The sequence below is a fragment of the Pleurodeles waltl genome, chromosome 9 (genome assembly GCF_031143425.1).
Source record: "Pleurodeles waltl isolate 20211129_DDA chromosome 9, aPleWal1.hap1.20221129, whole genome shotgun sequence".
NCBI lineage: Eukaryota > Metazoa > Chordata > Amphibia > Caudata > Salamandridae > Pleurodeles > Pleurodeles waltl.
In genome coordinates, this window is record NC_090448.1 from 514,550,314 (window position 1) to 515,703,746 (window position 1,153,433).

At 44.5% G+C, this 1,153,433-nt stretch overlaps 2 protein-coding genes across 2 annotated transcripts; one reads left to right on the plus strand and one right to left on the minus strand.

Moving 5' to 3' along the window:
* Window positions 1–294,002: 294,002 nt before the first annotated feature.
* PRKCH (protein kinase C eta) lies at window positions 294,003–950,857 on the minus strand. The gene is made up of 14 exons (XM_069207402.1): window positions 950,028–950,857; window positions 736,214–736,277; window positions 634,617–634,770; window positions 609,122–609,156; window positions 600,997–601,082; window positions 579,131–579,260; window positions 552,957–553,084; window positions 533,724–533,849; window positions 502,141–502,314; window positions 430,475–430,629; window positions 343,858–343,996; window positions 340,544–340,732; window positions 299,908–300,051; window positions 294,003–295,486 (listed from the first exon to the last, which is right to left on the minus strand). The coding sequence occupies exons 1-14, from the start codon at window positions 950,385–950,387 to the stop codon at window positions 295,349–295,351; spliced, it is 2,022 nt and encodes a 673-aa protein (XP_069063503.1). The 5' UTR covers window positions 950,388–950,857; the 3' UTR covers window positions 294,003–295,348.
* A 78,378-nt stretch (window positions 950,858–1,029,235) lies between these two features.
* Window positions 1,029,236–1,040,268, plus strand: LOC138258659 (putative nuclease HARBI1). The gene is made up of 3 exons (XM_069205975.1): window positions 1,029,236–1,029,431; window positions 1,038,775–1,039,154; window positions 1,039,915–1,040,268. The coding sequence occupies exons 1-3, from the start codon at window positions 1,029,356–1,029,358 to the stop codon at window positions 1,039,957–1,039,959; spliced, it is 501 nt and encodes a 166-aa protein (XP_069062076.1). The 5' UTR covers window positions 1,029,236–1,029,355; the 3' UTR covers window positions 1,039,960–1,040,268.
* The last annotated feature ends 113,165 nt before the right edge of the window (window positions 1,040,269–1,153,433 follow it).

Genomic DNA, 1,153,433 nt, shown 5'->3' on the forward strand with positions numbered 1-1,153,433 from the left:
ATCAGTTAGTGGCAACATGTAATTAAAAGAAAAATCAAGAGAGGTTGCTGGCATGTAAGAATCCATCATTGGACAAGGTTATAGGTATAGCCAAGAGCATAGATAAGATTCTAAACAACTTGAAAATTGTTTACAACATGTAGCCATGATAAAAGTTAACAGGCTGCCAGCAGTCAACTTTATCACACACACCTTGTGCATAAGGAAACACCAAACCAGTAGGTTTCAGGTGTGGTTCCTTTTCTCATGTATCAGACTTCAATATTATTCTGCAAGGCATAATAAATGTTGTTGTTTTCAAGACGATTCTTTTTATATTTGCCAAACCACGAATGAACAGAATATTAAATTACATCTTGTGTTTTGAGTGATCATGGTGTCACATTAAGATAAGACAAGTGTGTTTTTGAAGTTAATGGAGTGGAATATTTAAGTTACATTTTGTCATCTGAAGGTGTGAAGCCTAAACCAGGTTTGGTAGATGGAGCTTTCAAGGCTCCTCATCCTAAGAACAAAGACTAACTTAGATCTTTTTTTAGGTCTATGCGAATTTTACTCTAAATTGATGCACAATTTTTCAGACATGACTGAATGTTTTAGAAACTTATTAGAAAAGAATTCAGACTTTGTTTGAATGTGTGTCAATAACATTTTGAGCTTATAAAGAAAAGCATTGTGTCAGCTCCAGCGTTACCAGTATACATGGAAGGACACAGAACATATATCACTGTGGACACCATAGCTTGAGTCATGTTGTTAGGGTTTGTACACGGCAAAGAGCATGTCCCCTCTCACTGCACTAGTGGGTTCTGTAATAGCTCCCTTTTAAACTTACTATTGAAAGCCTTTCTTGTTATCTCACCTCCCCCCCCCCCTAGGCTTCTGTGTATGTTGTTTAATGTGCTGTTTTGTTTACACATTGGGCCTTGCTTTTACCAAGGCTTCTTTAAAATACTCCTCCCTAGGCCATGTGTTAATCCAACTCATTTGCATAATAACTGAAACTCTGCACACCTTTCAAGAACATGTGCAGCATGTGAGGACCACACCCAGCTCTTCAAACCACACCCAGCTCTGCACACCTTCCAAGAACATGTGCAGCATATGAGGACCACACCCAGCCCTGTCTATAAAAGGCATCCCCCGAGCGTCACCCAGTGCTTGTGCTCGTCTACCTCCCACTTACCTGAGAACAGATCCCTCGGCGCTGGCACTCCTGCTCTTTACAGACTTTCATTGACTTCAATGGGCGCAGCTTCTGGCTCTTCCTTCTTCCGGTTTCCGGTTCCTCCTTGCTTCAGCCTCTCTCCTATGAGTAACCTGCAAAAGAGAAAGAAGACAAGGTTAGACTGATCAGTATCTCTTGCCAGCAACAAGTAAGTGCAAAACCTTTTATTACCTGAAAGAACTTTGACAACAATTTCTGGATTCCTGTATAGACAATTTGAAACGAAATACCTTCCACGAACATTGTGATTCAAACTCTTTGTTACAAGAATATTTTGCAGAACTTTGTGAAGCCAACATTGTTTTTTCTCATGGAACTTTTAAGAATCGAACAGTGGAAACTATTAACAGCAAGGCAAACAGTAAATCAAGGACTTGCACAAATTACATGCTGTATTTTGATGTAAAAGTACAGTATTTGTTTTATAAAAGATTCTGGAAATATGGGAAAAGTGAGTCTGCTATTGGGAATTTAGGTTTAGTTATATTATGATGAATGTTTGATATTGGTAATTCTGATAACAGTATTTGTTTAATGTTTTAGAAGCTTTACAGTAATAGAAAACACATCCCAGAGCAGTAACACATTCCAAACCTGGAAACTAGAGACCAGGATCCAAGAGGTACTTTTAGAAGAGAATTTCTAATAAATAAAGGGATAGTCAGGAACCCATTTAGAAATAGGTTGCACTTATCTGTTCTTTGTTTATGTTTCATTAGGCACCAGTTTCTACAGAAGTCAGAAAGGGCCGCAGATTTGTGCAGCACTTCAACACTGGAAACGCAAGAACGGTGTTGTCTCTCTTTTTTATTTTATCCACTTCCCCCCTTCCCTTCTTCTGTTCTTAGTGCACTGTTTTAAAAACTAGTGTGCTGGAACAAGCAGTTTCAGGGTGGGGTCGGATTGTCTTCAACCTCCATCAGAACTGAACAAGAACTCAGGTGAGCTGGGCTTTGACAGAAGCACAAGCCTTAAAAAATTTCAGTTCTGGTGGACGATGAATACCGGGGAAGAAATAGAGGGCATTGACGTCACGGATATGGCGCAGGCCCTAAATGAGGACTTGGCTCATAATGAATCAGTGTCTGGCATCTTGCAACATATGCAAGAGGAAATAGAGAGATTAAAGATGGAGAATACCTCTTTAAAACAGGATTTAAGCAGGTATAAATTTAGGGGATCTCAGTGGAACACAGCTTCTACGCCTTTGTTTAAAACCTCCTCAGAGACAGGGGCGCCATCAAAACATACAACTTTGCCTTCCCCATTTGAGGTTACTGTTAATGTTCCTAATGTTGTGCCCTTAGCAGCACCTGAACGTTTTCATGGAGATAGTAACAAATTCCATGTTTTTATCAATCAATGTCAATTACACTTCATTTGTAAGCCACAACAGTTCCCTACTGATGATACGAAAGTGGCATTCGTCTTGTCTTATTTGGGTGGCACAGCAGCCAATTGGTCAATTCCTTTCGTGGATAGAGATGATCCCATCCTCCATAATTGGAATCAATTTAAACGTACCATGACCAGCCTTTTTGCAAAACACACTTTCATGCAGGCAAGTGATAATGAGCTTTTAAATCTTAAACAAGGTAACAAGGATTTATTGACCTATCTCACTAGTTTTAATCGTTTACTCACCGAGACACAGTGGCCAGAAGAAAAGCGTGTCTCCCTTTTTTATAAAGGTTTGAGAGACGAGTTAAAAGACGCGCTGGCTCATATCGTTGATTTGCCAAAAGACTATTCGGACTTTGTAGATTTAGTTGTGAAATTAGAACATAGACTAGGAGAAAGAAAGGGAGATAAATACAAACTGGAATCACGGTTAACTTTTATTAGACACGAGAAGAAAGACACAGATAATAAACTCCCTGAACCAGAGCCTATGCAAATAGGGACACTCAGAGGTCCACTCACATCAGAGGAAAAAGAAAGAAGGAGAAAATGTCAATTATGTTTATATTGTGGCAGGGCAGGTCACTTTGCCAGAGAATGTCCAGTAAAGCCTAAAACTCCACAAAAGGGTGCTGTTTCCTCCACCTCCTCAACTGAATCGGGAAACGATTAAGCTCGACAAGGGGAGAGGTTACTTGTTCGAGAAAACATCTTAATCAAACCTCTAATGCTGCAGCCTTCAGGGTACCGCACATACCTAGACATTTCATAATTCAGGTCGTTTTAATTGTTACTACCCAAGTGAGGCATTCTCTCCCTGTCCTACTGGACTCAGGCGCGACAGGAAATTTTGTAGATAATAAGTTAGCTGAAATCTTAGGACTTCCTATGTGCCTAAAGCCTTGTCCAGAAGCAGTATGTGCAGTGGATGGGTCAGAATTGACCTCTGGATTAATCACAAAACAAACAAGTCCACTTGTTATGGTCTGTCAGAACGGGCACACAGAGGTGATTAGCTTTGATCTGATAGATACTCCTAATTTTGGTTTGATTCTCGGGGTACCCTGGTTAACAACTCATAACCCAAAAATTGATTGGGTGAATAGAACTGTTACTTTGGATTCCTCTTTCTGTAGAACCAATTGCTATCAAGAAGCAGGTACAGAACAGAGCACAGTATTACACTGTGCTAGTGTTACACAAGATGAATCAAGTCTCCCTCCTGAATATTCTGACTTTAAAGACGTCTTTGATCCAGTAAAGGCTAGTGTGCTGCCCCCACATCGGTCTTATGACTGCCGTATAGATCTTATCCCAGGGGCCCCTTTACCTAATAACAGAGTATATGCTTTGACTGACGAAGAAACCAAATACTTAAGAACCTACCTAGATGACCTACTACAGTCTGGGTTCATCCGTCATTCCACATCTCCGGTGTCATCTCCACTCTTTTTTATCCCGAAGCCGGATAAATCCCTGCGCGCGTGTATCGATTATAGAGGACTAAATAAGGCTACAATAAAGAATAAATATCCTCTTCCTCTAATACCTGTGTTGTTGGATCAATTAAGACATTCTACTGTATACACTAAACTAGATCTGCGGGGAGCTTACCACCTGGTCCGAGTAAAAGAGGGGGATGAGTGGAAGACAGCTTTCAAGACAAAGTTTGGTTTATTTGAGTACACAGTAATGCCCTTTGGGTTATGTAATGCCCCTGCGGCCTTTCAGTTCTTTATAAATGAGGTCCTACACTAATTCCTGGACGTTTGTGTCATAGTATACATAGACGACATCCTCATTTACTCTAAGAACTCAGAAGAACATACCCAACATGTTCGTGCAGTATTATCAAAGTTAAAAGAAAATCATCTTTTTGCTAAGTTAGAAAAGTGTACTTTTAATGTCAACAAGGTGGACTTTTTAGGATACTGCCTGTCACCTCAAGGAATAACTATGGATGTAAAGAAAATCAGTGCTATTGCTGATTGGCCAGAACCATCCTATGTAAAAGATATTCAGAAATTTCTGGGTTTCGCCAATTTTTATCGGAGGTTTATTGCACATTTTGCAGACATTGCGGCCCCAATAACTACCTTGTTGCGGAAAGGGCAACGATTTCTTTGGACTGATGAGGCGGCACACGCCTTTCAACTCCTAAAACAAAACTTCACTTCAGCCCCAATTCTGAAACATCCTGATCCTGACTTGCCCTTTTTTGTTGAAGCGGATGCTTCACAAGTAGCTTTAGGAGGAGTTCTCTCTCAACGAGATGCAGTAGATGGCCAGTTACATCCTATAGCCTTCTATTCCAAAAAGTTATTGCCAGCTGAACAAAATTACACTGTGGCTGAAAGGGAACTACTAGCTATCAAAGTAGCCTTTTCAGAATGGAGGCACCATTTAATGGGAGCCAAGTACCCAGTTACAATCTTTTCTGACCATAAGAACCTACAGTTTTTTGGATCACTTAAAGCAATAACACCACGTCAGATGCGCTGGTTAATTTTTTTTAGCACATTTGACTTTGTTATAACCTATAGACCAGGTGCACAACAAATTCAATCTGATGTGTTATCTAGATACGGACATACCTCAGACATGAAACAAGATAAAATAGGAGAACCCATTATTCCTCCCCAAAAGTTGTTGGCACCAGTACAACAGAAGGATTTCATCACAGATCTATATAATGCACACATGCAAATAGCACCTCAGGATTGGTTAAAGGATTCCCATAACACAATACAATGAGGTTTATTGTATCACGACAACATGCTGTTAGTGCCCACCTCTGAATTACAAACACAGGTGATAATTTGGCATCACGCCTCACCGTTGGCAGGTCATCCTGGTTGGGTAAAAACCCTGGAAAATGTGCAAAAACACTTTTGGTGGGACACTATAAGAAAGGACATTAAGCAATTTGTCACTACCTGTCCAATTTGTGCAAGACATAAATCTTCTCATAAGGCTCCTGACGGCTTGTTAATACCAATGCCAACACCCAAACAACCTTGGCACACTGTGAGCGTAGACTTTATTGTAGGTTTACCACCTGTAAAATCCTTCACAACAGTGTTGGTTATAGTGGATTTTTTTATCTAAAATGGCACATTTTGTACCATTACGGAAATTACCCACGGCGGCAGAATTTGCTGATATTTTTATAAGGGAAATTGTGCGTTTACATGGTTTGCCAAGCAAAGTGGTGTCAGACCGAGGGAGCCAGTTCAACTCCAGATTTTGGAAAAAATTATGTTAAAAACTGAAAATAGATGTGGCCTTATCCACTGCTTTCCACCCAGAGACAGATGGACAGACTGAACGACTGAACCAAACCTTACTTCAAACGCTACGTTGTTTATTGGCTGATTATTCTAGTGAATGGTTGGAAGCTCTCCCTGTAGCAGAGTTTGTTTATAATAATACTGAGCATTCAGCTCTACTTTGCTCACCATTCTATTTCTTGCAGGGGTATCATCCAAGAGCTATACCCATTTTGTTAGAATATTCCCTGTTGCCTACAGTAACGGATAGACTAACGAGGTTAGGTGACATACAAGACAAAGCCAGGAAACATTTATTAAAGTACAAGGAAAGCATGAAAAGACAAGCAGACAAACACAGGTCTGAGGCCCCAATGTATAAAATTGGTGACAAGGTATGGCTCTCCACAAAGAACCTAAACATAGAGGGATCCCGAAAGCTGCAACCACGTTTCATTGGACCCTTTAGTATAACTGCCATAGTAAACCCGGGTAACAGTAAAATTAGATTTACCAAAAGAATATCCAGTACATACTACATTCCATGTGTCCTTGCTTAAGCCGTACAACTCAAAAACCCGACCTGAACCACCACCTCCACCCATACCAATTAAGGGAAATCTGGAATATGAAGTGAAAAGCATAAAATACTCAAAAAGAATTAGTGGACGTTTGTTTTATTTAGTAGAATGGAAAGGATATGATGAATCTGAGAATTCATGGGAACCAGCATCATATGTACATGCCCCACAGCTGATTAGACGGTTTTATTTAAAAAATCCAGGAAAACCCAGTCCTGTAGGAGGGCCTTTGAGGGGGGCAACTGTTAGGGTTTGTACACGGCAAAGAGCATGTCCCCTCTCACTGCACTAGTGGGTTCTGTAATAGCTCCCTTTTAAACTTACTATTGAAAGCCTTTCTTGTTATCTCACCTTCCCCCCCCCAGGCTTCTGTGTATGTTGTTTAATGTGCTGTTTTGTTTACACATTGGGCCTTGCTTTTACCAAGGCTTCTTTAAAATACTCCTCCCTAGGCCATGTGTTAATCCAACTCATTTGCATAATAACTGAAACTCTGCACACCTTTCAAGAACATGTGCAGCATGTGAGGACCACACCCAGCTCTTCAAACCACACCCAGCTCTGCACACCTTCCAAGAACATGTGCAGCATGTGAGGACCACACCCAGCCCTGTCTATAAAAGGCATCCCCCGAGCCTCACCCAGTGCTTGTGCTCGTCTACCTCCCGCTTACCTGAGAACAGATCCCTCGGCGCTGGCACTCCTGCTCTTTACAGACTTTCATTGACTTCAATGGGCGCAGCTTCTGGCTCTTCCTTCTTCCGGTTTCCGGTTCCTCCTTGCTTCAGCCTCTCTCCTATGAGTAACCTGCAAAAGAGAAAGAAGACAAGGTTAGACTGATCAGTATCTCTTGCCAGCAACAAGTAAGTGCAAAACCTTTTATTACCTGAAAGAACTTTGACAACAATTTTTGGATTCCTGTATAGACAATTTTAAACGAAATACCTTCCACGAACATTGTGATTCAAACTCTTTGTTACAAGAATATTTTGCAGAACTTTGTGAAGCCAACATTGTTTTTTCTCATGGAACTTTTAAGAATCGAACAGTGGAAACTATTAACAGCAAGGCAAACAGTAAATCAAGGACTTGCACAAATTACATGCTGTATTTTGATGTAAAAGTACAGTATTTGTTTTATAAAAGATTCTGGAAATATGGGAAAAGTGAGTCTGCTATTGGGAATTTAGGCTTTAGTTATATTATGATGAATGTTTGATATTGGTAATTCTGATAACGGTATTTGTTTAATGTTTTAGAAGCTTTACAGTAATAGAAAACACATCCCAGAGCAGTAACACATTCCAAACCTGGAAACTAGAGACCAGGATCCAAGAGGTACTTTTAGAAGAGAATTTCTAATAAATAAAGGGATAGTCAGGAACCCATTTAGAAATAGGTTGCACTTATCTGTTCTTTGTTTATGTTTCATTAGGCACCAGTTTCTACAGAAGTCAGAAAGGGCCGCAGATTTGTGCAGCACTTCAACACTGGAAATGCAAGAACAGTGTTGTCTCTCTTTTTTATTTTATCCACTTCCCCCTTCCCTTGAGCTTCTGTTCTTAGTGCACTGTTTTAAAAACTAGTGTGCTGGAACAAGCAGTTTCAGGGTGGGGTCGGATTGTCTTCAACCTCCATCAGAACTGAACAAGAACTCAGGTGAGCTGGGCTTTGACACATGTTCTATCTGAATGAGAGGCAGGCGAGGAAACAACTTTTGGATTTACCTCTAGAAGGTTGACTGCATTTAAATCAAGATACTTTGTAATTGAGAAAGAATTGCTGGTGTGTAGTTGGGCTGTTGTGAAATTTAAGCCTTATGTCTGGGGAAGTTAATTTTGTTTGCAAACAGACCACAGACCGTTAGTGGATATTCTCAAGGGTAATAGAGTTCAGAAATCAACAGCAAGGTTGGCAAGACTGTCTGTCAAACTGTTAGAATTCAATTTCGATGTTGTTTTCATCCCGGGATGGAGGGGGAATTGTAAAGTGAATTGCTCATCAAGACTACCAATATGTGATTATTTAGAAGTCCCAGATGAAGAAGATATTGAAGAGTGCATGATTGCAAAGGTTGAAGGTTTGGTTGTGTTCAGAAATCTAGATGATTGGCGCAATTCTCTTGGTGAGGATGGTGAGTTGCAAAAAGTGGCGGAATTTCATTTAAAGTGTTTGCTGAAAGAAAAAAGTATGGAGGTCAGTTTGCAGTTTTGCGGATGAGTTATCTGTTGGAAGCTGCATTATGGTTAGAGGAGATAAGCTGATTCCACCAAAGTGCTATAGAAAAATAATTATTGAAACAGCTCATGCAGGACATTTCGGAATGACAGCTACCTAAAGGAGAGTAAGGACCATGTATTGGTGGCCATCTATGGATTGTGAAGCCGAAGAAATTGTTTGTGGGTGTAACCAGTGTTGTTTGAGCGATAAGCATCTTGTTACATTGGTCCCGGAAACCAGAGTAGCTTTAAGTCTGAGCAAAGTATGGGAAAGAGTATCTATTGTTTTTTTGGGCCCATTTCATGTATGAAATGTGCCCATGAAACACAGGATTGTGATAATTGACCATCTGTTAAAATAGATGGGAGTGTAGGGGGTTGCAGAACCTAACAAGACAAGTGTGATTACGTTTTTCAAAGAAGTTTTTCTAGAGAGAAGGCACTCCCACTGAGGTTTTGTCTGACCATGCAGTTCAGTTCGCCTCTACAATGATGCAAGATTTTTTAAGAAGAACAGGATCAAACATGCTCGTACTCCATTGTATAGTCCACACTTTAATGGGAAAGTGTAAAGGTTTAATAAAGTGTTCTTTGAGAGCATTTAAAGTTCATTAGAACATTGGAATGCTGGGGGCTCCATTGAAAACAATGGAGTGCTGCGGGCTTTTACTGGCCGGTAAAAGCCCGCAGCGCCAACATTCCAAAGTTCGCTTTGTTCACAGCTACAGCTGTGAACAAAGCCTCACGGAGCCCAAGGGGATTTAAATCCCCTCGGGCTCCGTGAACATTTTTTTTTTTAATTGAACATTCTGCCCTGAGTGGCAGAATGTTCGAATAGCCTTAGAACCCGCCGTAGCGGGCTCTACCGGCTATTAAAGTCCCTCTCCCTTGTTAAATGCCCTTGCCGATAGCCGGTAGAGCCCGCTACGGCGGGTTCTAAGGCTATATTGAAATCTGGTGTTAATTGTGTTAAAGCTATTAGAGAAAGCATATGGGCATTCTGCACTACGCCGTCACTGGTCTGGTTCCTTTTGAAATTATGAGAGGAAGGAGTGCAAGGTCATGTTTATCTATTGGAAGATGAGTGATAAGCAAGAAGCAAGAGTTGATGTACAGGAGCTGTCTGAAAGAGTGAAATCGGCAAGTGATAACATGGGCAGGATGAGAGTCAGAGTGAACTGTGTGGGAAGGAAAGGCAGAAAAATGCTATGATGGAACAAGTAGGAAACTGGGTTCGTATTAAAGATCCTTTGTTGATAAGAAGAGGATTGTAAAAATTCAGAGAACCAGTTCAAGTGAAGAGAGTTTGTGGTAATGGTGTTCAGATTCCAAATTGCCAATGGTGGAATCGTTCCTGAGTAGCAAAAGTGAATAAAGACAAAAGGGTGTTCCAAAGGTGCTGAAGATGTTGTGATTGGTTCTTCTGTTGGACCACCAGTGGAAAATCCTGGCAGTATGCTAAGGAGGAGTAGGTGTGGAAAGAGATTGCCTCAAACATCTGTCGATTTGTTTTTTATGTCTGTAAATGTTGTTTTGTCTTTTTATGTCTAGTGGGGTAGTCATGTGAATAAAATAAGGGGGGAGATGTGTGCTGTTGTCTGCTATAAAGTACATGTCTATTTATTGGCTGGTTGGTAGTGTGGTTGAGGGCACAGGTAGGTTCTACAGTGACACATTATGGTTCCATGCTGGAACACTCAGAGACACTGGGAGAAGCGGTTAGGGACTGCATGTGTCTTCTGGGCTCTGTATACTTAATTCTTGTGTTGCGTTATGCCAATTTAGTACACATTGGTTTTACTTCCTGTGGCTGTAAATCATCTATATTTCACTTCCATCTCTGTATTCACTTTAACAAAGCGTTAAGATTACAACACTTATAAGGGGCAGGGACAGCAATAACAAAAAATATGCACACCACAAAAGGGAACTTGGCAGGGGCATGCATGCAGAAGTCCCAGTCATTTCTGATGTTTAACCTGTTACACATTGGAAGCTATCTCTGTGTGCATTCTGTTATCTTTCAATGCTTCGACCGGCAGCACAAATGCAAAAAATTCATGTCCGATTGTAAGGAAGAGTGAAATGCATCTTTCCTATGTACCTTTCCTTGTGATTCTCATGAACCCTCAGTGTTTGCATTTTGAGTTCCAAAAACAACTTCTGCATTCAGTGCATTGAGTGAGAGACATTCATGAAAGTCACGGATGGTGAGAGTACTACAATGAAGACTATAGAAAGTTAATAGAAAATTAAAGAGACACAGGCAAGCAAAGCAAGATGGGAACGTGTTAGAAAAAAGACAGAAAGGTGATTTTGGATTGGATGGGGCCTTTAAGTAAGAAAGATATTACAAAGATAGAACAAAAGCACACTGATGAAGCCCCTACAAGAAGTAAAATGGTTAAACTATGCTCAATTACACAGTGCCACTAGCCTGAGTTGTGTTACATAGAGCCCTTAGCTAGTGTGGTATTGCCAGTATATGCAATGGGTTTCTAGGTCAGATGCCTTTTTGGGAAACTTTTGTTCATCACTAAATCTTACAAGTAAGCCACAACCATAGTTTCCCATCCTGCACTGGTCTAGACTCATTCTATCAAACAAAATATGTGCTGATCTAATGTGCTTAGAGCAAAGGTGTGTTTCTGGGAGATGCTGCACTGCTTTAGACTCACTCTGACAAAACATTTACTGTCCTAATGTACTAAGAGCAAATGAGTTGTTCTGAGAGACATTGGTAGCATTGCAACAATTGCTACTATCATGCCTGTGCTAAGCATTTCCAAATTTCCGTGGGGCTTGTACTTAGATGAGACAAAAGTATCTTCTAGATGACTTTTCAGTTTGTTTAAGCCAGTTTAACAATTGGTTTTGAAACTGAGTCCCACCCTTTTAAATTTTTTGAAAGTGAGTTGCAAACTGTCAGTTTGATACAGCATGGTACATTCTACCAAGAGAGGAATATATTTTAAAAAAACTCTCAACAAAAAGTGTATTCTTCTCAGTGGACATAATGCCACAATCTCTTCTTTGGGTAGCTCATTTCACATAGAGAAACACTAAGGTTACTTAAGTAACTAAGACCACTAAGCGATCTTCATAATAAAGTGGATTACTATATAAATATCCATTAATTGAAAACACTCCTTATACATGTAAACATTTCTCTTGTACACAGTAAATAAGTTTTTCTTACTGGCTCTTGATCCATCTTCATTCAGAAGCTTCAAGGAGCAGACCTTGGCAAATTCATAACTGCTTGGGCAGCAAATGTGAATAGTTCTCAGAATAATTTGTTCAAAAAGATCAGCACGCAAAAGAGCTATCCTATGCGATCCTTACTTAAGGAAAAGATGGAGTAATGAAAATGACATCACAGATATTCTGACTAACTTCTCATGTGAGGTTTTCCTGGGACAGTCCCTACCTGCTACCATGGAAACAGAGCTAGGCTGCATAATTCTGAGACAGAACCTTTGGTATCTAGTACAAGTGTATATTAAAGCTTAGAACTGTAATTGTTCATATGAGCTCTGTAGCTAGGGATTGCTGATCTGATAATATGTTATTTTCATTTCCTCTTCTGTTTACCTGCTGTCACCTCTGATAAAAGAAGTAACATAGTTTATTTCAGAAAACCCAGAAAGAAAATGTGTGCGTCATGACAAGTTTCATCATACTGTTCCATATTTACTTAGATTTATTAGCATTAAGGATCAGACAGGTACAGCGAGTCCAGCTTCCACAAAATCCCCACAGTGTCTCTCCCAACTGTCCTTCTTTGAAGTTCCAAAGTCTACCCTTCCACCACACATTCCATCATCCATCATCACACATGCATTCCACATTGCACTTGAGAGAGCGTAGTTTAAACGTACCGATTATAGATGTGAAATGCTTATGTTTAACAATGCTGCATTCATAATATTATTCATTGAAACGTATTTTAAACGTGGAGAATTTTTCATATGCGTAAACTAATGTCGACTGTAAGAAGTAATCGATTATATTATGCTTAACTGAAAACCTTAACACGTATAAAACTGCATTTGTTAGAATTCATACATCTTAAGTTAGCGTGAGTCGAAAACTAGCTGTGTAACTCTTATATTAAAGCGTATTTTTCTGTTTCTCCAGTGTGCTGACTTGCAAAAGGCCATGACCCAGCAATTGTTCTTTTCTTCACTTATTTGCAACAATGCTAGATTTTCTCATCCGCATGCTAGTAGCTTTAATATAAAAATTATGGACTTCGAAACAAACATGGACACTTTCAAGGACATTAAAGCGCGGAGAAGAGAACTCTAGACCTGATGTGTGTGCCAAGGAAATGAAGTAACCCCGGATATGACACCTACGAAAAACGTCAATTATGAAGACCAATTAGAAACTAAAGAAATATCGTGAAATGACAAATGCATTACTTAATGTATAATTTGATAGGTTACAGATAGTGGGGTGTAGTGACTGTCCAATCAAATCTTGTGGGAATGTATTACGAAAAAGGGATAAAAACTCATGACACAAGGAATAAAGGGCATTAGGTAGGGAATGATATCGATTGCATCCAGAAACTCTGTCACTCTATTTGGTGATTTGAGACTTGGACGAAATATCCTCACCCATTAGACTGCCCCCTTACACTTTCCTCCTTATGAGGGAAGTGTCCCTTGTCCATAGTTTAGGTAGACTGACGGCGATATAACTGATGTCCTGAAGACGAAGACTGATCCTGGATGCTGACCTATTCTGAGGAGGGTAATTATGTAATTGCTAATGGAAAAATTCATTTATTTTGCCTATTCTTTCTAGGTACCAACTGCTGTGTGTTTTTGAATAGAGACCTTAGTTAGATGTTTTCCAAATTAATGTTCTAAATTGTTTTGCATGAGACCCAACATGCTAATGCTAATCAGTGGTTAGATGAGGTGTTCTTTTAACAGACGTAACTGACGTGACTGACATGATGCTATGCTGAACTAATACCTCTATGAGTTCTACATCTTTTGATTTGTGTATTTTCGTACGATTATCCTATGTTCGTGATCCTTGCATTATTGAAAACTTATCATAGTTGCCGCCTTGTGATTATGTTCATTTGTTTTCTGGTTTTGAGATTAATACATTTGCTATTAGATTGTAATCAATAGGGAATAAAATTCACAAAACTTCATTAAGGTGTGGTTATTCATGACTGAAAGGTCATGGTTGCGTCAAAGGTTTATTGATGTCTAAAGTGAAATATATTGTGGTTATATATGTTGACAATGTTATTGACATATTGATTGATATATTGATCAGTTATCTCGTCTTACGGTGTCTCACCACTGGGTCCAAAGATTCATCGGCCTAAAACGAGTCCTGATGTGTATAAATTAACATAGTCGGACGCGTTAACACACTCATACAAGAGATTACTGATAACTTCTTGAAATAACATATCTCCCTCTTTTTTTACACAGACAAGAGGGCGAGAAATAAAAACTAAACAATAAATACAAAACAATACCCAAACTCATTTGAACACTCAGATAATAAGCAGTATCATTTAAAAAAAATGCAAATAATGTTACATTTGTTACATCACTTATATAAATATATACTCTTAAAATATTATAAATTAACTTTTTCAGATATATAATCCTTTAACCACATCAGTGGTGTTTTTTCCTTTTTAGAGTCTTTGACACCTCCAGCCCGTCTTTAGAAGGATTAGATTATTGTGATTCCTTGTTATTCATTGTCTGTAACTGTACCCTCATACTCAGGTTCAGTATTTTCCACACCATTTTTTCTTTTTATGTTTCCATCAAATACGCCATCTGTTATAAAATACTTATCAGGAAATTGATTGTTTGTGGAGGAGGAACAGAACATTTGGCTATTCTTTTTAAGTTCCACAGCTTTCAATCAGTTAACCTTTGTTGGAGCGTAAATTTTAGTAATGATTTTAGTGCACCAGAAGTCAGCGTTTGCTATCATTTACATCCACGTTTAAACATCTAACATATAGCAAAAGTTGTACTGACACGAATTTTAAAAGTATACGCGTTTATATATTTATGGGGGACATTGTGCCTACCAGCAGTGATAATGTGCTAACATGATTTAAAGCGATGCTGGAATATATTTTAATCATTAGAATGAATTAGTATTAGTAGAAATTAATATGATTTATGATTTTAATAATTTATTACTATAGAGTTAAATGTGTGCAGAAAAATAAATGCACGTTTCTTTCATACTTAATATAATGCCTTAATAAAGACTGTAATTTTTAAAGGAAATGTTTTTTCATATTCTGATGATATGTTATTAAAATTGAATTCATATGTTTGCATACCAAGGCCCTCATTTGGACTTTGGAGGTCAATTTCACTGGCCTCCAAAGTCCATCCTGCCAGACAACCGCCAGTGCTGCCCATTTTTGAGGCGGAAAGCAACCAGCAGTCGTGCTGGCAGTCAGCAGTTGGCGCTGCAGAGGTGGTTCTCTTGCTGGTACCACCACGCCAGCAGGACTCAGCCTGCCGTATTACAAGCCATAATACTGCTTGGCGGAGTCCTGCTGTCATGGTGGTGAAGGTGAGGGAAGACCTCCAGGACCCATCCCCTCCCGGACATCCCCCTCAACTGAGAAGGTAAGTGGGCATCCGAAAGAGGGGAAGGGTGTCTGTGTGTTTGGGTGCATGTATGCATGTTTGCTGAGGGGAATGCTGAATGCATGCGTGCCTGCAAGTGAATTTGAATGTGTATGTGCGTGAATGTGCACATGTTTGGGGGTGTCTGTGTGGATGAATGCCAGGCGGGGTTGTCGAGGCATGGCATCTGCCAAGCCTCACTACTCTTCATGTGGCAGTCCTTACCGCCAGATCTGCGGTGGAAGTGCGGCCATGGTGAGGCTGCCGGTCTCATGACAGCCAGCCTCGTAATGAGGGCTTATGTGTGTTTTATCAATGGTGATATTAATGCATTACATTTCTTGTGCTAGCATAACTCGCCCTGAAGCTTTCAGATCGCAGTCACGTAGATTTGTCCAATCATTTCTTTTCTCTAACATTAATTTTTTCACTAGGTTGTTTCACATGGTTAGTAAAGGGCCCCATTGAATTATGTGCAAGTTTTACATTCCAGTATCTTTGGATGTTTCAACATTGGAACATGATGACTGATAGGAGAGTGTACTATTGTTTAACCGATTTGTTCTCATAAGAAACAAGTCAATTGTCTTATGCCATGGTGAAGGAACATGGATTGCAATAAGTGATGTACAAATTGTTAAATTTACTGGATTCACACAGAAACAGACGATGACACCAGACCAAAAATACGAAACTGCTGTGATATTGCAAACTTAATTTCTGTTATAACTCTGATTGAATATTGCGCCTTCTGCGTAATGTGGACTCATCAAACTGACCAATAGAACTGTTTTGAGTATTCCCAATTAGGGAAGGACTTACCAAGTTTGAGTCAATCCCCTTTGGAATCTTGTTCTGTTAACTTGTTTCTATTTTCCATGTGCAGGTAAAATTCTGCATTTTCCATGATCGCGATTCTAATGAACTTTGCTGATGATCTACATGCTTTACTGACAAAACTGAATTGAATGCTGATCATAGGAGAGGTATACTCTAATGCAAATGTTATTTTCCCTTGACCTGCTTTTCTGAGTAGAAGTTAGCATGCTGCCACCTTTATTTTATTTTTCGTAGTTAGCTTAACTTAGCCCAAGATAGATGATTTTTCAAATTATTTTTTGTCTTTTCTTTTTGACTTTTGCCCTCATGCGTAGCCCACTCCCGCACATGCTTGTCATGATTCGCTTATAAGTAGGGAGAACATAGGTCCCAATCCCTGAATTCTGATTCTGTGCATTTGACTAATGTCTTTAAAGACTGAATTGAAACAAGTTTCAGTCTCACAAGTAATTGCTTTAATAATATATCCATTATGCTCCTTGAATGTCTAATGGTGTTGATGTTGAGTTGATTAAACTTGTTTCATAGATTTGGTCAACTTATGGTGTTCATTTATCTTTACAACTTGATTCTGCACACTATTTACGTGACTTTGGCATTGTGGTTATAAATAAAGCTTTGAAACGTTTATTCTGATTAGAGTATTCTTCCGTGACCACATGGGTCATGGTGCTTAAATCTGTTGTCTGGGTTTGAATTGATTGTGCATGGTTACCACACTCTTCATTGAGTAAAAAGATACCATCAACCACAGGAGAAAAGAAGAAAGCATTTTTTGAATCCTGCAAAGGGTGAGGAAAACGTGTTAAAAAATCCGGTACCTGAGTGGCGGTTAGTCCCATGAGGAGGGGAACTCCTATTTGATGAGAGTTAAGGATTACAAATTTGGTAGTAAAGTTGTTCTATGGTTAGTTTGAGAGGTTGATGAAATTTCAGCGTTGTGTTACGAGTGTACGCTGGGTGTGTAAGTAGGGATTTGTGCTTGCTGTGCTTTTTGCTATCAATTGCAGTGAAGTGTGATGTTGTGAGGTGTTTGTGGAGTCATCGTACTCGAAGTGATTGTGGCACTTTGTGCTAAAAAATGTCCATAGTGATTGTAGCTGTTGACGGGTCCGTCATGGCCTAAGACTGTGGAGTAACGCACAAGTGTATGGAGACACTTGGTTAATTTATTGTCCACAGTGAGGTATTGGTCATGAGGTGCCATGGCAATTTGAGCAGTTTCCTTGAGTGAGTGGGAGTTGTTGGTTGGCATTACATGAATCCTGAGTTCACGTGACGGACCTGTATCAACCTGGGTGAGATTTGCTGGCCAAGTCTTACTTGTGTAATTTAAAAAGCCACAGTGGGATGTGTAAGCCATACAGCTTTCAAAGCGTTTGAGTCCTACTCGTAGTGAGCAGATAGGTTTGGGGTTTTTCTAGTGGTCACAATATTTTGCATTTAGTATATGCATGAACTGTGTCAGAGACAGTTGCAAAGCAACTTGCAGCTGCTGAGTGAAGTGAATGTGATGTCAGTTGTGCTGCGCTGTGATAGGTCGGTTAGTGAGAAAGCCGCACACATATTGGTCCACAGTCCTGCATTGCCATTGGTTGAGAACAGCTTGTGAAAGTAATTGTGAGATTGATTTTACTTCCTGGGTTTGTTGAAATTCACATTAATGATTGAAATTTAGTGCAGAAATGAAATATGCACTGAGAGGAGATGTGTTTATTCCAGAAAGGGAGGGTGAACAGACAGCATCCTAAGGAACACCAGAATATGAAGTAGCAGAGACAAGGGGAATTTCAGCATGCATTTGGGTTAAACAGTGGTGTATGATCACAGAGAGAGAGGGTTCTTTGGCCTTCGTATGTTACAGAACCTTTAATTTTAGAATTTTAGAAAATTTGTGGACAGTATTACCCTCACAATTTGAAGCTCTAGCTGTTTGGGAACTTGTTGCTAGACAGAAAGAAATACAATAATTCCAGAACAGAATGAGGAGAGCAGAGAAGACATTAACGGAAGCTAGATGGGATGAGAAACAGCAAATTTGGAGAAAAGAGACGTTAGATGAAGTGAGAATGTTTCTAGCTATTACAGAAGAAGGGGATGGGAGTACAAACCCTAAAATGAAAAAGAAGCAGTCAGGAAAGATAGAGCAGACAGCAGATGAGAATAAAAAGGCAGATACACATAACAGTGACTCAGAAGTGAGTTTATAAATCAGCTTTTAAGGAATTGTCTCTCGCCATATCATGCTGTTGAGAGAGCAGTTCAGAATGTTGTTCTGAGTGTACCAACAGCTCCAGTTTCACAAAGCCCTAAGTGTACCTGTCAGTTCAGTGACACAGATGCCCACAATTTTTCTACCAGTTCCTGTTGTTAGTACAGCACAGCACATCACAAGCCCAGTTATTAGTCAGATAGTGTAAACCAAAAAATGTTTTAGATGGAATCTACACCTAATGTGACAGCACCCGCACACAAATGGAATCAGAGACAGATAATGCCTATGTATTCTCCAGTAGTGACAACCTCAAATAGTGCCCCAGATCAATCAGGTCACACTTTCAGTACAGTATTAACAGGTCAAAGTGCGGGGATGATGATTCTGCAAAAATAAGCCAAATCTGAGAGGCCCAAAGCATTGACAGTCCCCAAAACCATAAGTCCAGTTGTCCCACTGTATGCCACAGGTAATACTGGGAGTAGCCTACAGACTCCAAATCCAGTATCTACAGGAGTTTCAATGTGCAATACACAGAGATCAGTGTATTCAACTAATTTGGAAATGGAAAGGTTAATTATGTCTGTTCCAGCTTTGACCCCCATGCGAATTACAGACAACAACCAGATGTTAAATCAGGCAGGTCCAACAACAGATGTGAGTAGTTACACCACATGTCCTCACCCGAACAAATTATGACAGTAATATGCAATACCCTACAGAAAATGACACAGGGAAACTACATCAGTTTGCAAGGATTTTCGGCACAGCAATTCACTGAATGGTTAGACAGGTTGAGTGGAGCAAAAGGTGTAACTTACAACAGTGCTAGAACAGAAGGGACCCCAGAGAGAGACAAGGCAGTCAATGTGTTCAGGGTAAAAATAGAATTAAATGACTTAATTGAGGGACGACTTAAGTTGGGAAGTTTGGTCACTTGCAATAAAGAAGAATTGTGCTTCATGTGCAAAGATGTCACAATCCGTGCAGGACTGACTTTTTAGAAATTAGTAAAATCGGCTGAGACATATGATGTGGATGAAGCGAAATCAAAGCCCGTAAGAAGGAATTACAGATTACAATTTAATTCAAAAGTCATTGCAAACATGATATCACCAGGCATGAGAATGCACATTAAAGAATTGATTTTGAACATTTGGACATGGGAGGCATTAGATACACAGGAAGGCAGATAGGCAAAGATAAGAGATCAGAAGAAAGAAAAGCAGAATTTGCCTCTGGCTGGAGCAATTCAAGCTAACAAGAGTGTAAAAATGATGCCCATGAGAGCGATACCAGGTGGAGGTTAAATACATGTTCTGTGGAGCAGAAGTGACATATTGTCATTTACAAATGATTACCTGAGATTGATGGAGAAACCAGTAGAATGGTACATCCAAACAGAAAGGTTTGAGAAAATGTCAGTGGGAAGACGTGAATACTTTATTTGACATTGTGGTTCCAATCGATTTGTAGGTTGAGTGCATACTTTATTTGACATTGTGGTTCCAGTCGATTTGTAGGTTGAGTGCAAGTGGAGTGTGGATTGGCCAACTTGTGTACTCCCGAGAGATAAAAAAAAAAAACAGGTGCACTGTCTGAGGAGGGGATTATTAAGTGATAGAGTTTCTGAAGAAAAAAGCTTCCCCCAAGGATGTTAAACGGCAAAGGATTGATAGGACAGCACAGGAAACAAAGGAATCGAATCATGCTTATAATGCAAGAATGCTGAAAGCATTCAAACAGCATAGTGGGTCAGACGTTTTTGAGCTGAAAGACATGAGTCATTTTGTATTTAGATTTGTGCAAGGATTGAAGCCAGAAATGAGTAGCATGATTCAGAATCATTTGATTTGCTGGCAAAATAAACTGATTGATGAAGTGCTGCAACATGCTAGATACTGTAGTGGTGAAACTAAATTAAAGCAGAAAAGGTTGAAGGAGAAAGTGATGGTGATTTAACAAGGTTAACAACGTACCTCAGTTCAACAGTAGAGGAAGTGGTGTTCACATAGATCAGAGTGGTAATGTGATTGATGTTCAATCAATGAAGAAACTGAGCCCATGTCATGCTTGTGGTAGTTTCAGGCACTGGAAGCAGGAGTGTCCCTACAGTTATGTGAATAATTTGGGGCAGAATGGTGGTATTGCTCAGACTGTGGATAATCGTCAATTTCAAATGCAGAGACCCTGAATTCAAAATGTGACTGTTCCTACTCAATTACAACAGATGCAGGGCCCAAAAAGATCCATGTCCCTCAGCAAATTCAGGTTCCTCAAGCCCCAGTGCAACAGCAGCAAGTGATGGTTACTCAGGAAATGTCAACATCAGGGCAGTGCGCGTTCTACGGGCGACTGGAATGCAAAAACCCAGCACTTCCAAGATAGCGTAATTCATGCATTATGCTGATGTGCTGTTGTTTAACCTTTTGCATTGCAGAGTTTAATCCTGAAGACTCATATTCAAGGTGCTTATAAATACTGTTCATTTGCAATGTATTGCTGCAGGCTTTCAGAGTGTGTCAGGGTGTGGTCCCTTTCTAGGGCCTTCTAGAAGCTTCCTCTGCAGCATGACTGGGTGTGGTTTGTGGGCTGGGCCAAGACTCTATATAAGGGAGCCAGCCCAGCTCCACGTGCTCACTATTCAGAGGTCCCGGTGCAGAGCAGCAGCCACTTCCTGAGCTCCTGTTCCGGAGGCCTACTTTGATCTTCCAGGCCTTGCCCTTCATTGTGTTGGTGATCCTTGATCAGGACGGTAAGACGGAGGACGGGCTGGGCCCCCGATCCCGTTCTCGAAGACTTTCGAGTTCTTGGGCCTAACTTTCATGATGAAAGATTTTATCTTGTGTGTGTGAATGTGCGCTTGTTTTTGTCTGACATTTGCATGTTGACACTCGAATTGACAAGACGCGCGATTCATTTCTTGTGTGTAATTTTTGATAATCATTGTGCGCTACCATTTCTTGGCATTCACATGGTGGCATTCGAATCGGTAAGACGCGCAATTCATTTCTTGTGTGTAACTCTTGACATTCATTGTGCGCTACCATTTCTTGGCATTCACATGGCGGCATTCGAATCGGCAAGACGTGCAATTCATTTCTTGTGTTTAACTCGTGGTATTCAGTGTGCGCTACCATTTCATGGCATTTGTATGGTGGTTTTTGAATCGGCAAGACGCGCAATTAATTTCTTGTGTTGAACTTGTGATATTCATTGTACGCTACCATTTCATGGAATTTAAATGGTGGCATTCGAATCAGCAAGACGCACAATTCATTTCTTGTGCTTAATTCATGATATTCATTGTACGCTACCATTTCATGGCATTTACATGGTGGCATTCGAATCGGCAAGATGCGCGATTCATTTCTTGTGCTTAACTCATGATATTCATTGTGCGCTACCATTTCATGGCATTTACATGGTGGCATTTGAATCGGCAAGATGCGCAATTCATTTCTTGTGCTGAACTCTTGATATTCATTGTGCGCTACCATTTCATGGCATTTACATTGTGGCATTCGAATCAGCAAGATGTGCGATTCATTCCTTGTGTGTAACTCTTGATGCTCATCGTGCGCAACCATTTCTTGGCACTTACAAGGTGACGCTCGAATCAGCAAAATGCGCGATTCATTTCCCGCAGTTAAACTTGATGTTTCAGATCGCTTGCTGTGTGCGCGACAATTTCATGGCATTTGCATATTCTTGTTGAATTCAGCAATGTGCGCAATTCATGTTTCTGCATTTAAAAACGAAGTGTCGAATTCTAGATGTTACATTATATGTGCGTAATAAGCCCCTTTCCAGAAAACGTTCAGATTATTTCCTTGTCCTTATGCAAAATGACTATGTTTGATTCTGAAGACATAATTCTAGAGGGTGCTTATGTTTCTAGTCAATGTGTAACATTTCATTAAGAGATTCATTGAGAAGTTGTATTAATCATTCTTAATTTCTTCCCAGGTAACCAGACGTCTTGAGGCCTAGTTATTTAGTCCATGCTTAAGTTATCAATGGTTACATTATGATAATTCTTAGAATCATAGGGCCAGATGTAGCAAAGGTTTTTCCCCATTCTATGTCTATGGGAAAAAGTGTTCGTACATATGGCCCATAGTCTAGTAAAAGTTTAATGAGACATAATCTTGATACTGTGTGTGTTTAACCTTTTGTTTCCTATAGGTCTCCTTCCCAGCTGTTCCCTACCTAATCCCCTTTTCCCCACTTGGACTCTCTTAGACTCTGTGACATTTAATCAGAGTATTGGAGCTGTCTTGTGGTGGACATGCTGGGAACGTGCGCAGACCCTGAGGATCTGGTGACTCTGACAGAATAGTGAGCCCACAAATTAATTATCCTCCTGGTTTGCGTGTGTTCTCAGCATGGCCACCCTCGACGAGCTAGCCAAGGCTATCATGCAGCTCTAAGCAGAGGTGGTGTCCTCAAAAGATATAGCAGCTCGCCTAGCTGAGAGAGTGAGTCAGTTGCAGGAAAAGGTAGAGAAAAGGACTTGGCCTGATCCTTCTTCTCAGGCTTCTGGAGGTAATCCTCCTACGAACATTTCCCTCAACGTTCCTTCAGCCATTCCCGTAGCTCCTCCAGAACGTTTCTCATCCGACCCCTTGAAAGCGCAATCTTTCCTGGTTCAAGTGGAACTGCATTTTACCTGTCGACCACACACTTTCCCTGATGCCCAAGCCAGAGTAGCTTTCCTGTTATCATACCTGTCTGGGGATGCAGCTACCTGGGGTATTCCTCTTGTGCGTAAAGATAGTCCCCTGCTTTACAATTGGAAATTTTTTGTTCGGGAGTTTGAAAGAGTATTTGATCGTAGAACTGTGACATTGTCGGCAGATCGTGAATAATTAGACTTGCGACAAGGTAACCAGGATCTAGTGTCATATTTAGCTAACTTTAATCAGCTGGTAGCCGAGACATCCTGGCCTGAAGAAAAGCAAGCTGCCTTGTTCTACAAGGGACTCAAGGAGGAGCTAAAAGATATTCTAGCTCAAATAGACCCGCAGTCTACAGACTGTCAAGACCTGATAAACCTCGTTTTAAGATTGGATCATCGTTTAGCGGAACGAAGGGGAACACACGAAAAGACTGAGAAATATTCTTGGCGTGTTCACGATAATAGAGAATCAAGAACCCAGAAAGAAAGAATGCCAGAAACTATGAAAATCGGAACAATCAGGAGGTCTCTGACCCAAGACGAAAAGGACCTAGGTAGAAAAAATGGACAATGTCTTTATTGCGGGTGCAAGGGTCATTTTGCAAAAGAATGTCCAATCAAAACAAAGAGCAAACAAGGTCCTGTCAAGAAACTTGCAGCCAATGCACAAGTCGAGCCGGAAAACTAAATCACCCAAGATGTAAAGAAGGGTTGCTCTTGGGTGTCACCGTGGACCCTTCACAATCTAGACATCTGAAGCTGGGCATAAAAGTTTAAGTAAAGAAAAAGAACTATTTCAAGAAGGCCCTCGTGGATTCTGGGGCTACCGGGAACTTTGTTGACGCCCAATTGGTCCGCGCATGGGGGATCCCATGCATCAAGAAAAAGACTCTTGAAATATTACAAGCAGTAGATGGAAAACTCTTGACAGGAGGCCCAGTAACTCTTCAGACTGTCCCCTTGTCAGTGATCTGTGAAGGGAAGAACCAAAGAAACAAACATAAAGAGAAACTCATCCATGATGTGATCCATGCTCCTCAGTATGGAATTATCCTTGGCTTACCCTGCTTAACTCATCACAATCCTGAGATGAATTGGGCAGAAAGAAAGGTCATATTCTCCTCAGCTCTATGTAAAGAAAAATGCTTCCAAAAGTCTCAAGTAACCAAAGTTGGCAAATCTTACATAGTCACTGCAGCGGAGAAAGAAGTTAAGTTTCCCAAGCAGTATTCATCCTATGAAGATGTATTCGATGAAAAGGAAGCAGAAAACTTGCCTCCTCATAGACCTTATGACTGTCAAATTGATCTAATCCCAGGGACGATACTTCCCAGCTGTCATGTATACGCCCTGTCAGAACATGAAAACAAACATTTACAAAAGTATCTAGATCAATTCTTGGAAAATGGTTTCATCCGCCCTTCTAAGTCTCCTGCAGCCTCTCCTTTGTTTTTTGTCCCTAAAGCAAATGGAGATCTTTGAGCTAAGGTTACCATCAAGAATAAATACCCCTTTCCCCTGATTCCGGTCTTGCTGGAACAAGTAAAGATAGCTAAAATCTACACTAAGCTCGATCTACGAGGTGCTTATCATTTAGTCAGAATGAGAGAGGGTGATGAATGGAAAACAGCGTTCAAGACAAGATATGGCCTCTTTGAATACACCGTCATGCCTTTTGGTCTGTGCAATGCTCCAGCAACATTTAAATTTTTCCTGAATGACGTTCTTAGAGAGTATCTCGACATATTTGCAATAGTCTACATCGATAACATTTTGATCTACTCTGACAATGAAAACGAACATGTACAACATGTTGCAGCTTTTCGAAAGCACCGTTTATATTGCAAACTAACCAAGTGTGAGTTTCATGTTACTACAGTTGAGTTTTTAGGGGTTATCCTTACCCTCAAGGTATGGTTATGGCAGAAAAGAAAGTACAAGCAGTATCTGATTGGCCCACTACAAAGACTGTTCGAGATGTACAATGTTTCCTGGGGTTTGCAAACTTTTACCGCAGGTTTATAAACCATTTCCCTCAAACAGTGGCCCCAATCACTAAGTTATTGAGAAAGAAAGAAAAATGTGTATGGTCCCCAGAAGCTGACCAAGCCTTCTCAACTTTGAAGGAAGCTTTTCCACTGCCCCAGTCTTGACTCACCCTGATGTGGATTGTCCCTTCATAGTGGAAGCCGATGCCTCAGTTGTGGCAATTGGTGCAGTCTTGTCACAACAAAGCAAAGACACTGGTCAACTTCATCCTGTAGCTTACATGTTTTGTAAGCTGAACGAAGCCGAAAAGAACTATGGTGGTCATTGCAACATTGGCGGTAAAAGCCGCTTACCGCCGTGCAGAAGACCGCCAATACACCGCCGCGGAATTCTGCCACAGCTATTATGACCCACATCTCGGAATCCGACAAAATTCAGACACCCACACAAGTCCGCCACACCAAAGGTCAGTGATAAACTGGCGAAAACAAAACCTCCACCGTCACGCCAACAGAAACACGCCTATGCTATCACGACCCACTAATGCACGCGGCGGTCTTTCAACCGTGGTATTCCATTGGCGGTACACACCGCAGCGCTCAAAATACACACACATCTCCAAAACACCGCCACATTGGACAATTCGAAATACACACACCTGATACACATACACACACCACTCCCACACAATCAATACTATATAAAACACACACCCACATCACCCACAAATCCCTACGACCAAAAATTTTGACGAAGGCCAGAGAGACAGCACAGCATAGACAACCCCACCACACAGAGGCACACAACACCATCACCCACACTACATTCACGCACAAAACACCACACACCACCACATATCACCACACTCATCACCACATACACCACCCCACACATCACCGACACCACCCCATGGCACGGCAAAGACACCCCAGGTTCTCGGAGGAGGAGCTCAGGGTCATGGTGGAGGAAATCGTACGAGTAGAGCCACAGCTATTTGGATCACAGGTGCAGCACACCTCAATAGCTAGGAAGATGGAGCTATGGCGACGATTAGTCGACAGGGTCAACTCAGTGGGACAGCACCCAAGAAATCAGGACGACATCAGGAAGAGGTGGAACGACCTACGGGGAAGGTGCGTTTCGTGGTCTCCAGGCACAACATCGCAGTACAGCGGACTGGCGGCGGACCCACACCTCCTTCCCCACAACTAACAACATGGGAGGAGCAGGTCTTGACCATTATGCATCTTGAGGGCCTCGGAGGAGTCAGTGGAGGAATGGACTCTGGTAAGTCAAATCTTAACTATCATATCCCCCACCCTACCTGCATGCTATCACAGACCCCCACCCTCACCCCCTCCCCATCACTCCAACTCCTCACATATGTACTACTAACACAAACCACCCATCCCAACACCAAGCCCTGCATGACACAACAATGCATGGACACCCCTCACTAAAGCATGCCCACTGCACATACCCATAACACCACCCCAACCATCATCACTCAAGCCCCCACACAGGAATGCTAGCACTGGGGTACACGCTCACCCATCCATTGCACACCATGACACACACAGATGCAATAATCATGCTTTTCCACCCCTGCAAGACCACTACCCAATGTCACCAGATAGGAGGGTCCAGACATCTCTACCCCACCCACAGAAGAGGTCCACAATGATGACTGCAGCTCTGTCCAAACTGGATCCAGATGACCAGCCCGGACCATCGTGGGCCTCGGAACAGTCGGTTCCCCACACCAAGTCACAGGCCACCACAGACCTTCCACCCTCTGGAAACACCAGCACAGCACCCACCCAGTGGGCCCATACCTCTGTCCCCAGGACACGTCAATCAGCAGTGTGTCCACCACTACAGGGAACCCAGGATATCCCACCACCCCAACAACGACAGGGACCTGGGGGCAGTGGTAGTGGGCACACGGTCCAGGGGACGGAGGCCCAGGAACACAGGGGAACTGGGAGGGCTGCTGTGCGACAGGGGGCAGACAGGCCAAGGGAACCCACTCTCCACGAGGCCCTCTCCTCCATCATGGGAGCCTACCACCACTCCCAGGAGACGATGGCAACGGTACTGGCCAAGTTTCAGGAGACCCAGCGCCTGCAGGAGGAACAGTATTTGGGCTTCAGGGAGGAACTCAGAACCATCAGAAACGCCCTGGGCACCATCGTAGGGGTGCTGAAGGAGATACTGAACACCAGGAGGAACACCGTGGCACTCCAAGGGGCCCCTGACACTAGCATGGACGAGGAACTGGCCCACCACCTCCGCCGGCGCTACTGGACAGGAAGCACCGCAACAGGACCACCACACCAGCACCCCACCCCCTGCAGACGGAGAACCACCCCGCAAGCAGTCCCTGAGATCCAGGAACAGGACAGAGCACGATGCCAAGACCCCCGCCAAGAAATGAGACCACCCTGATTGTTATCCCACTGTCCCACTTTGTAACCCTGTCCATATTGGAACTGCCCCAGCTCTACTTCCTATGCCCATGTGGGCAGTGCACCTGTGAGACTAATAGACTGGACTCTGCCATGGACATTCCTCCACCATCACCCCTCACCATTTTACCACTCCCCTCCAATATTGAGCACTTCAATAAACACCCTTGAAGCACAAAACAATCTGGAGGCAGTGTGTGATTTTGAAAATGTGTATTAGCAATGACAGTGACAAAATCTGTTCTCAAATGTAATGTCAACATACCTATGTCACACATCTCAAGTCCATGAGGAATGTAAGCAGATGACACACGTTGGTAACCACACCTGTGAAACCGTAATGGAAATGTACAACTCAGTTACCATATACTGGTCGAAATTGACAGACAGGATAGAGGTAGAAGTGGGAAAGTACTTGTAGTAGGTAGGAATGTGTACTCACCTGTGTGTCACTGGAAATATTGCTGGATAACTGAGTCCCTGTTGTCAATGTCTTCTTCCTCTGCTTCCTCCTCATCATTGTCCACAGGCTCCACAGCTGCCACAACACCGTCATCTGGACCATCCTCCTGCAGAAAAGGCACCTGGCATCGCAAAGCCAGATTGTGAAGCATACAGCAGGCGATGATGATCTGGCACACCTTCCTTGGTGAGTAGAATAGGGAACCACCTGTCATATGGAGGCACCTGAACCTGGCCTTCAGGAGGCCGAAGGTGCGTTCGATAACCCTCCTAGTCCGCCCATGGGCCTCATTGTAGCGTTCCTCTGCCCTGGTCCTGGGATTCCTCACTGGGGTCAGTAGCCATGGCAGGTTGGGGTAACCAGGGTCCCCTAATAGCCACACACGGTGCCTCTGGAGTTGACCCTTCACATAAGGGATGCTACTATTCCGCAGGATGTAGGCGTCATGCAAAGAGCCTGGGAACATAGCATTTACCTGGGAGATGTACTGGTCTGCCAAACATACCATCTGTACATTCATGGAATGATAACTCTTCCGGTTCCTGTACACCTGTTCACTCCTGTGGGGGGGGACCAGAGCTACATGGGTCCCATCAATGGCACCTATGATGTTAGGGATATGTCCAAGGGCATAGAAGTCACCTTTAACTGTAGCCAAATCCTCCACCTGAGGGAAAACGATGTAGCTCTGCATGTGTTTCAGCAGGGCAGACAACACTCTGGACAACACGTTCGAAAACATAGGCTGGGACATCCCTGATGCCATGGCCACTGTTGTTTGAAATGACCCACTTGCAAGGAAATGGAGCACTGATAGCACCTGCACTTGAGGGGGGATCCCTGTGGGATGGTGGATTGCTGACATCAGGTCAGGCTCCAACTGGGTACACAGTTCCTGGATTGTGGCACCGTCAAACCTGTAGGTGATGATTAAATGTCGCTCCTCCATTGTCAACAGGTCCACCAGCGGTCAGTACACCGGAGGATTCCGCCATCTCCTCACATGTCCCAGCGGACGGTGCCTAGGAAGGACTACAGCGACCACAGAGTCCAACAACTCAGAGGTATGTACCCACAGTCTACACAGAACACGAAACATAATCCCAAAAGTTGTCTGTATGTGTGTTGAGTCTAGGCCTAGGTATGTGTGACGCAGTTGAAAATTAAGCCATGTGGGCCCCTGAAATGGCGGCTGCCTGACCTCTAAACTGGGACAACGGGATGTGAGGTAACTGCTCTGGCGTTGTACACCGTCTCGGTAGGCGGACGAAGACCGCAGCGCAAAGCTGCATTGGTTAACATTGGACCCTATGGGTCCCAGGAGCCAATGACGAAGTGCGCCGGCGGTTATGATACGCACTGCCAAGGACGTCACCGCCGCAGACGTGACCGCCATTTTCTATCTGTTCAATCACTCGATACCTGATCTTCGACAGGAGAGGACCTACACTGCAAGTGCTGCTGTGACCTCGGTCTGGAAGAGACAATGGCTCGTGCATCTAGGGAAAAGGCCCCTGCCTTCACTGCACAGGAGTTGGAGAAGCTCGTGGACGGGGTCCTCCCCCAGTACAATCTACTCTACGGTATCCAGACCAACAGGTAAGTACATAGGGAGTAAGTTGTATGGGATATGCCTCTGTGGAGAGGGCTGGTTGTAAGAATGAAGGGGCCACAGTTCTGCGTGCATGAAGGACTGTGAATGCATGTGCCACATGGCAAGGGTAGGGATGTGGGCCACTCACTTTGACGGTGCAGTTGGTAATGACTTCTCTTCTTCCCCTGCACATGTCATGTAGGTCAGCGCCCACCAGAAGAAGGATATTTGGCGTGCCATCGCCAAGGACATCCGGACCCTGAGGGTCCAACACAGACGGAGCACCCACTGGCATAAAAGATGGGAGGACATTCGCCGCTGGAGCAAGAAGACGGTGGAGGCTCAGCTGGGGATGGCCTCCCAATGTGGGAGGGGTGCCCGTCGCACCATGACCCCAATGATGTTCCGGGTCCTGGCGGTGGCCTACCCTGAGTTGAATGGGCGCTTGAGGGCATCACAGCAGACACAAGGGAGTGAGTACAACATCATTCTGCGGACTTTGCGCACAGTGAAGCTGTCTGGGTGGGGGAGGAGGGCTGTGCGTTTCCCTAGGCCAGGGCGAGTTCCGTAGGCTAGGCCCCTCCGTAATGCAGGCCATGTGGCACTCCACCCCACCTCTGTAGAGTGGCAAGTACAGGTATACATGCCCCAGTGTCATCTATGTGTGCTGATGTCCACCATAGCTGTGTAGGCCATATCCCAGGAACTGCATCTGTAGAGCCCAACAGCGCGGCGTAGTGCAGGGGGCTGCTGTGTCTGTATTGTCTGCCAACGGTAGCGGTAAGCCATGCACTCAACCTGTCGTTCTTCTGTCTCCCCCCCCCCCTTTTTGTGGTCTCCCTGTTCTTGTGTGCATCAGCATCATCAGGCGGAGGTACAGTGGCACCGGAGCACGAGGGAGCTGCATCCCACATGGCCATGGAGGGCCACACCACGGACTCGGAATACACCAGTGGGACGGAGGGCGAGGGGAGCTTCACGGCGGTCACAGGATCAGCAACCAGCGACACGGACTCGTCCTCCGATGGGAGCTCCCTTGTGGTGGCGGCAAAATCTGTGCCCCCCACTTCTACAGGTACAGCCGCCACCCCCCCTACCAGCACCGCACTCCCAGCAGCCCCTCAGCCTTCGCCCCGTGCCCGCTCACCCAGGAGGGTGGGAATCACCTTCGCCCCAGGCACCTCAGCCCCTGCCCCTGTCACCTCTGCTGCCCTCAGTGAGGAGGCCATTGACCTCCTCAGGTCCCTCACTGTTGGGCAGTCTACCATTTTGAATGCCATCCAGGGTGTAGAAAGGGAATTGCAACACACAAATGCATTCCTGGAGGGCATTCATTCTGGTCAGGCTGCCCTTCATTGAACCCTGCAAACTCTGGCCTCAGCACTGATGGCAGCCATTGTCCCTGTGTCTAGCCTCCCCCTCCAACTTCCTCCACCCAGACCCAATCCCCTGTACCCCAGCCTATCCCAAGCACACCATCAGACCAGCCTGCACACACCTCAACACACAAGGGAAGCTCAGGCAAACATAAGCACCACACATCCCACAGGCACTCACGCAAGCATCACCCACATGCAGACACACCAACATCCACTGCCTCCACTGTGTCCCCCTCCTCGTCATCTCCCTCCTCCCTCCCAGTGTCGTCTACACTCTCACCTGCATGCACTACCACTACAGCCACTAGATCCTGCACCAGCACACCCACCAGCACACCCCGCTCACCTGCACTCACCACCCCCACTACCATTTACACGTCCCCTGTGTCCTCCCCCAGTGTGTCTGTGACGCCCCCTCCCAAAGTACACAAACGCAGGCACACACCCACCCAACAGACATCCACCTCACGACAGCCTCCAGGGCATGCACCTGCACCCAAAGCCACAAAAGTTACACCTCCTACAACCACCTCCTCTTCCTCCACTCCCAGACCCCCTCCAGCTACCCGTCCCAGTGTTCCTACAAAACTTTTCCTGACCAAGCTTGACCTCTTTCCCACCCCCCCTCCAATTCATAGGTCATGTACTAGCACCTCAGCCAAAAAATCGCCGGTACCAGTGGTGCCTGTTAGTGGTATGTGGAGTGCACCGGGCACCAGGGCAGCCAGTGTGACACGGAGCCACAGCACAGTCAGCCCCCCCCTGCGAAGCACCAGAAGTTGGACAGTGCCTGGCGGGAGTGGGGGAAGGCTCCAGCCAGCAAAGCCGCTCACAAGGGTCCCGGGGGGAGTGTCCACTCAGCTGTGACTCCTCCCAAGGTGGGGAAGGGGCAGAAGAAATCGCCAAAGTCTGGGAAGAGCAGCACGGCGGAGAAGACCGCCATCATCCCCGCTGCCCAGGAGGCCACCGCCAGCCCCATCGTCACTGGACAGGAGACCACCGCCAGAGTCAGTGCTCAGGAGGGCAGCCCCATGGTCACTGGCCAGGAGGCCACCGCCAGAGTCAGTGCCCAGGAGGGCAGCCCCATGGTCACTGGCCAGGAGGCCACCGCCAGAGTCAGTGCCCAGGAGGACAGCCCCATCGTCACTGGCCAGGAGGCCACTGCCAGAGTCAGTGCTCAGGAGGGCAGCCCCATCTTCACTGGCCAGGAGGCCACCGCCAGAGTCAGTGCCCAGGAGGCCACCGCCAGCCACAGCCCAGCTGCCCAGGAGGGCCCCGGCAGACACAGCCCAGCTGCCCAATGAAGGACCGCCAGCCCCAGCCCAGCTGGGCAATGAAGGACCGCCATGGCAAGCACCGCTGAACAGGGCAAGCACCGCTGAACAGGGCAAAGACCGCCATGGCAAGCACCACTGAACAGGTCAGAAACTGCAAAGTCAAGCACCGCTGAACAGGGCAAGCACCGCTGAACATGGCAAAGACCGCCATGGCAAGCACCGCTGAACAGGTCAGAATATGCAAAGTCAAGCACCGCTGAACAGGGCAAGCACCGCTGAACAGGGGAAAGACCGCCATGGCAAGCACTGCTGAACATGGCAAAGACCGCCATGGCAAGCACCGCTGAACAGGTCAGAATATGCAAAGTCAAGCACCGCTGAACAGGGCAAGCACCGCTGAACAGGGGAAAGACCGCCATGGCAAGCACCGCTGAACAGGGAAAAGACCGCTGAACAGGGCGAGCACCGCTGAACAGGGCAAAGGCCGCCATGGCAAGCACCGCTGAACAGGGCAAAGACCGCTGAACAGGGCAAAGACCTCTGAACAGGGCAAGCACCACTGAACAGGTCAAAAACTGCAAAGTCAAGCACCGCTGAACAGGGCAAAGACCGCCATGGCAAGCACCGCTGAACAGGTCAGAAACTGCAAAGTCAAGCACCGCTGAACAGGGCAAAGACCGCTGAATAGGGCAAGCACCGCTGAACAGGGCAAAGACCGCTGAACAGGGCAAGCACCGCTGAACAGGGCAAAGACCGCCATGTCAAGCACCGCTGAACAGGGCAAAGACCGCTGAACAGGGCAAGCACCACTGAACAGGGCAAAGACCGCCATGGCAAGCACCGCTGAACAGGGCAAAGAGCGCTGAACAGGGCAAAGACCGCTTAACAGGGCAAGCACCGCTGAACAGGTCAAAAACTGCAAAGTCAAGCACCGCTGAACAGGGCAAAGACCGCCATGGCAAGCACTGCTGAACAGGGCAAAGACCGCTGAACAGGGCAAGGACCACCAACTCAAGCACCGCTAGACAATGTGCGGCAGGGGCAGTGACGGAACTGGGACCATCACGGGGAGAGTGATGCACTCTGTGCACCAGTCCCCCTCCAGAACCAGTGGAGACATGCCTCCACTCCGTCTGTCCTTAACAGGATGAAGTACTCTGGGCACCAGTCCCCCTCCAGAACCAGTGGAGACATGCATCCACTCCGTCTGTCCTTAACAGGATGAAGCACTCTGGGCACCAGTCCTCCTCCAGAACCAGTGGAGACATGCATCCACTCCGTCTGTCCTTCACAGGATGAAGCACTCTGGGCACTAGTCCCCCTCCAGAACCAGTGGAGACATGCATCCACTTTGTCTGTCCTTCACAGGATGAAGCACTCTGTGCACCAGTCCCCCTCCAGAACCAGTGGAGACTGTTATCCACTTGAGAGTGTGTGGCTTTGCACTCCCCAGCATGGTACAGTGGGCAAACCACCCACTGTAGAGACTTGAGAGACTGTGGCTTTGCACTCCCCAGGATGGTACAGTGGGCAAACCACCCACTGTAGAGACTCGAGAGACTGTGGCTTTGCACTCCCCAGGATGGTACAGTGGGCAACCCACCCACTGTAGAGACTCGAGAGACTGTGGCTTTGCACACCCCAGGATGGTACAGTGGGCAACCCACCCACTGTAGAGACTCGAGAGACTGTGGCTTTGCACTCCCCAGGATGGTACAGTGGGCAACCCACCCACTGTAGAGACTCAAGAGACTGTGGCTTTGCACTCCCCAGGATGGAACAGTGGGCAACCCACCCACTGTAGAGACTCGAGAGACTGTGGCTTTGCACTCCCCAGGATACATCAATGGGCATGGAGCCCCCTCGTGGATCTGGCGTGGTGCACTCATCTGGCTGAGGTGCCCCCCCTTCCCTTCCCCCTGAGGTGCCTGTTGTATTTCTATCTGATGCCCCGGCAGTGTTCTCTCCATTTTGATCAGGTATCTGATGTGGGCCTCGCCCATGCATTTTGGGCCCAGTGGTCCACGGACAATGAATGGCGCATTACTTGCACTACTAATCGTGATGTATATTTTGTTGAATCTGTATATATATCTGTATATATTTGGTTACTGTATTTTGATATATTACAATGGTTGAACATATTTCCTTTTGTCTTTGCATTCTTCCGGGGGGGTTGGGGGTTGTTACTGTACTGTTTGGATATGCATTGGTGTGTGTGTTGTAGTGGGTGAGGGTCGGGGTGGGGGTGTTGCGTGTGTGTGTCCCTGACTTTTGCCTCACCCCCCCCATGTCGTAGCAGTACTCACTGTTGTCTTCGGCGCCGGCGTTGATGATGGTCGTATAGGAGCAGGAAGACTATCGCAGGGAGAATTTGGAGTTCCGGTTCCATGGTGTCCTCCTTCCTCGTGGAGTGTGTTGAGGTAAGCGTTTTCCCTTTGAAATGGCTGTTTCCGCCGTATTTTTATCCACGGTGAATCTGCCCCGGAAAAGGTGACGGATTGGTAGGTTGTGAAACTGTTGGCGGTACATTGTCTTCCGCCTGTCTGTTGGCGGTGACCGCCAAGCTCTTTACTGTACTGCCGTGGCGGTCGGAGTGTTCAAGTGGCTGTCTTTGTTGGCGGTTTCCGCCACGGTCATAATTCCCATTTTTTTACCGCCGGCCTGTTTGCGGTCTTACCGCCGCTTTAACACCGTCCGCCAGGGTTGAAATGACCCCCTATGTCATTGCGGAGAAAGAGCTTCTGGTGATTCGTGACGCCTTTAAAGAATGGAGACATAGGGGGTCATTACAACCCTGGCGGACGGTGTTAAAGCAGCGGAAATACCGCAAACAGGCCGGCGGACAAAAAAAGGGAATTACGACCCTGGCGGAAACCGCCAACAAAGACAGCCACTTTAACACATCGCCCGCCACGGCGGTACAGACAAACAGCGTGGCGGGCACCGCCAACAGACAGGCGGGAGACAATGTACCGCCCACACTATTATGACAGGCCAATCCGCCACCTTTTCTGGGGCGGATTCACTGTGGATAAAAACACGGCAGAAACAGCTTTTGCTATGGGAAAACGCTCACCTTAACACACTCCACGAGGAACGACGACTCCATGGAGCCGGAACTCCAAATCCTACCTGCCTTTGTCTTTCTGCTCCTCTATGACCAACAGCGACGTAGGCACAGAAGATACCGGTGAGTACTGCATCTACGACACGGGGAGGCAAAAGTTAGGGGGACACCCACCAAACACCCCCACCCCCACCCTCGCATATTACAACATACACACCAATGCATTTACAAAAATCACATGAACAACCCACAATCCCCCCAGAAGAATGCAAAGACAAAGCGAATTTCGGTCAAACATTGTAATGTGCCAATATACATGTCATACAAAAAAATACTGATATATATCTCGAAATCTGTCATAATTATATATACAATACAAGAAGTAGTGCAGATATGTGCACAACAATGTCCGTGCACCAGCTGCTGGCTCTTCCTTCCTCCGGTTTCCGGTTCTTCCTTGCCTCAGCCTCTCTCCTACAAGCAACTTGCAAAAGAGAAAGAAGACAAGGTTAGACTGATCAGTATCTCTTGCCAGCAACAAGTAAGTGCAAAACTTTTTATTACCTGAAAGAACTTTGACAACAATTTCTGGATTCGTGTATAGACAATTTGAAACAAGATACCTTCCACGAACATTGTGATTCAAACTGTTTGTTACAAGAATACTTTGCGGAACTTTGTGAAGCAAACATTTTTTTAATGGAACTTTTAAGAATTGAACAGTGGAAACCATTAACAGCAAGACAAACAGTAAATCAAGGACTTGCACAAATTACATGCTGTATTTTGATGTAAAAGCACAGTATTTGTTTTATAAAAGATTCTGGAAATATGGGAAAAGTGAGTCTGCTATTGGGAGTTTAGGCTTTAGTTATATTAAGATGAATGTTAGATATTGGTAATTCTGATAACGGTATTTGTTTAATGTTTTAGAAGCTTTACAGCAATAGAAAGCACATCCCAGAGCAGTAACACATTCCAAACCTGGAAACTAGAGACCAGGATCCGAGAGGTACTTTTAGAAGAGAATTTCTAATAAATAAAGGGATAGTCAGGAACCCATTTAGGAATAGGTTGTACTTATCTGTTCTTTGTTTATGTTTCATTAGGCACCAGTTTCTACAGAAGTCAGAAAGGGCCGCAGATTTGTGCAGCACTTCAACAGTGGAAACCCAAGAACGGTGTTGTCTCTCTATTTTATTTTATCCACTTCCCCCCTTCCCTTGAGCTTCTGTTCTTAGTGCACTGTTTTAAAAACTAGTGTGCTGGAACAAGCAGTTTCAGGGTGGGGTCGGATTGTCTTCAACCTCCATCAGAACTGAACAAGGACTCAGGTGAGCTGGGCTTTGTCACTTTGCCCTGTTCAGCGGTGCTTAGCCATGGCAGTCTTTGCCCTGTTCAGCGGTCTTCACCATGGCGGTCTTTGCCCTGTTCAGCGGTGCTTAGCCATGGCAGTCTTTACCCTGTTCAGCGACCTTCACCATGGCGGTCTTTGCCCTGTTCAGCGGTGCTTAGCCATGGCAGTCTTTGCCCTGTTCAGCGGTCTTCACCATGGCGGTCTTTGCCCTGTTCAGCGGTGCTTAGCCATGGCAGTCTTTGCCCTGTTCAGCGGTCTTCACCATGGCGGTCTTTGCCCTGTTCAGCGGTGCTTAGCCATGGCAGTCTTTGCCCTGTTCAGCGGTCTTCACCATGTCGGTCTTTGCCCTGTTCAGCGGTGCTTAGCCATTGCAGTCTTTGCCCTCTTCAGCAGTCTTCACCATGGCGTTCTTTGCCCTGTTCAGCGGTCTTCACCATGGCGGTCTATGGACTGTTCAGCGGTCTTCACCATGGCGGTCTTTGCCCTGTTCAGCAGTGCTTAGCCATGGCAGTCTTTGCCCTGTTCAGCGGTGCTTAGCCATGGCAGTCTTTGCCCTGTTCAGCGGTGCTCTGACATTGCGGTTCGGATACTGACATTGGTGTGTGGCATGACGATCTCCACACTGGACTTTGGTGTGTGGCATGACGATCACCACACTGGACATTGGTGTGTGGCTTGACGTTCCATCATTGCCCAGCGGGGCTGTGGGATCCTGGTCCCTCCTGGGCTGTGACTCCGGCGGTGGTCTCCTGACCAGTAACGATACTTGGGCCCTCCTGGGCTGTGATTCTGGCGGTGGTCTCCTGACCAGTAACGATACTTGGGCCCTCCTGGGCTGTGACTCTGGCGGTGGTCTCCTGACCAGTAACGATACTTGGGCCCTCCTGGGCTGTGACTCTGGCGGTGGTCTCCTGACCAGTAACGATACTTGGGCCCTCCTGGGCTGTGACTCTGGCGGTGGTCTCCTGACCAGTAACGAGACTTGGGCCCTCCTGGGCTGTGACTCCGGCGGTGGTCTCCTGACCAGTAACGAGACTTGTGCCCTCCTGGGCTGTGACTCCGGCGGTGGTCTCCTGACCAGTAACGAGACTTGTGCCCTCCTGGGCTGTGACTCTGGCGGTGGTCTCCTGACCAGTAACGAGACTTGTGCCCTCCTGGGCTGTGAATCCGGCGGTGGTCTCCTGACCAGTAACGATACTTGGGCCCTCCTGGGCTGTGACTCTGGCGGTGGTCTCCTGACCAGTAACGACGGTGCTGGCGGTTGTGTCTCGACCGCCGGAAATGATGGCACACTTCTCTGCCGTGACACTCACAACAGGCTGGGCAGACTTCCTCGGGACCTTCCCCACCTTCTTTGGAGTTACAGCTGACTCACCAATCGCCTTCGATCCCATTTCAGTTGTTGTCCCACCACGAGTCTTGACACGGTCCCGTCGTCCACTCTCCAATTTCAGAGCCTTTACAGGGGGTGGGCTGCCAGTGCCTTGGCTCCGGGTCCTACTGCCTGCCCTGGTGGACGGTGCACTCCAAAAACCTGGAACACGCACCACTGGCACTGGAGGCTTTTTGGCTGAGGCGCTATGACGGGACTGATGAACTGGAGGGGGGTGGGGGCAAACAGGTCAATTTGACATAGGGACAGTTTCTGACGGACACTGGGATGGGTAGCTGGAGGGGGTCTGGGAGTGGAGGTAGAGGAGGTGGTTGTAGGAGGTGTCACTTTAGGTGTTTTGGGTGCAGGTACTGGAGGCTGTCGTGAGGTGGATGGATGTTGGGTGAGTGATTGCCGGCGTTTGGGTACTTTGGGAGGGGGCGTCACAGACACACTGGGAGAGGACACAGGGGACGTGTAAATGGCAGTGGAGGTGGTGAGTGCAGGTGAGCGGCTTGTAGTGCTGGGTGTCCTGGTGCGAGTCCTAGTGCCTGTAGATGTGGTGCATGCAGGTGTGTGTGTAGACGACACTGGGAGGGAGGAGGGAGAAGAGGAGGAGGGGGACACAGTGGAGACAGTGGATGTTGCTGTGTCTGTATGGGTGTGATGCTTGTGTGAGTGCCTGTGGTGTGTGTGGTGCCTATGTTTGCTTGAGCTACTTTTGGTTGTTCACTTATGTGCCTGCTGGTCTGTAGGTGTGCTTGGGATGGGCTGGGGTACAGGGGATTGGGTCTGGGTGGAGGAAGTTGGAGGGGGGAGGCTGGACATAGGGACAATGGCTGCCATCAGTGCTGAGGCCAGAGATTGCAGGGTTCGCTGAAGTACTGCCTGACCAGAATGAATGCCTTCCAGGAATGCATTACCGTGTTGCAACTCTCGTTCTACACCCTGGATGGCATTCACAATGGTAGACTGCCCAACAGTGAGTGAGCTGAGGAGGTCAATGGCCTCCTCACTGAGGGCAGCAGGGGTGACTGGGGCAGGGCCTGAGGTGCCTGGGGCGAAGGTGATGCACACCCTCCTGGGTGAGCGGGCACGGGGCGAACGCTGAGGGGCTGCTGGGAGGGCGAGGCTGGTAGGGGAGGTGGCGGCTGTACCTGTAGAAGTGGGGCGCACAGATGGTGCCGCCACCACAGGGGAGCTCACATTGGCGGACGAGTCCGTGTCACTGGTTGGTGATCCTGTGGCCGACGTGAAGCTCCCCTCGCCCTCCGTCCCACTGGTGCATTCAGAGTCTGTGGTGTGGCCCTCCATGGCCATGTGGGATGCAGCTCCCTCGTGCTCCGGTGCCACTGTACCTCCGCCTGATGATGCTGATGTACAAAAGGACAGGGGGAGCAGGAAAAGGGGGGGAGACAGAAGAAAGAGAGTTTTAGTGCATGGCATACCGCTACCGTTGGCGGACAAGACAGATGCAGCAGCCCCATGCATTACGCCGTGCTCCTGCCCTCTGCACATGCAATTTCTGGGATATGGCCTACATGGTAATGGTAGAAATCTGCGCACATGGATGGCAAAGGGGCAACTATACATCAACTTGCCTCTGTTATGAGCTGGGGTAGAGTCCCACATGGCCTACATTACGGAGGGGCCTTGCCTACCTAACTCGCCCTGGCCTAGGGACACCCACAGCCCACCTCCCCCACCCAGACACCTCCACTGCACGCAAAGTCCACAGAATGAGGTTGTACTCACCTCCTTGTGTCTGCTGTGATGTCCTTAAGTGCCCATCCAACTCCGGGTAGGCCACCGCCAGGATCCGGAACATCAGGGGGGTCATGGTGCGATGGGCACCCCTCCCACGTTGGGAGGCCATCCCCAGCTGAGCCTCCGCCGTCTTCTTGCTGCAGCGGCGAATGTCCTCCCATCTCTTCCGGCAGTGGGTGCCCCGTCTCTGGTGGGCCCCCAGGGTCCGGACTTCCTTGGCGACGGCACGCCAAATGTCCCTCTTCTGGTGGGCGATGACCTACATGACATGCACAAGGAAAGAGGAACAGTCATTACCTACTGCACCGTCAATGTGAGTGGCCCCCTCCCAACTCTGTCCATGTGGCCCATTCATCCCCATGCATTTCTGTGGTAAGAACTCTGCCCCCTTCCCTCTCCCACCCAGCCCTGTCCACCCAGGCCTAGCCCATCCAACGTGCTCCCTGTGTACTAACCTGTTGGTCTGGAGGACCGTAGAGTAGCATGTACTGGGGGAGGACCCCAACCACAAGTTGCTCCAACTCCTGTGCAGTGAAGGCAGGGGCCCTTTCCCCAGACGCAGCAGCCATCGTCGCTTCCAGACCGAGGTCACAGCAGCACAAGCAGTGTAGGTCCTCTCCTGTCGAAGGTCAGGTATCTAGTGATTGAAGGGACAGAAAATGGTTGTGACGTCCGTGGAGGTGACGTCCACGGCGGGGCGCATCATCACCGCCAGCGCACCTGTTCATTGGCTCCTGGGACCCATAGGGTCCAATGTTAACCAATGCAGCATTGCTCCGCGCTCTACGACCGCCTACCGCGACGGTGTCCAACGCCAGCGCAGTTACCCCACAATTCCATTGTCCCAGTTTAGAGGTCAGGCAGCCGCCATTTCAAGGGCCCACATGGCTTCATTTACTACTGCGTCACACATACCGAGGCCTACACTCAAAACATTTCCCGGATGGGTTAATTGTCTGTTGTAGTCTTGTGTGTGACTGTGGGTACATACCTGGAGGAATGGTGACAGTTTCTTCGCTGTTGTCCTTCTTAGGCACCGTCAGTTGGGACATATTGGAAGATGGCGGAATCCGCCGGTGTACCGACCGCTGGTGGACCTGTTGACAATGGAAGAGAGACATTTGATCGTGACCTACCGGTTCGACCGTGCCACAATCCAGGAACTATGTACCCAGTTAGAGCCAGACCTGATGTCACCAATCCGCCATCCGACTGGAATCCCCCCTGACGTTAAGGTGCTGTCAGTGCTCGATTTCCTTTCAAGTGGGTCATTTCAGACTACTGTAGCCATGGCATCAGGGATGTCCCAGCCTATGTTTTCCAACGTGTTGTCCAGAGTGTTGTCTGCCCTGCTGAAACACGTAAGGAGATACATCATTTTCCCTGAGGTGGAGGATTTGCCTACAGTGAAAGGTGACTTCTATGCCCTTGGACATATCCCGAACGTCATAGGTGCCATTGATGGGACCCATGTAGCTCTGGTCCCCCCCGCAGGAGTGAACAGGTGTACAGAAACAGGAAGAGTTATCATTCCATGAATGTCCAGATGGTCTGTTTGGCAGACCAGTACATCTCGCAGGTAAATGCTATGTTCCCTGGCTCAGTGCATGACGCCTACATCCTGTGGAATAGCAGCATCCCTGATATGATGGGTCAACTCCAGAGGCACTGTGTATGGCTATTGGGGGACTCTGGTTACCCCAACCTGTCCTGGCTATTGACCCCAGTGAGGAATCCCAGGACCAGGGCAGAGGAACGGTACAATGAGCCCCATGGGCGGACTAGGAGGGTGATCTAACGCACCTTCGGCCTCCTGAAGGCGAGGTTCAGGTGCCTCCATATGACAGGTGGGTCCCTATTCTACTCACCGAAGAAGGTGTGCGACATCATCATCGCCTGCTCCATGCTCCATAACTTGGCATTGCGTCGCCAGGTGCCTTTTCTGCAGGAGGATGATCCAGATGACGGTGTTGTAGCAGCGGTGGAGCCTGTGGAGCCTGTGGACAGTGATGAGGATGAAGCTGATGAAGAAGAAAACGACAACAGGGAGTCAGTCATACAGCAATATTTCCAGTGAGACACAGGTGAGTACATTTTCAGGTTTAACATAACTAACTTTCACACGTCTACCTCTATCCTGTACCTACATTTCACTCACTATTTGTTAACTGAGTTGTCCCCTTCCATTTCAGTTCCACAAATGTGGTAACCTCCTGTCAACAGATTGCACCCTTGAAAGGCTTGTGATGTGTGACATTGGTATGTTGGCCTTCCAATGGGTAACCATTTTTGACACTGTAATTGACAATACAAAGTTCAAAATCATTGACTGACTCCAGTTTTATTAGTGTTTCAAGGGTGTTTATTTAAGTGCATAACAATGAAGGGGGGTTGTGAAATGGGGATGGGTTATGGTGGAAGAATGTCCATGGCAGAGTCCAGTCGATTAGTCTCACAGGTACATTGCACATCTGGCCATTGGAAGTGGAGCTGGGGCAGTTCCGATTTGGACAGGGTAACAAAGTGGTACAGTGGGGGGACAATCAGGGTGGTCTTATTTCCTGGCGGGGGTCTTGCCATCTTGCTCTGTCCTGTTCCTGGATCTCAGGGACCGCTTTCGTGGTGGTTGTCCGTCTGCAGGGGGTGGGGTGCTGGTGTGTTGGTCCTGTGGCGGGGCGTCCTGTCCACTAGCGCCGGTGGAGGTGGTGGGCATTTCATCGTCCTGGCTAGTGTCAGGTGCCCCTTGGAGTGCCACAGTGTCCCTCAAGGTCTTTTGAATGTCCGTCAGCACCCCTACAATGGTGCCCAGGGTGGAGCCGATGGTCCTGAGCTCCTCCCTGAACCCCAAATACTGCTCCTCCTGCAGACGCAGGGTCTCCTGCAACTTGTCCAGGACCGTTGCCATCGTCTCCTGGGAGTGGTGGTATGCTCCCATGATGGAGGAGAGGGCCTTCGTGAGAGTAGGTTCCCTTGGCCTGTCCTCCCTCTGTCGCACAGCAGCCCTCCCAGTTCCACTGTGTTCCTGTGCCTCCGTCCCCTGGACCGTGTGCCCACTACCACTGCCCCCAGGTCCCTGTTGTTGTTGGAGTGTTGGGTTAGCCTGGGTGCCCTGTAGTGGTGGACACACCGCTGATTGACCTGTCCTGGGTAGGGAGGTATGGGCCCGCTGGGTGGGTGCTGTGCTGGTGTTACCAGAGGGTGGAAGTTCGGTGTTGGGCTGTGGCTGGGCAAGGGGAACCGACTGTCCTGAGGCCCACGATGGTCCGGGCTGGTCATCAAGATCCAGTAGGGCAGAGCTGCTCTCGTCACTGTGGGCCTCTTCTGGGGGTGGAGTTGTGTTGTCTGGACCCTCTGGTGTGGTGACGTTACTTCGGGTTCCTGCGGGGGTATAAGTACATGATTATTGCATGTGTGTGTTTCATGGTGTGTAATGGTTGGGTGTGCGTGTACACCAGTGCGGGCATTCCTGTGTGGGGGCTTGTGTGCTGATGGCTGGGGGGTGTTCTGGGTATGTGCAGTGGGCATGCTTTAGTGATGGGTATCCATGCTTAGTTGTGTCATGCAGGTCTTGGTGTTGGGATGGGTGGTTGGTGTTATGGGTACATTAGTGAGGAGTTAGGGTGATAGGGGAAGGTGTGAGGGTGGGGGTGTGTGATAGCATGCAGGTAAGGTGGGGGATATGATAGTTAAGATTTGACTTACCAGTGTCCGTTCCTCCAACGACTCCTGCGAGGCCCTCAGGATGCAAGATGGACAAGACTTGCTACTCCCATGTTGTTAGTTGTGGGGGAGGAGGTGGGGGTCCGCCTGGATACTGTGGAACGCACCTTCCCCCGTAGGTCGTTCCACCTCTTCCTGATGTCCTCCCTATTTCTTGGATGCTGTCCCACAGCGTTGACCCTGTCGACTATTCTTTGCCATAGCTCCATCTTCCTGGCTATGGATGTGTGCTGTACCTGTGAGACAAATAGCTGTGGCTCTACCCGTACGATTTCCTCCACCATGAGCCTGAGCTCCTCTTCGGAAAAGCGGGGGTGTCTTTGGTGTGCCATGGGGTGGTGTGTGTGATGTGTGAGGTGGTGTATGTGGTGATGAGTGTGGTGAGTGTAGTGGTATGTGGTGTTTTGTGCGTGGATGTTGTGTGGGTGATGGTGTAGTGTGCCTCTGTGTGAAGGGGTTCTCTATTCTGTGCTGTCTCTCTCTGGCCTTCTCTCTAATTTTGGGTCGTAGGGGTTTGTGGGTGATGTGGGTGTGTGTTTTATATTGTGTTGGGTGTGTGGGAGTGTTGTGTGTATGTGTAACAGGTGTGTGTATTTGGAATTGTCCAATGTGGCGGTGTTTTGGAGATGTGTGTGTATTTTGAGCGCAGCGGTGTGTACCGCCAATGGAATACCGCCGCGTGGATTCGTGGGTCGTAATGGCATGGGCTTGTTTCTGTTGGCGTGGAGGTGGAGGATTTGTTTCCGCATGTTTATCGCTGACCTTTGGTGTGGCAGTATTGTGTGGGTGTCTGAATTTCGGCGGATTCCATGATGTGTGTCATAATAGCTGTGGCGGTCTACCGCGGCCGCGACGGTGTATTGGCGGTCTTCTGCACGGCGGTAAGCGCCTTTTACCGCCAGTGTTGTAATGACGGCCATAATTTGTTGGGTGCCAAGTACACTGTCACAGTATATACTGATATTTGCAATCTCCAATTCATGAGTTCAGCCAGACTTTTGACTCCTCAGCAATTACACTGGATGTTGTTTTTTGCCAAATTTGATTTTGTGGTAACTTTCCGTCCTGGTAAAGACAATTGCAAAGCTGACGCATGTCCCGCCAAGAGTCTATGGTGCCTGCAGTGCAGCCGCCCAGAGCTATCATTGCTCCAGGCAAAAGTCCTATGCATCATAAAAACTGAAGATTTCTTTGAAGATATCTGTACTTCCTTCACCATTGAGAAATGGCAGACATGGGCTCAAGCAGACCCCAAAAGGTCAATCAAGCAAGGACTACCTTTCCATGATGCTCGCTTGTTCATGCCCACTACCAAGCTTCGCAAGTTAGTATTTCATTGGTTGCATGTTATACCTACAGCAGGTCATTCAGGAACTCCTAAAACTCTTCAATTAATCCAATTCTACTTGTGGTGGCCTACTCTGAAAAAAGACATCAAAACAATGGTAAACGACTGCTAAGTCTGTGCTCGCATCAAGACAAGTCATTCAAAACCGAAAGGGTTGTTGCATCCACTCCCAACTCCATGTCGACCTTGGGAACACATCTCTTTAGACTTCATTACAGGACTACCAGTGGTCCAACAACATTCAGTAATCCTTGTGGTAGTAGATAGTCTCACAAAATATGGACATTTCATTGCCTGTAAGAAATTGCCCACCTCCAGCGAACTGTCGACCATTTTACTAAATAAAATAGTCCGTTATCATGGCCTGCCAAAAATGATTCTCTCCGATCGAGGATCACAATTTGCCTCCAATTTCTGGAAAACATGGTACTCCAAGTCACGACCACACTATCTACTAGCCATCATCCTCAAACAGATGGTCAAACGGAGAGACTAAATCAGACTTTGAAGCAATACCTGCGTGCTTACGCTAAAAAAGCACTTCATTCTTGGACACCAATGCTCTGGTTAGCTGAGTTAGCCTACAATAACTCATTTCACACTTCCACTGGTGTTACACCCTTTTTTGGCTTGTTTGTCTTGTTTGGCTATCATCCTGACACCTTGCCCATCACGATCCCTCAAGAAAGTTATCTTACACCAGCTGTGTCGGAAACCATTCAACACCTTCACCAAACCCAGAAATTGATTCAACTACATTTAGAAAAGGCCAAACAAAAATACAAAAAGCATTAGGACAAGAAACATTGTGAGGGACCTCAGTATCAACCAGGTGATAAAGTGTGGCTTTCTACAAGACATATAGGGGGTCATTCCGACCCCGGCGGGCGGCGGGCGCCGCCTGCCTGGCGGAGACCGCCAGAAGACCGCACCGCGGTCAAATGACCGCGGCGGTCATTCTGACTTTCCCGCTGGGCGGGCGGGCGACCGCCAAAAGGCCGCCCGCCAGCCCAGCGGGAAAGCCCCAGCAACGATGAAGCCGGCTCCGAATGGAGCCGGCGGAGTTGCTGGTGTGCGACGGGTGCAGTGGCACCCGTCGCGATTTTCAGTATGTGCTTTGCAGATTCTGAAAATCTGAATGGGGCCCTGTTAGGGGGCCCCTGCAGTGCCCATGCCATTGGCATGGGCACTGCAGGGGCCCCCAGGGGCTCCACGACACCCGTTCCCGCCAGCCTTACACCGCCAGGAACAGGCTGGCGGGAAGGGGGTTGGAATCCCCATGGCGGCGCTGCTTGCAGCGCCGCCGTGGAGGATTCCCTGGGGCAGGGGAAAACCGGCGGGAAACCGCTGGTTCCCCTTTTCTGACCGCGGCTTTACCGCCGCGGTCAGAATTGCCCCAGAAGCACCGCCAGCTTGTTGGCGGTGCTTCCTCCGTCCCCTGCCCTGGCGGTCCATGACCGCCAGGGTCGGAATGACCCCCATAGACTTCAAGAAAAAGCACATGTTTAATCCCAAATTCATAGGTCCCTACACTGTCCTTCAGCAAATCAATCCTGTGACCTATAAACTGCAATTACCAAGGTCACTACGTACTCATCCAGTATTCCACACTTCCCTCCTGAAAAAAGCAATCCAGAAGGTCCGCCCTCATCCAGCTCCAGTTTTATACTGGGGGAAGTGGAATACGAAGTCAAGATGGTGTTGGATTCCAAACTGAGAGGGCGTAACCTATGGTACTTGATCTCGTGGAAAGGTTACGCCCTGAAAGTAACTCATGGGTTTCCGCATCTGATGATCATGCTCCACTAACTGTGAGGCGTTTTCATCATCTCAATCCTGTCAAGCCAGGCCCTAGAGCTCATCTGGGAGAGGGGAGTACTGTCAACATCAGGGCAGTGCGCGCTCTACGGGCGACTGGAATGCAAAAACCCAGCACTTCTAAGATAACGTAATTCATGCATTATGCTGATGTGCTGTTTTTTAACCTTTTGCATTGCAGAGTTTAATCCTGAAGACTTATATTCAAGGTGCTTATAAATACTGTTCATTTGCAATGTACTGCTGCAGGCTTTCAGAGTGTGTCAGGGTGTGGTCCCTTTCTAGGGCCTTCTAGAAGCTTCCTCTGCAGCATGACTGGGTGTGGTTTGTGGGCTGGGCCAAGACTCTATATAAGGGAGCCAGCCCAGCTCCACATGCTCACTTTTCAGAGGTCCTGGTGCAGAGCCTCAACAACTTCCTGAGCTCCTGTTCCGGAGGCTTACTTTGATCTTCCAGACCTTACCCTTCATTGTGTTGGTGATCCTTGATCAGGGCGGTAAGACGGAGGTCGGGCTGGGACCCTGATGCCGTTCCTCGAGGACTTTCGAGTTCTTGGGCCTAATTTTCATGATGAAAGATTTTATCTTGTGCGTGTGAATGTGCGCTTGTTTTCTTCTGGCATTTGCATGTTGATACTCGAATCGGTAAGACGGGCAATTCATTTCTTGTGTGTAATTCTTGATATTCATTGTGCGCTACCATTTCTTGGCATTCACATGGTGGCATTCGAATCGTCAAGACGTGCGATTCATTTCTTGAGTGTAGCTCTTGATATTCATTGTGCGCTACCATTTCTTGGCATTCACATGGTGGCATTTGAATCAGCAAGACGCGTGATTCATTTCTTGTGTGTAACTCTTGATATACATTGTGCGCTACCATTTCTTGGCATTCACATGGTGGCATTTGAATCGGCAAGACGCGCAATCCATTTCTTGTGTTTAACTCATGGTATTCAGTGTGCGCTACCATTCATGGCATTTATATGGTGGTTTTCGAATCGGCAAGACGCGCGATTCATTTCTTGTGTAGAACTCGTGATATTCAGTGTGCGCTACCATTTCATGGTATTTACGTGGTGGCTTTCGAATCAGCAAGACGCGCGATTCATTTCTTGTGGTTAACTCATGATATTCATTGTACGCTACCATTTCATGGCATTTAAATGGTGCCATTCGAATCGGCAAGACGCACAATTCATTTCTTGTGCTTAACTCATGATATTCATTGTACGCTACCATTTCATGGCATTTACATGGTGACATTCGAATCGGCACGATGTGCGATTCATTTCTTGTGCTTAACTCATGATATTCATTGTGCGCAACCATTTCACGGCATTTACGTGGTGGCATTTGGATCGTCAAGACGTGCAATTCATTTCTTGTGCTGAACTCATAATATTCATTGTGCGCTACTATTTCGTGGCATTTACACTGTGGCATTCGAATCGGCAAGACGCGCAATTCATTCCTTGTGTGTAACTCTTGATGCTCATTGTGCACAACCATTTCTTGGCACTTACAAGGTGACGTTCGAAACGGCAAAACGTGCAATTCATTTCCCGCAATTAAACTTGATGTTTCAGATCGCTTGCAGTGTGCGCGATCATTTCATGGCATTTGCATATTCAGCAATGTGCGCAATTCATGTTTTGGCATTTAAAAACTAAGACCCTCATTACAACCCTGGCACTCGGTGTTAAAGCGGCGGTAAAACCGCCAACAGGCCGGCGGTAAAAAAAAATTCATCACGACTGTGGCGGAAACCGCCAACATAGACAGCCACTTTAACACTCCGACCACCACGTCGGTACAAACAACAGCGCGGCGGTCACCGCCAACAGACATGCCGAAGACAATGTACCGCCCACAGTACCATGAGAGGCCAATCTGCCACCTTTTCCGGGGCGGATTCACTGCGAACAAAAACACGACAGAAACAGGACTTGGAAGGGAAAACGCTCACCTCTATACACCCCACGAGGAACCAGGACACCATGTAGCCGGAACTCCAAATTCTACCTGCCATTCTCTTCCTGCTCCTCTACCAGGAGCACGAACGCTGGCGGCGATGACCACGGTGAGACCTGCACCTACGACACAGGGGAGGGGGGAGGGAAAAGAGAGTGACACACACATGCAACAAGCAACACCCCCACCCCCACCCACTACAACACACACAAAAATACATGTTGATACATTACATTTACACCCCCCAACCTTCCCTGGAAGAACGCAATGACAAAAGGAAATGAGTTGAACGAATGTAATCAATAAAAATCCATCACTCAAAAATATATATACACTATTAACAAATATATACACCAAGAATTCAAGTCCATGTACTGCACCTACATTGTCCGTGGACCACTGGGGCCAAAATGCATGGGCGAGGCCCACACAAGATACCCAATCAAAACGGAGAGAACACTGCAGGGGCATCAGATCGAAATAAAACAGGCACCTCAGGGGGAACGGAAGGGGGGGGCACCTCAGCTGGATGAGTGCACGACGCCAGCTCCACTAGGGGGCTCCATGCCCATTGATGCATCCTGGGGAGTGCAAAGCCACAGTCTAACAAGTCTCTCCAGTGGGTGGTTTGCCCACTGCTTTATCCTGGGAGTGCAAAGCCACAGTCTCACAAGTCTCTCCAGTAGGTGGTTTGCCCACTGCTTTATCCTGGGGACTGCAAAGCCACAGTCTCACAAGTCTCTCCAGTGGGTGGTTTGCCCACTGCTTTATCCTGGGGACTGCGAAGCCACAGTCTCTCAAGTGGATAACAGTTCTCCACTGGTTCTGGAGGGGGCTTTGTGCCCAGAGTGCTTCATCCTACCAAGGATTGGGTGAGTGGATGCCTTTCTCCACTGGTTCTGGAAGGGGCTTTGTGCCTTGAGCGCTTCATCCTTCCAAGGATTGGGTGGGTGGATGCCTTTCTCCACTGGTTCTGGGTGTGACTGCGTTTGTGTAGTTTGGGAGGTGGGCTCCCAGACACACAGGTAGAGGACAGAGGGGATGTGTGAATGGTAGTGGGGGTGGTGAGTGCACGTGAGCGGTGTGTGGTGATGGGCGTGCTGGTGATGGACATAGTGGCTGAAGATGTAGTGCATGCAGGTGTGAGTGGAGACGTGACAGGGAGGGAGGAGGGAGACAAGGAGGAGGGGGACACAGTGGAGGCAGTGGATGTTGGTATGTCTGCATAGGTATGATGCTTGTGTGAGTGCCTGTGGGATGTGTGGTGCTTATGTTTACCAGAGCTACCCTTGTGTGTTGAGTTATGTGCATGCTGGTCTGATGGTGTGCTTGGGATAGGCTGAGGTACTGGGGACTGGGGCTGGGTGGAGGAAGATGGAGGGGGAGGCTGGACACAGGGACAATGGCAGCCATCAGTGCTGAGGCCAGAGTCTGAATGCTCGCTGTTGGGCTGCCTGACCAGAATGAATGCCCTCCAGGTATGCATTCGTCTGTTGCAACTGCCTCTCTACACCCTGGATGGCATTCAGAATGGTAGACTGCCCAACAGTGAGGGATCTGAGGAGGTCAATGGCCTCCTCACTGAGGGCAGCAGGGCTGACAGGGGCAGGGGTTGAGGTGCCTGGGGCGAAGGAGATGCCCACCCTCTTGGGTGAGCGGCCACAAGGCACACGCTGAGGGGCTGCTGGGAGGGCGGTTCTGGTAGGGGGGGTGGCGGCTGTACCTGTAGATGTGCTGGGCACAGAGGAGCTCCCATCAGAGGAGGAGTCAGAGTCGCTGGTCTCAGCTCCTGTCCCCGCTGTGGAGCTCCCCTCGCCCTCCGTCCCACTGTTGAATTCGGAATCCGTAGTCTCTCCCTCCAGGGCCATGTGGGATGCAGCTCCCTCCTGCTCCGGTGATGATGCTAATGGACACAAGAACAGGGAGACCACAAAAAGGGGGGGAAAGAAAGTAGAAAGACATGTTCAGTGCATGCAATACTGCTACCGTTGGCGGACACTACAGACACAGCAGCCCTCTGCACTACGCCATGCACTTAGAGTTCCCTAATTAATCACAGGGCCATGGGGTACAAGGCCTATGTCCGATTGCTGAACACATAGAAGTCACAGGAGCCTGACTAGGGGTAGATGGCTCTTAACACTGGTGGGGTGGGGTGCCACATGGCCTGCCTTACGAAGGGACCTTGCCTACAAAACTCGCCCTGGCCTAGGGGTACCCACAGCCCACCTCCCCCACCCAGACACCTCCAATGCGTGCTGAATCAGATGAATGTGACTGTACTCACCCCCTTGTGGCTGCTGTGATGCCCTCAAGCGCCCATCCAACTCCGGATACGCCACCACCAGGATCCAGAACATCGGGGGGGTCATGGTGCGACGGGCACTCCTCCCACGTTGGGAGGCCATCCCAAGCTGGGCCTCCACCGTCTTCTTGCTCCAGCGGCGAATGTCCTTCCATCTTTTCCGGCAGTGGGTGCTCCGTATGTGGTGGACCTCCAGGGTCCGGACTTCCTTGGCGATGGCACGCCAAATATCCTTCTTCAGGTGGGCGCTGACCTACAGGAATAGTACAGGGGAAAAAGAGAAGATATAACCGCCCGGACTGTCACAGTCATTGGCCCACGTTCCTACCCTTGCCATGACGCACATACACTCACCGTCGTTTCATGCAAGCCTCATTCCCCCCCCCCAATCTCCCATCCACACCACTCCAAACAGGCATTGCCCATACACCATGCTCACAGTGTACTCACCTGTTTGTCTGGAGGACCGTAGAATAGCGTGTACTGGGGGAGGATCCCATCCACTAGTTTGTCCAACTCCTCCGATGTGAAGGCAGGGGCCCTTTCCCCAAACTCTTGAGCCATTGTCGCTTCCAGACTGAGGTCACAGCAGCACTTGCAGTGTAGGTCCTCTCCTGTCAAAGATCAGGTATCAAGTGAGTGAACAGTGAGAAAATGGCGGTCATGTCCGCGGCGGTGCGTACCGTCACCGCCAGTGTACATCGTCATTGGCTCCTGGGACCCATAGGGTCCAATGTTAACCAATGCAGGATTGCGCCGCGGTCTTCGACCGCCTACCGCAACGGTGTACAACGCCAGCGATGTTACCTCATATCCCCTTGTCCCATCTTACAGGTCAGGCAGCCGCCATTTCAGGGGGCCACATGGCATTAATTGTAAATGCGTCACACATATCTAGGCCTTGCATACAGACTAAGAAAGGCACATAGCGGATTGACAGATGTGTGCAATAAATATTCTATTTAATACCTCAGTGTTGGGTGACTCTCTGCTCGCTGTTCTCGTCCATCGGGCACATCCACTGGGGCAGGTGAGGAGATGGCGGCATCCTCCGGTGTACAGACCGCTGGGGGACCTGTCGACAATGGAAGAGCGACATGTAATTGTCACCTACAGACTTGATCGTGCAACAATCCATGAACTGTGTGCCCAGTTGGAGCCAGACCTGATGTCAGCAATCCGCCATCCCACAGGGATCCCCCCTCTAGTACAGGTCCTGTCAGTACTCTATTTTCTGGCAAGTGGGTCTTTTCAAACTACAGTGGGCAAAGCATCAGGGATGTCCTAGCCTATGTTCTCCAACGTGTTGTCCAGAGTGTTGTCTGCCCTGCTGAAACACATGCGCAGCTACATCGTTTTCCCTCAGGTGGAGGATTTGCCTACAGTGAAAAGTGACTTCTATGCCCTGGGACGTATCCCCAACTTCAAAGGTGCCATTGATGGGACACATGTGGCCTTGGTACCCCCCGCAGGAGTGAACAGGTGTACAGAAACTGGAAGAGTTACCATTCCATGAATGTGTGATTGGCCGACCAGTACATCTCCCATGTGAACTCCAAGTTTCCTGGCTCAGTGCATGACGGTTACATTCTAAGGAATAGCAGCATCCCTTATGTGATGGGCCAACTCCAGAGGGACCGTGTGTGGCTATTAGGTGAGGACAAGGACCCTATACCATGTGAATAGTTGTCTGGGTCTGGGGTTGTCCCTGAGGGTTAGTGTGTGTCTAACAGTTGTCCCTCAACATTTGCAGGTGACTCTGGGTACCCCAACCTGTCATGGGTACTGACCCCAGTGAGGAATCCCAGGTCAAGGGCAGAGGAACGCTACAATGAGGCACATGGGCGAACTAGGAGGGTTATGGAGAGGACCTTTGGCCTCCTGACGGCCAGGTTCCGGTGCCTCCACATGACAGGTGGTTCCCTCTACTACTCACCAAAGAAGGTGTGCCAGATCATCGTGGCCTGCTATATGCTGCACAACTTGGCTTTGCGACGACAGGTGCCTTTTCTGCAGGAGGATGGTCCAGAAGGAGGTGTTGTGGCAGCTGTGGAGCCTGTGGACAGTGAAGAAGAGGAGGCAGCAGAAGAGGACATAGAAAACAGAAACACTGTGATCCATCAATACTTCCACTGAGACACAGGTAAGAAGACCTCACTGCCTCCTACATCTGATACAATTGTTCTACCTCTCATCTGTCTGTCACTTTCACCCAGTGAATGGACCCTGATTTGTCACTTTCCCTTTCGATTACACAGATGTGGGTCCCACTGTGTGACCTCTGCTACATAACCTCATGGACTAGAGCTGTGTGACATGGGTATGTTGACAATAGAATAGAAATTGCTATTTCCCTCAGTTATTGCAAATACACATTTGTGAAAGCACAGACTTACTCCAGATAGTTTTGTGATTCAAGGGTGTTTATTTAAGTGCTAAACATTGGAGGGGGTTGTAAAATGGTCAGGGGTGATGGTGGAGGAATGTCCATGGAAGAGTCCAGTCTATTAGTCTCACAAGTGCATTGTCCAAAGGGGCATAGGAAGTGGAGCTGGGGCAGTTTAAGGATGGATAGGGTGACAAAGTGGGACAGAAGGATGACAATCAGGGTGGTCTCATTTCTTGGTGGGGGTCTTGGCATTGTTCTCTGTCTTTGTCCTGGATCGCAGGGACCGCTTGCGGGGTGGTTCTCCAACTGCAGGGGGTGGAGTGCTGGTGTTGTGTTCCTGTGGTGGTGTCTCTTGTCCACTAGAGCCGGCGGAGGTGGAGGGCAGTTCATCGTCCAGGCTGGTGTCAGGGGCCACTTGTTGTGCGACAGTGTCCCTCCTGGTATTGACGAGTTCCTTCAGCACTCCTACAATAGTGCCCAGGGTGGTATTGATGGATTTGAGTTCCTCCCTGAACCCCAAATACTGTTCCTCCTGCAGCCGCTGGGTCTCCTGAAACTTGGCCAGTAACGTTGCCATTGTCTCCTGGGAAGGATGGTAGGCTCCCATGATGTTGGAGAGGGCCTCGTGGAGAATGGGTTCCCTGGGCCTGTAATCCCCTTGTTGCACAGCAGCCCTCCCAGTCCCCCTTTGTTCGTGGGCCTCTGTCCCCTGAACCGTGTGCCCACTACCACTGCCCCCAGGTCCCTGCTGTTGTTGGGGTGGTGGGTTAGCCTGGGTTCCCTGTAGTGGTGGACACACTGCTGCTTGATGTGTCCTGGGGACAGAGGTATGGGCCCGCTGGGTGGGTGCTGTGCTGGTGTTTTCAGAGGGGGGAGGCTCTGTTGTGGCTTATGCGAGTGTGAGGGGAACCGACTTCCCGAGGTCCCAGATGGGCCGGGCTGGTCATCTAGATCCGGTTTGACAGAGCTGCTGTCATCACTGTGGGCCTCTTCTGTGGGTGGAGTGGACATGTCTGGAACCTCCTGTCTAGTGACGTAGGGTAGGGGTCCTGAAGGGGTAAAGGCATGATTATTGCATCTGTGTGTGCCATGGTGTGCAACGGGTGGTTGACCCTGTACCCCAGTGCTTGCATTCCTGTGTAGGAGCTTGTGTGCTAATTGTTTAGGGGTCTGTGTAGGTATGTGTAGTGGCCTTGCATTGGTGATGGATGTCCATGCTTTGTTGTTGCATGCTTGGTGTTGGGATGTGTGGTTTGTGATAGGGGCTCATATGTGAGGAGTTCGAGTGATGGGGGTGAGGGTGAGGGTGGGGGTATGTGATAGCATGCAGGTAGGGTGGGGGATGTAATAGTTAAGATTTGACTTACCAGAGTCCATTCCTCCTGCTACTCATGTGAGGCCCTCAGGCTGCAGTATAGCCAAGACCTGCTCCTCCCACGTTGTTAGTTGCGGGGGAGGAGGTGGGGGTCCACCGCCAGTCCTCTGAACCACGATTTGGTGTCTAGAGACCACGGAATGCTACTTCCCCCATAGGTCGTTCCACCTTTTCCTAATGTCATCCCGTGTTCTTGGGTGCTGTCCCACTGAGTTGACCCTGTCCACGATTCTGTGCCCTAGCTCCATCTTCCAAGCTATGGTGGTGTGCTGCACCTGTGATCCGAATAACTGTGGCTCTACCCGGATGATTTCCTCCACCATGACCCTGAGCTCCTCCTCAGAAACCCTGGGGTGTATTTGCGGTGCCATGGGTTGGTTTGGGTGATGTGTGAGGTGGTGTGTGTTGTGATGTGTGGGGTGATGTTTTGGGGTGTGTGGTATTTTGTGCGTGGATGTGTATGTGTGATGGTGTTGTATGCCTCTGTATGCTGGTGTTGTTTTTGCTGTGCTGTCTCTCTGGCCTTCATCTAAATTGTTGGGTAGTAAGGGTTTGTGGGTGATGTGGGCGGGTGTTTTATATTGTATTGGGTATGTGGGAGTGGTGTGTGTATGTGTATGTGCATCAGGTGTGTGTATTTGGAATTATCCAATGTGGTTGTGTTTTGTAAATGTGTGTGTATTTTGAGCGCGGCGGTGTGTACCGCCAATGGAATACAGAGGTTGCAAGACTGCTGCATGGAATCGTGGGTCGTAATAGTGTGGGCATATTCCTGCAGAAGACGGCTGCGTCTGTCTTGTCCGCCAACGGTAGCGGAATGCCATGCACTAAAACTCTCTTTCTTCTGTCTCCCCCCCTTTTCCTGCTCTCCCTGTCCTTTTGTACATCAGCATCATCAGGCGGAGGTACAGTGGCACCGGAGCACGAGGGAGCTGCATCCCACATGGCCATGGAGGGCCACACCACAGACTCTGAATGCACCAGTGGGACGGAGGGCGAGGGGAGCTTCACGTCGGGCACCGGATCACCAACCAGCGACACTGACTCGTTCGCCGATGGGAGCTCCCCTGTGGTGGCGGCACCATCTGTGCGCCCCACTTCTACAGGTACAGCCGCCACCTCCCCTACCAGCACCGGCCTTCCAGCAGCCCCTCAGCGTTCGCCCCGTGCCCGCTCACCCAGGAGGGTGGGCATCACCTTTGCCCCAGGCACCTCAGGCCCTGCCCCAGTCACCCCTGCTGCCCTCAGTGAGGAGGCCATTGACCTCCTCAGGTCACTCACTGTTGGGCAGTCTACCATTGTGAATGCCATCCAGGGTGTAGAACGAGAGTTGCAACACAGTAATGCATTCCTGGAGGGCATTCATTCTGGTCAGGCAGTCCTTCAGCGAACCCTGCAATCTCTGGCCTCAGCACTGATGGCAGCCATTGTCCCTGTGTCCAGCCTCCCCCTCCAACTTCCTCCACCCAGACCCAATCTCCTGTACCCCAGCCCATCCCAAGCACACCTACAGACCAGAATGCACACAAGTCAACACACACAAGTAGCTCAAGCAAACATAGGCACCACACACACCACAGGCACTCACGCAAGCCTCACCCACATACAGACACAGCAACATCCACTGTCTCCACTGTGTCCCCCTCCTCCTCTTCTCCCTCCTTCCTCCCAGTCTCGTCTACACACACACCTGCATGCACCACATCTACAGTCACTAGGACTCGCACCAGGACACCCAGCACCACAAGCCGCTCACCTGCACTCACCACATCCACTGCCATTTACACGTCCCCTGTGTCCTCTCCCAGTGTGTCTGTGACGCCCCCTCCCAAAGTACACAAACGCCGGCAATCACTCACCCAACATCCATCCACCTCATGACAGCCTCCAGTACCTGCACCTGCACCCAAAACACCTAAAGTGACACCTCCTACAACCACCTCCTCTTCCTCCACTCCCTGACCCCCTCTAGCTACCCATCCCAGTGTTCGTCAGAAACTGTCCCTATGTCAAATTGACCTTTTTGCCCCCCCTCCAATTCATCAGTCCCGTCGTAGCACCTCAGCCAAAAAGCCTCCAATACCAGTGGTGCCTGTTCAAGGTTTGTGGAGTGCACCGGCCACCAGGGCAGGCAGTAGGACCCGGAGCCAAGGCACTGGCAGCCCACCCCCTGTAAAGGCTCTAAAATTGGAGAGTGGATGACGGGACCGTGTTAAGACTCCTGGTGGGACAACAAGTGACATGGGATCGAAGGGGATTGGTGAGTCAGCTGTAACTCCAACAAAGGTGGGGAAGGTCCAGAGGAAGTCTGCCCAGCCTGTTGTGAGTGTCACGGCGGAGAAGTGCGCCATCATTTCCGGCGGTTCAGACACAACCGCCAGCACCGTCGTCACTGGTCCAGAGACCACCGCCAGAGTCACAGCCCAGGAGGGCCCAAGTATCGTCACTGGTCCAGAGACCACCGCCAGAGTCACAGCCCAGGAGGGCCCAAGTATCGTCACTGGTCAGGAGGCCACCGCCGGAGTCACAGCCCAGGAGGGCCCAAGTATGGTCACTGGTCCAGAGATCACCGCCAGAGTCAGAGCCCAGGAGGGCCCAAGTATGGTCACTGGTCCAGAGACCACTGCCAGGGTCACAGCCCAGGAGGGCCCAAGTATGTCACTGGTCAGGAGACCACCGCCACCGCCGGAGTCACAGCCCAGGAGGGCCCAAGTATTGTCACTGGTCAGGAGACCACCGCCGGAGTCACAGCCCAGGAGGGCCCAAGTATCGTCACTGGTCCAGAGATCACCGCCAGAGTCAGAGCCCAGGAGGGCCCAAGTATCGTCACTGGTCCAGAGACCACCGCCAGGGTCACAGCCCAAGAGGGCCCAAGTATCGTCACTGGTCAGGAGACCACCACCACCGCCGGAGTCACAGCCCAGGAGGGCCCAAGTATCGTCACTGGTCAGGAGGCCACCGCCGGAGTCACAGCCCAGGAGGGCCCAGTATCGTCACTGGTCCAGAGACCACCGACAGAGTCACAGCCCAGGAGGGCCCAAGTATCGTCACTGGTCAGGAGACCACCGCCGGAGTCACAGCCCAGGAGGGCCCAAGTATCGTCACTGGTCAGGACACCACCGCCACTGCCGGAGTCACAGCCCAGGAGGGCCCAAGTATCGTCACTGGTCCAGAAACCACCGCCGGAGTCACAGCCCAGGAGGGGCCCGGATGCCACAGCCCCGCTGGGCAATGATGGAACGTCATGCCACCCACCAATGCTCATTGTAGAGAACGTCATGCCACCCACCAATGCCCATTGGAGAGAACGTCATGTCACACACCAATGCCCAGTGTAGAGATCGTCATGCCACACACCAATGTCCGTATCAGAACCGCCATGGCAAAGCACCGCTGAACAGTCCAGAACCGCCATGGCAAAGCACCGCTGAACAGGGCAAAGACCGCCATGGCAAAGCACCGCTGAACAGGGCAAAGACCGCCATGGCAAAGCACCGCTGAACAGTCCAGAACCGCCATGGCAAAGCACCGCTGAACAGGGCAAAGACCGCCATGGCAAAGCACCGCTGAACAGGGCAAAGACCGCCATGGCAAAGCACCGCTGAACAGTCCATAGACCGCCATGGCAAAGCACCGCTGAACAGTCCATAGACCGCCATGGCAAAGCACCGCTGAACAGGGCAAAGACCGCCATGGCAAAGCACCGCTGAACAGTCCAGAACCGCCATGGCAAAGCACCGCTCAACAGGGCATGTACCGTGTAGGAATGAAAAGGCCGCTACATCAGGCATCCTTCTCCCATGTGCAGCTGGGACAGTGACCGGACATGAACTTTCACGGGGAGACTCATCCAGTCTGGGCACCAGTCCCCCCCAGTACCAGTAGAGAACTGCATCTACTTGAGAGACTGTGGCTTTGCACTCCCCAGGATGGCACAGTGGGCAAGCCACCCACTGTAGAGACTTGAGAGACTGTGGCCTTGCACTCCCCAGGATGGCACAGTGGGCAAACCACCCACTGTAGAGACTTGAGAGACTGTGGCTTTGCACTCCCCAGGATACATCAGTGGGCATGGAGCCCCGTCGTGGATCTGGCTTCGCATTCATCTGGCTGAGGTGCCCCCCCCTTCCCTTCCCCCTGAGGTGCCTGTAGTGTTTCTATCTGATGCCCCGGCAGTGTTCTCTCCGATTTTGGTCAGGTATAGTTTGTGGGCCTCGCCCATGCATTTTTGGACTGTTGGTGCACGGACATTGTTGTGCACATATCTGCACTACTTCTCGGATTGCATGTGTAAATAAGAGTGATTTTGAGATATATATATCTGTATATTTTTGTATGACATGTATATTGGCACATTACAATGTTTGACCGAATTTCACATTGTCTTTTCATTCTTTCGGGGGGATTGTGGGTTGTTCCTGTGATTTTTGTGAATGCATTGGTGTGTATGTTGTAATATGCGAGGGTGGGGGTGGGGGTGTTTGGTGGGTGTCCCCCTAACTTTTGCCTCCCCCCTCCCCGTGTCATAGATGCAGTACTCACCGGTGTCTTCGGCACCTACGTAGCTGTTGGTCGTAGAGGAGCAGAAAGACAAGGGCAGGTAGGATTTGTAATTCGGCCTCCATGGTGTCCTCCTTCCTCGTGGAGTATGTTGAGGTGAGCGTTTTCCAATAGCAAAAGCTGTTTCCGCCCTGTTTTTATCCACGGTGAATCCGCCCCGGAAAAGGTGGTGGATTGGCGGGTTGTAATAGTGTGGGCGGTACATTGTCTCCCGCCTGTCTGTTGGCGATGACCGCCGCGCTGCTTGTCTGTACCGCCGTGGCGGGCGGTGTGTTAAAGTGTCTGTCTTTGTTGGCGGTTACCGCCAGGGTCATAATTCCCTTTTTTTGTCCGCCGCCCTGTTTGCGGTATTTCCGCTGCTTTAACACCGTCCGCCAGGGTTGTAATGACCACCTATGTTTGATTCTGAACACATAATTCTAGATGGTGCTTATGTTTCTAGTCAATGTGTAACAATTCATTAACAAATTCATTGAGAAGTTGTATTAATCATTCTTAATTCCTTCCCAGGTAACCAGACATCTTGAGTCCTAGTTATTTAGTCCATGCTTAAGTTATCCATGGTTACAGTATGACAATGCTTAGAATCATAGTCTAGTAAAAGTTTAATGAGACATAGGCGGTGATTCTGACCGCGGCGGTCGGCGGTCGCAGCCCGCCAAGCGGTTCCCGCCGAAAGACCGCTCTGCGGTCAAAAGACCGCGGCGGCCATTCTGGCTTTCCCGCTGGGCCGGCGGGCGACCGCCAGAAGACCGCCGGCCGGCCCAGCGGGAAAGCCCCTTCAACAATGAAGCCGGCTCGGAATGGAGCCGGCGGAGTTGCAGGGGTGCGACGGGTGCAGTGGCACCCGTCGCGATTTTCACTGTCTGCACAGCAGACAGTGAAAATCTTTGTGGGGCCCTGTTAGGGGGCCCCTGCACTGCCCATGCCAGTGGCATGGGCAGTGCAGGTGCCCCCAGGGGCCCCACGGCACCCGTTCCCGCCATCCTGGTTCTGGCGGTGGACACCGCCAGAAACAGGCTGGCGGGAAGGCGGTCGGAATCCCCATGGCGGTGCTGCAAGCAGCGCCACCATGGCGGATTCCCTGGGCCAGCGGGAAACCGGTGGGAAACCGCCGGCTCCCCTTTTCTGACCGCGGCTTTACCGCCGCGGTCAGAATCGCCCAGGAAGCACCGCCAGCCTGTTGGCGGTGCTTCCGCCGCCCTCCGCCATGGCGGTCATGGACCGCCAAGGTCAGAATGACCCCCATAATCTTGATACTGTGTTCGTTTAACCTTTTGTTTCCTACAGGTCTCCTTCCCAGCTGTTCCCTAACTAATCCCCTTTTCCCCACTTCGACTCTCTTAGACTCTGTGACATTCTAATCAGAGTATTGGAGCTGTCTTGTGGTGGACATGTTGGGAACGTGCGCAGACCCCGAGGATCTGGTGACTCTGACAGGAAACATGAATCAGAGAGCAAATGCAAATGTGAATCAGTTAATCACACAATACCCATTGATTGATTTCAGTGATGATGAAGTTTCTGAAACATATAACAGTGACGGTTCTGAAGAGGAAGAATGAATTCTGGTTGCATCCTTAGAGGTGGATCATCGTGGCCCCTATGTAAATGCCAGTGTTATGAGACACAATGTTTCATTTCTGGTCGACACTGGAGCAACGCATTCCACAGTCAGAATCACAGAAGTGCCAAATGTGCCCCTGTTGGGAAAAAGAGTTCAGGTGGTGGGAGTAGAAAATCAGCAGTTATCCAACCCAATTACAGAGCATATTCCAGTTAAAATAGAGTCATTTTAGGATTTGCACCAATTGGTAGTTTGTGATTCAAGTCCTGTGAGTTTCTTAGGACGTGATGTGTTGTGCTTAATAAATTGTTCCATTAACTTCTGCCAAAAAGGAATAGTAATCCAGACAAATAGTGATGAGGAAACGTCCAGCACAATTGAAGAATTGTACCCTCTCATTTAATTGTTTCCAATGATGACAACGTTTTGCCTGGAGACAATTATGGATAGAGTTTGGGATTTTTCAGGAAAGGATATTGGACTCATGAGAGGAGCTGGGCCAGTTAAAATCACAGTGAAGCCAAAGGCAGTGTTTTTAGGATACCACCTTATGATATGGCCCCAGAAGTAATTGCTGGAATTACTCCTGTAACTGAGAATTTTGTGGAGCAAAGCGTCCTGAACTAGATCCTGGGAAGTCCCTGTATTCCCCTATTTTAGGACTGCAGAAGCCCAATGGAAAATACAGCATAGACCAGGATTTGAGAAAGGTGAACAAAATTGTTGTTCCATGTTGTCTAGTACTACCGAATTCTGCAGTGATTTTGTTCCAGATTCCTTATGAAGCGGAATGGTTCTCTGTCATTGATGTGTGTCAGCCATTCTTTTTCATTCCGCTTTATGAGGGCAGCCAGTATTTATTTGCATTTAAATTTAGAAGCTGTGCATATTCCTGTTGCTGCACTCTGTAGAGGAATACAGAGTCACTATCCATTTTTAATCAGATCCTGAAAAATAATTTAGAGTCCCTGAACATGCCATTTCATTCAGTACAACGTCAGTACATTCATGACTTGATGGTTACGTCAAACACACAAGAAGCCTGTAGGAGAGATAACAGTGCCCTGCTGAATCCTCTTGGTGAGAATGGCCATAAAATCTCCCCCTCAAAATTACAATATTGTCAAAGAAAAGTAAATTACTTAGGTCACCATTTAGAAAAAGGTGCAAGTAAGGTGCCCCAAGAGAAAATCTCATCCATCATACAAGTGAATCCCTCTGTAACACAAAGAGAAGTCTGAATGTTTTTGGGAATGATCGGTTACTGCAGCCAGTGGGTCCCGAATTTTTCATTAATGCCCAAGCCATTGTTGAAACTGACACACAAGGAGGTGTCTGATCTGGTACCATTTGATGTCTCGTTCATGATAGCCTTATCCGAGCTGAGAGAAACCCTGTGCCGAGCCACAGGTATGCGAATGCCTGATTACAACAAATGTTTTCTTTGTTTTGTTGTGAACTAGATGGTTGTGCACTTTCTGTTTGGATGCAGTTACATGGAGGGGTCAAAAGACCGGTGGTTTATTTTTCTGCCACACTAAAACCAGTAAATGCTGTTTTGCCCAGCTGTTTAATAGTTGTGGCAGCTGAAGGTGTCAGTATATCCCAGTGTTTAAAGCATTGTTATGAGCCACCCTCTGAACGTCTACGTTATCTACTCAGTTGAGGTCATTTTGACTCGAACTAAGATGCAGCACCTAACTAATGCACGTCTGACCTGTTATGAGCAGCTGATTCTTGGATCAGCTAATGTTAACATTAAGCAATGCACAGTGTTGAATACTGCAATGCTTATGCCCAGTAATGTTGAAAATGTTGATGATCAGGATGAAGTGGAACATGACTGTCTCAATGTGACTGAACTATGCACCAAATCAAGACCTGATATTCAAGATACTCCCTTAGAAGAAAATGACTATGTCATGTTCGTTGATGGCTCCTGTGTAAGAGATAATGTTGGAACTCTGAGAGCTGGTTATGTAGTTTGCACAATCTCAGGCGTGATTGAAGCTTCATTGCTTCACGTAGTCTTTTCAGCCGAAGTAACTGAATTGGCAGCTGTTACTGGAACATGCTGTGTTTCTGAACAGCTTAAAGTGACCATTTTCATGGATAGTCATTATGTTTTTGGTGTTGTTCATGACTTCAGACAGTTATGTTCCCAGCAAAGTTTTCTGACCTTTTCTGGATCACCTATCACAAATGGGTACAGGGTCTAGCGATTGTTGAAAGCAATAAAGTTGCCTATGAAAATTGCCGTTGTGAAATGTGCAGCCCACCAAACGTCAAGTGGTTACATCTCATTGGGCAATGCCTATGCTGACCAAGCAGCCATATATTTTGCACTCCACAGCACATCCTTTAATGAGGAATTGAGCGATGGAAGTAGCACCAGTGAGACAAACCAAAGTTGCTTGATGACAGCAATTGATACCTGTGAGGTAAAGAGATGGCAGGAAGAAGTGCCTGAAGAAGAGCACAGAGGTTGGAGTGCAGCAGGCTGTGTTCAAACAGATGAAGATGGTGTTTGGGTTTCCAGTGAAGGAAAAGCAGTGTTTGCAAATAGTCTGTTATCATTAATGGCAAGGTATTACCATGGTGAGACATATATTGGCAGAGATGCCATGATCAGAACTTTCAGGCAAACGTGGTACAATCCCAGATTCAGGTTGGTTGCAGAAGCTTTGTGTTACATGTCAACAAATGAACAAAGGGAAATGATCTATGGTCAATCGGAGCCACACAGATAGATCAGGAGGTCCTTTCAACAGAATACAACTTGATATTCTAGAAAGTTAATCAAGATCTGTGATTGAGGTATGTGTTGGTGGTGGTGTGTGTCTTTTCACACTGGGTAGAAGTCTACCCAACCCACAGGAATGATGACATCACTGTAGCAAATCTGCTTTTAAGGGAGTTGGTGCAGAAACATGTAAGAAAAGTCATGCTTAGAGCTACATGGGAAATGGCCATTGGAGGTTGTCTTGGTGACTACAACAGCTGTGAAGTGTGCTGGTCTTCCAAACTGAGTTCATGCGAGCCATACATGCAAAGTTGCAAGTACTCTTGAAAATACAGTCCCTGTTCCTCTAGAGCCGGCATTGGTGAGTGAAGGGGTCCAGGATAGCCAAACTGTAAGGACTGGACAAGTGGATGTCGCAGAGCCTACACAAGCGGGTGAAAATCTGAGCATGTCAAAAGCAATCAAATGTGAAGGAGGGTCAAGTCAGAGTGAGTCGACTCCTGCTAGCTCAGTGAACATAAAAAATCCAGTTGTGCCAGAAACGAAAACTCTTAGAGGAGACCAGTGGCCCGCAAAAGGTCCAGAGCCAATAGCAGATGTGTTTCATACTATAACTGAAGTAGCTAAAGAGTTGGATCAAAGTGACAGTGAAAATTGTGCAACAAGAAAATCAAAAAGAAAAAGAGTGCCAAGTCGCAGGTACTCAGCACCTGAATAGACATACTTTGCTCCTAATGAATGGGAGAGGGAGTTCATTGCCTTTTGTCTTGCCAATTCGAATTCAAATTGCAGTTGAACTTAACTTTGAAATGTCATTGCCACTTGATGAGCAGAATCATTATATGTTGGAAGTGCTGATCAATGGTTACCAGATGGTGTTTTACTAGAGACATTTGAACATTTCAAAGTGTTGTTGAACAATTGCAAGTATAGAGATCTTGATTAACTTTCTAGAAGACCAAGAACCATGGTAAATAAGTGGAAACAGACTCAATGAACAGATAGTTTTGATTTAGTTTTTGCTTTGCTCATGAAGAGAGAAAAAAACATTTTAAAAGCCACTTTACATGTTTTAATTTTGCTTTTGCTTTTTTATTTTGAATTTGATATCTTGGCATGACTCTAGATAAACCATGAGTCTGGATCAGGGGAAACAGAGCAAATGTAAGTATGTGTGGTTAGGTTTGGCAATAGTATTTGTGTGATTGTGAGCATTTTATTGATTGCTGGTTTGAGTGTGTCTGTGAAAGGCAAAGTTGAGAGATCAACTACAACAGTGCATGACGAGTCACAGACAAAACGAGATTCCCAGTATGATGATGAGAGATTGCTTTATCTTGACAACTCAAAGGGGGATTTGTCTTCAAATTAATACTACAAGTTACTATATGAATACATTGAAACAATGGAGGTGTGTGATTGTTATGTGTGCACTCAGATTCCTTCATCTGTACGGGAAGGAATCACACACCATAGTCTAATTTTGACTTATGGTATTTCTTGCAGTATCTTACTAACCCAATGGTATAACGAAGAGTATATACATTATTTTTATTCTAATTTTGATTTATTCTCTTCCTTCATTACTGTTAACCAGCATTTCAGAGGTATTGTTAAAGTTAAAAATATTGACATAGTGGGAGGCTTTTTTGAACCAACACTAACATTTGGAACTGCTTACGCACACAAGAATAAATTAACCTGCATTCTCACACAAGTTGAGAAAGAATTGATTAACCAAGTGGATAACAGGAGAAAGGCAATGAAAACAAAAATAGATAAAGGAATAGTTTTACAGAATTGGCAGAAAGATGTTGCCCATATTGCAGGTGGTGATGCACAAGGATGCTTAGCTTTAGATTGGCAACATGTGGGGAAGCTATGTATATACAGGGTACAGTGAAAGACTGACAAATAACTTGTAGAGACTAGTGAATGAAGACGTGTTTTTGTTAAAGAGTGTTTGGGATTTTATGGACAGGATCCTGCTGAACAAGGTGTTTATTTTATATGTGGAAAAAATGCCTATACAAGCTGCCAAGTGGCTGGTATGGTACATGCTATTTAGGGGTAGTTTTTACAGAAATCTACCATGTGGACAATTTTCACAATCTAGTTTGGAAGGTGAGACCTAAACCTAGGACAAGAAGTGGAGCTAGATTACAGGTGATACCTTTGGTGCATGTAGTCCGTCAGTTGGTGTGATCTTGAATGGGATCAAGATTAGAAAGTTGTCAACGATTGTGGATAAGATGTCTACTGATTATGATGAAGCAATGTTGCTCTCTGATACGGAAATGGTTGCTATGTGGTCAATGGTTTTGCAAACTCATCTTGCCTTAGTCATTTTATTAGCAAAGGAAGGCGGACTGTGCAAAGTTTTACAGGCACAACATTGTTGTACATTTATTCCAGATAACAGTAAGGAGATAAGGCAATTTATACCAAACATGACAAACCTAAAAAAAGATCTGAAAGATCTAGAGGAGACAAGTATCTGGTAGACAATAGTTATAGGATTTTCAGATGCTGGATCATGGTTTGCAGATTTGGGAAAGAGAAATATAATAACAATCCTGAGACCTTTGTTGATTGTGACATTGTGTGCTACAGTCACACTTTGAGTTTACAAACTATACAGATTTTGGAAAGTACAAAGAGCTAAGAGTAAACAGAGGAGGGAAGAGATTGAAATGGAGAAAACGAGGAGTAGTTATTTCAAGCACCTGAAAAGAAATGAGAATTTCTGTAGCCCAAGGCCATTACATTGTCAGACCACAAGGCTTTGAGTTGTCTCATTGGAATGAGAGTGTCCTTTTTATGACAGCATAGTTTGTCATTGGAGAAGGGATTGTTGAAGTGTAACTTTTAGTAATGCTTTTAGTGCACCAGAATTCAGCATTTGTTATCATTCATATCCATGTTTAAAAGCCTAATACAGAGCAAAAGCTGCACTGAAACATATTTGCACACGTTTATATTTTATGATGGACATTGTGCCTGCCAGAACAGAGAATGTGCTAACATGTTTTAAAGCAATGCTGAAATATATTTTAATCATTGGAATGAATTATTATTAGTAGAAATGAATGTGATTTATGATGTTTAATGAGTTATTAGTATAGAGTTACATGTGTGCAGAAAAATAATGTACGTTTCCGCCATACTTAATATAATGCCTTAAAAAAGATTGCAATTATGAAATGAAATGTTTTTTCATATTCTGATGATATATTGTAAATATTGTATTCATATGTTTGCATATTATGGCCCTCATTACGAGGCTGGCGGTTATGAGACTGCCAGCTGACGGTAACGACTGCCACAATAAGACTAGTGAGGCTTGTCAGATGCCCGCCGTTGATGCCGCAATGCCGTGGCTGGTGGGGAGCACCTCCAACCAACCTAGCCTGCTGCCCGGATAACAAGGTTGCACACCGCCAGGCTTTCCGTGGTGGCCACACCGCCACGAAAACCCTGGCGGTCACGCTCCCGGCGACAGGAATCTTCATTCCTTTCACCGGCACACACATACACATATGTCCCCACACATCCCCTCTACCCGTCCACACACTCAAAACCTCCCTTCACGCTCACATTCATTAACATACACACATACAGCACACACATACATGTACTCAGACACCCCCACTCACTCACATTCATCCACACAGACACCCCCATACACGTGCATTCATCCACACAGACACCCCTATACACGTGCACGCACACACACACACACACATTCACATTCACTCGCAGACACGCACGCAATCAGTACCCTCCTCCCCCTCAGCAAACACGCACACACGCACCCAAACACACAGACCCCCCTTTTGGATTCCCGCTTTCCTTTTCAGTCGAGGGGGACATCTGGGAGTGGATGAGTCCTGGCGGTCTTCCCTTGCCATCACCACCATGCCAGCAGGTCTCCACCAAGCCGTAATACAGCTTGTAATACGGCAAACAGAATCCTGCAGGCATGGCAGTACCGACGAGGGAACCGCCTCTGCAGCGCTGACCGCCAGCACGATTGCTGGCTGCTTTCCATGTCAATAATGGCAGAAAGCAGCCAGCACTTGTAATAAGCCGGTCTGCTGACCGCCAGCTCTGGCGGTTGTTTGAAAGCTTGTGCTTTGGCGCTCAGTGAAATTGACCGCCAAAGTCCAAATGAGGGCCTATGTGTGTTTTATTAAAGGCAATATTAAGGCAACATATTTCTTGTGTTAGCATAACTAAGCCTGAAGCTTTCAGAATGCAGTCACGTAGATTTGTTGAATCATTTATTTTTCTCTAACATGAATTTTTCCGCTAAGTTGTTTCACATGATTAGTAAAGAGCCCCATTGTATTATGTGCAAGTTTTACATTGCAGTGTCCTTGTAAGTTACAATGTTGGAACATGATGACTGAAAGGAGAGTAGTACTGTTGTTTGACCAATTTGTTATCATGAGAAAGGAGAAAATCGTCTCTGCCATGTGAGGGAACACGGATTGCAAACAAGTGATGTACAAATTGTTAAATTTACTGGAATCACAGGGAAACGGGAGATTACACCAGACTAAACGTGTGAAACTGCAGTGATGTTGCAAATTTGATTTCTGTCATATTGCCCCTTTTACATAATATGAACTCATCAAACTGACCAACATAACTGTTTTGAGTATTTCTAACTAAGGAAGGACTTACTAAGTTTGAGGCATTCCCGTTTTGAATCTTGTTCTGTAAACTTGCTCCCTTAAGTGTTCCTATTTTCCATATGTAGCCCGTGTTCTGTATTTTCCCTAATGGTGCACCTAACGGACTTTGCTGATGAAACTGAATTGAATGCTGATCCTAGGAAAGGTATACTCTAATGCAAATGTTATTTTCCCCTGACCTGCTTTTCTGAGTAGAAGTTAGGATGCTGACCACTGCTTTTTATTTTTCATAGCTAGCTTAACTTAGCCTGAGATAGATGCTTTTCATAATTATTTTTGCCTTTTCTTTTTGACTTTTGCCTGCATTGTAGCCTGCTCCCACACATCTTTGGCCTGATGTAGTTAGTAGCAGGGAGAACATAGGTCCCAGTCCCTGAATTCTGAATCTGTGCATTTGATTTGACTAACGTCTTTAAAGACCGAATTTAAACAAGTTTAGGTCTCACAAGTGATTCCTTTATTAATATGTATTATTCTCCTTGAATATCTAATGGTGTTGATGCTGAGTAGATTAAACTTGTTTCGTAGATTTGGGCAGCCTATGGTGTTCATTTATCTTTACAACTTGATTCTGTACACTGCTTACGTGACTTTGGCATCCTTGTTATAAATAAAGCTTTGAAACTTTTATTTTGATTGGAGTATTTGTCTGTGGTCACATGGGTCATGGTGTTTAAATTTGTTGTTTGGGTTTGAATTGATTGTGGATGGTTACTACAGTCTTCACTGGGTCAAAAGATCCCATCGACCTCAAGAGAAAAGAAGAAAGCGTTTTTTGAATCCTGCGAAGGATGAGGAAAACATCAATATTCAGTAACTCCACTACCTCTATAGCTTCATAGAACTTTACTTTTTTCTTTAGGCACCTTACCAGGTATTTTTTTACTCTCACCCACTGTCCTACTACTACTTCCCTTTTTTTGTTTCATATTTGTTGTCATACCAATTTTTCCCTTTGCATTGCACGGATTCCAACTTCTATTTCACAGATTCCTCTGACCATTGTACTATACTAGATTTGAATAGCCACCCCAGTGTGTTCTTGGTCCTGGAATTTCTTCCTCATAAAACTAAAGGAGAATAGTCAGTTGCTTCCTACACAGTAACTTTGTATGATCAAAACCTTTTTCCAACTGAATCTCCTATCCAACTTGACTATGGACAGCACACTGAATGTTGTTCTTTATTACCTGGTTGAAGCATTCAACCCTGCCATTACTGGTTTGATTGTACAATGCAGTGGTTCTGTATTAAATACCAAGAGGCATATTTATACTCTGTTTGCGCCGTTTTAGTGTCATTTTGTTTAACGCTAAAACGGCACAAACTTAACTCCATGGTTATATTTTGACGCTAGAATTTTTTTTGGAGTTAGCGACATTCTTTGGTTGCGGGAACCCTCCTAGCGTCAATGAGATGCAAGGTGGGAGTTCCTGTCCAAAAAATGACTCTAAGCCTGTAGCGCCATATTTATCCCCCGTGCAAAAATGGTGCATGGGTGGGAGGCAAGCCTAAATAGTGGCGCTAAGCCTGCTTAGCACCATTATTTAATGCCTGGGTCAGACCAGGAGTTAGGGGACCTGTGGACCTATTTCCATGGCCAAGCACCATGGAGTGGGCTCACAGGTGCCATTTTATTAAAGTGCCATTGGGGGCCCTTACATGGGGCCCCCTGCCTGGCACTGGGTGTAATGGCCATGCCCAGGGGACAGTAGTACCCTGTGCCTGCCATTGAGGTGGTGGGAATGACTCCTGTCTTCACTAAAACAGGAGACATTTTGTGGTGGTTGTGCGTCAGGAAATGACAGTAGGCTGGTTACTGTCATTTTCTGTCGCACAACCTCCTTTTCCCATACTGCCACCACCACCTGGCTAGCATCTTTCTTTGTGGCGCTAATCCAAGCTTAGCGCCGGCTTGCACCATTCCTTAAATATGGCACCCGGCTGGCGCTGTACTTTTTGACTCAAAACTGCTTTATTGCAGTTTTGAGTCAAAAAGTGTAAATTTGGGCCCAAGTCTTTCAAAGTACTCTTTGCCTCTATTGGATGTAATTTGCACCCTGATCTAAGAACAACAAAACCTCATTAGTGTTCTCTTTTCCACAACTTTCTAAGGATGGGGCATCTTGAAAACATATCTGTGGGTACTGTGATATACGTGTGCTCCCTACCTATTGGTCGGTTGATGTTGATTGCTACACTCTCATATGGTGAATTTGGTACCTTACTAATCCCCAGGGGTGGTTTTAAAGTTATTAAGGACTTGTCAGCAGTTTTACACACTTCACACTCACAAACATGTTTTTCCATCTCCATGTCCATACCAAAGTGATCCTTTAACAACCTGCTTGGTTCTGATGATTCAAAAATGTGCCTCATGACATAATATCATTACAGATTTCATCAAACTTTTGGGAGGAATTACACTTTCATCTCTAAATACTAACTCTCCCTGTATACCCAGTTAATATCTAACTTCCCCAAAAGGTGTCATTAAATGTCCTACTTTTACTTTATTTGGCCATCCCTTGTTCAGATGATCTTTCACCTTGACTAGCACCTTATCTTTAGTGTACTCTGCTACTCTGCTAGCCAGACGTCCCTTGTTATGCAAGTGTTTCCTTGTTCATGTACATACACAGTTTTGTCTGAAATCCACATTTCATCTTCAAATATTTACAGCTGTTTTGGCATTTTGGATATGAAATCTGCAAACACATTTGTTTCCCCAAACATACTCTACTTTATCATTGTAAACCTGTAGTTTGACAACTAATCTTGCTACCCCAGCTGATGTATTTATGATTCCTTAAGTTGTTAGCACTTTTATTAAGGGCTGGTGATTCCACCTTAATGTAAAGTTTTTCCCCCACACATGCTCTGAAATGATTACTCACACAAACATAAGCTAAAGTTTCCTTTTTTATCACAGAATATTTTTCTTCCATAGGTGACAAAGACCTATATGCATAAGCAATTACATACTCTTTTCAGTCTTTCTTCACTTCGGTTAGGACAGCCCCAACCCTTTGTTACTTGCATCTGTGGTAATTATACTGTGTTCATCTAGGTCAAAGCTTTTCAAGGAAGCCACATTTGCAATTCAATCTTTCACATTACAAAAATCTACTTCACAATCAGATGACCACTCAAACTTGTTTTTGCTTTTTAACAACTGTCTTATGTTGTGCGTTCTTGTAGGAAAATTTGCAATGTATTTTGACCAGAATTCTGCCAACCCAATAAATGATTTGACTTCGTCTTTGTAGGTACAAGCGGGTGCTTTCTGAATGGCATTGATGAGAGTGTGTTTGGGTTTAATGCCATCGCTGCTAATCACATGTCCCAAATATGTGACAGTGCTCTCTGCATATGTACATTTAGTATGTTCTTTGGTTAAACCCTGTGAACCCCAAATTCTCAATATTTCCTCTAAAGTTTTATCATGTTGTCCTCTGTTTTTCCCATAAACTAGTATGTTGTCTTGAAAGAATTTGGTACCCTTGATTTTTCTAAATATTTGGTTCATTAATCATTGGAAAACGGCAGTCGCCAATGCCAACACAAATGGCATCCTCCTAAATTGATAGCACTCTTGTAGTTTGATGAATGCAGTATAATTTTTCTTTCGCTTGACAAAGGTATCTGGTAATATGCTGCGGATAGATCAGTTGTCGAGAACCACTTGAGCCCTTTTAACAATGACAGCATCTTGTCCATCTGTGGTAGTGGCAGTTGGGCTACAGCAATATTGATGTTCACATGGTGCAACTCAATACATAATCTTGTTTTACCATTGCTCTTACATGCCACTACTAGCGGTGAAACCCATTCAGAAGCTTCTACTGGTTCTACTATTCCAACAGCTGCAATTTTGATTAATTCTGCTGTTACTCCTCCTCTTAATGTTCATGTTAATGCTACATTTATAATCTTATAGAGTTTTGGTATTGCACCAACTTTGAGCCTAATCTTGTGTTTAAATCCACTTAATTTACCGATTTCCTTTTTAAATACCAAGGGAAATGTCTTTAACATTTCATCAGCCAATTTCACACCTTGTTCCATAACTAATACTTATTCTTTACCGTTTGGATCAAGTATATGTGTAATTCTCTTTGGTTCTTCTATCCAAGTACTGATGGGCCTTTCTTAGGCACATACAACTTTCCATATGCACAATGATTTTTAAATTCAATTTTGAACCAACAACATCCTGTTATCTCTATTGGTTTCTTCTCCATAACCTTCTAGTTTGATATTGGGAGGAAACATATTGAACCCACTTTGTCCTCAAAATGTTTCTTCCATACTTCCTCATTAATAATGGTGTAGAGTGAACCTGAATCTACATACATTTTTAAACCAACAGCCCTAATCTTCATCCAACACGCAGGCTTAATGTGCACCACCAAACGTCCATATTCAACCTTCAGAACAATTTTTGTTCTTAAATCAGAACAGCATTTCCAGCTACTTTTTCTCCCCAGTACATGTGTCACTGTTAGATTCTCCCTCACATAATTAACAGATTGCATCATTTTACTGCATACTATTGCATAATGTCCTATCACTCCACACATGCTACATTTCACCATTCCTGTAGGACAAGTTTTTGCAAATGCCAAATGCTCAGCACTTCCACACCTATAGCACTTGGGCAGTTCTTTATAAACATTTCAACTCTTAGCAGTTGTTCCTGCATACTTATGCTTCACTTTTGCTTTTATCTTCGCTGCTGTCTCTAACAATTTCTTTAGTTCTGTCTTTAATGCACTTGCACATCTGCTAGATGTTTCTGTTTTACACACTATTGCACGGACCTCATCCAAACATGCATCCTCGTTCATCTATAATTGTTCTTGAATTCCTGGATTTGAGGCATGCATTACCACTTGATCCCGAATTAAATCCTCCAAACAAACTACAAAATGCATAATCTATTCCTATTTTACGTAGTTAGCTGACATAATGGTAAATTGACTCAGATTTCTGTTGTTCCCTCTGAAAAAACTAAAATCTTGTCATGTCAATGTAAACCTTTGGGATGAAGTGCTTATCCATGTTAGCTAAAGCAATTGTGAAAGCATTCCTGTATCCATCATCTATAACTGTTTTGTTCATCTGGTTATATGTTTTGAGTCCCTGCGACCAAACAAAGGTAGTAGTATTCATGTCTTATGTTTTGGAGACATTCTCTTCTCTGAATCCACTGTTTCTATGTAACTCAAGAAGTACTCTTTCCATTCGATTCACCTCATAACTGATTCAGGTCCTGCAGCCCAAAAAACCTATGGAGGGCACATGGGAAATACCTGTTGACTCATATTGACAGGAAATAATTTCCCACAAATAATTTAACAATATATTTTATGTGGAATTGTTCAGTGTACTTCAATCTCCAATGAACCACTGTCCAGTCCCCACCACATAAAGTTTTTTATTTAAAATATTTTTTTCCCTTCTCCTCACTGTAAGTATGTACAACTGACACCATGCACTAGTTAATTTTTTATTTATTCACAAACGTGATGAAAATCCAAATGAACGCTCCTTCTAAAATGCTGCACTGAAGATACGATGTGAACGTGCTGTATTTAAGTGTCGTCGAGTTAGAAGGCAAATCTACTTCAAGATGGCCCCCCGATGACGTCACCGTGCTGCGTTTCAGCATAATTTGTAACCCAACTTAATATGGCCTCTCAAATTAAAACGGGTGTATCATTTTAATGCCTGATGTGGCACAGGTATAATGTAGTGCAGGGGGTTACAAAGTGGTGCAATGCTAGCATTCCACCAGTTTGTAAATATGGCATGGGGAAATGGCCTCCTTAATGCCACATTAGTCTAAAAAAACAATGCTAGTGTGACGCAAGGAGGCTCAAGGGCCTTGTAAATCTGGCCCCTTAAGGTCTGGGAAACACACCTATCCTTCTAACCCCATAAATATGCTCTGAATCCCTCAGAGATAGCAATGGAGTCACATTCCAACCTTCTAAGAGGTGGCTCATCAAAAAAAGCTGCCTTTTAAGGCCTGTTGGTGCTTTGCACTACCAAAGGGCCAATTCAATTGACCGGGTCATGTGAGTATCACAGGACAAGGGCCCTAGGCAAAGAAAGAAAACCCACACAAGACAGGATTCTAAGACCAAACCATGAAGGTTTATTTGGAATCAAGAATCATTACAGGAAGCAAAACTATCAGTTGGTCAATCAAATGCAAACCAGATTTATACAGAGAACAGTTCACTGATAAGAACATGCTCAATAAAGTCTCAAAACATTCTAAGCATGGGATCAATAACATGACTGACATTGAGTCTACCTCCAAAAAATACGAAAAAGCCTCTGGTACACATCTGAAAAACAGCACATTATATAATTCCAGAGGAGTACAAACTCGTGCCCTTTGCATTGTATGAAGTGAGCCCAGGGGTTATGCTAATAAATGTTACATGACGGAAACCAATCACTATCACAACAAGCATTTACAATGCAATTTGTCTCCCATTTGCTCCAGTTAGAGCTATTGGTGTTGTAAATTCCAACTGAACTTTTCTTGCCTTATAAATTGAAAAGTAAAAGTAAAACATTAGTTGAAATAAGTAAGCTGATTCAAAGCGCCATGGTCATCATGAGCATGAAAGCGAAGGAGAGACACAAAAGGAAAAATAAGTTTGCTCACCATCAAACACCTCGCAATCATGCAATCATGAATTTAACAGAGTCAGTTTGCAAGGCGGTAACAAAACCTCCCCAAGGAGGAACAAACGTAAAGCATTTATCAATGATAGCAAAGGATTTTTGAAAAGCAAGCCCACGAACAAGTGAAAGTGATGGGTGTGAGGTGGGAATGGTTAAAAGCCCACAATACTTACAAGAGGTCAAAGCGCTTGCGCGCTCGGCCTAAAAACTGTGTATACAATGATGCCAGGGAATCGTCATTACCCCAGTATCAAAGGGGTTAACAAGTTTCAGTAGTATGGCCCAGAGGGTCCGCAGCTTTCCTCAGGTACCAACAATCCCATATTCCTTAGATTCTGCGTATCACTCATGCAGTCCATGCAAACACACATACAACCCATACTGACTGGTATAGGTTGTTAAATTGTCCAACTAAATGGGGATTCTTTTAATCAGTGTGTTGTTGATGAGGTCCCTGTGCTAAGCTATGTAGCACCCCATGGAGGAGATAGATGAGGGTGGCCCTGTAGTCACACATTCTTCAAAGGTTACACCCTGCCGGTACACCTATTATTGACCTCTGGTCTCCTCCGAACAAGGAGCTCAAGCCTGACCTAGTTCTGTTGCAACACCAGGCACTAAAAAGCGGTGAGGAGCTAAGAGAAACTAGGACAGAGTCTGTGAACCATAAGTTTCTGCACTTATTTATCTGCACTCAGTTATACAAAGCAGCAATTCATCACAAGTCAGTGTTTTACAAAACTCCAAAGTTAAATAAATAAATATTCCAGCTATATTTTTAGAGGAGGCATCAGAGGGGAGTGCAGTCACTCCAAGGGCTTTTCCACAGGACTTCACTTCTATGGTCCAGGGCATCCCATGGACCACAAGCTCCATGGACTTCCTCGTATAACCTTCAATGGGTTGATCACTGCTTAATTTGTTCTGGTGGTTGCAGGTGGTGGACACTGGCTTTTGGCTACCGAAAGTTTTTTTTAAACTTTGATCCAGAGCCAAAGACAGAAAAGCAGCAAAGCGAGAAATACAAACGTTGAAGGACAATCAAAAACGGAGAAAGGAGGGATGAAAATAATCCATAAGTGTAAGATATAGAGACAGAAGTACAGGGTGGTGGAATAAGAGGTATGCAGTGTAAATCAAGACTAGACAGCTTAGATATCCTTTACTCCAGCATTTGGCAGAGAGATCCTAAGAAACACTTTGGGCCCTGGAACTCACTGTTTAGGGTGAAGGCCCGCACTCGCAGGGGAATTGAGGGGCTAAAGTGGAAACCTTGTCAAGTCCAGGGAAAATGTGTGCCTAAAGGAAGAAAGGGAACAAAAAAAGGTCAACAGGCAATGACACACCTGCCCCATTTTTTACTGTGATCTAGAGGGGTGCGGGAAAGAGCACCAAATGGGCAAGAAAGGGCACGAATCAAGTGGCCAATGGAAGTCTGTGTTGGTATTTAAAATTACCCTTGACAAGGTTTTGGGGGCAATTAAGCGGGTAGCTGTGGCCTGGACCCCTACATTCAGCAGGGCGGACTGGCAGTGAATTTCAAGAAACTAAGGCCAATGTTTTCCAAAATACCTCAAGATTTATGTGTATCATTGGTTGGTGTAGGCCGTGTGCAGGGGTTTACAATGTAAGCACTGAGTCCCAACAGTAATTTCCTGAAAATGGCTGCCATGAAGATGGCAGGTCACCAAGGAAGCTCTCTGGCCCCCACACTGCAGACTTGTTTGCAGAGATGGGCTCCTTGCCCGCGCCTCAGCACTTTCAGAGAAGCCTTCATTATAGTATCCCCGAGCCTGGGAAGTGGAGGTTCCTTGTAGGGGGTCCAGAGAGCTGACTCATTCAATGCAGAGCCGATGAGGCGGCCTGCGGGGGTGGGGTGGGGGAAGAAGGGCCGGCAGCGAGACCACTGTCACATGCAGCCTTTCTATTACAAAGATATTTGGCATACACCGACAATTAATGCCAACATGGCAGACAGTGAATGGAAACCACACACAGACTCACAGTGCTGATGCACCGTCTCAGATGAGTCAGGAGAGAAACAAAAGAGAGAAGAGAGAAAATGGGTGAGAGAGGAGGGTAGATGGTGAGGTGAGATAGTGTGAAGAGAGCATCAAAGGAAAGACTGGAAAATAATGAGGCACAGAGGAAAGAGAAAAAGAAACAAGAGACAGAAAAAAATGACACTAAACTGTTTTAATGAGTGAATCGAAAAAGCTTTCGTAAATCAGTATTTGGAGTCCCGTCAACTAGGTAAACAGGGAAGGATGAAGAGAGCCAAAGGAGCAGGAGAAGGAAAGAGAAGAAAGATACAGAGTGGACCTGAAAGAAGAAAGGGAGATATGGTGGAAGTGAGAATGATAGAGGGGCTGGAGAGAGGGAGGAAAGATAGGGAGAGGGAAAAATGAAGGTGATGACGCAGAAATGAAGGTTTTACATTTATTAGCGCATAAAACGTAGTGCTGCAATAATCAAGTGTGACTTTAACCGAACTAATAAAGATTGTACGGGGACAAATGTGCCCTCAGAGTAGTTCGCCAACATTTATAAGCGTGCTTTATATAACGTGATGTATTAGAATTGTACTAATCTGACATAACCGTAAACGTGTGCCATGATTTGCTTGTTTGAAATGTTTTAACTTAGCATAACTTTAGTGGAGGCTTCGGCCTAGTTGCCTTGTCTCACGGTTTAGATGCTCGTGTTTTTCTAATGTGCTAATAAAACGTGTATTCTTGCTTGAAGCTGTACTTTTCCAGTGAGATCGGTTCACATGCTTATCTTTAAGGTTTCGTGCCAGCCTGGCATCTTCTTCTTTGCTCCAAGGTCAATCTGCAGGTGCAGACAATGGAAGCTCTGAAAGTGAGTTAATTGGTAAAATATGTTGCAACTTACGTTCCCGACTCCAAGGATAATGTATGCCTAGGTAGAAGCTTGTGAATTGTTGTTTTTGATTGGACAATTTGAAGCCAACCTATGAACCCTCCAATGGAAGACCCTACTGGATTTGAACTGTTGATTATTTAAACCTGGTGCACAAGAAGAAAACAGCCATTAGCCATTACCCATTGCACCCATTGAGGACATTGGACATTATTGCCCATTGCAGCCATTATGGCCCATCTTGCCGACCTCGTCATTTTGCCATCTTCTACGATGCCAATTGATGTTCGACGCCATTTTGAATGAGACTTTGATGCTTTCTCTAATCGAGAGAAAGAGACTTTAAGTAATTCTCACCCTAGAGACTTTAACTTTGATTTGCCCCTTTGCATAAAGTAGTAGTTTTGTCCTTTTATCTTGCCGCTGTGAGGCAATTGCCCCGTCCACCCTGCCCCCTTTGCCCCCGTCCCATGCTGATCGAAACCGGTACCTGTGAGACAAAGACTTCCTTGAATGCTGATTGAATTTGGTAAATATGAAAGGAAAATGTACAATTGCATTGTGTTTCTTTTTAGGTAACCAACTGCTGATTTTTGATAAGAGCCTTAGTTAGGAGTTTTTCCAAATCAATGCTGCTAAATTGTTTTTTTTGCATGAAATCCCACATGCAGATGCTAATTTGAGGTTAGATGAGGATTCATTTGTTGCACGATGCAATTTGAGACCTTGTTATGCTGACTAATGTATGCAATTAGCCCATTACAGATTATAGTTTTAGTGGTTTGCGTTGCTATTATCGAATGCATTGTTATTCAAATGCTGCATAGATTGCATCTTTTTCGCCGTTATGGACAGCTATTAATGTTCATTTACATATATCATTTGGTGTTGAGACACATTTATATCGTGCTAGCTTTGTTAATATAGGGAAATAAATTCATTAACTTTGAATGAACTGGTGTGGTTATTCATGGCCGAAAGGTCATGGTTCGCCGAAATGTTTTCTGGATTAATTGTGAAGTGTTATGTTGATCAGGGCATTGCTTATGTTCGTTATTGATTATTGATTTGATTAAATTGACTAATCTCGGGTGAAGAGAGCCCCACTTGGTCAAAAGATTCATCGACCCAAGAGCGTCCAAATACAGGTAATTTATTAGGACGGAACGCTCTACCAGTAGATGGTAGCAGAGGACGGTTTCGCCCTTTGGGACCCCACTCGAGAAGTATATGGTGTTGAATTAGATTTTTCTTGGGTAAAACAGATTGAGAGAATGATGATGCCCTAAGTCCCCCGTGACTTTCCCGGGATCTCGGAGCTTGCGAATGGAAAGAATGGAGGTGTGAAATCGGCGTTGGCGGTACTAGTGACGGTATGAGTGAAGTCAGGATTTTGCGCTTGCACAGCTTATTGCCGCAGATTGTTTGAAAAGGTTGCGAGGATTTTAGAGAATAGCGGAGGTGCGACTCCGAGTGTGAGAGTAGGGAAGTCGTCGAACTTCATGTGCATGTGGCGCTTTGTGCAGAAAAAGGTCCACGTGGTTGTTGTTGTTGAGACGGGCCCTGCGAGGTCAAGAGACTGCGGAGTATGTTGAAAAGTGTATGAGACACTTGTTTTATGTTGTGGTCTGGTCGGTTTAATAGGTTGACCGGGCGTGGTCAACGAGTCGGTACGTGTGTTAAGGGAGTGGAAGAAAACTTCGACTTTGGGCTTTGACAAATTCTAAGTGCACTAGAATAGATCACTGACAAGTTGAGAGCAGAGTCTGTGGGTCAGAATTTGCTTGCGAAAGTGGGGACCGAGAAAGATGGAATAACTGCCGAGGCTAGTGAAAAATCCCTAAGGTCCTGAAGCGATTGTGTTACCCTTCCTGTAGTAAACCGACAGATCTGTTTTATTATTATTTGGTTGCTCGCGATACATGCCAGAAGTTGTTACGAGAGGAGCTGAGTGAAGGAGGACAAGCCGCGAGGCTTTGTCAGCCGCAGAGTGTGTGAGTGTGACGTCACTAGGAGCCGCGCTGGGATAGGTTGGTTGCAGAGAAGGGTCGCGCACGGATTGGACGCAGTCCGTGGGGCTCGATTGGAAGGGGAAAGGCAAGCGAAGAGTATTCCGGGAATTAAAGTCACTTATTGATTACAAACTTTGTGAAATAAAAGATGAGAAAATGAAATTTTTTAAAGCATTAAAGAGTGCGATGAAGGGGGAGTCTTACATTAAAGCGAGCGTGGGAGAGGAGACGCCACCCGAAGGTACACCAGCTTACATTGTAATGGAGGAAAGGGGGGTAGCTCCGTGCCTTTGGCTAAAGCAATGGCACAAGCTGACAGAGAGACATGGGAGCGTAGCGTTCCCGATCCATGGGACATTCAATATAAGGATCCTAGAGAATTTGAGATTCGCGATGTACGACATGAAGGTACCTCCAAGGCCAGCACAGTTTGAGGCTCTAGCGATTTGGGAACTAATGGCTAGACAGCAACAGCAAAAGAAGTTCGAGACCAGGATAAGAAAGGTAGAAAAGACACTAGCGGACGCTAGGTGGGATAATGCACAGAAGGTGTGGAGGTCAGATATATTGCAGGGGATAAAATTGTTTCCCGCAATTGCTAAGGAAGAAGAGGCGACAGGCAAGAAAGCTACCTGTAAGACAAACAGGAGGTGTTCCAAAGATAGAGAGGACGAGGAAAAGTTAAGGAGAGAAGACGAGTCAGAGGATGAGGAGTTCATCATGCAATTGCTGAACGACCGTCCACCACCTTATGCAGAGAGTGAACAAGGTCCAAGTACCAGTTCTGCCCCTCCGGCACCGGTACAGAATAATGAAACTCCGAATTCAGAAACGCCATCGGGATCTAAGGACCCGAGTTTACTGTTCACCCCGCAGATACCGCAGGTTAGGAGAATATATCCAGATGTGCCTATATTGAAAACAGCAGAAAATTATCAGCCGCAGGTCCCAAGGTACTACAGCAGTGACAACAGTACGGGAATGATTCTAGATCCAACCGTAAGGGGAGTACAGAATGGTCGCAACCCAACATTGGCACAAGCTGAATCAACCCAGCTTTTGATGCCTCAAAAGTAGATGCAGGGGGGGACCGCACATGCTCAGATGACGGGGAGTCAGACGGGCATGCCGGCAATGATGACCCATAGTGTGGGAATGAACATGCTTCAGAACCTGGGGAATGGACAGAACCCAGATGCGATATCCCTACCCATTACTGTAGGTCCACCGGTACCTTTGTACATTCAGCCTAACTCAGGAATGAGCGGCCAAGGATCAGTGGTGCAGAATGGGACGGAAAGGAGGTGCATAGAAAACACTCCAGAGACAACTCCGATAGCGGCTCAGCCAACTGGATCTGGGTCCTTGATGGAGTTTAGTCCCATATGTGCTCAGTCAACAGTGGTGAGGTCGAGTCCCCCACTGATGATACCGCTATCATCGAACACTGAAAAGTTGCCGCAACCATCAATGGCAGTCGATGTGAATGCTACACTGATGGGGTTGAATGCGCAACAGCTGACACAGTGGTTCAACAGTCTGAATTCCACACAAAGCTCAGCCAGTGGGAAGGGAGAGGACTATCTGAATAGGGTCAGGTTGAACATGGAAGCAGAAGAATTGGTGGAAGGGACTATGGGTTTGAATAGGTTAGAGTCCTACTCGGAAGAAGAGCTGAGGTATCTATGTCCCAGGATTACGAGAGAAGTGAACAAGGTACATAGAAGGTTGCAAGAAATAGCTGACAAAAACGGGGTTGAGATAGACAAGACAAAACACTTGAGCAGGAGCTATAGATTGGGTTTCGGGACCACAGACTTTGAACACATGAGGTCAGCAGGTATGAAAACGCACCTTAGAGAATTGCTGCAGAGTGCACAAGTGTGGAGGTGCTTAGACAAATGGGAAAGTAGATGGGCAAAGAAAAAGGAAAAGAAGAAAGATAGTGTCCCAGAGCATAAGGAGAAAAGACCACAGAGTAGTGATGCAATAACCATGTTACCAATGAGGGAGACAGCAGGGGGAAAATTAATACATGTACCGTGGCACAGGAGCGACATTCAGTCTTTTACGGATGATTTTCCCAAGCTGAGAGAGAAACCGATTGAATGGTATCAACAGACTGATAGGTTTGTGAAGCTTGCAAAATGTCTTTGGGAAGACCTGAACACCCTCTTTGAGATTGTAGTTCCGGCAGATTTGTGGGAAGACTGCAAAAGGGCTGTAGGTTGGCCGACAAGTGAACCAGAGAGGGACAGGGATACGGGTGCACCATCACCATGGTAATGAGCTTGTACTATAAGGTGATTGAGCATTTGAAGACGAAGGTTGCCGCGAAAAATGTGGATTGGCAGAAGATTGATCGAACTGCCCAAGAGGCTAAAGAGTCGATTCATGGTTACTATGAGAGGTTGTTGAAGGCGTTCAAGAACTATAGTGGCACGGAAACAATAGAGGCGAAGGACATGCTTCATTTTGTGTTTAGATTTGTGGAAGGGCTGAGACCAGAGATAAGTCAGATGATAAAGACGCATTTGATTTGTTGGCAGTCGAAACCGATTGATGAGGTGTTGAATTATGCGAAATACTGTAGCGACGAAATTGAAGTGAAACAGAAAAGGTGGAAAGAGAAAGTGATGGTGATGCAACTTAAAGCAGCTCAGACAGGTTTGCAAGGGTTGCAAGGGTTCCAACAGCAGATGCCGCAGCCGCAGCCGCAGGGAAACATGGTGTTTCAGCCACAGGCGAGAGGCAGAGGCAGAGGAGGCTTTGGGAGTAATGGTCCGGATTTGAACACTGTTGCGATTCCGAATGGTGTGCAGGCAATGAATAGGGTGATGCCGTGTCACGTGTGCGGAATCGTCGGGCATTGGAAACGCGAGTGCCCGATGGTGGTGCAGGAAGGTGCAGGTGTTGGTCAGCAAAACAATGATGTCAATGCATTCCAGACAATGAGGGGACCGAAAATGAGAGGTCTAAACCCAAATTTTCAGACCATAAATCAGCTGCAGGGATTACAGCCCATGCAGCCGCAGCAGATGCAGATGCCCCGTATGCAGATGACGCAAATGCAGCCAATGCAACAGCAGTTTCCCATGGTACCTAATCAGCAAATGCAAATACCTTTGGCACCAGTGAGTCAGCAGCAAGTGATGGTTCCTCCACAGGTCTCGGGTCAGGTGATGAATACAAATGGCACAGTACAACAGTTCCCATTACACAGTGAGAATGGAATAAACAATGTATGGGAGAGTGAAAGTTCAGATGAGGAGGGAAATTGTGTGCTTGCAGCATCCTTGGAAGTTGATCAAAAGGGTCCATATGTGGAGGGAAGAGTTATGGGTCATCGTGTTTCATTCTTGGTTGACACAGGAGCCACACGTTCAACTGTTAGGAGCATTGAAGTACAAAATTTGCCACTCTCAGGGAGAACAGTTCAAGTAGTGGGAGTAGCAAACAGGCACCTGACGAACCCAATCACAGATCCAGTACAAGTCAGAATTGGTAACTATCAAGGGTCACATAATTTTGTGGTATGTGACTCAAGCCCGATAGCACTGTTAGAGAGAGACCTATTGTGCAAATTGAGATGTTCGATTATGTGTTCGAACGATGGAATTAGAATTCAGACGAGCAGTGATGGGGAAGAAGAGGACAGTGTAGAAGGGGATGAGATGGAAACTGTCGATGAAGAATATCCTCTGATTAACCTTTTTCCAATGATAACTGAAGAAGATATTCCAGCTGAATTACGGGAAACAGTCGGAAAGGAAGTGTGGGATATGACAGGAAAAGAGGTGGGATTGGTGAAAGGAGTGGAACCAGTGAAAGTGACTGTAAAACCCAATGTAACCTTTCCCCAGACCCCACAATACCACATGGCACAAGACACCCTCATGAAAGTCGCCCAACTCATTGACGAGTTTGTAAAACAAGGAGTATTGAAAGAAGTGTTAAGCAGTCCATGTAATTCACCAATCATGGGACTAATAAAGCCGAGTGGAAAGGTCCGAATCGTGCAGGACTTGAGGAAAATAAATGACATCATAATTAAATGCTGCCCTGTAGTACCGAATCCAGCTGTGATAATGTTTCAAGTCCCTTGCGATGCCGAGTGGTTCTCAGTCATCGACTTGTCACAAGCATTCTTTTCGGTGCCTCTTCATGAGGACAGCCAATTTCTCTTTTGTTTCAAATTCTTAGACAGAGTTTACAGTTGGTGTCGAATTCCTCAAGGGTTTTCTGAGTCACCGTCAATTTTCAATCAGATTCTAAAGAAAGACTTAGAAGCGTTAGAATTGCCATTCGAGTCAACCCTAGTACAGTACATTGATGACTTACTGATTGCATCTAAGACAGAAAGTGGCTGCACAGCCGACACCATTGCTCTACTGAACCATTTGGGAAGGAATGGACACAAGGTGTCTCCTTCAAAGTTGCAGTTCTGTCAGAAGAAAGTAAAATACTTGGGTCATCAAATAGAGAAAGGGTCACAGAGAATAATGAAGGAAAGAATAACAAGTGTACTTCAAATGAGTCCACCAAAGACGAGGAGGGAGGTGAGGAAGTTTTTGGGGATGGTGAGCTACTGTCGCCAGTGGATTCCCAACTTCTCAACTCTAGCAAAGCCTTTACTGAAACTGACCCAGAAGGATGCCTTGGATGAAATTGAGCTGAAAGGAGATGAGATGGATGCTTTTATTGAATTGAAAGAATGCATGTGCAGGGCTCCAGCTTTAGGTATGCCTGATTACACAAAGCCTTTCACATTGTTTTGTCATGAACGTGATGCATGTTCTTTGTCTGTCTTGACCCAAGCCCATGGTGGCATAAACAGACCAGTAGCGTATTTTTCAGCTACTTTGGATCCGGTCGCAGCAGCACTGCCAGGGTGTTTGCGCGCCGTAGCAGCAGTTGGTATCAGCCTCACTCAGAGTGAAGGAATAGTGATGGGACACCCATTAACAGTCATGGTCCCTCACTCAGTTGAGATACTTTTGACCCGCTCCCGAACACAACACATGACTGGAGCAAGACTCACAAGGTATGAAACAATAATTCTGGGCTCACCGAATGTGCAGCTGAAAAGGTGCACTACGTTGAATCCAGCAACCTTGCTTCCCGGTGAAAATGCTGAAATTGAGAACGCTGAAGACGTCGAGCACGACTGCCTTCAGGTGACTGAATTTTGCACAAAACCCCGACCTGATATTAGGGATACTAAGCTTGATGAAAATGACCATATTATTTTTGTTGATGGTTCATGTCTAAGAGATGGGTTGGGAATTTTGAAAGCAGGATATGCTGTATGTACTGTAACAGGTGTCTTGGAAGCATCCTGGCTTCAAGGAGTCTATTCCGCACAAGTAGCAGAGCTTGTAGCCCTTACAAGAGCATGCCAACTGTCTACATTGATGAAGGTTACCATTTACACTGACAGTCAGTACGGGTTTGGAATTGTGCACGACTTTGGGCAACTATGGTCACAGAGAGGTTTCCTGACCTCTTCAGGGTCCCCAGTGAAAAACGGGGAGAGAATAAGGGAATTGTTACACGCCATTCAGATGCCAGCCGAAATTGCAGTGGTAAAGTGTAGTGCTCATACAAAAGGACAGGACTATGGTGGTCATTCTGACCCTGGCGGTCTTTGACCGCCAGGGCGGAGGACCGCGGGAGCACCGCCGACAGGCCGGCGGTGCTCCAATGGGGATTCCGACCGCGGCGGTAAAGCCGCGGTCGGACCGGCACCACTGGCGGGCTCCCGCCAGTGTACCGCCGCCCCATTGAATCCTCCACGGCGGCGCAGCTTGCTGCACCGCCGCGGGGATTCCGACCCCCCCTACCGCCATCCAGATCCCGGCGGTCGGACCGCCGGGATCCGGATGGCGGTAGGGGGGGTCGCGGGGCCCCTGGGGGCCCCTGCAGTGCCCATGCCACTGGCATGGGCATTGCAGGGGCCCCCGTAAGAGGGCCCCTACATGTATTTCACTGTCTGCTGTGCAGACAGTGAAATACGCGACGGGTGCAACTGCACCCGTCGCACAGCTTCCACTCCGCCGGCTCGATTCCGAGCCGGCTTCATCGTGGAAGCCTCTTTCCCGCTGGGCTGGCGGGCGGTCTGAAGGCGACCGCCCGCCAGCCCAGCGGGAAAGTCAGAATGACCGCCGCGGTCTTTCGACCGCGGAACGGTAATCTGACGGCGGGACTTTGGCGGGCGGCCTCCGCCGCCCGCCAAGGTCAGAATGAGGGCCTATGTTTCCCTGGGAAATGCATATGCGGATCAAGTCGCAAGATTTTGTGCCTTGAACTGTATATTGCTCAGGGATGAATGGAATTTGATAAGTGAGCCAGAGCTCGAACCAGCTGAAGCATTTGCCTTGAAGGTCGTGGATACAATGGATGAACTAAAAACATTACAGAATAGCGTCAGGGAGGATGAAAGAGTTTCCTGGATTAAGTCACAATGTACAAGGAGACCAGATGAGTTATGGGTTTCAAATGAAGGAAAATTGGTTTTACCAAATAGTCTCTTATCGCAGCTAGCGCGGTTCTATCATGGGCAGGCTCACCTAGGGAGAGATGCCATGATAAGATTGTTCAAAACTGATTGGTTTAACCCCAGATTCCGTCAAGTTGCAGAAGCAGTTTGCCATTGTTGTGTCATTTGTCAGCAGATGAACCCAGGAAAGGGAACGGTTGTGAAAATGAGCCACATTGGCAGGGCGAGTGGCCCGTTCAGCAGAATGCAGATGGACTTTATTGAGATGCCTGTGCATGGAGGTCTGAAGTATGTGTTGGTGATTGTGTGCATTTTTAGTGACTGGATTGAAGCATACCCCACACGTAGAAATGACAGCCTTACAGTTGCAAAACTATTGTTGAGGGAGTTGATACCACGTTTCGGATTCCCGATCTCTTTAGAATCAGATAGAGGAAGTCACTTCAATAACGAGGTGATAAAGTTACTTTGCGCAGCGCTGAACATTGAGCAAAAACTGCATTGTAGCTATCGCCCTGAAGCCTCAGGACTGGTGGAACAAATGAATGGTACACTGAAATCAAGAATGGCGAAAATATGTGCATCGACAAATTTGAAATGGCCTGACGCATTGCCTTTGCTGTTAATGTCAATGAGAAACACCCCTGACAGAAAGACTGGATTGTCCCCGCACGAAATTCTCATGGGCAGGGCCATGAGACTTCCTGCAGTTCCCGCAAACGCGCTTTTGAATATTACAGATGATATGGTGTTAGACTACTGCAAAGGTCTGGCTGACGTGGTTCGCTCTTTCTCTCACCAGGTGGAAGCAACCACCTTGCCACCGATCCAAGGTCCAGGACACACACTGAAAGCAGGTGACTGGGTCGTGATAAAGAAGCACGTGAGGAAGTCGTGTCTGGAACCCCGTTGGAAAGGCCCTTTCCAAGTGATCCTGACGACCACTACCGCTGTGAAGTGTGCGGGAGTTCCCAACTGGATCCACGCCAGTCATACAAAGAAAGTGTTGTGTCCCACAGATGAGGAAGTTGAAGCGCTGAAACTGCCAGTACCTGATAACAAAGTGCCGAGCGCTGAGACAGAGCAAAACAGAACTAGAAGCGAACAGGCAGAAATAGAGGAGAGAGAAATATTCTCTGAGGACGAAACAACCGATTCACTTGGGGAAGACCAAGGAGAAACCTCAGACGGCGACGAAGCAGCTGAAAGTGACAAAGAGCCTGAAGAAAGTAACGGTGACAAAGGGCTCGAAAAAGGTGAAGAAGCAGGAGAGCCTGATCAGAGGAGGGCTTTCCCAGAAGCAGACGGTACAGAAAAAGAAAAGGAAAACCTGATTGACTCCCCAGAAGGAGGGGACAAGGCAGAACAGAACGAAACTGTTCAAACTTCCTCAGAAGAGATCGCAGGTCCATCAAGTGGACACAGTGCAAAGAGAAGACCAAGTATATCACCAGTAAAACTAAGAACTAGAGAAACGTTGAACGACAGTGAAGGGCCAAGAGTGAAAGAGAAAAGAAAGGAAGTGTCTGTCGTGGTACCAACATCAAGTGAAGAAAAAGACTTGGCCAAAGAGGAAAGTACCAGTGAGGCAGAATCAAAGAGAGATGCAAAATTGAAAAGGAAAAGGATACCAAACAGGAGATATTCCGGTCCAGAATGGGCATATGTAGTCAATGACGATTGGACCGACGAATTTGTATCTCTTAGCCTCGAGAACGAAGAAGAAGAGATACCAATAGAAAAGAAAAGTTTTATGGACACTATTGACTGAAAAACTGATAAATGACATTGCTTGCTATAATCTAACGTGATACAACCAGCTGATACATTGCTAAACCGGATGAGACATTTGCTAACTTGATAAGACTTTGATAACCTGATTGACTCTTAAACCCGATTTGAGACAACGTTGCTAACTGATAAAAGACTGAGTTATTGCCGAATTGAGACGAATGCTGCTAACCGATAAGTGACTGGGCTCCTGAAGAAAACTGTCTGAACATTGCGCTCGATCAGCTTTGTAACAAATTGCTAAATCGTTTCTTTATAGGTGCTTCTAGCTCTCTGATTCTATACAGATCATGACTAAGTACGCTACACAAAACAGTAGAGTGAAATATTGTAAATATGCGTGTATAGGCTTGATAACTGCATGTGTACTAATAATAATGGCAATAGTGCTTGCAACGCGTGGTAAGGGTGAGAATGAGAAAATTGATGCTTCTACTTCTGCTCCTGTTACTGTCACTGAACTAACCGCATTGAAAAGACTAGAATTAGATGAGAGACACTTGCATGATAAGAAGGAACTTTCGTACAATGTTTTCTATCGCCTACTAACAGAATATGTTGAGACTATGGATGCGAAAGATTGTTATGTGTGTACACAGATACCAACATCGGTAACGGAAGGGGTGACTTATCACCACATGCCTCTTACATATGGGATTACATGTAGTTTAGTAACTTCTAGATTTTATGGTCAAACTAACATACAGTATTTTTATTCAAATTATGATGTTACCTTTGCATATGTTCCTATAATAACGCAACTAAGCCAGATTGCTAAAGATTGGGATGCTAAAATAATGAGGGAATTTTTCGAGCCAATGCAACCTTTTGAAACAGCTCACGCTCATAGGGAAAACCTTACCTGCTCGCTCTCTGCAGTAGAAATAAGCTTTTTAGATCGCACAGATGATAGAAGGGCACAAATGAATGCGAAATTAGAAAAGGAGCTAAGTAAGAGGACTTCAGTAGATAATTATGCTATTGCCGCAATAAAAACACAAGGAAAAATAGCTTTAGACGCTTGGCATGTAGGGAAATTTTTTATATATCGTGGTGAATCTTATTATGATAACATTTTCGTGGGAGCGAGTGAATGTAAACATACGTTTATCTTTAAGGCCAAATGGACATTCATGCTGAACGGACTTGACCCTGTCATACCTGGTGTATATTACATTTGTGGGCATAATGCCTATTATCGTCTTCCAAAGGGATGGTGGGGGAGATGTTATTTGGGTATAGTGTTCCCAAAGGTTTATCAACTGGATGACCTCTTGGTGATTCCAAAGACGCCTGGATCTCATCGTATCCAGAAAAGAGAGACCGCAGCTGCTGTGGTAGGAGATATATTTGGAGCCATGATTCCTTCATTGGGAGTTGTGTTGAATTCCATCAAAATAAGAAAGTTGTCTACTATAGTGGATAACATGTTGACAAAGTTTTCAGGTGCTATAATCCTGATGGATGCTGAACTTGCAGCAGAAAGAGCTATGACTCTTCAAAACAGGCTTGCCCTAGACATTCTTTTAGCAAAGGATGGCGGCGTTTGCAAAATGCTTGGTGCGCGTCACTGTTGCACGTATATAGCAGACAACAGTGTGAAGATTAAAACAATGCTTGCAAATCTAACAAAAGAGAGTGCAGACTTGAAGGAATTGAAAGAATCAGGAGTTTGGGAGAAGGTTGGAAAGGGAGTTGCTTCAGTGGGAAATTGGCTTGGTGGCATTTGGAATGGAATATTACTAAAAATAATACAGGTAATACTAATAGTACTAATTTGCATCTTTGGGATTTGGGGAATAAAGAGGGGAATACTAATGATAATGGCAAGAATTAAGAGAAGGAAGGAAGAGAAAATGATGAAAAGAATGGAAGAAGAATACAAGGCAAGAACAAGGGGAACTAAAAGGCAAAGAGAACTGACAGAATTTTATTGGAATAAAATTTGTGGGAATAGTTTTGTGTGATGACAAATAGTCATCAGAGGAGGGATTGATGACGCAGAAATGAAGGTTTTACATTTATTAGCGCATAAAACGTAGTGCTGCAATAATCAAGTGTGACTTTAACCGAACTAATAAAGATTGTACGGGGACAAATGTGCCCTCAGAGTAGTTCGCCAACATTTATAAGCGTGCTTTATATAACGTGATGTATTAGAATTGTACTAATCTGACATAACCGTAAACGTGTGCCATGATTTGCTTGTTTGAAATGTTTTAACTTAGCATAACTTTAGTGGAGGCTTCGGCCTAGTTGCCTTGTCTCACGGTTTAGATGCTCGTGTTTTTCTAATGTGCTAATAAAACGTGTATTCTTGCTTGAAGCTGTACTTTTCCAGTGAGATCGGTTCACATGCTTATCTTTAAGGTTTCGTGCCAGCCTGGCATCTTCTTCTTTGCTCCAAGGTCAATCTGCAGGTGCAGACAATGGAAGCTCTGAAAGTGAGTTAATTGGTAAAATATGTTGCAACTTACGTTCCCGACTCCAAGGATAATGTATGCCTAGGTAGAAGCTTGTGAATTGTTGTTTTTGATTGGACAATTTGAAGCCAACCTATGAACCCTCCAATGGAAGACCCTACTGGATTTGAACTGTTGATTATTTAAACCTGGTGCACAAGAAGAAAGCAGCCATTAGCCATTACCCATTGCACCCATTGAGGACATTGGACATTATTGCCCATTGCAGCCATTATGGCCCATCTTGCCGACCTCGTCATTTTGCCATCTTCTACGATGCCAATTGATGTTCGACGCCATTTTGAATGAGACTTTGATGCTTTCTCTAATCGAGAGAAAGAGACTTTAAGTAATTCTCACCCTAGAGACTTTAACTTTGATTTGCCCCTTTGCATAAAGTAGTAGTTTTGTCCTTTTATCTTGCCGCTGTGAGGCAATTGCCCCGTCCACCCTGCCCCCTTTGCCCCCGTCCCATGCTGATCGAAACCGGTACCTGTGAGACGAAGACTTCCTTGAATGCTGATTGAATTTGGTAAATATGAAAGGAAAATGTACAATTGCATTGTGTTTCTTTTTAGGTAACCAACTGCTGATTTTTGATAAGAGCCCTAGTTAGGAGTTTTTCCAAATCAATGCTGCTAAATTGTTTTTTTTGCATGAAATCCCACATGCAGATGCTAAATTGAGGTTAGATGAGGATTCATTTGTTGCACGATGCAATTTGAGACCTTGTTATGCTGACTAATGTATGCAATTAGCCCATTACAGATTATAGTTTTAGTGGTTTGCGTTGCTATTATCAAATGCATTGTTATTCAAATGCTGCATAGATTGCATCTTTTTCGCCGTTATGGACAGCTATTAATGTTCATTTACATATATCATTTGGTGTTGAGACACATTTATATCGTGCTAGCTTTGTTAATATAGGGAAATAAATTCATTAACTTTGAATGAACTGGTGTGGTTATTCATGGCCGAAAGGTCATGGTTCGCCGAAATGTTTTCTGGATTAATTGTGAAGTGTTATGTTGATCAGGGCATTGCTTATGTTCGTTATTGATTATTGATTTGATTAAATTGACTAATCTCGGGTGAAGAGAGCCCCACTTGATCAAAAGATTCATCGACCCAAGAGCGTCCAAATACAGGTAATTTATTAGGACGGAACGCTCTATCAAAGGCCAAAAGAAGTGGGGGATGACGAGCCTAGGGAGAGATAACAAAAAAGAGGGTCAATGGGAGAAAGTTGAATGCAGAATAAAGAGATACGGAGGAGAGGAGTGGACAGAGACTGGGACAGAAGGTAAGCAAAGGGAAGAGAGGCAGGGATAAGGGACGGTGAAAGGTAGGAAAGAGTCACAAAGTGAGGGGCTAGAGAAAGATGAGAAAAAGAACAGAGCGACAGTCATTATGGAGAAGAAGACCAGGAGACAAGTGTAAAAGATGCTAGGGAGAGGAGAAAAGGGGAGGGAAGAAATGGGCAGAGTGAGGGGTCAGAAAAGAGAAGAGCGAACAGGTTAATAGGGGCATTAGGGAGCCAAGATAGACAGAGAAAACAGAATGAAAGTTGTCAGGTCTGTTTCCACAGGGAGATAAGAACGAGAGAAGAAATGGGGATAAATGGAGGACAGCAAAAAGAGATGTGGCATAAAGGACACGGCATCAGCAGGTCAACATCGCGTGATTCGGGGCAAATCACTTACTCTCCCCTTGCCTACCGAAAAATGAATCTATCCTTGTGTAACATAACTAGTGGCGAATACCGGTGGGCGAGTTTGCGCAATATTTCAAACTGAAAAAAAAAAACACGTTCATTGCCATCTTTTGACAACAGCGACCACAAGCAAAAACAAAAAAACAACATGAGTGGAAACTGAGAAAAGACGACTTAGCAAATTAAATAAAGTTAGATTTAAAAAATAAAACTTTGCAATTTTGTTTGTCCTGCTGGGCAGGTTTTTGCCAGTCACAACCCTTCTGTTTGCAGGGCACTAGAAGTTAGAACTAAATAGTACCTCAATCAGGTGTGGAGCAGTGGACGGGCACTAATTAAGTTGAAATCAATTAGTGCTTGATCCCTGCTCCACAACCAGGAATGGAAATAATGCCAGAGTGCCACGCAAGCCAACAAATGGTGGACAGGCGGGCTCCAAGCCTTTTACTGAACACAGCAGTATTTTGCATGCAAGACGCATGTGCTCGCGCATGCATGTTACCGCTCGTCCCTAAACATGTGTTACATAAAACAGGCTCATTAAAAGAACACATCCAAACATTAATATTCCTATAGCTCCTTTAACCTATATACAAGGGAAAACAACATTGCACTAAGAAACGATGAACAATTTTAAAATGAATAGCAGCACTGTTGAACTAATGGACAGCATCAGCCTTGAACTTTTGCAACATTACGTGAATGTCTCTGGCAGGCTTCCTTCAAAACATATTATTTGATAGAGTGCAAAATTAACAGCACCACGGAAAAGAGCACATTTTGTCTATTTTATTAAAAAGAAAACAGAATGAGAGAGATCACGAATACATTGCAACTTTTAAAAGCCATGTTTCTTTAGTTGTCAGTGCAACTAGCCAAGCGGTATACTAAATTAGTTTTGTTGCCTAATTATGCTAATTTAAAGACATGAAAATTAACATTATTAATTATTAGTAAATCTGCACTCACAAGTCTGAAGAAGCAAGAGAGCTGATCCACATGTGAATAATTCTGTCAGACTGGCCTTACATACCAGTCGGCCCCATCATTGCAGCCAGGAAGCTGTTGTGTTCCACCACAAACGTATCCTGGGAAAGCTTCCAGAAGCACTGCATAATGTCTGCTGCTGTTTCAATGTGCCTTGAAAATATGTACAGCATACAGGTAATCTAGCAATTCTAGGAGACAAATTCAACCTCCCATACTTATATAGTGTATAAATGTCAGTGAGAGAGCTCACACCTTTGTCTTCCTAAACTAGTGAAAGTAGCCCTTGCCCCCGGGCATTTGTTAAATGCTGGGTTTTGACTGGTAAAGTCTTCCTGTGGTGGTGCTTTGCAGAGGGCATGTGTCACTAAATTGTGCATAGACTGATGGTGTCATATGTGGCAATTTGGCAAAGAGCTAGACGTGCGCTGTCAGGATATTACAGCATACTAAGGCCCATATGTATACTTCTTTAGCGCCCCATTTGCGTCATTTTCTGATGCAAAAGTGGCACAAACTGTCAAAATATAATTGTATTTTGTAAATTTGCACCTGTTTTGCAAATGCAGCGCTAAAAAGTATGAATATGGGCCTAAATACCGTGACAAGGCATTCATGGGCAGCACAAATGTGAACTTGGTGCATGTTACATGGATTTCATGCAGACTTTGGTATTGTTGTATACCCCTGCATTTGATAATTGTAACATAATACCTCTGTGACATCTCAGAGACATATTTGGGTAAACTAATGGTAGATCAGAAGCTGCAACACAATGGTCCTTACAAGATTAATAAATAGGTGAAAGACATGGAAACAGATGATAGTTACAAACACATGATAAATCCTCTCAGGGGATCCTAATGTGTTGCTCTGGGGCGTGGATGGGTGTAGCTGGTATGACGAGGCAAAAAGAAAAGTAAAAATATAATGAAGGAGAAAGACAATAGAAGTAGGAAGTGGGATGGCTTGTAGATGGAACAGGAGAGAAGAAAAAGAGGAAAGAGAAGGGTAATAGTAATGAAAACAGGGCCTGTAAAATGGGGCCAGAAGAGGAAAAGGGGAAACGTCAAAAAGAGAGGATCAAACATTGATGAGAGTAAGAAAGAAATGGAGTGGGTTGGAATGGTGTAATGATAGGGCTAACAAGCTGCACGCTGTTGGGTATTCTAGTAGAGGCTGGCTTAGCACTGGTGGCACCCCGTGCGATAATCCTTTTTAGCGACCCCACCCCCCCATGACAATCTCTTCAAACTCCTGCACTATCAACTGGCAAAAGTGTCCCTCATCTCCCCGTAGCCCCTCTCTCACATATATTTCATTTGTTTTAAAGCTCTAGTATAGGCTATCTTTACTAGACTGCTCAACAATCCACATAAAATACATCTCTGATCTTTGCAGCAGCCATATTAACCCTCTGCACTAATTTATGGCAGTCAAAACTGCCACTGGACAAAACTCGGATCTCTCTGTCAGGAACATTAATCACAAGTGTTATCTTGATATTTTTTTATTGTTGCCAGACAGCTAAATGCACATGGAACTCTGATGCATTTAAATTATATGTTATTGCTCAACACAGCACACCTTCCTCTGAGGTCAGCACCCCCTTAAAGCTGGTCCTGATTCTAGTACAAAGTCATGGTCTCTTAGTTCCATCACATAGGTACCTTGTCTTTGCTGTGAGCATTCCGGTTATGATAACGCGTCCAAACCTTTTTACTTTAACTTACAAGGGGACTCGTTTTAGGCCAATGAATCTTTTGACCACGTTTGGGGACTTCCCAGAACAAGATATCCGCTTAGCAATTCAATCAATAGCTCAATAAACCTAATCAATATTCACCATAACTAATCAATTCAACTAATCAATGACATGTAATAATAATCACACACCATGACCTTTCAGCCATGAATAACCACACAAGTCTAGTAAGAGTTAGGGTATTTATTCCCTGTTAGTTACAATCTACTAGCATATTTATTAGTCTCAATATCAGTAAGCACATCAACAAAACTACGATATGGCAACTCGAATAAGACTTTATCAAAGCATAGATCATGAACATTAGAACCAAGCACGATGTCAACATGAATCAACTTTAGCAGAGTATCATTAGTACTTTATTCAACAAAGCAAAGATTCAGTCATTTGTCTATTTGCACCCATATTAGTGAACTCCTTAACTAACCTCTAATTAGCTTCAGCATGTTGGGCTTCATGCAAAACAATTTAGCAACGTGAATTTGGAAAACATCTAACTATGGTCTCTATCAAAAGAGCAGTTGGTACCTAGAAAGAAAAGGCAAACAGACAATTACAATTCATTAGATAGTTACCCATCCAAATGGGGCAGCATGCAGGATCAGTCTTCATCCTCAGGACATCAGTCGGTTCGCCATCAGACAGGATAAGCAGGTAAGACTCAGCAAGGTATAGCAAAAGGCTGTTCCCTCATAAGGAGGAGAAGTGCATCAGACAAAGGGGTAAGGTGAGGATGATTTAAGTAAAAGACAAAGGGGTCATTACAACATTGGCGGTAAAAGCCACTTCCCGCCGTGAAGAAGACCGCCAACACCCCCCGTGGCTGTGGAATTCTGCCACAGCCATTATGACCCACAGCTCGAATCCGCCAAAATCTAGACACCCACACAAGTCCGCCACACCAAAGGTCAGTGATAAACTGGCGATAACAAAACCTCCACTGTCACGCCAACAGGAATATGCCCACACTATCACGACCCACGAATCCACGCGGCGGTCTTTCAACCGCGGTATTCCATCGGCGGTACACACCGCCGTGCTCAAAATACACACACATATACAAAACACTACCACATTGGACAAATCGAAATACACACACCTGATACACATACACACACCACTCACACACACCCAATACACTATAAAACACACACCCACATCACCAACAAACCCCTACGACAACAATTGCGACAGAAGACCAGAGAGAGACACCACCAGAAAGAACAATACCATCCACAGGCACTCAACACCATAACTCACACAACATCCACGCACCTCACCAAACACACCTATAAATATCACCCCACACATCACAGCACACACCACCCCACACATCACCAACACCACCCCATGGCACCGCAAAGACACCCCAGGTTTTCTGAGGAGGAGCTCAGAGTCATGGTGGAGGAAATCATCCGGGTAGAGTCACAGCTATTCGGATCACAGGTGCAGCACACCACCATAGCTAGGAAGATGGAGCTATGGTGCAAAATCGTTGACAGGGTCAGCGCAGTGGGACAGCACCCAAGAACACGGGATGACATCAGGAAGAGGTGGAACGACCTACGGCGGAAGGTGCGTTCCGTGGTTTCAAGACACCAGATTGCGGTTCAGAGGACTGGCGTCGGACCCCCACTTCCTCCCCCAGAACTCACAACATGGGAGGAGCAGGTCCTGGCTATACTGCATCCTGAGGGCCTCACAGGAGTAGCTGGAGGAATGGACTCTGGTAAGTCAAACCTTTAACTACTTCATCCCCCACCCTACCTGCATGCTATCACTCACCCCCACCTTCGCCCTCACCCCCATCACTCCAACTCCTCACACGTGTCCCACTATCACAAACCACACTTCCCAAACCCAAGCCCTGCATGTAACACCAAAGGATGGACACCCATCACCAAAGCATGGCCACTGCACATACCCATTCACCCCCCTAAACCATTATCACAGAAGGTCCCACACAAGAATGGAAGCACTGGGGTACAGGGTCACCCACCCATTGCACACCATGGCACACACAGATGCAATAATCATGTCTTTACACCCCTGCAGGACCCCTACCCAATGTCACCGGACAGGAGGGTCCAGACATGTCCACTCCACCCACAGAAGAGGCCCACAGTGATGACAGCAGCTCTGTCCAACTGGATCTAGATGACCAGCCCAGCCCATCTGGGACCTCGGGACAGTTGGTTCCCCTCACACTGGCACAGGCCACTACAGAGCTTCCCCCTCTGGAAACACCAGCACAGCACCCCCCCAGCGGGCCCGTACCTCTGTCCCCAGGACACGTCAAGCAGCAGTGTGTCCACCACTACAGGGAACCCAGGCTAACCCACCAACCCAACAACACCAGGGACCTGGGGGCAGTGGTAGTGGGCACACAGTTCAGGGGACAGAGGCACAGGGAAACAAGGGGAACTGGGAGGGCAGCTGTGCGACAGGGGGAGGACAGGCCCAGGGAACCCACTCTCCACGAGGCCCTCTCCAACATCATGGGAGCCTACCACCATTCCCAGGAGACAATGGCAACGGTACTGGCCAAGTTTCAGGAGACCCAGCGGCTGCAGGAGGAGCAGTATTTGGGGTTCAGGGAGGAACTCAAATCCATCAATTCCACCCTGGGCACCATTGTAGGGGTGCTGAAGGAACTTGTGAACACCAGGAGGGACACTGTGGCACAACAAGGGGCACCTGACACTAGCCTGGATGATGAACTGCCCACCACCTCCGCCGGCACTAGTGGACAGGAGGCACCGCCACAGGACCACGACACCAGCACCCCACCCCCTGCAGAGGGAGAACCACCCCGCAAGCGGTCCCTGAGATCCAGGACAAAGACAGAGAACAATGCCAAGACCCCCGCCAAGAAATGAGACCACCGTGATTGTCATCCTTCTGTCCCACTTTGTCACCCTGTCCATACTTAAACTGCCCTAGCTCCACTTCCTATGCCCACTTTGAACAATGCACCTGTGAGACTAATAGACTGGACTCTGCCATTAACATTCCTCCACCATCACCCCTGACCATTTTACAACCACCTCCACTACCACCTCCACTATTTAGCACTTAAATAAACACCCTTAAATCACAAAACAATCTAGAGTCAGTCTGTGCTTTCGAAAATGTGTATTAGCAATAACTGTGGCAAAATGCTATATCCAATGTAATGTCAACATACCTATGTCATACAGCTCTAGTCCATGCGGAAACAAAGCAGAGGTCACACAGTGGGACCCACATCTGTGAATTCGAAAGGGAAAGTGACAACTGAGTGTCCATACACTGGGTGAAAATGACAGCCAGATGAGAGGTAGAAGAATTAAATCAGATGTAGCAGGCAGTGTTGTCTTCTTACCTGTGTCTCACTGGAAGTATTGCTGGATCACCGTGTTCCTGTTGTCTATGTCCTCTTCTTCTGCTTCCTCGTCTTCACTGTCCACAGGCTCCACAGCTGCCACAACACCTCCATCTGGACCATCCTCCTGCACAAAAGGCACCTGTCATCGCAAAGCCACGTTGTGAAGCATACAGCAGGCCACGATGATCTGGCACGTCTTCTTTGCTGAGTAGAATAGGGAACCACCTGTCATAGGGAGGCACCGGAACCTGGCCTTCAGGAGGCCGAAGGTCCTCTCTATAATCCTCCTAGTCTGCCCATGGGCCTCATTGTAGCATTCCTCTGCCCTTATCCTGGGATTCCTCATTGGGGTCAGTAGCCATGACAGGTTGGGGTAACCAGAGTCACCTGCAAATGGTGAGGGACAACTGTTAGACACACACTAATTCTTAGGGACATCCCCATACCCAGACACCTAGTCACACTGTATAGGGTCCATGTCCTCACCTAATAGCCACAAACGCTGCCTCTGAAGTTGCCCCATCACATAAGGGATGCTACTATTCCGCAGAATGTAAGCGTCATGCACAGAGACAGGAAATTTGCCATTTACATGGGAGATGTACTGGACAGCCAAACACACCATCTGCACATTCATAGAATGGTAACTCTTCTGGTTTCTGTACACCTGTTCACTCCTGCGTGGGGGTACCAAGGCCATCAATAGCACCTATGATGTTGGGGATATGTCCCAGGGCATAGAAGTCACCTTTCACTGTAGGCAAATCCTCCACCTGAGGGAAAACGATATAGCTGCGCATGTGTTTCAGCAGGGCAGACAACACTCTGGACAACACGTTGAAGAACATAGGCTGGGACATCCCTGATGCTATGGCCACTGTTATTTGAAAAGACCCATTTGCTAGGAAATGGAGCAGTGACAGCACCTGCACTAGAGGGGGATTCCTGTGGGATGGCAGATAGCTGACTTCAGGTCTGGCTCCAACTGGGCACACAGTTCCAGGATTGTGGTACGATCAAGTCTGTAGGTGATAATTACATGTCGCTTCTCCATTGTCTACAGGTCCACCAGCGGTCTGTACACTGGAGGATGCCGCCATCTCCTCACCTGCCCCAGCGGATGTGCTCTATGGAGGAGAACAGCGAGCAGACAGTCAACCAACACTGAGGTAGGGAAACACAACTTTATCGAAAAATGTTTGAAAATCGACATGTGGCTGTATTAGTGTTTAAGCAAGGCCTAGATATGTGTGACGCAGTCAAAATTAATGCCATGTGGCCCCCTGAAATGGCGGCTGTCTGACCTGTAATGTGGGACAAGGGGATATGAGGTAACTGCGCTGGCGTTGTACACTGTCGCGGTAGGCGGTCGAAGATCGCGGCGCAATCCTGCATTGGTTAACATTGGGCCCTATGGGTCCCAGGAGCCAATGACGATGTACGCCGGCGGTGACAGTACGCACCGCCGTGGACGTCACTGCCATTTTCTCTCTGTTCAATCACTTGATACCTGATCTTCGACAGGTGAGGACCTACACTGCAAGTGCTGCTGTGACCTCAGTCTGGAAGAGACAATGGCTTGTGTGTCTGGGGAAAGGGCCCCTGCCTTCAGCACGGAGGAGTTGGAGAAACTAGTGGATGGGGTCCTCCCCCTGTACACGCTACTCTACGGTCCTCCAGACAAACAGGTGAGTACACTGTGAGCATGCTGTATGGGCAATGCCTGTTTGGAGTGGTGTTAATGAAAGATAGGGGGGGGAGAATGAGGCGTGCATGATACAACGGTGAGTGCATGTGCGTCATGTCAAGGGTAGGGATGCGGGCCAATGACTGTGACGTTGCGGATGGTTATATCTTCTCCTTTTCCCCTGTACTATTCCTGTAGGTCAGCGCCCACCAGAAGAAGGATATTTGGCATGCCATCACCAAGGAAGTCCGGACCCTGGGGGTCCACCACAGGCGGAGCACCCACTGCCGGAAAAGATGGGAGGACATTCACCGCTGGAGCAAGAAGATGGCGGAGGCCCAGCTGGGGATGGCCTCCCAACGTGGGAGGGGTGCCTGTCGCACCATGACCCCCCTTGATGTTCCGGATCCCGGTGGTGGCGTATCCGGAGTTGGATGGGCGCTTGAGGGCATCACAGCAGCCACAAGGGGGTGAGTACACTCTCATTCTGCTGATTCAGCGCGCATTATAGGTGTCTGGGTGGGGGAGGTGGGCTGTGGGTTCCCCTAGGCCAGGGCAAGTTTAGTAGGCAAGGTCCCTTCTTAAGGCAGGCCCTGTGGCACCCCAACCCACCTGTGTTCAGAGCCAACTACACCTAGTCAGGCTCCTGTGACTTCCATGTGTGCATCAATTGGGCATTGGCCTTGTAACCCCATGTCCCTGTGATTAATTAGGGAACTCTAAGTGTACTGCGTAGTGCAGGGGGCTTCTGTGTCTGTAGTGTCCACCAACGGTGGCGGTATTGGATGCACTCAACATGTCTTTCTTCTGTTTTTCCCCCCCTTTTTGTCGTCTCCCTGTTCTTGTGTGCATTAGCATCATCAGGTGGAGGAGTAGTGCCACCGGAGCAGGAGGGAGCTGCATCGGCATTGCCCTGGAGGGTGACACAACGGAGTCAGAAGCCACCAGTGGGACAGAGGGCGAGGGGAGCTCCACGGCAGGGACAGGAGCTGAGACCAGCGACACCGACTCTTCCTCTGATGGGAGCTCCCTTGCGGTGGCGGGCCCCTCTGTGCCCCCCGCATCTACAGTTACAGCCGCCACCCCTCCTACCAGGACCGCCCTCCCAGCAGCCCCTCAGCGTGTGCCCCGTGGCTGCTCACCCAGGAGGGTGGGCATCTCCTTCGCCCCAGGCACCTCAGCCCCTGCCCCAGTCAGCCCTGCTGCCCTCAGTGAGGAGGCCATTGACCTCCTCAGGTCCCTCACTGTTGGGCAGTCTACCATTTTGAATGCCATCCAGGGTGTAGAGAGGCAGTTGCAACAGACCAATGCATACCTGGAGGGCATTCATTCTGGTCAGGCAGCCCAACAGCGAGATTTTCAGTCTCTAGTCTCCCCCCTCCAACTTCCTCCACCCAGACCCAAACCCCTGTACCTCAGCCTATCCCAAGCACACCATCAGACCAGCATGCACACACCTCAACACACAAGGGTAGCTCAGGCAAACATAAGCACCACATATCCCACAGGCACTCACGCAAGCATCATACACATGCAGACATACCAACAGGCACTGCCTCCACTGTGTCCCCCTCCTCCTTGTCTCCCTCCTCCCTCCGAGTCTCTTCTCCACTCACACCTGCATGCACTACATCGTTAGCCACTACCTCCATCACCAGCACACCTACCACCACACCCCGCTCACGTGCACTCACCACCCCCACTACCATTCACACATCCCCTGTGTCCTCTCCCAGTGTATCTGTGAGCCCACCTCCCAAGGTACACAAACGCAGCCACACAGCCACCCAACAGCCATCCACCTCACGACAGCCTCCAGCCCATGCACCTTCACCCAAAGTCACCAAACGTACACCTCCTACAACCACTACCTCTTCCTCCACTCCCAAACCCCCTCCATCTACCCATCCCAGTGTGTCCAAAAAACATTTCCTGTCCAACCGTGACCACTTCCCCTCACCTCCCCCACCCCTTCAGTCTCCTAGGGCCCGCCTTTCCAGGTCCCAACCCAGCGCCTCAGCCACAACATCTGCGGGAACAGTGGTGCCAGTAGTAACCGGCTTCTGGAGTGCGCCAGACAGCAGGGCAGCCAGTGTGCCAAGGAGCCAGACCACGGACAGTCCCCCACCTCAAAACCACTCAAAGTTGGCCAGTGCCCGGCGGAAGAGAGGCTAAACATCTTCCACCAAAGCCTCTCCCAGGGGTACAGTTGGGAGTGTGAAGACAGCTGCGCCACCATCCAAGGTGGGGAAGGGGCACAGTAAAACAAGCAAGTCTGCGAAAACCTGCACGGCGGACAAGACTGCCACCAGCACCGCAGAACAGGACACCGCTGCAACAAGCACCACTGCCAAGGACACCGCCACCACCAGCACCACTGAACAGGACACCGCCGCAAAAAGCACCGCTGCCAAGGACACCGCCGCCACCAGCACCGCTGAACAGGACACCGCCGCAACAAGCACCGCTGAACAGGACACCGCCGCCACAAGCACCGCTGAACAGGACACCGCCGCAACAAGCACCGCTGCCAAGGACACCGCCGCCACCAGCACCGCTGAACAGGACACAGCCGCAACAAGCACCGCAGGCCAGTGAGCGCCACAGCTTCCGACGCTACTGAGGCCGCCACGAGCAGGAGGAAGCACTCTGGGCACAAAGCCCCCTCCAGAAACAGTGGAGTATCACATACACTACCTCTGTCCTTGGCAGGATGAAACACTCTGGGCACAAAGCCCCCTCCAGAATCAGTGGAGTATCACATCCACTACCACTGTCCTTGGCAGGATGAAGCACTCTGGGCACAAAGCCCCCTCCAGAACCAGTGGAGTATCACATCCAGTACCTCTGTCCTTGGCAGGATGAAGCACTCTGGGCACAAGGCCCCTCCAGAACCAGTGGAGATTTACATCCACTGCCTCTGTCCTTGGCAGTATGAAGCACTCTGGGCACAAGACCCCCTCCAGAACCAGTGGAGATTGACATCCACTTGAGAGACTGTGGCTTTGCACTCCCCACGATAATGCAGTGGGCAAACCACCCACTGGAGAGACTTGAGAAACTGTGGCTTTGCACTCCCAGGATAAAGCAGTGGGAAAACCACCCACTGGAGAGACTTCAGAGACTGTGGCTTTGCACTCCCCAGGATAAAGCAGTGGGCAAACCACCCACTGGAAAGACTTGAGAGACTGTGGCTTTGCACTCCCCAGGATACAGCAGTGGGCAAACCACCCACTGGAGAGACTTGAGAGACTGTGGCTTTGCACTCCCCAGGATAAAGCAGTTGGCAAACCACCCAGTGGAGAGACGTGAGAGACTGTGGCTTTGCACTCCCCAGGATACAGCAGTGGGCAACCCACCCACTGGAGAGACTTGAGAGACTGTGGCGTTGCACTCTGCAGGATAAAGCAGTGGGCAACCCACCCAATTGAGAGACTTGTGAGACTGTGGCTTTGCACTTCCCAGGATACAGCAGTGGGCATGGAGCCCCCTCGTGGATCTGGTGTCGTGCACTCATCCGGCTGAGGTGCCCGCTCTTCCCTTCCCCCTGAGGTGCCTGTTGTATTTCTATCTGATACCCCAGCAGTGTTCTCTCCGTTTTGATCGAGTATTGAGTGTGGGCCTCGCCCATGCATTTTGTGCCCAGTGGTCCACGGACTATGATGGTGGAATACCTTGGACTTGTATTCTTGGTGTATATATTTGTTTCTAGTGTAAATATATATATATATATATGTATATATTTCTGATTACTGTATTTGAATTGATTACAAACGTTCAAATCATTTCCTTTTGTCCTTGCATTCTTCCAGGAGGGGTTGGGGGTTGTTAATGTAATGTATCAACATGTACTTGTGTGAGTGTTGTAGTGGGTGGGGGTGGGAGTGTTGCGTGTGTGTGTCACTCTTTTTTCCCTCCCCCCTCCCCTGTGTCGTAGGTGCAGTACTCACCGTGGTCTTTGCTGCCGTCTTTGTTGTTCCTGGTAGAGAAGCAGGAAGATAAAGGCTGTGAGTATCTGGAGCTCGGGTTCCATGGCGTCCTGATTCCTCGTGGGGTGTGTAGAGGTGAGCGTTTTCCCTTCCAAGTCCTGTTTCCGCCGTGTTTTTGTTCACGGTGAATCCGCCCTGGAAAAGGTGGTGGATTGGACTGTTGTAATACAGTGGGCGGAACCTTGTCTTCCGCCTGTCTGTTGGCGGTTACCGCTGCGCTGTTTGTTTGTACCGCCTTGGCGGTCGGAGTGTTAAAGTGGCTGTCTATGTTGGCGGTTTCTGCCACGGTCGTGTTTCCAATTTTTTTACAGCCGGCCTGTTGTCGGTTTTACCGTCGCTTTAACACCGACCACCAGGGTTGTAATGACCACCAAAGCCTTTCAGAAGGGCAAGGGATGGCAAGGTAATGGGTTGGTGGAATGTCCAGTAATGGCTCGATAATGGCAGAGTAAAAATGGCTGATTTCTCCTTGTGTCACGTTGTTATATCAAAGTTGTTGAACAAGTCTCTAATTTCCCATTGGGCAATATTTGGTGCATCGTTATTTCTGTCCAATAATCCATCGCACACCTTACTAGAATTTTCACCTAAGACAGTTCTCATGAAGTTAATTGGCTCCTGTGATGGACGTCTTCACCGGGTAGAATGTCAGGTAAGAAAAGTTACACTTGTCGCTTCCAGTCAGTAGTTCCATTGTCTTCTCCTAGTTTAGGCGACCTTGCACCTGTTGCGAATTACACTGTTGCATTCGGCAAGAATGTCTCCTTGAGCAAGTCGGGTCCCATGAGAAAGAATTTACTACAGTTACACACATATCTCTAGCTTCTGGAAAAGTACAGCGTTGTGTCCTTCAGGGAAGCAGCACATTGCACGTTAGAAAACACAGTTAATATGAGACCAGGCAGCTAGGCCCAGATGCTTGCTAACTAAGGCCTAGTGAGTAATTTAGCAAATCCTTAGTACATAACGCATAGTGCCAATACAAAATCCTACATGAGTACATCATTAATTCATTATTAGTCAGTTTCATTAGTCATCGTATACATTGGTGACCACTCCCCGTGGGCACATTTCAAACGCATGCATTAGTACTACATTTATGCGGTTTCATTAGACATTACATTGCAAGCTTTTCATGTTAACATTGATTATAAAAGTCACACTCCAACAGTTATATATAAGGAATCTAGGATTCTAGGGTAAAGTGCCATGGTGCCACTTAATCCCTCTCTTTGCTATAACAGAACATAGCCACTTCAAGGAATCTCGACAGGTATGAATATCATCTCTGGCAGACCGTCCACAACCACTGCATGCAAAGTAAATAGCTGTTCTGTTCTAGACCTTATCAGTTCTGGGTATGGGATATATGGACATTTAATATGGACATTTAATGAGACTGGTGGTGATCAAGGTGGCATATTGAGGATAAGGAATCAAGAATATTGGTCCCTGGGGCTTCACAAGGAGTAACAGATTGACAAGTGTAGACATAACAGGGACTCACTATTTAACTTTGGCAACCTTAAACAGTGGAAGCTCCTTTGGAAAGATGAAAATAGCCACCAAATCATGAGTGAGTGTTCTGCCAAGCCCAGTACAGGTTGCCAACATGGCCATGATTTGGATGTCAGGGTCATATGACCCAGTTGCCCAACTAATAGTCCCGGAAATTACAAACTGCATTGTTGGAGAACAGTGGGATGAAGACGGGGTGGATTTGATGAGTGGGTACTTCGAAGTTGCCTATTTGAAAGGTAGAGCAGACAAATATAAGAAAAATTAAAGCATTTTCACAACAGTAATGCTTAGATATGCACTCACATTCAAATATAAAATCAGGTCTGCATTTACATTTTAATCTTTCAAAATAATTAAAATGCTTCTTGTAGGCCACACCGCTAAATAGAACCAGACTGAGGACTTTCACAGCACGAATGCATAATGCCACTGAAGTTTGAGAATTATGTCAAAACAAATACCAATCTGGTTCCCATTTACACTGTCAACTTTAATAGAAATGCATTCTCGAGGCTACACAGCTTCAGATGGCTACTTTGGAGGTGCTTAGTCCATTTTGCCCTGTTTTTTAGGATGCACTAGCCATTTAAACAATATCCATCTGTCAGAAACAGAACTTTATTCTAGTAAGACTCCTCCCAAATGCTAACGTCAAGTTATGTTTTCTTGTTTTCTGGCCAAAAGCCAAAATGTCGTCTTGGAAAAATGCTACATTTTGTAACCCCTTAAAAGTTTGCAACATCACTCTTTGAAAAACACTTGCAGCCGAGGCAGTCCAAAGTGCATCCTTGTGAAATGGAATATGCCCTCCATTGTTATAAATGCAGTGAGTGCACAAGACTCATCATGTAGTTTTATCTGATGGTACGTGCTCTTCAAATCTAGTTTGGAGAAATATTTGCCCCCTTTGAGTAGCGACAGCAACTTGTTAATGTTAGGAAGAGGAAAAGAGTCTGTCACAATATGTTGGTTTAGACTACGCAAGTCCACACAAAACCAAAGTTTTCCATCATTTTTTTAGTAATAACCACCGGAGAAACACATGCAGAGGCTTCAACAGGTTAAATAATACCCTCTTTTAACATATCATCCAACATCTTCCTCACCTCCTCTCTCACCAGGACTGGAACCCTCCTCACTTTATGTTTCACTAGAACGACATCCTCTTTCAATACTATTTTATGTACATAACCTTTCAACACCCCCAATTTTTTATGAAAAACTTCTTTCGGTCCTGTCACAATCTCTTCCACACTCACATCCTCAACTATCAACACTTGGTCTTTGGAATGTAGATCAATTACATTATGTAATTCATATTGATGCACCCAACCAAGAATGGGTGGTTTGTCCTCCACCAAATACACGTTTCCTTCAATGCAGCGAGACTTGAATTGAATACTTGCTTCAAAATAGCCCCAAACTTTTATGGTTGAACCTTGATAACCTTGTGGGTTAATATCTTTTGGCAACAAAACTTTTTGTGGCCACTCTTTTTCCCACAATGCATTTGAAATTACATTATAGAGTGATCCAGAGTCAACCATAAGTTCCACCTCTTTACTCGCAATGACAAAAGATGCTTTTGGTCTAACGCCTCTTCCCTTTTCATCTGTATCATATTGTACCATTAGTACTCGATCTTCACTGTAGCTTTCCTCTACACCATCATATGTGAATGCCACATGTGTTTTGTAGCCATCCTTTCACATACGAACGTAGTGCACCTTGCGGCCACATTTCTTGCACTCTTTATTCACTGCAAAACACCATTTGGCCTCACTGGAATGTGCATAGCTTCCGCACCTGGAGCATGATTTAGGTTTAGATGGTCTTTGAGTTCTTTTAAACTGTGTAGTGGTAGATACCGGTGCATCAATTTTCTTGGTAGCAACAGCAATTTCACTATCACTACCCATATTCTTTTTTTTATTAATTCCTTTCATACATTGTTCAGACTCTTCAACCATTTTAGCAATAGTTATCGCATCCTTGAGTGATGGATTTTTAGCAGTCCATAACCGTTCTTGAGTTTTTTTGCTTCTACACTGTACTATAAGTTGGCGTCTAATTAATTCTTCAGACATAGGACCAAACTTACACTTTACTGATAGCTCCTGTAAACTTGAAATGAAATCTTCCAACAACTCTCCTATTTTCTGAAGTCTAGTGTAGAATTTATATTGTGACAACACAATATTTTCCACCTTAGCAAATATTTTCTCCAAACGCCATTTTGCTTCCTCATATTCATCTTCTATTGGTGGATCTTTTTCACCTCGGATAACAGGTAAATATGATGAGCCTGTTTGCCAATAGTACTCAATAGCAAAGCTTTTTTCCTTTGAGAGGGAAAGGATTGACCATCTAATGCCACTAGATAATTTTCAAAAATATCTATCCGTTCCTCCCATTGAACAGATAATTGTGCTATGCTGGTCTAAAAATGCAGCAGAAAAGTTAATGGCAGATGCCACATTGTACACAAACCACAAAAAATGTACAATAAATATTTCCCCTCAAAAAAACACTTAATTGCAGTATTCAACGTTCCAGTCCTAAGTGCTTAACAAGAGTTATTGGGCCAGTCCTGTTTCTCATTCCATCAAGAACACTGTTAATATCCCAGTCCTATTTCATTTTCCATGCCTTTTACTATGTGTGGGTTTGTTCCTCTAATTTTATGACAAGACCGGAGGCTCTATTATGCATTCTTTTCTCACTTTAATTCAAACAGCAGCAGTCAAGAAACTACAACTCCCAGAAAGGTTAGGTAACAACTAACCAATGGGAGCAAAAACCATAACTTGAACTGGACCAATAGGAAGGTACCATAGACCATAGAGAGCACCCTTGACTGCAAGCAGCCCTCTTTTCTTGCTGCTCGCAGTCAAGATAAGTACTCTCCTTTTTTGTCTTATACGTATTTCTTGTTTTCTATATTTAAGGCATTTAAGGTTTTTTACTATACTGTTACTATTAAATACTGTTACTGTTAAACATTGTTTATTCGTTACTCTTTCCGTTCGCTGCTTCGCGGCGGTTTATCCCGTTTCCACCCCCCCCACCTCCTTCCAGTTGCAGCGCGCTCCGTCGAGCGCTCTAATTGCGCAGTTCGTAGAATTTTGCCAGCGCGCGTCTCGACTGAACGCGCGTCTCTCAGAAAAACCAGTTTACCGGTTCGGCTTTCAGACCGACGAGGCGCGTCTTCCTCGTTCGGCTTCTCAGCCGCGCCTGCTTTCACCGGCGGTTCCAGAGAACAGCATTCGCTCCGCTGTCTACTCGGGGCTGACGCGTGCGTCTTCTGCATTCCTTCCCCTTCAGGTTTCCGCTCTGGGGAGGGGCCAACATAGTTTCGGAGCGTGTTGCTCCTGTTAACCCTTTATTAGCCCTGCATTCTCTCACTCTTTGCTGGAGCTTTGTTTTTCCTGCTATTTTTATTTCGTTTTTTTGTCATGGAATCAGGGAGTTCTCCCTCAAGGTCTTCCTCTCAGGAGGATGAGGAATCTTTTCAAGATTTGAATAAATTTATCCAGTCCTCAGTAAAACACGCTATGAAAGCGTCTATGCAAAAAATGTCAAAAAATATTGAAAATTCTGTATTGTCCATGATGTCCAAATCTATGGCCTATTCTGCGGGGGAAAGCAAAAACGGAAACTATCCTCTTCCAAATCACGCAAAGGTGCACAGACAGGAAGTGAGCTTGACTCACACCAGACTGAGGACTTGATTCCTCCCAGGCCTCCTTCAAAGGAGGGGATTTCAGCCAAAAACACGGCGACTCATTCTAAATGCAAATCTAAATTGAAGCATGTCTCTGTGCCCAAAAAGATCGTGATATCAAAGATTTTGGACTCGGACGATGAGGACTTGGATGACTTATCCCACTCGGATAATCTGAATGATACGTTTTCCCCCCCTTCCCCCAAACGTATCAAAACTGCGGCAAGTGGTCCTTCTACCAGTGTAGTTGACTCCGAGGGTGTGCCCATGTTCGATCCCTCCCTCATCCAACACCCTAATTCAACAGAATGGTTGCCTCTAGATCATGTTGGTGATTACATCTCTTCCCGTCTGCGTCTTCCCCTAGACAAGCAAATTAGATCTAAACTAAAATCAGAATGTCCTAGGCCATCTTTAGAATCCAACATTACGGCAACCCCAACTATTGATGATTCTCTCATCACCTTCTTTTCCAAATTCGGTAAGGATCCCCGTAAGGGAGTGGACAAGGCCTGGACCACTTGTCAGGACAAGCTTTTAGATGTAGTGGGCCCTCTTGCAAGAATCTTCGACTTAGCCGAATCAGCCAGACTTGAAGATTCTCCTATCGATCCCTTGGATCTTTCCCTTTGGACTCAGCGGGCATTTTGTTTTTTGGGCAATGCGAATTCGGCTATTATACACGAAAGACGCAAGGGTCTTTTACTCAAAATGGATCCCAAGTTGGCTAACTTGGCCACTCGAGACCCCGGCATTCAGGCCGACGGGAAACTCTTTGGAGATAATTGTATAAAGGATGTTAGCCGTTTTGTCTCCACTTTTTCATCCCTGGTCAAAGCACAACAAAACCTCAAAAAAGTTTTTAACCAACGGGTTTTTGCCCGGGCCGGTAGAGGCAGGAGCCGATTTACCGGCCGTACGTACAGGAACCAAGGCTCAAGAGGTTATGCCGGTTCTTTCAATTCCTACTCCCACGAGTTCAAACCTCAGTTCTATCCCCAAAGATCTAGGGGATTCCGCAACCGTGGCCAGCGCTCCTCCAGACCGCCCATCAATCAAGGTAAGCCAACCTTCTGGCCCTCCCGTAGGAGGTCGCCTACGTTTTTTCCTTCAAAAGTGGAAATCAATCACTACAGATCCGTGGGTACTCTCAACCGTTAAGGGATATCAAATCGAATTTTTTTCCCCTCCTCTCCAATCTTATCCCCCTCCTCTTCCAAAATTTTCTCTGGAAATGTCCTCTCTAATCTCTTTAGAAATACAATCTCTTCTAGAAAAAGACGCCATCCATTCTTGCACTCCAGACCCATCCGGGTTCACCAGTTCCATATTCCTTGTTCACAAAAATAACAAAAATCTAAGAGCAGTAATCAACTTGAAATTTTTCAACCAGTTTGTCATTTACCGGCACTTCAAAATGGAGACTATTATCCATCTCAGGGATATTTTGCTCCAGTCCGACTGGTTAGTCAGACTAGACCTTCAGGATGCATACCTGACGGTTCCTATTCATCCCTCTCACAGGAAGTTTTTACAATTTCTTTGGAATTCAGAAAGTTATCACTTTTCCTCTCTTCCTTTCGGCCTCTCTTCCGCCCCCTGGTGCTTCACAAAACTTTTGAAACCGGTTGTAACCTTCCTTCGATCCCTAGGTATCAGACTAATTATTTATCTCGACGACATTTTGATCATGCACCAAAACAAATCATCCTTACTATCTCACCTGCAGATTACATCCACCCTCCTCTCAGATCTCGGTTTCATTATAAATCTCGAAAAGTCAGTGCTTCTGCCTTGTCAACAAATAGAGTTCCTCGGTTTTCAAATAGATTCGGTTTCAGCGGCTCTGTTCCTTCCCCGATCCAAAGTCTCCGCAATAAAAAAAGAGCTAATCTTAACCCTTCAAAAAGATGTTATCTCTCTCAGAACCCTCGCGTGGATCGTCGGCCTTCTCTCGTCCTCCATCCAGGCCATCTTTCCCGGACCCCTCCACTACCGCGCCCTCCAGCGCCTCAAAATCCTTCATCTTCGTCGAGGCCTCGCTTATTCCGATCTCGTTTCATTAGATCGGGAGTCCCGGATGGAAATCCAATGGTGGATATCCCATTTAGAAGCCTGGAACGGCAGGTCCATCTTTCCCTCTGTGCCCGATCTTGTGTTAGAATCAGATGCAAGTCTCACGGGTTGGGGCGCCCGTTGTGGTTCGATCTCGACTGGCGGTATATGGTCCACAGAGGAGTCCAGATTGCACATAAATTGTTTAGAGCTTCTTGCAGGCTCCTTTGCGATCAAAAGTTTCACAAAAAACAGAGCACGATGCTCCATTCTGCTCCGTATGGACAACATATCGGCAGTGCGTTACATAAACCGTCTAGGGGGCACCAGGTCCAGACCGCTGGCTCTTCTAGCCAAGAGTATCTGGGATTTTTTGTTTGTCCCACAATATTTCCCTCTTAGCAGAATACCTTCCGGGCTCTTTGAATTCCAATGCAGATTGGCACTCTCGCCATCTCACAGACTCCAGCGACTGGAAATTACACCAGTCAGTCTTTCACCAGATAGAAAGGAAATGGGGCCCTTTCCACATAGATCTCTTTGCGTCCAGACTCAACACCCAGCTTCCTAATTTTTTCAGCTGGCGTCCCGATCCTCTGGCTCTGGCTACGGACGCCTTCCTACAAGATTGGTCCGGTTCCCTCAACTACGCCTTCCCTCCTTTTATCCTGATCAACAGGGTCCTGAACCAGGTCAGACGCCAGAGAGCATCCATTGTCCTGTTAGTCCCCTTTTGGCAATCCCAGGTTTGGTTTCCTCCCCTTCTCGAACTGACGGTAGATTTTCCTATTCTCCTCCCGACATTTCCATCCCTCATTCTCGATCCTTTCGATCAACCTCACAATTTCATCCTCGACCAAACTTTAACACTCTCAGCCTGGCTCATTTCCGGTCTACCCAACAGTCCCATGCTATTTCGTCAGAGGCTACTGAGTTCATCAATAACGCATGGGCTCCCGGCACGAGAAGAGCCTATAAATCAGCTTGGGCTCTTTGGTCAAGCTGGTGTCTGGGAAAGTGTTCCAATCCCTTTTCAGCGGATTTGAGTCTTATTATTAATTTCCTAGCCGCCCAAGCGGGTCTAGGTAAGTCATACCGTACAATCAATCTTTACAGATCGGCTATTCCCATGAACCACTCATATATCGATGGAAACCCTATTGGGTCTCACCCCTTAATCTGCCGTCTCCTAAAAGGAGTCAAACTCTCTAGGCCCCCTGCTGCGAAGTACTCTTACCTCTGGGATGTTTCCCTAGTCTTGAATCTCTTCCTCTCCTGGCCAGATAATACAAACCTTTCCCTCAAGATGCTCTCCGCTAAACTTACCATGTTGTTATGCTTAATTTCTATAAAAAGGACTTCAGACGTCAAGTCCTTAGATGTCTCTGCCCGTCAATTCTTACCTTCAGGGGTTCTATTTCACATTTCCAAACGCACCAAAACTAATTTACACTCAGTTTTCTACCCTTTCTTTCCGGACAAGCAGTGCTTTAAATGGGCCGGTACTCTCCGGTACTGAGTACCAGCACTTTTTTATTTTGAGAGGGAGGGTACCGGCATATCTCAAGAAAATCGTAATACTTTTAATTGGAGAGTACCGGCACCTCTCAGAAACAAGCAGGTACTCTATTACAGAGTACCTGCACTTCTATTTTTCCATTTAAAGCACTGCGGACAAGCCTAAGTTATGTGTTGGTCTTTGTTTAAAAGAATACGAAAAAAGAAGCGTTAACCTGAGAACGTCCTCTTCCAACCAGTTGTTAATTTCTTTTCGAAAACCTCACAATCCAGTGTCTTCGGCAACTTTAGCCCGCTGGATCAAACTGATTATGTCCCTAGCAGGAATAGATATTTCTGTTTTTGGAGCCCATTCCTCCAGGGGAGCTATGGCCTCAAAAGCGTTTGCTATTGGGTCCACTTTAGAGGACATTCTCAGGTCGGCTGACTGGTCAAATGATAATGTTTTCAAAACTTTCTATTGCAAACCTGTTAGAACTGCTTCTTCTTTAGTTATTGATCAGCTTTAAACGCGCATAATAGAGCCTCCGGTCTTGTCATAAAATGTAGATTTTCCTAGTAATTTATGATGGAAAGTCTTAATTTTATTAAAGACACGGAGGCGAATATTATCCCACCACAGTACTTCTATTAATGTGTACTCTTTATTTCCCTCCCAGCGACTCCTGCACTACCTCCAGCTTCCGGGTAACTCTTCTCCTTCAATCAGCTCCATCATCAAGAAGAGACTTCTGGGGACGTCATCACAACCTATCCGGAATCAACTTCCTCAAGCATCGTCTTTTCGGCTCATCGCCCTGGTTCAAGACTTGTGCTCCATCATTTTATCCCTAACAATTGTTGGTCTCATTTATCCTTTGTTTCATGACTCTATCTGACTTGCTCGTTCAAGAAAAGAGGGCTGCTTGCAGTCAAGGGTGCTCTCTATGGTCTATGGTACCTTCCTATTGGTCCAGTTCAAGTTATGGTTTTTGCTCCCATTGGTTAGTTGTTACCTAACCTTTCTGGGAGTTGTAGTTTCTTGACTGCTGCTGTTTGAATTAAAGTGAGAAAAGAACGCATAATATTCGCCTCTGTGTCTTTAATAAAATTAAGACTTTCCGTCATAAATTACTAGGAAAATCTACATTGTGACAACACACAGTGTTTTCCGACTGAAAGACAGGCTGAGCGTACCCGCCATGCCGCAATCAACTTTTTACACGTACAGTGGCTCATGTGCGTATGCAGAGCGCAAGCTTTTCCTCGACGACCACACTGCAACCATAAAAGCGTGCACAATATTACAGTGGCTGACGTGCGTATGCAGAGCGCAAGCTTTTCCTCGAGGACTGCACTATATAAGCTGCGCACAGTGGGGTATTAAAAAACGCACATGCTCGTACACGCTCCTATCCTCGTCGCCAAAATGAAGTAGCTGCTCTGCACATCAACATCAGTTATATAAAATTGAAGTTTATTTGAACTGAGACCACTGTGAACCTTCCCTCAGCCAGCCTCTGAAAAACTGACTCCGGGAAGAATCATCACCCATTAACATTCCAATTCTAAACTAAGCACAATAGACAGACATACACTTCCCCTATTACACATATACCCCACATAGGAGAATATCACAAAACGCAATTAAATGTCACATGCAGTTGAACGTGATGAACATCAAAAAGTGTCACAAGTAAAGCATTTATTTTCCCTACAATATTGATATTGATCACAACAGCATGTGTTTTAAAAGGATTGTACTTTTTTGTGGAGCAGTTGCCATCCATAATCCCAGGGACTCTCTCAAAGTTTGGCTCTCAAATCTATTTATTTTTTATTTTTTAAGACAATGCAGAAGAGGACAGGCCTCTGGCCCAACCCTCAGTCCACTGCCAATAGTATATAGATAGCATGTAGACATACTTTTTTTATGCTGGCATATACAATGAAATATGATCTATACATAATCGAGATTTACAAGATATATCCAAGGTGCTGCTGCTAGGAAACACTTCTGCCATCTCCCTCTATTCAGTGGCAAAGCACTGCCCGTGCCTATAGAAGAACATGTGCTCGCGGACAATCACAGATTCAATAAGTCAAGAACAATTACCAGAAGCTTACTAAAAAATATTATCCAGTGAATATAAATGAATTATTATCCACCAAATACAAATTTACTAACAACAATGTCCCGTGCATGAAATTTCTGTAGGAAGTTTGTCCAGCCAATGGCTTAGCCTTCTAGGAGAGAAAGCCTCAGGCCAGCACTGGATTGCAGGTTGAGGGATAAATACCGATCTCTGTTCTAACTGGAGTTTGGGTGCTGTGCCATGATTTTTGTATCACTTCTATTTTTCCCTTAAAGATTACATTAGGTCGAACTGCTGAAACTTATCAGGCACAAGACCTGGAAAAAAGCAAAACGTGGTATTTGGTAATTTACATACAGATTCCACTTGTTATGCATTGTTCTCAAACGCAAAACTTTGAAAAGGGTGTACTTAACTGCCCATGTAACTGCCTTACTCAAGGCTATTGGTATTTACCAAATGCCTACGTAACTGAAGCTAGAGTGAGATCTTAGGCACTGGATGCCTAGTAAGCTCCAGACTCTGTCTAAAAATTGGTGGGACGAGACCAGAGTCACTGCGAGAAACATTAAAAAAACTTCCTTTCCAAGGGGCTGTCTTGACCTCTCTCACGGGTACTCTCTTTTTGCTTCGGCAGCTGGCACAGAGGGCTGGGAATTGTGCTACAGTTCCTTTATGCAGGAGATGTTTTGTTGGGGTCTTGTATTCTGCAAGGATGTACACAGAGAGAGGGTGGTGGAATGACAGGAATAGGGAACTTCGTGTCATACTCTTTAGTCTACAGTAAATCATTTCTTCTCCATCACAATTCCTCACTTGAGAAATGGGTTCTCACCATGGGGACAGCCACAAAGCTACACCATAAAACACCCTATCCTACTTCATACTTCATACCGATCTTTACTATTAACCTAGTATTGAAAACTGTATGCATTTAGATGTTGCTTAAACTGACATATCTCCTCAGACCTACATGCCAACATCACAATCACCGTCAAACAAAATTAAATGTCACTAAAAGATTTGAGGTTGATAACATGCAATGACAGTCTCAGCACTATAATGATGGCAAACTGCTTTTGCACAGTACTGACAAAGTCACGTTTCTATTACAAATATCGTTATGATAAATGTCCTCTCTGGGGCCTTCAATCATTGGCAAAGAAAAAAAACACTTGGTGACCAATGGGCCACAATCAGTCCTCTTCCTCTTGGTTTACCCGTGTTTCGGGATCACCAATGGGGAGAACTTTCAGACTGAAAATTAAAACACAGTCGTCAGACTTGTGGAACTAGAACTGCCATTAAATTCAATTTTATCTCCTTTTGCTTACTCATTCTACAAGTTGATTAAAATATTCATTGTCAGGTAATATGAGCACCTGTTTTGATTGGTCTGGTAGTCTAGTGTAATTTCATATACTCTTAAACGGAGAATATGTGATCCACATATTTATTAGTTTGTCTGCTTAAATGTATTTATAACCTTGGAATAGCCCAGGAAGAATTAACTCAGGATGTAGACCTATTTTACTGTCTATTTCCACATGTAGTATGGCTCATAAAGAATCTGTAGAGGCACGTACCCAGATTCTTATAATCTGTGCATAGCCTTTCAGAATTTTCAGAATTATACTCAACAATCTTATCCCAAACTGGATAGCTTCCATTGAAAGGCTAGCACTAACTGTTCACATATGACACATTACTCTTCATACAACTGTATCTAGTTGGAGACTCAGAGGGTAGTTATTCACAGGCATATCGGAGAACTGACAGAACCAAGATGATTTTTTGATTCATATGTCAATGTTAGGACGAGGATATTTTATTTTTTTGATTCTTATATCAATGTTAGGACAAGGACGTTTTGTTTTACCAAGGTAGCTACAAAATTGAGTAATTACATTTCAGTCTAAAAAGCGCTCCAGTCTTTCTTTGTTGGGGCTAGGATTGGGAATGGGAAAGGATTATGTCACACTAGTGGCAGTCTTTAAATACTTCTAGAGGGTTACCTCTACGGTTCAGTTTTCTCTCACCTCACTTTGGTTCCTCAGTTAAAATATTTATGTTGCTCTTGCCAATGTTGCTCTTTAAATTATTGTTCTGCACTAAATCTTCTAATTGTAATTTTCTGACCAGGATTACTCGTGAACATAAATAAAGATAGTTCTTGATGGAATAATATTTGGGAAAATGATAAATTTGTATAAATAATATTCAGGAAGTCCTCAGCATACAGCAGCTTTAAGTGTAAGGGGCATATCTAAAAGAAAGTGGCACATCGATCCCGATGCGCCACTTTTCTTGCATCACCCCTTACACCATGGTTAAAATGGAGGAAGCAATAGCCATAAGAGTTTGAATATTATGCTCCACTGAGAGTAACTTAAGAACATAACCAGAAAGGTAACAGTTAACGTGAAGATTTCCTATCAGCAAAGCAATCTCTTGTAGGATTGCACCCATCCATATGAGCAATAACAGTACAAGAAAATTGGCAGTGTTTCACGAACAAAAGAGAGTAGTTGCTAAGCTAAAACCTAGTAAGAGGTACAGACTTAGGGCTACACTCACAACTTGCACTTTATAGTAGTACGTTTTGTACTACAAATACAAAATGTGCAAGTTGCAATTCACAAACTACGTGCAGAGCTTTACCCCTCCACACTACCTATACTTATGTATACGGAGGTTTCTGTACTGATTATGGAGTTACCACACTAAGTAAGTATGTTCTTTAGTAGTAAATGTGGGACTGACTGGAGAGAGTGGATAGGAAAGAGGCAGAACTTCTACAAAAGAGGATGGGTTTAGTGAGCTACATTATTCAACTGCACAAGAGTAAGCTAATTGCTTTACTCGCGGTGAGGCAATGTAAATTACAATTTTGTAGTAAATTTACACTCGGAGTTCGTGAATACCAAAAACCGTAAACTTATTAAAAATATACACTATCTTCATGAATCAGGCCCATAATATTCTAATTTAGGAGTAGATGGTAATGTTAAATAATCTAACCTTTGGAGGAAGTACTCAATTTAGTGGATAATCAAACAGGTTGAAAGGTGAGTTTATTGTTATTTCTTAACAACAACCAAAATACAATAGGTTTGAGCATACAGTATAATACAACGTAAAATAGGCACAGAGTTTACACATTTAAACACATCATAGTATAAAAGAACAAATTCAACAATAAGGTTGTATTACTTCAAATAGTCTCAAGCGCATCTAATCTTAAGGTACCTGCTACACTTTGTTTTATATATGTTCAAGTTCGCGACATTAATGAGAAACTGAATGCTCCTGTCTCCTTGCCTACCTCAAACCAATCACTCAATCCAGAGAGAGTGCAAACGTTTTCTCCCATGTTTGTGCAAGTTATTTCTTGGTGTAAGAGAGGGACGGGAAAGGCACAGTGGTGCTTTGTGCAAATATTGCTGAGACAAGATTTTGCCCAACCTCTGATTTAAGCAAGCATAATCGTCAATGGCTAAAGTGCCTTGTGTGACTGCCCTAAAGTAAATCATATTCTAACATATATTATGACATCTCAAACGTTTCAGATGCCTTAGAGGCATTCTTTGTTAAATAAATTTGGGGATAGGTGTGAACCGGTTATGGGAGCTGTATAGGGAGTGTTAACTCCATGAGATAGCTGAGAAGTTGGTCATTTTTATCACACTTTGCTAGCTGTGGTTAGTTATACTCATTAATTACCATGGGCACCCCCTCAGGACCCCTCTGCGTAGGACAAACCCCCTACCAGACCTTGTGAACCCCTTCAGATCTAGTGAACATAATAATCAATTATCAATTTTTGCACCATTCTGGGAGCTTGTGCATTGATCACTTGCAAGCTCAACAAGGCTCTGAGTTCATCTATTCATTTTCCATACCTAACTAGGACACACAGACTGGCTTGAGAAAAGCAGAGCACTGATGCTTCCTGGCAGGTATGAATGCCTTCCGCTAGTAGGCTTAGTTTCAGTAGTCTCCTCCTGGATTGATCTAACATGGGGCAAAAACACAGAAGGTGCAGCCATGACTCGTGTTTGTAATCTCAGAGTCTACATTCTCTGCCCCACCGTGATGGGCCCAAGCTGGATTAAATTCTGTGACTGGTAAGCCTAATAGTCTCATATACTGAATCGTTTTGCGGGCCCTTTCATTTATTGATTCCAGAAGGTATGTTTGAGGTTTCCCCTCCAAGTAGGACTTATTTAAAGGGAGTCAGATAGTTGAGTTCTTTATTGAAGTTAATTCCTGAACTCTGTTGTTTGCACCTGCTTGTTTATAGCCTTTTTCCAGGCTATGTAGGAGAGTTCCCCATTTTTTTAAGCCAATTGTTCTATTTGGAAGGACATAATGGAATCATACAGGCACCAGTGCCAGGCATTGCCTTCGGTCTCAAAGATGGCTTTCAGGTGGGCTCTTAGGGCCATATTTATACTTTTCGACGCACAACTGCGCCAACGCAGTTGTGCATCAAAAAATGTAACGCCGGCTAACGCCATTCTGAAGCGCCATGCGGGCGCCGTATTTATTCAATGACGTTAGCCGGCGTTAGCCGGCGCTGCGGAGTGGTGTGCGTCAAAAAAAATGACACACACCAGGCAGCGCCGGCGTAGGGGAAAATGGAGCTTGGGCGTAAAAAAATGGGGCAAGTCAGGCTGAGGCAAAATTTTCGCCTCAACCCGATTTGCGCCATTTTTTTTGACTCCCAACCCCCATTGAAATGACTCCTGTCTTAGCAAAGACAGGAGTCATGCCCCCTTGCCCAATGGCCATGCCCAGGGGACTTATGTCCCCTGGGCATGGCCATTGGGCATAGTGGCATGTAGGGGGGCACAAATCAGGCCCCCCTATGCCACCCAAAAAAAAAAAAAAAATACTTACCTGAACTTACCTTAAGTTCCCTGGGATGGATCCCTCCATCCTTGGGCGTCCTCCTGGGGTGGGCAAGGGTGGCAGGGGGTGTCCCTGGGGGCATGGGAGGGCACCTCTGGGCTCCTTCCGAGCCCACAGGTCCCTTAACGCCTGCCCTGACCAGGCGTTAAAAAATGACGCTAAAGCGGCTGGACGTCATTTTTTTTACCCGCCCACTCCCGGGCTTCATTTTTGCCCGGGAGTGTAAATACGGCGCACATGCCTCAGAGTCATTTTTTAGAAGGGAACGCCTAACTTGCATATCATTAACGCAAGGAAGGTGTCCACGCAAAAAAATGACGCAAACTCCAAGATCTTTGGCGCTAGACGGGTCTAACGCCAAAGTATAAATATGGAGTTAGTTTTGCGTCGGATTTGCGTAAAAAAAAAAACGACGCAAACAGAGTATAAATATGCCCCTAAGTGAGTTGGCAGGTGCTTTCAGGGCTCTGATATACTATTTCAATTTGTCTGATCTGCAGACTAATACTTGTTTGACTGCCCCAAATTCCAATCTGAGTTTTGCTCATGAAATGTAATGCCGTTGCTGGTATATTTAAGGTCCTATCTACAATTGTGAAATGGACAGCTAAAATAATAGAGCAAAAAGTACTAAGTGCCAATTGTGGATATCTGGTCGTGCCAGATCTGGACAAAGTCACAGCTTTGTGCCAACCACGATGGAGCACAGGCTGCTAGCGGAGCCCAGTCAGGCCTACCCAACACAGTAGCTTAAATCCTGGTTTGCATTGTGAGGCTCTGCGTCCAAGATGCGTGACACAGCCAAAGCGAGGCATCGGGTCTGAGCTGTGTCAAAGCTGTGATGCAAGGGCCTGCATTGTTGTCGGGATCTCGTCCACAGGGCTTGTGATATGAAGTACGGCGTAGAGGATGCGGTGCATAGTCAGGGTGATGCGTCAGTTCCAAGGAGCTGTAAGGCTGGGATGCGGAGTCTGTCATGTACCATCAAGGAGGGATGCGAGGACCTGGGTCAAGGATGTTTTGTGCAGTAGCCATGCCCAATCCACGCAGCAGCAGTGAAGCATTTGTTCTGCCTGGGTTTGCTCCACGAAGCAGAGGAGATGTGTCTGTTATGCTGAATCCACAGGTTGTCAGAGCACCTTATCCCACTTTCCAGGGTACAGGACTGGCAAAGCACCATTTGGCAGGGTAAACTCACAGATGGCAGTGTCCAGATGCTGGTGTAAGGTTATTGGAAGCCATGTATTTTACTGAGGATTGAGATCAGGAGGCCAATCAACTAGCCCTTGGAGCCACTCTAGGTTCTGGGTTTAAGAGATGCAGGTCCAGTCCTTCTCACGTAGGCAAGAGGGAAGCAGGCAGGGCTGGACACAGCTTCTCCCTTCCATCCTGCCAGTGATGGCCCATCCATCTGCGTTTCCCCACGTCCCCTTTGTAATGTAGCTGGGCCTGAGGGATGGGTTCCCCCGGATCACATACAGACGGGGCTGCGTGTCCCCCAGAAATATAGTGGTGGGCCCCAAGGATTGGGGTTCCTGGAGCCAAAAACAGCTCAGGGAGGGGGGCCATGTATACCTCCCACTACAAAAAAGCCCAGGGGATTGGGGTCCCTGGGGCCAAAAGCAGACCGGGAAGGGGGCCTGCGGATTGGCTGCTTTTGGGGAGTTGGCTGTATGTGGGGGGTTGGCCACAGAGCCTGGCCACAGACCAGGCCCTATTGCCAACACCCCACCACACCAGGCTCTGTGGTCAACCCCCCACCAAAGGCTGTGTGCAGCAGGGGATTGACTTTACGCATGGCAATAAAATATTACTTTACATTAAAAAACCCTGGAAATTCACTGAAAAAAACAAAGGTTAAAGTAACTCTAACCTTTCTTTGACTATTAATGTCACTCCTAAGATAGACGTTAGTGTCAATAAAGATAGGGTGCATGGTATTTAAAAGTAGGGCATGTGACAGTTTAATGTTTAACATGTCTTCACAGGGAAAAAAGCTTAAAAGCTATTTTCGCTGTGGCAAGCCGTGCTGCTGCCACAGAAAAACACTGGTTTACATTATTACACTTTGTAATGTTAATTTTGATTTGGTGATAAAATATTACTTTATGTTAAAAAACACTAGAAATTCACTGAAAAATAGATTAAAGTAACATTATAGTTAATGTGAATTATGTCAGAAACAAAATTAACATTCTGAACTCAAAACTCATGGAAATTCAACATTTATAGTTAGTACAGCTAACCATTACGTGCACCTGTGCCATGCACTGCTTATGACCTCACATATGATATCACTCATAACATGTTCTATGACATCATTGACATCACTGATGACATCTCAAATGATTTCATTGATGACATCACAACTCTAACCTTTCTTTGAATATGAATGTTGCTTCTAAGGTAGGCTTTAGTGCCAATAAAGGTAGGGTGTATGGTATTTACAAATATGGCATGTAAGAGTTTAGTGTTTAACATGTCCTCACAGGGAAAAAGCCTAAAAGCTATTTTCACTGTGGCAAGCCTTGCTACTGCCATAGAAAACACTGGCTTACAGTATTACACCTTATAATGTTAATTTCAAATTGGTAATAGATAGAAAAATATTTCAGTGACTCAGTTTGATAGTTATATAAAATCCAATGTAATGGTAAAGTCGATTTTATCTAACTATTATGGAAAAGTTATTTTAGAAAAGGATCCTAAGGCCTCTAAGACCCTTCTGTAAGTATTCCAACTGTCACCTGGCAGCTGATAGCTTCCATGCAGTGATGTATACATTGCTCCCAGGACAGGAACAAAGGGGCTTGTGTGTGGGGAAATGTTGTCCTTCCCTTGACTTGAATGGCTTGCGGGCTGTGCCCAGGCACTTGCTTAACTTCCAAAAAGGCCCACCCTGTCCCAGGCAGATGTAGCTTACCTGGACCTGCCCACTTTATTGTCCTCCTAGTCAGACTGGCACCAGTCCCTGCAGGAGGGGGAGTGGCCCCAGAACTGCTTTACAGTGCCTACAGGGAAGGGGTAGCCCATGCTGTGACACGATTCATTGGTACTTTCTAATCCTATGTCTGACATGTGTTGGTACCACATGTCATCTTACAACCTAGTGTGAATACTATGAGACACATTGGACAGTTCTCGGCGCAGATGTGCGATATTAGGACTATGATATATGCTACTTTAAAGAAATAACACTAGAAATGATAGTGTCAAAAGACAAAAAAGGAAAAAGAAAACAAAAATACATAACTTTCATTTTGTTGTTCAAAATATTTTCCATAGGCAGAGGTGGAGGTGTGTGTCTTTACAGTTACAACCTTCTTCCTCCCTCTTGTTCATTTACATTGCTGGCGATGCTTGGCGTGATGCGGGGTTCATCTGAACATTGGATGGATGTATCCATGGTTTCCTGCCATCTACCTTGAGGGCAGTGGGAGTGACCATCATTATGGTAAAAGGATTGTCGAGTTTTGGATCTTTCCATTTCAGGACAAAGTTCCTCGCATACACCTTGTTACCTATTACCAAAATTTGAAAAGATTTTCACAGAGGTTGACGGAATCTGCAAAATTTATTTCACAAATTTGTGCCACTTTGTAACCCTTTGTGCCACATTATGCCTGCACAAGGCATAATGTATGCAAAGAGGGCATTCCCCCATTGGGGAGGGGTGTGTGAAAAATGGTGCATAAAAATCTAAGAGATGTCTTTGCATCATTTTTGGCACTTTTAACACCTGTTCACAGCAGGCATTAAAAGGGGGCACATCATTGTTTACAACGGGCTTCTATGTACTGTTTAGGGTTAGTGTCAAAAGTTTGGCGGTATCCCTGAACAGTACATCAATAGTGTCAAAAATGTTGATGCTATTGCTCCCTACCCTGTGCCATGGTGTGCCGTATTTTAGATTCCACACACACATGGTGGCGGTAGGGGGGCGCTAATGGGTGCAAGGAAAGTGGTGCTTCACTGGGTGTAGCGCCACTTTCTTTAAATCTGCCCCTTAATCTACTCAGTATCAATACCATTAGACATTTCAAAGGAATTAATACACTAGGAAAGATATAATTTGGGCAACAGAAACAGATATCAAATCATTTGATGATGACATTAGTTCAATTCAGATTCACAGATGAATACTTCAAATTTCATGGGCAAGGTTATCCCTACTACTATTGCAAATTAAGACTAGCATGTGTGGGAACAAACTAAAACATGGGGCAAAACAAAGAAAAAGAAGACAAAAATAATTTGGAAAAGTCATCTATATCTGGTAAGATTAATTTAACAAAAAAAATAAATAAACAGGTGACAGCAAGCAAAACTAATTAAGAACAGAACAAAGGGACAATTAGCATTGCAATTGATTATATCTCTTCTGGGATCAGCATACAATTTAGGATTCTCAGCAGAACTTCGCATCACCAGCAGTTCATTAGAAACACCATCGGGGAAAGTGCAGAACACAAGTTGCACATCAGGGATATCCAGGGGACAAGTTAACAGTTCACAAATATAGAAGGGGCTTAACAGTACGAGCATCAAGTGGGGACTGACTAAATGCTGCAAAGGTCTCTGCCTAACTAGGAATGTCAAAAACATTTCGATTGGTGAGCTGAACGGGTACATATCATGCAAAAAGGACAATATCCAATGAAATTAAAACACCCATTAGATTTGCAACATCTCCAAATTCTCTCGGGGTAGGTGTGAAGTATTCTCTTCTTCCGTCTGACACCAGCAATAACTATCAACGCTGTACATTACTTTATACATTCCAACATCTTCCCATGGCTCACAACAGTTCTAGTGGTTTACATGAGACTAAATGATTGAACAATGAGGTCTGTTCTAATGTACAAATCTGCAGCTCTCAAAGTACCCGATTCAAGGGAAATTAAAGATCTTTACTATTCATATGAAACATCCTAATGGAAACATCCTGGTTAAAGGGAAACAAATGATTCAGCATTTCACTGCTGCTGGACCTTGCTGGTGGCGGCTGGGGGCGGGACCAAGCCCCTTTAAATCTATCTTCGCACTCCCGCCTCGTGGGAAGCGCAGGACCTTGCTGGCAGCGGCTGGGGGCGGGATCAAGCCCCTTTAAATCAATGTTCGCGCTCCCGCTTTGCGGGATGCGCAGGACCTTGCTGGTGGCTGCTGTGGGCGGGACCAAGCCCCTTTAAATCTATCTTCGTGCTCCCACCTAGCGGGACGCGCCTGGGCAAAGCCTGGGCCAAGGGCGGGCCCGTCCTTTGCCCGTCATTGACAGGAAGAGACAGGGCAGGGCCTATTCTCTTGGTTTTCTTTCCCCCCCATATTCATTTCTGAGAAATCTTAATTAAGTCAACTAGGATGGGGAAAAGGAAAGCTAGTGGCAATCCCATTGGGCAGGGAGGGGCGAAGAAACTACCCTGACATGCTGCTGAAAACTGCACACTGACCCAAATTGACGATCTAATAGAGGAAGTAGAGAGTTTGTTAGCCCCTAAACCCTGCAAGTCCTCCAAGAGAGGGAATGATGTTGCAACCAAAGATATAAAGTCTTTCTTTACCCCTGAAAATAGAGAGCTGCTGTTAAAATCCATATGGGGGACTCATTTGGAGTCTACTATATCAGAAACCCTTGTTTACCCAATAGAGTGCCCTAAGCTGAGTGTGCCTAATCAGCAGGACAGCGCGTCACCCCCTACAAACTGTTTTAATCATTTCTTACCCCTTGTCTCCCTGGCAACTTATAGTATAGAGGAGAGTGCACCAAGGGAAGCTGAGGAGGTATTAACACACTTAGAGGCATATTTATACTCTGCTTGTGCCGAATGTGCGTCAAAAATTTTGGCGCACATTCAGTGCAAACCCTGTCCCGTATTTATACTTTGACGCCCGACCCCACGGATGTCAAAATCCCACCATGTGCGTCCTTTTTTGGAAGGGGGAACCTGCCTTGCGTTAATTATATGCAAGGTAGGCGTTCCCTTCCAAAAAATGACTTTAAGGCCTGTGCACCTTATTTATACTCTGGCGTCATTTTGACGCACAGGAGGGGGTGGGCCTTAAAAAATGGCGCACAGCCTGATGGGCGAAGTTTTTTTAACTTCTGGGTCAGGGCAGGCTTTAAGGGACCTGTGGGCTTGGAAGGAACCCAGAGGTGCCCTCCCCGGCCCCTAGGGACAACCCCTGCCACCCTTGGCCTCCCCAGGAGGACACCCAAGGATGGAGGGACCCATCCCAGGGAAGGAAAGGTAAGTTCTGGTAAGTATTTTTATTTATTTATTTAAGTGGCATAGGGGGACCTGATTTGGGTCCCCCTACATGCCACTATGCCCAATGACCATGCCCAGGGGACATAAGTCCCCTGGGCATGGTCATTGGGCAAGGGGGCATGACTCCTGTCTTTGCTATGACAGGAGTCATGTCAATGGAGGTTGGGCGTAAAAAAAAATGGCGCAAGTCTGATTTGAGACCGGATTTTTGCCTCAGACCTGACTTGCACCATTTTTTGAAGCACAACCCCCATTTTCCCATATGCCGGCGCTGCCTGGTGTGAGTCATTTTTTGTTATGCGTACCAGGCCCCCGGCCCCCAGGGACACCCCCTGCCACCCTTGGCCACCCCAGGAGGACACCCAAGGATGGAGGGATCCATCCCAGGGAAGGAAAGGTAAGTTCTGGTAAGTATTTTTTTAAATTTATTTAAGTGGCATAGGGGGACCTGATTTGGGCCCCCCTACATGCCACTATGCCCAATGACCATGCCCAGGGGACATAAGTCCCCTGGGCCTGTCACTTATAAAAAAAAATGGCCCAAGTCCGATTTGAGGCCGTATTTTTGCCTCAGACCTGACTTGCACCATTTTTTGAAGCACAACCCCCATTTTCCCATACGCCGGCGCTGCCTGGTGTGAGTAATTTTTTTTTACGCGTACCAGTCCGCAGCGCCGGCTAACGCCATTCCATAAATAAGGCGCCCGCATGGCACGGTGGAATGGCGTTAGCCGGCGGTAAACTTTTTGAGCACAACTAGGTTGGCGCAGTTGTGCGTCAAAAAGTATAAATATGGCCCTTAGTCACCCAGGGGGAATGCCCTGTTGAGGTACAGCTAACACAAATAAGAGCAGAGATAGTGAACCTAAGAGAATATCTCACATCCTTGAGTCATATGATACCTGAGAAGCTGGACAGTATAACTGCCGTAATTGGGGACATAAGGAGATCCTCTTTCAAACCTGAGCCTAACTCTCTACGCAAACTCAGCAAATTGAAACACCAGCGGCAGGAAAACATAAGGGAAAGAGGGCTGAAGTGGCAACGCAAAATTGCCAATCGGAAGACTGTGTAGCCCCCGAAGGGGCTAACTCAAACAAACGTGACATCAACTTGATAAGAGGGGCAAACCACGAGGTGCACAGAAATAAGCCTTTAGACAGTAGTAATAAAGACCCCATACGGAGCACTCTGTTAAGCCAGATCAAGCATAGCCAGAATTACATATATATGATGAACATTCCAAAGTTAAACCATGGTCTTAAGGAACAAGGGGATTCACTCAAAAATAAAGTAATCCACTGGATAAGGGGAGTAAAGAAATGTAGGTCCGTTATACGGGATGACATCGTTTATGTCCAGAGATATTCAAGTGATAGCTTAGAAACGGACCTCATAGGGTTGAAATTGAACAGCCAGAGGCGAGTAAAGGGTCTTCTAGCGCTTGAGCAAAGACTGAGACCTGGTACCCTATCCCAAGTAACTCTTACCCATACTATTCCGCCATTAATGGCTAATTTGTTTTTTAGAGGTAGCCCTAACAACCTATTGCTTCCCAGTAGATGTACCTCAAGGCAGGGCCTTAGGATTAGTCCAACTTTAACCATGGATTGACGCAAAGCTCCCATAGTGAAGGCAGGGAGGGATGAGGTATTTACTAAAAGGGTAATGGAACCCTGTGCTCTAAGCAATCTGTCATTGGGCATTGTGGGAACAGAGGTAGGAACATATTGTAATGACCAAGTAGAAGGGAGGGACTGCGAAGTAGCTTCATCTATAAAAAAGACTAATGAGAGATTTCTATATATAGGGGATGGTAATGATTCCCTAATCAAACTTTTATACTGGAATGTGGCAGATGTGCTATCAAAAACAACCAATCCAGAGTGGTGCAATTTTATAGATCAACACCATATCATTCTTTTACAGGAGACATGGGCCCCTTCAATGATCCATAGAGCAGGATACTGGACCTTCCAGAAGGCTGCGCTCCCATCGCCATCTGGGAGGGCATCAGGGGGATTGATAAATTGGCTAAAGCATGATCTGTTCCCCAAGGCGAAGGAGCTATTTAGCCCCACTAGGGATATATTAGCTGTGGAAGTGGAATTTAGCAGTCCAAGGGGGCCTACTCGTATAGTATTTGTAAATATATTCATTAGACCTGGCCCACAAAGCATACAGATTGCTTTGCTGAATTCGCTTACAGATCTCTTGAACCATCTACCAGGGGGGCAGGGCTTAATCGTTGCAGGGGATTGCAATATGCAACTGAGTTATAAGTATGATTACCAACAAGAAGGAACCCAATTTGTAGACCCCTGGGATAAATCAGGCCCCGTCCAGGTCACAACAAAGAAAACAGGGGGAGCATTAGATCTACTCGAGAACCTAATAAAAAGTATGGGGCTAAGAGTAGTAAATGGGAGTACGAAGTCGAATACTCCGTCGTTGCCCACATATAAAAAAGGACTATCTTCGAGCCACGTAGACTATATTTTAGTAGATGATATACTCTGGAACTCTCTCATTGATATGGTTGTCTCCCCACGAGACGATAGCGACCACCAAGCTCTCTGCACATCCTTCTTAACCTCCACATTTAATTGTAGCAAACTGACCAAATGGGTGAAGGGTAATATTTTAACAGCAACAAACGATTACAAAAACGTGAGATGGGAAATGGTGGCAGAAGATGCGAAGTTCCAGATATCAATATACAAAGTAGTTATATCGACTCTTCTTCCCCTGAAGCACACTGATTTTGTACTGGTTGACCTGATTAATTTGCATGGTACCTTGGTCAACCAGTTAAGACCATTTTTTCAGGTAGCAAGGAGGCGGGTAGAAACCATGGATAGATCACTGAGATGGTTCTCTAGTTCTTGCCGACAGGCCAAACTACAGCTGTTGGGAGCATTGCAGGCAGGGAGTCGCCGGGAGATAAGAGCAACTAGGACTGCATATAAAACAACACTGAAAAATGCCAAAAAAGAGTGGAAAACCAAAAATTGGAACACTTTGGTAGATGCTCTCCATGAGAAGGATATAAAACTGTTTTGGAAATTGATGGCAGAAAAAGGACATTCCCAAAACGTGGAGAGCTATACAGCAATCCTACCAGAAACCTGGGTGTCACACTTTGGAAATCTGTACAGTGCGGTTCAGATTAGCTGCATCAACTTCCTCCACCAATACTAGAGGGGCCTTCTACTTCTTGTATACCAACTTCCGGGGTAGTTGTTTCATCTAACTATGATTTGGACCCTTTTTCTCTAAAAGAAACTACTCTATTGATTTAAAGGCCGCCTTTGATATGGTCCCACGGGACTTTTTGTGGAATGTCTTGGAGTCCTATCAACTTGACAAAGAACTGCTGAGACTGATAAAACATCTCCATGAGGGAACTTATGCTTAGGTACGTTGGTCTCAAGGTGGAGACCTGACAGAAGCCATACCCGTTGATAGGGGGGTTAGACATGGGTGTGTCTTAGCTCCCACACTGTTCAACCTCTTTATCAACGGTGTGGTAGATCAGCTGATGCATTGTAACCATGATGCCCCGAAGTTAGTAGGTGTCCCGGTCCCAATTCTAATGTTTGCGGATGACACTCTATTGAATTCAAGAACCCCAATGAGCCTCCAAAATGAACTTGATGCTTTTTCTATCTTTTGTGCCAAGAGGGGCCTTGAAATAAATCCAACTAAGACCAAGTTTATGGCTTTTAATCCGCATAAGTCATTCAGGGGAAAAATGACTATTGCTGGACAATTGGTAGAGAAAGGTACCCAATTTGATTATTTGGGGATCAGACTAGCGGATGACCAGCAATGGTCGGCACAGATTGGAAAGAGTCTGGCTGTCCTCCGGCAGAGGTCAGCAGTGATAGGGAGGAAAATTGCAAACATCTTGGAAGGGGAAATCTCACCTGCCATTACAGTATATAAAACAGGGGCAGTGGCTGCTTCAATTTATGGTGCCGAGTTATGGGGACACTGCAACTCCAGAAGCTTGACAACTGTAGAAAATCGCTTTATGGGTAACTTTTTGCATTTGCCGATGAGTACTCCTCTCACACCACTCAGATTTGACTTAGCTTTAAATGAGATCCATATTGAAATTGCCCTGAGACCTCTTATGTATTGGGTTTGTCTTTGGACATCTGAACATCTGTCCACCTATCAAGCAGCATCAGCTGAGTTGCTTACGGATGGTGGTGCATTGAAAATTCCTTGGTTCAAATACATTAAAGATATGAGCCAATTCATTCAAATTGAGGAGGTGTGGAGAGATCCTTGTAATTTAACCATGGAAGCAAAAGTACGCATAAGGCGGTGCTACTGGGAGATGATTCTGGTGCAGACTTGGACCAAAAAGGACCAAGGTAGCAGGACATTACAGTTTTTAGACCATAAATGCAGTCCCAAGTTTGAAGCCTACATGGATAATATAAACCCTCCTTACATTAAAAGCCTTTTTATTAAATTTAGGCTAGGGATCTTGCCACTCAAGACATTCACCGCAAGGTGGAGCAAGGAGGAAAATAACTCGAGCTTCTGCCATTTTTGCCACGAGCAACCAGAGACACTTGCACACTTTATATTCTTCTGTCCTAGATATTTGGTCCCTAGGGAGAAGTGGATCATTTCTTTATGTAGATCACTGGGGATAAGGAAATACAATACATCCCTACGAATTTTGGCAAGTGATACAAGTGACAAGGTAGTTTTTGCAGTCGCAAAATATCTCCAAAGTACATGGGCTATAAGATCTAGAAAAAACCTTGCTTACTGATTGTCAAAGCCAAAAGAACACTTCTAGCAGAAGCAGATAATTAAGTGGAACTAAGTTAGAATGGTTTTTAGCTCTATAATATTTAATGCTTGTCTTACACTGTTTTTATATTTGTGTGCTCTTACAAACTATTTTAGAAGAATTTGATAGGGCCTCTTATTGTATTATATGGCACCCTTCTCTTTTTATCCTTTTTCTATTTTATTGTGTGAATATGGTATGTTGTTTTATTGGATACTTTTATGGCTTTAGCTGAAATAAAGTTATATATACACTGCTGCTGCAAATATGCAAATGCAGACCTAGTTATGCTAATAAAAGAAATTCAAAGCATTAATATTGTCATTAGTAAAATACACACAATTATGCAATTTATACATTCATCTCATCAATAATACATCATAAAATATGCAAGATATTTCAATATGAATTGCAAACTTTGTTAACCCATTACATTAGATATAACTGAGATGTGCACTTATTTTTCTGCACGTATGTAACTTTAAACTAATAGCTCATATAAATCAACATAAATCATATTTACATTTTAATGATTAATATTTTCCAACATTATTAAATCAGGTTAGCATTATATCAAACACAGATGGGCACAATGTTTGCCATGGTAGGCACAATGTGCACCATCCAGCAAATTGTGTACACTTTTAAGATATGTCACTGCAGCTTAGTTGAGCTCTTAAGTGTGAATATAGAGTCACCCAGTGCTGACTTCTGTGCCACTAAAGCATTACTAAAATTTAGCTTCAACGCCTATGTGCAAAACTGGGAGATGGACCTCAGTGGTGCTGCACTTTTCCTTTCCTTTCCTGTGGCTACCTGACTGGAAATTAACTTTTCAGTTTACATTAGCTCTGTGACATAAACAAGCATTTCACTTTTAAACATTTTAGCTTTACTTTCTCCCTGCATCTTACTTCTAGTGGCAGGTATTGGCATTTTCATAACTCTTCCTGTTGCTAGCTGATGGGGTGTCAGATGATGATCAGAACTAGGTGTGTTCCTAAGGGAGAATAGTGCTAATGGTAGGCAATACAACCATTTTTAATGCAATGCTGTGCATTGCTTACTGATCTTATTCTTCAGTAACACGTTTAGGCACTCGGCAATGCCATTGCTCTGGGGATGATAAACAGAAGACAGCTTATGCTTTATCCCTAAATTTGTTGTGGGATGTGGGAAAATCACATTAACAAAGTTTGTGCCATTATCAGATTTTATCCCTTCTAGAGTTCCCCTGCAGCGATCACCTCCCAAATCAGAAACATGGCAGCTGACTTAGCATCACCTAGGATGCAAGGTCCTGCTTTGATCCATTGAGAAAAAGGACAAACTTCAACTATGAGATACCAATAATTGTTGCACTTATCTATCATGTCTACAAATTTGAGATGGAGAGCATTAAAGGGACCTTGTGGTTGTGGCATGGTAGAAATAATCACCCTCAATTTGCGATTTGGAGAGAATTGTTGACAAACAGTACAGATATGAATGTGCATGGTAAGCATGTCATACAAGTTGGGAAAGCACCAATCTTATTGTACTTGCATAGAAAAATGATCGCCTGAGATATGGACTGGTAAGTGCAATTGATCAAGAGCTATAATAAGTAAAGCCTGAGGCATCACTGGTTTACTTGTAGATTTTTGTCTATAGATTAGATTGTCCCCTGATTGGGAGCATATTGTAGTCTCCCATAACTGTTTCTCATGCAATGGAGCAGGTTCCTGTAACTGTCAAAGATGTAAACATGCTTTCTCAGCATAATGAGGTGTAACATTATCTGTAGTAGCGTTTGATTTAGATTCTAACGGGAAGGCAGTCTGGGCCACTTAAATAGGTACATGTTGTGCATCTGATGGCACAGGTGGGGGTGTAGTCCTAGCTGTATCTTTAGCTGGCCACTCTGCTACTGCATTTCTCCATGACACAAAATCCTGTCCTTTTGTATGTGCCACACATTTCACAACTGCCTGTGGAAAAGCCTCTAAGAGATCCCTATGCATAACAGGACTCCCGTCTGACTTCAGGAAGCCTCTCCTGCTCCATCTCATAATGCTGGAATGTACAGTGTAATTACTTAAGCCGAATCTAAATTACTTTTCCCATTCCTTGCTTAAGGGCTGCTATCAAGGCTATCAATTCTGCTGCTTGTGGGAATAATGTGCTGGTAGTGTTAACTGCTACACTATATGGAGTCTGTCTGAAGAATCATGCTGTTGGACCCTGACTACTGTTGCACCTGTGTGTCTGAGTCCTGTATCCTGATCAATAGTTGATGAACCATCAACAAAATAGACAATATTGCTGGGAATGGGATTGCCTGTTGCTTGATGAGATTCATTAGGAATATACATTGCTCAGTCATGCGCATCACCCTCAGAATCTAATTTAGGTTGAGCAAAAATATTTGCAGGAGTCACTGTATGATACTTCACAACTTTCAAAGATGGTTGTGACAGTATCACTTCATATTCTGATACTCTCTATGTAGTTAAAGTAGTCTTCAGCTTTCAAATAATAGCAAACACTGCATGTTCTGCAGAAAGTGTCAAAGGTGCTCCCATGACAATCAGGGTACTCTTCTGTACTGCAAATGCTGCAGTGGTGAGAGCATTCTCACAGGGATAATGTCCTCTCATCCCTGAGTGTCCACTAAAGTATGCAACGGGTTTATGTCCTAGGAGATGTTTTTGCGTAACTGCCATCACTTGACCATTGCAATGACAAAAGAGATAGAACTCCTTAGTGTAATCAGGAGTCCCTAAAACTGAGGCATTCGTTATCTCAATTTTTAATTTTTTAAACATCTCCCTCATGTTTGGTGCCCATGTTATCCTATCATTCTTGGCTTTCGCTTGTTTAATAGAAGTCAAAAAGGGTGGTATTAAAGTGCTGTAATCAAAGACCTATTGTCTCACATAATTACAGAGGCAAAGAAACGTCTGCATTCCCTTAACAGTGACTGGCTCAGTCATTTGACGTATAGAGGCTGCTCTCTCAGGAGTTACTCTCCGATCAGAAAGTGGCAATAACTGTCACTAAGTACTGGACCTCCTCTAGACAATAAAGAACTTTGGCCCAGATTTATACTTGCTTTGTGCTCAATTAGCAACATTTTTTTATGCTAATTCAGCGCAGACAACTCCATATTTATATTTTGGAGCTAGACAGGTCTAGCGCCAAAATATTGGAGTCATATTGAAGTCAATGAATGTAGTCATTTTTTGGATGCGTGAACTACCTTGCGCCAATGAGATGCAAGGTAGGCGTTCCCGTCCAAAAATGACTCTAAGGCCCTAGCGCTTTATTTATCCTCCCGTGCCAAAATGGTGCACGGGAGGGAGGTAGGCCTAAATAATGGCGGTAAGCCTGCTTAGCGCCATTATACCATTATATAATGCCTGGGTGAAACCCCATGGAAAGAGCCCACAGGTGCCCTCCCCAAGCCCCAGGAACAACCCCACGCCAGACGGACACCACTGGATGGGGGACCCCATCCCAGGTAAGTATAGGTAATTAGAGGTAAGTATTTTACTTTTTTCTTAAGTGCCATTGGGGGCCCATACATGGCACTGGGTGCAGTGGCCATGCCCAGGGGACCCTTGCCCCCTGTGCTGGCCATTGGGGTGGTGGGCATGACTCCTATCTTTTATAAGACAGGAGTCATATGGTATGGATGGTTTTGCATCAAGAAATGACGCTAGCCTGGGTAGAGTCATCAGTTTTTATTCTAACCAGCCTAATGTCATTTTTTGGTGCAAAACACCCTTCTCCCATACTGCCACCCCCACCCAGCTAACGTCATTTTCCATGACGTTAGCTCACCCTTTGTGCCGGATTCCCACGAATCCAAAAATGAGGTGCCCGGCTAGCATCCTGGAATGGCGCAAGCCAGCAATATTATTTTTGAAGCAAAACTGCTTTTGTGCAGTTTTGCATCAAAAAGTATAAACCTGGGCCCTTGTCTTTCTCAACCTTGTAGCCTCTCTGTGCGAGAGCAGCCAAACAAGATATAATATCTTTCCCACACTGCTGTTCTGTAGGCCTGCCAAATAATATGGCATCAACATACTGCAACAACATACTGTCACAGTGAAAGTTTGACAGATAATTTTTCACCAGCCTGTTGAAAATGCTTGGGGGTTCACAATACCCTTCAGGAAAATGAGAATAGAAATGCTGAGCCCGTGATAGGGGAACGCTGTCAAAATATGACTGTTTGGATGGAGAGGTATGCTAAAAAAAACGCATTCTTGAGATCTATGACAGAAAAATTTAGCATCCTGAAGAATATTAGTCTAAAAATGAAAGGGTTGGGAACAATTGGAAATTCTGGTATCGCTACATCATTCAGGGGATGCAGGTCTTGAACCGTACGCCAAGTATTACCCTTAGATTTCTTGACCGGATAAATAGGGTGTTACAAGGAGACACTCCAGGGTAAATTACTCCTGCTCTAAAAATGCCTGTATAGTAGGGGCGATGCCTTCATCTACTTCTTTAGAAAGAGGATACTGACTCACCCTAGGTAGTATAGCACCTTCCTTTAATGTGATTCTGAATGGAGTAGCAGTGCGAATAAGGCCTATATCATGGGGACCCTTAGTCATAAGGTGCCTGGTACTTGGAAAAGATCTGCATCCCTAACATAATCAAGGGCTCTACCTTGGGTGGGTGTCCTTACTTCTAAAATTGTCCTCAACAGTATGTCTGTAACTTGTTTCTTAGAATCATCATCAAACAGCTGATCTTCCAGTATTTCCTTAACTATTTTACCTGGCTCAATGACATGGTTGTGATGACAGGTTATTAGAGTGTCATAGGTCGGTGTTATTTCTAAGGTCTTTCTTTGCAGTATCAAATCATTGTCAAATATCTAAGAATCTTGTCCTTGTCGTCGGAAGAGGAATTCCTTGGGTAACTGAACCTACCCCTTCGCAATAACCCTGGCATTTCTGCTAATATTGTGTATACTGCTGTGGAAAAGTCTTTTACATCAATGGGTCGAGCTCTAATTTGATCTCCAGTACAAGAATCTACTGTTACAGCCATGATCCTGGAAGGAGGAACTCTAGGAGTAGAACAAATCATAGTACCACCAGGCACAAAATGAAATGTTATGTTTAGTTTATCCATAAGATATGTCCCCAATAAATTAGCTGGGAGCCAGAGGGAATAGTAAACAGCCGTCAATGTACCTCCCTTCTATTTACATTTCCACTTGTTTAGTAAACGGAACTCTCCTTACCACCCCAGAGAATTCTTGTGTGTCATCAATCTATTAGAAATTGGAAGGTCTCCTTTTCTAATATAAGATCGGGTTGTTCTTGTGTCTATGAGGAATTTATACTTCTTATTGATAGCTACCTTCACAGTGGGTTCCTCATCTAGCCTGTGCGTCACTGACAAAACTTGACATATGGGACTACTCTGTGGGTCCCTCCACTGTGTATATCCTGTCATGTAATTTGATTGGAAGGGGTTTCCTCCCATTATAATCACACTATCCTGTCAATTTTGAGACGGAGATGCCATTGGGGGTGCTTGGTAACTTTGCTGTGATGGCATTTGTGATACTTGAGGCATTACTGGTTGCTGCACATTTTGTGGTAGCATTTAAGGCACATATATTATTTGCAGGTTTGACTGTGGCTGTACTACCATAGTTTCTGTCCTCCATTTTGTTCATCCCATCTCTTAGTCCTCAAATCTTCAATGAAATGTCCATATTTTTGACAATAATTACGTGTTTGATCCATCCTCTAGGGATCTATCCTACCTATTCCTACACCTCCTTGTCCTCCTTTGTTACTTTCTTGTGCCCTTACACAATCCTGATTGTTAGACTTTTCATCCTTGGCGTGGTTTCCTCTAACTTTTTACCTCTGTTTACGAGGTTGCTGACGTGTGCTTCACTCTGTTTTTGCTGTTTTTGTTACTCTGAGCACTTTACAACTGCTATCCAGTGCTAAAGTGCAAGTGCTCCTGTATAAAATGTGTATGTAATTGGCTTTCCATGATTGCCATATTTGATTTACTGGTAAGTCCCTAGTACAGTGCACTAGAGGTTTCCGGGGCCTGTAAATCAAATGCTACTAGTGGGCTTGCAGCACTGGTTGTTCCACCCACATTATTAGCTCTGTAAACATGGCTCAGACCTGCCACTGCAGTGCCTGTGTGTGCAGTTTTAAATTGCCAATTCGACTTGACAAGTGTACCCACTTGCCAGGCCTAAACCTTCGCTTTTCTTACATGTAAGACATCCCTAAGGTTGGCCCTAGGTAGCCCCATGGGCAGGGTGCAGTGTATGTTTAAGGTAGGACATATACTAATGTGTTTTATATGTCCTTTGAAATACTGCCAAATTAGTTTTTCACTGTTGCAAGGCGTATCTCTCTCATAGGTTAACATGGGGCTGCCTTTAAAAATGATTAAAACGTAGATTCTCTTTGGAAGCAGAGAGACATGTGCAGTGTGGGGTCTCTGAGCTCACAATTTTGAAATACATATTTTAGTAAAGTGGGTTTTAAGATTGTGTGTTTGAAAATGCCACTTTTAGAAAGTGGGCATTTTCTTGCTTAAACCATTTCTGTGACTCTGCCTGGTTGTGGATTCCCTGTCTGGGTCAGTTTGACAGTTGGGCTGTTTACACCTCTCTCTAGACAGTGACACAAAGGGAGCTGGGGTGTAGTGTGCATTTCCTGATGAGCCATCTGTGCTAGGAGGGAGGGGAGGAGTGGTCACTTACATTTGAAAGGGCTGTGCCTGCCCTCACACAATGCAGTCTCCAATCCCCTGGTGTGTGTCAAGGGCCTGGCCTGTGCAAGGCAGGATTTCACAAACAAGAGATACTTTTCTTTGAAGTAAGCCTACTTTAAAGGGCAAAATAGGTATAAGAAGGGAACCCAAAACCCCAGACTTTAGATCACTTCTGGACATCAAGACGGAACCTCTGCCTGGAGAAGAGCTTAAGAGCTGAGGAGGAGTGCTGCCCTGCCAGAGACTGTGCTTTGCAGAGCTATCTTGCAGTTGCTGCTTCTGCTCGGGCCAGGGGACAAAGACTGGACTTTCTGTGCCTTCCTGCTTGTGAAAAAATCCCCAAGGGTTTGTCCTGACCTTGCCTCCTGTTGTGGAAGTCTCAGGGCCATCAAAGACTTCTCCTGCCAGCACCTGGACTCTCTGCTGAGAGCCCTGCCCTGCCCAGAGATGCCCTATCCAGTTCCTGGGGCCTTGGAAGGTGAAGCTGGCAAACCAAGACTGAAAATTCGACGCACCTTCCGAGATGCGACTGAAAAACCACGCGCCACTGGCTTCACGGCAGAAATCGATGCTCCATCGGCATCGCGGGTGAAAAATCGATGCACGGAGCTGGAAGAACAATGCTCACACCCGGTGACAGAGGCTGTTAACGTCGCAACCCACATTGCGCGGTTTTGCTGAGATTGTGCAGCAAGATTTTCAGCGCAAACCTTGCTGGGCACGGAAAAATGACGCCACACCTGCCCGGACCCGAGTGCTGCCCAGATCGACGCATTGCTCCCCTGCGGGGAGGAAAAACAACGCACGCCGAGGGTGAGAAATCAACGCACCACTTACCTTTTTCAACGCACGCTCGCCTGTGCATGTTATTTTGATGCTACCTAGATACTTTTCATTGCTAACAGTGTTTTACCTGTTTTCTCAAGGATTTAAGACTCTTTTTGCTTTTTAATCACTAACTTGACGTGTATGTTGGATTTTTGATGTTTTAGTCTTGTTTTGTTTAGATAAATATTTTCTATTTTTCTGAACCTGTGTTGTGTCATTTTGTAGTGTTTGCATTGAGTTACTGTGTGTGTGTTGGTACAATTACTTTACACCTAGCACTCTGAAGTTAAGCCTGCCTGCTTGTGCCAAGCTACCAAGGGGGTAAGCAGCAGTTAGCTGAGGGTGATTCTCCTTTATCCTGACTAGAGTGAGGGTCCTTGCTTGGAAAGGGGGTAACCTGACTGCCAACCAAAGACCCCATTTCTAACATTGGTGGCAGCGGTGGGATTGGACTTGTATTTGAACTTGACATATAGTGATTAATTGTACCCTACTGTTTTCAGTGCAGACCACTACGTGACCACATACTATTTGTCTTGTGATTTTGGTTTTTCTCTTTTTTGGGGATTTTTCCATACTACCATTTTGTGATTATCCTTGATTGACTTTCCAACTTCATTGGGAACTTGTTTTCTGTCTTTGGAACTTTGCATTCCTGTGAACTCTCCATCATGTCTAAGTCTGGAGATGCATCAGCTGGAGCTGCTTTTGATTTAGGGAAACTGGAGAGTTACACAGTGGCCCAATTGAAACAATTCTGTAAGGATCTTGACTGCCTCATTAAGAGCTCCACCATGAAGGAGGAGCTGCAAAAGGCACCGAGGGCCTGGGTGGCAGCCAAGGAGGCTGAAGGGCACACAGAAAATGAGGGTAAGGAGGAAGAGGTGCAGAATTTTCACAATGGTATGGTGGGTGGGCCTGTTCTGTCTGGGGGGAGTATCTCCAGGGCAGGTAGCAGTATCTCATCTAAGGGTCTGACTCCTGAAGAGTTGAAGGACGGACAGGCATTGACGGCTCACCAGTTGGAGTTGGAGAAAATGAGGATGGCCATAGAGGAGAAAAAGTTGTTGCTGGCTCATGAGCTCAGCTTGAGGGAGCTCGATCAGAGGAGCCAGTCTAGTAGGGATGGTGGCAGCAACATCCCAGTGCAGCGGGAGCGGACGGTGCACATTCCTAAGGACCTTGTGAAAGATTACAAAAGGGAGGATGTCATACTGCTGTAGTTTAAGGGCTATGAGTCTGCTCTCCATATGAATCTGGTCCCTGAAGCTCAGTGGGGGTGGGGGGGAGGTGGTCTGTGAAAGCACTTTCAGGTAGGAGGAACTGATACTTTGACATCCTTAGGGGATCCCCAGGGGCTCACTTACCCTATCATGAAGGATGCCCTGATCACTAGGTATGGTTTCACCCCTGATTAGTATAAGGATATGTTTAGGTCTTATAAAACGTTAGGGGAAACCACGCCAAGGATAAAAAGTCCAACACTGATGTTGGGGGTACTATTTCTGGGCAGTTCCTAAGACAATCTCGAAGACATTGCAGTCATCTGAGCGGTGGCTGCTCCTACAGCCCCTTCCAATGCTCTCTTCTTTGACAACTTTTGCTGAAACCATGCGTTTCATAGACCACAGAATGACTTCTGGACATTAGGTCCATGACGGAGATTTGAGTATTCAGATCGTATTTGGAGGTAACTTTTAGCAACATAAGCCTTTCAGCCATTCTTTAATGTCAAAATATCGGAACACCTATTCGACTCCCAACTTCGAATCACCCACATTGACCACTTCCAATTAACATTGGGATAAACACTGTACTGACTATGCAGCACCTTAACTTATTATTAAGTATCTCTTGTACTCAATCTTGCATGCAATAACTTTATTTACATTATTCCTATGTTTACCATTGCCAAACATACAAGTAACATAATACAGAAAACATGGAACAGAGTCTGCATTATCCTAGCCTTAAGGACAGCAAGTCTGGGTTCTACCAGCCCTCATGCATAGGTAGAACTTTAGGTAACATGGTGTCTGTTTACCTCATCAAAGATGAACAATAATCTATGCAGCAGGAGTTGTCAGTATTCCAGTAGCAGCAGTAGGTTGAAGTTAATTAAAACTCCCATCTGGCTCGCCAACTGCAATATAGAAGAACAGGACTCCTCTTAGCAAGGCAAAAGCAGGTTTATTGTCACGGCAGGGAGATTAGCTATCCCCACACAGGTAAACAGCAGGTCTCAAATGGCTGTTCACAGACAGCCCCTCATATAATTACATGAGCAATGCTTTTTTAACAAAAGATCAAATAACAGGTTACTCAACAAGTACATATTTGTTACTAGAAAATCACATTACCTATGTCCTCAAACTCCTAAACTTTCTCTACACATTCTTTATTGTAATTCTAATAATGCTTCACAAACCCTTTTTTTGCTTCTCTTGTATGTGCATCCATATGTTATTTCTCTGATCCCAAGACGTCTTATCAGAGTCTGTGTACACTTGGCTAATCCTATCACCTGCTCACATTTTTTCAGTTACATTTTCAATTTACGAACAACATAAAATACATGCTTGTGTGCTGTGACCATAAATTCCTCTAAGCATGCAAACACAGAGTTTCCTTTAACTAAGTCTATGCTAATCATGCACTCTATTTTCTAGTGAACTCCTCATCTGTCTTCCATAATTGTGGAACTTAGACCTACACTGTTCATTCACCGTGTATAACTCTGTAACACTCTCTATTAATGTCTGTTAAGCAACTTCTTCCCATTTTGTTTCCTCTTTAACACCCATTTCCATAGCCACACACTTTGTGGGCACGAGGACCTCTGACTAGGGGAAGAAAGGTGCTGCCATGTCTAATTTAGAGAGAGAAGGGCACTTTGGCAGAGCTCATAGTACAACACACAGGAAGTGTTGTAAAAGTGGGCAGGGTCAAACCTTGGAAATTTTGCCACATTTTTTAGGAAGTGCCATCCCCAATACCCTTCTCAAAATACTGCTCGAATGGTGGGAGATTCAAAACAAGGACTGCTCTACTGTTTGAAGACCTGAAGAAGACTGAGAAGACTGGACTTGTTATCCATGTACTCAGGACCCCAAAGGTGATTCCAAGGGTCAATTGGCTGACTTCTTGTTTGAGCTGCTGTGCAGCAACAAGCTTCAAGATGCTTTTCCTGCTTTTTATGTGGAACAGTTTGAACTGGACCTGACCTGGTGCCTTCTGCTTGCCTCTGCTGAAGTGAGTCCTGACCCCCATGTGCTGTCCCCAAGGACTTGGCACTTTAACTGGTGTCAGAGTGAACTATTCCATGGTTAAACCTAAAACATGGGAATTAGAAACTTTTAGTCAACTTTGTGCCTGGTGAACTGGCTTGGGCTGGGACCAACATGCCAAGCCAATCCACCAAGGGTGTATCGCCAGAGGGATTGAGTTATTTTTCGAACCCTCTATGAATGCAGTCAGGAGCCTTGCTCCAATGAGGAAATTCAACTTCCAGAATAGCTTTTAAGTCTGAAGGTAGGGGGCTCCACCAGTCTGCATCTGATCAATGTTGAAGAAGGTTTGAATGTGAAATGTGAGCTTTTCCCACACAGAGATTTTAGCACCCGTGTCAACTGTTCCACTGAGAGCTCAACCTGTGGTTCCCTGACACCCAACAAGTCCATCTTTGTCACAGCCTGCAGTCTGGATCCACTGAAGACTTTCAGCTTCTTTAAAATTTCTTAAGTCCAAAAGTAACTTCTTGACCAAAAGGAACTTGGCCCCTGTATCTGACCTGCACTCTTTTGTTGTCGGCCTTAGCTTCTATTTCAGTGCTGGTGGAGTACAACAAGATGACTGCGGTTGGCGCTTTTTGGCTCTTTTTCCAATTCAGACTTTAGCATTTCAATACTCTGGTTCCCTTTATTGGATTTTGTTGTTTATTTAATAAAATATTCTAATTTTTACTGAATTGGTTTGGGACTTTTATTGTGTTATGTTCTGACTTTATTATTGTTTGAATACCACATAAGTACTACACACATTGCCTCTTCAGCTAAGCTTATATTCTCTGTGCCATAACTACCAGGAAGTTGAGCTCAATTTTATTTAGTCACTACTGTGGTTCACCCGGAAAAGGATTGTGACTATTACTTGAATTAGCTTTTCATCCCTCTAAACTAATAACCCAATCTCCTGCACCCGCAAAAAGAGCTTTATAGCTTCCCGATCAATTCACCATCTAAGGCTTTGATGATGAAAACCTCCATGTTAGTACAATATTTATCAATCCTGATACTCTAGGAATCATTAATTAGCTGATGTGATAAATATCTGAAATTGCAAATGTATAAATTAAAATAGGGAATAACATGCAGATTATGATAAAAATGTGCATGCAACTGTATTTATTAGTTCTATTTAACTCAGCCTGCTATTGTTTTATCCAGTGTTTTTTTCTGATCGCACACAAGCACATGCATTAAAAAGCATGGCCATGTTTGACAAGCAATCTTGAAATAGGTTTAACATGAAACAAAACCCATTCCAAGAGCGATGCGGATATGCACATATGCATCATAATCCTAGTGGCCATTTTTAATTTACAGTTCAAATATGACAGAAAACCATGTTATAATGTTAAAATTAACAAAATTAAAAATTAGTGCACCCAATATGTTTTAGCTTCTGGCCCTTTCTAAAAAATTAAATTGAAGCAAGAGCAAGATGGTGGCTAGGCAGAAGTAAAGTGGAGAAGATTGAGGAGATGAGAGGGGGGAATGAAGAGAGCCTGCAGGAGGGATAGGATACATAAAGCGAGAGAGCAAGGTAAAACATGTACTCCAATGTAGTGGCAAAATAAAGTATAACAAAGATTTTCCATGAGTAAGCAATGAAACTATACAAATAAGTATTCAGTGAGAACGAAATGCTCCTTGGCAAGACAAAAACAAGAATAGGGGAAAGCAAATAAATCAAGAACAGACCATAGAAATAAACAACAAAGCCATCCAAAACAAGAGTATGGCTCAAAGCTCATAAAGTATACATGTAGGTATTTGTGAGAAGCTGGATCTCTATCAAGAGCACTAAAATGAATTACCTGTGCATATACTCCAGTGGATCCCCAAAGGTTTGCAGAGGCACAAATGGATAGGTCAAGTGCCCTTTTTGTGGTATGTGGGTTAGCAGCACTTAGGCTTATCAAGGAGTCATGTTAAGCATTTGTTGTACTCACAAAGGCAATAAATGAGACACACGCTCAAAGAAAAACTCCAAGACCAATTTAGAAAAATAAAAGTTGCTTTATATATGCTTTGAACCAAAGACCTTTGTTATACAGTAAGCAGTTTTTAAATTAAAAATACTTTGCTGTTTCAAAAAGTGGAAGTGCAATTTTCAGAGTCTTTAATGTTAGCCTATGGAAGGAAAACAAGAATGCAGTTTTTCAGGTAAATACACAACTTACAACCCCAGTCTTCAGGGTTTCAGGCTAGCACTGGGCAAGGTTCAGGTTCGTACTAAGTGGCAGTGGCTGGGTGCCAAGGCCGAAGTCAGAGTTGGTGCCCAATGTTAGTCAATGGAGACTCGGGGGCCACAGAAGACGCACTGTTCCCAGGTAAGCACAAGCGGTGTCAGAGGTGGGTCTCTGGGGGTTGAGGTAAGCACTGGGGGCCAAAATGCAGTACCAAACTTACACAGTGACACGGGGCGGCTGGGTGCAGTGTGCTGACAAAGAGTCAGGTGCCTAATGCTATCCAATGGGAACAGGGAGTAAAGGAGTATCTGCTGCAGTGCTGCTTATAGGTGAGTAGAGCACGGTCAGGGGTGGATCTCCTGATGTTGAAGCAAGGACAAGGGGGCCACAAGGCAGCACTAAACTTACACCCTCAGCGGCACAGGGGCAGCCGGTTGCAGAGTGCCAATGCAGCATCAGGCTCCCAATGATAGACAATGCAGGAGTTCACTTTCAGAAACGGGCTTTAGACTCGGTCAGGAGGTTGGGAGAGGGCAACCCTCAGCTGTCCAGGTAAGTTAAGATGCCATAGACTATAAGGACACTAACGGTCTAGCTCCCCAAGGCCCAGGGGCTCCGGGTCAAAGGTGTCTGTTAGCATCAGAAACAGCTTATCAGGTAGGTAGCGGTCAGGGGGAGTCCTCGGATCTAGGCTGAAGGCATTGCTGTGAGTTCAGCAGGGGCCAGCCCAGAATGGACTCTGGGTCAGAAGTGCTGGGGAACCTTCACTGGACTGGTTAGTTACTTGAACTTGGGCTGTGGGCGTCGGGTGCAGAGGTGGTTCCAGGCGGTGGTTTTGTGGTTCCTCAATCTGACTTCTTACTTCTTTGGAGATGTTTCTTTTGGACAGGTCCACTATCCACTGAAGTTCTTATCTTTATTAAAGGCATGTAGTCCTCCCAAGGCTTTGAGGTCACTGGGCTGCAGGAGAGTTGTCTTTTGGACGCAGGTTTCTTTGAAGGCCGCAGACAGTCTGGTAGGGCTGGGGCCAAGTCAGTTGGCGTCTTCAGTCTTCTCTGCTGGGCAACTTCTGTTTTGTGTGACTCTTCTTAGTGAGACATGAATCTGAATCTAGGGTTCAGGGGTGCCACCTAAATATTGAATTTAGTGGCATTACAGGGTGGTGGCCAGGTGGTGGCCAATGGGCTTCTTACCTTTAGGGTGGCTACATCCTTCCTATGACCACTTCCTTTGGGAAGTGGCAAATACCTAACCCTATTGGCCTAATTCTTTCCTTGCAAGATGGAGGAATTTAAAAAGTAGTGTCCACTTCAGTTCTTCTACCCTAGGGGTGGGACTGGCATGAAGTGGGCACTCCACCTAATTTCCTTAATTTTCCTGCCAGTCCTGCCGCCAAAGGTGATGTCAGGAACTGGGGGTCCGCCTCCTCCAACATTTGGAGAGGCCTGGGTAGCATTTCAAGGGTGGCAAGGCCTTTGATGTCCCGCACCCTGGAATTTTCATTCTGCCTGTGAGAGGAGGTCACATTTCTGTCCAGAGCAGGCATTTGCTCTGAGCCCTCGAGAGCACTGGGTCTCACCTCAGGGGGCCAGATCTCTGTCTAAAGTGGCTGCACTGGTTCTGACCAGTCAGTGCCCACTCTAGGAGTTGGTAGGTTTCAAGGGGGCACCTCTAAGGTGACCTCTGAGTGCATGTATTAATAAATTCATCAGTGGATTGAGTGAGGATTTATTAATACAAGATGTTTGACACCAAACACCCCTATTGTCAGTGAAGCCATCATGTAGCTGGGGAACTCATAATGACCAGTGTCCAGCACATGTACTTAAAATGGCTGCACTGTTCACTTACTATGTCTGAGAATCGACAAAGACATAGCATGGGCATATCTGCTCATGCAGGTATGCCCTCACATGTAATATAATGCCCCCTGCCTTTAGGGCTGGAATGCCTGCCAGAGGGGGGACTTACATATATTGCATGCAGTGTGCAGGGGACAGGGCACATCGGCTGTGTGCCATGTCGTGTTTTCATTTTACGTCTGCGTCAAGACACGCAGCCTGCAAAGGCAGCACTGTGTGCACTGAGGTGAGAGGGTCCCTGACGGTGGCACAATCTGTGCTGCAGCACTCAGGGGCCTTCCTTTAGTACCCCATGACCTAGGTACCAGGGGTACCATTTACCAAGGTCTTAAAGTGTCAAGTAAAGGTTTTCCATTTGGAAAAACAACTGTGCAGTTTTAGGGAAAGAGATCTGACACTGGTGACCTATTTAGCAGGTACCAACCGCACCTTCAATCGAAGTTGCACCAGAAACCAGGCAAAAAGTGGGTGGTGGGGTGACCATGTCAAAAAAGGCACTTTCCTACAGTATTGGAAAGAATACATCTTTCTAACCTGCAGCTAGAGCTGTCTGCAACTGAAACCTATAGATGAGAAGTGGTAGGTGAAACTACACACCACATTAATTCTGCACTAAAATTGTTTAACAGGTTCCTGCAGCAATGATCTATGTGTATAGCTCCTGTACAGGTAGCCTATTTTCTGACTGCCAGCTGTCATAGACGTTTGGCTATGGTGGTGACGGTGTAATCACCACTGTGGCAAAATCTATAGTCTGACCATCTTTAAATCAGACGGGCACCCAACTGTGTAGGTGGGGAAGGTTCTTTGTCGCCATTACAATGGAGTTCCCTCTCCCCCAGCATCTAAATCAGAACCTTAATCTACTTCTTAAACCTGTGATGGCTCACAGGTTGGGGTACATTCCTCTACATTTTAGGAAAATACACCTTACATTTTTATCACATTTTGATTGACAAAATGTCCCCAGACATTTGATTGACTCTTTCCTTGCCCTGCTGACCATCCAAAGCACTGACCTTCCATAAAACCTACAGATTTTCTGACAGGCTAACACTCAATAACATATAAGCAGTGTTGGGGAAGAGTAAAAAATATATCTCTCACAAGCAATCATTGCATAAGAGCTAGTGAGTGTGTGATGGTGACTGCTGCAGAATGGAACCTGAAGGTCAAAGATTAAAATGCCAGCAGAGCTAATTCAACCCATTGTTTCCCCAGGATAATAAAATAAAAAATAGAACCTACTAATAAAGACCAAGGAGAAATTTAGAACAGAAGGCCACCACTGTGGACCATTACTAGACATCCTTGTTTAAAAGTCAAACAATGAATACTATTGAGTTTTGCAAAAATAAAAACTATTATTAAAACCACACAAAAGCAGAAAGAGGGAAATAATTTGATCTAGGAAGTCCTCAAATGGCACGTCAGGTCCCCTCTAAATGGGGACATAATCATCCCCTGACCAGTTTTGACCCTTGTTGACCTCATCATTGAGGTTCAGCTATACCACTATGGCACAGCAAATGTGGGCATATGCCTTGACATACCTGTTCCAGTTACGGTATAACATCGAAATACAGAGATGATGAGTGGAATACTTGCAAAAATCTTAGCCACAGGCAATTGCCTGGAGTGCTTTCTAGTCCATTGATATTTCTGTAAACTGTGCTACTCCTCTCCTAGGGATCAGTTTTTATGCTCTTCTTATGCAACATGACCAGGTGCCACTTGTTCTTCACTTATAGCACATGTATGTATGCACATGCACTGTATAGGAAACAGGGCAATTTTGTAGTCTCATCTGTAAATCTTTTCTGCTTCATGACAGGGGTAGATGTAAGGGACCTTACAGACATGGTTGGCATGTGATGCTTGGAGTGGACAGGGTGTGGAATAGGAGGGAAGTGGCTCAGATTGGCCATAGCCTAAGGTAGTCTTTGGTGAAACATTAAAAAAATTTAGGAGCAAATGCTTCAATTTCCTAGGCTTGTATAGTTCTCCCATTGGGACAGCAATGTCCTTTGCATTGTGTATTGGAGTGCCCATCTGCATGGGAAACTGGTATCTTGAGTTTCTTTTGGCCCTGGCGCCGAACTAATATAGAGTGAGCTTAAGCCTCTCCCTAATAATATGAGGTCTATGACTTGTCCGTTGACCTAGAATGGACACTAAGGGCCACATGTTCGAACGTTTTGTGAGTCGCAAATCGGTCGCAACGCTATTTGCGACCTTGCAAAAAGCGAAATGGTGTGTTCCAATGCCATTTCGGAGTCCCAAATAGTGATGCGACCAATTACTGACTAGCAAAAATTGTGACTTGAAATTGCGACTCGCAATTAAGAAATCACAAATTGCGAGTTGCAAACCGAATGTACAAGGCATGCGCAAATTGCGAGTAGTCGCAAAAAGCCCGTTGTGCACACCCAGATTAGCACTGATTCCAAACAAGTGGTAACCAGAACCAAAGTTGAAAAGCAGACCCAGAAGGCATCAGGGTTTCTCAGCATGGCTGCACTATACGTGATTGCATGGAGGAGGAGAGTCCAGACTGCCCAGCAGAGGAGGAGGAGGCAGAGACAGGAGAGGATATACCGAACCAGGCAGACCCTATTTCAACAAACTGAGGACGAGATGTATGATAAATACAGACTGAGCAGCGCAGTTATCTTAGAGATTATTGAACTGCTGGAACCTCAGATAGAACGCCAGACAATGCGCGGCTGCTCTATCCCCACACATGTGCAAATGCTCTGCTCACTGCACTTCTTGGCCTCGGGTAGCTACCAGGGGGTGATTGCTGTTGCTGGTGGGGTGTCCCAAAGTGCCCTGTCACGATTCTTTAGACGGTTCTTAGATGCCATACTCGCACCCATGTCCACATACATATACCGTCCCAGGAATGAGGCGGAAATTAACAGCACCAAGTTGGACTTCTACAGAATTGCCAACTTCCCCCATGTAATAGGGTGTGTGGACGGGACACATATACCAATTTGCCCACCAGCAGATCTGGAATATGTGTTCCGCAATAGGAAATGTACCCACTCACTAAACATCCAGGTGGTATGTGATGCCCATAATGCCATTACTGACATAGTGGCTAAATTTCCAGGGAGTACTATTGAAGCATACATATTCAGGACCACGGGGATACACCGACGCCTAGAATGTGGGGAGTTTGGCGAAGGATATTTATTAGGTACTGTGTAGTACACTCCAATGTCTTAAATACATAATACTGCATAACCATGTGAAGCCATGCTTATATCTGCTCTTTTGTCACGCAGGTGACAGTGCATATGCTCTGAGACCATGGATACTCACCCCATACCTAACACCTGCCAATCAGAATGAGAGGCGCTACAACATAAGACATCGGCGAACCAGAACTATCATTGAGAGGACCTTTGGCTTGTTGAAGTCACGTTTCCGATGCCTGCACAAAAGTGGAGGGGCACTCCAGTATGCCCCAGAGACTGCATGCAAGATCATGGCAACATGTGCCATCCTCCACAACATCGCCACCAGACGTGGGCTACATCTCACCCTTGACAACACAGATTCGGAGGATGAGGAGCAAGAGCTACCACACCAACAGCCTGGGGATGGTAGCATCGCATTGGAGGGCCGACAGAGACAGGACCACATTACAACTCACTACTTTGGCAGGTACTTGGCAACGGGACAACACTCACAAATGTAAGACACACATAGTCAGGTTGTGCAGAACAAAAGATAATCCCTTTAATGTCAGGAGTGTAATAATGAACTGTTGATGTCTAAACAGCAAGAAATAGTAAAATGTAATGTCTGACACATTTACATCATGTGCCTCAGGCAAATCCCAGATTAGCGAAATCACACCCTCCTGCGACTACAGCCACCCTGGCCCGATTGTGGTTGGTCCCCTGATCCTTGGCGGGCACTGCTAGTCCGCAGGATGTGTGCATCTGAGGCAGAAACGCTGCTCACACTGGAGATGTCCTCACTATCCTGAGGGGTATCGCCAATGCCCCTTGCTGCCTGGGTGGTCTTTATTAAGTCCACTGCATGACTGATGTGCCCTAGTCCCCTTGCTGCATCACCGGCAAAATGCCCAAGTTTCACCTGTAGCTTTACGGTGTGCCTTGACAGGCAGGTAGTAGGGGTTGCAGGGCGGCCAATCGACTGACTCAGCCAGTCCAAACAGGCAGCAGTGTTGCGCTCTCTGCGCCTTGCATGGGCCCTGTCTGCCACCATTTCCCTGACCAGGTCATTGATGGTGGTTGTGAGGTTAGCCATGTTGTTGTTCATGGTAGTGAACTGTGTCTCAACATTGGCAAAACCCTGTGAGAGGGTCTGTTGCAGTCTGTGCAGGTTCCTGTTCATTACCTGCATATGTTTATTTTGCAGGCGGTGACTACTCAGTAAGGATGCCTCCGGTCCTAGAAATGATTCACCTGACATCCTCCTCACCTGCTGACTGTGTTTGACGTTGCAGTGTCCGCCCAGACCCAGCTGACCTATGTGGTCGACTAACACTCATCTGTGGCCCCGGTGTTAGGTTGCCTGTCTCAGTGTCAATATCTGTCTCTTCGGTGGTCTCACGTGCATGGTAGACAAGTGGCGTGGTCATGCACTCCCCTGCTGTCTCATCTGCTGTGATGGTGGCAGATTCTTCTCCCTGCACAGTAGGGTCATTGGTGAGTACTTGTCGGAGACCTGTGGGGCATAGGGGATACACTGTCAGTGCCTCTCATATGTGTGGTGTATTAAAATAAATATTCATCAAAAGTTGGACTACTGTACTACATTGCTCATAATGCATTGTTCTGTAGGTTGCAATATAGGCATGGAGCAAATCTGGAGGATGCATGCTTTTGTATACTGTGGTTGTGCATGGTGCATTGAGTGGTGTAAATAAGTGATTTTTGCTACTTACTTTTGGGTGTTCCTGGTGCAGAACTGTTCAGGTCTCCAATTCCTACCACAGCCTCCGGCTCCAGAGTGGTCTCCACCATGCTTTCAATGGCTGTAGGAGGTGGTACTGTGGGTGGTCCTCCTCCAGTGCCATGCACCCCCCTCATCCACTCTGCCACCCTTTCTTTGGTCCTGGACCTGAGGTCGTACCACCTGTTGCGGACCGCATCTATGGTGCGATGGCTGACTCCAATTGCATTGATTTTACTCAGGATGTCCTGCCAGATCTTCTTTTGTGTGTCAGGGACACTCATTGACGCCTTGCCGAACAAGACATCATGGTGCAGGCAGCACTCCTCAGACAGGACCTCCAGCTCCTTTTCTGAAAACTTTAGTTTCCTCTTCCTCCCTGCTGTGGGTGTCTCCTTGTCCTGAGCTGACATAGCTGTAGTTGCTCCTCTCAGCTGGGTGTGCCTCTGCTGTCTGTGCTCGGTAGACTCCTCCCTGTTCCATGGGGGTACTTCCTGGTTCTGATGTCATCACTCAGAGCCAGGAAGTGTGTTTTCTCGTATTTTATTTGCACCCGCTCACAATTTGCGAGCCAGTCGCAATTTGCGACTCCGGACCACACCCTTGTGCAATTTGTGATATCGCAATTTGCGATTTCGCAAATTGCGGTGCAACTCTGCACCGAATCGCAAAATGGTACTGTGATTTCTACCTACATCCCATTTTGCGAGTCGGAAATAGCGATTCCCAATGAGTCGCTATTTCCGACTCGCAATTCTTTAGCTGACATGTGGCCCGAAGGCCCATATTTATACTTTTTTAGCACTGCATTTGCGGCATTTTTTGCCGCAAAAGCGGCGCAAACTTACAAAATACAATTGTAATACAAAAAATTACGCAAATGCGCATACATCATGTAATACAGCCCTGGTAGCATGCCACGTTTTATGATTATAGTGTGTCCAGAAATGTTTATCTGTGTTAGAGAAAATATGGTCAACTAAACTCTCTTGTGTAAAGTCCCACTGTTATGTGAGCCCCATAGAATGCAGTGTACATGCCAAGCTTGAGTTATTGTACAGTGATCTTGTGACAGATGAATATTAGTAACACTTTGTGTGTGTCTGAGTACGGAAGCCAGCGGGATCCATCCTGGATGCCCCTGCTTGGTGCATGCCGCAAGATGAGGGTGACCATACTTTTCGCCAGGCAGTGTCAGTGTACGATGTGCATTGCTATGGCAGTAGAGTGTAGACCTAAATACTGAAATGAGGAGGATCAGGACAAGGCTACCTTTGCAAATTCCATGAAAACTGTGTTAGCAAATAGTTGTTAATTACTTCTACTGATTACTGCTATTTGGTAGATGGTAGGATGTGGGAGATGGGCTTGAAGTTCCTGTTGTTCAAAGTAAGGAAGTTTCTAGACTTGGCTGCCCTTTTGATTGTCTCTGATTATGCTTCATGAAGGCTAATGATAGCCAAATTCAGAGAACTCACACTTTATTGTGCCCCTGTTGTGAGTTCACCTGCTTGGAGCCAGTCCCAGTGCAGCCTGCTGTGAGAAGCATCAGTTTACACAAAGGCAGTAGAGAACAGCCTGAGAATGACACTTAAAAAAGTACTAATCCAAACCAGTTCTGAAACATGAGTGAAACTACATCCCTGTATGGAAAACGTACACAAAGGTGGGATCCAAACCACTTTACTTGATACCAACTCCGATTTCTCCTTGACCAAGGCAGGGATGTTCCGTAGAGTACTCAAAGAGCTGCTGCATAGCCAGGGCTGGTGTTTGCCTGACAGCCAGTCTTCTAGAGGTAAAAGGGCATCACTCAAGTCAACACTTTCTTCTGGAAGAGCTAAAGATCTTCCAGCAACCTCTACACACCTGTCTGTTTGCTTGCTGAGATAGAGAAGGTTTATGGCCCTGCATAAAGAGAGTCTGTCCAGCAGGATGAGCCCAGTGTGTTCCCAGGTGTGGGAACACCCAGCAGAAGTATCCACCCCAACAGAGTGATCCAGGAATGACCTGTGCTGTGAAGGGGCCCCCCTGGTCAGTTCTTGAGGAGTTGTGAGTAAAACTTTGCCAATGTGAGGGACTCCATGGCACCTGGCAGCCTACTGTGAGCCGAGTGACTGGTGCTACTGCCAATAACCAGGAAAAGGAGTTCAAATTGTCATCACTGCAAAAAGCCTGAATTGTCCAAAAGACACGACTGCCTCTGTATGTCAAGAGAGCACTTAGCCTGGAGGCCACCAGCAAGGTGGGATGAATAAAAGGCTGTAGACAGACTCCAAAGTACCTGTGCTGCCGAAGACTCAAGTTTTAGCATTCGCCTGGTTGCCAGAACCAAGCCTGCGAAAATCATCCTGCATGCAGCAACTACTGTATTCTGTTATTGTGCAAGAGGGCATTCCATCACATGAGGGTGGCAACGTCAATGTGCCCTCCATGCAGCCCAGGTGACTGCCAAGCACCAAAAGGTTACAGCAGGGCTTAGCTGCACCTGGGGAAGTGAAAGACTTAGGTCCATGGATTTGACACTTTAAGCATGTTAGCGCGTCAGTCCTTATTTGGTCTTTAATAATAATAGATAAGGGGATGCGTTATAGGTCGATGAAAATTTCGATGCTTGGAGTGATTCCATCATAACACCTCAGTTCAATGCAAATACAACATCACATTTCAATAAACATCAGCCAATTATTTCTCCGGACTCAATAATTCTTCACACACCCTGACCTATTGAGTCATAAATAACCACATCTTTAGTAAAAGTTACTGAATTTATTTCCCTATCTCAATAATGCTAATATCACATAGATTAGCAAACCACACAGTTGGCCAAATCTTCTAAAGAATCTCAATTTAGCTAGTGCATTTGCTATCAAACATTCTAGTATCACAGTACAAATCAATAACATGAAAAATGTGCATATTAGAGATGACATACATCAGTTCAGGAAATGAACAACATGAATCCTTTAAAAAATAGGAGATATGCATTTCATGTCTCCCCCTACTTAACCTTCAGATTCGAATAGCATATTTGGGCTTCATGCAAAACAATTTTTGTCAAAAGTTAATTTGGAGAACATCTAGCTATGGCTCCAACAAACAGCAGTTAGTACCTAGAAACAAAGGACAATATTACAAGACAATAGCATTAGTTATACCTCTCCTCAATATGGATCAGAAAGCAGCGATTCTCTTCTTCAGTTGGACATCAGTCTGGTCTTCTTCAGCGAAAGACAAAGATAGGGAATGGCTCAGAAACAGGGGTCTCTATGCAATCTGAACCCTTTAACAAGCAATCTCTAAGGGCAACATCTAATTCATCTAGCCATCAAGCTTCAAAGTTAAAGTTAAGCATAGAGTCATCAGTAGCTGCTCAGCTCTTAATACAGAATGGGATAAGCGCACAAATGAACATGAAAAATGAGAAAGAGAATGAGGCACTCTCCTCTGAGCAATTAGCCTAAGTCAAAACCACCTAAGGAACTTCCCACATTGCAATTGGTCAGAAAATCGTATGTTTACAGTCAATCCAATTAACATAAAACTTCAGATCTAAGATATAACTAAACTGTCTTCCACACGTCAATGATTGGCTCTTCTTCTCCCGTTTCCATCATCTGACTTGTCAGGTAACAATTTTGTAACACTCTGTATTCCAGTCAGTGCATCCATTGTTAGTTCCTGGGAACATCGCTGTCTCACGCATCAAGTTAAGAAAGTAACAATATACTAGTACAGAACACTATTGCAAGCAGTTCTCATGAGAAAGTTAAAGACTCCTAAATGTTCAGCCAACTCGGCGTGAACAAGGCATCTTTATTTTCTAAACATAAATTCACGATTTATTCAGAGAGTGCAGTTTAACATGAGGCTCTGCAAACTTAGGCCCAAACCTTTCTAACTTAAGGCCTACGATTAATAAGCAAATACATTTCATTTAATCATTAATATAACATAGTACTGCAAGTTCTCTACGCATATACGTCATATAATGATTAATACACATTTACTAAAGGCATTACTTATTTATGACGGCCACTCTAGTTGGCACATTTTCCATGTCACAAATTATTTTCTATATTAACTAAGTGCTATGCAAGTTCATAACCCGAAATACATAAAATTCATTATTAGTAAATTCAGTGCTCACAGTCCCTCTTCTGATGACTAAATATGTCATCACACCTTTCATCACCCCAAATTTTGTTCACCTAAAATTTGTCCTCCCTAAAATTCTTATTTCTTCTATCCTTTTTCGAATTTTCCCTAAACAATCCTTCCATTTTAATTTCTTCCCTCCCCTGATCATTCTTCAGCTTCTTCACATGATACAATTTATAAATTCCCCAAGTTACAAATAGCCAAATCACAATAATCAATACTAGTATTATTTTCAAAACTATGCCTTTTCCAATGTTGCCAAGCCAATTTTCCACAGAAGCAAAACCTTTGCCAACTTTTTCCCGAACTTCAGGTTCTTTCAGCTATTTAAGTCAGTGATCTCATTACTTAGATTGTTAGTTAAGTCTCTAATTTCTTTACTATTATTAGGTATAATGAGTAACAATGTTGCAAGTTCAGCATTTTACCAACTCCGCCCTCCTTTGCTAAAAGGATGTCTAAAGCAAGGCGGTTCTGAAGAGTCATAGATCTTACTGAAGCCATTTCTGTATCAATTAGGATCATGGCTCCCGACAACTTTATCAACATGTTATCCACAATAGTAGACAACTTTCAAATCTTCTCTGAATTTAAAATAACTCCTACTGAAGGAATTATTGCTCCAAAAATATCTCCTACTATACTATAAGAAGATCCTCTCTTTTGTCTGACATGATGTAATTCAGTCATCTTAGGTAATTTGCTCAGGTTCTCAAGTTGATAAATCTTTGGGAAAACTATTCCCAAGTAACACGTGCCATCCCATCATCTAGGAAGACGGTAATACACATTTGGTCCAGAGATGTAATAAACACCTGGAATTGCTGGATCATGTCCATTTAACATAAGTGTCCATTTACTCTGAAACAGAAACACATGTCTACATTCACTCGTTCCCACAAACAATGTATCAGTTCTAGACATAGGCCTATGTACGCAAAGGCGCATATTTATACTTTTATTGCACCACATTTGCTCCCTTTTTTGATGCAAAAAACGGTGCAAACGTACAAAATTGCATTTTGTGAATTTGCGCAGCTTTTGTGTAAAAAAAACGGTGCAATTGCAGCGCTAAAAAGTATCAATATGGGCCAAAGTTTCCCTACGTGCTGTGCATCTAAAGCTAATTTTCCTTGTGTCTTTGTTTCACTAAATGCATGATCATTACTCGTGTCCTTTTCTCTAAACCTTTCTCTATTTTCTCTTTTAGTGGAATCTCTTTTCTACTGGTGTCAGCAAGCATGTCAGGGTATTCCTGTGAGCATAAGCCATGCCAAATGTTAATGTAGGCTCAAATAATTCTCTCACTATTTCTATATTATTGTCTTTAGCTACTTTACTCTTATACTTAATTATAGAGATAAACGAAAACACATCTTGAATGGAAAAGAAGTACTGAATATACTCCTTGTTATAGAATCTAGTTAATAATAGATTACAACTTATCCCATAAGTAAGAGGCAAACTGTGGTAAGTAGCTCCTTGCTCTACTCATGAAGGAATCTGGGTGCACACATAACATTCTCTCGCATCCATCGTCTCAACATACTCACGCAATAGGATATAGAAAATATTAGAAGAAAGATCTCCTTGGTTGTGGTCTCCATGTAAATACTTCTATCCTAAGCTTCTCTAGTTCTGTAAGTGTAGTCGTTGTCTCCAAAGCAGTAGTACGGTTGGCCACAATTTTGTCAAGAAGAGCCATACTCACACTCAATATCAGACACACTGTTAAACATACAGGGCCGTATTTATACTCTGGTTGCGCCGAATTTGCGTCGTTTTTTTCGACGCAAATTCGACGCTAAACTAACGCCAACTAACGCCATATTTATACTATGGCGTTAGACGCTTCGGGCGCCAAAGTGCCCGGAGTGAGCGTCATTTTTTAGCGTGAACCCCTTCCTTGCGTTAATGAGATGCAAGGGAGGCATTCCCGTCTAAAAAAATGACTCCCAGGCCTTTACGTGGTATTTATACTCCCGGGCAAAAATGACGCCCGGGAGTGGGCGTGGCCAAAAACGGCGCATTTGCGCCGCTTTTTAACGCCTGAGTCTGGGATGGCGTTAAGGGACAAGTGGGCTCAAAATGAGCCCACAGTGCCCTCCCCTGCCCCCAGGGACCCCCCCTGCCACCCCTGCCCACCCCAGGAGGACACCCAAGGATGGAGGGACCCATCCCAGTGAAGTACAGGTAAGTTCAGGTAAGTATAATTTTTGTTATTTTTCTATTTTTTTTTGTGGCATAGGGGGGCCTTATTTGTGCCCCCCTACATGCCACTATGCCCAATGACCATGCCCAGGGGACATAAGTCCCCTGGGCATGGCCATTGGGCAAGGGGGCATGACTCCTATCTTTACAATGATAGGAGTCATGTTGATGGGGGATGGGCGTCGAAAAAAAATGGCGCAAGTCGAGTTACGACGATTTTTTCGACGTAACCTGACTTGCCCCATTTTAAGACGCCCATGCGCCATTTTCCCCCTACGCCGGCGCTGCCTGGTGTACGTGGTTTTTCTCGCGCACACCAGGCAGCGCCGGTCTGCTTGCGCCGGCTAACGCCATTCAATAAATACGGCGCCCGCATGGCGCTTCAGAATGGCGTTAGCTGGCGCAAAACTTTTTGACGCTAAACTGCGTTAGCGCAGTTTAGCGTCAAAAAGTATAAATATGGGCCACAGTCACCAAACCAATACCTATGTTTTTACAGCATCCATCCTTCATAACCTGTTGGCTTTGGTTACTCACGATCTGTAAAGAATCAGAAAGTAGAAGAGGGAAAATTTATAGCTATACAGCAAAAATCAAAAACAACACAAACACAGTTTTTCATTCTTCTTTAGCAGTTATTCACAGCTTTCAATCTTTCCTCCAGGACCCTTTTTGTCAAAAAATAGGTAGCTTTTCAAATCAAGTTATTTCAAAAGTCTCTTCGATTATTTTCAATCATCGCTTTTCTTTTCTCAGTTTACAACTTTACACAGTTCAGTTCATTGACCTTCTTCACGTGCCAAAATTTTGACCTGGTACTTCTCGATCAAAATAAAAAGACAAAAATTCACTCTGCCATTCATTTGTTGTTGCATATGCCTATGCAGGACCTGCATACCTTCTATTTGCAATTCTCTTTCTTTTCAATCTTCGATCTCCAGTTAATTCACTATCACTCAAGTCTTCTTTTCTCATAGTGGGTACTTCTTCAATTGTTGTTACTGTAATTGTTTCTTTCCTCTTAGGCTGTGAGTTCGGCCACTCATCACCTTTCAGTGGACCTCTTGTCAATGCTCTTTTCAGTGTTGGATTAGTGATTTCTTTTGGTTCTGCAGGATTTTCTCTTGACGTACCTGCAACAGGTTCCTGAAGAGACAGATCGTTTTGACTTTGATGCACCTCAACTCCTTCCCCCTAGGGGTCTGTAGTTTGCTCTGTTTGTCTTTCAAGACTGTCTGCTCTGGGAGAGCCCTCCTCTGACTAGACTTTCCTGCTACCTCAGTCGAGGTCGGTTCACTGTTGCTCTCCTGTATGCCTTCCTCGTCTCTCACAGAGTGTTTGAACCACTTTCAGTTGGCTGAGATTCAGTCTCTGTTTCTCCTTCTCCCCTCTTCAGTTACGGAGCTGGTCTGGAAGTTGTTGGAACTCTCAAAAACCCTTGTTCATTGTCCAAAGGACATGGTACTTTTTCGTGTATGGCTTGTGTGGATCCAATTCGGAACTCCAGTGCACTTCACAGCTCTAGTAGTAACCAGTACTACTTGGTAGGGGCCTCTCCACCGAGGCTCCAAGCATTTTCTGATCACAACCCAATCTCCTGCTCTTAGGTTGTAGCTTTGATCTTGTGATGGCTGCAGTGTGGTGGCTTCCACCTGATGAGAGAAAGAGCAAACAACTTCAGCCAGGCCTCTGAAGTAGTCCAAAAGGATATCATCTGTTATGTTCACAAGAGCATTCACAGGAACCTCTGGCAACCTCATTGCTCTGCCTGTGAGGATCTCATGCAGTTACAATCTAGTTTTCCTGTTGGGTGTATTTCTCATACTCATCAGAACTAACCGTAGTGCGTATGTCCATTTCAGATTCGTGGACACACACATTTTCACCATCCTTGATTTCAAGGTGCCATTCATCTGCTCAACAAGTCCTGATGCTTCAGAGCGGTAGTTACAATGCAACTTCTGCTCAATGTTTAAAGCTGAACATAGCATTTTAATTACTTCATTGTTGAAGTGACTTCCCCAATCTGATTCTAAAGAGATCGGAAAACCAAAATGTGGTATCAGTTCCCTAAGAGGTAATTTTGCTACTGTGAGGCTGTCATTTGTACGTGTTGGGTAAGCTTAAATCTAGTGACTAAAGATGCAAACAATCACCAACTCAATCCTCCACATACTGGCATTTTAATGAAATCCATCTGCATTCTGCTAAATGCACCTCCCACTCTTCCAATGTAGCTCATACTGACCACAGTCCCTTTACCAATTTTCTGCTGTTGACAGATGATGCATCGATGGCAAACTGCTTCAGCAACTTGTCTAAATTTTGGATTAAATCAGAAATGTTTGAAGGTTCGAATCATCGCATCCCTTCCAACATGTGCTTGACCATGATAATATCTCACCTTCTGAGTCAGCAAACTATTAGGCAAGACCACTTGTCCTTCTCCTGAATCCCACACAGTGTCTTCACGTTAAACACATTTTAACTTCACCCAATTCGTTCTTTCCTCCCTGTCAACATTTTCTTGAAGTGCTTTCAGTTCTTCCAATGTGTCAATTACATGTAATGCATAACTAGTACAGTTCTCCTCCTCGTCAGGTAGCAATTCCCATTTGTCTTTGAATGATAAACAGTCCAATGTGCAAAACCTTGCGACTTGATCCGCATAGCCATTCCCATTGACACAAAATCTTGTATTTTCAGGTGTGCACTGTATTTTACCACAACAATCTTTTCTGGTAGCTGTTAGCTTGTAACAAATCATGGATTTGTTCACCATTTCTAACTGGCGAACCAGAAGGGGTCAGGAAACCTCTCTGTGACCATAGCTGACTAAAGTTGTGGACTATTCCAAATCCATACTGACTATTGGTATAGATGGTAACTTTAAGCTATGCAGAAACATGGCATGCTCTAGTAAGAGCCACCAATTCAGCCACATGTGCGGAATACACTCCTTGAAGCCAGGACACTTCAAGTATACCAGAAATTGTGCACACAGCATATCCTGCTCTCAATGTTTTAAATGATTGAAAAGTTGGGAATTCACTGATGACAATAGCTCACCATTCCAAAGAACATCCTGTGTGGCTGGGGGATTCATCTGCAGTATGGCTGTAACCCTTTCTCTGGAAATCCTTCTAGCTCCCTCCTCAATTTGGTGCCTCAAGTATTTCACTTCTTTCTGACAGTATTATAATTTGTCTGGAGATGCTTTGGCCCTCATTACGAGTTTGGCGGGTGGCAGAGTCCGCCCACCAAACTCTTTCTGCCTACAGGCCGCCGATGCTGCCTGAACCCCGCCAGCCCTATTAGGAGTTCACCGCAGGGCCAGTGGGCGGAAACAGTGTTTCTGCCCACCGGCCCTGCGGTGAACAGAGCCTTAACATTGACGTCGACTCCTAATGGAGCAGGCGTCAGTGTGGCAGTGCAGCAGGTACAGCAGCACCTGTCGTGCATTCCACTGCCTGTAATTTGGGAAGTGGAATGCACGACGGGGCTGGGCATGGGGCCCCCTCAACACCCCCATTCAGCCAGCCTTCTCATGCCGGTGTAAATTGCCATATAAAGGCTGGTAGAATGGGGACTTGTAATCCCCAGGACAGTGCTGCAAACAGTGCTGCCCTGGTGGATTAAAACCACCGGGACCGCCACGCTGCAGCCTAGCAGAGTCGGTGGTCCTACCGTGGTGGCTCCGCCACGGTCATAATGTGGCAGTCACATCACCAGCCTGTTGGCAGTGGGTCTGCACCCACGAGTATGGCAGTCATGAGACCGCCAGACTCATAATGAGCGCCTTTATGTCCATTATTTACTAAGTGATTTAATAAGGCAATAGTACTGTACACACATGCCTCTTTTGTCTTGGACGCAACCAATAAATCATCAATGTACTGGACTAATGTTGATTGGAAAGGCATTTTCAATGACTCCAGATTCTTTTTCAGGATCTGGTTGAATATGGATGGTGACTCTGAACACCCTTGAGGAATTCTGCACCAACAGTAGACTCGATCCAAAAGTTTGAAACAGAAAAGAAATTGGCTATCCTCATGAAGAGGTACAGAAAAGAATGCTTGTGATAGGTCAATTACAGTGGACCATTCAGCATCGCATGGGAACTTAGGGCCAGATGTAGGAAAAATAAAAATTGCGAGTCGCATTTTGCGAGTCAATGCGACTCGCAAAATGCGACTCGCAATTTGGTATGCCAGGAAATAAACCGGTCCGATTTAGCGACTCGCATCCGGACTCGCAACGCTGTGTGCGAGTCCGCAGATTGCGAGGTCGCTGTTTGCGAGTGTGCAAAAAACGAACTCGCAATTAGCGAGTTGGTGTCGCAAATTGCGAGTTCCCTCAAAATTGCTTGCAGGTGCAGCAGAACACTCCAGAAAGCACACCAAAACACTCTGGAAACACTTCCTGGCACATGATGATGACATCACAGCCAGGAAGTTAACAAATACACCTGGGAGGAGGCTGGACCACACCCTTTTACAACTGCCAGTCTGCACACTGAGCTTGCTGCAGCAGCCATGGAGGGAACCCCCCGAAAAAGGAAAATTAAATTCTCTGAGAGGGAGCTTGAGGTGCTGACTGAAGAATGTTGTCAGCACCATGATGAGCTCTTTGGGAGAGCTGCCCTCACTGTTCCAGAGGCCACCAAAAAGAAAATCTGGCAGGAAATGCAAGAGAAAATCAATGCCCTGGGGGTGAGCCACAGGACAATTGAGGACATAAGGAAGAGGTGGTATGACCTCCGCTCCCGGACCAAGGAGAGGGTGGCATAAAGGCTCCAGGAGATGAGAGGCACTGGAGGGGGACCATCATCTGTGCCACCACCCACACCCCTTGAAGACAGGATTGAGCAAACCTTTGAGCCGGAGGCAGTGTGTGGATTTGGGGACCTGGACACTTCAGAGCCCAGCACATCAACCGGTGAGTACCATGTGATAAGCCTGTACCCCTATCAATGTCATACCCCACCCACCATGTACACATCTGCATGCACAACCAAATTAGCTCCATTTCAGGGTAGAAAAAGCCAGAATGATGCATTATGGGAAATGTAGTCCAATAGGCAGTGCATAGGCAAATGTTTATTAGGAATTGTGCAAAAGATACTAGACACTGACAGTGTGTTCCCCATGTCCCACAGGTCTCCAGCAAGACACCCCCTACACCCCAAGCACCCAGGCCCAGGAGGACACCCCAGGACCCTCCAGCACCCCCACATGCACAGTCAGCAGCATTCCTGCAGTTGTAACGCCTGCTGCAACAGCAACGCCAGGAGCTGCCCCAGCAACAGCCAGGGAGGATACAGGTGCGAGGACAGGGCAGCCACCACTGCGCAGGCGTCGCAGGGCAAGGGCGTCTGATTTCCGGATTCATCCTCCAACCAGCAGTGAGGCACATCTGCTGCGGGGTCAGCACCTGCAGAACACAATATTGGGCAGGATCAGTGGGGTGCTGCACCGCATTGAAAGACAAAACCATGCAAGCATGCGGCACCTCAACAGGCGGATGGACCTGATGTGCCAGAACACTGGGGACATTGCCTCTGCCATCAGGGAACTGGCGGCCGGACTGCTGGGTCAGGCAGAGGCTGGGCGGCGCAGGGATCGGCAGATTATGTTAAGACTGGACAGGATGGCCACATCAATCGGCAGGCTAGCCATCAACACAACAGGCCTGTCGAGGAGGACAGTTGGCCTGCAAATTGAGATGGGCCATTTTGCTGGGGATGTTGCCAGGGGCCTGGGACGTCTCACACATATCATAGAACTAATGGAGACACGTGAGATGTCGAGGGCCACCGGGGAAACACCCCAAGATAGTGAAGAGGGCTCCATAGTGAGCAGTGTATCTGCCACTGACAGTAGGGTGCTAAGGAGTGGGAGGCAGAGCACCATAGATGCGGCTGGGACCAGCCAGGCTGGCAGGAGGGGCAGGAGAAGTTAGCCAACAGCCCGGACAAACAAATGTGGCACATGGCTTTAATGTGCCACATGAGTGGTTGGCATTTCCCTGCCTATGGACAATTTCATCTTGTATATAGTTCATGCATTACATTATTAAAACAGTTATTTTTCTTCCACTTAACAAAAGGAGTGTTTGGTTAATGGGTGAGTATGGTGGGAGTTTACACGTACCTTCCAAAATATTGCGTTGCAATGTGTTCCCGTCTCAGTCTGCCTTGATTAGCTAGACTCCTATCCCCATGATGGCGGTGTGGTTGTTCTTGCTCTTCCTCATCAGGATCTGGGTCTGCAGGGGTGAGAGGTAGCCCACGTCTGGTGGCTATGTTGTGGAGGATGGCGCATGCGACCACAATTTTGAAGGCGGTAATGGGGGTGTATTGGAGGGCGCCTCCGCTGCGGTGGAGGCATCGGAATCTTGCCTTCAGGAGTCCGAAGGTGCGCTCTATGAGGTTCCTGGTCCTCTTATGCACACTGTTGTATTGCCTCTCTGAATCATTGCTGGGTGTTAAAAATGGAGTCATGATCCATGGCCTTAGAGCATATGCACTGTCACCTGTTGGGCACAAAAGTACACTGTTAGTAAGTCCAGATAGTCGTGCACAGTGACCTGTGTGTATGTCTGCAAGGTGTATGCAGCTCTACCTAGGAGGTATCCGTCTCCAAACTCCCCACGTTCCAGGCGTTGATGTATCCCACTATGTCTAAAAATGTATGAGTCATGGGTACTGCCTGGAAACTTAGCTACGATGTCTGTGATGACGTAATGGGCATCACAAACAACCTGTATGTTGAGTGAGTGGGTACACTTTCTATTGCGGAAAATATGTTCCAGATTAGCGGGGGGCATATTTGAATGTGTGTCCCATCTACACATCCAATGACATGGGGGAAGTGGGCAATACGGTAAAAGTCCAGCTTCGTGCTGTTAATTTCTGCCTCATTCCTTGGTAAGTATATGAACTGAGACCTGTGCGCTACTAAGGCATCTAGGAATACCCTGAGGAACCTTGACACTGCACTTTGGGATACCCCACCTGCCACGGCAATGACCCCCTGATAGCTCCCTGAGGCCAAGAGGTGCAGTGCGCATAGTACTTGCACATGCGTAGGGATGGCGCAGCCACGCAGAGTCTTGTGTTCTAGCTGTGGTTTTAGTAAATCTATTAATTCTAGAATGGCAGCGCTGCTAAGGCGGTATTTATCATAGATCTCCTCTTCAGTTTGCTGGAAAAGGGTCTGCCTTGTTCTATATATCTTCTCCTGTCTGTGGCCCCTCCTCCTCCTCTGCTGGGCTGCTTAGACTCTCCTCCTCACTGCTATCAGGTATATGTCCGCCATCTTGAGTGACCCAGATGCCTTCTGGGTCTCCTTTTATACTTTGGTAATGGTTACCACCTGCTCTGAGTTAGTGGTAAATGCGACTTGCAAACTGGGTTTTTTGCGACTAGTCGCAATTTGCGAGTTGCAATTGCATATGGGTTGCGACTCGCAAATTGTGACTCGCACATTGCGGGTCGCAAAAGGGGGTCGCAACGGGTGCGACTCGCAAACGGGGCACATCGCTTTTTGCGAGTCGGAAATGGGCTTTTTGCATCCCATTTCCGATTTTGCACTGTCGCAAATTGCGATTCGGCCCGTTTGCGAGTCGCAAACGTTTGCTACATCTGGCCCAAAATCACTACTGGATTTGACACCAGGGGACACCATTTAATCACAATTTTATTTACCTTCCTCAAATCATCAACAATTCATACCTTCCCACATGGCTTCTGCATTCCCATTATTGGAGAGTTACATGGGCTACTCAGCACTTCTTTTGAGACACGTTGGTTGAAAAAAAATTCTGCAATTATAGGAGCAATCCCCTCAATTGAATCCTGTGTCATGTTATATTGGGGTATCTGAGGAAATAGCACATTTGGCTTGACTGGAACTTTAACTGGCGCAACTCCTTGGATTAGACCAATGTTGTTTCCTGTAAAATCCCACACTTTCATCCTTAATGTTCCCTGTAAATCAGAAGGAAGATCTCTCAATGTGAAAACTTGAAAGAAGCTAATCAAGGGGTACTCTTTATTCACGGTGTCACAATCTCTTTCTACCGGACAGTCTTCTTCATCATCATCACTGTTTGTCTGAATGGCAATTCCATCATTTGAGCTAGCAATTGAACATCTTGTTTTGCATAGCAAGTCCCTTCCCAATAAGGATACCGGACTCGAGTTACACACTACGAATTTGTGTAAGTTTTTCAAATTTCAGTTTTAACCTGGACTGGTTCTGTAATCTGATTTGCAACTCGTACAATCTGCACTGTTTTTCCTGAAAGGGGCAAGTTTGGAACTTCTGCAGTCCTTACTGTTGAACGTGTATTTTCAGTGTCAACTAAAAATGAGACTGTGTGACCCATCACCTTTCCTTTCACATAGGGACCCTTCTGATATACTTCCAATGAAGCTGCTAACACACATTCCTCTGCATTTGAACTCTTGCTCACCCAATCATCATTCGCTTCATCCCCACTGTTTAGTGGTAATTGGTGTACTGTGTGGTTCTTTTGGTTAAACCTTTGACTAGTGGCCTACTGAGGAAGCATCACCTGCTGCTGTTCCATTGGGGCTTGAGGTATTTGAATTTGTTGCCTAGATATCATTTGCACTTGAGGCTGCATGTGCTGTGACTGGGGCATCTGCAAACGTGGCATTTGTATTTGTTGCATGCGCTGAAAATTTTGCATCGGGTTCACATTATTTTGAAAATTTGGATTTTGTCCTTTCATTCACGTTCCTCTCATATTTGGGAAAAATGTATTTCCTTCTTTTGCTGAACAACACCTTCCTGACCCAACATCGGACACTCCTGTTTCCAATGTCTGAGGCCTCCTCAAGTGTGACACAGTAACAATCTCTTCATTCCTTGTAAATCACTTTGAACGACCACCATATTCAAATCAGGACCACGATTCGCATTTCACATTCCACCTCTGCCTCTACCTTTCACCTGGTTCTGCAATCACAAATTCCGTTTCTGCTGTGGAAAATTTCCCTGTATCCTTGTTTGGGCCACTTTAATCTGTATCACCATTGCCTTCTCCTTCAACTTCTGCTGCTTCAACTCAATCTCATCACTACAGTACTTTGCATACTGCAATACTTCATCAATCGGCTTCGCTGGCCAACAAATCAAATGACTCTTAATCATCTAGTTAATTTCAGGTCTCAATCCTTCAACAAATCTTAACACAAAATGAATCATGTCATTCAGCTCAATTGTTTCTGGCCCACTGTAATGTTTAAGAGCCTGATTACGACTTTGGCGGAGAGGGTTAATCCGTCCCAAATGTGATGGATATCCCGCCCCCCATTACAAGTTCCATAGGATATAATGGACTCGTAATTCGGCAGACAGAATATCTGCCACATTTGCGACGGATTAACCCTCTCCGCTGAAGTCGTAATCAGGCCATAAATGCATGCAACAGTCTCTCTTAGTATGCATGTATTAACTCTTTTCCTTCCTGAGCTGTCCTGTCATTCCTCTGCCAATCAACATTCTTGGGTGAAATTCTAATTTTCAAATAATTCAATCACCTTATAGTAATATTTCATTACATCAGGAGATGGTGCACCTGTTTCTGGATCTCTCTGAGGTTCTCTTATTTCTAATAGGGTGTTCAAATCCTCCCACAAACACTTTGCAGGTTTCACACACCTATCTGTTTGCTGGTATCACTCCACTGGCTTCTCTCTCAACCTTGGATTATCGTTTGTAAATTACAATATGCCACTCCTGCTCCAAGTTCCCTCCTGGAATTTCTCTCATTGGTAATATTTTCAATGGGTCTTTATCTTATTGAACGTTTACAGTAAGATTCACAGAATCTCTTTTCCTTTTGTCTCTTTTCTTCACCCATCTGCCCTCACACTTGTCTTGGGCTCCCCATGTTTGAATGCTCTGAACTAATTCCCTAATGTGAATTTTTATTCCTGGTACTCTCATGTTCTCGAAGTCTTTTGAGTCAAATTCTAGCTTGTAACTCCTCTTTAGGTGCTTTGCTTTCTCGATTTCTACGTCAAATTTCTCTGCCAAGTCTGCTAATTTCTGATGCACTATTCCTGTTTTGCTGGTAATCACTTTGCACAAATAATGCGGCTCATCTTCACTGTATGAGTCAATTTTTCCTAACCCCTTTGCTCCTTCAATCAAGTCTTCTGCTTCTAATATAAGCCTATTCAAATTCAGGGTATTTCTCCCACTGAAATCACCTTGAGTGCTGTTCAACTTTTCTAACCATTCAGTCAGTTGTTGGGCGGTCAAGCCTTGTAATGTAATGTTATTATTACTTACACCTGCCACTTGCTGTAATGTTAGGCTCGGGGTCTCTGTGTCACCATGCTTAGATCGGGCAAGTCTCAAATCTTCCCTGACTATTTGGAGGAGTTCTAAAAGAACTCAGATCAATTAATGGACCTGTTCCATCAAATGTCAGTCTCATAGGAGTCATTACTCTTGCATTTTCGTTAAACCTTTCCCTTTCTACACTCGGATTCAGACTTTTCTGCTAATTGTTTACGTTACTTTCCTCAGCAAACAACAGTATGACTGGACCTATGGTAACTGGTACTGACACTGCATCAGGACTAGATCGGATATTTGAATCTCTCGGGTATGTTACTCCTGTATTCAGACTCATCAATGCAGACATTTCTGTTTGGGATCCTGTCATAGGAGTGTATCTTGGGATTGTCTGTGCTTACATTGGGGGCATCAAATTCAGTGTGGACTCCCTCTGAATCAGGATTGGCTTCTGATAAACCTGTTCTGTTGGCACTACTAAGTTTTTTGCAGTATCTACAATTGGCACATCTGGGTAAATTCTCTGTATGTCAATTTGTAGCATAGGCCTTTGAACCGCAGAAGTATTTGGACCACTATGGCTAACCTGTATCTGACTCTGTGTGAATTCAACTGGTGTCAGGATCTACACTAGTACGTGGACCCTTCTCATGTGTTGCATATGGTGGGGGACGATTTCTTAGTTACTGTAAAATGAACTCATCATCATCTGAGTCTTCTTCTCGAGTCAATGACTTTCTAGACCATGTCGATCTCTGCTCTTTGCCATCCGAAAGATAAGAATCCCTCTTTCTAGTGCCCTTTCTAGTCTTGTTCCTGCCCTCTTGGGTAATTGCAGGAAACAATTTGATTCCCTGTAAAGTCTTAGTTCTCCAAAATTTCTGATCACTATCCTATCTTGCCTCAGCTAAAGTCTTCTCAGCTTTCCCCAATCTCCTTTCAAACTTTAGCTGTTGCTGTCTGGCTACTAATTCGCAAATGGCTAAAGCTTCAAACTGTGCTAGTCTCCGAGGAGGTTTCAAATCATACAGTACCCTCCTCAAATTCTCCATAATCCTCAAATTAAATGGTCCATGGACAGGGAAGGCTAAACTCCTGTCTCTCTCTGTTTCTTTGCACCATAGTTTTAACCAAAGACATGGTGCAGCATCCTGTTCTTCAAATATGACATAGGCGGGTGTATCTTCTGGCGGTGTGACTTCTCCTATTCTAGCTGGTATAAACGTATTACCCCTTAAGGCACTCTTTAAAGCTTTGAAAAATGTCATCCTCAGTAATATACGCTACTTTCAATCAAATCAGGAAGTAACTTTCAATCCCAAAATCCTTTTTGCCTACCTTCTCAACCAATGGCACTTCATGGTTGTCCACCAAACCGTTCGTGACCCTTCTCACTAACCAACCTATGCAAGCGCGGCCCTCAAACGTACAGTGCCTGACAAAGTCTTTCGACTTGTCCTCCTCAACTCAGATTTACGTGACACTAATGCAAATATTGTGAGTACTAAGTAAAATCAATACACACATTTGTCTGCTTACTACAGGTAGGTAACACACTCGCATCAGAAACCTTGCTGATTTTTCTCTGTGGCCTTTCACTCCTAACAGATTCTCCTTCTATCTCAGTTTCCCTGACTTGCAAGCACAATTTGACCCGCAAAGTTTGCTCTAAACTGACCAATGGGTCTGTCCTGGTGCACATAGGAGTCGCCAAATCACCGCTGAAAATCTTTCACTCACTGTAACACACACTTTTGAATTTGTCAATCACACCCGATTGACCTATTAAACAGACAGATTACAACATATACCAAGTGTCTCATTCACGTATTCAATACTCTGGAGTCTTAGACCTTGCAGGGTCCATATACCAACAACCATGTGACAATGTTTGAGCAGAAAGCGCCACAGACATGTGAAGATTGATTGATGACTTCTCTACTCTCACACTTCGGAGTACGCAAACTCGTTCAACAACTTCATTTGGAATACGCAAACTCCCTAAACCCTCCAAAACATCACAATTCACCTGCGTTTTGCTTAAGCTGTGCAAGCGCAAAACCTATTACATTCACTCTGTCACTAGAACACCGAGAACATCTTCAAACAAGCATTGGCAAACTCCAATGATTTGGGAACGTCATGGTGGGTTCTTAGGGATACATTTTCTTTCCACTTTGTATCATCAAATCTGAAAATCTTAATGATAGACCTGACACTCTTAGGGTGGTCACCCCTAACTTTTAGCCTGTCTCTCTCCACTTTTTGGACACTGTTTTTGCTGGTTTTAGGACTCTGCACATTTAATCCACCGCTAACCAGTGCTAAAGTGCACTCTCCCTGAAAACATGGTGACATTGGTTTCTACCCAATTGGCTTATTTAATCTACTTGTAAGTCCCCAGTAAAGTGAACTACATGTGACCAGTGTCTGTAGATTAAATGCTACCAGTGTGCCTGCAGCACTGATTGTGCCACCCACATAAAGCCCCCTTAACCATGCCTCAGGCCTACCATTGCAAGGCCTGTCTGTGCAGTTTCACTGCCAATTCGACTTGCCATTTAAAAGTACTTGCCAAGCCTTAAACCCCCCCTTTATCTACATATAAATCATCCTAAGGTATGCCTTAGGTAACCCATAGGGCAGGGTGCTATGTAGATTAAAGGCAGGACAATTACCTGTGTGGTTTATATGTCCTGGTAGTGTAGAACTTCTAAATTAGTTTTACACTGCTGTGAGGCCTGCTCCTTTCATCGGCTAACATTAGGGCTACCCTCATATACTGTTTGAGTGTAGATTCTGATCTGAAAGGAGTAACAATGTCATATTTAGTATGTCCAGAATGGTAAAACATAATCCTGCTGTCTGGTGAAGTTGGATTTAATATCACTATTTTAGGAATGTCACTTTTAGAAAGTGAGCATTTCTCTGTACCTGAATCCTTCTGTGCCTTACAATCCACGTCTGGTTAGGTTACTTGACAGCTCACTTGTGCATTTCACTCAGACAACCCCAAACACAGGATACTCAGTCACACCTGCACATCTGCATATTGAATGGGTCTTTCTGGGCTGGGAGGGTGGAGGGCCTGACACTTACATTTGAAAGAACAGTGGTCTGTCCTCACAGAATGGACTGCCAAACTCCCTACTGGGACCCTGGCAGATAGGATGGAACTGAAAGGGGACCTGGTTCACTTCTAAGCCACTCTTTGAAGTCTCCCCCACTTGAAAGGCACATTTGGGTATTTAAACAGGGCCTCTGACCCTACCAACTCAGACACTTCTGGGCAAGATACCACTGGTGAAGAAACCCCGAACCAGAACCTGCAACCTGCCAAGAGGAACTAACTGGCTCCCCAAAGGACTCACCTGACTGCTTTTCTGCGAAGGACTGCTGCCCTGCTGTTGCCCTGCTGCCTTGCTGCCCTCTGGCTCTGATGAGAAGTGCTCTCCAAGGGCTTGGATAGAGCTTGCCTCCTGTTTCTTGAAGTCTCAGGGCCAAAATTATTTCATCCTGCAAAGAACTCCTTGTGCAGGGAAAATTCAACACACAGCCTGCTAGAAACGATGCACATTTGCATCGCGGCGAGAATATCACTGCACGTCGAACCGGAACGATGCAGCATGGCTCCCTGAGAGGAGATTGACGCAGCGGCAGTGTTGCGACTGAAACTTTGACGCACGGCCCACTGGATCGAAGCATAGCTGAGCCTGAACGACGCAGCCTGTCTTCCTGCAAGAAGAATCAACGCAGTGCCTGCTGTGCGACAGAAAATTCCCCCCATCGTCCATTGGATCGATGCAGCTCCTGTGACTTCGTCCTGCACTCGCAGGATTTCTCTGCATCGTCCCCGGGGTGTCCAAATATCTAGCAACCCGAAGAGGATCCAAGTCTTCACGCCGGAAATCGACGCAAGGCTCTGAATGTGTGGAAAAATATCGACGCATCGCCTTTGTGGGCCCGGAGAAACTGAGCACACCTCCCCGTTTTTCACACATCTCCTCCTCTGCAGCCCCTTGCGGATAATTTAGACGCAAACCAGGTACTTTGTGCTTTTAAGAGACACTTATTGCTTTTTGAAGGCTAAAAACGTTTTTTATCATTCTCTAAAGTGATATTTCAACATGTACTTTGACCTGCATTTAACCAGATAAATATATACTTTTCTAAATACTGTTTGGTGTATTTTTGTGGTGTTATTATTCTGTTATTGCATGATTCATTGTACAAATACTTTACACATTGCCTTCTAAGCTAAGCCTGACTGCTCAGTTCCAAGCTACCAGAGGGTGGGCACAGGATAATTTAGATTGTGTGTGACTTACCCTGACTAGAGTGAGGGTCCTTGCTTGGACGGGGGTAACCTTACTGCCAACCAAAAACCCAATTTCTAACACTTAACCTTTACCAAATCTGCTAATTATATTAACGTCTTAAAGAGACTACCCATCCAACTCTTCTGCTACCATTCTCTCTTAGGGAGGCTAACCATCATACCCCACCACCATTTCTGGGACGACAACAGACCTTATGATGTTATGATGGCTTCTCAAGGAGACTAACCATCAAACCCCACTATCATTTCTAGGGAAAGAAAAAAGGGATCTTGTGATGTTAAGATGGCCTCTCAAGACCAACCATTCTACTCTGCTACCATCTCTGTTAGCGCGTCAGGCCTTATTTGGTCTTTAATGTTAGTTGATAAGGTGACGCGCTATAGGTTGATGACTCCTTTGACTACGCTTGGAGTGATTCCATCATAACACCTCAGTTCAATGCAAATACAACATCACATTTCTAAAACCATCATTTCCCCGGACTCGATAATTCTTCACACACCCTGACCTATTGAGTCATAAATAACCACACCTTTAGTAAAAGTTAATGAATTTATTTCCCTATATTAAAAATGCTAATATCATGTAAATTAGTCTGAAAACCAAAGGGTATGCATACATAAACAACACTGGTTGGCCAAATGTTCTGAAGAATCTAAATTTAGCTAGTGCATTTGCTATCAAACATTCTAGAATCACAGTACAAATCAATAACAAGAAAAGCTGCATATTAGAGATGACATACATCAGTTCAGCAAATGAACAACATGAATCCTTTTAATAACAGGATATACGCATTTTGTGTCTCCTTCCTACCTAACCTTCAGATTCGAATAGCATGTTTTGGCTTCATGCAAAACAATTATTGTCCAAAGTTTATTTGGAAAACATCTAACTAGGGCTCTACCAAACTGCGGTTGGTACCTAGAAACAAACTGACAATATTACAACAAGACAATAGCATTTGTTGTACCTCTCCTCAATATGGATTGGCAAGCTGCGATTCTCTTCGTCAGTTGGACATCAGTCTGGTCTTCTTCAGTACAAGACAATAAAAGAGAATGGCTCAGGCACAGGGGTCTCGATGCAATCTGAACCCTTTAAGAAGCAATCTCTAAGGGCATCATTTAATTCTTTTAGGCATCAAGCTTCAAAGTTCAAGTTAAGAACTTGCCCCTCTCCTCAGTGCAGTCAGGCTAAGTCAAAACCACCTAAGGAACTTCCCACATTGTAATTGGTCATAAAATCGTATTTTTAAAGTCAATCCAACTAAAATAAAACTTAAGATCTAAGATAACTAAACTGTCTTTCGCATGTCAATGATTGGCTCTTCTTCTCCCGTTCCCATCGTCCGACTTGCCAGGTAACAATTTTGTAACACTCCACACTCCAGACAGTGCATCCTTTGTTGGTTCCTGGGAAGATCGCTGCCTCAAGCATCAAGTTAACAAACTAACAATATACTAGTACAGAACACTCTAGCAAGCAGTTCTCATGAGAAAGTTAAAAACTCCTGCTAAATGTTTGGCCAACTCGGCGTGAATAAGGCATCTTTATTTTCTAAACACGAATTCATGATTTATTCAGACATTGCAGTTTAACATGAGGCTGTGCAAACTTAGGCCCAAACCTGACTAACTTGGGGCCCACGATTAATAAGCAAATACATTTCATTAAATCATTAATATAACATACTACTGCAAGTTCTCTACGCATCCACTTTGTATAATGATTAACACTTGTTTACTAAAGGCATTATGTATTTCATTGCGGCCACTCAAGTGGGCACCTTTTCCATGTCACACATTATTTTCTATGTTAACTAAGTTCTATGCAAGTTCATAACTCAAAATACATAAAATTCATTAGTACTAAATTCAGCGTTCACAAGCACAAATGCCACTAGAAGAGACATTGAATTGAGTTGCCTAAATTAATGTGTGAAAACGTTTAAGGCGTCAGCACCTGATCCAAATCTTGCTTACATCCATAATATAAAGTGGGACGTGATTGAGGGATCTCTGCCCCAAGGAAGAGAGAATGTTTATCAAGAAGGAAAAGGGATTACAGTGCCACACTGTTAGTGCAGTTTTTGACAACCGTGTATGATAAGCTGGGTTTTATGTCACGACCGGAGGCTCCGTGTCTTAAATAAAATTAAGACTTTCCTTCACAAAATACTAGGAAAATCTACATTGTGCAGAATATCATTTTAGTGTAAAATGAACAGTACTTTTCTGTTCATAAAGATAGGCAATGGGCTGGATATCACTTTATAATGTGTGTTGTTTGACTGTTTAGAGATCTTGTTTCCCTATGATACCTCCCAGCAACCAAGACCACAGTGTAAAAATACAAAAGAAAACAATTCTGATAGGCCAGGTATCTCCCATCACCCTGCACCTCGGAATGTAGGGCCACTCAATGGAGACCTTAGTCGGATTTGAAATGTGTATCTGTTGGAGTTTTATACACGACTAATACTTTTGAACTTTATCGTGGAATGTTTTTTTGGGCCTGTGCAGTTTAAGCTACTGTTCTTCCAGCAGTTCAAATGTCTGACACAGATCCATTATGAAAAAACAGTTCGCAGAGTTCATTCAACTGTGTTAAATTTATGATAAAGATGTTGCTTAAGAGCTTCCTGGAAGTAACATGAGAAGTTTATTTTGATGAAATTACAGATATGCTTGTTTGATAGTGTGATGCAAGAGCGTGTAACGAGGCCTAACAACGCCAATTAAAGTACTTAGATTTGCTGATGGAAAGAATATTGCACGCTAGAGTTCTGCATATTGGTTTTGGCAGACACACAGTGAGAGTCGCAGGGGTTCAGAAGAGTAGATGCAAAAAGGATATATTTTTTCAGACTACACTGTGCAGCACTGAATGCCATCTACATCACTGAAACTACTCTCTCCGGTTCAAACCAAAGCATTACAAAAAACTCCTGTAAGCAGAGCAATCCTACCATATAGTCTCTACACATAGCCACACAAAGAATCACATACTAGTGAAGCCACAACACATCTTTCCCCTTTAACAACAGAAGAAAAAGCAACACAGAAAAGAAAAGAACTTCACAAAAACACTGCATGCAACCATAACGCCAGACAAAGCCATGCTAGCAACACAACAAAACAAGATAACGCAAAGCACCAGTTAAAGATTTCATAACACAATCCCTAATCTTTAACACAAAAAAACACTAAGGCCCATACTTACAAGGACCTTGTGCCACCGATGCGTCAAATTTTGTGACGCAACAGAGGCGCAAACCACTAAATTATATTTATGAAGCCACATGGCCTCATATGGAGTAAGGCAAGGCAGAACTAATTGCTGTGTTGCCTTACTCTGTGGAAGGGAGGTGTTCCATGGGCATTGTGATGGGTGTCCGCATGCAAAACCCGTAGATTTTGAGGCATCCCCAGATTTTCAAGACCTTTTTGAACCTGGGGATGTGCCAAAACCTTACTCCTCCCTAGGAAAGGTGCAATGAGGAGAAATGTCTTTATTTCTCCTAATCTTTTCCTCTTTTTGGTTGCAGCACATCTAGAAAGAAGATGAAGCCTCCCAGGATTGTTTTGGTGCAGGAAGGTGCCCCTATTGCACCACATTATGCCTCTGCCGGGCATAATATATGCAAGGGGGGCATTCCCCCATTAAGAGACCCAGAACAATGGTGCAGTGATTTCACTACAGTATTTTTCCCATCATTTTCAACACCTGCCCACGGCAGGCGTTAAAGTGATGCCCCCATTGTTTCCGAAGTGCCTTCCCACGCATTGCTGAACTAGTGCCATAATTTATGGCGCTAGTCGACCAACGCGACACAATATCTTAAAAAATGTTGATGCTATTGTGCTAACATGCGTCATGGTGCACCATATTGTAAATACGGTGCTACCATGGTGAGGTTAGTGAGTGCAGGGGGGCGCAAAGAAAGTGGGGTATCATAGCTGATGCACTACTTTCTTGTAAATATGCCCCAAAGTATCTTATCTATGTTGGCAAGAAGAACGAAGTAGCTGGGGGAAATGGGTTCCCTCCTTAAATAAACAGATTAATCTGTAAAAGGCCAAACATGGAATGTATGGGAATCCTTTGCTATCAAAACGGTTTTAAAAACTCAGTTACTATTTTATCACTGAATGTTGATGCTAAGTATCTGACAATGAAGCCATCAATTGGTTTAACGCTAGGATCGTTGGAAACTGAAGAAGTGTTTATATATATATATATATATATATATATTTATATGCACACACACACATATATATATATATATTTATTTATATTATTTATATGCACACACACATATATATATAGAGCTAGGTATACATATATATATATATATATATATATGTACACCTAGCTCTCTCTCTCTCTCTATATATATATATATATATATATATATATATATATATATATATATATAAAAACTCATATATTATAATTTATGTCTAAGAGTTTTAAAATTTAGACTAGACTGTAACCCAATTTTCTGTATGCCAGAGCTTCAAAAAAGAATACAAATGCTGTTACTAGATGGATTAATACACAGTACAATCTTATAGTGTGTGGAGTATTTAAATGTATTTGAAGCAAATGCTAATGTATTTCTGGTTGTTTTTGTTTGGTTTGATAGACGTATTTGACTCAATAAATAAATGTATATTTACTTTTTATCAGTTGTGACACCACTGGAGTTGATTGTTGACATTCGTTCATTTGTTGCAATAACCCTGGAAATGGTGACCTTTCCCACTCCCTTACTTTTATCACTATCTCAAAATGTCACCTCTGTCCATGTTTCGGCCTCAATGCTTTGCCTCTCACATCTTCCACCTCCACAGGGTCTCCAAAACTCAACTTTACTTTTTCACCCTGTTCTTGGGCAGCGTCACATGAACCAAAGAAACCATACAACACTCCCTGTGTCCACCTCCTTTACAATCTTTCCCCATTTTGACACATGATCCGACAACATAATGACAAACGTCTGTGCAAAACATGAAATGGATCTAATAAATCAAATTCAGGTCTTTTCCTCACATGACTCATAAGTCCAACTCTTTCATAGGTGGAATCTGCATTCCAACTCTTTATCACGTTGCTTTCACATTGGGCACTTTTATGTCTTTATCCTCTTGTCCCTATCCATCTGTTGCCACCAAAAATGTTCCCACGTACTCTTTTCCTATTTAATGATGTTTCTTAAATGACCCTTGTGAACGTTCTCTAGCAACATCTGTCTAACAGTAACAGGTGGAATCAATTTCTCCACGCAAAAAATAGCCTACGTTCAATCAACAAATCAGACTTTACCTTCCTGTGTTTGGAGATTCAACAGCAATCTTTTTCTTTTTGCCACTCTCTATCAGTTACCTTGCCTTCTTATACTTTTCAAGTGTTACCCTCAATTCAACTTCCATAACCAAGCAAGAGCATATCCCCAACAACCTATGTTCACAACTAAACATGCTGCATCATCTTCCAAAACATTTCCAGTCTCTACAACATCCCTCTTCACTGTAGGCAGATGGGAAAAAAAGCTGCTTTCTTATTCTTTGCTCCGGGGATGTTCCCTGCATGAAGAAAAACGATGCTCGTGCAACATCTGTCGAAATAACCCAGAGTTTCACACTTATCATGCTCCTTGTGTGAAACAGGACATAACTTTTGGGAAGTAACATGACATTTTAACCCACATTTCAAACATAAATTCGGGCCAGAAGCATGCCTCATCACATTGCTTCTGTTAGTGAACGCAGAATTTTACCATTTATTGTGTGTCACCACAAATACTCTACCATAATTTTTCATACTTAGGGCCTGATTTGTACTTTTTTAGCACCGCATTTGCGTCATTTTTTGACGCAAAAGCGTCAAAAACTTACAAAATTCAATTATATTTTGTAAGTTTGCGCCACTTTTGCGTCACAAAATGACGCAAATGCGGCTCTAAAAAATATAAATCAGGCCCTTAGTTCTGTAGCAGTTTCACTCAAATGATCAATACTATTTGCAAATGTATTGGCTTCACCGAACATAGATCTTTTGCACACCAGCAGCATTTCTTACTGGAGCATATAGCAATAAAAAAATAGTAAACTAATTGGATGTGGATAGTTTGTTCTGTAAAGTCACGAAATTCACGTTCAACATCTAAAAACCTCAACGGAACGACAAATGTTTATTCTCCCAAGAGAAAAAATATGCCATTCGACAATCAAGTTTTGGGACTCACTTACTTCTACAGGTTGACATCGTTCTCATATTAATCCAAATGTTCCTCATCCTCAGGCTCAAAAATCTTCTGCCCTTCTTTCCCCAAAGAATGTTCCAGCAACCACCATTTCCTGTCAAGTTTGAATTTAAACCCACCAATAACCAAAGTAAACATTAAAGGTTATATTCACTTCTTCCATCTGATAGGTAGGAAGTGCTAAAATGGAGGAGAAATAACTGAATTTTGTGGTCCATTGCCGTTTTAAGACATATTCCAAATTCAGGTATGACATTGCCCTGGATCTGATGAAGTGATACACCACAATTATAAACATGGGAAAAAAGCAATGTCTCAAACATCCATATTCGTGGGAGAGGACTGGTGTCCAAAATGCACAGCATTGTCACAAGTTGAAAATTGTGAAAACAAATGTATTGTCCAAATGTTGTTGCAAGTAGAAGCCTGGAAAATAAATGTATTGCCCAAACACCTATGTAAATATTCTCCCACTACAACCATGTTTAATCAAAGGTTGGCAGAGATGCATGGTTCTCAATCTAAATAACCAAACAGCTGTCACGTCTAATTTTAATGTGATAACCTGATAACAAAACACTGACACAGTCACATGATAGCTCAGTCACACCCTCCCTGATGTTCAGCATCCACACATCTGTCCACAAATGCACTGTAATTCAGACTGAATGTGCCAGTGGAGTCTAAGCAGACCAAACAGACAAACGGAAACCACTGTTCCTGATATGATGAATTTTCTCTTGCCGCTCCACAGTCAGACCACTTCAGGATGCCTACATCAACACTCAAAAGAAAACAGCTATTGCTGCTGCTGTTCCTAGGCCCTTGACGGATATCCTCACAGGATATACATGAGAGGGTAAAGTAGGTTTCTGCTTCTGCCAGTAAAACTGCACATGAGGTTCAATAAAGGTGATCTTATCACCATTGTCAATATTACTTCTGCAGGCAGAGAGTCCAGAAGAGTAAATGCAAAACATTCTTGCTACTCTGCCTGCACTGGACAGCACAAACAGCCGGCGCATCACAGAGCAAACTGAAACTGTTCCTTCCAGTTGAAACCAAAACATTCTAAAGTGTGCTACGACATAACCCATACACAAAGCCACCACAAGGAACCACGTACATATATAAAGACATAACAGTGTTCCTTAAGGCTTAAAAAAAGTTCAAGATAATGTGTTCCTGTGATCGAAAGACAAATTATTACCTTGGTATTCATTAACACCGAGATCTTTAGTGGCAGCAATGTTAGGTACTTATAAGTGACCCAGGTTTTACCCTGTTAACTCTGTCCCCCTCAAAAGTGATTACAGGTGGAACCCTGAGGAATGATGGGCTAATGGGGAATTCTGTATATCATGCCAGATTTCTTGGCTTAATCCCGAAGGAGCAATTTTGATTTGATTTGAATTTATTTTATACATAAGGAGCTGATAACGCGTCCAGCCCTTATAAATTACCTGTACCTGGACACGTTGGAGGTCGGTGAATCTTTTAACCGAGTCGGGCTCTCCTCATCCTCAATAGTCGAGTCACTCAGATCAATAATCAATAACTGTTGTAATCGGTAATCAGTACTCAATTAATAGATCAATACAACACATCAGAAATCAATAATAGTTGGTATTTCGGTGCACCATGACCTTTCAGTCATGAATAACCACACCAGTTTATTAAAAGTTAGTGAATTTATTTCCCTATATTGACAAAGCTAGCACGATGTATATATGTCTCAAAACCAATTGATATATGTTTATGAACATTACTAGCTGTCCATAACGGCGGAAGAAACGCAATCTACGCAAAATCTGAATGATGATACACTCTGTTATAGCAATGCAAATCACCAATGTGACTAACTGTATTTGACTAATTGCATACATTCGGTCAGCATAACAAGATTTCAATTCTTCATGATACATTGAACGAATACCTCGACTAACCTCTAATTAGCATTGGCATGTGGGACTTCATGCAAAACGAATTTAGTCAACACAAATTTGCAAAACCTCTAGCTAGGACTCTATCAAAATTAGCAGTTGGTACCTAAAAGGAAAAACACAATGCATAATAAATTTATCCTTTCATATTTACCAAATACAATCAGCATTCAAGAAAAGTCTTCGTCCTTCAGGTACCGGTTGATCAGCATGGGGCAAATTTCAAAGGGGCAAAGTTAAGGGCAAGCTTCCTTGCAACGGCAAGGAGAATAGGGCAAAGTTACTGCATGGGCAAGACGGGGGCAAATCAAAGTTAAAGTCTCTAGGGTGAGAATTCTTAAAGTCTCTTTCTCTCAGATAGAGAAAAGGGCATCAGGGTGTCGTCCAAAATGGAGTCTGGCATCAGGCTTCAAACTGGCATCGAGGAAAATGGCTGACTTCTCTTTGTCCGGTGGGTTTAAGTAAGAAACATTCCAAATTCTGCAGGGTCTTCCATTGGAGGGTTCATAGGTTGGCTTCAAATTGTCCAATCAAAAATTGTCTTTTACTAGCGCCCATTTATGCATACACTGTCCTTGGAGCCTTGGAACACAAATTGTATCATGGTTTGCCAATTATTTTACTATCTGTACCTTCATTGTCCGCACCTGCAGAGACTGACCTTGTATCAAAGGGGATGTAACCGGCCTAGCACGAAACCTTGGAGATAAGTGTACCAGCCAGTTTCTACTGGAAAAATACAACTTCAAGCAAGAATATATGTTTCATTAGTTCAAGGAAAAATCATGCAGTTAGAATTTGAAACCAGGCAACTAGGCCAAAGCCTGTACTAAATTTAAGCTAAGCAAAACAGTTTTCAAACAAGAAATCATGGCATACATTTGCGATTATGACGGATTACTACATTTCCAATACTTCATGATTAATAAAGCTTGTTTACAAATGATTGCGAACTACCCCGAGGGCACAATTTCCCTCGTACATTACTTTTTATTAAAATCACACTTCATTATATGTATTGATTACACGGTATACATGAATATATGTCGGACCTTCTTTTTCTGCGTCATCAATCCCTCCTCTGATGACTAATTATGTCATCACATCAAATCTACCCACAAATTTTATTCCATTAAAATTCTGTATAGTAATTTGGCACTTCAGTCAATTCCCTTTTTCTTTGAGTCCCTTTTGACTTCTCCCTATATATTTCCACCATTTTGTTCTCTATTTTCTCTTCTCTTTTTCTTTTGTTCCTTGCTTTTAACATTTTAAAAGCTTTCCATATTCCCCAAGAGCCTAATAAACAAATCAATATTATTAATATTCCCTTTACTATTTTTAGTAACAATCCGTTCCAAACGTTGCTGAGCCAATTTCCCACAGAAGCAAATCCTTTTCCAACTTTCTCCCAAACTCCTGGTTCTTTCAATTCCTTTAAATCTACACTTTCTTTAGTTAAATTTGTAAGCATCGTTCTAATTTTTCCACTGTTGTCTGGTATATATGTACAACAGTGACTTGTACCAAGCATTTTGCAAACGCCGCCATCCTTTGCTAAAAGAATGTCTAAGGCAAGCCGATTTTGAAGAGTCATAGCTCTTTCTGCAGCGAGTTCAGCATCCATCAGGATTATAGCTCCTGAAAACTTTGTCAGCATGTTATCCACAATAGTAGACAACTTTCGTTTTTTGATTGAATTCAATATGACTCCTACTGAAGGAATCAATGCTCCAAATATATCTCCTACCACACCAGAAGCTGTCTCCCTTTTCTGAACACGCTGTGATTCAGACAGCCTTGGAAATTTCTTTAAGTCGTCTAGTTGGTAAACCTTTGGGAACACTATTCCCAAATAACACCTCCCATACCATCCTTTAGGAAGACGATAATAGGCGTTGAGTCCACAAATATAATATACTCCAGGAATAACTGGGTCTTGTCCATTCAGCATGAACGTCCACTTAGATTGAAATGCATACGTATGTTTACATTCACTCGTTCCCACAAAAACTGTGTCATAATATGATGGAAATCTATGTATACAAAATCTTCCTACATGCAATGTATCTAAAGCTATTTTCCCTTGTGTCTTTATTGCAGCAAAAGCATAATTATCTACAGACGTCCTTTCGTGTAATTCCCTCTCTAATTTCTCCTTCATTTCATTCTTCCTATCATCAGTGCGGTCTAAAAATTCTATTTCTACTGGTGAAAGCAAGCATGTAAGGTTCTCTCTATGTGCGTGAGCTGTGTGAAAAGGTGACATCGGTTCGAAGAATTCCCTCATTAATTTGGCATAATAATCTCGAGCTATCTTACTTAGGTGCTCTATTATGGGGACATATGCAAAAGTAACATCGTAATTAGTATAGAAATAATGAATGTCTTTTTGAGCATAAAATCTGGAAGCTACTATACTACATGTAATTCCATATGTAAGAGGCATGCTGTGATACGTTACCCCTTCCACTACTGAGGTAGGTATTTGTGTACACACATAACAATCTTTCGCATCCATGGTCTCAACATACTCACTCAGTAAGCGATAGAAAACGTTAGATGAAAGTTCCTTCTTATCATGCAAGTGTCTCTCGTCTTGCTCAAGTCTCTTCAGAGCTGTTAGTTCAGTAACGATAATAGGTTTAGAAGTTGAAGCATCATTCGTCTCACTCTCACTTTTACCATGCATTCCAAGAATTATTGCTACAATTATTAGTACGCATGCGGTTATTAAGCCTATACACATGTATTTACAATACTTCATTTTACGCCCCTGTGTAGTGAAGCTAGTCATGATCTGTATAGAATCAAAAAGTCGAAGACACTTTATCAAAGCGTATTTGCAGGTATTTACAAAGCTGAACAAATTCAATGTTCACACAGTTTTCTTTAGCAGCTTAGTCTCTTATCGGTTAGCAGCGTTGTCTCAAAATCGGTTTCAAAGTCAATCAAGTTAGCAATATCTTAGCCGGTTGAAAAGTCAATCAGGTGATCAATGGTTTCAATCAACAGAGTCCATAAAGTTTTTATTTCCAAAATGAAGTTCTGCCTCTTCGTTCTCAAGACTGAGGGATACGAATTCGTCTGACCAATCGTTATTGGCTACGTACGCCCACTCCGGACCGAAATACCTCCTGCTCGGTATCCTTTTTCTTTTCAATTTTGCATCTCTCTTTGATTCTTTCTCACTGGTACTTTCCTCTTTGGCCAAGTCCTTTTCTTCACTTGGTGTTGGTACTACGACAGACACTTCCTTTCTTTTCTCTTTCACTCTTGGCCCTTCACTGTCGTTCAACGTTTCTCTAGTTCTTAATTTTACTGGCGATATGCTTGGTCTTCTTTTTGCACTGTGTCCCATTGATGGACCTGCAATCTCTTCTGAAGGAGTTTGAGCAGTTTCGTTCTGTTCTGCCTTGTCCCCTCCTTCTGGGGAGTCAATCAGGTTTTCCTTTTCTTTTTCTGTATCGTCTGCTTCTGGGAAAGCCCTCCTCTGATCAGGCTCTCCTGCTTCTTCACCTCTTTCGAGCCCTTTGTCACTGTTACTTTCTTCAGGCTCTTTGTCACTTTCAGCTGCTTCAGGCTCTTTGTTACCTTCAGCTGCTTCGTCGCTGTCTGAGGCTCCTCCTTGGCCTTCCCCAAGTGAATCAGTTGCTTCGTCCTCAGAGAATATTTCTCCCTCCTCTATTTCTGCCTGTTCGCTTCTAGTTCTGTTTTGCTCTGCCTCAGCGCTTGGTACTTTGTTATCAGGTACTGGTAACTTCAGCGCTTCAACTTCCTCATCTGTGGGACACAACACCCTCTTTGTGTGACTGGCGTGAATCCAGTTGGGAACTCCCGCACACTTCACAGCAGTGGTAGTCGTCAAAATCACTTGAAAAGGTCCTTTCCATCGGGGTTCCAAACACGACTTCCTCACGTGCTTCTTTATCACGACCCAGTCACCTGCTTTCAGGGCGTGTCCTGGACCTTGGATCGGTGGCAAGGTGGTTGCCTCCACCTGGTGAGAGAAAGATCGAACCACATCAGCTAGACCTTTGCAGTAGTCTAACACCATATCATCTGTAATATTCAAAAGCGCATTTGCAGGAACTGCTGGAAGTCTCATAGCTCTGCCCATGAGAATCTCGTGTGGGGACAGTCCAGTCTTTCTGTCAGGGGTGTTTCTCATTGACATTAGTACCAAAGGCAATGCGTCAGGCCATTTCAAGTTTGTTGATGCACATATTTTCGCCATTCTTGATTTCAATGTGCCATTCATTTGCTCCACTAGACCTGATGCTTCAGGGCGGTAGCTACAATGCAGCTTTTGCTCAATGTTCAGTGCTGCACAAAGCAATTTTATTACTTCATTATTGAAGTGACTTCCCCTATCTGATTCTAAAGAGATCGGGAATCCAAAACGTGGTATTAACTCTCTCAAGAGTAGTTTTGCAACCGTGAGACTATCATTTCTGCGTGTAGGGTATGCTTCAATCCAGTGACTAAAAATGCACACAACCACCAACACATACTTCAAGCCTCCATGCACAGGCATCTCAATGAAGTCCATTTGCATCCTGCTGAATGGACCCCCTGCTCTTCCAATGTGGCTCAAATTTACTACGGTTCCCTTCCCTGTGTTCATCTGTTGGCAAATGACGCAACGGTGGCAAACTGCTTCAGCAACTTGACGGAATTTAGGGTTAAACCAATCAGTTTTAAACAACGTAATCATGGCATCCCTCCCAAGATGAGCTTGTTCATGGTAAAATCTGGCTATCTGTGTCAAAAGGCTATTTGGAAGAACGAATTTCCCTTCACTTGAAACCCATAATTCATCTAGTCTCTTTACACATTGTGATTTGGTCCACGAGAGTTTCTCATCCTCACTGACATCGTTCTGTAGGGATTTCAATTCGTCCATCGTATCTATCACCTTTAGAGCAACTATTTCGCTTGGTTCGAGTTCTGGTTCACTTATCAAATTCCATTCATCCCTAAGCAATATACAGTTCAATGCGCAAAACCTTGCGACTTGATCCGCATATCCATTTCCCAGAGAAACATAATCTTGTCCCTTCGAGTGTGCACTGCATTTTACCACTGCTACTTCTCCTGGTAGTTGGATGGCATGTAACAATTCTTTTATTCTTTCGCCATTTTTCACTGGCGATCCTGAAGAGGTCATGAAGCCTCTCTGTGACCACAACTGTCCGAAATCATGCACTATTCCAAACCCTTACTGGCTGTCAGTGTAAATAGTAACTTTCATCAATGCAGAAAGTTGGCAAGCTCTAGTAAGGGCTACCAATTCTGCTACCTGTGCAGAGTAAACTCCTTGAAGCCAAGATGCTTCCAAAACACCTGTTACTGTGCATACAGCGTACCCTGCTTTCAATACACCCAGTGCATCTTTTAAACATGAACCATCGACAAAAATAATTTGATCATTTTCTTCCAATCGGGTATCTTTGATATCAGGTCTTGGTTTGGTGCAAAATTCAGTCACCTGAAGACAGTCGTGCTCGATGTCTTCAGCGTTCTCAATTTCAGCATTTTCACTGGGAAACAAGGTTGCTGGATTCAACGTAGTGCACCTTTTCAGCTGCACATTAGGTGATCCCAGAATTATTGTTTCGTACCTTGTGAGTCTAGCACCAGTCATGTGTTGTGTTCGGGAACGTGTCAAAAGTATCTCGACTGAGTGAGGGACCATGACTGTTAAAGGGTGTCCCATCACTATTCCTTCACTCTGAGTGAGGCTGATACCAACTGCGGCTACGGCACGCAAGCACCCTGGCAGTGCTGCTGCGACCGGATCCAAAGTAGCTGAAAAATATGCTACTGGTCTGTTTACGCCACCATGGGCTTGGGTCAAGACAGACAAGGAACATGCATCACGTTCATGACAAAACAATGTGAAAGGCTTTGTGTAGTCAGGCATACCTAAAGCTGGAGCCCTGCACATGCATTCTTTCAATTCAATAAAAGCATCCATCTCTTCTCCTTTCAGTTCAATTTCATCCAATGCATCCTTCTGGGTCAGTTTCAGTAAAAGTTTTGCTAGGGTTGAGAAGTTGGGAATCCATTGGCGACAGTAGCTTACCATTCCCAAAAACTTCCTCACCTCCCTCCTCGTCTTTGGGGGACTCATTTGAAGTACACTTGTTATTCTTTCCTTCATAATTTTTCGTGACCCTTTCTCTATTTGGTGACCCAAATATTTCACTTTCTTCTGTCAGAATTGTAATTTCGAAGGAGACACCTTGTGTCCATTCCTTCCCAAATGGTTCAATAGGGCAATGGTGTCGGCTGTGCAGTCACTTTCTGTCTTGGATGCAATCAGTAAGTCATCAATGTACTGTACTAGGGTTGACTCGAATGGCAATTCTAACGCTTCCAAGTCTTTCTTTAGAATCTGATTGAAAATTGACGGTGACTCCGAAAACCCTTGAGGAATTCGACACCAACTGTAGACTCTGGGCCTCATTATGACCCTGGCGGGCGGCGGAGGCCGCCCGCCAGGATCCCGCCCTCCAAATTACCGCGCCGCGGTCAAAAGACCGCGGCGGGTATTACGAGTTTTCCCCTGGGCTGGCGGGCGGTTCCAGTTAAACCGCCCGCCAGCCCAGGGGAAAACGACCTTCCCACGAGGATGCCGGCTCGTAATCGAGCCGGCGGAGTGGGAAGGTGCGACGGGTGCTACTGCACCCGTCGCGTATTTCACTGTCTGCAAGGCAGACAGTGAAATACATTTTGGGGCCCTCTTACGGGGGCCCCTGCCGTGCCCATGCCATTGGCATGGGCACGGCAGGGGCCCCCAGGGGCCCCGCGACCCCCCCTACCGCCATCCTGTTCATGGCGGCTTTCCCGCCATGAACTGGATGGCGGTAGGGGGGGTCAGAATCCTCATGGCTGCGGAGCGCGCTCCGCAGCCATGGAGGATTCCAATGAGCAGCGGAAAGTCAGCGGGAGACCGCTGACTTTCCGCTTCTGACCGCGGCTGAACCGCCGTGGTCAGAATGCTCATTGGAGCACCGCCAGCCTGTCGGCGGTGCTCCCGTGGTCGGTGGCCCTGGCGGCCACCGGCCGCCAGGGTCAGAATGACCCTCTCTGTCTAAAAATTTGAAACAAAAGAGAAATTGTCTGTCCTCATGAAGAGGCACCGAAAAGAATGCTTGTGACAAGTCGATGACTGAGAACCACTCGGCATCGCAAGGGACTTGAAACATTATCACAGCTGGATTTGGTACTACAGGGCAGCATTTAATTATTATGTGATTTATTTTCCTTAAGTCCTGCACAATTCGGACCTTTCCACTTGGCTTTATTAGTCCCATAATTGGTGAATTACATGGACTGCTTAACACTTCTTTCAGTACTCCCTGTTTTACAAACTCATCAATGAGTTGGGCGACTTTTATGAGGGTGTCTTGTGCCATATGGTACTGTGGGGTCTGGGGAAAGGTTACATTGGGTTTTACAGTCACTTTCACTGGTTCCACTCCTTTCACCAATCCCACCTCTTTTCCTGTCATATCCCACACTTCTTTTCCGACTGTTTCTTGTAACTCAGCAGGAATATCTGCTTCAGTAATCATTGGGTAAAGGGTAATCAGGGGATATTCTTCATCGACAGTTTCTACTTCGTCCCCTTCTACACTATCTTCTTCTTCCCCATCACTGCTCGTCTGAATTTTAATTCCATCGTTTGAACACATAATCGAACATCCCAATTTGCACAATAGGTCTCTCCCTAACAGTGATATCGGGCTTGAGTCACATACCACAAAATTATGTGTCCCTTGATAGTTACCAATTCTGACTTGTACTGGATCTGTGATTGGGTTCGTCAGGTACCTATTTGCTACTCCCACTACTTGAACCGTTCTCCCTGAAAGTGGCAAATTTGGCACTTCAATGCTCCTAACAGTGGAACGTGTAGCTCCTGTGTCAACCAAGAATGAAACGCGATGACCCATAACTCTTCCCTCCACATACGGACCCTTTTGATCAACTTCCAAGGATGCTGCAAGCACACAATTTCCCTCCTCATCTGAACTTTCACTCTCCCATGCATCGTTTATTCCATTCTCGCTGAGTAGTGGGAATTGGTGTACTGTGTCATTTTGACTCCCTGTTCTTTTATAACTTTATTTCGGCTATAAGCCATAAAAGTTGACAATACAAGACATAACATGATTAGGAAACATAACACTTTAAAAATTATAAGAATATGAACAGCATTGTTTTTAAACATTTTTTGTTTTTACGAAATCTCACGGCATATAAAAATATTAGATCGTTAAAATTTGGCTTCAATCAATAAAAATTTATCAAACTAAATAAATATAATCTTAAAACCAAGTTATTAAGACCACGCGATTATAAGAATTCTAGTTCATGTCTCCTATGTATTTTACAAGAACCTCACCACTGGGGAACCAATTTTGTCATTTATCTCAATTATCTGGTATAAAAAAGAGAAAATTACATAATTTACTTTTTAAGAACCCTAGATAAATAGTGAGGTCACAGGATTATAAAAACATACAGTTCATCATGATTCTTTAAATCTACAAATCCAGACCCTTGAGGCTTTAACTTCATCCGGTTAAAAACTGATATATTAAATAAATATAGTCTAAAAACAATGTGTTGGGATTACACGTTTATGATAATTCTTTTGTTCTTATTGTCCATGCACTTCGCAGGTATCCCACAACAGAAAAAACTATTTTATCATTTGTGTCAGTTGTTAAGAGTCGTAATGCCGTATTCCATTCCCTTATCCCGATTGCCCTACATAGTGGAGCAATCCACTTTTTCCTAGGTACCAGATATCTAGGGCAGAAAAACATAAAGTGCGCGAGTGACTCTTTTGTCTTTTGACAATGATGGCAATATGTTGAATTACAGTCCTCCGGTCTCCATTGTGCTGTAAATGTCTTGAGCGGAAGGGTCCCTAGTCTGAACTTAATAAATAGTGTTTTAATGTAGGGAGGATTAACATTATCCATGTAGGTCTCAAACTTGGGGCTACATTTGTGGTCTAAGAACTGCAAAGTCAGACTACCATGATTTTTTAACCAAATTTGAGTCAGAATGATCTCCCAGTAGCGCCTTTTTACACGTTCCTTTATTTCCTTTGCCAAATTATGGGGAGCACTCCACACCTCCTCCATTTTGAGAAGTTTGCACGTGTCTCTGATGTGTCTAAACCAAGGGATCTTTAGTACGATGTCATTTGCGAGAAATTCATCTAGTGCTGTATGAAGAGTGGACCGGTCCTCTGAGGTCCAAAGATGAATCCAATACATTATAGGTCTTAATGCAATTTCATTGTGTATTTCGTTTAGGGCTAAGTCAAATCTGAGCGGAGTGAGAGGGGTGCTCATCGGCAACTTCAGGAAGTTCCAAATAAACCGGTTTTCTACCGTAGTCAGACACCTAGAGTTGGTGTGTCCCCAAAGCTCAGCACCATAAATTGAGGCCGTTACTGCCACTGCTTTGTAGACGGTGATTTCAGGTGGTATCTCCCCTTCACAAGTATTAGCTATTTTTCTAGCTATCACTATAGACCTGTACCTAAGTGCTGTCAGACTCTTCTTAATCTGTGCCGACCAGCGTTGGTCGTCACTTAGCCTAATCCCCAAATAATCAAATTGTCTGACTCTCTCCACTGGTTGGCCTGCTATCGTCATTTTTCCCCTGAATAGTTTATGTGAGTTAAAAGCCATGAACTTAGATTTTGTTGGATTAATTTCAAGGCCTCTGTTGGAGCAAAAATGATAAAAAGTGTCCAATTAATTTTGCAAGCCCATAGGTGTTCTTGAGATTAGTAAAGTGTCATCGGCAAACATTAAAATAGGGATCGGGGTTCCAGCTAATCTTGGGGCATCATGATTACAGTGTAACAATTGGTCCGCAGCACCGTTTATGTAGAGATTAAACAATGTTGGTGCCAAGATTAAACCCTGCCTAACCCCTCTATTGACGGGTATGGCTTCCGTTAGGTCGCCACTATCTGACCAACGTACGTGAGCATAAGTCCCTTCATGTAGATATCTAATCAGTCTTAGTAGTTCGCTATTGGGATGATAACTCTCCATAACTTCCCATAATGTATCCCGAGGTACCATGTCAAAGGCAGCTTTTAAATCGATAAAAGCTACATACAATTGGTTTTTATTGAGTGACAGGTATTTCCAACAAAGGAGGTTAAATCTAAATGCCTGGTCTATTGTGCTCACTCCTCTTCTAAAGCCTCCCTGAAATTCTGAGAGAATTTGGGAATCCTCTATCCATGTCTGTAGTCTGTTCAGCACTTGCTTAGTAAAGATCTTTTGGCTAACATCAATAAGACTGATAGGCCTATAGTTGTTGGGTTGTTCCCTTCGCCCTTTCTTGTAGATAGGGACTATGACTGCTCCTTGCCATCTAGTAGGGAGTCCTCCCCCCCTCAGCATCTCATTACTAAGTGCATTTAGATACAATGACCACGTTGTTGGATGGGAGCGATATAGATCTCCTGGGATGCCATCAAGACCAGGGGCCTTTCCCTTGCGTATAGATTGGAGAGCCTCTGTTGTTTCTTTTAGGGAGAAGAGGTCCAGATCAAATTTGGGTGGTGTTATACTCTCCCACGTTAAGGTATTGCCAACCGGCTCGTTAGGTTTTAGTAGGGGTGTACTAGTACTATTGGTATGTGGTTTTCTATATATATTTGAAAAGTGCGTCATCCACGTTTCTGGTTGGATAACAGGGTAGCTTTCCATTTCTTGGGGGCTACTTTTGTCTGACACTAATTTCCAGAATAGATTAAAATCCTTCTCCTGGAGCGCCACAACCATCCTATTCCAATTCCTATTCGCCCATTCTTTTTTTGCGTTTTTAAGTACATCTTTATTTACAGTCCTGCTCTTCCTTATCTCTCTATAATTCCCTTCTTTAAGTGCTCCCAGTAACTGTACCTTAGCTTGACGGCAGGAGTTGGAGTACCACCTTGGGATTTTAATCACAGTCTCTATCCGCTTCCTTATCGTCTGGAAATGAGGTTTTAATCGGGTGATCAAGGTATTGTGGAGATAGACCAAGTCTACCGATTTGATATTTATGTGTTTCAGGGGAGAAAGTGTTATTGCAACTGATCTATAGATCACTAGCTGGAAATTTACATCACTTTCAACCCGATCCCATTTCACATTTTTACGATCATTGGTCCTAGCGAGGGCACTATTTGAAGTCCACGTTGACAGTGTCTTAGAACTGAATAAGATAGTGGAGAAGGAGGTGCTTAAGGCTAGATGGTCACTATCAGTACGAGGGAGAACTATCATGTCAGTTAGGGATTTCCAGAGGGCGTCATTTACTAAAACATAGTCCAGGTGGCTAGTGTATATGCCTCTCCTATATGTAGGTGACGCCGGGTTATCTGATCTGGTATTCCCATTTACTATTCTTAATCCCTTAATTTTTATTAGGTCTTCTAGTAGTTCTGAGGCTCCTCCTTCTTTCTTGGATGTAATTTGTACCGGCCCTGATCTATCCCATGAGTCTGTGAGTTGAGTACCCTCTTGCTGATTGCCATCTCTGTGATTCAATTTCATATTGAAGTCGCCCGCAACAATTAGGCCCCGTCCATTAGGTAGGCAGTTAAAAAAGTCTACTAATGAGCTCATCTGGACGGTCTGGGTCCTTTGGGTGCCAGGTCTAATATATAAGTTTACAATTATTATGTTAACAAGACCTTTAACGGTACTGATTTCAACTGCAACAGCTAGTAAATCCCTTGTAGGGGATACTATCTCTTTTACTTTTGGGAACAGATCGTGTTTTAACCAAATTATCAGACCTCCTGAAGCCCTACCTGATGGTGATGGAAGTGCAGCCTTCTGGAAGGTCCAATAGCCTTCTCTATTTATTACAGATGGCGCCCATGTCTCCTGTAATAAAATGATGTGGTGTTGGTCTATAAGTTTACACCAGTCAGGATTAGCTGTTTTCTGAGTCAAGCCTGCCACATTCCAAGATAAGATCTTAATCGGTAAGTCATGGTCATACCCATTTTCTGGTAGATTTTCCCTAATCTCATATAAACGAAATATTTCTTGCTGGGACTTCTCCTTTGGCGAGCCACTACAATATGTTTTAGGCTCTGCTCCCAGGATATTAAATAAGTCATTTTTTATGTTATAAGGGTCGGCGTTGGGTATGCCATCGCTCCCAACTTCAACGGCGGGAGCTTCAACGGCAGGGGCTTCACGTCAATCTATGTCTGAAGTATGGCTATGCTTTCGATCCCTTCTCTGCGGGCAAGGATACTGGGCCATTACAGTGTTGATTCTCTCTTGTGGGAACCGATTTGTCAATGATTGAGGAATTCTATGAACGAGTGTCATTTGGGAAGAGGTACCCGGTCTCATTCTTTCCTCAAGTGCCAAAAGGCCCTTGACTAAATTCTGACTGGTCAATTTTATCCCTATGAGATCTGATGTTGGACCTGTTTTTGTGAATCTCTGCGCCATGACTATATCGTCCCTTATAATGGATCTACACTTCTTTGTCCTTCTTATCCAATGTATAACTTTATTTTCAAGAGATTCCCCTTGCTCAAATTGGTCTTTGCTTAACTTGGGAACGTTTGTTATGTAAATATCATAATCATTATGTCTAATCTGATTTTGGAGGTTATTTCCCAAGAAGCGTTTGGAGCTTTTATCTAAGTGTCCTTCTCTGTGCATCGTCCAATTAGTCCCTGTGTCCAAAGGTGGATTGTAATTATTATGAACACACGCTACAGGAAGTGCATTATTGCCCCCTTGAGTAATCTGTGTTACCATTTCGACCCATTGACCCTTACACCTCTGTGGGATGGGTGGTTCCGATATTACAACTGACTTTGGCAAGGAGTTAGGGTCTACTTTTTGTGATGTCTTCCTTATGTCCCCAATTACTGCAGATATACCGTCCAGCTTCTCATATATCATGTGGGTGAATGATGTTAAATGTTCTCTAAGACTTAAGATTTCATCTCTTATCTGTGCTAACTGGAAGTCGGCTAGATGTTCTTTCTGAGTAGGTATGACTGGAACTGGCTCCTCAGTTCCTCTTAGGGTGGTTCTCTCTGATTCAGCTGGCGATGGTAGAACAAGGGGTAAGAAGCGATTATTGCAGTTTGGCAGGGGGGATACACCATCTTGCTGGTTAGGCAACTTCGCGAGTTTCACAAATCTATCCGTTTGTTGATACCACTCAATCGGCTTCTCTCTTAATTTGGGAAAGTCATCCGTAAAGGATTGAATATCGCACCTGTGCCATGGTACATGCACAAGTTTTCCCCCTGCTGTCTCTCTCATTGGTAACATGGTTATCAGATCGTCATTCTGTTGTTTTTTCTCACTTCGTTCTGCAGTATTTTCCTTCTTTTTATCCTTTTTCTTGACCCACCTGCTTTCCCACTTGTCTAAACATCTCCAAACCTGTGCACTCTGCAGTATCTCTTTAAGGTGTGTTTTCATCCCTGCGGATCTCATGTGCTCAAAATCTTTTGTCTCAAAGTCTAACCTGTAACTTCTGCTCAGGTGTTTGGTCTTACCTATATCGATCTCGTTTCTGTCTGCAATTTCTTGTAACTTCTTATGTATGTTGCTCACTTCTCTTGTAATCCTAGGGCACATGTATCTTAGTTCTTCCTCTGTGTATGATTCTAATCTGTTCAAACCCATTGTTCCCTCTACCAGTTCATCTGCCTCCATGCCCAACCTTATTTTATTCAGGTATTCTTCTCCCTTCCCGCTTGATGTACTCTGCGGGGAGTTCAGGCTGTTGAACCATTGTGTTAACTGTTGCGCGTTCAGTCCCATCAATGTAGCAGTTACATCAACTGCCATTGACGGTTTCTGTAATGTTTCAGTCTGTGAGGTTAACGGTACTAATAATGGTGGATGTGACCTTACCACGGTTGACGGAGCACAAATTGGAATTGGACTAAATTCCGACAAGGACCCAGATCCATTTGGCAGTGCCGCTATCGGAGTTGTCTCTGGAGTGGTTTCTATGCATCTTCTCCCTGTCCCATTCTGTATCATTAACCCTTGGTCGCTGGTGCTTGAATTTGCCTGTATGTACAGTGGTACTGGTGGACCTACAGTGATAGGTAGAGATATCGCGTCTGGATTCTGTCTGTTCCCCGAATTCTGTGGCATGTTAATCCCCACATTGTGGTTCATCATTGCTGGCATACCTAACTGGCTTTCTACTACTCGCACTTCTTGTGTCTGTTTTTGGGGCATCGAGAACTGTGTTGATTCAGCTTGAATCAATGTCGGTCTCTGATAGTTTTGTCCTCCCTGCGCCATTGAATCGGAAGTCATTCCCACATTATGCTCATCGCAACAGTGCCTTTGAACCTGTGGCTGATAGTTATCAGCAGGTTTCAATGTTGGCACGTCTGGGTACATTCTCTGAATCCGTGGTATTCGTGGTGAGAAAGGCATGTCAGAGCTGCTCGGCCTCTGAGATATTCTAAAATTTGGTGTTACATTACCCTTTATTGGTTCTGGAGGGGCAGTACTAATGCTTGAGCCTTTTTCGCTTTCCACGTATGGTGGTGGGCGATCATTCAGCAATTGTATAATGAACTCCTCATCATCTGACTCGTCTCCCCTTTTCGAGTTTCTATTGCTCTCTCCCTCTCTGGACTGACTCCTGTTTGTCTTACAGGTGGCTTTCCTTCCTTCCGTCTCCGCTTCCTCGGTAATCGCTGGAAACAATTTAATCCCCTCCAATATGTCTGATCTCCAAACCTTTTGTGTGCTGTCCCATCTAGCATCCGCTAGTGTCTTTTCTACTTTTCTTATTCTTGTCTCAAATTTCTTTTGTTGTTGGTTTCTAGCTATTAGCTCCCAAATTGCTAATGCCTCAAACTGTGCTGGCCTTGGAGGTACTTTCATGTCGTATAGCGCAAATCTCAGATTTTCTAAAACCCTTAAATTAAACGACCCGTGGATAGGGAACGCTACACTTCCATGTTTCTCTGTTAATTTGCACCATTGTTTTAACCATAGACATGGCGCTACACCCTTTTCTTCAATGACGATGTAAGCTGGTGTACCCTCAGGTGGTGTTTCTTCTCCTACATTTGCTTTAATATAAACATCTCCCCTCATGGCACTCTTAAATGCTTTGAAAAATTTCATCTTTCCGTCTTTTGTTTTTCTAAAATATGTAATCAATAAGTGACTTTAATTCCCGGAATACTCTTCGCTTGCCTTTCCCCTTCCAATTGCGCTTCACGGACTGCGTCCAATCTGTGCGCGACCCTTCTCACCAACCGACCTATCCCAGCGCGGCTCCTAGTGATGTCACACTCACACACTGCGGCTGACAAAGTCCTGCGGCTTGTCCTCTTTTCATTCGGCTTCACTCATAAACTAATTTCTGCAATATAACGCAAGCACTTAACCAAAAGAATAAAACAGATCTGTCGGTCTACTACAGGAAAGGTAATACAATCGCTTCAGAAACCTTAGGGATTTTTCACTAGCCTCGGCAGTTATTCCATCTTTCTCGGTTTCCCACTTTCGCAAGCAAAATTTGACCCGCAAACTTTACTCTCAACTGATCAATGAACTATTCTAGTGCACTTTAGAATTCGTCAAATCTCAAAGTCGAAGTTTTCTTTCACTCTGCAACATTCATACCGACTTGTTGACCACGCCCGATCAACCTATTAAACCTGACCAGATCACAACATCAAACAAGTGTCACATACACTTTTCAACATACTCCGGAGTCTCTTGACCTCGCAGGGCCCGTCTCAACATCAACAACCACGTGGACAATTTTTTTCTGCTCAAAAGCGCTATACACACGTGAAGTTCGACGACTTCCCTACTCTCACACCTTTGGAGGAACACTCCTCTAATATCGTTTATCCCCTTAAATCCTCACAAACTTCTCAATTAATCTGCGGCGATAAGCTGTGCAAGCGCAAAACCCTAACTTCACTCATACCGTCACTAGAAACGCTGAGACCATTCTCATACCTCCATGTTCCTCATTCGCAAGCTCCGAGATCCCGGGAAAGTCATTGGGGACTTAGGGCATCATCATCTCTCCAACTTGTTTTATCAAAGAAAATTCTAACCTGACTCTGTCTATTGTTCGGATGGGGTCCCAAAGGGCTAAACCATCAATCTCTGCTACCATCTACTGATAACGCGTCCTGCCCTTATAAATTACCTGTACCTGGACACGTTGGAGGTCGGTGAATCTTTTAACCGAGTCGGGCTCTCCTCATCCTCAATAGTTGAGTCACTCAGATCAATAATCAATAACTAATAGATCAATACAACACATCAGAAATCAATAACAGTTGGTATTTCGGCGCACCATGACCTTTCAGTCATGAATAACCACACCAGTTTATTAAAAGTTAGTGAATTTATTTCCCTATATTAACAAAGCTAGCACGATGTATATATGTCTCAAAACCAATTGATATATGTATATGAACTTTACTAGCTGTCCATAACGGCGGAAGAAACGCAATCTACGCAAAATCTGAATGATGATACACTCTGTTATAGCAATGCAAATCACCAATGTGACTAACTGTATTTGACTAATTGCATACATTCGGTCAACATAACAAGATTTCAATTCTTCATGATACATTGAACGAATACCTCGACTAACCTCTAATTAGCATTGGCATGTGGGACTTCATGCAAAACGAATTTAGTCAACACAAATTTGGAAAACTTCTAGCTAGGACTCTATCAAAATTAGCAGTTGGTACCTAAAAGGAAAAACACAATGCATAATACATTTATCCTTTCATATTTACCAAATACAATCAGCATTCAAGAAAAGTCTTCGTCCTTCAGGTACCGGTTGATCAGCATGGGGCAAATTTCAAAGGGGCAAAGTTAAGGGCAAGCTTCCTTGCAACGGCAAGGAGAATAGGGCAAAGTTACTGCATGGGCAAGACGGGGGCAAATCAAAGTTAAAGTCTCTAGGGTGAGAATTCTTAAAGTCTCTTTCTCTCAGATAGAGAAAAGGGCATCAGGGTGTTGTCCAAAATGGAGTCTGGCATCAGGCTTCAAACTGGCATCGAGGAAAATGGCTGACTTCTCTTTGTCCGGTGGGTTTAAGTAAGAAGCATTCCAAATTCTGCAGGGTCTTCCATTGGAGGGTTCATAGGTTGGCTTCAAATTGTCCAATCAAAAATTGTCTTTTACTAGCGCCCATTTATGCATACACTGTCCTTGGAGCCTTGGAACACAAATTGTATCATGGTTTGCCAATTATTTTACTATCTGAACCTTCGTTGTCCGCACCTGTAGAGACTGACCTTGTATCAAAGGGGATGTAACCGGCCTAGCACGAAACCTTGGAGATAAGTGTACCAGCCAGTTTCTACTGGAAAAATACAACTTCAAGCAAGAATATATGTTTCATTAGTTCAAGGAAAAATCATGCAGTTAGAATTTGAAACCAGGCAACTAGGCCAAAGCCTGTACTAAATTTAAGCTAAGCAAAACAGTTTTCAAACAAGAAATCATGGCATACATTTGCGATTATGACGGATTACTACATTTCCAATACTTCATGATTAATAAAGCTCGTTTACAAATGATGGCGAACTACCCCGAGGGCACAATTTCCCTCGTACATTATTTTTTATTAAAATCACACTTCATTATATGTATTGATTACACGCAGTGCTTTAAATGGAAAAATAGAAGTGCAGGTACTCTGTGATAGAGTACCTGCTTGTTTCTGAGAAGTGCCGGTACTCTCCAATTAAAAGTATTACGTTTATCTTGAGATATGCCGGTACCCTCCCTCTCAAAATAAAAAAGTGCCGGTACTCAGTACCGGAGAGTACCGGCCCATTTAAAGCACTGATTACACGGTATACATGAATATATGTCGGACCTTCTTTTTCTGCGTCATCAGAGCCCACAATCAGTTCTGCTCAGCTGCTTTAACTGATTTTAGAAACTGCCACATCCCTGCTGCACCGACATGCTGACTGATTTCGGAGCTGCATTTTGGATTTCACTTGTTCCAGATTCTCTTCGTATCGGTGGATCTGTGTGTTGGCCCGAGACGGCATGCGCATGCTCGAGGTACAGCATCATGAGAGTTGCCTAGCTACAGGTAACAACTTTATGTCATTATGTACTGACACGGTGGCCAGTTTGGATGCCGGACCTTCAGAGGTATGCTTACATACTAAAAACACACCCTTTTGGTGTCTTTTCAGCTATGCTGCCTGTGTAAGCGCAAAAATTTACTCATGAATATTTCATGTATTCTGTAAATTGTATTAGCATAGAAAATGAATTAACAATGAAAATAACATGCAACTCGAAAATGTGCCTACTTGAATGGCCATCATATATTATGGAAAAAGTATACTAAACAGCTTATTAATGTTTATTCAGAACTTATAATAATGAATAAATGCAGTAATGGGTTATACTTACGATTAAATGCTATGTATTTGCTTAAGTTAACTGTAGGCCTCAAAGTTACTGAGGTCTGAGCCTTATTATTACACTGCCAATTATTAGAAAAATGCTATGTCAGAATAAAATGTGATCTCATGCTTTGTGCAATAAAAGTGTATTGTTTTAACTGAAGGCTGACCCAAATCATAGCAGTAGCAAAAACTGTTTTCCTGTCTTTACTAGAAACGATGTATTAGGTAACATGGGTAGAAACCTGAATGTACCGAACTTGTTACAAGTGTTAATATTAAGCGTATGAGAAAGCGATGTTCCCAGGAACTAACAATGAATGAACTGACGGAAGGACAGAGAAATATAAAAGTTGCTTCTTGACGAGTCGATCAATGTGCATAAGGAGAGAAAGCCAATCATCAACGTGTGAAAGACTGTTTAGTATCTTAGATTTGAAATATCAATTTTATTGGACTAATGGTTATCGCCTGATTCCTCAACCATTGACAACGTGGGACAATTTTATCTTAACCGCACTGCACTGAGTTTCATTCAGAATTCCCACTTTTTAGCCAGATCCAGAGCCAGATTCCCGTTCTTCACTCTCAGCCAGATTTCCAGATTTTTAGATTCTGAGATTCCTACTTTTCACTAGATTTTATTCTATGCTTGTGCTCCATGTGTAATGCTAGTGCTTACTTTTGCGCTCAAAGCTTAGACCTTGGAGCACCTTTGCTGCCTTCCCTAGATATTGGTTTCTAATGGGTCTGAGAGCCCAGATTCTGAACCATTTCCCTTGCCATGCCTGATACTGATGCTGCTTGAACTGATGTCTGCCTGACGAAGACTGTTCACTGCTTGTTGATTCATAAGGACAGCTATATCAAGCGCAAAATTCTTTATTGTTGATTTGTCTTTTGTTTCTAAGTACCAACTGCTGCATTTTGATAGAGTCATAGTTACATGTTTTCTAAAATTGTGTTGACTAAATTCTTTTGCATGAAGTCCAAACTTGTTGATACTATTCTGACGTTAGTGAGTTTTGCCTTCATTCAACTAATTGCTATTAGATGTTACTCAGTTGCTGACATTCAAATGTATGTTATTACCATTGCGCAATTGCTCTTATTGTTGATTTGTACCTTTAAACTAGAAAGTTTGGTTATTAACGCATTAGTTACATTGAGATTCATTAGGAGATTTGGTCAACCAGTATTATTCTTCTACTTATATCATGTGGTGCTGAGACTAATTTACGTGATACTACCGGTGTTAATTTAGGGAAATACATTTTCTAATTGATACCAAAGGTGTGGTTATTCATGGCCTATTGGGTCATGGTGCGTGAGAATTAATGTCTCTAAAGAATTTCCTACTGTGCTGTTTGATGATATTATTAATGTGGATTGCTTGAGGGTGTGAACATCCTAAACGAGTCAAAAGGTCCATCGGCCTAAGAACGCGTCCCCTTATCAATTAACATATAAAGGGTCAATAAGGTAATATGCGCTCACACCTGCACATCAGTGACAGACAAATTATTTCAATATTTATATGGCAGTTAGAGGTACTATTATACATTAAGGCCCAGATGTATGTTTAAAAGTGGTTTGTGATTCCCCAATAGAGAATCTTTGCGATTGTTGCAGGAGACCAGCTTCATTAATATTTATGAGACAGGTCTCAATTTCCGACACATTTGGGAATGGGCACATTCTCAGGGATGGTGGCCTGCTGAGGGCAGCAGACCATCATGTCTGTGATTGCTTTTAAATAAAGCAGTTGTTTTTGCATTGCAGCCTGTTTTCCTTAAACATTACAAAAAGAAAACTGAGAAAAAATATTTTAATTTTTCAAGAGTGGGCAGTGGTCCATGGGGCCACTTCCTGCTCTTCAAAAATGCTTGCACCCCCATTCGCAAAGAGGAAGGGTTCCCTTGGGGACCCCATTCCTTTTGCGAATGTGTTGTCACCAACTAGAAGTTGGTGGTAACTGAGAATGTTTTGCGACTGCAATCTTATATAGCCCTGCAACTCGCTTTTAGGAAGGGACGCCCTTTGCACACTCCTTCCTAATAGGGATTCACAATCCATATTTTGCGAGTTGGTTACCGACTCACAAAATAGCGATGGTACATGGCCAGAGGCCTTTTACTGGTCACAAACTTCCAGATGAGCCACTAGTAACCGGCAAAACTGCCTCATTCAACTGGCCCTAACTTCACAAAGCTACATTAATATTTGATTTAAACCTTTCTATTGTACTTTTATTGACTGCTGGGCCACTATTTAGAAAGTGTTGGCTCATAGTCTCTTACCTGTAGTTATTTCATAATTAGTGCTAGTTTCAAAAAATATTTCAAGTAAATTCTGACCCTGGCCTCAGTATCTGCAACACATTTGGCGCAAATTACTCCAGTTCTTAAGCACCCATGCAGCAGTTAAATGGTGCATATGACTGGATTCTGATTTTGCGAGGCAGCCTGTGCACTAACGGATTACGTCACAAAATCACAATTTTAAGGGGCTCGCAGATCGAGCTGCCTGATGAATATTAGATTAGGGATCCCAATTTGCAACCCACTGTGTACAAACTCAGTGATACTGGCCTGTAAGGGAAAGCAGACCACCATCCCTGTGTTTGTATTTGCAAATGGAAACCTTTGTTTTTAGGAAATCAGTGATGCTTTAGTGTTACCCTTTCGGGGTTAACTCAAGAAAGTATGTTTTTCCTACTCTATAGATTATTATCAGAAATGGGGTCTCTAGTTGTCAGTCAGTTTGCACCGTCTTTAAGTAGGGATCCTCACTCCAGTCAGGGTAAGGGAGATACTCAGTTCAGATAACCACTGCTCACCCCCTTGGTAGCTTGCACAAGCAGTCAGGCTTATCTCAGAGGAAATGTCTAAAGTATTTGTACACACACACACAGTAACACTGTGAAAATAACACAAAGGGATTCCACACAAGTTTAAAAAAAAAAAACCAATGTTTATCTAAATCAAACAAGATTAAATCATACATAAGCAAAGATATGAGTTTTTAAAGTAAAAAGAGTCTTAACCAATAGAAATCAATGGATGCGTTGTTTTAGCACCAAGCACCTGGTACACGTCAAAAATAAAGCCGCATGGGTGAGCGTGCATTGAAAAAGCATGTGATGCGTTGATTCCTTACTCATAAGGGAGGCAGTGCGTCTATTCTTTCTCCGCCGGATAAGCAATGCGTTGATTCTTTCCTCGCAGGGAAGGGATGCATCGATTTCCGGGCAAGCAGCCTCAGATCAGTGAGATGATGTTGAAGATTTTGAAGCCCAGGGTCAATACGTGGAAAAGTCTGAAGCACTGTAAGAAGGGTCTGTGTTGGGACCAGGAGCTACCTCAATTCTCCGCTGTGAGGCATGTGCTGTGTCCAATTTTCAGCTGTGGAAGAGGCACTGCGTTGATTTTTCTGACGCGCACACAGCGGTGTATGAATTTTCCCCTGCAGATTACCAGCTTCCACTTCTAAGGACCCAGTGATTGGGTTTTGCACCACCGAGCAAGTCAGGACTCTCAGCAGAATAGCCCAGGCACTGGCATGTGAAGTGTTTGATTTCCCTGAGACTTCAGAACAGGGGCAAGCTAAGTCCAAACCCTTGGAGAAACTTCACAAGCAGGATTGCAGAAAGCAAAGTCTAGTCCTTTACCTCTTCAGGCAGAAGCAGCAGCAGGCCAGCACTGCAAAGCAACAAGGAGAGTGGCAGGTCCTCCTCAAGCATCAAGCTGTTCTCCTTGGCAGCGGTTCCTCTTGACCCAGAAGTAGTCTAAAGTTGTGGGGTTTTTGGTCCAGTACTTATACTAATTTCTGCCTTTGAAGTGGGCAAACTTCAAAGAAAAGTCTTTGTAGTGAACAGGACCCTGCCTCTTCCTAGCCCTGCACTAGGGGTTAGAGTCGATATTATGAGAGGACAGGCACAGCCCTTTCAAGTTCCGATGATAGCTCCTCGCTCCCACTCCAGGAAGACTCATCAGGATGTTGTGTAGCCATTTTAGTTATAGCTTGATACATGTCAGCTTAGTGAACTAGGCCTGCAGCTGTGCACTTTAACCTAGATATATTTTATTCAGCTTCCTTTATTATTTTAACAATAGCCCCATTTGTGGTCTTGTTTTATTGTTCTCTCTCTAGCTGTTCTTTGCCTAGGTCAACACTGTGTTCTTAAACAAGTCATTTCTTTCACTCTGTGCTTTTCTCAAGGCTGCAGTAAGATAGGTTGCTGATAAACATGGTAACTCTTTGTCTCTAGTGTTCATAGAAACATACACATCTTTATGTAGGGACATTTTCTCAGAACATCAGCTGTTTTATTATAAAAACACTTCTCTGTCCCATACATGTTAGAGGGAGATTCCAGCCAGATGACCACGACTGTATGCTGACTGCTGACTGCTGAATGCTTTCCTACAGCTGCTTATGTAGATTACAGGCCTCCTGCTCAGGTATGAGGGATGATGTCTTCCCAGGAGAACCTGAAGGGCAGAACTAGAGCTTAACATGCTGTGCTCTAACGCAGCCTAGGTAGGAATTATTTTAATGATTCTAGTGACAATATGGTAGCGTTATTTTATGCTTTACTCTCCTTGTCACAATTTTAATCCTGTCATGCTTCATCGTCCTAGTTATTGCAGTACGTGCTTTATTATCTAAGATGCAGTTGCTTCATTAAAACCTTATTGAAACATATACTGCCTCTAATTGTCCTTGTATATGTGAGACTAATATTACTGAGAGAAACCGATGCGATCTGAGTGACCAAGATTTCCCTGAGGAGTCAATTGTGTCATGCGCTTGGCTGCCCGATCATCTCTGCTCTTTGGTAGAGATGAGGCACTGCTAGTTAGCCGGAGCAAAACCTGGATCAGGTTGACAGGTGTCACCTGTAGTGGGTTCAAACTCAGTCCCCCACAGCGCAAGTGATTCTGCAGCCCAAATCCAGTAGTCTCATTACAATAATGAGAGCCTATGCGACATGGCGCCGCCAACGTTTGGTCAGGCTCTAATTTTCAGATCCTCCTGAGTATCTCTGGCTCACTATATACAAAGACACCTCAGTACTATATATAGAGACGTCCGTGGTATTGAGGATTTTCCTTCTCAGCTAAGTAGGGAGTACCTAACTAACGCTGTAGATTGTTCAAGCTTGAACCATTAAAAGGATAATCCCCATTTGGTATGCTTATCTCTGAACAGAATTTATCATTCGATATGGCGAATCCGCAACAGGTAGCAATTGCAGTTAATATGCGACCACCCCTTACTGCACATCTATTGGCACATGGCCTAATGGCCCAGGGGGTCCAGTCACATTTGTTGTTGAGGCTCATCCAGCCTATAGAGCAGATTTTTTTTATTCTTGGGTCACATTTCCAGCAGCTGATGGGAACACAAATACATTTCATCACTATACACCTGCAAATATACATGCACAATGCAGAGCACATGTATATCTAGAAATACCTTCATCTTATCAAGAACATAATAATTGGCTTGATGGTGCCCTACCCCATACAATTTTACATGTTAGGTTAGGTCCTCTAAGTAATGATGGTCCTACCTGGCGTTTATTGGCCACTTCTACATTTCACCCTGCCGCAGAGAACCTAACGGCAGCTGAAGTCTGAAGCTTACATGCTGAGCTGACGGCAATATACAGACGATTAGTACAGTTTGTAATGCAAACATTAAATACAAACCCAGCATGTGCTGCCCCAGCACAACCACATGCAGTAACGCCAGGCATTAATCATGCGACTGTACATTCTATCATGTAAAGTACCCACCAAACGAGAAGAGAATCCGTTTTGGTTAGCTCAAAAAATAAATGCACTGGAAGCAGTTTTAACCCCCAAACGGAACCTCAGGATAAGCATAGAATATTAACTATGTTTTTTCCATTTGGGATGGTTCCTACAATAGACAATCGTAATGCTTGGGGCACGGTATTTGCCACGCTCTGTAATACAGCACACAGTACACTGACACGTGCCAATTTAACGGAAGTGTTGAAACAAATGCAAGATGAATACGGAGCTGCCCCGGCCCTGGACTGGGGATGCAACTTATGGGCAATTTTCCCACGGTATCCTCAATGATATTAAGTAACCTTAAATAGGAAAGCAGGTGCACTAGCAGTGCACATGTGGCTCCGGGATGTTCCTCCACAGGATCTATAATGTGAGCTGCCAAACATTATTGCGGAGACCTACTCTAGTATTGGTCAAGATAGTCTTGTGACCAGACCTACAAAACCACAATTTCAGGAGAAATCTAATAAAGATTCTACCAAGCAAGCTCCTGAGGGTACTGAGAAACACTGGGATAAAAAACAACAAACACCTAAAAAAGAAAGGGAAGAATCTGTGCATAAAGAGACCCCACAGAACAGATCTAGGGAGTAATTATGAATACGGCGGTAACAACCGGCGTGTTCATGCTGGCGGTCAAAACACTGACCGCCAGCGACCCTGGAACACCGCCGGCCACATTATGAACATTTCTGTGGCCCGGTTTCCGCCCGCCGGCTCACAGAAAGGCCCAGTCGGGACATTGACAGCGGCTCCACATGGAGCCGCCATCAATGCCTCTGTGCGGCAGGTGCAGTTGCACCCGTCACGCAGATCACTGCCCGAAAATCGGGCAGTGACCTGCGCGACGGGGCTCTGCACCGGGGCCCCTGCACTGCCCATGCATAGTGCATGGGCAGTGCAGGGGCACCCCCTCTGCCAGTCTTTCCCTGGCGGGATTACCCGCCAGGAAAAGGCTGGCGAAAAATGAAACATTATCAGCAAGGTAGCGCCGCTACCCTGGCGGATAGTGTTTCCACTCATGGCCAGGATGCCTGATGGCGGGAGCCTGGCGGTGGGTGAGGGCTGCCGATGGTGGCCCTCACCATGTTCAGAATATGGCGGTTTGGCCCGCCATGCCGGCTGGCGGCTTCATGTTCGTAATGAGGGCCATAATCTCAGAAATAGAGATAATATAAAAACACCGGACAGATATCAATATACTGATACACGCCCATCTCATCCCTTTCAGGACTCACTGGAAAAAATGCAGTGAGAGAGGTGGGCGGTCAGAGTGAAGAATTGAGTATGTGAAACCGAGACAGGAATCACAACACTCTACAGAAGTTTCTGTTAAAAAAGAAGAGAAATTTCCCCAACAAAAACCCCAATTTAAAAAGAAAAAAGTGGCAGCAGTTGTAGTTCGTCATGCCACTCAAGAAGAGGGATCTATTGAAGAACAAGAAGTGGGCATTAGCGCTATTAGACAGCGCGGCAGAGGTCACAATAGTTTGCCGGAATCTTCTAGAGCATATGAAGGTGAAAGCAACTGATGACTTCCTACAAGTTGAAACTGCGGACATGCGTGTCTCCACGCCTTATAGGGTGAACAAAGTAATGTCACAGTTAGAAGGAGACATTGAGTGCACAATTGACACAATCTTTTGGGACCACGTCATAAACATATATGATATTCTTTTTGCTGAAAGGAATTGGCCACCTGAATTTGTCTGTACTTGCCCATATGGGGAAGAGGTCATCAAACCTTCTTTCTCAACCCTTGTTCCAGATGAGCTAGCAGAATCCTACGCCATCGATTGGGCATTGGCGCAGGCACCTGCTTTATATCGCAACCATGTAGGATGGGCTAAAGACTCCCCATATTATGTAATTCCTATTAAAAACCAAACCCAACCACAACCCCAGTATTCAATATAACATGATGCAGAAGCACCTGTGAGGGAAATCCTCGCTCAATTAGACTACCAGGGCGTAATCGAACCAATGAATAATCCTTTATTCCCAGTAGCTAAACTGGACCATTCAGAAATAATAGTCTTAGACTACAGACATTTAAACAGTCATACACACACATACGCTATACAAAACTCAGATAGCACATCACTCATGAACAACATAGTGTGCAAAAAATACAAAACAACACTGGACATTCCAATGGTTTCTTCTGCCAAAACATAGCACCTCAGAGTAGAGACTTAACAAGCTTCAGCGTGCTAGGCTCCCAGAAACATTCTGTTGTTTACCCCAGAGGTACAAGAACAGTCCAGGGCTGTTCACAGCTCATATGACTTCACTGTTGCACGACATTGACCCTGAAGCATTGTCTTATGTAGATGATATCTATCTCACGGATGATGAATTACTGCAACATCTAAGACGGGTAGCCTGCATTGTTGTAGGATTTGCTGAATTTGTCTATAAATTAAATTTTAAAAAAACAATAATGGCCTTCCTTAGCATCCTGTTTTTGGTATATGAGCTATCCAGCGAAGAAAAGAGCCTAGCTCTACAATTCTTGGAAAAATGTGCGCAGTTACAACATCCAAATACAATTAAAAACTCCAATCCCTATTGGGTTTCCTAAAGTTTGGCAGAATTTACATTCCAGATTACACATCACGCATAAAACCTTTATATGACTTAATACGTACTGACTTTTCAAGTAAATTGTGGACAGTCGAACACACACGAATTCTCAGAGCTTTGCAAACAGACATGCTTCCAGCACAACACTTACACACAAAGGACAACAAAAAATCATCTGGTCATCAGAGTAATTGCTGGTACCATTGGTTTCACCTATGTAACTTTCAATGAGGGTGAGACAGTTCCAATAGCATACAAATCACATTTGTATTCAGAAGCAGAACAACGCTTTTCTCCCACTGAGAAAATTCTCACTGTTGTTCACATGACTGTCATTAAAGAAAGATGACTAGCCCAGGGTAAAGTCATTATTGTTGTATCTCCAATCCCAGAACTTGAGGCTGTTACAAAAGCCAGCGTTCCGAATGCTAAAGCATTACATCCACGTTGGATCCATTTTTGACCCAAAATTACAAAATCAAGAATTTTTGCAATATGAACTAGGATATCCAGTTCCGGCAAATACACTGCCTATTGATCATTATCAAAGCGTCATGTACACTGATGATTCAGCACAACCTGCAATTGGCACAAAGCATCAATACTCCGCTGCTTGCGCGGTCGTAAGTGGCTACGTGGAGGATAATAAATTTTGTCTCCAGTATACATTCACACAAACCCTAGGGGATTGCACAGCACAACTACCAGAGCTAAGGGCTCTGGTGATGGCACTGGAACACATGAATCCTGCATAGCTAACACTGATTGTCCGTGATTCGTATTACTGCGTCCAGTCCTTCAATGAATACCTGCATTACTGGTGCCAGAATGGGTTCAGAGATTCTAAAGGCAACACCATCAAACACAGACTTCTGTGAGGGAAAGTAGCGGATCTGAAGGAATTGCTACCAAACATCCATGTTGTACTTACACTTGGACACCACCATGTTGGAATACACGTTCCTGGAAATAGACTGGCTGATGACGCAGCCAAATCAGCAGTAGCTACGGCTGCTGTTGCTGCAGTAACTCATTCTGGAACAAAACTGGAAGATGACGTCTGGGCTGCCGTGAAAGCTACGGCTGAAGGTACGCCCTATCCAAAAGAATTCCCTGCCAAATATTCGTACCGAAAGGGAGGCTTCCTAGATGCCAAAATAAAAATACCAGGCATGGGAATTCAAGTAATTCCCAATGAAGACATAAGACCAGAGTTGATTAAAGCAGCACATGTGGGGGTTGCATCTGCCTATGCTAGTGTCACGGCTACAATATCATTATTGCAACCACATTATTGATGGCCAGGTCTGTACAAACAGACCAAGCAGTATGTCCTTTGTTGTGACATCTGCCAACAAATTAAGGGTTCCACTGTCAAACGCCCACCGCAGACACCTCTCTTAATTTCCAACAAACCATTACAATGTGTGTACTTGGACCATTGTGGCCCTCTAACACCGAACAGTGCATATAAATACATCTTAGTCGCTGTCAACTCTCACACCAGATTTCTATGGGTGTGCCCACAACTCTCAAATGATGCTCGGACTGTTATTAAAGATGTGCAAGTCTTTATCAACACATATGCAGTTGCAGCTTTCCACTCGGACCAGGGCCCTCCTTTTGCCTCAAGGGCATTCAGGGATGCCATGGCTTTGCTAGGGGTCCAACTCCATTACTCATCTCGATTTCATCACAAGGGAAATAGTGTTGTGGAGCGATGATATGTGATTTAAAGCAGTCCTTAACAGCCAGAGTATAAGGTACGGGTCATAGTTATCTTAATCATCTGTATGGAGTCCAGAGAGCACTTAACAATCTGCCTAGAAGGTCCCTGGGGGTTGTACTTCATACGAGTGCCTGTTTGGAACTCAAATGTATGTTCCAGATCTTAATGGTCCTGGCGTGGAGGTGGCAGAAACACCTTTTGACATAAATGAAAGTGTCACTGTCTTGCAGAAATTACAACAGTTCCGTGATGACAACACTTCTGCCAGTGCTGCCTCCGCAGGAATTAAGGATATAATACAACATCCATTGGCTGGATTCCAAAGGTTGGGGCTCTAGTATGTGAAAATGTTGCTATGAAAAAGGAGTTCATCCTTCTTATCGTGCATCGGTCCCAGTCTTGGGAATACACGGTACCAAAACTGTCATTCTACTATCTTTGGCTGCTGCTAAAGAAAATCGCTTTGTATCTCTCGACAATGTCAAGTTACACCCTGTGGCCGATCCTGCTCAGCAGACCGAGAGAAGCAGCCTGTAGTTCCTGAATCCCTCTCACTCCTGGTCAAGACATCCCTCTACAAGTTTTGAGCAGCAACGCTGACACTTCTCCGAGCTTGGGGAGGGTGGAAAATGATCTTGCATTAGTTCCACTAACATCTGTTACAAGAAACAATACAGAAATTACTGATCGGTTTGACACAACTTAAACACAGACAGATGGCATCATTTACTGTGAACCAGCACAGTAAGACCCCTACCAGTTCTCCTCCTACAAATACGGCTGCAGTTTTTGCACAAACTGCTGCTGGATACTTTCCTGACATCAAAGACACGTTTTCGGACTCATTTGCCCCTTCCACATCTGAACTGCCAAAAACACGTTATCTAATGAACTGGCTTCAAACAAATTACTTTATCTTCCCATGGAACTATCTGTGGCTTTCTGTGACTGTGTTAGCTCTCCTCCTTTGGATTGGCTTTGTCATAACATTCTTTCTATTAATACATGGTCTTTTTGGGCCAGATGTAGGAAAATCCTGAATTGCGACTGGCAATTTGCGAGTCGCAATTCAGGATGCAGGATGGTGTCCCTGACACCATCTGCGACTCGCAAGGGGGTCGCAAAGGCCCACCTCATTAATATTAATGAGGTGGGTCGCAATTTGCAACCCCCTTGCGACTCGCAGCACTCACAGGGATGGTGGCCTGCTGGAGACAGCAGACCACCATGTCTGTGACTGCTTTTAAATAAAGCAGTTTTTTTTTTTTGGGAATGCAGCCCGTTTTCCTTAAAGGAAAACGAGATGCATTACAAAATGAAAAAATGAAATGTTTCAGTTTCATTTTTTCAGAGCAGGCAGTGGTCCATAGTTCTATGGGGACCCCTTCCATTTTGCGAATGGGTTACCACCAGTGTGACACTGGTGGTAACTGCGATTGCTTTGCAACCGCGTTCGCGGTCACAAAGCAATCCTGCATCACGCTGCGACTCACAAATAGGAAGGGGAACACCCCTTCCTATTTGCGACTCGCAGTCCCGTTTTGCGAGTCAGTAACCAGGTTACTGACTCCAAAAACGGGAATAGGGCATCGCAATGTGGGGTTTGCGCGTCGCAAACAGTGAAAATCGCTGTTTGCGACGCGTAAAACCGTTGCTACATCTGGCCCTTTCTACCTTAAAGATCAACAGTTGAACTGGTGGATGAGGTCCTAAAACTCAATTTTTCTTCTTACAAGGTCCACAGAGACTTGTCTTTCGTGAATTGAATGCACCCAGTATTCCTGTCCCTGCAAAATTTTACAAATGACAAAAGTATGTAAATGCAATTGAAGATCAGCTCGATGAATGGGTCCAGAATGGCACGTTTAATGCTTCACTGTCACATCCTGGCGGGTGGTTATTGTGGCCAATAGATACCAATGGGTGTCATAAACGTTTTATAAACTTGACAGGGGGTAACAACATACAGTTTAGGGAAACTATGCCAACAATGATTGAAGAGTTCCTCACTAGATGCTGTTAGAGAACACCTCAGTCTCCCGACTAATAACACTGACTTACAGGATTTCATGTTTGGCCCCAGAAAACAATGCAGAAATTGCTTCTTATATGCGATTCATAATGAAATTTGGAAGCTTTCTCAACAAGAAGCTGCTGCCCGGTTAAGGCAAATAGATCAGAAAAACTTACAGAAGGTATTAGCAGTTGTAGATAAAGGGATTAATACCCTGTCTGACCGGATATAAACCTTAAACAATATTGTTTCTTCTGCAACAGACATAATACAAAGTGATATGTCTTCTTTATACCATGGACAGAGTCAACTAAGGTCCATTATCCATTTGGGTTGGACACTTCAAACATTGAAGGCGGTCACGTTGTCTGACAACACGCTAGGGCAAGGGACATATTCTCCACATTTAATTTAATGCGACACAACAACTAATGGCTAAGAAAGAAGCAACTTATGTCATGTTAAATATTGAAAAATTAGAAAAGTTGCCTTTTACTGTGGCCGAAATACCATCTGCTGAGCAGTTAATACACAGGATAATTAATCTGCCTATTTCAACACTTCAATTCACATCCTGCTTAAAACACATTCAAGTAGGCAGATATGAAAGGCTAGGAGATAGTTACAGCCATGAGGTGTGGGAGCTACCTATCTCGTACAAATGTCTAAGTGGCATGAAATAGGTCTTTCTTAGAAGTAGTGAATGCAAAACTTCTGTCAGCCATTTGATGGTTTGTAAACAGCTGGCCTTGCACGGGGTGTGTAACGCTTCGACAGAGAACTTGGCTTGTTATCTGAAGGGAGTTCCAGTCTCCTTGATTAGACCTGCATTCCAGGTGCTCTCAAATGACAGCTATGTCCTCCTCAATAGTGAAAACTGTTGTGGGATGCAAGCCCGAATAGTTTACGTTGTTTCGCTCTCTACGATTGTTACATGCTGCGGAAACGTACTTTTCCCTTCTACACGACAGAGGGAAGTAGCTGAGATTTGGCCCGATATCGCTACTTCAAATGTGAATTTTGACAAGCTGAGCAGACTCAAGGCTTTATTGTTTCAAAAACATTTGGCGCTCACATCTGCACGTGAGACCTATGCGCTACAGATGGCATGGTCATCAGCAGAGATACAGTCCCTTTTAAGTACTAACTTTCCAAGGCACTTTGGTGAGCTTGTGGGACGAATATTTAATGCGTCCAGTACTACTGGAATCGCAAATTTCTTTAAGGCTGTTGGTTCTGGTTTTATTCATACCTTCTCCTCTAGGTACGGTTCAATACGATCAGCCATCCACTCAATATTCTCCAGTATTTTGGGGGGATTTCCGATAACTTTGGCTATAATAGGTGGCATCTTGCTATTGCTACTTTTTCTGCGCAATGGATGTCCCGCCGCAACTAGGGGGACTGAAAGGTGCTCCCACCAGTGCAGCTGTGTTGTGAACGCATGATGCAGTACTTTGGAGCAACACTCCTGGAGCAATTGGAGCAATTGGAGTGTGACTGGTCTCTGTCATTCAGACCGGTTTTGCATTGTGTGGAGCCCGTGTTTCGGTGCCTTTGGTGCTCGTTCGAGAATGCACTGCAAGTTTGTCTTTCTATGCAGTGCTTGCTTTCATTGGACGCTGATCTGTTGATGTTCTCGCTGAGGTCTCATTACCAGAGATTGCACGTTGAGGGTGCGTTTGCTACGGGAAGTTACTTATGAGTTGACCTTCATGGAGGATATAGTTTGGAATGCTACTACCTTGGCTGGAGCTCAGTCCTTGGTTTTCCTTGGTGATGAACTTCCTACTTTACCACCTGCCGAAGTGGAAGATTTCCTGTCTTCAATTATCCCGGATTCGATTGCCAACTTCCAAAATGACCCTGACTCTTGAAATTCAGCTTTTTTTACACAACAGTTACAACAATAGCCACAAATGCAGTCTTGTTTTATCTACCTGCTTCGGTCAGCACTGCGTTCTTAAACAAGACATTTCTTTCACTCTGTGCTTTTCTCAAGGCTGCAGTAAGACAGGTTGCCGGTAAACGTGGTAACGCTTTGTCTCTAGTGTTCATAGAAACATACACATCCTTACGTAGGGACATTTTCTCAGAACATCAGCTGTTTTATTATAAAAACACTTCTGTGTCCCATACATGTTAGAGAGAGATTCCAGCCAGATGGCCACAACTGTATGCTGACTGCTGAATGCTTCATTACAGCTGATTATGTAGACTACAGGCCTCTTGCTCAGGTATGAGGGATGATGTCTCCCCAGGGGAACCTGAAGAGCAGAACTAGAGCGTAACATGCTGTGCTCTAACGTAGACTAGGCAGGAATTATTTTAATGATTCTAGTGACAATATTGTAGCGTTATTTTTATGCTTTACTCTCCTTGTCACAATTTTAATCCTGTCATGCTTCAACGTCCTAGTTATTGCAGTACATGCTTTGTTATCTAAGATGCAGTTGCTTCATTAAAACCTTCTTGAAACATATACTGCCTCTGATTGTCCTTGTATATGTGAGACTAATGTGAGACTAATATAACTGAGAGAAACGGATGTGATCTGAGTGACCACGATTTCCCTGAGGAGTCAACTGTGTCATGCGCATGGATGCCCAATCATCCACACTCTTGGGTAGAGATGAGGCACTGCTTATTAGCTGGAGCAAAACCCGGATTAGGCCGACAGGTGTCACATGTAGTGGGTTCAGACTCAGTCCCCCACAGTGCAAGTGTTCTGCCACTCAAATCCAATAGTGTCATTAGAATAATGAGAGCCTACGCGACAAGGATATGCAGGACACACCTCAGCTCCTGTTGTGTCACAGTCTAGAGTGAATTCACAAATAGCCTGTCAGTCTGACCCCAACGTGTATTCAGTAGCCAAGCGGAGGCACAGAATGGTTAAGGAAAAAAATGCCTACTTTCTAAAAGTGGAATTTTCAAACAGACAATCTGAAAACCATATTTACCAAAAGATGTATTTGTAAATTGTGAGTTCAGAGATCCCAAACTCCAGATATCTGTCTGCTGCCAATAGGAAACTGCACTTAATAGAGACTTAAAAGCAATCCTCATGTTAACCAATGGGATAGATAGGCCAAGCAAAAGTGAAACCAGAATTTGGCAGTATTTCACTATCAAGACATGTAAAACACACCAGTACATTTCATACCTTTTAAATATACTGCACTGTGCCCACGGGGATGCCATGGGCCTACCTTAAGGGTGACTTACATGTAGTATAAGGAAAGGTTTGGGCCTGGCAAGTGAGTGCACTTGCCAGGTCTAATTGGCAGTTCCAAACTGCCCACACAGACACTGCAGCAGCAGGTCTGTTCATAGGACTACTTGTTTGAATGGCATAACCAGTGCTGCAGGCCCACTAATAACATTTTCAAGCCCTGCGCACACATAGTGCATTTTACTAGGGACTTACTAGTAAATCAAATATGCCAATCATGGATAAACCAATCACTATTATAAATTAGAAAGAGAGCATATGCACTTCTGGACTGGTTAGAAGTGGTAAAGTGCCCAGACTCTTAAAGCCAACAAAAAAAGTGAACAAATGTAGGAGGAAGGAGGCAGAAGTTTTGGGGATGACCCTGCAGAAGGGGTCAGGTCCAGCAATTATATTAGCAACCCTGTGGCTCTCTGAAAGATTTATTTTGAGTAATATGAGTGAAGACGTCACAAGTTAGTTGGCTGAGGCATTCCTTAACACCTGGAGTTTTGCACCCCATCTTAAATGCCAAGCTTTTTGGAAACCTGGTGAAGTGTAATAAGAAAACTTTGATGTCAAGACAAATTCTCAGACATTACTAGCTACCAGGCACCAGAGCGGGGTCCACCTCCCCATGGCCTTCAGACATCTCTGTGCAAGGCATTTGAAGCAAATAAATTAAGTGTGCTATGCTATTTTTGTGCAGCCGCTTCTCTGCATGTAGCCTACCTTTTGAGAAATCCAGTATCTTGTTTATGGCTTAAGGAAGCAGGGTGAGGATTATTTCAAGTAGCACTGTTTTTAATCCAGTGGGTGTGAGAACTGGGTTTCCATTTTGGATCTGTTGTTGGTCAATGCTTGAGCTGAGAGCAGCCATGTCTGATGAAGCATAATGTGCTATTTTCAGAACACATAAACAGGTATTGCATCAATTCAAAATCACAACAATATTGCACATTTCAATATATCACATAACAATCAGATATATATTCCTCCCAGAGTAGGGACTTTCCTCATAATAGAAACTAAAAAGGAGAAATGGGAGTCAAATATCTAGATTTGATTTCTTCTCCCATAGTGTTATTATAGTATATCATCTAATTGGTCCTTGTTATTAATATTATTAATTACATTTGTAAAGCGCATCTTTCAACTCAGAAATAACCTGGCACTAAAAAAAACACACCAAAAACAGATTGTGCAACAGAGAAAGTTTAAGTCTGTATCTGCCCTTTCTTAGTGAGAACCGTCTACCTGGGGAAAAGACAGGTCTTAAGATCTTTCCTAAACTGAATACGGTTACTACTAGCTCTTAGAGGGGCTGGCAGCTTATTTCATAATTTAGCTGCCCTCACTGAGAAGGCCTGGCCTACATATCTCCCTTTTTTTAAATTCTGGAATACATAAGAGGTTTGCTTAAGAGGATTGTAGGTTCCTTGGTTGTATGTGGCACTTAAAGTTTCTTTATAATAGCCTGGGCCCTGTTTCCTTTATTGCCTTGTACACAATACATAATGATTTGAATGTGATCCTTTATTTCACTGGAAGTACATCTGCTAATCTAGATAGTAGTATTTGATGGTTGACAGTGTCTAATGTGGCTGACAAGTCAAGTAATATCACAACGGCTGTTTGACTTCTATCCACTGTCATCTGAAGCTCATCCGTGGCTAGGATCAGTGCTAACTCAGTGCCATGCACAGATCTAAAACCAGATTGTTCATTTTCTTAGAGGTTATGATCTTTCAGATAGTTTCATAATTTCTTACCAACATATTGTTCTATGATTATTACTGGGTAAGGGAGTTGTAAAGTTGTTAGTGCTTTCTTTCAGACCAGTGGATCTGTGTCTGTATTCAAGGATTGATTGCATATTTTTAACAGACCCGGAAATAGGTAATCTGTCCATTTTATACCCCTAATCCAATATTGATTCCGATGAGATAGTCATTGCTAAAGCTCTAAAATCTTCCTCCTTCATTGGTTCTATGCTTTCAAATCAAATCAAATCATTAACATTTATAAAGCGCGCTACTCACCCGTGCGGGTCTCAAGGCGCTAGGGGGGAAAGGGGGGGTTATCGCTGCTCGAACAGCCAAGTCTTTAGGAGTCTCCGGAAAGCGGAGTGGTCCTGGGTGGTCCTGAGGCTGGTGGGGAGGGAGTTCCAGGTCTTGGCCGCCAGGAAGGAGAAAGATCTCCCACCCGCCGTGGAGCGGCGGGTGCGAGGGACGGCAGCAAGTGCGAGGCCAGCGGAGCGGAGGGGGCGGGTGGGGACGTAGAAGCTGAGGCGTCTGTTGAGGTATTCCGGTCCCTTGTTGTGGAGGGCTTTGTGTGCGTGGGTGAGAAGACGGAAGGTGATCCTTTTGCTGACTGGGAGCCAATGCAGGTGTCTCAGGTGTGCGGAGATGTGGCTGTTGCGGGGTACGTCGAGGATGAGGCGGGCCGAGGCGTTTTGGATGCGTTGCAGGCGGTTTTGGAGTTTGGCGGTGGTCCCGGCGTAGAGGGTGTTGCCGTAGTCCAGGCGACTCGTGACAAGGGCGTGGGTCACGGTTTTTCTGGTGTCGGCGGGGATCCAGCAGAAGATCTTGCGGAGCATGCGGAGAGTGAGGAAGCAGGCGGAGGACACGGCGTTGACTTGCTTGGTCATGGTGAGAAGAGGGTCCAAGATGAAGCCGAGGTTGCGGGCGTGGTCTGCGGGGGTCGGTGCGGTGCCGAGGGCCGTGGGCCACCAGGAGTCGTCCCAGGCGGACGGGGTGTTGCCGAGGATGAGGACTTCCGTTTTTTCAGAGTTCAGCTTTAGGCGGCTGAGCCTCATCCAATCTGCAACGTCCTTCATACCCTCTTGTAGGTTGGTCTTGGCGCTGGCGGGGTCCTTGGTGAGGGAGAGTACAAGTTGGGTGTCGTCGGCGTAGGAGGTGATGATGATGTCGTGCTTGCGTACGATGTCGGCGAGGGGGCTCATGTAGACATTGAAGAGTGTCGGGCTGAGCGATGAGCCTTGAGGTACGCCGCAGATGATCTTGGTGGGTTCTGAGCGAAACGGAGGGAGGTAAACTCTTTGGGAGCGGTTAGCGAGGAAGGAGGCGATCCAGTCCAGGGCCTGGCCTTGGATCCCGGTGGAGCGTAGGCGGGTGATTAGGGTGCGGTGACAGACGGTGTCAAAGGCAGCCGAGAGGTCGAGGAGAATGAGGGCGACTGTTTCACCGTTGTCCATCAGGGTTCTGATGTCGTCTGTGACTGAGATGAGGGCGGTTTCCGTGCTGTGGTTGGTTCGGAATCCGGTTTGTGAAGGGTCGAGCAGGTTGTTGTCTTCCAGGAAGGTGGTCAGCTGTTTGTTGACGGTCTTTTCTATTACCTTGGCTGGGAAAGGTAGAAGAGAGATGGGGCGGAAGTTTTTCAGGTCGCTTGGGTCAGCCGTAGGTTTCTTTAGTAGGGCGTTGACTTCAGCGTGCTTCCAGCATTCGGGGAAGGTAGCAGAAGAAAAAGAAGAGTTGATGACGGTCTGGAGGTGCGGGGCGATGATGTCGTCGGCTTTGTTAAAGATGAAGTGCGGGCAGGGGTCCGAAGGGGCGCCGGAGTGGATAGAGTTCATGATGGATTTGGTTTCTTCCGTGTTGATGTGGGTCCAGTTGTTGAGGGTGATGTCCGGGGAAGCGGGTTCAGTGGTGTATGGTTGGGTCTGGTGTCCGAAGCTGTCGTGGAGGTCGCTGATCTTGCGATGGAAGAAAGTGGCGAGGGATTCGCACAAATCCTGTGAGGGCGTGACGGCGTTGGCGCTGGCGCTGGGGTTGGAGAACTCTTTGACGATGCTAAAGAGTTCTCTGCTGTTGTGGCTGTTTTTGTCTAGTCTGTCGGTGAAAAAGTTCCTTTTGGCAGTGCGGATCAGGTGGTGGTGTTCGCGTGTAGCGTTCTTGAGGGCGGTCATGTTGTCAGCGGTGTGGTCCTTGCGCCAGGCCTTCTCAAGGGCACGACAAGTTTTCTTTGATTCTTTGAGGGTGTCAGAGAACCAGAGAGGTTTTTTGGTGTTGGTCTGTCGATGCGTGCGTTTGAGGGGAGCAAGGTTGTCAGCGCAGTTGGAGATCCAGTTTGTGAGGTTGAGAGCTGCGTCGTTGGGGTCGGTAGTGAGGGTGGGTTGGTTGGCGGCGAGAGCGGAGAAGAGTTGCTCTTCAGGGATCTTGTTCCACTGTCGACGAGGGATGGGTTGAGTGCGGAGGTGGGAGGTCTCGCGTCGGAATGTGAAGTGGACGCAGCTGTGGTCGGTTTCTAGTTTTCTAGCTTTCTAGTTTAGTAGCACCTTGGTCTATTATCTCGACTATACAAGTTCTGTCTCTTGGGTTCTGATCTCTCCTGGATGGGACTTAATTTATATCAGCTATAATCATCTCACTTTTATTATTAAAATAACTAGATAGATCATCTCAAGTGCTTGAGAGTGCTTTATTGTGATACCTTTTTGAGTTAAAACAAGGTTTAAATACAAATATGGGGGTTCCCTCATTAATACAGAACCCACAAAAGCATACTAGTCAAGCCCCTAGATTTGGTCTTTTTTTGTACAGCATTATTGCAAGATATCCTCTGCTTGGCTTATAAAAATGAAGATGATATCTATAATAGTTAGCAAAATAAACTTCAGGAGGATCCTGTAGACATTGAATCAAACTTTGCATAAATATGTGTATTGCAACAAAGTCCATCAAGGAATAACTTTCTAGAATTTTAGCAGGTAAATTTGATATAATTAATACATTGTAAGTCAATGACTGATAAATAGTGATCACAGAAAATCATGTAACAATATTTATATCAAAGTTTGTTTAGAACACATAGAAATATATAGAATAATCGTGAAATTAACATGTTCTTAAAAGTGTTCAGTGTGAAGGAGCTGGTGGTAATAGAAAATACAGCTCTAATGTGATAAAAACAAAGGCAATGCTGAAAGACAATATATACAAAGTAACTGCAGAGTGTTCAGTTTCCCAATAGTCCAATTGATTCAGATTTTGCACCCTTTTTCCCCTAATATCTGTTTGTTGCCGTAATTTACAATGGCATTTCAACCCAGACATTAGTGAAGGGTCATCATCAGGACGAGGTTGTCTATGACATTCGTGCTCCAAATGACAGGTAGCTCGTACAAAAAAATGTAACATAACACCGAGTTTACATGAAACCAGTGGTTTGATGAAATCAAATTGGACACCTAAAATGGGTAGAGACAGCAATATTGAAGTTTTTCACAAACTAGTGAGTGATGATTTAGACAAACAGATATCTAAAAGAGGGATTAGAAATGTCATGAGTAACTTAAGCCATGGTGATTGGCAAGCACCTTATTAATGACACCAGATTTGTAGAACAATTCGAAGAATCCGTATGTTTAAACACTGTCCCACATTATATTTCAATAGAGAGAGAGGATGGCGAAATGAGCCTGAGATGTAGTCCATCTTCCATCTCTATGGACCAGACTAGGGCAATAACACAAAGTATTCATAATTACGAACACAGTCCTACTTTAGTGTTTGATAGAGAGTGAGGCTGGCAGAATGAGCTGGAGGTGTAGTCTGTTTTCCTTTTCTATGTAGCGAAAGTTATAAAGGAGAGAGAGGGCAGACGACTACTACGTAAATGGAAGAAAGTGAACTCGCTACGAAGACGGAGAAGAAATACAGGCAAGTGGGCAAACAAGGGTATAAATGTGGGTAAGAGCGGAAGTTTCACTTGTAGCGAAAGAATGATTAGCAGATAGCAGAAACACGAGTAGAAATTACTAAAGGGACAACACACGCAGAGTTTGGAACGTAACATAAGAATGATTTACAGGTAATGGAGTACCGGGGTAGGGGTTATGTATATAGTGAAGTTTGTGTAGAGGAGCGGCAGGGAAAAGAGATGAGATTTGTATAGAGGGATGGAGAAAGGAGGTACTACTTTGAAGATTTATACACGAGTAGGACGCAAGTAAGACTAATATTTGCGAGGGAAGGGACAAGTTGGAGATGTAGATGAACACAAGTAAAGCTGATTCTATCAATGGATTATTTTCATAGAACACGGATTTGAGGGGAGAATATGCATAAACTATATGAAGACTTAATGAGAATCTGAAAAGCAACATAATAATTTGCCTAAGAAAAAGGAAATAAGTATGAATATGGAACAACAACTCGATATGTAAAGAACAATCAATCTGAAGGTACCTCCTATGGGAGATGATCTTAGCGTATTCAGTCTGTCACAATACGGGGTAATATGGTAGGGTTTCACATGTTTATGTACGCACAAGATTGAATATTTTAAATACCATTCATAAGATTGAGATAAGTAGAATTTAAAGATATTTGGCTATAAATGTATATCCATCACTTTTTGAGATTCAGCATGTGGTTTCTACTGTACTTAGTACACGGACTGGTAGAAGGGAATAACATGGTGTTATTTTATTAAGGTTCCCATGAGTTCACAAAGGAATGAAGAAATAACAAAAAAAAGTATTTTTGACAAGAAATAGAATGTATACTCTACCATATACATATGGAATTGCAGCCCTGATGAAGCCACTGGGTGATATCCCAGACGAAACACGTGTTGGCAGGAATCTGAATTGAAGTGGTTACTTTGATGTAGGCTGGAATACAAACTGGACCTGTTAATCTGATCTGAACTATTGAAACCTTGGAGTGAAGAGGAATTTGGAAATAAATCGTAAGGACTACGTATAAATAATCGGACAATGGTGGGATGTGTGCCTTCATGTGTACAAAAAAACTTCATGCTGTTTAAAAGTCAGTGAATTGATGATCCTAGGGAACTGCCCGCAATGCACAATGTGGTGTACTTCTTCAATAGGAGACACTCAGTAGATCCTTCCATAATCCTTTTTGCAAAAAGGAGGAAGGTTCAACGTCCGGACAAAAGTAGCTGCGCAAGGGTGAAAGCAAATTGTATGAAGCAAAGGGGCTGGTGAATTATCTGGTTCAGACACTGGTGTGTGTCCACTGCTCCAGTGCTGGGCACAATCCAAGCATGTAGACTGATCATAGGGGATTAGGACCTGTGAATCATCTGGTTCAAACACTGGTGTGTGTTAAGTGTCGGGTTTGATTGAAGCACACAAGTGTTTGAACTAGACAATGCCAGAAGAAAGCCCAGGGAAGAAGATATCTGGAGCAACAGTAAAGATAATAAAGAGGAAGAAATAGTCAAGACAACAACTTCCCAAAGTGAGAGTTATCCCATGGCCTGTGTTTGCATTGCATGGTGCAATCCATTTTGCATGCCTTTTAGCTTTCACCTCTGAATGACCATATCTTCTTTAAAGGAAATGGCACAAGGAAAACCACTTGAGTAAACAAAAGAGCATCAGATCATTAGTCTAGAATTAAAAACCCTGCTAAGACATCACTCAACAAAACTTGCTAGTACTGTATTCAATTATATGATTTCTGTGTACTGGTTACAAATGTGTGCCCCTCTGTTATACAACCTATGTTTGCAATTGTATATAGCAGTCTAATATCAATTCTTCATTAGAGAACGAGAAGATAAACATGTAGTAGCTTACTTTTATAGCATTTAGTAGAGAATCTACTGTGATTGACCCAAAAAGAAGATTGAAAGGAAATCAGTGATCTTGGTGTTGTTTGCATGGGCGATAGACTCCACAATTCATCATCTATTATGATGTCATTCCTCCATAGAGTGGAAAGCATAAAAGTTCAAGAGGGAACATTTAAAGAGAATAAGATACTTTCAAAGCCTTAGTTTGCGCAACAGCAGAGTTGCTGAGGAAGAAGCCTACACATATGCCTGTGTCAGGGAACAACTGATCACTCATGGTCTGACATCTCACCCAAGTTACCTTGGTAAGATAGGCTTTATTGTATGTAAAGAGAGTGCTTGGTGCAAGAAATTTACGAATGCAACAATTTCGTTTTCAAAGCTACAAAAAGCCTATAGAAGGCCCTTAAATCTACTGAAGAGTATCTTTCTTTCCACCCACGAGACTACTGTGGGGGCTCTATCTGGAGAGAGTCCGGACTGGAGCAGAAGAACACTGAGACAGCAGCTGGCAACGGCAGGTAGGTACATTTTTATTCAAATTCTTTTGCAATTTACCCCCAGGGGCCCTATACCAAATCCCCCCATCTATTCCCTCCCACTTGTCATTAATAGCAGCCACCACTGGTTAAAGGCAAAATGGTGTTCGGTTCTTTATAGTTTTGGCTTAATTAAATAACTTTGTGACATTCATCGATCCCCTTCACTTGGGAATATAGGTATAATTGACAACTGTTTGGAAGTGAAGCCAAAAGAGATGTATGACAGTGTCAGACAAGCCAAAACAGAGATATGAAAGTGTCATAAATGACACGGAATTCATATAAAGCAGCATACTATTATGACATCTGTTGTTTTCATTAATGTCACTGTAAAAACTACTCGTCAAAGAAACTATTTTGTAGGGAGGCGTTTACCGTAACACGTTCTCACATTCCACTATAACAGTTTATTTATGGAGCGCCTGTGAGATTGTGGCACCTCTGTCTCCTGCATATCACAAGCAATTCTGTGAAGCCACTGGCGAATTAACTCCTGATCCAGGGAGTTTGATTCATGAAATTCCGTTAGAGCCAGTTCAGCTTAGTATTTCAATGAAACCTACCCAACTCAACATGGCTATGATTTACTTTCTGTTATATCTCTTCCCATGAATTTCCTTTTCAGGTTTTACCAAACTTGTTAGAGCCAGTTTAGCTTAGTATTTCATTGAAACCTACCCAACTCAACATGGCTATGATTAACTTTCTGTGATATCTCTTCCTATATTCCATACTCTTCCTAATGAAGCAGCTCTGTGTTGCAATGTCACTCCATGTTGGTTGATTGCTCTAGATCCTCCAGTGCTTCCAGATCCTACTTCATCTGCATTTGCTATTACTTGTTTTAGTCTGATTGTCTGAGCTTCCAGCGGTTTTTGTCTGCACTGTGTTCCTTAGAAACTGGAGTATTCCGTAGCCTGAATTTATTTTGTTCTCTTCTTTAATATTAACATATTATACTTAAGAAAGGAACAAATAAAAAGAGCATCAGGCTATTTCTTTCAACCAAGAGAAGCAATACAACTTGAAATTCACAAAGAGTAGGCTTTGACAGGCCGTTCAACATCATTTTGTATGATCTGTTCACCAGTTCTGTGCACAACACAGTCCACCAAAAATTACACTCAAATGCATGGAATGAAAGACTGAAGTGCTTTCTTTGCCTTCTAGTATGTTCTCAAATTTCTATCAAGTAAATAAGTGGCTTATCCACTCTTTGGTTTGGTTTGTATTCATGTACGTACATCCCAGCAACCTAGCCTGCAAATTAGCTCATAAACGGTCATGGTTTTGGATCTATAGAGATATGGGTTATTTACAAGGGTGATGTAAGTTTTACAGACCAGGAGATAAGAAACCGAGTGCATTACCTCTTCACATATGTCAAGCACCCAATTTGCAGTGTTCATATGTTTACTGAAGCAGTGGCTGTCTCTAACCACTCTGGGCTCCAGAGGACAGCCGTAAACACAGAGACTAGTTAATTCTCGATTTTCCACTCCTTGCTTTTCTCTGAGTGTCTCGGCTGCAAAATAGAAGGTAGATGAGAGACTGAGGGTTGATTTGAAGAGCAAAAGAGAGATCTATGTCAATGATAATTTCCAGTCAGGTTGTTAACGTTATGAGATATTGCTAGTGCAGCTCCCATCTGGAGGTTAGCTGACAAGAAAGTTTGATGAGTTTGCTTTTACCAGAATTAGCGTTTCAAATTTGTCACAGATAAGGAAAATAAGGCTTAATTTGATCCATAGAAGGGCGCAACTTGATATTTAATAATATTTGCCTAGCTCTCTGTACACAAATAGCCTTTCAAACCTGTCTCAGTGCTGCAATTGCAGAGCCTGTGCGTGCAGTTTCACTGACACTTCGACTTGGCATTTAAAACTTCTTGCCACACCTTACACTCCCTTTTTATTACATATGTCACTCCTATGGTAAGCCCCAAGGGACCAATAGTAAAAGGCAGGACATGTATGTTTAAGTTTTACATGTCCTGGTAGTGAAAAACTACCAAAGTAGTTTTCATTACTGCGAAGCCTACTCCTCTCATAGACTAGCATTGTGAATATCTTAAGATACATTTAAGCTGTAATTCCTGATCAGAAATCATGTTTCATTGGAATGGTAATGATAAATCCTCTTTACTGGTAAAGTCAGATTTAATATTACTATTTTAGAAGTGTCACTTTTAGAAAATGGGCATTTCTCTGCTCTTACTTCTCTGTGTGCCTTGTAGCCTGTCTCCAATGCTCCAATGATTGGGCTAGGTGACAGCTACCATTTGTGCATTCTTTCTAGACAACCACAAACACAGAAATGGTGGGTGGGGTAATGGACTCATCTGCATTCATCTGCCTTGTAATGGGCCTTCCTGGGCAGGAAGGGTGGAGAGGATCTTATACTTACACTTCAATAGGGCAGTCCCTGTCCCAACACAAACAGCTGATTACACGCTACTGGTAGAATGGAGCAAGGGCTAGTAAGAAAGGATCTCTGTGCACTTCAAGGAGCTGATTTGAAGTCACCCCCACTTTCAAGGCAAATTTAGGTATAAGTATTGGGTCGCTCACCCTACCAATTCAGTGCACATGGAAAAACTCGGCTGGAGTAAAGACTGCTGTGCTGTAAGGATTGCCACTTTGCCTGGACCGACTGTTCCAAGGATTTGCTCCTCTGTTTTGCTGAGCTGCCCTGCTGCCTGCTGAGTTCTGCCTTGCTGAGGACAAGCACTTGACCTATTCTGCTGAACCCAGAGTGGCTCCAAGGGCTTGCTGCCTTGCCCCCTGTTCTTCTGCAGTCTCAAGGTCATCAAAGACTGCCTGCAACTCTCCTAGTGCAGCCAGACTCTGCCATCTGTGTGTCCTACCCTTGCCAGAGGTGAACTCTCCAGTCCTGGGCCTCAGAGGTGGGTTCTGCAGCTGACTTTTACAAAAACAAGAAGAGGGGCGGTCCCTGTAACCCGACTGGATTGGGGACAAAAGTAAAGCAGAAAAACAAAGTATCCAGCAAGGATAGATCTATATTAATTATCTAAGCAAAAACCTTAATTTTTTACTGAGAAATAATTTATTTATTCCAAATAAATAGGTTAAGTCCTAAAGTCCAAATATCGCCTGTACATAACCATAACCATCCCGACAATGCATTTGCTTCACTTTAAATAGCAGCAGTACATGTATTGTAGCAGGAGCATCTGGAGCATGAGGTGCTTTTAATACAACAACATAGAGTATGGAGCCCGATGGTGATCAGAGAACAGGAAACAGGAAACAGGATATGTAACTGGGACATTATATTATACATGTGTGCTACTGAGGGTACAGTGAATTGCCCAGAATCACACACAATTTAGGTTAAATGCCTGAACCAGAATGAGAACCATGGTTTCATGGTCTTTATAGTAGCCGCTGAACCAGAGTTCCTCCGTTATCTGCTCTTTGTAGCTATCATTAGGATGACTTGTCTGAATTTTATATATAAACTTTAAACAGTGTGGTAGCCATATTTAGAGTGCACCTATTTACCCTTAGTGTACCTTGTCACTATTGACAGAAAATATATGCTTATTGTTACCTCACCGTGCTCATTTTGTTGACCTCAGGAGGATGAAAGGCTGAGTGGGTCAGCCAGAATGTAGGAACCTGTCTGCGTGGTCTAAAACTGATTCCTACAATGGTCACCAGGCAGGTCACTCCCCCCATCTGCCACGCAGCCCCCTGTGGGTTGAACCTCTGTTGCCGCTTTTGCCGCCTGACTACTCGCTCCCTTTTTTCTGTACCCCTGCGCTTGGCTTCTGTGCCACTTCGTTTTTTCATTCTGTGCCCCTGTGTTTTGCTTTCTGTTCCCCTGTGCTCTGTTGTCCCTCTCCCGCCGTCTTTTCCCGCTGTTTTTTCCCTGGGTTTTTCCCTCGCCGCTGAGCCCCCGCTGCCCCGCCCCTTCACTTCCATTGGCCGCCCCGCTCCCACCTCCCAGCTGCTCCTCCCTCCCTCTGCCCTCATATGGAGGCCGTGAAGCGGGCGTGCAGCGGACGCGTGCAGCGGGCGCCCCGCTGGCGCGCCTAAGGCAAGCCTGTCTGCGCCCATCCGCGCCTGGACCGCACCCAGCACCAGAACCCCTGGAACCCGCACCCCCCGCAACGCCAGACTGCAAGCACCCTCCACGCACTCAACACCAGACGAGACCACCCCTGCTACCGGGCCACCCCGAAACGCACCCAGGGGCCTTTCACCTGCCGGAACTGCAGATTCACCAGCACCCAACCCTCCACACCACCAGCCAGAGAACCCAACCACCTCCGCTGCATCCTCCTCAACACCCGCTCCGCTCGCAAGCACGCCATCAAACTTTGGGACCTCCTAGACTCCACCGCCCACGACGCCGCCTTCCTGACAGAGACCTGGCTGAACGCCACCTCAGCACCAGACATCGCCATAGCCCTCCCACAGGGCTACAAGATCTCCCGCAGAGACCGCATCAACGGAGTGGGAGGAGGAATCGCCATCATCCACAAAGACTCCATCAAAATCTCAACGAACACCGATGACACCCTCACCACCGAGCACATGCACTTCCAGATCCACACCGACCCCAAACACCACCCTCAGAGGAACTCTCATCTACAGGCCTCCCGGACCCCACCCACAGTTCAGTGACACCATCGCCGACCTCATCAGCACCCACGCCCTCGCTTCCACGGACTACATCCTCCTCGGGGACCTGAACAACAACGACGCCAACTCCACCGCCCTGATCAACAACCTCGCCAACCTTGGATTCAAACAGCTTGTAATGACACCCACTCACGCCGCTGGACATACGCTCGACCCCATCTTCTCCGCAACCCCCCACGTCTCCTTCAACCACACCACCGAACCACACTGGACCGATCACAGATGCGTCCACTTCACCTTCAGAAAACCCACCACACACCACCGCACCACCGCACCCAACAGCTACCACGCCGCTGCTGGGGCAAGGTCTCCGAGGACCAACTGACTACCGCCCTCGCCCTGAGACCACCCACCGACCCCACCGACCCAGACACCGCCGCGACCAACCTCACACAGTGGATCAACGACTGCGCCAACACCCTCGCCCCTCTCAAGACTTCTACAACCAACCACACCAACAAGAAAGCCGCCTGGTTCACCGAGGACCTCCGGATCTCCAAGCACACCTGTCGGAAGCTGGAGAAGAAATGGCTCCACGACCGAACACCAGACAACTACACAGCCCTCAAGAGTGCCACCCGCAGACATCACCAACTCATCAGGACCGCCAAGAAGACCGCCTTCAAGGACCGCCTAGACAACAACGCACACAACACCAAAGAGCTCTTCAGCATCATGAAAGAACTCTCCAACCCCAGCTCCATCACCAACGACATCCCTCCATCTCAAGACCTGTGCAACTCCCTGGCCACCTTCTTCCACCGCAAGATCACCGACATCCACAACAGCTTCAACCCCGACCCCCCCGCACCCACCACCGAGTCCACCACCCCTGCGACTACCATTCGCAGCAGTCGCCTGACCGTCTGGTCCAGCGTCAGCGACGAAGACACCATCAAAACCATGAACTCCATCCACTCCGGATCCCCGTTGGACCCCTGCCCTCACCACGTCTTCAACAAAGCCAGCGCAGCCACCGCGCCCCACCTCCGGAAAACAATCAACAGAAAGCTGGAAGCACGCCGAGATCAACGCCCTTCTGAAAAAGACCAAGGCGGACCCCAAGGACCTCAAGAACTTCCGGCCCATCTCCCTGCTCCCTTTCCCGGCAAAAGTGACCGAGAAGATTGTCAACAAACAGCTGACCCGCTACCTCGAAGTCAACAACATCGTGGACCCTTCCCAATCCGGTTTTCGCAGTAACCACAGCACCGAGACCGCTCTCATCGCCGCCACTGACGACATCCGGACCCTGATGGACAAAGGATAAACAGCCGCCCTCATCCTCCTGGACCTATCAGCAGCCTTTGACACGGTCTGCCACCGCACCCTATCAGCACGCCTCCATGACGCCGGTATCCAAGAGAAGGCCCTGGCCTGGACCACATCCTTCCTCTCCAGCAGAACCCAGAGCGTCCGCCTCCCACCCTTCCGCTCCAAAATCACCGAGATCATCTGTGGCGTCCCACAGGGATCCTCCCTCAGCCCGACACTGTTCAATATCTACATGGCCCCCCTCGCCCATGTCGCACGACAACACAACCTCAACATCATCTCCAACGCCGACTACACCCAGCTGATCATATCCCTCACTGAAAGATCCCCACACCGCCAAAGCTAACCTCCACCGAGGAATGAAGGCCGTAGCCGACTGGATGAAGGACAGCAGACTGAAGCTGAACTCAGACAAGACGGAGGTCCTCATTCTCGGACCCAACCCATCAGCCTGGGACGACTCTTGGTGGCCCACGTCACTAGGCACAGCCCCGGAACCCACGGACCACGCACGCAACCTGGGGGGTCATCCTCGACTCCACTCTCTCCATGACCAGGCAAGTCAACGCCGTCTCCGCGTCCTGCTTCATCACCCTCCGTATGCTCAGCAGGATCTTCAAATGGATCCCCCTTGACACGAGAAAAACCGTTACCAAGGCCCTCATCACCAACAGACTCGACTATGGGAACGCCCTCTACTCAGGAACTACAAACAAGCTCCTGAGACGACTCCAACGCATCCAGAACCCCTCGGCCCAACTCATCCTCGATGTCCCCCGCTGCAGCCACATCACACTCCACCTGAGAGGGCTGCACTGGCTCCCCGTCAACAAAAGGATCACCTTCAAGCTCCTGATCCATGCACACAAAGCACTGCACAACACCGGAGCCACCTGCCTCAACAACCGACTCAGCTTCCACACCCCCACCCGAAGCCTCCGCTCAGCCAACCTCGCCCTCGCCACAGTCCCCCGCATCCGAAAAACCACTGCCGGCGGCAGATCCTTCTCCTACCTCGCCACCAAGACCTGGAACACTCTCCCCACCATCCTACGACAGACCCAGGACTTGCTGGTCTTCAGAAGACTCCTCAAGACCTGGCTCTTCGACCAGTAGCACACCCACTCCCCAGCGCCTTGAGATCCTCGTGGGTATGTAGCGCGCTTTACAAATGCAGTGATTGATTGATTGATTGATTGATTGACGACTACTGAGCACCAGACAGGCCTATCTTGAAGTGCATTTGGCCAGCTGCAAGCATGTATGACTCCACACCTCAGAACACTTTAAGCTCAAAATACTAGGGCCCATATTTATACTTTTTTTAGTGCTGCATTTGTGTCATTTGTATAAATATGGGCCTAGGCCTCTAATGTTCATCTGATGTTCATTTATATAGTGCTCCTTTTCGTTTGGCTAAATAGGAGGCCGGACATGCAATTGATAACATATGTGATCTTGCTGGGTTGTCAAAGTTAGAAGCTGTGCTCCCTGGCTCGCAATTACCCAAGGTCTCAGTGTCTTCAAGCATCCCCAGGAACAGAAAGCAAATAGGCCCCTAAGAGCCCTCTTTACTTTTGTTATCAGCCTTAGTGGTCTCATGTCTGAATACTATCGACATAAATATTACACTTTATCATGGTTTATAAAAACATACCGTCCCACTGCGAGTAGATTCTCTATTAATAACTCCCAAGGGGCAATGTTTTTGCATACAATCTTTAAAGCATGATATTTACGTTATAGAATGTTCTGACCACAATATTCTGGCACCACACCCCATCCTTCAAATAGCTCCTCAGCACCAAATAGGAGGCCGATGAAGGCAATGAGGTGCATGATGCCACTTACACTACAGCTTGGCTCAATGTCCATTTCTGCTGCCACAGTTGTCTAGCTTCTACTTCCTGACCCTCCAGCTCTCTGTGTCAGGTACAGAATGATACCACACCTGTCTACTGCTTTTAGGGGCATGTGTACGAATATTAGGGTTTGCGACTCGCAAATTGAAAGTCTTAGAGACTTGCAATTTGCGAGTCGCAAAACCTGATGTACAACAGTGTCAATGACACTGTTTACGATTCCCAATAGGGTTGCAAATGACCTACCTCATAAATATTCATGAGGTAGGTTGTAATTTGCAACCCTATTGGCTGTGGCCACCCTCACAGGGATGGTGGCCTCCTAGGGACAGCAGACAACCATGTCTGTGACTGCTTTGTTTTTTAAATGCAGCCCTTTTTCCTTAAAACAAAAATGAAAAGTTTCTTTTAATTTTTTTAGAGTAGGCAGTGTCCGCACTACCTGCTCTGAAAAATATTTTCGCTACCATTCACAAAGGGAAAGGGGTACCCTGGGGACCTCTTCTCGTTTGCGAATTGGTTAGAACCAATTTAAAATTGGTGATAACTGCGATTGTTTTGTGACCGCATTCACGGTCACATGACAATCCTACATCGCAGTGCGACTCGCAATCAGGAAGAGAAGGGAACGCCCCTTCCTAATTGCGAAACTCGCAAACCCTTTTTGTGATTCGGTAAATGCATTACCGAATCGCAAAAACGAGCTGTACATCGCAAAATGTTTTTTTCTCGTCGCAAACGGGCCAATTCATCTGACCGTTTGCTCCGAGTAAAAATATTTATTTATACATGTGGCCCTTAGTCAGGACGCTTTAAATCATCAGAAACAGGAGCCCGTGCATGCAGCGTTTAGATAAAAGAAATGATTTTCGGGGAAGTACGTCTAAACTGCTTGGTAGTGAAATAAGTGTGTGAGAGTGCAGGGAACCGGTCCAAGTGCGTCTGACTCGACGTGGGCTGGCAGACAGACCTCCTCTCCAGCTCCAGTTCTCACACAGTGCTGTGTACATGGTGGACCGTGCAAACGATGAAGCAATCTACTGACGTCAAATGAAGAGGAAAAGGAAATTCCCTTTCATCGTGAAACAGCCAGGTGTGTTTTCTTACTGTAGAGCGCCAACATGCTTGAGTCACCGGAAGAACATTCGTTGCCTCAGTCCGGCCCACCACTGCCGTGATGGCTTGGGGAGGTTATAGAGGGAGATTACTGCCAAATGGTTAATATGTTAGTGACAGACTTGAGGTTTGCAAAAATCTAATAGCAGTAAATCTCAAATAGGAAGATTCAGGGTTTACTCACGTTTTGCCTTCTAATGTTCTTTTTAAAAATAATTTTTGGTACAGATCTTGTGTATTTATCTAATTCCTGTCAAGCTGTAAGTTTCCAGTGTGTTATTTTTCACAAGTCTCAAAAACGAAGATATGCTCTTTACTCTTTCAGCAATGATGTGTTATGGTTACATGTAGCATGAGGAATTCAATTTTAGGCAAAACACTGCCATTTGATACACTGTGCTGCACGCAATAAAAATGATGATCCAGAGGGGTACTGAGACATAATGAAAAAAACTGATGGCTTTCTATTGTTTTTTGACATGTTTTGTGTATATGTATATTTGTGTATGTGCAAAATAAGTTTTTCTTTGTTTTGTATTAAAATTTCTATTGGTATGGACATATTTTGGAATAGTTTGTTTACATTTTTCAGGAAAGGAAGATAATTTATTAAGTATTTTAGTTAGATTTCTTTTTTGATTTTCCCATGTCTTCTCTTTAAGATATCAAATTATCTTCAAATGTAGACTTTGTCGTGTTGATGTGCCCCACTGAGTTGTTTTTTTCATTATTAGAACCGGTCTACTCTTAGCAGATCTGGCTTTACGCATCAAGGCAACGATGTGTGTCAGTGTATGAGCACTTATAATTTTTTGCTTATATATTTAGAATGTGCATTTATTTCAAGTAATGAGTTGCCATGTGTTGTTGAGGGTACTGAGACATAGAACAAGAGTTTTCAGAATTGTGGATCCCATTAAATGTCTATGGAATACTATGCGGTATAATAAAGTTGTCGTTATAGTTATGTATTGGGAGTTTTAAAGACTGCCATTTCCACATTAGTTTCAAATAGCCTGCACAGTAATAGTTAACTCTTTGGTTTACTATGAAGATGTTCATCAGAGTGTTTTTACATTTGTCCTGTTTGTTCTTTGTTGACTGAGAAAACATGGTCACTTGTTAAGATTCTGCAATATCAGCTGTCGATGGATGATGTGCACATCTTCTTCTTTATAGTATACACTAACAATTTCCTTAGTCCCAGTATACTTTTAGTCACATGTTGGTCTGCTAAAATCCGGGCACACCCAAAGATCTGCTCAGATGCAGAAATGTTTTGAAATCTCTGCAGAGACAAAACCAAAAACCATTATGAACAATGCTGTTTATAATGCCAAGAAAGACTCACGTATACCTCTGCTCGTGCTAATCCTGTGACTGACTAATTCAGACTATATTATTGGTAATTATAAAAACCCAGTCAGAATGCTTTATAAATTTCACTGTGGGGACTGGCGGAGAAGGCAATGCACGATGCAAGGTTGGCTGCTTATAGGGCATTAGCCTCAGAGCCAGGCCGGATGCTTAGATTCATGTATAGCAATTAAAATTACTATACGTTAAAAAAACATAGAAATTCAATGAAAAAAAGAAAGATTACAGGGACGTTATATTTAGAGACATGCTCTACTTTAATGTTTAAAGACTTTGGGGCATATTTATACTCTGTCTGCGCCGAATGTGCGTCACATATCTTGACGCACATTCAGCACAAACCTTGCCCCATATTTAAACTTTGACGCCCGAGCCCGCAGACGTCAAAATCCCACCGCGTGCGTAATTTTTTGGATGCGGCAACCCGCCTTGCGTTAATCATATACAAGGTAGGCGTTCCCGCCCAAAAAATGACGTAAATGCCCGTGCGTCGTATTTATGCTTTTGGGCAAAAATGCCGGATGGCCGGAAGGCGGAGCTGGAAAATGACGCACAGCCCGATTTGCGTCAAAAATTAATGCCTGGGTCAGGGCAGGTGTTAAAATGGGGCAAACACACCTGTATTTAATCAGAACACACAGAAGCAACAGAAGAGCAGCAGAGCAGCAAAAGGGAGACATGGAGGTGCTTCTCATCCAGGGTGCACACAGAGTCCAGCAACAACAACAGCAGCTACCACAACACCAGCAGGGACCCCAAAGGCAGCGCAGAAGGCAGGAGAGGATATTCCGCACCAGAACAACCCTTCATGGCCTCAGGGAACATGACATCATCCAGAGGTACAGGTTGAACTGGCAGGCCATTCAGCAGCTGCTGTGAAACATAGAGCCACAGTTGGCACCCACCTTGCTGACACCCCACACCATCCCAACAGAAACCAAGCTGCTAGCTGTACTTCACATGCTGGCAAGTGGCTCTTTTCAAACAACTGGTGCCCTGGTTGCCGGAATATCACAGCCATAATTTTCTGCCGTTTTGCCCAAAGTACTGGATGCCATCATTGGACTCACACCCTGCCACATCAGCTTCCCTAACACACTGCAGAAGCAGCAGGAAACAAAACAGGGGTTTTACCTCATTAGTGGCTTCCCACACGTCCTTGGTGCAATCGACTGCACACATGTACGCCATGGAACTATCATCTCACCCCCAGTGAAGACACAGGGACACCTGTATCACAAGTCACAATGCTAGGGAGTGCACACTGTACTGCAAATCCCAAAACATACTGCTGACAACCGGTCAGCAGCCAAACACTTGTTCAGCCAAGGAAACAACACAATGCAGATGGTACATCCTACAAGCCTAGCAATCAACACAACAACACAAAAGGGTCACAGACAACACAAGACAACTACTGCCATGCAAGGCGATATAAATGGGGTAAACTACATCAACATGATCCCAATCATTTTCTCTTTCAGCTGATCAGGGGTATGGGATCCAGCCATGGATCATGACACCATTTGGCAACCCAAGCACTGCAGCAGAGCGTGCCTACAATGACGCACATAGGAGGACACGCAGCATAGTCAAGAGGACCTTCGGCATCCTCAAGTCTAGATTCAGGTGCCTCGACATCACTGGTGGTAGCCTCCTATGTTCCCCTGAAATGGTCTGTAAGATCATTCCAACATGTGCCATCCTGTACAACATTTGCATAAGAAGGAACATTCCCCTCTTGGAACCAGAGCCACACATGCCTGAAGAGGAGGAAGAGGAGGATGGTGGCCTGCAACATGAGGGGGAACAACAAAACAAGGCTGCTGGATTGCGTAGGGGCCAACATATTGTGAACAATTTATTTTAAAAATAATCACCATCACCACTGTCAGGCGAAGAAGGTGGCGGATGCCAGAGAGTGCTTGCACATCTGCAAAGCGTATGTCAATAGTGAAATCCGAGCGAAGTCATAAAATTTAAACAATATGGTGTTGGGTGCCAGGCTAGCCCTAACACCTGCCACCACAGGTGTCGGAGGACCACACACTGAAGAGTGGGTGTTTGCCTAAATATTGAAAGAAGAGTGACCAGGGCACACCAATAGCATGAATCCTGATCCTGATAATGTTCAGGAATAAATAGAAAGTTTGTTCTTGGAAGATGATGTGTAGATATTTATTATAAGTGCAGGTAGAAAGTAGAAATCTCAATCAAAAGACTGCGTTGTACAAAATGACCATGTGTCCAGAGCAGCCAGATGGTGATAAATGGTCAGAGTTACAATAGGATGTTCGAATGTAACAATAAGTCCATACAGCAAAACAGCCAACACGTGTTTCGTCTTCAAGACTTTGTCAAGGCTTCAGATGTATATAAAACATTATATGTAAACACGAAAGGTACATAGATCAAGCTGCTGGTAGTCATGAGTCCTTGGGAGAAATCAAATAGTATAGGCAAATGATGGCCATGATAAGCCTCAAGTATTTGTGGAGCGAATAAACCTGTGCCGTGCGCGTCGGGATTTTGGCAGAGTGTCAAAACCCCGACGCGCACGGCACGGGTCATGTTTAATAAATATATAGTGAACCCTTTACAGTATGTGTTAAATGCTTGTTAAATGCTTGTTGATCATGGCCTTGGCATACGTGTACATGAATTTTGTTCTATTACATCTGTGTCCTATGCTACAAACAAATCCCAACTGAGCTGTAAGATTGGCATCTACCCCAGAGCTACCTTGCAAAGATTCCACCATTCATTGCAACCACCAATCACAGTTAATATGGATCCAACGTGTGTTTTTGTCAATAAGTATGTTTTTCAAAGTCACAAACAGTGCTTCCAGATTTGGTATTGGGGGAACTGTTTTGGGTCTGACTGCAGTGTGATGTGCAAGGACACCCTTATAAGGTGAGTGGTCGTAAGCACTCTTGTAGTATCGTCTTCATGACTCATGGACATCATTTGTGACACTGTTCAGCGTGATTACTTATTTGGATGGAAACTCAGACACCTTCATTCATGCATTTTTTGGAGTGTTTGCTTAGATTTGTGGGCACTGTTATATGTGTTAGTATTGCATGGTGACAACATTTAGCTGCCACTATTTGATGACTTAGATATCCCTTGAGGAAGCATTATTCTGCCCAACACAGCATGATGGTGTATGTTTTCTCTCTTCATCAGATATTACCCTCAGGAAGGGCAGAGTATGATGCAATCCTGGCCACTGTGCAAAGTTATCTGACTACATAATTTCAGGACAGTTGTATTGATAAGCTACGTAATTTGACAGGAGGCACATTTCAGTTATCTACTGCACAGTTGATGTGTCACATTACACAGAGACAAATTTGTTGTGTAAGTGCTATTTATTGAAAAGTGCTGTAGTGCTATATGTACATTGTCCATGATTGTGAGTCCATTATAGTGACATCTTCCATTGTGATCCTACACGTGGTAAAGGAAAATGCTTTTGACATGCTGGGGTGATGTGTCAGACAGTGCAGAGGGACAGGATTTGCCAATGAGTAAGTGAGAGACAATCACTGGGCAGGATGACAAGATTAACAGTGGTTAGCAGAACAGTCATTGAGTACAGTTGTTGTAAGACTGGCATGTTACAAAGCGCTGGACCTGGGTAATAGTTGGCCATGTGGCAGGGACTAGTGCTTCCGGGTACTTTTCCGTGTGAATGAGATCTGTTCCATGTCTTCTTCTGATGTGTGTGTTGCCTCCTCTGTCCTTGTTGGTGGTGGTTGTGAAGGGGCAACACACACCTCAGTGTTAGAAGACGTGGAGTCAGACATCCCGGTCACTGCTACCTGTGAAGGTCTTAAGGGCAGTACTGCTGCAAGGAGGATCTGCTGATTCTTAAGAATAGCAGCCACATCACGATGGTAGGCAGCCAGGTCGGCCCTGAGAGGTTCAATGTTGCATTCGTGCACGCGTTGACAGGAATGCTGTTGTAGGTGTAGAGTCAACTGTATTACAGCTGTGCTGATTTCCTTCAGCCTTTTTTCTACTTCCTGCAAGACAGTTGTTCGCCCTTGCATAGCTGCTGCCTGATCTGCAGATGACATCATGCACAAACGCACCCCCTCTGGGCTGGCTGCTATAGTTTGCATCCCCACCCGCACCTCATTGGCCAGCTCCCGCTGTACTCCAACTACAGTTCTCTCAAAGCTGGTGCCTGTGTCGTCTGAGTCCTCAGCTGTATTGGAGCTTGCAGGTCTTACAATTGGGGTGGTGGGTGGATCCTCTGCTATGGCTGCTTGTTCTGTAATCCTCCTTGTGACTGAAGATGGGGTCTGGAGGGTTCCAAGGACATCTTGGATGGTCTGCTGGGGGATGTTTGTCAGCTCGTCATCCATGTCATCAGGGTATTCCTGGACAGGCATATCCGCAGGAGATCCATCGTCCTCTGCAATGAAATAGGGTAGAATTAGTGTGTCTGTGTTGTGGCATTGGTGATGTGACATGCCTGCCTTGTGATGAATTCACATTGTGATATTGTTTCCTGTTCATTGCTCCAGTCTTTCAGATGGGCATTCTCCCAGGCCTATGGCCCACCTGCATGTCACATGTATTGTATTAAGTTATTAGACTTGTCAGCATCATCTCCTCTAGTGTTGTTTTAGGACAAATAATAAATTGCCACCTTTTTGTCCTACTCAAGCCTCCGTCTACATCCATTCTCATGGTGAGACCTTTCACTGGCTGTGGGTGCTCTGATGGCACTAGAAGCACACTTAACAATCTGGACCTGCCTCAGTCTCTGATCTTTCACATCCACTTATATGTAGTTGACATGTAGCGTATCCTAGGCATAGCATTGTTATGGCACGATATGGATGTTAGCATTGGTAAGGTGTACAGCTGATGTTAGGGAATGTGTGGAGATTGGATTGCCCTGATAGTCGTAGCAGTGTCCTATTTCCTCCTCTGACTGTGCTGGTGTATGTCAGTGACCAGTTACATGTGTCCTTCCCCTCAATGCTGTTGCCTGAGCAGTATGACATTTGGAATGTTGCATTGTGACCCAGGCACAGGATGGACCCTGACATTTGCAGCATGGGTGTGTCCTTAGTGCTGTTTAGCTCCTAATGTTGATGACATTGGCTGATGTTTGCGGCAACTATGGGCATTCACAATTGACAGGACTAGAACATTTGTCTTGTTTTAGGGGATTGTTGAAGTTGTCATCCTCAACCCTCTAATTTAGGTATGTATTATACATGGAGACGTTACTGCCATTGGCTACTTGAGCTGCACACAGAGCGGAGGTGGTAGTGACAACTGTTGTCACTGTTACATTCCAGTTGTCAGTATGGCTAGAGGTTATTAATTGGGCCCTAGTTATTGTAGGGGGTATAGTGGCTGACGTGTGCCGGGATGTCAGTTTGACGTTGTGCCCTTCCCTCCTGGCGAGGCTTTACCTTTGCTCCATCGTTGGCATGGCAGCATGCCCCCATGGGACTGTTGTTGGTGTAGTGTAATGGTGTGCCCCAGCTTCTCTCTGTGCAGCCCATGCCCCCATGCCATACCCCTTTACCCATGCCACTCCATGTATATGATGACTTCCATGCATTTTGTGGTCCGTATCTCTCCCCCTGCTTACCGTTGTAATTTGTGCATTTTAATTCCCCATGCGACTTACCCTGCATCTGTGTTGTCTCCTGGTAGTCTGCCCTGTCCTGTCCTTGAATCCCTGTGACGATCTCCTCAGGGATGACGGCTGCGACCATCTCCTCCATGTGGTCCAGGGGCTCCTGGTGTGCTGGACTCCAACCTCCAGTCTGCAGTGCTGCCTTCCTGTTCCTGGCCATCTTTTCCTTGGTCCTGCGCTTGCAGTCATGCCAGCTTTTCTTGCACTCGATGACTGTTCTGCGTACTTCAGCCACACTGTCAATCTTGTCAACAATTTGTTGCCATATTGCCTCTCTTCTACTGATTGGCAACTTTGAGGTGACAAACAGTTGGTGCTGGTGTTCCGTCACCTCTTTAACCAGAATTTCCTGCTCCTCTGCACTGAAGCAACACTTTCTTTTCTTCTTCAAACTGTCCTGGGTCTTGTGTGGGTCCTCCTGACTGGTTCCTGGTCTGTTGTCATCTTCCTGGGGTCTGTACAGGCGTCTGGGATCTATTTTGGCTCTCCATTGCTGAAATGGCTGTGTTCGTGAGGAATTTGGATGCTATTGCGTCAAAAAACACTGCATATCCGGTGTGCAGTGTAGTAAATCGACCCACAGTCATTTCCGCCGCGTTAACGTCATTTTGCTTTATGACTTGTCGCTGCGGTGTGCGTAAAAAAATGACTTACACCTGTGGTTTGCGCCACCATGCGTCAAAGTATAAATTTGACGCCCGCACGGCGCACAGAAATGGCGTTAGCTGGCGGTAATATTTTTGACGCAAATCTGCACCGGCGCAGTTTTGCGTCAAAAAGTATAAATATGGGCCTTTGCGTTTTCCTGAACTTTGATGCTGAATCCTGATGCCTTGATGACAAAGACTTTCTTAGCTTGCCGATCCACTTGAGGAGAAGTATACTGTTATGCATGTGTTTTGTTATGCCTATTTGCTTTTTCTTTCTAGGTACCAACCGCACTATTTTGATAGAGCCATAGTTAGATGTTTTTTAAATTTTTGTTGACTAAAATGTTTTTCATGAAACTCAACCTGCTAATGCTAATCTGGTGTTAGATAAGGATCCTCGTTAATGAAAGTTCACTAAATGGAGTAATGTTGGAGTGTAGCTTTTATAATCAAAAATTAACATGAACTGCTTGCAAAGTGATGTGTAATGAAGCTGCATAGAAAACGTGACAGACTAGTTTGAAATGTGCCCACGGGGAGTGGCCAGCAATGTATACAATGATAAATGGAATTGATTAATAATGAATTATAAATTTACTAATGTATGATTCTGTTTTAGCATTAAGAGTTAAATGTTAAGGTTTTCTCGAATTAATCATTAGGCCTTAGTTAGCAAGGGTCTGGGCCTAGATGCCTGGGCTCATATTAAATGTGTTTTCCTAACATGTAATGTGCTGTCTTCCTAAAGGACGTGTAGCAGTACTTTTCCAGAAGCTGGAGATGTGTGTGTAACCGTAGTAAATTCTTTCTCATGAGACCCGACTTGCTCAAGGAGACATTCTTGCTGAATGCAATAGTGTAATTCGCAACAGGTACAAGGTCGCTCAAACTGGTAAAGACAATGGAGCTACTGACTAAAGCAAGGAGTGTTACTTTTTCTACCTGACATCCTACCCGTTGAAGACGTAAATCACAGGAGCCAATAAGCTGCATGAGAGTTGTTTTAAGTGAAAATTCCAGTAAGGTGACCAACAGACTATTGGATAGAGATAATGGTGCACCAAATACGGACCAATTGGAAATTAGAGACTTGTCTGGCGAATTCAATTTAACAACGTATCACAAGGAGAAATCACCCTTTTGCGTGCCTTTATCCTGCTACTTTTACTCAGCCATTTTCGTGTCTCTTACTGAGACATTAGAGGTACACTCTTAGTGTTGCTCTGACATTCTGATTTAGTCCTTGCTACTGATACTTTAAACGATCCTCACCCTTTTTGCCTTACCTGATACTTGCTTCTCCTCCTTATGAGTGAAGTATTTCCTACTTACTCTATTTTGCTGAGACTTTGCTGTCCTGTCTGGGCTGATGGTGAATCGACTGCTGTCTTGAGGACGAAGACTGATTCTGTATGCTGACCCATTACAGAGGGTAACTATATGATAATTAAATTGTAATTGTCTGTTTGCCTTTTCTATCTAGGTACCAACTGCTTTTTGATAGAGGCCATAGCTAGATGTTTTCCAAATATGTGTTACCAAATTGTTTTGCATGAAGCCCAACATGCTGATGCTAAGTTGAGGTTAGTTAAGGTGTTCACTGACAATTGGGTGCAAATAGACAAATGACTGGATCTTTGCTTAGTTGAATAACGTATTAATGCTACTCTGCTAAAGTTAATTCATTTTGACGTTGTGCTTTGTTCTAATGTTCATGATCTTTGCTTTGCTCAAGTCATATTCAAGTTGCCACATTGTGACGTTATTGATGTGTTTTCTGGTATTGAGACTAATAAACTTGCTAGTAGATTGTAACTAATTGGGAATAAATCTCATAAATTTTACTAAATTGAGTGTGGTTATTCATGGCTGAAAGGTCATATTGTGTTTAAATTCTTATTTATGCAATTAACAAATTTGGTTGATTCGTCATTTCAAATATTGATGAGGTTATTGATCTAGTGATTGAAATGCGGAATAGATATCTCGTCATGAGGTGCCCCCAATCAGGGTCAAAAGGTTCATCGGCCTAAAACGGGTCCCCGTGCAAGTAAAGTACCTAGGTCAGGACGCGTTATCAGTTCCAATCAATGTCTTTCCTTTGCTGAATCTAAATGTATGTGATATCGTTTGTGCAATTGTTCTCGTTATTATTTTGCACCATAACCTTAGAATGTGTAATTCTTCAAGCTTTGATTAGATTACATTTCTTTCGCAGATTTGGACAGCCAGTGATGCTTTTGTATGTTTATCATTTGATTTTGAGAATGTCTTACGTAACATTAGCATTGTTAATATTGGGAAATAAATAATTCTAACTTTTACTAGAAGGTGTTGTTAGTCATGACTGAAAGGTCCTGGTGTGTGATAATTACTGACTCCAATTGATGACTAATGTTATTGATTATCATTGATTATTGATTTTAGTGATTGGTTATTTATTATTGATCTGCCCGTACTGGATCCATGGTGGGAACATCTTAAATGTGAGTCAAAAGGTTAATCGACCTATTCGCGTCCCCTAGTAAGTTTACTTATTAAGGTCTGATGCGCTAACAGACGTGGTAGCATACTGATGGTTCGGCTCCTTAAGAGCCTATCATAGATGCCCGGTATAGGTTCTGGATTTATTTTTTCAATGGTACAAATTGGAGAGAAAATATTCCCTTAAGTCCTGAAATGGCCTTCCCAGAATCTTGGAGCCCGCAAATGGTTGTTTGAGGATGTTCTCAGCGTTATAGTGATAGTGTGAATAGAGTAGGTTTTGCGCTTGCACAGCTTATGCAAAACGCAGGTGAATTTTGAGGTTTGTGAGGGTTTAGGGAGTTTATGTACTCCAAATGAAGTTCTAGAAGGAGTGTGCGTACTCTGCAGTGTGAGAGTAGGGAAGTCGTTGAACTTCACATGTGTGTGGCACTTTGTGCTCAAAAACTGTCCACATGGTTGTTGATGTACGGACCCTGCATGGTCTAAGACTCCGGAGTGTATTGAAAAGTGCATGAGACACTTGGTTTTATGTTGTAATTTGTCTGGCTAATAGGTCGATCGGGCGTGGTCGACAAGTCAAAGTGTGAGTCCAAGTGAGTGAAAGAGAATTATGACTGAGTTCTATATGCACTAGGACAGTTGAGAGTAACATTTGCTGGTCAAATTTTGCTTGTGAATCAGGGAAGCTGAGAAAGAAGGTGTACCTGTAGAAGCGGGAAGAGCTGTCAGCGAAAAATCTGTAAAGTTTCTGAAGCGATTGTGTTACCTTTCCCATAGTAAACCAGCAGATTTGTTTTTTGATTTGGGGTCAGTGCTCGCAATTTTTGCATTAGTTTCGTGTGAATCAAAGTTTGGGAGGACAAGCCGCGTGAGACTTTGTCAGCCGCAGTACGCGTGAGTGTGACATCATTGGAGCCCCATGGGATAGGTCGGTTAGTGAGAAGGGCCGCGCACGGATTGGCAGCCGCCCGTGAGGCGCAGTTGGTTGAGAAGGTGGGTGAACAGAATTGTGGGATTAAAAGTCACTTCCTGATTTGATTTTGAATAACAAAGGTCAAAAAGATGAAATTTTTCAAAGCTTTAAAGAGTGCTTTAAGGGGAGATTCGTACATTACAACGAGTATGTGTGAGGCTACACTGCCAGAAGGTACACCAGCTTACATTGTAATGGAAGAGAAGGGTGTCGAGACATGTCTTTGGCTAAAGCAATGGTGCAAAGTGACAGAGAAAGATGGAAACTTAGCATTTCCTACAAATGGATCATTCAATTTGAGGGTTTTACATCATTTAACGATAGTGCTATATGAATCGAAGCCCCTTCCGAGACCAGCACAGTTTGAGGCATTAGCAATTTGAGAGCTAGTAGCCAGACAGCAACAACAACAGAAGTTCGAAAGGAGAATGAGAAAAGCAGAAAAAACATTAACAAAGGCTAGGTGGGACAGCGCTTAGAGAATATGGAGAAATTAAACTTTGCATGGAATTAAGCTAGTTCCAAAATTACACAAGAGACTTAGAATGAAGGAAGGAAAGCTACTAGAAAGACTAATAGAAGCTCTCCAGAGAACAGGGAGGCTAGAAAGTCTTCAATGGTGGAGGAAGAATCAGATGATGATGAATATATTTTACAGTTATTGGGAAATCGTCCACCACTATATACAGCATATGAGAGTTGTCCGAGCACCAGTGCTGATCCTTCAGTTCCGATACAGGTTAAGGGGACAGTAAGTCGGGTGCAGGTTAATACTAGCCTGACACTGAGTCTGATACAGAGTAGTCTTAACGCGCCTGCTATTCCAGTGGAACAAAATCAGATGCAACCGCCACAGGTTCAGAGAATCTACCCTGACATGCCCATTATGGAAACAACTACAAACTTAGTGGTGCCTACGGAACAAGTTTTTTAAGAGACCGATGTTGGATCACACAGAACCAACTCCACTTTTACTGCCCCAAGTGCAGCCACAAGTCCTGCCGAAATTCACTCCAGTAACAGGGACACAGTCAGATACGTCTTCAATGATGAATCAGAACATAGGAGTTAGTCTCCCACAGAACTTAAGTACCGGACCAACCCCAGATGCTATATCTCTATCTATTATAGTTGGTCCAGCTGTACCCTTATTTACACAAAAGAAACCTAGTGTAGGTGAATAGTGTGTCAGGACACAGAATGCAATGGGGGGAGGACATAAAGAAAACACTTGAGTAGTTTATCCTGTGGGACAGACTTTTGGCAGATCGAGATCGCTGTTAGACCCTAGTCCATTCAGAGTTCTTCCAGATACTATGATAGGGTCAAACATTAGTCAGAGCTTGAAATTACTTACAACGCAGCCCCCAAATGCAGTTGCGCAGCAGGTGCCACCGGTTCAGGCTAGCAACATCTTGTTACACGGTTTGACAGCTCAGCAGTTGACTGAATGGTTAGACAAGCTGTATACCCCACAGAGTGCTCCTAAGGGAGAGGAGTATTTGAAGAACACTAGGCTAAGCATGGAAGCGGGTGAGCTCATTGAGGGAACTATGGGTGTGAAGAGCTTAGACTCCCACACAGAAGCAGAGTTGAGATATCTGTGGCCGAAGATTACAAGGGAAGTGAACAATGTGCATCAGAAGCTAGCAGACCTGGCAGAGAAGTACGGCATAGAAATAGAGAAGACAAAGCTTATGAAAAGGAGTTACAGATTAGACTTTGAGACTAAAGATTTTGAACACATAAGATCTGCTGGAATGAAGGTACACCTTAGGGAATTACTTCAAAGTGCCCAGACTTGGGGAGCATTAGACAAATGGGAAGGCAGATGGGTAAATAAAAGAGACAAAAGGAAAAGGGACTCTGTGAAGCTGACTGCAAGTGTGCTGCAATGCCAGGATCCAGTGAAGATTTTACCAATGCGAGAGATTCCAGGAGGGAATTTTGTTGAAGTCCCTTGGAGCAGAAGTGATATTCTGTCATTTACAAATGAAAATCCTAAATTGAGAGAGAAGCCAGTAGAATGGTACCAGCAAACAGGTAGGTTTGTAAAACTTGCAAAGTGCCTGTGGGAGGATTTGAACACCTTATTGGAGATAATAGTACCAGCTGATCTGTGGATAGAGTGTAAGAGGAGTATAGATTGGCCAACAAGAGAACCAGAGAGAGATAAAGTTACAGGTGCACCGTCTCCCTAGGTAATGAAATATTACTATAAGGTGTTTGAATTTTTTAAAGCAAGAATTTCGCCCAAGAACATTGATTGGCAGAGAATTGACAGGACAGCTCAGGAAGCAAAGGAATTGTTACATGCGTTTTATGAAAGATTGTTACAGGCACGCAACCATTACAGTGGTACAGAGACAATTGAGGTGAAATACGTGATTCATTTTATCCTCAGATTTGTGGAAGGATTGAAACCTGAAATTAGCCAGATAATTAAGAGTCATTTGATTTGCTGGCAAGCAACACCGATTGGTGAGGTGTTGCAGTATGCAAAATACTGTAGTGATGAAATTGAGTTGAAGCAGAAAAAGCTGAAAAAGAAGGCGGTGGTGATGCAGATTAAAGCTCCTCAGACAGGCATGCAAGGACATTTTCCACAACAGCTACCACAGCAGCAGCAAGGAAACATGGTCTTTTAGCCCCAGATGAGAGGTAGAGGTCACAGAGGTAATATGAGCAGCGGTCCAGACTTGGGTACTGTAGTAGTTCAGAAAGATGAGCAGAGGATGAAGAAATGATTGCCCTGTCACTCTTGCGGAGCCTTAGGACATTGGAAACGGGAATGTCTGATGTTGGTGCAGGAAGGTGTTGTTCAGCAAACTAATGATGTCAATTCATTCCAGAACATGAGAGGACCGAGAGTGAGAATGATTGGGTGATCAAAAGTTCAGATGAGGAGCCATGAGTGCTTGCAACCTCCTTAGAAGTAGATCAGAGAGGTCCCTATGTGAAGAGAAAAGTCATGGGTCAAAGAGTTTCATTTGTGGTTGACACAGGAGCTACAGGCTCTACAGTAAGATCAGTTGAGGTTCCAAATTTGCCCCTTTCAGGTAAAACAGTTCAGATTGTAGGGGTAGCAAATCAGTATCTGACCAACCCGATTACAGAACCAGTTCAGGTAAAAATTGGCAACTTCCAGGGATTGCACAAGTTTGTAGTCTGTGATTCAAGTCCAGTATCCCTACTGGGAAGAGACTTGCTGTGTAAAACAAGTTGCTCAATTACTTGTTCAAATGATGGAATTGAGATTCAGACGAATAGCGATGATGAAGATGACCAAGCTCCAGAGACAGAATGTGAGATAATAAATGAAGAATACCCTCTGATTGAATTTTTTCCAGAATTTACAGTAAGTGAGCTTCATCCTGATTTACAGGGAATGGTTAAGGAGAAAGTGTGGGATCTGACAGGAAAAGACATGGGGGGTCATTCTAACTCTGGCGGGCGGCGGAGGCCGCCCGCCAGAGTTCCCCCCTCCAGAATACCGCACCACGGTCGTAAGACCGCTGCGGTGATTCTGGGTTTTCCACTGGGCTGGCGGGCGACCGCCAAAAGGCCGCCCGCCAGCCCAGTGGAAAACAACCTTCCCACGAGGACGCCGGCTCTGAATGGAGCCGGCGGAGTGGGAAGGTGCGACGGGTGCAGTTGCACCCGTCGCAAATTTCACTGTCTGCAATGCAGACAGTGAAATTCAAAGTGGGGCCCTCTTACGGGGGACCCTGCAGTGCCCATGCCATTGGCATGGGCACTGCAGGGGCCCCACGACACCCCATACCGCCATCCTGTTCCTGGCGGCAGAGCCGCCAGGAACAGGATGGCGGTATGGGGTGTCAGAATCCCCATGGCGGCGCAGCGAGCTGCGCCGCCATGGAGGATTCTTGTGGGCAGCGGAAAACCGGCGGGAGACCGCCGGTTTTCCTCTTCTGACCGCGGCCAGACCGCCGCGGTCAGAATGCCCTGCGGGGCACCGCCAGCCTGTTGGCGGTGCTCCCGCCAACCCTGGCCCCGGCGGTCCATGACCACCGGGGTCAGAATGACCCCCATAGGGCTGATAAAAGGAGTTGAGCCAGTTAAAGTTACTGTACAGCCGAATGCTATTTTTCCTCAAAATCCCTAGTACCACATGCCACAAGCTGTCCTTATGAAGGTCACCCAAATAATTGCTGACTTTGTAAAACAAGGGGCTCTGAAGAAGTATTGAGCAGCCCATGTAATTCACTGATAATGGGTCTGGAAAAGCCCTGTGGGAAAGTTCGAATTGTCCAGGATCTGAGAAAAGTAAATGATATTGTGGTCAAATGTTGTCCCGTGGAGCCAAATCCAGCTGTGATAATGTTTCAAATTCCAAGTGATGCTGAGTGGTTCATTGTCATTGATTAGTCGCAAGCTTTCTTTTCTGTGCCTTATCATGAGGACAGCCAATTTCTCTTTTGTTTCAAATTGTTAGATCGAGTTTACTGCTGGTGTCGAATTCCTCAAGGGTGTCCAGAGTCACCTTCCATATTCAATCAAGTCTTGAAAAATATTTTGAAGTCATTGGAATTGCCTTTCCAATCGACTTTATTACAGTACATTGATGACTTGCTGATTGCGTCCAAAACAAGGGACGAGTGCAAGTATGACATGATTGCTTTGCTGAACCATTTGGGAAACATTGGTCACGAAATGTCCCCACTTACAATACTGTCAGAAAGAAGTGAAATACTTTGGTCATCAGATTGAGAAGGGGTCAAGAAAAATATAAAGAGAAAGTGTTATAACCCTATTGCAAATAAATCCCCCGACTACACAGAGAGGTGTCAGAATGTTTCTAGGGATGGTAGGCTACTGCCACCAATGGATTCCCAGTTTTTCTGTCATTTCAAGACAATTGCAGAAGCTGACTCATAAGGAAGTCACCAATCCCTTAGTGTTAGACCAGGCTGGAATGAATGCTTTTACTGAACTGAGAGAGAGTCTGTGCAAGGCTACAGCTTTGGGTATGCCTGACTACACAAAACCTTTCACATTGTTTTGTCATGAGCATTATGCATGTTCTTTGTCTGCCTTGACGAAGGTCCATGGAGGTATAAACCTCCCAGTCGCATATTTTTCAGCTACTTTAGACCCAGTTGCAGCAGCCTTACCAGGTACACGAAGAAATGACAATCCCACAGTAGTAAAACTACTGCATAGGGAACTGATACCACGTTTTGGGTTTCCGATCTCTTTAGAATCAGATAGGGGAAGTGACTTCAACAATGAAGTAATTAAATTACTGTGTTCAGTATTGAACATTGAGCATTGTAGTTACTGCCATGAAGCATCAGGACTAGTGGAACAAATGAATGGTACCTTGAAGTCAAGAGTTGCAAAAATGTGTGCATCCACAAATCTGAAATGGTCTGACTCATTGCCTTTAGTTCTGATGACAATGAGAAACACACCAGATAGGAAGACAGGATTGTCGCCGCATGAGATCCTTACAGGCCGAGCCATGAGGTTGCCAGCAGTGTCTGCGAATGCACTTGTCAACAAAACAGATGATATGGTGTTGGACTACTGCAAAGGTCAGGCTGATGTGGTTCGCTCCTTCCACACTGCCACTGATCCATGACCCAGGGCGCAATCTGAAGTCGGGTGACTGGGTTGTGGTCCGGAAACACGTGAGGAAGACATGTTTGGAGGCTCGTTGAAAGGGTCCTTTCCAGGTAGTTCTGACAATTCCCACAGCTGTGAAGTGCCCTGGAGTTCCAAACTGGATCCATGCCAGTCACACGAAGAAAGTTATATGTCTGAATGATGAAGAAGCAGAGTTGTTGAAAATCCCAACAACAGCAAAACAAGTCTCAGGGTCAGAAGGAGAACAAAGGGGAACTGAGACCTGATCTGAGCCCGTTGATGACGGTTCAGTCACTCCTGTGAGAGACAAGGGAGGAGACCTCCAGGAGGGTGATGGTGAGCCTATCTCAATTGAGGCAGCAGGAGAGCCTCGTCAAAGGAGGGCTTTCCCAGAAGGAGATGATTTTGAGAGACAAACAGAGCAATTGTCTGGACCCGAGTGGGAAGGAGTTGAGGTGGATCAAAGTCACTGTGATCTGAGTCCTCCTGAACCAGTTGCAGGTCTGTCAAGAGAACACACCATAGAGCAAGGAGAAGTTACAAGTTCAACACTGAAAATAACATTGACCAAGGGTCCACTGAAAGGAGATAAGTGGCCAGAGTCACAAGCAAAGAGAAAGGAAGTAGGTGTTGAAACAACAATCGAAGAAGAGAAAGATAAAACAAGGAGAGAAGATCTAAATGAAGGAGAATTGAATGAAGGTAGCAATTTGAAAAGAAAGAGAATAGCAAGTCGAAGATACGCAGGTCATGAATAGGTATATGCAACTACAAGTGAATGGCAGAAATCATTTTTGTCTTTTTGTTTTGATAGAGACATTCCAGGTCAATATTTTGGCACTTGAACGAAGCTGATGAACTGAACTGTTGAAACAATCTGAGAAATTTTTTGAGAAAAAGACTGTTGAAAGTAACCGGAGAAGACTTTGATAACCTGATTTGACTTTTTGAAACCTGATTTTGACAAGCTGCTTACCAATTTTGACAAGAGATCCTGGAAGAAAGACTGAAAGCTGTAAATAACTGCTGAAAGAAGAATTTGTTTTGTTTTGATTTTTTCTGCCTTTTTCTAAATTTTCTCTTCTGCTTTCTGATTCTTTACAGATCATGAGTAACATTAGCCAGCAGGGCAGGCAAAATAGGTGCTGTAGATATGAGTACTGGTTTGACAATTGTATGTGGTATTGATTGTGGGAATGACGGTTCTTGAAAAGAGCAAAGCCAACCATACTTCTGCTTTTGAAGCTACTACTGCACCAACAGCAATAGAGATGTTTAGGTTAGATGAGAAGTATTTGCATGAGGGTACTCATGCCCAAGGGGAACTTTCTTAGAATGTCTTCTATCGCTTGCTGAGTGAGTATGTTGAGACAATGGAATTGAGAAATTGTTATGTGTGTATGCAGATTCCTTTTTCAGTCGACAAAGGAGTTACTTATCATAAGATAAGTTGTAGTCTGTTGCGAACGAGATTCCATAACCAACAGTACATCCAGTACTTTTACTCTAACCACGATGTGGTGATTTCATTAGTCCCTATAATTAAGTATTTGAGTAAAGTAGTTAAAGAAAATGACATAGTATTAGTTAGAGGTTTCTTTGAGTTTACATTAACATTTGACACAGCTTATGCACACTGCAACAACCTGACATGCTTGCTTACACCTATAGAGCAGAGCTTCTTAGATCACACAGATGACAGGAGAAATGCATTGAAGAAGAATTTAGAAAAAGGCTTAGAGAAAAGGACTTACAAGAATGATTATGCTTATAGTGCAATTAAAACACAAGGGAAATTAGCTCTAGATGCACAACACATAGGGAAACTTTGTATATATAGGCCTAAATAACGCACTGAAACTTTATTTGTGGGAGCGAGTGAATGTAGACATGTGTTTTTGTTCAGAGTAAATGGACATTTATATTGAATGGACAGGATCCAGCGATTCCTGGGATATATTGCATCTGTACTCCTAATGCTTATTACCGTCTTCCTAGAGGATGATATGGGACATGTTATTTGGGAATAGTTTTCCCAAAGATTTTTTAAATGGATGATTTCAAGAAGTTTCCAAAACTGACTGAATTACATCATATGAGACAGGGGAGACGGTCTCCTTCTGGTATGTTGGAAGATATATTTGGAGCACTAATTCCTTCAGTGGGAGTTGTTCTGATTTCAATAAAGATTCAAAAGTTGTCTTCTATTGTGGATAACTTGCTGACAAACTTTTCGGGAGCTATACTCCTAATAGATACTGAATTAGCTGCTGTAAAAGCTATGACTCTTCACAATCGTCTTGCTTTAGACATTCTTTTAGCGAAGGATGGCGGAGTTTATAAAATGCTTAATTCTAGGCATTGTTGTTCATTCATTTCTGATAATAGTGTAGAAATTAGAAGCTTACTTACTAACCTGACTAATGAAAGTACTGATTTGAAAGAATTGAAAAAAACAGGTGTTTGGGAGAAAGTTGGTAAAGGTTTTGCTTTAGTGGGAGATTGGCTCAGCAACATTGGGAAAGGGATCTTACAGGGGGTGTTAATTATCATGGTTTGCCTTATTGGAATATGGGGAATAAGCAAATTGTATAAAAGAATACAATTGAAAAGGTCAAAGAATAATCAGAGGAGAGAAGAAAAGAAAAGGGAAAAATTGTTTAGGGAAAATTCAAAAAGGGAACAAAGATTTGAAGGGATCGAAATGACAGAATTTTAGCTGATGCAAACATTTGTGAGTGATAGTTTAGTGTGATGACACATTTAGGCCCATATTTAGACTTTTTGACGCAAAACTGCGCCAACGCAGTTTTGCGCCAAAAAAATTAGCGCCGGCTAACGCCATTCTGAAGCGCCATGCGGGCGCCGTATTTATTGAATGACGTTAGCCGGCGTTAGCCGCCGGCGCTGTCTGGTGTGCGTTAAAAAAAACAACGTACACAAGGCAGCGCCGGCGTAGGGGGAAAATGGCGTATGGGCGTCCAGAAATGGTGCAAGTCAGGCTGAGGCAAAAAAATCGCCTCAACCCGATTTGCGCCATTTTTTTACGAAGCCCATCCCCCATTGAAATGACTCCTGTCTTAGCAAAGACAGGAGTCATGCCCCCTTGCCCAATGGCCATGCCCAGGGGACTTCTGTCCCCTGGGCATGGTCATTGGGCATAGTGGCATGTAGGGGGGCACAAATCAGGCCCCCCTATGCCACAAAAATTTTTTAAAAAAAATACTTACCTGGGCTTACCTTAATGTCCCTGGGGTGGGTCCCTCCAGCCTTGGGTGTCCTCCTGGGGTGGGCAAGGGTGGCAGGGGGTGTCCCTGGGGGCAGGGGAGGGCACCTCTGGGCTCATTCTGAGCCCACAGGTCCCTTAACGCCTGCCCTGACCCAGGCGCTAAAATCCGGCGCTAATGCGGGTTTTTTAGACCCGCCCACTCCCGGGCGTCATTTTTGCCCGGGAGTATAAATCCGACGCAATAGCATCGGAGTAATTTTTTAAGACGGGAACGCCTACCTTGCATATCATTAACGCAAGGAAGGTGTTCACGCAAAAAAATTGACGCTAACTCCATGAACTTTGGCGCTAGACCCGTCTAACGCCAAAGTATAAATATGGAGTTAGTTTTGCGTCGAATTTGCGTCGAAAAAAACAACGTAAATTCGGCGCAAACAGAGTATAAATATGCCCCTTAGTCATCACAGAAGGGATTGTTAGAGCAGGTGTTTTAATAAAAGTATGAATGAATATTCATGTATTCTGAGTAATGGATTTGCGTAGAAAATGTATTAATATGGAGAAAAATAATGCACGCATTTGAAAATGTCTCCACGTGAGTGACCGCCAATGTTCACGAAGTGTACTTATTAATGACTTATTAATATGAAACATGGAGCTTATATTTGATTCATGTAGTACTATGTCATATTTACGGTTATGCATTATGAATTAGCTTTATTAATTGTAGGCGTTAACTTAGTGAAGGTCTTGGCCTAGTTGCACGGCTTCATGTCAAACTGTATTTCTGAACCGATTAATAAAATGTCTGCTTAGAGAATTAAATTGCAATTTTCCACTGTGCTGACAAAATGTGCTCATAGCTAAAAGTCTTTCTCATGAGAACCGCTTGCTAGAAGATGCTGTTCTTGCTAAATGTAACAATATAAGTGTAATGTGTGTAAGACAGACTTTCTCAGGAGGAGAACAATAGAGACACTGACTGGAGTACAAGCTGCAACAATATTATTACCTGATGAGCCGGACGATGAGGACATTACAAGAGAAGCCAATCAGCAACATGTGAACCGAGTACTAGTAGAAATCATAGGTTTGATATTTTTGTTTTATTGGATGAAGTGTGAACATGCGATGCCTTGACCAATAGGGACTTGGTAAGTAATTTTAGGAAATCTAACTTAGCTGGACAGCGCTGAGAAGAAGTTGCCATTGTGCATTTGCCTTTCGCCATTGTGAATTTGCCCATTTTCTTTCTTGCCGAAAGGCCATTACTCTACTGAGCATCTAGAGACGTGCTCTACTTTAATGCTTAACCCCTTCGCTGCCAGGCCTTTTCCCCCTCCTGTGCCGGGCCTTTTTTTGGCTATTTTTGGCAGTTCGCGCTTAGGCCCTCATAACCTTTTGTTCATATAAGCTACCCACGCCAAATTTGCGTCCTTTTTTTCCAACATCATAGGAATTCTAGCGGTGCCCAGACTTTGTGGGTTCCCCTGAAGGAGACCAGGAAATTAGCCAAAATACAGTTAAATTTTTTTTTTTTTCAACAAAATTGGAAAAAGGGCTGCAGAAGGCAGCTCGTGGCTTTTTCCCTGAAAATGGCACCAACAAAGGGTTTGTGGTGGCACGATCACCATCTTCCCAGCTTTCAGGAACAGGCAGACTTGAATTGGAAAACCCAATTTTTCAATACAATTTTGACATTTTACTGGGACATCCCCCATTTTTACTATTTTTTGTGCTTTCAGCCTCCTTCCAGTTAGTGACCAAAATGGGTGAGAAACCAATGCTGGATCCCAGACAGCTAAACATTTCGGAAAAGTAGACACAATTCTGAATTCAGCAAGGGGTCATTTGTGTAGATCCTACAAGTGTTTCCTACAGAAAATAACATCTGAAATAAAAAAATATTGAAATTGAGGTAAAGAAAAACAGCCATTTTGCTCCACGTTTTACTCTGTAACTTTTTCCTGCAATGTCAGATTTTTGAAAGCAATATACCGTTATGTCAGCTGGACTCTTATGGTTCCGGGGATATATAGGGCTTGTAGGTTTATCAAGAACTCTAGGTACCCAAAGCCAATAAATGAGCTGCACCTTGCAATGGGTTTTTATTCTATACCGGGTATACAGCAATACATTTGCTGAAATATAAAAAGTGAAAAATAGGTATCAAGAAAACCTTTGTATTTCCAAAATGGCCACAAGATAAGGCGTTGAGAAGCAGTGGTTATTCGCACATCTCTGAATTCCGGGGTGCCCATACTAGCATGTGAATTACAGGGCATTTCTCAAATAGACGTCTTTTTAACACACTGTCTTACATTTGGAAGGAAAAAATGTAGAGAAAGACAAGGGGCAATAACACTTGTTTTGCTATTGTGTGTTACCCCAAGTCTCCCGATAAAAATGGTACCTCACATGTGTGGGTAGGCCTAGCGCCCACAAAAGGAAATGGCTCAAAACACAACGTGGACACATCACATTTTTTCACAGAAAACAGAGGTTTTTTTTGCAAAGTGCCTACCTGTGGATTTTGGCCTCTAGCTCAGTCGGCACCTGGGGAAACCTAGCAAACCAGCGCATTTTTGAAAACTAGACAGGAGCACTGTGCCTCAGGACGTAACCATTACGTCCTGGGCACAGAAGGGGTTAAAGACTTTGGCCCTCATTATGACATTGGCAGTAAATCCCACTAAACCGCCACGCTGACTGCCACCAACATACTTCCGGCGCGGTGGATATCCGTTCACCATATTATAACACACACACACCAATCCGTCACTATTCAGCCACATACACATTTCCGCCACACCAAAGTTCAGTGATAAACTGGCGATATAAAAAACCACACCGTTACGCCAACAGAACAACGCCCATCACATTCAGACCCACGAATCACCACAGCGGACATTCAATGACGATAAACCATTGGTGATACACCATACCAACCCACTCATACCACTATAAAACACACACCCACATTACCCACAACCCTTTACGACTACAAACAATTGCCACCAGATAGTCAGCAAGACCACTGACACAACCAGAGCCACACACTACTCACACCTATACACCACTCACATACCCCACATCACACACCCCAACACATTACAGTACACAACCTCACCTACACACCTCACATAACACCCATGGCACCACAAAAACACCCCCGATTCTCAGAGAAGGAGCTAAGGTTCATGGTGGAGGAAATCATCAGGGTAGAGCCTCAGCTACTTGGTGCACAGATGCAGCAGATATCGATAGCTAGGAAGATGGAGCTATGGCAGAGAATCGTGGACAGGGTCAATGCCATTGGACAGCACCCAAGAACTAGGGTTGACATCAGGCAGAGGTGGAACGACCTACGGGGGAAGGTACGTTCCATTGCAGCAAGACACCATCTCGCTGTACAGAGGACTGGCGGTGGACCCCCACCTACTCCTCCACAACTAACAGCATGGGAGGAGCAAGTCTTGGTAATCATGCATCCTGAGGGCCTGGCCGGAGTAGGAAGAGGACTGGACTCTTGTAAGTCAACTCTCTACTACTACCACCCCCCTACCTGCATGCCATCACATACCCTCCCTCCCATCACTCCACCATTTCCCACACACCCCACCATCACATTTCACTCATCCCAATGCTGCCTTGCATGCTCTAATAATGCATGGACACCACTCACAGCCCTGCATGGACACCTATCACTAAAGAATGCACACTAGAGAGAATCAGCTAGCCCACCACATACCAACTTACACAAGTGAAAGCTGCCAGGGCAAATCCAACCAAAGAGGGCAAGCCACGGGTGCACAATATGTCAGGCACAGAAACAATAACACATCATTTACATCCCCACAGGTATCCCAGCCAATGTCACCGAAGAGGAGGTGCCAGCAATATCCAGTCCCCTAACTGAAGAGGCCCACAGTGATGACAGCAACTCTCGTCGCCTGGATCTGGATGACCAACCTGGCCCATCAGGGACCTCTGGACAGTCGGTTATCCAGGCCCAGTCACACACCACCACAGGGCCTCCCCCATAAGGAAACACCACTACAGAACCCACACAGCATACCCACACCTCTGTCCCCAGGACGCATCAATCAGCAGTGTATGCACCTCTACAGGGACCCCAGGACACACCTCATACCCAAGACAATCAGGGACCTGGGGTCAGTGGCAGTGGGCACACAGTTCAGGGGACAGAGGCACAGGCCAACAGGGAAACTGGGAGGACTGCTGTGCACCATGGGGAGGACAGGCCCAGAGAATCGACTCTCCAGGCGGCACTTGCAGAGATCCTGGGAGCATACCAACATTCCCAGGACACGATGGGCCAGATCCTGGACAATGTGCAGAACAGGCGGCTGCAGGAGGGACAGTACCAGGGGATCAGGGAGGACTTGCAGGCCATTAACACCACCCTGGTCTCCATAGCAGGGGTGCTGGCAGACATGGCCAATATTATGAGGGAGGCAGTCACACAACAGCGGGTCCCTGCCACTAGCCAGACATCTGAACAGCCTTCCACCTCTGCTGCCGGTAGTGGCCAGGAGGCCCTGCCACAGGACTTATAGGCCACCAGCACCCCTCCCCATGCAGAAGGAGAACCACCCCGCAAATGTTCTCTGCAATCCATGCAGAAGCCAGAGACTATTGCCAAGACCCCGCCAGGAAATGAGACTCTCCTGATTGTCACCCTTGTGTCCCACTATGTCACCCTGTCCACCTTGAAATGTCATTGCTCCCCTTCCTATGTCACCATGGACAATGCACCTGTGCTACAGACTGGAACTATACCCTGGACTTTCCTCCATCATCACCCCGTCCCATTGCACTTGCCCCTCAATATCCTAGCACTTCAATAAACACCCTTGGAAAAAATAGAAGTATGGAGTATGTCACATTTTTTAAGTATGTTTATGTTTAACCAGGTACAAACATTGCAATTCAACTGTACAGTAAAGGAGCACCTATGAAAGACTTGTAGTTGGCTGCAGTGATCACACCAGGAGCTATTGTGAGGCACCAACATCTGTAAAATGTATTGCCAAAGGGTACATTGAGTGGGCATAGAAGTGGGAAATAACAGCATGCCAGTGCCACAGAAATTCAAAATAATGACAATGAAATGTGAAATTACTCTGTCTTACCTGTTTGTCATTGGAAATATTGTCTGATCGCTGCTGTTCTATTTTCCTCATCCTCATCCTCTGCCTCCTCATCCTTACTGTCCACAGGGTCCACTGCTGTCACACGGGCATCTCCAGCCTCCTCCTCCTGCAGAAAAGGTACATGGCGTCTCAGGGAAAGGTTGTGCAACATGCAGCATGCCACTATTATCTGGCAGACCTTCTTGGGTGAGTAGCACAGGGATCCACCTGTTAGATGGAGGCAACGAAACCTGGCCTTCAGGAGGCCAAAGGTTCTTTCAATTATCCTTCTGGTTCTCCCATTGTGTCTCACTGTAACGTTCTTCTGCCCTTGTCCCTGCATTCCTCACAGGGGTCAGCAGCCATGATAGGTTGGGGTAACCAGAGTCACCTGCAAATTTTAAGGGACAACATTTAGTCACACACCATCCCATATGGCCCACACCATACCCATACACCAACATATACTGGGTGGGGACCAGGGCTCACCTATTAGCCATACACTGTGCCTCTGTAGTTGTACCATCAAATTTGGGATGCTGCTATTCCCCAGGGCAAAGGCATCATGCACCGACCCAAGATACTTAGCATTGACATGGGAGATGTACTGGTCTGCCAAGCACACCATCTGTACATTCATTGAGTGGAAACTGTTACGATTTCTGAACAACTGTTCATTTTGATGGGGGAACAAATGCAATATGTGTTCCATCAATCGCACCAATTATGTTGGGGATATGTCCGATTGCATAGAAGTCAGCCTTCACTGTGGCCAAATCTTCCACCTGGGGAAATACAATGTAGATGCACATGTTTAATCAGGGCAGACAGCACTCTGATCAGCACTATTGAGAACATTGGCTGTGACATTCCTGCTGCCAAGCCCACTATCACTTGGAAAAAAAGAGTTGCCAGGAAATGGAGCACTGATACAACTTACACAAGAGGGGGGATCCCAGTGGGATGACAGATAGCAGATAGCAGGTCAGGCTCCAGTTGGGCACACAGCTCTGTGATTGTGGCCCTGTCCAGTCTATAGGTGAGGATGACGTGCCTGTCCTCCATTGTTGCCAAGTCCACCAGGGGTCTTTACACGGGGTATGTCTCCATCTCCTATTCATCCACAGCGGGAGCAATCTATGGGGCAAAAGAGTGAGGAGCCGGTCACAAACTGAACAATGGATGCTGTCAAATTGTAATGGGTCAGTGAGAATTGTCCTGTATATCCAAATTTAAATAGTGACGCAGTAATTATCCCGGGCCTGCCACCCCCCCTGAAATGGCGTCTGGCTGTCCTGTGTGGAGGGACAGGTGGAAGTGAGGTAATTCCGCTGACGTTGTGCGCCGTTGCGGGAGGTAGTCGGGAACCGCCGTGCAACACAGCGTTAATTGGTTAACATTGGGCCCTATGGGTTACAGTGGCCAATGGTGATGTACGCCGGCGGTGACGGTATGCACGGCTGCGCATGTAACCGCCATTTTCTATCTGATCGCTCACATGCTACCTAACCTTCAACAGGAGAAGACCTACACTGCATGTGCTGCTGTGACCTGTGTCTGGAACCTACCACGGCCTGTGGGACTGGGGAAGGGGCCCCTACCTTCACTTCAGCGGAGCTGGAGAGATTGGTGGATGGGGTCTCACCCCAGTACGGACTGCTTTATGGGCCTCCAGGTGAGTACACTGTGGGCACGATGCATGTGGCATGAATGCGTGGAGTGGTGTGTGAAGGCCTCATGTAAGGGGGGTGGGTGGATGTTCCCTGGGCGGCATACAGGTTGTGTGCTGGGCCATGTGTGTGGAAAAGGTGATGTGAAGGGGTATGGTGGGCCATAAGTGTAACAGACAGGACTGTCTGACTAATACTATTTTCCTGTGTGTATTTCCTTTGCAGGTCAGCACCCATCAAAAGAAGGGTATATGGCGTGCCATCGCAAGGGACGTGCGGACCCTGGGGGTCTATGGCAGGCAGAGCACACAGTGTCGCAAGCGGTGGGAGGACCTGAGATGCTGGGCACGGAAGACTGCGAAGGCCCAGCTGGGGATGGCCTCCCAAAGAGGAAAGAGTGTCTGTCGAACCCTGACCCCCCCTGATGGCCTGCATGCTGGCGGTGGCCTACCCTGAGCTGGATGGGCCATGAGGGCATCACAGCAGCCACAAGGGGGTGACTACAGTGTCCATCATTACAACTTACGCATGGTAGGGTGGTATCTGGGTGGGGGAAGTATTGTCAGTGGGTGCCCCTAGGCCAGGCCTGACATTGCAGCATAGGTCCCCTGGTGGCAAGGGTTCTGATGGGATAATCCTGCTACCTAGCTCGTAGGCATCCACTACTGGTCAAGGCTGTGTGGGTCCTAGGTGTGCTGGATTTGTCGGTATGTGCCCCTCCCCATGCCTTGGTGGCCAGCAATATCACTGGTAGTGCAATGCATAGTGCGTAGGCCTGTACCCTGTGTGTGAGTGCTGTGTACGCCAACGGTGGTGTTAGTGCCGCCACTGACCAAGTGTATCCTTTGTCTCATCACCTTTTTGTTTTGTCACCCTGTCCTTAGGTGCATTAGCATCATCCGGCAGAGGAGCAGAGGCACCAGCGACGGAGGGAGCTGCATCCCACAGGACCCAGGAGGCGGAGTCCACAGACAGTGAGGGCACCAGTGGGATGGAGGGCAAGGGGGGCACCACGGCGGAGACTGGAGGGGACAGTTCAGACACAGATACCTCCTCCAATGGAAGCTCCCTGGTGGTGGAGGACACCTCTGTGACCTCCCCAGCTACAGGTACAGCCGCCACCCCGTACCAGCACCGCTCTCCCAGCAGCCCCTCATCGAGTTGCCCGTGCCCGCTCACCCAGGAGGGTGGGCCTCTCCTTAGCTCCAGGCACCTCAGACCCTCCCCCAGTGAGCCCTGCTGCCCTCAGTGAGAAGGGTATTGACCTCCTGAGATCCATCTCTGTAGGGCAGTCAACCACTGGCAGCCCAGATGCAACAGACTAATGCATTTCTGGAGGGCATTCACACCGGTTTGATGGTCCAGCAGAGATCTATCCAGGCTGTGGCCTCCTCTCTGATGGCAGCCATTCTCCCTGTTTCCACCCTCCCCCTTCCAGCTTCGTCTTCCCAATCCCGTTCCCCTCATCCCCAACCTATCCCAAGCACACAGGCAGACAAGCATGCACACAAGACAACACACAAGAGTGGCACAGGCAAAAACAAGCACCACACTTCATCCTACAGGCACTCACAAAAACAACATCCAGATGTAGACATACCAACATCTACTATTTCCAGAGTCTCCTCCTCCTCCTTCTCCTCCTCCCTCCCAGTTCCATCTACACTCACACCTGCCTGCACTACCCGCCTCACCACCACACCTAGCAGAACACACACCTCACTGGTAGACACCTCCACAACAGCCAAGCACGCGTCCCCTATGTCCTCTGCCACTGTGTCTGCCCCCTCCTAAAGTACACAAGCACTCAGACACCCAACAGCCATCCACCTCACAACAGCATCCAGCCCATGCACTGGCACCCAAAATCAGCAGACACCTCTTACAACCACTCCCTCTTCCTCCACTCCCAAACCTTCTCCCTCTTCCTGCCCCAATGTCCCTAAAAAACGTTTCCTATCCACCATTGACCTCTTCCCTCCTCCCCCCCCCCACATCCTGCATGTCTGGCCAGGGTTGCAAAAACCCAGCCAAGCACCTCAGCCACCCAGTCCACGGGCCAGTAGTCACCACACCCACATGTGGTGGGAAAGGATCCAGGGCACATGTCCTATGGGTGAAGGAGCCTGCACCAGGCAGCCTCAAGGGTAAGGAGCCTGCCCCAGCTGCTGCCAGGCAGACCAAGGAGCCTGCCCAAGCTGCTGCCAGGAAAACCAAGGAGCCTGCCCCAGCTGCTGCCAGGAAGACCAAGGAGCCAGCACAAGCAGGCAGGAAGGGCAACGGGCCTGGGGCAGGAACTCTGACGGAGCCCCCACCACCAGCCATGGTTTTGCAGCCATCAGAGGCTGCAGGCGTTGGTCTGGAGCCTCCCCCACCAGCAGCAGCAGTACCACCACCACCAGTGGGCAGCCATCCGAGGCTGCAGGGAATGGCCTGGGGCCTCCCCCCAGGAGCAGCAGCAGCAGCAGCACCACCACCACCACCAGTAGGCAGCTATCCGAGGCTGCAGGGGATGGGCTGGAGCCTCCCCCCACCAGCAGCACCACCACTGTGCAGCCATCACCGCTGGAAGACAGTATGTAATCCTGTGTCCATGGGCTGCTGTGCGTCCTGCCCCTTGCAAATCCAGTGGGTATGACACCCACCTGAGAGACTGTGAACTTGCACGCCCCAGGATCAAGAGCACACAACACAATGCCCTCTCCAGAACCAGTGGGTAAGACACCCACCTACCCCAGCCTCCCCAGCATCAAGAGCACAGGGCACGAGGCCCCCTCCAGAACCAGTGGTTAAGACACCCACCCACCCTATCCTTCCCAGGATCAAGAGCACAGGGCGCAATGCCCCCTCCAGAACCAGTGGGTAAGACACTCACATACCCGAGCCTTTCCAGGATCAAGAGCACAGGGCACGATGCCCCCTCCAGAACCAGTTGGTAAGACACCCACCTACCCGAGCCTCCCCAAGATCAAGAGCACAGTGCCCCTTCCAGAACCGGTGGGTAAGACACCAACCTACCCCAGCCTCCCCAATATCAAGAGCACAATGCCCCCTCCAGAACCAGTGGGTAAGACACCCACCTACCCCAGCCTCCCCAGGATCAAGAGCACAGGACACAATGCCCCCTCCAGAGCATGTGGGCAAGTCACCCACTCGAGAGACTGTGGCCTTGCACTCCCCAAGACCAAGCACAGGGCATGTTGCCCCCTCCAGAGCATGTGGGCAAGTCACCCACTTGAGAGACTGTGGCCTTGCACTCCTCAGGACCAAGCACAGGGCATGTTGACCCCTCCAGAGCATGTGGGCAAGTCATCCACTTGAGAGACTGTGGCCTTGCACTCCTCAGGACCAAGCACAGGGCATGTTGACCCCTCCAGAGCATGTGGGCAAGTCATCCACTTGAGAGACTGTGGCCTTGCACTCCCCAGGACCAAGCACAGAGCATGTTACACCCTCCAGAACCAGTGGTCTTGTTTCATCTCCCGGCTAAGGTGCCCCCCCACACCCCTGAGGTGCCTGCCTATTTACCAACTGATGCCCCTGCACTGTTCTCTCCGTGTTGATACAGGTGACAAGTGAGGCCTTGGACTTTGGCCTGTGGCCATGTGGCCCACGCAAACTGAGGACTGGGCAGTGTCCCTTCAACTGTGCAATTGTAAATATCTGTTACATTGGCTACATTTTTATTTATACTGTGTTTATCTTATTACACTCACTTTAGTAAATTATTTTTGCCCTTGCATTATTCAATGGATTTAGGGAGAATAACTTGTTTTCTTGTGCATCTGGTTGGGTGTATGGGGTGTGTATGTCAGGTCTGTGTTGTGCGTGTGTGTGTCACTCTCTTTTTCTTCCCCCGCCCTTGTGTGCTAGGCGGCTGTACTCACCGTCGTCGTCTTCGCCAGTGTTGGTATTCGTGGTGGAGCAGCACGTAGAAGACCATGGGGAAGACATGCAGCTCGGGCTCCATGGTGGGGTGGCTGTTCCCTGTGTCTCCAATGGTGAGTCCTTTCACTTCTGAGGTCTGTTCCCGCCAGGCTTTTGATGTCATTGGTACCGCCCCAGAAAAGGTGGCGGATTGGCATGTCTTAATACAGTGAGTGGAACATTGACTGCTGTCTGGCTGTAGGCACCTACCGCTGTGGTGCCTGTTGTTTCCGCCATGGTGGTCGGTGTGGTAAAGTGGGTGTCTATCAGAGATCTATCTGCCATGGTCATAATTTGGCGGTAATTACCCCCAGCCTGTTGGCTGTTTCACTGCCACTTTTACACCAACCGCCAAGGTTGTAACAAGGGCCTTTATGTTTTTCTGAACTTTGATGCTGAATCCTGATGCCTTGCTGACCAAAGTGATGTCCTGATGACGAAGAATATCTAAGTTTGCCGATCCGCTTGAGGAGACGTACACTGTTACACATGTGTTTTGTTATGCCTATTTGCTTTTTCTTTCTAGGTACCAACCGCACTATTTTGATAGAGCCACAGTCAGATGTTTTCTACATTTTTGTTGACTAAAATGTTTTGCATGAAGCCCAACATGCTAATGCTAATCTGGTGTTAGATAAGGATCCTCATTAATGTTGTCTTTTTTTTGCTGAATCTAAATGTATGTGATATCGTTTGTGCAATTGTTCTTGTTATTAATTTGCACCGTAACCTTAGAATGTGTAATTCTTCAAGCTTTGATTAGATTATGTTTCTTTCGCAGAATTCAACAGCCAGTGATGTTTCTGTATGTTTATCATTTGATTTTGAGATTATTTTACATCACATTAGAATTCTTCATAGGGACAAAAATAATTCTAACTTTTACTAAAAGGTGTGGTTATTCATGACTGCAAGGTTATGGTGTGTGATAATTACAGTCTCCAATTGATTACTAATGTTATTGATTATTAATGTTACTGATTGGTTATTGATTATTGATCTGCCTGTACTGGATCTATGGTGGGAACATCTTAAATGGGAGTACAAGGTTGTAAGATTACTTATTAAGGTCTGACGTGCTAACAGAATCCTGACTGCTTGAAAGCTGGCTGACTGCCCTGAACTGCCTACCTCCTATAAACAACTAACTCGACAAACGGACCTGCCGTTACTGAGCACACAAGGTGTTTGACCTGAATTTGATTGTATTTGGGGAGTGTTCCGTCCCATTCACTACCCTGTAGATACGCCCTTGTAACTTGATCCTTTGTTAAGAGACACAGGCAATTCCCACCCATTGTCAGATATTGTGCTCTGTACACCTGCTGCATTAGGTAGCTATTAGGACATAGTTACTGTGGCAGGTAGTAAATATCTCAAAAAGTAACAATATCCTAGAAGCAATGTTGTTTAGGATGCATGCTCTAAAACACTAGAGGAGCTTCAGGACACAAACATGGGTATTTCAAATTGCCCATTTCCCCCAAGTTTTATTGATGGGACATACATAGCAAAATGTCCACTCTGTAGAACAGAATTCCTTTACAGAAACTGGAAAAATATAATGTAGTAAATATACAGGTGGTATAACAGCCAGTGTGGCATTATAGACTTTGTTTGCCGTTATTTAAGCAGAACCCTTAATTCACTAATGTCTGGCACTATGCGCTTTATAACCGAGCAACCAGTTAGAAAGAGAAGATCTTGGAGATAGATGCTGGTGGGGTTTGGAAAATATATTTAGAAATTCCATACCAATTATGATATTTACAAACACAGAGCAACTTAACATTACTGGGGTGGGTGCCAGTACATACTCAGTGCATCGTCACTTTTCTTGCTCCTCTTAGCACCCCGTAACCCCACCACGTGTGCGCCATACCTATGATGTGGCGCACCATGGTGGTAGTTAGGGAACTAGCATCAGAACATTTTTGAAGCTAATCAGCAGGTGTTAAAAGTGCCGAAAAAAATGATGCAGAGAATTCTCTTAGATTTCTTTGTGCCAATTGTTCGGCCCCCCTAATGGGTCAATGCCCTCTTTACATACATTATGCCTGGCACAGGCATAATGAAGAGCAAGTGGTTACAAAGTGGAGCAATGCATGCATTGTGCCACTTTGTAAATTTGGCCCGGTGATTTTGGCCTCATTGGGTCACAATAGCATTAAAAAATGATGCTATGTGGCGCAAGGAGGTCCAAGGGCCTCTTTAATCTACCCCTATGCTTCATCTTTCTCTGCATCTTTAACTCTTGCAGGGCATTTTAATTACCTCTGTCCTGCCTTTGTCCTTGTCTTCATATCTTTCTCTTCCACCTTCTTTCTCTCTTATCTGTCTTTGGCTCTCATACTCTGGCTCTGTGAGCTCAGAATTCATGGCATTAGGTGAATGGTTTGAGACGATTCAGATCAAGAAAACCAGAGAGTAGTGGAGCGATGACCCTTTGCTAAGGATGTGAGTGATGCAAACTAGTGGTTTATAATGAGACATTTTCGATTTCAGCATTCCTCACTAGTAACTAGTGGCCTAGTTAAACCTAGCCGCCAGCCTGTAGCATAGCATTGACAAAATGTGTTTGTTATTAAGCCTATGAAGAATCCACGGTACTGTGGTGCAGGATGCGTCAGTGACAATAGGTAAAGCTTCAATATAGGTGAAGGCAGCTGAAGAAACACTAAAGAAACACTAAAGACAGTTGTCACAGCTTGAAAAGCATAACTCTGCATGCTATTATACATATTATGTGAGCAGGCCTGGGGAATGGGAATTTATTAAGGCATATTTTGATTCTCATATAATGGAGGTTCATGTAATGGGATCCCAGACGTAGGGCCTCATTTCGAGTTTGGCAGGTGGCGGAGGCTGCCCGCAAAACTGTTTAGGACAGAAAAGTTCCACTCTGCTTTTCCAGTCGTTGACCCTATAACGAGTTTCCAGCTGGACCAGTGGACAGAAACAGCATTTCCGCCTGGTAGCCCAGCGGGAAACAGGCCACAACATTGACGCCGGCTCGTAATCGACCCACCGGCAATGTTGCAGTGCTTTGGGTGCGACAGCACGAATCGCGCTTTTCACTGCCTGTAATTCAGGCAGTGGAAAGTGCAACGGGGCTTTCCCATGGGGCCCCCGTCACCCATCTTCACCAGCCTTTGCATAGCGGTGGAACTGCCATGCAAAAGCTGTCCGAGAGGGGACTCGTAATCTCCAGGACAGCGCTGGTGGATTAAGACCGCGGGCACTGCCAGGCTGTCGACTGACAGCAACCTGGTGGTGCCAGCGGTCAGACCGTGGCGGCTCTGCCACGGTCAAAATGTGGAGGCCGGACCACTGCTTTGGCAGCGGTCTGACCGCCACCGCGATTCTGTCAGTCCTGTAATGAGCACCTAAATGTAGAGATTATTCAGCTATTAGTAAACAGATACAGTTATATAATTCAGTAGAAAACTTGAGCAGCAGCAATATTTTGAACGTTTATGTGTCCTAGGACCACCATAGTTAATGTTCATTTGAATAATGTTTGGAATCTGTGTGAAAAGAAATATTTTAAAATATCATATGGCTAAATTCACAGTTGGAACTGCAAAATGCAAAAAACATGCTTTTTTGTCCTTTTATATTGTATTGTAATAGTATTTATGTAGCGCTTACTACTCCTGACAAGGCATCAAAGTGCTTTTTGGCGAGGAGCACGCTTTTCCGGAACCAAAGAGGAATTAGTGGTGAATTAGTATAGGGAAATATGAGTTTGTTTTTAGAATTCTTATGAGTTAATATGAGCAGATGATATGTGAGTTTATTATTTGGATTGCCTAGAGATATGGAGGGGGGAAGGATCCAGAAGTGTTAATTGGAAGTTTAAAGTAATAGGATGAGGCATGGGATGAGTAAATGAGAGATGAAGGAGGGAAGAGTCTGTGGAAAGGGTTAGGGAGATCATAGTAGCAGGAGGGGTTTTGGATGAGTCAAGGTGAGATAAATGAGGGAGAATTTATTAGCAGTGGCGGCCTGCAGCTTTAGGAGGGAGAGGTGCGGGCGGGAAGCACACACACACTCATTCTTTCACATACACATGCACGCACATCCATTAACAACACTCATAACATTCAAACATGCACGCACGCACCAAACATTCATTTTAAAAGATCACACACACACACTCATTCTTTCACACACACATGCACGCAAGCATGCACATCCATTAACAACACTCATAACATTCAAACATGTACACACGCACCAAACATTCATTTTAAAAGATCACACACACACCCACACCCACGCACGCACACACACACACACACACACACACTTACCTTCAGCCTCGGAGGTCGTAGGAGGGTTGGGACTGCTGCCTTTCCTCATTGGCTGACCCTTGGTCAGCCAATAAGGGAAGGCAGCTGTCCTAGCCTCGTCACAGAGAGTGATGGGGTCAGTGAGACTGATTGACACTCGCCCTGGGCGCTTCAGGGCTTAAACCGGAAGCGCCCAGGTCGAAGTCAATGGGTGACGCTTTCCTCGTCACCCAGGGGAGGGCTCCGAGGCACCTTTGCTGAGCCGAGGAGGTCACGCCCATAGGAACTGTGACCTCCTCAGCCCAGCAAAGTTCAGCTCAGGCAGCCAGGAGTCTGCGCAAATTGTGCATGTCTGCTCCTGGCCACCTGACGTGAACATGAAGAGTGAACCTTTGTTCAGCCTGAGAGACACTCTTCATGAGGGGCAATAGCTGGGGGGGCGTGGCCCCTCCGCCCTTAAGGACGGGCCGCACCTGTTTATTATTGTTGTTTGGGAGATCATGGTAGTAAAGTGAGGTTTGGGTGAGCTAGATGTGGAAGAGGAGGGAAGAGCTTAGGCAGGGTTATTTTTATACATATTTAATCGTGAGTAAATATACATTTGTTAAACAGATTTAAAAAGTGTGTAATTTATTGGTATGACATAGTAGCAATACATATTTCCTAACGAACTATGCATATCTAGAATGGGATGTAGATGTTGAAAAATGATGCTTCCTAACAGGTGTTTATAGCAGTGTACTCAAAAGGTGAACTTCTTATTTGACCAACCATTTTCAGCAGTTTAAAACTGAGAAGTCCATCTCAAGTGCAGTTAATTTTACAGAGGAGGGTCGCCAAGGCTTGATAATGGCTCCATCTCTTTTCAGTATCTACATAGCACCTCTTGGTGTTCTACTCACAAACTTAAGAATCACCTGCAGATGATAAACAGGTCTGTTCTAAGATCACCTCTCTCATTGAGGCCTTACTTCTTCTCAAAGCTCTGCAAGAGCAAGATTGGAGAATGGCATGCCACTCGAAGCTCAATCCTTTAAAAATTCAACTTCTCCTCATTCTGTTTTACCAATTAACATTATCAGTTTAATCTTGACTTGACTTCTGTGAGGTTCTGAACAGGGCTGGACTGGAAACCCAAAGCAGCCCTGACAATTTTGTGAAGCACAGATGAAGCACTGCAGCTTTTGTTCTTTTGTTACTGGGGGTCGATATTGCAGCATTGCTGCAAAACCAGTCCCCAGTAACAAAACCGCCTCCCTCCGATGAAAAACCAGCGCCCACCCTTCCAGCCTACCTGGAAAATGCTTGATGCCCAATGCGGTCAGTCTGGCCACGGTTCTGAATTGTAAACCCACAATCATTGACAATGCTAAACCTTAAGGTTTCTTCTCAGATAAAAAATGTACAGCCAGATTTAGAGGTTGGTAGACAAGGTACTTTCTCGCAAATGCAGCAGTGTATCCTTTCTGCCAAACTCTTTCTTCGCAAGCCTCATAGAGACTGGCAGAACATAAGCTTTCTGTCAGCTGACCCCTATTGGTTCTGTTGATGTAAAGTTTACCCCGATGGCCCAATGGAGTTGCATCCTTCAGAATAAAGCTGTCACATCACTCGCTCTGTTTAGAGCAAAAATTGTGGAAAGCCTGGATGTGCGGTACAGAAAAATATGAGAGACCTTCCAGGGTGTGGGGGTCTTTAGTTTTTTGTTTTTTGCTTTAAGAGATCAGCAGTAACAGCAGTTATTTTATAGGTACCGAGATGACCACTGGGCCAGCGGTCCTCTCCGAACTTGATGGATGGAGTGCTAGCAGGATAGTGGAGCTAATACCCTCTGTAATCCCAATGCTCGGTGCTCCGTCTATCTAATAATAAATTAGGCCCTTACTCTACAATATCAAATCAATGCAAAGACTAAAGGTCAGATTTAAGAGCTCCTAGCGCCTCCAAGTGTCACATTAGTGTAATTTGTTTTTACGTTAATGTGGCCAAATGAGGCCAAAATCGCCGCACCAAATTTACAAAGTGGCGCAATGCATGCAGTGCGCCACTTTGTAACCCCTTGCGCTACATTATGCCTGCGCCAGGTATAATGTATGCAAAGGGGATGCTCCCCCTTTAGGGGGCGCCGAAAACATGGCGCAAAGAAATCAAAGAGACTTATTTGCATCATTTCTTTCTGCACTTTTAACGCTTGCTCAGAGCAGGCGTTAAAAGGAGGCACACCATTGTTTTCAAAGGGCCTCAACGGGCTTTTCAGGATTAATGTCAATTTTTTTTACGCTAATCCTGCAAAGCTCCTAATTAGCGTAAAAAATTCTGACACTAGTTCCCTAACTACCGCCATGATGTGCCGTATCTTAGATACCGCGCACACATGGTGGCGTTAGTGGGGCTCTAAGGGATGCTAAATAAGTGGTGTTACAGTATGTGCAGCACCACTTTTCATAAATCTGCTCCTAAAAGTGTACACATTGAACTAAGACTTCTTTGGAGGTTTTGTCAGTATGTTTCAGAACACAATCTGAATACCATTTTCTGCAGTCAAGGATTGACTATGTGAACTCCCTTCTGACCAGTCTTACCAAATTACACCTGGACCCCATCGAAGTCAGACTTCATGCGGGGACTTTCTTTGTAATGGGTACTAAAAAGTGATAATACTTCTGTTCTTTAACCAGTTCAGTGGATTCTCTTGGAAGGCAGAAAACTTTACAACACAGCCTTTATTACTTGTAAGACCTGCACACCTTCAGGGTTATAAACTAAAAACTCAAAGAATCCGGTCGACTTTGATCTCTACGTAGTACAGAAAATCTTCCCTTAGAAGACCTCCCACTCCCGCTTTAAGAAAGTTACGACAGCACTGTCCTTTTCTGGCAGTGCTAGAAGAATATGGGACTCTCTCCCTCCAAATCTTTGTACCTCCACCTCAATTTCTACCTTCGAGTATGAGCTAAAACATCATCTCTTCCAAAGACACACCTAGGCAAGTTTATGATAAATCTTTTATGAGAGTCCGCCCTGCTCTTTTCTCAGTTCCTTTCATTCTGAACCCTCTTCTAGTCACTGCTACTTTCATCCTGACCTTTTCCTGTGCAAGCATTCTCTTTTGACCACCTCTATTAGATTCCTCCCTTTCTCTAGTCATTATGATCTGAATGCTACATAGCAAATCTCCGATATTTGTACCTCTCCTGTCTTCTGCAGACCCCTTTCCAATAATTAAGTTTACTGTGGCTATGATATTTTAATTTATTGTTATTATTGTGGTTAATTTACTTCATCTTCTAACCTCTGTCTAATTCATCACAATTGTTTTCAATTTGATTATTGTAACTAGGATTTGCTTATTTAACCTAGCAATGTTTGCCCTCTTCATTGTAAGGCACTCCAGTATCCAAAAGCCTTGTTTACTATAAAACCCCATAAATAATAAATTGTAAATAAAATGAAATACTATCTTATAGTCAATGAACTTAAAAACAAAAACATGCATTGAGGTTATTTCTGTTCCCAATTAACAGAATGAGCATGCTATCTGTGGGTGGAGGAATGTGCTAAGCCTAAATGTGGCTGACTTCTTGCTCTTCAATCACAAGCAACTTCACTGGGGTCCACAGACACAAATACACTACCTGAAGGTCCCATGATAAGGCTCACTTGAGAGCTTCGACACCTCATTCATCAAAACATTGAATACCTCACTGAACATGTGATTCCAGGTGGAAGTGTAACACTGACTTTGCTGGTTTCATTAGTAGCATATTCTGATGCTGCCATGACTGTCCCAATGTCTGATCAATGGTAGAAATAACAAGTTCCCCTGAATCTTTTGCATATCTAGGACCCATGTCTTTAACACTGTCTTGCGCTGCTGATTATATGCAGTGAGGTACCATTATTTCACTGCCTACCTTTGTTACATAAACAGTTTGTGGTGTAGCATAGCTTTGTAGTTTAAATGGTTAGGCCAGACTTTAAATACACAGAAAATACAGAGAAGACGGAAGGCCTTTCTGTTCTTTGTTCTGGGCCATCCTCTGCCCAAGCAATATGGTCTTTGAAATGCTGTGCTACAGTTTGGCACTGAATTAAGTCAAGACCTCTAGTTAGATGCCAAAAAGCAGTACAAACACACAAGCAGGGCCACCAGGTCATAGACTCCGACACACTTGTTTTAGTGTAAAAGGCCTTATATTAGAACAGGCTTGCTCATTATAATAACACATCAATGTAACCGAAACTTAAATGACAACTTTTTATCTTTAACCTTGTAACTCCCCTTCTTCTATCCTCAATTCAGTCCACCACTTATCCTTCGCTCACCCAATTTCCACTTCCATTCCCACAAATCCCCTGTTTCTTTCTATCCCCTGCCTGACTCGGGCCTCCCCATTCTGTCATCCTTCACCTGCTTCTTTTTCCTCCTGGAAGGGTGGACAAGCCCGCATCTGACTCTCCACCCTCCCCCATCTACTGCCACTCAGCACAAACCCACTTGCGTTTTGCTGCCCCAACAGCAAACCCACTGCAACACTTCATACTTGTCCATCAACCTCACTCCGCCAAAGTTTTTCTCCCCATAAGTTAGTCAGCAATAAATGCAACTCCATCATGTAATGTGCATTCCCCATCTCCGCGAGATGCACACTGTGATCCCTGAAAACCACCTGTTCATCTTCTTTTATCCCCTCGTGTGTCAGTACTTTAATGTCATGAGCCCAGCAGAAAACCTGCATAACCCTATTGAGCTTCCTCCGATCCCTCTCAATAGCCCCATGTTTTTGTGCTCCACGCCATTTCCTCCGTGGCACAAATTCTGTCCACAATAAGCAAGTCCCATACATGTTGCGCCTCAGCAGTACCAGAACGCGTTGCCATGACAAATGGTGTATCAGCCTAAAATCCCCTCTGCTCTTTTTTGGTACCACTCCCAAAGATGACATCATCAAATCCTCCATGGGCCATTCGTAAAAGGGGCCCAAAACCCTGCCTTCTGCCACCTCCTTGCTCAATTTCACCACCACCACATCTGGCATGGCCTTAGCTGACTGCAAATTATCCACCCATCTCCTTCTTCATGGCCCCCACTATCCCACCCAGAAACCATATCTGAAACCCCATCCCACTTTGAGCTCCATGTCCGTATCTGGGTACACATGCAAACAATACAGTAACCTCTCCAACCTAATTGGAGTAGGCGTCCTTTGGCCCAGTAACGCCTTGGCCCCCTCTGCCCCTGGTAGATCTCCACTGCGCAGCCGGACTGGCGAGTGAAAAACTTCGCATGACTGGGTGTTTACCCCCACATTTGGAACACTCATGTTTAAATTTACAGAGGTGCCTGGAGCAAAACCCCTTGTTGAAGTTCCAACATGCTCCTAAGTTAGGTACCTGGACCCTCTGAGGCATACTCGCCCCTCCCTGAGCGGGACGCTGCTGAAAGGGCTTGTAAACTACAGGGAGACAACTAGCTGTGTGGGTGGATGCCGCAGAAAGCGTAGATGCCATTCATTGCATCCATAATTCTGAATCCACATCCCACTATGGCTTCTCAGGGTTAATGCTAACTCTGAACTCCTCATCATAGTTCAGCCATGCAAAGCCCTCGAAATGCATTTGGGCTTTCCGAATAATGTCCATGTACTTAAACATGGCAATGTCCCTGTCTAGGTATTTCTCACAGAATATACTGGCGTAAATCAAAAAGGCAGAGGTCCAGTTGTCCATAGTTATTGGCACTCGAGGCCTCCTTGCCAATTCCCACCCCTCTTCCTTAGAACCCTCCTTCGCCTGAATATCCCTGTGCAAAAGTTTGAAAACATCAACATACTCATACCTCCATATCCTCGCTTTTGTCTTGTATGCTACATGTGACCCCAACGGCATAGCGTAGACCAATGTATGGGAGTCTCTTCTTGTGTCCCACCCCCCTTGTCCTCATCCTCCTTCTCCCCGCCTACTACTGTATCTCCGTCTCCGCTTTGCGCCAGTAGCGCCTTGTCTCCATCTTTATCGTTACCGCATGCAACTACCGCACCTGTATCAGGCTGTAAGTGTATTGAATCCTTCCCCACACCAATAGATTTGATTTGTGCCTTGCCAGCCTTTCCCCTCTTCTCATCCCATGGAACCCACCGATATCCTTCACCTTGGACACCACAACCATTTGTTCCAGCATCCAGCAATGACTTGCTCCTGCCTCCATCCTTGCGGGAGACCCCATGTCCATGTGCAGTAGAGGTTGACGCCTGCAAAACAAAAGCAGAAAAGGGGGTTGTGCCACTCCTGCGCCCCTGCCCCTTACCTTGTACCCTGCTCACCTCTTTTTCTTGAATCTCCCCCTCTTCCCAGTTGTCAAGCTCCTCCTCATAATCCAATTCAATCACCTCTTCTTCATCCACACCCATTCCTTCATCAGCGCCAGTTGCATCCACCATATTGTATTCATCATTCAACCTGAAACCCCTGTGGTGTCAGCCAGGAATGTTCCTTGTGCGTTCCCACAGTGTAGAGAAGCCCACCGAAGAGCTCTCTAATGCTTCCAACTAACGTTCTGGGGCTATGTTGCGCCCCATTAGCTTCACCACCTTTCTGCCATCCTCTGACGCTGGCATTGACTCTCCTCGCAGCACCTTGCTGGGTGCGCCAGGTGCTACCGTCACTGTGCCAGTCCCACCAGCCGCACCGGCCTCCTGAGCTATCCCCTGCTCCTCATGTGGAATCCACACCCAACTACCCTTCTCGGATCTGTGCCCTTCATGCTGGCCCCCAACACCCACAGACTTCCTCTTCACCTTACTTGACCTCTCCTCTGCCTCCCCCCTCTCCTTGCATAATTTCCCCACCTGAGCTCTGTCTCCGCCACCAGTTTCCTCTGTTCATGAATCCTGGCCTATATATCCACTGCCGAGCAGTCAGTGGAAATGTGGTATTGTGTTTCCACTGCCTCCTGCACTTGGCTGCCCTCAGCTGCCTGCCTCCCAGCCCCTTTACCAGCTGTCACGCCATTGGTGTCACCCAATGCACTCCCGAGCTCCCTGCAGCAGAACTGCCTGTCTTTGCCTTTCTTTTGGTGCCCCCCAGCCCCTGCCCAGTGCCTGCTCCAGGGTCTCAGAATGTGGACCCGGTCAATGTGAGGTCTAAGGGCTGCTCTGCCCCTACTGGCTCCCCGAGATCCTGAAATGCCTGCTGACGTGCCACGCCCAGCCCCACAGGGCCAGCCGAGTCCTCATATGCCTCCCCACTCCCCAGTTCCTCCCCACCTGCCCTGCTTCCTTCTGAGGCTCCCCCTGTGTACCATCTGCAATGTCAGTGGGGGGGTGGACGTGCTATGCCCGCCCCTTTTTGGGCTTTTTCTTAGGTCCCTTAACTGGGGTGCGGCAAGTGCCAGTCGCCGCTGCCACCCCCTGCACTGAGGCGCGTGGCACAGGCAACATGCCTACCCAGGCCTGGTCGAGAACACCAGGCCTGAGCAGCTCTCCGCAGCCCGCTCTGCCCAGCACGTGAAGCGCGGCCCACATAGCATTATTATCATGGCACGCGGCCATGCTTCCTTTGTTTTCTTGCCTTGTGGTTAATTAATGACTAGCGTAAATACTGCCCAATCGATTCCATACACTAACTACCAAAACCCACCTCTTTACTCCTACCTAAATCGGCCAACCTCTGTGCAGCGTGACTTGCTGGGGCTGAAGAGGCCGATTCTCCAGCCCTCACTGCCCTTTGTACCCTCCCCAAAAATCCTCCCACTCCCCAGCCTATCCTCACCCTGGACGTCTACATCTGGCCCAAGAGTTCCCATGAAGAGACTGGACTGCGTCCTGCTCTTCACGGGGCCCTACTGTAATCTTGCGACAGGGTTCACTAAATTATGCTGCAACAAAAGGCAAATTAGACAACGTGATGAGGCTCATTTCATAGCAGTATTTCACTATTTTCACATTTTTACACCTGTTAACAATGCCTGAGTAACGGTTTCACCTGCGTAGTATCACTAACTCCTAAATACAACATTCAGCAACTGAAAGCTGAATAATCAACCTTTGCAACGGGCATGGCGCTGTGCGACATCTCGCGTGACAGTGTTTGTAGTAACTTTCGGTAAGCTTGCGCTGGATATAATGTTTTTGTTATAGTCTATCGATAATGCAGTAGATAAATGATTATGCGGCAAGTGTAGCAAATCCAAAGCTATGCAAACACTGGGCCAGCAAAGAATCATATAATTTAGTGGCCTTGAGTATAAGTATGTTAATTTCATAAATGTCATAATTATAGATAGCCAGGGTGACCTTAGGTAATGGTGCCTATCTTAAAAGGCAACGTTGGATCACAAACATTCACAAATACTGATGCACACTCCATAGCGACAGCTAAGGTGAACACTGATAAGTTTGGCACTTCCAAGTTCATAGGTACCTTTGATTTGACTTCAGGGTACTGGAAGTTCACCCTAACAGAAGCTGCAAAGGAGAGGTCTGCATTTCTTACTCCGGAGCAACATTTACAATTCATAGAGAATACATTTTAGTTGGAAAAAAACACATATGTCACCTTCCAAACAAGGGTGAAGTGGGTCCTGTCTAGGCCATATGGCTTCAGTTCCACCACCGTGGATGACATTGTGGCCTAAAGTTCCAGATGGAAAGACCACCTAGCACACCTAAAGAAACTGATTCAGAGTTTGCTGTAGCAGGCCAGAATAAAAAGACCGAATAAATACCAGATAGGAAAGGATCTGTGGTGTACTTTGGTCACCAGGTGAGCAGAAGACACATGGAGTCTCCCCAACTGCAGACACCAGCCAACATGGCATGACTATAGAGAAAATCTTCTTCGGTCGAACTGGGTCTGCAGAAGATTTGCCAAGAAGTATTGGTGTGCTGTTGCACCTTTAACAACACTGACCTCAAAGTAAAAGTCAAAGAAAGAAAACTAGCCAGCAAGGGGTACATTTACTAAAATTTAGTGCCGTGAAATCAATGTAAAATCTTTTTTCACCTATTTACTGTCCATGACAAAACTTGTTTTGTGCTGGAAAGTACCCTAAAAGTAACTCAAAGCAGCGTGAAGCACTGCTTTGTGTTCCTTAGCACCAAGGAGGTGTTACATGGGTGGTACATGGTCGTTCCCATGCAACCACATATGGTTTTTGACGCTAAACCATATCTACTAACATTAGTGCACAGGGTTTAGCACCAAAAATTAATGCCACTGAAAAGTAGGCATTAAGCTGAGAAATATTTTCATTTCTCCTTTCTTTTCTGACTTTGCATGTGTGCTGCACTGTGCAGCACACTTACAATGTAGGAAAGGTTTTAAGGTGTCTGCTTCCAGTATTTTGTACAGTAGGGTACCCTTGCAGTACAAAACCTATGCTAGAATCACGCACACACCCTAGCACTATGGCACTAAGGTGTGTGTGTGGCGCTCAGCAGCTAAAATCAGTGTTGCCACTAGGGAGAGGGGAGAAGAGATCCATATTTCCTGTAAATATGGTGCTCTCCTACTCCCTCCTTCTCACACAGTGCAGAGTTTTTGGCTGCTGCACGGCGTGGGAATCTGTTTAACCTGGGCCCACCATGAAAGAGGCAATGTGTACTATATCAGAGCTCAAGGAATCAGACTTCACCAGGGAGTTTGTGAGGAGAAATATGCTTCACTGGAGCAGTGGTATCAAACTTAATTATGAAGGGTTTGACCAACCCACAACATTCATTGGCAGACACCTACTGCCCAGCAAACAGCAGTGGAGTTCCATTGAGTGTGAGGCCTTGGTGACGGCATGATCCCTGAATAAATTGAGACTATAACTGTTCTAAGTTAAGACAGACAGATACCATTTAGATGGCAAATGCAGATGTGGGGGAGAATCCAAAATGGTTCAGAAGCCCCATCTGCCTACAGGGAATGGACTTTAAAGTGGAACACATGTCCAGGTAAGGTATACTACCTATAGATCCTTCTGCATATATTCACATTCTAGAAAGTGAACAACATTAAAAGTCTCCTTTTATACTTTTAGGTGAAAGGAATTGATATCTAGGGGTAACACTGAGGCATCTCGTCCATTTTGAGCAGTAAGTAATCATGACACAGTCTGTTCTTTCTCTCTTTTTCTCTCATCTAATTTCTATTTCCCCCACTGGCGTGATCACAGCCATCTGTGCATACTAAGGAAGTGTGGCCAGACAGTGTGGGCAAAATGGTAATTTGCTGTGTTTGCATCCGTGTTGCCCATAATATGTTTTTGACACAGTCACAGCTCTTTCTTTGAAGAGACATACCAAGCGGGACTGTCCAGAGTAGAAACCATTCATGTATATTCTCTTTCGGCTTTCTCTCTGTGCACCCACAAGGTAGGAGACTAGTTCTAGCACTGGCATAGGGAAGGCAACATCATCTCTATAGGGCAGTGACTAAAAGGAGGGCGAAGCCTCATGCATCTGGCAGAAAGCTAAAGTAATTTGGATGATGGACTAAGGGAACGTTTGCAGTAAATTGAGAAGGAAGTGCTGCAAAATAAGGTTGAGGGGTTTCCAAGTAGGTTGGGCAACTTTGCTGTTGGCAATTCTCTAATAAATTTCAAGTTCACAGGATAAGACTGGCGTGCCACCACCACATATTTAAAACATTTTTGGACCAGGGAAGGAAATATGTAAAGAGAAGTGTCTGAAAGCTATAAAGAAGAATCAAGGGCATCTGGCTTGTGCTGACATTCATAGAGTATACCTTTTCTTCAAGGGTCAAAGAGGTTGGCTTCCTGTTGTTGCTAATGGCAAACAACAGCAGAAGGACTTGACTCCCAAGATGGCCGAGCTGACCTCTGTTGGTTGTACCCAGCAGGCGGCTTGAATAGGCTGCGGTCTGATGCCCAGAAGCCTGCAATAAGGACCTTGGGGCTGCAAGAGTGACCAGGAGCAAATTCTCCAGCAATTCAATAATTTTGAAACTTAGGGCCTTATTACAACCTTGATGGGGGGGTTTCCTCCATCACAAATGTGGCGGATATCCCGTCCGCCGTATTATGATCCCATTACATTCAATGGAGTTCATAATAGCGCAGGTGGGATATCCCTCGCATTTGTTATGGGGGAAACTCCTCCATCAAGGTCGTAATAAGGTCCTTATTTATTTTTAAAACCACCTGAAGCCTCAGACAGGGTGCTGAGGCTTACCAATGGATGCCATACTGGCCTTGCCTCAGTGGATGCATGGTAACTCTTCTATGTCAGAAGGCAAAACTTTTGACTGGCGTGTCCTGCATGCCATATGTAGCTCTGCACCATCACACTTGAAATTGTGCCTAGGTTTTCTTGGGGCTTTTTACCTGAAAACAGCAAACAAGCATTGGCAAAGACAATAAATCTTGGCTTTGCCAATGCTATGCAGCATTAGCAAAAATGTATTTTGCTGGTGGTATGCAGCATTAACCAAAAGGACCCCAAACAAACAAAAACAGTAAGTGACACATCATGGAGTTCATGACAGCTACATCATTCTGTGTGTGCATGCATGACATATGCATGCTTAATGGCATAGTTTGTACATGCATGGTAACTAGTTTTCCATTTTTACAGATTTTTGCAGATAAAAACAGACGGAAAACAAGGTGTCTCTTGTCTGTATTTTCTTTCTGAAAGCAGAAAAATACTGAAAATGTTGCTTTTTGTGAGACTCTCCATGCTGTATGTCATGAATTCCAGGCAAAAGCTGAGCAGATAGACAGCTTGGGGAGTTAAAAAACAGGAAGCAACTTCCTTAAGTACAGGCATATGCTAACTATATTTGTAGTATAATTCTAATATGCACCTGGAGGTGTAGTATTTTGTTTTATGTGGCTGCTTCATTTGCTAAATTGCGACAGGCATTCACACATGAATACACATCTAAGATTTAAACAAATGTAGAAATTTACTATTTTACGACTCCATTTATCCTCAAAATACAAAATAAATACGGATAAATACTAATAATATCACCAAAAAATAAATATGGATATATATAGATAGAAATGTTAAAAAAAGAAATAACATAAAACCGGAAGCCCTAATGATAACATATGTGTCTGCATCCATCAGCATGCATGACTGTGCCTAAGGAAAGATGCAGGTGTCATTATACTTCATTTTTTATTTAGTGTTCAAAGATGATGGGTACGACTTTGTAGGAAGTTGGCTCTGTATGTGCTATTTCAAAGTAAGGAATAGCATGCACAGAGTCCAAGGGTTCCCCTTAGAGGTAAAATAGTGGTAAAAAGAGATAATACTAATGCTCTATTTTGTGGTAGTGTGGTCGAGCAGTAGGCTTATCCAAGGAGTAGTGTTAAGCATTTGTTGTACATACACATAGACAATAAATGAGGTACACACACTCAGAGACAAATCCAGCCAATAGGTTTTTATATAGAAAAATATCTTTTCTTAGTTTATTTTAAGAACCACAGGTTCAAATTCTACATGTAATAGCTCATTCGAAAGGTATTGCAGGTAAGTACTTTAGGAACTTCAAATCATCAAAATTGCATGTATACTTTTCAAGTTATTCACAAATAGCTGTTTTAAAAGTGGACACAGTGCAATTTTCACAGTTCCTAGGGGAGGTAAGTATTTGTTAGTTTTACCAGGTAAGTAAGACACTTACAGGGTTCAGTTCTTGGTCCAAGGTAGCCCACCGTTGGGGGTTCAGAGCAACCCCAAAGTCACCACACCAGCAGCTCAGGGCCGGTCAGGTGCAGAGTTCAAAGTGGTGCCCAAAACACATAGGCTAGAATGGAGAGAAGGGGGTGCCCCGGTTCCGGTCTGCTTGCAGGTAAGTACCCGCGTCTTCGGAGGGCAGACCAGGGGGGTTTTGTAGGGCACCGGGGGGGACACAAGTCCACACAGAAATTTCACCCTCAGCAGCGCGGGGGCGGCCGGGTGCAGTGTAGAAACAAGCGTCGGGTTTGTAATGGAAGTCAATGGGAGATCTAGGGATCTCTTCAGCGCTGCAGGCAGGCAAGGGGGGGGTTCCTCGGGGAAACCTCCACTTGGGCAAGGGAGAGGGACTCCTGGGGGTCACTCCTCCAGTGAAAGTCCGGTCCTTCAGGTCCTGGGGGCTGCGGGTGCAGGGTCTCTCCCAGGTGTCGGGACTTAGGATTCAAAGAGTCGCGGTCAGGGGAAGCCTCGGGATTCCCTCTGCAGGTGGCGCTGTGGGGGCTCAGGGGGGACAGGTTTTTGTACTCACAGTCTTAGAGTAGTCCTGGGGTCCCTCCTGAGGTGTTGGATCGCCACCAGCCGGGTCGGGGTCGCCGGGTGCAGTGTTGCAAGTCTCACGCCTTTTGCGGGGAGCTTGCAGGGTTCTTTAAAGCTGCTGGAAACAAAGTTGCAGCCTTTCTTGGAGCAGGTCCGCTGTCCTCGGGAGTTTCTTGTCTTTTCGAAGCAGGGGCAGTCCTCAGAGGATGTCGAGGTCGCTGGTCCCTTTGGAAGGCGTCGCTGGAGCAGGATCTTTGGAAGGCAGGAGACAGGCCGGTGAGTTTCTGGAGCCAAGGCAGTAGTCGTCTTCTGGTCTTCCTCTGCAGGGGTTTTCAGCTAGGCAGTCCTTCTTCTTGTAGTTGCAGGAATCTAATTTTCTAGGGTTCAGGGTAGCCCTTAAATACTAAATTTAAGGGCGTGTTTAGGTCTGGGGGGTTAGTAGCCAATGGCTACTAGCCCTGAGGGTGGGTACACCCTCTTTGTGCCCCCTCCCAAGGGGAGGGGGTCACAATCCTAACCCTATTGGGGGAATCCTCCATCTGCAAGATGGAGGATTTCTAAAAGTTAGAGTCACCTCAGCTCAGGACACCTTAGGGGCTGTCCTGACTGGCCAGTGACTCCTCCTTGTTTTTCTCATTATTTTCTCCGGCCTTGCCGCCAAAAGTGGGGGCCTGGCCGGAGGGGGCGGGCAACTCCACTAGCTGGAGTGTCCTGCTGGGTTGGCACAAAGGAGGTGAGCCTTTGAGGCTCACCGCCAGGTGTGACAATTCCTGCCTGGGGGAGGTGTTAGCATCTCCACCCAGTGCAGGCTTTGTTACTGGCCTCAGAGTGACAAAGGCACTCTCCCCATGGGGCCAGCAACATGTCTCGGTTTGTGGCAGGCTGCTAGAACTAGTCAGCCTACACAGACAGTCGGTTAAGTTTCAGGGGGCACCTCTAAGGTGCCCTCTGTGGTGTATTTTACAATAAAATGTACACTGCCATCAGTGTGCATTTATTGTGCTGAGAAGTTTGATACCAAACTTCCCAGTTTTCAGTGTAGCCATTATGGTGCTGTGGAGTTCGTGTTTGACAGACTCCCAGACCATATACTCTTATGGCTACCCTGCACTTACAATGTCTAAGGTTTTGTTTAGACACTGTAGGGGTACCATGCTCATGCACTGGTACCCTCACCTATGGTATAGTGCACCCTGCCTTAGGGCTGTAAGGCCTGCTAGAGGGGTGTCTTACCTATACTGCATAGGCAGTGAGAGGCTGGCATGGCACCCTGAGGGGAGTGCCATGTCGACTTACTCGTTTTGTCCTCACTAGCACACACAAGCTGGCAAGCAGTGTGTCTGTGCTGAGTGAGAGGTCTCCAGGGTGGCATAAGACATGCTGCAGCCCTTAGAGACCTTCCTTGGCATCAGGGCCCTTGGTACTAGAAGTACCAGTTACAAGGGACTTATCTGGATGCCAGGGTCTGCCAATTGTGGATACAAAAGTACAGGTTAGGGAAAGAACACTGGTGCTGGGGCCTGGTTAGCAGGCCTCAGCACACTTTCAATTGTAAACATAGCATCAGCAAAGGCAAAAAGTCAGGGGGCAACCATGCCAAGGAGGCATTTCCTTACACAACCCCCCCCCAAACGAAAGAGGATGAGACTAACCTTTCCCAAGAGAGTCTTCATTTTCTAAGTGGAAGAACCTGGAAAGGCCATCTGCATTGGCATGGGCAGTCCCAGGTCTGTGTTCCACTATGAAGTCCATTCCCTGTAGGGAGATGGACCACCTCAACAGTTTAGGATTTTCACCTTTCATTTGCATCAGCCATTTGAGAGGTCTGTGGTCAGTTTGAACTAGGAAGTGAGTCCCAAAGAGGTATGGTCTCAGCTTCTTCAGGGACCAAACCACAGCAAAGGCCTCCCTCTCAATGGCACTCCAACGCTGCTCCCTGGGGAGTAACCTCCTGCTAATGAAAGCAACAGGCTGGTCAAGGCCATCATCATTTGTTTGGGACAAAACTGCCCCTATCCCATGTTCAGAGGCATCAGTCTGCACAATGAACTGCTTAGAATAATCTGGAGCTTTGAGAACTGGTGCTGAGCACATTGCCTGTTTCAGGGTGTCAAAGGCCTGTTGGCAGTCCACAGTCCAGTTTACTTTCTTGGGCATTTTCTTGGAGGTGAGTTCAGTGAGGGCTGTCACAATGGATCCATATCCCTTCACAAACCTCCTGTAATACCCAGTCAAGCCAAGGAATGCCCTGACTTGAGTCTGGGTTTTTGGAGCTACCCAGTCCAGAATAGTCTGGATCTTGGGTTGGAGTGGCTGAACTTGGCCTCCACCTACAAGGTGTCCCAAGTAAACCACAGTTCCCTGCCCTATCTGGCATTTGGATGCCTTGATAGAGAGGCCTGCAGATTGCAGAGCCTTCAAAACCTTCCTCAGGTGGACCAGGTGATCCTGCCAGGTGGAGCTAAAGACAGCAATATCATCAAGATAAGCTGTGCTAAAGGACTCCAAGCCAGCAAGGACTTGATTCACCAACCTTTGGAAGGTGGCAGGGGCATTCTTTAAACCAAAGGGCATAACAGTAAACTGATAATGCCCATCAGGTGTGGAGAATGCTGTCTTTTCTTTTGCTCCAGGTGCCATTTTTATTTGCCAGTACCCTGCTGTCAAGTCAAAGGTACTTAGAAATTTGGCAGCACCTAATTTATCAATGAGCTCATCAGCTCTTGGAATTGGATGGGCATCTGTCTTGGTGACAGAATTGAGCCCTCTGTAGTCCACACAAAACCTCATCTCTTTCTTTCCATCTTTGGTGTGAGGTTTGGGGACTAAGACCACTGGGCTAGCCCAGGGGCTGTCAGAGCGCTCAATCACTCCCAATTCCAGCATCTTGTGGACTTCCACCTTGATGCTTTCCTTAACCTGGTCAGACTGTCTGAAGATTTTGTTCTTGACAGGCATGCTGTCTCCTGTGTCCACATCATGGGTACACAGGTGTGTCTGACCAGGGGTTAGGGAGAAAAGCTCAGGAAACTGTTGTAGGACTCTCCTACAATCAGCCTGCTGTTGGCCAGAGAGGGTGTCTGAGTAGATCACTCCATCTACTGTGCCATCTTTTGGGTCTGATGACAGAAGATCAGGGAGAGGTTCACTCTCTGCCTCCTGATCCTCATCTGTTACCATCAACAGATTCACATCAGCCCTGTCATGGAAGAGCTTAAGGCGGTTCACATGGATCACCCTCTTGGGGCTCCTGCTTGTGCCCAGGTCCACCAGGTAGGTGACCTGACTCTTCCTTTCTAGTACTGGGTAAGGGCCACTCCATTTGTCCTGGAGTGCCCTGGGAGCCACAGGCTCCAGAACCCAGACTTTCTGCCCTGGTTGGAACTCAACCAGTGCAGCCTTTTGGTCATACCAAAACTTCTGGAGTTGTTGGCTGGCCTCAAGGTTTTTGGTTGCCTTTTCCATGTACTCTGCCATTCTAGAGCGAAGGCCAAGTACATAGTCCACTATGTCCTGTTTAGGCTCATGGAGAGGTCTCTCCCAGCCTTCTTTAACAAGGGCAAGTGGTCCCCTTACAGGATGACCAAACAGAAGTTCAAAGGGTGAGAACCCTACTCCCTTCTGTGGTACCTCCCTGTAAGCGAAAAGCAGACATGGCAGGAGGACATCCCATCTCCTTTTGAGTTTTTCTGGGAGCCCCATGATCATGCCCTTTAATGTCTTGTTGAATCTCTCAACTAAGCCATTAGTTTGTGGATGGTAAGGTGTAGTGAATTTATAAGTCACTCCACACTCATTCCACATGTGCTTTAGGTATGCTGACATGAAGTTGGTACCTCTGTCAGACACCACCTCCTTAGGGAAACCCACTCTGGTAAAGATACCAATGAGGGCCTTGGCTACTGCAGGGGCAGTAGTCGACCTAAGGGGAATAGCTTCAGGATACCTGGTAGCATGATCCACTACTACCAGGATATACATATTTCCTGAGGCTGTGGGAGGTTCCAGTGGACCAACTATGTCCACACCCACTCTTTCAAAGGGCACCCCCACCACAGGAAGTGGAATGAGGGGGGCCTTTGGATGCCCACCTGTCTTACCACTGGCTTGACAGGTGGGGCAGGAGAGGCAAAACTCCTTAACCATGTTGGACATATTGGGCCAGTAGAAGTGGTTGACTAACCTCTCCCACGTCTTGGTTTGTCCCAAATGTCCAGCAAGGGGAATGTCATGGGCCAATGTTAGGATGAACTCTCTGAACAGCTGAGGCACTACCACTCTCCTAGTGGCACCAGGTTTGGGGTCTCTGGCCTCAGTGTACAGGAGCCCATCTTCCCAATAGACCCTATGTGTTCCATTTTTCTTGCCTTTGGACTCTTCAGCAGCTTGCTGCCTAAGGCCTTCAAGAGAGGGACAGGTTTCTTGTCCCTTACACAGCTCCCCCCTTGAGGGTCCCCCTGGGCCTAAGAGCTCAACCTGATAAGGTTCAAGCTCCAAAGGCTCAGTTCCCTCAGAGGGCAGAACTTCTTCCTGAGAAGAGAGGTTCCCTTTCTTTTGCTGTGTTGCAGTTGGTTTCCCAACTGACTTTCTTGTTCTCTTGGTAGGCTGGGCCATCTTTCCAGACTCCAGCTCTACTTTTTCACCCTGTGCCTTGCATTGTGCTCTTGTTTTCACACACACCAGTTCAGGGATACCCAGCATTGCTGCATGGGTTTTTAGTTCTACCTCAGCCCATGCTGAGGACTCCAGGTCATTTCCAAGCAGACAGTCCACTGGGATATTTGAGGAGACCACCACCTGTTTCAGGCCATTGACCCCTCCCCATTCTAAAGTAACCATTGCCATGGGATGTACTTTTCTCTGATTGTCAGCGTTGGTGACTGTGTAAGTTTTTCCAGTCAGGTATTGGCCAGGGGAAACCAGTTTCTCTGTCACCATGGTGACACTGGCACCTGTATCCCCCAGGCCCTCTATTCTAGTCCCATTAATTAAGAGTTGCTGTCTGTATTTTTGCATGTTAGGCGGCCAGACAGCTAGTGTGGCTAAATCCACCCCACCCTCAGAAACTAGAGTAGCTTCAGTGTGGACCCTGATTTGCTCTGGGCACACTGTTGATCCCACTTGGAGACTAGCCATACCAGTGTTACCTGGATGGGAGTTTGGAGTGGAACCTTTCTTGGGACAGGCCTTGTCTCCAGTTTGGTGTCCATGCTGTTTACAGCTATGACACCAGGCCTTTTTGGGATCAAAGTTTTTACCCTTGTACCCATTGTTTTGTGAAGAGGCTCTGGGCCCACCCTCCTGTGCAGGTTTTTGGGGGCCTGTAGAAGACTCTTTACTATTTTTAGTTTTGGTTGTCTCATCACCCTTCCCCTGGGGAGTCTTTGTGACCCCTTTCTTTTGGTCACCCCCTGTTGAAGTCTTGGACACCCTTGTCTTGACCCAATGGTCCGCCTTCTTTCCCAATTCTTGGGGAGAAATTGGTCCTAGGTCTACCAGATGCTGATGCAGTTTATCATTGAAACAATTACTTAAAAGGTGTTCTTTCACAAATAAATTGTACAGCCCATCATAATTACTTACACCACTGCCTTGAATCCAACCATCTAGTGTTTTCACTGAGTAGTCTACAAAGTCAACCCAGGTCTGGCTCGAGGATTTTTGAGCCCCCCTGAATCTAATCCTATACTCCTCAGTGGAGAATCCAAAGCCCTCAATCAGGGTACCCTTCATGAGGTCATAAGATTCTGCATCTTGTCCAGAGAGTGTGAGGAGTCTATCCCTACACTTTCCTGTGAACATTTCCCAAAGGAGAGCACCCCAGTGAGATCTGTTCACTTTTCTGGTTACACAAGCCCTCTCAAAAGCTGTGAACCATTTGGTGATGTCATCACCATCTTCATATTTAGTTACAATCCCTTTGGGGATTTTCAACATGTCAGGAGAATCTCTGACCCTATTTATGTTGCTGCCACCATTGATGGGTCCTAGGCCCATCTCTTGTCTTTCCCTCTCTATGGCTAGGATCTGTCTTTCCAAAGCCAATCTTTTGGCCATCCTGGCTAACTGGATGTCCTCTTCACTGGGGCTATCCTCAGTGATTTCAGAGGTGTTGGTCTCTCCTGTGAGGGAACCAGCATCTCTGACTATTATTTTTGGAGTCAGGGTTTGAGGGACCCTGTTCTCCCTAGATAGGATTGGTAGGGGGGAATTGTCCTCCAAGTCACTATCCTCTTCCTCTGAGTTGCCACCCTCAGAGGGGTTGGCCTTTTCAAACTCTGCCAAAAGCTCCTGGAGCTGTACTTTGGTAGGTTTGGGGCCCATTGCTATTTTCTTTAGTTTACAGAGTGACCTTAGCTCTCTCATCTGTAGATGGAGGTAAGGTGTGGTGTCGAGTTCCACCACATTCACATCTGTGCTAGACATTATGCTTCTAAAAGTTGGAATACTTTTTAAGAAACTAAAACTGGTTCTAGAATCTAATTCAAACTTTTACAAACTTTTAAACTCTAAAAGAAATGCTAAACAGGATCTAACACAAGGCCCTAGCAGGTCTTTTAAGAATTTAGAAAACTTTTCAAATTGCAAAAATCAATTTCTAATGACAATTTTGGAATTTGTCGTGTGATCAGGTATTGGCTGAGTAGTCCAGCAAATGCAAAGTCTTGTACCCCACCGCTGATCCACCAATGTAGGAAGTTGGCTCTGTATGTGCTATTTCAAAGTAAGGAATAGCATGCACAGAGTCCAAGGGTTCCCCTTAGAGGTAAAATAGTGGTAAAAAGAGATAATACTAATGCTCTATTTTGTGGTAGTGTGGTCGAGCAGTAGGCTTATCCAAGGAGTAGTGTTAAGCATTTGTTGTACATACACATAGACAATAAATGAGGTACACACACTCAGAGACAAATCCAGCCAATAGGTTTTTATATAGAAAAATATCTTTTCTTAGTTTATTTTAAGAACCACAGGTTCAAATTCTACATGTAATAGCTCATTCGAAAGGTATTGCAGGTAAGTACTTTAGGAACTTCAAATCATCAAAATTGCATGTATACTTTTCAAGTTATTCACAAATAGCTGTTTTAAAAGTGGACACTTAGTGCAATTTTCACAGTTCCTAGGGGAGGTAAGTATTTGTTAGTTTTACCAGGTAAGTAAGACACTTACAGGGTTCAGTTCTTGGTCCAAGGTAGCCCACCGTTGGGGGTTCAGAGCAACCCCAAAGTCACCACACCAGCAGCTCAGGGCCGGTCAGGTGCAGAGTTCAAAGTGGTGCCCAAAACACATAGGCTAGAATGGAGAGAAGGGGGTGCCCCGGTTCCGGTCTGCTTGCAGGTAAGTACCCGCGTCTTCGGAGGGCAGACCAGGGGGGTTTTGTAGGGCACCGGGGGGGACACAAGTCCACACAGAAATTTCACCCTCAGCAGCGCGGGGGCGGCCGGGTGCAGTGTAGAAACAAGCGTCGGGTTTGTAATGGAAGTCAATGGGAGATCTAGGGATCTCTTCAGCGCTGCAGGCAGGCAAGGGGGGGGTTCCTCGGGGAAACCTCCACTTGGGCAAGGGAGAGGGACTCCTGGGGGTCACTCCTCCAGTGAAAGTCCGGTCCTTCAGGTCCTGGGGGCTGCGGGTGCAGGGTCTCTCCCAGGTGTCGGGACTTAGGATTCAAAGAGTCGCGGTCAGGGGAAGCCTCGGGATTCCCTCTGCAGGTGGCGCTGTGGGGGCTCAGGGGGGACAGGTTTTTGTACTCACAGTCTTAGAGTAGTCCTGGGGTCCCTCCTGAGGTGTTGGATCGCCACCAGCCGGGTCGGGGTCGCCGGGTGCAGTGTTGCAAGTCTCACGCCTTTTGCGGGGAGCTTGCAGGGTTCTTTAAAGCTGCTGGAAACAAAGTTGCAGCCTTTCTTGGAGCAGGTCCGCTGTCCTCGGGAGTTTCTTGTCTTTTCGAAGCAGGGGCAGTCCTCAGAGGATGTCGAGGTCGCTGGTCCCTTTGGAAGGCGTCGCTGGAGCAGGATCTTTGGAAGGCAGGAGACAGGCCGGTGAGTTTCTGGAGCCAAGGCAGTAGTCGTCTTCTGGTCTTCCTCTGCAGGGGTTTTCAGCTAGGCAGTCCTTCTTCTTGTAGTTGCAGGAATCTAATTTTCTAGGGTTCAGGGTAGCCCTTAAATACTAAATTTAAGGGCGTGTTTAGGTCTGGGGGGTTAGTAGCCAATGGCTACTAGCCCTGAGGGTGGGTACACCCTCTTTGTGCCCCCTCCCAAGGGGAGGGGGTCACAATCCTAACCCTATTGGGGGAATCCTCCATCTGCAAGATGGAGGATTTCTAAAAGTTAGAGTCACCTCAGCTCAGGACACCTTAGGGGCTGTCCTGACTGGCCAGTGACTCCTCCTTGTTTTTCTCATTATTTTCTCCGGCCTTGCCGCCAAAAGTGGGGGCCTGGCCGGAGGGGGCGGGCAACTCCACTAGCTGGAGTGTCCTGCTGGGTTGGCACAAAGGAGGTGAGCCTTTGAGGCTCACCGCCAGGTGTGACAATTCCTGCCTGGGGGAGGTGTTAGCATCTCCACCCAGTGCAGGCTTTGTTACTGGCCTCAGAGTGACAAAGGCACTCTCCCCATGGGGCCAGCAACATGTCTCGGTTTGTGGCAGGCTGCTAGAACTAGTCAGCCTACACAGACAGTCGGTTAAGTTTCAGGGGGCACCTCTAAGGTGCCCTCTGTGGTGTATTTTACAATAAAATGTACACTGCCATCAGTGTGCATTTATTGTGCTGAGAAGTTTGATACCAAACTTCCCAGTTTTCAGTGTAGCCATTATGGTGCTGTGGAGTTCGTGTTTGACAGACTCCCAGACCATATACTCTTATGGCTACCCTGCACTTACAATGTCTAAGGTTTTGTTTAGACACTGTAGGGGTACCATGCTCATGCACTGGTACCCTCACCTATGGTATAGTGCACCCTGCCTTAGGGCTGTAAGGCCTGCTAGAGGGGTGTCTTACCTATACTGCATAGGCAGTGAGAGGCTGGCATGGCACCCTGAGGGGAGTGCCATGTCGACTTACTCGTTTTGTCCTCACTAGCACACACAAGCTGGCAAGCAGTGTGTCTGTGCTGAGTGAGAGGTCTCCACGGTGGCATAAGACATGCTGCAGCCCTTAGAGACCTTCCTTGGCATCAGGGCCCTTGGTACTAGAAGTACCAGTTACAAGGGACTTATCTGGATGCCAGGGTCTGCCAATTGTGGATACAAAAGTACAGGTTAGGGAAAGAACACTGGTGCTGGGGCCTGGTTAGCAGGCCTCAGCACACTTTCAATTGTAAACATAGCATCAGCAAAGGCAAAAAGTCAGGGGGCAACCATGCCAAGGAGGCATTTCCTTACAGACTTGAAGAGGGAAAAACATTTTTTTGCAAAAAAAATTTTACCCCTCAGGTGCCAAGACTTTTTTTGGGGCTATTTGGGGCAGTTCGCGCTTAGGCCCGCTTATCCTTTTGTCCACATAAGCTAACCATGCTAAATATACGTCCTTTTTTTCCAACATCCTAGGGATTCTAGAGGTACCCAGACTTTGTAGGTTCCCCTGAAGGAGACCAAGAAATTGGCCAAAATACAGAGAACATTTTGTTTTTAGTTCTAAAAAAAATTGGGAAAAACGGCTGCAGAAGAAGGCTTGTGTTTTTTCCCCTGAAAATGGCATCAACAAAGGGTTTGTGGTGCTAAAATCACCATCGTCCCAGCTTTCAGGAAAAGGCAGACTTGAATCAGAAAAACCCATTTTTCAACACAATTTTGGTATTTTACTGGGACATACCCCATTTTTACCATTTTTTGTGCTTTCAGCCTCCTTCCAGTTAGTGACAGAAATGGGTGTGAAACCAATGCTGGATCCTAGAAAGCTAAACATTTCTGAAAAGCAGACATAATTCTGAATGTAGCAAGGGGTAATATGTGTAGATCAAGGGTTTCCTACAGAAAATAACAGCTGTCTAACAAAATATTGAAATTGAGGTGAAAAAACTGCCATTTTTCTTCACGTTTTACTCTGTAACGTTTTCCTGCGATGTCAGATTTTTTAAAGGAATATACCGTTACATCTGCTGACTCTTCTGGTTGCGGGCATATATATGGCTTGTAGGTTCATCAAGAACCCTAGGTACCCAGAGCTAATAAATGAGCTGCACCTTGCAATGGGTTTTCATTCTTTACTGGATATACAGCAATTAATTTGCTGAAATATAAAGAGTGAAAAATAACTATCAAGAAAAACTTTGTATTTCCAAAATGGGCACAAGATAAGGTGTTGAGAAGCAGTGGTTATTTGCACATCTCTGAATTTCGGGGTGCCAACACTAGCATGTGAATTACAGGGCATTTATCAAATAGACGTCTTTTTTACACACTGTCTTACATTTGGAAGGCGAAAATGTAGAGAAAGACAAGGGGCAATAACACTTGTTTTGCTATTCTGTATTCCCCCAAGTCTCCCGATAAAAATGGTACCTCACTTGCGTGGGGAGGCCTAATGCCCGCAATAGGAAACGCAACACGGACACATCACATTTTTACATTGAAAACTGACGTGTTTTTTTGCAAAGTGCCTAGCTGTAGGTTTTGGCCTCTAGCTCAGCCGGCACCTAGGAAAAGCTCCAAAACTTGTGCATTTTTGAAAACTAGACACCTAGGGGAATCCAGGATGTGGTGACTTGTGGGGCTCTCATCAGGTTCTGGTACCCAGAATCCTATGCAAACCTCAAAATGTGGCCAAAAAAAACCTTTATCCTCACATTTCGGTGACAGAAAGTTCTGGAATCTTAGAGGAGCCACATTTTTTCTTACATCATTTGTGTGGGTAGGCCTAGTGCCCACGACAGGAAATGCCCCAAAACACAAAGTGGACACATCACATTTTCCCGAAGAAAACAACTGTTTTTTACAAAGTGCCTAGCTGTAGATTTTGGTCTCTAGCTCAGCCGGCACCTGGGAAAACATACTAAACCTGCGCATTTTTGAAAACTAGACACTCGGGGAATCCAAGAGGGTGTGACTTGTGGGGCTCTCACCAGGTTCTGTTACCCAGAATCCTTTGCAAACCTCACAATATGGCAGAAAAAACACTTTTTCATCATATTTCAGTGGCAGAAAGTTCTGGAATCTGAGAGGAGCCACAAATTTCCTTCCACCCAGCGTTCCCTCAAGTCTCCCGATAAAAATTATACCTCACTTGTGAGGGTAGGCCTAGTGCCCGTGACAGGAAATGCCCCAAAACACAATGTGGACACATCACATTTTCCCACAGAAAACAGAGATGTTTTTTGCAAAGTGCCAAGCCGTGGATTTAGGCCTCTAGCTCAGCCGGCGCCTAGGGAAACCTACCAAACCTGCGCATTTTTGAAAACTATACACCTAGGGGAATCCAAGATGGAGTGACTTGTGGGGCTCTCACCAGGTTCTGTTACTCATAATCCTTTGCAAACCTCAAAATATGGCCGAAAAAACACTTTTTCCTCAAATTTCAGTAAGAGAACGTCATGGAATCTAACAGGAGCCCCTAATTACCTTCTACCCAGTGTTCCACCAAGTCTCCCGATAAAAATAGTACCTCACTTGTGTGGGTAGACCTAGCGCCTGAGAAAGGAAATGTCCCAAAACACTACGTGGACACATCAAAGTTATCAAATACTAAACTATCCGTTTTTGCGGGGGGAACCTGCGTTTTTGGTCCTGGGCTCAGCAGCCATATAGGGAAAACTATCAAACCCAAACATTTCTGAAAACTAGACACCCAAGGGAATCCAGGGAGGTGTGACTTGCGTGGATCATCCAATGTTTTCTCACACTGAATCTTCAGCAAACCACACATTTAGCTAAAAAAATCAAATTTTTCCCACATTTCTGTGTGGATCACCGCACCGGGACAAATTTCCTACCACTCAACGTTCCCCTCAGTCTCCCAGTAAAAATCATACCTCACTTATGTAGGTGGGCCAAGTGCCTGTGACCGGGAAGAGCCAAAAACATGTTGAAATTGAAGGGGGAACCAAAGTGGGTCCAAAAGGGCAGATTGGAAAAAAAACATTTTTAGGTTGACAAGTTGGGCAGAATTTTATTGGTATAGATGGGACAATGCTGGGTGGTAGGAATTTTGTGGATTCATGCAGATTCCGGAAGGTTCCACCACAAAAATGTGGAAAAAATGTGTGATTTCCAGCAAAGTTGGAGGTTTACAGGACATTGTGGGTAAGACAATGGTGCGGGTGCATGTGAAGCACACCAGCCTGGACTCACCCAGATGTTTAGTTTTCAGTTGTGTCTAGGTCGTGTGGATTTTTCTACGTGGCAGTGTCCCAAAGTCCAAAAAGTGCAGCCCACTCCATTCCAAGTGGGACGATTTTGAGAGTTAGCCAAGCTCTCATGGCAATGGTAAAACCAAAACCCAAAATAATCAAATGTCCTCTTGCTTGACGTGGAATAAGATGTTTTAGTGTGCGGGGGGAGAGGTGAAAGACTGTTACCACCTTCCGTTGGGGTGGGGGCATAACCATGCCGATACTGGTTGGTAGCCACCACCACACTATTTTTTTTGTTTAATTCCCGGGCATCTAGTAGACTTTCTGCCCCCCCCCCCGGGTGTGGATCGGGGGTAATTGCCCCATCTGCCCACTGGTGGGCAGAACAACTTTGGCCCCAAAGGTATGGCCATACCCCCATCCTCTTATTATGAAAAAAAAATCTTGCTTGGTCTCTGGTGGACTTTCTGCCCCCCTTGGGGGCAGATGAGCCTTCCAAAAATAGGCTGATCTGCCCCCAAGCGGGGCAGATACGGCCAACAGTAATGTGCCCCCATGGGGAGCGGCCCTTGCCCAACGGGCTGCCTTAAACAAAACACACACATACACACACACACCAATCCCTGGTGTCTAGTGGCTTTCTGCCTCCCCTGGGAGCAGATCGGCCTGATTAATATAGGCTGATCTGCCCCCGGAGGGGGGCAGAAAAGGCCTAATAAAAAAATTACCCCCTTGGAGCGACCTTTGCCTAAGGGGTCGCTTTCCTTATCAATATAAATAAAAATAAAAAATCCCTGGTGTCTAGTGGCTTATCGGCCTAATTAAAATAGGCCAATCAGCCCCCAGATGGGACAGAAAAGGCCTAATAAAAAAATTACCCCCCTGGGAGCGACCCTTGCTTAAGGGGTCACTCCCCTTCTTTGTTTACCTAAAGTAAACAAAGTCCCTGGTGTCCAGTGGGCATTCTTGCAGCACGATTGCAATGCAATCGTGCTGCAGGAATGCACAGAGAGACATGAAAAGGGAAGGAAAAACCTTTCCTTCCCTTTTCATGCCTTTCTCCCTCCCCGTCCCACGTACCGAGGAGAAACTGATTAGCATTGCGTTGGCGTGCTGATGTCATCAGACGTCACTAGGGAGGTGGAGGGGGGTCGGGTGGACGGGGAAGCGATTCCCCTTCGAGTCGTGCCGTGGGGGGTGGTGGAAGGCCCTCGGGGGGAGTGCCAGCACTTCCCCCGAGGGCCTATACCAGGATGTAATGGTTACGTTCGTGGCGCCTCAGCGCCGTGCCACCGGACATAACCACTACGTCCTTGGCAGGGAAGGGGTTAAACAGAGTGGCCCCGCACCAAATGACAGCTGCCGCCCCTCTAAAAAAATGAAACACAATATTTTATGGACCACGAAGAAAAGTAGGGGAGGAATGGGTGGGAAAGCAACAGGGAATTGGTAGGGCAGCAACAGATCATTTGAGGCAGAAAGAAATAAATACAATTAAAGGAGCAAGGGTGGCGGAATAAATGGGTGGGATTGGGGGATAAGGGATCATCACAGAGCTTGTGGGGCTATGGGCAGATATATGAGGGGGCTGTGCAATGCAAAAAGAAAACACATGGCGCGTACAGAAATTAAGCACATGCATTCACGTAGAATGGCAAGTACAAAAGGAAAAAGTAGTTCCTTGAATGTGAGCAGTGGATCGATACAAGTCAACCAATCATTAGGATGGCATAGTTACGCTTCGGGGATGGGCAAACAGAAGAAGTGGAAGGAAAGCAATTGAATAAGAAGCAGACAATTACAGTAACAAGCAAATAAATGGATCGCAAAGGTCTGGTCCAGAATCCACTTTAACGTTTTTGTATGGTCCACAACAGGCCTTTTGCAAACAGACAACTAAAAGCTGTAGGCAAGACCTAAAACATATCTCAAGTTTCTTTTATCCGCTATTAACTTCTGACATCTTTTGCTCATAAAATTTTTCCTAATTTTCCCACATTGGTTTCAGATTTTTATTGTTTTGTGTTTGTTTGCCTCTGCTTGAACTTAACACCCATTTCTCTGGGGACTTGGCCTCTGCTTTCCCAATAATTGTCAGGGGTTAAGCAGAGTTTCTCTTAGAACTGTGGTCTGACCTAATTAGATGGTGTTTATTATGCAGGTAAGATTGCCCTCTCCCAAAAGAATAACTCAATTTCTGGCTCAAAGGGACAACAGTCACAAAATGTGCTTTTTTTGCAAAAAGATAATTGAATCTTTACATTTGGGCAGCAAAGCATATGTGGGTCTTAGATTTGAAACAACATTTCATAGAAATTCCATTTTCTGTCTTTGCAAGGGTGACTTCAGACAATGAGTAGAAAAACAGCATATAAAAACAAATAACTTTATAGGAATTAAAATATGACAAATACACACACAGGAACGCATGAGTAAGAACATTTTGTAAGATGAGCTAGGAGAAAATGTATCTATGTCTCTGTATAGTAGAAGTAAATAGAAGGAACTATATAAAAAGTTTTTACTACTCCTAACATTGCGAATACCACATTCCAATATATGGTATTTAATTTATGTGCATATCATATACAGTAAATATAAATTACATCATTGTTTTCAAATATCTATGGGCCAGATCTTTGGCAATGCTTCTTTTACTTTACATCACTGTATGGTACAGTTGTTCAGTTCAGTTATGCTGTACTTGATAAGTGCACACAGGAAGAATCACCAGTGTGATGTAACTTAAAATTCATCTGGTGAATGGCACCATTTTGCCAAATAGACCAACTGGGGTTAAAGGAAAGAAAGACTAACTATACACACATGTGTGCATTTCATAGAATGCAAATATAAAAACTGGTTCTTGTGTTCAAATTTAAACGATAATAAAATACTGCTTTTCCACTGCATGCGTAAAGTCCACACTACTTGGCTTTTCTATGCCACTAGAAACATTGTGACAAAGGTCTGACAGTTAAACGAGGAGATTGAGTTGCTACGATACAACTGAGCTGTGTCTACTGATTTCCCTGATTTATATGGTGAATGTGGGTTTTATTTATTAAAAAAAGAGTAATTTAAATTCTGCAAACATGCAGACATTAGGATACAATATTGCTGTAAGGCTTACTGCACAATAGGAACACTGCAATTCCAACGGACGGATAATATTTGAACAATCCTTCTCCTTGCAAATTTCTGGATGATCTATTCCTAATTCATCCGTCCAATACCTGATCCATTTTTGAGTCACCACAAAATCACACAAATTGAAAACAGTATACGCATAAAAGTGCATTGAACATTGAAAACTGTTTTTGACAATGTCCCTGCTTATTGTTTTCCTACAGACTAGAGTTTGTAAGGCAAAGTTTGCAAAACAAGTTTTTTATAAGGCTGTTTCCATTTATGAGCATAACCTTCTTTTCCGCTGTCTGTGGAGGCTTTCACCAAGCATGAGAAGACAAAGAGCTCATGTTGTCCCTCCTGTATGCAAATACTATTCACATTCCGACTGAAATTTCAACAGCATAAATATTTGATGGCTTAAATCTCATGTTTCACAAGTTCCTCAAAAAGGCTGCCTTCGAATTCCTGCAGCATTGTTCTGTTGACAAAAAGTCAGTTTGTCATGATGTACTCCTCGAGAATGAATTGTCCAAGTGCAACTGCCTTGCACTTCCCAGACTGTCCTTTTCCGTTGAGGTAAAAGTTTTTACCCTGAAGCAGTGTATGAAAAGTTTTCAAATTCACTCTGGTTAATCATTGGAAGAAGACTTTCATCAATTGGAGTTAAAACTGGATCTTCTTTGATGAAATCTTGATCAAAATTATTTACATCTTCTTTGGATTTCTGCAAGGAGAAAAAAGCAGTTATTCACTGAATTTTTTTTCTTACATCAACATGTTTTGATTTGTCTGAAGGTCATTTTGAAGCGTTTCTTGTGGCTTTCTCTTGCTTTCACCACACACATTCCTTTACTAAATTAAAATGTAAATAAATTCCCACCCAACCAACACATCCCTCATTTAAAACACACGTTTTCCAGTAGCCCTTTGTCCTCAATGTTGCTACTAGAGAGAACTGTATCGAAATTAAGTACTTGAGATGCATTTAGTTTTGATAATCTTATTCAGCAGTAGTACATACATGGCACACATTGGTTTCTTTAGCTTGTGCCATAATCGTAAACCCCCTATTAATTTACTGAAAATGTTTTTAAATGTGCGGTGGGCCTCTCTAAGCCCCCTGGTGAAGTTAAGAGGTATCCATACTGGAGCAAGGCTCTGGCAATAAAACGGAGTAAAACTTTTTCAGTTACATCCAAAGTGTTTCTGAAAACCAATGATATTTTAAAGGGGAGAATGAACATCATTGTAATTGTTTACAGGTTAAAGGATTTGATGTATGAAAATAAAAATTACAAATTAAATTTTTGTAAAAATGTATTTAATGAATTCCCATGCCCTCACTGCCTTCTGAATTTGTGGTCCCCTTGCTAACATTTTATTTTTAATTCATATGCTGGATTTATTGAAAGAAAAAAGCTGTTCTTTCAACAACTTCCTCCATTAGCCTCATCTGAATTGTTTGGCTTGCCTACAATATTTTCCATGACCCATACTTTGTGTGATAATTTTAAAAGCACTACTGGAACTCTGTGTTTCTAAAGTAGGATCCACTGTTTGTTGAATTGGATTGTAATATTTCCCATTGTAAATATTAACCATGAGAATAAAAAAATGTTATTTCTAGAGGAGTAAAACTCAATCACTTTACTCAAATGCTGCCCGACACAAAAAAGGTTTTCATCACAGAACAAAGCTAGTTACATTTCAATCAACCAAGCCCTACCCGTTTTAATTATCTATACCCTTCAAACTTCAGTCAACCAAATGATTCACATTTCTTTTTTAATTTCTTTTTATTGTTTTCCAACAACATAATAAGAAATAAAAAATAATATCTAGGCAAAGGCATACATTATTCAACTGTTTAGAGTGCATAAAGGCCACATTGTGAAATGCTCATTGGGTCTGTATTCAAGTGTCAACAGTATAATGCTGCATTAATCCCATAAATTCATACATATTATGAACATGAATCACCCGGATAGAGGCAAAAGGCATTTACCCTTTGAAATCATATATGACACTTTATAAGGCATATGCTTACCAACTCTTTGATTGTTCCTTTGCATTATTTCATCATTCACATATCAAACACATCAACACTTCTAATTTCCATCAGAAAACCCTTCACATTTCATATCAACCAAACTGTTCCCATCCCACTCAACCAAACCATTGACATTCTGATCAACTGAACAATTCACATTTTGATTAATAGAGTGCCTAACAGTTCAGTCACACAACCATTCACATTTGAATAAACCAAATCCTTCACATTTCAAGCAATCAAACCCTATACATTTCAATCACCCAAACTAGTTAACCAAACCATTCACATTCCAAATAACCAAACAATTCACCTTTCAATCAACACAACACTCCACATTATACTCAACCAAACTATTCACATTCTGATCAATCAAACCATTCACATTACAAGCAATCAAATGATTAACAGATCAGGTTGTTGGGTAACAAAATCCTCATCCTTAGCAGGGTGCTTTACTAATTCCATACTTTCAGTGGTAAGGTTAGTGTTTAGTGGCAAGCATTAAAATAATGTATTAGCTATGTAGGAAGCTTAATGGGAAGCAGAGGGACATCCACTGGTTTTCTATGATATAGCAAACAACACCCAACTTGTCTTCACTTTCTAATGCGTTAACAATATTGATTGGTTTGGATCACTGCCTAGTGGAATTTGCTCCTCAACTCAATGGAAGATTACAAAATATAAAAGCAGTAAAACTGCAGATGAGAAACAATCCATATATTTTTGAGCCATAATTCAGAAAAGTGAATCTATATCAGATGTCATTTGAGCCATCATGTTTGCCTTTATCCATGATACTGCTGCAAAAAATACACCTTCCCTTTTTTCTTACTTTTGGTCAACTCTATCAACCTTTATCCTGCCCCAGATGTCGTTTTTCCAAATTCTTTTTGTACTTTATTTTCTTTTTTACTTTTTGTCCCCATGCCTTGTAGCCCATTACTAAGAGATATTGGTCTTGGTACATTTAAGGGATCCCCACCTGTTTAGAGACTTATTGGGAAAATTGAGATGTATTGCAAATACTTAGAAAATACTGTATTTATTCACAGAACACCGGGTTCTGGCTCTCATGTTTTGTATCACTTTGATACAACTTTTAGTTTGTCTTGAGAACTGTCTATATTAACTTGAGTCTGAGTTTGTAATAAAACCCTTTACCTTTATTTTGACTTGAGTTTTCCTTGTGTATACAAATTGGTCATACTGTAAATGTAAATGTTTGATTTGATTGTGCATGTTGACTTTGTCTCTACCTCTTCTGCTAGGATGAAAAGATCCATTGACCTTGTTTAGAGCGCACCTAGATGCTCCACCAGGTGGAATGCTTGAAATAATCTCAGCAAGTGGTGAATACACGGGGTAGCAACCCAGTCCATGGTTTTTCTGCACAGCATGACAGCTCATTTTGGACCTAGACACATGCAAAAATAAGTCTTGATCCTGCTCCCCCCTGAGCCATCATTTTTATAATTAACCATGGCACTGCTGCATATAGTGAAGTATACAAACAAATGATGCTTGGAACCAAGCTATACCTGAGTGAAAAGACACCCTTACTGAGAAGCCCCTGTCAGTGTGAAATTTGTCTTGGGTTGCATGTGTTGGGTTCACGGAGGACCTGGCCTGGCAATTCAGGCTGTTTTTTTTCCTACCGGAGCAAGAGTGATTTGCATATGGCTGGGTCCAAATGGAGGTGACAGGGCGGGCAAAAAATGATCGACTGAGATACGGCCCTGCAAATTACCAGTGGCTGAGATTAATTATATGTGGAATGCTTGATTTAGCCACTGGTAATTGCTGCTGCAGACACTACAGGGGCAATCAATTGGTTGGTTGAAAAGATTTGTGGTACTCAACTTTGATTCTCAGGTTCTTAATTAGATGTCTTAGCAAAATGAACAGTTTCAAAAACAATTCTGTTCTTTTGTTTCTAATTTAATTTTTTGGGAAATATTGTAGCTCCATGAAATTCACTGAAAAGTGCCTAAATGGAAATATTTATTAAATAAACATGCCTTAACAAAGGCACCTACAAAATAGTTTTCCCTATAAAGCACACTCTTAAAGTTTTAAATTAGGGGACCCCATCATATCAATCTTCAATGAAGCCAGTATTATTCACCCATCCCTAGTTCCCTTTCAAGCCAATAAAAATACTATACCTTAAGTGTGCTTTTTATTAACACTTGAATTGAAGAAACCTCTCCTTCCGGTCTCCCATTCCCATCCTACACAATAACAACCAAACCCTTTTTACACGTTTTGGCTGTCTGTAATAAAATTAATGTGTTCTACCTAAATTGGTTGAATTTACCTTTTTTAGTGACAGTCATCATGGGAATAGTTAATTTCGTAAAACGTAATGTAGAGCAAAACAGTATGTTAAACGTAATCAACTGAGGCAATACCGAGCAACTCAAGTCTTTCACCCTTTCACAGCAGACGATACCTTAATCAGTGGGGACTGAAACCTGTGCACAAGTATTCTTTTAAATTCCTTCTGGAATCACCAGCAATGAGTACTCCAGTAAATAATTTTAGTTTGAACACACAATAGTGTGTTCAAACTCAAATAATAGATCAGATTTTTAGAGAAATGCACACTTCCGTAGGTTAGTCGGCACTGTTCCAAATTCAACTTCAGCCCACAGATTTGCGAAATAGGACTTTCTTCATTGCATGCAGCTCATGTAAACATCTTTTAGTCAGGGTGGGGTAGCGCTCTGCAGTGCATTAGACAGTGTTAAAAGGAAAGGCACACGTTTTGCTATTCTAAAATTGTGTTGAAGAAAGAGCTGTCAAAGTCGACAAGTCTAATTTAAATGACAGTCAAGAACTTAGCGGCTCCTATTACACTTTGACTGAGAGCAGCCATGTTGCTTGCGGTCATGGTTTATGCCCGGTCAGAGCTGTCAAACAAAAGCTACAGCTGTCCTTAGCTCATGAATTTAGGAACACCCGAGTATCTGTCATCCAGCATTGGGCACAGTGGTTGAATAAGGCATCAGTCACAGGCATAGGGGCAGACAGAAAAGCAAGAAGACACAAACTCACTTAAATGGTAAAACTTATCAACATCGACTTACAATTCTAGGCTTAAAAGGTGGCTCGATTTTCCGCTGTCTCAGAAGATCCCAGTCGATCTCTTGAAAGAACTGATGCTGCTGGATTGCTCGTTCCCCACCTTGAGATTGACTTCCTAGACGCTTGCTGGGGTTCTTGTGCATGAACTGCAAAATATAAGAGGATATTATCCTTTGGGTGAAGCCAGAGAGTTCAGCTGTTCTTTAGTCATTCTGGTTTCACTCCTGGCTGAGAAAAAAAACTAAACTGATCAGGCCTTGGATGGTTGTGGACAACAGTGGAGGAAATGGATGTTTTATTCAGGTGAAAAGAAGTGATTTTTATGAGTGGTGAAAGATGAACATCTGGATGGATGGTCACATTTTGTTTAACTATGGTAAAAATCTATCTTTTTATGTAGTCTAGTAGGAGTTAAAACATGTTTTTCTTTTTGTTTATACTGCTACAGAGCACCGCAAAGGTCAAATCTTGATTTCAGTTCCACGTGGAAATGACGAATGTTAAGCTTTTTTCAAATAGTCAAATTCAGCCAAACTTCCTTCCAGCCTGTGGCAGTACTGTGATCAAGTACCACAGTAATATCAGTTTTAAAATATTTGGAGTTTTAATTGTGCTTGAAATTGTGTTTATTTGCAAGTTAAAATGTTTGTTGCTGGGTAGGTATGTAAGACAGGCAACATATGTTTTAGGCCTATTGTTGTGAGGTCTGTTCTCACATGATATCAGGGTGTTCTCTAATGCTGTCATGCATAATCACTGCACCTGATATTGATTGGGGTCATCCTTGTGTACCTGTTTTATATGATATGCAGGTAGGGATTCAATTCTGCTTTGTGATATTAAAGAAACGGTGACTATTGTTAGCTAACGTGGAGCCTTATTAGGTACCTGGGTATTGTTACCTAGGGAGGAACCTTGTTAGGTATATATGTTGTCTTAGTATCCCAACTTTTGATAATATGCACACATTGTAATTACATTTTTCTTACAAAGTGGTCTGTCATATATGTCAATCTGGTAGAATGGAAATGAGAGAATCATTTAGAGAGAATACAAGGTCTGGCCTAGGCAGGCAGCCTATGCAGCATAACCTCCACCAAGCAGCAGAGTGTTTCTCTTTCTTAACAAACTTTTATCAGTATATCATTCCACTGGCCAAAAAATTGCTGGCGGAGCACACATGTATCACAATTCCTAAACTTCACCAAAATCACAATATAAATGTTAAAGTGTGTGTCAATACAGGCATGTTATCTAATTACAAAATATTTTATACAAAAAAGTGAAAATGGATATGTGGTGAATTAATTCAAATCAATCATTTTATTATACACAAAAAAACAGATGAATATCAAGATAACACAAAAACCTAACAAACCCAAAATAATATTATAAATTTCATAAATGATAACCAAATTCTGAAGTATAGTCCGAAGTTTTGGCTTCTCGAAGGACACGACGTACTTAGGAGGTTTGAGCATAACCTTGCGGAGCATAGAGCCATTGAGGGATATTCATGTGTTGCTCTAAAATGAGAAGTGGCCAAAACTTAAATGGAAATGCCTTGTTGAAATGATGTACTTGGATCAATCTGACTAAAAAATCAGACTATACTTGCTTACTAAACAACAATCTATAAGTATTAGTGACATTACAGAAGAAAATGGATTATATTTCATTTTAAGAGCCTTGAAAAAGTCCTCTAACAGGACGAAACACGTGTCGGCTGAATACTGTCAACTTCAACTACTGGCTGAATCCTGCTAACATCAGCAAAGACTGCTCTTAGTTGGACCTCTTATGAATTGGTCACAGACGTGACTTAATATCAGAATTTGGTTATCATTTATGAAATTTATAATATTATTTTGGGTTTGTTAGGTTTTTGTCTTGTCTTGATATTCATCTGTTTTTTTGGTGTATAATAAAATGATTGATTTGAATTAATTCACCACATACCCATTTTCACTTTTTTGTATAAAATATTTTGTAATTAGATAACATGCCTATATTGACACATACTTTAACATTGATATTATGATTTTGGTGAAGTTTAGGAATTATGATATATGTGTGCTCCGCCAGCTATTTTTTGGTCTGTGAACAACTGGTTGAAATTTATTTTTTACCAGTATATGTACTTTGGCAGCAGGTACGCGTGTGGTGCTTGAGCACCATTTGTTTATCTAGTTGAACTGATAGGAATGTGCAGCTAAAAAATCAGTCATTGTTGCCAAAATTTTCAGTTATCATTCCACTGGTCCTAGATGTTTGTCCTCTCCCCTAGGTACTGCTGTAACCTCTAGGTACTTTCATATAGAACGGCTGCTCCATCAGATTTTAACCGTATTGTATATGCATGCAATCAGCTAATTCTAACAGTACAATAATCCCATGTCATGCACTCATACATATTATTTCCCTAAAACTAAAACTGGACATGGATCATTTCAGGCCTGTGTTCTGTTCAGTGCTTGCTAAGGAAGGCACACATGCCCCGATTCAGAATTTGGCAGGATCCATTTGCTTTTTAGCGTACCAGAAATAAACAATGCCATGGGGAATGACATTTAGTGCTTGTGATAAATAGCACCTTTTAAAGCGTTTCAGAGGAAAACATGCATACTTTAGTGCGGCAAGGACCAAAATCAGTATGGTACAGTACATACCATACACTTTTCCTCACTTAAATTCGAGCAGATATGACCTGCCAAAATTTAACAAAGGATGAGATATTTAACGCACCCAGCATTTACTGGATGTGGTGAATATCAATCGACTTGTAATTCTGAAGCCTGTGCAAACATAGGTTCATGCAGGGCTCACAAAACACCAGACAACTTGTAATCAGGGCCATAGAGTGAGTGCTTAGGGTAGTAAAATCATTTTTTATTGCATGCCATGTAGGTCTGGATGACCTTTGTTCTTAATATTGATGCAAACCTTGACCAGCAGGATGAGCTGACACAGAAAGAGTGGCATGATATGCTCCTACTGAACTGCAGCCAACTTCACTATCAAGTATAGAGTATCTGCCAAGTTCTTGAACAAACGAAGCCTTTTGGGGCTACTATGTCGGAAACCGAGGCAGAAAGGGTTAAATGTATTAACCACCTCATGAATCCTGATTTGCACTACTTTTTAAAGCAGTATTAATATGCAGGAGGCTGTTTTTGCATGGCCCCTCTTGATACCAGTGTCAAATTGAAGCTGTACTAGCTGAGCATGCACAGCCAGGTGTACGTATCATTCACTAGAGGCATTTACTGGGGCCGGGGGGGGGGGGGGTGGGGGGGAGGGAGGGGGGGCGTGAAACAGCAAAGCGGCACAGACATTCGTTAGATTACAAACTACTTCACGCTTTCTCTTCTTCAAAGCCTGCGCACTAAAATGCTGTCCTTACAAATGCAGCGGCACAATACATGATCCATACTGCATTCAGGGAAAATGCTATTCCTTTTTCTTGCAGTTCAAATGTTTATATCCTGTTATTTAAGAACCCTCTAAATACGCAAACAACTATGGAATTTCGATGGAATACAGCATCAACCCTATATAAGTTAAGTAACTTTAGTAACCGATTTAAGCTACAATTTCCTGATAGAATTTGAGAAATGAATATAAGTTATGCGGCCATTATTGTTTATTTCTCAATTACAATCAAACAACAACAAACATTTTAAAAGGAGGGGTTTACAGAAGCCCTTCAAGCCTATGTTACTTACCTAACAGTGTTCTAAACATAAGCTTCTTTGCATTTGCAAAGCAGTTCTTTACTACTTATGTACTCTGGCAACGTGAGTGAACCCAGGCTGTTCCTTGCCGAGAAGCAGTGTCCATCAAAATGTTGTCTTCTGCATTTTTTGTTTATTGTTTCATGCGCCCATGAAACAACATTTTTACAACACTCCGAAACACTTTTCCCACTGATTTCTCCTAAATATCCTCCAGATGCTGCCTCCATACAGGTCCTCGGAAAAGTACGAATGCAGAGTAGCCATGTGTCAACTTTCATAATGATATGTGCGTGAGATATCTAACATGATAACTTTCTACTGTGAGTTAATTATTAAAAGACCGTGTATCTGGTTTATAGGTGATATTTGTGAAAACATATTTTAGAAAAAATACTGGTGCTACCCTAATGAGGAGGAAACTTCACCTCTGAAACTGATTGGGAATTAGATTTGTTGGCACTCATATGATTTTGGATATTTAAGTTGAAAGAGTGAAATACAAATATGAATTTTGGATTGCAGTTGTGGGGCTATTTCAATGTCCATCGCAGTTACATATGACACTGAGAACATGCTATATATTTAAAAAATAATAATAATCTCTAATTTCTACATGCAGGAAAACAATCAATTCCTTAACCAAATGGTTCTCACCAGCACCTTCCGCAGAAGCCCAGAAGCCCAACCTAAACAGATAACATACATTGGCAGCCTTTGGAGAAAACTGATTGACAAGCAGTTGACTTCATGGTGACTCAAGCATGTGCAATCGGAATTACATCCTCTGGGCAGTTAGCAATTGGATCAACGTTCGCGAGATTATCCCAAGGGCGAAGAATAAAATGGGTCAGTTTACATTTTGCATTACCAACCCCCTGCCCCTCATTCCACCGGACATGACTCACACTAGGAACCCAGTTGCACCTCTGTTTAAAATCATGGCTTGCGATATAAAGGAATTCTGATATGCAATGAAGTATTGATACCTTTTTTCTATATTTATCCTTTACCACAGTTAAGGATGAGTATCATTTATTTCGCTTACTAGATTGCCTCTTGATGGTTGTGCTTTTCCCACTCTCACGAATAATGAAGAACAGACAAACACATCAGAAGACAAACCTAGGATGTACTTTAGAAGGCAATTTATGAACTTACTCCAAGGCTCAGCTCGGGAGTCAACAGATGCAAAACCTTTGCACGTGAAGGTCGCACAGGCTATTTCAAGCTTCAAAGGGCTGACTCAGATTTCATCTTTCGGACATGAGACAGGACGAGGACAACAACCTATAATTATATTACAGTATACATGTGGCACTTTGTACAAACATAATTGAATCCAATTTGGTTCTCACAATAATTGCTTACTAATTCTCATAACTTCTGGCTTGCTTTAAAATATTCAGTTCGATTTACACTCTCCAGAAAGAATGTTACTTGAGTCTTATTGGATTTGTGTGTGTCTGGATTTCAGTTTTAGTGAATAATCCACATTTAGTAACATATCCTCTCTAAGCATTTCTAGAATGAGTGGGATTGAGTGTTTTTATTTTATGTCTAACAACACTGGAGTTGAAACAATTAGCAGAAAAGAGAACTGAGGTACAGAAAGATTGATCTGCTCAGGATAACATCATACTGGCCAAGAACAGAAAACGTTATTCGCACAAGATTAAATCATGCTGGTCAAGTGGGGAAGCAGACTGACAGCCGGGACTGACCAGGATTCACAACGAGGACAACAAAAACACTAGACTAATCATCTTAACCCCTTCACTGCCAGGCCTTTTCCCCCTCAGGTGCCAGGCCTTTTTTTTAGCTATTTGGGGCAGTTCGCGCTTAGGCCCTCATAACTTTTTGTCCACATAAGCTACACATGCCAAATGTGTGTTCTCTTTTTGCCAACATCCTAGGGATTCTAGAGGTACCCAGAGTTTGTGGGTTACCCTGAAGGAGACCAAGAAATTAGCCAAAATACTGCAAAAAATTCACAAAAATAAAAAAGGGAAAATATGGCTGCAGAAGAAGGTATGTGTTTTTGTCCCTGAAAATGGCATCAACAAAGCGTTTGTGGTGCTAAAATCACCATCTTCCCAGCTTTCAGGAACAAGCAGACTTGAATCAGAACACCATATTTTTCAATACAATTTAGCCATTTTACTGGGACATACCACATTTTTACTTTATTTTGTGCTTTTAGCCTCCTTCCAGTTAGTGACAGAAATGGATGTGAAACCTATGCTAGATCCCAGAAAGAAAAACATTTCTGAAAAATAGACAAAATTCTGAATTCAGCAAGGGGTCATTTGTGTAGATCCTACAAGGTACAGAAAATAAAAGTTGAAATACAAAAATTTTGAAATTGAGATAAAAAAAGATTCTCCACGTTTTACTTTGTAACTTTTTCCTGCAAGTCAGATTTTTGAAAGTAATATACCGTTGCATTTGCTCGACACTTTTGGTTGTGGGGATATATAGGGCTTGTAGTTTCATCAAGAACCGTAGGTCCCCATAGCCAATAAATGAGCTGCACCTTGCAATGGGTTTTCATTGTGTACTGGGTATACAGCAAATCATTTCCTGAAATATAAAGAGTGAAAAATAGGTATCAAGGAAACAGTTGTATTTCCTAAATGGGAGACAAGATAAGGTCTTGAGAAGCAGTGGTTATTTGCACATCTCTGAATTCCGGGTTGCCTATACTAGCATGTGTATTACAGGGCATTTCACATATAGAGGTCTTTTTAACACACTGTCTTACATTTGGAAGGAAATAATGTAGAGAAAGACAAGGGGCAGTAACACTTGTTTTTGCTATTCTGTGTTCTCCCAAGTCTCCCGATAAAAATGGTACCTCACTTGCGTGGGTAGGCCTAATGCTTGCGATAGGAAACGCAACATGGACACATCACATTTTTATATTGAAAACTGACATGTTTTTTGGAAGGTGACTAGCTGTGGATTTTGATCTCTAGCTTAGAGATCCGGCACCTAGGGAAACCTACCAAACTTGTGCTTTTTTTAAAACTAGCCACCTAGGGGAATCCAGGACTGTGGGGCTTTCATCAGGTTCTGTTACCCATAATCCTTTGCAAACCACAAAGTTTGGCCAAAAATAACACTTTTTCCTTACATTTTGGTGACAGAAAGTTCTGGAATATGAGAGAAGCCACAAATTTCCATCCACTCAGTGTTCCCTCATGTCTCCCAATAAAAATGCTACTTCACTTGTGTGGATAGGCCTAGTGCCCGTGAAGGGAAATGTCCCAAAACACTATCTGGACACATCAAAATGATCAAATACAAAACTACCTGTTTTTGTGGGGGGGGGGGCACCTTCGTTTTTGGTCCTGGGCTCAGCAGCCATATAGGGAAACATACCAAACACAAACATTTCTGAAAACTAGACACCTGAGGGAGTCCATGGAGGTGTGATTTACGTGGATCCCCCAGTGTTTTTTTATCCAGAATCCTCAGAAAAGTTCAAATTTAGCAACAAAAATTAACATTTTCCCACATTTCTGTGTAGGATCACCACACTGGGACAAATTTCCTACCACCCAACGTTGCCCTCTGTCTCCCGATAAAAATGATACCTCACTTATGTAGGTGGGCCAAGTGCCTGTGACAGGGAAGAGCCAAAAACATGTTGAAATTGAGGGGGAACCAAAGCGGATCTAAAAGGGAAGTTTGAAAAAAAATATTTTTAGGCTGACAAGTGGGGCAGACTTTTTATTGGTATAGATGCAACAATGCTAAGTGGTAGGAATTTTGTGGATTCCTGCAGATTCCGGAAGGTTTCATCACAAAAATGTGGGAAAAATTTGTGATTTCCAGCAAAATTGGAGGTTTACAGGTCATTGTGAGTAAGAAAATGGCACAGGGTGCATGTGAAGCACACCACCCTGTACTCACCCAGATGTTTAGTATTCAGATGTGTCTAGGTCTTGTGGATTTTTCTACATGGCAGCGTCCCAAAGACCAAAAAGTGAAGCCCTCTCCATTCAAAGTGGAATGATTTTGAGAGTTAGCCAAGCTCTCATGGCCCAAATGTAAAACCAAAACCCAAAATAGCCAAATGTCCTCTTGCTTGCCGTCGGATAGGATGTTTTAGTGTCGGGGGAGAACTGAAAGATGGTTACCCCCTTCAGTTGGGATGGGGGCATAACCATGCCCATACTGGCTGGTAGCCACCACCACACTACTTTTTTTTTTTTTAATTCTCTGGAATCTAGTAGACTTTCTGCCCCCCCCTGGGTGTGGATTGGGGGTAACTGCCCACCGGTGGGCAGAACAAATTTGTCTCCATTTATGTGTGTCCATTCCCCCACCCTCTTTCTTTGAACAAAATCCTTCCCTGGTGTCTGGTGGAGCTTCTGCCCCCCGGAGGGCAGATGAGCCTTACAGAAATAGGCCAATCTGCACCTAAGGGGGGGGCAGAAATGGCCTAAAATAAATTTGCTTCCCAAGGGAGAGACCATTGCCTAAGGGGTCGCTCCCCTTGTGTGAAATTGGCGCAAAAAAATAATCCCTGGTGTCTAGTCATTTCTGCTCCCCTTGGGGGCAGATTGACCTAATAAAAATAGCCCGATCTGCCCCTAAGGGGGGCAGAAATGGCCTACAAACAATTTGCCCCCTCAGGGGAGCGATCCTTGCCTAAGGGGTCGCTCCCCTTATCAATGTAAACATATAAAAAGAAAAATCTCTGGTGTCTAGTGGCTTCTGCGGCCTAATCAATATAGGACGATCTGCCCCCGGGGGGGGCAGAATAGGCCTAATAAAATTACTGCCCCCTGGGAAAAGACACTTGCCTAAGGGTCTGCTCCCCTTATGCCAATTTCATTAAAATATTTAAAAACATTCCTGGTGTCTTGTGGCTTCTGCTCCCCCCAACGGGGCGGATCGGCCTAATTAATACAGGCTGATCTGCCACCAGGGGGGCAGAAAAGGCCTAGTAAAAACATTTCCCTCTGGGGAGCAACTCTTGCCAAAGGGGTTGCCCCCCTTATTCCAGTTTCATAAAAGAAAAATCCCTTGTGTCTAGTGGCTTCTCCCCACGCGGGGGCAGATCATCCTAATCAATATAGGCAGGTCTGCCCAGGGGGGTGGACAGAAAAGGCCTAATAATAAAATGCCCCCCAGGGGAGCGACCAATGCCCAAGGAGTCGCTCCCCTTCATTTGTAAATAAAAAAATAAAAACTCTCTGGTGTCTACTGGGAATTTCTGCTGCACAGAAATGCTCAGAATTACATCAAAAGCAAGAAAAAGCCTTTCCTTTCTTTCGATGTCTCTGTCTGTCCCCTCCTCCCGAGCGGAAGAGAAATGCTTAGCAGCACGCTTCCAGCGCGATGGGAGGTGACCTCTGATGAGTTCAGCACGCGAACATGTTTTGATGTCATCAGACGTCACTGGGGAGGGATCGGGGGTTCCTCTTCCATCCCTGACGGGGGTATGTGTAGGAGGCCCACCGGGGGAGCGTTGGTGCTCCCCATGAGGGCCCAGTGCAGGACAAGCTGGTCTAGTCCCCAGCACACGGGAACCGTGGAAGAGGGCGAGACCAGGTCTTCCAAGGCACCGTAGGGTATAATGGGAGAGGACCTTAAGGGTGGTTACTTACTCTGACAAGCAGACTGGATTTATCCTAATACATGCCACAAGAACATATACAAAGAGGGAGAACTTTTAATGTCCTAGAATGGATGCTGTAGATATATGTTGCTGATGTATACAAAAAGTGATGGCAGGAATTAATACCAGCCACTGTTAATTATTTGAGCCGCATAACAGTCCATTAGCCCATGCCACCTTAGTCTGGACCTAGACATATGCCATCAGTCTTGACCCTGCTCCAATGGGAACAGTTTAGCCTGAACTGCCATAACAAGTCCTCCCTGAACCTGGACAAAAGCAACCTAGGACCGGTTTTGCCCTATTTAGAGCTCATCAGCCAGTTATAGCTTGGTGCCAGTGTGTGCACAGGACCCTCATCTGGGCATACCAGTTCCACCTAATGCATGACTCTGAAGTATATACAAAAGTGATGGATGCATGCCTCAAGTAATCTCAGTGACTGGCAATCACTCGGGCTGCATCCCAGTCCATCGTTATTTTGGACACTATGCCATCTCAGTTTGAACCCAGCCATATACAAATCAGTCTTGACCCTGCAGAATGAGAATAGTCCCACCCGAACTGTTAGGTCAGGTCCTCGCGGAACCAAAACACAAGCAACTTTGGACCGGTTGCACCCTGGTTAGGACTCATCTGCTAGGTATAGATTAGTTCCAGTGGCACAGTGTGCACTGACCCAGGACTGGACATACCCTTCCCAGACCCTCCCACTCAGGACAACACACTATAGTATACAAAAAAGTGATAGATGGGAATGCTTGAGTTATTCCCATCCACTGGTAATTAATCGGGCTGCATCCCAGTCCATCATTATTTTGCAGTCAATAACATCTCAGTTTGGACCCAGCCATACTCTGTGTGGCTATATGTGTTTAGTCACTCTGCAGTTATAGTTAGGATTCTAATAGGAATTCCTCTGATTTTTTGATAGGTAATGACTTTGTCACCATTTGATGAATCATAACAAAACAATGCAGACCACATTGGTTGATCATGCAAACCTTTGTGGTGATTAGTTAATGGGGAACAAAGAAAATAACAGGGTCTCATAACACGTTTTTCCACCAATACATTCTCCAAAGACATTTTAGATGATGTAGCAGCAAAACAGCTGAACAGATTGTCATGAACTTTGGTAGGAACACAGATTATGGTATGGAAAAGATCCTTTTTGCTATTTCTTGAAAATCGGTTCAGTATTTTTTTAGTAACAAGGGACAAAAATGTATGATATATTAGGGCCATGGTATACAGTAGTATTTCACTGTATACTGCAGTACAACACAATGACAAAAATGACAAAATACCATACTATTGGTTAAAGCAAACCCTTGCAAAATTAAAAGGGAGCCATACTGTTTAGAACACGCTTTGTCTGTGTTCTGCATTTCTAAGGCAGATACAGGTTATTAGGATGTATTCAACCTATAAAAGGACATGAGGCACTTTATCAAAGTCTCAATTTTTAGGGAAAAATATTTTTATTGTTCTATATATTACAGAGAACTGTGGTACTACCTAGGACGCACCGCTGTACCTAAGGAGATTTTAAAAAATTAGGACAACAGACACTCAACAATACACCACTTTACTCTACAACATGCCACTCCACTCAATACCATGCCAGTCCACACAACAACATACCACTCCACTCTGTGACATGCCACTCTACTGTACGCCACTGAACTCTATGCACCTCCAATCTAAGGCACTGTACAACACGCCACACTGCAGTGGAGAGGTATGTCATAAAGGTGAGTTGTGTGACGTAGAGTAACTTATACTTAACCTTTGTTTTTTCACTGAAAAATATATATCATGCATATATATAAATGCCTATATATAGTTACAGTTAGGACCTAGTTTTCATAAAAAAACATTTTTTGTTTTGCCAATAACGTTTGGTGCCGATGGAAGAATCCAGGGGACCACCACCTCACAGGGGCTGGCCTTTTGCTAAATGAAGGAAGGAGTCATGCTGGCCCTCTGGTGGAGCCATTAATGGCCCCCAACAGGACCGGCTCCCAATCTCGAGAGGTGCCAATCTTGGGAAACAGCAGTTTTCTTTCGCGTGGCAGGAGCTTTGACAGCTCCCTCCAAGTGTGAACAAACTGTAAGTCCTGTTGTGCACTGCTGTGCGTGTAAAATCTGAACCTAACTATAACGTCCCTGTAACCTTTGTTTTTTAGTGACTTTCTAAGTTTTTTAAAATTGTATTTCCTAATTATAATGTCCATATAACAATTGTTTTTCTAGTGAATTTCTAGTTTTTTTTTAACGTTAAGCAAGATGCCCATAGCAATGCACGGTGGGGGAGAGGGTTGGACTCAGGGCCTGGCCTGACACTGTGCTGCCCCCACCCAAGCTTGCTGCTCCTGCCCCCCCACCTCCTTGCCATCTATTGTCTGTGCTCCCTCATTACAACCTTATGTGGCCCACGTTCTGCCACTGCCCTTCCCACCTGCCCTGAACAGTTAGCTTGCTGCCCCAGCCACCTCATCCTTACCCTTTGTTATCCGAGTCCATGCACAACTCCCTTCTGCCTTCCATGCTCTGTTGTGCTGCAACTACTCCTCCTGCCTACCCTGTGGTGTCCCTTGTGAAGCCCCTTCCTCTGCCCTCTGTTGTCTGTGTCTGGGACCTACCCATCCCTTGTGTCGTCTATGGTCCTTTGTGCATGCCCTTCCTTCTCCTCCATCATGGCCGTTGTGCTGCCACTAACCCTCCTGCTTGCCAAGCATGGTCTTTTGTTATGCCACAGCCCCTTCTACCAGCACCGTGTGGTCAGCTTGCTGCCCCTGGCCCCCTTCCACCTTCCCTCCATTGTCTGTGTATATGCCATTTTAGTTGCCCTCCTTGGTATGTTGTGCTTCCAGTGCCCATCCCACCTGTCCTGCATGGTCAGTGTCAGGAAAACTATTGCCAGCGTTGTAAGGTTATTCCCTCAGCAAAAGCGATTCCCCTTTTCTCTGTACTCACATTGGTTGCAGCGGTGTCCTCACTCGCAGTGGCTCTTGCGGAGGCTGTTCCTAGAACTAGCCTTCTCAGGTATAATTGCCACTCAAGGTGGTGGCTGCAGATCTTTGTGAGGTCAGCACTCTAGTGTTTCTACCTTACTCTTGTGCTGAAGCTTCCCTCCAGCTGTTTCTTTCTGGGAGCCGTGCACTTCAATTGTCATCTTGAGGAGAAGGGGCAATGTTCTTGTGGCACTTTGCTTCATAGAGAATTCTTCCAGTATTGAGTAGTTAATCCTTTTTTCTTGCTATAGTGTGTGCACCAGGGATTTTTTTTCCCTTTTGAAGAAGCTGAAATATTTCCTTCTTCCAGCAACTGCCTATCGGCTTTCTGAGGAGAATTCATTTTGGCTCAACTGAACATCAAGCAAATGCAGTAAGGAATCCTTCCGTGTAATCTCCAGACTTATATATATATATATATATATATTTTCATATACATAGTTACATTCATATATATATATACATATATATATATATAAATATATATATATAAAACTCTTCGCCTTGCAGACTCATCAGTCTTAGGGGCAAACCTCAGAACTCAGACTGACGCCTTAGGACTGTGATAGAGAAATCCGAACTCTGAGTAGGAGGTTTCTATTTCTATAAAAGACAATAGAAGATTGTACATTTGTGAACTTTTGGACTGTTCTACAGAGAACCTTGGATTTAACGTAACCTCTGACTTCTGGAGAAAAGAAGATTCTGAGATAACATTGTTCTTTTAGAGAGAGGCTAGTCTCTCAAAAGATCCAGGTCAGGAGAGCGATTGAATTGGGTGAATGTGAATGACTGAACAGTTGAATGCACAGTAGGAATTTACTCATTTATACTCTTATCATCCCACTGCAGGTCCTTTCCTTAAAGAAATCCGGAAAAGAAGAAAGGTGCTAGTTTACAGAAGCACACACAGAATATCCTATTTTCAAGTGGGAAACACAGGCAGGAACTGGATCTGGAGGCGGTCTCTCTTTTTCTATTCCTATTCCCCTTTCCCCCTACCGCATACAGGGTTTAGGTAATCAGTTAAGGTCTGAGCACACATCTGTTGGAGGGAGTTGGGTAAAAGGCATCTGCTCCTGTGGAAGATTGATTAAATTGGTAACCTTCTGACAGTCAGTTTGCTGGCAACTCCTGCCCTCCCTCCTTACCCTCACTTTTCCATGTGCAGGACCCTGTTCTGTTAGTAAAACAGACATTTGAGGTGAGCAAATCTAGAGTGTCGCTGGAGTTGCAAGGTGCTCTTTACTGGAGTTGCTCTTGACCTAAACTTGGGAACTACCCAGAGTTCTCTCTTCTTTTTTGCATAATTTACACATCACTCTGATCCTGAAAGGGTTTTGTTTTGTCTTATACTGGAGGCTCCCTTGTGCCTGGACAAAGCTAAACCTCTTTGAAGAGCTATAGCAATAGAGAAACACATATCAGAGGTTGCTCTTGCTCACTCAAGGTTGGCTTGGATTTATTTTTACGAATACAGAGCTGTAATACTGTTCCTGGAGTGGTAAAATGCTTTTGACATTTTACAGCTCGGCAAGGATGGCACTCTGACAATCTCATGCTTAAAGATTTTGCTGTACAAATGGCAGAAGTCTTTGGGGGTCATTACAACATTGGCGGTAAAAGCTGCTTACCGCCGTGCAGAAGACCGCCACGGCCGCGGAATTCCGCCACAGCTATTATGACACACATCTCAGAAACCGCCGAAATTCAGACACCCACACAAGTCCGCCACACCAAAGGTCAGTGTTAAACTGGTGAAAACAAATCCTCCACCTCCACAGAAACACGCCCATGCTATTACGACCCACGAATCCACGAGGCGGTCTTTCAACCTCGGTATTCCATTGGCGGTACACACCGCCGCGCTCAGAATACACACACATCTCCAAAACACCGCCACATTGGACAATTCCAAATACACACACCTGATACACATACAAACACCACTCCCACACACACAACAATATAAAACACCCACCCACATCACCCACAAACCCCTACGACCAGAAATTTGATGAAGGCCAGAGAGACAGCACAGCATAGACAACCCCACCACAGAGAGGCACACAACACCATCACCCACACAAATCCACGCACAAAACACCACACACCACTACACATCACCACACACATCAGCACTCACACCACCCCACACATCACACACACCACCCCATGTCACGCCAAAGACACCCCTGGATTCCGAGGAGGAGCTCAGGGTCATGGTGGAGGAAATCGTCCGGATAGAGCCACAGCTATTTGGCTCACAGGTGCAGCACACATCCATAGCCAGGAAGATGGAGCTATGGCGCAGAATCGTGGACAGGGTCAACGCTGTGGGACAGCACCCAAGAAATCGGGAGGACATCAGGGAGAGGTGGAACGACCTACGGGGGAAGGTGCGTTCAACGGTCTCCAGGCACAACATCGCAGTACAGCGGACTGGCGGCGGACCCCCACCTCCTCCCCCACAACTAACAACATGGGAGGAGCAAGTCTTGACCATCATGCATCCAGAGGGCCTCGGAGGAGTCGGTGGAGGAATGGACACTGGTAAGTCAAATCTTAACTATCATATCCCCCACCCTACCTGCATGCTATCACACACACCCACCCTCACCCCCTCCCCTATCTCTCAAACTCCTCACTAATGTACTTATAACACAAACCACCCATCCCAACACCAAGCCCTGCATGACACAACTAAGCATGGTCACCCATTACTAAAGCATGCTCACTGCACATACCCAGAACACCCCCCCAACCATCATCACACAAGCACCCACACAGGAATGCTTGCACTGGTGTACACGGTGAGCCACCCATTGCACACCATGACACACACACATGCAATAATCATGCACTTATGCCCCTGCAGGATCACGAAGGACCGTCACCACACCGGAGGGTCCAGACATCTCCACTCCACCCACAGAAGAGGCCCACAGTGACGATAGCAGCTCTGCCCTACTGAAGCCTGATGACCAGCCCGGACCATCGTGGGCCTCAGGACAGTCGGTTCCCCTTGGACAGGCACAGACCAACACTGACCTTCCACCCTCTGGTAACACCAGTACAGCACCCACCCAGCGCGCCCAAACCTCCGTACCCAGGACAAGTCAATCAGCTGTGTGTCCACCACTACAGGGAACCCAGGAGAACCCACCACCCCAACAGCAACAGGGACCTGGGGGCAGTGGTAGTGGGCACACGGTCCAGGGGACGGAGGCACAGGAACACAGGGGAACTGGGAGGGCTGCTGTGCGACAGGGGGCGGACAGGCCAAGGGAACCCACTCTCCACGAGGCCCTCTCCTCCATCATGGGAGCATACCACACTCCCAGGAGACAATGGCAACGGTCCTGGTCAAGTTTCAGGAGACCCAGCGCCTGCAGGAAGACCAGTATTTGGGGTTCAGGGAGGAGCTCAGGACCATCAGCTCCGCCTTGGGCACCATCGTAGGGGTGCTGAAGGACATACAGCAGACCTTGAGGGACACCATGGCACTCCAAGGGGCCCCTGACACTAGCATGGACGATGAACTGCCCACCACCTCCGCCGGCGCTAGTGGACAGGACGCCCCGCCACAGGACCACCACACCAGCACCCCACCCCCTGCAGACGGAGAACCACCCCGCAAGCGGTCCCTGAGATCCAGGAACAGGACAGAGCAAGAGAAGACCCCCGCCAGGAAATGAGACCACCCTGATTGTTTACCCACTGTCCCACTTTGTTACCCTGTCCATACTTAAACTGCCCCAGCTCCACCTCCTATGCCCATATGTGCAGTGCACCTGTGAGACTAATAGACTGGACTCTGCCATGGACATTCCTCCTCCATCACCCATCACCATTTTACAACCCCCCTCCATTTTTGAGCACTTAAATAAACACCCTTGAACCACAAAACAATCTGGAGTCAGTCCATGATTTGGTAAAATGTATTATCAATGACAGTGTCAAAAAGCATTTCTAGTTGTAAAGGCAACATACCAATGTCACACATCACAAGTCCTTGAAGGATGCTTGCAGATGACACGTTGGTAACCACACCTGTGAAACCGTAATGGAAAGAAACAACTCAGTTACCAAATAATCCCATGAAATTACACACAGGATAGAGGAAGACGTGTGACAGTGAATGTAATGGTCAAAATGAAAATGTTCTCACCTGTGTGTCACTGGAAATATTGCTGTATGACTGACTCCCTGTTGTCGTTGTCTTCTTCCTCAGCTTCCTCCTCATCACTGTCCACAGGCTCCACAGCTGCCACAACACCGTCATCTGGACCAGCCTCCTGCAGAAAAGGCACCTGGCGTCGCAAAGCAAGATTATGAAGCATCGAGCAGGCGATGATGATCTGGCACACCTTCTTCGGTGAGTAGAATAGGGAACCACCTGTCATATGGAGGCACCTGAACCTGGCCTTAAGGAGGCCGAAGATGCGTTCGATCACCCTCCTAGTCCGCCCATGGGCCTCATTGTAGCGTTCCTCTGCCCTGGTCCTGGGATTCCTCCCTGGGGTCAATAGCCAGGACAGGTTGGGGTAACCAGAGTCCCCTAATATCCACACACGGTGCCTTTGGAGTTGACCCATCATATCAGGGATGCTGCTATTCCGCAGGATGTAGGCATCATGCACTGAGCCAGGGAACATAGCATTAACCTGGGAGATGTACTGGTCGGCCAAACATACCATCTGTACATTCATAGAATGATAACTCTTCCTGTTCCTGTACACCTGTTCACTCCGGTGGGGGGGGGACCAGAGCTACATGGGTCCCATCAATAGCACCTATGATGTTGGGGATATGTCCAAGGGCATAGAAGTCACCTTTCACTGTAGCCTAATCTTCCACCTCAGGGAAAATGATGTATCTCCTTACGTGTTTCAGCAGGGCAGACAACACTCTGGACAGCACGTTGGATATCTGAAAAGAGCCACTTGCAAAGAAATGGAGCACTGACAGCACCTGCACATCAGGGGGGATTCCAGTGGGATGGCGGATTGGTGACATCAGGTCTGGCTCCAACTGGGTACATAGTTCCTGGATAGTGGCACGGTCAAACCTGTAGGTGACGATTAAATGTCGCTCCTCCATTGTCAACAGGTCAACCAGCGATCGGTACACCGGAGGATTCCGCCATCTCCTCACATGTCCCAGCTGACGGTGCCTAGGAAGGACAACAGCGTCGATCGAGTCAATTTTTTTCAAGGTATGTACCCACAGTTACACAGCAGACGACACCAAACACAAAACCCTTCCTGTATGTGTTTTGAGTGTAGGCCTAGCTATGTGTGACGCAGAAGTAAATTAAGCCATGTGGGCCCCTGAAATGGCGGCTGCCTGACCTCTAAACTGGGACAATGGGATTGTGGTGTAACTGCGTTGCCGTTGCACACCGTCGCGGTAGGCGGTCGTAGACCGCGGCGCAATGCTGCATTGGTTAACATTGGACCCTATGGGTCCCAGGAGCCAATGAACAAGTGCGCCGCCGGTGATGATACGCACCGCCGCAGACATCACCACCGCGGACGTCACCGCCATTTTCTATCTGTTCCATCACTAGATACCTGATCTTCGACAGGAGAGGACCTACACTGCAAGTGCTGCTGTGACCTCGGTCTGGAAGCGACGATGGCTGCTGCGTCTGGGGAAAGGGCGCCTGCCTTCACTGCTCAGGAGTTGGAGAAACTGGTAGACGGCGTCCTCCCCCAGTACACGCTACTCTACAGTCCTCCAGGCCAACAGGTTAGTACACAGGTAGCACGTTGTATGGACTAGGCCTGGGTGGAGAGGGCTGGTTGTAAGAGGGAAGGGGGCAGAGTTCAGGGAACATGAATGCATGTGAATGAATGTGCCACATGGCTAGGGTAGGGAGGGGGGCCACTCACATCGACGGTGCAGTTGGTAATGACTTCGCTTCTTCCCTTGTGCATGTCATGTAGGTCAGCGCCCACCAGAAGAAGGACATTTGGCGTGCCATCGCCAAGGACGTCCGGACCCTGGGGGTCCACCAGAGATGGGGCACCCACTGCCGGAAAAGATGGGAGGACATTCGCCGCTGGAGCAAGAAGACGGCAGAGGCTCAGCTGGGGATGGCCTCCCAACGTTGGAGGGGTGCCCATCGCCCCATGACCCCCCTGATGTTCAGGATCCTGGCGGTGGCCTACCCTGAGTTGGATGGGCACTTGAGGGCATCACAGCAGACACAAGGGGGTGAGTACAGCCTCATTCTGCGGACTTTGTGCGCAGTGGAGGGGTCTGGGTGGGGGAGGAGGCCTGTGGGTGTACCTAGGCCAGGGCGAGTTCCGTAGGCTAGGCCCCTCCGTAATGCAGGCCATGTGGCACATTACCCCACCGCAGTAGAGTGCCAAGTACAGGTATAGATGCCCCTGTGGCATCCATGTGTGCAGATGTCCACCATAGCCATGTAGGCCAGATCCCAGAAATTGCATCCGCAGAGGACAGGAGCACGGCATAGTGCAGGGGGCTGCTGTGTCTGTATTGTTCGCCAACGGTAGCGGTATGCCATGCACTCAACCTGTCTTTCTTCTGTCCCCCCCCCCCTCTTTTCGTGCTCTCCCTGTTCTTTTGTGCATCAGCATCAACAGGTGGAGGTACAGTGGCACCAGGGCACGAGGGAGCTGCATCCCACATGGCCATGGAGGGCCACACCATGGACTCAGAATGCACCAGTGGGACGGAGGGCGAGGGGAGCTTCACGTCGGCCACCGGATCACCAAGCAGCGACACGGACTCGTCCACCGATGGGAGATCCCTTGTGGTGGTGGCACCATCTGTGTGCCCCACTTCTACAGGTACAGCCGCCACCTCCCTTACCAGCACCGCCCTCCCAGCAGCCCCTCAGCATTCGCCCCGTGCCCGCTCACCCAGGAGGGTGGGCATCACCTTTGCCCCAGGCACCTCAGGCCCTGCCCCAGTCACCCCTGCTGCCCTCAGTGAGGAGGCCATTGACCTCCTCAGGTCACTCACTGTTGGGCAGTCTACCATTGTGAATGCCATCCAGGGTGTAGAAAGGGAGTTGCAACACGGTAATGGATTCCTGGAGGGCATTCATTCTGGTCAGGCTGTCCTTCAGCGAACCCTGCAATCTCTGGCCTCAGCACTGATGGCAGCCATTGTCCCTGTGTCTAGCCTCCCCCTCCAACCTCCTCCACCCAGACCCAATCCCCTGTACCCCAGCCCATCCCAAGCACACCTACAGACCAGCATGCACACAAGTCAACACACAAGGGAAGCTCAGGCAAACATAGGCACCACACAATCCACAGGCACACACACAAGCATCACACACATGCAGACACAGAAACACCCACTGCCTCCACTGTGTCCCCCTCGTCGTCGTCTGCCTCCTCCCACCCAGTCTCGTCTACACTCTCACCTGCATGCACTACATCTACAGGCACCAGGAGTCGCAACAGAACACCCTGCACCACACCCCGCTCACCTGCAATCACCACCTCCACTCCCATTTACACGTCCCCTGTGTTCTCTCCCAGTGTGTCTGTGACGCCCCCTCCCAAAGTACACAAACGCTGGCACCCACACACCCAACATCCATCCACCTCACAACAGCCTCCAGTACCTGCACCTGCACCCAAAACACCTAAAGTGACACCTCCTACAACCACCTCCTCTTCCTCCACTCCCAGACCCCCTCCAACTACTCATCCCAGTGTTCGTCAGAAACTGTCCCTCTGTAAAATAGACCTTTTTTGCCCCCACCCCCCCCTCCAATTCATCAGTCCCGTCTTAGCGCCTCAGCCAAAAAGCCTTCAATACCAGTGGTGCCTGTTCAAGGTGTGTGGAGTGCACCGGCCACCAGGGCAGGCAGTGTGACCCAGAGCCAAGGCACTGGCAGCCCACCCCCTGTAAAGGCTCTGAAATTGGAAAGTGGCCGACGGGACCCTGTGAAGACTCCTGGAGGCAAAACAACTCACAGGGGTCCCAGGGGGATTGCAAAGTCAGTTGTGACTCCTCCAAAGGTGGGGAAGGGCCAGAGGAAGTCTGCACAGCCTGGTGTGAGCATCACGGCGGAGAAGGGCGGCATCCTTCACGGCGGTCGGGACGCCACCGCCAGCACCGTTGTCACTGGTCCGGAAACCACCGCCAGAGTCATTGCCCAGGAGGGCCCAAGTATTGTCACTGGTCAGGAGACCACCGCCACCACCGGAGTCAGTGCCCAGGAGGGCCCAAGTATCGTCACTGGTCAGGAGACCACCGCTGGAGTCATTGCCCAGGAGGGCCCAAGTATCGTCACTGGTCAGGAGACCCCTGCCACTGCCGGAGTCAGTGCCCAGGAGGGCTCAAGTATCGTCACTGGTCAGGAGACCACCGCCACCGCCGGAGTCAGTGCCCAGGAGGGCCCAAGTATCGTCACTGGTCAGGAGACCACCGCCGGAGTCATTGCCCAGGAGGGCCCAAGTATCGTCACTGGTCAGGAGACCCCTGCCACCGCCGGAGTCAGTGCCCAGGAGGGCCCAAGTATCGTCACTGGTCAGGAGACCACCGTCGGAGTCAGTGCCCAGGAGGGCCCAAGTATCGTCACTGGTCATTAGACCACCGCCGGAGTCATTGCCCAGGAGAGCCCAAGTATCGTCACTGGTCAGGAGACCCCTGCCACCGCAAGAGTCAGTGCCCAGGAGGGCCGAAGTATCGTCACTGGTCAGGAGACCACCGCCACCGCCGGAGTCAGTGCCCAGTAGGGCCCAAGTATCGTCACTGGTCAGGAGACCACCGCCGGAGTCATTGCCCAGGAGGGCCCAAGTATCGTCACTGGTCAGGAGACCCCTGCCACCGCAAGCGTCAGTGCCCAGGAGGGCCCAGGTATCGTCACTGGTCAGGAGACCATCGCCACCGCCGGAGTCAGTGCCCAGGAGGGCCCAAGTATCGTCACTGGACAGGAGACCACCGCCGGAGTAATTGCCCAGGAGGGCCCAAGTATCATCACTGGTCAGGAGACCCCTGCCACCGCCGGAGTCAGTGCCCAGGAGGGCCCAAGTATCGTCACTGGTCAGGAGACCACCGCCGGAGTCTTTGCCCAGGAGGGCCCGAGTATCGTCACTGGTCAGGAGACCCCTGCCACCGCCAGAGTCAGTGCCCAGGAGGGCCCCGGCTGCCACAGCCCCGCTGGGCAATGAGGGAACGTCATGCCAGACACCAATGCCCAATCCAGAGAATGTCATGCCACACACCAATGCCCAGTCCAGAAAACGTCATGCCACACACCAATGCCCAGCCCAGAACCTCCATGGCAAAGCACTGCTGAACAGGGCAAGCACCGCTGAACAGTCCAGAACTGCCATGGCAAAGCACCGCTGAACAGGGCAAGCACCGCTGAACAGTCCAGAACCGCCATGGCAAAGCACCGCTGAACAGGGCAAGCACCGCTGAACAGTCCAGAACTGCCATGGCAAAGCACCGCTGAACAGGGCAAGCACCGCTGAACAGTCCAGAACCGCCATGGCAAAGCACCGCTGAACAGGACAAAGACCGCCATGGCAAGCACCGCTAGCCCATGAGCGGCAGGGGCAGTGACGCAACTGGGACCGTCACGGGGAGAGTTATGCACTCTGGGCACCAGTCCCCCTCCAGAACCAGTGGAGACTTGCATCCACTCAGTCTGTCCTGCACAGGATGAAGCACTCTGGGCACCAGTCCCCCTCCAGAACCAGTGGAGAAAGGCATCCACTCAGTCTGTCCTGCACAGGATGAAGCACTCTGGGCACCAGTTCCCCTCCAGAACCAGTGGAGACTGTTATCCACTTGAGAGACTGTGGCTTTGCACTCCCCAGGATGGTACAGTGGGCAACCCACCCACTGTAGAGACTTGAGAGACTGTGGCTTTGCACTTTCCAGGATGGTACAGTGGGAAACCCACCCACTGTAGAGACTTGAGAGACTGTGGCTTTGCACTCCCCAGGATGGTACAGTGGGCAACCCACCCACTGTAGAGACTTGAGAGACTGTGGCTTTGCACTCCCCAGGATGGAACAGTGGGCAACCCACCCACTGTAGAGAGTTGAGAGACTGTGGCTTTGCACTCCCCAGGATACATCAATGGGCATGGAGCCCCGCCGTGGATCTGGCAATGCACTCATCCGGCTGAGGTGCCCCCCCTTCCCTTCCCCCTGAGGTGCCTGTAGTATTTCTATCTGATGCCCCGGCAGTGTTCTCTCCGTTTGTGGACAGGTATCTTTTGTGGGCCTCGCCCATGCATTTTTGGACTAGTGGTGCACGGACATTGATATGTGCATATCTGCACTACTTCTCATGCTGTATATACTTTTGAATGATTTTATAATATATCTGTATATTTTCGAGACATGTATATTGCTACATTACAATGTTTGAACTGATTTTGTTTTGTCTTCGCATTCTTCCGGGCGGGGGTTGTGGGTTGTTACTGTGATTTTTGTGAATGCATTGGTGTGTGTGTTGTAATATGCGAGGGTGGAGGTGGGGGTGGGGGTGTTTCGTGTGTGTCCCCCTAACTTTTGCCTCCCCCCTTCCACTATGTCGTAGGTGCAGTACTCACTGTTGTCTTCGGCGGCGCCGGCGTTGCTCTTCGTAGATGAGTAGGAATACAAGGGCCGGTAGGATTTGTAATTCTGGCTCCATGGAGCCCTCCTTCCTCGTGGGATGTGTTCAGGTGAGCGTTTTCCCATTGCAGTAACTGTTTCCGCTGTGTTTTTATCCACAGTGAATCCGCCCCGGAAAAGGTGGCGGATTGGTAGGTTGTGATACTATGGGCGGTACATTGTCTTCCGCCTGTCTGTTGGCGGTGACCGTCGCGCTGCTTATCTGTACCGCCGTGGCGGGTGGAGTGTTAAAGTGGCTGTCTTTGTTGGCGGTTTCCGCCAGGGTCATGATTCCCTTTTTTTGTCCACCGGCCTGTTTGCGGTATTACCGCACCTTTAACACGGTCCGCCAGGGTTGTAATGACCACCTTTGTCTCTTTCTAGCTTTACATGTAGGCCCTGTACTAATACTATGCTTAAAAACTTTGCTAGAAACACAGACATTTGAGTTGAGCCTATTTAGAGTATCACAGATGTTGCAGGGTGCTTCATACTAGAGCAGCTCTCCACCTAAACGTTCTTTATTGCACATAATATATATATACATATATATAACCAAAGGTTACATGGACATAGTTTTAGTTATGGTTAACTCAAGTAACTATAACTTGCACCCTAAGGTAACTATAACTCATGCCCCGCCATGCACAGTTTTCTCATTAATAATTTTATTGCAAATTTTGCAGTAATAATATAACTATAACTGCTGAATTTCTATGGTTTTGTGTGATGAAATTCAGAACCTAACTATAATGTCCCTGTAACCTATTTTTTTTTTTGCAGTTTTATATAGCGCAAATTCGACCCAAGGGTATTGGAGCACTTTACATGAGCACCAGTTACGTTACACAAGGACACATTAATTTTTGGTAGGCATGGGAAGATTAAAGGGGTCATTACAACCCTGGCGGACGGTGTTAAAGCGGCGGTAAGACCGTCAACAGGCTGGCGGTCTTTTTTTGAGGATTATGACCATGGCGGTTACCGCCATGGTCATCCGCCGCTTCTCCGTTCCCGCCCGCTGGGTTGGAGACCCGGGTCTCCAGCCCGGCGGCCCTGACAATACCGCTGCCGGTATTTTTACCCAGCTTACCACCGTGGATTTCCAGCGGTAGGAACCGCCATGAAATCCATGGCGGTAAGCACTATCAGTGCCAGGGAATTCCTTCCCTGGCACTGATAGGGGTCCCCCCACTAATCCCCCCCACCGACTCCCTCCCCTACCCCCCCAACACCCCTGCCACCCCCCAAAGGTGGCAGGGCCCCCCTCCCCACCCCGACCCCCAACATCACATCACCCATACCCACACGACACGCACGCAGGCACCACCTACACACTTACACGCACACACACCGACATACATGCCTACATCCACACACACAGTCAGATACGCACACCCACATTCAAACATACATGCACACATCCATACAGACATACACACACTCATTCCCAATCACACAACACTCCCGCAAGCATACACAAACTCACACACCCCCTCCACATACACCCACGTACACCCCCATGCATCCACACAACATCCCCCCACCCCCCTCCCCTAACGGACGATCAACTTACCTGTTCCGTCGATCCTCCGGGAGGGGACGGGAGCCATGGGGGCAGCTCCGCCGACACCACACCGCTAACAGAACACTGCTGCGGCGAATCACAGGACGTGATTCGCTGGGTGGTGTTCTGTTGGCGTGGCGATGGAGGTGGAGCAACCTCCACATCCCCGCCGCCCGTCACTGTGGCTGTTGGCGGCTCTCCATCAGAAAGACGATATAGAGCTGCCAACAGTCATAATACGCCGAGCAGAAAACCGCCACCACTGGCGGTCTTCAGCACGGCGGTCCCTCGGCGGTCTTGTGAAAAGACCACCGAGGTTGTAATGACCCCCTAAGTAATTTGCCCAGAATCACAGAATGTTGAGGCCAATTGGGCATTTTGTTGTCCAAAAGGGGTCCCTGACCCCTATATGTGTCTTATGGGGTCAGGGTACACCTATTCTGACCTCTTATGTCTTTTTCCACTCTTCTTTTCCCACCACTGAGCCGATCTGACAAACAAAATGGCAGGTGCACATTTTCTGTCAGGTTGTGGCCAGCTAATCAGGTCCTTGCCTGGAACCGAGGGTTGAGATCCATGGAGGATCTGGGTCCCTTTATATCTATATTTCTTAAACTCTAATATCTCAGAAACTACTGAAGAGATTTACATCAAATCACAAAAAGTGTGCTTTCTGGACTAAGATCTACCTTCCTGCCAAATGTGTTGTAATTCCGTTCCGTGCTTCGGGCTGTAGTCGTGTTCCAAAATTTGAAAAATCCCATTGATATAGAATGGGGAAAAAGTGTTTTGGGACCCTCGCCTCACTTTTTTTGGCTCCCGCTTGATGGACCACCTCAAAACTTTCAAAAGAGCAGTTGAACTGATCAAAGTATAAGTTTGGAAACTTTTGTGAAGATTCATTAAACGGCACCACAATTTTTTGCAAGACAAAAAAGCTCAGTCTGTGGAAAAAAGTTCATAACTATAACTACCTAGTGGGGACTGCCACTAGATAATATCAATTTATATATAAATATATATATATATATATATATACATTGATATTATCTATATATATATATATATATATATATATATATATATATAAATAAATAAATACATATATATTTACACACACACACACACACACACACATATATATATTTATAGATATGAAATACACAGTGGCAGTCACAATTATGTAGTTATAGTAGGTATGGCTTGGTCTGAGTTTCCTTCAGAAGAGCGTTGTTCGCTTATAACTTTGGATAGAGTTTAAGGAATCCCTTTAAAAAAAAGGGCATTCAGACCAACTATACCTACATTCCAAAATAAGGCCTTTCAGACCTTTGTGTAATGTAAACCAAATAATATACATATATTCACTGAATAAACTAAAGGTTAAAGTGGAGACATACCGAAGTGTGGTGGTAAGATTTTAACTTTAAATAAAAACCTCAGAAACTCACTGGAAAAGCCAAATGTTATACTTGAGTTATAAGTAAGTGTTCTAATAATACAAATCTGCCCTTTTATCATTTATTAGTCACAATCAACAGTTTTAGAGGGCATGGCCAACTGGCCCACATCTTTATGTCCCTTGTCCGTCGGAGCACTCTGATTTACCTGTAGGTTTCTGCTGGAAGTTCTGTGTGGGTGATGAAAGAGGCCTCACACTACTTCTCCACATCAAAGACGCGTTGCAGCAAAGCCATGATACCCGCCTCTGCAATCAGCATAGAGCTATTCTTCCATCTCTCAGTATGCAAGCAGGTTTCAGCTAGATACTCACCTTTTCCAGCAGAAAGTGTTCACTTACGTTTTGACCCCTTACCTCTGGGACACTAGCCACCAGGCAGGCATTACCTGCTTACACATCAGCTCGTTGAGTACTCTGTGGGACATTCCTTTTCTTGGTCAAGTGCAACTTGCGACTAGAACAAAGTGTGGTTTGAATCACACTTTTATGAATATTTTCCAAATGGGATGTGGATCCACTGTCTCAAACTTCCAAACCAGTTTGGTTGGTTCTCTTTTGAGAATCTTTCTCAGACTGCTCTCCAGACACATATTTTGAGTAAAGAGATGATCCTCAAAGCAGGTAGCATTGGGATTGCTTCTTTGCAGGAGTGTCCACAACATGGGTACAATGACTTTTTAGTGTTTTTGTACCTGGCTGTCAACAAACTTTCTTATGCAGTAATGGGGCATAGCAAAAAGGACAGACCTGGTCAAGAAATATCCTCACCTTGAAAAACATAAACTGCAGTCCCACTTTTCATCACTTCCATCAACCAAATGGCAGTGCTCAAATAAATTAATCACTGGGCCCTTGGTAAAAAAAAGTGTTAATGGAATTTCTAAATGTAGCCCTCTTACCTTCCTCCTCTCTTCAGTGTCTGGGGCTCTACCATCCAGTTAAAGGAATGCAGGAAGCATACTTCCACTGTCTGGGAGAGATATCTTCACCCTGTCTCTTGTTGCATACTATAACCAGGATGTAGCAAATGTGCCTTCTCTTTATGGTCGCGCCAGCATTTTCAACCCTTTCCTGGCTTCAGAAATCAGTATAATTTACCACTGCTAAACAGTAGTAAAGCGCCTCTCCTCTAAATCATGAACTACACACTGCGACATCCCTATTTGGTCTATTTCACTTCCCTATGTGCCTGCTGCATATTGAGCCTTATCTGCACCTATGGAAAATTAAATGTCAGATTTTGGCTGCATTGTGCATTTACACCACAAATGAATTAAAACTTATATTTCTGAAAGGAGCCCAACTGTGCACTTTCAAGGGTGCGGTTTACACTGTTTAAATACACTGCTCTGACACATAACAAGGAAAAATGACTTTTGACATGCAGGAAAAGTGTATTTTATATATTAATAAGTCACGCCTAAAAATGTATTGTAAGCCCAGAAACAGGGTGCTGATATATAAACTTAGGGCACACTACATATTGAGGTTAGCCTTCTCTCACAGTGAACTAAATATCAAAAAGTAGTTCACTATGGAGGCCAAGCTAGACTTTTTTTAGACCTAAGTGTGGGTTAAAATCTTTTATTTTCTACCTCTGCTCATAAAAGGGCTAGACAAATGCTTCAAAGTTAATTCCTTCTTAGGTTTTAAAGTCTAACTCAATGTTGAAGTCAGATTTTTGGTAACGTAAGCAGAAACGTTACTTTTTTAGAATATACTTCAGGCTGCTTGAGCCAGAACTGGCTTAAAATCAGTTCTGTCACCCATCACACTTCCAGAACCAGAAAACAAATCCTTGGCTGGGAGTATTATTCATAACTCTGACTTAAAGGACTAGTGTGTGCCTTTAGGCCCAGGAAAGGCAAATGGGTGCTAACTGCTAAACAATTAGCACAGATTAGATACTTGGGTGTGAACAGGAAAAATTGACACTACAAAGTGCAGCTTTATAATGTCTTCTTTTGATTTGGAGATTCCAGAGAGGGCTTCTCCTTTCCATTCCCAGAATCTTCCCAGACACCCCATTCCCAGTTACAGAAGGTGGGAAAACCAGCTCTGTCACCTATGACATCCACAAAGTTGTAACACATATCTTTACCTAGCAGAGTAAACAGCTATGGTTCAGAGGTCAATGATTTGTTTCTGGGCACAGGAAAGGCCAATGACGGTTAACTACCGACCTCTTACCAGTTATTATCTATCTGGGAGTGGACAGGAACAATTGGCAAAACAAAGGGCAGCTTTAGCACTACCTCTTTTCACTTGGGGAAGGCAAGGAGGGTTTCTCTATTCATCTCCAGGAGCCTTCTAGACAGTTAGACCTAGCCACATTAGGAGGAAAAACCTGTTTTCTTCCTGTCAAGCAGGGGAGTTGCCAAGCAGCTAAAGACAGAACTGTCTGGTGGCAGCTGGGTCCTGCCATCTTGAAACAGGGGCTCCTGGACAATTTTGCAGCATGACAAAGGGGATGGGAAGTGCTGCAGCAAGAGGTGGGGGGACTGTGAGAAAACTGTTAAGATTGGGTTGAGGAATTCCTCCAAACACTGGCTAGTGCACCAGCTAAATATGGCACCTTCATCACCACTTCCTCAATATATTCCTAGATCTGGGAAGACTGCACTGAAGAAGACCCTGCTGGAAAAAGAATCCTGACTTCTCACTCCTGGCTCCTGCTGGAAAAAGGACTCACACATGGCTCAAGAACCTCTGAATCCCACTGGCACACAGGGCATGGTACCTCTCACTAAGGGTCAAGTGTTTGACCTCTGTATAACTGCTCCTGGGGCACAAAAAGGAGGACTCCTGACATCAACAGGGCCAAGCTTACTTAAACGTACTAGACCGTGCAGTAGACCTGGGTCTTAGAGGTCTGCACTGAGGTGCTAGGGGCTGTAGGACTCATCAGAATAAGCTTTGTTTTTTCCCATCAGTTGAACACTAAGGGGGTCATTCCGACCCTGGCGGTCATGGACCGCCAGGGCCGGGGACGGAGGAAGCACCGTCAACAGGTGCTTCAGGGGCAATTCTGACCGCGGCGGTAAAGCCGCGGTCAGAAAAGGGAAACCAGCGGTTTCCCGCCGGTTTTCCCCTGCCCCAGGGAATCCTCCACGGCTGGGATTCCGACCCCCTTCCCGCCAGCCTGGGTGTCGTGGGGACTCTGGGGGCCCCTGCAGTGCCCATGCCACTGGCATGGGCACTGCAGGGGCCCCCTAACAGGGCCCCATTAAGATTTTCAGTGTCTGCAAAGCAGACACTGAAAATCGCGACGGGTGCCACTGCACCCGTCGCACACCAGCAACTCCGCCGGCTCCATTCGGAGCCGGCTTCATCGTTGCTGGGGCTTTCCCGCTGGGCGGGCGGGCGGCCTTTTGGCGGTCGCCCGCCTGCCCAGCGGGAAAGTCAAAATGACCGCAGCGGTCATTTGACCGCGGTACGGTTTTTTGGCGGTCTCCGCCCGGCGGGCGGCGCCCACCGCCCGCTGGGGTTGGAATGACCCCCTAAGTGTGAAGGAAAACCTTTCACTGGGACAGCCCACTTGGTGTATCTGACCCGCATCTCCATCGACATGGCCTGAAATTGTGCTGTGTTCTTTAATTTAAAACTATTAATACTGCTTGAAATTATAATGAACTTCTTTGGGGATTGCCTACTGCTTGTGCCAAAGCTTCTAGGGATTGGGCAGAGATTGTCTCAGAACTGTGTTTTAACCTAACTGGGGGGGGGGTTTATTGAGTTAAAAGCTCTGCCCTCTTTCAAATTAATAAACCTGTTACTAACACAGTCCATAATGGGCCCCACTGGCTTCAGTGTTGAGACTCACTCACACACAGACTCATATTACCATACAAGAATTACCTGCATACTATTGATGCACATGCTCATATAAATACACATTGGATGTCAGTGCAGGGTTCTGGGTTTCAAATAACAGCTGAAATTTACACAAGAGGTTGCACTCTCACTGACATAGATAAAAATACTTTGTCACACAAGAATTCACAAAACATGGTACGCTACCATCACCAATTTATGGGCTACATTCAGGGTAGGGACATATTCTACTGTCTACCATGAAGGTATGCTTGGTGCGCCCCTTTGAGACTCACAACAAAGTCCTGAATCGTGCATTGTCAAGAGCAATTGTAGACCACTGCACACAAGCTTTGACACCAGGGCCAAACTAGAAGTCAGCATACAGTTTCATATGCAGGCAGACACTGAGGGCAACAGTACATATCAGTTCACCAATCAGGGGAAATTCACAATACTTATTTTGAGCCAGCAGTTGCCAGTGATGGCAACCAGTATTCGTTTTTGGGGACTCACATTTATTTTTTGTGATCAAACATTTTCCGAGTGCAAGGCAGGGAAAAACACACGAAGAGCAAGTAAGGATGAAGATTAAGACAGAAAAAACATCACAAATTGAGAAAGGAGGGTCCTGCAAGAGTGAGATAAAGGGGAAATGGGTTTCTGGTAGTGTGTTAAAGAGGCCCGAGGTGGACTGAAGACTATGCAGCCTTGATAGTCAGCACGCAAAGATTTAATAGGGCCAGCCCTGGGCTTCTGAGCATTTGGGAACTGACACTCATTATTTTACAAATTAAGCACTGGACATTCAAGTCCAACACAAATGCATTCACAGATGGCCGTTGTGGACGTGCATGCTCCATCGTGGCCGTATTTGAGTTATAACAAATGCAAAGATGGCCACCGTGAATGCATGGGCATCTGTTATGTTTAGAGGGCTCTGCCATCGAGGAATAAAGGAAGGGGAATGGTGTTAATTCCCCCTCCCGATGGTTGAGTCCGTGACGGAGGTAATTAGTGTCCTAATTGTTTAATTGGTTACCTAATAAATATCCTGGGGAGGTTTTCCCCGGTGTGTGGAGCAACTAACCTTTTGGAGTGTGTTTAGTTTATTGCTGCCGTTCCATGCGGATACACCACAGTTTGGCGACGAGGCGGTCGGACCTGTTGGCTTTCTCCTTGTGGCTCTCCTGCTTTGTGCTGGAGGAGCCGTACGGAGGAGTGCGTGCTGAAGCGCTCCCGTGTTTCTTCTTTGACGCTGCCCGGCCCCCCCGGGGGAAGCTGCTGCCTGGGTTGCTGGGGAACCTCCGGCGCTGCGTGTGGGTTTCCCTGTTGCCTGGAAACCGCTTGGGACGCGTCTGGCAGTGCCTGGAGGCTGCTGCTTGGTTCCCGTGTGGCATTTTTTTGCTGATGCCTGTTTCCTCACGGATTCTGCCCGTATTTGGTGTGCATCCTGTGTTCCAGGTTGCTGTTTTTGCCCGGTGACGGTTTTTGGTGTTCTTTTTTCCCCTCTTTCCGGGTGGTGCGTCCTGCCCTCCATTTTCTGGTGTCCTGGGAGGTGTTTTTTTTTTCTTTTTCTTCCCATGGATGTGTTTTAGGAGTTTGGTGGGGCAGTGTGATTGCTACTTTATTTAGTGTTTTTTAGGGTGGTGTCGTTATGGCATCTATCCCTGCATTGGAGCCTTTTGTCATTGATGGCCCTCCGTCTGCTCTCGCTGCCCGGTGGAAGAAATGGGTGGATCGTTTGGAGACGTATTTTGCTGCAGCGGCTGTGGAGAATGATCGGCGCCGTCCCATGTTGTTACATCTTGGGGGTGCTGCGGTTCATAAGTTGGGCCGCTCCGTAGAGGTGGAGGGTCCGCCATACACTTATCAATCATTGAAACAGGCACTGACTGCGTATTTTGAACCTTTTGCTAATCCTGATTATGAACGGTTTCTTCTTCGATCAGTGGATGCCTTTTACTCTAGACTTAAGGATTTGGCTCATACTTGCACTTTGGTGGATGTTGAGGATGAAGTGCGTGAGCAGTTTATACAGGGGTGTACCTCTGTGAAGTAAAGGGAACATATACTTCAAGTGCCTGGTATGTCAATGGTTAATATCCTCACATTGGGACGATCTAAAGAACTTTCTAAAGAGCGGGCAGCTCACATGGAAACAGCATTGCAGACTCAGGTGAAAGTGGAGCCGGTGAATGTTGTCACTACTACACCAGGGGAGAGAAGGAAGTATAAACCTCAGACTTCTACATTGCCCCGTTTTTGTTATTCTTGCGGGGGTCCTTTCCCTCATCAAGGGGTGTGTCCAGCGCAAGGCAAGACATGTTCTAATTGCCAGAAACTCAATCATTTTGCTAAAGTCTGCAAATCCATGTCCCGTTCTCGACCACAGAAATTCAAGGCTGTTCATTCGGTGCAGCCGGGCGTTGTCATGGATGATGACGATCTGGATGATGATGAGAATGGTGAGGGTGCCGTTCATATGATCCATGCATTGCAGCCTGGTGGTCATCCTAGGAAGCGAGTGCCACGATGTTCAGTTTTGTTGGCTGGTTATAAAGTTGATGCGCTAATTGATACTGGTGCTTCCATCAATGTTATAGCAACTTCAGTTTTGCAGCGCAGTCCTTTTCAGCCTCCTTTACGGCCTACAACAACTCAGGTCTATACATTTGGATCTTCAAAGCCATTGCCGTTGGCGGGGGTGGTTACTACGGTACTGTCTCATGAAGAACAGTCAATACCAGAAAAAGTGTTTGTTACCACCATGGGGTCAGACATGTTATTATGTTGCCGGACTGCAGAACAACTTAATCTTATATCCTTTGCCTTCAGTGTTCAACTTATTGACTGAGTTTCAATCTCTGTTTGAAGGCATTGGTTGTCTGAAGGATCGTATGGTGCGTTTAAATATTGATAAATCTATACAACCCGTGGCTTTGAAGCATCGGAGGGTTCCATTCCATCTGAGGCCTAAGGTGAAGGATGAATTAAAAAAACTGGAACTTGCTGATATTATTGAAAGAGTTGATGGACCTACGCCTTGGGTGTCACCCATTGTGGTTGCGAGAAAGCCCCGTCAGCCAGGGGAGGTGAGGATTTGTGTTGACATGCGCCTGCCCAATGTCGCTATTAAGCGTGTACGGCATTTGACACCTACTGCGGATGATCTTGTTGCTGAGGTGTCAGGATCAAAATGTTTTTCAAAGATGGATCTAAGGGCAGGATACCATCAGTTGCTATTGCATCCAGATTCCAGGGACATTACGACATTTTCAACTCACATGGGTCTTAGGCGCTATAAACGGTTAAGTTTTGGGATTTCTAGTGCCGCCGAAGTTTTTCAGGATACTATCCGTGGAGTGCCTTCTGGTCTGACAGGGGTCCTCAATGTCAGTGATGATATCTTGGTGCATGGGCCAAGTAAAGAAGAACATTTAGTACGATTGAGGGCCACATTTCAGAGACTACATGAAAATGGTTTGACACTTCAAAAAGATAAGTGTTTGTTCTTGCAATCAGAAGTGGCTTTCTTTGGATATAGGTTTTCAGGAGATGGAGTGCTACCTGATCCTGATAAAGTTAAGGACATTCAAGCTGCTCTGGCTCCCATCAATGTGTCATCACAGTTATTTGGGTATGCTGAATTACTGTGGGCGCTTTATTAAAAATTTGACAGCTTTAACGGCACCTTTGAGAGATCTGATCAAAGCTGATGCTGTTTGGGAGTGGGGGCCTGATCAGGAAGCTGCTTTTCAGGCTACTAAATTGGCGCTCTTGGAACACACCACCTTGGTTTACTTTGATCCTATTAAAAAGTCTGAACTGTCGGTTGATGCTAGTCCTACTGGTTTAGGAGCTGTTTTGGACCAAAAACAAGCAGATGGGGAATGGGCTCCTGTGGCATATGCCAGTAGAGCTTTGACAGATACTGAGCAAAGTTATTCACAGATCGAAAAAGAGGCCATTGCTGTCCATTGGGGCTGTAGACATTTTCATCTATATTTGTATGGCCAGCCATTTGTTATGTATATTGATCATAAACCTTTGATTCCGTTGTTTAATGGATCTTCCTCTAAGCCACCACCACGTATTGAAAAGTGGATTTTGCAACTACAAGACTATCATTTTTGGGTGGTATTTCGTCCTGGTAGTTTGAATCCTGCTGACTATCTGTCACGACATGCTAGACCTGCTACATCTCGTGAGGTGGCAGATGCCGAGGATGTTGAGGAATATGTACGTTTGCTTGTGGAACGGTCTCGTCCGTTGCCGATGTCTCTTGAAGATATTCGATTAGCCACGAAGGAGGATGAGTGCTTACAGGTGGTGATATCAGCTGTGGCATCTGGAAAGTGGCATTCCCTTTTGAGGAATTTGGCTCTTCGAACAGCTGCAGCACATACCATGTTGTCCTCCTTATATAAAGTTTGACATGAACTGGTTATGTCATCTGATGGATGTTTGTTGAGAGGGCACAGGCTTGTCATATCTATGGCATTTCAACGGTCAGTTGTGGACCTTGCCCATGCCTCCCATCAAGGCATGGTAAAAACTAAGACCAGATTGAGAAGTAAGGTGTGGTTCCCGGAACAGGATGATCAAGTGGAGCGGGTGGTACGGCAGTGTATGATGTATCAAGCTGGTGGTCCTGGTGAACGGCCTCCACCGATTATTACTGAGCCTATTCCTCCTGTTCCTTGTTTTAGAGCTAGTGCTGATTTTGGCAGTTTGCCAGATGGTCGTCACACCTTTGTGGTGATAGTTGATTTTTCGAAATATCTAGAGGTGGAAATTATTGATTCTGTCACTTCAGCCCAAGTAATTCCACGGCTGGAGAAAATCATGGCCACTCACGGTCTGTTGCAGGAGATCCGTACTGATAATGGTCCTCCATTTTCCAGTCAGGACTTCGCTGATTATTTATCATCTAGGGGAATTGTGCATAGGAAAACTATTCCTCGGTGGCCTCAAGCAAATGGAGAGGTGGAGAGATTTATGAGGACTTTGAATAAAGTACTGCGTATAGCCGTTTCTGAAGGCCAGAATGTGGAGTGTGCTGTGTATTCGTTTTTAAGAGAATATCGTCTGACCCCTCATATTGTTACTGGAGAAGCGCCAGTTACTATTTGTATCAATAGACCAGTGCGGGATACCATTCCTACTATTTTGGAACACACCAACAGGTGGGGAAAGCATTATCCCGGAGGAAAGACAGTAATGATAAGATGTCCCGGAAGAGGGGGGCTAAGGAATGTGACATATGTGTTGGTGATATGGTGTTGGTGAAATGTAGAAAAGGGGGAAGTAAGTTTTTATTGCCCTTTGAGAAGGATCCTTGGGTGGTGAGTGACGTCAAGGGGACTATGATTACTGCTAAAAGGGGTCCGGAGTCAATTACCCGGAACATTTCTTTTTACAAAAAGGTCTATGCTTCGAACTTTCCAGTGCCAATAGATGTGTCATCTGGGGATCAGGATTATGATGATGTTATGTTGCAAAGTTCAGGTTTTGAATCCAATGGTGCTTTTATTGCTGGTGATGTACAAAACCCTGGTGGTATTATGGAGTTGGATCATGGCTCAGGTGATCAGTTGGTTAAGGAATCTATTGCATCTGGATCCGGAGAGGTTGGTCCGATTACCTCAACCCGTGGGGATGGTCCATACAATCTACGTCCTCGTCCACAATGTTCTACCAGGTTTCGTGATTTTGTAGTGAATTGATTTTATGTTTTTTTGGTGTTTTGTGTCTTTTTGTATGGTATATGATTTGGTGATGTTTAAATTTTTTGGTAAGGGAGGAATGTTATGTTTAGAGGGCTCTGCCATCGAGGAATAAAGGAAGGGGAATGGTGTTAATTCCCCCTCCCGATGGTTGAGTCCGTGACGGAGGTAATTAGTGTCCTAATTGTTTAATTGGTTACCTAATAAATATCCTGGGGAGGTTTTCCCTGGTGTGTTGAGCAACTAACCTTTTGGAGTGCGTTTAGTTTATTGCTGCCGTTCCATGCGAATACACCACAGGCATCCATGGTGGTCAACTTTAAATGAATTTGTAATGTTTTTTTACAAAACAATTTAAAGAGGGTTAGGGTGACTGCACGCACATCCACGGTGGCTGTCGAACACAAAAAAGCACTGGCAAAGCCATTACGTTTTACTGCTGAGGTCTATTATATTTTCCAATGCTTGTTTGTTATTTGGTGCCATCAGAAGTGGCACATCCTATGGCTGCTACCCTATCTTGCCTTATGGAAGTGCTGGTCCTGGACATCGAGAAAACTGTTAGCCATAAAATAAATTGGTAACAGAGTAAGTAGAAATAATTTAATCTCACTAAATAGTTGTCCTGTGAGTTATAAAATAATTATTAATTAAAAGCAAAGCAAAGTGATCCGTCTGTCATGAAAGTTGAATAATAATTCATGTTGTTATCCTAATTAAGGTAGGGACTTGTTGCTTTCCTCGGAAAAATGATATTATATTTTTTGATTAAAGGCTACAGGTAGAGTTACATTTGGTGTCTTTTTTCACAAAGCTCTGTGTTATGATCTTCTGAAAATAGTCCAAGTGATCTCTTCTCAAAGGGAGTCGCGGATCGTTAGAAGACAGGGAAACGTACTTACAGTTGCGATTCCAGCCAACCCATTAAATATGCAGAGCCTAAGAGTGGACTTGAATTTTAGAAAACCTCCTTCGGCCTCAGCTCAGGCCATTGACGCTGGAATGAGGGTGACATCAGCCTTCTTTTCTGTCCATGGTCCAAAAAGTAGAGAATTGGAAAGTTGTTTTTAAACAGGTAATCTTCAGGCTTCCAGTAAAAAGGGAATATTTACATTTGCTCCTTTGCCAAAAGCAAAATAAATACTGTGCATCTGAGCCTGGCAGAGCAACGGTGCAGCGCCACGGCAGCCCAGCAAAGCACAAGGTGGTTGCAAAGAACCTTGGGTTGTGCGTTCTAGTTTCGAGTGAGCCAGCTTCACCGTGTGTACGTGAAAGCAGTCTCTATTAGTGAACAGTGGCAGTGTATGGCTTTGTGAATAAGGGATAGGCTACCATAGTGATGTTTTCTGAAACGTATACACGTTGTCTCAGTTTGCACCTTAGCTTAATATAAATAACAAGCATCGTCAAAGCCAATACGTCGTACAGATTTTGATGTGGGTGAATGGATGAAAGCAAAAATATAAGTCACTGTTGGATCAGTGAGTGACTGAATTGGTTAGTGACAGTGCATGGATAAATGAAGGTGTATCTGTTTAGATTAAAGACCTTATGGCTGGGTAAGGGAGTGCATAATTGAACGCTGGATGAATGGGTGACTACTTGGATGGATAACTGATTTAGTTGTGTGAGTGTGTGGGGATGGGAGGATGAATGGGTGACAATCCATTCATACTTATGCATTTATATCCCAATCTGTCTAGCCACCCACTCCTCACACATACCTAACTCTCCACCAAGCTACAATCACATCTATTCTTCAATGTATACTCCAACGCTTTTCATCTAATCATCCATCTATCCATGCACGCATCTACTTACAAATGCAACCGCGCACAGAAATGCTTCTATTATTATCCATGTGTATCTGTGTCTATTGCATGAATGTAAATGTATGTCGGTTTTTGTGTTGTCTGTGTGTGAGGAGTACTTATTTATGGGGGTGTATTTATGCTCCCATTAGTGCCTGCAGGTGCACACGTGCTTATATATGTATATTTCAGTATGTATATCTTTGTACATGTATGTATGGCTGACTGTGTACACGTGTTTGCCTTTAAGGTTTGGTTCTGCTTCCGCATGTGGACATAGATAAAATATATTTGTATATGCGTATGCAAACGTGTATCTGTATGTTTATCTGTATGCAAGAATTCTTGGAGGTGTGTTTTTGTGAGCATGGTTGCCTGCATGTTTGTGTATTTGTACCTGTGTGTATGTTGATTTGTTCATTTTATGGAATCCTGTAGGTGTTTTGTTGGTGTTTTGGTTTGCATTGTGCATTTGCAGATATGTATTGTGTATGCTTAGGGGCCTGCAAAGCTGTAGCATGTTACTCTTATATATTTACTTTAGTACATGTATATTTGTTCGTTGCTGTGGTGTAAATATGCAGATACATAGAAGCCTGCAAAGGGCACTTGGCCAGAGTATTATGCACTTGTTCAAATATCCCCACAATGTATTCATCCATTAGCACCTATCTATGTTGTAAAACAGGTATTTGTGGCTAAGCTGTTTGTTTATTAGGGCAGACTCAGAAGGAACCTTGTGAAGTGAACACAGGAAGCGCGGAATCGTCCCTGCCACAGTTTTGGGTTGACTGGTAAGTTACGTGATTGAGAAACAGGAGCAACTCAATTTTACCTCGTTAGGCAATGGTAGACGGTTGCTTGCCATAGGAACGTTCAAGGCAGGTGCTGCCTTTGGCTGGAAATATAGCAACATTTGGTAAAATATCAAAAGTAAACAACTTGAACATAACAAAAAACATAGAAATAGCAACATAAAACCACTATTAAAACATAACATGGTATATTACAACAAAGCAGAACACAGCGCGACCACTGCAGTAAATCAAATCAATCAATCAATCAGGGATTTGTAAAGCGTGGCTACTCACCCGTGAGGGTCTCAGGGGCCAATGTGGGAGGGCGGGAGTAGGGGGAGGGTCACCACACTGCTTTAATGCAGTACTACAGCAAAATGTCATACTCAAAATATGACCAAACTTTCTTGTCACACACTATAACCTTCAGAATGCGGTTTTCTTTAGATGGTGGTAAAATGTGTTTGAAACAAGCACTGCCTTAACTTAGCACCAAGGACATGAAACACAACCAAAAAGAAATGTTTCGTGATCCAGCCCCTTACCTTCATTTGGTGAAGGAATTGTTTTAATTAGGAGACCTGATGTTTTAGAATCTGTTTCCAAGAACAAGGTTGGCTATTTTCCTACTTCTGCACTATGCTTTTAGAAATTATGCATTATTAATGATTATTTTCGAGTCAACAATGCATTATTAATGTACAAGGGATAACATTTCTGTTGATGAAAATTTAATTATAAAAAGTAGCCTTTTCCAAAGATAGTGTTGGGTTATAGCTTTGTTATTCTTCTGATTAGCACGGTTTTGGACTCATAGAACTGCCACCAAAGTCCAGTAATAAGCATTTAAACTATTTTGATGGAATGAGCTATCAGAGAAATATATTTACAATGAAAATATGACAGTAACATAGAGGAATTGCATGTGTATAAATAACAATGTTGCAATTGTAGTACAATATATATTAAACATGTAAAAAAAACACCACTACTCTCACGCTTAATTTTTGCTCTTTTTAATTTACCTTTTTCGAAGTCTCAGTTCACGTTAATGTAGTGCACTACATACTAGAAACGCAATGTACAAATACACTTGTTTGCCAATTGGCTTGTTTTGGAATCTTTCTGCAAGTATAGGAAGTCCTCATTGTTATGCCACTGGAGAAGGAATACGTTTCCTACAGATATCTATTAAACCATTTCACATTTAGGACAGCCATAAAGACTTAAGTATGTATTGAAATACTATTGTATGAGCTAGTTGCCTTCAATTACATTTCCCTTCTCTATTGAGAAGCTTCCTTTGACTATCAAAGCCTAGGTGATGTTGTTACACTTTGAACAATTGCAACCCTTGAAGTTGGCAATGTTTGAGACATTAAAAATATGGCAAAATAAACAAGCCCTGGCAAATGCCTAAAAGCAAAAATTTTCTTGTTGGGCCAGATGTAGGAAAATAGCAAATTGCGACTCGCTATGGGGTCGCAAAGACCCACCTCATTAATATTAATGAGGTGGGTCACAATTTGCGCCCCCATAGCGACTCTGGGCACTCACGGGGATGGAGGCCTGCTGGGAACAGCAGACCTCCATGTCCGTGACTGCTTTTAAATAAAGCAGTTTTTTTTTTCCAAGTGTAGCCCGTTTTCCTTAAAGGAAAACGAGCTGCACTTAGAAAAAAAAAACGAAACCTTTAGTTTCGGATTTTTTCAGGGCAGGTAGTGGTCCCTTGGACAACTGCCTGCCCTGAAAAAATAATTTTGGGTCAAGTCACAAAGGGGAAGGGGTCCCATTGGGACCCCTTCCCGTTTGCGAGTGGGTTACCATCCACTTCAAGTGGATGGTAACTGCAACTCCATTTGCGACCGCGTACGCGGTCGCAAATGGAATTGCATACAACTGCGACTCGCAAATAGGAAAGGTACACCCCTTCCTATTTGCGGCTCGGAAATGCATTTTGCGATTCGGTTCCGACTCGCAAAATGCATTTCATCATAGCAAACACGCATTTGCCCTCAGTCATAAAAACACTGCGATAGTAGCCACCGGCATAAAGGAACTACTTTGTGTGTGGGTATCCTGCTTGTTATAGAGTAGCATGCCGTCTCTTACAGGAAGTTAGCCTAGGGCTGAAGTGGGCTAGCCCACTGTCCCGTTCTACAGGCTGCAGTAGAAAGAATTAAAATATGAATGTAATAATAACATATCAATGGAGGAAGAGGGATGGTTGAAAGCTCCCATAAGTATATATTATAGATGATTTTAGTATAATCAAAAGGTTTTGTCTAACCCAAGACCTAAAAAGTGAGGCAGTTCGAAAAACACAAACATTCCTCATCCCTTTCCATTCTAACAATTGCTATTTCACCTTTCCCATCTGTCATGCAATGATGGATCTAATAGTTTCCATTCACACTATATTTTTTGTGGTTTTACATCAGTAGCAAGGAAAATACACTGACTTACAGCTTTTAAGATCCCAGTTGCATCTTGAGGGAGCCAAGCAGGATAGACAACTTCATCGTTGAGAATTGCCTCAAAGAGATCATCTTCATTCTCAGCCTCAAAGGGCGCATGGCCACACAGCATTTCGAAGAGCAGCACTCCCATGGCCCACCAGTCCACTGTTGCACCATAATGCATCTCCTTCAGAATCTGTATATAGAGAAATTCAGCTTCACTATTTTGAATAAAGTAACATTCAGACTAGTAAAACGCTGTGATCATCATCAGATGAAGCAAAGTATCTGGGTAAAATATATTTACCTCTTAGGTATGCTTTTTTTGATTTTCTCTCTATAATGCTCTCTCATTTAGTGACATATATGTGTTTGTATGTATAAATATATATATATATATATATATAAAAAACAATAAAAAAACAAATGTTACAGGGGCGTTATAGTTAGGAAATACAACTAAAATAAAACTTAGAAATTCACTAAAAACCTAAAGGTTAGAGGGACGCTATAGCTAAGTTCAGATTTTACACATACAAAACCATAGAAATTAAATAGTTATAATTATACTTGTCTCAAGTAACTAGAACTTGTGCTGTAATGTAACTATAACTCACGCCGCCACCATGCAGTTTTCTCATCAATAATTTCTCTGTAAATTTGTAGTGATATTATCAATGATGTAATAGAAAATGTAATTACTGATGTAATATGTGGGGTAGGTAGCAGTGCATGGCAATAGCACACCCTGTATCCAACCCCGCGCCACACATGGCCTTTGGCCATATGCAGTGGGGGTTGGCGGTAGGACCCAGCAGCAGCCAACAACCCATAGGCGTCCAAACCCGCACCACGCACAGCCTTTGGCTGTGCATGGCAGGGGTTGACCTCATGGCCTGGCTCGTGGCTAGGCCCCACAGCTAACTCCCCCAGCACCCAACCCCAGTCCACGCGTGGCAGAGGTTGGCTGCAGGGCCTGGCCACTCTACCTCTGTGTAATAACTCCAGTGGCCATAAAGTAGGTGTTTCTTTGTTTGGTGGACAGACCCTCATATTCCTCGGCATCAGGAAAGCTTGGGGGGACTTTTTAGTAAGCTGCCCATCATATATAATATAATGTGTACATATATCTATATCTATATCTATATATATATATATATGTATATATATATATATATATATATTAGCTACTGGCAAAAGTTAGTTACCTTAGGGCATGATTTATAGTTTCTTGAGATAACTCTAACTGCTGAATTTCTATGGTTTTATGTGTGTAAAATCTTAACCTAACTATAACGTCCCTGTAACCTTTGGTTTTTCAGTGAACTTTAACGTCCCTGAAATTATTATTCACTGAAAAATCAAAGGAGCGTTATAGTTACGTTAACGTTTTACCCACACAAAACCATAGAGATTCAGCAGTTATACTTATAATTATACTTTTGCTAAGAAACTATAATTCATAGTCTAACGTTACTTTCCGGCATGAGTTCTATTTTCCTCAGATACACATAGCTAGAAGTGTGGCAGAGTGAAGGCAGCCATCAGTGTGTCAGTCCCTTTCCTGCTATGAGTGAGGGGTGAGGCTACTCAGTATATGCTCAGAGTGGGTATACCAACCTCTCCACTCGGTGAAACAATGCAGATGGACTAGAGGGTTGAGATAAACTCCCTGCTGCCTCAAGGGAATACCTGGGGACAGCTCTAGGGCCTCATCATACCCACAGCACTATATCACCAAGTTTAGGGAAAAGTAGTTTAACAGTATCTGCCCAGTCCAGATCATAGGGTTCTCTAAATGCCTGGCCCCAAGAAAGTGCTGAAGATCATATGTTGTGGAAGGGCCCGGAAGGAGGCGGTTGTCTAGTTGAGCATCCACAGCTCATGCACAAAGCCAAACAGGTAGGCTTGCACCCCCCTCAGTGAAGAGCATTTTTAAGTGTTGTACGTAGCAGGTCTTACTATTACTTGATGGTGCTCAATTATCCACCCTCAGATACATGGAAGACTGTTTCTGCCTCGCTGGAATTAAAACACGAAGGACCTTAAGATAAATGCAGATGTACTTTTGCTAAAGGGATTCTCCTTAGTCCTCACTCTTTCATAGTGCTCTTTTCAGTTTATTAATACAGGCCATATCAGCATGCTACATTTTACTATTTTACTATTGTTTTTATTCCATGCTTTGTACGGTTGCTTTTTTCTAATTGCTTTGAATTTACCTCTGCTCCCCAGGCTTATTTGATGGCTGGGGAGCATTCACAAAAGCAGCTACTTCGATTGTGTCTGAGCCTGTTTGCTCCTCCTACCCTTCCTTTTCTGGTTGGCTGAATACTTCATGAGGGAAGGGACAAGCTTCGGGCCTCAGCAGAAGGCCTGTTTCAGCAAGGGGATGACACGACTCCTATGGAGATTACATGTCTCCTCTTTTACCTCACACTGCTTCACTCTAGGATGATGAAGTTAAATTTTTTTGCCTAGCCACTGGATGAGAATCAGGTGGAGTCCTCTTTCTCTGCAGTCTGAGACACCACTGTATTGTAGTTTAGTTCTAAAGGTGCTACTTATTGGACAATTTATTGACCAGGTCAACACTAGCAAGCTTGTTGTTTTCTATCCCCTGCTTAGGCCCTTCCCTTTTTTTTAAATTATCATGTGGAGAGGAGCGTGGACAAAACAGCCTGGAGGATGGTTGAGTGTTTTAAGGCTAGCTGGAGCTAGGACCAGCCTGGACCTGGGTGTCTTCTCATTTATCTGGAAGCATTTGCTGAATCTTGGGTAGCTGATAATTTAGTGCCATTGTTTGCCATTATCCACTTACTTTTTCTTCGAACACCGGTAGGTGTTAGAACATGGTGTTCCTTTTCTCCCTGGTGGTGGTTGTTACATCTTCTTCCTTCCCAGGGAGTTTAAAGTTTTTTTACTAAAGTGACTTAGTTTCATAAGGCAGGGATTCTTGAAGTATTGGAATGATATAACTGTCCCATTGAGAGTCATGGATGTAGTGGTGGTCCCTTTGACTCCAGTATATTGAAGTTGACATTATCAACACATTTCTTACCCATTCTTATAGAGGGTAGATGTAAGATCTTTAGTATTTAAAGCATATCTTTTAAAGTTGTTGTAATATTTGCCACTTGGTTTTAATATTATTTTATTTGCCTGTTTTCTTATATGTGCTGCACTTTTGTAAACTCTGTACAATCTTTTGTACCATCTCAATATGTTTGCACAGCAATTTGGATTACAACAGCACCATACATTTAGTGAATAAAAAACATTTTAAATATGTTAATTAATTAGACATTACTTTTACTGTACCTCAGGTGCAATATAGTCAGGTGTGCCGCAGAATGTTGTGGTTGTCTTTCCATCAGTGATACCCTCTTTACACATTCCAAAATCTGCTAACTTGCAATGCCCTTCATTATCCAGCAACACATTATCAAGCTTTAAATCCCTGGAAAAAATTAACATATTCCTAAGTAACTATGAAGTCAATATTATGCACTGAAATATATTGTATAACACTGTTAAAAAAATAAATCTGTCAAATTACATTCAGTAGGAGAGCTTTCATTGCTGGATTCAGGTTAACTGTCGTGGGAAAGGAATGTAGGTATTTATTTGTGCCTGCTCTTTCTGCACCTAGAATGATACTCTTTCATTGCACCCCAGCAAATTCTATTCTCCATCTATTGAACATTAGGCTGGTTCAATTTTTGGAAATTTTCACTCTAAAAACCACAGCCTCTCGAAATAACCAACTCAGAGGGAGGGCTGAAAAGATAGCGAAATCCCTATAACCCGCATTGAGCATCTTAAAGAAGGGAAGGCTCCTAGGTAGTCCATTGGGTTGTTTAGCTTATGTCATAATAAAGTCTGGTACCAAAAACCAGACTTAAGTAGGGGTAAATAAAATCGATAGAAGGTCTCTTCCCACTTTGCACTATTTTTACCAATACCTCATTGGGTTACTGTTTATATTTCTTTGTGGAAGGAAAACTTCATATATCATTTCATTTTAATCACAAGATTTTATTTTGCGCTGTATTTTTTCTTACCTTCAATAAGATTATTCTGTTGCCCTATTATCAATACCTTATAGCACTAGTATGTCTTTTCTAAAAAAAATTATGTGGAACGAAATCTTACTTACCATTTCACCCTAAGCCAAAGAACTGTAATTGTCTTTTTGAACTAAAATTGTTCTGTTATTGTTTACGTGGAAGGAAAAGTTTTATGGTTTTAATTAACTGATAAACTTGTTATTATCTCTCTCTCTATTCTCCATCTAATTTTGTGCTCACTTTTTTGATCCAGCTAGTTTTTCATATCACTCACTTAAAAGGCTAGAGAATAAGCGTGAATCTTAAGACAAAATTGGAACATCCATTCCAAGATAGGAACCAAAGCTGTAGCGTAGGATTGTGTTGGTGATGACCATCCTTTGCATGGTACAATGCTAGATTTTTACCTTGTCTGCTTTTGCTGACTATAAAGCTCTGTGCTCTTTGCCCCTGCTAAACAGGGGTAAAGTGCATGCGCTCCTCATTTCAACATGATGAAATTGGCACCTCCTCTGTTGGATATTTAACTTACCTATCAGTCCTTAGTATATAGTGCCACAGTTTGCCCATGTTCTCTAAGCTAAATTTCACTCATTTTACTATAGCAGCAATGTAACCATGACTGCAGGCCAATATTTCATTTAATATTGGGTATCTCTCTTTAGTAAACAGCTACAGAGTTCATGTTCGGACTTTTAAAAATATTTGTTGCAATCCCAATTCATTGGCAAAGTTGGATTTCTAATAAATATTTTAAAAGGAGTACTTTAGAAAGATTACCTGTTGCCTGCCTAAAGCCTCTAGAAGCCCGTTTGCATGCACTTCCACTGGCACCTAGGAGCTGTATAGCTCCTTGATGAGGTGTGAACTTGCTCCCAAAGCTGAGGCAATGGCCTTGGGTGAGGAGAGGCACTTTGTTTCTCTGGCAGGATGACAATTTGAGCTGTGCCAAAGGAACTTAATTGACTTCAAAAGTACATACCCTATCACATGCAGATGTAGGTAACACAGGCCTTGCCCATTTCCTTTGTTCAGCTATCCGGAAAGGCACCAAACACCAGTGGGAGAGACACTGCTTCCAGAATCAGGTTTTGAGTGGCCACAAGCGAAGGATTGCTCATTTCCTAGAACACACATATGGTGTAGGGAAGAAGGATTTTACCTTGTTGGTTTAAGGCAGCGAAGGGCACAGTGGGATTGACTACAGTAAAACACACTGGATGTACTGCAAAAGTGGGTAGGGGCACCAATAGGGGCCAGTGGTGCAACAAAACTGGAACATGTTTTGTGTGGGACCCCCGACACAGATCATAGAGGGGCCCTAGGTGCTGTGCTGAGGTGAAGGGGCACTTTGAAGCTTAGGGGTCCCCCCGCTTCACAGGACCTGCAGGGGCCTTTTTTACGACCCTATTGGGGACTGTAATCTCATTGGTTAGGGAGTGACCATGAATTTCCCCCAACCACAGGCTCACACTGGCCATAAATACTGGCCACAGTACCCTCCTGAGATCATTTCTGGATCTATGGAGGAGCAGAAGAGGACTGAAACTGCTGCCTATGACCCGAGAAGAGTCTTGAAGACTGGACCTGCTCTGCCTCTTCTACAAAAGACAAACAAGTGGCCTACATGGGTTATAAGGCTGATATCTTATTTGGGCTACAGGGACACAACAAACTTCAATTGTCCTTTTTCTTTTCCTGCATTCCCAACTTATCAGTTCTATTTGGACCTGCCCTGTACCCTGCTGCTGGCCTCTACTGGAGTGAGTCTTGATCGTCAAGTGCTGTCCCCGAGGCCCTGGACCCTTGGCTGTTGTCAGATTGTACTCCTCCTAACGTTTCCTCAAACCTGGGACTTAAAAACTTTTTGCCTACTTTTTGCTCTCAGAACCAGTAGGGGACCGGCTTCAACCTAACTAGTTGATCCGACAAAGATACCCTGCTGCTGGGCCATAGATTCAGGTGCCTCCTGCTACATTCTTTTCCGCAGCAGCAAATCTGATTTCGCAGGACCTCACAAAGAAAGTATCTGACTCAGTGGAGCCCTTTATTGCTACAGCGTGCAGCCTTCCCCCTGCTGAAAGAATTTGAGTTCCAAAAAAGTGACTAAATCTGAAGATAGAAATTTTCACCAAGAGAAGGAGCCAAAAGTATCCAACTGGGGAGGGATCTTCCTTGGGTATGAAATTCAATTTTTTCCCCCTTGGAGCTTTCTTTCAGAAGTCCACAGCTTCATCTTGATCTCGTCCAGCTCCTATCCGACGACAAGGAGTCGTCTACTGCCGCAGCCTGCTGCCTTGCCCTGCTGAGGATGTTTGACTTCCATTGTTGAGACTAAGGACCTTATTTAGATATTGGCAGATGGGTTACTCCGTAACAACAGTGACGGATATCTTGTCCGTCGAAATCTAAATCCCGTTGAAAATAATGGGATTTAGAATTCAGCAGAAGGGATACCCCTCACAATTGTGATGGAGTAACCCACGTGCCAAAGTCTGAATCAGGTCACAAGTCCAAAGGTAAAACTTTCCACTGGGTTGAACCTCGTATTTGTACTTGACTCATGTTCCATTTCGATCAGCCTTAAACCTTACTCTTGTCCAAGTCAACCACAACCAGATAACCACAGTTGGTGTTTGAAAGTTTTTGGCTCTATTTTCAATCTTAATCTTGAAAAAAATCATAAATCCAGTACAACTAATTGGATTTTTGTTGTTTTCGTGTCATTCTATTTAATAAACGTACTCTATTTTTCAAAATTGTTTTGGATTTTTATTTTGTTCTGTTTTAACTTTATTACTGTTTGAGTACTGCATAAATACTTTACACATTGCCTCTAAATTGAGCATGTTCTAGCTACAAGGGGTTTGAGCTCAGGTTAATTTAGCGACATCGGTGGTTCACCTTAACAAGGATTGTGGTTATTATGTGTGTACTCACATCCCTCAACTAATACCCCAATTGCTCAAAGAATTGATATTGGAAAACAAAACAGTAATGAGTGTATTGTTGAAGTAATCTCAGTCACTGGTAATTACTCTGGGACACAATCCAGTCCATTGTATTTCTGCCCACGTTGCCACCTCAGAGAGAAACCAACCATATGCAAATCAGTCCTGGTTCTTCTGAGAAGCAACACAAGAAACCCCAGATCAGTTTCGGACTATTAAAGCAATGTCCATCTTCAAAGGTATGGTGCAGCTGGAGTCCTGTGGCACGTTGAGCCTGGGACTCATGTCTATGCGTACTCGTCATACTTGGGGTATCTCACTGAGAATAACAAAAAAGTCACCAGTGGATTGCTTCAATTGCTCAGCCACTGTTAATTTATCTGGACCACAATCTAATGCATTGATTATTCCGATAATAGAAAGCTATAGTAAGTGTGTGCCTTTTCTCCTACATTGCATATTTAAATCTAGACACAATAAAGCATGCATTAAACATTTGAAGTTAACCTTCATTAACAAATCACAACAGGCAGGTTAAGGGTTCTAGGGCCAGATGTAGGAAACTGTTTGCGACTCGTTGCCTCGTTTCCTATGCAGAAATGCATTTTGCGAGTCGTTACCGACTCGCAAAATGCATTTCAGACTCGCAAATAGGAAGGGGTGTTCCCTTCCTATTTGCGAGTCGCATTGGGATGCAATACCATTTGCGACCGCATATGCGGTCGCAAATGGCATCGCAGTTACCATCCACTTCAAGTGGATGGTAACCCAATCGCAAATTGGAAGGGGTCCCCATGGGACCCCTTCCAGTTTGTGTCTGGAGCCCAAAATATTTTTTCAGGGCAGGGAGTGGTCCAAGGGACCACTCCCTGCCCTGAAAAAACCCGAAACTAAAGGTTTCGTTTTTTTTTGAAGTGCAGCTCGTTTTCCTGTTAGGAAAACGGGCTACACTTCCAAAAAAAAAAAACTGCTTTATTTAAAAGCAGGTCGCTAACATGGAGGTCTGCTGACGTCAGCAGGCCTCCATGTTAGCGAGTGCCTATACTCGCAATAGGGCCGCAATTTGCGACCCACCTCATGAATATTCATGAGGTGGGTCATTGCGACCCCATTGCGAGTTGCAGTCGGTGTCTGAGACACCGTACTGCATAGCAATTTGCGACTTGCAAATTGCGAGTCGCAGGGACTCGCAATTTGCAAGTCGCAAATTGCTATTTTGCTACATCTGGCCCCTAGTCTTTAGTCTTAGTGCAGGCATGAAGTTTTAATTTGATACTTCTCAGACTCGCCAGCTGATGCCTCACAAATGTATTCTCAGGAAATAACAGAATTGCCAAAGCTAGTGATGGTCCAATGGTTTTCTTCTCTTCAATTCTCTTATTAATAAGCTTATTGAATGTCTTCTTGAGCTCCTTCCTCTACTAGAAGGTGAGAGGAGAAGGGGTTAGCAATCAAGGTCCCCTATGCGGTTTATCCAGACGTTGATTCCTTTAACTCAGTGTTCCCCAACCCCCGGGCCGCGGACCGGTGCCGGTCCGTGGATCAATCGGCACCGGGCCGCCCCACTGTGGCGGGCGGTAAATGTTTGATAATTTTTCCGTGGCCCGCTTGTCACACAATGGGACAAGCGGGCCACGGAAAAATTATCAAACATTTACCGGTCCGCGGCGATAAGAAGGTTGGACAACACTGCTTTAACTAATTCATTTTGACCTTTTATATTCGTTTTTCTTGCTGTTGAACCTCTTGTTCCCATCCTGCATGGCCAGGAAGGGGGACCCTGATTTTTCAGTTCTATCTTTATTTTGCATGTCTCCACTTCACCACCAAATACCCCTGCTTTATGTGGTGCCGAGCAGCTTCTCTCAAGTGGAAAAACTAAAAGGGCCCTCTGCAGATTGTGGTGAGGGCCCCTGAAACACCCATATATCACAGATAGTCATAGGCCTTGAACTGACAAAGGGCCCCCTGATGGGACTGCAGGAGCCTTTGTTAGGCCACTGCCTCTCAATTTTCCCCATAGCCCCTCCCCTCTGGGTGTTAAGGAGGTACTCTAAACCATCTACTAATATTCTGTATGTATTCCAGATTCCATCATCTGCCCTACACCAAGAGAACCCCTTGAAGAAATGAAAATCTGGTGTACTTGAGACACGACCTCCAGACTGCTTTTTCCTTTGTCTCTGCTCCCTCCATCGTGGTTATTGAATGTTGTCCTTGCCACATATCATAAGTATGTGAACTGCGCCCAGGGGCCTCTAACTTTAGCAGTACAACAATCCCTGACTGCTGTGCGATGGTGTCACTGCTACACTGCTCTTCTACAAAATATATGCCGATGCTACAGAGGCCAGGTTGCAGTCAGTAGCCCCCGATGTTTACCTTAGCCTGGCCTTGGGATGTCAAAGACATCTAGGGCAATTAGACCTAAGAGAAAAGTGAGAACCTTCTGCCCGCCACGAACTTGGGGGCATGCTGTGGAATCAGCTGACAGTATTTCTTCCCTCTAAATTGGGACACTAGGCCCGAGTCAAACAAAAAGGTAAAATTTCACGGGAAGATTTGCTTCATTTTTTTCCCCGAATTCTCAGACATCCCTTGTATTAACCTGGAAAGCTGGCCCAGACACGGGTTTCCAGGCGTAAAGTCACATGACTTGGTCAAATGACTCCTATTACCCCCTGTGCAGAAACCTACATAGCATAGGCTTAAGCAGAGTGGGAGTGTCGCCTGCTATATTAATGCATTTGTTTTATTTATTTTGTCTTTGCGAGGAAAGCATTTTCCCTGGGGAGAATTATCTTCTATTTGCCCTAAAGCAAATCTAGGGCATTGCCCTAAAGCAAATCTAGGGCTAATCTGGTCCCCTGCATGTCCTGGACGGTGAGTTACTCCCGAACTTAAATGGAGTAAATCCCTAACCTGCTCCTGGGTGGGAAAGTGTCAGGATGTATGTTTACAGGCATTCACGAACTTACAAAGCTAACCATGTGTTTGAATGCCCACTTCTGACCTCTTGTTGGCATATACTACAGTGATTTTGGGTCGAACGAAATCGACAGTAGCAAATCAACCCAATTGTGAATTCCTGGCAAGCTTAAATGGGGGTACTTTTTCCCCCAAAAAATGTACATTGGCGAATCGTGCCCGCTTACTTAACCAGGAGTGATTTTTGTGAAAACTTGGTTTTTACTTCCAAGGTGTTGCCAGGTGGTATTTTCATATTGATTATGGTTGGAGTATATTGACTCATTGATTTAATATTGTTTTGAGTGCGTGACAGGCACCCAGAAGCTAGGTTAAGCCCTAGCATTTGGTCCCTTGAAAGAAATAAACGAAACTAATTATCTTATGTAAATGTTCTTTTCGTTTCACTAAGGGAATAGAACAGTAAAACTGTGTAAAGTGAAATCATCCACCCCGGGGGAAGCGGGGGGAGGGGTGTAAGCGGATAGAGCTTTTCAAAGAACCATCTGTCACTGCTTCTTAACATTTGCAATGTTTTTTTATGTGAACTTTAATGTTCTTCTGTACCCTGGCTGTGATACAATGGCGTGAGTCCAAGCTGAGTGTTCCTGGAATCCGACTGCACAGCCTGCATCTGCTGCTTGTCCTTGGCTTGAAGGTAAGGTTAGCACAAGGTAGTATTATTTTCAGTTCCAAAACTGCACTCAAGGAATGCTTTGTCGACTCTTCCTCCAGCCCCATCTACTGTCATCAGTCCTGCCCTCGCCTGTAAAATGCAAAATTAAGTTTCGTGATTTCGGATATACGTGGTAATAATTTACTGGATAATTTCCTGGATATCTTCTATAGTCAGAAGAGTTCTCCTGCTTAGACCCTATGCCAAAAAAGTGCTCAAACAACAGCTCTTTATGAAACGTACATGACAAATTAATTGTGTTTAACCACTTTAACAGCATGCTATTATTGCAAACCATGTGATATTCAGTTTATCGACACCAGAGTGTTAAAATACGGAATCAGCCCAGTAATTTAAATCTGAGACCTCAAGAATTCTGATTGAGTGCTCGCCCCGCTGAGCTTTCTTACTTACCAGTGGGAACAGTTTAAACATTGTGAAAACCTATGTTTTCTTTTCTCACTTGGGTCCACAAGGTCGGCATTGTTTAGTAACCCGTATAAGCAGACGCAATGTTATATAACATCCATGTTCTGTCTGCTACACTTCATGTAGGAAGTAACCTCCTTTGGTTTTCAGCCCAGCTTCTGTTTTTTCTGGACATCTCAATGGAATTGAAATTGGAAATCACCATAATGGATATTCTCTCGTGCAGCCGGCAAAGTGGGGTTTTGGCTCAGTGACTTCTCTCTGATGGGCCCACTTTAATCAACGTCATAATGAGCGGTTAGGCCCTCTCAGACACGTTTCCTGCGACCAATCTCAGATGTGCAGCCATCTAAAGTTAGATTTGTGTGAACTTTGCTCATCAGACGCTGCCACTGTGCCCTCTCAGGCTCATCAACCAATATGGCATGGTCAGGTCTGTTAGATACGGGTTTCTTGGTGCCCACCATTTTCTGAAATCTGCTCCCGAAAGCTGGCATCTCTTTTCTATTGGCTGTGTTGGGTGCTGCCAGATGCCCTCTCCTTCAGCGCACCGCCCTGGGCGCAGAACAAAGAAAGACACAACAGTTAACACCTAAAGGAACACCGTCTTCTTCACTGCTGGACAGCTTAGATGGTGAGATCAGAAAAATATGTGCTTCTATATGAAGCTGTACGGCCCTGTTACATTTTTTGAAATTTAGATAGTGCCTAAGTAAATACACTGCTCTTAATGCTAAAAATATTGCTTTGCACAATAGCTGTTTGATTAACGATGCTGCTAAGATCTTTAAAGGAGTTTGATTTATCAATCTGGCGCCTTGGAAAGAAGGCAATTTTTAAATCTAAAATGTGATTTGAAAAAAATCGGATAAATAAAATGGCAAACTTTATTACAAAAAATCTTATAAAGCCTGCTCAGGGCAATCTTGCCTAGCAGCCAAGTCTTGAGACTTACGGGTCCTTATGTATACATGTCCAGTCATTAAACATGATGGCTTTAGGGTGAAATAAATTTGAGATCATGTCCTACTACAGGATAGGACTTTTATGCAAATTAGGAAGAAAAAGTTGAATGCAGTTTTAAATAAGAAAATATAAACAAGAATGCCACAAAGCTTTTCGTGAAGGTGGAAACAGTGACCAAAATGAGCCACAGTTGCAAAAAGACTGCCCGAAGAGCAATGTGTTGCACTATACGGCAAGCATTCTCAGCTTTTACTCAGTGAAGAATTTACATCTGGTTTGCTAAGAACTAAACGCACAACATCCACCTCTTTAACGTTGATGAGGATGAATGAGTGGTGCGCCTCACTGTGCACGCTAGCGAATGATTGGGGAGATGCCTACATGTGACAACACCACCACGTCTGAGCATTTGAATCCACAATGTGCAGCCTTTGCAACGTGTTCCTAAAGGGAGAGGGGTCACCAAAACACACAAAGTGAATGGTCCTTCATTTATCATGCAGTGGTCCGTGGGACCCTGTTTGTTTCTCCAAATGCTTGTAGCCTGCTGTAGTAATGAGTTACACTGTAGTAGTGAGTTTCAGTCCTTCTTCCTGGGAGATAGGGCATGCGTATGAAACACTTTGAATAGTTTTCTCTATATGTTCTCCTTCTGCTGCCAATTCTTCTCTTGTCTCATAGTTGTTATTGATTCCATGTGTAATGTATCATATTCCAAAAAGGACAGTTAAGTGGATTATCTTTGAAGGTTCAACTTGACCAGTCAATGTCAATTTATTGATCAGTTAATTAAAACCATTACAAATACAAGTATGAAAAACCCCACATGTGATTCAAATTCTTTTTAAAACAAACAAAATTAAAACGGTAAAATAGTCTCATTTGCGACAAGAGTAATGCTTACAAGCGGTTAGCTCCCTTGTGAGCTCTGCTATCTATTCGGCTGCCTGAGATAACAGCCTCCTAAGAGCTGTCACATACTTTGCACATCTTGCCAGAGCCCAGGGCGTGGATTGTAAAAAGCACATTTTAGATACCTCCATACAGGTCCGTGCAGCCTATGCCAGCGCCAGCACCAGAAGAATTATTAGATGTCTTCTTTCATGTGCTAATTTGGGACAGCAGCACAGAAGGTGTAGCCAGGTTTCTCGGTGGTAAGAGCAGAGCCTACAGGCACTTTTATGCCTATGTGCAGACCAAGAAGGATTAAAGTCCTTAATTGGGAGGACTAATATTCGCATGTAAAGGATTTGATGCCGGGTGACTGCGTTTATTGCTGCTAGGAGGTATGGCTGAGGAGCTCCAACCAGACAGGAATCATCTAACGCGGGCACTATTGTGGGTGATTTAGTTAACAACAAATCAGACTCTCGTGAAAATTCCTTTGCTCTTTTGCCAATCGATGTTTTACAAACACTGTAGATCACTGTGTCTGATAGCTGGATGTAATCGCCCATTTCGAAAGTCTTCTGTGCCTTTCTTAAATCGTGTCCCATGGGTTGCCAGGAGTCTCAAATAATGTTCTCAGGTGATGTTTTAACGTAAGCGAGTTTGCCTTCCTGAGACTGATTGTAAAGAAATGGCTCCCTGTTGCAGTTACCCCCCACTTTTTGCCTGATACTGATGCTGACTTGACTGAGAAGTGTGCTGGGACCCTGCTAACCAGGCCCCAGCACCAGTGTTCTTTCACCTAAAATGTACCATTGTCTCCACAATTGGCACAACCCTGGCACCCAGGTAAGTCCCTTGTAACTGGCACCCCTGGTACCAAGGGCCCTGATGCCAGGGAAGGTCTCTAAGGGCTGCAGCATGACTTATGCCACCCTAGGGACCCCTCACTCAGCACAGACACACTGCTTGCCAGCTTGTGTGTGCTGGTGGGGAGAAAATGACTAAATCGACATGGCACTCCCCTCAGGGTGCCATGCCAACCTCCCACTGCCTGTGGCATAGGTAAGTCACCCCTCTAGTAGGCCTTACAGCCCTAAGGCAGGGTGCACTATACCACAGGTGAGGGCATGGGTGCATGAGCACTATGCCCCTACAGTGTCTAAGCAAAACCTTAAACATTGTAAGTGCAGGGTAGCCATAAGAGTATATGGGCTGGGAGTCTGTCAAAAACGAACTCCACAGCTCCATAATGGCTACACTGAATACTGGGAAGTTTGGTATCAAACTTCTCAGAATAATAAACCCACACTGATGCCAGTGTTGGATTTATTAAAAAATGCACACAGAGGGCATCTTAGAGATACCCCCTGTATTTTACCCACTTGTTCAGTGCAGGACTGACTGGTCTCTGCCAGCCTGCTGCTGAGAGACGAGTTTCTGACCTCATGCGGTGAGAGCCTTTGTGCTCTCTGAGGACAGAAACAAAGCCTGCTCTGGGTGGAGGTGCTTCACACCTCCCCCCTGCAGGAATTGTAACACCTAGCAGTGAGCCTCAAAGGCTCAAGCTTCGTGTTACAATGCCCCAGGGCACTCCAGCTAGTGGAGATGCCCGCCCCCTGGACCCAGCCCCCACTTTTGGCGGCAAGTCCAGGAGAGATAATGAGAAAAACAAGGAGGAGTCACTGGCCAGTCAGGACAGCCCCTAAGGTGTCCTGAGCTGAGGTGACTCTGACTTTTAGAAATCCTCCATCTTGTAGAAGGAGGATTCACCCAATAGGGATAGGAATGTGCCCCCCCCCCTTGGGAGGAGGCACAAAGAGGGTGTACCCACCCTCAGGGCTAGTAGCCATTGGCTACTAACCCCCCAGACCTAAACACGCCCTTAAATTTAGTATTTAAGGGCTCCCCTGAACCTAAGAATTTAGATTCCTGAAACCTACAAGAAGAAGAAGACTGCTGAGCTGAAAAACCCCTGCAGAGGAAGAACAGAAGACACCAACTGCTTTGGCCCCAGTCCTACCGGCCTGTCTCCTGACTTCCAAAGAAACCTGCTCCAGCGACGCTTTCCAAAGGACCAGCGACCTCTGAATCCTCAGAGGACTGCCCTGCTTCAAGAAAAATAAGGAACTCCCGAGGACAGCGGCCCTGCTCCAAAAGACTGCAACTTTGTTTCAAAGGAGCAGATTTAAAGACCCCTGCAACTCCCCGCAAGAAGCGTGAGACTTGCAACACGGCACCCGGCGACCCCGACTCGACTGGTGGAGAACCAACACCTCAGGGAGGACCCTCCGGCGACTCAGAGACCGTGAGTAACCAAAGTTGTCCCCCCTGAGCCCCCACAGCGACGCCTGCAGAGGGAATCCCCAGGCTCCCCCTGACCACGACTGCCTGAACCTAAAGTCCCGACGGCTGGAAAAGACCCTGTACCCGCAGCCCCCAGCACCTGAAGGAACGGAACTTCTGTGCAGGAGTGACCCCCAGGAGCCCCCCCCTTGCCTGCCTGCACCGCTGAAGAGACCCCTTGGTCTCCCATTGAAACCTACAGAAAACCCGACGCTTGTTTACACACTGCACCCGGCTGCCCCCGCGCTGCTGAGGGTGTACTTTTTGTGTGGACTTGTGTCCCCCCCGGTGCCCTACAAAATCCCCCTGGTCTGCCCTCCGAAGACGCGGGTACTTACCTGCTGGCAGACCGGAACCGGGGCACACCCTTCTCTCCATTGAAGCCTATGCGTTTTGGGCACCTCTTTGACCTCTGCACCTGACCGGCCCTGAGCTGCTGGTGTGGTAACTTTGGGGTTGCTCTGAACCCCCAACGGTGGGCTACCTTGGACCCAAACCTGTGACTTGTAAGTGATTTACTTACCTGCTAAAACTAACAATAACTTACCTCCCCCAGGAACTGTGAAAATTGCAGTGTCCACTTTTAAAACAGCTATTTGTGTTTTATGTGAAAAGTATATATGCTACTGTAATTATTCAAAGTTCCTAAAGTACTTACCTGCAATACCTTTCAAATGAGATATTACATGTAGAATTTGAACCTGTGGTTCTTAAAATAAACTAAGAAAATATATTTTTCTATAACAAAACCTATTGGCTGGATTTGTCTCTGAGTGTGTGTTCCTCATTTATTGCCTGTGTGTATGTACAACAAATGCTTAACACTACTCCTTTGATAAGCCTACTGCTCGACCACACTACCACAAAATAGAGCATTAGTATTATCTCTTTTTGCCACTATCTTACCTCTAAGGGGAACCCTTGGACTCTGTGCATACTATTCCTTACTTTGAAATAGTGCATACAGAGCCAACTTCCTACATTGGTGGATCAGCGGTGGGGTACAAGACTTTGCATTTGCTGGACTACTCAGCCAATACCTGATCACAAGACAAATTCCAAAAATTGTCATTAGAAATTGTTTTTGCAATTTGAACTATTTTTTCTAAATTCTTAAAAGACCTGCTAGGGCCTTGTGTTAGATCCTGTTTAGCATTTCTTTTAGAGTTTAAAAGTTTGGTAAAAGTTTGAATTAGATTCTAGAAATAGTTTTTAGATTCCTAAAAAGTATTCCAACTTTTAGAAGCATAATGTCTAGTGCAGAGATGAATGTGGTGGAACTCGACACCACACCTTACCTCCATTTTAAGATGAGGGAGCTAAGGTCACTCTGTAAAATAAAGAAAATAGTAATGGGCCCCAGACCTTCCAAACTACAGCTCCAGGAGCTGTTGGCAGAGTTTGAAAAGGCCAACCCCTCTGAGGATGGCAACTCAGAGGATGATGATAGTGACTTGGAGGGTGATTTCCCCCTACCAGTCCTATCTAGGGAAGACAGGGCCTCTCAAGCCCTGACTCCAAGCATAATAGTCAGAGATGCTGGCTCCCTCACAGGAGGGACCAACCTCTCTGAAATCACTGAGGATAACTCCAGTGAAGAGGACATCCAGTTAGCCAGGATGGCCAAAAGATTGGCTTTGGAAAGACAGATCCTAGCCATAGAAAGGGAAAGACAAGAGATGGGCCTAGGACCCATCAATGGTGGCATCAACATAAATAGGGTCAGAGATTCTCCTGGCATGTTGAAAATCCCTAAAGGGATTGTGACTAAATATGAAGATGGTGATGACATCACCAAATGGTTCACAGCTTTTGAGAGGGCTTGTGCAACCAGAAAAGTAAACAGATCTCACTGGGGTGCTCTCCTTTGGGAAATGTTCACTGGAAAGTGTAGGGATAGACTCCTCACACTCTCTGGAAAAGATGCAGAATCTTATGACCTCATGAAGGGAACCCTGATTGAGGGCTTTGGATTCTCCACTGAGGAGTATAGAATTAGATTCAGGGGGGCTCAAAAATCCTCGAGCCAGACCTGGGTCGATTTTGTTGACTACTCAGTGAAAACACTGGATGGTTGGGTAACTGGAAATGAAGTGCATGACTATGTTGGGCTTTATAATTTGTTTATGAAAGAACACATTTTAAGTAACTGCTTCAATGAAAAGTTGCATCAGTATCTGGTAGACCTAGGTCCAATTTCTCCCCAAGAATTGGGAAAGAAGGCAGACCACTGGGTCAATACTAGGGTAACCAAAACTTCCACTGGGGGTGACCAAAAGAAAGGGGTTAGAGAACCTCCTCAGGAGAAAGTGGGTGACACTAGAAACAAAGAAAAAGAGTCCTCTGTAGGCCCCCAAAAACCAGACCAGGAGGGTGGGCCCCGAGACACAACCCAAAACAAAGGTGGGTACCAGGGTAAGAACTGGGATGCCCCTAAGGCATGGTGCCATAACTGTAGACAGACAGGGCACCACACCAAGGACACTTCTTGTCCCAAAAACAAACCCCCTAGCAAAATCCCAGGGGTGACCAGTGTAGCCATTGGGGATGACTCCGCAGATGAGGAGGTCTTCATAGCCTTCAACTGGAAAAAGGGCCCAACAGGTGAGTTGGAGATTCCAGAGGGAAGTAGACACTTCCACCACCTACTGGTGAATGGAATCCCAGCCACTGCCCTGAGAGACACTTGTGCCAGTCACACTATTGTGCATGACAGGCTGGTGTTCTCAAACCAGTACATCCCAGGTGAGACTGCCAGAGTAAGAGTTAGCCCAGACAGGGTCACTGATAGGCCTGTGGCTTTTGTGCCCATAGAAGTGGGTGGGACTTTTAGCTGGAGAAGGGTGGTAGTCAGTAAAGACCTCCCCCTTGATTGTCTCCTTGGAAATGACTACCCAGAGGTTAGTCAGAGCCCAAGAGAGGAACTGGTCCAGTGCTTGTCCTCTCCCAAGGATTCTGGAGGTGCTACCCCTGCAGTAACTGCAAGTAGGCCCCAGAAGAAAAAGAAAAGAAAACAGAGTAGGAAAGTTGGACAACCTTTAGCCAAGGTTCCAGCAAGCCAGGGAGATTCTGCTCCAGTAGAGGAGAACTCCAAAAGTGGCTCTGATAAAGTCCAACCTGACCCACAAGAAGTCCTGGCTAGTCAGGCAACTGTTAAACCTGAGTGGGTGGCTCCTCAGCTAACAGAAGAAAGAGTGGAAGAAGGGTGTTTACTACCAGATGTGGTAACCCCCCACTCTAATACAGCAGACAGGCACCCTGAACCCAAAGAAGCCTGTAACTTAGCCCCTTCCCTTGTAGGTGAAGAGCTAAAGGTGTGGTTCTGGGCACTGACAGCTGTCAGTGGCCTCTGCTGGGTGTTAGCCTTTATGGCTGCACTATCCTTGGCATGGTGGTCTGACCCCATGCCAAATAGCATGTTAGGCCCCCTGACCCTGTTGGTCATGGTGGGGTTTTTCCAGCTCTGGGTAACCTCTTTGGGTAAGCTAGGGGTGACCCTGGCTAAGATAAGATTAGCAGAGGTGGATACCTCTAACCCCAAAATAGAGAGAATGGGTGGAGACATTAAAGACACAGACAAGAGGCAATTCAGACTAGGTCCTATTACTGTGGAAGTGGGTCAGTTCCCCGGAGGGAATGACGTGAACAAGAGGATGTAAGGCAGAGTAGGCCCTGCAACAAACCAGCCTATTTCCTCTACTCTTCCTCGCCTGACAGACTAGGAAGACTCTCCCAGCTTTGGCTGAGTCTCCTGGCCTGTGGGCTGGGGGGGCTTGTGTAAAGAAATGGCTCCCTGTTGCAGTTACCCCCCACTTTTTGCCTGATACTGATGCTGACTTGACTGAGAAGTGTGCTGGGACCCTGCTAACCAGGCCCCAGCACCAGTGTTCTTTCACCTAAAATGTACCATTGTCTCCACAATTGGCACAACCCTGGCACCCAGGTAAGTCCCTTGTAACTGGTACCCCTGGTACCAAGGGCCCTGATGCCAGGGAAGGTCTCTAAGGGCTGCAGCATGACTTATGCCACCCTAGGGACCCCTCACTCAGCACAGACACACTGCTTGCCAGCTTGTGTTTGCTGGTGGGGAGAAAATGACTAAATCGACATGGCACTCCCCTCAGGGTGCCATGCCAACCTCCCACTGCCTGTGGCATAGGTAAGTCACCCCTCTAGTAGGCCTTACAGCCCTAAGGCAGGGTGCACTATACCACAGGTGAGGGCATGGGTGCATGAGCACTATGCCCCTACAGTGTCTAAGCAAAACCTTAAACATTGTAAGTGCAGGGTAGCCATAAGAGTATATGGGCTGGGAGTCTGTCAAAAACGAACTCCACAGCTCCATAATGGCTACACTGAATACTGGGAAGTTTGGTATCAAACTTCTCAGAATAATAAACCCGCACTGATGCCACTGTTGGATTTATTAAAAAATGCACACAGAGGGCATCTTAGAGATACCCCCTGTATTTTACCCAATTGTTTAGTGCAGGACTGACTGGTATCTGCCAGCCTGCTGCTGAGAGACGAGTTTCTGACCTCATGCGGTGAGAGCCTTTGTGCTCTCTGAGGACAGAAACAAAGCCTGCTCTGGGTGGAGGTGCTTCACACCTCCCCCCTGCAGGAATTGTAACACCTAGCAGTGAGCCTCAAAGGCTCAAGCTTCGTGTTACAATGCCCCAGGGCACTCCAGCTAGTGGAGATGCCCGCCCCCTGGACCCAGCCCTCCCTTTTGGCGGCAAGTCCAGGAGAGATAATGAGAAAAACAAGGAGGAGTCACTGGCCAGTCAGGACAGCCCCTAAGGTGTCCTGAGCTGAGGTGACTCTGACTTTTAGAAATCCTCCATCTTGTAGAAGGAGGATTCACCCAATAGGGATAGGAATGTGCCCCCCTCCCCTTGGGAGGAGGCACAAAGAGGGTGTACCCACCCTCAGGGCTAGTAGCCATTGGCTACTAACCCCCCAGACCTAAACACGCCCTTAAATTTAGTATTTAAGGGCTCCCCTGAACCTAAGAATTTAGATTCCTGAAACCTACAAGAAGAAGAAGACTGCTGAGCTGAAAAACCCCTGCAGAGGAAGAACAGAAGACACCAACTGCTTTGGCCCCAGTCCTACCGGCCTGTCTCCTGCCTTCCAAAGAAACCTGCTCCAGCGACGCTTTCCAAAGGACCAGCGACCTCTGAATCCTCAGAGGACTGCCCTGCTTCAAGAAAAACAAGGAACTCCAGAGGACAGCGGCCCTGCTCCAAAAGACTGCAACTTTGTTTCAAAGGAGCAGATTTAAAGACCCCTGCAACTCCCCGCAAGAAGCGTGAGACTTGCAACACGGCACTCGGCGACCCCGACTCGACTGGTGGAGAACCAACACCTCAGGGAGGACCCTCCGGCGACTCCGAGACCGTGAGTAACCAAAGTTGTCCCCCCTGAGCCCCCACAGCGACGCCTGCAGAGGGAATCCCCAGGCTCCCCCTGACCACGACTGCCTGAACCTAAACTTCCGACGGCTGGAAAAGACCCTGCACCCGCAGCCCCCAGCACCTGAAGGAACTGAACTTCTGTGCAGGAGTGACCCCCAGGAGGCCCTCTCCCTTGCCCAGGTGGTGGCTACCCCGAGGAGCCCCCCCCTTGCCTGCCTGCACCGCTGAAGAGACCCCTTGGTCTCCCATTGAAACCTACAGAAAACCTGACGCTTGTTTACACACTGCACCCGGCTGCCCCCGCGCTGCTGAGGGTGTACTTTTTGTGTGGACTTGTGTCCCCCCCGGTGCCCTACAAAACCCCCCTGGTCTGCCCTCCGAAGACGTGGGTACTTACCTGCTGGCAGACCGGAACCGGGGCACCCCCTTCTCTCCATTGAAGCCTATGCGTTTTGGGCACCTCTTTGATCTCTGCACCTGACCGGCCCTGAGCTGCTGGTGTGGTAACTTTGGGGTTGCTCTGAACCCCCAACGGTGGGCTACCTTGGACCCAAACCTGAGACTTGTAAGTGATTTACTTACCTGCTAAAACTAACAATAACTTACCTCCCCCAGGAACTGTGAAAATTGCACTAAGTCCACTTTTAAAACAGCTATTTGTGTTTTATGTGAAAAGTATATATGCTACTGTAATTATTCAAAGTCCCTAAAGTACTTACCTGCAATACCTTTCAAATGAGATATTACATGTAGAATTTGAACCTGTGGTTCTTAAAATAAACTAAGAAAATATATTTTTCTATAACAAAACCTATTGGCTGGATTTGTCTCTGAGTGTGTGTTCCTCATTTATTGCCTGTGTGTATGTACAACAAATGCTTAACACTACTCCTTTGATAAGCCTACTGCTCGACCACACTACCACAAAATAGAGCATTAGTATTATCTCTTTTTGCCACTATCTTACCTCTAAGGGGAACCCTTGGACTCTGTGCATACTATTCCTTACTTTGAAATAGTGCATACAGAGCCAACTTCCTACACTGATATAATATTTCAAGGTTGCAGCTTGGCAGTCTATCTGTTGTGAGTTTAAGCCCATTTCTAATCTGAGCCTGATGTGACGGGTATACTTTGGTTGTTGTAGAATTTTTAAATATGCTCTGCAGTGGGCCTGTTCTATAGTGGATTCCAAGGACCCCGGATAAGCCAGGTAACCATAATGCAGAGCGGGGAGTAATGGCGCCTTTATTAGTCTCAATATTGGTGCAGCAGAGGCGCTTCTGAGTTAATTGTTCAATTTAGCAAGCTTGTATGTGATGACAGAAGCCTTGTGTCTAATTGCATTTTTCTGAGCCCCTACCGTGTTGTTTTCTGTGAACTACACCCCCAAGTAGTTGTATCTCCTGGCTATATGAATGATCTGACTTCCCAATTACCAGGGTGTGAATTACTTATTCTTTAACTTTCCAAAAATAAGGACTTTAGTCTTTTCATGATTAACCTGCAACTGATTGGCATTATTAAAAATATTCAGGGCATTTAAAGCTTGCTGTAGTCCAATTTTCATACAGTCCATTATCACAATATCGTCCGCATACTGAATGATTTGGAGTCTTGTGGAGCCCAACTTTGGTAAAACGAAACTACTAGCTTTCAAATATTTCTCCAAATCTGCAATGTACAAGTTTAACAGTAGCAGAGCCAAAACACATCCCTGCTTTAGGCCTCTGTTTGTTGCTATTTTCTGTAATAGTGACCTGGGCCCGGTAAGGACCCGGAACCAAGTACTGGAGTAGAGTGAAATAATAGCTTTTAAGAGGTGTGTAGGAATGCCCCATGATGACAGCTTCTTCAACAGGGTTTCGCGGTCAACCCTGTCGAAGGCAGCACTATAATCGACAAAACAGCAGCAGCTGATGGTTGAGGTTGGCTGCCTGATGCTGTAAGTATGTCAGTGCCACAATATTATCCACTGTTGAGACCCCCGCTCTGAAGCCTGATTGAAAAAATGGCTTGGTTTGGCATTCTTCTACCCAGGCTTCCAGTTGATCCAGCAGCATTCGTGAATACATTTTTGCCTCCACGTCTAGGAGGGCAATTAATCGATAATTTTCAGCCAGTGAGCGATCCCCCTTTTTATAAATTGGACACAGTATAGAACCTCTCCAGGACTCTGGAACTGTGGTGAGTGGTACGCGTTACTGAAAAAGTGTGTCAGCTTTTCTGCCCAGTCTGATGGAGCACATTTGAACAGTGTAGCTGGCAGACCGTTGGGTCCTGGCGCTCCATCATTCTTAGTCCTTTTTATGAAGTTCTATGTCATACTCATGGAAAAGGTAGTCAAGACCGTGGGAGAAAGATTATCACTTTGAGGGGTCACAGGGCACTGGGTGCTATCCTGATTGTTGCTGGCAAAACCTGATGCTGGGTCAATGATTGTGTACAAAGTTATAACATACGAGACTCATGCAGACTCTGATACTCTGTTCTCTCTTGACTTATGGCCGTTCTTTAACTTATTTACATAGTACCAGAAACGGGCATGATTTGGGTCTTTTAGAAGCTGGAAGAAGATGCTCCTTTCCTTCCTATCTTTTTCCCCTTTGAGCTCCCATATCAGTTTCTTATGGGAATCTCTGCTGTTTGATACATGCACCGCTGTGTCCGGTGTGGGCTTTTGCTTATGCCTACGTAGGGCACTGCAAAGTGCCCGCCTTGTTTTAAGCAAGTTTTTGTCCATTTGCATTGTTATACTTCTTCGGAACGAGTGAGTTACTTGTGCACACCACAAGTTACCCAACAACAGCGAATGTAGATCACCCACGACTTCATCCACCATTTTAGGATCGCATTTGGTACCCAGGGCATGGCTCTTAGCCATAAGATTATTTTAGAAGAATCTTCTGGTCTCCATTTGATTCTTTCCACCTGGTGAACTTGCTCTGTGCCTATTGAATCCCCAACCACTACATGCTGCTTGCGATTGTAAATCAATTATGCATTTCAGGAGATTGCGGTCACTCTCCACCCTCTCAGTGATTTCAAAGTGGCTAAGTCTCTGCTTAAGCTTTTCTGATAAATACATATAATCAATGGTTGAGCCTCCCTTGAATGGCGAGGGAAGGAGGCTCCCATTCCGATTGTCCCTTTGCTCCTATCAGGCTGAGGATAAACTAAAAGTTGTAAAGAAGTTTTGAAATAGTTGACGGCTTCTGTCCAAATGGAGGTCCTCTGAATTAATATCAAGCCTGTGTACATTGAAATCACCCATCATAATTTGTTTGTGGCCGGGGTGGCTGAAGATGACTGTTTCCAAGTTTTTCAGGAGTTTGAGGATTGTTACTACTTTGGATTTCCTTGGAGCATTTATGTAGCAGCTGATTAGTATAAGATCCACATTTTGTTGGACGATGTTCCCACTGCTAAATGTAATTACTTGGGCCATTTTACTAGTAATGGTGAGTTCAGTGGTTACCAAGCGGACCGCTTGTTTAATGAAGATGGATAATCCACTGGATGGTTGGCCAAAAATACTGGGACGTGTGGCTGACTGGAAGATTTAATAAAAGCCATTCAGTAGAGAAGGAACACATTCCCAGGTTTCTTGCATGCAAATATTGTCATTAGCGTTTAGGTAGGACGTGGCCTTGGCGGATCTACTGATACTCCCGAGGCCTGCCACGTTCCATGACAAAAATCTCAATGTTTTCCGTGATCGTGAGGGGTGGTACTCTGTGGACCCATTGATGCTAGGACCGATATCTTGGGTCTTCCCGATCCTTCCGGTTGCTTTGCGGGTACGTTTGTGTGACCGTATGAACTTCTCTTCTATTTTGTGCGCAGACTATGGTTATGGTCTGTGGGGCAACATGAGTGTTGATCCCATGATTCTGCCCCCCACCTAAACCTCTTAATACCGAGTTCCGCTTTTGAGAGGTAGCAGTGTTTAGGAGGATGAATGAATATTTATCAAGCGGGATATATAGTTTGATGCCCCAGTCTGCAATAGACTCCCTTGCATCCCAGAATGCGGACCTCTGTGCTACCGTTTTCCAAGATGTTATTGTGATTTTGTTTGTTGCATTCAGTGCCGGGGGCTCAAACCTTTCCCATTCCATATCTTTAGAGTTGATATGCCTGAGAGATGGAATTTGAGTAAGTAGTCGCAATAAGTTCCCTCTATTTAGGGTGTCTATATAACCTTTTGAGGTATAACGAGGGATGAACATCAGGTCCAGAGAATCCTGCTCAATTGGGTCTGGTATAGCCTGACCCACGGACAGTGCTTCCAAACTAACTCAGTGAGTGGGATCTCTGCCATTGGAGACGTGATGAATTGCGTTTGCCATTGGATGGAGGGCCTGCTCTTTGTCATCCACCAAGGCAGTGGTGCGAGCTGTCTCTACGAGCTGGATTGGTTGAGCCCTCCTTAGGGCCAATTGCCGGTCTTGGTAGTTGTTCTGTATGCTATGTGGCATGACGTACTCCCTTTCCCCTTCTGTGCGGGTACAATCTGTTAAAGTTCTTACCGGTAGCGCTTGCGTGCAGGGCCTATTATGTTAAATCCTAAGGCCCTTAGAGGGGTTCTGAGCCCCTGGACTAATTGATGTAGTGATTGGGCTCCTTTTTTAACTAGCTGAAGTCGCGCCCGACCTGATGGTTTCTCCTGGATCGTGGTCCCTAGGGTTCAGCGTTGTTGGGCTACTGTCTGATCTTTTGATTGAGCACGGGGTGATGACCGCAGTGAGGTGAGTGCCGACGTTTGTGCCCAAACTGGTGCTATCTCCACCCTACATTGTGGAGCCGGTGTCAGTTCCGCCACATGTCCGTCTGGCTGGGCTATTGATAGTGTGCATGCCTGAAACATTGGGAAGTACTTCACAGTGCCACTGACTTCTGTTGCTTCTGAGATGTTATTTATTTTGTGTCCTTTGACTGATCTTATTTGGCACCTGTGTTTCCTAGCTTGTTTTTTCAGTTTCTTTCCTACTCTCCTTGTAAGGGCTGTGAGCGGCTCTTGGATGGGATTAACGGGGAAAGTGTGTGATATCGTAGTTTCACCTAGAATTGTAATCGCGCCTTCGGCTTAGTTTCTAATTTTTCGTATGTGCCAGACGTCGTGTCTCTGTCTGGGCTACAAACGGTGATCGGGGTTAGGTCGTCCGCCCCAGGACCTAAACGTGGTGAGCTGCTTGAGTTCGCTCTTTCTATAACGATGTATTGGCCTTGAGTGAGGGCTGTTTGAGTGAAAAGGACAGTTAAATGGATTATCTTTGAAGCTTCAACCTGACCAGTCACCTGGTGTGTGAGCTGCATGTGTTAAATAGTTACTCATCTTTGCAAGACTTCTTCAGAATAATCAGACAACACATTTTGGTGACATGCTTTGGAATAACAAGCATCTAACTAGACTTCTGCATCTCCATTGACAATACTGTACCATCTAGTCACACTTGGCTAAGCAATTCGGAGCAAGGTAATAATACCTGATGAATGAGTGCCATTTAGTGGTCAGCTTACCAATATCATCAATTTACAGAAACTTTTTTGCAGCCAATTGAATCTTTCTGCAAGTTTGGAAATTTAATGAGAGACAAGGTTGACAGTGACGTCACCAGCTCCTGGTTGCTTGGATCACACCAAGAGCCACTGTTGTGAGCGCCTTAAGGTATATGTATCTTTGTAACTGCTGGCACCTGAATAATGGCCTAAACGTACTGTGAGCTCTCTGACACATGTGTTTCAGCCATTTCTGAATACTGAGATAAACTAGGGCTGACAGTGTTTTCGACCTGACAGAGGAAACATCAACATTGCATTTTCCTTTTTCAGGTTCTTATGGGATAAAAACTATCACCACAGCTGTAAATCATTTGAACTCAGATTGCCGCTTTGTTGTTTATGCATAAGTTTGTTCCCTTGTTAATAAAGAAAAAAATTTGACTTCTCCCTGCTTGAAGTAGATTTTCAAAGTAAGCTTAGTTTGGTTTTAGCACATTCCTTATCAAAACAATGAATTGACTGGTTAGAATAAGTTTTATCTTCTATATTTCAGCAACAGCCTCTAAACACACAACAAGTCTTTGCAGTGTGGAAACCCACCACCTCCATTTTAAATGCACCAGGTAAACTCTCCATGAAGTGAAACAAACCGCTCAGATTATTTAAACAATTATATATTGGCAATTGATGGATTTTCAGTTGACTCATAGTAAAAAATAATTTTTATTACATCCGCTGGGAATGAAAGCCAAGGACGTTTTTGAACCTTTACCAGTTTGATCACCACCTTCAGGAGTTGATGCTAAGGATCATGACTATTTCACTGAGGCTATAGCTAGACGTAAATAAACATTTTGCAGAAAAACCACACATAGTTATCGAAAGATTCAATTTGTAGGGTCAAGACTGCGATAGAATGTGTGGTAATGCATGGGGCTCACTTGCAAGACTATTGTTACTTAAAAAGGGCTTGGAGCCCGTCTGTTCTTTACTATTTGTTGACTTGCTTGGCACTATTCCTTAAAGCCTCATAATTCGTCACTGCGGGTGTAGTGTTATTTGGGTTCTTGCCTGAGGAGCAGGGACCAAGCACTAATTGATTCAGCCTAATCAGTGCCCAATTGCTGCTTCTGACATGATTGAGGTACTTCTTTCTAACTTGTAGGGCACTGCAAACAGAAGGCGTGTGACTGGCAAAAAAGTGCCCAGCAGGACAAAAAGAAAACAGGGATTTCCATAGCCAACTGTTTTCTTTTATTTTGCCAAGTCTTCTTTTCTCACCTTGCACTCATGTTTTGTTTCATTTTTGCTCCCATTTGCTGTTCTCAAGAGACAACATTGCAACATTGTTTATTTCTTATTTGTAGTTTCCAAAATTATGCTCTAACACATAATCATGTAGTAAACCACAATTCACCCCACTATAGTCCAATCTGCCACACTCCAATCCCTGACAATCCACTCACCTCATCCCACACCAGTCGACTTCACTCACTCCCTCTAACCCTAGAACAATCCAATCCATCCCACCCTACTCCAAACCAGACCACTCACCACACTCCAGTCCTCCCAACCCACCCCACTCCAGCCTGCACAATCGGCACCACTCCTATCTAAAACAATCTGCCCATCTCAAATAAAAACAATCTGCCCCACTTCAGTCCAAACCATTCTACCCCACTCCAATCCCAAACAATCTGCCCCTCTCTAATAAACCCCATGCCGATCCAAAACAATCTGCCCCACTCCAATCTAAAAAAAACGGCTCCACTCCAATCTAAAACAATATGCCGCACTCCAATCCAAAACAATCTGCCCCACCCCATTCCAAAAGAATCTGCCCCACTCCAATCCACAACAATCTACCCTGCTCCAATCTGTCCCAATGCAATCCAAAACAGTCTTCCTCACTCCATTCTGCCTCATGCCAGTCCAAAACCATCAGTCGCACTCCAATCTAAACCAAACTGCCCCACTGCAACCTGCCCCACTCTAATCCAATACAATGTGACCTACTGCAATGTGCCCCACTCCATTCCACAAATATCTGCCACACTGCAATCTGCCCCACTTCAATTTGTCCCACTCCAGTCCAAAACAACCTGCCCCACTCCAATCAGCCTCAGTTCAATCTAAAACACTTTGGCCCACTCCAATCTGCCCTACTCGAATCCAAAGCAATCTGCCCCACTCCGATCTGCTCCACTCCAATCTAAAGCAATCTGCTACTCCAATCAAAACAATATTCCCCACTCCAATCCAAAACAGTCTGCCATTCCCCAATCTTTCACACTCCTATCCAAAACAATTTGTCCCACTCAAATCTGCCCCACTCCAATCCAAAACAATCTGCCTCACTAAAATCTGACCCACTTTAATCATCCCAAACTATCTGCCCACTCCAATCTGACCCATCACAATCCAAAACAATCTGTCACACTCCAATCTAAACCAAATTCCCCCACTGCAATCTGCCCTACTCCAATCCAAAACAGTCTGCCCTACTCCAATCTGCCCCACTCCAATCCAAACAATTTTGCCACAGTCTAAGCTGCACCACTCCAATCTGTCCCTTTCCAATCCAATACAATCCACCCCCTCCAAACTGCTCTACTCCAATCTGCCACACTCCAATGTAAAATAATCTGCCCTACGTCAATTTGCCCCACTCCAATCAAAAACAATCTGCGTCAATCCAAAACAATTTGGCTCACTCCAATCTGGCCCACTCCAAACCAAAACAATCTGCCCGACTCCAGTCCACCCTACTCCAATCCAAATCAAGCTGTCATGCTCCAATCCAAAACAATCTGCCCAAATCCAATCCAAAACAATCTACCCCACTACATTCCAAAACAATCTGCCCGAGTACAATCTGTCCCACTCCAATCCAAAATAAATGTGCCCCACTACGATCTGCCCCACTCCAATTCCAAACAGTCTTTTCCACTTCAATCTGACCCATGCCAATCCAAAACTATCTGCCCCCTCTCCAATCCAAAACAATCTGCCCCATTCCAATCTAAGAAAATCTGTCCCACTCCAATCTGCCCACTCCAGTGTGCCCCTTACAATCTACAAAAGTGTCCCACTCCAATTTGAAACAATCTGCCCCACTCCCATTCAAAACAATCTGCCGCGCTCCAATCCAAAAACATCTGCCCTACTCCATTCCAAAACAACCTGCACCACTCCAATCCAAAGCAATCTGCACCACTCCAATCCAAAAACATCTGCTCTAATCCATTCCAAAACAATCAGTACCACTCCAATCCAAAGCAATCTGCACCACTCCAATCTGCCGTACTCCAATCCAAAACAGTCTGCCCCACTCCAATCTGCCTCAATCAAATCCAAAACAACCTGTTCCACTCCAAGCTACCCACTCTAATCCAATTAGTATCACACCACTCCAATACACCCCACTGCATCCCATTTCATCCTACTCCAATATACCACAATCCACCACACACCTCCCCAATACAGGCCAATCCATTGTACCCCACTTTAATCCAATCCACCTCACACCAGTCCAATCCACCCTATCCACATCCACTCCAATCCATCCCACTCCAATCCAGTCCACCACAATCCTTCCCACTCCAGCCCAATGTACCACACACCAGCCCAATCCAGTCCACCCCACTCCAGTCCAACCTACCCCACACTAATCCAACCCACTCCAATACAGTACATCCCAATCCACCCACTCCATTTCATTCCAATCCACTCAACACCAGTCCAATCCACTGCAACCCAATCCACCCCAATCCAGTTCACCCCACTCCACTCCAGTCCATCTCATCCCATCCCACTCCAATCCAGTCCACCTCATCCCATCCCACTCCAATCCAGTCCACCTTAATCCACCCCACCCCACTCCAATCCAATCCACTCCAAACTACCTTAATCTACCCTACTCCAGCCCAATTCACACCACTCCAAACCAATTCACCCACACCAATCCAATTCACCCGACACCACTCCAATTCATCCCACTCCACTTCACCCCACTCCCACTCTAACTCACCCCACTCCAAGAATTCACCCGACTCCAAAACGTCCACCCCACCCCAATCCATCCCAATCCAATTCACCCCACTCCAGTCCAATCTACCCCACTCAAATTCAGTTCACCCCACCCACCTACCCCAATCCAGTCTGCCCACTCCAGCCCACCCGACTACAATCCACCCCACTGCAATCCACTCCACAGCACTCGACTCCAATCCATCCCACTCCACCCCACTTCAATCCAATCCACCCAACCCCAATTCACCCCAATTTAAACAAGTCTAACCAATCCAATCCATCACTATCCAAACCTACCAACTCAGTCCAACCAGCTCACTCCAATCCAATCCACCTCACTCCAATCCAATCTACCCCACTGCAGTCCAATCTAGTCCACCCACTCCAATCTACCCCAACCCAATCCAATCCACCACACTCCATTCAACCTCACTCCAGACCACCCAACTTCAGGCCACCCCACAACCCATCGAATCCACCACACTCAATCCAATTCACACCACTCCAATCAATCAACACCTTAATGCAATCTACCTAAATCAAATCCACCCTACTCCATTCACCCCACTCCAGTCCACCCCACCCCAATCCACCCCAGTCAAACACATCCCAATCCAATCCACCCCACCGCAATCTACCCTACTCCACCCTACCCCACCCCACCCCCATATCCAATCATCCCACCCCAGTTCAATCTATCCCACTCCAATCCAATCCACCCCATCCAGTCCACCCCAATTCAGTCCATCCCACTTCAGTCCACCCCACAAACCCTCAAATCCACCCCACTCAATCCAATTCACACCACTCCAATCAACACCTCAATGCAATCTACCTAAATCAAATCCATCCTACTCCATTCACCCCACCCCACCCCAATCCAATCCACCCCAGTAAAACACATCCCAATCCAATCCACCCAACCTCAATCCACCCTACTCCATCCTACTTCACCCCAATTCAACCCACCCCACCCGTATCTAATCATCACACCCCAGTTCAATCTACCCCACTCCAATACACTCCATCCAGTCCACCCCAATCCAGTCCACCTCACTTCAGTTCACCCCACAAACCATTGAATCCACCCCACTCAATCCAATTCACCCCACTCCAATCAATCAACACCTCAATGCAATCCACCTAAATCAAATCCATCCTACTTCATTTACCCCACTCCAGTCCACCCCACCCCACCCCAATCCAATCCACCCCAGGCAAACACTTCCCAATCCAATCCACCCCACCTCAATCCACCCTACTCCACCCCAATCCAACCCACCCTACCCCATCAAATCATCCCACTCCATTTCAATCGACCTCACTCCAATCCACCCCATTCCAATCCAAACTACACCAATCTACCCAACTCTACCCCAATCCAATCCACCCCACTCCAATCCAATCCAATCCATCAAGCCTAGCCCACTCCAATCCAATCCAATCCAAACCACTCCAATCCAATCCACCCCACTCTAATCCACCCCACTTCAGCCCATTGCACTCCACTCTAGTCCAATCCACTCACTACAATCCAACAAATCCAATCCACTCTTCTTCAATCTACCCCACTCCAATCCACCCTACTCCAGTCCAACCCAATCTTCCTCACTCCAGTTCAATCTAATCCATCCCACTGCAGTCCAATCTAATCCACCCCACTTCACTCCATCCCACCCCAAATGACCCAATTTCAATCCAATCTTCCCCACCCTAATACAATCCACCCCAGTCTTATCACACCTATTTAATCCACATACCCTAATCCAATCCAGTCTAATCTACCTCACTACAATCCACCCCAATCCAATCCACCTCACTGCATTTCAATGCACCTCACTTCAATCCACCCCATTCAGTCCACCCGCTCCAATCCACCCCACTCCACCCAGTTCACTCCATTCCACCCCAATCCAATTCACCCCAATGTACTGTAATCCAATACACCAGACTACCTCAATACACTCCAACCCACTCGACTCTATTCCACCCCACTCCACATCACTGCACTCTATGACTCTGAACGCTACAACTCTCTTTGCCACTCAACCACTGAACATTACTCCCCTCTACTCAACTCTATGACATTCTACTCCCCTACTCCGCTCTATGACACTCTACTCCAACAAATCCACTCTACAACACTACACCCCCACTCCACTCTATGACACTACAAGCCACTAACTTTTAGCCATGCTGAATAGCAGCCACACTGGTGTACAACATTGCAAAAACACACTGCTAAGCCAATAGCTCTTGTATAGGCGAGACCTATTGGCTTTACCAATGCTTGTTATACTTGCCATCAACATGCCACTGGGTCCATTGATTACTATATTGCTCAATAATTTTAGCTACACATTGTGATTTTGGAGCCAACATTGATGCGCATATTAGAGTTCAGATTATCATCTGTTGTTTAAAGATGAAAAAACAAGAACAACTTTTGAGATCATGTAACCTCATGTCAAGTGAAAATATAGACACTGCAAAGTTTCAAAATGTTGAAAATTGATTCTGTGTCATCAAATGTTGCAACAGTTTCAAACTATGTGTTGGATAAAACCTGAGAAGATAGAACCTGAGATAAAAGCAACTGGGGATGAAACACTAAAGATAAAAACAATTGTACACGTTGTGGGTCAAGGTTCCCTGTATACACAGGCAAATCTTGTCTCGCTATTGCTAAAGAGTGATTTCAGTGTGGCAAAATCTGTCACTTTTCAAAATTTTGCATGAAAACATTTCCCAATGTTTTAGAGAGATTTTGAGTGAGGAAAAGTAAAATATGGAGGAAGACAAGAAAAATACGCTATTAATGGTTTAACGGGAAGCAGTTGGTGAACCTGATGACTGTTGTATTACAGACATATATTGTCAATAATTCTCTACCCACTCTATCAAAAACAAAATGAATCTGAGCATACGTTATGTCACTGTGTCGCTGAAATAGTGAGTTTAAAAACATCAAGGGCCATATATATACTTTTTTGCGCCACATTTGCGTCATTTTTTTATGCAAAAGCGGCTGAAACTTAGAAAATACAATTATATTTTGTACGTTTGCATTGCTTTTGCGTCAAAAAATGACACAAATGCAGCGCAAAAAAAGTATAAATATGGGTCCAAGTGTCGTCAATTAATCCGTTCATAGTATATTTATAAGCTGCATAGGCATGGGGGTTTGGTTGTGATTGGAGATAAGGGAAAGAAGGCTTTTTCTGAGACGGTATTGAATATGGATACCTTTCACGCATTTAATTCTCAAAACATTATTTTAGCAAGAGATAGTGAAACATTTAGCAACCTACCTTTCTTATAGACAACAATTCAGTGAAGGTTATGGCTGATTCAGGATCACGATTCACAATATTAGCTGATGGTTTTTCCTAAGGTGAGTGGAAAGCAAGCATCTATATCCATGTAACATCAAGGTATATGGGTACAGTAAAAGAACATTGAATTATTATGCTATTCTATCAGAATAGTTTCATTTCAAGATCACACCATTTTGGGAAAAGTCTACTTTACAGTTGATAGGCAACATTTTTTAGGATGGCATAATTAGGGAGGTTTGGAATTTTCCGTAATTCCAATGCAAAAATTCAGTATTTTGTGAGAATAATTTTGATCGTACAGAATAATGCTTTGCTAATCCCAAGGAATGTATTGAATTATTACTAGTGTTTTAAGCAAATAACTGGGACATTGCAGTGGATTTTCCCACAATATTGAATCATAATACAGTGTGGTGCCTTTCAAACACAAAGTGAAGAATCTCCCTATAAGTGTCAGGAGTGAATTAACAGAGATGTTAAATGTAACGTGTTCATCTGCTGTGATACCAATGAAAGCTCTAATTGGGTTATTCAGAGAGTTTTGAAAAGAAGGAAAGCAGGAAAATTATTGTTGTGTGTCGATGTAACCTGTTAATTAACATATTGGGATTTATTGACATCTTTTCCACATATACAGGATTGTTTAGCAAAATTGGATGGTGTTATGTTTTAGCACATTGGTCCTTAAATTGGAAGATTATCAAATTGATATTCCGAAACAATATCGAGAAATCGTCAGGTTCATAACATCTGATAGGGCATATAGACATCCCAAGATGCTTTTTGGTTTGCCCTCCGATGCTTCAGTTTTCCACAAATGAATACTTTATTTGGGAAGACTGAAGGTGTAGTGCCATTCCAGGATGATATTCTTGCTGTTGCAGATTGTGTTGTAAAGGATAATGCCATTTTAAAGTACATTCTTTTAACACTTTTAGAATAAAGGCATGACAGTTCAGTTAGAGAAGTGTGCATTTTCTTCTAATGAGATAGAATATTTGGGTCACAAGATTACGGGAAATAGTATTTTCTCTGAAGATATCTTGTTAAAGGCCATTCCCGAAGTGAGCGTATAAAAGAACAAGATCAGTTAAGATCATTCTTGGGGTTGTGCGATTTTTGATCACATTTTGTGCATACTTTTTCAGAAACAGCTGAACCATTAAGAATTATTCTTAGAAAAAGAGCTACATTTGAATGTGACAAGGAAAAAGATGAGGCATTTATTAATCATAAACAGAAAATACTTGATGCTGCTCGTTTGAGTATGTTTTCAGTAAATAATTAGTGTAATTAAGGTAGATGCCAGAGTCAGCAGGTCTGGTGCTGTTGTTAGTCAAATTAAACCTGGAGGTTACTATAGCCTTCACCTTACGATCTTTACCCCCAGGTAAAATTAAGTACATTGCCACTGAGAGAGACACTCTGGCAGGTGCTGGAGTATTTAGCGCTTTAAAATGTGTATATTAAGTAAAACATTTATTATCAGAATAGATCACAAAACGTTGTTATCACTATTGAAAGCAGTGAGCCCTTTGTAATGAGTATTTACTTACCCCTGCAAGAGTCCTCCAGAGTATTCATGCAACATCTGCACACACACAGTGTAAGCCAGCAAAAACTGATGTATTGCACTTTGTGAATGTTTTGCTCCTGCCCCTGCAACTGCTAAGCATCCCATTCTCTGCGACCACACTCATGGTCGCACAGGATTTGTATATAGCTGGGGTTCACTATTAGTAGACTGAATGCAGTTATCAAAAGCAATGTACATTTGTTCACTGCAAATTGGCACTCTACAATCATGAGGTCAGCTTCACTGGCTTTTTGAAATTAAGATTCTTTGTGAATCTGGACCATAATGCTTTGGTGTTAGTGGATTTCTATTAGGCCTTGAGATTAAATTTGAGCATGGGATTGCACGTTTTATGTATAATGTTGCATTCAATGTGTTTATGATTTTTCTCAAACCAAAATTAGACATTTTGTACAATGTAAAGAAAAATCTTGTTGCATTAATTTTTGGGGTCTAAGATATATAGTTTTGATATAAGGCAATATATAGCTAGTGAAAAAAGCGCAATGGTATGTTATGTCATATAAGCTTTGATATAGAGCACAACTCATCCCTGTGGGACGCTGTAAACAGCAGGTAAGTGAATTTACAGGTAGCATTAAAACAACCAGGTTTTTAGGTGTTTCTTGAAGCCAGATAAACTAGTACATGCACGGATGTACAAAGGAACCTATTTCCAAGAATATGGTCCAAGGTAGGAAAAAGCTCAGCCCCCACATTCGGCTGTACGGATACGCTGAGGGCATAAAAGCAATTGATTGCTGGATCTTAAATTCCTATTGGGATGGTACCAGGTAAGTCTGTCCTGAAGGTAACTTGGGCCAGAGCCTTCCAGAGCTTTGTAGGTCAAGCAAAGCAGTTTAAATATTGGTCTCTTGCGCATAGGGAGCCAGTGTAGGGCTCTGAGCGTAGGAGCTGATGGTGTCTTTGGAGGTAGGTTGTTTACCATATGGGTGGCGGTGTTTTGGAAACCTGCAGTTTTGATAGAAGGGATTCATTTGAAGCAAGGATTAGGGCATTGCCAAAGTCCAAACGACTGAATATTAATGCCTGGGTAAGTGTCTTCTGGGAGCTCAACGATAGCTACCGAAAGATTTTCCTGAATGGCGCATAATGTCAAAGCAGGTACCACAGACCGAGGTAATCTGGTGCTCAGAGACAGTATATCATCTAGGAGTATGCACAAATTCCTGGCCTTGCTACTGGGCAAAAGGGCAGGATTGAGTTCTGCAGGCCACTTATCTTCTGCACAGTAGAGAAGGGCTTTTCTGAACAACAGAATCTCTGTTTTTCCTCCGTTGAGTTGAAGACAATTGAGGGACATCCAAATAGCAATTTGTCTCATGCAGGCTACAAATCGCTGTTTAACATTCTCAGAGTTGTGCCCAAACGAGATGACTAAGTGAGTGTACTCTGCATAAGAAAAAGTTTCAAACCCATAGGGACTTAACTAAGCGGGCTAAGGTGGCTGCATAGATGTTAAAGAGTGTAGGGTACAAGGAGGCCCTGGGGAAACCCCTTATCCAAGCTGATGGTGTTGGAATGGAACATGCCCATAGAAATTTTTGGACCCTGTCCTTGAGGAAATTTATCAGCAAGTCATGGGTGGATCCCTGGATGTGTATCTGTTGAAGACACTTCACTAAGGTGGAATGGGAAATGGTGTCAAACTTCTCTGATAGGTCAGGCAAGACCAGCATGGCTGGATTTCCTGCATCCAAGGATAACTTTATAGTATCTACCACTGTAAGCAGTGATGTACGGGTGCTATGGGATGGTCTAAAGCTTGATTGGGAAGCGTCCAACAGACTATTGCTCTCCAGGTAAGAGGGATTGTTTGTTGAAGTGGGTCTCCATTAGACCTTGTCTAGTAGTGGAAGGGGAGACATGGGACAGTATTTACTTTGATCTTTAGGGTTTGAATTAGGTGTTTTCAGAATAGGTACTATATGGGCTGCTTTCCAGAGCCATGGGACAGAGGCCTGAGTCAGCTACTGGTTACACAGTGCTGTAATCGCTGGCCGAAAAGAGGGGAAAGAGTTGCTATGATCTGTGGAGGATAGAGGGGTTGTTTACTGGGGAAGGATTTATGGGGAGCCATAGTATTGAGTGCCAGAGAGAGGGAGTTACTAAATAGTGCTAGGGCTGCATTTATATCAAGTGATTCATCAAATGTAGGGATAGAAATGACCGATTGAAACAACTCCTAAGTGATCTGTTTCCATCACCTAAAGATGGATCGCTTTTTGGCCATTGGTGAGGTGGGAAAGGTAGTAATAGGAATTTGGAAACTTATCAAAAAATTATCAGTCCAGGATAGGGGTAATGAAGTATCCATTTGAGGTAATATGACAGTGGAAAAGTTGATATCTAGGATATAGCCTGCCAAATGTGTGGGGCCAGTTGTATTCAAGTGAAGATCGAACATTTCAAGATTAGATAAAAGAATGGAGACATTGGGATCACTAGCTATGTCCACGTGGTAGCCGAAGTCTCCAAACAACACAAACTTTTGTGTAACTAGTACATAGGGAGCTAGCCGATCAACTAAATTATATCTGAACTCTTTTTTTTTTACCTTGGGGGCCACAGACTAGAGTGCCTTTCCAAATGTTACGGTTGGGGGGATCCATTTTGAATATTATCATCTCCACCTAGTCCGTAAGTAGAGAGTCAAGAATTTCAACTCTAAGGGAATCCCGGAAGGCTACAGCTATTCCACCTCCTTTTTTTGATTCCCTGCCCCGGGTAACCAATTTATAATTTTCTGGAAATGTGATGGGGGTGAAAGGTAGCACTGAAAAGTGGAACCATGTTTCAGAGTAATAAAATACAGATCAGGCTGCCTTGATGAAAGAAGGTCCAACATTTCCACTAAATACTAAGGGATAGATCTAGCGTTAAAATATAGGCACTTAAGAGCAGAGGAAAAAGACTGTAGTTTAATGGAAGGAATGCATGTGGTAGGATGGAGATTTGTGGAGTCTTTGGGCAGATTTATGTGGCGGGGAAAGCTTTCCTCTAAACCCACTTAGAAGATAGAGTTCTTCTTAGAACATGAGAACCCACATGCATAGCAACAGAAAGTCCCTCTAGGGAGACTGGGAAATGGGGACCACATTGAAGACAACTGGGTCAAAGTTTTGGAAGCTCGTTGCTAGTATAATAATTAAAAGCACCAGCCAGAGGCAAAAATTCAGGGTTTGAGGCAGCAGGCGATGGTTAGGTGCAGACAGGCTTGTCTTTGGTGTACCCGTGGCACACGTCTGCTGCGTCATGCTTGGAATTTAGGACAAAAAGCAGTGAGTCGCTAGACCGCTGCCATCCAATAACTGGTGATCGTTGCGGTGTAGCTACGTCACTAACAATCAATGAATCTACCCCGAGGTCCCTCCGCTCAATTGGCAAAGCTGTGTCACACCAAGAAGCTCTGTTGGGGTTCCTAATGCAGGAAGTATGTAAACGAGCACACCTCAACGAATGCTTAAAAACAGTAATTTCGGGGCAACTGGCATTTACCAAACAACGCAAAATGTTAACAAAAGTCAGATTACAGTCCGGTCAGCAAAAGTGCCATAAAATTTGAAAATAATAAGTGACTAAAACCAGTAGTGTGCAATTAAAATAGCTGCTCAGAGACCTGCCAGCTCTCTAACTGTGTCTGAAATCTTTCTAAATATTTAGGTCATATATTAAGCACACCCTAATTGCAGGTTGCTACATCTAAGGTACTGTGTGATGTTTTCTTAGTGAAAGAAACACAGAACTACGCATCTGATCGTTCAGATTTTTAAATATAGACATATAATAATGTTATGATTGTTTTGATTTGCCTTTCAGATACATTTTTGTACTTCAGAAGCTGCATAGACTCTAACATAGCAAATGTAGGTTTCTTGTCAAACAAGTATAACATGGATGGCTCTAAAAAAACGATCCATGGAGTTGTACACAATCAGGGCAATCACACTTGTTCTGGCACAGTCCATGATGGAGATGCAGGATGGCTCACTGAGTTAACTGTGTACCCTCTGAACTGTGCAGTGATCCACATATCACAATAGTGAATCTAGGCAAAGGAGACTTAAACATTGGGCCTAATTTAGTGTTTGCTGGATAGATTACCCTTTCACAAACATGACAGACACCGCTTTCCCCTTATTACAAGTGTACTATGTCCTATGGCACTTGCAATAAGGCGGATGGGATATCTGTCACGTGTGTTACAAAGCAACCTGACTACCAAATTCTACATCAGGGACTTGCAGCATCCTGCAGTTGGTTTAATGTGGGTAATACTTTATAGCACTTAGAAACGGCAGAGATGAAACATGAAAACAAATTAATATTATTATTATTACCATGATGATTGTTATTATTATTGGTAGTAGTGATATGTGTTATTATTATTTCTTGCCTGCAGAGTCTTGATGAGGAACAAGAGATCAGTCATATACATTTGAGCAGCTGACTGTACCTCGTGGTTACTTTGCAGTTGTCTCTCTGAATCAGGATTGACTGAGATGCCACAGCCTGTGTGAGAAAGTAGCCTCTTTCTAGAATGGTTACCCCAATTTGTGGCCTGTTTGTCAGTGTTTGTCATTGTGTTTTACTGTCTCACTGGGATCTTGCTAGTCAGGACCCCAGTGCTCATAGTTTGTGGCCTATATGTCAGTGTGTTTTACTGTGTTGTCAGTATGCTTGACTGTGTCACTGGAGCCCTGCTAACCAGAACTCCAGTGCTCATGCTCTCTCTGTGTTCCAAATTTGTCACTATACTCTAGTGACTCCATATTCCAAACCAGATTGACACACTGGACCCCCCTTATAAGTCCCTAGTATAAGGTACCTAGGTACCAAGGGCATTGGGGTTCCAGGAGACCCTTATGGGCTGCAGCATTTCTTTTGCCACCCATAAGGAGCTCATACAAAACTCCTTCAGGACTGTCACTGTAGCCTGAGTGAAATAGTGCACACACTATTTCATAGCCATTTTTACTGCACCAGGTAACTTATAAGTCACCTATATGTCTAACCGTCAGTTACTGAAGGCTGGGTGCAAAATTACTGTGTGGGAGGGCACCCTTGCACTAGCAAAGGTGCCCCCATGTTGTCCAGGACCAATTTCCCGGACTTCATGAATGCGGGGACACCATTATAAGCGTGCACTACATATATGCCAATACATATACGTAGCTTCACAATAGTAACCCCGAATATGGCCATGTGAGGTGTCTAAGACTGAGAGATTGTACCCCCAATCTGATTATGGTATTAGGGGGCCAATTCCATGTACCGTGGTGGCTCCACCATGGACCCCCACTACTGCCAAACCAGCTCTCTGAGGTTTCCACTGCAGCCCCAGCTGCTGCCACCTCACAGACAGGTTTCTGCCCTCCTGGGGATTGAGCAGCTCAATCCCAGGAAGGCAGAACAATGCATTTCCTTTAGGAGAGGGGTGTTACACCCTCTCCCATTGGAAATAGGTGTTTCAGGCATGGGAGGGGTATCCTCCCAGAGCCTCTGGAAATGCTTTGAAGGGCACAAACGGTGCCCTCCTTGCATAATCCAGTCTACACCGGTTCAGGGTCCCCCAGTCCCTGCTCTGGCGTGAAACTGGACAAAGGAAAGGGGAGTGACCACTCCCCTGTCCATCACCACCCAGGGGTGGTGCCCAGAGCTCCTCCAGAGTGTCCCTGGAGTTAGCGATCTTGGATTCCAATGTGTGGGGGCCCTCTGGGAGCATCTGAGTGGCCAGTGCCAGCAGATGACATCAGAGACCCTTCCTGATAGGTGCATACCTGGGAAGGTAGCCAATCCCCCTCTCAGGGCTATTTAGGGTCTCTCCTCTGGGTGTTTCCTCAGATTCGGTTTGCAAGACTCCACCAGGACTCCTCTGCATCCTCTGCTTCAGCTTCTGACCATTGGATCAACTGCAGACTGCTCCAGGAACCTCTGCAACTGCAACAAAGTATCCAGGAAGGCTACTGTGACCTGCAACTTCAGTTCCAGCCAGCAACTGCAACAGTTTCCAGGTCCCAAGCATGCTGTCCTACGGCGCTCAGCTCCCTGAGTTGTTCTCTGGCGGCGTGGGATCCCTTTGTGTAGTGCTGCGATGACCGCACTTTGCAACTCCTTTGTCCCCTTGTCCTGGGACTCCTGTGGGTGCTGCCTGGTCTTCTCAGGGCTCTCTGAAGTGCTGAGATCCCCCTCTGTCTCCTCATGCCAAGTTGAGACCCCCAGGTCCCTCCTGGGTCTGGGCAGCTCCTCTTTGATGCAAAATTCATTCTTGCGTTTCCCGAGGCTTGTTGGCGGAATCCAGCAATGCAAACAGCCCGCATCCAACGATCCGATGTGGGACACCTCTTGCACCAAGCAGGAACCTGCAGCTATCTTCTTTCGTGCATTTCTGTACTTTTCTTCCAACTGGAGAATCCACTTTTGCACCTTCATCCAGGTTGGCTGGGTTACCTGTTCTTCCTGGACTCTTCATCGACTTCTGGACTTGGTCTCCTCTCTCCACAGGTCTTCAGGTCCAGGAATCCATCGTTGGTTTGTTGCAGTCTTGCTTGGTTCTTTCAGAATCCTTCACCACGACTCCTAGTGTGTTCTGAGGAAACTTGCTGTATTTTACTCCTGTTTTCCTGGCTCTGGGGTGGGGTACTTTGCTTACCTTGGGTGTTTTCTTACACTCACACCACCCCTCTACACACTACACCTGCCTAGGAGGGAATCCAAGGTTCGCGTTCCACTATTTTAGTATATGGTTTGTGTTGTCCCTAGGCCCATTGCAATCTATTGGGTTTTTCACTGTTTGCGCTATTCTATGACTGTTTACTTACCTGATTTTGGTTACTAGTGTATATATTGTGTATAATACTTACCTCTAGAAGGAGTATTGCCTCTAAGATATGTTTTGGCCTTGTGTCACTAAAATAAAGTACCTTTATTTTTGGTAACACTAAGTATTGTCTTTTATGGTGTATAAGTACTGTGTGACTATAGTGGTATTGCAAGGGCTTTGCATGTCTTGGCTGCTCTGCTACAGCTACCCATAGACAGCCTAAGATGCTGGACACTGCCTACATTTCAATAAGGTGGATCACTGGACCTGGTATAAGGTGTAAGTACCTGTGGTACCCACTACTAACCAGGCCAGCTTCTCACAGTCTGGAAGATGGAACCTTCAGATGATCTTACAAGATGATGGGATATGCAGCATCACAGTTGTATGAACCTGATACATTCACACAGGTGGGAGTGAGTTGCAGAACTGAACTTGGTTGCAATGGCGGTCCTCTTTAAAGAATCATGATTGAGAACATTTCTGAAAGCAGGCAAGCTCGGTAGAGTCATTGCATTGCAAAGGTTTGATTTATTGTTGACTGGAGAGGGATTAGTGGAGGGTAATGAGGTCTAAGGGACAGATGTACGAACCAACAGGTCACAAATAGTGGGAGGAAAGTGCACACTGACTTTTTGCGACTTGCCTGTCATTTCACAAAATGACTAAGGTAGCTCTAGTATGCAAATTGCCCATTCACATGGGGTTACAAAACGACCTGTCTAATGAATTTTAATTAGGCAGTCGCTATTTATAACTCTTGGTGATAGGCACATTGTGCAGGGATAGGGATCTACAGGGGATCGCAGACCCCCATTGCTGCGTTCACATTCCCAAACAGGAAACTTTTAAAAGCAATTTGAGACCCGCTTTTGCCTAATGGAACAGCTCATTCTTTGTGAATCTTTACCATCCCTCTGAGCTGCGAGTGCTTTTTCAATGGTTTGCAAGCACAATTACGGTCCAAACTATTGATATACTTACCTCTCCGAATTGCCATTAGGAGGAAACGCCTCGTACACACCTCCTCCTCATTGCAAATCACAATGAGCTATTTGATTTTGTGCATCTGGCCCTGAGTTGAGTATATACTATTGACAGAATCATGCTTTGACTTCTATTTGAAGTGCTTCTGGTCTAGCGTCAGTCCCAGTGCTGCCAACAGAAAGTACCACAGGCATTTTGTGGGTGCAGGGGCACTCTTAAGGGAGCAGGTAACAACTTTTTATCTAGCATTTCATACTACAGTTGTTGTCATCTTTATCATTCTGAAATAACAGGTGTCACTGTTTCCGATTTAATGGTACAGATCGATGACAGACGGGTGAAAAGCTTTTTTTTTTGCACTATATTGATTTGAATTTGTAACATCCAAATCACACCAGATGTCAGCAGCAAGTGCTTATTCTGCCGAGACAACCTGCCAGTTCAGTCACGTAGCCGGAGTGTCTGTGTTTTCTGCTGCAGGGTGGTCTTAGTCCACAGGGTGAAGGTTTCTTTTGTAGGTAACTCGAAGACATGAATGGCCTTGTAGTTGAAGCAGACAATTGTAACTCAAAGTCTATAGAAAACGAATGCAATATTGCTAGAACATTTTACATGACAATAACTATACTTTTACACACATGCCAACATTAGGAAATAGGGAAGAGGGCGATTTCAAAAAAATAATCGGAGGAAATTATTTTCCATCCTGACTTGCATGAAAGTGGAGATGATTTTTAGAAAAACGACAGCTAAAATAAGGCCAATCCAGTCTGTTGGCATGTAGTCGCTGCAGATCTGTACTTCAATTTTTCAGCAAGGGTGTCTTCACTTTCTGACTGGATCTTCGTCTGCCTAGCAACGTCTGCTGAAAGGTCTCGTTCTAGTTTATTGTAAACATTTCGGCCACAAAATTCTCTCTGGCAGAAATAGGACGTGGAGCCCGGCCAAGGGGAAGGAATGCAAGAGATTGGAAAGCATTACACTGTTATGTAACAGCGCCGAGAATAGCTTGCAGCAAGCCTGGGATTGTTGAAACCGAGATAATACCTAGTGTATTTCATCGTTTAGAGCAGTGCCTGGAAATTATGCCTACGATTTGGAATTTACAAAAAACAAATCGATCAACCCGTGTATGTGAAAACAAGGTATTATTTCATAAAGCTCCTCTAGAAAAAAACAGCAAAAATGCACGCATGTTTAATGTATAGACTGTGATGTAGAATGAAAAAGTCGTGTACATGTCCAAATGGAGACGGATATATAACAACACGTATGCACTTGTGTCTGTAACACAGTACTTCTAATCACATTCTTTCTAAGGAGTAGTGTAAATCATAGGTGTTATTATTATCCACCAAGGTAGTACCCATTTAATCAACCTTAGAAGGACAAAAAACCATGTTGCATCAATGAAATTTAACCCAAGACTTTCAATCTGCCTACACATTTCCACAAGAGCAGCATTAGGAATGCGTTATCTTAAGGGTTATATCTATAGGAAAGTTATATGAACTAATAGAATAGCTCACTGAGGTACAGCGACTGCTGCAGAAAAGGGCATGCGCAGCAGGTTTCCACTTCTAACAGAAGAAAACAGGCCAGGTGGATAATTTGCATGCTGCAGTCTACTGGGTTTAATGTCCAGGTCAAAGGTTTGAATTTTAGGGTATTTTTGTTGCTGAGATAGCAAGGTGAAATAGAGAGTACGATAGGGACTAGTCTTAAAACCCATCTTCAGCCTTGAAGTAGTAGTGCCTGTTAGGTAAGAGGTGATGGTGATTGTGCCATTCTAGGCAAGCTATTGCATGCATTATACTGTACAGAGAAGGACTGGGCTGCTTTTTGCAACAAATATATTGATTGCAATGCAGCAGTTTTCCCCATGTTCATCTTTTATGGAGAGCCCTGTGTTTAATTATTCCAAAATAACCATACCTTGTATCCTGCGGCCTCCAACCCTCCCTAAAAGTCTCATCCATCCGGCATCCTAAACATCCTCCTGCCTTGTAAATAGATTGTTCACTCATAAAGGTCTCCGCACAGCTTGGGAAAGCTATATCTTATCAGTTTTTTTCTCGCTAGCTCACTGTATTTTCCTTCATGGTATTTAACAATCATGCAAGCACAGTGGAAAACACAATTCCACGGAGTACCCTCACTTGAGAGCTACTGCCACATAACCCACGTTAGGGTACGTGGTGGTAGATAATATGAAATCCACGGGTGTAAGTCTATTTATCTGTACTTCCTTAGTGAGTCTGCTAAATTGCTTTCCATGGTGAAAAAATCTCTTCAGTATCCGTAGCTAGAGTCCTTTGCCTTCATCATGTCTGCAGTATATGTGGTGGTTCTGTGTGTCGGTCTGATCTGCGTGGTATATGTAAGACAGTGGCTGGTGAGTTCAGTCGGGCTTTGTGTTTAACACATTGGTTAATATATACTAAGATTAGTTTTGTCTAGGATGCACGCCAACCTGCACAAATTTGTTCTCCCCCTCTAACTTTAAACCGGTTCCACTTAGTGGTTTTGGAGGGAGGCCAGTAGCCCATTACTTTGTTCAGAATAGCCTTTGCATTGCCAGAGTGAAACCCACCTCCATACCTTGTTCCTGTATTGTCAGGAAACACAAGCAGACTCAGTGCTCTACCTGGAACAAACCACCGGGGTTAACAAACCACCTAGGTTAGTTCAACTGGTCTAACCTAGGACTCTTGCCCTCAGAATCTTGGCCAACAAAACAATTTATAATGCTTAGAGAGTGAAGGAGTAAATAAACTGTAAGATAAAAAACGTTTGGTTGGGTCTTTCTTCCTGCCTTGGCCATCAAAGGAGGATAACTACTGGCTCCCTTGAGTGTAGTAGATCATGCAGACATTGAGAAGGCCTGTATACCATGGTAGGAAATTGTAAGAAGGCCTGCATACTGTGGTAGGCTGTTGTAAAGAATGGGACACAGGTAGTTTGCTCCTCTCCCACAAAACTACATCCTGACCTATGAATCCTGTGTGAAGCCATGCACCTGTGACCTGAAGCGAGACAAACATCCTGATATGAGGAGCTAGAACTGCAGGAGAAGACAACCTAATCCCAGGAGCACTGGGACCCCTAATACTCAGAGGGAGATTAGGTGACGCACAGGGACTGGTTATTTTTATGAAAAAGACGAATGACTTCATTTACCAAAGTGATATACTTCATCATTGGTCCTCTCCTCACCGTGGTGAAATATAGCTGTCTGTGTTCAGGCCCTGCTGGAGCTCTTTAGTTGCAGAAGTAAGCATTATGCCTTAAAGCTATGCACTGTCCTAGGGACCCAAGAAATAAGGGCTTAGAATTGTGCAGTATGTCTTAGGAACTGTATAATGCAGGATCCCAATGTGAGGAAACAGCAGGTATCCCTCTCCTCTTTATGGGAGAATCGCTTATAGACGAGTGGTCCCAGTACTTTATTTCTACTCTTGTGTTAGGTAGTTTGATGATTAAACCTATTCCTCCTCTTTTTTGGTACGTAAAGAATTTCTTGCAAGAAACAAATTAACAATGAGACCTGAAGAAGTATGAGTCAAGTCAAGTGCAGCCCCACAGGCCAATGTTACAGAGAAACTAGTGCCTAGATTGAAAGAGCTATGACAATAGTTGCTGTTGGTTGGTCTTGGCCTGAGAACATGCCAGCACCTTTTAGCTTTCTCTGTTGAACTTAATTTTAACTGTTTCTTTTATCTGCCTGTGAATAAAATTAATTTTCTACTTCGAAGTTAAAGAACTAAGTGGACACTAGTGTTACTGTTCTATACTGCGTCAAAGTGTATAGGAATTACTAATTCCTAACATTTTGACTGTTCACTCTTGCTATGTAGGAAATGCTGAAGGGAGTAATTTGATAAATCAGTGGGAATGCACTAGTGTTGTGGCTCATGGACAGTAGTGGTAAGCAGCAGTTCTTCATTAACCGATGACTGGTTCAGTACCCAAGAAAATGGCTCACAAAAGGACCGGATGAAGTATTGAGTCTGTCATAGCACAACATTTGATTTGGAATTGTGCACATTGCTTTCAAACTCCACCATCTGAAGTAAAAAATACAATGAAAGGTACACGTGTTATGATCTGCATTTGTTTTCACCAAGAGTTTGGTATATTACCTGTAACATTGTCACCTACGTGACAACTGAACCTAAGCTGCCAGTGATGTCATGGAGCAGGAGGCTCTGGTGAGAGTTAAGCTTTCAATTTTGACAGTTCTCCAGGTTATGCCTTGAGGGTTGGAGGTCTGAAACTTATAAGAAATAAAACTTTGAAGCATCTCACCAAAAGGTGTGGTGTATCATTGAACATAAAACTGGTGACAAGCGCCTGCTAGGGGACAGGCTTGTGAACACGCACTTCCCCATGAACATACGCTTTCAGCTGATGAAAACATGAATATACTAGAAGTTGGAGACCAGGACATTGAATCACCACTGTATACTGTTGTAGGTGACCGTGCATACTGACATCAATATAACTGTGGGAGGAAACTTCAGTTAAGCTGATAAACCGTATTGAATAGCAAGTAAGCAGCTGGTAATTTTTGGGCGTGCCACGCATGTACTTGAAAAGGAAATGGCAGGATCTGAGTAACACAGTATTGTACCATGCAACCTTAAACTTTACTCTGCCGTTGCTAATGACTTACATTGGATGCAAGACATGGGGCGCGTCTATTGAGGTTTTCGTTAGGGCCTGCATGCCAATCCCTGGAGTGCATGTGTACTACAGGCGCCCGGAGGATTGCAGATGTAACTGCGGTGACGCGTACACCCTTTTGTGTCAGAAGACTTTCCTCAGGGCATAGCAGAGCACATATGCTTCTGCGCAGTGATGCGCACACCTTCTCTTAAAGGCGGAGTCCTTAAAGGTACTTCCATGTTAAAAGACTTCCTCAATACAGAAGGGGGCCATTTGCTTCTGCGCGGTGACATGCACACCTTGTTTTAAAGGCAAAATCTTAATGGTACAAGCAAAGGGTGAGGTGGTATGAAGCACGCATGCTTCAGTGCAGGGACATGCACACTTCTGTGTAAGGCCAAAAGTACAGTGCGAAGTGTGTGCTTTGGGATCGGTAATGCGCACACCATAAGCAACAAACAGTGCACCACTTGAAGGGGGAAATAAACTATGAAAGACATGATGAGGTTCACACCATACTTTTAACTTTTGAAAGAAAAAGGATAAAACAAAAAGAACTTGTAAATCAGAGTGCTGCATTTTCATATTAGTTATTTGTTAAGTACAATTTTTATTTTTCTCAGTTGTTAATTTTTTCTCTATATTTTCTCCCTCTCAGTCGGCACAATACAATCTTAATGTATAGTAAAGATTGCAGCAACAAATATGTCTCAGCCACCACAATTTTTAACTGATAAAGGTGATCCAATTCTACCTTGGAAGATGTGGAAATTACTATTTGACTTACATTTGGTTGCAATAGGAGGGGAAAATGTCTCAGCTGTAAGGAAACAAGCCATGATATTGCATAATCTAGGTATTGAGGGAAGAAATGTGTATGACAGTTTGGACGAGATTGTGATTGGGCAAAGTCAAGGAGAACAAGATAACATACATATATATGTCATGTCTGTCATGATGCTGGTGATTCATTTTAGCTCTCAAATAAATGTAGTATTGGAACATCAGACGTATATTACATGGGTGCAGGGCAAACAAGGTAATATTTGAAGCTATGTTACATCATTGAAAACACTAGCACATACTTGCAAATTTAGTCAACTCACAGATTCTTTGGTGAGAGATCAAGCTGTAAGGTGTACTGACAATGCAAGGCTCAAGAAAAGCTGTTGGCATAGAATCCTGATTTGAAAGAGACAACTGCCATTGTAGAGAGGATAGAAAACACCAGTATGTGGGTGTGTGTGATGAGAGATGACAATAGTAAGGACATTCATGTGGAGGAAAGTACTGTGAATGAAGTAAAGAATGAAAATGACTAGAGTGGGGATGTGAAAAGAAATAAAAATAGCGGAAAAGTCAAGAAATTTCCTAATAGTGAAAATAACAAAAATCCTGGCATGAAATGTTTTAGATGTGGCAGCAAAGCACATCTTTCGAACAGTCCAGGATGTTTTTCAAAATTTGCCATGTGGTAAAAATGTGAAAAAAGGGACATTCTGCGTGAGTGAATCGTGGGACTAAAATATAAGGAGTACATTGTGTAGAGGAAAAAGAGAAGTTTCTATTAAGTGTGAAAGAAAAAGGATTGGTGGATGGTGATTCTTTGGAGATACCTGATTGTGAGATCACAGTAGGAGGGAAAATGCTGTCAGTGTTGGCTCACTCAGGGTCACCTTAAATTATGGTAGGTGACAAAAATTGTGAAATGGTGTTTGGCAAAGATAAAATTGAGCTGTCACCACCTGACATAAAGCCGGTGGGTTATGGTGGTGTAAAAACAGAAAGTACAATTTTCGGATTGTGAGACAGAAGGCAAGGTGTATGTGGCTAAAAGAGGTGACAACCTGTTGAGATGGAGAAACCAGAGAGATATGGGAATTATCCTTAATCCCAGTGCTCCACAGAAAGTGTTATTACTCTCATTGGCAGGATAACTGGAAGATGTGTGTTCCAAGTTTCCCAAGGTGTTTGGTGAAAACTTAGAGTTGCTGAAGAGTTTTGAATACAAGATTGTTCTAAAGAATGAGGCGACACCCATCATAAGTAGAGTAAGGAAATTCCTCATTTAATGATGGAACCCCTAAAAGAAGAAATAAATAAGTTGCTGGATGCTGGAATAATTGAGGAGATTTAATGCCCGCAATGGGTGTCTCCAGTGGTTTTGGCATCAAAGGATGGTGGAAAAGTGATTAGAATTGTGTGGACTTGCGGGGATTGAATAGGCATACTTGGGTAGACAAACAACCTCTACTCAATATTCAGAAACTGTAGCTTGATTAAATGAGCCACATTTTTAGTGTAGTGGATTTATCCTCTGATTACCACCAAGTATTACTCCACCCTGAATCCAGACATCTAACATCATTTGTAATTCCTTTGGAGGCCTATAGGTTTATCCATATGCCTTTTGGGCTGGGCTCTGCTGCTGCCTGTTTCCAGAGAGTAATGAAAAAGGTGCTAGAGGGGTTACATAAAGTTCATTTTTTTCAAGACGACATATTGGTTTATGGCAAGAATCAGCAGGAGCATGATGTGCAGTTGTGACAAATATTAGGTCACTTACAGGAAGCTTGTTTAGTGATAAAGAGAGAAAAGTGGAAGTTTCGTGTGACCACTGTAACCTATTTGGGGCACACGATCTCTGGTGAAGGAATAAGTCCAAAGCTGGATCTTGCAAATAGTATTGTTCAGGCACCTAGACCGGAAAACAAAGACCAAGTGCATTCATTTTTTGGGGTTAGTGGAATTCTGTTATAAATTTATCCTGAACTTTGCTAGTCTGTCACTACCTATAAGGTTTTTGCTAAAAAAAGAACTCCAAATTTAAGTGAACAAAGGAATGTGCATTGGCCTTTAGAGACATTAAAGGAAAAAGTAGAAAACTGCCTACACTGGGACGTTTTGTTGCTTGTAGAAAAACTATGTTGACAACAGCTGCCGGTGTTCGGGGCTTCAGAGCAGGTGTCCCAGGTGGTGGATGGTAAAGTCAGAATGGTGACCTTTGCTTCATGTGCATTGAAGTGTACAGAGGAAAGATATTTCAGTAATTGAATGGGAAGCATTGGCTGTAACTTGGGCAGTTCCTCATTTTAAAGTCTATTTGTGGGGAATACCATTTTTGGTTAAATCGGATCATCATTCAGGTTTTTTCATGTAGAGAAGCGGGCAGTCAATCTCCCAGGATTAAAAGATGGATGTAAGGCTAAACAGAATTCAACATGGTTGTGGAATATGTTCCATGGCAAAATAATAAAGTTGCCGACCGTCTATCAAGTCTACCAATTGATCAAAAAGAGAATATTAGTGATGATACCACATTGATACAATGGGTATAGAAGCCTGCAATTGATGGCAAAGGATGGTAACCTTAGAGATGTAGATTTTGAAATCCCGAAGGAGTATGCAGTGAATGGATGGCTAGACAACAAGGATGTTCCAAGCGTATTATCTGTTTTTCTGAATGTTAAGGATCAACTTTGCATAGTGGAAAGGATGATCCTTGAGATGTGATTGACTGATACCACCTTGCAGTCTCACATACAAACATATAGATTTGGCACATGAGGGCACCTTGAGAGGAGCGTAACCAAAGCAAGTTTGCGTGAATGGTATTGGTGGCCAGGCATGGTTCATCAGAAAGAAGCGGTTGTGTAAGACTGTTGGCAATTTACAAACAATGATAAATGCAAGAAAACACATATGGCCCTATTATCTCCAGATGAGATTTCCACACAACCTTGGATCAAGCTAGGACTGGATAGTGCAGGGCCTTTTGACCTTCTGTCGTGAGATGTGCAATATGTTTTATTATTGGTTGATTATACTTATAAATTAGTGAGCACCAAATGCGTACCATCTGTAAACACACAAACAGTCATTGAGTTTCTTACTGAAGTTTTTTTCGGGAAGGTGTACCTGAGTGTCTGATTACAGACAATCAAGTCCAGTTTGTTTCACAGGAGATTTGTATGTTTCCTAAAGATTTGTTGATTGTTCACTACAAAACAGCTTTGTACTCACCACAAGCAAATGGTCTGGCGGAAAGCATGAATCAATTAGTCAAGACTTGTGCTCACAGAGCATTACAAACTAAAAGTCCTTTAAAAAATGTGCTAAGAGAAACATGGTGAGCTCATTGAAACACCTCTAATAGTATGACTTCAGTTTCTCCATTTGCTGCATTGAGAGGTGGGAGATCATACCATAAGCTCAATCCAGTATGGTTAAATATTTGAGTTTCACAAGAAAAATGTAAATCAATCTGAAGATGATCTGAAATTCTGTTGCACATCATATCACGAAAGGTATAAAGCTAGATTTGATGAGAAAACTTCAGCATATAAAAATCAATTGAAAGTTGGAGTTAAGGTGTTGATCAGTAACCCAGGTTTATTAAAGAAAGGTCGTTCTAAGTTCATGGGACCTTCATTATTTCTCAAATGAAGACAAATTTAGTGGTTCTGGATTCAGGTGATGTGTGGAATATGTCAAGATTGACAGAGAGAAGTATTGATAAATTACCTGGTGGTGATTTGGCGAATGAGAATTTAGTTGTTCTAAATATTTGCAATGTTACAGGCAAGGGAACATGGGATATGGCAAGATAGCCAACCACGTAACATGAATTAAACACAAGCATGACACAAAAACTGTATTACAGACCACATTTCGAGCGTTGTGCTAGGCAGAATTGAACTTTGTCACCATCATGACTGATCAGAGAAAGGCTTAGGGGCATATTTATACTCCGTTTGCGCCAAATTTGCGTCGTTTTTTTCGACGCAAATTCGGTGCAAAACTAACGCCATATTTATACTTTGGCGTTAGACGCGTCTTCGCCAAAGTATGAGGAAAGAGCGTCATTTTTTTGCGTGAACGCCTTCCTTGCGTTAATGAGATGCAAGGTAGGCGTTCCCGTCCAAAAAAATGACTGCGACACAAATGCGTCGTATTTATACTCCCGGGCAAAAATCACGCCCGGGAGTGGGCGGGGCAAAAAACCCCGCATTTGCACCTCTTTTTAACGCCTGGGTCAGGGCAGGCGTTAAGGGACCTGTGGGCTCAAAATGAGCCCACAGCTGCCTTCCCATGCCCCCAGGGACCCCCCCTGCCACCCTTGCCCACTCCAGGAGGACACCCAAGGATGGAGGGACCCATCCCAGGGACATTCAGGTAAGTTCAGGTAAGTATAATTTTTTTTTATTTATTTTTTTGGCATAGGGGGGCCTGATTTGTGCCCCCCTACATGCCTCAATGCCCAATGACCATGCCCAGGGGACATAAGTCCCCTGGGCATGGCCATTGGGCAAGGGGGCATGACTCCTGTCTTTACTAAGACAGGAGTCATGTAAATGGCGTCTGGGCGTCGTTAAAAATGGCGCAAATCGGGTGGAGGCGATTTTTTTGCGTCAACCTGACTTGCACCATTTTAAGACGCCCTAACGCCATTTTCCCCAACGCCGGCGCTGCCTGGTGTACGTGGTTTTTTTCCACGCACACCAGGCAGCGCCGGTCTGCTAGCGCCGGCTAACGCCATTCAATAAATACGGCGCCCGCATGGCGTTAGCCGGCGCTAAACTTTTTGACGCTAAACTGCGTTTGCGCAGTTTAGCGTCAAAAAGTATAAATACGGGCCTTAGTGTCACAAGAGTATGAAATTAGACCATAGAGGTTGGACTTGAAGTGCAGGGCTCATAGAAAACAGACCTGGAGCGACATCTAAGCAAAGACTTCCACTAGTCTGAATGGGTATTTCACAAGGTTTGAATGCCTAGAGGCATGGACCTGAACACCATATCTGGTGAAATTAGCAAGAACAGATTCAAAAATCTGATATGAGAATAATAAGTCTGAATTCATAAACAGTTCTGAGGAAAATAAAGACACTGAAAGATATTAGAGGCCATGATCAGGGCAAAAATGAAAGGGGCAGGAGACAGGAGTGATCCATGGGAGTGACTTTAGCAGGTGTGGATACAACGTGGTAAAAGAGGGTCTGATATTTTCAGACCTGGTACTTTGAGCCCTTGACACCCCAGATCACTCATAGTAATGCAGACTCCCTTTGGGAATATCTCCAATGAGCACATACATGCTTAACACCAAACATCAAAATTATGGTAGCAAGTCCCTCAATGCTGTAGGGGACACTCACTGCACTTGTGGTAAACAATAACATATTTTTGACTTGGTCTTAGACACAAGTAAAGTTTTCAAAATTGATAACAAAATGAAATCTTGTGAGACAAAATGCTCAAGGTTTGTGGGAAAACCTGCACACTTAAGTGATATTTAGGCCACTGAACTCAGCCCTTGTTCTGAGCCACCTTCAGTCACTGTGTGTGAGTGAGTGGTTCCCTCACTTTGGGTGCACACTACTTCAGGGTTCCATTGAATGACAGATTTGTTAATCCACCAGCACACCAAAATGCCACAGAAAATGATCTTTCTCAGACAATGAGAGTAGGCCTCCATCAGAAAGGAGACTAGACTTCTTCAGATCCTAATTTCTTTTCTGCAAAGTAGGTTTGGTTTCTGAAACCACCTCTACTCGAAACCCCAAATGAACTTGATTCATTTTCAGCTTCTTAAATGCAAATCGTACATTTTGTAGGCTGTGAGGTTTGAAATATGATGAATTATTTGAAGGAAGTATTTTGCTGTATTTTAAAGTCTCTGGGTCGGATTACATACACCCTCTGGTTTATACATTGCCTGAAACCCACAAGCAGTGCATCAATTGTGCCCACATAGGCCAAACCACATTCCACACTTTTTTTCACCAAACACTCGAAGCACACCCAGAAAAACAATAACATTATCTGACATGTATAGGCTATGAAGTTTTATATGAATGATACACCTTGAGTAGCCATTTACTCAACAATCTAGAAAGCTCTTGAGGACTCGCGGGGGGTGGTAAATCAATATATAAATAACAATACAGTAACAATAACAAAAGTGTAATGAACAATTCAAGAGGATCCTGTTTGTTAGCTGGCTGTAAATATGAGCTGGATACATTGGTCTTTGGCAAGCACTGGTCTGTGCTAATACATGACAAGATTGTGTAACAGAAGTTCAAATTGTGTAACTAATGTCTCATGACAAGATTGTGTAACAGAAGTTCAAATTGTGTAACTAATGTCTCGATTTTGGGGAGCCATTTCAAATGGTGACATCTTGAATACATAAATAAATTAACACTATGATTATGACATTGGCTGTAAATGCCGCCTACCGCCACAGTGTAGGAGGCTGGACTGGCATGTAGTGAGTACCAAGGGGTACTTGCACCTTGCACCAGGCCCAGTTATCCCTTATTAGTGTATAGGGTGTCTAGCAGCTTAGGCTGATAGATAATGGTAGCTTAGCAGAGCAGCTTAGGCTGAACTAGGAGACGTGTGAAGCTACTACAGTACCACTTAGTGTCATATGCACAATATCATAAGAAAACACAATACACAGTTATACTAAAAATAAAGGTACTTTATTTTTATGACAATATGCCAAAGTATCTTAGAGTGTACCCTCAGTGAGAGGATAGGAAATATACACAAGATATATATACACAATAGCAAAAATATGCAGTATAGTCTTAGAAAACAGTGCAAACAATGTATAGTTACAATAGGATGCAATGGGGAAACATAGGGATAGGGGCAACACAAACCATATACTCCAAAAGTGGAATGCGAACCACGAATGGACCCCAAACCTATGTGACCTTGTAGAGGGTCGCTGGGACTATTAGAAAATAGTGAGAGTTGGAAAAATAACCCTCCCCAAGACCCTGAAAAGTGAGTGCAAAGTGCACTAAAGTTCCCCTAAGGACAAAGAAGTCGTGTTAGAGGAATAATGCAGGAAAGACACAAACCAACAATGCAACAACTGTGGATTTCCAATCTAGGGTACCTGTGGAACAAGGGGACCAAGTCCAAAAGTCACAAGCAAGTCGGAGATGGGCAAATGCCCAGGAAATGCCAGCTGCGGGTGCAAAGAAGCTTCTACTGGACAGAAGAAGCTGAGGTTTCTGCAGGAATGAAAAGGGTTAGAGACTTCCCCTTTGGTGGACGGATCCCTCTCGCCGTGGAGAGTCGTGCAAAAGTGTTTTTCCGCCGAAAGAACGCCAACAAGCCTTGCTAGCTGCAAATTGTGCGGTTAACGTTTTTGGACGCTGCTGTGGCCCTGGAGGGACCAGGAGGTCGCAAATTGGACCAGGAGAGAGAGGGGACGTCGAGCAAGACAAGGAGCCCTCTCAGCAGCAGGTAGCACCCGGAGAAGTGCCAGAAACAGGCACTACAAGGATGCGTGAAACGGTGCTCACCCGAAGTCGCACAAAGGAGTCCCACGTCGCCGGAGACCAACTTAGAAAGTCGTGCAATGCAGGTTAGAGTGCCGTGGACCCAGGCTTGGCTGTGCACAAAGGATTTCCGCCGGAAGTACACAGGGGCCGGAGTAGCTGCAAAAGTCGCGGTTCCCAGCAATGCAGCCCAGCGAGGTGAGGCAAGGACTTACCTCCACCAAACTTGGACTGAAGAGTCACTGGACTGTGGGGGTCACTTGGACAGAGTCGCTGGATTCGAGGGACCTCGCTCGTCGTGCTGAGAGGAGACCCAAGGGACAGGTAATGCAGCTTTTTGGTGCCTGTGGTTGCAGGGGGAAGATTCCGTCGACCCACGGGAGATTTCTTCGGAGCTTCTGGTGCAGAGAGGAGGCAGACTACCCCCACAGCATGCACAAGCAGGAAAACAGTCGAGAAGGCAGCAGGATCAGCGTTACAGAGTTGCAGTAGTCGTCTTTGCTACTATGTTGCAGGTTTGCAGGCTTCCAGTGCGGTCAGCAGTCGATTCCTTGGCAGAAGGTGAAGAGAGAGATGCAGAGGAACTCGGATGAGCTCTTGCATTCGTTATCTAAACTTTCCCCAGAGACAGAGACCCTAAATAGCCAGAAAAGAGGGTTTGGCTACCTAGGAGAGAGGATAGGCTAGCAACACCTGAAGGAGCCTATCAGAAGGAGTCTCTGACGTCACCTGGTGGCACTGGCCACTCAGAGCAGTCCAGTGTGCCAGCAGCACCTCTGTTTCCAAGATGGCAGAGGTCTGGAGCACACTGGAGGAGCTCTGGACACCTCCCAGGGGAGGTGCAGGTCAGGGGAGTGGTCACTCCCCTTTCCTTTGTCCAGTTTCGCGCCAGAGCAGGGCTAAGGGGTCCCCTGAACCGGTGTAGACTGGCTTATGCAGAATTGGGCACATCTGTGCCCAAGAAAGCATTTCCAGAGGCTTGGGGAGGCTACTCCTCCCCTGCCTTCACACCATTTTCCAAAGGGAGAGGGTGTAACACCCTCTCTCAGAGGAAGTTCTTTGTTCTGCCATCCTGGGCCAGGCCTGGCTGGACCCCAGGAGGGCAGATGCCTGTCTGAGGGGTTGGCAGCAGCAACAGCTGCAGTGAAACCCCAGGAAGGGCAGTTTGGCAGTACCAGGGTCTGTGCTACAGACCACTGGGATCATGGGATTGTGCCAACTATGCCAGGATGGCATAGAGGGGGCAATTCCATGATCATAGACATGTTACATGGCCATATTCGGAGTTACCATTGTGAAGCTACATATAGGTAGTGACCTATATGTAGTGCACGCGTGTAATGGTGTCCCCGCACTCACAAAGTTCAGGGAATTGGCTCTGAACAATGTGGGGGCACCTTGGCTAGGGCCAGGGTGCCCTCACACTAAGTAACTTTGCACCTAACCTTTACCAGGTAAAGGTTAGCCATATAGGTGACTTATAAGTTACTTAAGTGCAGTGAAAAATGGCTGTGAAATAACGTGGACGTTATTTCACTCAGGCTGCAGTGGCAGGCCTGTGTAAGAATTGTCAGAGCTCCCTATGGGTGGCAAAAGAAATGCTGCAGCCCATAGGGATCTCCTGGAACCCCAATACCCTGGGTACCTTAGTACAATATACTAGGGAATTATAAGGGTGTTCCAGTAAGCCAATGTAAATTGGTAAAAATGGTCACTAGCCTGTTAGTGACAATTTGGAAAGAAATGAGAGAGCATAACCACTGAGGTTCTGATTAGCAGAGCCTCAGTGAGACAGTTAGTCACAACACAGGTAACACATTCAGGCACACTTATGAGCACTGGGGCCCTGGGTTACCAGGGTCCCAGTGACACATACAACTAAAACAACATATATACAGTGAAAAATGGGGGTAACATGCCAGGCAAGATGGTACTTTCCTACACACAGCGGCGGCCGCCAACATACCATCGCCACCAGGCACCGACCCCATTATGACCGTCGACGGAATTCCACCAGAAGGCTGGCGGAATTCCGTTGACGGTCATGGCGGTGGACAGCAGTAAGGTGGGGCTGCTGCCAGCAGCAGCGCCACGCCACCAAACACCACCTACCACATCATGTTCCATGTTACAGCCTGGTGGCGTTTTGCTGGTGGACGCTGCTGCTAGCAGCAGCGCTGCATCCCGTCTCCTGCCGGAGGACCCCCTGCAAGCAGGTAAGCCAAGTTCTCTGACATGGGAGGGAGGAGAGGGGGGTGGTATGTGCATGTGGGGGGTGTTGTGTGGGGGGTTTCTGTTTCTGTATGCGTGCATGCGGGTGTGAGTCACGTGGAATGCGTGCGTGAATGACTGAATGTGAGTGTACGTGTATGTTGTGTGTTGTGATTGCGTGTGTGTGACAATATATATTAGTGTGTGTTGCGATGTGTAGGTATGTATGTGTGCATGCGTGGGTGGATGTGTGTATGATTGTGCATGTGGGCGCGTGTGGGTGTGTAAATGAGCGGAGGCGGGAGAGGGAAGAGGAGGGTGGGGGAGCACGGATGAGGGTGTGGGTGAGACCCATATCAGTGCCAGGGAAGGAATTTCGATTGCCACGAAAACCATGGCGGTAGGTGGGGTCTGGGGATTGTGACGCCCACCTGGCTGGAGACCGAAGACTCCAGCCCAGCGGCTGTTACCAACCTTGCGGATGGAGTGGCACATTGAGCCAAACCACCAATGTCATAATTTGGGAAAATGTACCGCCAGCCTGTTGGCAGTACCTTTCCCTAAATTACCACCATCCGCCAGGGTCGTAATGACCCCCTATATGTCAATTACACAATCCCAATATGGCTAAATGCACAATATCTAATTTTGAAACTTTAGCATATAAATTGATATGTGAAGTCAGTTATTTCGATATAAACACTTGAACCTTCGTTAAATCACTAAAAAAGACCAATTTTCTGAATAGCAGTCATTTATAGCTATTGTATTATTTTCACCTAATGCAGAAATGACCTATTACTATTCCTATCTGGTTACCATACATGTTGCTGTTACAGATATATAAATAGTGAAATTCATCTCCGTGGTACTTAATTGCTGCTATCAATGACTTCTATAACATTATACAAGTTAGACTAGTCTATTGTTTTGTTATATTCTACCCCGGAACTGCGTATAACTGATGGATCCAAAGTAGAAAATTAAGGTTTTCATTATGTGCATTGAAAGCTTGCAGATCAAAGCCCCTGCCCTAAATGTAACACAGACTTTACCTTGACATCTTCTAAGCCTCTGAAACAATTAAGCCACCATTTGGTGTTACTTTAGCTCCTTGCACATGCAGTTATTTTCTGTTGAATGTTAAAAAAATGTGCACTAAAATTAAGGCACTAAAATTTAGGTGTTATCATATTACAGCACTAAAATTAAGGTTACCATATACAGCACCAAAATTAAGGTGTTACCAGATTACAGCACTAAAGTTAAGGTGTTACCACATTAGAGCACAGAAGAGCTGTGCAAAGTTAAATGTGGGAAAACTTGTATAAACACTGCTTAGTGCCTTTTAATCAACATCTGTGGTAAAACAACAATTACCAATCATTTTCCGGGCCACTCGTAATAAGGGCCTCGGTGTTGATTAACAGTTTAATCTTGCATAATTTCACAAATTTAGCATTAAGCTTGTTACATGAAGTTCCTGAGATGATGCCATTGCACCACATGGCATAATCTTAAAAAGATTAGCATGGGAGCACAGGAACAATGCAAAGTACTAGAATGCGAGCGGCTGTTGTTGGTAGGAACAACGTGTCCGGAACAATGCCTGTGTTGCTCACGCAAGCGGAACGACGCTTGCCTGAACAACGCAGGCCTTTTTCTCTGCTTTAACCACGCATGTGCTGAACAACGCACATGCATGGTTAAGGCAAAGAAAAAAAAAGATCCATCGGGAGAGGACGCAGTAAGTTAAGTGGGGCTAGGACAGGGTTGGGGGTCGTTTTTAGGGGAGGGGGCAGGAGGTGAAGGGATTGGGGTGGTTAGTTTTTTTTTTTTAAGGGGCGTGGTGGGGGTCAGTACTATGGTTTTTAGGGCGGGGTGGGGGGGTCAGGGTTATTTTGTTTTTAGGGATGGGTTGGGGTAATTTTGTATTCAGGGCAGGTGGAGGGGGTCCGGTTTTTAGTGGCAGGGCTAGGGGGTTGGGGTAGTTTTGTATTTAGGGTGGGGGAGGTGGGTGAGGGGTGGGTTATTAGGAGTGGGGCTGGGGGGGTCAGGGTAATTTTGTATTTACGGCATAGGTGGGTTTTTAGGGGTGGGGATCAGAGTACTTTTGTATTTAGGGCCGGTGGGGGGGGGGTTGGATTTTTAGGGACAGGGGTGGGGGTTGGGGTAATTTTGTATTCAAGGCAGGCAGGGGGTCAGGTTTTTAGGGGTGGGTTGCGGGGGTCTGGGGAATTTTTTTTTTAGGGGTTGGGTGGTTATATTTTTGGGGGTGGGGGCGGTTTTAGGGCACTGGGTTGGTGGGGGTATTGAGATCGTTTTTAAAGGTGGGGATTGGGGCACTTCTGTTATCAGGGGCAGGTGGGGGGTCGGGGTAATTTTGTGTTTAGGGTTTGGGTTTTATTTTTGGGGGTGAGGGTTGGTTTTAGGGCTCAGGGTGGGTGGGAGGTATCGGGTAGTTTTTAAAGGTGGGGGGTCGGGGTACTTCTGTTTTTAGGGTGGGGGGTGGCATGCTACAACCACTCATGCCATTTCCACACATGCCTTTATGACGAAAAATCACTGTAATGACATGTGTGTTAAAGGCATGCGTGGAAACAACGCAGTCGTTGTTCCGACTGCGTTGTACAGGCATGGGTGGTTGTCGCATGCGTAGTCCCTTTATACACCCCACATGGAAAAGATCCGGAACAACGCATCCGGAGCCATGCCTGCGTTGTTCACGCAAGCGGAACAGCGCTTGCCTGAACAACGCAGGCCTTTTTCTCTGCCTTAACCATGCATGTGCTGAACAATGCACCAGTGTGGTTAAGGCAGAAAAAAAGGAAGATCCATCAGGAGAGGACGGGGTCATGTAAGTGGGGCTGGGCCAGGGTTGGGGGTAGTTTTCAGGGATGGGGTTGGGGTAAAAGGATTGGGGTGGTTAGGTTATTTTATTTTTTTAAGGGGTGTGGGTATGGGGGGTTGGTACTATGGTTTTTAGGGCGGGGTGGGGGATTGGGGTTATTTTGTTTTTAGGGGCGGAGGGAGGTCGGGGTAATTTTGTATTGGGGGGTTGGGTTTTTAGGCCCATGGGGTCAGGGTAATTCTGTATTTAGGGTGGTGGGGGGTTGGGTTTTTAGAGGTGGGGTGGGGATCAGGGTAATTTTCTATTTAGGGCGGGTGGGGGGCTTGGGTTTTTAGGGGCAGGGGTGGGGGATTGGGATAATTTTGTATTCAGGCCAGGTGGGGGGGTTGGGTTTTTAGGGGGGTGGGGGCTCTGGGGTAATTTTGTATTTAGGGCAGGCAAGGGTCAGGTTTTTAGGGGAGGGAGCAGGGGGGTCGGTTTTAAAGGTGGGGGGTTGGGGTACTTCTGTTTTTGGGGTGGGGGTAATTTTGTTTTTAGGGATTGGGTTGTTTTATTTTTGGGGGTGGGGGTCGGTTTTAGGGCTCAGGATGGGTGGGGGGATCAGGGTAGTTTTTAAGGGTGGGGTTAGTGTGGGAGGTGGCATGAAACAAAAACTTGAAAATCGTTGTAAAGGCATGCGTGGTTGCTGCATGAGTGGAAACAATGCAGTCATTATTCCGACCGTGTTGTTCAGGCATGCGTGGTTGCTGCATGCGTGGTTCCATCATACAACCATTGGTGGTGCCACTTGTCTTTTTTGGGGAGGGGGTCCTTTTTTAGTGCAAAATGCTCCTCACATTTATACGAGGACAACTTTCAAGCTAAAATCAAGTGCTAAATATCAGCTTTGCATTTCATGTAATTTGCGAAGTTTGGGGATAATTTCATGTAGTTAAGGGAAAACAAACTCCACGAATTTTACACTCCTGTAATTGTGGCCCAGGGCAACCTTTGGTGCCCAACCTAGGGACAGGGCAGCTACACACAAGCCTTTCCATGCTGAAATCACTGCAAAGGAAAGCAAGGCCTTGGATCTTGATTTATGTTTCGACAGTGCCCGCTTTTACTCAAAGCATTTTTTTTCACTTTCAAGTATATTTAAAAAAGAGCAACAATTGAACCTATCCACGAATGTTGCAAAGTCTTTGGACAATGACTGCGACCTGCTCCCTCTAAAAATAATTTTTCTACTCAAAGAAATCACATGAAGCATCAACCTAAAGGCCATACATCTTGCTTTGGTCTTTAACAGGCCATGCTTTTCATAAATCATAATAGTTTTGGAATTCCTTTTATCTGGACACCTAATACCATCCTTTTCCTCTAGGACATGTATATATTTGATGAAAAAGACAGATGTACAGACATTCTATGGTGATTCTCTCCCTTTCTTTATTGCCCTCAACACATTTGAACCAAACAGATTCTGCATCTGCGGACCAAAGCAGACACGTCCTGTGTCGCATTTATGCTCTCGAAGGACTCAGAAGATCAGAGACATCTAAAGCCAGTGGACACATTGAGACCAAGGCACGGATGTTAAGACTGAGACGTACATGGCAAAGAAGAAATGTATGGCCGCAACCAAAGAAAAATATAGATGTCCCACAGCAGTAAATATAACAAAGCAAACAGTGATATAATCAGATGAGAACACAATTAAAAAAAAAATATATATTCAGAACATATGAGCTGGGACAGACTGGGACAGAAAATAAGCCATGGCCACAGAATGTGCCTTTATTAGTGAATCATATAGCCCACATTTGCAAGTTTTGCACTTGTAAAAACATGCTGTATACGTTTCTTTGCACGGTATGGGAGATTGCATGCATTTGTGCTTGCTGCAAGCAATGTTTTTGGTAAGTTCAGGGAAATCAACAGTAAAAACCGGCCCTCCAGACCATAAAAGAGTCCCATAAAGGGCTAAAAAAAACACACACACACAATCTAATCCCACCACGTTTCCCAAGTCCAGTGTGCAGCTCAAATCTAGGTTATTTTCTCTGATTTCTGGGACTTCTAGTCTTGTTTATTCCATTATCAAACAAGACTACGAGTTCCAGAATTCAAAGGAAAAAACGTGCACTGGAGCAGCACATCACGCATGGACATTAGAAACCTGGCAGCTCTGACAATGACCTGCCAGACCAGCCCTTCTGACACTGCCAGGTTGCCCTGTAGGCTAATCCAACCCTTTATATATGGTGACAAATTATGGGATAGGCATTCTCCGTTAAGGGAAGAATTACTACACAATAAGGGAAAAATGAAAACAGAACCCAAGTCCTGTTGACTGCCCTATGCAAACATACAAAACCTGAAGTGCCCAACTTGTCACTGTGACAACGAAAAGAGGAAGAGGCCAGAATATTGTATCTAAAGATATTGCTAATGCCATACTTTTGCCAAAATACTCACACTTTTCACCTCTCTGTCCACCCCACAGCAAAGACAAGGCCAGCTCATTGAGCACAGGCTAAAAGCAAAGAGTGATACAAAATCTAATGTGCCGCTGATGGGTGTACCTGGGTCTGAATTTTAGAACCAATACACTCAAGATATGGCTGTAATTGACCAAGGGCTAGTGTCAACAAATTACAGGAATATTATCTTTGTTATTATTTTCACGATGCACACACATAAACTGATGCATTATGGTTTCTTCGAATATATTTTGCAACATCACACAAGGTGGCTCAACAAATCTAGCCCTATTCTGATGAATCTTGAGGAATGTTTACTTTGCAAGATACCATAATACATTCAAGCAATATGTGAATATCCAACTATTGCCTTATTTGGGGTAATAAACACTAGGCAATATAGATTTAGGGTACACATTGACTGAAATTTAGATTTCTACCACATATACCTGTATCTAAATCTGACTACAGTTATTGACCCTGGAATTTGGAATAACAGTGGAAAAGTATTCAATGGGTCCTTTTCCACATGCCAAGAGCTCACTTCAGGACACTTCTCCGACCATTTGACATCTGCGGCTAAGGCACAGGTGGTAAGGGGGAGCAGTAGGACCTATGTCAGGCTGCGGGAAGGGTGAAGGGAGGATAGTTTGGGTAGGGAGGGCTGTGGACTGCCAGGGGCATTACTTTAGTCCTCATATAAAGGACTTTTGTTACTCATTATGTGGTAACAAACGCGGTTTCCAGAAACTGATTCTTCTTAAGTTTAAAAGCAACTGTTCTCCGCACATGGGAAACTATGTGAAGGGTCTCTTAATTTACACTATGATATTATTTGCTTTACAAAACTAAATTACACTTTTGTTGCTGTCTCCTAAATTATTTTGAATTGTGCCACCCACTTGAATACCTGTTTAGTCATCCTCATGTGGCAGAGTATATTATATTTTTCAAAATGTTTGGTTATTTGCCTTCCATTACCTTGCATTAGGTGTATCACATGGCATTCTGCGCTCTTCAACTGGAGTAAATAGCCTTAAGATCTCGCTCAACATTTCCATGGCTCAGCTTCAATGCTTGACTATCATCTGTCCCCTTCAATCTAACCCCGCTTTTGGGGCTCCATCGATGCCTTATATTACCAAAGTCTACTCATTGTCCTCAGAATCATGTGGGTGGCTACTGTAGCAAACAATAGCGTGTCCACTATTCCTGGCAAAACATTTTTCACAACTGGATGCTGTGTTGTTGGGAGAAAGTTCAGAATGACAATGATTGTTGGGGTAAAGACGATTGGGTCTTGAGCCTGGAAGAAGTTTGGGTTCTGTCTCCTTGATGATGAGAAAGCCCAAATAGCCACATAAAAGTTTAAAAAAACACATACTGTCATGTGTTTCTTTTTCCCTGTCCTGTGGCGTTTGGGATCACATTCCCCCTCAGAGGCAATGGGAGGAGACGCCAGACTCTGGGATGTGTGTTGCACTAAAAGGAGCACCGTAGAACACCATTGCAGATATTGGCAGAAGAGTGAGGCAGGGATGAGTGTTTGTCAAGACTGCCTGGTGAGTTAAAATCCCTGCGCTGTGCTCCATTGTTGAGGCAGAAAGTGCTAATAGCCTTAGTGCCCTTTTCTGCTTGGCAAGAACTCCTGTTAATTACCCTTCCTCATTTTGTGGTCTCGCCTTCGGCTTGAGCTCCTAATTGCGACAAGGATAATTAACAGGGAGCAGGCATGGTCAACAATGGTTAGTTTGAATGTTCAGTGCTCTTCTGAACACAATCCAGTGGCATAGAGCCAATGATGGCTGGCACAGAACCTCTAACATTCTGTTGTTTGTCTTTCTGTCTCTCTCTGTTTAATTCAGAACAATCTACCCTCAGTGGATTGAATGTTCTGATAGCATTATAGCCTTTCTGTCTCGGGCTATATGGATTCTTATAAGGTTTCTCCCTCGCTGTAGGCCCATGCCCACTGCTCAACCCTATAATAAAAGGCCATTAATAACTGGCACAGCCATCTACAGTGCTATATTACTCACCCACTATCAACATCCTCCTCTGATATCGATTCTCCGTTATTTTAAAATTATTCTGGTAAGGAAATGTGGACATTAATTGCAGTATGAGTTTGCTTATATTTAGATAGTTAATGGTAGGACTCATCGGAGGTTAAACTGGGCATCTACTACGAAGCCACCTTTAATACCCTAGGGATGCCACGACGACCATATATAGGATACGCAAGTGGCATGAAGATCAAGATGAAATTAAAAAAGTAAGTTGTATCCTCACAAAAAGTGGATAGGAAATGTTTTTGTGATCATGTGGTAGAATTATTTCTTGGATTATTGGAATTCCTCCACCAATCACTGAATTGGATTAAAAAATAAAAGTTATGTCACTAGTCATCAATTGTAACTAAATACATCCACATCAAGTTAGCTTTTGAATAAGCGGTTCAATGGTGGGTAGATGGCAATGGTGAGATCTAGCAGTTAGGGATGGTGGCAGGAGTCGCTCCAAGAAAGAGGTCAATTCACATTGGGTCAAAGAGCAAAATAGCTTGAACTATAGGGCAAGTGAAAATGAATGAGAGAGACACAGAGGGTGAGAGTACTGGAAGAGGGATAGAATGACCCAAGCCCACCACCGGTAGCAAAGGAAAGTTGTTAGTCACTGTACAGGGTCAAGGGCCATTCCATTTGGCATGGGCTTGGTCTACTGCCCCTTCACATGTGTTATTTTCCACATCCTTTGGATGCAACTGACAGGTAAGGGTCAAAAAAGTGCAACAGTGGAGGCAGCGATTTAAAAGACTGAGCTGCCCTAGGGTACCCTCTTTAACCTCTGAAAGCCTTGCACAGATCACTGAAATACCACCCACCCACTACCAAGGTTCATTTTGAATGAAAAACGACAAAGAATTGTACTCGAATGCTACTGTGCTCTTGAATTTTTGATTAAAACGCTCTTTAAGAGAAGGTCTTTGTGTATAGGGCTGCTTAGAGGGGGACTGATCTGCTGGTGGTGCTTGACTTCTAGCCCTTCCTTTGGTACCAATGGTATTTCTTGGGGTGTGATTAAATCGTCACAGCAGCCCCAGCAGAGGCAATTTGCTAAGTGATTTCCTTATAATGACTGAATGTGTAATCCCTGTTAATAGTGCCTTAATATTTAATAACCTTTCTTTATATTTTGAGTAATTCACGTTGCCCGGGGCCTTGGGTCTTGCCTGCCCCAAGGGGGATCTAAATAAAAAATGTGGGTACATTTAATTTTCAATGCTAATATCTGACTTTGGATATTCATATTGTTCATGCATCAATGGATATGTTATTGTGTTAACCAGTTTTGCAATACGTTCTCCTGAAGAACACTTTGATGTGTCCTACACTAATTGAAGTGCCTGTGACTGTCATTTTGGTGGCCGTATGTGCTGGGTGAAAGAAAGCCACTGCATGAAAGCATTGAAAAAGCCCAAATCTCTAGCTTTCCTCTGCTGCCTGCACAGATAGTCAACACATAAAAACACAAGCATGTAGGATGTATCTTCACAGGCAGGATAGATGACAACAGTGCACACACTGTACAGTGCTGTATATGCCTGCAGTGCAAGAGCTGCATGGGCAAAGAGTTGCTCATGTGATAGCTGTGTTTAAAGGGGGGCTTTATTTTCTAACCTGTTAGTCTCCTGAGGGCTTCCTTCACAGAAAAGAATACTGTCAACCCCTGCCTTTGTGCATTCATTGATGGCTTCTAAAAATCTGACCATTGTGCAATTGACACAGAATGCTTGTGTTACAGGATATCTTTTATAAACATGAGAACCGAATTCTAAACAGTTTGTGCCTCAAACTTCAGGGTTCTTGATATGTTACAAATGCATAGTGAATGAGCTGATAAGAACTTGGCTTGTGTTCAATAGTGCTTTTCCTTTGCAAGGGTGTGACTGCTTTTCCTTACAACTGCTAAGCGTGCATAGGCGTAAAGGCGTGATCTCTTTTTCCACGTACTCTCCAGTAATTAGTAACAGGTGTGTACAAAGACCTTAGAGAGCAAAATATATCCTCTGATGATGCGAAGAGAAATACATGTGGGTGTGATTCTCTCTCAGGTGACTTTGCCACACAGGAGATAAGATGCAACCCGCCTCTGCTTTCGAAATAGTAGGTGTCATGCCATTCAAGTTCCTTCAGTCTTGTTTAATTACCTCTGATGCTGTTGCTTTCACAGAGATCTCGGTGACAGCATTCAACCCTGATCAGCTCTCAGTCTCTATGCCCCTGTGGAGTCTAAGTATATGAAGGGAAGCAAGTCCTATGTGCTGTGGCATTCATTCTCCTGTGTTGGAGTCACATACAGTAAAATTGTATATATTGATCCTGTTATTAAATGTGTTTAGCCATTTGTTTCTGCAATCCTATTTGTAAATTGGTGTGATAAGCAAAATAATGTTTGTGATGTTGTGTTTATGGTCCGATAAACATGACCTGTTACCCAAGTTGTTTTCAGTGCTCACAGAAGCCCCTTGAGCTGAGCCCTTTCTCCTACACCTTCATTCCTCAGTGAAGCCCATGGGTAGATTTTTGCCCTGTAGTAAAACAGGCCACACGAAAGCCCTAAGTCTAAATTGCACTGTATTTGGACAATTTCACAATTTCCGTGGGACATTGTCTCCCTGTTATCATGTAGTTACAAGTAAAACCCCATGAAATGGGGAAGTGCCACGTAGGGCCAATTTTTATGGCTAGGAAATCACATGGAATCACCCCATTCCATGAGTTTTTTTTCCACATAAATTTACCAACTGCTCTGAACAGGTGGTAAATGTATGTGAATGTCACTGCATGGGGTAGATGGTGATCAAGATCGGGTGGGGAAGTAGTGGAGAGAAGGAGAAGTTGGAAAAAAATGAAAACATAAAATTAAATAAGACTTGACTGCTGTTGCAGCAAAAGCCTCAAGGGATTTCTTTGCCCATTTTTCCCTAGGGGAAAAATTGGGCTAGATTCTTCCACAGCCGGTAAATCTGGGGGCAGAAAAACCTAACATGTAATGCAGGCATACACTCATTTCGTTCTGTCTGACTTGTAATCAGGCCCACAGCAGTAACAAACTGGTAGAGCCAAGTAACCAGTGCCATCCACATTTGCAGAATCTGTTCTCACTAGGTTGTTGAGAGCACTTTAACCAATCACCTACTGGGGCCCATCACGTCCCTGTTTACATTGTTCGAGCTACCCCTAGTGTACAATATAAACGGGGCGTTTAAAACATGCTAGGTAACGCTTACTGACATACTCGTAGAAAATACTCCGGTTGGTTCGGTCACGATGCTCATTTTACAGAAACTAAACCTCAACAGGAAGCACTTACCAATATAAACGTAGCAGGTGCCCCAGTTGAAGCTCAGCTTCTGGAAAGGACAAGCCACCCTAACTCTCGGGCTTGGCAAAGATAAAGCAAGGCTGTGCGCTCAGAGATCCCATAGCAGAAAAAGATCCAGAATCCTTCCTGGAGGTGAACTGATGATGTACTGGAGCGTAATCTGTATCTGACTGTGACGCGCGGGTTCTATCTTCCTCTCCTGGAGGCACAGAGTAGAAGGTTCTCCCTTTATGAAGCACCTGTAAGCTCTGCCCGCTGAGCCACGCCCCGTCCACCCTCGAAGTAGGTAAAGGAATTCCCGCCTTTTACCAGGATGATGGACAGCTTTCCAAAACGACCCCAATGCGTTTACCGCCGACTCCGGTGGTGCGTTGTTGATGCTCAGAAGCACGAGGACATCTCCACAAAGACGCACTAGTAACAATAACATTGCCAAAGGCACACAAGGTTGCTGGAGACGTTTACCCCGTGGCCCATCACGTACCCCTAGTGTACAATATAAACAGGGTGTATAAAACATGCTAGGTAACGCTTACTGACATACTCGTAGAAAATACTCCGGTTGTGTAGGCCACGATGCTCATTTTACAGAAACTAAACCTCAAAGGAAGCACTTACCAATATAAACGTAGCAGGTGCCGCAGTCGAAGCTCAGCTTCTGGAAAGGACAAGCCACCCTGGCTCTTGGGCTTGGCAAGGATGAAGCACGGCTGTGCGCTCAGAGATCCCATAGCAGAGGAAGATCTGGAGTCCTTCCTGGAGGTGAACTGATGGTGTGCTGGAGCGTGGTCTGTGTCTGACTGTGACGCGCGGGTTCTATCTTCCTCTCCTGGAGACACAGAGTAGAAGGTTCTCCCTTCGTGGAGCACCTGTAAGCTCCGCCCGCTGAACCACGCCCGTCCACCCTCGAAGTAGGTAGGGGAATTCCCGCCTCTTGCCAGGATGATGGACAGCTTTCCAAGGCGACCCCACTGCGTTTGCCGCCGACTCGCGTGGTGCGTTGTTGATGCGCAGGGGCGCGAGGACATCTCCGCGGGGACGCACTAGTGGCAATGACATTGCCGGGGGCACACAAGGTTGCTGAAGACGTTTTGCCCCCGTGGCCCATCACGTACCCTAGTGTACAATATGGACGCGGCAGATGCCGCGGTTGAAGCTCACCTTCTGGAAAGGACGGCCCACCCTGGCTCTTGGGCTTAGCAGGGGCGGGGCGGGGCTGTGCGCTCAGAGATCCCATGGCGGAGGAGATCTGGAATCCTTCCTGGAGGTGAGCTGATGATGTGCTGGAGCGTGGTCTGTGTCTGACTGGGACGCGCGGGTTCTGTCTTCCTCTGCTGGAGACACAGAGTGGAGGGTTTCTCCCTTTGTGGAGCACCTGTGGGCTCCGCCCGCTGGGCCACGCCCCGTCCACCCTCGAGGTAGGTGGGGGAGTTCCCGCCTTTTACCAGGATGATGGATGGACGACTAAGTATTTTTTACCCATGATTCTAATTATGTATTGTATGTGCAGATGTGTGTGTATAGTCATGTGTCTGTGTGTATAAATATATATATATATGTGTATGTATGTGTATATGTTGTTTCTGTGCCTGGCATGTTTCTATGAATTTCTGCTCTCTTTTTATCACACTTATCTACTCATCACTCTTATGTCATGTCTCTATCAAACTATCCTCCATTCTCACTCGGACTCATCCCAAATCCCTTCGACCACTTTCATCTCCTAAATATCTCTGCCTAAGCTCATCCCTCCACCCCCACATCTAACTCACCAAACCTCACTCTACCTCTGTGACCTCCCACACAACCCTACTAAATTCTCCTGCATTCATCTCACCCTGCTACTATGCTCTCCCTAACCCTTCCACATCCTCTTTCCCCTCCGCCCCCCTTTTATTCATCTCAAGCCTTTGGATTGAGTAAATGAAGGATAAACTCCCAATTAACACTTCTGGATTTCTTTCCTCCTCCACCCCTCCATTACTCCAGTCAATCTAACTAACAAACTCTCATATCCGCAACTCAAATTAACTCATAATAATACTAAAACTGTACTCCTTATTAAATTATACTAATCCATCACTAATTCTTGTTTGGGTACCGGAGTAGCGTGCTACTCATCGAAAAGCGCTTCGACGCCTCGTCAGGGGTAGTAAGCGCTATATAAATACGATTACAATTACAATTACAATTACCTGTACTCGTAAAGTGCAAAGTTGTGCGAAGTGGCGGGCTTTAAAGGCGCCCTTCCTAACTGCCCAGATTTCAGGAGTAAAAGGCTATGAGTAGAAAAGAGAAAGTGAATTAGGCCAAAGGGCTGGGTCGAGCAAATGTATATTTCTTTGCAGGAGGGAGGGCAGGTGAGTGGAGCCGGCTCTGCAAGCATTACTGTGATTGGCAGGCTAGAAGGCAGAAGTTCCGGTCGAATGACTAAAAGTCGAGTCTTGGCCACACTGGTCACAAAAGGGTTTGCAATACGCGACTGATCTTTTTGCAACCAGTATATAATTTTGCAAACAAACCTATATACCAAAAGGATAGTTCAAAAAATTCAGATCTGGAGTGGGTCGCTGTCTGACCAGCTTAATGAATATTCATTAGGCAGGTTGGAAATTCGGACTCACTCTGTGTGGCTGCAGTCACAAGTATGGTGACCTATAAGCTTCAGTAGACCAAAGTGAAAAGATTTTTTTTTAAAGGAGTCTTATTTACTTAAAGGAAATGGGCTGCTTTTGTTTTTTTAAATCATTTTTTAAACGTTTCAGTGAGAGTTGGCAGGGGTGCCATGGACCACTACCTTCTCCCCTGAAACTTGCACCCCAAATCACAGTGGGGAACAGTCCTTTCTCTTTTGCGAATAAATTACCACCCCAACTTGGGAGTTTGAATGTTTTCAGTGGATTGAAACCAGAATTTCGGTTCCAAGCCACTGATACTTCTACTGAGTTACAGTTTGGATGCCCACAAAACCTACAGATTCGTCAAATAGGTTTCTACATGGGAAATAACTTTCTTTTTGGGGTTCTAAACTCTAAGGTGGTGTATTTGAGACCGCAAAAAGGTTTTTTATACCTGGCTCCTTGCTCCTTAGCGAGAGGACAGAGGAACAGAGGTGCAAAGGAAAATTGCTTGTGGTTTGACCAGCTGTTACTGTTCTGTGGCAGGAAGAGGAAAGAGATGAATGTAAGCATCAGATCTTTCTTTTATTTGTAGATGACAGGCAAGAGAAAAGGACAGCCGCGGCCAGTCCTTTAGGGCGGAGGGGAACCCCCTCCCACCTTTTGCCCCTCATGAAGAGTGGCTGTCAGGCTAAGCAACGGTCAGCCTGGCAGACACTCTTCATGTTCAGCTCAGGCAGCCAGGAGCGAGACATGCACGATTTGTGCAGACTCCTGGCTGCCTGAGCTGAACTTTGCTGGGTTGAAGAGGTCATAGCTCCTATGGGGGTGACCTCCTCAGCTCAGCAAAGGTGCCTCAAGCCCTCCCCCTCAGTGACGAGTGGAAGCGTCACTCATTGGCTCTGACCTGGGCACTTCAGGTTTAAGCCCTGCCACCTCGTCACAGAGTGGGGAGGGGACAGAAGTCTCACTGACCCCATCCTTCTCTGTGACGAAGTTGGGACTGCTGCAGTCCCAACCCTTCTGGGACCGCCGAGCTGAAGGTGTGTGTGTTTTTTAAATGATTGGTTGGTGCGTGCAAGTATGCTTGAATGTTGATGAGTGTTGTGAATAGATGTGCGTGCATGCATGTGTGAATGAATGAGTGTGAGTGTGCTTACCGCCCGCCCCCTCCCATTAAAATTACTAGCCGCCACTGGAAAAGGAAGAGGTAGACTTTCCCTTAAGAGAGCTAAAGAATGGGCAGGTCAAGAGCAACAAACTGCTAAGCTCATTTTTTAGGGCAAGCCTGCGAATGTATGCACTAGCACATGCGCCTCACTAGTGAAACTCTGTTGTGTACAGTAAAGGGCTTGGAGCCTGTCTGTTGCTCACCATTTGATGGTTTGCATGGCACTTTTGTCTACACCCTATAATTTATCAAGGTAGGCCGGACATAATTTTCGTTCCTATGTGGGGGAAAGGGACCAAGCACTGATTGATTCAACTTAATTCGTGCTTGTCTGCTGCTCCTGATGTGATTGAGTTACTGTTTTGGTCTTTCTATCTCCTAGTGCACTGCAAACAGAAGGCTTGTGACTGGCAAAAATGTGCCCAGTAGGACAAAAAAAATTCAAAGTTTTATATTTTATAGGTAACTTTTTTTTATTTTGCCAAGTCATCTTTTCTCACTTTCCACTCACATTTTCTTTTGTTTTTGCTCATGCGCGGTCCTCTCAAAAGATGGCATGTAACTTGTCCGAAATATTGCAAAGCGACATTATTTCTTTATTATTTGTAACTTCTAAAATTATGTTTAATCGTGCAGTATACCTTAATCCACCCACTCCATTCTGCCCTACTCCCATCCACTCCAATCCTCCCCACCTCAATCCAAACCACTAATCCCAATCCATTCCAACCCACCCAACTCCAATTCTACCAACCCACCCAATCTAATCTGTCCCACTCCAGTTCACCCCACTCTTCTGCACCACTCCAAAACAATCTGCCCAATCCCATCCAAAACAATGTGCCGCACTACAATCTGCCACAATCCAAAGCAGTCTGCCCCACTGCAATCAGCTGCATTCCAATCCAAAATATTATGTCCCCTCCAATCAGCCCCAATGCAATCCAATCCACCACACCCCACCTCAGTTCAGTCCACTCCGATCCAATCCATCCACCCCACCGCACACTCCAATCCACCCCATCTTGATGCACTCCAATCCACTCCAATCCCACCACACCCCAATCCAATCCCCCTCACCACATTTCTATCCACCCCAATCCAATCCACCTGCTGCAATCCACCCCACTTACTCCATTCCACCCCACTCTACTCCAATCCACCCACTCTATTCCACTCCAATCAAACAAAGTCCATCCCAATTCACCCCACTTTAATCTATCCAGCCTGCCCCACTTCAATCAATCCAGCTCACCCCAATCCAATCTGCCCCACCCCACTCCAGTCCAATTCACCACACTCAAAACCAGTCCACTGCACTCCAATCTGATCCACCCCACTCTAGTTTAATCAAATCCACCCCACTCCAGTCTGCTCTAATCCACCTCACTCCACCCACTGTGATCCAATTCACCCCACCACAATCCAGTCCAGTCTGGTCCACATCACCCACCCCACCATACCCTACCCCAGCCCCATCACTCTAATTCAAACCACTCTCCCCAATCCAATCTAATCCACCCCCTCAAACCCACATCAATCCCATTCACCTCACCCCATTTCAATCCATTACACGCCAATCCACGCAGCTCTGCTCAAGCCACCCAACACTACCTCAATTTAATCCACCCCACTCTAGGCCAATCTAATCCACTCCACCATCTCAATTCCCTCTAACCCACTGCTTCAAGCCATTCCAGGCTACTCCACTCTATTCCACCCCAATACACTCTAAGACACTCTCTGCCACTGAACCACTGAACTCTACTCAACTTTATGATGCTCTTCTCCTCCTCCACTTTACGACATTCCCAGAAATATACTCTATGGTAGTCTACTCTTCCACCTCATTCTAGCACCACTAATTTTTAGCCATGCTGAACAGCAGCCACACTCGTGTATAATATGGCAAAACAAATTGCCAAAGCCAACAGCTCTTGTATAGGCAAGATCTATTGGCTTTGACAATGCTTGTTCTTATTGGAAGCGGGTCCAGAGGAGGCCAGAGGGGTGTTTTAGGTATAGCCTTGGTATTATTGCTTTTTAAACTACGCAGCACCGTGAAGGACACCTGGATATAGAAGGGCTGTGTTTGGCACATAAAGCAGACAACACACTTAATTTCAAAGCTACCTCAATGACATGAGGTAATGCTGCATGGTAGTACTGCAACAATGCAGACCCACATATAATGCATGACACTTACATTCCTCTGGAAGTCTTCAAACATTGTAATCCCTTTTCTCGTATCAATGTCAATTGTCTGTAGATATTACAAGAGGGATGAGAGAGAGCTAATGCTTTCTCTAGTCAGACCCAATAGGAAGATTAAGGAGCGGAGACTAAGTGAAGGTAAAAGTGAGGAAGGAAGTGTAATATAAAACAGGAAATAAAAAGAGAGAGCAAGAGAGAGGGAGAAGAAATGGATGATTGAAGGAGCAAAGAGCGTCTGCGCACGGACGTCTACGGAACAAGTAAAGAGGAAAACTGGAAAGGATGGGCAATTGTAAAAAAGAAATAAAAGGGATACATTGCTGAAAGGGCTCTCAATGAGAAAAAGCGAAATTTTAGAACCACATATTTCAGATTTTGGAGATAAACAAGCCTAGGGATGAATGTGGCTCAGGAACGGATTCCGACATTTTCCTTGCGCTGTGAAAAGTGCTCCGGAGGACAAACAGGATTTCTGTTTGTGGACTGTGTTTGCAGTTTCCATTCACAGTAGAACTGTTAAATCCTCTCTGATAATGAGGCTAAATAAACAGAAGAACTCCTTTTTAGGATGCTCACAGGAAAACTTGTTGGTTCCCTAAAGCAGTATTTGGAAGAATTGATTACATACCCATAATAGGAGTGGAGGTTTATGTCTCGGCTCTAAGTGGCGCACATGGGCTGCCTTGAACCGAGACATGCTGTGTTTACATCGTGGGCTTCAGCCCCGCCCAGAGGTTTGCCATAGGCTTGCTCCCTTATGGCTCCATTATGCATTCTCCCCGTTTATCCAGAATGTGCATATGTCATGGGTCTTCGATATTTAGCCTTTCCCAAGAGCACCGCCCAAAAACTCATAAACCTACGCAGTGGCCTTTCATGAGCGCGCTTGTTTTTGCTCGAACCGTGCCTAGTATGGGGACTTTGTTACGCTGCGCAACTGTTTTATTCCCTCTGTAGTCTTAAGAGCCTTAAAATGGCACAGATGTGTCAATGCTTGATTTAAGGGTTGGGAGGGTGGCTGTCACAAACATTTGGTGGCAAGCAGTGCACCAGGACATTAGTGTACATTAGTATACATCTGGGTGACATCAGGTACTGTAAGGTTCCAAACCTTTTTTAAACCGTTTGTTCCCTGTTTTCCTGGTGGTAATAGGTAGTTTTATATTTGTTAACCAGAACTTACATCCTGCTGTCTTGCAAAGCGCTCTTATGTCTTTGAGCCAAGTCCGTGCTATATGAAAACCCAAAATAAATAAAAATGAAATAAAATCTGTATACAAGTTTTGGCATGGTAAGAATTCTTTGTTTTACCTCCAGAGTTTATACATTACGTGTGTGCTCACGTGAAACGGGTTCCTAAAGGGGCAAAGGTCTCAATGTAAAAGTGGCAAACAGGACAGCAGCACCATGCTACATGGGCCTGCTACGTGCCTGGAGGGGTGACAAGTCTGTGCAGAATAACCGCAGAAACAATGAGATTCCAAACCTGCTGACTTGTGAGTTTTCCCGCATTGCTGAATAATCCAGTCCGTCTGGTTTCTTTTATCTGAATCTGAGCTCCTTGGAAGAGTCCAGGAGGAGGGGGTGGGGGGTGGGGGGGAGGGGGCTCTGGCCTGAGCACTGACTGACCCTTAACCTCTTGTTTTTAACATTCCTCAACCACTCCATCCCCCAAAGCGCTAGGTGGAGGGGCCCACTGAATAACAGAGATGCAAGCTCCTGTGCCCCACCCGCACTCTCAAGCATCTCTTAATCTGATTCCCTCTCTTCATTGTCTCTATCTCTCTCTTTTCTATAGCCACTGTTGTTGTGTAGTGAACTTACACGTGCATCCCAGTGTGAGTAGCGCCTGGGTGTCACCCTCACATGCGTGAGCGCTGAACCCCTGGACCAGACCTTTTTTTTTAAATGTATTTTATTATTTCACTCTAATAGAACAAAATGCAGTTCATACAACAAATGCGAGACACTCAGAAGTCATGTAGACATTGATGTTGGAAGAACCAGTGAACACATAAACAGATGTGCCATAAAACTGATGTGAATTGCTTACACTGCTGTGTAACATGACTACTATCCGGTATTACCAACAGCCTTTATGAGCAAGAGAACAAGAGACCAGTGCAAAATACAATAGTCAGATAAACATGGAAAAAGCACTGTTGCTGCATGTATTCGTGCAGCTCTATTAGGGATTAACAGCTATAGCTAGTTAAGTTATCATCATTGCTCAGTCCAGAAATTGACAAATTACAAATCATTCTGACACACTTAGGTTGCAGCATTAAGCCTAGAAGACAGATCTTAGGGTCTAAGAATTGTTTTTTTACCTGCCCAGGATGAGAGCAGATCTCCCAATAATTTCTAATGTTCACACAGGACCGTGCCATATATGTGAACGTGGCATCTGGACCTTCCCATCTAGGGCACATCAGGTATAGCAGGAACTAGCAGTCTGGCTGGGGTAAATATGTATGATGAAGGTAATTAAATTGTAAAATGTTTTAGACAAGCATCTGTCGATGCTCACCCTACATATTTAAGTGCATTAGCACATGCCACATCACTGAAGGTTGTTGACCCAGATACTTACCAGTAATCTTCATGTTAGAGCTGCACGCATTAGAAATTGACCAGCTAGTTGCAGTTCTATGAAGGTCATGAGGTAGGGAGAGGATGTGGTTAGAGCTGCTAAGTTTGGACCTGGAGTACCAGGTTTGAGTCTTGGCATCAGCTCAACATCTTTTGATTCTGGGCAAATCACTTAATCTCCCCATGCCTGCATAAATGAATGTGCAATGTAACTGGTGCTCATGTAAAATGCTTCAACACCTTCAGGTTGTGTTTGCGCAATATAAAACTGTGGGGAAAAAACAAGCATTGGCAACGCCAATAGGTATCAGCACTCCGAGAGCTATATGTGTTGACAGTGTAAATGTATTTGTGTACAGCTCTGGGGCCATTTTTGCTGATATACACAAATGCATTAACATTACCTTCGCTATCTACTGCGAGTATGCACAGGACATCGGGAAGGAGGAGCTGTCTGGAATGGTGATGCCCCATTCCACAGCTCCTCTTGGATGTTTAAAGATCGAGAAGAATCAGTGGTAGATGGGGAGAGGTGGCAGAGTGCTGCACACCACTTTTCCTCAGCCTCTGGAGATCTGGGGAAGGTGGGAGGACAAGAAGACATTGCCCCGCTTTCCTACCATGTGACATCAAAGCAGTGAACAATGAGTGTTTCACTGCTCTGATATCACAACAGAGAATATATAAGCGGTCATATGTGATGTTCCACGCTAATTACTTCCTATAGAAACCACACACAATAAAGGGATAATTCACATTGTATTGTGATTTTAATCTGTTAGGCGTGCAGAATGGCAAGCTTATGGGTGGCCGTATGTGCTGGCACCCTCACTGCCTTGGAAGAAGTATTCCAGTCAGTGGCTGGCTGAGAATTAGGATATATAGCATATGAAAATAGTCTGTTTGTCTCTCAATACCAGAAACCGCTCTGTGACAGCAATTCTACTATGCCAAGGCAGGATGCTGTCACAGCATTTGGTTCCAAGAAACATTCCCCCAAAATTGCATGATTTACTGAATCCACATGCCAAGCGCTCATATGTGCTGCACATTTTCTCCTAACAACGTCAGAGACATCTGTCTGCAGTTCTGTGTGAGCCTCGGCCTTGCACTAAGGAGGCACTTAAAAAATGTTGGTGGGCCACAAAGCATTAGTTGCCCACCCTTTTCGCCACTATTTGTGGCAAAGTCCAGACTACAGGCATATTGTTCATGGTGGCAGCGCTGGTAGTGATGCTGACATTTGAAAGGCTGCCCTTATCTCTCAGCACAGGGCCGCGTTCCGAGTAGGCCAGCTGTAAGGTGGGGATATACTGGGCCAGAATCGTCCACCTAAAGCCTGTGTTCTCTTCCACAGGTTACGTCCAATTACAGGTACATTCCAGCTCAGATTTACCATACGCTCCACACTGGTGGTAAAGGTGAGTGGTGGGTTTGACAACTTGTCACTGCATGGGTGATTAGGATGGGGTACAGTATCCTGGCAGACTTTGTGCTGCTATGGCAGCACTGCATGCTCCCCCTTCATGCTGTTAGAGGGGGTCAAACAGTGGCCGGCACTATCCAAGTTCGGTGTGCTGATTATCATGTCTGTGTAGTCTTGATTCTACCTCATGTCTCTTTTATCCACCACCAGATACTCACTCTTTAGCTCGTTCTTGCAGGTCATATTTCATCCCTGGTTTCTACATCTGTCATTGTCTTCCTAGCTTTATCTAGCTTCATTTTCCCTGCCTTTGGGTTTTTCTCTCCCTTATGGTGGTCTGTTAGGAAACAATAAGTTTCAGTTTCCCAAAACGAATGCAGGTGAGCCCCCCCTTCAACCACTGGTTTAACCGAGCACTGCCTGACGTGTGTTTTGGAATAAGAAAATATAAATATTTCACTTTTCTCCACTGAATTTTTGAGACGGATAGGATTTCTCGCAACACACAAACTTTGTTTGTAGAAAAGATACATGCACTGTAGGAAACTGCACAGACCTTTGGTCTCTCAACTCCTCTTCATTGGTCTGATACATACAGCATGCACTTCATTGATCTATTGGTATGACCCAAAATAAAATAATATGTTGCTTTAATACAGTGCCTCATACCCCAGACTTACTGTTTCTAACACAGACATCCAGAAGTGATACTGTTACCAAAGTCAATAGTATTATTTTTTCCAGCATCAGAAGGAGGAAAGCTTGGCTTTGGATGATTTAAACTTGTGCCGTCAAGGTCAGTGGTTTAATAAGAGTACCATGGCTTCGAACGGCGGCAGGAAAATGGGCCCTCCTGCCCCACACTGAGCAGTTAAAGAAAGCCACAAATGAGGTGCACTGGGCTCCTCACTCTGGACCCAGGGATCCCGATGCATTAAGGATAGCAGAGAGCATTACATTTATTAAGCCATCTTGTGGAATGGATACAGTTTCTCATTCTCGACTCGTAGGTAATAGAAATTGGCTGGTGGGCTACGTTGCTGCTGTTGAGGGTGAAAGTATGACTAGATTGTTGGACACCGGAATATTTGGACAGCTGTGTGATGCAGTGGCTGGTGTTTACAGACTGATTTTCAGACTGGCCGGATTTATTGCGTGTGCACACAAAAGCTTCCAGAAAGCAGGAACAAGCCTCAAGTGAACAGTGACTGGGCCAGAATGGCCAGTCTGGCTCTCCGGCATTCCCTTAGGGCTCCAGAGTAGTTCTGCTTCCGGGTCAAGTGCATGCAACCACAGGCTATTAATGGCTTATGCTTGTTAGCAGTCAAGGCTACTTTGAAAAGGATGGCTGGGGGCGAAGGGAAGGAAGGGCATATTGGATTCGGGGGATGTAGCACGCTGGCAATGATATTTACAATGAAACATGCCATTACATATAGGGGCAAATTAGTTCAGGGCACAACAACGTTGCTGCACATGGTTTGGAGATGTGGATTCTGGAATGGCAATGGTGCTCTACATAGCAATGTAGGCTTTTGCATGGGTGACAGCGGTAATCTGCAAAATACAGCCAAGTGGAAAATTGAATTGCAGTGATGCTTTACATTAAGAAGTTTAGTATCTGCCATGACAATGCTGCTTTCCATACCAGTTCAATGTGGTTTCCTCATGACAGAGTTGCCTTTCATTCTGTCACAATTTAATGTTACCATATATTAAATCGTGGACCAGGTGAAAAATACAGTGGTAATATATGTTTTTCTACTAGGGACACGCATCATTGCACTTCCTATAACCTGATAAACGTCACTAAGGTAAAGCCTGAGTCCATACAATAAGTGATGTGCACATTGGATGCACCCAGAGAACCCCCTTAGCAGTTCACAACATTGTGAACTTCCTCCTGTCACAATGAGTGAGGGTGAGCTTTATGAGCATCGGTGATCACTGCTGACAGGCTGGCATTGTGAGGGACTATGAGGGTCCATAGCAGATTAGCATAGTTTCTACAGCAGTTAGTTTAACATTATAAGCAGCAGAAAGTTTTTTATGGACTCAACTAAAAAGTGATGATCATGGCTGACCAGATGACGAAATTTCAAGCCCGTGTTATTTAACTCCCCAATGCATTATCTGCCACATATATTCTGTGGAGAGCACTGTTACAGACAGGCACCACATATCCTATGTCAAAAGACCTTTCCTACAGTGAATCTAGTTTTTTTTCTCGTATCTGCCAATAATTAATACATTTACTGGTATGTTCATGATTTTATTCTTGGAGAAATATTGCCCGGGACCGGTCTCGGAACCCAAAGCAGCTCTGGCAATTTTGACGGACCAGACCCCAGGTTGGATTGGGCGGAATGCAAAGCACTGCTGATTTTGTTTCTGGGGGCCGATAGTGCAATACGCCGCAAAACCGGCCCCCAGTAACAAAAGCGTCCCCACCCTTCCAGCTTCCTTGGGAAATGTCCGATGCCCGCTACGGCCAGTCCGGCCCTGAGAATCTGCAGTACTGAAATAAAACTGTAGTCCCACCTAAACTAGAGTGAAAGTACATCCTATGGCTTTTTAGACAGTACACTTCAAAAACTGTACTGTATAATGTACAGTTTAGGCCTATTTTCCTCTAGTAAATTATTAATTCAATCCATTTACGGCCAAAGGATCATTTGTAGAGTTCATATGGGATAACATTTCACAAAAATAAAAACGAACAAAAAAAGGAACAACCATGCCGCTACATAAATACGACTGCCAAATACTTTACTTAAATAATATTTTAAATTAAAAGAGAATACTTAACTGTTGTATTTAACTTTAATCGAATGGTATGTCCGTTCCTTGAAAGCAGGTTACTTACAACAGGATTTTAAAAACTTTTTACTTTTAGTTTTAACGCACACCAAAGGAAAATATGTTCTTTTTGGCACAAAGAACCCAAACTGTACACCAAAAATATAGTTTAATTACACCAGAAGGATGACATTATAAAAAAAGGATAACAAATGGAAAGAAAAAACACTTCTCAATTTAACATACTGGCTCATATTACTTTTTATGCAGAGTATGTACATGTGACCGGACAAAGTGCCATCACTCGCAAGGCTAGAGAGCCAGTGGTTGAGTGGGTGACCCACTGCCCCATGCTCTCTGTGCTTTGGTGTACAGTATGCTGTGGTTTGACTCAGACAAAAGCCAGACTTAGAGCTGGATCACAGTAGCACACCCACCCCTGAAAGCAGCCCCCAAATCTGCAGCCTTTCAGGGAAATGCAGAGTTCACATTTTGAAAAGGCCAACTCAAAAGTGCACCTAATTTGTATGGACTAACGGACCAACAATTTCTGTGAAATGATACAATGAAAGGTTATTCACTCTAGAAGAATATGTAATTTTGACCCATTCTTTATGTATCCACATTATATTTTTCCTAGTATGCCTGCTACCCTTACTTGCGAAGTACTTTTTTCTTGTCATGTACTTTTTCTGGCGCCCCTTTTGTCCATAACTGTGCTCATTCTCATGTAGGTCTATGGCTGCGTAAAAACCTCCCAGGGAAACACCAATACTGCATAGTTCGTTATTCTCCTTGTGGGATTTTAGATCTGGTTTCGAGTTTCCGGCTTCTTGTGTTGGGCTGGGAAATAGTTGTGATACTGCATGCTTTTGTCACTGTCGTATCTCTATTATAAAACTAATACAATTGTTCCCCATGAAAAGTTTGCCAGGTAATACATGACAACATCTGAGCAAGAAACAAATGCAGGGTTAATGTAAATTGTGTGCAAACATCAATTCTGATTTGAGTACAAATACCCATTTGTCCCTGGTATGGAATTATCACAGCTGTCAAAATGAAGGGCAGTGATTTTTAATTTATTTTGCTATTGCCAGACCTTTGTGGCTCCATCTGCTGTCCTTTTGGGATCCATGCTCCAGAGAGTTTGAGATGTTAGTCCCAGTGTCTCCAGCAGTAATTCCGGATTGGGGTGGTGGACAGTGCTGGACAATCTCTCCTGGGGCGTTTCTTTGAAGTCGGATCCTCCGCTGGCCCTGATGACAGATACCAGCATCTTTGAGTGGGGAGGACCCAGGGAGGGAGGTCTTTGAAGGCTTGGTGGTCTCTGGTCATGGTTTCGGAATGTTCTGGTGGGGCAACAACCGGGGGGAACTCACTCCAAGTCCCTCAATGCTGTGGCTTTGCCCTTATTCAAATGAGGGACGATGCATTTTCAATCTTTTGTGGCAGTTCATGTGAGAGGGGTGGACAATGGGGTGGCAGATGCTCGCTGTTGCCTCTTTCCTCCCTCTCAGGAACTCTCTCTCTCATGACAAGTGTTTCTTCAGGTGTGCAGGAAGTTTCCTTTCCTCGACCTCTTTGCTTCCTGGCTCAATGCACAGGTTTCCAGGTTTTGTGCTCGCAGTCAACAAGAAGGGGTCTGGGATGCTCTTATGGGTCCTTGGCCGGACGGTCTGTTGCATGCATTGCCACCAATTGCTCTCATTCCCAGGTTTCTGGCTCAGTTGATGGTGCCATCGTGGCCTCAGAGGTCTTGGTTTCCCAATCTCAGGTTAATGGCTGTTCGGGGTCCGTGGCTGATTTCTTGCTCCTCGTCTCCTCTGTGGTCAGTGCCATCTCTGGATCTCATGTGGCTTCAGCTGACAGTCTGGAAGTTGAGAGGAGGGGGTTGCAACGTAAGCGACTTCCGTGTCATTTAGCAGTGGCCATTCAGAAGTTCTGGAAGCCAGCAACGCTGAAGTGTTATGGCAGGCATTGGGTAACTATCAGCACCAATGTGAGCCTTCTCTGTGTTGTCTCCCTTGGAGTGTTCCCTGTCAGATGTGATGCAGTTCTTGCGAGATGTCTTTGAGAAGCATTTATCAGTGACTATCTTGCGGACCTAGTGTGCAGCTATTAAGACATTCCACTCCCCTTAGGGGAAGCTGGAGGATGATGATGATGTGGATGATGATCGTTTGTTATGTAGTGTCTCTCTTACCTGCCCTGTGGGGAATCCTCTTTACCCTTTTTGAGATTTGCCATTGGTTTTGAAGGCTCTGTTGTCTGCCCCTTTTGAGCCCATGGAATTATGGAATTGTTGGACATTAGGTTTGTCACATTCAAGGTGGTTTTCTTAGTTGTTGTCACTTCTGCCAGAGCATTGGTGAGCTAGGGGTGCTTATGGCTTGAGAACTTTTCCTGTCCTTTTCAGAAGATGGGGTGGTGTTGCATCATGAATCTGCTTTTTCTCAAGGTGGCTTCCCAGTTTCATCGTTCCCAGGAGGTGGTTTTGTCTGCTTTGGTGGAATCTACAGGGGACAGTGACTTGGATTGGTATTTGCTGGATGTGAAGCGGATTTTGCAGCTTTATTTACATTGGACAAAGCCTTTACGGAAGTCTGATTCTTTGCTTGCGTCTTTTGGGGACTCATCTAAAGGGGACAAAGCATCCTCTTTATTTATCAGCAGGTGGCTCATGCAAGAGATTGAGTTTGCCTGTTCTTTGTCGGGGGTTCTTCCTCCGGTGGGGCTGTCAAGGCCATCAACCAGGGAGGTGGCTGCTTCCTGGGCTGAAGTGAGGGGGGTGTCCATTTCTGAAATTTGCCAGGGGGCTACATGGGCAACTTCCAACACTTTTGTTCAGCATTATCATCTCCAGAATATCTTGGAGGATGCTACAAGGTTTGGGTTGGGAGTTCTGCAAGTTGTTTGCTCCTAATCTGTCTGTGTTGTGCCTTTTTTTCTGTTATTAAATCACTTTTGGGTGCTGCTTTCTTGTGTTTGGGTCCTTTTGAAATTTCCTATTTCTTGTTTGTGAAAGCCAAGTTCCTAGCTTTGGTATTCTCCACTAGTAATGAATGGGAAAAGGACTGGAGGGACCTGGGGGAATTGTCCTATTACTTACTGGTAATCTTCATTACTCCTGGTCCTGTAGTCCTCGTCCTATTCATTACGCTCCACTGTACCTCCTGGACTTCCAGCCTTCATTTTTTGGGGCTTGGTAGTTCAGAAGAAATGCTAGGTAAGTACACATTATGTCCTTCCGGTTGGGGGGGGGGGATGTGGTAGGGGAGCCAGAATTTCTTGTGCTCTTTTTTCTGTCAGAGAGACAGGGTTATCTCCAATCATAAAGAACAGGACGAGGACTACAGGACAAGGAGTAATGAAAATTACCAGTAAGTAATAGGACATTACTTTTTCCTGCCTATTGCCAATCTTGCTTGCCATTAGGTGTTTTTTTGTCCGTTACTTTTCTTTTCCAGTATATTTCTATTGCACTTTATCTATTTTCTTGCAAATACTTTTTCGTCTCAAGTGATGTTTTGTCCATTATGCTTTTTCTTTTCTGCTTGTCCATTGATTTATGTTGCCCAGTCACTTTTGCTTGCCCTTTACTTTTTTTCTGTCAATCAATTGTATAATTGCTGTTACTTTTTTTGTCTCCGACTTGCAGCTTGTTTACCATATTTATTGTTATCTGTCACTCTTATTTCTTGCCTGTTAGTTTTGTTCCCATGCTTTTCTTGCCCATCATTAAGACGTATAATTTGCTGTCCATTCTTCTTTTTCTTAAATGCCACTTTTTAATGTACCCTTAACATATGTTTTTTTCCAGTGAACCATTTTTCTTTCCCATGCTTTCCCATTACAATGCAATTCCCAGCTACAAAACAGTGGATCAATGTACAATTGTAGGTGTAGCTTGAAGAGTAAATGTATGACAATTCTTCGAAGCAGTAACAGTGTTCTGCTTAGAATGGAACCATACACCTGTGATGCTATACCTTTGTTTTTGTTCCTTCCACCTTCCACCTCTCATTTCACCTCTACGAATGTGTATGCATCTACAGATGGTTTAGATGGCCATTGTCACCATTTATATAGCCACGCTCGTGTTTGCCTTATTGATTATTTCTGGTTTAGCCTTGAATGCGTACTTTCCATTAATCTATTTTTGTCGACCTGACTGCGAATCAATTTACAGCAAGGAAAACAGTCCACTTATGAAGAGGCGCCTTGATACATGAAAATGTCTGTGATGATCTGTAAAGAAATGGCTCCCTGTTGCAGTTACCCCCCACTTTTTGCCTGATACTGATGCTGACTTGACTGAGAAGTGTGCTGGGACAATGCTAACCAGGCCCCAGCACCAGTGTTCTTCACCTAAAATGTACCATTGTCTCCACAATTGGCACAACCCTGGCACCCAGGTAAGTCCCTTGTAACTGGTACCCCTGGTACCATGGGCCCTGATGCCAGGGAAGGTCTCCAAGGGCTGCAGCATGTCTTATGCCACCCTAGGGACCCCTCACTCAGCACAGACACACTGCTTGCCAGCTTGTGTGTACTGGTGGGGAGAAAATGACTAAGTCGACATGGCACTCCCCTCAGGGTGCCATGCCAACCTCACACTGCCTGTGGCATAGGTAAGTCCTCCCTCTAGCAGGCCTTACAGCCCTAAGGCAGGGTGCACTATACCACAGGTGAGGGCATATGTGCATGAGCACTATGCCCCTACAGTGTCTAATCAAAACCTTAGACATTGTAAGTGCAGGGTAGCCATAAGAGTTTATGGTCTGGGAGTCTGTCAAAAACGAACTCCACAGCTCCATAATGGCTACACTGAATACTGGGAAGTTTGGTATCAAACTTCTCAGAATAATAAACCCACACAGATGCCAGTGTTGGATTTATTAAAAAATGCACACAGAGGGCATCTTAGAGATGCCCCATGTATTTTACCCAATTGTTCAGTGCAGGACTGGCTGGTCTGTGCCAGCCTGCTGCTGAGAGACGAGTTTCTGACCCCATGTGGTGAGGGCCTTTGTGCTCTCTGAGGACAGAAACAAAAGCCTGCTCTGGGTGGAGGTGCTTCACACCTCCCCCCTGCAGGAACTGTAACACCTAGCAGTGAGCCTCAAAGGCTCAGGCTTCGTGTTACAATGCCCCAGGGCACTCCAGCTAGTGGAGATGCCCACCCCCTGGACACAGCCCCCACTTTTGGCGGCAAGTCCAGGAGAGATAATGAGAAAAACAAGGAGGAGTCACTGGCCAGTAAGGACAACCCCTAAGGTGTCCTGAGCTGAGGTGACTCTGACTTTTAGACATCCTCCATCTTGCAGATGGAGGATTCCCCCAATAGGGATAGGAATGTGCCCCTCTCCCCTCAGGGAGGAGGCACAAAGAGGGTGTAGCCACCCTCAAGGACAGTAGCCATTGGCTACTGCCCCCCCAGACCTAAACACACCCCTAAATTCAGTATTTAGGGGCTACCCAGAACCTAGGAAATTAGATTCCTGCAACCTAAGAAGAAGAGGACTGCTAAGCTGAAAAACCCTGCAGAGAAGACAGAGACACCAACTGCTTTGGCCCCAGCTCTACCGGCCTGTCTCCCCACTTCTAAAGACACTGCTCCAGTGACGCTTTCCACAGGGACCAGCGACCTCTGAAGCCTCAGAGGACTGCCCTGCATCTAGAAGGACCAAGAACTCCCGAGGACAGCGGCTCTGTTCACCAAAGACTGCAACTTTGCAACAAAGAAGCAACTTTGAAACAACTCGCGTTTCCCGCCGGAAGCGTGAGACTTGAGACTCTGCACCCGACGCCCCCAGCTCGACTTGTGGAGAACAATCACTTCAGGGAGGACTCCCCGGCGACTGCGAGACCGTGAGTAGCCAGAGTTGACCCCCCTGAGCCTCCACAGAGACGCCTGCAGAGGGAATCCCGAGGCTCCCCCTGACCGCGACTGCCTGCTTCAAAGACCCGACATATGGTAAAGGCACTGCATCCGCAGCCCCCAGGACCTGAAGGATCTGACCTCCAGTGCAGGAGCGACCCCCAGGTGGCCCTCTCTCTTGCCCAGGTGGTGGCTACCCCGAGGAGCCCCTCCCTTGCCTGCCTGCATCGCTGAAGAGACCCCTTGGTCTCCCATTGCTTTCTATTGAAAACCCGACGCTTGTTTGCACACTGCACCCGACCGCCCCGTGCCGCTGAGGGTGTACTTTCTGTGTGGACTTGTGTCCCCCCCGGTGCCCTACAAACCCCCCCTGGTCTTCCCTCCGATGACGCGGGTACTTACCTGCTGGCAGACTGGAACCGGGGCACCCCCTTCTCCATTGAAGCCTATGCGTTTTGGGCACCACTTTGACCTCTGCACCTGACCGGCCCTGAGCTGCTGGTGTTGTAACTTTGGGGTTGCTCTGAACCCCCAACGGTGGGCTACCTTGGACCCAAACCTGAACCCCGTAGGTGGTTTACTTACCTGCAAAAACTAACAAACTCTTACCTCCCCAGGAACTGTTGAAAATTGCAGTGTCTAGTTTTAAAATAGCTATATGTGATTTATGTGAAAACTGTATATGCTATTTTGCTAATTCAAAGTTCCTAACGTACCTACCTGCAATACCTTTCATTTGAAGTATTACATGTAAATCTTGAACCTGCGGTTCTTAAAATAAACTAAGAAAATATATTTTTCTATACAAAAACCTATTGGCCTGGAATTGTCTCTGAGTGTGTGTTCCTCATTTATTGCCTGTGTGTGTACAACAAATGCTTAACACTACTCCTTTGATAAGCCTAATGCTCGACCACACTACCACAAAATAGAGCATTAGTATTATCTCTTTTTGCCACTATCTTACCTCTAAGGGGAACCCTTGGACTCCGTGCATACTATTCCTTACTTTGAAATAGGGCATACAGAGCCAACTTCCTACATGATCCATGTTCGTTCTTCAGCAGATATTCACTGCCAACGCAAAGCGAGGGAATACTACATGAATATGCAAAGCTAAGACATATGGACCCTGGGGCATTTAAGAAACTTTTCATAAATAGTGCAAGCTAAGATTGTAATTTTACCATTCTGACAAATGGTTCCATGTTGGATGGTTACACCAGGTGACAAAACACCATGGTACAAAAACCATTTGTGCATGTGTCTTGTATCTTGTGTAGTAAACAATGAGTAATAATATGCACAAATAGTATTGCACCCAATTTTGTACACAGTATTAAACGTCTTGCACAGTTCTGCATGCACAATTTACCTTAAGGTGCTCAGAAAAATCTGTTGAAAAAATCATTTGCGCTCAAATTTTCACTTTGCACCACACTCAGAATGGAGCGAATACTTATGACTTGGCATCCTTGTCAGATGGTGACATGACTTCTGTTTATGATATCTTGTACAACTGCAACATAACACAGCTAAATTTCATTGCTGCTGTTGAGGCACTTTTATTGCTACTCTGAAGACCTCTCTTTGAGTGCCGTAGTACAGAGAGGGCACTAATTCTGCACCCCCTGGCGTGAATGGTACTGTGGGTCCTGTTAACTGCAGAGGTGAAAAATCTACAGGATTCTGGTGTGAACCCTGAGAATTCTTTGAGCAATTCCTCACTCTACCTGCAGCTGTTCTGGAGACCTTGTAATTGCCAATAGGCCCAGTAAACAGGTAACTGGTAGGCCTGCATGGAACTTGCATAATCCCGCAGTTACCTAAATATTCCGCAGAGTTTTGTGAGCGGAAAAATTCAGGTATGTTGCACTGCTTGCACAGATTTTTTGTGCTGGGGGCTTGTGGCATGCTGTAAAATCAGCACATAAGGCACTATGCAGAGTCCCAGAGGGCGCTACTTCTTGCTGCCACTCGAGTAGATTTGCCCCTTGAACTGCAGTTTTCTCAACATGAATGGCAGCTTTCTCAATGTGAGCAATAGTGACCTGACGCGGCCCCCGCATTGAGAAATCTCACCAGGAGGCAGTCTAGCGCCAACTTAAGGTAGGCGAGACAAGCATAAGAAAAAACTCCGCCACTGGGCAATTGTCAGAGTTTTTCTAGAACTCCCTGCTCCAAGGGGAGCACTGAGTGGAAAAAACTCAGTGAACTCCGCTGCAGCTGCGGAGTTTACCTCCTACCCCTACTAATTGGGCACTAGCAATGACACCCTAAAAATATTCACGCGTTTGAGTCCAAAACCTTGCTTTGCATTACTAGATAAATGCTACATATAAGAATCTTACCTGTAGATGACTCCCTTTTCATGAAGAAACATGAGAGCTAAGGTAATTTCTGCAGAGTAAAACCGCGCTCGAGCTTCATCAAATCGTCGGGACTTCTGAATGTGGAACATGAGATCGCCGCCGTTCACAAACTCCATGACAAAGAAGAGGCGATCCTTAAAAGACAGGGAAATTAATAGGGATCATTAGCGGAAATCAATTTGTTGCGTAATAAACACTACTTACAGGAGCAACGAGGAGTATAAGCCTTTCTAGCACGGTGATTCAAATGTGATCAACTCAAAACGTTGTGACACGTGGAATATTAAAGGGAAGAAATACATTTTATAATCTATAGAGCTTAAAGTGGGGTCTATGATCAGGCATACATTCATATATACATGTAGGACTTTACAACCTATGTATATTTACAACTGGCTAGATTATTTTCTACATTTCGATGTGGGTGTTTCTGTAAAAATAGGTGTCATTTTTACACGAATTGATTGGTGACCATGATTGCATATAAATGAATAAAAAAAATAAGGTATCACTCTCCCTTTTATAGTCAGTATATTTCAGCCTTCGTGGGCTACTCGTAATTTCCGTTTATGCACTGTCTTGGCTACTATGAATGTAAAAATATATTACAGAAAGTCTTCTCCCTGAAATCTCATGATGGCAAACAGGAGCCAGAAGGCAAATGTCATAAAACTAGAGTGTTTTGTACTTTCGTCTGTTACTAAGTAACCAAAACGCAGCCGCTTATAGAGGCAGAACGACTGAGTTATGTGAAGACAGAACACCCATGCATTCAAAGATTTCTTTTCAGAGAGTTCAGACATTTCATTGAGCGTAAAGGATCAAAATGCACAGATAATCCCTTTGTAAGGGTGATATATTTTGATTGCTACTCGTCAGTACCACATATGGGGCTTGCTCAGGCTTTTCTATAACTGTATTCACAAAAGGGTGATGAAGTAACGCTTGAAAATTGTCTAAACTACTGGCAATCACTAACAAAGCTGAATTAACTGGCCTAGGGTTGATGGTGTTCCCTTCTAGACTCCAGTCTACACCACTTCACAGCACTGAACGTTACTCCACTCTATGCCACTCCATTCTATGCTAGTTCACTGGGCGACACTCCACTATATGCTTTTTCACACTACCCCACTCCACTGTACACTACTCCAGTCTACACCACTATACAGTACATCACTCCACTCCACTTTACGCTATTCAACGTTATCCTACTCTGTACCTCTCCACTGTACTCCACTCTACGCTATTCCACTCTACACCACTCCATTCTACGCTATCACACTGTATGAAACTTCAATCTTTGCTCCTCTGCTGTGTGGTATTCCACTGTACCCCACATTACTCTACTGTATGCTATTACACTCTACCCCATTCCACAATTCACTACTCTAATCCAAACTACTTCACTGTACACCACTCAACTGTACTGTACTGCACTATACACCATTACACTTTACGCTACTCCACTGTACGCTACTACACTATACACTACTAAACTCTAAACCACGCCACTGTATGCCACTTCAGTGTATGCTATTCCATTCTGTGCTATTCCAATTTGCGCCACTCCATTATACCCTCCAGCTTATGCTCCGCCACTATATACAACTACACTCTACAAAACTCTACTGCACTCAATGCCACTCTACTAGATTGTACTCCACTCTAACCGAGTACACTCCAATGCACAAATTTGAACTCAACTCTATGCCCGTACTCCCTATTACACAAAACTTTACTCCACTCGATGAAAATTTCCAAAATTGCATGACACAGCACTCTACTCTACTGTATGAGACGTCACTGTAGTTTATAACAGTTTCCTTGACTCTACGCTAAACCACTTCAGTGTATGCCACCCCACTCTATGCTAATCCATTATGTCCTACTCCACTGTACACTTCAAACTACGCTATTCCACTTTATGCCACTCCACTCTTCTACACTCCACTGTACAGTATTCCACTGTACTCTATTCCACTGTACACTACTTCACTTTACGGTAATCCACTCTACAAACACTACCATGTATGCCGCTCCACTATATGACACCCTCTTCCACTCTCTTCCACTCTTTATACCTCCACTCAATAAAAGTCTCCCACACTTCATGGCACTCTACGATATTCTACTGTACTCTATTGCATTTTATTCCAAACTGTTACACCACTCCAATGGACTATACTCCGCTGCATGAAACTTTATCTCAATCTACAATAATCCACTCTATGCAGCTCCACTCCTTCACACAGTACTGTGGTCTATACAAGTCCACTTTACAACAGTCTACTCACTGTATGTCACTGTCCGGCACTTCTGTCTATACCCCTTCACTCACCTGTACAACACTGTACTATACTGTATGCCACTGTACCCAACTTTACTCCTTTCTACTCTGACACTGTACTCCACTCTACTCCACTAATCCACTATACGCCAGTCCACTCAACAGCACTCAGTGGCATTGCACTCCATACCACTGTATGCAATCCACTCTACCACACTCTACAACACTGGCTGTACTGCACAACACTCCACTCTACAAAAATCAACTAGACTATATGCTACTATACTGTAGTCTACATCACATTCCAAAACTGTATGATACACCGCTACATTCTATCATACAACACAGTACTCCAATTTGAGACACTTTACTCGACTGTATGCTATGCAACGCTACTTTAGTGCACTCCACGCACTATAATCTGACACAACGCTCCACTCTATGACAGTTTACTCCACTATACACTACCCTCTCCAGTGCACTCCATGACACTTTATCCCACTCTAGCTCACTGTACTATAGGATGCTTATTGTATGACACTCTACTCTAAGGCATGCAGCTCCACTTTGCAACCGTATACTACACTCTATGCCACTATACTCTATGCCTAGACACTCTACGCCACTGTACTACACTGTATGACTCTTCACGACACATCACTCAACTTCTCTCTATGATATGCCACTCCACTTTATGACATTCTCCTCCAATTTACTCTATGGCACTCCACATAATGATACATCACTCTATGACAATCTATTAAAACCTACTCCATTCTAAAACACTCTACTCTGTTCTATGACAGTTTATAACACTCTACTCTACTGTTCGACACGCCATTCTACCATACAACTTGCTGCTCCACTCCGTGATACACAACTTCACTCTGAGACACCATGCCACTACACTATATAGCAATCTACTACACTGTATAATACACTGCAATACTCTACTCTACTTCACTTGATTCCAATCTACAATACTAGAGTCTATGACAATAGACTGTATAAAACTCTCCTCCACTTTAAGACACACCGCATAACAGCTCCTCACTTGTGACACTGGACTATACACTTGCAAATATGTTTATGTACAATTTAAAAAAAATGAAATTCAATAAAAAAAAATCAAAGGCTAAAGCTTAGTATAGTTAAAAACATAATTTTATAAAACTGTGTTTCAAAACGCAGTGTGGAGGGTCATTGATTGGAGTGTTGTAAAGTGGAGTGTAGTACAGTACAGTGAAGGATTGTTGTAGAGTCTAATGTCAGAGAGTGAAATAGAGTGGAGTTGAGTGGAGTGACGTAGTGTACAGTGGAGTAAAGTGTTATTCAGTGTCATATTGTGGAGTATCGTAGAGTGGAGCATTTGTGGCATGTCGAACAGTAGAGCTGAGTGTTGTACGGTGGAGTGTCATGAAATGGAGTGGGGTGGAGTGTCATCGAGTAGAGTGTCGTAGAGTGGCACAGAGTGTAGCTGAATGTTGAAAAGTGTAGTGGCACAGAGTGGAGTTCAGTGGAGTAGAGTGTGGTGTCATGCAGCAGAGTGGCAGAGAGTCTCGTACACTGTAGTGTTGTACAGTAGAGCATCATTACTTATGAGAAAAACCTGCATGGCAGAGTGGCGAGATATAGTTAGTAATGTCTAGTTAGTGACCCGAAAAGAGTGTGCAACAAGGTCCGCTACTTATAATAATTTGAAGGTGATGGATACATTGAAAATGAAAGTTACACCTATCCTGTTGGAATTTTTTAAGTTTCTTTAGTTTATACTTGGTTTGTATAAGGAAATATGATTTCCTAACTATAACTAAGCTACTAAGCTTTAGAAATATAAATATATATATATATTTATATATACAGACACACACATGCATAGTTTTTTTAACTATACCAAAAAAAAAGGGAAAGTGCAGTATTCTTTAGGTATTTTTAATCTAAATGTTTAAACCCTGTTAGGAATAATAGCCAAAGACCTCCCTGAAATATGATGACAGGGGTATATCACAATATTGTTGCCTTAATGTTATCTAACAAAAATAAAGTGAACTCGTTATTTTTTACCAAAGTATTGTCCCATTGAGTGTACATTTACTTTTATCACATCAGATGGGGTAATATTTATGCAAACAATACTTAGGGTACAGTATTTGTGTCAGACAGTATTTATGTAACAATATTCTGGTACCAAACCCGTCCACAATATACACCAAATTCTGTATCAGGTCAGATTAGACACAGAGGAATTAAGAACCCTTGTCTTATCTACAAAAGTCTGTCACAGTTAATATGGGTTCCACGGACAAAAAACAATTGGCCAGGCTCCATTTCGAAAGTACCAACCCTGTGTCCATTAAGTGTGCTGCATACATCTTCGCACACTTTTAAAAAAAACTTTAATCTTTGCAAAACTGATACAAGTACATTTGAATTAGGTCGTCTTTGTCTGTGCTACTTATTAAAAGCCATTATATAATTCTGCTGCAAGTCCTCGTTGGATGATTTTTTTGTAAAGAAATTTTAAGTTTGAAATGTTTTCCATAATATAGCTGCAAAGTGGATATTTAATTGACATTACAGAGTCAAAAAGGAGATACAGAGTTTGATTGACTACATGCTACATTATTGACCTTAGAAAGGGTTCACAAGCTGTGCTTTGGGGTTTGTGGGCCTGATTTCTATTTCAACAGATGGGATTCTCTGTCACAAATGTGTTGGATTTCACAACCCCTGTATTACAAGTGCTGCAGCATATAATGCACTTGTAATACGGATGATGGGATATCTGTCACATTTGCGACAGAGTATTCCATCTGCAGAAATCAAAATCAGGCCCTGTGTCAGCAGGTAACATTTACACAAAGGTGCAGATTTCACAGTTACCCTTGCCTACAGCTATAAAAATAAAATAAAATAAAATCTGGATAACTCTTTTTGTTTGCATTAGGGTTAGTTGGTATTCTAAAAGAAGACTGGTCATTAAATTGCTTCACTCAACATAGTCTTCATGTGCAGGTGTGAATGATGGAATTAGGTTATATTCTATTTTGAAAGAAGGCTCTCTGTTCTTCTTTGTTTAAAATTTTCAACAAAAAGAATCAAAATATTTATCAGTGCCATCAGAGTTAACTCCAGGCCGAGTTTAGCACAAGGCATTTATATATGATTCTTATAGAAACAATGGAATTGATACATCCTGTAGCCATTTATCGTGTTGTCCTCATCCCAGTAGCCAACATAAAGTCTCACTTTAGACTTCACCTTTAAATTTGTCAGTGGCTATCCTGCCTGATGTTTAAACCAGCAATGTGAGATAGTGTGGAGGCTAGCCTATTGCCAGAGGAAACTAATTGGATAGATGGTCTATATACCTAGAACCCGCAACATTTTTCAAGCAATGGCCTAACTCAGAGGTGGCTGATAACAGAGCATTCTCCATAGTATAGTCCAACTAATTTTGCTGGCACATTCTTGAAAAGGGGAAGATCCCTCCAACTGAGGATTTTGAATTTCTTCCTGAAATAGGAGGATGATTGGTTACCATCCAACTTTAAATCATGCTCTTAATGGGTCTTTTAAACCAAGGTGTGTGGCCTGCCAGCTCATCAGGTCAATGGAGACCGTTTCCTCAGCTCTCTTGCAAGAGGCCTGTCCTCCCGATTTAAGGATTGCTATTAAGAAGGCCAGGATAGCTTAAACATGTAGTGTTATCTTATACATACTTGTAGAGCACTTGAATACCTGTAGGTGTCTAGGCGCTACCTTCACTCCTCCAGTGATTAAGTTAAGTCATATTTTATTTATTAAGAAGGCAGGTTTTTAAGGCCTTGAGAAAGGCAAGGAGATTTGGCAAGCATTTAACACTGAGAGGTAGGGAGTTCCACGCTTTGGTAGCTTCTTGTATGAAGTTTTCTTAAATCTGGGGATGACAAGGTTTTTTAATGAAGCTGAGCATTAGGTCCTTGCAAGAGTGTGCCAATTAAGGAGATTCTTCAAATAGGCAGGGCCCGTGCCATGCAGAGCTTTGTATGTTGTACATAGGGCTTTAAAGACAATTCTATGTTTAACTGGAAGCCAGTTCAGGTTTCTAAGGACCTTGGAGGCTGACTGAAACTTAGGAATTTTATAAACCAACTGTGCCATGGCATTCTGCACCATTAGTAAACTGTTCACCAATCGTTGCTGCATATTGAGATATAGGCCATTGCAATAGTCAAGTTTAGCCAAAACCAGTGAACTAACAACAATTTTCTGATGATCAGTATGAATAAAGGAAATCGTTTTCTTTATTATTTGTTTGCACATAAAAAGCAGAGGAGACCACTGCATTTATTTGAACTGTGTATTTCAATTTATTGTAAACTAAAACCCCTAGGTTCCTGGTTTTACTGACTGCAGACAGAAGTGGGCCCAATTTGTCTGGCCACCAAGCTGCAAATCAAAAGGGGGTTTGGTTACCAAACAGGAGAACCTCAGTTTTTCCTGAATTTAGGGTGTTGTTATGAGGCTGGTGGTCCAAGGACCGCCAGCCTTGTGGTGGCGGTCAGACCACCGCAATTGTGGAGGTCCAACAGCCACATTACAACTCTGGTGGGAGGACCCCTCAGGGGACCACCATCTCTGCCTGGAACATGGTTCCTGATCGGGTGACGGTGGTCTAAGTTGTACTCAGCCAGGGCAGTGTTGAACTCAGCACCGCTTGGCTGATTACAACTCAGCTTTCCACCAGCCTTTCCATGGCGGGGTTCCAGGCATCACAGGGGGGCACCTGCCCAGCACCATCCGAATGTGCACTGTCTGTGCTGCAGACAGTGCGCATTTGGATGGTCCTGTTGTGCCGCAATATTGACTTTGGCTCCCTTAAGGGAGCAGAGACAAATAATGTAGAACTGTTCCTGCCGGTCAGCCAGATGGCCACGCATAATACAATGTTCCTGATGGTCAGCACGGGCAGGAACATTGTAATATGCCTGGGGGGATGCCCATGGTATGAAGGTGACATCATCCCCACACCTTGGCGGTCCCGTGGTGGGACTGCCAAAGTCGTCATGAAGTCCTTAGTTTCAAGCAGTTTTTATTCATCCAGTCACTAACCACTGACATGCAGTCATAGAATCTCGACTAGTCTTTGTATCATTATTGCCCACACAGACTACGGATTGGGTATCGTCAGCGTAGGACGTGAGGGAGAAGCCGAAAGATCTAATTAGATCAGCCAGGGAGGTTACATAGATATTGAAAGTGTTGGGCTCAGTGAGGACCGTGGGGAACCCCACAGAGCAGAAAAAAGCAAGAGGAAGTAAATTCACCTAGTGCTACTGACTGTTCTCATCCCATGAAGAAGAAGCCTAGGAGATCCCAGGCTAACCCTTAGATCCCAGTCTGGGAGAGACGAAGCATCAGCCTGTGATCGACCGTATCAAATGCTGCCAATAGGTCTAAAAGGATCAATGCTGCTCTTGATCAAGTGCAATCCTTTCTTCTTCTGTGGCTTTCCTAAGCACTGCCTCAGTGCTATGTCCTGATCTAAATCTGAATAGTGTGGGAACTAGTATATGATTATTTTCAATATGGTTAGTTAACTACTTATTCATGATTTTTAAATTATTTTCTCAGGAAACTGTAATCTATATATTGGCCTGTAACTGTTGAGGTCCAAAGCATTAAGGTTCGGTATTTTATTAGCAGGAGCAAAGATGCTCACTTCCAATTGGAGAGGAAAAACCCTTCCTGAAAATTAGAGTGACCAGTTCTGTAAGTTTGGCTGCATAGTTTCTGGGGCCAATGTTACCACCAGGGGTGGTGGGGGACAAGGTTTGTAGGGAGATCCTGACTTCATAGACTGGATTAATTTCAGTACTTCCTCTATAGACAGTGGGACAAATTCTGCAAAGGGGTCATCTCTTGACTGATTGCCAATACCTATGTCACTTGTCGATGATTACACAATGGTTTTGGCAAACTGCTTGTAAACGTCTTCCACTTTACTTTGAAAAAAATTGGCTATAGTTTTGCAAAAATGTTGTGTTTTGCCTAAGTAATCATTTGTCTGAACTGTGAACAGCATAATTACAGCTTGGTAGAATTCTTTAGTGAAGTTTTTGTGGATTGAATCTTGTGTGTAAAAAATTGGGTTTTAGTTTTTTGTATCATCGCCTTATATTCAGCCAAAGATTTTGTATATTTATTATATCTAGTTCATTATAGTCCTTTCTCCAGTGTAGCCGCCAATGCGGCAAAGCACTTTGTTCAGCAAAAGCCATGTTTGTTTCACCAAGTTTCTTTGTGTTTCAATAATAATCTAGCAAAGCAGGAGTTTTTTTTATTAAAAAAATAAATAATCAATTGTCTTCCTGTGCAAAATGTTCTGTCACTGCGTTCTGGGTCAACTAATTGATTTCCTTGCATAGGAGGCGCCAGCTGAGGCTGAGGCTGAGGTATCAGAAACACTGGGGTTCTCACCTCTAAAAGGGGGTGAGACACAGCGAGTCTTGAGGATGACCTGTATTTGACCGACTCTAAATGATCCCTACATTCTAGTCAAGAATCATCCCTAGATTCTAGTGCAGAATCATGAATATCATTTATCACTAAATTTCTGCTACAAATACTAAACTTTTAGCATTCCAGAATTACACAAACAAAGCCCTCTGTTTCATATTACTTATTGTGAAATGAAGGAAAAGCTCTACAAAACAACATTATGGTTTACCCAAAATGTACATATTTTCTTGGATTCCTTCGGAGGGCCTGAATTTATGTTTTCATGTTGTGATTGGGAGGGATCGTTACTTCTCTCTGTTACTTCGCAGCCTCTGCTGAAAGAACGTTCTTTATTTGTGTATGAACTGCTAGCTCTGTCATCTGAGACAGAGGGGTATGGGGGGGGGGTCAAAATAGAGCTATGGAAACTCGAAGCCTCTATAAGAAAACACACACTACCAGTCACGTGAAGGGCTATTTATACCGCTTCACGTGATTGTAATAGTAGCCTCCTAAGCAAGCTGGTTTGGAATATTGATGCAAAAACTTCTCTGTTCGACGCCTGTAGTGGGTTCACAAGCCCTTCCTTCCTCCGATCTTACTCTTTGGTGTATCCTGTTTGTCTTTGTTACTAGTGCACTCTGCTGGGAGTGGGTAGCAACCTAAATGTACCAACTGAGACGCTTAAATATTATAGTCTCAACACAGACGAAATGAAACAATGCATGAGGTATTTCAGAAAGAATAAACTACGAATATTAATTATGGATGTGGAAAAACCAGTCTAAGGCTTAAGATTATTATAGAGTGCTTTATAAAGACAGAGGAGTAGATCGAGCTAACTAGTGCTTTGTAGGGCTACACACACATTCAACAGCCATGTGAAATTCACTGAAAGTTTTTATACAGGAGTAAACAGGCTTGAGCCAAAAAAGCTGAAATCTGTGCATTCTTCAAGTGAGTATAATCCACACAAAAAACATCACGAACAGCTTTTTACAAGTGCGTACTTTGCATCACTCATTAAATGTATTGTAACCCGGATGAGAAAGTGGTTGCACACAAAGAAGTGCAAAGTTTTGGCCAAAGAATTGAAAAACAAATTTTGTCTACACTCACATAGCACTAAAACTTGGGGCATTTACAAAAAGATGAGAATAGAATTTCCAAAACATCTAATTAATATGGGAAAGGATCCTTTGGCGCTAGTGAAAGGAAGTTCAAGAATCATTAATGTATTATTAGAACATTGGAATGCTGGGGGCTCCATTGCAGACAATGGAATCCTCCGGGCTTTTACTGGCTGGTAAAAGCCCAGCATCAACATTCCAATGTTCTTTGTTCACAGCACAAGCTGTGAACAAAGCCTCACTGAGCCCGAGGGGATTTTAATCTCCTCGGGCTTCGTGAGAAATTTGTTTTATTTGATAGAACATTCTGCCCTCTAGTGGCAGAACATTCTAATAGCCTTAGAACCCGGCATATCAGGCTCTACCGGCCATTAAAGGCCCTCTCCCTTGTTATAGGCCCTCGCCTTCGGCTTGGGCCTTTAACGAGGGAGCGGGCATTTAATGGCAGGTAGAGCCCACTACGGCGGGTTCTAAGTCAATAAGATAATACGAGAAAAAGTAGTTCTTTTCTGACAGTGGCACACTAAATTTTACCCCATCATGCTGATCAAAGATTTTTTTTTTTTTTAAATAACGTATTCGTCTAAATTTGGTGAAGTGATGAAACGTCGGTCTTCTCAAATGCAGGTAAAGTGTTCCAACTTCACAGTAGGAGAAGATAGATTCTGGCGAGCTTTGCACGTCCCCACTCAGGAGAATGGGATATTTAACATCCGGGAATGGCAGTCAGTATGAGAGGGGATTTGGCAGGGGGGTTTACCTAATGCCGCTCACACACCCTTCAGCCCTGGGCCGTGGTTATCACCTTGAAAACTTGACATATTTTTGTTTTTAATTAGGCAAAGTTCTAAATATGTAAATTTATTTTCGGAAAAAAGGTACCCACTTTTCTTAGATAAAAATAACAGCCATTTGTTTTCATTTTGCTGTTCTGGAGCAGCTAAGAGATAGATGGTAGAAGAAAAATAATTTGTGCAAAATTATCAATATTTTTTTTAAAGCTAGGCAATTATCCCTCAGTTTGCTCTACAATCACAGTACTGCCAACTTGTGCACAAAATCTACCGAGTGAGGAGGGGCATTGACTTGGAAGGGGTGGGGCTTTGGCCCAGAATGTCCCAAGAGGGCCTTCTGCCCAGTCCCTTGCCCCCATCGCCCTCATCCTTCCACCCCAAAAAAATACAGAACAAAAGGTTTTGGAGGCTGTTGCTGATGTCCTGGGGTGTTTTTACACCCCTTAATGGACATCAGCTGATTGAAGCCTCAGACGACGAACTGGAAATACATTATCTGCAATGTCAGACTCTCTGCAACGCCAATCTGTCCCTGCCACCATGTGATTTTGGCTCCTCACTGGGTGTAAAGGGAGACGAGATTGTGTGACATACAGTGAACCCATATGAGTTGGCAGGTCTGAAAATCATTCTGAAATATTTTAGGAAACGACATTCTTTATATGTTTGCAGTTTTACATGTATGCTTCTGATGTGATAAATACCGAATTTCACTGCTTTTCTCAATAATGTTACGAGCCTAGAAACAAAAATATAAAAAATACAGTCTAGGCCAGTAAAAACAGACTGCTGTCAACCATTGCTTGGAAGTGCATTGCTTGTTGTGCTAACTATCCCATTTACCTTGTGCTTATTCAAACGTTTTCTTAGCAAGGGTGACTGAAGTATAGCTGTATCCCCATTATTCTTTAAGTGCTGCATTGACTTCCCTTCCAGTTCGTCATGAGTTTAAGGTTTGCTATGTTGTCTGCAAAGTTGTTACCTTTCTACTTTAGCAATAAATGTAAATGCAAGTAGGTAATAGTACGCGTGTGGTGAGGCTGGGCCTGAGTACAGGAGGTCTCGATGGTCCCACAAGAAGATTAAGTGAAAAGTCGGTCTTTGCATTCTTGCGGAATTCCGGAAGGCCCTGATGTGTTGGAAGAGGCCATTCCAGGGTTTGGTGGCTTGGTAGTGTAACAATAGACCTCCGTTCTGCTTCTGTGGACATGGAGAGGCTGTCAGGGGGCAACTGACAAATCAAAAAGCGATGTCATGATGATGGCGAACCTACTATCTAAACACAAAGGCCTGATTTAGAGTTTGACAAATATCATGTCTACCATATTACAAGTGACATATTGTATAATACACTTGTAATAATGCAGAAGGGATATCCATAACATTTGTCATGCAGTACCACGGCTGCTAAACTCTAAATTGTCCCCTAAATCTTATCAACCTTCTTTTTCTTCCGCTCTAAGTTATGAAATATTTTCAGGACCGTGCTGTGATTAGATCAGTCACCAATAATCCTTGGAAAAAATGGAATGTCAGTTTTTGAAAAAACAATCTTAACAGCAGGTGCCCTAGTTCCACCATGTTGTGGATCACATGCATGCTGTTTTAGACTAGCAGCTGCACCAATTGTGGGATAGTTTCGAGAGAGCACTATTACCACTGTGGGAAATGTGACTGGGAGCAAAGTCAAAACTTTATTACAGCTCTTCCATTCTTTTTAATCAAGGTGCCTGTGGACATGGAGAAATATAAATTCAATTATGTAAAGTTCCCTAATAGTAAAGAGTAAGTCAGTTAAAAAGTACAGCTACAGATGGAGCTTGATCGGTTGCACACATTGCATTTCGTTGAACCCAAGTGCTCACCTATAGTTCCTATTAGCATTTCAAAACGAAGGGGCTGATTTACAATTTGTTGTGCATCCTGCCAGATCTGAAGTGTCTTTAACTTCATCCCCACAAGGGAAAGACCACACTCATATGTAGCCTTAGCAATCCCTGCCTCTCTGGCAGGGATCTCTGTTCCTACAGTGCACCTACAAGCATGTCATCTACTTAGCCTTTAAGTAGCAAAGCTGAGACCATGAGTGCCCCAGATACAGAGAAAGGGTCACCTAAGCAATGTCATTGGGTCTCAAAGGATGTGTGATGCCACTTCTATCAATGGCATTTGGTGGTTCAACATCCATGACCTTTTATAAGAGTACATTTAAATGTTCTGAGAAAATTACTGGGTCACCTAATATTTGTTACAAACAACTGTTTGGGCAATTTTAAATGACACACACTTTTGGTATCTCTAGAAATTATCCTCTCCCTAGTCTGAGGCTAGCTCCAGTAGTAAATGTGGCTGGGTGCATGGGGGCTTCTGGGCTTGCGCATGCTGATAATGATTGTTCACTCTCAAACACCACTCTGACGTGCCCGGAGGCCGTGAGGCAAACATTTACTCAGGAACGTTTTCAGTGTTGCCTAGAGGTAGCTATTGGATGTTTTGATATGGAAATACTCTATAATTACACAATTAGCACTGCTTAAATAATATGTTAATAAACACTTATGTACATCTCACTCTTCTTAATGGGAAGAATTATGTACGCAACCACACTATAAATGTGTTGCCATAATTAATATGCATAATAGAAAGGGGATCAATTCATGTTCTCATCATCTAGCAAGGAAAGCCTGAAGAACACATTCCAACACAGTTCCCTCACCTCCCTGCCTAATTCCCCAGTACTCAAACCTCTCTCTACAGCAGTCCAGAGTCACCCCATGTCAAGGATATGCACGGACGTAGATGTTTGAACCTCATTACAATTTGACTGCAGCAGGTAAAGGATTATAGTGTGGATCTAATACATCTTCTGGCTGTTCAGTTCTTCAGACAAGGGAAGAGGTCTGCTAAAATAAGATTTTCTAATTAGTACATGCTATACATTGTGGGGTGCTCAATTATGGAAGGAAAAATTAATACTCAGTGGAAATTAATAACTGCCTAATTGCTGACATTCATAATGCACAATTGGTAATGCAATTATTTCGGTAATCAGTGGTTTTAAAAGTGGTGCTTGCATAAATTACTTATGTATTGAGTAGAGGTTTTATGTAAGGTGGCCCAGGCCCAGTTAAGAAGTATAATGCCTAACATAGGTAGAAGTAAACACAAATTGCAAGTATTGTCTCACATCATAAAAATAGAATGTATGGTTTTTTAAATGTAGCAAGGGAGATATAATAAGGATCAACAGTAATCAGTATATAAATTATCAGCATACAAGAATTAAAGGATTTAAACATCTGCCCAATTGTAGAGATTTTTTAGGCTCCATGAAGCTTCTTCGCTCTGTGAAAATTATCATTACTAAGTTTCCGGTTTAAGGGTGTTATTACCACCGTGGTGGTCATGAGACTGCCAGGGCTGCGATGGAGGTCGGACCATCGCCAGTGCGGTGGTCCATCCTCCACATTTTGACCGCGCGAAAGCGGCACAGTCCGACTTCCAGCACAACCGTCAGGTTGCCGCCGGTCGACAGCCTGGCTGTGCCGCTAGTCGACAACCTGGCTGTGCCAGCGCTCTTAATCCACAAAAGCAGCGCTGCCCTGAGGATTATGACCCCCGTATTCACCAGCCTTTGCATGGCGGTTCCAAAGACATGCAAAGGCTGGTGGAGATGGGGTGCCTGTGCACTTGGCATGGGCAGTGCAGAGGCCCCCATGGGCAGTCCGTCATGTTGCACCCGACGCACCACAACATTGCCGCCGGCTCAATTACGAGCTGGCGTCAATGTTGTGGTGAGTTTCCCGCTGGACCAGCAGGTGGAAACACTGTTTATGCCTGCTGACCCAGCGGGAAATTTTTAATAGGGCCAGTGGGCGGAAGACCAGACCTGCGGTCTTCTGACCTAAAGAGTTTGGCGGGCTGCCTCCGCTGCCCGCCAAACTCTTATTGAGGCCATTAGTGTTGGCAATCTGCAGGGAACAAGAGCTTCCCAAGATTACCAATTTTGGGGAAGGAAGAATGCAGCCCTTTGTGAAGGATTTTATGAACAATGCAAGCTAGCAAAATGGACTTGTAACTTCTGTAGGTAGCCAAAAGAGAGTGACCATGATTAGTTTAATGTGTTCGGCTCCTTTTATTCCTCTTACTAGATAGCAGCAGGATGTAGGGCTGCCTTCAGAGGGACTAAACTGATTTTGGGAAAGTCAGTAAATAAACATTGCCTTAAACAAGCCACAATCTGACCAGAGGTCGATCTGCTAATGTGAAGTCCTCTACCGCAATAAGAGATTCTTTTTTGTATAAATTGAAGCCAAGAAATTTAGAGTCTTCAAAGCGTGATAGTTTGCAGATAAGCATATTTAATTAAAGAATTCAAGCTTATTTACCCTGAAAAAAACTGATCTGTTAGAGGGAGGAAAACATTTGATAATTTAGGGAAGGTTGTTCATGTTCTTGAAAGTCACAAACATAGGGAGAAGGCAGTGCAGATTTTGCTGAATGCAAAAAGTCATTCGAAAGATATCTCTCTGAGGTGGGCACTATTGAGGTTTGGCTTTGGGGATGCTTTTAATGCGCTGATCATGGCTGAATATGTAATGTTGTCTGCTATGGTTGCAGTCACCTCAGTGGTTGGTCTCTAATTTCTTCAAGTTGAGTAGGGGTATGAGAAAGGGGCACCGCTTTCTCCAATGATGTTGTCATTGCCCTTTGAGCATCTGGCAGAGCTGACAAGGGACCTTGACATGATTAACAGCATTAAACATGGGGACATGACTTACAATTTCCTCTTGTTTGTGGATGATGATATGCTCTCCTTCACAGTCTTGGATTCATCTTTCTAGGCATTGGTGGATGTGCTTCAGGCCAAAGGTGCAGTATCATTTTTGAGGGTCAATGGGAATAAAATAAACCACAAAATGTATTCAAAGGGTGGGCGCGGCCCTTAAGTCAGTGTGGCAGGAGAAACCAACATGGTTGTTTGATTTCCTATTAAAGACAGCAAAAGATAAAGGGGCATAGGTTTCCCGAGTATAACGACAGATCGATTGTGTGTCCTTGGTCATTTTGTATTAGGTTAACTGAGTAAATAGTGGGTCTACATTGGCCAGGAAGTGGTGGGTATATGGGATGTCATTTAGGAGCTGGGTTAGGAAATACCTGTTACAATCTGTGATAGTCAAGTTACAAGAACAAAGCAGGTGTGAGATGTATTTGAAGTATGCTAAATGAATGAGGTGTGATTGCAGAGTTGTTGCAGATTTGCTTTAAGCAGCAATTGTGGCTGGTAGGGGAACAGAGATTCTATTACTGACAAACAAAACACCAACTCTTGCATCTTACAACCATTCACCTATCAGATAGGTACAAGAGAGAATTCATCATTTTGGGTTTTTGTAATTGAATTTAAGGGTTCTAGTGGTGCAGTGTTGGCGGTATATAAAATCTTTTCTACTTCAGGGACAGGCCCATGCTGGAAGTGTATGCAGAGCCTGGAGAGAATGCTGGGCAGGGAAATCTAGTTAAGTATGTAGAAGAGGGTACAGGAAGGCAAGGGATAAATAGCCTTACAGTCCTACACAGAGAAACACATTAACAGTTATTCTTAGGTGACATTTAATCAGGATAGACTGATGCTTCTCAATGGAAGCAGCCAATGTTGAAAACAATCTGGGGGAAGAAGGTACTCTCATAAATGTGTTCAGGAAGTGCTCTAGGTTATTTATTCTTATGAATGTAGGTATTGGCAACGGCCAGGGGAATAATGGGGTATCCTGTCTATGTATAACAAAGGGTGGTGAGGTCAGAGCTCAGACTTTCACAATGGGAGAAAAGTGATTGCGATAAATGGAAGATTATGGGGGTCATTCTAACCCTGGCGGTCCAAGACCGCCAGGGCTAAAATGACGGGGGCACCGCCAACAGGCTGGCGGTGCCCCGCTGGGCATTCTGACCGCGGCGGTTTGGCCGCGGTCAGAAGTGGAAAACCGGCGGTCTCCCGCCGTTTTTCCGCTGCCCAAATGAATCCTCCATGGCGGCGCAGCAAGCTGCGCCGCCATGGAGGATTCTGACACCCCATACCGCCATCCTGTTCCTGGCGGTTCTCCCGCCAGGAACAGGATGGCGGTATGGGGTGTCGCGGGGCCCTGGGGGCCCCTGCAGTGCCCATGCCAGTGGCATGGGCACTGCAGGGGCCCCCGTAAGAGGGCCCCAAAAAGAATTTCAGTGTCTGCTTTGCAGACACTGAAATTCGCGACGGGTGCAACTGCACCCGTCGCACCTTCCCACTCTGCCGGCTCAATTCTGAGCCGGCGTCCTCGTGGGAAGGTAGTTTTACACTGGGCTGGCGGGCGGCCTTTTGGCGGTCGCCCGCCAGCCCAGTGTAAAACACAGAATACCCGCAGCGGTCTAATGACCGCGGTGCGGTATTCTGGAGGGGGGAACTCTGGCGGGCGGCCTCCGCCGCCCGCCAGGGTGAGAATCACCCCCTATATGTCAAACTCTTGCTTGCCGGTTGTAGGCCAGACATTAGAAAAGGGTGGAGGCTCCAGCACTGGAGTCATAGCTTTTAAAAGCATGAGAAGTTATGGCAGTGGAAATGCTCTAGAGTAGCCTCAGTGTTAGCCAGTACATGTTCTTGCTGATTTACCTCCTAGTGAGTGTGATGTGTATAATTAGAGTCTAAAGGAATGGCGTGCTCACACTAAATTTTAAAGTCTAAAAATATCTATTAACAAAAGTAAAAATAATCTGTGTAACCTATGAGCATAAAGGTAAAAGCACACAAGTACAAGAAACAAATTAATATGTTTTCATACAAAGGGTTCCAATGAGGATTGAATAAAAAAGAAAAAAAGGTGAAGACCTTGAAGATAGTGGGATAGTACGCACTGGACCTTCAGACTAATGCAAGAATATGAATTTGCAGTGGAGGTGTGCCAAGCTGTCCGGATAGTAGCTAGTAGTGTGTGGTTTAAACTTATACAATACAGTTACAAATTACATCCACATGACATACCTTACCTTGCTGAAAATACACAATATATAACCTTCATCTTTGGACCTTTTTGTGTGGAAGATGTGGGCAGTCAGAGGCAGACTTCCTGCACATCATATGAGGGATTCACATGTTTTGGAAGGAGGTGGCACTTACAATTGGTAAGCACGTACCGGGGGGACCACACCTACAATACATATACATTTACAGTCCTTCTGAAAGGAATAAACAAAAGCATATAAAGGCCCTATTTTTCAAATTAGTTGGGCTTCTGGCCACGAGAAGCACAGTCACATTGGGCTGGCCCTGGGGCACCTACAACTTACACCTGGAGGGGGGACTTGGTAGAGTGGGTAAAGGCAGAAGAAGCACATATGCGAATAGTGCAACTTGATGAAAACCTCATAGGTGACCGGGAAACCTGTGGCAAGATGATACAGGCAATTTCAGAGCAGCCAGAGACCAGGCTTCCTTGAACTGCTCTACGCCACTCAAGGCAGCTCTAGCAATAGCGTGAACCCTACATGACCAAACTCACAAAAACATGTTAGAGAGTCGGTGCGGAGAGGGGGGAGCAGTGGATGGGTCAAAGCGAGGTATATTGCAAATACAATGCCTAGGTGGCTGAGGCGGAGGGGCTTGGAGGGGCAGTGGAACCCTGGAGGGAAAACTGAGTGAACATAGAAGGTAGTACGTCTCATTGTGTTGCTGACATTACTTTAGCAATGACTCAATATATGTGGACTGCATCACTTTGCAGGGTGCGGTTGGCATCAAAGACACTACAATGTATGTATGAGTGAGCAGGTTAATTCTATGGATCCTGTGATTTGATATAAGTCGATGTATTTCTCCTGTGTTGATTATGATGTTAGAAAATCAATAAAAGCATTAAAAAAAGAACATAAACTTTCATTGCTAAGCAAGCTCTTTTACAATTCTTGCCTTTGATGCCAGACACAAGAGTGAGGTTTTACATATCAAAGACTGACACGACTTGGTAGCATTGGTTTAACACTGGAGCAAGAACATGGCTGCTGCAACTAAAGTTACACCAAAGCAATATTTCTAAATTCCACAAGAGAATATAGGGATATCATGTGAATACTGGAAGTGCGATCCCTGGGTCTCTTTGACTGTCACTTGATAAAATATAATGTTTATGTAGCACTGGGGACTGAGGTGAAATGGACAGGGTAGACGGACTCACCCTGTAAAAATGGACAGGCTTTCACTCTCTGTTTTTTATTTTCTCATTCAACGTGCTCTCCTCCAAATTCAACATGTCATCATTCTTGTTTGAGTAGATTTAATTTCTTTACTATGAATTTGATTGCCCATGTTATTAATTCATGTTTTTATTTTAAAAACTACAATGGCTGATATCAAAGACAGCCAAGTTCCTGCTTTCAAAACCACCGCGCTTTACATGAAAAATAGCCTTGTTCATTCGGATCTGTGCCCCACCTGAAGCCGCACTGAAGCCTGGGTAGGTGCGGGTTTGAAGTTAAAACGGAATCTAGATCTTGCTTTTTGATGATTATTGTGTGGAAGCATACTCTTGCCGTCTGCTACTTGTTTGTTGTTTTATATTTCATTTTATCCTCTATCCAATTAAAAATATGTCAAAAAGTGAACCCACCAAATTAATTCATAGATCCAGAATTAAAAAAAATCTGACTTTTGCCTTACGCACCTCTACGCACATTATCTGACCTTGAAAACTGTGTAAGCTGCTTGGTTCTTTCACTTGATGAGTCGCTGTTCAGGCTTAAGCATGTGCAATGACGCACGGAGCACAAGACGTTGTGACAAGTCTGAACAGGTCATGTTCAGTGAGAAAAATAGAAACTGGCAAGAGAACAGAGAGCGGTGACAGGGTAAGGAACGAATAACTCCAGAGGGGATACAGTAAGGAGTACAATGTGTGAACACGCCATAAGATAAAGTGCATAAAAATAGATGTCATACTTGGAGTGCTAGATTTTTTATCAGGCGCACTAGAACATAAAAAAGGGATTTTTATCTTGTTGGATTTGGAGCATCCAACCAAAAAACTGCAGTCCCATTCCCTATTTAAATATGGTGGAACCGCAGGATTTCCGGTTGCATCTCCTAGGAAAAAATGACTAAATAGTCCCAATCTCGCAAATGGGGCACCTATTGTACATGTTAAGTCAGAGTAAGGAAATAAAACGTTCCCCTTACAAGCAGCATTAAAAAAAGGGAAGTTCAGATTATCACTATCAACCTTTCGGGCCCATTTGAAATGGTGTGCAAAGTGAAAATTTGGTTGCAAACTTTGTTGTGCCTTGTTTTTCACTGTGCTTACACTACAGCATTAGCTGGTGTAGCCGAGTCCCACAAAAAGGTACAAAAAAAAAAGGGCCCAGTTAGAAACACCCTGGCCCATTAGCTCTTGGGGGTGGAGTTCTAGAGGGAACCCCCCAAGAGGTAAAAAACATTTATTTTACATTTTTGTCACAATTAGCAGTGGATTCGTGAATTAGGGGACTTTTGTTGTTTTTTAAAAAGCGCGGGCTCCTGCGTTTCTTTTCTGAAGAGCCCTCAGAAGGGCCAGGTCCTGAGGAATTTTTTTTATATGCAGGGGGAGGGGACCACCACCTCACCCGGTCACATTTGAAAGCAAATAGAGGGGCTCTTTAGGGCAACGATTACTTTGTGTGTTGCGGGACCATGGGGCTCCACCCACAGCACCAGGGACTACCACCTCCTGGGGCACAAATTACAATGTGTGTGGGTGGGCCATGCAGCCCTGGGGCCACACCCTCCCTGGGGCAGATTTTTTAAAAAGAGATCATGGTCTGTTTTCGCACCCCCTGCATGCCTGGGGACTACCACCTCCCCAGGCCTATGTATGTTGAAGGGGTGGGGGTGTCGCACGGCCTCCCTCAAGGAGCCAATGATGGCCCTTGGGACCGTCACCCCGCCATGGCCGGCTCCTGCTATGTCCCAGGGTACACCACCTTTGGGACATAGCTGTTTGCTGTGGCTTGGCGGCAGCTTTGAAGCTCCAGTCCGATGAAGGGAGATCTGTCAAACAGCTACCCCTTCATCGGAGCGGAGTTTCCTTTGTTTGCCTGCCTGTGGAGATATAGACAGGCAAACAGAGGAAACTGCTTTCCCAGAGAGGAAGCTGCTTTATCAGCTCCCTCTCTGTGACAGCAATGCTGGCTCCCACATGAGGTGGGGAGTCCGCTGGGACCGTGAAGGGGGCCTAGAGGTTCCCCAAACCATCCCCAAAATTGTGACTTGGTGCCCTGGGGGGCATCCAGGTCACTAGGCCGGGCTCCAGGGATGTGGTCCCCGGGACCGGGATCGGCTGCGCAGCCCTCTCTGACCCCAATAAATAAATGATTAGGCTGCACCCCGGGGGATGGGGTCCCTGGGGCTAAGTTCAGCCTGGAGGGGCCGTGTGGCCCCCTCCCCCCAAAAAATTAAATGTTTAGGCTGCGCCATTGAGGATGGGATCCCTGGATCTGAGATCAGCCTGGTGGAAAGGGCTCTGTGGCCCCCACCCCCGAAATAATTGGGCCCTGGGAGACGGAGTCCTTGGGGCTGAGATCGGCCTGGGGAGGTGGACTGTGCAGCCTCCCTCCCCAAAAAAATAAATGTATAAGCTGGGCCCCGGGGGATGGGATCCCTAGGGCCAAGATCGGCCTTGGGAGGGGGACTGTGCGGCCCTCTCCCCTCAAATAAACTAAATATTTAGGCTGGACCCTGTGGGATGAGGGCCACAGTACTGAGATCAGACAGGGGTGGGCACCCCCCCAAAAAATATTTAGGCTGGGCCTGGGGGAAGAGATCATGTGGGGTTAGGTTGTTTACCCCACTGCACACTGTCACACTAAAAAAACACAAAGGTTAAAGGTACGTTAAGTTCTGAATTTACTCGTACAAAACCATAAAAATTCAGCAGTTATAGTTGGAGTTCTTTCAAGTAACTATAACTCACGCCCTAAGGTAACTATAGTTTGTGCCCTCGCCATGCATTGCTAATTACCCAAGATATGTCTGCACTCATGACAACTTCTATAACACCATTAAAAATATAAATGAAACATTAGCAGTCAAATTATTCAATATAAAAACTGTGTATAGCGGGGGAGTGAGATATAGTAACCTTAGAGCACAAGTAATAGTTACTTGAAAGAACTCTATAACTGCTGAATTTCTATGGTTTTGTACGAGTAAATTCAGAAACTAACAATAAGGTCCTCAACCTTATTTCTAAGGATATATAAATATATATACATCCTGGGCAAGGTGTTCCCGACCATTACAGGGCTAGCACAGGGCTAGCACTGGTGAAGTGGATACATGGATTCCACTTAAAATTCATAACCAGGAGACCGCAAATGAAGCTCGGGCACCAGTGTTTTGGGCTACTATCCAAATTTTATTCAGACGGAACATGCTGGTAAGAGTTGATGCTTTTCATCTACACGGGACAAAAGAAAGCAACCCCACTCCCTTCTCAGACCAGTACAATGACATAGTATAAATGTGCTGGTTTGTGAGCAAAATAGTATTTTGTTTATTGGCTGCATTGTACATTTTCAATTTCAGTGACAATTTCACACTCTTTTTTGTTTGTCAATTGAACGTCTGTGGTGAGCAAATTTGATATGGGTTGAATGCGTCTACAATTGCTATCTTGAACTTTTCAATAGCCATATGCAGTACTGAAATAATAAGGATGCTATAATTAGATATAGACACATACAGTACTCCTAATAAAAAAAATGGGAGCCCAGTAAATCTCTACACTACATAACATATCACAAATGTATAACAACACATTATTTCAAACTAGACTACACTAAATCACCCTCCATCATCTAATACCGTACTAAAATATACATCATGCTATTGTTCAATAAACTACACCACACAACACAATACCACACAAATACACACCTTCACATATTAAAAAATAGCCATGCCATCAAGCAATGCCATGCAATGCCTAAAACAACTGCAGCATGTCACACCAATCTACCCACCATCTCCCCTTACATCACATCATACTACATTATTATGTCACCTTCAGCACATCATGTTATGTCACATTACATCACAGAATGACATTGCACCATATCAAATCATACTACATTGCTCCACACTGTACCAAGCCACAGCTACTACATACCTACCATGTATCATAATACCACATCATACACTTTGACACATCACTCTTCCCACAGTACATCATCACATCCATATCTTACAGCAACTCTCCCCTCTCAAAAACACTATTTAACGCCACATCGAGTGTTTTATCACCACACCTCACCACACTGTAATATACCATAGAACACCAAGCCATACCACACCACTTCACTGTATCACACCACATAATCTAACACCACATCATACCACAATAAACTGTTATAAACCACAAATTACAACATACTAGACCAGCCTTTGCCATACAAACCAACACTGTCCAGAACCACGCTACACCATCCAGAAATACATCACGATATATCACCTACACTATACAACTCAACACCACACCATACCAAATCACAACATACTGCTTCATATCACTCTAAACCACACCATATGAAATGCAAAGGCACCACACAATCCCACAAAAAAACACAGCATGGTACACTAGACCTCATCATAGACAAAACCTCCCCAGAGTGTACAATAATGTAAAATATCAAAACTACATAACTCATTAGCATATCACACCATCCAACATCACATCACACCAAACCACAATGTGCATTCATCACATCATAACACCCCATACTAACTCATTCTGTACCACATTACATCATGTAGCACCACACTGAACTTACAACAAATAATTTACCACAAGGCATCACACTATCAAACATATCTACCCATAATGTGAAAGCACTTGTCATAACACCACATTGTGGCATTAAACATTGTTCTATACTGCATCAATGCACGCTACTGTTCACTGTACCACGCCACAGAAATCACCATATAAAATAACTCCATACCACACCACAACATATTCATTATACTTAAACACAACATATAAATAACAACACAATATACCATAGCAGGTGAAGACACTCCTTATCACGCTATAACCTACTGCACAACACCATACCACTAACCAGTAAACCACATCGCAACTTCAATTTCTTAAAACCCAGAAAGATTCTGGGCAGAAGCAAAGGCTACAAAAAACTGAAATCTATGTTTTCAGAAATATCTTTTGACAATTTCATCAGGTGAGAAACATATGTTAGTTCTGGTGGGGAATATATAGCATTTTAATAGGAAACACTTTCGATTGCTATTAAAAAGGTACATAAGATGCACTGCTTCAGGTAAAGAATAGGTGTAGGCAAAATGGAAACTAGTAGATTATACGTGTGACAGATGTAGAACTATGTGGCTAAAGATTCCCACACCTAAATCCAGCTGCTTATAGCAGTTGCTAAATGGAAGCAGGGGGTCAGTGCTGAGAAGGGGGAGAAGCGTGGGGAGAGGTGAGGGGGATAGTGCAGGCTGTGGACCAGCAGAGGTGTGCCATGCAGGAACCGCTCATTTATTATTCGCAGCTTCAGGCAAGGAGCACCCCATAATGTCCTACAAGGGCTTTATTTTATATGTTTTGACCCTAGTGGTGCCCCTTGAAGGGGAAGAGACACAACCAAATGTTTCCTAATGCTCTGGAGGATTGAGAGGGGCACAACATCCCCCAGGAACATTAAAAAAAACATCACAGTAAGTTTCCTGGGTCTTTGAATCCACAACCCCAGAACAGTTTATTATTATTTTTTAAGCATTCCAACCTGGAGCTGTATGTTCTTCAGCTGCCCTGCAGGGCATTCTTGTGCTTGTTTCCATGGCTACATTTTATGACGTGAAACATTTTGAAAAAGGTTCAAAGGCATGTTTATGGGTGTTTAAAAAAGCTTAATCTAAAATCCCTTATGATATGATTATTAAACATTGCCTGTGTGTACTTATAAAATAATTGGTGACTTTTTGATAAAGTCAGTAGGTCTGCTTTAGGGGTTGATGTGCTCACCTCCTGATAAAGCCAACATACCTGCCCAAAACTACGCAGCCCACAGGGGCCAGCCTCTGCATACAAACCCACATTATGCTTGTCTGAAGACCTTGCACGTGGGGAGTTGGATGCCTGTGTGTGGGGGGGGGGGGTGTGAAAAGTGTGTTCAGGACCTGGCTCCAGTGGGGAATTAAGCACCTGCAGGGAGTGGTTTGCACAATGACGGCCATATGACTTTATGTTAAAAAAATAGAGATTCACTAAAAAAAGGTTACTAGGATGCTATAGTTAGAAATTGAAATAATGTCTTGCTTTACAGTAAAAAAACCTTAGAATTCATGGAAACAAACACAGGTTAAAAGGTCATTATAGTTAGGTGAAAATGTCAGTTAAGAAAAATAAACAAACAAAACTACTGAAATTCACCAGTTACAGTAACCGTAATTTGTGCCCTAAAGTAACTATAACTTGCACCCTTGCCATCCACTGCTAATTACCTCACACATTACATCACTCCTGACATGTTTAGTAACATAATTGATAATATCTGAAATTATTTTATTGATAACTACATTGTGCATGGCGAGAGTGCAAGTTATAGCTACTTTAGGGCACAAATTATAGTTACTTAAGATATCTAAAAATTGTGAATTTCAGTTTGGTTTTGTTTGTTCAAAACCTCATATTTTAACTGACATTTTCACCTAAATATATCGTTCTTTTAACTTTTGTTTTTTTTCAGTGTGTGTGTGTGTGTATATATATATGTGAATATGTATACATATATATAAAAATATTTAAATACATATTTAGAAATATATATATATATATATATAGATATATATATATATTACCTAATGGCGCTCGCCACTAGGTGGTCATAGTTAAGACCATGTTTCCATAGAAAAAGTGTTTTTTGCCTTGCCTATATCTTTGGCACCGTTTGACGAATCTTCACAAATTCTCCAAAACAAGTGCTCCTGTGATTCTTATTGCACTTGGAAAGTTTTGGGGTGATCCGTCAAGCAGGGGCCAAGCAAAAGGTGGGGTGGGAGTCAAAAATATTGAATTTCCCATGTTGGCTCCTGTAGCACCTTAAGCCACAACTACAGCCTGAACCACTGGATGGAATTACACCAAATTTGGCAGAAAGCTAGCTTTCTGTATGCAGATTACGCTTCTGCCTATTTGGTGTAAATGCGTTCAGTAGTTTTTAAGACATTTAAGGAAATTCAAATTTGTATATCTCTGGCTGCGACAACCTCACAAATAATGATGAGCTCGTGCATGGAAATGCCCAGCTCTGATTGGCTGCCAACACTTCAAGCAGGAACTGTTGACAGCCATCTTGGGACTCAGCTTCAGCCGAATCCCTAAAAACAAATGTGAAAAAAGAAAAGGGGCCAGGGTAGAAACACTCTGACCCCTGAGCTCTGGCAGGGCAAAAAAAGGATTTAAAAAAATCATTTCTGCAAATTTGCGACAAACAAAAAAATGAAATATGAATGGGCTCCCGTGCTTGTTTTCTTTAAAGCCCCTGGCTGGGCCAGGCAAAGTAAAAAAGAAGCAGGGAGGTGCAAGGGGCCCATCTCCTGGGGTTTTAAGTGCTGCGGGGACCACCACATTCCAGGGCTTGATTGTACTTGGACGTTGGGGGCTGCGCACCTTTGAAGGCAGGAGGACGCACAGCCACCCCACAGCCACAGGGGCCAGCACCTCCCTGGGGCAAACATGAAAAAAAAAAGAAAGAGGTCCATTTCGGACCCTCACAGCCCTGGGGACTACCACCTCCCCACAGCTAAATTCACAGTTGGAGGGGGCCACGAGGACCACCTCGAGGAGCTAATGATGACCCTTGGGATCACCACCCCCCAGGGCCAGCTCCTGCTATGTCCCGGGGTGCCCATCCCTGTGACATAGCTGTTTGCTTTTGCTTGGTGGGAGCTGACAGCTGTCAAACAGCTCTCACTTGCAGAAAGTGTAGGTTTCATCTGTCTTCCCTGCACCCAAATATGCGTGCAGGGAAGACAGATGAAAAGATTGCTCCCGCAGGCAGGGAGCTTTTATTAAAAGCAGCTGCCTGCTTGGGGGAACAATGCTGGCTCCCACATGGGCCCTGAGGCTCCACCAGCAGTCCTGTCACTCTCTCTCTCTTCTATCCCAGAATGGAAGAGAGAGAGGGAGAGATTTTCATTGCACAGATCTCCCCAAGCAATGACTTGAAAGCATCAAGCTAGCAGATTTTTGGGACGAATGTTATAGTTACGTGTGGATGCAGAGCGGAACTGAGTCACTTCTGGCCTAATTGTCAAGGTCTTATGCTGTCACTCAGTAGGCTGAAGGTTCAAATCCTAGTATTGCTTGGCAGTGTGTTTGTTTATTCACTAGTGTTAGAATTGGGGTTTCTGGTTGGCTATGGTATGCTCCTCGGCCAGGAAGAACCCACCACTCAAGTCACTGTGAGGGAGTTACACACCCAAGATAACCCCTGCTCAGCCCCTTGGTAGCATTGCACGAGCAGTCAGGTCTATCCCAGAGGCAATGTGTAAAGCAATTGCACAACACACACAACACACGTGACACAATAAATACACCAAGGAAACACAACAACAAGTTATGTGAAAAGAAACTGTATTGCATCAAACATCATTAGACCAAACACAACATGTATCAGTAATACCCTGCTACACAAGCAGTTGTCAGGACAGGACATCACACAAGTTACTAGTACTTTGCAAAGGCAAGCAGCAGTCGTATAAAACATATAGATTAGTGGTTATTCTGCAATGCAAGCAGTAGTCAGGTCATCAGTATTACCAGGAATGCACACAACACAATAAACACATTATCAGAGGTGCCCAGACACTATTCTGAATGCACATAGTAATAAAGCATTTGCATCTGGTACACATCCTAAGAAACACATTATCATGAATGCTAAGATATCATTATGAATGCACACAAAATGAAACATTCCCATTGGCAAGTCAAAAATCCACTCTACAATGTCCTTGTATGGCACACCCTGAGGATATATATATGGATCCCAAAAACTGGCAAGAATGACATGTCACATAAATCAGGTCATGAGTAACCCTGAAGACAAAGGAGAATGATGAGAACGAGGGCAGCACCCAGGCACGGGCTGCAAGTCACAGACTGTCTCCCTTTTCAAAAACGGGGTCACCGCACCACGTATAGGAGCTTCCACGCTCCTCTAGCCACATCCACGGTGACCCACAAGAAGACTGGGCAGGCACGGGACCTCCGTCGAGGTTCTCTTCGCCATCCTGCCAGCCGAAGTAGACTGCCAAAATGAGACCTGGACCTCGCTAACACGGGCCCTTCACTGTGAGATGCCCCCATTCCTCACACGGGGGCGGACTCGAAACTGAGCAACCGGGGTGGGGGGCCTCCTTCGGCTCCTGTCTGCAGAGATCTCCAGCTGGCTTTGCCTCTCCTTCAGACACTGTACCTCAGCTGAGCGGGTCTACCAGCTCGGGGAGCACGATTCGGTCTCCCCGCCTGATCAGTAGGGAGCTCTTCTTGGCTCTGGCATGGGTGGCAGGCATCAGTAATCTCTTTCTGAGCCTGACGCTTTCTGGCAGCAGCACAGCAGCTCCTCTAGGCCTGCCCGGGTCGCAGCAGTGTTTCTTCCCAAGGGAGTTACTTTTGGTGCCCCTGGGGCACGAAACAGTGCGCTCGACCATGCTAGCTCCATGGCTTCTTGTAGGGGAGGGGGCAGCTACTAGGACAGGGGGTATTTTTCCTCCACCCGGGGACAGACGCCCATAAAGCGCTTCTCACGTGCTGGGGCCAAAAATCATACTAAAGCACTCTGGCACAGAGCCCACAGTGAATTCCCCATGCTGGAGAGAATAAATGGCCAAGTGCTGTTCAGATTTGACAATTTAAAGCAGGAGTGAAGGGGACCCACCACCCAGCCCTTGGAGACAGCAATAGGGGCACATGGCCACTGACCCCAGCAAGCAGGCCAGCTCAAGGATTCACAGGAAGTGGCAGTCCCTCTCAGTGACCTAGCAGGTCACAGGTCAGCAGAACAACACAAGTTCCAAGGCGTTCCTGGGGAGTCCTTCCAGCAGCATCCAGTTCAGTATTCTATTAGTGTCTAAAAAATATGGGTGAGAACAGACTGTACTTATACTCATTTTGCTCAGCCTCCACAAAAAGGGGGAGAAGGGGTTTCAACCAGTACTGGCTGTTCCAGGAGCATCCCCTTTTTCCTCCAGCACTGGCTCCATCCATCAGTGGGGGCTAAACGAGCCCTTTGTGTGAGGCCAGGGCACATCCTTTACAAATGCAGGTGTGTCCAACTCTCCCCCTTCCAGTCCAGGAAGACCATTCAATATGCAGATGCACTGTTATGACACTTCCAACCTCCCTGTCACCCTGCCCCAGACGTGATTTGGAGTCAAGCTGCAAAACACTAGAGTCATAGGCACAGATAAATGCCCACTTTCTATACTACAATTCGTGCCCTCACCATGCACTGCAAATTACCCCACAAATTACGTAACTCATGACATCTTTGATAACATCATTGATAATATCAATGTGACATTTGCAGTCACATTTTTGATGAAAAAACTGTGCATGGAGGGCGTGCAGGTTATAGTAACCTTAGGGCACAAGTCACAGTTACCTGCGATAACTATAACTATATATGGTGAATTTCGATGATTTTGTACGAGGAAATTCAGAACCAAACTATAACGTCCCTGTAGCCTTTGTTTTTTAAGTGAATATATATATATATATATATATATATATATATATATATATATATATATAGGAATTCACTGAAAAAAACAAAGGTTACAGGGATGTTATAGTTAGGAAACAGAATTTAAAAAACCATAGGAATTCACTTAAAAGACCAAGGTTACAGGGACGTTAGAGTCAGGCCCAGATTTTAACTGTACTAAACCATAGAAATTCACCAGTTATAGTTAGTTACATCAAGTCACTATAACTCGTGCTCTAAGGTAACTATAACTCTCGCCATGCACATTTTTTTCATCAAACATTTTACAGTAAATATTACATTGATATTATCAATGATGTTATGAAAGATGGCATGATTGCTGTAATTTGTGGGGTCATTGGCAGTGCATGGTGAGGGTGCGAGTTACAGTTACCTTAGGGCACGGCCCCCTTTCTTTTTTTGAAGATTTGCCCCGTGGGGTGGTGGTCCCCCGGGCAGCCGGGTTGGGGGGCCACGCAGCCCCCCTGCTCCAAGTACAGTGTTACCTTGGGGGGGGTGGTGGTCCCTAGGGCAGCGGGGGGCCACGCGCCCCCCCTACAAATACAAAGCATTTTGCCCCGGGGGATGGTGACCACAGGGCCCCCCAAATTAATTAGTAGTTTGCCCTGCGGAAGCGGCGGAAGGGGGCCAGAAAACCCCCTCCTACATAGTAAAGCAGCCCTGGGGACAGTGGAGGGGGGGCACAGGACCCCTGCATACACATAAGAAGCCACGGGGAGGTGGTGGTCCCCAGGGCATCAGGCAGTGGCCAAGTGGCCCCCGGCTTTTTTTTTTTTTTAAAGCCCCTGGGACTTGACCCACCTCTGGTCATTAGGCTAACGAAGCGCTGGAGACTGCGCTTCATTTAAAAAAAAAACATTTACAAGTATATCCGCTGATCCACTATGTCTCGGCTTGCAAAGTAATTTCAAAATATGCTTTTTAGCCCTGGAGGGTCCCTTTGAGACCCCACCTCCAGAGGCGTCCGGGTGTTCGTACTCTGGACCCTTTTCTTTCTTTTTTACTTTTTTTTGGGACTCGGCTTAAGGGGACTTGAGGAAAGGAGAAAGTTAAAAAAATATATTTACAACTACTTTTGAGTTTGGATGTGTTGAGTAAACCGCATTTAATACTGAGTCTCAAGTAGCTTTGTAATTCCGTCACGCCAGAAACATTGAGAGGGTTGCATAGCAGTGATGGAAAACGCTCATTGCCTTTAATTATTTTAGGAATTACACACAAGCACTATCTTCATCTTCGGTATGGGAAAAACGACTTAAGGCCACCATAACACCTAACAGGCACATCTGAAAGTTTTAGAAAGGCAGAGAGCTTTATACTATTGACCCTTGGTTTCACTGCTGGAAGCTGGCTAGCGTGCCTCTTGAGCTTTATGAAGCATGATTCTGTTTTAGTGGAAACTGAGCTGATCCTGCCACCTACTGGTCACTGAAATATATACACAAACTATCCGCAACGTCGTAATTCATTAAGCGTTTTTCATAAGGAAACTAATACTCGTGCAACTCAGTTCGTTCACTAGTTTATAAAGTCTTCATATCACCTGTACCGTGATTCATTTATTTAATTGACAAGGTCAGTCGCAAATGCGTGTTCGAGGTGGGATTTGAGAAAGTGGAGGGACCCTACCCCAAAATTGGTGGCATGCAGGGGAATGGGATAAAAACTATGGGGCATATTTACAAGCCTCTTGGGCCCCTTAGCGTCGCCGTAGCATCATTTTTTTGACGCTATGGCTGCGCTAAACAGGCCCTCATCCTGCGCCATATTTACAAAGTGGCGCAATGCACGCATTGGGCCACTTTGTAACCCCTTGCGCCACATTATACCAGTGGCAGGTAAAATGTATGCAAGGGAGGGGAGGGGGGGGGGGGATTTCACTGCACCATTCTAAAGTCATTTCTCAACGCCTGCTCAGGGCTACTGGACAATCGCCAACAAAAAGTGACTTTTTTTGTATTTTCCAAGGTAAAATCAAATATGGGCATATTCACAAGGCTTCGATGCACCCAATTTCCTTGCGTCACCCTGTGCCCCCCCTAACGACACCATGGTAGCGCTGTATGTACAATACAGCGCACCATGGTGCACGATAGGATAATAGCGTCAGAGAGCCACAATGGCGTGAAAAAAAGTTCATCACCCAAATTTCTTTCAAACTCCAATATCTCCTCAAAACAATATTTTCCAAATACGCCATCCTATTTTTTTTATAACTCCTGACACAGCCTTGATGTTGAAGTAAAGAGCACTATTACCATTGTGGCAGTTCATGGTCCATGCTTACTGCCAGAGGTATTGGTGAGGGTGACCATTTAGACATACTCATATCATAGACAGGGATGGGTAGAATTCTGAGACATGACAAGTGAAGTACACCTTCCAATCATGTTAGTGGCCTTAGCACTCTGACAATAGCTGAGGATGATCAATATGAAAGCTACGAAGTGGGTGCAGATTGCATACCTGTAATCTTTTGGTCCATGTCGTTAGATTAGGCCTCACTGTTTGCTTGACCTGATCAAGCACTTTGACACAGCGCAATGTAGCCCTAAACCGCTTCCGGGATGGCACAAGCGGGGCCTGTCATACAGCCACAAGAGAACCTCTCTGCAAAAAATAGTCAGTATTATGGTGGTGGAGGATAATGTGTGGTTCAAACACATTCGGATATCTGTTCCAGTGGCATTTGTTTCCGGATCGTCATCCAAAAAACGGTGTATATTCAATGCCACTGTTTACATTCATTGGCTTTGCTCTGGAACCACTTCAACTTTTCTGACTGATGGCTGGAGTTGCTGCAGGACATCTATTGGACCAGTTACGGAATATAGGGACACATGGTGGGATGAAGCATGACTTCTGGCTTGGCCTGATGGTTTGGTTAATAGCTGCTCTGCTACCTGACTCACGGATGGTCTCTCTTCATAGGTACTGTAATCTAGCTCTATGACATGGTGTCAGTCATGACATTAATGTAGTGATTAGTGTGTCTTTAGTGTATGCACACAAGGCATTTATATATTTATAGATGTGTTCATGCTGCTCTCACAGTTATGTGCTAGTGATCTGAAAATCCAAATACCACCCCCAACCACTGCCACATCATCCAGGCCTCTAAAGGCCAGACAGGACTCCCTTGCAGGTCTGAGGCTTAAGCTGGTGGCCCCCCTTCAGTGACAAGGTAGAAGTGTTCTTGCTTTTTTACCACCCAAAAGATGTGGCGACAGAAGTCTGACCTCCATTTTCTCATATAGTCGACAGACCAGTAACATAGAAACAAAAACATAGCACTATATTTTGTCTATTATGTTTCTCCAGTTCTTAGGTCTGGTTCGGGAGACATCTTTTTGGCAGACGTGCCAGAGAGACATCAGTGTTTTTCAATTTCGTCTTTTTCTAATAATGTGAGTTAATCGCTAAAAAATGTGTACTTCCTCACTCTTCCTTGGAGTGTGTTTGGCATAGCCAGTACTGGTCTGCAGGCACAAGGTGTCTGACGGTGCACAGATAGGAAGGATGGCAATGGTTATTCCTCTATATTCCAAGATGATGGGACTGGTCAAGGATTCTCAACAGTTTTAGCAGTACCAGATTTAACTTGGATGCCAATTACATAATATTTGTTTTTTGGTGCATGAGGACTTCTCTTGAGTTGCATCGCTTGCATACATGCTGACACACTTTTGATTTTTTTCTGCTCATGCGCAGTTTAGACATGTGCTATAATTGAACAAACTGAACATGTGCTAATGATAAATAAGCAAGAGCCCATAAAACTAAGCCCTGGTGCTACTGGAAGTAGATCATTGTATAAATGATCAGGATAATTCAGTCAGACACTAAATGAAGCAATATAAAATGATATACATGCTCAAAACGGTTTTATGGTAACCAGTTCGTTATCCCAAAGACTACATATACAAGTGAAAAGGATGGCGAGAGAATCTTGACGGATACCTAACGGAGTGATGCTGGCCATCAGTGACAATTTCCCTCAATGCACAAAGGAATAAATATCGCTGATGAAGGTGAAAAACTAATTATGGGGCAAGGGAGGACCATGTTAAGCAACAGGGTTGACTCTTATGCAGCAAGAAAAGGTAAATTAGGCAGTGTAATGCGGCACATTTAATGATAGTATTACTTCATTATTTTGTTGTTTTTACTCATGTTAGCACTACATGGGCAAAGGTTTCACCTCATTAGTACCAGTTTAACATCCAAACGAATCAATAGGCATCCGAAACCATTTGAGCTAGAAGGTATTTTTTTGGTTACAAATTGCAAATTATGCAGCAGAGGACAAATTATGTAGCACGTTCAGCAAAGCCATAATCATGCAGAAAATGCTGTGGCCACAAAATAGCATAATTCCAGTGGTCTTGCCTATTACTCTCTTGTGCCAGTGCATTAACGTTTGCTTGCTCCCCCACGTGAGCTTTAATGGGTTTCTACCACTATGAGCGTGAAATGGTACCCAACATTCTCATCATGCTACTTATGCCAGCTACTCACACTGTCTGCCGATTTTAGATCCCCACATCTTCAGCTAGTGCTAGATCCTCAAAATTCCACTAACCATGCAAGCTTCAGACATTGCAACCACTGTTGTTTCCTTGTGCTACCAATCTCTGCCAGCTATTCACACTGACCACCAGTGTCTGTTTATTCAGCAAACTTTTGTTAGGTGTTTTCAAGCCTCACCAGTGTCAACTTCTCAAAAGTAACTCCGGACAAGACTATATAGAATATAGAACGCCGTGGCCAGTCTCTTCCTTGACCATCATTGAGGTCAAATAGTGATCTTTTTCTACTGGCAGAATCTTTGTAACTCACGATCCTGAAACCCGGACTGAGGGGAAACAATTGATTGCTATTTCTCACAAAGGAATTTTGTTTTTAAACTTTATTTATAAATTTTCTGAACAGTAAGAACATGATACATGAGACAGATGCAGCTTTCTTTACATGATGAGGTATCAAGCCTACAAGGGAGGATGGACAATGAAATCAGTAGGCAACACAGGTGCAACACAGGGGGAGGGGCATGCACCTTGCTACGAGTTCCTAAACAAAGATCATACAAAAAAGCATCATAATAACAGTCAGACATCAGTCTGGCACAACAGCGCGGCCCAGCTCCACTTGCCGCCCATCGTCCTCCCGCCCCCAGTGCCCAGGATACCCCACAAGATAATCTCGCAAATGTTGCCAAATGTTTTTGGGACTGAAAGTAGGGGGCTGGAGGGAGGGATATAGTTCACTACTTGTGTCACAGCATATGAGACTACGGATCCAAGCCGCCACTGCAGGTGAGGTGTTGGTCTCCCAATGTATAGCTATCATTCGTTTAGCAAGTAGAGGTGCCAGGACAGTGAACCATCTGGTCGATTTTGGGGTATCTGCCACATATCCCAGTAGGGCGGAAGGGGATTGGGTTCCAGACGCCACCCCACCATGAGAGAGAGACAGGAAAACACCTCCCCGAGTAATGTGTGATGGTGGGGCAAGTCCACGTCATATGCGCAAAGTCCGCCCTGTGCACCTGACATGTGAGGCATGAATGCTAACATGTGCTGTCCATTTTAGAAAGCGCCACAGGGGTGGGATAAACTCATCGGAGAAATTTATAATGAAGTAGTGTATGGTGGCTATTTAGGGATATAAGGTGTGTTTGTGTGCAGCAAACCCTCCAGATTTTATCAGAGAGGGGCTGTCCTAGGTCAGCCTCCCAAAGACTGCGGAGCTTGAAATCATGTGTCGGGAGAAGGTCGAGGCACGCTGTATGTAGCCTGGAGATCAGTCCGGTGCCGTCCGTGTTAACAATAAACAGCGTATGAGGGGAAGCCATCTGGTGCGAGCGGATATGTGGGAAGCAGTGCGCACAGGGGCTCTACAACCTGCTAAGAAAAAAGTGATCCATATGGGTTGCTGCCGCAAACCATGCATCCTCCGTTCTAGAGAAGATGTGCCCATCTGGGAACAGATTTCCCATGGTATGCAATGAAAGGGTGTTAGAATATGCTTACCTAATGCCTAACAAGTGAGTGGAAGACATGGGTTATCGGCCAAGGACAGTTCGGGTGAGTACAGACATCCTCTATGGAGCATGTGGACCAGCCTACAACAGGCCCGACAGACGGTGGAGACCGTCTATATATCAGTGGGGGCCAGAGGGTATCCGTGTGGGAGCAATGTGCTTAGAAGCATGAGAAATACAAGCTCCATCTCAGGGACATTATATTGAAGGCGCGCATCAGGATAATAACAGTGGAAGGAAAAACTACATTGAGCAACAAAATAATACAAATGAAAATGAGGCAATCTGAAGCCACCCTTCTTGTAGGAAAACACCAGCATGTCCCAGTGAATCCCCATGCGTTTATCCACCCAGATAAGGTGAGTCAATAGTTGCCGAAGATTAGCAAAGAAGGAGTTCATCAATGGGATGGGGATGTTCACAATGAGATACAAACATCAAGGGAGCACAATAATTTTGATTACAGAAAAGCGGCCCGCTAGGGAAATCAACAGCTTAATCCAGCAATCAATTTGCACTGCAAGTCTCCCCATTGCTGGCCAATAGTTAAGGCGGAGAATCTGATCCTTATCACGGTGGACTTATATGCCCAGATACTTAACTGTGTCTTCACACCATTTCAGCGGATGTTGCGAACGGAATGGGACTGTCCCACCCATGAGTGGGAAGAGTTCTGATTTCGTACAATTCATCTACAATCCTGATAGGGCACCAAAATGGATAACTTCCTGCAGGACGGGATCTAGGTTTATCTCAGGGTGCCGGATGAACAGTAGGATGTCATCTGCATAAAATGAGACAAGTAGCAGCCCGCTTTGAAATTGTAGTCCTTTTGAATTAAGATTTCTCTGCAATTGTGAAACTAGAGGATCCATTTCCATTATAAAAAGCAGAGGGGCAGCCCTGCAGAGTCTCACTGGAGATGCATAAAGGGGAGGTTATGGTAATGTTTAACTGTATTCTAGCGGTGGTGCAGTATATAGCAGTTTGATCAGGGCTGTAAAGCCCAGAGGAAGTCCCAGTTTGCTTAAAGTGGCGAAAAGAAAGGGTCATTCGAGAGAGTTGAATGACTTTTCGGCATCCAGCAGGGCGACTGATGCAGGGGTGGAGGCGGAAGTCCTATGCAGCACGGTGAATAACGTATGAAGATTTATTTTCTTACAGCGATGAGAAACAAACCCCGACTGCACCAGAGAAATTATGCTGTTCATCAGCAGGGAGAGGTGAGTAGCTAGAAGCTTAGCTAGGATCTTGGTATCAAAGTTCAACAGTGAAATTGATCAGTAGGCACTACAATATTGAGGATCTTGGTCAGGTTTGGGCAAAAGTGTTATTACTGCTTCCCGCAGTGTCGGGGGCAATACGCCCCATGTGAGAGCCTGAGTGAACACTTCTAAGAGATGCGGGGCAAGAATCTGCTTATATGTTTTATAAAATTTGCCGGTGAAGCCATCTAGCCCTGGAGCCTTAAAGGCGTTGAGGGCATCTATGGCCTGTATATTTTCCTCGCAAATAAACGGTTCACTGAGAAATTGTTGTTGTACCGAAGTAAGCCAAACCATGGCCACCTCTTCTAAATATTGTGACGGGAATGGTACGTCTCCGCAGTGCCGACTATCATATAATGTAATATAATAAAATAGAAGCCCCGATGTACCTCCCCGGTGCCCACCCTCTGCACCCCAACCAGCCGTGCACCGCTCAGGTATATATGTCGCCGAGCAAGGGGGTTGTCAGAGGCGCACCAGCGTGCGCCCTAGACGGTCTCCAACTCCATAATGGTGGGCAGTGAAATACCTCCCAAGATAGAGAATCTCACGGTCTATGAGGTCCTGGTACTCCTGCACAAGGGGGGGAGCACTTTCCCAAATCTGGACTGGCACCACAGTGCGCGTCAGTCTGGTCCACAGCAAGGAGAGCAGTCTCAACTCATGTTATGCTATTACTTATGTCTCTCAGTACGCCATTGTGTTTAGCTATGCATATGCCCCATGCGTACACCTTAAAAGCTTCCCTGGGTGTAGCGTGTGTGGAAACTGTTCCTGCATGTAAAGCAAAGTACTCCGTAATTGCCATCTGCAAGTCGGAGCGAAACACAGCATCTTGGAGAGCGAGGGAGGGGAACCGCCAAAAGTGCTCCCTCACCCCTGGATGAGGAATAAAACAGGTCATGGTCACTGGGGTGTGATCCGACAATGTGCGAGTTAGGTGCATAGTAGTTGTCAACCATGTGGACACCGGTGGAGAGACCAGCCAGAAATCAATACGTGTCCAGTTGTCGATTGGGGCTGAGCAAAGGATTTAGGCTAGTGTCTCCTGCGGTCACAGATGCCAAGGGTCACGCAGCTGGTAGGTGTCACAGAGATGTCGCAGGATGCGTTGCAATTTGGGTTTTAACATTGGAGACTTGACAATAGTGTCACACAATCGACCCCAGATCATGTTGAAGTCCCCACCTAAAATAATGCAGTCTGAGTCCATGCCGGCCAGCTGGGTCAATAATGTATGAAAAGAATCGGGGTGGTCTGTATTCGTAGCATAGACATTGGCCAGAAAATTCCTGTGTCCCGCTAATGTACCTTCTACAACAATGTATCCACCAACAATGTATCCACCATCTTTGTCAGCAACAGCAGAGATGAGGTGGAAATGGATCCTTTTGTGTATCAATATACAGAACCCACAGGAGTAGGAGCTGTAACTAGGAAAAAAACGATAAGGACCCCAGTAAGCCGCAAAGGCATAAGTGGGCCAAGGAGCGAGGTGAGTCTCCTGTAGGAAAGCAATCGTAGCACCGTGTCTACTTAAATAGTGCAATACCTGCTTGCCCTTACGGGGGTTGTTAAGTCCCCTGATATTCCAGGACATGAATACGGTGGTTTTGGGGGGAAGTCCCAGGTGCAACGTGCAGTATTGGGATATCAGTGGACAATTAAGTAAGGAGTGGTGTGTTCGGTCATGATGTGTCAAAAAAACAACAAGAAACCAAGTAACGAACTTATTAACAGAGTCCTGAGCCCCCACCCACCTCCCACACTCATCAAGACCACATTGGGAGAAATCCCAAAGAACCCATAGGGACATACAAAAAAATCCAAATGGAAACTTGGTCTCAACCATGGGTAAAGAGCAACACCACGACAGAGAACTCCCCAAGCACAAAGAAGGTCCTACAAAAAGAGATGAGGAAGAGCAAGTAGAAGCATGGTGGCAAAAAAGTTAGTGATAATGAGGGGCTACAACAGAGCGTGCACCGCTGTGAGTCAATGACAATAGGGGGACATCAGTCAGGTGGAAAAAGGTCGAGCTGCATGGCCGGCGGAAAGTGGTCCAGGGATCGTTGAGCCAACGGAGCATGCTCCTTTGCGTACTTCTTGCAGAACTCTGAGGCCTCAGTTGGGGTACCAAAAAAATGTGGCTTGCCATCAACATCAATCCTGAGCCTGGCAGGGTACAACATACCGTATCACAGCCCCAGCTTGCGTATCGCTGCCTTGGGTGTCCGTGAACTTGTGCCAGGCTTCCTGAACCGCCATGGTGAAATACGGAACAATTGACAATGACATCCCTTGATACTGCAATGGGCCCTTTTCTCTCGCAGAGTGCAGCGTAGTGTCACGATCCCTGAAGTTCAACAGCCTGGCAATAATAGGACGCAGCTGTGAACAAGAGACAAGGTGAGGGCTAAAGGAGCGATGGGCTTGTTCCACAACAAAAGTGGCAGTAAAGTTTTGGCATCCTAACATTTTGCATAGTAATGTCTCCACAAAGGTATCCAGACGCCCAATGGCAGTGGTCTCTGGAATCCCTGGGATTCTAATGTTGTTACAGTGACCGCCAGCCTTGATGTCCTCAGTTTTTGCAGCAATGATGCGCAGTCTGGACTCCAGTCTGTCCAAACATTTATCCCATTGTGCACGGGAGTCCTCCAGCGATGAGACACATTCTTCAACCGCCTGGAGTCGAGTGCTTGATGGTCTAGGCAGTCCCCCATCTTATCCAGGTGAGTCATGATAGTATCAAACCATGCACCAATGCTCTGGAATCCAGAGTGCAGTTCTACCAAAATGGACCACAGGTCTGCCTGGTACTCTATAGCCTGGCCTCCAGCTGTTCCCTCTGCCATATTCATGTCGGTGTCAGCCAGTGGGAGGGCGCACGATTTTTCAAAGAGCAATTTGCATTGTTCGGGGTCCCCGTGAATCCTGGCAGCTGCCACCCGGCACCTTAGAAGGGGCGCGCCCGGACACCCCAGTGGAAGACCCCTATAAGCGGCAAACAGCAGGTACTATGGTGGATCAAATCACCTATGCCATTTGGTAGGAGAGGCTCCAAGGAGGGGAGCCCACCGTGGGCATGCAGCAATAGGTAGGCCTGCCGGCAGGACCCCCACCCCAGAGGGCGTGCAGCAGCAGGAGGGTGTAGGCACGGTGCCCCAGGAAGCAGGCAACAAAGGTCACGCAGCACATATGCACTGCCATGCGGCCAAGGATTTACATCACCAAGCCCGGGGCCAGTCAGAATGTTGCAGTGCCCCCATGCAAGGACCAGCACCCAAGAAAACAGAGCAGTGCAGGTGGGGGCAGCAGGCTGTGAAGTGTGGCTCTCTGAACACAGGCCTCAGGCTCGCCCACAGCCCCTATCACCACAGGGCCTTTGAGGCCCACGCCGGGAGCTGAGGCGGCAAAGTAATACCTATACTTTCTCCCAAGCCACAATGGCTCTGCAGTGCCCTCCCCCCGCTGCCCTCACCTACCTCGGATGGTCGCTCCGCATCGGGGAAATCAAGAGGAGACGCTCTTCGGACAGGCGCGGCGAGTTCGTCTGCCCATGTTATTCACCGGCTTGGCTTCACCCCTCTTCTCATAAAGGAATTTAATAAGGAGTAGGAACAAGTGCTCAAACATTATGATGTATTATTTGGCTCTCTTCTACACTGTGGCAAATTATTTTATTATCGCGGTTGCTCTAGAGCAGATCTATCCTTAGAGAGCAGAAGACACTTTACATAGCAAGGGGGGTGACATTTTGTTGGTGGTAGAACAGACCATTTACCTAAATAATTTCTTCTTAATTTATAAGCATTGTAAGTTGGATCATAATTACTGTAAGTTGGGGGTGGAGCTCTAATTATGGGACTTCCACCAGCAGTATGCGTTAACGTAGCCATATTACATGCTATGCAAGTTCTTCCACGCTATTTATAGTTTAGTCAACAATGGAATGTCATTTAAATTCAAGTGAGCAAAACTACCACGTTTACAATCAATCTAGGGCTTAACCTAGACAGGCATTTGTAAAGCCTACAGGTCTTGCCTTTATTATGCGAGTGTTGAGCTGTTGGCTTTGCCAATGTTTGTCTGTAAAGTATTGTTTAAAACATGTCAAATTCGAAATACTGAAGAAAGGCAAAACATATCCTATGACATCTGAAAACTACACATTGAATTCAGTGTTTCCAGTCTTTGTAAATGTTATGTTTTATTCTTCGAATAATTTTCACTCACTAAACTCTGAACAGAATTTAAAAGGAATAAGAGAGTGTCAGAATGTAAAGCAAAATGCTTGCCAAGGCCTAAGTTAATTTCCACAGTAATCAGTCATTTGGACCCCTGTACATTGGCAGGGAGCATATTTATGTGCCTCCGGAGAAGTGTCATGCTAAGTGCACCTTCTGCTTCAGACGCCACTAAGTGTATAAAATGGCTTTTACACAGAGCCATAACAACCTTTGTGTGCCAAATCTTGTACTTTCATACAATGTGTGGAATCAAGAAGATGAAACAAAATAGCCTTTCAAGTGTGTTCTTAAGCCATACACTAGCAAAATTATTTTATGTTGCTGTGCTTTTGCAGTTAATGTGGGAGGATTTGGAAGCAACATAGCACAGGGAGGGATATTTGAACCGTTAGAAGCAACACACAAAAGAGGGAGCGGGAAAACACATACAATCTAATGAAGTGCTGAAAGAAAAAAGAGTGGTGATCATAAAGAGGCTATGCTCCAAGGGAGGGACAAACACATGAAGAGGAAGGCAAGCCATCATACAAAAAGTAAGCAAATGAGAATGGCAACATAGCCATCCAATGGTAGGCAATGGTGGGTTGTAAGCCCACTGTAAGTTCACAATAGGTCTTTTGCAACAAAACAACTTGCGCTTTCTGGGAGACGAGCCCTTACCAGCAATGTGTAATGTCCCCTACATTATTTAACATTTATCAGGTGGCTTTGTCTTATGAATGTGAACTTTTAAGAACTGATTGCTCAGGTTGGGTATTGTTGTCTCAATATTGTTAAGGTCTGCTGATTATGTTGCACTAAAGCTAAGTCAACAAAAGCTTTGCAACAAGAATCAGTAAAACGATCATTTAACTGTAATTCTGCACTTTTATAAAGCAAGCACCTCTAGATGTCCAGTTTTTAATAGTTTTAAATCCATTGTGATGTAGCTCTTCACAGGGCCTTGAATCTTATACCTCTGTCAAGTTTGAGAATATTAGATTTTCTTTGAGAATTATGTGAAATGTTCAATATGTAGTGATTAACAATGCCAGAGAGGAGTGCTTTTAATGATTATTTGAGTATTTGGATTAAGTTTGTTCAATCCAGCCTCGGCCCGTCAATTGGGGCGGAGGGGCCACGCCCCCCACCTTTTGTCCCTCAATAAGAGTGTCTGTCAGGCTCCGCAAAGTTCAGCCTGACAGACACTCTTCATTTTCAGATCAGGCAGCCAGGAGCTAGACATGCACCTATTTGCGCTGGCTCCTTTCTGCCTGAGCTGAACTTTGCTGGGTTGAAGAGGTCACAGCTCCTATGGACGTGAACTTCTCAGCTCAGCAAAGGTGCCTCAAGGCCCTCCCCCTCTGTGACGAGGGGAAGCGTCACCCATTGACTCCCACCTGGGCGTTTCAGGTTTAAGCCCTGAAGTGCCCAGGGCGAGTGCCAATTAGTGACACCTTGTCACAGATTTGGGTGGGATGGAGTCAGAAGTCTCACTGACCCCATCCCACTCAGTGATGAAGTTGGGTCAGCCAATGAGGGAAGGCAGCAGTCCCAGCCCTTCAGGGACCTCCGAGGCAGAGCTGAAGGTAAGTGTGTGTGTTTTTTAAAATGAATTTTTGGTGCATGCGTGTATGTTTGCAATATTTGATAATGAGTGCTGTGAATGGATGTGTGTGCGCACATGTGTGTGTGAATGAATGAATGAGTGAGTGAGTGTGAGTGTGCATGTGTGTCCCGCCCTCCTCCCTCCTAAATGTACCATCCGCCACTGGTTCGATCCCCAAACAACATTAGTTTATTGGTTTAAATGAGGTGGAAAAGTTTGGCAAACACACACTCCTATGTTTATAGGGGATAGTTTAATGTTTATCTGAGGGGCAATGGAAAAACGAACAAAATGACCTGCCTATTTCATGTTAGATTTAAGAATACAATCTTTTTTAAATCTTTTTTTAAAGTTGCAGGAGTTATGTGTGACTGATTGCAATGTGAATTGATTCCTTTCAATTATAACAATTTTACAAAATGCAGTAACCAAGCGATTCAGATATATCTATATCTGCTAATGGAAAGGAACCCATTAAATTGCTAAGATTAGGACAACGACATACTCATGACATAAAAGTCATATACCAAGAGCAACAACACGATTTATAGTAAAAATGAACTGTTTGGTGTGAGAAAGGCCATTAATTTTAGCCAGGATTAGAAGCAAATACGTTTCTCGTATTTTGCTTAAATGATCCATTAACGTAAGTACAGAAAATGTCGTACTTCGATTAATTTCATTTAGACAATGGCCAATGGTCGCATGTTTATGTATTGGGTTGGAAAGATAACTGTGTATGGGAGTATCCCTCCATGTTGAAGAGTCAAATGTCCTTCATATGTTCTCAAGCTCCTTCCTCTCCAAACAATGTACAACGTTCTGCTGAAAAGATAACAGACTATACGGAATCTAATGGTTTGTCTAAGAAAGTATGAGTATGTGAGTTCCAATAATCAGAACTTTGCAGAGTGACTGTTGTTTTATAATATAGTTACACCTGATAAAAATTGATCTGAGGAAAATTCTTACGTCAGAGTTACAGTGGTATTCAGCATATCCCATTTTCGTTCTAGCCTGAGCAGGCTGTTTCTTCATGCAGCCTCTGATATTATTATGAATACATGGTTAATATAAAGTGAGTGTGTGTTGTGTATGTGCATTTATGTGTTTTGAAGCTTCCTCTTACAGTTGTCTTTTGTGATGTCATGCAACACCCTGATAGTGTGTGATTCTATCGGTCTGTTTACACAGGTAACTTACAACTGTGAGGTATTTACTCTTATACCTTTGAGTACATTTACTGTTTTCACTATTCACAAAATTTGAATGGAAATGTATTCAATAGTATAAAACTTATATGACTCCACCCCTTGAATATTGGGGTGGGGTGGGGGAGAAAGAGCCCAACTTACAAGCGTAAGTGATAACTAAAACAATGTGGTACCTCAAAATGCAATTTGTGAATAGTCCTCAGTGTTTTTTTTCATGTAACATAAGCATCAGAAAGCAAAACTATTCCCCAGCTCACCTAAACTGCACAGGCTCACGTCTCTGGAAATAAAGGTACCCACATGTTATAAAGTTTTACAGGCTCAGACACAACCTATAATTTAGGTTACATAAACTTACCAGCTAAGGCATCAAACAGAAGTACATCATGTTTAGCAGATGTTATAGTCTAGTCTCAGGCTTCATATAGCAAGGTATACATCTGGGTACAAGTCTCACAGGCTACAGTCTCAAATTGAGACACCACAACCATTCTGCACAGATATACATGCTCATGTGATAGACAGGTCTTTTAAACATCTATGAACCCATCCTAAGTACTAAAATGAGAAAACAGCTAATCAGCATGGAGGTAATTGGTCTGACTTGTATGCAGCACTCTGAGGACAGGATTATAGCATGCTATTGTGTACGTCAGACTTTCAAAGCCATCAAAAATGTTTCACAATGCAACTGATCAATTTCCATTATACCCAAAATAAATGAAAGAAAAAAAATCAGTGGCTGGTATGTTTTAGGAGGTGTACACATCAGGCATTGAGATGTTTTAGCATTGGTGGCCTGCTTAACAATATGCTTTTGAGAAAGGAACACAGTATGGCACAAATAGTACACGCCTTGCTTAGAAACAAAACAGGCACTGTGGAGGTAACAGCAGAGCAAGCATACGTTGCACAGCCCAGACAACTGTAATGCAGTTGTCATTTATAAATACAACAGGCAACAACAATGTGAGTTTCCTTCAGGCACAAAACAGGCATCACCAGTGAAAGCTTCTCTCAGAGTTGGAACTGGCAAAGCAGAGGAACGATTGCGTATGCAAGGTCCCTTCTCTTGCATAACAGGCCAATGTGGACAGTAGCTATGCAAAGTATCAATGACAGAAGTGGCCAAGAGTTCAAGCATCCCTCGTACAGAACAGGCAGAAGCAGGTGCACACTTTAATTTCACATAGAGAAGGCACAACCAACGCATCAGCAAAACTGTCACTGCCTTCATTTGTACCGCTGGCTAAGCACATTGCAGACACCTAGCAAGCTTCCCTTACACAAACCACTGAGCAAATGGAGCAAGCACTGATTTGCTCTAAAAGAACCTAAAACAATGCCACAAGCAACCAAAACAAGCATTGGCAAAGCCAAAAGGTTTGACTCTGCGAAATGTATTGATTTTGTGAGAGTTTTTTAGATCTTACACAACAACGCATGGTGCTGCGCAGCATGTCCTACAGTTAAAAAAAGCGATATGACGTGCCCAGCACTAATCACATCATAGCGTCTTTTTTTACTTTAAGATATAGTGCACAGCAGCTCACGCTGTTGTGTAACATATCTACAAAAACATTGACAAAACCAATAGATTTCACAGAGGCGAAACCTACTGGCTTTGGCAATGCTTGCTTTTTTAATACAAGTGATCTTGCGGGTTTTGTCAAATTATTTTTAGACTACACAATGCTACATGTCTTAAAGTAAAAAAAGCGCTATGACGTGATCAACACTGTGTGCGTCAGAGCGCTTTTTAAACTTTAAGAAATGCTGCACAGCAGTCTGCGCTGCTGTGTAACATGCCTAAAAGCATTAACAAAACCAATAGATTTTGCAGAGACGAAACCTGTTGGCTTTGCAAATGCTCGATTTCGTAGGAGGTTAGCAGGAACCCATGCCTCCTTGTCAAGACAGCAATTGCCAGGACGGTCTTGTGTGAAATGTTATTTGTAGCTGTGAAGCGTGTCCAGTTCCATTAGGAATACAAGCTCACTCGTGAATGGGGGCTTAAAGATTGGGGAGTGTTTGGTAAATGGGATGATTTTCCAGTGACCTCGGCTCTGCTCAGTACAGCCACAGCACCCGTTGATGTGATGTAACCAGGAATGTTTCCGAGTCTTTGTACCGAGATGCGCAGCTGGGATGTGCCTGGGTCTTGTGGTTGAGAAAGGGAAGTGTTCATTGTGTTCAGTTGCCCCAGTTTATACAAATTAAGATGAATACTGACTGCACACAGCATATTGCAGGAAAGGAATTAGCGTACCTCATGCGTATGTATGTATCTCTCAAAAATGTTCTGCTAATCTGAAATAGTCAATCATCTTGTTAGATATGTAAATGCGAAATCCAGCTGTTCTCGGTCTTTTGTTGCTCCGATTATAATTACCATGCTTTTGAAATTCCTTGGTCTGAAATTACTAAGGCTTTGAAAACAATATTCTGGATAACAAATGTTTCCTTCCAGGAAAGGCTGAGGGTGGTGGGGCGGAACTCATGTTTCCGAAAGTAGCTACAGCAGAGGAAATTCTTCCAGAAAAAAACACATACTTTCACACACAGTGTAACTTGCGAATGGAGAGAAAACAACTCAGGCACAACAGCAACAACATAGCCTCCAGCTCAAAAAGTGCTCGTGCTGAACCCAATGGCTTAGTTAAAATCAAAGACACTAGGAAAAAAGAGGGAGATGATTTCTGGGCTGATCGAAGAATGAAAGCTAAAAGCAGCCAGCCACCCTGAGTGCCATGGAGGAAACAAGATGGTCTGTAGATGCACTTGAGTGGAGTGCTAGCAGTGGCATAACAAAGGCCCCTGCAACCCCCGTGCTGCGGGGAGCCCAAGCTCTGGGAGGGGGTGCCTTGTTCTTTGCAGGGGGCCCCACTCCAGTTCCGTTACACAACTGAGTGCTAGGTATCTAATACAATTTAAAAAATGAGAGGGTGAGAGCAATTTAAAAAAAAAAGTACCATCAAAAGCATCCAGCTTCCGCAAGTGGAAGGAGACGGGTACTGTAAGCAGTACTCGGGCCTGTTGCCAGTCTCCACGGCATGACAACGACAGAGGCGAGGAGGAGGCATTGACCAGCGAAGAGTCATGTGGGAACCAGCAAATGGTAAGTAGAGTGATGTGGAACCACGTGGCAACCAGTTATTGGTAAGTAATATGATGTAGAAGTCACATTGGAGCCAGTCAATGGTAAGTCAAAGTAAGAAATGGGTGGACTCTATGACCCTTTTAAGATTTTTTTTTAATGTACACAAGATTTCGCAAGCACAGCACAAGCACTGTGCAGGTGAAACCTAAAAACCTAAAAGCGGCCCACACACGGTCCTGTCAGACCAGTCTTTCTGGCACTGCCAGATTGCCCCCAGTTCGAATCAGTGCCCTGGGCCACACCAACATCGTTTAAGTGTTGCCAGATGTCACAGCTGCAACCCTGGCTGTCATTTTGCGAACATCGTCCACTGCCCTTCACAGCCCTGGTTTCAGGGTTTCCAAAGGTACATTTATTTCATGGATTTCTTTTTAAAATAGCAGCAGCTTCAAACTGAGCTCGTTGTACATGGTAAGCAAAACCCATTTTTTTGCAGGAAGACATGTCGCCTTAGCTACAGGACCAGGCCTCAGACACCATGAAGCACGAGGGCAGGAACGAGCCACTCCACAATGTTAAATAGTGCTCAGCAGGCTAGTGGTGTTTGGGCCTGAGGATATGTGAGTGTGCCTTGTTCATGCTGTGTTGGGCAGCATACCTCTGCTGTGAGTACTCTGCGTTTGCAAAGGCATGACTACTACAACATTGTACAGGCTACACCCTCACAGTTAGAGGCAGAGCTGAAATGACATATATGAGAATGCAAACAGGAAGGCCAAGTGGTATCTTTCAGTGTTTGAAATGAAAGTCCATCAGAAGAAAGATGAGGTGGATACCAAGCAGCGGTAGTAGGAGTAAACTTCTGAAATCTATGTGTTGGTCAGTTAGACAGCGGGGGATTTTCACTTGTTTTGAATCCAGACTAAGCCATTATTTCACTTTATTTATGCTTACAAATAGCTTGCAAGAGGATCTGCCGTGTGTGACTTCAACCATTTCTGGCCTTTTAAACAATCATTCTATGTGTTGGCAGGCTTCACAAACATATGCCTAGTGCTAAAATTACCTGCAATAATGCCTGCCAGCAATTCACAAAAGGATTCCTTGCTGGTATTAATAGATTTACTATAGCAGATTTTTTGCCACACGAGTGAGGGGTAATCTATAGTAGTGAATCCCAAGCACGGGGTGGGTGTTACATGGCGTGGTTAGCTTTGCCAATTTATGAATGTCCACCGACATGTATGTGTCAGGACATTCACAAACTTTCATCTGACCCCTTTCCACACTGGAAAGTCAGAAATTTACTTAAGCCGTGACTCCACTTCTTGGATGGGAAGGAAAATGGACCACCTTTAAATTTTTGACGGGTGCATAGGAGAAGTTCTTCCATCACTATAAAAATGTTTTTGCTGCAAGACAAAAACATGTTCATTGCCCGGCAGGCTTCAATCTCCCGATGATTAATCTATGCAAGGAGGATTTCTTCAAAGGGCAAATAATAACCTATCCGCAAGTCTGAAAACCTGGTGCAGCTTTCAGGTGTACTTTTGAGAATGTTCTGAATTCCATAAAAATGTAAAAGTACATTCAGCACTGTATGTAAATCTCCAGCTGTATTTTTATGCGTGGCTTAGACCCATAATGTTCAAATCAAAACTACAAGAATGCAACCTGCTGTTTACTAAAAATCCAAAGTCGTGTCAAAGTGTCACACACATCGTTGGGTTGTTTGGCAGGTATCCTTCGATGTAACCTTACAGGCATTAGGAAGAGGAGCTGTGTTGTGTTAAAAAAGGAAGAAAAGTTCAATTTCCACTTCATTGACCTTCACTAATTAGGACAAATATTCCCCGAACAGACAAAGGAAGGTCTCAATATATTGAAACAAGACCCCCGAAGTCTACATACACACCAAGTGACCTTTTACATCTTCCTCCGGAGGCAACTCCATATGTTGTGGTCCTGGTAAATGTCCCCCCTATAGGTGATCAACACCGGGAAACGTGTCCGGCATTGAGGAATAAGGCCCTGTACTGGATAGGAACACGTTTGGGTCCTGGGGGGGTGGGGGTCCTCTTCAATGATATAAAAATGGCAAGAAGAGTCAAGTGGATAGGAAACAGGGAAAAAGTAGTGGAAGGAGACTGTGTGGTTCTTTCATTTAAGACCCCAGATTTGGTGCATAGTATCATGCACAAATTAGGTGCTAGACAAGCCACTTGCCAAGGAATTTCACTGCTACCCTTGGGTTTCTTTTATCCAAGATCTTCGGGGCGTAAGGTTAGGAATCTACAATCCGTAAATGAACAAGTACTAAATACCCCGGACTTCAATCCTCTTAGCAATAGATTTCAACCTCTTACAATGCTAGAAGATTTGGATTGACTAACCAGGAACAAGATAGATTTTCCTTATGAATTGGCCCTGGATGTAAATATAGAAAGGCCTACCAAGAACAGGGGAGATGTATCCCACGAGATGGTACCTGATAGGAACATCATAGACATCCATCTGAATCAGGGAAACCGACCCCCTCCAATAACTTATACTCCAGATGACGTACCACCCTTACCATCTATAGAGGAGGCGCACCCCCAACCCCATCAATATATGGAAACAACAATACTCTACTGGAATGTGGCAGGCCTAACTAATAAGATTAATAACGAGCTTTGGGTGAATTTCATTAACGATTTTCCTTGTATCTGTCTTCAGGAGACCTGGACATTAAATTCAGTCCATATAAATGGGTACAAGACATTTCATACACCAGCTATACAGACTAATCACGGCAGGCCAAAGGGAGGCCTATGCACATATATCTCAAATAAGGCGTGGCTACACAACCCAAAAATGCAAATCACGAAAACCTATTATCAAATGATTGAGTGCAATTTGGATCAGAACACGCACCTAGTACTTATCAACTTCTATAATAATGCAACGCCTAGAGAAGTCCCCAAAATGTTAACAGAGATGGGTGAGGACCTAGAGAAAATATGTGCGAGTAATAGACGTGAGACTTTTATTATATGAGGGGGCGACTTTAATGTACATCTTTGCAAGGAACCCACAGGAAATGTGTGCGGTTGGGATACCGAAGACATCGGCATAGGGCCGCACTTTTCACATACCATCCAAGGAGAGGCAATGAACTCAGTGGCCCAAAAACACAATCTGTCTCTTGTAAATGAATTATTTTTCAAATAACTACATTTTAAACCAACCTTTAATGGAAGGGGTGCCAACACAGTTATCGATTATATTTTAATGTCAACACATTTTGCACACTATTTTACTAACTACATAATCCACGACATCGCAATAAGCGACCATTTCCCTCAAAGCCTGGAACTTTCACTAACTCCTGCCACACAGGCTAAAGCCGGAGAGGTAATGATGGCAAACGATATTGTACTAGCCCCGGGTAATGGCTACATACTGAGATGGACTCAGACCGACCCACAGGTATTATTAAAAGATATATTACGTGAACATACCCAAGTGTTCCTTGATTGCCTCAGTGATGATACTGCCCCAGGAGAATGTTTAAGTGCTTTCCAACAGATAACCTATGCCGTAAAAGAAGCCCTCACGACTAGGACGGGAGGGGCAGGGGGTAAGAAAAGGGAAACCGGCTGGTTTGACCACGATTGTACGAAAGCGCACACAAGATTAAAAAAAAGCCCTAAGTGCCCCCATAAGATGTCCGACTGAAATACGTACCTGTAGACTGGCATACAAGACAGCCATAAAAAAGAGGAAACTCGCCTTGAGAGGAAATTCATGGGACAACTTACGCAGAGCTAGTCTGATGAAAGACAATGCCCTCTTCTGGAAAATAATAAATACTCCTGTTATAGGTGACAATGATACCCCTAGAATGGAAATTGCAATTTCGGAAGAGGACTGGATCATGTACTTTTCTAAGATATATTGCCAACCTAATGACAGAGTTCCTCTGGACCCTTTACAGGTTCCAGACCTTGAGGAAGATCCACACCTGGCAGTATCACCTCAGTTTACCTTAGAGGAGGTAGTGGAAGCTATAAACACAAGCAAAGCTGGGAAAGCGCCAGGGCCCGATGGTGTTCCAATCTACCTATATAAAGCCAACACCCACTTATGGGGCCCTTTATTGATGCAGGTACTGAGGGCCATTTGCACACAAGGCCCACCATCAACATGGCATCATTCTATCATTATACCCATATACAAAAAGGGCGATCGCCTTAACCCAGCTTGTTATAGGCCAATTTCTCTCCTCGATACATCAGCCAAATCAGCGGGGAGAATAATTTTAAATAGACTCCAAACATGGGCGGAAGGAAATAACATCCTATCCCCAGTGCAGTATGGCTTCCGCACAGGACTAGGTACAGTGGAACAGGCTCTGAATTTAACTATCCTAGTGGGGAAGTATACGAAGACCAGAGAGGGTAATTTGCACCTGGCCTTTATAGATTTATCCTCAGCATTTGACTGCGTTTTGCATGAGAAGTTATGGGATATTCTAACAAGTATGGGGGTCGAACTAACAATAGTCCATTTCATAAGGGATTTGTATGCTGGGTGCAGAGCAAGAGTAAGGTATGGGATGAGAGGGGAATTCACTAAGTATTTTGGCATATACAGAGGGGTGCGTCAAGGCTGCGTTCTCGCACCACTTCTATTTTCATTATACATAAACAACCTAGAAAGTGAATTGATAAGCAAATGTAAAGACCTTCCACAAATAGGCAAGCGCCCCGTTCCTGCACTCCTTTACGCAGATGATGCAGTACTCATGGCCAGGACACCGCTAGCCCTCCAGAAACTCCTAACCACTTGTATAAACTACATGACAGTCCTGGGCCTCACAGTCAATCGCTCGAAAACGTTCATAATGAACTGTGGCAGGAAACTGAGCAAGTCCTATAATATCACTATTCACGAGGATAAGGTGAAGATAGCTCCCACCTTCTCATACTTGGGCATAATGTTCGACAAACAGGCCACTTGGGCACACTGCGTGAAAACAAAAAAAGATCAGATCATTAAAACAACGGCGGCCTTGAAGATCTTTTCCAAAAACCTAGGCGGGATTTCCCAGTCAAACATGGTAAAAATCTACAAAGCCAAATGTATCCCGGCGGCCACTTATGGATCATGTATCTGGGGGTATACCAACTGCCATGCGATTCAGTTAGTGGAAAATGACTTCCTCAGATACCTGCTAATGGCACCAAATAGCACGTCATCATATATTAGCCACGCGGAACTAGGGGTCCACTTTGTAATTGATTTGATTAAGATACAGCCTCTATTATTATGGCATAAAGTGTGGACCTCTGAGTACACCGGATTAAACAAGGCCATACTATCCGACTGCATGAGCCTAACACACTCGCTTAGAGTTTCCTGGCTGAGATATATTATGAACTTTTTTAAAAATATGGGTTGCAAAGACTATTACCAAAACCCACAATCACTGGAAAAAAAAACCAGGACAGAATTGAGGGCTCTGACACTGAAGCACTTGGATGAACAGAGATGGGAAGTGGAATCAAAAAAATCTACAGTAATGTCTAACCAACTAATTCTGTCGACGAATGCCGTCCAGCCTTACCTAGTAAGCGTGGTAAATCCCCGACATCGATTTGTTCTTACAAGATTCCGCTTAAATATCTTCCATCGGCTAGTAACCTTTCCGATCATGAGTGACTGGAGTACAGTTTTAAGAGCATGTCCATGTGATGCGAAAGCTCCCCAATCCACAATGCATGTGGTCCTCTTTTGTAAATTTTATGATATACCAAGAAAACGTTTTTTATTGCCTTTTTTAAGATCGATTAATTTGCGTCAGTGCCGCAACGCGTATTTTAGCTTACAGATTTTATCCTCTATTGAAATGTGTGGAATTTTAGCAAACTTTTTATGTACAGTACTCTCTGTAAGGAAGTCTATGGGTGTACTGGATTAATTTTATTTGAACATTTGGAATCTCTGGCAAACTCCTTACTCTCTAGAAAATACTGTAATAGAACTCAATTTTGCACTGATGTAAATTTACCAAGTTTTATATACCTGTCCTTGAATGTATTAAGGATGTGCTTTATTACCTTCCCTATTTATCTATAATTTTTCTTATACATATTTATTACTAAATGTGTTACTATTTGATACTTTTATGTCTTGTTGAAAGTCGAATAAAGTCTGTTTGATGATGATGATGACCATTTGGAAATTTAAACTAATACTACAAATGAAAACAGTGTTATTAGTGGGAAAAAGAGGAGTCGTGTATGCACATCTTGGCCACTTGAGCTGACTGGACATGATTCAGATATTTTTCAGTGAGTACATGTGACTTACTCCAGATTTACTTCTGTATTTTCAGACTTTGTTAATTAGGTATTACGAATCTTGGTGAAGGCCCTGTAGGTGTTAGATGTGTGTACTGCTGTACTTTAAAATGCACCACTTGATATCATATTTCCTTGTTTGATTGGCCCAAAGTGCTATACAATTTAACATTTGCTGTAAAATTCTCTATAAATTCATTACATTATTGGGGATTCCTATCGGCTGTGTCAACTGGCAGATAGGGAGTGCCCAAAGAACTGGTCAGGGAAGTCAGTGCGTGGGTCGTGCTTTTTTGGATATTTTTGGACCTGTTTTTTTGGCTGTTTGTGGGCCTGTTTTATTGTCTGCTGGGCTGGACTTTACTGTTCTGTTGATATGCCTTATATTAAACAAACATTGCCTGCAGCATGCTCAAATCCATGCAGTCTTCTATACCCTGAAAAACACTTACGCAACATGTCTTTACGAGTTCAGAACTGCCCCAATTTACAAACACTGGCCACTTTTTAGCTAATTCACTAATGGGGCCACTTTTATTTTGGTGCCTGGGCCTGTTTTCTGTCCTCATCCGACAATGCCTATTGGCATTAGAAGCTAAGTTGCACATTTAGCACTTGAAACTAGACCTGCACTGTGGGCTTGGGGATACGCCTGTACACGATAAGGCTGTGGTGGTCATATACTGAATATATGTCGGAACCACGAATGCTGGAACAACGCATGCCCAACCAATGCAGTAGGAACAACGACCGCTTTGTTACCATAAATGCCTTTACCACAAATGCTTTAACAACGATTTTTCATCGTAAAGTCATTCCTGGTAAAGGCATGAATGAAACAGCATGCGTGGTTCCAGCATGTGACTCCCCCACTCCTAAAACAATCGTACCCCAACTCCCCACCCCACCCCTAAAAACAATTCTACCACTACCCCGACCCCCACCCCTAAAACTTAAACTACCACACCCTAAAACTACTGTGACCCTCCACCCCCATAAAACCTAAAAATACCCCCATCCCCCACCCCGCCCCTAAAACGTCTGTGGCCCCCCACCTCCTAAAACCTAAACTACCCGACCCCCAACCCGCCCCTAAAAACTAAAAATACCTCAACCCCCCCACTCCACCCCTAAAAGACCAGCGACCCCCAAGCCCCAATAAAACCTAAACTACCCTGACGCCCCACCCCTGTCCCTAAAAACAAAAAATACCCCGATCCCCCACCCCGCCCCTAAAACTACAGCGACCCCCCCTAAAACCTTAACTGCCCTGACCCCCCACCCCACCCCTGAAAGCTAAAAATACCCGACCCATCACCCGCCCCTAAAACTACCGTAACCCCCAACCCCCCTAAAATCTAAACTACTCCGACCCCCTACCCTAAAAACAAAAAATACCCTGACCCCGCCCCTAAAAACTAAAAATACCTGACCCATCACCTCCCCCCACCCCTAAAACTACTGTGACCCCCCAACCACTAAAACATAAACTACCCTGACCCCCTACCCCTGCCCCTAAAAACAAAAAATACCCCAACCCTACCACCTCGCCCCTATAACTACAGCGACCCCACCCCCTAAAACCTAAACTACCCGACCCCCCACCCTCGTCCCTAAAACTACCACAACCCCCCAACCTCCTAAAGCCTAAAGTACCCCCACCCCCCACCCCACCCCTAAAAACTAAAAATACCCCAACCCCTCACCCCCGCCCCTAAAACTACTACAACCCCCACCCCGCCCCTAAAACTACCTCGACACCCCCGAAACCTAAACTACTCCGACACCCCACCCTGACCCTAAAAACTAAAAATACCCTGACCCCCCACCCCACCCCTAAAACGGCCCCAGCCCCACTTACCTAACTGCATCCTCCTCAGAAGCCGACTCCCTTCTTCTGTGCCTTAACCACGCATGTGCGTTGGTCAGCCCATGCATGGTTAAGGCACAGAGGAATGAAGTTGTGGTTAACGAAAGTGTTGTTCCGCTTTCGTTGGTCATGACTTCGTTCTTCTGGATTCGTGGTTCGGGATGTTTCCTCATATATGGTCGTGCTGGAGCAACAAAGGCTGTACCCGTGCTTTCAAGGCAACAATGAGCATATGTGGTATAGTATTTGTAAAACTTTAAATATGTTGCTTATTTTAACACTGTTAAGCATAATCAAACCACCAGAATTCCTTCAATTGCAAACCAGAAATATCTATTTTTAATCCTTTACGCACCTCTGTGAGTATTATGTCAATTGTTCATTAACAAGTACGTCCTTATATTGTCAGAGCATCTTTTTTTTTTTTTTTTTTGCAACTGCATAGGTCTTTTAGATATTATACCTTGTTGAGTCCCTCCATTCCAGTCTGTAGAAACTTTGTTAGGGTCCCCAGATTTTCTTACATTTCTGAGGGCATCGCCTACTCCGTACAAAATTATTTTTGACATTTGTGGTGTACTAAAGCATATGACTCATCCCTGTTAATTATACATTAGCATATGATGGCTAGATGGCTAGACCTCGATATTTGTAGGTCAACCTGTGCATATGATACCGTTTTGGAAATCTGAAACTCCGTTTAGGTATCTGAGAATGCGTTTCGGCAAACAATGACTGTCCTTGGCCTTTTAGTTTATTATTGCACAATATTACAAATTACTATGGGGGTCATTACAACATTGGCGGTAAAAGCCGCTTACTGCCGTGTCGAAGACCGCCAATACACCGCCGCGGCCGCGGAATTCCGCCACAGCTATTATGACCCACATCTCGGAATCCGCCGAAATTCAGACACCCAAACAAGTCCGCCACACCAAAGGCCAGTGATAAACTGGCAAAAACAAATCCTCCACCATCACGCCAACAGAAACACGCCCATGCTATTACGACTCACGAATCCACGCGGTGGTCTTTCAACTGCTGTATTCCATTGGCGGTACACACCGCCGCGCTCAAAATACACACACATCTCCAAAACACCGCCACATTGGACAATTCAAAATACACACATGTGATACACATACAAACACCACTCCCACACACCCAACACAATATAAAACACACACCCACATCACCCACAAACCCCTACGAACCAAAATTATAGACGAAGGCGAGAGAGAGAGCACAGCAATAGACAACCCCACCACACAGAGGCACACAACACCATCACCCACACAACATCCACGCACAAAACACCCCACACCACTACACATCACCACACTCATCACCACATACACCACCCCACACATCACCTACACCACCCCATGGCACGCCAAAGACACCCCAGGTTTTCGGAGGAGGAGCTCAGGGTCATGGTGGAGGAAATCGTACGGGTAGAGCCACAGCTATTTGGATCACAGGTGCAGCACACCTCTATAGCTAGGAAGATGGAGCTATGGCGAAGAATCGTGGACAGGGTCAACGCAGTGGGACAGCACCCAAGAAATCGGGACAACATCAGGAAGAGGTGGAACGACCTACGGGAGAAGGTGCGTTCCGTGGTCTCCAGGCACAACATCGCGGTTCAGCGGACTGGCGGCGGACCCCCACCTCCTCCCCAACAACTAACAACATGGGAGGAGCAGTTCTTGACCATTATGCATCCTGAGGGCCTCAGAGGAGTCCGTGGAGGAATGGACACTGGTAAGTCAAATCTTAACTATCATATCCCCAACCCTACCTGCATGCTATCACACACCCCCACCCTCACTCCCTCCCCTATCACTCCAACTCCTCACTAATGTACTAATCACACAAACCACCCATCCCAACACCAAGCCCTGCATGACACAACAAAGCATGGACACCCATCACTAAAGCATGCCCACTGCACATACCCATAACAACCCCTAACCAACATCACACAAGCCCCCACACAGGAATGCTAGCACTGGGGTACACGCTCACCCACCCATTGCACACCATGACACACACAGATGCAATAATCATGCTTTTACACCCCTGCAGGACCACTACCTAACGTCACCAGACAGGAGGGTCCAGACATCTCTACCCCACCCACAGAAGAGGCCCACAGTGATGACAGCAGCTCTGGCCAACTGGATCCAGATGAACAGCCCGCACCATCGTGGGCCTCGGGACAGTCGGTTCCCCTCGCACAGGCACAGCCCAACACTGACCTTCCACCCTCTGGAAACACCAGTACAGCACCCACCCAGCGGGCCCATACCTCCGTCCCCAGGACACGTCAATCAGCTGTGTGTCCACCACTACAGGGAACCAAGGATAACCCACCACCCCAACAACAACAGGGACCTGGGGGCAGTGGTAGTGGGCACACGGTCCAGGGGACGGAGGCCCAGGAACACAGGGAACTGGAGGGCTGCTGTGCGACAGGGGGCGGACAGGCCAAGGGAACCCACTCTCCACGAGGCCCTCTCCTCCATCATGGGAGCATACCACCACTCCCAGGAGACGATGGCTACGGTCCTGGCCAATTTTCAGGAGACCCAGCGCCTGCAGGAGGAACAGTATTTGGGGTTGAGGGAGGAACTCAGAACCATCAGCTCCGCCCTGAGCACCATCGTAGGGGTGCTGAAGGACATACAGAACACCATGAGGGACACCATGGCACTCCAAGGGGCCCCTGACACTAGCCTGGACGATGAACTGCCCACCACCTCCGCCGGTGCTAGTGGACAGGATGCCCCGCCACAGGACCACCACACCAGCACCCCACCCCCTGCAGACGGAGAACCACCCCGCAAGCGGTCCCTGAGATCCAGAAACAGGACAGAGCACGATGGCAAGACCCCCGCCAAGAAATGAGACCACCCTGATTGTCATCCCACTGTCTCACTTTGTAACCCTGTCCATATTGGAACTGCCCCAGCTCCACTTCCTATGCCCATATGGGCAGTGCACCTGTGAGACTAATAGACTGTACTCTGCCATGGACATTCCTCCACCATCACCCATCACCATTTTACCACCCCCTCCAATAATTAGCACTTCAATAAACACCCTTAAACCACAAAACAATCTGGAGTCAGTCTGTGATTTTGAAAATGTGTATTAGCTATGACAATGACAAAATACGTTAAAAAATGTAATGTCAACATACCTATGTCACACATCACAAGTCCATGAAGGATGCAAGCAGATGACACACGTTGGCAACCACACCTGTGAAACCGTAATGGAAATGTACAACTCAGTTACCAAATACTGCTTGAAATTGACAGACAGGATAGATGTAGAAGTGTGAAAGTAAATGTATTAGTAAAGAAAGTGTTCTCACCTGTGTGTCACTGGAAATATTGCTGTATGACTGAGTCTCTGTTGTCAATGTCTTCTTCTTCTGCTTCCTCCTCATCACTGTCCACAGGCTCCACAGCTGCCACAACACAGTCATCTGGACATCCTCCTGCAGAAAAGGCACCTGCCTTCGCAAAGCAAGATTGTGAAGCATAGAGCAGGCGATGATGATCTGGCACACCTTCCTTGGTGAGTAGAATAGGGAACCACCTGTCATATGGAGGCACCTGAACCTTGCCTTCTAGTCTGCCCATGGGCCTCATTGTAGCGTTCCTCTGCCCTGGTCCTGGGATTCCTCACTGGGGTCAATAGCCATGACAGGTTGGGGTAACCAGAGTCCCCTAATAGCCACACCCGGTGCCTCTGGTGTTGACCACACTCTGGACAACACGTTGGAAAACATAGGCTTGGACATCCCTGATGCCATGGCCACTGTTGTTTGAAATGACCCACTTGCTAGGAAATGGAGCACAGATAGCACCTGCACTTGAGGGGGATTCCAGTGGGATGGCGGATTGGTGACATAAGGTCTGGCTCCAACTGGGTACACAGTTCCTGGATTGTGGCACAGTCAAACCTGTAGGTGATGAATAAATGTCGCTCCTCCATTGTCAACAGGTCCACCAGCGGTCAGTACACCGGAGGATTCCGCCATCTCCTCACATGTCCCAGCTGACGGTGCCTAGGAAGGACAACAGCGACGCAGAGTCAAGCAATTCAGAGGTATGTAACCACAGCTACACAGAACACAAAACAAATTCCAAAAAGTTGTCTGTATGTGTGTTGAGTCCAGGCCTAGGTATGTGTGACGCAGTTGAAAATGAAGCCATGTGGGCCCCTGAAATGGCGGATGCCTGACCTCTAAAGTGGGACAATGGGATGTGAGGTAACTGCGCTGGCGTTGTACACCGTCACGGTAGGCGGTCGTACACCGCGGCACAATGCTGCATTGGTTAACATTGGACCTATGGGTCCCAGGAGCCAATGACGAAGTGCGCCGGCGGTGATGATACGCACCGCCGCAGATGTCACCGCCGCGGACGTGACCGCCATTTTCTATCTGTTCAATCACTCGATACCTGATCTTCGACAGGAGAGGACCTACACTGCAAGTGCTGCTGTGACCTCGGTCTGGAAGAGACAATGGCACGTGCGTCTGGGGAAAGGGCCCCTGTCTTCACTGCACAGGAGTTGGAGAAACTCGTGGACGGGGTCCTCCCCCAGTAAACGCTACTCTACGGTCCTCCAGACCAACAGGTGAGTACATAGGGTGCAAGTTGTATGGGCTATGCCTGGGTGGAGAGGGCTGGATGTAAGAAGGAAGGGGGCAGAGTTCTGCGAGCATGAAGGGCTGTGAATGCATGTGCCACATGGCAAGGGCAGGGATGAGGGCCAATCACTTCGACGGTGCAGTTGGTAATGACTTCTCTTCTTCCCCTGTACATGTCATGTAGGTCAGCTCCCACCAGAAGAAGGATATTTGGCGTGCCATCGCCAAGGACGTCCAGACCCTGGGGGTCCACCAGAGACGGAGCACCCACTGCCGTAAAAGATGGGAGGACATTCGCCGCTGGAGCAAGAAGACGGCGGAGGCTCAGCTGGGGATGGCCTCCCAACGTGGGAGGGGTGCCCGTCGCACCATGACCCTCCTGATGTTCCGGATCCTGGCGGTGGCCTACCCTGAGTTGGATGGGCGCATGAGGGCATCACAGCAGACACAAGGGGGTGAGTACACTCTCATTCTGCTGACTTTGCGCGCAGTGGAGGGGTCTGGGAGGGGGAGGAGGGCTGTGGGTTTCCCTAGGCCAGGGCGAGTTCCGTAGGCTAGGCCCCTCCGTAATGCAGGCCATGTGCCACTCCACCCCACCTCTGTAGAGTGCCAAGTACAGGTATACATGCCCCTGTGTCATCTATGTGTGCAGATGTCCACCATAGCCATGTAGGCCATATCCCAGGAACTACATCTGTAGAGCCCAAGAGCGCGGCGCAGTGCAGGGGGCTGCTGTGTCTGTATTGTCCGCCAACGGTAACGGTAAGCCATGCACTCAACCTGTCTTTCTTCTGTTTCCCCACCCCTTTTTGTGCTCTCCCTGTTCTTTTGTGCACCAGCATCATCAGGCGGAGGTACAGTGGCACCGGAGCATGAGGGGGCTGCATCCCACATGGTCATGGAGGGCCACACCACGGACTCAGAATACACCAGTGGGACGGAGTGCGAGGGGAGCTTCACGGCAGTCACCGGATCAGCAACCATCGACACGGACTCGTCCTCCGATGGGAGCTCCCTTGTGGTGGCGGCACCATCTGTGCCCCCCACTTCTACAGGTACAGCCGCCACCCCCCCTACCAGCACCGCCCTCCCAGCAGCCCCTCAGCCTTCGCCCCGTGCCCGCTCACCCAGGAGGGTGGGCATCACCTTCGCCCCAGGCACCTCAGCCCCTGCCCCTGTCACCCCTGCTGCCCTCAGTGCGGAGGCCATTGACCTCCTCAGGTCACTCACTGTTGGGCAGTCTACCATTGTGAATGCCATCCAGGGTGTAGAAATGGAGTTGCAACACACTAATGCATTCCTGGAGGGCATTCATTCTGGTCAGGCTGCCCATCATCGAACCCTGCAATCTCTGGCCTCAGCACTGATGGTAGCCATTGTCCCTGTGTCTAGCCTCCCCCCTCCAACTTCCTCCACCCAGACCCAATCCCCTGTACCTCAGCCTATCCCAAGCACACCATCAGACCAGCCTGCACACACCTCAACACACAAGGGCAGCTCAGGCAAACATAGGCACCACACATCCCACAGGCACTCACACAAGCATCACCCACATACAGACACAGCAACATCCACTGCCTCCACTGTGTCCCCCTCCTCGTCGTCTCCCTCCTCCCTCCCAGTGTCGTCTACACTCTCACCTGCATGCACTACCACTACAGCCACTAGGACTCGCACCAGAACACCCAGCACCACACCCCGCTCACCTGCACTCACCACCCCCACTACCATTTACACGTCACGTGTCCTCTCCCAGTGTGTCTGTGACGCCCCCTCCCAAAGTACACAAACGCGGGCACACACACACCCAACATCCATCCACCTCACGACAGCCTCCAGAACATGCACCTTCACCCAAATCATCTAAAGTTACACCTCCTACAACCACCTCCTCTTCCTCCACTCCCGACCCCCTCCAGCTACCCGTCCCAGTGTTCGTCAGAAACTTTTCCTGAGCAACGTTGACCTCTTTCCCACCACCCCCCCTCCAATTCATAGGTCCCGTAGTAGCACCTCAGCCCAAAAATCTCCGGTACCAGTGGTGCCTGTTGGAGGTATGTGAGTGCACCGGGCACCAGGGCAGCCAGTGTGACACGGAGCCAAAGCACAGCCAGTCCCCCCGTGAAGCACCAGAAGTTGGACAGTGCCCGATGGGAGAGGCTGAAGACTCCTGCCGGCAAAGCCGCTCACAAGGGTCCCTGGGGGAGTGTCGAGTCAGCTGTGACTCCTCCCAAGGTGGGGAAGGGGCAGAAGAAATCGCCAAAGTCTGAGAAGAACAGCACGGCGGAGAAGGCCGCCATCATCCCCGCTGCCCAGGACGCCACCGCCAGCCCCATCGTCTCTGGTCAGGAGACCACCGCAAGAGTCAGTGCCCAGGAGGGCAGCACATTCGTCACTGGTCAGGAGACCACCGCCAGAGTCAGTGCCCAGGAGGGCAGCACAATCGTCAGTGGTCAGGAGACCACCGCCAGAGTCAGTGCCCAGGAGGGCCCCGGCAGCCACAGCCCCGCTGGGCAATGAGGGACCGCCATGGCACACACCGCTGAACAGGGCAAGCACCTCTGAACAGGGCAAAGACCGCCATGGCAAGCACTGCTAAACATTACAAGCACCGCTGAACAGGGCAAAGACCGCCATGGCACACACCGCTAAACAGGGCAAGCACCGCTGAACAGGGCAAAGACCGCCATGCCAAGCACCTCTGAACAGGGCAAACACCGCTGAACAGGGCAAAGTACGCCATGGCAAGCACCGCTGAACAGAGCAAGCACCGCCAACTCAAGCACCGCTAGCCCATGTGCAGCAGGGGCAGTGACGGAACTGGGACCGTCACGGGGAAAGTGATGCACTCTGGGCACCAGTCCCCCTCCAGAACCAATGGAGAACAGCATCCACTACCTCAGTCCTTAACAGGATGAAGCACTCTAGGCACCAGTCCCCCTCCAGAACCAGTGGAGAACAGGGGGAACCAGTGGAGAACAGAATACACTACCTCAGTCTTTAACAGGATGAAGCACTCTGGGCACCAGTCCCCCTCCAGAACCAGTGGAGAACAGCATCCACTACCTCAGTCCTTAACAGGATGAAGCACTCTGGGCACAAGTCCCCCTCCAGAACCAGTGGAGACTGTTATCCACTTGAGAGACTGTGGCTTTGCACTCCCCAGGATGGTACAGTGGGCAAACCACCCACTGCAAAGACTTGTGAGACTGTGGCTTTGCACTCCCCAGGATGGTACAGTGGGCAAACCACCCATTGCAAAGACTTGTGAGACTGTGGCTTTGCACTCCCCAGGATGGTACAGTGGGCAAACCACCCACTGCAAAGACTTGTGAGACTGTGGGGGTCATTCTGACCCCGGCGGGCGGCGGGAGCCGCCCGCCTGGAGGGAACCGCCGAATTACCGCACCGCGGTCAAAAGACCGCGGCGGCCATTCTGGCTTTCCCGCTGGGCCGGCGGGCGACCGCCAGAAGGCTGCCCGCCGGCCCAGCGGGAAACCCCCCTCAACAATGAAGCCGGCTCCGAATGGAGCCGGCAGAGTTGTAGGGGTGCGACGGGTGCAGTGGCACCCGTCGCGATTTTCAGTGTCTGCAAAGCAGACACTGAAAATCATTATGGGGCCCCGTTAGGGGGCCCCTGCACTGCCCATGCCAGGGGCCCCACGACACCCGTTCCCGCCGCCAGGAACAGGATGGCGGGAAGGGGGTCGGAATCCCCATGGCGGCGCTGCAAGCAGCGCCGCCATGGAGGATTCCCTGGGCCAGGGGTAAACCGGTGGGAAACCGCCGGTTGCCCTTTTCTGACCGCGGCTTTACCGCCGCGGTCAGAATGGCCCAGGAAGCACCGCCAGCCAGTTGGCGGTGCTTCTGCGGTCCCCGGCCATGGCAGTCATGGACCGCCAGGGTCGGAATGACCCCCTGTGGCTTTTCACTCCCCGGGACGGTACAGTGCGCAAACCACCCACTGCAAAGACTTGTGAGACCGTGGCTTTGCACTCCCAGGATACATCAATGGGCCTGGAGCCCCGTCGTGGATCTGGCGTGGTGCTGTCATCCGGCTGAGGTGTCCCCCCTTTCCATGCCCCTGAGGTGCCTGTTGTATTTCTATCTGATGCCCCAGCAGTGTTCTCTCCGTTTCTGGACAGGTATCGTGTGTGGGCATCACCCATGCAATATGGGCCCAGTGGTCCACGGACATTGAATGGTGCATACCTGCACTACTAATCGTGATGTATATTTTTGGAATGTGTATATATTTCTGTATATATTAGCTTACTGTATTTTGATACATTACAATGGTTGTACTCATTTCCTTTTGTCTTTGCATTCTTCCAGGGGGGTTGGGGGTTGTTACTGTGATGTTTGGAAATGCATTGGTGTGTGTGCTGTAGTGTGCGAGGGTCGGGGTGGGGGTGTTGCGTGTGTGTGTCCCTGACTTTTGCCTCCCCTATGTCGTAGGTGTAGTACTCACCATTGTCTTCGGCGCCGGCGTTGCTGATGTTCGTAGAGGAGTAGGAACACTATCGCAGGGAGTATTTGGAGTTCCGGCTCCATGGTGCCCTCCTTCCTCGTGGAGTGTGTTAAGGTGAGCGTTTTCCAATTGAAATGCCTTTTTCCGCCGTGTTTTTATCCACGGTGAATCCGCCCCGGAAAAGGTGGCGGATTGGCCTGTTGTAATACTGTGGGCGGTACTTTGTCTTCCGCCTGTCTGTTGGCGGTGACCGCCGAGCTGCTTGTCTGTGCCGCCGTGGTGGTCGGAGTGTTAAAGTGGCTGTCCTTGTTGGCGGTTTCCGCCACGGTCATAATTCCCTTTTTTTTCCCGCCGGCCTGTTTGCGGTATTACCGCCGCTTTAACCCCGTCCGCCAGGGTTGTAATGACCCCCTATATTTGGTATACCTGTATATGGTTAGGTGATGACGAACATTGACAAACCATTGGTGCTCCTATAGTGTATCACAGTAGCACTGTAATGAATACATTGTATGGTAACAAACATAGACATCTGTTTGCTTTATTGAGGTCAAAGGTCGTGCTATGGCACATCCTTTGCTTATGGGTCAAGGGCACGTGATATCACTTCTGTGTCACCTGGCATCAATATCCATGCTAAAACAGCATGCCCTATGGTGATATACATTTTATTTGCATATATTTCTGATTGACATACGATTTTCATTACTGAGTCAAAAATGACTACTTAGGGATTCATATGAGATTTGGACAGGTGAACATATTATTTGACTAAAAAATTGTAACTCCAAAGCGAAACGTCCACAAAAAGTATTCTTTGCATAATAAAGTATTTTCAAAGTTTTGAATGCTTTAATGACCAACATTAATTCAAGGCCATGGGGTATAGCAGTTTAGTGCAATCGAGCTAGTGTGTCAATGAGTGTGGATAAGGAAAAGCTCTCCTTCTGTGAGTTCATTCATAATTTATACATGTCTATCAGACACTGATCAACATTACATTTTTCATTATGCTTTTTTCATTTCCCAACCGCACACTGGCACTAGTGCACAATTTGTGAGTCATTGGCAGGTAGACAAATTAAACAGATTCAATAGAAGATCAAACACTCAACACACTAATGTTTAGATTGAATTTAGTATTCTGTGGTTCTGCATCCAGCATTGGTTAAATGGTGTACCTTGGATCGTACAGCTCTACTGAACTCCAGACTAATATTCAATATTATATTTATGGACAAGGTCCTCGAGAGAGGAGAGAACCAGACACTCTTGAATTATTGAAGGTCTTGCACTTAAAGGGATAGTCTGGATATTGCTGCAGGGTCCTGATGATCTCTTGAGGGTTTATGTTTAGGTACACTGTGTAGGCTTCTCCTTTGCCTAAGGGAATGTTTCTTTATGAACTCATGCTTTCGACCGCTTGGAATACCATTCAAATTCCTGTTTGCATTGTAATGCATGAGGACTATTACACAAGCAAAAAGCATACTCAAAATCACACTTTTTGTCAAAAAAATTTTTTAATCTCATGTATGCAGTACCACTACCACCATCAACACAACCAACAGCAATACCACCACCAACAAAAGCTCCACAAATACCATACTACTACCAATACCATATCATCACCAGTAGTACCAACTCCTTGCTATCACTTATCGGACGCAACTACTAATACCAAACATCATTATGACCAACATCACCTCATACCACTTATACCATTCAAACCACCACCAGTACCATCAGTAATGCCTTTGGCACCACAGACACCTCCACCAATAAAGCCACCAACACCAATAACATCACTATGCCTAATCTACACCATTACCAATATTACAACTAATAGCATAATAGCACACAACCAATACCACTGATGCCACCACTTGCAATATCACCACCAATATCACCAAAGTCACCACTACTAATACCACAACCACAAATACTACCACTTCCACCAATGTCCCACCACCACCACTTCAAATACTTCCTCCACTATCAATACTATCACTGAAATACCAATACCACCACCATTGGCAATATCACACCAACAGCACTTATATTACTAGTACTGGTACTACGAAAATCACCACCACTAATATCGTCTTCACCGATACCACAATTATCATCACCATTGCTACCAAGCATTGGCAGATCCAATAGGCCTAACTTAACTGTAATATCATAGGGAAATACGTTTCTGCATGCTTATGTTTGCATGTGTTGTCACATTAAATTCAGACATATTTGCTTTGCCATTGTTTGTTATATTTCAAGTTATCCCTGAAGTGATGTCTCTTCTTGCATCCCTGCTACATTATATGATGGTAGAGATCATCTGCTGACACCAGCCTCAACACCATACCTGTGTAGATGATACAGAGATGTAACTAAAAGTAAAACAAAGCCGTCAGGAACATTTTATACATACACATTACCTGCCTGAGATCAGATCATGTATAATACCTATATGTTCAAGGTAAAATGTTCATAGTTATATTGTACTAATAATTGCAGTACTCAATCTTGATTCTAGATGAAGAAACACAAGAACTGTGTTTTCTTGCATTTAAGGCTAGTGCTTCTAGAAAATACATACAACCATTATTTATGTATCATTTCAATAAAAGAGTAGAATTACAGTTTTCTAAGAACCATATGGTCTCTGCCTGTTGTGGGATAAAAAAAATAAATTAATTTATTCTGTTGTAACCAGCAGAAGAAAATAGTGTAAGGATTTACATAGGCACACTCATACCTAAGCTCCTGAACACTGGCTTCATGCAGCAACTTTGATTTCAACTGGTCCACAAGATCAGACCAAGAAACACTACAAAAGATGCAGCCATGCCCTACAATAGCACGCTTCCTAAATCACAAGCAAGTGTGACAGTTGGCAAGACTAAACCCTTCACACTAGATGGACACCCTATAGCTACATCAGCAGATTATTTCTTCAGAACCAACATGAAAAGGAAGACTTTCCATGGCCTCAGAACATCATTTTGCAAAATGGGACATAACATCTAGTCTTCTAGAACCCTTTACAATGTGGAGTGCCACAAATGACAAATCGTCTGAATACACTGAATTGGGGGATCTAGAGACCTTCTTAGCCTGGAATAAACAGAAATGGAAATCTCCACCGAAGTGCATGCATAGAAAAAGAGTGCCACCCAGAATGGAAATGCAGTCTGCAGCATCATTAAGATCACCGAAAGTTCCAAGGGCACTCAATCACAGAGTGTGTGAACCAATTTGTAGAGGCTCTCAAAAAGGACAAAGATAAAGCTCAACACCTGAATGAGGTCTCCGTTCCATTTCTTCTTTATCATCTCAAAGATTTGGACACTCATAATTCCCCCGGTCCCTACAATGACAAAACAATGTGTACATATAATCCTTACTTCCCTTTGGAATCCTTACCCTATTTGAATTTTGTTGCTCTCCCTTCCTTTTACCTGGGCACTATACTACAGACATCGCTCCATACACAGCCCAGTTTCACATTTGCATAAACTCTTAAGTAGGTCACTACAGACTATAGACATTATACAACCGTTCCCCAACACAACCCTATCAGAAATGGTAAGCACGACTGCTATAAACACAATACCTAAATCCCTTAAAAGTCTCTTGCTCAATGGCTCAATGTCAATGGATGTCCACATTGTATTAAAAGTAAGAACATCCTATTGAACCTCACCTCCAAAGAAACAGACTGATGTAGGTCTTTTGCAAGAGACTCGTCTGTCAACTAAAGACAAAAACAAAAAGAGACTGAGTTGACAGGGCCATGATTAGAAGTAAAGCGGCAATTGCTACCACTGCCAATACCCCTCGCCTTAGTTGCAAGGATTGTAGAGATGCAAAATTCCTTGAAAAAACATTATCATACAGATACAGATTACACACAGAAGGAAGATACATGTTCGCAAAGCTCTCATTAACTGACAAATCTGTCATAGTAGGCTAAATATACAACCCAATCAGTCTAAAACAGCCTTGGTTTTAACCATATTCTGAACCCTTACAGAATTTGTCCCCTTACAAACACTGATATGAGCATTGACCCAATCATGGACTCAGTCTGGCCAATTTGATTACAACAATGGACATGACAGAGCAATCCTTTGCAATTTGATTGATGATCATGGCCTAACGTATTGAGTATGCTGAATTAGATAGTCAAAAACTACATCTTCATCTCAGGCTCACTTCTGTCAAAAGGCTGTGGGATACTAGAAGCTGATGTATGAGACCATTCCTCATTGTTTCTGACTCTACATTTGACCTTACATTTTCAATGGCTAACCTGTGGAGAGTGAATGTTTCTTAATATTAGATGCCAGCAGAAAAACATACACTGCAAGATCACTTCTGGATGTACCTCACAGATACTAAAAGCTCAGTTACATCAGTAGAAATTCTCCGGGTGGCCTGGAACTCCCCAGTGAGTGCCATGATGATGAAAGACATAGCCACAGCTAACACAAATTTGGGCCTCACATGAGGCTGGCAGTCCTAGGACCGACAGCCTTGCGGTGATGGTCGGTCCGTTGCAACTGTGATGGTCCGACCGCCATTTAAAAAAACCTGGTGGGCGGACCCACCAGGAGACTGCAGTCCCTGCCGGGAACATGGTTCCTGACATGGTGACAGCAGCTGGAGTTGTAACCAGCCAGGGCGGTGCTGGATGTAGCGCCGCCTGGCTGATTACAGCCCTACTTTCCGCCAGCCATTCATGGCAGGGACTCCGCTATGAAAAGGCTGGCGGAAAGCCAGTGCTGGGGGACACGGGGGTCTCTGCCCAGCACCAGCGGAATGCGCAGACAGTGCGCATTCTGAGGGTGCTGGAGTGCTAAGGTATTGGCCTCGGGTCCCTCACAGGAGCCGAGGCCAATATAGTAGCACTCCGGGGAACAAATACCTCAAACACACTACTCAGCTGAACAAATAAGCTCTGGAAAAGGCAACATTGTTTTTGAATTCCCTCTTCATTTTGACTACATCATTCTGAACAAGTTGAAAAAGCAGAGAGACTCTTGACAGTACAACTTAAAGAAAAGGAATCTCAATCGAAAGTACTAGCCACCTGGGAACTAGACCACAGGACACTGTAGAGGCTTCTACCACCTTCTCTAAAGATCTTCACAAATACAGGGTTGCTGATGAGACAGATAAAGAATCTACCATTTCAGCCTTTGTAAATTTGCCTAGTCTATCAGATGATAGAAAATTCTGCTCAGTTGGGAATGTACTAAAATAACAAATAGCTGAAGCTATAACTGATCTACCATATAAGTCTGCAGCTGACGTTTCCCTGGAGAATTCTTCAAAGTGTACAATGCATAGTTTGTGGGGGTACTCTAGGAGGTTTATAGGGAGGCAGAAGTCACTACTCAATATCATTTACCTCCAATAGGGCAATGAGCATGGTTTCACCAACAACTTGAAAAGGATCACTTCAGCTACAGCAGCTACTGCCCAGCCTCACTCATTAATGTTAACATGGAAATTGTGGCAAAGATACTGGTGAACAGGCTCAAGAAGTTGATCAATCTTGTCATTCTTCATTGACTGGTGGGTTCTGTCTCATCTGTTCTGGTGTACCAAGGGCTAGCCTGAGGATGTTATCACCCTGTATGTTGTTGCTAAAAAGGCATTTAGCAGGTTTGAGTGGAGGTATCTTTTTCAAACTCATGTGAGGGCATGCTGGCAAATACATTGAGATCCAAAGTGTGCTGGTCAAATAACAATCGTACAATGCAGATAAACTACACAGGTGTTTTCTCATCTATTTCTGCTTTTCGTAGAGGTGGAAGACACTGATCTCTCTGCCCCATCATTGTTGATACAGGCTCTTGTACCTCTAGGTGCAGCAATCAGACAGTCAGCTCACATTAATGAGCAGAAAGGAAATTTCATTCAGAATTTTAGTGTCTCAACCACAAATGTGTGTAGGTAGGACACCAGGTTAAAGTTATGCAGGTCGTCCGGGGCATATCTGCTGTCCTTTAGTAAAGATGTGATCTGGCCAATTTTTAGCTTCTTAGGTACTGTTCCTTAGATCAGGGAAACATTTGTTCGGCTGGTCTATGTTGCAAGGTTTCTGCATTGGTGCATGGCTGGCAAAAGTGTGCCAGGTCAAGGAGCAAAGAGAACAGCACCACATTTTACAACGCTGTACATCAACTTTAGTTGCTGTGCTGTGTTGCATGACTTCTTAATAAATCTGGCCTCAAAAAACAACCAAGTTTATGTTCATAATAATCTTAACACCGTCATTTAACCCCCATTTAACTATACACCATCAAAATCCAGTACACATTTGACTCTCTTTTGAGGACCGCCGTGCCGCTCTGATTATATTGGATTCTGAAAAAGTGAAGCCTGTTAAAACATCCAGAAGGTTACAATTTTGCCTCTTCTCTTTTGTGCTTAAACCTTGCTCTGGACTCACCTGCAATGCACTTATATAATGACTGTTTTATAGTATGTTTCACTTATTTTAAAGTATGTTTTACTGTTGATCTCTGAGTCAATCTAAATCAATAAACTGAAAATGAATTGAGCTCAACTGCAAAAAATCATTTTGCTGCACCATTATTTAACAGTTTAAAATGCCTCCAGGGGACAATTCATAATTTTTTATATCCAGAGACATCTTTTTTTTAAAATAAACTCAAGCTTCTAAAAATACTGCCCAATAATCTTGAATAAACAAGATATATATATATATATATATATATATATATATATACATATATATATATATATATATATATATATACATATATATATATATATATATATATATATATATATATATATATATGCATCCAATTATAAATGGAATCTCTTATTCTTAAATTCTAGGATTTTCCTTTTTTTTTTTTTTTCAAGTAGCATAAGCAGTTTTGGATGGAAGGATTTTTAGAGAAAAGTATTGTCATCTGTGTTTAAACTGAAATCCATTTTTGGTCAGTGGACCACCAACAAGTTAAACCACTATCTCGTCTGTTTCGGAAATTAACTCCACAACGTAAGGCACTTCCCAGTCATTTCTTTGTAAAAAGTGTGTTAGGGCATAGTATATCTATCTATCTACCTATCTATAAAAAAACAATATATATATATATACACACACACACACACAAAAGGCAATATAATATTTCTTACAGAAAGGATTTAGCAAGTACTTATAAAAGCATTCATTTTTAGTGTTGGAAAATAGAAATGGCTATTGACGGATGCACACCAGTGTTATATGGATGTAAATGTGATATGAGGAAACGTCATCAGTACTTACTGGCGTATGGAAGCAGCAACACAGCTGAGTGAGGAATGGGTGATTCTTTGCAAGTGCCAGGATTTGTTTCTCAGTCATGGTGCATTCTACATCATCATCTTGCAGAATTACATCTTTTTTTAACACTTTCACAGCGTATAAGTCTCCTGTGTTTTTTGATTTAGCGAGCATCACCTAAATCAAAGATGAAACAAGAAGTCACTAAGAAACAAAAAATAATCAGAGAGTATGCAACTATGATATTCAGAAAGGTCTATTGCATTTTGTTGCAATTCATATTATGTTATGACATAAGTAAATTTCATATGTGCTTAATAGCCTCATTAAAAGTCACAACAATCCTTAAAGAAAACTTTTGTCACATAGAATCATACCCTCACTCCACTCCTTCTTGAGACCATTTGTCAGTTTCTTGAGGTTTACACAAGTAGATATGTGTTATAGAAAAACAGATAATTCTAGTTGCCACAGGGACCATTCAGACTCTACCCTAGGCCATTTACAGTCACATTGAAGCAGTCAAGTGGCACTTGTCTAACAAGATGAAACAGTATCATTAGAATATCACTGCAAGCAGTGTTGATAAGAACCAGAGTGACTTGCATGGGGTCAGATGGCTATGGTTTTCCGTGAATGTTGACGAACGGCTCTATTCATAAACTGCATTTTGTAGAACACGGAGTAGTACCACAATAGGACTATTCATGTACCACAAAATTCTATTCACTAACCTACAGGCGGAGGCCTCCTGCTCCACCTTGTCCATGGTTTTTGTGCCTACGGTTCATTTATAAATGTGCGAGAGACAAGGGGGAGTACCTGGAAAATGGAGACTACTTGCTATAAAAAAGAAGGGGGCTTAGAGAAAACTACGGAAGGGTTTAGGAAGTGACAGGCTACTACACCCACCCACAGCAGAGTGACCCCAATGCTATTCACAAATTACACTGCTAAAGTTACTACAGCTCTAAAAGTGATAAAACTGTAGTAAACATACACCAACCTGTCATTGGAGCATGTCCAGCACCACACAAGGCTACGCAGGTACTGCAACACATTTCCATAGAACAGTGGTTCCTATCCATTTCACTCCTGAGGACCCCGCCTTGAATCATTACTGGAACTTGCGACACCCAAACAATTTGTATGATTTAAATTTCAAACATCTAAACAGTAATTCACAAACAACACACAAACAAGTACACACCAAACAAATCCTCCAATTACTAAAGATAAAATTATTTTATATTGAAAAAATATGCAAAAATCAAAAAATGTTAACGGGAAGGTTGGCGTTGCATCTCGGTGACTAACTTTTCCATGTTTGGTTTCCTCAGGTTAGATTCTACATTTCCCAAAAGATTTCTGTTTTTACTTTTTAGGTACATAAGATCTGAGAAAGCTTTTTCACATAAATATGTGGTGGGGAAAGGAAGTAAAACCATAAGAGTATCTCATCTCCCCATAGCCTTTCTGCCACATGCAATTCATTTGTTTTATAGCACCCGTCTTACCAGAGTAGGTTGTTGGAGCACCTTGCAGGGATTAAAATGTCATCCACACTGGTTGGCATTTTCTAAGACTTGACAAGCACAAACACAGGATTCAGAACACAACACAGTGGTTAAGGTTGACTTTAATAAGGAGAATGTATTTCTACACAAGCAAACCTTTTTTTACCAGTATAAGGTAAATGAAAGACTGGAGAAAAAATTACTTTCTATTTTGTGCCCTGCAGTTTACATACAGCTATGCTAGATTATGATTGTAACTTATGAATTGCACAGTGACAAAACAATCTCTGTTACAAAAGCAGTAACCCGCTGTGAAATGCTCATAAAATACTGTTCTTCGCACTATAAACATTCTTTGCAGCAGGCATATTAGCCATCTGTGCTACCTTTGAGTCAAAACTGCCACTAGACAAAACTCCCATCTCTCTCCAGCAGGTACATTAATCGCTAGGGCTATATTGACACCTTCATTTTTGCCTTAAAGCTGCTGGATGTGCAAGGAACTTTGCAGTACTTTTAAAACTGCTGCACAAAGGAGGTAATAAATAAAATACAGACACATTTGTCAGAGGCCACAGGTGAAGAAATACCTATCTCCCGGCCCAGGCCTGTGAACCCCCTGCGAATGTGTCACAGAACCTGGGAGTCCACGGACACAAGGTTGGGAATCCACTGCCATAGAAAATAATGGCGGCATGGACTACAATAACACCCCAAAAAAATTGCTGCTAAATAAATGCAATAATTTTGATTCTTAAAATACATCCACAGACATATATATATATATATATTCTGTTCTTTAATGTAAAAAATGTAAATATTTAATAATTCTTTGATTAGTTTAAATGTTAATAATAAACTTAATTAAAAAAGAAAACTTTTGTTAAAAAATAAAAATTAAATGATTTATACACATAAAGTTAAATAAAATATAATAAACAATAAATAATTAAAAGTGTAACTATGGGAGGGAATTTGGATGAGCTATTATTTAAGAAATTGTATTTTTAAATAAATCGAATTAATTAGTTTATGCACATTATATGCTATGTCATTTTATTTATATAGTTCTAGGTTTTATATGTGCCCTTTATATTTTATATTAAAATATTTAAAATAGTCTCTAAATTGTAATATTTTCCCCATTTTTCCCCAAAAGGAGTTCTCTACCATGGTAGCGTAGATCTCCACCTGTATGTGTAAAGTTACTAGCAGTAACTTTACACTTGTAAACTTTGTTGCAGGAGGCTCCACCTGGGTGTTTTTAAGACATGCAAGTGTACACTTAGGTGTACTTCTTAACTCAGAAATGGTGCAAAAAAGTGTAGATTTACACTTAGGTACAGTAGTAGATATATATATGTACATATATCTTTGTGAATCAGACCGAGAACTATTGAGATGCTGTGGCAAACAGCATAACAAGTACATGATATTTACAAAATTTACAAGCTATTGCCATGCAACATGAAAATCAGTTGATCAGGTAAACAGAAAGGTCAAACGAGCATTGGCAAAGCCAAAAGGTATCATAACTGGAACTTATTGGCTTTGCCAATTTTATCTTTGGTTTAATTAGCTGCCACCAATATGCACACATTCATAGTAGACCTCTTGGTTTGTATTTTACAACCTTATAAATGCATTAAGAGATATTCACCATCAATGCAAGTGCGTTACTGGTGGTCATATATGAATGCATTTGTAATAGTTTAACTAATGCTGTACCAAGGTGGCAGTTGTTGATGCATGTTTAGGAATGCTGGACATCTTTGAATGTATTTGTAATATGTTAATAATATTTTAACACATTACATTCAGAGGCAGACACTGTGGAAGTGTCATATCTGCAGCAGCCATCTTTGCATTGGGTATGTTAAATTGAAACAAACACATTCAAAGCTGTCTACCTCATGCACAGGTGTCCCTCTTGTAATGTCAAAAATATTTCAAGATGGCTGCTCATCGGAGGAAGAAAAAATAATCCTTCCCATCTACTGGAAGGCAAAGTCTGACGTGAGAGGCTAGTGAATGTTGGGAGAAGGGGAAGGATTCATCATCCAATCAGAGAAATGGGAGACAAAATGCTCCTGGGTAGGATAAACACAAGCACAAGGAAGGAAGCCATCAAATCAGTATCAAGGAACTAAGATAGACAATAACGCCAAATGATCAGAGCAAGAAGAACCTTCAAATTACAAGTTGTTATGTTACTCAGATTTGTAGAATGCACTATCAACCGAGGGTATCCTGGCATTGAGCAGGTTAAAATCTAGCCACACCTAGGGCCTAATGGAACTAATTTGAAAAGTCAGGTCTTCAGCTTTTCTGTGATATTCTAGGTGTGAGGAGGAGGCTCTTAAGTGAAGAGGTTGGTCCTTTCACACTTTAGAAGCAAGGTAGGAGAAGGCTCAACAACTGGAACTGGTTTTCCCTATGCGTTGGATGTGTACAAGTAGGAGTCCAGACGCTCGAAGGTGTCTCTAAGGTTTGTGACAGCAGATGTGATTGTTCAGGTATGCTGTGTCAGTGCTATGTAATGCCTTGAAAGTGATGGTGAGGAGTTTATATTCCACCTATCTGTGAACTAGGAGGCAGTGGAGCTACTTCATGTGTGGTATGACATAAGTAGCATAGGACGTTGAGGGTGTTTCTAGCTGCCAAATTATGAATTGTCTGCAGCCTTCTGTGAATTTGTTTTGATCCTGTTAAAGATGGTGTTCCTGTAGGCCAGAATGTTTGGGATAAGGGTGTGCATATGATGGTTTTTCGGGTGCTGACTGGTAGCCATTCGAAAATCTTCCACAGCATTTTCAGGGTATGGAAGCATGAGGCGTAGACAGTATTGACTTGGGCTTTCATGTTGAGTTTGGTGTCAGTGATGATCCTGAGGTTGTTAGAATTGTCGGTCCTAGCTCTGTTGGACACCAGGTGGAGCCCCACGGTGATGTGCTGTCCTTGAAGATCACAATTCCGCTTGCCAGCATTCAGTTTTAGATAGCTGGACTTCATCCAGTGGGCGATTTCAGTCATCAGGCATTGAAATTGATCCAGGTAGTCAACATCTTGTCCATGAGGGAGACAATGAGTTGCATGTCCTCAGCATAGGAAAGGACATTAATTTAAGAGAGGGTGATGCTGGCTAGAGAGATCATGTACGCGTTAAAGAGAATTGGGCTAACAGAAGATACTTGTAGAACTCCTCTGATTAGGTCACAGGTCTCAGAAATATATGTTTCCAGGCTGACTGACTGAGTCAGGAAAGAGCAGATCCACTGGGGTGCACATTCTTGGATTCAGATGTCATGTAGGCACTGAATGAGGATTAGGGGAGAGTGTGTCAAACGCTGCAGTGAGGTCAAGGAAGATGAGGGCTTCTGTGTCTGTGTTCATCCACAGTCATGCAGGTGTCTTCTGTGGCGGCGCTAAGGGCAGTTTTTGTGCTATGGTTGGGTGTGAAACTAGACTGAGTGGTGTAAAGGAGTTGGTGCTCATTGAGGATTTGGTGAGGTGACCTTTGATGATTTTCTCTAATACCTTGGCAGGGAATGGTAGCAGGGAGATTGGCAGTGGTTTCTTCTTGGGTGATGACTGATCATATGGTTAGCACTGGTTCTGAGGATATGATCGGGAGGCATTTGGCGATGTCTGTCGGCTCCAGATGCGGGTCTGAAGTTGCTGTAAATGGCAGTGATTTTGTTGCTGAAGAATTGAGAAAAATAGTTGCAGAGGACCAGCTAGGGGGTGATCGAGTAAGAGGTCAAGCTCCTGCTCCATTTGTGCTTCAGTTCCTCCGTGCATCAGCTGGCCTGGGGTATGGATCCTGTTGTATTGCTGTGTTTGCTGGGTCGGGAGGGGTGGGACAGAGAGTCAGTGCAGGAGGTGATTTAACTGTTGAAATTGTTAATGGCTTTGGGGAGGATGTTCATGTGTACGGGTTGGTGGGTGTTGAAAGTGGTGTCACAGTCCTTGTCAGTGATGCTGTTCCAGATTGGGCATGCTGGTCTGCTGTATGAGTGTGTGCTGGACAGAGATGGGGATTCTGTGCTTCATAAGGGTGTAGTATGTCCAGGGGACTGGTGTGGGCTTGTCGACTTGGATGTTGTGTAAGGTGATGAAAATAGGATATAGGTGGTGTCGGCCATGTGGGTAGGTCCCTTTACTCGTTGGGTGAAGCCCTAGCTTCCAAGGTCTTCAATTAGTGGTTTTGAGTTAGAATTGGCGTAGTCTTCCAGGTGGAAATTTAGGTCTTCAAGTAGGATGTAATTGTTGCATAGAAAGTGTGTGGTGTAGCGAAGTATGTGAAAGTGTTGGTGAAGTTGGTGCACACCCCCAATGGTCAGTAGATGAGAATTCTGCTTAGGGTGAAGTTGGCTGTGCTGTGGAGCTTGAAAGAGAGATGTGCCATGTTGGAGGATGATGTGTCCATGGATATGGTGCATCTGATGGTGTTCTTGTGGATAATGGCAATACCGCCTCTGGGGTTGTGAAGTCTGTCTTGCCTGGCATTTTTGTAGCTAATGTCGATGTCAGGTGCTGATCCAGGGGTCAGCCAAGTTTCTTTGATGAAAAGTAGGTCAGGGCCATTATTGTGCAGCAGGTCCCAATCTCTGTGGTCTATTTGTTGAGTGAGTGTTGAGGAACATGCATGGAAGTGTTAAGCATTGTGTGGGTGTTTACAGGACTTTGTGAGTGTAAGATAGAGGGATTGGGTGCTGTGAGTGTTCGGGGTGGATAAGTGCACAAAAAAATTGCAGGAAGGGCAGGAGAATGCTCCTTCAGTGTTGTGCGGTTAGGCCCCAGCGTGTGGAGTTTTCAGCTGGCGTTGAGGGCATGGAGGGTCTCTGTGTGAAGCAGCAGGAGTTTTAGGACTAGAATTTCTGGTATTGGGCATGGTCCTTGTGCAGGGGAGCTTGCCTTTGGTGATACTTCTGCACACCAGTGGCACGGCTGCTGGGCATCCATGCTGTGGCAGCCATTAAGTATGTCCCGGGGGGAGGTAGGAGTGATGTCACTTCCTATGCAGATGGATGATGGAAATGAGTCCTCTTCCTAGGCTTCTTCTTTTAAAGGCAATTTTTTGGGGGGTACACCAGCAATGTCACTTTCTGTGCAGATGGATGATGGGAAATCCAATGATGTCGTCTCCTATACAGATGGATGATCAGAAATTCAGTGATGTCACTTCCTGTGCGGATAAATGATGAAAATAAGTCCACTTGCTTGGCTTCTTTTAAAAGCAGCTTTAACAAGAAACCAGTGATGTTACTTCCTGTGCAGACGGATGATGGAAAATCCAGAGATGTCACTTCCTGTGCAGAAGGGTGATAGAAATAAGCTCTCTTGGTTGGCTTCTTCTTGTAAAGGCACTTTTGGTTTGAAACCAAGCAATTTCTATTTGGCCTAGTTTTTACCTGCAAACTAGCAATATTTCATCAGGAGTGCAAGTTGGTGCTAAAATATATGCGCCAACTTCATGCAATTTAACATTAAAACTGTTTTCCTCACAACTGGAAGGATATTGCAATCTTTTATTTTCTTAAAATAACTTTAACGGGGTATGACAGATACCTATTTTAAACCTAAAAATATGATATTTGAATTGTTTAATAAAAGGTTTCACATGCTTGAATCTAGGGGAAGACTGTGAGGGTAGGATAATAAACAGAAAACTTCGAAGTCTGATCCCTATGCAAATTCCTGTATTAGAATTTACTGTGACTTGTAATAAAGGAATGTCAGGGAAAACTGCAAGGGTGTGATAATTTTCAAACAACTTGCACTTCCAGGTCCCTATGCAAACATAGAAGATTAGCTCTTACCTTGGAATGAGGCCTCATTATGAATGGCCCGCTAATTGATGTGATATTTATAGCCCATGGTAAAATCAGACTCCCCTGAGGTGGAATTTATTGAATGTAATAAATGCCAACTATTGGAAAATGTCCCTCTTTGAAGGGTCACCCCAAACATTTTGCTTTCCTCATCCACTTTTTCTGAACTAGTTTTTGCTGGCTTTAGGACTCTGTGCACTTTACCACTACTAACCAGTGCTAAAGTGCATGTGCTCTTTCCTTTAGTATATGATAACATACAACTGGCATATTTAATTTATTTATGAGTCCTTAATAAAGTGCACTACATGTGCCCAGGGCCTCTATGTTACATGCTACTAGTGTGTCTGCAGCACTGATTGTGCCATCCACCTAAGTAGTCCCAGTGTCTCAGGCCTGCCATTGAAGAGCCTGTGTGTGCAGTTTTAAAATGCCATGTTGACCTGGCAAGTTAAATCTCTTGCCAAGCCTAAACCTTCCCTTTTTATACATATAAATCACCCCTATGGTAGGCCCTACGTTTCCCACAGGGCAGGGTGCAATGTATTTAAAAGGTAGGACATGTAACTTTAAGTTATACATGCCCTGGTAGTTAAACCAAAAATCTCAAATTAATTTTTCACTACTGCAAGGCCTATTTCTCCCATAGGAAAACATTGGGATTACCTTGTTACATCTTATGAGTGTAATTCCCAATCTGCAAGAGATAAGGTGGCCAGGTTTGGTGTCTCTGATGACTGCGGGCGCATCCTACATGATCTGCGGTTGAGCACTTGCGGCCCCTCCCTCCTGCTACACTGGTTCTTCTGCCGACGTGACGCTGGGGTAAGATGGAGAGATTTGAACACTGCACAAGTGTGGCAGTTCCATGGCGGTGTTTGTTTTTGTTTGGAGCTGACTCATGGCTGTTTCTGTGGCCTTTGCAATGGAGCTGCTCTGAGCTCTGTGATGCTGCTTTTCGGTTGGGCGGGTGTGGATGGCTAAGAAAGTGGTGAAGTCCTACAGCTGTGTGGAGCTCTGGGTTCACACTCTAATGGTGCCTGCAATTGTGACTATTCTGCAGCTGGGAAGCTGCTCTCACAATTGGCTGCCCTGAGGTGGTGGAGACTGCTGGAAACAACACAGCTGTTGTTGCACCTCTACTTTGTTGAGCCAGTGGTGAGCAGGTTTGTGCCTGGGTGGATGTTGGTGGTGCAATTGCGCATTAATTGGAGAGCTAAGGTGATGTTGCTGTTTTCTGCCCTGGTGGGGATGACTCTGACTTCCTTCTGGCTTTCTTCTGGACTGGTTGTGAGTGCTCTGTGTGCACTGCGCATAATTTACCAGGCACAATTCAACTACCCAGCTGGGGCTCACTGGCTAGCTTGTTGCAAATTATTTCCTCAGCAAAACATTTTCTCTAGTCCCATTAGAGCCAGCCACCATTAACGCCCGGTGCTTGAGAGGCAAAGTTAAGAGGCACGTTAAAGCATTCCAGCGACTGTAAACTATGAGAAAGCATTGTAAGCCAGCTGGTGCTGCCAATATCAAAGCATCAGCCTTGGCGCAGAGAGCAAAAAAACGAACAGGGCAGTCAGTGGCATGGCCAATCGCAGCTCACAGCAGTGACAGAAGTTAAGGATGGCTACAATTTCTGTGAGTTCAGAGGACAATCTTGCTGTCTAGGACACGATCAAGACCGATGGTCTCAGTAGAGGCAGAAGGATGTACTTTGGCTTCAATGACAATCGTAGCAGTGGAATCTCCAGATCAGACTGCTGGCGGTCAAGGAATAGCCCTTGTTCTCTTAGAGTAAAGGAGTCACAGGTGCATCGGAGGCTTTCTGACCTCAGCCCTACATTCCTTTTCTGCAACACCTCCAACACCAGCTCCGCCCCCAATCTTATGGCAGATGTTGATTGTTTGCAGGTGTCTGTTCCTGTTGTTCAGACAGTAGTGACAGCATTTCCGTGTGCTTCAGAGCCTACTAGTAATGCCAAGGGGAAGAGATGGGTTGGTTCTGCAATGCCCTCTTGTCCTCTGGGAGGGGTGCAGCAGGAGACTCAAAAGCAATATCTGTGCCCTAAGTCAATTACTATGCAATGGGATGCTAAAATTATGCTTCACCTGGTCTTAGTAGAGATCAGAGAACTTAAGGCTTCACAATCGTCGGACATCGTTTCACTCCATGCTAGACTCTCAAAAATCGAAGCAACAATGGCCCAGCTTTCAGAGAGATTGAAGGTGACAGAGTCCGGAATTTTAGATTTGGAAGATCAAGTCACTGCTATGCAGAAACAAGTTAGTCGGTTCCATGCACTAAAATCTTCACTTGAGTATAAAATATAGGAACTTGAAAATCATTCACAACATCGCAATCTTCGTATAGATGGGTTACTGAAGGATGCAAAGGCCAACAGGTTCGCCAATGGCTCAACACATTTATCAAAATCATGTTCTTCCGGAGCATTTGGGTGATTTAACAATCACAGGGCCACATGGGGTTCTAGTGACACGTTCCTCTCGCTCAAAATTTCCACATACCATCTTAGTCAATTTCTTGGACGATTGAATTAAGGAACTGGTCTTAGCTAAGGCAATTAAACAGAAAGGGGCATATTTATACTCCGTCTGCGCCTATTGTGCGTCAAAAATTTTGACGCACAATCAGCGCAAACGTTGCCCCGTATTTAAACTTTGATGCCCGAGCCCGTGGACGACAAAATTCCGCTGTGTGCGTAATTTTTTGGATGCGGCAACCCGCCTTGCGTTAATTATATGCAAGGTAGGCGTTCCCGTCCAAAAAATGGCTTAAAGGGCCGTGCGTCGTATTTATGCTTTCGGGCAAAAATGAGGCACGGCCGGGAGGCGGAGCCAGAAAATGACGCACAGCCTGATTTGCATCAAAAATTAACGCCTGGGTCAGGGCAGGCGTTAAAATGGGGCAAACATACCTGTATTTAATCAGAACACACAGAACAAACAGCAGAGCAGCAGAGCAGCAACAGGGAGCCATGGAGATGATTCTAATCCAGTGTGCACGCAGACGCAGAGCCCAGCAGCAACAACAGCAGCTACAACAACACCAGCAGGGACCCCAAAGGCAGCGCAGAAGGCAGGAGAGGATATTCCGCCCAAGAACAACCCTTCAGGGTCTCAGGGAACACAACATCATACAGAGGTACCAGTTGAACTGGCAGGCCATTCAGCAGCTGCTGCGCAACATTGAACAGCAGTTGGCCCCCACTTTGCTGACACTCCGCACCATCCCAACAGAAACAAAGCTGCTTGCCGTACTTCATATGATGGCAAGTGGCTCTTTCCAAACAACTGGTGCCCTGGTTGGCGGAATATCACAACCATCATTCTCCGCCTTTTTGGCCAAAGTACTGGATGCCATCATTCGACTGACACCCGCCACATCTGCTTCCCTAACACCCTGCAGAAGCAGCAGGAAACAAAACAGGGGTTCTACGCAATCAGTGGCTTCCCACACATCCTTGGTGCAATCGACTGCACACATGTACGCCTTGTGCCACCTGCTGCAACTGAACACCTCTACCGCAACAGGAAGCACACACATTCCATCAACGTGCAGGCCATAGTCGATCACCAGGGATTGATCACCAACATCGTGGCTAAATATCCTGGGAGTGTACATGACTCATACATCTTCCGTCACTGCACCATCAATCAACACTTCCAGGATGGACGGTATGGCAATGGACTACTTGTTGGTAAGTACAAAAGCCTACTTATATACTCACTGCACAGCAACCCTCTAGGTCACACAACACATACACCACAACAGCAACATGTCAACAGGAACACACTGAGGTCGTGACATCACTAGCCATGTTTCTTAAGTCACCATTGAACCTGTCACACACCGGAAATTACTGTACAGCCTAATGTGAAGACGTCAATGAGTGTGGTTGCCTAAATGTCACCTTGCAAATTGTAAGTGTCCCAATGACCTTTACATTAATACATTGCATAAGTTTCAAGGTATGGGATGTCCAGGGTACTTTGATATGAACGTGTTAACAACACTTTCAATTTTAACTCTGCATGGAGCTATCATCTCACCCCTAGTGAAGACACACGGACACCTGTATCACAAGTCACAATGCTAGGGAGGGCACACTGTACTGCAAATCCCAAAACATACTGCTGACAAACAGTTAGCAGACAAACACTCGTTCAGCCAAGGAAACAACACAATGCAGATGGTACAGCCTACAAGCAAAGGATGCCACATTAGTACACAAAAGAGTCACAGACAACACAAGACAACTACTGCCATGAAAGGTCTTTTCAATAGTGCCTGCTACATCAACATGATTTCATTCATTTTCATTTGCAGCTGATCAGGGGTATGGCATCCAGCCATGGATTATGACACCATTTGGCAACCCAAGTACTGCTGCAGAGCATGCATACAACGAGGCCCATAGGAGGACACGCAGCATTGTCGAGCGGACCTTCGGCATCCTCAAGTCAAGGTTCCGCTGCCTCGTCATCATTGGTGGTAGCCTCCTATATTCCCCCGAGATGGTCTGTAGGATCATCCTCACATGCGCAATATTGCACAACATTTGTATCAAAAGAAACATTCCCCTCCTGGAACCAGAGCCACAAATGCCTGAAGAGGAGGAAGAGGAGGATGCTGGCCTGCAACAGGAGGGGGAACTACAGAACACGGCCGCTGGTATACGCAGGCGGCAACAGATCGTAAATAATTTCTTTTTAATATGATCACCTTCACCACTTTAGTTAACTAATTTAAATAAACACCTATTATAATCACCATATCATGGTCTGGCTATTCCTTTTTGCACACCTTCATCTCTACTTATCAGAATAAGAGTGTTGCCTCATGGAGCATTGCTGAGATACTGAGTAGGACACAGAACATCCCAGAGCTAATGTAATGCCTAACATACAATGGTCACATACACACACAATCTTAGGGCCAGATGTAGCAAAAATCCAAATTGCGAAAAAGGAAAACGAGCTGCACTTTGAAAAAAAAAAACGAAACCTTTAGTTTCGGATTTTTTCAGGGCAGGTAGTGGTCCATTGGACCACTGCCTGCTCTGAAAAAATATTTTTTTGTCCAGTCACAAAGGGGAAGGGGTCCCATGGGGACCCCTTCCCGTTTGCGACTGGGTTACCATCCACTTCAAGTGGATGGTAACTGCGATTCCATTTGCGACCGCGAATGGAATTGAATTGCATTGCGAGTCGCAAATAGGAAGGGAATACCCCTTCCTATTTGCGAGTCGGAAATGCATTTTGCGAGTCAGATCCGACTCGCAAAATGCATTTCTGCATACCGGAGAGGCTTTTGCGCCTCGCAAATGGCGTTTTTCGCTGTTTGCGAGGCGCAAAACCCTTTCTACATCTGGCCCTTAATGACATATATCATGTACATATCTCCTTTGAAGGCAATAGCAGAGGACCACAACTATTTCACACATACATGTTGAAAGCAAGGTCCAACGCAGCATATGGCACACAACTATGACACCATCACTCAATAAGGGGAAAACAAGCCTCATACATGAGGCAGTCAATGTGCTTTGGCATCACTAACAGGAACGCCTGACCAGACCCTTGACAGCAGTTAGTCCAACTGCATCCAATATTTGCAAGGAATATCTGTGACTAGAGTTCCATATAAGCAGAACATAGACAGCACAAGTGCCACACATATGTCATGCATTGCGCACATGACATTCCATGTACATGTCAGCCCATTTCCTAACTCCTGACACACCCATGCACCTGGTCACAACCCACCTGTCGGAAGAGGTCCCTGGAATACTAAGATGTGTACCCTGATAATACCTCCTCTACACACACAGACCAACATTAGCAAACCAGTGTGCTACACCCTTTCCTAAGGTATGCCATTGTCATATAACATCTGACTGCAAGGACGTCAGGTCAATTTATACACTGTCTTCTAGTTTCAAAGCCCTGTTAGCACATGTAGATTGCTACCCCTTGTGAAAATGTCTGTTGGCCCTTAGAATGCAAGTCTCACCTACAGGACTGGTGAGAAACAGATGCAGCCCACACCTGTGATCACCTCCATGCACACCACCCATTTCAAAAAGCACTGCCCCTGATGATGCCTGGAACAGCATAGCAGTTGCCATTATGTCAAATACACCGTCAACCATTGATACTAATTAAGCTGTGCAACACAGCCCTTGGGTTCATTTGTCACCTTCAAAAACACAGGACGTACACAGTTTGACATGTCAACTGTCAACTTTGTCCTCAATACAGTCTCAGTCAGACCACTGATTACGTAACTTGTCAAGTAACTGGATCCTGAATCACCTTGCATTCTGTCAGCCTGACTGGCAACTGTCTGTGCGTCACACTAAAGTATCCCTGTGTCTACATATGTGCCACACGTGCGTAAGCAAACCTCCCATTCATTAGGGGGCATTGGGCATGGGCTTCTTCCATGCATACCCAAATACATTGTATAGCATCATCTGGCTTTTAACTGTACCATTTGAGTTACATCCTCTTGGAAAAGCAAAATTCATGGCCCATCCCTTGTCTGGGTTGCATTTATGCATGAATGACAAAGTGTGACAGTGTCCCAGGATCATAGGCAGGGATTGGGTACGGGGCTTTCAGCACAACCAGCAACCTCTGATAATGTCCATGAATAATACACAAATGTCAGGACCATGACAGTTCACACACAGCATCACAGTGCGCACAACATAGTGATGGGCCGTGTGTGGTGAATAGCTGCGAGAATAATCAGCACAGAGGCTATGATGTTCCCAGATGCAGTGGGAAGTGCAGAGGCCAACCTGTGTACAAATGTTGTAATGACACCTCCCGGAACATGACAATTGAGACATTATCTCACTCAGCACACCAAGGTTGCCCTGTTGACTGTCTCATTACACGTCTTTAGTGACAGGGTGGGACCATCCACATGTTGGTTCACATGTCCACATCTACTTTACTCACATTGATCAACAAAGGATTCTCAGTAGTAACAGGAATAGCTGCCACTGACACATGATGAGTCCTGGTCCGAACTGTGACAAATTACACCCCAAACAATCTACAGGATCATCATTGGACCACACACATGAACAAGACACCTATGAGCAATTGATCACTGGAAATATGTGGACATGTGCTGTCTTGTATGCTGGTCCACCACAGCCACTTGATAGTTGGGGCTCACTTCTATGGCCTCAACTGTGGTGTCATCATACATATGAGATTGACCCTTGTCTGTCTGTGCAAACAAAATGGTACCCACTTCCTCAATGCATGTGTATGACTCTCTGTGGGATTCACCAACTAGTGCCTAGGAAGCTCTTACCAATACTCTAGGACATAGGATGTAGAAAATGTGGACCATTGACATGAACATGCGTCTGCCATCCATCTGGTGCATGCTATGTCACATGTGGTGTCTACGTGACCCTAAAACTTGGAAGTCTACTTTACGGGTGTTGTTACATGTATGACTAACACATGCCCTTGCTCATTTTCAATTTGACTTGCATCTTAGGATTGGACACATGGACGTCACATTCATACAACCATATGTACAATTATGCTTCATGTGATACACACACACTTGGTCAACCAACACATTAGTTGTCAAAGCACACACTTTGAGCCAAAGGAATTTAGGTATTGTACATATGTGCGTCACAATGCTATCCTCTCCTTATGAAAAACATGCACAATTTGTGCCATACATATATGTAGGCCACACTTATGACCATCTATTGCGTCAGCCAACTGTAAAAATACTGTGAAGGGTGTAGTGGATGATGTTCCGCTGCAGTATGATGTCACACATGTGAACATACACCATCAACACCATACTGTCTTCAATTAGCCAATCTCTGATGTGTTCCAAATGTAAAATAACCAAAAAACAAGTAAAAATGCCCCAAACCAGTTAATGCACTGTAAATTTGACGTCCCTCGCGCTGTGCGTCATTTTTTGTTTACCAAAACTGTATTTGCGTAAATTTTTTTGACGCACAGGAGTGAAATTGAACCCGCATCCAGATATTTGTACAGTCCATGTATCATTATATGGATGCGGGTTAATATTCACGTCTGTGCGTCAAAAAAAATGAAGCAAATACAATTTTGTGCAACAAAAAATGACGCATAACGCGAAAAAGGCGGGACTTTTCATACAGGAAGTGATGTAATAGGATATCCTGTTTACAGATCATGTACAGTGGGTGTACTTTCAATTCACTTTGCAGTCTATGATCCTTCTCGCCTGTGTGGCTGTGTAGAGAGTGTTTTCCAGAGATTTTGTGCTGTTTTTGTCCTGTGTGCTATCTGTAAAGTCCTTTTGTGAAATAAATATTGTTTGTGTATACTGTAGTACTGTGTTTTGTCTACATTTGTCCATTTATCTTATGTATTTCTTGTTTGTGGGAGTCTGTTGTGGGTAGTGTTAGTTTGGGGATAGTTGGGCTCTTTTAGGGTTTAGGTTTACTTTTTTTCTGTCTTTTTACTCCTACTTTCACCCTTTTCCCCTTTCTAATTCTTTTACCCCTATTCCTTATCGTCATATATAAGTATGTCTGGTAGGCCACGTCTTGGCAGGATGGGGGAAGAGGAGTTGGGGGGCTTCATCTGGCTGGTGACACATTTCTTGCCGCTCATGATCCAGGCAGGGGACAGGGTCATACAGGGGTATCCGACAGAGGAGCGCAGAATCCGGTGGGGAAAGGTGCTGCATCACCTGCAGCGTGTGTATGCCAGCCAGAGGAGTGACCACCAGCTGAAGCACCGGTGGGCTGACCTCATCACCAGGGAGCAGGATCTCTTGGACCACCTGGGAATCATGATTGGTGGCACTGTTGGTGAGTATGACTTTTGTTAATGTGCACGATTAAATGCTCTGTAGTGAAATCAGGGGATTAGTGCAATGTCTGCCAGCTAACTTGATGACTGTGTGTAATGCTGGGGAAATATAAGGGGATCATTGATGCACTATGGCAAGGATCACAGTTGCTAGCTGTCAGGTAGCACGTGCTCAGCATACTTACAGGTTACTTTACCATGAAGGAAATTGGTGCAGCCTTTTTGTCAGCACAGCTAACAAAATAGGAGCCAATCATGTCTATATAGGGTACTATTGACAGAGAAGTACAGATGTACCAACATTTAGGCCAACTATGTTGACGCAATTTGCTAGACTGACTTTAGAATCAGTACATGATGCAAAAAATGAGTGCTGCCTTCACGTCAATTGATAATAGCAAAGTGGCTCAGACATTGGTCTCATGTTAGTCTGGTGAGTGTGGAAGGAAAGCGTTCACAGAAGTACTATGAATGTGTGGGATTATTGTGTTTCTTGATCTTTTTGGATACATGTTAGTTCATGATTTGAAAACATCGTGAAAAGGTGTAAGGTGCCCTCAGCTAACATCTAAGATGTTTGTTGGAATTAGTTGAGCCACAATCCAAATATGGGTGGCAGTCCAAGTGTATGCACATGGCTTCACATCTCCATGGTTGGTGCAAATCACCATAGCTGGGCCACATCAATTGACTATACTGTAACAACAGGATGGCTTACAGGAGTCCCTGCTTCTCCCTCTGTACATTGGGCCTATGTGCAATAAATGTGTCATGGCCACAAGGCATGTTTGACTGGTAATGCAGTCCTCAAGTAACCAGGCGTTGGATGTTTCTCTTGGATGCACATGTTGAGACGATTACACTCCATATTTTTTAGTGCCCACCAATTATGGGGCATGTTTGCAACCACATGATAGTTAGGGCCTATGTATGTGTGCAGATATGTGTGTAACTGTCACAGGAGACCCATGCTATGTACAAGTTGGCCGTGAAATATCAGATGCAGTACCATCATTTCTGAATGGCTGCCATTTCCTTATTCAGCCTACACATTGTATATGTTTATGAAATTGTTGCACTGTGCACAGATTTTGAGCACATTTCTTCCTTTCATACCTTACAGGTGGACCTGCACCCTACACTGTGGGAGAGGTGGCGACATTTGAGGACCCCGACCACTCCAGTAAGTGTTGATATGTCTGTTATGTGTTGTGTTTGCTGGTTATGGACTTGTGTGAGTTGGACGCATAGCAAGGTGTGATGCGTTGGGCAAGCTTTTCACTTGTTCCATGAGTGGGAATGCAGTTCTCACATGTTTTGAGTTTGCCAATGCGTATCCAATGGTATCATGTAGGGATTGTAGGACATCCCTGTAGGCCCCACTGTGAGTACAGGGGATAGTCATGTGTATGACACTTGTATCACCAAGAGTTGCAATGGAAGTCAGCCCCTATTTAGTTAGCCTGTCAGACCCACATTCTCTAAGATTGGTAGAGCTAATAGCTTTCCAATAGACATCTGCTTCCCTATTTAGCTACGTAAGTTTGAAACAGTAGGTAGAACCTCCAAGCAGCATGTACTTCCACATGTAGTGCATCAAGTCTGTGGAACCTGAGTGTAATGGCCTAGGTGTGCATGCAATTCATGATCATTGGTGTTCTAGCAACTCTGTGTCTGATGTAAGTCAGGCCTCACTGGAAGTATATGTTGTGTACTAAGTTCTGCATTTCCTGACATGTCTGACCCTATGAGTGCTCTAGGGTTTGCTGACTCCTAATTGTAGATAGACCTTACCTGTGGTGTGTCTGTAGAGACAAACATGTGTGGAGTTGCCTATACACTCCTCGGTGTACATGTTGTTGGCAAATTATAGTTGTGTATCCACCGCCCCCCCTCAAACACGGCCATGGGTTTGTGAATGGGGTACCTAGTATTGATGCTACCAGTATGTTACACATACCTGTGAATAAATGACAGTTTGGTTGCATACTAGTATACACACTCAGGTTTGGCACTTGGTACCATACTGGAAAGTCCAGTTACAACTTGCAGACCATGTGGCTTTAGTTTTGCTTTCCGTACACTGACATTTGTAGCCCAGCTCTTGGCGGAGGATATGCAGCATGATTCTTAGATGATAACTGTCAGAAGTCAGATAGCAAGTCAAAGCCAGTTGTTACCCATCTTGTAGGTTATGGATGTGCTTTGTGTGATGTGACATTTGTTGTCTGGCCTGCCATATACTTCCTCAGGGACATTCAATGCTGTGTATCGTGATATGAGTTGTTACAAGTACAGTAGATGTAATGTCTGATTAAATTGCTGTGCCGTTTCACACAATGCAGTTACTAACGTAGCATATCTGCATTTGTCTTCACAGCAGCTAACATGACTCTAGACCAGGTCCGTGAATTTCAGCGCCGGGCCATTCGATACCAGCACATCCTGCTTGTGGAGTCGGGGTTCCGGAGGATGGCCCGGTGATATCGCCATGAAAGTGCCTCGGGGCATGGCGAGCCTTCCCACAGGGTGGCCCTACTTTGCCCACCACAGCCACCACAGAAACAACCACCAATCAGAGCCAGGTGGCCCCACCCACAGCTGCCACTGTTGATCCAACATCTGCAGGACTTACTGGCCCCAGCATTGCCACCGGTGCAAGACAGCCCACACAGACCTCCTCCACCGGTACCCAGACTGCCACTGCTCCATCTGTTGACCCTGCAGCCTTCAACAGACTTGAACATAAGATGGACAAAGTGCTGCGCAAGGTGAGCCACCTGATCCGGGACGTGCGGCACATTAAACGGCGGGTCAAGGATATTAAGAGGGCCCTCCGGAGGGCCAACCTCTAGACACTTGATTTGATGGACATGATACCCTCCCCTCCCTCCTCTTTCCTTGTTCTTATAGTTAGTGGGCTTAGGGGGCTTAGTGTTAGGTTAGTATAGGCTGTTAGTTTAGTTAGACTTAGTGGGTGTGGGGTGGGGGGTCCTGCTTGTTTTTTTTTTTTTTCTTATTACATGTGTGGGTGGGTGGGTGGATGGCTATGTTGGGGTTCTTCTGTGTAAAAAAAAAAAAAAAAAAAAAAAATTATTACAAAAAAATATATATTTGTTTAGGATAGTATTGTATGTGATTAGGTTAGTATATGTTGTCCTCAATGTGTCCCGTCTCATAAGGGGGGTGGGGGGTAGATGTTTAGAACGTTTCGTTACATGTGATAAGTAAGTGTAGCTTAGGTTAGTTAGGGACAGTTGTGGGTAATGAGTAGTCAGGGTAGATTAGGGTAGGTATGATTTTTCCTTCAGTTTCCTCATCTATGGTTATCTTTTAATAAATATTTGGTTACCCCTTAATAGTATGTGTTGAATGGTACTTAATCGTGGGTTTGGATTCAGTGTACATCAATTTTGTACTATAACATCTGTGTCCTATGCTACAAACAAATCCCAACTGAGCTGTACAATTGGCAGCTAGCCCAGAGCTACCTTACAAAGTGTCTACCCTTTGTTGCAACCACCAATCACAGTTAATATGGATCCCAATGGGTTTTTGTTGATAAGTGTGTTTTCAAAGTCACTAACAGTGCTTCCAGACTTGATATTGGGGAAACAGTTTTAGGTCTGACTGCAGTGTGATGATCATGCATACCCTTATAAGATGAGTTCTCATTGGCAATCTTGTATTCTTGTCTTCATGACCCTCATACATCATTTGTGACACAGTTCGGCATGACTACCTATTTGTATGTTAACTCAGACACCTTCATTTGTGCAGTTTTTTTAGTATTTACTTAGATTAGTGTGGCATGTTTATTGTGTTATTTTTGCATGGTGAAAACATTTTGCGGCCACTATTTGATGACTTAGTTAGCCCCTGAGGAAGCATTCTTCTGTCCTACACAGCATGGTGGTGTATGGTTTCTCACTTCATCAGATTTGTCCCTCAGGATGGGCAGAGTATGATGCAATCATGGGCATTGTGCAGATTTCTCTAACTACATATTATCAGGACAGTTGTATTGACAAGCTACTTAATTTGACAGTAGGCACATTTCAGTTATCTACTGCACAGTTGATATGTCACATTACCCAGAGACAGATTTGTTGTGTAAGTGCTATTTATTGAAAAGTGCTGTAGTGCTATCTGTACATTGTCCATGATTGTGAGTCCATTATAGTGATATCTTCCATTGTGATCCAACACAATGGTTTACCAAAATGCTTTTGTCATGCCGGGGTTGCTGTTTCAGACAGTGCAGAGGGACAGACTTAGCCAATGAGTAGGAGAGAGACAATCACTGGGCTGGGTGACAAGATATACAGTGGTTTGCAGAACAGTGCTTGAGTACAGTTGTTGCAAGACTGGCAAGTTACAAAGCGCAGGACCTTGGTAATAGTTGGCCATGTGGCAGGGACTAATGCTTCCGGGTACTTTTCCTTGTGAATGTGATCTGTTCCATGTCTTCTTCTTTTGATGTGTGTGTTGCCTGCTTTTTCCTTGTTGTTGGTTGTGAAGGGGCAACACACACCTCAGTGTTAGAAGACGTGGAGTCAGACATCCCGGTCGCTGCTCCCTGTGAAGGTCTTAAGGGCAGTACTGCTGCAAGGAGGGCCTGCTGGTTCTTGAGAATAGCAGCCACCTCACGATGGTAGGCAGCCAGGTCGGCCCTGAGGGGTTCAATGTTGCATTTGTGCACGCGTTGACAGGATTGCTGTTGTAGGTGTTGGGTCAACTGTATTACAGCTGTGCTGATTTCCTTCTGGGTTTTCTGCAGTTCCTGCAAGATAGATGTTAGGGCTTGCATAGCTGCTGCCTGATCTGCAGATGACATCATGCACGAACGCACCCCCTCTAGACTGGCTGCCATATTTTGCATCCCCACCCGCACCTCCTTGGCCAGCTCCCGCTGTACTCCCACTACAGTTCTCTCAAAGCTGGTGCCAGTGTCGTCTGAGTCCTCAGCTGTATTGGAGCTGGCAGGTCTTACAGTTGGGGTGGTGGGTGGTTCCTCTGCGATGGCTGCTTGTTCTGTGCTCCTCCTTGTGACAGAAGGCGGGGTCTGGAGGGTTTCAAGGACCTTTTGGATAGTCTCCTGGGGAATGTTTATTGGCTCGTCATCCATGTCATCAGGGAAATCTGGGACAGGCATATCGGCAGGAGATCCATCTTCCTCTGCAATGAAACAGGGTACAATTAGTGTGTCTGTGTTGTGGCAATTTTGATGTGACGTGCCTGCCTTTTGATGAATTCACTTTGTGATCTTGTTTTGTGTTAATTTCTCCAGTCCTTCAGATGGGCATTGTTTCAGGCCTATGGCCCACCTGTGTGTCACATGTATGTTATTGAGTTATCAGACTTGTCAGCCTCATCGCCTCTAGGTGTTGGTTTCAGCCAAATAGAGAATTGCCACCTTCTTTTCCTACTCGACCCTCCGTGTACATCCATTCTCATGGTGAGACCTTTCACTGGCTGTGGGTGTTCTGATGGCCCTGGCAGCACACTTAACAATCTGGACCTGCCCCAATCCCTGATCGTTCACATCCACTTAAATGTAATTGACATGTGGCATATCCTATGCATGGCAATGTTATGATCCGATATGGATGTTAACATTGTTAATGGGTCCTGCTGATGTTGGGTAATGTGTGTTACATTGTATTGCCCTGATAGTCGTATCAGTGTCCTATTTCGTCCTCTGACTGTGCAGGTGTATTTCAGTGACCAGTTACATGTGTCCCCTCCTCAATGCTGTTGTCTGAGCAGTATGACATTTGGGATGTTGCCTTGTTACCCGGGCACAGGATGGACCCTGACATATGCAGCATGGGTGTGTCCTTAGTGCTGTGTCGCTCCTATTGTTGTTTACTCTGGCTGATGTTTGTGACAACTATGGGCATTGACATTTGAGAGTACTGGGGCCTTTGTCTGGTTTCTGGGGATTGTTGCAGTTGTCATCCTCACACCCTAATTTAGGTGTGTATGATCCATGGGGAGGTTACTGCCATTGGCTACTTGAGCTGCACACAGAGCAGAGGTGGTAGTGGCAACTGTTGTCACAGTTACATTGCAGTTGTCGGTTTGGCTAGAGGATTGCTAATAGGGCCCTAGTTAATGTAGGGGGTATGTTGGCTGACGAGTGCCAGGATGTCAGTTTGACGTAGTGGCCTTCCCTCCTGGCTTGGCTTTCCCTTTGCTCCATCCTTGGCATGACAGCATGCCCCCATGGGACTGTTGTTGGTGTAGTGTAATGGTGTGTCCCAGCTTCTGTCTGTGCAAGCCATGCCCCCATGCCGTGCCCCTTTACCCATGCCACTCCATGTATATGATGACTTCCATGCATTTTGTGGTCGGTATCCCCCCCGCTTGCAGTTAACATTTGTGCATTTTAATTCCCCATGCAACTTACCCTGCATGTGCGTTGTCTCCTGGTAGTCTGCGCTGTCCTATCCTTGAATCCCTGTGACGATCTCCTCAGGGATGACGGCTGCGACCATCTCCTCCATGTGGTCCAGGGCCTCCTGGTGTGCTGGACTCCCACCTCCAGTCTCAAGTGCTGCCTTCCTGTTCCTGGCCATCTTTTCCTTGTTCCTGCGTTTGCAGTCATGCCAGCGTTTCTTGCACTCGATGACTGTTCTGCGTACTTCAGCCACACTGTTAATCTTGTCGACAATTTGTTGCCATATAGCCTCTCTCCTACTGATTGGCAACTTTGATGTGACAAAGTGTTGGTGCTGGTGTTCCGTCACCTCTTTAACCAGAATTTCCTGCTCCTCTGCACTAAAGCAACACTTTCTTTTCTTCTTAAAAGTGTCCTGGTTCTTGTGTGGGTCCTCCTGGCTGGTTCCTGGTCTGCTGTCATCTTCCTGGGGTCTGTAGTGGCATCTGGGATCCATTTTGGCTCTCCTCTGGTGAAATGGCTGTGTTCGCTGTGTTTTTTTAAGCTATTGCATAAAAAAAAAACGGCGCATATCCGGTTTGCGGTGTCGTAAATCGAACCACAGTCATTTCCGCCGCGTTAACGTCATTTTCCTTTACGACTTGACGCCGCGGTGTGTGTCAAAAATAATGACTCCCACCTGTTGTTTGCGCTGCCGTGCGTCAAAGTATAAATATGACGCCTGCACGGCGCACCAAAATGGCGTTAGCCGGCGGTAATATTTTTGACGCAAAACTGTGCCGGCGCAGTTTTGCTTCAAAAAGTATAAATATGGGCCAAACTGTTTACTATGCCCAAAGTACCTCAATATCATATCTTCTCTGACATGTATGTATCAACAGTGAGACGTCGAAATAAGTTTGTAAGCATGGTGCATCTGTTTAAAGCGCAGGATTTACAAGTGTCTATTGTCCAACAATCCAAGTTGAAAGTGTTGGTTCAGGGTCAGTTTCATTTAATTGCACATGCCTCTGAGGCACAGGAGCTTCTACATCAGATTTCTAACCATTCCAAAGGGTAACACGGCATAATGTGGATTTATTCCTGCAGGGCACTTGTATGGGGCTGGGGTATTGTCTGGATCGATGGGAGACCAATGGATTTGGATTGAGGTCATATATTTCTTTACATTTTTGAGTCCTTGGCCTAATACCTAGTGATCAGCGGAAACCTATTTCCATGGATTGCAACTGTGATGTTGGGGGGGCACGTGTGTGACGGGGTGCATTGTCATGGCACCTAGTGTAGCTAGTGACATGCGATATGGTAGGTGATTCATCTCTTGCTTGGTTGGAGGATGTGGGGTTGGGATGGGGTGGGGTGAAGGTGCTGGAGGGGAGCAAGTATAGTGAAAATTAGCAGACTCATGTATGATCATCTATTTTTCAGCAAAATGTGTGGAGCAATGCTTCTATTCATGAAGGGACTATTGCAGCGATGGGGTCTGAAGCAAAATCCATCTCGTACAATGTTAATGGCATCTTAAATGAGCAGCAGTATCGATGGTTGACTTCTTTTTCACCAGAAGAGCTATTTTTGCAGGTGACCCATCTGAAAAGTAATTTTTCAGAATTGTTTATCCCGAAGCATTATTCTAAAGCTTACTTTGCATAAGACGGTCTGGGGATGAAGGGAGAAGGTGTCTACTTGGGTAGGGTTTTGAATGGCAGGTTTCCCATGTGACTAGGGTCCCCCAGGGAAGAGGGATCTGGTTGGAAGCCCGCATGAATGGCAATCCATTAAATTTGGTCAATAATTATGCTTCAGTTGTTAATGACCCTGATCCATTAGGGCAGATATATAATCTTGCTTTAGGTGCGGTGGGCCCCATAATTCAGGGGGTGACTTTAACTTCATCCAGGATCTGGTATGGGACACATCTAAAAAGCTAACAAACAATTGAAGCTTCAGACGAAAAATGTGCTTGGTGCTCTGAATCAAAAGGCTCAGCTATTTGATTCTTGGCGTATTGATCATCCTGCCTGGTCACAATATACTTGTTTTTCACGCCTGCTTCACACAGCTTCTCGTATTGATTATTGTTTAATTCCTCATTCGCTTAAATGGGTCAGCTCAGATATCTGGATAAACCCCTTTTGCTGGTCATTCTCTTTCCATTGTTAGTCTTTGGTTGGAAACTGTAAGAAGGGAAAGGCCCAGTTGTCAGCTAGATCAGAACCTTCACACAAAACAAGAATGGCTGGAAGATACGAGAACGTTTATCTGAGATTCTTTTTTCTGGAATAAGGGAACAGCAACACTTTTTTCGGTTTGGGAAGTAAGTCAGTCAATAATATTTTATTTGATTTGTTAAAATCATAAACAGATACAATACTCACTTAATTTATAGTCAATAATCAACCGATTGAAATTAAATTTCCTCATAACAAACATTGGTAACATTCTAAATAAAATAGAATAAATCATTTAAACCACATACCAAATACAAACTGCAAGAAACAATACAATAAAATAGACCTCAGGACCTCGATTAACCACAGTGTTTCCCTATTAAAAGTGACCCCTAATAAAGGTTAAAACTGCAATGCAGACCCCCGGTGATTCAGGTGAAAGCAAAAATCTAAAGCTATCACAATACAAAATTGGCCAAAGCAGTCTCAATTGAGGAAGAAAAAAAGCCTTTATTACAGAGTGATAAAGTTTGCAAAATAATAAAAAGTGGACAGTAGGTTGACATGATATACTATCACAAGGACAAAGCGGAAGATTGTGCGCCCATCCACATTGTAGGGGGAAGGCTATCAAGTAATGCACAATACCAAAATGCAATCTAGACAAAATCGGTGCTGAGTATTTAAAATAAATAACAAATAAAATTGCAAAACTGGAGTAGGCGTGTGTTCAGCAATACAACGCTGACAAGAAATTCATCTGTGCTAGTTGTCCCTTACTTTACCCCAGAAAACCTCCTTAATTTGACCATTCACTGATGGTAAAATATAATTATTAAAAAGGGTAATCATGCCCAGATCATTAAAAGCTTGCTTAACGTATCTAATCCACAAAAATTTCTTCTTTTGTCAATTTAACATGTAGATTAACAGTCCCTAATATTTGTCTGGAGAAGTCAAGTTCAGCAGTGCACCACACTTTAACCCATAAAAAGAAAGGGGCTAGGGCTATCTGATCCTCAAGATAATGCAATCTTTCCTCTGAATGACAAAAAGAGGTTGACGAACCTCTAGGAACCATCAAAAGTCTCCTAAGGAAAGCATTCTCGATAGTTTGTAACTCCGAATGGTCAGTAGATCCCCAAACGCCTGCCCCATATGTTGCAGCCGAGACATATTAGGCTCTGTTTAGTGTCATAATCTCCCTGACCGTTTTCTGGCCATGTTTGACTGCAAATCAAAAGAGGCCTTTGATCACCATGTTAACTTACTGAGCCTTTAGGGATAAGAGGGATTTCCACTTCAGCTGGTTGCTAAAGAGAATGCCGAAATATAAAAAATGTGTAACTTTTTCCACCAAATTTCCTTGAATATAAAAAGATTTAGTTTTCACTGATTTTGGGCCACAAACCATTACGTAAGATTTTTTAAGATTCATTTTCAATTCCAGCATGGTCATGAAATCAACAAAAGCATCAAGGACCTTCTATAGATTATTTGCTGTCCTCGCCAGTAGGATAGCGTCATCAGCGAAGAGAAGCGAGGAAATCGGAAAATTGCCCACCCTGGTGTAATCTAAATTATTTTGCTATAAGGAGGCTTCTAGTCCATTTAAATATATGAGGAATAAAAAGGGTTGAGGATACAACCCTGGCGCACCCCCTGACTTGAAATTGTGTTATCAGTACAATCACCATTAGAACCATACCGACTCTTCACAGTGGTATTCACGTGTAATCTCTGGAGTAAATTAATTAGGGGCTCCTCTAACCCTATGCCCTCCATGAAGTTACAAAACTTGTCCCAGTTTACAGTATCAAAAGCAGACAACAAGTACCTGAAGGCCAAATGCTCTGAACACTTAGTGGACTTGGTGTACTTGCTGAGGATTAAAGATAGGTTCAGAATTTGTTCCACTGTTCCACGACCTTGCCTAAAGCCTTATTGTATCCTTGATAATGTGTGATTTTCACTGGCCCACACCTCCAAACGAGCTAAGAAGACTCTTTGTGCTACCAAAACCATAAGGCTTCAAATGTTTTAAAGGACCCCCTTCAACTCAAAATCACCTATCCTTTACAAACACAGTGGACGGCCCAAACTGTGAAAAGCATTAATTTCATACAATTAAAGAAAATGTTTGTGCAAAGTATCACTGCTTTCCACTGACTTTTAGTGGCCAACCAGTCATTCTGTCCCAACAAAATGTTTAGTAGACAAAAATGCATTAGTAGAGCAATTTATGGTGTTTATAATGAATATTAATAGAGTGGTATGATTTTCCCAATGTTCAAGGGCATAAGAGCACTTCTTTATCTTTATCTGACTACAGATAAGCAGTCAGGATCTACACAACTAGGTTTTTTATTTGTCTCAATAGTCCCTTTTCTTTCTTTCTATAGTTAACATCATTCAGCAAATAGACAACAGAACTCTTTTGGGATATAGGCCACTCTTATCAGTCACAATATATTAGGGAAGACTTCTATGATAAAGAACTTCTCAGTCTTCATATTTTAAGAGTCTGGCTCCTAATGAAGCAGTACAGATCACATTAGTCTGAAGGATGCAGTGTCATAAGATCCTATAATTCAGGACACGGTCACACTTTCAGAATGTTCAAGATGACAATACAGGGCTTGTAACCACTTTCAAATTACAGTGAAAATAACTTCTTAAAACCCAACAATCTTGAAGGAAGCTTGTTTATGAGAGCATTGCCTTTCCCTTTGTGAATATCGCCATACAGGACTGCGATCTCTGCCCACAGAGTGTTCCCTGCTGATCACAGGTTTGTGTCCTTACCCATGGAGAGACAACATTTGTTGTGTACAGCACAATTGTGCATGTTCCATGGTGCACAAATGAGCATTCCCGCAACTTGCTAACACGATTCTTGTTAAGTTTCATAAGTTGAAAACATGTGGGCACATAGCTCAAGGTTTGCACCTAAAATAGAAGTAGCCCAAAAGGTGCACTCAAGGCCATAGTCTAAGAGTCAAGACTGAGTTAGAGATTAATAACCCTATCCTCCTCAGTGCGCCCATAAGTGTCAATTCCCTCGAGTCAAATACCTTCTCTAGATCAAACATGCCCAGCAGTTTCCTAGTTTGAGGTGTATTTGATGCATACAAGTAAACACTCTCCACATGTTATGGTTAAGAACCATTTCATGGATCAAATCTTCCTGGTCTAGTAAAATCAGTAGTGGCAAAAGGGGGAGTAACCTCTTTTTAGCAATTTTGCTGGGATCTTGCACTTTAAGTTGATACAGGATAGGGGCCTTGATAAGTCACAACTGTCTGAGTGATACCTAGGCTTCAGGACTAAAAAGCGCTTTCGTTATAGTGTAAGGTAAGGTTGCTTTCCTTAAGACCTCCTAGTGCACCAGCAGAAGTTAAGGGGATACTTTTTACCTGAGTATCTTGTAGAATCCACAGGTAAATCCTTCGAGACAAGTTGTTTTGCTACAGATACAGTCCATTATGGTTTCTCTATTTTGTCAGCAGGCAATATGGAGTAAAGAAAATCCCTCTATTCCCCTTCAGTCCATCTGATTTAAGTACTGCCTAAGCTGTTCATGTGGATTTATTTCACTTTGAATGCATCACATTTTTACAGCTAGTAGCTACTAAGTTAATTTCCCTTTTACTAGTGAACATCTCATATCTTATTTGCATTTTCTCTAATTCGTAGGATGTCTAAGAGTGTTAGTGGGACTGACAAGCCAGGTTAAAATCCTGTCAGGAACTTCACCATCTCCATATCTCCTAACTGCAATGTTGTGATACATCACATCATAGGTACCTCCTCTCTACCACCATTTTAAATAACTCAAGGCATTTCCCAATCTCCACCAGTATGTCTCTGTCTTGTTAAATTTATACTGCAGTTTTATTGCCTTTCTTTTAGCGTCATGCCTATTTAATCTCCATTTTAGTGCATTCAGTACCCCATTTTCTTCAGAGATACAAACACCTCTATGATTTAAAGGCCTCCTAGAAAGTACTAAGACCATCACCTTCAACCCTTCAAACTGCATTGTGCTTTTCTCCATTGCAAGTCTGGGTATGTATTCTTTATCTCTGAAGTTGAGAAGCTTCAAAGACCTTGGGCCATCCTGCAAGGGTTACACTGGCAGTCATTTATGTGACCTCTCAACAACAAACAAAGAAACTATCTTCAAATAGCTCTTGCAGCAGGTGCTTAACATATTCTTGCATTATCCCTGTTTGCTTTTTGTAGTCAATCCCGAGGATCCAGATGTTATGACTTCTTGATTGCCCCTCCAAAAGGTCCACTTTCTGCTCAATTTACAGCCCTTATGACTTTAAGTTGCAAACATCTGTCCTAGTTGTGCCACCCTGCCTCTTCAAGACCAGCGAATCTCAGCTCCAACTGGTACCCATGTCACCCTGTTTATTGGGGCTACCCTTAATGTGCTCACTTTTGCATGTTAGCACAACAAACTCTGTGACAATACCCTCAATAGCCAACTAACTCAGAAAACATGGTTTTAATATCAACATCTTCTTGCTGCATGGGTGACACCCAGAATCAGAGGCTGCCACCTGCTCCCTTCTGGTAAGCAAACTTTGTTTTTTATTGCCATGAAAGTTTAGTCTAGATTAGTGTGTGTCAGTATTTTCCAACTGACAAGAGGTTCACATTAGTGCAGAACTGTGGTATCCCAGACGTGCTTGCAGCAGTTAAGAACACTGTGCTGCTTAGAGCTAGAAGCACATCACAGCTTTCCAATGGCCAGGAATGTTCAAAGTTCCATTGGAGAAAATAGAGAGACTTAGAGCCAATAATGTCTGACTTCTGATCCAACGTTCCAATAGTTGTGTTTTTGTTCCTGCCTTTTAAATTTACTATATTACACCTCCAGTGGGTGAAATGTGTAGCGCCCCCCCCCCAGCCCTGGGGAGCATATAAATGACCACGCCACACACGGAGCTCGTTAGCAGATGCCTTTATTCCTCAGAACACAACCACACACTGTCAGATCACGTCATAACCATTAATAACCGCACCCTAACACTTTCCAACAGTTACGCACTTCCTTTATTGAGTCTGCCTAGAACCGTGAGGGTTCTAGCGCACATAATCTCAAGACACTACAAAATGTTCCAATGGTACCATAACGTTTCTGCCTCAGGCTATCCCAGTTGTTGAACTCGCTCTCCCCTAACTCAGGAAGAGAACCTTTACTAATACTTAAATCTCTCAGCAGTGGACTGTAATGCTACATTAGAGCGCGGGAATGCTGAGAGTTTCATTGAAGACAATGAAAAGGTTAAGAACTAATATTTGCCGGTATAGACACTGCTCCAACATTCCACTACTTCATCTTATATTTCTCCATGTTTATTTGAGAAAATACCACCCTCGCTGGGGTAAAGACCCTCTGCTTGCTATAGGCCCTCGCCTGGGGTCAGGTATTTAACTCAGGAAGTGGGGCTTTAACAACTGTTTTAGAACTTGGCAGTAGGCTATAATGCTACATTCACTTATTCACTTTAGAGAGCAGGTACTGGGGGAAGGTAACATTTTGTGAAGAAATTGAATAACATGTTGGGTTAAAAAACAAAATGTATCATAGGGTAGCAGCAATTTAACAATGCATTTAGAGAAGAAAGGTAAGGCTGGAAGCTAAGTAACCTATGAGGTTTTAAGAGGGGAAACAAGAACATCAGTAACACCCGAGGCCAAGTTATTGTGTGGGCGCACTGCACTGTGTGTGCACACATAGTGGGTGCATCCACTGCAGACTGGGGCAGTATGCCAATTATTATTAAAAACCTATGTCTGCACTTTGTGTATTCATTTTGTGAAGACATAACAGCATGCAAAACGAAAATTCGATTAACCCACCCCTTCATGTTTCATGTCCCACAGCAGTTGGAGGGGGGGGGGGGGGGTTCCTCTAATACCTCATAAGATGGTGGGATCAGTCAAATGTGGTACAAATCATGGTGGGGGCATTCAGGGCCCGACTGTGGTGCTGAGTGCATCTACATAGGGATTAACAGCGTTGACACTACAATGTCAGTATCAGAAGGAGCACACCCAACCTGTATTCTGCAGGGGCAGAAAACCTCCATGGGTGACTTCTGACACTATCTGTCCCGATTAGGCACCCGGGGGTTGAGTGGAGGTGGCCTGCACTAAGTTTACACTCTCTCTGTCGTGGCATGCAGTGTCCACTTTCTTCTTGGATCTTTTGCCAGTACTGATCTTTCTTATTATGGTGCAAGTGCAGCCTCATGGGCAAACGCCTTTCCTCATTTGTAAAGGGTCAAGGCCTCTTGCAAATTAAAGAGCCACACTTAAGCTGCACAGGCTTCCTTTGTGCTGCGTAATAGGTGTGACAGAAGAACCTTCACAGGCGGCTGCATTACCTTCTGTAATACTGAAGTACCTCTAAACTCCTAGGCCCATATTTATACTTTTTTAGCGCCGCATTTGCGCCGCATTTTGACGCAAAAACGGCGCAAACTTGCAAAATACAATTGTATTTTGCAAGTTTGCGCAGCTTTTGCGTCAAAATATTACGCAAATGCAGCGCTAAAAAAGTATAAATATGGGCCCTATTGTGTTTATAAGGTCCTTTTCACTCATAAGGCCATGGATAGTGATTTTCTTAAGATACATTCAGAGTTTCAGTGGTCCTCATACAATGCTCCAATAGTGATCTACTATAAACACAGAGGGAGAAGATAGATTGATCATAAATAAAATGCAAATTGAAGCCTGAAGTGCTAGAAAAAAGGAGCGTCCAACACACCTTTCCAAAGCTGCCTTTCCCCAGAACTCGAATAAAGAGGAAGTCGTCAATGCCAAGTTTTGAGTGGGAGCCAGTTTTACTAGATCCATTTTCTCGACTGTGGTCACGAGGACGATCTCTCTGGTACTGAAATTGAAAAACATGATTTAAAATCCGATCACAGCATTTGGCAATAAAAAAATGCGTTAAGTAATTAGAACATTTTCTGGTACTTCTAACACGTACTGTGCTGAATAAAAGCAAATCTCCACCTTCTTGTTTCAGAGAAACTTTTAGCAAGATAAATCAAAGTAATAAAAATACACACAAAAAGTCCTAGACAACCACATAGACTTCTAAGAAAACTAAACAAAATGAATCAGGGACCATGAAATTAGCCAGGTGTACACTGCAAACCAACCAATATGAGCAGAAAACATATATCATCTGATAACTCATAACAAATACATCCACTGTCTTCCTTTTCTGTAATGATTTCAGAGTACCATCTGGTAGAATGTATCTATCTATTTTAAGGGTTTTGTATAGAGCCAAATATATTTCACAGCCACTATTGACTGTTCCAGCACTGGACCACCAAACAGGCTCTGGAGGAAGATTCAATAGTAAATCAGCTGGTTCGGAACAACTGTGAGTTTAGTCGAAGGTGGATAGTAAAAGTAAAGATGGAGTAAATCTGAAGCCTACAAAACAAGCAAGCAGGGAATGGGAGTCATGGCAAATACAGATAGAAAGATCCGATTTATCAAACCTTTTTCACTTTCAGAAGGACTGCCTGTGCCGTATCCCATGATCTGGAATTCACGGTGACATCTGGCAGAAGTATCTATCTACTTGAAGGATTTTACATAGAGCCAACCATACATCACAGCCAAAAACAAGTCTGGAGATAAAAGTGCAATGTATCAAAGTGGCGCTGTGCCACAAGTGTCTTTGTTACTCACCAGGGCCCATTACAAGTGCCCCGAGATTCACGGTGGTAACTTCACAGCCAAGAGTAACCGGTACTGGGAATCCAAGGGCAGAATTACTGAGGATCAAAAGTGGAACAATGGGTCCCCCCCGACCCCCAGACAAGATAATTTACTGGGGGGTTCTTTATATCTGACTCTGATAACCCCAGTTTATCCCCACTGTACCTTGAAATTTTTGCCGCTTTGAATGCAGGGTGTCCCCACATAATCATATGGGATACATTAGATCCTGTCGGAACCAATGTAAATACTGCTTTTCCTTGGAAATCGCACGGAAACGGAAGAAACAGTGACATTTACAAAGGGATGCACGTTTATTAATTTCCTTGCACATCACAAGAAAGAGACAAAGCTCTTCCCCATCACCACTTGTGTCACAGTTTGTTAAACGTGGCTAATACTTTTGGCTCGACCACGGCCACGAGAATAGACACGCATGCTCAGCGTTTTGAATTGAGGACCTAATGTCCTCTCAAAGACAAGGACAAACTGTTTAGAAAACATCAAACTTCATGCCCAGCCTGTAGATATCTCTGTAAAGAATTAGGGACTCTGAAACTTTAATTTTCTCATTTTCAACAAAAAATGCCCATGCTCGTAGGAGCCATATTTGATTTAGAAGACAGAGGAGGTCAAACGTGAGGCGCTTGGTGAAAGTTTACAAGATTTTGAAGCCGCTGACAGCACCTTTAATGATATTTGAAAAATACATTTGCAGAAAGATCGTCTCCTATATCTGTTTTGTTCTACTAAACAGTTAGGTTCACCCGCCTGTTTTTGGCACTATGCTCGATACCCTAATGTGCGAAATTGCATATTTATCACAACATAGGCCCATATTTATACTGTTTTAGCGCCGCATTTGCGTCATTTATTAACGCAAAACGGCGCAAACTTGCAAAATACCATTGTGGGGCATATTTATACTCTGTTTGCGCCGAATGTACGTCAACATTTTTGACGCACAATCAGCGCAAACCCTGCCCCATATTTATACTTTGACGTCCGACCCCGCGGGCGTCAAAATTCCACCATGTGCGTCATTTTTTGGAAGGGGGAACCAGCCTTGCGTTAATTATATGCAAGGTAGGCGTTCCCTTCCAAAAAATTACTTTAAGGCCTGTGTCCCTTATTTATACTCTGGTGTCATTTTGACGCACAGGAGGGGGTGGGCCTTAAAAAACGGCGCACAGCCTGATGTGCGCCGTTTTTTAACGCCTGGGTCAGGGCAGGCGTTAAGGGACCTGTGGGCTCGGATGGAGCCCAGAGGTGCCCTCCCCTGCCCCCAGGGACACCCCCTGCCACCCTTGCCCACCCCAGGAGGACACCCAAGGATGGAGGGACCCATCCCAAGGAAGTAAAGGTAAGTTCGGGTAAGTATTTTTTTCCGATTTTGTTTTGTGGCATAGGGGGGCCTGATTTGGGCCCCCCTACATGCCACTATGCCCACTGACCATGCCCAGGGAACATAAGTCCCCAGGGCATGGCCATTGGGCAAGGGGGCATGACTCCTGCCTTTGCTAAGACATGAGTCATGTCAATGGAGGTTGGGCGTAAAAAAAATGGTGCAAATCCCGTTTGAGGCCTGAATTTTGCCTCAGACCTGACGTGCACCATTTTTTGACGCACAACCCCCATTTTCCCATACGCCGGCGCTGCCTGGTGTGAGTCATTTTTTTTTACGCACACCAGTCCACAGCGCCGGCTAAGATCATTCCATTAATAAGGCGCCCGCATGGCGCGTTGGAATGGCGTTAACCGGCGGTAAAATTTTTGACGCACAACTGCATTGGTGCAGTTGTGCGTCAAAAAGTATAAATATGGGCCTGTATTTTGTAAGTTTGCGCCGTTTTTGCGTCAAAAAGCAGCGCAAATGCGGCGCTAAAAAAGTACAAATATGGGCCAAAATTACTATTTTTAAAATTAACATTTTCGAACGAAATATCAATGTCACAGGGCATTTTGCACATGAGGTATGCCATTGTGTTAAAAAAAACCAGTCATTCAAGACATTGGCAAGAAACTGGCTTGAGCAGAAAGCATCTCTCAGCGAGCATTCTTCTGTGCAATCCAGTCTCTCACGAGTGGAAATTAGGCAAAATTGCATGATGTGAAATTTTTATAACGTTTTTGAATTTTACCTGTGTAATTTACAATTCGCCCAAGTGGTTATGTTACCATTACACACCTGATTTTTAGTCATATTGACCTGGTTCTGCGAAATGGGTTGTTGGTTTGAGGTCATGTGAAGTATGAAGTATCCTCATGAATTTGAGGCTCCTCTCAGGGGGAGCACTTGTGATTTACTAGGTGACAAGGCATTTAGGGTGCAGTTGAGCTTATAAAGGCACTTGACATGAAGAAGTGGAAGCAGCGTGATAAGACATGCCTAAAGTAAGGCCTGCTCTCTGCTGATGATTGCCAACCAGCCCAAAACTTGTGTACAGATACGTCCAGCACTGATGGCTCCTACATTTGTTGGTGATGACTTTAAACTGTGAGACCACTACAGTGAACTTCATATACCCTGATACATTTGGGAGAACTGGTGCTAACATACCAGCAGTGTGCCCCTACCCCCTTGAGACCACCCTGAAAATCGGCCCAACAGACCATCCAAATCCTACATTGTCCTGTTATCCTGTGAAAGCTGTTGATAGTAAATAATTTTTACTATTTTTATAATGACTTGTTCTGAAATTTCGAAAAAACAGAATTACAAAGCAAATGACCAGATCCGTGGCACCATTCCTATGTGTTAACGCAACAAGCCCCTAATTTAGAGTATGGTACTAATTAAAAATCAGGTACAATTAGTTTACCACCACAAATTGCTGCCTGTTTTAAGGTTAGCAGTACTACCGATATGCTGAAACAGCTCACACAGTGAATCCATCAAATTTAAAGATGCTCAGCACGACTTTAAACAACTGGAATTAGTCCATAGAGTATCGCTACTCAAAAATAGGTAGTTAATAACTGCAGCGCTGAAATATACTAACCAAAGAGGCTCATATCACATTCCTGAAAATGCTAACGGCAGCAGTTATTACTACTACTGCTGTCATACCTGAATTTAGATACAATATTGACACTTTTGGCGCAGGATTATACACTAAAAAATGTCCTGCTGTACTAATTATTATCTGAAATCAATACAAATTACCACTCAGGCATTGCTAAAGTAAATGTGATACAATAGATAGAGTATTTTCATCAGCTCAGACAGTGGTCTGCTAATACGGTGGTATCTGCACACCTTCCACATAAGGTAATAGTATCACCACTAGATTAATTCGCACCTGGTGTGGAGGCCTGTGCAAAAAATGGGTAGTAGCGAAGGCAGTAATTACATTAAAAAGTTTATTATATCACTAATCTAAATAAATGAGGTCCTTGTAACTTTTCTGCAACTATTTATTTCCAGCGATCACCACTAGATGGTAGTGTTTGTACACATGTAAAATTGCCAGTGTGAAGAAGTTTTTTCTAACCTTTCCGTCAATTAAAGTTTTAACCTTACTCAAAATATTTCTCATCTTAGATGGGATGTGAATCAACCACAAATGCAACTATAACGTGTTAGCAATGTGTCTTAATGTATGTTATGAATACTGTTACTATTAAAACAACTGTCAAGTCGCCTACCTCCGATTTTCTCTATCACAGAATTTAAGCCACAAACTGTTCTTTTGAAGCAGAAGAAAGCATTTAGGTCAAATTTACTAAGATTCTGCATCAGTGTTGCGCCAATTTTGTAGAGCATCCCAAATACAAAATTCCTGTTGGGATTTGCAAAGCCAAGCAATTCAAGATTTGTGTGTTAGTTTATTTAAAAAGTAACCTATGCTTCTTGTATCGCTGTCTCGTGTTAACTTGCGTTGGCGAGGCGTAATTTGGGCGGAGCAAGGGTGTTCTTGTGCATCCACCCATGTATATTGATGTAAGCCATATTTACTCAATAAATATGGGTTTGGGCCAAAATGGCGTGCCTACCCCAGGCTGGCGGAACAAAGAGAAATATATTTATTCCTCCTTGTTACCTCCTCTTTGCATGCACCAGCACACACACAAGAAGAATACGCCTCTAACAATAGCTTTTTTTTCTGCAGCATGTTATTCCTTCCTGCACATAAACTATTCTGACCATAACGGAGGCACCCTTGCGTCATGGCACAAGCGTGCCTGCATTGGCACAAGCCAGCCAGAAATGCGCCAGCATCATTTTACATGTCACATGTTGAAACTACATCATGTCTTAGTAGCACATTCCTGCTCATGCCTTTTGGTGAATGCAATGCTGCGACTTGCCTTCCTGTGTTTCGCCAGTTAAATCTGGGCCCACATAAATAAGAAGACATAAATATGTATTTTTATTCTACCTGAAGTAGGAGTCTGGCTGTGGAGGAAACCTGTGCATTTAAGGATTAAGGACCGCTAACTCCATTGCAAATTTATGTTTGTGCTTAAACGGTGTTTGCAAAATCACACTGTTGTTGTTGTTATTATTATTATTATTATTAATAATAATAATTGTGTTTCTAAAGCGCACAATTGCCTATAAGGATTCCTGGCACTAAACATTCTTGTGCTATCAGTCATTCATTACTCCACCACTGTCTAGTAAACAGCCAAGATTTAAGAGATTTTCTGAACTTCCCAACATATATGTGCTGCCTGTACTGAGAACGCTCTAACTCCGAACTAAGGCCCATATTTATACTTTTTTAGCGCCGCATTTGTGCCGCTTTTTGATGCAAATACGGCGCAAACTTACAAAATACAATTGTATTTTGTAAGTTTACGACATTTTTCCGTTAAAAAGCGGCACAAATGCGGTGCTAAAAAAGTTGAAATATGGGCCTAAATCTTTTCTGAACCAAAAGTTCTGCTTCGGTCGCTCTTCATCAGCAGCCTGGTTCCTAATTCCTGAGCTTATTTCTTAAATACATTGACCCATCATATGTGCAGCCTTATACACAACATAATACAAAGAGACTTAAAAAATCCTCTTTCCGGCTTGTAATCAATGTAGCTTTTTTAGAGCCAAGGCAATGGAGCCCTTCTTTGGAAATCTAGAGGCCAGATGTACCACCCTCAGTGCTTGCAATTCACAATTTGGATTTTTTTGCAACTTGGAAATTGGGAGTCAATCAATCAGGAATTTGTAAAGCGCACTACTCACCCATGAGCGTCCCAAGACGCTGAGTGTGGGGGGGGGGGGGAGGAGGGGAGAATGGGGTGCTGCTACTGCTCGAACAGCCAGGTCTTGAGAAGTTTCCTGAAGGTAAGGAGGTCTTTGGTCTGGCGCAGCTTGGTGGGAAGAGTGTTCCACGTTTTGGCGGCGGGGTGTGAGAATGATCTACCACCGGTTGTAGTTCTGCGGACGCGTGGGATAGTTTGTGAGGACGAGGTCGGGGGAGCAGGGATGTTGGGTCGGGGTGTAGAAGGAGAGCCGTCTGTTGAGGTATTCTGGTCCGGTGTTGTGCAGTGCTTTGTGAGTGTGGGTTAGGAGTTTGAATATGATTCTCTTGTTGACTGGGAGCCAGTGCAGGTTTCTCTGGTGGTCTGTGATGTGGCAGTGGCGGAGGATGCCCAGGATGAGGAGTGCAGAGGCGTTCTGGATGCATTGCAGCCTCTTCTGGAGTCTGGCCATGGTTCCTGCGTAGAGGGCAGTGCCGTAGTCCAGTTTCCTGCTTACGAGGGCTTGGTTGACTGTTTTTCTGGTTTCGGTGGGTATCCATTTGTAGCTCTTTCAGAGCACACAGAGGGAGTTGAAGCAGGAGGAGGAGATAGCGTTGACTTGCTGGGTCATGGATAATGAGGAGTCCAAGATGAATCTTACTTTACGTGCGTGGTCGGTGGGAGTCGGAGCTGCTCCTAGGGTGGCGGGCCACCAGGAGTCATCCCATGCGGAGCGGGTGGAGCGAAGATGAGGACTTCCATCTTGTCAGAAACACTGAAGTACAACAGTGTCTGAGACACCGTTTGCGATACCCAAATGGGTCGCAAAGGACCTGCCTCCTTAACACTCATGATGCAGGTCACATTTTATGACCCATTGGGAATGGCTGGCACTCACAGGGATGGTAGCTTGCAGGGATCAGCAGACCACCATGTCTGTGACTGCTTTTTACATAAAGCTGTTTTTTTTATATGCATCTCTTTTTCCCTTAGGGAAAATGGGATCCGTTTAAAAAATAACAATTACAAGTTTTCTTTTCATTATTTGAGAGGGGGCAGTGGTCTGTGGGACTACTGCCTGCTCTGAAAAAATGTTGGCGCCTCCATTCACAAACGGGAATGGGTCCATTGGGGACCCCTTCCCATATGAGAATGGGTTACCACCTCCTTCAAGGTTGCAGTAAAGTATGAATGTTTTGCAACCGCATTCTGGTCACAAAACATTCATACATGGCCCCATGATGCCCTTAACATGCCCCTTTCTAATAGCGACTCACAAACCCTATTTTGCTAGTCGTAATAGGTTACAGACTTGCAAAATAGGTTTAGTACATGACAAAAAGCATTTTACCAGTTGCTAATGGCCTGATTGGCCGTTTGCAACTGGTGAAAGTCTCCGTACATCTGGCCCCTAATGCAAGCCAAGCTGTTGCATTTTGGATGCGCAACAACCATTTAATCAGAATGCCAGATGCATCCATTAAAAGTGCATTACAGTAGTCTGGTCGTCTAAGGATAGTAGTCTGAACAATGAGAACTCCATGTTCCGCAAGCAGTAATGGTAGTAGTTTCTGTAATGTTTTTAGGGGAGCGAGACATGTTGATGATAAACTATTGACATGTGAGGTTAAAGACAAGTCACTGACAAAAAAATCTCAGTGGCTGACTATGGAAAATTTGTTTGAGGAGGCCATTAATCGTCAGTCAATGGTCGTGGTCTCTTATTTGCTGAACAACAGAGTACCTCTGTAGTTCCAGTGCTCCAGTGGTTTGCAGTTGGTGAAACACACAACCTGTTGACGCAAATAGTGGAAATTCGCTGTTCTCATGTGTTGAAATGGGGAATAATAAGCACTTCTTAATTTTCCTAAATATAGATCCTTCTTTGCCAACAGAGAATCATTCTCGTATGCCAACCTCAGAATGTTTATTCAGGTTTTAGTCTTCTAAAGAGAAATGAAAACTCATATTTTCAAGAAATTCCTATTTAACTAAATACATCTCCTCACGTATTTACAGGACGAAAATCTCCTCTAAATTACCATTTAAATCTTTAATGATCTTCTCCACACCTATGTTCATACACTAGCTGTGGCCCCTCCGGTCTGGGGAAGGAGCGTCGCCCCCCCCTGCCAGAAGCAGCCGCTGCAAACCATTAACAACCAAAGGCTAATAAACTGCTGGGCATGATGCATCCTCCGTGCATGGTAGTTCTCTGTGATGTTTTCTGTGGGTCCAGCTAAAGTGGTGTTCGCAACCACTTGCCCGTAAGGACAGTCTGCAGGTGATTACTGGAGAGGGGCTCAAAGACTGCACTCCCATCATCTCAAAGGTCATCCACAAGGATCATTTCAGGTTTTGCAAAATGCTGGTTTGACACCATGAAGGTGGCCCCCAGTTCAGGCAAAGCAGGAGAAGAGCAGATGAGCAGGCGTAATCTATCAACGATGGACTCCACACATGTAGAATACCAAGATTTGGATCGAGGAAAGAGCTCCAAAGACCACAGCAAAAAGAGTACAACAAAAAATCGATTTACTGAAGCAAACAAGGTTAATCTACATTATATGAATAAGAAGGTGTATTTCCTTCGAGATGCTTTCAAGTCAGGTTTCTTGATTCTTTTTTGGACATATTTCAAAAGTATTGTATGTTTTTATATATTATGCTTACAGATCCAGCAACGCCAGAGAAACAGCAATTTTAGTATATTCCAACAATAAATGGGTCTAAGTTTAATGGCTGGAGGATGAATGCTACTGCTACTGCTAATGCTTATGCTACTGCTGTAGTTGATGAGTACGAATGTTAAGTAAATCCGAGTTCAGCAATCAAAGATGGCATCATGATTTGCAGAACAATGCAGTAATCATGATTTAAAAACTATTTGTTTTTATTCTGCACCTGCTACTCAAGTTTGTAACTTATTATTACTGTAAAATATCCTGTGCTCTTAATATTTAGTTTATTACTACACAGCCTATCGGCACCCAAAAGGGGTGGAAGACTGTGGCAGGATGAAAATCTTGGTATGTTAGGTGACATACATTTTCGAAATTATGATTTAACTCACTAAAGTATTTTAGAAGCTTGCAGAAGTTGTGAATGTTTCTCATTTTGACTCTTGGAGGCATCATGGCACCAGGTGGATCCCAAAGGGCGTAGCTTGGGTGGGTGGGGGGAGAGAGGGTTTCGGGTGTCACACCCTCCTAGAAAATGTATTTTCCGGAAAATAGTTGGGTACAAATGCTTTCAGACAGGTATGGTGAGGTGTCTGTCAGATTTAACAAAAATGTTTTGCATAAATACAGACAAAAAAACCTCACACACATGCTCTCCCTCTCTGCTTAGAAAGTCTTCAAAAATGTTGGGTATTTTCCAAAATCTTGTGTTTTCTTCTCTTAACACCCCTGCCAATCCGCATTCGTCTCCCCTTCTCTGCCCCTTTAGACCCTCTCATGTGCCCTGCTTGTGATATAATGTATTTTGACATTGTATGCCAGCGTGATTGTTGGAAAATCTGAAGCTCACAGTCTCCCAGTCTAACTGACCAAGCTACGCCCCTGGACATACTATTGTTGTAAAAACTAGTTTTTCTGGTTTTCCAGTTTTGAGATGAAGGCACATACAATGATTTTTTTCTGTAAATATCTATTCCATTAATGGACATAGGAGAACAGGGCATATACCAGTAAAACAGGTGTCAGCCGGTTTGGTACACAATTCTAGGAATCTCAGATTCTAAATGACTTGTTTTGGATAACATGCTGGTGAGTCACATTCAGAAATGCACCCACATCAACTTTTTTTTCGTGAACCAAATAATGTTTACTTTAATGTCTCCTCAGTAAATGAATACCTCTCAAGCGTCAGGCAACAAGAACTTTAATTCTAGGGTCATCCAAGGAAGTAACATAACATGACCTTTGATCCACTGGATGTGGCCTGAGGAAATTCTCATATTTTTCAAACACACGTTATGAAACAAGACAGACAGTCAACAAATGTTTATTTAGATCACAAGTCTTTAAACAACATAACACCCCACACTGAGACAACTTGCACATAAATACGATAAAATTCCCCCAATAAAACATTTTAAATGGGCATTCACATCTTTAGTCTTCCTCCTATAACCACATGGGAAAATCACTATTCGGATGTGCCTAAAAAACTTTTTACAGCAATCAAAAACCTGCCAATGGCACGTGCAACATCCAAGAATCACATATCCGTCAATAATTAAACTGCCTGTGCATGATGTCTAATGCCATATTTAAAAAAATTGGCCATAAAAATGTTCTCCGTAATACTAGGACAGTCCAACAATCCATTGGAATGTGCAAAATATTACACTTAGTTCCCAGGCCACAGGTTCATTTGCCTGCAGGGTCCATTAAAGCCAATTTTATCTCTGATGAGTAATAACCGTGTTAATTCCCACTCTTGCCCTTAATAATTCATATCTTATCCTTTGATCTGGTAAGAGGTCCAAATAAGGGAACCAATGTTCCTTTCCCCATGAATTTAGCATAAACAGAATGGAATATATGCTTCCTAAATATTTTTGATCATATTCTCTAGGCAATTCCTTGCAGTATGTTTTAATATCCTTCTTAGAAACTTCCAGATCAAAATTCTCGAGGCTCAACTTTACCTTCATGTTCCTACAAATATCCGCCAACCTCTTCCTAACACCATTAGCCCATTTCATCTTGCTTTCCATAACTCATGCAACCTTATGCTCTTCACCCGCCTCCAGCCAACCCCAAAATCTAATTAGAGCTATTCGAGCTAATACTTTCCAAGATACCAATCCTATTTCCAATCTCACAGCCTGATCATTGCTGATGCTGGTAGGGACATGATTTTTTCAAACATTTCCCCTCCTCCCTGTCCCAATTACTTTTCCCACTCACACACAATAATTCGGCTCCATACAAACTTTGTGGGGGTATCATGGCCTCATAGGCTTTTAATAACGGCCTATGGCACATCTCTCAATAATCCCTATTAAATTTCTTCAGGCCGCTTATCGATGCAAGGGCTTTTACTTTTGTTCCTTCAATATCTATATCCCACCTCAAGGATGCCGTGAACCAAACCCCCACATACTTATATTTGTTCACCTGATCCAATTATGTGCCCCTCAAATACCAACTGCATCCAGTGGCTTTCCTTCCAATACACAGCACTTCTGTCTTCTCCCGATTCACCACTAACTTTTTGGCTTGACAATAATCAGAAAATGCATCCAATTTCCATGGCAAACCTATCTTTGTCCGGTCAAATATCACTAAATCAATGGCATACAAAAGGCATGCCACATGATGCCCATCCATTTTGGGACTTGCACCTCTTTCCACAACCAATGCTGCTGGTAGATCAGTGACTAAAAAGGATAACAAAAGTGGGTCCAGCACAGATCACAGACGTAGCCCATTGCAATTGGGATTTTCTGGGATAATGTCCCCTCCTCGTCTATGATAACTTGAGCCCAATTAAGTGTGTGCAATTTCTGGATTGACAACAACAGGCTCTTTGGTATATCCTGGTTAGTCAAGGTTTTCCAAAGGCACTTATGATCCACCAGAACAAAGGCCGCACGGAAGTCCACAAAGCAACAAAACAACCTACCCCCTTGCTCTATTGACTTATGAGCAATGGACCATAAGGTACAACAATCATCAATAGTTGAGTGGCCCTCTTTGAACCCGCCCTGCTCGGGAGAAATAATTTGAATGATAACAACCCAGTCCTTAAGACAACCCAATAAAACTTTCAGAAAATGTTTTTGCCAACATCCAACAGGTTAATCAACCTGTAATTTTTCGGGTCCTTTACATTCCCTTGTTTATGTATGGGCCTAATAATTGCACCTCTCCAACTTACAGGTAGCTGGCCTAAATCCAATATATTATTAAACATTCTACATAAAAAATGTACCCACCAGTCAGATCTGATCTTTATTATAGCAGATGGAATGTTATCCAGGCCAGCTGCTCGAGTCAGTACCAATTCCAATATAGTCAGTTTAATATTTCCTGCCAAAAATAGGGATCTGGTGACCTCATCTACCCTACCCAGGGGATACTTGGCCCCGCCACCTGCTCCGACCCGGCACTATACATTTCTTTTATGTGATGGACCCAGGCATCTTCTTCCACTACACACTACATACCCGCTGGTGATTTTCTAGAGCCATACTGCACGAGTTTCGAAAACCTTTTAAAATTATATAACCTCTTCTGATTACGGATCATCTTTTTATATACTTTCTTTAATTTCTGAAGAGTAATATAACTCTCATAATCATATTTCAAAATAAGGCTTTTTCTCATACTTTCTTACAAGGACCTTTAATTTCCTACATTCCTCATTAAACCAGGCACTTCTTTTCCCCAGGGAGCTCTTAACCCTATCCTCTTGCCCCTTTTACCTTTATACAGGCAACTACTTGGTTGAGAATGTTCTCAAACCACTTTATATTGTTAGCCGGAGACATACTTAACATGATTTCTTCTTGGAAAGAGGCTAATGTCGCCAGTGACTCCTCCGAGATACGTGTAGTGAGGCACTTTGAGTAATCAACTGTTATGAGGTGAACCCTTTCTCTAAATCTTCTTACTCCCCTACTTCGTTCCAATTTTAAGGGGTAATGATCACTGTCTCCTTCTTCCCAGTCCCAAAACTGATTGATCGTATGAAAATCCCATGCGTGCATAAACATATAATCAATTGGACAAGGCTTTGCCCCGTACTTAAACGTACTACATGCCATCATCTATTTACAATTCAAATCTATTGGCACAACCTTCTTTGCAGTTCTAGTGGAAACTAAAATTATTAGCCCCTCAGAGGGTCGCCCCTGGAGGCTTCTCCTAGCAGTCCTATTTAACTGAACAAAACCATCAAACAATTGGGTTTCATCACACAGCCATTCGTTCGGCCTTTATAAGCAACAACTTCACAAATCCTGAATACAACAGGACTTTGGTCACTTCATTCCCCTGGCAATTTTTCATAAAGCCTACCTGTCTAAGGTCCTTGGTTCCTAGGTCTTTCAGACTTGGGCATTTGGTGAAGGAAAACAGTAACTCTGAATGGTTGAGGGGGAGTAACGTGCTTGTTCGTTTCCATTTTTTCTCCTTTTGGGCAGGTTCAAAATACAACTATAGATCACTATATATTCCATTACCTATAGAAGTAGATGCCAAACCATCTCTACCCCTATTCACACTACCTTTCCTCTCCTTCCTTTCCATTCCCACCCTTCTCCCTTCCATTTCTCCCAGGTTGTGCGTACCCTTCTCGACCTCTAGTTGCTTATCATACTCCATGTTCTCTCTACTCAGGGACTAGGGGTTCCTTTCTTCACAATCCCCTTGAATTCTCTTTCCCCACTTTTTTGACCATTCATACTTCCCACTTCTCCAGTGGCCTTTTTGGAGGATTTAACTTCAAGATCTTGAATTAGGGAGTTTCCCCTGGCCCTTTGGACAGGCACTGTAACATTCCAAGTACTTTTTCTCACACACTTCACTGTCCTTACTCTTCTAGGCCTTGGTATGCACCGCCTGTAACAAGTAGATTCCCCAAGCCTCTTCACCAACATAGGATGCCTTGACACACACACACTTTGTGCTCTCATCTCCTCTTTGTGGGGTTCTTCTTGATTATCCCCTTCCAACAGTCTAACCATAGATGGCATAAGAGCCTTTACCTGCTTCAATTCTCCCACCATAGCCTGAAACTAAACTGCTCTTTCTGTGCTTTCAAGACATCATGACTCATTACAGATACCTCAAGTAGACCTTGCAAAGTGTTCTGTAACATCAAAATAATATCTAACATTGATGCGGAGGATGATGTTGTACAATTTACATTTAGAGTAGACTTATACATTAAATCTTCTGAAACCTCATTTAAGACCTCTTTTACAGGTTTGATAATTCTGTCATACTTGCTATCGGTAGACTTAGGTCTAAAGATCAGCTGCCAGATTCCCTTGTTGGTTCTTCTCCCATTAGTACTGCCTCCAGTCGAGGTTGATTACTCTCCCTTTTGAAATGTTTACCCACAAAATCTTTTATTGACCTGCTCAGAGCTGCCCCCCAAATCATCCTTTGGAGGGCTACCATCTTGAATTTATCTCCTTCTGAACCTGCTGTAGGCTTGCCTTTCCCTTCTTTATCAATACGTTTTTGTTCTTTCAGGTCTTCCAATGGCATATCTTCTGCTATCAATATTCAATATAGAGTCCTCTCGCTGTTGGTTAATAAACCTTTTCCGCTGCTTCCCTTTCCCAGGAACCATTTCCCAGTGATACCTAACTTGGGCGCTGTTGGACCTGGCCCTTTTTGCAGGGTCATCCCCAAACGTTTTGCCTCCTTCCTCCTATTTTTCCTGACCTGTTTTGTTGGCTTTTGAACTCTGAGCACTTTACCACTGCTAACCAGTGCTAAAGTGCATATGTTTTCTGTGTAAATTGTACTGTTAATTGGTTTATCCATGAATGGCATATTTGATTTGCTAGTAAGTCCCTAGTAAAGTGCACTAGAGGTGCCCAGGGCATGTAAATCAAATGCTACTAGTGGGCCTGCAGCACTAGTTGTGCCACCCACATAAGTAGCCCTGTAATCATGTCTCAGACCTGCCACTGCGGTGTCTGTGTGTGCAGTTTTAAACTGTAAATTTGACTTGGCAAGTGTCCCCACTTGCCAGGCCTAACCCTTCCCCTTTCCTACATATAAGACACCCCTAAGGTAGGCCCTAGGTAGCTCCATGGGCAGGGTGCAGTGTATGGTTAAGGTAGGACATATACTAATGTGTTTTATATGTCCTGACAGTGAAATACTGCCAAATTCGTTTTTCACTGTTGCAAGGCCTATCTCTCTCATAGGATAACCTGGGGGCTGCCTTTAAACATACTTAGAGCGTAGCTTCCCTTTGGGAGCAGATAGACATGTGGAGTTTGGGACCTCTGAACTCACAATTTAAAAATACATCTTTTAGCAAAGTTAATTTTAAGATTGTGTGTTTGAAAATGCCACTTTTAGAAAGTGGGCATTTTCTTGCTTAAACCCTTCCTGTGACTCTGCCTGTTTGTGGATTCCCTGTCTGGGTTAGTTTGACAGTTGTGCTGTTGTCACCTCTCTCCAGACAGTGACACAAAGGGGGCTGGGGTGTAGCCTGCATATTCTGTTTGATTATCTGTGCTAGGAGGGAGGAGAGGAGTGGTCACTCGCACCTGAAAGGGCTGTGCCTGCCGTCACACAATGCAGACTCCAACTCCCTGGTGTGTGTCTGAGGCCTTGCCTGGGCAAACTTCAAAGGCCAAAATGGGTAGAAGAAGAGGACCCAAAACCGCAGACCTTAGACACTTCCTGGGCTAGACACTCTACCTCACAGACACTTCCCGGAGAAGAAAACTGGAACCAGAACCTGCATCCTGCCAAGAAGAACTGCCTGGCTGCCCAAAGGACTCACCTGACTGCTTTCTGTGAAGGACTGCTACTTTGCTGTTGCCCTGCTGCCTTGCTGCTCTCTGGCTGTGGTGAAGAAGTGATCTCCAAGGGCTTGGATAGAGCTTGCCTCCTGTTCCCTGAAGTCTCAGGACCAAAAAGACTTTACTACTACAACTGGACTCCTTGTGCGGTGAAAATTCGATGCACAGCCTGCTAAAAACAACGCACAACCTGCCCCTGCGGTGAGTAATTCACTGCACACCGAACCGGAATGACGTAGCGTGACTTCGCAAGGAGAAGATCGACGTAGTGCCTGCGCTGCGACCGGAACTTCGACGCACGGCCCAACGGATTGACGCACAGCCGACCTGGGACGGCGCAGCCTGACTTCCAGAGAGGAATCGACGCAGCACCTTCCGTGCAGGAGAAAATTCCACGGAACGCCCACCGGATCGACGCAGCGCTTGTGACTTCACTCCGCAAGCCCAGGATTCCACGCACAGACCCCGGGTGTCTGAAAACCCGGCAACCCGAAGAGGATCCACGACCAAGCACCGGAAATCGACGCACCGCCATCCCTGCGTGACAAACTAAACGACGCATCGCCGTGTGTGGCCAGAGAAATCGACGCATACCTCTTTGTTTCCACGCATATCCTCCTCTGTGGCTCTTTGCGGAGATGCTTCACGTGAACCAGGTACTTTGTGCTCAAAAGAGACTTTGGTTGCTTTTGAAAGACTTAAAACACTTTTATATCCCTTTATAGTGATATCTCAACATTTACTTATTGCATCTTTGATTGTTTTGACCTGCATCTTATCAGATAAATATTATATATTTTCCTAAACACTGTGTGGTGTATTTTTGTGGTGCTACATGGTGTTATTGTATGATGTATTGCACAAATACTTTACACATTGCCTTCTAAGTTAAGCCTGACTGCTCAGTGCCAAGCTACCTGAGGGTGGGCACAGGATAATTTGGATTGTGTGTGACTTACCCTGACTAGAGTGAGGGTCCTTGCTTGGACAGGGGGTAACTGACTGCCAACCGAAGACCCTATTTCTAACAGGTGCCTACTCTGATGCCTCTGTATCTTTATATTCTATAGCGTTGCTTCCAACAATAACTTCCTTGGTCCAAACTCACTCCACAGTACTTATCTCTTCTGACTGGGCTGGTGTCATGCCTATAAGCCGTGGGACTGCCGCCTCCACCCAGCTTCTATACACCAACTCCTTTAGCGCGAGGTCCTTTAGATCCTCCAAATGATTTCAACAGTGGCTTTCCCGCCCCTTTGTGGCATCGGATCAGAGGCCACACCGCATCTCGTCCTCCACCACCACGGCCTCCCAAATTTCCCCGGGCACAGTGATCGTACCGTTGTACACCGAGCACCTCGAGGCTCCCCATAAGGGGCCGGCACGGTTGCCTCACGCTGGCCGAGTAACTCTCTATGGTCTTTTTCCACACTGTGTGAGTTTTCCTTGCGCTCACTTCCACGTGGTTCCCTAGCGCTGACTCAGCACCCAATCAGCGTCTCTGATCAGCACCTCCGGATGAGGTGGGCAGGCACGAGCACAGCGGCGTCCGCAGTCACTCCCAACGCAGAGCTGCTTTAGCGAGATCTTGCTGCTTAAGGAGGGAGTCGGTCTATCTTTGCTCTTTCCCAAGCACGCGCTTCTTGTCAACTATTGGTCTGCATTGCACTCAGCAAAGGCTGTCTTCACCTGTTACTTTTTTGTTTTTTGCATTTTCGCCGGTGACTTCCACCCCTAATTATCTCGGGGAGGCCACACTTAAATCCGCACTGCCTTCATTTTATATCCGCTCCGCTGTCCCTGTCTCCGTTTTCTCACTCATTTTCACATCAAAAATCAAGAATGCCAACATGTGGCAAGAATATGCCACTGTTATGCTAGGAATACCCAAATTCTGCATGGAATGCCCATATTTAATCTGGGTTACATAGGTTTTTGCTGACTGTTATTCCAGGCATAGCTAAAATGCTGTTAACCGGTGGCCTTCCTGCACTGGATGCCTCTAGTTTTCATTTATGAAACAAGCCAATGAATAGCAGTGTGGATTTTGCGTAATTCTCTTTAGTTTAAGGCCCTGATTTATACTATTTGGTGCAAAACTGCACTACTGTAGTTTTACACCAAAATGTTTAACACCGGCTTGCACCATTTCTGCTGTACACCAGTCTGGCACCATATTTATGGAATGGTGCAAGCCGGTGCAAAGGGTAGGCTAGCATTAAAACAAATGACATTAACTGGGTGGGACTGGTGGTATGGAAGGTGGGGTTTTGCACCACAAAATGACGTTAGGCAGGTTAGGGTTAAAATAAATGACTCTAACATGCCAAGAGTCATTTTCTGATGCAAAACCATCCATACCACATGACTCCTGTCTTAGAAAAGACAGGATTCATGCCCACCACCCAATGGCCAGCACAGGGGACAAGGGTCCCCTGGGCATGGCCATTGCCCCCAGTGCCATGTAGGGGGGCCCATTTCAGGGTCCCCAATGGCAATAAAAAAAATATATATTTACCTATCCTTACCAGGGATGGGGTCCCCCATCCTCCGCTGTCTCTCTGGTGTGGGTGGGTGTGTCCGTGGAGCAAGGGGAGGTCACCTGTGGGCTTATTCCATGGTGTTCCACCATGGAAATAGGCCCACAGGTCCCCTAACGCCTCCCATGACCCAGGCGTTAAGAAATGATGCAAAGCAAGCTTTACACCATTTTTTGACCCCCCCGTGCGTAATTTTTGTACGGAAGGATAAATAAGGCGCTAGGGCCTTAGAGTCATTTTTTGCACGGGAACTCCTACTTTGCATATCATTGACGCAAAGTAGGTTTCCACATCCAAAAAATGACTTTAACTCCATAAATTTGGCACTAGACAGGTCTAGAGCCAAAGTATAAATATGGAGTTCATTTTGCACCGAATTTGCGCCAAAATAATACGCAAATTCGGTGCAAAACAAGTATAAATATGCCCCTAAATGCGTAAGGTTTCTGTGAAATTATGAGTAATTTTTGACGTGAGGGTGCATTCACTCATATTCTGTTGTTCCCATGTTTTTGCAGTAAAATTGTACAACAAATGACGAATTTGCCTTAGTTTTTACTGACAATGGCATGTAATAATCAATGAGAGAAATGTCTGCATTTTTGTGTAACAAACGTAATGCAAAATTCGTGAACCTCCGCAAATTAAATCATCCTAATTTACTTCTAGAAAAGGTCTACCGATGAACAACATCTATAAATGAAACGAAAAGTCATTCACATGGGCAAGGGGCGTTCAGTGGCAAAGCTAACAAATAATTTGTTGGCATCACACACTTCTCTCCCTTTCCTACTTCCTTGTAAAAGACTGAGGCGTACAGCAGATATTGAAAGTCAAGCAAGTACAGCTGCACGTGCTGAGTTGTCCAGGCAACATAGTTGCTATGTCGCCTGTCATTACCATGGCGGCTGAAATTGAAATGGCTTGAGCGTGAGCCAGTTGAAAGAGGGAAAGGGTGGGTGACAAGTGTGTAAATGGTTAACAATGTTATTGTCTTTCAACTATAAAGTAAAAAGTGCATCCTCACCGGCGTCTTTGGTATTTGTTCTGCCTGGATGCCCATTTCTGCCAGGGCTTTTGCAAGTCCTACCGAATTCACCCCACAGTGCGCTGCAACGTTGCGTTCACATCGTTTATGGATATTCATTTTACACACTGCAAAGAGGAAAGGAAAGCATTGGACACAGGATTAGAAAGATGGACGAATAGATTTTAACACTAGATGGAACAGTCGGCTAAAGCCACGGGTATTCAGGAAATATAAACAAGAAAGTCATCACGTTCTTATTACACTCTATTTTTTTTACATTCATTACTGGCTGAGATTAACCATTGAGTAACTATTTGATCTAAATAAGCACCCTCCTGCTACTTATGTTTGGACTGTTTTAGCTAGGACCAGGGCTATAGGTGGGCCGGGTCCTGCCGGTGCTCGTTACAGCATTGTCAATATTATATACAAAGAAGCCGTTGTTGTTGTTGCTTATTTACCTTATGCAAATAACAACCATTGACCAAGCCAATAGTCCTGGATTGTTGTAGGTGTGATGTTACTTGTGGTATTATACATCTGGATGCAATGACAGAAAGGAACACAGTCGGGCGGCACACTATGCTAAACATTTTCCTTAGTATACATCTTAAATTCTGAGATAAGGTTATGGTAAGGGCTAGTTTTTGCGTGGACGGCGCCCAGTGGGACAATCTTTGTTACATATTTCCCCACTACCATCCTTAAATGGTGCTCATCCTTACTCCATATCTCCTCTCTCACATTTAATGAATTTTATAGCTCTGCTCATTCTAATTTAGGGTGTTGAGTGCTTTACATCAGACACACACATACTGACCCACAATATAAATGAGAGAATTAACTATACAAGTGTGTAAAACAATGTATGGGAAATGCTACATAAGGCAACTAGGGCTCAAAGTGTAGGAGTCATATGTTAGCCATAACAATAGTCATTATAAGTTAAGCATGCATGGTCAGGAGAAAACAAAGTCAGTATTTTAAAACATATCGCAGTGTTTGGAGTTCAAGTGAACTAACACAAGGATCTCTGTGGCAAAAGCAGTAACCTCGTAAGATATTTAAAAATGCAGAGCCTCTGAGCTTGGCACCTGGAGTGGTGGCATCAGTTGCAACATCCTAAAGTCGACATTGACTTGTTCAGATATTTTGGTACCATTTTTCCTACTAAAGGTACGACATGGTGTTTTAATGGCAGACCACTCTCCCAATTCCAAGTCCCTTAATTTCATCCTACCTGGAAATACTAGGAGAGGTGAAACTGGGGACGAGACCCACCTTCTCAAAGCTGGGCGGATTCACAGACGGAAAATGGGACATTAATGGTGGAAGACGTGTAAACAGGTGCATAAAATCTGTACCTGCAATGCTATTACTCATTATCGGGTCAGTGGCTTGTAATGGCACGGTAATGGTGGTGAGATACCTTATGGTACTGTAATACTGGGAACAGAGTTGTTATTCCAGCAATTACAGTGCCATTGGCATCTGTCTCCAAGTCCATAAGTAGCATTCTCCATCCTCTATCTCAAAAATGTCATTTGAAATTGTTTTAACTGTTGTTGGTCCGTCTTGCAGACATATCCTGAGGTGATATGCTTTACTGTACCTGCCCTGCTGTAGTACTGCTTCCAATCAACCACTCAGTCCCACCTTAGAAGGTAGGTGGCTGCTACCTTAGAAAGGGCCCCAAACCTCTGCTGTGTCCTAGGCCTTGTATATATGTAATATGGGCAGTCCAGGTGAAGCTCTAGGGATTCAGCACCAAATGCTGCAGTGAATCCACATAATTTTGTGTTACATCACTGTCAGAGCCCCTCCCCACAAGTAGTACCAGGGTTGTGAACAGATCTGAAGATGATAGGGAGGTATACAAACTAAAGCCACCTCAAGGATTGTGGTGCTAGACTAAAGCCAACTCACGGATTGTGGTGCTAGACTGTCCCTTTTCACGGCTCCCCGCAGAATGTATGATGGAACAACAAATGCTGGAACCACGTATGCCTGAACAACGCGGTCGGAACTACGACCACGTTGTTAGCATGAATGCCTTTACCACTCATGCCTTTACAACGATTTTTCGATGTAAAAGCATGCCGAGTAAAGGCATGTGTGGGAATGGCATGTGTGGTTCTAGCATGCGACCCCCTCCCTGCCCTAAGGCCCAGAAGTACCCCACCCCTAATACTAAAACTACCCGACTCCCCACCCCTAAAACAAAACTACCCCGGATACCTCCCACCCACCCTGAGCCCTAAACCCTTCCCTGACCTCCCCCACTTGCCCTAAAAACAACCGACCCCCCACCCCATCCCTAAAAACAAAACTACCCCGATTTCTCCACCCCAACTCCCAAAAACAAAACTACCTCGATCCCCCACCCCTTTACCAAACTACCCCAATCTCCCCCACTCCCATACCCAAAAACCAAACTTCCCCCACTCCGAAAACCAAACTACCCCGATCCCCCACCCCCAAAAACCAAACTACCCCGATCCCCCATAACAAAAACCAAATGACCCCGACCCCTCACCCCTAAAAACCTAACTACCCTGATCCCCCACCGCCAAAAACCAAACTACCCCGATTCTACACCCACACTCCCAAAAACCAAACTATCCCACCCCCACCCCCAAAAACAAAAGTACCCCAATCCCCAAAACAAAACTACCCTGACCCCCCACCCAGCTCCTAAAAACAGAATCACCCCAATCCCCCAACCCTAAAAAACAGAACTACCCTGTGCCCCATCCCGCCCCTTAAAAAACAATCTACCCGACCCCCCCACCCCTGTCCCAGCCCAACTTAACAGACCACGTCCTCTCCCGATGCACTCTCCCTTTTTCTCTGCCTTAACCACGCATGTGCGTTGTTCAGCACATGCATGGTTAAGGCAGAGAAAAAGGGAGTCGTTGTTAACGTTGTCATGGTTCCGGCGTCGATGTTCCGGACGTTTCCCCTCCCTGCAGGGTCCTGGTGTGGTAAACTACCTCCCTTCTCTCTTCAAGGTGCCCAAGTAAAGACATCTGTCAGTGACAGGGAACCTGCCTGGATACAGCTTTAAAGCAGCCCCTCGAACTGCTGACTGACTTTCACTCCGGATTGTTAAATGCACTAGTAATATATTTACACCTTGACTAGACGGAGTTACTCCTACAACGGGCCATACCACATAAAGGGGGTCATTCCGACTCCGCTGCCCGCCAAAGTAACCCCGTCGGAAGACCGCTCCGCGGTCAAGAGACCGCAGGGGTCATTCCGACTTTCCCGCTGGGCCGGCGGGCGACCGCCAAAAGGGTGCCCGCCGGCCCAGCGGGAAAGACCCTGCAACAAGGAAGCCAGCTCCGAATGGAGCCGGCGGAGTTGCAGGGGTGCGACGGGTGCAGTGGCACCCGTCGCGATTTTCACTGTCTGCAAAGCAGACAGTGAAAATCCTGCTGGGGCCCTGAAAATCCTGCTGGGGCCCTGACAATCGCTGTGCTGCTTCATCCTTTGAGTTAGGAGGAGTGCATCCCTGGGTATCTGATGATTGTGTACCTTCTCCTCCTACTTAGGGTACCAATTAGTTACCTACAGATGAGGCAACCTGTGCATCAACTAATGGGTTGGTTATTTAACCTTTCTGCTCAATGTGTTCTTATGATCATTGCGAGACATGATTTCTGGCACTGCCACCATTTTACTAACATCCTGAATTAAGTCACGTGATTTCTTGGGAAAGTACCAATTTCAATGTGGTGGGAACACCCATTTTAAAAAAACTAGTGTTGTCACTGTTCATGTTTGGCTTAAACAGGCGGTGCATGAACCAATATCATTTGAAGAGGCAGCTCTCTCCATTAGTGCTAAATATTGAACATCCAAGTGTACTTGCTGTGCATTATGAATATGATATTTAAAGTGTCAGATACTGGAAAGGTGAGGTATTAAACTAAGTTTATGTTTACTTAGACAAAAAAAGAAAATAATTGAATTGGAAACTCATTAGTGCCAATGTTTAACGTTTCAAAGATTAATATTCAGCTGCTAAATAGGACATAAAAAGTGAGGCAAACCACAGCTAGAAAGCACTTTGGAATTATGAGTAAATGTACACTACATATGTTCCTAATTCAATCTTCATATCCTTAGTTTGCCAGAATGCTTAGAATTACCAATTAAATAGTCTAAAGGGACTCTAGGGCTTCTTTGATCTATTGTGAGTTGCCCACCAGCCGTGTTTAGAGAGCCCCTACCTGCTTGGCAGAGGTCTCACTGTCCCCAGTGCTTCTGCTTGTAAGACCGATACACTGTAGGTAAAAATGAATGTCGAATAGGTGCCAATATTTAAAACTATTTTCTCAACAAACTCAAAACATAGGAGCTTGTTTGAGAAAAACAAAAACACAATGACCTTGACTGCATGTTGGGGGCTATTGCTTGTTTTTCTTACTCACTGGTGTGCACTACATACAGCAAATGACAACTATAACTTGTTCGAGAGAGGTATGATCACAGACATTATTATGATTTTTATTTATTTTGGAGTTTTATCATCCACTACAAGTGACTTTTTTGTCAATTGAGAGCACAATCAGGAAATAGAAACATTGTCCAATCTATTAAAAAAATGAATGTAGGGGGATAACTAGTCCATTTAGAAAGGGTTGGGCACATGCTGATGTTTGGCAGTTACGGACCCTGGTGGCTCCAAAGGTCTGTTTGCAGCAGGTCTCAGTAGTTCTGATTTTAGTAGTTTCCTAAAACATATGTGATTGGGCTCAGATCACAAGGAGGTGTTGAGAGCATTCCAAAGCCTTGGACCTTTAATTCCCAAGAATCTGTCTCTGACTGTTTGAACAACTATCACTGGAGTAAATTAATAGCTGATGTGTGGAGAATTTTAGTTGCAGCTAATATCTGTATGTATTCAGAATCTTTAATCCTCGCTTCAACTGGTAGCCAGTTGCATGATTTTAGAGAAGGCTATATGTGGCCCTAGTCACGTAAGTAAAGACACATTTTGGTTACCTCATTGTAACCTTGGTAGTCTGGAAATGAGCCTCTAGAGTTGCCAGTGTAGATCATTTTACAATAGTCCAGGCAGAACTGGTTGGGGTCAGTTCCCTCTATGGCCATGTTTGAAGAACTGGAAGTACTTTATTAAGAAGAGGAGCAGGATTGTCTTCTTTGACCAAAGCAATGATCACAAAACATCACCAAGGCCCTCATTACGAGTGTGGCGGTCTCAAGACCGCCACACTCGCAATGGTGGTAGGACTGTTGCAGACATTGCGGTCCGACCGCCCTATAATGACCATGGCAGATGTGCCACAGTCCGACCGCTGGCACTGCCAGGTTGCCGAATGTGACAGCCTGGCGGTCTCGGCGGTCGCAATCTGCCAGGGCAGCGCTGCAAGCAGCACTGCCCTGGGTATCACGAGTACCCTTTCTGCCAGCCTTTGCATGGCGGTCTCACTGCCATACAAAGGCTGGCGGAAAGTGGGCATCTTGGCATGGGCAGTGCAGGGCCCCCATGGACAGACCACCACACATTTCACTGCCTAAATTAAGGGCAGTGAAATGCGCGACAGGTGCTGTAACACCCAACGCACCACAACATTGCCGCCGGCTGCTGGCCCAGCAGGCGGAAACGCTGTTTTCGCCCGCTGGCCCAGCGAAAAAAACTCCTAAAACTCCAAATAGGGCGGCGAGCATACGGCCAGCACTGGCAGTATGCTGGCTGCCGTGGCTTCGGCGGTCTTGAGAAAAGGCCGCCAAAGCCATAATGAGGGCCCAAGTTCTTAGCATGTGGAGTGGTGGAAGGAGAGGTGCACAAGAAAGCTATAACTTTATCCATAAAGCTTGCCTTTAGAAATGAGGTTTCTGGTTGACACAGGTTTTCACCCTGTCCAGGCAGGACCCACAATCCTAGTCAGGGTAAGTCCGTTACACACCATAAATTAACCTGTTCTCACCGTCTGGTAGCTTGGCACAGAGCAGTCATGTTTAACTTAAGAGGCATGTGTAAAGCATTTGTGCAACACTACAAACAGTAAAGCAGTGAAAACACCATACAAAAAGACACCAAACCTGGTTAGAAGTAAGAGATTTTTTTTATGAGGTAAACAAGACCAAAACAACAAAAATCCAATAAGTAGAAGTTGAGATATGACTTTTTAAAGATTAAAATTCAATATAGTGCTTAGCGCCAACCGGGCATATCAAGTCGCGTTAGACCGGGGTTAATCCAAAAGTTCATGCCGACTGCAAAGAAGTGGGGGTTAGATCCAATCCCAGAAATGTCCAGCTGAAGTTTTACCCTCTCAGAATTGAGCTAAGAGTCCCGTTCACCACACCGCATTGCTGGTGGTAGTCCGTGGGTGGAAAGAGTCGGCGGGTGATGAGGATGGGTGGGCTGGAGCCTCGCGGCTGCAAGCGGCAATACTTGCTGTGCAAATTTGTGCTAGCTCACGCTGATTCTTCGTGTGAGAAGCATGGTTTCGGTGCGAGCTGGCCTGTTTGCGGCCATATAGAGCCCAAAAGCTTTATTTCAGGAGCCAAAAACCACTTCCAAGGTCCCAGGAATGGAGAGGCGCCTTCTGGGGACCAGAAGCTGTTTGAAGACAGGTCCTGGAGCTGTAGCAGGTGAGTTTGAAGTCTATTGTATCTCTGAGACTTCAGAAAACAGCAGGCAAGCCAACAAGCTATTGTAGTCCGTTTGGTTCTTGGTTGTAGAGATGCAGGTCCAGTCCTTTTCACTCCCAGATAAGAGGGAAGCAGGCAGCTGGCCAGCTCAGCAAAGCAGGAGTCCAGCAGAGTAGCAGTCCTCATGCCAGCGCAGCAGTCCTTCTTCCTGGCAGAGTATCCACAGGTCCAAAAGAATAATGAGTTTGTGGTGTCAGAGGTCCAGTACTTATAGCAACACCACAAAATAAAATGATGAATGGAGTGTTGAAACTTTTCAAACGCTCACACCCTGTCACAGATCTGGGTTTGATCCATTATTATTTTGCTCGCCACATCACCCCAGGTTGGACTCAGTCATATGCAAATCATTCTTGACCTTGCTCCCCCTGGGAACAGTCCAGCCCGAACTGCCAAGTTAGGTCCTCCCAGGACCGGAAACAAGCATCCTGGGACTGGCTTCGGGGTATCACCCATCATCAGCCTGGCTAACTTGAATCCAGTTGTGCAGCAAGCAAGGGGCCCACGTCTGGGTATACACCAGCTACTTAGGATGTATATAGCAACACCACAATATAAAATTATGGACAGGATTTAATTTACAGGCCCTGGGCACATGAAGTGCACTTTACTAGGGACTTAAAGGTAGATTAAACATACAACAAAAATCATGATACACTGTTCCAAAAGAAAGTAACAGGCGAAAGAACACAGGGGAGTCCTAATTTTAGGAGCAAGAGTCCTCACACACCCAACTGGGTGTCATTCTTCATCATCGGATATGCTCCTCCTCAGACCGGCGCTGCAATGTCTGACAGGAACCCCCCTCTTTGCCGGAGATCTTTTCTCGATGACGCCAAGACCCCAAGAATGAGTTTGGAAGAAAAGGAAAAAAGGAGAGACACAATAAAAGCTAAAATTGGCTCAAGACCCAAACCTAAGGGTAACAATTTTATTAATCCATGGAGGGTGATGGCCAAGGTTCAAAAACAATCAGGAGAGTGAAATAGAGATAATGATCAGTCACTCTCTACCACAATTATTAGGAAAAGGGAGGTAAGGGACTACCAGACCGTCCCTGGAAAAGGGTCAACATGTTTTGCGTCTCTATGGTCCAACCGGATCCCGTGACACTTCTTCAGGACCAAATGGATATATACTTCTCCTCTTACAAACTGAATAGACTCCTATAATCTGAAACTGTCAGTTATAATGTCTGCAGTCACTTACACTCGTCCGGTAGAACTCGAACGTGCTATTCCTAAATGTCGCCCTGTAATCAAATGAACACAGGTCACTTGGTGGCACTACAATTCTGAATATACTTATAAAATTAAACATGCCAGTTGGGTATGAACCAATGGTATCATGTTTTAGGGGAGCGACCACAAGCATTTTAGCACTGGTTAGCAGCGGTAAAGTACAGAGAGACCTAAAGGCAGCACTAACGAGGCCAGAAAATGGAGGGAGGCAAGAAAAAAGCTGGGGTGAAGACCACCCTAAGGCTGCCAGGTCTAACACATGCATTTTAAGATTTGGTGTAAATCTGTTCTGTAGTTTTTGAAAAATAAAGGTTCAAAATGAATGTATATCTGGATGTTTGCATGTTACATGAGAATGCAACTTCAAATAATAGACCAATCTGATTGGCAGAGAAGCCCTCTTTTCCCCTCAGCCATCTCACTCCCAAGAAAGCTCACACTCGGATTGCCTGGCCGTAAGATGAGAAGAAATATTGTGCCAGCCATTTTAGGATGCCGGGACTTCACCTGGGGCCAAATTTTAAAATAGTATTTTTTTCTGGTTGCAGACATTCCACAGGACTCTCAAGTAAGATAGCAGGGCTCCTGTGCTTCTCCAAGAGTCCCACAGGACCACAAGGGACACACTGGCTCCAGCCGAGAGTCCTGCAGGAACGGAAAAACATTAAAGAATAGGGAGTGTGTACCCAGCATCACTCTCACCTTTTAAAGTGCTTAGCCATCCTTGAGGCTCTAAATCATATAAACAGCTATTTTAGGGCTTAGGGACAGTTTCTTGCCTGACAAATTGTTTAAAAATATATATATTTTTTTTAAAGTTACACCGCAAATTTGTGCAGGATCTACAAATCTGCAGTTAGATTTCAAAATTAATCAGCATGGCCTCAAATGCACATTAAAAAAATAAAAAGCCTGGGTGGGCCAGGGGCCGGGGGGCTGTGGCATAAAAATTAATAAGGGTAGGAGGAAGACAACCCCTCTCCTCTGAGCATTTTCAGGCCCTGGGGACTCCTTTGGTGACATTCTGAAATCACATTTGACACCTATTGGGTCAGGATCCCCTAAGTCACAGTACACCCCCATCTGCATCAGTTAATAATCACAATATAGGGAAGTAACAATTCACATAAAACAGGCCTACAGGCTCTGTCAACAGTTTACCATATAGAAAGACCAATAGCCACATGCTCAAAACCCCATCATTATATCACCTGTATCAATAACCATAATTCAATGCAATCATTAACAATAAAGCTTTCCTAATAGTCATGAAAAATCAATGTTGGACAATACATTGTTACTAAATCAACATAACATGTGTCTGAGTCCTTTTATAATGGTAAGCAGCTGTCCAGGTCTGACATACCAAGTTGTTTAAAAATAGATTTTTCAGGTCTTAAAAACCCTGCTCTTCAACCAAGCACATCGCTAGCAAAGACTCAAACACTAGCTCTCATTTGATCACATCTTATTTAATCCCGCTACTAGTGATGAGATGCCCAAGGCCAGCTATTGGCTTCTCTATTTCAAGTTTTCTACTCTGTTGGTGCTGTGCGGTTTTCTCCTCGTCTACAGGGTGGTACTGGTCTATAGGGCAATTGATAGTGCCAAAAGGGCTGCTCTGACAGGTCAGAATGTGGGCTGGTGTTTTGGATGTTTGTGTGCCTGTTTTAGGGAATGGTGGGTCAGTTTTTTCTGGTAATTTCTCAGATATTACTACAAACATGGTTTTAGCAAGCACAGATGCATGCAGTCTCCCATACCTTGCAAAACACCTATACAGGTTTCCTTTACAATCAAAAGTGCCCTGATTTGCAAACGTGGGCCCCTTTTTTCAGCTATCTGATTGACTGATAAAGGCCACTTTTATTTTGGTGCCCGGGGCTATATTCTGTCCCAGTCCGACCCTGTTTGTCAGCATTCATGGACAATGGCTCTCACCAAAAGACCCAATCCTTGTGCGGGTTGGTTACTGTTTTTTCTAGCACCAAGGCAATTATCAGTTCTCTCTTTGTTCTTTTTCGGTACCTTGAGGATACAGCTACAGGTGACATGCAATGCTTCACAAGACGTCAAAAGACGAGACCGTACGTGACATAGACCCTAGCATAGACCTAGGCGTTAAGCTTCTGACATATCGAGTACAACCAAGGCTCTTCAAACAGGTGCAGGGACAGTTTAAATGGTTTCCGGTGTAAAAATGTGTTGTTTGCGCAATCAACATAGTTCTGGGGATGCTTCAACCTCATTGTCTGCGTGCCTTTACTCTTGTGCTGCCAGTCCTTGGGGGATAGGAGGTTTCATGCAAGAGACAGGCATCGAATAAAGAAAGAGATAGTGTTTTATCTTAGTGTTCTGCGTGTGGTACCCTGCATAAAGGTATTGTGGCTTTTGTCTGCGCTGAAGTTCTTCATCTTTTTCTTGTGGTTTCCTTTTCCTCCAATGTCATAGTTCACGAATTTGAAATAAGCCAGTAAAATGTCATCTTCCTCTTTCAATTCTATTGTTGGCCATAAAAGATATTCCCTAATGATCACGTTCATTACACATACAATCAAAAATATCCGTGCTATTGTTAGATTTGTATCTGATGCATGGCAGTTTAAAATTTTCGTGGGGAAGCGGTTTGCTCTTTAGAATAATTTGATACTACTAGAGTGCAGTGGTTTACTATGCTTCAAGCCTCTACCCTGCCACAGTAACTTTACAGATCGTTGTTTGATGGAACCTACAAAAATCTAAATGGAAATAGAATATAAATACTATGAAATTAGTAAAAGCAAGTTTATAATTATTACAGTTATTGATGTGGACTACCTTTTTGTCCTTACGGTATAACTTTAGCAAATAAAGTATACTTTTAGTTGCACTCAATGTAAAAGTTAGTTGGGGTGAAATCAGAGAGTTTCGCATTACAGAGGCGAAAGAGCTTCACCTGAGTGTATTACAGTGTAGATAACCGTATCATTGGTACCATGTGTGAAGCTCCTAGGTGTGAGCCCTTATCATATCTGGTCAATAACGTGCGTCACTGCTTCAACACAGTAAACAAGCATTTGTAATGCAATGGGTCTCGCATTTGCTCGATTTAGAGCTATTAGAGTTGTAAACATCTAACCGGACATTTCTTGCTACATAAACTGAAAATCAAAAGTAATAAACTGTTTTACATAAGTGAGCTGATTCAAAGTGTCACGGCCGCCATGAGCATCAGCGTGAACAGACACACAAAAGGAAAAAGAAGTTCGCTCGCAGTCAAACGTTTCTGCAAAAGTGCAATTAACATGTAACAGGGTCGATGGCCAAGGCAGTTACAAAACTGTCCCAAGGAGGGACAAATGTAAGGCATTTACCAATGATAACAAAGGATTTTTGAAGGGCAAGCCCACAAACAAGTGGTAGTGATGGGCATGATGTGGGTGTGGTTAAAAGCCCAGACATATACCAACATGCCGGAAAAGCAGCGCTTGCACGGTGTTATGCTCAACATAAAAAGGAGCTTATGAAGGCTAAGCTTATTATTAAATCAGATCTATGTTTACATAGATATCCATGTACATTAACCATATTTTCTCTCAGATCTCCTTCCCTGCTGTTCCCCTCCCACACCCTTACCCTCATCCTGGTCACTCTTATCCTCAGCGCTATTACAGCAACTGAGTTGGGGTGCCTTGAGGTGGGCCTTAAGAGTATCGTACAGACCCTGAGAAAGTGGCCACTGTGACACTGTACTATGCAGGCCTACACAACGTCTTGAAACAATTCCCACCTACATTCAATTTTATGTAATTTACACCTTTAACCAATGAGTTGGAGGAGGGATATCACAAAGTATCTTACCACAGGTTTTGAGGAATTTTTTTAGATGCAATAGTGGCAAGAATTAATTCTCATATTGCTTTTCCAACTACCCCTCTGGAGATTGAAAGTACAAAAATCCAGTGATATGGCATAATTCATTTTCCGCAAATAATTGGATGTCTGGAAGGTACCCATGTTCTAATATGTCCACCATCTGAAACAGAGTGCATGTATTGGAATAGGGTCAATAATCCCAAAATATACAAGTAGTTTGAAATGCTACAAGGCTGATCATAGAACTAGTAGCTCAATATCCAGGGAGCACTCATGATGCATACATCCTTAGACAGTGCCTAATTTGTGAAATAATGAGTGCCGCCGGTGCTGAAATCACTGCTCAGAAGCCAGTGCCAGTGCTATTAAATGTCAGTGCACAATACCAAAGCTTCATAAACCTTAAAACTACTTCAGGGCTCTTTAAATTTAAGCCACAGTCAGTCACTGCCTGCCCCCTTTATCTCACTCTTGCAGGGTACTGCTTTCTCTTATTGCAATGTTTTTTCCATCTTTCTCTTCCTCCTTCTTTCCCCTGTGCTTGTTTTTCCCTCTCGTGCTCTCAAGATGAGGAAAAATACTGATCCCCAAAAATGATTGTCGGTGGCCCCACCAGCAACGACTGGCTCAAACTGAGCAATGGGTGAAGTGTATGAGTGATTCGCAGGAGGAGACTTTGGAGATGAATGGTTGTTAGGCAATTTGTTTTATCTGACCTTTATGTTTTTGTGTTTAGTTGTGTGTATTTTTCATATAACTCAAACATGTCCTTTACACTTCAGGTGACAGTTCATTCCAAACAGGAATAATAGCTCCATACTTTAAACCACAGACACTTAGATGAAGAGCTCACAAGCAAACAAGAAACATTATAAATCACACATTTGGCCTGTTGCAGGCAGATTACAATGTCTGCACAAAAGTGGGGGCGCCCTAGTATATGATCTAGCAATCTTCTGTAAAATCAAAGCAAACTGTGCCATGTTGCATAATTTAGCCATCGGAAAGAGTCTTCCAATGGATCCTGCAAGTTATAAGTCAGAAGTAGATAATGCTGAAAACCCTTTTCCAATACCACACCCAAGACATGATGCTGCTAGAGATGCAGATGGACATGTGCGCATGGATGTTAATAACATCTATTCTTAAGATACTCATCGCATACACAATCTCAAAGAATGAGCAAACAAAATGTACAGATTTTCTGCTTATTCACAGACAAGATTGAAGTTGAAGAATGGTGCAATTTTCAACATATTAATCTGGATTAGGAAATAACCTTTTTCAAAAATAATAAAATAGCTTTTGTAAACTATCTGCATTTCTTGTTGCAACTTTGATGTCTAGTAATTGGTCCCTCAGTGCAATACTGTGTTTGCCCTTCCTTGTCCTTATCCACTCTGGCTTCTACTGAGTCTTGACATTGCAGTCTCATGCATAGAAATACTGCTCACACTTAAACCCTCCTCAGTTTCTCATACTGACCTTTCTGTCCTAATTTCTGCATTCACAGTGTGCATTCCCTCTAAAGAGTTTACTGTTTTGTCTAGACTCCTTACTATATCACCACCTGCATGATAGGAGTTCTCCAACATAGAGCTGAAGTGGCTGCAGCCAACTTTTCAACAGAACATCCAAATGTTTGGAAGCAATTGTTCATTTGTATCTCTTGATGCTTTTGTGCTGCATATTCTTGAGCCTTTTGTTTGGACATATCCTTCAAAGTTGTTGTCAAATCTTCAAAGACACATCTAATGGCTGCATTACCTTCAGAAATTACTACATCTAATTTTGCTGATAGTCTTCTTAACCCAGAGGTACCCCACTGCTGATTTCCTTGAATTAGCAACATTGATTGGTTAGGAGTAGGAGAGGCTTCTTTGACTGAACTAAATATGGACCTTACAGTAGGCCTTATGTATTTACACTTACTACCTCTATTTCTGTTCAACTCCAGGAGTTCTCTTATTTCAGACCAAAAATCTTTTTTTTTTTTTTTTTTAAATCAAAAATGCAAAGCAACTTTTATGTATCAAAGTCTCTTTTCAGTCCTTTTTATTTGTGAGAAAAGCAAATATCAAAAATAGTATCTTCAATAAAATTCAAATAATTCACAAAAGTTCATTGATCTTCTAGAAATTGCAGCAAGAGTTTTCTCTACTTGCAAATGTTTAAGAAGTTTCTACTAAAAGTTAAAATGTCTCTAATAAACGCATAGCTATAATCACAAATAATGATTTCCAAAACGTTATGTCTTTGTTCATCAAGCGGAAATAAGATTTCAGAGTTCAACTCCACCGCAATTTCAAACTCAAGAATATTATACTGGATTTGAATTGTTAAAACAAAAGGTTGCACACTCTTTCTCCCAGTCATTTGCAGCAAAATATGTCTATTTAGGTGTTGAGTATTTTCGGCTTGGTACCCTATTTCTCTTTGATCTTCTATTTATTTACTCAACCCTGAGCATCACTGTCACTTTGTCTTGACTCTTCAGTCTCCTCAATAGTCGGAAGCACTTGTACAGCGAGCACTGTTTGCTCACTTGGCCAACTGTCTCCTTGTACAGCTCTTTTATCTACAGAAACTGATCCTTCATCAGCATCTAAGCTTCCATGAGTAAACTGATTCTATCTCATCCCTTCTGTACCAACCACTATTGTTGACTCGCTTAGATCCTCCTCAGACCGTACTTGTGTTGTAGCAACCACTTGTCCAGCCCCGACAGCTTGACTTAACTGATGCCTCTCATTCACTGTAACTGAGCCTTCAGGAACAAGTGCAGTATCATCTAGGGGACCTGGAACTTTGCGAGTGTGGCTCGTGTGTACCCAGTTAGGGAGACCAGCACATTTCACAGCTGTGGTGGTTAACAAAACTATTTGATGGGGGCCTTTCCAACGTGGCTCTGAGCATGTTTTAACTACATGCTTTTCTACCATGACCCAGTGACCTGGACATAGATCATGGCAAAGCCCCTGCTGCGGCTGTACTGTAGCTCTTCCGACCTGATGAGACAAAGAACAAACCATGTCAGCCAGTCCTTTGCCATAATCCAGCAAAAAAGTCTTCAGTAATGTTCATAAGCGCATTCACAGGCACTGCTCGCAATCTCATGGCTCTCCCCCTGATAATTTCATGAGGGGACAACCTAGTCTGCCATACTCTGCATACTAATTGAGACATCCGGCAATGTGTCTGGCCATTTGAAAGTGGTCAATGCACATACTATTGACAGTTTAGCCTTCAGAGTACCATTTACTTGCTCAACACCTCCAGAAGCCTCAGGTCTGTAGCGGCAACTTGTAATGCTGCGCATAATAGTTTCACAACCTCACTGTTGAAGGGGTTACTCGGTCTGACTCCAGAGAAGTCGTGAATCCAAATCTTGGTATCAGCTCCATAAGTAACAGCTTAGCTACTTTGAGACTGTCATTTCTCCTGGTCTGGTAGGCTTCAACTCAATGAGGCAAGATGCATACACTGGCCAAGACCTATAACAGTCCATTGCACACAGGCAACTCTATGAAAACCAACTGCATCCTGTTGAACGGTCCTCCTGATCTACTTATGTGACTCAGCGTAACAACTGTGCATTTTCCTACATTCATCTGCTGGATGACACAACTTTGGTTCATGGCTTTGGCCATCACTCTGAGGGCTTGATTAGGACGCTAGCGGTATAGTGACTGCAAGGGTCGCGGTTGGTTCCCTGCCAATGTGGCGGTCCAAGTGCCATATTATGACCGCAGCAGTAGCGCCACAGTCGGCCTGGGTATTACGACCCCCTTCTCCGCCATTGATTTCATGGCAGTAACACCACCATGAAAAGGTTGGTGGAGACGGGGTGGAGGGTATCTGGGTGGGCCATGCACTTGGACAGTGAACATTGCGACGTGTGCTGGTGCACCCTACGCACTACAGCATTGCCACCAACTCTATTACGAACCGGAGGCAATGCTGTAGGCCTTTCCCACTGGGCCAGTAAGCGGAAACTGAGTAATGGGCCTGGCGGGGAGGCTGCACACTGGCGGCAACCTACCCATCGGGACTTCGGCGGACGGGCTTTTCCGTCCGCCAAAGTCATAATAAGGTCCTGAATCTGGGGTTAAGCCATGTCTGTCTGAAGGTTCTGGTCACTGCATCTCTACCTATTTGTGCCTGTCCATGATAGTGTCTACCCATGGGTGAAAACAAGCTATTGGGCAACACTACTCTTCCATCACTGGAAACCCAAATATCATGCTCATTTCTCTTGGCACATCCTGCTCTAACCCAACTTTGCTGCTCCCCTACTGTCACTTCTTCCTGCAATCTTTTAACTTTCTCCCAGGTATCAACAGCAATTAACAGGAATTTTCGGCTTGTCTCATCATTTGTATCATTGCTCCACTCTCCACTAAGTACAGCTTAGGGTGTAATATCTTGCCACCTCATCAGCATATGTATTACCTAAAGGTACATAATCAGTACATTTCTTATGAGTGGCACACTTGACAACAGCAATTTTTGCAAGCAGCTGTAATGCATTCAACAAACTATATACTTTATCTCTGTTTTGTATAGGTGATCTAGAGGCGGTCATGAGGCCTTTCTGGGACCAAAACTGTCTGAAATCATGACCAACACCAAAACCACACTATCAGTGAAGACTGTCACTTTGAGCTGTCCAGAAACACAGTATGCTCTGGTAAGAGCAACCAATTCTGCTACCTGGGCAAAAAAGACCCCTTGAAGCCAGGAGGCTTCAATCACACTTGAGACTTTGAAAACTGCATAACCAGCTCTGAGGGTACCATTTTTCTCTCTTAAACAGGAGCCATCAACAAACATGACATAGTCATTTTCAGTTAGGGGAATGTCTTGAATGTGAGGTCTTGGTTTGGTGCACAATCAGTCACATTGAGACAGCATGCTCAACCTCATCCACACAATCATTGCCATTATCATCAGGGTTAGGTAACAGAGTAGCAGAATTCAAGGATGTACATCTCTTGAGATTAACGTTTAGAGAGGCGAGAATGTTCTGCTCATAATGGGTCAAGCGTGCACTGGTGCAATACGGTGTCTTGGTTCAGTTTAACATTATTTCCACAGAGTGGGGAATTAAACATTCTGAGGGTGAGACATAACAATGCCTTCACACTATTCGATGCTGATGCTCAAAGCTGCGTCTGCCTTCAAAAAAACGGGCAGCGCAGAAGGCACAGTGTCTATTGTGGCAGAAAAATATGTGACTTGTTTGTTCACATTTCCATGCAGCTCTCTCAAACCTGAGAGAGCTCATCTATCCCTCTTCCAACAAAACAAATAAAAATATTTGTTATAACCAGACATTCCCAGAGCTGGGGTGCAACATAAACTTTCTCTCAGCTCTGTGAAGGTTCGTAGGCAGTTGTCATCTAATGGTACCGAATCAGATACATCCTTGTGTGTCAGCCTCTGTAAAGGTTTGGTCAAAGAGAAAAAGTTTGGAATCCACTGACAACAGTAGCCAACTATTCCCAAGAACATTCAGACGTATTTCTGAGTGGTAGGGGGATTCATTTTCATGGTTGCTGAGACTCTTTCCTGTGACACTTACCGCATACCTTTCTTAATGTGGTGACCTAGGTACAAGACTTCTTTCTTGCGATATTGCAGTTTGGCTGGGGAAATATTATGTCCATTTTATCCTAAATGATTCAAAGGATCAATTGTATCTCTCCTGCATGCTTCTCAAGTGTTTGATGATGCCACAAGTAGGTCATCAATATACAACACCACCACTGAATAATAGGGCACTTTAAGTGACTCCACATTCTTTTTCAGGAAGTGATAAAAAATCTATGGACTCTCAGTATACCCGTGTGGAACTCAGCACCATGCCAAACCATGAATGTCGAATTTGAAAGCGAAGAGGAATTGAGTTTCCCCATGCAGTGGTATGGAGAAAAAGGCTTGGCACAAATCAATCCCAGTGAACCATTCTGCTTCTCATGGGATTTGAAGCAAAATCACTACAGGATTCAGTACCACAGGACAACATGGAATGGCAATCTCATTGATTCTTCTGAGGTCCTAAACTATGCAGTACTTTCTGTTGGGGTTTCGCAGTCCTAGAATGGGGGAGTTACATGGACTTCACATAATCTCCTTCAGGATACCCTATTCAATTAGACAACTTATCCGGTGAGTTATTCTAGAAATTGTCTCGGGTGTCACGTTATATGGATGAGTTTTTGGATACACTGCATTTGGTTTCACTGTTATTCTTATAGGCTCAACTCATTTGTTGAGTCCTAGTTCCTTTCCTAAAAATTCCCATACTTCAGGTGTCTTTTAAATCTTCTGGCAATTCATTACATGTCAGCATTGGATACAATGTGACACTAGGGTACTGCTTCACAGTTTTACAGGGCACATCCTTCTCATTTGTCTGGATTGCAATTCCTCAGGGTGTGTAGCTAATAGAACAATTTGGCTTACACAGCAGGTCCCGTCCATGCAAACTTACATGACTTCAATCACAGACCACAAATTGGTGCTCATCTTCAAATGAACCTATTCTTACAGAGACAGATTCTGTTATGGGGATGGTTAATTGTTTATGTGCAACTCCTACAACGTGGACTCTCCTTCCTGAAAGGGGAAAGTTTGGTGCTCTGCTGTCCTGACAGTGGAGCGTGGAGCCCCAGTGTTAACCAGGAATGACACATAGAGACTCAGTACATCAGCATTTACATAGGGCCCACGTTGATCTGCTTATAAGGATGCTCCTAGCATGCAATCCTCATCTGAGATGTCTGCCTGAAGTATTTCTGAAACCTCTCCATCACTCAGGTCTATTAAGGGAAACTATGATGCTAACTGATTTATGATTGCATTTGCAATTTAATTCAAATTCTGTTGGGGCACAACCATTTGCTGTTGTGTCATCGGGGCTTGTGGTATCTACATCTGCTGCCCTTGGTACATATTTGCATTTTGCACTCGGGGTGTTTGATATCTCTGAATTTTAATCTGATTATTGTCTTGTACTTGAGCAACCCCAGTATTCTGTACCTGATTATTCACCTTATGAAAGGGGCACTCCCTTCATCAGTGGCACAAATTTACGCACGCATGACACAGATTAGTTCTCTTCAAAGCCTTGTCATCAACAACACCTCAACAACACCTCCACTTTGATATAGTTAAACAGCACACTCTCTGCCACTAGGCTGAAAGACATTAGTTCCCTGCTGTTGCACTCCTTGCATACCACCAGTGTTCATCATCATTTGCGAGCTTTGACTAACTTTCGGTGCAGCTTTCATTTGCATGACCATAACCTTCTCTTTCAACTTTTTCAGCTTCAATTCCAATTCATCACTGCAGTATTTTGAATACTTCAGGATCTCATCAATCAGTCTGTTCTGCCAACAAATCAAATGCTGCTGAATCATTTCACTTATATTTGATTTTAGTACCTGTAGAAATCTGAACACAAAATGACCCATATCTTTGGCTTTTCTTGTCTCTGTGTCCCTGAAATGTTTGAAAGCCTGCAACAACCTCTCATAATAGGCATAATCCGACTGCTTCGACTCCTGAGCTGTCCCGTCAATCCTCTGCTAATAAATGTTTTTTGGAGACACCCTGTTTTTCAAGAACTCAATTACCTTGTAATATCTTTTCATTACTTCTTCAGATGGTGCACGTTACAGGGTCTCTTGGGGGTTCACGGTCTGGCCGATCAACACTGACTTTACATTCAATCCACAAATCACTCTGAACCACAATGTCAAACAACATATTCAAATCCTCCCACAGGCATTTTGAAAGTTTCATGAATCTTTCCGTCTGCTTGTACCATTCCACAGGCTTCTTCTCTTTCAGACTTGGGTAATCGTTTGTGAATGACAACCTATCATTCCTACTCCAGGGTACATGAACATAACCTCCACCTGGTATTTCTCTCATGGGGAGCATTTTTACATTGTCCTTGGCTTGATTTGCTTCTGTCGGAGTCACATTTGGCATTGCTTTCCTTTCTTCTGATCTTTTCTTTGCCATCTACTTCCCACTTAGCTATAGCTCCCCATTTCTGAATGTATGTAATTAATTACTTTATGTGCAATTTCATTCCAGAGGGTCTCATGTTAACTATATCCTTTGTTCATCACTCTTCATTCAAAGTATTAGTGCTTTGATCTACATAATGCATAAACTGTCACGTATAGATGATCACTGTGGCATGAGGGATAGTACTAACATTTCTGCTACATCACCTCCATAACAGTTGTCAATCCTTAAAACATACAATTATTAATCATAATGTTTGAGCTAAGGTTCATGCAGTAAATCATTATGGCACATTTCGATAACAATGGAGCAAGAAGAGAAAGAAAAAAAGACAAAAAAGGGATGAACAGAAGAAAAAAGGGCATGTGGAGACATATTCATTCTGCCTACCATTTATATCACAATTGTCCCCCGTACCCCCCAAAGCAAGTTGAATTTATTCAGTTCATTGCTGCAACAAGTCTTGACCACTAGGTACCCAGATTAGGCAAATCTATGGATTTCCACTTGTGACCAATCATCGGTATGGCTACAAGAGACCCAAAGAAGATCACACTTCTGAGATACTTGAGAATTTGGGGAGTTTCTTCATATCACCCTGCTGAGCCTCAAAGGATTTCCTGCCAGAAATCCTCTAGTCCAACATAATTCCAGAGCACTTGGACCCAAGTCCCTTTGGCTTTGTGAAATCTTGGGGACTAACTAAAGTATCTTGCAGAGAAACTATTTCGCCGGGGGGGGGGAAAGCAGACATTTCCTCATTCAACCTCTTCCATTCAACATTCAAGAGGTGCTAACCCAAATCATTGACCAATCTAGCCTTGATTTTTTCATGTTTTATAACCACATGGGAGCATATGTTAGCATTCTTTCTTGATAGCTATAATCTGCATAGAGGTATTATAAACACTTACATGAAATCTTGGGTCCTGACGTGCCTTTTATCATTTTCCCAATAGCTTCTGAGTTGAAGATATTTAAAAAAGGGCCCTACATCTAAACCCATTCTGTATCTCCAGAGAATTAAGTGGTTTCTAGCCTGATGTAGAGAGTGACCACTTCAATTATTCATTCTCTGCCTCCTTATATTAGGTGTGATGAAAGAATCAGATGACTCCAAAAAGAACAACACACCAGTTTTCCAGTTGGGATGAGTTGTTGAGCCATTTTCAATACTCCTAGCAAAATGCTGCAAATCTTTGAAACCTGATTTTCCTAAAATATTTAGGATTTATAAATTTAGGAATTTAGAGGCATCTCTGAAGAGTTTGTGTTTCTTTGTTGTCTAACTCATAATTGTGACAGGCAGAGAACTGGCCATTCTTTGCAGCTGTAACAATAGTTGCATGGAAATTTAGAATGCTGCTAGAATATGTTTCCAAAATCTGGTGGTTGCCACTCACCATCATCTAACCCGGGGAAAAAAAATTCTAGTCACTGTAGGGCTCTCTTTATGAGTTGAGGAATTTCACCTGCAGCAATAACTCTGAGTGAAATATCCCACGTCACAATTAAAACTGTGACCATAAACTCCAGACCTGATAATTACAGGCCAGGAGACACAGGCCCTTACACTGATGCAGGGCAGGGGTTATGGCAGTAGGAAAGCCCACACCCACTTGCCCCCTGTAGGAGACTAGGAGGAGCAAAGAGAGCTCCCCCTCGACAGGCACAAGTGTGCCCTGGACCCGTGACCCTCTCCCCCTCACACCATACATCCACAATCCACTGTCACTGCTGTTGACACTTTCCACCTGCTCTTGATTTATGAGGCTTCAATGTTTTATATATCAAGTATTTAGTACACAATATTCTTGTGGAATACCAGTTTATTAAGGCAAAATTGCCACAACGGAACACTGATGGCAACTATACAAACAAAAAATCAGATTTGGGAAAGCTGAACGCGACAAGAAAATGGAAGGTAATTTATTTAATTTATTTAATAGTTTTACTTGACGTTCTTGTATTGTACAGTACATGGGTGCTTTATATCACAACTACAACATTGCATTTTACATCAGAAACGGAGAAATAGGGGACTTATGTCAGGCATGCAAAACAACAATAAATATATTACAAGAACAACACTAAGGCCCATATTTATACTAAAAAAGTATAAATATGGGCCTAAGTTTAAGTGAAGTACAAAGAAAGGTGTGAAGTACTAAATTGAAGATAGCTTTGGTGGAATTTCTGGAAGAATTAAAGATGGAATGTAAAAACTTAGAGGAAGGCCCAGGTTAAATTGGATAGCTAAAGAAGTGTAACTTAAGAGGATAGGAAGATAAAAACAACCTTTGTAGTATTGAAGAGTCTGATAAGATTTTCTTAGTAGGGTATTGGAGATGAATGGGCAATATGGGAAGAGCACCACTAATGTGTTTAATAGCAGGAGATGAAATAGAGAAAAGATTTGCATGGTTAGAATACATGTGCAATTCAAGATTAAATGCTAAAACATATTGGTGGGAGGGCATTGTAGAAAAGTCATCCTTTTTGCCATGATCACCCCCAATTTCTTTTAGCTGATGCTGGTGGTTACTGACTCTGAAATTGCTGTGGGCTCTTCTAACCAGGCCCAGAGACAGTGCTCTGCCCTCTAAAGGTATATGGTAATTGGTATAATTCTAATTGGCCAAGACAAACTACCTGTAGAACTAGATATACATTTTGCCACTGGCTTGATAAAATATCTGTTAAAAGGGGCTTAACATACTTTTCTGCGAGCATTACATTTTTGGGCACCCACACTGAGATCTCTCATCATGCAGTGTTAAAACATATTACCATGAACAATATAAAATGACACTTAAACATTTAAAGAAATGAAGAGTTTGGACTTACGTCTTCTCTCCAGAGGTGTAGTTCTCTGGCATAACTTTTTTAAATGCACATGCGTATGGCAGTTTCTTTTGTCAGTCACTGGTGGTTGATGACCATCCCAATTCCTTTTGACTGATGCTGGTGGTTACTGACTATGAAACTGCTGTGGGCTCTTCTAACCTGGCTTAGAGACAGTGCTCTGTCCTCTAAAGGTATTTGATAATCGGTATGATTCTAATTGGCCAAGACAAACTACCTGTTGAACTAGATATACATTTTGCCACTGGCTTGATAAAATAACTGTAAAATGGGGCTCAACATACTTTTCTGTGAGCATTAACTTTCCGTGCACCCACACTGAGATCTCATATCATGCAGTGTTAAAACATCTTACCAAGAACAATATCAAATGACACTTAAACATTTAAATAAATGAATAGTTTGGACTTAGGTCTCCTCCAAAGAGATGTAGTTCTCTGGCATAACATTTTGAATGCACATGCGAATGGCAGTTTCTTTTGTCAGTTACTGGTGGTTGATGATCATGCAAATGTTCTCCCTGAAGTGTGAAATTTATACGCATTAGCACTGTCTGAAAAAGAGGGGCATAGTACCATTGTTGCAGCAGGGCCAGTGCACAAGGGTCCATTGAACCCTTATAACGGCTATATTTTACTACCCAAACAGCAGTAAAGGGGGCATTTTCCTTCCTTGCACTAGCTAGGGCCCATGGCATCCTTGCAATGCTGCTGCACACAATGTTTGTTAATTTTAATGCACTCTGGATTTTTATAGTAGCCATAATATGGTTTCATTTTCATGTGCCTAATAGAGGGACTGACAAACATGGACATCTGGTGTTTGGAGTCAGTGCTCTAGTAAAAGTGCCTTTGCGTATAATGTCAAATTGTAAGGTACAATCAGAAAAGACAACTTTATTAACATCCTTCTTTTTGACATTTTTAACATTTTTATCTCAGAAAGTGAAGCAAAAGAAATTCTTTTTTATAAATTTCCAAACATTTCATATTTATTTTAAAAAGATGTATTATTGCCTGATGGTCCACCCCTGAGGGCTATAACAGTTGTTAAAGGCCCTGAACCAGAGTCATAATGACAATGAGGGACTTTAAGTATCAGTATAGCTGAGGCGGAAAGGCTAAAAGGCTGTTAGAGCATTCCACCCACTGAGGGTAGAATGTTTTTAATTAAAAAAGGGAGAAACAGAAAGACAGAAGTTTGAATGTTTGAGAAGAAGGCTTATACCAGCCAGTATAAACCCAGAACCATGCAATCATTTTCAATTGAGCTCTCAACATTCTAGAACATACATGCCAAAAGACCCAAATGATGCAGGAAACTCCTGGGTCTTTAAGCAAAAAATAGCTTCCACCCGAAATTGCCTCTACTTCATATAAATCAATAGGGAAAATACATACTCCCAATAAAAAAATAAAAAAATATCCCACTTTTCACTTATGAAATGTTGGCCTGTATTATTAAATTCAAAGTATATATTTCTTTTTTTTATAAACATTTTTAGAAGTGTCTCCTGATGTTGGACTCCTCTGAAGTGAGACAAAAAAAGAATGGTTTGGAGATGGCAGCAGTGTTTGACTTGGTGTACACTGCATATATCAGTGATGCTTTCGCCCTAATGATTTTTTTCTATGTGGTTAATTAGTTTATTTATTACTCCAAAGGTGAGTGTGAGTGGTGCTGACTGGTGACCCGTTTCAGTGTTTCAAACCTATGCCCTTTGGATTCTACAGGACACTTAATTGTTAGTGTTCTTGTCACACTAGCAAGTAACATATATCATCAAATTAAGCTTGGATATGAGATGAGAACAAGCCACACCAAAAAATGAAGCTTTATTTCAGATTAAATCAATATTACATTACCTAAGAGAATGATGTTCACTGTATCAACCTCAAGATTACACAATGCAAAGGTAATTGTATATAAAAATTCAAACCTATGACTTCACATTCCACATACAACTTTGCTTTCAGTAGTAAACTCGTAGAATTATCTTCCACCATCTACTCCTTTTACAGTGAGTATTCCTTTTACCATTCATTGTCTCCCTTCTGTCCCCCCCATCCTGTCCCTCTAGGTGCAACAGTATTAACGGTGGTGCTAGATGTGAAATGGTGGACAACAATATTCCTACTTCTCCATCATGACCTATTGAGAGTCCTGCTATGTTGCTCCAGGCTGGCTCGCAAATAGGTGGGGTGTGGAAGTTGGGGAGGACTGACTATTAGCCACAGAGCTAGTGGTAATATTCTCCTTTTCCACTGACAATTCTGCACAGCTCTGTCTCTCATAGAGCATTACCAGGTAAGTGGACTGAGTGAGAGGCAGGAAGCAGATGAAGCAAAGTAGACTGTCAATGGTGGTGTGGGGAATGATGGAGAAGCCCCATAAAGGAACAAGTAACCACAAATAAGTGTGATGGCCTGTGGTATTAGGGCAATTTTGGTCCATACTGAGAGTAACTCCTAACATTGCAGTTATGGTCCCAGTAACTATCCTAATCCAAAAAGGGCTAATTAGATTGGATTACAAGGCCTATCCCACTACTTGTGGTATGTTTCATCATCGGTGACCTCCTCCCACTCTGTTTGATTGGTACTACCAGGGCAGACTCAACCTCAAATAAGATTGAGTTCTTAGATGAAAACTAACTAGACAAGACAGGATCAAGATACACTAAAAAGACATAAAGGTAAACCCAGGATAATAATTTTATTAGTGGGTACCTTAGGTATGCCTAAAACAACAATCGAATGGACGAAGACCAACTATCCATCATAAGCCAACATGTTTCTGCCCGTAACCTTGCCAATACTTGTCAGATGCATTCATCAGGGTTTATAGGGATCCCTATCTCCATTTCTCATGGTAGGTCTGTGAGTGTGATGAATGTAAGTGTCAATGTGAATACTAACTTGACACCCTAGTTTAAGGTTTCCTGACTTTAGGGAACTACAGCTTCATGGTGTTGGTGGAGATGGTATCCTCTGAAGTCACATATTTGTCAAGAGGCATACCAGGCAGGAAACCTAGGAATTTTCCTTCATGGTATGGTATGCCTTTTGATGAAGAGGTTTCCAACATGGTATACCTCTTGATGAATAACAAGTTTACTATATGGTATGGCAGTCACAGTCACTGAATAGTACCACTGTAATTCTTTGAGAGTTTCAAAGTTGAAAATTAATTGCAAACACAGGAGTACGTTTTTTTACTATTTTCATTAATCAGTGTTAGTATTCTATTATAAGGAGTATCCTTAAAACGAAATGTTCACTACTGTAAGCAATGGAAGTTTAATGCCTGCCATGCAGACTTACAGCTATGTCACACATATTTTGGGCAGACACTGGTTGGCACATGTATATTTATTGGAAATGCAAAAGGTTATTGTTGAAATTGATGTACGGAGAATGGTGGTGTATCAAACAGATATATACGTATAGTTAAAATGATTGGTAGAAGACTTACTTTTGCACTGATGCCCTTGTTTTACTATTCCCCAAAGTAGCGAACCGCAGTGATCGCAGAATGTTGGTACTTTGTAGTTGTGAATCCGGAACTTGTGCGGGAGGTTGATTCCAAACCTTTGGTCACAAACCTGTCAAAAATAATACAAATCCATTCATGGAAATATGTACAAAATAAAGAAACATGAATGTGCTGAGGCTAATCTGATTTTTTTTTTAAAAATCTTCCAACCGAACAATGTTATTATTAAGGGAGGGATACTCTATATTTGATTGATATAATGTATACAAGTTTTCACAACTTATGTTGTCTAATTTTATGTATTTTACAGATAGTAAATATACAAAATCCTGGTTCATGTCTCATCACTGGTCTATCTAAATCCTCTTCCTTACACTGACGATATAAATACATCTTCAAAGGGTCTATCGTCCGTCTGATGGTGCGTCTGTTACACCAGTCTTTTGCTATCAAATCTCCATATTTAGTTTCTTTCAGATTAAAGACAGGAAACTATCCATAAAATAAAAATTTTGTTGATTTTATATTACAAAATAATAGTGTATATCGTGCTGCATGAGACTAGATTCGAAAATAAGATACACATTTTACAATGTACTTCTTATAACCACTGGAAAGTACAACAAAATAATGAGGAAACAAAGCAGCATTTAATTGAAAATACATAGAGGAACAACAATAATATATTATGTAAACACTGTCTAAGTAGTAAACTGTCGAACCAGGAGCTGCTGTGTCAGTGTGCAGTGCAAACACTGGATAACCAAACTTGAGAAACAAATCCAAGAGGACAGGCACAACCAAACTCTAGTCGGCTCTGACAGGCTTGGATGAGCCTGCGTTTGGCAGCCCAGGTTTTGCCTTAAACAAGCAAATGCTGTTGAATTACATTAGATATCTCAATGGATAACTCCAGGGTTCATCCTTAATGATTCGTCAGGCTTTCTTATTTATCAGCTCTCGCATAACAGGTACTATGACAAGCCTATGGGGACAAAGGTTCAGGAAATGGGTTGTGAGTGCACTCAGTCAGCCCCACTCTGTAGAATAGGCTGGGAGTAGAAGCTTTACGAATGTTGCTATATGGCACAAGAAGTGCCAACTTGGAGCCCATTGGGTGTGTCTTTATCCATATTTGTCTATATCTGTGCATGTGGGTGAGTGTTTGTGTGTGTGAGAGAGAGAGGAAGAAAGAAAGCAAGAGAGCGAAAGAGAGAGAGAGAGAGAGAGACAGAGAGCATATTTGTGTTTATGTGAGTGGCCACCAGCTAGCTTGATCCTACTTGGCCCACCTTCCGCAGGCAAAACAGGGTGAATAGTGTGGGATGCATGAGTGAAAACTGTAGAATATATTCATGGTTGGGACTCTTACTCCCATCCAGTGGTCCTTCACTGTGTATACAGCCCAACTGTTTTTATCCTACTTGGCCTCTCCTTAGCAGGTCATGGTGACAGGGCCTGTTGTCTCCATAAGAAAAATGTCTTTAGTGCAGCCGTCATTTCAATGCAGTTTCATTCAGGTCAATACATATGCAGGAATTTAGGGCTGCAACAATTTATGTACAGACAATTCAGGATTTTCCAGCTTAATGTCCTTACAATATATCAATTCATCAACTTCTTTGTGTGATACAAATGACCATCACCACTGTGATTATTAAAATGTGCCTCTCAGTCCCAAGCTGGTACGTTTCGACCTCACAAATGGACCACTATTTTGCCTAAGTTCTTCCTCTGGAGGAATAGCATATAATACTTGGTCCCAGACACCAAACCCAGTCCTCCAGTGAATCCAGTGAATCTTATAAACGTAAAACATAAAATTTGTGCCACTGCGTAGTTCCTCATCACTTCTTTATAGAGTTCTGAATTGTGACAGAGGAAATCGTGCTAAACCAGTCTCCATTGGGTGGCATCACTCCCTCAATGTAATCTCCTGCATTTTCACAGGCAGCATTTAGTGGGTGCATACCAATTCAGCAAACCTTCAAGTGGACAGCGCTCCCTCTTAGTACTTCTTTGCAATGCTCCGGTTAGCATTTTCCAGGTATGTGACTTTTGGAACTTCATGAACAGAGCTGTGTGGGACCATCGGTCATAAGTATGACCCCTTAATAGGGAAAAACAAGGATTATGACAGTGCAGCTCTATCCCCTGTGATCTACATCCAAACCTGTGTATATGGTGCAATTATAGAAGATTCTATGTAATAAAGGCCCATATTTATACTTTTTCATGTAAATCAGCGCCAGGGCAGATTTGTGTCAAAAAGTTTACCGCCGGCTAACACCTTTCCAACGCGCAAGCCGGGCGCCTTATTTATGGAATGACGTTAGCCGGCGCTGCGGCCTGTTTAGCGTCAAAACAAATTACGGTAACCGGGCAGCGGAGGCGAAGGGGTTGTGCGCCAAAGAATGGTGCAAGTCAGGTTAGAGTCTAAAATATTGGCTCTAACCTGCCTTGCGCCATTTTTTGATGCACAACCCCCATGGAAATTACTCCTGTCTTAGCAAAGACAGGACTCATGCCCCCCTGCCCTATGGCCATGCCCAGGGGACTTCTGTCCCCTGGGCATGGCCGTTGGGCACAGTGGCATGTAGGGGGGGCCCAAGGTAGGCCCCCCTATGCCACTTAAAAAAAAAGATATATACACTTACCTGCACTCACCATGGATGGGGCCCCATCCACGGGTGTCCTCCAGGGGTGGGTGAGGGTGGCAGGGGGTGTTCCTGGGTGCAGGGAAGGGCACCAGTGGAGTGCTTCCATGGTCTCCCACCATGGAAATGAGCCCACAGGTCCCTTAACGCCTGCCCTGACCCAGGCGTTAAAAAACGGCGCAAATCCGGCTGGGCGCCATGTTTTAAGGCCCGCCTCCTCCTGTGCGTCATTTTGACGCCAGAGGATAAATAAGGCACACATGCCTTAGAAACATTTTTGCACGGGAACGCCTACCTTGCATGTCATTAGCACAAGGTAGGTTTTCACGTCCAAAAATTTACTCAAACTCCATAGCTTTGGCGCTGTACGGGTCTAGCGCCAAAGTATAAATATGGAGTTAAGTTTGCACCAAATTTGCGTAAAAAAAATGATGCAAATCCGGCACAAACAGAGTATAAATATGGGCCAAAATGTGTCTCCAGGAAGTACCACAGATTACAAACAGACCCTTAAAGGCCTATTGGCTTTAACATATTCTTTTGACAATAAGTAAATCAGACCTATTTCTTTTGTCACACTAATAAAAAGATCAAAAATATGGCATCTAACATAACTTTTCTCAATGAGCCAACCAGGTCTATAACCTTTATTATTGACCTGCTACTATAATCAATTAAGCAACCATCAGTTGTACAGTGATAAAATTTCAGAAATTTACAAAGTTACATTTTTCAAAACAAGACATGATCTCTAGTAAATGCCCTTTACAAGGATTCTCAAAGAACAAATCTACTATCCCAAGGGCGTGATAGAGGGGAAAATCAACATAAAAACGCTTGATTTAACATTGAATACTAAAAATCCACCATTAAAGGACTATTGACTTTGACATATTTTTTTACAGTAAATGTGTCAGGTTACAGCCTTCTTTAAACCTTTTCATAATAAATAGTTCTGATCTACTGCATTGGACATAACGTCTCACAATGCACCACTTCGGCCTACAGCTTTTGGCACTGGCTTCTCTCAATAACCAACACTAGCCTACTAGAGGTGATAAGCTTTCCCAAAAGGCAAACATCTGGCAGACATTCATATTCTACAGTTAGGTACAAAGCTACAGTTTGCAAAACAAAACAATTCCTCCTAAAAGGACCAGCCAAGATTACCAAACTGCAAAACTCCTACCTTCCTACAGAGAAGGTAAGTAACACGTGTCTACTATGGTAATTTGTACAATCCTATGTAACAAACTACCTCTAGTGATCACAGTGTTATAACAATCTACCCTTAGAGGCCTATTTGCTTTAACACATGCTTTTCACAATAATTAAGTCAGGCCTACTGCTTTTGCCGTACCTTTCAAAATATGCACATTAAGCTATGGCATCTGATATATGATATCAGTGGCTTGTATCATAACGTATCAGTCCTACGTTAGTGAACATAAGCTTACTAACAGTCAGTGGTAGCATTCAAATGGGAAACAGCCTTTACTACGCAGCCAGAGCCACACAGACCATAGCCAAGCAAGCGTTATCACGCTTGCCCTGAACCACTCATGTGCCTGAACCACGAAAATGTGTGGTTAAGGCACCATGCATGTGCGTGGTTCAGGCACAGAGTCGGGAGAAGAATGCAGCAGCCCGGCAAGTGGGGCAGGGGCAGGCGGGGTTTTAATGACAGGGGGGGGAAGGGCCATTTTTTTTTTTTTTTTTTTTTTAAGGGTTGGTGTTAAGGCTCAGGGTGGGGGGAGGACAGGGCAGTTTTTAGGGCAGGGAAGGAAGATCAAAATGTGGGTGGCGCAAAAGCCCCTGTCTTAGTAGTCTACTTAAAGCACTTTATTTGATGATCACATTAGGTTAACAAGAAGCTGGGCTCTGAAGCCAGGATTAAAAATGTGACATATGTGCACTATACGTTTAATTAGGATGAACATGTCACATCCTGAATTCTTTGTGATTTTCCAAAGACCTTCCATGGACACAAAAGTTGCTGGTTTGCATTTTTTGTGCTTTAAACATATTTTGTTTGGCTTAGAAGATTTACATGTGTGATAACAAAGTTAATATCATTTAGAAGTCCAATAAATCCGCCATGCTCTAGGAATAGAAGTGCGGAGCCTACCTAATGGTGTTTCCTAGCTCCTTTACCGGGTTCTATTTCAGTAAAAACAACATCAAGAACTTAGTAAATGTGTCCATCAAATAATACCCAATTCCTTCAATAGATAAGGTAATGATAACAAAAAACATTACCCTATAACGTCCTTGTGGAATAGATGACAAAACTGTCAATAAACACAGAATATAATAACAATATCCTATGAGTACCCTTACTCCCACCTGTATTGATTGTTGGTGCCTGAGAAGTGCATGGCACCTATTGCCCTCCGGTGTCAAATATCAATGTCAGCCGTAGTTAAACTCAAATGTAGCATTAATTTACATACTTTCTGGGGAGTTCCATATTAGCATATGAGGATGGCTGCTATGCACTACACCAGCCATTTGTTTATTCAGGATTTTTCAGAGAGTGGCTTATACACAAAATTGAAGTCAATGCGCTAAAACCCCAGGCTGTGTTTTTGGAGACACCAATACCTTTGACAACTGTACACAAAAATGAGAGTAACGCACAAGAAACAACTGACAGGGCTGTATGTCAAATGTCAAAATGTTGACCTTCAATATTATTGCATCCACCACTTCTCCAACCATTGGCTTGTCAAGATAAATATATATTTACAATTCTTAATTCACATCCCTAAACTTACCTTGTGATGTAATGGTAAAGTCAATTAAGTAGATGATATTTTTTTATGCCGATATTTTGACCACAGTATAAAGGTGGCCCGCCCAACGACAGTGGTTAGGAACAATGTTGGTACAAGTGAATCCAGACATCTTGAAATGTAGAAATGAAAGTGACCCAGAAAAAATAATAGGAAAGGAAATATTTGCTGAAAAGGAAGCTTTGCAATTTGTTTCAGAATTAGAAAGAGATTTTCTTGGTGACTCTGTTGAAAAGGCGGAGGATTTTGTATCTTGGCTTACAATTCAGAGCCAAAAAAAGACATGGGGTTCTACACCTCGAAAAGATGGCATTCTAGCATACCTATTGATATTCCTTCTCGCAACCCAAAACTCTTCTAATAAGTACCTGTACTGTTGCAATATAAGTACGGCAGGACTGCGGTGAAAGGAAGCAGCTACATACAGAGCAGACAAAACCGATGATCAGCACTACAGACCTGTTGTGCGTCCGATCACATGAACATCCTCACACCAGCGTAAGTCAGGAGCTTCGCATAGTGTTAAAATGATTTACTTATTATTATTTATTGAAATGTCAGGCATAGCATGCACAAAAATGGAGCCATCATCAATGAATACTTCAAGCAGGTGGCTGCCGGTGGAGGTCATGGCCCTCGTTTCTGGGGACTGGAACTTATTTTGTGCATCAGACATATACGAGAGCAAGAGAGGGAAAAACACATAAAACAGAATGACAGAGGAATAGAAGAATGGAAAAACTGTCACAAAGGGAGAAAGCAGGAACCTGCAAGAGTGAGATAAACGGGGAGGGGGTGTCTTGTATTGAATTAGAGACATTAGGTCGATTTAGGACTATGGTAAGCACCACACTGACATTCAAGTGCACTGGCCACTGGCTTCTGAGACAATGCCCTGGCACAGGCACTCATTCTTTCACAGTTAACCACTGACCCATAACCTGTGATCACAGTACAAGACAGAGCAATGGTACATAAAGTTTTTTCGCATAGGATCACATAATTTGATTAAGGGGGTCATTACAACCCTGGCGGAAGGCGGAGAACCGGCGGTAAGACCGCCAACAGGCTGGCGGTCTTACCTTGTGGGATTATGACCATGGCGGTTACCGCCATGGTCATCCACCGGTTCTCCGTTCTGCCCGCCGGGCTGGAGACCTTGGTCTCCAGCCCGGCGGCCGTCACTATACCGCCGGTGGTATTTGGACCCGGCTTACCGCCGTGGATTTCCAGCGGTTTGAACCGCCATGAAATCCATGGCGGTAAGCACTATCAGTGCCAGGGAATTCCTTCCCTGGCACTGATAGGGGTCTCCCACACCCCCACCCCCACCCCCAACCGACTCCCTCCCCTACACCCCCCACCACCCCTGCCACCCCCCAAAGGTGGCAGGACCCCCCTCCCCACCCCGACCCCCAACCCCACATAACTCACACACACACCCGACACGCATGCAGGCACCACCAACACACACACGCACACACCCCAACATACATGGCAACATCCACACACACAGACACGCACACCCACATTCACACATACACGCACACATCCATACAGACATACCTACAGACATACACGCACTCATTCCCAAACACGCATCACCCCCACAAGCATACGCGCACTCACACACCCCCTCTACATACTCAGACGCACACCCCCATGCACGCACAGAACACACACACCCCTCCACGCCCTCCCCTAACGGACGATCGACTTACCTGGTCCGTCGATCCTCTGGGAGGGGGCGGGATCCACGGGGGCAGCTCCGCCGACACCACACCGCCAACAGAACACCGCCACGACGAATCACAGGACGTGATTCGCTGGGCGGTGTTCTGTTGGCGTGGCGGTGGAGGTGGAGCAACCTCCACTTCCCCGCCTCCCGCCAGTATGGCTGTTGGCGGCTCTCCGTCCGTAAAGGGACCGAGGGCTGCCAACGGTCATAATAGGCCGAGCGGCAAACCGCCTGCACTGGCGGTCTTCCGCACGGCGGTCCCTCGGCGGTCTTAAAAAAAGACCGCCGAGGTCAAAATGACCCCCTAAGTTTGGAAGCAGGGATTTACACCTAGGTCTCATTATTCTAATATATGTAACCTTGATGCTAAACTGCAACTCCTGCCAAGAACACTCAAATAAATTTCTCAAATTGCTACTACCAATCCTGAGCCCTAGGATTCAAATCAATAAAAAGAAACCCACAGAAATGCTGAGAGAATAGCTAGAAATGTTGTCAATGCTGACTTTGAATATTCAAATTCTATAAATCTTTTGGCATCCTTAGAAAGGGATATTTTCAATCCTTCCCCAATATGGCCGTCTGTATGATTTATGTTGTATGGGTAATCTGCTTCTGAGGATCACGCGGATGCCATTGTGCTGTGAAACTAGCCGAAGATCAATACGGCAATCATTGTGTTCTACCCACTGAAGGATTTTGTCATGAGGGATGTTAGATCTGGCATCTTTTGGCGTGATTTTGCCTGAATTTCTGCTTTCTGACCTCTTGTTTAGATTGTGTGCCATTTGTAAGGACTGAACCGCTGAATTCACTGTACAGTTCTGAGAGCCCGTAAGAAATGTTTACTTTTACTCCAGTTCTTTGAGAAGTTTTTTCTTTTTCTTTTTGAAACAATACTTTACATGCACACATTAGCACAACTATCATGTTATAAAGACATGTTGGTTTTGCCGTTGCTTGTTGTTTTAACACTGAATACCTAGTTATAGTGGAACTCTATATTTTTAGCTATCAGACATGTAGAATAGAGGGAGGGCATAGAGAGAAGATGCTTTCATCAGCCTTGATTGTTGATTGTCCTTAAAAGAAAACTCTGCCTTTACATAAATCTCAACCATGAGCTATTATTAATGGTTTGTCCATGTGCTCCTGAAGAACACTAGGCTTGCAGCACCCAGCGATTTCTCACCACCAACAAATTCACTTCTTACTCACTCAACATAAGTCCCATTTGAATATCAACTGTATATTGTTCTTGAAACGTTTGACAGTTTACATACACATCAATACTTGATATCAGCCACACTTCTTAGTACGCTGCAATTTCTCTGTTAACCCAATTTTTTTAAACACATTTTATTGGCATTCTCAGTGAGAAACAACGTGTTAAGCATGATGGGTCATAATATAGATGGAAATGGTACATTCAGTGGTAGTCAATACTTGCATGCGAAACATTATAAGGCCTGCAATAGGCACTGCAGGTCTTTATTTTTGCTGTTAGCATATTATACACCACAGCAAAGCATTGCTACTACATCAGCGATGCCATTCGAACTAGAACACTAGTAACAATCTCATACCCCACTTACTTGCCCAGTCCAATTACCACCCAAAGGGAAGAGTTCCGATAGGTCCTTTTACTTCCACTGTCTGTTCTGAAGTAAAATTTTGGAATGTCAGGGGGCGAGCTGCTTAATCAAAGGCTTAGATCTTAGGTAGAGGATTTGGTCGAGTTGGGCATGATCCCAGTCCGGGAGGGTGGGTCTTTTTTCCAAAATAATCTACTTCCAGGTCTGTCAATGGTGTGGGGGAGCCTTCTTTCAAGCAGTCCACATCTAGTCAAAGCTCACCCAGTAGACCCTCCCATGCCAGGGCCATCTCCATCGGGACCCTCCCCTGTTGGCATCCCTCATAAGGTTAATAGTCTCATAGTCAGTCCAACATATTAGGTCGTTACACTTCTTTGCAAATTGTGGGCCCTTGGGACTCTTCCAATTAAGAGTGATAAGTCTTAGGCAATAGCACAAGCTCTATAAATCTAAATTTGGTGGTCACTTTGAGTTTAGCTGGTCTAGGAAAAAGCCCCAAAAGGCAAACCAAAAGCACTAGTGCTGAATTATGGTCAGTTAGGTCATTAGTAAATGCCATTATGTCTTCCTAGTGTTTCAATGCGTAATGCTGCCAGTCCATCAGGCGACTTTGGGTATCTGTAAAGGGACCTATATCCAACTCCAGTGAGTAGGGTGTTTCCGTTTTAGTTTTCTGCAGATAGCTTGTCTGACAGTGTTTAGCCACCATGTGTAAACTCCTAAATTCAGCTCTGACTTTCGTGGGCTCAAAGATTATGTGGGAGAACTATTTAAGTGAAGGCGTGTCTGCCCCCTGCCCGATCTCTCCTCAGGCCCTAGCTCCCACTCATTGTGTCACCCACTGCATTTAAGCCATTAGATCAGTGATACTCAAAGTACGGCCCAGAGGCCCTTCTGACGGCCGGAGGCCCTTCTGACCTTTACATGCAGCCCCTCAAAGAACAGCAGCACTGGGCTCCTGTTTACTGAAGGGAGCAGTAATTTTTCCTAAAGGGACAAGCCTTTACTTCCAACTAGAGTACCTTATTAACTAATGTAAAAAATAAAATAAAAAATAAGGAAGATGTACTGCACTACTTAACTTTAGGAACACTATATTTTTAAAGACATCTTGCAACAAACATGAAAAAATGTGAACGTCCCCATAAAAATCCAAAGAGGTGCATTTCACCTTAGTATAAAAGTACATTTAGAAGTATTTTTAAGTGATAATTTGCAAACAGGAATTTAGAAACATCCATTCTTCTCCCAACCCTGGCAACAATGCAAAGAGTGAACTAAGAGGCAAGTCAGTTGTTATGTTCACCGTCTGTGTGGCCTCGGTTGCTATTATATATGGACTACACCGGCCAGTCTTCTGGCATCAATGTGGCCATCTGTCACACAACAGGCCAAAGTTTTCGACCCCCTGGAAATTTTTTGCGCGTACCCATGCATTAAATAATATGCCTCAAAATCTGACACCGCAAGGCCACCATCATGGCTCAGGCACTGGAGTTTCATCAGCACCACACTGCACCGACTCCTATTCCAAATAAACCCAACTAGTAGTGTACTCATTTCCCTGAATGTACTTCTGGGTATGATTATGGGAGGTGTAGTAAAGTACTACAACAGTCTAGTCAACCACAACTCTAGCCATTACTGAAAGGGGGAGTGTCTTTCAGAGCCCTACTCCGGCATAGAGAGCACAAATCACTTTCCTCACATTTCCCTTCAGGATGTTGAGTTTGTTCATACAGAGTTGGACCTGTAAATATCAAAATTAGTTCTGCTCCCATGTGGGACCCCCAGGGTCCAGGCCATCCTCTTCTAAGGGTAGCAATGTGAAAAGAACAAGTCTTTTGCCACTTCACTCTTAGTCCCCCTAGGTCTCCAAAGTCATGTAGGGATCGGGTGGCTTTGTCTATGTCAGTTCATTTATCATTGAGAAAGAGTAACATGTCATCGCTATACAAAGCTATGTGATGGGTGCACCACTCTACATTGTATGAATCAGAGATTACCCCACCTACCCACACCCTTGTTGTAGGGTGTGATATATAAAAATTTGGTCAAGGCAATAAAGTCCCTGCACATTCCCATCCTATCCATAACAGCGTACAGTATTACCAGTCTAAACTGTCAAAGGCTTTCTCTATGTCCACTGACATCACTACCGTCTCAGGGTTTAATTGAGGGGTTGCTGTCTGGAGTGCCATGACTTTCCAGATGTTAAAAGCGGTGTTTCACTTCAGTGTAAATCCAGTGTGATCTTGGTGCATAATGTAATGCATATAGGGTAGAAGTCCTAAGGCTAAGATCCTGGTTAGTATTTTGAAATTAATATTTAGCATTGACAGTGGTCTATATGCTACAATGTTATGAGCAGGGCACTCAGGTTTGATCAGAGGGATTCTTAATGCCTCCTACGTAGTTGGCAGTAGAGAACATGTGTCCATAGCCACTTTGTAAACCTCAAAGAGGAAGGGTGGCAATAAGTTGCTGCACTTAGCATAGAACTCCACTGGGAATCTGTCAAATCCTGGTACTTTTCACTAGGCCATGTGCCTAATAGCTGCTGTTATCTCTTACACAGTTACGTCCACTCTCAACCTCTCTGCTACATATAAAGGAAGGGAAACAGAGCTACGCAATTTAGCCCAGAGTGGCTGCAAGGGCAGCCTGTTCTCGCTGGGCGTATACGTTAGTATAGTGATTGTCAAACAATTCATTGTTTTCAGCTTGACTATATACCCTACCAACATCTTCATCCTCTAATTCCAGGCTAACAGAGTCCCAGATTTATCACGCTCTGCATGCGCTGTGGCCATGTAGCCGAGTTGTTCCACTATTTCTTCCAGTTTTTCTTGTGCTTCTAGGAGCGCCGGATGATAAGTAGGGTCATCATGCCTGTCTCGTTGCTGTTGCCTGAGAGTGTGCTCCGGTGTCAGGACCTCACATACAAGAGTTTTGTGGACCCCTTTAGCTATGCATTGTACCCTAAGTGCCACCTTAAGATTTCCCATTCTGTCAGAGTAAGGGAAGCCGTATCCGCATTCTCTGCGAAGTGCTGGTGGATCGTCTTCTCTACTGTGAGGCGAAAAGACGAGCTCTCCAAATTTTCACTTATGAGTCTTCAAGTTGTAGATGGAGTCGGTACCCAGGCTAATGTCAGGAGAAATGGGTTATGGTCAGAAAAGGGTCTAGCCATATATTCAGAGTGAGCCATTAGTGTGTGTGTATGGATAATGTGGGTATTAAAGTGTCTAAGCGTTCATGGAGGTCATGCAATGGAGAATGAGAGGAGTAGTCCTTGTTGCCCGGGTGTGTCAGTCTCTTTGTATCCAGCAGGCCCCACTGAGTTTTCCAGGTTTGGAATTTATTCGCCTTCCGTATCACAGAGGTGTCTCTCAACTGTGGATGCAATGTGATACAGTTAAAATCACTGCAGTGGATAATAGGATGAGGAAGGGAAAAGTTGTCAAAAAATCAAGCGTGGTCTGGGTTGGGCATGTATATGTTAACTATTGTGACGTCTTTGTCCCCCAGTCGCCTGCTAAGCACCACTTACCAATCTTCTCATCTAAGGCCTGGAATGGAAAACCTGGCCTCATCAATATAAGAACTCCCCTGGAAAAAGTAGACCAAGCTGTGTAATATAAATGCCACCACCACCTCCTTTGGAGGACTGCCCCTACTTGTGCAGGCAGATGGGTTTCCTGTAGCTGGGAAGAATGTACTCCCTGCAGTTTCAGATATGCCTGGACCTTGTACCTTTTTGCCATAGTATTCAGCCCCCAGTCATTGCTTGAATTAGTTTATATCCCTTGCCATACCCAGCTAGCTAAACAATGCTAATATATTGTGATTGGTAGGAGTGGTGCCAGCGACCCCTAGTGAACCCCACTGATGCAGACAGTAGTTTAACATAAACAGGTAACAGTCCATTTTACCGCAACAGTAAATTCCATCCCTCCAGGCCAGGATAGAAAGGAAACACCCCCACCAACCAAACTAAGTAGAGCAATCAACAACTTGTGTGTGAATGGCATGAGTAACTTTGGCTGGGTGTTGGCTTCCACAACGAAGACAAGCCAGAAAGATCCAGCACATCCACCAAACATCTTAATAATAACAGTGTGCCTCAGTGTGGGCCCCACACCGCCATGCCCCAACATCTCTTTCCGTATGTAGCAAAAGCAGACCCTATCAGTCCCGGAATCATAATGTCCCTGTGGAAAGACTTCACAAGGATGCCTTCAGCCCAGGTCATCTGCAGATCCTGGCATGACTTGGAGTATCTCAATTCTGGAGTACATATGTAAGGTAGAATCTGAGCCTGGGTCCGAGACTGTCCCCTCTGTGGAGCTCTGTTTACCAACCTGGGGAGATGGCACCCTGGGTGAGCCAATGCTAGCTGTGGCCTTGACTGTCCTCCTCGCATCCTGCTGGGTCTGCTCCTTCATGGGCAAGTTTCTCTGTGTAAATCTATTTCGGGTTTCATGGCGCATATGATTCAGTTTGTATGGTGTGGGTCGCGGTATTTCTTTTACCCCAAGTAGTGAGTTTATCCAGTCCTACATGTCCTGTGGCTCAGTGAAAACCTTGGTGCAAGCATTTGTGATGATCTTCAGTTTTGCAGGGAATTACATGGCATATTTTTATCTCCACCTGGGGAGGCATTTATTTGCACCCATGAAAGAGGCCATTTGTTTTTGGACTGCCATGGTGAAATCTGGGAGCAACATCACCTTATGATCACCTTATGATTATCAACCATGAGTACCTCTTTGCCTTGTACCTCTTTGAGTATAAGATACCTGTTGCAGAAATGTAAAAATCTTGCTTCCGGGCCTAGCAGGGCTCCAGGAGGGGGGGTTCACTGGTACCCCATGGGCATACTCCAGAAAAAACAAGGAGGGGGCCCTCAGATGCCATGGACTTCTTCACCAGGTCTCCAGAAGGGCAACCATATCCTTTCCCTTCATATCCATTCGGACAACCCAACTACTCGTATGTTGTTCCTGCATGCCCTACCTTCTGCATCTTCTGCTCTGCATTCCAGGATTCAAAGTTTCTCCATTACATCCACTATGCAGTCTTTGAGGGTTCTCACCGCGGATAGTGTTGTGTTTCGTGGAGGTTAGTCACTCTGGCAATTTCCACTGGTCATGATGTAGGATGCTCAAGTCTGCCACCACTGTGTCCTACCTATGCTGCAATGCTTCCCTGGTTTCTTTGATGGCAAGTAGGATGGAGTTCAGTGTACTTTCAGGGCAGTAGGAGGACAGCGATTAGCCCTCTCCTTCAGGTTGCTGTGAGAGCAGGACATCGACGCTTCGCCTTCCCCCCTTTCCCCTGAGCTTTCAGTGTCTCTCCATGACCACCAGGGATCTGGCAGCTCCAAGTACTCGGGTGAGGGGGCACCGCTGTGAGCTGTGGGGTGTCCCTGATCAGTCTTCAGTGTGTATTGCTTAGTGGGGAGCCTCCAGGTCCCTGACTTAATAGCAAGGAGGTAGAGAACGTGGCGCTCTACCCCAGATGGTTGCCAACCTCCCCGTGGGACCTCTGACTGTGGGGCAGAGCTACCACCATGTCCAGTGCAGGACGGGGCCCCAGAGACCATGCAGCAGCTCTGGGTACTCAGCAGGCTGGCCCAGGGGTGCACAATGCGTTTCCATGTCTGGCTCGTGTCAACTTTCACTACTATTGTTTGCAGCAGTAGCACTGCAACAAGGCCTCTCAGTTAGCCCCCCTCCCCTTGTTGGTGCACCTCTGCTTTACAGGCCTCATCAGCACAGTGCCCAGGCAGGTAGGGCATCATTGCCCCCACCACGATTCACCCATCACATCCCTGCAGGCCCATGTCGGCAGCCCAATGCCGGTAGCCCCAGCTCCTGCTGCTTCATGTTGTCATCTGGTCCTGGAGTGGGTGGTTGTCAATGGGGACCAGTCCTCGCTCGCTCCTCCTCCAATCACCTAGACCGGGCCTCACAGCACTTCAGGGGTCTCTTTGGTCTCCGCAGGTCGCCATCTTAGATTCTTCCACCTCAGTATCAGGCCCCCTTGTGCATCCACTGTTCCAGAGGCCAGGTGACCCAGTGATGCGGGTAAATGGAGGGTACATCTGCCCTTTAGATTTGGGATCATGGGGAAGTAAGTATGGCATGATAGTGTTAGATGACTGCGTTGCCACTGGGAGCTCACAGACCGGTCTGCTCTCTCCAGCAGCATTAGGACACTCCCCCCATGTTGACACAAGTTGACATGCCATGTTTCAAAAGCAGAGGGAGGCAAATTAACGTAAACATCTGCCAAGCACTAAAACATAGTAGAAAGGCTCAGGACACTTTTGAAGAATTCTTCAGGCAGACACTGTCGGCAAATTGGAGCTGACAAGACACCCAGCAATCCAGAAAAGGCCTCCCTGCAAAGGAGATTACTGCCAAGAGGTATTGTCCTAGATTGTTGGGACCCACATTTTTGCTTGTGAGGGCTTCTCCATTTAACATCATGACAACACATCCATTTTCAAACATGAATCGCTGCACCACAGATGTATAATGCGCCATGACCAACAAAGAATTATTTTCAATTGTTTCAAGAAGACACAGTTGAACACCATTGACTTGTCAATGAAGGACTTGGTTGTTTAGCAGCCACAGTGAATGTAATCTCCTGATTGCGCCCTAAAGTAATAGAAATAAATATAACTTTCTTCAGGAAACGTCTCACAGAAAATTCTCCAGCACAAATGCAGCTAAAAATTCAAAATATACCCTAGTGGCAAGAACATCTAAGCAGAAACTGAATTCAACATTGTAAGGCAGTAAGGCACTGCAAGATCATAACCAGTCTTTGCAGCAAACATGCATATTACACTTTCTGTTTTTCTGCACAGGCCTTTCAGCAGTCACTGTTTAATGGACAATGCTCAGTGGAAACAAAACCAACAGCAACCATTTGATGCTCAATATGTTTATCCATCTAAAAGAAGCCTAGCGCAGTTTAAGTCTAACTTGTGCATGGATTTCTTAGTTTATCACTTTGACTCCAGATGTCATAGCTGTGAGAGCCCATAATGCAACTCTACTCCTCACATTATCATCTGCACATCAATGGTCTGCTTCACCTTTTAGGCACAGTGTGTATTGTACTATTCTGCATGTAGGATCCCTATGGTGAACATTCCATAATTATAGATAGAACCATCAAGCTGCTCCCACTATGCAGGCTGTCAGCATTCTTATTGGTTGTTTATATATGTCCCTTTACATGGATTTGAGTGTCCTGCCTGTGTTATTTAAACCTCACAACAAGATTTCATGTACCACTATGAATTTCTCCCTCCAGATCCTAAATAGCATTTGATTTAGCAACCACTGGAAGCACGTATGACCCCAACCCACTCTTCTCGGTCACAGAAAACAGTTAAAATGATGTTCTTTTATCTACTCCAGTTGGGCTACCATGGAATTTTAACTATACTCTTTAAACCATAATACTAAGATTGCTATCTGTTTGTATTTGTAGTTGTTAACTCTGGCACTGACAACATACACTGCTCAGATATAGACATTTGTATCACAAAATTACAAACAATATATCAATAAACTGGAAACATATATTAAGCAGACAAGCAGAGTTGCATAAATTAATTAAGTGGTACCACAAAGAGAAGGTAATTATCATAGAAAAACACATATTTTTTAGTTGAGCCCCTTCCATCGTTGGCTATCCAAATGTCTGATCCCACAGATTTCACTTTAAGGCAATGTTTTCTATAAATCTATTTCTGATTTTAGTTTGAGTCTTTCAAGTATTTGGAATGTTAATTTTCTTATGTTAGGTTCCATTCTTGATCAAATGATCAATTGATGCTCAAATAATCTTCTCCTGGATCATGATGTCCCTGATGTGGTTAGCTAGCTGGAATTGCTGAACAAAGTTTGTGGAGTAAATTACATCCTAAATCATACAATGATTCTGTCCATTGACATTTGATAACCTCAAAGATTGATTGTAATTAAGAAAGCAAAAGCCCACGTTCATGCACAATCTCCTTTTCTGCTTGCCTATTAAAAGGTTTAAATCATTTCCGACTTCATCCTGTAAATGCGATGGAAATTCAGTATTGAGAAGGTAGACATTTGTCAAACGTTTGGAGGAAGTGTTTGATTTGACAATAATTGAATAATTCTTCCTTTGCACTAATGGCCATCAACTGAAGCTCAAGAAATGAAGTTATTCAGTGCTACCAGCAAAAATGATCATGTTTCAGATGCCAACCCTAGCTATAATTATTAGTTCATGGAGAGGAAAAACAACTATTATCCCAATAGGGCATGTGTGTACAAAGTTATGGAATTCTACATTCCTACAATATTTCTTACAAAATCTCTACTCTCAGTTTGACAGTCTCAAAATTAAAATTTTCAAGAACCACCTGTATCTAAACTTGAACAAACGCTATGAGCCTGATTATGACCTTGGCAGAGGGGATTACTCTGTCACAAACGTGACAGATACCCCGTCCGCCGTATTACAAGTTCCATTCTATCCTATGGAACTTGTAATTAGGTGTATGGGATATCCGTAACGTTTGTGACTGAGTAATCCCCTTCTCCAAGGCCATAATCAGGCCCTATGTCTGTCTTTATGTTACAAGTTAATATCTGCCAAAAAGTAGTTTCAGAAAACTAATAATGCTTGGGCACCGTTTTAATAAGGGTGTCATAAAAATTGTAATACGAGTCCAGGAAGTATAAGTTTGTAACAGAAGTTTACAATGGAATGAAAACCTACCCTGCATACAGACTGTTTTACCAGTGACTTAATTTTAACGTATAGAATGAAAGATGGGCAACTGTGAGTTATTTGAAGATTTTTCACCAAGGGTTTCTGAGTGACATCAAACAGGCAATGAGAGCAAAGCTTGCCTTGTCTATGATATCACTCAGAACCCCGAGGTGGAAAACATCCCAGTAACACATTGTTATCCATCTATAATTATATGTTATGTATAGCCTTCAAAATCATCCGCCTTTTCTTATTACTGCCAGGTGGGGGTAAAGGACTAAAGGGGAGCCATGGTGTCTCTCCCTGTCCTAAATGTGAAAAAATATTTTTCCTTCCATTCTTATCCAAATGCCACCATCTTCCATGCCTTCCTTCCCCCTCCTGCAGCTGTTCTTTTTGTTTTCAGTCAAAGCAGACAAGCAGAGCTGTGTGACAGGCTGTCAGCGAGGTCTGTCAGCCTGGACTGGATGGACTTTATGACATAGGATTTACACAGCTGAGGGTGTACCTATTAAGGACAGTGAGGGTTGGGTTACTTTCGAATAATATAAACAGCAAATACCTCCACTCATCATAGATCAAAACCTACTTAAGAGGAGACATGCATATCTTTTTCATCATGTCCCCACTAATTCCTTTAAGCATATTCATAATTACTTCAGCTTATGAAAGGAACATTTGAATTAATTTTCAAACAAATCCACAGCAAAACAGATGATTCTTCCACATTAGCATGCTATATCACCTTATACAAGCACTAGATATAATTTGACATTCCAATACCAGTTTTTCAGATCACAATAACATGTTTTTCAAACAGAATCATGATTTATCAATGTTTACAACAGTACCCAAAAAAAATGTCTTTATTATATTAGTTCACAAAAAATCAGGCTCCACTATTACCCACAACACTTTTCTTCACAATGAGAAAAAAATGTTCCTTTCATACGCTGAAAATGTTCCTTTCATAAGCTGAAGTAATTATGATTATGCTTAAAGAAATGGAATTAGTGGGGACATGATGAAAAAGGTCTGCATGTCTCCTCTTAAAATAGTTTTGCTCTATGGTGAATGAGGCTATTCACTGTTTATATACTCCATGAACAGTGAGTGCTGAAGAATCTATTCCATTCTGGTCCTTGGGCTTGACAACCAATTTTAACCTCTACATCCTGGTTTAGAATCTTGAATTTTACTCTCAAATATGTTTTGTTGTCTCAATCTTGGAGTGTGTCTTTAACTTGACTTCACCTAAGCTTGTTTTAATTATTATTATGTGTTACCCCATAGTTTGACATTTTGCCAGATAGTTTACCTGTTTAATCCAGGTTTTGGCTGACCGACTCTTTCATTGCTTCTTTCTTACAGGCTTGTGTCGTTGTTTGTTTCGCAAACATATATACTAAAATTATACTCTTTTCATTACTTGCAGACTGATATTTCTGAGCTTCAGCCTGTTTGTTCATGCAGATGGTGCCAGGAATGAGTAATGTTGGAAAGTGATGACCTCTCAGGCAGTAGATACGCTGTTGAAGATCAAGTAGAATTTCCTTCCAGAGAAGATTTTTTCTCTCAAGGGACCCCCCAAGATTAGGAGCTGAGGGAAGACAGACTCAAAAGGAAGGGTTCAAAGAAACATCAATGTTATTGCTACATTTCTTGTAGACTGCCAGTGCCTTATCTCTTCTGGGAGCTCTCTAAACGTGGTTCAGCCTTTTGTGTTTGCATTCTCCCTTACTGGGACAGCTTTGCCTTATGAAACACAAACAATGTTTGCAATTGTTGAATTTGGAGAAACTTTAAAATCTATCTTCCTCATTCTCACCATTACTCATACTTTCACTCTTCTGCTCTCTTTCTCTCACCATCTAAAGTAGCTTTAGTTTAATGCATTTGGCTTCCAGGAGAGGCATATGGAAACAATTATGTGGTACTGAATGTGCTCATTGTATTTGAGTAATTGTTTGCTAATTAATGAGAAATCCTTTGAATTTGCCATGTGTGGATCCAAACTGACAAAGCTACCAGTGATGGTGGCAACAATGAAAACTGTTGTTTGGCATTAGTTCACCTTATTTAAGTATGTACTCTATACATTCTTATGCCTATCACCAGCACATCACAGGAGTGTTTTGATATCAGATAATTTGAATCCAGAACAGAAAATCAGTCTATATACTAATTTATAGGTTACATAGTCCACTAGCATAAGTAGTCTTCAAACATATGCACCCCATAATTTTCTTTTTCTCAATATCATGCTCACATAGGCCACTCAGAAAAAAACATCTTACATCTGCTGATATTGTTTTGTTGCTTCTGCCTTTTCAAGCAGAAAGACAGAGGATAAATAAGTTCACTGAAGTGGATGAAAGTGGCCACAGGGAGCAGAGTTGAATCCCAATGAACTGACAAACTCCATTAGGAGCCATCTTTTCAGTGAATCCATGACCATTCCTTGTTAGGCTGATAGTGTATACTATTGATGTATAATAGATATACTTTGTCAAGTGGTACCCTATAATCAAATAATATTCATTTGAGTTGAAGGACCAATCACATTTGATGAGTTACTGAATGCTACCAGAAGACTTAATTTCTGTAGTTGCGTTTGCCAGTCCACACATTCACCAGTGTTAGTATTAGGGTGGTCAAAATGTGAATTGGGCCAGTATTTGCTATACAAGCATTTGTGAGTTAATCCCTTCTCCAAAGCCATCAGCTCACAAAAACAAACCCGTTCTTAAAAAACATGGTTCTCACTACTAATAAATTTAACACAAAATCATATTACAAACTGAAAACAAATTCAATATGACCGAACTCAGTCTAGTATTAACTATTTATCTGAATAAAAACACATTTGTATTTAAAATTGATTCACCATTGACGAATAGTGATTTTTGATATAGAAATATAAATTCTTGGAAAAGTTATCCAACTTTTTGTTTGGCAATTCGGCACATTTTCAGCTTTTTAAACTGAGTTAAAAATTGGTAACCGGGGAAGAAAATTTAATATTTGTAGAGCCCTACTTACTAACTATGGGAAGCCAATGTTACATTTGCAGATTGCAGCACTGTCCTGTATTACTTAAATGGGATAAAGTACCCAAAGCCATACATTATAAGGAAACTGCAAGTCACTGAGGAGTGTGTGACCATTTAGAGAAATTAGGCCGAAAGATGATTTCCTTTATAGGGTCATGGGCTTCAACAGCAGAGGATATTTTATTTTTTTATAATACATGATCACACCATCCCCATTCCCAAAAAACACACTTAATTACTTTATCTCTTTCATTTTTATATGAAAGAGATGGTATGTTTGTGTACATGAAGAAAAAGAGTATAATCATTACTGCAAAATTAAACACACCAAAGCAGTTGGTGATTTTGTTGCACAAAAATATTAGAATCAGTTTAATGTAAATCAGATTTACAGGATGCTGCAGCTCAGAATATATAGAAAAACGCAGAGAAGGTATATCATTATTTTAATGACATTTAGCATCCAAAAAATAAATGTTGATACATATCACACTCTAGTGATCCCTTTTTGTTTAAAAAACAATTGAACATAAGAATGAAAAAACTATTCTCTATTTTGTTGTTTAAACTGCAGCTGCAATTGTGATCTCAGACCTGCCTTTCACCTCAACTGCTAGCTGTGGCACTAGGCATTTTTTAGTCACATCTCAACTGTAATAATGTATTACAGATGACTAGAAATGTAATGAGTGAAATATAATAAGAAAATTAGAGGTGGGCTTTTAAAATAGGGATTGCAGGCTCTCACTTATTATAGTGAAGATAACAACTCAAATGTACATAGTGTAAATATTGAATCGATTAAGACTACTTAAACATCAGTGTTATATCTGATGAGTAGAAATGTAAAGATGAAAGTTCTCTTATTTAATGGAAGCCTTCTCAATTTAGGAAGTGATGTTGTGCATTTGTACACTGAATTTACAGGCACAATGATGAGTGAAATATTTTAGTGATGCAGAGAAATCAATTGAAAAAAGCAGTAAACTTCTAACTTGAATTGATTTATTACTGTTTTCAACAAGACTCTCAGTTTTGGCTATAAAACATACCTCACCATACACATTTAAAGCATCTATCACATTTTCTACCAGAAAAATGAACTGTTCAAACAATTATTGATAATCTAATGGAGGAAATCACAAGCTAGATTTTTCTTGTTCACACCTGAAGAAGGCTTCTAGTAATTCTGATAACAAGACAATAATATTACCATACTAATGTACCTTAGAGCCTTTGTCCTTTAGTGTACTGCAAGTACAGGCTGTAACTATCAGCTGATGGCAGCGCTTGTGCACAACGCAGGTACATACTAGGGAAATGAAAGAGCACTTGTTAATTATACATAGAGAAATACATTCACAATTCCTTTGAAGAGAGGTTCAACAGTGTAACTATGGATACACACAATAGAAAAGTGGGTGTGAGTAGTTATATGACCATAGAATTAACTCCAAAGAAAATAAACACAGTGTAAAAGAAAATATTTATCTGTGGAACAATACTCCTAAAATCCAAAAGCCATCTAGAAATCTGGAGTGGGCAAGATGATGAGCATTTTATATTTATTTATTCATGGATTTTATTGGGCGTGGACCAGTGAATCTCAGGATATAAGGCACTGCCAAGCATTCAGACACCAAACATACTTATGAATGGTAATTCAATATATATGTGCTGTAGACTGGTGTAGTATCAGTGATAGTTCTTGCCCTTGGCTTTTACATCTTATGTTAGAAACATCACTGCTGAACACTATGCACATAATTTTGCAAAGAAACAAGACACAACAAAACTCTTAGGCAATTCATCATTATTACTAAAATATCACTTTGAAATCCATAGAGCACTAATTGTATCTGATAAGGAAAAAAGCATATCTTGAGCTGTTCAACATATTTTCTGAAGTAGAGTTTTCTCTTGATTCATGGATATAGATAACAGAGTACATGCCATACATGGGTTGAGTATATCTGGCACAAATTGCTCTATAGGATAAATAAACCTTACATCATACAAGGATTATTCTTATTTCTGTAGCTGCTACACCTAAGACTTTAAATGTTAGTACTTCAACAAGCAGATGTTATCCAATCTGTTTTATCACAAAGAATTCCTCAACAGTACTCTGTTTCTTATCTGTATTTGCTTTGTTGGCTCCATAATGTTTAGAATCAACACTTAGCTACTAGTTGATGGGTAACAATTATTCAATCTGAGAATTGACTGAGAGTATTAAAAGAACGTTTGGAAAAATAACTGAAAATATGGTAATTTAAATGCAAAAGTAACAGGTTCCACAGTGTCAGAACATTTACTCTGTGATCACTTTACAGATTTTGTGAAGCGTCACTGGCATCACTGTTTAGAGGCCACCCCTCCACTGCCATCATTATAGGAATGCGTGTCCATAGCCTAAACCAATCCATATTGGCTATACCACACACCAATTCAGTGGTAGTTACAAATGAAGATACAAAATCAAATCAAAAGTGTTGTAGGTGGTTGCAATTATAGAGCAAACTAGAATTATGTATTCCATGGCTAGGTTATAGCTGGGGGTAATGAGAATGACTGAGTTTATGTCAACTGGTAGGAAAGACATCTTTACCATTTCTGAGTACAGTGGCATTTGTGATGGTCACTGCAGTGACAAAGCAGTCCTTATAAAATTATAAATAGCTGTTTGGGATTAAAAGGAAAGCTGAAGGCAACACCAGCCTCTTTTCCAAAAAAGAACACACAATCATCCCACTCAAGATCAGGGGCACTTAGGAGACAATGTGGGGCATATCTGCTGGGGAAGATAAAGGGACACAAGAAAAGGACAAACAAATTCTTCATAATAGACAAGGAACCCGCTTGGTAGTCAACATGGCCTTTTTGCTATCACTCACTATGCACCCCTCTTTCTCTTATAACAATAATATCTTATTTTGTCATCTTGCAAAAGCGCACTTTTGAAACCACTACAAAATAAAACGTCAAAGCACTATGATGACTTAAAATGTTGTATCTCCACTGGATCTATGTCTTATAAAGAGGACAATGCTGCATCTGATGATGGAAAATTACTCACCACTGCTATCAACTGTAAATCAATCTTTGGTGTTTGATCAGTTTTTAGGGCTCTTGAACATACATTTCCCACTGCTTAGTTGAAAAACTCATGGTTGACCCAGCTGACCCTGTGCATTATAGACCTGTCTAGCTGCTCCCACTCACCACAACAAAATATTGTAGCCGTATTTAGTAAGACAACTAAGAAGATACTTGAAGATGGTTTGGACACAGCAGCAAGATGCTCAGGGCTCACATTAATCATACCTGATTACTTACCCTCTTATTCCACAAAAAGTTTATTAATGTGTCTTTAACTTGATCATGGAACACAACCCTAAAGGATACTTCGACCTTCCTATTTTCACATTTCATTATAGTGATCTACCATCTCAGAGGATTATTGAACTCTGTCTGGATCGCTGCTCATTAATTTTAATTTCAGTCCAGATGACAACCCATGGATTAAGAATCAATAGAGATGAAATGCTTACACATCAATAGAATCATAATTGTTTTTGATTACAGCTGTGAACACGACCGGCATGCATTACAAACCGGTTGACCGCAACTTTCTTTAGGTTGCTTTGTAGACTGCCAGAAGAGTAAAACATAAACCTATCGTATCAACAAGCACTTTGAGGGCCACTTGTTTTGTTTTGGGAATTTATTGAATATATAATTGGGTTTGTATATAATTATATGAGGTTGATTTACAAACTTGTGCACTGCACACCATGTGCACCAAAGCAATTTGTCAAAAAGAAACATTAATTTAATCTGTATTGTAGAATAAAAACAAATTATTCATGCCACAGTTTGATGCATTTAGTTTTTTTATATGCTTTATTGATTTTGAAGCTAAACTGATAAGTTCATTTTTTTACCAGTGAGGCCTTAATTGTCCCATCGCATTAATTCCTAAAGAATTATTATCTTTGGTAACAATATTTACAGACATTTAGCTCTGGCAGATGGAAGACCTGTTTCCATGTACTGCTCTACAAAAAGAAGTTGGTAACCAAGAACTGTAGCAGCACCCTGTTAAGGTATTACAAACTGTGCATGATGGCCAAACATCCCCCTCATAAGCTAAAACATAAAACAAAACAAAAACATGCTTAATAAAATTAGATCTATCAAAATAAGCTTTGGAACAAATGATCTGAAGCCTGTTATTTCATGGTGCTCTTTTTCTCTCCCCCTTTTCTCTCTCTCTGTCACTGTCTTGTCTCTTGCTATCTATGTACCATTTCTCCTCCCAAAATGTGATTCAAGCCTGCTATACCCTCATATTGTCTACCTCATTTTACACAGGAAGACACGTCACAAGCCTATTGATAGAAGCAAAGTTAGAAGTTCAACCCAGTGTCCACCTCTAATTAAAAATCATACATCCTAATTAACTCCCACTGGGGCTTTCAGTATGGTTTCCAGTCTTGCTAAGGTGACCTAGACACTTATACTTTTTCAGTCTTACTTGAATCATGCATAAAGATCCAGGTGATACATTTGGCACAATGTTTACCTGATCATGGCCAAATCTCGAAGGGAGATATAGGCATCGCCAATTCCTGCAAATGACCAATGATTTTTATCAAGGAGTAGATCATACAGTCCTGTTTTTTTTTGTTTGCAAGCTGATATTTGTAGTTGTGGTCTTCATTTATAAATCCAGGACAAGAACTAAAAAGCGCAAGAAACAAAGTATGAAATCGGGTTTAACCTGGAAGTCATGTCAACTATTTGTAGCACAGTTGTCAAGCATCTTTCTAGGTGAGCCTATCAATTACATACTTTCAGAATACTCACATAACACACAATTCTATGTCAGTTAGTGGTAATGCTGAAGGTATGGGATGGTCCTGAAACTATATTTGACACCCCTACTTTATGGGTTCACTGTGGGACTATGAGTATTGCTTACTGAACTGAAAAATGTAAACCTTGTGCACTTCTTGGTTTTGGAGCAATACATAATCATTGAGAAAAAGCAGTGATATGTTTAGTGTTTGGACTTCTTGTGAAAATCTTTTGCAATATCATAATTTGGTGATTTTTTATTTGTAAATGCAACAAACTGCATACTTTTATGTCAAATTTGATAGTATTTAGGATGAAGTTGTGCATTTATTTTTCATCCTAAGGTTTTCAGAAAAATCAATTCTTCATTCACTGGTCATTTTATTTTCAAACTCCTAGATAATAGACTCTCTAGAGCAGAGCAGGCAAATCTAGCGAGTAACTTGTGAGCTACTGGTAGTTCTCTAGCTACCTGCAAGAAGCTCTCCTATGTGTTGCTCATCCTACTAAATTGAAGGCTATTGCTTGGCTGAATTAACATAAGTATATCAAAATTGAAAAGTATGTATTCAATATGAAAATGTGTGTATTTTCATAACTCATAAGATGTTGTTTGGAGAAAAATGGTTGAAGCTCCATAATATATCTTTATTCCAGGTTGATAAATCCTTTCTTGCATTACTACTGCAAACCCTGACTAATGCCCTGAGGTCATCACTGCTAGCATCCTTGCATGGGGTGGCCACTAATGTAGTGTTGTCTGTAGATCTACGTGATTTTTATTAAACATAACCAGCTCTTATTACACAAAAGGTTGGAGATCTATGGTCTACACTGACTAGTTTACATAAAATAAAATAGAACTAATTCTTTTGTTGCAGCTCGTTGAATAGGTTGTGAAACAAAAAAGCATCACTCCGACACATAACAAACACATATTTGTAAATCAGTACAATAAATAGAACCTACTGAGGGTGCTTGCTTTATCCTTTTTTTTCATAATAAAGAATTAAGCAAGTCTATTTTCCAATTACAAAAAGTGAAACATGAATCTCTGCTCCAGTACAAATAATTTTGCTCTGTTTTCTTATTACAAACGCACCATTACATTTGGCACAGCCCTCTTCATCTGTTTGCCTGTTGAGCTGTCATTCACATTTTGCTTCCTCCCAACACACCATACAGCATGAGGGAATATGTCAGCCCACTTCAGCCACTGGCTCTCTTGCACTGTGAGTAATGGCGATTTTCCTGATTAAATATGCATGTTGGCATAAAAAGAAGTGCACTTCAGTTCCATGGATACAATGCCAGGTTAGTGAGGCATAAATATAATTTGACAAAGATATTGAGTCCCAAATATTGTTGTTAGATGTGGGATCTCTGGTTGGCTGTCAGTTTTCACTCTGTCCAAGCAGGGGCCCTCTCTCTAGTTAGGGTAAGGGAGATACACAGCTCAGATAACCCCTGCTCAGCCCTTGGTAGCTTTGAACAAGCAGTCAGGCTTATCTCACAGGCAATGTGTAAAGTATTTGTATAAACACACACAGTAGCACTATGAAAACACAACACAAGGACTCCACACTAGTTTAGAAAAGAAGCCAATAGTTATCTAAATAAAAAAATACCAAAACGACAAAAATCCCACATACACAAGCAAATATATGAATTTTTAAAGTGAAAAGAGTCTTAGTCCATAGAGATCAATGGATGCGTTGTATTAGCACAAAGTAATTGGTATCCACTGAAAATATTGCCACACGGGCGAGCATACATCGGAAAAGTAAGCGATGCGTTGATTCCTTAGTCGCAAGTGAGGCCGCGCATTCTTTCTCTGACGGGCAAGGGATACATCAGTTTCCAAATCAGCAGCCTCGGGTCCGTGTGATCGTATTGAAGATTTTGACGCCCAGGTATGATGCATGGAAAATCCAGACACACAGTAGCGATAAATCCATGCTGAGCTGGCGATTCGTCGCTGTTACCGGCGATGTGTTGATTTTTCAGCTACTGTGCAGGCGCTGCATCAATCTTTGTGCCACTAACACAGCGGTGCATGGATATTCCCCCACAGGTTACCAGCTTCCACTTCTGAGGGCCCAGGGACTGTATTTGGCAACACTTGGCAAGTCAGGACTCTCAGCAGAAGAGTTCAGGCACTGGCAGATGAAGTCTTTGATGTCCCTGAGACTTCAGACCAGGAGGCAAGCTCAGTTCACGCCCTTGGAGAAGCTTCACAAGCAGCATTTCAGAAAGCAAAGTCCAGTCCTGTCCCTCTAAAGGCAGAAGCAGCAGCAGGTCAGCAAAGCAACAAGCAGAATGGCAGGTCCTCCTCAAGCATCAAACTCTTCCCCTTGGCAGAGGTTCCTCCTGATCCAGAAGTAATCTGAAGGTGTGGGATCAGCAGTCCAATACTTAGACTCATTTTTGCCTTTGAAATAGGCAAACTTCAAAGGAAAGTCTTTGTAGTGCACAAAACCCTGTCTCTTCCTTGCACTGCTCCAGATACACACCAGGGGGTGGGAGTTTGTATTGTGTGAGGATCACAGTCCTTCAACTGCAGGTGTCAGCTCCTCCCTCCCACTTTAGCCCAGGAAGACTGATCAGGATATGCAGGACACACCTCAGCTCCCTTTGTGTCATTGTCTAGAGGGAATTCACAAACAGCCCAACTGTCAGTATGACCCAGACGAGGATTCTACAGGCAGGCAGAGGCACAGAATAGTTAAGCAAGAAAATGCCCACTTTCTAAAAGTGGCATTTTCAAACAGTCTAAAAACCAAATCTACCACGTTTTAAATTCAGAGACCCCAAACTCCACATCTCAATGTGCTCCCAATGGGACACTACACTTAAAAGACATTTAAAGGCAGGTCTCTGTTACCCTTTGGGAGAGATAGTCCTTGCAATAGTGAAAAACACATTTGGTAGTATTTCACTGTCAGGATATGTAAAACTAACCAGTACATGTCCTACCTTTTAAATACACTGCACCCTGCACATGGGGCTACCTAGGGCCTACCTTAGGGGTGACTTACATGTAGTAGAAGGGAATGTTTGGGCTTGGCAAGTGGGTACACTTGCCAGGTCAAAATTGCAGTACAAAACTGCACACACAGCTACTGCAGTGGCAGGACTGAGGCATGTTTACAGGGCTACTCATGTGGGTGGCACAATCAGTGCTTCCGGCCCACTAGTAGCATTTGATTTACAGGCCCTGGGCACCTATAGTGCACTCTACTGGGGACTTATCAGTAAATTATATGTGCCAATCATGGAAAACCAATTACCAATATCTTTTAGGCAGCGAACACTTGCACTTTAGCACTGGTTAGCAGTGGTAAAGTGACCAGAGTATCAAAACCAGCAAAAGCGATTTACAGCACATAGTCCAAAAACAGGAGATCAGAAGTAAAATGTACAGGGAAACCATGCCAGGAAATGCCAGGTCTAACAAGTGTCTACACAATCTTAACCATGTTAACATTAATATAGGCCAGAAAATAATAGTTTCCTGTCATGATACATTAAATAAAGTTTTTACACCTCTTAAAAGTTCACCTGCCTGCTAGGTAGTCTTGTACTGTTCTGTTGAAAATATATGCAATGCTTACCTTTTTAATAGAGCATTTTGATTGTAAACACGTGGCCATCACGTTCAGGCAGGTACATGTTTTCTTTTTTTAATTATTTTAATTTTGCGGCATAAGGTTGCAATAAATATAGCAAAAAACAACTCCGGAACCAGCTTGCCAATGTCAGTTATTGGCTTTGCTGTTGTGTGGTTTCTTTGTTAAAAACTTGCCACGTCCAAAACATGGTTAATAAGAAAAATGTAAGAAATTTCTTTTGCAGTCATTTCCCAATCTATTTTGCATTTTTACTACTGGTGTAAACATGTCTGTAATACTAACTGGGGCAAAGTATGATTAATCTTTGTCTTTTTAATAGAAGAATTGTAATCGGTGGAAAATAGCAACTGCTCCTTTTTTGAACCAGTGCAAATGTATGTAATGTGATTGCCTAAAGATGTTTTTGGAAAGTGTGTTATCCTACCAGTGAACTGGTGTTTCCTACGCTATCTGTTAATTCAGAAAAATCATTTTAAAGCTCCACAGGCCTTTGTTTCCCTTGCTTCCTTTCCATTGTTGTTCCTCGGAGGGTTCTGTACAGTAGGTTTGCTGTGGTTGCTGTGCTTGGTGCCTGGGCAGTACCTTTACTTGTAGCAGAAACTCAATTACTGAAGCGAAACCAGGAAGTAGCAAAGAGCAGGACACAGGGGACCATCAAAATGAACTACACAGCCCTTGACTCAGATGTTATCAACTCTACCTCTAAATGACGTTCGCGGAAATATGTGACTGAACAACAGAAACGCCCTTGAGCATCCAACGAGCTACGTTTTTGCAAGCCTCACTAAAACATACTTACTAAAAACAATACATTAATACCTTTCAGAGCAGCATGATAAATGAAACTTGGTCTTACCTTGGCATTGATAACCTTGCTTCCCAAATACTCCCCTATTTTAAACAAAAAAACAGAAATGAGTTGCAATAAAATACAACACATGCATTTACTAGCAACAACTTTACATTGCAGGCTGCTGAAATCGCACATATTGATTGGAAGAACAGTTTTCACAATGACCGGAAACAGTGATCCCCAAGAGGGCCACAAATAAAATAAGCGGAAATCTAACAGTGCAAATTTAAGCATATGTGTTTTGAAATTCACAAGCAAATATTTGAGCCTGGAAAGCTACGACTCTTATTGTTCCAGGGCTATTGGGCAGATCCAGGAAGGAGAATCCCATGGCTAAGATACTCTTAGAACTGTTTAAATACATCGAAGAGGGTCTGATTTATTAAGAGGCATTCAATGTTGTAAGAAACACTTAAGATTCTCTTAAGTTTAGAAAGGCAGTCTTAAGTCTGTCCTAAATAAGGGAAACCCATTATAAATTAGGCCAACTGTATTAATGTTGTTTAAATCAGAAAATATAGACTTTAGGCAGACTTAAGCTAGGCAGACAAACCTCTTTGTAAACAAGGCCCTTTTTCCCGAATTGAGCCAGTTTTCAAATGTCTTGAGTCCGGAAAAATTCTTACCCTATGGCTAGTGGATCTCATGCTTGTAGACAGTCTGCGTCGTCGTTTAGGGCTAAAAGGACAATAGATATGTGGTGTACTTTCTAACCTTTTTTCTGCACTGGAAACAGTATACATTGTTGGTAAATCTCTTCCTTTACATCCCATTGAAATTTGGAAAAGACTTTTTCCACACCCGACAAGCACATTTACACCAATTGTTCGTTGAAGATCATACATGAGTGTCTGCATGGGAAAGGAACTTGTGAACCTTTAGTGACGACTCCCAACATGAGTGTGCCCAAATTCTTGTAAGGGACCTTCCTCTCCCCCCCCCCCTTTATATCAATAATTTCCTCTCATGTTCTGTCCCTTGCCTGATGCTATTCACGTGCAGCTATCTGCCAGGCGACCTGATCTTTCCACTTGAATAACTGAATGTCTGCTGCTCGGAAATTGTGATTATATGAATCATAATTTATTTTTAGAAATGGACATCTACTTCTAGTTTATAATTTGTGCAGGTGGCTGCAGGTGTTAGCTAACGACTCTCATATTTGGGGACTCGATCTTAGTTTTGATTACCAGACTGACTCAGAGCAAGAGAGCACCAGAAGTGGAAAAAAGAAGAGGGAAGAGAATTATTAAAAAACACAGTGAAAAAGGAAGAAATAAAGGATGAAATTGAACCACCTTAAGTGAGCTAAAGTAATATGAAGGGAAAAAAGACAGAGACAGAAGCATGAGGACGAATCATGACTAGGAAAGCTACCCCATCATTGGGTAGTGCCAGAAGTACGCTCTTAAGAATTAACTTTGGACTTGGGCTCGTAGTTAAGTTAAGTAACCTATTTAATTTGGGTTTGACAGACTTCATTAGAGAACATTTTATTTGAGGTTGTCTCAGGGGGTGGAAACCAGGCTAGAAAGGACCAATTTATATAGAGTGCCCTACCTCATTAAAATGTAGTGCTATAAAATGTGCATACCTATCATTTGAGATAGTTGCATATCATAAAACAGGTATACAAGAACTTAATTATGCATTTTTGTGCGGTTTTAGGCTGTTATAGCACTTTAAAATGGAGTAATCTAAATAACAGCTAAAAATAAACATCATCACTCTGTACAAAAGGCATGTGGGAAAAACTGACCAAATAGGGAGGACAGTAGGATCACTGGGCAAGTGTCAACAAAAGAAAAGATCAATGAGACCCCCATAGAAATAAAGGCATAAGGACAGGAAAAATGTGTTCAATCAGCAATAAAAATAAATAAAACATAATTCAGTAAAATCCATGAGGGTAGTCAGGTAGTCGTCAGCAAGCAGAGAAAATAATCACTGGTCCCAGATTTGAGATCAAGAAGGTTAGTGAAGCGTCAGTGAAGAGGAGGGGGGCAGGAATATAACCATAGTAAGGTGCAATTAAGACAGTAAAACCAGGACTGTGGTGGACAGGACCATTCCAGTGGATAAGCAATAATTAGGGCATAGATATCGAAAAAGTAAGGATTATTCTCAGTTGTAATCAAAATGTCTTTGGTACCGGAAGATTTTAAGTTCCTTTCTAAACTGTTGCACGCAGGGAGTGGTAACTAAAGCTTGTAGACGCTATTTTCGAAATTCTCATAGCACTTCAATAGAAGGATTGCTCCAAAGACAGCTATTTGTGAATTCTGGGTGGATAGATTCTGTAATAAGCAACCTCCATTAGCCAGCAAGAAATTTCAATTTCTTGGGGGCGTGGCTAAGCACCAGTCAAGATGGCCGCCATTTAGCATAGCTCCGAGCCTAATAATTTGAAATCCCCCAATATCCGTCCAATAATTTGCATTGCCGGCATGGAGTGGGTGCCCGGTGGCGTCTGAAGTGGCGGAGCGGCCAATCCTGGGGCCGTGGGGTGACGAGCTCGGTGATCTTGCGAGGGTGTTGTGCGAGTGACTTGCGGCCTGGAGATGGTGCGCGGCCGCGGGAGGCACAGCGCTGTTGTCTGGAGCCCGGAAGAGTTGGAGGAGGCGGGGTGCCGGATCGGGGCCTCCTGAAGAGAGTCGGGCCGGGCCTCCTGAAGTGAGTCGGGCTGGGCCTGCAGTTCGGGAGTGGTCGCGGTGGTGACTCTGCGGTCTGTGACAGGAGAGGGTCTCTTTCTCCCCCCCCTTTTTTCTGTCGCATGGCTGGAGCAGGGGGTCCGAGGCCAGCATGGAGATTGGTGGCTGGCAGTGAGTGGAGTGGGGCGGACGGCCTAGTGGAGGACTGCTTCCTGCGCCAGGCCTGCGGCGGATGCTCAGGGCCCGCGAGGGGGGGAGGCTGGGGTGAGTGTTACAGCCTGGTTTGGACAGTGGCCGGGGCCTTTTGATTGTCCCCCTTCATTCGGCACTTACTGAGAGGGCCTCGGTGGTGAGGTTGTGGCCCCCAAACCCCCCTGAGAGGAGGAAGAAGACTGGACTGCAGTGGCCCACTGCGCGGTGCTGGTTGGGGGGCCGCATGGTGGAGGGGGATGCTGCCCGCCGCTCTGTGCCCTGATTTTGTAACACACGAGGACCCGAGGAAGGGTGGGGCCCTGGCAGCCTGCTGGTGGGCACGCACCTAGCATGGATAGGAACAAAGGGCGGCATTCGCAGCAGACCAACAAAATGAACAACTATGCTGTTCCGAGACAGACAGGGGGCCCGTTGCCACGGGCGGCAACTGGGGGGGCAGGGACAGGGGACGGAGCAAGGCTCCCCCGAGTGAACCCTCTCTGAGTGAAATTATGGCTGCGATTCACAACCTGAAGGGATCTCTGGAGTCCCGGCTTGAAGCTGTGGCAGTGGATGTGGCCCTTCTCCGTGCTGACCTTCAAAAAGTTTCTGAAAAGGTCACAACGGCAGAGACAGATACTGCCTGTCTGCAGTCTACATCCAAGGCACTTGAGGAGCAGGTACGGTTTCTCAGGGCGGAGCATGGGCGCCTGGTGGCGCGTTTGGAAGACCAGGAGGGGAGGGCGCGAAAAAATAATATCAGGGTTGTTGGGGTGCCGGAGGGAGCTGAGGGCCCGAGTGTTGAGCTTTTTATGGAAACCCTGATCACCGACTATCTGCGCCCCAAGTGACTATCCTTGTTTTCATGGTGGAGCGGGCGCACAGATTCCGGTCCCTCCTCCGTGCCCGGGGGCCCCCCAAGGACTATCATTACACGCATCTTTAATTTTAGGGATCGTGATGCTATCCTCCAGGCTGCTAGATCCCGGGGGGGGACTTACAGTATGAGAATGCCACTGTTTGCTTCTTCCCGGACTTTACATTGAAGGTCCAAAGGCAGCGCCAATGTTTTTGGAGGTCCAAAAAGCTCTGTTGGACCGTGAACTAAAGTGCGTGATGCTCTTCCCGACGCAGCTGAGGGTAATCGCGGATGGCAAGACTTGGCACTTCGCCGCGCCGGAGGAGGCCTGGGAGTGGCTGGAGGGGTTGAGAGCTGCGGGTCACACGGATCTTCGGAGAGATGGAGGAGGGCCCAGAGGCAGGAAGAAGACAGCCTCTTCGACAGGATGGCAGGACATGGGGCCAGGACAGGCAGCAGCTCCAGCATCATAGGGGTGGGGGAGCTGGTGGCGTGATTGGTGCCTACCTAGACTCGGCGGGCGATGCAACACACGATGCACAGTAATGTACAATAGGGGATCGATTTGAACTGACTGTACAAATACCTTATTGTGGAGGTCATGTTTGGTGGCGCTGGTCCACCCATGCAAGAGTTTCAAATGTTTTGGGGGACAGGCGCTCCACTGCCTGGGGCGGTGGGCAGTTTAACGCCTGCTATGCGGGGTTGCAGGGAGGGGGAGGTCTTACTAGGGGATTGTTATCTTACAGTTCATGGTTGGACCTTGTTCTTAGGCCATTGTACAGTACTGCTATGCTATGGGACACTGCTTGGGGTGGGGGACCACATGCGGGACTGCAGAACCGGGGGACACTCAATGGCAGAGTTAAGAGTGCGTACCCTTAGGGTCATGATATGGAATGTGAATGCTCTGGGCAGTTGCATTAAATGGACCATAGTCCTTCAGTTCCTGCGCAGACCTTGTGTTATTGCAGGAAACTTATCTCAAAGGAAATTACTACAGGGCGCAGGACAGATTTGGATACCAACTGGTCGCTCATGCGGGCTACACAACGGGGTCAAGGGGTGTGGGTATCTTTCTAAAAAAATCAGTCCCATTTATTCTGACATGCACCTGGTGGGACATGCTGGGACGCTATGTGGCAGTCTGGGAGGAGCACACTCTGAATTTGTGTTCCGTCTACGCTCCGCCACAGCTTCAGGGGTCTACCCTGGCAGACCTGGGTGCACTGTTGCTTAACATCCCGATGGGTCTCCTGGTTCTGGGGGTAGGATAAAAATCTGGTGGCTGACCCAGGGTTTGATAGAGTTTCACATGCAAGGACACCTGACATTTCTACGGCACTGAAGTCCTTTTTGGACTCTGTTGGCCTGGTAGACTTGTGGAGGGAGCAGAATCCAGGGAAGAGGCAGTTCACTTATTCTTCGGTCCCCCACGGTGGCTCATCAAGGCATGACTGTCTAATCATGACTTGGTCTCCTGTGGGTAGGTTCCAAGAGGCTGTGCACTACCCAAGAGGGATATCTGACCAGTCCCCTGTGGAAGTCACTATACTGGGGTCACTGCCCTGGCTGGATCCCTGGTATCTGAGAGACAAACCCTTTGCTGACAGGGTGAGGGAAAGGTCAACCCAATATTTTGAGGAGAATATGGGTTTGGTGGATTCTGCATGCATATTGTGGGAAGCCTTCTAAATGGTACTAAGGGGTCATGTACAGACCATGATCGGGGGCAAGAAAAAGGAGTAATATTTGCAGGCTGCAGAACTCGAGCGAGAAATCGTAGCTTTGGAGGCCCGGTATCAGGCAAAGGGAGAGGCGGAGGATGATCTTCCCCACCAGCTGTGTCTCAAAAGATATGAGCTGTGCACTTTGGCCGAGCAACATGCTAGGGCCTACGTTCTGGCGTCTCAGCGCCGGCTGTATAATGTGGGGGACAAAGCCAACAAATTATTGGCATGGTTGGACAAGAGAGAACAAGAGCGTTCTTGGGTCTGGGCGATACGGACTAAAGAGGGGACTACGTGTGAGTCTAACAAGTCCATAGTGGAGGCCTTTGCTGTCTACTACGAGGTCTATAACTTGGAGTCTTGGATGACGGAGAAGGATTGCTCAGACCTCCTGCAGGATATTCCATTGCTGGTGCTCTCCGAGATGGAGAGTGGGGAGCTTGAAGCTGAGCTGACGGAAGACGAAGTCGCCGCAGCATTGCGGGGCCTTCAGTCGGGCAAGGCAGCAGGGCCCAACGGAATCCCGGTGGAGTTATTTAAATTCCTGGGGAGTAAAGTGGCTAAACATATGTTGGCTATGTTCCGGGAGGCATGGGATGTGGGACTGCTACCACTAGATCAGAGGACCGCCACTGTTGTGGTGATACCGAAGAAAGGTAGACCCCCAGAGAGATTTGCTTACTATAGGCCCCTCTCGTATATAAATATGGAGGTAATGTCCTGGTGAAGGTCTTGGCGGCTAGATTGTGCAAATTATTATTTCTAAACTGGTTCACCCAGACCAATATGGCTTCATGTCGTCCAGGTCCACACGTCTGAACCTGCAGAGACTTTACAGAGTCTTACACATGACAGATGGTCAGCATAAGGAACAGACGGCGCTCCTGTCTCTGGATGCCTGTATGGCCTTCGATACTGTGGAATTGCCGTATATTTTCACGGTGCTCAGAAGATTCGGAGTGGGTCTGTGTTTTTTGTCGGGGATTGGACTGCTGTATTGGGAACCGGTGGTGCGGGTGCGGGTCAATGCTGCGTTGTTGCAGCCCTTTCCTCTCCACAGGGGCACCCAGCAGGGGTGCCCGCTCTTTCCCATTCTGTTTGCCCTGTCACTTGAGCCCTTGGCGGAATGGATTCGCCAGGATCCGCTGATTTGTGGCGTAGACTCGTGTGCAACGTGGGAGGAACGTGTCTCCCTGTACACTGACGATGTTCTGCTATATGTCATGCAGCCCCGGCAGTCCATCAACAGGATAATGCAGGTCTTTGGTATCTTTAGGGACCATTCCGGTTACCAGATTAATTGGGGGAAGTCATTAGTCTTCCCTCTGACCGGGGCCCCGCCTGTCCTGCCCTCAGGTTGTAGCATGCCAATCTACGTGGGGGGCTTCAAATATCTGGGGGTATATGTCCCTAGGAATCAGGGGTGCTTTTTGCAAAAAACACTCCAACCCCAGCTGGATAGATTTCACAGGGATGTGGCCCACTGGAGGACGTTACCTCTTTCTCTAATGGGTAGATCTGCTCTCTACAAAATGATGACACTGCTCCGTCTTCTGTATGTTTTTCAGAACACTCCCTCTGAGATACCGGTGGTGGTGTTCTGGGATCTGGACTGGGATATCAGGCTATTGTTGTGGGATGGTGGCTGATTCCGTGTAGCACTGTCGAAATTAAAGCTCAGAGTGTATGAGGGTGGGCTTGCAATTTCGGATCCCCTTCTCTATTACTCGGCAACTCAGTTGGTCACTAATAATGATTGGGCCTTTGCAGACCGGGAGGACCCGGCCTTTAAGGTTGACAGACAGATGCTGGGTGGGGGAGGATTTGAGCCCACCCTTTATACCCGTGGGGGTTCGCGATCACTCCCGGCGCACACCGCGATGGTGGTGAAGGCCTGGCATGATGCCATCCGCTATCTGGGTTGGGGATCTACCCTGACAGCGCAGACTCCACTGTGGAGTAGTGACTTGCTGGGGGACTTAAAGACCTTGGGTGGATTCCGCAGGTGGTCTCTTTTGGGGATTGAACACCTGGGAGATGTCTGGAGGGGTTGGGCACTCATGATGTTTGAGGTCGTACAGCAAGAATACACAATGGCGGGAACGGAACAGTTTAGGTACCTGTAGCTGCGGCATGCTATGAGCCAATATGTTCCGGAGCATGAGCAGTTGCCGGAGGCTGCTCCTCTGGAAGACTGCCTCTTGACGGAGACGCTGGAGTCGAAGGTCATATCCTTGCTATACAAGAAACTGCTGAATAACTCTCCGGACCCGATGACTGCCCTATGGGCCAAATAGGATGCGGATTTGGTTACACTAACTGACGAGGACCGGGGGGCTGCTAGACAGGGTCCCAGGGTCGTGGTGATTAAGGCACGGTTCAGACTGATCCAACTCCGGATTCTTCTCAGGGCATACTATTCCAGGGCAGTGATGCATAAGATGGGAAGGGCTCAGACCGTGCAGTGCTTGTGGCGATGTGGGCCAGAGGGCACCATCTACCACATTCTATGGGCATGCCCTGCGCTGCAGACTTACTGGCAGGGGGTGGTCGGGGAGGCAGTGTGGGTTCTTGGAAGGGCGGTCCTTCTGGATCCCTGGCTGCTGCTACTGAATATAGTGGGTGAAGAACACTGGCCAAAGCAGCAGGTAACATGGTTGGCAATAGCAGCAATAGTCACTAAGCATAATATAGAACGGTTGTGAGGCACAGAGTCCCTGCCCAGTCTTCAGAAATGGCGGTCGGACCTGGACTGGTGACACAGTGTGGAAAAAGTAATAAACAAGAGCAGGGGTTGCCCTGGGAAATGTAAGAAAATGTGGGACGGGTGGGGGCCTACAGGGGCAGGGACTGATCCTCTGTTAGCTATGCCCTGGCGAGAGGCATGTCACTGGGTTGGGTACACCATTGTATGCATCCTGGGGGATGTTTCATTCGACATCCGATTAGTTCTGAACTCCTACTCTGAGTTGTTGATAAATGATGGGTCTTTAATGGTCGTATGATACACGGTGCAATGGCTGTTTTGTCATTCAATAAAAAGATTTATAAAAAAAAAAAGAAATGTCAATTTCTTAGCCAACTAGAAGGGTGTAGAAGTATGTGGATTTTGTGCATCATGCAGGATATCTTAAATTATAAAAAGACAGGCATAGCAAACCATAAAGAGGGTATACTCACTAGTATAATCTAGTTCAGGAGATGTTGCTTTCTAGGATGTAGGAACTTCACCCACCAACAGTGGAATGCTTCATTCTTGGGTCCTCTCCTCATTAAGGACTTGTTATAAGCCTGAATGGGCTCAGCAATAAAGAAGCACTGTCCAAAGATGTTTATATTGGGATCCTGATATATCAGTATATCAAAGTACCTTGAATTTGCCTTGATAATGTATTTGTGGTACCATGGATAAAATTTTAAAAAGGCAGAATATTAGAAAATATTAATATTCCTACATTATAGAGGTTAACATGTTTTGTCATTGATTAAGTGTAATTGGGCAAGGGGCTTTCACCAGGGCCTGGCATCCCTAATACCTTCACCTACCCAGAATGTTGTACATTTGAAATGCCCTCTGAGAGGGAGTGCAATGTATAGCTTCTATCACAAGTCCCATCCCTTGGAGTATGTTTAACCATAGAGAGGTCATTCCTCTCTCCAGCTATGGGATAATAATTCAACTCATTCAGGGTATTTATCACTACAAGGCAACTTGAAGCTACAGGTTCTTTGAAATCTATATTTTCCTTGCACCTAAATTATTCAAAAACAACATATACTAGTGATTCTAAAATCTTCATGGCTCACTACACTTTTTCATATATATATGAAATATCAGGAAGTATTAATATTTCCCACCTTACTCCCCTTATTCTTTTATCTTGAATTAAACACTTTCTTCAGTGGGATGCCTTTGAAGAGTTATATGCCTCAGGAAAATTCTGTTGACTTTCTTGCATCTTGAAATAAAGTGAGCAGCCACATGCAACACAATTCTAAAAGGGGCAAGATGAACTTTTGGAATGCCAGTGAGAATTGAAGTCCCATAATCAACTTCGGATAGAACAAGTACCTGAAATAAGGACTTCTGTTCTTGCCCATGGAGGAACTCAGTTTCCTACCCCATAGCAGGTTGGTAACATGCTACTGGCCATACAATGATTGCGACCCTAGGTTAAGTCTGTTATTAAGAATGAAACATAGGGGTTTAGCATTATCCGCAGTGTCCATTGTATATTCTAGGAGAGTACATGAATCAATCCAAGATTTTAATGGTAAGTGGGATCTTTTGAATGGATTAAAAAGAACTCTGTTTTGGGGGGTTGAGTGGTGTTTACACATGCAGATTTGGACATTCTCTGAGGTGTCACTTAGAGGTTAAATCTTGAGCGAGACCTAGGTACTGCCAGTAAACTGATTAAACAAATCCCAGGATTCCTGTAGTAAGACCCAAATGGTTCCAAATACAGATTACATAATGTAGGGGATAATATGGATCCTTAAGGAACCCATTTTGGCAACACTTTCAAATATAGAGTTACCTATAGCTTATGTTCAGTTTGAAAATAGCAGCTGAACCATTTAAGCACTGCACATTAGATGTCGGACAGCTCTTTGAAGATATTGTTCCGAGAGATATGATTAACAGTATCAAAAGTAGCAGGTAGGTTTAGAAGTACAAGTATATATAATATCAATTGGTTCAACTTGAACTTACTTATAGTCAACTCTTCCTTTCTCAGGAGAAAAATATTTCCGCATGCACTTAATGTACAAACAAATTCAAAAAGGGCCTGATTTAGAGTTGGGGTTTCTCCGTCACGAAATCTGGAGGTGACAGAGTAACCCATCCACCAAACTCTAAATCAGACCGTAAGTACACTCTAGCCCTTTTAGTAGTTTTAATTAACAATTGTCTCCGGCATCAATTAGACGCAAAATAACAAACAATACAGACAAAAACAAAACAAAAGTTGTGCTCTCCAATTTCAAGTAACTCACATTCAAATAACTAAAATAAATACGACCAGGTCCTCTGAAATGTTTGACTCAAGTTGAAATTGAATGGAATGTTAGAGGTTGGAGGTAGTAAGATTTTGATTGACTTTACCTTCTCATTAAAAATCTTCACACATTCTTAAAATTTGGACTGAGGATTCATTCCAACAGAAAGTGGGTATTGACCTGCTTAGCCCCCTCAACCAGAGATTTTGAGATATGCTTGGAGCTGTCCAATAGCAAGCAATGTGATGTGCCTGAACTTTGCTATGTAAATGTGGTTGGTATAGCTTTAGTTGCAAACTCTAAACCGAGTCAAACTAGAGGAAAACAGGGTTTGTCTCCGCTTAGCCTCAAGTCTTCTCAGCAAATTTATTTCCTCAAATACATCTATAGACAACCAAAGAACAGAGTGCTATGACTTTTCTTCGTACACTTCAGAAGTGCACAATCCTGAAGAAGGGCATTTGTGCAACCAATTAATTAGTCGTGGAGATACTTATGTCTGGTTTAATTCTCATAAGAGGACGATTTTCTGCTGAGCCCTGCCTACAAATCTGTTAAAGTCGATATTCTTTGTGCCCCAAAACCACACTCTCTTTTTTGGCTTATAGTGGGTAAAGATTTGAAGAAGTTTGGACTAGTCAACAAGAATGGGTTCATCAGTAATTGGTGGGTCACTGTTCGTACTAATTAAGTCAAGTATGGATCTTTAGAGTGTGTAGGTTTATGGCACTATTGGAGAAGCTCTTTTTCAGAAAGAAGCAAAGGGAAAAAATTAATTGCTTCAACTCCTGCACTGTCCCAAAGCACACTGGAGTCTCCATGGAAAATGTAAGACTCAAGGTTTATCAGTTGAATCCTAGTATACTCCATACAATCGTAATGAAAGTGTTGTTATCGCCTAAAGGTTGGTATATAATGTATCACTATGACTTGGCCCTATCTGCAGATTCATTTCCAAACTTTTGCCTTCACCCTCCTGTTTCCTGAACCTGCTTTTGTTAGCTTTTAGGACTCTGCACACTTTACCACTGCTAACTAATGCTAAAGTGCTTGCACTCTCTCCTTTAAACATAGAAAAGTTGGCTTACACCCAATTGACACATATAATTTACTTGTAAGTCCCTAGTAAAGTGGTACTACATGTATCCAGGGCCTGTATGTTAAATGCTACTTGTGGGCCTGCAGCACTCATTGTGCCACTCACTTAAGTAACCTTTTAAACGTCTCAGGCATGCCTTTGCAGCCTGTGTGTGCAGTTTTAAACTGCCATTTTGACCCAGTAAAATAAACCTTCTGCTAGGGCTAATTCTTCTTTTTTAGAGGCGAGTGTGCAAGTGCTCCATACCTGTTGTAATCTCTCTTTGGGCTTTTAACCACGCCCATGTCACGCTTGTCACTTTCATTGGTTTGTGGGCTTGCCGTTTAAGTTCCGCTTGATTTAATTAGTGAAAGGCATGCATACATCATGCCTTTTCTGGTGTTTAGCCCTCCTCAAGTGCACTGGCCAACTACTGAAATCATACGATGCTCCATGTTTTCAGCATAGTTTCCAGACGACTTTATATTTTTATTTTCATGCAGCGAGATCATGCTGGGTTTTACATAGCGCGATCACACACTTTTTTTGGTTTTCAATTTCAGCATGATCGCACTGCGTTTTACATACTGCGATTGCGCTTTTTTTCTTTCAATTTGTGTGGCAAGAAATGTCAGGTTAGGAGTTTCCAACGCTAACACCTGTAACTTGAGAAAATGCGAAACCTGTTGCGTTGCAAATGCTTGTTAATATATGTCACCCTAGAGTAGAATATGCACAGCCTCAGGGCAAGATGCAGTGTATTTAAGAAGTTGGGCATATACTTTTAAGTTTTAGATGTCCTGGTAGTGAAAAGCTCCTAAATTAATTTTTCACTACTGTGAGGACTACCTCTCCCATAAGATAGCACTTGGTTACCTTATTACATTTAGTAAGTGCTAAGTTGTGTTTGGGAACAGGTAAACAATGTGTGCTTGGTGTCTGAGAAATTGTAAATAAAAATCCTCCTTAATGGTAAAGTCAGATTTTAAGTTACAATTGTGAAAATGCCACTTTTAGAAAGTTGGCATTTTCCTGCCATAACTATTAGGTGTCTGCAGCCCGTTCCTGAGTCACATGACCAGATGTAGTTGGATGTTGGACTTTGTTTATTCCTCCCAGACAGCCACACAGTAGAGGGATTAGGTGTGCCTAGATAGTCCATCAACTGGCAGGATGGGGGAGCGGAGCTGGGTACAGCCCCACTAGCAACTGAATAGGCTGTGCTATGCCTTCACACAAAGGACTTGTCACCACTACAGTGTTCATGCATCCAGCTTAGAGCCAAGGCAGCAAAGGCAGGAAACTTCAAGGATTTCAAAGGGAATTCTCTATAAACTTATCTTACTTCAAAGAAGGCACCAGGTTTAAAAATAGGAGATTCAGAATGAATGTTGAGTACACTCCTGGACCTGTGGATACTACAGAAGAAGGACTGCTGTGCTGTTTTGCTTCCAGACGGACTGCCAATATACTGCCCTGTACTCTGCTGGCCTGCTGCTCTGCTGCTCGCTGACCTGCTTGCTGAGAAGGCTGGACTGACTCCAAGGGTCAGCTGATTTACCGAATCTGAGCTACAGGGACACAACAAGCTCTAGATGCTCCCTAGAACTGCCCAGCAGACCTGCTGCCTGGATGTGCAACTGACCCCTGCTGGCATTTGCTGGAGTTTATTCCTGACCCCCAAGAGGTGCCCCTGAGGTCCTAGTCCCTTGGTGCGGCCACAGCTGAGCTCCTTTTTAAAGAAAATGAGAAATCCTGATGTTTTAGGCTACTCATGATCGCGAAAGAGCCAGTTCATGCCAAGATCTTGCCGCACACACCAACTCAAGCTTCCAGTGAACCCCACTCTTCACACCACAGCGACCAACCGTGACACCTTGCAATGCGAGATCTGCACAATACGCTACAGCGTTGACAGCTCACGGTGACTGCCAACGTGAAGCTCCACAAATGACCTTCAGTGATGCATGACAGGATCTTTGCGAGACAGCGATGACCATCCGTTGTGCTCGGCCTGCTCTTCGTGTTATTATATGAGCATCCACTAACGATTGCTGCTCCTTGCAGCACTTTCCACCGTGAACTCAACTCTTCACACTTGCCTTTGAATGTAACTCTGTCAGTGGGACTAATTTGATCCCTGTGTCCAGCTTGTGCTTCATCGTGGTCATCCTAAACTTGTGACTTTCACTCAGTCACGCAGGACCAGATGACTGTGGGTGACGCTTTGTGCCGTTTGACAAATTACTTACCGGAAATCTTTAAAATTGCATTTTTCTAGTTCTACTGATTGGAATTTTGTTTTTATGGTGTCAAATGATTTACTAAATTCTTCTCTGTTTTCTCAAATTGGTGTGGGATTTTTCTTGAGTTGTGTTTTCTCTTTATTACTGTTAGAAGTACTGCATACAAACTTTACACATTGCCTAAAAGTTAAGCCTCACTCTTTTTGTGCCAAGCCACCAGAAGGAAGAGCATAGGTTTATTTTAGATTTGCTTGTAACTTCACCATGACTGGTTGTGGCTGCTGCTTGAGTAGGGTTTCACCCACTTCAAACAGTGACCCAAGTTTCAACAACATTTAGTCTGATTGCTGAGGTCAGAGAAAAGCACTGAAAGAAGTGGTACTGACGAGTGGGAAGTCTTCTGCACCACATCAATTCTTATGGAAAACTGCTTCTCTGCCTCCTTATCTGCCTTCATCGTTGCATCAATGGATGGACGAATGCAGAGGAAGAAGGAAAAAACAGAAAGGTATGAGTCGTCTTGTATGTGTGACACTGTAAACAGGGAACTTAATAGGGGTTTGGCTGAAATCTAGGTTACGGATTCAAATTTGGGGGCCATAACTTTCAAAACAGTTCAGTAGTTCCCCATTGTGGAGAGTGGACCTTGCTCTTTTGTGATTGTGGCTGCTCCTGGCACTATAGACCATTCATGTTTATCCAGATAAACCCTTAGGTTGGTATTCAGTAGGAAAACAGCCACTGAGCTTCTTAGTACTCTGCAACATGTGATTAACGGCCGTGGTTATAAAATCAATTTTCTCAATTTTCTCATTGCGTTAAGCCAAAGTAATCAGGTTTGCTGAGTTGGAGTTTGTGTTTGTCTCAGAGTGCGCTGACTTGATTGATCAGTTTAGTTTAGGTTTCTGGTCCAGCTGCAAAGAGCTTTTTGGATTGTCACTAGTGGGAAATAAGGAATAGCAGAAGTATAGTAGTCCAGAATTGATTTGAAGTTTAGGTTTAGACTGATCAATGGCAGATGGGGATCCTGAGGAGACATTCCCCTAAAGTTCTGACTATTAAGCCGGTGATTAAGGATTTGAGGTAGGAGCATAGGGGAGCCATCTTAAAGAAGTAGTTGAAAAGGTTTTGGAAAGTAGGCAGGGGAAAAACTCTCAGGAGGAGGTGAAGCTGGAAGTAGAGGCTGGATTTGACTCTGATGGATGGAGTTGATGTCTGGCACGTGACGAGGTGAAAGGGATGGTCAAAAGAGCTAAATTAGGCAAAAACAGATGAATGTTTATTTTATTAGTTAATTAAAACCATGAAAATATTCCTTCAACATAACATTTAACAGAACAATATTGGTGCTCTTAGACATTTATATTACAATAAAAATTATGAAATAAAAATAGTTTGATACATTCTACAGATTCGCCCCCTCTTAATTCCAGGTGCTGTTTCTTGACTTTATTACAGGGTTGGCTGAATACACAGCGATGTTACCTAAGAACCTTCCTTTCTTTGATGTATTCATTCGTAGTAAATGGATATTGTTTCCATTGGCACCCTCCCTATCACTGGCTTGTTTCAGCACATGTAATTTTGGAGGAAAACATTTCCAGAAATTGAACCAGCCTAAAATTCAATATAGTGTTTCGTGGGTTGAATGCTTCAGCTAGTGCTTGTCTACATGATCTGATCCCTAAGCCATTTAGTTCTTTTTTTCAGTAAACATCTTCTTTCAGCAGCCAAAGCTGGGCAAATGTAGACCACATGCACCAAGTTTTCTTCCACCAGATGACATAGGCGGCACTCACGGGTGCCTGCTGGTGGCCCTTCTTCCATTTTGGCATGAGGTCTAGCGTTAAAACTTCACCCAGCCTGAGCCTTAGAAAGCGTTGCTTGATTTTTCGTGAATAGGGGGCAGCCATAAGTGGTGATTCTTTGAGAGTTGTATATGAATTAATAATCAACCAACCATGGGACCTTTTAGCCAGAACCTCCCTGTCTTCTAGCCAGCTGTATAATTTACTTTGATTTATTCACTGCTTTGTTAAAAGCCAGGATGGGAAGCGGCTGGTCCCATACATCGCCTAAGTTCAAAAGAATTATACTCTTTTCCAGATACCTTTAGTAATTGCTATTCCCTCTTTCTAAAATAATTTCCTGCCAGACTAGATTAGCTAATGACCCTTTTGAGGCGCGGCTCAGTTTCTAACAGAATTTGATATATGCCGCAGGACAAGCCAGCGACTGCTTAACCAACATAAATTCCAGTCTGACCTGGGCTGGGAAGGCATCTCCTGGTAACCGAAATTCACGCTTATATGTCCTTACCAGAAGCTTATCCAGGAGAGCTACCTCCATCCCCCTCATTATTTAGGGCCCATAAGTGAGGGTTGGCAGTAATTTTACTCTCATTATGGCTGTCAATGGATTCTGAGCATGGCCACAGATTGAATTTGCAAGCGTGCCAAAGGCGTGAGCAAGTGCGTGTGCCTTATTTTTTATTCCTTTTTTTTGTAGTGCATAGTTACATCTATCACGACTTCTAGGTATCTGTATGAGCTTACTTCCTCTAAGGTCTTTCCATTCAGACACCATTTGGCCTGGCTATTGGGTCGGCGATTTAGAGTAATCATTTTAGATTTGTTATGGTTGATTTCTAATTTGTTTGTTCTTGCGTACTCTTCTAAATTGTTTAGCAGTTTTTGGATGCCTATCTGGTGTTACTAATCAATAATAGGTCATCTGCATATAACATATTAGATAGTTGTTGGCGCCCAGAGAGGGGGAATGGGCTGATTGATCGTTTAACTTCGCAGAGAGATCTGCTATGTACAGGTTAAAAAGTCAATACACAGCCTTGTTTAAAACCAACTGTTGTTTTAACTGCCCTAGATAGGTGTGAACCTCCCCCTAATTTAACCTTCACCCATGTGTCAGAGTAAATCATTTTGATGGCATTTAAAATACCCCCAGAGCTGTAGTTTGGCCCATAGTTTGCCACGCGGGACACAATCAGAGGCAGCTTTAAAGTCATCAAAGTAAAAATAGGTGGAAGTCCTGGTTGCTTTTGCTCTGTTGCTGATCAGTCCCAGTGCCATAAGGTTTGTTAGCGTTCCTTGATGCTTGGTGAAGCCGCTTTGATTTAAAAGCAGTATGTTGTTTTCTGCAATCCATGACGCTTACGTGTTTTAGCACACAAGATGAAAAATACTTGAGGTCAACGTCTAAGAGGGCGATTCATCTGTAATTGCTTGGGGAAGCCGTGTTCCCTCCTTTGTATATTGGGTGGATTATTGAGCCTCTCCAGGTTGCCGGAAAAATTCCTGTTGTGAGCACACAATTGAACATTGCAGCCTGGAAATTGGCCCATCTTTCTGTTTCTTGTTTAAACAGTGCCTGCGTTAAACCATTTGGGCCAGGTGCACAGTCAGTTCGTGACTTCCTGATGATTTTTATTAATTCTGATGCCATGATCTTCAAATTTTCCGAAACATCGGGTTCCCGGTTTTTAGTGAACCCCTGGGTTAGTGGTCCTTCTTCCGTGGGCGACTCTGTTAGATGAGACTTTAAGTGGCACACCAAAGCTTCCTCTGTTATATTTGCATTATTAGCTACCTTTGAACCCTTATACATTGTATTAATGAGTTTCCAGACTCTTTTGGAGTCAGATGTTTTGGACACAAAGTGTAGTTTGGCCCAAAGCGTCTCCTGCTGATGTTTTTTAAAGGTCCATAGTTCCCTTTTGAGCAGTATCCTTTGCTCTAGCAAGGTGAACAATTGTGGATCAATTTTCTGGGAATTTGCGCAGTTGACTTAGAGGTTTACCTACGACTGCTTTCCTTCTACAGACTGGCTGCGTTAAGTGTAAACGTTTGTGATAATTCAATTGTACTCCCTTTCTTGTATTTCCTGAGGAGTCTTTGTTTATAAGGTCGGTGGCAAAGTTCTCCCAGACTGTTGTCAAATTTGCCCAGCTCATGGCCATTGATTCTAGCTTTAGTAGAGCCTCTTCTGCTTGGCTTTCAATAGTATTTGATGGCCATTTAAGTCACTTTAGGTTTTCAGTGACAATCACCCCTTCCAGGGCTACCCCTTCCTCTGGCTTATGTGGTGATGAACGAATCCCGATTACCTGCGGCTTGTGATCACTTTCTACGCGGTCCATTATACTGAGGTCACTGAGCTCACAGAGGACCAAGGGCCAGGGGCCAAGGACCAAGGACCAGAGCAGCCCAAAGTTGCCGCTCCTGCCGAGTCCTACATAACCCGCCGTGGGCTGCTGGGAATCGGCAGGTGCCCGAGGGTCATGATCGTGGTATGGTCCAGGTCCAGTCTGGGCAGTGGTGAGTTGAGGTCACAGTCCTGCTGAAGGGCAGTGGCAAGGGAAATGGGCAGGCAATCAAAGTAGAGTCGCGCCAGGAGCCTGGAAGCGCAGCTGTCCCCAACTGCTGCTCACCCGCCTCGGGGTGTCCCTGTCTGTTCACCTCTAGCAGATGCCGGAGACCGCTGGGGGTTGGCGGCTCGAAGAAGCTCGGACTCGAGCTCGGGCTGCAGTGGACAGCCGGCTCCTGCACCACATCTGCTCCTCCAGCTGCCAGGTGCTGGGATTAGGCCGGGGGTTGAGGGCTAAGAGAGTTAAGAGGTTAAGAGTTGAGGAGCACGGGCGCTGGCTGTGAACCTCCTCCGATCTCCGCCTTTCTAGGCAAAGATAGTGTAGAATGGTTAGGGTGAGACATTTATAATGGAGAATGAAAGGAACAGCTGTGCAGAGATTTGGGGAAAGTGTTGTTACTCTCATGTAAACTATTTGGCATGGCATTTCATGAGGTAGTCAGCAGACCTAAGATGGGTGATGAAGGTGCGTTAGTTAGAGTGCACAAACTGTAGAGGAGGTTAACAAAATGTGGCACTGATAACTGAAAAAGTAGGATTCCCCTTCATGAGTGAAGATGGATAGCCACCCCTCTTGAGAGAGCGATATCCATACCTCCTGTGTATAAATGGGAAAACGAAGTTGAGCAGAAAGTCAACTAATAAAAGAATAGACAGCAAGTTTTACATTTAAAGTAATTGGGGAGAGCTTGGTATTAGGTCTAGAGAAAAAGCATCAAAAAAAGCTACTTGGAAAGAGTGAAAGAAACATCAAACAAATCCAGGTTTCCAACCTTCGATTTAAACATGACCTTGTCATTGTTGAAAATAGAAACAGAGAGATTACAATTGAAATGCATGAAATGAGACACAGGGGGTCATTCCGACCCTGGCGGTCCATGACCGTCAGGGCCGGGGACCGCGGAAGCACCGCCAACAGGCTGGCGGTGCTTCCAGGACCATTCTGACAGCGGCGGTAAAACCGTGGTCAGAAAAGGGCAACCGGCGGTTTCCCGCCGGTTTACCTCTGGCCCAGGGAATCCTCCAGCCATGGGGTTTCCGACCCCCTTCCCGCCATCCTGTTCCTGGCGGTTTTTACCGCCAGGAACAGGATGGCGGGAACGGGTGTCGTGGGGCCCCTGTGGGCCCCTGCACTGCCCATGCCACTGGCATGGGCAGTGCAGGGGCCCCCTAACAGGGCCCCATAAAGATTTTCAGTGTCTGCTTTGCAGACACTGAAAATCGCGACGGGTGCCACTGCACCCGTCGCACCCCTCCGGCTCCGCCGGCTCCATTGTTGAAGGGGCTTTCCCGCTGGGCCGGCGTGCGGCCTTCTGGTGGTCGCCCGCCGGCCCAGCGGAAAAGCCGGAATGGCCGCCGCGGTCTTTTGACTGCGGTGCAGTCATTCGGCGGTTCCCTCCAGGCGGGCGACCCCCATAGTTAGTTTCGCCCATTACTTATAGTTGCAGAGATTCTCAGAACCTTACAAAGGGGTTTAACCAGAGGGCAGTTATGAGCATGAAAAGGATAGGTCTGCTTTAAAGTTCACCTTCTAGGCAGAGTGGTATTGACTTGCTTTTTGGGAATTTTCAAAAAATCATATGTTTACATTTTTAGTCACATAATTACATAGGTTTGGAGGATATACATTTTTAAAGGCATTTGGCTCATTTCATTATTTAATCAAATGGTAGGACACTGAGTGGATATCTGATTCAGTACTCTGCAAAATTAACTAAGTAGAGAGAAGCCACGGATACGTACATCAGAAGGAGGTGGTGTGTGTAAAGAGGTGCATGGTTATTACATCTATATAACCATAAAATGGGGTTAGAAGTGAAGCTTTTAAAATAGAAAGCCAGTTGATGCGTAAGGGAGAAGTTGAATATCTTCGTACTTTCAATTAGGATAGACAGTGGTAGTTGCACAGTCCTTCTTCTCCTTCTAACAGGCCAGGCAGTCAGATTGGAACAAGGCAGCTGAGCAAACCAATGATGGATTACATGCATTAGTGAGTATTAATTATCTACAGGCAAACAAGATACCCCCAAATGATGTGCCACATATTGGACAGAATCCTCATGACTTTCCCCATCTGCACGCAAAGTTGACTCTGCAGAGTACAATCTTAAATTGTGACGAAAGGCCCCACACTTCCTAAAGCATTGTGACAAAGCCATACACCTCAGTCAAGTCTGAAGCATCCCAAAGGGTGAGCTGCTGCCAAAAACATCCCTTAGTCTCCAGGCAAAAAAAGGGAAAGGGGTTCAGTCTGGGTCAGGAGGCACCCTTCATGTACTTTGCATGGGACCCCCTTTAGTTTCTTTAAGCCCTTGGCCTCATCACATTCCCAACTCGAAAATGACTTTGCCGGGCTGCCTTACTCCTCCTTACTGACCCAGAGCTGGACGACTCCACACCAAGGAGCAGTTAGCCACATTGTACTCATTCTCAAGTGCAACCAGTCAAAAAGGACCATGCCTGGGCAAAGGTGACTCACAGTCAGGTTGCAGACAGTGGTTCTCCGTGGCACTCAGATCATGGGCATCATCATTCACGTCTAACAGTTCACGTAAATGCTCCTGCAGGGACCTAGTGACAACCCAGCACCTTTGTTTGTTACAGTTTAGGACTTGTTTGGCTGGTTCACCTGATAATATTGCTGATTTACATCCCAAAAAGATAGGAACTGGGGCCATAATGCACATAGATGTAATAATAATGCACATAGGTGTATGTTAATCATGGATCTTATAAGAACTGAGCAAGGGCATTTAGCAATGTGGGTGGTATGGCATTTTCTGTTAGTAAGTAGTTGTAGAAACTGACCATTTTTGGTGTGATTTCCCTACAACTTTTGCCGTATTTGTTTCGCAGGACCGAGAACACATAGAGCAAAAACTGGGGGAAACAGAAGTAAAGTACCTGCGCTCCCTCTTTAAATATGGTTAAATAGGCTTAATCTCGATTGACATATTTAACTACATGTTCAACGTATATGGTGTAGAAAATGCACTCTGGGCCTGGAAGTAAAACTGCCACTTGTGGACTGCAGCACCTATTCTGTCATCCAAAGAGTGGGTCTGTAAAACATGAGTTTAGGCCTACCATGAGTAGCCTGACTGAAGCACCCTATAAAGCTACTGTTAAACCCGTTAAAATACACTTTTCTATTTAAAACCCTGTTTTAAATATTATTAAGTCACCCCTAAATACACCTCATTGCTCGCAAAGTAGGGCATCTTTTATTTGAAAGTGGAACATGTGAAAAAATAAGGTTGACTTGTTCCTCAAGTGACTAGCCCCAAATGCTATTTTCACTGGAAGAGCTGTAACTGTATCTTAGAAAATGTCAACGTAAAGATTATAAACTTTAGCCTGTAACTGTTGACCAGAAATAACTAGAATAGGGACCCATATTTCATATTTATTAACACTTCAATTAATTGGTGAAGTTAGATTTTTAAGAAATATTTTTGAAAAGTCACTTTAAGAAAGTTCCCTTTTCCATACCTATAGCTCCGTCGATTCAGGCTTTAGCCTGACAGCAGGCTTTTGTTTCACCTAATGAGGTGTTAAATATGCTCCCAAAGCAGGACAGTGACTTTAGCCTGGTGACAGGATGGGCTGGGTATGGGGCCTGTGATCCATATCGGCTCAGGAAGGACAGCTGGGGAGTTTGAAGGAACTTCATTAAATGGAACGGTGTAGAGGTGCATCTGCCTATTTATACTTTAGTATAAGATGAGACTTGGGAGAGAGAAAGCTTTTGATGCCCAGGGCCACACTAGCCAGGCAGGCTGACTCTGACCCCAGTGGAAGGGAAGCTACCCCTAGGACTAGTTGAGTGAACACAAGTGCTCTACACAAGACAGGAACAGGTTCCCCTTCTTGGATTTTAGAAGTATGATGCAATGTGGGATTGAAGGCAGCAGTGTAAACAGGAACTGCCAAAAAGTGGGTAGGTATACCTCAGGGAACTTTTATGGCATTTATTAAGGAGGGGTCAGGAGTCACCCGAACCCACTGGCTAGTGCACCCAATAAATGTTAGACCTCCAGAAGACCCATTTCCAAACTCTTTCTGGACCTGCAGAAAATTAGAACAGGACATGACACTGCTTTCTGTAACAAGAGAGGAGCTCTGAAAGACTGGATCTGTATCGCCTTGTTCCCAGGACAAAGAGGTGGACACCACGGGTCAGTAGCCTGAACTTCTGTGTGGCTACAGGGACCCAAAAAGATGAAGAACCACTTCTTCTTGTATTCCCAGTTGCCCAGTCCCAACTGGACCTGTACTGCACAAGGCCCTTGATGAGCAATGCCCTAAAGTCCTAAGAGCCTCCAGTGCAGTCTAGGAGCCTTAGATAAAAAGCTGAGTAAAAAGGCACAAGTTCTGACTTCCAGATGCCAGAGCATCAGTACCACCACCAGAGGTGATCCGGCAATGATGCAACCTTGCTGGGTAGAAGAAACAGGCTTCTCATATTTAGAGCTTCTGCTCAGCAGAAAATGTTTTGGTGGGGGGGCCTCTGGCGAGAAGGTATCCGACCTTGCAAACCCATTGACATATACAGCCTACTGCCTTTTACCAGTGGAAGAAAAGGACTTCCATTCCACAGACTAAGTACCAACGAGAAAGTCTTGACTGGCCAAAGATGCGAACATAATCTGGGTGATGGTTGGACTGACAGAGAGGGGGGACTCAAATTTCTCCACCTCTGAGTCTTTCCCACCTAAAACAAAAGCTTCTCTGGGACGTTGCCCAACAGCTATGCATCTCTGTATTAACTTCACCAGATACAGCCTGCTTCCTTGCATCAGAGGAGTACTGACTTTTCTGTTTTCCAGACTAAGGGGGTTATTACAACTTTGAAGGAGGTTTTAATCCGTCCCAAAAGTGACGGTAAAGTGACGGATATACCACCAGCCGTATTACGAGCTCCGTAGGATATAATGGACTTGTAATACGGCTGGTGGTATATCCATCACTTTACCGTCACTTTTGGGACGGATTAACACCTCCTCCAAAGTTGTAATAACCCCCTAAGTCCAAAGATAAAATAGTTAACCGAGCTGTGCCTCCTGATGTATCCAATCTCGGGGTGCATGGCAGTTGACCTCCAAATGTGCTAAGATACTGATCTACCATGACCGTGGACCAGAGGTCTTCAACCTTTTTTGCTCTGAGCCCCCATAATCAAAATGTTTTGAAGTTGCCCCCCCTCTCCAAAATTGTATAGCAAGGATTTGGGGAGTGGGAGGGATGATTGCAAGGACGAGGATTATGAGATCATTTCAGGGGTTCTGTTTTTTTACCTTGTAATCCACACTCATTGTGGGACTTATAAAATACTCAACAGCATCAAACAAGAATAGGATTGACCAAAAACACTGCTCCAAATAGTTCACCCCACTGCAACTCCACCAGCTGCACTAAAGATGTCTGTAGCACTGAGAAGCAAGCTGTCTCCGCTTCTTTCACTCCTTCCCCATCATATCTGACCATCACTTCTGTCTCGAAACAAGTTCGATCTCTTTCTGAAAGAAAATGAGCTACAGCATGCTGCCCCTGTTTTTTGTGCCAATGCTGCCATCTGGCCTAATGCTAGCAAGGAAATGAGCCCCCATGCCCAGTTTTCACTGTAAAACATTCATAATTGTGATGCACTGGACCCTTCGGCAAAAGAGTCACTGCACCAGTTTCACTAATAATAGCTATTGCCTTGCAGTTGCCTCTGACTTTTGTTAACAACGTGGGCTTCCATATCACACTATCCCCCTCCCAATCATATAACACCCACATCAAGTAGTCTCTGCTTCATTTTTCCACCCCTTCGGCTATTGCTCCAACGCTCAAAAGAAACATTGGCACAGGAAGTGTACCCTGGCCTCTAATGCAGCTGTAACATCAATGGCTGTCTACTCTGCCTACTCAACAGGGCCATTACGTCTATGCCAGATGCCCAAAGCAGGCTTTCAACTGCTTTGAGTACAAAATAACAAAAAAAGCACATTTAGCCATCCCCTTCCGCCACCTCCCCTGTAGCTGGAGCCATGTTTTGTGTTCATTATGTAAGGAGGAATAAAGCAACTTGAAAGAACCGATTTCACATTATCTACGCTATTTCAACTAATTAGAAACGGAATAAATACATTTAACAAAGTTGTGCAACATGAAATATGGGACCAAGATTGAGGTGCGATCAACTTTTTGAAGGGTATCACACTAACAAAGCTGGGCAAAATCAGTTTTAAAGAAGTTTCTATGACCTGATTCATTTGCTAACATTACTATTATACATACAATCGTTACATAATTCATTTATAAGTAATACATGGCAAGCACTTTGTTTTAATAGATACTGCCCTTTTTGCCATGGGGCTACTTTGATTTAATACGTTTCTAAGTAAATATATGTATAATGTTCGTTAAGGAATAGTTCCACAATCTATGGCACAAACATATTTCTGTAATATGAACTGGAGCAAATTCACTCCCTGTTACTAAAGTAATTACATATGTTTGCCCCCATTGTGCCCCAGCGTTAGGCATCTCTAGTATGGTCTCTCAATGCATTGCTCTGACCCTTAAAACTGTGGATTTGTATATGTTGTGGCAAACATTTGTGGGTGTCTATCTTCCCAATGCTTTTGTTGTTTTGATACCATTCCTCCTTTACATACGCAATTCTTTACATTTCTCCTGCTAAACGTCTTAACGTGCCTGTTTTTTATTTAGATTTATATGTACATTCTGATTTCATAACTTCAGCATTAGTAACATATGTTGCACACAAATACGGCCTGGCATACGCGTGCCTATATATGGGTTCTTGCCTTTCCAACTCCTTTTAACATATATATGGATGCCTGACATACACAAGCATTGGTCTAAATCTTCTCCTAACCCTTTTGTGAATTCTTTTAGGTATACAAATTCGTGGGCCCAAGAAGAGGTCAAGTCTTTAAGCTAAATTTTACTTTGGCAAAAGCACTGTTTGAAAAATTATCTAAATTCAATTATAGTGGGAGCAGTTTTGTAATTCAATGTGCACATCGTAAGTGCGACTTTTGCCACTGTTCATCACGAAATGTTCTTGCATGTAGTGTAATTTTTGCCCTAGCGAAAACACCAATCTGTTCTTAAAACACATACGTTTTATATACACCCCTCCGGAATGCTGACTCTCAAAGCACGTGGCACATCAATCCAAGCGATGCTAACTTTACCTTTGAATACATCACATTAAAAGCTAAAACCACAATTTCTAGGGTTATGGGAAGTCTAGCAGTTTCATGTCCCGGTGGCAAGGGAGCTGTTAACATGCTCCTAACAGAGTAATGACGACAACGAAATGATGCAGTTTTTCTTACCAGATAAACTCCTTGCAGTGTGAGCAGTACGTGGGCTGTCGCAGGTACGTCGCCATGAACTTGTGCCCGTTGACCTGGTGAACGCGTCGCCGCACCGCCCCTTGGCGCTTCCGTGTGAAATGCTTAAAAATTCGTCTATCCCGAAGAGTCGCAACTGCAGGCAGAGAAAAACAGTGTCCGCTCTTCGTTATATTGGCACAGAAATGCAAAAGAAATGACTTACATATTTTATCAACCTGTTCATAAGTCCCTCTCCCCTACATGATGGCGTAGTAATTCATGGTCAATGTTGAAAAGTTTCAATAGTTTTTGATTATTCAGCCAAGTATTCTTGGTTGTTTATGGATCTCACATGCCACCCTGTTCTAAAAGAGTGCTAATTTCTTGTATTGTGTATAGGGGAAGTGTTGGTTCTATAGCAAGAAAATCAAGAATGATACAAGGGATACTGGCTATTGGTTCCACAGACAAAATGCATTTTTGCTTCTGTCCCCACCCCCACACCAATCAAAAGACCAATACTTGCAGCTCACACCTGCAATTTGGAATGTTTCGATACAGAGCTTAACTTGTAAAAGAAAGAGTGCCGGTGTCGAGGACTGTTGGAAATGACCCTTCTGCAGGGTTATCCCCCGACTTTTTGCCTTCGTCCTTCCCTTTTTTCTGACCTCATTTTTGCTGGTTTTTAGACTCTGCACACTTTACCACTGATAACCAGTGCTAAAGTGCATATGCTTTCTCCCTTTAAACCTGGTAACATTGGATCATACCTGTTAGAAATGGGGTTTTTGGTTGGCAGTCAGGTTACCCCCTGTCCAAGCAAAAGCCCTCACTCTAGTCAGGGTAAGTCACACACAATCCAAGATTATCCTGTCCCCACCCTCTGGTAGCTTGGCATGAGCAGTCAGGCTTAACTTAGAAGGCAATGTGTAAAGTATTTGTGCAATAACTCATACAATACCACCATATAGCACCACAAAAATACACCACACAGTGTTTAGAAAAATATATAATATTTATCAGGATAATTGTAGGTCAAAACGAATAAAGTTGCAATGTGAATTTGTAGAGATATCACTGAAAAGTGATATAAAGGTGGTCATTCTGACCCTGGCGGTCTTTGACCGCCAGGGCGGAGGACCGCGGGAGCACCGCCGACAGGCCGGCGGTGCTCCAATGGGGATTCCGACCGCGGCGGTAAAGCCGCGGTCGGACCGGCACCACTGGCGGGGTCCCGCCAGTGTACCGCCGCCCCATTGAATCCTCCGCGGCGGCGCAGCTTGCTGCACCGCCGCGGGGATTCCCACCCCCCCTACCGCCATCCAGATCCCGGCGGTCGGACCGCCGGGATCCGGATGGCGGTAGGGGGGGTCGCGGGGCCCCTGGGGGCCCCTGCAGTGCCCATGCCACTGGCATGGGCATTGCAGGGGCCCCCGTAAGAGGGCCCCTACATGTATTTCACTGTCTGCTGCGCAGACAGTGAAATACGCGACGGGTGCAACTGCACCCGTCGCACAGCTTCCACTCTGCCGGCTCGATTCCGAGCCGGCTTCATCGTGGAAGCCTCTTTCCCGCTGGGCTGGCTGGCGGTCTGAAGGCGACCGCCCGCCAGCCCAGCGGGAAAGTCAGAATTACCGCCGCGGTCTTTCGACCGCGGAACGGTAACCTGACGGCGGGACTTTGGCGGGCGGCCTCCGCCGCCCGCCAAGGTCAGAATGAGGGCCAAAGTGTCTTAAGTCTTTAAAAAGCAAACAAAGTCTCTTTCAAGCACAAAGTACCTGGTTTGGAGTGGAAAATCTCCTCAGAGGGCCACAGAAGAAGAGATACGTGGAAAAAGGGTGTGTGCGTAGTTTACATGTCCTGGGAGTGTAAAACTCCTAAATTCGTTTTTACACTACTGTGAGGCCTGCTCCCTTCATAGGCTAACATTGGGGCTGCCCTCATACATTATTGAAGTGGTAGCTGCTGATCTGAAAGGAGTAGGAAGGTCATATTTAGTATGGCCAGAATGGTAATACAAAATCCTGCTGACTGGTGAAGTTGGATTTAATATTACTATTTTAGAAATGCCACTTTTAGAAAGTGAGCATTTCTCTGCACTTAAATCTTTCTGTGCCTTACAATCCACGTCTGGCTGGGTTTAGTTAACAGCTCCTTGTGCATTCACTCAGACACAGCCCAAACACAGGGTACTCAGCCTCACTTGCATACATCTGCATTTTAAATGGGTCTTCCTGGGCTGGGAGGGGGGAGGGCCTGCTCTCACACAAAGGACTGCCACACCCCCTACTGGGACCATGGCAGACAGGATTGAACTGAAAGGGGACCTGGTGCACTTCTAAGCCACTCTTTGAAGTCTCCTCCACTTCAAACGCACATTTGGGTATAAAAAAGGGCCTCTGCCCTACCACCTCAGACATTTCCTGGAGAAGAAACTTGTAACCAGAACCTTCATCCTGCCAAGAAGAACTGCCTGGCTGCTCAAAGGACTCACCTGACTGCTTTCTGGGAAGGACTACTGCCTGGCTTTTGCCCCGCTGCCTTGCTGTTCCTTGGCTGAGGTGAAGAAGTCCTCTCCAAGGGCTTCGATAGAGCTTGCCTCCTGTTCTCTGAAGTCTCAGGACCAAAAAGACTTCTCTCTTGCAACTGGACTCCTTGTGCAGCGAAAAATTCGAGCACAGATTGTTCCGTGGGGAACAATTCATCGCACACCGACCCGGGACGATGTAGCTCGACTTCGCAAGGAAAAGATCGACGCGGCGCCTGCTGTGCGACCGGAACTTTGACGCACGGCCCACCAGATCAATGCACAGCTGACCTGGAATGACGCCGCTAGCTTCCATAGGGGAAATCGACGTGGCGCCTGCCGTGAGGGAGAAATTTCCCCGCATCGCCCACCGGAACGACGCAGAGCTTGCCAACAAGCCCAGGATTCCACGCACAGACCCCGGGGCGTCTGAAAACCCCGCAACCTGAAGAGGAGGCCCGTCTGCCCGCCGGAAATCGACACAACGTCTTCCCCGGGTGAAAAATAACGACGCAAGTCCGTGTGTGAAGAGGCGAAACCGGCACACACACCATTTTCCACGCATCTCCTCCTCTGCGGCCCTTTGCAGAGATTTTTTCACTCAAACCAGGTACTTTGTGCTTGAAAGAGACTTTGTTGGCTTTTAAAAGACTTAAGACACTTTATATCACTTTCCAGTGATATCTTTACATTTTCTCATTGCCTCTTTTATCGTTTTGACCAGCAAATATTCAGATAAATATGATATATTTGTCTAAACACTGTGTGGTGTATTTTTGTGGTGCTATATTGTGTTATTGTATGATTTATTGCCCAAATACTTTACACATTGCCTTCTAAGTTAAGCCTGACTGCTCAGTGCCAGGCTACCAGAGGGTGGGCACAGGATAATTTGGATTGTGTGTGACTTACCCTGACAAGAGTGAGGGTCCTTGCTTGGACAGGGGGTAACCTGACTGCCAACCAAAGACCCCATTTCTAACAAGGACTCTACTCGGAAGCCCCAGCCAATGCAATTTAATGTTGTGGCGCAGCGCGAGCCGAACACCAAGGCTGCACAGTCATAAATCCAGCTGATGCCTCTTTAAACCACTACCAGAGCCCCTTTGGTTCCTGCATTCTCCCGTTGCAACTTTTTTCCATCTTTCCATTCCCTTGGCTTTCTGTTTTGTCTGTTTCCCTTCTCTTGTTCTCTGATGTGGAAAATAAGTGCCAGGCCCCAAAAATTAGTGCTGGTATCCCCCACCGGCAACCACCATCTCAAATTAAGCACTGTATGATGCCCCCTGATGATAGGTGAAAAGGCAGCTCTACCTAAGTCGCCCCCTGGGTGCACTGTCCTTGAAGGCAAGCCTAGCTAGTCAGTAAGTAGGGAAAATGATTTTCTGACATGAAAGCAATGGTGTTTTCCAGAGCCCACACTTTTAGGACCTAGACAACCTCAACCTTTTAACCAATTGAATCAAGTAACTGAAGCTATATGGTGATACAGACCTTGCAAAAGCAAAAAAAACACAGGTTACACAGTCCCAAAGGCACTGACTTTGGGCAGCATAACAGTCCTTTGGGAGACACAAAACAGAGTCCCATATCTTACAGGTTTTAGTTTTCAGACAACTTGGGACCAGGGTGCATTTTAACTTTATAAGACTCTTATGCAGCAGCAGAGCAGATATGTCTCTGAGATCATCATCAATATATTTGTTCAATAGGAATCACCAATTATATTGGATTATTTGAAAATAGCATAACAGGATTCTTAGGTTGTATTGCCTTGACAGCCTGGGGCCTCAGATATCAGAGCTATCTCTCACTCGACTCAGAAGAAAATGGCCTGACTTTAGAGAGCACAATTTTCCACAACATGAACAGAATGTACAGGCTCAACCATCATGCAACAGTGGATCAGCCCTAGGACTAAGAATGTACTCAATTATGTCTGAATCCAGCAGAGCCCACTCTCAGGTTATACAAATTGTATAGCTATTTGTTTTAGAAAGCAAAGGCTGATTTTTAGGTTACACAGATCCTACAAGAGCCAGTTTTTGGAAAGGAGAGCTAAATCTCGGGTTACAAAAATCTTGCAGGTTCAGGCCTTAGACATCAGAGACATCCAGCAAGTGACTGGGAATGTGCGTGCTCCGACGTTAGAAAGCAGAACCATTTCTCAGATTACACAAGTATTTATTTGAGTGGCACCTGTTTAGTTCCATAGAACCACATACATCGGCAATAAACAGCAAACTAGGTGTAATTCTTCATCTGTACCTGACTCTCTGGTTCAAGCCTGGATAGAGGAGCAATCTATTGCAGGCCTCAGACAACAGCGTCATCTCATAGGCTTAGGTCTCGTACATTGGAGTGATGAAATACCTCCCTGTCTGCTCTGAGGCTTCAACCTTATTCCAGTTTACCAAAACCACTCCTGGAGAGATTGGACTGCCTGAGGACACTTGAAGGTACCTATCTTTTCCAGGGTACACCTTTAAGTCATATTCCACCATGTTTATTGGTAGTGTTCCTGTCACTACATGTGGCCACAACTAAAAAAGACCTTAGCACCAACTAGATAGGTTACCTACATTTTCATACTTTCCAACAAAGGTTTGGCACAGTTAGCTTTATTGAAAACGGTTAAAGTTGTTTTTCCTCAGTTTTTTTCTTAAGGATTCTTCAAATGTTTTGTGGTACGCAGTAGATTGGGTAAAATTGGTAGCCTTCTCTTCTGTGCATTATTTAGAGTTTTTTTTACTTAACTGTGCAAACCTCATGACATTTCGCAGTGTTTTTTAAGTATGGGAGACGGCTGGGGGAGAGGGGGTTGGTTTCTTCCAGCAAAATATTAGAAACTATTCCTTGACCTATTTTGCTCAAATAAATGAACATCTCAAACCCTGTTTAATGTGCAGAAGTTTTGCAATAAAATCCCTCTTCTACCTGGAAGAAAAGATCAGTACTAAGACTAAGAAAATCATGACATTCACACATATGTTATCTCGGGTTCTTAGTTAAGGCAGCCCCCGGGAAGAATGCTTGACAGCATTTAAAAAACTGTGAATTCACTGTAACTATCGAGTCATGTTTGCATTTTCAAGGCTGATCAGTTATCAGTCATAAGAGATTCTGGAGGCCTATATGAGCAACCTTCTCCATAGGTAAAGATGAATCGGATTACACCCCTTAATCTTCAGGTGCCATTCTCTTTTGTGAATTAGAATACGCCTTCATACCATACAAAGTCCCTCACTGCAAGTTTTATGGACTGGAGATACCGTGTGCCCGAATCAGTTGTTCTGGATGGTATCTCCTCCGTACCAAAGTACAGGGACTATTAGTTTTTACTTAGAATCAGAAATACCAGGCACACCAAAAAATAATGAGTCCAATTGCATATATTTTCTCCATTCCGGGTAATATAGCAGGGCAAAATCAGCATTAATTCACAACCTGGTTGAAAGAGGTGGTATATGGAAGCAGACGGGGGCGGATGGATGGCCCATGGTACTGGTGGGGAGGGTGGGTGTGGGAGAAGGCTCAGAGTATAGAGAATGGTTTGGGAAGCGTGTGCCACTCCCTCAGGCTGCAGAAAGAGCGAAGGTGAGGCCAGGAACACCACTCTCATGCCCCAGCAGCTCCTCTGCCAGGCCTGGGTTTGGTGTCTCTGAGACCAGGATTATCAGGTGCAATATTTGTGGGCCAAGGATTAAAAGGTCAGGCTTTAGCAGGCCCAGCTGGAGACAATGGAAAACCTGTTGTTGTCTGGGGAGGTATCTCTTCAAGCGATGCATCTCCAAGCAACTGATAAGGGGAGGAGGGCTTTCAATATGCCTTCAGTAAGTATACTGGCAGATTAGTAAATATAATGCTTGCCACTATAGCTAGAGTGTTTACCCAAATCTTGAAAAATAATAAAGATATTGTCTTCCAAAAATGGTAAGACTTGCTCTGCAATAATTACAGTGAAAAGATCTATGCCGCACATTTTAACTAGTATATATTCCTTTATTCTCTTCCTCTGCAGCGGTGGTCAAGAACATGAAGTACCTATTCATATTTCTTCATAACCCTGAATATTCTTTCAAAATCTTACCTGCAAATAAGGAACAGGAACAGTTCAAACCCCCTATATCGCTAGAGTAGGGCTATTCATGGTGCCTTATTATTTGATAATATACATTCTTCTTTTACACGTTATTTACTAATGTGTCCTGCCACAAATTTATAGCTTTTCCGTGCTCCTTTCTAACATTTTAACTTTCCATTCAAATGCAAACTTCATTAACCATGTGATCCCACTTTCATCTTTTGAACGTAAACAGGGACTCCTGTAATATAGCTATGAAGACCCGTAGGCGTGTTATATAAATGACTGGATCCATTGTTCCATTGTAAGCTACTGGGCACCTTCATTAGGTGATCCCTTTGAAAACTGGGACCACGCACCCAAATTACAGAAAAACTAGCTGTCTCCAGCGCCTGTAGCAAGTGTTCAATTTAGAGCATGCAGTGGAGAGACTGTAGCAATTAAAGATAAAGGGCACTTCAGACTTCTGCTGCATTTTTCACAGTAAGTGCTTCGGAAGAGGCCTGCGACTCCTCTATCCCAATTTATTGGGTTATTTGTGGCGTGGTTTCTGAGGAATTCCTTGGACCACCCTTTTCCCTCCCAAAAAGTGTTTATGGGAAACAGTGATTGTGAGTCACTTCATAGTGGCAGAGCCACTCCACCCCTTGAGCGTCTTTTTGCCTGTGCATCTGTGTTTCTTTATAAAGGTAAGCTTTCTCCAGCCCCATTCATTTCTAAGATTAAGGAACTTCCGGATTATTGTCAGATGAGCATACCCACTCATAGATTTACTATAAATACATTATTACATGGATTTCTTATTTGAAGGCATAGTGTACACTATAATCCTCAGTACATTTTGAATTTCAGCTGTATGTATGTCGAATCTAAACGATCATTCCTAAAAATATTTATATATTTTTAGAACTTTCATATATGAATTTTACAATAGATTGGTGCACGTCCTTATTTGTCATATGTTATATTCAGTCTATTGCTATGAAAACTGTGACTGTGGTGATTCTAATGAATTCTTGATATATTACAATAATTTTATGCGGTGACACTCTTTCCATCTAACCCGTTATAAGGAACAATTATTCAGATCTGGCCAATGAATGATTAGGCCAGAAATAAAGGTTTACAGGAGCAGGTCAAATTCACTGTTTACTCCAGCATCATTTTATGAGTGATGTGTCAATCAAGTACGCTTTAGTACCGTGAGTTTTCCCTCTCTGAGGTCTTTGGAAATGCACTGAATAGATCAACTCCTGAGGGTGGAAACTAAAATGTTTCTAGTCACAAAATCTATGAATTATACCGTGTTTAGTTTATGCCTAAAGGGGCGCTTAATTCATATTCTGTAGTTATTCACAGACATTGCTATCAGTGCACACATAATGCAAGAAATAGTCTGTGCTAAGGCTATTTGAATTTTAAACTGTTTATGCGAAGTGGGCAAAAGTGGGGTAAAATTGGTCCCAGGTAGTACCCTGACATTTTCTCATCTACACCTGCCATGTATGATCTCACAGTTATTTCCTGCTTTGGGCTCCCATTGGACATTAGTAGGTGTATTTGTTCGATTTTCTGGGGAGGGCCGCCTGGACATGGTTGGAGGAAGGGGCCAGGAGCCATGGAGGGCTCAAAGAAGCTGCAGGAGCTGTAGGCAGGATAAGACATGGCGATGTGAATGTGTTGAAGACATAAGTGGGCATGCCAGCAAACTTATTAGGCATGACTTTGGGAGATTAAGAGATTTATGGGCATCAAATCTCTGTCTGGTGTCCCATAGAGTCACAAGGGGATGGGGTGAATGACACCATCAGAGAAAGTGGATTACTAGTTAGGGGGAATGTGAATCCTCACCAAATAATGTTACAATTCTGTTTGGTCTCAATAATTTAAATCTGAGCTCAACCATTGGTAGCTGTAGCACAGAGCAGATAGGCTTTATTTAGGAATAGGAAAGCATTTATCTGTACCAAAGCAGTTAATAGGTATAAAAAACAACACAAGAAAAGATTTTCTCCAATTCATAAAAATAAAGTAAAATTTAATGAACAAATAGACACCATAACAAAAGAAAATCAGGTGTAGGGAACTGGAGATATGTTTTGTTTACGATTTTTAAGACAAAATAGCACATAAAAGTGGAAACCACAAATCAGGGCTATCTTGTCATGCTAGGCTTGGTCTAAGTCAAAAGCTAAGGCACACCACTAGCTACTGTTGATCTGGTACAGGAACGAAGTTTGTCCCAGTGGAAAGTAAGAAGATTTTCCTGAGAAAAGTCCTTGACAACATGTCGTCAACTGGTCAGGCTGCAGGATGAGACGAAAGGAAGGGCAGTGGCCTAGTGAACGCGGGTACTCAGTGTGAGCTTTGGATCCAATCAGAAACTTACTGTAGTTGGCCTACATGGTGGGAAGCTCAGAGCAGGCAAAGTCTGGATTCTGTACCTAGGGAATCCTTACCGAATCCCTCTACATTCGGACTTAAAAGCTTTACCGGAAGTCAAATTGTTTTCAATGTGAGTACCCGAGAGTTGAATCCGACCAGCGATTTGACGTCAGCAGCTGTGGCTTTAGTATTTCCACTCCACTGGCTCTTTGGAGGAAAAGCTCTGAAAAAGTTTTAAATGTTTAATTTTGCAGGTTTTAGACACAAGTGGGAGCAGGTCCAGCTGTTGTGGTCTCTCTCCAAAAATTCAACAGCAGGTGCAATCCTGCTTCTATCTTCCACAGATCTAAATATCTTCTTCAGAAGGCACCCCAGGGTGCCACATTTATGCATGGTACTAGCAGGTAGGTAGGGGACACTCCCTTACCAATGAGGACATTGTTTCCAGGAGTACCCCTACCCAATTTGACATAACTCCTCGGGGTGAGGTTCTAAAGAATCCAAAAGTAGTCTTCTCTGGCTAAATACAACATGGCAGAAGCTTTCTTCCACAGGGAAGAGCTATGGGCACACTCCTGAGTATGTGTAGTGAAATGGGAAACTCTACCTGCAAACCAGGTTTGAAACAGGTATTCCCCCACTGGGATTTGTGCCATCCCAAATACCTGGACAATTACACAAGCAGGTCTATGTGGGAGTTACATCTGCCAGTTATAGGGGATGCCCTTTTGAAGCTTGTGCAGTTGGTGGATACATCATCGAGGTCATCCTGTTAGGAGGAAGTCACACCTCCTTTCACCCAAGACCCTTTTGTTCCCTTTACCGTGAGCCATTCCCACTTCCTTGCAGGGGGCCGAAAGACTGCCATGTAACAGTTGGGGCTTACCCTCGAAAAGTCTACCAACGGCTTTAGGTAGGAAAATAGTGGCTTTAAGTCTAAAATCACTATGTTTGAAATAGCTAGACAAAATTCAACTTTGGCATTAAGGTGGATCTTGTTTAACTATAAAAATTAGTGTTTGATGTATTTTTCATGCTAGTGACAATCTGAAGTTAGCTTTATTTAGTGTAATAAAGTAACCCTGTGTTCTATGATACAGTGAGCCTTGCTAAACTGAAAACCAGGTTTGGGCCTTTTCACTGCAAGGATATCAAAAACATTAAATATACTATGTGCCTTGCCTTAGAGTTGGTGAGGCCTACTTTAGGGATGACTTACTGCTTTTTAAAAGGAAGGTGAAGGCCTAGCAAAAAGGTGATTTTGATAGGTCAAAAAGGAAGTTTTAAAGTTGGTCAGCTAGGCAGCTGTGGCAGGTCTAGAATCATGCTTTACATGATCATTTTAGTGGAGGTACAATAAGTGTGCAGTCCACTAATATCATTTAACTTGCGATCCCTGGGCACCCAGGGTGCCATATACTAGGGACATTTATGTCAGTTAAATGTGTCATTCAGGGATTTTAACCAGTTTTACAACTTTTTAGGAGTCAAAGCACATGCACATGGTCCAAGTATCAGCATCAGTCCACAAAATGGGAGCAATCATGTAAAAAGAGATATTTTCTTACACACCAGTCCTCCATGCCCTGAGCAGATATTTCAGCTTTAATCGGTGAAGTCTTTGGGTGAATTGTTCCAAATTCGCAGTGTGGCTGTGGATCTAAAAAATCATATTCATCCGGTATCTCTTGTTCCTGGCCTTTTCGGATGTGAGGCCCTTAGTGGTGAGTTTATTATCCACTTCACTGGGTGACTTGCTTTATTTTTTTAGCATCTAAGGCAGTTTTGATATTTCACAACTCAAGGGCACCACAGTTTCAGGCTAGACCAGGACTCCACTTCAAGTTTCAACATCATACTCCTGCATACATGGATGAGGGCTTTTACCAGCAGACTCTGCCAGTCTGGTAATTGGTGAACTAGGTATTTCAATCACCTGCATTGTTAGTCATTCTCCTTTTACACTATCCAAATTCAGAGGTACTCTATAGGGGTTGCAATGTAGAAACCAGCATTTTACTAAACCTTCAAATAAATACCTCAACATAAAGGGAACACCAATGAGTCTGGCTCGTAATAAATGGTATAAAAAATAATTTATAATAATTTTTAGATTTATAGGCAAAGTTAGTAAAACATAAACACATTGGTTTACAATTTTAATATTTCACACAATTTGTTGAGACTGGCGTAGAAGCAGGGCCAGTCATGTATCAAAAAATGCCACTCAAATGTCCAGGCCTCATTTTGTGTACTTAGATGATCCACTGCTGTTTGATATTGTGTATTGTGTCCCCTCAAGAGGCTCCACATAGCCACACAGCTCACTTACACATTTAGAGGGGCTACAGTAAACAAAAACAGTTGTAAGAAGTTCACAAAGAGGTCGGCTATCTTAGGCGCCTAGGCCAGTCTTATAGATTGTCTTTATCAGCAGAAAATATTGACCCAGTAATGCAAAACTAAACTATAAACCAAAAATGTCACTTTACCGGTAAGGTACTGTCCCCGGATCTAGAAACTTAAAAGTAATTATCCAACCCGCTCTCAACCTCGGAAGAAAAAAAATATGACTGAACATCCCACAATTTCAGCATGTTCCATTTAGTTGAGGCGCAGATCTCTTTGCTGAAACCCTTAGTCAACTGAATGTTCATACACAGTATAATTATGTTGTTCTTTCCTATACTACCATTTGCACGTCTTTGTTACGCTTACAAGATGCTATGCTGTGCTCTTTTGTAATGCTGTGCACTGCTCTGTCAGGGTGCGCTGTGATATGATATTCTGTGCTGGCTATGGGATATGCTATTCTGTGCTGGGCTATGTTAGATAATGGTGTGTTCTATTGTATCATGTTGCGCTGTAAAGTGTGTCGTACAGTGCTGTGCGGTGTTACATTATTTTGTGTTATGTTGTCTTATGGCATGCTGCACTCTGATGTGTCTCCTTCGACTGTCAATTTGTTATGTTATGCTGTGCTATTTTATAGTGTTTTGTGATGCTTATTTGTTGTGCAATGCTACACAATATTTTGTGTTGTGTTGTGTTATATTGTGATATGCAGTGCTTTACTTTGTTGTTATGATGTATTGTGTTATGTTGTCTTGTGCAATGCTACACTTTGTTACATTAGGTGTGTTATTTTGTTGGGTCATGGTGCACTATACTGTATGATGTTCGGTTGTATTATGTTGTGGCTTGATTTGGTATGTTGTATTATGTTTTGGTGAGTTGAGTTATGTTGTATCTTGCTGCACTAAGTTGTGTTATCATAAGGTCTGTTATGTCATGTTTCAAACTGTAATACGCTGGGGACGTGGCCAAGGAGGAGACCAGGCATGATGAGTCTCTCCTGAGCTCTGCATGGGAGCCCTATTTATCCCCTCCTTTGCCAGATGAATTATTGATGAAAATGCCCCTGGTGGTGGCCCCTGGTGCATGCAGTGGGAAAGCGGCGCCGGGAAGCCACTTGGGGAGCCACAAGGCTTAATACACTTAGAAATTGTCTTGTCCAGGAGGTAACCATGACCTTGGGGGCCATCTTGAGACTGCATTGCCGAATGGCCTGGCACTGTGCGGCTACTAGTCCCCCATGAGGTGTGACCTGGAGCACCCACAGCATGCTAATGAGAGCAGAGTCGAGATGCAGCAGAAGAAGCCCTGTTGAGTAATTAAAGTGGTCCCGGGGCTGCCGTAAGAGAGAGCAGAGCAATGCAGCAGCCCCTCTGATGTCCTCCAATGCTGAGAGCATTCCCGCAGGCCCCATCACTTGGCGGGTGCTGCCTCAGGTGACTCCCTTGAGCGAGGATGGTAAAGGGTCGTACATGCAGTAATATGGAAGGAGTTTCCCACCTGCATTGGGCTGTGAGAGCCAGCGACCCTGAAAATACAGCCTGTGGTGCCACTACCCTACACCATGAGGGCCCCCGATGGAGCCGCTAGGAATTGGCCGTATCCAGTGGCTGGCACTAGAGGGCTAATTCCAAAGACCCCCGTGCAACAGAACCCACCTTCTCCAACCATGATGGTGAACAGAGCCAAGACCTCCTGCACTTCCTCCATTAAGGACATGCTCCAGAAAGTGGATCCCTGTCCACAAAGGAAGGACCCCTTGACATTGTGTCAGGGTCTGGAGGAGGGCCTCAATGCTCTCCCTCTGCAACCAAGGAAGACATCCAGCTGCTGCTGGCTGAGTTTTGCAAGGACATCATGTTGTTCCACCAGGACTTTACCAGCCCCATCTCTGACCTTGATCAATGCACCAGACAGACTCCCGCCTGACCACTGTTGAATCTACGATCACCAGTCACATGACGGACAACATTGATTGAACAACACACATACAGAAGTTAGAAAGAGTCAAGAATTGCTCCAAGATAAGCCTGATGACCTAGAAAATCATTCATGACAAAGCAATGGGTGTGTCAGGGGAATTGCCATGTCTGTCTCCCATGCTAATTTCAGCGCACCTGTCCAGGCCCTCTTTGCTCATTTCTTGCACCTGCCAGATGATCAAACGGTACTCCTAGAAGGCACTCATGGAGTGTTTTCGGCGTTCAGGCAACAGAAGAACTTACCTCCGGACACCCTCAACAGAGTCCACTACTTCCTTTTGAAAGAACAATTGATGTAGGCATCCAGACAACAGGAACCAATAGTGTTTCGAGGGGACACCATTTCTATCTACGAAGACACCTCCACCCATATGCTGGGGCCCGAGGGAGTTCAAGGATGTCACTCAACATTTCCAGACTCATAAGATTTCCTACCAGTAGGGCTTACCGCTTTGCTTCAGCTTCCAAGAAAAGAAGGCTGTAGGCCCTACACCAACGGAGGCTTCTGAAGTACTGGGGATGCCCCGCCACTGGATTCTGAGGTCCCCCATGAATTGAGTAACCTGGCACTGGTGGCCCGGATAGGAAGTTGCCGACTTCTGTCCACACAATCAACAAAAAAGAAAGCGTGCAAACAGAGATGTCACGCCAAAAAAAGAGCACAGACAGACTTCTTCTGCCTGAGCTTCTTCCACAGCTCTGGGGTCATAGCCGCACAGCTGCATGTAAGCATGTAAGCACCAGGTGAACTGGCATCTGTTTCCAGTCGAACTTTGATTCACCCCATTTGACCATAACTGTATGTAAGTGACAGGGGGGAACTTATGATTCATTGGGAGCTTGCCCCTCACCTTTTGGTCTACTGGTGTTCATTGACATGTCTCTTACACACTTCATTTGTTGGAGGATGCCTGCTGGGCCTTCCAATTTACTGGGACCAGGCAAGGCACCTAACTTTTTATTTCATGTTTCCATGTTCTGTTTCTTGCTGTTGATTTCCCATTCATCAACACACTCACATAGTACATCTTGAGGAGATAAGAAGGAGACACATGCCATTCCCATTACCATCCAAGCTGATGGGGACCATCCCACACTTGACCATGACAACCATACACATTATTATCCTTAATGTTCATGGTCGGAATGAGGTTGATTTTGCACTCTTACATGAAACACACCTGCTCTGAGATGACACTAAGCACCTGCACTCCTACTGGTATCCCACCCAGTACTACTCCTCTTACACCTTCAAAACTAGGGGAGGGGTAATACTTCTCTGAAAGGACCTCATATTTAAATGTGACCGTATGTATGCAGGCCGAAAGGGTCGTCTGGTGTGTATAAGGGGCATGCTGGGCACCAGTCCCTGAACATTTTTTTCTATTTATGGGCCTAACAGTCAGAGGGAGGCCTTTTACTCTGAGCTAGTCACATGGATTTCTTCCTTCACAAGAGGAGTTATACTCCTCGGAGGAGATATCAGCATCTCTCTTGATCCGAGGTGTGACCGATAAAATCCTTGGCAGGGGATTCCCTTGCTCCTCCAGCCTTGGCCCAGGGCCTGCTCACTTTTCTCTGGTCGATGCTTGGCATCACTCCCACCCACATGAACGCTACTACACATTTTACTCTAACGTTCACAAGACATATTCGCATATTGATTACTTCCTAGTCTCTCAGTTCCTACTTCCTTACCTATTTGACACCACAATAGATGTCAAAGTCCTCTCGGATGATGCCCCAGTGCGGCTGGATATGGCCCCACTGATCTTCATCTCCCATTTCTGACACCCGGGGTAATGAACGAGATAGCATTTCATGATCCGACGCATCGAGATTGCATAAAAGATATGATCGAACACTATTTCTCAGAGAATGACCCAGGGGATGTCCCCTGCGATCCTATGGGGCACAGCTAAAGCATTTTTTTGGAGGGAACTTCTTTCACATATGGCAGCATTTTAAAGGGTGGTCAAGCTCTACAAACATGAACTCAAAACCCAGCTACAGCAAGCCGAGTCTAGACATAGAGCGAGTGACTTGCATAAGATCCTAAGAGATCTTTGTCACCTCCAGGGTGAGTTGGAACACTTACTATTGAAGAAGGCTTCCAAGAAACTCATTTATGTTGGCCAAACCTATTATGGACTCAGAGATAAGGCTGAACGGCTCTTGGCCCACAAAATACGCATATGCTCCACACGTAACCACATTAAGGAAATTCAGGATCGGGATGGAGGATACCACAAAGAGACGGCAGCCATCATCTCTGTCTTTTATGACTACTATTCAGCTCTCTGCCGAAACCAAAACCTCAACAAGCAACATCAAGATGGGTACCTCAGAGACTATAAACCTCCTGATAGCGAGTAGAAGTTAGGCTTGCTACAGGATGATATTAGCCCAGACGAGAATAGGGTGGTGTTGGACCTGGCTTTTTGACAGGGACATCCCCAAACTTTTTGCCTCCTTCCTCCTATTTTTTCTGACCTGTTGTTGTTGGCTTTTGACCTCTGGGCACTTTACCACTGCTAACCAGTGCTAAAGTGCATATGCTCTCTGGGTAAATTGTACTACTGATTGGTTTATCCATGATTGACTATTTAATTTACTTGTAAGTCCCTGGTAGAGTGCACTACATGTGCCTAGGGCAGGTAGATTAAATGCTACTAGTGGGCCTGCAGCACTGGTTGTGCCACCCACCTCAGTAGCCCCTTAACCCTGTCTCAGGCCTGCCATTGCAAGGCCTGTGTGTGCAGTTTCACTGCCACTTCGACTTGGCATTTAAAAGTACTTGCCAAGCCTAGAACTCCCCTTTTACTACACAGAAGTCATCCCTAATGTGTGCCCTAGGTAACCCCTAGAGCAGGGTGCTGTGTAGGTAAAAGGCAGGACATGTACCTGTGTAGTTATATGTCCTGGTAGTGTGAAACTCCTAAATTCGTTTTTACACTACTGTGAGGCCTGCTCCTTTCATAGGCTAACATTGGGGCTGCCCTCATACACTGTTGAAGTGGCAGCTGCTGATCTGAAAGGAGCAGGAAGGTCATATTTAGTCTGGCCAGAATGGTAATACAAAATCCTGCTGACTGGTGAAGTCGGATTTAATATTACTATTCTAGAAATGCCACTTTTAGAAAGTGAGCATTTCTTTGCACTAAAATCTTGTTGTGCCCTTCAATCCACGTCTGGCTAGGTTTAGTTGACAGCTCCTTGTGCATTCACTCAGACACAGCCCAAACACAGGGTACTCAGCCTCACTTGCATACATCTGCATTTTGAATGGGTCTTCCTGGGCTGGGAGGGTGGAGGGCCTGCCCTCACACAAAGGACTGCCACACCCCCTACTGGGACTCTGGCAGACAGGATTGAGCTGAAAGGGAACTTGGTGCATTTCTTAGAGACTCTTTGAAGTCACCCCCACTTCAAAGGCACAACTTAGTATAAAACAGGGCCTCTGCCCTACCTCATCAGACACTTGCTGGAGAAGAAACCTGAACCAGAAACTACATCCTGCCAAGAAGAACTGCCTGGCTGCTCAAAGGACTCACCTGTCTGCTTTCTACAAAGGACTGCTGCCTTGCTGTTGCCCTGCTGCCTGGCTGAACTCTTGTCTGGCTGTGAAAGTGCTCTCCAAGGGCTTGGATAGAGCTTGCCTCCTGTTCCTTGAAGTCTCAGGGCCAAAAAGACTTCTCTCTTTTACTTGGACGCTCCGTGCGCCGAAAATTTCGACGCACAGCTTGTTCGGCGGCGAGAAAAACGCCGCACACCAACGCTGATCGACGCGACGCTCTTGGGACGATCGAAAATCCGACGCACGGCCTCGCAAGGACAACGCCGCCCGACCTCTAGAGGAGAAATCGACGCAACGCCTGCCGTTAGATCGTAATTTCAACGCGCAGCCCCGCAGATCGACACCCGGAGGAGAAATCGACGCGACGCCTGCCGTGAGATCGTAATTTCAACGCGCAGCCCCGCAGATCGACATCCAGAGGAGAAATCGACGCGACGCCTGCCGTGAGATCGTAATTTCGACGCGCAGCCCCGCAGACCGACGCGCAGCCGGAGAACAAGCAGGAAAATCCACGCACAGACCCGGGACATCTGGTAATCTCCGCGATCCACAGAAAGAGACAGTCCGCGCGCCGGAAAACGATGCCGGCCTCCCCGCGTGGAAAATAACGACGCAAGTCCGTGTGTGCTGGGGAGAAATCGACCCACACACCCTTTTTCCGCGCACCTCTTCTCTTGTGGCCCTCTGAGGAGATTTTTCCACGCTAAACCAGGTACTTGTGCTTGAAAGAGACTTTGTTAATATTCTAAAGACTTAAGACACTTTATATCACTTTTCAGTGATATCTTTACAAATTCGTATTGCAACTTTGATCATTTTGACCTGAAGATACCCAGATAAATATTATATATTTTTCTAAATACTGTGTGGTGTATTTTTGGGGTGTTATGCTATGGTGTTGTATGATTTATTGCACAAATGCTTTACACATTGCCTTCTAAGTTAAGCCTGACTGCTCGTGCCAAGCTACCTGAGGGTGAGCACAGGCTGATTTTGGATTGTGTGTGACTTACCCTGACTAGAGGGAGGGTTCTTGCTTGGACAGAGGGCAACCTGATGCCAACCAAAAAACCCATTTCTAACATTGGTGATCAGCGGTGAGGATAGGACTTGTGTTTGTGCAGTGACATACAGTAGCTAAGTATTTCACTACCTACCCACAGTTGAAGGTCAACTTGATTTTTCATCTTTTTTGGCTCTTGGTTCTCTGATGTCCTCCTGGATATACTATTGATATTTTGGACTTTGGATTTTGGTTTTTGCTGATAAGATCTTATCAAAATGGGATTGTGTACCTACTCATTCTTTGTTCGTACGGACCACCTCACTAAGGCTGACCTAAGGAAGCTTTGCAGAAAATGGGGCCTTCCTGTAGCAAGGAGATCTACTAAGGCGGAGATGCTCCATCACTACATAGTCTGGGGGGAGGAAAGATGGGCAGAGAGAGAGGCAGCAAGAAACCAAATGACTAAGTACCCCTCAGATGAGGAGGAGGACTACTCACATGAGGAGGAAGACTGCTCACATGAGGAGGAGTACTACTCAGATGAGGAAAGAGAACCAGTGGGAGATGAATGGCTCCTAGCTCTAGAGCGGTGTCTAGAAGAGCTAGATGAGCAGCATGAAAGGGCTGAGGCAGCAAGTCTCTTAGCCCTGGAAGAAGAAAAGATTGCAGCTCAAGAACTGAGCTGTAAAGAGCTGAAACCGGAGGCCGGAAGGGCTGAGTCCAGTTCAGATGGTGGCAGCAAAAATCTTGCATCCAGTACTGCTGAAGAAGGGCACAAGCCCAGAGATGTGGTGCCCAACTTGGAGAAGGGAGTTGACACACCCCAGGCGGTTCAAGGGTATGAGGTAGTTCCCGTTATGCACAGGGTCCCTGAGAAGGATTGGGGAACTGGCACAGGGAGTCATATTCCTACTGGGGGGAGGGACACTTTACTGACTCTAGCAGAGAGTGACAGAGAAAAGGGTTCCCCCCTGGTGGACGTCCTGGATATAGAGTGTAGAGACATCCCAGAAGAGTTTGGGTTGAGTGTCAGGGACAGACAGATACTGTCTCACCAGTCTCAGGAGGGTGAAGTAGAGTGCTTTTCCAAGGTTGAGTTACTGGGTGGTTGGGTGAAGGGTACTGTGGTTAATACATGTGAAGGGCAGAGTAATGTAATTGCTGGAGAGCATATGTCTGGTCCTTATATTCCAGAGCTACGCCAACACCAGGTGGATTGTGAGTTCTCTGACCCCAGGGAACTTACAATGGAGGCAGACTTCTGGGTGAGTACCAGAGAGTCTGAAGAGGCATTTGGGGGTGCTTCTGAAGGGAGTGGTCTAGGTGGTTCCCAACCGAGTGTGGTGGGAAAGGATTGTAGTGTCCCAGGTAGGTCCCAGGTCCTAGAGGGTTCCATGAGGGAACACCAGGAGGGAAGCCTAGCCTGTACCGTAGGGCCACCTTTTGAGGGAAGCCCCGCAGTGTCAGAAGAACTTGGGGGGGTGACTGTAGCCAGCATCCCAACAGTTCTGGTGTCTGGCAGTACCCCTCATAGTGAGGGGGTGCAGAAGTCCAGACATACGGTTGAGAGGGGGTTGCAGACCCCAGTGGAGGACCTTGAGAGTCAGGGGACAGCTCTGAGAGCAGAGCCCCCCAGGAATGACCCAGGTGAAACCGTTTCTGGTTTGGGGGAAACCCAGACTCTGCCGGATGGGCAGAGGTCGGGAGACCTGCGCCAACCAGACTCTTGTGTGGCCCTTGGGGACGGTGTGTCCCTTGTGGGGGGTGAGAGTGCCCCCCAGGAAGTCCTGGCATGCCAGGCAAAGATTCAACCTCAGGGTGGTGACTCTGGGTTGGATACCCAGGTTCAGAGGTTAAACTCTGACCGGGTGGGAGGTAGATGTGCCTCCCAAGAAGTCCTGCTGTGCCAGGCAATTGTCCAACCTCAGGGTGTTGACTCTGGGTTGGATGACCAGGTTCAGAGGTTAAACTCTGACCTGGTGGGGGGTAGGTGTGCCCCCCAGAAAGTCCTGGCGTGCCAGGCAATTGCCCAATCTCAGGGTGGTGACCCTGGGTTGGGGAACCAGGCTCAGAGGTTAAACTCTGACCTGGTGGGAGGTAGGTGTGCCTCCCTGGAAGTCCTGGCCTGCCAGGCAATGTTTCAACCTCAGGGTGGTGACTCTGGGTTGGCTAACCAGGTTCAGGGAATAAGCTCTGACCTGTTGGGGGGTAGGCGTGCCCCCCAGGAAGTCCTGGTGTACCAGGCAGTGGTCCAACCTCAGAGTGCTGACTCTGGGTTGGATAACCGGGTTCAGAGGTTAAACTCTGACCTGGTGGGGGGTAGGTGTGCCCCCCAGAAAGTCCTGGCGTGCCAGGCAATTGTTCAACCTCAGAGTGCTGACTCTGGGTTGGATAACCGGGTTCAGAGGTTAAACTCTGACCTGGTGGGGGGTAGGTGTGCCCCCCAGAAAGCCCTGGCATGCCAGGCAATTGTTCAACCTCAGGGTGGTGACTCTGGGTTGGATACCCAGGTTCCGAGGTTAAACTCTGACCTGGTGGGAGGTAGGTGTGCCTCCCAAGAAGCCCTGCTGTGCCAGGCAATTGTCCAACCTCAGGGTGTTGACTCTGGGTTGGATGACCAGGTTCAGAGGTTAAACTCTGACCTGGTGGGGGGTAGGTGTGCCCCCCAGAAAGTCCTGGCGTGCCAGGCAATTGCCCAACCTCAGGGTGGTGACCCTGGGTTGGGGAACCAGGCTCAGAGGTTAAACTCTGACCTGGTGGGAGGTAGGTGTGCCTCCCAGAAAGTCCTGGTGCGCCAGGCAATTGTTCAACTTCAGGGTGGTGACTCTGAGTTGAATGGCCCAGTGCAGAGGTTAAACTCTGACCTGGTGGAGGGTCAGTGTGCCCTCCAGGAAGTCCTGGCGTGCCAGGCAATTGTTCAACTTCAGGGTGGTGACTCTGAGTTGAATGGTCAGGTGCAGAGGTTAAACTCTGACCTGGTGGATGGTCAGTGTGCCCTCCAGGAAGTCCTGGCGTGCCAGGCAATTGTTCAACTTCAGGGTGGTGACTCTGAGTTGAATGGTCAGGTGCAGAGGTTAAACTCTGACCTGGTGGGGGGTAGGTGTGCCTCCCAGGAAGTCCTGGTTTGCCAGGCAGTGATCCAGTCTGAGGGTACAGACCCTGGGCTGGAAGACCAGGTTCAGGGTGTCCCCCCGGACCTGGAGGGAGGGGCTACTGATAACAGTGCCCCTACCATGTTGTCTTCTGAGGAGGCCACTCCTAGTTGGAGGGTGCTGGACCCCGGAAGGGAGGGCAGGGGGAGGGAAGCCTCACCCCGGGCCCTAGTCCAACCTGAAGGTACAGGCCCCAGGTTGGAGGGCCAGTTGCAGGTTAACAGCCCTGCACTGGTGGAGGAATGGTACAGGGTGACTTCTGTAAGCACCCTGACCATGTTGGACTCTGGGGGTACCGCTCCAGGAGGGAGGGTACAAAGCCCCAGAGGGGAGGACCAGGTTTAGGCTGTCATCCCTGACCTGGTGGAAGGGAGAGTGGTTAAAGGGTGCCCAGCACCTGGGGCTACCGCCCCCCACTCTCCACAGCCACAGTGGTTGGAGAGCTTTGAGAGGCCTGGGGCCTGGCTCTCATCCCTGGCAGCTGTCAGTAATCACTGTGGCTTGCTGTCCGGGTGGACAGAGTTATCCCTGGGGAGGGGACAAGTGTCACACCCCAGGGGTAGAGTGGGCAACACCACTGTGTTGGTCATGGTGGTACTATCCTGCTCCTGGGATACATCTGTGAGCAAAGTAAGGTTAGGTGCTGCACAGATGGGATCCGCAGGTAAGGAGAAAGGTTCCCCATGGGTTGGCTTAGTGGGCCCTGAGAGTATGGACAGAGTGATCCAATTGGAGTCAGGAAGGCGAAGAACTGAAGCATGCCCCTGCTGTTGTGGGCCTGGGTCCTTGTTCTGTCGCCTCAAACAGGGAAGTACATCAGGATAGTGATTGTTCTCCCCTGGCTTTAGGCTGGTAGGGGGTCATGTTGGACCTGGCTTTTTGACAGGGACATCCCCAAACTTTTTGCCTCCTTCCTCCTATTTTTTCTGACCTGTTGTTGTTGGCTTTTGACCTCTGGGCACTTTACCACTGCTAACCAGTGCTAAAGTGCATATGCTCTCTGGGTAAATTGTACTACTGATTGGTTTATCCATGATTGACTATTTAATTTACTTGTAAGTCCCTGGTAGAGTGCACTACATGTGCCTAGGGCAGGTAGATTAAATGCTACTAGTGGGCCTGCAGCACTGGTTGTGCCACCCACCTCAGTAGCCCCTTAACCCTGTCTCAGGCCTGCCATTGCAAGGCCTGTGTGTGCAGTTTCACTGCCACTTCGACTTGGCATTTAAAAGTACTTGCCAAGCCTAGAACTCCCCTTTTACTACACAGAAGTCATCCCTAATGTGTGCCCTAGGTAACCCCTAGAGCAGGGTGCTGTGTAGGTAAAAGGCAGGACATGTACCTGTGTAGTTATATGTCCTGGTAGTGTGAAACTCCTAAATTCGTTTTTACACTACTGTGAGGCCTGCTCCTTTCATAGGCTAACATTGGGGCTGCCCTCATACACTGTTGAAGTGGCAGCTGCTGATCTGAAAGGAGCAGGAAGGTCATATTTAGTCTGGCCAGAATGGTAATACAAAATCCTGCTGACTGGTGAAGTCGGATTTAATATTACTATTCTAGAAATGCCACTTTTAGAAAGTGAGCATTTCTTTGCACTAAAATCTTGTTGTGCCCTTCAATCCACGTCTGGCTAGGTTTAGTTGACAGCTCCTTGTGCATTCACTCAGACACAGCCCAAACACAGGGTACTCAGCCTCACTTGCATACATCTGCATTTTGAATGGGTCTTCCTGGGCTGGGAGGGTGGAGGGCCTGCCCTCACACAAAGGACTGCCACACCCCCTACTGGGACCCTGGCAGACAGGATTGAGCTGAAAGGGAACTTGGTGCATTTCTTAGAGACTCTTTGAAGTCACCCCCACTTCAAAGGCACAACTTAGTATAAAACAGGGCCTCTGCCCTACCTCATCAGACACTTGCTGGAGAAGAAACCTGAACCAGAAACTACATCCTGCCAAGAAGAACTGCCTGGCTGCTCAAAGGACTCACCTGTCTGCTTTCTACAAAGGACTGCTGCCTTGCTGTTGCCCTGCTGCCTGGCTGAACTCTTGTCTGGCTGTGAAAGTGCTCTCCAAGGGCTTGGATAGAGCTTGCCTCCTGTTCCTTGAAGTCTCAGGGCCAAAAAGACTTCTCTCTTTTACTTGGACGCTCCGTGCGCCGAGAATTTCGACGCACAGCTTGTTCGGCAGCGAGAAAAACGCCGCACACCGACGCTGAACGACGCGACGCTCTTGGGACGATCGAAAATCCGACGCACGGCCTCGCAAGGACAACGCCGCCCGACCTCTAGAGGAGAAATCGACGCAACGCCTGCCGTGAGATCGTAATTTCAACGCGCAGCCCCGCAGATCGACATCCGGAGGAGAAATCGACGCGACGCCTGCTGTGAGATCGTAATTTCAACGCGCAGCCCCGCAGATCGACATCCTGAGGAGAAATCGACGCGACGCCTGCCGTGAGATCGTAATTTCGACGCGCAGCCCCGCAGACCGACGCGCAGCCGGCGAACAAGCAGGAAAATCCACGCACAGACCCGGGACATCTGGTAATCCCCGCGATCCACAGAAAGAGACAGTCCGCGCGCCGGAAAACGACGCCGGCCTCCCCCCGTGGAAAATAACGACGCAAGTCCGTGTGTGCTGGGGAGAAATCGACGCACACACCCTTTTTCCGCGCACCTCTGAGGAGATTTTTCCACGCTAAACCAGGTACTTGTGCTTGAAAGAGACTTTGTTAATATTCTAAAGACTTAAGACACTTTGGGCCTGATTCTAACTTTGGAGGACGGTGTTAAACCGTCCCAAAAGTGGCGGATATACCACCTACCGTATTACGAGTTCCATAGGATATAATGGACTCGTAATACGGTAGGTGGTATATCCGCCACTTTTGGGACGGTTTAACACCGTCCTCCAAAGTTAGAATCAGGCCCTTTATATCACTTTTCAGTGATATCTTTACAAATTCGTATTGCAACTTTGATCATTTTGACCTGAAGATACCCAGATAAATATTATATATTTTTCTAAATACTGTGTGGTGTATTTTTGGGGTGTTATGCTATGGTGTTGTATGATTTATTGCACAAATGCTTTACACATTGCCTTCTAAGTTAAGCCTGACTGCTCGTGCCAAGCTACCGGAGGGTGAGCACAGGCTGATTTTGGATTGTGTGTGACTTACCCTGACTAGAGGGAGGGTTCTTGCTTGGACAGAGGGCAACCTGATGCCAACCAAAAACCCCATTTCTAACAGGTGGCAATTAGCAATCTCCCCACCCGCAAAGCCCCTGGCTTGATGGATTTCCAGACACTTTTTATAAATCCTACGCTTCCCTCCCGGTCAAACCTATGGTGAAGGTGTTCAATTATTTCTTGATGGCTAGGAATAGTTTCTGATACGATGTTAGAATATTATCTTACTTCACTCTTTAAGCCTCCTATATCCCCAACATCCTGCTTCTCTTACCGCCCAATTGCACTCCTGAATTGTGACAGGAAAATCTTCATGTCTCTCCTTGTATCATGACTCCACCACATTTGGCTGACTATTATAGTACCACATCACTCAGGCTTTATCTGTAACAGACAGGCCAATGACAATACCTGCTTAGCCATTGCAGTCATGGAGGCTGCTGAGCGGAGCCGTCAACCGATGGCTCTACCCTCTGTTGATGCTGAGGAGTTTGACAGGATGGATTGGGCATTTCCATAGAAGGTCTTTGATAAAACACATATAGGCCCCACGAGGAAAACCCTCATACTTCAATGTTAAGAAGCCTGCTGCCAAGCTAAAGATCAATGCTTCTTTTTTGCCTACTATAACCCTCACCAGGGGGACAATCAAAGGCTGTCCCCCGCCCCTCTTGAACCTCGCTTTATCCATGGAGCCCTTAGTAGCCAAGATCTAGTACAAACCTGCTATTCGCAGTATGCTGATCAACAGCAAGAAGCATAAATTAGCCCTATTCATGTATGACATATTATGCTTCATCACTGACCCTGAGTCCTCCATTCCCACGTTGATGAGGGAACTCTATCTATTTGCACAGGCATCTGGATTCAAGATTAACTTTTCTAAACCCTGAGGCATGTGGGTGGCGGACCCACAGAATAGCCTCCGTGGCCCATCCAGAGGGAGGGTGTCCAATTTGCGACTTCAGCAATTAAGTATCTTGGGGTCCAGCCCCAGTCACATAAAAATGCCCTGTACAACAGTAGTATCCCTCCTTTTCTCACAGCTCTCTTCAAAGACCTGTACAGGTGGGCAAAACTAGAGATCTCCTGGCTGGGCTGGCTCAACTGCCAGAAAATGAACTTTATGCCCAAACTGCTATGTCCTCCAGACCCTCCTCCTTACCATTCCCAAAGTGATGCAAACACAGAAACTCAACCAGATGCTTAGTTTTATCTGGGGAGGCAAGTCACCACGGTGGCACTCTACTCCGACCTACAGCAGCAGGCTGTCTAGGGTTACCGGAAGTTACTACTTACATTCAGGCTGTGCTGCTTCGTCCCTCATTAGATTGGAACCATGATCACAACAATAAAATCAGGGTACAGGTTGAACAGGCCTTTTCCTCGACCCCCGTGGATAGCCTTTTATGGCTCCCTACGTCAACTGGGGCTCACAAATCCCCATCTCTCCCATTGACATCCACACTACTAACTTACCAGCAACAAGTTTGTGCGAGATGGAAATTTCCATCTTATCCCTTCCCTCTCACTCCTTTAGTTTACAATCTAGACTTTCCTCCAGGCATGGTTCATTCGGATTATTTTTGTTGGGATTGCAGGCAATCTCCAAAGTTGAGAGACTTCTATGATGATGGGGACCTGGGAACCAATGAAAACCTAGTGGAGAAATTCACCTTGACTACACAAGACGTATATATATGATTGGGCAAGCTTTACACTGGGCTGGACAGTCCCCTGCTCGTCTGGCTATGCAAAGAGAGGAGGCACCCATAGAATCCTTGTACCTTTCAAATGTTAGGCGCAAAGGCATATAGTGGCTCTATCAACACCCCACCATTGAAACATGCATATGTGAAGCAATGGGAAAGAGAACTGACCACAGATATCATGGATGAAACTTGGGGAGTGATATGGCAAAGGGCCTTTAAGTCCTCTAGCTGTCTCCGCTACAAAGAGAACTCTTACAAAATCCTCACTCTGTGGTATTTGGCACCCGTGCCTGGCACAAAATGTTTGGCAGCTTAGAGTTATTCTGGAAGGGCTGAGGGGAGTAGGGCACATTCTTACATACTTGGTAGGCGTGCCTGAGTGTGCAAACATTTTGGGATGAGGTCCTTCTTATGATACACTCCATCATATTGTGCCACGATCCACCCGTGGTCCTCTTGGGCGATCCAGGAGCAAGCAGGCTCTTTCCCACAATGACCCCACAAGGGTGGCTTTTTTCCCACCTATTCTTAGCAACACGGCTGGGCATAGCACAAATGTGGAAGCAGCCTGGAGCACCTACACTAAACCTGTGGTGGGGAAAGTTCTAGAATATTTATGCCACGGAAAAGCTTACAGCTATCATCAGGGACAGGGTGGCTAAATTTGATACAACATGGCATCCCTTTACTACATACACTCAACGACAACATCAAATGGGGGAATACACGTAACAATGTCCAAAACACCGAGGTCTTTGGACATAAGGGTAATGTCCCCCTGAGATACCCAAACAATTACAGTGCCTAGCCTCAACAAAATGCATCATTGCTCCATTGGTGTTTCCTACTGTTATTCACTGCTGTATTCTATGTGGTGTTTAAATCAGGATGAGTGAGGGGCATGGCAGCTATCATGGGTCCGGGAACAATGTTGGACTTTACTTGATCAACTCGCTTGTACAAACCTGGTATATGGATGTGTGCCACATTGCTCCAGATACATGTCTTCACCAATATTTTTAATGACTCTTGAAATGTGTCATGTTTCTTTATACCAATATCCAAACTAAAGTTGTTAAAAATTTTACTACACTGTGCTCTGACTTCATATAGTACTGGTTTAACAGTGCTTCCCAATTGATTCCTCACTGTGGTTTAACAGTGTTGAATAGGTTTCTCATCAGTCACTCCAGGATAATCTACACATAATGCCACTGAGATGCGCAAGCGCATACTAAAAAATGTACTCCTTGGAGGTTTACCAGTGCCATCAACGGGTTTCTCATTTGTCACTCCTGTATGGTTTACACATAATATCTGTATACTTCCAGTCTGACCAGTTTTAAATATATAACAAAAATATTGATATAGATCGAAAATCAACTACAATTATATGGTGAAGGTAAGTATTTAGAAGATAAGAACCAGGCATATCAAAATCAGCCTTGGCCCTGGCCCAATAGGAGCAAGCCAGCCCGAACTGCCAGGCCAGATACCCTCTGAGCAGGAACACAAGCAACCCAATAACAGTTTTAGCATTTTCAAGCATTGTCAGTAAGCTGCAGCTTGAGTCCTTCAGAACAGTGAACACTGGCTCCACAGCCCACATAAGGTATTGCAATGAGGAAAACAAGCAGCGATGGGTAGATTTGTTGAATTAATCTAAGCCACTCATAATTATGAAGGGTCACAATCCATTGCACCATTTTTGAGCCCACCTTGCCATCTTACACAGGAACCTCACATATGTAAATCAGACTTGGTCATGTCTAGCAAGACAGTGTAATCTAGACTGCCGAGTTTGGTCCCCTTGAGGCAGTAATACAAGCAACCACAGAAAAGTTTCAGCCTGACTAGTCCTCGTCAGTAGAGTACAGCATGAGACGCTTGGCAGTATAAGCATGGAACCCATGTCTGACATACCCATGCCCACCATGCTGTCAAACCTCATGCACCTCATTCACCATATTCCATAGCTGCCAATCCATAAACAGTGCCTCAACCATGCACTCCAAAGGAGGACCAGGAGCCGAATACAAATCAAAGCACCACACCGCCTAGCCAAGTGGATGAAGCACCATATAAAGAATGCAAACATGGGTCCCAGAAAAGTGCTTTTGGGCTCGAAAAGCGAAGAGAAAGTCATACATAAATACTCTTAATATAACATTTGTGCTTCGTTTGCTATCTCAATAATTCATGTTTCAATTTCAGTTTTCAGTGGATTTCAGACTAAACATTTTTGCCACCATGGGGCTTCTCTGTGTCCACAATTGTTTGCGCTTTCCTCTTAAGGTTCTTTAAAGTGGCATTAAAAGGTATTTGTTTAGCTGAAAGCCTAAAATTGCTGTTTAGGATCAGATTTATTCTGATGTGAATTCTTTTCAACACATTGTTATTAAGGGCCAGCTGAGAAACACTTCACTTAGTGACTCTGCCACTTTGAGAAAGTGCAGGCAGCATAGTTCATGAAGCAAGTAGGACATGTTTAAAATACATGATGCTACAACTGCAAATGTGGGCAATGGATCCGTGAGACTAGAAAGGTAATGAAACTTTGCATGTTCTGGGCATAGTGCACTATTTGTAACGGAAAGTGCATTGCTGCACAAGTGTACGTCGTGTCAACCTTATGACATTCAGCGAATGCACATTTTTATGATTAAATATACATACTTCACATGACACATTAGCAAACTGAGGGCCAAATTTACTATGTTTTCACACAACTTTCTCAAACTTTACACCTGCCTCGAGGAGCATAGTTCTATTTATCGCTAATTTAGGTTACTTTGTTGCAAATCAGGATTTGCGTTGGAAAGTAAATCTCAATAAGGCACTTTGCACAGGGGTCTGAGTCACCTTGGCGGCGCAAACCCAGCGGGGATTGTTAGTAAATCCAGCCCTGGACCTGCACTACCACTAATTGTGTATTTGACCTGCGCCCACCTAGTACCCCCACCATTAACTGTTGCACTTGTGCAGGACAGACACATTCAATCATTAAACGTAAGGTTTCAAGCTGTTTAACGTCCTGACATATCATGTAGTGCTTAAGAGCAACTCTGATGGAATACACGTTTTAAAATAAACATTACATTTGTTTTACGCAGGGGTTACTAAATGCATAAAATGGTTACCTGTTTACGGGGCACCTTTTGATAGCAAATACAACACATAAAATACAGGTTTAATGTTCATCGCCTTTAAAAAGGTTTGCTGTACCAATATGAGATTTTTCTTCGTGAATTATTCTCTGGTCTCTGTCTCTCAATTAACTTGTTGAAACGTGTACTAAAACTACTGTGGGATTGGAATACATACTTCTGATCGCTGCAGTTAGGTTGGGATGCAGCCGTAAATTTTTCAGATGACTGGTGTGTAATTCAGCGTGTCAGTAACTTTCACACCAATCTGTTTTGCCCCTTAGTCATACCTAATGGCAATACCAAAGTATGGATCACCGGACTTTTGAATACATGTCGGTAAGAACATGTTATGTAACGCCGGCCTTTTAAAAGTGCATCTTTTACAATACATGTAACACCTGACTTTTAAAAGTACATCTTTGTATACGCCAACGATGAAACTATGCTTCATGTGTAATAAAGCAGTCAAGTACTGCAAGATGCTTGCCCCTTGCAGCAAAACTGAAACCTTCAACGTTGTGTCTTAATGCTGTTTTCTTTATAATCTCTGCTGTTGATTTAAGTGGAAAAATAAGAAAGAAGTCAGTTTACTTAACAATCTTTAGCAAAAGGAGGCTTATATCTTTGTATTTTTCTTTGCTCATAAAATGCTCTACTGAAACAACATATTTAACAGTAACCAGTGAAATATGGAGGGTATGTTATGGGTTCCTATGAAATATTGTAAATGTGTCACGGATCCCTGTGAAATGTGGTTTTCATCATCAAAATAATAGCCCTAAGCCAGATAGCACAGCTTTACGATTCTCATTTTTTCACCAAGAATTTATTCATGACAAATGAATAAACCTGAACATTCTAATTCGAATTAGTTACCATTGATGGATGCACTTGCCTAAGAGCAGCTTCAAGAGAATGCTTTTTTTAACAAACAGAGGTGTGTTTTTTTTTAATTCTAAACGCCTTAATTATTTGTGCATACTTTTTTCACCAACAAACATTGCTATCCAATATTTCACTTACTATTTGCCAGAAACATTTGCCTATTTTTTTTTTTTTTAAACACCGTTTTCGAGCTAAGTGTCCCAAAGTAAACATGTAACATCAATAACGTACGTAAAAGGGTGTGGTTCTGGCTTACTGTGAAGGAAGAACCGAGCACTTCCTTGATGGGACCAGAGTGGCTCAGATAAAGCCTGGAAGCCTTACAAGAAGCCTGGAGCATAGATTTATTGATCACGGAGGCAACCCACTCAACTAGTGCAGACAACTGATGAGTAACTCCAGGAACTGAGTGCCTTTAATATGCCTGTCAGCATAATTCTATGGAATTCTGAATTTTTGGACCATATATTTGTGAAAGCCCATGAATGATGAGTTGGATGGGCCAGACGAAATACAATAGTGGCACTATCTACCATCTTCTGAGTGTTGGCAAGGCTAAGCAGTACAAAATAATTTTCAGCATGTGATGAGCAAGTAAGAAGCTGAGTAATACTTAATCTAGGCAGCAAAAGAAAGAACCTGTTCAAATATGAACCCAACGTTTCAAAGTTTCGGAGACAGAGTCAGAGGGGGGTCATCTAAAATCAACAAGACAGACTTCCTGAAGATGCCTTTTAGGATGTTCTCTCCCAGCCATTTTGAAATTCCCTGCTTTTTTGTATAGTGCTTCAACCTGCATTTTTGCTATTTCTAAAGGCTGTGATTAAAAGGCGCTACTATCACCCAAGTTATTGGTAATTTGTTGGCAACATCAGAACTACCTCTCTGAAATTGATCAGTAAAAGTACCTAGAAGATCAAGGGACCTCAGAATGATCTGTGTGTCAATGGCACAGGAGTAGAAGTCAAAGATGAATGACGGAATAAACGTGGCCACACTGACCACATACGCATCAAATATGAATGGACGCAGGCAGGAGACTTGAAGAACTCCACATCCTAGAGAACGAAAGGCCATATAAAAATGAGGCAGGGGGAACCACATGTTGCCTAGGTGATAGAAATGTAAATTAAACCAAAAGTCACCTTCCGCAGTGTTGTGCAACTATTTAGTACCAGATGATACCAGAAACTCAAGCGAAGTCTGCTATTTACATCATTTTACTGCATATGTTTTTTAGCTAGGTTACAGACATTGAAGATGTAGGATAGGCAAAACCTCAGGATGGAAGGGATAAGGGCGACTGAGGAGGAGATAATGCAATAGTAAGAAGGTGTGTGCGCGCGTCTGTGTGTGGTGGAATGGAACATGGATATTTATTTTGGAAAGATGCCCATGTCACAAACGTCTGAACTGCAGCCAGCACCAGCAAGGTGTTATTTGTGTTCATTACTAAGCTCACCATTACTTTGAACTAAGAATACCCTATTATTGCATTAATCTTCAATAGACCATAACCTTTTTTTGTGGCTCACACTGTAATTTCCACTGCTCCCTGCCTGTTGTCCTCTAGTTGAAGCACGCACTAGGAGGATGAGCAGACTGCCGGGTGCGGTGACTTGTAGTATCATTGCCGACACCAGCTTCAATTGATGTCCCAATTCCCATTGCGGTAGCGTCTTCTCATCTTTCAGGTTTAAAGACACCATTTTGTCCTACACACATTATTTTTTTACGCAAAGACCTGCGGTTTCAGCTTTCAGATAGTGTATAGACTGAAAAAATGTTAGCAATTTGCCGGAGGTACCATGACATCGCCTGGCAAGAATGCAGCAAAGCATGTTTTTTGCTGACATATTGTTATGATCTCAAGAAAAAAAAGCATGGGTGCCAAGCGGATTCTATCCAGGGCCAAGATTTTGACTTTTTTTTATCACTTACTTCGTCTGCTCAGAAATCAGGCAACATTCTAGTCTTTTTGATACTTAAAACAATGCAAATTCTTCACGTAATGTCGCCAGTATTTGCCTGTTTACTGTAACTCTGGCAACAGACTTACTCTTCTAAATTAAACAAAATGAGTCAATTTGCAAAGTTACCGATTCGGGCTGGCTAGACAATTGGCTTTACTCAGATCGCATGTAAACAAAATAGAGGTAGGGCGTTTGGGTCAGCCCCTTCAGTGATTGGTCAATCAGGTTCAGCCTCCTACATCCATTGTTTTAGCTTGGATAACGCCATAGAAATACTGCGCAGCAGGGACATCCTAAGGCTTTTCGAGGCCCTGGGCCAAACGTTTTTTAGAGGTCACTGTTCGGAAAAGCTTTGCGTTTATGATCCAATTTCAGCTCTTTCATGCTCTCTGGCGAGTCACTGACAGTGCAAATGCGCATTCGCCCAAATTCGAAATGTGTTTACATCTAATATTTAGGACAAATGTTTTTAATATTGTAACGTAGCAGCTGAATAATATTACTGAAAATAATCTCGATGACATCTTCAGATTTCTCATACTTGAGGTGCTATTTTGAACTAAAATAAACGTTTCATATGGATGTTGCATGCAACATAAACACAACATTTCTCTGCAAAATGTCTGTAATAGTTTCTCATATCACCCACATTAAAAAAACTTTAAAGAAAAATGGTATTTAAAACAATCTGCTTAAAAATTATTTAAGGTAATCCTGGCTAGACTCTTTACAGAACAGAGTTTCCTCCACCATGAGGCCCCCTGAAAGCCCTGGGCCAGAGCCCACTTTGCCCATGCCTTAAAACGTCTCTGCTGCGCAGTTTTCCATTTTCAGCATTGATAATGTAGATTTTCCTAGTCATTTATGATGGAAAGTCTTCATTTTATTAAAGACACGGAGGCGAATATTATGCATTCTTTTCTTACTTTATTTTATACAGCAGCAGTCAAGAACTACATCTCCCAGGAGGACTAGCAACAGGCTAGCCAATGGGAGTTAAAAAGAGTCAAACGTAGGACCAATAAGGGGACACCACGAACCATAGAGTCTACCCTTGACTGAAAGCAGCCCTCTTTTCTTGAGCGAGCAGATTAAACAGAGTCATAAAACAAAGGGTAAATAAGTCCTAAAATTGCCAAGGCGAGAGATACAGGGAAGAAGTCCTGAACACGGGCAACTAGCCAATAAAATGATGGAGTAAGATGGGGATCCTGAAGATCCCGGATAGATGAATCCTGAAGTCCTGTTCTGACAAGAGTAGAATTAGAGTAACTGGAATTATCCCGATGACGGAGGTAATGCAGGAGTCGCTGGGAGGGAAAGAAAAAATACATGTTAGTAGAAAACAGCGGTGGGATAATATTCGCCTCTGTGTCTTTAATAAAATTAAGACTTTCCATCATAAATTACTAGGAAAATCTACATTTTATGTCAAGACCGGAGGCTCTATTATGCAAGTTTAAAGCATGTCAATAACCAAAGAGGTTGCGAATTGAGCCGTGACGCAAAGAGATCGAGGTGAAAGGGGCCCCATTTGTCCACAGCTGTTGGAAAACTGACAGATGCAGCTTCCAATCGCTTGTATCCTTGAGATGACGGGAGTGCCAATCTGCTGTGAAATTCAAAGCGCCTGGGAGGTATTCGGCCAGAAGGGAGAATTTGTGGGACAGACCAAATTCCCAAAGGCTCTTGGCTAGAAGAGCAAGGGGTCTGGATCTGGTGTCTCCAAGATGGTTGATGTACCGTACTGTGGATATGTTGTCCATGCAGAGAAGGATGGAGCACCGGGCCCTGTTTTTTGTAAAACTTTTGATCGCCAAGGAGCCTGCAAGAAGCTCTAAACAGTTTATATGCAATTTTGACTCCTCTATGGACCATAAACCGCCAGTCGAGATCGAACCACAGCGGGCGCCCCAGCCCGTGAGACTTGCATCTGATTCTAATACAAGATCCGGCACAGAGGGGAAGATGGATCTGCCGTTCCAGGCCTCTAAATGGGATATCCACCAATGAATTTCCATCCGAGATTCGTCGTCTATTGACACAAGGTCGGAAAAGGCCAAACCTCTGCGAAGATGAAGAATTTTCAGTCGTTGTAGAGTGCGGTAATGGAGCGGGCCTGGAAAAATGGCCTGAATTGAAGAGGAGAGAAGACCTACAACCCTTGCTAGGGACCTGAGAGAGATTTGGTATTTTTGAAGCGTGAGAGAAAGTTCTCTTCTGATTGCAGAGACCTTGGCAGGAGGAAGGAGAAGAGTTGCCGAGACCAAGTCTATTTGGAACCCAAGAAATTCTATTTGTTGGGAAGGTACGACCATAGATTTTTCTTGGTTTATAAGGAAACCTAGGTCGGTGAAGAGAGAAATCGTTGTTTGGAGGTGAGAGAGAAGGGTAGACGCATTGTGATGCATAATAAGAATGTCGTAGAGAAAAATTATAAGTCTGATACCAAGGGACCCGAGATACGCTTCAACGGGTTTCAACAGTTTCGTGAAACACCAGGGTGCGGAAGAAAGGCCAAAAGGAAGGCAGGAAAACGGATACGTTTTTGACCTCCATTGGAACTGCAAGAATTTCCTGTGAGCAGGATGGATAGGGATGGTGAGGTAAGCATCCTGGAGATCTAATCTGACCAGCCAGTCGTATTGAAGAAGAATATCCCTGAGATGGAGAATAGTTTCCATCTTGAAGTGCCGGTACACCACATATTGATTGAAAGATTTGAGATTGATTACCGGTCTGAGTTTTTTGTTCTTCTTGTGAATGAGAAAGAGGGAACTGATGAAACCGGAGGAATCGGGAAGGCAAGGTTGGATCGCGTTTTTGTCCAAAAGCGATTGAATTTCTGAAGAAATGAGAGAGGACATTGCAAAAGAAAATCTTGGAGGAGGGGGAAGATGGGACTGAAAAGGAGGGGAGAAGAGCTCGATGTAATAACCTTGCACTGTGCTTAAAACGCACGGGTCTGATGAAATTGACCTCCATTTTGGTAGGAAATAACGTAACCGGCCGCCTACGGGAAGGCCAGAAATTAGGCTTACCTTGTGTATTGGCTGATCTGACGTAACATTGTCCACGGTTACGGAAGCCTCTTGATCGTTGCGGATAAAACTGTGGCTTAAACTCCTGTGCATAGGAATTGTAGGAGCCTCTTGCACCCTGGTTTCGTTATGCACGGCCGGCAAATCGGCTCCTGCCTCTACCGGCCCATGCAAAAACACGCTGATTAAAAACCTTTTTTTTAGGGATTGTTGGGCCTTATCTAATGATGAAAAGGTGGATACATAGCGGCTGAGGTCTTTGATAAAAGTGTCGCCAAATAGCTTGCCGTCTGCCTGGATGCCGGGATCCAAAGTGGCCAGATTAGCCAGTTTAGGATCCATTTTCAACAGAGGACCCTTTCGTCTCTCGTGGATAATTGCTGAATGGCGTTACCCAATAGGCAGAAAGCTCTTTGAGTCCAAAGTGAGAGATCCGACGGATCAATTGGAGCATCCTCCAGTCTAGCTGCTTCTGCTAAATCAAAAATACGAGCCAGGGGCCCACCACATCCAGAAGTTTGTCCTGGCAAGTTGTCCAGGCTTTAGCGACCCCCTTGCGTGGGTCCTTGCCAAATTTTGTAAAAAAGGTAATTAGGGACTGATCGATAGTAGGAGTGGCGGTTATGTTGGATTCCAAGGAGGGCCTAGGGCATTCTGATTTCAATTTCGCCCGTATCTGTTTATCCAGAGGGAGACACAGTCGGGATCAAATGTAATCTCCTACGTGGTCAGAAGGAAGCCACTTGGTAGAGTTAGGATGTTGTATCAGAGCGGGGTCAAACATAGGAACGCCCTCTGAATCAACTATGTTGGGCAAAGAATCACTCAGAGAAAGTTTAGGGCGTTTAGCGGGAGGCGAGGATGGAGGAAAGATGTCATCAGGATTGTCAGACTGAGACAAATCGTCCATATCCTCATCATCAGTGTCCAAAATCTTTGAATCAATAATCTTTATTGGCGCATCAATATGTTTTGATTTAAATTTGCGTTTTAACTGAGAAGAAGAAAACTTCTTTGTAATGTTCCCCTCCTTCACAGGAGGCCTGGGAGGAATCAAGTCCTTATTCTGCTGTGAGGCAACCTCACTGTCCAATTGAGCGCCTTTAGCAGGTTTGACCGAAGCCTGCTTATGTTTTCTGCCTCCCCCCGCAGAATGGGCCAGTGAATTGGACACCATGGACTTTACTGTGTTTTCAATGTTTTTAGACATTTTCTCCATGGATGCCTGTAAGGCATGTTTCACTGAGGATTGGATGAATATATTTAAATCCTGTTTGAAAACTTCCTCATCCTCGTTGATATCCGGCATGACTGGTGAATTATCAGAATCCATTAAAAAAATAAGCAACTATTAAAGTCAATAAGTGTGTAACAGAAAACTAAAAACTGCTGAGAAAAAAGGTGTAAACTAGTAAGAAAATCCTGGAGTGGAAAGGGTTAATCAAGAAACACAGTCTCTCTGGGGAAAGAACCCTCCCCGAGGGCGGAGCAGAAGCAGGAAGAGGAATTGTAATAAGCTGCGCCATCAACTTTGTGCTCGGACCGCAGTGAAAGCCACGCGGTAAACCGAGCAGCTGAGAGGAGCCGGCAATAAGGAAACGTCGCCTGCAGAGAAGAACGGACTTCACGCGAAGACAGATCCGCTAATAAAGGGCTGCGCGCTGACAGGAAAGAACGCGGAGGGAAGCGCGCGCGAGGCGACCTGAATGGGAAGGGAGGGTGGGGGTTTTAAGAAAACACAGAAGTGGCAAAAACGGAACAGTATTAATTCACCACATTAAAAGAATAATGTTTAAAAAACACCAAAGCAATGTACGAATATAATCATTAACACACTAGAGTAGAGACCATGAAAGAGTACTTATCTTGACTGCGAGCAGCAAGAAAAGAGGGCTGCTTGCAGTCAAGGGTAGACTCTATGTTTTGTGGTGTCCCCATATTGGTCCTACGTTTGACTCTTTTTAACTCCCATTGGCTAGCCTGTTGCTAGTCCTCCTGGGAGCTGTAGTTCTTGACTGCTGCTGTATAAAATAAAGTAAGAAAAGAATGCATAATAGAGCCTCCGGTCTTGACATAAAATTCCACTTATACTGGAGCACCCTTCTCTGCCCTGCAAGGGAGCAGATGGGCCGTAGTGACCGCTAAGCACTTAAGTAAGACATGGAAAATAAACTAGGGCACTGATCATTGTATGTGAACTCCAGGTCATGTAAGATGTTCGCCACATGAATGTGAGGCTGTGCTATCTTAGATGAGGAATACCACCCACATCAATCCAGCGCTACAGCCACCTCCCATCAGCCCTTGATAGTCAGTGCTCCAACAGTGTCACAGCAACTGTGGCATTGAGTGTCTTTTTTCAGATATGCTGCACCCACAACACCTGAGAGCTGATCATTGTGAAGACCACCCATCATGCAAGATTACCACAACATGATAATGTGGCCGCCATCTCAGTTCCAAATGATTACCCTCACAATGATGCCACACAGTTTACTTCCAGAGCACTATGACCACAAGCTGTGGCTAGTATTTAAAGCTTTAGAACTCAGATGAGTCACAGGAAGCACACAGACCTGTGGTGCCATGGTTGTGACCATGAAACCCCTCTCTGTCTATTGAAAATGTTTTCTGCGGGAGTAATTGTTGGATGGTGGTGCACATGTGTACAATAACCCACAAGCACCTGCAAGCTAGGTATCATGGCCCTGTTAAAGGAGACTGAAAGTGCCACACGCCATGCCAGTTACTCCATCTGTGCATGTACAGCTGTATTAACCAACTTTATAGCGCTGCTCATAGTGCAATACATAGCAGCAGTACATATATGGCCCCTATTCACTCAAATGAGAGCATAAAAAGAAATCAGTTTTGCATGCCGTGTTTGCAGCTGCAGCACCCACATAAGATAATGCAGATTATCAGAGTATCACCTAAAAGTGCTTTGTGTACAAACACTTAGTGCTGCTCTACTGGTATCCCTCCCTTCCCGTGCCTCTTGTGAACCCTTTCTTCCAACTCTTTCTTCTACATTACTGCACTGCTACTAGACTGTGGTATGCCTCTCAATTATTTCCTGCTCCTTCTGTTGTGATGCCCTGTCCAGACTTGCTTATGGCCCGGTCAGGGGAAGATGCAGAAGGTACATTTCCTTAGTCTAGGCAAGTGAACAACACGTTTTGTGTCTGGACAGCCAGGAGCTGAACACAACGCAAGCACTGTTGTAGGAACTGAAGGAGGTGGCCGAATGGAAGCACCCAGACCCCTCTAGCAGAGAGCTGTTTTTTATGAAATCTCTGTTGTTATGGGACCGGATTTGTGTATTGAGAAGCGTTGGTTGGCACAAGGGGGACAATTGTTCTGGAGTCTTCTGAGAGATTTAAAATGGATAATTTTGTGCAGTGAATGAGTTTTACTGAATGTTTTTACTTGAGGTTTTTAGATTTGAACTTGGTTTCTGTGGCTTCCATTTGTACATCATACCATCAGCTCTTTTACCAACCGCCATTTAGGTCAGCATGCTAGCACCTATGTGTAGTCATGACATTGCCTATTTAAGACGTACTGCTGCTTACGGTCTGTGTCTTGTTTTTTTTAAAGAAGGCCCTGTTGTTCTGGGACCACATTTGTGCACTGAGAAGTGCTGGGGGCGTCATGGGAAAACTGCGGTAGCTTAAGCATTGAATGTTAATTGTGTTCCACATTCTCATTCAATTACATCTACTGTGTTTTTACCTGTTGGTTACTCATTGCTTGAGCTTGTTACTGCTTGTATCACATTCCAAGTTCTAAACGGCAATTGTGGTCAGTTGGATTTATGCCTGGGGCGTTTGGATACTCCAATAAAGGACACATATTCTACTTCATAAATGTGTGTTCTTTTCGTTGTGCAGTTCCACACAATTGTCCTGGGATCTGCTGTGGGATTTAAAAAGGAACTTTTTGCACAATGATTGAACTTTCATAAAGGTTTCTATATGAAGATTTTTCATGGTCACTATTTTTACTGCTTGACATCGACTCTTTTACGGACCGCCATATTGGTTAGCCTGCTAGCACCTATGTGCAGAATAGACTTTTCCAATTTAAGGCATACTTCTGCACAGCCGCTCAGTGGGCATGCCAAAGTTGCACCAAAGGCCAGCCTATCTGCATCCATCCGTGCACTGGCTGTTCTCAGCACCAGCCACTCTGACAGTTTTGGAGCCACACAGGGATAGAAATATTGAAGCATGCAGGTATTCTAGTAAATTCCTATTCTCTAGGAGGGATGTGGGATGAAATGTCCTGCTTGTGGAGTTGAAGGGGGATGATGTATTCTCCTTAAATTGCGAAATGTGTGATGGTAGGAAGGCACTATCGAACATGGTTACAGCTCTATGAGGGGCGCTCTGAGGGGAATGCCAGTCTATGGTTCAAGTATGTTCACATAAAATTAAACATGTCATGAAGTCACAGGTAGATTTAAAGTGTGCTTTGATTAAACCATGGCTTCCACTCAAGCATGCGGTTGAAATGTATGATATGTTGAGGGATGAGAAGCTAGATTTGCTTTTATCATAGAATCCCAGACTATACGAGATTCTGATGTTGACCTTGAGATGGCATGTCTGACTGGACATAAAGCCAAGTATCTTGTGCAACTGGCTGGTCGTAGAGGGGGACTAGCAAATGTTTTTAAAGAGAGATGGGACCTCCAGATGGTAGATCTCTTGGACGTTGCTGAGACTGAAATTCTGTGATTCGTACTGCAGCTCTCAGGTTCTCTCTTTTAAACAGAGCTGTTCTGTTATAGGCCACAAGTTGATTCTCTATGCTTTATAGATGCATTTCTAGAGTCATTGGCACCTTTAGTCTTGTCTCTACTTATGGTCCTAGGAGATTTCAGTCGATGGGTAGAGTTGGCAAAGAATTTGCAGACAATGGATTTTATGCACTTGTTAGAGGTTGCAGTGGTACTGTAATATATCAACGGCCCTATGCATAGTACTGGGCACTCTCTGGAATTGATCTTTGACCCAGAAGATTTAGTGTGGGGGGATTAATTGTACCCCAGGGTTGGTCTGATCACATTCTCATTCATTTTGATATTAGGGTGGGTAACTTCAGAAGGATGGCACTGGGAAACAACCTGCTATCTTCAAAAGCCGTGGTGGTGGATGGATGTGGACAAGGTAAACAGAGAGCGAATGGAATCCCTTCCCCGGTTTACCAATATGACAGTAGACACTATGGTGGAGATCTATGACTAGTGGAGAGCCAAAGTGATGGATAGGGCACTGCCAATGAAGTTGGCCCACCATTACATTAATCTATCACCACCTGGGTACAATGAGGAGCTAAGAAAATCTAAGATTTAATGCAAAAAGGTGGAGAAGCATTTGAGATCCAATTATCCTCCTCAAGTTAAGTTAAGCTACAAAAAGCTCATTATGGCTGCCAAACCTAGTTATTATTTGAAAGAAATTCTTTCAGCCACAAATACAACAATAACATTTTTTCATCTTATTCGTTCCTTGGCAAATCGTGCCAGTGTCACTTTTTCAATAAAGCACTCTTAAATACTTTGCAATGACCTGGTAGTGTATTTTTGAATAAAATTACAAACATCATGTCAAGCTTGTTATCATCTGCCAATGAGGTGGAAGAATTCTTACTCTAAAACTATGACCAGCATGTTACGACTAGGGGAGATGATGACTCTCCGGCCATAAGTGAAGATGAAATTGAAAGTAGGACAGGGTTGTTGAGAGACTTGGGTCAGATCACTGACAGGCACTTTGGTGAATTAGCGCAATCTATTATGCCAGGTTCACCCAATGATCTGATGCCAACTAATATGTGGCATTGTTTAGCAGGCATTTTATCAGAAGTCCAACACCCCGTCTGTAGTGCCTCTTCTTCCTCAGGGTCAGTTCTCCATGATGGGAGAAATACATGTGTGAGGCCTTTCCCAAAGTTACCAACAGCAGATCCGATTATATTCTGAGTAGCTTTCAGCCCATTTCACTGCTTCCATTTCCAGTGAAAATCTAGAATTAATTTCTAGTAGGCCATCTAGAGAGCAATGAGTTACTGAATCCTGCCCAGTCTGTATTCCACCCAATTTACAGCACAGAGACCGCACTGGTCTCTGTTTTGGATGATCTGAGGATGGCAGTTGACAGGGTTAACTTTGTTGCCCTGTTATTACTAGACTTGTCTGCAGCATTTGCTATAGTTTCTCATGATATATTGAACTTGAGGCTCTCTGAAATCAGTGTTAAGGGTGAATCTCAAGGATGGCTTAGGTATTATTTGAAGGATAGAACTGAGGCAGTAAGCACATCTTCTACCATTTCATTCGGAACCCACACTATAAAACAGGGGGTGCTTCAGGGGTGCATTGAGACCCTCTTTATTTATGTTCTTCTTGAGGGTCTTGGCTGAGTTGCTTCACCATCGGGGTAGTCGTTATGAACAATGCAGATAATACACAGCTTATAATATTGGTGGATCCAAGAATGTCTCCCCATACAATAGTTTTAACCAATGTATGCAGGAAGTCACCACTTGGTCCACTTCTAATTTCCTCTGATTCAACAAGGATAAGACAGAGTTAATTTGCTGTATTGCTAATAAAATTCCACACACAATGCTGGTGGACTTCTGGCCTCCTCAGACTAATTTCCCACAGGTGGCCTCTGGTGGTCGGGAACCTTGGTGTTTTTTTTTATAGTGACCTATCTTTGACTACTCATGTAATTGGGCTATCATCTAAGTGTTTCTCTTTGCTTAAAATTTTATGGAAATTATACCTCTTCTTCTGGCAGATCATAGGTCTTTGATTGTATGATCTACTATCCTGAGTTGGTTAGATTAAGGTAATTCACCGCTTCTGCGTGCTCCAGATAGGCTAATCAAGCGTCTAGCTTGTATTCAAAATGCAGCAGCTTGCTTGGTCCTGTCTCTTTCACAAACTTCATAATCTCTTCAGCATTCAAAACATTGCACTGTTTGCCGGTAGGTAAGAGGACTCTTTTTAAATCTCTCTGTGTACAGGGTGTTTCATATGATGGACCCTTCTATCTGCGGGGTAAGTTTAAGAGATATTGTCTTGGCTGCTGGTTGCGATGAGCAGAAGCAAGCATTCTGACACAGTATAAAAACGGAATTTCTCAGGCAGGAGGTAGAGCATTCTCCATTCAGGCTGTGCATCTATGGACCAGCCTTCCAATTTCTCTGTGAAAATCTCCTGACTGCGGCCAGTTTAGATAGTCAAATAAAAATGTCTGGTTACTATATAACTGCTGCCAAGGAGTTCATAGACCGTTTATATTTTAGGTTTTTTAGCTCCAGGACGCCTTTAGGCAATTGTGCTCTTTAGAAATGCAATATTAATAATAACAATAATTTTACATTTCAGAGTAATTTAAATCATCCCTAGCTAGATGACTGGATAATTGATTTTTTTTTTTTTAGGCAAATGTATATGTTTAGCTGGTTTGTAACCTCCTATTGAGGCATAGATTTCTATTGAATTACAAAATGTCCAGGCTTCATGCATCACAATCATTGCAGCTCATCGGATCCTTGTTTCAGACCAACCTAGGGAATGTTTTCTCATAGATGAGAGGAAGTCCAAACTAACATTCCATTTCTTGTTTCCTCTTTCAGAATCATAGACTTCAGTGAGACTCAAGTTAAGGAGCCAAGGCGAAATGGCCTCAACATTAACAATCCTTCCCCGGGGTTGTTTCTACTTGTATCCCTTATTGTACCATCTTCTTCATCATTTGGACCTGATGTCTGACAATTATGCGGAGTTGGTACTTGTAACTCCAGAAACATGTATGGATCTCCAGTAGTGGCTGAGCCCAGAAACAACAAGTGCCAGCAGCATTGAATGGGGTGTTTGTTTGAGAGAATTTGAGAGAGAACTTGAGTCTGTGTTCAAACAGCGAACCAGGCTCACAGATCGTAATGTGCCTTCCTGGAACCTCCCTTTGGTGCTTTATCGTTTAATGGAGCCCCATTTGAATGATTACAATCAGAAGCCCTTAAGTATCTCTCAGGTAAAGTCCTTCTTTTATTGACCATCTGCCTAAGGAGTAGAATTCGTGAAATTGGAGGCTTACTTTCATCTCCTCCTTTTTTGAGTCTCAGTGATGATAAAATCACTCTTAGGCCAAGTCCCCTTTTTCCTCCAAATGTTACCTCAAATTTTCATTGTGTGGAGGACATGGTTCTGCCCTTTTTTATTCTAATCCTTCCTCCTCTAAAGAGGAGAAGTTCCATACATTGGATGCACATTAAGACATTTTCATTTATCTGGATAGGATGACCCAGCAAGGTGTATTTGCCTTCGGATATTCAAGGTAAATGAACGCGTAGGCTAGCTTTCTCTTGAGAAATATTTAAGGGACCCTCTTTAAAATATGTTTGCTGTGCTGCCACCTGGGTATCACTACGTATGTTTATGTCACATTAATGGCTTAAATTAGGTAGGAGAGCATCAACAAAGTTCGGGGAGCATGTTTTGTCTTCTGTTCATCACCTTTGATGTACTTCACCCAGTATTAAATTCATGGCTGTAGCATCAAAATTTGTTGGCCACAATTTAATTTTGTCTCGTGGTCAATACATAAATAATCAATCACTATCTGCTTGGGTACTGTCTGGCCACAAAAGATGTGGGACAGGAAGATGGACGAAGAGGTAATGACCCAGTTACTTACCCGTTATATTCAGTCTCTGTGTGCTCTCTAAACACTTGTTTCAGGTAGCCCATTCCGATAAAAAAAATGTCAACGTTTTGACTCAGAATAGCTGAAATAAGTGGGTTTCATCAGGACAAAGGAATTGTCTGTCAGTCTACATTCTACACATACACGAAAACACATTAGGTCTAATTATTCAATATGAAGCTTCATTTTTAATTAAAATAACAGGAATGCTCCTGACTTCTAAACCCAAGGAATGCTATCTGCATTGAGATGGTCAGGTAGGAGTTTGCCATTCAGTTCTATCACTGAGTACTGCTTTCTTTTTAAGTGTCTATAAGATCTGTAAGATTAAGTACCAACAATCTGAGTGGTGTCATAAGCTTCAAAAGTGATTGACCACTGATTCATTTCACAATGTATTCCTCAGAATATGTCAATTTATATTTCGCCTTATCCTTTCCTTAAAGTGGAAGAAAGTGTTAGCTGGACATAATTAACTAACAATTAACAAAAAAAGGCATTGTTTTCTTTCTTTTTTCACATGCGTATAACACAATCTGCTTTCCACAGCCTGTCATGCTATCAGAGGGTTTCTTTCCTTTTCCCACCCTGGAAGGACATTTACTCCACCCATTTAATTAAACAAATTAGACCTGTCAGGAAATTACTGTCAGTTGGGTCCTGAATGTGTACAGAAGTGTGCACTTCTGCTGTCTTTTATATACGTAGGAATATCCATACAAAACTAACATTTTCCTGTTAAAGCTCTCTAAAAAAAAGTTTTAATTTATGCCCATTTTAAAAATCATTACATCCTGTTACCCCTGGGGGGCGTATTTACACCTCTTGTTCTGAGCTTTTCTTTGCTAAATGGAGTATATCATGACGAATCAGTGTTTACCACAAATAATTCCATGTTTTGCACTTTTACTCGCCCTTCCCCCCAATACCTGTTGGCACATTTGGCCTGCTGAAATTACACTGTAGAAAATTGACAGGGGAGGATAGAGATTGTCTGTAATACAAATTTCAGAAACTCCTGTTCATGTAGGGCTAGGAATTTTTTCACACATCATAATATTGGCCTAGGTATTTATCTGTGTGACCAAAGTTGAATCTATATGTGCTGTCACTGTAATAATGGGTGCTTGTCAGGGTATGTGTGCGTTAGTATATGCTGTTTTTTGTGGAATTATGTATGCATGGGCAAATGCATGTATGATAAATCTGTGAACTAAAGGGCATATATGCAGGGGCGGCTCCTCTGCAATGACGAAGGAGCATCGCCCCACTGGCTAAGAGCCTGCAGATGGTGCTCAGCCAGCATGTTGAGGGAGTGGTTGGGCTGGGGCATGGGAGGGGGGAAGAGGAGAGGAGTGGAAAGCACTAAGTGTGCAGATCAGTTTGGCTGGCCATCTTAGACCAGCCAAACTGACTTACGCACTTAGGTTTCTGCAGCCCAGCTGTGTTGAACTGCCTGGTTGGAGAAAGAGCACAGAGCCCAGTGCACTGTCTGAGTGGCAGACCAAGCCACTCAGACCAATCCTGAAGCTGCTCTTTTGCTAGGTATAGCATGAAGACTGTGCCAGGATTGCATAGGGAGCCTGTGCTGGTGTCCCAGGGACTGCTGGGACACTAACACTATCGGGAGAGGTGCGAGGCGGCCAACGTCAGGAACTGTAATTTTTTAATTTTTATTATGTAAGTATTTCCCATGTCGCCGTCATTGTTCCCTGCCACAAGCCTTGAAATTTGCGGCAGCAACCACAGCCTAGATGTGTTGGTTTTGTGTGAACAGATGCCTTAAGGTGTGTTATAATCTTTGTCTTAATGTGTGGTGCATGTGTAGCTACAGTCTATCAGTGGTGTAATGCAAAATGATGTGCCCCCTCCTGTAGAATGCGATCAGAGGTCCTGAGTCTCACATATATCACACATATTCATTGGCCTTGAGGTGAATGCCTCACCCCAAAGGGTTTGGGGCCGCTTGAAAGGTTGGGAGCACACCTGAGCTACAGTGGCTGCAGGGGCCTTTGTTGCATCCCTGTGGTGAGTGTAAGTGTGTACGAGCATTAAAATAGCCAGATGTATTGAATTTTTCAATGCTTACATATGACTTCCATGAAAACTTTGTATGTATTTTGCGATGCCATGAGTTTCATGTAAAGCAGGGTAGGAACAGTGATTCAAAAGTATGGCAGCATTTCCATCCATTCCTGCAGAAGATGAATCACCCTATAGTCCAGGGCCGACGACCTACCGAGAGAGCCTCCTTGAGCTCCACCAAGGGACCCTCCAAAGTGCAGTGGCTACACCGCCTCAAATAGTGCTAGTGGGGCATCCAGCAAATGTGAACCGTCACCCACCATGTCTGGCAAAGTAAAGGTGTGAAAGACCACCACAGAAAGTGAGGTGGACTTTCACTAGGAGCTAAGAAGACAGTTCCTCACTTGCTGTGAATGCCATCATGTTAGGAAGACTCAATATGTGGTAACACTCAATGTATCATCACATTTCGGGTACTCTTCTTGAATCCATAAATGGTAGCAGAAATTTCCCTGCAAGTTATGGCATAGACATAACTTCTGCAAACATATTTAAGGAGGCTAACTTGCAGATGCTGCGCAATATTTAAACATATTCATAGACATGGCAACTGTGAATTTATAGGAACTAGTGAGCATTGAACCAAACCGTCAGACGGATTTCAGATAAGAATGCAAATTTTACTAGTACTTGTTAACGTCTGGGAAATCAGCAAACATAAATAGAACACTTCTGCTTTTCTAGACTTTTAGACAATGCAACATCTGCGACATAACTAAATCGACAGTTTTTTAAATATAAAATGCACATTCGGCTTCCTACAGAAAAGAACACGGGGGAGTGTGTAATACGTCACACCAGCAAGCTTCTTGCAGGTCTTCTGGGAGGTATTGCTGCAACAACCAGAGAAGGTATTGCTGCTTCAGTTGGATAACTTATTGCAGCTACAATAGGAGACGTATTTGCCCTCACAAGTTGCCATGTAAGTGCATTCTTAATTGCCCCCTCACTTTGCCCGAGTCTCAAAATCTTTAAGCGCTTAAGTTAAACTTTGGTGTACAGAATGATCTCTTTATACATACAAATTCCAAATGTGATTCCTAAACAGCCAGTTGTAACTCAGTGTGCAAGTGGCTCTCTGAGACCCTTGTAGAATAACTCTTAATGAGGTCAACAGATATGAAAGGTGTACGGAATGCACAAAAATGGAGCAACAAAAAACGTGCAGCTGTACTAAGAGCAGCAGTGCAGGGCAGACATTTTGCAAACAAATGAGTTAATTATTGAACTAATAAAAGGACCAGAGTATTAATGGTCGGACGAATGTGGTAGTTTCCCCGGCCCCCATTGCTGAACTTTTTTTCTCCTGTGACTGCTGTGGGACTGGGTTCCCCAACCACCCTTGTGGCAGGCGGGGTCAAAGGGGTACACATCGCCCTTAAAAGTGTCAGAGGATCCCGCAACGCAAGTCTTGACTAAGGCGGTTTCCCCGGCCCACATTGAAGCACTTTGCTTTCTCCCATGACTACATCCCGCAGCCACCCTTGCAGCAGGTGGGGACAGAGGGCTAAACATCACGTTTAAAAGCGCCAGAAGGATTCCACAGCGCAGGACAAGCCCAGGCGTGTGCTCGTGAGAAGACATGGCCAATACTGGGTCGTCCTCGCCCGTCATCACTCGGAAGAGGTTGGGCTGTGCCAGCACCCTTGGCAGCAGCTGGTAGTTAGCAAGTTTGGTTTACTGTGATGCTTTGGCTTTGTTATCTGTGCTCCTTGTGCACCCTAGCCAGGAGTCATGGGGAAAGGGACCAGATCGGGAATAATGACAGTGGCACTACAAAGACCACCTGGCACTATGCTTAACTCATGTCTAGCCTGTGCAGTAGGTGTCATCTCTAAGGAAATTAACTTGGCAGAGAGGTGGCTGTGCCTCGATCAGAGTCTGAGCAACCCAAGTCTGGAACCTCATCCCCTCGACGCTTCTAATATGGGTCCAGTAATTTTGACAGCTTGCTTCTTGTTGCAGCCTCAACCCAAGCCATGCTGTTGTCCCTTGGCAGTATGCCAAATAGTCTGTCAAGCTGCGCTGTTCCTATAAACACTGGTTCTTGCGGTCCCTCAGTAAGGAAGAAGTGGAAAACAAACCAGGGGGTTGTGCCTATGCCAGCTTCAAAACATGGATCAGCTGCCCATTCCTCAGACAATCCCTGTACTGTGGCAGGGCCCACGTCATTGCTGACAGAGCCGACACCCTCAATCAATGCCAGGGGAATGGTGTAATATCAAAATTGCTATTCTGGATCTTTCAGGTAAACATGACATATTGTTGGCTCATCCAGAATCTTAACAAAACCCCTGCTTTGCTTCCTACTGCCCAGTCTTCCAACATCAGCTGGGTCGCTTCTGATGTGCTGCTATGTGTTCTGCCAACTCAAGGCCCTGTTGAACACTGGTCTACTTCCCACTATCAGTACCCAAGCCACATCTGCAAAAGGGCAGAGAATATGAAAACTTTGTGTACTGGAGCATATGGTTATAGTCAATGAGGGCAAGGAGGGATTAATAGCACCATGACCAATCAGTGCCCCTGAGTGACAACTTTGTATCAATGCCCCCTTGGCACCCTGCCATGCCTGGATCTGCCCCTTAATTGCTGTCCATATGTGGCAGTTATGATTGGAGTCCTGCTTCTCCCGCCTAGTAGAGATGAGTTATTTATTTAGCTTAAGAACAAAGGGTGCCACACGTTGTCTTGCCACATTGATTTTTCCATTTCTGAATATGACATTTTACCAGTGAGGAGAGTTGGGTGGATTTATTCCTCATCAAAGCGCGTAGAAAGAGACTGTGTTGTCATTAACTGCAGGCATCTGGGCTGGGCTCGGCAGTTAATTGAATTTTGACCCGGAATTAGAACGCCAAAAAAAGCTGTCATTGTTGTTCCCCTAGGTTTGTTTTATAAATCTGCCCCTTCTAGGCCGCGGGCTGTAAATGGTTCTTTGCCAGTACAAATGGATGAACTTGGGTTTTTTCGATCTCCACCGCAAGCAGATACTTCCCCTTAACTGGCCTTCATAGTAATGATTGAAGCCTTCCTTCAGTGGGAGAGGGTAGGGGTCAATCCGTAATTGGTAAATGGGAAATGTTGATCACCTATGCAGTGTTGGTATAGCTCACACTGAACGCTTACTAGTAGAGCTATGGTCGCCGAAGGGAGCGGCTATGGATTTGGCACACCTGTAGATGCTAGTATAACCTGCCAGGGTGTGAGCAAGATCTGGCCTATTTTTGCGAGTGAAGTTAGTAAGGCTATTGATTCGATTACTCCTTATAAAGCACCTGATTTAAACAAGGTTCCGGGGATCTTTTTAAGGCAGATAAAGACATATGCTGCCCCTATTTCACCTCGTATTTTAATGCTATACTGGTTGCCCAATACCTACTTCTTGGGTGGGGGCCGAGATAGTTCCGATTTTCTAAAAGGGCTCAAGGTCTCTCCCCACTGACTATCAGCCGAACAGCCTGATGGAATATACACAGAAACTTTTCAGTTGGATTATTTTGGAGAGACTGTATGAGTGGATGGAAGAGGTGAACGTGTTAACCCCCCTGCAAACTGGTTTTAGAGTTGGGATTAGCACCGGCGTTTTGCCTCCAATTAATTTACTGAACGCATGTCACTCAAGGGGGTGGACACCGCTATGTGGTTTTTGTTGATCTTCGGACTGCCTTTGATAATGTACCGGGGAATTCCCTGTGAAAGACCCTGCTGAATCTGGGTGCTCCGAAATACTTAGTAGATATCATCATTAAGCTCCCTTCTAACAACTATGTGCAAGTTACATGTGGTTCACTTGGCAAATTTACTGACCCCATCCCAGTTATAAGGGTGTGAGGAAAGGATTTGTGCCTGCCACAACCCTTTTCTTACTATATATCAATGATGTGGTGGCTCATCTCGAATTGTGCGATCACAATGCCCCGAATCTTGCAAATAGAAGGGTACCAGTTCTCCTGTTTGCAGACAATACTCTTGTAGTTTTGAAATCACCTATGAGGATCCAAAAGCTCTCAAACCAATTTGGATATGTTTGTAAACAAAGAGGTCTAGAAATCAACAGTACCAATTCAAAATATATGGTTTTTAATCCATGCCCCACGGCCTGTTCACATCCTGTTCTTAATGGTGTCCCCTTGGAAAGAGTTTGCACCTTTGATTATTTAGGGGTCACTTTCATGGAGCAACTTGACTGGATCCCACATGTTCAGAAGTGCAGATTTAAGTTGGAGCAATACACTTGAGTATTGTGAGGGCATTCCAAGGCTCTACATTTCACCCTGTATCCCCAGCAGTGCAAATTCATAACCTGCATGCCCTTGGATCCTTGTATGGTGGCCAGCTTTGGGGCCACATGAGCGTTAGTGATGTTGAGCTAGTCAAGAACTGGTTCCTGCATCACCTTACAAATCTCCCCGTCAGTATCCCTCTCACCCCTTTCAGTTAGATCTAGGTCCTATTTCACTTCCCAATAAAGTGGGTCTTCATCCACTGTTGTATTGGCATAGGGTCTGAGTAGCTGCAGATCTGACGTCATGCCGGCTGGAGTTTGTGGAGGTTTCGAAGCTACCTGGGGCTGCTAGGATTCCTTGGTTGAAATGTATAAAATATCTCCTAACTGAGCTAGGATGTGAGAATCTGTGATCCAGCCCTGAGATTGCATATGGGATCTCGAGGTCCAACCTCAAGGCTTTACATCAGTGGTTTGTAGATGCTGTCCTCCACAGGTATGGGAGATTGGGTTCTCTCACTACTGCTTTCCTTGAGTTTAATATTGTTTATTCCTTTGAGGTTTATTCAGGTGAGACTAAGGGCCAGATGTTAATAGATTCCAATTTGCGACTTGCAAATTGCGTGTCGCAAATTGGAATGTAGGGTGGTGTCCCTGACACCATCTGCGACTCGAAAGGGGGTCGCAAAGCCCCACCTCATTAATATTAATGAGGTGAGTCGCAATTTGCGACCCCCTTGAGACTCGCGGCACTCACAGGGATGGTGGCCTGCTGGAGACAGCAAACCACCATGTCTGTGACTGCTTTTAAATAAAGCAGTTTCTTTTTTCGTAATGCAGCCCGTTTTCCTTAACCCCTTCGCTGCCAGGCCTTTTCCCCCTCCTGTGCCGGGCCTTTTTTTGCCTATTTGGGGCAGTTCGCGCTTAGGCCCTCATAACTTTTTGTCCACATAAGCTAACCAAGCCAAATTTGCGTCCTTTTTTTCCAACATCCTAGGGATTCTAGAGGTACCCAGACTTTGTGGGTTCCCTTGAAGGAGGCCAAGAAATTGGCCAAAATACAGTGAAAATTTCGTTTTTTTCAAAAAAAATGGAAAAAGTGGCTGCAGAAGAAGGCTTGTGGTTTTTCCCCTGAAAATGGCATCAACAAAGGGTTTGCGGTGCTAAACTCAGCAGCTTCCCAGCTTTCAGGAACAGGCAGACTTGAATCAGAAAACCCAATTTTTCAACACAATTTTGGCATTTTACTGGGGCATACCCCATTTGTGCAATTTTTTGTGCTTTCAGCCTCCTTCCAGTCAGTGACAGGAATGGTCATGAAACCAATGCTGGATCCCAGAAACCTAAACATTTCTGAAAAGTAGACAAAATTCTGAATTCAGCAAGGGGTCATTTGTGTAGATCCTACAAGGGTTTCCTACAGAAAATAACAGCTGAAAAAGAAAAATATTGAAATGGAGGTGAAAAAACCATCAATTTTTCTCTACGTTTTACTCTGTAACTTTTCCCTGCAATGTCAGATTATCGAAAGCAATATACCGTTACGTCTGCTGGACTCCTCTGGTTGCGGGGATATATAGGGCTTGTAGGTTCATCAAGAACCCGAGGAACCCAGAGCCAATAAATGAGCTGCACCCTGCAGTGCGTTTTCATTCTATACCGGGTATACAGCAATTCATTTGCTGAAATATAAGGAGTAAAAAATTGCTATCAAGAAAACCTTTGCATTTCCAAAAAGGGCACAAGATAAGGTGTTGAGGAGCAGTGGTTATTTGCACATCTCTGAATTCCGGGGTGACCATAGTAGCACGTGAATTACAGGGAATTTCTCAAATAGATGTCTTTTTTACACACACTCCTATATTTGGAAGGAAAAAATGTAGAGAAAGACAAGGGGCAATAGTACTTGTTTTGCTAATCTATGTTCCCCCAAGTCTCCCGATAAAAATGGTACCTCACTTGTGTGGGTAGGCCTACCACCCGCGACAGGATATGCCCCAAAACACAACATGGACACATCACAGAAAACAGAGCTGTTTTTAGCAAAGTGACTACCTGTAGATTTTGGCCTCTAGCTCAGCCGCCACCTAGGGAAACCTACCAAACCTGTGCATTTCTGAAAACTAGAGACCTAGGGGAATCCAAGGAGGGGTGACTTGTGTGGCTCGGACCAGGTTCTGTTACCCAGAATCCTTTGCAAACCTCAAAATTTGGCTAAAAAAACACATGTTCCTCACATTTCTGTGGCAGAAAGTTATGGAATCTGAGAGGAGCCACAAATTTCCTTCCACCCAGTGTTCCCCCACGTCTCCCGATAAAAATGATACCTCACTTGTGTGGGTAGGCCTAGCACCCGCGACAGGATATGCCCCAAAACACAACGTGGACACATCACAGAAAACAGAGCTGTTTTTAGCAAAGTGACTACCTGTAGATTTTGGCCTCTAGCTCAGCCGCCACCTAGGGAAACCTACCAAACCTGTGCATTTCTGAAAACTAGAGACCTAGGGGAATCCAAGGAGGGGGGACTTGTGTGGCTCGGACCAGGTTCTGTTACCCAGAATCCTTTGCAAACCTCAAAATTTCGCTAAAAAAACACATGTTCCTCACATTTCTGTGGCAGAAAGTTCTGGAATCTGAGAGGAGCCACAAATTTCCTTCCACCCAGCGTTCCCCCACGTCTCCCGATAAAAATGATACCTCACTTGTGTGGGTAGGCCTAGCGCCCGCGACAGGATATACCCCAAAACACAACGTGGACATATCACAGAAAACAGAGCTGTTTTTAGCAAAGTGACTACCTGTAGATTTTGGCCTCTAGCTCAGCCGCCACCTAGGGAAACCTACCAAACCTGTGCATTTCTGAAAACTAGAGACCTAGGGGAATCCAAAGAGGGGTGACTTGCGGGGCTCGGACCAGGTTCTGTTACCCAGAATCCTTTGCAAACCTCAAAATTTCGCTAAAAAAACACATGTTCCTCACATTTCTGTGGCAGAAAGTTCTGGAATCTGAGAGGAGCCACAAATTTCCTTCCACCCAGCGTTCCCCCACGTCTCCCGATAAAAATGATACCTCACTTGTGTGGGTAGGCCTAGCGCCCGCGACAGGATATGCCCCAAAACACAACGTGGACATATCACAGAAAACAGAGCTGTTTTTAGCAAAGTGACTACCTGTAGATTTTGGCCTCTAGCTCAGCCGCCACCTAGGGAAACCTACCAAACCTATGCATTTCTGAAAACTAGAGACCTAGGGGAATCCAAGGAGGGGTGACTTGCGGGGCTCGGACCAGGTTCTGTTACCCAGAATCCTTTGCAAACCTCAAAATTTGGCTAAAAAAACACATGTTCCTCACATTTCTGTGGCAGAAAGTTCTGGAATCTGAGAGGAGCCACAAATTTCCTTCCACCCAGCGTTCCCCCATGTCTCCCGATAAAAATGATACCTCACTTGTGTGGGTAGGCCTAGCGCCCGCGACAGGATATGCCCCAAAACACAACGTGGACATATCACAGAAAACAGAGCTGTTTTTAGCAAAGTGACTACCTGTAGATTTTGGCCTCTAGCTCAGCCGCCACCTAGGGAAACCTACCAAACCTGTGCATTTCTGAAAACTAGAGACCTAGGGGAATCCAAGGAGGGGTGACTTGCGGGGCTCGGACCAGGTTCTGTTACCCAGAATCCTTTGCAAACCTCAGAATTTGGCTAAAAAAACACATGTTCCTCACATTTCTGTGGCAGAAAGTTCTGGAATCTGAGAGGAGCCACAAATTTCCTTCCACCCAGCGTTCCCCCACGTCTCCCGATAAAAATGATACCTCACTTGTGTGGGTAGGCCTAGCGCCCGCGACAGGATATGCCCCAAAACACAACGTGGACATATCACAGAAAACAGAGCTGTTTTTAGCAAAGTGACTACCTGTAGATTTTGGCCTCTAGCTCAGCCGCCACCTAGGGAAACCTACCAAACCTGTGCATTTATGAAAACTAGAGACCTAGGGGAATCCAAGGAGGGGTGACTTGCGGGGCTCGGACCAGGTTCTGTTACCCAGAATCCTTTGCAAACCTCAAAATTTCGCTAAAAAAACACATGTTCCTCACATTTCTGTGGCAGAAAGTTCTGGAATCTGAGAGGAGCCACAAATTTCCTTCCACCCAGCGTTCCCCCACGTCTCCCGATAAAAATGATACCTCACTTGTGTGGGTAGGCCTAGCGCCCGCGACAGGATATGCCCCAAAACACAACGTGGACATATCACAGAAAACAGAGCTGTTTTTCGCAAAGTGACTACCTGTAGATTTTGGCCTCTAGCTCAGCCGCCACCTAGGGAAACCTACCAAACCTGTGCATTTCTGAAAACTAGAGACCTAGGGGAATCCAAGGAGGGGTGACTTGCGGGGCTCGGACCAGGTTCTGTTACCCAGAATCCTTTGCAAACCTCAAAATTTGGCTAAAAAAACACATGTTCCACACATTTCTGTGGCAGAAAGTTCTGGAATCTGAGAGGAGCCACAAATTTCCTTCCACCCAGCGTTCCCCCATGTCTCCCGATAAAAATGATACCTCACTTGTGTGGGTAGGCCTAGCGCCCGCGACAGGATATGCCCCAAAACACAACGTGGACATATCACAGAAAACAGAGCTGTTTTTAGCAAAGTGACTACCTGTAGATTTTGGCCTCTAGCTCAGCCGCCACCTAGGGAAACCTACCAAACCTGTGCATTTCTGAAAACTAGAGACCTAGGGGAATCCAAGGAGGGGTGACTTGCGGGGCTCGGACCAGGTTCTGTTACCCAGAATCCTTTGCAAATCTCAAAATTTGGCTAAAAAAACACATGTTCCTCACATTTCTGTGGCAGAAAGTTCTGGAATCTGAGAGGAGCCACAAATTTCCTTCCACCCAGCGTTCCCCCACATCTCCCGATAAAAATGATACCTCACTTGTGTGGGTAGGCCTAGCGCCCGCGACAGGATATGCCCCAAAACACAACGTGGACATATCACAGAAAACAGAGCTGTTTTTAGCAAAGTGACTACCTGTAGATTTTGGCCTCTAGCTCAGCCGCCACCTAGGGAAACCTACCAAACCTGTGCATTTCTGAAAACTAGAGACCTAGGGGAATCCAAGGAGGGGTGACTTGCGGGGCTCGGACCAGGTTCTGTTACCCAGAATCCTTTGCAAACCTCAAAATTTGGCTAAAAAAAACACATGTTCCTCACATTTCTGTGGCAGCAAGTTCTGGAATCTGAGAGGAGCCACAAATTTCCTTCCACCCAGCGTTCCCCCACGTCTCCCGATAAAAATGATACCTCACTTGTGTGGGTAGGCCTAGCGCCCGCGACAGGATATGCCCCAAAACACAACGTGGACATATCACAGAAAACAGAGCTGTTTTTAGTAAAGTGACTACCTGTAGATTTTGGCCTCTAGCTCAGCCGGCACCTAGGGAAACCTACCAAACCTGTACATTTCTGAAAACTAGAGACCTAGGGGAATCCAAGGAGGGGTGACTTGTGTGGCTCGGACCAGGTTCTGTTACCCAGAATCCTTTGCAAACCTCAAAATTTGGCTAAAAAAACACATGTCCCTCACATTTCTGTGGCAGAAAGTTCTGGAATCTGAGAGGAGCTACAAATTTCCTTCCACCCAGCGTTCCCCCAAGTCTCCCGATAAAAATGATACCTCACTTGCGTGGGTAGGCCTAGCGCCGGCGACAGGAAACACCCCAAAGCGCAACGTGGACACAACCTAAATTTTGGAAAAAAACAGAGGTGTTTTTTGCAAAGTGCCTACCTGTAGATTTTGGCCTCTAGCTCGGCTGCACCTAGGGAAACCTACCAAACCTGTGCATTTCTGAAAACTAGAGACCTAGGGGAATCCAAGGAGGGGTGACTTGCAGGGCTCGGACCAGGTTCTGTTACCCAGAATCCTTTGCAAACCTCAAAATTTGGCTAAAAATACACGTTACTCACATTTCTGTGGCAGAAAGTTCTGGAATCTGAGAGGAGCCACAAATTTCCTTCTACCCAGCGTTCCCCCAAGTCTCCCGATAAAAATGATACCTCACTTGTGTGGGTAGGCCTAGCGCCCGCGACAGGATATGCCCCAAAACACAACGTGGACGTATCACAGAAAACAGAGCTGTTTTTAGCAAAGTGACTACCTGTAGATTTTGGCCTCTAGCTCAGCCGCCACCTAGGGAAACCTACCAAACCTGTGCATTTCTGAAAACTAGAGACCTAGGGGAATCCAAGGAGGGGTGACTTGCGGGGCTCGGACCAGGTTCTGTTACCCAGAATCCTTTGCAAATCTCAAAATTTGGCTAAAAAAACACATGTTCCTCACATTTCTGTGGCAGAAAGTTCTGGAATCTGAGAGGAGCCACAAATTTCCTTCCACCCAGCGTTCCCCCAAGTCTCCCGATAAAAATGATACCTCACTTGCGTGGGTAGGCCTAGCGCCCACGAAAGGAAAGGGCCCAAAACACAACGTGGACACATCACATTTTTTTATAAAAAGCAGTGCCTACCTGTGGATTTTGGCCTGTAGCTCAGCCGACACCTGAGGAAACCTAGCAAACCAGTGCATTTTTGAAAACTAGAAACCCAGGGGAATCCAAGATGGGGTGACTTGCGGGGCTCTGACCAGGTTATGTTACCCAGAATCCTTTGCAAACATCAAAATTTGGCCCAAAAAACACTTTTTCCTCTCATTTCGGTGACAGAAAGTTCTGGAATCTGAGAGGAGCCACAAATTTCCTTCCACCCAGCGTTCCCCTAAGTCTCTCGATAAAAATGGTACATCACTTCTGTGGGTAGGCCTAGCGCCCACAAAAGGAAATGGCCCAAAACACAACGTGGACACAACATATTTTTTCACAGAAAACAGAGGTGTTTTTTGCAAGGTGCCTACCTGTGGTGTTTGGCCTGTAGCTCAGCCGGCCCCAGGGGGGGGGGCAGAAATGCCCTAAAATAAATTTGCCCCCCCAACCCCCACCCTCCCCCGCCGGGAGCGACCCTTGCCTACGGGGTCGCTCCCCCTGCGTGACATTGGCACCAAAAAACAAATCCCCGGTGCCTAGTGGTTTCTGCCCCCTTGGGGGCAGGTTGACCTAAACTCAGCCAATCTGCCCCCAAGGGGGGCAGAAATGGCCTAAATACAATTTGTCCCCCAGGGGAGCGACTTTTGCCTGATGGGTCGCTCCCCATCTCTAAAAAAAAAAAACAAAGAAAAAAAAGAAAAATTCCCCTGGCGCCTAGAGGTTTCTGCCCCCCCCCCCCCGGGGGCAGTTCGGCCTAATAATAGGCCGATCTGTCCCCCGGGGGGGCAGAAATGGCCTAAAATAAATTTGCCCCCCCAACCCCCACCACCCCCCCGGGAGCGACCCTTGCCTACGGGGTCGCTCCCCCTGCGTGACATTGGCGCCAAAAAACAAATCCCCGGTGCCTAGTGGTTTCTGCCCCCTTGGGGGCAGATTGACCTAAAATTTGCCAATCTGCCCCCAGGGGGGTAGAAATGGTCTAAATACAATTTGCCCCCCCAGGGGAGCGACCCTTGCCTGATGGGTCGCTCCCCATCTCTAAAAAAAGAAACAACAAAAAAAAAAAAACACAAAAAAAAAATTGCCCTGGTGCCTAGAGTGTTCTGCCCCCCCCCCAGGGGCAGTTCGGCCTAATAATAGGCCGATCTGTCCCCCGGGGGGGCAGAAATGGCCTAAAATAAATTTGCCCCCCCAACCCCTATCCCCCCCCGGGAGCGACCCTTGCCTACGGGGTCGCTCCCCCTGCGTGACATTGGCGCCAAAAAACAAATCCCCGGTGCCTAGTGGTTTCTGCCCCCTTGGGGGCAGATTGACCTAAAATTGGCCAATCTGCCCCCAGGGGGGCAGAAATGGTCTAAATACAATTTGCCCCCCCAGGGGAGCGACCCTTGCCTGATGGGTCGCTCCCCATCTCTAAAAAAAGAAACAACAAAAAAAAAAACACACAAAAAAAAATTTGCCCTGGTGCCTAGAGTGTTCTGCCCCCCCCCCCCCGGGGGCAGTTCGGCCTAATAATAGGCCGATCTGTCCCCCGGGGGGGCAGAAATGGCCTAAAATAAATTTGCCCCCCCAACCCCCATCCCCCCCCCGGGAGCGACCCTTGCCTACGGGGTCGCTCCCCCTGCGTGACATTGGCGCCAAAAAACAAATCCCCGGTGCCTAGTGGTTTCTGCCCCCTTGGGGGCAGATTGACCTAAAATTGGCCAATCTGCCCCCAGGGGGGCAGAAATGGTCTAAATACAATTTGCCCCCCCAGGGGAGCGACCCTTGCCTGATGGGTCGCTCCCCATCTCTAAAAAAAGAAACAACAAAAAAAAAACACACAAAAAAAAAATTGCCCTGGTGCCTAGAGTGTTCTGCCCCCCCGGGGGGGCAGTTCGGCCTAATAATAGGCCGATCTGTCCCCCGGGGGGGCAGAAATGGGCTAAAATAAATTTGCCCCCCCAACACCCACCCCCCCCCCCCGGGAGCGACCCTTGCCTACGGGGTCGCTCCCCCTGCGTGACATTGGCGCCAAAAAACAAATCCCCGGTGCCTAGTGGTTTCTGCCCCCTTGGGGGCAGATTGACTTAAAATTGGCCAATCTGCCCCCAGGGGGGCAGAAATGGTCTAAATACAATTTGCCCCCCCCAGGGGAGCGACCCTTGCCTGATGGGTCGCTCCCCATCTCTAAAAAAAGAAACAACAAAAAAAAAACACAAAAAAAAAATTGCCCTGGCGCCTAGAGTGTTCTGCCCCCCCCCCGGGGGCAGTTCGGCCTAAAAATAGGCCGATCTGTCCCCCGGGGGGGGCAGAAATGGCCTAAAATAAATTTGCCCCCCCAACCCCCACACCCCCCCCGGGAGCGACCCTTGCCTACGTGGTCGCTCCCCCTGCGTGACATTGGCGCCAAAAAACAAATCCCCGGTGCCTTGTGGTTTCTGCCCCCTTGGGGGCAGATTGACCTAAAATTGGCCAATCTGCCCCCAGGGGGGCAGAAATGGTCTAAATACAATTTGCCCCCCCAGGGGAGCGACCCTTGCCTGATGGGTCGCTCCCCATCTCTAAAAAAAGAAACAACAAAAAAAAAACCACACAAAAAAAAAATTGCCCTGGTGCCTAGAGTGTTCAGCCCCCCCCGGGGGGCAGTTTGTCCTAATAATAGGCCGATCTGTCCCCCGGGGGGGCAGAAATGGCCTAAAATAAATTTACCCCCCCAACCCCCAACCCCCCCCCCCGGGAGCGACCCTTGCCTACGGGGTCGCTCCCCCTGCGTGACATTGGCGCTAAAAAACAAATCCCCGGTGCCTAGTGGTTTCTGCCCCCTTGGGGGCAGATTGACCTAAAATTGGCCAATCTGCCCCCAGGGGGGCAGAAATGGTCTAAATACAATTTGCCCCCCCAGGGGAGCGACCCTTGCCTGATGGGTCGCTCCCCATCTCTAAAAAAAGAAACAACAAAAAAAAAAAACACAAAAAAAAAATTGCCCTGGCGCCTAGAGTGTTCTGCCCCCCCCCCGGGGGCAGTTCGGCCTAATAATAGGCCGATCTGTCCCCCGGGGAGGCAGAAATGGCCTAAAATAAATTTGCCCCCCCAACCGGCACACCCCCCCCCCCGGGAGCGACCCTTGCCTACGGGGTCGCTCCCCCTGCGTGACATTGGCGCCAAAAAACAAATCCCCGGTGCCTTGTGGTTTCTGCCCCCTTGGGGGCAGATTGACCTAAAATTGGCCAATCTGCCCCCAGGGGGGCAGAAATGGTCTAAATACAATTTGCCCCCCCAGGGGAGCGACCCTTGCCTGATGGGTCGCTCCCCATCTCTAAAAAAAGAAACAACAAAAAAAAAAAACACAAAAAAAAATTTGCCCTGGCGCCTAGAGTGTTCTGCCCCCCCCCCGGGGGCAGTTCGGCCTAATAATAGGCCGATCTGTCCCCCGGGGGGGCAGAAATGGCCTAAAATAAATTTGCCCCCCCACCCCCCCCCCTGGGAGCGACCCTTGCCTACGGGGTCGCTCCCCCTGCGTGACATTGGCGCCAAAAAACAAATCCCCGGTGCCTAGTGGTTTCTGCCCCCTTGGGGGCAGATTGACCTAAAATCGGCCAATCTGCCCCCAGGGGGGCAGAAATGGTCTAAATACAATTTGCTCCCCAGGGGAGCGACCCTTGCCTGATGGGTCGCTCCCCATCTCTAAAAAAAAAAAAAAGAACAAAAAAAAAAAACACAAACAAAAAAATTGCCCTGGTGCCTAGAGGTTTCTTCCCCCCATGGGGGCAGATCGGCCTAATAATAGGCCGATCTGCCCCCAGGGGGGGCAGAAAAGGCCTTCCCAAAAAATTGCCCCCCCTGGGAGCGACCCTTGCCAAAGGGGTCGCTTTGTTGCGTGACATTCGCGCGCAAAAACAAACTCCCTGGTGTCTAATGGTTTCTGCCCCCCTTGGGGGCAGATTGGCCTTATCAAAATAGGCCAATCTGCCCCCAAGGGGGGCAGAAATTGTCTAAATATATATTGCCCCGTAGGGGAGCGACCCTTGCCTAAGGGATCGCTCCCCACCTAAAAAAAAAGAATTCATCACCAAAAAAAAAAAAAAAAAAAATGGTCCCTGGTGCCTAGAGGTTTCTGCCCCCCCTGGGGGCAGATCGGCCTAATAATAGGCCAATCTGCCCCCAGGGGGGGCAGAAAAGGCCTTCCTAAAAAAATGCCCCCCTGGGAGCGACCCTTGCCCAAGGGGTCGCTCCCTTTTGCCAATTTCAAGAAAAAAAAAAAAAATCCCTGGTGTCTAGTGGGGTTTCAAAAGCCGGATTGCAAGCAATCCAGCTTTTGAAACCTGTGAGAGACTTCAAAGGGAAGGAAATACATTTCCTTCCCTTTGAAGCCTCTCGGGGCCTCCCCCATGGGATTGAAAAAGAAATGCAAAAGCATTTCTTTTTCAATCGCGCTGGAAGCTCTGCTTCCAGCGCGATGGGGGAGACCCTGTGACTAATCAGCGCGCGCTCGCGCGCTGACGTCACAGGGGGGGTTGGGGGGGGTCGGGGGTGGGAGGGGAAGGGCTTCCCCTTCCATCCCTGACTTGGGGGGGTGGGGGGCAACCCCACAGAGGGAGCGAGAGCGCTCCCTCTGGGCTGTGTGCCGAGGACGTAGTGGTTACGTCCTCGGCACAGCAGCACTGTGCCGCAGGACGTAACCACTACGTCCGCGGCACAGAAGGGGTTAAAGGAAAACGAGATGCATTACAAAACTAAAAAATGAAACGTTTTCATTTCATTTTTTCAGAGCAGGCAGTGGTCCATAGCGCTGAAAAAATGTTTGTAGTTCCATTCAGAAAGGGGAAGGGGTCCCATGGGGACCCCTTCCCTTTTGCGAATGGGTTACCACCCATTTCAAATAGGTGCAAACTGCGATTGCTTTGCGACCGCGTTCGCGGTCACAAAGCAATCTGGCATTGCACTGCGACTCGCAATTAGGAAGGGGACTCCCTTTCCTAATTGCGACTCGCAAACCCGTTTTGCGATTCGGTAACCAGATTACCGAATCGCAAAAGGGGTTTTGTGCATTGCAAAGCGCTGTTTGCGACGTGCAAACTGTTTCCTACATCTGGCCGTAAGTCCCCTCTCACCAAAGCACTTCATATGAAATTCATGTTTGGGTGTTTACCAATATACTCAGTCACAGTGAAATGGCAGCACATCTCTGTTGATCCAGATGCGCCATGTCTTTTTTGCCCATTGGTCGTAGAAACAATTGACCATGTTGTTATTGTTTTCCCAGGTTATCATGAGGATAGGAAGAAGTGTATTTTACCACGTTGTCGTAACCTGGGGTTTAGAGATATTAGAACTGCAATCAGGATTTTGAGGACTAATTTCTGCCAACTGATGGTATTCTCTGTTTACCGCTTTTTGTTAAATACGTGGAGTAGACAAAAAATTGGTCTCTTGCAGAATGTCGCTTTAAGAACTGATTTTGATTTGTGCCACCTCGTGAAGCTAAGTGTGCATTCACATGTATTTTATCCCATTTTTATTGTTCATATTTTTTTGACTCTGAATGTAACTATTTATATTTGTTTATATTTTGCCATTTAATTAATTTTAAGTTTTAATCAATTTAAATCACTTACTGTCTTAATGAATTGTATTGATATTTTTTCCTATCTGCTTTTATGGCAATCTTGCCGAATAAAGATTCATGAAATGGAATGAAATGATTCCTGCACTTAAGAATGGGGGAATTTAGAATATGAAACCTGTATTTACGCAAGTGGAAATTCCACTAGTACTGTAGAATTTTCTGCATTCACAAATATGTGGTCAGGTTAGGTTTATTGGTGTTTCTGCAGCTTCAGCTTTCACACAAATCTTGCAAAAACCTTTTCATCCTAGAAACCAACAAAAACGTATTTATGTAAATTTCTTGTAACTATGTGTTAATGCAATGCATATTTCTTTCAGACTTACACATGTATATTTTTTGGCTTGCTGGAAAATCTACATAAGTAAATTTTACATTTCTAGTACTAGAGGAAACGTACAGCTGTTGTAGATTTTCCTTAAGTAGTTCTGTGATAATTTGTGAATGGAATAAAGGTCAAACGTTTGCTTCTAACATTGAAGAAATTCTACAAAATCCAGTCTGCAGCTTCCGCAGGCTTTGCTTTGTGGGGTAGGCCATGAATTCTCTGAACGGAGCAATACCACTCTATTCTAGTCCAAATAGTGGAAGAAATATAACTTCCATTATATCGAATACCATTATTTCATCGTGGTAGGCAGATGTGGGGTTAGTTCATATAGTGAATGTGATATGTTGAAGATTGATATTCCATCTGCTGCATAGTGACGTACAACTAGCAGTGATAATGCACATTGAAACAAAATCTTAATTAAATGAGTTGCTGTAGTGTATATTAATACCAATAATTTTATTTTCACAACATCACTTATGCATAATGCTCACGGATTGCCCACCACCAATATATGATATTACCCATGTAGTTCCTCCTGTTGTTTTCCAGTAATTATAATGTAATCCACTAACATATATACACACCGCATAGCACATAGATACACAACTGTATACAGTATCTGTGATCCCGCGATATCCATCTCTCTCTTACTCAATGTAGCAAAAACATAGGGGATATTTATAAGGCCCTAGAACCACCTTGCGGCATTTTCGCGGCATTTTTGTGATGCTAATGTGGCCCAACGAGGCCAAAATCTTTGAGCACGCATTGCACTACTTTGTAACCCTTTGTGCTACATTATGCCTGCACCAGGCATAATTTATGCAAAGAGGGTGTTCCCCTGTTAGAGGGGCTGAAAAAATGGCGCAAGGAAATCAAACAGATTTCCTTGTGTCATATGTTACGGCACTTTTAATGCCTTCTCAGAGCAGGCGCTGAAAGGGGGCTTCTGTTATTTAAAAAGGGCCCTTATGTACTCTGCAGGAGTAGCACCAATATTTTGACGCTGCTCCTGCAGAGTACATCAATAGTGTCATGAAAAGTAAAGCTATTGCCAACTACCCTGTGCCATGGTGCTCCGTATTTCAAATACGGCGCACACATGGTGGGGGTGGTAAAGGGCGCAAGAAAAGTGGCTCTGGTAAAGAGGCGCTGCACTTTTCCTAAATATGCCCCCATGGTGTTCAGTACTGCAAGTGCATACTTGCCTAGGTTTTGCATATGGGCTCGTTGGGCACAAAAGCCCAGAAAACATTGCATCCGTTTACCTACAATTTTAAAATCCCGTGAGTCTAGTAATAACCTGCGCAGTGCTGTGCAATTCGTAGTATCTCCGGGTCTGTTTCTAAAATAGAGTATTCAGTCTACGTGCAATATATTACAACATGTCTTCTTGACAGAGATCACGATGGAGTCAGCTTTAGTTGCTCTTCTGTGTATGAATTCCCCATTAACCTGTTACATATTCTTCATGTAGAGTAGAAAGGAAGGAAAAAAAAATACAATTCCACCCAACTTTTGTTGCTGCTTATAAAGAACAGTTCAAGGAAGTTGATTGCCTGCATTGACACCTATCTGGTTTCGCATAATAAGTCCGGTGCTGAAAATGAATCCATCAAACTCTCGCCTAAAGAACAGTGAGGTGATTCCTCGACCAATGGCCGTTCTCGAAACACGTAATTACCCGAGAGGAAGAAGTGGATTGGGTAACACAAGGAACAAATATGGCTGGGTATCTTCTTACTTTTGTTGCACAGACACGACAGAAACAGTGTCAGAATAAAGAGAACTTCGTCGTTCAGAAGGCCTAAAAAATCACATACTCTTTTTACAAATGTTCTTCGGACATTTTGCTTCCTAATATTTATTCTATTTAAATATTTTAATTCTGTAGGGTTCGCGCGATTTAATCTCCTTTGTTGAATGTCAAGGCAAAAAAACATCAGTGTGATCCCAATATGCAAGTCCGCCTTTATTAATAATGCTAAGATAACAGGTAATTGAATTGAGGGCAAGGAAAACGTAGTCAACCCAAGTCAGGTGATGCAAGTAGTCTAAGAAAGAAGAAAGCCAAGGGGCATATTTATACTCTTTTTTTAACGCAAAACTAACTCCATATTTAGACTTTGGCGTTAGACCCGTCTAGCGCCAAAGATCTTGGAGTTTGCGTCATTTTTTAGCGTGGACACCTTCCTTACGTTAATGATATGCAAGGTAGGCGTTCCCTTCTAAAAAATGACTCCGAGGCATGTGCGCCGTATTTACACTCCCGGGCAAAAATGACGCCCGGGAGTGGGCGGGTCAAAAAAAATGACGTCCAGCCGCTTTAGCGTCATTTTTTAACGCCTGGTCAGGGCAGGCGTTAAGGGACCTGTGGGCTCGGAAGGAGCCCAGAGGTGCCCTCCCATGCCCCCAGGGACACCCCCTGCCACCCTTGCCCACCCCAGGAGGACGCCCAAGGATGGAGGGACCCATCCCAGGGAACTTAAGGTAAGTTCAGGTAAGTTTTTTTTTTGGGTGGCATAGGGGGGCCTGATTTGTGCCCCCCTACATGCCACTATGCCCAATGACCATGCCCAGGGGACATAAGTCCCCTGGGCATGGCCATTGGGCAAGGGGGCATGACTCCTGTCTTTGCTAAGACAGGAGTCATTTAAATGGGGGTTGGAAGTAAAAAAAAATGGCGCTAATCGGGTTGAGGTGAAAATTTTGCCTCAGCCTGACTTGCCCCATTTTTTGACGCCCAAGCTCCATTTTCCCCTACGCCGGCGCTGCCTGGTGTAAGTCATATTTTTTTACGCACACCAGGCAGCTCCGCCGGCTAACATCATTCCATAAATAAGGCGCCTGCATGGCGCTTTGGAATGGCGTTAGCCGGCGTTAAATTTTTTGACGCACAACTGCGTTGGCGCAGTTGTGCGCCAAAAAGTATAAATACGGCCCTAAGTGTCTGATCACTGGATCTTCGAAAGCAAATATTTTGATGTATTCTGGTAATCATCTCATACTCATAAATGCATACACATTTTCATTTCTGACATATCTGTGGAGAGGCTATTAATTGTAAGAATAGGTAAATAATATTCATGAATTAGTATAAATATTTTAATAATGTTAGACATCTCTTTGTCTAGATCACTGAATTAATGTTTTGACAAAACTGCGATTTTTATTATTCTCTGTAGTAATCTAATCTTAGTAATGTAAAGAACAAATAAGGCCCAGAATTACCATTGTTCTCAATGGTGCACAACAGTGCCCTGGGTTTGCATGCAAGCAGAAGGAATAGCCACAGTTTGGTAGCGCAGTGCAGCCATAATTGCAGGCCAGAGGAGCCCTCACACGCCTGGGGCCTAGTGCCATTGCAAATACTTACATACTGCACTGTTGATAGCTATGCCCCTGATTTTTCACACAACAGACCGCTGTACCAACAAGGACAAATTGTGCAGCTCAAATCTACAAGAGTTGTATGCCAATGTCTTTGACGGCACTCCTCCAAAGCAATTCCTTCTAAGCGTGACGCCAAACGTACTGTGGCGCAAAGGTGAGGCAGTAGTGTCTTGCATGGAACCATTTCTACAGGTACAGCTTTGCTCTAATTCTAGTACTGTTTCCACAAGTCCCTCCTCATTATGTCCCTATATATTACTTAGAGGAAGGAGGATTGATTGGTCAAGTGCAATGCAAAGGTGTTTTTGCACTGCGGTCATGTCAGCTTTCAGTGTTAAATAGCTTTCATCCAAGAACGTTGATTGGCGCTGCCATTTGCCCTGCTATCCCTCGTACACCATAGAGTAACATAAGCAATGGACCCTGGCAATAGTAAAGTAGGACCTAATTGCAAACCAGGCCAGTTTATTCAAAGGAGAAACTGGCTTCCCTGATTCCAGCTCCGGCATCAGTTGTGCAAACAGACTACAATCTACAGGAACATAATACACTAAAAAGCAGCTTTACTGAAAGGTGCAGCAGAGAGCTCAGTCAGAAACAGCAGCAGTGAAATCTGCCACATTCCTGACTGTCTAACTTGAAATGGTGTAATGGTTAGTGGTGAGGCAGAGTCACTATTTAATAGTTGCATTTAATGACATGCTAATGTATAACATGTATTATCACTCCTTACATATATCTACATGAAATGTTATATTTAGATTGTCTACAATGAGTGATTTGTATAACAGCATTTTCAAACTATATTTAGAGTGTGTTTATGTTAAGTTAGCCTGAGTCACCATAGGCTTCAGTTTGAAAGGCTCAATATTACATTAAATATTCTGTGTATGCTTGCTATGCCTAATCTTTTTCTTGTTTCAGAAGTCATGTATCAACTGCATACTCGTTAAATGTATTGCTATTGTCACATTCTGTGTCAAGTCCCTTGATATCATTTTTTAATGATTGGTAGAGTGAATCTCAGCACCTGGGTATGAGAGTGGCCTGTGGAGAAAAATCCTCCCTTGTGCAATATTTATGAAGGCCACAGCGATGAAAAATTCTGTATTTTATTACTCATGACAAAAAGGCCAACACTCAGATTTACATAAATGTTTAGTTTTGGTTGGATCCTTCTCTATGGGTACTGCTAGTGCAGGTGTTTTAATAAAAAGTATTAATGAGTGTTCATGTATTCTGAGTAATGGATTTGTGTAAAAAATAAAATAATGTAGAAAAATAATGCACGCATTTGAAAATGTGATTACGATGAGTGGCCGCCAATGTTCATGAAGTGTACTTATTAATAGTCTAATGCTATGACATGTGGAGCATATGTTTGACAAACGTAGTAATATGTCACATTAAAGGTTATGCATTATGTATTAGTTTTATTAATTGTAGGCGTTAACTTAGCGAAGGTCTTGGCCTTGTTGCCAGGCCTCATGTCAAGCTGTATTTCTAAAAGTTTAATAAATGGCTGTAATAGAGAGTTAAACTGTGATTTTCCATTGTATTGTGTAAATGTGCTCACAGCTGAGAATCTTTTCTCATGAGAAACAACTGCTAGAAGATGCTGTTCTTGCTAAATGTAAAATTTTGTATGCAATGTGTGCAAGACTGACTTTCTCAGGAGGAGAACAATGGAGACACTGAATGGAGTTGATGCTGCAACAATATTGTTACCTGATGAGCCGGATGATGAGGACATTGCAGGAAAGCCAGTCAGCGACATATGAACAGAGTATTGGTAGAATTCATAGATTTGGAGTTTTAGTTTTATTGGACAAAGTGTGAACATGCGATCCCTTGACCAATAGGGATTTGGGATATAGTTTTAGTGAATTTAATTTAACGAGACTCTACCAAGGGAAGACAGCCCCATGGCTATTTTCTTGCTGGCCGAAAGTTCAGTATTTTCTTGTGCATCTTGAAAAGAGACTTGCTTAACTTTATTGTTTTAAGACTTTGCGTTTTCTGAACTTTGAGGCTGAATCCTGATGCCTTGCTGATCGACTGATGTCCTGATGATGAAGACTATCTTGCCTTGCTGATCCAATTGAGGAGAGGTATATATTGTACCTATGTGTCTGTTATGCACATTTGTTGTTTTCTTTCTAGGTACCAACCCAACTGTTTGGTGAGAGCCTTAGGGCCAGATGCAGGTAGCGTTTTGCATGGCGCAAACTGCGAAAATCGCAGTTTGCGCAATGCAAAATGCGCATCGCGATGCTCATTCACATTTTGCTAGTTGGTACCGACTCGCAAAATGTGAATGCGACTCGCAAATAGGAAAGGGTGTCCCCTTCCTATTTGCGACTCGCACTGCAATGCTAAATTGCTTTGTGACCGCGAACGCAGTCGCAAAGCAATTTGCAATTACCACCTGTGTCACACTGGTGATAACCCATTTGCAAAAGGGAAGGGGTCCCCATGGGACCCCTTCCCCTTTGTGAATGTTGCCAACCATGTTTTTTCAGAGCAGGCAGTGGTCCAATGGACCACTGCCTGCTCTGAAAAAACGAAACCAAATGGTTTAGTTATTTTTTTGTATTGCAACTCGTTTTCCTTTAAGGAAAAACGGGCTGCAATGAAAAACAAAAACTGCTTTATTTAAAAAGCAGTCACAGACATGGAGGTCTGCTGTCTCCAGCACGCCACCATCCCTGTGAGTGCAGGGAATCGCAATGGGGTCGAAAAATGCGGCCCACCTCATTAATATTAATGAGGTGGGTCTTTGAGACCCCATTGCGATTCGCAGACGGTGTCTGATACACCGCTCTGCATCTGAATTTGCGATTTGGAAATTGCGAGTCGCACTGACTCTCAATTTCCGAATCGCAAATTCGGAAATTGCTACATCTGGCCCTTAGTTAGATGTTTTTCCAATTTCGTGTTACTAAATTGTTTTGCGTGAAGCCCAATATGCTGATGCTAATCTGGTGTTAGTTAAGGATCCTAACTAATGAAAATCTGCTATAGGGAATAATGTTTGATGTCTTTTCTCTGTTGAATCTAAATGTATGTGATCTCGTAGCAAAATTGTTCTTGTTATTAATTTTCACTGTAACCTTAGAATGTGTAATAGTTCAAGCTTTGATTAGATTACGTTTTTCCGTCACTTTGGACCACCAGTGTTGTTTCTGTATGCGTATCATTTGATTTTGAGGTTATTTACATGACTTTAGTATTGTTAGTATAGGGAACATAAATATTCTAACTTTTACTAAAAGTGTGGTTATTCATGACTGAAAGGTCATGGTGTGTGACAATTACTGACTTTATTGATTATTAACGTTATTGATTAATATTGGTTATTGTAACTGTGTACTGATTATTGATCTGCATTTACTGGAGTTATGGTGAGCTCATCTTAATTACGAATCAAAAGGTTCATCGACCTATTCGCGTCCCCTTGTAAGTTTACTTATTAAGGTCAGACATGCTAATGGTACCATAGCAGTGTTATTCTGGTTGAATTTCAAGATTTAATGGTGCACTTTTGTGTTAGATAGTTAGACTTACTTCTGTCCACCCTTGAAGGCGGTTGTCCCTTTCCCACTCTTGAGACCCAATAATCCTTTTATTTCTGCTCCTCTTAATAATGTACATTTCACCTTTTCTTGATCAAAACCTCCCCTTGGGTCTATTTTGGAGTCTACATTTGATGACACCTGCTGCATAGGAATGTCCCTGATTTATCCACAACTTTAGCATTGGGGAGTTTCCTGTTAAGGGAAACTGACTTCTTTATGATTTGCCTATTTTCTTCTTTAAGTAACTTGATTTCACTTTTTGGTCTTTGACCTGCCTGGACTAGATTAATTTTGAATGTAACAAGGTGATTATTGACAAATGACTAAATTGATTGATTTGAGTTTGTTATAAAGCCTTCATGGTTTGCAAATATACTACTCTGTTGTTACTGTGGAGAAAATTGTGCTTCACTGTCATTGATATGTTATTGAAATGCTGAAGTGGAGCCTCAGTTTCAGACATAAATCCATCCTTTGAGTGCAGTTGCAGTCTGAACATTTGCACCATATTTGTATTGCCTGGGCACCATCCTTTTTCCCTTCCTCAATAGTTCACCTTATTTGAACAGACGTTCTAGGTACCCTTTCTTCAAGTAAGCCCCATTTCCTCAGCACCTCATGTTTTCTTCCAGCATTAATGATTGACACTAACAAATCAAAATGGCCAAGCCACTGTCAATCAGATTCAAATGCCCAAGGGCCAAATGTGATGGGGATGAGGGTTTGTATGGAAAGCCAGGATGCTCTGGGGAATCCAGGATTCTACAGATAAGGCAATTTGTGTTCCGCCCCAGCGTAAATCTGGAAGTAGACAGAGAGGCCATTGTTCTTTTCCATTGCTCAAAGAGTGGATGTGGCCCTCTCTACTTCTCCTTATTAATCACAGAGACAACATTGGAAAATGTTGCTGTGTAGCATCAATGAAGAGTGATATTCATGACAAATCCCTCACATAAAGCCGCACATCAATGAATGTCATTAAAAAAATATAAACGTAGGAATGGCTTGGTCTGGAAAAGTAACAGTGATAGGGTTTGCAGTTGATGCAGAAAGTGTTTAAAATTTTCCATTATTGTGCGGTAAATCTCTTATGGTACTGTACAATTTATGTTAAGCCCCAAGGAATGGGGAATTATTGTATGAGCCTGAGTTTGCTAGTTGTAAAACCACATGTAATTCAAAATTCACTGGGTTTAACACACACCTGCCACCTGCTCTGAGCAAGTGGTCAATTTATGTAAGACCTCTTTTACAAGAACATCTGATCACATGCAATAATACCGAAAATGTAGAAAATGCCTATCCTGATTAGCGGCGGCTGCCACAAATTTTAAGGGGAGGGACAGGCTGGGGGGAGGGACTGGGATAGGGGGGATAAAAAAATCATTTAAAAAAAACTTACCTCTTTCAGTCACCGCCAGTGCCGGCTGCTGCCTCGATCTACCTCTGGTGTCCCAGCATTCACTGGAACACCAGCACAGGCTCCACATCAATCCTGGTGCTGCTTTTATGCTAAACCTAGGGTGAAAGCAGCATTAGGATAGGTCTGAGCAGCTTGGACTACCGTTCAGACACAACCCTGGAGTCTGTGCAGTTTCTCTAGCCCAGCTGTTCAACACAGCCGGGTTATAGAAATCTGAGTCTGCTTGTGTGTTTGGGCAGCCTGAGACAGATGGCCAAACACACATGCGCACTTAGGTGCACTCTCTCCTCTTCCTCCCATTCACATCAAGTGGCCCAGCCCCCCCACCCTTTACATGCTGAAAGATAAAACGATAAAGACATATCATTTTATCTTTCAGCTCCTGGTTAAACCAAGGGGGCAGCGCTCCTTCACCATTGCGAAGGATCCGCCTCTGATTCTAATGGCGTAATAGATTACCAGAACAGTCAAGATTTTGATAGATGAAAAACGAACACCAGTTAGAGCCCAGAACTGCCCTCATTCTTGCAATAGTTTGGTATAAATTGCACCCCACTTTGGTATATGCTTAAAGCTAGCAGCTTAGGCTAAAGCACTCTCAGATACACGTAAGAATGGTGTTTCTGTTTCATGCACATTTTGCTCCCAAAGCAAATATCACCTCCCACTCACTTTTTCCAAACTGCACTCACAGCATTACAGCTTGTGAGGTTTTTGATTCACTCATGCGGTTATTGGTCACCATGTACAAAACCGTTATTTTTAGTTCTTTAGTTTCTGCACAACACAGGAAATGTAATTAGAACAACTCATTTGACCACGAGTGTGATGAGAAACAATAAGACCTGCCAGTAAAGGCAATGTATACTTGAATACTTAACAAATATAGAATATATTTCCACAAATATGTACACTAAACTAACCTGTATTTAAATCTCTGGTAGCTTGGGTGTAGGAAAGTACCATCTTGCCTGGCATATTACCCCCATTTTTCACTGTATATATGTTGTTTTAGTTGTATGTGTCACAGGGACCCTGCCAGCCAGGGCCCCAGTGCTCATAAGTGTGCCCTGAATGTATTACCTGTGTTATGACTAACTGTCTCACTGAGGCTCTGCTATCCAGAACCTCAGTGGTTATGCTCTCTCATTTCTTTCAAAATTGTCACTAACAGGCTAGTGACCAATTTCACCAATTCACATTGGCATACTGGAACACCCTTATAATCCCCTAGTATATGGTACTGAGGTACCCAGGGTATTGGGGTTCCAGGAGATCCCTATGGGCTGTAGCATTTCTTTTGCCACCCATAGGGAGCTATGACAATTCTTACACAGGCCTGCCACTGCAGCCTGAGTGAAATAACGTCCACGTTATTTCACAGCCATTTACCACTGCACTTAAGTAACTTATAAGTCACCTATGTAAACCTGGTAAAGGTTGGGTGCTAAGTTACTTAGTGTGAGGGCACCCTGGCACTAGCCAAGGTGCCCCCACATAGTTCAGGGCAAATTCCCCGGACTTTGTGAGTGCGGGGACACCATTACACGTGTGCACTACACATAGGTCACTACCTATGTGTAGCTTCACAATGGTAACTCCGAATATGGCCATGTAACATGTCTATGATCATGGAATTGCCCCCTCTATGCCATCCTGGCATTGTTGGCACAATCCCATGATCCCACGGGTCTCTAGCACAGACCCGGGTACTGCCAAACTGCCTTTTCAGGGGTTTCACTGCAGCTGCTGCTGCTGCTGCCAACCCCTCAGACAGGTTTCTGCCCTCCTGGGGTCCAGCCAGGCTTGGCCCAGGAAGGCAGAACAAAGGACTTCCTCAGAGAGAGGGTGTTACACCCTCTCCCTTTGGAAAAAGGTGTTAAGGCAGGGGAGGAGTAGCCTCCCCCAGCCTCTGGAAATGCTTTCATGGGCACAGATGGTGCCCATTTCTGCATAAGCCAGTCTACACCGGTTCAAGGACCCCTCAGCCCTGCTCTGGCACGAAACTGGACAAAGGAAAGGGGAGTGACCACTCCCCTGACCTGCACCTCCCCTGGGAGGTGCCCAGAGCTCCTCCAGTGTGCTCCAGACCTCTGCCATCTTGGAAACAGAGGTGCTGCTGGCACACTGGACTGCTCTGAGTGGCCAGGGCCAGCAGGTGACGTCAGAGACTCCTTCTGATAGGCTCCTTCAGGTGTTGCTAGCCTACCCTCTCTCCTAAGTAGCCAAACTTTCTTTTCTGGCTATTTAGGGTCTCTGCTTTGGGGAATTCCTTAGATAACGAATGCAAGAGCTCATCAGAGTTCCTCTGCATCTCTCTCTTCACCTTCTGCCAAGGAATCGACTGCTGACCGCGCTGGAAGCCTGCAAAACTGCAACAAAGTAGCAATGACGACTACTGCGACACTGTAGCGCTGATCCTGCCGCCTTCTCGACTGTTTTCCTGGTGGTGCATGCTGTGGGGGTAGTCTGCCTCCTCTCTGCACTAGAAGCTCCGAAGAAATCTCCTGTGGGTCGACGGAATCTTCCCCCTGCAACCACAGGCACCAAAGAACTGCATTACCGGTCCTCTGGGCCTCCTCTCAGCACGACGAGCGAGGTCCCTTGAACTCAGCAACTCTGTCCAAGTGACTCCCACAGTCCAGTGACTCTTCAGTCCAAGTTTGGTGGAGGTAAGTCCTTGCCTCCCCACGCCAGACTGCATTGCTGGGAACTGCGTCTTTTGCAGCTACTCCGGCTCCTGTGCACTTTTCCAGGATTTCCTTTGTGCACAGCCAAACCTGGGTCCACGGCACTCTAACCTGCATTGCACGACCTCCTAAGTTGTCCTCCGGCGGCGTGGGACTCTTTTGTGCAACTTCGGGTGAGCACCATTTCACTCCACTTTGTAGTGCCTGTTCTGGCACTTCTGCGGGTGCTGCCTGCTTCTGAGAGGGTTCCTTGTCTTGCTGGATGCCCCCTCTGTCCCCTCACGCAATTGGCGACATCCTGGTGCCTCCTGGGCCACAGCAGCATCCAAAAACCCTAAACCGCAAGCTTGCAGCTAGCAAGGCTTGTTTGCAGTCTTTCGGTGGGAAAAAAACTTCTGCACAACTCTTCACAACGTGGGACAGCCATCCTCCAAAGGGGAAGTTTCTAGCCCTTGTCGTTCCTGCAGAATCCTCAGCTTCTACCTCCTAGTAGCAGCTTCTTTGCACCCACAGCTGGCATTTCCTGGGCATCTGCCCACTCTCGACTTGATCGTGACTTTTGGACTTGGTCCCCTTGTTCCACAGGTACTCTAGTCTGGAAATCCATCGTTGTTGCATTGCTGGTGTTGGTCTTTCCTGCAGAATTCCCCTATCACAACTTCTGTGCTCTTTGGGGAACTTCAGTGCACTTTGCACTCACTTTTCAGGGTCTTGGGGTGGGCTATCTTTCTAACCCTCACTGTTTTCTTACAGTCCCAGCGACCCTCTACATGCCACATAGGTTTGGGGTCCATTTGTGGTTCGCATTCCACTTTTGGAGTATATGGTTTGTGTTGCCCCAATCCCTATGTGTCCCCATTGCATCCTATTGTAACTATACATTGTTTGCACTGTTTTCTATTGCTATACTGCATATTTTTGGTATTGTGTACATATATCTTGTGTATATTTGCTATCCTCATACTGAGGGTACTCACTGAGATACTTTGGCATATTGTCATAAAAATAAAGTACCTTTATTTTTAGTATATCTGTGTATTGTGTTTTCTTATAATATTGTGCAAGTGACACTAGTGGTACTGTAGGAGCTTCACTCGTCTCCTAGTTCAGCCTAAGCTGCTCTGCTAAGCTACCATTTTCTATCAGCCTAAGCTGCTAGACACCCCTATACACTAATAAGGGATACCTGGGCCTGGTGCAGGGTGTAAGTACCCCTTGGTACTCACTACAAGCCAGTCCAGCCTCCTACATTGGGACAAAAAGCAGTCAGGCTTAAATTAGAGGCAATGTTAAAAGTGTTTAAGGAGCTCACAATCATTAATAAAGTGAAAACACAATCCAAGAAAAATCCCAAGCCAGTTTAGAAGAGTATAGACATGGTTTATACATAAAACAACATCAAAACAAACAAAATCTAATCTCTAGAACTAGAGATATTGATTTTTATAGTTTTAGGAAACAATTTGTACCAAGAAGTAGAAAGCACCTCTCACAGCTATCAGGTCAAGCTAGACCAGGGAAAAGTCACAAATTCAGGCTGACTTCAATGGAACATGGGTTAGATGCAATGATCAGGTTAGTTCCGCAGAAGAGTTACCTTCTCAATCCACCGCAAAGAGTCTAGTTCACTTTGGAGGAGGCGGCTTTTGGCAGAAAGAACAAATCAAGTTTAATGGATGGTCATTGCTATAGCATGAAGAGACGATCATTGCTGGAGCTTTAGGCTGGTTAATTGTTGTGGATGGTTGCTGTTGGCTCGAATTGCAGGGCTCGCCATGCTGGTCATCGCAGATAGTCACTGTTGGCAAGAAAAACAGGTCCCATTGGAGTTTCACATTGGCACTCATCACAGGTGGTCAATTCTCGGCACAAAAAGGCACTTTGTGGTTATGAGCAGCCCAAACTTCACGATTTCACCTTTTCTGTAGGAGGAGTTCTCAATGAAGTCACCTAAGGGCCCCTGACCTGGGGGGCACCTCTAGGGGATCAGGACTCACTCAAGCAGAGACCATTGGGCGGGCTCAGGTAGGTCCTGTTGGTGCTGTTCAGCTGAGCAGTTGAAGGGCGGACCCCAGAAGTTTGTTGTGTCCCTGTAGCTCACAGAGGAAGTCAGCCAACTAACCCTTGAGGTCAATCTGGGTAGCCTGGGATCAAGGCAAGCAGGTCAAATTTCCCTCTTTGCAGAGCATGGCAGTCCTTTCAGCAGCAGAACAATCCTTTTGGTAGCCGGGCAGTCCTTCTTCTTAAGCTTCCACAGGTCCAAGAGTGTTCTGATGAGAGGTTCTGAAAGTCCCACTTTTATATCTGTGCCAGCATTTGTATATGGGAATTCCCTGAAGTACCCCCAAAGCCAGTTCTGGTCAGTTCTTCCCTTTCTAGTGGTCCTGGTGCTAAGCTGTCTAAGGTGACAAAGGCAAGGCAGGCCTGGTGTCAGGTTTCTTTCTTTGTGCTACAGGTAGGGCCCTTTGAAATGTAATCAGGGCAAGGTACAACTTCTTCCCAGCCATCCTATCAGGAAGACCCTCTCCTCCCACACATAGGTGCCCTTTATCCACTGTCTGGAAGCAATACATGAACCACAGCAGAGCCATTCACTATCATGTGATCCAGGACACTGGCAGAAAGGCACAGTTGATTATAACAAGAAAATGACAACTTTCTAATAATAACATTCTCAAAATTGTAACTTAAAACTGACTTCACCATTAAAGATGATTTTACATTACATTATTTTAGTGTAATCAGCATATTTCTATCTACTCCCAATCTGAAGTAGGCACTTATTAAATATAAAAGGGCAACCCAGTGCTAGTCTATAGGAGAGGAAGACATCACAAACAGTGAAAAACAACTCTAAGAGTTTTTCACTGTCAAGCCATGTAAAACTTAAACATAGATGTCCTAATTTTTAAATATCATGCACCCAATTAACAATACAACTGCACTACAGGCTGCAGTGGCAGACTGAGAAATGTTTTACAGTGCTGCTTTAGGAGGTGACACAATGAGTACCTCTGCCTACTAGTAGCATTTAATTTACCAGGCCAATGTACAGGTAGTACTATTTGCTAGGAACTTACAATTAAATTAAATTGGACAATTACATGTGGGCCCATTCTGCAATGTTTAAAGGAGAGAGCACAAAAACATTATTAATGGTTAGCAGGTGTAAAGTACACAGAGTCCTAACGCCAAGAACAAAAAAACAAGTTAAGCAAATTAAGGGGGCAAAGGCAAAAAATGTTTGGAGAAATACAACACCAAGGATGTCAAATCTGACAAGGACATTGCTTATGTGTCACAACATCTCTTTAGAAAATGCAGAGGATAGGCATCATTGTGTATTGTACACCATCTTAAAACTCACTTTTTTTTAAAACATTGCTGGTAATGTTAAACCTTCTTCCACATCATACATGACATTGGTGTATTGCAATACATACTTTTGATACACACTTATTAGAAAATTGATGAAGCAACCTAATACACTAATGTCTAATCCCCACCATTTCAGATGTAATATTAATAACTCTTTTTAAATGTAATCATTTTTAGCACATGTATGCATATGTTACACCAGTGCGCACTTGCCATTAGTGTATCTTGCATGGGCATGCGTTTAACAAGCATGCATGCGTTTTGGAATGTGCAGGCACAAATTATAAAACTCTGTGGAAGCAAATTCTGAAAAGACATAATTTTTCAGGGAAATTCTATTAAATCCAAGGACTTGTTCCCAGGAAACAAAATGCAAGACCAAGAGGCAAAGTGACTAGAAGAAAAACCTACACATGAGAACTTTGAACAGATACTTAATTTGACATCAGAGGAGGTGAAGGGATTTTGCACAGGAAGTACTTGAAAATTATGGACTTTTGATTTCTGTCTTAGAAGGGCAGTTGGTCCACTAGGCACAAACACAAAGGTGTTATACAAATTTATCATACAAAAGGTGACCTTAAAAGAAGACCTCAGCAGTCTGCAGAAGATCTCTTGAAAAGAGCCTTAAACAGTAGGAAGTTACTATACTAGATCTGGATGACCAAATTGCATGCAAAACTCTTACCGGTTTTGGCTCCTTGTAGATATCTTGGGCTGACAAGTTCATTGTGATACCCCTGCTCCCCAGGAGTGGTACAGAACCCGAGAAGAGTCTGAGCAGCATTGACAACACCCCAAATGTAAAGTGTTGATCTCTATTGAAGAAGGACCAATACCCTGAAACACGTGTCACTGGCTGCACCGACAATGGTAAATACTAAAGACTTTCCTCTAAAGTGAGTGCTACCATGCACTGCATGCAGCACAATGCATCTGGGCGAACTGTGGGCTGGTATGCCAGACAGTATGTGCCCACTCCCCCTACTGAAATTGGCTACTTGTTGAGTTTTTGGATTGACAAGCTCATTCAGTTAGATGCACCTGCACTCTTGGAGCGGTACAGAACCTGAGTAGACTGGGAGCATCGACAGCACCCCAATTGTAAAGTTTTACTCTCTAATGAAGAAAGATACATATCCTGAACCACACTCCTAGAATACACAGTACTGACTGCACCAACAATGGTGAATACTAAAGACTTTCATGTAAAGTGGGTGCTATCATACACTGCATTCACCACAATGTGTCTGGACAAACTCTTTGTGCCAGGCTGTGTGCTTTCTCCAACCCTTCTTGTGATTGGGTCCTTGTTTATTTGTTGAGCTGATTCGCGTTTCAGGATGCACCTGCACTTTCTGTACAGAACACGAAAAAACAGCAGATTGACAGCACCCCTAAATGTAAAATGTTTCTCTCTATCTAAGAAGGACATATATCCTTAAACATGTTTCTAGAGACACAAAGCAAGGGCTGCACCAACAATGGTGAATACTGAAGCTTCCCCAAAAGTGAGTGTTATCATACATTGCATTTACCACAATGCATCTGGGCGAATTGTGTGCTGGTTGCCAAGCAGTGCCTGCCCTCTTACAAGTAACATGATGAACATCTTTATGCCCTGCTTTGTTAAATATTACATTGGCCAGTGTTTACATAACATATGTTTATGTGTAGTTTGTATAGTGATAAAGAATGTGCATGCATATGTAACAATCATTTTTGGGGCAATATTTATACTTTTTTAGCACCGCATTTGCGTCATTTTGTGATGCAAAAGCGGTGCAAACTTACAAAATTCAATTGTATTTTGTAAGTCTGCGCCGCTTTTCTGTCAAAAAACGAAGCAAATGCGGCGCAAAAAAGTATAAATATGGGCCTTAGTGTTTACTATACCAGATGTCTTTGGTTAGCAAGCATTTTTATAGCACCTACAGTGGAGTGATGTGCACAAGACCTTTCTCAATGTTATGAAATGATAATTAGGGGTGCTGGGATGTGATTGAGTGTTACTGCTTGAGGGTTCCTAGTAAAGGGGTCTTAACAAGCAATAAGATTGTTTTTTGTGCTGAGGCAAGTATCTGCCACCTCGGGAAAGTTAAAAGAGCCTCTAGAAAGTCTGTTAAAAGCAACATTTCATTATAGGATACTTTAAAAAATATGTCTTTCTACAGGTTTCACAGATTGCACTCTATCGTAAAGAAACACTTCACCTGCTATTGTCCTAAAGGACTGCATTAAAAATTAACCTTAACTTAAACTTTCAATTTTCCCTTCCCTTACTTGAATGGAGCACTTGAATGCCCCTCTCCATCTTCTTGCCTCTTTTACACACACACAGACACTCTCTTACACGCACACACACACACACAGACTATTCTGAAGCTCTCTTTCTTTGAAACCATATCCTTGCAACCTAACAATATCTATTCATTTATTCATTCAAAGTCCAATAGGATTTTGTTCTGCTGCCTAAATATTGCTGCTTAATGAGTAAAAGAGTCACAACTTTATATCAAATGGGAATACCATCAACTATGATCACTGATAAAATACATCTGTCTTCATGAGAATAAGGAGTGCACAATTCATTATGAAATTGAACGTGGCTGTGAATCAATAAGTCGTTAGTCACAAGAATTCAATATAATGAAACCTAACAAAGTAGCAAAGTTGTGTAACATGCAGGAACAAGTAGCACATGTCCTGGCCCTATGGCTAAGTGAAGAGAAAATGCTTCGGTGAATAGTCCCTCTATATGGCAAGTTACTCTAGGAATATTGGGGGTCGCATCTACATCCCAGAAGAACTAATCAATGAAATGGTGAGTGAGCAATGTCCACCCTTAAATCACAGCCCTTGCCAGCCTTTGTGAAAGTTCTTGGTTCCCTGCATTTCTCTGCAAGTGTATCATTCCAATGCAACAATGGCACTAAAGCTAGTATTCCCCAACGTAGTCAATCAGGATGTTTGCAGAAAGAACATGAAGCTATCATGAAGCGAGCACATAACTATATCTATATATCCTCACCATACTTGAGAAATATGAGCTGTCTGAGGTTTTTTAAAGTGGCACATGTTCCATGAGTGTTAGGTGCATTAAATTGGAGCACCCCTTTCCTGTGCGTCAGAACACTCATATAGGAATCCTGAAAGCTCACATTCTATTAACCATCACCTCGTTTGTGTTATCAACATAAATGATGTTGCAAATTCCCCAGGCTCTCCCCATGAAAGTTTCAATTTCAGGCGGCTTATATTTGCACGTCAATTAGAAGCTTCTGTATATGGTGATATGTGGTGTCTTGGTAAGTATATTCACATGAAGGAGGTCTTTTCACTTTAATTACTTTGCATTGCACACATTGTGACATATAAGCATCAAATGATTGTCAACATCTGACAGCTGGTAGGAGTAGGGTTTCATGATGTGTTTTTTCATTAGGTGATAGAGCTTATGCTCTGCAACCACATCTCTTGACAGCCTTTTGTCAATCCAGCTCAGCCACAGAACGTTGTTATAACAATGAATATATAGCCACAAGTGGCATGGCCTGGCCAAAGATAGTGGTAGTCACTTGTTTCAGCACTCCAGTGCTAGAGACCCTGCAGATTATTGATTCTGTAGCCCCTCCATGCCTTCCAAAGCTGAGGGACAACAGTGCTGGGACCCATTGCAGGTGCCGCACCAGTTGGGATGCCTGCGATCCCAAGAGCGTTCTTGGTGCCCGGGGGCGGTGACAGCCTGGATGGAGGACAGCAGCACACACAAGATGGTGGTGCCAGGCACCATTTAATGGGACTTCATCCTCCAGAGCCTCCAGGCCCTCTGGCCTGACGGAGCTACTGTGACTGACCCCTGAACCAGTGTTGACACGTGGGGGGAACTCTGTGCCTCTGGGGATCAGCGGCTCATGGCCCCATATGCCCGTATCCAGGTGCAACAATGTGTGCATAGTGGGGGTGCTGGAGCAGGCAGTGGGCCTCTGTAAGGAGCTGTTTGTGGAGGAATGGCTTCTACCGACTGTACTGGAGAGCAAGGTGCCCAAGCACTACAGAGTAGGATGTGCACACAAGGTCCCCGACAGGCTGCCTGCACCTGAGGCACTTCCAAGACCAATAGTGGCACAGCTGCTCAACTTTTGGGGCAAAGACAATATTCTGCAGGTGGCCAAGAAAAAACTCCTGAGGCGATTGAATGTAAATTATGCACCGCTATTCCCGGCAAAATTGCAAAACATTGACCAGAAGGAGTCACTCTTATTCACCACAGCAGCAGAGGTTTGGGACTGGTTGGATAAAGGGACCACACAGCCTGATGTGCAGATAAATGAGGATTACCCGCTCAAAGGACCAGGCAGAGCTGGAAGAGGCCAGGGTGGGAGCAGACCTACCACAGACAGTTTATAGTGACAGCCAATAGGTGGGCTGCACTAGACTGAGTCTCTGGAAATTCTGAGGAGGTGACAGGCTCTGGGGGGGAGTCTGATCCGCCCTCGCCAGTGGTCACGCTGATGACCTTGAATTCCATTATCTGACTTCATCTTGAGGCCGTCACATAGTGCACTAGGGGCTGTAGGTGGAACCGCTGGTAAGTGGGACATTCATGCAAAGTGTCGGCAGGGCCCTGCATCACTGGATGAATGACTGCATTAAAGATTGCAAAGGAGAGGGGGGTGGCAACAGATGCCTCGAGCACTGAGGTGGCGGGTAGTTTTAAATCTGTGGCAAAAGGCAGTGGGTAGGAAGGTTTGTTTGGGTTGTTGAAGTTTTGGTATGCATGCATGTACGCCCAGATGAGCACCATGGTGGGAGCAAAAGGGGGGCATGGCCCGGAGCCCATGGAGTGAGCAGCCGAAGGACAAAGATCCGGGCCGAGATCCCCCGTCTGCCTATATTCTGAACCAATAGCCTCACACCATGCGTGACAACTTTGTCCGGGGGGGGGGGCACACAGAGAAACACAGAATCGGAGCAGCAGCGGGGCTCGGTGATGGATTGACACAGCGTGACCGCCTGGCCGCCTGACTTCAAAATGGTGGACGGACAGACTTGGCCGAGAGTGGAGCAAGGGCAGCCCCGGGAGCCACTGAGGCCGATCGGCACAATGGGGCCTACCCAGGGAGGAGCGAGAATGGCTGTAGGGGGGCAACCCAGCGGCCCGGGGTCGCACCGGACCTGAAGAAAGACCACTGGTGGCCCCGCCACCCCAGCAGGGGTGAGCGCTCTCAACGGGAAGAACATGCAGGGGACCCAAGGGCCTCCGAAGAAGACCACCCGGAACCAGTGGAGGGAACAAGGTGAGAGGCGATCCTCCACCCACCCCCGTAGAACACGAGCCTGTGAGAGGCCCAACAGCGAGAGAAAGACAGCGGGCAGGAGCGAGATCATAGGTGACCCCCTTCCCCTGTGCCTGATTGAGGTGAAGGCGCTGGGGTTGAGTGCTGGGCGTGGGCCCATCCTGGATCGCAGGCACTGCACAGCGGTGCCTGCACAGAGGGGAATGAACCCTGACTAATGGACCTTGCCATATGAATAGGCAGGACTGTGGCGGAACGCAGGGGAATCATTACACAATGGACAATATCAACAAGAAAAAGGACACAACGGGTGTCCCTGGCACGAAACAAGACTGTACCACCTCCTCCCCTACAAACATGGTGCAGACGACACCTCTTGATGTCCCAGTGGGTGGCCCTCAGATATATTGCAGGCCATCACGTCCTCCAGGGAAATACGGGAATCTAAAATTGACACACTTGCTACAGATCTGGGCCTCTTGAGAGAGGACCAAGTACACCTGGCAGAAAGAGCTGCGACAGCAGAACGAAGTATGGACGAGCTCAAACCGGAAGTGACAACGGTAGGAGAGCGGGTGACTACCCTTGAGAAACAAGTAGAGACATTAATGGCCCGCACTGAGGATGCCGAGAATAGATCAAGAAGGAATAACATTCGTATTGTAGGGCTACCCGAGAAAGTTGAACTCAAAGACGTAACAGAGTATCTTGAGAACTGGATTAGAGCAGAGGTGGCACCTGAGATCCTGTTGCGATTCTTTGCCTTCGAGAGGGCACATAGGGTACCGGCGCGCTCTCCTCCCACTCGGGCTACACCACGACCGGTAGTGGCCCGGCTGCTACATTACAAGGACCAGGATCACATCCTAGATCAAGCTCGAAAAGGAGGGGAATAGAGAGTGGAGAACAAAAATTCCGCATTTTCCTTGAGTTCTCTCGTGAGGTAAAAAAACAGAGAGCAACTTTCTTAGAAATCAAAAAACAATTGCGACTATTGAACATACCGTACGCCATGCTTTTCCCCTCTACGCTGAGGGTAGCGGAAGGACGAGGGGCGAAATTCTTCTGTACACCGCCTGTACACCGCAAGAGGCGAGGGAGTAGTTAGATGGACAAAAAGGACCCACAGACCCAATAGCACCTCGCAGACCCAGGCCCAGGAGCAGACAACGGTGACACAGAGGATCACGGTATAGAGGACGGCGCCCACTACGGAAGAAGCCAAGGAGGAGAGACAGTGTGCAAGAGCACCGTAGCATCATTAAGTGGGGGGAAGCTAGTCCACGCTCAAAGGCGACAGCAAGAGAAATGCGAGGATCGGACTCTGAAGTGGAATCTGAGAGCTCGTCAGTACTATGCGTGGAACTACCGGTGGTGACACCGGGAACATCCGATGATATAATTTGACACCGCAGCCAAGATTTAATTTGATCACATTGGGCCAGCTGCCGCGACGTGTCCAGGACCTGCCGAGAGATGCGTAGCCGAGACTTCTGGAACAATGATGGGGAGACCCCCGTGCCGCGGGCTCCACGCGGCTGGAGAAGTACTCTCACCCACCTGTTAAGTACTGATTTCAGTTGGTAAAAGTTTGGATGGGGGGCTGTTCTGACACTTGTCCTGGGGAAAGGGAGTTGGGGAAGTTAATGTTAATAGTTACTAAGAAGCCCGCCTGCTACATCACCCGACTACTAGCTAAGGAAGTAACAGTTGATAATATGCCCCTATAACATGGGGGAGGACGAACAGAGACACAACAGTACTATTGACTCATCATGGGTGATCTGAGGAATTACAAAGTGATCTCCTGAAATATAAGAGGCATGCATAGTATGGCTAAACGTTATAAGGTATTCTCCTATCTGCAAAGGAGAGGGGATCACATAGTAATGTTGCAAGAGACACATTTGACAGCAGCAGAGGGATTGGCGCTGCAGAGGTGCCAGGCATATTACACAACTTATTCAGCGTATGCGCGGGGCACCCTAATTTGGATAAGAGCAGGAGTACCGTTCCAAATGACTAGCACACTAATAGATCCTGATGGGCGATTTGTGGTGGTTACAGGTCAATTAGGGGGACAACATATTGCGTTCATAAATATATACGTGCACACTGGCCCCCCCACCTGCTCCAGGCGGCACTGAGTGGGGGGATTTTAATTGCATGGCCAACCCTGACTTAGATAGATCCCACCCACCGCTGGGGGCATCACCAGTCAACACTCTAGCTAAGAAACTCCAGGACTGGCAGGCAGAATGGCAACTACTAGATTCCTGGAGACACCTTAACCCAAGCACCAGGGAATATTCCTTTTATTCTGCAGTACACGACTTACCTGTGCGACTGGACACCTTTTTATGCTCGCCTGTAGTACAGACTCAGGTTAGAGAGGTAGAATACCTGGGAAGAACATTATCGGACCACAACCCTATCCTACTTTCTCTAACATGGGGAAAAATTAACACAAGTATACCTACCTGGCGCTTAAAGCCTGATTCCCTTGAAGACCCTGCATACCGGACTCAAATAAGGGAACACATTACACATTATTTTGAAGATAATGAGGCAACGGCCCCTTCCCCCCAGATATTGTGGGAAACATTCAAGGTTGTGGTTAGAGGACGGTGCATCGCTGCATCCATGGGGATTAGGAAGACACTGCTATGAGAGATGGGGCAGCTAGGAAAGAGTTGCGAATAATGGAAGAATTAAGCCCAGAACACCCTGAGCTGCTGGAGAAGTGAGCGAGGCCAGAGGAAGAGTGCAGCACATACAGAGAGGCTTAGATGATTTTATTATAAAAACTACATGGTAAGGGCACACGCAGAGAGGGATAAGATGGGAGCACTCTTGGCATGGTTGGCCAATCGCACGAAACGCGGGAACCCCATATTAGAGATCAAGACCCCTCTTTGGGACAAACTATACCGGCAGGATGAAATTAATTATCACTTTCTCGAATATTACACAGCACTCTATACCAGTGTTCCACATGGGATGGGCAACGATATACAGACATTTTTAGGACACCTACCACACAGAGGCCTCAATGAGGAGGAGAGTGCTGCCCTGGGAAGTGAAATAGAGGTCTCAGAAATCAAAGATGCCATCAAGGCCTAGCAAGGGGAAAAACCCCAGGCACAGACGGACTTCTCATAGAGTTCTACGCCACATATGCACAGGAACTGACCACTAACCTAGCGCAATTATATAATAAGGCACGCGAAACGGAACACCTCCCAAATTCTACAAAGGAAGCCCTGATAATTCCATTATTAAAACCGGGGAAACCGTCTGATGGTAGCAGAGCATACAGGCCCCTATCCATGCTGAATTTGGATTACAAGATCCTAAGCCAAATACTACAAACAAGATTGCTCCTATATATGACCCGATTGATCCACAGTGACCAAATGGATTTAATTCCTACCAGGAATACTGCCCAGAATATACGATGAGCTATCCATGTTATAGACACTGTCGCACCACATGTAGCTACGGCAACTATACTGGCAGTAGACATAGAAAAAGCGTTCGACAATTTAGAGTGGGACTATGTATTCGCAGTTCTTGCTCGCATGGGTCTAGTAGAGGGCTTTATCAAATGGACGAAACTATTATACACAGTGCCGAAGGCGCGGGTTAGAACCGGGGTCGCGATACCTGAGCAATACTCAGTAGAAAGGGACACCAGGCAGGGTTGCCCGTTCTCGCCATTATTATTTGCCTTGGCAATGGAACCTTTGGCTTCCCAGGCTGGAACCACCAATTGGTATCAGGGACTGATGCAGGGTGACCGACGTCACAAGGTAGTGCTATATGCAGATGACCTCCTCCTATTTTTACAAGATACTGGGCTGGACCTCAAGAGAGCCCGAACACTCCTGGTGCAGTTTGGCTGCTTGACAGGCCTACAGGTAAACTTGCAGAAATCATACTTGTTCCCGCTGCTGGCGGACCATGGTTTACCTGAAGGACTAGGGAATGTGGCATGAGAACCTTGATGCATGTCTTATCTGGGAGTCAGGATTTATCACGCTAGGGCGGACATCCTGGAGAGTAATATAGGGCGAGCCATGTGGGCAATGAAAACTAGCGTGGGCTTCTGGGGGTCACTCCTGCTCTCTGTAGGTGGACGAATAGCGTTCATTAAGATGGTGGCGCTGCCAAGGCTCTCATATTATTTTGTGGTATTGCCGGTGTGGGTCCCGACCATGCTTTTTAGGGAACTTGACTCCTTTCTCATGGCGTTCATATGGGGAGATGGAAGACGCAGAGTGGCCCTAACCACTTTGAAGCGACCTCGAGCGGAGGAGGGTTTGGTGGTCCCGGACTTTGAGGCCTACTACCTAGCAGCCCATCTGCAGTGGCTGTCCCGGTGGATGGTGGTGGCAGGACCGGAGCGGTAGATGGGAACATACCGGCTCCTCCTGTTTCAGTAGTGGGGGGCCTGCTCTTTAACCTCGCTAGGTTGGAACAGATGCCTCTATAGGACTGGCACGACTACGACTTACACACCTGAGATACCGATGACATGGCTGCAGTGGCTATCTCGAGCAGGAGACTGGAAAGGACTGACGATTTGGGAGGGGGGGGGGCCTTACAGATGGGGGACCTTTATCGCAAGGGTAACCTGTTACCATTTGAAGACTTTCGGCAGGACAATGGCCTGCCAAAGGGCCACTTCCTGATGCACCAAGCGCTAACACGCAATACTGGGGCACACTGGCACACGTGAAATGTCGAGCCCTGTCCTCACGGGCCCAGCACTTACCTAATGACCTCCGATGGCACTCAAAAAACCATCTATGGCCTATATAGAGTGATCCGCTCAAGAGCGATGCGCCCCCTAGACGACCTACGACATAAATGGGAGATAGACTTGGGGACCCTAATTCCAGAGGAGGCCTGGGACCAGATCTTGGAGAGAGCATAGAAGGTCTCCAGAAATGCTAGGTTTCAACTTATACATTATTTTGTCATACATAGGACATATCTCACCCCGAAAAGACTCCATGAACATTTACATGTGATGGATGCGAAGTGCCCCAGATGTGGCAAAGATGCAGAGGAATTTATACACATGCTGTGGTCCTGTCCCCATTTGACCACTTACTGGAACACAGTGACCACATACGAAGCGGAAATTATCGAGCAAGAAGCCGCGTGCACAGCAGCCTACTGCTTGCTCCACTGGTTTCCCCATACTCCCAAGAATAGGGCAACTAGCAAATTCCAGGATCTCGCATACATACTGGTCAAACCAGAATTGACAAAAAAACTGGAAGAGTCCAGTGGGTCCCAACTTCCCAAGTTGGAAGAGTGAACTAAGGCGATGGGCAGAATATGAAAGATTAGTGCTGAAAAGGGAACTGGATTGGGGAGGGGGATCCCCGGAACTAACGAATGCCTAGGAGCAGATTGTCACAACATTGCAGGAAGAAGTTAGGCCTTTCCACATAGAACAGACGGTACATGCAACATCATCCACAACATGAAGCGACACTCCCTTCAGAGTAGAACATAAGCACAGCAGAGGCCAGAACCTGTACAGGACCAATAAATTTGAGCAAACCGAGAGACACCATGATGCAACTCAAGCTTAGGCGCATTAAGAATCCATGACATAGGGCAGAGGGCAGGTGGGTGGCGAGGGTATGGGGGTGGATTAGAGCTGAATGGCACTGAGTATTATTGTATCCTAGTCTATTGATAAGAGAAATATACAAATCAATGTCTCCCTCATGCACATGTATACTGAGACTAAGATATACTAAGAGGGGCATGAGAGAGAAAGTTATATGCTTCTTCCGAAATGATTCACATGCTCTGTGACTATATAATGACAGCGAATGTTACGAAGAACTTATCAAAAAAGTGTTCAGTAACTTACGATGTATGTATACAGACATTGGGCCATTCCTGATGGTCAGACGTTGTTGAACTGAAAAAACAATAAAATCTGTTAAAAAAATGGTGGGGGTAAAAGGCATCCACATACAGGATCCCGCTGATGGCTGAGGTACCTTCCTCCTTTCTGAGTGCTCAGACCCCCAATGTACTCTCCTGGAATGTCAATGAACTGGGAAATAAAGTGAAAAAAGAGATAGTGATGCAGTGTCTCCTCAGGCATAATCCAGACGTGATTCTCCCACAGGAAACCCATCTAGCTGGTGATAAATGTGGATTGTGGGGTAGGGGCAGATAGACAATGGTGGTGCATTCCAGCTTCTTGATTGGCTCCAGGGAAGGGGTTGGCACCATGGGTTTGTTGATCTCTCCTATTTCTAGTTATCAACACATAGGTCGAACGGGGGCTGCCAGGCAGTTGTAAGGGGGAAATGGAATGGGGAGACCCTGGTGGTAGCATCCTGGTACTTCCCCCTTGGTCTTCAAAACAAGGGGCTAGAACAGATGGGGGCCTGGCTGACATAGGTTCTGAGTGCCCTCCTGCTGGTGAGGGAACCTGAACCTCACAGCACACTAGACAGGATCACCAGGTCTTGGGCGATGCTCTTCTCTCCACCTTCAAGAAGGCCTTTGGCCTGGTTGGCCTTTTGGCGAGTGACACATCCATCTCAGCAGTCGCACTCATAAGCCTCAAACCGGATGTGGCCCATCTCTGGCCTCAACTGCATGATGGTGCCATGGTGGTAGCAGGGTAGACAGGGCGGCACAGAGTACTTATGGAGAGGCATTGCTTATCACTCTTTCTTAATAACGTACCTCCAGACGCCAACACTTTGATCCCAGCCTGGATGACAATTAGACCCTTTGGTCCTTACTGACTGACACAGAAAAAGATGGTCCTAGAGGTGACAAATCACTACTTTGAGGAAATTCAAGGGTCAGGGAACTCGGGCCACTATGTGGGAAGCTTATAAGGCAGTGATATCGCCCTAAGTGCGAAGGGTATGCCCAGACATGGGTCCTGTGCCCACTGCGCCACTTGATTCAAGCTAGCCTGGCTGATGAAAGGTAATACTCTGAAACCGGTCCCAGGATACTTGTTTCTGGTCCAGGGAGGGCCTGGCTTGGCAGTTTGGGTTGGACTGCTCCCATCGGAAACAGGGTCAAGACTGATGTGCATATGGCTGGGTCCAAACGGGGGTAACGTGGTGGGCAAAAATCAGATGGATTAAAACTAGATCTTTGTGACTGGGGTGAGTATTTGCATTGTTCAGCATTCCGTTCATCATTTGTTCTTTTTACTAATTTAGTGGGACCGACATTTATTTTTCTGAATCTGACATTTACCAAGGGCCAGAGAAGAAAAATGAAACCAAAACAGAAAGACATAGGAAGAGATTGATGAAAAAAACTGTACCAAAGCAACAAAGCAGGAACCAGCAGGAGTGAAATAAAGGGGCAATTTGTGGATGAAAGAGGCATGAAGTTCGTTTAGGACTGTACTTGTTCAGTATTCGGTGCACCGACATTTAATTGCACCAGCTTCTGAGCAGAGATTTGGTTACCGACACTCATTCTTTTACAAATTAAGCACTATTAGTAACGGTAGCCTGACAGTCCTTTTCTGTTACTGCACTGACATTATGGTCATGTATGTCGAAGTCTGATGCTAGGTGCTTAGCTACTAATGTACAAGATTGTCAATTTCTAAATCTGTGAAATTTCTCCATAATTGTTTGGGGGCAAAACAGCTCTCTTTCTGATCTTTCATGTTCATGACGTGTTGCTTCAATGGGAAATATGGATCCTTCGGTTCCTCTTACAACTTGTTCAGACTGTGGTGCTTCTGCCTTACCCAACACTAATGTAGATGGGTTCCTGGAGGTAGATTCTCTGCATAATGATTTTTGAAGGTATGTCTTGACACATATATTTGTGATTCTCTCTTCAGAGGCTATCTCATTGCACTTTCTTTTACAGAGAGTAGATGATTTAAAACTATCATTTGTGTTATGTCTGGAAGAGTTGACCATAATGTGTGCCAAGGATTTCTTTAAGAGTAAGAGTTGACCTTTAAATTTGTGGTGTTTCAGGAGTGTAGCTCTGTGTATAAATATTGTTCCTTTCCTGATCCAGACACAAGTAACAAGTTATTCTGAATGTCTTAACATTCATTTGTAAGTTACACAGGATTGTGAATTTCGTGGCATTAAAGTTTTGTAACAACTTCAAACTTGATGGAAATAAGGTATGGCTAGGGTTGTCACCTGAAATGGGCTAACAGTAAAACTGGACACACCCACTGTACACGTGTACTGCTAGGTGGGTTGATAACAATGTGATGGGAGTGAATATTTTGTGAAGTCACTTTTTTAGCTAACACATCTAGGGGTCATTATGACCCTGGCGGAAGGCAGAGAACCAGCGGTAAGACCGCCAACAGGGTGGCGGTCTTACTCTGTGGAATTATGACCATGTCGGTTACCGCCATGGTCATCCGCCGGTTCTCCGATCCGCCCGCTGGGCTGGAGACCTGGGTCTCCAGCCCGGCGGCCGTCACTAGACCGCCGGCGGTATTTGGACCCGGCTTACTGCCGTGGATTTCCAGCGGTTTGAACCGCCATGAAATCCATGGCGGTAAGCACTATCAGTGCCAGGGAATTCCTTCCCTGGCACTGATAGGGGTCTCCCCCACCCCCACCCGACTCCCTCCCCTACCCCCCCACCACCCCTGCTACCCCCCCAAAGGTGGCAGGGCCCCTCTCCCCACCCCGACCCCCAACATCACATCACCCATACCCACACGACATGAACGCAGGCACCACCTACACACTTACACATACACGCACTCATTCCCAAACACACAACACCCCCGCAAGCATACACGCACTCACACACCCCCTCTACATACACACACGCACACCCCCATGCACCCACACAACACCCAACACCCCCCTCCCCTCACGGACGATCGACTTACCTGGTCCGACGATCCTCCGGGAGGGGACAGAAGCCATGGGGGCAGCTCCGCCGACACCACACCCCCAACAGAACACCGCCACGGCGAATCACAGGACGTGATTCGCTGGGCGGTGTTCTGTTGGCGTGACGGTGGAGGTGGAGCAACCTCCACTTCCCGGCCTCCCGCCAGTATGGCTGTTGGCAGCTCTCCGTCCGTAAAAGGACGGAGAGCTGCCAACGGTCATAATAGGCTGAGCGGCAAACCGCCACCACTGGTGGTCTTCCGCACGGCGGTCCACCGGCGGTCTTTAAAAAAGACCGCCGAGGTCAAAATGACCCCCTGAGTCTCTTGAATTTAATGACATTTCTCACATATGTTTAAATGAATTTCTCATTGAAGGCATCTTAAGTCAAGTGCGGAAACTGGTGCAGTTACAAAGACTGATCATTGCAACCTTCCCAATGTTCACAGGGTGGATGGGGGAAGAAAATATGTGTTGTGTAAAAAATGTTCAGGTTACTGAAAAATGTTTACTTGGTTTTGTTGATCAAACTTTCTTGATTTTAAATTATGTTGCTAGCATAAAATATGCATGGTGTAAATTCGGCCACATATCGTTGCCTTTCATTGTTGTGAATACCATTTATCTACATTTATAACTTGAGGCATTCTTAATTTACATCTGATTGCTCTAGCCGAGTTTGTAAATTGGAGTCTCAGGTGTAATTTAAGAATATTCATGTAAGCGTAATTTGCGATTTTCATAATTTACTCCAATTTTGTAAACCAGCCATTATGTAAATACCTTGCTGTCAGATTCGTTGCAGGACTTACACTGGTGACTATGTTTTAGTATATGCCTGCTTTGCTGCCTCCCCCTTCTTCTATCTCCTATGTCAGTTTTCTGTTGGAGGTACCACACATTTTACATGCAAATTAGATACTATACAGATAATAATTTTACTTTGGGAAGTAAAGTTCGTGCTGTTTGAATCATGGCAAACAGCCAATGGTGATATCAAAGGCTATCAATTTTTCTCCTCTAAACATACCTCCTACTCCCATATCGATTTTGCTTTTCCTCCAAACCATGCATATTTAATTCCCCAGTAGATCTGTTTTGGACCATGGCCAGCCCCAAATGAATTTGTTCCTGCATAGTGGTAAACCAATTCGAAACCCTCAATGGATGCAGCAGGTTAGGACAGGAGGCACTATTTATAAGTCTATTGCTGAAATTATAAGGGATTACTTATAGACATATAGGAAATCAGTGGAATCCATGCTTACAGGCTGGGAGATATTCAAGGTTACTAGCAAAAATAATTGCACCACCTATCGTGTTAGGAGATACATGGCAACTACTATTATGTGGTTGGAGCAGGAGGTGTGGGACCTAGAGCACAGTCTGTGCTTTGGCAAAGACACTAGTCAGATTTCAACGACCTGAAAAGGAGAGCTAAAGGGAGCGTCTGATCAGTTGGGGAAATAAGACTACAATGCACATAGCATTGCAACACGAATGGAGTGATAAGTCAGGAAGACTACTGGTGTGGCTGATAAATAGGGAAATGTGTCACAATGGCCATGTATGATGTCGAAAGTAACACAATTTCGACAGATCAGATGCAGATAAATCATAGACTTGCAGCATATTATTGAGACGTGTACACAGTACACAACTCATAACTGTTTGATATTGAACATAAAAAAGCGACTAAATGGGGCAGATCTAATTGTAAAACGGAAAGAAGAAACAGAGATCTTAAAGAACATCATAACAATACAAGCTATAAACTCAGCAATTAGGCAGCTAAACGCGGGCAGAACACTAGGAAGTGAAAGCCTCCCAGAAGAGGTTTATACAAATGTATAGTGATTTTTCTGGTGAACCAAATGTTGGAAACGTTTACTAAGGAATATGACAAGCAGCATTTGCCAAGATCTATGAGAGACTTGACTATTAAGGGTGTTCACAAAGTAGGGGAAGGTCTACTCCTGTGTGACCCCTGCAGCCCTTTTAACAATGAAAACAGTAAACCCTCTGAAAGATACTGGCAGGGAGACTACCTAGAGTACTTTGCATCCTGATGGGGAAGGACAAGACTTGTTTTGAAGAGAGTATCCATACCTTCTATGTATTAAGTAGGTCGTTCTTTTTTGGAACACATTTAACAGGCTCATGCATCATATGCTTTGGCCAGTCTCAAAGTCCATAAGGCTTCTATACAGTGGTACAGCATTTTATGTTGAAAGGATTAAAACACTATGTGGTAAGGGAGCCTTACATATGTCGGTTATTTTACTCTATACTAATGTGTTGGCTAATGCTAATTTGGTTTGCTGGCTGCTACAGTCTGGGAGACGACAGAGCTACCTCATATTGCCCCCTATCTTTACTCTGGTCATGGAGACTGTAAGCAGACTGTTGCACATTAGACATGCACAGAAAGGAGAACAGGTGAGAAATACAACGCGTGGTATCAATATGTGCTGATAATATGCTGATATACATCAGAGACCTTGAATCATTCATGAGTAGTGTGAGTGCAGTGATGGGGCTGGTGGGGCTACAGTCTGTCTTCAAGCTCAGCCTATGTCTATCCTGTATCTGGTGCAAAACTGTAATACCACCCCTCCCTCCATTCAATATTGGTTATACCTATAACCTAACAGAATTATATGAGGTGAATTTCACTGCCATGTAAGCTAAAATGAGGATGTCGATTCAAAATTGTTATATTATCCAATGTCATTGATGGGCCACACTATGTTTTCCAAAATGATAAATCTCCAAAATGTGTATATTTTTTGAAAACTAGGTATTTGTTGATTCTAAATCGCTATTTCAGAAAACCTGGTGGTGTATTGAGAAAGTTTTGGGCTCTAAGGCAGTACACATTTCATTGGATAGAGTTTGATTGACCATGGAATTGGGGCTGGTATGATTCCTGATTTTCAGAAATTTTATAATGCATCACAACTTAGATACACAGGTCCACATGTACGAATGCATTTTGCATTTCCTAGGGGTGCAAATCGCTATTTCAGGCCATTAGGAAATGCAAAATGCCATTTTGGTATACACAAAAGGCATATGTGGCGGTGCAAAATACGATTTCTGTCTTGTGGAAATTGCATTTTGGAAATCTCAAAGTAGGAAATCACAAGTAGGGATTTCCTAATTGTGAATTGCTAACTGCATGTACAAAGGATTCCCTGATTGCGACTAGTTGTAAAAATGCTGATTTAGGAAATGCAATTACCATTGATTCAGATCTGGGGGTAACCAGGTGCAAACTATAAAAAGGCACCCAAAATGCATCAGGTGCTTTCACAATGGAGGTACCGTACGTTCTGGCAAGGAGGATGAGGATGTTGGCAGTGTGTGATGGTCCTATGGGTGACTCTAAGGGGGCATCTTTATACTTTTTGGTGCAAAACTGCACTAACGCAGTTTGGCACCAAAATGTTTAGCACCGACTTGCACCATTTCTGAGCACCAGCCGGGCACCATATTTATGGAATGGTGCAAGCCGGTGCAAAGGGTAGGCTAGCGTAAAATAAAATGATGTTAGCCGGGTGGGGCTGGCGGTATAGGAGAAAGGTGTTTTGCACCAAAAAATGATGTTAGTCAGGTTAGAGCAAAAAAAAATGACTCTAAATAGCCTAGAGTCATTTTCTGACCCCAAACCATCTATACCACATTACTCCTATCTTAGAGAAGTTAGGAGTCATGCCCACCACCCCAATGACCAGCACAGGGGACCAGCATCCCCTGGCAAGGCCAATGCACCCAGAGCCATGTAGGGGAGCCCATTTCAGGGCCCCCAATGGCACTTTAAAAAAATAAAATACTTTCCTGTACTTACCTGTACTCACCCATCCTCCGCTGTCCATCTGGTGTTGGTTAGGGTGTTCCTGGGTCCTGGGGAGAGCACCTGTGGGCTTATTCCATGGTGTTCCATCATGGAAACAGGCCCACAGGTCCCCTAACGCCTGCCCTGACCCAGGTGTTAAAGAAATGGGGCAAAGCAAGCTGTGCACCATTATTTGACCCATCCTCCCCCGTGCCTGATTTTAGCATGGGGGGATAAATATGGCGCTACGGCCACAGAGTCATTTTTTGCACGGGAACACCTACCTTGCATCTCATTAACATAAGGTAGGTTTCCACGTCCAAAAAATGACTTTAACTCCATAAATTTGGCACTATACGGGTCTAACACCAAAGTATAAATATGGAGTTAGTTTTGCACTGAATTTGCATTTAAAAAATGACGCAAATTCAGGGCAAAGCAAGTATAAATATGCCCCTTAGAGAGTTGACCTTCTCCAGGATGGTGGTCCAGATCCATTAATTGTATGCCTCAGCTACTGTGAAGAAGGCCTTCCCACAGAGTTGGTCCATGTGGGAGACACATTCCTCAGTCTGGACCTCAAGCTCCCTCTCAGCAACTTGACCTTTCTCTTCCTGCCCCCTGAGTTCTTGTCCCCATCTTCTTTTGACATGGTGATGTCCAGGGATTGCCAAATACACTGCAGGTAGTAAATCAGGTGCACTACTCACTTCCAGCAGCTTCCTAGGCGTCGGGGTACTGGCCACACCCTATGTGTGTAAACGTCCTGGTCTAATATCATCATTCCGCATCAAAAGCATGACTTTTTCTAGTCTGTGACCTCCTACCAGGAAATTGCAATTTTGCGATTTCCAAAATTGCGATTACCTAATAATGAATGCAAATCCATAGAAATCACTATTAGGGGAGTCGGCTGGTACGTACATACTGTTTTTTCCCGCAAATAGATATTTCTAAGGATTTACATTTTGAGGATCGCAAAACAGAAATTTTGGACATATGGCTCATAGTACCATGGTTTGAAAGGTTGCCTCTAGATCTCATAACCATTCTAATTGACAGATTTTATTCACCAGCGAGTTTTGTTGCACTACTACAACTTAACAGCTGATGGCCACATGACACATTGACACTCATGCCAATATGGTTTATGGCCATGGAGTCTAAAGGATGCAAGAATAGGTCATGTCCTAGTGGGCGTATGGGATATGGTGGTAAATCCATCTTGGCCTTGATGCATTGGGCAGCTTGGGGAAATGTGACTTCAGCAGACGGGCAGATTGATGGAATTTGCTGACTTCTGCAACAGGTGCGGACATCAGAAATACAAAGTTCTTAGCGTGAACCAATCCCAATCTAGGAGCTGCAATAACGATGGCATGGACAGACATCCCAAGAGAGTCTGCACCTGTTTTGAAGCAGCCAGTAGATGCTGTTGGGGGAAGGATGGAGACTGGTTACAGAACTATATAAAGCATGACCACTGAATCTCAGGGCTCATTGGGTGTCTGGTCTTGGCAAGGCAGCAGGAATTGCAAATGTGGTGGAAAATATATGGTATGTGCAGATAAGTCACTTAAAATGCTAATTATTTTTACCCACTTAAAATGTGTACATCGCACTTACATGGATCTGTAAGTGGTGCTTCAAAATTGATAGTAACAATACTTACTTGTGTTGTAGCTACAGAGGTGAGTAAGGCACCTATAATATAGATTCTATAAAAGCAATTTGTGCTCTCACCACATTATGAAGTGGTAGTTGACCAAAATAAAGGATGCACTACACAAGTCAATAAAAAGACCAGCAGCTGAATTACATAAAGTACACATGGGGTGCCACTGGAGTTTGTGCCCACGTATTGCACCCTAAATGCTCTTTTTTGCATAAAAGATTTATTGACTTTCGCAATACACAACACAGAATTGTGCATGTCTCTCTAGTGACCTTTCATGGTCCTCCAGGTCCTCATGCTCCATCCATTGTATATAGCATTGTGGAACAAAAGAGTGACAGTAAATCAAACCCTTGCCCCTGTTCCACCCCTCACACAACACTTGGAATTTGCGTTGTCAGAATCAGCTGCTCTTGTGAAGTCAATCCTCCCCTTCAGCCTTCCCTCTTTAAAAGTACATTAATTTAGGATCTGGCTTGGTCCCATCCCTGTTTGAGTGGCATATCCCAGTATAGGTTGTGTCATTGGTATGAAGCTAAGGTAGGTTTGCAAAGGGGGCCATTGCAAACTGTTCTCCAATAGATTTTATATCAGCTTCTCTAGGGCCATTGTTTCCCACAGACTCCCGATCCATAGTTCAGATGGTGGCAGTATCTTTTTTTTGCAGAATACTGTGATCAGCCTTTAGCTGCATCCAGAAGATGTCCCAACAACACTCCCCCTTGCCCCCTGTCATCTGTGTACCTGCCACCATGGCTAACAGAACGACAAAATGCAGTTTGGTATTACAGAAAGGGCCGTTGCTAGAGAGCACAAATATTGTGCACCACAAATAGAGTGGTGCACACTCAGTGTGGCCCTGAGGGCTCCCTTAGGGGGAGTTCGTATACGGGTCCTATGGGGGCTTCGCCCTGTGGTGGCTGCTGGTACAGAAGGCACCTACCAGCAGGGGGCATCCCCTCTTCCCTGTTCGGAAAAAGGTTGGGTGAGCCACCCACGGTGAAAGGCAGACAAACGACTTTGAACAGTCCATCAGCCTTTCATTAAAGCGCTGTTCCCACCGCAGGCCTGAATTCGCAGCTGCACTGGGAAACAAAGTATTTTTTTTGTTTTTTGTAAAAGGAAGGCCTGCATTGTTTGCTCCAGGTGCAACCAGTTAAGGATGCATCATGGCGCAAACAGGGACAGTACACCTGATATATAATTTGGGCCCAATACCTGTCAGTCTGGCCCTGAACTGCATTCCCCATATACTCCCTACAAGAGGAATTGGTTCCAAATAGTAGAGAATAATTTTAGAATTGCCATCTTGATGCTTAGAACGTAAACAACTATTTAAATGTGTTACTAATTATATCAATTTCCTTTAGTGCCTGGTACCTCTTAAAGGGTCTGCCCAGGTCATAGGTGTATTCAAGAGTGATTCATCATCTATATTGGAGCAAATACTTTTTACTACGTTTCTTTTCTTAGCTTGGTGTACAGGAAAAAGGGATAATCATGTTGCCTGCGCTGCTTTTGTGGCATCCATGCACAAAGACGTCACTAGTCAAGACAAATGACCGAGGTTGGACTTACATTAGCCATGAGTCTTCCCAATTTCACTGCCCAAATCCCAGTCAGCATTTAAATCAGTTGTGACACTCATCACATGCGTAGGCCATCCTTAGAAAGTGGCACTGTCATTTCTTCAAATTTCGATAGCACAATCTACTATCGATCTTCACCTCAAAATAGCAATAATCAGCCACTTGTTCCAAAACATCTCCATCAAGCCATCATAGCAATTACCTGACTTATCAAAACATTATGCTCTGGTTTTAGAGCATTTTGTGGTCTGTATGTTGGCTACGCATTGAGCATTTGGATCGTCTATCATGAGCTACAGTTCTGTTTGAGTCTGGTCAAAAAAGACAGTATAATCTCAAATTAATGAAGGGATGAGTTATATGCCCAGTTTAGGAGGAAGGGTACGTTCCTCAGGTGGTACCGAACAGTGCTTAATTTGTGCTTGTTGTTTCTGGTGCTGAGCACCGGTACTTATTTTTCAGGGCCGGCTCTTATTCTTCTGCCCCAAGCATTCCCTGCGAACAAAAGACGCATATGGGAAAGACGGAGGAAGAGAAAAACGAAAAAGCGTCACAACGGGAGAAAGCAGAATGCTGCAAAAGTGAGCTGAAGGGGCAGGGAGTGGCTTTAAATGGATTGAAGAGGCCCGAGATGGCTTCAGGATTACGCTGCCTCATTATTCCGTGTTCCCACATTTAATTACCGCAGCCGTGTGTTTACACGGAGGGCTTTAAGGACAGGCACGTTTTTATTTAAAAATTAAGCTCTGGTACCGAAATAAACTTAGATGTATAATTGTTGAAAGGTAACTGAGGAAAACACAGCTCTACGTAATTTTGTGCTTAAATCACTTCACTGCAGAAATCCGACAATCTGGAGCAGCCACAAATATAAAAGTTAAAAACCAGAAAGGGAGCACCCTGCCTCACACTCCAGCATGCAGTCAGCCCCAGTGCACCAGGGTAAATGCAGTAGAAGTTCGTTTTTGTATCCGTAAAGTAAACTAAAGTTTTTCACCTTAGTAGGTACAGAAAATGCTGTAAATGTGTACATGTGTTTCTGGGTAAGTCCTTCATCAGCAGAGAGCAGCTTTGTCCTTGGGGTTGCTGAAAATGTTGCACACGTCCTCTCAGGTTTGTGTATCACTCACTGGCAGGCAGGTGCTCAACCAGAAAAATCAGAAAGGGAGCACCCTGCCTCACACTCCAGCATGCCGTCAGCCCCAGTGCATCATGGTAAATGCAGTACAAGTTCGTTTTTTATCCATAAAGTAAACTAAAGTTTTTCAAATATAAAAGTTGCAAGCCAGTGAATAAAGCCCTGAGCATGACCAATCTTAGAGGTCTAGCCTGTAGCACACAACTGGCAACATGATCAAACGCAGTTGCAAAGCCTGTAAACAGACATTACAGACTTTTTAATAGCTCTTGAGCTAAAGTAGTCAGAACCATGCAGAGGTTAAAGCACAAAGACTTACGGATGTCGATCAATGCACTCGCTTTTTACACAGGGCAGGGGTCCTTTCAATAAAAGATCTTTATAATGTACCTTGCTGGTGGTGCACAGCAGGCAGAAGCTGATGACTGAGAGTATAACCCTGTGTCCCTCTTCTTGTGCAATAGGATCAAGGCATGGTGCTGCAACAGTTCTTGTCCTAAGCAGTGGCGTAGCGTGGGTTGTCAGCACCCGGGGCAAGGCAAGTCATTTGCGCCCCCTAACCCGGGGCAAGGCAAGTAATTTGCGCCCCCTAACCCGTGGATTTAGTCTCTTCCAAGATGTTGCGCCCGGTGCGGCCGGCCCCCCCTGCATCCCCCACGCTACGCCACTGGTCCTAGGTAAACCTCCGCACGTCAGTCGCTTCTGCGGTGTGGCCCTACATCAATGATACCGAGCAGGAGGAACGCTGGCTCGCCCTTCTGTGCCAAATTCTCTGGGCCATTCATGGCACTGACTCGTTTTTCGAGGTCCTCCACTCTCAACATTGCTGCTGTTTCTTAACATCGTCAATGCTACCTCTTTACCGAAATACAATTGAATGAGACGCTCCTATATATTCATTAGGCCACAGTTCACTATTGCCAGCTCTGTTGTTTTTGGTAACCTGACTCAGCTTGTCTAAGAATCACTGATGTTGCTGCTAATGACGCATACCCCTCCCTAAACGTCACCATAGCTAGAATAATTGCTTAGTATGGTTTCAAGCTGCGCATTCATGTCTCTAGTTGATGCTGGATAGCTCATTAGAGAGTAGGAATGGACAATTTCGAAACAGTATACATGTTTGCTTTATACTATAGCGATAATCCATTAATGGTTAACTATATAACTGGGACAACCAACATTTGTTAAGAAAATATACTTTGGAGAAAGACATTGACGTAAAATTGTATTAAAGGTTGATTAAAGACAATGACCTAATATTTGTATTAAAGGCTGAGTTCTAGATTATCTGAAAGTGATTACACCTGCACAGTTTGAGTGACATAAAGAAATACCACTTTGGAGATTAGATGCTCACCAGCAATTCCATCCTTTTAATATGTTTGTTTGTGCCGTAGAGACATTTTTGAGTGATTGTCCAAGGCTCAAAAGTACACATTTGGGAGGGATGTCTGAAGATTTTATTATTCAAAAAAAGCAATTATACCAGTATCTGGAAACTGGCATCTTGTCTTCTGCAGAGTCAGATTACACTTTGCGAGCAATGAAGTACCATAACTTGAAACTATCATCACCATTATAGAGACAGAACTCATGAAAGAATATAGGTTTATAGGGAAGCAATTACTTTATTGAAATATGGAACTTAAGCCCCTACAACATTCTTAGAGTGGAAAACATGATTCATTATATTAATGGCAATCCCTACAAATCTGCAGCAATTTGAAAAACATTAACTGCGAAGCCAAAGACAACAGATATAGCATGTAATGTTAAACTAACACCATCATTTAGAGATGGGTGATAATGAGAAACCATGGTTAATATTTCCAACGCTGCTTTCTCCTGCCCACCACGGCCGTGCATGGATGCATCAAAGTGCCAACAACTACTTCGGAAATCTGTGAACTTGCAGCAGGGGTAAGGCAACAACACCGATTTTGTACTTCTTTTGGTTAAATCTGACCAGATGGTTCATTGCAAATCAAAGCATCCACAGCTCTACAAGACATATTAGGTGTAAACTGAATTGTTTTACAGAGAAACCTAATACTAAGAAAAAACACCTTTGCAAAACAAATGTTAATGATCTTCGAAAGAATAAAATACAACTTAATATAGAACCTTGTGGATTAATTTCCTTACCTTCAGTGAAGGATCCTGTTAGAGATACCACAACAAATACTTTTCCCTCTGGCTCCAAATCCAACTGAAACAAAAGAAAGCACAAAGATTAAGGATTTTAGTGCCACAATCCACAGCTCATAAATGTTCTGCTGCCTTTCCTACACATGAATTCAAATATCACACTTGTTTCAGTTTGACGTTTCTTTTTGGACCAACCTCTTTGGCCGTATATGTTGAAAAATACATATTCCATAAAACTCTGGAGCACAGTAGATTAGTACATTTGGAACTGATGTGAAACTGGAAACGTGCAATACATGCTCAATCAAACTACGAAGCTTCCGTCTTTTTGTTGAGTGCTAGACTTCATTGTTACTTCTTCCTACCTGTCCGACTGTCAGCACCGCACACAATTGGCCCAGTCCCTCTTACTATGTCATGACCCATGTACTCTTAACCAGGCTTCTATCTCAAAACCTATCCTTATTTTACCATGTACAGATTATCATCACACCTGCTTTATCCCTTGACAGCATCCCCTTGGCTCAACTTCTAAAATGTTCCATAGTACTCCTTTCAAAATCACATTGCAAGCAGAATTAGACACTTTGTATCCAGGACCAGTTACCCACATCCCTGGGTCACATCAACACTACATACACTCAGGCCTACTATAAATCCGGCCTCCCTTAAGGCTGTAGACTACGCACCTAAGAGAGACAAGCGCCTTACTTCCTCTAAGATCAGCATTATCCATTCCTCCTTTAAAGCTCTTTCATCTTCTGGCGGGGAGGAGAGGATAGCCTAGCAATATACACTCATGCCTGACTCAATGTTTTCACTACTCACTACTTAGTGGAATCTGATTCTCATGTTTTCTAAAGGACTGTTTTTATCCCCATAAGCAACAAACTGACAGCTGGTTTAATTATCGCCTCTTATTACCCTTATCTGCCTTCCTTCTCACTTTTCCCATTTCGAAAAAACACTTGAGCTCCTTGCTTTCAAAAGACTCGACTTTCTACCTGGTCACACAAAATCCATAGACTCCCTTCAATTGGTCTTCCCTTGCCTTAACTCTACCAAGGCATCTCTGTCCTAGGTCTTTGATTCCATCACCACCACATACCACAGTCATCTTTCCTTTGTCTTAATCGTCCTCAACAGCAGTCTTCAACACAAATTATCACTATTCGTTACAAATGACTCTGGGTCCACAAATTTACAAATATTGATTCAACAAATTCTTATATCATCGTCAGTCTGATTACTGTTAAAGTGAATTTTCGACGCAGACATGTTTATATTTTATCTTTCTAGTGACTCATCGAAGACACAATGTGCTACCTTTCTCTACATAGGAGATGCCTTGATCCTCCCTTCTCCACCTATGGGGCAACAACCCCCTAACATTCCTGCAGTCTCTTTTAAATCCTCTCAACCCCTCTGCAGTCACCATCCCCTCCTTTTATCACTCATACAGACTCAATTCCTTTCATTTAGTTACCTTTTTTTGTGCCTGTCTCTGCTTGCTTAATATTGGCTCAACGCTGCTTTTTTGTGCTCAATGTCAATTCTTCATTAATTGAATTGGACCTTAACTCAGATTAACAATGCAGAGTAAATATATTTTAAACCTTTATAAGTACATTCATCAAAATTAATTAGAAAATATATATAAAAAATTAAAATATGTAAAAATACACTAACAGGCTTATTCATTTGGAGGGGGAACAGCATTAGGCTAACTCATCAAAATATTTTATATTGTATTTGTTTTTAAACACAAATGTGGACGTAAATAGATTCTGCGCAATGAGCTTAGTGCTGGACTGTCATAAAGTGCATAATTCAGGTCCTGTATATCATCTTGACAGAAAGGGCAAATACATAGGTCATACGGCTGACCCACCCATTTCCATTTTAATGCGTTTACTGGAATATTTACCATCTGTAATAAAAGCAACATTTCCCTGGCACCATGATCTAACATGTATGTGAGACGAGGCTGTGTTTTCTTTTTTATAAAATTGCTTTATACATTTTGGATTGATACAATGGTCGCTATCTAGCTTCATACTTAATAGTGAGGCTGTACCTTTCAGGGTTAATCGTGGTTGGCCTAAAGACCAGGAATATAGCACAAACAATTTCAGTGCACAATGTAAGTTTACTCTAAAAGTGCTAATTCTATTAAAGACCTCTTGCTTTAAAGTTTGTTTCAGGGGTCTCTCTGATGCATGGATTAAACAATAGCCCAATTGGATAACCCCCTGCAAGGGCTGAAACGTGGATGATTGATAATCTAGATTAAAGATGCAATGGACCAGAAAGTAAATGCAATACAGTCCCAGACATATATTAACCAGGTAGAAATTTTTGTTTTATAAATTCCCAGTTGGTGCTTGAAATGTCTACTCTCTAATGACCTATACATAAGATTGAAGGCACCCTATGGCATTTTCCTTGCTCCTCAGATGGCTAACGCGATGTCTGTTTTTCAAATCAGTGGAAAATATTGTGTCTGGGTGAATCAACTTATGGGGTTAAAACTGCCTGCTGCAGAGTTCCTTATGTGTCCAGCAGTGTTCAGGCAACAATAAAAATATCTTGATAACTCTGGTGATCAATGTTCCAGTTGTTCCAGTTGAAGAGAGATTGAGTTTTGTTTGAGGCACGTTGTCCCTTATTATAAAGTAGTACAGAGAGTTAATAGTCTGTTGCAAAGAACATGTACCATGCAGATCACAGAACTGTATTTTACGTGTATTTTATGTGGATAGATCAGTGGGTTACTGCTTTTGTCACAGAGATCTGTTTGTTAATGCAGTTAATTTTTTACAATCCTAATAAAGCACAGTAAACTATGGACTCGATCAAAGAGCTGCATGCAAACTGCATGGTATAGTTTAGAACGTTCCTATTAGTAAAGCCAACCCCAACGACTTAGGTAGGTTTTAAACCGTGAGTTTGTGCTTCCCCAGACCAAACTCTCGTAAAATATACTTCGTACTAGTACAGATAATATATGGTTCCAACTCCTTGTAATCCGCATTGTTTCATGTAGCATTTTATACAGACTGATTTACACACAAATGATTCATTGACCTTGTATGTGTATGTGACAGAAAGTGCCCTGACACCCTACACTGGTCTGAATAGAGCTATAAAACAAATTAAATGACTGTGATAGGTGGGCTAAGGAGAGATGAGAGACACTGTTGGAGGGTGCTAGTGAGGGAACTCGTGGAGAAGGAGGTAATTGGAGGGGGGAGCCAAAAAGACCCTGTCCTCCATGCAGAACTCTAGGGATGGAGCAAAGACCATAGTCAACTAGGCTTGAATAGTCCAGTGTTTGCTAACCCTTTCATCTACTGACTGTTCAGTTTACTTCACAGGTTTTTTAATTTTTATCATTTTCAATATTCGACTCACTCTGATAGGAAGCAGTAAGATGTACAAACATAAGTAGCTTATCATGCATAATTCATTAACAGCACAAAACAACACAATACAATTTGAAGCCAAAACCAAACTTTAGAAAGAGCTCAAGTCCAAACGACATTTATGAAGTGGGCCCAAATACTGATCCCCTGCTCAAACCAAACATGAAAGAAACCATTTCGGCCGGTTTTGGAAAAGGCAAAATGTTAAGAATCCTCCAGACATCATAAGCCCAGAAGTTGTAAACAGCAGTAGATTGGAAATCTCTGTCTTTAGAAAGGTCTAGGCTCCTACTGAACCCTGTACAATGTGCAGTATCTGAGCAGGATACACTAGGTTTCCCAGGACATGTGCACTGAAAACAATACAAGCCAAATTAGATTCAATATTAGAGCGAAAGGAAGCTTGTGCAGAGAGATTGAGTAGGGATGAAGGGATTCACCTTTTTTGCCACTCGTCACCAACTATGTAGCTTGCTAAATATACAAATGATTTTAAAGAAGCAAGAGTTGATAGAGGAACATCAGTACTGCTGGCCATTAGTGTGGAATTGCCGTAATGGGTGGGGGGGCATAGCGGTGAGGGAGTGGAGCTTAAACGACCATCTATGAAGCCTTTAATTATTATGAAACTGCATGAGGGTCTTCTCTACAGTAGTACTCCGCCATGGTGGGGTGGATTTTGCGACTCTACAGTCAAACTTGTGTGCTAATTGTGTCATCTTTTATCACTCTAAGATACTCTGCAGGAGGCAGAGTGGCTAAGGCCTTGCAGGTCTTAGCATTGACCCATATCTTCTGTGCTGGGAATGATGGTCTATCATGACTGAAGTCTTATGCTCTTCTAAAGACATCCTCTTTGCAGAACAGTGTTTGTGATTCTGTTCATTGGTACACACTGGTATCATTGCCATGTATGGTCCCTGTCTCTTTGTACATGAAATATTTCTGTCCTCTTCACATTTCATTTGCTTTGTTGCTAGCGATTTTATCTTCAGTCATGTGTCTACCACGTTGAAACGTAGTGACATGCAGTTTCAAAGTTTTCCCTTGTGCCAGTAAACTCCTAGTGTAGTTGCTGCCCCAGTCTTAGTGTGTTCCTAGTACTCTATGTGAATATCATGCAGTGATCAGCTGTTCCTGGATCCTATCCTTAATACATGTATTTATATGTGGAATCCAGTGATGCAGATTGTAAAGGCACAGTCACTGTCCACACTGTGTTTTGTATTCCTTTCAGCATTCCCACTGAACATGACAAAATGAACATTACTCCTGCCTGCCATATCCCAAAGGTATAGTCTGTGGCCATACTCAGGGGGTAGTGCACACATGGCATTTCCTGCTTCTTGGGCGTGTAAAAAGCACTTCTGCCTGCAGCTCCTGCAGGAGATGACCTGTGGCCTAGCAGGTACTGTGCAAAGGGCGTAGTCAAAAGTATTGTCCTGTATGTAGCATCACTGCTGGCACTACTCACAGTGTCTTCCCACCCAAATTGTCAATCCTCCGTACTCCTGACAGCAGCTCCTGCAAGATATGGCTTCAGGCCATGACTAGCAAGTCCTCAGTCATATCCTTTGATCAACCCCCTGCATCCTAGAATTCACAGCACTCACAGCCCTCCCCCCGCCAATTGTAATTTTAGAGGCCTTTGACGCAACCTGAGGTCCGCGGAGAATGACAAGAATTTTAGGTCACACTTAGTGTACAATGTACAGTTGTACCCTCCAGCCAGGCGTCTGTGAACCGTGGGTTGACAACTAAAATCTATTAATTAATGTTTTAATGCTACCCCTCTAGTCTGTCCAATAGACAATATAGTACATGAATAAAAACCCCAATAGTGTCTGTGGATTCATTGTAGGCCCACAAGTCTATAGATGGGTGCAAAAACAGAAGCAAAATATGCACCTCCTGGAAGCCAAGCTGATGGCTCAAATTTATATGTTGAAGTCTACCAACTTCCACGTCAAGATAAAAAGAACTGACAAGGTATTTATTCTGTCACTTGAGTGACCAATAAAATCCCTGCAAGGACTCTTATGGACACACGTTTGTCATCAACACATAGGAACAAGCAGTGAAAAGGTACTATGCAAAAATAATATTTAATGGTTCTAAAAGGAGTAAGAAAGGTAGAACGTTTTCCCTCTTCTCCTCCTAGTGTGGGTCATGACTCCACAGTTCAAGGTCACCATTGTGCACACTTTTTGTTGGAAATAGGGTAGCTCTGAAATTAATCCTGTATTGTATTATGTACCAGATGTATGCACTAACAAAACTACACATTATAATGAAATCAGCACAGCTGGTTTAGAAAGGATTACATGTAATAATGTGATGACACATCACACAAATTTCAACCAGTCTGATGTCACAAGGTTTGTCATGGCATAAGTCTGTTTCCAGTGGATTTGCAAATAACATATTTGCATCACCAAAAGTTCAAATAAGCTGTGCTTTTCTCATCTTCTCTGTGTACTGTAGACCACGAATCGCCTCACTGTGTTCTTTCATGGCCGGCATTGCGCATCATAAATCCTGTACATACATTTACCATGCATGCCAACAGACCCTATTCAAGGCGACTCACGATTCTTTAAAGCCAAAAATGTTTTTTTTATCAGTCTCCCGCCTAAAATTGCCTCTGCCCCTATAGAAGTCTGTGAGAAAATACACCCTCCAACTATGTTTCCAAAATTTCCCACTTTGCAGGTTTGAAATGTTGGCATGTATGCTCTACGTGTATGCTGTTGCATTGGTTGTACACTCATGATCAGTGGATGACTTGGAGCCATCTCAAACTAAATGCCTCCAAAACAGAAATACTCATATGTGGTGACAGGAAAAATTATGACCCACTGTGCGTCTGGCCTGATGATCTGGGACCACTTTCTCAATTATCCAAGGAAGTTAAAAACCTTGGAATCACCATGGACTCCAAGTTAACTATGAATGCCCAAGTGGACAAATTAGCACGAACAAGCTTCATCACCTTGAAGACTCTACGCATCTTCCCCCACCTCGGATTTCCACACAAGGCGCAAGCTACTATCTCACTTGTACTATCCAAACTGGATTATGCCAATGGCCTCTACCATGGATCATTTCTATCTATTATGAAAAAAGTACAATGTATTCAGAACTCCGCAGCCAGGCTACTATTACATGTAAAGCCACAAACCCAGATCTCCCCTTCCTTGAGAGCACTACACTGGTTACCCGTTGCCAGAAGATGCACCTTCAAGCTGCTTTGTATCACCCACAAAGCTATACATGGAACAGGACCACTTTTTATCAGAAACAAAATAATCAAATACTTTGAACAAAGAAACCTCCGCTCAAGATTGGCACCCTGCCTTAGAACACCACCATACAAGAAAAAGACTGTAGGTGGTACATCCTTCTCCGTTCAAGCAGCCAAACTATGGAATTCATTACCCCGAACTATAAGAGCCACAGATAACTATCTTGTCTTCAGAAAACTACTCAAGAGTTGTCTCCTTCCTTCATAACCACCATATTCAAACAGCTATGAACTGCATATACCTATGTTAATAAATATTTTTTATCTGATTATGTGTATATTCTAGTTATCTATAGTTCTTTAGAAAATATGTATCACTACTATGTCATAACAATAAACTACACACATACTCTTTAAACCTGTTTAACTAATGTATATTTAATCATGGTTTAAATATGTATATGTATGTACATCTATGTGTGCATATGTGTGTGTATTCATGTGTGTATGTATGTGTGTGTGTGTATATATAAATAAATATATATATGTGTGTATGTTATTCTATGCTTAACATGTTCATAGGTCGTTGCATAACTCCTAGATAAGTTGTTATACTAGATACTTATGAATCCCTGCCCCCACATTTTCTATCACACTTTGTATACCCATCACCATATGTCATGTCTCTATCAATCTATCCTCCATTCCCACTCTGACTCATCCCAAATCCATTCTACTACTTTCATCTCCTAAATAACCCAGCCTGAGCTCTTCCGTCCTCTCACACATCTAACTCACCCAAAACTCACTCTATTACCATGATCTCCCAAACAACCCTACTAAATTCTCCCTCATTTATCTCACCCTGCTACTAAATCATATTACCATAAACTCCCAATTAACACTTCTGGGTTCTTCCCTCCTCCACCCCTCCATTACTCCAGTCAATCCTACTAACAAACTCACATATCCGCGCCTCAAATTAACTCATAATAATACTAAAACTGTACTCACATTTCCCTATACTAATCCACCACTAATTCCTTTTGGGTTCCCGAGTAGCGTGCTACTCGCTGAAAAGCGCTTTGACGCCTCGTCAGGGGTAGTAAGTGCTATATAAATACTATTACAATACAATACATGTACTCGTGCAAACTGATATGAGTCCTGAGCTTGTGCAGTATTTTTTATATTATGGAACTATCTCTGCTTTTCCCAAAAACACTATCAAGTGCTGCATTAGAAGTACAATGGATCTATATGATGCATGTATGACTAAGCCATACATCATCAAGTTTGTGGCACCAGAAATTTGTCTCTAATTGGTTTCAAGTACATATATTACATTTTGATGTCCAGACATAGGCTCTGAAATGAAGATGAGTCCAATGTAGACTGAAACGCATGGACTGCGTAATAGATGACATCTGTAGTGTATTGTGTAAGGACAGCACTGAAGAGATAATACATCATACATCTGTATATTGTATTCTTATTATTGTTTAGCAAAATAATGTGTATGCAGGGTGCATGCTTAAGGTTTTGAAATAGACATTTATTATTCATGAAGATATGTAAATTGTGAAAACCTCTTTAATAAAAATAATACACTTTGGTTAAATACATATGGATTAGGCACCATTTTTTATGAACCATTGGAACATCAGATTTGTAGTACATTTACTAATCCCTCTTAATTTTACACAGAATTTTCCTTTTATAAGTGTTTCAAAAGTATGAACTACTCTATTTGCTGTGTAACCTTTCAATACTGTAGCTAAGGGCAGTTATTAAAGTAACTCCTGTGCCTTCTGGAGATTAGTTAAACACTGATATACTGATTATTGATTTTACAAAATATAAAAAAAGGTTTCAAGTTGTAATACCCCTGTATCGAATGCAGCACTTGCGGCCTCATTACGAGTTTGGCAGTCTCCCTGGGGGACCGCCAAACCTGAAGGTCTGACTATTGGGAACACTGCAATAGAGCGCTCCTGCTGGTCAGAACCTTGAAGAAGTCGAGTGCTACTTCACAGCACAGAGGGGGCTGACCAGCACCCTCAAAATGTGCACTATTTGCAAAGCTGACAGTGTGGATTGCAATGGTGCTGGGCAGCGAGGGCCCTGCACTGCCCACACCATTGACATGGACAGTGCATGGGCCCCTCCTGTGACCCCCAGCACACCATCACTGCCAGCCTTTCCATGTTAGTGAAACCGCCATGGAAAGTCTGGCAGAGAGGCGAGTTATAATCAGCCAGGCGGCGCTGAGTTCAGTGTTGCCTTGGTTAAGTACAACCCTGACTGCCATCATGCCTTCGGGAACCATGTTCCTGGCAGGAATGGCTGTCTTGCCAGGGTTCTAATTGGGCGATCAGACTGCCCGGAGTGCGGTGATCCGACCATCAACACGAGTGTGGCGGTCCTCGGGCCACCACACCCGTAATAATGCCATAGGTGTAGTTTCATTCAGACATTCATGTGCTATCTTTGACAACAAGGTCCCCGCAGGAGTAATAACTGGAAGTGCAGCATTAGGGGCTGCCTCATGCTGATTAACCCATATGGGGTGGTACTCTGCTAGGGCTCCCATCACATCTGTGGACCTGATTTCAAGAGTGGCTCTAAAGCGATACCGGTACATCAGGGACCCTACTTCAATCTTTCTGTTCTATATACCCAAGGGGCATTCTTTGTCACAATAAATTCAAGGCCTTCTAACTCACAAGTTGTGTTTCAGGCACAACCCTCCGGTTTCTTCCCACTGTTCAAGCAACAATTCTCCATGGACATTTAAACTCATTTATGTAGCACTACTCCATACTAATGTTACTCTGTCTTTTGTCCCCAGATCAGCCTAACATTTTACTGAAAAAAACTCTGTTTTTATTGATAGGATTTCAATACAAACAAACCAAACAGGTAACTCACTCTGCTGTCCCACCCCCTGCCACTTTGCAACAGTCAAGCCAAAGGAACAAATACTAACATACACTTTAGTTATATCTCCATTGAATGGGTGAATTTCTTGTCTGTTCCATCTGCTGTAAGATACGTTTCTGTCAATATTTTCCCAATTGGTTGGAATCACTAACATTGGTTTCTTAGGCATTTAGGTCAGTATGTGCAACTGCTCTAGGTATTTAGGGCAGGTTAGTTCTTTGAGTTCTGTGGACAGGAAAGGTATATGAGGTGACCATACCTCTCTGAAGTCCTGCCCTTTATGCTCAGGAAACCTTGTCAACTTTTCTATGCCCAATAAGTCACATATTCAGTACATCCAGTGTTTATGATCCAAGGTTTTGTTGGTTTCCCAGTGGGGCAGAATTATTTGTTCAACTTCACATAGTGCAAGCGCTATCTGTCTGCCTATAAAAAATCTTTGGAGGAATGTTTGTTTATTACAAAGGCCAAGCACAATATATGCTAGGAAGTGAGGCACCTGAACAACTGTATCAATATCTCCCAGGTGACTTTTCCAGTATTGAGATAACTTGGGACAGTTCTAGAGGAGATAACATTCCATTGTACCCCATCCAACACTCATTTTTCTTTCAGGGTACCAGCTGACCACTGGGGCTGGGGAGAAATACCAGTATGGTAATATCTTTGTCATGGTCTACGCGCCCAAGACACACCTTAATGTGCTACGCTTTTGATGGAACACATCTTCTGTGAGTGTGCAGCCCAACTCAGTCTTCCACCTCCTCTGACTTGCTCTTAAGGGCTCAAGAGGGACTCCATGAATGCTCTTCATGACCCTGCTGTGAGGGGTGCCCATCCTCTGGATGCAGGTCAGGTAGTGGACTAGTGGATGGTCAGAGCAGTGGGCCTTCCTTTTTTAGCTGGTCTGGCTTTGGCATTTTAAACCTGGGCAGCAGGTCTTTTAGGTTAAAGTCTTACTTTTGGTTACCTAAGGCCACATTTACAGAAGAAGTACAGTGAAACTGATTAGAAGCTTCTTGGTTCTGGCTTCTAGTTGGGAGTCTTTCCCCTCCTCCAAACCATCTTCCATTTGGGCCTCTGTCTAGTGCTGCAGTGCATTAGATCTTGCTCCGTCCTGAGCGTCCCAGTCACACCACTCAACCACACCCAGGGTGGATTGTATATAATCTTGAGATGCCCTGCTGGAAACTTCTCTCATGGACAGATATCAGCAGCTTTTTTTTCAGCCCTTTACCTGTGGGCAGCAGTATTTTCACTTCTGCACCAATGGTGCCTTTTAGTGGTGGGTGTAACTGTTCACGAGGACCCTCACAAATTTCACCTAACATCTGAGCTGACTCTGTTGTGGCATTTGGTGCAGCATTGCCACCAGAGCCTCAGTGCATTCATTCAGGCTCAGTTCCATCCTGTGCTGGGTCAGGTGCTGGTTTTATTTTAAATCCCTGGGCACGGTTTCTCTTTTCAGGGGGTGAAGAGGGTTGCTGCATTTACATCTGGCAGCCTCTAGATGCTCATGTAGCCTCCTGCTTTCAATTTGTGCTTTTATTCAGCGCTTGGGGCAGCAGAGTCCCTTCTCCCCTTCATGCAAGCCTGGTTCCCTAAGCTGTCACAGCCCATCTAGCGGCGCTAGACCCAGTGTTGATTCATGCTATGTGCAGTGTTCTGAGTACATAGGCAGTTACATCTCCTCAGGATGTAGCACCATCTTCACACAGTGCATGGTAATCCATCCCACATGTAAAGCCAGGAACCAGCCATATTGTCTCCAAACAGGGCCTTTCTTTCATGGGGAATCACTTGTGCATTCTCCCAATGGCTCTTGGTATCTAAGTGTGCCCTCAGCATCCAATTGTGTTCTTATATTCCATGCCTGGGGAGGCATGGTCGAGCCTTCTCGCCACCCCATGGTCACCGCTCTGAGTTTGCACCAGGAGGGCCAGGGTCTCCGTACCAACATGGCCTGTGCAGAGGAGCTGGTCTCAATGCTAATCTAAGCTGAGTGCTGGCCCCAGCATATGGATGAGCCCCTATTTTCCAGGTGTAAGGTAGTCTTTGGGGCTCTCAGGTACGGGGTCAGCCTCCATGATGTCCCCCAGTGCTTTTGCCATGTGCCATGCAAGTCTTGGTTTGGACTGCAGCGTGTTTCTTAATGCTTTTGCTGCTGAATGTGAGGATGCCCAGCCAATCCAGATTATGCGACAGCTGCCAACGTGAACAGCTCAAGCCTCATATGATTATCCTCACAGAGATGGGGTCAGTTTACATCCAAGTCCTGCTACTTCAGTCGTATCTCCTGCAGCTCTCCAACTGGTCTCCTTCTAGAGCACTGGAATCCCCAGACCATGATTTCTGCATTCTGCATTCTGTTAACAGAGCTGGGTTAAGAACCAGCATTCATAACTTGACCAGTTGCCATCTCGGTCACTCCCCCAGCCTAGCATTTTAGAAGTGCTGCTAGTTACATTTCAGTGTTAATGTGTATCAGAGTAAGGAAGATGGAATGGGATGGATGGTGACATGGATGGAATGCTAACGTTCTACAGGGTGATCCATGAGTGCAGTGGCAGCAGGGAGTTACCGAAGAGATCAATGCTGATTGATTGCATGATTGAATGGAATATCTTCTCCAAAGACTCCATCTTCCCCAGTTAAAGGTAACGTGAAAGTTACAAAAACATTAGCTAAATACTTATAACATTCATCTAGGGAATTTTAGAAATGTATGTGGTAGAACAATAGCCCACTCTATAAACGAGGTCCTGTGACTCAATTTGTGTTCGAACAGGAGTTCACCTGGTGCACTAATGTTACAATTAGCAGGCATACCCTACCTAACTAAGATTAGTGAGACAGGGCTTCATGGAGTCATGTTCCTTAATCTTGTTCAGGCAAGAATGGCAAATTCACCCTTCAAGGTCTTTGGTTTCAGTCATTTCTAAGCAGTGCAGCAATGCAAGTGCTGAGCCATCTCCCTCTCATGACAATGATGTAATGCCCAGAATGTTGGTGTTCCTCTGGTTGCATCCAGCTTCCTGCTTTGGCCACCAGCATCGTATAAGTGCAGAACCTCCTAAACAGTACCCAGCTCATTCATCACCTGGCCACAGTGAAGGCATAAACATTCCACACTGTTTTACTTGGAGTCAGGGAAGGATTTTCAGGGCCTGTATAAAATAATTGCTGCATTGTTTCAAACCAGACAATGGTGAGCTACATAGTTTTGAAGTCTCTGGAGTTTTGAGAGAGATATACTGGTCATAACTGGGCATAGACTGTTTCAATAATACAAGTGGGATATGACAACAGGAAGGATTAGGTAGACTGATTACAATGGAGCATTAGCAGTACCACATTTTAGCAGATGCAAATGTAGAATGCTATTTTGTCGACTGCATTGATTTGGAGCTAAATGATAGATTGCATTCAAAGAGTACCCCTAGGCTGCATACTGTTTTTTCAGGAATAAGAGGGTGTCCTATTTTTATGGCCAAGACAGAGGGTCGGTTGCAGCAATGACAGGACCCAGAAACAGAGGCAATTTTTCTGTGTGCAACAATTAACATGTGAAACACAGCAAGACCAATTTATAAGGTTGCCTGGCTCACCTGTGGTAGAAGTGTGTGATCTGCAAACATGTAATATCCAATCTAATGGGAGTCTACAATGTTAATAATTGTTGGTGGCCAGAATGAGCAATGAGGTACACTGAATTTGACACTGGCTATTTAGGAGAGGAATACGTCCAATTTGACTAGATCACTGTGGTTATATAGCAAGAAACCAAGCCAAGAATAATTTTACAGGAAGGCAAAGAGAAAATGCTGCGAAACGGGGTGGGGAGACTGCCAGAAAATACTTAGGATTAGATGGTAGAATTTATACGGTCAATACATAGTGCTCATGATAAAGCTAGCACCTCAACCACCACCTCTTCAGAAAATTCCTGAACCCGAGAAAACTCCATCTAAAAAAGAAGGTCCTGCTGGAAGAAGATCCCGACTCCTGACTCCAAACTCCTGTTGGAAAAAAAAGATACACCAAGGACTCAAGGAATTCTGTATCTTGCTGGAACACAGAGATTGGAACTGCTCTTGAAAGGTCAAATGCTTAGTCTGTGGTGTGCCTGCTTCAGGGACACAAAAATCAGAAGGTCTCCTGACAACAGGGCCCAGCTGATCATAGAGAACTGGATCCTGCAGAAGATGCTGCTGAAGAAAGCTGTGGTACTAGAAGCCTGCCTTCAGGAGGGCCTGTTTCAGTATGACCAAACCCTTCTGCCATCAGCCAGGCCTATCTTAAGCTCATTGGCTACTCCCATATTTAGAAGAGTTCTACTTCCACCTGACTGGGTTCAACCTGGTTTGGTTACCAAATATAACTGGAGCCTGTCTGTCTAGGAAGGTCCTGGGAAGGAACAGGAGAAGCCCTTTGGCACCTCTTAGTCAAAAGGGGTAGTCTGGCGAGCCATTCTGCAAACTGTTCCTGTCCACTCCCACATAGCTAATCCCTGCTACACTTAGCAGTTAACTCCCATATGTTCTTCATGAGCTCAAGAACAGGCTATTGTCCTCTGACACACAGCAATTAACGCTCCCATACAAGGATATGTTTTCCTTATCTGTAGGGATTGAGTAGCAAAACTGGTTTTAGGACAGTTTTGGATAAGGCAGCACAAAGTACATTTTATAAAGGTACCTTTCCACGTATACTATCACAAATCTCATTTCACTACTGAATCAGATCTTAAAAATTAAGTATGAAACAACTTAAAGTATTTTCCAGCATTTTTAAGGCCAAAATAGGAAATAAACATTTAATCCTATCTAGACCTTTCCAGGGAAAGCCAAGCAAACCATCAGAGTGAAATAGCGTTTCCCTTTTACTTTCAGTGTGAGAGCACATTAGCCATGTTATGCAGTGTGCACTCTTTTATATACTAGCACCCTACCCTGTGGGTTTTCAAGTCACCGCCAATAGGTGTGGGGGAATTCAAGTGGGCACTAAAATGACCCCCTTGGCCCATCCCTTTAACCCCCTGGGTGGTCCAAATCTACAGTGCTCATGTGCGTCAGACAGCCCCCAACTGTCTACGCACACGGCACTTGAAATCCCTTCAGTGCAAGCACCAGAGGGATTCCTTTCACAAAGAAACAGCCTTACGATATGAGGGAGAGCTTCCCCATCTCCCGAGGCTATTTCTTTACTTTTACTGAAAGGAAATCAGGGCGCACACCGCACTGTCATCATTTCAATGAGAACCAAAGTGAAATGAGCTGATCGGCTCATTTCACTTTCCCTGCCTTGGTGCTCACGGGGCTATCTCAGCCCCCGAGAGCTGAGGCAGACAGGTGAGGTGCCATTGGAAAGGGGAGAATCTCCCCTTTCCAATGGAACCCCTAACTAGTGGATCCCTGCTTGGGGATCACCACAGGAGGGCGATCTACCCACTAGACACCAGGGAGGGGGAGTGGGAGTGGCCCCTAAGGCAAGGGATTTTGCTCCCAACATAATTGTTTGCGCAATATTTCAGTCTTTCTGTCCACCTGGTTAGATAGGAGCAGACACCCCTGATCTGCCCCCTGGGAAGGGAGCAGTAAGCGGACTAGACACCAGGGACATTTGTTAATATTGTATAGCGGCAGGGGGCTGCTCAAAATGGGCATGCCAATGCTCTCCACCCACCCCCAAATATGTGAACAGTCTTTCTGCCCGCCCAGGGGGGGAAGATGAGGGCAATAGTCCCTGACCTGTCTCCCACAATGCACTGCAAACTTCCTCCTTTGCCTGAAATCACACTTTTTCCCTACATTTATGTGATTGAAACTTCTGGAATCTTCAGAAAACCACAAAATTCCTACCACCCAGCATCGCCCCACTTGAACCGATAAAATGTCTGCCCCACTTGTGTTGGTGCCCAAAGCAGAGTCAGCCTAAAAATGAATGAAAAAAAACTGCCCTTCTGGACCCGCTTTGGTTCTCTCTCAATTTCTACATGTTTTTGGCCCTTCCCTGTCGTAGGCACTTAGCTCACCTACACAAGTGAGGTAGCATTTTTATCAGGAGACCGAGAGGAACACTGAGTGGCAGTAAATTTGTGACGGTGCTGTGATCCCACACGGAAATATGAGGAAATGTGATTTTTTTAAAATAAATTTGACATTTCTAGGAGATTCTGGGATAGAAATGCTCCACCAGTGTCATTTTCAGAAATGCCTGGGTTTGGTAGGGTTCCATAGATGGCTGCCGAGAACGGGACTAACAACGCAGGCGCCTTGCAGGTAATTTTGTGATAAATTGTTTTGATGTCTCCACAAAACGTTTTGGGCCCTTCCCTGCAGTGGACACTTGGCCTATACACACAAGTGAGGTACCATTTTTATCGGGAGACTTGGGGGAATGCTGAGTGGAAGGAAGGTTATGGCCTCCCTCAGATTGCAGAACTTTCCTTCAGATAAATGTGAGGAAAATGTGTTTTTAGACACATTTCGAGGTTTGCAAGGTATTTTGGGTAGCAGAGCCAGGTGAGAGCCACACAAGTCACCCCATACTGGATTCCCCCCGGAGTCTAGTTCTAAACCCTGTACAGGTTTTCTACATTTCCCTAGGTGCCAGCTGTGCTAGGGCCCAATATCCACAGCTAGACACATTGCAAGAAAAGGGTCTGTTTTGGATAGAAAAATGTGAAGGCCCCTGTTACGTTTTCAGGCATTTCGTGTTGCGGGCACTAGGCCTACCCACATAAGTGAGGTACCATTTTTATCGGGAGACATGTAGGAATGCCGAAAAGGTGCAACTCAGTTATTGGCTTTGGGTAGCTTGGGTTCCTAGAAAACCTACAAGCCCTATATATCCCTGCAACCTAAAGGGTCCAGTGGATGTAACGGAATATTGCTTTAGAAAATCTGCCATACTTCGGAAAGGTTACAGATTAAAACTTGTATGTATTTTCAGATCAATTTCAATATTTTTTTACTTCAAGTGTTAGTTTCTATAGGAAACTCTTGAAGGATCTACACACGACTCCTTGCTGAATTAAGAATGTTGTCTACTTTTCAGAAGCGTATAGTTTTCTGCGGTCCACCTTTAGTTTCACACCCATTTCTGTCACTAAGTGGAAGGAGGTTGAAAGCACACAAAAAATTGGAAAAATTGGGTATGTCTCAGTAAAATGCCAAAACTGTTTTGAAAAATTAGGTTTTCTGATTCGAGTCTGCCTGTTCCTTAAAGTTGGGAAGATTGTGATTTTAGCACTGCAAACCCTTTGTTGTTGTCCTTTGCGGAGAAACAACAGATGCTTTCTCCTGCAGCACTTTTTCCCATTTTGCCCAATATACCCAATTTTTATCTGTATTTTGGCTAATTTCTTGGTGCCAACAAGGGGAATCCACAAACCCTGGGTGCCTTTAGAATCCCCAGGGTACTGGAAAAAAGACCCAAATTTGCCATTGATAACTTATGTGGGCAAAAAGTTATGGGGGCCTGAATGAAAAGTACTCCACATAGACAACAAAAAAGGCTTAGCACAGAAGGGGGAAAAGGCTTTGCAGCAAAGGGGTTAATCCTTTTCTACAAAATAATTACAAAGTCATCAATATACGTCTTTGGGACCATGGAAATCAGTTCTCATTAGAGAAGCAGTATTAAAAGTCAGTCCAAATGAGCTGATTATGGTGGTTTGATTCAATGATTAATAAACAAAAGAGGAGCAAGAGGAAAGAAATGAAAAAAACAATCCAAAATATCAGTGGCATAACACAAAATGATAGGACCCCCTTGCAAAATGTGATAAGAGTCTCCTGAGACTCCCCTGCCTCATGATATTCATAGACCTTGGGCTGAATGGGGGGTCTCCTGAAGGGTGGCACAAGGGCTCCAGGGTTCTGCGTTAGCACCATGCAGTACATTAAAGATATAGAAGCGGAAAAAGGGCCAAATGTGTTTCAGTAAAGATCTGGTTGTAGAAAATGGTCTTGGGAAAATGTATCTGGTTCAAGAGGATCAGGCGGAAGCTCATGATGCTCATGATGGCTATTACCTAGGACACTAGGACTGGTGAAGATTAGTTACCACCCCTAGATTACAGGTCTTACAGACTCAGATACTGTAATGATGTGGGTTTTCACAATCCCTCAGTAAGAACCGAAGCATTTGCTTGGCAATTTACAACTGTCCTAACATAATAAACATAGTTGAGAGAAAATGATTACATTGCACTGTTATGCACCATTATCTTGTCTGTTTCTACATTGCCAAAAAATGTGTAGCCCCAGTGTCATGCAAGTTCTCTTGCATCATCCCAACAAGCCCCATTGCTAGCCACTGCAATCACTGTGATACGTTTTAATGATGTGGTGCTCTGGATGGCATTAAACACGATGACTAAATTAACACCAGTATGTTGATGTTCTTAATCTGACTGCTGCGTGCAGGGTGCACATTTGGGACTCCTCTGCACAAGCTAAATTTGTATGATGTCCCATTGGCGCCATTGAACCCACAGGATAGGGTCTGGTTTTCCCTATCCGTGAAAAGGAGAAGCTACACCGCACGCACCTCTCTGTACAACTGTTTGATTCCCAGAGGTTGAACATTGGAGGAATGACAGCGGTTATAAAACCGGAGAGTTTTACCACCCGGAGAGAATGGGTGTGACTTCCTGGGCTTCTTCCACTCTGCAAGTTATTAATGCCCTCTTACAAGAAGCAAACACAAAGTAACCTAAATCTCACCAACGCATTAATAATAGCCACAGTGTCTTCCCATGCTGAGGTTACGTTTTTGAACTTTCTTAATTTGCCTCTGAGTATCTGACACCACCATCCCTCACATGAATATTATATTACTACATTTAAATGTATTGGGGTTTAAGGAAAAAAGTTGAAAGTTAATAATCAAGTAGAAAGGTATTTCAGTTGAAAATTCAATAATCAACAACTGATTTTCAAATAGAAATGAAAATCCACATTTTAAATACAAACCAATGCAGTGAGATAATTAGAAACAAATCTGTCGACATACATTCAAGGCTCTTGGGATGTCTAGTCAAATGTAACAGAATTCCTAGAGTCCTGGGTAGTATTAGGCCCTGAACGATGTTAGATTGGGTTTCTGGTGCAGATGTTTGGAAGATATTGAGCAAACTGGTCGCTGTCTTTTTCGTCCAACACGTACTGTCAACAGACTTTGCTTAATTTTTTAAAATAAATAAGTGAATGCATAACTTAATTAATAGAGTTCAGGAGTCTACCCTTGTTCTTAAGAACCTGCAGTCTACTCTGCCGAATTCCGGATTTGCTGAATACAGACCCTGTTTAGGTTTGATTAAACCTCACTCCTCTTTCTTCCAACACCCGAAGCATCCTGTCTCCTTATCTGTCTCTTACATGTACTTATCTTATGACCTTGGTCAGTGTTTTTCCTCTTTCTACCCCTCATTTCTGCCTTATTATTATCTAGCTGTGGCTCAAAGGCTGATGAAGCAAAATAAATCCCGGACCAGCAGAAGCCAGCACATATTAAGCACTATCGGATGGCCGATGTGTCATGGCCACCAGTGCGAGAAAGGAAATGGTTCTTCTGGCTGCTGTCTGAAATGTGAAATAAAGTAATAATAAGGGTTCAGTGAACCCCTCATGCCACGGGCCTCGGTGCCACTGCACCTGCCGCACCTATGGCAGCATCGCTCCAGTGTTCACAGCCAGAACTAGCCAGGGCAAGTCAATCCAGTCCCAAGTCAATCGGTGCTTTTTTGTGTGAATGTTTCAGTTAGCCCAACTTCGCACAATTTTCAGGCAGCGGTTACAATGGTATTAAAGGCCCTGACTGCTGAAGCTGCTCACCAGTCTCAGATCTCCTTCCAGAAGCAGAAGAACAGCTACCGAGAGAAGCGAAAATTGAATTCACACAGCGTGGTGGGGACTTTATTTCGCAGAAACAGTGCATAGCAAGCGGAACAGCTTTATTTAAGCATATTTGTCATGGATGGGCGGATTCATGTGAGGTCCACAAACTAAAAAAAACATCTTTAGAAGAACAGTTTAATTTACACGAGGAAAAATGTGAAACCTTTGACTAAGAACCAGTACCGGCTATCTAAAGAAACTGGAACCCCAGAAAGATTTAATTTTAAACAACAGGGTTGGACAATTTAGCTGACAAACATGCCAAAACTGTGTGAAGAAGGATGGAATACTACTTGAGAAGATTTAGAGCACATATTGAATTTCAAAAAACTACCGAGGACTGATTTCCAATTCAAGACTGTGTAGATGACGACACCGCTGTGAAAGCGATTTGGAATACTATTTTCGACTTTATGTTAGATAACACGGACTTGAAACACCAGCTTCATTTACCTCTCCCAGGAAGACCATGTCAGGATCGTGTTAGAACTGAGTGAGGGATTGCACAGTGAAAAGTCAACCTTTTTCTTTAGTAATAGGTCAAAGGTGTACGAGGAAACCCTCAAAAGAATGATACTGAAATATAATTTTCACTAAATGAGCAAAAAAGACCCATCTGCCAAACCGTGTGGCCATTGTTTATGTGACAGAGCATGAATGAGTCAGTGTATGGGAATAAGGGAGAATGAGTGATAGTGAAACTGAGAGTGAGTGAGAGCAAGACTGCAAGTGAGTGACAGTGAGTGAGACAGAAGGAGTGAGAATGAGTGTGAGAGTGTAGTGGACTGAGTGAACATGAGTATGAGTGAGTGAATGTAAGTGATGAGTTAGAGTGTGTGTGCTACACTTGAAAGTCTGCCCCTGACCCTAGAGGTAATTCTTGCATATGAGCAGTAGTATTAGGGTTGGCATAGATCTCAGGTGTGGGGCGTTGTGCTAATTATTAATTTACGATTTAACGATTTAAAAGCACCTCCTGCAGAGCTCCTTGTGCCTCCAGTTTTGAGGCAGCAATGACAATGTCAAGATAACTTTTGTGATTAATGTCCCTATCAGAACAAGAGATTGGAATTTTGTCTAGTGGCAGTTTTGACTCGCCATAAAGTAGCGCTGAGGGTTACTATACCTGCTGCACACAACAGATCTGTATTTAATGTGGGTAGCTGAGTGGGTTAGAAAAGTAATCCTTTACCAGCGATCTAAAGCAAATGCAATATATATGAGAGAATGGCTAGGGAGAGAGGAGAGGCATTTTACCAAGTGGCAGTGAGGCATTCCAAGGCGGAGGTCATGGCGGGGTGCCCAAAAAGATTGTTGCACCGGGCACCACCAGCACTAAAGCCGGCCCTGCATATGAGGTATCCAGGGCAAAATGCTGGCTGTAGCGCATTGGAAGTAATTCTTCACATAAGTGGTACCCATACGACAAAGTTGGCACTGCCACACTAGAGGTAACTCTTGATGTATGGGACACCCATGGGAAAATGCAGGACCTGGCACACAGGAAGACATTCTTTGCATTAGGGAGCTCAACAATGGCATATAGGAGATGGGGTTAGTCTGCCATTTCAAAATGCTGGTCATGACCCACTAGAGATCATTTTTGGCATGGGGTTAACCACAAGTCTTGGCATAAGTAAGCGCCAATGGCATATTGGAGTTATTCATAACAAAATGCTGGCCCAGGTGCAAGGGAGGACATTTTTGACCTACAGTGGACATTCACCACTGCTCATTTTGAAAGAAATGGGGTCAACCCGGGCACCATCAGTATTCATTGGCATGTCATACCAAAGTATTTTGTGCAAATTCATGTGAAAAGTTTGCTTTAAAATGCACTACTGACTACAGTTGTTTCAAAATGTTCTCAGAGCAAAACCCCTGGTAATATGCCATGTAGACATTTGGCTTATTCGATCGCTCGAATTTAATTTGGGTCACGTATTATGCCCCACCTCTTTCAAAGAGCCATTGATATGGTGAAAATTCACTAAACAGTTAATAAAAGCATTTACTTATAAGCATGTTGGCAGCTGCATTTGTGAATCGAAAGAATAACATTCAGATCGCACATCTGAGCAATTTTTCAATTACAAAGTCAACTTTTGTGTTGGCCTCTATCAGGCCAAAGACTTATCTAAGCCAATATTACGACTCCCTTTCAAAACAAAGGGAGCCTAAAATGCTCCCTTTTTTGGTCCACAGGCTTTTCTTATTTTTACATCCTGAAAGTGAAAAAGGGCCACAGCATAGGATACTACCCAGCGAGAACGACCAAAAACATTGCCTTGTCCACAGTACTGGCAAAATACGGCCTTTTTGTACTTCACACATATGTACAGTGCACAGCATATTGTCAAAGACTATGGGGCATATTTATACTCTGTTTGCGCCGAATGTGCGTCAAAACTTTTGACGCACGATCAGCGCAAACCCTGCCCCATATTTAAACTTTGACGCCCGACCCCGCGTGCGTCAAAATTCCACCATGTGCGTAATTTTTGGGAAGGGGGAACCAGCCTTGCGTTAATGATATGCAAGGTAGGCGTTCCCTTCCAAAAAATGACTTTAAGGCCTGTGCCCCTTATTTATACTCTGGCGTCATTTTGATGTACAGGAGGGGGTGGGCCTTAAAAAACGGCGCACAGCCTGATGTGCGCCGTTTTTTAATGCCTGGGTAGGGCAGGCTTTAAGGGACCTGTGGGCTCGGAAGGAGCCCAGAGGTGCCCTCCCCTGCCCCCAGGGACACCCCCTGCCACCTTTGCCCACCCCAGGAGGACACCACAGGATGGAGGGACCCATCCCAGGGAAGTAAAGGTAAGTTCGGGTAAGTATTTTTTTCCGATTTTTTTTGTGGCATTGGGGGGCATGATTTGGGCCCCCCTACATGCCACTATGCCCAATGACCATGCCCAGGGGACATAAGTCCCCTGGGCATGGCCATTGGGCAAGGGGGCATGACTCCTGTCTTTGCTAAGACAGGTGTCATGTCAGTGGAGGTTGGGCGTCAAAATAAATGGCGCAAATCCGGTTTGAGGCCTGAATTTTGCCTCAGACCTGACTTGCACCATTTTTTGACGCACAACCCCCATTTTCCCATACGCCGGCGCTGCCTGGTGTGAGTCATTTTTTTTGACGCACACCAGTCCGCAGCGCCGGCTAACGTCATTCCATTAATAAGGCGCCCGCATGGCGCGTTGGAATGGCGTTAGCCGGCGGTAACATTTTTGACGCACAACTGCGTTGGCGCAGTTGTGCGTCAAAAAGTATAAATATGGGCCTATGTTTTCCGCACATCGCCACAAGCCATTGCCACCCCCCCAGGCAATGTAGGCAGGGATATTCTACCCAGAACAGGTCAACATAGTCAGTGCACTGGAGCTACACGACATTCCAACAGACCATTGTCTGAAAGCACTGCAGACAGGTGATAGGCACTAGTGGATTAACCACAGTTTAACAAAGTATATACCCTGAGAGCATGTCCATAGTCCATGCCCTGGAGAAAGTGTGGGCTGGAGCACTGATCAGAAGGCATAGGCACTTTGTAGACCTGCCAACTCACATAGTGCCACAGTGTGTCACACAATTCCATTGGTCTTCACACAGTCACCCAGTGAGGAGTCGAAATCACACATTGGCAGGAAAGAGGAGCTGGAAACCAATGAAAGTGTGGATTTCCACCCTCTCCTTTAAGGCTGTAATCCGCTGATGTCAGTTAAGAGGTGTGAAAACACCCCAGGACATTGACTGCAGCCCCTAGCAACCTACGTGTTTTAGTTTTTTCAGAGGTGGAAGGAGGGCAATGGGGCAAGGCATGGGGCACATGGGCCCCAAAGGTAGTTCTGCATAAAGCCCGCCCGTTCCTAAGCCACTCCTCCTCCTCACATGGCGATTTATATTTTCAGGTTGGCAAGTCTGACTTTGTTCCTGTGTATGGTGCACAGAGTGCATTGTTTTCCATAAAAAATGCGACATACATGCTGCTATTAGACAAACACAGGTAGTGGGGAGGGTAACATGGATTTACATCTTGTGCAGCAGCGAGGTCCAACGTATGTGTCAATATGGGTATGTTGATGCAAGATGGGAGATGTGGACAGGATCTTCCTCGTAAAATGTCACGTGTGGTAGCTGGCTAAGTGGTCGGATAGGTTCAGTTCGAATTGGATAATATCCTGACACAATATTTGGGGGAGAGACCAACGCTTATCACATCACAAACAAACTGGCTGAGGAATGATTGTGGCTGGTCTAAAGCTTCGACTGAAAGCTATGCCCTGTAGGCACTGCAAAGCCTGGACACAGGCCATTTTCTGAGTGCCTTTTATCCTAGAATTATCAGGCCACAAAGCATGGGCAAAGGCTCAGCATGCAGGCGGGCCCTCTGCCACTCTATGTACCACAAGCTTTCCCTGTCTCTGTATAGTCATAAGATAAAAATGACCAAGAATGAATTATGTGTTTTCTAATTATCTGATAAAAAGAAGTGCTTGAAATTAAAAAAGAAAGTCTAATTAGCCGGACGCGCACCCAAATTGTTAATATTATTATCATGATCATCATTACTCATATTTTGATTATTATTATCAATAATAATAATAGTAATAATAGACATGTTGTGACCTAATTGGAGGTAATGACCTCATTGGATAGGACGCTGAGTTGGCATTGCTGGGGCTCGATCATGGTCTATGGATCACAACAGAGGTCAGCGCCGAGTATTAACTATATGGTAATATAAATTTGATGATGTTCAGCAGTGGTGAACTTCAGAGTCTCCTAAAATGTCCCACTCTTGTATATTATTAAAAAGATTGCAGAGGACGAAATCCATGAACTCTTCAATGAGGGGATTACGATATGTTCGGATTAAATTTATATTCTGTTGTTACTCTAATTGTTTGTTGCCATCAAAAGGTGATTTCCGAGGGTGCAGCTCAATTTAATGAAGTAAGCCAAAAGCTGGACATGCAGACATCTTTTATATGTTATCTTGCCATTGTAGTATGTGACTTTAAAGCTTTAGCATGTTATTTCAAACACAGTTCTGTAGTCAACAGAACAGCAACACTATACTCTAGATTTATTGTGATGAATTTGTTTAGATTCATTTAGACATTACAATTTCATTTTCTTTCAGCCAAGGCAATAGAATTTGTTGCAAGTACACAGCGGGATGAAGTATTTACCAGATCCATTAAATACCAACTGCATTAAGTTTTTAATCAAAAATGGCGCACAACATGCAGAGTTAGGCCCTAGGACTCTGATTTCCGAATGTTGTGCCCCAGTGATTACTAAGCATTTTTCTCATGGAAAATCTCGAGGTGCAGTATTAGTCGCACTCCGTAATTACTCAATGCCAAGTATTCCACGGGGCTCGGAATGCGATCCCTGCTAAGCAGGTGTTTGTGCAGGTACTGACATTTTTTTCCTATATTCGTAATTGGTGCCACAAATTTAGGAATTCTATTGTGACTACTCGTATATTATGATTATTTAAATTCAGTCTAATGCTAGGGAGGATTCTGTAAAAGCATTAAAAGTAAAAAAAAAAAAAAAAAAAAAAAAGCACTAAAGGTTGCTACTAATCTGGAGAGAAATGAGTGGGCCGCGAGATAAGGCTTCAAACACTGTCTCAAACAATGTCAGAAGCTGTGAGATAATGCTGTATTGTCTCACGGTTGACCCGAGTGTGATGCTTTTTTCCGTAAGGGAAGTGGTTTTTGCAAACCTGTGAGATATGATAGGGCTTGGTTCAAATGAATCACTGACAGAATAATGAGCTATACAAAGCTGGTGCACTCATCTACCGAGCGTTTGATTCTTCATGAGGACCATTTCTAAACCATTTTTTGTATAATTAGTATACACTTTGGGACAGACTTACTAACACTAGCACAGAGCAGCAACTGAGGGGCATATTTATACTCTGTTTGCACCAAATTATCGTCATTTTATTTTACTCTTATTCGGTGCTAAACTAACTCCATATTTATACTTTGGCGATAGGCCCGTCTAGTGCCAAATTTATGGAGTTAAAGTCATTTTTTGGACGTGGAAACCTACCTTGCCTTAATGAGATGCAAGGTGGGCGTTCCTGTGCAAAAAATGACTCTATGGCCTTAACGCCATATTTATACTCCTGTGCAAAAATGGTACACGGGAGGGAGGAGGGGTCAAAAAGGCATTAGGGGACGTGTGGGCCTATTTCCATGGTGGAACACCATGGAATAAGCCCACAGGTGCCCTCCCCAGGCCCCAGGGACACCCACACCAGAGGGACTACGGAGGATGGAGGACCCCCATCCCAGGTAAGTACAGGAAGGTATTTAATTTTATTTTTTAAAGTGCCATAGGAGGCACTGAAATGGGCCCCCATAAATGGCACAGGGTGCAAAGGCCATGCCCAGGGGACCCCTGTCCCCTGTGCTGGCCATTGGGGTGGTGGGCATGACTCCAGCCTTTTCTAAGACAGGAGTCATTTGGCATGGTAGGTTTAGCACCATAAAATGACGTTAATCTGGTTAGAGTCATTTTTTTTACTCTCACCTGCCTAACATCATTTTTTGGTGCAAAACCCCCTTCTTCCATACCGCCAGCCCCACCGACTAACATCATTTTTTTACGCGAACCTACCCTTTGAACCGGCTTGCACCATTCCATAAATATGGTGCCCGGCTGGTGCACAGAAATGGTGCAAGCCAGTGCTAAACTTTTTGGTGCAAAACTGCGTTAGTGCAGTTTTGCACCACAAAGTATAAATCAGAGCCTAAATTTTCTGTGCTGCGTTGTGCGAAAGGGAAAGAACAGAACAGCACCATATCTACAAATATATGGCGCTGTTTCCACACATTTTAGGCAGTCATACTCCAAGGCCCAGACTTTGCACTGTGGTGCAAGAGGGTGTCCATTCAATAAGCATAGGATTTAGTTCAAAATCTATGCATTAATGCATTTCCCACTTTGTGCGTGTGTTGTACTGTGCAGCACACATGCAAAGTTGGAAAAATGTGGAGACTTTTAAAAGTTGCTCCACTGCTACGCTTGCCTCGAGAAGGTGTACATTTTCTGTAAATCCTGTCAGCAAATGCCAGCATACAAGGGTTTGCTTCTAAACACATTGGTGGTTGCACGGGAATTCCTACGTACCAGCAACTCATAGAAAACGTCCTTGGTGAAAATAGCACAAAGTGGCACATAGTGCTACTTTACCTTACTTCATCTAAATTTACAATGCAAATCATGATTTGCTTCGGAAAGTAAACTTCACCATAGCCCTTTGTGCTGGATTTGCATCACTTTTGTGATAAAAACCCAGCACAAATTATTAGTAAATATGGATCCCAATATACAGAACAATAATATACGTAAATCGTAGCTTAAATATTTTTAACACACAAATCTAACAATGACCCACTTATGACATTCTATATACTGATCATCTTTAATTGAGCTGCCTACTGTAAAAAAATATAAAGAAATGCTCTCTTTACTCAGTCATGCATCTGTAAAAATCCGCCACAAAAAACATTCCAAAATGTCCCTGTGTTCGACGACACCTGCTTGGATTTTGAGACTCTTTTACAGCATTCACCAAACTTACTCTTTCAGAGGAACAGAGAATTGAACAGCATTAAGCCATGTGCAACACCCAATATTTATTAAGAAGACTGGAAGACAACAAGTTAAGTATCCCTTCTAGAGAGGGATCAAAATGAAAGGGGGTGGGGTTCCCATGGGACAGGAATAAGTAGATCATGGGATAGTTAGGAGTACATTGTATAAAAACTCCAAAAACTCCAAATGAAAATTGATTTGGATTTTATGTAGAGTTCCAGAGATGTGGGGATTGGTGGCAGGGTGCATCAGGTAAGCCACATAATTGAATGAGAATAGCTTTTGGCCAGGTAGTGCTTAATTTGTCTAAAAAACATAATATTGGTGTCCAATGTTGTTATAAGGATCCTGCCACACAGCTGCCGAACCTCAACACTGCCTAGGCCCAATTCGCCTTCAAGCTACTTTCTTCCACTACCGTACACTTCATCTTTCTTTATCGCTTGCAGGTTATTTTCCCTTGATTGATCCCTTAGTTACTGCTTCTTGCATTTTCTCATTCTTTCTCACTTTTCTGCCTTTCTCTTCCTTGCTCTGGGTCAAAGGCTGATGATTAAAAATACGGTCTGCTGGCCAAGAATGTGAGCTGGTGCACACAACCTGAACCACCAACATGTATTTGGCACTGGGCGCGGTGGAATGCTGAGCAACCGCATGGTTAAAGACAGTCAGCAATCTGATGCCTTCTGGCTCTGTTCGCCTTGTAGAAATAGCATAAATATAAATACAGTACATGGTGACTGAACACTTCTTAAGAGTCAGTTTGGAACACTTAATCAGTTTCATAGTTTTGTAAGCATTTCTGTCTACGCATTAAATACTATTATACTACCACTGCTTTTCTGGACAAAACCACAACTGCTGTACAACATGAAATTATATTTGAAAACCCCACAAAGTTCAACAAATACCAGCAAATAAACAAAGAATGAGAGCTCATCAACGACGCAATTACTAATAAAAATATGGCTTCATGTAAACGGAAGGGGGAACGACAAGTCACTTTGTGCAATATTTCTAGGGAAAGAAAATTGACAGAAAATGTCAAAGTGAACTGTAAGTACAGTGACATATGTCTAGCCCCCCCTATTTTCACATTTACTTTTGCCCCGATACTGGTCAACAACATCTTCATGGAACTACACAAATACAAAGCAGAGATTACAAACTAAAGGGCACACCCAGACAGCCGCCTGCTGATAGGTACAGCGAGTAGTTCTGTCAGAGATGAAAACTAGAATGCAACTCTTATTTCACCAAGTAATATAGCACCGCAATGGGAAACAGTACAAAATGTGTGCACAGACGTTTGCACTAGAACAACTACACCTAATTTACTACAGATATACATAAAAGGGCCATCCAATGGTGAATCAGCGGACATTGTTCTCGTTCTGACAGAAGAAGAAATCTTCATTTGCATGATTAATTAAAATCTTAGCAAAGGGGGAGGAATGAAGGGAAAATAGACAAATATATGAACACATTAAAATATGTGAATAAAATCAGCCCCACTAAATTTGTGCACATGTATGTGACACTCTGCAGGGATCCGTTAAAACTATTATAATAATAAAAATCCCTAAAAGGTGCTATACAATTTGAATCCACAAAATAATCCATTAAATATAAGATGCTGGTAAAGGGGAAGTAGACAAAGATGGATAAAGTCTTCAAAATACATAATTAAAGTCGACCCCGCTAAGTTTCAGTATGTATATTTGATGATTTAAATGAATCCATTAAAAATAATGCATGTGTAAAGTCCCTGTAAAGTACAATAAGATCTAAGAAAATTAAGAGATAAATACAGGTGGCTTTACTAAGATAGTACAGTCTCTGTAGAGGAAATAGCTGGATCAACATAGAATTAAAAAATGCTATAAAATTCCATGGTATATAAATTATTAAAGTTATTGGAAGCACAAGCCTGACTGGTCATCTTCAGCACACTGTACCTTCAACTTTACTACAACCTCTATGCTAAATCATATCTGCACAGTCATACCTGGACGGTGCTTCCAACGGACTTTGCTTTCTCTACTATCACACCTGTATCTGTTAGATATTTAGCATGCAGGGTTAGAAATTTCACCAATTTACAATTTGTATGTGGATCAGATGATCAAACACTTTCATTACTGCCGGCCGACAGAAGCGCACCCCACTTATAAGGAATACTGGTCTCAACAGTTGACAACGACCTTCCCTAAGGGCCAAGCAGATACAAATCAAATGAACCATATCCTCCGTCCCAGCACTGTATAACCTGCATACCGTCTCACCACCGTTCTTCCATGCTGGTTGGTCCGCTAAAGATGGTAGGAGCCCTAATCGTATAGCAAGCAGCTGGCGCTTCAGATATACCGGGTACGTTGAAATCAGATACTGTGCTGGCACTAATCTGTTCTTTTTCTGAAATTATTAACCAAAACAGAGAACTGTGGCTTCTAATCAACCTTGAACAGGCATATCACCTGCAATGCTCTAATATACGACCTCGGTACCGTATATGTAGGGTTGAATTTGCTAGTCAAAACTGGCATGCCCTGTGATTAACTGCCATTGTTATAACTCAATTTTTCTTTTTATAACACTTACATTCAAAGAAGAGATCCACCACTAAGTCACAGTAATATGTGAGAGGAGCAGTGGGATGGGCAGTGCTTCATTTGGAAAAAAGCAAGTGCAAGGGTCAAAGGTTGATTTTGTAAACAAGTCTCAGTGCTGCCAAATGCCATGCTTGCTGAATACCAAGGCTGCTGAGAAAACCTCATAAGATATCCAAGTATGACCCAGCACTTAATTTTGCAGTTTTTTTTCTTCAGACATAAGCAATATATCATATATAGTTCAAATCTAATGAATGAAGGACACATCACAGTCAAATATAAAGTCATGTAAGATACATCCTCCAAAGAAGTCACGATGATCCATGGTCTGATTCAATGCGTCATCCTTTATTAACGAATACGTGTACACACATGATTTCCATTTGTAGCCAAAGGCAACACATTTATTTCTCTAGGAACTTCTTCAGGGTTTATCAGTACCTGTTGTCAAATAAGGAACACATCTCTTGTAATCCATATACACATCATATCGAAAGTATGGGTATGGTCACCACAGATCACTTCCAAAATCAAGGAGTACCTGACATACAGTGTGCTCTCTGCGTTCCTGGTTCCAGAATGCGCCTCTTTTTAAATATTTTATACTTTCTTCTTACTTTTCCCTTTCTACCATTCAACTGAATGGGGGGGAAATTTCCTTGGACACTGTGTGCACTTGAGAGCAGTGTTGATCCGCTATACGAGCGATCATCATGAGTGAACTATCGCATTTCGGGGAAGTTGGAGGCAGTGGAGAGGGTTTGTTACTGTGAGAGGTAGGAGCTGTTGAGTTCCAGCCAGGTTCATCATCAGAAAGAGAAACTCATTTTGGCAGCGTTCTCTTTCTCGTTCTCACTTTTTACCTGCATTGTGTCAAAATAAATTATGGGCAAATATACTGAAAGTTCTATATGTAAAATAAGTACCAGCAGTAAGTGGCGAATTCACTTCACCCCCAATATGGTTAGTTAAATAGGCAGAGAAAATAACACAATTAAGTGCTATCTGAAATAGTCATCAAATATGTTCACACGTTAATAAATTCGTGTGCACAACAGGGGAAGATTTATTGTTAAGGTCGAATGGCTTGAATCCTTACCTAACGCCATTAGTTAAATTTCGTATGTATCGTACAAAAAGGCTGCCGCCCTGTCAACAAATATTATCAAGAATACGTGGTGCGAGTACAGAAAGCAAGAACCTTGTCAAAAGCCATTCACACAAGTATGATGCAATCTTGAAGACAATGCAAAGGCAGCTTGACCCTGACATCCTGCTAGAACCTCTCTTACAGTCAGAGAGATGTCTTGCAAGGAATGGCAAACATCTCACAGGCTACTTACTAGCAGCAAAACCCGCGCTGCCTGCTTTTCAAGTTCAAGGTGTTGATCGGTGTCCTTAGCTGCAGTACGCCTCCTACCTCTTTACAGAGTAGCTAAATCCCGATGGGTAATTGTGTTTCACAGAAGATTCCAAGCCACGATTATACATAAATTCTCTACAAACAGACTGAAGGAAACTAAGGTGTGAAAAACACATGTTGACCAAATGTTTTTACTGCACAATCTGACATGAGGAAAATCATAATATTTATTGCATATTAAATCTATACCCTCCCAGGCCAGAGCAATTGACCAATGCTGCTAATTCGGATCCGTTGCTTTTTGCTTGCTGCTCACTCGGGTTTCCTTGAAGTTTTACTTTAAATGGCACTTTAGGATTTTTTAACTTTTGAACAAATATTTTTATTTGTATTTTATTTTACTTACTCTTCACTTGTTGAGTTGATCCTTCGTGTGTGCTGGTTGGGTCAGTGGGGTCTCTTTTTTCTCCAAGCCCCGCCAGTCACCTGCTATCTGTCAGTCTTTCTTCACACTTATTTCCACCACTATGTTAGGTAAGGGACCCATGCTGTTTCTAATTTTGTAGGTCCTTCTCATGACGAAAATTGTTATTTAAACACAGTGGCGCCACAGCAGGTGTACCAATGGCATATCAAAGGTAAGTCCGTCCTTGACTGTCCATGCCTGGACCTGACCCAAGACCAGAAACCCTTTATCTGCTGCACTAGAGGTTAGGAGATACATCATTCGTTCTCTGCACTAAGCTACCCCTTCTCACTCTTCTTCTATTTGTTTGAGGGATGTGGTTAATGATTTCCTATTCCTGAACCAACACCTTAACTGTAAAAAGAAAGGCAAAGTTGTCCTGATAGAGTAACATGCACACTCCTCTGGAATTATAAGCTAACTATCACCATTTTTAATGCTTGGTCACTTGTTGAGGATAGTGGTGGAGTGTGTGTCCTTATAATGAAATATGTCCTAGATTGTCTCTTTATTACAGAGATTTGGCTGAGAGGTGACCCCAAGCCAGAGACAGAACAAACAACTCCAGTGGGCTACTGCTTTAAACACCAAGACTGTCCACATAAAAGGGGAGGAGGTAATGCTTGCTTTTTCAAAGAACATCTGCAGATTGTAAACTACACATATTTCTCCCATCAAGGATGATGAATACATGGCTATCACAATTATGCCATCTGACTCGTTTGTGGTCAAATATATTGTGACATAGAGGCCAACTGGTCAGGCTTACGGTGATCTTCCCTCAATTTTTTGCCTTCCTCCTCCACTTTTTTCTGATTCCATTTTGGCTGGCAGTAGGACTCTGTGTACTTTACCACTGCTAACCATTTCTAAAGTACATGTCCTCACCCCTTAAAACATGATAATGTTGGCTTATACCCAAGAGGCATAATTAATTTACTCATAGGTCCCCAATAAAGCAGCACTACATGTGCCCAGGGCATGTAAACTAACTGCTACTGGTCGAACTGCAGCACTGATTGTGCCACTCACTTAAAAATGTAACTGGCCAGTCATTGCAGAGTCTGTGTAAGTGCACTTTTGAATTGCCAATTCAACCTGGCAGAATAAAACTTTTTGCCAGGGCCAAACCTTCCTTTTCAATACATATATATGTCACCCCTAGGGACAGCCCAAAGGGCAGGGTGCAAAGTATTTAACAAGTAAGATATGTACTGTTAATTTTTACATGTTCTGGTTGTGAAAAATTCCTAAATTTGTTTTACATTACAGCAAAGTCTATCTCTGCCCTACGATAACACTGGAGTTGCCTTATTACAATTTAGAAGTGTAACTTCCTAATGGAAAGAAACAACCATTTCATGCTTGGTGTCTCTGGAATCACTATTTAAAATCCTAACTTATGGTGAAGTTGGATTTTAAATTGAAATTTTGAAAATGCCACTTTTGTAAAGTTGCCATTTTCTTGCCTTAATCATTTAGTGCCTGTAGCCTGATTCTGATCACATGACTGGGTGTAGCTGACAGTTAAGTTTTATGTCTTCCTCTTAGACAGTCGCACAAAATAGGGAGATTAGGTGTGCCAGGTGGTCCATCACTGGCAGAACGGGAGGGAGGAGCTGGGAACAGTCCCACTTACACCTGAATAGACTGTGTCCTGCCTCCACACAAAGGGCTGCATACCTCCCATAGTTAGTTTGGAGCCAGGACAGGGAAGGCAGGATGCCTGAGGACTTCAAAGGGAGATTTCTAGAAGCTCCTTCCCACAAAGCCACAACTGGGTATAAATAATGGACCCCAGACAGCAACTCACCAGTATGCTTCAGGACCTGTGGGTCTTCTGCCAGGAAGAAGGACTGCAGTGCTGCTACAAGGACTGCCACTCTGGCGGACCGTTGCTTTAAAGGAAGTGCTGCACTGCTGCCCGCTGCTTTCTTGCCTGGGAAAGAAGACCTAGAACTGCAACTTCATGTTGAACCCAGGACCCCAGAGTGACTCAAAAGGCTAGTCTGCTGGTCTCCTTATCTGAGCCTCAGGAACATAAAAGGCTCCCCAACCAGCTCCTCCTGGAGATAGCTGCAGCAAGTTACTGACCCACAAGTGGTGCCTCTCAGGTTCTGGACCCTTGGTGTGGTTCTTGAAATCAAGTTTTTGGGCTCTTCATGACCACAAATGGGCCCGTTCACACCAGGACTATGCCTTTTGCACCAAAATCTAGTGTGAGCCACCACCAAGTGATCTTTTCACACAGCAGCATCGCCAGCGTGCAGGGTACTGCCAACGCGAAGTACCAGCCCACCCATCCGTGATGCCTGGCCTGCTGTTCACCCCATGCTGACCACCACCTGTGATGCTCTTGTTGTTTCTTATGACCCACTGCAACATAAATAGTACTCTTTGCACAAAACGTGGGAATGTAAAACTTTAACAGGACTATACTGGGACTATATCTGACCCGGGCTCCATTGCAGTTGGCCTGAACCTTTGACTTTAGCTCAGTCCAGCACGGTCAGACAGCTGCGGTTAGTGCTTTGTGCTTTAAGATGCTATTTTTCACTTTATTCCTCACAAACTTTTGTCCTGCTAATTGGATTTTTGTCTTTTTGTCTTGTTTTTATTTATTAAATTAGGCTGTATTTGTATAACCAGGTGAAGGATCTTTTTGTGGGGTGTTTTCACTGTTTTAAGTGTTGCAAAAATACTTTACATCCTGCCTCTAAGTTAAGCCTGACTGCTCTGTGCGAAGCTACCTGGAGGTTGTGCACAGGTTAATTTGGGGTTTTCTTGTACCTTAACCATGAAAAGGATTGTGGTTGCTGCTTGACCAGAGTTCACACTCCAGTCAACAAATAACCCAATTTCTTACAGTCTGGCAAAGTAATTTACTACCTCACTGCTAGAAGTAGTCACCACCTGCCTCCTCAACACAGACCAATTAATGATTTTATGGAATTTAAATTTACACATTGATAAACCTGTACGATAAGGAAGCTCAACATTTTATCTACCCAGTTACAGATCTAAATCCATCGTTCTTAAGCACTGGTGACTCACATGAAGCAGGTCACACCCTCAACTTAATTTCTGGCAACCTTCAACTTTTGGACCTTGACAGGACCATGCCACTAACCTGGACAGATCATACATTAATTCTATTCTAAATCTGTGATGCTCACACTGCATGCAATACTGGTGCTAGGTCATAAAGACTAACAAGAGCATGGACAAAAGTCAAAATAAAAGAGTTCTTCCCTATATGCCACTTCCTTGGCTTGAAATGGCTTCAGTACAGAAACAATTTGTGACAAATCTACCAACAACATCTGCTTCATCCTAGATGATTGAGGGACACTGGTTTTGATATTGCTTCAGATAGAGGTTGCTTTTGATACTATTTTCCATACCATACTTCTGGATTGGTTGGCTGACCCGGGTGTAACAGAGCAGCCATTAAATGGTTCGCATCTTTATTTATCTGAGACTACACAAACAGTCTGCCTATGTAATTTTAGATTTCCTGCTAAATCCATAATTGCTGGTGTGCCACAGGTGTGGGTCTTAGCCCAACCCTGTTAAACCTACATGTGCCCTCCTAGCGACGTAATGATACTTTTAGCCAAAATTGTTTTACATACACTGATGTTATCCAATTAATGCTATGACTAGATGGAGACCCTTATTTTTCTTTCAACTAATTTTCCACTTGTCTTGTAGATGTCAATGAGTGGATGAAATGGAACTCTCTCACCTGGAACTGAGATAAAACTGAAGTTGATATCTTTGGTAACCCATCCCTATGGGTGGTGGTCATGAGAACTGGGCCCACCTCCCATTCCCTTGCAGTAGGCCACAAATCTAGGAATCACCTTTGGTCTAATCAAACTTTCTAATCACACATACAGATGCTTATCTTCGATATGTATGCATCTCCAGTGTGTTATTTGGAAGATTCTCCCCTTTCTTACTGCATCTTCTAGAATTACTGTGGTCTGGATCATGATACCTTCTAAGCTGGATTACTGTAATTCTCTATTTGTTGGTCTTTCAAAGAACCAGACTCACAAAGTTCAGGTAGTTCAAAATGTGGCTGCATGGTTGGTCCTTGGATTGCATTGTAAATCAGCAATCTCCACCCATCTTCACCTGCTTAATTGGCTCCTGATGGCTCCCAATGGCTAAAAAGAGTTTTGTTAAGGCATTTTGACTATGCCACAAAGCCCTTTATGACTACTCCTGAGCTTTAGAAAGCATCTAAAAGCACACCTGTTTGCATAGGTGGGTACAATATCCTCAGGTAATGGTAGGATTCTGTGCTTTTATAGAGCAGGGATGCCCATGCGTTGAGTAGCTGTTTGTGCTCTATAAGACCATAACATAACCTATCTTGAGAAGGGACAACTATATGTCATCTATTTTGGTCCGTTACTTGCTCTTTGGACTCTGCGGTCCACAGCTCAAAGTATAACAAATCTCAAAAATAAACAAATTCAGAACAGGAGTAAGATCCATAGCAGTGATTACCTCAAGGGCATGGAATGTCGTGCCTGTCTATCTGATATTCCAAAACAACATTCTATGTTTTTTCAAACAGCTGAAGACTTGACTATTTGATCTAATTCCCCAGTATCTGGCTATCCTCCCCATCCACCTGCTTCTCTTTTATTGAGTGGGTATATAAAAGTGCCTGGATACCTGTTGCTGGGGATTATGTTGTGTTATAGAACTGTCACATTCATTCATGCATAACATTTATTGCTGTGTATTATCTGCATTGTGCTAGTTTACTGAGCTAACTATAACTTTCACTCTAGGCATGCACTGCTATGACCACACATATTAATTCACTGATGACATCATTAATGGCATCATTAATAACATATCTGAGAACACCATAGTCATATACAGCATATAGTTATTAAGTGTACATGTGTGTGTCCATTTTAGGAAACTATTGTACGCCCTGGAAGCAATTTTGATGGCCCATATTGAAAGTTTTATAGTGCAGGATTAAAAATTCCAAAAGTTTAGTTTGCAAATATGATAAGGTTGGGCAGTAATGACAAGAAGAAGTCATACGGCTGCGACGTAGTGGGGAATGTAATGTATATCTCCTGTTCACACAATAGAGGCCTTGAACATTAGTGTTCGAATAAAGCAACTGACAAGGACAAGCTTAAGATGAATTAAATCACACAGTGAAACTTGACTCAAGGTGAAGTAACATGTAGGCTGATAAGGCACGAAAAGTCTAGGTTGGCGACAGTCATCAATTTTCAATCTCATCCTAGGGAGACCTTAATAAAGTGACTTATGTTTACCCTTAAACATTTTTTACTTAGATTTAGGTCTACTAATGTCAGAACCTTAAGTTTGACCTTACAGAACTATGAGAACAGTAAATGTTTACAGGGGATGGATGTCCTGTTTTTGAGTAGTATCCTTGGCACTCATCATGGACTGGCTGCTTTGTCAACACTAGATGGGGGAAACTGAGTGTGAAACAAGCAGTGCTTAATTTGAGCTGGTGGTTGCCAGTGGGGGCCACCATCACCTATTTTTGAGCACTGGCACTTATTGTTCCTGATCGGATATTTCCAGAGAACAAAAGAAGGAAAACGCACTGCTGCGTTCTCAATAAATAGGCCTAAACACCTTCAAGATGGACAGAAATAGGTTTAATGGCTTAGAACCTGGAACAACACCAAATAGGTGCTGCCAATACCTCAGCCACCCTCCAACTGTAGTTTTTACCTTCCCTCAGCATTCTGCCTAGAACCCCATGACATGTTTGCCATTATGACATCACGGCACAAGCACATGACCAATAAATCATAACACACACACACACAATGAGAAAAAGGAAGAAGAGAAAGATGGAAAAGCGCCACAAAGGGAGAAAGCAGAGACTTGTAGGAGTGAGCTAATGGAGGAGGATGTGTCTAGCTGTGGCTTAAAGAGGCCCGGGGTATATTCAGACCAGTTATGCAATTCAGCATGCCAATGTTTAATTGCACTGGTCGTGGGCTTCTGAGTAAGGCTTCGTACACACTTGCGTACACATTGCAGGATAAAATACAGTGTTAGATGTCATATTTGCATTATACATAGCACAAGCAATTTCACATATTTTTCCATAGTTTTGTGTAATTACGTGAAAGAAAATTTCACACATCCCTAATTTAGAGATATGGCACGACTATTGCCCAAAGTCAGTCAATATTTCCATCACCAAAGCAAATATTAACGGCAAAATGCTATAATCCAATCTATGTAGATGAGCTGGCAACTAAATACAAAAAACATGGATGTGACAGCCAGGAGTAAGAGGCGGATGCCTTTCTGGATAAAACTGTAGACTAACACAGATCTCAGAATGAAACCTGATGTGATACATTTACCCTTTCAGGTTAATGTTTATTAGTGTTGAAGACCCCTGCTGCAGAGGCTTCACATATCTGAGTTCCCAGGTAGGCCCATTAGCTTCTGGGGTTGCTGCTGGGTGAAAGTGACGTAATCTCTCAACACATTTACTTTATGCTACATAGTCTATTGCTGAGCTTGCAACTAAAACAGAAGTGTAAAATCTCTGGGATACGTACTTGTTAAAGGGATATTTAAATATATTGATATAATGCATCCAAGGTAAGACTGGCTGTAGGAAGTTGGCTCTGTATGCACTATTTCAAAGTAAGGAATAGTATGCACAGAGTCCAAGGGTTCCACTTAGAGGTAAGATAGTGGCAAAAAGAGATAATACTAATGCTCTATTTTGTGGTAGTGTGGTCGAGCAGTAGGCTTATCAAAGGAGTAGTGTTAAGCATTTGTTGTACATACACACAGGCAATAAATGAGGAACACACACTCAGAGACAAATCCAGCCAATAGGTTTTGTTATAGAAAAATATCTTTTCTTAGTTTATTTTAAGAACCACAGGTTCAAATTCTACATGTAATATCTCATTTGAAAGGTATTGCAGGTAAGTACTTTAGGAACTTTGAATCATTACATTAGCATGTATACTTTTTACATAAAACACAATAAGCTGTTTTAAAAGTGGACACAGTGCAATTTTCACAGTTCCTGGGGGAGGTAAGTTTTTGTTAGTTTTGTCAGGTAAGTAAATCACTTACAAGTCTCAGGTTTGGGTCCAAGGTAGCCCACCTTTGGGGGTTCAGAGCAACCCCAAAGTTACCACACCAGCAGCTCAGGGCCGGTCAGGTGCAGAGGTCAAAGAGGTGCCCAAAACGCATAGGCTTCAATGGAGAGAAGGGGGTGCCCCGGTTCCGGTCTGCCAGCAGGTAAGTACCCGCGTCTTCGGAGGGCAGACCAGGGGGGTTTTGTAGGGCACCGGGGGACACAAGTCCACACAGAAAGTACACCCTCAGCAGCGCGGGGGCGGCCGGGTGCAGTGTGCAAACAAGCGTCGGGTTCTCTGTAGATTTCAATGAGAGATCAAGGGATCTCTTCAGCGATGCAGGCAGGCAAGGGGGGGGCTCCTCGGGGTAGCCACCACCTAGGCAAGGGAGAGGGCCTCCTGGGGGTCACTCCTGCACAGGAGTTCCGTTCCTTTAGGTGCTGGGGGCTGCGGGTGCAGGGTCTTTTCCAGCCGTCGGGAAATGGAGTTCAGGCAGTCGCGGTCAGGGGGAGCCTCGGGATTCCCTCTGCAGGCGTCGCTGTGGGGGCTCAGGGGGGACAGCTTAGGTTACTCACGGTCTCGGAGTCGCCGGAGGGTCCTCCCTGAGGTGTTGGTTCTCCACCAGTCGAGTCGGGGTCGCCGGGTGCAGTGTTGCAAGTCTCACGCTTCTTGCGGGAGTTGCAGGGGTCTTTAAGTCTGCTCCTTGAAACAAAGTCGCAGTTCTTTAGGAGCAGGGCCGCTGTCCTCGGGAGTTCCTTGTTTTGCTTGAAGCAGGGCAGTCCTCTGAGGATTCAGAGGTCACTGGTCCTTTGGAAAGCGTCGCTGGAGCAGGGTTCTTTGGAAGGCAGGAGACAGGCCGGTAGGACTGGGGCCAAAGCAGTTGGTGTCTTCTGGTCTTCCTCTGCAGGGGTTTTTCAGCTCGGCAGTCTTCTTCTTCTTGTAGTTTCAGGAATCTAAATTCTTAGGTTCAGGGGAGCCCTTAAATACTAAATTTAAGGGCGTGTTTAGGTCTGGGGGGTTAGTAGCCAATGGCTACTAGCCCTGAGGGTGGGTACACCCTCTTTGTGCCTCCTCCCAAGGGGAGGGGGTCACATTCCTATCCCTATTGGGGGAATCCTCCTTCTACAAGATGGAGGATTTCTAAAAGTCAGAGTCACCTCAGCTCAGGACACCTTAGGGGCTGTCCTGACTGGCCAGTGACTCCTTGTTATTCTCATTATCTCCTCCTGGACTTGCCGCCAAAAGTGGGGGCTGTGTCCAGGGGGCGGGCATCTCCACTAGCTGGAGTGCCCTGGGGCATTGTAACACGAAGCTTGAGCCTTTGAAGCTCACTGCTAGGTGTTACAGTTCCTGCAGGGGGGAGGTGTGAAGCACCTCCACCCAGAGCAGGCTTTGTTTCTGTCCTCAGAGAGCACAAAGGCTCTCACCGCATGAGGTCAGACACTCGTCTCTCAGCAGCAGGCCGGCACAGACCAGTAAGTCCTGCACAGAACAATTGGGTAAAATACAGGGGGTATCTCTAAGATGCCCTCTGTGTGCATTTTTTAATAAATCCAACACTGGCATCAGTGTGGGTTTATTATTCTGAGAAGTTTGATACTAAACTTCCCAGTATTCAGTGTAGCCATTATGGAGCTGTGGAGTTCGTTTTTGACAGACTCCCAGCCCATATACTCTTATGGCTACCCTGCACTTACAATGTCTAAGGTTTTGCTTAGACACTGTAGGGGCATAGTGCTCATGCACATATGCCCCCTCACCTGTGGTATATTGCACCCTGCCTTAGGGCTGTAAGGCCTACTAGAGGGGTGACTTACCTATGCCACAGGCAGTGGGAGGTTGGCATGGCACCCTGAGGGGAGTGCCATGTCGACTTAGTCATTTTCTCCCCATCAGCACACACAAGCTGGCAAGCAGTGTGTCTGTGCTGAGTGAGGGGTCCCTAGGGTGGCATAAGACATGCTGCAGCCCTTAGAGACCTTCCCTGGCATCAGGGCCCTTGGTACCAGGGGTACCAGTTACAAGGGACTTACCTAGGTGCCAGGGTTGTGCCAATTGTGGAAACAATGGTACATTTTAGGTGAAAGAACACTGGTGCTGGGGCCTGGTTAGCAGGGTCCCAGCACACTTCTCAGTCAAGTCAGCATCAGTATCAGGCAAAAAGTGGGGGTTAACTGCAACAGGGAGCCATTTCTTTACACTGGGCAATCAGGCAGCTTCCAAAGGGCTGGTTTGAAAGATCAGTGTATGGGCTGTTTCATTTTCACATTGTGGGCCGGTTTTATGGTCTGGTGGACTGGTTTTAACTGTTGATTTCTCCGATATTACCACAAACATTGCCAGCTCCAAGCAAAAAGGCATACAGACTCCCATACATTGCAGGCCCCTTATTTAGCTTGTCTGCCCCAGTTTGCAAATGTTGGCCACTTTTTTTAGCTTTCTGGTTTGCAAATTGGGAATGCATTTAAAATGGTGCCCAGGCCTTTATTTTGTTCCAGTCTGACTTGAATGCATCCCTGCTCACCTTCCACAGACTTGTTGTTAACGTCTTTCTGATGTGCTTGCTGTATACGGATGTGTCTTCCTTAAGAGTCAAATGGAAAATACATTTTATGCTTCAACGTAAGTTGAATGCCAAACTCCCAATGGATTTTAGTTGAACTGCATGCACCAAGAAACAGTTAGCTTGAATGGTAAAGAGAGCTTACTGGCAGGAAAGCATAATTCCTTCAGTTACTAGGCATTCCAGGGTTTCCTCAGCTGAAGTGGGGGGCTTGCCCCTCTTCCTATATATGTTGTGTGTTGATGACTTAAGTCTTGGAAAATAGCTAACTATCAGACCTGAGGTGTCACACCTAAAAACGAGGAGGAAAGGTAGACAAGTATGTCAATCAAACTACTGCACAGTCCTGAATGAAACGAGATAACTTGCTGTCACACACTGCAAATGAATATAGGTGACGTAGAGGCGCTCCCCTGGAGAATGTGATGAGGGGCCCCTGAACCTTCCATAGATCACAGAAACTCATTGATCTTGGGCTGGATGGTGGCCCCCAGAAGAGCTGGGGCCCTTTGAAAGGCTGGGGCTCCTCTGCGCCGCAGGGCCACCAGTACATCCCTGGTCTGTTACAGTATTGAATCGTAAGACTGTGGGTGGCCCAATAAGTGACAACTCATTTAAAATGATAGTTTTTATGTTTTAAATATTTGTGAATTAAATAAAATATTCAATCATTTGTGCATTTGTTGGCTGAATTCTTGTTTCTGTATTTTTGTGTACTGTTTTTCAGTTCAAGCCATTAAAGTTTGATTAAGCTTGGATCTCTGGCTTCCAGCAATGACCCGTCAGGGGGTCCCCCAAATCCAATAATGGTTCAGTAGGACCCCCCGGATTCCACTGGGGACCTCAGAGGTCAAACGATTAAGAACCACTGAGGTAACCAGTAAATAAAACAGTCAGACTACATCAATAAGTGAAACTAGATTTATTTTCTCAGTGTACATTTACTCAAGCAGTCAGTGACATGAACAGTGTAAGCTGACATCAGATGCTCAATAAACACAAACAAAAAAAATCTCATAAAATAAGCAATGAAAAAGGTGAAAAATTAATCAATGCTGAGAGCAATGAATGAATTGTAGAACTTGGGTGAAACAGCTGTTTATGATCGGTGTGGGACAATGGCTGCAGCTCTTCACACCAGAAACGACAACTCAAACCTAACGTTTATTTCCTGACAATCTGTATGTAGAGAAATATTTCTAGTACATTGTTACCTTCTCGTGAATTGTCCAGGATGAACTATAAAGGTCCACAAGATCTTCGAACACAGAAAACGATTTAGTTATGTTCCACAATAAGGAGCTAAATTAGACCTTAGTTCTCCCATTACTAAGTGTGTTTTGCCAGGTCAGCAAATATTTCCCCATGAAAGTCGCTGGATTCCATATTAGCGGAGCTGATCTGGAGTGAAAACCTTTGGCAGAAAATTCACCAATGCGCATTACAGTTGGTTGAGTTTCTGCCATGGAAAAAGGTTATGGAAAAGTATTTTCAAAAGGGAGTACACTGTCATTGCCCAGATAGCTGGTCAACATAATATGTATGCTAATTACACAATTTTCACATTCCCATGAAAGTTTGCGACCATTTTCATGGGTCATTTGTCTTGAAGGTATCACCACCAAACATGGGATTCAATTTATAACCCTGGATTGAGAGTCTGCGCCAACTTCATACTGGCAAAGTTGACAATGGACCTATTGTAAGAGCTTGCTTGGTAGTGTCAAGTCCACTATCTAGAGTGCTCTTATTAGGTCAGTTATATCATCAGAAATGCAGATAAAAATATTTTTTGTTTCATGATAGAATCTCCATATCTTCTCTAAATCTGGTTGTAAGTTTCAAGTAGTAAAACCAAAAAGATTTGGGTAGCAGAAGTCTTTATATTGCTTTTATACAAAGGTGACACAAGCAGAATGTTCCACTGAAGCTAAGATCCTTTCTCTCGATATCTTGGAAAAGAATTCGCCATTTAGAAAGGTGGCACTGTCATGTTTTAACCTTCAAGAAATTGAATTTTTGATATACCTGTAAAATTAATTTCATCCTCATCCATCCACATGGATTGCATTTCATTGAAGTTGTCCCCACAACATTCCCACTAGAAGACAGAGCTGTTGAAGTTATCATTCATAAAGTCTGCTGATGTGCTGCCAATAAAAAGGGCTTTTAACCCGAATAAAAAGCTTGAGCTGTGTCAGGCTGTAGCAGTACTAGAAATTTACCTCCAGGTAAATATTGTGCCTCTTCTCTTAAGGTTGTCGCAAAAACCACACCTTAAAATGTCCCTGATACTTATAAGTTACTCCACTGGCTACACAATGTAATCATGACTATTTGAAGCAGAAATTATAGAGCTTATTAGAAACCAGACCAGTCAACTCACGTCTGTGAAAGCTTCTGATCTGCAAACTGCCCTCATCTCTTGCACAATCTTGCTTCTTACTTCACTGAGCACAAAAGCATTCAATGCATGACTAAACTGATTTAATAACCCCTTTTTTATCTTCACATACACTGTCTCCTTTATTAGAAACCAGACCAGTCAACTCATGTCTGTGAAAGCTTCTGATCTGCAAACTGCCCTCATCTCTTGCACAATCTTGCTTCTTACTTCACTGAGCACAAAAGCATTCAATGCTTGACTAAACTGATTTAACAACCCCTTTTTTATCTTCACAAACACTGTCTCCCTTTAGGTCCTCCTGCGCGCCTCCTTGGATTCCAATCTTTCCTCCAGAATACATTGTGAAGCACAGTGAATTTGTCAGAGGTCAGATCCACATACAGTAAATGGAGTAATGTTGTCTGTTGCTCCCGTACCTGGACAAAGCCAGTTTCAGCCGGTCAGCTTGCAACAGACACTGAACATTGCATCTGCTGTCATGAGGAGAGCAATCCAGATCGGAAGCAGAAGAGAAGGTGTGTGTCTGCTAACAACTCCGAAGGAACCAGTCTTCAAAATGTGCTAGTGGAAAAATCATCCCCAAGATCCAGGGCTTGGCTTTTGTGCCACTCATGCTTGTGAGAACACCTCCCTGGAACTTACATTTAAGCTGTTGCAGAACAAGGTACATATTCAGAACATCATAAAATGCTTTTATGTTACTAAGTATACGCAGTGGGAGCTGCTGCATATGTCAAGAGGGGTTTGGGGACGACAACGGGAAACAGCATTAAAAAAATTAAAAAGAAAACACTTACCGTTTGTCTCCCACCGCCCCCAGCCACCTCGCTCCTCTTGTGGTGTCCCAGCACACCAGCACAGGCTCCCCAGGAATCCTGACACTACTCACATGCTAAACATAGCATCTAAGCAGGGTCAGGATTGGTCTGAGCAGCTTGGAGTGGCGCTCAGACACAACCCTGAGGTCTGTGCTGTTTCTCCAGGCCAGCTGTGTATACAGCCGCGTTGGAGACACCTAAGTGTGCATCTGTGTTCGGCTGGCCTCAGAGGGCCGGCCAAACACACATGCGCACTTAGTGGACTCTCCCATCCTCCCCCCTCCCACCTCCCAAGGCCCAGCCCGCCCTCCCTGTACACTCTGCTGGCTGAGCCAGGAGGTGACAAATGATGAAAAATAAAACATTATTTTTCATCTGCTGGCTAAGCGGGGGTGGAGGAGGGGAAATGCCCCTCCGCCACTGCAGAGGAGCTGCCCCTGCGTATACTTCCTTAACAGTCTGGTGTCTATTAAAAACACAATGCAGCTTGTACATTTTAGTTCCTCTGCATTATACCCAGGTATTCTACCCCACACCTCACTCCAACAGCAAGCCTTGTCTCTTTGACTCCAATACAAATGGAAGTAAAATCCTAGCAAGGTGGTGCATAATAATTGAGTGAGTTTCGGAGTATTATCTGGTTCTTGTATTGTTAGCAAGGACAAGATCAATAATTGTCATAAGGTTTGTTTAGCTGCCCTTGTATGACACAAGTGTTGTAGAACTGGTCTGACATTATTGTTTTGTTCTCATTACAAACAGGTACCATAACGATTATTAAAAACCTGACATGTCATTCACACATTGAAATCACTAATTAACCTATTGTGTGTTCCATAAGTAAATGCTAATGAAAACAGAAACAAGTTCTTCCTGGAAACATAAATTAAATACTGCATAACAACTGGAAAAATTCAAGAAGTCACCCAGGGAAGCTACTAAAACTTTTGCGTTGGTTAGGCTAGCAGAAAGGTGTTACAACAGGTAGAAAGTACAGACAACGCAAATTAGCTAGATGTTGTTAGCCCAGTGTAGTATAATGCTGATTACAAACTGCAGTTTTTTATGAGTCATGCAGATACTTCCAAAAGTAGACAAATTAAAAAGTATTAAGTCAATGCTGCTTTACATTAGTTAAGCTCACCTCCAATTTTCAGTGATTAGCAAGCTCAGCAATGCTACAAAATGTTCCAGCATCAGCAGGAAATATGTTATACTCATTTTGAAAAGTAAAATTTGTCATGATTTGGGGTCAAGCTTGTTCATTTGGCTGCTCTGTGTTTTATATGTCTGGCCTAGCTGTCTCACCAACCTCATAAAAGGTAATTAAACAAAAATTATCAATATAAATATATGCACACAGGGCCTTTGGGCCAGCCATCTTCATCCATTGGTCTGTTCAGCTGTCATTCACATTTTGCTTCCACCTACAACGCCTATAGCATGGGTCAGGTAACTTCAGCCATTGTCGCTTTTGCACTCAGAGGGCCCAATTCACTGTTATATCCTTGATCTTTTGAAACCCAATGTTTGTGCAAGGCCTACCAGACCAATAGCGGATCACTGTTACAGCTACATTCTTTTATGACCCCACTCTGTCTGAGAAAGTGTGCTCCACCAAGTTGTGCTGCCATAGAAGCACCTTAAACTTAAATTTTAACTTGTGTAGGGCATGTGTAGCAGCAGTACTGCTGATAATCTTTCATTCTTCCCCCAAACTGCTTCTGTCAGTCCCTCCGACAGACACTGAACATTGTAGATTCATGTGGTAAAAGAAAGACACGTTCTCCAAGTTCTGAACTGGTATCCTTTAATCAACCTGCTAAGAATTACCTTCTCCCTTACCAGTCTAACACCAACTGGCACCAGGGATTTAATTCCTAACATTCTTTGCTGACCTTGGAATGCGAGTGCTCCTTACAACAATAAAGAACCTTAATGTGAAGGTTCCAAGTATGACACATCTTCCTCCCTCACATTTCAAAACAAACACATTCAATATTTGAGTACAATGAATAACTCCCCAAACTGGGATGCAAATTTAAAAGATGAAAACATAAATACAAGCAGAACAATGAACTCTGAACATAAGAAAGCAAGGGGAAAAAATGCAAAAGTAAAAATAGACCCTATGAAGAAAAGGGAAAACTTAGATACTCTATATTAAATATGTTATAGTACTTTTGAGAAGAAAAACGATCTGGTTCAAGCTAGTTCTCTTATGGAATCTTCACAATGTCCTCTTATGTAAACTTTCAGATATGAAGGTGGCTTTTTTCTCTCATTTTCCTGTCTTCCCTTCTACCACTACCGTCTCCAGATATACTCTCATCTGCCCCATCAGGATGAAAATTTGGCAAGTTATTTATAGGTTCACCTACATCATCCCCAGTCAACATGAATCCACTACGCCCTTCTTCATTGTCATTCAAATCCATTCTAGATTCACCGCATGTGCCTTCTCTTTGATGCAATGCTACTCTGCATTTATTCCATTTGGTTCCATTGGTCAACACTACATACAAATCACTTACTTGTTTGACTTTAAATGGACCATGGAATTTAAACCATCCACTTCCCATACGTCCATCCTTTACTTTTACCCAATCACAAATTTGTATGCTCTCAGTGAAGTCTTCCATGTATTGCCTTCATTTGTCAAATCATCTGTCAACCAACTTGGAACTAGTTTTGTTCTAGCTTTGCGCCCCCTCAAAATCTCGAAAGGTGTTTTTTCAATATTCCTTAGCCTAGTGGTACGATGGGCACAAACAGCTTCCTGGACTGCTACATTTATATCCTTACTCCACATTACAGCAAATTGAATAGTTCCTTTGATCATGTGATTCATTTGTTCCACAACGCCATTGGCTTAAGGGTTAGATAGTGCTGTTTGGTTATGGTTTATGCCATGCGCTATCAAAAAATCTCTAATTTCAGCAGAGGTTAATTGAGTACCGTTATCTGTAATAATGGCATGAGGACACCTTCCCTTCTAAAAATGTCTTGCAAAATTGTAATGGTGCTCCTTGTAGACACCTCTCTCATAAACATGGCCTCCATCCATTTAGAATACACATCCCCCAAGACCAAGGCAAACCTTAAATTGTATCCAACTCCTTGCAAAGGCCCGATAAAGTACATACAAACCATGTGCCATGCCTCCCCTGGATCTTCAATGTGTCCCATCTCAGACTTTGTTCCAAGTTTTAACCTTTTTTCACTTTCCTTACACTCTATGCACTTTTCCACCCACTGAGCAGTATGCATGTCAATCCCAGGCCACCAAACATTACTTTTCACTGTCCTTTGAGCCAATGTTTGGCCCAAGTGTCCTTTATGTGCCAATTGTATAACTTTTTCTTCTTAGGTTCTCTGGCAGCACAAATCTGTCCCCTCTCATCACACCCCCATCAATGATCGTCAATTCGTCCAATATTTTTACATATGATCTTACGGACAAAGCAACTGTACTCTCTCTCATTCCACTCTCAACAATCATCCTACTCACTTTTCAATAAAACTGTATCCTCTGCCATTTCTTGAACCCACTCTGTTTTTGTAAAAACTCCTAAGCCATGCTGTACTATGTCCTCCAGCCTGTCACTGACCCTTCCTTTTCTTTGTTTAAAACTGCCTCCTTATCAACAACCTTCCAATCCGGCGAAAGTTGTGAAAGGGCATCAGCTTGGACATTGCGCCACCCTGGAATGTGTTCGAAATGATACAAGAAATCCTGTAAGTGAGCCGCCAACTTCGCCAAGCTTGCGCATCCCTTACCAGCTCCTCCTGCAGATAAAACTTTGATCAATGGCTTGTGATCTGTTCTCAGTTTGAAATTTATATCCCACAAAAATGTTCTGCTGACCACGCATCCGCCAATGCTTCTCGCTCAATAACTGAGTAATTACTTTCAGTTTCAGTCAGTGAGCGCGAGGCAAAGGCCACCGTCCTTTCAGTACTTTTGTGAAGTTGAGATAACACAGCACCCACACCAGATGCACTAGCATATACAGTGAAAATAGAAGGAAATGTGATATTAAATGGTACTAACATTTTTGCAGCACACACTTCTTGTTTAGGTTATCAAAACATGCTTGTTGAACCTCAAACCATTCAAAAACACATCCTTTACGCAACAAAATGTTCAACTCTTCTGTCTTGACTGCAAAGTTCTCAACAAATTCTGAATAGTACTCTATACACCCCATAAAAGACCTTAGTTCATCTTTGTACTTTGAACATGAAGACAATTTTATGGGTCCAAAGGATCTTTTTTTGGTTTGACTCCTTCACCAGAGAGTGTGTGGCCCAAGTACTCAATCTCTTTGCTTAAGAAGACACACTTCTCTTTGCGAAATGTAAGACCAACATCTACAAGTTTCCTAAGTACCTTCCTCAGAATCTGATTGTGTTCTCACAGGTGGTGCATATACAAAAATGTTGTCTTGAAAGAAGAGCATGCTGGTAAAACTCTTGAAAATTTGTGACATCATGCACTGGAAAACACTCGCCACGGAAGAGAGTCCAAACGCCATTCTAATAAAACGGAATGTGCAGTCCATGGTAATAAAGCTGTTACAACTGGAACTTTGATGCAAACGGATCTGATGGTAAGCACTCTTCAGGTCCAATTTCGAAAAGTACTTGCCACCCTTGAGCAACAGGATAAGCTCATTGATGTTTGTTAGGAGAAAAATGTGTGTTATTATGTTCTGATTGACACTGCGAAGATCCATACAAAATCTAAGTGGACCATTAGATTTCTTTGTTATGACCACTGGTGATACCCAATTAGAAACTTCCATGGGTTCAATCACCCCCTCTCTTATCATTCCTCTCTAACTACTATAGGAACTTTCCTTACTTTGTATTTCACTGAAACTGTCCCTGGCTTCATCCGAATCATGTGCACATACCCTTTTAACTTACCAATCTCCTCTCGAAACACCTCTTTCACTGCCTCGAAAGTTTCATTTACATCCCTGTCTTCCACTATCAATATTTGTTCTGAGCCCCTTGGATTTACAACTAAATTAAGATCATACTGATGCATCCATCCCATGATTGGTGGCCCACTTTCAGCTCCATAAATTTTGCCTTGTATCTCTCTCATTTTAAATCGGATAGAAGTTGTGAAAAAACCTAAAATATCAATCTCCTCTCCTTGATATCCACCCGGGCAAAAAGTCCTTCACTCTCAAGACTATCTGTGGCCACTTCTCGTAAAACACATCCTTGGAAATGATGGTGTACTTTGAACCTGTATCAACCATTAGTTCTATATCTTTGTTACCAATGCTGAACGAAGCTCTTGGCCTAGTTCTTCTTTTATTATTGTCTTTTTTATCTTCTAAGCTCAAAATGTGATCAAAACAAGGTTCAATTCCTTCCTCACACGCCACAGCAACCTTTGACCTTGACCATTCTCTACACCTGGACACGAAGTGCCCCTTGCGTCCACACCTCCTGCATTCTTTAGTTATAGCAAAACATGCTGTGGATTCATTATTATGTACATAACTCCCACATCTGTACACTTCTTACTATAGGACTTAATGTTTGGACTTTTCTGTGTTTTCTGTATATTCTTCTCTACAGCCCTTACACTGCTACCAACACTTTCAATTCCTCCTACTACTTCACCCTCCGGTTCTTTTTCTACTATTCAATGCCAGTATGTTTTCCCATTTACCTCATGCAAAATTCAGATTCTTCCACAATTTTAGCCATATCAGTTGCATCCTTTAAACTGTGATTTTTCGCATCCCACAATCTTCCCTGAATGTTTCTACTCTTGCATTGAACAATAAATTGGTCTCTTATAATTTCCTCACACATCCCACCAAAGTGGCAATTGACAGACATCTCTCTCAATCTCATCACAAATTCATCAATAGATTCACCCACTCACTGTGGTTGAGTATAAAACTTGTATGTCGACATCAATACATTAGTCTCCTTTGCAAATATATTGCTTAAACTCACCTTGGCTTCCCTGTAAACATCAGTGATTTGAGCTCCATTATCCGTAGCCAGAGGCATGAATTTAAACATTCTTTGGGCCTCTGAACCTAAACAATTCAACAAAATTGCTTTTTTTGTTGCAGAGCTAGTATCCTTAGTATCCAAGCTAACAGATAGTTATCAAATATGTAACCCCTCCCACTGGATTACATGCACCCCTTGTTGAGGCATAAGGAGTGGTGGTGCTGTAATGGATAGCTCTTCCATCTTGTATTTAAAATTGCTCTAAAATTGCCCAAAACTCATAACTTTATAAAGTTATTGTGTACCACACTTAAAATTTGTTTTTATGAGGTGTGGGTATCACCGCAATTGAAACTTACACCTTGTTTCTTCCTTCACCATTCATTCCTAAACACTGAATGGTGTGCGCATTACTGCGCAACTATCTGAAACTGAAACCACGTTTCGAGTACGTTTAAGATTTCTTTGTTGGTGTGCGCATCACCGCACTTTGAAAGGAACCTCTCAATACGCCGTCATGGTGTGTGCATCACCGTGCTTTGAATTGAGATTAGATCAGTGTGTGCTGCACCCTTAAGAGATGGAAATCGCTCTGCTTGTCAGCAGCGCACACCACCCATTTAAGAAATGAATCCTTGTATTTGAGTCATTATGCCCCAACAATTCTCCACAACGCCGTTGAGCAAGAGCTTACTGACAGACCTGGTAGGATACATGCTAATTTTCTGCTGCGGCCTTCCCTCGACTTCCCTCAGGTGTTGGTCCTCTTGTTTATACAGCACGCAATTTAACACTTGATGAGGCGCTATGCCGTAAATAACATGCGAGGACGCACCATATGTATATAACAGTGCCTTCACTACTCTTCAGTACTCCCCTCAAGTAATCATCGATCTCTCATCTCACGCCTTGATACATTGAAACGCTGGGTGCTCACTGGGAGTTGTTCTCTGTTTAAACTCCCTGTCACTCAGCAGGTCAAGCATTAGACTGGCAGAGCTCGTTGCCAGAAAATGTGGTAAAAAGAAAGACACGTTCTCCAAGTGCTGAACTAGTATCCTTTAATCGACATGCTAAGAGTGACCTTCTCCCTTGCCAGTCTAACACCAACTGGCACCAGAGATTTAGTTCCAAACATTCTTTCCTGACCTTGGAACGCGAGCGCTCCTTACAGCAATCAAGAACCTTAATGTGAAGATTCCAAGTATGACAATTCACAAAGGTAAATTGTACTTCACTTGTTAAAGGTAAATTACACTTTTGAGTAATTTACACTTTGGGTAAGTTTACTACTTTGTGGCTAGTCATAAAATCTGAGTGTAAATTTACTCCAAAAGTGTACTTACACTTGGATTTTGGGAATAGCCAAAACACTGTAAATGTACTCAAAAGTGTAAATTACCCACAAGTCTTTGTTTTGTTGGACATATGTATATTATAGTTATGGAGTAACTTTACACTCAGATTTTATAAATAACCGAAGAGTGGAAAAATTACTCAAAAGAGTAAATTACAGAAAAGTGCAAGTTACATTTATGAATCATGCCCTTAGTTTGATATTGTGCCTCACTACATGTGCTCATTCACCTAAAAACAAGTGCACTTCAATGTCAAGTTTGGTGGACCATTACCTTACTTTGTCAGTGCCTTTATGCACTTCTGTATCAGGCTTGTTAGGCCTTTATTATATTTTGCCAATGATTTTCTCCTTCCATTCTTAACTCCTTTAATTCTGTTAGTGAAACATGTGTGTTTAAACTACAACTCGAGTTACTGTATTTCAAAGCCAATAGTATAATTCCTTTAAGCAAATAAGAATCATACTTTTATATGATGTGCCCACTAGGAAGCACAGTCCTTTCATTAATAAATGCAATGTTTTTTTAAATGTATGCATTAACTTTTATTAATATATGTTCATTGCAAACAAATAGGCACCATGCTCAGGGAGTGTTTGTTTTAATATATATATATATATGTGTATAAAATCTACTGGCTATCGCCAGTAAGTAGCAATAATTAGGACCTAGTTTCCATAGGAAAAACTTTTTTTGTTTTGCTAATAAAGTTTTCTCTTTTTGACCAATCTTCACACATTTTTTAAAACTAGTACACACCTTAGTTCGTTTGCTGTGTGGAAAGTTTCGGGGTGATCTGTCAAGCAGGGGCTGAGAAAAAAGGGGGGTCCCAAAACATATGTTCCCCATGCAATTTCCCAAAGGGATTTTAGACATGACTACAGACCAAACTGCTGAAAGGAATTACATCAAATTTGGCCGAAAGCTAGCTCTTGGTCCAGAAAGAGCCCTGTTTGTATTTTGGTGCAAATCCATTCAGTAGGAGCAGAGTTATAAAAGAAAAAACAAATTTGTATATCTAGGGACGCAGTGTAAACTGCGACAGAGCCACAGATCTAGGGCCTAGTTAAAAAAAAAAACACTAACACACTCTCTCACTAACCCCATTTAAGACTGGGTGCGGAAGGAGGTTGGATGCCCGCAGGAGGGTGGATGCAAAAGGTGGTTTGGCTGTAAGATGTTGCTGCGGCCAGCCTCCTGCAGTGCCAAAGGTATGGGGTTGGATGCACATGCGGTGTTGGCCACAGGACCTGGCCACAAGACAGGCCCTGTGGACAGCCCCCTGTTGTGTATGACTGAAGGCTGTGTGCGGTGTGGGGCTGGAGGCATGGGAAGTTGGCCTCAGCCAACCCCCACTACATTAAAAAAACATAGAAACTGACTGAAAAATCCAACAGTAACAGGGATGCCATAGTTAGAAATTAGTATTTAAAAAAAAGCCTTAGAAATTCACTGAAAAAAAACAAAGGTTACAGAGACGTTATATGAATTTACAAGCACAAAACCATAGAAAATTAGCTGTTATAGAGTTATTTCAAGTAACTGTAACTCATGCCCTTGCAATGCACAGCTAAAAACTTCACATATTACATCATTCATGACATCTTCTATGGCATCATTGATAATATCACTGCAACATTTGCAATAAAATTTTGGACAAGAAAACTGCATTACAGGGGTGCGAGTTATAGTTACCTTATGGAACCAGTTATGGTTACTTGAAATAATTCTAACAGCTGAATTTCCATGGTTTTGTGTGTATAAATTCAGAATCTAACTCTTACAACCCTGTAATCTTTGTTTTTTTCAGTGAACATATCTATCAGCATTTCCTGCCAGAAATACTGGGAACGCAGTACAAATCTGTCCAAATATCTTAATGTGATTTAAAGCACACAAATTAGCTTTAGGGATTGGCGTGGATGCATTAGGATGAGAAATTAAGGGAACAGAGCGGAGTGGACCTAACAAAGCTGAGGGTGAGGTTGATGAACTGTCTCAAGCCCCTACTCTATTGACCCTTCAGAGATAGTTTTCCAATGGCTGAGCCAGCAGAGGCACCACCATCGAAAACTGAAGCTCTGTCTGACTCAGACTAGAGCAGATGGACCAACGGTTTTGCGGACAGGGTACTGTGTCATGTTTGTGATGGAGCACTTTGTCCATCAAACTCTAAATTAGATTCCTTGAGAACCAATAGGAGTGACAACATGGCTACAAGCTGACCAACATCTTGGAGTTCTGGGTGGATGATGGTTTACATCATATTTTTACTGACAGTGAGACTGTAGGAAAGGGAGGTTAGAAAATAAGAATGTGGCTTTTATCATTAATAATGTGGCCATAGTGAGCGTCAGAAATAAGCTCCCAAAAACCAGTGGGCGGTGAGTGCTACTACTATTGAGGGAGTAGGTATTGACTAGGCCCAAAATAATTTGAATTCACACCAGAGTAATTTGCATAACTGCAGATTTTTTTTGTTATACTCTGTTACACAAAATTCCCAAAAATATGACATGTGGCATGATTATGCTGCCCTCTATGGCAAAATTATACATGGACAGTACAGGAATAATGCACACAACCAGAAGGCGAGCAACTGTTGTTCATGGCAATTATGTTTTTAATTCTTGTTTTGGACAAAATGCAGCCTCACATCAAAAACTGACACGCAAAGTCGCATTTTACACTAAAACTTAGAGCTAAATGACATACCTACATTTTTTGCAGTTATGAGTATTTTCTCTTAATTATCACAAAATTTCAATAAAATGTTGTGTCATGGGTTAACAAATTACGTTCATTTAGCTAACCACTGTTCTTGAGATGCTTGCAAAAGAGCATCATGTTCAGAATAAGGCACACACTTGGGCAAGTTAATGAGGTGGCTGGCGCACTGTGTTAGTGGATGAGACTCCGTGGCTTGGTGCTGATCACGCACCTTCAGGGAGAAAAGATGCCAGAAGAAATGAGGCACTTGTGTCGTTGAGGAAAGTCCAGTTAGTGAAAGGATAGCTGGCATCATTAAAGAGGGCCTGTTAATGCAGCTTGTGGACAGTGGTATTAGAAAGGGGAGTTGTGACAGGGAGGCAGTAGTGTTGTGGAAGTCAGATAATATAAATTTTGTACTGTAATACTAACAGAGACTAATTCGATCCTCGTAATGAGCTTGGGGAATCTGGTAGGAGTGGCATTTTATGGGACGTACATTTGGGGATATGAAACATATGGTGAGAATTTGTGAGAAGAATATTGGAGGTTTAGATGAGTGAAAAAAGGATAAAGGAAGATGGAACCATGGGGTGTTGGGGTGTGTGATGGGCCAGTAAAGGACTGCATGAGTCTACCTGGGAAATGCTTCTATTTTTAGCAGTTTTTGCTACTTTATCTTTTGGAGTGCTGAGGTTTTCTTTAGTGGTAGGACTATTAGTTGGATGATCTGGGGTGTATGATGTGGAACTGTGGGAATAGAGCAAAAAAGGATAAGAACAGTAAAACAGATCAAAGAAGGGCGGTGGAAGTGAAGATTGTGAGATCAAAAAAGGAGGCGATAGTGAGCATTTGGAAATGAGGGGACAAGGTAGAACATTCAGGCGTGAGGATGTTAGCAAAATGTCGGAGAGGTAAGTATTGGGAGTGCTGAGGAAGTGTCTGCAAGCTGCGGGGTGGCCACAAGACTATTTTGGAATACATTTGTTTAAGATCAGGTTGGCAATGGAATGGTATGTCTTTGGATTGTAAAGACTGTTTGAAGGATAGATTGGTGGAAATCAGAACAAGTGTGGAGATATCTGAGACAATGGGGTGACTGGAGGGAGAAGTAATGAATGGCTTTTGCTTTAAGAGGTGAGAAATCACTCCAGACGAGAACAAGGTGCCATTGATTTGCAGCCATTCTACCAGGGCCTGTTAAGGGGAGGTTGAAGAAGATGTCCAGGGAAATTTGGTAATAATGAATAGATGTTTATGTTTGGATTGTTTATGTATTACATTGATGGTGTGGGGAAGAGGCATTAGATTCTTAATAGGATGAGACTGAGGTTTAGGGGAGAGAATTGGGTCAGAGTTATATGTTAGGATGTTGATAGGTACATTCAGTATGTTTGGCTCAGCCAAAAGTGAGCTGTGCTTGCTGCTAATAAAGCAGCCTTGTGCACAAACTGTGTCAGGAGCCATTGCTCTCCAATGGGACTCCGACAGCAAGAAAGAGAGAGGACGCATAACAGAATGTGTGAATGTATGTGTTCGTGTGTAACTTGACCCTGACAGCACTGTAACACAATTTGGTTTTTAGGTTGCCACACATCATGCTGTCCATTGTGGAAACAGTCAAACTCCCATGTCTATTTGAGGATAGTAAATATGAGGTTAGTGCCTCAGAAATTTATTTCCACCACTCACCAGGGGAAAGGGTAGGAGCCACAGTGGGAATATGTACACCACTGCACAGAGTTGTGATAAAATACTGTATAAGCAATAGTAAACTCACTGTCATTGAGCCAATAAAATGATAAATGAACCAAGCCACTGATCAACCAGCATGTTAGACTCCCATCTACCTCTGACTAATTCATTGGTGGTTAAGCATAGTGAAAAAGGTGAAGATTTATACGCAGCAAAACACACGGAGTTAAAGGGAACCTCATTATGAGGTACACAAGTTCTCTGCCCCTACCCAGGGTTAGAAATACCATGGCCATAAGTAACGCTTGAGCAGGGTGGTGGAGTTATTTTGCTTGGAGCACCCACACTTTTTGGGTGAAACTAAATGAATCCATGACGTTCTTGCAGATCTCTTAATTCCTAGGTGGCAGTTTCTATATTAGTACCACTGGAATTACAGAGGGACTCCTGAGTACTCAGCTACTTGAGACTACTTGGAATATCAACCTTGGTTGTATTCTCATAAAAGGAGTGGAAGATTTTCTGACATACTCATTGTTTTTTTGTTTATGTTGTGCTCCTCCACATGTAGTTCATTTATTTAAAAAGTGCCAATGACACCTACAGAACACATTCCACAAACACTGATGAAGCACAGTGTACAGTCCAAAAAATATGTAAACTATGCAGAAAACAACCAAATGCAAAGAGTGCCATGAATCTCAGATTACAAAGAAAATAAACGCTGGAGTTAGTCCAGCTCCTGCTTCAATGGCAAGACTTCAATCTTTATTTTTAAAATGTAGACTCTTCATGTTGTACAAATAGCTTTGGAATTAGATTCTGAGAACAAATCTCTAAATAAGAAGCTGTCAGCCTCTGAACTGTTGAAGTATGTTTTTGCATCACCACAAGTTCCATTCTCAGAGGGTCAGGAGTAGTGGCATAACAAAATGCGAAAGGCCCCCCTGCAAGACATGCTAAAGAAGCCCCCCACACTCACAACATTAGGGAGACCCCTTCCACTATGAATAAGCCTGGTGGCCCCTGCACCACGGTGGTGCGGGTGCCTCTGTTACACCTCTGGCCAGGAGGGAAGAATATTTACATAATGATTACACCACTTCTGAATTTAACATGGGCAAGCCCTGAATGCTTTGTGAGTAACAGTAAGGATATTAAATTGTATAACGTATTACGTGTATTGTGTATTGCGTATTGCACATGGTGAAGCCTTCAGCCATGTTCTTATCTCAGTACTCGCTAAGCATGTCTTTTACCATTGGGTTGTTGGCATAGAGCATTTTATTTGACTATATTTTTCTGGCCTGTACCTCTGCCGCATGTACTACCTGGCCATAGTATTAGGAAATTAACCCTCTAATGAGTGCCTTGAGGGCAAGACCATAGGCCTGCACAGTGAGCATAGTGTGTGGCCAAGTTCACATATACTTTGGTCAGTATTAATACACACCCTTTGGGATGTAGCCCTGTATAGAGTACCTGCACAACTACAGCATGCACTCGTACCCAAAAGGTATAGGGCCCAAAGAGTGGACCTTGGGCCATGACGCATGACCACTTTCCTAGTATCAGCACTACTAAGCCATAATTGCTGCCCTGACCATTAGGCATTGGGAATAAAGTGCAGCTTTTTGCTATGCATGGTGCGTCCAGTAACTCAGGCACACTGCCAGTAACCATAATTTCGGCACATTGGGGACAGGGTATAGGCTAGGAGGGCCAAGCTGGGCACAGAGTGTGGCATTCAGCCATGCCTTGACCATTACTTTACCCTTTACTTCTCACATAAAAAGGCACAGACTCATGTTGTCAAGAACAGGGCACAAGGCCTTGGTTGCAAGCTACAACTTATGCCAGAACCCCTGCCCGCAGTGTTTATTAAGCGCAGGACAGAGCCTTTAGGAAAAGTTTCTTCATGTGAATTTCAACGCAAATTGTCAATGTTTTGAGTAGCCCTCCCCTGACCACTCTGTGTGCAGCTTTCTGAAATCAAACTTAATTGAATATATACATTTTGGAATGTTTCATCTAAGTTGATCATATGGGGCTAAATTATAAGTAATTCCATAAATGAGTTTTGTAAGATTAGACACTACCAATATAAATCAGTAGGAAATTAAAGTAGGGAATCGTTTTTTTTTTTTTGGTGCAGGACATGTTGGTAGTTTTGAGGGTTTGGGTTAAATTCAGGATAGGAGCAGCATTCAGGTATAGGAGAGAACGAAATAGGTTAATGTTTTAACACTCTAAGCATTGGATGGACTTTTTCTTTATTTGGCAAAGGACATTTTTACAATTTTGTTTGGGTAGTACCAAACTAGCAGGGGAGATGGGAATGGTTAACAAAATCAGCAGCAGCTCAAGAGTCAATAAAAATAAATTCAAATTGGTTTGGAAAATAAATGATTATAATTCAATAATGTATTATTCAAACTATGGGCTTCATGCCACTTCTGAGAAGATCATATAATTAATATAAATCTTCAGATAATGGCGATAAATGGCCAGATTGAACCCCTCCGCCCAAAGCCCAGATGCTCCTGGCAAAGCATCTTGCAGACCTCTAAGGGTCTCAAAAATCGGTAGCTGAATCAATATGATCAATTCTACATCAGCTCTGACGTTCGAATTTAAATGTTGAAGTTTGTGCATCTATAACTCTCTCTCCTGTACAACTATAAATGTTTTACCTAGTGTCAGCCCTTATTTGGCGCCTTAGCAACACTGGAGTAATGACACCATATCTGGGGGTAGAATATAGTCCTTGGCAGAAGTTTTCAAATTCTGGATGTGGGTAGAGCCTAAGCCAGTCCGGTGCTGCAAATCTTCTCTGTAAGGTGGGGTCAAGGGACCATGGTGCCCCTCTCAGTATGCTCCTTCTGCCACAGGCGACATTGTGGGTCACAATATCCCTCTGCTTATGCTTAGGCTAGTGGGTTAGGGGAAATAGCAGGTATTGAGGTTCCGCAAAGGCAAACATGGAGGTAGTCAGAACAATCTTAGTGCCTATCTACTCTCGGTCCCTCTTTGTACACACTGAGCTTTCAGTTGTGTCATCACAGAGAAGGGGAGATTAGCTCTTAATAAAGACCCCATCAACATCTTTGACGAAGATTTAGAGGCTATTGAAGTAGACGAGAGCCTAGGTAAGAGTTTACCTCGAAGAGATGTAGGCTGCACTTCCGCAAGGAGTTCTGGTTAACCACCAGCGCGATACAGAGCTGGTTAGTCAAGAGTTGTAGGAGATCACTAAAGAAAGATAGAAGCGTCTGGAACAGCAAGCCTGCCGGACTGGCATTTACTCATTTTCTGGAAAATACTTGAATGTTGGAGGTAGCCTATTTTGAGGGATGCAAAATGGAGATCAGAAAAGTAAGTTGATTCTAGCTTCGAAAAAGAGGCTGCAAAGGCGTGGCGGTGGCCTAATAGCTAGAGCTGCGGACTGATGAACTAGGGAACCAGGTTTGACTCCCGGCCTCAAGTAAACATTTGCAATTCTGGACCAATTGTTTAATGTGTCCTATAATGCCCTTGGACCAAATCCGGGTTATTTAAAACTGTAAAAAATATGCATTGTTGGAAAATTCTCTAAGCCCAGCTCAACAGTTCTGAGTTGCACTGTATTCCTTTGCTAGAAGTGCCTAACTTGATTGTTGGCAATAACAAACTAACATACTGGTATTAAATACGTTTCACAATATCCATTCTCTAGTTTGTAGGGAAAAACATTATCATGGTTCATCAAATAGCAAAACGTGATCTTTGGTGCTACTTTTGTAAACGTGGTACCCGAAATAATTTGTCCTACGTTTTTTTCATATCTTAGTGGTTATAATGTAAAAACGTGCAAACAGTGCGACAAAAGAAAAATAATAATTTACTTACTAACTATAAAGTGCAAAACGGAAAATCGAGTTATATATTTGCAAAACAGATGGCAGAGGGATAATCCTGTTTTTGAGGGCCAGTAGCATCTGCTTATTAGAGCAATGTGATTACAAGTCCAAGGTCAAGAGTTCAAATTGCTTTTAAACTTCTGCAGAGAACAGAACGTAAACACAAAATTGTTTCTAATCAACAATGATTGTAAGACTTATCAAATGCTTTCTAAAACGACAAAATCAAGTTCATTGCTCTGCTTCAGCGATAACTATTACAATCAATAAAGTGCTAGATATGAAAGAATACCACCGTGGTTATCTGAAAACAGAGCTGTACTCTTTCAAAAGTAAACTCTAGTTACAATTGCAATGGATTGCTAAAAATAGAGCATGCTTCTATTTTAAGTGTAGTAAATGGTTGATTTCAAAAGTCAACGTGTTTCACATCAAATTTACAAGCAGTTAACATACACAACACTCTCTACACACGCAAAGCCCTATCATATTTCTAGTAGACAGTTGCATTCATTTCAGCATCATAAAAAGATAGTTAGGACCCTAGAAACATCTACTCTCTGCGGCCACAGAATATGAGGCATATTACTTTCTTTACATGTTTTTGGGCAATAACATGCAGGAATCATTGTTTCTGCACATGATGTTCCAGTGACAAGTGAAATCCCGATGGGGCTAGTAACTCCAGTTAGCGGCCCTATCAGGATTATTTGATCACTTGAAATGAGGTTATTTAGGAGCCGATAACAAGTGGGCAGGAAAACAGTCTGGTATTTCCCTCCAAAGTTACTGATACCTTGAACGTCAGTAATCCTGGGAGGAACATCACAGGATCACAAGTTGGTCTGTGAAGGTCCCTTGAGAAGTGGAAAAGTACTGGGTGAACCAGGAATAGAGTATCTGCTTCACTCAGAAACTGAATCTGGTTTTACCAGCTGAAGCATTGGAGTGAAGCAATTCAGACCCATGGTGTCCCCGCAGGACTTGAAATCCTAATGAGTCCAGTAACTCTGTCCACTCATAATGAGTGCCTGACTGTATTATTCATATCCCTTACTTTTTACTGAGAATTGTTATAAAGTGCATAATAATTTAGAAGAAAACTTAGTTAAAGACACTGGTATATCTGCAGGATTTATAATTCTAATATGTAACTATCTGGCTCCAACAGGATTATTGGGTCAATTGTGATGAAGAATGAAAGGGTCTACTATGAATTGGTCAGAATATGATTCACTACTCCTCTTCACCAGCCTTTGATCAGAATTCACTGTTTTCACTACATTTCGCCACCCAAAAATCTAATTTGTTGACAAAGCTATTCTCACTTATTCCAGCAAGGGTGATTCTGATAATTCGCCTTCTATTATCAATGACCTGATTGTATATGGCTTCCAAAAGAAGCCATTTCCAAAAATACCCAGGTGTCTACTACTTTTACATCACAACAGTGATGACACACTGCCTTTCCCCAATTGCACCTCCCTCCCTGCCTTATCCAAGCACATTGGAGGTACATTTTTGCCACCTCACCTGACCAAAAATGAGGAGGATGTTGCTTCACCCATGTCTCCCATCCACCTTCACCAAAGTGGAGGACCCATTTGCATTGTTTAAACCCCTTGGTGTGCCCAAGGGTGCAAGGCTATCTCTTATAGCAGACAAGGCTAGGTTCATGCTGTTTTCCTGCTCCACTATCATGTACACAAGAATGTACTTCTTTAGTCTGCTACCTTGTTGAAGGACTGGGAGGTATTCTATGGTACTCCCACACCTTGGCCAAATTTAATAGGCAGCATTTTCCGATGTTGATGACATGTTACTGCTGCCTCAGACCACTGGCCTCACTAAATGCTGAAGGACACAGAGTAACTGGATAGTTCTCAGCTGGCCCAGAACCATGTTTACAATTGTGAACAATACGCTGTGAGAGCTGGGAGCTTCCAAACCCTCCGTGGGACACAGCATTTGTTGGGCCACTGGGGAATGGGCAGCTGTTCCGGTGCAACTGTTGCATTTGCCATCAGACCTCATAGTCACCCTGTGACCAACAGTATTTGCAGCCCGTGCAATGGGGTAGCTCTAATCTGCCATGGTGTGCTGCTTGTAATTATTACAGGGTGCTGGGACACTTATGTTAGCTGCCCTGCTATTCAATGTCACATCAAAAGGTACACCACTGGCGTCAGGGAACTTTACATTCACCCAGTGCTGTCTTTGCAATTGTGAAGATAACACTGGGCATTTGTCAGCGGATGCCCTTTTTGCCAGTACCTTTTGTCAATACCACCTCTGCACACTTGAATACTTTGGGGGATAGGGTGGTAGGGTGAATGCAACTCTACCCATCCCAACACTGATTAATGGCTAAGAGGGTCACATGGCAAAGGCACAGCAGTTACCTGCTTCATTACATATAAATATTGGCTTCCAACCATTGGAGAAGACTGTGTAATTTGTGGCATGAGTCACACCGATAAAAAGGCTTAAGCGAGGCTCAGGAGGTGTAAATAAATAAGTGTCCACTACAAGTGCAAGATGGGTGCTTATTTTCCCAAAAGGGAGCAACACCACATGTTCCTTACTGGCCGTTTGGCAAGGTTAAAGAGGGTTTCCTTGTAGGTCTCGCCCAGGCAGTGCATGCTCTGTCTATTAGAGACATGCTGTATCTACAACGTGGGCTTTGAGCACCTCCCATCTCTTTTATTGGTTCCTGTTACCACCCTTCATAAATGCCTGCTTTTGATTGGTGAATATGCTTAAAAGTCCCACCTTTTGGTGTCTTGGAACCTCCTGTGGAGAGTTCCCCTGTTACATGTGGTCTTACTCATTTCTGATATTTATGTTACTTTGTGTGCAATTTTTTTTGTTTTGCCTCTGCTCTTACAAGCTGTTGGCTGTAAAACCTCAATCTCTTTTGTGATTTCACTGCCGGAAGGCGGATCCAAGCCCAGCCAGCCATGGGCACTGGGAGGCGCCTCACACCCTCTCTGTGAATAGGCTCCTACAGCAGCAGCATACGGATCCAAACCCCGGCGAGCCATGGGAAATGGAAGCCACTTCTGCTGCTGAGGGACCTCTCCCTGACGGTCTTCTCCATGATTTGCCTCTCCAGTGGCAGCATGCAGATCCGAGCCCCAGCAAGCTGTGGGTGCTGGATGGGGCTACAGCCACCGTCGCTGCTGAGGTGATTTTCCCCACCTGCCATCTCTATAAGGAGGCTCCTCCGCGTCACCATGCGGATTTGAGTCCTAGCGAGTCACGGGCACTGGATGCTGCTGCGGCCACCACTGTTGCTGAGGCACCTCTCCCCACCCTCTCTATGAGCAGGCTCCTCCACTGCACAATGTGGATTTGATCCCTGGTGAGCCATGGGCACTAGAAGCCGCTGCAGCCACCACCGCTGCTGAGGCGCCCCTCCCCGCCTACCATCTCAATGAGTAGGCTGTCCCACTTCCACATTCTCATTCAAATGGGTCCCAAGCTACTGAGTTATCATTCGTGTTTGCCAAAGAGGTACCATTTTGAGGGTGGGGGCTTACCACCACTTAATTCGAAACAGGAGGTAGCATTTTTATAGGTAACAAAATGATACACACTGCTGGGGAACCAGACAGTGTTGGGTTGCTCCCAATGGCGCAGCAAGATGAAGCATGCCTAATGCAAGGGAAGGAAAAGAAAATATGTCCACCTCCTTTTATCGCGCTACTAGTATGGTGACAAAATGTCCCGTATGTGCTGGAACAGTCCAGTTTTTTGTGCCGTCTCACCAGAACATTTTTTCCAACTGGAACTGTGAACACTGCGCACCACGTTCCGACCCCCACCCACAAGACTGGCAGATGTGCACTGGGTGCTCATGTTTTGGGATATAGCTCGAAAACAACTCAAAGAAAAATACCAATCAATGGAAACAGCTCTGAATAACAGAATGCATGTAGGAAATTTGGGTTACTGGTTGACCATGGTGAAACCCTACTCAAGCAAGCATCCACAATTTCTCACAGGGTGAAACACTAGCAACAGAAAATTAAGCTGTGCTTAATCCTCTGGCAGCTTGGCACAAAAGCAGTAAGGCTTAATTTACAGGCAGTCAGGCTTAATTTAGGGGCAATGTGCACAATATTTATGCAGCACTTCAATCAATAATAAAGTGAAAACAAACAACACAAGAATTTCACACAGCCATTTAGAATAACAGAGTAAGATTTAGTAAATTATTTGACACCAAAATGACAAAAATCCAATCAGTAGGACCAGACATATGCAATTTCAGGTAAAAACAGTGCCTGTATGCAGAAAGCGCCAACTGTGGCTTTCTGATTTACCAGACTGGGACAAAGTCACTAGTTCAGGGTGAATGCCATGATGTGTGGGCTGGATACGGGGACCAGATTAGGTCCTCTGAACAAAGTACCTTAAATCCTGGTTGCGGAGCATTGCGAGAGCCCGCATTGACAATGCATTGCACAGCGGTATTTCTGAGGAGTTGTGAGGCTGAATGCGAGACTCTGCGCCATCCTCAAGGATACCATTGATGAGAGTTTTCCGATGCAAAGTCCTGCATCATGCACGAGGAGTTCCGAACAGGCTGAGGGGCTGTGATCCGTGCTCCTAATGTGTTGTCATCGAAGATGCCATTGACAAGGGATTTGCAATGCAAAGGCCTTTGTCAAGGATGCGTCAAACAGCTGCAGTTCCAAGGAGATTGTGGGATGCAATGTTGATTCCTGCAATGTTGATTCCTGCAAAACGTGCGTCACACAGCAGCGGATCCAAGGTGGAGTTGCCAGTAGATGCATCTTGCTGCGTCGGTTCTGACAGCAGGTTCACAGTTGGGTTACCTTTACACCCACTTCCAAGAGTCCAGCACTGGGGTGGGACCACTTGGGAGGCTGGACGCAGAGCATACAGTACAGGATCCTTGTCCTGAGTTGAAGGTTGTCAAAGCCTTTTCTGTCTCTGAGGCTCTGATCAGGTGGCCAACCTACTAACCCTTGGAGTAACACAGGTGGCCCTGGGTTCAATGTGCAGGTCCAGTCCTTTCACTCAGGCAGTAGAGAAGCAGGGCAGCAGAGTAGCAGTCCTTCTTGCAGAGCAACACAGTACTCCCTTTGAAACTTCCACATGTCCAGAGGTACTGAAGAGCTGGGTATGAGGGCCCAATATTTATAGTTGGTGCACATGTTGAAGTAGGAGAAGGTTCTGTTCTTTGTGAGTTTGCTCATGCAGAGCCCTTCTGATGTGCAACTGCAGTAGATGACAGCTCCTCCCCCTAATCAGGTCAGAGATGGCCCATCCTGCCAACACCTGTGCTCCTTTGTCTTACTGAATTTTTACTTAAAATCAGACTTTACCATTAAAGGATCTTTAAATTACTGTTGTTTAGACACTGTCCTCAACCTCCAATCTGGCTCCCAATTGAAAGTTACTACCTAGTAAAAGTAATATATTAACATAATGTTATCCTATGGGGGAAGTAAGTCTTGCATTAGTAAAACACATATTTGGGAGTTTTTCACTAGCAGGACACCTAAAACTTAAAAGGTTTATTTTGCCAGGTTGAGATGGTAGTTTAAAACTGCACATACTGACTACTATGGCAGACCTAAGACATGTCTGAAAGGCTACTTACATGAGTGGCACAATCAGTGCTGCAGGTCTACTTGTAGCATTTAATTTACATGCCCTGGGTACATGCATTACCACCTTACTAGGACCTTGCAAGTAAATAAAATGTGAAAATTAGGTGTAATCCAGTGTTAACACAGTTGCAGGAGAGAGCACAAACACATTAGCACTGGTTAGTGGTGGTAAAGTGTGCAGACTCCTTAAAGCCAACATAAAAGGGGTTCAGAAAACAGGAAAGTGAAGGCAAAAAGTTTGACGATGATCCTGCAAAAAGGGCCAAATCCAACAATGTAATTAAAGTTTGTGAACTTTCTTTCAGGGCCAGACCTATGTCAAACCAATGTATTGATGATGTTCTGGGTGCTTGGACAGTAAAAGGTACAAATCAAGTCTAAGGTTGGAGTGCTCTGCATTTTAAATTATGCTTATGTTTTTAGGTCAAGTATTCAAGACCTCTTGTCTACACTTTAGTATATACCTTTTTGTAGACTTCAATCAAACCACTACTTCTCATTAGGTTATTTCAGTGTCCTTTAAAAATCCTTGCTTCTAAGTCTATAATCTTTCCTATTTGTCCCACATTTTTGTCCTTTGTCTACCCCACGGAGCACACCTCCAGCACTTGTATCATTCCACTTATCCCACTATAGCATCTGTGTCAGGGCCTATTTTTTCATTGTTGCTCCGAGTACCTTTTGGGCCAGACACTAAGTTGTTATCTCCTCTAAGCTTGTTGTCGCTCCCCTGTATGCCTGCAGAGTTACTTAATTTTAATTATATTCATAAATCACTTTATTTGCCCATGCCATTCCTCAACCCAACACCTCCCAAACATTGCTGCTAGCTTTTTATTACATCTTAAATCTCCCCATTCACTCCCCCCGACCACCTCCCGCTCCTCATAGCATTCCCAAGCCAAACCAATTTCATAGTAACTGCTCATGTTACCGAGCTCCACAGGCTCTGTAAATCTTTTTATTTTCTAAAACCTCCTTTGTATTCTTTTTAGGCTGCTAGTGCAGTTGAGACTTCAGCTGCATTGATAAAGAGTGCCAGGAAGCAGCATCTTTGGTGCTTCAGACTGCCGAGCACCATCCGTCATGTTCCAGTGCTTGCCCCTCCTCTTGTTTTGAGTTGCTAGAATACATGGCTCTGCCATTAGCAGAGAGATGTTTCTGGATTCCAGGCTCAGCTGTGGTGGTGTCATGGGATTGCCCTCCCACATGAGGCAGCGCTGGCTTGAAGAGGGGAGAAGAGGGAGGTAGAGGTGAGGCACAAGACACTGTCTTGTTCCTTCCATTCGTCAAAAAAAAAACACACATATCGCCATGGTTTCTGTGGCGCTGCCAGTCTGGGGTTACAGGCCGAGTACAAAAACATTGATTCCAGTCACAAATGAGAGTTGCCTCAACTGAGAGTTGGTGCATGGCACTTCTGAGGCTTGGGCTGTCTTTTGAGACACCTGTCATTCACTCTTTTATGCTTTATCCTCGGTGAGGAATGTATATTGACAATCTCTACAGAGACCATGCGCACTCGCATTGTGTAATCTTATGCAAGTTATCTTTCATAATTTAAACTAACGTTGACCAGTGCAAATGGTTACCACTAGGTCCTGTTGATAATGTGTTTTAATCTACTGAAGTAATAAAAGGTGACCACAGAGAAGTTTTTAAAAACATGTTCGTATAGGGAGCAGAAGGGCACCTAGACACTCCAGATAAAGAGAGCCCCTGGCGACTGTGATGCATTTTGGACCAAGTTCCAGTTCACCATGAGGGCGTGCCCCCATTTTGACCCTTTCTGCACCTCAGCATTTAAACTGATCTAAATGCCGTGTGTGGAGCTTTAAAAATACGTATATTTTGTTTTAGGGAACAGCCAGATCTTTATTTTATTTTTTAATTCTTGGTGATTGCATATTATGTATTTTTCCGTAGGTTGATCAAAAATTTCCAGTTGTGTGGGATACCTGGATGTTTAGTGTGACACACAACACCAAACAATTCACCGTCACACAACTCAACACTACCCAACATATTAGACCACGCCATGGAAAGGCTGGCAGAAAGTCAGTGCAGGGGGTCATTTGAAGGAATGTGAACTGTCTGCTTTGCGCATTCCACTGGTGCTGGAGTGCTACGAGAACAATATTGTAGCACTGTTCCCGCTGGTTGGTCAGCCCAGTGGGAACACGTATTACAATGTCATGGCCAGTCAGCCTGGTGGGAGCATTGCAATACGCTCTTAGGGAACGTCACAGGTGTGGGACCACCAAAGTCGTAATCAGGACCTCTTTCTCTCACTACCAATTCCACTACTGCTAACACAGACCAAGCCCAACACTGACAGCATCATAGGCTGACACTAGGAGGTATGAATCTTTGATGAGTACGTTGAATGTAGACTGTGCACCTCACCTTTCCTGTCACATGTATACCATGTTATATGACTAGGCTTTACAAACATGTTTGCCTATAGTCTGAAATGTAATAAAAATAATGAAAAAGTGGGGTTGGTGGGCATAATTAATTTGAATTTCATGTTCTTATTTTATGTGACATAAACATAGTAAGGCATTTTAGAACAGTGCAAGGCTGAGAGATCCATTGAAAACAATTAAGTAGCTCTGGGACAATAATCAAATGATATTACATAAGAAAGAGAGTATACCCAGTTTTATTGGCTGTGGTGGAGTCAGAGTTTCCCGAAGCGAAGCTGAGGGCCCTACTGCACCCTGTCAATAACTACCTGGAAGAGCTCTACTTCTTAAATACTATTTGTATTGTAAATCAAGCTCTTATAATTTGGGGTGAAATTCACAAACTTGTGTTAGTTGGTGTGAGTTTCATGATGGAGGTGTTGATGATAAATGTGAGACACACCTGGATGTTATGTTCCTGGAACTAGAGCTGTAGAGCTGAACAAAATGAGTAGTTTAATTTTGTAACATAACTTAAGGTTGGTACTCTAGAAAGCTAAGATAAGGATACAGATTCCTCATTAATATCAGAAAACAACATCTGGTGTGCCCAACAGCCTGTAAGTTGACTCCCGGGTGATCTACTCAACTAATCCAGAGAATTTTAAACAACAGCTAGAGTGCTAACATTCGGCTAACACGGTCTATAAAATGTCTTTCAGTATACCTTATAAACATATGTATTCAAAGATAATGAATTAAAATGTATTTTTAAATAATAAACATTGCAAACCAGCTAAAATATTGAGGGTACTTTTTAAACACAGTAACAACTGTCATAGTCTACACAAATTGCATGAATGGGAACACTTTAAATATATACTAATAATACATGAAAAACAATGTTTTCAGGGACTCCCTTATTTCAGAAACTTGCATCAACAGAGATAAAATGTTTGGCTGTGAATCTCCTGGGTAGATATTGGTCAGCTAGGAAACAATCAAAATGCAACCTTTTTGGTAGTGTACAGCTGTCTGATTCATAAGTAATGCTATGGACCAGTGGTTTTTAACCTCTTGACTTCTATGGTTGACCACTTATTCAATGGGATTATTAATGGAATATGGGAACTGCCAGGGAGCCATATCTGGAACCGGTGACCCTAGCGTAAGCAATTTTGATGATTTGAACTGCAAAACAATGCACCAAAATACAGACACAACCAAACATCAAACAAATACACAAATTATGAAATATTTTAATTAATTCACAACTATACAAAAATCAAACTATTAAAGGGACATTTTCAAAATTCAATTGAGGCCACTATTTGTCTATAATATATTCTGTTTGATTCACCTCCCATGAATCATTCTGAGGACTCCAGCTTAATTTGTAGCCTTCAATTTCAAAATCAGTATGTAAGGAGTGCACTGGTACATACTGCTAACATAAAATGGCCCTAAAACCTCCAACTTCCTATTAGCAAAAGTACAATGAGGCAACATTCCCTCTATTTGTACTAACTGTACATAGTTTCCTGAGAAATCTCCTTTTATTACCATTTTAGACGTTTGTTGCTAATTCACAAAGACATTTAAGAGTATGTAAAAGATAACTACAAGAGAATCACTTTGTGTACTCCAAAATGGCTTTGCGAATATGCCTAAATTAATTCATCAGTTATTTATTTGTCCTTGGGGATGTGATTTTTACCTTCTGGCTTAATTTCAAATGCATTTTTTTGCTTTTTCTTTGTTGTTTGCACCCTTAAAGCTAAAACATTGTTGCATTTGTCATGATTGTCTTCAAATGAATTATTTTTATGACCAAGGCAAATTCTGCCGTAAAAATGTAGCTTCTATTAATCATTTTTTTTGCTTCAAATTCTTTATCTGGGATTCTTCTTTTTTGGCTCATTCTTTTTCTTTCATTTTGATATTAGAGTAGAGTTTGTTAAACTCCTTTTTCTTGATCATTTGCTGTTTGAAGAATGTGATTGCAGGTATGACTTTAACTATGTTTGTGGACACTTTCTAGGCATTAAGTGCAAGTTGGTAGGAATACCAATTCTCTCTCTCACTCTCTCTCCGTAACTTTTATTGTAGAAACCTAGATTCTCAGCCCTTTGTTACTATGCGCAATCAGCAAGCAGTTTCCCAGAGAAATGTTTTGTAAGTTCAAGCAGCACCAACAATTTCAAAGTACAACAAAAACAGAAAATACAATTTCCAAACCAATTTAGAAAAAAGAGAAACAATAAATAAGCAAAAAGACAGCAACACAGTTAAAATCTGATAAGGGGAACTAAAGATATGCAATTTTAAAGTTTAAGAAAAAATGCAAACACTCTGAGTAGTCCTTAATATGAAATATATAACCCCTTCTTCCAACTGTGGTACTCTTGTTTCCCCCTAGCTATTTACCTAGTCAGATGAGGTACTTTTCCTCCTGTCAGAGTTAAAGTTCTGAGAGTTCTGATGTTGTTGGAGCCAGAAAATGTAGGATGGCCTTAAGAATGAATGGGATCAGATCATGTCAGTCCATTTACGATCAGCAAGTCACAGGAAGAAATACTAAGGTTGTTCGTTCTTCTGCCGGCTGTTCGTATTCTTTCCCAAATGCATTATCTCTGTAGATTGGTCAGGTATCGGCAATGCCCCTGCCTTCCTGAGCCAAGAGCCCATGTCATTGTCCTCTGAAAGCAGGGCTGTTAACACCAAGCCTGGAACTGTGACTCTGGATGCGGAATAGTGACAAACTAGTCCTGAGCCAGTTTTCTCTCAGGCAGCACAAAGCACACTTCTCAGTTACTTTTCACCAAAATATCATCAAAAATCTACTTTTACCACTCAATTTGATTTTTGAAATTAAGTTGAAAATATCTTTCAATCATGTTGCTAGTTTTTTTCTAAACAAATATATACAATAAGGATTTTGTTTACACTTAGGTCTGTTCCTGGAAGATCTAGCATTACCTGTACAGTGAGAACAGATTTTGGCTAATTTCACCCTTGAGAGAATATTAGTCTCAATATAAAGTATGCTACATTTTATATATTAAGCACTAAACCCTGTGGTATAACAAATCACCATATATATTTTGCTCATGTAAGCACACTGCAGCCAACATATGCCATTTAACTTCCACGCCATTGGTGCTTTTACTGTACCATCTACCATGGCATCAAATGAAAGCGAGTTAAGTCATTTGAATCAATCAATCCATCAATCAATCAAACATGATTTGTAAAGTTTGAATAATCACCCTCAAGATTTTCCAGGCACTTGCAGGTCTCAGTGGCTCATTCCCATAGCCAAGTATTGGAGGCTTTTTTGTAGTTTAGCTGAGAGGAGATGGTCCTGAGAGGCTGTTGCCGGTTTTTGACGCTATATGGAAAAAGGCACGTCCTCCACTTCTGCTTTGGTGGATCTGTGGAGGGTGGGCAAACAATAGGGAGGCAGAGTGTAGTCTTTTGTTGGCTGTGTGCATGGGTCAGCAGCTTGAATATGCACCGCTTCTGCACGGGGAGCTAGTGGCTTTGCCTGAGGTGAGGTGTGATGTGGGACCATTGGGAAAGGTTAAGGATGAGTCTGGCTTTTGCGTTCTGTATGGTCTGAAGTCTTTGTAGGAGTTGCGAGGCGATTCCTACATAGAGGGCGTTGCTGTAGTCTAGTCGACTAGTGATGAAGGCCTGTGTCATGGTGCGTCTCATGTGGGGGGGAGCCCCTTGAAGATCTTACATAGCATGTGCAGAGTGAAGAAGCAGGCGAAGGAGACAGTGTTAATCTCTGATTCGATGGTGAGCCTGTTGTCAATAAAGATTCTGGGGTTTGTGGCATTTTCTGATGGATTGGGTGTGGGTCCTAGTTCTGAAGACCACCAGCAGCCATCCCATGTGTTAGTGCTCTTGCTAAAGAACAGAACTTCAGTCTTGTCTGAGTTTAGTTGCAAGCAGTTTTCTTTCATCCAGTCGGCAACGCTTTTCATGTATCTGTGGAAGTGGGTTTCGGTGGTAGTGGGGTCGTCAGTGAGTGAGAGATGTGTTGGGCCATCTGCATAGGAGATTATGTTGAGTCTGTGAGATCTAATGATGTTGGCTTGCAGGGGCATATATGTGTTAAAAAGTGTGAGGCTGAGGGATGATCCTTAGGGGGCCCATCAGTTGATGTCTTTTTAGTTGGGAGGTGAAAGAAGGTAGGTGAATCCTTGGGGTTCTTCCAGTGAGGAAGGACGTGATTTTCTTGGATGTCAATGTGGTGGAGTCTTTTGATGAGTGTGTGGTGAAGGCTGCTGAGAGGTTGAAGAGGATCAGGGCCACTGTTTCTACTCGGTGGAGGAGAGTACGGATGCCGTCCATGGCTGTGATCAAGCAGGACGGTCTTGTTGCAGTGATTGCTGCAGAAGCCAGATTGGGATGGGTCAAATAGCTGGTTCTGCTCCAGGTAGATCATGAGTTGCTTGTTGAAGATTGTTTCTACTACCTCAGCTGGAAAAGGGAGCAGGGAGATTGACCAGTAGCACACTGGGCTCTGTGGTGGGTTTTTCACGTAGTGGTTTGACTTCAGCGTGTCTTCAAGCATCTCAGAAGGTTGCAGTGGTGATGGAGGTGTTGAGTAGAGTGGTGAGTTCCTGGCCGATCCTTTAGTTTCTGAGTCTGAAGATGAGGTGTGGGTAAGAGTCAGTGGGGGCTCCTAAGTGGATGGATTTCATGGTGGAGGTGGTGTCCTCGGTGGAGATAAGATTCCAGGTGGTTAGTCTTTGGTTGTTGTTGATTGTGGTGGTGTAGGTTGAGGTTTGAAGTTTCTGTACATGGTTGAAATCTTGTTATGAAAGAACTTGGCAAGATCTTTGCACAGCTCCTGTGAGGGTGTGATTTTGTTTTCACTAGCCACCAGGTGGAAGAATTCATTAACGATGTCAAAGAGTTCCTTGGTGTTGTTGCTGCTGCTTATGATACGTTTGGCTAGTGCTGCCTTCTTTGTTGCTCTCAGCAGGCAGTGGTACATGTTGAGGAGGTCTTGAAAGCTGCCTTGTCGGGGTTGCCTTTGCTGGCACACCATTTCCTCTCCAGCTGTTTGCTGTCTTGTTTAGATGGTCTGAGTTCAGGGGTGCACCAGCTGCCCATTTTAGAGGAATTTCTCTGGACGGACCTTTTCACAGGGTATGCTGTTAACGTAGTTGTTGATCCAAGCACTGAAGTTCTTTACTTCTTGTTGGAGGTCTGAGGTGGTGGCAGGGCTGAGGTGTTGAGGGCTTAAGTCCTGTTAATCTCTGAAACTTTGCTCCATGCCTGGTGGGGGTTGATGGATTTTTTGTGGGTTGTAGGTGCAGGGGCTGGAGATAATAAAGTGGACGATGGGGTTGTCAGTCCATGTGAGTTCGGGGACATGGATGAATATGACACTGCTGCTGGAGGTGAATATGGGGTCCATCATGTGTCCTGTGGTGTGCATAGGGTCATGGACTATGTGGGTTAATCTGAGGCAGCTCATACTGTTGAGGAGGTGTACAGTGTTGTTGTTGTTGGGGTCATTGATGTGGAAGCTAAGGTCACTGAGGAAGATGCAGTCCTTGGAGTCTAAGACGAGGGGTGCGATGAAGTCTCCGATGGTGTTGCAGAAGCTGGCGCTCTGGGGTTCGATATCCTAGTGTACCACTGATGGTAGTCTTGTCACCCGTGCAGAGCTTGAAGTTGAGGTGTTCAATGGTGGTGCTAGTGCTATCAATTGAGGTGATACATTGTATGGTTTCTATGTGGACTATTGCTGTTCCTCCTCCTAGCTTGCTGGCGCAGTCTTCATGAGTGATTTTAAATCCATCAAGGATTGCTGTGGCAATGTGTCGGGTGCACATGAATTTGCACCAGTTTTCGGTGAGTAAGAAGGAGATGTCAGGGTTGTGATGAGGTTCCATATTTCAGTGGAGTGCTTGCACATCTTGCGTGTGTTGAGGAGCAGGCAGTCGAATTGATGTTTTGTTTCTGGCGTGCTGTGGTGAGAGTCCAGTGTGGTTCTGTGCAGCATGACAGTGCTCATGCAGCAGAAGAAGGATCCTACCGTTGAGTGCGGTATGGTGTGGCAGCAGCATTCACTGGGTCATCCAGTGCTTAGGGTGTGGAGGATGGCAGCGGTGTAGGTGTGGTTGGACCAGGGACAAGGGGTCCTGGTGCTGGGTATCGTTCCAGGCATGGAAGGGCAGGCTGACCTTTGGAGCAGGCATGTCAGGGCTGCCGTTAAGTAGATCCTGAGAGGAGGGTGGGGCACTGGGAGGCAGTGGGCGGACCTAGGAGAGAGTCAGGAAATAACGTGTGGCAGGCAGGAGTGTCAAGAAGAAAGCAGTGAAAACGAGTCAAAAGCAAGGAGAGGGCACACAAAAATGGTGGAAAAGGATGGAGAAAGCAGTGAAAAGGAGGGAAACGCAAGGAGAAGAGACTCAAAAAAAACAGGGGGAAAAGGCAAGGAGAAAGCATTGAAAATGAAGGAAAAGAAAAGAGAAGGCACACAAAAAACAGGGGGAAAGCGAGGAAAAAGCAGTGAAATCAAGGGAAAAGCAAGGAGAAGGTGCACAAAAACTGGGTGAAAAAGTAAGGAGAAAGCAGTGAAACAAGAGAAAAGCAAGGAAAAGCGACACAAACACAGGAGAAAAAGCAAGGAGAAAGCAGTGAAAATGAGAGAAGTGCAAGGAAAAAGCACACAAAAAACAAGGGAAAAAGCAAGGAGAAACAGTAAAAACAAGGGAAAAGAAAGGAGAAAGCACACAAAAAAACAGAGGAAAAACCCAGGCGAAAGCAGTGAACATGAGGGAAAAGCAAGAAGGACACAAAAATAGGGGAAAAACCAAACAGAAAGCATAGAAAACCAGGGAAAGACAAGACGAAGGGACAAAAAACAGGAGAAAAAGCAAGGAGAAAGCAATGAAAAAGAGGGCAAAGCAAGGAGAATTCTCCCCAAAAAATAGGTGAAAATACAAGGTGAATACAGGAGCAAGAGCAATGCAGCAACACGGGGGCATCTTGGCATGGGACCTGAGCGCAACCACTTTTAACAGTACCATATCAGGGGTAAAGCACGTAAATTGTGGGACTGAACTGCAGTGTCACAGTGCACAGAGTCATAATACTACAAAGTTAGGGTCAGAAAAAGGCAAAGAAATACAGTGACCATACTGAAAAAATGGATTTCCTCCAATGATGTTAAGGAACAGTCCAGCCCTCCCTCTTCTTTTTCATCCAGTACTGCAGATAAAGGCCTTCATCAGGAAATACTTGACTCCTAAGGGATTACCGGATTTGAGGATCGTAATTGGGAATTTGTTTACCAAGTAGGGGCCTTTTTCAGGTTGCAGATTTCATCAGGTTTACCTGTCAAATGTTGTGGGCTGAAAAACAAATTAGTGAAGTTGAAATGCATTACATGGGAATGACAATGCAAGCCATGAGTGCCTAAATATCATGCCAAAAGAAACCGGCCACCTGTGGCAGCTTGCTTTCATATATAACAACATGCTAAATCAGATACCTTATATTATTTTATTTCGATCTGATTTCTTATGGCTGAGTTCTTTCAAAATCCCCCTAATCTCTTTAGACATAAAAGCCACTATATGTATACCAATAGCCTGAAAAATAAATAACTTGCTGGAAACAGCCATGGTGCGGTGTCAAACTAAACGTGTACTGCATGCCACTGATTTTGCCTAGTCTTAAGACTGGTCCAAGGCCTTGATATCACTAAAATGCAGTAGTCAGTGGCAGGTGATGCTTTGTATTACATTTCTGTTTCTTAGTGCTTTAGATCTAGCTCACACTCTTTACTGTTTTGCTTTTTTATGCCAAAAGTGCTTTAATTGTGGGTGGTGCAGAGCAAGTATTATACTTTTAAAGAATGTAGTTGTAATTTGTTGACACTGGTGTTAAAATATGATATGTAGCAGAAAGTCATCTGCTTCCCTAAAGATACTGTTAATCACTATTAGAAATGGGGTAAAAGTATTAGATCAGTATTTTACCACATGTTGGGCGCCCTCTGCACTGAAGCCAATAGACTGTACACACCTAATGGCATTAAAACACATAGGCAGTAGTGTACATTTATTCAAATACTTGTTGATATTTAAAGTTCCTAAACATGTTATTTGAGAGGAACTATCTATAGAACCAATGAAAACATATTATAAAAAATAATTACATCGATGTAATTTCTATTTCTTCATAAAAACATTAAATTTGTCAATGCAATCAATTAGCTATACTCAGCAAATAGAGTGTCAGAAGCGTTTTCGGTCTCTAAGGGTAAGTTCATTAACTTTTACACATACAACTGGTTGAAAATGTAACTCGGTAACCTCTGGATATATATTTGCACAGGTAAAAACGGTGTCATTTGTAACCATTCTTTGTAGCTAACATCAATGAAAATCAATTATGTAGAACTGCCAGTAGGGACACTCTCACAGCACTGAAAGGGTCACAAATAAATGAGAATGCAACATAATGTCATTTTTCTGGACCCTACCATTACTAAATGATAAACCAATTTTGGGCATTTTAACTGAAAAACAGTGATTCAATAGCAAACCACCAACCATCTAAACTACAAATTACTCTAAATTTGAATTCTGGGTAAAAGGCGGGCAATCGATGCTAAGAAGCGTTTTAAATTACCTTGGCCAATAATAACCATTAGTCTGAAATGTATCATGTTTCTCCTTTGCTTTACGAGGTATTTCAAGACAACCCTATTTTATAAAGCCTTTCTCAAACAACCATTCGGCAATGGCAACACACCTCTAAGAGAGGATCTCATCCAACGGATCTCAGAACTCTGTACTACCTGGAATTTAAGTAATCAGTTACTCAGGAGTCACTAGTGCCTATGTCTACCTGCTTTAGGTCAACTTCCATTTGTTTCAGCGCTTCTGCTCATTCTAACGCTAATAAGCAGATGTAATTTGGCCACTTTCTAGTAACTTTACTAACTATGGCAATTCACAAAATCCAAGTGTAAAGTTACTCAAAGATTTCCTTTGTAAAACCCCCCCGTAGTTTGTAATAGTACACAGGCCCTTCTATTTGGTGGAGGCTTTTGGATTATATTAACAATCAAATTTTGTGGATAGTCAATAAGTAGTAAACTTAAGTCAAAATGTAAATTACTTAAAAGTGGAAGTTACCCCTTTCAATAAGGCTCAATGAATGTAACAGGAATGGGAAAGAAACATAAAAAATCAAAGCACAACACATTGGACTAAAACAAGGGATAAAAATCTAGTTTTCAAACAGTGAGAGAAATGTTAGGAAGTAAAAAGATAGAGGATGAATGTTAATTCTAAAATGCTTCTAATTACCAGCACCAGAATACAAACCAATTTACAATTTCAGTCTTATCCTGGAATTCCAGTTTTGTTTCAAAAGCACCAACTATTGGTCTAAGAACAAAGATAACCCATGCTAACACATTAACTACAAAAAAGCGTGTTCATGGTAGTATGATCCAAGAGAAGAGGTTGGTAAAACAGATCTCAAGTATAGCTTCATCACAGTCGATTTGGGCGTAATCTTTACAATAATGAAAAAATCCAAATGTACAAAAGGACACCAGTGTACCATCACTTACATGAGCGAAGATAATTTAAAAATGGAATAATACGTGACAGCAGCAGCAAATGAGAAAGTGATCCATCAAAGGTAGAAACAGAACCAAAGTGAAAAGAAAAAAACACCTTTGAAAATATAAACAAACACTCTCAGAACTCTCCTGAAACTTAAAAACAACACATTTACGAACAGATTAGCCATGCAAAGCAAGACATGTGGACAACATATTTAAATATTTATCGATGGGGTGCGCAATTACATTACAAAAGGACGACAAGCAAGGTGATATATGGGGCCCGACTACAAGTCAGGCAGAATTAAATAAACACATGGTTGCGTGTGTTACTTTCGCTCCGCCCGATTATAGCCGGTTAGGTTATTCCACTCCCGGATTTACTGGGTGTGGAAGAAACTGACACCATTTTTTTTTGCCAGAAAAATCACATGCAACTTTGACTGCAGCAGCAGCCAAGTCTCCTGAAGTTTTTTTTTTTCTAATGGGGAAAGGGTAGAATGCTTTTACTTGCTAAAAACCTCTGTTTCCCTCCACTCCTTCCCTATCCCCATTCTTAACCCAATTCTCATATTTTTAAGGTAGAGGAAAGCACATGCTCTTCTTAGTGATGGTGCTGGGCAAAAATATGAGAGTTTATCTGACAAGCTTTCAAGGCCGATAGAGTAGTTGTAGATGGACCTCTTTTTGTACCAATGCCAAATGAACTACTTATGCCTTTTTATTCTACTTTCTGTTTCTTCACATGTCTGTGGTCATGCAAGGATTAGGAGTTGATTTTGCTATGAACTATTCTAGCTGTGATTGAGGTTACTTTATTGTTTTTAGACCACATGATTGGAACTAATTTGTTTTGTGTAATTCTATTGTAATGGGCTCTAGGGTGTTCCTTAGTTACTGGAATAGTTTCATATTTTCATATTTTCCAATTCCCCAAAACAGAAAGAAAGGGGCAGAGGTTCAAAAAGTGCTGCCAGACCTCTATTGTCCTCGTGCTGATAGAAGGGGCTGCTAAAGGGTGACTCTCTGAAGGGAAGAGAAGGACCTCACAGCAATAAATGCACTTGAAGCCAGTGCTTAAAGTAGCTGTGGACTGAACAAAGATGGGCCTGGAGCAGTGGTGCCTGTTTACACCAGTCAAGACCTAAAATAGGCTGTACTGTGCCCTCTCTCACGGTTCCTGATCTGGGCTTCATGACAATCAGCTACTTCTAAATTGTTATTGTTAGAGCCCCTTTCAGAGGGTTACAGGGCACTGGGCCCAATTGTGGTGGTTGAGGCCTTTTAATAGTGATGTCCCGATCTTGGGTGACTGGGAAAAGTACCCCTTCGGCACTTGACTCCCAGTGGTAGCTGTGGACAAGCAGTCAAAGACTCCCTTGAAGGGAGGAGTGTAGATACAGATGGGCGAACACGACTTTCAAGGCAGAGCGCACACAGTACAATCAATAAATCAATGTCCAATCCAATACTCGCTGCTATAAGAAAAAGAAGTATTTTATTTCTAACTCTACACTTGCAAAGGTGTAATGCCATTCATAAGCAATAACACAATCCCATTGAGGCTGGGGCTCTAGTGTTCAGTGTAGTGTGGTTGTTCCTCATTCACTGGTGGCTGAATCCAATGAATGCTCACTATTAGTCCACATTCAAGAGTTTCTCTTTGATTCTTAGAAATTAGTCAAAGTTTTCCAGACCTGCAGCACCAAAGAGTTCAACAATTCATGGAAAAACCACCTGAGCCATCTGGAACAGGTGTTTGCAAGGAGACAACATGTGAAACTGACCTTCAAGGCAATTAAGTGTCAGGTGGGGCAGTCATCCAAGACTGAGGTGAGGGCCTTTTTAGGACTCACTGTGTATTACAGGCACTTTGGGAATAACTATGGAAGTATAGTTGCCCCATAACCTGCTTTTACCTCTAGGAAGGAGATCAGGAAAGATGCCTCAGGTGGTTCTTCCATGAATTGCTGAACACTTTGGCACCGCAGTCCCTTCAGCAGCAAAACCCATGGGGCCCCAAAGGCCGGTTCAAGTCTTATCCGCTCCTGTGGCACAGAAGCGTGCAGTGTTGCAGTGGGTGCCCGGAACAAGGCCACTTGCAAGTTCTGATCCTGCTTGTAAACGTTGGGCTGCTTCCGGTACATGCAGCAGCACCTGGCAGGCCTAGGTTCCTGCTCCTAAGCGATGCTGCTGGCTCTTCTCAGCAATCGGTGCAGCTTAAAGGTGGTGAAGACGCAGTAAATCAATTTCTCCCCAGCATGAGAGGTAGCGGGATTGGATTCAATCCTTTGGCTGATGACTGGAGCCCAGCGAAGGTGCAACATCCTCTTCGGTCCATCGGGGCAGATCTTGTGTGGGCTCTAACTGCTGGTCACTGCCTCACTTTATTGTACTGGCAGACCCACCTTGCATATGGAGTTGCTGTGGTACCTCAGGAGACAACACAGACTCCTTTTGTGCAAATGCCCATACCACGGCAGTTCTCCTGGTATATAGGGTCACCGATGAGGCATTCACGAGCCCTGGCATGCCTGTTACACAATTACCTTAATGATGACCTCCTCTGGCATACAGGGTCACCACAACAAGGCTGTACAGGTTTGATGTTGCTCGGGCAGTGCTTGATGCATGGCTCATTCCACAGCGGCCCTTTCCCAACATATGGGGGGTCACCAAAAATGATATTATCTTGCATATGGACAATGACCCGATCCGTGTCCAATGAAATCCTTACACCTCGCACAGGGAGACGTCATGGTAGGACTCCCCACTGGTCCACGCTCCCTCCAAAGCTCACCTCTTCCTCATGAAAGACACACTGGTCTTGGCAAGCAGTCAGATGCTGGTGCTCTAGGGCAGGTGATCTTGGTTTCCCTGGGTGATGTCCTCTCACCCAGAAGGGAGACTAGCAGGCCTTGGTGCCCTGTCCTGGTCACAGGCAACAGCCTTGCAGAGCTTCCCCAGAGCCCATCTGGATGCTTGGCAGATTAAACATTTTGGGGTCTCAGCCTTCCCTTCTTATAGTCCTTTCCTAGACACTAAATGTGATTTAGGGTCTGAGTCTTTGAAGTTTTAGGCTGAGGTTCTGCTTCTCTTGTTCTCTTGAAGTCTAAATTTTTCTTTCTTCCCACTGGAAATGATATCTGTCACAGCAGGAAACACTCCAAAGTTGACAGACCCACAACACAGTTAATGGGAGTGACGGGAGTTCACATCTGGGTGTCAGCCACAGTGATAAGTGCATCAAAAGGTTAATCCTGGGCTCCCAGCCCTACTCTTTATGATTCTCTTATAAGCCCCATCTCCTTCCAGAAAAGAGTCCATGCCCCTTCCTTCTGCTCTATAGCTGAATCAAAGAGCATTCTTTTGAAGTTTAAAGGGGGGAGCCTCTTCCTCCCTTTATGCAGTGTGTCCCCATCCAGCTCAACAGGAATGTAGCTCTAGACAAATCAGTCTAGGGAGATTCCTCTACTCCTAATGTCTTCAACAGGCAGGCCTGGGATTCTCAAAATGAAACCCAAGGCCCTCCAAGAAATACACTATTGAGGCACACTTGTGCTCAATGTACGTTCACAAAACAGATACTCTCCAGTACTGTTACCTCCATGCACTGTGCCACTACAGACACACATACATTTAGCACACACATTGGCTGCACACACAGCTCAGTACTGCAGCTTTTTTGTAGTTTACCAGGGTCTGCATTTTGCAAACACACACACACTGCCAGCACACACACTCACCCACCATGTGCATGCTGCACAACCTTGCTGCACAACACTTCACCCTTGATGTATTGTACTTCCCTCGAGCACATTCTTTTATTGTGCATGCACTGCACAGCAATACATCTTTCATGTAATGTATTCCTCGCAAGCATACATACACTCAGTACTTGTGATACCACACATATAATGCACAGTACTGCTCCACCTTTGTATTGTATCCTTTCAATGCACACATGCAACCAGAGCAGAGTTACAACTCCTGCTCTGCGCAGCACTCTACATCTCCCTGATGTAAGCTAAGGGTGAGTTAATCACACAGCAACGGAAATTTAAACATGGGAGTGAGCCTGTAGACCTCTTTCTGGTGGCACAGAGTAAAAAGGACCTGTTAACTCCTACTGATCATTACATGGTACGCTGCCACTCCCACCTTTTTGCTGCTTAACTCTTTGTTAAGTTAGTAGCCATCCATCACTATGCGGGTAGCACTTTGGACGCCACTCCTGTTCCACCAAGACCACAATTGGTGATACACCTATGTCATAGTGCACAAACATGATCTGTGTTTCCTTATGACAACAAAAATCAGCATTAGGGATCCACACAATAGTACAGTTGGGCACTCAGGGCAAGGGTACACATCTCTTAGCACGTAGAGAACCTTTCAATCCCAACACTTGCCCCACCTAGATCAGAACGCCCCAAACCAACTCCTAACCCAGAAAGGATGGGTAGTCAGATCAGTAAAACCGGCAGGAAAATCCATCAGCATTCCCATGGCTCAATCCAGCTCTGTGCGCCAATGCAAAGTCTAAACCATGCAAAGAAATGGACCGTCTCAACAGCTTGGGATTCTCTTCCTTCATTTCCATCAACCTTTTCATTGGCTTATAATCCGTTTACACCATAAACTTAGTGCCAAACAAATATGGGCGGGACTTATGCAAGGCCCACACTATGGCAAAGCACTCCTTCTTAATAGCTTCCCATTTGTGCTCTCTGGGTAGTAATATCCTATTAATAAAGGCTATCAGATGCTCTCTACCTTTGTTATCCAGTTGCTATAATTCCTTTATCAGAGGTATCCAGCTATAAAATGAAAGGCTGACAGTAGCCAGGCACTTTCGGAACCGGTAGAGTGCATAGTGACATCTTCAGTTCCTCAAATGCCTTTTGATACTCTGCAGTCTGTATTACTTTCCTAGGCCCCCTTCCTAGAGGTAAAAGCAGGCTATGGGGCAACTATACTACCATAATTAGCCCCAAAGTTCATGTAATACACAGTGAGTCCTAAAACTGCCCCACCTGACACTTAATTGCCTTGATGGTCAGTTTTGCCTCTTGTCTCCTTGCCAATACCTATTCCAGATGCCTCTGGTGGTTCTTTCATGAACTGCTGAACACCACAATCTCAGCCAAGTAAGCCACACAGAAATCTCCTACCCCTGTGAGAACATGGCTCGCTAGGCGCTGAAAAGTGGCAGGAGCATTGTTCAACACAGGGGGCATCATTTTAAACTAGTACAGCCCCGAGGTATAGAAAATTCTGCTTTCCCCTTAGCATTCAGTGCCAAAGTGATCTGCCAATATCCTCTAGTCAGATCTAAGGTGCTCAAGTACCTTGCAGCACCTAACCGATCCACAAGCTCATCCACTCTTGGGATTGGATGAGCTTTGGTTTTGGTTACCTCACAGAGGGCTCGTTAACACAGAACTGCATGTCAGTAGACCCTTACTTTGGTTCTAGAGGCACAGGACTAGACAAAGGACTATGAGATCTCTCAATGACTCCCGGGTTCAACATTTTGGCAACTTCTGCCTTAATGCATCTCTGAACGCAGTGATACATTTTGTTTTTCACTGACAGACTGTCACCCATGTCTATGTCATGCACACAGACAGGTGTAAACTCTGGAGTCAGTGAGAAAAGGTGGCAAACCATTTCAACACGTCTATACACTTTCTCTGCTGCTCAGATGTTAAGTGAGAGGCTAACTGAACCCCCTCCACAGTGCCATCCTTTATGTCACTATGCAGCAGTCAGGAAGGTGGTCACTATCTTCCTCAACCTCCTATGCCATAGACATGCAATTCACTATGCAGTCTCCGCGGACATAGCGCTTCAGCCTGATCACATGGAACATTGTCTTGGGTTCCCTTGTGGCACCTGTGTCCACCAAGTAGTTTACCTCAGAAACCTACTGAACTACTTTGTATGGCTAACACCATTTGTCCTCCAAAGCCTGGGACAAATAGGCTTTAGCACCAATAATTCCTGACATTCCTGATACCATCATTAGCGCTCGGCTAGCCTTGAGGTTTTTCTTTGTCTGACTCATGTATTGCGCCATCAACGTTCTGAGGCCAATCACCTAGTTCACCACAACCTTCTGTGAAGTCTCTGAGGTTCCCTTCCATCCTCCTCTTACTAAGATGATTTGACCCCTCACTGGCTGTCCAGACAAAGTTCAAAGTGACTGAACTCTACTCCCTTCTGCAAGAGACATGGCAGGAGAAGAACCCACTTCCGCGTTTGGTTCTCTGGCAGAGTTCCCATTATGCTTTTCAGGGTTTTGTTAAACCGCTCCACCAATCTATTGATTTGTGGGTAGTATGCTGTGAAGAAGTGGTATGTCACACCTGCTTACTCCCACATCTCTCTCACATAAGATATGAAGTAGGTTCCTGATTCAGAACTTACTGTCCTTGGAAATCTGACCCTAAAAAATCCCTAGGTGACCTTGCTACTACTTTTGCAGTCATGCTCCTCACAGGTACCTGGTTGCATGTTCCACCACAACCAAGAAGTCCACAGACGACATGAATCAACTGAGCAACTTCTGGCCCATATCCCTGCTTCCCTATCCAGCCAAACTGATTGAGAAGGCATCAACATGCAACTGACATCCTATCTTGAACTTCACCATCTTCTAAATAATACTCAATCAGGATTCAGAAAGAACCACACCACTGAAACAGCACTCATCACAACTACTAATGACATGTGAATCATCCTGGTCTGAGGCAAAACAGTGGCCCTCATCCTGCTCGATCTCCCTGCAACCATCATTACTGTCTCCCATATCACCCTTATCAGAAAACTCCACAAGATTGGCATACAAGGATCGGCTCTCAAAATAATCTGTTCCTTCCTCACAGGTTGAACCCAAAGGGTAAGCCACCCTTCATATCAGAGACCACGAAATTGAAATGCGGAGGCCCACAGGGATGGTTCCTTAGTCCCAACCTTTTCAACATAAATATGACACCACTGGCCAACATCATCCGATCACAAGCCATCACCATAATCTCCTATGCCAGTGACAGCCAGCTCATCCTCTCCCTGATGTACAAAAGACTACTGGCAGAACCAACTTTACGAATTGCTTGACCATGCAGCAAACTGTATGTGAACCAACTGCCTGGAGCTCAACTCTGACAAGATGAAATAACTGCTATTTTGCAGCAAGACCTCCCTTTGGGACTCCACCTGATGGCCACTGTAGCTAGGACCAACTCTCACACCCACAAACCATGCAAGAAATCTAGGGATCATCCTAGACGACAAGCTCAACATGACAGCTCAAATCAATGCAGTGTGCACCTTCTGCTTCCACAACCTATGCATGCTGTGAAAAAGCTTCAAATGGTTGTCTAAGAACACCAGACAGACTGTCGCACATGCACTCATCACCAGTACACTGGACTTCAGAAACACTCTCTATGCCTGAATTTCCAATCAACTCTCACACAGACTCCAGACCATCCAGAACACTGCTGCAAGACTCATTTTCAAACTCCCATGCCACACTCACATCACTGGCACCCAATTCACAACCGAAGCCAATTCAAACTTCTCTCACACACACACACACAAAGCCATACACAACACTGGACCTGAATACCTGAACAGTCCCATACACTTTCACCTACCCACCTGACACCTCCGCTCTGCCTCGCTCTCACTTGCAAACATTCCCTTCATCTGCAAAAGCAAAACTGTAAGTCGCTCATTCTCCTACATCATACCCAAGACTTGGAACAACCTCCCTCAACACATCAGAGCCTCCTCCTTATTGCTGCAAGAAGCTGAAGACCTGGCTCTTCGTATAAGCACCTTGGGGACCACAAACCTACTGACCTGCCCAAACGCCTGGATACCATCTTGGGTGATTTGTGTGCTATGCAAAATAATATAACATAACCATCATATACTTGTTGCCCAACTGTGAGGGGGACTCAAATGGGCCATCTATGTCTGTTCCTACCTAATCAAATGGAACACCTACAAATGGCAGAGGCAGACAGTGCCTTAGTCCTCCCTCCTGTCTTACCACTAATCTGGCAAGCTGGACAGGTTCTACAGAACCTCTCTGTGTCAATGTGTGTCCTTGGCCAGTAAAACAGAGGGTTCAACATATGCTGGGTTTTTCCAATCCCTAAGTATCCAGCAAAGGGCAATTCATGATCTACTGACAACATGAAGTTCCCCAACCCTAATGGAACCACTTGCCTATTGATAGTAACTGGCTCAGAATAACTGGTTCACTATAAAATAGACATTCTCAAAGCCAACATAGTGTTTCCTCACCACTCCTTTGCTACCCTATTCCTGGGCTTCCTTCTGAAGTTTCACAAGCATCAGGCACTTCTCTTGTGCCTTGCAGAAGTCTTCCTGAGTAGATCCCCCAGGCAGCTAACAAACCCTGCGGCTCTGGGAGTAACCCAGACTCCAGTAGATGGTTCACTTCAGGATACTCATACTCCCCTTCCTCTGGAGTAGAAGTAATGACCTCTACTGCCACTGTCTTCCCAGAGTCTGCGCTTTCAGGGAAACTACATTCTCATGGAACCTGAAAATCAGAAATGATCTCAGTATCACTCTGATACTGCTGTGCAGCCTTTGCCATGGTTAGTACAGCTGACTTTGTCCAGGCCATAGAGGCTTAAGGTCCTGGCACCAAGCCCTGGCAATCAAAGGATTACCTAAGAGACATTCAGCTCCTTGCTTTTCTCCTGCCCTGACATCAATCATGGCCACCTTGCCAATGAATTCAGCCCCAACCCTGGGAAGTGGATACACCATGCCCTCTCCACTGGCCACCAAACATCTGGGTCTCTTTTCCAGATGTCCAAAGCAACAAGCTTGATTGAAACCAATTCTTCTCGGGTATCATCATCCATGTGTAACATGCTTACTATCACGGGTGTTGCTTTGTCAAGTTCCTTCTCTTGACAGTCTCTTTTGTAGTGTCCCACCTTGTGGCAAATAAAACAAGTCACCACCTTGGACTTGGAAGGGCTTCCTTAACTTTCCTTCTTATGATATAGCATTACATAGCTTCCTGGATATATCATTTCATTTCCCTTGCTTTCTGGGGCCTCCTTGAGTCCCATGAGAATTACCATGGACCTTACCCTTCAGTTTAGAACCAGTTGGTGGAGAGTTCTTCTCCCCCTTTGGCTTTGAGCTATGCTGATCCAGCAATTTGTGAACGCCGCAAGCCAACCACTTATCAGTTAATACTGCAAGTTTTGTTGGATCCCTCTCTGTCAGATCACACAAGTATTGCCTAAGTGGAGCACAGAACACCTCCTTGAGTTGCTCTTTCACCATCAACTAATTAAGGGACTAAAAATCCTTAGCCTCAATCGCTATAACCCATTTATCCATCCACATGATGCCACCAGTGCCTTCATGCTGCTTAACTCTTTGTGAAGGCGGTAACCTTCCTCCACTATGAGGGCAGCGCTTTGCGCACCCCTCCTGGTCCACAAAGACCAAAGTCAGTTAGACAGGCCTCTGTCATGGCACTTACACATGATCTGTGTTTGCTTGTGACTGCAAAAAGCAGCATTAGGAATTCAGAAAACAGTACACTTGAGCACTCAGGACAGGGGTAAGCATCTTTCACCATGAAGAGGGCTTTTCCATCCCAACAGTTATTTTGATCAACAAACGAGTGTGGTGGAATCATACTTGGGAACCGTAATTTGAAGTTGAATGGTATGATGCAGTTTGCTGCAAACTTTGTCCCTCCATACTTCAAGTCTACTTCTTGCTTGTCTGCAATTAATGCCCTTTGGAAGTAAATGGCATTGCTTTTGTGCCTCCCGGCTTTGACATCAGTGCTGCATCTGCTGGCCTCTTGCATGGCCTATTTACCTTTTGGGTCTTCAAACCCTGCCATTCAAGACTGGCAGAAAAGATAATCTACCCTTCACACCACCTTCCTGGCAGTCTTCCACTCAGCTTTTTCCTTTACCTAGCGGCCAGTGATTGGACTGTGGTAGAAGTGTGAGTGGACCACATGAAGGGTGGATGGCCATCACAGTGTTATGTGTGGGGGCATCAACAATACAGTCCATACACTTTACACTTGTTACAAATAGGGTATCTGGTTGGCAGTCAGTTTGCACTCTGTCCAAGCAGGGACCCTCACTCTAGTCACGGCAATGGAAAAACACACTTAGATAACCCCTGCTTACCCCTTTGGTAGCTTGGCACAAGCAGTCAGGCTTATCTCAGAAGCAATGTGTGAAGTATTTGTACCAACACACACAGTAATACAGTGAAAACACTACAAAATGGACACCACACCAGTTTAGAAACCAAGGTAATATTTATCTTAATCAAACAAGACCAGAACAACAAAAATCCAACATACACAAGTCAAGATATGAATTTTCAAAAGAATAAGAGTCTTACTCCATAGAAAACAATGGAAACGTTGATTTTACACAACGTATCTGGTTTGTGTCAAAAATAAAGCCACACGGGTGAGCATCCATCGGGAAAGTTAGCGATGCGTCGATTCCTTACTCGCAAGTGAGGCCGTGCATCGTTTCTTCTTTGGTTGGGTAGGCGATGTGTCATTTTGCTCCCTCCCAAAAGAGCGATGCATCGTCTTCCAGACAGGGCACCTCGGATCTGCACCGATTCACGATGACTTTGACGCCCAAGGACGAAGCTGGTGGAATGTCACTTATCAGCCCCGTTGCAGATGGTGCATTGAAAATTTCCCTGCATGGCATTCTGTGCCTGGATTTCAGCTCTTTTTCTGCCAACTTAACCTCTTAAGGGCCCAGGGACTGGATAGGGCACCATTAGGCAGGGCAGGAGTCTCAGAAGAGAGTCCAGGTGCTGAAAGAGTAAGTCTTTGAAGGCCCTGAGAGGCAAGCTCAATTCAAGCCCTTGGAGATTCTTCTTCTAGCAGGAATGCACAACAAAGTCCAGTCTTTGTCCCCTTTCAAAGGCAGAAGCAACAACTGCAGGATAGCCCAACAAAGCACAGTCACAGGCAGGGGCAGCACTTCTCCTCAGCTCTTCTCCTTGGCAGAGGTTCCTCTTGGTATTGGACCCAAAACCCCAGACTAAAGTCTGGGGTTTTGGGTCCAATACTTGTACCCCTTTCTGCCTTTGAAGTAGGCAAACTTCAAAGGAAAGGCTCTGTTGTTTACAGGATCCTGCTTGCCCAGGTCAGTTCCCAGACACACACCAGGGGGCTGGAGGCTGCATTGCGTGAGGGCAGGCACAGCCCATTCAGGTTTAAGTGACCACTCCTCCCTCCACTCCAGCTCTGATGGCTCATCAAGATATGCAGGCTACACCCCAGCCCCCTTTGTGTCACTGTCTAGAGGAGATTCACAAACAGCCCAACTCTCAGTCTGACCCAGACAGGGAATCCACAAACAGGCAGACTCATAGAATGGTTAAAGCAGGAAAATGCCTATTTTCTAAAAGTAGCATTTTGAAACTAGCAATCTAAAAACCAACTTCACTAACAGATGTATTTTTAAATTCTAAGTTCAGAGACCCCACTCCATTTTTCTTTCTGCTCTCAAAAGGAAACTACACTTTGAGGATATTTAAGGGCAGTCCCCATGTTAACCTATGAGAGAGATAGGCCTTGCAACAGTGGAAAGTGAATTTAGCAGTATTTCACTGGCAGGACATGTAAAATATATCAGTACACGTTCCACCTTTAACATACACTACACCCTGCCCATGGGGCTCCCTAGCACTGGCAAGTGGGTACACCTGCCAAGTCGAATTGGCAGTTCAAAACTGCACACACAGACACTGCAGTGGCAGGTCTGAGCCATGTGTACAGGGCTACTAATGTGGGTGGCACAAACAGTGCTGCAGGCCCACTAGTAACATTTGATTTACAGGCCCTGGGCACCTCTAGTGTGCTTTACTACGGACTTACTAGTAAATCAAATATGCAAATCGTGGAAAAGCCTTTCTGCTGTCAGTGGGAAGCCAATCATGGGGGTTATGGGTAATCAGGGAGCATTCTCTAAAGGGCCCCAACCTAGCTCCCAGGCTAAGGATTCACAGCCCCCAGTGGAAAAGAAGCCTTGGTTTTCTAAAGGGAAACCTGCAAGAGGGGGTTGGACCATGCCACCCGGTACCCAGAAGCCATTCCTTTAAGATCAGTCACTGCCCCTGTGGTGGGACGTGCGTTGGTGGGTGTTTTACCCTCATTGGGTTCCCCAAGGAGGTGGTATCTGATAGGGGTACCAACTTCATAACAACCTATATGAAGTCTCTGTGGAAGGAGTGTGCAGTGACATATATACGTTCACCACTTCTTACCACCCCAAAGTAATGGTCTGGTTGAGAGATTCAACCGCACCTTGAAAGGCATGATCACGGGCCTGTCAGAGCCCTTGAGGTGTAAGTGGGATGTCTTCTTGCCATGCACCGGAAGTGCTGCAAAAAGGTCTTAAATTTAGCCCTTTTGAGTTACTGTCAGGGGACCTTTTAGTCTGGTTAGGGAAGGCTTGGAGCCTCCAGTAAGCCCCCCAGGGTGTATTCAGTTACATGCTGGCTTTTAGGAACTAGACAGCCCGCTTCTGGCATGTCGCCCAAGAGAACGTGGAAGCAAGCCAGGAAGATATCAAGCACTGGTACGACCAGAATGCCACTCTGGTGGAGTTCCAGCCTGGCCAAAAGGTTTGAGTGATGGCCCCAGTGGAGTCTAGGGCTCTCCAAAATAAGTGGACTGGGTCATTTGAGATAGTGGAGCGCAAGATGTGAAAGCCACATCAGTACATGTCCCACATTTCACATACACTGCACCCTGCCCATGGGGCTATCTAGGGCCCACCTTAGGGGCGCCTTACATGTATAAAAAGGGAAGGTTTGGGCCTGGCAAGTGGGTGCACTTAACAAGTCGAATTGGCAGTTTAAAACTGCACACACTGACACTGCAGTGGCAGGTCTGAGCCATGTTTATAGGGCTACTCAAGTGGGTGGCACAACCAGTGCTGCAGGCCCACTAGTAGCATTTGATTTACAGGCCCTGGGCACGTCTAGTGCCCTTTACTAGGGACTTATAAATAAATCAGATATGCCAATCATGGAAAAGCCTTTCTGCTGTCAGTGGGAAGCCATAAGTGTTGCATCGGAGATAGGTGAGGGTGCTTGTTTTAAAAATTGTCAGAGGAATACTATGCTGTTTGAGGGGCTGTTGATTTATCGACCTCCGGGTTCTCACAATAATTTTTATGCCTCATTGGCCATCTGTGATTGAGCCAATAACTATGACTTCCAAATGCATAGTATTAGGGGATTATAACATTCATTTTGATGACAGTCATGTCCCTCATATCAACGAGCTCCTTGATCTTATGGCAGATTTTGATTGGAACTTAAAAGTCACTACAGCCACTCATAGGGCAGGATATTTATTCGATGGAATATTTGTTTGTAACAATGGTCTTGCTCTGTTACACAATAGGGTGTTGGATTGGACTGACCACCACCTCCTTACCTTCAGTTTGATGAATTTACCTGCCATTCAAGTCGTCAGTCTATCCCTGAAACCAGTTATGCATTGGAATAGCATTAAGGATTTACAATTAAGACCAGCACTGGTCTCAGGCTGGGAAGCAACAAAGGAGCTCCCTTTATCTGCCACAGACAGGTTTAATCAGGGGATTGAATAGCTATTGATCAGCTGGCCCAGCTTAAATCTCATCGATTTTCACAGAGGAAAAAGGGCCAGCCACCCTTGGTTTACCAATGACCTTAAAAATCTGCAGAGAAAATACCGCCAACAAGAACCGAAATGGAAACTAGACACTAATCCTATAGAAAAGGCAAAGCTCAGAGCTACCCTTAGTCTTTATGAAGACGTGATTAGCAAATCTAAAACCGAGTTTTATTCACAGAAAATTAAGGAAGCATCTAATGCTCCTCAAGAAGTTTTTCAAGTAGTACGCTCCCTTACAACTCCTGTCATACCGTCAGAAGTTGAGAATTCCCAAGACTTCTGCAACAAGGTGGCTACCTTTTTTAAAAGTAAAGTTCTGAAAATACAAGCCAGCTTCACTCAATCTGAAGAAGTATTGGATTCATATGAGTCTTTAAACAGTTCTATAGAGGATGACAGCCTTATGCTGATTAATTTTCAGCCGCTACGATCGGATCGGAGTTTATGATGACTATTAAGTCTGGCTCTCCTAGTGACTCTTGCCCCCCGCATATTTTACAGCTCGTCCCTGTCCTAGTCTCCCCAGCTCTTGATCCGAATTTTTATGAGGTCTTGACTACGGGAATCTTCCCCCCTTCATGGAAGGAAGAGGCGGTGGTCCCTCTGAAAAATAAACTAGATGGTAAAGCAAATAACTTTAAGAATCTTCGGCTTATCGCTCTGCTACCTTTTCAAACTAAAATCTTTGAAAAACATTAATGAAGACCTTGCCAAATTTCTACAAGATTCAGGTAGTTTAGACTATACTCAACATGGCTTAAGGAAAGCTCATAGCACAGATCCGGCCCTCATAACCTCATTGGATACTATTCGGAAACTAGTTGATGAGGGACTTGGAGCCATCGTAGTGCTACTGGACTTGTCAGCAGCTTTTGATACCATCTCTCCTCAAATTATGACACACCGTCTCTACCAATCGGATGTCAGGGACACAGCTCTGTGCACTCTGAAGTCTTTTCTAGAGGATAGATCCACTATAGTAACTTGTGGAGATTTTAGAGCACCCTCCTGTCAGCTACCGTGCGTGGTCCCTCAAGACTCCTTGCTTAGCCCCACTCTTTTCAATATGTATGTAGCACCACTGGCCAGACTTATTCATTCCTTTGGCTTCCTGGCCACTTCCTATGCGGATGATACTCATTAATCATCCCCGTCCATAAGAATTGGGAAGAAGTCGCTGATCGTTTTCACCACTGCATGAGCGAGGTTAATAGATGGATGGACCTGAATTGGCTCAAGATGAACAGCGATAAAACCAAGATCCTACTTTTTGGCTCTAGTAGGGATCTATGGAGATTTACCTGTCCCCATTAGTACCACCAAAAATCTAGGGATTATCTTTGATAATGGCCTGTCCTTTAAGCCACAAGTCAACTCCTTCACCAAAACTTGTTTCTGGATTATCAAAATTCTGAAAAAACTTTTTTTTTATTTACAAGAGGAGCTCAGAATTATGGTGTGCCTTGCTCTGGTGATCTCTAAAATAGATTATTGTAATGCTTTAATGCTTAACATTGATAAACTCTCACTCAGCAAACTTCAACTAATCCAGAATACTGCTGCTCGCCTAATACTTAATCTTTCCCGTTCAGCTTCGGCCAGTGGCAGTCTGATACAGTTACATTGGGTACCGGTTAAAAAATGCATTATCTTCAGACGATACGTCTGACACATAAGTCCTTATACATGCGCAGCTCTGAATACCTGCTTCGGGGCTTCGCTGGTATGCCCCTAGTCAGCAGCTTAGATCTACGGGTTCCTACCTGGTCCATGTTCCGTGGGCTCGCAAGACCAGATGGGGTGATAAAGCATTTATAGTGACTGCTGCCAAGTACAGGAATACGCGTCCCGTAACAATGAGGATAGAACACAATTTTCTAGCCTTTAGAAAGCAGCTAAAACAATTGGGCCCATATTTATACTTTTTTAGCGCAGCATTTGCACCAGTTTTTGACACAAAATCGGTGCAACCTTATAAAATACAATTGTATTTTTGTAAGTTTGTGCCGCTTTTGTATAAAAAAATTACACAAATGCGGCGCTAAAAAAGTATAACTATGGGGCTTGGCTTTTTCCTCAGTAGTTTTTATTAATTATGTTTTATTTTTCCTCTTGTCTTTCTGTCGGTCACTTCACTCCTGTTGCTTAGCACATCGATGCCTTGGCCGGAATGCGCTTCATAAATATGAAATACATACATTCATACATACACATATAATTTACACAGGAGCACTTGCACTTTAGCACTGGTCAGCAGTGGTAAAGTGCCCAGAGTACCAAAACAGAAAAAACAGAGTCCAGCACACAGTCAAAACATGGGAAACACAAGCAAAAAAGATAGGGGAGACCACGCCAAGGATGCCAGGTCTAATAACACTATTCTGTACTGAGTATAGGGGCAATGTCTTGTTGAGTATCCTATGGAGGCCATGTCAAGAGTTGTGTATAGTCAGACATGGGAGTTCTAAGATGAGTTAGCATCTACTCTAGGCAACTCTGTGATTGCTTCAAAGTGAATCTTCAGACATGGTACATGTAGGACCACATTCAGGTGTTTCAGTGCCAAATCTGCACAATAGGTGTAAAAAGAGGGAAGTAAATAAGCAATTTACAAAAGCAATCCTGCAAATCAGGTATATTTGTATGTTCATCTCATCTCTTTCAGTGCTTAATTTCAGCAGGCGGTTGCAGCTGGTAAGCAATACAACTTATTTGGGGGACAGCAGAGATCATTTTTCGTTATCAGACTTTGACTGAGCATGTCGGAAGGAAAAATGCAACAAAGAGAGAAAGGAGGAAGACAGTACAAGATGAATAGTGACAAAATGAGAAAGCAGCAGCAAACAAATAACCTGCAGAAGTGAGGAAAACAGTCAGAAAGTGTAGGGGGAGGGAAGAGCAAGAAACATGAGCCTTGACATTCCGCAAGCCAGCAACTACAACCATGGCAGCAGGCACCTATGGAAATCTTTTTGCCACTGCCCTTACTTTCTTATTTAAATTACATGTTGAAGTGCACAACTCAGGGTCCAACCACCTCGGCCCAGACAAAGATTTCAGAGATGTTTTTAGATCTTCATATAAAAATGTAAGACAGGTGCTTCTCTTGCCCTGGCTAGAGCTTGTTCATGAAAGGAGTGGTGAAGAGTATTGTGGTACATCCCTTCACCTATATTCTACTATACAAGTGCAACCACCTTTCAACAGTATTCTGGAAAAGAATTGGCAGATAATAGGCAGGTGAAGCCCACACTGGAGGTGGAAAAAACACTGCCACTTAACAATCCTTGTGTAGGCAATTTGTACAAATTTAGAGAACCCTGCAACAGAGAAGGAGACAATTAACTGGAAGAGAAGGGGAACGAGTTAGAATTTGAAGAAACCACTATTTAATCACTCCTCTCCCCTCATGGTAGAGCAGTGCTGGGTAGTGACTCTGAATGCATCTTAGTCAGGCAGTTTCTGCACAAAAGAGTCAAGATGTACTTTTACTTTTGATTGACAGGGTATTATCCACCCACCAGCCCCAATTGGGGGATGTCTTATGATGAAGTACTAACAGCACTGAACAGGCTTTGGGACTATAAACAAAAGCAGAATGTATAATTATTAGAGGGATGTGACAGAGGGACCTACTTCAGAGGCTACTCAGATGTCAACTGAGTCTGCCTGGAATTGAAAATAAGGGGCAGCACTTTAACACGGGCCCACCAGGTCTGCCTTCACCATGGGCTAATGCATGGGAGCTCCATTTCTAAGAATCCACCTTGCCCAAGCTGAAAGGATGAGGGGAGTGTGACTGAACAGCAACAGAGGCCATAAGGCTCCTGATCCAAATGTGAAGACAAAAGGGGCTGCTCCAGGGGTAACTCATGTTTCAACATTCATCTCAAAGTCTCCAATAGGAAACAAGCATTGGCAATGCTAATAGGTCTGGATTTAAAGGAATTTTGTATGGTAAGGTGAAGCATTACAAAATAAATAGCATGAAAATGGATATTTATATGTGTGGAAGTAAAGAACTGTAAAATAATATTGGTGTAGTTTAAAAGGTCAAGGGGCAGGTGCACTTTTAAGGCAGACCTAAACATCCATGTATATTAATGACTGTTTTCCTTCCATCTGTGTTGCTGCAACAGAAAACACTATAAATGATGTAGTTATCAAAGACACTTTGATAACATTACAACGTCATGTGGGTGCCCCTGAAAGTTCAGGCAGCTGAGCAAATAAACAAAATGATTACAGGTATGTGGAGGGTGAGCACTTTTCTGTGGGAGTGCACAACTTCTGCCCAATCTAAACATGTACTCTTCACTCCCAACATGTTGGCGGAGCCAAAGCACCTCTCTAGTGATACTCACATAATTGTCTGGCGGCAGCTGCACTGTCATGCCAGACTGTAAAAAGAGGTTAGTCCGCTACAACGTGCTATAACAAGTGAGCTCACTGCGGGGTGATTTGATGAAAAGAGGAGGAGATCCACACAGCAATAAAGGTTTGTCCATCCTGTGAGTAGGATGAGTATGCCCTGAGAAAAACTAGATAAAGGCTGAGCACGCTGGTTAGAACCAGAAGGAGGCTGGGCTGAGTCTTTTTTCCTGCTTTGGTCCTAATCCCTAAGTATTTTTATATCTATTTTGAGCCCGAGCTGGCAATTGTGCCACTCACCCAAGTGGTCATGAGGGCATACTCGAATGATAGCTTTGCCATTGGGGAAATCCTCTGGGCAGCGCTTGTGCTAAAGGGAATGGGTTGGGAGTGGTTACTCACTCACGGAAGGTCCTGCAATGTAATTCAGTCCAATAGACATTCTGTCCTAGAGCACATTAAAACCATGGCTGTTTTGTATGGAAGAATACCTTTCAATATCCCCCTTTAAGATAACTCCCAATCTGTGGGGACACGTGTCACGTGAATCATAGAAATAGGTCCCCTCCTTGAGGTCCATCTCCAGGAATAACTTACATGAGTGGGCATATGCAGTAACGCCATGGTATACAGAGTATTCAAAGCTGCGCTGGCAGAAAAATATCTGAACGGCTAAAATGCCAGTCTGCCCACTACCAATGAAGTGTGTGTTATGTTTGCTCTGACACACTAGTGGTTTGGGAGCTAGGTTACAAAACCTGAAATAATCCCATTTATCAGGAAAGTGACTTCAACCAGCATATAAACTCCTAGGTTCTATTTTGCATGGGCAACTCCTTAGTAGAATATGTTTGCTTAAGTCTGGTGAAGAAAGATTTGAAGGATCAGCCATGCAAGTTCTAATCAAAATACAACTGTTTTATTGCAGGATATCATATTGTATGTTCCCGTTGTAAGTAGAACAAAGCACTATTGAATTCTACACTTTTCACGCAATGGGTAAAAATCATTAAATTTGACTTGTGATTATCAATAAGGTTTCCTTCATGTGTTAACTATGTTTTTGCTTTTCTGATATAATATTATTGTGAATTTTAATGTGCTGAGGTACACAGAGATTTGATTTCAATTAGTTTTTATTCCTAGATTGCCAGAATATAGGATATCAGCTCACTGTGTTTGTTCTTTCAAGAAAAGGTGTCAATTTTCAGACCCACTGCTGTACATAATACCACAGAAAGCACATCCAAAAATGCAGGCGTGCAAAAATACCAGTCTAATGTGCAGGTAATTAATAATCTCCCCAAGCTGTCGTAAACAGACTAGGGATCAGTCAAAATGAAAAGATATTTTTTTAATGTACAATCTTTGCAAAGTCCAATGAAAAAAAGTTTGGACGTTTTTGGCTTCAGGAGGTCTGGATGAAGACAGTGATTTTGCGTTAATCAATGTTGCAATCATTGTTTTAACCCTTAAAAATATTACTCTATAGACTATAGACTTTACAGGAAGCGGTTGGCGCTATTCTACTCTACTTTGTGAATAGAAAGGTGGAACGTAAACTCGCAGAACAGGAATGTGCATAGATTTTTCAACATGGAATTATGACGTCAGTATGAAGGTAGCGTGAATCACACTCCCTCGGTCGTGTTTGGCTTAGCTGTTTTCTGTGAGAGAGATAATTTTCTTAGTAATGAAGAAAAGTTTGCAACGGCGAAGCAAAACAGTGAACATTTGCAAACTATTCGAACAACGAATATTGGGAACTTTGTGGTTGGCAAAACAAACTTTGCACACATCTTGCGAAGGGGAACTTCAGGGGCGGCTTCTCCGCAATGGCAGAGGAGCGTCTCCCCAGCAGCTAAGAGCCAGCTGGTGCAGGGAGGGGCAGGGCTGGGCCTCTGAAGGTGGGAGGGGGTGAGGAGAGAGTGCACTAAGTGCGCATGTGTGTTTGGACGGCCTAAGACGGCTGTCCCAACGCACATGCGCACTTAGGTTTTTCCAGTCCAGCTGTGTACACTGCCGGACTGGAGAAACTGCACAGGCCCCAGTGTTGTGTCCAAGCGGCAGTCACTGCCACTCAGACCAATCCTAACGCTGCTTGCATGCTATGTTTAGCATGTAAACAGCACCAGGATTGCTGGGGAGCCTCATCTGGTGTCCCAGCAAATGCTTGGGCACCAGAACAGGCAAGGAGATTGAGCGAGGAGGCAGGAGAGGGTGGCAGTGAATTTATTTTAAAAAAAAATTATCCCCCCAGTCCCCGTCATCCCCCTGTCCCCTGCTTGATATCTGTGGCAACCGCCACTGGTAAACCTTCACACTACATGTGAAACAACAAAGCTTGCAACACGTGTTCCTAAATAAATAAGAGTATAGGACCATGTTTGTTTTTGTATAGTTCCCCCGTTTCTTATCACAAGTAGAAGCCTACAAGCAAACCTGTAGTATTTAACTGAGATCAAAGTGACATTCAGCTAAGATGGCGTAGTGGTAAACATAGCCGTCAATGGTCACTTTAGAGCTGTGTGTATTATGAAGGACACAGATTCAAATTCTGAGAGCGATTTTTCATGTCTTCATCCTTCTTAGATTTAATAGATATATACCTTTGAATTTGGTCATAATAATACAAAAATCAGAAGGAAATATGGGCCTGATGTAGAGTTTGACAGATGGGTTACTTCATCACATACATGACATATATCCCACCCACCCTATTACAAGTTGCATTGGGTATAACGCACTTGCAATAAGGTGAACAAGGTTGCCGTCATAGTTGTGATGAAGTAACGCATCTGCCAAAGTCTAAATCAAGCCCTGTGTCACCAGTTTAATTTCATGGATATTCATTTTCTTTCTATAGTTTACAACATTTGTCTTTGTTATTATTAAACTACATTAAAAGTTCTTAAGATGTCAACTCATGCAATTACTTTACTGATCCTGGTAGCTATGATTTTCCTTAGAGTAGTATACAGAGTGAAGTTTAAGGACCTGATTTGGATATTGACAGACAGGTGACTCCGTCACAATGGACACAGATATTCTATCTGCCAAAATCGAACTCCAATAGGAAATAGTAGGATTTAGATTTGCGTGGAAGGGGTATCTGTCACCCTTGTGACAGAGTAACCAGTCTGCCAATAATTAGAACAGGCCATAAGTCTTTTATAAAGCGTGTCTTCAGTTGTTATTATTAGATTCTTCACTTGAAGTGTAGTAAGAGTTTGCATAGTTACTCATGCAACTTTTGCTTAACCTTAAAAATGGCAAATGATAGCATAGAGGTATCTGCGTTATTGGATTAAGCGCCGATTGAATGTCCTAGGTTTGATCAGCCCAAGACTTCGAAAATGTTTTTGGTATTTATCAATATTTACTGATTGCCCAGATCACCAGCTTCTTGTTTAAATGTACATTATGTCCCTGTATCTACGCTGCAGTATTTTTGATGCAATTAACCTTAATTAGATGTTTTTGTTTTCAAAACAAAAGGTTTGATTGTGTCATGCAGTGATTATTCATTCATATCATCAATATATACAGCTGAGGGTGTCACAAAATCAATAAACTGTGATTTGCAATGCGATCAGAAAAATCCTGAATGTGCCTGTTTGATTCTCATCTGTAATCGAGGAATCTAGCTGTTTTTTTTTCTCTTTTTACATTCTCAAAATAGTAAGACGATAATTCAGTTTTGCTCAAATTCACAGAAACAAATAATATACATTTCTACAATTCATTTTGTGCCGAATGGAACATGCCCATTATTTGCAATCATTGTCTATATTTTTACAATAAGATTTGGACTGGAAGTCAAAATGTATGAAATAGTTTGTACTCTCTTTGCACCTAGTATGTAAATCACTGACTTACAGTCAACTCATGATCTACTACATATACTTAAAATTGCTTGAGAATGGTTAACGATTGGATAGGCAGCCAGGGGCTCAAGATAAATTTGGACAAAACGAAGACAATGGTGGTTGGTATGCATTAGCTGGACTTCTACTGGCATGTTGAAATCGGCACTTGTAATTCCCCATCTAACACTGTACACAAACTTTGTGTTATTATTTATGCAGACCATTCTCTTGACTCTGAGATGTCAGCCGTTATATCTTGCAGCACGTTTCACATCAGCAACCTTACTAAGGTTCTACCCTACTGAAATAATGCAGTCAAACACTTGATGAAAACAGTTACTGTTGGCTCCAGATGTGACTATGCAAACTTGTTGTACTTTGGTTTTTCCAAAAAACATCTTCAGTGCCTGCACGTGATCCAGAACCATGCTTTACACCTGGTACAAGCGACCAACCATTTCTGCCATGCTTCTTCTGGCCTCCTTGTGTGCTTTCCATCAAAGACTATTTCAACTTTAAGGTGTTTTCCTAAATCAATCAGACCATTTAGATGCTGCTGTATTCACAATATCATCCAACCTTACACACTCTCAGATCTTCCTACACTCGCTTACTTTCTGTACCTAATATCCAGTGCACTCTTCTTGGTGGGTTAAGGTTTTCTGTCTTCGTCCCATCTCTATGGAAGGATTTAGTATTTCATCGTTGCTCTGCTCCATACCTGTTGTGGTTCCACAAAGTTCTCATGACACTGTTCTTTTCACAAATTAGTTTAATGCTTTCTATTTACTGTCTTTCCCTGGCTCAATGAAACCATCTCAATGTATGTGCATTAACAAGTAGCTTACTACTATAGCGTTCCATTCCATCCCATCTCATTCAATCCCAAAACATTCAGTTCAGTACGTACCATACCATACATACCATGCCATACTATTTCATACCATACTGTCCCATGTGACATAAAGGTTTGAGTGCATCTTTTTAATCAACACCAATGTCTCCTATCTCCATGCTATTTGCCAAAATGTGGGTATGATTTGCAGAATGCATTTCCCTTGACAGTTAGTGAAGAATATTAACTTAATCCCCCAAATTCCATAATAACTTCATGCATTCTAATTTAGAAGATATTTCCTGCATGAACATCAACCATAGAATCAATTTAGTTAAAATTAGAAAGAACCATGGGGCAGCTTTAATTTGTAAAGCACTCTGTTAGCATCCAATCAAATCCTTTAAATATAGGCTCTGTAATTTTATAGGTCCAGCAGGATTTAAGTTTTGAAACTGGAGTTACCGGCCAAGGCGGAGTGAAAAGTTTTGTGCAAAAAACAAAAATACTTTCCTTGGTTATTTTGCCAGAAAATAAAGGTGTGGATGAACAAGGCCCACAAAGAGAAACATATGTATGAGAATTGGTACAGAAGTGCCATTTCCCAAGGTTATTACCTATTTCAGAGTCTAAAACTCATAACAGCTTGGTAATTTTGCATTCCGGAATTCTTTATCTCTCTGTATAATATCTAGGCAGAATTACTAATTGCAACACAAAGAGGGCCTTAATATTCAGTCAAATACCTAGTAGTAAGATATAGCAAAAAGTGGCAGACAAATAGTTCTTGTGTTAGTAAACAAAGCTCAAAACTAGCTAAACTCATACCCTAAGAAGAAATAACCATTCTCAGGTCACTTTTATTCCACTTTTTTTCACACACACATAACAGCTAGAAGTAATTATAAGACTAAGGCCCTCATTTTGAGTTTGGGGTCAAGTCACCGCCACTGCGGTGACCTTCCCGCGGCCCCTATTACAAGTTCCCCACTGGCCCAGCAGGAAACAGCCCACAACATTGACTCTGGCTCGTAACTGAGCCAATGGCAATGTTGCGGTGCATAGGGTGCAACATCTTCTGTCACACTTTTTACTGTCTGCTAAGCAGACATTGAAATGCGTGACAGGGCTGTCCATGGGGCCCCTGCACTGCCCATGCCAAGCTCCTTGCACCCCGTCTTTGCCAGCCTTTACATGACGGTGCAACCGCCATGTTAGAGTTGGCGAAGAGGGGAGTCGTAATCCCCATGGCAGGTCTGCATTCAGCGCTGCCCTGGCAGATTAGGACCACCGGCACCGGGAGCCCCTCCTGTGGAGGGAGCCTAGTGGTGCTGTTGGTCCGACTGTGACGCTTTCGCCATGGTCATAATGTGGCTTTGGTGGTGGTCAGACCGCCACCACGAGTATGGCGGTCTTATGAATGCCAGACTCATAATAAGGGCCTAATTATCAATAAAAGGTGTTTTACATTTTAAATTACCATTTCAACACTATTGTGTTTAAACACTATTGCTTAAACGCAAATGGTCATTTGTTTTCTAGCACAAGAGTGTTCAGAAATATAGCTTCAGAAATTGTAATACATCTTTACATTTGTACAGGTCTGGCTTTCCCTTTCCTCTTAGACACAGCCCCTCAACCCTTACCTGCCTTCTCACATAAACATATGTAATTGGCTGGCTATTTCTGTGAATCACAAACACAGCTCTCTCACACAGGCAGAGATGCCCTGAATGTATTTCCCCAATATTTCTACAAATGTAAAAACAGTTTAAAAAAAGTCTTGATTTTGGAAGGAGTTGGGACCTAATTACGAGTTGAAACAACAGTGATCCCTGGTTTAAAATCATAAGAAGAAATATTACTATAATAACATTTTAATAACATAAAAGAAAAAACATAAACATGAGTTTAAAACACTAATTAAAAAGAAATAATAAAAGAGTACGAGTAAGGAAAAAGTGATTGGTGCTTCAAAAAGTGACACAAAATTAATAATTAATGGTAAACCAGTTTGACACACACAAGTTCATTGTTTACAGTTCTGTACAATATGTAAAGGCAATAAGGATAGGTAAATACCTAAGTTGACGGTCTTTCAATCCCATTAAATTGAGGGAGAGTCTGAGCGTAAGATGTATAAAAGAGGTTTTTGATATGAGAAAAAGTGGTTGGGCGGGGCTTGCCCCACAGCCAGACCCTGTGCCCAACTCTCTATTTGTGGCCAAACCCTGATGTGCATGTTGTTTTGCTATATGAAGAAGGGGGTTTGCAGTGGGGACTTGTCTGTGGACAAGCCCTGTGCCACCTCTCCATGGCTTCCTAACACCCTACATGCTCAGCCTTCCGCCCTTCACAGCACAGGTTGATCAAAGGGACGATTGTTCAAAGATGCTCAACAGCCAGCTCTCCGCAGCTGACCCACACCCACTGCACCCAATCTTTGGTTGAAAACAAGCAAAAATTCAATGAAATCCGTAAATTGTGCTTCACTTCTGAAATTTACAATTTCTTTTGCATCTTTCAAAGCTTATAGATAAGCTTATGAGAGTCTTACCATCAATTTAAGAGTTTGTATTACTCATTGTTTATAAAGTCAATAGCATGGGTACTTGCAAGCATGTTCAAGGGGTTAAATATTTTGGTCTGTGATGTGCCCGAGAGCTGCATTGATGCCAGTGGGGTGCCAGTTGGGTGAGAGGGGTTGGCGGTAAGGTAGGTGTAGGCGAAGCAAAGGATATACATCTAGTGGCTGAATTGAAAAATGTGAACACTTCCTCCCTTTTCCGAATTGTGTGATCCTAGGCAATTTGTTAATTTCACTTTCCCTCCTTTTTCTTCATTATCACATATAAGAGGACCGCAAAATACATGAGTTCAGGGTGTGCGCTATACAAAACCTGCTCTTGTATTTGATTTAATAAACTATCACGTTGTTCATGTACAATTTTCATTTAATATATTTTCATTGTTAGGGCAGTGTCGGGTAAACAGCAGCCCAGTGCTCCTGTTTTTGGTAGTTTTTGAGTGCAAAACTACAAATCTGAATTACAGTGGCAGTGTTGTGCACATTAGCAACTGGAAATCAACTAAAAATTATATTTTTGAGTTTAATTTTTTCCTGCAAGGACCGTTTAGGCAATTGTTTAAGTTTGAGATGCATTTTGTGCAATTATGTGTAATTTTGAATCACTTTGCAGTAATATCGCATAATTGTGCTACACAAAATTACGTAAGTTACGCCCACCCCTAGTCACAAGCAGTGCATGATGGGACGCAAGTTATAGCTAGTTCACTAAATATAACTGTTGTGTATATAGACATGTACATATAAATTCACCAATTTAGTTATCTCAAGGAACTATAACTCATTTTCAAAGTTGCACTGTGTCATCACTGATGTCATTTCATATGTCATTAGCAATGCTATTCATGATATAATTGAACATGTCATGAGTAATGTAATATGTGAGTGCCAAAGCAGTGCAGGGAGAGTGGGTGAGCTATAGTTCCTTGAGTTAACTATAACTTATGAATTTCAGGGGCTTTAGACTTTAAAATGTAACATTTTAATTGACATTTTCACCTATATGTCACTTTAACCTTTGTTTTTTCTCATTGAATTCCTAGGGTGTTATTAGCGTGAAGTAAAATGTTATTATTATATCTAAGTAGGCCTATGCCATGCCACACGATAACACTCCACAGGTGGTCAGGCCCCCATTGCTGGCCCACCCCCAAGGTGGTACAACAATCCACGGACACCCACCAACTTTCCTTGGGATTTTTTCTTGTCTCACTGTAATTTTACAGTATTTTTGATGTATTTCAATGAATTTCCACAGTGGGTACCACAAGAGTACTTCAAGTCTGTGGCGATGCAAAACATTTTTTTGCACTTTGACCCCAGAAGCGGGTCCTTCAGTGACCCCCAACGCCCCACATGGGCCAAGGGGTCAGTGACCCCTACCCTGCACTCTTTTATTTTTGTCAGGACATGAGGACCGAGTCCACGGGTCCTAAAATGATGGCTTTAACATTTCTCTTCATGTTACAGCCCGTGGTTTCAACCAATCACTATGCTTTATTCAGTGGTGACTGCCATGTATATAGAGTGGTGGGGTGTCATTAATATAATAAGAAAAAAAAGAAATTACCTTCTTCACTTGCCACAATGTCCTCCCAACTCCTGTGCCTTCTCTCCTCGAAGCTTCAGACCCAGGAAACTGCACTGCCCAATCCTAGTGGTGCTTTCATGCTCTTAAACAGCATAAGAGAAGCGTCAGGATAGGAGGGAGCAGCCTCTGTTAGTGCCCTTAAGAGCTTTGGAAGCCTGCACTTTCTCTAACCCAGCTGACTTAAGTTTAAAATGCGCATGTCTAGCTGGCCGTGACAAGACATAGTGCACAGCTCAGCAGCAATTGCCCCGCCCTGTCCGGACACTCAGTTCAGGACGGGTTGCTGAAAAATAAAATGGTAATAGATAAACTTAATCATCATTTTATTTTTCAGCTTCTCTTGGCATTTTATCGGCATGGTGACGCTCCTCCCATCTTACGGAGGAGCTGCTCCTGGCTTAATTTGCCATTTAGTACCTCTGTACTACCTTTGCTAGATATTTATAAATTTTGAAGATACATTTTTCTGAAAAGGTTGAACAGATTTACACCAAATCAACAAACATACTGTCTGAGTAGATTTCTGCTAAACTTGGCGTAATTCTATTCAGCCATTTTCTCTTGTCGGTGGCCAAATTTCCTATGGGAAACTGCATTGGGAAAACAGAAAACGTGTTTTGGAACCACCCCTTATTCTCATCCCTTGCGTGACGGATCACTCTGAAAACTGTCCAGGAAGGAACAGAGGTGGATTAACTTTTTTTGGAAAGTCTCGTTAGGATTCATCAAACAATGCCAACATTATTTCCTCTGTAAAGTCTGATCTAACTATAAGCACACAGTGGTAACTGCCACTGTGTAATGTATGAATATATATATATATATATATATATATATATATATATATATATATATAATATCTAGCGTTTTTTTACTTGCCTACATCTTTGGCACAGTTTGATGAATGTTCACAAAATGTTCCCAAAAACGTATTGTTGTGATTCTTGTTCCGCACGGAAACTTTTGGGGTGATCCGTCAAGCTGTGGGAGAGAAAAAAGGGAGTGGTGAAAAAAGTTGTGTTTCCCATGTTAATTCCCATAGGACATTAAGACATGTCTACAGCTCAAACTGCTGTATGGCATTACACCAGATTTGGCAGAAAGCTAGCTTCCAGAATGCAGATCATGCTTTTGCTTATTTGGTGTAAATCCGTTCAGTAGTTTTGGGGATATTAAAGGGAAAATACATTTGACTATCTCTGGCCGCAATGAGTTCGCGAAACGTGTGCAAAAATGAATAAAGTTTAGTAATTAAGATTGTTTTACGCTAAAAATCCAAAGAAATTCATTGAAAAAAAACAAAGGTTACAGGGATGTTATAGTTAGATTCTGAATTTACTCATACAAAAACATAGAAAAGTCAGAAGTTATACAGTAGTTAGAGTTCTTTTAAGTAACTATAACTTGCGCCCTAAGGTAACTATAACTCGCGCCTTCGTCATACACAGCTAATTATTCCATATATTATATCATTGATGAGATCTTATATGTCTTCTTTGAGATTATCATGGCAACATTTGCAATAAATGTATTGATAAGAAAACTGTGCATCAAAAGGGTGTGAGTTATAGTTACCTTAGTTACTTAAAAGAATTATAACTATAACTGCTGAATTTCTATGGTTTTGTACGAGTAAATTCAGAACCTAACTATAACGTCCCCATAACCTTTTTTTTCAGTGAAAATATATGTATGTATGTATATATATATATATAGAGAGAGAATGATCTATATATAGAGAGAGATATATAGATATAGGAGATTGGTTAAACTCCTTAAGAATTTGTTTTCTACACATTTCAGCTCTTTTATATCCCAAGGACCCCACTGTTCCGCTCCATAAAGTGCTGAGTTTTTGGCTTTGATCTTAAAAATCTCAAGAGCTGGAAGCCAGCTATTAGATTTCATTTTTTTGCCATTGTAAAAATCGTTCCTGTCTTTTGAGTCAGCCTAAGTGTGTTTTGCCCACTTCAAGTTTTCAGCTGAGATTGTGTGACAGGTTCACCCCCAGGTAGGTGAAGTCATGTACATGATGAAGTGGCACATTACCCACAACAATGTTCTCCCAACTCATCTTTTACGGTTTTAGGGCCATACACCGGGTTTTTCCTATAGTAAGTTCCAGGCCACAATCTGATCAAACGGTCAAGAAGCAATTTAAAATGCCCTGGAGGCCTGCAGAGGTTTTGGATATAAGAGGCATGTCATCGGGGAAATGGAAAGTGAGAATCTTAACTAGGCCTATCTTGGGAGGCATCATTATTCGGGAAGTCAAGTGCCTCGACCAGGTCATTGATATATGAAGAGTGGAGAGAAGGAGCCAAAACACAGTCTTGCCTCACTCCCCATTTAATTTCAAAGTAGTCAATTTGTTCCCTGCTTTTCCCGTACCTTACATGTGCTAGATTATCAGTGTGGAGCCTAGTAAAAATATCTATGATGCCTCGCATGTTGGCTAAAACCTCCCACAACATTTTCCCGAGAATAAGGTCGAAGGCTGCTCTAAGATCAACAAATAAGACATAAAGATGACTTTTCTTTAGCAGTGCCATTATCCAGTAAATTGCACAGAACCTCAATAACTGATATAAAGTGCTTGTCTTCGGCCTAAACCCTGCCAGTAGCTCAGACAAAATACGATTTTGCCCAGTCCATCAGATTCTCTAAAATTTTACAGCAATAAATCTTTTGGAGCCCATCTAGGAGACTACTAGGTTTAAAATTAGCAGGATCATCTGTCCTGAGTTTCTTATGGATTGGGACTTTCTCAGCTTGCTTCCACGTTGAGGGTATTTTTCCTCCCTTTAAAATCGCCCTAGAAAGTGTCTTTATATAGGGCGCCCAGAGGTCAGGCTCAGAGGCAAAAATGTTGCCTAGAAAGCAATGTGGGACAGGGGCTTTTCTGGGGATAATCAGCTTTATTGTTTTACGAGATTCTATCTGAGAGATCTCTAAAGGCTCTGACTGCTCTGCCCTATTCGTCTTTTGAATGGAGTCTCCTCCACCCACCTCAGTGCTTACAGGGGCAGTGTACAGTTTCTCAAAATGCTCGACCCAGCATTGTGGTTGTACATTAAAATCTAATGTTGATACCTGGGACCAGCCACCACCATACGCAACAATACCCCAGAATGCCTTTGTGTCCTCCTTTTTGCAGACAAGGCCAGGTCTTTCCAAGTTTCAGTTTCCCAGCTCAGTTTTCAAGCACCTTCTTATAGTGGTTCATAGCTCCTGGGATAGCACCATTATCTTGGGATTTTATTGTGTTTAGGAGGGAATGATTTGCTTTTCTACTCTTCGTGCTGTACCAAAGGTTGTTTTCAAGGTTTTCAATACCTTCTTAGGTTCCCTTTGGAACAAGACCCTTAGCTCAGACCCTTAAACAGGTCCTTGTGTTCAGAAACAATAAGTTCCCCTGCACCCTCTTGGTCTAGCAGAAGCTCCATTTTACCCAATGATTCAGCTACTCTTGTGTAGGCCTACCTCAATATGTCAAGGTGGGCTTCCACAAACTCCCACTTTAGGGTATTTTTGTTGTTGGATAGAGACAAATCACCCAGAAGTGATGGTTTAAGAATCTCAACTCCAGAGCCCATAGGGCCTACCAGCTCCAGTTAAGGGCATTATGGCCGCTATCATGCCTTTCTAGGATTGTCATGTCCTTCATAAATTGCCATATGTTAAGAGATAATAAAAAGTAATCTATCCTGCTGGTGTAATTTAGCCATTTAAAAGTGAAGTTAATGCTATTCCTAGTAATCGATTTGCTTGGAGCAAGCCTCTCTTTTCTTTATAGATGCCTATTTTTCGTATCTGCCATGCGGCATCCTCCTTCTTGGCTATGTTCACGTCACAATTAATGAGAGGTTCAAATTACATATTTAGATCACCCTTTACTATCACATGTGCATCATGCAGTACAGCAGACAACATTTCATCTGACAGGGCCAATGTTGGCGAATCCTACGCACTTCAATGGGCCTAATATAAACATTGACCAAAAATACCCTGGTATTTCCTTTGCTTAAGGAGACACCAAATATAATGGAGGAGGGCCAGATAACCTCCTAATCCTGCAGTTTAGGGAATTCTTTACCCAGATAACAAGGCCCTCAAAAGAACTCTTTCCCGGCAATAGCAGGTAAATACAAAGTTGAGTATCCACATTTGAAATAAGGATCTACACCCCATGTCTCTTGGAATAGGCAGATTAAGTAGTTGTCTATAAAAGAACCCCGTGCTGGGTCAGGTAGTTATTTTTTTTTAAACCAGTGACATTCCATGATATTATGATCAAAAAAGGACTGTGTGCAGCCTGCATATTACTATCTTTACCCATGGAGCAAATATTTTCAGGAATAGGCTGGGGTTCAGTACCATTGCTGGGGTCCATGACTTCACCAGGGAGGGTTAGGGCTGGAGCTTGGCATCGTGCCGCTATAGGGCTAGTTGTTGGTTTCTTACTCAGAGCTGCAGGTCTAGTGTTTAGTCAATCTATCCTCTCAAGGCCACTCAGAAGAAGATACCAATTCTGGTGTAACAAAAGGGGCCTAGGGCTAGGTTGATTGTGTGGACAACTGGGGGCAATCACCATTTTTGATTTCTAAAAATAACCTAAGGGAAGTGAGGAGATGCTGGTGCTCTTACTATCCTCTTGTATCCTCAATTTGTTTCTTACACTAGAACTAGACGCAGTCCCCAACAATATCCTTACTTGAACGCCCCACCTCAATTGTGCCCCATTGGGTTGAAATGTTTATGTGTATTAAGCCAGCCTATGGTTTGTTTTCTTGCGTAGCTCCACCCATGTTTCCATCTGGTCACATCTAAGGGGGGGAGGACTCCTGTCAGGACCAGAACATAAGGGCAGACTGCAGGGGGTGAGTTCAATACCTCATTATTAGGGACAAAACCTACTCCACTTGAGTCTTGCTTAGATGCTGTGTCCCCAGGAGGCCTTGCGTATGAGACATTTGTATCACAAGTTTGATGAGGTTCTCCCTCTGACCCAGTCATTCCCATTTTTGCATAGATTTAGAGGATTCTAGGTTGCTTCCAAAGGCTTCACTGCATCTCATAAGTTGGCATCCTCCCCTCAGCCAACAGGACTCCTTATCCATGAGGATGGGATGCTCCTGGCTATAGTGGCATTTGATTAATTGGATATGGCTGCTGTGAGGCTCGCAATCTGGTTGAGTCGCTCCATGATGGGTTTCATTCAGCTTTGCCCCCAGGATGCCACTAAACTTCCAACATAGAGCATCATAGTTTGAGGATTCAGAAGCTACGATATCTAGCGCCTGGGTAAACTGTGATTGACTCTGCACTTGGAGACAAGAGGAGAGTTGACCCTGTTGCCCCTGTTGCTGGACGTTGTACTTGCTTTCTGCCACGGGAGACTTCCCTGCTGTTTTTTTTCTCTTGACAACAGGCCATCGGCTGAGGGGGGCTCTGGGGCACTGTGACATGTTCCACATTGCTAAGTGCAATATCATGGATGCTACCTGCATCGTTCTTTTGTGGCAGAGTTCCACGTTCAGATTCAGGAGATCCAGGTGTGTTACTATTGGAAAGAGAATGATCTCCACAATCATCTGCCGCAGTAAGGTGTTCCAGTGATAGCCTACACTCACTAAGCATGATCTCTTTTGAGATTATCTCCATTGCTTTCTCAAACATATTGTCAATTGTCACCACTGTACATGGGTTAGCAATTTGCCCAGGGGCCACCCCAGCCACTTTAGGTTTGCCCATATTAAAAGGAGAAATGCTCGCCTTTTATAGAACTCTTTGTGTGAATTATAAATGACTCCAAAATATTCTCAAAGTAACTGTTGCATGAATCTCTGGAGTATTCACAGTAAGTTTCTATACTTCCCATACCTCTTCCACAGTGCACCAGATATACTGAGCCCTGGTACATCTTCTAAATTTGGTGCAAACTACAGAAACCTGCTTTATTACCCAACTCCAAGACCCGGCATCACAACGGGACAATCATACTGTCTGGAGGAAAAACATGGAGGATTGAGGTTTGACGTAGTTGCTGTTGTGTGACAGACTAGTGAAATCTCGACTACTTACACACTTCTTTAATGCACTTGACACTGACACTGCTCTATTACTTTCCTAATTCATAAGGTAATCATCACATTAGTTCTATATTACATTTGTGTACCACAATTGGGCCCATATTTATACTTTTGGACGCAAACCATTCCTACGTGCCATGCGGGCACCTTATTTAAGGGATGACGTTAGCCGGCGCATAGGGGAAAATGGGGGTTGTGCGTCAAAAAATGGTGCAAGTCAGGTTTGAGGCAAAAACCATGCCTCAAACCGGACTTGCGCCATTTTTTGACGCACAACTCTCATTGAAATGACTCCTGTCTTAGCAAAGACAGGAGTCATGCCCCCTTACTCAATGACCATGCCCAGGGGACTTTTGTCCCCTGGGCATGGTCATTGGGCATAGTGGCATGTAGGGGGCCCACATTAGGCCCCCCATGCCACTTTAAAAAAATAAAAAAAATACTTACCTCAACTTACCTGTACTTACCTGGGATGAGTCCCCCCATCCATGGGTGTCCTCCAGGGGTGGGCGACGGTGGCAGGGGGTGTCCCTAGGGGCAGGGAAGGGCACCTCTGGACTCCTTCCATGGTCAAAGACCATGGAAGTGAGCCCACAGATCCCTTAACGCCTGCCCTGACCCAGGCATTAAAAAACGGCACACATCAGGCTGTGCGCCGTTTTTTAAGGCCCGCCCTCTCCTGTGCGTCAAAATGACACAGGAGTATAAATAAAGCGCACAGGCCTTAAAGTCATTTTTTGGGCGGGGACGCCTACCCTGCATGTCATTAACGCAAGGCAGTTTCCGCCATCCCAAAAATATCTCACACTGAGGAATTTTGACGTCCGCGGGCTTGGGCGTCAAAGTTTAAATATGGTGCACGGTTTGCGCTGAACGTGCGTCAAACATTTTGGCGCATTTTCGGCGCAAACTGAGTATAAATATGCCCCTTAGTGAGGAATACTTGCTTAGCATCATTGGCGAAATGTTACAGACTCATTCATATATGTATCAGCTTTGAGGTTCGCAGAATGTATAGGGGAAATTGGTGGATGGGCAAACTACAGTGGCAGAACCCAGAACCACTACAGCTCCATAGCGAACAGCGTTTGGTTTTGGAGCTCTACTCCACAGAATTAAAAAACACGTTGCACTCCTGAGTACAGCATCTTGCTGAATGCCACACAAATTATGAAACTGGGTGCAACTGTATTACCCATTGTGGATGATTCTGCAAGGCCAAACTGCATACAAAAACGTGTGGAAAAAGGATACGGTGCTATTTCAAAAGCCACTAACTCCTTTCCCCGCATATCTCTCGCCATTCCGACTGGGGAAACATAGATTAAGAATGTAAAGTATCCCAGGCAAATACCCTGTCCGTGTGGCAATGGTATTACCGTGGCCATTCTTTCCTTCCGGTTCAAGTGCTGTATTCACAATGAGTCTTTTGGTGTAGACACAAAGGCGGATTTTTTGATGAAACAAATAGGGACGTTTTAAGGCATGAGCAAAGTGGGCCCTGGCCCAAGGCCCCAGCCTTTTAAGGAGGTCCCATATAGAGCCATCCCTGTTTTGCAGTGTCTTGCCCTAATGAGCCTGAATAATCCTTAAACAAATTGTTTTAAATAAGGAAATCCTTATTTTTAATGTTGGTAAACTTTTGGAGTCTATTACAGACATTTTGCAGACAAATGCTTGTGTTTTTTAACACTATGCAATATCCATGAAAAAAATCTTTAAGATCAAAACAGGACCTCAGATATGAGAATTGGGAAGGATTCAAATATTATTTGCAATAATATTAATGAGTTGCTGTTGTATTATAATATTGAAAACATTCGTAATTATCCCTAAACATTAGATGTGAACACATTTAGAATTTGGACTAGTGAGCCTGTCCACTGTCAGTGACCAGGCCGAAAAGGGCTTGAAAGAGTTGAAACTGGATCATAAATTAAAAGATGTTCTTAACAGGGGCCTCCAAAATACACTTGGCCCAGCGCTCTCGGAATCCTTAAGATGTTCTTGGAAACAAACTCTATTTTTGATGTTATGCTCGTGCCCAGGGTGGAAACTTAGAATCAGGAAGTAAAGCTTCTCAGGGAAATAGTGACTGAGCACGAATGTATTTCCTTGTGCATTTTTTTCAAGTGCGGCATTTAGAATGAGGCTGTTGGTGCTGCCATCTGGGCTGTAAGTTACTGAAACAAACACTAGTTTTGATGCCTATGTGTGGACGAAGAATTGAGAAAACCAAGAAACGGCGCTAAATTTGCCCTTTGTGAAAAAAAACTTAAACGGGAATTACTTGCTAAAACTCTATAGGTGAACTGTAGAGCTTTATAGCTCTTCCTAAATGTATGCTAAAGAATATAAAGCAGTGGATTTTACACAAATTCCTATTCTAGTACCAGCGACACGACCCTGTAGCAGTGGTGTAGCAAAGGTGCAATGATCCTAATGGAAACAAAGAAAATGGGTGCGGTATTAAAAGACCTCAATAACTGGAGTACAGTGGAGCGTTCACACCCCAGACCTCCATGCTACCACACCTGCCACACAAATTTCACTAGTGCCCTTCCTTTTCAGGCTCTGAAAACATCGGGCCTATCCAAAAATGCATTTGGGAGTATGTAAAGAGGAAAGTCCGGAGCACTCTTTCGTAAAAACATTCACTTACATGCCTTTGTGAGTTGGTCCCAGAACATCTAAATTGGACATAAATTGGAGTAATCATCTACAATTAGTACAAAAAAGGATGTGCCACTACACTTTTACTAATAGAGTGGACATTTCAGAGTGGAGTCGCCAATGCATCTAAGAGTACGTAAAAGAGTACGCCTGTAGTACTACCTCCCGTGCTCATAAATTAGTTTGAGAATCGCTGCGTGGACTGCCCGCTTTCTTCTCTAAAGACGGCCTCACGTGCAGTAGGATACATGTGGCGCCCTAGACTCACTGGGAAGCTGGAACACTAGCAAATGCTCCAGATATGCCTCCTAGCATTGCTGTAGATTTGCATATAACCAAATCAAGTGCCATGATCAAAAGCAGAGTATCAGTGTAGGATATGAAATGATGTCAACCCAGCAAAAACACAGGTTTGCTGATGTGTTTTAAAATGGACAGGAAAAGGCAGCCTATGGAACCTCTTCCCAGGGCTTTCAAATCGGACAGGAAAAGGCAGGCTGTGCACTTCTTCCCAGGGCCAAGGAAGAACAGGTAAAACTTGTTTTTCTGGGACGTGGGCCAGATGTTACGGGAACTGTTGCTATGAATACACCGTCAGCGTAAATCAACGAACGCAACACATTCAAAGAAATACTTGGGATAAAACGAAAACTTCTAACAGTTCATGGCACCAGGCAAAAATGCTGCCAACCTGAGAGATACTTTAAATTTCCCAGCCCCGTCCTGTGTCAGCACTTTGAGTAAAAGTAATGCTGACCCGTTGAATAATTCGCTCTGGTGTTGGCACTTTGTTTGCATTAAAACTGTTGATCTACGCTCTTAATATTTTAAGTTGTAGGTATGGTCTTCCGGGTCAATAAAGTGATGTATTGCTAACCCAGATCGCATATTATGATGTGCATGAGTAGCCTATTTCGGTCTGTGTGCGTTAATATTCTTTACTTCATTTCCATCATCCTCCGTCCACTGCACACAATCGGTGTCCACTGTCACTGTTAAGTTGTTCAAAAATTCAGCTTAAAACTAGACCACAACAGCTCATAGACGAGAGTGGAAAAAGCAAGCTGCGAACCGGAAAATGAAGACAAGTTCACCGAATGAGTCAGCGTGAGAACACCCACTCGTAGTTTCTAATGTGGTTTCCATAGTCAGAGCCACAGCTTAGGCACTGTTCCTATAAAAAGGGCAAAGTTCACATATATTTTCAATATATTGCAACAATCTTTGGTTAGGAGTTATTCTTGTACCTTTTTCTGTCATGTAACAATCTTAAATGTGCAACACAAAGGCACCAGCCTAATGAGAAAGGGCCCAGTCAGTCATCCTATGGCATGGATCAGACTGGCTGCAGTCTCGATCAGAGGGACTGCCGTCTCCAGCCTAGCATCATCTTTAGTTTGGTTCATGGGAGCTGCGCAAGTTCACCAACCTGAATCGAGTGTGGATGATTGTTGGCTTCAAATAAAGCACTAGTGTACGCCACCAAAAAATACAGCACGCATTAAGAGCAAACACGATTACGTGATGTGGTAGAGTCTAGCATATCGTTTCATCATTTTGAAATAAAACCAAAGATTGAAAAGCTCCAATATTACCAATACATTCTGATGTTTATATTTTTTGGTATTAAATAAAATATGTCGTAGTTTGTGTACTTGTTTGATGTAAAGTAATTTCTGTATATCGTGGTGCGCTTCAGGTAGTAGAAATTGCTTGCAGGGGGGGGGGGAGTATTGCTTCCAGAAGTGATTCTTTGGGGTTCTACAGAATTCAACATGTTAAGAATCTCTGTTCTAGACTGTTACGAGGAACAGGATCTGGTAAAAGGTCATCTGTGCTTGGGAAACACACAGGAGGGCAAAAAGTGTAAGAAAGGAGGTGATGACCTCTGAGTTCACGCTTTTCTGTGGGGCTTGGCCAGAATCTGAAATCCAAGTGGCCAATGTGGATTAAAGAACAGTAATGCTTGAGTTAGGCTTCTTTAGCATAACCAGGCTTAAGTTGATATGATTAGGTGCAGTCAGGCTGCATAGACATTACCTTTCAGTGGCAGAAAGAATAGTGCTTTTAAATTTCAAAGACACGTTTTCTATGCCCATGTTCCTCTCCTGTGTCTTTCCATTTTGGAAATCAAGCAAAATAGAATCTATTTTGTAGTGATGTTTACTAGTCAATCTGAAATATATGATTTGTGTTCCTCCAGAAGGAAGCCATGTGCAGAACGTTTCTAAATTTGCAATTAATTCAAGGTTCTTTATCCAAGTCTGCTAAAAGAATAGTTCATCAGCTGTACTGTTTATTGTTTTTATTTGTTACACAGATGTCATGGTATTCCCTTCATTTCAAATCTATGCCATATTATATTTATGTGTCAAAGTAGGTGTTGCTGAATGTTTACTTGATGTATCATGTTTACTTGAAAAGTCATTGGTATACATGTGTGTATCTTTATTAGTATGGCACTTTTATATCAGATCACACGAGGTCAAGTGTATGGCTTTCACACTCTAAAACCTATGAAATCTACCTTTTTTGGAAGATGTGCCAGACATTTTGCTTACTTCCACAAAGGGATACTCCATGTCAGCCTGTCTATTCTTAGACTTTTTCTGCATTACAAATTCAGCAGCCTCTATGTCATTCTTCTTGCTGATTTATAATTAGTTTTATTGCTCTCTTTCTCATAAGGTGAATCTACATTAGTCTGACTACTGATTTATACTTAGACTTTCTTTGACTTTTGAAGTGAGCAGGTTTATATTATTCTTTTTGCTGAGCTTTATTTTGGATCTAGTTACTTGCTTTTGAGCTAGATTTTATGGTGGCCCCCTAGCATTTGCATAATTTGATGTATTACTGACGATGATTTTAATGTGACTACTTTTTTACCTTCTGTAATGCTTCTTAAATTCAGGATGAGTGCTAATTGAAAGTTATCAGCTCCTGGAAAAGCCCTGGCTTCACAGAGAATCCAAGAACTGCTATGCCTCACTTGGAACTGTCCATTATTAGAATAGAAAAAGGGACTGCTACCTCTAAGTTCATCTGGCAAACTGAATGCTTTGTTCCAGAACAGTGGAGAGTGTTAATTGACCTCAGTGCCATGTTCTGGAAACAAGGAGAGAGATGACATGTGTTGATCAAACCACTTTAAGACTGTAATGCCTTAATTTATTTTTGGGTGACAGGCTCGTATATGGAGAGGGGAGTATGAGAGGCCCCTCTTGCCCAGGACTCCCTCTTCTCCTGCTGATGCAGCAGGTGTGATGACTGTTGCTGCTGTATCTGTCTACAAGGCCTAGGTATACCCCACCAAACGCAGATGACCCCATGGATCACATGCCTATGTGCCCTCAGTGCTGGAAACCCAAATTCTACTGATTACTCACTGAATCATGTGACATCCGTGCAGTGTTCTGCAGCATACCAATGTCAGTAGCTGTCTGTCTAACCGACAGAAGTCTACTACCAACTGCTTAACCTCTCAATTTTAGTGCTAACTCTCCTTTTAAAATCAGAATAACGATTGTGTGTTTCATCTCTACATGGCCTGATCTGACACAGTCAATAGTGAATAAGAAACAAATCTAATATTTCCTGCCTCCTCTGTTCTCAAAATTCCTCTTATATCCAGGGTGGGGGGAGTGATTTTTCCAATAGTGAATTAGCCATTCAATGGAAATCATAGTTAGGCATAAAGAGGGAAAACTGAACTGCAATGGATAAGGTGCCTAGATGTTAGAGTCATGTGGGCTGACAGGGAGGGCAGGAGACAGCAAAATGGCACGATTTCAGGCAGTCTGCATCATAGGTGAAAGCTGAGAATCCAATGGGCCTTTAAGAAACAGAGAGAATGGCTAAGAGAAGAAAATGGAGGGTGAATGCTTGAAGATTTGAGGACAGCAAAAAGGAGCACAGGAACTGAGGGGAGGAACACGGAAAACACAAGAGTATGGCCTACCGGAGAAAATAAAGGGAAACACCTTGGAGAGAAAAAGACAGAGCACGAGATGATTAGTAAAAAAGAAAGGAGAGGGCTAAGTGGATGGAAAAAAGAGCTCAATGAAGAAATAGAAGGAGAAAGGCTAGAAAGAACTGTGGGACAACTTCTGGACCGGTGGAGAGTAAAGAGAAGAGATAAGTGAAGAAAACAGAAATAAGGGTAGACACTGAGCAGGGTAAACGAGGGACAGCAATAGATTGTAGAAGAAGCAGAGGATGGAAAAGAATGACAATGGGGACAGGAGTGGCTAAGATGAATGAAAGAAGGAATGAAGGAAGATAGATGGGGGACTGGTGCAAAAAAAAAGAAACTTTGAAAGGAGTATGTAGGAGAAACATTGAAGACTGAGCATGAGAACTCATTTTTGTACAGTTATAATTCACAGTTTTACTGTTTCGCAGTGCTGAAATTACAGGCGTTACTATTAGTATCCAATTTAATGGTACTCTTGGTATAATACTGCTGCACCATGCAACAAATATGAATTTGGAATGGATTCACAGTGCAAAAAAGGTAATTTGCTTACCTGTAACTATGATTTGGCAGCATAAAACAGATCAGAAAGATGAGGGACAGAGTCAGCTAAGATCAGGGCGACTGAAATTATGCAACTGCGTGGCCACAGACATTCCCACATAATTATAGATTTGCTGCAATTGCCACCCACATAAATCATCAACTGCCTCATAATCTGCTGATTTTACCCAAAAAATGTTCTAGCTCATACAGATTAAAAGTTACTAAAAACGCAGCAACATGTGTTGCAGCACAGTGGAAGGTCTTTTGCAAAGGTTGAATGGTCTGTTGGTTATTGCTATACTTGGGTGTTGAACTGGTAGTAAGGAGGCGCAACCAGTGCCCAGACAGTATTATCAAGTTTCAAGATAACAAAATAATGAAGTAATATCATACAAAATGTGCTGCATTACGCCATATAATTTGCCTTTTACTGCTGCATTATTTACTCAAACCTGTTGCATAATTTGGCCCTCCCCTTCCGCGTAATTCCTGTGGCCCTGGCTATGAAGGGATTCCAACTTATAAATTGCAAGTGAACCTCAGGAGTCAGAAACAAGCCGAGATGGTGGACGAGAAGTGAAGGAAAGAGAATGGCCTATGATTAATGGTACATGTATGAGTGGCAAAGGAAAAGATAAGGGATAGTGAAGAAGGAAGAAGGGCCGACAAGTGAAGGATGAGGGAAGAGACAATGAGGAAAGTCAATGGGGAAGGGCTCAATGGAGCAGCATGAGGTAGAGGAATGGCTGCGGAGAAGAGCAGGGGATATGAATGAGTAGAATGATTAACTAGAGGAGAATCAGTGGCCAAGAAAAAGCAGAGCTTTAGAGAATGAATGAAGATATAGGGCTTAGCGAAAGATAAAGAGAGACTAAGTGGACGAGAAGTAGACTGATGCGTGGCTGTCGGGGGAGGAACGTGCTTGAGAAGAAGGGGGAGAAAGGATGACAAAGTAACAGTGAAATAAATCAGATAAATTCCAAATAACACTAATTTTGGTTTTGTTACGGCACAAACAAAACTGCTTGATTTTGAGATGATTGGGGGTCTGGTGGGAACAGCACATTTTCTGTAGCAATATGGACACCTTTATATATTGTCCTAAAATATCTGTTCGCTTTAATATGTAATAATGATATGTCATGCAGTGACATTTAAGGTAATGTACGTATTTCAATTAATTGTTGTTATTTTGTTAATTATGCATGTATCATGGGCATTTTTTTCATTTATTTCAGTGGCGCTATGTCCAGTGTTTTCACCTCAATGAGTTTGCTTCCTATAACGTAATTCATTTTAAAAGCTATTTCACTTCATGTCCTCTAATATCATCAAACTGAAAGACTTTGTGGTCACTTTCTGTGGTGTAGTGAAACATTTTACCTAACCTCGTCAACTCGGTCGCAGGGACCTTCCATCTGCAACATATCGGGTCTCTGGCTCACACCTGGTTTCCGCTTCGCAATGGGTCTGGGTAACATTGTTTGAGACATCCCTCAAGTCAGCCACTGCGTGTTACCCCAAACTGGGAGGCCCTCTTTGAATGGTTGACAAAAGTAGGAAGTTACAGTTAGGTCTATGTTTTCAATATTTAATAACCATATGTTAATCTAACTGCTGGCCTTTGGCTGTGCACGGGGGAGTAGCGGCAGGGCACAGGTGGCACACACCCTCACACACCCACTTATACACCCACACAACCACTCACTCCCACTTACACACCCATACCTCTCACACACCCATGTGCAAGCCTGTTCATGCATTCAACCACAAACTGCAGGTCTGTGAGTGACCATATGGGTGTGAGACTGTGCAAGGACGGCAGGCTCTTGGCCCTGGCCGGAGAGCCCCTGACTGGGTCTGGTGAGGGGGAGCCTCCATGTACTTTGAAGGGACCCACCTCAAGTTTTGCTATGCCTCTGAGAAAAACAATGGCAATTGCATGAGGCACATAGACACATGACAGATACAGGTTTGAAATGGAAGACAAAGACAGAAAGCAGGAACAGAGACATGTAAAGGAGACAGCTGGCTTGGAGAAAATGTAAAGCATAAAGGGGTCTGATTGAACGTAGCCTAAGAGAAGTAGACCTCATGGAGAATCTCAAAGCCATAAAACAGAAGTGCTTGCTTAAGTTTTCAAATCTAAGGAGAGTGCAATTGAAGATCAGATGTGGAGTAAGGTGCGAGGGATCGTTCATATTCAAGCATGTAAATGACAAGGATAGTGGTGAACTCTTGCAAAATCATAAACCCAGTGGCACCATATAGTGCCTGAAATATGGGTTCATCACTTTAGGGGGCTGGGTCACAAACTGTACTTTCGAAGACGTTTACACTTTTGAGTAAGTTTAGTTATTTTCATTAGTCACAAACTGCACTTCTGTAGTAGCTTAGACTTTGTAGTAAGTCCAACACTACATGTTGCCATACTAGTACTGCAACACACTCCTAAATAATAGTGGATGTAAGGAAATTAAGATTAAAACTCATAGTAAATAATGCTAAACTAAAGTATAAATTAATATTAAATGTATTTATAAAATTGGTACATATTGATAAGTTAATCATAAAATATTGTAATTTGCTATTCTGAATTAAAAAATAATGTTACAATAAGTTTTATTTAAAAATAATTACATTCATTTTAATTAATACTTCTATGCTATCATTTCAGTTGCCACAATTTAGAAATAATACATGCATCAAAGTGTGGAAATTATTCTTTTCTTTTCTGTTAGCATAATTTTTGAAAAATATATCAAACCAACCACACACATTTTAGCTGTAGGAAATAAAGGCCCATTTTTAATATTTAATGTTTATGAAATACTGGTCGCAGTTAGCGACCAATATTTTTGCGAGAGGTAAACAGTAATATGAACTGCCCTATGTGCCATTAGCCCAGCTCGTAAACTAACACAATCAGATTGAGTTGCAATTCAACCTACCTAATTAATATTCATTAGGTAGGTCACAAATTGTGACTAGCCAATTGGTGGCAACCATAGGGATTGTAGCCTGCAAGAGTCAGCAGGCCACCATCTCAATGACTGAATTACAATAAAATATTATTTTATTTTAAGAGCAACTTGTTTTTCTTAAAGGAAACGAGGTTTGATTAATATATATATATATATATATATATATATATATATATATATATATATATATATATATATATATATATATATATATAGTTGTTTAAGAATACTGCCTCCTATTCAACTTTTTTTCCCATTCACATACAGGAAGAGTGTCCCAGAGGGACACCTTCCCCTTTGCGCATGGGATCGTTAATTTTCAAAGTTTTGCAACCAGATTTCCGTTGCATTGATAATTTCTAACTACTAAAACTGGGTTAGTATATAGAAAAAACATTGTAATCATTGCGAATGCAGAGTCATGGAGGTTGCAACCAAAAAACTGCCTTGTAAATTCCGCCCAAAGTGACAAGCTAGGCTGCTTTTTAGGACTTTTAACATCACTACATAATTACTGCTTATGAATGCAGACGTAATGCTATACGCCGCATTTAACTAGCCTGTGTTGTATGTAACATGGCAAAACACATAAAAGCCTTGCCACACATTAACAGACCAGAGTGATGATGTCATCAAATTAGCATTTTGAAAACCTTCATGTTCTGTTACATTTTGAGCAAAAAGACACTACAATTAGTCCCAATGGCTGCAGAAAACACATCCTGCATTTAGCTGTTTCTGCAGACACATACTGATTGGAATTAGCCGTAAAACAATTGTGGCTTGATGCCAAATAACATTTTCCCTCCCACCCCTGATTGGGAAGGGCCACTTTTGTCAAGTGTCCAAGAGACCATGATGGCTATGACTCCTAAAATGTATTACGACTGGGTCTTTTTTCTTTGATCCCTGTACAAACATGTTTCTGAAATGCAGAGCTGTTTTTTTAAGGAAAACATGTCGCATTAAAATGTTTTACTTTATTGCAATGCGGTCACAGACGGTGTGGTTTGCTGAATCACACAGCCAATCATCCCTTTGAGCTATCATTTTCTCGACTCTTTCTGGTAATCTTATTCTTGCCTCTATCTATTCTAGGTTTCTTTACACCTTACCCTCTCTCTCTCATTTGATCCCCCTCTCTTTCCATTTTTAATCACGCCTCTCAAACTCTCGCGCTCTCTATCTCTGTACATCTCACTCACCTATATGACTCCCAGCTTCCCCCACCACCTCCTCTCTCTTTTCTATTCACCAATCCCTTTTCTCTCATAGCCTGAATTTTCTCAGCGCAATTTAATCAAATCACAATTCCATCTTCGCCCATCTCTGACCACTAATGATCACTTTCTTTTCACTTTTCCTATCAGTTCCTGCTTATGCTTTTCATTCTCTAAGCATCACCACACAGCGTCAATTTGACACACATCTATTGTTAATATTCTCACCTCCATATCTCCCTGGTTTCTCACAAACATTATCTCTATCTCGCGACACCTCCTAAATACTCTGATATGCCGCTATTTGAATAACCCTCCGCTTAACTCCATGTTTTCCAATTTCATCTCAGCTACTTGTTTTCACCCACTCTACGTTTACTTATGTTGATAGTACACCTGTTCCCATCAATCTGTCACTTCCTTTCTCATTTCATCTCTCGACTCGGTCTGCCACACCGCTCTTTAAACACTTTTACCTCCCTTAGCCACCTTGGATTAGATAGCTACATTATTCTCCCTCTGTCTCTTTTTGACACCTAGGCCCATATTTATAGGAAAATGATGGAAAGAAACGCTGTGCCAAAATTGGCAGCGCCACGCTCCATCATTTTCACAATGCAGCGATGTGCCATATTTAATTGAATACAGCGCATCCCAGTGTTGTCCCCTGCGCTGGCGCTAAATTTAGCTGCTAACGCAGGCATCCTTGCACCATCGTGCAAGGATGTCTGTGTTGAGGGGTGTGACTGTTTATGAATGAGAAGGTGTCTCTACCTGCACACAAACAATTACTAATGGTGATTTGGCACTTCTGTGTGTGCAGAATGCAGCACACACAGAAGTACCAAAGTGTTATTTTCAAATGATTGTTTACATGCAGGAAGGTACACCTTCCCGCATATAAAAAATCATGTTTGGCACTTTGCTCTTTCTATGTGTGCTGCAGAATGCAGCACCCAAAGAAAAAGCCAAAAAACGAGGAGGAATAAAAGTATTCCTCCTCATCGCGCCCTGCTACTCCATCCCTGGGGTGGCGCTAGATTTTGGCGCTGCCTCAGGTTTACGAAAACTCGTAAATCTGAGGCAGCATCAAAATGCAATGGGTGTTGCTGTGGCACGCCCACAGCAACACCTATAGCACGCCCCTTCCACGCAAAGGACTGTGTGTGAAGGGGTTGTATTTACAAGGTGACGTTAAGCCGCAAAAAGTGGTTTAATACCACCTTGTAAGTACGGCGCAGGTCATAGCGCCACTGGAGCACCACGAAAAGTGACGCTACGGTGACGCTAGGGGCTCAGAAATATGCTCCCTACTCTCCAGGAATCCTTTTCTTGGCCTCACTCTTTTTGTGTTACTTTCTCCCTTGCTATTATTTGCTTTTTAGTCTGTCCTACCTCTGTTTCCTCTATTTCCTTTGAACTTTCTCTTTTTTACTTTCTTTTGGACCTTTGTTTTCCCTTTTATGTTTTTCTCTGTAAGTCTATCATTATTTGTTCTTCTTTTCACTTCTTTTATTTTTTCATTTCGATTTTTGACTTTTACCCCTTTTCTATTTCTATTCCATTGCTTCTAACTTTTTTGTTACACCACTCCAATTTTATTTTATCTCACTTTTCTCTTAATTTATTCCCATTTCCCTTCACCTTTGTCAATGATCTTTTTCCACTATCTTTTCCTCTCCCTTTCAGTCTTCCTCTTCCATCTACTAGTCTTTGTTCGAAATCAACCTCTTTTCCGTTCTCCCTTCCTTTTTTCTCTCTTTTTAATAAATTGTTTTTCTCTGTAACCATATAAAGTTGGTTGCTCCTCTTCAAGCCTAGGACTTTTGCCCCAGTCAGACATCAAATTGGGGTCCGGCAACAAAGATTACTTTGAACACTTGTAACAGGATTATTGGCAGCAATATGGATTAGGTAGGATACAGAAATCAGCAATGCATTCACGCCCACAACAGGTACCATCTGCAATATTGTAAGCTTCATGTCTACACAAAACAGGTGCAGCACAGATATGATTGCCTTTTAGAAGGGCATGCTTCTCCACTGACAGCAGCAGCATTAGCTTTTCACATAAACAGTAGGGATTCAACCACAGCAGCAACAGCGAAGGATTTTTACCCACAGAAAGGGCACAGAACACAGAGGAGTCTAGATTTCCCTGACATAAAACCGGCAGAGCACTATCAGCTGCTGTGCAGCTTCCACCACACGCAGAACATGAGCAGCTGTAGTCCTCAGCATTCCACCCACAAATGAGGAACTGGATGGGCAGCAGCCACTGAACAACCACTCTCAAACCAAAACAGCACAGCACAGGATGCTGCAGAGACAACCTGCTTCTTCAAAAAAGGTACTTAACAGGAATTATTAATACATCACTCATAAACCAAGTAACAAGTATAGCATGAGAAACAGCTTCCCAAAAGGCATTTTCTAAGAACAAAGTATGCAAAACTCTGTCTACGAAAATATAACAAGCATTTGTAATGCAATAGGTCTTGCAATAGCGAGAGTTAGAGCTGTTGGCATTGTAAATGATCATGACAATCTCACATTTGTGATCTTATAAATATTTAGCCATGCAGTACATTAAACCTTTATCAGAAATAAACTGTTTGTGCATTCCTTCAAAGCCCTTGGCATTAGACTGTATTGGTCTGAACAGGTCCTACAGAGCACTACAGTAGAAATAACATTTGGAAGAAACATGGTCATGTAACCGTATATTCAGCCCGTAGAGGGCATAATCAGGTAAAACAGAATGACAAAGAACATTACAGTGTCACCACATAATCAGCCCCTTGAGGGCATAGTGCATTACACATTTTCAGGCCTAGCAGGCCTTTCAAATATCTTTTAACTGTGGAGTCAGTGGCACAAGGGTGCAGTGCCGCAGGACGTTACTAGATGTCCCTGTAGAGTCGTCAGCAGAAGGTGCAGTACAACTGGTTATGGCTAGATGTCACTGTAGAATCAACAGCAGAAGCTGAAGTACCACTGGCAGTGGTACCTCAGTGAAATGGCTGAAATATTTAGCCATGCTATACATTAAGCCTTTATAAGAAATAAACTGTTTTTGTGCAAATATTAAACCTTTATCAGCAATAAAGTGTGTTTGTGCATTAGCAGAAGGTGCAATACCACTGGCCATGGCTAGATGCCCCTCTGGAATCTATTTAGTTAGTAGTGCCTTGGGGCAATCATCATTTTTCAGCCCTTGGAGAGTATAGTGCATTACACATTGCAGGCTGAGCAAAGCTATCACAAATCTTTTACAAATAAGACCCTAATAACACAAACTCCTCTCAGCTGTAAAAACAAACATTTCCACTATAAGAGAGAAATTTAAATATGCATTGAATTGGGAAGAGGTTATGATTTTTGGGCTCCCTCTTACTTAGAGTGACACACAAAATGGCCTGGACAGAAAGAGCACATCGTTTTGAATGTTTTGGAGGTGGTCCCATTGCCCTATGACCACCACAGGCTGAGTTATGACCAAAAATGTGCAGTAAAAGGAATGTCTGCAAAGCATTATGGGGTGAGTTTCCCAGAGTGCAGTGAACATTGTAGTATCGGCTCTCCTGCTGTGTGGGGAGAGCGCTGTTGAGGATTAATTCCTGGATCGATTTAATGCTATATAAAGCCACAAAAAAATTTACAAAACGCATGCACTACACAACTACTTGTATTTACTCATTATGCAAAGTAAGGACCAAGTGAAAGGCAAACGCGTAAAACGAACCCAACCCTTGAACACGAGTGCTTACTGACAAACACAAGAGGTGGGAAACAAAAAAAAATAGTCCATCCAAACAACAGAAAAATATTCCAGGCGTAATTAAACTGTACTTGGCCGATGCTCCTCAGCCAAGCACAGGAAGTGATGTATTGCCTACCAAACCAGTTAGGAGGCAGCAAAACAAGAGCAACACGGCCTTCAACCTATGGTGAGTGGCAGGCAGCGGCAGGCAGGAGCAAAGTCCTATACTCATCCCAACAGGTTGTGCTGAAAGTGCATGCGCGCTGTCTAGTCTTGACCTAAAAAGCATGAGCAGCAGCCGTAGTACAGAGAGAACAGCATTGGTGCAATTCTCTTAACAAAATATTTTAAGCATTGGCCACAGCAGCTGGTTAAGTTGTCCTGCTTTTGATAAGCACATGTGGTAAGGACATTAGCAAGAAGCCTCTCGCCTCACAAAACCGGTACAGCACAGGATACATGCAGTAATGCAAGCTTCCTTCAAAAATCAAGTACAGCATTGCAAGCCCCAGGTTCACAAATCATGGGAGCAACTACCACACATACCTAGTGATCCCTGGAACAAGGGAAATATCTGGTCATGTAGGGTTATCCACGATTTCTAGCCCCAAATCCTGGATTGGTGCATTCATTTTGCAAACAAGAAATACCAAATCTGGTGATATTAGTGAACCATTACTTACAGGAACTAAGTTCCAGCTAGAATGAGACCCTTACAGTGATGGCAGAAGCAGAGTGGAACAATCCGATGAGTACAGCACAGGAATCGAGCTACTGTCCACATCCCCATCAAGAAATAGGTGCAGCATGGGCTGTAGCTAAGAAGACTCGTTCAAAAACCTGTTTCATTATGGGCAACAATGTACAGCTTGGTATGCACAACTGACAATATGTCATGTGTGACATCTTCAACCAGTTCAGGCTTCTTATCCTATAACAAATAATTCCAGATGTGATTTTAAAGTGCAAAATAAAATTATAATTTGGGCTACCGGAAGCTGTTACATATAATGTTAACCCATTTAGCAGCAACATGTGCATGCTCAGCTAGGAATTTCAGTCAGTGTCCATCTATAAATGGAACAGATTAAAGGGACCCTCCAGTTGCAGAGAGTGGTGTCAAATGCAGTTTAATTATGAAATTGTGATCTTCCAAGTGCAGGATTGAGCCCAATACACCATCAGTTCTCTTAGACTGTGTATGGGCCTGGTTCACAAAGGTAAACTTACACTTTTGTGTAAGTTCACTAGGTTTTGCTATTCACAAACTCCAAGTTAATAGTAAGTTTATCAATGCTATGACTCCGCAGTCAGGGCAGAGAAGTCCGCGCATAAAAAGGTAAGACAGGCCTATCTTTTTATGGGTGGAGTTCTCCACTCCAACTGTGGATCCTTTGCAGTCCTGAAGTTACTATTAATCCAAAGTTTTGAATAGAATAAAAAATAATAAACTTACACAAGTCCTGTTTTATCTTTTTATTTGAAGAATTCTCTATCCTGACTGCAGTCTTCACAGTCGTAAGTTTACCTTTGTGTATCAACCAGTGAATGGATTACAAAGATCATTTATTTGTATATACTATTGCAATCTAATCTGTCAGAGCCAGAGAAATCACAAATGTTGAATTCTAAGTATAGGAAATTATGAACTTACAGTTAAAAGCCATTGTGGGTGCTTGTGAGAGGTCAGCTAGTGACCTCCAGTACATGGGACACGGCAGCACAACCTGGATTCACAGAGACTCAAAACTAGTCCTACCTTCCCCCACATATTGTTCCTCTTTGCTATCAGAGAGAAAGCCCCCGCAAGGTCATACACAAATTTAAGCAGAAGCGAACCAAACTACTCCAGTCATAGCTCATCGATTCATCAAAACGACAGGGGTAGTGGCAATGACATCCCATGTCATGTGAGCCCTTCCTGATGTCATATGAAGTGACATCAAACAAACTTTGACCTGGTGGCATCACAGGAAGTGACATCACCTGCCCTTTGATCCCACCCTGAGGATGTCACAGAAAGTGACATCACACAGCATTTGACCAGATGACAACACAGGAAGTGACATCAAGTGACCTTTGGACCCCATGAAATCAAGAAGTAACATTACATGACCTTTGTCTTGGTGCTATCACAGGAAGTGATGCATCTAACATTTGGATACCTATATTGCACACAGAGGCTAGAAAATCTCTACAGATACAAAGTACCTTATAAACAGACGTACTTCAAATCCTATTAAAAAGGCAGATACATACATTGTTTCCGGTAGTATCTTCAGATATGCATTTAAGATAATGTAGCATTGATTAAGAACCAATCAAATAGTTTACAACAATAAAAAATAAGCTAGTCAAGTTGAAATCAATCTTTATTATTATCTAATTATTTATAACATGGGAATGTTGATGGGCCTATAATATTCAAAACAACATTTTGCGATGAATGCTTTCTTTACAAAAGCAGATGTTACACTCTGTATTTAAAAATGACTACATTAATCACTCCAACTAAAACAAAACGTTCTACATTTTCCAAATCTATCACCACCCATACTGAGACACTAAATCATATGTGTGTAAATCAGTGTATAGAAAATGTTACATAAGGCAAAGGCAATTACAAGGTGTAGGATTCACATGTCATCCTTACTGGTAGGCACTTTTTTAAGAGTTTTAGATCTGGAGAAGCACAAACTCAGGATTCAGAACATATCACAGTGATTAGGGTTGACTTTAATAAGAGGAATTTATTTGTATGCAAACAAACCTTCCTAAGCAACACTTTCTATTCTGTACCATGCAGCTTCCATGCAGCTGTTAGGTGGCAGTTCATAGCTCACTGTAATTGTGAATCTAACTTATGAACTGCACAGTAACAACAGAATATCTATGACAAAAGCAGTGACCAATTGAGTTATACACATAAAATATTGGGGGTGATTCTAACTTCGGCGGGCGGCGGAGGCCGCCCGCCAAAGTTCCCCCACCAAAATACCGCTCCGCGGTCGAAAGACCGCTGAGGGTATTTTGGGATTTGCCCTGGGCTGGCAGGCGGCCGCCAAAAGGCCGCCCGCCAGCCCAGGGCAAATCAACCTTCCCACGAGGACGCCGGCTCAGAATTGAGCCGGCGTAGTGGGAAGGTGCGACGGGTGCAGTGGCACCCGTCGCGTATTTCAGTGTCTGCATAGCAGACACTGAAATACTTTGTGGGGCCCTCTTACGGGGGCCCCTGCAGTGCCCATGCCATGGGCATGGGCACTGCAGGGGCCCCCAGGGGCCCCGCGGCACCCCCTACCGCCATCCTGTTCCTGGCGGGAGACCCGCCAGGAACAGGATGGCGGTAGGGGGTGTCAGAATCCCCATGGCGGCGGAGTGCGCTCCGCCGCCATGGAGGATTCTGCAGGGCAGCGGGAAACCGGCGGGAGACCGCCGGTTTCCCGCATCTGACCGCGGCCGAACCGCCGCGGTCAGAATGCCCTGCGGGGCACCGCCGGTCTGTCGGCGGTGCTCCCGCCGACCCGGGGTCAGAATGACCCCCATTGTTCTTTAATATGCATGGTACACATTCTTTGCGGCAGGCCTATCAACCTGCTGCACTACCTTAGATAAGGGAAAACAGCCACTAGACAGACCTCCCATCTCTCTCCTGCAGGTGCATTAATAAATCACCGGAGTTAACTTGACTCTTTTATTTTTTCCAGAAAACTGCTGAATATACAAGGAACTTTGCAGGGCTTTTAAAACTGCTGCACTGCTACAAAACCGGCCCTCACTTACAAAACCTGCCCCTCACCCTTCAGACCTCCTGGGGAAATGGCCGCCCGTCGCCTGGTGCCCAGTACTGTCGTAGGACTCTCATTATTGGAACAAGACTGCTGATTCGGGGCGGCAGACCCACAACTTGTGGGTGACTGAGTCATTCTAACTCGGTCTTGGCAGCTGCCAGCCCAATCCTTTTGACTAGCCAGAAGCACCTCACCCAAACATAGACAGCAAAGGTGATTTATGGCAGCCTATTGCACAACACTCAGTGACCTCCCAGGGAAGTCGTGGTCGACAAATCATACCCCTTACTCTCATCAGCAAAGGTGTCATACCCACACGTAGGCCAAAGAAAAGATGGAGAATGGTTTTCAAAACATTTATTGAAATCTACGATAAAATATATGAGCTGCAATTATTAGGGCAGTGAGACACAGCAAGATTAGGATGCTACGATCATTGAAAAGAAAATAAACAAACCAAGCATATTGGAATAACATGTACATAGGAATACTACCTAACCCCTAAGTTCTAACGAGATCATAGCAATGATATCCCAATCTGTCTGTACTTAGTCCAGGAGAGGAGCACCCACCCCCAGAACAGGGGTCTGGCTGCCGTCTCGTTGGCTGGTTGTAGAGACAGAGCTGAGGTTAGCAGCAAAATGGCATACAGAGTGGATGGGTATCCTGGCCAGAATAACCTCTCTCCCTTTGACTGGCCTGTATGATGTTTTTAATAAGAAACGTTTATGTTCTGTGAAATAGGCCTGGCATGAGCATATGCCCAAGTGTCAGACTGTTTACATACTCTTGTGGCAATAGTACTAGATGGATTACCATGTACTGTTCTTCTCAGCCTTGGGGAGAATTACATGGTGAAATGTTCTGCAGGAAATAATAACAAGGACAAGCTTCAATCAATTCGGAAGCAGAGCGCAACTAGGAGGAGGCGGTCAGAGCTCCCGTCATGCTCCGCACCTGAGCGAGAAGCGAGGGAGAAGTGTATGGCGGCAGGATGCATTGTGGAATCCCTGCCCACCTTCGTTCGGGGATAGCGGCTTGGTGACGCGGCGGACTCCGACTGAAGTGTGGCACCGAGCGGCAAAGCTTCACAACGGCGCTCGGAGGACTCGCTTTGCGGTGCCCGGGAGTACAGCTGCTGGAGCCTGCAGGTGTGCTGGAATGCGCGACTCGCACCGCGTTTGCCTCCGGGGCCCCCTTGCTCCTACAGCTTTTTGAAGGAGAGTGGGCACGCCCCCCCCACCACGGTCACCGAGGAGGGAGCACATGGAGAAGTCAGTCTAAGAGGACGCGTGCTCCTCTCGGCTGACACAGCGATATTGCCAGCAGACACGGTTCTCCTTCAGCTACTGGGGGAACGGAGAACGTGGTGGGTCTCCTTTCTGTGCTGAAGGGCCACTGATGAAGGGAGAGAAACGAGGAGCGACCACAATACAGCGCAGCCTGCAGAAACATAGATAGGTATACAGTGACAGGTTGAAAGGCTGGGGAAGTGTGGCAGGATGGGGGACTGGAGTTGAATTTCTGTTCAATGTGGAGGGCATGCTGGAAATGTAAAACTAACTTTTGCCTGTATGATCTTAAGACTCTAAACTTAAGGCTAAAATCGTCAGCAGTGTGCGGGAGCTATAGGGTCTCACCAGTTTGACTGATTCCGTTTAAACTATATTTCGATCTTCTATATGAGTGCGTCGGTAGCGCATACTTCATTGGATGTGACTGGTGGCCCCTCTGTACCCCTTAGCCCGCTCCCCCCCTCCTGATCTGTTTCCACTCCCCCGCTTTCAGGTTCTGCGGTTAATAAAGAATTGGACCTCTTCCTTTACAATTGTCTTCTTATAATTCTGTTGTCCCTCACAATGAAATGTGCGACGCTGGATCTAAGTCACGGCCAATTGGCAAGTTTCCGAAAGGATCTAAATCCAAGACCCTGTCCTTAGCCTCTGGGAGGTTCAGGCTAAGCTCCAGCCAACAAGACTCTGCTGACCCCTCAGATGCAGGATCTCTCCTTATTTTCTTCAGGTCCTACTGCTACCTCGGAGCTCAATATTGGGGAGCCGGCACACCTGCCGGCTGAGTGTCCTTCTTCCTTAATGGAGTCATCTTCTAAAGTACTTTCTCAATCTTCCTCTACCCACCCGGGAGGTGTTGTTATTGACTCTTCATCTGAATCAACTTATCCAGCACCACCAGGCAACCTTACCTCTGACCATCTCGCAAGTCTCCCCCAACCCAACACGGATCAATCAAAGAAGCCTGCTTATCCTTTGTTCTCAAATTCCACCAGCAGCTTTAAAGCTATGCCTATGTTAGGCATGAAGGGGGCAAAAGAAGGAGGGGGAGAGCGGAACGTTTTTTAGCGAAGAAATTCTGCCAAGTTTTGGTAAACCTTCCAGTTTGGCTCCAAGTCCTTCGCTGGAAGGGCCATGTGCCAAAGTTCCCGATGCATTCGGAACCAACGTCAATACAATCACTGTGTCACACCCTCCCGGTTTTTTCTCCCAATCTTTTAATTTCAGCCCATATGGCAAGCGGGACAAAAGGTTCGTCAACAGTGGAGGAGTTGATGGGACAGATATTGACAGAGCTCCGAGCTATAAAACTCTCGCAGGAGGAGACCCGCAGGGAGACGAAAGATCAGCTTTCGCAACTGAATACACACTTAATCCACCTCTCCTTTCGAGTCTCGCAGATGGAGCAGCGGGTCTCCGACCTGGAAGATGTTGAGAATCGTACTGAATCAACAACATCTCAGATCCAATCTGAACTTGAGGATCTCCAGATAAAGCTGGACAAAGTAGAGAACAGGTCTAGACGTTCAAATCTCAGATTTGTGGGGGTCCCAGAGGGGATTGAAGCAGCCTCATCAGTGAGCAACGTCATCTCGGACCTTATCAATAAAGTTGTTCTCCCGGATAGAGATAGAGCTGGGCTGGGGGGACCTTTCCATCATGAGGGCCCATAGAGTGCCCTTTACCCGCTCTATTGTCTGTCTGGTCTGTACGAATATCTGTCAGGGATATCAGCCAGTGGAGTTTCTGTTGACTTCTGTTTTGGGAAGCGCCGCCTCACTGCTCACTTAGCTCCTAGTCTCTGGGGTGCCATGACATTGCACTCCCAAATTGGGTTAAGGGGGGAGGGTCAAGGGTCGGCACTGGATGGCGGGTTCCTGGCACTGGGTGGGGAGCAAGGGGAGAAAAAACAAATATTGGGTACATGTATGTCCTCAGGCATGTGGTAGGCAATTTAGGTAAGGGTCTGACAGCCAATCTATATTCTTTCCCAGGTCAACGTTCTTTTATATAACGGTTAGTGACAAGAGGGCCTTGACAAAATTTATTTCATGGAATATCAATGGATTACGGATGAAAGGGAGGAGGCGGAAAATATTTGAGTTTCTAAAAAGGACAGACGAGGAGGTGATCATTTTACAGGAGACCCATTTAGTGCAGTCTGAGTGGAATGGTTGTCTTAGAGGTCAGAGCTGGGTGGGCTTCAACGCATATTCTAATCAGCCTTGTGCCGTGAAAGTTGTGGCGATTCTCATAAAGAAATCTGTAAGGGTTAACGTGGCAAATATTACAAGAGACCCCAAGTGGAGGTGGTTGATCATTGAGTTGGAGCTGCTTGGCACCTGCCTTACGATAGTAGGGTATTATGGGCCTAATGTGGACGACCCTGCACCTTTTCAGGAATTGTATAGTCATTTATTAGTAGCAAAACACCCGATTATAGTAGGTGGGGATTTTATTGTTTGAGTCCACCTCAAGACCGTCGGTAAATTATTCTAAAACTCGTTCCTGTATAAAACAGGCAATGGCAGACCTGGACTTGAGCGATATCTGTCATCAGAAGGGTGGAGGTGGCTTAAGATTCACGTTTAATAATAAAAAGTATGGCCATCGCTCCAGGATAGATTTCTTTCTAATACAGAATAACTTAAGGGATGCGGTGAGATATGTTGGCCATGCCCGGCCCATTTATCAGATCATTCTGCGGTAAAATTGCATGTCTCCCTCAACGGTCAACCATTCACCCCTAGGTGGACATTCAATTGAGCCCTTTTTTTGGATGAGTTGTTGGTTGAGGGCTTGAGAAGGGACACTAAAGAATTCTTCGAGATTAATTATGGCTTAACCACCTTGCAGACTTTTTGGGATGCTTATAAAGCATTTATTAGAGGGAGGCTTCTCAGTTTGGCTACCTTTAAACATAGAGAGGAAAAGAACCGCCTAAAGCAACTTGAATCTCAGGTAGCCTCTCTGAAGGAGGCAGCTTTTAAAACCCTCCCAGGTGAGGAAAGTCAGCTAGTCAATCTGGAGGCCCAATTAGACATAGCTAAAATAGATCTGCATCTATTATTTGAGAGGAAAGATAGAAGGAGTTGGGACAGTAGCCGGTACGCACATTCCAAGTATGGGGAAGGCTGTGGTAGGCTTTTGGCCTGGAAAACTAAATCAGACCGCTCTAAAAACTATATTGCATCCATTAAATCAGAGTCCACCGGAGTCTTAAGTACAGCAACATCCAAGATAGAGGAGGCCTTCATAGCGTTCTTTCAGGACCTCTACCCCGATGATCTTCTTTTGTCGGAAATAGCTGGCAGAGGATATCTGGAGGGGGTTCATCTCCCCCAGTTAACGGAAGTGGATCAGTTACAATTGGTGAGGAAGATAGATCCCGGAGAGGTAAAGGCAGCAATACATCATTTAAGAAAGGGGAAGGCCTCTGGTCCGGATGGTCTGCCAAATGAGCTATACTCCGCACTGTGTGAGGAGTTGGTGCCAATACTAGCGGAGGTGTTTAATTTTCTCTTACAAGAAGGTGCAGATTTGCCAAAGTTGTGGGATGAGGCTATGATTTGCCTTCTCTTAAAGCTCGGGAAAGATCCGGCAATATGTAGTTCATATAGGCCGATATCTTTGTTGAATTCAGACTATAAACTCTATACTCATGTCTTAGCTACAGGGATCCAGGAGTCAATTAGTAGGTTGACCCATGTGGACCAGAAAGGGTTGATCAGGGGCAGACATCTGCATGAGTTAACTCATGATTTACTATCTGCAGTGGACCTGGCGACTCTAAGTAGAGTTCCTCTGTCGGTCGTCACTTTCGATGCTGCTAAAGCTTTTGATCGGGTGAACTGGCGTTTTTTACAACTGGTTTTGGAGAAATATAATTTTGATCCAAAATTCATTAGAGTGATTCAGGCCATTTATAAAGGCCCGGTTGCTAGCATTCTGGTTAACGACAGAATTTCCTTGAGTTTTAAAATTGAGAGAGGTAAGCGTCAGGGATGTCCGCTGTCGCCCCTTCTTTTTGACCTATATATTGAGCCCTTGGCAGCTATAATTAGAGCCGACAATCAGATTCCTTCCTTCCAATGCCAAGGTTGGGCAAGGAAGGTTGCTCTATATGCCGACGATCTTATGATCTACACTGGTGATTTGACCCAGGTTTTTCCCTGAATTATACAACGTTTAGAGGCTTTTGGGAGGGTATCGGGTTACTCTATAAATACGTGGAAAACAGAGATTATGTGTTGGAACACCACCTACAATAGTCCTCTTGTTAAACAACAAATTAGGTATTTGGGGATTCTAGTTACCCCCGGTCTCGAAGAACTAGCTAAGATCAATTTTGATAAGGCCTGTATGGAAACCCGCACTCTGCTTAAAACATGGGCGGGCCTGCCTCTGTCGTTGTTCGGGAGAGTCAACATACTTAAAATGATTATCCTCCCAAAGTTTACGTTTCTGTTTGATACAATTCCTTTGGAATTTAAGAAGTCTTGGTGTAAGAAGATACAGGCGGACTTAACCTCGTTTGTGTGGTCATCTCGTGGGGGTCAGAATTGCTTGGCAGAAGCTATGTAGGAACAGAGAAAAAGGGGGTATTGCAGCTCCAGATTTTTTAAAGTATTATTTCGCTTTTCATCTGAAACATGTGCGGATATTGCTACGCGACAGTTTGGAGTATACAGGTTTCTGGGGTGCAATGATCCAGGAACTGTTAGATGCCGGTAGGCATTTCTTGTTCAAGTTTGGTCATCCTAAATATTTCAAAAAGATCCTCCTGAAGATCCTTAAAGCGGCAGCCAGAGTGTGGTGGCTGGTCCGACGTGCATTAGAAATTAAGTACTATAGTTTGGGACTCACCTGGCACCCCCGAATCTTTCACTGACACATTGGCATTCCCATTGAAGGGAGTGGAACGGTGGGGACAAATCTTGGAAGACTTGAGGCTGGTGTCTTGGGGCAGGCTCCAAGAACTCACTGAGCATAATATCTCGAAGTTCAAGTATTATCAGCTAGCTAGTTGGGCTGCTGCCCTTCAAGATGAGGGGGAGATGAGGAACGTATGGGAGGGAAAACTAGTCCAGGTTTCAGTCCATAAAGAAATTTCTGTTTGGTATCAGGCGTTACTAGACACCTCAGAGGCAAGTTCGTCTTTAGCTGAGAAGAAATGGGGAGCGGCTCTAGCAGCTATCGATGTGGCTAAGTTTTGGGAAGTTTCTTGCGCTACACTTTGGTCGGCCACCAGTTCGGCCGCATTGAAGAAAAACCATTTGTTTACATGGCATAGGGCCTATTGGTCTCCCCAGAAGTTGTCAGCGTTGGGGAAGTCAGAGAGAAACTGTCCACGTTGTGGGTAAGCTAATGCAGATGATATCCACATGTTTTGGAGTTGTGCGAGCCTAAGTGGGTTCTGGGCTAGCATAGAAAAGTTACTTAAACAAATTGTAGGTGTAGAGTTAGAGGTAACTCTCTCGCTAGTGATTTTTGGGGTGGCACCTGGTATAACCTGGGACCTAAAGCTCCCCAGAGCCTACTGGCATGTGATCTTTATACTGACACTATTGGCTAGAAGGCAAATATGTTTTAGGTGGATTTCGTCTTTACCCCCATTAGCATCTGATTGGTTGGCATCGGTGAACTACTTATGCCGGTTGGAGGGCAGTGCCCCACTTAGTAAAAGAGATAATTGCTGGGCCATATGGAAAAATTTTCAGCAAAGTGGTTGCTTTCCCCCGTTACAGTCCGATGATTATTGGCTCTCTGGTTCCAGGAGGTCAACCCCATAAGCACGGTTGCTACATAGGCACGTACCGACAGGCTGATTTGGAGATCCGCCCGTGACCGTGAGAGGAGAAGACGAAATGTGTCCCTCTGTATTGAAGGGCGCAGGTTGATGACCCTCGTTTTGAAAGGTGGGCTTTATGAGGACCCACACACAAAAAAAAAAAAATAATAATAACAAGACTTTCACAGAATCACATCTGATTAGAAAAATAAAACCATCCCGGCTCAAAAGCAGGCTGAACTCAAATGAATAAATCAAATTAGAGCATATATTTCGGTAAAAGGGTACAGGCTGCAGGCCTAAGCTAAGCTAAAATATGTGTGGCCAAGCAAGATGTGAAAATGAACCCACAACAGTACGGTCATTCCGGCATTGGTGTGTTGGATAGTCCACAATCACTGACTGGCATGCAGAAGCTATGGCAACACAGATGGAGTGATTGATATAAAACAATGGACCACTAGAAGGGTTGGACCTGAAATGTGTGCTCTATAACAATAATTTCTGAAGTTTTGCAGGGAATTTGAAAATATTGAGTCAACTCCAAAAACAGATAATCCTATCTTACTTTACTCATTGTTTCTGCTAGAAGTTTGCCCGGGGCATTCAGCTCACAGGAATCACAACGACCAGCACCACCACAAGGGGAGTAGGAGACTCCATTTTCTAGTTGAGTTGATGTAATGACTCAGTCAGTCTCACTCTCACACTACCTGCCCCGTGGCCAACCCAAGGTCCGACCGTCCGTCAGTCAGAGAGTGACAATTAAGTGATGCAAGTCACTCACAGCCTGGTCGGGACTGGGAGTCTGTTCCTGAACTTGTGTTGAAGTCAGTTACTTACACCAGAGGCTAGTGCCACCCAGCACCCACACCAGGCAGCTAGCAGCTAGCAGGAGTCTGACTCGGCGTTGCTTGTCACACGTTCTCTGCAGCAGGCAAATGAACCCTCTGTGCTACATTAGATAAGTGAAAACTATCACCAGACTAAACTCCCCTCCCTCTCCAGCAAGTACATTCATAAACCACCAGAGTTACCTTGACACTTTTACTGTTGCCCCAAAATTGCTGGATATAGAAGGAACTTTGCAGTGCTTTTAAAACTGCTGCACTGCTACAAAACCGGCCCCTCCAACAAAACCTGTCCCAGTCCTTCCAGCCTTCCGGGAAAATGCCTGACCATCGCCCAATGCCCAGTACGGCCACTCCGGCCTTGATGGTGTTCAAAACACACAATGTCTTATTGGACAGTCCACCAGCACTCACTGACCTGCGGGCTCATGCTATGGCTACACCAATGCAGTGTTCAACATAAACACAATGGCAATTAATGTGTCATTCACAGTACTTAAATGATGGCTAGACTGCTGTAAGGGTTGAACCTCATCATAGCAACACGTGAGACAAGTTCTTTCCCCCACATAGGCCCATCTTGCAGTCCATCATGATGTCACTGCAGGCTGAGCTTCAGCACAGCAGTGCAATCAAGCGCTGCTCACACTGCGGCTGATTTAATGTCACCACAGCGCTTGCCAAGGCTGACAAGCAGCCAGAGGTTGCAAGCAAGGTGGCAGGGGTCGCAAAGGGTGGCTTAGGGGGTCACAGTTGCGACCCTTAATTGACATCCATGGCTTCAGTTTAGCCTTGATATGCTCCAGGCGGGGTTGGAGCGTGTATCATTTTAATTAATTCATCAGCGTGTGTGCAATGCTCACACTCAGAATGTATTGTTTTAATAAACAAAAACAGTCTGAAGTACTCTGCGTACACAAATGAATTAAAATGGCCTAGTATTTGTGAGTAACAGAAAGCAAATATTGGTCACCAAACCTTCATTTTGCTTCTGCTCCTGGCCTGGTATTTGTGATCGAGGGGGTCATAAAAAACAAGCCAGTGGTCACAGCTGCAACACCGAGTGACATCCAGGGTATGTGGCCGCCAGTGTTTTAGCTGTGCCAGTGCTGATTTTGATTTGTCATAGTTTTTTCAAAATCATTATTGCTTGTGAAACTGCCTCATAAATCTAAACACAAAAAATGCTAAAAGCAGCAATATGTTTTTGGGACACAAGAAGCACAGTTGCACAGTCGTCTCTGGCACTACATTGTGTGTTGATGTGCTCCTTGTGAAATGGCAGAACACTGTCACTCACTCTGAATTTAGATAATGGCTGAAATGGACTGACCCACTCCCTAAGTTGTATTCTGTAGAAGGTAGAAGAAAAGTGTGAATGACACAATAACAGATCAATGGATGAAAAGTAGGCCCAGGTGAAATTTAAATTGCGCTGCCATCATTGGAATCTTTTCAAGAATTTCACATGCAAACAACTACCAAATGAGGGGCTGTTGTTCACAATAGTTGTGTTTTCTGTGCTATTGTTTGGCACAAAATGCATCTTCCCATTAGAAACTGGTCAAAGATGCATTTCTCACTAAAGTACTGTTAGAAAATAGATTTGCATTTCGTGTCATTTTCCAGAACTTTCACGCAGTGATGTGAATTTCACACACCTGAATAGAAGGCTTTGTTGAACACCCCCTAGAATTGTTATCATTTTAGTAAAATCAAAAGGTCTTGGCAAACCCCGGAACTGGAAGACTGGTATTAAGGGAGATGAAATAGGGGAAAGATGGAACTTCATTCGCGACTGCGAAATTGAGGCTCAGATAGTTCAGGGGCAGCAGCAAAGGACTACGAGCAGCATCTTTCTATGCGGTAAGTGCCACCTTACCATGCCTGCCACCCACACCTGATGCATGTTGTGGCTCTTACCATTCAGCGCCTTGCCTCGCAATGCCGGGGAGCAGTAAATGAGGACTATGGGCATCATCTTCCTTTGCAGCTGGAGCTGCCTTGCCACACCCACTTCCAAAGCACATTGTAGCACTTAAAATCCAGCGCCTTGTCCCACAGAGCTGGGGAGCAGCAAAGGAGGACGACAAGCACCATTGTTCTTTGTGGCTAGAGCCTCCTTGCCACTCCCACCATGCCTGCACCTGAAGTGCGTTGTAGCACTTAAAATCCAGTGCCTTATCCCGCAGTGCGCGGAGCAGCAAAAGAGGACTATGGGCACCATTCTTCTTTGCAGCTAGAGCTGCCTTGATACGTCTGACATGCCCCCCACCTGAAGAGTGTTGTAGCGCTTAAAATCCAGCATCTTATCCCACAGCATGAAACGTGTACTGGGCGTGTACCCGGGTGCAGACCGGGCCAAAAGCAGGCCTGTCTGCGCCCGTCATTGTCCGGAAGAGGCTGGGCTGGGCCACGTCCCTTTCGTCTAAAGTAATGGTATTGTGACTCTTGTGGATACCACATTTTTGGGTGCTGATTCACTGGTGCTTAACTGATAGCAAAATGAAAGGCCCTGGGGGTGGGGCAGCTCTGCTACTTCTCCAGTGGTTACAATTGAGGGATTCCTACAGAGAGCGGTTAGTGTAATTGGGAAATAAATAGAATTGGTGGAGCATCGCTTGTCTTTCCATTCTCATACCCCATTTGTGCCAACTACTTCTTGTCCCCCGTCATCCGAGCTAACTTCATCGCTCCCAACTGAACTTGGTCTCACTGAGGCAGGTCAGAGCCCGGAATTGGTTGAGTGTGGTGCTATCTCAGCAGTGCCTTTTGCCAGTAGAGAGCCACCAGATGAGGTGCAGGTGGCGGACAGCCCCAAGACATCAGTACAAGTTACTAGCAAGCTTTGTAGTACTAACCCGAGGGTCCCGAAAGTAAAAAGGAAGATAGTCAAGCGTTCTGATATGTCAAGAAGCCGCGCAACACAGGCCCTACTGGTGGGGGGGGGGGTATGGATGCAGGACTCAAGGACTTACTTCTAGAGTCTGTTAGGGATCTATGTAACAACCTCATTAAAGCTGTGGGGAGCAGATTAGAGCCCATATACAAATGCCTCACTCTATCAGGGCTGAGCTGGGCACGTTCAGCATTCCAGTCCTCAATGAGAGTTATGAGTTGCTGGCAGTGGCTCTTGTCCAAGAACGCCTCCCCCAAAAGCTAACAGCAATGGCAGCAATACCCTTACAACCTGAGCCTGAGTTGGCATCTTTAACACCTACTACCAGAAAGCGCATAACCAATCTGGAAACTGTTGATAGCCAGCTTGCACCTACAAATACTGATCTTGAGCGCAGCCCTCGGATACAAAACTCTTCTACATAAGGGAGCCATCCCAAGCAATTACATCTCTCCCGGGAGTGTGCTCCTTACGTCATCATCTTGGAAGTTGTTCTCCCATTGGATGATGGCATTCCCAAGGACTGAGATAGCCTGAGGTTCAAGGAAGCCCATCGGTGTAAGAAGGACTATAATTGGACAACTGATTTCATGGATAACATCATAATGGCCTGCAGAGGAACTGGCTTGGTCCCTCCCCCAAACATTCTAAATGAGATTGCATTGTGATTAATTTCAGGGATCCTTACCTGGTATGATTTTTCTTCAGCAGTTGACTACCACATCATGTAGCAGAAGTGTGATCCACTCATTGCCATTGGGGTTTTTCTACTGCCCATGCTATTTTAATCAAGGCTGCTCATTTAGAAATGTAGCTGGCTCTCCCACTGCATTGAATTTTTTGCTCACAATGCCCACTCGCAATAGCTTTTCTTCTCTGTCTGGACAAACGGACAATGATTGACTGTCCCTTGATGTTACCATCAAGCTGAGAAGTCCGGAGACATTAGCAGCTAAAAACGATCTTAATTGTAATTGCATCAAAATATCACTGCTTGAGCAATGGGGAGAGGTCTCAGAGCCAGAGGAGATATTTGTGCAACAGGAGGGCCTTTTAATGATTTCTTGAAAATTGGCATGGATTGCCTTCAAACTCACTGATCATGATTGGCTTTCCTTTATAAGGAAGTATAATATTTGACTGTTCCAGAAGACAAAGGCTGTGTAGAAGGTGTTTGTGAATGGTTATGTCTCATATAATGTGGAGGCAAAACATCCAGCGACTAACGGACGGGTGGTTGGGGTGTTGCTGGTATTGGCGAAAAATAAAGTTGCATGCACACATAGGGCATTGGTAATAGACTCCCCTAATCTAATGGACCTTTTGCTTAGTTTCCACTTGGGATTGAGTATGGCTTTGTCTAATGTTAACAATAGATCTGCCACAGGAAGCAATGAGTCACCTGTTATGGCCATACTGAACGAATATATTGGAACCAGCCACAATTGAAAGTAGCAGCAGCGGGTGACTTTAACGTATCTTTTGAGCCATCCTCTTCAATAGGTGAGTAAATTGAGCATGAGGATAAGTAATAGGAATCTAAAGTTTTATGAGTAAATCACATCATCACTATTTTAGTACAGCCCTCCAACTTGCATCCTTAGTGTTGAGTAGGGGACTTACAGCACATAATGGGCAAACCCTTTCCGATCAGGGAAGATTCCCCACTTTCAAAAGGGGTTCCTGTCTCAGTGTTATAGATTATGTTCTCCTTGATGTATGGCTTTGGCCCTGATAGCGATTACAGTTCGATGGTTCATATTGAACCAGTGAAATGGGTAGACCATTTCTTTGTCTTATAAGGTCCAGAAACTTAACTAGTCGACTCCCGTATACAGAATTAGGAAGCCCAGTTTGGGAGGTATCACATCCATTTGATTGGGAGGATACTGAGCCTCTGGCCTTAAGCTTAGAGGATACCCTCTCTCCAATTAACAAACTGAAATGAGCCAGTGCTCCTGGGCTGGATCAAATATCAAGTGACTTGTTAAAATCAGAACTTGAGATATGGGTTATTCACATCAATCTTTTGTCCAATGCAATGAGGCAGGGGGAGAAATACCTGGCATGTGGAGGGCAGACATTATCCTAGCTTTTAAGAAGAGAGCTGCCTTTAGACCATCCTACTATAGGCCCATAAGCCTAATAGACAACCAGCAGAAAGTCCTGGACAAACTGCAAAGCTGGATGGATAACGAACGGGTTCTGCCTCACTCCAAGCTGGTTTCTGAGCTAAAACAAGTACTTCTGATCAACTGTTTAGGTTTGCCCTTATTTATTGGAAGTATGTGCTTCTCAGCAATCAGACACTATTTGGGGCCTTCATTGATTTGCAGTCTTTGTTCAATCTTGCTCCCCATGAGAATCTTTGGAGGGTGCTGCTGAAAATGTGGGCTTCCTGTAACTTGGTCAGCCTTATCGCCAGACTCCACAACAAAAACTATGCCCAGGAGTGCTGAGGCAGTAGGGGTTTACTGATTCCTCATATTCCCACTCTCCGTGGAGTTCGGCAAGGGTGTGTTCTTGCCTCTACTCTGCTTACCTGTTCATTGACGATGTGGTCAAGATTGACTCCCCAATTTCAAATGGAGAAAAAAATCTTATACTTCTTTTCACTGATGACTCACTACTCATCTCAAAGTCTGCATGTGGGCCTATAAAACCTGCTTGACAAGTTCCTAGAACTCTGTACAGCTAGGGGTCTGGAATTTAATGCACAAAACTAAGTATATGGTTTTTGGAAGGAATACCTCTAGAAGTAACACTGTAAAAGTGGCCTGTGAACCCCTTCAAAGGGTTTTTTGATTTATTTGTTAGTAAAACTCTCTGACAAGTTTAAATGTGATCCCCAAATTATCAAGAGTACTCTTCTAACAGCCCAAAGAGCTAATGCTATACTTTGTTTACATAAGGGAACTTATTCTTGTTTAATCTCGTCTGCCCTCATAGCATTCCAGACTAAAAAGCACAGTGCAGCGCTCTATGGATCGGAAGTCTGGGCTTACGCTGACACCAGGAAGCTGGCTGTACCCCAGAATAACTTTGTAAGATCACTGATCTTGGTTCCGACCAGCACATCTCTTTTCCCTCTCTCCTTTTATCTCGGTGCCAAACGTTTGTCAGATGAGGTACAATTGAAGCCTTTAGTGTTTTGGATCCGTATCTGGTTGACCCCCGAGCTATCTGAATACATAGATTCTTTGGGGGACTTGATGAAAATGAGCAATGCCCTGAAAGTTCCCTGCCTGTATTTTGTCTTTGACTGGTTCAAGAAGCTGGGGTTATTGAGGATGTGGGAGGATCCAAGAAAAATGTGTAAGTCCGAGATCTCCCTCTTAAAATCAGCATACTGGACCTATGTGGATAATCACCAACTAGTAAGCAGCAATCATGGTCAATTAACTGTTTGTTTCTTAGACTTTAAGGTAACCCCGAATATGAAACATTTATGGATACCATCACCCCATCCCTTTCTAAAAGTTTAAATGTGAGGGTTAGGTTGGGCAGTTTGCCTCTGAAGGGATTTAGGAGTAAGTGGGGGAAAGAACGGTCCACTGATATATGCCCTGCTTGAAATTTGACCTCTGAGACTGACTGGATATGCCTAATATGTTTTATTCTGGGGATCAGTTGAGATTTGGAAGCCCTTCTGATTTTAAAAACTGATACTTCTGGCCCAGTAGTAAATTCGGTGAGCTGCTAAACGTCTGGTTCAAGTGTGAAAAACTATAAAATGAAATCCCTTTTTAAGGTATGTTCTTTTTAGGAAAACCTTTCTATTTAAATTGAGATGTTATGTTGGATTGTTTTGCTTTGAAGGGATTATTTAACAAATTAGTTGTTGGATTGATACACCACAACAACGTTGAAATGCATTGTGTATATTTCATCTGTAATGCCTTCACACTGTGAATCTTGCACTTTAACAGGTTTTTCTGACATATTTCAAAAGGGAACTTGACTGATTTTATTCAAAGGATTTTACTCATTTATATACAGTGGTAGCAGCTTTATTTGTTTTTAGCTACCACCCTTTTATTGATTATTGCTGTGTAATTGCTGTGTAATCTAACATAAAGCCTAGTTAACAAGAATTTGATTTAAGATGGCTGTACTTATATTGTTTTGTTTTTATGGTTTAAAGAAAAACCCAATACTGATGATATTTCAGCATTCCCTAGAAGTTCCAAGAGAAAATGACAAATACATTACCTGCTATAATTGGATTTAACAATTTAGTTTGCAGTTGGTGTAGCTGAGATTTGGCTGTTAACTTTGAGGTCACAATGATGATCTATACGTGACCATATTTTAATTATATTGTGTGCATTGCTAACAAGTTAACTGCAGAGTGGTGCACTGGAAGCCTTTATTAAACCGCATTCACTGTAGACTCGTATGCATGTGGTACTGACTAGTATGCTTGTGGTATTGACTTGTCAACTAAGAAATAATAATTTATTTTGATTTCTTATGTTTTCTTATGGTGGTAAGAAATAGATTTAATTGAAGTGATAATGATTTTGTCATTAATGTGCATTTAAAATTTAAATGTTGTATGCTAATGTTAAAAATTGTATTTCCGCATTATAATTATTGACATGCATTCACAAGTTATTTTACTTTTGCACTGTACTGTAACATGAATGTTGACAAGATTTATTAATGATGAATTTACAATTACAACGTGTATATGTGTTTGCTTAACATGAATAAAAGTGTACCATTATAATTCTGTTCTGCTTTAGGTAGCCTTATTGATTTGCCATGCCTAAGTCATGAACATGAGAAAGCTGTTTTTGTTTTTGCTAATGTGTCATTCCTTTTCAGATGTTGTTCTCACAAATTGGTAGTTTTTAAATAAATTTGCTATAGAGACCCTGAGAAAGTAACCTTGAGGTTGGAACACCAAGAAACAGAGAATGTGAAGACATGCCCAATTTGGTATTTGTTGCAAAGATGAACAGGAGAGTAAAGATGGAAGCCTTACCATGACGTTCATGGAAACTTTTCCTGATGTTGCAGATGCCTGTCACATGATGTGCTATGATTGGACAATGAAATCTTTTGATCCATATGGCGTTACCCAAGGACAAATCATCAATCCCTTTGGACATTAATTTACCGTTTCCAGAAGGATTCAGGGGACTTGCCATTTGGACTTTGCGAGGTACAAACCTTTTTGCCCTAGCCCCTCACCTTCCCAATGCTTACTGAGAAAAGTTAGACTTTTCCTGACCCATGAGAAGACTCTCGACCAAGCTTCTGAAATACTGACACCTTCTGTTTTTACTTACTTAATGCCAACTTTGGTTAACTTCATTTTGCCCCAGATTCCATTTTTCCAAATTGTTTCTGTTCTTTATTTCCTTTTTCAGTTTTTGTCCCCATATCTAGTAGCCCAGCACATTAGTGACTTTTTTTTTTTAGATTTCCCTTTATTTGACCAGCTAACATAGGTGATTCTTTGTTTTCATGTTTAGGAGAGTTGGTCAGCATTTGTTCTCTGAACATCTGGTTCTTCTCCTGTTATTTTGTATGTATCGCCTTAATTGAATGTTAAGTTTGCTTAATGTTAGTGTGTCTAAACTTCTTTCTTTATTTGGGCCATCCTATGATAATACTGTATCTTTATAGTTTGGTTTGAGAATTATCTACATTAACCTTAGTATGAGCTAGTAATGAAACCCTTTACCTTTATTCCTGACTTGGGTTTTCCAAATTAGCCATACTGTAAATCTAAATGTAGATTGATTTGTGATGTTAATTTCTCTTACACCTTTGGCGAGGGTGAAAAGATCTGTCAACCTCGTTAGGCCATACCTGAAATGCTTCACCACTGTCTTTGGGTGCATGTTAAATAGAAGGGTGTCAACTAGTTTTATATGTCACTTACTACCCCAGATTTGAATACTTCATAGTACTGTAAATAAAACGTGCCTGGCACTTTCCAACACAACAGTACTGCTATTATCACGCCCTTTGAGATGAGAGGCACAACCTGCCTGCAAGGTATTCGACCAAATGCCTTAAAAATACATGTAGATACATGTAGATCTATGTAGAAAGCATATTAACCCACTGAACTATCTTTTAGACTAGGGACTGGAGTGAGTTCCATATTTTGAGAATCACTGCATTTATTATAGACTACCCCTCCCAGTCTTTCTTCTCAGTCTCTGCTCTCTTGCTGCAATCTGGGCAAAATCTCTGAACTGAATGTAACGCAATGTCAACAGAGGTGCATTAATTAAAAGAAACAGCTGGCCTCTTAGCTGTGCAATTTAAAGAACACTCAGAAGCTCTGATTAATGTGTCTTGCCGTTGTGTTTATTTTTTCAATACTGGTTATATACAGTAGGTTAGTAAGAAAGTAAGTATGTTTATCTTTGGGTAGATGATGTATCTGAGGCTTTCCAAAGGTCTTTCTGTGGAAATGAAAAAAACAAATGCTCTCCTGATGTGCTCATTGCTCTGGATCTTCATATGGCTTTCCTCTGTTACATGGTACATCAGGTGTTCACTATATTTTCTGAAGGACTGTGAATCCCTCTTCAGCCATACATTATTAAGGAGATGATTCACAGTGAACTCAAGTGTAATTCAGATGGGTGAAAATGCCATTTAATTTCCACTGATTTACAGTGCAAGTTTCAAAGTAGAAAATCCACCAGTATAGTAGTTTTCCAACCATGGGTCATGTATGACAAAGTAAAATACATGACTCATGCAACAGCCTTGTGGGTTTGTGGGTATTGACAAACATGTCTCATTTCCATCAATTTTCCACTAGCCTAGCAGGAAAAAGGCAAACCTGAAAAAGTTTACTATAAATCCAATAGTTTACAGAACAGATGAGTGAGCATAGGAAAGGTGTATGACCCTCTGTAGAATGATTTGGAGAGAACGTCTCCCAAGAATAGCCAAATTATATTTAAGGTCACTGTGAGCATGCACTGTTGGCACTAGAGTGTATGGAGAGTGGTGTCACTTTTCCATCCACACCTTACTACCATCTTTTCAGCCACTTTGCAGTTGCTCCTCATGGTCATGGAGGATTCCCTTGAAGGACAATTTGGGCTGAAGTCTGGAGCCTGGAGGCCATGTCACATAAAATAGTGTGCCTAATAGCAGCACAGTGTCTTGGGATGCTCATGAATGGGAGGAAAACTGTGCTGCAAGGGTTGCATGGTTTTCGGTTGATACAGAGCTGGAGATGTGCAAGGAAGCAGGATCTCTTATGAACAAGTTCTCTGGATTACAATTTCCCACTCATCTGCCATGCATGAATAAAACTGCGTACTTCAATGTGCAGCCACCCATGAGTTAATAAGATAGAGCGCTCCAGTAACAAAAGCCATTTGCTAAATCCCATATGTATTAAATGGTGGCAGTAACTATAGGAATCATGCTGCTGGCAACTGAAGTGTTAATCCACGTTACTAAACCAGGTCATCTCTGGGACACCAATTGTCCCTTTCTTGATTTTTCCACACTGGCATTTTTTCACCTACCTATGGACTACAGATCATCAAGATACCAAGCTCTGGAAATCAAAAGAGAACAAGTCCACTACCGCTTTACATACTCATAAATGCTTTTGTGAATTGACTTTGAAATATTCAACACACTAGTGGTTAAAGCCCCAATAGGGCACAGTCCTTTCTATTTAGTCTTATTTAGTATGACTATTGCCTACATGTTTCCATTTTAGATGTCTTGGTACAAATTCACAAAGACATTTATGAGTATGTGAAGTAGTACTTGAAGAGTAGTACCTCACGTTTTCGTAAACGTCTTTGTGAATTGTACCCATTGATTTTAGCACAGAATTTTTAGTGAAAATACTCCCCAAACTAAAGACTAAAATATCCCTATCCCTGAGGTGTTTTTATAGTGTCTTCCTGCTGGCAGTACTTTAAAAACTAGTGATTTACTAAGAAAGTATCAATAATTAACAAAGACAACACAGCAACTAGTAGCCTAACTACAAATAGCGACTAATTAGGCATCCATGAAAGCCACCACCTACAACAAGCTGGGCAAAACAAGTGCCACAGAGATAACAAAATTAATTGGTGTGGTGTTCTCTCCAAGTCTAGGGACCTCATAAGTTGCTTCCAAGTGTGAAGAAGTTATTCCCTCTGTAGTAAAAAATTTCAAGCAGATGATCCACTTGAGCCTGGAGCGAAACAGATGGGAAGTGAATGAAATAAATTCCTCTAGAGGCTGCATTTTAATTCTGTCAATACCTGTTGGTCAAGCTATATATTATCATATATATCAGAACAATAGGGGTCCAAAGAGAAGCCAATTAACTCAAGGAGGACTGTTGCACAAAAGATAGCAGTAGTACATTTCATCCAGGTCTCCTGGAAGGAACAGGCTGTTAAAATAGATGTGCCCAAAATACTCTTTCGCAATCAATATCACAAAAGAGTATAGGTTTGATCTAGGGGTAAAAAAATACTCTCTTGCTAAACAGAACAAATAGGAAGGCCACCCAGAAACTCAACCAAAAAACATCCTTAGGTCTACCCTCACCTGATTAGATACATTTTTAAGAAGATAAAGATACCCTCAGAAATTACCTCAGAAACCTGGACATTAAGGAATCTCTGAATGCTGAGATGCTGAATAATGACAACCTAGAACATAGATTCAGCACAAATAAAAGATATAAGGACAGTGGAAGACAAAAATATATTTATTTTAATTTATTACCATGCATAACACAAAGTCAATCCAACTTCCCAGTGCACAACATGGGGTCAACTAGCCCCTAGCAGCAGCAACATACAGAGCATGATCAATGTACGTAATAGCATGGTCACTATAGCCCCATCTCCCAAATGCTACTCCCCATCAGCGTTCATTATAAGTTCTGTTGGTATGTTTATGTAGCAGTGCCCTCCGTGTCCTCCTGTGTGTCCCATCCTAAGCCTGTGTGGACTCACCTGTGAACTCGGTCATCATGCTTGCTCAGTTTCTCAGGTCCTCCTCTGCTCTCCCATCAGTTTGCAATGTTTTCAATCGCACCTCCTCCACCAGGGACCATTCCAACATGTCCCTGAGCCATTTATTGGTTGGAAACCCCTGTGTTGTGTATCCAGTGTATGGCTATATGGTGTTTAGCCAGTAGAAGCCCAAGTTTTGCAGATCTATACTACATTGTTCCCTTCTTTGGGTTCGGTATTAAGCCTAGTAGGCAGTGTTGGACCGTCCCCTGGAGGCATATCCCTGTCAATTCTAACAGTCTCTCTACTAGCCCCTCCCAGAAGCCCTGCGAGGCCTTACAGTTCCATGTCATATTAAAAAAAGTGGGACCTAGCTCTTGACATATTGGACACGCTGAGGGCCTACTGAGGTAGATTTTGTCTAGCCTGTCAGGAGTCAAGTAGGTCCAGTGGAGGTAGTGAAAGTGGGTGAGCCTAAATCTGGTATTGCTGGCCACCTCCTGCACCTGTGCACATGCCTGCATCCACTCAATGCCCATTAGTAGGGTCTGCATGTTCCTGTCCCAAGCTGGTCGTGCTTTGAATTGTACAAGTGGTTGACCTGACATTAGTACATGGTAAATATGGGACAGTAATCTTCGCCCCTAGCCCCCCTCCTCCAGTAGTAACTTAAATGTGTGTGATATTAGGGGTGTGCTCGGGAATCCCAACCATATGTCCCTAGTTGTAGGGGCCAGCTTAGCAAACTGCAGGAATTGGCTCGCAGTAACCCTCAAATGTAAGGAACTGCCCTATTGTTTATAGGTCTCCCACAAGTCAGCACTCTCCATCTCTCCATGCACCCAGTGTCAGAACCTCTCGAATTTGGCAAAACAATTATAGCCAGTCTACGGATATAGGCATACTGAAGGGTAGGTGCCTAAGCACCCATCACATCAGGCTCTCCTATACCGTCATCACTTGCGTGACCACCTCCAAGATGCCTCTGGGTTGTTTCTGACCCTGCATCCAGTAGATTGGTAGAATACCCTCCTCCACAGTACAACCCAATATTTGGTGTTCCCAGTTTGGTTTGTTATCGCACCACTGGGCAGCATGTTGAAGCTGGGATGCTAGGTAGTAGAGTTCCAGGTCTGGCACTCCAAGCATGCCCTCTTCTCTCATTCTCTTCAGTGCCCCCAAATGGACTCTCTTCTGGCCCTTAGCTCAGATTAGGGAAACCAACAGACTGTCCAATTCCCTAAAATTCAGCCTTGGTATCAGGTAGTGTGTTTTGCAGTGTGTATAGACATCGGGGCACCATTACCATTTTTGCAAGAGCCACCCTACCCATTATCGAATGGGGGAGAGTGTGGGCCACAGAAGTCAAGAGATTCTGCAACCCTCTCCCCATATTCAGATGACAGTTTTGCGTCACTGTCTCTACCACCCTAGTTTCAGAATATTTGCCATTTCCATGGTATCACAACATCCGGTAAGGCCGAGTGGGAGGGCTCATCCCACAGCCACACATGGACAATGCACAGTTTTTCCCTTGTTGATTCTCAGGCCATCACCCCTTCGAAAGGTTGAGTACCCGGAAGAGGATTACAACAGACTCCTATGGGCGGGTCAGGAATTCTAGGGTATCATCTGCATATAGGGTGACCATGTCTGTCATGTCCCCCACTCTCATGCCTGAGGGTTGTATTGTCGAGCGTATGTGGATAGCTAAGGGTTTCATGGCCAGGGCAAAAAACAGGAGGCACTCTTGTCTGGTGTCTCTTCCAATGGTCTATGGTGGGGAGAGCACGCCTTCTGAGCTGGCCCTAGTTGTCAGGTTTGTGTAAAGGAGTGTTATCAATTGCTGGATATTTTGGGCTAAATCCCATTGTGGCCAGCACTTCAAACATATTTTCCCAGCTGAGGGAATGAAAGGCGTTCTCAATTTCGAGGTCTACTAAAGCTCCCCTGACAAGCATTTCTCTTTTAACACCAGGCGGAGACGCCAGATTTTCATCATGGTGTTGCGACCTGGTATGAGCCCTCTTTGATCCTTGCGAACAGGGGTTCCCATTTTTGGTAACAGTCTTGTAGCCATCACCCAGGAAAGTATCCTTGTGTCTATATTCGACATCAAGACTGGTCATCTCCTCTGAATCCCTCTTGGGATTAGGGACCATGACTATTATGGTTTCTCTCATTGAGGTAGGCAAAGTGGCGACCCAACCATTAATGGCTGCTAGCACTTCCTCTTTTGTAATGTCAATTTACAGTCCTGCACTGTCCTCCTGCGAAGTCCGCTTTAATGCACAGCCTGCCAATAATTCCCCGTGAGGCTTTGATTATTGCTGATGGGCATCTCATAAAGCTGGGTCAGGTATTTCACAAAAGTAGCATTGATACCATTGTGTGCCACTGCTTTCGTCCTATCAGGTGTATTTAGGGCTAGAATCAAGGCTGGGGGCTCTCTCTTTTTAAGAGCCAAGCCAGTAGTCATCCCAACTTGTCCTCCTTGGTGTGGACACGTTGTCGAAACTCACAGAGTGTGTGTTTGTCAAGCATATCCCAAAGGGTTGCTATCTCCCGCTGTAATATTAGGGTAGTCTCCAGTGGTGTCCTAATCGCCCCTTCATGGGCCTGTAACCACACCTGCTGTGTCTCTTTGTGCGCCAGTTCATTTGTAAGCTGGTTGGGCCATAAGTCTTGAAGAGGCATTATCCCCTCACAACTGCTTTCAATGCCTCCCATTCTGCCGCTCTGGTGCTCGAGGTCCTCCAGGTGTGTTCCAAGTATGTTTCCAAGGCTGTTCAATTATTGGGGAAGAGACTACATCTATCAGGTCCTCAGAGATCAGCCTCCAAAGGGGAGGCCGGTCTCCAAAGCCACTGCATCTGCATGTCACAAGCAATGGGGAGTGGTCCAAAATGATTCTGTTCAGGTATTGGATTGTTTGTATGTTGGCCCAAGCTCTTTATTTACTAGTATATGATCTAACCAACTGTGTGTGTACGTGTCCCAGAGTAACATGAGGTACCTGGGTAGGGTAAAGAGAGCACCATATGTCTATGCATTGGAGCCTGTCCATGACTTCTGTGAGTGCGGCTGTTGATATCCATAAAAAGAATGTCAATGTATGCCATGATTTGTGCCAGCATAACAAGAGCTCCCTTTGCTATTGTTTATTCCACCTGCCATGATCTCCCTGTCAACCCCAAGCCAGAAGTACATGGTCAGACATGCCCAGCAACCCAGGCCTGAAGCAACTGATTGTCAGATCACAGGTGGAGTGACTTGTAGCCCATAGGCAAGCATTCAAAACAGGAAAGTCCCAGATTGATTCCCCAGACAGGCAGCAACTCCACAAAGGTCCTAGGAAGTTGGCTCCCAATAAAACACATTTGGCTGGAATGGTATGTGTTCCCAAACCACCATAAAGTTAGATGCCACATGAGGTTAAGAACACACAGCCAATCCGAATACAGCACACACACCACATGCAGTGATCATGCGCTCCCCATGCCGGCTATCTGGACATGTTACCTACTGGCCTACACTCTGTCCACACAAGGTCAAGAACCACCTGCACACTTTATCAGATGGTTGAATTTATGACCTCGTGACTAGGCCCGGATTCCTTTTTCCAAAGAATGTATTCAATCATTTTATTTGCACCTCAAGACAATGTATAAAACGAGTTTCAAAACTTTGTAACTTTGAGAGACAGTCATCAGACTCTGTATTGCACACTCCCGGCCTTTGCGTTTAATTAAACAAACTGTTCCTGCTTTGACAGACGCCTCTCGTTTTTCATTTACTTAATGTAAAACTGCATTCAAGCAACATTTTGGCGAGCCAGCCAGCCAGAAGAGATTGGTCCCCAGAGCCTAGAATGGAGCTGAAGGAAGGGAACCCCACCTCTATGGATTAACATATGCGCAACATAGTGAGGTGAGCAGAAGCTGAAATCGATTAAATGTTCTTCTGAATCCAAAGAGTGGAGGTCCATCCTGATGCCTCTGTCAGTGGATAAGAGACTACATCTGATCCTTACCCCCAGCATTTGGCTTTTGACAAACTAGGACACCACTTGGACCGCTAGGTGAGATACAGATGGTAAAAAGGGGTTTCTCAGCACTACCAATCTCTTAAACACTGGTGGTGTCTGAAAGAAGTGAGAGGTGTTATTCGGGTGGACTGCTGGGCATGACACAGGTTGTACACTAAGCCCCTGGGATTGAAACAGGGTGCAGTTCAGGCATTAGAGAAAATTTTGACTTTGGAACTTGGAGATTAGGTGCAGTGTATGCTTGGCCAATGAGGACTGTAGTTGTCAAGATATTCCTGGTTCTCCATGTAAATTGTTGCTATTTTTGTCTGTGAGCTGATATTGTCAGACTATCAGGCTCACTTGGTCCTGTGTACCATGCAGAGCCTACCCATGATATCAGGCATCATGCAGTAGGAGCGGGGTAATGTTTTTTTTGGGTCAAAATCATAATTTTATATCTATCATTTTTCTTCTCTTTTCTCTTTGTTTCTATTGTGGTTTTCAATTTATGCATTTTTTGGTGCTGATAAACTGTAGCAACTATATTTCATGTTGAAATGCTATGTCTTGTTAAGTGTTTTTATGTACATATAAGGAAGTCACTATCTTTATCTCACAAAGTTTTATTCCATACCTGCCAGTCCGCTAATAAAACAGTTTACAATGTTTAAGCTAACCATTGCACTTTCTTACAGTTTTTAATTCTTCAAATGCGTTGTTTCATGCATTGTAAAAAGTCTGTTTGATGCATCTCTGTCTGAAGTTGAGCTAGTACTTATTGCCGGCATAATCCCGTGTACATATTTCCCCATGATCAGAATAGTATTCAGGACTATTTGAAACTCAAAGTTAGGAGGGTACCAGTCCCCTAAAAAGGTTCTCAAATCATCATGTAGTTAAGCCACATGTAAACTAGAGTCCTCACACAGGCTAAAAAGCTAGATAAATACTGCCGTGAATGACACACACATACTAAGGCACATGTATTTACCCTGACCAGAGGGGGGAGCCTTCGACACCAACACAATAGAACACACAAGGACACACATTCAGACAACATTTGTAGGGTGGGAAAAGGCTAAAATAGAAGCACTGTTAGAAGTGTGGGCCATCTTTGAGGTGGCCCTGACCTGCAACCACCCAGAACTTACAACCAAGGTTTCTGCACCTCCCCACCACACATAGGTACGGAGGTGCTCTCTCTGATGCCTGCCATCCCAGCAGTTCCTGCCCTAGGTTACATTAATCCACCGGTTATGGGGCCTAGAGGGCCCCCCGCTGGGCAGCGATCCAGGGGTGGAGGGATGCCAACCTCAGCACAGGTGGGGGCTAGGGTCCCCCCATGCGCGACCCCCCCCCCATCTGCCACGCTCCGTCATTCAGACCCCAGCAGCGAAGGGACCATACATTACAACCCATCCAGTCGAGCGCTCTCAGGTGACTGGGAGGTTAATAGCGGTCCTGGATAGTGGCACTACCAGTGGATGGGAGGGAAAGGTTCTTAGCCTTCCAGGGTCCGACAATGAGGAGGGAGTCACAGCGCACATGCCCCCAAAGTATGCTCAGGCAGCAGAAGATATGACAGAAGGTGAGCTTGAGGGTATGTTCCCACCAAGGAGAAGCACGTGCAGCATCAAGCAAAGAAGGCAGCCCAGGTGGGAGTTAGAAGAAAGGAGCAGGTTGAGGAGAGTGAGAGAGCTCTTGCCTGGGAAGCCCAAAGGAGGAACAGAGCAGCGCTCTCTTCTCCGGTGGAGAACGGAGCTAGGACCCGGGATCCACGCAAAGAGGGGGCCGAAGTAGAACCAGAATGGAGGGGTGGACCAAGAAATATGAGATCAGAGCAACCTAGTGCAAACCCAACTAAGGCACAGGAGAAGCAAAATGGCACCGCTATTCATGCACGAGGAGAGCAGCGATTAAGACGTCCGCTGCTCCCTTTGAACGCGCTGGTCAGACAGACCGAGCCCTAGAGATATACTTTCAAGAGAAGAAGGCAAGGTCTTGCATGACCATTATGCCACCTGCTGGCTTGCTGGACCAAAAGGGAGAGCCATTATGATAAACCCTGGCCGGAGAAGGCATCCTTCGAATGGGAGGACACGGCCAACTCGGAAGACTGCATCCGGCATCAAGGGGGATCTCCCAAATGGAACTTCACCTATATGCAGTAATGCCTGAGAAGATGGGAGCGTTATGTTGAGGAAGAACATGCAGAGCCACTCTGCGCCAAAATATGCCTGTTGTTACAGAAGGGTGCATCAGGGACCATCTATGTGCCATTGGCGTAGATGGACAAAGAAGGACTCAGGACCAAACTACCCCATTAGTGGATGGCGTAGGAAAATGGATCTCATATTTTGAGACAAACACTGCAGGTATAAACCTTGCAATAAGTGATGTCAGCAGCATCTTCGGAGAGCAGACCAATACAGTGTTTTCCCGAGCCTGCATCCCTACCGTCACACTGATTAACACTGAGCATGACAGGGACACATTCAATTCATTCAGACACCAGATATGAACAGCCCCAAGGGAAATACACCCTGACTGCCTGGATGTAGGAGGATTGATGGCAGAGAGCATGAAGCGTGGGGAAACCATGACTGACTTTCTAGACAGAATGAGGGAACGATGGGGAAAGGACACCCATAGATCGACATGGGACCCCAGGTTGCATTCTTTTACAACATCCTCAAAAAGGAGCTGCCCATGGAAATACAAAGTGGACTGGACAGCATAGTAGGATTAGACACCAAACCTTGGTGGGAAATCCAGGCCCACATATTACACTACTATAGAAAGAAGTAGCAAAGGACAAGGAAAAGCAGGAGCAAACCCAGAGACACACCACAAAGCTGGTCCAACATATATAGAAAAAGACCACCCTCGATGGGGGCAAGTTGGCCACAAGCTTGCAAATGGCACCAGTCTTGAAGGGAGCTCTGCCTCAGAATTCGAAATGGTTTCCACCCTGTCCTGATGGCAGAGGTCAGGGAGTCTGGCAACGGCCAGACCTCATAGAGTGCTATTATTGCCACAGAATGGGCCACTCGACCAACCAATGCTGCTTAAAGGCGTGTCATTAACAGAGAAGCATAAGCATAGGCCAGCCCACGCAAAATCCCATACAAAATCCCCATCTGCGCAACCAAACCCAGGTCAACCCAAATGCATCCCACATTCAGCAGACAGGGAACTCATCCAAACAATGGCCGGGGCCACAGTCACGGCAAGGAGGGGGGACTGTCTAGAAAGGCAATACCTTTGCTCAATCACAAAACACAAAACACAAATACACAGGAACTCAAACTCCCAATCAGGTTACGTTTGTTTCATACCCACTCCAAAACTCATTTTGACAATAAAAGTCAGTGACACAACATTAGGAGACAACTCACGCCTTTACTTGCATTCAGGAACAAGATGCGGCTGCTGTGCACTTTGTCGATCGCGAATCCGCACTAGAATCTGCCATTCGGGTGCTTGCAGGGTCTAGCAGGGCGGCCCCCAACCTGGGCATTAAAGCCAGCACCCAGGTCCCCACATCCAAGTCCACTTGGATGGGCTCCAAGTCAAAAGGACCCCATTCTTCAGCAACTGACCTTCAGCTAATGAAGGCCCCCTTTCATTTCCAAATCGATGAAACGTTCCAGTGTCAGGAGCCAGGTTTACCGCACACTTGGGATGATAATGTCCACAAAATTCCAAAGTCCATGCACAAGTCCGACAAATTCTGTAGTACACACATGAAGTCAGCAGGGAAATTCAATCAGCATCCCAGCTCATCACCCTTATAGGGCAAATCTCGAAGAGTTCCGGTCAAGCACCTGACTCCCATAGTAGGAAACGCTTGGCCTCATCCTCTCCCCAAAGGCCTTCGAACATTCAAAAGTCTGTTGGTCGGATCATGTCCCTCCAAAACAGCAAGAGTAGCGTGTCCCTGGTCACAGCCTCGGGGAAGCAGGCTTAAAACATCTTGGATCCAAGGAGAGGGGGCTGCTGGGAGGAGTAGGGACTCTGTGAGTAACCATCATAGCCCCATGCAAGGTGCACGGATACGCTCACCACCAAGTCCGGCCTATCGGTCAGATCACCCAAGGCCTCCCACACACACCGTCTGGGGAAGCAATAGGCTTGATTCCAGTTGTTGCTGCAGCAAAATCATATGTGGGTCGCTGAGCACCTCTCTGACCCCCTCCAGCATACCAACAAAACACCATTACAAGAAGATCTAGGGAAGCAGCCAGCAACTCGCAAAAAGGAGCCCAAAATGAATTTTCCCGAAAATGGGTGTAGACAAAAACACCCAACTCCATTAGGGAGAACTTCATTGCACACCACATGCAGGGACTAGAGGGTTGTACGTGTGTCCTCATGGCACATGGCAAACATCTACAACCCCCAAATTGCAACACACACCCTTCTTTTCACATTGTTCCATGCATGTGTAGGTCAACAGGTTCCACCTGCATCAGTAAAACACACACACTCACATGTTAGGGAAGATAGCTAAGGAAAAACCCCACAAAGATATCCCCATAGAAGCACTCTCCCCTGCCATGGTGAGCGGAGAGGACCAGATGACCCACAAAATAAGACACAGGTGACCCATGACTAAAACACTCACTACTCCCTAAAATAGTTGCCCAAACTGGAGCCACCTCTAAAATAAATGCACACAACATAAGTAAACAAGGAAGTACAGGAATCTTCTGCGATTAAAAGACAATGTATGTTTTTTAAGCTAACCTACAACCCACAGCTCTTATCCAACAGGTCCACGACAAAGTGCACCACCTTTTTAGTGGCCCACCACCTCTTCAGTAATAACTTCCATAACTCTGAAAAGACCCAAGTGCACAAAGACAGAGACTATGGTGGTCATTATGTCATGGCGTGTGGCCCGCTACATAATGAACACCATGAGGGCTGCCATTGGCAGCCCTCACTCACCGCCAGGCTGCCTCCATCAGGAGGTCGGAATCATCATCTGACAGGGCCACGGTGCTGCCCCTCGGATAATGATCCCTAATCCTGTGCAGACAGTGAAAGCAGTGTGGGGCTGTGCCTGGTGGCCCCTGCACTGCCCATGCCAAGTGCATGGGCGCCCAGGGGCCCTGCAACTCCCCTTCCCATCAGCCTTTCCATGGCGGTTCCTACCACCATGGAATGGCTGGCAGGAAGGGGACTCGTAATCCCCTAGGCAGCGCTGCAAGCAGCACTGCCCTGGCAGATTAAAACCGCCAGGACAACCATACCGGTAAACCGCCGGTCCCGGCGGTGCGACTGCAGCGGTTCCGCCGCTGTCATAATTCGCGAGTTTGTACCGCCAGCCTGTTGGCGGTACAACCCCCAAAACATGTGGGCCTTAATGTCCTTCACAACCCTGATGAACGGAGTATCATGCGTCATACTTTAAATCAGGTCCTACGTGATTTATTCACTTAGAATATGGTTTAGGCTACTAAAAATGATTATGAAAATTAAATGGGTAGCAAAATGCTATTTCTATTTCCATGCTCAACTGGCATCTTAATCTTTAGTAAACTCCTCCTGACTTTGATTTTGACTGTTTTCAAGTTGAAAAGATACTTTATCAAATGGTGACTTATAAACCTTCCCTCTTTTCTACTGCTAACACAACAGGGGACCACATACTTCGATCCATTGCCCTCCATTCTAGGGCATGGTTCAAAGTGGGTGGCAGTGATGTAAGGATACCCTAGGGCCCCCTCCCTTGCAGGAACGGTGATGGGGTCCCTCGCAATACTCATACCCTTGAGTGGACAAGCTGAGGGGGCCCTTATTTATGTATGGACGGTCGGGGGTCCTCCGCACTGAGGGGGCTGTCCGTTATGGGTGAAGGGCGGGGGCATTGTATTTTTCTGGCTACTCCCTTGATCTCTCACAGCAGTTCACGATTAGCACAGGATAAAATAGGTTTTGTTAAGATCTTTAACAGCTGGCTGTATGTTTATAAGACTAAATAAGGGTTTGTGAGGCTAAAAAGCAGGATCACAATGGAAGAACGCATACAGAGACGATCCATCAGATCAATTTACAACACGACATTGCGAAGTGTGTGTGTTATCAGGCTAATGTTCACTTCCACCATGGATGTCATTTACGGGTCGCCAGAGGTTGCAGCTGCTCCCCTGGCTTGCTCTGTGCTCTCTCTGGCAATATCTTTGCGACCCCTGGCCTCAGAGATGGCAAATTCAGTGCCAGGAAGACACTGGCAGCTCCTCAGCTGGGGCTCAGCTCTCTTTGTTTTCTGTCAATTTTTTTATTGACAAAAGCGGCACAAACTTACAAAAAACAATTGGGGCATATTTATACTCTGTTTGCGCTGAGTTTGCGTCAAAATTTTTGATGTAAATTCGGCGCAAACCTAACACAATATTTATACTTTGGCGCCCGACCCCGCGAATGTCAAAATTCTTCAGTGTGCGTCATTTTCTGGATGCGGGAAATCGCCTTGCGTTAAAGACATGCAAGGTAGGCATTCCTGTCCAAAAAAATGACTTTGAGGCCTGTGCACCTTATTTATATTCCTGTGTCATTTTGACGCACAGGATGAGGCGGTGAGGGCAGGCGTTAAGGGACCTGTGGGCTCATGTCCATGGTCTCTGACCATGGAAGCAGTCCACAGGTGCCATTCCCCGCCCCCAGGGACACCCCCTGCCACCCATGCCCCTCTGGAGGACACCCATGGATGGGGGGACCCATCCCAGGTAAGTACAGGTAAGTTGAGGTAAGTAATTTTGTATTTTTTTTAAGTGGCATAGGGGGGCCTAACTTGAGCCCTCATACATGCCACTGTGCCCAATAGCCATGCCCGGGGGACAGATGTCCCCTGGGCACGGCCATTGGGCAGGGGGGCATGATTCCTGTCTTTGCTAAGACAGGAGTCATTTCAATGGGGGTTGTGATTCAAAAAATGTCGCAAATCCGGTTAGAGCCACGATTTTTTACTTTAACCTGACTTGCACCATTTTATGATGCACAACCCACATTCTTCCCTAAGCCTGCGCTGCCCGGTTAGAGTCATTTTTTTTTGGCTCTAACCAACCCGCAGCGCCAGATACCGTCAATCCATAAATAAGGCGCCTGCCTGCGGCTTTGGAATGGCGTTAGCGGGCAGTAATTTTTTTTCCGCAAAGCAGCGCCGGCGCTGGGTTGCGTCAAAAAGTATAAATATGGGCCAACTGTACTTTGTAAGTTTGCGCCACATTTGCGTCAGAAAGTGACGCAAATGTGGCACAAAAATGTATAAACATGGGCCTTAGTGTGATAAAAATGGAGTACAATTCGATGGAATATGCCCTTCCTTGGCAGCTGAGGTCATTAAAAAATGCTTTTAAATGTATGATGCGTGGTGAGAATATTCTTATGTGAGAAAAAGTGTATGTAAGTGCGAATTTGTGTGTATGTGTAAGTGCGTGTCTGTGTGTGAGTGAAAGTGGATGTCAAAGAACATGTTATGTCATTTCAGCTACCCCTGGCATTTCGGTGAACTGACGTCCATGTTCCACACATCAAATATGAATAACTTGAACAATATGGAATTGTTTGGCAAACATTGCTGCCTTTAAATTAGCTTGTGAGAGACTGTTACGTTGTCTATGTAGAGTATTTTGTATTGTATTAAAACTTTCTAAACGCTAATTTAAACAAAAAACATCAAGTGACCAAAAGGCCAGCGGTAGCGGAATTACGTTGTGGAATCTTTATCGTGATGACATCACAGATCTGCCGCCAAGCCTTCAGCCTCTTACCAGCCCCCTGACTGTTGCTGGAAGGTTATGGAAATAGGTAAGGAATGGAAAATGCAGAAAGTAAACACGCCTGTTAGAGGCATGTTTACGTTCCTGACACAGGCTTCTTTATCCCCGATGCCATGCAAGGGTAGAAATTTCTAGCCCAGTGGTATCCCCGGGCAAGTCAAATCTAGCTGCCACTCCTATTGATGTCATGGTTAAACGAAACCACATGAAATGTACCAGTACATGGGGTCTGTGTGGTTTATGCTGCACTTATTCTGACACAGCTATTGCAAAACAAAAAAACACTAACCTAAACACTAAAGTGCAGTTACATTAACCTACTCTCGAAGGGCGTTCAGTTGTCCGAGGAGCGTTTGCAGCTCACACGACTTATATACAAAACACAAGCATCTCTGCTTCAGTGCATTTTTTTTTAGATAATATCGAGGTGTATATTAAACGTAAGAGCTTTTTGGACTTGGGTTGCCATTCTCCATCTGTAGAATGGAATGAAAGCATGCTGGCACACGAGAGGCTCTGTGAATGTGTATAATGTAGCCATCACGCTGAAATTTAGCAGGACTGAGCCGCAAGAGAGCGAACACCTGATAAGGATCTGAATTATTGAAGCTCTGCTTGATAGATGTGACCAAGGTAAGATTAACTTTAATCGCTCTGTGTTCGATCGTATGTCTGCCCTGAGCCTTAAAGGTTGAATCTACAAAACAAGCCATTTGGTCGATTATGTGGACACAGCCACTGACAACGTCACGGACATTCTGCCCACAATTAGGCCAAGTGCAAATTGTAAAAATGCAATTGAAACAACTACAGAAAGACCAGTAATGTGTGTAACAGTACATTGCATTCCTATTGAAATCAACACACATTTCAAGAATCTAACACGCAACTGGATAGTGTAGCATTTATACGGCAATATTTATAAGGAAGGGAACCTTAAAATTCACTTTAACAAAATGAAACGAGCATTGATTAGCACTCGATGCCTTCCTTGACGTAGGAATACTACATTCGGTAGCATTAGCACTGTTGAGTGAGTTTATACTGCTCAGATTGGTCATAAAAACAGTCCAGCAACACTAAAACAGTTTTAACACATAACACTATGGGGGTCATTATGACCCTGGCGTTTGATGGAGAAGTGGCGGTTTTACTGCCAACAGGCTGGCGGTAAAAAATTTGGAATTATGACCATGGTGGTTACCGCCATGGTCATCCGCCACTTCTCCGATCAGACCGCCATGGCGGAGACGACCGCTGGGCTGGAGACTTGGGTCTCCAGCCCGGCGGCCGTCACAAAACCGCCGGCGGTATCAGGACCCGGCTCACCGCCATGGATTTCATGGGGTTTGGAACCGCCATGAAATCCATGGCGGTAAGCACTATCAGTGCCAGGGAATTCCTTCCCTGGCACTGATAGGGGTCTCCCCCACCCCCACCCCCGAGTCTGTCCCCGACACCCCCCACCCCCCTGCCACCTCCCAAAGGTGGCAGGACCTCCCTCCCCACCCCCACCCCCGACATCACAACACAGACACACACCCGACACGCATGCAGACACCACCAACGCACATTCCCGCACACACACGAACAAACATGCCAACAGACACACACAGTCATACAAGCACACCCACATTCAGACATACACGCCCACATCCATACAGACATACATACAGACAGACACGCACACATTTCCATTCACACTACACCCCCCCGCATGCATACACGCACTCACACACCCCCTCTACATACTCACATGCACACCCCCATGCACCACACATCACACAGCACTCACCCACCCCCCTCCCCTAACGGACGATCAACTTACCTTGTCCGTTGCTCTTCCGGGAGGGGACGGGATCCATGGGGGCTGCTCCGCCGCCAGCACCCCATCAACAGAACACCGCCACACCGAATCATGTAACGTGATTCGGTGGGCGGTATTTTGTTGACGGGGCGCTGGAGGTGGAGCAACCTCCACTTCCCCGCCGTCTGCCAGTATGGCTACTGGTGGCTCTCCGTCCGGAAAAGGACGGAGGGCTTCCAGAAGTCATAATACGCTGAGCGGAAAACCGCCACCACTAGCGGTCTTCAGCACCACGGTCCCTCAGAGGTCTTGTGAAAAGACCGCCGAGGTCGAAATGACCCCCTATGTGTTTGTACCAGAGGCTGGGAGTGCTCAGCGCCTTGTGTGCTTACATTCAAAACCTTTTCAAAGCGCTTGGTACCCGTGTCTCTGACTTGTTCATAGTTACTTAAGGAGGTGGCTTGGCTGCTCCAAAAACACTGGAGGAGGAGACTACACTGTTCCAGATACCACAGACAAAAAGCTTTGCAGCCACTCCTCATACTTTGGAAAGCCAAAGAATAACCATGAAGCCCAGTAGTTTCTAAATTACCGCAAACCTTGGAATTACTCTTTTTTTCACAAATAGTTGCCAATATTCCATGCAAAGATCGTCATTGTTATTAATATAAATCTGCAATCCAGCATTGGATTTGCTCTGCAACATGGCCTCAGGCGACATTGCCTACTTGTGGAACACAACTTTATTTACACCACTGCAGCTTTAAAAATTGATCATTCAGCCCTTGCATTGGTGAGAGGGAGGGAAAAATACGGACATCCTTGCATGTGTATGTGCAATAGGGAGCGTGAAGGAAAAGGTGAAAGTGCTTGTGAGAAACGAGGGATGAGAAGAGAAGGTGCGGTGCAAATGAGGTTAATTGTGTGAGAAAGGCAAGTAAGCCAGGTTTGTAAGGGAAATTCGGATTTCAAAGAGGAGAGGTTAGAGTGACCATACGTCCCGGATTTCCCCGGACAGTCCCGGTTTTCAGAGGACTGTCCCAGTGTCCCGACGCTTTTGTTGATTTTAAGTAAATGTCCCGGTTTTTGGGGCAAAGCTCAGGTCAACCTGTGAACGCTATGTTCATTTTAAATAAAAGTCCCGTTTTTTAGGACAAAGGTCAGGTCAACTGGCCAGGCAGAAGTGAAATGTATGCTCTCCCCTCACATGCAGCTCTGGAGTCCTAAATAATTGACGAAGTAATTTATTGCTTTATATACACACACACATTTACAGGACAGGTCAGATATAAAAGTGAGACTAAGGGCTTTAGTCCTACTTTTATGTCTGACCTGTCCCGGTTTTTTCTTTTCAAAAACTGGTCACCCTAGGAGAGGAAGCCTATGTGTGCACATGTATGTGCGAGGGGAGCTCTTGAGTAACAGAGGCGGCTGTGAGAGTGTGTGAGCGAGAATGGGACGGTAAATGAAGTCCGTGGGGCAGAGAGGAGGGTGTTAGAGAGAATGGTGTGAGAGGAAGGTGAGAGGAGAAGGTATGTATTAGCAAGATGTGAAATGCATGTGATTAAAGCGAGATAATGGTCAGGAAGAGAGCAGCGTGAGGAAAGTGAGAGGGAAGCAGAGAGCAGTGAGTCAAAGGACTGAGAGAAATGGGGCCTGCAAATGAAAAGTCTGAGATGATAGGGTGAGGGAGGAAGGTACGTGAGCGAGACAAAGGACGGTGACTTTTAGAAGACCGGTAGGATGAATGAAAAGAGAGTTCAAAAAGGGAGGTGGGAGAAAGAGAGCCTGGTGAGTGAGGTAGGGACGAGGTGGGAAAAAGAGAAAGAGAGAGAGTAAAAATTGCAAGAACAGCTACAAGAGAAAGGGGAGAAGAGAGAAAAGAAGGCGAAACAGGACTGGCAAAATAGAGACATATGACACAAAGAGCTGAAGATTAGGGCCAGAGAGTGGGAGAATGAGACAGAGAAACAGCGAAAAGGGGAGAAAGGAGTGTGAGAAAACAGGGCTGATTGCAGAGGCCCCATAACTTTTTGCCCCCATTTTCCTCTTTTTGCTGGTGTTTTCCTGACTTTGATGGTGCCCTGGGTACTGCTAACCAGTCCCAGGGCCTGTGCTCTGTGTAAAATGGATATGCAAATTAGGCTAATTATAATTGGCTAAGTTAACCTACCTATAAGTCCCTAGTATATGGTAGGGCATGTAGGTTTAGGGACCACAGCATAGGTGGTGCACACCTAGGTGCACTGCTGAGGTGCCCAGTGTCATTTTAAAAGCAAGCCTGCCTTGCTGGCTGCTTTTAAATTAAAGTTATATGCAAATTCGACTTTGGAATTAAAGGTACTTCCAAAGTCTTAAACTACCTTATTTTTACATATAAGTCACCCCTAAGGTGTGCCCTATGTGCCCCTAGGGCTGGGTGCCATGTATCTATAAGCAGGGACTTTATAAAAATAGATTTATAAGCCCTGGTGAGGTAAAAACAGCCAAATTCGTTTTCCCTCATTGAAGTAAATGGCCTTCATAGGCTAGAATGGGCAGACTTTATTTTAAATTTTAAAGTCTCCTTAAATGTTGCATACCAAGAATTTGGTATCAAATTAATTGTTGTAATAAATCCTACAACTTCCAGTTGTTGGATTTAATATAACTAGTTCAGGTAAAAAGTTTAGACTTTACCTAAAAAGTTGCCAATTTCAGCTCTGCATTGTTTTTGCTGCTGTGCTCTGATTGGCCAGCCTGCAGCAGCTTCTGCCAGGCTGCCTTGATGAGGTGTGAAGTGGCCAGGCTTCACACAAAGGAATGTGCTTGGGGGAGAGAATCTCCCCTCAGCAGATGGTGAGGCAGGAAGGGGGAGGGCTGCCAAACTGGTCTTCAAAGGCAGAGAAGGACATTTGCAGCACCCAGCAACACCCCCACATCCTGCAACCCCAGACAATTAGGTGCCCCCTTGATTAGATTAGGAGAGGGCAGGAGAGGGGTGTGTTTATGATTTTTAGCCACACCAGTGGGTGGGCTCAGCCAGATGTAACCTCCAAAAATCAGATTCATCCATGTTGGATTTTTAGAGACTGTTGCCTTCTGGGATGGATTTTTGCCACACTTCCCAGGAAGTGGTCATCACAGGGGGACGACCCTGTCCCTGATTGGAGAACCAGGGCCCCCCTGCTTTTCACCCAGGAGCAAGGATAAAACTGGCAGACCTGAACCCACGCCTCAGATCCCCTCCAGAATTCAACAAGAAAGGAACTAAAGAAGAAGAAGGACTGCCCTGCTGGACCCCTGGCCTGCACCTGGACCCTGCACTCAGAAGGACTGCACCAGCTGCACACTTGGGCTTCACCACAAGAAGGACTTTGCCTGGCTTCAACTGGTTCAAGGAGGGACTCCCTGTTTGCTACAGGTGAAAAATTGCTAAACCAGAGTCCCCTGCACCAACTCCTGAAGAAAGCGACCAGCTGACCACTGTCCAGTGGCCAAAAAGGAGTTTGCGCCAGGTGCATTCTGGGAGTTGAAGTCCGCACCCCCCAAGGACCATCACAGAACTTCTGGACCCTTGGGGTGAGCTGTGGACCCCAAAAGAACCTTAAAAGAACATCTGGGTGAAGCCCCAGAAGTTTGGAAAAGATTTGAGAATTTTTGGAAAAAAGCTCCAGAGAGGGACCGACCCGCCGCGGAAATTCTAGCCGGCTTGCCTCAACCGCGACCCGGCCTGACTTCGTGGTTCGTCCCGGTAAAGAAAAACATCCAAAAAAGAGACTAAGTCCGAACGTAAAAAGTTGACCAGGACCTCCCAGCCATCGTATCCGAGAAGGGCTCCATGGACGTCGGATCAAGATCCAGGTTTACCCCGGTCGAAGGATTTTCATCTCGAAAAAACGACTAAGTCCGAAGGTAAAAGTCTCCACCGAGGAAACCCACATCGCGTATCCGGACAAGGGCTCCAGGAGGTCGGATTCAACTGGCAGGTTCGTCCCGGTGAAGAAAAACTTCAAAATAAAGACTAAGTCAGAAGGTAACTTTTTAACCGAGGCCTCCCGCGACCTGTAGCCGAGCAGGGCTCCATCGCGGTCGGCCTGAAAGTTTGACTGTGCCCCGGTCGAGGTGCAACCAGATGACCCGATTGGCGCTTTTTGTTTCTAAGCGCTAGAAAAGTAATAATTCTTTAAAAATTCATATCTCCGGTTCCCCTGAACCGATTTTAATCGTTTTTGTGTCATTTTAAAGATAAAAATATAAACTATTTTTATAAATTGGTTTTGGATTTTTAAACTGTTTCCTGTGTTTTATTTAATTACTGTTTTGTGATATTTGAATGCTTTACACTTTGTCTCCTAAGTTAAGCCTTGACGCTCGTTGCCAAGCTACCAAGGGTTGAGCTGGGATTAATTTACTGAGACCTAACTGTACCTATGTGGAGGTTAGTGGCTTGTTGCTAGGTGTAGGTACCTACCTGCCCTACCAATAACCCATTTTCCAACAAGGAGCTAGAGAAAGAAACGTGAGCGAGAGGGAATATCTACAGACAGCGAATATCGAGATAAAAAGAGGCACTAAAGAGTGGATAGTATCACAACAGCACAGAGATACATTTTTTGTTTTTGCCATTTTGTATTTGAATGATCCTTTTAAGCAGCCACCTATCACTCCTGCCCAGGCCTATTCACACCTGCCCATGCCACATCTAAAATTGCAATATAGGTATATCAAGGCCCACACTTTGAGATATATGGTTCACTTGACAAATGTATATGTGAATGGCTGCAGCAGGATTTACAGGATGTGATAGCAACAAGACTGGAGAATATGACAGCAGGATTTACAAGAATGACAGCAAGTCTCAGAGTGGAAGCAGGAGGACTTTGATGATCTGACAGAAACATCATTGACAGCAATCAATGAAAATGAAAGCACGAGAATTGAAAGAGTGATAGTATGTATTTTGACATCGAATAGCACCTGAAAGTGTTACAACCACTCAAATATTCACTCATTTATCCACTTAGTATTCATTCAGCATAGTGGATTAAGCACCCACTCTGGAGAACTGTCTGTAATGTATATGCCACTCACAGTTTAACTGTAAATGCTCTGTAAGGGATGAATGATTGATCTATACTGCCTTGAGGAAACTGTTCTGCAGGGAAGACACCCTTGCACTGCAGCTACCTTTTGTGAGAGAGGGAAGCTCGCTTTAGTACTACCAAGCTGTTCCTGTTCTGTGAGCACGCACAGCTCGCACTTCTGCTACCACTTTGCACCTGCACTTTAAAGACACAAGCTTGCACTGTTCCTGCCTTGGTTCCACCTGTTCTGTGAGGAAGGGAAGCTTACGGTGCACATTTTCAAGACATTCTGGTTGTATGAAGGAGGGGCATTTCCACCACTGTTGCCTCATCTTGTGAAAAACAAATGACGTATGGAATGCCATTGCATAACATGCCCTGTGAAAAGGGACTATTTTACAATTCTTTACGTGAGATACGGATACTTATAGTCCCGAGAAAGGCACCCGACCATGCAAAGGCAATATTTGAACACCAAAACATGTTGACAGAGAAGAAAAGTAGGGTTGTTTGCTTCATGCTCTTGTTGATAATCTTGTGGTTAGGAGACATCAGTAAAATTAATTTTAATCCACACACATACAATTTTAATAACGTCATGATGATTTAACAAAGGCAAAACATACATGTTGACTTAAGTGGCATAACTAAACTATTGAACCCATACAACCAGAGGACAGAAGTACTCTCGGATGCGCCACAGTGGCAGAATGTGACCCCAATGACAAAGCATACTGAACTAGGTAGATGAGGGTTCTTCTTTCTACCGGAATACATGAATATATGATAACTCCATATGACATTCTTGCGTGTTTAAGTGGACAATATTCCTTTAATTCCTCTCATATCCTCTGAAGAGTGTTTGTACCCATTCTGTGTGTGTGACAGAACCTTGTGTTGCTTCTCGTGCTCTACTCATTGGTCTTGTACATATTCTTTGTTTTAGGGAAGTCTGCACTGCTGCTGCCCATGTTGCATCAGTGCTGTGTTGTGTTTGTGAAGCTTGTTAAAAGGATTGGCATTGCCAATGCATGCTTTACATTATAATGTGAATGATGCATAGGAACACTTTTTAAAATGGATTTTGACCACTGTGCAATTTTAATACATTGCTTCCAAGTAGTACCATGCCATGTATAACACATTTGCCCAGTTTAGGCTTTTTGGGCCATCTTCACTTTGCCCACTGGGGGTTTTTGTGCCCATTACGCGTGTTAAAACTAAATCTAAATTGGAAATTCCAAAATACAAGGAGAGGGCTAAAATGAGCACTCCTCTAAAGACAAACAAAAAGGGCATGTTACAAGGTCTAATTTCTCAGAACAATGAAAGCACCAGCAGCTAAACGTGTCTGAAGAGACACGAGAAAAGATCAGTGGGCTGACAACCCTATCCAACCCCTGCTATTAGATGAGCATTCTTGGGTTAGGTAAAGCACCCTTCTTTCTCCGAGCACAATATGTTTGCAGGCGCTGCCTCTTAAGGGCCTCCAGTGGTTTCTATGGTTGTTGGCTGCCTGTTAATGAGGATGTGCCCAATTTTGAGTAATTTCACAAGTCAAGTAAAGTAATGATTGCCAAACTTTGCCCCAAATTACTCTATTTTTTCTTATATTTCTAATTTCTTATCTTTGCCTAATTTGATCTGTTATTATGACATCCCCCTGAACATCATTTTTAAAAAGTCACAAACAGCAGTCTCAGTGTGCTATCATCTGATCACACCATTGTTGTTAATTAATATGAACCTAGACTCAATACCACTGAAACATTTCGCATACAAAAATATAGACATCCTATCATTAATACTACACTCTTTACACGCTGGCTCATTTTCACATGCCTACCTATTAACACTACTGTAGTGACTCTTGGCTTGGCTGATACATACACAGTAATCTTATCAGCCATGCCAATTAAATACACAAAACACACATTTTGTCCAATGCACATCTGATAAAAACACAAAGGTGTACTGGCTGCATACACATTCTGCGTAAGGTTCCACCTAATTACCTAGATAACCTCTACATTTTTTGGACTTTTAAGCTATGGAAGTTTACTAAGTAATCACAAGGAATATAGGACATGCTTGCTCAGTGCAAGTTTAATTGTTTTGGAGATGTAGAGAGTTCAGTAAATGAAAAGGCAGAACATGACGTTTCTACCAACCATATAGCCGTATTGCAAAGCACTGTACTTCACAGAAGGCCTAGAAGGCATAATTATTGGACTAAAATGCAGTACGTCAGTAAGCAGAAAGTAAACCACAGATTTACGCTGTTGCGTAATTTGCACAAAAAGGGGATTTTCTCAGATGAGCCTGTCATCTAAGATATGTTTGTTAAGGGTAGGGATCTAGATGTAAGCTTTTACACACACATGGAATGTAAAAACAACAGTTCATAGGAGATCAGTCAAACCTTTCTGCTGAACATACACAATCGATCCAAAATATGCTTTCAACACCTTATGCACTGCTTGTTTATAAGTTATGTGCCTACCTCCATTACTATTTCAGAATAGCCAGTCAGGTCAGTGCTATATATGCCAGCATATCGTGACAGAAATAAGATGGATCCATCTCCAGCCTGTAGCTGTCTCTTGTTTAGTTGTAGTTGGTTTCAAGGGCGAAGCTTCAAGGAGTATGTGTGGGGTGCTACACCCCCTAATACATGTATTTTGTGATAAACAGTTGGGTGTGGGCAGTGGCGTAGCGCGGGGGTGCAGGGGGGGCCGGCCGCACCGGGGCAACATCTTGGAAGAGACTAAATCCACAGGTTAGGGGGCGCAAATTACTTGCCTTGCCCCGGGTTAGGGGGCGCAAATTACTTGCCTTGCCCCGGGTGCTGACAACCCACGCTACGCCACTGGGTGTGGGTGCTTTCAGTTGGGGAATGGTGAGACGTCTGTCGGATTTCACCAGGAGTTTGCACACGCACAAACACTCTCTCTCTCCCTTCTCTGTTTAGAATGACTTCAAAAATGTTGGTTATTTCACAAAATAATACACTTTCTCTCACTTAGTGCACCTACCAATCCGCATTCCTCCTCATTTCCACTGCTTCTTAAGACCCTCTCGTGCACCTTGCTTGTCATATAATTTATTTTAACATCATGTGCCAGAGTGATTGTCGGGAAATCTGAAACTAACAGCCCCTCAATCATACTGACCAAGCTACACCCCTGGTTGGTTTGATACTGCAACACCCCAAATCACATTTGATTGAATTGTGGTGCTTGTTAAACCTTAAAAAACAAATTACATTTCTCAGTCATCAATTACTTTGTGTTATTCATGTTAAAGTGTTTCGGGTTAAAAATATCGAGGTCAAAATATTGACCTGCAAGAATAATGCATCCACTGAATCGGGTGCCACTACATCATCAGGGTAAGTAGACATGGAGTTAGGAACAATGGATCTATAATTCCCTATAAATAAAGACTTATAACAGAATAGTATTCAATTTTGTGGATGCAATATTAAGGATGGTCTATATTTATGACCTCTATAGATTGCCATATAACCTTTATAACTTCAGCCAACTCCCCATACAAGGTCTTGGGGGATGGAGAGCATTTTTAGAACTCAGGATTTCTGGAAAAAGAAATACAATGCAGCTTTGCCAAAACCAGACATACAGAGGTTGGTGAATGGTCACCTATTCACAGGGTACTGCTATCTTTAAAGACTGCGAAAGAAACAGTGAAAAATAGCTCTAAAGGATTAATCGAGGAGAGAAAAAGAAGTTGCCTGTAAGAAAGAGAGCACCCAACCCTCGTGAGCAGAGCTTATTCATTGCTTGATTTCATGTCTAAAATGCAGCTGCCCTTCTAGGATCTGCAAACCTGCTTTGAACCAAGGAAACACATGTTCCCTCATTTAATCAAATTAATTCATTATTTGGCGGACCCCAAGTAGCAGACTAGCTGTAAAAATATCTAGACATTTTTTACCCTATTTCACCCCTATATTGTTTTTCCTTGTTTAAAAAAACCGATGAACAGATCTTCACCAAAACCACAAAAGAACTGTGTGGGACAAGACTTATTCATCCCATTCAGGTTTGGTAAAAATCAATGGAATTCTTTTTTACTTTGGGTGCAGCAGCTTTTTCCAACGGGAAGTGACATTGGGTTGGCACCTTTAGAACCCATCCTTTAACTTTTGCCCAATGGATAGATCGTCACAAAACTCAAATTTACAGCATCCAGTGATTGTGGCTGAATCAGAATTTAAGAACGTTTTATGATGCATCATCAACATTATTAAAAAGTCAAAAATACCTTTCCTATGGCACATGTAATGTAACTGTTGGACCTGGCCCTTTTTGCAGGGTTATCCCCAAGCTTTTGCCTTCCTCCTCCTCTTTTTCTGTCCCTCTTTTTGTTGGTGTAAGGACTATGGACACTTTACCACTGCTTATCAGCGCTAAAATGCATGTGTTCTCTCCTTTAAAATTGGTATGATTGGCTTACACCTGTTTGGTCTTTCATTTGTGCCCGGCTTACAAACACGCCGAAGACCGCGACTTGTTAGTGAAGATCGTGGCTTAGCGCGTTTTCCCTGGATGCTGGACCGTTTTATATCGTTTTGGCATCTGCGGCCCCGTTTTTCCTTATTTGCAGGCAAGACACTAGGATTATGCCAATTAGAACCGAAGAGACGACGCAATGCACCACTATGGATTTAATGCCCTGATGAATGTGGCTGTGAGCAAGATGTATTTTCCTTGACGTGTAAGCTCACCGAAACGCGTGTCGGCAAATATGACGACATACTAACAATTAGAACTGTATCTCCTATAAAGATCCCTACTCTGAAGATTCACTGGATTCAACATTTCAGCGAATATTTGAACTGATATTATGAGCATTGATCTGTGTGCTATCAATTCGATCCTTGCGGCAATAGACTTTGATTGAACTATCCATTGAAAACTCTTTGGAGACTATTCATGCTCGATTGCGATATCGATTGTGATTCATATTCGTAGTTGTTATTGTTTGCAAAAATAGATTTGTGGTCTATTGATGATGTTCTAAAGAATATAGCGAGATATGTAATCGTCTTTATGTTGTGTGTCTGTACGTTGTTTTGTATGTGAGTGTCGTCTCTGGTCTTGTCTGTCTATTTTCTTTTGTCTTTAATGAAAAAACGAAAAAAAAGGGGGGCATGTTTCTAAGCTTGTTCAAAGAGATTTTGTATGATTTTGAATATCTATGTATATGTAAGGTTGGGTTTGATTATAAAAAGAAGAAATAATTTATAAGGCTTTGTTGTGTTTGACTGCGTTACCTCTCTTAAATACAGTGGAGAATGATGCATTGTTTACTTAGGTTACACCTGTATGGCACATTTAATTTACCCATAAGTCCCTTGTACAGTGGTATCTCCCATACCCAGGGCCAGTAAATTAAATGCTACTAGTGGGCCTGCAGCGCTGCTTGCACCTCTCTCAGAAGTTGCCTTTCAAACCTGTCTCAGGCCTGCCACTGCACAGTTTGTTGCCACATTGACTTAGCATTTAAAATTGATTGCCAAGCCTGAAACCTCCCTTTTACTACATGTAGGTCACCCCTAAGGTAGGCTTTAGGTAGCCTTATGAGCAGGATGACGTGTAGGTAAAAGGTAGGACATTTGCCTTCATTGTGTGGCATGTCCTAATAGTGACAAACAACCTATTTGATTTATCACTGCTGTGAAGCCTACTACACTCATGGGCTAGCACTGGGAATTCCCTTAGAGGTTCTTAGGCGGTAATTTCTGATCTGTGAAGAGTAGCAGGGACACTTTTGGTACGATTGGAATCATAGTGAGAAATCCTGCTCATTGATGAAGGTGGATTGTTCATTACTACTGTAGAAATGGCACTTTTAGCAAGTGGGCATTTCACTGTGCTTATGACTCTTGTGCTTTGCAGCCTTACTCCAATCCACGTCTAGCGTAGAGTGACAGCTGGTCATTGTGTATACTTTCCAGACAACCATCACACAGCGAGGGTGGAGGTGTAACAGGAATACATCTGTAAACTGAATGGTCTTTCTGGGCTGCGAGAAAGGGGGTCGGGCACACTTACCTATGTATAGGCTGTGTCCTGCCCTCACACAAAGGGCTTGTTTACCACCTACTGATGTCTGGAGCCAAGGCTGGGGTTGAAAGGAGGAGTTGTGCACTTCTAAGGTTCATTTCAAGTGCCCCCTAGATCAAAGACTTTTTCAGTATAATTACAGAGGGTCCAACCCCATGATTTTAGATACTGTGTGGACTTGTAGCCAAGCGCTGTTGGCTTTACAGACTGCCCACTACCAGAAGGAGCAGTTATGCTGCAAGGAGGAACCACCATTGGACTGACTTGTTTGTTATGATGGGTTGTGGCCTTCTGTGCTACAAGAAGGACTGCCACTTTGCTTCAAGGACCCTAATGTGCTGGCCTGCTGCTGGTTCCATGTTTTTGTGCTCCCCATTTGTTCTCCATGGACTGGGTGGTGGGTCCCCATCCCTGCTTTGCCATAAGTTCTACTTCCAGCATGTGGAGAGCTGGGCTGGAGTGCTCATTCGCCCCCTGATCAGCGCATGAAGAACTCTTTGTTTTCCCTGCAGACAGCGAATGTTGAGCGCTTTGGGAGAGAGAGGACATGTGGAGCCGTGATCAGTGTGTGCTGGGCACGGTTGCCCAGAGAAGTCAGGCAGCCTTTCTGCATTCCCTTGTGGTTGTGCTCCCTTCTGGGATGAGACTGGGAGTGCTGCGTTGTTCCCCCCTCAAGGAGTGGCCAGGGAGAATAAGAAGTATAGCGGTGACTTCTGCAGTATCCGGCAAGTGCAGATGAAGCGCACACTATCTAGTGCCCCCGGGGTACAAGCAGGCATCCACTTCGGAAGCTCAAGCTACGACTGATGCGCGCTCCTCTCAGCTGTTTCTCTCTGTGGCAACCTGGGTAGACCCACCCAGGGGCTACGCTGAGCTGACGTCACCACACTAAGGGCAAAAAGGTTGTATTGACACTGTTGCTGTCCCATGGGTTCTCAGAAAGGCAGCTTTGGTGAGTGGGAGGACTTTCATGGGCTCATAGACAAGGCCCCATTCCCCCCACTGGTTTCTGTGTGTCCCCTACACACTTACTTGTGCTGGGCTTGGTGGCACCTGTTCTGAGTTCTTGGGAGCGAAGCCTGTGGAGAGGACCCCAGGAGCAACGCAGGGCTGTATGTACAACCAAAGTGCATCATAAATGACCATACTAACTGTCATAATTGCGCAGGAGTTCCTTTGCCCCACATTTCGGGTTACTGTACAGTAAAACATGTAAAAGTACCGCAGAGGTGCTGTGGCGTTTGTGTTTAGGGTGAAATCGGGCGATATCTGTGCTTTACCCATTATATACTGCATTTCATTCCCTGATATGGATGTATGTTGTTTTTCTGCCGTATACTGGTCAAGATAATACGTATTGTTTCAGGGGCTGTACAATATGCACAGTAATGTTTTCTTTAATGATATTTTGCAGTGTATCAGTCGTTCTTTTATTGCACTCATTGTGATGTTTGACAATTGCCTAGTGGGCAAGGTAATTTATGATTTATGATGCTGTGGTCTATGTATTATATACTCTATATTTTTATATAACTTTGTGTGGAGTGTCTTTGGTGGTTTACATATTCTGTCACTGGAGTGTGTGTGTAAGTGGAGTGTGTGTTTGTGCAAAAGATTTACACATCGCCTCTGGCATAAGCCTGGTTGCTTTGGCTAACCTACCAAGGGAGTGAGCAGGGGCTATCTTGGGTGTGTAGCTCCCTTACCCTGACTAGAGTGGTGGGTTTGGCCTGGCTTAGGTGCATAACCTACAGTCAGCCAATAACTCAATTTCTAACAGTAACCATAACCAAATAACCAAAAGTCACTGTTTCTGAAACTGTATGTAATAAATACACAGATACATACATTCATGCATAAATACATACATACAAGCACACTTACATATGTACCTAAATCTATGCATACCGACATACATTGGAACAAACGCAGTGATAAACAAACATTAATCCACTTATCCCCTTGCTTCATGCTTCTGTTTCAGTGTGTCTGATAATAACAGTAGGCAAGGACCACAAACTGCAAAATAAGGAATGCAATTCTCATATCTGTGCAAGCCATTGGCAAGAGGAATATGGCATACTGGATAAATAAATCTGCATTGATTTGGGAAAAGCATTTAGGCGTGTTCTTTGAGGTGGTCGTGTAAGAACTTTATGAAATTCGGGAATTAGATATATTATTGATTTCCAATGCCCTGGTATGATCGGTTCGACTGTAGATGAAAAACGTGAAATGTTTATCTTTATTAAAACAACAGAGGATGAGCCACAGAAGCATACATAATTTTATATATGGGAATAATGATGTGCCAGTGTTTGTAATTGGATATTGTTATGGTAGTGATACTGTCATAAAGGCAAAAAGGCTTCAGAAATTGATAAAATGGGGACTAGTACTGTCTATTATAGTTATATTTCTCCCTCTTTTCCCATTTGATTATACATTTTACTGTTATGAAGTTTTCCACCCATATAATATTCAAGGAGTAGTGAAATGATGCATAATATGTTGCAATGATAATTTCATTTATGTACTGGAGCTACTAATATGTGCTTTCAATGTGTTAGAACTGGGAGCAACAGAACAGGTGACAGACGTTTTTCATTTTCTGCTCCCAAGTTTGCTTGTATATTTCTATAAATAATGGTCAGATGCCTTTTATGTTTTGGTTCATGTCACAACCCCTTTCAGATGGCCATTGGGAGCGCAGGAGCTACTATGCCCAACTGTGGTGGTGGAGCCGTTTACCCCTGATGCCTCAGACCACTGACCTACTATGGATCCTGCTCAAATGAGCCAAGTATCCCTTCTGCACTTATGGTAGCTGTGATTGAGCAATCAAGGTTCTCTCAGGAGGCTGTAGATACAGGTGAATGAGCATGACATAACTCAAAATGCAAATGGTATGAACAATAAATGAATGTCCAGCCAAATACTTGTTTTTAGAAGGAAAAGTAGTATATAATTTCTAACTCTACACATGCAACAGAATATGACATTCAAAAGCAACAACACAAACCCCTTTGAGGTCGGGGCTCTGGGAGTTGTCATGCAAATCCCTGTTCCAACCTCCTTTGTGTAACGTGTTTGGAGTTATCCCCCATTTCCTGGTGGTCACATCCAGGGAGTGCACATTTTTCGGTTGTATTCAAGAGTTCCATTTTGACACTTCAGGAATTCCATCAAAAGTGTCAATGGTGCGTCAGCCCCTTCAGCAGTGAATCCCCCGAGACCCCAAAGGCCATAGTACAAGGCTTACCTGCTCTGGCAGCACAGACGCATTAGACGTTAAAGCGAGTGCCCCCAGCATGGGCACATGTGAAATCTGATCCTGCTCAGAGAATTCAGGGTGCTCAATGGTACAAGCTGCAGAAGTGGGTGGAAGTAGGCTCATCCTCTGGTGTGGTGTAGCTGCTTTCCCCAGAGATTGGAGCAGCTCACAGAAATGCAGTAATACAAGTTCTCCCACGTGGGGAAAATTCAGTAATTTGGCTCCTGACTAAATTTACCATGATGGCGCATCATCCTTCTTGGTGTCCTGCTGATCCATGGGTGTCAGTCAGGGCAGATCCTTCGATGCAACTAGTTCCGCTGGTTACAACCTTACTTCAGTCCCGGACGATGGCCCGAAGCCTTCGATGATTTAATCCTGGCTGCCCCACCTCGTCACATGTGGTTGCTGAGGTACCTTCTAGACGCAACTTATACTTCTCAGGTGCAATCACTTGTACCAGAGTGGCCCCTCCTGGCATATGGGGTTACCGCTCAGGTTTTGATGAGTCCTGATAACACTAGTCATACAATTTCTTCACCAGTGGCCACCCTGACATTTGGGGTCACCGCAACAAGGCGATGTGGGTTTGGTGCCCCACACACTGCACTTAATATTTCACACAGTCTACAGAGTCCCTCTCCTGGCATACAGGGTCATGGAAAACAGTCTTTCACACGTGGTACAGTCTAATCAGTGCACAGCCGAATCCTCGCATCTCAGGTATGGAGTCCACATAATATGGCTCCCCACTGGACCTCGCTCCCTTCAATACTCTCCTCTTCCTCGCAGGGCAACCTGTGCCTAGCATGCAGGCAAGAACTCGTGCTCCAGGGCAGGCAGTCTTGGTTTCCATGGGTGATGTCCCCTCACCCAGCAGGGAGACTAGATGGCCTTGGTCCCCAGTCCTTGTCACAGGCTGAGGTCTTGCAGAGCTTTCCCTTCTTACACAGCCCATCTGGCTGCTTTGTTGATGACATATTTTTGGGGACTCAACCTCCTCCCTCTTCTTACGTCTTTTTCCAGACACCATGTGGTTTAGGGTCTAGGTCTTTGAAGATTTATGTCTTTGCTATGCTTGTTTTGATGTGGGCACTTCTTATCATCTTCCTTAATGAAAGAGGTCTACAACAGCAGGCACAACTCCAAAGCTTATTGTCCACAACACAATTAATGCGACCAGAGTTCACACCTGTATATCAGCCACAGTAATCTTTGTATCGAAAGGTTAATCCCAGACCCCCAGACCTACTTTTTACAGTTCTCTTATCAGCCCCATCACCCTTCCTGAGATGCATCCAGTGCCCTTCCTTGTGATCTGTCATTTAATCAAAGAGCAGTCTTTGCAATGTAAGGAACTACTTCCTTTTCCCTCTATTGTGTCCCTAGCCAGCTCACAGTAATGCAACAATTCACAAATCTGTCTTGGGAGATTCCTCCTTTCCTAATGTCTTAACCAGGCAGACCAGGGCTTCCCAAAATGGAACCCAAGGTCCTCCATACAATGTACTTTTGCAGGCACATTTACTCAGTGTCCATTCATAGTACGCTTTCTGTTCAGGACTAATACCTCTATGCGTTGTACCCTCACATAGGCACATGCATTTGGCACACATGCTTAGTCTGTGTGCACTGTTCAGTAAAGAAGCTTTCCTATATTCAAACAGGGTGATCTTTTTTCAAAACAAATACACTGCAACACACTTACTAACTATGTGCATGCTGCACAACTCTTCATCCTTCACGCATTGTACTTCACGCAAGCATGCATACTCAGTACATGCTGTCCCTGAGCACGCATTGCACAGCACTACATCTCTCATGTAATGTATTGATCTCAGGCATACATACACCCTGTGCATGTACTTACCACACATATACTGTAAAGTATTGCTCCATTACTGTGCTGTAACCTTTCAGGGCCGCAAAAAAACCTTCACAGAGTTACTACTATTGCTCTGTGCAGCACTCCACTTCTACCTTTTGTAGGCTAAGTGTGAGTAAAACACAGAGTAGAGTAATGTTTAAATAGGCCTCACTCCAGTGACACAGGGTAAAGAGGTTATTTTCTCTACTACTGATCACTAGACTGTATGCTTTCAACACCACGCTGCTTAAATCCTGGTGAAAGCAGTAGCCTTCAATCACTATTAAGCTAGCACTTTGGGTGCGTTTCTCAGTCCAACAACACCGCAATCCGTGAGACAGGCCTATTTCATTATACATCAGCATTATCCGTATATGCCTTTGACAAAAAAACAGTATTAGGGATCCAAACAACAGTACAGTTGAGTACTCAGTGCAGGGGTACACATCACTTGTTTCTCCAAGGTTGGTTGAAGTCAGAATACACGGGTGGTACTTATCTTCTGCATGTGTTTGCAACAACATAAGTCTTAATTCTATGCTTGCAGATTTACTAATACTTGTGATCCCAAACATTTGAGAGAATCCACATTGAAAGTTGTTCCCAGCTGCAAGTTTCCATGTGGATCTCTGAGAATATCATGTGACATTCTCATTGGGATCCAACATTTTTTTCCGATGGGAAAATATTTCCCCACATGTAGAAACCCCTTCTCCTCCATACCTCTGGCAAATTTGAGGGTGATACATTCCACCTTGCACCCTGGAAATTGATTTACACCAACCCTTGGCTGGAGAAAATATTCAACCGTTTTTAGGACAGAAAGAGAAATGAAATACATTTGTGAATGCTCACACACATATACATTTGTGAAGGCCCACAAATATATGTATTTGTGGACCTTCACAAACGTCTAAGGCAAACAGCACCTTGGAAAGCCCATGTTCCAACCCTTTCAGTGGGCTTGCAGTTGTGGAGAACTCCACACTGGTGGCAGAGATCTCGGAACACATAAATGGGATTCTGCCTGCCATGGATCCCTTTGTGAATTTCAGGCATGCATAAAACAGGTAAATTTACTCACAAGCCTTTGTTTATGATCAATCAAATTTACTGATGTATATTGTTGATTAAGTTTACCTTTGTGACTAGGGCCTATTAATCTTAGAAAAGTTACTGAAAACCTTAGTGCTACTTTTACTTTTACTTGGTGGACTCATAGTGTTTTTAATGACACATGACTGCAAGCACTGGAAGAAAAGGTAGATTTGTGATATGCAAAGGAAAGCTATCCTTTGATATTGTATGCATTTTGTGCTGTGGTAGAGCTTTCTCTTCCCATAGTGTGGCGGTATTAAATTTTATTTTGCCTCTGCCTCAGAGTTAAATGCAATTAACTGAAAAGGTATTCCTCTGTATTTGGCTAGATTACATTTTGCATTTGAAGGTCTGCTGTCTACCTTTGCAGTGTGGAGAGAATTTCATAAGTAAATAGCACTCTTTTCTTGGGTAGGGTGCCAGCTCTGTGGGGAATCTGTTACAATAAACAGTTTGGGAGAAAGACTTGAGTAAAATCACATTTATTTTAACTAATACCTGTCCCATATGTAAGCATCTTATCTCATCTTCTTGAGAACCTGCTGGTCTCGCAATTATGGGGCTTGATTCACAAAGGTAACATACACTTATGAATAATTTACACTTTTGAGTAAGTTTTTAAAATGTTTTGGCTATTCACAAAATGTGAGTGTACATTTACTCCAAAAGCCCAAAAGTGTCATTTACTTGTCTCCACCACATTGACAACATTGAAAGGCCTGGAAATGCGTTTTGGTTGTTAATAAATTCCGAGTGTAAGTTACACTTACATTTCGGAGTAAGTTTACACTCAGATTTTGTTTAACAGCCACAGTAATAAACCTCCTCAAAAGTATATATCACTCACAAGTGTATAGCCCCAGGCCCTTTCCTTTGGTGGAGACATGTGAGTTACACCTTTGGAGGAAATTTACACTCAGTTTTTGGCAATAACCAAAAATTAGTAAACTTACTCTAAATTATAAATGTTGTTTGTGAATCAGGCCCAAAGCTTCCATATCCATTTGGCTCACTGAAAAACGAGTTTAGCCTTCCAAGCTAGGTAATTCAGTGCTACTCAAATATGTGGTGACCTAGACAGGTCAATGAAAACTGTGCAATGAAAATTGTGCATCTTTTATCACAGCGAACCCTGTTACATTGGCAAATTCTTTTTGTTTCAAACATTTAACCTAAATATCCTATTTAGTGCACCTTATACTGCTATTATGGAAAAACAAGAATTTCGGTAACAATTGATTGTATTTATATGCCTATCTTCTTGTATCTTAATAAACTAAAGTTAACCAACAACATGTGGGTTTCATTAATTTTGGTCAAAAGATGCACTGCTATAGAAAATGTCAAAGCAAAGTGACTTCTAGTAAGATAAATGAAGCATATGTTCTTTCCAAATGACATGGATCTCTTCCTGCTAATCCACTACAGGAATCTTGCTTTCGGTTCCCAAACTGGGAAATCTCTATTTGTGCTCACCACTCACGTACCCGAGAAGATCCTCTCCCAATGCTGCACAGGGGTGATTCCTCCTTAACCCTCCCTTGTTTGAAACCTGTCTTGTTTGAAATTTATGCTACCTATGCTGGGGGAAACCCTCAACTTTCCTGCTTCTCTTGAGGGAGTTCCTTCCTTTCCTGTCCCACTGCATACTGTAATATTTGCCTGCTCTCTCACCTGAGTGAATGCCCTTCCTTGAGAATTCAAATATAACAACTGTGGAATCCTCCTTATTCCATTGTCATCTCTACAAATCCTCCTCCCCAGCCAGGCAAAATCCATGTCACATCTCTGACCCCTAATAGACCCCTACCCACTGCACTGACTCACCACCTAGGTAATTCTATTGCTACAATCTCAGCAAGGAGAATTTCAATTGCCCTACCATGCCTTTATCATCACCTCTTACTTTCCTGCCTAGGAAATTCCAGTCTCTTACTAGCCACTTTGGAATTCCTCTACCTGGTGTCCCACTCCCCTGCTCTCTACTTTATTTTCCTGCTTGGGTAATGCTCTACCAACCAAGAAATCCATCTTAACTTACATCTTCTCTAGGAGAGATGGACTCTCTCTGGTTGAATATGAAATTCACCACTCACTGTCCACCTACAGCATTTCCATTCCAGTTCCGCTAACTGGGGGGCATGTTCTGAACCTCTACTGGCTTCCTGACTCCACAGATGGGCAGCTTGAATGTTCTCAATACAAAGTTCCCCCTACATTTATTGAACATGGATCTGCAAAGTGAGATTAGTGCATAAGCATGAAATAACATTATTTATATCAATTAAAAGTCTTTGAATTTACAAAGAAAATCGACACACCAAATGAAACATCTATTAAAACTATAATTCTTAGAAATGTTATGCTCTCACAAGTGTGTAATTTGTGCAGTCAGGAAGATTTTAATAGAGTAAATACATTCTAGATGGATATCTATGATAGAATTAAATGGTTGAATGTAATCATGGTCCATAAAATAGCTAGTACATTTATTGGTGTGTTCAGTCTAGGAAATGAGGGGAATCCAGCCAGATCCAAAGGTAATATTGAGCCAGATCTGGGATATCAGTCAGTACCAATAAAACATGCTGATTTTGTACTGGTGTACTTGCAGACACGCGAACACAGTCAGCTGGCACTGCACTCTGGCTAAAGAGCAGTAATCTACAAGGGGTGAAAGAGGTTTCTTATTTCATTTTCAGCTGGGTCCAACACAAATGACTCACTTAAATGACCATGACCATTCCTTTTGTTCTTTCAGGCTGCAGTTCTTTCAGGCTGCATTGCCATGACAATGCCATGGGGGAAACACCCAGCCTGTTGTCACTTTTGCTTAGGGCCCAAACTATGACTGGGAGTCAGGTTTTTGACTTTACAACTCCTGTATGTAAGAAATATGCATGAAATGTAAGACTCCCTGGTGCAAATGTATAAGTAATAGCACTAATAACAATTTATAAACACTTATTAATTTATTTTCCTTTAATTTCTTTCATATTGCTACTTACCCTAAAGTAGGGTGTTAAAGGACTTTACATCACACACATACTATAATGAGGTAATAATTCATACATGTCAATATGCCACGGTATCATCTGACAGTAATGGCTATAAAGTGTAGGAGCTTCCTATTATCCACATTGGTAGGCATTACATGTTAAGAGTGCTTGTGCTGTAGAAACATAAAGTCAGGATTTACAACAGGTGGGAGGGGGCTAAAAAACACATTGGTTGGGGTTGTGTCTTCTAATAGGTTTTCAGTATTATTCCTGTACGTTGGATACTTATCCTCGATGCTTGTTCAAAACTCAATGTGCTGTATTGCAAGTATTGTAACTTATCACCTGTAGTTCATACAAGGATCGCTGTGTCAAAAAGGAGTAACTCCAGAGCGAACTACATAAAATACAAATCAGTGACCTGCATGTTACACATTGTGCTTTGCAGCAGACACATTAACCCTGTATACTATTTTATGGTAGGTCAGACTTGTGACATGGCCAAGCACAGATCTCCCAGTCCAGTGCATAAATCAACAGAGTTACCTTACCATTATTATACCCTGGAAATTGATGGCTACACAAAGGTTTCTGCAGAAAGTGCTTTAACCCTATAAGCTATTTTAAATGCAGTCTGTTGGGGCCCAATTATGTATAACAGAAGATTTTCGCTGTCACATTTGTCCTTGTTGCTAATGTCTTTAGGGCAGTTTTATAAAAAGCATAAATTATCTGTCAGACTCTGCTACCCATGACCCTCTGCTCGTGACTCCATCCCCTTTGCACTGCCACAACTTAACCCTTAAAGTATGAGAGCCAGGAGACATTTTGTTCCATTTCCAGTACTGGATGTTTTTAGTTATGTGCTTTGTGCCACCACGAAGGGACTTCAGGCATGGTTGTACTGTCGATATGCGAAACAGGACAACAAACAACAAGCAGGCAGTGGGCCTCTGTTTTGATCGGAAGTCAACAAGAGAGGCTACACTTTTGAGAATAGCAGGTTTTTATACGTAAAATCTACAATTAATGCCTTTTTAAACACATATTCCTCTTTCTCCATGGTTAGAGTATGTCACTAACGTGTTTAATGGGTAGTTTGTTATGTAGGTGGTTGCATTTAAGTGAGAATTGGTATTGACGTCATCATTTATTAGCCGTGAAATTACTATTTTGTGGTCTTCTTTCAGCCGATGGAATATCGGAAGCCAGATTTGGACAATTAAGGATTCACAATAATGTAATAATTGTTCATTGTAACCTATTTCCTGGTTTGTCCATTGTATTATTTATCACTTTCTAACATCTCTTTTTACCGGAAAAAGTGTATTCAAAATTACATTTATAAAAATATTAATATTTTAGTATTTCTATGCATTTACACTCCCTGCTTACAAAGTAGTAGTACAACCCAAAACAATGTTACATATTCTATCCTCCTCAAAACGTTGAAAGGCTTAATGGCTATACTGTCATGTGAATATATGCATTACATGATATACAAATATATTGATATTAAACATGTATATTTCTTGGTTACACCATTATCTAATAAAAGGGGAATGTTATGCTGACATTTCTCCGCCAACAAGTCCAGGGCAGCATATTCACATGCTAAATCAACTCCTACCAAAGCTGCTGCAATGTGGCTGATCAACAAAGGGGCACATAAAAAAATTGAAATATGCATAAACATTGTTGACACACTTTATCACCTTCAAAAATATGCTTTCATAATACAGTGGTAAAAGGTGTTTACACCAAACACTAGACGGTCTAAGGCATGGAAAAAAGTGGGCAATTGCTCAGGATCCCACCTTTCAAGGGGCTCCTTGGGAACGTTCTCTGTGTCTCACCTCTGACTGTTTCTGTGGGTCAACCCCTCCGTCTACCTCACCTCTAACTCTGTCTCTGTGTGCCAAGGGTTAGCTTAAGTATTTTTGGGGCCCTGTACAAGGCATATTTTTTATAAACACTTTTTCTTGGTGTTATCAGCAAGATGAACCGTAAACACTTTCATCCTTATACTGCAAAGCTATAATCCAACTGTTTCTGAGTGACCCCATTTCTGACAATATATTTGGCATCTTGTGGGCTTGAGTTAACAGACAATCAGTAATACAAATCAAATATGGTCCGAAAAGGGGCCCCTGTAATATGTCTTGCCTGGGCCCAAAAAATCCTTAAGGTGGCACTGTCAAACACCGCCTTAATTACCCTTCATAATATTAAACAGCATTAGTCAGAAATGTTGTATCTCCCTGCTGTTATCCTAAAATGTCACCTCCGCTGCTGACTTTAATTATACAACCTCTGATGTGCAGTCACCCAGCCAAATGGGTTTTATTGTATCATAAACTTTGAACTTGACGAAACTCCACCTATTATAAATTTTGGAGTCTATCTATATGTCGTTGCAGACCTGAGCTACCCATCATTTTACTAGCAACCAAGTCTAATTATCAGGGGGGGGGGCACTGACTTAAAGGGCTAAAGATCTATATCATATGTAATTCCAAGCAAATACTTGTTCCGGTAAAAAATAAAATATTATATTTCAAAGAACACACACAGGATATAATTTCAATCAGTTAAATTGGACAATGGGTTTTGCAAAATCATAATATGTTCATTTAAAGAGTTGTCTTTGTCTTTGTGAGGAAGATGAAAATTGTAGGTACTGGCCAACTCTGGTTGTGCAGTGCACTTTTAAAAAGGGGCTTCTGCTTCTCATTAGCAGCAGGGATTACATACTTCTGACAGGAGTTCAGTTCTTGTTATTATAAGAGGAACATGAAGCTCTGCCAATACACTTCCACCATGTCCTGTAGCACCCCTTACTAGGTAGGAAGCACAGGTAGACTGATTTCCCATCACACTGGTAAGAATGCTCAGTGATTTAAGCAACCACTATTAAGAAATGTGCACAATCTTAGCACAGGCTCCAACCTCAGCAAATGTATAAACCACCCCAGGCATTTCTATTGTTTCTCTTCTCTTTCACATTCTCTCTTCTTCTCCTCTCCTCTCACTCCCTCTCACCCCCGTTATGCCTGCTCCTATAAACCCAGTGTAACAATGACTCTCTACACAGATGAGCTATGGAGAACAGGTGTTTTGTTACCACCATCTCAGGCAGCACCAGGATTCAACTGTTTGGAATATCCTTAGATAACCAAACAACAACATTCCATGGACATCAGATTTACAATGCTCAGATGTACAAATGTTCTGAAAGGTACATCATCATACTAACTTTTCTCTTCAGAAACACTTAAAAATAAAGGTAAACAATAAATTGGTACAAACTATGAAAATATATATTTCAATAAAACTATTAAAACCAACAACCTACTATAGATGCAATTACAAGGATAAACATACATCATAAGATGTTTAGATGTCAAATACTATAAAAATAAAAAAAAAAATTCTGATTACAATCATATGAACATGGAATAAAAGACGTGGGTGTAAAATCCTAAACCTCACAGGTTTTCTGATAACACTATTGGTTTTGACTCCTAGAAATGTATCTTGGGAGCCATCCTGTCCCACTGGACTACCAATACCATTTTCCCCCATTTGATGTATCTGAAAAGTAATCTGCAATAATTAAGAGCCTAAGTTTGCAATCCTAGGGGTGCAGTCTTTAATGACACACAAATTCAAGGATATTCACCAGAGTTTTGTAGTCAGTCCGAAAGGTTGAATTTCCACCACACACAAAACTCCTAACTCACTCTACAGCCCAACAACATGCCAATAACTCCTTTTCTATAACTCAGAACATTTTCTCATTGTCGCACAATGCTCTTAAGGCAAAACGAACAGTTTTTTCACCTTTATGGCTCCTTTGGGATACTGTAGCACATAGACCACTGTTACTAGCATCTACAGTTATTATATATTCTTCAGTAGGATTAAAAGGTGCATGTACTTTGGCCAAAAGATTTCTTGTTTTCAAGAAGAAATAAAGCTTATCATTCCACAAAAGACCTTGTTTTTCTTGAGTAAACCTCTCAGATTTCTGACCTTAATGCAAAATCTTGAATAAACTTTGAATACAATTCACCTACACCTAAAAAAGGTGAAACCCGATCTTTATAATTGGGTGTGGTGACTTTTGTAATGGCTTCTACAGGACATGGTTCTTACCACTTGTTCGGAAATTACACCTCCTAAATCCGTTATAGTTTTCTTTGCAAACTCACATTTTTAAACATTGGCAGTTATATTTGCTTGCCCCAGCCTCTTTAGAACTATACACATTAGTTTGGCATGCCCCTTCATGTCTTTTATTTTATCTGATATTTAAATGTTATCCTAAGAATATTGACTGCTACAACACTTTCCATAATCCATTGAAAAAGAGACCCAGCAGATTCCAGACCAATCAGCATTCTCCTGAACTGAAAAGTACCCAGAGGAGAAACAAAGGTAGTGAAGTTTCTGCAGGAAGGATTAAGTTCAAGCAGATACCAGATCAGTCTTACATGAACAATTTGGCACCACCAAATCTAGTCAAAATGTCATCTATACTAAGAGTAGAATGGAAATCAACATAGATTTCCTTATTTAGACTCCTAAGGCCGATGCAGACCGTACGTTGTTCTTTCATGTTATAATTAAAGAAGAAAGCTTTATTAGAGATGTCCCTCCTGGAGTATAGTATCAAGTTTTTAATGTTGTTCTAAGAACTATTGGATTTTGCCTTTCAGGACAGTATTGTCCCACATCTCTCCCCATATTCAAAAAACCTTGAACAGTTAGCCTGCTTTTTCTTTCTGCATTTCCCCTGCAACCTTAATTTCATATCTTAACTGTACTTCTTCCAACCTCTTAAAGACTTGATCCCTGTCCACAAGTGAATTGTATATCTGTAGGACCGTCTCAAGTGCCCCCATTTCTCGCTCAAGGTAGCTAAGCTCTTCTCTGGTGTGCTTATTGTTAAACGATGCTTGATTTCACAGGACTCACCAGATAAAGGCCTTCTGGGTGTCCCAAACGGTGGCTAGAGAAGCTGACTCTATATGGTCTGCAGAAAAGTCACTCCTCACTTTATCCAAAATCTGACCAATTCCTACACCCAGCAGAAGAGCCCTATTTATTGTCAAACTAAGATTTTACAGTTCAACAGAGAACTCCACCAGCATAGTGATGGCTGGGTGGTCCGATAAATAGCCTGACAAATGCTTGACCTCTTTGACCTTCTCCAGGATACTGTTATCGACAAATAAGCGGTCCAGCCTGGAGAAGTGGCTGTATTTATCACTATGGTATGTGTATCCTCTCTGCTGACCCATCCCATGTCGCCATACATCTACAAGGCCCGTGTCTTGCAGCATATGTTTTAGAACTTGCCTCAAATTAGGTGTGTTAATGCAATCTCTCTTGGTAGATCTATCTAGATTAATGTCCATTAGGGTATTAAAAACGCCTCCAATAAATATTGGTTGTGAAATTCGCAATAATTTCCACTCCATGGTTGAAAGGTATGGTGGATCATCCCTATTGGGACCATCGAAACCTGCACACGCAAAATTATAATTAGAATATCTTTTCCGCCCCAGAAACCACCTTCCAGAAAAGTCAGTTTTAAAATCCAACAATTTGGTGGCCGGGAAAATGGCCCAGGAAAGGTGCAAGCAGTGTGCCCCGAGGGCCCAATTTACATCTGCTTTGAATCCTGTCTTGCCAGCAGAGCCTGCTTCTCCAAATTGGCATTTTTAATATCCTGAATACAACATACAGCATTGGGGAATCAACAGTGGCCCCCCAGGAGGCTTTGAACCAGGCGATGCTTCATTGAAAGCCAGCCGAGGCCCTCCAGCAGTATGTTTGCCACAGGTGTGTGAGCGATTCTGTCAACCCCACAGGCTAGAGAGGAGAATCAGCTGAAGCCTGTGTTGGGGCAAGTGAGGCGGCACAAAGGACTGAAGTGCCTCTGTTTGCCCTGCGCTCTCCCCTTCTGTTACCTGAGCTGGTGGTGGATAGCCTGTGATGCCAGAGGAGGCCCTGAGCTGAGCGCAGCCTACTAGCGAATACAGCACAGTTGAAAGCCATCGGATCTGAGATGGAGGACGGGTGGCCTATCGGCCTATACTGCCTCAAGAGGGTGAGGCAGAGGAGGCAGCGACAGACCAAAGTGGTGTGTGGCAAGGTAATGCCTTCCCATATTTTCTTTGTCGAATTTGGACAGTGTGCTAAACATCTGATGCGCTGCCTGTATTCACTGGACATATCCCTTCCTCTCAGACAGGAGGAGAGGACAGCCCAGAGGTTTCTGATGAGTTCTAGGGACAAGGGGATTTGACATTGCGGGGGTGGGCCACAAACCTGAGTGACCAGAGTGGAGTTGAGATGGCAGAGTGGGCCCAGGGCCGTAAAGAGGGTCTAAGAGGGTTGGAGACACCCTGCTGACGTGGCATGGGATGCATTGCAACCCCCATATTTGTCCCAGGACTGGGGAGCAAGAGAAGATGAAGTGGAGACTGTGCTCTTAGACCCTGATACTCCCCACTTTGTCTGTGGTCCTTCCCCTTTGGCATGGTTGTCAAACACTGTGGGTAACAGGTGAGGACAATGTGGTGGGGAACCCAAGGGGAGCCTCTTGGTGACCACCGCTCAAGAGTAAGCAGTGCGGCTGTGCTTGTGCTGGGCCCAGCGGTATTGAGCAGGGATGCTGCCCAGTTATTTTGGGAGAGAAATGGGACCCAGTTGGTGACCTTGGCAGAGACTGTGGGGCTGCTGGGTGGCTGCAGTGGAACAGTTACCTGGTGATCTCAGGGTTGACGTGAATCAGTGGAGGGTGGCGATGTCCTAGTGGTACAGTGAGGGGGGCTGCCCTTCTCGATTAACTGAACAGACATGGGTCGTCCTTAATTTACTCTTCTGCTATTCCTCCCCCTTGCTCTCCCACAGTACTGGGGGGGAGTACTAGGTCCTGGATGATGACAAGAGACAAGGATCCAAAAAACACCCCACCACAGCAAAATGGACCACTACACTAAGGTGGTTGCCCTGTGGGCAGATGAGGTGTCACAAGCCATGCCAGATGATGCCACCTTGCTCCTTGCACTTCAGTCATCCCGGGAAGCCCTGGAGGGAAGGGTTGGGGAGGTTTGCTCTGAGGACTCCTTCCTTCATCAAGTCCTCTGCAGTGTGTCTGAAAGACTGACAGCAACTGAAACCAGAGTCTCTGAACTGGAGGACATGTTCAATTGGCTCTGGAAGGAGGTTATTGAGGTCCGGGCACCAGCAAGGATGTGGTCTCGAGACTGGTGGATGCAGAAAAATGTTCTAGATGAACCAACTTGAGATTTGTGGGGTTCTCTGAAGGGATCGAGGGAGCTAACATGGTACTATTTTTGGACAGTTGGCTAAAACAGACCCTCCCCAAGAAAAGTTTTCTTTCTGCTTTGTCACAAATCAGGCACATCGAGCATTGTGGGGGAGCTCATCAGGGACCCCCTCAAGGACCTGTGATAGCAGAGTTTCTGAACTTTCAAGATCATGACACAATTCTCAATGAGGTCCAGCATCTGAGGGAAATACTTCATGAGAACTCTAAAACTCTTGTCTTCCCAACTACACATGCAAGGTCCAAACACAACGCAGCACCTTCGACTCAATGAAAGCCAAACTACAGGCATTCTAATTACAAAAATGCACTATTCCAAGCAAAGCTTAAAGTTATGTTCCAGGGGAAGCCGCTTTTCATCCAGATTCCAGAGGAGGCTTGGGCATGGACTGAGGAGCATCCGAGGCTGTCCGGGCAGGGGGATCGAAGGACTGGCTTGAGAGCCCACAGCGGTGAGTGTGCACAGCTGAAGGAGAAGCAATGGATGTGGAAGATTCCCAGCCAGGTTACACAAAGGGAAGAGGGGGTGCTTTGTGGCACAATGAGATGGCTAGGAGGCACAGATAGCCTCCTCGGACTTGGAGGGTAACCAGTCAGTAGCATCTAGGAAGACCAGGTGGTGTGGACTTGGAGATGGGACCCCCTCCCCCCCATGGTCCCTCAAGGGAGAACCAGATGACTGGGTCGGACACTCCGCACCCCACTGTATTGCTAACCTGGACACTGAACCTGACAGTAATCCATCAGATGCACCTGCTTAATGCCTGACTGTGGGGGATCCACCAATGGGATGGCTGATTGAGTTTGGGCCAGAGAGGAGTGGGGTATGTCACTCCAAAGCCCCTCCAACATTTGCTAGGGGGAGCTGAGTGTGAACTTCTCCTACACAGAACTACTGACCACAATGCATAGGGGAGGTAGAGTTGGGTAGAGTTTGAACATTCTTGAGGACTACATTTCTTTTTTGGGATAGGGTGGTGGGATACAGACCTCCTATTCTTCCCTGATGAGTATATTTAGTACAGTTATGTGGGTGTCTACTTGCAGGGGACCTTGTGGGGTGGGGAGGAGGGAGGGTTGGGGACAGAGTTTGAGGTTTGTAGCTTTGTTCCTTCATAACAGTGGGATACAGAAGTTTCAGTTGGTCTGCAGTCCTAGAAAGGACACATGTACACGTTACCCTTAGACACCACAGAACTTTCAGTCCTGTCATGGAATGTTAAAGGGTTGGGTTGCAAGGTGAAGAGGGGCTTGGTAGTTCAATATATCAAACAGCTGCAGTGAAATGTTATCCTTCTACAGGAAACTCACCTCCAGCAGGCACATTTCCAATTCCTAGGGAGAGGGGCGTACACCAAGTTGGCACCTGCTGGCTGTACTATCGACTCCAAGGGCATGGCCATATTGATTAAAAAGAAACTAGGATTTAGGGTGACTAAGCAATGGATAGACCTGTTTGGCAGATTTGTGGAAGTGCAAGGGTTTTGGAAGAGAGCTGATGTCACCGTGCTATGCGTGTTTGCACCCCAAGGTTGCAACCCTCCACAATGACCAAGATTACGGAGATTCTGTAGGAAGAGACTTCTTCACTCCACGTAGTGGAGGAAACTTCAATGACATCATGGCAATAGACCTGGGTAGATCAGAGATGAACAGGTCAGCCTCACAGGATACCCCTCTTTCATGCTTTGTAGCTATGATGGCCCTTTGGAACTGTGGTGTTGCAAACACTACACTGACATTAGGCACTCATATTTCTCCAGGGCCCACATAATCTTTTCTAGGTTGGACTACATATTTGTTCCGGCAGGGGAGGTGGGCACTATTCAACAGGCAGAATACCTAGCTCAGGGCTCTCATATCACTCTCCTCTATTGATTAAGCTGGGATATCAGAGTGTGAGTGGACGGACTGGTTGGAAACTCAAGGCGTGGGACTTGCACGACAGGGAGGTCGCTGTTGGGCTTCATGTTGACACTATACTTAATTTCAAAGAAACCGAAGGCTCACTTACCTCTATGGTGGTGTTGTGGGAAGCATACAAGACAGTCCTCCCAGATAGAGCAAAGAATTTGGTAGTTCAAAAGAAGGGGAGAATGGCGGCGGCCCTGGAAAGCCTCGAATGCCAGCTCCTTGAGTTAGCAAGTGACCCAGGGTCAGTAGTAGACTCCCACACTCTGCAAGTTAGAAATACTGTGAACTGAATATTGGGATTTAGCACCGGAGGGGGCAAATAAGCAAATGCTTGCCATACTGCATCGGTTGTAGAAACAGGTGACGAGGAAGGAAAACACCTGGCATGGTGCGGTAAGAAAGAAATGGAGGCCAGGTGGGTGCAGAAGATTATGGGTCCAGAGTGGGAGCCATATGCCTCGAAAGGGCACACTACAGAGGACTTTGCCTGAAGTCGCTTTATTGGGCCTGACCACTGCATGAAGCATTCCATATAGCACAATATTTGGCAACAGTGGCCACCCTGGTGTTAGAGGTTAGGTTTTAGATGTACAGACTGCAGCAGCACAGTTCACTCGGGCACAACTTCAGGGCAACTCTGCTTGCAGGGCAGGAGAGATTGCATACCAATCAAGGAGGATACCGTTTGCTCTCTTGAGTTTTTCTGGGTGGATGGATCCTCAGCTCTTGAGTCAGATGCTTCTGGCTCACCCTACATGAATACACCTTCAGCAGATTTGGAACACTACTTCTGTTTCTCAGCGAGTAAGTTAGCGTTGAGGTGCTTCTGGACAGAGAGACAGCTCTTCATTTCTTGTAGTGTCCTCTCACTCATGTAAACTTGGCAGTCAGCCCTACTACTAATGGTTGACAGCTTTTCTCAGAGTACTCTCCTGAGTCCTCTATTCCTTGGACAAAGAGAAGTTGGAAATGGAATAACAAGAGTCAGCATCTCCCACTTTTATACATTTGAGGCAGACGGGAGATGTGGATTCCGTATCCGTACTCTCAAAATCAGTTTGAAGTGGTTCTTCTCTCATGTCTTCTCAAGGCTATTCCCAAGACCCAGCTTTTATGTAATGTGATACCCCTGCAGCATAGCTTTCTCGAGTTTAGAGTACCCACAACAGAGACACAAAGATATTTAAGCTTTCTGCACCTGGATATAAAAACCCAATGCTGAACATTAATCAGAAAAGAGACAAAAGGGTGGCCTCACTTCAAGAACCCTTTACACTCTGAGGCGGCTGTCCCACCCTTCACCTCTACCATCTACTAAAAGGCAATGCTCAGAAAGACTTATTAGCAACCCCTCTCAGCAAAAGGACCTAATTGAGTTTCTAAAGGAAGGCCTTTCTCCTCAATTCCACTTCATTGTCTAGATCTCCTTCTTCCAGATTCGGGAATGTCGTCAATACACCTCCATTGTCTGGAAAAGCAAACTCACCTTCATCTTTTACATATAGACAGCTATGGGGCATCCACAAGGGAACCTACAGGCCTTCATTACTCTGGCTCACTTATAAAATGCCATGCATGGACCACGCATCCCATCTCGTGCCACCTCGTCATATCCCACCCCATGCTGTGCCAAGCCGTGCCCTGCCGTGATGTGCCATGCCATGCCGTGCCATACTAGGACCTGAATTAGCATTTTGATGCAAAACTTTACATAAGTAGGCGAGTAGGCCAGCACTTAACTGTCACAGATAAAAAGATGTGTTCATAAATATTGATTCACAAAGCATGGTACTGCCACTACTGCTATACATTCTAAATACATGACAGGTATGAAAATTCACTGTCAAACAAATTAGAATACTCCTAGTGCATCCCTTCAGGTCCAGGACAGGTCTAGAGTCACTCAGGACATGGGGAACAAGTCTGTACACCATATAGAGGACATTTCCGACTCAATAATATCTGTTCCTATCAGCAGTGGTTGGATCATTTGCTCGTTTTGTTGTAGACAATGAGAGTTATTCACTAAACGTTTGCACATGATGCAAAGTAACACAAAGCATTGTACCTTCTTACACTTTTGTTTTTTTAAAGAATCATAGAAATGCACTTGTGACACATTTTGTAGCTAAAACATTATTATGTAAGAATTCAATTGACACAACCTCAAACAAGCAAATCCAATGCCTATTGTTAGGAGAAAAACAACCATTCTATAATGTTAACAACAGTTATAAAAATATGTACTCATTTGTGAGTGAGATACACTAGGTTATGCATTACATTACTTACCATATGAAAGCCCACTGGTACAGCGGTAGATTGCACAGCAAACACACAAGACCACCCACAACTCCAAGATTAACCTAGGCCAATGTTGCATTCTGTTGTCACCAGTATCAGTGTGCAAGTTGTTAGCCTTTGAATATTGATAAGCTCTCAGTACCACAGGTAAAATTGCATGGCCTCCAGACATGGCTTACATTACATATGCACTTAAGAGGAGAATAGGAGAGTGAGATATCACTGAACCTTAACTGAGCATCTGGAGAACAGAATTTCACAGGGTTACTATCAGGGCAGCATTTTATCAGATAAAGGTTAAGCAAAAGTAATGCCACCTGAACCCAACCATTTCCACAGGAATATCAGGATGGCATGCAATGCCCTGCAAAATGTTGCCAAGAGGTAAAGTAAGAATTATGATATCACACTTTACCCCAACTGTGTATGAGGTTATGGGAAGTGCAGGATTTAGATTCATTGCAATGGAGTACCGTGTCGCTGTATAATGACAGATCAAATATGTCACTGGTCCCTACAGTGCTGCAGGATATGCAGCGTCCTTTCTTTCCACCAAAAATACATGTTATATACATGGCAACAGTTGTTAGGGCATAGTTTGTCCTAGTTTTATTGCAAAATAACAGTGTTTAGCCAGTGTTTAGCCAATGTTAGTGTGCACTCATCTTTACCAAAAATACTAGCTGGGTGTTGAGAAAATGTATGATGTTTTACAGAGTTTACCTTTTCAAAAATATATATTCCCTGATCTAACCTGGAAGTTAACAGTGGGAATTGTGCTTCTATTTCCTGAATGGTTAGATTTTACCTAAAAACAAAACTGGTCAACATTTAGCTATTATGAAAGTGATTTACAAACATTCAAGCAAAATGTGGAAATCTGGGAATGATATTCTTCCTGGACTGACTTGCATATATTTCACCATTTTAAGGGATATATAAAAACAGTGGGGATTGCAAATGGAAATCTACACAATTGTGAAATTTTCATGTGGATTCCAACTACAAAGAGGGAGTTGTATTGCATGAGTTAGTATTGTAAACTCCTGTATTTTCACATGTAACTTATTTTTCTTTTTTCTAACCCTGATAAATATTTTTCAGGTGGGGAAATAGCTTCAGTTTCATGCCCAGAAAATATAGCAATATTTGTATAATTTTCATATCAAACTGTAAAAGCACTTTAGTGCCTTCTCAAGTGAAGAAATTTTATATATATGCAATTACAAAAGAATACTGAATTTTGAACAATAATTAACGTATTTAATGGTAGTGAAAGTTAGTACACAAATTAGGTATGAAAAGTATTGGTATGTAACTACTCCTTAACGATTTCATATTTTGGGTGTTAAACATTTTTCTTGCTCCTCCCTTTGAACTGTTGTGATCCCACATTTAACCTTATGTTTACAGCTTCAGAAATGCTGACATTTTTGCACCTATTTCATATCCCTAAATTGTGTCTGTGAGAGTATATGTCCATATTTCCTGATTCTGTGAACGTCAGTGTGCAAAAGGATTTGTGAATCAGCTATATGTAAATATATGTTATTACATTTAGTTTGCAGATACCACTTGAAAATAATTTACTGTACTGAATAGATATGATGATCATAAAATGTGAGGTTATGGTAGTGAGTGACTACATGTAACCCTAGGCTATTTGGCACACCTTTATTGTGCCAATAGTTTAATGTATCTTCCTGTTGAGAGTTCTACAAGCACTTAACATCTTTGGCAGTTCATGTTGAAGGGTTAAATATATTCCCATACATTAAAGTATGAAGGTGTCCTAGTATGCAGTTTTAGCTGCAGTTTAAAGTATAACCCTCTACTTTAAGTACCAATCACTTTATGAACAATTGAGTAAAAACAAAATGTGTTTTTGACTTATGGCAAACTCGATAATGGATACAAATCAGCTCTGCAAACCTCAGGTCATATTTCGCAGAGTGGCGTTTGTGTGTGGTTTTTTTCAAAGGGAAAAAATTCAAAATGTTCTTTGGGGGTGAGGCCTGGATTTGTTAATAATGCACAAAGGAGTTAATCAGGTGCAAAATTAATTCATTATCAGATCTACCAGTAATCGACCAGCGAAAAAGTAGGACAAACGGTAACTGACTCCGGTCAGAGCCACATCGTACAAACTAATAATAAATGGCACTATTAGTGGTCAATGGAATTAGCAGGGGCATTCACTACTTGTGTAGGTCTAAAGAGTAATGACTCCTTGTATCGAAGGGGTTTTATTCAAGGCTATGTAGTATAACAGTTGTGTGTAAATGAATTCTCTTTAATGTAATAACCACAGACATCATGAACTGAAAAAAGCTGATGGATACTATAGTGTCTTGGTAGTTTTATGACAGCAGTTTTTTAGCTCCATAGTAGTGTGACATAGCTGTTAGAGCGCAATGCAATGAAAGCTTGGTTTGGAATGCTGAGTATGGAATTACCAACAGAATAACAAAGACATGTATAGCCAGCTCTGTGTGCGGCATAGTCATTGACTGGTACCCAGGCAGGTGAGGACACTACAACTAGTGACGAGCTAGGGGATAAGTAACCCAAAGAATGATCATGCTCTCTCATAGAGTTTGCTGTGGCCCAAGAAAACTTGTGCTCTCCATGTGTGTCACTGTTGAAGTATGAAATCGCAGCTTCATGCATGTGTAGTCAAGGCGCAGCTCCAGCTACTGTGAAGCAGTTGAAGACCATGGAAGCATTGTAAAGAATCTACATGTCTTTGGCCGATAACCTGCTCGTCAGGCCATACATAAAGGTACTGCGCTGCCCCACAGGATAACATTGTACATTATTTGGAGCGCTACCCAAAAAGGTGTTTACGTACAGATACAGATAAGAAGTGATAAAAACTGCTGTAGTCAAATACTAACAAAATATATAGAAGCACTGGCTGACAGAACAAGTAAGACCAAAGCATACTGTCATTCACTAACCAGAGTCTTGATAAGTGGAGCTGTAGGACCTCAGCACCATGCAAGGAGACCCAAGAATAAGCATGGGGGGTTGTACTTACTGAGCTGTCTAACACCTGAAGTGGCATACAACCAAAGCTGCCAGGCGGTGGCTCAGAATAACTCCTGAAGTCTCCAAAAGCAAAAGGACTCCAATGGAGACCAAGAAGGAGGTTTACAGTCCCAAACACTGTCCAGGATGATTTGGAGGTCAATCCATTGCAGGGCCTCAGCGATGGCGCAGTTTCTAGTGGACAGCATCTGAAAGAGCTCCACCCTGAATGTCAGCCACTCCCATTACTAGTTATCATGCTGCCACCTTCCTGAAACTACACCCATCATTCGATACTGCCAAGAAGCAAAATATTGGTGAAATATGGACTGCTTGAATAGAGACATTTGATTATTTTATTGATGTGCTTGAAGAGACTGATAACAGAAAGATCATCAAATACCTAAAAAATCTTGCTGGTGATTGTGTGAAGTCAGAAAGAAAATGCAGAGAACTGACAAAGAATTCACATACTGTCAGATTAAAGCAGCGTTGAATCTCAAGTTCAATCAGGTACCAAATGTTGATTATAAAAGATACACTTTCAGTCAAGAACACCAAAAGGTTGGTGAAACCATTGATAGAATTATGGAGAGATTTGATACACTCACCAAACACTGTAAGCGGAATGAATTTAATGATGAATGACCTATGTATCTTAGAGTTATTGATGGATGCCTGTCAGAGTGTTCAGTTGACGAAAGCTGAGAGAAACCCTTAGTTTGGAGCAAGTGCTATTTGCTGCCATAGCTGAAGAGCGTTCTGAAAGGCAAGACGCCGACATAGAGGCCGGAGGTGCCTAGAGTGAATCAGTCATGAGCATGAAAATTAAGCCAAAGCAAATGACTGAAGGACACAAAGTGACATAAACATAAGTTATGTTTTAGATATGGATTTTCATTTCTACATTAAGGCAAATGTCCCACCATTGGAAAAATATGTAAAGGCTGTGGGAAAGAGAGCCATTTTGTAACAGTTTGTAAAGTGAAGGAAAAAGTAAGTGGGTCACGGTGCAAAGACAAAATGGTTGTCAGAATGTTCCAGAAGCACCGCTCAATGCACGTCCACAAGGTCTAACTGTGACATTAGTTGTGGCGAATTGACACTGAACAAAGTCAAACATCATCTAAATCATTGTCAAACACTTTTTTTAACCTCAATATCAAGTGAAAGTGAGGAAGATGGTTGTGCCATGTCGATGTTTACCTTAGAGAAACATGCGCATGTTGGACTGGCCACATGTGAATAAAAGGTCAGTCAGAGAAAACTCAATATCCCAAAGTACCAATATCATACAAACACAGTTGAAAGATTACATTGAAAATAAATGGTTGTTTGATACCTTTCATTACCGACAGTGGTGCGTCGATAAACATAATGTCTGAAGAGAAATACAAAGAACTATCGCCACTACCACGACTTACGCCATTGAAAACCAAAGTGTGTACATGGACTGCATTGATGCCCATAAAAAGTCAAAGTTCATTTGTAGTGACCATGAAACACAAAGAAATGAAGGTGCAAGCACCCATCCATGTGCTTCAAGGGACAGCGTCAAGTACCCGTCTACTCAGTTTCAGCTCAGCTGCTGATATGAGGCTAATTTCTGTGAATTACAGCATGAATGCACATCAGGATATAGTCAATGCCCTTCATGGTTTCATGGTTTAGGAAAGCTTAAAACTATGAACGTAAAGCTGCATATTTATGGGGATGTCTGTCCTGTTGCTCAGAGACATAAACAAATTGCTTTTCATTTACAAGAAGCTGTTGAAAAAAAACTTGATTTGTTACTCAAGCATGACTTTATTCTAAGTTCTACTGGTTCAATGCCATGTGTCTCTCCCATAGTGGTGGTTCCCAAAAAACCAGTGAAGCAGCTGTATGCATATGAGTTGACATGCGTCAGACAAACAAAGCAAAAGAACAAGAACGACATTCATGTCAACGCACCGCTAACATGATAACTCAATTAACTGGTGCAAATGTCTTCTCTCGTCTTGATTTAAATAAAGTTATCATCAATTGAAACTTGTAGAAAATTGTAGGTACCTTACCACCTTTTCTGCACATGTTGGTCTATTACAATTCAAAAGACTTAGGGCCAGGTTGGGTTACACCATCACAACAGTGATGGATATCCTGTTCGTCGAAATCTAAATCCCATTAAATCCAATTGGGTTTAGATTTTGGCTGACGGGATATCCATTACCGTTGTGACGGAATAACCCCTCTGATAAAATTTACATCAGGCCCTAAGTTTTGGTGTGTCATCAGTTGCATAACTTTTCTAAGACTTCATTCGGTGTATCATATAGCCTGTTGTGAATACGTTCAATTATAGAGATGACATATTAGTTTTCAGAGCTACATAGAAGGAGTATGACAGAGCTTTCACACAAGTATGGTATTTACTTACTGATGCAGGTATGACTTTCAAGGCAGGCAAGTGTGAGTTCCACAAGGCAAAGCTAAAACTCTTTGGCAATCTCTTTTCTGAATGGGGTATGACACCTGATTCTGTGAAAGTATAAGTCTGTCAAATGATGATCCCTACAACATGTTAATTTCTTGGCATGGCAAGTTACCATTCAAGATACATACAAGATTTTGCCACTGTAGGTGCTCCATTACGAGAGTTGACGAAGCACCATGTTTCATTTCAATGGTCACAAGAATGTGAGAAAAGTTTCAAGGGAATCAAACAAGCCATTGAAAATGCTGCTGAATTGGCATACTTCAATCGGAAGCTTCAAACAGACATTATTGACACTAGCCCAGTCGGGTTAGGTGCTATCCTTGCACAGCACAGTAGATACCCAAATGCTGGAAGGCATAACGTGGCATATGCCAGTAGAAGTTTATGCTAAACAGATCATGTTAACTCACAACCTGAGTAAGAAAGTTTATCCGTGGTTTGGGCTTTTGAACATTTTCATGTATTCCTGTACTCAAAGCCTTTTACGCTGGTAACTGATCTTCCAGCTTTACTGCCTATCTTTGGCAGTACAAAAGCCAAGGGGCATCCTCGCATTGAACAATGGGACTACTATTTCAAGAGCACAATTATGTATTGTGTATCATCCAGGGAAGGATCAAAACCATGCTGTCGACTTTTCCAGAGTACTCGAACAAGGTCAAGGTTCTCCATCCAAGAAGGCTGAAGCCTACATTAATTTCATTGTAAAATAAAATAAGCCAGCTGCTAGCTTGTTGGCCCAGATTATCACTGCCATGAGCCATTATGGTGACATGCTGAAATTAAAAGACAGAATTACACATACCTCATGGAACAAACACACTCAACCTCTCACCAGTGATTGTGAATATCAAAATTACAGGAATGTCAAAGATGAATGGTCCATAACTCAGGAGGGAGTTATACTGCCAGGGCAGAGAATCGTGATTCTGGAGACTTTGTGACAGAACATAATTGGAGTGGCTCACGAAGGACCTTGTGTGTATCGTTGCCACAAAAAGAGGTCTCCATGACCAAGTTTGGTTTTCGTATTTAGATGGGAAGGTTGAGAAAGAACTTGAGGTCTGCCATCTATGCAACTGCCTTACTACAAATGTTACTCAACATACTCTGAACATGTGAGAACTCCCTAAGCATGCATGGGAAGCATAGCGATTGACTTTTTCAGTCCACTCAATAATGGACATCACCTGATAGTGATTGTGGATGAATATTCATGTTTTCCATCAGTTGGAGATCTTTGATAATGGCCCGCCTTTTAACAGTCGGGAATTCAAAGAATTCCTGGGGCATCTGAATATAAAGCATCAAAAGAGTACACCTATGTGGCCGCAGTCCAATGGACTTGTTGAGCGATTTATGAGTACACTAAAGGAAGCAGTACAGCTTGCAACTCTTGAGAAGCTCAGTTTGAACACTATTTTAAATGATACCCTACAAGCTTATCATTCAACACCTCACTTGACCACCGGCAAATGACTTGCTACTCTGATGTTCAGGAGAGCAATGACAACCAAGTTACTTCAATGGGCCACCAAGTGAGAAAGAAGTGAGAACATGATTCATACAAGGGACTTGGTTAACAATCAGAAAATGAAAGCCTATACAGACAAGAGGCGACATGCAAAGAATATACCTTTTATGAGAGGAGATTTAGTGATCGCTTGACAGATGAGAGAAGGAAATCTGATGCTCCATATGATGCTGAACCTTTCCTTGTGTCCTCGTGGTGTCTACCAATGTACACATGGTGACCGCCAGGCACTCAGGGAAGGCTGTCACAAGTGACTCTTCTCAATTTAGGCCTTTGGTTCATCAGTCTTCAAATCAGATGGTGAAGGAAAGACTGAACCTCAAAACTCAGTGACTGCTGTTAACTCTTCACCGTCTCAAAAATCTCTGACACTGAAGATGACAGCTTCCAGTAACCAGATCAGGTCGACTGATCAAAGCACCAAGAAGGTTGATTGAAGAGATGAAGTTGTGCATGCTAATATAGATATGTAAAAAAGTGTAGTTTTTCATTTAACATAGGGGTAGATGTAGTGTCTTGTGAATTTTATGACAGAACCATTTTGCCTCTGAATTGGCTCCACAGAAGTGTGACGTCGCTGTTAGAGTGGAATGCAACGAAAGCTTGGTTTAGAATGTTGAGCTGGCAGTTACACACAGAAGAATAAAGAGATGTAATATTCAGCTCCGTATGTGGTGAAGTGGGTGGGTACCCAGGCTGGGGAGGACCCTACAGATATTTCAGGTTCACATTGGATTAAACATTTCAACCAGCACATTTCGGATCTTTTAACAGTATCAAATTTTTTAAAATAATGTGATTCCAGGACATGTAATTGTTGTTCAATGTCCATCCCTCTTTTGTTCATATGAATTCACACAAAGAGCATGTATTTCAAGTCTGAGGCAAAATGGCCAGATTCCTTATAGTGGCTTAGTAAAGTTGCTGTTTATTATTGCAGTTTATGCATGAGATGTGCTGGCAGATGCATTTTCTATCCTGTTGTGAGGACATCACTTCTTCCCTGGAAATACTGTAATTTCCCTATCCTTATTTAGCTGTAAATGAGAACACGGACTACTTTATAACATAAGAACTCAAGGACAAACAAGTCATACTAAGACTAATGAGCCATTGTAACATTTAAAATATCTGTGGCTTTACTAATCCTTGTTTACACATAGGTTTTGAACTAATAAATGCATAATATTTTAGGTGCAACTTAGTGTGTGCAAGTTAGTATAACTAATAATGAACTAATTTGCTTTGGTTTAAGTCTTTGGTACACTGTTCCACAATTCACTCTGAAAAAACTTGAAGGAATTTTCCCCATCTTTTTCATTCCGATATATATGGAGACATAAGTCCAAACAGGAAGTTTAAAAAGAAGCATTTCATTACAAATCTCAAGATTAGAATTTAACAGTTATGCTAATCCCTGTATCAATATAAATGTTAAAACAAGAAAGATGGTAATAACAGATAAATATTTTGGGTTGGCATCAAAAGAATGTTACCTGCTTTACTGCTAATCGCATTTTAGTATAGGGTTATACAAGCATTTGATTGTCATGCTAAAATGTGTTGCCTTGTGTAGTGACAAAACTACAAGAAGATACCAGTGAGAATTGTTCATACTTTGTGCATGATGCATTCAATGCTGTTATATGAAAAAGTAATCTCTCCTGAGTGAAAGTTCGATGGAACAGCTCCCATTTTTTAAAAAAATGCCAAAGAATATCCAGCATATTATAAACTGATTACATGTGGGAATAACTAACAAATTTGTTTTGGTATGAATGTACTAAGACTGGGTTCCAATCAGGAAAAAAATAAAGGTTTTCCATGTGTTTGTTAATTTGTCTGTATCAAATCCCATCTGTCATAGACTTCGAAGTTGAATTTAATACCATTAAAAGATTTTTATGGTCTGTGTTTCATGAAATGTGCATAGATTCAATCATGATCCAAGTAATTATTTTACAGCACAATGATACTAGATGGGAACTACAACTACTAAAATCCCTACATAAAGTGCATTATTACCAAAGGCATTTTGGGTTCCATACTGATGTATCTGGGTGGATATGCCACAGAAACTAATGACAATATGAGGCTATACTCCAAGAATAAAGTCATAAAGTATTAACCTATCTCAGAATGTGGATCATACACTCATTTTTAATACATGAAATCAAAAATTTGATAGGTTTTGATAGGTTTACAAACTCACCTTAATACACTAAATCTCCATGTGGATGAAAATATACTAGTAATTAGTTATTATAAGACTAAGACCCTGTGTTTTCCATAGGAAAAGTTGCATTTTGGCAATCCAGAAATCTAGAATTAGAGGAAGTAAAATAGTGTGTTTCTCTGGTTATTGCATTCCCCAAGATTCCAGTCCACAAAACTCCAAAGGAAAGTAAAATTGTATGGTTCTCTGGGTACTGCATTCCTTGAGGCACCAATCTAGAAAACCTTTAACAGATAATCATAAATCTACATTACAGTTCTAATGCTGGAAAATCCATAGATGTTACTCTTTCTCGGTGATTTCAAGGAGACCTCCTGAGAAGCTTTATGGTTAACAGTTCTAAAATGTTCCACACATTGCCCACAATTCTGTATGCACATCAAAATGTACATCAAAATGTACATCAAAATGTTTTGTTCTTCAACACGATTTGTTTCCACTGGAGAAATGCTTACATGTCTCAGCATTCCCTGCCTGAACACAGATTTACTCCTTCAGTTGATGTTAGAATATTTTCAACTAAAATTAGGGTGGGAAAGTTTATGCTAAACTGCAGTTATGATTGTCTTTTACTACTGTACCGGGGCAGTGAAGTCCACTTACCCTGCTTGAATAAAGGTACATGGTCCCCTCACTACCATACAGAATCACTGCCATGAATTTGCTTTGATAACAAAATTAAAAGTAACAATGCAAATATTATGAATACCAACTTCTTCACAGATTGGCCATTAGACATCTAGGGTTACACAAACATTGTTTGACATGCTTGTGCAGGTAGAAATCATTTGGAAAGAAGAGTTTGCCTATCCTCTCAGGCACAACTCCTTTACTTTGTGTTCAGATCTGGATTTACCCCTTATAAATAAAAAAGAAGGCTACATATATTTGGGTTAGGTTATTCAGTCAAGTTTTAAAATGTCACAAATAATGATTAAGAAAATGGCAGAAAACAGAAAAACAATTGTTAGTTCATTCAAACTCCTAACAGTAAATTATGTGGATGAATATAAAGACAAATGTTTACTCCAACACTGATGTGTTCAACATGATACATAACAAGAAGGCAATTTTAAATAATAGAACTAATAAACATTCAACATAATAAATAATCTTTATTAATAAGACAAACAGCCTGATTACAACTTTGGCTGTCCCACCATGGGACAGCCAAAGCTGCAGAGAGGACGCCACCATCATGGCGGTGACATTCCCCTCGAGTGTATTACAATGTTCCCGCCGAACTGACTGGCGGGAACAGTGCTACAATATTGGCCTTGGCTCCCTTAAGGACCCTTAGAATATGCACTGTCTTCAAAGCAGACAGTGCACATTCCGAAGGTGTGGGGCAGGCGGGGCCCTGCACTGGCTTTCTGTCAGCATTTCCACGGTGGGGTCCCCGCCCTGAAAAGACTGGCAGAGAGTAGGGTTGTAATCAGCCAGGCAGTGCTGAGTTTAGTGCGGCTTTGGCTGGTTACAACGCTGGTTGCCGTCCCAATGTCGGGAACCATGTTTCTGGTGGAGACTGCGGTATCCTGGTGGGTCTGCCAGTCACGGTTGTAATGTGGCAGTCGGACCACCACAGTTGCAACTGCCGGACCATCCCGCGAGGCTGGCAGTCCTGGGATCACCAGCCTTGTGAAGAGGCCCAAAGACATCATAGGACTTTCACCATAAAATTAAAAGCTTGTCTGCATGAGGAGGTATTTTAGACAACTACAGTTTTCTTGCACTACAAGGTAATTTTGATGCTTTTCTGTGTTCTAGGTCGATTTTCCCCCAGGAAAAAGGGACTTGCCAATATTCCAATGCAAATTAAAAGACGTGTTATTGCTGTATTAGTAGTAAAATTAATATATAAGATTTTGTGCTGTTTACAGACTATTTAATCATAATGCTATTTTTACAACGGTCACTAAATTTGTAGGAAATATATATGTACTATGACGACTACCATTAGTTTATGCAATTGGATTTTAATATGATGTGTGTAGTAGTTGTAAAATGTGTTTAAAAGTGTTATAGTTGTGATTATTAATAATTCGATATTTTATCATTTATGGTTATTACATTCATGAGTTTGTACTGTACATGATTCTGAATAGGATAATTCCAGGAGCAGCTAGCGGGGTTTTGTAGGGGCAGCGAGGTTCGTGTGGGTGGTGAGAGGAAGAGGGAAATTAATTTAATTTAAAAAATACACTCGCCGCCTCCACCACAATGCTGCTCCTCTCATGCAGGCGCAAGCTCCTAGCCTGCCCTGCGGCCAATCCTGACGCTGCTCAGAGCAGCGTTAGGATTTGCTGAGAGCACCCAGCCAGGGCGCTCCCAGGCATACTAGGAGCCTGTGCCTGTTCTCTCCAGCCCAGCAACACAGTGCTGGGCTGGAGAGAGCACAGTGCGTATGTGTGTTTGGCCGGCCAAACATACATGCGCACTGAGGGAAGTGCTCTATGCACTCCCCTCCATGGCTGTCATCCCCAATGCCCCACCCCTTTTACTACAAAACGATAATAGTTTAATAATAAACATAGTTTGTTATCGTTTTGTAATAAAGGGTTTGCAGCTGCTGCTGCTGGCGGGGGGCCACGCTTCTCCGCCATAGCTGAGCATAATATGCTTTAAGAGAAGAAAACAAGAAAATTGCACAATTGTTTCGTGCTCTGCATTTATTTCCTAGGTTAATCCCAAAACATTCATATCTACCGACTTTACCACAACAGAACAGAAAATTATAAATTCAGTTTTGAATATAACCCTAAAAATGTTTCTCAATGCATTTATAACAGAAATATTGTACCTCCTGTCACACCAAAGATGTGATCCATGCAGCAGAACCTGAAAAACAGATTTACTATGGAGGTTGTGTCAGAGAAATACAGGCATAACCACTAGACAGACCAGAATCCGGAATTTCTTCTACTGGAGACAATCTTCGACATCTGAATTCACTGCATGGAAGGCATGTGCATGAAGCAGTCAGGATGCCAAACCTTGATACCAATGTTATCAAAACAAACTCTAGCAATTAGTGAGGTGCAAGATTTCACAGCCACCTTTGACCAGTCATACCTAGGAATTTTCATCTAATGCTCTAAATTTTTGCTCTTCGTGTGGGCTGGGTTGGTAGTTCTTGTTGCAACCTTGGAAACCGGGGAAAGTGGTTCCAGTCTTGGCTTTGGTGTAATAGGTAAAAATCATTTGATTCTGGGCAAATCCTTTTGCATGCATGTATGTAAGATATTTGTATAGCACAAATCTAGCCAAAATGGTCAAACGCGTGGATATAGCCAGAAGGAAACTAGAGGGGAGGCTGAGTAACCAGAGTAGGTGTGGACTGTTTCATTGTCAGGATGTATGTGGTGTTCTGTCTTCTTGTGCCACAGATTGTAAGGACAAAATTGTCCTTCAGGATTTAGCAACCTGCATATCAGCTTTCCGATCTTTTCTTATGTTAAGAAAAATCTATGCATGACCAATTGTAAGGCAATCTTTAATTGAAGACACTAGGCTGTTGAAAAAGACAGATAATGTATTGGGGTTTGCTTTCAATTGTTTGGTATTGTTCTGTATTTACTTAATCTGTATAGTATTATGATTTTTCTTTTTATTAACTCGTTTATTGAGGTTTCAACAAACCGAATAAATGTTTTAATTGATAAAATAAAGTGAACCCACAGAATAAATGTTTAATTGACCAAATAAAGTAAAATAACACACATGTACAAGTAAATGCACACACAAAACACACAGAGAGAACCACTGAACTGTTAAGTTCTCCATCCGCACAATCTCAAAAACTTTATACTTTTTTAGCGCCGCATTTGCGCCGCTTTTTGACGCAAAAACGGCGCAAACTTACAAAATACAATTGCATTTTGTAAGTTTGCGGCGCGTTTGCGTCAAAAAAGTACGCAAATGCTGCGCTAAAAAAGTATAAATATGGTTAAGCTTTCGATCTCAGAAAAAAAATGTGTTCATGTAGAATGACCTATTTGATAGTGCCCGTTCCACTACAAGTACGTCAGACTCTCCCCATCTAGCAACAGATTTTTTACTTAAAACTTTACTGCTAGCTTTAACCAGGTCTTACATAATATGTGCAAACCTCAGCTCACAAGCTCTACGTTTTAGGCATTAAGAAAGTGCAACGTTTGAGAGACACTATCTCTCCAAACCGTATGTCAAGAAGGCAACACTGAAACAAAGAAAAAGAAACACCAGCACTCTTGCTGAATAAAGTTTCGAACATTGCAAAATGGCAACTCCTAGCGTGCTCGGAGGATCACTTATTTAGTTCGCAGTTTAATACACCCTGCTGCTTCTCCTTTCTCACTACACAAATTGTTGGGTGGAGAAACATAACAGCCAGCCCACATTCCACACCCATGACAATGTTTCCGAGATCCCCTTCTATGGCTACATGACAGGGCTGTCAGGTGGAGGAGGATAAAAGGAAACAAAAGAAAAAAAATGATGATGTCATGACCATCATGGAAGCAATGATTGTGAAAGATGTGCCAATGTAAGGTGAACAATCAGGAGGCATGTTGTGCCAGTCCAAAAGATAATGCAGGCAAATCCAGAGGTGGTGATGAGGTTCTAGCTCATAACGAGGCCAGCGGCGGTAGAATGGAAAATTAATTATAAGTCGTGATAACTTGTATGATGCGATGATTGGATAATGGTTGATAAGATGCGATGAAGCAATGAATGCTGTGACAGTAGGGAGAGTTTGAGAGTAAATGAGGACAGGATGGTGGAGAAACAAAAGGGAGAAGGGCGGATAGAACATGTGTCTACATTGATGTCAAAGAATAAATACATTTACTAGAACAAAGATTTATATAGTGAGGTGTTGGCATGCACTGAAGTAATAATTTAGTAGTTCAGTTTTTAGCAATGTATCAACCAGCGACCTTCATTGTGGAGAATACTTTTACTGAGACAGCAATCAATATTTTCACTTATTTTCTTTGAATAAAAATAAAAGATACACAGGGAAATAAAAACATTTGGCTGGATCAGTAGTCAATATAAGGTGAAAGACTGCTAATCAATATTAACCTTAAAAAAAGGAAATAATATTTTATCATGAGGTCACAGATGTCCAACCATTGTTTTGAAAATTAATAATAAGTTATAGAATCATTGATAACCAATGAAATCGTAATGCATGGCCAGAGAGCTCAGAATCTGGGGGCCAATAATGGATAAAGAGTAAATATATAATAGATATTCAGAACCTGATTAACAAATCTATTTATACAATTATATTCAAATACAGATCCTAAATAAATGCATCTGCAAGAGCAAGACCCACAATCAGATTGTGTGAATTAGGACTCTTGCAAACGAGATTTGTAAATATATAAATTCCACAGTGTGGTTAAATGTCTGTGCTCACATTTTTAGGGCACATGATTTGTGGGGCTAACAGAAACCCCTACCTGCAAAAGCAGGTGAGCACCTGCAAGCTTGCATGTGTTGATGTGTACATATCCATGGTAGGTATTGTCTCAACCTAGAAATGCACACAAATGGGATTCTGTAAATTACAGTGGTATGTGCAGTTCGAGGATGAGAATTAGAATGGACCATCCCATCTCTAGTGAGATTTTAGGGAAAGGAGTTCCTTCACATGGAACTATATATCAACAGGACAATTAAAAAAGTTAAATGTTTTATTGGGTAGTTCAGTCAAAGTTCCATATGTAGAAATGCACTCATGTTGAAAATTTAACAAAGATGCATTGTGCATATTTGATCCCTGGCAAAAATCAAGAGAAATAATCATAAAGTTATTTGATAATTCCATAAATTTAGAAATTTGTTTCGAAATAGGAGGAATCTTGCATGGACAAATGTTCATCTTTTTTGCCTACTACATCTGACACAGGCCACCACAGTGAACTGAGAAAAATAATTGATGAGATGACAATTGATTATAGCTGGTGACAATGAGTAAACAATGAGATGACAAAGGCTTATCAGTCAGTTAGAAATGGGTAGTCAGTGAGCAAATGATAAATAACCAGTAAGATTATGATGGGCAATCAGTGAGATGGCAAATGCAAATCAGAGAGATGACAGTGAGTAATCATTAAGATGGTAGGGTTAATCAGTGAAATGACAAAATCTTATTAATGAGAGGACAGTGGATAATCAATAAGATGATAATCAGTAACATGAAAATGGGTCATTAATGAGCTGACAGCTGAGAATCAGTAAATGATAATCAACAGATATTTATCAAAGAGCACAATTGCTAGGTGTTAGAAATTCGGTCTCTAGTTGGCAGAGGTTTACACTCTATGCAAGTAGGGCCCACAGTCCTAATGAGGGCAAGTAAGGTACACACTAAAAGTTACCTGTGTTCACCCTCTGGTAGCGTGGCACAGAACAGTCAGGCTAAACTAAAGAGGCAATGTGTAAAGTATTTTTTTTCACACACACACACAGACAGAGTAACATGGTGAAAACACCACAAAGGTATTCCACACCAGTTTAGAAAAATAGCCAATATTTAGCTGAGTTAAACCAGACCAAAACAGCAAAAATCCAACATACGCAAGTCAAGTTATGAATTTTCAAAGATTAAATCAAAATGCAGTGCTTAGAAGACAATAGCTCCACACAGATCTGTCTGGTCACACTAGACCCGGGTCAATTAAAAAATGCAGTCTGACTGTGATGGAGCACGGGCTGGGTACTGAAGTCCACGTAGACGTGCTGACAGTACCTTTGTAGTGTCAATCCTCGGTGAAGATGCTTTGACCCAGACAAGGGCATGCGTCACGCTTGCAGGCAATCTGACAATGTTTTTGATGTATTGATGTCTAGAAGCCATGAGTACTAATTCTGATGCATTGGCGCTGTGTTGGCCAAGCCGGGGCTGTGGTGTAAGTCGGGGTCACTGTGTTGCGCTGTTGGTGAGCGGTGTCTGTGGCTTTGGAGCAGGCAGCGACAAAAGCGCCATTTTACAGCGGGATGCATTGGTTCCAAACGACTCGCCAGTGTTGTTGAGTCAGTTCTTGTGTTGCAGCACCACACTCACCTCCAAGGGCCCAGGACTGAATTTGGCACGAGTTGGCAGAGCAGGACTCACAGCAGAGGAGCCCAACTGCTGATAGCAAGATGCAGGTAAAGTCTTTGATGTCCCTGACACTTCAGAAACAGGTGGTAATCTCAGAGGGGCCCTCAGAGAAACTTTGGATAGCAGGATGTAGAGAGTTAGATCCAGTCCTCTCACTCTCAAGCAAGAAGTAGCAGGCAACAGGCCAACATAGTAGAGCAATCAGCAAAGTGGCAGTCTCTCCTGACAGCACAGTGGTCCTTCTTCCTGGTAGAATGTACTCAGTCCACAAGTGTTCTGAGTATATGGACTACTACTTATACCCAAAATGGTCTTTGATGTAGGGGTAACTTCAAAACAATTCTCAGAAGTGAACAAAGTTCCCTTTCAGCCCAGCCCTGGCTCCAGACTTCCAGCAAGTGGTAATCATGCCCTTTGTGTGAGGGGAGGACACAGCTTATTCAGATGTAAGTGTGAACTGCCTCTCCCTGCCCAGGACAACTATCAGTATGCAGATAAATGCAGTTTATCTCCTGTCACACCCAGCCCTTCCTGTTTATGGCTGTCTGGAGAGAACGAACAAGTGTAGCTTTCACTTAAACCAAGATGTGTATTCAGAGAAAGGCTAAGGCACAGAATGGTGTTCCTCAGCCTGTATTTCTAAAAGTGGCATTTTGAGGCCTGCAATCTAAAAACCAACTCTACCAAAAGATGTAATTTTAAAGTGTGAGTCCAGAGACATCAAACTAAATTTTCCTATATTTTCCCAATTAGAAATTACACTTAGAAGATGTTCCACGTTACTCCAATGTTACCCCATGGGAGAGATAGTCCTTGCAATAGTGAAAAACAAATGTAATTGTTTTTCATTACCTGGACATGTTAAGCTTAAACATACATGTCCAACTTTTTAAACACACTGCACCCTGCCCTTGGGGCTAATCAAGGCCTACCTTAGGGGTGACTTACATATAATAAAAAGGAAGGTTTGGGTCTGGCAAGTGGCTACCTTTGCCCTGTCGAAATGGTGTTTATGTTTAAACTGCACACACAGGCTCGGCAATGGCAGACTTGAGACATGTTTTAAAGGCTACTGTGGTGGGTGGCACAGCCAGTGCTGCAAGCCCACTAGAAGCATTTGCCTTATAGGCCCTGGGTACACACAGTGCACTTTACTAGGGACTTAATAGTAAATCAAATATGCAAATCATGGAAAAGCCAGTGTTACCATGGTTTAGACATAGAGCACATGCATGTTAGCATTGGAGAGCAGTGGTAAAGTGAGCAGAGTCCCAAAGCCAACAAAATAGGGTCAGAAAAAGAGGAGGAGGAAGGCAAAAAGAATGGGAGTGACCCTGCAGAAAGGGTCATTTCCAACACTAAAGACAGTTATTTTATAGCTACTTATTATTCAATCGGTTACAACAATGTAAATGACACACAACTCATTAGATTGACTCAAAGAACGCCCTATTCCTCAAATACTAATTATTGGAGGGTGCAAAATGATGTAATCTACAATGCTTGAATCAATGAAGAAAAACATAATGCAGTGCCTTAATGTGGTACTGACAATTTGCATTTAGTTTGTACTTATGGGCAATGGGTAATTGTAGGGTTTGGTCACTGGGTGATATGAAGATGACATTAAATATTTAGCATCCATGTAGTAAAGAGAATATCACAAAACTTGTTTTCTTCACCAGAGCATAGACGCTGCGCAAAACAACTATGTAGAGAAAATCCAGAATGACAGAGAAAATAAAATAAATGCTTTGCTGGAATCCAGTGAACCCGCGATCACAAGGACACCACAAGTACTTCTTCAACCTGTCTGTGTGCCACAAAGCACTTGGCCGTTCCATTACAGTGTAAGAACTTTACAAAGGAAGGCAGGGTGTCATATTGTAATTTAAGGTAACATCATTAAACCCAGCATTAGGCACAACAGTCGCAAACGTATTATTTTCAATAAGGTATCCATATGCCTATATCACGAAGGGCACCGTATACCAATAATATGCTTTTTTTTAACAACGCAAATACATTCTGAGTGGATGTCTTCCCTCACATTAAAACAAATTGTTCTACAGTATAGGATTAAAATGTTTCACAAAATAGAAACCTGAGCCTGGCACATGATGTTTTGACCTCATGCTATCAGCTGGTAAGTAATTCTACATTAAAACATGATAGATGACGACATGACTTACCCAATCTTCAAATTTGTCCTTCGCTCTCATTTTTTCGTGCAAGTCAGCAAAAGAAATGTTGCAGTTAGCCACAAAATCATCATATCCTATTGGTGTGTCGTGGAAAACAAGCAGCTCCAATTTGTTGCCATCGTTGACGTTGATGTCGAACTCCTCATTGAAGGTGGGCTTGTTGGTCCGGTGCTTGATGCTGGTCTGCCCTATCCGACACTCATCCACATTGACTGCAATGTAAGGGTCCAGCAGGTTGGAAGGCTTCTTAAACACAGAGTGCCTCTGAGACCACCGGGTGGGCTGCAAATTTACTGCCTCTCGGATCTTTAGCTTTAAATAGCCATTGAAACGCATGGTCGTGGCCATTAGTTCGCTTCACGCCAGAAAAAGCAAATTAACCGTGAGTCCCAAGGAATTGGGAAAAGGTGCCTTCTCCCACCCACACTGCCTGCTAAGATCCAACCACAGATACATCAAAAATCGTGTTTTAGTAATGGCAGCTATTAATGCAAGCCATCCAGATATATCCAAAAATCCATAAAAAGAAGGAATGGTAAAGGAGACGTTGTCACCAAGGTATAACAATCCCAAAATGAAAAGTAGAGTTTTAAATGAAGCAGCAAATAAGTCCGGGCTGCAAAACTGGGGCAGTGGAAAGTGACCTAGAAAGATGGACCTGTAGGTGCAGAAAGGAACTCCCGACTGCGCAGATATCCTGATAAAATATCCCGGAGATCTTGTGCCTTTTTCCAAATTTTGACGAGAATCTTGTCACAAGGTCTGCAAGAGAACCGGCTGGGCTCTCTCGATACAGCTCAGCGACCGGCGCGCTCTGTGAACCAGGAAGCAGCTGAGAGCCTGTCAGAGAACCGCGAGGCAGCGGGGAGTAACCGGGGAGAAAAAAAAATGAATACAAATGCCTTCACAGCGAGTCCTGGCACTCAGGCAGGAAAAGGGAACGCTGCAGGAAGGTGCGTCAAGAGCAGCAGCCAGGAGCCTCTGCTATCCGTGGTCGCCCCTGGAGCTCGGCGGTGACACATATCATAGTCCCACTGTGGCTAAAACGAGGCAGAAAAGTGGCTAGGAAGTAAACAGCTAGGCAGGTAGGTGTGCCAGGACAGCAAGTGTTTTGCAAGAAGGGGCGGAGTGTGAAACTCCTAAAGCCTCAGAAAACTCACCGCCCTTCACGTGCACTTTTACAAATATGATGGCAGTAAATAGAAGGGCACACACCTAAGCGATCACGTTTTAAGCTGCGTAAAGGGTATTTTAACTAGAGCAGATAAATGTACTTTACAAACTGGCGTCGAGATGCAGGTGTTCCGCCCCAAACTCGCGAAACAAAAACATGTTTTATTCACATTGCGGCATACGAGTGCTGATAACAGAGGAAACTGTGTAAGTCATGTATCCTAAGGAGGCGCTTTAACCCAGTGAGCTATTTTATCGGCTTACGCGAGCATGTAGTGTATGTTTTACGATCTCTCCATAACTACCCATACAATACATGCTTTTATGGTTAATCAATTAAACCCAATAAATCTTATGAAAAAATGAATATTACCCATACAAGAGGGCGAAACATTGAACTTCTGGATTTATAATTCCTTAAACGGACTAAGGATACTACAAGGCACAGTTAAAAAAATACTATCGATTGAACTGCTCACGCAAGGACAACCTTGAAAGCACTGTAAGAGTAGGCGCCGGGGCTTTGGTGGGGGGCATGGCCCCCCGCTAATGAAAGCAAGACGTGAGTGATTTGTGGTGCTGGGGTATTATTGGCGTTTTGAAAGCAAACAGTGTTATCAGCAACATTTGTTTTTCATTATAGTATTGTTCTATTCTAAAGCTTTTGGGGCGAAGTGTCTAGTCGCATATTTTTTGGGCACATTTTATGTTGAACGCAAAGAATCATCAATCTTGCTTCAAGCTTCAGCAAGTGTTTGTATCTGATAAGAGAGCATTCTGGGGGCACTGTAGCTAGCTTCATAATGTTAAACTTTACAAACGTGTGTACAAATGTTTACTTGATCCAATGTCAGTAGTTTAAGCCGAGGTTAAATCATTTCTTTAAAGTGTTCACTCTATAAATAAAGTCTTTGCATTAATAAACCGCACATACAAGTTTGAACAGCATGCACACATGGGTACACATAATAACCTTAATGGTGAACAATGTTCTTTCACAAATCCATAATGAGGTTCTGTGAAATGGCAGCCAAAGGGTTAGATCTGCAGGGGCTTGGGCCTGCTCATCTATAGAACAAAATAAACATAACATTTTGTCTTTGACCTCAGTGTCCTGGTGTTGGTAACAGGAATTTCACACTACTATGGAAAATAAGATGGTGTATCTCAGATCACCTTGGACCAGTAACATTGATCAAAAGCTGAAAGAGCTTAAATAGGAGCAGCCAGTGTATTAGTACATCACATTCGCATTCCCCCATTTTATTACCCATGACATGTGCTCTAGTGTATACTATTGGGTTTTAGGTAGATATCTAGGGAAATGTTGAAGTGTGGAAGTAGTCATAGAAAGCAAGAGACCATGACAAAGCAATACAAAAGAATGAGTGTAAAGGAAAACAACAGGCTTTGTCACTTTTGCAAGCATGTTGAGAGATCATGCTGTTCTGTTATGGAGATTACTTAATCAAAATCAGATTTTGTTAACATCACTTTAATTCATAGAAAACACAGCTGCCATAAAATAGCATGACATAGCCTCCATTAACCATTATAATGCGAAGCTAGTTTATTCTAATCTTGCCTGTCACTGCCCAGTATGACACACTGCTAAAGTATGTGAAACTCCACATGTAGACAGAGTTATCAAACCACGTTAATTCAGATTCCCAAACTGCTACAGAACCATACACATGGTAGTTAGTGGCACACAAATGGACACAATATACCATAACCCCTTGGAACAAAGCTGGTGGAGTTATTACTTTTATACCTTGAAGGCAGAGCCTCCTCATTTTCAGCTCTAATGTGGCATCTTAAATCTGTCTCATTCTAATCACAAATAGGGGTGCATGCCAAAATGGTAAAAATCACCCTGCACACGATTTAAAAAGCATCTATATGAGAGGTCATAAAGACAGAGCTAAGGAGGCAGCCTTGAAGACAGCAGTGAAAACTGCAGGTTTTTTTAGCTAAAAACATCCGGGATGGTGTTTCAGTTATCTCACCAGGGGCACTGAAGGATTCAATAACATTTTATAATATAACATGCTTATTTTAGGGTGGAGCTTGGCGAGCCGAAAGATGGCCGCACCTTAGCGGAGCACCGCCGCTACCGCACAATCCTACATAATCCTGTGGACTACGCCCATGTTTTCGAACCCACTGGGGAAGCGACCGATGCCTGATCACTGGGGGAGATAAGTTGGCCGTACGGGGTCGCCGGTGGGGCTCGGAGAAGAAAGCGAGAGAGGAGAGAGGAGGATCGGTCCGCGCGGGCCGAGGCCTGGGAGTGGTGGGGCAGCGCTGGATCCGGCCCGAAGATACAGGCAAGCCGTGCCGGGAATGGTGTTGGATTCACACCGGAGTGCGGCCCCGGCCGGCTTGACGTGAGCGCGGAGGTCCCAGGGCGGCGCGGGAGACACGCGGTAGCGCGCTCCTTAAAGCAGTATATATGGCGGAAGGAGCTTTGCACCGATCCCGGGAAACGCAGCAAGGGCCGCGAGACCCATCACCACGGCGAATGAAATAAATTAACCAGACTACGCGAATTTGAAGGGGCCGCGGTTTGACCGGGAGTGGCTCCTTAAGGCGATGGATGCGGCCTATAGGGCGAACGAACAACAAACGTAAGATGACTGCTGTGGGCACTGATTGTGGCGCGCTGGCCGATACTGGGTGGGATTGGACCGTGAAGTGCCAGGAGGCCAGCAAGGTGGCGCGGTAAGGGAGGAGACGCGCCCAGCAGAACGAAATAGAAGCCAAACTACAGACGGGCTGCGCTGACTCTTTGTAAGGGCCCTGGGCGAGAAGTGACCAGGGGGTTGCAGTTACTGGAATCCACAATACACACAAGTGCAGTTACGAAGTGCTGACCATGCGGTAAGAATATTTACTCCTATCAACATGGGAAAACACGACAAAATCCAACCTAAAATACAATTAGAGAGACGTAAAACTATGAGTCAAACTGGGGAGGGTGCGGAAGCAAGACTAGAGGAGCCCCCTGAGATCCCACCCCAAGATGAGCCTGAACTACGACATATCCTAGCAGCGATGCAACAAAGCCTAGCCCAAATAGATGGCAAAATAGACTCTCTATCATATCGTGTGGATAGAATGTCAGAAAGACTAGATAAGCAAACGGAACGTGTGGACCAGGTGGAAAGGTGCGTATCGTCGGTGGAGGATGGACAAACTGCTTTGGCATCTGGACAACTGAAAGCGAATACGGAACTAGATATCCTCAAACACAAAATGGACGACTTGGAGTCCCGTTCACAGAAAAACAATTTTCGCATTGTGGGACTTGCAGAGTCTACTTCGATTGTAAATATGGAGAAATTTGTTGAGAGCCTACTGATACAGTTATTGGGACAAGATACCTTCTCAACTTTCTTTGTGGTCGAGCGAGCACACAGGTCACTAGCAGCCCGGCCACCGCCGGGGACCCCACCTCGCCCGGTGATAGCAAGACTATTGAACTACAGGGCCCGAGATGCTGCTTTGAAGCGGGCACGTGAGTTGAAAACATTGCGGTATGAGGGAATGACGCTCTCGTTGTACCCTGACTTTACACTTCAGGTGCAGGAAGCGAGGAAACAATTTCTGCCGGGGAAAAAACAATTAAGAGCCCTACAGCTAGAATATAGAATGTTATACCCAGCTAAGCTGAGAGTGGATGTAGAGGGCAACACAATATTCTTCACTGACCATAAAAAATTGGAACAATTTCTGAACCGCAAGTTGGCAGATAAAAGAAACGCACCTAGTACTGAACCAACAAATGTCTAGTCAAAGCCCTATTGCCTATTATTACAACCCTCCTTATAGAAATTTGTACAGATTACCAGAATGTAGAAGGTTATTCGAACCACGGTCAGAATCATAGATATGTGAATTTCACCCACAGTGGGGAAGTTCGGGTCTTCTAGACCCAGAGGTAAACTATACGAGTAGTACACAACTAGTAGGATTTGCCCAGAGATATAGGGAAGGTCCTTTTAAAAAACAAAAAAAAAGGTACATTGGTAGCCAAGTTAGCATACTTATTGTTAAGGCGAAGCAACATCCGCCTTCGTGTGTGTTCCACTTACGGAAATGTTGGGGTTCGTATTAAGCAGGGTAGATCATGGGAGGATTACAAAAGTTACTAACAGATGGGCAGGTTGGGGTTTAGCCTATCGTGGGAGGGGGGTCGGAGGGAGGGATGTAGTCACAGTTACAGTGCGTTGGAAAAACTGGATAAGACAGAACAGACAAAGTGCAGACAAGTATTATATAAAACAATGGTTGGAAACCATCCTAGAAAAATAGTTGGCCCCGGTATGTATGACCACTGACACACAAAGTAAGCACCACAAGCTTAGGTTGGTCACCTGGAATGTGAGAGGTCTCAATGACACACGCAAAACCTGAGGTGTTGTGGCATATTTACTCAGACATAAAGTTCATATTGCAGTGTTGCAGGAGACACACCTAGGCCCAAATAGCTCCATGCTTAACCCTCGCAGAATGAAAGGCCAGTTTTTGGCAGCAGGTTTTACGTCCCACTCGAGGGGAGTATTATTGTGGGCGTCCAAAGCTTCGGCCATTGAGTTTGAGAGTGTAATAGCTGATCCCAGGGGACGATACGTAGTAGCAAAATGTAAGAGCAGGGCCCTCACTTTTATGATAATAGGAATATATGGACCGAACTATGACGACCCACAGTTTTACAGAGATCTAGCGGAGTGAGCAAGGAGGTGGAAGGATGTTCCACAACTCTGGTGTGGAGACTTTAATAGTACATTGTCTCCAGCACTGGATAGATCGAAAGGCAGGGCCAGAGGTCCAGCTGCTGCAGCACGCGCGATACTAGACATAATGATAACCTCCGGATTGTTAGATGTTTGGAGGAACAGGTATCCAGAAAAGGGAGGTTATACCCATTACTCATCAGCACATGACCTGTACACCCGCATTGATTTTTGGCTAGTTTCCAGTAGCATATCTCATAGGGTGACACCGGAAGCGCCTTGGCCATGTACTTATTCCGATCACTCTCCGGTTCCGATATTACTGACAATGGGTCATATTCCACTTCCACGATTCACCTGGTGATTCCCACCATATTCACCAACAGACACAGCGTTTAGGGAGGAGCTATCTAATGCAATCAAAGAATTCTTCCAACTAAATAACGGATCAGTAGACAAGGTGGGTACAATCTGGGAGACATTTAAAGTATACATAAGAGGAATCACCATGTCCAAACACGCGGGAGTACTCCGATCAATACGCGGGCGACTACAAACACTAGAAGGGGAACTATCCCAGTTGGAGTAGGAACATTGTGTAACTGCAGAAACAAGTACACTGGGTCATATCCGAGTTAAGGTGCAGGAGTTTCAGGAGACAGCATTATCTGAAATCCGCCACATGGGGAAATATGCCATAGCCCGGGCGTATGGTGAGGGGGATAGACCTGGTAGGGTCCTAGCAAACTTGTTCCGCCCCAGTCGCAGCGCCAATTTAATTAATATAGCGACAGCAACAGATGGCAGAATACTAAATAATCCTGAAGATATAGCTGTGAGATTTCGCGAATATTATCAAACACTCTACACCGCAAAGGGTGACTCAGAACCTAACTCCATACAAGAATATCTAACCCACATAGTGATGCCGAAGCTCTCTGAGAGTGACAGAGAGTCCCTGGGAGCACCGCTCACTCTGGCTGAGATAGCAAGTGCATTGGATGGCATGGCTGAGGGCAAAGCCCCGGGACCTGATGGCTTAACTGTATACTTTTACAAAGCATATAAAACACTAATACTTCCACATCTGAAAGAGGTGTTCGAGGAGATGATTGTGGAAGGCTGCATGCCCCCATCAATGAGGGAAGCCATGATAGTTACACTGCTTAAACCGGGGAAGCCAAAAGAACAATGCTCCTCTTATAGACCACTATCGTTACTAAACGTGGATGTAAAAATATACGGTAAAATGTTAGCGAAATGACTGACTAGAGTGCTACCTCTACTGGTGAAACCTGAACAGGCAGGATTTGTCCCAAGCCGTAATTTAACCATGAACCTACGCACATTATTTGGCACAATACAAAACATTAACCCCAACATATAAGCTGAGGCAGTATTCTTAGACGTGGAAAAAGCATTCGATTCAGTGGAGTGGGATTTTCTCTGGGCAACACTACGACAATTTGGATTCGGGGACACTTTCCTGCGATTGATAGCTATACTATATAGGGACCCCCTGGCCAGAGTACGGATCAACGATACCGTGACAGAGACATTAACCATCACCAGAGGCACTAGACAGGGCTGTCCACTTCCCCCTTACTGTATGTACTGGTGGCAGAACCACTGGTGTGCGCTCTGAGGGAATATCATGGGCATCGGGGCCTTGAATTCAAGTACTACAAAGTGGTAATCTCAGCATACGCTGAGAATACTTTACTACATATCAAAAATCCAAAACATAATGCAGCACCAGTGCTACAAGAAATAGTACGATATGGAACCTTCTCCGTCCTTAAAGGTAATTGGGGTAAGTCCTTAATGTTCCCACCAACTCCCTCGACAAAACAGACATAGGTAGGTTTCCCACTTAGATGGGAGACGGGGTCAGTTAGATATCTGGGCATTAAAGTGTATACTGATCCCAACATTATTGTGGTGGATAATTATGACACAGCAATAATTAAATTAGCTACAGATGTTGAGAGATGGATACATCTCCCACTATCCCTATTGAGTAGAATAGCATTGATGAAGATGGTGGTGCTACCACGCTTCCTTTTCCTATTTCAAAATATCCCAATGGTACTACCCAAGAAATATTTTGCCACGTTGAGATCCCTCCTCATAAAATTAGCCTGGGCAGGTAAACAGCCCGAGTGAAGTGGAGTGTGCTGACTTTGCCATATGAGCTTGGTGGCATAGGCGCGCCTGATTTGGAGACCTATAGCGTGGTGGCTCAGGCTTGTCTCCATGGCTCAGAAGATACCCCATTCCTTAGGATAGAGAGGGATCTAGCATTGCCTGCTCAGTTGCAGAGTAGACTGCACCAGGCCCCTAGTAGGCAATATAAAAAGCTGGCATCTCTGAACTCAGTGGCAGGGGCATGGCACGAGATCAAGGACAAACTAAAGCTGGCCACGCTATACTCACCACAAATCCCAATACATTGCTGTGCCTGGTTCCCACTGTGGCACGACGGTAGACTGATAAATACCCTAAGTGAACTAGGAATCAACACAATAGGACACCTCTTTGAAAACAGCAAATTGAAAGGCTAGGACAGAGTAAGGGAAGGAACCAACGTGACTACACCACTACACCAGTTTCAATATCATAGGGTAAAAAATGCATTAACACAAATACTGGGTAACGATTTGCAAGAACCCCCCAAGATCACATCGCTTACTATGGTCCTACAGGGAGACTGTACGAAACAATTGGTGTCCCGTTTATATGCATCGCTTCAGGAGGCTAGAGCCCAGGAACTTTCAAGAGCCCGCGTGGAATGGCAAAGAGATTTAGATGTACAGATCACTGACAGACAATGGCATTACTGCTGCAATAGGACACGCTCTATCTCACAAAATGGCAGGCATTGTCTCATTCACTTTAAATTCCTTAATAGAATATACTACACCCCAACCCGTCTACACAGATATGGTTTGCGTGAAAACTCAGACTGCCCCAGATGTGGGGTAGAACGAGCCAATTTTTTGCATATGGCATGGGAGTGTGGTAGTGTGCAAACTTTCTGGAAAGCAATATTTGATGAGCTGACAGCCATAACTAGTACACAAATAGACGCTGAGACACTTTTAGCACTCGTGGGCTGGGATGCACATTTGCCAAAAACTATTTGAAAATTGGTGGCGATGGTTCTGCTATTAGCTAAGCGTAGAATTGCAATGAGGTGGGACCGGGGACCGATCCCTAAGATAGATGAATGGCACAGAGATATGACTTATTGCACCACACAAACAGACACTTATAACAAATTACTCCCTCCCACAAACAAGCCAGCGAAATTTTAGGAAATATACAAACAGTACCTGTAGGAAGTTGGCTCTGTATGTGCTATTTCAAAGTAAGGAATAGCATGCACAGAGTCCAAGGGTTCCCCTTAGAGGTAAAATAGTGGTAAAAATAGATAATACTAATGCTCTATTTTGTGGTAGTGTGGTCGAGCAGTAGGCTTATCCAAGGAGTAGTGTTAAGCATTTGTTGTACATACACACAGACAATAAATGAGGTACACACACTCAGAGACAAATCCAGCCAATAGGTTTTTATATAGAAAAATATCTTTTCTTAGTTTATTTTAAGAACCACAGGTTCAAATTCTACATGTAATATCTCATTCGAAAGGTATTGCAGGTAAGTACTTTAGGAACTTCAAATCATCAAAATTGCATGTATACTTTTCAAGTTATTCACAAATAGCTGTTTTAAAAGTGGACACAGTGCAATTTTCACAGTTCCTAGGGGAGGTGAGTATTTGTTAGGTTAACCAGGTAAGTAAGACACTTACAGGGCTTAGTTCTTGGTCCAAGGTAGCCCACCGTTGGGGGTTCAGAGCAACCCCAAAGTCACCACACCAGCAGCTCAGGGCCGGTCAGGTGCAGAGTTCAAAGTGGTGCCCAAAACACATAGGCTAGAATGGAGAGAAGGGGGTGCCCCGGTTCCGGTCTGCTTGCAGGTAAGTACCCGCGTCTTCGGAGGGCAGACCAGGGGGGTTTTGTAGGGCACCGGGGGGGACACAAGCCCACACAGAAATTTCACCCTCAGCAGCGCGGGGGCGGCCGGGTGCAGTGTAGAAACAAGCGTCGGGTTTGCAATGTTAGTCTATGAGAGATCTCGGGATCTCTTCAGCGCTGCAGGCAGGCAAGGGGGGGGTTCCTCGGGGAAACCTCCACTTGGGCAAGGGAGAGGGACTCCTGGGGGTCACTTCTCCAGTGAAAGTCCGGTCCTTCAGGTCCTGGGGGCTGCGGGTGCAGGGTCTCTCCCAGGCGTCGGGACTTTAGGTTCAAAGAGTCGCGGTCAGGGGAAGCCTCGGGATTCCCTCTGCAGGCGGCGCTGTGGGGGCTCAGGGGGGACAGGTTTTGGTACTCACAGTATCAGAGTAGTCCTGGGGTCCCTCCTGAGGTGTCGGATCTCCACCAGCCGAGTCGGGGTCGCCGGGTGCAGTGTTGCAAGTCTCACGCTTCTTGCGGGGAGTTTGCAGGGATCTTTAAAGCTGCTGGAAACAAAGTTGCAGCTTTTCTTGGAGCAGGTCCGCTGTCCTCGGGAGTTTCTTGTCTTTTCGAAGCAGGGACAGTCCTCAGAGGATGTCGAGGTCGCTGGTCCCTTCGGAAGGCGTCGCTGGAGCAGGATCTTTGGAAGGTAGGAGACAGGCCGGTGAGTTTCTGGAGCCAGGGCAGTTGTCGTCTTCTGGTCTTCCTCTGCAGGGGTTTTTCAGCTAGGCAGTCCTTCTTCTTGTAGTTGCAGGAATCTAATTTTCTAGGGTTCAGGGTAGCCCTTAAATACTAAATTTAAGGGCGTGTTTAGGTCTGGGGGGTTAGTAGCCAATGGCTACTAGCCCTGAGGGTGGGTACACCCTCTTTGTGCCTCCTCCCAAGGGGAGGGGGTCACAATCCTAACCCTATTGGGGGGATCCTCCATCTGCAAGATGGAGGATTTCTAAAAGTCAGAGTCACCTCAGCTCAGGACACCTTAGGGGCTGTCCTGACTGGCCAGTGACTCCTCCTTGTTTTTCTCATTATTTTCTCCGGCCTTGCCGCCAAAAGTGGGGCCTGGCCGGAGGGGGCGGGCAACTCCACTAGCTGGAGTGTCCTGCTGGGTTGGCACAAAGGAGGTGAGCCTTTGAGGCTCACCGCCAGGTGTGACAATTCCTGCCTGGGGGAGGTGTTAGCATCTCCACCCAGTGCAGGCTTTGTTACTGGCCTCAGAGTGACAAAGGCACTCTCCCCATGGGGCCAGCAACATGTCTCGGTTTGTGGCGGGCTGCTAAAACTAGTCAGCCTACACAGATAGTCGGTTAAGTTTCAGGGGGCACCTCTAAGGTGCCCTCTGGGGTGTATTTTACAATAAAATGTACACTGGCATCAGTGTGCATTTATTGTGCTGAGAAGTTTGATACCAAACTTCCCAGTTTTCAGTGTAGCCATTATGGTGCTGTGGAGTTCGTGTTTGACAGACTCCCAGACCATATACTCTTATGACTACCCTGCACTTACAATGTCTAAGGTTTTGTTTAGACACTGTAGGGGTACCATGCTCATGCACTGGTACCCTCACCTATGGTATAGTGCACCCTGCCTTAGGGCTGTAAGGCCTGCTAGAGGGGTGGCTTACCTATACTGCATAGGCAGTGAGAGGCTGGCATGGCACCCTGAGGGGAGTGCCATGTCGACTTACTCGTTTTGTCCTCACTAGCACACACAAGCTGGCAAGCAGTGTGTCTGTGCTGAGTGAGAGGTCTCCAGGGTGGCATAAGACATGCTGCAGCCCTTAGAGACCTTCCTTGGCATCAGGGCCCTTGGTACTAGAAGTACCAGTTACAAGGGACTTATCTGGATGCCAGGGTCTGCCAATTGTGGATACAAAAGTACAGGTTAGGGAAAGAACACTGGTGCTGGGGCCTGGTTAGCAGGCCTCAGCACACTTTCAATTGTAAACATAGCATCAGCAAAGGCAAAAAGTCAGGGGGCAACCATGCCAAGGAGGCATTTCCTTACACAACCCCCCCCCAAACGAAAGAGGATGAGACTAACCTTTCCCAAGAGAGTCTTCATTTTCTAAGTGGAAGAACCTGGAAATGCCATCTGCATTGGCATGGGCAGTCCCAGGTCTGTGTTCCACTATAAAGTCCATTCCCTGTAGGGAGATGGACCACCTCAACAGTTTAGGATTTTCACCTTTCATTTGCATCAGCCATTTGAGAGGTCTGTGGTCAGTTTGAACTAGGAAGTGAGTCCCAAAGAGGTATGGTCTCAGCTTCTTCAGGGACCAAACCACAGCAAAGGCCTCCCTCTCAATGGCACTCCAACGCTGCTCCCTGGGGAGTAACCTCCTGCTAATGAAAGCAACAGGCTGGTCAAGGCCATCATCATTTGTTTGGGACAAAACTGCCCCTATCCCATGTTCAGAGGCATCAGTCTGCACAATGAACTGCTTAGAATAATCTGGAGCTTTGAGAACTGGTGCTGAGCACATTGCTTGTTTCAGGGTGTCAAAGGCCTGTTGGCATTCCACAGTCCAGTTCACTTTCTTGGGCATTTTCTTGGAGGTGAGTTCAGTGAGGGCTGTCACAATGGATCCATATCCCTTCACAAACCTCCTGTAGTACCCAGTCAAGCCAAGGAATGCCCTGACTTGAGTCTGGGTTTTTGGAGCTACTGTAGGAGGCTGGACTGGCTTGTAGTGAGTACCAAGGGGTACTTGCACCTTGCACCAGGCCCAGTTATCCCTTATTAGTGTATAGGGTGTCTAGCAGCTTAGGCTGATAGATAATGGTAGCTTAGCAGAGCAGCTTAGGCTGAACTAGGAGACGTGTGAAGCTACCACAGTACCACCTAGTGTCATATGCACAATATCATAAGAAAACACAATACACAGTTATACTAAAAATAAAGGTACTTTATTTTTATGACAATATGCCAAAGTATCTTAGAGTGTACCCTCAGTGAGAGGATAGGAAATATACACAAGATATATATACACAATAGCAAAAATATGCAGTATAGTCTTAGAAAACAGTGCAAACAATGTATAGTTACAATAGGATGCAATGGGGAAACATAGGGATAGGGGCAACACAAACCATATACTCCAGAAGTGGAATGCGAACCACGAATGGACCCCAAACCTATGTGACCTTGTAGAGGGTCGCTGGGACTATTAGAAAATAGTGAGAGTTAGAAAAATAACCCTCCCCAAGACCCTGAAAAGTGAGTGCAAAGTGCACCAAAGTTCCCCTAAAGACAAAATAGTCGTGTTATAGGGAGAATGCAAGGAAAACACAAATCAGCAATGCAACAACGATGGATTCCTGACTGAGGGTACCTGTGGAACAAGGGGACCAAGTCCAAAAGTCACAAGCAGCTCGGAGATGGGCAGATGCCCAAGAAATGCCAGCGGTTGGTGCAAAGAAGCTCTTACTAGGCTGAAGAACTGTGAATACTGCAGGAACGACAAGGGCTAGAGACTTCCCCTTTGGAGGATGGATCCCCCACGCCTTGGAGAGTCGTGCAGAAGTGTTTTCCCGCCGGATGGACGCCAACAAGCCTTGCTACACGCAAATCATGCGTTTGGCGTTTTTGGACGCTGCTGGGGCCCAGGAGGGACCAGGAGGTCGCAAATTGGACCTGCAGAGAGAGGGGACGTCGAGCAAGACAAAGAGCCCTCACTGAAGCAGGTAGCACCCGGAGAAGTGCCAGAAACAGGCACTACGAGGATGCGTGAAACGGTGCTCGCCGAAGTTGCACAAAGGAGTCCCACGTCGCCGGAGACCAACTTAGAAAGTCGTGCAATGCAGGTTAGAGTGCCGTGGACCCAGGCTTGGCTGTGCACGAAGGATTTCCGCCGGAAGTGCACAGGGGCCGGAGTAGCTTGCAAAGTCGCGGGTCCCAGCAATGCAGCCCAGCGAGGTGAGGCAAGGACTTACCTCCACCAAACTTGGGCTGAAGAGTCACTGGACTGTGGGGGTCACTTGGACAGCGTCGCTGGATTCGAGGGACCTCGCTCGTCGTGCTGAGAGGAGACCCAAGGGACCGGTAATGCAGCTTTTTGGTGCCTGCGGTTGCAGGGGGAAGATTCCGTCGACCCACGGGAGATTTCTTCGGAGCTTCTGGTGCAGAGAGGAGGCAGACTACCCCCACAGCATGCACAAGCAGGAAAACAGTCGAGAAGGCGGCAGGATCAGCGTTACAGAGTTGCAGTAGTCGTCTTTGCTACTATGTTGCAGGTTTGCAGGCTTCCAGCGCGGTCAGCGGTCGTTTCCTTATCAGAAGGTGAAGAGGGAGATGCAGAGGAACTCGGCTGAGCTCATGCATTCGTTATCTGAAGTTTCCCCAGAGACAGAGACCCTAAATAGCCAGAAAAGAGGGTTTGGCTACCTAGGAGAGAGGAAAGGCTACTAACACCTGAAGGAGCCTATCAGCAGGAGTCTCTGACGTCACCTGGTGGCACTGGCCACTCAGAGCAGTCCAGTGTGCCAGCAGCACCTCTGTTTCCAAGATGGCAGAGGTCTGGAGCACACTGGAGGAGCTCTGGACACCTCCCAGGGGAGGTGCAGGTCAGGGGAGTGGTCACTCCCCTTTCCTTTGTCCAGTTTCGCGCCAGAGCAGGGGCTAAGGGTCCCTGAACCGGTGTAGACTGGCTTATGCAGAATTGGGCACATCTGTGCCCAACAAAGCATTTCCAGAGGCTGGGGGAGGCTACTCCTCCCCTGCCTTCACACCATTTTCCAAAGGGAGAGGGTGTCACACCCTCTCTCAGAGGAAGTTCTTTGTTCTGCCATCCTGGGCCAAGCCTGGCTGGACCCCAGGAGGGCAGCTGCCTGTCTGAGGGGTTGGCAGCAGCAGCAGCTGCAGTGAAACCCCAGGAAGGGCAGTCTGGCAGTACCAGGGTCTGTGCTACAGACCACTGGGATCATGGAATTGTACCAACAATGCCAGGATGGCATAGAGGGGGCAATTCCATGATCATAGACATGTTACATGGCCATATTCGGAGTTACCATGGTGAAGCTACATATAGGTAGTGACCTATATGTAGTGCACGCGTGTAATGGTGTCCCCGCACTCACAAAGTTCAGTGAATTGGCTCTGAACAATGTGGGGGCACCTTGGCTAGTGCCAGGGTGCCCTCACACTAAGTAACTTTGCACCTAACCTTTACCAGGTAAAGGTTAGACATATAGGTGACTTATAAGTTACTTAAGTGCAGTGTAAAATGGCTGTGAAATAACGTGGACGTTATTTCACTCAGGCTGCAGTGGCAGGCCTGTGTAAGAATTGTCAGAGCTCCCTATGGGTGGCAAAAGAAATGCTGCAGCCCATAGGGATCTCCTGGAACCCCAATACCCTGGGTACTTCAGTACCATATACTAGGGAATTATAAGGGTGTTCCAGTAAGCCAATGTAAATTGGTAAAATTGGTCACTAGCCTGTTAGTGACAATTTGAAAGTAATGAGAGAGCATAACCACTGAGGTTCTGGTTAGCAGAGCCTCAGTGAGACAGTTAGGCACCACACAGGGAACATATACATGCACACCTATGAGCACTGGGGCCCTGTGTGACAGGGTCCTAGTGACACATACATATAGGCCACAAACCTATGAGCACTGGGGTCCTGACTAGCAGGATCCCAGTGACACATAACAACCATACTGAAAACATGGTGTCTTCACTATGAGCACTGAGGCCTGGCTATCAGGATCCCAGTGAGACAGTGAAAACAGTGACAAACACCCTGACATACACTCACAAACAGGCCAAAAGTGGGGGTAACAAGGCTAGAAGGAGGCTACCTTCTCACACAACCCCCCCCCAAACGAAGGACAATAAGGCTAACCTTGGCCAGTTGAGACTTTATTGTCTAAGTGGTGATAAGTAGAGAGTAGCTCTGCAATAGACTGGTTACTCCCTTTATCATCCACTATATGGTTACTTCCCTGTGGGGATGTAAACCACCCTGTTTGAAGTTTTTTAGCTAAGCAACAATGTGAAGATGTATTTTCAGAGTTTCTATCAGTAAGTTTTAGTTTAGAGCAGTGGGAATTGTCCACTGAACCTATTTGTAGTGATGGAAATGCCAGACAGGGATGCTGTCTCAGAAAAGCCATAGCTGGGCAAAAACTTTGTCCATCTGGCTGGAAGAGAGAACAGGGATGCTGTTTCTCTTGATTTGGAGCAGGGCAGGGATGCTGTCCTATGAGCTCCACACTAGGGCAGGGATGCTGTCCTAAGTGTTGTGAGGTAGTGCAGGGTTTCTGCACTAAAGTTTCTCTGGGAGGGTTGGAGGGATGCTCCATGTTAACTAAAATGGTGCTGTTTTTCTCACCAATGTTAGTTATCCCACAGAGAGGTACTTCCACCTCAGGGAGTCCAGCTTTGCCAGCTGATGATTCCCTTGGAACAGGTGCCACCCCAGGAGAGGTTTCTCCCACCACAGGAATAGTATCCTGAATGGTAGGGTGGTTAGGGGATACTGTGATACCCTTTTTACCTGTTGATGGAGAGGGATCCTGAGTTTTCAGGCCTTCTCTCCTTTGCTTTTTCATTTCACTTGAAATGAGAGGGAACAATTCCTCAGGGATGCCCAGCATGGCTGCATGGGCATAAAACTCTACATCAGCCCAACCTGAGGCCTCTAGGTCATTACCTAAGAGACAGTCTACAGGTAAGCTAGGTGATACCACCACCTGCTTAGGGCCAGTAACTCCACCCCAACTAAACTGAATTATAGCTAAGGGAAGAAACTTAGTGGAGTTATGGACATCAATAATCTTATACTGTTGTCCAATGATGTGTTGTTCAGGAGGCACTAGGTTTTCAGTCACCAAAGTGAAACTGGCACCTGTGTCCCTGTAGGCCAAGGCCTCAACACCATTTATTGAAACTGTCTGCCTGTACTTATCCATTGTAAGGGGACAAGCAGCCAGTGTGGCAAGGCCAATGCCACTAGGTGTGACAGAAACTGTCTTGGGACTGATTACATCAGTTTCCACTATGGACCCATAAGTGAACCCAACTACACCCTTTGCTTGACTGTTGCCAGCAGTCCCACCACTGCCACCAATGTAGGAGGCTGGACTGGCTTGTAGTGAGTACCAAGGGGTACTTGCACCTTGCACCAGGCCCAGTTATCCCTTATTAGTGTATAGGGTGTCTAGCAGCTTAGGCTGATAGATAATGGTAGCTTAGCAGAGCAGCTTAGGCTGAACTAGGAGACGTGTGAAGCTACCACAGTACCACCTAGTGTCATATGCACAATATCATAAGAAAACACAATACACAGTTATACTAAAAATAAAGGTACTTTATTTTTATGACAATATGCCAAAGTATCTTAGAGTGTACCCTCAGTGAGAGGATAGGAAATATACACAAGATATATATACACAATAGCAAAAATATGCAGTATAGTCTTAGAAAACAGTGCAAACAATGTATAGTTACAATAGGATGCAATGGGGAAACATAGGGATAGGGGCAACACAAACCATATACTCCAGAAGTGGAATGCGAACCACGAATGGACCCCAAACCTATGTGACCTTGTAGAGGGTCGCTGGGACTATTAGAAAATAGTGAGAGTTAGAAAAATAACCCTCCCCAAGACCCTGAAAAGTGAGTGCAAAGTGCACCAAAGTTCCCCTAAAGACAAAATAGTCGTGTTATAGGGAGAATGCAAGGAAAACACAAATCAGCAATGCAACAACGATGGATTCCTGACTGAGGGTACCTGTGGAACAAGGGGACCAAGTCCAAAAGTCACAAGCAGCTCGGAGATGGGCAGATGCCCAAGAAATGCCAGCGGTTGGTGCAAAGAAGCTCTTACTAGGCTGAAGAACTGTGAATACTGCAGGAACGACAAGGGCTAGAGACTTCCCCTTTGGAGGATGGATCCCCCACGCCTTGGAGAGTCGTGCAGAAGTGTTTTCCCGCCGGATGGACGCCAACAAGCCTTGCTACACGCAAATCGTGCGTTTGGCGTTTTTGGACGCTGCTGGGGCCCAGGAGGGACCAGGAGGTCGCAAATTGGACCTGCAGAGAGAAGGGACGTCGAGCAAGACAAAGAGCCCTCACTGAAGCAGGTAGCACCCGGAGAAGTGCCAGAAACAGGCACTACGAGGATGCGTGAAACGGTGCTCGCCGAAGTTGCACAAAGGAGTCCCACGTCGCCGGAGACCAACTTAGAAAGTCGTGCAATGCAGGTTAGAGTGCCGTGGACCCAGGCTTGGCTGTGCACAAAGGATTTCCGCCGGAAGTGCACAGGGGCCGGAGTAGCTTGCAAAGTCGCGGGTCCCAGCAATGCAGCCCAGCGAGGTGAGGCAAGGACTTACCTCCACCAAACTTGGGCTGAAGAGTCACTGGACTGTGGGGGTCACTTGGACAGCGTCGCTGGATTCGAGGGACCTCGCTCGTCGTGCTGAGAGGAGACCCAAGGGACCGGTAATGCAGCTTTTTGGTGCCTGCGGTTGCAGGGGGAAGATTCCGTCGACCCACGGGAGATTTCTTCGGAGCTTCTGGTGCAGAGAGGAGGCAGACTACCCCCACAGCATGCACAAGCAGGAAAACAGTCGAGAAGGCGGCAGGATCAGCGTTACAGAGTTGCAGTAGTCGTCTTTGCTACTATGTTGCAGGTTTGCAGGCTTCCAGCGCGGTCAGCGGTCGTTTCCTTATCAGAAGGTGAAGAGGGAGATGCAGAGGAACTCGGCTGAGCTCATGCATTCGTTATCTGAAGTTTCCCCAGAGACAGAGACCCTAAATAGCCAGAAAAGAGGGTTTGGCTACCTAGGAGAGAGGAAAGGCTACTAACACCTGAAGGAGCCTATCAGCAGGAGTCTCTGACGTCACCTGGTGGCACTGGCCACTCAGAGCAGTCCAGTGTGCCAGCAGCACCTCTGTTTCCAAGATGGCAGAGGTCTGGAGCACACTGGAGGAGCTCTGGACACCTCCCAGGGGAGGTGCAGGTCAGGGGAGTGGTCACTCCCCTTTCCTTTGTCCAGTTTCGCGCCAGAGCAGGGGCTAAGGGTCCCTGAACCGGTGTAGACTGGCTTATGCAGAATTGGGCACATCTGTGCCCAACAAAGCATTTCCAGAGGCTGGGGGAGGCTACTCCTCCCCTGCCTTCACACCATTTTCCAAAGGGAGAGGGTGTCACACCCTCTCTCAGAGGAAGTTCTTTGTTCTGCCATCCTGGGCCAAGCCTGGCTGGACCCCAGGAGGGCAGCTGCCTGTCTGAGGGGTTGGCAGCAGCAGCAGCTGCAGTGAAACCCCAGGAAGGGCAGTCTGGCAGTACCAGGGTCTGTGCTACAGACCACTGGGATCATGGAATTGTACCAACAATGCCAGGATGGCATAGAGGGGGCAATTCCATGATCATAGACATGTTACATGGCCATATTCGGAGTTACCATGGTGAAGCTACATATAGGTAGTGACCTATATGTAGTGCACGCGTGTAATGGTGTCCCCGCACTCACAAAGTTCAGTGAATTGGCTCTGAACAATGTGGGGGCACCTTGGCTAGTGCCAGGGTGCCCTCACACTAAGTAACTTTGCACCTAACCTTTACCAGGTAAAGGTTAGACATATAGGTGACTTATAAGTTACTTAAGTGCAGTGTAAAATGGCTGTGAAATAACGTGGACGTTATTTCACTCAGGCTGCAGTGGCAGGCCTGTGTAAGAATTGTCAGAGCTCCCTATGGGTGGCAAAAGAAATGCTGCAGCCCATAGGGATCTCCTGGAACCCCAATACCCTGGGTACTTCAGTACCATATACTAGGGAATTATAAGGGTGTTCCAGTAAGCCAATGTAAATTGGTAAAATTGGTCACTAGCCTGTTAGTGACAATTTGAAAGTAATGAGAGAGCATAACCACTGAGGTTCTGGTTAGCAGAGCCTCAGTGAGACAGTTAGGCACCACACAGGGAACATATACATGCACACCTATGAGCACTGGGGCCCTGTGTGACAGGGTCCTAGTGACACATACATATAGGCCACAAACCTATGAGCACTGGGGTCCTGACTAGCAGGATCCCAGTGACACATAACAACCATACTGAAAACATGGTGTCTTCACTATGAGCACTGAGGCCTGGCTATCAGGATCCCAGTGAGACAGTGAAAACAGTGACAAACACCCTGACATACACTCACAAACAGGCCAAAAGTGGGGGTAACAAGGCTAGAAGGAGGCTACCTTCTCACAGCTACCCAGTCCAGAATAGTCTGGATCTTGGGTTGGAGTGGCTGAACTTGGCCTCCACCTACAAGGTGTCCCAAGTAAACCACAGTTCCCTGCCCTATCTGGCATTTGGATGCCTTGATAGAGAGGCCTGCAGATTGCAGAGCCTTCAAAACCTTCTTCAGGTGGACCAGGTGATCCTGCCAGGTGGAGCTAAAGACAGCAATATCATCAAGATAAGCTGTGCTAAAGGACTCCAAGCCAGCAAGGACTTGATTCACCAACCTTTGGAAGGTGGCAGGGGCATTCTTTAAACCAAAGGGCATAACAGTAAACTGATAATGCCCATCAGGTGTGGAGAATGCTGTTTTCTCTTTTGCTCCAGGTGCCATTTTTATTTGCCAGTACCCTGCTGTCAAGTCAAAGGTACTTAGAAATTTGGCAGCACCTAATTTATCAATGAGCTCATCAGCTCTTGGAATTGGATGGGCATCTGTCTTGGTGACAGAATTGAGCCCTCTGTAGTCCACACAAAACCTCATCTCTTTCTTTCCATCTTTGGTGTGAGGTTTGGGGACTAAGACCACTGGGCTAGCCCAGGGGCTGTCAGAGCGCTCAATCACTCCCAATTCCAGCATCTTGTGGACTTCCACCTTGATGCTTTCCTTAACATGGTCAGACTGTCTGAAGATTTTGTTCTTGACAGGCATGCTGTCTCCTGTGTCCACATCATGGGTACACAGGTGTGTCTGACCAGGGGTTAGGGAGAAAAGCTCAGGAAACTGTTGTAGGACTCTCCTACAATCAGCCTGCTGTTGGCCAGAGAGGGTGTCTGAGTAGATCACTCCATCTACTGTGCCATCTTTTGGGTCTGATGACAGAAGATCAGGGAGAGGTTCACTCTCTGCCTCCTGATCCTCATCTGTTACCATCAACAGATTGACATCAGCCCTGTCGTGGAAGAGCTTAAGGCGGTTTACATGGATCACCCTCTTGGGGCTCCTGCTTGTGCCCAGGTCCACCAGGTAGGTGACCTGACTCTTCCTTTCTAGTACTGGGTAAGGGCCACTCCATTTGTCCTGGAGTGCCCTGGGAGCCACAGTATCCAGAACCCAGACTTTCTGCCCTGGTTGGAACTCAACCAGTGCAGCCTTTTGGTCATACCAAAACTTCTGGAGCTGTTGGCTGGCCTCAAGGTTTTTGGTTGCCTTTTCCATGTACTCTGCCATTCTAGAGCGAAGGCCAAGTACATAGTCCACTATGTCCTGTTTAGGCTCATGGAGAGGTCTCTCCCAGCCTTCTTTAACAAGGGCAAGTGGTCCCCTTACAGGATGACCAAACAGAAGTTCAAAGGGTGAGAACCCTACTCCCTTCTGTGGTACCTCCCTGTAAGCGAAAAGCAGACATGGCAGGAGGACATCCCATCTCCTTTTGAGTTTTTCTGGGAGCCCCATGATCATGCCCTTTAATGTCTTGTTGAATCTCTCAACTAAGCCATTAGTTTGTGGATGGTAAGGTGTAGTGAATTTATAAGTCACTCCACACTCATTCCACATGTGCTTTAGGTATGCTGACATGAAGTTGGTACCTCTGTCAGACACCACCTCCTTAGGGAAACCCACTCTGGTAAAGATACCAATGAGGGCCTTGGCTACTGCAGGGGCAGTAGTCGACCTAAGGGGAATAGCTTCAGGGTACCTGGTAGCATGATCCACTACTACCAGGATATACATATTTCCTGAGGCTGTGGGAGGTTCTAGTGGACCAACTATGTCCACACCCACTCTTTCAAAGGGCACCCCCACCACTGGAAGTGGAATGAGGGGGGCCTTTGGATGCCCACCTGTCTTACCACTGGCTTGACAGGTGGGGCAGGAGAGGCAAAACTCCTTAACCATGTTGGACATATTGGGCCAGTAGAAGTGGTTGACTAACCTCTCCCACGTCTTGGTTTGTCCCAAATGTCCAGCAAGGGGAATGTCATGGGCCAATGTTAGGATGAACTTCCTGAACAGCTGAGACACTACCACTCTCCTAGTGGCACCAGGTTTGGGGTCTCTGGCCTCAGTGTACAGGAGTCCATCTTCCCAATAGACCCTATGTGTTCCATTTTTCTTGCCTTTGGACTCTTCAGCAGCTTGCTGCCTAAGGCCTTCAAGAGAGGGACAGGTTTCTTGTCCCTTACACAGCTCCTCCCTTGAGGGTCCCCCTGGGCCTAAGAGCTCAACCTGGTAAGGTTCAAGCTCCAAAGGCTCAGTTCCCTCAGAGGGCAGAACTTCTTCCTGAGAAGAGAGGTTCCCTTTCTTTTGCTGTGTTGCAGTTGGTTTCCCAACTGACTTTCCTGTTCTCTTGGTAGGCTGGGCCATTTTTCCAGACTCCAGCTCTACTTTTTCACCCTGTGCCTTGCATTGTGCTCTTGTTTTCACACACACCAGTTCAGGGATACCCAGCATTGCTGCATGGGTTTTTAGTTCTACCTCAGCCCATGCTGAGGACTCCAGGTCATTTCCAAGCAGACAGTCCACTGGGATATTTGAGGAGACCACCACCTGTTTCAGGCCATTGACCCCTCCCCATTCTAAAGTAACCATTGCCATGGGATGTACTTTTCTCTGATTGTCAGCGTTGGTGACTGTGTAAGTTTTTCCAGTCAGGTATTGGCCAGGGGAAACCAGTTTCTCTGTCACCATGGTGACACTGGCACCTGTATCCATCAGACCCTCTATTCTAGTCCCATTAATCAAGAGTTGCTGTCTGTATTTTTGCATGTTAGGCGGCCAGACAGCTAGTGTGGCTAAATCCACCCCACCCTCAGAAACTAGAGTAGCTTCAGTGTGGACCCTGATTTGCTCTGGGCACACTGTTGATCCCACTTGGAGACTAGCCATACCAGTGTTACCTGGATGGGAGTTTGGAGTGGAACCTTTCTTGGGACAGGCCTTGTCTCCAGTTTGGTGTCCATGCTGTTTACAGCTATGACACCAGGCCTTTTTGGGATCAAAGTTTTTACCCTTGTACCCATTGTTTTGTGAAGAGGCTCTGGGCCCACCCTCCTGTGCAGGTTTTTGGGGGCCTGTAGAAGACTCTTTACTATTTTTAGTTTTGGTTGTCTCATCACCCTTCCCCTGGGGAGTCTTTGTGACCCCTTTCTTTTGGTCACCCCCTGTTGAAGTCTTGGACACCCTTGTCTTGACCCAATGGTCCGCCTTCTTTCCCAATTCTTGGGGAGAAATTGGTCCTAGGTCTACCAGATGCTGATGCAGTTTATCATTGAAACAATTACTTAACAGGTGTTCTTTCACAAATAAATTGTACAGCCCATCATAATTACTTACACCACTGCCTTGAATCCAACCATCTAGTGTTTTCACTGAGTAGTCTACAAAGTCAACCCAGGTCTGGCTCGAGGATTTTTGAGCCCCCCTGAATCTAATCCTATACTCCTCAGTGGAGAATCCAAAGCCCTCAATCAGGGTACCCTTCATGAGGTCATAAGATTCTGCATCTTGTCCAGAGAGTGTGAGGAGTCTATCCCTACACTTTCCTGTGAACATTTCCCAAAGGAGAGCACCCCAGTGAGATCTGTTCACTTTTCTGGTTACACAAGCCCTCTCAAAAGCTGTGAACCATTTGGTGATGTCATCACCATCTTCATATTTAGTTACAATCCCTTTAGGGATTTTTAACATGTCAGGAGAATCTCTGACCCTATTTATGTTGCTGCCACCATTGATGGGTCCTAGGCCCATCTCTTGTCTTTCCCTCTCTATGGCTAGGATCTGTCTTTCCAAAGCCAATCTTTTGGCCATCCTGGCTAACTGGATGTCCTCTTCACTGGGGCTATCCTCAGTGATTTCAGAGGTGTTGGTCTCTCCTGTGAGGGAACCAGCATCTCTGACTATTATTTTTGGAGTCAGGGTTTGAGGGACCCTGTTCTCCCTAGATAGGACTGGTAGGGGGGAATTGTCCTCCAAGTCACTATCCTCTTCCTCTGAGTTGCCACCCTCAGAGGGGTTGGCCTTTTCAAACTCTGCCAAAAGCTCCTGGAGCTGTATTTTGGTAGGTTTGGGGCCCATTGTTATTTTCTTTATTTTACAGAGTGACCTTAGCTCCCTCATCTTAAGATGGAGGTAAGGTGTGGTGTCGAGTTCCACCACAGTCACATCTGTGCTAGACATTTTGCTTCTAAAAGTTGGAATACTTTTTAAGAATCTACAACTAGTTCTAGGTTCTAATTCAAACTTTTACAAACTTTTAAACTCTAAAAGAAATGCTAAACAGGATCCAACACAAGGCCCTAGCAGGTCTTTTAAGAATTTAGAAAACTTTTCAAATTGCAAAAATCAATTTCTAATGACAATTTTGGAATTTGTCGTGTGATCAGGTATTGGCTGAGTAGTCCAGCAAATGCAAAGTCTTGTACCCCACCGCTGATCCACCAATGTAGGAAGTTGGCTCTGTATGTGCTATTTCAAAGTAAGGAATAGCATGTACAGAGTCCAAGGGTTCCCCTTAGAGGTAAAATAGTGGTAAAAATAGATAATACTAATGCTCTATTTTGTGGTAGTGTGGTCGAGCAGTAGGCTTATCCAAGGAGTAGTGTTAAGCATTTGTTGTACATACACACAGACAATAAATGAGGTACACACACTCAGAGACAAATCCAGCCAATAGGTTTTTATATAGAAAAATATCTTTTCTTAGTTTATTTTAAGAACCACAGGTTCAAATTCTACATGTAATATCTCATTCGAAAGGTATTGCAGGTAAGTACTTTAGGAACTTCAAATCATCAAAATTGCATGTATACTTTTCAAGTTATTCACAAATAGCTGTTTTAAAAGTGGACACAGTGCAATTTTCACAGTTCCTAGGGGAGGTGAGTATTTGTTAGGTTAACCAGGTAAGTAAGACACTTACAGGGCTTAGTTCTTGGTCCAAGGTAGCCCACCGTTGGGGGTTCAGAGCAACCCCAAAGTCACCACACCAGCAGCTCAGGGCCGGTCAGGTGCAGAGTTCAAAGTGGTGCCCAAAACACATAGGCTAGAATGGAGAGAAGGGGGTGCCCCGGTTCCGGTCTGCTTGCAGGTAAGTACCCGCGTCTTCGGAGGGCAGACCAGGGGGGTTTTGTAGGGCACCGGGGGGGACACAAGCCCACACAGAAATTTCACCCTCAGCAGCGCGGGGGCGGCCGGGTGCAGTGTAGAAACAAGCGTCGGGTTTGCAATGTTAGTCTATGAGAGATCTCGGGATCTCTTCAGCGCTGCAGGCAGGCAAGGGGGGGGTTCCTCGGGGAAACCTCCACTTGGGCAAGGGAGAGGGACTCCTGGGGGTCACTTCTCCAGTGAAAGTCCGGTCCTTCAGGTCCTGGGGGCTGCGGGTGCAGGGTCTCTCCCAGGCGTCGGGACTTTAGGTTCAAAGAGTCGCGGTCAGGGGAAGCCTCGGGATTCCCTCTGCAGGCGGCGCTGTGGGGGCTCAGGGGGGACAGGTTTTGGTACTCACAGTATCAGAGTAGTCCTGGGGTCCCTCCTGAGGTGTCGGATCTCCACCAGCCGAGTCGGGGTCGCCGGGTGCAGTGTTGCAAGTCTCACGCTTCTTGCGGGGAGCTTGCAGGGATCTTTAAAGCTGCTGGAAACAAAGTTGCAGCTTTTCTTGGAGCAGGTCCGCTGTCCTCGGGAGTTTCTTGTCTTTTCGAAGCAGGGACAGTCCTCAGAGGATGTCGAGGTCGCTGGTCCCTTCGGAAGGCGTCGCTGGAGCAGGATCTTTGGAAGGTAGGAGACAGGCCGGTGAGTTTCTGGAGCCAGGGCAGTTGTCGTCTTCTGGTCTTCCTCTGCAGGGGTTTTTCAGCTAGGCAGTCCTTCTTCTTGTAGTTGCAGGAATCTAATTTTCTAGGGTTCAGGGTAGCCCTTAAATACTAAATTTAAGGGCGTGTTTAGGTCTGGGGGGTTAGTAGCCAATGGCTACTAGCCCTGAGGGTGGGTACACCCTCTTTGTGCCTCCTCCCAAGGGGAGGGGGTCACAATCCTAACCCTATTGGGGGGATCCTCCATCTGCAAGATGGAGGATTTCTAAAAGTCAGAGTCACCTCAGCTCAGGACACCTTAGGGGCTGTCCTGACTGGCCAGTGACTCCTCCTTGTTTTTCTCATTATTTTCTCCGGCCTTGCCGCCAAAAGTGGGGCCTGGCCGGAGGGGGCGGGCAACTCCACTAGCTGGAGTGTCCTGCTGGGTTGGCACAAAGGAGGTGAGCCTTTGAGGCTCACCGCCAGGTGTGACAATTCCTGCCTGGGGGAGGTGTTAGCATCTCCACCCAGTGCAGGCTTTGTTACTGGCCTCAGAGTGACAAAGGCACTCTCCCCATGGGGCCAGCAACATGTCTCGGTTTGTGGCAGGCTGCTAAAACTAGTCAGCCTACACAGATAGTCGGTTAAGTTTCAGGGGGCACCTCTAAGGTGCCCTCTGGGGTGTATTTTACAATAAAATGTACACTGGCATCAGTGTGCATTTATTGTGCTGAGAAGTTTGATACCAAACTTCCCAGTTTTCAGTGTAGCCATTATGGTGCTGTGGAGTTCGTGTTTGACAGACTCCCAGACCATATACTCTTATGACTACCCTGCACTTACAATGTCTAAGGTTTTGTTTAGACACTGTAGGGGTACCATGCTCATGCACTGGTACCCTCACCTATGGTATAGTGCACCCTGCCTTAGGGCTGTAAGGCCTGCTAGAGGGGTGGCTTACCTATACTGCATAGGCAGTGAGAGGCTGGCATGGCACCCTGAGGGGAGTGCCATGTCGACTTACTCGTTTTGTCCTCACTAGCACACACAAGCTGGCAAGCAGTGTGTCTGTGCTGAGTGAGAGGTCTCCAGGGTGGCATAAGACATGCTGCAGCCCTTAGAGACCTTCCTTGGCATCAGGGCCCTTGGTACTAGAAGTACCAGTTACAAGGGACTTATCTGGATGCCAGGGTCTGCCAATTGTGGATACAAAAGTACAGGTTAGGGAAAGAACACTGGTGCTGGGGCCTGGTTAGCAGGCCTCAGCACACTTTCAATTGTAAACATAGCATCAGCAAAGGCAAAAAGTCAGGGGGCAACCATGCCAAGGAGGCATTTCCTTACAGTACCTTATAGGGAAGGAAACGGGGAGATGGAGGGCGGGACTACTGATGGATAAGCAAAGTGTGATCATAAATGGAGGAGTGGTTCGAGACTGCTGGGGACATGTAACCATAACAACAAAACTCAGTGCTGAAGCACTCCAGAAAGAGAAAATGTCTACAGATAAAATGTAATGTGATGCTTGAACTGTATTAGTCTGCAAATATATAATCTTACTGTACTGCTTTATTTGTATATGTAAAAGCATAATAAAAAAATAAAAAAAACATGCTTATTTTATAAAGCTCTCACCGCAAAGTGACCACTTGCAGCTAGAACGTCTCTGAAATTTGGCAGACTTTCAATTACGATGGTGCTCTAAAAGAGCCCCTGCGTGGTCAGTTAAAGATAGTTGCGTGCAATGAATTTATTAAATAACAGCTAGACCAGCATGGCCACTAGGGAATGAAGAAGAAATCCTCAATCGTTTGGGTCATATCAGCTCCTGAGCTCTGGAGAATTTCTTAATAAGTATCCGTTTCTAAAAAATTTGTCTCTATTCCCAAATGTAATGGTACTCCATTTCCCAATATCCAGAAGAATAAGGGTCAAATTTGCCTTACTAGGGATTTAAACCTATGATGTGGGCATCACAGCAGACTTGGGGTGGCTAGGAAATACATACTTCCAGTTCCTTAGCAAACTAAGTTAAAGAGGAGCCCTTCTTTCAATTCCAACAAGGTATTGCATCCAAAGTGTTGTTTTGTATGATGTACTTGCAGAAGGTGGTCATGTTGCTGCCACCCTTAACTGACACAGACAAAATAAAGCAGGGACCCTCGACAAAGGAGGAGAATCCTACAACAGACAATGACAGTTACATCTGAAAGAAAGCATAAGCTAAGAGGGAATCCCTACAACAGAACAATATAGGGGAGGGACACTAAATGAGATTAAAGACACAAAACTCCTAAAACTAATGGAACGCAGGGGGTTCTAATACTGGAGGTCTTTAAAATCCAAATACCTAAAAGAGGCAAAAGCCAAGTTAGGAGGAATCTGCAGCCAAGCAGGCAGCATTTTAAGAAATTACCATCACTCTTGACATTCTCGAATCGCTGGATTAGTACTTTTTATACAGTGTCAAACCATCAGAAAGCCAGTAATGTGGTGTGGCGCTCTTAAGACAGACAAACTGGCTGCTAATTTTCAGTCTTATGGTAGAGTCATCAAGTTCTGAGTACACCATGGCTCACTAATTTTAAGTATGTTTAGAAATCTGGTGGAGTAGAAGGCAAGAGTTAGAGCCTTAATTAGAGTTTGATAGATGGGATATTCTATCACAAATGAGACAGATGTCCCATCTGCCATATTACAACTAGATCTGGTCTGCTGTATTACAAATGAGATGGTCATACAGCACTTGTAATACAGCGGATGCGAAGTCTGTCACCGTTTGACAGAGTATGCCATCTTCCAAACTCTAAATAAGGGCCTTAATGCAGTTATAAACGAAGAAGATTTTCGACATGATAATTTGTGATGGTGATAATTGCTAAAGTGCAAATCTGGACATCTGCTGCTTCATTTGCCACTACTTCAGTTCAGAAGAATCACATCCATCAAAGGCCAATACCAAATGTCTTACTTTTCACTTAGTAATTATATTTGTCAATAAACTATATTTTGTAAAGTGATGCACTGTGTGGATTCAGGCACTCTGTGGCTCTAGAAATCGTATTACATAGCAACCTGAAAGTTGGACTGATGTACAGAAGTCATGAGAGCTGATACCTCGGAGGTGTAGGACCATATGTGATCCCTTGTTCAGATTATCATAGGTTCTGATCATATCTCTCCAATCTCGCCAGCTCTTCAATTGGAAATTAGGCATACTGCGGTGAGATTTCTCCATGGTGAAACATATTTTCACAGCAGAGAAAAATACATATGCACTTGCACAGGGGGACCTATTCCACTTGTGTAAAGTTCTCCATAGAGAACGCCTAAAAGCTGCAATAGGAGTCCTCTGCAAAAGTCACTTGACCTTACCGGAAATACACCAGAAAATCTGTGTTTGTTGCAGCTTACCACCAATACTACCGGGAATGTTAATGAAATTAGGAGAGGTATGTTGAGACAAAGATCTCCACCTGTACTTTGGCTATTTGTTTGTGAACCTGTCCCCTAGGTCCACAAATTCTAAGTACCAGAAAAGTACCAGAAAACAAAGTAAAAGCCTGGACTAGAGGAACTACCTATCCCTGACAATGGGCAAAGTGTCCCATTGTCCCATTGGCAGTGCCCACCCATGGTTGGTTTTAGGGACATCTGTGCCTTAGGTATAGGCCCCTACAGAGATGATACTGCTCTATTGGTTCTGATGGTGTTGTTATTTGGTTCTGATGGTGTTGTTAAATAATTTGACACACTCAGAAACTTGTTTGTTAGTTGTAGTCTGCTTTCAGTGGATATGAGTTTGGTGATGCCACTTTAAATTCATATTTCTGTCACATATATAATAGGGGCACTGAGAATTATGCAACTGTGCCACAGTTTATTATGTTCGCACTTGATTTTACTTTGATCTAGAAGTAGAACACAAATAGTTTTATTACAACATACATATAAAGATGAATTATACTGAGAATGTGAATGTATTTTTTTTTAAGCTGAGAGAAAGTAGTAGGCAACAGAAACAAAGGAGAGAACAATTTTCTCATTTGCACGGTGAGAAGAGAGAGAGCTGAGCAATGTCTTCTACTATGCCGGGTTTTACTAGTGCTAAATAACCACAATTCAGCCACACACTGCTTATGGCCACAGACAGCCCTCAATGTATTTGATGCTCTTCTATGTTGTACCCTTTCTGTTGACTCTACCCTCATCCTCAAAATAGCTCAACCAAGAAGCCAGGCCATGCTAGAGCTTCAATTGTGTTTTTGCTGCTGTCAGTGTGTGGCGGGCGAATCAGGGTGTACAGGTGTGTATAATGAGCTGAAATTGGGGCTGCTGGACCTGGGCATACCTGGAAGGCAAGTGTCGCTCCTCTGGGGGGCAAACTGTTTTTAAACCATTTCTGCCTACCTTGGAGGCAGATCGGCCTACTTTTCTTAGGCTGTTCTGCCCCCAAGGGGGGCTGAAACCACTAGACACCAGGGATTTTTTTTTCTCGCCAATTTCACGCAAGTGGAGGACCCCTTAGGCAAGGGTTGCTTCCCTGGGGGCAACATTTATTTTAGGCCATTTCTGCCCCCCTTGGAGGCAGATCGCCTATCTTAATTAGGCCGATCTGCCCCCAAGGGGGGCAGAAACCATTAGGCACCAGGTTTTTTTTTGTTTACAGATGGGGAGCGACCCCTTAGGCTCGGGTCACTCCCTTGGGGGGTTTTTGCCCCCCACCCATTTCCAGGGGTGGGGGGCAAAAACCACTTAGGCACCAGCGATTGGTGTGTGTGTTTTATTTGGGGGGCAGCCCCTTGGGCAAGGGTTTCAACCCATGTTGGCATATTACTTTTGGCCATTTCTGCTCCTCTTAGGGGCAGATCGCCTATTTTTACAAGGGGCATCTGCCCAAGGGGGGCAGAAAGCCCACCAGAGACCATGGAAGAATTTATTTTAAAAAAAAAGAGGGTGGGGGTATAACCGTACCCCACACAAAATAAATGGGGACAAAGTTGTTCTGCCCATCGGTGGGCAGATGGGGCAGTTACCCCCAATCCACTGGGGCGGCAGAAAGCCTATTAGATGCCAGGGGATTAATAAAATAGTGGTCTGGTGGCTACCAACCAGAATGGGCATTGTTATGCCCCCACCCCAACTAAAGGGGGTAACAGTCCTGCACACTAAAAGATCTTATCCCAGAGGCAAGCAAAGGGGCATTTGATTATTTTGGGTTTTGGTTTTACATTTGGGCCATGAGAGCTTGGCTAGCTGTCAAAATCATCCCACTTGGAATGGTAAGGGCTGCACTTTTTGGACTTTGGGATGCTCCCATGTAGAAAAATCTACATGACCTAGACACAGCTGAAAACCAAACGTCTGGGTGAGTCCAGGGTGGTGTGCTTCACATGCACCCCACACTATTTTCTTACTCACAATGCCCTGCAAACCATTCAACTTTGCTTGAAATCACACATTTCCCCATATTTTTGTGATGAAACCTTCCGGAATCTGCAGGAATCCACAAAATTACTACCACCCAGCAGTGTTGCATCTATGCAGATACCAATTCTGCCCCACTTGTTAGCCTAAAAAAAGGTTTTTTTTTCAAACTGCCCTTTTGAACCCGCATTGGTTCCTTCTCATTTTCAACATGTTTTTTGCTCTTCCCTGTCTCAGGCACTTGGTCCACCTACACAAGTGAGGTATCATTTTTATCGGGAGACTGAGGGGAATGTTGGGTGGTAGAAAATTTGTGCCAGTGCTTAGATCCCACACAGAAATGTGGGAAAACTGTGATTTTTTTAGCTAAATTTGAGGTTTGCTGAGGATTCTGGGTAATAAAACACTGGGAGATCCACGCAAGTCACACCTCCCTGGCCTCCCTCAGGTGTCTAATTTTCGCAAATATCTGGGTTTGGTAGGTTTTCCTAGATGACTGCTGAGCCCAGGACCAAAAGCACAGGTGCTCCACCCCGCAAAAACAGGTAGTTTTGTATTTGATAATTTTGATGGGTCCACATAGTGTTTTGGATCATTTCCTGTCAAGAGCACTAGGCCTACCCACACAAGTGAACTATCATTTTTATCGGGAGACCTGGGGGAAAGCTGGGTAGAAGGAGGTTTGTGGCTGCCCTCAGATTCCAGAACTTTGCAGCACCGAACTATATGACAAAAAAGCAGGTTTTTTGCTAAATCGTGAGGTGTACTAAGGATTTTGAGCAACAGAACCTGGTGAGAGAACCACAAGTTACCCCATCTTAGGTTCCCCTAGGTATCTAGTTTTCAGAAATGTCCAGGTTTGCTAGGTTTTCCTAGGTGTCGGATGAGCTAGAGGCCAAAATCCACAGCTAGGCACTTTGCAAAAAACAGGTCAGTTTTCTTTGGGAAAATATGATGTGTCTACTTTGTGTTTTGGGACATTTCGTGTAGCTGGCACTATGCCTACCCACACAAGTGAGGTACCATTTTTATCGGGATACTTGGAGAAATGCTGGGGGGAAGGAAATTTGTGGCTCCTCATAGATTCCAGAACTTTCTGTCACCGAAATGTGAGGAAAAAGTGGTTGTTTTGCCAAATTTTGCAAAGGATTCTGGGTAACAGAACCTGGTGGGAGCACCAGATGTTACCTCATCCTGGGTTCCCCTAGGTGTCTAGTTTTAAAAAATGCACAGGATTGGTAGGTTTTCCTAGGTGCCGGCTCAGCGAGAGACCAAAATCCACAGCTTGGCACTTTCCAAAAAACATGTCAGTTGTTAATGCAAAAATGTGATGTGTCCATGTTGTCTTTTGGGGCGTTTCCTGTTGCGGCCACTAGGTCTACCCATACAAGTGAGGTACCATTTTTGGTGGAAGACTTGGGGGAAATTTGTGGCTCCTCTCAGATTCCAGAACTTTCTATCACCAAAATGTGAATAAAAAGTGTTTTTTTGCCAAATTTTGAGGTTTGCAAAGGTTTCTGGGTATCAGAACCTGGTTAGAGTCCCACAAGTCACCCCATTCGGAATTCCCCTAGGTGTCTAGTTTTAAAAAATGTATAGGTTTGCTAGGTGTCCCTAGGTCCCAGCTGAGTTAGAGGCCAAAATCCACAGCTAGGCACTTTGCAAAAAACAGGTCAGTTTTCTTTGGGAAAATTTAATGTGTCCATGTTGTGTTTTGGGGCATTTCCTGTCGCAGGCACTAGGCCTACCCACAAAAGTGAGTTACCATTCTTAGCGGGAGACTTAGGGGAATGCTGGGTGGAAGGAAATTTGTGGCTCCTCTTAGATTCCAAAACTTTCTATCACGGAAATGTGAGGAAAAAGTTTTTTTTTGCCATATGTTGATGTTTGCAAAGGATTCTGGGTAACAGAACCTGGTGAGAGCCCCACAAGTCACCCCATCCAGGGGTCTAGTTTAAAAAAAATTACAGGTTTTGTAGGTTTACCTAGGTGGTGGCTGAGCTAGAGTCCAAAATCCACAGCTAAGCACTTTCCAAAAAACACGTCAGGTTTGAATGTAAAAATGTGATATGTCCATGTTGCGTTTCCTGTCGCAGGCATTAGACCTACTCACACAAGTGAGGTACCATTGTTATCGGGAGACTTGGGGGAACACATAATAGAAGTACAGGTGTTTCTGCACATTGTCTTTCTCTAAATTTCTTCCTTCCAAATGTAAGACAGTGTGTAAAAAATACATCTATTTGAGAAATGCCCTGTAATTTATATGCTAGCATGGGGAATTCAGAGATGTGCAAATAACTACTGCTTCTCAACACCTTATCTTGTTATCTTGGAAAGACAAAGGCTTCCTTGATACCTATTTTTCACTCTTTATATTTCACCAAATGAATTGCTGTATACCCGGTATACAATAAAAACCCATTGCAAGGTGCAGTTCCTTTATTGGCTCTGGCTACCTAGGGGTCTTGATGAACCTACAAGCCCTATACATCCCCACAACCAGAAGAGTGAAGCAGACATATAATATATATATATAATATATAATATAATATATTGCTTAAAAAACCTGCCATACCTGGAAAAAGTTATAGAAGCAAACGTGGACAGAAATGGCTCTTTTTCACCTCAAGTTCAATATTTTTTTATTTTAGCTGTTACTTTCTGTAGGAAAACCTTGAAGGATCTACACAAATGACCCCTTGCTGAAATCTGAATTTTGTCTACTTTTCAGAAATGTTTATCTGTCTGGGATCCAGCATTGGTTTCACACCCATTTCTGTCACTAACTGGAAAGAGGCTGAAAGCACAAAACATAGTAAAAATCGGATATGTCCCAGTAAAATGCCAAAATTGTGTTAAAAAATCTGGTTTTCTGATTCAAGTCTGCCTGATCCTGAAAGCTGGAAAGATGGTAATTTTATCACCGCAAACCCTTTGTTGATGCAATTTTCAGGAAAAAAACCCACAAATTTCTTCTGCAGCCCTTTTCCCCATTAAAAAACAAAAAAACAAAATTGCTGTATTTTGGCTAATTCCTTGATCTCGTCCAGGGGAACTCACAAACTCTGGGTCTCTCTAGATCCCTAAGATGTTGGAAAAAAGGATGTAAATTTGGCATTGGTAGCTTATGTGGACAAAAAGTTATGAGGGCCTAAGCGTGAACTGCCCCAAATAGCCAAAAAAGACCTGGCACCTGAGGAGGAAAAGGCCTGACAACAAAGGGGTTAAACACCCTCCTTGGGCCTGATAGCAATATGCCAAATGCCTGCACATGTGAGTTAAAAACAAATGCAGAACCCTCTTCTGTCTCACCAGCTGCGTGACCTTGGCTCATGGGGTCATCCAGCACTATAATGCTTCATGGGCAGTGAGAAACACCCTTGCACCTTTCCTCAAGGAACAAAACATAGGCTCACAAACAGGCTTTTATAAATTTCTTCATTGATTCCATTGCCTGGAGGACACTCAGAGTTTGTGAAAGCTTGATTGAGTAAATATTAAAATTCTCCTCATAGGGAGGACACACTACCCAACAAGCAGATGGTGACCAGGTGACATTCCTCCCCCAGTGTTTAATTTGTGTAGGTGCTTGCAGGTGTTGGTCACCAGCACTAATTTGGGGGGGCCAGGACGCACTTTACATCATACCCATCACACTTAAGATGTTTCACTCAGAAAAAGAGAGCTGGTGGAGTGAATGGACAGGCACAGTGAGCTACGGGACCCAGGTCTGCGCAAACCCTTCGCACCTATGGTGTCTCACTTGCTAGATGCAAGTGTTTCTGTCAAGGGACTGGCTACTAGTGTGTAGGGCGAAGGGGATTTTGTGTTTATAGTTTTGTGTTATTTGGGGGGTCTATGTAATAATGGAAAAAAGTCCTGTGTGAGTTGCCCTTCCATTGTTTGATGAACAGTTCTTACATCACAGTGTGTGTTTGGGTATGTTCCCTGTGTTTCTTTGTGGCTAGTGCTACACATTTTTTGGTTTCATTTTTGTATACTTTGTGAGTTCCCTGGTCTCACCTAGGACACTCACACCCTATGATATTGATGTGGAGCAGCGTGTGAGGTCCAAGGCCCCTGCACCTCACCCGCATGCCAGAAAGCACCCATCCTTGGGTGCTAGTGAAGGAGGGCACCCCAGTCCCATCAGGTATATCCACAACTCATTCTCCCATTAGGGGCCTCAGGTGGAAGTCCAAGAATCCACTCTCCCAGCCCCGCCATGGCTGGCGTTAGCCAAGCACACTTTTATGAACTCCCACCCATTGGGAGCAACGTTTCTGTGTGCTCACACCTGAGGTGGGAGTAATCCAGTGTTCCCTGCGGCTAGGGAGCAAACCTGCCTCCTTCAGTGTCCAAGGGAACACTGACTTGCATCAGGCCCAAGGAGATTGGTCCCCAGGGCTATTACTTGGCTCAGGGAGGGGTTTGAGGCACACCCCTTCTCAACTTTAGTTTAAGTTATATACATAATGTGCTGACCTCTTAGGCCCTGGACCTTGTGGGGCATCTTAATGAAAAAGGGCAACCACACCCTTTTTGCGGTCCTGCAGTAGCCCTGTGTGACCGCAAAACCAACAATGTTTTAAAAATGTAGACGTTATGTGGGTCCCTCCAGGAACCCACTTCAAGGCCTCAGGGTCAGTGTATCCCACCCTTGCCCCCTATGTGTTATTTGCATTTTGTTTAGTACACAGGGACTGTGTTCCCAAGTCCTAAAATGGCCGCCCAACATTTCTCTTGATGTTGACGATAATCAATCCGATCTTATCTTTTGATCTGCCAGTCCCACAAGAGTCCCTCAGCAGCAGCAGATATCTAAACATTTTGAACATTGTGTTTTTTCTCAAAAGCTGCAGAACACATTACACCTTTGGGGAAAGATATACTTTTTTGCCGAATTTGGTGTAGTCAAAGTCAGACTCTTTGCAAATAACAAAGGAGTGTGCTAGTTACAAATGATAGCTAAATTACTATTATAAACCACCTATCTATCAATCTTCTCACATGTAAAATACAGTTCCAGGAGTGCCTTAGCAAATAAAATGGGTTAGAAACTGCACCACAAATATAATAACCAACTTACTATTAGCCACATTTAGATCTGTAACTCTTATCCAGGAACAATATAAATGATACCATTGTCACTAACACACACGTAAAACTTGATGAGAGCGATTCTGGTTGTGCACAGAATGGGCATACATACACTTACACAATGTCGATGAATAGATTAGGTCCAATACCAAACATCCTTCAACAACACTAAACATACAGTACTGTGCATATCAACAACATTATGCCACTTGGGATTGTCTGTTTTCTATTCTCTTTTCTCCCTTAGAGATCCGTACTGACTAGCAACTGCTATTAATGCTGTAAGTACCAGGTTCCCCGTGGACTATCTGCCCTAGCAAATTCCCACCTTATATTGTAATTTGCCACTGATCATTTTTTCTTTTCCTCAGATGCTGAAGAAAAGCCTCCGGAGATTCTTGGGTGCAGAAGAGCGGCGAGGGTTAAAAAAGCAGAGTGCAGCTGAGGAGCAAAAGAGCATGGACTCCTCCAGGTGAGTTAGCCAATATCAAGCACCTTCTCAAAGTCGCGTGCAGCCTTATATAGCGGCTGTGCCCAACATGGCTGCCTTCTCTCGCAAGATTTCCAAATCTCACAGGAGTTCAGATGAGTTTGCCAGCAGGTTCCTTTCCCTGCTGCCTCCTTCATAGTCCACAGGGGCACAGGACCCCTTCCAGTACACAAGAGTTTCTGAGTGTGGTGCGCCCTCTCTGGCCCCAAGAGTTTGCGTGCAGGCCATGTCCCCAAAGAGCAGAGCCTTCAAGTCTGTGGTGAGTGAAAGAACGGGCCCCTCACAATGGCCTTGAAAGGTGCAGGCCCAACTAGCAAAATACATATATATATATATTACATATAACTTTTTCCACCTATGAATAAATACAAATATAGTACTTACAGTTATGTAGCTGAACTGCTTGATTCACCGCCATCTCCCAAAAATCAAATTCACAAAAAGTTACCAAAGAAATCCCAAAAGAAAGTGTCAAAACAAAATCCATTGAAGTAATTCACAGTTATTGCAGTCAATACAAAGCACGAAAAAATAAAAATTAAAACCACTTCAAGAAAGCCGAAAAATAAAAGGGAATTAAAAAATAATGTTTAATTAATGCAAAATCATTTCCTTTTAAAAAGAAAATGCATTAAAAATAGCTCCAAACGATACACTCTCAATCACAATTCAATAAAACAAAATACAGTGTCCATCCTCTCAATACATACGCCCTAAATACAACAGCAACATAACATTACAACTCTACAAACATAGTAAAACACATAACTATATGTACAACTACTTAGAAACTATAGTTAGTCCTATCTAATCACACTACGTAACCATGCAACAAAAACTACCATTAAACAACCTTAGCAAACAAATTTAATACCATAATCTACAGTAACTGCATCTGCCCTCATCTCCCCTACCACTAAAGCCCTACAGCAAAACTTAAAAAGGTCATACCTTTTACGTCAAAAAGCAATAGGCAGCCACGATCGACACAAACAAAATCCACCTTAAAATTACACTAATAGAATGACAAATACAGGTAGAAGTAAATAATGACCACTAAATGAAAATTTAAAAAACATATCTTTCCATAGAACGCAATAGAAATGTTACAAAAAGTTATTAAAAAAAGTGTTTAAAAATGTATTAAAATTCTTATAAGTATTAATCAATGTAATGAACAAATCTAAATGTATATATAAAGTATAAATTAAACAGTATTATAAAAATATAACTTTAAATTACAAATTACTGAATGATATTCTAAAAATGTATTATAGAAATATAAAATTACAAAAAACAAGAAATTTATGCCTGAAATATGTGTGCCCCTTTTGTAAAAATGTTTCAAAAACATACATCTTAAATTCAGTAATGTGATTCTAAACGAGAAAATTCAGAAAAAGTACATGTAAAATAATTTATATTTTTCTTTGCAAAAAAGTATGCATGAAGCCTAAGAACTAAAAATGTACATTATGTAGAATAAAATACAAACATAATTAAATATGTGAAGAACTTGACATCTGTGGATTACTTTATAAACTACACACTATTCAAATCTACAAATTAAAAACCATTATGTGGAAAGTGTTTATCACTAAAAAAGCTAAATTTAATATTCCCATTCCAATCTATACCATTGGTTAAAAGTTGATGGACATTAAAGAGGTTAAATTTCCTATTTCTATTCCAACGTAAACCATTTTGACAAAGATGTTGGACACTAAAAGGGTTTACTATTTCCACTCCAAAGTAAACTACTTTGGGGAGGTGTTTGACACAAAAGGGGTTTAATTTCATATTCCCATTCAAGTCTAAACCATTTTAGAAAAGGTGTTGGGCACTAAAGGATTTTGATTTACTATTGTTACTACATCCTAAGGGCCTCCTTACCAGTGTGGCGGCCTTCCGACTGCCACACTCATGGTGGCAGTCACGACCGCTGCTATTGCGGCCGTTCGACTGCCACATTAAAACCCTGGCGGTCATACTGCCAAGGAACTGCCAACACTGCCAGGATCCATGATCCCAGCGGCCTGGCGGTGGCAGAGATCGTAATCCACCAGGGTACCGCTGCATGCAGCACTGCTCTGTGGATTATGACCTTGTTCTCTGCCAGCCTTTTCATGGCGGTAACAACGCCATGAAAAGGCTGGCGGTGAACAGGTGCAGAGGGCTACAGGGGAGCCCCTGTACTGCACATGCATTTTGCATGGGCAATGACTCCCCCCCCGCCCAGCACCCTCGCAATGGTCACTGTCTGCTCTGCAGACAGTGAGCATTGCGATCGGGCTACAGGATTACCGCTGGCTCGATTACGAGCTGAAAACAATGCTGTAGCCTGTTTCCCTCTAGGCCGGCAGCCGGAAACTGAGGTTACCACCTGCTGACGTAGCAAGAAACTCTCCGGCAGGTTGGTCGCCACAAACTCCTTCTCAGGCCGTAGGTGATTCTGGGGAAGGTATTGGGCACAAACGGTTTTGATTTACTATTTGTTTACTATTGTTATCAGTTGTCACTAAGCAAGATGATTTATTTACTTGCTGTAACTTTTGATTGAAATCTTGTTTGAATGATTTTACTGCACACATTAGACACTTTGGTGGGGCTTTTTAATAGGAATAGAATTGTTTTCATTCTGCTCTATTTATAAACGAAATACTGTTGTTGAATCTATAACTTGAATCTTTTGGGACACCTGTTAGTCAGATTAATGGCAGACTAAAACCGCCAGTCTAAGGGACACTCCTGTGCATTTGCTCGCTCTAGCTGTTGAGCTTGGGTGGGGTACTAACCTTACTTTCAGCACTTAATGATTACATAAGCACAGACCTGATTTTGTCAGTAAGCAAGATGACTTAATACTCTCTTTAACTTTTGATTGAAATCTTGTTTGAATTATTTTACTGCGCACATGAAACACCTTGGTGGGGGTTTTTAATAGGACTAGCTAGAATTGTTTTAATTCTGTTCTGTTTATAAACAATATACCATTGTTGAATCTGTAACTTGAATCTCTTTGGGACACCTGATGGTCAGATTAATGTTGGACTAAAGGCACCAGCCTGGCGGGAGCTCCTGTGCACTAGCTCACTTTAGCTTTTGAGCCTGTGTGGGGCACTAACTTAATCTTCAGCCACTTAATGATTACATGAGTGTGGATGCGCTGTTCTCAGTAAATGAGGCGATTCATCTCCCCTACCACTAAAGCCCTTAAGCGCTTTAACTTTTGATTGAAATCTTGTCTGAATGATTTTAATACGCATATGAGACACCTATGTGGGGCTTGCAATATTTTTTATTTTGCTCTGTTTTTAAACAAAATACAGTTGTTGAATCTGTAACTCAAATCTGTTTGGGACACCTGTTAGTCAGATTAATGTCAGACTAAACGCGCCAGTCTGAGGAATGATCCCATGCACTTGCTCACTCTACCTGATTAGCCTGGGTGGGGCATTAACTTTCCCTTCAGCTTCTTAATGATTACACAGGCGCGGACCACTGGCACGTCAAAGGCATGTCTGTCTGCACCCATCTGCACACAGAAAGCAACCAGCACCAGCTATGCTGTCCCTCTAACCCCAGACCCAGTAAGGCACATATTCAGTAGTAAGGAAGCCCTTCTAAACCTGCAGATACCTAAATGTGTTCACTCCCTCGCATGAGCCCCAGAAACAAGCAGTCAGTTTATATGTTCTGACCAAGGCTTCAACCTACTTCCACATGTGAACCCTTATTCTATGGGTCCTGAAAGATTGACCATAGTCAATCTTAGGACCCTCAAATTTCCCTTAAGCAGTTCAAGAACAACATTAAAAAAATAAAGCTTGTCTGTTCACTAAACAAACCGATGATGCAGAAAATGCCCATAGAACAAACATTATTCAAAATTGTACACTTGTTTTTGAATCTCATTGCTGAAAATCAATCCATCCCGTCAACATAGTAGTATGTTTATAATTTGTCAGAATTTTTTTCACAATAAAGTTTTTACTATCTACTATAAATTTACAAATGACCTAGAAGACGTCCCGCTATGCACTCATCTGATTCTCAAATTAAGAACCCTCAACTAACTTCTCTTCAGAAGATTTCCCTGAAGGACTCTGAAATCTTGATTCATAAAACCCAGCCTCCCTCCCCTCTGGACATCTGCCCACTGCACATTCTCAAATGGGCAGACCATTCCATTAACTCGCAGATCAATTCCCTATTTAACCTTTCCCTCAACTCAGGCTCGGTCCCAAAAGGCATTAGTGCTTCCTTTCATAAAGAAACCCAACCTAGATCCATTACTCCCAGTTAACTACAGACCTATCCCTCTTTTCCTGGTTTTAGGGAAGAAGTTGGAGTCTCTGACCAACCACCAGATTACAAGGTACATTGAGGAGACTATTGTTTTCAATTCCTCTCAATCTGGTTTCCATGCTGGCTTTCATTAAAAACCTCCATAGTCATGTTGCTTGACTTATGTGCTGCTGTCGATGTCTCACAACATTCTACTACAACAGCTAGAAAATGCTGGCTTAGTAGGCACCGCATGTAAATGGCTAAAATCTTTCCCATCCAACAGAAAGGAAGCAGTACACCTACCCCTTTTTACTTCAGGCTACAGAGAAGTTAATTGTGGAGAGCCACAAAGACCAGCCCTCAGCCCCATTCTTTTCAACATCTCTATGCCCCCCTCACCTCCATCATTCAGTCTTGGGGTTTCAACGTGGCGTCCTATGCAGATGACAGTTAATATATGCCTTCAACCACCTGGATGACTCTGTCACTGCCAATTTCCAGGGCTGCATATCCGCAGTAGCTGAGTGGATGCACAAAAGAAGTCTCTACCTGAACTCAGAAAAATCCAAGGTCCTAGTATTTGGTACATCCTCTATATAAGACCCTACCTGTCTGTGGCCCACAGAACTGTGTCAACCCCCCGGCACCCACAACCACTGCAAAACAATCCAGGGGTAAAAGTAGACACTGCACTATCTTATAAGATACATGTACAAGCCCCTGCAGAAGTCTGATTTTCTCAGCTGAAATCTTTCAGGAAGACATTCACATTTCTGCCTAAGCACACCTGTAAAATCATCACCCACTCTCTAATCACATCAAAACTTGATTATGCAAACATGCTGCTTCTTGGCTCTTCGCAAGAGTTGATTATGAGACTACAGCGAGTACAGAATACAGCAGGCCTAATAGTTTTGAATGTTCCAAAATGCCAATCAATTTGCAAGGGCTTAAAAACCATCCATTGGCTACCTATAAACCAGAGAATAAAATTAAAAACTCTGATGATCACATTCAGGGCAACTCAACAGATTGGCCTGGTATACATCTGCGACAAGATTAAAAGATATCATCCCTGCAGAGCCCTTAGATCTGTTAACAAAAATTTTCTATGCATTCCCATGATTAATAAAGCAAGAGCAGGAGGCCAGTCTTTCACTTTTTCAGCCCCAAACCAATGTAATTCTCGTCCTGAACATATTAGGAGTATAACATCAGAGGCCATGTGTAAGGCTATCCTGAAGACACACCTCTTTTGAAGCATATGATCTGGCTTGCTTTGTATAGTTTCCAGGACTTCTTATCTGTTGGTTTCTTATTACAAAGCAGCACTGGGATGCTCCTGCTAGAGCAGCTGTCACACTTTCAAAAGTTTGTCCATTCATTTAAACATTTTGTTCACTCATTCATTCCAACTCCAATATAAAAACATTTTGAGGATGGTGTAGGGCACTAATGGGGTTTAATTTACTATTCCAACTCCAATCTAACTCATTTTGGAGAAGGTGTTGGACACAAAATGAGTTAATCATGCTATTCTCACTACAATCTAAACAACTTTAGGGAAAGTGTTGGACACCAAAAGAGTTACATGTATTATTCCCACACAAATCTAAAACATTTTGGGGAAGGTGTTGTACACTAAAGGGTTTGGGGTTACTATTCCCACTTCAATCTTAACCATTTTGGGGAAGGTGTTAGCCACTAAAAGGTTTAAATGTACTATTCTGTCCAAATGTAATCCATTTACATACGATTCCAACTCCAGTAAAGGGGTTCAACGTACTATTCCCACTCCAATGTAAACCATTTTGGGATGGGGTAACATTTACTATTAGAACATGACAATACATTATTTGTAAAAATCATTAATAGCCATACAAATACAAAATATAGCTTAAAATACATATTTAAGATGTATATAAATTCTCAAAAATATGAACATAAAACAATATAAAATAAAGATTTTGAAAAATATGAACAACATTTAAAAACAAATAAAACCCAACAAGTAAACGTTATATTTAATTAAGGTAGAAAATATAAATAATTATACAAATGGATTTTTTATAAAGGTACATCATTTTGATTTATACTTTTAATTTTTTTTTGTATGAAAATAAAACTATAGTTTTTCCCCCAAAAAATAAAACAACATATTTTAATTTAAAAATAACAAAATATATACCAACAATAAATGCATATAAACACACAAATGAAATATATTTTAAATGCATATCTATAAAATATTTAAACATAATGTCAATATTTAATATTATTTAATAGCCTTAATATTAGTTCAACAAATTTCGTACAAAATTACAAAATTGAGCGTTCTTCTCAAAACTCAAAATATGACATTTTCTTAAATTACACATTAGGAATCTGATACAGAAAATAATAAAATAAATAAAATATAAAATCCTATAAAATATATAGCAAAAAACCTCCCCCACTATTCCCATATAAAAGTAACAATGAACCAATACACATCTTTTTATTTATAATGTGAACAATTAACTAAAAAGCAAAAGTTATTTTATTTGGAAGAAATATTAAAGTTATAATGGAAAAGCACCTAATTACATATTAAAATAATAAATTATTAAAGTTTTTATATTGAGCTATTTTGTTTATCAAAACACAAAATATACATAATATCATCTTAATATAAAATTAAATAAATACATAATAACTAAATGTAACAAAATAAAATTGTAAGTCAAACATTTAAAACATACATTTACAACTTAAATAAGTGAACCATTGAACTGGGTGAGCCTACTACATCATTGGCACAAGAGCTTGACTCTGCACTATTGGCTCTTGATGTTCCATTGCAATACAGGAGACACTATCAGCAACACACAATATTTAGTGTAAGTTCCTGATAACGTCACAACATTAGCAACATTTGTGCTTTTTGGACACTTGTGTAAAAATAGTTTTCTAAAAGTAGTCCTCTGTTTTTCCAAGTAAAAATAATATTACTCAATAAAAAGTTGTTTTTATATTTTATTACTTAGAAATGACTTAAGGACACTTCAACAGGATTTGAACTATTGTAATTGGAAAGACTGTGAAAAGGCAAAGCACTAGTGCGTGACTCTGTGCTATGGCTCCATCAGCTTCATTAATGGGGAGAAACTGTCAGCAACATACAGGCCTTAGTGTATGTTACTGAAAATGTCTCATCATTGGCATCATTTGTGCTTTTGAGACACCAGTGCAAAAAGGTGTTGCTAATTGCTCCCTTGTTATTATCACTAAGTAAACACACTATTTGATATTTTGCCAGTATAAAATGAAATAAAGATATTTAAACAGTATGGCAGGATTTGACTCCTTGAACTGGTGATCCCTGTTACACCTCAGGCACCAGAGTTTGAATCTGTGCTATGGTTCCTTGTTGCGTGGCAGCAATGCAGGAGACACTATCAGCAACATACAAGCCTTAGTGTATGTTTCTTACAGTGTCTCAACATTGGCAACATTTGTACTTTTGGGACACTACTACAGAAAAGGTGTCATATTGCTCTGTGTTGTTTAAAGTAAAAATAAGATTAAAAATGAAAAAACTTTTTGAAAGTTTACAGCATTGGACACTATCAGCATGAGTGTTTTATTCTGTGCTATGGCTCCTTGACGGTCAATTGAAATACAGGAGACACCATCTGCAACATACATGCTTTAGGGTATGTTGCAGATAGTGTCTCAGTATTTGCACCATTTGTGCTTTTAGGACATTAGGGCAAAAATACTATTCCAAATTGGTTCTCAGTTTATCAAAGTACAAATTATATTAGTAAATGAAAAACTCATTTTGATATTTTTCCTCAATTAATGCCCTCTGACAGCATATGAAGCTTTGTACTGGACAACCGTCTGATAGTAAGGCCACCAGTGATTTCCTCTGCATTATGGATCCTTTACAGGTTGTTGCTATGCAGGAGACACAACATATGTGCCTTAGTGTGTGTTGCTAATAGTGTCTCAACTTTGGCAACATTTAAACTGTTGGGACACTAGTGCAAAAAGGTGTTCAAAGTTGGTCCTCAGTTTTACCAAGTAAAAATTATATTACTAAATGAAAAAGTCTTCATGATATTCTATTACTTTCAAATGTGTTAAAGACACTTTAAGAGGGTTTGAAGCATTGTAATGATGGAGCCGGTGAAACCCAGGGGAGCTAGTGCTTGTATTTGTGCTATGGTCCCTTATTATTTGGTGTAAAGCAGGAGACCCTATCAGCAACATACAGGCCTTAGTGTATGTTGCTGATTATCGCTCAACATAGGCAACATTTGTGCTTTTCGGACACTAGTGCAAAAAACCTGTCCCAAATTTCTCCCCTGTTTTTCCAAGTAAAAATAATGCTACTGAATAAAAAATACTCCTTGATATTTTGCCTTTATGAAATGCCATAAAGACATTTCGACAGTTCTGTAGTATATAAACCTTTGTAGTGAGTAGCTTTAGAGCTTACCTCATCACTATGATTCCTTGATATATTATTTCATTCGAGGAGACACTATCAGCAACATACAGGCCTTAGTGTATTTTTCTGATATTGTTTTATTGTTTGCAACATTTGTGCTCAATGGACACTAAGAGGAAAGAAAAAGTCTGATTCTTGCTCCCTGTCTTTCAGAGTAAAAATATTACTACTAAATGAAAAAAAACTTTTTAGATTTTGCCACTATAAAATGACTTAAAAACACTTTGGGCCCCCAGCTGAAAGTGGGGAGAGCTAACCAACCCCTTGGGAGCACTCATCGCTAAGGCAGAGGTATCTGGAGAGACCTTCAGCATTGGCGTGCTAGGTCCCTGGGTGATGCTCCACCGTAAAGTCCATCCCCTGCAGGGAAATGGACCACCTCAAGAGTTGAGGATTTTCATCCCTAATGTGCATGAGCCATCTGAGGGGCCTGTGGTCGAAAGTGAGTCCCAAACAGGTATGGTCTCAACTTCTTCAGTGTTCAGACCACAGCAAATGCTTCTCTCTCAATAGCACTCCACCCCTGTTCCTGTGGTAGTAGTCGTCTGCTAATAAATACTACTGGTTGGTCTGGGCCCTCCTAATTAAGCTGTGCTAGGACCGCCCCTATGCCATTATCTGAACCGTCTGTCTGCATGATGAATTCTTTGGAGTAGTCAAGTGCCTTGAGCACTGGTGCCGTGCACATTGCTTCCTTCAGGGAGTCAAAGGCTTTCTGACAAGCCTCTGTTCAATTCACCAACATAGGTTGCTTTTTGTATGTGAGTTCTGTTAAGGGGGCTACTATGGTGCCCTATCCCCTAACAAATCTGCAGTAATAACCGGTGGGACCTAAGAAGGCTGGTTCCCCGGCTTTGATTGTTTCAATCTTGGTCTGGAGGGGCTTCACCTTGCCACCACATACTAGGTGTACACCACACAACCATGCCCAATCTGGCACTTACTGGCCTTGAAGGTCAGGCCTGCCTGTTGCAGGGCCTGAAGCACCTCTTTGATGTGGAGCAGGTGTTCCTCCCAGCTAGAACTATAGACAGCGATGTCGTCTAGATAGGCTGCGCAGAAGGCGTCCTTGCCAGCTAGGACCCCGTTAACCAACCGTTGAAAGGTAGCAGGGGCATTTTTCAGTCCAAAGGGCATTACACTGAACTGGTAATGACCCTCAGGAGTAGAAAAAGTGGATCTCTCTTTTGCACCTTCAGTCAAGGCGATCTGCCAGTACCCTGATGTGAGGTCAAAGGTACTAAGGAACTTGGCAGCACCTAGCCTGTCTACGAGCTCATCAGGTCGGGGCTGGGGTGAGCATCTGTCTTTGTGACACAGTTGAGACCCCGATAGTCCACGCAGAACCCAAGCTATGGCTTGGTACCGAGAGCAGAAGCCTTAGGAACCAACACCACTGGGCTGGACCAGGGACTGCTGGACTTCTCTATTACCTCAAGAGTCAGCATCTTGGCAACTTCCTCCTTGATGCTGGACCTCAACTTATCTGACACTCTGTAAATTTTATTCTTTACAGGTGGACTGTCTCCTGTGTCAATGTCGTGGACACACAAGTGTGTAAGCCCAGGGGTGAGGGAAAACAGGGAAGAGAACTGCTCCAATAACTGGTAGCAGTCTCCTCTCTGATTTAGGGTCAGGTAGTCAGAGAGGTTGACACCCTCCACTGACCCATCACCTTCCTTGGCAGAGACGAGGTCTGGGAGAGGCTCACTCTCCTCTTCCATTCCTTCATCTTTCATTTGGCCACCAGAAGCATGCTGACTTCAGACCTCTCAAAATGAGGCTTCAGTCTGTTCTGATGGAGAACCCTTAGGGTGTTTCTTGGGACTTGAGGTCCACTAAGTAAGTGGCCTCTCCCTTCTGCTCCTTGACCTCGAAGGGGCCAGTCCAGAGGCCTTGGAGGGCACTGGGATCTACTGGGTCCATTACCCATGCTTTGGCCCTGATTTATACTTTTGGTGCAAAACTGCACTAACGCAAGAAAAAGATTAGCACCGGCTTACACCATTTCTGAGCACCAGCCGGGCACCGTATTTATGGAATGGTGCAAGCCGGTGCAAAGGGTAGACTAGCGTAAAAACAAATGACGTTAGCCGGGTGGGGCTGGCAGTATGGAAGAAGGAGGTTTTGCACCAAAAAATGAAGTTAGGCAGGTTAGAGTAAAAAAGAATTCTGATTCAAAACCATCCATACCACATGACTCCTGTCTTAAAAAAGACAGGAGTCATACCCACCACCCCAATGGCCAGAACAGGGGACCAGGGTCACCTGGGCATGGCCATTGCACCCAGTGCCATATAGGGGGCCCATTTCAAGGCCCCCAATGGCACTTTAAAAAAATGAAAATACTTACCTGTACTTACCTATACCTACCTGGTATGGGGCCCCCTATCCTCAGCTGTCCCTCTGGTGTGGGTGGGGGTGTCCCTGGGGCCTGGGGAGGGCACCTGTGGACTTATTCCATGGTGTTCCACCATGGAAATAGGCCCAAGGGTCCCCTAATGTCAGCCCTGACCCAGGCGTTAAATAAAAATTATTTGACCCCACCTCCCCCGTGCCTGATTTTAGCACTGGGGGATAAATATGGCGCTAAGGCCATAGAGTCTCATGGGAACGCCTACTTTGTATATCATTGACGCAAAGCAGGTTTCCACGTCCTTTAACTCCATAAATTTGTTGCTAGACCGGTCTAGCGACAAAGTATAAATATGGAGTTAGTTTTGCGCCAAATTAGCGAAACAAAAAATGATGCAAATTCGGTGCAAAACAAGTATAAATATGCCCTTTGCCTCCAAGTGATAATTCTACCAGGGTGGGCTTCTGGTCATACCATTGCTTCATCACCTCTTGACTGGCCTCAAGGTTGTTCTTGGCCTGTTTCCAGAAGTGCTGCATCTGGTTGCGGAAGGCCAGCTTATAACTGACCACATCCTGGGGGGGTTGTCTGGGAGCTTTCTCCCACCCCTCTTCACTATGCTCAGGGGTCTCCTGACAGGGTACCCGTAGAGAAGTTCAAAGGGGCTGAACCCCACCCCTTTCTGGGGCACCTCTCTATAAGCAAAGAGAAGACATGGCAAGAGGACATCCCACTTACGCTCCATGGCCTTAGGTAGGCCTGTGATCATGCCTTTTAGGGTCTTGTTGAACCTTTCGACAAGCCCATTGGAATGAGGATGGTAAGGGGTGGTAAACCAGTAGGTCACCCCACGTTCATCCCACATGGACTTCATGTAGGCTGACATATGGCTTGTGCCTCTGTCAGACACAACCTCTTTTGGGCATCCCACACGGGTAAATATCCCCATTAGAGCTCGGGTCACCACGGGTGCAGTCACTGTCCTTAGAGGGATTGCCTCTGGAAAACGGGTGGCATGGTCCACCAAAACCAGGATAAACCTGTTGCCTAGGGCAGTTTTGGGGTCCAAGGGACCAATGACGTTGATGCCCACCCTTTCAAAGGAGGTGCCAATGACAGGGAGTGGGATCAGGGGGGCCTTGAGCCTTTTCCCTGTCTTCCCACTAGCCTGGCAGGGTGGGCATGACCTACAGAAAGCATCTGAGGCCACCCGCATTCGGGGCCAATAAAAGTGGGTGACAAGCCTGGCAAAGGTCTTGTCTTGCCCCAAATGTCCAGCCAGGTGGATGTAATGAGCCAGACCCAGTAGGAAGGCCCAGTAGCACTGGGGGACCACCTCCACACATGCTTGCCCAGCTTCTGGCACCTTGGGTTCAGTATAAAGGAGATCATTCTTCCAGTAGGTATGCTGATTACCAAAGGCTTCACCTAATGCCTAGGCCGCGGCCTGTTGCCTCAAACCCTCAAGAGTAGGGCATTTTTTATGCACATTGCAGAACTCCTCCCTGGTTGTCCCACCCTCGACTTGCCAGCCAGCAAGCTCAGGCAGGCTACCCAGGGCGGCGATGTCCTCTCAGTTGGCTCAGAGGCCTCCTGCTCTGGGACCCCGTGAACCTTCGTGGGAACATCTGGGACCGGTTTTCCTTGCCCCTTTCCCTTCCTCTTTGCAGCTGTCTGGGCCATTATTCCAGTCTCTGGACCCCCCTGACTCCCTTCCCAGGTAGCCATGGACTGTGTGGTCATGCAGTCCCATTCAGGCAACCCTAATATCTCCAGGTGAGACCTGAGCTCCACCTCCTTGCAGGTAGTATGCTCAAGGTTGTTGCCTAGCACACAATCTACAGGCATGGCAGGACTCACAGCTACTTTTAGAGTACCAGAGCCCCCCCCAATCAAAGTGAACGAGAGCCACCGGTAGGTGACTCTCACGATTGTCAGCGACTATGACCTGGTAGAATGTATTGGGGATGACCTGCTCTGCTGATACCAGCTGACCCCTAACAGTAGTCATGCTTGCTCCTGTGTCAATCAGAGCCTCCACCCTTTGCCCATCAATGGTGACCCACTGCCTATACTGGGAAGTAGTGGCAGGCATGTGGGCTTTTGGCAACATTTCCTCATCTCCCAGGGACACTAGGGTTACCTCTATCGGTTCTCCGAACTAGCTGGGACTACCTCCTCCCCGAGCGCTACGCTAGCCAACCCAGGTGCCTGCCCTCCAGTGGGGGACTGTGCCCACATGGGACACTTGGAGTTGCCCTTAAAGTGACCATGCTTGGTGCACTCTAAGCATTTGGGTACAAACTTCCTTTTCTTCTTATCAAAGAACACTGGCCTCTTCTCAGACTCAGACTAGTACTGGTTACCACCACCCCCCGGGAATTGTTTTGGGAGCCTTTTGATAACTCCTTATTTTAAAGCCCCCACCTCTTTCTTCTGGTGGGGACCCTGACCACCTTTGTGGGTGTCCCCTCCAGATACCTTTTTGGACACTCTGGTGCTAATCCAGAGGTCCATCTCCTCAGCAAGCTTCCTAGGATCAGTCAGCTTACTATCAACTATGTGCTGGCGCAACTCTGTAAAGCAAACACTGAGCATATGCTCTCTCAGAATCAAATTATACAACCCCACAAAGTCATCTACTATACTGCCCTACACCCATCCATTCAGTGCCTTACTGTTAAAATCAAAACAGTCTACCCAAGTCTGTTTGGAGAGTTTGGTGCTGTCCCTGAAGCTCTGATGGTACTTCTCAGGAATCAGCCCAAACTTGGCAGTTAAAATGGTTTTCATGGGTGAGTATGTGTTAAGATCCCTTGGGTCTAAGGTAAGGAGTGTGTCCCTCCCAAGTACAGGCACATATCCCCGCAAGCCTGCCCCGCATTGCTCTTCAGGAATCCCATGAGCCCTTAGTGGAACTTCATAAGCGTCCAACCATTTATCAATGTCATCTCCCACCACATAACTTGGCATCACATTTTTGGGTATACGAACCTTCTTGTCCCCAGCAGGTCCTACATGTATGCTGCCACTATCACTGATGGACTCAGACTGCCTAGCCCTGATGTCCAGCTCTTTTAGACTCATGAGCTAACAGAAGTTTATTTTCAGCTAAGGCTCTCTCAGCTACAGTCTCAGCCTGTTTGGCTTCTCTCTCAGGTTTCTTCTCCTTTGCCTCCATGTTTAACCTTGCCAATTGCAGTTGGAATTCTCTCTCCTCCCTCCTTTCCTCTGCGGTCAGGCCACGGCTAGAGACACTGCTCCCTGGTTTAGAAGGGGGCACCATTCCAGGGGTAACATCCCCCACTGCTGATGGCAAATCCTCTGAGGAGCCATCCTCTGGGGCCTCCATCTCAACATTCTCCTGTGAACGGGCTTCTGCCCAAGCCCTCCACACCTTTTGGTACTCCTCCATCCTGGAGGCTCCCCGGGTAGGTACTCCCATCCCCTTGCAGAACACTCTCAGCTGACTGACAGTGTATGTCTTCAGCTTGGCTAGGTCAAACTCTCCGGCTCCTCCTTGAGACCCAGCCAGAGACATGTCGTTTGAGGATTAGGTTAAAATATCAAGCAGGAAAAAGAAATTGCAGCAAAAGAGAAAAACCAAGTTGACCTTTTAACTGTGGGTAGGTAGTGTACACGTAGCTATTGTATGTTACTGCACAAACACAAGTCCCTTCCTCACCGCCGATCATCAATGTTAGAAGTGGGGTCTCTAGTTGGCAGAGGTATACACCCTAGTCCAAGTAGGGACCACAATCCTAGTCAGGGTAAGTGAGGTAGTGTGGCACTGAGCAGTCAGGCTTAACTTAGAAGACAATGTGTAAAGTATTTGTGCAATAATTCACGCAATAAATCATGCAATAACACAATGAAAACACCACAAAAATACACCACACAGTTTTAGAAAAATGGGAGATATTTATCTGAATAAATGAAGGTCAAAACGATTAAGATTTGATAATCACAAGTTGAAATATCACTTTTGTAATTATAAGAAGAGCTTTAAGTTTTTAAAAACAATTGTCTCTTGCAAGCGCAAAGTACCTGGTTTGCATCAAAATCACACACACGAAGACAGCAGGGGAGGAGATGCATTTAAAAAGGTAGGTGTGCGTTGGTTCCCCGGGTGCACACAGAGGATGTGTTGATTCTTTTCCACACAGAAAGGACTTTGCGTCTAACTCCAGTGTGCAGGCTTGAGTCCTCTTTGCGATGCAGGGTCTTTTGACGCCCAGGGATGAAGCGTGGAAATCCTGGGCGTGCGGGACAAAGTCACAGTTGCTGCGTCGATTTGGTGGGCGATGTGGCGGAGTTTCTGTTGATGCCCAGGGACGCCCAGGGCCGAAGTGTGGAAATCCTGGACGTGCGGGACAAAGTCACAGTTGCTGCGTCGATCTGGTGGGCGATGTGGCGGAGTTTCTGTTGCACAGCTGGCGCTGCATCAATTAAACTCACAGGAAGTCGGGCTGCATCATTCCGGCTTGGCGATGCATCGATCCGGCGGGCTGTGCGTCGAAGTTCCGGTTGCAAAGCTGGCGCTGTGTCGACCTCCACTCGGGGAGCCTGACTGCATCGCTCCCGGTCAGTGGTGTGGTGATTTTCTCACTGCTGGGCAGGCTGTGCATCGATTCTCGCAGGCTGTGCATTGATTTTTGCTGCACAAGGAGTTTCTTTGCAGAGATGAAGTCTCTTTGGCCCTGAGACTTCAGGAACAGGAGGCAAGCTCATTCCAATCCCTTGGAGAGCACTTCTCAGCAGAGGCCAGCAAGGCAAGCAGGGCAACAGCAAGGCATCAGTCCTTTACAGCAAAGTAGTCCAGGTGAGTCCTTTGGGCAGCCAGGCATCTTCTCTTGGTAGGTTGCAGGTTCTGGTGCAGAGTCTCTGTCTCAAGAAGTGTCTAAGTTGGTAGGATCAGGGACCCAGTTTATATACCCAAACGTGCCTTTGAAGTGGGGGAGACCTCAAAGAGTGGTTTTGAAGTGCACAAGGTCCCCTTTCAGTACAACTCTGTCAGCCAGGGTCCCAGTAGGGGCTTTGGCAGTCCATTGTGTGAGGGCAGCTGACTGTCCTTTGAAATGTAAGTGTCAGGCCCTCCACCCTTCCAGCCCAGGAAGACCCTTTCAGTATGCAGATGTGTGCATGTGTGACTGAGCATCCTGTGTTTGTGGTTGTCTGGGTGAAATGCACAAGGGAGCTGTCAACCCACCCAGCCCAGGCGTGGATTGGAGCAGGCTGTAAGGCACGGAAGGTTTTTAAGTGCAGAGAAATGCTCACTTTCTAAAAGTGGCATTTCTAAAATGGTAATATAAAATCCAACCTCACCAGTCAGCAGGACCTTGTATTACCATTCTGGCCATACTAAATATGAACTGTCTACCCCTTTCTGATCAGAACCTACCACTCAAACAGTATATGCGGGCAGCCCTAATGTTAGCCTATGAAAGGAGCAGGCCTCACAGCAGTTGAAAATTAATTTAGGAGTTTTCCACTACCAGAACACATAAAACACACAGGTTTATGTCCTGCCTTTTACCTACATAGCACCCTGCCCTGTGGGTTGTCCATGGCCTACCTTAGGGGTGACATGTGTAGAAAAAGGGAAGTTTCAGGCTTGGCAAGTACTTTTAAATGCCAGGTCGAAGTTGCTGTAAAACTTCACACATATGCCTTGCAATGGCAGGCCTGAGATATGGTTAAGGGGCTACGTATGTGGGTGGCACAATCAGTGCTGCAGACCCACTAGTAGCATTTAATATACATGCCCTGGGCACATGCAGTGCGCTTTACTAGGGATTTACAAAATAAATTGAATATGCCAATTGGGTATGAGCCAATGTCACCATGTGTTAAGGGAGAGATCATATGCACTTTAGCACTGGTTAGCAGTGGTAAAGTGCGCAGAGTTCTAAGACCAGCAAAAACTGTGTCAAAAAGTGGAGAAAGGCAGACAAAATGTTTGGGGTGACCACCCTAAGGCTGTTAGGTCTAACAGTATGTGATGAGCCTATAACAGGTGATACCAACTGCCTGGTAGGCAGATTACCATGACCCTGACTTCTGTATCCTGTGTATTTGCATTGTATGACACTTTTGTATACATCCTGATGGTACTCTCAGTCATGCTCTATGTGCTGATTGCAATACTAACTATAAATTTATGTAGAACTGGATTTCAACTTCTTGGACATCTGTCGTGTATCATTTCTGTTGTAATGAGTCTCCTGCTGATTGAGTGCCCCTTTGATGTCCATTAAAATGGCTGCTCGATACAGGGGGACATGATCACACCAGAGTTGGCATCCATAACTATTGTACATGGATGATAAAGGACAGATACACAGGACCTGTGTTTAAGTGTGATTTATTGTGCATATCAAAAGGAATTCTATAGCATTGTTAGCAAAATAAATGAACATAAAAGTGATGGGTGAAGTCATGGTGAATGATTTCATCAGGGTAACTGCTGCACCAGTTGGTAACACAAGTCCAGTGTCCTTGTACCATGGTAACATGGAGTTAGGTTTCAGAACAGTCAACAGGGTGTATTTTTGGCACACAAGGGGGACTAATAAGGAGAGGTTCACTTCCTGGCAGTGGGTTTGCCACTGCAAAGCATCTGCTCCTCCTGGATTTCTGGGTGGACGTCCATGTTTGCGGGGGGCTCTTCAGCTACAGAGGGAGAGGTGTCTGAGGCATGACCTTTCCCTGGCAGGGCCTCCGTTCCACTATCAGCGCAGATGTCAAAGGGGCTGATGTTTCATGCTAGTGGAAGGAGCAAGATGTTGTGTAGAAAAGTACAGAGTGGTATTAGTGTCCCTCAGCATCCCTGCAATGGTAGCCAGGTGGGCATTTTGTGCCTGCCACTGCCGCATAACTTTCTGGTGGTGGTCCCTCTACAGCCTTTGATTTTCACCCAACATGGTGATGACTTGGTCCATCCTGACTTGGGAACTTTGTTAGGCTCCCAAGACTTGGGAGATGATTCCATGTCAGTTGTGTCCCCTTGCGGGCCTATCCTCTGGCAAAGAGCATCCCTCCAACACACCCTACCCCACGTGCCTGTGCCCCTGGCACAGTGTGCATCATTGTCAGGGGTGGCAAGGTTTGACTCAGGTACCTGTACTGTGGAGCACACAATAGATGATACAGTCCTTGGGACAAAGGTTTGGGGGCAAATGGTTGCCGGTAATGTTGATGCAACAGGGTTGATAGGAGTTGATGTGGGCAGGGTGAGGCTGAGAGTCGTTGACTGACCAGGTATCCAGGATGGGCCAGGTTGTTCGTCAGTGTCCAGACATCCAAAGGTGTTGTCCTCACTGAGACTTCATCCAGAGGGGGAGTGACAGTCTCTGGTATCCTCTCCATGGTGGCAATGTCAAGGCTACCTGTGGAGGGAGGGAGACACATAGTTCAGGTTAAAATGGGTGTTTTGTAGCATTTGTGAGAGATGCAGACAGTGCCTTAACATGATTCCCTGCAAAGGCATTTACAGCTGCTGCACAGCATACATTAGGTGTACATACCACTCAGTGACTTGATTTCCATACTCCATGTTAGGAGTTGTTAGACAAGGTTAGTAAAAATTGCACTGCAGATTTAATCTGACATTTTCAGATTATTGACATGACTGTTCACCTCTGTTACCGAGTGAAAAGTCAGGCTTGCTACACGGCACACATTAGAGCTGCACAATGGTGCCCTTGTAGGAAAACAGCATGTGAGTATGCAAGGGACATTGACCTGTATCTGGATGTAGTGCATGTGCATTGACTCAGCCATCTGACTTCCCGACCCAGGTCAGTCTATTTCTGGTTTGGGATATTTGATCTGTGGCCATTATGAATGGTCATTCAGCTATAGCTGTGTTTTGCTTTGGTTGCTATTGTGAGTGAGCCATTGCATTGCTGTCAATGTCATGTATTATTCCACACTTGAACAATGTAGATGGTGTAGCTAGTGAAGTAGTTGTACATGCATTACATGTGATGTTTTGTTCTCCAGGCTTTCACAATGATGGATTAGTGCATTCTGGGAACCATAGTGATAAGATTAGCCAGTAGTGTAGTGATTCCTATCTTGTTTTATTGGGAAGCAGGAATTAGATTAGCCTTCTGGCTTGCAGACTTGTGCCCCCGTCACCCAGTGACTTCTACCCTACTTAACCTGCTCTGTTTTAGCGCAATTATTTAATTATATCTTTCCAAGATGCCTGCATTATTTTTAGTTAGGACAGTGTTTTAGTTTCATGCTATCAGTGCCACTCTGCTAAAGCGTCACTATCAGCTCCAGAGATAGATAAGATATAGGTATTCACGTTAGGTACTTTCCCACTTTGTGCTTTTGAGGGAATTCTTTATGTAATTGACGCCCCAAGCATGTCTTCTTATCTATTGTTTGGGAACACACCTATGTCAGGGGTTCAATCAGATCTGTATAAATGCACCTTACACCGACAGATAGTCAGAAGGATTCCTACCAGATGCCATCGATGCTATCCATGCTGTACGTCACCTAGATGCTGTCCCAGTCTTTGTGTGCCAATGTAGTCTGATCTAGAGACCTCATTCCAAGGCAACAAAGGTTGGGGGCTCGTCTCATGGACATGGAACTGGCAGATTAGGTTTAACACACCTAGCTCGCTTTAGGTTGCGACTTGTTGTAGGACTGGCATAGTCACCTGCAAACAAAAGTACTCTCATCCTTAAACCAGCAGTCTTGTCTAGAGCAAGATTCAAACTACGACAGTAGTTAACATGCCATTTCCAAGGGCTGTGAGGGCAGTTGGGCTCAATGGAGAAGTGAATGCCAGGAGGGGGATTAGGTGATTTGGAGAGAGGAGTAGTGGGTAAAATAGTTCATTTGGGTGGGTTTAGGTGGTGAGGGATCATGCAGGAAAAGACAATTGTGTGACATTAATTTTGTAGGTACTTACCAGACTCCTGTCCCCCAGGTATGCCTGTCAGGACCTCAGGGTGCAGTATGTCCAAGAACTTCTCCTCCCATGATGTGAGGTGTGGGTCCACCACCAGTCTTCTGTACGGCTAGCTGGTGCCTGGATGCCATGGAATGCACCTTCCCCCGTAGGTCATTCCACCTCTTCCTGATGTCCTCCCTTGTGTGTGGATGACTGCTTACAGAATTGACCCTGTTGCGTATTCTGTGCCACAGCTCCTGGCAATAGATTTTTGTTGGACCTATGCTCCGAACAGGTGTGGCTCTACCCTTACTATTTCATCCACCATGACCCTCAACTCGTCATCAGTGAAACATGGGTGTTTTTAAGGTGACATGGTAGTCATTGTGAAGACGGTGTGTGGGGATGTTGTGAGTGTAAGGGTGCAGTGTTTGGTATTTGGTGAGGTGTGAGTGCTGCGATGTGAGTGGGAGACAGTTGTAGCGGATTGTGTATGCTAGTGATGCGTGTATTGTGATTGCTGTGCTAATGTGGGGTGTGTGCTGAGTGAAATGTTTATGTGTGCCTATGGTGTACAAGTACAAAATCTTATCTTTTAGGCTTCTGGGTGTATGTATATGGCGATCTGAATGCAAAGGATTGTGGGTTGTGTAGGGGTGTGTTATATAGTGCAGTGAGTAGGTGTGTCTGGTGTGTAGATGTCTATCAGCTGTGGGGTATTCAAAGTATCCAATGTGGTGTTGTGTTCTGACAGAAGTGAGTTGAGACAGCGGCATTTCGGACCACCAAGGGTTTCCTGCCATGGAAGAACCACTGTGGTGATTTTTTAGATTGTAATTTGGTGGGTGGAATTTTGTCGGGCTGGCGGTGCTGGTGATGGATCTGCCTCTTTTCCATTGTCTAGTGTCCTGGCGGTTTCGGAAATGTGACTTTTTTTTTGGCAGACTTCACAGTGTAACTCTTAATACAGTGGTCGGATTTCCTCCAAATTGGCGATCTTTTGGTGGTCGCCACCACAGCGGTCTTCCCAAAAGTCCACCAAACTCGTAATGAGGCCCTTAGCATTTGTGATTTTAGGACACTAGTGCACGTTTAGGGCCCAATTATGAGTTTGGGCGGACAGGAACACCTGCCCTCCAAACTCCGACAGGGTGGCTGCCGCCATAGTGACAACCACCCCGCCGGACATCTTATCGGTTTCCCGCTAGGCTGACTGGCAGAAACGGAGGTTTCAAGCCATCAGCCTAGTGAGAAACTGCCGGCAGCATTGTCTTCTGCTCGAAATTGAGCCGGTGGCAATGCTGTCGCCTTCAGGGTGCACCAGCACCTTCACAATGTTCACTGTCTGCACAGTAGACTGTGAACATTGTGCTGGTGCTGGGCAGGGGCCTCCCTATGCCCCCCTGTACCTGTTCTTTGCCAGTCTTTTCATGGTGGTAATACCGCCATGAAAAGGCTGCTGGAGAACGGTGTCGTAATCAGCAGGGCGGCACTGCATGCAGTGTTGCCCTGGCTGACTGCGACCTCCCCCCACCCTCAACCCATTGGAATCATGATCCCAGTGGATACGGCGGAATCCTGGCATTCTCACCGCAAGGGTCTTCATCTGGTGGTCGGACTGCCACAGCAGCAGTGGTCCTGTCTGCCACATCGAGGCTGACGGTCTCAACACCGTCAGCTTCGTAATGAGGCCCAAAGTGTCCCAAATGTTCCCCTGTTCTTCCAAGTAAAAATAGTATCACTAAATAAACAAACTCCTTGATATTGCACATCTATAAAATTACTTAAAACCACTTTGACAGGATGCAAAGCCTTGTATTGGGATAGCTTGTTATACAATAGGTACTACAGCTTGTTTATCTGTTGTAACGCAGGAGGCAGAATCAGCCATATACAGGGCTTGGCAACATTTGTGCTTTTGGGACACTAGTGCTAAAAGTGTCTTAAATTGCTCCACTGTTTTTCCAAGCAAAAATACGATGTTACCCAAGACATGAGACGTGACACAAGCTCGGGTTGCCAACCAGTGAGCCACTGAAGGAGCTGCCGTTGCGCAACTGCGGAGCTGAGAAGGAAGCCACGCAAGAGGAAAGAAGGGGACATGGATGTACGGAGACCAGATCAAGGCCCGTTCGTGGCCTGCAGAGCTGCAGAAGTCGCACAGGAAGAGAGAAAGAGAGGTGGGCCCATGGAAAGCAGAGTGTGGAGAGCAGGGCTTGCCGTCCGCAGCTCCGGAGCTCAGCAGTTAAGCAACTGGCAAGTGCACTAGGCATTTATGGGTCCCGTGGTGCGGAGCCAGCCAGTGTTAGGCCGGTGTACTTGTGCCCGCTGTGGAGCTGTTTATTTGTCCTGCCTTTCTCTTCCTGTCCATAGCCAGCTGTTCCCAGGTGCTTAGGGTGACCAGATCATAAGCACCAAAAACTGGGACATTTAGCAAAAATAGAAGGACTACATTTTTGCTTCAATGGAGCGCCGTAGAATGACAGCTCTCATCAACATCAGAACGCAGAAGAGGCAATAAGAAAATAAATGAATAAACATTTTTAAAATCAGCATCATACCTGTTAAATTGCTTGCTTATAGCAACTGCTAACTAACCTTGCTTTGGAACATCTAAAAATACACACTCACTGTTTTAAGTCGCCTCCCCCTCTGAAAACCGGGACACAAGACGAATTTGCTGGAATCTGCCGGGGCACCTGGTGAAAAAACGAAACTGTCACAGCAAATCCGGGATGATGGTCATTGTACAGGTGCTCTCACCCGCTGCCACTTGCCGTCTCTGGCTTTTTTTTCTGGCTATCTCCACTTCCAGCCTGCTACTAACTGCCTCCCTCATTGGGGTAAACTTTGGTGGATCACCGCACTTATTGCTTTAGCTGTTATAAATCGCTCAGCATAAAGTAGTCATCATCAGCATACTTCATCTCTCTAGTTTTACCTTTCACTGTTATCCATCCATCTGCTCATAAGTGTATAGGCTCATGAGTTTACATGCCCACAGCCACCCACTGCCAATTTACTGTTCGCAATTTATTGTCTGCTTATCCACTCTCTTGCCACCTGCACGCCTTCCGCCCTGCCCATCTGTCCGCTCACCTGTTGTCTTACGAAAGGGGGATGTAGAAACTGAAGACAGATGCTAGCTTGGTCAGTGGGGCCAGTGAGCAACGTTTGAGGGGTGTAGCAGGGCAACAGGAGAGGGAGTGCAGGACATGAGTGCAATCCCCACTCGGCTCCCTTTTAAGCTCGGCTCTCTCCAACTGCTTTGGGCATTTGGGGGAGTGACAGGAATAAGGCTGGAGAGTGGTAGAGTGAGCAGATAGAGATACAGAAGGAGAGAAATCGAGTGGAGATAGGCGTGCAAAGAAAAGAGAAGGCAGAAAGAGCGAAGAGGCGTAGCTTTTTTGATTACTGGTGAACTTTGATGTGCTTTGTTAATCTCATAATTAACTACTAGTTGAATCTCTAGCCTTAAGCCTCAACCTTGTGTATCCTCATATTGTTGTAGTGTTCAATATTTGTTCAATATTTGATTCCATATTAATTGAAAGTTGATGAGACAAGTATTCGAAATCGTTGTCTGCAGACAAAGCAGGAAAATCCAGGAAACCTTAAAATCCCAAAGTCCACTACGAACACTTCATTCTTGAGTAATAAAGAATAGAGACAAGGGAAATAAATCTGGTTTTACGAGTTTGACGAAATACTGAATTATGGAATATATCACAGCTATTGTGAAAACTGGTGATGCTGTTAGCAAAAAGATTTCCCTAGGGGGATCAAGGCAATATAGTACTTCAAAATACAATTAAATTGGAGAGAAGTGAAACAGCCATAAGGAAGTTATAGTGGTTGTTGAAAAGATAAGAACTGATAAAGCACACCCAGAAATTAATAAAGGAACCTGACCAGGATTACCAGCCTCTGAGCCAGATGCTAAGCCATAAAATAAAATCTGACTCAGGAATGTGTGTTGCAGCTAAAGAATACAATCTGTTAAGGAAAAAAGCATAATAAATCAAAAAGCAAATAGGACTGATGTACATGTGCAGGTGCAAATACACCATGACAAGAATGAATATAAGTTCCTCGCCTGTATTTGCCTACCAGCATAGAGGCAAAGTCTTCAATGAAGTGTCAGGAAGTTGGAAAAAGGTTTACGGCCGACAATGTAACTGATAGCTATGATGTCCTCAATAAATATAGGCGGTCATTCTGACCCTGGCGGTAAAAACCACCAGGGCCGTGGTCCGCGGGAGCACCGCCAACAGGCTGGCGGTGCTCCTTTGGGCATTCTGACCGCGGCGGTACAGCCGCGGCCAGAAACGGAAAGTCGGCGGTCTCCCGCCGGCTTTCCGCTGCCCAGGGGAATCCTCCAAGCTGCGCCGCCATGGGGATTCCGACCCCCATACCGCCATCCTGTTCCTGGCGGTTTCGGCCGCCAGGAACAGGATGGCGGTATGGGGTGTCGTGGGGCCCCTGGGGGCCCCTGCAGTGCCCATGCCAATGGCATGGGCACTGCAGGGGCCCCCGTAAGAGGGCCCCACTTAGAATTTCAGTGTCTGCTTAGCAGACACTGAAATTCGCGACGGGTGCTACTGCACCCGTCGCACCCCTTCCACTCCGCCGGCTCCATTCGGAGCCGGCTTCCTCGTGGAAGGGTGTTTCCCGCTGGGCTGGCGGGCGGCCTTTTGGCGGTCGCCCGCCAGCCAAGTGGGAAACACAGAATGACCGCCGCGGTCTTTTGACCGCGGTACGGTCTTTTGACCGCGGTACGGTCTTCTGGTGGTTCCCGCTTGGCGGGCGGCTCCCGCCGCCCGCCAAGCTCAGAATCACCCCCATAATGTTGTGAGTTATAACTCAGTGCTTACAAGCATGAATAAGAATGGGAAGGTAATTGACCAATATCAGATGCCATTGTGTTCTTTGCTATCAAAGAATATTCAACGACGGAAGCGATCCTCTAGCCCTATGAAAAATAAGGATGATAACTCGATTTTTAGGAAAACTTAACTGCAGGGTAATCAAAGAAGATTTTCCCTTCCTTGTATGATTGATTTTTCCTCTACGCAAAAGGGAGAGAATCTTGGGCTGGAAACCAAAATAGGACAGGTGAGAAATTCTGAAATTCAACTGAGAGAAATCCTCTTGCCACATATGAAAGAACTGCAAGGGAGTTACACTTTAATAAACATTAAATGGCTGCACTCGATGAATAATACGTTGGAATTTATAGCCCTATTGCTGATAAAACTTGTTAACCATATTGCCTAGAATCAAATGTGTTAATACTAAAGCATCTGATGAAACTAAAGGCTCTGACTCATTTGCCAAATGATAACAATGAGCCTGATATTAATGCACAGCAGCAAGAGGGTGCAGGTTATATGACCTGACATAAAGATGTACAGGTCACTAGATTGGAAGAAGAAAGGATCATTCTTACGCTGTCTCAAAATCCTCACAAACCCAGTGACCCATTGAGTTGGGTGGGGTAAGGTTGGATAGATGCCTTCCCTGAGATCATGTCCATGTAGATGATAAAGCCGAGTTCGAACATGAGCTCCTAGCAGAATCAATTTGAAAGGGTATTGGAGAGTCTATAAATGTTTTCTTTTTTTCCTCCTGGTCTTTTGCTGACTCTCATTGTGTGGCCTTAGGTCTCTGGGCACTTTCCCACTGTACTGAAGTGCCCTAGGATGGAGTGTATATATGATTGGTTCAGCTGCTGTACCCTGGAGTGCCCCGTAAAGAGGTACACCACATACCCAAGGCGGGTACAGCCCTGACTACTAGTGGGACTTTGTACAGAGTGTGCCACCCATTAGAATAGCCAGTGAAGCCTGCCTATGGAGGCCTGTGGAGGTGCAGTTCAGCTTGGGCTTAGGTTGGCACTACTAACTTTGTAGCCAATCCTTAGGGGACCCTCAGCTACCCCTAGAGCTCCCCCGAAGGGTGGGGCAGGTACATATGGGATGGGAGGCTGGGCAGGTACACATGGATGTCCCGCCATGAAAAAGGCTATCAGAGAGCCAGTGCCATGGGCCCTTTAGTGGGACCGCCAAAGTCATAATCAGATCCTTAGTATATGTTGCTGATAGTGTCTCAGCATTGGGAACATTTGTACTTTTGGGACACTAGGGTAAAAAAGGGTTCTAAATGTCTCCCAGTTTTGCCACTTAAGATGACTTAAAGGTATTTTGATACAATTAGAAATTTTGTCCTGTGACCACTGTAGGTGCTTGTGCTTTCTTCTGTGCTATGGCTCCTTGATGTTTAGTTTCAATGCAGAAGGCACTGTTAGCAGCATACAGTCCTTAATATGTTGTTGATAGGGTCTCCCCATTGGCAGCATTTGTGCTTTTGGGGCAATAGTGCAGAAAAGTGTCCAACATTTCTCCACTGTTGTTGCAAAAAAGTTGTTCCAAATTGTTCCAAGTTCAAAATGATTACTAAATGAGAAGAATCCTTGATAGTTTGCCACTATAAAAAGATTTAAAAAAACATTTACAGAATATGTTCCCTTTCACCAGACAAGCCTGTTACAGAATAGGTACAAGTACTTTCCTCTGTGTTATGGCTCCTTTCTGGGACACTTCTATGCAGACAACACTATGAGTAACATACAAGTTTTAGTTTGTGTTGCTGATTGTGTCGCAACTTAGGCAACATTTGTGCTTTTGGGACTCTAGAGAAAAAAAAGTGTTTCCAAATTGGCCCTCTGTTTTCCCCATAAAAATATTACTAAGTGGAAAATCTCCATGGTATTATGCCACTTTAAAAAGACTTAAAGTCACTTTGAGAGGATTTGAACCTTTGTGCTGGTGAAACCTATGGTACCATCAGCACTAGTGCTTGCCTTTGCCCTACAGCTCCTTAATGGCTTGCTTTCATGCAGGAGTATACGTTGATGACACTGTCTCACCATTTCTGCTTTGTGGATACTATTGCAAAAACGTGTTCCTAATTGGTCCTCAATTTTTCTAAGTAAAATAATAATACTGAATGGAAAAAGCTACTTTACATTTTGTCACCTAAATATACTTTGAGTAGAATTTGAACCCTTGTACTAGGGGGACTTTGTCACCCTATTATTGCTTGCCAGGCAACCCATTGTTAACATGAGGTAAGAAAGCATTTGGGAAGCTTGATCCAGTCATCTGTAGAATAGAAAGATGCTGGAGAATATATAAAGGGAGCCAGGCAGCACTTAAAAATCATCAAGGTTGTAGACACCTTTTCTGGCCTCTTAGTGCCCCTGTCTCACTGCTCCTTCAAATGTTGCCTCCTCGTGCTACTTCTTTGGAATTGTAACAACCAATTTCCACCCTTTCAGTGACCATATACACTCTTCCAGTCTGCCCTCCATGTACATCCTATCAGTAACCCAAGTGCTTCTGCGTTGTTCAGTCTCCAGTGACCCATTGGGTGCACGTTGTTCACTGCTCCAGGTATTCACTACTCCGTACAGCCCCTCTCAGCACACACCGACTTTGCTTCCTTAATTGACACAGCCTCACACTAATCCCTGGCATTCTCTCTATGGTGCATATACGCAATCTATGGAAAACTAATCGCTTGGATAGCACTCCAAGGTCTCCACAGACAGTGCCAGTCCATGCTCTTCTGCCTATTTGTGTGTCATGATTAATCTCTACACCCCAGCAAAGCAATGGCCACTTGGACCCTCGCCCTCCCTCATTTATCTTCTCCAAAACCCACTTATTCACGAAATGTTAGTGCTCTCAGATGACATAGTGGGCATCGCTGTATACTCTTCATCCTATTTCCCTCTCTCTGTGAGTAGCCACTCAGTGCCCAGAAGCTCACTCATCCAAGTGTCATCCTAATTGAGCATTCCTTCTGCTCTTCTACTTCATATAACCCCCTTTGGTGCCACCACCCCATTTGTCTGTCTACAGATCCCTCCTTGTGGTGCATTAAGAAAAAAGGAGAGTAGTGCCCAAGAAATTGTCCCCATGTTCCTGATTCTTCCACATCCCATGGGACCCCTTTCAATACTGTCAAATACATTGGACCTTTTTGAGTGTCCCATTGGGATGCAATAAAGAAACAATGGGCGGCACATTTCTAAACTTCCTTTGCTTCAGTGCCTTATGCATCTGTTTTCAATACAATTATCCCAAGATACCTTTTTACATGTCCTGCATGGGAGCAGTAAATTCATGTGGCACCCTGCACCCTCTTGCATCCCATCACATGCTCCTTGTCACCCCTTTCAAAACGATAACCGTAGAAGGCCTGTATGGTGACCTCTTGTGTTCGGTAATAAAAACTGTCAAGAGCTCATTGCCCAAGCCCTCCCCTTTTTCCTACACTTCGTGGATACTCCATTGAAGGAGGTGAAATACTACAGATAACACAATCAAAAACCCAACATGCTGCATCTTTCAGTGCCTCCTATCATCCCCTCCATATTGACCCCAACAACCCTTTTAAAACTTCTCTCCCAATTTTGAGTGTCCCCGCAGTCCCACACTCATGGGTTAGAGATAATTAAATAATGTTGAGGTTCTCCAATATAATACCCACCAATGTAATCACCCCACGTGTGTGCTAGGGAGGCACTGTTTCATTGCCACCGATTACCCTCTGAAGTGGCTACATTCACAACTCATCTATCTGAACTAGGTTCCTTCAATGTACCTACTCCACCCACACCTGCTCAGTCCCCCAAAATCCTCCTCTACCATTCCTCTTCCCTGGCCCTGCCTTCTCTCTGTGACACCACTCACCCACTCTTGATCTACTCAGTCTTGCTTTCCCTCTGCTACCCCACCAAACCTTGCTCTCACCCTCGTCCTGCCTTTTCTCTGTCACCCCACCTACCGTTCCTCTCCACTATATTCCCTCTTCACTAATGCCCCCCTCCTCCTCTCAGTCTCTGGTCCTGCGTTCTCTCTGTGACACCACCCACCAAGGCTCTCCCCCTAGGCACCTCTTACACCTGTGCCCCTCCTCTAAGTCACTACTCTTGCCTTCTCACCTTGCCTCCACCCATCCTGTCTCTCTCTCTCTCACACACACACACATTTTTAATCTGGCTTGTCTAGAGTCCTTGTCCTTCTAGGAAACAAAATAAAATTAAATTAACCAACCGTCAGTCCATCCAAAAGAAATATTGTGCAAAGGACTCAACTTACTTGACTTCCAAACAAATGCTAAACTTCCATGCGTGGATTATGCTACACAGAATACAGAGAAAGGATTAATGATATTGTATCACCAGCATCCAAATCCAAAATGCCAAAATGAACAAGGGCTCGACAACAAGACCACGGAGAAGCCTTCAGGATAGCAAGACGAAATTGCTACTGTAGAAAAGGGTATTGTGCAAAACAATTTGCTGAGATAGGGTTTCATTTGCTGTAGCATAATTACGCAAGAATTACAGAGCAGACGTGTTATTTTCTTAGTGCAAAATGCAGCCTTGAATCTAAAATGGACCAGAGGATGCATTTTGCTCTAAGAAAGTAGCGTAAATGCAAGAGAACATGTACAGCAGTGGCCTGCTACCGCTTGAGCTCACTGCATTTGTTGTTCCTGTGCTCCTGCATTAGAATTTTTGGCCAAATTACTCCTAATTCTGAAAGCGGGGGTAATTGCGTAATTTTTAGTACTTCCACACCATTAAAGAAATGACTCTGACTACTTCGGAGTTATTGACATTTTTCCCAGACCTAGTGCTAATGAGTTAAAAATGTACTGAGCATAGGTTTTGGTAAATGACTGGTGCCCTACAATAAAAGCACAGAGCATGCTAAATGAACTCTCATTTACACAATGTGATGTAAGGGCATAGTATGTGGCATTTCATGTCACAAGTGTAAAATATAATTCCCGATGTTAAGTGTGTTTACGATTGTATAATAATTATTAAGTCCAGGCTTAGACACAAAGCTGATATTTATCAGCATTGTTTATGGCTTTTGTACTGCTTTTTGTTTAATTATGCTATGTGAGCCTCTGGTAAAATTCCCTTTCACATACACCCATACCCAAATCACACACTCACTCACACATACTATAGCTCCACACCTGCACCTAACTACATTTTGATACTAGAGATTACTTCCTGGGTGGAGGGACTGGATATCACGGGGAGAGGAAAACTTGCATCATAATTGTGCTACTGTAATAAGAAAGGATGTAACAATAAATGCAGATAAGTGCACTACTCAAGTATGTCTAGCAAGTGCACAGAGGTACACACGAGTAACAAACACAGAGGAGATAACCTGGTGCCAGGCTGCCTTTAAAGCAAGACCAACGCAGTTAATTGGTAATTTCCTTTAAACACAACTGAAGGTCAACACATTGAAAGGCACTTGGTTAAAAAGAAGCACCTTTAAGGAATGGTTAAAATAGTTTTGAAAAAAGAAAACTTAAGTGACGCACCCATATTGCAAAAGAATGAAGCAGTAGAACATAAATGACCCACAGGAATGTCTGCAAGCAAAACCAGGGAAGGGAATAGCCTCATCATCCATTGATAGCAGAATTGAGTTAATGATGACTAAAGCAAGGGAGGCAAGAGAGTAACCGCAAATCAAAATATTTATTAGCATCACCATCTTGACTGCCTATCCTGCCATTAAGGAAAGGCGACATGCAGAAGTGAATCTCAGATGAATATGGAAATCATGAGACAAAAAATTATTAAAACCACAACGCAACACTCCTCGTATTTAGTGCCAAGAACATTGAAATTAGTGTCAGAAGATATCTGATGTGCCCAAGCCCTCTATCCTTCCAGGATGTGCAGAAGCCCTGCCTTTTCTCTACACATTGACTAGCCAAAGGACTCTTATCTCCTACCCTGTCCCTTCAACACTGGACTTACTCCAGTCCCATTTACTCAGATGCATTATGCTTTTCTGATGTTTAAACCTGTAATTGGTGTTAACATTAGAAAGCATATGGCATCTGTGTGATTTGTTGTTTGAGAGGCTTACTACCGCCTATGCAACGGGTGCTGCACTATATTAATTTTTGTTTTTACTAAAATTTCACAGAGTGCAGCACAGCAAGGGGAGTTGCTGCAAGTGGGGTAGGAAACCCCCCACTTAAGCAGCTACAACGAGACTGCCACTTTGAATGTATAATTATTGCTTTATGTGGTCCATTCTGTCTGGTATTTACCAGGAAGCTCATATTTACCATTCCGAAAGAATGTCATGACAGAGATAAGAGGTGGGGGTCAAGATCTAGCACTGCATTAACAGTGATAGAGAAAGGGAAAGAAAAAGAGTGAACAATTGAAAGAACATGAAGGGAGAGGCACAAAGTAAAGTGATGAGAACAGCAGGAAGTAAAAAGGAAAGTGGAAAAAAGGATAAAAAGAGCTCTTTGCAGCACAACATCTCTCAGAACTAATATCCCTCTCCTGAAATGCTGTAGGGACAGGCTGACCTTCTTGGTTCATTCACTTGGTGTCTTTGAGGCATGGTCAGAGTGGGGGGTATTTAAATTTTCTGGCTATTCCCTTGCTTGCTATGCTACATTGCATAAAAGGTGCTAGCACTTCTATTTCTACTTCATATTTACAAAGGTATGGCACAGTTTTGATTTCTCCTGGCGCTGGAGCACTTGTAGCTGCCTAGCACCAATGCAGGGACTCTTGTGTCATGTCATAACGATGCTTTCATTCTGGTCAGGTTAGTTTTTGAGCAGGATGTCATACCTTTCTGCACAAAAATTATCCTCAGTGGCTATTTCCTGTTTCAGCAGCACACAAGCAAATAGGAAAAAACGAGGACAAATAACAATGCTTTTTCTCATTACACCAGCATCCGGTAGGTGCACTATTTTGGGGAAAACCCATGTTTACAAATCTTTGTAACCTTTGGGTTTGCATCAAAATATGTGGGTGGATATATGGCATCACCCATGCTTCACCCATGTAACGCCTAACTGATGCAAGGTAAGACAAGGCAGTGCTGTGGGCTGTATATGGTTATTTTGTTAAATAAAGGCTCACAAAGCCACGTAAATCAGGCTTTGCGTGGCTTTGTAAATCCCAAAAGTAGATTTAGCAGTGGGACTGTGCCAAAAAGTAATGCATCCCAGATGCAAAATCTTAGTAAGTCCAGGCCTTAGGCTTAAACAACAGTGTAGGGCCACATAAAGGCACACAATTAAAGCATGTGCTTCATGTGACCATTTTGCATGCTGGAACCATGACTCCACGCTAAAATTATTAGACAGCGATGCCTGTGTCAGATAGCAAATGTGATAGAGTCTTCTAAGAAATTGTTCAGAATCATTAATTAATTGATGGCTCAATACATTACCTGCCCTGCCAACCTATTCAATTAATTCATGCTTTTATTCTGCAGAATCAGAGTTAACTGCAAAATATTCATCTCATTTGAGTTCCTCCAGAATCTTCCTCAGGGGATTCTATTTTCCTTCACAAATTCCTCCATTTCTGATGTCAGCAGTACCAGCCTTATTAGTACATGATTGTCTATTGACCCTGTCTTAAAAGTCAATCATGTTATCATCATGAGCCTACTAAGGAAATCATCCCTGACCCTAGCTCACCATGACCCATCTCTGCACCCTTCGCCTTCATTAAGTCACTGGAAACTCTCATATTTGACCAAATGTCTACACATTTGGTGGCCATGAACCTTCTAAGTGGCTTTCGGTGCAAATTATGGCTCCACTGTTGTATAGAAAACAGTGTCCTAACACAGGTTCCTGTGGTGCAGTGGGGCTCCCTACCTTTCAGGCCCCTCCCAAGCCCTTCAGAGGCGCCCCATTCCACCAAAAGGTCAATGAATATCTTTGAACTATGAGAGATTCAGGGGGGCCGCTTCACATTCTGCAACTCCCCATGGTTTTACGTTACAGCACGGAAACCACTCTTCTCATTAGGGTTCCCAAGAATCATGAAATAAGGCCTCCACATGCTTCACATGACGGCTTTCAAAGCCACTAATCATTAGGTGCTTCACAAACATGTTCACTTCTCACATTACGTAGATCAGTGGAAACCCCAGAAGCTGGGCCACTTTTACTCTTTGACAGTGGTCTTTTATTCACTCCATATATCTACGTCATTGCAAAACGGGCATTTCCGAACCTTCAGTGACTTCTTGGACTCCTTCCCGCGTGCCAGTCCCTGACACAACTGCACTAAAGTGTTGCTAACTTAACTTCATTTTATATTTTGACGCTAGACCAGTCTAGCGTCAAAATATCTGAATTAGCGTTATTCTTAGGAAATGCCAACCCACCTTCTGTCGAATTGCGACAATCATATGCAAGGTAGGCATTCCCTTCCTAAAAATTACGCTAGCTCCGCGGCGCCATATTTACTTCCTGACGCTAAAACAACATACACTATGGAGTCGGACCTAAAGAATGACGCTAAGGCTGATTAGTGTCAAATTTTAACACCTCGTCAGACCAGGTGTTAAAGTGCTGTTAGGCACATTTGCATAGGGAAACACCATGAAGTAACCATATGGGGCGCATAGATGCCCACCCCAACCCCCAGCATCACCACCACCCACACTGAAGGGATACTACAGGAGGAGGGAGCCCATCCCAGGTAAGTATATTGCTTGTCAGTTGTGTGCCACTGGGGGCCACTTAGATGGGGCCACCTGGCTGGCACTGGTTCTGTTGGGGTTGTCCTGGGGACACCGGCCCCCTGTGGTGGACAGTGGAGTTGTGGTAACGTCTCCTGTCTATACTTAGACAGGTGTAATTTTTTGGCTGCTTGGGTGACAAAAAATGACACTAGGCTAACTAGCGACAGAATTTTTCCCACTAATCAGTTTAGTGTCATTTTTGGCCCAAAAGCGCCATTTTGCCTAACACCGTCCATCACCGGCTAGCGTATTTTTTTTTATGCTAACCATTCCTTCACGCCATAGTGAGTCTTTTTTAAATATAGCGCACGGATGGCGCTAAGGAATGGCGTTAGCTTGCGGTGAAATGTTTGATGCACAACTGCACTAGCATTATTTTTCATAAATATGGACCTCAATGTGAAAGCCGCCAGGCCCCTCACCTTACTGACTAAAAGCACTTGTTCCCAACTATTTTACAACAGAATACATTTTTTAAGGGGATTGTAAACCCCAAATGCCCCAATGAAGCTACTCCCCTGAAAACCACTTTTAGCCAATGCCAATACGTGCAAACCAAAACGTATACTATAGTGTGTTTTCCAAGTAATCATTCAACACAGTGCTAAGTTAACTGAGTTGAACAGACCACAATAGTTGCTGCCTCGAGGAAACATCGCCACCTTCTGGACATCTGAGACCAGCCATTCGTCTGAAAGAATTGCAATTTCAGAAACGGAAGCGTTTACCAACCTTCCTTCCCAGGTGCTACCCGTCCAGGGTTGATGACGACTTTGTTTACGCCTCTCTTCATGGATCACAAAACGTCTTAATCTAATTCACATTGTGTCTATGTCTGAGAACACACCTATTTTGAAAATAAACATGGTACAAAAGAATATTCTGTGCAAGGTTTCTCGACCTCCTTCAATCACATTAAGAAGAAAGTAAGTGTTTAAAAAACAATACTAAAGATATTTGCATAGCGTACATGTTGAGGTGATTATTTAACTGAAATCTAGCCATTGTTTGCAAATGTTTGACCTGACTGAAACTTGGAAACCACAAACCTGGATTGCTTTACGTAATTAATTATTGTTGTATGGGATGGCACAGGGTAGATTTCTGAGCGTTAATGACAGTGCAAAGAATGGGACAAGGAAGTGACACAGCAGATAATTACTGTTTTCGATTTTATTGAGGAATCTGGTGTCTGGGAACTGGGCTGGAGTGTGGAAGAAGTGAACAAAGTATCAAACAAGCACAGCCCTTGCCATAAATGCAGCAGCAACATATCTAAGTTAACAACTAACAAGCATTTGCAATGCAATAGGTCTCCCATGTGTTTGAGTTAGTGCTATTGGCATTGTATATTCATAACAGGACTTTTCTTGCCACATAAATTGGTCAACACTGCCTTAGAATTTTTTCTTTTCCTCCCATACAATTCCAGTAACCTTGTAAATAACTAAAGCATTTCCATATACTGTCTTCCTCTATCTGCAGCAAAAAATGAAAAGGTTGCTATTTAGCACCCTAATTCAAATATGTCATGCTAATTCTAATAGAACATCACTTTAACCAACCCATCATCAGAGTTGTTGGCTGGCTAATACAATTCCCCCAAAAAGACTCAAGACAGCCACAGAGGAGAAATAAACTTGACGGATCACACAAGCATATCAAGAGTGTTCAAGCAGTCATAGTGTAATAAGGATGTTCAGTTCGCCTGAATCGTGGTCATAATTGTAATAAGGAGAGATTATAAAACATATACCATTATCATATAAACCTTTATCAAAAATAAACTTTTGGCATTAGACTGTAATGCTTAAAACACCATAACAAAAATATTATTTGTAAGAAACATGGTCATGTATCCTTATTGTTAGCCCTTAAAGGGCATAACCCCATGAAAAAAAACAGGTGAAAGTAATACAGAGTAACCATAAAGTTAGCCCCCAGAGAGCATAGTGCATTATACATTTTCAAGGCTACAGGTCTACTGCAATGATGTTACAAACAAGGCCCATAAAACATAATTTCTCTTAGCTGTAAAACAAAGGCTCCAACCCTGAAAGAGCTTACAAAGATAATGAATGGTGGGAGGGGTTATCGTTTTGGAGTCTCCACTAACATAGCGTGGGCACTGACAGATAATGTAGATAGAAAGAGCACGTTGTGCTGAACGTGTTGGTCTCATTGTCCTAGGACCACCACAGGCTGAGTTATGAGCAAAATTATTTTGTAAACGTAGTGCTCTCGAAAGCATGATGGGGTAAGTTTCCATGTGCCACAAATAATGTATTATGTTGATATGACTGGAATACTTAGAACAACCCCTAGAGGACACCACAATGAAAATAGCACTTGTAAGAAACATGGTCATGTAGCTATATAGTTAACCCCTAGAGAGCATAACCACACTTAAAGAAAAGGGCATTAAATAATGTAGTATAACCATATATTTACCCCCCTAGAGAATGTAGTACATTACACATTTTCAGGAGTAGCGGGCCTATAGCAATGATATTACAAAGCCCTAAACACAAACTATTTTCAGCTGAAAAACAAAAATTAAAGCCATGAGAGCACTTAAAAAGGCACTGAATGGTGAGATGGGTTATTATTTCGGGGTCCCCACTTACCTAGTGTGGAGACCCAGAAATGATGTAAAAAGAAGAACACTTTGTGATGAACGTTTTGGTGATGGTCTCATTGTCTTAGGACCACAACAGACTGAGTTATGGGTGAAATGTTTTGTAAAAGTAATACCCTGCAAAGCAATATGGGGGAGTTTCCCGAGAGCAGTGAATATTACAGGATAGGCTCTCCTGCTGTGCCGGCAGAGCCACTTTCACTTTGAGGAGTTCTGTTTTCTGTGAAGCATTTACCAATTTCAAACATTTTAAGGAGAGAGCTACAAGAAATGATGCGCCATGGCTGCCATACAGCAGGAAGGGGAAAGGCAAAAGAATAAAAAATAGTTTGCCTACACTGAAGGATATCGATTACTGTGCAATAATCCATGTAAAAGGGGCTTGCTGCAAGGCGTGACAAACACAGGCTCAAAGGGAATAACATAGAGCATTTATTAATTACCTCAAGTGATTTTTTAAAGCCAAGCACATGAACGAGTGAAAGTGATGGCCGTGACATGGGCATGGTAAAGGGCACACAATACTTACAACAGATCAAAGCGCTTGTGTGCTCAACCTGAAAATTAGCACATTTCCAGACAGTTTCGCGCAATTGCAAGAATATACCCAATGGGGATATACTATTATTTCAATTACTGATGCAATATATTACAGCTCCATTTCAATTTTTTTTTTTTAAATGATCATTATAAATAAGAATTACTTTGGGAACTCCCCAGCATTTTCCCCTCTACTTTTTTTTTTGTTACCTTTCCCCAATTTGTCCCTAACAATTCAATGTTACAGTGATGGTTGGATAGAAGACAATGTTATTGACTTTCTACTACAGCCCTTTTAGATAGGAATTGTTGTTATACCTACCTACAGTTACCCTTACAGGTTCTCTCATGCCTCTCTATCCATCTCCATATCTGTATGTTCGTTGTTCTGTTATAAACACTGTGCAAATGACAAATGCACCACCAGTGCAACCACCAATGACAGCAACAACTACTTGGAAGCATCAGTGCCGTCACAGATATCATGCATAAAATTACTTAAAAAAATAAATGGAACAGGTAGACCTCTGTGTATGTTCCACACGTCCTCAGAAATGTTGCCTTTTCCACACATGAACCTCACCAACATCCTTCAAACACTGCAGTGACTCATACGCTCACTAGGGCTGAGAAGAACTCATGGGATTTTACTTGCGGAATTCTGCGGAATTACAGAAAAACAGGTGGAAGTAGGCAAGTCACTGTGCTTGTGTTTTCAGTGCAGAAAAATCTGCCCAAACTGAACCATGCTGTGCCCCAGAGGCCCCAGTTACTCGAGCTGATTTTGCTGCTGCTAGAGTGGATTTTCTACTTGAGTGGCAGCCTTCTGGCCAGGAAAGATTGCACCACTCTCGACCGCCTAGGGGTAAAAAATATCTCACCAGATGTCCTCCTGGCAACTGGAAATTGCACTAGGGAACACCAAGCCTCACTCACCAACCTACCGATCTGGAGATGCGCATGAGAAAAAATTCCACCATGCGGTGATTAGCAGATTTTGGCCAGACCTCCACACTTCAAGAGTAACGCACAGTTGCCAAAATTCACCTAATTCCACAGGTGGAACAGAATATTTCATCCACCCCTAAATCTCACAACAGAATTCTAAAAGTTTTTGTGCACCATGTGAGCTTTGTTCATACAGTTGTGGACTACAGGCAGGGTTATGCTGTGAATAAGTGTGAAAATATACTTTTGGAACCTCCTTCCTTGCCCTCCACGGTGCATATTTTGTGATGGTGATCGCAACTGGTGAGTCTGGCAATTGGTTTTGGGCATTTTAACCTATTTTTCATCATTAATATTTGACCCATTGCAAGAAAGTGAAAGGCAGTAAAGGGAGAAGGAAAGAGGAAGAGGCAGACAGGAGAGCAGTTTCCAAGGCAGAAAGCAATGAGGAAAAAAGAACACACAAGAGAGGAGGAAGAAGGACAGATGAGGTGGAATCAAGATGAGGTTGCCTTGATATTTGGCAACACCAGCACCAAGCTCCTAAGATACATTTTTTGGTGCCTACGTTTACTTTACAATTAAGCACTGCCCCTCGACACATACTTCTAATAGATACCTGTCCGCCAAATATTGTCTTGCAATCCACTGGACCACTGTCTGATTCCTTACATTCAAAATTCCATGCACCTCTGCTGTTTGATCCATTGCCACAAAACAAACCCTTGACGCATCTGTGCTTATTACACACATATCCAGTATTTAGGTGTGCTCCAAATGTACACAGGTTTTTATGAAAACCACCTGCAGTACTTTGGCCAGTTTGCTACCCCCTTAGTGCTGGCGCTGAATTTCCCTTTACAAACAATCCAGAGAAAAAACACACAAGGGCAGAGGACACTCCTGGAAATCATGGTACTGTGAAAGCCACGAGAACAGCAAATTTATTTTCTAGAATTGAACATCTTAAGTAAAAACCAAGTTCATTTACAACTTTCTGAAAATTAGCCCCAAAGTTCAAGAGTATTTTAAATTGTGTAATTGTTTCCAAAATAGTTTAATTCTTCCATTTAGGAAGGGAAGAGAAGAAAAGGTACTTAAGTTAATTCAAACTGTCAATTATTTATCATATTACCGAACACAAATATGTTACAAACGAGATGAATAGAGTGGTCAGGTCATTCTTACATAAAAACAAAGGCTCTTCCTTAACTCATCCACAGGAAAACTGTTTTTATTTTCTCTCCAAAATTATGCTCCTTAAAACTTCCCCTAGTCAGCCACACTCACTGCTTCCCAACATATGAAGGAACAATATACCTTATACAAATGCCCAGGCATAGGCATAGAGAGAAATAGTAAATGTCGACAACATGTATAGAATTTGAATATACAATTATTACATCCAAATGAAGGAATTATAAGTTTAATAAGTCAACACATTTGTCCGCTTAGGATCTTCTGTCCAAAAACGATGAGTCAAAACAGTGTTTTATTTCATCTCTGAGCAATGTTATTCCTCAGGAGTGAAGAAAGCTGTGTATGCCATCCACACGAATGTTCAAATTCATGTGAAAAATGCAGCATCTGCATGCATTTTAGTGAGTACTACATCTCCGGAGATGTAAACGTTCCAGGTTCCAAATCGTAGTCCGCCCGCTTTATTTCACTATGCCCAGTTCATGTTTGCAACATAGTTCACATCCACTCACCCTCAAAACAATTACTCTAACACTTGCAATTGAACTGAAATGCATAGGCAATTCATAGAAATCTCCAGTAACACTTATGTAAAGCTGCAACTTAAGCAGTCTTATAGGAGTACTCACATATTTAGGGGCAGATTTATGGAAAATGGCGCTGCACTGTGTGCAGCGCCACTTTCCCTGCGCCCCTTAGCGCCCCCTACTGCCACCATGTGTGCACCGTAGTTAAAAGACGGCGCACCATGGTGCAGGGTAGTGGGCAAAAGCGTCAGTCAATGTGACTCCTTTGATGTACTTTGCAGGAGTAGTACCAAAATGTTGGCACTACTCCTACAGAGTACATTGGGGCCCATTCTAAATAATGGAAGCCACCTCTTAACGCCTGCTCTGAGCCATAAAAAATAGTGCAAGGAAATCTTATAGATTTTCTTACGCCCTTTTATCACCCCACCCTCCCCACGGGAATGCCCCCTTTGCATACATTATGCCTGGCGCAGGCATAATGTAGCGCAAAGGGTTACAGAGTGGCGCAATGCATGCATTGCGCCACTCTAAATACGACATGGAGATTTCAGCCTCATTGGGCCACATTAAAGTAAAAAATAATGCCGCTAATGTGGCGCAAGGTGGCGCTAGGGGCTCATAAATATGCCCCTTAGTTTCTTATGAGTTAAAGTAATAGGTTTACATGTTCATAACCATATATTTAATGAGAAAATGTTTTTACACTTTGAAGCAATTCTTTTTCTTGAGGTAAAAAGTTTTCCTTGTGGAGAATAACCTTTCCCTAAACTAGCAGCAATTTTGGAATTGATAACTCTCTGCTCCCACTTACGAAAGGGGCTTATTCCTGCCCTTGGCAAAAGTACATTCCCCACATATCCTTAGTTGAAATATGTGTGCAAGAAGTTTGTGAATGCCACAGGAGCGTATCTTGGTCAGTATGATTGGGGTGGGATGGTGTTAGCTTCAGATTTCCCGACAATCACACTAGCACACGATGTTAAAATACATTATACGACAAGCAAGGCGCATGAGAGGGGCTAAAGTGGCAGTGGAAAGAAAGAGAAATGCTTATTGGTAGGTGTACTAAGTGAGAGAAAGCACATTATTTTATTAAATAACTAATGGAAGTCTTTCCAAACTGAGAGAGGGAGAAAGTGTTCGTTTCTGTGTGTGGAGAAAATTCCTGGTGAAATCCGACAGACACCTCACCATACCCGACATAAAGCACATGCACCCAACTATTTATCACAAAATACATTTATTAGGGGGGTGTAACACCCCCCCCCGTGAAGCTACTCCCCTGATGGAGCCATATCCCAATTGACAACATTCCTCCATACAGTGCTTAAGTTGAGCCTGTGGTTTCCGGTGTAGGGCACCAGCACTCATATATGACACTGACACTTATTTTTCTGCCTCAAGCTTTTACCGTGAGCAAAAGACACATATGGAAAGGCCGAAGAAAAGAAAAACAAAAAAGTGTCACAAACTGAGAAAGCTGCAAGAGTGAGCTAAAGGGGCAGAGAGTGGCTGTGTATGGATTAAAGAGACCTGACATAGCTTCAGGATTACACTGCCTTGGTATTCTGTTCTCACACATTTAATTGCAGCAGCTACGTCTTCAAGAGGAGAGCTATGGGCACCGGCACATTTTTATTTACAAATTAAGCACTGCCTCCACTCTGCTGTGATATATTTGTGAGTAAACCCATTTGGGTGTATACTTACAGTCTGTTAAAACCAAACTTGAGTTACACTAGTAAATGATGATATTTGTGCACCTAAACCCATTTTAGATGCACAAATCCCATTATGAGTTTGGGCCAATGTTTTTAACCTGGCATAATACAGAGTAGACAGTCCTATGGAAATAAATGATATTCAGAGAAAGAAAAGGAGGTGCTCCTGAAACTCAGAATGTACACGAGACGAGAATTCCAGACACTTGCACTCCCTTAGAAGAGGTTCAGAGTGGAACCGACCATCAGCAAGTTCAGATGGATTTGGAGCATTGACTTTGCAGGGACTTCTAAGGCCCCCACTACCTCCCTCTTCAAAACGTTTTAGGATCGAACAAATGTGTTCCATGGACCAGGGGCGTAACAAAGGCCCTCGCAGCTTCTGCAGTGCGGGGGGGGGGGGAAGGGGTATGCTCCAGGAGGCCCCGTCAGCACAGTTCACTGTGCAGAGGCAGCAGGCTCCCGACTGTTCAGAGGGAAGAGGGCCCCCCTATAGGTACTTTGCAGGGAGTCCCCTTTAAGTGTCGTTATGCCATTATCACGGACTTCGGACTTCTCTAACAGATTTCTCTTAGGAACCTGTGGCATTTATACAACACTGGCAGGGCCCCTGAAGAAACAGACCAGCAGCATATGGGACAAGGTGAAAGCTGCAGAACTTTCTGTTATCGACGTGTGCTTTAGACTGAGATGAATATGCTGGTGGTATCAGATGGCAGAGATAGGCCTTGTGGGGATACAACTGGAATTTATTTGTAACAATCTTAGTACTCTAGGCAGTATTAACTTTCTATCGACCTTAACTAACAGTTCAATTAAATTTTTTCAGTGAATAATTCTTCATAGTTTCTCAAACTGTCCAGGAGTACGGGTTTAACCTTTAAAGGGCGACCATAGATCGAGTTTACCTTCAGTTAAACTATCAGCTGTGCTGCTCCGCTATCAAGTTTCTTTAATAAGTACACCCACGGTCTCGCACTCCATTTGTTTCTCACTGTCTTGTAGTTTTTCTCCTGCGGCAATTCTTTGCACTGGAAGATCTTCACGCTTACCCATCTGAGAGGGATTGCTGCAGTCATCAAGGATGGTTCTGGGTTCAGGAACCGGTTAAACCTGCGAGGCACTGCGAATGATGAGCAACAGTAGCGAGAAAGAACAGCATTCTCCATTACAACCCATTGATCCAGATTACTGCAATCACGTAGGTAAAGTTTTCCCATATTTTTAAGCAGCGGAGCAGCAAAGGTTGCTCTGCTGTCATATGTTGGGAAGAGTGAACAGGGCAGCGCCGTATCTACTGAGATAAAGGCCCATATTTATACTTTGTTTTGTGCCGCATTTGCGTCAAAGCGGCGCAAACATACAAAATACAATTATATTTTGTAAGTTTGCGCCGCTTTTGCGTCACAAAATGATGCAAATGTGGTGCAAAAAAAGTATAAGTATGGGCCTTAGTGCTGCTGCAGTCACCTCAGCATTGGCGCACAAGCATGCTACGTAGCACCACTCACACACCTTTGCAATATAGTGCACATCTGTTGCATGACGTATAGCAAACTGTTTTGTACTGGAAGGGGAGTACAAAACACTATGCGAAGACATGGATTAATACTTTGGAGTGTGGAAAAATGAAAACAATTTTTAAAGTTAATGCCAGCCTCAAAGAGGAGTTATTTTTTGGTGCAAAACCCTGTCTACAAATGTTTGTAGATGGGGCTTTGTGTCAAAATGTATGGGTGGCTGCATGGTAATACCAATGTTCCACCTATGGTATGCCTCCATGTCATAAACATGAAGTAGCCCATAGAGCTACCTTACTTTACTTTAGGAATACTTTCCAGAGAATAGATTCCAGTTCTGCTCTTTGCATGGTTTGTATCACTTTTCCGGCAAAAACCCAGCACAAAGTGTAAATCTGCCCCTCGGTGTCAATTTGAGTACAACACTGTCTCTATGTGGCACATCAGATAGAGACGCAAACTCATGCTTAATAGTTCAGGCCCCAACAGAGAAGTGGAAAAAAAACTCTTGCACACCTAGAACTGGTAAAAAAAAATAACTTCTGTACAGATAAAAGCACTGATGGACCAACCAACTCAGTTGTGGTAACCCCCATCACTCTTTGGCCCATATTTATACTTTTTTTTGCGCCACATTTGCGTCATTTTTTTACGCAAAAGAGGCGCAAACTTACAAAAGACAATTATATTTTGTAAGTTTGTGCCACTTTTACGTAAAAAAATGACGCAAATGTGGCGCAAAAAATGTATAAATGTGCCCCTTTATTTGTTCTTCTCTGGAGCTCCATAGCAGATCTTCCACCTTCTAATCCAGTAAGGCTGTATCGCTTGGCATGTGACTGATTCTACACAAGGGTTCTCTAGAGGTAAAGTGCTACCATAAACTCACACTTTTAGCAGTTTATTGTAAGAATGTATCATTAATGATTTACCCTGTCACAGTCCTGTGTGTCTCTTAGAGGAAGAGGTCAATTATAAACTCTTACTACTGTAACATTGCTTATTCAGTGGCACTCATTTCAGCAAATTTATAAGGATTAAAGATTATCTTTTCAAGTATGTCAAGTGATGGATTCAGCAACAGCTGTACAGAAGTTTCAGAAGTAGAGGCTAACCATGAACCTTCTCAGATGTCACATTACATACTCCAGAAGTGCTAATTTTAGTGATTTGAGTGTCCTTTGTATATCACTGAGTCTTCAAATGTTTCTGAGATACAACCCATAATTTGTCACCATTGTCACATTAAATACCACAGTTGTAGTCACCTTAGTTACTTTAGAAATATGGAGAGCTATATTATGCATTCATGGCATGCCTTACGCTGCCCCAAAATGTACGGTACATGCCTGTCATGGACTTTTAAATATAACCCCCTTCAATAGTACATTTTTATTTAGTTAACGTGGTTCAAAAGCAGAGTCTTCACTGTCCAGATTTGAGCTGAAAACCTGCAGGTTGCAAACAAAATTGTTTATTGGTGTGTTGGCCTACTGAGACATCTTGCTGCAGTTTAAAGATAAAAAGATAACAAAATCACTCTTTCTGGAGAAAAGATGAGGTCTAAGTGTACTGAACTCTGTAAAACTTTAGTGCAAAACTATATCTACCTGAAGGAAGTCGTTGGTATGGAACCATATATATCTTGGGCAATGGGAAGATGGACAATGGTGTTATTATTCCATTTTAGAGCGAGTAGGGTTCACTAACTGCTCAGTTTTCCTATGGGATTTCATTATGATCTTACCCTGCGTGTATGCCCATGAGATGGTTTCTTGGAGCAAACTCTGCTTAATTTTCTGTTTTTTTTCTTCAAATTTGATGCAATTTTCACTGGATAGTTTTTCTTACCACTTTTAAAAAATTCTGGCTTGGCTCAAAGCAGGTTAGTGTTTAGCTATCTGCACTTGTTAGGGAATGAACTTGTGTTCTATGGGATGGCTTCCTTTTTTAAAGTATGTTGTGTATTCGAGGAGAAGCATGCTCAATTTAGCCTTTTTTTTTTCTATATTTTCGCTTTGTCTCCTCTAAGTGCATTTTGAACTGCTATACTTGTATATTTTCTTATGCCTGATACCAGACGTTTTGCAACTGATAAATTGGTGTATTTACTGCCTTGTTATGTATTTTTAAATTGTGAATTTATGTGTGCACGAATAAAGAACTTTGGACTGAACTGAACTCCACTCAATAGTGCATTTTTATTTATGTCATTTGTTTAAAAAGCAGAGTCATCCCTGTCCAGATTTAAGCATGAAACCTGGAGGTTATACACCCAAATCTTTTTACTAGGTGTATTTGCCTACTGAGGTATCTTACTGGAGTTTAATTGGCTGTCCTTCCTGCATACCCTTTGCAGATTTGCAGTTGCACAGCATACTTTGCACTTCCTCCCCTCAATCAGTCTTATATTCCACCATTTTTCGTACCTCCACTGTTCTCCTTCAAACACCTTTAGTGCAATTTTTTGCACTGACATCCAAACCTCCTCCACATCCCATTGAAAAGCAATCACACATGTTAACACGTCAGACCTTAATAAGTAAACTTACAAGGGGACGCGTATAGGTCGATGAACCTTTTGACTCGTTCAAGATGTTCCTACCATAGCTCCAGAACAGCATCAATAATCAATACACAATACTCAATAACCATTAGTTAAATCAATAATCAATGGAGTCAGTAATTATCACACACCATGACCTTTCAGCCATGAATAACCACACCTTTAATAAAAGTTTTGTAACTTTATTTTCCTTATATTAACAATGCTAAAGTCATGTAGATTAATCTCAAAATCAAATCAAACACATATAAAAGCAGTACTGGTTGACCAAAGCGATGAAAAAAATGCATTCCAATCAAGGCAGGAATCACAATGCATTCTAAAGCAATGGTGCAACTCAATGACAAAGTCAGCTGCAACGAAGTAATCACGTACATAGAATTCAGCAAGGTAGCTCGTCAAACATTTGCCCCTGCAATTTGTCAGCCGTCATGTGAATAGCCTCAACTAACTCAGATTAGCATCAGCATGTGGGGCTTCATGCCAAACAATTTAGAACACAATTTTAGGGAAACATCTAGCTAGGAAAACTATTAAGACAGCGCAGTTGGTACCTAGAAAGCAAAGGCATAAAAATGCATTACAGTCACATAGTCATATCTACCTGTCCGCAGAATGGGTCAGCAAGCAGAATCAGTCTTCGTCCTCAGGCCATCAATTGATCAGCAAAGCATCAGGGTCTCAGTTAGAGAGTATGAGCCCAATGACAGAATCTCAAATCTTTTCTTCTCCCAAAGTCACTCTAGATCTCTGGTCTCGTAATCTCAATAATGGTCTAAAGCAGTAGTCCCCAACCTTTTGACTTCTGTGGACCCCCACTTTTTCATTACTGGAGCCCGGGGACCCCCACTGAATCATTATTGAAATCAGGGGATCCCCCACTGAGTCATTACTGAAAGCTGGGGACCTAAACAGTTAATATTATTTAATTTTCTGGGCAGTCACGGACCCCCGGTGACGGCTTCGCAGACCCCCAGGAGTCCCCGGACCACAGGTTGGGAACCACTCATCTAAAGTCTTTCCCCTCTGTCACGTTGTTATATCAAAGTTACCCAAACTATGCCCTAATTCCCTATTGGTCAATTAATCATAAGTTATTACTCTACCCAATAATATTCCTATACCAAATCTATGAATTCTAATATTTTGCCCTTCACACAACATTGATTGGTCCGCTTAGCGATGTCCTCATCATCCGGCTCGTCAGGTATCAAATTTGTTTCATTTTCATCTCCAGTCAGTGTCTTCATTGTTCGCGTCCTAGGAAAGTACTTCTCGCTCACATTACACACAGCTCGTTACATTTTTAAGGACACTGTCTCCAGTTAATTGGTTCTCATGGAAAGCTTCTTCTAAGCACTTTTAACAAGACAATGAACATTTCACAGTTAGTTCACTCTGTCAGCATTTTTATTAAACGCTAAGAAATACAGCTTCTGCATGAGGCCTGGCAAAACTAGGCCACGATACTTGCTAAGTTAAGGTGTACAATTATTAGTTAGAACATACTTCATAACCCTTAATATGACATATTAATACATTAATCTAATATATTTTAAGTATTTCATAAGTATTAACCATCAATTAGTACATTTCGTAAACACTGGGGGCCATTCTTCAAGGTCACAATTTCAAACGTGTGCATTATTTTTCTCTATGTTATTCATTTTCTACATATTTCATTATTTAAAATACATAAGCATTCATTAATAATTTCTAATTAAGACATCTGCTTCAGCACATATTAAGGAGATTTAAAAACAAAAGAGAAAGAGGATCTTGTAGAATGGTAAGTATTCCAAGATCTGCCTTAGTGGGGTGCAAATTGTAAAACCCCAATTAGGAATATTGAACGTCTATGCTTCACTGGAGATTTGCAATGGAAAACTACATGCTTTAGTATAAACGGCAACAGATTAATTTGGTTAATGGAAAACGTGGGAGTACTACAGCCCATATTTATACTTTTTTAGCGCCGCATATGCGCTGCTTTTTGACACACAAGCGGTGCAGACTTACAAAATACAATTGTATTTTGTAAGTTTACACCACTTTTGCGTCGAAAAAAGGGCGCAAATGCGGCACAAAAAAAGTAAAAATATAGGCCCAAATGTTATCCATCGATGGACAGATGTGATCTTTCACTTAAAGAAGTAGTGAATGTTTAACCACATTATTTCTGTACTTTTCTATCATTTCTAGTATAAAGTAAGGTGAGAAATGGAATCCCTAGGGCACAAAGTAAATGGCGCTTTTGCAAAAATCAGGATCACTCCCCCTCAGTATTCTGTGTTCCCTAATTTAATTGCAGCAGCCGCGTGTTTAAGAGAAGGGCTTTGAGCACCGGCACGTTTTCATTTATAAATTAAGCACTGATCAAACGTAATCATTTACAAGGTTATGATAGAGCAGCGCCTGAAACCTATGCATACAGATTCAAACAGGCTTACATTAGATATGGATATTGGCTGTTTAGAGGAACAAATAGGCCACTACATATGTCTGTCCACTAAGAAAAATCCGCCTCAATATCTATAACAAAACCTCTGTTTACATACATTGTGTAGGGTACTTTGTACACTTGAGAACATAGAGGTAAAAGCTAGGGATAGTGGTAAATTAAAAACCTATGTTGTTGACATCCAAAGTCTGAAGCTAGATCAGTTGTCAAAATGTTGTTATGCTTTGGCTGTTGTTTAGAAACCAGCAGAGAATACAGAAGTAGAAGCACCTTTTAGTTAAATAATATTTCTTTCCTCTAGATTTTTTATGCCTAAATGGGATTTAAACTGCTTAGTAAATGTTTAAAATGTGTTTACAGTATGTAACACCAGATTCAAAGTTCACAGCAGAGTGAAGCCTCGTACAAATTTTGAAAATATACACATTTGTATATAATCTTTTCCTAGACACCCCAGGCTGGAACTTAATATTACAATGCAAAAATAGGATCTAAGGTATGAACTCTAACCTCCTGGCCATTTGAATGAGTTTACAGTTTAAACTTACAAAACTGTCAATAATGATGTTATCACCCCTGATGGATGGGTAGAGAACTTTAAAGAGGTGAATGGCCATTTAGAGCTATTAAATTACCCCAGTGCTACAACCCCAGAAGAGCCATTGGTACACGCTGCAGGAATGACAATCAAAATGCATGACGTTATGGTGGCTATAAATAGGTGCTCTGCAGGGAAGGCACCTGTTCCTAATGGGGCTCTTATGGATTTATTCAAAGATAATGTTGACTTTTGGCCACACCTCCTGTCTAACGATTTGAATGCATTCTGTAAGACAGGGTCACCAAAGTCCTGGTTGCACTAGGTCATTGTGCCCATGTTCAAGAAAGGAGATAGATATAAACCAAAATGTTATTGCCCTATTTCTTTGATTAATTCAACAACCAAGATTATGGGCAGAGTAGCTCGCTTATAGGTTTGGGCCCAAGAAAATAATATTTTGTTTGATTTGCCGTAAGGGTTTTGGGTGCGATAAGGCACTGGGCTGTGCCTACATTTACAGCTAATAATTAAAAGAACATACCCTTGCCAGATCGGGGAATGTTTACATAGGTTTTATGGATTTAAAATCCACCTTTTACCATGTAAGTCGCATTAAACTTTGGGCATGATGAAGGATATGGGAGTTGCAGCCAATATTGTTAATTTTGTTAGGGAAACACACAATAAGGTATCAGCCAGTGTAAGGTACCGACCAATGAGGGAAACTACTGAACATTTTTTTTCTTTCCCAGGGTGTGCAATAAAGTTGCATCCTGGAGACACATTAATTTACTTTATTTATAAATGGATTGGAGCAGCCTTGTCAACCTAAACATGGATGCACCATGTATAGACTAAAGTTCAGTCCCCGTGTTACTTTATTTAGATGATGCTGTCCTTATTGCCAGGATGAAACTTGGACATCAGAAGCTCCACAATAATTTTGTTAGCTTTATAAATGGATTGGAACTAATGGTGAACCACTCTGAAACCCACATTTTGATCTATGTGCCCAGGGTGAACAGGAATAAGGGTCTGATTACGATCTTGGCAGACAGGGTTACTCCATCATAAATGCAACGTGTATCCTGTCTGCCGTATTTATTATGATTCCATTATATACTATGGAAATTGTAATACGTCAAATGGAATTCTCATCATGTTTGTGACGGAGTATTCCATCCGTCAAGATCCTAATCAGGCTCTTGGTCTTTTTCTGTCGATAGAACCAAAATCTTACTAGTCCTGACTTTCCCATTTCTGGGTGTACTCTTTGATGAAAATGGCACATAGAACCCACTTGGTGCTGCTACAGCAACTAAATATTTGCTTGTACCTTGGAGGGACTTTTTAAGTTTATAACCAACCTAGGATCTGAGGGTCAGATGTATCAAGCGTTTTTGCATTCGCAAATGGTGCGAATTTCTGTTTACGAATGCAAAAATGCTTTTTATGATGTATGAAAGGCATTCGCCGTGGGAAAATAAGAATCCACAAAAATAGCAATTTTTTGCACGAATTAGCATGTCGCAAACAGCGTATCGCCAATAGCAATATGATTTACCGAATCGCTTTTTGCGAAACGCTAATTGCGATACAGAATAGCGAATCGCAGATAGCGATCTCCTAAATCGTGCCGCTAATTGCGAAATGCAGATTGCGACACACAAAAACGGATTCGCAATGCGATGTAGCAAAAAATCGCAAATTGTGATTATTCGCAGAAAGGCCATTTGCACATGCAATTTACCACGAACTGAAACCAGGTGGTAACTAGGTGCAACCTATATAAAGAGACCCAGAATGCCTCAGCCCCTCTTCCACAATGGCTGCACTCTACGTCATGGTGAGGAGAATGAGGATCTTGGCAGGTTTGAGGATAGAGAGGAGGAGACAAGAGTGCATTTCCAAAGTGCTCATAACCCTTTTTGAGCAGACTGGGGAGGAAATTTATGATAAGTACAGGTTAAGCTCAGCCATGATGCTTGACCTGATAGCTGAGCTACAACCCATGCTGCAGCGCACAACACACAGGACCAATAGCATACCCACCAGTGGCGGCCGGCAGCTTTAGGAGGGAGTGGGCGGGTGGGAAGCACACACACACACTCATTCATTCTTTCACACACAGACACGCACGCACGCACATCCATTAACAACACTCATACCATTCAAACATGCATGCATGCACCAAACATTCATTTTAAAACATCACACACACTCATTCTTTCACACATGCATGCACGCACATCCATTAACACTCATAACATTCAAACATGCACGCATGCACCAAACATTTTAAAAGATCACACACACTCATTCTTTCACACACACACGCACGCACGCACATCCATTAACAACACTCATAACACTCAAACATGCACGTGCGCACCATACATTCAATTTAAAACATGACACACATACACACACACACACACACTTACCTTCAGCCTCCAGGTCCCAGGAGGGTCAGCCAATGAGGGAAGGCAGAATTCCCAGCCTCGTCACAGAGTGGGATGGGGTCAGTGAGATTGCTGACCCCACCCCTTCGTCAAGTGTCACTGATTGACACTCGCCCTGGGCACTTCAGGGCTTAAACCTGAAGCGCTCAAGGCAAGTGTCAATGGGTGACGCTTTCCTCGTCACCCAGGGGAGGGCCTCGAGGCACCTTTGCTGAGCCGACAAGGTCACGCCCATAGGAGCTGTAACCTCCTCAGCCCAGCAAAGTTTCGCTCAGGCAACCAGGAGTCTGCGCAAATCGCGCATGGCTCACTTCTGGCTGTCTGAGCTGAAAATAAAATGTGTCTGTCAGGCTGGCCTTTGTTCAGCCTGACAGACACCCTTCATGAGGGGCAAAAGGTGGGGGGGCGTGGCCCCTCCGCCCTAAAGGACGGGCCGCCACTGATACCCACACATGTGCAGGTATTATGCTCTCTGCACCTAATAGCCTCAGGGAGCTATCAAGGGGTCATAGCAGCAGCAGCTGGAGGGGTATCACAGAGTGCCCTCTCTAGATTTTTCAACGCATTTCTCAATGCCATGCTGAGCAGAATACAACTGTACATAAGATTCCCCAACACCCCACAGGCATTACAACAAACTAAAGTAAATTTTTACCAGATAGCACAGTTCCCACATGTCCTAGGTGCCATTGGGACTCATGTAGCAATCTGTCCACCGTCGGCCAGTGGGTATGTATATCGCAACTGTAAAAAACATCATTCTATGAACATACAGGTGATATGCAATGCCTCCTACATCATTAACTATCTTGTTGCCAGATACCCAGGGAGCACACATGACTCCTACATCTTTCGCCACAGAGGGATACACACAAGACTGCTAGCTGGGGGGTTTGGGGAAGGATAACTACTAGGTAATTTGATAGTCCAGAATAATGCATTGATGTAAGCATGACGTCAGACAGCAAATGTACTCATTTTACTCTCTTTGCATTCAGGAGACAGTGCCTACGCAGTGCGCACCTATATGCTAACGCCCTACCTGAGCCCTGCCACTCCAGCTGAGAGGAGGTACAATGTTGCACATAGGGCTACCCGCAATGTGGTGGAGCGCACTTTTGGGCTGCTGAAGAGCCGTTTCCGGTGCATCCATAGGAGTGGAGGTGCACTACAGTACAGCCCTGAGACAACATGCAAAATGGTGGCCACATGTGCTATCCTGCACAAAATAGCAACCACCAGGGCATTCCAGTGGAACTCACGGAGCCAGACTCAGATGAGGATGATGATCCCTTACCACCCCCTCTACCAGCAGACAGGACCAGTGCAGCAGAAGGCAGGCAAAGACGTGCTGACATCACGTGCAACCATTTTTGATGTAAGTAATTATAAATCCACTTCAATAATATGTATTTCAGTAGTTAGCATCTTTATTACCTTGACTTCAGGTAAACAATGTGTCATTAGGACATAGCTATTCACAATGGGCAGACATGAACTATTAACAGTGTCACACTATTAGCATCATAGCATGACTTTATTTCTACATGTTGAGGGGGTCCCCTGTAGCCCTCAACATCACTTCTTACGTCCACGCACCCCACTTGAGTGCTCAGTGCCCCTGCTGGCACCTCCAGTAGCAGGTTCACCTGCAGTACTGTGTCTGGCACTGCGACGTCTCAGATCAATCACAGGGACTGTCAGACTGCTGAGGCTAGAAGACTCCTCACTGTCACCAACACCCAGTTCGCTGGTTGTGGCACTGCGTGCTGTTTGCATGGCATCCACTATGTTGGTAATTTGCACCAGTCCCTGTGCAATGTCCCGACTGCAATGTGCCATCTCCACCTGTGTGGCAACGGCACACCGTGATATCTGGGCTGTTGAACTTGCAAGCCGATTGACTAATCTACAGAAGCTATCAAACTTTCCCAAATCTTGGTGATGGTGACTGCGCTGTCTGAAGCGCTCCTGACGTATCTCAGTGCATAGTTCCCCAATGGCCTGTGTCAACTCCTTTGTGTTTTCAGCAACTCTTTGCTGTCCCTCAATCAGGGTCTCCAAATGCTTGTTTTGTAACCCCATATTGCTATTGTGAGACACAAACTGTGCAGTGACTTCAAATGTTTGTATTGCAGGTGCTGCACCTTCAGCATGGAAGCTTCAAGGCCGCCAAAGATTGATGGCCCCACTCCTTCCTCTGTGCCCTGTCTGCCGGCAGTTGACTGATGCTGGCGCTGGTGCAGAGTCTGCTGTCTTCCTGTGGGACTCGCCTCTAGTGGTGGTGTGGGTTTGTGTTCTGGTATCTCATCTGAGTCCAGGTTGTACTCTGGCAGTGGTAACACCCTTGCCCTGCGTCTAGTCGGAACAATACTGTAGGACTCACTGGTATTTGAGTCTGACTGTGGCTGTGTTTCTGCTTCTCCCACTTTTTCAGATCCTGCAGCAGCAGGGACCGAGTCATCTGCAAGGACAATGTGCAGCATGTCTGTTCTAGCATTTGTCACTTATTTCCACAGTGTTGCTTTAAATGTACAATTAAATTGTGTCACCCTGAGTTGTTTGTGGTGTTTCTCTATGTGGCTATCCACTATCTTGCTATTTACGCTGTGTGTTCACCTTAGGGTTGTGTAATACCACTCCCATAGGGCACTGTTGTGTTGTATGTAAGATGTGACATGGACTACTTTTCATTGTGCATCAAGCTATGTTCTACTTCCTAAGGGGCATGTGTACATGCACATGTGGGGATACACATAATCACTGGCCTTACCTTTGCTGGTGCTGGGTGTCCCTGAGGTGTCAATGTCAGTTATACCACTGACAGCTTCTGGCAGCAATGTGGACTCCACCAGGTCTTCCATAGGGGTGGACGGTGTGTGGGTGGATGGTCCGCCTCTGGTGCTCCTTGCCTCCCTAAGCCTGCTGGCCACCCTCTCCTTGGCACGGGACCGCTAGTTGTACCATCGCTTGCGTATCTCCTCCACAGAGCGCTGCGCAACACCCACTGTGCATATTTTTGTCTGGATGTCAGACCAGAGTTTCCGCTTCTCATTCTCAGGTACTTGGAGTGCGGTCTTGCCAAAGAGTCTATCATGGTTCCCAATAACCTCCTCAATGAGCACCTCCAATTCTTTCTCACTGAATTTTAGCTTCCTCTTCCTGTCTCCCTTCTCCTTCCCATAGCAGCATTGGCCATGTTGCAGTTTGATCCTGTCTTCCTCACAGTGCTGACATCCTGGTGCTGGGCTGTGTCTCTCTCACTGCTCCTATAGGTGTGGCATCTGGAAGCAGCATGGGCTGACTCATTTCCTGCTTGTGATGTCATCAGGCTGTTCCGGTTTGCTGTTCTTGCTATTTGCGATTTTCAGTTACCGAATGGCAATTTTTTTTGCGATTCGGTATTTGCATCTCGCACATAGCATTTGCGAATTTTAAGAAATCACTATTAGCGATTTTCAAATTTGATAAATCACGTTTTGCATTTCTGAAATTGGTATTTCTTAAAATTTACAATTTGGAAATCGCTAACTGAAATCTTTATACATCTGGCCCTAAGCCTCTTAGTGAGCTTGTGGCAGTATAGAAAGCCACATGTCTTACGGATGTAATTTATAGCTCCGGAGTTTGTGGTCTTAAAGATTCTTCCCCATTTAGAGAGTCGAAAATGAGTGCTTGATCAGATTTCTGGGGTGACACATAGCACGGCTACTCACATTAGTCATGCTGAATTTGGTCTCAGTAATGTTAATGGGCTTATTAGAATTCAGCCATTTCGTTTGTGGCTATTTATTTGAACAAAGCCAGAGACCGATTTCAGGCTCAAGGTGATTAGGGGTTGTTGGATGCTATAAATTCACCAAAATTCCCTGGCTAAGGTATATATAGAAGACAATAGCCTGGCTTTTTCTGAATAATTTCATACCAGTCCAGAGGCCCTTTTCCCAGCCAAATTTTAAAGGATAATTCATGGAACTGGAATAGAAATAGACGAGACTGTACAGAGAACATCAAACGTACCAGCATAGTCTTTGACACTCAGGATCAGGTATTGAGTCGTACCTTATATGAGTAATAAGTAGCTACCAGCAGGTTCTGTTTCCAATTTGCACTGTATGGTTGCTTTCTCGGAGCCAGCTAGGTATTCAACGACCCTAGATGTGTGCTCGTGTGGCAGTCATTCTTCACGACCTATTAATTAATATTATTAATATAAAATCATGTATATACTCTGAGGATACCATCATAAAAAAATCTTCTTTTTCGGGTCTACTTCAATATCTGAGATCATATTTCCGATGGACAGTTGTACAAGTCAATACCCACGGAGCAGCTTTATTGTAATTATGACCAATCATATTATTCTACAAATGTCTTTATTCTCTTCTTGTGTGTGAGATTAAAATCTCTTAAAGAAATTGCATTTCCATGAAATCATTACATTGCTCTGTTGGATGGAGGTGTATTTTAACAGCTATGCTGCATTCAGGTACTTCATTACTGAAAGAGATTGTTAGCCTGTAGTAGGCCAGCAATGGAACGCTGTCTTTATTGTAAGGCTTACTCTCGATTGTGACACCTCTTCATTTAGGGCCACATACAGAGTTTAGTGGAAGATGGAATTCCAACAAAAACAGTGGATGTCCCATTTACCAAACTTATAAAGCATCTGCTGCAATTATAATTGGGCCAATGCCAGAAAACTTTGAGCGAATGGTCTGTCCACCACTAGGCTAGCAATCAGTGCACAAGAGAACGTTCTAAGCCTGGTGGTCCCCAAAAGAAAAACACATGTAAGGACTCGCTAAGCATTGAAAGAAAACTCACAGACACATCTTCTTTGTTTTGTCAATAATAAACCCCCGCTTTGGGAGTTTGAAGAAAACAACTTTGCTGAAAGGGCTCAGCAAAGTATCAGTGCCTTCAGTGGAACCGCCATAATAGTGGATGAGCTGAAGGCAAAAAAATACCTACCTGCTTGGCAAAGATCTTTAAGAATAGCAGGTGGTTTTCAGTTAGGCCAGAGGAGGTCACCCCTCTGGTGATCTGGCGGATGCCAACCATAGCTCTATGAAGCCCTTGGTGTCATCAGTGTTACAAACATAGAAGGAGTTAGGAACTGAAAAGGTTTCTTGAATACACTGTATAAGGAACTTACTATGGACTATGCAAGTACACTGAATTAATACTTAAATATGGTGCTCATACAGGAAGTGAAACAAATGGTTAATAGTTACTAAGGAGTTCTTGTTCAGTTACATATTAATAGGTATGTATTACCTCAAAAGAGCACTGCCTGAGTGCGTCTAGCATTGTTCGGTTACTTTCCTTTTAAGGAAATATGCCAGCTTTCTTCCCAAACCAGTGCTTCGAGTTCTTGTGTGCGCTCCGTGTGAGCGCTGTTGGCCGCGGGATGTTCACAAGCTCATAGTGTAAGTGTCCAAATCAGTGTAATGTGATTCGCTAAGTTGGCTTTTAAAAGCTAAGTAGGGGCAGAGTTTCTTAAATGGCAATGATTTTCTTGGTGCTAAAATACAGATTAAATTAAATTAACTGTTCGTAGACTTAAGTTTTGTTTATCCCGAAACTGAATGCCATTCTTTTCAGCAGTGACTCCCCATCATTTCCAATCTAATACCTTGCTGCTCTCAATGGTTCATTCCAATCATTGCATGCCATCTTTCCAAAGCGGATAACTGGTAATGGGCATTACAATAAGGTAGTAGTCATTGAGGTAGGGAATTGATGGGTGCATGGATGCAGACACTGAGGCCCTGATTTATACTTTTTGCCTCAAACCTGCATTAGCGCAGGCTTGCGGCAAAAAGTATAGCGCCTGCTAGTGCCATTCCTAGATGCCGGCCGGGCGTCATATTTAAGGAATGACGCTAGCCGACGCAAAGGGTGGGCTAGTGTCAAAAAATGTGACGTTAGCCGGGTGGGGGTGGTGGTGTGAGAGATAGGGTTTAGCACAAAAAAATCACCCTAGGCTGGTTAGAGTAAAAAAATGACTCTAACCAGATTAGCGTCATTTTATGGCACTAAACCTACCATGCAACATGACTTCTGCCTTAGAAAAGGCAGGAGTCATGCCCATCACACTAATGGCCAGCACAGGGGACAAGGATCCCCTGGGCATGGCCATTGCACCCTGTGCCATGTATGGGGGGCCGATTCAGGGGCCCCTATGGCACTTTAAAAAATAAAATGCAATACTTACCTTACTTACGTGTACTTACCTGGGATGGGGTCCCCCATCCTCCGCAGTCTCTCTGGTGTGGGTGGGGGTGTCCCTGGGTCCTGAGGAGGGCACCTCTGGGCTTATTCCATGGTGTTCCACCTAAGAAATAGGCCCACAGGTCCCCTAATGCCTGCCCTGACCCAGGCGTTAAAAAATGGGGCAAAGGTAGCTTTGCACCATTTTTTGACCCCTCCTCCCTCCCGTGCACCATTTTTGCACAGGAATATAAATATGGCGTTAAGGCCATAGAGTTGTTTTTTGCACGGGAACGCCTACCTTGCATCTCATTAAGGCAAGGTAGGTTTCCACTTCCTAAAAATGACTTTAACTCCATAAATTTGGCGCTGGATGGGTCTAGCGCAAAAGTATAAATATGGAGTTCGTTTTGCACCAAAGTAGAGTAAAATAAAAAAAAATGACGCTAATTCAGTGCAAACAGTGTATAAATATGCCCCTGAGTTTGGTTAACAAACAAAATACTTTTTGTGAGCTGGTCTGCAAACGTGACAAGATCCATCAGTGGGTTGTTAGGGTATTGGTGAGGGGACCAGGGACATATAGAAAAAGTGAGACTGCGTGCAAATGAGCAGTCACACTTGGGTAAATAGGTAAGTGATACCATTTCTTTTTTTTTTTTAGAGGACCTTTGAAAATCAGGCTAATGTACTTTTTCTTACAGTATAGCTTCCTTATTCTTGAGTCAGTTTAAAGCTGATGAACTTTTAGTTCCGATCCAAACTCCAAATATCTATCCAAATAATATAGATATCAGTTATATACCTCATGTATAGGGAAAGGAGATTTAAACAGCACGACTCAGTTTCGCCAATGGCTTAGTGGTACGATCCCAGTGTTGAAATGTACGATGCATGCAACCATACAACAATTCGTTTTTTGAGCTGAGCTTTTCATTGATAAGTGCTTATTAGAAACCACAATCTAGGTATAACCAAGTAAACACAAACACCCTTGACTAATCGCCTGTTTCACCCTAGAAATGTTTGTGATAATTCACCCTACAGGCGATTCTCCACCTAAGAATAAACAGCTGGTACAGCGGGAATTACCTACTCAGAAGTCATATGGTTAAAACTAATCATAAGAGAATATCCCAAATGCCTGGTGAAATGTGCAAATTAAAAAGCAGTAGGGACGCCTTACTTACCTAAACATCAATGTACTGACTAGCACTTGGCATGTGTGACCACTTTTGGATTTAAAGTGAAACATAAGAACAACCAATACACATCGTACAACCTGCATAAATAGAAACATATAAAAAGTTGGTTCACAAAAGAGTCATTTGGAGACAAATCAACAATAAGGTAGCAAAATAATTATTACAAGCAAATAAGATTGGGAAACACAAACAAACAAGTTTCACTGGGAGTAATTAATGTCAAAAGCATGAGCTAGCCTTCTTCGGTGCAAACTCCTACTTTATTATAATAGACATAGGGGGTCATTTTGACCTCGGCGGTCTTTTGTAAAGACCGCAGAGGGACCGCCGTGCTGAAGACCGCCAGTGGTGGCTGTTTTCCGCTCGGCGTATTATGACTGTTGTCAGCTCTCCGTCCTTTTTCGGATGGAGAGCTGCCAACAGCCATACCGGCGGGCGGTGGGGAAGTGGAGGTTGCTCCACCTCCACCGCCACTTCAACAGAACACCGCCCACCGAATCACGTCCTGTGATTCGGCATGACGGTGTTCTGTTGACGGTGTGGTGTCGGCGGAGCAGCACCCATGGATCCCGTCCCCTCCCGGAGGATCGCCGGACCTGGTAAGACGATCTTCCGTTAGGGGAGGGGCTTGGGGGGATGTTGTGTGTTGTGTGCATGCATAGGGGTGTGCGTGTGAGTATGTAGAGGGGGTGTGTGAGTGCGTGTATGTTTGCAGGGGTGTTGTGTGTTTGGGAATGAGTGCGTGTATGTCTGTAGGTATGTCTGTATGGATGTGTGCGTGTATGTTTGAATGTGGGTGTGCGTGTACGACTGTGTGTGTGGCTGTTGGCATGTATGTCGGTGTGTGTGCGTGTATGTGTGTTGGTGGTGCCTGCGTGCGTGTCGTGTGTGAATGAGTGATGTGATGTTGGGGGTCGGGGTGAGGAGGGGGGTCCTACCACCTTTGGATGGTGGCAGGGGTGGTAGGAGCTGTAGGGGAGGGAGTCGGGTGGGGGAGGGGGGTGTGGGAGACCCCTATCAGTGCCAGGGAAGGAATTACCTGGCACTGATAGTGCTTACCGCCATGGATTTCATGGCGGTTCCAAACTGCATGAAATCCATGGCGGTCAGCCGGGACCAAATACCGCCGGCGGTATAGTGACGACCGCCGGGCTGGAGACCCAGGTCTCCAGCCCGGCGAGCGGAACGGAGAAGTGGCGGATGACCATGGCGGTAACCGCCATGGTCATAATAAAAAAAAATTGACTGCGAGCCTGTTGGCGGTCTTACCGCCGCTTCTCCACCGTCCGCCAGGGTCGTAATGACCCCCATAATGCCTTATTATCATAAGTGAGAAGATGCACCATACACGAGTTCCTCAGGGATCACACAAACATGATTATGAAGATGTGACGATACATGTCTATTTACAAAGGATTAACAAACGGCTGCGGAGCAATTGGCTGGGACTCGATAAAATATTCATAATTCTCAGCTCAGTCTATGAATGAATACATCGGGACTTTGTTAGTTGCAATGTCAACAACATTTCAGTCTCATTGATTACATTCTGAGGTCATCATTAGGATAGATAATATAGAACGTAACACATGGTTGTATTAGAAGCAGCCAGAGGTCATGAAGCACATGTTAGACACACATATGGGGCAGCATATTATGAATGGCTGAAAAAATTGTAGCAGAATCTTATTAATGTAAGAGAATAGGGCTTATAAGGAAAAAAGGTCTGAAATAAGCAGAGGCAAAAATCATCCTTCAAGCCCCTGGACAGGTAACCAGGACCTCAGGAGACAAAAATTACGAAACACAGCAGTGAGTCTGTAACTCTCTACCTGCGGTTGACTTGTTGCTTTCAGATCCAAGACAGCTGAACGGATTGGAATGGATCGCAATTCAACTGGGTGTTTGAGAATCAACATATCATTGGGCTTACTCTACCTGATATTGATAAGCCTCTTCGGCCTAAAAAGGAGCACAAAACTGAAGAACTCCATTGTTAATTGTGTGACACCCCAAAATGAGATTAGCACCTACACTAATCACCACAAATATAGATTATGTGCAGCATGCCCATTCACTGAAGAGACCATGATGTTTATTCCTATAGCACAGCTGTACCGAAAAGCTTTTCTTTTAAATTGCAACACCTCAAATGTAGCCTATGCCATTAATTGCCCGTGTAATCATTGTACAAGGGTAAAATCAATTAGAATATCTAAAATTGATTGTACAACACCGCTTCACCAGTAGTTACCATGAAGAAAATAAATTCTGATAGACCCTTCCTATTTTAAAGGATATTCCAAAAATGATCTGTTCTTGGCAGTACCTGAAGTAGTTACAAGAGGACATGGTAGTGGCAAGTGAGATCTACTACTTCCACATAAAGAAACACAATGGAGTCCATGCTTGGACTGGTTATAGAAAGCTTGAACATTTCCAGTGAGGACCTCATCCTAAATTGTGATTCTTCTTACTCAACAAGTAACAGGGGCATCTAATAAGCATCCTTGCTGGGATTTTGGGAAATTCTATCTCTAAATATTAAATTAACTATTGATCACTCTACAACACTAGGAACATTTTGAACCAATGGCTACATATCTCTCTGTTTTGTGTACCCTCCTGTGCATTCCACCTCTATACAAGAGATCCACATGATGCCAATAAATCAGATAATGTGTATTTTTTATTATAGCCCAGAACTCAGACCTAATCGCCTTTGGCTCATGTGGCTGTACCTCTGCATTTGTAAACCTGAAGCTGCACAAACGTTTTTTTATTTTAAAAAGGCTAATTACGTGAGTACTCGTCAGGAGCTGTTTTTACTTGTTTCACTATAGCTTTGGAAGGTACCGTACAAACTCAAAGCTGTAATACTGTACCTGGATGGGTGAAATGTTTCTACCAGTTCCCATTTCAAAGGTGTACCATGCTAGCTAATCTCATGCTGAAAGTTTTATTTGGAAAATGGCAAAAAAATGTTGTTACTTTTCTCGCTTGGTACGCATCACAATAGAACTAGCCCTGTGAATATAAATATTGCTAGAAAAAACAGACATTGGAGGCAGTGAGATTTATAGTGGTTCTGGTATTGTATATACACTATGTAAATATTAAGCAACTCTACACAAACGCAAGAAATATCCTGGGTTCTGTTAGTGTGTCGGACCTTATTTGGTTAATTTATAAGGGGATGCATTTGGAGGTCGAGGGACATTTTGACTGAGCTTAGAGCAGTTCCCACCATGAGACCCCGTACCAATGTAAACCAATGACAGTAACAATCAATAACATTATTAATCAACAGGAGCCAGTAATTTCCACACACTATGACCTTTGAGTCATAAATAACCACACCTTTAGGTAAAGGTTAGAATGTTTATTTCCCTATATTAACAATGCTAATGTCACGTAACTTAGTTTCAAAATCAAATGGTAAACATACAAAAACAATACTGGCTGCACAAATCGCCTAAAGAATTGTAATTTAATCAAAGCTTGGATCGCTGCACATTCTAAAGTTACAGTACAAATCAATTGCAAGAAGAACTGCGCGAACGAAATGGCATACATTTAGATTTCAGCAAAGAAGACATCAACTGTTATTATATTTAGCAAAAGATCATCAGTGAGTACCCTAACTAACCTTAGATTAGAATAGCATGTTTGGACTTCATGCAAAACAATTTAGTCAACACACATTTGGAAAAAACATCTAGCTATGCCTCATCAATATTAGCGGTTGGTACCTAGGGACAAAAGCAAAGAGACATAACAATCAGTAACATTGTCTTATGCCTTGCCTCAGTATGGTTCAGCAAGCTGCGACAGTCTTCGTCAATTGGACATCTGTTTCGTCAGCAAGGCATCGGAATTGGGCATTAAAGTTCAGAATAGAAATGTCTCAAGAATAGACATACAGAATGTTGCTTCTAGGCAACAAGGCTAAGGAAAGTTAAGCTCATCTCCTCTCGGGACGGTCTAGAAAATAATGGCAAAGTGTGTTCTCCTCTTGGTGCAGTTTGGCTAAGTTAGATTTCCTAAAACGACTTCTCACATTGCCATTGGTCAAAGAATCGTACGTTTACACTTAGTCCAACGAAAGTAGAACCCCAAATCTAAGAATTTACTAGTACACGGTTCACATGTCGATGATTGGCTCCTCTTCTCCTGTTTCTGTCGTTGGGCTTGTCGGGTATCAATATTGTAGCAGCTTGTACTCCAGTCAGTGCATCCATTGTCTTCTCCTGGGAAGGTTGCCTTTACACACTCTACATTATACATTGTATCCTTAACTAGTTCAGCATATTCTAGCAAGCAGATCTCATGAGAAAGAATTACAGCTACAAGCATTTGGTCAGTACAGTGGAAAATCACAGTTTAATTCTCTAAGAAGCCATTTTATAATCGCCCAAGAAATGCAGCTTGACATGAGGCCGTGCAACTAGGCCCAAGACCTCGTTAAACTAAGGCCTATGATTAATAAAGCAAATACATAATACATGACCCTTAATATGACATACTACTACATTAATCAAACCTTTGCTCAATATTTTATATTAATAAGCTGTTAATAAGTACACTTCGTGAACATTGACGACCACTCAAGTAGGCGCAATTTCAAATGTTTGCATTATTTCTCGACGTTAACTCATTATCTATGCAAATTCAACACTCAGAATACATGAATATTCATTGGTAAAATTCAGCGTTAAAAGTTCCGTAACCTAGTCTTCATTATTTATGCACATTGTAACTTTGCAAGAGTTTGTTTTTGACCTATACAGGGGTTTCTTTTGTTTTTGGACCAAGTAGTTGTTGCATACAAGGCCAGTCCTGGTCAAGTCCAGATGATTTCCCTTAGCCCCCAAGAGAGATCACACCTAGCAACTTATTATATGGCGTGGGAAAAAGGGACATGTGTCCCATGGACCTCCTGGAATGGATCCATGTTAGAATGCATTATATATGTGTCCCCCTCTCCTTTCTCCCAGATTGAAAACACGTAGAAGAATACTGGGCTAGTATTATTAGGCGATCCTACTAGAAGCCAGCCTAGCGCAGAACATATATAAAAATTTAGTACCGAACATCACAGTTACTGTGTCATAAGATTAAGTGTGGTGTATCACAAAATACCTACAGAAAGAAGTACGAGTATATTTTAGGGGCCAGTGACCAAAAAAACTGGAATCCTTGCCTGTACCTCAAGCATAGCCTATTTGGTGGACATGCCACCGACACAGCCTCCTCCAGCTTTAGCTTCAGCTCCATCAGTGCTTGGAGGTGACTCTGTTGGATCTGATGACAAATAAAAGGCCCAATCTAGAGTGACAGGTCCACCAATATATACATATAAATATAAAGACCGCCATGAAACTGGTGCCTGACTTTCACTGAGAGGTAAGAATGGTGTCCCAAACATTTTAATGAGACCATCTATCTGACTATCTCACAACTGACAATGTACCCTCCTTACACTGGAGACTTATTTGACTGGAGACATTGCTTTAGAGGTGAAGGCAGTTGGTGAATTTTCTGAAAGAGTTTTTCACCACATGGACAATACAGCTATTTCAGAAGAGTAACATCTGCAACTTTGGCAAACAATTAAACTTTTGAGTGACTTAAACATTGTCAGGGTGCAATCAGAAAGTGCTCCGCAATAGCTGAAAACATTTCCGCCTCCCAATTTATCAAAAGCCAACATAGTGGTTGTTGGGGATGAGGCTTGTGTGTAAGTTGGGAGAAACCATGATAAGGAAATGTAGATCGTTCTCAAATTTCGTATTATGTTGCCTTGACCTGGCTGGAGGAGCATTTGCAAGAAGGTGGCTTATTTTGGTAAGAATGTGGGTAAAATAGGCTAAACATTAAATGAGGATCGTTTCAGCACTAAGAGTAAAGGTGGTGGCTGCACCGCCTAATTATTATCTCTGTTGCTCGGTCACCTGCGGTAAAGGGCACATTTGGCTACGTTTGGACTTTTTGCGATACCGATTCACCTCAACCATTGTCATGGCCACTGTTCTGACTGGTAACTGGGTGGTGAGAGACAGGAGCCGGGAAAAGGAGTGAACAAGACATATACTGCGTTGAAAGAAAATATATGTTGGTGAGAGACAGAAATTGAAGAGCAGGAGAAATAAAGGAATGTAATGAACGAAAACCATGAGTGGGCCAACTAAAGCAGGAGTGGAATGCATTGGGTCCTTAGAAAGAAAAAAGCAAGACAAACTGAAATGGTAGCATAAAGTTAAAGTAGGAGCAAAGAGTGTTGTAAGTATATTGTTCTGGAAAGAGCAGGATGTAGCAGAAGAGAGTGATGGGAAGAAACTGATAAAGATAGGGCAAGGCAAGAGGGAACTGCAAGACCGAGAAGATGAACACTAATAAGGTGTACAAATAGTAAGCATAACATAGAAGAATGAGCAATAGCAGAATAGTAGACAGAGGAAATATTTAGTGATGGGGTACACAGGATAAAAAGGAAAAGAGAAGCGAGAGAAAAACACAATATAGGGAAAACAGGTGATAGGTAAAAACCAGAGAGGGGGGGAAAGCATTTAAAGCAGACAGAAGGATACAAGAGAGCGAGAGGAAAAGCAAACAGTCACATGAAAAACGGCAGAGAAACAGACAATAATTAAAGACAGTCACTAAGAGAAAGGTATGCAAGCGAACCACACACATAACTAAATAGTAAACGCACTGCAGCAAGTTCAATAGCATCTTCGTCTTCATCCACCTACCTGAGAACAGTAAGTGTGGTATTGGAGAGCATGCTATACAAACATTGCTATTGGACGTGAGAGTAATACATAGTGAACTAAGCCATAGCAAGGTGTGAGAATGAAACATTTCTTAGCTTTTCAAGTCAAAAGTTTGCAATGTTGATTACGTTTTTCAGAGTTCTATAGGGATGCGTTTTAATCCCTGAAATTATATCAGATGACAGAATACGCACACTCTCGCTAGAGACTCAAAACACATACCAGAGTAACAAATGTATGAAGAGACAATAGAAAAGTTTAGGAACAATATCGCGGCCTCCATAAAACTCCTAACACATTCAGGACAACAGCAGGGATGCTCAAATAACTTGTGATAAATCGGGAAATATATCTGTGTGCACCAGAAGACCCATAAAACACTAAATACACCAATAAAGAGACCTTAAAAAGTAACTGCAATTCTTGAAAAATAAATAGAGGATCTACAGGCCCGCTCCATGCCCAGAACACCAGTATGAAGACGGCAAAAGAGAGAAAAATGTAGAAACATGTATATACCAAAAGCAAGAAGTTTGGGAAATCATTGAAACTAGCTGTGGGTTTCACAAGGTTCCTTACACACCCAGAATCCAGTGAGAAGATATGAAAAACCGTGGGAAATTTTAAAAAATTACTGTGTGTGTGCAAACATACACTCACCTACACTCTAGGTTCAGAAGTTTGATTCCTAGCCCTGTTACAAATCAATTGTTGCAATGGAAAAAGGTGCCCCGTCTTGCTCCTGAAACCCTGCATCCATGCCTTAAATTCATCACAACTAGATGTAGGTTTTTTGACACCTACCTCAGCACACCACATGACCAGGCATGTGTGCTGGAGGTCTTTTCATGGCATGGATTAAGACCCTGAGCAGTGTTCTGTGGGCAGAGGAGGCATACAGTGCCCACCCTCTTTGCTGGCCGTGAATACCATCAGGGAAACTGACAGTGGCAGTGAAGCCCTTCATAGGGGCAAGGCAGGCCTTTTTATCTGCCTGTGCCAGAGGAAAAGACTGCCGTCATCTCCTACTTTATAAAATGGTCTGCCTGTCTCTGCAAGTAGGTGCTTTACACATGGATGTGAAAGGTGCGTGTACCATTTTGTGTGCATAAAGGATGTTTTTATGAAACGTATGTGGCACAAGAAGCTATAGCCATACTAGAAAACATTTTGCATTTGCTACATTCAAGTGACACAACGATGGAAGTTTGGTGAATGCCCAGAGGCCAGACGTGAATGCAGGGCTCTCCCGTGAACATTAAGCAATCCTTGTAGGGGTCAGACTAAGGACTGTTAAGGAGAGGAGAGAGAGGGGCCCCTTTATTCTAGACAGTTTCTCCCTGGCCTCTATTGGCCATTGCTTTTTGGAGAGGCTACCCCCACAGATTAACTGGTGCTTACATTTGGCAGCCTCTCTTGCTTTTGTGCCCTTTGTTTTGGGGGTCTCCTGCTTGGATACTACCTGTACCATCCTACCTTACTGTTCATACCTTATGACAAAGACTTAGGCTAGACCACAGTGAATGGAATAAGCACAAAGGCAGATTTGCTCAGAACCAATGTCTGAGCTGGCTTATAGAATACACAGTTACTGTCTGCAATGATGGATGTAATAAATTGGGTTGTTTGTTGACTAGGTTGTGAGCTCTGGTCAAGCAGCAACCACAATCCTTGTCAGGGTAAGGCACAAGCAAACCCCAAATTAACCCATGCTTAACCCCAGGTAACTTGGCACAAAACAGTCAGACTTAACTTAGAGACAATGGGTAAAGCATTTGTGCAACACTTCAAGCAGAAAACACACCACAGAAGGAGCCCATGAGAAAGCTAGACAAATTGAGTAGAATTGAAAAAATAAAACAAGACCATCCAAGAAAAATCCAATTATTAGAACCAGAGACATTACAATTTTAAGTTTTTAAAGAAAATACCACCAAAAGGGGAAAAGCACCAACTGTGAATCTCTGGTCATAGCGTACTGGCACAAAGCCACAAGTTCAGGCCGACCACGATGGAGCATGGGTCAGCTAGAAGGACCCAGTCAGGTCCGCTGAACAAAAGTACCTTCAGTCCTGGTTTGCAAAGCATTGCTTGGATCTACATTGAAGATGAGTTGTGCAGCCAAGAGGATGCATTGGTTACGAGATGTGGTGAGGCTGCGGTGCAAGATACTGTTATGTCGATGTTGAGGATCCTGTTGATAGGGGTTGTGATGCGAAGTCCGGTGCCAGGGATGTGACGCGCAGTCTGGGTTATGCATCAGTTCGAAAAGAGCTGCTAGGCTATGATGGGGACTCCGGCACTGTCATCAGGACTGTTGTCAACGAGATGCGAGGGCATGCACTGCTGATGCATTGCTCAGTGGCGCTGCTGAAGGCGATGTGGGTTGCAGTAGTGATTCCAGTCTTTGCAACAGTTCCAATCCACACAACAGCGGCAATGTGTTGGTTCTGCTCGGGTTTGTGCTGTGCAGCAGAGAAAATGCGTTGGTTCCACTGGATCCACAGGCTGGCAGGACATCTTAGGCCCACTTCAAAGGGGACAGGACTGGAGTTGCACCACTTGGCAGGGCAGACTCACAGATGGTCTAGGTGCAGATGTAAGGTTGTTGGACATCTCTTATGTACCGGAGGCTTCAGATCAGGAGGCCAGCCAACTAGCCCTTGAAGTCACTCTGGGTTCTGGCTTCTGGATTCAAAAGATACTGATCCAGCCCTTCTCATCCAGCAGAGTGCAGACCAGCACAGTGGCATATTTTCAGCAGCACAGCAGTCCTACTTCTTGCTGGCAAAGAATCTACAGGTACTGAAGCATACTAAAGTGTGGGTGTCTGATGTTCATCTATAATACCCCGATACCCTGGTTCCGGAATGTGGGAGAAACTTCTAGACAGTAGCTTTGAAGTACATGGAATTCCTTGCAACTTCACAGCAACCTCAAAAGAAACATTGCTATTTCCACTCAACCAGAAAAGAGACCAGCATGAATAGGCAGTCAAAAATAAGTAAAAAGAACAAACGCTCACAAGGCAATCCACCTTATGAGAAAACCAAAGTCGACTTCACACGATGCGTCCAAAACCCCCCATGTGTGGCAGGAAGCAAATAATAAATTGTTGTGCTCCCCTTGACAGCATTACAGTTATAAAAGTCAACCACCACATGTGGTACCAGCTGAAAGTCGCCTTGTCTACAAATTCCAGCATAGAATATAAATGTTTTTGCGAAGTGAAAGAAACGTACTTACTGCAGTGGATGCCACAGTATGCCTCCATCATGAACAGCACCACAACTCAGAAACAGAAGCACATAATCTATGAAACCACAAAGAAATGTCCAACTGCACTAGAAAGTGAAAAACAAGAGGACGGCTCGCTGTCATTACCTCAGGATCAAAAGGCCCAACCAAAAAAGCTGTGCTTGCGGTGATGTCCTACCACTGGGACAGCCCAGTAAAAAACAACTTTAATCAGCTGTCTGTGACTGTAAAATAAACACCACCAGTTTCACACACTCGCTGCCTCCGAGACGGTTGTGACCACTCGCGGCCATTAACTATGTCTAAATGCTCCAACAGTGATGCCTGAATTAGACCCAACCCTCCCCATGCTTTTAAACTCATGCTGTGAAGCAGGATTAATGCACAGTGATAGCATGCTGGAAAAAAGACTACAATACAAATAGTTCTCACAGGAACTTAAAACAAGTGACAGCAGGGAGTATAAAACAAAATGCAGGTTGAAACTCTGCCAGAGTGACCTTTTGGTCATACCAGAGCTTCATAACCACCTTTTTCCAGAAGCGGTTCATCTGGTTGCCGAGGTCCAGCAAGTAGCCTACCACATCTTGAGGTAGTTTCCTGGGAGCTTGGTCCCATCCCTCTTTCACAAGGCTAAGATGTCCCGTAACAGGGTGGACATAGAGGATTTTGAAGAGGCTAAATCCTACTATTTTCCTTGGCCCTTCCCCTGTTGCCAAAGAAAAGGCATAGAAGGATATCCCACTTACACCTCATGGGCTCATGTAGGCCCATTATCATGCCTTTCAAGGTCTTGTTGAATCTCTCCGCAAGACTGTTTGTTTCGGGGTTATAGGGTGTTGAGAAATGTTAAGTTACTCCGCACTCATTCCACAAGGACTTCATGTACAATGATTTGAAGCTAGTGCCTCTGTCAGACACTACCTCTTTGGAGAACCCCACACTGGAAAAACATTCTCATCAGTTCTTTGACCACAGGTGCAGTCACTGACCTCAGAGGTATGGCCTCTGGGTACGGAGTGGCGTGGTCCACCAGGCTGAGGATGAACCTCTTGCCTAAAATTGTCTTGGTGTCCAACGGTACACTAGTGTTGCTGCTCACCCTCTGAAATGGAGTGCCAACAACAGGTAATCAAACAGGGGAACCTTCAGTTTTTGTCTTGACTTCCCACTGGCCTGGCAGGTGAGAAAGGGCCTACATAATGCATCTGAGACTGTCTTCATCCGGGGCCAATAGAAGTAGGTAAGAAGCCAGGTGAAGGTTTTGTCTTGCCCCAGGTGTTCTGCCAGGCTTATGTCATGGGCCAAACCCAGTAGAAAGGTCCTGTAGCACTTGGGGACTACCAGCACATGGGCTGCCCCAGATCCAGGACCCTTAGTCTCACTATATAGCATGTTATTCTCCCAATAGAACAGATGATCTCCAGATGTGTCACCTGCTGTCTGGGCCTCAGCTTGCTTCCTCAAGCTATCTAGAGTGAAGCACTCCTTCTGAGTTTTGTACAGTTCCTCACTTATGGGCCAACCCTCAATGCATTTCAGCAGGTTCAGTAAGTTCACTCAGGGTGGCAATGTCCTCCCTGGATGGCTTGAGGGCATCCTCTTCAGGTGCCCCATCAAACTCAATTCTGTGAACTTTAGGGCTGGTTTACCACACCACATGCCCCTCTCCTTCTTGGAAGCTCTCTAGGCCACTGTTTCAGGCTCCAGGCACCTTCGACTACCTTCCTTGGCAGCCATGGACCTTGTGGTCATACAGATCCATTTAGGCAAACCCAGCATCTCAAAGTGTGACCTGAACTCTACCTCCCTCCAAATAGTGTGGCATGGCAGGGCTCTTAGGTGCTTTGAGAGCATCTGAGAACCCCACACCCCAATGGAACAAGAAAAGCAGTGCCACCAGTAGAATGCCCTCACGATTGTCGGGGACTATAACTTGGTGGATTGTGTTAGGGAGAACCTGCTCTGAGGATCGAGCTGACACCTTACAGTAGTCATACTAGCTCCTGTGTCTCTCAGAGCCTCTACCTGTTGCCCATTGATAGTGGCACAGTGCCTATACTTAGAAGTATTGGCAGGCATGTGGGCTTTTGGCACAATTTCCTTATCCCTCAGGGAAACCAGGGTCTCCTCTCTCTGCTCCCCAAAGCTAACTGGGATTATTTCTTCCCCAAGTGTCTGGCCACCAGTTGGTGACTAGGCCCTCTTGGGACATTTGGAGTTACCCTTGGAGTGCCCATACTTGTAGCACTTCATGCATTGGGGTAAAAACCTCCCTGTCTGCTTGTCAAAGAGCCACTTCTTTTTAGGCTCAAACTGGGACTGGGTAGCACTACTCCCTTGAGAATTATTTTGTGTGTGCCTTTAGAGAACTCCTTATTTGTAAGTTTTTCTCCCCTCTCTATTTTTTGGTGGGACCTCTGACCACCATTGTGGGAGTCTCTCTGAGATACTGTTTTAGACAATCGGATACTGGTACAGAGGTCCAGCTCCTCAGTGAGCTTCCTCTGGTCATTCAGTTTGCTATCAACTAAGTATTGGTGCTTAGAGATTGTTAGAAATTGGGTCTTTGGTTGGAAGAGGTTTGCTCTTTGTCCAAGTAGGGACCACAATCCTAGTCAAGGTAAGTAAGATACACACTAACAGTGTACCTGTACTCACCCTCTGGTAGCCTGGCACGGAGCAATCAGGCTAAACTAAAGAGACAATGTGTAAAGTACTTGTGTACACACACAGTAACACAGTGAAAACACCACAAAAGGACTCCACACCAGTTTAGAAAAATGGGCAATGTTTTTTCGAGTCAAACAAGGCCAAAACAACGAAAATCCAATATAACAAGTCAAGTTCTGAATTTTCAAAGATTAAATCAAATGCAGTGCTTAGAAGACAATAGCTCCAATCGGGGCTATCTGGTCACATTGGATTGGGGCAAATCCAAATGTTCAGTTTGACCGCGATGGAGCGCTTGCTGGGTACAGGAGTCATGCAGACCCGCTGACAGTACCTTGGTTGCGTCAGTGCTCAGTGACGATGTGTTGATCCAAGGAGGGAATGCGTTGCACTTGCAGGCAATGTGTCTGAGACTTCAGAAACAGGAAGCAAGCTCAGTCAGGCCCTTGGAGAAACTACTTTAGAATGCAAGATGTAAAGATTTAGGGCCAGATGTACAAAGCATTTTTCTAGTCGGAAAGGGGCCGATTCGCAGAATCGTCCCCTTTCCGACTAGAAAAATGTTTTTTGGGATGTACAAAGCCCAAACTGCGATTCGGTAACTTGTTACCGAATCGCAGTTTGGGTTTTGTGATTCGGTATTAGGAAGGGGTGTGTCAAGGGCGTCCCTTCCTAATACCGAATCTAAATGGTACGTGCAAAACAATTGCAGTTAGCACCAATTTCAAATTGGTGCTAACCCATTCACAAAAGGGGAGAAGTCCCCATGGGACCTCTTCCATTTTGTGAATGCATGCAAAAACATTTTTACAGAGCAGGCAGTGGTCCTACTTTTCTTTTTTTTTTCGAAATGCATTCCATTTTCTTTTAAGGAAAATGGGCTGCTTTTCAAAAATAAAATACTGCTTTATTTAAAAGCAGGCACAGACATGGTGGTCTGCTGACACCAGGAGGCCACCATCCCTGTGAGTGCCGCCATTCCCAATGGGTTCGCAAATGACCTGCCTCATGAATATTCATTGACACTGTTGTACATCCGGTTTTGCGACTCGCAAATTACGAATCGCTAAGACTCGGAGTTTGCGAGTTGCAAAACCGGATCTTTGTACATGTGGCCCTTAATTCCAGTTCTCTCACTCACAGACAAAAAGTAACAGGCAGCAGGCCAACACAGCAGACAGCTAAGTGGCAGTCCCTCCTGTCAGCACAGGACTCCTTCTTCCTGGTAGAATCTCCTTTAGTCCAGAAGTGGAATATATGGTGTCAGTGGCCCAGGACTTTTACCTAAAATGGCCTTTAATGTAGGGATAACTTCAGAAGAATTATCTGAAGTGCACAAGGTTCCCCTTTAACCCATCCCTGGCCGAGACTACCAGTAGCGGGTAATCAGCCCTTTGTGTGAAGGCAGGATACAGCCCATTTAGATGTAAGTGTGAACTGCCTCTCCCTCTCCCTGCTCAGGACGACTATCAGTATGCAGCTGCATGCAGATCTATCTCCTGTCACACCCAGCCCTTCCTGTTTGTGGCTGTCTGGAGAGAATGCACAAATGTAGCTATCCCCTAAACTCAGACGTGTTTTCTTATACAAAGGCACAGAATGGTTATAGTAAGAAAAAAAAAACTTTCTAAAAGCAGCATTTTTAGACCTGCAATTGAAAAACCACCTTTACTAGAAGATGTATTTTTACACTGTCAATCCAGAGACACCAAACTCCACATTTCTTTCTTTTCCCAATTAGAAATTACATTTACAAAATGTTCCAAGGTAACCCCAATGTTAGCCTATGGGAGAAATAGTCCTTGCAATAGTGAAAAATGATTAAGAGTTTTTCACTACCTGGAAATGTTAAACTTAAAAGTACATGTCAAACTTTTTAAATACAGTGTCTCCTGGCCTTGGGGCTAACCTTGGCCTACCTTACGGGTGACTTTCGTGTATAAAAATGAATGTTTGGGCTTGGCAAGTGGGTACACTTGCCAAGTCAAAATGGCAGTTTAAACTGCACACAAAGGCTCTGCAATGGCAGACATGTTTGAAAGGCTACCATCATGGGTGACACAGACGGTGTTGCAGGCCCACTAGTAGCATTTGACTTACAGGCCCTGGGCACACATAGTGGAGTTTACTAGGACTTAACTAGGGACTTACTAGTAAATCAAATATGCTAATAATTGAGAAGCCATTGATACCATGTTTTAGACACAGAGCACATAAACCTTAGCACTGAAAAGCAGTGGTAAAGTGAACTGAGACCTAAAGCCAGCAAAAACAAAGTTCAGAACACAGCCAAAACATTAAGTCAGAAAGCAAGAAAAAAGTCAGGGGAAATCACACCAAAAGATGCCAGGTCTAACACCAATCATGTGCTCTCTCCCATGATTAGATTGTACAACCTATTGTAATCATTAGCTTTGTTGCCCCCGCACCCGACCATTCAGTCCCTTGCTGGAGTATTCCACAAAATCTACCCAGAAGTGGTTGCAGAGCTTCTGGCTCTCCCTGAACCATTGCCAGTACTTTTCAAGGGTCTGCCCAAATGTAGCTATCTAGATGGCCTTCATGGGAGAGTACCATGTTTAGTCCCCAACCTCTAAAAGTAAGAGGTGCATTCCGCCCCACTGTAGGCATGTGTTTCCACAAACTCCCCCCCCCCCCCCCACCCAAATGCTCTTCTGGATCTTGTGAACCCTCAGGGATACCTCACAGGTACAAAAACACTTGTCAATGTAATTTTCCACCACATAATTGGACACCAAATACTTGGGTATGTGGACTTTATGTCTCCTTCAGACACTGCAGGCATGCTGTCACCATCACTGCTGGATTTAGCTTATGAGCCAATAGTAATTTTTCTCCTCCAAGGCCCTTTCGTCCTCTGCCTTCTTTTGTTTCACCTCCATGGCCAGTTTCTTCTCTTCCATCCTGAGCCTAGCCATTTCCAGAGTGAACTCTCTCCCCTCCCTCCCCTCCCTCCCCTCTACTTGCTCCTCTGGGGACAGGCTGCAGGAAGTGACACTGCTCCCTGCCCTGTCATGGACTCAAAATTAGAGGTCAAGTCATCCACTTCTGCAGGCTGTTGGTCTTCAGGACTGACTTTCAAATCCCTATTTGGCTGTCCATCTCCTTATCTCCTTCAGTTCATGTAGCACGTGAGTGGTAGACTTCAGCCCAGGCCCTCAGCACCTTTCACACTTCCACCTTCCTGGTGGTGCTGTTGGTTAGAAGTCCCTTTGCTCTACAAAACTCCTTGAGCTGTGCCACAGTATAGGACTCCATGTTTGCCAGCTCAAACCCCATGCTTGAAGAGGTAGATCCAGACACAACACGTGGAGAGAAACTATTGGAAAGTCCAAAAGGCCAATTGGGGAGACTTTAGATCAGATTGGCTTTAGATTATGTGGGATGGTAGGGTACTGCGGGGTACTGCACAAACACAAGTTCAATCCTCACTGATGATCACCAGAGTAAGAAATTGGGTTGTTGGTTGACTTGGGTGTGAGCCCTGATCAAGCATTAACTACAATCCTTGGCAGGCTAAGACACAAGCAAACCACAAATTAACCCATGCTCATCCCCCTGGTAGCTTGGCACAGGGCAGTCAGGCTTAACTCAGAGGCAATGTGTAAATTATTTGTGGAACTCTTCAAGCAGTAAAACAGTGAAAACACACCACAAAAGGAGCCCACAGCAGTTCTAGAAAAATAGAGTAGAATTTAATAAATAAAACAAGACCAAAGCAACAAAAGTCCAAAGAGTAGAACCAGAAATTGGGCCCGATTGACAAAGGTAAACTTAGACCAAAAGTCTAAATTTAGGCCAAACATCTAAATTTAGACCTAAAATCTAACTTTACTTGTGATAAAGTTAGACTTTTGGTCTAAACCTAGGCCAAAAGACTAAACTTAGACAAAAGTCTAACTTTACTACTTTAGACTTTTGGTCTAACCTTAGACCAAAGCATAAACTTAAATCAAAAGTCTAACTTAAGTTAGACTTTAGGTCTAAACTTTTGGATTAAACATATACATTTGGTCTACATTTGCCTTTGTGAGTTAGGCTCATTGAATTTTTAAGTTTTTTAAGGAAAATAGCACCAAAAGATGTAAATGTTGACATCTGGGTGTACCGGACCCACCACCAAGTCACAAATTCAGGTCAACCGCGATGGAGCTTGGGTCACCTACAGGGACCCAGCAGATCTGCTGAACAAAAGTACCTTCAATTCCAGTTTCTGGAGGGTTCAGTTGCAAGGTTATTGGAAGCATGTTATGTCCCTGAGGCTTCAGATCAGGAGGTCAGTCAACTAGTCCTTGGAGTCACTCTGGATTATGGGTTCAAGCAATGCAGGTGCAGTTCTTCTCATCAAGGTAAGAGGGCAGCAGCTCAGCACAGCAAAGCAGGCGTCCAGCAGAGTGCAGTCTAACAGAGTGGCAGTCCTTCAGCAGTACAACAGTCCTTCTTGCTGGCAGAGTATTAACACGTCCAAAGGTTTACTGCTAGTGTCTGAGGTCCTTCATAGCCTAGTGAGTTGGTTCTGGAAGGTGGGAGAAGCTTCTAGACAGTGGCTTTAAAGTGCATATTATTTCCTGCCTCTCGTGCCCTGGCTCCAAGCTGACCCGAGTGACAATGCAAGGTTGTTTAGCCCTTTGTGTGTGGATAGGACACCACCGATTCAGGTGTAAGTGAGGCTGTGTCCAGTGTCTCCCTCTCAATCTACCAGTGATGGCTTATCTAGTCACACATACGCTCCCATTGTGTGTGACTGTCTAGGAGAAATGGCCAGCTACACCCAGTCATGTGACCAGAGACAGACTGCAGGCACCAAATTGCTAAGGCAGGAAAATGGCAATTTTCTAAAGTGGCATTTTCAGAATTATAATTTAAAATCCATTTTCATCATACGTTAGGATTTTAAATTAGAATTCCAGAGACACCAAACATGAATCATTTGTCTCTCAAATTATAAATTGTAATAAGGCAACGCCAAAGTTATCTTATCGGGGAGATAGGCCTTGCAGTAGTGAAAACTGAATATAGAGGTTTTCATTACCAGTGCATGTAAAAAGTAAAAGTACATGTGTTGGACCTGGCCTTTTTACAGGATCATTCCCCCGACTTTTTGCTTCTCGCCTCCTTATTTTTCGGACCTTTGTTGGCTGACGTTTTGACTCTGAGCACTTTTTCACTGCTAACCAATTGCTAAAGTGCATGTGCTCTCCCTTACAAAATTGGTATGATTGGCTTATACCTAATTGGCATGTTTAGTTTACCTATAAGGCCCTTGTAAAGTGGTATCTCTATACCCGGGGCATGTAAATTAAATGCTACTAGTGGGCCTGCAGCGCTGCTTGCGCCACCCACTGAAGAAGCCTATCAAACCTATCTCAGGCCTGCTAGCTCAGGGCCTGTGTGCGCAGTTTTCTGCCACAGGGACCTGGCATCTAAATTTACTTGCCAGGCCCAGAACTCCCCCTTTACTACATGTAAGTCACTCTTAAGGTACGCCCTAGCTAGCCCTTTGGGCAAGGTGCCATGTATGTAGAAGGCAGGACATGTGCCATGTTGCGTGGCCTGTCCCGGTAGTGACAAACAGCCTAACTTGGTGTCTCACCGCTGTGAGTGCTGCCTTCTCATAGGATTGCATTGGAAATGCCCTGCCTTATATGTAAGAGGTATGGTCTGATTTATGAGGGGTAGCGTAGGCATGTTTGGTATGGTTGTGATAGTGGTGAGAAATGCTGCTTACTGGTGTAGGTGTATTTTTTATTACTATCACAGAAATGCCACTTCTAGAAAGTGCGCATTTATCTGTGCTTATGACTTTGGTTTTGCAGCTTGCCTCCAATCCACGTCTGGGCAGACTGACAGTTGGGGCTTTGTGCATACTTTTCAGACAGCCTGAACCCAAGGAGGGTGGAGGTGTCACAGAGGTGCATCTACATTTTGTAAAGCCTTCCCGGGCTGAGAGAAGGGAGAGGCGGGGCACACCTGCTTTTGTAAAGGCTGTGCCCTGGCCTCACACAATAGGGTCGATTACCCCCCACTGATGTTTGGAGCCTGTGCTGGAGGAGAGAAAGGGCACTCCCAGAACTAGTTGTAACTGGTTGGAACCCCTTCTCCTGGCCATTGTAAAACACACTGTAAACCTAGTAAAAGTACAGGGGAATTTGCCCCTCAATTTAGACATCACTTTGGGCATTCTTGGAACTCCAGAAACCTTACCTAGAGCTGGAAAGGACGCTGTTGAAAGGATTCACCAGGACCACCTTGGACTGCTGATGCTGTGCTGACTTGTGACCTGCCTGATCACAAGGAGGAACTGCCACTGCTTGCACCCCCTTGTTGTGCTGACCTGCTGCTGAGTTCTCCAGCCCTGCACCCCCTTCTTCAGCTGTTGTCTCCAGAGGCAGGGTGCTGTGGCCCCTGACCTCTGAAAACTCTCTTCAGCACGAGGTGTGTTGCGTCGGCTGAGTAGCGTCTTGGAAGCGCTCCTTGGTGCCCATGAAAGCGCGTTTCCAAAAGCGCGCTCTTCTGCCTGCCGGATAGAATCACTGCTGCAGCCCATGCTGCAGATTTGTCCTTAGCGCTTTCCAAAGCACCCTGTCGATGCCCAGAAAAATCACTGCCGCAGCAGGGTCACAGTGAGGCCTTGGTGCTTTTAAAAAGCACCCCTAGAGGCCCCCAAGATCACCACAGCAGCCGAGGAGCATCAGAGTGCCCCTCGCCCTCTTCACAGCACCTCTTCCCTGCTGCGATTCACCACCGCAACCCAGCTTTTGGTGTGTTCTTCAGCGCGCCGGAGCCGCGGAGTCCTCGGTGCCCCCGGGGCACCTAAAAGTAAAGGAATAGGAGCGAGCACCCTCATATCGTGCCCCCGGGGCAAGCTCGCTCTCCGGAGCGCCCCCGGGGCACAAGCAGGCTCCTGCTTTGGGTGCCTGCACCTTGCAGTGAGCCGGACCGGCTCACTGTGAAGATTCCCAGCCGGGCGAGGGGGCGGAAGCATCCCCAGAGGATGCCCCCGTCCCACTTGGTCCTCAATATCATTTGGGGCCCTGCTGTCCCCCCCAGAGTACGCGGCCCCGTAAGGGCTGTCGTAGTTTGGACTCTTGCTCTGAGCAAGACTGCTGGTCTCAGGATGACAGTACTTTCGTTTGTAGGTGACTAAGGGGGTCATTCTAACATTGGCGGGCACCGCTAAGCGGCCGCCATGCGGCTGCAATAACGCGGCCCCCATTCCAACATTCCCGCTGGGACGGCGGAAATGAGGCCGCAACACAGGAGCCGGCTCCTAATGGAGCCGGCAGTGTTGCGGCGGTGCAACGGGTGCAGTTGCACCCGTCGCGCTTTTCACTGTCTGCCATGCAGACAGTGAAAAGCAGGCCGGGGCCCTGTTAGGGGGCCCCTGCACTGCCCATGCCAGTGGCATGGGCAGTGCAGGGGCCCCCAGGGGCCCCAGGACACCCCTTACCGCCAGCCTCTTCCTGGCGGTGTAAACCGCCAGAAACAGGCTGGCGGTAAGGGGGTCATAATCCCCAGGGCAGCGCTGCTTGCAGCGCTGCCCTGGCGGATTATCACCACCGGGGGAAAATCGTCAGGACACCGCCGTCCCCGGCGGTGCGACCGCGGTTTTACCGCCGCGGTCAGAATGGGAAATGAAGCACCGCCAGCCTGTTGGCGGTGCTTCCGTCATTCTTGCCCTGGCGGTCCAAGACCGCCAGGGTCAGAATGACCCCCTAAGTCTTTTCCTACAACTTACTTGTAACTATTGTCAAAACCTTACCTGCTCACTAGCAGTACCTCACCAGAAACACAATAGTAAAAGGTGATTTGTAGCAGTCGCTTACGCATGGACTCAAAGAAAGATATCTCAGGGTTGTCGTGGTTAAACGGAAATTACCGTTTTCTCACAGATTTATTATGTCTCATACAAACAAAGGCAATAACACAGATGCAGTGAAGTTATAATAGTTTTTTTTTAAATAACTGCCATTTGCGATAAGTTGCATGAACTGCAATGATTAGGATAATGAATATACCAAGCAACAGTATTGTGAAGAAGAGAGTCATGGTTATAAAGACCCCCACCATTTTTGCAATATATGAAAGAAATATATATATATATATATATATATATATATATATATATATATATATATATATATATATACGTACAAGATGGAATATGCTCTAATACCCTAATGAGAATAGGCCTAACCTCCTACCTAAAGGAGAGCTGGGTTTGCTAAACCTAATCTGCCAAAGCCATGTCCATGAGAGGAGCCCCCAACCCTCGTTACCTTGGAATGAGGTCTCTATCTCAGACTCCGGAGGGACACGAAGACTGGGTCAGTGTCAAGATGACTGCAGCATCGGTATCAGCGATGGTGGCGATGCCCTCTGGTCGGAATCCCTCTGATTATCTGTCTAAAGTGTGATGTATTTATACAGATCTACAAGGTCCCCTGACGTAAGTGTAATTCAAAACAATAGATAACAGGCATGTTTGGGAAGGCAATTAATATCAACTTCCCTCGAAAGTATGGAGAGGGAAAATCCCTAAGTGTGAACACCTACTGTATGTTTGTCTTTCGTGCTTGATCTTGACGCCTTGGAGCTGTGACACTGATAATAAAACCCATAACAAGTGGCCTAACTATAAACAAGGCCGCCATCTTAAAGGAAATAAATAATTAAATGGACTAAGACAGAGCAAGCTAAGTAGGTTAAAAGTCACTAGGTGACTGGGGCACGAGTTTACAAGCCTACGGCTAAGCTAACTCCTGTTATCCCGTTAAAACAAACTAGGATTCACTACACCCTCCCCATTGCCTTAACAGGTATGATGAAGGTACAGGAACCCAAACGCTAAAAAAGCTGCCTCTGAACAAAAAACGAAAAATAAAACAAAAACATAAGCCAATAAATGTAGTTAATGATAAAACAATTGCTGTGTGTAAAAATTTGTTTAAAAAGACATACAGAGATGTTAATATCAACTATGACAAGTATAGCAAACATATAGTATAATTGCATATTTTGGAACCGTGAAATGGTAAGTAAATTCATCGAATTATGTGTTATATGTAGGATCTTGAAGAATGTCATCGAAGTCACCACTCAAGGACCTCAAAAATGAGTCAACATCGTCGGAAGTGAAATCTATTGCTGGACGGACAAACGGATCCACAGAGCAGAAGTGAGCCATATTCACCGGTGTATCGATACTTGCTGCAGTGTCCTCATCCATGTTCGATCTTATAACAGAAGGCTCATAGGTGGCCTCGCGGAGCAACCTTAGTCTCAAGGGGCATGACCGTGTATGAACCCTCATCGGGGACATCAGCAGTTCGTGGTCCACAGGAGATGTCGGTGCAACAGCAAGACAGACCAAAGGCAGACGTTCAAAGAGACACCATATGCAGCGGAAGACCGGTTGTACACACCAGAGTAGAGGCCGGAATGACAATGACCAGTCAAACTCCAGTTCCACCAGCAACGGTGTACCGAAGATCCGAACCATGCGTTCACGGCACAGCGGCGTTGACGGGAGCGGCTCCATTACTCTGCGTCGCTGGAAAGAAACAACCACTGTGAATCAGAAGAAATAGCAGTAGTAGTCCGCCAATTAAAGCCAAAATAATTGGAAAGCCACCAAACACACTGGAAAAGAGAGAATGGATGGCTGATGGGATGACTCCGAAGACAGTCTGGAAGATGGACACGAAACCAGACCCGACAGCCTTAAAGAAATGAACAATCCCAGTTGTGCTTGAAGCATTGAATATTCTGGATACCAGCTCTCCAAAGTGTTTGGGGAAATCGGTATTTAAAAGGGATTGTATCTCGGCTGATGATCGCGCAATCTGGAGAGCATACATCTCTTTTGCGGATGTCAAGGCGACCTGTTTTTGAAACAATAGCGACTTTAGTCTACTCAACTTGTCATAGTTCACATTAATAGTATCTATGTGGGGCCACATTTCAGATACTTTTATCTCTCGTGTGGGGGGAAACAAAACATGTCCACAACACGTAACGACCTTCGTAACAGAGATTGCGTAGGCAATTCCAGGTCGCAAGCCGCAACAGCTTTCATCGTTCAGTAGAACATAACTTCCATTGGAAAGTGCATGAAACCCTGGACGAATCAAAGGGACGGGAGAACCCTTCAGAAAACAGGCCAAATTTGCGACCCCCGCATTGCAAAGACCGTGAAGAGACACCTGTTTGCATATCATAGAATGACGAACAGCAGTCTCACATTCACTTCCGCTAAGAAAGACCTCCTGTTCACCGTTCAGACATTTGTAGTCAAAGGGCAACTCCCACTCTTCCTTAATAAAGCTATCTCCTAGCTGCTCATATCGTCCCACCGCAAGATGTTTCAGGCAGCTCGAGAAACAAAAGGTCGAAATCGGTAAATTAATAATGCCGTGCAAGAGCCGGATAGTTGAAGGACTCTCTGCTACCGTGAAGGGCAACTTATCTAACTTCTCAACTTGAAGCAGGATGAAACGAGCCTCCTTTTTAGCCATTGTCTCTTGTTCCCTGGAAAAATTAAAAACAGTGAATAGTTCACTCCCTTTAATGTACTTCCATGGAATGTGGCCACTTTTCAGTGTCTGTAAGGTCCAACCCAGCTGCATGATGGAACGTAGCTGTGTTTGCCCATGATATAACCGGGACAAGTCAGTCTGAGTGATATCAATAGCAGATAACACTATATTTGATAGTGAATAAATCCTGTTGGACAGCGTATTCATGCCATTGTCGACAACAGCTAATGTTTTTTCCAAATTCTCCTTATCTAGTTGCCTTAAACGTGCAGCAGCTTCAATCTGGGAAAGTTTCCAAATTTCATTGTACATAGCATATAAAAACCTTTTCGAGCGGTGTTTTCTTGGACCTGATAGGAAATCCTGTAAGTCTACACTGTCAGAAAGAGCGTTCAGGTGTTGTTTAACCGCTGTTAAAGTGTTTGTCTGCACCCATTGCTGGCACAGCTTACCCACACTGTATGTTGTAATTATACCTGTATGTTGACCTGATAGAAAGCGAGGGTCTGGCCTGTGAATGGAGAAACCCCCTGAAGAGTTTAAGAAACGCTTTTGACACTCATCAGTTGCGGAGGGCCAAACCAACCACCCGCCGGGACGGGAAAGTGAAGAATTATAGGCACCAGCCGTAACCATTGCATCTAGCCTTTCTTCTGAGACATTAAGAAAGCGTTGCCAATCTCTGAATTTTGTTGGAGTAGGGATACTGGGCATGTTCAAGTTTTAAATCTTTGCTAATCCTAGACATGATGTCTGCTCAATAGTGTCATTCAAGAAAATCATTTGCACAGGAATCAGGCATGCTCGAAACAAAGCCTCTCTACCCTGTATCTGCCAATCCTGTGTCCCCCATACACTTTTTAAATCAATAGTGTTTTTCCAATATTCGTAACCCTCAATAGAGAGCCGGGAAACGAAGGGTTCTGAATAAATCAGTTTCGTATCTGTTAGCAAAAGTTTTCTAATTTGTGCCGGAGGTAATTTAAAATAATACGATTCTGCTTTCTTTGTATCATGCCCAGAAAAGTATGTAAATTTGTCACTGTAATAATTTGGACTCCCACCTGTGGTGTTGAACAGTGTTCTCATTGTGTGTAGTTCAAGAGAGGCCTGTTTCTAGTTGCACGGCGTAGGTAGTGATGTCCCCAATTGTTATAGCAGAACATTTCCCCATAATTCATTGTATAATAATACATCATCACTTCCAAAAGCGGAATAGTCCTTCATTTCAGTCAGCATTGAATCAACTGTTTGGACATCCCAATCATCAGAGACAACATTAGGTGTAATAACATCAGACATTGAAATTTTGAACACGTATGGTATTTGAATTATTTCTATAGGCCCGTATATATAGAACGGAACTTTGTCCCACACAATCCCATCAGTAATTGGAATAGCTGTAATATTGACAGGGGACAAATCACGTCGGACCTTATGTGAAGAATGATGTGGTGTTAAAATTTCATCAACAGGCTCCACAGAGGAGCGATCAGCAATATAGTGACCATTAATCAGCAAAAAGAAAACAGCCACAAAACCAATCCATAAAAATAATGCAACAAATGTCAAACAGAACCACAGATAGTTCCATGGTTAGATCAAATAGTTATTTTTAATCCATTGATACAATTTGCCACTTTTCGAAAGCTTATCAGTCTCAGCTGAGGATGAATCCGAAGAAAATCATCAATGTCCACAAAATAGCCAGAGGAAGTCTCTGCAAACACAGGACCCGCTAAATTCTGATCCATTGTACGTGGAAGTTCTTGATAGACAACGTCATTAGTCGTGGAAGTGTTCGTGTAAAATACAGCCAAATCCTGAAGCAGGGTGGTCACTGAAGTTGTTACTGGAACCAACAAAAGTTAATTTTCCGCCCTCCCCATGGTTGAGGAAGTGTCCGGAACAGCAGTTGACATAGTTGCATAGTCAGTAGTAGTGATGTTCATCCTACTATGTAGATGGATGTCCTGTTGGGTAGTGAGAGGGGATCGGGAACTACCCAAGGGACCTCCTGGTCTACTGTGAAGAATCGGCCACATGGTGTAATTTGATGTCATCAATGGAGATGAATCTGAATGGTGGAAGGATAACAGTCCTGGTGCCTTTTATTCCCAAGACCGGTACAGGCGCTCTGTATGATGGACCGAACTCTTTTTTCACAGCGATCTTCTCACGAACCAGATCCCCAATGTTAGGAATCCAGCCAGTCGAAGTTTTCGCCAAGTCCCTTATTCCTAAGGTAGCAGCACTCGCAGATGATTTATCATCACGAAATTGTTGAAGCTCCTGTAAAACAGTGAGACATTCTTTTATGTCAAAAGGTGTTTCTGCTGCCACCATACCAGGGGCATCAAGATCGGGGACATACATAGGTATCCCAAAGAGAACCTCATATGGAGACTTTCCCCCCAAGGACCGTCTTGGCAGATTATTCAGTGCTCTCTGGACCCCATATAGGTGATGTAACCAACTGCGGCCTGAACCTAATACTCGAGCTGTTAAGGACTGCTTTAGATCACGATTCCGCCTCTCCACAACCGAATTTCCCCAGGGATGGTATGGTGAGGAGTAATAGAGTTCAACACCCATCGTTCTCATGGTGTCCCTGAAAGCTTTAGAGGCAAATGCAGGGCCCTGGTCCGAATGGAATGCTGCAATCGCATATGTACAGATAAAGATAAGCAAATCTTTTATAACAGTCCGAGCGTCAGCCGACCGCTGTGGCCATACCCACAGGAATCTCGAACAGGAATCCACAGCCACTAAAATGTATTTGTATGCACCATCAGGCTGTAAGGGACCACAATGGTCCAGATACACACAATGGAGTGGCTTGTCTGACACTAAGAGGGATGTCTGCGGAGGGCGCTTGATATTTGAGCCCTTAATCTGCTGACAAATGTCACAGCAAAGGACATACTGTTTAGTCCATCTGCATAGACCAGGCCACCAGTATCGTTGTTGTAGAATTGTTATAGTGGCCTGTATACTAGCATGTGCAGAAGCGACACCCTCATGTGCTGCTGTAATCAGCTCTAATCTCTGGTCTTCATTGGGGATTACTCGATCACCTACCCCAGGAATAGTTGTATAAGCAACATTCTGTGCACTGATATGGTAAGTATAGTTCGTAGGGTACCCTTTCGGAAGGGTCTTGCCTGCAGCCGAAGCTTTAACGGCAATCAGTACTTCATTATCCAACCTCATCCGAGAACGAGTCACTGCAGCCACAGAAGCCGTAGCTACTGATGCTTTGGCTGCTTCATCAGCCAATGTATTGCCGGCAACGTGTATTCCTACACGTTGGTGTCCTAATGTATGAACTACATGGACACATGGTAGCTTATCCTTAAGGTCAGCCACCCTTCTCCACAACATTTTGTGTTTAATTGTGTTCCCTTTAGAATCTCTAAACCCGTTCAGTTCCCAATGATTGAGATATTCATTGTATGACTGGACGCAGTAATATGAATCACAGATGATCAAAGTCTGGGTTCCTGTCTCAGTATGTTCGAGCGCTAGAAGAAGAGCCTTAAGCTCGGCCAACTGGGCTGTGCAGTCCCCTAAGGTCTGCGTGTCGGTATTGTGAGGACGGAAAACTCCATCTTCCATTATCCCGCACATGGCTGCGCAAGCTGCCGAGTATTGATGGTTAGTACCTACAGCCGGTTGTGCCGACCCGTCAGTATAAATGATGGTATTATAACTGTCTATTGGCAAGATATGTAGAGGGGCGGGGTACTCCTGTTCATACTGGAGAAACTCCTGTGACTGAAGTCTTGGGTCAAACACATAATCAACATCAGTGGCGGTCAGAGACGTTGCCCATTGAATCCAGCGTGGATGTAACACCTTAGCGTTTGGAACGCTTGCTTTAGTGACGGCCTCTAAGGCCGGCACCGGGGAGACAACAATAATGCGTTTCCCCTGGGCAAGTGGCCTCTCCTTTATGACGGCCATCTGAACTGCTGTCAGAATTTTTTCAGTAGGTGCAAAACGTTTCTCAGCATTGGAGTATAAGTGTGATTTGTATGCTATCGGCACAGTTTCACCCTCATTAAAGGTGACATAGGTAAATCCAAGGGCACCAGCAATTATTCTGATGACCAAATTTGTTTTATTGTCACGTGTGTATAAGTGTCTAGCTTCTAGCATGTCCCGTTGTATGTCCATGTGTGTGTGTTCAATCGTCCATCGTCTGCTAGAAAAGTTGGGCTGAATTAAGTCATAAAGTGGTTTGATGCATTCTGCATAATCTGGAATGTATGTTCTGCCAAAATTAAAGAAACCTAGTAATGACTGTAATTTCTTAAGCGTGTTCGGAGGCTGTAGCTGAGCACACTTTTCTAGAAAGCGTGGGGCCAGGCTCTTTCCCTCGTTTGATAGCTCATATCCCAGGAACAATACACTAAGAAAGGCAATCTTGCTTTTCTTAAAATTAAATTTATAACCGAGGTCTGCAAATCCTAAAATGATCCGATCGACCCTTGCAAGATGAATGTCGAGGGCGTCGTCAGTGAGATAGATATCATCCACATAGGACAATGCATTGGAATCAAGCTCGTGCAAAATCGATGTCACACGGGCTGAAAACAGTCCTGGGCTATTTTTATAGCCTTGGGGTAAATGACAAAAGCGTTCTGAGAGCCAAATGAAAATGCACTTAGGTCCCTACTCTCATGTGCTAAATTCTGGCAGAAAAACCCATTAGATATATCCAATGTAGTTTTATATTTTGTACGCACTATATTGTTTATCTGTGCTGCGCGAAGTTTGTATAGCATATGTGCGTGTATGACTATTTAAGTGTCTATAATCAATCACTATTCTATATGAATGATCTGGTTTTGCAACGGGAAATAATGGATTATTCATTGCCGATGTACAGGGCTCAATCACTCCCTGGTACTCAAGTTGTGACAGTATCTCCGTCACCGGAGCTTTTGCTTCATGTTTAACGGGGTATTGTGGTTGCGGGTGGGGTGTAGACCTAACTGGAATAACATGACAAGGCGAGTCCTTGTCCCAACCTACATGATTACGGTATAATGCAGGTGCTTGCGCTAAAGCCCATTCAACAGCAAAGGCTTTTTTGTCTGCCTCTGGAACAAGATCGGAAAAAGAAGGCAAAATGACATCTTCCCCATGTGGGAGCTTACGGACATGTTCAGGTGGCCAGTCTCTCTCGGCCAACAGGATATCACCAGTAAGTTCATCCCAAAATATCACACTAATAATGCGTTCCACGTCTCCCTCTATCTGAATTGTTAAATCATAAACCCGATCGGGTGGGAGAACGCGGCCATCCGCTGTCTCAACCGTGATGTAATCGCTAGTTGCTGTCGCATCCAGATGATCTTTCAGACTCTGGCGACATATCGTGACCTCTGCCACGCTGTCCAACAGAGTCACGGCCCACTTCTTGTTCCTCAACAGTGTTCTCAATAGTACTGGCATTTTTAATTGTCAGTGCTGCCACTTTTTTCTTTTTAAATTGTGGCTTTTGCTGAGGAGTCTTTTCTTCTTTTTTAATGGTAGACTGTGGCGAGTCTTTCTTTTCTTTCACGTATTCCGGACGTCGATCTTGACAGCCTTCTCTCTCGCTACGTCTATCCGGTGCGTCCTGAAAGGAACGAGAGGGACGTGAATCAGTATATCTGTCTGGAGTTCTAATGTTATCCCTATTTCTGAGATTACACCTCCTTTCGGAGTACTCCGGATGTGGAGAATCAGCTCATTTATTTCTTCTGTCTTTAAAATCTTTTTGTTTGTCCCAGCGCTTTTTAGAGCCCTCTTGTGCCTGCTTTGTACCTTCCTTATTGGTGGTACTTGGTAATTCAATTTTTTTTAGGTTTGGCTCCCAAACTATCCCGTCCTATACTAGTATAGGTATCGGAAATTATTTTCGGCAGCTGTCTCTCTTGTTCCATATTCGGAGTTTCCCGGAGACGCTGGCGTATTGCCAGTGCCACCGCTTCCCCTTTAATATTACTTAGAATTATCGAGGAGACGGCGTCAAAGTTACGCATCAATTTCATCCCTAGATCCAGGGCCGGTGCAGCCCCATGCTCATTTTGTATTTGTTTTAATACTTCTGGTAAATTCGCAAGCATAGGGGTACCATGTGTGGTAGTATAAATGGCAGCGAAGACTGTGCCCCATGTGGCACATTCATCCACTGAGAGAACCATCCCAAACGGCAAGCATATAGTGAGCAGTCTGTGTTTTTCCTGTGGTCCCGTATGGGGAAACACAGCTTCCAGCTGATTTGTTTTCTGGGCTATCCAGAACGGTATTTTTTCCCGTTCCGTGGGCACTTTACCCATAATAGTATGCACTGTTTGTGGATTAATCCCAGTAGCCAATTGATAACCACCAGCTACTGGCGGTGCTGGACGCGCTGGTGTTGTGTTCAATGTTTGCATTACGAACTGAACCAATCGTCTATATAATGCCACTAATTCATTATATAGTACTCGCAAATCTGCGACTGGCATATTTTGTATGCCTGGGTGAGGTGTATATGTGGCAAACATAGGCCATGTAGGTCCCTCATTACTTAAAGGACCTTGCCTCACTCTTCGTAGTACATGTGGTAGGGCGCCTTCAAACCAGTTCTGATGCTCTTGATATGTGAGCGATATTTAATGATACTGGTATGCTTCGTACCGTACAGGTACGTTCGCAATGTCATATGTGTGAAATGTGTGCGTTCTTTGGTCAGCCTCAGGAAAGGTGACTCAACAGTAAAAAGTCTCTGTTTGGTATGCTTCAGTTGCTTCTATAATCAGAGTAATATCCCCGCCCTCTTCTGTAAGGCCATGCGCTAATAAATGTTGTGTAAGTGCATGTCTAGCATTTGCAGGAATGTCTATGGTATTAGCCATAGTTGTTTAGAGAAACGGGACACCAAATAGGGGAAGTTTTCCTTTTAAAGTTCGAGCTTGAACAACCTACAGCTTAATTAGGTGTTTACCTGTTCAGCTGAGGAGGATTCTCCCAAAGACCACGGACGTCTCCGTATAATGGTACTTAGGGTACCTGTTGTCTGTGAGACAGTGATAGTCAGGGTATCCGTAAATTAGTGCCAAAACACCATAGTTGGTGGCGCCATGTCGTAGTTTGGACTCTTGCTCTGAGCAAGACTTCTGGTCTCAGGATGACAGTACTTTCGTTTGTAGGTGACTAAGGGGGTCATTACAACCCTGGCGGACGGTGTTAAAGCGGCGGTAAGACCGCAAACAGGCCGGCGGACAAAAAAAGGGAATTATGACCCTGGCGGAAACCGCCAACAAAGACAGCCACTTTAACACACCGCCCGCCACGGCGGTACAGACAAGCAGCGCGGCGGTCACCGCCAACAGACAGGCGGGAGACAATGTACCGCCCATAGTATCAGAACACACCAATCCGCCACTTTTTCCGGGGCGGATTCACTGCGGATAAAAACACGTCGGAAACAGCTTTTGCTATGGGAAAACGCTCACCTGAACACACTCCACAAGGAACGACGACTCCATGGAGCTGGAACTCCAAATACTACCTGCCCTTGTCTTTCTGCTCCTCTACGACCAACAGCGACGTAGGTGCCAAAGATACCGGTGAGTACTGCACCTACGACACGGGGGAGGCAAAAGTTAGGGGGACACCCACCAAACACCCCCACCCCCACCCTCGCATATCACAACATACACACCAATGCAGTCAAAAATATCACATGAACAACCCACAATCCCCCCGGAAGAATGCAAAGACAAAGCGAGTTGCGGTCAAACATTGTAATGTGCCAATATACATGTCATACAAAAATATACTGATATATATCTCGAAATCTGTCATAATTATGTATACAATACAAGAAGTAGTGCAGATATGTACACAACAATGTCCGTGCACCAACAGTCCAAAAATGCATGGGCGAGGCCCACAATAGATACCTGACCAAAATCCGAGAGAACACTGCCGGGGCATCAGATAGAAACACTACAGGCACCTCAGGGGGAAGGGAAGGGGGGCACCTCAGCCACATGAATGCGAAGCCAGATCCACAACGGGGCTCCATGCCCATTGATGTATCCTGGGGAGTGCAAAGCCACAGTCTCTCAAGTCTCTACAGTGGGTGGGTTGCCCACTGTGCCATCCTGGGGAGTGAAAAGCCACAGTCTCTCAAGTCTCTACAGTGGGTGGGTTGCCCACTGTGCCATCCTGGGGAGTGCAAAGCCACAGTCTCTCAAGTAGATGCAGTTCTCTACTGGTACTGGGTGGAACTGGTGCCCAGACTGGATGAGTCTCCCCGTGAAAGTTCCTGTCCTGTCACTGTCCCAGCTGCACATGGGATAAGGATGCCTGATGTGGCGGCCTATTCATACCTACACGGTCTTTGATATGTTCAGCGGTGCTTTGACATGGCGGTCTGTGCCCTGTTAAGCGGTGCTTTGACATGGCCGTCTGTGCCCTGTTCAGCGGTGCTTTGACATGGCGGTCTGTGCCCTGTTCAGCGGTGCTTTGACATGGCGGTCTGTGCCCTGTTCAGTGGTGCTTTGACATGGCGGTCTGTGCCCTGTTCAGCGGTGCTTTGCCATGGCGGTTCAGGACTGTTCATCAGTGCTTTGACATGGCGGACTGTGTCCTGTTCAGCGGTGCTTTGACATGGCGGTCTGTGCCCTGTTCAGCGGTGCTTTGACATGGCGGTCTGTGCCCTGTTCAGCGGTGCTTTGACATGGCGGTCTGTGCCCTGTTCAGCGCTGCTTTGCCATGGCGGTTCAGGAATGTTCATCAGTGCTTTGACATGGCGGTCTGTGCCCTGTTCAGCGGTGCTTTGACATGGCGGTCTGTGCCCTGTTCAGCGGTGCTTTGACATGGCGGTCTGTGCCCTGTTCAGCGGTGCTTTGCCATGGCGGTTCAGGACTGTTCATCAGTGCTTTGACATGGCGGTCTGTGCCCTGTTCAGCAGTGCTTTGACATGGCGGTCTGTGCCCTGTTCAGCGGTGCTTTGACATGGCGGTCTGTGCCCTGTTCAGCAGTGCTTTGACATGGCGGTCTGTGCCCTGTTCAGCGGCGCTTTGACATGGTGGTCTGTGCCCTGTTCAGCGGTGCTTTGCCATGGCGGTTCAGGACTGTTCATCAGTGCTTTGACATGGCGGTTCTGATACTGACATTGGTGTGTGGCATGACGATCTTCACACTGGACATTGGTGTGTGGCATGACGATTTCCACACTGGACATTGGTGTGTGGCATGACGATCTCCACACTGGACATTGGTGTGTGGCATGACGATCTCCCTCCTGGACATTGGTGTGTGGCATGACGATCTCCACACTGGACATTGGTGTGTGGCATGACGTTCCATCATTGCCCAGCAGGGCTGTGGCATCCTGGCCCCTCCTGGACTGTGACTCCGGCGGTGGTCTCCTGACCAGTGACGATACTTGGGCCCTCCAGGGCTGTGACTCCGGCGGTGGTCTCCTGACCAGTGACGATACTTGGGCCCTCCTGGGCTGTGACTCTGGCGGTGGTCTCCTGACCAGTAACGATACTTGGGCCCTCCTGGGCTGTGACTCCGGCGGTGGTTTCCTGACCAGTGACGATACTTGGGCCCTCCTGGGCTGTGACTCCGGCGGTGGTCTCCTGACCAGCGATGATACTTGGGCCCTCCTGGGCTGTGACTCTGGCGGTGGTCTCCTGACCAGTAACGACGGTGCTGGTGGTTGTGTCTGGACTGCCGGAAATTATGGCGCACTTCTCCGCCGTGACACTCACAACAGGCTGGGGAGACTTCCTCGGGACCTTCCCCACCTTTTTTGGAGTTACAGCAGACTCACCAATCGCCTTCGATCCCATTTCAGTTGTAGTCCCACCAGGAGTCTTGACACGGTCCCGTCGTCCACTCTCCAGTTTCAGAGCCTTTACAGGGGGTGGGCTGCCAGTGCCTTGGCTCCGGGTCCTACTGCCTGCCCTGGTGGACGGTGCACTCCAAAAACCTGGAACACGCACCACTGGTACTGGAGGCTTTTTGGCTGAGGCGCTACAACAGGACTGATGAATTGGAGGGGGGGGGTGGGGGCAAAAAGGTCAATTTGACAGAGGGACAGTTTCTGACGGACACTGGGATGGGTAGTTGGAGGGGGTCTGGGAGTGGAGGAAGAGGAGGTGGTTGTAAGAGGTGTCACTTTAGGTGTTTTGGGTGCAGGTGCAGGTACTGGAGGCTGTCGTGAGGTGGATGAATGTTGGGTGAGTGATTGCCGGCGTTTGTGTACTTTGGGAGGGTGCGTCACAGACACACTGGGAGAGGACACAGGGGACGTATAAATGGCAGTGGGGGTGGTGAGTGCAGGTGAGCGGCTTGTGGTGCTGGGTGTCCTGGTGCGAGTCCTAGTGCCTGTAGATGTGGTGCATGCAGGTGTGTGTGTAGACGAGACTGGGAGGGAGGAGGGAGAAGAGGAGCAGGGGGACACAGTGGAGACAGTGGATGTTGCTGTGTCTGTATGGGTATGATGCTTGTGTGAGTGCCTGTGGTGTGTGTGGTGCCTATGTTTGCTTGGATGGCATTCACAATGGTAGACTGCCCAACAGTGAGTGACCTGAGGAGGTCAATGGCCTCCTCACTGAGGGCAGCAGGGGTGACAGGGGCAGGGCCTGAGGTGCCTGGGGCAAAGGTGATGCCCACCCTCCTGGGTGAGCGGGCACGGGGCGAACGCTGAGGGGCTGCTGGGAGGGCGGTGCTGGTAGGGGAGGTGGCGGCTGTACCTGTAGAAGTGGGGCGCACAGATAGCGCCGCCACCACAGGGGAGCTCACATCGGCGGACGAGTCAGTGTTGCTGGTTGGTGATCCTGTGGCCGATGTGAAGCTCCCCTCGCCCTCCGTCCCACTGGTGCATTCAGAGTCTGTGGTGTGGCCCTCCATGGCCATGTGGAATGCAGCTCCCTCGTGCTCCAGTGCCACTGTACCTCCGCCTGATGATGCTGATGTACAAAAGGACAGAGAGAGCAGGAAAAGGGGGGGAGACAGAAGAAAGAGAGTTTTAGTGCATGGCATACCGCTACCGTTGGCGGACAAGACAGACGCAGCAGCCCCATGCATTACGCCGTGCTCCTGCCCTCTGCACATGCAATTTCTGGGATATGGCCTACATGGCAATAGTAGAAATCTGCGCACATGGATGGCAAAGGGGCAACTATACATCAACTTGCCACTGTTCTGAGCTGGGGTAGAGTGCCACATGGCCTACATTACGGAGGGGCCTTGCCTACCTAACTCGCCCTGTCCTAGGGACACCCACTTCCCACCTCCCCCACCCAGACACCTCCACTGCACGCAAAATCCACAGAATGATGTTGTACTCACCCCCTTGTGTCTGCTGTGATGTCCTTAAGCGCCCATCCAACTCCGGGTAGGCCACCGCCAGGATCCGGAACATCAGGGGGGTCATGGTGCGACGGGCACCCCTCCCACGTTGGGAGGCCATCCCCAGCTGAGCCTCTGCCGTCTTCTTGCTGCAGCGGCGAATGTCCTCCCATCTCTTACGGCAGTGGGTGCCTCGTCTCTGGTGGGCCCCCAGGGTCCGGACTTCCTTGGCGATGGCACGCCAAATGTCCCTCTTCGGGTGGGCGCTGACCTACATGACATGCACAAGGAAAGAGGAACAGTCATTACCTACTGCACCGTCAATGTGAGTGGCCCCCTCCCTACTCTGGCCATGTGGCCCATTCATTCCCATGCATTTCTGTTCTATGAACTCTGCACCCTTCTCTCTTCCAACCAGCCCTCTCCACCCAGGCATAGCCCATCCAACGTGCTCCCTGTGTACTGACCTGTTGGTCTGGAGGACCGTAGAGTAGCATGTACTGGGGGAGGACCCCAACCACAAGTTGCTCCAACTCCTGTGCAGTGAAGGCAGGGGCCCTTTCCCCAGATGCAGCAGCCATCGTCGCTTCCAGACCGAGGTCACAGCAGCACTAGCAGTGTAGGTCCTCTCCTGTCGAAGGTCAGGTATCTAGTGATTGAAGAGATAGAAAATGGCGGTGACGTCTGCGGTGGTGACGTTCGCGTCGGGGCCCATCATCCCCGCCGGCGCACCTGTTCATTGGCTCCTGGGACCCATAGGGTCCAATGTTAACCAATGCAGCATTGCGCCGCGCTCTACGACCGCCTACCGCGACGGTGTCCAACGCCAGCGCAGTTACCCCACAATTCCATTGTCCCATTTTAGAGGTCAGGCAGCCGCCATTTCAGGGGCCCACATGGCTTCATTTACTACTGCGTCACACATAGCTAGGCCTATAATCAACACACATACAGGAAGGGGTTTTGTGAGTGGTGTAGTCTTGTGTGTAACTGTGGGTACATACCTGGAGGAATAGTGACTGGTTCTTCGCTGTTGTCCTTCTTAGGCACCGTCAGCTGGGACATATGAGAAGATGGCGGAATCCTCCGGTGTACCGACCGCTGGTGGACCTGTTGACAATGGAAGAAAGACATTTGATCGTGACCTACCGGTTTGACCGTGCCACAATCCAGGAACTATGTACCCAGTTGGAGCCAGACCTGAAGTCACCAATCCGCCATCCGACTGGAATCCCCCCTGACGTGCAGGTGCTGTCAGTGCTCCATTTCCTTGCAAGTGGGTCATTTCAGACTACTGTGGCCATGGCATCAGGGATGTCCCAGCCTATGTTTTCCAATCTGCCCTGCTGAAACACGTAAGGAGATACATCATTTTCCCTAAGGTGGAGGATTTGCCTACAGTTAATGTTGACTTCTATGCCCTTGGACATATCCCCAACGTCATAGGTGCTATTGATGGGACCCATGTAGCTCTGGTCCCCCCCCAGAGGAGTGAACAGGTGTACAGGAACAGGAACAGTTATCATTCGATGAATGTCCAGATGGTCTGTTTGGCAGACCAGTACATCTCGCAGGTAAATGCTATGTTCCCTGGCTCTGTGCATGACGCCTACATCCTGCGGAATAGCAGCATCCCTGATATGATGGGTCAACTCCAGAGGCACCGTGTATGGCTATTGGGGGACTCTGGTTACCCCAACCTTTCGTGGCTATTGACCCCAGTGAGGAATCCCAGGACCAGGGCAGAGGAACGGTACAATGAGGCCCATGGGCGGACTAGGAGGGTGATCGAACGCACCTTCGGCCTCCTGAAGGCCAGGTTCAGGTGCCTCCATATGACAGGTGGGTCCCTATTCTACTCACCAAAGAAGGTGTGTGACATCATCATCGCCTGCTCCATGCTCCATAATTTGACTTTGCGACGCCAGGTGCCTTTTCTGCAGGCGGATGATCCAGATGACGGTGTTGTAGCAGCTGTGGAGCCTGTGGACAGTGATGAGGATGAAGCTGAGGAAGACGAAAATGACAACAGGGAGTCAGTCATACAGCAATATTTCCAGTGAGACACAGGTGAGTACATTTTCAGGTTTAACATTACATTAACTTTCACACGTCTACCTCTATCCTGTACCTACATTTCATTCACTATTTGTTAATTGAGTTGTCCCCTTCCATTTCAGTTTCACAAATGTGGTGACCTACGTGTCAACAGCTTGCACCCTTGAAAGGCTTGTGATGTGTGACATTGGTATGTTGGCCTTCCAATGGGTAACCCTTTTTGACACTGTAATTGACAATACAAAGTTCAAAATCATAGACTGACTCCAGTTTTATTAGTGTTTCAAGGGTGTTTATTTAAGTGCAGAAAAATGAAGGGGGGTTGTGAAATCAGGATGGGTTATGGTGGAAGAATGTCCATGGCAGAGTCCAGTCTATTAGTGTCACAGGTACATTGCCCATCTGGCCATTGGAAGTGGAGCTGGGGCAGTTCCAATCTGGACAGGGTGACAAAGTGGGACAGTGGGGGGACAATCAGGGTAGTCTTATTTCCTGGCGGGGTCTTGCCATCTTGCTCTGTCCTGTTCCTGGATCTCAGGGACCGCTTTTGTGGTGGTTGTCCGTCTGCAGGGGGTGGGGTGCTGGTGTGGTGGTCCTGTGGCTGGGCATCCTGTCCACTAGCGCCGGCGGTGGTGGTGGGCATTTCATCATCGTGGCTAGTGTCAGGGGCCCCTTGGAGTGCCACGGTGTCCCTCAATGTCTTTTGAATGTCTGTCAGCACCCCTACAATGGTGCCCAGGGCGGAGGCGATGGTCCTGAGCTCCTCCCTGAACCCCAAATACTGCTCATCCTGCAGACGCAGGGTCTCCTGCAACTTGTCCAGGACCGTTGCCATCGTCTCCTGGGAGTGGTGGTATGCTCCCATGATGGAGGAGAGGGCCTCGTTGAGAGTAGGTTCCCTTGGCCTGTCCTCCCTCTGTCTCACAGCAGCCCTCCCAGTTCCCCTGTGTTCCAGGGACTCCGTCCCCTGGACCGTGTGCCCACTACCACTGCCCCCAGGTCCCTGTTGTTGTTGGGGTGGTGGGTTAGCCTGGGTGCCCTGTAGTGGTGGACACACCGCTGATTGACCTCTCCTGGGTAGGGAGGTATGGGCCCGCTGGGTGGGTGCTGTGCTGGTGTTACCAGAGGGTGGAAGTTCGGTGTTGGGCTGTGGCTGGGCAAGGGGAACCGACTGTCCTGAGGCCCACAATGGTCCTGGCTGGTCATCAAGATCCAGTAGGGCAGAGCTGCTGTCGTCACTGTGGGCCTCTTCTGGGGGTGGAGTGCTGTTGTCTGGACCCTCTGGTGTGGTGACGTTCCTTCGGGTTCCTGTGGGAGTATAAGTACATGATTATTGCATGTGTGTGTTTCATGGTGTGCAATGGTTGGGTGTGCGTGTACCCCAGTGCAAGCATTCCTGTGTGGGGGCTTGTGTGCTGATGGTTGGGGGGTGTTCTGGGTATGTGCAGTGGGCATGCTTTAGTGATGGGTATCCATGCTTAGTTGTGTCATGCAGGTCTTGGGGTTGGGATGGGTGGTTGGTGTTATGGGTACATTAGTGAGGAGTTAGGGTGATAGGGGAGGGTGAGGGTGGGGGTGTGTGATTGCACGCAGGTAAGGTGGGGGATATGATTGTTATGATTTGACTTACCAGTGTCCGTTCCTCCAACGACTGCTGCGAGGCCCTCAGGATGCAAGATGGTCAAGACTTGCTCCTCCCATGTTGTTAGTTGTGGGGGAGGAGGTGGGGGTCCGCCGCCAGTCCGCTGTACCACGATGTGGTGCCTGGATACCGTGGAACGCACCTTCCCCCGTAGGTCGTTCCACCTCTTCCTGATGTCCTCCCTATTTCTTGGGTGCTGTCCCACTGCGTTGACCCTGTCCACTATTCTTTGCCATAGCTCCATCTTCCTGGCTATGGATGTGTGCTGTACCTGTGAGCCAAATAGCTGTGGCTCTACCCGTGGGATTTCCTCCACCATGACCCTGAGCTCCTCCTCAGAGAAGCGGGGGTGTCTTTGGCGTAACATGGGGTGGTGTGGGTGAGGTGTGGGGTGGTGTATGTGTTGATGAGTGTGGTGAGTGTAGTGGTATGTGGTGTTTTGTGCGTGGATGTTGTGTGAGTGATGGTGTAGTGTGCCTCTGTGTGATGGGGTTCTCTATTCTGTGCTGTCTCTCTATGGTGTTCTCTCTAATTTTGGGTCGTAGGGGTTTGTGGGTGATGTGGGTGTGTGTTTTATATTGTGTTGGATGTGTGGGAGTGTTGTTTGTATGTGTATCAGGTGTGTGTATTTTGAATTGTCCAATGTGGCGGTGTTTTGAAGCTGTGTGTGTATTTTGAGCGCAGCGGTGTGTACTGCCAATGGAATACCGCGGTTGAAAGACCGCCGCGTGGATTCGTGGGTCGTAATGGCATGGGCGTGTTTCTGTTGGCATGGAGGTGGAGGATTTGTTTCCGTATGTTTATCGCTGACCTTTGGTGTGGCGGTGTTGTGTGGGTGTCTGAATTTCGGCGGATTCCGTGATGTGTGTCATAATAGCTGTGGCGGGCTCCCGCCGCCGCAGCGGTGTGTTGGCGGTCTTCTGCACGGCGGTAAGCGCCTTTTACCGCCAATGTTGTAATGACCCCCTAAGTCTTTTCCTACAACTTAGTTGTAACTGTTGTCCAAACCTTACCGGCTCACTAGCAGTACCTCACCAGAAACACAATAGTAAAAGGTGATTTGTAGCAGTCGCTTACGCATGGACTCAAAGTAAGATATCTCAGGGTTGTCGTGGTTAAACGGAAATTACCCTTTTCTCACAGATTTATTATGCCTCATACAAACAAAGGCAATAACACAGATGCAGTGAAGTTGTAATAGTTTTTATTTAACATAACTGCCATTTGCGATAAGTTGCATGAACTGCAATGATTAGGATAATGAATATACCAAGCAAGAGTATTGTGAAGAAGAGAGTCATGGTTATAAAGACCCCCACCATTTTTGCAATATATGAAAGAAATATATATATTTATACGTACAAGATGGAATGTGCTCTTATACCCTAATGAGAATAGGCCGAACCTCCTACCTAAAGGAGAGCTGGGTTTGCTAAACCTAATCTGCCAAAGCCATGTCCATGAGAGGAGCCCCCAACCCTCACCTTGGAATGAGGTCTCTATCTCAGACTCTGTAGGGACACGAAGACTGGGTCAGTGTCAAGACGACTGCAGCATCAGTATCAGCGATGGTGGCGATGCCCTCTGGTCGGAATCCCTAAGATTATCTGTCTAAAGTGTGATGTATTTATACAGATCTACAAGGTCCCCTGACGTAAGTGTAATTCAAAACAATAGATAACAGGCATGCTTGGGACAGCAATTAATATCAACATCCCTCGAAAGTATGGAGAGGGAAAATCCCTAATTGTGAACACCTACTGTATGTTTGTCTTTCGTGCTTGATCTTGATGTCTTGGCGCTGTGACACTGATAATAAAACCCATAACAAGTGGCCTAACTATAAACAAGGCCGCCATCTTCAAGGAAATAAATAATTAAATGGACTAAGACAGAGCAAGCTAAGTAGGTTAAAAGTCACTAGGTGACGGGGGCACGAGTTTACAAGCCTACGGCTAAGCTAACTCCTGTTATCCCGTTAAAACAAACTAGGATTCACTACAGGGCCAACACCAAAGCAGGAAGAGCAGGCGGTGTGGAAGCCTCATCGGAGGCTCCCCGCGTTGCCAAGGAACTTCCCTGTGGGCATTTTTGGTGCCCCCCCTTGGTGGTAGGGCCAGTGGAGGCCCGGGGGGTGGGGGGGCAACAGAGATCATGGGCCCCAGGAGAGGACCGTTTGGAAAACAAGAGAGGGTGCTGGCTGCCCCTCTCCCCTACAGAACCGTGTGTGGCCCCCATTGAGCTCATACGAGCGCCGGGGGCCCCCACCACGACCTTCCAGGCACTGGAGTGCCTTACACTATTAACTAATGTACTCTTGGGGACACTGGGAGGGTGGGATATTCCAGGGTTATTCACTGAGAGATATGTATTTTATTTATGTCTTGCCATATGTTCTCTAATGTTCCTTTTATGGGTATTTATGAGGTATTCATGACAAGTGCATAGAATTCTTACTGTAATTCCTGACTACTGCTTATGCTGCAGAATCCTGAGTACTTACGTGTTCTAATGTGACAACTGCGTATTCTTGCAGAGTATTAGTAACTTGTGTAACTTTCTGACAACTGCTAAGGTAGCAGGGTATTACTTACGTATAATGTTGGTCTAATTATGTTTTGTGCAATACAGTTTATTTTTACATAGTTCAGCGTTGTGTTTACTTTGTGGTGTACATTTTGCATGTTGTGTGTGTTGTGCAAACGCTTTACACATTGCCTACGGGTGAGGCCTGACTGCTCGTGCCAAGCTACCAAGGGGGTGAGCAGGGGTTATCTTGGACGTGTAACTCCCTTGCCCTGACTAGAGTGGGTGGGTTCTGCCTGGCTTAGGTGCATACTCTAGCCAACCAGAAACCCCATTTCTAACAACATGTCTTACTTTTTAAATACAATGCACCCTGCTCTCTGGGCTATCCAAGGCCTTCCTTATGAGTGACGTATATGCATTAAAAAAGAAGGTCTGGGCCTAGAAAAAGGTTTATTTTGCAGGGGAAATGGCAGGTTGAACCTGCATACACAGGCTCTGCAATGGTAGGCCTGAAGGGGCTACTTAAGAGGGTGGAACAATCAGTGCTGCAGACCCACTAGTATCATTTAATTTACTGGCCACAGGCACAGGTAGTGCCACTTTACTGGGGACTAAATATGCCAGTAGGACATAGGCCACATGTACCATGTTTAGAGGAAAGAGTGCAAGCACTTTAGCACTGATTAGCAGTAGCAACACACAACACGTCTTAATACCAGCAAAAACGAGGTCAGAAAAAGTGGAGGAGGAAGACAAAATGTTGTTGTGGGGGGGAAGAGGGAGAGAACACCCTAAGGCTTACAGGTCTAACAGTGGAGCACAAACGTCGATCAAGGGTGGCAAGATTTTTCTACCATAGCCCAGGGTCTAAACTCCAGCGGCACTGAACACCTTTCTGGTGTCCAGAGACAATCTTGGGCCTCAACCATTAATCCATCAACCAGAAACATCCTTCAAATGAAAAAGGGCTTACTTTAATTTTCAAAACAATGCAGGGGATAAAACAGACAAAGGATGCAGCTTGTGATATTGTTTCCTTCTAGTAACCAAATCCAAAATTAATTGGCAAACTTGATGGTCTTGATGACAGAAGTGTCCGCAGGTACTCTATGTACCGCAAGAACGGTGCCTACCCTTCGGCATGATCCTGATGTACAAAATAAAATGCATCATAGTTAAAATTCCCCAAATTGCATCTGTTTTGCAAATCCACTTAATATTTCCACAAAACTGAAGACTAAATAAATAACAATACTTTTAGACAGATAAAAACATTGCGTAATCCATCATGGTCCTATAATTCAGAAGGAAAATGTTGCAAATCTTTTTCCAAAATCATCAAGATGTTGCCGTGCAAACTACAACTCTCAAGAAAAAAATTACGCTTGGGCATTCCCTTTGGTAACTCAACTTCGGTTTATTTCCTGCATCCTCTTTAAGATGTCACAGTTTAATATTTCTAGGATGGATGTAATCTGCATAGTTTTCTTCAAATAAAGTTGTATGCTAGCAAACCAGATCTTAAAAAGAAAATGTGAACAATAATTTTTCATATAGCGAGGTAAAGCTAAACTTAATTGGCAAGATTTGTGCAACTTTTTAGTCTTTAACAGGAAAAATTTGCGTTTAGAGACCTTCATAAACCCTAACGTTACGGTTGCTACACCAAACACTGCACCATGGAAATCGTCTAAGCTGTGGTACTGATACGATTTTTGTGTTATATCTGCATTCGTTACACCTTCTTCACCATTCGGAAAGCCAACTTGGCGCTGCTTCCGAAGAAAGGATCCCCAAGTGGACTTTGAGCCCTGTGCATTCCCTGAGGAGTGCTTTTAGGCATGTCGTCCCTCTTCCACTGCATCAAAATCAGATCGTTTAGTCTCTCGACTGGCTCTCATCTTTCAATGGAGCATGAATTGGCAGAAGACATGAGAAGCGGTCTTCTGTTTTCACTACTCTGTGTCGCTTAATGTTTATACGAGGAGCATATGTCACTGGCGTAGCTGGGGGGCATTGGGACCTTAATGCATGTTACTCAGACCTCGACTGTTGTAAAACATTGTGAAAATGTATTAGGGCCATATTTATGACTTCTGGTGGAACGTTGTATCAGCGTTGTGGCAGTTCTTTGCCCCAAGAATGCGCCATTTTTATGGGATGGTGCACTAAGGAGCAAGGAACAAAACTGCATCAAAGATTCTATTGCAAAGGTGTCAGGAATGGTCCAAGATGCTGCAAAGCAAGTACTTCTTACATCATGCAAAGCTGATTCCATCCCATAACACACCTATACATGCCGCAAATCTGTATTATGTCACGCAGAAGTACTTTACATTATAGAAGCGTTTGAACAAATGGCGCAATCAACACAGGAGCACTCCAAAACTACTGAAAAGCATGGAAGGAGTCTCAAGGAGTCAGGAGGGTAACAACCTCAACACAGAAGACTTGCCACCATCCCAGGGGAAGAGGAAAAGGAAGTTCAACTTCAATGAGGAGGAGAATCAGATTTTAATAAATGAGGTGACAAAAATGAACCACTCCTATTTGTCACCTCAAAATTGCCATTTGCAAGAAAGGATGCTATTTGGCAGTCCATAGTGGACAAAATCAACTGCATAGCACAAACCAAGAGGACCATCCTGGAGTGCAAGAAGAGATGGCACGATTACAAGTGCAGGATCAAAGACAAACTGCCCAGGAACCCTATGGTAGCCATAAAGACCAGAGAAGGAGCAGGTCACATCTCTCATAACAAAAGAGTTGATAGCTGCAGTAGAACTGCAGGACAATTCTGAAGTGGAGGGCCAGGAAGAACTACAGAGTGGATCAAAACAAGGGACCATATATTAGCAAACTGAGGCCAATGCAGCAACACACTTTGCTGCATTGTGCTGCGTGAAGGGAAAGGTCAGGAATGCCCCACAGGTCATCTCATCCTTCACATATCTGTCTTTTTCATGGGCAATGCCAATTTTACTGCCCAGTACCCCCCAGGCCAAGTTTCCCAGGTCAATGCTTGATGTGCTGCCCAAGTCAAGATATTACCTCTCTAAATTGGGACTTGTAGTGTCATGTATCCCTTCACCAAACAGAACTACAAGTTTCAGAATACAAACAAAAAAAACCTGGACTGGAGCAGCCGTTAATGCATGGACCTGGGAAACCTGGGAGATATGCCAGTGCCAATTTAGGCTTCCTTGGATCATCATGCAGTTGTGCTTGTGTTGGAGCCAGGTAGCCCAAAGTTTACTGTAATGTAAATTTGTCAGTGTGTTTTTGTAGAGGGTCAATGTGTCACCCGAGAGGGTCTCCAGGTGCTGAGGAGGTGCATGCACTGCAAGTAAAACACTCAAATAGCCATGTATACAGTCTCTAGTACAAATCCCTATTTGATGCAGCTGACCTGATGTGCTGGGAAGGTTGTCCTAGCTGTAGGCTGCCATGTATGACAACACCCTACCTCCTGGCATGATCTTATGGATATTGGAGGGTGTGGGTTAGGGCAAGTGATACAGAGTGGAGGTTCATGATTGGTTGGTATGTGTTGCTGATCATCTTGAAATGCCAGTGTGTCTGAATGGGGAGGCATTGTAATTTTCTGAGGTTACATGTGATGTGTGTGCCACAAGGTAGGCTGAATAATAGTCTGGCATTGTTGTGTTGGATGGTTTGCTTCTTGTGTAGCAGGTGTGCAGAGATGCTGTAGTAGAGCTCATTGGTGTATTACAATCAATTTGTGATGAGGGCCGGGGTGATGGTTGGACAGGTGTGGGGAGAGAGCCATATGACGAAATGTCTGACCATGCAAATAAAGTGAAAGCAGGTGGGAGTGATTGGGGAAATTTGAAGTTTCATGGTGAGGTTGGTGTCCAGGATGATGGACATGTGTGTGGAGGGTGAGAGTTTTAGGCCTGGTCATGTGGTTAACCATGGTGAGTACATGTTGTAGAATGTCATCACTTCTATATTGTCATGTTAATTATGATCAACTAATCTCACATACAGGTAGCCATGTTAGTCAATGGCATAATGTAACTGTTTTTGGTGTCTCCTGAGAGTTATTTTATGATCTTGGTGTCATCTGTGTAAGAGATTAAGTATAGTCCCTGGGTCTGAATTATGATTGCCAGAGGAGTCATGGCTAAGAGAATGGGGCAAATTGAATAGATTCACTGGACTCTGTAGATGAGTCCCTTGAGTTCTGAGGGATAGAGTGAGCATGAGCTGTTGCATACTACGAATTATGAAGGAGGCTATCCACTTCAGATACAGATTTCACCAGTCAAAATTGGAATATGGCTTATATAGGCCCTTCCCCTTACATGTATTGCATCAAGGTGGCTTGCCATGTAGTGTTGTGTGGATGTTTGTGAAAGATGAACCATAAGGTTCACTACTGCACAATTGTGCATACAAGACAGCACAGCAAGGCAGCTTGGTGTGTTGAATGTGTGAAAGGCAGAGTACAGGATGGTGTGAGGTATAATAATTGACATATCTTGGCCAGTGCTGGCCTGCAAACAGATGGCTAGAACAAATGCAGACACCCTTGCTACATACTTCAGTGGTCTCTGCAGTGGTGCTAAGGAGTCAAATTTGCACAAGTGCAGGCAAACAGCAGAAAAAAATAAAATGTGGCCCATTCTTTGTCACTCTTTCAGACAGGGCAGCAAGCTGCTGAGCTGCGTTGTCGGAAGTTTAGACAAATAGGCCCACTAGTGTATACTGAAGTTGTGTGAACAACGTACATATATTGCCATGTGAAAAGCAAAAATAGTACAACATGGCCATATGAACTTGTAGAAAGTTATGTTCCACATATTCCTGTGTACTTGAAAGTTAAGAAAAATGCTGTCTGAATGTTACAGAAATCACTTGTGTCATAATGAATCGTGGAATCCTCTTAAGATATTTCTATTGCTTTCCAGAGGGACAAACAACACCTCCTGGAGATCAGCCTGTCCGTGATGCCCAACCTGTTGAGGACACCATCCTGCCCCCCCCCCCTTGGATGAAGAAACCTTTCAACAGTTCCTGGACAGTTTTGGCAAATCTCTTCTAGAACTGGCGACGTTGTTGGGTCTCCTGACACACACTGGATGACAGATGAGGCCTGGTTGGGGATGCACCATAGCGGGCATTCTTGAACAAGTCCAAAGTTGTTTTAGTCCTAATAAGGGGTGGTCAAAGGCTGTCACAGATACTAACTCTTGGCTCCATGGAATTGATAAGTCCTTAGCTGACATTACTGGTGCCATGCTGTAGAAGGAACAACAACACCAGCCTTCTCCATCTGACACCAGTGTAGTTGTCCGAGCTGGGGGTCAAGCACACATCCATCCAGTCCCTGGAGGCCAAGATAGACTATTTCCTAGCAACAATAAGTGCCCTGAATAGCAGCAACGTTGCATTGTTAGTTAACCAGCAGACCTATCCCAGGGACTACCATGCTGCCTTAGTGCCACTCACAAATATTGACAAGAACCTGGGAGTCACATAGTCTGCCTCTGATGTGTGTGTGTGTGCCTGAGGCTAGTAACATCTCTCAGTTGCCTCCCATTCAAACACCACAACTTCCAGGGGAGTCAGAACACGCATCAGAGGCAGAATATGTAGACTTTCACAGTTTCCAATGAAGAACATACTGATAAACATTTGTGAATGCTTTCTGGCCAGTTTTCATATCTGTCCTGTGTAGGACATCATGCCACCCTCTTTGTAAGCCAGGACAGTCCTCTTAGTTTGTGTTGTGCTTTATTTTGTCCACATGTGCCTCTAAATACTATGCAACCCCTAATAATGTCCTTAATCCTCATGGATTAGCATTGTACTTGTGCCATAGAAGGATGCACATGGTTAACCGAATACTGTAAGTGACAGTGACTAACACATGCAAGTGCACCTTGCCTCCCTCTGTGTATACTGATAAGTGTTGAGTATCTACACAGGTCAAAATGCATGGCTTATGTTACTCTGCCACAGAGGGGCCTAACGTGTTGAGTGTGAGTGCATATAAATATCAAATAATTTCTTCGTACAAGTTTAGTATAGGTGAAAGACTAGTGAACGTGTAGTAATGCTACGCCTCCCAAGAGGAGGAGTAAATGGGGGGCATATGTTAAAAAAAAGGTTGTTGGCTTTTTCTTAGTGAGATTCATGACGTGGCACACTAAGCAAGAATAAATGCTAATAATAATGGATGTTGCCCCTGCAGGTGTTACTTCCTGCACAATTAAAATCCACACAACAATGCCGACCTCCTTGCACAATGGTGCAAGGGTGTTAGTGTTATGCAGCATTTTAGGTCACAATGCTGGCAGGGAGCAGCATTCTGTAATAAAAAGTTACATTAAACACTTATCTACCCACTTCCTTTCACACAGGGTGCTACACTAGGAAACTACCTGTGTTTTGCTGTGTGTAATGTCACTTTCTGAGCCCCGCTTTCAGTGTTTAAAGTATGGAAATGGCTCCAAATAGAACTCAAATCCGAGGAAAACTTACAGTTGATCAGAGTCCTCTGACAAAACAACATATACCAACAATTAACTCAAAACAAACTGTCCATTATCTACTCTACTCGCCTAACACAATAGTACCAACTCTTGACAAATAACATCCAACCAGAGCACAATGATAAATGTATTAATGTTGAAAAAATACTTTCTACAAACAGTAACTAACCCTACCTATCCTACACTAACTATCCTTAACACTAGCCTCTGCTAACTTATCTAACTCTTAACCTGTCTTATCTACTATACACAAATTACAAGTTAAACATCAACTCTAGCACACCCCCCCTGATACACATAGCCCAGCACAATGTACACATCAGCTACATCCTAACCATATACTAACTACGCATAGAAGCATAAACAATTTTTTATTTTTTTTGTATTTGTTCTTGGGGGGGGGGGGGGGTTTCTTATCCTACACACACAAACATTAACTCTCCCACCCACTTACACACCTACCATACTAAGAACACACTATAAAACTAATATCTAAAAACTTCTTATCTATTTAAAACTTATCTAAACTAAACCCACACCTACACTAGACCCTAACTATCACTATGCCTTCTAAAAATATTGAAAAGTCAACAAAATAAAGAACTAGGAAGGGAATGTTCTGAGGGAGAGAGTCAGATCTGTGCGGCCCCTGTCCATTCACTGCATCATTTTGATCATTGTACTGTTGAAGCTCAAAGGTCTTGGCGATGTCTAGTCTCATGTTATCTCGGGAGTAAATATAAATACAAATTAGCACAAGTTGCAAATGTACAGGACATTTATCAACATTTGTCTGACATTGACATGCAATCATAAGTGCCAGTACACACCTAAACCAAATCTTGAGGTACATATATATACAATATACCTTGAGTAAAAATGACATATGTCAAACTGACCAACGTGAGGTCAATGTAGGCGTACAATATATCTATTTAGACACAATATAATAACATACATATCACTCCTACCAGTGATTCACACTTATTCTGTTGTGTCAATGGCAAAATCTAAACATGGCCTAGATATGTTTACTGTTGGTCATGAATCATGCAAGGAGGACAACGTTTTGGCACAACCTATGTGAGAGGTGTTAAGGTAAGCTAGTTCAGCTTGTCTAACGCTGCATTTCATAAGTAATCTGGAGTTACCCAAGGCAGCACACATTACTTACTTGCGTTTACTCTGCGTCATGGAGCGAGTCCACAGATGAAGGGTGGGTGTCTCACTGCTGCAAGACATTAATTTTGGACACGTCACCAATTTAGCATCATTTAAAAACCTGGAACGTGACATAATGCATCATGCATACCGGTGTACCAACACCAGAAAAAAATTTAGATTCTGACTTTTCTGTACACTCATTCTACCTGCGGTGCATTCGTTAGTGCAGAAGAAAAATGCTAAACCTCTCTCAGGAATGTGAGAATGCAGGCAGGAGCACTCATTTGGCCAAGAACTATGTTGCCTACAATGCAGGGCCTCTTGTACAATGATGCAAGGGTGCCTACGCTAGTGCATCATTAGGAAAGCACTTCAATGCACTGTATCCTGTTATCACTGCATCCCTTCATTTTAACCTTTACTCAGTACAGCAACTTGGCTTCATGCCTTGCACTGTACGACTACTTCAGAGAAATGCCACACAGGGGATGTACTGGCCACGAGGCTGCCATTGATATGCAAATCCATGTGAATATTTTATATACTGCAGTAAATGTGCCAGATGATGGATAATGTTGTAAAGTGTCAAATCTATGAATATGCATGTTAGAAATGGGGTCTCTAGTTGGCAGTCAGTTTACACCCTGTCCAGCTAAAGACCCTCACTCTAGTCATGGTAAGGGAGATACGCAGCTCAGATAACCCCTGCTCACCCCCTTGGTAGCTTGGCATCAGCAGTCAGGCTTATTTCAGAGGCAATGCGTAAAGTATTTGTACAATCACACACATTAACACAGTGAAAACACCACAACAGTACTCAACAGAAATTTAGAAAAAATAGCCAATATTTATTTGAGTAACACAAGACCAAAATGACAAACATCCAACATACACAAACAAAGGGCCTCATTATGACCCTGGCGGGCGGCGGAGGCCACCCGCCAGGATCCCGCCCTCCAAATTACCGCGCCGCGGTCAAAAGACCGCGGCGGGTATTACGAGTTTTCCCCTGGGCTGGCGGGCGGTTCCAGTTAAACCGCCCGCCAGCCCAGGGGAAAACGACCTTCCCACGAGGATGCCGGCTCGTAATCGAGCCGGCGGAGTGGGAAGGTGCGACGGGTGCTACTGCACCCGTCGCGTATTTCACTGTCTGCAAGGCAGACAGTGAAATACATTTTGGGGCCCTCTTACGGGGGCCCCTGCCGTGCCCATGCCATTGGCATGGGCACGGCAGGGGCCCCCAGGGGCCCCGCGACCCCCCCCTACCGCCATCCTGTTCATGGCGGCTTTCCCGCCATGAACTGGATGGCGGTAGGGGGGGTCAGAATCCTCATGGCTGCGGAGCGCGCTCCGCAGCCATGGAGGATTCCAATGAGCAGCGGAAAGTCAGCGGGAGACCGCTGACTTTCCGCTTCTGACCGCGGCTGAACCGCCGCTGTCAGAATGCTCATTGGAGCACCGCCAGCCTGTCGGCGGTGCTCCCGTGGTCGGTGGCCCTGGCGGCCACCGGCCGCCAGGGTCAGAATGACCCTCAAAGTTATGAATTTTCAATGATTAAACTTGAATATAGCGCTTAGAAACACAAATGCTTCAATTTGGTGTTATCACTGCATCATGACGGAGTTGTTCCTAATAATCCAACACCAATGGCGCTGGTCATGAAGTTACTCAGACCCCCAGGTACAGTATTTTTGAAAGTGAGGAAACAAGCTGGTGCACAAAGTCGGTGAGTAAGTCGTAGTTGGATCCAGTGCCGTGTTGGTTCCGGTGCTGCTCAGTCGTGGAGCAGAGGCGTAGGTGCAAAGCATGGGTCCTTGCTGCAGAGCAGTGGAGATGAGGCAGTGTTGGTGGGAAGCATTAGTTCACTATGTTCCGGCGGGTCGATGTCTGGCGGGTCAAGATGCAGTGGGGCAACCTCATTGGGTCTCGGTCCCTCAAAGTGGCTGCAGGCACTGCGGCGGAGTCGGGTGTCATGGATGTCAATGCCACGGCACTTTAGGACTCACAAAGTCGCAGGACTTCAGCGAGTCTTTGGTGGTGGCAGGCTTGTGGTGTTGGTCGGCGGTCGTCACACTCCAGCAGAGACCACGGCTTCGGTTGCAGATGGCATCGCGGGGTCAGGCAGCAGCGTCGGTCTGGGCATCATCCAGAGTTGGTGCACTTGGTTTTCCTTGATTTTTAACCAGCTTTCTCTCCAAATGGCCTAGAAACTGAAATAGGCACCACCTGGAGAGTCAGGATCCACAGCAAGTGAACCCAGAGGCTGGTTTGCTGTCCCTGAGACTTCTTAACAGGAGGCAAGCTCAGTCCAAGCCTGTGGAGAAACTTCACAAGCAGGATACACAGCAAAGTCCAGTCTTTGTCCTCTCTAAGGCAGAAGCAGCAACTGCAGGCCAACCCAGCTTTTTTTTTCGGTGTCGATGTGCTAACACTAAACCGGTACCGAGCGCGAACAATACCGTCAAATTTTCCCATAACTAGCTAACTTTCCCGATTCGAAATACGGAGCAAAGAGGAACACGTCCGAACCCGATGGCGGAAAGAAAACAATCTAAGATGGAGTCGGCGCCCATGCGCAATAGAGCCGAAAGGGAGGAGTCCCTCGGTCTCGTGACTCGAAAAGACTTCTTCAAAGAAAAACAACTTGTAACACTCCGAGCCCAACACTAGATGGCAGGATAATGCACAGCATGTGAATCTGCAGCGTCTCATGCCACGAACAGATGTACACTGGGTAAGTGACATTTTCCATATATATATATATATATATACATATACATATATATGTATATATATAAATGTGTGTGTATGCATGTGTGTATTTATGTGTGTGTAAATATATATATATGTGTATGTTATTCTATGCTTAACATGTTCATAGGTCATTACATAGCTCCTTGATAAGTTGTTATATCAGATACTTATGAATGTCTGATCTCGTTTTATATCACATTGATTACATGTTTTATTATCATAAGCATTTCACTATTCAAAAAATGAGGAAAGACATAAATGTTAGAAAAGTACACTTTTTAATTAACTTCAAATATTACAAATCTTGAAAGATTGTGTTTATACAGTACTACGCTTCTTCTCATATTATTATACCCATTATTATATTCCTTGAACATATATTCCCTTACTATGTATTGACATATCTATTTATTTATTACTCTAGTCCTACTATATTAGAACAATATTGTGCATATGTATATATATATATATATATATATATATATATATATATATTTATATATTAATATATATATATATATATATATGTAATTATAAATATATAAAAATAATATACATTTTACTCTCTTATAAACTTCACTTTGTCTAGCTATCACCATATGTCATGTCTCTATCAACCTATCCAAAGCAAAACACATACGCTGTGGGATGGCGTAACTGGATGGATGGAATGCGGAACCAATCAAACATTCACCCCCAGTCACAGATTTGGGTTTAATCCATCCATTATTTTGCTCACCATGCCACCCCAGTTTGAACCCAGCCATATGCCAATCAGTCTTGACCCTGTTCCTCATGGGAACAGTCCAGCCCGAACTGCCAGGCCAGGTTCTCCCTGGACCGGAAACAAGCATCCTGGGACCGGTTTCGGGGTTTCACCCCTCATCAGCCAGGCTAGCTTGAATCCAAAGGCACAGTGAGCCCGGGACCCACGTCTGGGCATACCCGGCGCACTTAGGGCGGCAAAAGCAAAGCAAAACACATACGCTGTGGGATAGCGTAACTGGATCCTCCATCCCCACACTGACTCATCCCAAACCCATGCTACTACTTTCATCTCCAGAAAAAACCCTGCCTAAGCTCTTGACTCCTCTTCCACATCTAGCTCACCCAGGGCTCAGTTTGTTACTGTGATCTCCCAGACAACCCAACTAGATTCTCCCTCTTTTATCTCACCTTTGACTCATCCAAAATCCCTCCTGCTACTATGATTCTCCATAACTCGTTCCACAGACTCTTCCTTCCCTCATCTCTCCTTTACTCATCCCAAGCCTCATCTTTTACTAAAAACTCCCAATTAACACTTCTTGATTTTTCCCTTCTCTATCCCTCCATTACTCTAGTCAATCCAACTAACAAACTCAAATTTCCTCTGCTCAAATTAACTCTCATAATAATACTAAAACTGTACTCATATTTCCCTATACTAATTCCTCTTGGGTTCCAGAGTAGCGTTCTACTCGCCGAAAAGCACTTCAACGCCTCGTCAGGGGTAGTAAGCGCTATATAAATACTATTACAATACGATACAATACATGTCCACCTGCAAGGCATTGATGTGGAAGTTGTATTGTAAATGGTGCAACTACACATTGGTCAAATTCTAAACTAAGCACTATGGCATCCCAGTGTAATGGCACATCTCAACATCCTTACACACACATATGTATATATTGTTAGAACATGGAATGCAGGGAATTACCTTGCAGTTCAGAGCTGACTGGAGGTAAAAGGTCAGAGATATCTCGCATCACATGCCAGATTCATGCTTCAGGTATGTGATGTTTTAAGTACTGCTGGCCTGCATCATCACAGGCCCCCTTGGACCCTGACACATGGGTGCAACCATTGGCATTATAATAAATAGGCATACAAGCTTTGTCTCACACACGTCTTATACCACATGCAGTGCGTGTGGGTGATAAGTAATGTGAATCTAGCCATATGAGCAGTTTGACTGACATAGGGCCTGATTCTAACTTTGGAGGACGGTGTTAAACCGTCCCAAAAGTGGCGGATATACCACCTACCGTATTACGAGTCCATTATATCCTATGGAACTCGTAATATGGTAGGTGGTATATCCGCCACTTTTGGGACGGTTTAACACCGTCCTCCAAAGTTAGAATCAGGCCCATAGTGTGCAATATCAGCATCAACTGAGTGAATCAAAAGAGCAATACATCATGTATACCATTACATTGACATGTCAATAGATCCATCAGGGCAGGTTTTTGGTCAGTAGTGACCCTCAATTGGGGAAAGGGCTGCTTGCCATTACCTGGCTCCACAAGTGTTTGCTCTATATAATGCAAAACAGATTTTATGACAAGTGTGCTGCTTAGCGTGGGCCTTTAATATTTCTACCACTCTGTGTCACTTCCTCTTGCCTTGTGTGCCACAAGGCATCCACACATTGCAGCTACATTTTGGTGGTCATTCTGACCTCGGCGGTAAAAGGCGCCTACCGCCGGTCAGAAATCCTCCATAATCCCGCCGCGGTCGCGGAAACCCGCCACGGTCATTCTGACCCGCAGAAGGCAAACCTCAGAAAAACCGACCGCCACAACAGACCGCCAGACCAGCGGTCGGCGGAAAGGTGGAGGTGACCAAACCTCCACCGCCACGCCACCAGAAATACGCCCATCCCATTACGACCCACGAATCCACGCGGCGGTCATTCAAACGCGGTATTCCATTGGCGGGACACACCGGCGCGGTCAGAATACCCACCAACGAACAAAACTCACCCACATTGGACGATTTGAATCCCACACACCTGATACACATACACACACCACTCCCACACACACAATACAATATAAAACACCCACCCACATCACCCACAAACCCCTACGCTTACAAAATCGTAAAGAAGGCAAGAGCGAGACACCAGCATCCAAAACATAACAGCCACAGCCACTCACCACCATCACCCACACACTATCCACACACAAAACAACACACACCACCACACTCAACTCACTTAAATACACATACTCCACCCCACACATCATACACACCACCCCATGGCACCCCAAAGACAACCCCGCTTCACAGACGAAGAACTCAGGGTTATGGTGGAGGAAATCGTTCGTGTAGAGCCCCAGCTGTTCGGCACACAGGTCCAATACACCAGCATTGCCCGGAGGACGGAGCTATGGCAGAGGATTGTCGACAGGGTGAACGCAGTGGGACAGCACCCCAGAAATCGGGAAGACATCAGGAAGCGATGGAACGACCTACGGGGGAAGGTGCGTTCCATGGTATCCAGGCACAACATCGCTGTGCAGAAGACTGGCGGAGGACCCCCACCTCAACCCCCACAATTCACATCATGGGAGGAGGAAGTCTTGAACATCCTGCATCCTGACGGCCTCGCAGGAGTCGGCGGAGGAATGGATACTGGTAAGTTGAAGCTTCAATACTGCTTCCCCCCCACCTGCATGCCAAATCAGACCCCAACCCTCACCCCCATCCTCGAACCCCACCCTCACCCCCACCCCTATCCTCACCCCCACCCTCACCCCCACCACCATCCTCACCCCCACCCTCACCCCCACCACCATCCTCACCCCCACCACCATCCTCACCCCCACCCCCAGCACACCTATTCCCCGCCAATGTCTCACCATCACAACCCACACATCCCAAAACCTAGGCCTGCATGCGTCCACTAAGCATGGACACCCATCACCAAAGCATGCCCAATGCATATACACATCCCCCCCACAAGCCACCCTCACCAAAGCCCCCACACTCGAATGCCAGCACTTGGGGACACGGGAACCCACAGATACACCCATATGCCACACATTGAAACTATAACCATACCTCTATACCCCTGCAGGACCCGACCGTCAACACACCGCGGCGGAGGGGCCAGAATTATCCACACCCCCCACCCAAGAGGCCGTCAGCGATGACAGCAGCTCTGTCGATCTGGACACCGATGACCAGCCCGGACCATCGGGGACCTCTGGACAGTCGGTTCCCCTCACACAGGCACAGGCCACTATAGACCCTAACCCCTCTGGGAACACCAGCACAGCTCCCACCCAGCGGGCCCATGCCTCTGTCTCCAGGGCGCGTCAATCTGCGGTGTGTCTACCACTACAGGGCACCCAGGATAACCCACCACCCCAACAACAACAGGGACCTGGGGGCAGTGGTAGTGGGCACACCGGCCAGGGGGCAGAGGCCCAGGGAAACAGGGCAACTCGGCGGGCAGCTGTGCGACAGGGGGGGGAGGAGAGGCCCAGGGAACCCACTCTCCACGAGGTCCTCACCACCATCATGGGAGCATACAACCGCTCCCAGGAGACGATGGCGACGGTACTGGCCCGGTTCCAGGAGATCCAGGTGCTGCAGGAGGAACACTATCGGGGGTACAGGGAGGACATCCGAGCCATCAACACCACCCTGGTTACCATGGTAGGGCTGCTGCAGGACCTCGTAAACAGCAGGGCGGACACTGAACAACACCCAAGGGCCCCTGCCACTAGCCGGGACCAAGAACAGCCATCCACCTCCGCCGGCGCTAGTGGACAGAAGGCCCCCGCACAGCAGCAGCCCACCAGACCCCCACCTCCTGCAGGAGAAGAACCACCCCGCAAGAGGGCCCTGAGATCTCGCAAGACAGAGTAGGATGTCAAGACCCCCGCCAGCAATGGATACCACCTGATGTCATCCCACTGTCCCACATTGTCACCCTGTCCATCCTCGAACTGCCCATGCTCCATCTCTCCACAGGCCTCTGGACAATGCACCTGTGTGACTGTTACTCTGGACTCTGCCATGGACATTCCTTCACCATAGCCCCCACCCACTTGAAACCACCCATCCCATTTTGAGCACTTCAATAAACACCTATTTTGCACCAAAATATCAGGAGTCTGGCTGTGATTTCAATAGATTGTAATTGACATGACAGTGCAAATATGTCCTTGTACATGGTGAAGTCAACAAACAGCTGCCACAAAGCTGTAGTCCATGGGGAAACGAAGCACAGGACTCGTAGTGGGGACCCCAGATCTGAAATAGGGAGGGAAAAGCCACAACTCAGTCATCATACACTGGGGCAAATAGACAGGCAGCAGAGATGCTGCAGAGTAGTTAACTTTTACTAAATTATCTTTGAAATGTTACCTGTGTCCTATTGGAAGTACTGTTCAATGATTCTGTCCCTGTTGTCTGTTTCAGCCCCGTCGTCTTCCTCCTCGTCACTCTCCTCAGGTTCCACCGCTGCCACAACACCACCGTCTCGACCATCCTCCTGCAGGAAAGGCACCTGGCGGCGCAAAGCCAGGTTGTGAAGCATGCAGCAGGCCACGATGATGTGACACACCTTCTTAGGTGAGTACATTAGGGATCCACCGGTCATATGCAGGCAGCGAAACCTGGCCTTTAGGAGGCCAAAGGTGCGTTCGATCACCCTCCTAGTACGCCCATGGGCCTCATTGTACCGTTCCTCTGCCCTGGTCCGGGGATTCCTTACTGGGGTCAGTAGCCACGACAGGTTGGGGTACCCAGAGTCCCCCACTAGCCATACACGGTGTCTCTGTAGCTGTTCCATCACGTAAGGGATGCTGCTATTCCTGAGGATGTAGGCGTCATGCACTGACCCTGGGAATTTGGCATTTACATGCGAGATGTACTGGTCAGCCAAACACACCACCTGGATGTTCATTGAATGGTAACTTTTTCTGTTCCTGTACACCTGCTCCCTGTCTCTTGGGGGAACCAAAGCCACATGGGTCCCATCAATGGCACCAATTACGTTGGGAATATGTCCAAGGGCGTAGAAATCACCCTTCACTGTAGCCAGTTCGCCCACCTCAGGGAAAATGATGTAGTTCCTCACGGATTTCATCAGGGCAGACAACACTCTGGATAACACCTTTGAAAACATGGGCTGAGACATCCCAGAAGCAATTCCCACGGTTGTCTGAAATGACCCACTTGCCAAGAAATGGAGTACTGACATGACCTGCACCAGAGGGGGAATCCCTGTGGGTTGGCGGATGGGGGACATCAGGTCGGGCTCCAGCCGGGCACACAGTTCATGGATAGTGGCACGGTTAAGACGGTAGGTCAGGATAATGTGGCGTTCTTCCATTGTCGACAGGTCCACCAGCGGTCGGTACACAGGAGGATTCATCCGTCTCCTCGCCCAACCCAGCGGACGGTGCCTAGGAAGGACAACATGGAGCACACAGTCAGGCAACCCACAGGTACGTACTCACAGCTAGCACAGTATACGATTCTCTATGCAGTGAATGGCGTGTATGAGTGGCTATGCAAGGCCTAGGCCTGTGTGACGCAGTTGAAATTGAGCCATGTGGGCCCTGGAAATGGCGGCTGCCTGACCTGTGAAGTGTGACAATGGGATGTGAGGTCAATGCGCTGGCGTGGCACACCGCGGCGGGCGGCGGGCCAAGACCGCGGCGCGAAGCCGCATTGGTTAACATTGAAGCCTATGGGTTTCAGGAGCCAATGGCGAAGGGCGCCGGCGGTGGCGGGACGCACCGCCGCGGTACGCACCGCCGCGGACGTGACCGCCATTTTCTATCTACTTATCCACTTGCGACTTGAACTTTCACAGGAGAGGACCTATACTGCAAGTGTTGCTGTGACCTCGGTCTGGAAGGGACAATGGCTGCTGCGACTGGGGAAAGGGCCCCTGCCTTCACTGGAGAGGAGTTGGAGAAACTTGTGGATGGGGTCCTCCCCCAGTATGCGCTACTCTACGGTCCTCCAGACCAACAAGTGAGTTTAATTCTATCTGGATTTGGGGCCACTGGCTGGCTTGGGGGCCTGGCGGGGATGGGGGGCATGTTGGGGCTGGCGGGGGGCCTGGCGGGGATGGGGTGCATGTTGGGCATGGCGGGGGCCTGGCGGGGATGGGGGGCATGTTGGGGCTGGCGGGGGGCCTGGCGGGGATGGGGTGCATGTTGGGCATGGCGGGGGGCCTGGCGGGGACGGGGGGCATGTTGGGCATGGCGGGGGGCCTGGCGGGGGGCATGGCGGGGATGGGGGGCATGTTGGGCATGGCGGGGGGCCTGGCGGGGGGGGCCTGGCGGGGACGGGGGGCATGTTGGGCATGGCGGGGGGCCTGGCGGGGATGGGGGGCATGTTGGGGCTGGCGGGGGGCCTGGCGGGGATGGGGTGCATGTTGGGCATGGCGGGGGGCCTGGCGGGGACGGGGGGCATGTTGGGCATGGCGGGGGGCCTGGCGGGGGCCTGGCGGGGATGGGGGGCATGTTGGGCATGGCGGGGGGCCTGGCGGGGGGCCTGGCGGGGATGGGGTGCATGTTGGGGCTGGCGGGGGGCCTGGCGGGGATGGGGTGCATGTTGGGCATGGCGGGGGGCCTGGCGGGGGGCCTGGCGGGGACGGGGGGCATGTTGGGCATGGCGGGGGGCCTGGCGGGGGGCCTGGCGGGGACGGGGGGCATGTTGGGCATGGCGGGGGGCCTGGCGGGGGGCCTGGCGGGGATGGGGGGCATGTTGGGCATGGCGGGGGGCCTGGCGGGGGGCCTGGCGGGGATGGGGGGCGTTGGGCCACTGGAAAGGAAAATGCTGAGTAACTTGAACGTGGTATTTCTCCCTCCCTGTACGTGTCACATAGGTCCGCGCCCATGAGAAGATCGGGATTTGGCGTGCCATCGCCAAGGAAGTCCGGGGCCTGGGGGTCCACCATCGACGGGGCACCCACTGCCGCAAGAGGTGGGAGGACATCCGCCGCGGGACCAAGAAGACCGCCGAGTCTCTGCTGGGGATGGCCTCCCAACGTAGGCGGGGTGCCTGCCGTCAACTGAGCCCCCTGATGTTCCGGATCCTGGCGGTGGCCTACCCTGATTTGGATGGGCGCGTGAGGGCAGCACAGCAGACACAAGGGGGTGAGTACAAGCATCATCTACTCTGTTGTCGTGCAGTGGAGGTGTCTGGGTGGGGGAGGAGGGCTGTGGGTCCCCCTAGGCCAGGGCGATATCTGTAGGCTGGGAACCCCCGTAAGCCCCTGTGTCCCCAGCCACCACCCTCAGTAGTGTGTCAGTACAGCCATCCCTGGGCCGTGTCATCCATGGGTGCAGTTGACAACTCTAGGCGTGTAGGGCATGTTCCACGGAATGCGTAGCGGACCCCAAGTGCGCAACTTAGTGCAGGGGGCATCTGTGTCTGTCATGTCCGCTAACTGTACCGGAGATCCATGTACTCAATATCCCTTTATTTCTCTCTCCCCCCCCCTTTTTGTTTGTCTTTCTGTGCTTGTGTGCATCAGCATCATCAGGCGGAGGAGAAGTGGCATCGGGGCAGGAGGGAGCTGCATCTCACATGGCCCAGGAGGGCCATGCCACAGAGTCAGACTGGACCAGTGAGACGGAGGGCGAGGGGAGCTCCACGACGGGGACGACTGGAGCCTGCAGCGACACGGACACGTCCTCGGAAGGGGGCTCCCTTGCGGGGGTGGCACCATCCGTGCCCCCCGCCATTACAGGTACAGCCGCCACCCAGCGCACCATCTCCGCCCTCCCAGCAGCCCCTCCGCGTTCGCCCCGTGCCCGCTCTGCCAGGAAGCCGGGCATCTCCTTCGCCCCAGGCACCTCAGGCCCTGCCCCTGTTACCCCCGCTGCCCTCAGTGAGGAGGTCATTGACCTCCTCCGAACGCTCATTGTTGGGCAGACTACCCTTTTGAATGCCATCCAGGGGGTGGAGAGGGAGGTTCATCGCAGCAATGCGTACCTGGAGGGCATTCATTCGGGTCAGGCTGCCCATCAGCGATCGTTCCAGGCTCTGGCCTCAGCACTGACGGCAGCCATTGTCCCTGTCTCCTGCCTGCCTCTACTAACTCCCTCCTCCCAGTCTCCTGTTCCTCTGCCTGTCCCACCCACACCATCAGACCAGCCTGCACACACCTCAACACCCAAGAGAAGCTCATCCAAACATAAGCACCACAGATCACCCAGACATTCACACACGCAACATTCCGATGCAGACATGCCAACAGTCACTACCACCTCTGTGACCCCCACCTCCTCGTCTCCCTCCTCCCTCCCTGTGACGTCTACACTCACACCTCCATTCACCTCACCATCAGCCAGTGTTTCCATCACCAGCACACCCTCCACTCCAGTCCGCACACGTGCAGTCACCATCCCCACTGCCATTTACACGTCCCCTGTGTCCTCTCCCACTGTGTCTGTCACCCCCTCTTCCACACCACACAAACGCAGCCACCCACCCACCCAACAGCCATCCACCTCACGACAGCCTATCCCTCCTGCACCTGCACCCAAAGACAGCAAACGTGACTCACCTACAACCACATCCTCTCCCTCCACTCCCATTCCCACTGTACCTACCACTCTCCATTGTCCCAAGAAGCTCTTCCTCGCCACTACTAACTTCTTTCCTGACCCTGAGCCCCCCCCTCCTTCTCGTCGGGGTAAGAAGAGCACCTCAGCCACCACCAGCCCTGCAGCCCCCTTGACAAGGGTGCAGGGGTATTGGAGCCCGCCAGCCCGCATGTCTGGATCTTCGCCCAGCAGCAAGGGGACAGCCAGCCCACCCCCTGGGAAGAGGAGCAGAAGGCGGAAGGGGCGCCGCAGGAGCCCGCCTTCTACATCCCCCCCGGACACCACCCAGAGACAGTCACCAGCCACAGCTCCAAAGGGAGGCAAGGGCCACAGGCCGACGACTAAGGAGGGCAAGGGCAGCAAGTTGGAGAGGTCAGGCAGCAGGCCTGCTGCCCAGGAGGAGCCCACAACCCCCATAGCCGCTGCCCCGGGAGGAACCGGCACAGCTGCCCCGGGAGAGCCCACCACCCCCATAGCCGCTGCCCAGGGAGGACCCAGCCCAGCTGGCCAGGAGGGCCCCACCACCCACAGCCCAGGTGGGCAGTGAAGGAGCACCATCCCCGCTGCCCAGGAGGGCACCACCAGGCAATTAGCAGTTGGCCATAGACCGTCCGCCGTCTCAAGAACCGCTGAACTGGGCCCCGCCGTCTCAAGAACCGCTGAACTGGGCCCCGCCGTCTCCAGAACCGCTGAACTGGGCCCCGCCGTCTCAAGAACCGCTGAACTGGGCCCTTCAAGGCAAGAACCGCTGAACTGGGCCCCGCCGTCTCAAGAACCGCTGAACTGGGCCCTTCAAGGCAAGAACCGCTGAACTGGGCCCTTCAAGGCAAGAACCGCTGAACTGGGCCCTTCAAGGCAAGAACCGCTGAACTGGGCCCCGCCGTCTCAAGAACCGCTGAACTGGGCCCTTCAAGGCAAGAAGCGCTGAACTGGGCCCCGCCGTCTCAAGAACCGCTGAACTGGGCCCCGCCGTCTCCAGAACCGCTGAACTGGGCCCCGCCGTCTCAAGAACCGCTGAACTGGGCCCTTCAAGGCAAGAACCGCTGAACTGGGCCCTTCAAGGCAAGAACCGCTGAACTGGGCCCTTCAAGGCAAGAACCGCTGAACTGGGCCCCGCCGTCTCAAGAACCGCTGAACTGGGCCCTTCAAGGCAAGAACCGCTGAACTGGGCCCTTCAAGGCAAGAACCGCTGAACTGGGCCCTTCAAGGCAAGAACCGCTGAACTGGGCCCCGCCGTCTCAAGAACCGCTGAACTGGGCCCTTCAAGGCAAGAACCGCTGAACTGGGCCCTTCAAGGCAAGAACCGCTGAACTGGGCCCTTCAAGGCAAGAACCGCTGAACTGGGCCCCGCCGTCTCCAGAACCGCTGAACTGGGCCCCGCCATCTCAAGAACCGCTGAACTGGGCCCTTCAAGGCAAGAACCGCTGAACTGGGCCCTTCAAGGCAAGAACCGCTGAACTGGGCCCCGCCGTCTCAAGAACCGCTGAACTGGGCCCGCCGTCTCCAGAACCGCTGAACTGGGCCCCGCCGTCTCAAGAACCGCTGAACTGGGCCCTTCAAGGCAAGAACCGCTGAACTGGGCCCTTCAAGGCAAGAAGCGCTGAACTGGGCCCTTCAAGGCAAGAACCGCTGAACTGGGCCCTTCAAGGCAAGAACCGCTGAACTGGGCCCTTCAAGGCAAGAACCGCTGAACTGGGCCCCGCCGTCTCAAGAACCGCTGAACTGGGCCCCGCCGTCTCAAGAACCGCTGAACTGGGCCCTTCAGGGCAAGAACCGCTGGCCCTTTGGCAGACGTGGCAGGGCAGGATCTATCTCGGGCAGGGCTGCAGGATGTCCTCTGGCCAACTTGCCTCCTCCAGTGGCAGTGGGGTCTGTTATGGACTGTATGGACTGTGGCTTTGCTCTCCCCAGGATGGCCCAGTGGGCAGGCCACCCACTGTATGGACTGTATGGACTGTGGCTTTGCTCTCCCCAGGATGGCCCAGTGGGCAGGCCACCCACTGTATGGACTGTATGGACTGTGGCTTTGCTCTCCCCAGGATGGCCCAGTGGGCAGGCCACCCACTGTATGGACTGTATGGACTGTGGCTTTGCTCTCCCCAGGATGGCCCAGTGGGCAGGCCACCCACTGTATGGACTGTATGGACTGTGGCTTTGCTCTCCCCAGGATGGCCCAGTGGGCAGGCCACCCACTGTATGGACTGTATGGACTGTGGCTTTGCTCTCCCCAGGATGGCCCAGTGGGCAGGCCACCCACTGTATGGACTGTATGGACTGTGGCTTTGCTCTCCCCAGGATGGCCCAGTGGGCAGGCCACCCACTGTATGGACTGTATGGACTGTGGCTTTGCACTCCCCAGGATGGGCCAGTGGTCATGGAGTCCCCTCGTGGATCTGGCGTCGTGTACTCAAGTGGCTGAGGTGCCCCCCCTTCCCTTCCCCCTGAGGTGCCTGTCCTATTTTCTTTCTGATGCCCCTGCAGTGTTCTCTCCGTGGAGTTCTTGTCGTGGGACTGGGCCTTGCCCCTTTGCACAGGACCCCTGTGATCCACGGACAGTGGTTGGACTACATTTAGTAGCTGTATATATTTTGTACATAGTTTATTTATTTATTTGGATTACTGGTGTCCATATTTCAATATATCTGCCCGTTTATGATCTCTTCTTTTGGTCTTTGCATTATTTCGGAGGGGGGTGGTTTGTGGGTTGTGACAGTGATCTGTGGGAATGCATTGATGTGTGTGTTGTAGTGGGTGTGGGTGGGTGGGTGTGTGCCGGTAATCTTTTCCCTCCCCTGTGTCGTAGGTGCAGTACTCACCGATGTCTTCCGCGCCGCCGGGCGTGCTCCTGGTATATGAGGAGGAATAGGAGTGCGGGGATGACCTGTAACTCTGGCTCCATACTGCCGGAATCTCGCGTGGAGTGCGTAGAGGTGAGCGTTTTCCCGTTCGTAGTCTGTTTCCGCCGTGTTCTTATCGGCGGTGCTCCCGCCCTGGAAAAGGTGGCAGATTGGTGGGTCGTAATAGGGTGGGCGGTACTTTGTCTGCCGCCGGGCTGTTGGCGGGAACCGCCGCGCTGTTTGTTTGTACCGCTGTGGCGGTCGGAGTGTTAAGTTGGCGGGCTGTGTTGGCGGTTCCCGCCAGGGTCAGAATGCCATTTTTAATACCGCCGGTCTGTTCGCGGTCCGACCGCCGCCTCTCCGCCGACCGCCAAGGTCAGAATGAGGGCCTTTGTGTTTTACTTTAAGCATGACTAATATAGCAACATTACTACATGCTGATAGTATACCAACGGAGACTCTAACTTACAAACTCAGCAGGTCCACAACATCCGCCTCACGGCCTATCACATCCGCACAACAGTGCTTCAGCTGCAAAACAGTCCGGTCTACTTCAAATACCTTGGCCATGTGCCACTGCACCTTCTCCTATCTGTCTTTTTGATCTTTTGGGGTATAGCCTTGGCTCACACTACCCCTGGAAGCCACTGTATTTGACAGGCAGTGCATCAGCAGCCACTAACCTCTACCTCAGAATAATTTATCCTTCTACCTGTCAAGGCCGGGCCCTATCCCTCCTTGACACCTTAAACCAAATAGAAAACACCCTTAAACAACAAAGTAGAACTACATTTAAAAAAAAAAAGGACAAACACCTAACAATACAAAGACCAAAACAATTACAGCATATAACACAAAGACACAAAAAGTACACAATATAAAGAAAACAGCTGCCCTCCTTGCCTGGGAGTACAAAGGACTGCACCTGCATCTCTAAAACCCAACCACCAAAGTGACTCAAAGGGCTTGCTGGTTTGCCTCCTGTTCAGAAGTCTTAGGGACATCAAAGACTTCACTCCAACCTGCAACAGTACCTGGACTTTGTTTGCTGCAGGTCTTGCCCTGCCAAGTGGTGCCAATTCAGTCCTGGGCCTTTAGAAGTGGGTGTAAAGTGCTGCAACTGTAAAAATCCACGCATCCCCATCATTGCGCCAGTCGGAACTGACGCATCTTGTTTAATGCCGATGCATCACCACTTCAGGAAACATCACTGGCAGTGACTGTGCATTGCCTACATCTAATGGGGTCAGCAGCAACACATCCCCCATTGCATGGTTTGAAACTGACACATTGCTAGGATCCATGATACATCAACTCAGCTGCGCTTTGCATTACTCCTCGCATCCTCGCTTAACGCTGACGCAACCGCAAACAAAGGTACTGATTTCAGCAGGCCAACACTGGTCATTGTATCTGGCCCACACTTCATCACAGTCAACCTAACTTTTCAGATTTCACCCAGTCTAGCGCAACCAAATAATCCCAGTCGGCATTTTTTGCTTTTAAGCACTATATATGGTGAAATTCTTTAATATTTTGTATTTCTGCTCTTGTTTTGTTCATTGAATTAAGATCTATTTTTCTAACTATGTGGTGTGTGGTGTGTTCACTGTTTTACTGTTTTAAGTGTTACACAAATACTTTCCACATTGCCTCCTAAGTTAAGTCTGCCTGCTCTGTGCCAAGTTATCAGAGGGTGAGCACACATTAAGTTAGGGTGTGTATCTGACTTACCCTCACTAGGATTATGGTTCCTGCTCGGACAGGCTGCATACCTCTGCCAACCAGAAACCCAATTTCTAACACTCACAAATACATTTGACATAATCCCAACTATGAAGTGCTTGGTTACCTACATGGTATGCCATGGTCTTACATAGTTAGTTATCAATTAGCATGTCCAGTTGCTTATTAAAAGTTTCCATTGTATGTTATCTGACATGGATATTTCAGTTTAGAATAATCATCCTTCAGGTATTGTTTTCACCATGGCAAGTTGTCTAGATGAACTGGCACATAGGTATATAAATGTGGCCCTTTTCTGTATGAGACCTAATTATCTTTGAAAGACTGACTTGGTCCAACAGAACTGTACAGTAATGTTACCTCTGTATTGGCCTATATAAGCAAAGTGTGACAATTACTTTGATTAAGTGAGATGCAGCAAACGTAGGCAACTTGCGGCATGTGTGTAATCATCTACTACATTGATGAAAATTGTCAATGTGCCTTATTATGAATGTGTTTTATATGACTTTGAATGTTTTAATGGCTGGAGTATACCTCTCGGTTTCTCTTTTAGTGTGATATATGTGTTTAGAGTACAGATTTATTACATTATGTAATACAACAATTTCAGTGCATGACAGTCATTAATATTTGATGGCCCTTTCACATTTGAGGTCCTAATAAAGTCATCAGCCAACAGATATACTGCCATGTGTGGAACAGATACTTTGGATGTGAAGACTTTGCCTAAAACATTTTGAAATCAAGAGAATTAACATAGATTCCCACCTTGATACACCAACACACACACACACATCCTACAAATATTTGAGGTTGTTCCTTTAATGTTAGCTTCAAAACAATTGCTGGGCGCACAGTTTGTTATTTCCTGTTAGTGCAATTACACTACTTGTGGTTCTGCCAGGTCACATTGTATGACGGGTTACAACACCTTGCACTGCGTATTTTTTCATCCTTCCATTTCTGAATCTGTGAGGTAATCACACAATGGGACATCATTGGCTACAAGTTTGAGACATAATACCACTAGGTGCACATCACACACGATCCAAAGACAAACACAGCGATGGGTAAGCAATGATTCATTTCAAAATAGGCAAAGTATTGGTAATTCTGCTTTCCTTAGCAATGAACAGCCATTCTCGAATCGCTCATTATTGAGACTGTGGTGGAAAATGAGGCATCATGGGCACCTTCCAGGGTATTTTGTCAGAATGTTCTGAAGCATCCCTGATGGTCCACTATTGCTTGAACCTTTATGGAATTATCATGTTTCTGGTTCCTGTATAGGTGTGCAGCGGCTGTAGGGGGCACACATTGCATGTTTGCAATCTATGGCACCAAGCACATGGCGATTCCTGCAGTTTTGAAGAAACCCTTCATTGGTCTCTAATTGCTGTTGAATTGTTTTGGGGAAGAACAGGTATTGTGGGGTCAGTTTAACTGTGACATCCAACACAGATGGGAGAAAGGCAGACAATGCTCACTGGGATATGCCTGCCAATCTTGCTGCTGTAGTTTGGAATGATTCAGAGGCCAAGATACATAGCACAGACATCAGTTTGATGTGTGCTGGCAACTTATGGTTCCTTGTAGTTGCAGTATGGGAACTTGGCCCTACCTTCTCCAGCAGTTCCATGATGTACTCCCTTTTGAACCTGTAAAACTTCTTTCTGAAGTCAGTGAGGGAAATGCGTTTGCAGAAAACACCTTCCTTCCTCCTTTGCTGTCTACTTGGTGGTGGTGGTCTCCCAGCTACTCCTAGTTGCAGTATGACAACCTCCATGGTGTAGGTGAGCTTGCCAAAATGTTCTGTGATGTTTAGGATTTTATACTACAACCACTGCTTCATTTCCTATGCCTGGTTTGCTGATGCACAGCAATTCTGCCGCATTTCTAGCTTTGTGATGTGCCTCTTCATGTTGTGTGATGCAGTGCTAAACTCATAAATAGAACGGTGTTATGGTTGCGTTGGATATTGCGGGGTAAAGCCCACACTGCATTTATTCATTATTGCCTCTTGCAATAATCCAGAGCTTCTAATTTTAACATGGAATGTAGCGGGTCTCGGCAAGAAGCTAGGGGATTCGCAGTGGGCCACTTTCATTAATGACTTCCATGTTTGCTTGTTTCAAGAAACCTGGTCTGTTGGGCAAATTCATAATGATGGATTCTTCTCATATAATATTCCCGCCCAGTTATCAGAGAAGGGCCGAGGCCGTGCTAAAGGGGGATTGCTAATGCTCATTAATAAGGATTTGCAATGTGAGCATCTTTTGTTAAAAACAGATTCAGTGGATCTAATGGGAGCACAATTTACTTTTCATAGAGAATTTAAAATCATTGTTATCAATGTATACGCTAGATCTGTACCAAGGGTTACTGAGTCCCAAATTTTGACACAACTGTCAGAATTTCTTGACTCCTAATGTCCCCCATTCTATCTAATAATAGCAGGTGATCTAAACTGTACCTTTGAACACTCCAATTTGGTTACTGGACTAACAGAAGAGGAAGATGAAATGTGGGGAATCCTGCAGCTAACAGATAATCATCTATGTACCCATCCTCGCGTAGCCCTTCAGTTGGCTTCGCTATGCTTGAGGTATGGGCTGCAGGCTTGCAACGGTCGTACACCATCTGATTTAATAATGGCAGCTACCTTTAAACGTGGGATGTCTTCAAGTATAATTGACTATTTTCTACTTGATGTTAGATTGTGGCCACTATTGAAGGATATGAAGGTGGAATTTCGATGTGAAAGTGATCATAACCCCTTGTTACTATCCATGGATGGGGATGTCTTTTGGAGAACTCTGAACCTAAAACGCACAGTGGTTCCCTCCCATTGTTGAACAACAACCACACTAGGGTTTCTTGGCCAAAGGTTCTGTCAAGCTCCTATGCGATTAGTGGGATTTGCAAACTGTTTATGGATGAGCTAGCAATCTACGCTGACTGCGAAGTTGGTAACATCCCCATTCTGGATATTCATCAAGAAATGTTGAAGGGACTGCAGAGGTTCTTCTATAAAAAATCTTGTGTTAAATTAGGTGTTGATTTCACCAATTACGAGAAAGGGTGGTTTGACCAGGGCTGTAGTAGGGCCAAATCTGAACTAAAAGCTGCCATTAAGACAGGTTGCCTAGCAGAGATTCAACTAGCCAGGCGATCGTATAAAAGGGCTTAAATGGTAGCTAAAACGTCATGGGAAGATGCATTATGGCAGGGCTTGATCCTTGCTACAGACCACAAAAATGATGTGATGTTTTGGGACTTATTGTCCAGAGGGCAAGGAGGAAGCAGGAGGCCTATCAGGAATCACATTCAACCTGAGATTTGGGTAGATCACTTCACCCAACTTTATGCTACCCCCTACAACTCCTTGGCTGGTCATTTTCCAGCATACAACTCATTAACTCCATGGTTGGCTAGCTAGGGGGATTGGTGTGAACCACTTGTTTTCTCTATAGAGGAAACTAAAGTTGCAATAAATTCCTTAAAACCAGGGAAAGCACCAGGGCCTGATAAAATACCAGGCGATCTTTATAAATCAGAAATTTCTATCTGGTCTTGGTACATTAACCTGATTTCAAATAGAATTGCTGCTGACGGTGCAATTCCTAGCACCTGGAAGGGAGCAGAAATAATTCCCATTTTTAAAAAGGGCAACGCAAATTCCCCTGCCAATTACAGACCCATCAGCTTGATTGATAATCTGCAGAAATTTTTTGCCAAACAATTGCTAGAGAGGCTAACTGCTTGGGTTCAAGACCACTAGGCCCTCTCTACGCTACAAGCGGGATTTCGATCTAAAACCAGCACGATTGACCAGGTTTTTAGATTGACACTTCTGTATTGGAAATACGTGGCTCTTGCTAAACAACCTTTATATGTTGTTTTCGTGGACCTTAGAGCTGCCTTCGATCTGGTCTCTAGAGAAAAGTTGTGGGAAGCACTATTTCAGATGGGTGTTCCCATAAACGTAGTTTTTCTTCTTCAGCGGCTACATGCTAATACGTATGCGCAAGTGAAGTGGGGTGCCCAGGGAGAACTGACAGACAAAATCCCTATACGGAGGGGAGTCCGTCAGGGTTGTGTGTTGTTCCCATACTATTCACCTTATTCATTAACAAAGTGGTTCAAATTCTATTCTCTTGTTCCAATGACGCTCCCACCTTGAATGGGCAGAAGATCCCAATATTACTGTTGCCGATGATTTGCTTCTTATTTCTAAGACCCCTTGGGTCTCCAAATCCTTGTGGATGGATTTAAGACTTTCTGTGATGACCACGGTTTGGAATTGAATGCCAATAAAACAAAATTGATGGTGTTAACTTCCGGCTCCGTTCGGAAGTACACCACCAATTTGGATGGGGCCTCATTAAGTAGAGTTAAGACTATAGACTATTTGGGAGTGCGTTTATCAAACAACCTGCACTGGGAGGATCAAATCAATAAAAGCTCGGGGCTTCTCCAGCACAGAGCTGCCGCTCTCCTGCCCTGTTATAAGAATTCCTTATCTAAAGTTGTATCTCCAGCCATTAAAAGTTATTTGGCAAAGGCGCAGGGTGCCGCCGCTTATGGTGCTGAAATATGGGGATTCTCCGATAGCAAACTATTAACAGTAGGAGAAAATAACATTGCTAGGGCTCTACTAGCATGCCCCGTAGTACCCCCTGGTTCCCTATGTTTTTGGACCTAGGCTTTAAACGTATAGCCGACCTCATAGCTTTAAAACCCCTGCTATACTGGGTAAGGATTTGGAATGTCCCTGAGTTTATTGTATATAGAGATTCAGCTCTCAATCTACTAAGGAGGACGAAAGCGGCCACTATTCCATGGGTCAAGCACGTTTCCAATTGGTTTTGTATTCTTGGATTACGAAGGTTTTGGGACGAGCCACACAAGCTGGAAAAATCTGATAAAACTCTTTTGAAGATAGCTTACTGGTTCTATTGAAAAAAACAACCTGATCCACTGTATATCCTATGGCCAGTTGACCAACTCATTTATCGATCTTAAGTTGTATCCCCAATTTGAACCATATCTTGATCTGATTCCCGACTTACTGGGGAAGGGTCTCTATGAACGCTTCTGTTTTGGAAGCCTCCCGCTGTTATCCTTTACCAAAAGCTGGGGCACCACTCCATCTATTGATCTTTGTCCAGCTTGTCTTGGCTGTTTTGAAACTATTGAACATTTTATGTTTTTTTGCCCTGTATATACTGGTGCAAGATCAAAATGGTTACGTCCAACGTGTCGAGATTTGGGTTTGAGCCAGTGTTCTTCAGCTATCAGGATTTTAAAGAGTCATACTTCTAAATCTGTAATCCTCGTGGTTAGCAAGTTCCTTGTGACCACGTGGCGTTTACGACATCGTTTATTGAATGAAATCTTTTAGCCCTGCCATCAACTACCAATTGAAGATATGAATATAGGGATATACCTTCTCTGTTTTTATTATTGTATATATTTATTAAGTCATTAAGCTAGTCGTTTTTATCGTTGTTTTAATTCTGTTATGTATGTATTTTATGCTTTGATGGCCTTTTAGACCGAATAAAGCTTTGCTATTGAATTGCTTGTCGCAGCTAGATTCAGCGCAGCTTTTGCACCTCACAAACCTTAAACAAGCATTGGCATAGCCAATAGCTCTCACGTTTGGGACCTTATAAGTGTTTAGCCAGAGTTATTGGCTTTGCCAAAATCTTTGCACAGCAATGTAGCACATTAAAAGGTGACCAGTGAAAAGGAATGAAACAGATGAGATGGGCAGTGTTAGAAAAAGTAAAATTAAAAAATGTATAGAAGGGCAAAGGGTAAAACCGTAAATAAAAAATAAAAAAAAGAAGTTACAGCAGTGAGCCAAAATCGTGACATGAAATCCTGAATCCTGAGGTGTATGACGAATAACTTCCGATGGGGCATGTTCACAGGTGTGAGGGGGCTGCCTTAATCGCCCATTATACAAGACTGCAGAATGTCTCGTGTCAACAGCTAAGCAGCAGCTCGCAGTGTTTACTCTATGCTCAGCCTCTTTGGCAGGCGGGCCCAGTCCCTTCACAGCCTGCTCTGCTCTTTATCATCTCTGTTCCTGCTGCTGCCTGCCCACGAGGTTATTGCTAGCAGCTACAGACAAACATAGACATATACAGACAAATGCATACGCACAAACATATACACAGGCACACGCAGCAGTCCACGATTGACTATAACCTGCAGTTACGTCATCAAACATGTATATTTTGCTTTTAAAAAACATTTAATGATGTCTTTCTTATACCCAGTGTTTCAAAGGAGATTTGTGTCAGGTTGGCTACACAGATTTCTTTGAAGTGGTGACTGCATAGCTATGTGCGAGGGAAGGAATAGAGCTATATTTATAGCTTGTATTGTGCCATTTCGTGCTTCATGGTGGTAGGTTTCTGTTGGGAGAGAATGTGTTGGCACATTGTTTGGTTAATTTGATTCTTGTGGGGGAAGAGAAACGTGCTACCAGGAGGAGGGAGGGGAGGTGGAAGAGGGCTGAATAGTTTCTTATTGAGTTGTGAAAGGGCATAGCTGTGAAGATTGCTATCACTCTCTTGAACTGCATATGGGTCATGTTTATGAATGTTCAAGTTAAGTCAAGTCAAGTCGATCTTTATTTCGGCTTTGTGGCCATAAAAGAACATGTTAATGTTGCAATACGACAATATAAAACAATAAAACACACAATAAAACAAGTCACATTTTGTTAAACAATCTTTAGCAATTAAAACACCAATAACAGCAATATAAGTAATTGAACCATGTGAATAATAAGATCAAATAACTAAAGTAGGGGAAGACCTGTATAAAAAAAAAAATCTAGGCATAGACCCTATAGATGTAATAAACATACAAGATTGGGGGTTCTATAGCCAATTTTAACATTCACTTTCCAGTCCCTCGCTTTCTTTAATCATAGGGCTAGTACATCCCTGTGCTTAATCAGAAGGAATTATCTTAAAGATCTCTGGCAAAGAGCCCCCTTGAGTGGCCTGTTGGGCATTGCAGCACCGGTCCAATGAGGGGCATGCCCCAGAATGAAGCAAGAAACCTATTTGGGTGTGTGAGGGCCTTTGCTTCTACTTATAGAGGTGCCTAGGTTGACCTGTGTTTACCCTGATGGTCCTAGTGGGACCTATCCCTCATCTAGACTACACTTTCTGCCTAAGCCTCCACAAGTGCAACAGAAATAGAGAGACAACAAAGACAATAAACTGTCTAGTATCAGTCCGTAGTACTCTAAAGGCTGTCCTAAAATTTCATAGCCCCAAACTACGACAAACAGGTAGAATCCATATTCTCCTGACCCCTTGATAGGAAGGGCAAAACAACAAAGCATGTTCAGGTGATTTTACCACCTATGGGCAGAAAGTACAAGAATTGCCCCGTTCACTGGATTAAGTTTTCCACTTGGTGGAGAAAGAACCAAGAGAGAGAGTCCTCAAGAGAAGTTTAAGATATAGACTCTTCGCAAGAGCGGGTTCAATCTCATCAAAAATCTCCTCAAACTGACACGCCACTTTAAACTCCAAAAAAGATGCTGTAAGGAACTCGAATCTGGAAGCGTGCAGATGTAAATTGTCAAAATAACGCCAATATGCACCTTTCAGGTCAGATTTAGACCCTGAGGTAATGGCTGCTGGACAGGACCATAAATGTCCCAACCCAATCTGGCCCAAACGTGCTTTCAAAGACAGAGAATCTTAGCAGCATCATACTGCCCCAACACATCTTCTATGGTCTCACAGAAAGGGGTGAAGTCAGGAGATAACCAGAGCCTCTGCCAATATAGGAGTCCTAACCCAACCAAGTTAGTAACCCGTCTAAGGCCACAATCCGACCTCAGGGGGGCAAGTCGTGTGCTAATGGGAAGGTTGAGTAGACTTCTCAGAAAAAGATTTTCAGATATTTCTAGCGCTCTTGCATCACAGAGGCCCCAAAGATCCCCACCATGTAGGTCTGACATTTATAAATTTCAAGGGCTGGTGACACTAGTCCAAAAGAGGAGGATCAATGAGCCTACAAAATACCTCCAGAATATTGCTCTAGCTTAAGTCTAAGTAGCTCAACATGAGGAGACCAATCAAAGCTTTCAGTGTGCGTAACCCCTAAATAATTGAAAACATGTCCCTCTCCAAAGGCACCCTATTAAAGTTTGGATTAGAAAGAGAAGTCAAACCGTGATTAAAGGCCATAAGTTTTGTATTGCTGTGGTCAATCTTCAGTCCCCTTTGTCAACAGAATAAGTTAAAGCAATCCAAAAGTTTCTGAATCCCCATCAGGGACTTGGATAACAAGAGAGTGTTGTCCGCAAACAAGAGGCCAGGATTCTTAACACCAGAAAGAGTGGGGGCATTGCCTTTGCATAGTGGTAGGTGGGAAATTAGCTCTTTAATATACAGAAGAAAGAGTGTCGGGCCAGCAAGCTCCCGTCTCACTCTCCTATTTACCAGGATGGATTCAGTCAGCTCTCCATTTCGCCCACATCTAACTTGAGCATAATTATGGAGTGTAGTCTGATAACGGTACTCATGAGATAGCCAGGAACTCCCAGCTCTTTAAGGACTGCCCACAAGGTATCTCTGGGGACAAGATCAAAAGAAGACTTAAGGTCCACAAAGATGACGTAGAGTCTACCACCTCCCAGTGTTACATATTTCCAGTATAGCAGTTGTAAACGGAAAATCTGATCAATTGTCCTAACACGGTCTCTGAACCCAGCCAGAAGCGGAGTTAAAACATTTGAGTCAGAGATCCACTCTTTCAGCCTATTCAGACAAAATAGCTTTTGCAAGTTGTCAATAAGACTAATTGGTCTGTAGTTAGATGGTAAGGATCTGGAGCCCTTTTTATGGATTGGAACAATTTCAGCCCCTGCCCAAGTGAGAGGGAGAGATCAGCCATTCATTATGGCACTAAAAACATGGGAGCACCAGACATCTTTATATGATCAAGATAAGTCACCAGGCACCTTGTTCAATCCAGGAGCTTTATTAGGTGTAAAGTCTAGTGCATTATAAATCTCAGAACTGGAGATTTGATGGGTCCAGGATAACTCTATCTCAGTGGGGTGTCCTGCCGGGGGAAAGCAGGTAAATGAGTGCTTGCTGTCCCGGGGCCTCAATAGAATAGGCTACTAGCACTGAACCCTGATCCTCAGTGCCCGAATATAACTTGGAAACATCCTATACCCAGTCTGAGGCAGGAATGTTGCAATCCAGTGGGGTCTGATTACCCAAGGCTCCGTCTGTGACAATCCACCAAAAGGAGTGATAGTCCTTATATTTTTTTTGGGACCCAACATTATGCTCCACTTGGAACGCTCCCAGATTCTCTTGACACTAGCAATGGTGGCTTTACAATGTAATCTAGCCTCCCGAATTCTCTAGAACCAGAATAAATAGCTTGAGAGAGAACGACAGAGCTTAATGACATGACATGCTCTTGAAAGCCAAGGGACCTCATTGTTCCTCTTGTGTATAGACCTAGAGACTGTAAAAAAGAGTTATTTTAAGAAGGGAAACATAGTATTATGAATATTGCTCAGTCTCGCCACACCATCTGGAGAGCCGAGGGGCATAACTTCACTTACCACTGTGGAGAGGCTTTTAGAGACAACTTCAGAAACTTTCCACAGGCTTAGTGCTGAGCTTATCACAGTGCTCCACTTTAGCCTTTGCCGGTTATTAGAAGGAATCGACCTGCGATCAAGTGGTTTATCAGTGCTCAACAAAATACCACCTAAAGCTGCTGCTGTTAGGTCCAAAACATTGTGGTCCCTATCCTGTCTGGGAATTACGTTCATATCAGCCAGTTGGTGCCAGAGTTGATAGTCAAGAAGTATATAATCGATAAGGCTGGTACAATGTGGTCAATGGCACATGTAGAGTCCCTCCCGGTCGGACTTGGATCTCCCATTGCATGCCGAAGGCTATGCCCAAATTTAAATGCATTTAGGGGAGAACAACAGAGGACCACCTTTTAACTGGGGGAAGAGAAAGGGCAGGGGCTCCCCAACGCTGATCCTCTTTGCCAACAGTGGAATTCTGCATAACGGCCAAATGTTCAAATCTACTATTAAAATCACTTGCAACGATTTTAAAAGAGCCCGGTGGAAGATCAGCTATATGCCAACTAATTAAATGAATGACATGCAGCTCAGCAGCCCTGGCTGGGGGTCTCCAATTCACATTATAGATGTAAAATACAATACCAGAAGGAAAGGATAAACATAAAATATCAGGGCAGCCTATATCGCTCACTTTGAGGTTACAGCATAACGTGATCTTAATCCAAATTGTTAACCCCCAAATGGACTACCCTCCCAGAAGTTGTAGTTGGAAAAGGAAAGCTGGTAAACCTGGCACATTGTTGCTCTGCTACAGACCAAATCTATTGAAATAAACATATGTTGAATGAATCAATAAACAAGCCCTAACTTGGGCAGTCAGGCTTAGAGGCTAGGCCTGCAATATTCCATGATGCAAATTTGGTATAGCAGGGTGGAGATATAGCAATATCGCCCTGTGCCACAGGCTCAACCACTGGGATAGAGTTGATCTCGGGGGCGGCTGCCTAACAGTCACAGCAATATAGTGACTAATTTGGGCGCACTGACGTCAGGGGCCAGATGAATTAACAAGGGTACTGGCTTTGTCTGTTTGTGCAAACCTCTTGCTCATTTTGTCTCCAAAGGGCCACAACCCTCAAGGTAGGATTAGGTGGCTTGAGTCCCACATCACTATGCACCAAGACCAACAACAAAACGCCCCATATATCCTCATATGTCCTCACAGAGGAGAGTGGACCATTCACAAACACAAAGGAATTCTCTAGGAATAAGTAGCCTCCCTCAGTTAGTGCGGAAAAAACTTGTATCAGGAGAACCACCTGTAGCTGCCCTGAAAATGTCCACTGGAGAGGGGGCCAGACACTTACCAGTTTGAGCACAACTGCTGTTTCTCCAAAGAATAGCAATGTCAGAGGGGTGGCCCAGCCTCGGCTGGCCCCAGATGGGCACAGATGGACCTGCTCTTGGCTCGGGCACATTGCCGGGCTCAACCTCTGGTGTGTCCTGTGAGCGTCCTGTGCAGCGGGAGTGAAAACACACTTTAAGTGCATCAGGTGGGCGTCTCAGGTGAAGTGAAGTGAAGGCTACGGGATGAAGTCCCACCCCAGCCAGTGCAACAACAATGCCCTTTGCAGCGGAAGTGAAACTGCGCTTTAAGAGCCTCAGACAACCCATTTCAGGTGAGGTGAAGTGAAGGCTGGGGGATGTAATCCCACCCAGCCGGTGCAGCAGCAAGGTCCTGTGCAGGGGGAGTGAAACTGTGCTGTAAGTGCATCAGGAGGCCCCCCTGCAGGCACTACAGGTGAAGTGAAGGCTGAGGGATGAAGTCCTACCCCATCTGGTGCAGCAGCAATGTCCCCATGTGAACATTCTGTGAATTTGTGTCAATGCGTGCGGTAGAAAAGATGAAAACATGATCCATGTTTAATGTAAAAGTTTAAATAAATAAATGGATACTTTTAGCAAAGGCGCAAACACGAAGTTGGATGAAAAGAGTAAGAGTACTTGCTTGTAATTTCAAACTTACATTCTGCAGTTTATTTGTGCAAATTGAATATGCAAGTAGGGAAGGGAACAGCAATGTGCTCTGGTTTCAACCTTATCAAAACATGTACCTCTCTGGTTCTCTTTAGTGCATATAATGAGGAGGTAGGGCTGACAGGGTGTTCAGTCTGCACTGACCTATTCAACTTTAGCTTCAAAATCTGGCACTTATCGAGAACGCGAGAGCGTACCTGCACTTACCAAGCAGCAGAGTATTCCCTTTGCAGCAGCTCTGATTGGAGCATAACAGCTGGTCTTTTCTGACTTGAAAGGAGGTGGGAGGGCCAAATGCTGCAATAAAATGTAAGCAACTAAAGATCTGAAGCACCCACAGTGTAACACGAGCAGCAGGAAAGAAATAAAGAAGTATTCCCTCAAACAAAGAGTTAAAGGACCACAGCGTAAATATACTGTACTTAGTCCCTGCTCCATGGGAGGAGCGAAAGAGAAAAAAGAGGGACAAAGAGGCAGGATTGACCACTAACAAGCAAGGATTTTTTTAAAGTACACTAGAACAAACAAATTAAATGTCTTTAAGCCTACAAGAGAAGTATACTAAAGTATACAAGAGCCTTATCTGTTAAAGGCTGTTAGAAACTTCTGGTTCTGCAATGTCAAAGGGCCCATGTAAGGAAAACGTATGCCATACGGTTGAAACAATTATGACTTTTTCTAGAAGTGTTTTTGGATTATGAAGCTACCACTTTTTCTCTATTAATGCACTGTGCACTTAGGGTATTGGACTATTTTGCACTTTATTGAGAAGAGAGAATTGCGTATTTGTTTGAGTACATCTTGAGGGCCAATACATAGCCCACTTAGACGTAATATAAGCTTTTCCAGAGTTTTAAAGTTTCATTCAGTTTGCAAGCACAATTTAGCCTATATTGACATGTGAATAGTTTGAAAATATTGTTTTAAATATTGTTATGGTGTTTTTATAACACAACAGATTGTGGTTAGTAAATTGCAGAACCAGCTAGAACCACCAGGGGTAAGAGTAGACTATGGAATTAGTAGACATAATTCAAGAGCCCAGTTTTTGCCATTTTGTGACTAAAAAGATGAAGGATGCGGCAAGTTTCAATATTACAAACTAGCATAACGACAAAGGCAAATTACATCAAATGAGCTTTGATATGATAACGGCATCTTAGCAAATTACAATACATTACAAGAAAGTCTGCCAACCTTACAACATATTCCGCAGCATCATTCCGATATGCTCCACTCGCAACCAGGGTAACCCACATTTCCCTGCATTCACAATTCTCTCCTATCTGCAGAATTTTCGCCCAGCATGTACTTGCCTCTCAACATTTGCACGGTTCTCCTAATATGTGCTCACAGCCTCACATGTGTATTAGTGTCCCATTGTCTGAACTATTACTCCTGTGAGCTCAACTCACCCACTGGGTGTACCCCTCTCTGTGTGTCTATTATTCTCACCCTGTGTAGGATTGTGGTGTACATTTGTACACATTGCTATTAAATGTGAATGAAAGTGCGTGTTGCCGATCGCTGACTCAAGTCTCTCTTGAAATGCACTGCCTAGAAGGGGTGTCTAGTTGGAGACCTTGACACGAAGCTCACCAGTTCATGAACTTGATAGCTCTGCCAGTGGTGGCCGGCAGCTTTAGGAGGGAGGGGGGGCGGGAGGGATACACACACACACACACTCATTCTTTCACACACAGACACACACGCACGCATGCACATCCATTAACAACACTCATACCATTCAAACATGCACACAGGCACCAAACATTAATTTTAAAAGATCGCACACACTCATTTTTTCACACACACACGCACGCACGCACGCACATCCATTAACAACACCCATAACACTCAAACATGCACATGCGCACCAAACATTCAATTTAAAACATCACACACATACACACACACAGATACCTTCAGGTCCCAGGAGTGTTGGGACTGCTGCCTTCCCTCATTGGCTGACTTTAGGTCAGCCAATGAGGGAAGGCAGCAGTCCCAGCCTCGTCACAGAGTGGGATGGGGTCAGTGAGACTGCTGACCCCACCCCACTCTGTGACAAAGTGTCACTGATTGACACGCGCCCTGGGCACTTCAGGGCTTAAACCTGAAGCGCCCAGGGGGAGTGTCAATTGGTGACGCTTTCCTCGTCACCCAGGGGAAGGCCTTGAGTCACCTTTGCTGAGCCGAGGAGGTCACGCCCATAGGAGCTGTGACCTCCTCAGCCTAGGCAAAGTTCAGCTCAGGCAGCCAGGAGTGTGCGCAAATCAGGAATGTCTGCTCCTGGCTGCCTGACCTGAACATGGAGAGTGTCTGTCAGGCTGACTTTTGTTCAGCCTGACAGACACTCTTCATGAGGGGCAAAAGGTGGGGGGGCGTGGCCTCTCCGCCCTAAGGGACCGGCCGCCACTGAGCTCTGCTGAGTTTCCACTTTAATTAAAATCTGCCAGTTACTCTGATTCATTAAATTAGGTGTACGGGAGTAACCTGGTGTGAAGAGGGTTTGGGTGCCTGGATGCAATCTTTCTTATTAGTATAGCATGTATTTATAGGTTGTTACCTCCTTTTTGTACAAATCTGCACTCGGGTGAGATTTGCACATGCACAATTCTCCAGTATGTGATTTTCTGCCCATGCACCATTTACCCTATAGTTACCAGTCTAACATATATAGCACGCTCGCCTTATGCACATCTTCCCCCCAACAATCACCCCTCTCCCATGTATGCATTATTCTCAGGTGCAAAATTATGCTTCTGGCACACGTTCTCACCAATCTGTACTATGTCTCCCTGTAATCCCTTCTCTCCCATGTGCAACCTTCTGCTCTCTGTAATCAATATTCAGTCCCGTTTAAGGGGCATCATAGTGTCAATAATGAGGTGTGTTTACAGCTTTATACACCCCTGAAGGGCAAGTATGTGTTTTGTTTGGGGGTCGGATAACAGAAACCGAAAGGAGACATATCAATAATCCTTGGTGTGTTAAAATAAAGAATAGCTTCTGGTAGTGGCATCGTTGCGGCAAAAGTATATTATTCGTGATCCAAGCCTCAAGGTGTCAGACATGGTCATAGCTGAGGCCAAGTGGAGGAATAATACAGACTGGAGCCAGTGTAATCTTAAGGACTTCTGGGGCCCCAAGCAAAGCAAACTTTAGGGCCCCTGTCCAGAACAGCTTTGTATTTTATTGCCCATTTTATGCCAGTTTAAGATGCACAATGTCAAATATTTTGAATATTACATTAACGGTTGAAGCCCGACTCACAAAGGTAAACTTAGACCAAAGGTCTAAGTTTAGACCAAGGCCCTGATTCACAAAGGTAAACCTAGACCAAAAGTCGAAGTTTAGACCTAAAGTCCAACTATAATCGTAGTAAAGTTAAACTTTTGGTCTAAGTTTAGCCTTTTGGTGTAAGTAAAGTTAGACTTTTGGTCAAAATGTAGACCAAAAGTCTAACTTTACTACCAGTAAAGTTGGACTTTAGGTCTAAACAGAGACTTTTGGTCTAAGTTTACCTTTGTGAATCGGGCCCCAAAAGTCTAAGTTTAGATCTAAAATCTAACTTTACTCACAGTAACGTTAGACTTTTGATCTAAGTTTAGACTCTTGGTCTAAGTTTAAACCAAAAGTGTAAATTTAGACCAAAAGTCTAACTTTACTCATAGTAAAGTTAGATTTATTGTCTAAGTTTAGACTTTTAGTCTAGGTTTGTGAATAAAGTTAGACTTTAGGTCTAAACTTAGACTTCTGGTGTTAGTTTACCTGTGTGAATCGGGCCCTGAGATGAAGAAATAGACACATGTGAGATAGAAAGTTCACATTCCAAATAGGGCCCCTTTGAAAGTGGGAGTAGTGGGCAATTGACCACTTTGCACATGCCTTAAAACATCTCTGACTGGAGGCGAGTTGGACAAAGGACTCTCCACCTACCACTGCAAAAAGTGGAAGCATCAATGTTTGTGATTATACAAAGATTGAATAATGAAAGGTCTACCACCATTGGCGAGCCCGCTGAAGAAAAGGTCTAACACCATTGGCAAACCAAATATTGTTATTTCTACCACATCAACAGAGAATTCATTGGGATTTGTAAAATGAGAAGAGCGGAGACCACCTTATGAAGCTAAATTTATGTATATTGGATTGGAACCCTGAATCTTTAGTCTGAATTGTGACAATTACAAATCACTTTATGATTGTGAGAGCTCTTCCATCTGACGATGAGATGGTAATGGACTATGAAGGAACTACTGCCACAAATATGGTGGAAAAAGGAATATAATCTGGTCTAGGTCCTGAAGAGAGTGTTTAGAAAGTAACAATTCCACCAAAACATGTGTTTACCATCACCATCTTGAGTTATGACTTAACCATTGCTAAATTAAAAGAGGATGTGCTCTATGTTAGGCCAATAACAGAATCAGGGGGAAAGTGTGTGTTTTGTGAGAAGTGTGCATAGGAGTGGATAAGGTGTATATGGGAAGGTTTCCAGTGGAAGTGGGGTTTGTGACCAACTGAGTTAAGTAATTCTATGTATATAAAATGAATAAATATTGATGGTGTTTTGTAAAGCTATGTGCAAGTGATGAATTTATTAATGAACCTTGTGAAAAAGACAAAAATAATGAGAAACTAAATACATTGTTAAAAAGTGAATGAGGACTGTAATATGTCATTATTATTTCTGTGTATAAGAAATACAGGCTAAGCAGGAATGTTGACTATTGATAGAGTTGCTATTCCCCCCTTTGACAATCTTAAAATGTTATTTGTTTTGGGGATGGCCATTATGTTTAGCATTTTTCAGACAACCATTCCAGCTTTTGACACAGACTTTTTCTTCTGGGGCTTATTTGTGCAAGGTGTAGCACTTATTCCAAAATTGTGCAAATGGACGAAAGAGAAATAAAACAGGATGAGCAGAATGGTAAGAAATGTTGTGCAAATGCACATGGTGGCATTTCATAGGCATAATGCAATCCTAAATCAATAGTCTACCAAATTATTTATCTGAATTTAACTTCACAAAATCGGCTACCAAGATATTGTCAAGGTCAGCAGATGTGTTGCTAAGAATAGTATAGCTATACCTTCCTACATTTATGCTTACCTTGATGATATATTGGTAGTCGATATTGTGGTTACAACAGTGGAAACCTTTGACCAGTTGCCTGACTGACTGTGTCTTTGGTCAGGGTACTTCAGACTGTCCTCTCCATTTAGGGTGGTTGTTCTGTAGTATTTTTGTACTGTTTTGGAAGCAGAGAGAAGCCTGGTGGTGCCAAACAGGAACCAAATAAATGACACCCACACGCTAGGAGAAAACTCCCTGCATGTCAAGGACATTCTTTATTTTTTTCAAAAAAACAAACGTCCTCCTAGATCAGACTCAGGAAAAAGGAGAGAACATGGCGGCCTTTTAGAGACTGGTTGCGGCGCTGCGCAGGCGAGCGGAACTTCGCTTACCTTCCCGCACAGAGAGGAGCGGCTTTGATGGCCCGGGAACACCAAGCGGAGTAGCGGTCCTGTGCAGGGCGAGGAGAAAAGGAAACCGGATTGTTTCCCCCCCCCCCACATGAGAGGCAGTGGGCTCTGGGTAAGCCGCGCTGTGGAAGAACACAGTGAAGCAACACTGGATGGACGAGCATGCAACGGGGAGCACGCTGGAGTTGAGCTGCCCTGGAAGGGAGGAAGGTGTGCAGGCTCACTTCCACGGTCACGCTGATGGGGTCGAGTGGAGGCGGCAGTGGCAGAGGCAGCACCAGCGAGGAGACATTAGCATCTCCTCGTGAACACTTGGCTCTTTGATTGGCGACGGTGCACCAGAAAGGCAGAATGGAGGACACACAGATGTTAATGGAGGTCTTGGGTGGCCGGGGGGGGCTGGCTCTCAGAATGTAAAAGCGCGGAAGCTGGAAAAGTACTCATTGAGGGCCTCAGTCAGGGCAAGAGGATCTCTTGATAAGGCTTGGGGGCAGGGTTGCCAGAGTGACCACATAGAGGGAATCCCTAAAAAAATAAGAGCTACCAAGAATCGAAAGAGTGATGTAGTGGCACCAGGGAGGAAAAAAGTAACTTCAGCACAAGGCAAGGAACAACAAAAAACAACCCCCTCTCTTAGGACCTTTTTTAATGCTCAGGGGGACCTTTCTGAGGACTGTACCACCCCCACCCCTCTTACATTCTAGGGACAGCCCAGTCAGGACATGGAAGATGACAACAGAGGGTTGAAGACAGACCTGATGCCACAAGCCCCAAACCTGTACCAAGGTCTGGTGGAAACCGGAGGGGGGGAATGTGATGATCAGAACCCAACCAGGTTAAGTGCGACAGAGGCACAATGGTTGCTACCTTCCAATCAGGAGCCTCCAGAGGGAGGAGAAAAAAAAGATTCAAACCCCCAGAAGTCCACAAAACCTCTGGGTACGCATATGGGCGGTGACGGTTCTCGTGCCCCACAGGCCCATTCTTTGGAACAGTTACTACAGTCCCTAGCAGAGGAGGTCAGAAAGGGTTTCTTTGTATCTCAGACTAATCAGAAAGAGATACAGGAAGTGTGTGAAGGACTAGCAAATAAGCTGGATGTGCCGACAAAAAGAACACAGGCCCTATAAGTCTTGGTTGAATAATTATTCGAATCTATGTCCAGGGACAGACAGGAAGTAGACAAGTTGAAGAAAAAATACAAAGAGAGCCTGGACAGGCTTGAATCCCTGGAGAATAACGTGAGGAGAAACAATTTCAGACTAATTAATGTTCCGGAAGGGAAAGAAGGAGAGGACATTAAGACACTAGTAGTTGAGTTACTTATCCAGAGTGGCACTTGGGAGGACCCAGAGGACATGCTGGTTAAAGACATTCAGAGAGTGCATTGAGATCGGAAGTCTGTAAACAAGAATAAGCCCAAAAGGATTCTTGTGAGCTTTCTCAAATACTCCATCAAAGAGAAGATATTGACTAAGGCGTTAAAGCAGGGTATGCTTAGTGATAAAGACTGTACTTTCGAAATAAGGTCAGATATCTCCCATACTACCCTAAACAAACAGTGGGAGTTAGTAAAGAGGCTGGATGAATTTAAGAAACCAGGTGGCACAGCACAGCTGAAATTCCCAGCTACCTCGAAAGTCATGATGAATAACAAAATGTATAACATAAAGGACTGGGAGGAGGCTGATAATTTACTAGAGACATTAAGAAATAAGTTATAAGTAACCATTCAGGATAGAAGTGTGGTGTAGGCTTCCCGGCCCTGAAGAAATTATATGCAACCAAGATTTTCTTATTATATTTAATTCTTCTTCTCTTTTTTGTGCTTAGAAAGCCTGATAGTGCCTAAGGGCTATTAAAGCCAAGATGGAGCAGAGTAGGATTCTCCAGAGAGGGGGGACTTTTGGGTAAAGAGGGGTGGAGGGGAGCACCAGATGAGGATCATTAGGAGAAAAAAAGGGAAACAATGGTGTGCCTCAGAATATTTTGGGATCCTCATGAATCTGTAGCAGCACTTGATGTTGAAAATAATATGCTAGAATTTCACGGAAAGCCAAGGAATCAAAGATGATGCACAAAATGAGAGAGTTTCAGGCTTTATTCTCAACCGTTAACGGTCTTCGAGTAAGTCCCAGGAGAGATAACGTCCTTTAATATGCCTCAGCTCAGATAATAGTTCTACAGGAGACCTCACAAGTAAATAATCCTCTGACATTTTCAAATCCCAGAGATGAGTGAAGCACTTGGCATGTACAGATCACACTGCCGCACGAGGGGGGTCTTGATTTTGATTAAGAATCAGCTAAACGCCTCCATAGTGAATTATAAATCAGACAAGAAACATAGGTGGGTCATAGCAAACATTCAAATTAACGAGAGGGTTAACACGCTGGCAGGATACTATGGCCCTAACGTAGATGATATAGAACCACTGCAAGGATTATGTCGAGAATCAGTAGATACCCCATACCCAATAACAATCTCAGGTGATTTTAATGTAGTACTAGATAATTCTCTGGACAAATCAAACAAGAGTAGAGCTCAAAGCTGCCCAAACTCACAGATATATGTTAGATCTATAAAGAAACATTTAGCGGTTTTGTATATTTGGCGTAAAAATCATGGCCTGGAGCAAGGACACACGTTCCATTACAAAAAGTATAAACATCATTCAAGAATAGATTACTTTTTCTAGATATATCACTTAAAGCAGAAGTAATAGACATTCTGCACATAGCAACCCACTTGTCTGACCATGCGGTAGTTCTCTTGAAGTTGAAATGTAATCATATTAACCAAATAAAGAGGTGGACCCTAGATCACTCACTCCTGGAAGATCAAGAAGTGATAGAAGCTCTAAGGGCAAAGACCAGTGGGTTTTTCTAAATCAGTACCAATTCTGTGGCACCCCATGTGGTCTGGGACTCCTTTAAAGCCGTTATAAGGGGTATTCTGATTAATCTTTCAGTGCAAAAGAATAGGGAGTACAGGAGGACGCTTCAGGAATCTGAACATGCCATCTCTTCTTAGAGGGGATGTTAGAATCACAGGTGCAGGAAGCGGAGAGGGAAGCCTTGCTGGAAGAGATCACGGCACAAAAGGCCATCTTAGCCACTGCTGTAGAAGCAAAGGGTTAAGGCTAGATGCGAGGCAAGCAAACTAGCACATTTTGATTACAGTGAAAGCACTGGGAAACTCCTGGCATGGAAAATCAAGACAAACTTGATCAGAAATGAGGTGAGGGAAATCAAATGTAACACCACTGGCAAAAAATTAGAGGCAACCACAGAGGTACAGCACTTTTTTGAGGGTTTATATACTGAATATCAAGCAACAACAGAACTTTAAAGATCTGAATGGTTGAAAGGGCTGCAGGTTAACAAACTCACAGAGTGGGAGAAGGAAGAGATGATAATAACATCGGAGGACATGTCGCAGGCTATCAGTAAGGGCAAAAAAGAGAAGGCAGCAGGACTAGATGGGTTGCCAAATAAATTATATCAATGCGTGAAAGAAGTTATTAAACCTACTTTAATGCATTTATTCGATGGCATTTTCAGAGGCGATATCCCCCTTCCAAAATCATGGGATGAGGCTGTGATCACCTTGATATTATATAACCAAGTAAAGATCCCACGATGTGCGAATCATACAGACCAATCCCTCTGCTAAATAACAACTTTAAAATTATTTTCAAATATTCTGTCAAAAAGGTTGGGCAATGTGACAGGGCAACTGATTGAGGAAGACCATAAGGGTTTTCTTAAGGGGAGATACATGCATGAGCTATCTCATGAACTAATTGGATCTATAGAGTTGGCAACTGCCAATAATAACACTCTTGCTATAATCACCTTAGACGCCACTAAGGCCTTTGATAGGGTCAATTGGGTGTATTTAAATTTTATCTTGATGCACTGCAATTTTGGTGAAAATTTTCACAGGGTCCTTAAGGACATTTACAAAATCCCCACAGTTAGAATACTGCTAAACGGTCATTTAATTACGGCTTTTAGGATTACTAATGGGATCAGGTTACTATTTAATTTATATATTGAGCTGCTTGCAGAGAAAATCAGGAGGGACCCATCTATTAAAACTTTCTTATATGCAGGTTAGGAAAATAAAATATCATTATATGCTGATGATATAATGGTCTACACAAGTAACTGGGGTTCCACTTTGGAAAGCTTAGATTGCTTGACATTGGAGTTTGGGAAGGTCTCGGACACGCAGTCAATATGTCTAAAACTGATATTATGACCTGTAATATTGAGGAGGTGCATAATTTAAATAAAAACAAATTAAAACATCTGGGCATTAGTATTCGTAATAGCATGGAAGAGATTGGCGAGGCAAATTTTAATAGCGTCATGAAAGAGGTTAACAAGTCGCTCCTAAGCTGGGCTCCTCTTCCGTTATCTTTGTACGGAAGAAAAAGTTCACCTTTCTCTTCAACATGATACCCCTGCACTTCAAGAAGACTTAGATACACAAGTTGCAAGGGTAAAAAGATTATTTTATTTGGGTGTCCAAAGGAGATAGAATTGCTAGGAAGAAGTTGAGAAAGAAATATGATAAGGAGGGAATAGAGCTTCCAGATATCCAGCTGTACGCCTGGCCTTTCAGTTAAAAAACACGAAGGACTTACTATCTGGGGCTGATGGAAACCTGTTAAGGGACACTATGCTGAAGGGTGTGGTAGGAGGTGGATTGAAACTAATGTACAAATTCGGACGTCCCAGATTCTACAAGAAAGTGAGATTAAAACTTTTGTAGGCGGCCGCTCAGTTATGGGCCCATATACGGAAAACAATGAACTTAACATTCTATAGTAAATATGCCCTCATGTGGGATTCCCCAGGAACACCAGAATGTCTAAAAGACAGTCTAGCACTCCCCCTGAGGGATGCAGGCATTACAGAATGAGGGCAGCTTCTTCAAGATGGGAAAATACCCTTGTGGGAGGAACTTGCGGCTAAAACCCCGGGGGCCCTATCAAAATTGAAATATTATCAGTTGCAGAGCTGGGCCCGATCCTTACATGAGGAGGTAACGGACACAAACAAGCTGGAGGAGGAGATGGCTAAAGGCCTAATCTGGAAGAAGGAAGTGGCAGTTTATTATAGCTTACTTTTAGACGCCTTAAACCAGGACAAGGACCCCGCAATTTCTACATGGGGGGATGTGTTTCCATATGAAGACATCTCTCAATTGTGGCTGACGTCTTGGCGTTTAATATATAAAATGGCAAAACCAGTGTACTTAAGAAGGAACCACCACTTTACTCTTCATAAGACATACTATACTCCCAAGAAATTAGCAAACTTAAGAGAAGTGGAAATCCCGGGCTGTAAGGCAGATGATCTACATATGTTTTTTCTCTGCCCTCATATCCAGATTTTTTGGACAGGAGTCAGCAGTGTGGTAAAGGATATTTTTTACTTGCAGATAGACACAGGTCCAGAACTGGTCTTTTTCAAATGGACACCTAAAGTAAGCAGCTTAAAAAGATATAAACTAAAATTGCTGTTTTATCTGGTGCCACTGTGTAGAAGGGAAATATGTAGGCAATAGACATCTTTAAAGGCTCCTACTAAGTTGTTGAATGCAGTAACCTACGATGCAAGATAGACTCTAGCTGTACCCATGCAAAAAAGGCCAGGATGATGTGAACTACTTGGTTAAGGTGGTTGGAGGAAAGGCGGGAGATGGTTCTGATATGGCTTTTGTGAGGCAAACTGTGCGATGATTAGGACCATATTGGAACAAGAAATGGTTTTAACCTTGTCCGTTTTGAGCTTCTTGTTTTTGCGAACCTCAATCTTCCTAGGGCCGTTTCTTACACAAACAGGGGAAGATCTTGGTGATCAGTATGGAAGTATACAAGTCAAATGAGAACACCCAAAAAAAAAAATCAGCTTTGGAAGGCTGCATTATACATGGTGTCTTCACAGCAAAGAACACATCCCTTCAGGGGAGCTGCCAAGATGGTAGCTACTATGAAGGCACACAGTTGTCCACCAGAAAGGGGGAGATTACTAAGTATGGTGTTCTGTAGTCCACAAGGACAGAGGAGTGTCCCTCCGGTGCCCTAGCATAAAGGAGTACAGCTTGCCATACCCTAAATTAGGCTGATTATCTTTATTGTGAATTTGCATTCAGTCTTGGAGATGTTAAAACCTTGTATAAGCCTAAAACCTATGTGTGACTTCTAGCATTAGTTTCTGCAGTAGTCCCAGCATCAGCAAGCAACAACTACAGTGCACTGGTATGTTACCAGGTGCAGACAGACCATACTACAACATGCTATACTTTAGAAAGTGCTAAAAAACTGATATAGATGCTATGTCCTAATGTCAACCATGTATTACATACATGAATGCCCTTCCTATTGCCTTGTTATTCCGTAAAACACTTGTATCAGAAAACACTGGAGGAGCCGCCATGATTCACAGAAAACACTGTTTTGGAAACAAATATTAACTTAATTGGTTTCCACTTCCAACTGCTTGGATGTAGAAGATAAAACCTCACCCTCTAAATCTATGTGGCTAAAGTATTGAGCTCCTGCGATTGCTCACATGCACTCCTATGCAGAGGCAAGGCTAAAGGCCTTGAGAAATGATTTATCATCAGTTCAGGCTGAACTTAAATGTCCTAAATCGCCACATATAGTGGTGAGGCAAACTTCAATAAGCCCAACTACAATCAAGTTTAAAAAAATTAAATACATTTCACCGATTTTCTTTTTATGGTGGCAACATTACGCAACTAAAATCTAAAAGGCTCTGACCTACTAAGGTCCAGGAGGAATCTCAAACTCTGAATATATATCTTGTTCTAAAAGTGCTCAAGTTTCTTTTCCGGACCTGTACTGGTTCATGTGTTTATTCACATCTTAGTTAACTATTTAACTATTCAACAACTGGTTCTTGCGGGTCTTTGCATACATATATGAAACACGTATTTATTTATTAGAAGCTTTTTATAGACGTTGTCAACTGAGTAGTTATAGAAGTGCATTACATAGAACAAAACAGAAGCACACATTTATAGTGTCAACGCGTCCCTTTATGATAATTTATTACACATCAGGACTCGTTTCAGGACAATGAATCTTTTGACCCAGTTGAGAGACACCTTAGGACGAGATAGCTAATGAATATGTCAATCAATACATCAATAATGTCATCAATATTTACCATACCAATACATTTCACTTTAGTCAAAGTCATCAATTAATTCAAACACTACCATGACCTTGCAGTCATGAATAACCACACCAGTTTAGTAGAATTTTATGAAGTTTTATTCCCTATTGATTACAATTCTATTAGCAGATGCATCAATCTCAAAACCAAGAAACATAATAGCATAGTCACGATATGGCAACTTTGGTAAGATTTCATCAAGGCGAGAATCATAAACATCAAAACATAACACGGCGTAAACATAGATCAATTTAGCAGAGTGACAATAACGCATTAATTCAACAAAGCATAGTTTCGGTTGTTTGTCTATTTGTGTCAGTTTAGTGAACACCTGTCCTAACCGCTGATTAGCATTGGCATGTTGGGCTTCATGCAAACCAATTTAGAACACCAATTTGGAAAACACCTAACTATGGTCCCTGTCAAAAGCAAGCAGTTGGTACCTAGAAAGGAAAAGCAAACAGACAAATCACAATTGTATTGTCATAGTTACCCTCCAAAGTTTAGTTCAGCGCACAGGCTCAGTCTTCGTCTTCAGGACATCAGTCAAATTGCCATCAGTCAGAACTTAGCCCCAGGGATAAAATGGGCACTTCCCTCATAAGGAGGTAAAGTGTAAAATGGACAAATCTAGGGGCGAGGATGTTTTTGAACAAACCAACAAGTCACCAAACAGAGTGACAGAGTTTCTGGATAAAATCAATAGCATTCCCTAACCCACCTCCATGGCTCCCCGTGTCATGGGTTTTTATCCCTTTTTCGTTGTACATTCCCCCAAAATTCTACTGGACATTTGTTATACCCCACTATCTTTAACCTATCAGGAAACACATTAGGTCACCTAACTTTCACCCCATATTATTTTACAAGTCTTTGATTGGTTCTTCCCTTCGATGTCTTCAGAGGTGGCACGTCAAGTATGATTTCATCTTTCTGTAATTCTTTGAACATCTTTTGGTCAGTAGCTCCATTGTCTTCACCGGTTTGAATTACCTTGTACGTTACATTAATCTACACTGTTTAATTTTGTTTTAACATCACCCTACAAGCAATGAAAAATTCATGGGAACGGATCTAGCATGGTTACATTCGTTTTCTAGGTTGGAAAAAAAAAAAGGTAATGTCCTTTTGTGAGTCAGCATACTGCAAGATAAGAAAAATACATTTAATATGAGAGCCAAGCAGCTAAGCTTCGGCTCATGCTAACTTAAGGCCTCTAAGGATTTCAGCACAAATTCAATAACGCAATCATTAATAATTAGTATAAAACTTGTTCTATATAACATTTTATAAACATTTTAGTCGTTATTATTAGTCCACGTATACATTGACGGCCACTCCCCGTGGTCGCATTTCATATGCACGTTTAAGCAAATACATCAATACAGTTTCTATGCAGCATTATCACACATTAATTCATAAACATTTATGTTAATATAGATTATATAAGCTACGCTCTCTCAGTCCCTCCTCTGATGACGTTCGTCATCACACAAATCTTTTTCTTTGACCTTTCACTTTTAATTTCTCACCTTGCGCATAATGCGCATTTCAACATCTTGGCCTTTGTGTGAACTCTCCCAAATTTCATTAAACATTTTCTCCCTTTCACTTTCTTCATTCTTCTTATTCCTCTTCGTCCAATTTCTTTTAATTTTATCATTAATTTTGCATGCTCCCCATAATCCTAATAAACAGGCCAGAACAATTAACAGACCCCCTAGTATTTTTGCAAGAACCCCATTCCAAATATTGGTAAACCAGCTCCTTACTCTGGCAATTCCTTTTCCCACTTTCTCCCACACTCCAGGTTCCTTCAAATCCTTCAAATCTGCACTATCTTTAGTTAGGTTAGTAAGCATACCTCTAATCTTTTTACTATTATCAGGTATATATGAGCAACAATGACGCTCGTTGAGCATCTTGCAGACTCTGCCGCTCTTTGCTAAAAGAATGTCTAAAGCAAGCCGATTTTGAAGAGTCATAGCTCTTTCCGCAGCAAGTTCAGTATCCATCAGGAGTATAGCCCCTGTAAAATTTGTCAACATGTTATCCACAATAGTAGACAACTTTTAAATCTTTATGGAGTTTAAGATAACCCCTACTGAAGGAATTATGGCTCCAAATATGTCACCAACGACAGCAGCCGCTGTTTCTCGTTTTTGTCTAGCATGTTGTAATTCAGACGTTTTAGGTATTTGCTTTAAGTCATCAATTTGGTAAATCTTTGGAAAAACTATTCCCAAATAACTTGTCCCATACCATCCCTTAGGGAGACGGTAATAAGCATTAAGTCCACAGATATAATAGATCCCAGGGATCGCTGGGTTCTGTCCATTTAACATGAATGTCCATTTACTCTGAAACAAAAACACATTCCTGCATTCACTCGTTTCCACAAATAAAGTGTCATGTTCAGATTTCGGCCTAGATATACAAAGCCTTCATACATGTAATGCATCTATAGCTAATTTGCCTTGCGTCTTTATTGCAGTGTAAGCATAATCATTTGCATATGTGCGTTTCTTTAGCCCCTTTTCTAATCTTTCCTTTAATGCTTTGCGTCCATCATCAGTGTGATCTAAAAAGCTTTTTTCTACAGGTGTCAATAAGCAATTCAGATTATTGCGGTGTGCATAAGCTTCTCCCAAATGTAAGTGTCGGTTCAAAGAAACCTCTAACTATTTTTATACTATGCTCCTTAGCTAACTTATTCAGAAACTCAATCACAGACACAAAAGAAAACACCACATCCAAATTTGAATAAAAATATTGCACATGCTCTTGATTATAGAATCTTGTTAGTAGCAAACTACAGCCTATCCCGCAAGTTAGTGGAAGACTATGGTAGGTGACCCCTTCTTGCACTGATGAAGGAATCTTTGTGCATACATAACAGTTTTTCGCATCCATGGTTTCAACATACTCTTTCAGCAGGCGATAGAAGACATTAGTGGAGAGTTCCCCTTTTGAGTTAGTTGCCTCATGCAAGTGTTTTGTATCCTGCTCAAACTTTTCCCATGGTGTTAGTATTGTAGTCTCAGGTTTTGAAGCATTGTTAGTTGCTTTCTTATCCAACCACTGCATTCCCACAATCACACCTACTATTATTATTGCGCACACAATACCTAATATAAGACTTCACCAACCACACACCTTACCCTTTTTGTTACTGCTTCTATTATAAGCCATGGTCTGTAAAGAATCAGATAGCAAAATAACTCAAAGCAAAACAATCAACTCGAGGACAATTTTAAAGCTCTTTTTTTTTTTTTTCTCTTGATGTAAAGTCTCTTTCTCTCTGCGTGTATTTACAGCGTTTCACTCACTCCAGGACCCTTTTTTGTCAAATCAGGCTAGCAGCTTGTCTTAATTGAGTTTTCAAAGTCAATTCAGGTTATCAGTGTCACATGCAGTAATTTATAAGTCTCTTTCTTAGCTTTTCAGCTTTCAATTTTTCAATTTTAACACAGTCTCTTTCTCTGATTGAATTCAGGTGCCGTAGTATTGGCCTGGTACTTCTCGATCAAAACAGAACGCTAAGAATTCTTGTTGCCATTCAGATGTTGTTGCATATGCCCATTCAGGACCTGCGTACCTTCTATTTGCAGTTCTTTTTCTTTTCAATCTGCGTTCGCCTTGCAATTCTCCTTCTCTTAGATCCTCTACTCGGGATGAATCAGTTTCTTCTGTTATTGTTTCACCTAGTACGATCTTTTCTTTCGCAGCCGGCTTCTCTGGCCAGTTATCTCCCTTATGCGTCTTCTTCCTGCTTGTCCTTTCAGGACGCTGAACAGCACCCTCCTCTTGTGCTATGGTGTTTTCTCTTGACGGACCTGCAACTGGCTCAGGGGATGCCGGTGTGCTTTGATCTCTCTCTACTATTTCCCCTTCTTCTTCTTCTGGATCTATAACTGGTTCAAGTTCTAACCCGTATCCGTCTACTTCTGGGAGAACCTCTCCTTGATTTAGTTCTCCTGCTGCCTCTACTGAGATAGGCACACTGTCACCTCTCTCGAACTCATTTACTGTTTGAGGGACTAGGCTGTTCTCAGCTGGCTCTCTTATAGTCTCAGTTCCCCTTTGGCTATTGTCCGACCCTGAGACTTCCTTCTCTGGACTTGCTGAGTTGGAGGCTTCAAGTTCCTCATCAGTCGGACACGTTACCTTCTTTGTGTGACTGGCTTGTATCCAGTTTGGAACGCCTGCACATTTCACAGCAGTGGTTGTTGTCAGTATTACATGATATGTCCCCTTCCAGCGCGGCTCCAAACACGACTTTCTCACATGCTTCTTGACAACCACCCAGTCGCCAGTCTGCAGGGTGTGACCTGGATCACTGATCGGTGGCAATGTGTTGGCTTCCACCTGGTGGGAAAAAGAGCGAACCACATCAGCCAAACCTTTGCTGTAGTCCAACACCATATCATCCGTGATATTCACAAAAGCATTTGCAGGTACTGCGGGCAGCCTCATAGCTCTGCCCATTAGGATCTATTGGGGTGATAGTCCTGTCTTCTTATCAGGGGTGTTCCTCATCGACATCAGCACTAAGGGTAATGCATCTGGCCATTTCATATTGGTAGCTGCGCACATTTTTGCCATTCTCGATTTCAAGGTACCATTCATCTGTTCTACTAGTCCTGATGCTTCAGGGTGGTAGCTACAATGCAGCTTCTGTTCAATGTCTAATGCAGCACACAAGAGCTTAATAACCTCATTGTCGAAATGTCTGCCCCTATCTGATTCTAAAGAGACCGTAAAACCAAACCTGGGTATTAGTTCCCTAAGCAGCAGCTTTGCAACTGTGAGACTGTCATTTCTACGTGTGGGGTAAGCTTCAATCCAGTGGCTGAAAACACACACAATCACCAACACGTACTTCAATCCTCTACAAACAGGCATCTCAATGAAATCCATTTGCATCTTGCTAAATGGACCACCAGCTCTTCCTAAGTGGCTCAAAGTTACCACAGTCCCTTTTCCGGCATTCATCTGTTGACAGATGATGCACCTGTGGCAAGTAACCTCTGCGGCTTGTCTGAACTTCGGGTTAAACCAGTCAATCTTGAATGACCTGATCATTGCATCTCTCCCAAGATGTGCCTGTCCATGGTAAAGTCTTGCAAATTGTGATAAAAGACTGTTTGGCAAAAACAATTTTCCCTCCTCTGAGACCCTTAAATCATAAGCCCTTTGTACACATTTCATTCTCTGGCAGGAGCGTTTCTCTTCTTTGCTAGCACAACCCTGTAGTGTTTTTAGCTCATCTAGTGTATCAACCACCCTTAATGCAAAGTTCAGGCATGTTTCATTTTCAGTTTGTGGTAACAATTCCCACTGATCCTTGAACGATATACAGTTCAATGCGCAAAACCTTGTGACTTGATCTGCATAGCCGTTTCCCATGGACACAAAGGGGGTCATTACGACCTCAGCAGTCTCGCAAAAAGACCGCCGAGGCCGCGGGAGACAGAATACCGCCATTGCCGGCGGTATTCCTGGCTCCCTATTATGACATTTCCGCTGGGCCAGCGGACGGTAACAGTGTTACCGTCCGCTGGCCCAGCGGAAATGTCACATCAACATTGCTGCCGGCTCGTAATAGAGCCGGCGGCAATGCTGATGTGCAGCGGGTGCAGTAGCACCCGTTGCGCATTTCACTGCCCGAAATTCGGGTACTGAAATGCGCGACGGGGCTATGCCTGGGGGCCCCTGCACTGCCCATGCCAAGTGCATGGGCAGTGCAGGGGCCCCCAGGGGCACCCCAAGTCCCCTCACCGCCAGCCTTTCAATGGCGGTGTTTACCGCCACGGACAGGCTGGCGGTAGGGGACTCATAATCCCCAGGGCAGCGGTGCTTGCACTGCTGCCCTGGGGATTATGACCACCAGGGCGAAGCCTGGCGGTATAGTGGAGGGGCCGGCGGTATGGCTGTGGCAATTCCGCCATGGTCATAATTGCTGGCGGAACACCGCCAGCCTCTTGGCGGTGTTACCGCCACCTTACCGCCGGCCGCCAGGGTCGTAATGACCCCCAAAGTCTTGTGACTTCACATGAGCAATGCATTTCACCACGGTAATTTCAAGAGGTAACTGAATTGCATGGAACAAATCCTTAATCTGTTCGCCATTTTTCACTGGAGAACCAGAAGAGGTCATGAAACCTCTCTGTGACCACAATTGGCCAAAATCATGTACAATTCCAAATCCGTATCTAGTGTCAGTCTAGATAGTGACTCTCAGATTTTCAGCTGTGTGGCATGCCTTAGTAAGAGCAATTAATTCTGCCACTTGTGCGGAATACACTCTCTCGAGCCAGGAAGCTTCAATAATACCAGCTATGGTACACACAGCATAACCAGCTCTCAGCATTCCGACTGAGTCTCTCAAACAGGATCCGTCAACAAACATAATGCAGTCATTTTCCTTTAACTCTGTATCTTGAATGTCAGGTCCGGGCTTGGTACATAGTTCTGTTACCTGAAGACAATCATGCTCCACTTCCTCTTCATTATTAATCTCAGTACTTTCAACAGGCAGTAGAGTTGCCGGGTTTAATACAGTACATCGTTTCAGTGAGACATTAGGTGAACCCAAAATAATTGTCTCATATTGGGTAAGTCGAGCATTTGTCATGTGCTGGGTTTTGGTTCGAGTCAACAGAATTTCAACTGAATGTGGAACCATTACTGTCAAGGGATGTCCCATCACTATGCCTTCACACTGCGTGAGGCTTTGACCAACTGCTGCAACTGCGCGCAAACAACCCGTTAAGGCTGCTGCGACGGGGTCCAGGGTAGCTGAAAAATATGCTACAGGGTGGTTTGCACCTCCATGGACCTGTGTCAAGACAGACAAAGAAGAAGCATCACGTTCATGACAAAACAGTAGAAAAGGTTTCGTGTAATCAGGTATACCCAAAGCTGGTGCCCTGCACATGCACTCTCTCAATTCAATGAATGACTTAAGCTCTTCCTTGGATAGGGTTATAGTATATGGTTCCCCATAGTCTCTTTGCCTGTCAGTTTTATCAATGGTTTAGAGATAATTGGGAAGTTGGGCATCCACTGGCGTCAGTAGCCCACCATTCGCAAAAACATCCTGACATCCCTCTTTGTTGTCGGGGGTTCATTTGCAAAATAGCTGTCACCCTCTCCTTTGATATTCTCCTGTACCCTCTCTCAATCAAATGTTCTAGGTATTTCACCTCTTTCTGAAAGTACTGCAGCTTCTTTGGCAACACTTTGGGGGTCATTCCGACCCTGGCGGTCCATGACCGCCAGGGCCGGGGACCACGGAAGCACCGCCAACAGGCTGGCGGTGCTTCCTGGGCTATTCTGACCGCGGCGGTAAAGCCGCGGTCAGAAAAGGGGAACCGGCGGTTTCCCGCCGGTTTACCCCTGGCCCAGGGAATCCTCCATGGCGGCACGGCTTGCAGCGCCACCATGGGGATTCCGACCCCCTTCCCGCCAGCCTGTTTCTGGCGGTTTTCACCGCCAGAACCAGGCTGGCGGGAACGGGTGTTGTGGGGCCCCTGGGGGCCCCTGCACTGCCCATGCCACTGGCATGGGCAGTGCAAGGGCCCCCTAACAGGGCCCCACAAAGATTTTCAGTGTCTGCTTTGCAGACACTGAAAATCGCGACGGGTGCCACTGCACCCGTCGCACCCCTGCAACTCCGCCAGCTCCATTCGGAGCCGGCTTCCTCGTTGCAGGGTCTTTCCCGCTTGGCCGGCAGGCGGCCTTTTGGCGGTCGCCCGCCGGCCCAGCGGGAAAGCCAGAATGGCCGCCGCGGTCTTTTGACCGCGGTGCAGTCATTCGGCGGTGACCGCATGGCGGGCGCGGTCAGAATGACCGCCTTTATGTCCGTTCTTTCCCAAATGATTCAGCAAGGCAATTGTGTCATACTTACAGTCATCCTTTGTCCTGGACGCAATCAGCAAGTCGTCAATGTACTGTACTAGAGTTGAACTGAAAGGCAGTACTAAGGATTCTAAGTCCTTTTTCAATATCTGATTGAAGATGGACGGTGACTCAGAAAACCCTTGAGGAATTCTGCACCAACTGTACACTTTGTCCAGGAATTTGAAACTGAATAAAAACTGGCTGTCCTCATGAAGAGGCACCAAAAAGAAGGCTTGTGACAAGTCTACAACAGTGAACCATTCAGCATCACACGGAACCTGAAACATGATCTCTGCTGGTTTTGGCACTATGGGGCAACATTTTACCACAATCTCGTTTATTTTCCTCAAGTCCTGCACAATTCGAACATTCCCACAAGGCTTCTTCAGACCCATTATCGGTGAATTACATGGGCTGCTCAACACCTCTTTCAGAACTCCTTGTTTTACAAAGTCCGCAATTATCTGCGACACCTGAATAAGGACATCTTGTGCCATGTGGTACTGCGGCACCTGGGAAACACTGCATTTGGTTTCACTTGTACTTTAACTGGTTCCACTCCTTTTATCAGTCCCACTTCCTTTCCTGTCAAATCCCACACTTTCTCCGTCACCGTTCCCAGTAACTCAGCTGGTAAGTCAGTTACTGTAAGCATCGAGAATAAGGTTATTAAAGGGTATTCTTCATTCGTGGTTTCTGTCTCTAACTCTGAAAACTGACCATCATCCCCTTCATCATCACTATTTGTCTGCACCTCAATTCCATCATTGGAACAGGTAATCAAACATTTTGTTTTGCACAGTAAGTCTCTTCCCAGTAAGGACACAGGACTTGAATCGCAGACTACAAACTTATGTAGTCCCTGGAAGTTTCCAATCTCAACTTGCACCGGGTCTGTAATTGGATTTGTCAAGTACTGATTTGCTACTCCGACCACTCTTATGGTACGCCCTGAAAGTGGTAATTTCGGAACCTCTGCACTTCTAACTGTAGAGCGTGTAGCTCCGGTATCAACCAAGAATGAAACCTTGTGACCCATCACCTTTCCTTCTACATAGGGTCCTCTTTGATCTACCTCTAGGGACTCTGCAAGCCTGCACTCTTCACTGTCTGAACTGTCATCCGACCATTCCTCATTCATTCCATCTTCACCTCGTAATGGGAATTGCTGTACGGTATTATTTTGGCTCATCACTTGACCTGTGAACTGCTGAGGAAGCATCACCTATTGCTGTCCCATTGGAGCTAATGGTAGTTGCATTTGCTGTCTAGGTACCATGGGAACCTGCTGTTGTACTTGCTGCATTTGCGCTGGTTGAACACGCAGCATTTGCATTTGATGCATGGGCTGTAGCCCTTGCATCTGAACCATGTTATTTTGGAAGTTTGGATTTTGACTTCTCAATTTTGGACCTCTCACATTTTGTAATGTACCAACATTAGTGCTTTGTTGAACGACACCATCCTGCACCACATTTGGGCATTCCTGCTTCCAATGCCCCACGCCCCGCACGCGTGACATGGAGACATCTTTTTCATCCCTAGCACATCATTTTGGATCACCACAGTATTCAAATCTGGACCGCGATTCACAAAACCTCGACCTCTCGGTTGTGCCTGAAACACACCAATCCCTTGCGGTTGCTGCTGTATCATCTGCTGAATTCCATTTCCTTGCATACCTGCCTGTGCTGCCCTTATCTGCATCACCATCACTTTCTCCTTCAGTTTTCTCTGCTTTAACTCAATCTCGTCGCTACGGTATTTTGCGTACTGCAACACCTCATCAATCGGTTTTGCTTGCCAACAGATCAAATGATTCTTAATCATCTGGCTAACCTCTGGTCTCAACCCTTCAACAAATCTGAACACGAGATGGTTCATATCTTTCGGCTCAATAGTCTCAGTGCCACTGTAATGTTTGAATGCCTTCAACAATCTCTCATTGTAAGCATGTATCGATTCTTTAACCTCCTGTGAGGTCCGGTCGATTTTCTGCCAATCAGTCACTTTCGGCGACATTTTCTGCTTCAAAAACTCAATCATTTTGTGATAATACTTCATCACCTCCTCAGAGGGTGCTCCGGTCACCTTATCCCTTGCCGGCTCCTGCGTCGACCAGTTTACCCCACTCTTGCACCAAACCATAAGTCAGGTGGAACATTGATCTCAAACAAGGTATTCAAGTCTTCCCAGAGACACTTTGCAAGCTTCACAAACCTATCCGTCTGTTGATAACACTCGTTCGGTTTCTCCCTCAACCTGGGATAATCATTTGTGGAAGATAGGATGTCTCTCCTGGACCACGGTACATGTATTAGAACCCCACCAGCTGTTTCTCTCATGGGTAACATCTTTACTGATTCCGTATCTGCTGAAGCTTTAGCTTTACTCGATCCCAGACTGTCACTTTTCTCCTTGTCTCCTTTCTTTGCCCATCTGCCTTCCCACTTTTCTAAAGCTCCCCAGATCTGCGCACTTTGCAGTATTTCCTTTAAATGTGCTTTCATTCCGGCAGAACTCAAATGCTCGAAGTCTTTTGAATCAAAGTCTATCCTGTAGCTTCTTTTCAAATGTTTAGTATTCTCAATATCAATATTGCATTTGTCTGCCAGGTTCGCTAATCTCTGATGTACCTTACCTACTTCTTTAGTGATTTTAGGGCACAGATATCTCAATTCTGATTCTGTGTATGACTCTAATCTGTTTACCCCCATTGTTCCTTCCACTAATTCAGCAGCTTCCTCACCCAGTCTCACAAAGTTCAGGTATTCATCTTTCTCTGGCTTTTCTAACCTCTCTACAGTTGTTGTGGCTTTTGGAGCGTAAGTTTTCTCTAACCACTCATTCACTTGTTGCACCGTAAAAACTTGCAGTGAAATATTTCCTGCATGCATCATTGGCGACTGTGAAGCATTCGTACTTATTGTCTGTGGGGTTAGCACACATAGCCCTGCCTGTCTCATTGCCTCCAACAGTGCTTCAACCATGCTAAGGTCTAGCAAAGACCTTGGTTTTTTGACCAATTGCTCTCCTGGGGCCATTAACTGGGGAGTTCCTATGGACCCTCCTCTTATTACATCTTGTGTCATTACTCCCTGATCACACATGCCAGGCTTACCTTGTGCATACAATGGCACAGGTAGACCAACAGTAATTGGCAATGGTATGGCAGCAGGTGTCTGACCTGGTCCAAAACTCCGTGGAGCAGAGACTCCAAAGGTCTGATTCTCTGAAGCTGGGGCAGGTATTAATGGAGGTCCTGCTGCTGGGTTATACCCTGGTATCAGTTGTGGCTGCGGCTGGGGCAGCAATTGAGGAATTTGCTCAATCTGCACTAACCTTGATTTGGTATATATCGGGTCTGGTGGCACTAACAGATTTGTAGTAGTCTCTAGTACTGGGATGTCTGGATAGATTCTCTGTATCTGCGGTGGTGGTTGCAACTGTATCTGCATGGCTGGCGCAGTTGGTACACTGACACCATTTTGTATCGAACCCGTATCACTAGTCTGTGCTGTATCAGTAACTCCCTTCTCCTGCGTCTGGTTCCCAGGACCCGCACTAGTTCTCGGGACATTGTCGCTTACCGCATAAGGTGGCGGGCAATCATGCAATAACTGATTTATAAATTCTTTGTTATCTGGATCATCTTCTTCTTCCCAAGACCTCTTGGTCTCTTTAGGCTTATTAGAGTCCTTGTCTGTCTTACAGGTGGCTTTTTTCCCCTGCGTCTCGTCTCCCTGTGCTATTGCTGGGAATAATTTGAGTCTGTCAACTATCCCCCATCTCTACATTTTGCTCTCATTATCCCATCTAGCTTCCGCTAAAGTCTTTTCTGCCCTTTTTATTCTCCTTTGGAATTTTTCTTGTCTCTGTTTAATAGCCATCAAATCCCAAATTGCTAAAGCCTCGTACTGAGCTGGCCTCGGAGGTGAATTCTGTACACTTAACATCCACCTTAATTTCTCTAGAACTCTCGTATTGAACGTTCTGTGTTCCGGAAACGCCAAACATCCCTCTTTTTCCATCAATTTGTGCCACTGCTTCATCCATAAGCAAGGCGCAACACCTTTTTCCTCCATGACTATATAAGCTGGAGTACCCTCAGGCGGTGTAGGCTCCCCTTCACTCGCCATAATGTATGCGTTTCCTTTCAGAGCGCTCTTAAAAGCTTTGATAAAGTTCATCTTTGTGTCTTTTCTTTTTGTTTGTATTTAATCAAGAAGTGACTTTAATTCCCAGGACACTCTTCACCCACCTTTCTCAACCTATTGCCTCTCATGGACGGCAGCCAATCCGTGCGCGACCCTTCTTGACAACTGACCTATCTCAGCGCGGCACCACTGACATCACACTCACACACTGCAGCTGACAAAGTCTTGCGGCTCGTCCACCCCTCACTGGATTCGCACCAAACTAATCCAAAATTACTGCGAGCACCTTAACAACAACAACAACACAAATTTGCCGGTGTACTACAGGAAGTGTAACACATTCGCTTCAGAACTTTACAGAGATCTCAGATGAAGCCTTGGCCGCTATTCTCTCCTTCTCAGTTCCCGCACTCGCAAGCAGAATTCGACGCGCAAATCCTACTCTCGACTTGTCAATGGTTCGTCCTAGTGCACTTTAGAACTTGCCAAATCTCCATCGAAGGTTTCACTCATACAATTTGACTCAAACTCGACTTGTCAACCACGCCCGATTGACCTAATTAAACCGCACAAATTACAACATAAACCCAAGTGTCTCCTACACTTGTCAATATACTCCGTAGTCTTAGACCACGACGGGTCCGTACATGAACAACCAACCACGTGGATAATTTTGAGCACAAAGCGCCACACTCATATGAAGTACGGGGACTTCCCTACTCTCATTCTGCGGAGTACGCCCACTCCAATTAAAACAACATTTACCTGGCCTAAATACACACAAACTTCACAAACCACCTGCAAGATGCATAAGCTGAGCAAGCGCAAATCCTACACCACACATACTAAGACGCCGAGAACATCCCCAACTCACTTAGGCAGGCTCCGAGATCCTGGGAAAGTCATTGTGAATTTAGAAACGCATCATACCTTTAATTGTCATTATCTCAGAAAAACAATTTAAACAATAATTCTTCATCCTAGGGCCCAAAGGGCCAAACCATCGCTCTGCTACCAGAACTGTCAACGCGTCCCTTTATGATAATTTATTACACATCAGGACTCGTTTCAGGCCAATTAATCTTTTGACCCAGTTCAGAGACACCTTAGGACGAGATAGCTAATGAATATGTCAATCAATACATCAATAATGTCATCAATATTTACCATAACAATACATTTCACTTTAGTCAAAGTCATCAATTAATTCAAACACTACCATGACCTTGCAGTCATGAATAACCACACCAGTTTAGTTGAATTTTATGAAGTTTTATTCCCTATTGATTACAATTCTATTAGCAGATGCATCAATCTCAAAACCAAGAAACATAATAGCATAGTCAAGATACGGCAACTTTGGTAAGATTTCATCAAGGCGAGAATCACAAACATCAAAACATAACACGGCATAAACATAGATCAATTTAGCAGAGTGCCAATAACGCATTAATTCAACAAAGCATAGTTTCGGTCGTTTGTCTATTTGCGTCAGTTTAGTGAACACCTGTCCTAACCGCTGATTAGCATTGGCATGTTGGGCTTCAAGCAAAACAATTTAGAACACCAATTTGGAAAACACCTAACTATGGTCCCTGTCAAAAGCAAGCAGTTGGTACCTAGAAAGGAAAAGCAAACAGACAAATCACAATTGTATTGTCATAGTTACCCTCCAAAGTTTAGTTCAGTGCACAGGCTCAGTCTTCGTCTTCAGGACATCAGTCAAATCGCCATCAGTCAGAACTCAGCTCCGGGGTAAAATGGGCACTTCCCTCATAAGGAGGTAAAGTGTAAAATGGACAAATCTAGGGGCGAGGATGTTTTTGAACAAACCAACAAGTCACCAAACAGAGTGACAGAGTTTCTGGATAAAATCAATAGCATTCCCTAACCCACCTCCATGGCTCCCCGTGTCATGGGTTTTTATCCCTTTTTCGTTGTACATTCCCCCAAAATTCTATTGAATTTTTGTTATACCCCACTATCTTTAACCTATCAGGAAACACATTAGGTCACCTAACTTTCACCCCATATTATTTTACAAGTCTTTGATTGGTTCTCCCCTTCGATGTCTTCAGAGGTGGCACGTCCGGTATGATTTCATCTTTCTGTAATTCTTTGCACATCTTTTGGTCAGTAGCTCCATTGTCTTCACGGTTTGAATGACCTTGTACGTTACATTAATCTGCACTGTTTCATTTTGTTTTAACATCACCCTAGAAGCAATGAAAAAATCATGGGAACAGATCTAGCATGGTTACATTCCTCTTCTAGTTTGGAAAATAAAATAAAAAGGTCATGTCCTTTTGTGAGTCAGCATACTGCAAGATAGGAAAAATACATTTAATATGAGAGCCAAGCAGCTAAACTTCAGCTCATGCTAACGTAAGGCCTCTAAGGATTTCAGCACAAATTCAATAACGCAATCATTAATAATTAGTATAAAACGTATTCTATATAACATTTTATAAACATTTTAGTCATTATTATTAGTCCACGTATACATTGGCGGCCACTCCCTGTGGTCGCATTTCAGATGCATGTTTAAGCAAATACATCAATAAAGTTTCTATGCAGCATTATCACACATTAATTCATAAACATTTATGTTAATATAGATTATATGAGCTAAGCTCTCTCAATAGTATAGATCAACATAGGTGAAGGGTAAAGGCAAATTACCGAGTACAGACGGAATGGTATGGTTAATCAGAGTACCAGCTCAGTTTCAATTGTTTGTAAATTGTAGTCTTGATTTAGGAAGTAGGCGCTGAGCTGCCGGAGTACTTGATGAACAATGTAGTCGCTCTTTTAAATGAATAGATATTAAGTATAGATTACTCATGCAGCGTGATTCACTCTTATAACGTTTTCCTTTATTTTCCCTTTTATCTATTCTTTTATTGTACACGTCTATATTTATTGATGGTGTTTATTGTTTTGTGATTATAGTTGTTATGGCATATGCTGAAAGCAATAATAATAGATACATACCGGGGGATTGGTTTCATAAGCCGAGAGCTTCAATTGCCCATGAATCAAAAGTTACAGTTCAGCCCTATTTAAATTGATTTCAACCCTATTTAGTCTAGATGACACCATGAGACATGAAAGAGACCAAAATCCCCTACCATATAGTTCAAACATCCACTTAGGAAATCACATCACGTTTACTTGAGTATTGTTTTATGTCGATATTTCTCAATAGAGCACTTCAGTGACTATTTCAGGTGTGCCTACAGACACCCTTTTATTTTTTTTCTTGTCATCTTCACCAGACAGTGCCTGAAATATTTCATCAGACGTTTGTGACATGCCTGGCTTTCTCATCTCATTTTTAAGTCCTATGTGTAAAATAGTGCTTCCAAGCTAGCCCCACGTAGGTACATCAGACTCAACTTTACTAATCTCGAGCGCCCAATGGATTTCCTGTCTCTAATGGATGCCTCTTCGCTATTGACACGAAAAGTTCTATGAAACTAATATTTGTCTATGACTGTTTAGGGCGATAATACTAAAAACATTTCTGGATTATCCCAAATTGCTCTTCCTGTCGCCACTGTTTGCAATTTCCATGTGCACTAATGAAATAAGGAAAGCCCAGATCACCTGAAAAACACCAATGTCAGGCACTTCACATCGGGGTCAGAATCACTCCATCTCTGGGGAAAACTTCTTATATTAAGTGGCCGTGAAGTAAGTTCTATCACAGTGATAAAAGCTTAACTTTAAACATTTCAATACACCTTAGGCATGTATCTAGGAATTAAGCTCCTGTCCACTCTGCTTATTACTATGGCCACATCTGTACACCTTTCTCCCTAACATCTTAAAGGAAACCGAACATCCAGGAGTGCTCGGTATAGTAAGGTTACCGCTAACTTTTAGTTTCCTAATGTTCAAACCAAATGGAGATCAGTTGGTGGTCAGTTTCAATTCCTTCTCTGTTTTTCGTTCATTTGACAGCTTTAGAGACAAACCCATATGTCATAAATTGCAACGAGGCACATCTTGAACTTGGGAAGGTCCTGATAAGTCCTGTTATTATTATGTCATACAACTCTCTGAAAATCGAGATATCTCTGCTTACCCAAGCTGCTAAATTGGCAGCAAAATAAAGCAATGATCCTGTATCTATTGAACTGTGAGATCAAAATGTGGCATTGCAACACGCCAACCTATAGAAGCGCTACCCAAGCATCATCGCTGCCCAGGTGCCTGGGCACAATGCATCACTGCATGTTCTCTCTCACTGTGCCTGTGAGAAGTCCAGACTGTCGGGGAGAGGGAAATAGGTTGCTAAAGCAACATGAAGTTGATGGGCCCTAATTCTGTTCAATTGAACTTGCATACTCCTGCACACAATCACAGTGCCTAATAAAGCGGCAGAGGAAGGCTTCTGGTTTCTTTGTAAACCTTATTTAGAGTATCCAAATCACTGCTGCCTTGGTGTCTGAGATACTTTTTTTTGTGTTGTCAGAACCCCTTTTAAAGGGGCACGGGCATTCAGGAGCTACTGGGCCCAACGGCGAAGGCTGAGGCATTTTATCCCTGATGCCTTGGGGCCCAACCTACTATTGGTACCTCAGGCCCTGCCCCAGTGAGCCCTGCTGCCCTGAGTGAGAAGGCTATTGACCTCCTGAAATCCATCTCTGTAGGGGAGTAAACCATTGTGAATGCCATCCAGGGGCAGGCAGCCCAGATGCAACAGACTAACGCATTTCTGGAAGACATTCACACTGGCTTGGTGGTCCAACAGAGATCGATTCAGGATCTGAGCTCCTCTCTGATAGCAGCCATTGTCCCTGTTTCCATCCTCCCCCCTCCAACTTCCTCTTCCCAATCCTATTACCCTCAACCCCAACTTATCCTAAGCACACAAGCAGATGAGTATGCACACAAGACAACACACAAGAGTGGCACAGGCAAACAAAAGCACCACACATCATCCCACAGGCACTCACTCAAACACCATCCAGATGCAGACATACCAACATCCTCAATTCCCACTGTCTCCCTCTCATCCTCCTCCCCCTTCACCTCCGTCCCAGTTCCGTCTACACTCACACCTGCAAGCACTAAATTCTCATCCACTATTAGCATCACCACCACACCTAACAGAACACACACCTCACTTGCAGACATCTCTACAACAGCCATGCACACATCCCCTGTGTCATCTCCCAAGGTGTCTGTCCCCCCTCCTAAAGTACACAAACACAAGCACTCAGACACCCAACAGCCATCCACCTCACAACAGCATCCAGCCCATGCACCTGTACTCAAAATCAGACACCTCCTACAGCCACTCCCTCTTCCTCCACTCCCAAACCTTTTCCCTTTTCCCGCCCCAATGTCCCTAAGAAGCTTTTCTTATCCACCATTGACCTCTTCCCTACCCTTCCTCCCGTGCTTCACGTCTGGCCAAGGTGGCGAAAACCCAGGGAAGCACCTCAGCCACCCAGTCCACGGTCCTAGTAGTCGCCACACCCACTCATGGTGGGAAAGGATCCAGGGCACATGTCCAGAGGGTGAAGGAGCCTGCACCAAGCAGCCTCAAGGAAAGGGTGCCTGCCCCAGCTGCTGCCCGGAAGAGCAAGGAGCCAGCCCCAGCTGCTGCCAGGAAGGGCAAGGAGCCAGCCCCAGCTGCTGCCAGGAAGGACAGGGAACCAGCACCAGCTGGCAGGAAGGACAAGGGGCCTGGGGCAGGGACTCTGAGGGAGCCCCCACCACCAACCATGGTTGTGTATCCGTCCGAGGCTGCAGGGGATGGGCTGGAGCCTCAACCCACCAGCAGTAACAGCACAACCACCATCAGTGGGCAGCCGACTGAGGCTGCAGGGGATGGGCTGGAGCCTCCCCTCACCAGCAGCAGCTCCACCATTGAGCAGCTATCACTGCCGCAAACGGTATGTAATCCTGCATCCATGGGCTGCTGTGCAGCCTGCCCCCTGCAAATCCAGTGGGTATGACACCCATCTGAGAGACTGTGACCTTGCACTCCCCAGGATCAAGAGCACAGGGCACAATGTCCCCTCCAGAACCAGTGGGTCAGACACCCACCAACCCCAGCCTCCCCAGGATCAAGAGCACAGGGCACAATGCTCCCTCCAGAACCAGTGGGTCAGACACCCACCAACCCCAGCCTTCCCAGGATCAAGAGCACAGGGCACGATTCCCCCTCCAGAGCCTGTAGGCAAGTCACCCACTTGAGAGACTGTGGCCTTGCACTCCCCAGGACCAAGCACAGGGCATGTTGCCCCCTCCAGAGCATGTGGGCAAGTCACCCACTTGAGAGGCTGTGGCCTTTCACTCCCTCATGTCCAAGCAAAGGGCATGTTGTCCAGTGGTCTTTTTCCACCTGCCAGTTGAGGTGCCCCCAGTCCCCCTTCCCCCTGAGGTGCTTGCCTATTTTCCAACTGATGCCCCTGCAGTGTTCTTTCCGTGTTGATGCAGGTGACAAGTGGGGCCTTGGACTTTGGCCTGTGGCCCTGTGGCCCACTCACACTGAGGACTGGGCAGTGTCCCTTGACCTGCACAATTGTATTTACCAGTTACATTGCATATTTCTTATTTATACTGTTTTGATCTTATTACA

What these genes read in the sequence shown, in the direction of transcription:
- LOC138258659 (XM_069205975.1), top strand. Translation starts at nt 1,029,356, where the DNA reads ATGATGAGCAACAGTAGCGAGAAAGAACAGCATTCTCCATTACAACCC. An exon ending in AGATTACTGCAATCACGTAG is followed by an intron (nt 1,029,432 to 1,038,774) that starts GTAAAGTTTTCC and finishes CTTTGCATTCAG; the next exon opens with GAGACAGTGCCTACGCAGTG. An exon ending in CACGTGCAACCATTTTTGAT is followed by an intron (nt 1,039,155 to 1,039,914) that starts GTAAGTAATTAT and finishes TTTGTATTGCAG; the next exon opens with GTGCTGCACCTTCAGCATGG.
- PRKCH (XM_069207402.1), bottom strand. Translation starts at nt 950,387, where the DNA reads ATGGCCACGACCATGCGTTTCAATGGCTATTTAAAGCTAAAGATCCGA. An exon ending in ACAAGGGCATCAGTGCAAAA is followed by an intron (nt 553,085 to 579,130) that starts GTAAGTCTTCTA and finishes TCCTCTTTGCAG; the next exon opens with TGTGTAAAATGAATATCCAT. An exon ending in CTGACTATATTGCACCTGAG is followed by an intron (nt 340,733 to 343,857) that starts GTACAGTAAAAG and finishes CTCTATATACAG; the next exon opens with ATTCTGAAGGAGATGCATTA.